Source organism: Podarcis vaucheri (genome assembly GCF_965113315.1).
Source record: "Podarcis vaucheri genome assembly, chromosome: 5".
In the NCBI taxonomy this organism is placed as follows: domain Eukaryota; kingdom Metazoa; phylum Chordata; class Lepidosauria; order Squamata; family Lacertidae; genus Podarcis; species Podarcis vaucheri.
The window spans coordinates 68,295,104-69,207,103 of NC_138763.1; the positions used below are offsets into that span (position 1 = coordinate 68,295,104).

Here is a 912,000-nt window from a genome sequence, read left to right on the forward strand (position 1 = left end):
TCTGCAAGGGATTCCTATACAACGGGACTGATGTTGCCAGCCTTTGTGTCATGTTGGCAGCCATCTTTGTAACGCAGACTTGTTCTGCCAACAGGTCTAGTGACAGCTCCCTTTTGGGGATCCTGTCATCTTCCATTCTGTGTACATGACCAAGTCAGCAGAGATGTCACTGAGACAGAACTACGAACATGCTGGGAATGTGGGCTTGGGAGAACACACATTTGAGACTCTGTCCAAAATCTACCTGATGCAATGGATATGGAAGGCATTGAGGCATCACTCCTGGTGGGTATACGTTACCCATGAACTTACTTCCATAAAGCAGCCTGCTCAACACACAAGCCCATAGACCTTCATCTTGACATTGGTTGTTAGCATCACATTCTCCCATACCCTTTTGCAGAGGGAAACCATTGCCGTAGCTGCCTTGCCAATGCGCATGTCCAGCTCAGCATCGATGGAAAGGTTGCTGGTTATGGTGGAGCCCACGTAGATAAAATTGCCTACCACCTCAATGCTGGTGCTGGAGTGCTGGTAACATCTTGACCCAAGATGTTGATCTTCATCAGGGTGGTGGTGAGGCCGAACTCCATGCGAGCTTGGACACAACTGTTGACAAGTCTTTTCAGAGCTTGCTTAAGAGTGTGCTGTCAAGGCTGCATCACCTGCAAACAACATTTCGCAGACAAGAACCTGGCACACTTTTGTCTTGGTGTGGAGACATGTCAGGTTGAACAGACCTCCACCTTGAATGGTGATCATTAGGCCAGGCACTCCTGAGCAGACCTTGTTTCTTCCAATAAAGAATTAACATGACTTACTCTGTGTGATTTATTCCTGGCATCCGCTCTTGACACTGTGGTGACACATGTCTTGTGGCATGGATCCTTGTTTTCAACACTGCAAGAGAAGGCTGTGGAGGTGTGTTATGAGGGAGAAATTGAGGCTGGCTTTCAGCACTTCTATTGGGATTCTGACCTGTCCAGGGGCTTTACCACATGCCTGAGAGTTGATGGCATTCCTCAGCTTGCCAAGGGCAGGAGAGGAACCTAGCTCTGCTGTCAAGTGTCTGGATGTTGAAAATTGTTGTGTCAGATAATTGTTGTTTTCCTGTGAGTACAACTCTTAATAGTGCCCTGCTTCACCTGCTTGCTGCTGTAATAATCTCTCCAGAAAAGGTTTTCAGTGGTGCAGTTTTCCTTACTATTGGTCCAAAGGCTGCCTTCAAACATTTTGCGAGTGTTAAACCATAACAAAAAAGGCTGGTATTTAAGTTAGCTGAGCAGTGAGCAGGAATGATATTAGATAAGCACATTAACTATGATTTGAAGGTTCTGGCCAGGTCTTCTTTTTTTAGGAGAGGGACCAGTACCACACACAAAGGGGGACAAAAACAACCCTTATCAAGAGAAAAGGGTTGGGACTGGGGCCTTAAATGATTATCCAACCCCCTAAGTTCAATCAGGGTTTAGATCCAGTTTTGGCACAGAAAGAGGAGATAGGGGAGATGTGCCCCTGTTAATTCTCCTCAACCTCTCACCAGCTTTCAATACCATCAACCATGAAATCCTTCTGGAGCAGCTGTCCAAGTTAGGGGTGGGTGATGCTGCTTTGCAATGGTTCCAGTCCTACTTGGACCATCATTTCCAGTGCATGATGCTTAGGGAGTGCTGTACAGCCCCATGAGACTTCAATGTGGAGTTCCTCAGGGTTCGATTTCATTCACCGTGCTGTTTACCTGAAACTCCTGAGTGGTGTTATCTGGCATTTTGGAGTATGTTGTCAGCAATATGCTGATGGCACACAGCTCTGCTTCTCATTTACACCTGCAGGATGTGGTAGTGGATGTGCTGGATTGATGTCTTTCCTCGGTAATGGACTCAGTGAGAGACAATAAACTGAAGCTCAATCCAGATAAGAATGAGACACTGTTAGTGGGTAGTTCCCTAGAACCAATGGATGGGAGGTTGCCTGCTCTTGATGGGGTTACACACTCCCTCTGAAGGAGCAGGTATGCAACTTGCGGGTATTTCTGGATCCTTTGCTGTCGCTTGAGGCTCAGGTGGCCTCGGTGGCACAAAGTGTCTTCCATCCGCTTCAGCTGGTGGCCCAGGGACAGGGATAACCTAACTTCTGTTGTCTATGCTCTGGCAACCTCTAGGTTAGATTACTGCAACATATTATCTGTGGGGCTCACATTTGGCAGCCAGGTTGCTCATCAGGGCAAGACCATTTGAACATATAACACCAATCCTGGCCCAACTGCACTGGTTGCCAATTAGTTTCCGGCCCAATTCAAATTGCAGGTTTTGACCTATAAAGCCTTAAACGGTTCAAAACTGCAATACCTCCAGGGCTGCCTCTCCCCATTTGAACTGACCTAGACCCTGTGATCAACATTGCAGGGCTTTTCCAAGAGAGTCCCAGAGGGTGGCAACACAAGAAGGTGCCTTTTATGCGCTGCCTCCCAACTTAAAACCTTTCCTCTATAACTAGACCTTTAACTATCTGTGTGGCCTTTTAGAAGTGGATGGGGTGTGTTTTAATTTAATTCTTTTCCTCTTGGTTTTAACGTATCTGCTGGGGGGGGGGAAAGAATCTCATATTGCAAAGCTAGGCTTCTCTACTGACAACCTTGTCCTACTGAATTCAATTATGACACTTAATCCCATGCGCCAAACTGTTTTCAAGTGGTGCATTTCATTTTGATGCTTTTTCTTTGCCTAAAGTGCCTAATACGTGCACATAATAATTAAAATAGTAAGTGGGGTACATTATTGCCGCCTTGGGGTCTTTAAATGGTCCTGACCTCTGCAACCACACCCCAAAGTGCCATCAGCTATCATGGGCATAGCTGGGGGTAGGAGGCAGGGGGCAGTTGCCCCTCCAAATACTTAACTGAAAGTAGCAATTGTAGAATCACTCTTGGGGTCAAAAGAAAGTGATAAAAAACCTGTTGTTGAGACACTTCATTCGGAAACTGCTGGACAGAGCCAAACAGAGGACGACGACAGGTGGGCGTCCCCGCCCTCACTAACATAAATCCTAGCTACGCCCATGCAGGTTAAAATGAAGCAGAGAATGGACGGCTTGCTGGGAGTGGGAAGGATGCGGGGTTACTCTCACCATGCTTTTGGGACGTGCCCTGCCGCTGGCCGTCGAGCGCCTGCCGGAGCCCTTCGCGGAAGGCGGCGGCGCTGTCCAGGCACCGGTGCTTGGAGCTGCTGACGAAGGCGAAGCGTCGGTTCCTGGCCAGGAGGCTGGGGAAGCGGCGGGCGAGGCGCCTGGCCAGCATCTCCATGTCGCGGCGCCCCCGCGGGGCCAGCTTGCCGTCCATGTCCGGCCGGAGCCACATGGTCCAGCGCGCCAGGCGGGAGGCGGCGCTGGCGTTGCATTTCCCGGCGTTTCCCTGGACGAGTCCGTGGAGGCGGCCCAGCTTCTGGATCTGCTTGCGCGTCGGGAAGCGGGTGCCGTGGCGGAAGACGGCGCCGAGCTGCAGCGGGGCGCAGGAAGCCGGCGGCAGCGGGAAGCCGGGCTGCGGCGGCCCGAGCGACAGCGGGTCCCGCAGGAGCTCCGGGTGCAGCTCCTCGTAGCGGGACTTGGTGCCGAAGTAGGGGCTCAGCCTCTCGGCCGCCGCCTCCGCCTTCCCCTCGGCGGGCCCCGGCGCCAGGAGGAAGAGCAGCGGCAGCAGCAGCAGCAAGAGACAGCCGTCGGGTCGCAGCATGAGAGCGGCAGGGAAGCGGCTGTCCTCCTCCTAAGCGCGGTGCCCGGACCGCAACCCCCGGTGTGTAAAGCGCGAAGCCCACGCAGGAAGTCGAGCCACGGGGGCCTCCCCCTCCGCGCTTTGGCTTTTCCTTTCCGCTGATTGGTCGGCGACTCCCCGCCCACTTTCTGCTTGCCCGCACCCAAAATGGCCACCTCGCCGCATGACTTCTAAACGCTTTAAGCCACTGCCGCCCTCAAGCAAGATGGCGGTTGTTGCTTCCCATCCCTCCCCGTTCTCCCCGCCATCCTATATATACAACAGCGCCCAGCCCTAAGTGGCGTTCAGCCTCCTCGGGAACCTGCTGAGAGAGGCTGAGGAAGCCTGACAAGATCTTCCCAAAGCCGACAGGGCAGCTGAACAGAAACAAGCACCCCTCTCCCACTATCATGTATTCTTCCCTTTCCCTTGTTCCCTCAAGTCCATTCAGCGCCTTGGGAAGGCGGAATAATTGTGCAAAATAAGCACACGACCATATATCTTACTGAGGGTCTTGTCAGAAATACTCAAACAACAAAACAATGCTGCTGCGGATCCCAGTTATTATAAGGCTGCTTTGATTGCAGGTTGAATGGACTTTGGGTGATGCCAACGCTGTTATTTTAGATATGTTTAGACTCCCCACCCCCGTGGCTCAAAGTAGCCCTGTGCTCATATGAAGCTGGGGTCAAGGCTGAGTGAGTGGTTAACAACAACCTTGCAATGCAGTCCAGTCCTAGTATCCTCATAATCTGGGAAACAGAAGAGGCCAAGGCTGAAAGATTTACAGCAAACTTGCAGTGTAATTTCTCTGTAATTACCCAACATTGTTACATTCTAAGGAACATCTAGGTCCTTGCAACAAACAGGCTCAAACTATGGATAATACTGGCAAATTGTGAAAGATCTGGTGGTTTTGCCTTTAAATAGGGGGGGGGGGGGGAGCGGCAGTGCAAGGCTACCAAGCTGCTTGCTTGCAGGAATCAGAGAATTCCTGGTCTGAGAGGACCCTGTGCAGGGAGCTGAGATTCTCACCCCTCCAGAGAGGGGAGAGCTGCTCTTTATGAATATTCTAGATCCTGCTATACCTCAGCCACAATCCTGCAAAAAACAAAGCAAAAAAAAAAAAAACCCTTGGGGAGGGAAGAAGGGGAACTGTATATTGAGCATATGCTAAATTTCTGCATCCAAGCTACAAGATTCCAAAACAACAACAATGTGCAGTGATTCATACCCATTGATGAGAGACTTCTCCCTGGGAGAGCAGGGGAAATACTGAGGCTATCTAATAAGCAGAGTGCCAGCTCATAGAAACTAACCAGATTGCTGTTATTAGCAGGCCACAAACAGATTATTAAGCATTGCAAACATCCCTCCCTGGCATCTTGCAATCAATGGATAATTTACATACAAGGCGGATAATAAGTATGGAAAAACTAACGTTAGTGTTTAAAAATAGAACCAGAAAAGCCAGATGAAGTCTGGCTAGCACCCTGAGTGGGATGCTTCAAATAAAGAGTTGTAATGTGATACCACAGATAGAACATGCATTTATGTCTCAGTGCAATTGTCTCTCTTTAAGTTGTCAAATAGCGTGCCCAGCAAACTGGGTATCATGCCAAGGTACTCAAAAGACTGCCTTGTGCAACGTGATTCTGTCTTTCCGCTCAGGTCTTTGGCAGAGGCCATCGTCCGCCTCCTACCACAAACTGAGGTTGGTGAGGACATAGCAAGGCCTTTTCCATTGTGGCACCCAGGCTTTTGTGCCCAGGGAGGCCCGGCTGACCCCATCATTGGTGGTGTTTTCATGCCTTTAGACAAACACTTTTATTTTACCATGTTTTCACCCAGAGCAGAGATGGGGAACCTGTGGCTTTTCAGACACTGTTGGACTACAACTCCCATCATCCCTGACCATTGCTTAGAGATCTCTGAGTGACAGATCTCTGAGTGAGTTGCTGTTATTTAACATTAGCAGCAAGAAACTTACACCCAACTGCCCCATAATTGACACTGCTGAAATGAAGAAAGCTCAGGTGGGGATTGGTTAACCAAGGGAGGCGTTTGTGTGGGAAGAGTGTAAGCTCCATTCAGTTTTTTAGAAAACCAACCAACCATGGCCCTTCAAATTCCTTAATTCTTGGCCTCAGAATTCTTTAATTTGAAGTGTTACACCAGGCTCCAACTGGTGGAGCGGGATTTTAGTTTTTAAAAAACCACATTCCAAAACAACAAAGTAGATCCCAGAGACCTAATGTCTGAATGACTCTGCTCTATGAAAACACAGTGAGAGGACCCAATACAGTGGTGCCTCGCAAGACGAAAAGAATCCGTTCTGAGATTCTCTTCGTCTAGCGGTTTTTTCATCTTGCGAAGCAAGCCCATTGACGGATTAGCGGATTAGCGCTATTAGCGGCTTATCGGATCAGCTGATAAGCGGCTTAGCGGCTTAGAAAAAGGGGGGGAGGAAAAAAAACCCACAGGAACTCGCAAGACATTTTCGTCTTGCGAAGCAAGTCCAGAGATTCGTTTTGCGAAGCACCTCCAAAACGGAAAACTCTTTCGTCTAGCGAGTTTTCCGTCTTGCGAGGCATTCGTCTTGCGGGGCACCACTGTACAGTCCTGAGATGCTCTGCTACACACTCCTACAGTGGAGCTTCTGCTTTTGTGTTAGGAAAGGTGGTGGCTGTTTTCTTCTCCATGATCTTTTATGGTTCCCTCCCTTCCTCTCCACAATCTCCTCAGTATTTCTATTCTCTCTCAGATCATCAACTTTCTCCCTCTTCCCTTCCCTTCGGCAGTTCCTATAATCAGTGCTCTTTTTCTGGGGGGGATGCAGGGGCACGCGTACCCCTAAACATTTTGTGAATGGAAGTTTGGCCTCATTGAGGGGCAGTATTTAAATATGGGTAGGAAAATGAGAGTACCCCTAAACATTTTTTTAAGGAAAAAAGCACTGCCTATAATGGTGAAAAAAGGGCTGTGTTCCAGGCATCCTAGAGGAAGTTACTTCACCCACGGCTACAGAAATATTGCAATTTGATAAAATAACAGAGAAAATATGTGCCGAGCAATTAAAAACCAAAACCAATAAGAAGCATGATCCCATATGTCTTTCTTCGATACATAAGGTTCTTTAAAAAAAGATTTCACTCAGATCTCCCTTCATCAAAAGTACTAAGACTACAGTCCATATGCTCTCTTATTTGGAAGCAAGTGAAATGGAAATAAAAGCAGCAACAAAACATCAAAGAAACATCACATTTCCCCTTTCCTATGCAAGAAGAGCTATTAGTTTTGTGTTTTGTCTTTTTTCGAGCTTCCCTAAAGGTGGGCCCTGTCCTTTTGGACTTTATGATGGTGTATTGCATTTGTGTTTTTCTATGATGTTTTTAGTGACTTATATGGCTGGTTTTATTGTACATTTGGGATTTATTGGAGACCGTGTAGAGATTTTTAATATGAAGAGGTTTAGATATGGTCTTAAACAAACAAACAAACAAACAAACAAACAAACAAACACACAGTACAAATACAAGAAGAGTTTCTTGTGCTGAGGACCTGGTGAGTGATGGTGATAGAAGAAGAGAATGACTCTAATCCTACACTTTTCACTAAATATGTAAAGTGGCTCACACCATTTGGAAGGGGTTTCAGATACTGAACTTGAGGGTGAAGAACTGTCTCAAAGACACAACTCCCAGTACCAAACACACTTTTCCTTAAAAACTACAGAGCAGCTCCCTTTTAATAGCTTTGTTCAAACACATGCGAGTCAGTGACTGAGAAAGGCACACCTTTAATTAGTGCAGACAGGGAAGCAAACAGAAGATGTTAGGAAGAAATGGGAGGTATTCACAAATACATCACCACTGTGTACTCTGAAAGAAGTTGCAACATCAGCAAAGCAAAGGTAGCATTTCTGGCAGAAGGAAAGTTTGATCATCTGTTTTGAGTCCACGTGGCTGTGAGTCATGTCTCTTTCCTATTCAGTCTGTGGTGTTGGGTAATCTTTGCATTTATAAAATGAAATAATGAACAGATCATCACATTTCCCCCCCTGTAACTCTGAATGAAGGGCAAGCGCTGAACAAATACATGCAGATTTGAGCACAAATGTTTTGGAAGCATCTGGGCTTGGTGTGTTACAATTCCAAGGAATAATGAAAGACCCTTTAGATGGCCTAATTCAAATCAGATTGAAGAGGAAGGCAAATGTATTAAAGACTGGTGCAAAGACTGATTTATTATTATAAATGTGTTTATTTGTTACATTTGTATCCTGACTTTTTACCCACTGTGACAGTTAATATAATATAGATGCAAAGAAGTGTAATAAAATACAAATAAAAAACAAGGCACATAAACAAACACAACTAGTAGAAGCCAATTTGTACAGATTGGCATCAGGAGCCTGAAAAAGTAGGCTTTTGCCTACCAGTGGAAAGTCGGAAAAGATAGTATTACCTTGGTCTTCTTTGGCAGGTAGTCTGGAAGCAGCCACCAAGGAAACCCATGGTGTTTGACTTATGTAAAATAAACGAAAAAGCAAATAAAATAAATGAGGTACCAAAAGCAAACATAACACAACACACTCCATGTGGGTCTACTCATGAAGGCAATCCGGAAACCAGTGCCAAATGCGGCTAGAGTATTGAGCAAACCAGAAGCAAACAGAAGCAATTCAAAGCATATTTGAAACCCTAGCTACCATTTAATCCAGGCATGTCCAAAATCCACTTTGCGGGTCTAATCCGGCCAGCCGGTTGATTTAATCCGGCCCCCGTGGCAGTATATGTCCTGGGGTAAAATTCTTTGGGGAGAAATTGTAGAATCTGGCCCTCTTTGAAAAAAGTTTGGGCACCCCTGATAATCTATTAGTTACCCTGGGACTTCAGAACTGAAGGGAAGCCCACATGGTCCCCATCCATCTGCCAGAGGACTCAGAGGCAATAGGACACCGTACTATTTCTTTTACAGAAAAAATACAAACGATCCATGGTATGAGGAAGATCAGACCAGGCCCAGCCCTTGGCTAGAAAAATCACATCTTCTTCCACACCCACTGCCAGTAAGAACTGTGTTATAACTACCAGGTGATCTGGGACTGCGAAGTCGAGGGACAGTCTAGCTCTATTTCACTGGCCAAATAACTTGAAGCCAATGATAATTTTTGTTACTGACTCTAATAATGGGAAGTGGGTGGCATAATTAAGTGTATTACGAAACATATTCCTTAAGCTTTAGAAGAAAGTCAGTTTTATGGCTCCTGAGTGTACTAAATCTTTTACACACACACAGCCAACCACATACCCAGTGCTTCAACATAATTGTTGCACAGCTTTCTGCCCAGTCTAGGATAACCCTGCTTTTAGTAATACTAGTGGGGACATGATTCATACTTGGAAAAACACCATGCACTTTTATTGCTTACAGACCTAATTACTGATAAGTCAACCCCCCCAGTGCCTTCAGTTTGCATTCAAGTTGGTGCAGTATGGGTGTTTTAAAAATATATGCCTGCATGTGTCCCTGAAAAGAAAATATAGTCTGATGCTAATATAGCAGTCACATTTTTTTGTCTTTAACTCCAAAAGATCTGTGGCTAAATAGGGACTGGAACCAAGGTCTCCTAGTCTGATTATGGGGCATATTTAAGGGACTCCATAGAAGACATCTATCTTAATAAGACCATCAGGTGAACCTGAGAGTGAATGGAGGAACATGTTAGTGACACGGAATCACAGAATTGTAGAGTTGGAAGGGATCCTGAGGGTCATCTAGTCCAACCCCCTGCAATGCAGGGATCTTTAGGCCAACATGGGGCTCGAACCCATGACCCTGAAAGGAAGAGTATCATGCTTTATCAACTTAGCTATTATGAACAGAGTTCTAAACATCTTGCCATATATCTACTACATATGATATATGCAGTGATTTGCTACTTGCAGACTAGATGACCCTTGGGATGCCTTACAACTCTACAATTCTATGATTCCATTACTGAGTAAACATGTTGTCTAATTATTCCATTGCTGCACATGTGAAATACAATGTGCTGCAATTGCTAGAGTCAATTGCCACCAATCCCACTGGCAGGACTGGCTCAGCCAGCTGGTATGTAGGGTAACTTCCTCCTCCCACGAAACTGATGTGGGCTGGAGTGGGTCAAAGTGATCCCCAAGCTTATACTGGGGACTATGAGTTCCCAGCCCCCACATTATCCTGCCTCCTCCTATATTGCTGTGCCAAGTTGCTTAAGAAGTGATTACCCTATAAAGAATATTTTTGAACCATATTTATTTAAATAATTCTTTCCCCAATGTACAAAGCAGTTTACATCACAATAAAAGAATATAAAAGAATAGATTTTAAAACAACCTAAATACCACCAGCAGTACCAAATATTCTAAATCTTAACAGTTCCTACAGAAACCAGGCAAAAATCTGGTGGAAAAGATTACATACTCCTGCAGCCCTTTCAAAGGTCCAGGCCTGCAAACTTCTTCCCTTCCACTGGGAAGACAGTCCAGTGTCAGCTACTGTAAAAATCTTAATATAAGCTGCCCATGCCTGCTGCAAAGGTGGCATAGATGAGAAAATCTGTAGGTGGGCTTTTATAGGGAAAGGCAAGGGACTGGGGTCATGGAAGGCTTGAAAAGTTTGAACCAGTGTTAGAAACTGAAATGTGAAAGCTAGGAGATAAATGGCATCTTAAACTTAGGTTATGGGTGCAGCGAAAGAGTGTCTAGGCATGCTTTTTTATAACAAGAATACAAAGCTAAAAATGAATGAATTGCAGCTAAAATATTATGTTCATTTTTCACATGCTCTAGTCCTTCCCCTGCCCACCCCTCTAATATTCTTAATGAGGTCTCTTTTCCAGTCTTCAGTGAGGAGCTAGAATTGGGGAGGCAGAAAGGGGTCCTCCTTTCCTTCCACTCTGAAATCTTAGGCACAGTATTGCACCCAGAGCTCAGAAACTGCTCGCGCTAATGAAATTCGCTGTCGCAAAAATGCGCCTAGAACAATGGGAGTTTTGAACACTCGTTCAACTAGTACCTTGAACTGGAACTGGAAGCAGACTGCCAGAAAATGTATGGCACAGAACAAAATGGATATGGGTGAATCCTTAAAACCACTTAGAAAGTGCAGAACAGGAATCTGTACCTGTTGAAGCTGCATAGTAGTCATCAAGGGTGGCCCCACGTTGGGCACATTGCAGTAATCAAGCCTAGAGCCACATGGCAAGGTCTAGCCTGTCTATTAGAGGAGGATTGATTAGCAAAATAAAAGGTAAGTGGCCCTGGCAGCACATGTGACCTGCTTCTCATGAAGTAATACAGGAACTAGTTAGGAATATCCCAGGCTTAAGCTATACAGAAAAAGTTACAGCAACAATGGGAAAACTCTAGCCATGGGCATTGCCGCACCTCCTTCCCTGCACTGTGAACATCAATCAGGCTTGATAAAACTCTTCTACAGGAACTCATTGCTATAAAGGGGGAGGGCATGTGGGGCACACTGCAGATTCCCTCCCCATGAGCTTGGCTCTCTGCAAAATCACTACCTTCCCCTTTTACAGAGCAGTCCTTTCCACAGCCGTCTCCTATCTACATCACTGAGGAAAGATATATCCGAAAATAAAATCTGATATAAGGAATGAAATGTGAATTAGAGATAAATATGTAATATCAAGCAACAATGGTGTGTGTGGGGGAGTAGGGCAAAGAGTGGGAAGTCAACATTTTTTGGGGGAAATAATTTAAATCTGATGTGATCTGATAATGATTCGTTAAAAAATTGGAAAACTAAAAAATATTATTTGACAGAAAATAAAACATATAATGTGATGCTAAGACAGCAGTCACATATTTTGTCTGTTCTGAATGAAAGCTAAAATTCCTGGGGCAGTACCTCCCATTATCTGTGCAGCTCAAGGGCTTTATTTCAAGATACACACTTTCAAGCAATACTATCCGTCTGACATAGGAAAACAGCATTGCAGGTTGCTGTGGCCAAAAAGGATATTTACAGGGTGCTGTTTTCTACAAGAGTTTCAGAGTCAGGTACACACCCAGTTTCAACCCAGCACATGGGACGGATACCATATGTGTATCCAGTCTCTGTCTACATAACCAGCTTGAATTTTGAATGTAGAGGTGTTCCCAGTTGCTAGTGTAAATACCCTCCCACTGCCTCTGTTAAATAACGTAGGAGGCAAAAATCTCTCCTCATGATGGATTGTGGTTTGTCCCAGATTCAGATTTACATTCCCAGCCTCCCTTACATTCCCTTCCCTGCTCCACAAATCTGGTGTTCATTTAAGAAACTAGCACATTCTGGCAATCCGTTGTCCATATGGACCAATTGTTACATTGAGGTAATGTACGTAGTCCAGGTGCCAAAGAAACTGCATAAGAAAATATTATTTTCAGATGTGTCTAAAATGCAAGATATATTGGAATCCATGAATATCAGTTGTCTGTCAGGGGAAAACCCAAGCAATTTTGATACTCTTTCGAGTCTGTCAGTCAGTGATGTCAAAGCAAACCATCCATCTATATAACCTGTAAGTTTTCAGTTTCCTAATTTAAACATCTAATCATAACTGAACTATTGAAACACCTGCACTGTGTGGCAGATTTCAACTTTTGCTTTTCTTTATGAAATGTCCCATTGAATACTGGTACTGACAACACTACACATTTAAAGCACTTTTATTGCATCATGGGTTTCACCAGAGAGATGGGGATTGCAGTTAGTTAATGGTCTCCTAACAACTCCAAGCAGCCTGACGAAACTACAGTTTCTAGGTATCTTTGCAGGAAAGTCATGATTGTTAAAAGTAGGATAAGAGTGTTTTAATGTGGGGTCTGGATGTGCCCGAGACAACACATTTGAATCAATCGACAGTTTATGTGAACCAACTCTAGTAATTCTCAAAAAAGTGTCTGCGTCTTTCACACAGGACTGAGTAATGATCCTACTCTATGGCATATTTTCAAGAAGGGATGCATTTTATTGCCAAGTGCACACAAGTCATCCTTTGAAGAGCACTTCATTCCATTTCCTGGATTTCACTTTCTTTACTACTAGAAAGCAAATTAGCTTCCAGGAACGAATCTGTATAATTTAGACAGTGCATTGATCCACCCCCTTACATTTTACGGTATTTATTTTTTAAAAAATATCTAATCAGAATATCATAAAAGGTTAAAGCTTTGTGAACTTAGAAAAGATGCCTTGCTCTTCTTCATACTGCCTTAAGGTGCTGTGTTGGTATATTCCACTTGGGGGCATTACATTTCTATGCTACCAAACAGGGTCAGAGAGGCATATACCACCTAAGTGTTGATTAGGGCTGGATCAGCCTATTTTCAGTCTGTGTGAATTGTGCATGCATGTATTCATTCATAAGTCTGTTCTCCCCTGTTCACACATTAATTTGTAAAAATATATCTTTTTAAAAACCCATGAGAATTATATTTAACTTTGATTTTTTTCACAAAATATGTATTTTATCTCAAAGTATGTGTTTCTAAAAACACATTTTAACACAAAAGATACATTTTTAAAATAGGCATTGTGGTATGTTTTTGAGCTGAGAAATGTGTAGGAAAAATTCAGAGAAGTATGAAGGACAATTATGTTCCAGTCCACATGCTTGTTGGGGTGATGTGGATCAGGTCAGTCCACTTTGGAATTCACAGAAATCAAATTCCACCTGCATTCATAATGATAAGTAACTTCTTTTCTGTTAGCTAATTAAGAAGCAATGGAAAATGCTGAGTATGTTTCTGATTCAGCAGTATAAATCAGGAGGCATCTTCATACCTTCCCATATTTTCTTCCTGATATTGTCCCTCAAATTATTTAGACTAATAGATTTTCAGGTATAGTTAAAATGCTATAGGTTTTTTTAAAAACTATTTATCAATAAAGACCATAGTTGAAAGTGACCAAATGGGGATTTAGTCAAAACCCCTTTTGCAAGACAGAAACATCATTCCTTACAATTAGTGTTAATCCATGTTAGGAACCCAATACATTTAGTAATGAAGTAGATCCCAGGATCTTTGGTGATGCTAAAAAGTCAAATGACTCCACAAAATCCCAAGAAAACTAAATTCATGTTACATTTTTGGTATATAGACTTCATACAGGTCCAGACTGGATTGATCCTCTTGAGGAGAGGATTTTAAATTATAAAAACAATAACAAATAATTTAATTAAAATAAATGTGCATAGGATTTCAAACTTACACAGCAATTCTAAGCTTAAAAAGAATCAACCCTGCCAAGTAATTAGTGCATCCTTGCATCTAAATATGCTTTGGATCAGATACTTAAATTAGCTTAAAAAGCCAAAGATATATGATTGGGTCAAAGGAGTCATTCCCTGAGCAGTACAGCACCTTCAGATCCAATTCAGAATCTCTTTTGAAAAGTGTTGAACTTATTTTCCATTTTTTTTGTTTCCTCTTGCTTGATCTTCCCCCTTTTATTTATACAAACAGGTTCCAAAGTGGTGTTTTGAGCCAAATCGTTTAAAAAAAGCATCCTCTGGCAGATTCCCTGTAGTTTAGCTAAGTTTCTAAACTAATTCAATTTACATTCTCTTTCTCAAGGGTACTGGTTATTTTTTGTCCCTGGCGTTGGCATTATAATGGGTGGCATGTCAGCATTAATAAAGATTAATGGTAATGTACTTCCTAGCAGGGACAATGCAAGCACTAAAACTCAAAACCTGTTTTCTCCTCCTAGCGCTCTTCTTACTGATCTTGGTTTCCCAATGTTAATAGTTCCATTAACCTTTCTTATCTTTGTGCTATCAAAACACCAGTGATTTATGGCATCTTTTCATTGGACTTTCCTAACTCCTTAAATGACGAGCATGCTGGGAAACACCAACGAGTTAACCTTATCCCAATGTGCACTTGGGATAAGATAGGTTTATATAAAATTTACAAGCATTCTGAAGGGACTGGATAGGGAAGAGTTATTTATACACACAGTGCAAAAGCTCAGGAACATCGAATGGATCTATAGGTTTAATGTAGTACTTGGAACTCATATGGGCCATTGCTCAGTGGTACAAAACCTGTCTTACATGCAGAAGTTCCCAGATTTAATCCCTGGTGTTTCTGAGCAGGGCTGGGAATGTCCCCAGTCTGAGCTAGATGGAACAATGGGTCTGATTCAGTATAAGGCAGATTTCTATGTTCCTAAATAACACCATTTTAAAAATACAAACAAAAATGGTTGGTGGTTGCTGAAAGGAGACCTCACGGTCTTCCTTTCTTTTTTAGCTTCTGCAGGTACCATAATCACATCTTGTTGTAGTGGGGAGGTGTTCATTCTCAAAAGTAAAAAAGTGAATTAAATAATTTGAAATCTAAAAGCGGCAGGGGGAGGACGTTTAATTTTCTCAGTAACACTATAATGCCTCTCCCCCGACACTTTTTGGAGTAATGATAGTTTTTATTCACTTTTATCTTTAAACTGTTGAACATGGTTCCACTGATATATACATACAGTGGTACCTCGGTTTAAGAACAATCCTGTTTACGAATGATTTTGTTTACGAACTCCGCAAAACCGGAAGTGGTGTCCCGGTTTGAGAACTTTACCTTGGTCTAAGAACAGAAGCCGAACAGTGGAAGGGCACTGGTGACTGGAGGCCTCATTAGGGAAAGCTCGCCTCGGTTTAAGAACAGTTTTGGTTTAAGAACGGACGTCTGGAACAGATTACGTTTGTAAACCGAGGTACCACTGTATTTGTTTACAATAGAGTATTGTACAATTGCATAAAATGAAAAATGAAACAATAAACATTCAGGTTCCTTCTCCCCTTTTAGCCAAAAAAATCCCAATGGATTTCCTCTCAGTGTTGTTTTCAGCTTTTTATGAAGAAACTCACCGCAGGCCAGGTTAATGGTTAACAGACTCAATTTCTGATGATGTCAGGGAAACTTCTTCGAGTAGTAAAAAGCTTCTCCAGTCAGACCATACTTCTGCGTCCGCGCTCTGGAAGCAGGCTTCCTGGGTCATAGCTATTTTTCTTAAAGGGTTCATATGCCAGGATGCCTAGTTGATAATGCACACATTACACTGACAACTGAGGAGCTACTTTTCAAAACACTGCCTCAAAAATCTAGACTACAACATATATATATATATATATATATATATATATATATATATAATCAGTATTGTTTGTTCTCCGATCTCCATTTCAGCACTTTTATGCTTGCTACTGATACCTTCATTTATTTGTTCTCCTACAGAGGATGTCGGATAAAAGGATGTCTTAGTATAAGGTATAAGCAGTGTTTTCTTTAATTTAAATATTTATTTAAACATTTATATTCCACTTTTTGAGGAACGTCCTCCACAAAGCAGCTTATAATCTCAACTCCACCTGACAATAAAATAAAAAGATACAAAATACAGTACAACCAAACAAAAGACCAACATAAAAAGTGGAGTACAGAAATAGAATATAAAACAGATTAAGTCATAAAAACAAGTAAGAATTTAAAACTAGAAATAACAAGGACTAATTTGAAAATGTAACAATGCTGGCGTTTTTGCCATTTCTAAGGGGAAATAATTCAGGTTCATAATTCTCTTTGCTTAAAACAATAAAATAATCATAAAAGCTTTGGTGGATTGCAGAGGACTTAACAGTTCTCAATTTTTCTACATGCTTATTTGTCCCCTATTTTTCTCATCTCCTTATTATTCAATGAACAATTAAAGTCAATTAATCTTAACAGAAAGTCCAAATTGGCTGCAATAAGTTATTTCAAACAAGTAATTAGATCTTTTCCCAGGAGAGAAGCTGTACATCTATCTATTCAGACAGCAAAATATATATGATTTCCAAATACAGTACTTTATTGCATGGGAAAATTAATCACAGCCATTGCAAAAAGCAGCAATAACATTAGCTGACTAAAGACAACTAGGTCATTTCACCGAGAACCTTTCATTTTGACAATACATTGAACCTGGGGAGGATTATAAGGCTGGAATAATGGTATGATATAGTACAGTTCCCGACCACTAACTGTGAAATATTGTTGTGTTGGCTGCAATGAACTCCTATAATAAAATTCTATTTTAGTCTCCATATGACTTTAGCTCACAAAATTGGTGTGGCTTAACAATATCACTGCAAGCACAGAGAAGAGCCCTGTTCGTTTCACAAATCCCTCTGCTGTCAGAGACACCCACCACCACCTAAGACCAGAGAGCAAAAATCCATCAAATTTAGCATTTTGCTTCCCAGAGTGGCCAGCCACATGCTGGCCTAGAGCACTGGTAATCCATTAAATTTAGAGGAGGGCCAGCTTGTGGGCATGAAAGAGGCTGTCAAATATTGTTTCACAATTTTACAATAGTAGCCAATCATTATACTGGCTACTGGAAGTGCTCTTCACATTGGCCCCAGGATTAGATTGCTGAGCCCTACTGTAAGTTACTTTAGCTAGATTTTTGGCCAGCCTTGTGACGTGACCCAGAGCTTTGCCTTGAGACTATTGTGTTTCTGCTGCCATAAACCACTTCTTTGCAGGCTTCTAAAACCACCTTTCTTTCTTTCTTTGAACATTCACTTTCACTGAGGCAGTAACATTTCAAGCGAAATATGAGAAACGGCGGAAAGAAAGGGCCACATGGATCCTATGTATCTTGTAAGAGGCAATATGCCTGCAAATACAAGTTGCTGCAAATCACAAGTGGGGAGAAAGCTATTGTACTCATACCCTGCATGTGGACATCCCATGGGCATCTGATTGCTGCGAGAAAGCTGGACAATATTGGCCTTTGGCCTGATCTAGTAGGCCTCTTTTTATATAAGAAATACGAGTAAATATAAGGCTGTGTGGGGTGTTAGGGGAAGGATAGTATCAATGGTGAGGGACATGTTGTGCTCCTTCTGGGATAATATATCTTTGTAGGCATTGTAGGGATGTGGGTGGCGCTGTGGTCTAAACTACTGAGCCTCTTGGGCTTGCCGATCGGTCGGCAGTTCAAATCCCCAAGACAGAGTGAGCTCCTGTTGCTCTGTTGCAGCTCCTGCCAACCTAGCAGTTCAAAAGCACGCCAGTGTAAGTAGATAAATAGGTACCACTGTGGCGGGGAAGGTAAACAGCATTTCTCTGCGCTCTGGCTTACATCACAATGTTCCGTTATGCCAGAAGCGGTTTAGTCATGCTGGCCACATGACCTGGAAAGCTGTCTGTGGATAAAAGCTGGCTTCCTCGGCCTGAAAGCGAGATGAGCATTAATCATCAATAGATTAAAGGTTGGGAAAGGGAAAGGGAACACAGAGTTGGACAGGTGTGAAAACCTCCTTATTAAACAATTACTAAAGATTGATATAGCAAGACTTAAACTATTACTAGTGATTGATATAGTAAGGCTTAAAAGAACATAACTATCACATTCCGTCGATGTGGCCAACCATGCATTAAGAACAGATCAGGGTAAGATGTTTCATGAACTCAATGTGAACTGTACATTCTAGGGTGGGTGAGGAGAGAATGTGCAGAAGGAAAACTTCCCATCAAACCCCATTGTCACCTTTGACTGGACTTAAGCATCCAGGGGTCCTTTACCTTTGCCTTGTATGTCTGCTTTTGGTCCTCACCCTGCATTCAGCTCTCACTTGTGGCTCCTAGAAGCTGTCAGCGTGCAACAGTGGCAACAATCCAGGAACAGCTCTGACTGGCCCGCTAAACCAGATGAGGGTAGCCAATGGGTCTCAAACCCTTGGTGAATTAGGGACTTCCCCTGCATGCGAAGACAGCCATTGGTGGACTGAACGGATGAGACCAATAGTGGGTCCAGTGGTCAAGAAAGCAGTTTTTGCATATGCTGTAGAAAGAAGTGAGGGGCAGATGCAGCTTGTCAACCTGGGAAATAACTCATCTAGAAGGAAAACACTGATCCTAAACCTCCATTGCCTCGCGGGATATCTTTGGGAGAAGAAAGGCTATGGTGTAAACCCTGCAGAAATCCAGAGTGGAGTCCCTAAGATGGTTGGATGGCGCGTTGTATGTCTTCTTCTGGCAACGCCTACAAGCCAAGCTGGTGCCAAAATGTATTTCTCTGCTTTCCTTTGGACCACATCAGCGAGGCCAAGAGGTGGGGTCTTGCCATCTGGACCTCCATACAGACTGCCCAAGTTTGTGTCCTGGGTAGGTCACTTCAGTGCTGCTAATGCAGTGGAGGCACATTCCATTGTCTTGTGAGACGTATGGATGCCAACAACGTGAGTTTTAGTTAAACTAAAATAATTTAATTGCAGGAGCATGGGAAGAAAAAAGGCAAACATCTTTAGTTTAATAGTCATGTTCTAGACTATTCAGGCCTTCCAGATGTTTTGAGACTACAATTCCCATCATCCCTGACCACTGGTCCTGCTAGCTAGGGATCATGGGAGTTGTAGGCCAAAAGCATCTGGAGGGCCGAGGTTGAGGAAGACTGTTCTAGATCTCAGGATCTAGGAAACTTAGCAGAAGAAATGGGAATCCCATCTATAGAAATATACTAGTTTCAGCATTTTCAGTCATGTCATTATAACCCAGGATGAACTCTATACAAATTTAATCTAAATAATTATGCTGAGAAGCTGTTTAAGTTTCTTGTAGTCAACATTTTGGAAAACCCCACATTAAAAGAAAGGTTTTGGAATGCAGCCACACAGTTTACATAACCTTTAATAAAGATACCAATATGATTATGCATTAATTGTATGGATGGAAGAAAAAGCTTTAAATGATGGGAAGGGCCAAACTGGATAATAGCAGACTGGAAAAAAATATCAATAGTGGTTGAGAGCCAGTGTGGTGTAGTGGTTAAGAGCGGTAGACTCCTAATCTGGGGAACCGGGTTCGCGTCTCCGCTCCTCCACATGCAGCTGCTGGGTGACTTTGGGCCAGTCACACTTCTTTGAAGTCTCTCAGCCCCACTCACCTCACAGTGTTTGTTGTGGGGGAGGAAGGGCAAGGAGAATGTTAGCCGCTTTGAGACTCCTTAAAGGGAGTGAAAGGCGGGATATCAAATCCAAACTCTTCTTCTCTTCTTCTTCTCTTTCATTTTTCATCTTGCCAGACCATGTATTAGAAATCTCAAGAGCAACCTCCCTTGCTCACTGTTTGAGCCACTGCTAATGAAATACCACTGAAGGAGCAACAACAATAAAATGCTTTTCTTTGAAGCCACTAAAGGATCCCAATTATTGTTATGAAATGTTCTTGGGAGTCCTACAACTGGGAACACCACCTTGAGAAAGCAGGGTAGTTCAGTGTCTTAAAGCTAAAGCTGACTTTAGGTCCAGTACAGTACTGTATTCAAAACTAAAAGTTTAGCAAATAGTTAAACAAGGACAACATTACGGATGTGATTATATCCTCTTTTGAGAATTAACACGACAAAGTTTAGGGTGAACTAAGTCACACTAAGGGTAGGCTCACAGAAATCAGTGGATTTTGACTGGATCTATTCTGACTAATGTCAGAGACCACCTTTACAAAATCACCTAATTATATTTGAGAAACAAGAAAGAGTTATCCTTGTCATCCGGAAAGCAATGAACCTCGGCGTACATATACAAATTGGTTTTTCTAAGTAAAAATGCACGAAACCTAATTTTACAAGCAAATATAGACAAAGGCATTAGGTAAAGTGCCACATACTAAAGCCTGACACAGGATCTACAGGATATAGTCTTGCTCTTATTCCCTTAGTGTCAACAGATGAAATGGCAATCAGCCCAGAAAAAGATTCTGTACCTCTACAACAGATGCTGCAGAAATAATCTTATGGGAAAATTGCACTGGCTTATGTGGATTTACTATGCAGGAACTCAACAACCACCAGATCGCAGTCAAATCATATTGGAAAATCTCCAAGGGGCCCAAGCTGTTTCATTAGTGTTAATAATTATTATTATATTGCAATGTATTCAAAGCCGAAAGTCCTCCCAAAGCTGCTCACAATCAAAAGATTATAGACAAGCAATACAATAATACACAACAATACAATAAAGCATGATCAAAAATCCATTGCTAAGATCACAAATAATTTTTTTCGTGAAGGTATTAATCTGTAAAGGACAGCCCACACTTTTATGGAGAGCTGTATTGCGTCAGGGGGGTGGGGAACAAAACAAGATATACATATATGCCAATTCACTGAAACTAAAGCAATCTACAGTGGTCAAATGCTTAATGCAACGCAATGAAATCTGAAATGAATGCCTTACTGTTTGAATATGTACTATGCTGCTGCAATCACCCCATTTTAAGTAATAGGCTAAATAATAAGGTCCTTTCATTCCCCCACCCCAACTCATCTCTTATTAAAACATTGTGCCGTATGATCTTCAGTGGTTATTACCATCAACTTGGTAACAACTGACCTGCTGATCATGAACCATCATTGGAATAAATGACCGGAAGCCAGGCTGAAGCACAAGTGAAGTCAGGCATGTCACCGTATTTTTCGCTCTGTAAAGACGCACTTTCGCCCTCCTAAAAAGTAAGGGGAAAGGTGTGTGCGTCTTATGGAGCGAATGCAGGTGGGAGGCTCTGCTCAGTGCTCCCTTTAAAGAGCCGCGTGGAGCGTGTGTGCAGCGGCTCTTGGGGGAGACTTAGCTGTGCGCAGCTTCTCCCGGGCAGCGCAGCGATCCTGCTTGCTGTCCTGGCTTCTGGGATTCATAGTATTTTTTTCTTGTTTTCCTCTTCCAAAAACTAGGTGCGTCTTATGGTCTGGTGCGTCTTATAGAGCGAAAAATGCGGTAGGTAGAAAGACAACCACAGAAAAGCTCATTGTATAAATGAAGCCAAAGGTATAATTAAGAGTGAAATTCACACAAAATGGAATAAATCAATAGATGTCAGGAGCTGGAGTCAGGGATAGGTCAGCAATAAAACAATAAAGCAGCCAATGTCAGTGAAGTTAACTCTTTATTCAAAGAAAGAAAGCAGGTCAGTCCTAGCAGCTGCAACAACCCTTCCCAAAGAGGTCTTGCTCCAATGAAGCAGTTGTGAGGACTGAAAGTCCTCACCTTTCCACCACTGAAGCTCCCCCCCCCATCGAGTTCCTTCCCTAGCAGTCTAATGCTTTGTCAACTTGCCTCTTGTTCATTTCTCTGCATGTTCTGAGAGACCAGGGGAGAGGGGAGCTGGTTGCAGCAGGAGTGGGAGCTTCCCTAGATTCTTCAGCAGCCTGCCTTATCTCTATCTCCTGCCCCCCCCCTTCCTGCCTCTGAGTCTGGACTGCCCTCTGCCACAGCCTCTTCCTGCTCACTAAACTCTGTTGCCTCTTCAGCTTCCAACACCTCCTCTCCCCAGTCTTCTCCCTCTGACTATTCATCACCATCCCACCACCACTCCCATCGCTCTGAGCCTTCTTCCCCTGGGGGTTCCTCAGCTGGTGCCTCCCACCACTCCATGGCATCCAGCCAGTTCATGACAATAGATTAACAGAAGAGTTTAGACATGTATGGTCTTTGCCTTCTGTCTTTCAGAAATAGTTGACATGAAACACATATGTACAGCTTGAAAGAGGATGTGGGAATATGCTCCCAAGTCTGGTGCCACCACAGGATTTTTGTATGAATGTATTTGAAACCTCAGGGACTCTAGTTCAAAACCGACCAAGACACTTTCCCTGCTGTCTTAAAGGCACCAGCAAAAGTATTTTCATTGCACACAGTCCAAATAAAGTAAGATTTGATGGGTTTCCTTCAAGTTCCCAGAGGGGAAGTGGCAATAAACTAGTTGCATAAACCAGAAAAACTGCAAACCTTTTGAATAAGAACAGCCAATGGTTGTGGTAGCAGCTTGAGGTTAGAAGCACACAGAAGGCTGCCATGGATTCTGTTTTCCCAGTTTACTAGTTTTTCGAAACCCTCTTTAATCACTTTCCATTTTCCTGGATTCTCTTCTAGAACTTCCATCCAATTCTGAAACTAAATTTATTCTTGTAGGACTTCCTGATACTTACAATGTTCTGTCCTCATCATATCAGCTCATATCAATCATTCACATTCTTTCTTTCTTTCTTTCTTTCTTTCTTTGTCTTCCTTCCTTCCTTCTTGCCTCTTAGCTACTTTGAAGAATGACATTGATTTTATGGGGTTCTATGTTTTATTTGATATGTTGTATTTTAACAAAATGTTAGATTATGTTGAATCTTATTGAAATGTTCTGAACTGCCCTGAGAAAAGGAAAGCAGGGCAATGCATTTGGCACCAGCCTGGCGGCAGGAGTTGCCGGAAGGAGGTGTACAAGACGCCACCCAACCGTTTTAGGGACACCACTCCAGATTTGTGTAGGGTTTACTCCTTAGCTCTTTATTCTCCCAATGCCCACAAGGCACTGGGTGTGGATTTTTCCTTGGGGTTTACTCCTGAAGCTTGTGAGAGTAGAGTAGGTATAATTGTGCTGCATTTCCAAGTGGACAAGGGCTACTCCTTCATTGTCCATGCAGGTATGCTGTTGCATTATCTGCCTTCAGGAGAGTTTGCCTGTTGCAATTATGCGTGAGTTTCTGCTCTGCACTTGCCTTCTGTGCGTACTTTTGTTAAGAACACATGCTGCATATGCAAAAAGTCCAAGCTTCAGTAACTGGACTCTCCAGCTACAAGGATTTCAGATCCAAAAGACACTCACTTGATGCCGAGAGCCAGATATGTCTACTGGCATAGACAGACCAATTGCTTGTAATGCGTTTCCTCCCAGTGTAATGCAGTTTCATGTGCATTCATTTATAAATGTTTATTTGATGTTAAATGCTTTGTACTGTTAAAAGTATCCAAGGTTGGGCCCAGTCAGCCACCTCCTCCCTTCATTTTGGAATGCTATATAAAAAATATTGATACCTGTAGAGGCACACTGTTTATCATTAAGATTGGGGAGAGGGCAGGATATATAAAAACCTGAGCCCAACATCCCAAGAGGAGAAAGTGTGTTTTTCTACAGTCAAAAAGTGAGTGGCAGTTTTAGGATAAATGGAAATGAAATGTGACAGTGAATGATAGTGTAGACATACCCTGAAGTTGCTAAAACCAAGATTCACCTTGTGGGCAGTGACCTTAGTTAAAAAGGAAGCACAAGCAATTGAAAATAATAATAATAACTCCTGCATGTTTCTCCCCAAGTATTTTGCTTACAGAGTACTCCTCTTTGGCTGAGTATGTCAAGCACTGAACACTAGTTGTATTACATAGTCAATTTTACAGCCCATTAGTTGTTGAATTTATGTAGGAGAGATGAACTGCAAAAATTCCAAGTCAACACCTGACATTGGCTAAGTGCTTATTCTCCTTTTATCCAATTTATCACACCTTGTTCTTTCTATACACCCCCATTCCAATTATTTTTAAAGTCCCTTCTTTGTTGTCCTTCCTTGTGATGTAGCCTTTTGTGTTTCTCTTCTGTAACTACTGAACTATTTGTCATAGAGCTAGGTCTAAAGCTTATTAAAGTTATTGGACTTTGAAATATAAGCATTTGTATAACTGTCATATGCTATGGTTGCTATTTAGAACAATATTCAAGGCTCCTTTTATGCCAGTTACTGCCTGTAATGTTTTATTAACCCCTCTCCCTTCCCAACAATGTCTAGACATTTTAGATATATTTGTTGAGAATTGGTGGGCGGGGGGGGGGGTCAATCATACATTGCTTTCTAGGTTCACCCACCACAGAGAAATACTTCCTTCCTAGAGAGCAGAGTGTAAGCGGAAAAGATTCTAGGTCAGATATACTGATTTCAGGATGATTTTATTTATAGGGGGAAATAGAGAATGTACTTTGGTATTAAAAATATGTATGTAATTCATACAAAGGGTGCCCTTCCATATTGTTTACATTTTATATTTAAAAGCCCCCCCCCCTTACTTAAACTGTTATGAGGAAGCGGTGTTTTTTTCTAGAAAAAGAGGTGTCGGTATTCACCATGAAGCTATTATAGTAAGTATCACACTTTTTAACCAAAAAGAAAGAGGTGCAGGTACTCACCATTGAGTTGTTACAGTAAGTCAAGTGCCACACTTTTTAACAACAAAAGAGGTATCCCCTGAAAAAAAAAGCACTGTGAGGAAGCATTATAGTATAGTGACTATGAATGTAAGCTAGACAATTCGCAGTTCAAATCCCATTTCACCTGTCACCTTTTCAGGTGGCCTCAGACAAGTCACTGTTCTCTCAACTTCTATCCTGCTAGTCTATAATACAGATAGACAGGTAAAGTTTACTTTACAGGCTAGCATCATCTGAAGTATTACAAAAATTGTGTATGTTGAAGTGGTTTCATCACTGAGGAAATGGAGCTATTTATAAACACCAGGCACTGTCTATTGCTATTTATGTCAGTCTCTTTCCTCCTCTCCAATAAAACCACTACTGCTACTTTGCACCAGCAGAATTTCTCCAGATCAAACTCCCAAAACCAGGGGGGTTGTCTGGGGTGATCAAAATACTGTTTTGTGCACAAGTCTTCTCACATATACAGGGTGTCAGAAATTCCCATTCTGTAGCTTAGATATATGCTAGGGACATGCTTGTTTGGAAACAGATACTACTGTGCAAAACAAAGAAAACTTCTTTGAAGCTACTCTGGGATAACTACTCACTCCCTGTAAGCGAATGTAATTCACTTTAGCAATCTTTTAACAGTAAACTGCCATGCAGAAATACCAGCAGCTCGAAACTCCCAACTAACCCCAATCCGTATATACCGGGAAAGGCTTCACGCGTTCAAATGCCTGCATGTTGGGGACGCAACCCTTCACACCCTTGTTTAAGAGTTCTGGAACCCGGTGGGATTCACGGCTCAGTTAAGTGCATAGGCTCAAGATGCAACCCTGTGCACATGTGCTCCACTGGGCATAATGGGGAATATCTGAGCAAACCACTCAAACAGGACACACACGTACTCGCAGCTCCTAGCTGGGTTTCCCCAGTCGGTGGTTTGTCCCTTTTTAATTCCTACTAACACGGACACCCCGCTTGGCCACCCGAGGAGCTCAACTCAACATGCTTCTCCCCCCCCCCAACCCATTTCACCCTCACTAACAACCCTGCGAGGTAATTGAGGTCCGGGGTAACCTGGCGGCTTTCACACCCGAGTGAAGTCACCGGCTTTCCGCCTATAGAGCGCGGCGCCGGCGGGTCTCCCGCTGCCCCTACAAGCCGACCGAGCAGCCACCCTTTTCCCCAGGCCGCTTCCTCTTTCGGGAAACCGTCTAGGCCGCGCCTGGGAAGCCAGCTCCGAGGCCGCCGGGATGCCGCTGCCCTGTCGCCGCCGCCTTCTTCCAGGAGGAGGCGCGGCAGGGACGCAAGATGGCTGCGCAGGATGACACGGCCCGTCACGTGGCGGAGCCGTCGCTTTCCCTCCCTCCCTCCCTCCCTCTTTCCCTGCTTGCCTGCCTGCTCGCCCGGCCGATAGTCCCCTCCTCCTCCGCCTCCGTCCGAGACCCCACGGGCCGCCGCCGCCGCCGCGCGCTCCCCGTGTTGCTGGCGGGCGAGGAGGCGAGGCAGCCCCGTCCAAAGAAGCCTCCTCCATCCCGTCGCCAGCTAGCCCAGCCGGCGGAGAAGCGCGTGCTGCAGAACCACAGCTGCTGCTGCTGCTGCACGCCAGGCACTGGCAACCGGGAGCCTCCGGAGGGAAAGCGGCCCACGGAAGAGGAAGGTAGGTGAGTGCCCGGTGGGTCCCCTCGGGAACCTCCCCCCCTCCCCGCCGCCGCCCGCTTGCTAACCCGCGGCGCCAGCGGGAGCAACCGGGATTCCCAATATAGCTCTCGGCGCGTCAGGGGAGCGCGGGCAGAGGGCCAGGTTTGGAGACATATGCGAACTGGTGGCTGGAGGGGGGGAGGCGGGAGCAGAGGCGAAACGCGCCGAAGTTGGGGGCGAGGGAGGCGCGAGTGTGGGGTTGGGATGTTTGCAAGAGTGGCCGGGGGAGCGGGGGTCGACACTTGAGGAATTGCACTCCAGCTAGTCGCAGCAACAGCAACAGCAGCAGCAGCAGCAGTAGTAGTAATAGTGGTAGTGGTGGTGGTATTTTTTCGTCCTCCTCTTCAGCCTTCGCTCTGGTAGCAACGTCGGGGCGGCTGAGGGCGGCGGGGTTTCTGCTCGAGCGAGGAGATGCGGCCGGGGCGGGGCGCGCGCTGGCGAGGAAAGGAGAGCAGCAACTCGGGCGGCCGAGGTCGAGGTGCGGCCGGTGTGTTACGTAGGACGGGGTTGCGGTTGTTGGCCAGGTGAGTTGCTACGATATGGGGGGGGGGGCGGCGAGGAGGAGGGAATTGAGGCGGAGGGGCCTCGTCGCCTCAGCCAGCAGCCGGTCGAGTCGAGAGCTGTTGTGTACACACGCCTTGCCCGTCTGAAGTGACCAGGTGAAGTATTTCGTGAGACCAGTTGCTGGGGAACGTGGACGGCAGAGAGTGCTGTTGTGCTTTCCGCCCCGCTTGTGGGTTTCCCTCACCTCCCCCAGGTATCAGTTGGCTTGGCCAACAGAAAGCTGGGCTTAACTTGGTAGGCCTTTGGTCTGATCCTGCAAAGGCAGCTCTTAGGTTCTTAATACTATGACTGGAGGCAGTTACAGGGCCAGGGCTGTGTGTATGTTTTTGTGTGTGTGTGTGTGTGAGAGAGAGAGAGAGAGAGAGAGAGAGAGAGGTGAGACAACAGCTTTGTAGAAAGGCTGGGCCTATGAAGTCCCAGTGACTTAAATGGGTTTACGCTCAAGTGTGCATAGGATTACAGCCTGGGGTAAATACATAAGGCAGGAAGTGGGATGAGGTGGGGCTGGTGATTCTGGTTAAGAGTAGTAAGGTTTTAACTGTGTGTGTGTGTGTGAACAGGAGGCTACGGGATGTTTTGCAGTGAAAACTAGATAACACCTGTTGTTCCGTCAAACTGCTTTGTGTGCATTTATATCAGCGCACATGCACAGTGCGGCATTGTTAGACACCATGCAGATGAGGGACTTTGGGTGATGGCATAAAGCAGGGGAAAAACTAGGCTTTATTTCAACCGTGTCAAAGACTCAGTTTGGCTACCCCCCCCATGTGCATTTGTGTACACACACACACACAAGCTGAGAGCCTCGATGGCACACCCCTCTGGAGACTTCACCCAGGGGAAAAAAACTGGCTAGCTGCCCCTTAGCTACGTCTCTGGCATAAAGCCATCATTTGAGTTCATACCTGATGTTGGCTTTGAACTAGTTCCTTAGGAAGCAGCTCTATTCCCACTTATGTAGAAGCAATCCCTGTCAATTCTTTTGAGTAGAAAATATTAGAGTTGTAGCCTTAGCATGCTATCTGAAGGTGTGCTAAGATTAAAACTAGAGTTTTCACCATAGAGGAAATTGATTTGGAAGGAAGATTTGTGTACTATCTGAGGTTAATGTGAAGGTTGGAGAGGGGTGTGTTTGGGAAATATTGGACCTGGCTAGTGTGCTGTTTGTTAGTCTATTTTAGCAGTGCTATGGATAGCAGTTCTTAGGAGAAAATTTAAATAACCATATCACATGCCATGTTGCATGCACTGTTAGAATTGTCAAAGATCTTCTGTTGTTGTAAAGTATTTTTTAATACTATACCTAGTTTTTGGTCACTGGAGGAGTGGAGCATAGACGAAAAGTTTAACTTTGCTTTTAGAAGGCAGGGTCAAAACTATATTTTATAAAACGGTTTGCTGTGGCTGCCCAGAAGAGGAAGGAACCTTTCCCCCACAGTTTTGACTCTTTCAATTGGAAAGAATTACTATTTTTTAGGTCTGTGTGCTTTGCAGGCAGGAGCAGTTACGATTTCTTTCCCTTTCCTTTTCCTTTTCCTTTTCCTTTGCTCTCCAGCATCACATGTTTTGAAGGAAGGGAAGCTTCTTATTTTATCTTTCGTTCACACCCCACTCCACCAGCGCTGTAAAGAGGAGAGACAGGGATCCAGATTAAGGGCAGGGTATATCTAGAGGCCCCTTCTGGCTCTTCCCCTCCCTAGCGTACCACTTTGCAGAGGGACAAGAACATGCTTTTGTACAGCTTAGCATGGATCTGTTCTTCCACCCCCCCTTCTTCCTGAGCAAACAAAAAATTGGGACCAGTGCTAAACACAGCATGGTTAGCTCATGTTGGTGCTCTATTTCTTTGGGGCCAGGTTGATAGGCAAGGAATGTGCTCCAGGCAGCTCTGTGTCTCTTCACCATCTCTAAAAACAGTAAGGAGGTACTTGTGCAGGTTGTAGCAGGACATTTTAGTCCATGTCAGTTGCTTGGGAATACAGACTATATGTTTTGAGAGTGTGGGGAAGGAATTGAAGGTCCAACATGTCTCTGAGTGGGACGTGCTTCCATTGCTTGTGAGGCATCATCTCCTTGGATGGAGGGAAGCTTCAGACATGTAGCAAAGGACAGGAGCTTTTATCCGGGGATAGCCCTGCTGCAAGGACAGTGACTCCTTCAGGAGATCAGATCCACTTGCCCACAGAGATATTGGGCTGGCTTAATAAAGAGGTTATGAAAGAAACACTTGCCGAATTTATTTCATGCCTGCCTAGGCACTGAGAGCATAGATCAAAGGGACAAAGGGAACATTCATCCCCCCCCGCCATCTTTCTCTTTTTCTTCATCACCTCTTCCAGAAAGTGCTGCAGGGACATAACCTGTGGCTCAAACCCTGGTAAGGCAATCAGTAATCTAAATCAAGGTTGTCCACCACACCTTTTTTGTAGTGGGAGGGTGTGTGTTGTTCTTCAGTCCTTGGCACCGTTGGCCCAGCTGTGGCCCATAGCGGTACACTCGTATCTTTGTCTCAATGGTAAGCTGATCAGGGTCTTTCCTACACCAAATCAACCAGGAATGTTCAGGTTATTTTTTTCATCATGAACCCCTGTTCCTTCAGAAAAGTATCACTGGAAGAGTTCTCCCATCCTTTAACATCAAATTCAACATCTTGAGGTGACCATAAGCACTGCTCAAAAGAGAGAGGACTGGCCAATTCCAAGTTTTAACCATTAGACCATGGACTTTGCTTGCCTTCAGGGCTCCATGGCAGTCATCAACTTGCTGCCCTAGGGAGGTTCAATGCCAGATTGCTGCAGTGGCTTCTTCTGCCCTTCCAGACCTTGATAGCTGGGAAGTTGATTGGTGTGTCTGTCTAGGGAATGCTGCCGCCACCTCCTCCAGTGGTGATTGCACTTCCCGAAACTGCTCAGGGTTGTTCCAGATGTCAGCTTGATTGGATGGAGAGGCAGCTTTGTCCAAGTGTGTGTGGAGAAGGCAGCCCACTCCCATCAGCTGACTAGGGTTGAGGGCTGTCTACTTAACCCTCCTAGCCTTTGTGGATCTGATCAAACGGAAACAACTTATTGCTGTCCTACAAGGAAGAACATCTCCTTCTATCTCAGTAGAACACATTTGGGTAATCCGCAGCATCAAGGTGGGTTAGCTGAACAGAATGGAGATTGATCAGGGGAGTGGTATCTCTATCCAGTAGTGTTTCAATTCATCGTAAACAAAGGTGGGCCTCCCAGGATTGACCCATTTGCCATGAACAACAAGAAAATGGGCTTCTTTGTGTCCAGATTCTGGGACCCCAAGGTGCATACAACTCTTCTACCCAGACTAGGGCTCTCTGGGCCCAGGTCCTTCTAGTCGTTCTGCACTGTAGCAGAGACCATGGTTTTTGGACTTGGTAGATTTCCATTCTGGCATGGTGACTTCCATTATGCCTGGGCTTTTCCAAGGGCAGTTCTACACATGCACTAGCTCCAATTCTGCATCGGGAGGTTGAACAACACACATTGCTAGAAGAGGGATTCCTCAACATAGTCACTGACAAGTATCCACTAATTGGATATATGAGATTATGCGTCACTATGCATGCAGCTTATATTAGTAGAGATTCATCAACAAGTGAAACCACACATACTTGGATCAGCAAAACTTTGCTCACAATGTTTGATGAGTGCACATGATAACATCATTGCATGGGAACCAAGTCAGTTCCTCTGTGGTAGGCTTAATATAAAACTCTCAGGCAAGAAAAGAGAAATGAAATTAAGGAGTGTTTCTGCAAGCACAAGACATTTTTCAGTCTCTTGCACAATCATCATCTAATACAAGACCTAATACAGCAACTTGTACAATATGTCAATATGCATGCTTGTGCTATGTTACACATTTTGCAACATTTTTTGTGGAAGGCTTTCCAGAGGTGCATGTGACACAGTCTGCCATTTGGAGGCCAGAGTCCCAATAGTTTGGATTTCTTGAAGGCAGATCTGAAGCAAGGTCTTGCTCCCAATATTTTTAAACGCCAGCCAGTGGCCCTGGATAGCATTATGTGGGTACCAGCGTACATCTCAGTTTCTGTGAGTTGCTTCCATAATTTCCCCACTGGTAATCCACATACCTCCTGATTGGGATCTCTCCTTTTATGCAGAGGACCTTCATGGTATCTTCCTTCAAATCATTGGGTTCCATCCCACATGAGCTTATGTGGAAGTTCGTGTTCCTGGTGGCAGTTGCTTCCATGAACAGATAGGGAAATTGTGGGTGCTATCAGTCAGTCAGTCAGGAACAATGTGGCATCTATCCTGAACTGGGTTGCCTTGCATCCTGATCTCAGTTTCCTACCCAAGGTGAACTCCAGTTGTCACCCATCCTTGGGGCCTATATTGCTTGACTTCTCAAAGCTAGGAAAAGAAAAAAGAAAGCATAGGAAAAGAAAGGGCATAAACTGGACGTCTGGAGGGCAGTCTGGATCTATTTGTCACGTACCAAAGAGTTGAAATGCACAGAAACCCTATTTGTGTTTTACAAGGCCCAGGGCAAAGAAAGTGTCCAGAGGAACCATTAACAGGGAATGTATAGCACTCATGTACCTACCATTCTAAATCTCAGCCTATTCTCTTAGGCACTGTGACCCATTCTATCTTAGCCAGCTGCTAAGCCCATTGCTTCATCTTTGGGAGACTCTACAAGGGAGACAAATATGTCCTTGATGAGGTGGCCTTTAGCAGGAGGGTCCTTCAGCAGGTCCTGTGACTGGAAGTTCTCCCACCTAGTCTTGGGGATACTGCTTCTGAAAAACTTTTCCTGTGTGCTCCAGTCCTCTGCTGACTGACAGTGGAAAGTTGAATTTACCATGAAGTGTTCTTCTGGAGCAGATAGCCCTGCCTTGTGAGTTCAGCCTGGAATATTATGAAGTGGGGAGAGATTTTTGTTTTGTATCTTCTGCACTTTGCAGTGTTCCTTTCACTATTCTATCTCAGATATATTCTGGGTTCCTTGTTCTCTTCTAGCTCCCTAGTTCTGGTTTGCCACTGCTCCCGAGTTGTCTGTGGGAGACACTGTTATTGCTAGGACCAAGTCTATGGACTGGGGGACTGACCCCCTCCTCATCTGGATGGTCACAGGAAGCTTAATACTGTTTTGACCTTGCCTTCTAGAAGTGGAGTTAATGCTTTCCTCTGTGCCCCACTCTCTGCTGACTAGAAGAATAATTAACAGTACAGTGGTACCTCGGGTTAAGTACTTAATTCGTTCCGGAGGTCTGTTCTTAACCTGAAACTGTTCTTAACCTGAAGCACCACTTTAGCTAATGGGGCCTCCTGCTGCTGCCGCGCCACCAGAGCACAATTTCTGTTCTCATCCTGAAGCAAAGTTCTTAACCTGAAGCACTATTTCTGGTTTAGTGGAGTCTGTAACCTGAAGCGTATGTAACCTGAGGTACCACTGTAAATACAGCTTTCCACAGAGTATAACAAAATCTTGGTCAGTTCTCCTGATCAGTAGGCAATGAGATTTGGAGAACTTATGTATTGCAATAAGGAGCTTGGGAAGACAGTTGATGCTATTACGTTGTGTAACTGGGATTTTGGCCTAGTTAGGAACCTGGAAAAAATTGTAGGAGGAGCTTGCATTTAATTATTTTTGGCTTATCTTCCACTTGCTCTAGTATAAATGTAGCAGCTAACAAGCCTGTAATCCATAGCATCTCTTGTTAAGCCTGGGGAAAATTGCTGTATTGAGTCCTGATGAACTGTTGCCAATAAGCAAAGAAGGTAGTGATCTAGATGGGCCACTGGTCTGATCCAGTTATAAGGCGGTTTCCTATGTTTCCATGCATCTTGCATAGTAGGACTTCTGCCTAGAAGAAGGTTTGCTATGATGGTGGGAGCAGAGCATGTGGCTTACCTCAGTCCTCTGGGTCAAGTAGCACTCATTGAGCTAGCAACTATTTGTACACAATACAGAGCAGCTTAGTTGAGTTTCACATGTTAGCATTGGCAGTGATTTGCCTGCTTATAAAACCGGGTGGCCAGCTGCCCTTTATTTAAGGCTTTTCAAACTATTGAAACTTGATTGCTCACGGAAGAAAGTTTCTGCATGAACGCACTAGAAACTTTAACATTGCTACTTATCCTAGATACCATTGTACCATAAAGTCTCTCCACCCATCCCAAATCCCATAAAGTCTCTCCACCCATCCCAAATCCCAAATGTTGCACACAGGAACTGCAGATGTGATGTACAAGTCACTTGTTCATCTGCTGTTGCAGCAGATAAAGTTGTGTTTAGAAGCTGTTGTCTTTGATTTGGAAACAATAATAAACAAGATATTTAAACAATTCTTCTGGAGGGGTGGAGTTTTCGCTTTGAAAAGTGCTTCAAAGTAAAAGAATGTTAGGTCCTTTTTCTTCCCACACCCTCTTCTCTTTTGTAGTTGAGATTACTCCTGAGCTTACTGTATTCCAGCTGTGGCTTTGTATGAAATATTAATAATGGTTAATAACAGCTAAGTGAGATAATGCAATTTTCAGTTACAGAAGATGATCTGAAGAGCTGGCATGAGAGTTTTCACTGTGAACTCTGCACAGCAGGGAATTCAACTCATAATCAAGATTCTTACAACTTGACTATAATGAGGTTACCTGAAAGAGACTCCTGGTAATTTCAATGAACCGCAGTTGCAAGTGTGCTAAGGACTGGAGTCTTATATCTTTATTTAGTACTCTGCTGCACATAGGTTTCTGCTTTAGCTTTGCCACACAAGATAATCAATATATCTGATAGTTTTATTTTGTTAATAGTTTGACATCTAAAAATAAGTTTGTGTTAGCTTAGCTTCCTCACAAAATACAGTGGTGCCTCGCAAGACGAAATTAATTTGTTCCGCGAGTTTTTTCGTCTAGCGAATTTTTCGTCTTGCGAAGCACGAAATCCCATGGGAATGCATTGAAATCCAATTAATGCGTTCCTATGGTCAAAAAAAGTCCAAACAAAGCCAAATTTGGTACAACAAAAGTTTATTAAGTGCTCTTTAAAGTCACACATACTGTAAAAAGCATTTCAAAAATTGAAGGAACAATAAATTAAGTTTCTAAACATGACAGGAAAAACATTTAAAAATCAAAAAAGGGTACATTACATTTTCTAAGACTCTAGGGGACCACTCAAAGAAGGTTCCTCTTCCACACTCTTTGCTTCTTGCTTAAGAACCTGTCCATGGGCTGCTGCTTCATCCGCCTTTTCAGCACTTCCCTGAAAGATGACATGACCCTTGTATCAAAAGTGTTCGCAAGGTCACGTGTCACGCGCTTATCAGGGTGGTTCCGCTCTGCAAAAGCCTGCACATCCTTCCACTTCAGGCAAATGTCCCTCAATTCTTTGGAGGACAGCCGTTCCTCAGTTGCTTCCTCCTCTTCCAGCGAGGCCTGCTCCTGTGCAGCCTCTGCCTGCAGTTTGACCAGCTCCTGCGTGGTCAGCTCGTGGTCGTGCTCCTCCACCAGCTCAGTGACGTCCTCCTCTGTGACCTCCAGGCCCATGGTCCTCCCCAAGGCAACAATGTCCTGCACCACTGTCGACTCTGGTGCATCAGAGTCACTTGGTGCCACACAGTCCGGCCACAGGCTGCGCCAAGCGCAATTCAAATTTCTCTGGCTGATCCCTTTCCAGGCCCTGGTGACCATCTTCAAGCAGGTGACGATGTCGAAGTGGTCCTTCCAGAATTCCCGCAGGGTGATGGTGGTGCAATCAGTCACCTCGAAGCATCGCCTGAAAAGCTCCTTGGTGTAGAGTTTTTTGAAATTGGCAATGACCTGCTGATCCATCGGCTGGAGCAGTGGCGTGGTGTTAGGCGGCAGGAACATGATGTTGATGAATCTGAACTCCTCCAACAAGTCCTCCTCAAGGCCTTTAGGATGAGCAGGAGCATTGTCCATCAGAAGCAAAGCCTTCAGCGGCAGGTCGTTGTCCAGCAGGTACTGTTTGACAGCAGGGCCAAAAGCAAGATTGACCCAGTCCACAAACAGCACACATGTGACCCAAGCCTTACTGTTGGATCGCCACATGACACTCAGCTGCCCCTTGTCGACCTTGTGTTTCTTGAAGGCCCGTGGGTTCTCCGAGTGGTACACCAGCAGGGGCTTGATCTTCAGGTCACCGCTTGTGTTGGCACAGAAGAGCAGGGTCAGACGGTCCTTCATGGGCTTGTGGCCAGGCAACTTGGCCTCCTCCTGAGTGATGAAAGTCCTTTTGGGCATCCTCTTCCAAAACAGCCCGGTCTCGTCGCAGTTGAAGACCTGCTGTGGAGCGTAGCCCTCCGTCTTCACAACCTCCAGGAACTCCGCTGCAAAGTCTTCAGCTGCAGGAACATCAGAACTGGCAGCCTCTCCATGCCTGACCATGCTGTGGATTCCAGATCTTGTCCTGAACCGGTCAAACCAGCCTCTGCTTGCCTTGAAGACTTCTGGCTCGCCTGAGGTTCCTGGCTGTTCCCGGATGAGGTCTGCGTGCAAGGCCTTGGCCTTCTCACAAATCACAGCCTCAGTCACTGTGTCCCCTGCACGCTGCTTCTCTTCTATCCAGATGAGGAGCAACTTCTTGACCTCCTCCAGAACAGCTGGGAGGTTCTTCACGATCCTGGTGACTCCCTTGGCTGCATCAGTCGCAAGGATCTTCTCCCTCATCTTCAGGATGGTGCTGATGGTCGATGGGTTCCTGCCGTACTCCCTGGCGAGGTCTGTCACACGCATTCCACCGTTGTGCTTCCGGATGATCTCCTTCATTTCCAGCGTCACCTTCTCCTTCTTCCTCTCGCCGACCTCTGCAGCAGCAGTCTTCTTGGGTCCCATGGCAGCACAGCTCCTAGTTTCGTAAACTCAGGGGAAAAAATAATAATCAGTGATTCAGACCCAAAAAATTCAAAAGCACCCAGCCACCCACCACACAGGAATTCGTACCCTGAACCAAGTCCTTGAATTCCAAGCACCCAACCCAAAATCCAAAACCCCCCAAAAAAGTTTTAAAAGTTTAACTTAACTTACGAAATGGCTGCAAATCACCAAAGTCTTCAAAATCCTCAAATGGCTGCAAAAGAAGTTTTGGAAAAGCTTTAAAAATCACCAAAGTCTTCAAAAACCTCAACTGTTCCCCCGCCCACCCACCATATGGAAATTGCAAACAGCTCCCCAACTGTTGCAAACCCCTCCCCGACTGTTGCAAACCCCTCCCCAACTGCTCCCCCAGCCACCCACCACACAGAAATTCAAACCCAGATTTTTTTGGGGGGGAAAAAACAACATGGCCCAATGGTCACAGAAAATCATAAAAATTCAAAAAAAAAAAAACAAAAAAAAACCACACAAGCTCCCAGATTCTTGCAAACCCCTCCTGAACTGCCCCCCAGCCACCCACCACACAGAAATTCAAACTCAGAAATTTTTTTTTGAAGAAAAAAAAAATGGCCCAATGGTCACAGAAAACCATATAAATTCAAAAAAAAAACCCCACACAAGCTCCCAGATTCTTGCAACCCCCTCCTCAGCTGTCCCCCCAGCCACCCACCACACAGAAATTCAAACCCAGAATTTATAAAAAAAAGTGCCCCAATGGTCACAGAAAATCATAAAAATGCAGGAAAAAACCACACAAGCTTCCAGATTCTTGCAAACCTCTCCCCAACAAGTCCTTGAATTCCAAACACCCCAACCCAAAATCCAAAACCCCCCAAAAAAGTTTTAAAAGTTTAACTTACCAAACAGCTGCAAAAGAAGTTTTGGAAAAGCTTCAAAAATCAGCAAAGTCCTCAAAAACCTCAGAAAAGGCTACCACACTGTGGGCAATGTGTTGCTCCTCGAAGTCAAGTCGCAACTGCACCTCTTCCAGCAATGCACCCTGGGTATTAACGGTTTTACGAAAAAGGAAACAAACTTGCAAGACGTTTTCGTCTTGCGAAGCAAGCCCATAGGGAAATTCGACTTGCGAAGCGCATCGAAAAACAGAAAACCCTTTCGTCTAGCGAGTTTTCCGTCTTGCGAGGCATTCGTCTTGCGGGGCACCACTGTAAGTCGTAAACTTGGACTTGTGTGTTGTAGTTCATCAGTAGTTCCCTTTCTTCTTTAGGTTTTTGATATTTAACTTTGATTGCTAGGTCTGATTTAATGCTAAAAGATAACCTGGAAAATAGGTTATCTATAAGATTAAGGCCTGTCCCTGCTCAGAAGATACATTTTATACAAACATGTTTGTAAGCCATTTTAGAAACCTAGATAGCAGAAAGTATGATATAAATCTGTTCCATTAATAAATAATGCTGAACAGGAGAGCATATTATGGGGCAGGAGTAGGGAACCCCAAACTCTTCCAGTTGGTGCTAGATGGAGTACAGCTCCCGTAATTTCTTACGGTGTTGACTGGGGTTGAAGAGAGTTGGAGTCCAACAACTTGTGGAGAGCCGCTAGTATAGGGCTCCCTTTCATATATATTTTCTATTCCTATTTTATGTTTCTTCTTGCAAGAAATGCACTCACAAGCTTGGATTGTCAAAAACCAAAGGAATTAGGCTGTACGTGAATTTATGATTATTGTTGTCAACAGCAGGGGGTTGCTGTCTGTCATTATAGGGCTTTTATTTTCTTGAAGGGGTGATTTATTAATAGAAGGTGGTGTGGTCTATATGCTGTATTACAAAGATAGAAAACATATGCTCCTTACTTCTAAGTAACCTCCACTGGACTTAGAGCTTACATTTGTGTAAATATGCATAGGATCAGCCTGACACTTAAGATCTGGCATCTGTTTGAGGGAATGACACACAGCAGTGTTCACCTAAAGTAGTGCTTCAAATATTAATGCAGTCTTTCATAGTGATGTTTCTAGTACCTTCTCTGCCACTTCCTGCTTAACATGTGGGTTAATTTTGTTGTTGGCTTTAACACGTTCTGCTGAAATTGAAAATGCCAGGTAGCTTGTTGTGGCTAAGATTGCAATACTAAGAACACTTTAACTTGGAAATAAATCCTATAAATTAGGAATTTCTCTTATGGTTGGGCTGCAAAATACATCAACAAGTCTCTAGAATGTGTCTTCAGAATGTTGTCATTAAAACTGGATAATGAGTACTTTCTTGATTGTTTTCTTTTTCTTTTTCTTTAAAAAGCAATATATGTAGACTGTATAGAAAGTCTTTCAGATAAACAGTACTACATATATTACAGCACTTTAAAATACTTTTTTTTTAAAGTACTGCATTACCCTTTCTGCAAATTGTTCATTTTTGTTACCTTTCATTTCTTGTCTCCTGTCTTCTGTGGTTATTTTCAGTAGATGTTGTAGATAGCAATGATATCCATACAGTATATATATTTTCTGTATCTAAAGAAGAGGCTGGTTGCAATGAGGAGGGTGGGAATAAGAAAGCTTCTGTTTACTGTGCACTCAGACTTTTAAAATTGATACTAAAAGTAGTATCCTCTCTAATACTCTCGATGTGAACAATGGAAAGAATTCTGGCAGTGGCACTGTTTTGTAAAATGTTGCACAAGAGCTAGCAAAATGTGGAACACAGCACAAGCATGCATATTGACATGTTGTACAAGGTGCTGCATGAGGTCTCGTGTTAGCTGATGATTGTGCAAAGAGATTGAAAAATGTCTTGTGCTTACAGAAGCGCAATTCTCTTTTCTCACTTGAGGGCTTTATATTAAGCCTACTATGAAGCAACTGACTTGGTTCCCATGCTGTGATGATTCATGTACTCTCATCAAATAATGTGAGGAAAGTTTGCTGATTCAAGTATGTGTGGTTTCATTGGCTGATGAGTCTCTACTAATATAACCTTTATGCCTCATCCATAATGACGCAATGCTGTCACTTGTCACAATGACTGCATTCAGATGGCACTTTCCCCCCATCTTCCTGATGTTTCCTTACCTGTTAATTTCCACATTTTATCTGAACTTTTACTATTTTTTGTTGGGAGCCACCCAGAGCCGAGTGGCTATGCAGCCCAGTCAGATGGGTGGCATATAAACAACAACAACAACTATTATTCTTATTACAACTTAAAAATCACTTTTGGCAATCCAGTAGAGTCTAGCAGAAATCTAGTGCTCATTTCATGTTATCCATTTTCGGATAAAAATGGTTAGCAATCCTGTTAGCTTGGAAAACCACAGAGATTTGCATTGTGCTTTCCCTCAGGTTTACATGATTGCACCACTGCTGCTGATGTGTTGAAATCTTGGGTGGTATCTTAGTATGCAGTTCTTTCCTGATATATAAAAGTTAACACAACTTGGCAGTATATGGATAAAAAAAGCCATGGTTCCATAACACAGTAGGTACTGCAGTGTAAAATGAATGGTTGAAATTGAGACAGAAACACTAGCATTATCAGTAAAAACACAGCAGTAAACCCCACCTCTAGATCCTGGCTGGGTCTTGGGTTTCTGACAAAAATGGGTAGGCAGCCCACTTCTGTAGCATCAGTTTTGGGGGCTACTCTGGTCATTACTTCAGTGCTGCCGATTGTAGTAGTATGCTGGCATGACTACCCATGCATGTACATCTCATTTCTGAAAGACTGAAATGATTGTGCATAGGGTTGAGCCATGAGTATGTGTGTTATATGTAATAGCTATGTAATCAACTGAAGTTTGTGACAACCATCAGCAGCGGACTTCTGCCTCTACAGCAGGGGTGCCCAAACTTTTTCAAAGAGGGCCAGATTTGCTGAATGGAACATGCATGAGGGCCAACCAAAATTGTTGAGCTTTTCTTTAGGATTTTACCCCAGGACATATGCTGCCACGGGGGCCGCATTAAACCGACCGACCGGCCGAATTAGGCCCCTGAAACAGACTTTGGACATGCCTGCTCTACAGTATTGTGCCCTTTTAGGTAGACTGTCTCACTTGCCATCTCAGACTGCTCCTTAAGTTCATGAAATTTTCTTGTAATGAACCTTTGACCTCCTACTGCTGACTTGGCATACTATGTCAACTTCTGGTGCAATCTTTCATTTGCTTTAAAGTAATAACTCACCATGCTATTGAAGTTCCTCTTGCTCCGCCAAACCAGAAGAGACCTATTTATATACAGATTAGAACATAAGTATTGTGAAATGTTCTGCAGAACTACCACCAGTGTACAGAAAGGAATAGCACAGATACATGCTTGGACTCTGGCCTAAGGAGGCTCAAAGCAATTAGTCAGACCTTTTCAAAGGTGCCACAGCATTTTTCAGTGTTTGGGCTCTGCAATGTAGGTTGGTAATTAAGTATTTTTCTTCCTAATAGGGGCAATATGAACCTTTGAACTCTGTCTGTAGCACAGACCTGTATTTCCTACATTTTAAAAAAATGTGATAAACCATTGTTCTGCATCATAAATGTTCTTTTTAATTCCAAAATGTAGCACAACAAGTGTTTATAACAGAATAATAATAAAAAATCCTATGGGGAGACCCATTGGGCATGTAAAACAATATTGCTTTCTTTGTGTCTGGAGAATACACTTTCTCGTCATAATAGAAAACAACCTTTCAGGTGTCTAATTAAATGAAGTCTGGTTGTACTCCCTTGGTTTTCACATTTGGCATCCACTCATAACTATCCAAGTAAGAAAGGAATTGGTTTCAAAGTCAAAGGGTGGAATCCAAATAGCATTAAGGAGAGCCATTCATCAGCATAAGGATTTCTGCTTGTGCAACAGAACTTAATCCTTTTCTCCTTCCCTGTGCCCCTAAATGTATTCCAGGGGTTCCTTCAACCATCTGGAGAAGATTTGAGGTAGGTGCTGGGCTCGTGTGGGTGGAGAAGAGGGTAGGAAAGGCCTGTTGTAGAAGTCAAAATCCTTGCATTGACGAGACTCATTAGTGGAATACTGCCCAAAGGTCTGCCAAAGGAAATACCCCTGTTCATTTTTTACCTACAGGAGGTTCCACTTAGTCACTTCAGCAAAGTACCACCTAAATGGGAAGTGAAACCCTGAGTTTTGTCAAGATAAAATGTCCAGCTTATGAAATGACAAATGGATTTTAGTAAACTTACAGTGATGTACAGGAAACGAAGTGAGTGATTCCTTGTTTGATACCAACATTCACCAGTCAGCACTGATATCTAGCCTTTCTATATCTCTTGAAGACACCAGACAAGTTTTCAGTTTAGAGAGGGAGCAAAAAGGTAACAGTGATAAAGGCTTTTTGAGACTTTTTGAGACTACAAAGAATGTAATGCGATTACAGGTTTAGTGGAATCCTCACAGCATAATCTATGTGTTCCTCTTTTTAGGCATATAATAAAAGGCAACTGCAACCTTGAAATGTATAGGTGGATAGAGATTGGGTAGTCAAGAAAAAGGAGGAAAGTTCTGGGATACTTTACAGACTTAATAATTTTATTGCTGCATTAGGTTTTATGGACCAGAGCACATTGGGTGGATTAACTATTTAGTTTTTAAAGTTGGTAGGTAGGTATTGAGGGATTGAGAAGAGGAAAAGTAATTTGACCTATTGTGGCAAACCAAAAAGGGCAAGATATGTCTTCATTAGGGTAGGAGACTAACAAGGCTGTTATTTGGGAACTATTAAAGAAATTTGAGAAACATGTATTGCAAATCTGGTTATTAGTTGCTGCAGAATTACTCTGTCATTCTCTCTTACCTTTTGGCTTGAGTGAACTGCAATGTCTTGCTGTGAGAAGTGCAGTACACAGCTGTTTGGGCAAGATAGCCCAATAATAACAAGGATACCATTCTGTAGCTTAAACAAAGAAGCAGTTTTGCTATCAAATGAAAGCAAAAGTTGATAGAGAGTTTGATTTATAATGTGAGTCCCTGGAATGTGGCAGTGTTTCTTGTGCTGGGCAATACAGTTGCATTGCATTGCTTAAATAAATGCCATTCCATCCAGGCACAACATTTCTCTGCGGGATAGAAAAGTTTCCCTTCCCCTTCCCCAAGATATTTAGGGGAAATGAGAACGTTGGACAGTTAGTCATGCAGCAATTGTCCTCCGTATGCAGTTCAGTAGAGAAATTCTGGTAATATTTCCAAATCTTTTCTAGCATTTGGTACTTTGAGTTGTTAGCAGCTTCAAGTAATGGGGAACAGGAAGAAGGAGAACATTGTTTTATTTACTCAGATGAAACATGTATACGTGTGTTCACATTTTTTTCTCACATGAGCTGCATGCCTTCAACAGTTTCTTATGGGAGGTTTTGTTTGCCATGTCTCTCGTACCAGCTGATACTTCTGTTTAGCTAGTATGCCCAGGAGTCTTGTAATTGCTAACTCAAACATGTTTGGATGAGAGTGAGAAACAGCATACTTGACATTCCTTTTTGCCTTCTGAATATCAATCATACACCTCTTTTTCCTAACAGTGGATGCTGGAAATTTATTATTTGTGTATTTATGTCAAAGAACGAGTTGGCAGTAAATCTGACCATTCAAAGTTGGGCGTTAACTCTTTGTAAGCAAAAACATGATCTCCACAGACTTGGCAGAGTGTCAGGCCTAATGAGCACTGCACCTCATTCCTGGTAGGTCTTATCCCATGAATCAGTTGCTGAGACCAAAGGTTCCCGCCTCCCCAGAGTTTTCTAAGTTCTCTCCAGGGCTTTCCCCAAGCAATCAGACACTTCACCTGCATGCAGCCTGTCGCTGCTCCACCCGTTTCAGCCCCCTTCTGGTTCTGGGATATGGGGAGGAGGGGTGCTTGTTGGCATAGCAGGAGGGGAGATACCCATGATTCTTCACCATCCTGACTCATTTCTGCCTCTTGCCCTTATTTCTTCTCCCACTTGCTGGCTTTGGCTTCCGCCTCTGATTCTGGACTTCTCTCTGCCATAGACTCTCCCAGCTCACTAAGCTGTGTTACATCTTCAGCTTCCAACACCTCCCTTTCCCAGTCTTCTCCCTCTTCTCCCTCTGACGAGTCGTTGTTGTCATCCTACCACTGCTCCCCTGGCTCTAAGCCTTCTTCCCTTGGTGGTTTCCCAGCTGGTTCTTCTCACTATTCCTCTGTGTCCAACCACTCGATGACAATTTATTACTTAAAATAATTATATCCTCCCCTCCATAAAAGTCCAGGGCAACTTACAGTCAAAAAACATTAAGCAGTAGTATGAAATAACATTTTAAAATAATAATAATAATAATAATAATAATAATAATAATAATAATAATAATAAATTTTATTTATATCCCGCCCTCCCCAGCCGAAGCCGGGCTCAGGGCGGCTAACAACACTAAAATAGTGCAACATTATAAAAACATCATAAGAATTAATTAAAATCAAAATTGATGGCAACCATAAACTAAGGTATTGTAAAGATTGCCAAAGGAGGGAGTCAGGCTGTGCCCTAACCAAAGGCCTGGTGGAACAGCTCTGTCTTGCAGGCCCTGCGGAAAGATGTCAAGTCCTGCAGGGCCCTTGTCTCTTGTGACAGAGCGTTCCACCAGGTTGGAGCCGCAGCCGAAAAAGCCCTGGCTCTAGTTGAGGCCAGCCTAACCTCTCTGTGGCCTGGGACCTTCAAGATATTTTTATTTGAGGACCGTAAGTTCCTCTGTGGGGCATACCAGGAGAGGCAGTCCCGTAGATACGAGGGTCCTAGGCCGTGTAGGGCTTTGAAGGTTAAAACCAGCACCTTAAACCTGATCCTGTACTCCACCGGGAGCCAGTGCAGCTGGTATAGCACCGGATGAATGTGATCCCGCAGCGAAGACCCCGTAAGGAGTCTCGCTGCGGCATTCTGCACCCGCTGGAGTTTCTGGGTCAGTCTCCGGGGCAGCCCCACGTAGAGCGAGTTACAATAATCCAGTCTGGAGGTGACCGTCGCGTGGATCACAGTGGCTAGGTCAGGGCGAGAGAGGTAAGGAGCCAACTGCTTAGCTTGGCGGAGATGAAAAAATGCCGCCTTTGTTATAGCTGCAATCTGCGCCTCCATGGAGAGGGAGGTATCGAAGATTACACCCAAACTCTTAACGGACGGCGCTGGCACTAATTGCACCCCCGCAAGAGATGGGAGTTGCCCCCTCAATCCCATATCGTCCCGTCCCAGCCAGAGGACCTCTGTCTTCGAAGGATTTAACTTCAACCGGTTCCCACGTAACCATCCAGCCACAGCTTCCAAACATCTGATCAGTGTGTCTGGGGCCGAGTCAGGATGGCCATCCATCAACAGATAGAGTTGGGTGTCATCAGCATACTGATGGCAGCCCAGCCCAAAACTCCGGACAAGCTGGGCGAGGGGGCGCATAAAGATGTTAAAAAGCATCGGGGAGAGAATCGCACCCTGAGGCACTCCGCACACCAAGCTGAAGCTAAAATATTTACTGTTTTTGATAATCTTATAAGTAGCCAAAAGTGGGGGAGGGGGAGAGAAAAAAGATTGAGAATTGAAGCAAGGGAGAAGTAGCTCCTTTCCAAGTTGTTTGAGAAATGGTACTAATATAGATGGTTAAACCACTTTCCTTTGGGCATTTTCCTGTTGAAAATTTTCTTACCAAGCTGCATTTACATTTGCAAGGGAAGAGACTTTACAGGAAGAGACTGGGCTCAGATCTGGGCACCACAGTTTAAGAAACGTATTGACAAGCTAGAATGTGTGCAAAAGAGGGCGGCCAAGATGATAAAGGGTCTGGAAACCAAGCCTTATGAGGAATGGTTGAGGGAGTTAGGTATGTTCAGCTTGTATAAGAGAAGACTGAGAAGTGATATGATAGCCATCCTCAAATAACTGAAAGGCTGTCACATGGAAAATTAAGCAAGCTTGTTTTCTTCTGCTCCAGAGGGTAGGCTCCGAACCAATGGATTCAAGTTACAAGGAAGGAGATTCGAACTGAACATTAGGAAGAACTTTGGTCAGTAAGAGCTATTTGACCGCGGAACAGATTATCTTGGAAGATGATGGACTTCCCATCATCAGAGGTTGGATGGTCGTCTGCCAGAGATTCTTTAGTAGTGATTTTTTGCATTGCAGAGGATTGGACTAGTTGACCCTTGGGGTTCCTTCCAAGTCTACAATTTTATAAACTTATGGGGAAGAGACAAGCTGCTTTCTTGGTGCAATTTTAGGACTGCATTATGTTTGGGGTGCCTTTTATATGTATCACAGCAGTGAATTCTTACACTGAAATTTTCAAACATATGGGGAATTCATATGATTATTGCACTATATGGATTCACTCATTTATAAGTATTTTTTCTCAGTGATTCTATTTTGCAGTACATTAAATATTTAGACAATGGAATACTTAGAGGTGTGCATGAGCACACTTATGGCTGTAGCCTGTGAAACTGTTCTTAAAAGAAATGGCAAGCATGTGTAAGGGCTAAGTAGCTGGAGCTGGGAACAGGCTTTGAACACTACTAGCATGTTGGGCATCAGCTACAACTATTTGTCATTCATATTGCACTTGTCAGAACAATTATGACTAAAAAGAGGTATACAAGATTGTAAATAAAATGTAACTATCACAGCAAGTTGAACTTAAAAGTTAATTAACAGTGCCTTTGCATGACTGTTCCAGTCACACACAATTAATATGCACTTCTTAGGTTTTTTTCCAACAGAAAGTAATTTACAGGTTCTGGAAATCTGATAATTAGCTCATTAATGGCCATCACACCCCGGTTTTTCACTGTTTTTCTTTTATGTTTCATATTTGCAGCAGAATAACTAGCTTTAGTGTATTATGCACAACTTTAATACTTAGAACATCAGAAATAAGGTAGTCCATTGATGGGATTCCTATCATTTGGAAGTGAAACTGAAGACTAAAATGCGATGTGAAAACTTATTTTGAAGATATATGGGTTACAACTCGAGGTGTTTTGGACTAAAATTCCTGTCTTCCCTGACCATTGGCAGGCTGGCTGAGACTGGGAGTTTGAGGCCAACAATATCTGAAGGAAGAGGGAAGGCTGGTTTAAACTGCGATCTCCTCTAAACCAGGGGTCTGCAACCTTTAAGACAAAAAGAGCCACTTGGACCCGTGTCCGAAGAAAAAAAAACCTGGGAGCCGCAAAACCATTGCGACATTTAAAACAAATATATCTCCGGAGCCTTGATCTGACAGCGGGCGGGAAGGTGACGTCGGAATGGTGCGTGACTAACGCACACACCGCCCCCATGCGACGTCACAGCCATTACAGCGCCCGCCACAGTGGGGAGTGTCGGGGCGCACAATGCGCCTCCTCCCCTCGCTAGTATCCGCCCCGGAGCCGCGGCAAAGGTGTAAAAGAGCCACATGCGGCTCTGGAGCCGCGGGTTGCAGACCCCTGCTCTAAACTATGGGGTGAGAGCATTCGCAGAGCCTAACCCCTGAAAGCAGTGTTCGAAATTCATCAGGCACCAGGCGCATTGTATGTAGCTTGTCACTAAGTGAAGATGCCTGGGTGCCAGGATGGCACCTGATGTCTCCACCATTTGGAGGTGCATGCCTAGGAATCCTTGGATCTTGCCTGTTTTCCCAAACAAGCAACAATAATTCTATCTGTAATATTTTATTTGCACAATCAGAACAATTTTCAGGAACCAAAAATGCATATTGAAAAATACGACTTTCAAGCCATCTGGCCCCCAATGGCAACTAGGCATTCGATTTTGGTGGCCATAATCCTGTTTTAAGGAGCCATTTGGTGCCAGCTTACATATCTGAGTTTCTAACACTGCCTGCAAATGTCCAGTTTATTATTCTCAGGCCTCAGGAATTGAAAGTGATCCCACAGATCTGCAGGACCTGCCTCAACTGTGGTGTCCAGTTTGATACAGATGTCTGCAGCTTTGTTCTCGGTGCTTTTGTAAATGCATCCCAGTGCACTTCTGAGTGATTAGCTCTTTCTCCCCCCTCAGATTGGGTTTAACCAGCCTGTTCAGCCGGAGCTGTTCTGAGGATGCAATAGAGGCAGATAAATAGACTTTCCACTCTGCCAACAGCGCCACATGGTAGCCATGGTTATATGCTTTCACATATTCTCTGCTGTATTCACCCAAGACTCGTGCCACCTGTGCTCTAACCATCCAGCCCATTTCATCGCCTGGAATTCCTCAGAAGATCAATAAGGTTTCTGGGTTTCCTGCAGCCAGAGAGGGTACTGGGGAGGGATCATGTCACTCACAAATGCATTCAGTGTTGTTGTGTCTGCATTTCTCCATCTCCATCCACAGTCTTGTTGATCATTTGTCTCGTTATGGTCCCTGGGGCTTTGCTATAAAACCATATTGAGCTGCTGCTTCCTCATGCTCGTTAGAAATAATTGCTAATTCTAGTTTTGAAACTTAAACTAGCACGTAACAAGACAGGGTAAAGGTAACGTGACCCCTGACCGCTAAGTCGCAGACGACTCTGGGGTTGCGGGCCTCATCTTGCTCTACAGGTCGAAGGAGCCGGCATTTGTCCGCAGACAGCTTCCAGGTCATGTGGCCAGCATGACTAAGCCACTTTTGGTGAACCAGAGCAGCGCACCGAAACACCGTTTACCTTCCCGCAGGAGCGATACCTATTTATCTACTTGAACTTTGACTTGCTTTCGAACTGCTAGGTTGGCAGGAGCTGGGACCGAACAACAGGAGCTCACCTCGTTGTGGGGATTCGAACCGCTGACCTTCTGATCAGCAAGCCCTAGGTAGCGCCACCAGCGCCACCAGTTTCCCCAACAAGACAGGGTACTTTTATTAAACAGAAGAGTAGGATTGGCTCAAGGTCCAAGCCATGCACATGGCTAAACCTCTTACGAACAAGATACTGAATGCTTGTAGACAAGTCAGTAGGTTGACATATATATAGTGGAGCTTTTCCCAACCAAAATAAAGGACAGAAGACCTAAATTCAATTATATAATCTTACTGTTAAATATTTTACTAAAAATAACCAATAGGTTTGTGGTTGTTACCAGGACTTTTTCTGATTGAATGGAATTTTGTCTGCTTTATAAAACTTTATTTTCATGTTTCTGTGTGTATGCCAGGCTGGGCAGCCAGGAGTGTTATCCTGCTGAAAAGACAAACAAATTTGCTTTGCCGATATTCAAGCATTTAGAGTTTAAGAAAATTGCCACTGAGAGCTGGAGTGACAATGATTGTGTAAAGTATCTACCTTAGAATGTTACAAGTATAATATTCCCAATCTTGCCTTGTTGAGGAAGATAATGGTAACCCCATGTGTGATATATTAGAAGAGAATGTGTTGAACAAAACTACAGCAAAATAGAAGCAATATCTTTCTCAGGTTTTGTTATGACCTTGTAGGTGTGTGTTTCCAGAAAACAAGATAGTCAGTGTTGTTGTTTGTAGACAATATGGGGAATACATCCACAATGTGGAGCTTCTTCAGTTAGCTGGGACTTTGTTGTCCTGTGTAGCAAGTTATTCCCTTGGCTTCCCTCACCCTGTCCCATAGCAAGTACATTAGGTTCTGAAGGAAATGTCTATTGTTTGCTGAACACTTGATCTCTTCTAAGAATATTTTGGGCTGTTCTTGAACTTTTGTTTTGTTCTTCAGATAATAGAGCTATTTTGCTAGAACTGCTTCCTTCTTGTGCTATAAATACAAACATGTTTTCACACAGATATCAAGCAAAGACATCAAAGTTTAAAATTAGTCGGCAGTACCGGTAAATTACATTTGATCAAGAAAGGGTGTCCATTGATGGAGCAAGCAAGCATAAATGATTTTGTTGACCGCCTCATTTATTAAGCAGGCAATATTTTTTTCACAGCACATTTTATAGATAAATGGAATACACACAAGACATATATGCACAACAATTTCTGCCCTCTTCTTTTGAAGGGAAAGGTTTGCATTCAGTGAAGTTTTTGTACACCTGGTGCTACAAATATGTATTGGAGTTGCTGGAATCAAAGTGTTTGAGCTAAAACCCTCTTCTTCCTTTTGGTTTGTAATTCAGAATTCAGTAAATGTACTAAGTTACAGAAGTTAGAGCTTGCTTTTGTCTCGTGGAGAACAGTAGCTTGTTGATGCTGAGGAATTCTTTGTCTGCTACAAAATGTCCACTCAGTCTTTGCCACAGCAGTCTTTTCTTTTGACACTTTCGTACACCTGACATACAAGAAGCGTCAAAATTATGTTTCCTGCCCCATTCCTGCTTTAGACCCTGAGTAGAGATTAGGTAAAAAGGTAAAGGTACCCCTGCCCGTACGGGCCAGTCTTGCCAGACTCTAGGGTTGTGCGCTCATCTCACTCTATAGGCCGGGAGCCAGCGCTGTCCGCAGACACTTCCGGGTCACGTGGTCAGCGTGACAAGCTGCATCTGGCGAGCCAGTGCAGCACACGGAACGCAGTTTACCTTCCCGCTGGTAAGCGGTCCCTATTTATCTACTTGCACCCGGGGGTGCTTTCGAACTGCTAGGTTGGCAGGCGCTGGGACCGAACGACGGGAGCGCACCCCGCCGCAGGGATTCGAACCGCCGACCATGCGATCAGCAAGTCCTAGGCGCTGAGGTTTTACCCACAGCGCCACCCGCGTCCCAAGTAGATATTAGCCTTACCCTATTAAAAGACATGTGCTTCTTGGGAGAAAAGCAATGACAAACCTAGACAGCATCTTAAAAAGCAGAGACATCACCTTGCCAATAAAGGCCCGTATAGTTAAAGCTATGGTTTTCCCAGTAGTGATGTATGGAAGTGAGAGCTGGACCATAAAGAAGGCTGATTGCTGAAGAATTGATGCTTTTGAATTATGGTGCTGGAGGAGACTCTTGAGAGTCCCTTGGACTGCAAGAAGATCAAACCGATCCATTCTTAAGGAAATCAGCCGTAAGTGCTCACTGGAAGGACAGATCCTGAAGCTGAGGCTCCAATACTTTGGCCACCTCATGAGAAGAGAAGACTCCCTGTCCCTCAGATCTTGTGGGGGGCCGGACTATATTTTGAAAAATAAAATAAAATTGAACATATTCCTATGCCCCACAAATAACCCAGAGATGCATTTTAAATAAAAGCACACATTCTACTCATGTAAAAACACCAGGCAGGGCCCACAAATAACCCAGAGATGCATTCTAAATAAAAGGACACATTCTACTCATGTAAAAACATGCTGATTCCCAGACCGTCCGCAGGCCAGATTTAGAAGGTAATTGGGCTGGATTCAGCCCCTGGGCCTTAGTTCGCCTAGCAATGGTCTATACAAAATAAAATATTGTTGTTTAGTCGTGTCCGACTCTTTGTGACCCCATGGACCAGAGCATGCCAGTCTTCCATTGCCTCCCACAGTTTGGTCAAACTCATGTTAGTAGCTTCAAGAACACTGACCAGCCATCTTGTCCTCTGCCGTCCCCTTCTTCTTGTGCCCTCAATCTTTCTCAACACCAGGGTCTTTTCCAGGGAGTCTTCTCTTCTCATGAAGTGGCCAAATATAGTTATTATTAATTCTGGGTTTGTTAATTCTGACATTTTGGGGCACACGGGTCCAAATGCTGTTCAGTTGGAAAAGAGGCTTTCTGTGTCTCCAACATTTTTAGAATAATGTTAGCTTGACAGTTCTGCAGAAATCTTTGTGGAACCTGGGTCTCTTTTTCATGACGGACTTTAAAATTCCTGCCAAGCTTTTCACTTATGTAAAGACTAACAATGGAACACATTCTCTTCTCCTAGAAACAGCAGTGACTAGCAGCACCCTATGAATTCAAACTTTGCTGCTCTTTTTCTCTCCCTTTTCTGTAGTAAAATGCTATGAATAATTTAGGCAGATGTTAATGATTGTCTTTTCAGTGTGCTATAAATTAATGCTGTAATTGACACTTTTCTGCCTTAGTAAATGGAAAGTGTTGGCAGATCTTCCTCCCTTTGATTGCTCTCTATGTATTCTTGCAAATAAATTGTTTTGCTGAAATAGAGAAGAATTGGCTTAAAGCTTGTAGGCTGTATGGATTCTGCATTTTTCAAAAGCTGCAAGATAGACTACAAAAGTTCATTGTAACCTGTGGTGGTGCTACGATGGTCTCCTGCTGACACCATAAGTACCATTGTACGATGCTGACCCACACAGAGACTTTTGAAGGCAGCACCATAATTGTAGAACAATTAGATGTTTTACAGCCTTCCCTAGATGTTCATCAGTGCCCTTTATAATAGTCTCCTGGAAGTGATATAAGAGTTGGAATTGTGACCAAAAAATAGTATTCAAAGGGGTATTTTGAGGCAATAATAGTTTTTCAAAACGAACTTATGCATTTATGTTAATTGCATGAAACTTTCAGTTGTAAATCAGTACAGGAGCACCCTCTGGATTTACCACGTGGACACCTCTGTTTATATGTATATTCTTTCAAAGGCATTTAATTACACTTCCTTAGAATTATTCTTAAATTTGAATTTAGTCTAAGTTATCTATAAATGATGACTTTCTGATCCTAATAGCTTCCTAATGTTGTTTTGCCAAATGAATGATTGGGGGAGGGTGGATTTGAGTAGCAGTGGGTGGTTGGGCTGGAGCAAAAAGTAAGTAGGGCTACCCTTTGTCACCCTCACATACAATCTTTCTTCTCATCCTAGCGCATGGGTAGGCAAACTAAGGCCCGGGGGCTGGATCCAGCCCAATCACCTTCTAAATCCGGCCCGCGGACGGTCTGGGAATCAGCATGTTTTTACATGAGTAGAATGTGTCCTTTTATTTAGAATGTATCTCTGGGTTATTTGTGGGGCCTGCCTAGTGTTTTTACATGAGTAGAATGTATGCTTTTATTTAAAATGCATATCTGGGTTATTTGTGTGCCATAGGAATTCATTTATTTATTTATTTTTCACAATATAGTCCGGTCTGACACACAGCGTAAATTAATAATGCAGAGTTTTGAAGAATAAAAGCTTTACTGAATTAAAATAAACTTCTTCATAAACAACATGGTTCCAAAGAGTTTGGCTGAGATTACATACTGACTCTGTTCACAACTGAAACAGACTGACTCTAACTGACATCTTACAGAGAACACAAAAGAGAAGCTGGCTGCTAAGTCACATGTCAGAGTGACTCAACAGTTAGCAGTTAGGCCTGAATAGTCCCTGCACTTCCCAGCCTGCTTTGCTGCTTCTGCTCTCATGTGTGCTTGTCACATGACACGGTCCCCCACAAGGTCTGAGGGACAGTTGAAAACATTTGCTGATTCCTGCCCTAGTGGGTTACCTTGGAAGGAAGAAATTGCTGTTGTCTGAGGTCTGAATTGCATGCTTGAATAGGGCTTTCCCCCTTTCTCTTCACATTGCTCCATTCGTTTTAGTATTCACGCTCCATCTCTCTTTGCAGACTCCCCCACCTCCCTAAATTAAGCTGAGGGCCACAGGTTCCCCACCCTTCTTTATTTCAGTGAAACCTGATAATCAGTGTATGTTGTTTGTATTAAATGGATGTAAATGTTGATAGCCATTCAGTCCCTTATGTACATATTTACTTATGCCGGAGTCCAGAGGGAGCTGGGTGGCCAAATGTCCTTACACCCAGTGGGCTATAGGAGCTTCTGGGGCAGCTTCCAATAAATATAAGAACTAGCTAGCTACAGCAGTTCATTTAAGTAAAAACAAACCACCCAAGGCTGTAATCCTACTATACCTGTGACTAAGCTCCATTTAACTCATTGGGATGTACAGTTATCTTGTCCAGGTCTACTCAGAAGTATGCCTTTAGTATGTGTTGTTCAGGTCTAGCCAACATGGTGCTTTCCAGATGTTGTTGAACTTCAGCTCTCAGCAGCCCCAGGCAGCATGACCAATAAGCAGAGATGATGACAGTTGTAGTCCCACATCATCTGGAGCACATCACATTGACTACCCCTAGCGTTGGCCATTCATGTTCTTTGGAACTTACCTGTTTACACATTCTTTTTGAAAGTGAGTTGTGTTGAAATCAGTGGGATCTTAAAGAATTTTATTGGTTTTGACTGATTTGCATCCAACCCTTTCCCCATGGGTTTTAGAGTAGCATCTTAGCCTCACGGTGAGCCTGCAAAGTAGATGTAGACTGAGGAATGATGTTATCTCAAAGCCAACTGCTAAGATTCTAAGTTAAAATGGCTATTTGAACATGGGATATTACACCCACTTCTAACATAGTGAGAAAGTGTATTTTGTAAGTAAAACTGTTTCCGTTTGGGGAATGTTTTGTAGTGGTGTTATTTCATTGCCTGGCTTTAAAAACAAACAAGAAACTGTTATTTTTTTTCTAGATCATCTTGCACAGTAAATATGATACATGCTTCAAATAAATATTCTCCCAGCTTTAACAATCTATTGCCTAGGTAAAGGAAGTCTCATAGCACCTGCCAGGTTTTGCAAACCTTCAATAAGAATAAATATCCTGTGCCAGACAAGGTGCCATTAAGGATTTACAAGGGAAAATAATTGAACTTATTTATCAAATTCTGGTTTCAGACAGCAGGCAATTAGCAGTGTTCTTTCCATTTAGGAACATCATTATTTGCAATAGTATGAATAGTTTTAGTAGTGGATGCATATATTTTCATCTCCCCCCCCCCACTACAGAATTGATTATTTGAACTCATTTGCATTAGAATTCTCTTTTTTAAAACACTTCAACTTTGACATTTCTGTGATTTTCAAGTACGTAGCTGCTATTTTGTCTCATAGAAATAAAGGAATACTAAAAAAAGTAAAGCAAGCACTTAAGAGTTGCACATATGTAGAAATCTATATCCCTACTCTCCTCTTGTTGCTGATAAATGGATGGATTTGGGTTAATTTATTCAAAGAGACTGCTGACCTATAACTCAGGTAGGGGTAATACAACATTAATCTTCACAACAGCCCTATTGAGTATTATTTGGTGAGTCTGAGTGCCGGGTCCTCAATAAAAGTCCAACATCCCATATACTGGACCACTGTTCTGATTCATAGTTAAGAAGCATAGAAATATATGTGTCTAAAATTTCACCATTTGACATGAAGGGTTTCTAAGCATCCAATAGGCTAGATGCGATATGTTAGTAAAACAATTTATCTCTTTTTGTGGCTGACCAAGTAGCAATAATCTCCAGCCAAGCAGGTGTGCCTATACTGTTGCTGGGGTTAAGTTACAACACTGTGTTTGCATAAGGCTGCAGTATGAGGATTGGTAGCTCAGTTGATAAGAGCATGGTGCTGATTAATGCCAAGGTTGCAAGTACAGGACAGCTGCACATTCCTGCATTCCAGGCATTGGCCTACATAATTCTTAAGGTCCCTTCCAATTTTACAATTCTATGATTCTATGAAATCCAGCGGGTTCCCTTCTAGTTTAAAAACACACAGCTGAGCTATGGGTACTCATCTCCATTTTAAGACTTGGCACTCTCTGAGTGGCTTTATTCAAGTAAGTGGTCTTTCTCCGGGTGTGAGGCTGAGAAAGGGGGGAAGCCTCCCAAGTGGGAGCTAGTAGGAGGAAACTCTATATGTAGATGGAAGATTAAGATTAAATGATGATAGAGACCTATGTACATAAATATATAACTTCATGTTTTATTAGAGTCAGTACTATTATGGCGGTTGTTACTATTTTGTCCCCCCTTGCTTTCTTTCCTTTTTAATATATTGTTCTCTATTATTTATTTCTAAATTAGTTAGTTTCTTATTGTATAGTGTGTTGGAAAACCTTAACTAAAATGGATCATAAAGGAACAAATAAATAAAAAGTGGCACATTCTGATCCTGGAGGTAGCAGATAGCCATCGTATTATTGATATGAATTTGTCCAATCCCCTTTAGAGGCCTCCAGGGTAGTGGCCATCACCACATCTTGTTTTGCCTAATTTCATAGTTTTTGCGCAATGCGGAGAAGTCAATTTTGTCAGTTTTGAATCTCCCACTTTTTGACATAACTGGATGGCCCGAGGTTCAGTATATTGAGGGAGGAGTGGAAAGAGAAGCTTCATCTAGACGCTACACCCGTGCAAGGTTTTTATGAACGTTGATCATGTTCCTCTGTAATTTCCCTTTTGCTGAACTACAAAGTGTTGAAACTGTGGACTTTTCTTGTAGAGAGGATGCATCCGTAAAGTTAGGACTTTATTGTTCCCTCTGCACCTGGTATTTTTCAAAATCCCCTTACATGGTTGCTAACCACATGATTTAACATAATGTCTAACTTCGACTCCAGCATAGGTTCAGGGAAGGCAATATTCATCCAGACCATGGTGCACAGGAGGAGAGGCTTAACCCCTTCCCCACCATGCTTTTAATGAAAACCAACCCTTCATGTGACAGTATGCATTCCAGCTCAGCTTCTTTGAATGCGTTTTTGATTAATCCCCAAAGGTGCAATTCTGTATAGTGTTAAAATATAGAAGTGGAATGCATGCCCCAAACCCCCTGAACCTATTCTGAGCTTCCCCCCAGCCCTCCAGAGCAGATTTTTTTTTGGGGGGAGGGGAGACTAGGGAAGTCCCATTGCACGAGCGAACCTCATTCTACTCATACAACAACTTAGATGGATCCACCCACAGTGTTCTGGAGAGATTTGAATCCATTTGCTTTCCCTTTTAACTTTTTTATTAGCCCTGTCATTTTAGAGAAATTTCCTTTTATGAAATCAAATGCGACAGTGTTGGACTTTCCTGCCAATCTCTGAAAATGAAACTATCTAATTCTCATTTTCTGTTTACTGTTTCACAAATTACAAAATAACCAGTAGTGGCTGATTTCTATTATTAGAAGGTTGTAATTTAAAATGTGTTTTTAAAAACGATATTTGCATTGAATTCCAAATGAAGGCTTGTTCCTTAGAAACCTTGACAAGAGAAGCCCAGGTTCATTTTTTTTTTAAAAAAACCAAACTTCTTTTGCACCCCTTTATAAGGTAAAGGTAAGGTAACCCCTGACCATTAGGTCCAGTCGTGACCGACTCTGGGGTTGCGTCGCTCATCTCACTTTATTGGCCGAGGGAGCCGGCGTACAGCTTCTGGGTCATGTGGCCAGCATGACTAAACTGCTTCTGGTGAACCAGAGCAGTGCACGGAAACGCCGTTTACCTTTCCGCTGGAGCAGTACCTATTTATCTACTTGCACTTTGACGTGCTTTTGAACTGCTAGGTTGGCAGGAGCAGGGACTGAGCAACAGGAGCTCACCCCGTCGCAGGGATTCGAACCGCCAACCTTCTGATCGACAAGTCCTAGGCTCTGTGGTTTAACCCACAGCGCTACCCGCGTCCCGCACCCCTTTGTATTCACTTGCTAAATTGATAGTTGTCACTTCCCATAGTTTAGGCAACAGTTCCTTTAAAAAACAAACAAAAAACCCAAACATTTGAGCTAGAATCCTACTTCTGGAATATTTCGTGGATAATTCTTTCAGGTACAATTATATTTCCATGTGAAGTACTTTGTTTTAAGCAAGGAAATGTTGACCCTGTTTGAACCAGATCAATTTCCCTGTGCAGTAACACCACACCTATATTCCCAGCTGTTGATATTGCAGGTGAGATACCTGTTGCAAGGACCCCCAGGCTGATAGATATGCGAGGTGAAGCTGTTCGCACAGACCAATGCTGTGACTCATAATGTTTATATTAATTTTTTGTCTGATGACTGCTTTGAATTTCGACATAATTGTATGCCAGAGAAATGTCAGGTTACTTCCCCCCGCCCCCCGTTTGCTGGCTTTTGTGGCTTGATATTTTGGTGAGTTTTTTGATATTTAGTACAGTATAAGCAATCAAATAATTATTCAGTTCATATACAGATACAAATACATTAAATTACTTGTGCTACATCCTGATGGCTGCAGGGAAATGGCAAATATTTTTAAAGTAGGTTTTTATCACAGCAAAAGGAAACTTGCAGTCCTTGGGTAAGGAAAGGGAATTGCTTTCTATTTTGAATTATTTCTTATGCAGAGGATAGCAGGTTAATGTGAGCTTATTGGTCTTGTCTTAGAAGGTGAGATGATGCTTGATTAGACAGAAACAATGTACTAACTGTATCAGTGACGAAAAGTTCACCTTGTACTGTACTGACACTCAGAAGAGAGAGGAATGCTAAGAAAGGCAAAGCTAGAACAAAATACTTGCAGCAAACACAGGGAACACAGTACAGGTGAGGGGGGGAAAAAGAAATAATAAAGAAATTGCCTGAGAGAAAGTGCTCACTAACGGCTCCTCATGATCCTGGGGGGAAGGTGACAGGTGGGGTACTGCAGGATTCTACCCTGGGCTTGCTGTTGTTCAACGTATTTATAAACAACTTGGATGAACGTATTGAGGAAATGCTAATCAAACTTTAGATGACCAGTGGATTCAAGTTACAAGAAAGGAGATTCCGACTAAACAGGAATAACTTTGACAGTTGAACAGACTCCTATGAGAGGTGGTGTTCTCTCCTTCATTGAAGGTTTTGAAGCAGAGGTTGGATGGCCACCTGCCAGATTCCTGCATTTCAGGGGGTTGGACTAGATGACCCTTGGGTCCCCCTTCAACTCTACTATTCTATGATTATTTGACAGCTGCAAGAATGGAAGTGTAAACGGATGTATACAGAGGTCCCTCTAACATTTGGGGGGGCATTGCGTGTGCATGATGTCATGCGCCACCCCCCAAACTGGCCAGGCCGACTTGGCCCGCCACCCACCCACTGCCAGCTGCCTTACCTTCATGAAACGGATGCACCGGGGTGAAGATGCTTTGCCATGCTGCGTAAAGTGATACCTTGGGTTACAGACGCTTCAGGTTACAGACTCCACTAACCCAGAAATAGTACCTTGGGTTAAGAACTTTGCTTCAGGATGAGAACAGAAATCGCACGGCGGTGCGGCAGCAGCGGGAGTGGTACCTCAGGTTAAGAACAGTTTCAGGTTAAGAACGGACCTCCAGAACAAATTACGTTCTTAACCCGAGGTACCACTGTACATAATGGGAATGGCCAACACTCCTATTAGGACTGTAGAGACCAACATAAGGGAGGAAGACTGGCTTTCTTTGTATAGGGCCTTAAACTGGGAAGGAGCAGTAGGAAAAGGTATTACCACTGATTTTGGAATAAGGATAGCGTTACTATCAGCTAATTGGAGATCTTCAGCCATCTCTAATTCACAACAAATAGGCAGAATGCTGTTGCATGGTCTATACAGATTTTTGTGTGTAAGTGCCTTAATTTATTAGCTGGAAAAAGGAATGGTATATAACACATGACCCAAGATACCCTGGAGAATGCGCCAAGCTAATGAGGGTTAGTATGAAAGATTACTGAAATTACATAATGGACTTGGCCTAGATAGAGAATCTTCACAATCAATACCAAAGCTTGGGTCACAGATTTTAGGATTGGGTAGATTGAACATTGAAAGGGGTTAGATTTAACTCTATAACATTTAACTTCAAAATTTCCTTGGGTTGGCTAGGTTTATGATAAAAGAGCTCTCGGTCAAGAAGATAGATTAGGCTTCAAGTCCTAACCCCACTTATCTGTTGAATTCAGTAGGATTTTCTTCTAAGTAGACACGATTAGAATTGCATTGTTAATGTAACTCAAGATGGAAAAGGCGAGTGCTGAATGCCTGCGCTACTCGTAGGACATGTTGTATTAGATGCCACTGCTCCAAAATATGGAAACTATGTGTTCCCAGAGGGACACATGTGTAGTTGCAGTCTTTTATTTAAATCCATGAAATGCAGACTTTTCCCATTATATTTCCCAATAATTCATATTGTATCTTTCTGTGGAACATGGTGTGGATTTGTAATGGTGGCAAGGACAGCAGTTTCTCTATGTACCGCTGAATCAAATGACTGTTGGGGGCCCCATGCTGTTGAGATAATACTGTTGGCTTACTATTTGTTTCCTGTTAATTGGGCTTGTCACATTAGCATAAAGTACTGATTGCTTTGGATGCTAGGAGGATAGGTATGCACAGTAAAATGGTTCTCCTATGACTCAGGCAGGGATATAACAATCCTTCATGCTGCACAGAAAGGTCAACATTTCCTTTCTTGCCTGAGTCAGCCACCAGATCGGAAAAATGTGGAAAATCCTTCCCGATCCCTAACATAGCAATCAATTATGCTCTGAGACCAAAAATAACATTACCCGTAATATCAGTATCCGTTGCCGTTTCCTAGTGCACATACTGTGCAGCTTTTGATGGTGGAGGGAACTAGTTTGTTTTAGAAGTTATCAACATACTTTCCAAGTCATTATTCACAGTAAGAAATAACAGTAAAATTATGGCTATAAAATACATTGACGATGCTTCATTTGAGGGCAAAATCCAAAGTTACACTGGATTTCATCTGTGTTGTAGGCATCATAAGTAAAATTTCTAAGTTATTCCTAGTTAAAGAGTAACTAAATCTGGTACTTAAGCACACTGGCGTAGTTAGGATTTATTGGGGGGGGGGGAGCTTTATGTTTTGGCAGGCAGAACCGAGTTATCTGTGATGCAATTGGCCAGTTAGTTAAGCATTTTTATTTATTTACTTGAATTGGGGGGGGGGCAGCTACCCCTCGCCTATGACCATGCTTTCAGCATCAGAAAAACCTGGCAAGGAAAACTGCTGGCCATAAAGAAAAATAATACTTTAACCTGTTAATATATGTAATTAATATGGTTGGTTACAGTGCACAAGCCATGGGAGAAATAATAGTTTGAGAATATTTGAGCAATATCATGCCTGAATCTAGGACCCCTTCAGAAGGTTTTTTGTTTGTTTGTTTTTTTACAAAGATAAGCTGCCTGCAGGGAAGAATGCACACACCTTTGAGTGTTGTTTCACGTGTATAGTTTGGGAAGCCAAGCTGCAGCAAAAGTATTGTGTGCATGGGATAGTTAATGATGATAACCCCCTTTTGTGTATCCAGTGTTCAAGAATGAGAACCTAAGCAATAGGGAATGCATTCACTCTGAAAGCTATAATTATCTGAAATATTAAAAAAGAACTATAGGCTTACTCATTCTCTCTCTCTCCCTCTCTCTAGAAAGAGACGTTTGAAGCTAAGAAGAAGATTAATCTCAGATGGAAAATTGCATTATGATGGTAAATTCCCACTATTCTGTTGAGTTTGTTCAATTTAGAAAATAGAATCCACTTATCTGAAACTATGTCATTGGTTATTCTGGGGTAGTCTGTGTAATGAGTGGTTTGTTAAGGTGCTTTTCACCTATGTGGTTAATGTGTTTTTTAAAAAATTTGCATAGCCTTTGGGAAAAAAGTGATTAAAAATCACAAATTTGTTTGCTGCATTTATACCTTCCTTTGAAGACGCTCAGGGTAGCATCAGTAGTATTCTCTGCCTCCCCCCCCCCTTATTTTGTTAGGCAGATTAGGCTGAAAAATAGTGACTGGCCCAAGACCCCCTAGTGAGTTGCCTGGCTGAAGGGGGGTTTGTGGTTTTGTCAGCCCCTCTATTATACTTATTCACAACTTGTTTTTCTTTTTTTCTTTGTTGCTTGGTATTGTTAAATTGCTTAGCTACTATTATGCAAGTGTACGTTTTCTACCCCTGTAAAGCTTTTCACTGATCAGTCAGTTAATTAAATTAAATTAAAAATATTTTGATTACTAAAAAGCTGCCCTTGAATTAATTGGGCAACACATAAATATACAAATAGTTTTAAATAGTTAGTTCTAAAAAATAGTTCTAAAAAACAACAACTGCAGACAATCCCTTTGTGGTTATAGTTGGAGCACATAAAAGCGTAATTTCAGAGGACCAAAAAACTGACAACATGTATAACAACTGAGCAAAATGGGAATTTTGGATCTTAATGAAAGCCCATTGCTCAAAGAGGTTTCATTAACAATGAGCACCCTGCTCTCTCCAGTGTTGTTGCCCACATGATGTAACAGATTATATAGCTGCTCTTTCATATACTAAGTCAAATTTAGATGTATTAACTTTAAAGGAGTCAAAGTGTGGATGTTTCAGTGTGACCCCCACCTCTTATTTTAATGTTCCTACCCTCTAGATCAGAGTAATCAATGTGATGCCTTTCTGGCCTCGGTGGCCTACAATTCCCATCATCCCTATGCATTGCTAGGACCACTGGCAGAGGAATGGGGGGGCAGGGGGAGAGCATCGCCCCTGGCACCATGGGGGAGGGGGGTTCCATCATGGCCGCCCCCCGAACGCACCGTGCAGCGTGCCACACCCCCGGGACACGCACCACGCCCCCACAGGTGATGTGCCACACCCCGGGATGTGCGCCAGCCACACCCCCGCATGCTTTCCGCCCCTGCTGCAGCTTCACCCCTGGCTGGGACTGGTGGGTGTTGGTTTCCAACAGCAGCAGGAGAGCGCCATGCTTTTAACTTTGCTTATTAACATTTTGAATCAATCACTTGACACAAATAAAATGTCATTTGTTCCGCTAGGAGGTTTGTGTGTTTTTCCGTGTGCTCCCCACGCAGACTTGCACTGTTCACAGATTGGATTTGGAAGGGCCAAGACTCCCATGTGTTCCCATCCCATGCTGTGAGGCAGAGCGATTCATGCAGTCCCCCCGCCCTTTACTTAAATGCTGATTTTCTTACAACACGTTTTAATTAAGGGTTTGAGAAATAAGTAATTTGCGTTTCGCTTGGAGGAATATTCCTGTTCTGAATATTTTAACACATCTAAGAAAAATACTCGCGGCAATATTGGGAGGGAAAAAATGTAGGGTAAGAGAAGAGGAATTAGTTTTAGACCAGATGCAGCAGAAACCACCTTGCTTGGTTTCCCCCTGGTTTGTAATGGTGCATTTGGGATTATATTGCAGTTTGTCTGCCACAGGGTTTCTTCAGTAGTTCATTCTATAATGACTGCGAGCATTGTAGGATGTTCATGCAAAAACAAAAAACACTTTCTTGCCTAGCCTTATGAGAATAAATATAAGGATATTAATTTTTTGAGATCTGCTTTTAAAAATACTGTAATAAAACATCAAGTACAGCTTCCAAGATCAGTTGTCAGATAATAGTACAAGTAGAAGAGAATTACACATCTATGGACCCTACAAAATGTATAGCCAAAAATTAATACAAAAACCGAATAAAAAATAACACCTCACCCACCCCAAATTCAGTTGGTGTACTTAATTCAGAAATGATGAATGTTGATCCTGCTAGCTCCAGCCAGAGGTTTAGAGCAGGTTGGAAAAAGAGTTTGTCACTGATATGGAATAATTTGTCCTAGTTATTCTCCTGTGTCTGTAGAATAAAGACAATGTATCCTTAGGTACATAATAAAAAAGATTATGATGAATAAGTGATGCATTCTGGTTCTGATAAATAGACAAATCTCCTTGTTCAGTCAGGGATATAATACTTGCTGCGAAAGAAAAATATTGAGTGTTAACATAAATGTAACAATGGTTCTTTTTTTAGTGTAGGAACATGCCAGTTGGGTGCAATGAACCAAATATTTAAAAAACTGTCACTTATTCATAGAGCCATATTAAATTATTTGAAGGGTTAGACCTCCATGTACCTAGGTTTGTAAGACAGCCTATGTTGGAAAGGGTAACTGCAGTGTACATTAATTTCTGCTTGTACCAGACAGCACTCCACAATGGGTAGTGTCTCTTCTCATCCAGTAGGAGCCTGCTTCTTCCCAAGATCTATTGGTTGATGAAGATTTCCATTCCTTCTTGAGTCCAGCCACCACTGGATCAGAGAGGAAGCGAGTAGCCGTAACACGACTGATGCTGGCTAGGAGGCTAGGATAGCAGCCTTAGCCTCCCCGGCCCTTTTCTGTGGGCTGGAAACAGAAAGTTTGGCTAGCTAGACCTGCCAGTAAAGAGCATGAATTTTGCCACCACCGTAGCTGGCTTCCAATGGGAAAGCCTCTGTTGGTGGTGGGTTAGTGCTGGCAGGCCAGCACTAATGGGATGGTCTGGAAGGATGAAACACCGAAAGGGTTTTCCCACTTTTTTTGTGGCATGATGAGAGTGAGGGCACTCTTCCTGGGCGATTGGTTGTAGATGGGCTTGCTTCTAGGTGAGAGGTTGTGGCAGGTGAGGGATGGGGCAGGAGGAATATGGGTTAACTTGGTTTCTGGGAGAAAGTTATGCAGGGGAGCTGTATCTGTAGTGAGAGCATGAATGCAGCTTACAAACTCATATCCAGTGTGGCTGGAAGGTATTTTGTGATGTTCCTGTCGTACATTGTTTTGATTTACTGTATGTGTTGTATTTTTACTGCATATTTATTCTGTATTAATATATTCACTGTTTTGGGGGTCGTTGGGTCAAAAAGCAGCATAGAAATAAACCATAACATAACCAATTTTAGCAACTATTAATCAGGCCTTGCTACCTGAAGGACTGCAGCTTTCCCTCCATGGTTTTGAATTTTTCTTTTGTCATACTTACTGAGGAATCGATCATTCTCTAAGAGAAAGGGAGGTTTGCCTCCCACACCCCTGCCTGTGCAGTTTCTATTAAGATAGGTTCCTGACCCCACCATCTCATACCACCCTCCTATTTTAAATGGTGCATTGTGCCTTTTTGGGACTCTTTGCCAATTTCACCATTGTAGAATTCCACTAGTGAGTTAAACAGCGGTGAAGTGGGTATGATGGTAATTGTTCATACTCAGCGTACAGTTTTACCTCAGAAGTCGAATGGAATCCATTCCAGAAGTCCGTCCGACTTCCAAAATGCTCAGAAACCAAGGCACGGCTTCTGATTGGCTACAGGAAACTCCTGCGGCTAATTGGAAGTCGTGGAAGCTCCGTCGGATGTTCGGGTTCTAAAGAACGTTAGCAAACTGGAACACTCACTTCCGGGTTTGCGGCGTTTGGGAGCCAAAACGTTCAACTTGCAAGGCACAACTGTATTATTGCTTGCTGCTATTCTCTTGATAGTATCGCATATAATTTCCCAGTGAACATTGCAGTCTCGTTCAGAGTAACATCCAGTTTTTGACTTGTTATATATAGTTCATAAAGTGCCCTTTCAGTTTCTGTTGAAATCCTGGCAGTTCAAGAGTTGCAAAGAGGACATGAGAGCAGTAAGTTGCAAAGACAAAGTAAATAAAAACTCCATTGCATGCTGTTTTGAACCTAATAAATGGGCCAATGTAATGAAACCTGCTTCTGGACATGTGCTGTATTAAAAGTGTAGCAATATTGACAGAGGGTAGAATTTATTCTGTTGAAAGCAGAGTAATTTTAACTGGACAGGGTATAGTATTTGTGATGTAGATGCATTTTCACTATGAGTTTTCCACTGAAGAAGAAGAAGAAGAAGAAGAAGAAGAAGAAGAAGAGTTTGGATTTGATATCCCGCCTTTCACTCCCCTCAGGAGTCTCAAAGCGGCTAACATTCTCCTTTCCCTTCCTCCCCCACAACAAACACTCTGTGAGGTGAGTGGGGCTGAGAGACTTCAAAGAAGTGTGACTGGCCCAAAGTCACCCAGCAGCTGCATGTGGAGGAGCAGAGACGCGAACCTGGTTCCCCAGATTACGAGACTACCGCTCTTAACCACTACACTACACTGGCTCTCTAGTAATAGAACTAGTAATAGTGTTGCAACTTGGTTACTTAAGCCTTTGAAAAAATAATTGGATTTCTCCCGTCAAACCACATCATGTAAACTAGCCTATGCTATCTATCTCCTTCCTAGTAAGCACAGACTTATTGGACTTATTGGATTATTGAACTGCTTGGAATAGCAGGTCATTCCAGGAAGGTCATGTTAAACAAAATGAGCTCCTCTTTCCACAAAAAAAGAGCCCAGGCTCTTGTTGCTATTGGCAAGTTGATAAGTACTACTAGTTTATTAACAAATTTATCTTGCACATCAGTACTTCAGCGCAATGCCTCAGATTATAGGACTTACAGTGACACCTATGATAAACAGCTCTGAGTACATCAGGTTCTTTCTCTTTCACAGCTGGCAGGGAGAAAGTTCAGCATGTGCTCTGGATTGTGGCCAGTGTTTAGAAATTTGGACTCTTTCATAAGCTCACATCTCTCATCTTTCTGTTGGTGAAGATGGAACTGGTTATTGACTTTTATGATTTGGTGCTAGCAACAGTAGTGAAATTACGGAAATTGACTTTGGTTCTGATACAGTGGAAGTTAATCACAATGAAGTTCTGTTGAAACCCATCAGCCAAGTTAATTGCAGATCAAAGGCCTCTAGTCTATCTCAGGAATAATTCAAAGTGCTTGCAGTAAGCAATGAAGTTCTAAATGGCTTGGGACCTGGGTTTCTAAATGGCTTGGGACCTTGGGCCTTCAAGCTCATGAACCTCATGTTTGGCTTTGGGCATACTGAGCCTGAGCAATACCCAATCCTGATCCTCATTAGTAATTTTTATTTATAATAACACTCTGGATTACACTTGCTTAGTACATACCATGTTCTAACTCAGTTTTGTATGATTTTTGGGGGTATTCTGCTCAACATAGTGAAAAAGAGGGCAAACTTTGTTGTAAAGCTTGTAAGATCTGCGGCTCACACCAATTGTTTTGATCCTATGCTGTTAATATTTATTTACATTTGATTCATATTGTTTGGAGTACTCCTGGAGCTGAAAAATGTGCTGAGAACCCAAAGAACTAGCAGTGTGTTCTGCAATACAACAAAGTTGGCAAACCACCGCCCCGTAACACGTGATATATATATGTTTGCTTTCTTTAACTGCCACTATCCATAGTGTGACCATCTCTTCACCCTTGTTGAAAACATTTTTCAGTTCCAGGAGTACTCAAATCAATAAAGCTCCCAATTCCTGGTGTAGCTAATAGGAGAGGAACAGCCTTCAGAATCAGAACTTTATTAGCAAAGCCAACAGGCCACAGCTATACAAGAATTAGAAATAAAATAAAATAAACATAAAGAGGGGATAAAAACAAACAAAAGGAGGTCCGTCAGGTGAACACGTCTGTCACTCAGATGGTGGCCCTTAATTTCACAGCTCTCTCGATGTACCTTGCGACCTTCTCTGTTGTCTGACTGTCCGTATCAGATAAGAGAGAGAACAGTATAATGTCTTGTGGACGGCCGGGGTTGGGGAGAATGAGTGGAGTAATAATCTCATTCCTTAGGTCTTTATAAAGGGGGCAGGATAGAAGGACGTGGGACACTGTTTCCGTGTTACCATCTCTGCATGGGCAGAGTCGTTTTTCAAATGGAGTCTTTTGGTAACGACCTTCGAGTACGGCAGAGGGAAGAACATCCCATCTAGCCAATGTAAAGGCGCGTCTGTATTTTGGGATGGTTAATTTAGACAAATATGGAGCTGGGAAGTCAAAGTGGGCAGGGGGAGAGTAAGTATACCATGGACACATTTTCTTTATAATAGTCAGGTTGTTTTGCCGTTCAATGTTTGTCATCCCTTCTGGAAGAAGTAGATATTTTGAATTTTATTAATTTGATACTCGTCTGTGTAATTCCTTTTCATAGTTTTGCTAAGCTGTCTGTGAGCATGCTGTTGGAAGGGCAAGATGTGCTTTTAATAAATAAATAATGTGGCTAAGCCTGCAGTTAAGTTGTTGGTTAACAGAAAGATTTGATGGCACCTGGACTACCAAGTTTCAAGGAAATCACTGGAGATTTCTGGCAAAGTTCTCCCAGGTCAAGAACTTTGAGAATAACTTTGATAGCTCATAAAAAAGCCTACCTGAAGGTGGAGGTGAGCCTTACAAGTTCTCTGATTCATTTCAGTCTCAGATTAAATTCCCTGCCCACCTTTCTCTCTCCCCCTCCCCACCCTGGTGATATATAGGGAAGGAAGATCTATCCCCTTCCTCCATTTCCAGCACACTGGCACAAATGCCCTTGATATTTATGTACTATGACACCCAAAGTACCTTTCTCCTTAGTATACAGTATAGCAAAACACTAGAGTGATGAAGAGGTGCTCCTGTTTCTACACGCCAGTAACCAGTTGGAAGGTGGGGTGTTTGGAGGGGCCAGCAGGAAAGTTGTTGTAGAAGATGCAAGATCTGTTGTGCATGGAGGAACACATTACATTTTCTAAGCCTTGAGTTGTCTTGGAAAATGATCACAACTCTTTCTGGAGGTTTTTTCATGTGTTTTTTAAGAACTTGGATAATTGCCAAGGACAGCAGAGGAAAACACATCTATCTCTTGGGATTTATTGTACTTGATTAACATGCATCTTAACAAACCTTTCTCAAAATGAGCATATTTAATAGCTTGTGTGGAGACCTGCTCAGTGTTTTTGATGCAACTTTAGAAGGTGTATTTGTAAAAGCACACTGCTTCATCATAAGGTTTTGGTAAGGTAATAAAGGTGGCATTTGTCTGCCACTATGGCAACGGATACTGACATGGAAATGTCTGACTTGAAAGTATTATGTTATGATTCATTTCGGGGAAGAACTGAAACTGTTGCTGTTGAATATTGCAAATTATTCATGGCTGTACAATGCAACTGTTTTTGTTTTGGAGCTGTTGCCACAGCAAAGCATTCGGGGAAACACCCTTTTGGCTTAAGGCTGAGGCAGGCTGCATGTAGGAAAGTGACTGCAATACAGCCCCGTATGCATTTTTTTTGGGTCGGACCCTTCTGAGAACACCATCTGCTGTGTGTTTATTTAAGGTTTCTAGTTCTTACTGTTAAAGATGGCAGAAATGCTGAAAAGATTGAAGAGGTGTTTTTTGGGGTTTTTTAAAGAGACACCCAACTGTGGTTACTGTGCATGTAATCAGTCAAACACTTTCCAGAGTTTTTGCAATTCTAGATCAGACTATTGTAAAGTACGCACATGCATCCCCCACCCACTAAAACTTGGCATTTGTCCTTTGTTAAACAATTTATAAAATAATATGCAACTTAGCTGCAGTCCTGCAGTTTTTATACACACACACACTATTTAATGTTTGGGCTGAGTGCTCCTATACCGCACCCCTTCTAGTTTGTATTAAGCCGCCGTTCCCTATTGCATCCAAACCAGGGAACCCTGGCTTAATGTCTATATGTCTGTCTTGGCTTATTTTCCTGGTTTGTTAGCAGCATGAGGATGGGGAGTATAACGTACATGGTATACCCTCTGCAGTTATTGGTAGCCTATCATGCAAGAAGATCACTGATCTGATCTTGTTCCAAACCACTGAAGACAGCTGAATTTGAAAGGCCCCACATTCTCTTCGGTGACTTGCAGAAATCCTTATTCTGTATCTTTAGAAACCAATAAAAGTAACAACCCGATTCATAGTGTGCAATTGTTGAGAAATGTGCTGCTCAGAATAGGCATCTCAAATAAAATCAGAATGGGTGACTATTTTTTATTATATATAGCCAGCTGATTCAAGGATCTTTATCCCAGAGAGGTGGGATAAAGCAGAGAGAACAGTGACTTGCCCTAGACATTCCATAAATATTGCAGCTGAGTAAAGTTCTTTAACCTGGGTTTTCCCACACCGAAATCTAGCACTCTGACCACCACTCCACACTTGTGTGGCAACGTGTGCGCCTGTTCCTGCTGTTTTTAGTTTGAAACAGCATCTGTTTCTGTTCCTGGAATCTGGTCAAATTCTTCCAGCATAGCTACATTCTTCTCAAAATGTATAAGATTGGTCTTGTTGCATTCTGGGGCCCTGTATCTCAGTGGATCAAAGAATGTACTTGTTTGGCTTGCAAACAAACAGGGACAGGACAATCAAGCAAGGAATTTTCACCTCAGACCTTGTGCTGGCCGCCTACAAGTGCTTTGTCTGGCTCTTGCTAGATATATGCGTGTGCAGATACATGTTAATGAGATGTTGTAGTTTCAGTAAAGTACAGTGGTACCTCAGGTTAAGAACTTAATTCGTTCTGGAGGTCCATTCTTAACCTGAAATTGTTCTTAACCTGAAGTACCACTTTAGTTAATGGGGCCTCCTGCCACCGCCACACGATTTCTGTTCTCATCCTGAAGCAAAGTTCTTAACCCGAGGTACTATTTCTGGGTTAGTGGCGTCTGTAACCCGAGGTACCACTGTATTTTGTTTTCTGATGAGTTAGGTAAATGAATTTTCCTTAACTGCACTGCAATTACAGTTGTATTTTACCTATGTTAAGTAGCTGGAATTGTTTGTGAACATTGACTTTCAAGTGTCTCTATGTGATGAAGCTTGATCTTCATTCACTCGCTGAAAAGTGATTGAGGTAGTTGAAATTTGGCACAGGTACTGTTTTAACTCCCCTTTGCCTCCTATCATCACAGCAACTGGCACAGAGGCACAGGAATGCTGCCATGTGAGTTCCAAATAAGTATTGGATTGCGAAAGAGGACATTTGTAGTGCTGCCCAGGAATAAAAATGAGATCAAAAAATATACATTGGATTTTTGTCCAATCCTCAAGATTGTGTGTGGGTGGGGTATATGAGGAGAATTCCAGCAGCAACCAAACACATGTTTGCAAAATTAAATTTGTATTTCCTGGTATTATAGAATGTATGTAAGAAAAATATATATGAAACAATGTCATTGAGTGAGAAATTAGTGAAAAAGTTCTTCTTGCTTGGTAGGAGACAAATGAAAGGCAAGACAGCAACAAATTGAAAGGATGGGTAACACTATGACTTCAAGGAGCAAGATAGGTAAGGCAGTTCCATTTCTTTATCTTTTAAAAGTACATGTGTAAAGAATCACACCAGAGATAAAAAGACTGGTACTGTTTAATTCGTGCAGGCATGTCTTCTTAGCCCAGTTTCAAGTCACCAACTATCTGCACAGTTGAGTAGATTCTTTCAGAGGCCATGTTTCTGAATTAAGAAGAGGTTTTCCTCCACCATGTGTGACATCTGATTAAATATTTGTTTCAAATACTTGTTTGTACTGTTCATGATAAAATAAAAAGCTTTAATTGCATGGAAGAAAACTCTGATGTCGTATACTTAAGATGTTTAATTTGTTCCTGCTAGGGTGTTAAAGTAGTCAGTTTAGGAAATAGTATAGATAGATGTATTAGTACTATGCAAGAGTTGTCTAAAAGCACCTTGCAAAGTTCAAATCTTAATCTGGCTATTTCGCACATTTTATAGTCATTTGGTTTTTTTTAGTGTGCATTTAGAATATACAGTCATACCTTGGAATTCCGTTTGACTTCCAAAATGTTCAAAAACCAAAGCACAGCTTCTGATCAGAAACTGCACAAGCCCTGTTGGGCGTTTGAAGTCCAAAAATAGTTTGGAAACTGGAACAGTCACTTCTGGGTTTGCAACGTTTGGTAGCCAAAACGTTTGACTCACAAGGCATTTGAAAACCAAGGTACAACTGTATTCCCCCCCCCCCCCCGCACACCTTCAAAGTTCATACTACCTGGTTTGTTTTTACAAATACTTTGAAAGTGAAATTGCAGTGTAGTTTGGTTCAAGTGTAAGTGATCCTTTCATTTGCAATATCTGGGGAAACTTTGAAGCTATTTTTTTTTTTTAAAAAAAAGCATGTGAAATGCATTTTGTTGTAAAGTCTAGAGGGAAGGGATCTCTGGATTTTGGCAAAACCAGAAAGCTTACGTTCCTGAGAAATGCTAATAATTTTTTTTTTAAACCAACAACTTGCAGTTATCACTGTACTGCATCAGTCATCCCTGAAGGTAAAATCTCTTGCATTCTTTCACCTCTCCCATATACTTTTGCAAGCACCATCAAATCTCTCCCACATACAGACATCTGTGTTTGTGTCTGTTTCTGTGTGCAAACACAGGCTATAGTACTAAAACTCATTCACTGAGCACATGAAGTAACATCAGCTTGACTAACAATGTGGGATATAAGATTTTCCTACAAGTTTCAATTCATATTTTTATGGTCCTGAAATTTGCATTATGAAGGGAGGTATATAAATGTACCAAATGAATATTTTGTGTATTGATTTGAATAGGTTCCCAAATATGTATTCCAGTGGCTGACAATCTTTTTATTTGTAAAGGTTCTCGCCTGCTTCATATAGCAGGGATGTCCAGCTTCCAAGAGACTGCGATCTACTCCCACTATTAAAAAAGTGGCAATGATCTACCCATTGGTTGAGCTTTTTTAGGGGAGCCTTTATCAAAGTTGTTGAGCTTTTTGGGGAGAGGAACATCCACATTTGTTGAGCTTCTATGAGGGAGGCTTCAGCAAAGTTGAGGTTTTTTCTCTCCGCCCCCCGCTGATACTCCTGCAAGTCCTGAGACAAGTTTGCCGCTTTACAGTTTACTTCCATAGATTATTTATTGACTGTGTGGATGTGGCTAATCTTCTACTATTCCCTCTTATTTTCTTTTTCATGGAAAGAAAATAAGAGGGAATACAGTGGTGCCCCGCAAGACGAAATTAATTCGTTCCGCAATTTTTGTCGTCTAGCGAATTTTTCGTCTTGCGAAGCACGAAATCCCATAGGAATGCATTGAAAATCAATTAATGCGTTCCTATGGTCAAAAAAAGTCCAAACAAAGCCAAATTTGGTACAACAACAGTTTATTAACTGCTCTTTAAAGTCACACATACTGTAAAGAGCAGTTCAAAAATTTAAGGGAAAATAAATTAACTTTATAAACAAAACATGTCTTTGTTTTTAGTCAAAGAAAAAAAGTCGCGAGACGTTTTCGTCTTGCGAAGCAAGCCCATAGGGGAAATTCGTCTTGCGAGGCAAATCGCGAACGGAAAAAACTTTCGTCTAGCGAGTTTTTTGTATTGCGAGGCATTCGTCTTGTGGGGCACCACTGTAGTATATTTAAAGCAAGGTTGCTGTTGAGCTATAATGCTACTGTCTCAGCCAGCATGGCAAATCAGGAATGTTGTAGTTAAGCACTATGTTAGCTACTCCTCAGCTAACCCATGAACTGTAAGTAACCACTCTGAGATCTATATCTGATACGAGATTGCAGAATGTACTCCATGCTTTTGGAGACATGAATGGGGTTGTCTCTACTTTTATGGATAAGTCACAGAACCAGAATTTGACCAAAGATGGAAGACTACCAAAAACTTTCTTTGAACTAACTGACAATATGGATTTAATTGATTTATGGAGGACGAGAAACCCCCTAGGTAAAGAAGGAACTTTCTTTTCTGAGGCCCACCTGTCATGGACAAGAATCGACCAAATTTGGACAACTAGAGGGCTGGCACCTAAGACTACAAAAATAGAAATCTGCCCAAAGACTTGCTCCGACCATAACGCTCTGAAAATGGAAATGAGATTTACTACTGCCGATTCCTTCAGATGGAAAATGAATGACAACCTGTTAAGAGATCAAGAGATTGTAAAGAAGGCCCAAAAAGCCTTAAAGGACTATTTTGAAATTAACTTGAATACCTCGGTGGAAAAAAGAATAATCTGGGACGCAAGCAAAGCTGTTATGAGAGGGTTTCTGATACAACAGAATACGATTAAGAAAAAATTCTGGAATGGTAAAAAGGATAAGATATTGGAGAAGATAAGAGATGGAGAGAAAAAATTAAGACTGAATCCAAAATCAAAAGAGACTTTAAGAGAAATCAAATTCCACCAGTCACAATATACGAAATTGATTAACCAAGAAGTGGAATGGAAAATCAAACAAATGAAACAAAGATCTTTTGAATCTGCGAATAAATGTGGGAAACTGCTAGCTTGGCAGTTGAAAAAGAGACAAAAATTAAATTATGTTACCAATCTAGAAGTTGAAGGGAAAAATATTCAGAAACCGGGAGAAATTAGAAAGTGTTTCCAGAAATATTTTAAAAAACTGTATACACAAGGGTCCGAGGAAGCAACTGAGATAGAACAATTCTTGAAAGACAATGGCCTTCCAAAACTATCTCAAGAGAAGAGATCAATCTTGAACTGTAAAATAACACAACAGGAAATCGAGGATGCCATTCAGAATATGCAACTAGGCAAATCTCCAGGCCCTGATGGACTTACCTCCAAGTACTACAGGATGTTAAAAGACTACTTGATACAACCATTAATGGAGGTTTGCAACCAGATTATGGGGGGAGGGAGGGCACCAGATACGTGGAAAGAAGCATTCATCACACTGATACCTAAAGTGGAAACTGAAAAGACTCAACTTAAGAACTACCGTCCCATCTCACTCCTAAACGTGGATTACAAAATATTTGCAGATATTTTGGCTAATAGATTTAAAAAAGTATTAAATGAAGTAATTCATAAGGACCAAGCCGGCTTTCTCCCAGGTAGACATTTGTTTGATAACACTAGGAATATTATTGATATTCTGGAACTTTTACAAACAAATATTAACACTAAAGCAGTGTTAATTTTTATTGATGCGGAGAAGGCCTTTGACAATATTTCTTGGAAATTCATGAAGAAAAACTTGGAAGGGATGGGAGTGGGAAGGGGGTTTGAGAATGGGATAGAAGCAATCTATTCAGAACAAAAAGCTAAGTTGATAGTGAACAATGTGGTGACAGAAGAACTTCACATTGAAAAAGGAACACGTCAGGGGTGCCCCCTTTCCCCTTTATTATTTATTTCAGTCCTGGAGGTTTTGCTGAACATGATAAGGAAGGATCGGCAGGTACAAGGAATACGGGTCGGAGCGAAACAATATAAACTGAAAGCATTTGCAGATGACTTGGTTTTAACATTACAGGAGCCAGAACCTAGTACAAAAAGAGTTTTGGAATTGATTCAGAAATTTGGTCGGGTGGCGGGTTTTAAGTTGAACAAACAAAAAACTAAGGTGTTAGGGAAAAACTTGACAGTTATTGAAACAGAGGGGTTTCAGAAGGAAACAGAACTAAACATTGTCAAAAAAGTGAAATACCTGGGGGTCAATCTGTCTTCTAAGAACTTGAATTTATTTAAAGACAACTATGAGAAATGTTGGTCAGAAGTTAAAAAAGACCTAGAAATCTGGTCAAGATTGAAACTATCCTTGTTAGGCCGAATTGCAGCTATAAAAATGAACGTTTTGCCAAAAATGTTGTTTTTGTTTCAAGCCTTGCAGATTGTGGACAGAGTGGAATGTTTTGGAAAGTGGCAGAAGGACATCTCTAGGTTTGTCTGGCAGGGCAAAAAGCCCCGAATAAAGTTTAAAATACTAACTGATGCAAAGGAGAGAGGGGGGTTTGCCCTGCCAGACTTAAGGTTATATTATGAAGCTGCGGCCTTCTGCTGGATGAAAGATTGGATTCTACTAGAAAACACTGATGTCCTAGATCTGGAAGGCTTTAATAATTCGCTAGGTTGGCATGCGTATCTGTGGTATGACAAGGGGAAAACACATGGAATGTTTAAAAACCATATTGTCAGAAAAGCAATATAGATGGTCTGGAAAAAATACAAAGACTTATTGGAAAGTAAAACTCCGAGGTGGATTTCACCAATAGAGGCCAAGGCTCGGAAAAAACCCAATATGGAGGCATACTGGCCGAAATATTGGGAAATAATAGAAAACATTGGAGGTAATTGGAGGTTGCAGAGCTTTGAAAAATTAAAGGATAAGGTGCAAAATTGGTTACATTATGCCCAAATTAATGAGGTCTTTAAGCTAGACAAAAAAACAGGATTCCAGGTGGAAAAATCGAAACTTGAGACAGAGTTATTAGAACCAAAGACCAAGTTATTATCGAGAATGTATAACTTGCTGCTTAAATGGAACACTCAGGATGAGACAGTTAAATCAGCGATGATAAAATGGGCTCAGGACATTGGTTATAATATCATGTCTGAAGACTGGGAGAGGTTATGGACCACCGGTATGAAGTTTACTGCATGTAATGCTCTGAAAGAAAATATTATGAAAATGGTATACAGGTGGTACATGACCCCGGTCAAGCTGGCTAAGATATACCATTTGTCCGATAATAAATGTTGGAAATGTAAGGAAGCTGAGGGGACATTCTTTCACCTTTGGTGGACTTGTCCAAGATTGAAGGCCTTCTGGGAAATGATTTATAACGAGTTAAAAAAGGTGTTCAAGTACACCTTCCCCAAGAAACCAGAGGCCTTCCTTCTGGGCATTGTCGGCCAGAAGGTGTTAAAAAAGGATAGAACCTTTTTTATGTATGCTACAACAGCAGCAAGAATCCTTATCGCTAAGCATTGGAAGACCCAAGATTTGCCCACACTGGAGGACTGGCAGACGCAATTGATGAACTACATGGAACTAGCCGAGATGACTGCAAGGATCCGAGATTTGGGAGAAGAGGCAATGGAGGAGGACTGGAAAAAATTTAAAGACTATTTGCAAAAGTATTATAAGTTACATGAATCTTAAGATGCCGTATGACTTGGAATGTTAGCCCCAGCAACGAAATTTAATTATTTATGAAATTGGATAACATTTATGAAAGAATCAAAGTTTAAATGGGTAAAAATGACAACATGTTATATTTTTAGAGTAAATGGAAAATAAGAGATTTAAACTTAAACTGCAATTGAAAATACAAAGAAACACACGAAATAAGGGTATAATTTGCTGATAACTTTATTGTCAAGAATGCACTATGTGGGAGATGTGGGGAAGTCCAATGGAAATTTGAAATAAGTTGTTGAAATGGTTGTGATTTTCTGTTTTTTTTTTCTTTCTTTCTATTCTTTATGTTATTTCTTTCTTCTGTTCTTTCTGTAATTTGGAAAAAATGCAATAAAAATCATTTAAAAAAAAAACAGAATGTACTCCATGCTTTTGAGGTTCAGAGTGCAAAGAAGCTTATACCATATGTAGAATTTGCTAATCTTTCTGCCTTCATCAATCAATCTCTTTGTTATGGTCAATGACCAGCATTATTCTTAGAACATTAACTCTAGGGGAGAATATAAATCTTTTTAGCATGGCTAATCTTTTGACCTTTGTCCTGTCCACAGTCCACATAACACACGTTCTGCGTTGGTGATGTAGATGGCAATTCTTATGGAAAGGCAGTGGCACTGAGGCAGGAGAAAGAGGCAATGCCTGACCTTTCTGTTTAATCCTGTGCAGACTTGAACTGCATTTTGCATGGGAAATGTTAAAACTCAGCAAGTACACTTGCCTTGTTTCTCCTTCCTATTTTGATTCAAGAATTAATTTTACACTTCCGTTTAATTTTTGCGACATTGCATTTTAAGAGTTCTTTCCTCCAGTGGGCACTGCTAGCAGAGGGACTCAATAGCGGTGACGGTTTCACCAGCGATATATTGCTTACTTACATTACCCCATTTAAGTCAATGGGGCTTACTTTTCTATAGACATGCATTGAATTGTAGTTCTGGTTTATTCCTTCCCCCATGTTACCATACTAAATGATTTTCTATGAATATTATTTATTTGTTGCCTGGCTGAAGTTGCTTTGATATTCTCTCTGACCACACATGGAACAATTTCTACCTTTGTGTGTGTGTGTGTGTGTGTGTGTGTGTGTGTGTGTTTACTTGCAGTTTTTTCATTCTTATTCAGGAACGTGTGCTGGCACTTTGATGATTTACGGTACACCATGTGTTGTTTTTACTTCTTGACTCTTTCTCTTTCTTACCTCTTCTGCTGACTCCCTTAAGTGCTAATATTTTTAGCAGTAGTTGTTGCACCATTGGTATGCTACCAATCGTGGTAACTTCTGTTGAGAATGTTTACTTGAGCAGAACCACCTGCTTCAGGTGGTCAAAGCGCGAGAGGCAGAACTCCGCCCACCTCGCCACTTCCACTGCTGCTGGAACGCCCCTTCTTGCTGGCAAGAGGAAGGCATTCCAGCATGCAGCATTGCTACTAGTCTTCCCTCACCCAGGGTGGAGAAGCTGAGAGGCAACACTTTGAGGAACACCCCAGTGCTTGCTGAGCACAGTGAGAGCTGGGACATTTCAATGTTGGTGGGAAAGCAGGAGGGGGCAGGAGGTGGTAATTCCTGTTTCGCCTCAAGTGGTGAAATGGGATGGGTCATGCCTGAGAACCACAGTAGTTATTTGGGGACAGCTGTTATATCTGGAGTGTTGCATTGGAGAAGTGTTTCTAAGACCAAAGGAAAGTGTGTATCAGTAGTGGCAAAGGAACATTGAATGGCAGTCAGACTTTGTTACAGGTGTTAACTAGTAGCAGGTAGCAACTGCAACTACAGTAGTAGTATTACAATATGAAGTGGTCTATAAGTGCTAGTACTGTCAAAAAGATCAGAATGCCACAGTACAATCCATTGACCTCTGATGTGTCTCTGTTAAGGGAACTTGGGTTTAAAAGATCAGTTTTAGAAACCTCCTTTTCCCTGTAATCGTTTGATATTTTGACAGAGTAATTTGGTAAAAATAGGATTGCCTTTTCTCAGTTTCCCCCCTTAAAATCCACTCTCTGTGATTTTGCACCCTTCTTAGAAGAATTAGCTTTGTTTGTAAAACCAATCAAAATAAAGGCTTTCTTTACAGTAACTGACTGTTGTGTTTTCAATTTGCAACTTTAGCATCTGCAAACACTTACATAGGTAGGAATTGGAATGAATTTTGGATTGCTGCATTAATATACTTAAGATACTCAAACCTGCAGTTTTGTAACTCAGCTTTAATTATCTACGTTGCAGATACTTTTCAGGAGCAAAAAATAAATTAAAAGCAATATATTTTAATCCTAAAATTGCCCCACCATTTTTAAGCACTGGAAAACTGAGCTTGCTGAATACCACCACACCCAACATACCATGTAATCTACATTCTCTTGGCACACCCTTCCTCATTCTCTGATCTGTGAAAGCTGCAGTGAAATAAATCTAGCATTTGTGAATGGCGATAGGCTTAAAGTTCTCTCTAACGGTACATAGTTCCTCCCACATAAGTTACAGGCTTCCTCCAGATGAACCGAATTCCCCAGTAAGGTCTTCTCCTCCTCCTCTTTTTCTTAAAAGCTACTGATGTCGCGCATTGTACACATTGTATGGAGAAATGCAGCTGGAGGGGGGGAAACGTGAGTGTTTTATTTAAGAGCTTTATCTAGGCATGTATGATTTGGTCTGTTGTGAGGTTGCTGCTTTCTGTGTGACTTTTAATGAAGTTCTGACTCTTTTCTTTTTCCTTATGATCTCATGTAATCATAGCCTCCCCTTACTCTCTGATCACACAGCATGGGGGAGTTCTCACTAAGCTGTGAATTAGGCAGGGAAGTAGCAGTTCTCAAATGTGAGCACTCTGAAGCCAGTCTGCCAAAGTGCCTCTTGCACTTGCACATGGCAAAGGCAGCGGTTAAAGAAAACAAGGAACAAAATTTTCTCACTTGAAATAGGGATAATGATTGCGGTGTTGTATTTCACTGTGTGGATGTGCCGATTGGTTGCTTAGAAATTGTGATAAATAGAAAAGCAAATTAAAACCTACTTAAGACTTAACAAGATTGTTCTACACCAGGGGTCAGCAACCTTTTTCAGCCGTGGGCTGGTCCACTGTCCCTCAGACCATGTGGTGGGCTGGACTATATTTTAAAGAGAGAGAAAATGAACAAATTCCTATGACCCACAAATAACCTAGAGATGCCTTTTAAATAAAAGGACACATTCTACTCATGTAAAAATACCAGGCAGGCCCCACAAATAACCCAGAGATGCATTTTAAATAAAAGGACACATTCTACTAATGTAAAAACACGCTCATTCCCGGACCGTCTGCGGGCTGGGTTGAGACGGTGATTGGGCCGCATCTGGCCCCTGTGCCTTAGGTTGCCTACCTCTGCTCTCTACCATTGTATGTTTTAGAATATAGAAGTTGCCATCCCTGTTTCTCTTTAGGGTGCACTTTCTGTATCATTACAATAGTGGGCAATTTCAGGGTCCATTGTACTGGCTGTTTAATGGGCACTTTTGTCGGCGTGTTTCTTTCATCCTGGTTCCCTTCACAAAGCTGTCTTCATTATCTGGGTCAGCTGTAATCTCTGTATAAAGGATTCCAGCCAAGGGGGCCCTAATACTTTAGTAGTTAACTTGTTTAGGATTGTGCTGCGTCTTTAATAGTCACTTGGTGACTCACAGCATAATAGGATTATGCCGTGGCACAATTGTATTTTTAGCATCTTCAAATGCAGTGTAGGTGTTGGGATCTGAGGAACGGCCAACACCTTAGCAATGGATCACAGTCTGTGAACTTCAGACTAGTGTATGAGGTTCATTGTCTCCATGGTTGACTAAGCAATTTACAGTGGTGCCTCGCAAGACGAAAACAATTCGTTCCGCGAGTCTTTTTGTCTTGCGATGTTTTTTGTCTTGCGAAGCACGGTCCGTCGCAACTGCGCCTCTTCAAGCGCCTTTAAGAAAAAAGCGCAAGACGTTTTCGTCTTGCGAAGCAAGCCCATAGGGAAATTCGTCTAGCGAAGCAACGCAAAACCGAAAAACCCTTTCGTCTAGCGAGTTTTTCGTCTTGCGAGGCATTCGTCTTGTGGGGCACCACTGTAGGTAGTATTAGGAATTCCTGATGGGAATTCTCCACTTACTGCAGCTACATATATTTTGTAAGTGAAATGAACACTAGTGAATGCAATTTTAGTACTCCAAAGTGCCTTGAGTCTATTACGTTTCTGCATAGTGTCTTGCTGAATTTGAAGATATTGCGGAAAAAATGCTGTTCAGTGTTGGCTGCTTTATGAGCAACAAGGCAAAATCTCCATCTAGAAACACTAAAAATATCAATAGACGTTGAATGTAACTTTAGGTAAAACCATAGTAAATTTGCTTTCCCCAAACATTGTAGAGATCTTGCTCATCTTTTGAAGAAGGCTTGAGTACTGGACTGGTTGTACATAAGGAGAGATTATGAAGTGAGGTAGTCTTTATAGCTAAACATTAGTAAAATAGTCTTAAAAGATTTAACACTTTTTTCAGACAGGAGTGCATGCACAATATGGATCCCCTGTGATGAGTGGGAACTGTGCTGGTTGAGCTCGATGTATGATGAACCTTTCCTTCTGTGTTGCCATGAAAAGGAAGAAATGCATCCTCAAAAAAGTCAAAAGAGGGCACAGAACTATGTAAAATGTGCATGTGCTAATTTACAGGTATACACACAAATTTAGAAAGACTTACTATACATAGAAATATTATATACCTTGCCAATAGCAAATAATAAGACTGAACAGGTGACCACTGTGTCCTTCTCGGTCTGATGTCCTGATGTTAGCTGTTAATGGGAAAATTCAGGGGCTTTGCTCTCCCCTTTGAAAGTTATCTGTCTGTTAAACTGGACGTGGACTGGACAGCCGTCCCAACAGAGGACTGTCATCTGTAGTGTAGGACACTTGGTCACTGTGGGGCCAACACATTGGAGGCTCAAGGTGGGGGGGGGAGCAAAACTATTCAGGTTCACATAAAGTATTATGCTAAAGTCAAAAGAGCCAGGACAAATCTGAAGTCTCCAGTTGTTGTTTTTAAAGAGAGTGGAAATAGGCTGTGCTATGTTCTTAATCTTTAGCATTTCAGATGCCACTCCCAGAAACCCACAGGGCAATGTCTTCAGGATAATTTGTGGGCAGTGATGTAATTAGAAGCAGCCATAGTTGTTGTCTCAGAGAAGCACCACACAGTGGTAAGCTGCCCTTTTGCACTGTCCACATGACTGACATCTGCTCCTGCGCCTATGGCTCTTTCTCAGTATCCACAACATATGTGGTGATCTTTTGAAATCACTGCAGTTCCACGTGAGTAGGGAATAAAGATAGTATAACTGGTCGAAGCCGTAATATCTGTTCAGGACCAGCTTCAAGTTATGTAAAAGCACACAATTCAAACAACTCTAAGCTGCAAAACTAAGCTCAAGTCTTGGCCACAACCCAGAGAACAATGTGACTAGCTAGGAGGCACACACTCTCCTCCCGTCAAACAGCAACAGCAGCACTCTCCCTCCCTCCCCCCTTTCTTTCTTCCTTTCTCCCTCCCTCCCTCCCTCCCTCCCTCCCTCCCTCCCTCCTGCCCCTCACCCCATGTCCATGGTAAGCTGCTTTAGAAATTAAAGAGGAAACTCTCTAGTAGGCCAAAACTACTGGTGCTTTCTGGATTGTTGCTCCAGCATGAGTGGAAAGACCTAGCAGCATGTTAGTGCTTTTCAGATTGTGGCTAGAATGGGTATTAGGTGACTTGTCTTAATTCTGGAGAGTGTCTCCTGTTGAAAAACAAAATTAAAGTAGTGTGGCTAACGTTTTGCAACCATTTAACACTTGTTTTCTTACAGTAGGTAGGAAAATAATCATACCCTGAAGTTGTTGGGAAACTGGCTTTGATAGTTTTTGGGTTTTTTTTACTTATACTGTACAAGTGTTAAGATATGATAGCAATATTCAGCTTGTTTTTCTCATGCACGCCAGCCTACAAAGTTATTTTGCTGAGGGCTGCAGTGTGTTGTTAGTGTAGCTGCACCTTCTCTTATCATAAGGGTCCATTCAGCCGCGCTATAATGTTCTGTGATGGAGAATTACTTCCTCTTATATGCGCAGAAACAACCTCTATTTCTCCCTGTTGATTCATCAGATGTATGAAACAGTTTCTGTTATACTCCCACCATTATTGTATGTTTCAAAACCCTTTAAGCACTGCCACCATGTGATCTATGCTTTACTGTTTACAGACATGTTAAACTATAACCCAGTAGCCAAGCAGCTTTATAAGCAAATCAAAACAACGAAATGTTCTTTATTTATTACCACCCGCAGGGGTAAAATAAGGGCAATACTGCAGTTAAATTGGTCACTAATGCTTGCTTTTATAACGACACTGTTATAATGACAGTTGCTTTCAAATGCAGAAATTGAATTAAGATGGATTTGTAAAACGCAGTTCCTAAAAGTGCCAATTATCCATAGTCTCTTTTCCTCAGGCATGCAGCTATCACCACTATCGGGTGCAGATGGCTTCTGCTGGTTTTCCTATCAGCCAGGCTTGCCGGAATTTCTCTCTGTTCAGCTCCAGAAGCTTTCTTGCTATAAACTCTCCCTTCACTGCTCACAGACTTTTTATGGTTTCTCTGCTAATCTTTGGCATAAGCCAGTGAATCAGCTCTTTTGGGGGCAGACTGTACTTCCTGGTTTTCCCTTGCCTCAGTAGCCTCCTGTCCATCCAGAAGCCTTCTGTCTTCTATCCCAGCTTTTTCTTTTTTCTACTCCTGGTCAACACACTCCGAACAGTGGTAGACCCAGTCTGCTTATGTTCCTGCCAGCCCACACTTCAATCAATCAGATTTGAGTGGCATAGAATTCTCTCTCCTCATAAGACCGTTTTTCCTGTGTGGCGAACGATCCAGAATTTCCGTCCAGCAGGCCAATTAGAAGCGAGGTTTTACAATTCCTTTAGCTCAGTATAAAAAGAACCCACTTTTCCCAGGCTAGTCTTATGTGACAACCACCAACAGATACTTTGTATTTTGAACTGAACCTTTCATGTAATCCCACATACATTGTGAATTTATATACACTGCGTATATAAAACAAAACCATGTCCCAATACGTTACAAGGTAAAGTCGCCATAGGGACGCAGGTAGTGCTGTGGTTTAAACCACAGACCCTAGGACTTGCTGATCAGAAGGTCAGCGGTTCGAATCCCTGTGACGGGGTGAGCTCCTGTTGCTTGGTCCCTGCTCCTGCCAACCTAGCAGTTCGAAACCACGCCAAAGTGCAAGTAGATAAATAGGCAGGAAGGTAAATGGCGTTTCCGTGCGCTGCTCTGGTTCACCAGAAGCGGCTTAGTCATGCTGGCCACATGACCCGGCAGCTGTACGCCGGCTCCCTTGGCCAATAAAGCGAGATGAGCGCCGCAACCCCAGAGTCGGTCACGACTGGACCTAATGGTCAGGGGTCCCTTTACCTTTACCTTTAATGTAGCCATAGATACCATGCATTACAGGCAGGGATACATCATAACCTACAGACAGAACAGTGGTGTAATGGAATGGCTTTAGGCATGTGGGTTTGAGATGAAAGTTTCATATAGGTAAAATTTCCTTGGGAATTTTAAGACAAGACATGGGATTAGGGGGAAAATGCTGGCAAAAGCAGTGTGAATATTTTGTGCTACTTTTGGTTCACCAGTAACTGGACAATTTTGTCAGGTTTTGATATAAGAGAGCTATCTGAATAGGAGTCCCGAAGAAAATGTTGCCTTTTTCTACATACTTGTGTCCTTAAGTAGGCTTCACGTTTGTGGTAGAAGACAACATTCTTCTCTCCTCCTTTTTTTTTTTTTTTTGTCCAGTGCATATACACCAGGTAATGCATACGTGCATTTAAAGATCAATCCAATGTCATTTAGGCTTTTACTGAAAACTCCTTTGTTTGGTTTGTTATTTTGTGTTTGCCCTTGCAATGCAACTCCAGGCATTAAATGCATAACAGCCAAGCGGGTCGAGTAGAAAAATGGGTAGTTTTAGATCTCAGTTCAAATTCTCATTCAGCCTTGACTTAAATGGATCAATAGCAGTCAGTCTCTCTTCTTCAACTCTGCCTCATCTGGTTCTTGGGGTAAATATTTTAAAACACTCTCCTTCTTGGAAGGGTATTTAAAATGACAAATGTCAGACACTGATATGGATACTTGTGGTGAAGAAAATTTCCAGTTAGTATTTTAAAATTACTTGCATTGCATTTTAAAACGGTAGAGGCTGGAAAGTTTGCTGATTGGGTTGTAAAGAAGTAGGAAGTTTGTTTTGCTTGCCATGGTTTTTCTGAATCACCTCTTTGGTTTAGGTTGACAGTTTAGTGTTATTACAGTGACTCACTCTTTTGTATCGCAAACTCCTTTAGCTTCACAATAAACTGTCAAGGAAATTGGTAATGTTATAGTTGGCATCCGTCTGTCTCAAGATACAACTGAGTGCGTCGCTGGGGGTGAAGTCAAACTGCTGCGTTAGCTGCAGCAAAGTGACCTCTCCGGGGTGCAAGCCTGGGCGGTGTGCATGGAAGTCCTAGGCTGTCAGATGACAATACCCCCAGCCTCACTGATGTGGTCGAAAGCAAAGCAGAGCAATATGTTTGGTACCAGCCCGGAAGAAGGTGTACAAGGCACCATCCAACTGTCTTAGGGAGTCCACTCCAGATTTGTGTAGGGTTTACTCCAGGGGTCAGCAAACTTTTTCAGCAGGGGGCCAGTCCACTGTCCCTCAGATCTTGTGGGGGCCCGGACTGTATTTTGAAAAAAATAATAATCAACAAATTCCTATGCCCCACAAATAACCCAGAGATGCCTTTTAAATAAAAGCACACATTGTAATGTAAAAACACACTGATTCCTGGACTATCCGTGTGCGGGATTTAGAAGGCGATTGGGCTGGATGCGGCCCCCAGGCCTTAATTTGCCTACCCATGGTTTACCCCTTAGGTTTTTCTTCTCCTGAAGATATCCCACAAGGCAGCATAGATTTAGGATCAGAGATTTCTTTTTCTTAGATGGAAAAGGTTGAGCCTCATCTGCCCCTTACTTCCCTCTACAGCAGGCTTCCTCAACCTCGGCCCTCCAGATGTTTTGAGACTACAATTCCCATCATCCCTGACTTCTCCTCCTGCTAACTAGGGAGTTTTAAGCCAAAAACATCTGGAGGGCCGAGGTTGAGGAAGCCTGCTCTACAGCATGTGAAGAAACAGCCTTCTTGGCTGTTGGACCCACTATTGGTCTTGTCCGCTCCATCCGACAGGGTCTATCTTTGCATACAGGGCATTTCCCTAACTCACTGAGGGTTTGAGACCCATTGGCTACCCTCACCTGGTTTAACCAGCTAGTTGAAGCCGATCCCAGGGTATGGCCACTGTCGCATGCTGACAACATCTAGGATCCACAGGTGAGAGCTGAGTGCAGGATGAATAATATAGCAAAAATGGCAAATAACTTGCAACTGCGTCTTATGTCTCCCTTTAAGGCAAAGTGATGTGGCTGAGTGAAGAAAACTTCACTAACTGCATTTCTGCACAGCAGTGAAATGCTTCATCTTGCCCTGTTCATCTTTTGCAGTGAGTTCAGCAAAAGTGAGGGAGCAGAGTTTCAGCAATCCATAATATGCTCCAAGGTGGCAAAGCACAAAATAAATGTATGCTTCTGAGGCCCTGCAGATTTATTCTGATGGCCAGATGCTGTGTGTTTTAATTTGAAAATAAATCCCACTAAAATCAACAAGGCTTAATCTGAAGTAATTGTACATAGGTTTGCACTATGCAGCCCAATGCTGTGCAGGCTACTTTGTAATGAATTGCTTCAAGGTTCAACTTAAATGTACACAGAACTGCAGCCGTAGTATATTTTTTATAAACTGCACTTCAAAAGCAATTTCACAAAGTCCTCAAAGTGCTTCACGTATAACATCTCAGTAATTCTTATAACAGCATTTGCTTGTTATCTTCAAGTTGTAATGGGTAGCAAAAGGATGAGGCTGATGCCACCAAGGGGTTTGCAAAGGAATTCTGATCGATAGCTGCCATTCTGCGGCCTACTTCAATAAGATTCCTTTTGCCTGTCTCTGAAAGTGAACCTTTAAGTTATGGTGAAGAAATTAAGCTGTTTCCCTACCACCTGAAGCATAAATATGGCATCTCAACCTCTGGACGCCTTCCTGTTTTTCCAGAGTTCTGTGGCTCTCATGAGACAGGAAAAAATTCTACAATTGCATCTAACATCGCTCCTTCTCTTCCTGGGTTCTTTCATTTTTCCTGTAGCAAAGCTCTTAGGATTCCACCTCACAATTCAAAATTGGGTGACTCTCCATCTCTAGTCTTATCTCTGCTACAGTAACTAAGCATATAGACCAGGCAACACATTGGGGTAGCTTGTGTACGCATTAGTTCTATAGTGGCATATCAAGTTGTAGCGCCATTTTGTTGCTTCCGAATCATTTTGTTTTGTCACGTTACTACCTTTAAACTTTTTTTATATGAATAAATACACACTTACAACAACAGTGTGGTTATTGTTGGTTCCGTGGACCAGGCACACTAATATCGGGTTCTTATTGGTCTTTGCCAAATCTCTTGTAGTAAGCACCACGTTCAAAGCCAATGCTGTTCTGTGTGTGCACAGTTGTCACCAGTAAAGTTCCCAGCAGTAATATAGCTAATTCCCCCAAATTAGCTTTAAGACCTTGGAAACAACTGGATCCAGGTTGCTGACAGAAAGAAGCTTTTAACTGAATGGAAAACATAAAAACAGCTGCTTGCATCATATTCTAGTGTACAGTACACCACAAAATCTAGTCTCTCTACCCCACTTTTGATAACCAATTTCACAACCCATTCTCTTAATCACTAGATTACATTGTAGTGTACTAGTTCTCTTTGAAAAGTCACACATTAGTTTGGCTGTCATTTATGAAGCAATTCATAGAAACCAGAGCAAACTTTGTGTCTCTTCAAGCACCTGTCTTTGTCTCCTAGGGTTCCTGAAAGTGACCATTTACAGACCAGTTGTTTTGAAAGTAGTCTACAAAGAAATAACACTCTGACACATTTTTTAAAAATGAATAAAGTTTCCACTGATTGTGTTCACAGTAAGCATACACTTTTGCCCTTTTGTCTTTTTAATGCTCTGTAGCCTTACTCACAGAAATAACAGGCTGTCAGCACATTATTGGCTCAGCCTGGGATAGTTTGAACATTGGTAAAGCCTATTGCAGAATTAATTTGAGTTTTGTTTGAGCTAGCAGATAGATTACAGCATGGTTTATGCATGTCAGATTCTTTTTATTTTACCATGGACAAATTATGCCTAAAAATGCTTCATTGAAATAAATTTTGGGGAAGAGATGTGACATAGGCCACTACAATTTTGAATACATCAGTTTGGCAACTCTCTTGGGCTATATATGCACAAAAATGTCTGAAATGCACAAGCATGGAAACAAGCATAAGAAAATAAGCTAACCATTTTTAGAACTAGTGCTCACCAATTGCATGAGTTGCTGTAGAACCAGAAATGCAGGAAGAATAAGAAATGAAACATTTTTGTAAACTAAAGGTAAAGGTAAAGGTACCCCTGCCCGAACGGGCCAGTCTTGACAGACTCTGGGGTTTGTGCGCCCATCTCACATCTATTGGCCGGGGGCCAGCGCTGTCCGGGGACACTTCCGGGTCACGTGGCCAGCGTGACAACGCTGCTCTGGCGAGCCAGAGCCGCACATGGAACGCCGTTTACCTTCCCGCTGGTAAGCGGTACCTATTTATCTACTTGCCCCCGGGGGTGCTTTCGAACTGCTAGGTGGGCAGGCGCTGGGACCGAGCAGCAGGAGCGCACCCCGCCGCGGGGATTCGAACCGCCGACCTTTCGATCGGCAAGCCCTAGGCGCTGAGGCTTTAGCCCACAGCGCCACCCGCGTCCCTTTTGTAAACTACAGCCTATTTATTGCCTATGCAGTCAAGTTCTACACTGCTACCAACGATGCAGAATTCTGGAGAGGAGAACTTATAACAGGAGCAAAACTTTAAGTTTAACAGAATGCAATGAAGAAATTATTTTAGCTCCTTACTGATATAAAAGGACCCAGAACCCTAATAAATAGTTAATTGGAAAACCTGCAAGTGACAAAACAAAACAGCAATAATGAAAGGAACAATTCCTACATATGTGTTACATCAAAGGAATGAATCGGTTTAGTCACTGATCATTCTTTATTCTTGCCTCTATTCCCCTCCTCTTCCACTGCTTTTTATTTCTTTAATTATCCAGATTGTAAGCCCTTTGGGCCAGGGAGTTATCCTCTAATTCTTTGTAAAGCCAACACACTACCCTCCAGATGTTGTTGGACTATAACTGCTCATCATCCCTAATTACAAGCCATGCTGGCTGAGGCTGATGGGGGTTGGAGTCCAAAACCATTGGAGGGCACCATGTTGGCTACCATTGCTGTGCACATGGATGACAGTATGTAACTGGGTTTTTTTTACTTCTTAAAGCAGAATCTGTCATCAGAATCATGATACCAAATTACATTGGGCCATTTTGGCTAGTTAATCAGACCGTACATTAGCAAGCACAATTTTTCAATGAAAACTTCTGCCTTCTGCTTTATATACCGTATTTTTCGCTCTATAAGACGCAGCAGACCACAAGATGCACCTAGTTTTTGGAGCAGGAAAACAAGAAAAAAAATATTCTGAATCTCAGAAGCCAGAAACAGCAAGAAGTGCAAATCCAAGTCTTTTATAGTGGGGTCGTTTGGACTACGGCACAGTGAAAGCAGCAATCCCTCTTGCTGTTCTGGCTTCTGGGATAGCTGTGCAGCCTGCATTCGCTGCATAAGACGCACACACATTTACCCTTACTTTTTAGGAGGGAAAAAGTGAGTCTTATAGAGCAAAAAATACGGTATTTCCTTAGTTAAACATGTTTACTTTATTTACTTGAATCTACATGAACTTCCAAACAATAGATTGAGTAACAGTGTGTCCTGAGTCCCTATACAGTGGTACCTTGGGTTAAGAACTTAATTCATTCCAGAGGTCCGTTCTTAACCTGAAATGGTTCTTAACCTGGGGTACCACTTTAGCTAATGGGGCCTTCCGCTGCCACCGCACAGCCGTGTGATTTTTGTTCTCATCCTGAAGCAAAGTTCTTAACCCGAGGTACTATTTTTGGGTTAGCGGAGTCTGTAACCTGAAGCGTCTGTAACCTGAAGCGTCTGTAACCCGAGGTACCACTGTACTGTGTTTATATGGGAACAGGTTCAGTATCGCTGCACCCATTTTCTTCACCCACTCAGTTTCCAAACACATGCTCTCATCTGATGTCTTACTGTTCAACCCAACCTTTCACGTACTTGGATTGCACAGACAATTAATAGGCAGACATCTCTGCTGAATTCTTGAAAAATATTAAACTGTTCCTCTGCCAGCAAGTTAGCCTTGTGTAATCCCTTGTCTCTTGGTATCTCCACTGAAGTTAATACTTTGCTTTATCCAAGATTATTTACCCAGATGTCATTTTTCAGCTAGCATGCTGTTCTAAAGGGAGAAGTAACCAGCATAAGGCTAAACAAATCCCAAAGAAACAGATTTCATTTTGAACTGCCGTAGTCCAAACGACCCCACTATAAAAGACTTGGATTTGCACACACAGGGGTGTTCCAACCCCAAGAATTAGCTTCTTTTTCTGCCACAGAACCTTTTGAAAACCAGAGTTTCTGGAGTCTTTTTCCCCTTCCAATGTGGTTGCGGGGGCTGCTTTGGGGGACTTGATATTTAAAAGTCTCACTATTCACAAAGCTGACTATATTGCCTTATGCATGGGGGTCAGGGAGAGAGAAGGGTTATATGTGTCTCTGTGGGTGGATGTGAAGTGCCCTGTTCAGCAACAGTAGACTGTCTGAGGTTCTTCATGCACTGCCCACATGCTTCCAGGCTCCCCCCACTCCAACAGTAGGGCTAGGGACCTGTTTTCATCATGTGTTTTGTTCTCTTCATTGACTTGGAGAAGAGTGAATGTGACTTGCACTTTCATCCTAAGAACCTCTACTTGAAAGCGCCCTTTAATTCTCTGTGTAAAGGTAAAGTGACCCCTGACCGTTAGGTCCAGTCATGGCCGACTCTGGGGTTGTGGTGCTCATCTCGCTTTATTGGCCGAGGGAGCCGGCGTACAGCTTCCGGGTCATGTGGCCAGCATGACTAAGCCGCTTCTGGCGAACCACAGCAGTGCACGGAAACGCCCTTTACCTTCCCGCCGGAGCGGTACCTATTGATCTACTTGCGCTTTGACATGCTTTCGAACTGCTAGGTTGGGAGGAGCAGGGACTGAGCAGCGGGAGCTCTCCCTTTGGTGGGGTTTCGAACTGCCGACCTTCTGATCAGAAAGGCCTAGACTCTGGTTTAGACCACAGCGCCACTTGCGTCCCAATTCTCTGTATAATTCACTTTAAAGGAAAGCTATGCTTAAGAATTGCGGCCCAAGGTGTATTGTGTTCTGATTCTCCCAACAGGTTGCCTGTTGGTACTTATGTGATCTCAAACCATCTTCTCAATAGAGTGATTTTCCCACCCACACCCCGACGCTTGCCGGAAGAAATTGATCCGAATGACAATTTCATCATCTCTTTTAATTTTAAGGCATCACAGGTGGAATCCCTTAACCTCCTGTGGTGCATTGAGATTGCACCAGTGAATAAAACCTTCCCACTTAGGGCAAATTGCTTCGTCTTGGGTCACGCAGTATATTTTTGCCTTTTGTCACATACAGCCATAGCCACACCTACACCCACACCCACACCCATACCCATACCCACATGCTTTGCTATGTGGCCATCCTGTATTCCCTATCTTGCTGCCCTCAGGTACACTTATCAGATGCTGTCCTGTTGCCAGTGTCAAAGTAAGATTCAGCTGCCTGTCTGGTTGGCTTCTGATCATTGAAGGGATGGGGCTCCGGTTACCTTTTTCTCTACTTCAGACAGCAGGTTCATGCCATCCCTGATCCAAAGTGTTTGGAATGACACAGACACACATTGGCCATGATTATTTGCTGGCACAAATTAAGAGAAGCTACAAATTGTGGAATGAGTCCCCCCTCCCCCAAATCATTGTATGTTTTTACCCAGGCCTTTGGTTGAGTAGGGGTTATCCCTCCTGCTGAATTGATGTTCTGTCCCAGTTTGTTAATTTCATAGTTTTTATTTTATGTTGTTACAACAATTTTAGCTTATTTTAGTTTTTTAGCTGCTTTAATTTTGTGTGGTTTTTTTTGTAATCTTCCCTGAGACCATTGGTGAAGGGCAGGTTGTGAGTACAAATAATAAATAAATGAAAGGCATCTGATTCTATTAAAGCAAATATTGCCTGAATATCATGTCTTTTGCAGCAGTAAGAAAAAATAATGTTCTAACTACATTTCTCTCTTTCTCTCCCTTAACTGTAGAAAGGCAAATGCAAAATGAAGTGAACATTCCTTTTACATGCCACATGTCAATATCTGTACCAGGCGATTTGAAGCTGTTGTGCATCGACCTGCAAAACTGGTTTCTACTGATCTTTAGACAGGATGAGCGAGTCAAAGAAGGACTTCCTGTTAAGCAAAAATAGTGACAACTGTCCTGTTTAAACGTGATTTTTAAGACTGCAGGCAAGTGTTTGGACGAAATGAAAGAAATCGCACTCTGGTCATGCGAGGAAGTGGTCGATTGGTTGTCAGATGTTGTGCCAGAATACTGTGAGCCATTGAAGAATTTCACTGGGCAGGACTTGGTGAACCTAACGAAGGAGGATTTCAAGAAGCCCCCTTTGTCGCGTGTGTCTTCGGACAATGGCCAACGTCTGCTGGACATGATAGAGACTTTGAAAATGGAGCACCATATTGAGGTACACAAGAACGGGCATGCCAACGGCCACTTGGTCATCAGTACGGAGGCCCCCAGCAATGAAAATGGTTTCAGCAGCAAAAGCAAACCAAACGGGATGCCAAACGGGTACAGGAAGGATATGATACAAATCCACATGCCAGAGCCAGAACGTTCTCAGTATCCCATGGAATGGGGGAAGACATTTTTGGCTTTCTTTTATGCACTTTGCTGTCTAGTCCTTACAACAGTGACAATCTCAGTTGTCCATGAACGAGTGCCTCCCAAGGAGGTGGATCCGCCCCTACCAGACGCTTTTTTTGATCACTTTAGTCGAGTTCAATGGGCCTTTTCTATCTGTGAAATTAATGGTTTGATCCTTGTAGGACTCTGGGCAGTTCAGTGGCTGCTCTTAAAATACAAGTAAGTACATGCATATTTTGATAATATTTTATTCAGTCCCATATACTAATATTTTATTTTTTATAGTTTGCTGATTTATTTTTTTCAAGTTAACTCTGCTTCTTTAAAAATGAGCCTGGCTTGTAAAATGTGGTGGAGAGACATGTTAAATACAGTCAGAGGCAAGAACAGTAATTTTATGAAATCTGTATGTTAAACAGATATATAAGGATTTTTTTATACTAAGATGTTAACCTGGCTTGTAAGTAATTATTTAGAAAGAAGTTTCCCACCAGCCCCAATACTGCTCACTTGCATTGGTAATTTACCCCTCCTTCTCCTTACAGGATGACGACGCGTCTCCATACTAGTTTTGTTGCTCTCTTCTAGTATCAAAGGACCATTTTATTCATTTTGTTTGTTTCCTTCCTTCCATGCAATTCAAGGCAGTTTGCATGGGAGTTCCTGGCAGTGTCCCATCCAGTTAATACATGGACCTGCTTAGCTTCAACCAGGCTGCTGCATGGTGTGCCTTCAGAGCCATGTCAATAGGAGGGGAAAGCACTTGGGCTGCTCATGCAGCTAGATCATTGGTGCCTGATCTGCTGAAGCCCTTAAAGCAGACATGGCACATCTATGACCCCTGGGCCAGATCAGGCCCATGAAAGTGCCTATAGCGGCCAGCCTTTCCTCTGCCAAAATTGGGCACCTCACCTTACTTTGGAAAAGTGCCTCCTCTCTCTCTCTGGCATAGCACCATTAAAAAGAAAGCTGTAGGTAATGAGGGAGGGAGTTTTCCTTCCAGGGATGGTGGTGGCGGCGGCATCAGAATGTGTGGGGTGTGTGTATGTCAGCACATGTGCATGTGTGAGTGTGCATTGGCCCCTTTAGCAATTCCTGTTGCTGGCATGCCTCTGTCAGAGGGTTGGCCAACTCTCAGTGCTGCCACCTGGCTGAAAAAGACGGTCACTCTTGCTTTTAAAGGGCGTGAGGAAGAGGGCCCTTTATAGTAGTATTGCAGCATGGTTCCCCTCTAGAATGCTGCTTGCACAAATGCAATCTCAAGCCTCATTTCTTGTTCGTTTCTTTAGTTTTAAAATGTGTTGGTGTTTTATGAGGGGAAGATTCCATTGTATTTCAAAAATAGCATGTGCACAAAGAACGGTATGTAGATAGCTCCGTGCATCTAATAAAGCTTTTTGCATAGCAGCGCCTGCCTCATGGCATGGCATTTTTAAAACTGGGGAGGCAGGAGGGGGATTTGCAAAAGCAGTATGAGATATGGCCTCGGTTATGAAGTGTATGTTTGCACTTAAGAGAAAATAGCCTAAAGTCCCATGCCGTTTTGGATCCTGTTTATTGTTATCTACATTACATCTCAAACACATTTGTGTGTGTGTGTGTACATTATACACAATATAGTGTGTGTGTGTGTGTGCGCGTGTGCGCGTGTGCTTGCGCATGCACACACATATATTCATTCCGTGAGTATATCCTCTGTTCTCAGGTCATTATCTTCACTTCCTAAGAGATAAGAATAAAAATTCTCCACAGGCTATAATGCACTGATAGTTTGGAATGTTATGAGAATTGTTTATAACCACACTTTCCTACCAGTACAGCTGAAATTCTGCCTTATAAGGCTATAAAGAAAACTTCAAAATGTGTTTCATAATATTTTTTTCTAATATATAAAGTACTTACTAGTTGCAAATGTTAAAAGAATAGCAATAAATGGCATTTAATGTCTTGTGATATTTATTTATGTTCCAAGCTAGCTTAGCGTAGATATCAAAAAGGCCTAGAATGAAGCTATACTTCCTAACTGGCTGGCTGCACTTAAAATTGGCCTGTACAGAACAAGTGAGGTGCCCACAAACATTGCAAGATACATTTATTTTCTCTCTTGAATGCCTTTTATTGCCTTATGTGAAAGAAAGTTGTCTCAGTAAACAGGGAGGAAATAGGCGAGCCTATCTTCAGGTCTTCCCGATTTTCTCCTCTCAGCCTCTTTCTTCCATAGAAACAAATGGTTCACATTGATATATTGGAGAAACAGAAGCTTCTGCACAATGTTCATGGAAGCCTGTTGCCTTCCTCTGCAGGAGCATTGTCATACTGGACCTCCAGTGCACTTCACCTTTCTGCAAAGGAATAAATGACAACCTCTCATTTACAGGGGCATGGGGAGAATAAAGGCATTTATTTAAGGACCCAATTGGAGTCTAGGCTGTATTTTGCCCCTTGAGATCTCAGTGTCTGGAGTGAGAGGCGGGTTCTGCCCAGTGGCGTGCGGTCATTGGACTAGGGAGACTAGGCTAGTCCCCTAAATGTTCCCCTGGCGTCTCCTTCCCAAAGCCTGGGAAGCTTCTACCCGGCTTAAGGAGGGAGGCATGATGCTCCAGAGGGTCCAAAAGCCTGCCCACGACCTTCCCAAAGCCCACCCAGCTTTGGGAAGGAAGCAGGAGGGCTCCAGCATCCTGCCAGAGGGAAGCACGATGCTCATGTGCGTGACGTCATCTGCCTTGCAAGCTGGCGCCTCTGGCCCTGACTGTTCCCCTATGCAAAAATTCACCACATGCCACTGGTTCTGCCCCTCAGCTGGATCCCAGATTACAGCCTGTGCTTTGTCCAATAGCCTGCTGATATCTGGATGATTCTGCCCACAGTTCTGTTCTTGGTCAGGTTAGGAGGGAATGTTTGGAACCGATTACCCTGCTGCCTTTGCTATCTTGATTTTTCTGGTTTATTCCGCTAAGTGAGAATAATAGCTTCCATTTGTTTTTAAATGAATGTTTCATTTACCAAAATGAATATGAATTATTTATTGTCCTAGAGTACATAAATTGCATCTAGAGCACCATGCTCATTTTGCCTTGAAAACACAATCCTGAAGAACTTCAAGTGATGCATAATTTCCTCCCTTTTTCCTCCAGGTCCATTATTAGCAGGCGATATTTTTGTATAGTTGGCACACTGTACCTGTATCGGTGTATTACGATGTATGTTACTACCCTCCCGGTACCTGGCATGCATTTCAACTGTTCTCCAAAGGTAACTCCCCCCCCCCCTTTGTGTTATTGTTGTCTAAAATCTTACTCTTTATTTTCCCAAAGATTTGGAAAACTTTAGTCAGGGTGAGCTGTGAATCACTCGCCAAGGAGAATTGGCAACAGTTCTTTCACGGCTGATCAATATTGCTTGTTGCTCAGCCGTAGTGTTTGATAATAAACAAGTTCTATCAGAATTTAGCTTAGTACAGTGGTACCTCAGGTTAAGTACTTAATTCGTTCCGGAGGTCCATTCTTAACCTGAAACTGTTCTTGACCTGAAGCACCACTTTAGGTAATAGGGCCTCCTACTGCTGCCACGCCGCCTGAGGACAATTTCTGTTCTCATCCTGAAGCAAAGTTCTTAACCCGAGGTACTATTTCTAGGTTAGCGGAGTCTGTAACCTGAAGCGTATGTAACCCGAGGTACCACTGTACCACCTTCCTTGGATCACCTGAAACAAACTGTGTTCAATTTGAGAGCAGTCATATGATTGTCATTCTGAAGGCAGTCCGCATTCCCACCAGCCCTCTTGAAAGGTGATCAGCACCGTCGGAGCTTGAGCACAACTACCGGTGATAGAGCTGTATACATTCCCAGAATGTAGGGAGTCCCCTATTGCCACATTCTGAACATGGTTTTCAGACATTACTAGGACTAACCTGTGCTTATACCATCAGCGTCTGCTGGAGACACATGTAGCAGGTTGCTGAAATTTCCAGGAAGCTCAGTGGTGTTGATTTCCCTCTGCTGGTATAGAGATGCAACTCATACTATGGTTTACTATATCTCTGCCTCGTGCTTAGGCCAGAACCTGGACAAGAACTATAGAACCGCCACTTCTACAGGTGCTGACAAACTTGCAGGGAATCATCACTTTCAGTGCAGTGGCACCTACAGTACACTTTGGAACTCCTGCCCATTGATATTAGGCAGGTGCTTTTGCTGCACTGTTTTCAGCAACCACTAGAAAGGGTTGTTTTTTGTTTGTTTTTGAGGGAGCCTGCCTAGAGACATGCATTTGACATGTGTTGAAACATGTAGTTTGATTTACAGTGCCTATATTAAAAACTCTTTGATTTTATTTTGAAAACCTTTAGGCTAACTTTGTGTTGGAACACCTGAGTTTTATTAGTAAATTTTGTAACTCACTTAGGTTTTGATGATTAAACAGTATATAAATCCTGCTAAATAAATAAATAAATAAATAAATAAATAAAAATCCTTGAAAAGCCAGGGTAGTCAGGGGCTGAGTTGCAACCATCAAGTCACCATCCCTGAAATGAAAATGCGAAAGACTGGTTCATAATTTATGGGATTGTTTGTGACTACCATCTTCAGTGGCAATTGTTACTTTTATACCATGCAGTAGAGCACTGGGGATGCTTAGTGATTTTCACCAAGCAGGACAGATGAGGTCTGTTGGTTGTACAAGCAAGCATGACAGGAGGTTGTTGTCGCTATCTCTGGCATCAACCTTGTTCTACCATTGGCATTTCAGATTATATCCATGCAAGCATTGCTATCTGCACAATATCCCACAAACATGCCATAACTCTGTCACTGGAGGAGGAGTAGCCTCAACAATCCTCTATAAATCTTCATTGCATGATAGAGGGCAGACACAATAACGGGAAAGAGTTATATTCTTCACTGCGTAATGTTTTCTCAAGCACTGTGCATGCCATTTGCAGCAAGGTTTTTGTGAATCTCTTGTCCGTTGTTTGCCTTGCCATCGCAAAGCTCCCTGTTTCTAAACAAACCAAAGGAGAAGTGGCCCTACAGATGATGCTGAACTACAGATCCCATAATCCTTGACAATTGGCTATGCTAGCTAGAGCAGATGAGGCTCCCACAACAGCTGGATGGCTGCAAGTTTGTCACCCCTAGGATAAAGAGGAGCTCCTAAATATACCATGTCAAGGGGTTAGCATACTATTCCAGTGGACCTGTAGGTCTTTATTGGATGCCAAAATAGTCATTGGTGTCAATGTACAAATCCTGCAGACCAAGCCTTGTATATACTTGTATATCCAAAGGTGAACCTTATTATTTTGTAGAACTAATGTCGGGGTGAGAGGAATCCAAGATGATGGCGAGCAGCTTGTGAGAGGCAACTGGAGCTTCCTGTTTATCTGTTTTGACCCGATTCATGCAGAGTTAGTGCCTGCAGGGCTCCACTGGATATTGCAGTTTGACAAGTTTAATTACTATTTGGCTGAAATAATATGAAGCCATGGTACTTATAAGGAACATCTCACACATGGTTGCTATTGGTTTATTGTCTATGTTCCAGCACTTGTATATTATAGAAGGCAAGTGCTAGATACAAGATTGAACAGCTGTTCTTCTAGGAGGAGCTCTACACCTCTCCTTTTCATTCCACAGTGTGCTGCCAGGGTTTACAAACCATTCTCAATTATGCCTTTATAGCCACTGAGGGAATACAGACAAGTTACCCATTTACATGGCTTGAGCAGGAACACTTTTTCTACACAGTAATGGGCATCATTTAACATTGTGAGCCATGCGCACCCGGTTGGGGGCAGGGGCAGGATTTTAAATGGGAGCACTTATAAACATTTCACTATTCCTTGCTAGTTTTATTTTATTGTATCTGAATGGCCATTTATCTGCTGTTAAGATATGCTCCCAGGCATGGTCATTGGAGGTGAGCTGCTTACAGCCTGCAGGCACCTGTTAATTATCTTTAGCTCCTTTTGTTGCAGAGGGAGCTCTCAGAGAGAGAGAAAAATGTAATAGCAGTGAGAGTAATGATCTCAGAAGCCACTGTGAATCCCAGATGTTTTATGAATTCCAATATCATGATTTTTCAGGCGAGATTTATAATGTTTAATAGGCATGTGTTTAACATGTGAGACCATTGGCAATTAAAAGTGTGCAACACTGGCTGGATCTTGCCTTATGTACATAGTAACCACGGAGGATAACATGCATATCAGCCATTTCTTATCAGCCAACAAGCTTCTTTAAAGAAGATGACAATTGATTTCTCTTTGGTCAAATTATGACCTAGCAAATGATGGTTCTGGGCAAGTTATTTGCTTTTTTTGACTTTGGGTTGTATCGAACAAAGTCATACTACTAGCGCCTGTGCAGTGGGAGCTCTTCTCTCTAAATGCCTCCCAAATGTGTTCAGGGGGTTCCTCAACCCTCTGGAGCTGATTTGGAGGGAGGGGCAGGGAAGGTACGAGCAAAGGAGAAGAAATCCAATTATGCAAGCAGAAGTCCTAGTGCTAATGGGATGGCTTTGTTCGATACAACCCTATATTTTTAATTACTCATGCATTTGCAGTTGAAATAATTAAAGTGATATTATTTCAATTCTTAAGCCTTTCCCTTGCTGAAAAATTCACGAATGCAAAGACATGGTTGCTGGCTTCTTAGGATCGTGTGTGTGTGTTTAAAAAAGGTATTTTTATTGAATGCTATGATGCATTAAGTGGTATAGAGTCTTAATGCCTAATATATATTTTTTTAAAATTGCCAGGTTCTGAATGTAAATTAAGCTTTCTTTTATAAGATTATTCTAAATGGTATCGATCTTAATATGAAATGTGCTGATGTTTCCTCCCCCCTCTCCTTCCATCAGCTCTTTGGAGACTGGGAATCGCACATGAGGAGGATAATGAAGATGCTTGCTGGAGGCGGGCTGTCCATCACAGGATCACACGATCTGTGTGGTGACTACTTGTTCAGCGGTCACACAGTTATGCTAACACTTACATACTTATTTATCAAAGAGTGTAAGTTTGACTTTTTCAGTTTTGGACTAAAAAATGTATGTCAGTTAATATGAGAACACACTGTAAAATACTGCCTTGCTGTTAGCACTTTGTACCTTGATAATTTTGCTAAAAAGCATGTCAGTGGAAATAAATATCCAACAATGAAAGTAAACACAGAAACTCTTAACAAAGAATGCTAGCCTTCCTTTGAGCATGTTTTTAGAGGAACATACAATGGGAATAAAACATAATTTAGCCCTTCTATCCAAACTCATTGCACAGCATTCTCATCCTTCTCTTATTATGACAACAACAACTTACGGTGTAAAACAAACTGGGGGAAAAGGAAAGGCACATCTCATCTTAATAATATTTGTTTGCTGGGATTGGAGTGTAGTTTATGTTAATGTATTTTCCAAGGAAAATAGTTGCTGAATAAAAGTTTTACCTGACATCACATCTGAATGCTAATACAATTGTGCTGGTCTGGTGTGGCTGGCTCAGTCATTTCTGATCTGCAGCCAAGATTAATGGGAAAACCAATTCAACTCTAAAGCAACTGAGATTGGAAGAAGATTAGCCTAAGTCTTTGGTTCCCTTTGTCATGATTAATTCTCTGCTACCTAATTTCCGTATTAGCCGTTTATAAACCAGTTGCAGAGTTGAAGCATCAATAAATACCCATACACTTGTAATTCTTGGAGAATCATGATCCTCCCATTCATTTTGGTTCTTTCAATTTTGTTTTTGTATGCTTTATGGCTGATAACTGCTTAGTAAAAGTGGAAACTAGTACAGTATACAGGCAACTCCCCATTTATGTTCTGAGACACTGGGCGTGTAGGTGAAATTGCATATATTTGAAACACCATTGATAAAGCCTGCAAACACCCCATTCCTCTACCCCACCCCATCCCGCCAAGGTGCTCAAGAAGCTGGTGGCAGTCCAGCTTCAGGCATGCTTGGATGAAGCTGGTTATTTGATTCCATTCCAGTCTGGCTTCAGACCACTTTGCTAGCCGTGCTTGATAACAATTATTGAGGGAGAGATGGATGGAGTGCAGTGGTCTGTGGTTCCCTTCAGATCTCATATGACCCCTGTTTAAAACAGCTGCACAGGTTGCCAGTAAGTTTCTGGGCCCGATTCAATGTGTTCATGTTAATGTTTAAAGCCCTAAATGACTTAGACCCCAAATACTTGGGAAAAAGTCAACTCATTCCCTACAGACTGTCTTGGATAGTAAGATCATTGGAGGGAGCACCCTTCCACAGCCTTCAGAAGCTTGGAGGGTGATGGTCCAGGGAGAGGCATTATCTGTGGCAGACCCTAGGCTGTGAAACTCCCTTCTAACAGAAGTGTGTCTGGCAATTTTAAATTGCTTTAAACTGCTTTTAATACTGTGTTTAATTGTGGTAACCCACCCTGGGGCTTGGGGGTGAAGAAGGGCAGGTAATAAATTGTAGTGACAATGATAGCAATAGTAAGTAAACAAGAAATGCATGCTTAAATTGAGCTCTCATTTGAATGGCTGCACTGTTCCCTCAGGGAGGCAATGGCAGCTAGAGTTCTGAGGCCACAGATATCTATGATATTGTTACTATCCTCTTTCCATTCCACAGAATGCTGGGGGTTATCCCGTTTGAAGATGTTCAGCTTATGATACTGTGTTTAATTCTTCATCCTGTGAAGGAGAATGTGCTATGTGCATTGCATTAATGATTTCTTTCCACCTTTCCTTGCCTTCAGATTCACCTCGGCGACTCTGGTGGTATCATTGGGTTTGTTGGACTCTCAGCTTAGTGGGGATGTTCTGTATCCTCTTGGCTCACGACCACTACACTGTGGATGTGGTGGTGGCTTACTACATCACTACAAGACTTTTCTGGTGGTATCACACAATGGCCAACCAACAAGTGAGTCTCTCTTCCCCCAACAGCTTAAGCTGACCTATTCCAATACATTTGTTATTGCACTGGATCTGATTTTTTATCCAGACCCTCTAGGAAAGCAAAAATTATATATGTGTGCATTCACACTTTCTGTCATGAGGAGGGGACTTGGGTGGGAGAGTGAGAAGCAACAAGCTCAAACAAGTTTGGCTACTCATATCTGTCTTTCAGGCTTGTCCTGAATATATTAAGTACTTCCTGCTCGGTGCTTTCCTATTTGTGAAACAGTCAGGGACAGGGGTTTGGTTTTTTTTGTTCTAAGATGTGAAACCATTATTAATAGATACTATGCAAAAACATTGATTGCTTCTCGAGATATAACAAGATATGATAAGGAAAAAGAGTTCCTGAAGCAAAGCACATTTGAATCATAGTTTGCATGTGCCACTTCTGTTGTACTCTTCTTCTTTTCTGTTGGTGTGATGGGGTACATAGCAAGCTCTCCCCTGTGTTTCTTCTGTCCCCCAGCCCCAAAAAGTAGTAGTCATAATGGGACCCTAATAATGTGCTTCAGGCATGAAATATATTGGAAGAGCAAATAAACTGCTGCCTGCTGGTTTTCCTTTATTGAGGCTTCATTTGTAAACACTGTTGTTTTGCAGGTGCTAAAAGAAGCTTCCCAGACAAACCTCCTTGCACGAGTGTGGTGGTATAGACCCTTCCAGTACTTTGAAAAGAATGTTCCGGGCATTGTCCCACGCTCTTACCACTGGCCATTTTCCTGGCAAGCTCTCCGACTGGGTAGACAGCCTAAGTACAGCAGATTGGTGAATGACACATAACAGCTACAAAAAAGAAGAAGAAGAGATGGCAAAAGAACTGTCCAAAAGTGCTAAGAACTCCGCAAGAAGAGATGCCATAAAAACTGAACTGCTCCCTTTCCTCTACCTTTTAACCATTACCTTGACTGTAATCTAGTCTCTTACCTGGTAAGCACTGTGATCTTTTTCTCTCTCCAAAGGATCTGCGATGGACAACAATAAGGAAACCGTAAATTATCATGCACTGTATACATTTCTTGTTAATAGATTTTGGATTTGCATTGCTCATCACCATGTTTCTTTGTATATGATGCAGCAGCGTAAACAGAAAAAGAGGCTTTTATATCATAAGTTCTGGTCTTTCCAGTCTCGTCTGGGAACAAAGCGTATTATTTTCTTGGGAAAACATAATTTTCATATCTCTTGCCCCAAAGATTGGGCTGTAAGCCATTTTCTAGCAAATGTCTATATGAAGGTTTCTAAATACCTGATTGGGATAATAATATACAGGAATCTTTCTACCTGTTTCACTGAAGCTACTAATGATAGACACAGAAAGGTTTGGTAAACTTTGATTTTGTAAATCTGCAGTGACAGTGTCAAAAAGTGCAAAAAAATTATTCTGTTGTAAAGTGATTTTTCTAAGTATTTCCTAACTTTATTTTTCAAAATGATATGCGTAAAAATAAAATCTAAAAAAGATTTTTACATGTCAGAGAAAAGAGTTAAAATAAAAAAAAAGCTTCTTGGGAGAGAGATGTATCTGTTTCTAGTGCCTTTCTTGTCTTGATAGTATGGTCAGTAGGCAGTCTTTACAAGTTTTAATTTAAAATAAAGTATTCCATGAAACAAATATTATATGTATTGTATACATTACTAAATTTTGATTTTATATCTAAATTAAATTGGGAATCTGCTTGCAATGTTCAGATGACTAAATTGGAAGAAAAACCAAATACCATAATCAAGTCTTCACATATTGTGGAGAGGTTAGAGTGAAATTTGCTTCTTAAATTATTTTATTGTCCATTCCATACATGGATTTTAACTATAGCAAGAAAACAGCTATGGATTCCTTTTTATAAGATTATTTTTCTCTCCAAATGATCAGCAAATAAAAAATCAAACTATAAACAATGTCTCATCCCTGAATGAAAATTTTGTTGAAAAACAATTGATTTCTTGAAAACAGAATTGTGCAGAAACTGCATGTAACTCTAAAATTTCAGTCCTGCCATACATATTGTGTCTGGGGGAAGTATTCTATCCTATACTTGCCAATGTGCAGAACAAAATAGTTTTTTAAGAATGAAGAAGCATATATCTATCTATCTATATAAAAATATATATATTCATTCTGTATTTTACGTGAAACAGAGTTATCTTCTGTAGGGTTTTTTTGTGTGTTCAACAAGGTGAAATTTGTATTGTAAAACAATAATGGTGAAGGAAAATAAAAAGGCTTTTAAACAAGTAGTCTCTTTTTTATAACGTTAATGCCATCTGTGTTGGCTTTGGCTTTTTGTGGGGCTCATTCTGTTTGGCTTGACTTTAAAACTTGGCTTTAAATGTTCAGCTTTGCTAGAAGGATTGTACAATTTTAGCTATGCTGAGTTCTACAAACAAACAATATATGATTTTTCTCTTTACCCCTCGGAATTTTGAAACTATATAGTTAAAATTAGTTCTTTTTGTCCACAAAGCAACCTATGCTCTGATTATAAACAATATACTTTTAGCTTCCTCTCTCTTTCTGTGTCTCTGGATAATGTAAGGGTGTAAAAAAAAGGGGGGATGGTATATGGTAAAAGAAAACAAACAAACATTAATCCTGTGCCTTATTGAAAGCGGGTCCAGAATTTTAATACAGTATGTTTAAACCTGTTCTAAATGTAATGGATCTCATGCTTTCATACCTATCCGACACCTTACTGAGTGTTCCCACCTAGAATCATAGAACCAAAGAATCATAGAGTTGGAATAGACCACAAGGGCCATCAAGTCTAACCCCCTGCTAAATGCATGCCCCCTGGCTCATGCATTTCTTTCGCGGCATCGTCTTCATCCGCTTTTCAAAATGCTCTTGTGCCATTTCATCTCTCTAGCTTGTTGCATCAGTTGGGACTTTTCTCCTTAACGGTGGGGATGACTGCGGCAACACCAAACACCAACTCTGTGCACTGGTTGCGGTCGGTTCTTGCTTGCAGCTTCAGATTCAAACTGCAATGAACACAAGGTGAAGCAAGTAGCCCATCAAAGTCCAGTATCCTCGTTTCCAGCCATAGGCAGCTTGGGATATATGTTAAGGAACTTGTAACAATATAGAGCCCTGTTGCCAGCGCTGGTTGAAATCTTATCAGTCTATGTGCTGCTGTACAGAGTTAAGCCCAAAAGACGAGCTTCTGCTGAGAGAAGCTGATGTTAAGGGGCAAGGGGTGGGTATGAATGAATACATGTACTTTAGATGCTGCTACTGCTACTATTTATATTTATATATCTCCCTTCCCAGTGTGGTTCACAGGATGAGAACACAAGATAAAAACACAGCTTAAAATTTAGCCGGCGATGGTGACTTAAGAGGGTAGGCCAAAGGTTTTACTGGCAAGGTGAAGCTTAAAGGTGGGGATCTGAATGAAGACAAAAAGGGAGCACTGTCTAGATCAGGGGTAGCCAACATGGTGCCCTCTTGGTGTAATGGGCTTGTATTCAACCTAACAATAAGGAGAACATTCCTCCAATGCAAGATTTCTCCTTGTACTGTTCTCACGCACACCATGTATCCCCAGAATCTGTACTGGGGGTTCCTCCAACCCTCCAGAGCAGATTTGGTAACGGTTCAGGTCACACAGGAGGAGAGGAGAGGGAGGAAATCCCATTGCACTGGTGCAAATGTAAAATGGAATATCACCAATGGAGTGCATCTCCCATCATTCTTGCCCATTGGTGATGCTGGCTGGGGCTGATGAGAGTTGAAGTCCACTAAACATCTGGAGGGCACCACATCACCTACCCGTTCGCTAGATACTCTAGATACGAGAGGTAGCAAGGAAGAGTAGGCAGAGCCGGTGGCTGAGCTGGTTCAAACTGGAGGACTGAAGCTCACGGGGAGAGAGAGAACTGGAAACAATGGTACAAAGACAGGGGTGAAGATATGGAGAGAGCTAAAGAAAGGTAAGGATGTAATTTGGGTGTTCTCTGTGATTCATTGTTTCTGCTTACCCAGGTAGCATTGGTCTCTAGAAAGACTTTTACCAGCTTTTGCTAGGCTGCCAAAGCTAGCAGGAAATGGCAATTTGCTTTTGGTTACTCCTGCACTGGTTAAATTCAGACTGGGCTACTGGCATTGCTTACCTGTCTGTGGCTGCCTTTGGAGATTGCCATTGGTTCGATATGCAGCCAGTAGGATGCTGATAGGAACAAAATAATCAGCACATTCTACCCACATTCATTTTCCCTCCCTCCCCCCCGGGGGAAAAGGACAGTTTTTAAGATTTTGTTTAAAATAATTTCAATGAAAAGTATTTGTAGGGAGGTTAAGTAAAGGATGAGGATAAGCAAAAAGCAAAGAAAATATTGCTTTATTAATAGTAAGTTTGCCTGAGCCTGTGGGAACAGGGCAGTTTTAATTAAAATAATTACATCAGCAGTAAAGGGGGGGGGAGACATACGGGAGTAGATATGAAATTAGACAATTTTATTGCTGGGATCCTAATAAGTGGAGCAGAAGGGTGCAACCAGCTATTCCGGTTCCTGCAGCTAAGTGTACAAAATGTTCCAGCCTCAAATGAGCACACCAAAACAAAGAATTCAAAATAAAGTTGTTTCCTCAGGAGAATAAAATGTCAATGTATTATTCATTGCAAATAACCCCAACATTGCATTCCTGGTGCAAAGCAAGCACACAAAATGTTTGTCAGATTTCAACTCAAAAGTAACTGAAATAGTGCGGGATGAAAATGGCAGAAGCAGCTGCAGCAGCAGCAGCGGAAGAATAAACACGCCCTTTTCAAATGTGTAGCAGAGCAAAAATACACTGAGAATGGTTCTTTTTATGTTCCAGCCAGCCTACACTTGCAACCAACCAGTCAGATTTGAGGGGCATATAATTCTACCCCCTCACCAGACCACTTTCTTTGTGTCCAATAAGTGACCAAGAATTTCTACCCAGTGAAATTTCACAATCCTCTTGGTCCATATAAAAAGAACCCGCTTTTCCATGACCATTCTTTTTGCAACTGAGTAGCTGCCAACTGCCATCTACCCTCAGATTCATGGTATTTTAAACTTAATCCTTCACATAACCCCACATCCACAGCAAACTTTTTTTAAAAAAACAAAACAAAACCCTGTCTCAGGAAACACATTTTAAACGGTCATTTCTCCACACTCACATCAAACCCTAATTGAGAATTATTTGTATTTCAAAACAAATTTTAAAACCATTTAAAATATCTGTGCCGTATTTTCTAAAAGCCAGCAGGGAAATAGCAAATAGCCTATTTAGAAACTAGGCTGCAATGCCATTTATACAGCAATATTTGCAATTAGCTTCTGAAGGCCATTAAAAAGGCCTGTTTAAAATTATCCAGGGGCGGGGATGAAATTCCACAGCTGTGAGGCCACCTCTGAGAAGGTCTTGTTGCATATAACCACCAACATAATAGTATTTGTGACAGACAGCAGAACCAGACCAAAGGTGATGAAGTCCTTCAGAATTGCACCCGGAGGGCTGGAGCTTCTCTCTGATGACCACCAAGACAGCTAGCCGGGGGGCAGGGGGCTGTTTGTGGAGCAGCATTTTGGAGGGAAGAATAAAAGGAGCAGTTTTTGAGGGACAGAGTTAGACAAGGATAGAGAAGGGACCGAGGGTTTAGTTTGAGAGAGAGAGAGGGCTCGATTTGAGATGGGAGATAGGGATTAGGAGAGGGTTTGCCTGAGAGAATCTGATTTGAATTGAACATCTGTTCTGAGGAGACCGTCCACAGCAAGAGGAAAGAGCCTCGCAGCTTCGAAAGGAAGATGGCGTTGAGTGTCTGAGGAAGGTAAACAGACAGGAGTTCACTGGAGGGCTGAGTCTGAGACAGGAGAGGGAGAAGCTGTGGGAATACAGACTCCCTGGGTCTCATTCCAGTCAGGAGGAGAGAGTTTTTCTAGGAAAAGATTCCCAAGCCGGTAACAAGGGGTGAGGTAACTCCCTGAGTGCTAATTGGAGTACCTCAGCGGTAGAATTGCAAATAGTGTGGGTAACTGACGAAAAGTGTCCCTCGCTCATGAACCAAAGAATTAATCTGTGAAGTGCCAAAAGCATTTCAACTGTAACACCTGTCATAAACTCAATAAAGAAATGAGACTGAAGTAACAATATGGGCATGATATGCTCTGACTAACTGACCCCAAACAGCATTTTGGAGCAGCTGAATTTTCCAACCATCTCTAAGGAGACCCCCCCCCCCACATAGCGTTCATTGAAGTAGGGCATCCTGAATTATAAATAAGGCAAGGTCCATTCTCCCCAGGTAGGGTAAGCAAGCCTAAGTTGGTTACAAAAAAACACCCCCCTGGATTTTACTGCCATTTCAGCACCCATCCCCCAGCTACTGGCAAGTTCAAACACCACTTCCAAAGTGAAAATTTGATCTGAAGGGTCATGAGGCAACCACTTTGCTGAAGTTACACAGGGAATCCCATGCAATCAGCTTGAATTCCTTGAAGGAAGGCAGGATGTAAAACTTGGTAAATAAATAAGCACCAGCACTTTGAATTCAGTAGAGAAGCAAACAGGAAGCCAATGAAGGTGGTTGAAAAGAGATATACCGTACTATCACACCCTCAGTTGAGTACTGTACAGTCTTAGTCATACTGAAATTAATGGAGATGACTACCTTAGGTCTATTCATTTTGAAGGGTCTACTCTGTGTAGAGGTTAGTGTAGAGGCTACAACTGCATGTTGGCAGGTTATCCATTGTGTAATGCAATGCACCGAGTCAGTTATCATCTTACAATTTTACATCTGACTGTTTGCATTTTTATTCCAGGCTTTTCACACTTTCATTGCAGAGGAGAAATATTCCAACACTTCAGGAAATGAGCAAGTAATTCATAATGATGCCTCATGGGGCCTCAGGTGAGCAATTCTCTGGTGACTTCCTGCTTTTTGAAAAGGCTCTTCTCTGTTGAGAATTTTTCACTTAAGAGGATTATAGATACAGATATATAAACACCCACCCACACCCAGAGGACTGCAGGTGTGTCAATCTTTGCCTTTGCCTCAAATGCGTAACCTAGTCTTATCAGAGAGGGGAACTGTACCCTTTCCTAAGCGCTCTCATGCTTCGACCATTGACTTCCTTGCATGGGGAAAAACCTGCTGGCTGCTTTTCCTTCTATTCTGCTTTGCAGACTTTGACCTTGTGTTTATGCAACTTCCCAGCACTAGAAGGCTGGCGAAACCTGTCACAAGGCATCTGTTTCCCTGTTACCTTTTGCTGCCTTACATATGCCTAAGGTTTGTTCTTTCATGTTGCATCTTTGATGGTTTTTGCTTTCTATTTCTTCTCTTTGGAAGAAGCTGCCTCCATATGTCAATTTATCTTACCTATTCAGGCTTGCAAGCAGCATCTAATCTAGCAAGAGATGTTGATAGCACAAGCAGGTTTACAGATGTGCAATGAATGAGACTGCAAATGTGAACCTGAATACTCATTTGTATCCATGCGCTAATGCTCAGCTGGGCCCCATTAAACTAACTGGATAACCTTTTTATATGAATCCCATCCAAGACTTTTAACAATAGCAGAAGACTAAACCTGGATCATGTGTCATTATCCATTTCTCCTTCGCTTTCCCCAAAGTTTTCCATGTTTGGATTATATTTTAATTTAGTTATAAAAAGAGTTTAGGATGGAAGGCATTTAGTAGATGCTGATAATACTGATTGACACTTTCAATCTCTCTGTGTGTGCATGGATAATGCGCAGGGAATTCTTGGATATTATCTCCCAATTATTACTGACAAAAATATTTTCTACGGATAAGTAATCCATTAAGCAGAATGCATGAATAGCCATTTCAGGTTCAAAGACAGAAGGAACAACGTGATGATTGAACACCCTTTTCTACCTGTTGCATTTGTAGGTGTCCTGAAAGAAGGGTACGTGTTTTTTATCCGTCAGCTAGGGGTTGGAGTTGGGGACTGAATTCATTTGCACATTCTGTGTCAGAAAGCCTAAGGCAGAAATGAGCTCATGAAAAGAACAAGCCAGGAATCCAAAAAAATAAAGGAGAGTTGGGGCCAGATCTGAAGTGATTTTTTTTTTAAAAAAAAAACTTCTTGTACAATAGCAGTGTAAAGCTATTGAATGTGAACTGTCCATTGCTGTTGTCTTGGAGATGGCTTGCCCTGCACCCACTAAGCTAGCCATTGGCCCTTCAGGTGTGGTAAAAGACACTGTCTCATTGCTAGAGTGTTGAAATATGATTTAATTTGCCAATCTGCTTGATTTTTGTATGTGGAATGAGAGGGTGGCATCTTGCTCTTTGCTTCAGGCAATAGAATGTCCTGCATTGGACATTTCGTATATAGGAAGCTTCCTTGCTCTTAGATATTATGGTCCATCTCAGTACTGTCGACACCGACTGTCAGTGAGTGGTTCCCCAGGGCTTCAGACAAAGAGCATTCCCATCCCTAGCTGGAGGTGCCAAGGATTGAACTTGTAACCTATGGAATGCAAAGCAGATGCTCTACCACCAAGCTATGGCTGGCCCTGTCTCGGAACCCAGTGGGCAGGTTTGGCTGGTGGGAGAACTTGAGGAAGTTGCTCAGCTACAGTAGCTTACTTCAACGTGACAACAAAAATGCTCCCTTTTGTATGTGAGGGCTAGGTAACGCATACGTAGGTTCTGTGGAACAGATCTAGTACTATGACAGTGTTAGAACAGCATTAACCCCAATAATTCCCTTTTCAAAAATGTGCCGAAGTACATTCCAGACATGCCTAACTTGGCTGCTCCTTTCTGGAAATCATTAAACTGTGATCTTTACACTTGATTGATGCCCTGTATTCTACAGCCACTAAGGTCAGAAATGTGCTTACTTGCTGCTGCTGCTGCCATTCCTGTTTCTGCAAAAAAAAAAAAAAAAAAAAAGGACACCAAAAAACCCTGAAGCCTTGTTGATATACTCCTTTTTCATAGACCTTGGCTGTTGCCTAGGCCTGTTCTTGCATGCAATGGAGATACTGTTCAAAAAAAGTAAAACGGTAATGAGTACAAGCAACCACCGGGTGTCACTAGTGTTCCACATAAAATCAGAGACCTCCCTAAGAAAGCATCCCAGTAAATTATAAGCTGCTTTTTTGTTTGAGTTTATAACTTTATTCTAATAAACAAGCTCTGCACAGGCCTGCTTGCAGAGGTTGGGGTGCTGTTATGTCTGAAGAAGGGGTGGGTGTAGGGCATTTACATCAGACATCCATAAAGTCCAAGGGACATGCCACTTTTCTATGTGCAAGAAATGTCTATGGGGGGGGGGGAGCATTTGGCCATTTCATTACCCAGGGCTTTATTTCTAGAAAAAAGAGGTGTTGGAACTTGCTGAGCACCCACCCAAGGTTGTTGAGCTTTAGGACCTCCACCTTCTAAGAGCTGCCGGAATTCAATTCCAGGGAGTTCTGGTTGGAAAAAAAGCCCTGCCATTACCCCTCCTTCCATCTGACATGGTACAGTCCACAAACAGGTTTACCACCTCATCTGCTCTTTGGGAGGACTAAGCCTAAAGTAGTGCCCTTCAAAGCATGACAGCGCTTTCAGCCGCACCAAGCATGAAAAGGAAAGGAAGAGGTGTCTGAGCAGCACTAGAGAAGGCAGGGCTATAACATCCTGTTTACTGAGTGTTCATCCTGATTTTCTTGCGTAATGCTAATGGGGAGGTTAGACTATGTCTTTTCTTGCTTGGGTGTTTGTTCTGACTTGTTTACGGGAAGGTGATATGACAACAAACAAGCACTCATCCTGGTTTGCTTGCGTAGTGTTCATATGTCTTCCCATGAATCTCCACCCCACACTTTTCAATGAATTTCCCCATTACTTTCTAAACTGCAAAAAGTCCACTTTTTTTTAAAAAAAAGTGGATTTATTGTGTTAGGCCAAACAGAGCACTTTAATCCACTCCAGTTGTGCAATCCCTATATGCACTTGAATCCTTCCTGCAAAACCCTGACCAAAACACTTAAAAAAAAAAAAAGCAATTCCTTGGTCCTACCAATGAAATCATCTGAAAATAATTGAAAAAACACCAGAGTTTGTTTGATTTTATGGTTACCAAACTTCTTTCTAGCTGTTGGCACATGGAATGCCAGAAGTAAATCGAGTCTTTATATGAGCTAAAAAATGTGCCTGGTTGTCTAACATGCTTACAGATTTTAGGTGTGGTTGGTATGTCTGGGTAGTGGTTTGTTTTCTAGTTTTCTCAGCGCATCTGAAACTATTTTACAAAAACAACCCAGCGTGAAAAGGGAAGGGCAACTGAGTGCCAGCATAATAAACTGAACAATAAATGGAATTGTGGGTGGGAATAAATCAATTTAATAGAGTTTCCAAGTGTCGCAAGAATGGTGATGTTGCCCTGTTGTGTACTATTGCCAGGGACATGTGGCTGTTCTGAGTGTTCTTAGGATAGACTGTGAAGTGCCACTGTTCTTTTTCTGCTCCCAAGTAACCCCTTGAACACCACATGGAGCTATAAGGCTAGTTGGAGCTGACTTACTAATCTAGGCTAAAATCCAACTAAAATTCTGCACCTGGGCAATTCTAAGCCCGTGACAGGCCACAGTAAACTCTGTGACATGCCCAAATGGTACATATTGAGCAAATTTGTATTTTTATCTTATTTCCCCACCTCATCTATATCGAAGTTTTCCATATTTTGCTAAATTGTAGGACACACTGAATGCTTAACTCCACCCACTGAAACTCTTATTCCGCCATCTCTCTGGTACTGTTTTGGGGGGACAGGGGGTGGGCAGGTCCTGAATGGAGTAACTGTGCCCCTGAAGGAGCAGGTGCGCAGCCTGGGAGTTATTTTGGACTCACAGCTGTGCATTGAGGCGCAAGTCAATTCTGTGTCCAGGGCAGCTGTCTGCCAGCTCCATCTGGTACGCTCCATCTGGTAGGCTGAGACCCTATCTGCCCGCAGACTGTCTTCCCAGAGTGGTGCATGCTATAGTTATCTCCTGCTTGGACTACTGCAATGCGCTCTATGTGGGGCTACCTTTGAAGGTGACCCGGAAACTACAACTAATCTAGAATGCGGCAGCTAGACTGGTGGCTGGGACTAAAACACTGGTCCTGAAAGACCTACATTGGCTCCCAGTATGTTTCCGAGCACAATTCAAAGTGTTGGTGCTGACCTTTAAATCCCTAAATTGCCTCGGCCCAGTATACCTGAAGGAGCGTCTCCACCCCCATCACTCAACTCGGACACTGAGGTCCAGCTCCGAGGGCCTTCTTCACTGTGAAAAGTAAGGTTACAGGAAACCAGGCAGAGGGTCTTCTCAGTAGTGGTGCCCACCCTGTGGAACGCCCTCCCACCAGATGTCAAGGAAATAAACAACTACTGCATCTGACTTTTAGAAGACATCTGAAGGCAGCTCCGTTTAGGGAAGTTTTTAATGTTTGATTTTTCAATATGTTGTTAATATTCTGTTGGGAGCTGCCCAGAGTGGCTGGGGAAACCCAGCCAGATGGGCGGGGTATAAATAATTTTATTATTATTATTATTATTATTATTATTATTATTATTATTAATTTTTGGCAAGCATCATCCAGCCCGCTCATGTTCACACATATATTTATAGCCATGAGGGAAATCGTAATTGAAGCAGACCCATTGATGCTAATGAACATGACTAACTTAGGTCCATTTGTTTCAATGGACCCACTCTGAGTAGGACTAATCGGATAAAATCCTCGGTTAGGTTTATTATTATTAATATTGTTATTATTATTAAGATGGAGATTCTTGAGAATGCAAATTTTGTGCTCATGCCCATTCCATGTCAGGGAATTTAAATGTACAATGTAATGATTTAATTGCATTTGGAGCTGAAACACAGGTGTCTAACAAAACCAAAGGCCTTTTCACAGGCACACCCACTTTTTAAAAGATCTCTGATATTTTCCCCAATCAGACTTTGAGGTCTTTTGTATAGGAAAATGGTAGCTGAAGTCAAAACCTCTCTGGCTGGCAGAGTATAGCGCATCCATAACAAATGAGGATGCCTCATTAAGGAGGCAGCAAGAACCTAATTTTAATGCTACCTGTTTCTCCCTCTGGGAGAAAGAAACACAACTTGTTTCACTGTAGAATACAGAATTAGTGCAAGAATGGGAAGCTATAAATATTCCAGAAGGCAGGTTAGAGTATTCCTCAGCCTATTTTCTTCACTTGGATAAGATCAGTGGCAACAAAACTGAATTTGCTTCTGCGGGGATTATACAGGCAAAAATCCATTATCCAAACTGTGCACCTTGAATGATACACACCTGCATTTGAAATCACATCTCACTCATTTCAGTGGGAATTTGCCTCTATCTCTTTGTTATTCTCCTCCTCCTCTCTGCATGAAGAGTAATGTCTAGACTTTTCCTGCGCAGCCAGCAATGAGGGGGAAATAAAGAGGCACTCAAAGTTATGCCCCTTGAAAGGCTGGTTAAAATGTTCTTAAAATGGTTTCCATTTTACAAGCCCTACCAAGAGTTGTTGTCAGGAGGTAGCTAGCAGTGCGTCTAATAGCAAACTCAGGTGGTGAGTGCTGACAGAACTGTAGTCAAAACAAAACTACTGAGAAATGAGGAGGATATCAGCATGCTTGGGGGATCCTTGAGATTTGCAAAATGGCAAGTAGAAAACAGGACCTTAAAGATGCAGAAACTCACAATGTTCCAAACAGCCCAATGAGGACTGAGCATGCCGCAGAATTCTAATGACTGGAAGAAGAAGAAACTAGTGCTGTGGGATGGGATGGAATTAAGTAGAATGGCCTATCCTCCTGGAATGGGACATGGCTGACTAAAACCCTAAACAGGAGCACGGCTGATAGGAGGTGAGGATTTACTGCAAAAGGGATTTTGTTGCATATTCCAATTGTATATATTTAATGTAGCATAACCCACTGGCAGTGCCTGTGTTCTGAATTTAGAAATCACCAGATTCACTGCCCAGCTTTTCCAGATAAAGGATCTTGGTAGCAGGATCCATAAAGACCTTTGCCTTTGAAGAGCTGTTGTTGGTTTGAGTAAGCAGCACCGGACAAGATCAATGAATGGGGTGATTTGCTGTGAAAAGCTCTCCTGTTAAAAGCAAAGCAAACAAACACAAACAAAACAAAAAACAACCATGAGACTATCTAAATATAATAAAGAGCCTGCTGGATGAGGCCAATGGCCCATCTAGTCCAGCATCCTGTTCTCACAGTGACTAACCAGATGCCTGTGTGTAGGAAGCCCACAAACAGGATCCAACAGCATTCTCTCCACATGTGATTTCCAGCAACTAATATTCAGAAGCATACTTCCTCTGATTACGAGTAGGGGAAATGCAGAAGATGGATGGTTACCAAGGAGGTGTAGGTGGGCTTGCACAATGAACCCTTCATGTCACCATGAGCTCAGCAGCAGTGATTCTAATGCTGAGTTCTGCTGACTTGATTGCGCTCATACGAGGGCTTCTGGTACAAAATTACTTTGCTTGCCTGCTGGCCTAGCTCATGAGACCCCCAAGGAAGGTGAAGGTAGTAACAATCAAGCCAGGTGAAGGGTAGCAGTATTGATGCAGGCCTAAACTGATGAATGTGCTGTATAGTCTGGCCAGATTAGGGTCTACTCAGCTGCTACATCCTTGGTGCTTCCAGCAGCTGAAAGGAGGGATTCTGCCATTCGCCTGGTATGTTAGTGCATTCTATTCTTGTGTCTGTCCTTGTGTAAAGGAGGGATTGTTGCTTGCTTGATATCCTTGTGTAAAGGAGGCCCTGGTATGTTAGTCTATCCTATCTTGTGTCTATGCTTGTGCAAAGGAGTGATTCTGTATCCTTGTGTATAAGAAGCGTGCTGCTCAATAAGTTTCAGACTTCACTGCTTGTGTTTTGCATTTGCTTCATACATCCCAGATAAAGAACCCATTGACAAAACACCATGAAGGCAGAACATAGCTAGTAGCTGTTGTTGATAGTTTTAATGTATCTGACAATATAGTTCTGCCAGCGTTTCATTGCCTGATGATCCACCCTACTGTCCGTCATCACACGTTTCCTGTCTGGGCTTATTGATAGGTCTTTACATCGGTTATTTAAAAATATGCTTTAAAAGACAGCTAGCCACAAATAAAGTTTGACCACCTGGTGCTCACAACACAAGAAAATGCCCTTTGAGAAAGAGCACACCATCTCAGCAGACGTGTGCAGTGTATCTGAGTGAATGGATAGTACATACGTTTCAATGTTTATTAATATCATTAAATGTATATACTGCTTAATTGGCAAGGTGGCTTCTGAGCAGTTCACACGAATAAAAATAAAGCTTCACAATTAAAATGGAGCAACAAAACAAACCTATTAACACAGCACGGCAATTAAAACTGTCAAGCCAGCGATTAAGACAAGTAAAATAGGAGGTTCAATCAGGAGACTGCTTATGTAAGGAGGTGTATCTTTAAAAGCTGGTGGAATGCCAGTACTGAATATGACTCCCAGTATGTCAATAGTACCTTGGCAAGAGAGAAGACTAGGAGTTTCTTTGACATACCCATCTGTTATAGATGCTTTAGTTTAGATTCCTGCATTGCAGGGGGTTGGACAAGATGACCCTTGAGATCCTTTCCCGCTCTACAGTTCTATGATTCAATATCATCTTTGCATGTGCAGGGAGTGGGGCATTGCTGTCAACTTACAGATTTGAAAATAAGGGACCAGCAGCCAAAATAAGGGACCTGCAGCCTCACCTGTTCCAGGCACTCCAGTCTTCCTGTCCTCCAGCAGTCTGGTCAAACTCATGCTGGGTAGCTTCGAGAACACTGTCCAACCAACTTTGTAACCAGAGGTTCACCTGAATAGAATCTGAATCACATGCACCACAAGGCCTATGCAGCCTCAACCTATGATGGCTTCCCGGCCTGGCTTTGCACTGCAAAGTTTGCAGCAGCACGTGCAACAAAATGGCGTCCAGCATTCAAAAACCTCCTCAGCTTGCATTAACTAGCCACACACAAGGCATGCAAGCTCCACCCCCCAGTCATTCTTAGACTTCTTATTGGGTGAGCAACACAGCCAAGCAACACAGTTGGAGCCTCCCTTCTCCCTGGCCGGCAGGGAGGGAAGGAGAGGAGCTGCTTCCTTTGAAATTTAAGGGACATCATTTAAGGGACATTTAAGGGACATCCATCAATAAGGGACAGCAGCGGGACATGGCGCTGGAATAAGGGACTGTCCCTTCAAATAAGGGACACTTGACAGCTATGGAGTGGGGCAGGACAAGGGTAGCGGGGCAAAGTCCCAAGGCACAAGCAGAAATCATTTCATTGATGGGATAATTGCTTAGCATTACACTGGATGCAAGCCTTGGTACATCACAGAAAAGACCAGCTAGCTAGAATACTTAACCCTCATGTGTGTAACTCCCATTTGCAGGAAGGGTTTTTCTGAGAAGGGTTGAAATCTGACACCTCCCATTCTATAATCTGAGATGGAACAGTTGCAAGAAAGGCTGCCGGCTCTGTAGATCTGCTTTTAGTGTCCCCCCAAAGGAAGAGAAATTGGGAACAGCAGAGCTCTGCAACATCCAGTATCTTGCCTTTGTACCCTGGTTAAATATAATTGCTATTTTCATTGACACCTCGTAGCAAGTAGGTCATTGTTTCTAGTGGAAATTCTGGCACGCAGGACAAGGTTAATTGTGCTGTGCATCAAAATGCATTAAGCAGCCTGGCATGATCTTTTGAGACAATGACGCCACTATTGCCGTTCGTCAGCACAGCTGCTTATTTCAGGCATTGCTTTACTCAAGATAGCAAAAACTAAAAGACAGCGAGGAAGCGATAGAGAAACCTGAACTTTTGCAGACACGACACCAAATGAACTGCAGCTTTCAGATGTCAGTGAAGGGGCTGACTGCCAGGCGTACATAACCCACTGGTGTAAATTGGAGACATTTAAATGCTGTAAATCTTACTCCAGGAAAGGGTTTAACTCAAAAGTGAATCCAGTCATTGCTTACAAACCTCAGTGCAGTAGCAGGCCATTTGCAGTTCACTGCCTTATGCAGCTTGGACTAGTGTACTGTTTATCTCCACTATATTTACCCTTTCTGGCCAAGTACTTACACTTATTTATGCCACTGGTCAGTGATAGATGTTGGACTGTTCCTTAGTCTTCCTTCATTCTAGTATTATCCCATTTTAACTGGTCTAATTACTTTTTGTTGTTGATGTTAATCTGTCTCCTGCTTGTTTTCTTTCCCACGCTGAGGATTAGTGTTAGTATTATTATATGGCTACAGGGCATCAGCAGCGTGCATATAAATATAGTCTTTGAGACCGCTGTAACTGGAGTCAGCAAGCTTTCTCTAGATGGCTTCCCTCCCTAATCTATGACTTTGATTAAAATGTAGCTTAGTACTTAAATGTGACATTCCCTTGCATAGTCCAAAATTGTGAGCAGAAAATGAACAGGCCAGTTCTATCAGCCCATATCCTCCTTCCAGTCTAAAGAACATTGACACAGTCCAGTAACACCACGTGAGCCAAGAGCACAGATGGGACATGCATTGCCCCATCTTTACAATGACAGAAGGATGCAACGGTTACTGTGTTAAACACTGCTGGTCTCCATTTAGTTCATTTGGATTTGTTCAGCACTGCCTTGCAAGAACCACTTATTCCTGGGCATTGTTGCACAGTGCTGATAGTTGATGAATTCATCCTGCAGTTTTCTGCACAATTCATGCTTCAATTTGCTGCTGTGAACAAATACGTTTGACTACAAGGCATCACTCCTATAAAATGGCAAAGATTCAAATTTTCCATTTTATTACTTTAAACATTTTCCACTAAACTGAGCTTTAAGACTTATCAACTGCAACATCTGAGATTTTTAAAAGGTTGTGTCCAAGATATTGTTGTTGTTAACTATCTTAATTTAAAGCATGTTTGCTTTGTTCCACATCTGAAAGCTCTCAGACCAGCTTACAAATCTATAAAAAGACAGTCTCTGCTTGTATGTAGGCTTATAATCTTAAAAGACATGACATGAAAGGAAAAAGGGCTAGGGAAGGAGGAGGGGTTTTAAAAAAGAGAACTCATGCCTCGTTCTTAAAAGAGGCATGTATCATTTCACAACACAGCAATTCAGTTTTGCATCATTTTGTGACACAGTAATTCAGTTTTAGTAGCAAATCAGAGGTTAAACTCACCGCTATCCAGCCCTGGGAGGAGAGTGGGCAGCGTTTGCACAAGACACCTACACACCGCTGCTGACACACTAAGGTGTCACAACCAGTGCTTTTTTCTAAAAAGATGTTTAGGGGTACTCTCATTTTCCTACTCATATTGAAATGAGGCCAAACTTAGATTCACAAAATGTTTAGGGGTATGTGTACCCATGCGTCCCCCCAGAAAAAAAGCACTGGGAAGCTCTGTTGTAAACACTACACAAATTTGGAGTCCCTAAGATGGTTGGATGGCACCTTGTATGCCTTCTTCCAGCCAAGCTGGTGCCAAAAGTATTGCTCTGCTTTCCTTTGGAGTGCATCAGCGAGGCCAAGAGGGAGGTCTTGTCATCTGGGCAGCCCAGGAACTCCAAACACACCACCAGGCTTGCACCCCATCAGAGCTGTTAACGCAACAGTTTAATTTCACCCCTGGAGACGCATCCCATTGTCTCTTGAGACAGATGGATACCAGCAACAACGTTCTGTGCTTGCTGTGCATGTTGCATATATGATGTCTGCCAAAACAATCAAGAGGTGCCAATGAAACTAAAATAATACTAGAATTTCAAGACTGGAGGGATATATATTCATAAGTACAAATTTGAATGAAACATATTGCTTTCAGTATTTGAGTGATGAAACTTGACATTTTGATCATTTTTTAAAATAAACTTTTGGCCCAGCTCTTGAATTTGATGTATTTTAGCATGTTTTAGATTATTATTTCTTAAAAACAATTGTTAACTAAGTCTGAGTGATAAAGGAGTTGGGAACTAAGTTACCTTTGCTCAGAAAGAGCCGCTTGGTTTTGATGTGGAAACTCTGATGGCCCTTTGAAACACAAGAAATGGGGGCTTGTTTAGTTGCTCAGGAAAGGTAAAAAGAAAAAGTAGCCGTGTGCTTTGAAAATGGTTGCTCCCTCCCCCCCACCCCCCACTCTACAACAGGTCAGGTCTGGCCACATTTCAAACAAATGCTGTTATCTCACGCTTTGGAGAGACCTTGACTGTACAAAACAATTTGCTATTATCTGACCTGATGGACTGCAGTTGCATGGAAAAACAGAGATTGCTATGGTGATGTTTTTACTGTGCACGTATTATATTGTATTGCATTGTACTTTCTGGAGTTTAGAACCTAACATTAAATAACAGAAATGTGCAAGTCTTTTCAAATGTTCAAGCTATACACTGGGCCTTTTTTAAGGAGAAACAGTCCCTTCCCCCCATGTGAATTTTCTGCTCAGTTTTCCACTTCTGTTCAGCACATGGCATTTCCAAATGACTGGTTTTGTTTTAGCCTTTATCCTGGTTAATTTGTAGAGAGATTAGATGGCGCTGACTATTTAGTGAGTATTAATCCTGATTTGTTTGCTGGGAGGTTAGATGTTTCTGTAACAAAGCAAGTGTTGTCCCACACTTCCTGGTGAATTTTCTTGCCTCTTTCCTTATCACAAAAAAGTTCTTGGTTTTGGAGGCCTCTGTATCTTGCACGGAGGAAGGGGCTTGCTGCCATTTGCAGGACTCTGTCTGTCTGGCATCACATTGCATCCTACCCTTACCCCAAGAAGCTCAAGGTGTTGCAACCCTCCAGACATTGGTGGACTCCATCTCCCATGAGTCCCAGTTGGCATAGCCAATGGTCAGGGATGATGGGAGTTGTAGTCTCCCATCTCCCATGAGTCCCAGTTGGCATAGCCAATGGTCAGGGATGATGGGAGTTGTAGTCTCCCATCTCCCATGAGTCCCAGTTGGCATAGCCAATGGTCAGGGATGATGGGAGTTGTAGTCCAACAAAATCTGGCATAGTGAAGGCCCACTATTGGCATATTAGGTTACTCCAATTTACACTCACGACAGCGTGCTAAAATAGGCTAGGCTTAGACAGTGACTTTCCCAATGCCACATTCTAAGCTTGATATCTGAGGTGGAATTTGAACTCTGCTCTTCCTGATCTAGCACTGACAGTCTGTCAGTCCCTCTACAGTATGCAGGATCCTTTTTACGTTAGCTACAGTTCCACCCCCCGCCTCCCTCGCCATGGCCCTTAACTTTGCAGCCACTACCAGTGATGGTATCAGGGCAGGACTTTGAGGCATAATTCCAGCAGAATGAGCAGGGGATTCTGAACCCCAGCCACATTTTGAAGTAAATGAAGTAACACACATCACCATGTAAGATGTTTTTACTGAGCACAGATTGTAGTTTCTGGAGTTTAGAAATTAACATACAGTGGTACCTCGCAAGACGAATGCCTTGCAAGACGGAAAACTCACAAGACGAAAGGGTTTTTGGTTTTTTGAGTTGCTTCGCAAGACGATTTTCCCTATGGGCTTGCTTTGCAAGACGGAAACGTCTTGCAAGTTTGTTTCCTTTTTCTTAAAACCGTTAATACAGTTGCGACTTGACTTCAAGGAGCAACTCATAGCACGCAGTGTGGTAGCCTTTTTTGAGATTTTTGAAGACTTTGGTGATTTTTGAAGCTTTTCCAAAACTTTTCCGAAACCGTGCTTCGCAAGACGAAAAAATCGCAAGACGAAAAACTCGCGGAACGAATTAATTTCGTCTTGCGAGGCACCACTGTAAAACAACAGAAATGTGCAAGTCTTTTCAAATGCTCAAGCTATATACATTGGGCCTCTTTTTAGGAGAAACAGCTCTTCCCCTCCCCACACAGTATAAGTCCTTTGCTCCTATGGATCTGGGGCCTAACTTTGACAAGCGGTAGTTACAAGCTTCTTCACATCATTTCTACAACATAACTGGCACAACTGCCAAGGAAAAAAAGGAGCCCAGCCTCCACTAGATGGCACAATCCATGTTCTTTCAGAACATCAGAATGTGTACCTAATGCACAGTTAGTGGAGATGTTGAATCCCGATTTCACTCACCTTTGCCCTTTGATGCAATTTAATTGCATTGTTTTATTTGCCTGTTTGTGGCACACCTAGTGGAAAAGTGCCAGCATCTATCAACACAGTATATGGTATCTATAGGAAAGGAACTGGGCCTAGACTCAAATGGGCATTTATAGATGACCCATGCATCTTGCAATAAACGTTGGGCTTCAAATGTCATGTTTCATGTTTCTGTTTTTAAAACTGCACCAGCAATTGCTTTTTTAAGAGCCAGACATTCTAGTAGCCCTGGGCAATATACCTAGGAAATATTGCTGCTGGGTGGGCTAAGGGGCAAAAATGGGTGAGGTAATGCACACTCTTTTCCATCCCATTCCAGAGAAACTGAGGGGATGAGCACAGTTCAGGGACACATTTCAGTCAGGGTAAAACATGCAAGGAGGGTAAAGAGCTGTTTATTAAAAACAAACAAACAAAGGAAACTCTTTTAGTCTGTTTACTAGCACATCCGATTCAGAAACCAATGCAGAATATATTGTTACGGAGTAAATTATTGCAGAATATAACCAACAAAGAACCTTTAGTTAGCAGAATATAGTAGCAGAGAGGGTCATGATCCTTGGTGTGAGAATGAGTATGTTATGATGCCCACATAAGAGTGTTCCTACTTTCACCCATTAAATGTTGGATGGAGTGGTTTCAAGTGGTCAGAAAGACGAAACCAGTTAATATGCTAGGGTTGCCATACATCTGGAATTTTCTGGACATATCCAGAATTTGGCAGTCGGAAACAGTGTCCGAGTAGAAATCGCTGAGATGTCCAGACGTATGTATGGCAACTCATGTTGGAAATGTAGCTTTTGGTGAATTTCCTAAGAAATAGCTCAAAAACTATTTGTTGCTATTGGGATTTTGCCCCCCCCCCGGGGGGGGAAAGCTTGACAACTTTGTTGTTGGAGTACCATCTTTTAAAGATATCTGTCAGGCCGAATGCTATAAAAGAAGCAGACACGTCAACATTATTTAAGGAAGTTTAATCATTTCTTAATGTCCATTTGATAACGATTTGATTTACAACACAGCTTCACAGAATTTCACACCTGACATTTTTCTTAATTGATGGTTCACTATTCAATTTGCTGAATTTCCATTTTTGAAACGAACAGTTGTTCCAAATAAAGCTACCTCCGTGATTTCACAGTGCTGCCGCAGTTCTATACAAAGAGTACTAAAAGTATGAAAAATATAAGTGCTTTTATGCACACATTTTAATACTGTTTCTGTGTCTCAGGCACCTGCTTTATCTTACTGTGTATAAATAATAGCTGGGGGGGGAAGCGTATACAGTTAAATAAAAGAAATGATTTCAACCAGATAGAAGTATTTTGTTGCTAACATTAGAGGTGTGAATATAGTGACACTAGGCAAGTTTCACAAGTGTATAATTAACAAAAACGATTTAGGATGAACTCACACATGGAGGCTGTTTGAAGACCCCTCACTCACCACCTACAAATTTGGTGCTAGCATGGAAAGAAAGTTCCAATTTAGGGTGATTCCAATGCATACATATGGATCATCCGAGGTGGCGGAAGGTGGATTGGTCTGCACGTGTTCAGAATACTGGACCTTAGAAGTGGGATCATAGATGAGTAGAATGTCATAAGGTCCCCAGTTCAATCCCTGTGGGCTGGACTTCAGACAGGGGCATCCCCTCCATGAGGCCTCCACAACCCCCAAGTTCTGCTGGGATGGGGTTCAGCCCCTCCCAATCTTGAGGGAGCCAAGGAGGCCTGGAGGTAAGTTGCCCTGGGCTGTGCAACTTCTCCCGATGCAGCACAGCCTGGTGTGAAGTCGCCCATGGTCGTGACACATTAAGAGATGCTGCACAGCCTGGCAGGATGTTGCACCAGGCCATGCAGCATTGGGAGAGGCCACACAGACTAGCACAGCCTGGCAGGCAACTGTCGCATCAGGAGGAAGCCTTGTTGGGGTCTCCTGATGCAGCAAGTCATCGTGCATGCAATGCACAGCTTCCTATCTTCCTGACACAGAATGTGGTTTTCTAGCAATAAGGTTCTGGCAGTAGTCTAAATGTCAGACACTTGCAAATTGAGGCTGGCCTTGGAAGTCACCCCATGTTTCTGGCAGGCGGCAAGTTTTAGCTTTCTTACCTTGCTCTATGGAAGCAAATTAATGCTGCCCTTCTGCATCTATTGCTGAACAAGCAGAGGTGATTTTTTTTTGGTGGAGGGGCAGCAGCAGTCCTGTATTGGGTCTCACTGCAAGCTGCAGCCTGACAAAATTCTAAAAGAGGCATTTTGCATTCCTGTGATGTCACTGGAGGCTTTTTAGAGGCTTTCTCTGTTGGTCACCAGGATTAAATTTATGGTCAGTGCCACTGGACACCTGGACACATGAGACAACTATGTTTATGGTCCTCTGCTAGAGGTCCCTTCTTTATTGCAACTTCTCACCAAATAGTTGGCAATCTCCATGACACTGTAAGCCATCTCAGTAGTTGGCAACTTTGATATTAGAGGCCCTCTAAGAACCACAAGCTTGAAACTTGCCTGAATCAGCTCAGACAGGCACTATCCATACCTATTGCTGTTCCACACCCTTGGTAATACAATACAAAAAAAGATTACAGGCTCACTTAAAGCATTCATTTGCAGGAACTGAATGCAGATGATATCCAAAAATGTAGTGAATATTCAGTTAAAGGGACACTGAATCCATCCCAGCAAAGCAATGAACAGAATTGTTGGTGCTTTTATTAGAAAATCATTTTGATATAACTTGGGTTTTACTCTGCCACCTCCAAAGTCTTATTTTTGTTCTCTTAATGATTCAAAGCAACAAGGACATAATTGAACTTTCTGTAATATGGGACCTTTTAAGAACTGATTTAAAGAACAAGCAAAGATGAGAGAGATGGCCACGTTTGAGCTACACTGGATGTCACAAGCAGCACTAATGGGATATGTGATGAGTCAGGTATTCAATACAGTTGTGCTGCAATACAATAGCCAAATACACTATCACTGGCTCCAAACCTCCTTTTATTTCCTTTGAGGTGCAGTACTGCAACATGACTTTTGGGGGGCGCGTGCGCGACATACTATCCTCCCCCAAACCCATGTGCAAATCAGCCAATTTATAATCACATTTGTGAAGGTGCTAAAATAACATTTTAAGTCAGGAAAGCATCATTTCTAAATGATGTTCATAGAAGATACCAAATGATCTTTCCCCTCTTTCTTTCGGATGTATATTCTAGTTTATCTAGGGTGCTCCTTTGGTTTACAAATGTGGGGATTGGATTGCACAATTCAATTAAAAATCACTTGAGATAGCTATGCTGCAATCCTATGCATGTTTACTTGGAAGTAAGTACCCATTGAACAAAGTGACTCTTGCTTCTGAGTAAAGTTGAATAGGACCGTTCTTTAATATTTGAAGCTAAAAATTCCAAAATAATTATTCAGCCATATAATGTTTTTAAAAGATTGAAAATGAACATTGGGACCAATTTATTTATCTTTGAGACATTGCTCCCATACTTCTAAGCTCCAATATACTTTCCAGCATGCAGGACAGAAGCCAGTGGTACCAATGAGAGCCTTGGATGAGTAGGGCAGCCGTAGGAGAGGAAAGAGTTAAATTTCCCCATCCTGTCTGCAGTGACCTCAGCAATATTCAGGGTCCCCTCCCCTGCAGTGTCTGCTATTTGCATTTAAAACACCTTTAAATGCAGTCAAACATCCAATGGAGCATCTAGTTTGGCCCTAAGATTATAGCTAACACACCATCATATGCAGGATTCATACCTACATAAAATGCTTTACAACAAGAATATCTGAGAAATATAAAAGCCCCATGACTTAAAAAATTCTACGTCAGAGGTTTTCAACCTTTTTGAGTCCAAGGCTTCCTTGACCAACTACATTCATTCCGTAGCACCCCTGTGGGGCTCAGGAGCCCAGTTATGTCACCCCTTGCCTGCAGAGCTGGCAGCCTCTCACCCTTGTTTGAACACACTCCCTTGTGGAGTGTTCCCTTAGCCTCCTCTCCCCTCTCCTTGGGAGTCCTCCAGGCAGCTGCTGCTGCTGCCCCAAAGAGAGGTGCCTCCTCACACTGCCCCACAGGGGCCTGGGAAGCACCCCCTGGCCAGCCCCAGAGACACCATTCGCCTGGGAAGCTTGTAGCCAGGGCTGCTGCAACAAACAGTTGTGCAAGCCTTTGGGAGGTAGAGATGTGAGAGGGCATTAGAGGAAGGGAGGGAAGGAAAGAGGGACAGAGGCCAGTGTTGCCCATGGCCCACTGACCATCATTCAAGGCACCCAAGGGTGCCACGGCATACTGGTTGAAAACCATTGCTTTACATTATTACAAAAATACTATTGAAAATTGCAGTTAAGGACCATCGTTTGTAAACACAAATGAAACAACACACTCTTTAAGTTTTCTTTTCCTTCTTAGGTTAGGCTTACCCCCCCTGCTTGTAAAAAAAAAAGTGGATTTAAAAATAAAAATCAGTGTCTACCATTATTAAACTGCTATTCTAAAAGCAGTGAAGCCTTGCTACATCAGAATTTGCCCTATCACTAATTCAGAATCATATTGAACCTGACTAATCATTAGCTTGAAGTAGCTCCTGCCCCCTGCCATAGCTTGATTAAATGTAAGATATTGCTTTAAATTACGCAGGCCATTTGGATTGTTTTTTTAGAATGCTCCATATCCATCACTTCGAGTAGCTACTGCAAATGCTGGATAAGCTTCGTAGGTTGCGTAGGTTGCCAAATCTTGTCCCAGAGTCACTGCTTGCTTGAGCTGAGTAGCTGTCACTGCGGCAGTTGCATTAGCAATGTATCCTGCAGGGACATTAAAAACAAAACAAAAAACACAAGGCTATTTTGCTATAGCTGCAGAGATTGACTATAATCCTTTATTCACTTCTTTATTTTGGAACAACTTAAACATTCTTGTTCAAGGACTTTGATTTAACTGAATGTGCAGATTTGGCTGCAAAATGAATATAATAGGTTGCCGTATTTCAAAAAAGTGAAAATCCGGACACAAAGGTAGTTGAGCCTTTTTGGGGCAAAGTTGCTAAGCTTTAAACAGCCATGCAAAATATATAATAATGAGGATTTTCATTGGGATTTCTTCCCACTAAATAGTGCCATTCACCATTCTAAGAGATACTATTGGCAAAAACCTCAGCCACCCTTGCAGTTACTTCTGGGTTAATGTCAGACAGATAGAATCTGATATTTTCATAGTGCTGTGATGTTAGACTACCCCCAAAAAAGGGGAGGGGGTAGCATGGGTTTGCATAGCTGGTTGTACAATGGACAGTAGAAAAGAATATGTGATTTCCGCCCGGACGCTGTTTCCAATGGCCAAATCCTGGCTATGTCCGGGAAATTCCAGGCTTATGGCAACCCTAAATTACACAAACCCCCTAGATTACACACACAAAAATCACACAAGCCAAAACAAAGCTACGAGGGTCATCTAGTGTAACCCCCTGCAATGCAGGAATCTTTTGCCCAACATGGCGCTGTTACCCACAAATCTGAGATCAAGAGTCTCATACTCTACCAACTGAGCCATCCCAGAGCTATTGGTGCTATTTAGTTTTGTTTTACTGTTGCCATATATTGCTTTTACTGATAGTGCCTGCCTTAATTATTGACACTTACAGCGTAACCCTTTACTCTACTCAAAACAGTAGAATTACAGCCTTGATTTGTTTTATCTTGCTTTCTATTTGTACACTTTTTTTACACACATAAAAATGGTAAATAGACTGTAAGGAGGCCAAACATTCATCCAACACTACAGTAAAGAATAACATCCTTCCCTTATGTAGCCCCTATAAATGACACTTAGCCCTGTTTCGACAATGAATATCTAGACAACTCCATTCTTCCACCAAGAAGTAGAAGAAAATATTCTTTAGAATGATGCATTTTCCGTTAGCTTTGGCTAACCTGAGAGATTGTTCCCAGACTACCAAAGACACCTGAATTGGAATGGAGAAAAGGCACCTCTCAGTCTTCCAAGTCATATGTAACAGAAAGTAAAGGAAAGAGAGAGGTCATTGTAATTAAGCCGTAAATGGCACTGGGTTCAATAAAGCATCAGTGTATCTTACATAATGCGGAAGCTTGAACAAGCCTAGACAAATTGATTTTTCTCTGTGGCAGGAAGCTGGATAGATTTTAAACTTTTTTTTCTTTTTTTAAAAAAGCCTTGATGTTCCTGAAAGATTCCATATTAATCAACACATATTAATATTAATGGGCACATATTTCCAGTAATGTGAAAGAAAGAATTATAAATACAGTGCAGAAAGCTTTACTTATAATGTTATTTCAATTTATGTCTCAGCTCCTTATATGCACTAGTTTACCTAACCAAGCTTTCTGTATACGAAAGATATTCTAAAAAGATGTTAATTAAAATAATCATATCGTTCTAACTAGCTAATTCATAATAGGATCAGAGCGCTATGAAATAGTCTTCCTTTCTCCCATTTGGCACCCATGAGTGCTGCAATGAGTACAAGAGACCTCCTTGGTGCCTGTGAGACCCCTGCTGAGACTTCTTTTAAAATACAGTGGTACCTTGGTTCTCAAACTTAATCTGCTCTGGAAGTCTGTTCGACTCCCGAAACCGTTCAAAAACCAAGGTGTGGCTTCTGATTGGCTGCAAGGGTTTCCTGCACTCAAGAGGAAGCTGCGTCGGATGTTCAGCTTTCGAAAAACATTCACAAACCAGAACACTTACTTCCAGGTTTGCAGCGTTCGGGTTCCAATTTGTTTGACAACTAAGCTGTCTGAGAACCAAGGTCCCACTGTGTTTATTTACCTGGTTGCTGGGTGTGTAGTAAGGTGTGCATTACAAAGTAAAGTGTGCATTGCAGGGGTGGCCCCCAGGGATCTCTTACAACTCTAGAATTCTATGCCTCTATGAAAGTAAACAGCTGGCCACCCACCAACTTCATTTCCCTAGAATGCATCTGGGATCCAAAGAGACAGGTGAGGACTGGGAAGGAGAGGAGAGTGAAATGACCAGGATCCTGGCAAGGGGGAGAGCCAGAGAGGGAGAGGGTAAACAGAGCAAGAGATAGAGAAGTTGCACAACATGCACACACTCATGCACACGCACACACACACTAGTGAAAAGATGCTCATGAATTTGCATGCTTATATTTGAGAGATCAATTTTCAAACTATGCGGGGAGCCTAACATGTGGTGCGGCACAAGCTTTTACTGTGCATTATTGATAATTATTTAATATTAGTATAGGTACACTGCTTAGACTTGCCTTTTTAAAATGAAGTGGCTAACGGGCGGGAACATCACTCTGTTGAGTTTTTGTTTGTTTGTTACATTTATACCCCAGCATTTCTCTAAGGAGCTGTAGGTGGCATACTTGTGATCTTCTTGGCAATTGCTGTGAGATACATTAGGCTGAGTCTGTGTGTGGCCGGGCCAAGGTCATCCAATGAGACCCTCACAGCTGTGTTGGGATTTTAACCCACGTCCCCTTGGTCATTGTCTCCTGGGTTTCAGGCAGACAGGGAATCTTTCCCAACCCTGCCAGAAATTGAATATTGGACCTTCTGCAGATTCTCTACCACCAACTGTGGCTGAGCTACCTATGAGGTACAGTTAAATAGCCCAGAGAAGAAAATGTTTGCACAACCTTAACATACCTGGGAAAGTTGCTGTAGCCGCAGGGGCCTCTGTTGCTTCAATGGAAATGCCCAAGGTCTGAAGAGTATATTCTGCTGCATATGTTTTGGCTTCATCTACGTAGGCACTTAGCTTGGATGGCGTGAAGGGATGCCTGCAAATCAGTGGTAAACATTAATTTCATTTTCCTATGGTTGGCATCTTGGCAAACATCCATCGTATCCTTTGATGCAAGATGTTAAAGTGTTGTTGTTTGACTGAATCACTGAAACCACTAATTAAACAATGCCCCAAACTCTGAAAATCTGCTTGTTTAAAAAATTGAGAGGATAATGGTTCAGGGTATGTACAATTTGCACCTGATGGCAGACCACAATTTATGTGGGTGGAATTCAACAGAGCGCTAAAGAGATTGTTCTGTTAGCACAAGCATGTCAGCTTGACACATGGAACAATCTCCCTTCTTCAGCTCCCACATGCTGTTTTGGGGTTTCCACGTAGCCCCCTGAGCTAATTTAGGAGTGGGTGGGATGTGCAAGGGGAGGAGAAGGGGCAAAAGCTTTGTTGTGCTGGAGGAAGCCCTAACATTGGCTTCTGATAGTAGGACTGATTGGTTGAAACTAGCTCTAAGTATTTTTAAAATATATTTTAAATTATCTATATTGTTAATGTTTCCCCTTCTTCCCAAGTTGCATATATTATAAACAATGCATTGTATGACTGAGGGATTAGTGGTGATATCAAATGCCTTTATTTTATAAAACTTTACAGTCCTCCCCCCCAGCAAGTGCAGTAGTTACATACATAGTTGGATTTTGACTGGCAAGGGCAGGAATGGTGATTTTGTACAAGAACAGCTGTCTTTGGTCTTGCCCAATGGCAGAATGAAGTTGGTAGACTGGCTGTCCCCAGTTATTCTTCTGGCAGATCTCTTCTAATATCTAGAATGAAAAATGCAGCCATTGAATAACAGAATACATTACTGCAGTCTGGAAACTATATCACATCATTTAAATTTTTTGAATACATTCTATTTGCCCGGTTATTTGTGCCCTCCCTTGATACAGAGTCACTGTTTCTTGAGAACATACTATTGTATTTAGATGCATAGCAATGGGAGACAGGACATTTTCTGGGATGGAAACTTCACTATAGAACATCCTTCCTGGAAATATTTGCTTGGAGCCCACTTTTATTCTTTAGGCACCCAAGTGAAAACTATTTTTTCTCCAGATTTTTAGTTCATGACATTATGATCTTATGTCATCTTTATGTCTGCTGCTAATTGACTTTGTTAATTGTTTTGTCTTTTGTTTAGGCTGATAACTTTTATTACTTTTTAGGCTGGTCATATTGATTCTTTTAAAATGATGGATTGCAAGATGCCTTGAAGTCTAGACCTTGAGGTGGAAAGGCAGGATATAAATTACGGGTTGGATCTAAAGGGCATGGGAAGTGACTTCAGCTCATGTGAGGGGGATATCCACTGCTGCCTTCCTCCTTCTGCAGACCCCATGCTATTCTCTAATGACCCCCCCCCAACCCTTAGGATCAACTTTTTTGAAGGAGTGCAAGTAAAAGGATAAAAGCACTGTTTTGCAAGCAAAACAATTTATTCAATCCAAGCAATTTAAAATAAACTGAATAAACACAGTTTGTAATTTGAGACACACTGATGCTGACTACAACTAAATTAAACACGTTGCATCTTTCTCTGATTAGTTTCTAGGTCCTATCCAGTCTACAGACCCAAATCAGTCTACAAGACCTAATCAGAAAGGCCACAGTGCAATGGCACAAACAATGTTTAATCTGACCTCATCAGAGCTATCCTGATTTGTAATTTGCAGATTGTTTGGCTGGAAGACACTTTCCTTCTGGATCAGTCCCACAAATAATATTTACATATATTACCCTAACCTGATCTTGCTGAGTAGTAAGCCTTCTGTAAGGGATGAACTGGCCATCTCCTGCTCTGCTGGATTATCTCTAGCTTCCAGGACACAGGAACCTGCCTTAGACTGAAGCAGGCCATCGGTCCATCTCGGCATTGTCTATAGTGATTGGCAGAAGCTCCTGCCTGGAGATGCCAGGAACTGAAACTGGGAACTTCTGCATTCAAAGCAGGTGCTCTCCCACTGAGTTACAGTCCTAGCAGCCGGTAACATCCCCACAGCTTGTCCACAAATAGATGAGGAAAATGGAGGAAAGTTTTTTCTTGTGGACATTTTCTACTTAAAAAAACAATTGGATCTATCAGCCTTAAGACAGCTATTTCAGATTCAAAATTGGCTTGATAAAATTGGTAAAGAGAGAGAGAGAGAGAGAGAGAGAGAGAGAGAGAGAAGCAGAAGCAGAAATTGTAGCTGGAAAAACCCCATAGCCACTGGGAAGACAAAGATGAACCCCAGGAATTATTTTTTCTCTACATCTGCTTTACATATCTAGAGCTAACAGAAAGACACATGCATTGGCCAAAAGCTGGAGCATCATTTATTCTAAATATGTCTTACCCACCTGTGGAGCAAGTTTGATTCCTTGCGGTTTTAAACTGCCATGATTCATTGGCGTAAGCTCCATTCCTGGCAAAAGGTCGTAGAGCTTGTCCTCCCCTTTTTTCTCTCCCTTGAGCTGGTATGCACGACCCAGGGCAGGGTTAGCCAAGTAGCCACGTCCTCCTAGTCCTCTAACTCCGGCAGCCCCTACAGGTACATTCATGTAAATTTCTAGGAATGTAAGAAGGTATTAAACTGAATCAAATTACCGGAAAATCTCCGATTCTTAATTCATTGGAAGACTTTGATCCCACACACTGACACATGATTACAGAGACTGGTGATGGCGATATAAAATTATATTGGGCACCATGACCAGCTCAACTGTTGGGCAAGGCCAGCCCTACAGTTAGATAAGGAGATGTGGCTGAGCTCAGGCAGCAGATTTTGACAGTGCTGGGTAGACAATTTTTCAATCACTTCATTATATTTAGCCCCACCAGTGTGGAGTAAAGCTTAAAGCTTTTATGGGTTGCATTCAATGGTAGTCCAACTCAGATGAGACCCATTGAAGTTAAGAAACATGACTGACTTAGGTCATTAATTCCAGTGCGACTCCTCTCAGTAGAACTTAGTTGAATACAGCCCTATGCCTCTGATACTAACGTTTATTGTGCTGTTTCCATGTTTACAGAACATAGTTCAATGAAAAGTAGCCATGTGCAAAGCACAGAATCCCTTTATTGCCTTTGAAGTGAAGGGCAATAATGTGCATGGATATGCACAAGCACCGATGGGACTGTACCTTGTGGAGGGGTTTGTTATTTTTAGTATCTGTAATTTTAGCTAACAAAGCTTCAGGCACCTCAGGTTCATTTTTTTTTAAAAAGGCCTCGGTCAAGAAAACAATGTGAACTGGGGAACTGCAGCCTGCTGCAATGTATATGCCACAAGTGTATCCTTCCAGCAGTATCATTTTGCACTGAATTCCAGGCATACTGTTAATAATACAAACCAGGTCTTGGGCCAGTCTTCATTTTATGATTTGCCGGAATATATGGTGGTTTGGGTAAAAATATATTAATTATAAATTGCTCTCCTCATCTCCTTTCTTCTGTCTGGCTTAATACAAAGCTTACCTTTCCATTGAGCTCATGCACAGATTATTTTGATTTTTTTATACCCATTTTCAAATCTATCCCCATTTTATGGATGAAGAGCAACAGCTACAAATCAGACTGATCAACATACAAAGGAATAAATTTAAATTCATCAGTTTCGGTGTTTACATTTTACCCCATTTTCATCAAACTAGGAACTTCTTTTTATATGCCATCCCATTCCTAACACAGATTCCAGCTGAGATTATGGGATGGTACACACTCACATGTATGTAATTTAGTAATTCATCCCTCACAGTGCAGTCGTATGTGTGCCTACTCAGAGGTAAGCCTCATTGAGTTATAGAGGACATATACTGCATTGTTTAAGATTCTTTGTGCAATTTTATTTTCATTTGCTTAAAGCCTAATTTTAATGTGGAGACTCATAAATGGGAGAAGTGGTACTTAGGTTAGATGTGAATGCAAAATAAGAGGGTGGGGGGAGAGAGAGACTGTTAGGGCAAGGATGGAGAATTTGTGGCTTTCCATATGCTGTTGGACTACAACTCCCATCATCCTTGGCCATTGGCCATGTTGGCTGGAGCTGATGGGAGCGTGAGTAAAGCAATACCTGAGGTTCCTCATTCCTGAGTTAGGGTGAATTATCCCAATACAGGTCATACCTCTATAGGAGGAAGAATGTGGCATGATTTAACCTAGTGGCAACACTGCTCTTGACATTACACTGATCCAAAACTGTTATTGCCTCAGCTACCTTCCCCATAATCAAGAACTGATCTGCACATTTTGTGTACAACCAACTTGTTTCACAACACAGGTCTACACTGCTAACCACACAATGTGCAGCTGAATTGTGGGAAAGTGTAGGTAAAAATAGTTGGATCAAGTGAGCATAGGCAATCATGCCACAGATTGCTGGAGGAAGGGCAGGATAGAGAACTATAATAATAAAATATGTGGTAGCAGAGACAACTGTATTAAGGGGAACCATTGTAGTAAGCTTTAGGGCTTTGTCGCCCTCTAGGTACTGACAGGCTACAACTCCCACCATTCCTGATCATTGATTATGCTGGCTGGAGGGCCACATTCCTCCTTTAAAGGCAAACTGAAGGTATGCAACAGAATGTTGACTTTTGCTCTATTTCCAAGCGCAGTTCAAATATCTGGTGCTTACCTGAAGGAATGCCTGATCCCAACCTACCTGTGCGCCAGTGGCATAGCGTGGGTTGTCAGCACCCGCGGCAAGGCAAGTAATTAGCGCCCCCTAACCCATGGATTTGAGCCCCTTAACCCTAACCCCCAGATGTTGCGCCCGGTGCGGCCGGCCCCCCCTGCACCCCCCACGCTATGCCACTGCTGTGCGCTCAGGTTGCCTATGGAAGCTACTATTTAGTTGCCTTACCATCTGAGAGAAAGTGCCCAGGTGTTTTGTGTGGTTTTTTTTACTGCAATGATGTAACTACTTGCCAAGCTACAAAGGATGTAAACAAGATTCCTCTGAACTTTGGCTGTACTGGTAACGTTGTATATTTCCAGTGAGCAAGCATTACCTCTGATGGATGGTGGCCTGATAAAGCCCCTGTTGGTGAGATGTCCTTTTGCAGCGGGAAAATGAAGGTTGGGAATAGCGGCATAGGCTTGAGGTGCATAGAATACTGGGGCTCCCAGGTAGGCTGCAGTAGGATCATATACGTGCCCAAATGTATAAGTATATTCTGGCAACACTGTTCCTCGCCCTCCTGTGCCTCTGGTGTATCTAACATAGCTGTCTTTGTCTACTGGCTTGGCTAATGTGACTTCAATGGGAGAGCCATCCACCACCTTTAAACAAAAACAAACAAACAAAAAAAAAAGAGACATGACAGAAAAATGAGGCATATCAATGCATGAATACACTCTCTAATACTGTGGCAGATATTAAACCTCTCACATCTCAGATATGATCTGGGATCACAGTATCTGAAGGGATGCTTCCTTCTGTATGGAGCTTCCTCTCATATGAGGTCACCCCTACAGGCCCTGCTGTTTCCCATCTAAGAGCCCTCATGTGGAAGGCTATTGAACATTTCTCCATATAACAGTGGGCCCATATAGGAGGATTATGATGTTTGAGAGCCTGTCATCACATGGGTTCATGGGCAGTCTCCATGCCAGTACCATGCATTCCTGGTGCTTTGGCTATGCCCACACAATTGCTCAGTGGGCAAGTGGCAGTCAAGTGGTATATGAATTGTAATCCGATGGTTGACTTTTGTTCTTTCCAGAGGGAGGGGAAATTGCATAATCAAAGGGGAACAGTTTGCACTGGTACTTGGAACAATTCTAGAACCATAAATAGGAAGCATGATTTTAGTCTTACTGCAATGGTGTCAAGATCCAAACCATAACAATGGAAGAAGTATCACAGATTTGAAAGACCAGTAAATAACTTTAGCGTAAACCAAAGCCATCCAGGTCAAACATGCACAACTCTGGCAAGCCTCTGCTAGCACTATAGTGTATTGGTGTGTACACACACACACACACACACACACACACACACACACACTGTAAAATCTTATTTTGCCATATACATGCAGCTCTCTCTACATCCCTTCTAGCCAATACTAAATTAATCCAGCATTACCTTCCCATTTAACACTTTCATGGCTTCAACAGCATCTTCTCTGTTATTAAAGTGCACAAATGCATAGTCTCTGATTTTCTTTACCCGTTCCACTGACCCTGTAGAAAAGATTTGGAGGTTAGGTCAGCCTTGGATATTGCTACAGTGGAATGTGTCTGCTTGAGTTGTGTCCTTGGTCATTAATCTGCCATGCTAATATGATTTTTTAAAAAAATAAAAATTCTACAGTAAATAAATATTAGATCTGGGCATCGCAAGCCATGGACCACTTATAGAAACTTACTTATGTGCCCAGTCTTGCTTATTTTTGTCTTTCGGTCTGCAGAAAGGTGCTCCTAAAATGGGTATGATGAACCTCTTGGCACATTGGCTTATCCACCTAGTAGGAAGCATCATGTTAACAGAAAGACACCCCCTCCACAAGTGCATGTGAAAAGTAGTTCTCAGACATGGTCTGATTTTATGTGTGGATGTCAGCCTGATGTAATTAATTTAAGGAAGGTCACTAAAAAGCAAAATATTTCTACACTATCTCAAATTGTTAAAACATTTTTATGGTGAAGAAGTCCATAGTTAGAGAGGGGGATGTGGGTGGGTAGTGATGGGAAGGTTTGCAGTCCTTACTTAATCCTCACTACCTAATGTTCCAGATTTTTTTCTCGAGATTTAAAACCCGATTTTCTGGATGAGTGGGGATTGCCCAAGAACTCTTGCCTGAATCATCACTTTGCTGATAGATAAGAAGCAGAAGCGACTACCAGCAAAGTTCCTGTGTCTAATCTCAGTTACTTAAAGTTGAATGCACAACAATAGATGAACACACTGCACTGGGAAAATGGTAGAATGAGGTGCCATGGGTGGACATGTTTGGGCTGTGGTTTTGATTTCTGAACACTTGGGTATTTTACGTCTACTAAATTTGTTGTGAACCCCTCAGGGATAGAGGAAGAGTAAAAATCCAAAGGAACAGAACTGTAATATTGAATAAACACACATATAACTTCAGGAAAAATAAAGCTTAAAAATATCCTCTCACAGAAGCTATATCTTTAGCTAAGTATGTAGACTTCTGAAGCTGAGTATAATTGCTTCTCTTATCACTCAGTTTTTATATAGTAGCTTTGGGCCTATAACGAGCCACTGGAGAATTTGTGTTCAGAGTTCTGCGCAATGGAATGGAAGTTTTACGCCTGTTAATTTCTGTTTTGATGGCCGATTATGCAATATTTTATTAAATTATTTCAGAGAGTACGGTCTGTTAAAAATGTTAATTGAGGTCCTGGGTTTGCAGAACCAAAAACAAAAAAGGGGGGAGGTGAGCTTTTTTCCAAGCATATGCAATTAAACAAATCTGAGTGTTAGTTGGTTTATGGAACAATCCTAACTTCTGGCAGCCGGCAGTCTACTTTAACAGAGTGGAGGAGCCACCAACAATGCCATAACTTGGTTACTTGCGCAGGTCAGAACACAAAAATAATCTGCATGCTGGTTATGCGGTGTGCCAGTCCCAAGTCCTGGTCTGACAATTCGATCATTATATCATTTCATCAAATATTTCTCCTAAGGATTTCAAAGTGCCATGCATGGTGTGTGTTTTATCCCCTCCAGTTTTTATCCTCAGGTTTGGCTGAGAGATGGTGACTAGTGCAAGGTGAGCTTCATGGTTGGGTAGAGATTTGAATTGAGTCCCCTCCAATTTTAGTCTTGCTCTCCAACCACTACACCACTGCCCCCTGACATTGCAATGAATAGACATCTTCTATGTGCTGGAAGGGTGGGAAATCTTTGGGGTGTAAGTCTTGAAGAATGAGCTTGCTGAGTTCTTGAAAGGGAATGCAATGCTGAATTTTATAAAAGTGAAATATTGCTCTTCAAAACATTCCGTGCTTGTTTTGAAACCTGAGCACTTAGTAACATCTTAGATTTCATACGATTTAAAGCAGTCAGTAGTCAAACTTCATACGAGTAGGAGAAAGCATATCTGTTTTCCTTTCAAATTTGCAGAGGATTGCCAATTTCTCCAATTAAAAATATCCATTCTGTGGGTTTTCTAGTTAATTCAACATCCTGAATGAAATAAATTTCTTTTATTTTATTATATTTCCTAAATATATATTATAATAAAACATTTCCTATATATATAGTTCCTAAATTATATTAGTATATTATATAGCATATGTAATCTAGTGTTTAGCTCTGGATCCACAAGAGGAAAGTGGAGAAGATATATTCACATAGTAGCATGTAAATTGTGGTATTCTTTTTTCAATCCTAGATTTTTCATGGAAAATGCTTTGTTTCTTTCCTGATAGTAAGGTAAAGGTAAAGGTACCCCTGCCCAAACGGGCCAGTCTTGCCAGACTCTGGGGTTTGTGCGCCCATCTCACATTTATTGGCCGGGGGCCAGCGCTGTCCGGAGACACTTCCGGGTCACGTGGCCAGCGTGACAACGCTGCTCTGGCGAGCCAGAGCCGCACACGGAACGCCGTTTACCTTCCCGCTGGTAAGCGGTACCTATTTATCTACTTGCCCCCGGGGGTGCTTTCGAACTGCTAGGTTGGCAGGCGCTGGGACCGAGCAGCGGGAGCGCACCCCGCCACGGGGATTCGAACCGCCGACCTTTCGATCGGCAAGCCCTAGGCGCTGAGGCTTTAGCCCACAGCGCCACCCATGTCCCTTCTTTCCTGATATTCCCACATAAAAAATATTTCCTTTTAGTACTTTTTAAAAACAGTTTATTGTTCTTGCATTAGTTTACCAACAAACTCTGAGCAACTCTGACCAAGCTTCATTTTTAATTTTATTTACCTGGTTTAATATTGTTGAATTCTTTTTCAATTGTCTCTTCCGTGGTTGATAACATAAGATTTCGCACATAGAGGATTTTGACTGATGACATTGTATCTTCATCAACCTCAACCTCTGGCTCTGCCCAGTCTACAGCTATGGGGTGTCCCCATAATTGTATCCTTCCTGTGGAGTAATCAGAATTCCACAACTATGACAATAAATAAAATGAAAGATAATGGGATGAAGAAGTCCAATTAAGTCCTACTCAAGAACAGTTCATTGAAATCAAGTACATTGGTTTCAATGTGTCTACTCTGAGTGTAACTTAGATACAACCCATTAAGTAGGTGATTTTGACAATACAGGTTTTCTCTACTTAAATTTATTGCTATAATGAATTTACACAATTGTAAAATGTGCTATTGATTGCACATAGATGAGAACACACAGGTTCTCATAGTTACTATTTGATTTATTTATTGCTCAGGCGTGCACTGTGAGCAAAGCTTCACTTTGTGAAATAATCAGAACTGTGCTAACGCTTACCCTAAAATGCTAGCATATAATGTACTGAATCCTAGGGGAATTTTTCCACTATTCATGTTCAAATTATATATAAAAGAGGCAAAAACGATAGCTAAAAGCCAATAGGCATAAGGAATGGAGAAAAGGGAAGAGGTAAGACATGCTAAAATCCCCTTTCTTTCCACATTACCTGGCAGCAGTTTCCGCCTTGCCATAGCTGCTGCCCGATGGCTTCCATATTCCACAAAAGCGAAACCACGATTCTTGGCTTTATCGGCAGCGCTGGGATATACAATGACATCAATGACACCATCTGTAACTTTCCTCATCTCTGCCAAAATTTCTTCCCTCCTCTTCGTTTTTGGGATTCCTCCTACAAATAAACGGCAGTTGTCTACACTGGCACAAACCCCTAGGAGTCGACCATTCCTGCATACAAACAACAGTTCCAGGTTTGTTTGTTTTAATGGTGAAACAGGCTTAGCTCTTTGTGAAATCTTGACCCATGATTACAGTTTAGAGCCAATGCTCTCATGTCAAACTTTCTGAACGGTGTAGTTAGTCAAGCAGAAGTCAAGTGAACCAGCCCTTAAAGATATAAAGCAGGCATAGGCAAACTTGCCCTCCAGATGTTTTGGAACTACAACTCCCATCACCCCTAGCTAACAGGACCAGTGGTCAGGGGTGATGGGAGTTGTAGTCCCAAAACATCTGGACGGCTGAGTTTGCCTGTGCCTGCTATAAATGGCTGCAGAATACCCAGTTTTCATTACTTAGCAATAAAATTCAAAGGTTTCTTTTTAAGAGGAGAAATGTTAAGAGTAGCCTAGAGCAGGGATAGTCAGGGTGGTTCTCTCTAGATTTTGCTCTGCTACAGGTCCCCTCATCCCTGACCATTGGCTATGCCGGTTGGGACTGATGAGAACGGTAAAGCATCAGGTGAATATCACACTGGCTATCCCTGGGCTAGAGAATTTGCTCATGCAAGTAGTTCTCACCAAATATAATGATAATAACAAGATGAGGTTTCACATGCAACAAGCACTAGTTAACACATAATCAACAGATGTGTATTTATTCTGTGACAATAATTTCTTGTTGTAGTGGTAGTAATAGTAGTCATCTCTAGACACCAGCTATGCTTCTCAAAGTATCACTTTGTCAGTGGGGGAGCAACTCCTCTTGCACCCAAACTGGCCTTCTTGAACCCTCTTTTGCCACAAAGGCCACTTTCCTTCCATAACCTTCTTGCTTCTAGTTGGCAGCTGTGGAGTCTTAGGCATACAGACATGGCCCACAGGCTTTTCAGCTGCTGATTACTAACATGACCCTTTGTTCTGCTGCACATGGTTTTAGGCAAGGAGCACCTACTCCTGGTGTTAATCACTGTAGACAATACTAAGCTAAGCAGGCCAATAGTCTAACTTGATCTAAGGCAATTTCTTTAGTTTTCCCTTTTTTGTTTTTGTTTTAAAGAGCACAACTTTTATTGCATTTGTTGCATTATATTCAAATTGAGACCTGCTTTGCAGGTGTCAGCGAGATATGCAAAACTACTAAACAAACAATGCTTACCTAATTTCATAATTATTCAGTTGCCTGATTGCATTTTTGGCCTCCTGTTTGTTAGAAAATGTCACAAAAGCATATCCCCTGTTGTTTCCATTGAAGTCCATCATCATCCGCATTTCATAGATTTTTCCAATCTGCAAAAGCAAAAGCATGAACTTCCATAAACAAGCACAGAAAGGGAGCTTTTGTCTGCACTAGAGAACATCTCTGGACAAAGTTCTCTTGTTCTTGCGATTCTGTTTGTATTTCTGCTTCACTCTAGATTAGCTTGGCCATTGCCTTGACCATAAACCAGAGCACATTTTACTCAAGATTTGCTTTCTGACCCATGTACAAAGTCAAAATAAACAGAGGCAGCATGTATCGAAGTCCAGGCTGTGCTGAGCTGGTGCTGTTGGGCAGGTTAGCAAAGCAAATGACCTCAATTAACACACCTTGATATCACCCTGTCTGAGCTCCTTTGTGCAGATAACACCATAAACCTGGGATGGGGGACACACATGTGTGTATCTATGTCTTGCAGGGTGCTCTGGCTTAGAGCAGCTCTCACACATTAGACAATAGCACACCCTATAGTACTTAGCTACTGTTTGGATTTGCCAGGTCTTGCCTTCACCCAAAGGGTTATCATGACTGGATCCCTTCCAGCCCTTATTTAAAGCCTGGGTATAGATACTGTACCACTAGCCAATTGTCCCTGCATATTGGTGGTGTGTCTCATGAGAGGGGAAGCATGGTTTGTGCACTCTCTAAGAAGCACTAAAGGTAAAGGTACCCCTGCCCGAACGGGCCAGTCTTGACAGACTCTGGGGTTTGTGCGCCCATCTCACATCTATTGGCCGGGGGCCAGCGCTGTCCGGAGACACTTCCGGGTCACGTGGCCAGCGTGACAACGCTGCTCTGGCGAGCCAGAGCCGCACACGGAACGCTAAGAAGCACTACAAGGCACCAAAACAAGAAGGTGCTGGCATATGACGCAGGACTGTGTCTGTGCTAATGATGCCCTTAGTAGTCTTCACGGGCATTGCAACCACACTTCAAAATTTTGATGAACAATTCCAGTTCCAAAGACAGCAAAAACCAAAGCTCTGATAACAGCAGAAAAGACAATGCTCCATTGCACATGAAGATTTAGCTAGATACTCACGCAATGCAGTTTTCTTTTTCCTCATCTTTAACAGCACTGTCATGAGCATACTTTTTTTTTTGGCTAAGTAGGAAATGGGCTGTGGTTGAGGACTTGTCATATTTACACCATCCACTCATTATCTGCCCCCCATACTTTGTCTCATCGCAGAAGCCTTTGACCCTGTTGCCAAGGCTTGTTTCTCTAGGTGGTACTGTCACAGATAGTTTTACTGATGTTAATGGGAGCAATGATGTGAATAAAGGCTGTAAGAATGTTCTCTCAGGACACAGTTATAATAATTCATGTCTAAAGAGCTCACTCTGCCGCATTCAGAGGTTTTATCACTCAGAACTAAGCTGCAAGAAAGTGATTAGTATGGTGCTGAATATAAAAAATGGGACATAGATCCCAAAATGCAGGAATGATCCTATTGGAGGAAGATTTGTATTGTTTATTTTATCATGTTTGCTTCTTGTCCTTCTTCCAAGGAGTTCAAGAGAGTATATGGTGTATTCCCATGATATCACCACAAAAACTTGTGAAGTACATCTGGCAAGGGGGGCAGTTGCAAAAGAAGTCTGTGCTGCTGCACATTTAAGAGTTGTGTGGAAGAGGGAAATTTCACTTGCTGAAATTCCATCTTCTGTATGAATATCAAAAGTGCAGGCCACCTGGCCACCTGATTACTCACTGAGTTCATATCTGAGCAGGAATTCAAATCCTGGTCTTTCCAGGCCCAGACTCTGTCCATTGCACTGTATGGGTGTCACTAGTATTGTCAATATCAGTATTACAAACACGACAACCTAATTCAAGATACCAACTTTTCCTTGCTTCTCCTGATTCTGCACTTACATTTCAACCAAGATACTGGGATACAGGTGGAGTAAGTGATGAAGTGATATGGTGGCTGTTGCTTGCTTGGCAGCCTTGAGCATGGATCATCCCAACTGCTCTGGCACTCCCCATTTTAACCTATGGGTTTACATTGTGAATCTTAATATGAATTGATGTTTCCAAATGAACGTGCATTGGTTAACGTGGTATCTCAGCATAGCAAGCAATTGACTTGTTTAGGTATTTTATAAATGGGCTTTGAGAATACATAATCCAAAAGTTACAGAAGTTTGTCCGCTGCAAGAAAAAACAGCAGTGAATCCTGCGGCACCTTTAAAGACATAACACATTTAATGTCTCAGGAGACGAGAGGAAGCAAGTGTCAACCTCATCAGATGCAAGTTACCAGACATATAAAATATGCTCAAAACATTTATATAAAGCAGTGGAAACTATTGTAAGTATTTGTGGTTGGTTCCAGCTACTTTGGTGAAGGGGTATCTGGATCTGAATTAGCATTTCAAAATTCCCGTAACTGGAAATGAAAATAGCACCATATGCTCCATAATTACTTTCAGTTAAAAAATTCTCTTTCCATTTTATATATCTCACTAACAACACTTACAAGTGGCATAGACAAGGTTAAAAAGTATTCTTAGTATCACTTGCAAAATCATTCTTAGGCATTGCACACACAAAGTCCTCCTGATACTATATACTTAGCTTTCTGTGGCTTGCACCCTGGAAGCTGGAAGCTGACTTGAGAATTGTATTTGCAAATTAGCGACCTCCAGTAAGTACTTAAAACCACACAGGGTCATATGAAAATTATTAGAATTGTGTTTTGTTCAGAATTGCATCATAAGAATATAAGAAAGGCCCTGGTGGATGAGGTCAAAGGCCCATCTAGTCCCCCATTCTGTTCCAACTAGATGACCGTGGGAAACCTGCAGTCTAAGAAGCTCAAAGCAATATCTTGGCCTTACAAGAATCACTCAACAGCTATTAGGTTGAAAGATAGGACTTATGTGAGACCACCTAGTTATCGCTATGGTCAGCCAGAGATTTGACCCTGGGCTTTAGACACAGAAGGCTAATGCTGGAGCCACTGTGGCACACTGGCAGTTTCCCATATGGCAGTGTTCTTCCTACTGGAGACATTCTCAGAGTAGGAAACATGCCTGTCCTATTATGTGTGAAGAGCTGCACAAGTCTTTTCTATTTTACCACCCTGATTCTGCTGAGAGGTTCAGGATTACTGCTGTTAGCAGTCAAATTCCTAGAATATGAATATGTGTGTGTGTAAGTGAATAAAATCTGCCCCAGTTTAAATCATTACTTTTTCACATAACGGTATGAGTTCATCTTCAAAGAGGTCACGGGGTAATTTTCCAATGAAAATCTCACAGCCTCTTTCTGGTGGTGGTCCATCCCAGCCTGGTGGCGGCCCTCCATATTTCCTTTGGCCATTTTCCTGAATTGAAGAGAACAAAAGATGTTGTGAAAACTGGCTTAATTCTTCTCAAGACTGCATATATTTTTATACACACCAGAAGGTTTTCTTTGCCTGGTCATAACTTTTGTCTGTTCTTGCATCTTGGCTTTCATTAGATGTATCTTAGAAAAATTGGGAGTTTTAGTCCAAAACAGTTGGAGGAGACCCAGTTCAAGACTTCAGCCAAGTCAATATATTTGGTGCCCCCCCCCAAAGCAACACTGTCCCATAGCCCACTTGAGATTGTGGGACCAGGGCAGACTTGAGAGGGTAGAATATACAGATAGTAGGATTTGTATGGTTGCAGTGGACTTTTGTTTTGCCAATTAAATTGCTCACACTGTAGTGCTTGACTGTAGAGCTATCATGTGAAGCTGTCAGTGCATGCAAATGCTGCCCTCACCATGCGAACACTGCTTCCTTCCTTTTTCATTCCAGTTGTGGGAATGTAAACCCTCTGGAAGACCACACCCTCCTGAAGGAGGTTGCATGGCTGCTGTATAAGCCAGATAACATGGGATTATTATTATTTTGCATTCTGTATCTGGAATACCACCAGGCGCACCATAGGTAGTAATCAAATGTCCCATTGCATGCAGCACTGTACCTTATAACAGAATAATGTTAATATTTTTGCAATACACATTGTGGGTGGGAAGGGAGAGACAGATTTAAGCACTAAGTTCTGAAAGTCATTGATCGAACTTTAGCTGTGGTCCTTAATTTACCTTTAAATTAGCAGTCCCAAAGGAGAAATAATTTGACAGGGAAACTCCTACCTGAATCAAACTATATCCCGTGCGCTGCATTAATGTGCGGAGGGTAGCTTCTTTCTGTGTGCCGGCCAATCCATCCCCGGATTTTTGATTTGATTCCATTGTGAGTGATTATCACCAAAAAATCAGGTTAATTAGGGGTGCTCACTGTAATCAAATTTGAGATAAATTAAGCAGATTAATATTTTTGAAAAAGAAAGCACCACAATATGGGTGGGGATACTGTACACGAATCATTCATAAGAATTAGAAAACAAAAGTAGAAGATCCAACACCTGAACAAAGCAAAGAGAATCAAGGGGGGACTTTGTAGATTTCTCAGGCAAGAAATATATAGCAGGCCTCACTACAAAGTGAACTATAAAGGCTATTTTATTTTGAAGATTTATAAAACACTTCACATCCACAAGCAACCCAAGTGGTCTATGATAAGGTGAAATACATAAGACACAGACTCAATAAACTAAAAACAATACAACAATTTCTACAATTGTACAGTTAATATTGTATAACATGACTGGGTCATGTTTCAGAAAAGCCTTCTTCAGGTAATGGTTGTGTTTAGGGAATGTGTGATTTCAGGTAGTAGGCTTTGAGAGAAGTTGTATTTAATAAGAGAGAGAACAAAAAGTCCCCCCCCCCCATGATCAAGTTCAGTGAATTGCCATGAATGTGTGGGCATGTTTCTCAATCACATCAGAATCTCTCTCTCTCTCTCTCTCTCTCTCTCTCTCTCTCTCTCTCACACACACACACACACTCACACACACACACACACACACGTCATTAACCAGATGATTTGTGTTACTTGCGTCATTGAGGGGCAACGGTGGCTGTTGTAGGCACCTGGCTCACTTTCTCTTAATGGGCCATATTTTCAGTTAACAACCAAGCATAGCATTTAACACTGAGGGGGTGGTGGTGGTGGAATATCCCATTGGTGCTCCCTGGGATGTTTATTTCCTTAAATTGTGGCATCATGTATAGTTAGGCCCTAACTTTATCTAAGGCCTTAAGTTTATCTAAATGTGCCTAATGAGCACAATTTTAAAAACGTGAGCTGAATCAGTTTGTGGGGGGCAAGGAGGCTGATAATTAATGGGCTGAGAGCAGGTGTGGAGAAGAAATTTAAGGCTTTCCTCCCTTGGTGTTGGTCTTTTGAAGTTAGTGTTTCCTGTCAATGGGAGATTTCACCCATAGCAAATACTGGAGGGATTTCCCTCTGGATCACAACACAAGAGGATGAGGTTAAATTCACCTGCCATGCCTTCTCTGGTCTTTTAATTTTCAGCTCCCTCAACCTGCTGTTGCAATTTGCATTAAAAAGCAACAGCACATGTAGAGAAGTGCCTTTTAGCCCTAACAGAAGCAGTGTGTGGATTTAAGGCAAACTATTATCACTGCAGATGGTGACAGCAGCCACAAAATTAAAAGACACCTGCTTCTTGGAAGAAAAGCAATGACAAACCTAGACAGCATCTTAAAAAGTAGAGATATCACCTTGCCAACAAAGGTCCATATAGTAAAAGCTATGGTTTTCCCAGTAGTGATGTATGGAAGTGAATGCTGGACCATAAAGAAGGCTGATCGCCGAAGAATTGATGCTTTTGAATTATGGTGCTGGAGGAGACTCTTGAGAGTCCCATGGACTGCAAGAAGATCAAACCTATCCATTCTTAAGGAAATCAGCCCTGAGTGCTCACTGGAAGGACAGATCGTGAAGCTGAGGCTCCAATACTTTGGCCACCTCATGAGAAGAGAAGACTCCCTGGAAAAGACCCTGATGTTGGGAAAGATGGAGGGCACAAGGAGAAGGGGGCGACAGAGGACGAGATGGTTGGATAGTGTTCTCGAAGCTACCAGCATGAGTTTGACCAAACTGCGGGAGTCAGTGGAAGACAGAAGTGCCTGGCGTGCTCTGGTCCATGGGGTCACGAAGAGTTGGACATGACTAAATGACTAAACAACAACAGCAACAATTATCACCCCCTTCTCTTTTCATTACTACTTGCTGAAGTTTTGTATATATGGAGCTCCTTCCTCTTGTAATGCTCCTGCCAACCTAGCAGTTCGAAAGCACGTCAAAGTGCAAGTAGATAAATAGGTACCGCTCTGGCGGGAAGGTAAACGGCATTTCCCTGCGCTGCTCTGGTTCGCCAGAAGCGGCTTAGTCATGCTGGCCACATGGCACGGAAGCTGTATGCCGGCTCCTTCAGCCAATAAAGCGAGATGAGCGCCGCAACCCCAGAGTTGGTCACAACTAGACCTAATGGTCAAGGGTCCCTTTACCTTTACCCCTTGTAATATAATAATGAAAGTTTCACCACTTCACATATCCTGCTAGTGTAACAGTGGTTGGTGATTTTAAACCAACGTGAAAACTGATGATTTGCTTTGCTTTGTCAGTTTGAGATCTGTACGTACCTTGAGTAAATGATGATGGCTTTGTGACTTTATGTAAACAATGCTGTTGGAATGAAACCTGTACAAAGAAACTCAAATTTTAGGAGCTTGTTTATATTTGGATAGTAAATGGGTATGGGACTGCATCCTAATTACAGCAGAAAATCGAAGTTTTAATTTGGGGGAGAGAATCTACATTAAGTAATGCTCAAGTTAGCACCAATGACTGATGGATAATATTTATTTATTGCATTCTATCCCACTTTTTTCTCCAAGGAGCTTAAGGTGGTGTACATGGTTCTCTTCCTCCACACTTAATCTCTACAACAACTCTGTGAGGATGGTTAGGCTGAGAGGCAGTAACTAGCCTAAGACCACCCAGCTTCATGGCCATATTTAGGCTGTAACAGCTTTGCAAACTATAGTAGCTTCCAGAATTTAGCAGACACCATCTTAGTAGTAGTAAGATGAATCTGAAAACAATAACACTCAACTTGGAAAGCCACTACCATCAAAGGATAATTTAAAATGTTTAAACTAGGTAAATAAGTTTGACATACCTCTCGACTGTTTTTGCAAGATCACAGAGGCCCACAAATGCACAAGATTGCAGAGTCCCAAAGTGCACTTTTCTGGGCTCTGTGATCTCATGTGGGTCCTGTGACTCACGTGGGAACATGGCTGGGAAGATGTGTGTCCCGGTTTTTGGCCTAAACGTGCTGGAGGATATGTTTTGATAGGTAAGAGTGAAATGAGATGTAACAGGGCAGATACATGGATTTATGTATGTATCTGCCCCTTTCACATATAAAACGGGGGAATGGGAATGTGTGAAGTGTTGTGATACCAGAAGCAAGCCTGGATTGGAGGAAACAAATGTTTGAAGTCATAGAACACAGTGGGTGGTAGTCAACTAAGTTTTACTTAGTGTGGCCCTACTGAAATTAATGGACCCAACTTAGTCAAGTACATTGATTTCAATCGGTCTCCTCTGAGTAACAGTTGGCTGAATACCACCTAGTGAAGTATAAGTGTCTGGGATGTGTTGTGGGGGGGGGGTTAGCTACCCTCACCCATTCACTTTTTTACTCCCCCCCAAAATGTGCAGGCACACCCATTAATACATATGGCTGCCCCATTCATGTCTAGTTTTAAGCCTTTGTTATCAAAGTTACTTCCCTGCTTTAACAGGGGAATTTAACAATTTTTAATTTTTGTTTGATTGTGAAGTACCGTCTGAAGTTGCATTAGCATTTCACATTTACAGTATCTCACTTCTTCTAAGGTGGCTTCTGTTAAACACTGGAAGCTGCCAATGTTTGCAAAATTGTTATAGGGTGGATATTATTCACTATCAGATTGCTTTTAAGACTCTAATTTCCTTAGTATTTTGTAGCTCAGAATTGGAAGTGCAGTGTTACAAAAAGAAAGGGATTCTATTGGCCAGTTAAAATTAGAGCATCTTTTTATTCCCATTCAAAAGCTGCTTCAGAAGGGGACTTTTAATATAATTTCTCCTTTTTTTAGTCAAAATACTTATAATCTTTTTACCCTTTTGATATAATTTTGATGTGGGCATTGTCAGCTCATGCAACAAGTAAAATAAATAATTAAATATGAGTACAATAGAGGCTCCCTTTGTCTAGACACCCATTAAATTCCCATCTTCTGGGAATGTATCTCAGAGCACTAAACCAGCAGAAAACCTCAGACAATACACATGACTGTATCTAAATTACTTTGTAATACATAGCAAATTTTGGATCACCAAGGGAAGGAAAAACCTGACTGACACTATTTTGCCATCCAAAGCAACATTTCCCAATTATTCTCCCACAGACCAGACCACACAGTGTGTTTCTGCACAAGATGCTGATTGGAAGGAGGTGAGCCCAGAGTGTTGGAGAGAAGATGTAGCAGCTAGGAATGTGCACCGACTTACACATGCACCCCAAATTATGCAAATCAAGGGGAAGCAGGGAAGTTTCTCATGTTTCCAAGTTGGACTTCACAATTAACAAGGCATCTCAAGGCAGATCAGGGACTCTGAGCAATCACTCTGTAGCCTCGAGTGTCCAAAAATATCACAACCATTTCTTCCCCCTTTTTCTTGAAAAACACAACCAAGCTGACTAGGGAAATGACCAGAGCTTTATAAGGCAGGGGATAGAGAGGTGGGGAAGATAATTCATTTTGACAGACAGATCTAGTTTTTAATCACAGTGAATTATTTCTCCAGGGCATTCCAGTCACAGGGATTTGGTGGAGGTTAAAAACAGTGTTTGCTTTTCATGTGAATCTATGCTTTCCCCTGTGAAATCTTCATTATATTTCCCCAAATACCTCAGGGCATAAGTCCACCTCACACCAGCGACCCTTGGGCAAAAAGAGTTCTTGCTGGGTGTTTTGTTTTGTTTTTTACATTTTCTCCACACCAGTCTTCCTGCAGACCCATGCTCTCTCCTGCAGACCCATGCTCTTCACCCAAAAATGGTGAAGTCAGAGAACCACTGTCATGGCTAAAATGGCCGCTGTTTCTTTAATGCTTAAAAAAGCTGGGTCAGCATGAGTCAGCGGCCTGCACCAGGTTGTATATATAGAGTGAGAAATGTTAGTTTGGTGTTGAGTTGGGTTGGTTGGTTGGTTGGTTGGTTAGTGGAAGCTGGTAGTGTTGATGTGTGTGCAGTTGGTCAGTTGCTTTTGCAGAAAGACTTTTAAGAATAAAAGCAGAAAGTACTCTGCAAGGATACTTTTGTCGTGGACTCTTTTATGCTGACAAGGGTCCAAGGACCAGGCTGAGGTGACAAAGGGAGGTCAGAACTCCTTTTTTTGCTTTTTACAAACACTGACAACCACTGCAGCTAGTATTCTGAAATTCAGAAAGCTTCATCCCCTTGGAGGGGGAGACCATGTCTGCAAATCACATCCAATTCTAGCAGAAAATTTAAAAAGGAGTTGAGGTCCAGCAACATCTCGGATGGTCACAGTTTTCCCACCCCTGGTCTATAGTGACCAGGAACAGTTCTCCAGGTTTTCAGAGAGGAAATCTTGCTTGGAGACACTGGGATTGAACTGGGGAACTTAACCCCATTCTTTCCTTTTATACACTCAAGTCTAGATTAGAAGAGCAGACTTCTTCAGTCAGATGGTGACTGACTGAAGGTTATCCAGTGATCTTCATAGCTGAGCAGGTATTTGAACCTGAGTCTTCCTTCTCTAAGACAGCACTCTAGCCATCATACAACACTTGTTCTCTTCATTTCATATATTTGGTACATAAGTAAGAGTTCCCAGGTAAACTGGGGAAACATGTTCCTTATTGCTCACTGTGGCATTTCATTTCTGGGGTGGGGAGGTGGGTTATATTTCCCTAACAGCATGTCATCCGTTTTGCATTTAATAAGTGGTTTTGGTTTTTTAAAGGAGTAATAACTTAAGAGGAGACTGCTGGATGAGGCCAATGGCCCATCTAGTTCAGTATCCTGTTCTTGCAGTGGCCAACCTACTGCTTGGGGGAAACCCACAAACAGTATTTGAGTACAAGATCTTGCTGTTTCCAGCAAGTGGCACCCAGAAGCATTGCTGCCTCCAACTATGGAGGCAGAGCCTAGCCATCATGGCTAGTAGCTTTCAATAGCCCTCTCCCCCATGGTCTTTTTTTTTTTTTTAACCAACTGATTACAGCATTAGATTATATAAGATAACTATCTCATTACCATCTCTTTTCATCTTAATCTTTGCTGGTCTTGCCAATATATAAAACAGTCTTGTAGTGTTGGTTAATACCTGTGTTTATTATTATTTTTTAGAATGGGATAAAACTAGGATCCTCTGCATGTACGGCACCACTGAGCTGTGGCCACCCCACCTTTGCGGCATGTTCTTTTGATGCCAGCTCCTTTTCGTTTGTACGGCCATGGGCAAATAATAACGCCAGCATTGCTGAAATAACCAAAGATTGGCAAGCCGTGCTACATGTTGCGCTCTCATTTGAATGGCTGGCTCTCGGTTCCCTTTGAGGATCTAGCTGGAACAGTCTAATTCATAATGCTTCACTCTGCTGTGGCTTCTCCTCCCCCTCCTCTCCCAATCTGCAGACACATTTGTCTTGACTGTTCAAAGATCAATGCACACTGCGAAGATAGAGATCGTGGGATTTCTCAATCTGATGGAAACACAGGTTTCCAGTGTATTACCATTCCCTCCAGGCTCCTGCTGTGCTCCCCCCCTTTTTTTGCTTCTGGAGGCTGCTTGTTAGCTGCTCTTGCTGGAAGCCTAGTAACTGTGCCCATGAATAAGATAAGAAAAATGGTGTTTGTCTTCTGCAGATCAATAGACCAACTCACTTGAAAACAGTGACTTGCCAGAGACACTTCTAGACAAATCACATTGGAATGGTAAAGGACAGTATGTTTGGGAACAAATAAAAAAAGCAGACCGCAACTTCATCTTAGGTGAACAGATGTTACATGTACATACATTTAAAGCATGCTTATAGCACTTTAATCCTGGGAACGGTACTTTTCTGAGGGTGCTGGGAATTGTTGCCGTCTGCAGAGGTCTCCTGTCAACTCTCAGCACCCTTAGGAACTACACTTCTCAGGATTATTTCGGGGACGCAATGGCCCTTGAAGTGCTATAAGAGTGCTTTAAATGTATGGTGTGGATGTAGCCTGAGTGTGGAACAAAAAGTACTGCAAACTACAGTTGCCAAGCAATTCATAAATGGACTACATCATGACTGGATTTTTCTCACTATAAGATACCAGCAAATTTCAGTATATATTCATTGGGCTTGAACAGAAATTATTCCTACCCCCAAATCTAGGATTTCCCCCCAAAGAGTGGAACAGGGAGTTAGCCCTCATGTTGATGCTCTTGCCTGTTCTCCCCTTTGCCCTGCCCAATATTTCTTTCATTGCTGGGAGAGAAAGTAAGAATTATTGTTAGAGCCCAAGATCTCCTACCTGAGGATAGCAGCTGACAGTATGCCCGCAGCTCCAATACTGAAACACCTCTGATTGTGTGAGATAGGATTAGGGTTGTGTGTGCGCGCTTGTGTTTGTTTGTTTGTGTGTGTGTGTGTGTGTGTGTGTAAGCAACACAAGTATATGTCACAAGGTAAGTATTCTTCAACATCATGCACAATCCAGTTCATGATAAAGATAAACACAAAGGTTTCCTTTTTAAGGTGCAGCATGAGATAACTAAACATGGTTGATGGGAACTACACTAATAGCAAACTCCTTTCTATGAGTGCTGTTCTCCTGTGTAGCCAAAATGACACCAACTTCAATCAAGAGAGAAATGTCAGCATAGTCAGGAAAGCCCCAAAGTTTACAGAACAACAAAAAATGTTTTTGTGTGGAGTAATCTAAGCGTACCAACTGTTCTGCAAAAAAGCTCAAGGAAGTCTGAACATGCTCAGGGGCTACAGAATGCTGACTGTTAGGAAGGAAGACATGAGAAACCGAGGTGCAGGCTGAATGGAACGGGGTCTCCTGAAAGAAAGAACGGCTGTCTGGAACACTGAATAGGTGTGCTCCACTCTGCAACATTTTGTTGCTGGTTCCACTTGTACAGTAGTTGCATTTCTCTCCCTGCCTTTGACTGCTCATGATACTGCTTCTTTAGCAAGAAGTAGTAATCCATTGAACACAGAGGCAACAATAAGGCAAAATACATCATCTCTTTCTCCCATCCCCTCCATCCATAGATGTATGCTTTAAGCTGTGTTCAGTTTTTCTTGAAATGGCACCGTATCAGTAATACAGATACCTTTATTCGTTCAGTCCCTGCCCTCAAAGGTATAATGTACGTCATCCTCAAAAGGTGACTCTGGGCCCACAACACTAATAATTTAGCGGGTCTGTCTTTTGCTGCTACCCTATTTGCATTAAATGCTGAACTGTCAGCAGGCAATTTAATATGAACCTTTTTGTTTAATTTGGCGTTCTGTTCGTCTTTTCCAGATCTAAAATAGAACACCGTGAGGCCAGAAGTAATAGTCATGAGTAAAAGATACTACTTGTTATCTTGCATTCCCTGGTTTTAAATTATAGTACAAACTTTGGTACACGGTAGTGAAAGGCACTAGCCATAGAGGTGCTTGCTTGCAAACCAAACAGCTATGGATGCAGAAATAGAACAAGAATTCTGTTTATCTTAGAGAGTAGCTGCTTTGTAAGTGAAACATCCACACAATGATTAGCCTCCATGAGTTGTGCTTTAACAAATCTAAATTGAATTGGTGGAGCGGGGGAAGTCAGGAACTCCTCTTTTACCTCCTCCTCATTTCTTTCTAAATGAAAGCAACCAATTTCTCTCTGGTGGCTGTTTGGTCTTGCTACCTTTCCTATAAAACTGGATGCAGTGTCTGCATTTGATGTCTAATGCTTTAGGGGGAAAGCTAGAGAAGGCAAGCCTTGCAAACAACAAGAAGGCAACTTTTTAGCCTTTGCCGCTAGTGTATCTATCTCAGCAGTTGTCTGCATCTTGCAAATACTAAAAATCAACATTCTCACGCCACTGGTAACAACTGATTACCAGCACTGGGGAAATTGTATGATAAACACATGATTGCAGACAAAGCCATATACATCCTGCGAGCTGCAGACTTGTGCAATTGATTTTTTACACTAAAAATTCTTCTCTTGTTCTGAACAAGCTGAGGTTAAGTCCTTCCCTACAAATTATAATAACTGACAGTAAGAAACTTAGCAGCCTATCCCCTATTTTTTAATAAGGTATCAGAGTGAATAAAACTGTACCTGAGCAATTTCAGAGATCACCACCTGGAAGGGTTCTCCTTGATTATGCTGAATTTGCGACGTGTCACTCTGGTTATACTCTAATCATCATATCAAACTCCAAAGGTTCAACAAACCCCAGGTTGGTTTACAGTTCTGTCGGTTAAACTTTAACTGGCCGTATCTCTCTGCTCCATACAGCCCTTTGACCAGATAGCTAGGTCATTGCAGCTCACTGTCTACACAATGTTTACAAAATGCACAAGGCAAAAGTCAATTGTGGGTCTGAATAAATGTGTGCGAGGTGAGAAGGATATCATTTGAAAACCAGTCTGCTAGGTTAGCTGGGGAAATGTTATTTCGGACAGAGAATTTTTAACTGAAAGTAATTGACTTTATCACTCAGCTGAACGTTCCTTAAATAATCCTTAGAACTTCAGAAAGTTCGGATTGTTGACCTGGGTTTGTAAGATGTCTAGCTTTTAAAGTCATATGAGCCAATGACAAGGTTTTCCATGTTGCTTGATAAGAATCTGTGTTATAAACAGAAGTACATGGTCTTGTGGGGAGGGGATAACAGATCTTACTGTAACAAAAAAATGCCTCTTTTATGCTGATTTCAAATTTCCTTCTCTGTCTTGAAGAATTGTACAAGGATGTATAATCCAACGAACAGCAAAGGGCACTTAAACCTGTAATGTTTTTTTTTTAAAAAAAAAACACACACATTAAAATGAGTGCATTTTATTGTAGTTTTAAAAAAAGTTTTGTTAAACAGATTTGTTATTTAAAGAACAGAGAAACTGCAAGCATAGGAAAACAAAGGTGACTACCCTTAGGAACAGTATATTTTTTATACAAACACAAATGAAAAATAGATCTTTTGAGTGGGTAGTTGTGATGGACTAACAACTTAAACCCTAACTCAGTACAGTAACTGGGGTAAATTAAGCTGACATAATATTCTATTAATTAAAGTGAGTGGGGACAGTCTTTGCATTGGAGAAGAGGCCTCCATTCGTCTTTTGTCTTCTGCATGCTCGGCACCACATTGCTATTCTTGGAAAGTGGGTTGAGTAGTCAGGTGTTAAAACTGGGATCTGAGCATGAAATGAAGGGATCACATGAACACTTTGCCACATACTCACTGCAAAAAGTTCAACTTCTATTTACTCACCCGTCTTCTTGCTACCAATTTGCAGTTAATGATGTAACACAAAATACACACAAATGCTAATACATACCAAACATGAGAGATGGAAAAATACATAATTAAATAAATTATTAAACAATATGTACGTTAACATAGATTTAAGCAATATTTTAAGACATGAAAAACCACACACGCCATTGTCTCTCTTGCATCAGTTTTAGAGAAACAGGCTGTTTTTGTAGGGAGGTTAGATAATGGAAACTTAAAGTGAGCAAAATCTATTTTTGTCTTAAGAGCAGAATCTGGTTTCTTTTGTTCATGTCTCACATTGTGCTCTGTAAACAGGACACACGGCGTTAATTGGTAAACAGGACACAGTGTTAATGAATTCATACCTAGAACAAGATAACAGATTCTCAAACTTCCAACACAGCAATTTTCATGAGGATAAGCTGAAGGGGGCTCGCAATGCAATCCTATGCAAGGTTCCTTTTAAGTAAGTCTCACTGATTTTGGTGCAATTTACACCCAGGTTACTGTACATAGGACAGCAGTCTCAGACAATGTTTATCCCAATGCCTAATGCCAGGCAGATTTTTCAAATCTCCATAGCATCAATGTTTTTGCTTATTTGCATATAATAATACATTATACCATCAACCAGTCTCTATCTTTTTGCTGCATAGTGTTTTTGAGTATAGAACATGACCATATACCAAATAAAATGGATTTAAGTGCATTCAGAGCTTTTTTGTGACAGTATTCACCAGAACGGAATATTAGCATCAATTTTCTCGCTGCCCATGGCCACCATTATGTGTGGGCACCCACAGTGCTTTTAGCAAGATGTGAATACTGGTACTTAATTTTTGAAAACAAAAAAGGCACTTAGTGTATATTGACTGGATTTCTATCCTGCCTCCACCAAGGACTCAGCCTGGCTACAGTGCAGTTTATTATTATCACAAATATGTGTGTATATAGACATATATAATATATAAAAAGTATGTTTGTGTGTGTGTATAATGATTTGCTGTTCACATGAGTCACATGGCATTTGCAAACATACCATAAAATCAATTAAAATTTCTTTTAAAAACTGTACCAAGAAAAACAACTAAAGACAGGTTTTAGTAACATGCAGAATAAATATCCAAGGAATAGGTCTTTTACTGTAGGACAGTGGAATAGGGGCATGAAAAGCTAGCTCTGTGGATAGTGAATAACTCTAGTGAACAGTGTACAGACTCTGTGGTTTTGTTTTGGTTTTTGGAACCTAAATTAAGACCCATTCTTCTCTCTCTCTCTCTCTCTCTCTCTCTGTGTGTGTGTGTGTGTAGTATATATATAGTATATATGTATGTATTAATCAATAGATTTACGTTCTATTACCCCCCCCCAGGTTTTATAAAGTGATAGCTTCCACTCATAAAGTTGGAACCAGAAACTTTGAAAGTCACCTATAATAAGTCCCAAAGTGGGCTGCCTTAATTAGCAGCAACTGCAGATCAGTTTGGGTTTAAAGTTTGGGACTTTAGGAAGAAGCAGAAAAACGTTAGGGAAAATGGCCTTTGGAGATAAATAAGCCATTTTCATGTCCTTTTTCTAACAGTTGAATCATCAAGATTGCAGTGTGCCCCCCTTTTTGTACTATAATGGGAGACACATGGAAAATCAGTGTTGAAATATATTTGTCAGAGTTCAGGAATGCACGCTGTTTAAAAAGGGCCTTGCGGATATTTTAAGCAAGACCAGCCTTATGATGTAATGGCAAGTAGTTGCTTTGATGACAGATTCCAGGAGGGGGCTCCACATTCTTGCTTCCAATGCTAAGGATAGACAAATTTGTCAACAATAGTTTCACAAAAAATTGTTAAGGTTTCTCTGCACATCCAACATAATATAAACCTATTTGTATGTAATTTTCCAAGCAACTCTCCCTAATACAATGCATTATTTTATGTTAATTTCACCAATACAATGGTACCTTGGGTTAAGAACTTAATTCATTCTGGAGGTTTGTTCTTAACCTGAAACTGTTCTTAACCTGAAGCACCACTTTAGCTGATGGGGCGTCCTCCTGCCGCTGCACCAATGGAGCACAATTTCTGTTCTCATCCTGAAGCAAAGTTCTTAACCCGAGGTAATATTTCTGGGTTAGTGGAGTCTGTAACCTGAAGCGTATGTAACCTGAGGTACCACTGTATATGTATTTTAATACATATTTCCGCCCTGATATATGCATTTTGCACACCATTTTGGGTTAGAGAGCTGCACTGAAAAATTCAGAGAATGTGCAAAATGTGAAGGAAAGCTCTGTTTCAGTTTGCATATTTTTTTTCTGGAAGTGTGAATCAGGTAACTTGGCAGTAAATTGTGAAATGAACCATATTCCCCCCCCCCACTACAACCTTCATATCTTTGCTAGAGTTACTATACACCTGGAATTTCCTGGACATATCTGAAATACTGCAGTCAGCAGCAGTGTCTGGACGGAAATCATTCTAATGTCCAGAAAAATCCAGACAGATGGCTGCCCATGTCGTCAGTGCCATTTTTGCTGATTTCTCATAAAAATAGCTCCCAAAGGGCCTTTTTTGTGATTTTCGTTGTTTGGAATATGGCAACTATCTTTGCATCATTTGGTAGAAGGAGGTGCTTTGGTTCAAAGCACTGTGAAGTATGTTTCATTTTTTCTTTCTGATTTGGTACAAAAATTATTTGAAGCCGACACTGATTTTTGCTCTGTCAACCTGATGCTCTCCAGATGTTGTTAGACTACAACTCCCATCATCACAAGTCAGCATGGCCAATAATAGTCAGGGGTGATGGGAGTTTTAGTTCAATAATATCTAGAAGGTATATTGGAAGGATACCTCTACCAAGGTAGAGCTTTCTGCTGGGTGAATAAAGGGTGAGATTTCTTGAGGTATCAAGTAGAAGATTACAGCCTTGAATGGGCTTAGACTTTGACCATCCTTTATTGTACTCCTATTTTCAATTCTGGTAAAATATAACAATGATAGGTTAAAAGAGAACTGGCACATTGTGGGAAATTCATCATGAACACACAACAGTTCTTTTATATTTGTCATATTAGAAAGAAAGTGCTTCTTCAGACAGCACATAGTTAAGCAATAGTACTCACTTCTACAAGGGCAGTGATAGCCATCAACTTAAAGGTAAAGGTAAAGGATCAATTAAGCCCAGTCGTGAATGACTCTGGGGTTGCGGCGCTCATCTCGCTTTACTGGCCAAGAGAGCCGACGTTTGTCCGCAGACAGTTTTTTCCAGGTCATGACTAAGCCGCTTCTGGTGAACCAGAGCAGAGCACGGAAACGCCATTTACCTTCCTGCCAGAGCGGTACCTATTTATCTACTTGCACTTTGATGTGCTTTCGAACTGCTAGGTTGGCAGGAGCTGGGACCGAGCAACGGGAGCTCAGTCCATCGCGGGGATTTGAACTGCCAAGCTTCCGATTGGCAAGGCTCAGTGGTTTAAACCACAGCACCACCCATGTCCCCTGCCATCAACTTAGATGGTTTTAAAAGAGAATTGGACAAACTTATGGAGGATAAAGCTATCAATGGCTACTAGCCACAATGGCTGTTTTGTGGCTCCACAGTCAGGTGCTGAATACCAGTTTCTGGAAGTCACAGGAGGGGAGTGTGCTCTTGCACTCAAATCCTGCTTGCAGGTTTTCCATAGGCATCTGGTCAGCTACTGTAGAAACAGGAAACTGGACTAGATAGGCCACTGGCATGATCTAGCAGGCTCTTCTTGCTGATAACAACCTCTAGACATCTTTTTCTATTTTTGAAGTCAGTTCAGGGTATGTATACATTTTTTAAAACAGAAAAGTAAGATATAAATATATAATAGTACTGTATCCTTCAGGTAGGTTTCACATACTTATGGACTGATTCAACTTCAAGACATTTTCTAAACTACCTAGCTTCATCAGGTGCCCTCCAGATGTTGTTGGACTACAAAACTCATCTTCCACCCTGACCATTGGCTAAACTAGCTGGGGATGATGGGATTTGTAGTTCAACAATATACAGTGGTGCCCCGCAAGACGAATGCCTCGCAAGACGAAAAACTCGCTAGACGAAAGAGTTTTCCGTTTTTTGAGTCGTTCCGCAAGACGAATTTCCCTATGGGCTTGCTTCGCAAGATGAAACGTCTTGCGAGTTCTTGCGAGTTTGTTTCCTTTTTCTTAAAGCCGCTAAGCCGCTAAGCCATTAATAGCCGCTAAGCCGTTAATAGCCGCTAAGCCGCTAATAGCCGCTAAGCCGCTAATAGCCGCTAAGCCGCTAATAGCCGTGCTTCGCAAGACGAAAAAACCGCAAGACGAAGAGACTCGTGGAACGGATTAATTTCATCTTGCGAGGCACCACTGTATGGGAACTCAAAGTTGAATAATACTGTCCTAAACTGTGTATCTCCAACATGGACTTCTCAAAGTGTGTTGCAATAAACCTTAGCACACAATACGTCACACACAATAATTCTGCCCACTTTTCCCACAGGAAATTATTTCTCTCAAGGGGTGGGAATCATTTGTTATATAGTCCTTAGTCACATGACAATCTGAAGTTGATGTTCCTTTTATTTTTATTAAGAACACATTGCTTAGTTCTTTTCTCTCTTTGTTTTCTATTCCCCTTTGTAGTGTTTGGTATAAATTCCTGCCTGTGTTCTGTGTAACAGATCAATTCTTGACCTAAGACTCATTTTTTAAAAAATCAAACTGAAACCAGTTGATTGTTTTCAGCCTCTAAAGCTTTTTTTATTAAGTATTTTAGAAAAGCTATGTCATTTTCATCTAGCTTTAAAATTTGGGCCTGTTGTTAAACATTTTTTATTTAATAATAGTGGAATGGATTTCACTTGATTTTACAGAGACAAAATTATTCATCTCCAATTGTACTTTTATGTGCTGAGGTTGTGTAGAACTGGTTTATAGAGTTGAGAGTGTGCGGAAGCATCCACCTCCTGCTAAAGCTCATTAGTCTTGGTGCTCAAATGTCACATTAGACCTGATCATAATTTAAATGCTTGATCTACTGTAGGTGGCACACAAGAACTGTTCTTCCTGTCTGCCCAAAGAATGTCAACTATCTGGTGAACTAATGATGGGAAGGAAATAAATGCAAGGGCTTATACGGAGAGAAGGCTTACAATGTGTAAATGCCGGGCATTTTGAAGGCTGTTGCAGAAGGGCATTTTGGAGTTGGGGGGGGAGTGAGTTTTTATTTTTATTGACTTCCATTGTGTTATCTTTTTTCCTCTGATAGCCAGGGGATTGGCAGCATTCCTTGCTTCTTCCCTGTATGTTAATTGAGATGGTCAAGAAGATGCGCTGCCCCTCCGGCTTGCGCGAGCCAGAGGGGCAGTGGGGCGTGTTCAGCTGATGCACGGCGAAGTGACAGCCAATGAGCTACCCTGCATGTTAGGACATCCTCTTCATGCTCTGGGGAGGGTCTCCTTGCGAGCCAGGAGAACTCTGCAGGGTGCTCCCCATTTCCGGGTTCCCGGCACCATGTGTGTGCACAGTAGTACACAAATAGAGCTTGAGTAAATGGGGAATTGCCTGTATTTAAATCATAGTAATTCTTTTTAAATTTTCAAACACACACACACACACACACACACACACACACACACCATATGCAAATCTCATGCAAAATGGTGTGATTTTTGGTCCTCTCTCTTTTTTTGGCAGTGCATAACAGGCATTGTCTAATTTCTCTCCCCTCTGGGGCTGCAAAAGAATTGTAAAACAGTATTGAACATTCCTGCTTTTCCTTGAGGATATGAAAAGCAGCCCTTGGGAAACATTTGGCTTGAATGTTCACAGAAAAAAGAAACAGTGGAAAATGTAAATGTTTAGCTTTTTATTTTAAAAAAGAGTCACATGCTTGGGTGATGTGGGTGGGATCATTCTATGGAGAAAAAGGGTAGCTTCTCAATCCATACAGAACATTTTACAAGGTATACTGTAATTTCAATATACCACTGAAATGAACATGCAGTGTTGAATGCATTTCTGCTTTGGCAAATCCTATTTTATGTGTACCCTTGTGATTTGAAGGTGTGAAAAGTATAAACATATTGGAAGTGTGTGATGAAAGTGTTTAGAAAATGTATGAAAAGGACTTGTTTAATCTTTCGTTCCCAAGACTGGTGGCTCTCTATTTTGAGTTTCATATTATTTTCCATTTTAATTTCAGATTTAATCACAGTGACTACATCTACCTGGTGTGTTAGATGTTTGCACCAAATTTTGTTCCTTGCTGGTTTTATACAGCTTGTACATTTTATATGACTTGTAAATGTTTTAGCTGCTTACACTTATGCTTGTTTTAGACAATTCTTACTGCTGTGATTTGTATATTTGATTTTAGTGTTTTTACTGGGCAAGAATGGGGCTGACTCTCAGGTAACTGAGCACTGGATTTCAGCCTTCATGTCAATGTTTGCTTTTCATTTTCCCTTCACCGTAGGTGTCTAGTATGAAATACTATTTGGTCATCATACCATCCATATTTTTCTCTCTCCTTTTCATCTGAAGGCTAGTATTATTGATATTTAGCCACTACTGCCATGGCATAATGATGTTTGGGAAATGCTACTATTTTCAAATGTTGACTTTTAAAACAAACCACTTGTGTGTGTGTATGTTTAAACAGGAGCCAACTTTCAACCTTAAAAGTTTCCTTGTATCGTCGTCCCCCTTTTTCTTTTTCTTTTTTTAAAAAATGTGTTAGTTTAAATAAATAAAAAATTCCACTTCTGTGAGAGTATTTTTCCAGTCCCGTTTTCCAAACTGTTGTACAGAGATGGCAATTCAAGTAACAGAACAAACATTTCAGGTTCATTTTTTAAAAAAATCTTTTCATAAAGTCAATTGGGGAAACAGTTTTTGTAAGCTTTAGAGCAGAATCTTGTAGGTTTCTGCTCAGAAGTAAGACCCACTGAGTTCAATGGAACTTACTCCCAGGTAAGTGTGTATAGGATGCCTGCCTCAGGAAGCTGTGCTCTTGCAGTTTTTTTAGTAGTTTTAGCACACAGAAAATGCAGTGAAAATGAGCAGGCAGGAACAGTGTGTAAAAAAAGAATATTGAATCCTGTAAACTTTCCAATGGATGTGGGTGGCGCTGTGGATTAAACCACAGAGCCTAGGGCTTGCCGATCAGAAGGTTGGCGGTTCGAATCCCCGCGAGAGGGTGAGCTCCCATTGCTCAGTCCCTGCTCCTGCCAACCTAGCAGTTCAAAAGCACGAAGTGCAAGTAGATAAATAGGTACCGCTCCGGCAGGAAGGTAAACTGATTCCCAGCAGCTCATATTCAGAGGCATACTGCCTCCAGCAGTGGAGGTAGATCGTAGCCCTCAAGGCTAATAATAATAATAATAATAATAATAATAATAATAATAATAATAAATTTTATTTATATGCCGCCCTCCCCAGCTGAGCCGGGCTCAGGGCGGCTAACAACAATCAAATTAAAAATCAAATAATCATACATTCTAAAAATATTTCATTATAAAAATTAGTTAAAATCAAATTGATGGCAACCGATTAAGCAAAATTCTGTGCAGGTTGCCAGAGGAGGGAGTCAGGCTGCGCCCTGACCAAAGGCCTGGCGGAACAACTCTGTCTTGCAGGCCCTGCGGAAAGATGTCAGGTCCCGCAGTGCCCTAGTCTCTTGTGACAGAGCATTCCACCAGGTTGGAGCCGCAGCCAAGAAGGCCAGCCTAACCTCTCTGAAGCCTGGGACCTTGAGGATGTTATTATTTGCAGACCGTAGGTTTCTCTGTGGGGCATACCAGGAGAGGCGATCCCGTAGGTACGAGGGTCCTAGGCCGTATAGGGCTTTAAAGGTTAAAACCAGCACCTTAAACCTGATCCTGTACTCCACCGGGAGCCAGTGCAGCTGGTACAGCACCGGATGAATGTGATCTCGCAGCGAAGACCCCATAAGGAGTCTCGCCGCGGCATTCTGCACCCGCTGGTAAACACGGTTAGTCTTCTCTTCCATGAATTCATCCAATCCTCTTTTAAAGCCCTCCAAGTTGGTGGACATCACTTTCTCTTGTAGGAGAAAATTCAGCCTGAATGCCCAGGTGGAAGAGAGGGGGCTGCAAGGCCAACTCCATTAGTTCAGTTGAGAAGCCATCTGCCATCTGGCTCTCCCCTTCCTTGGACTGCCTATATTCCAACTGGTCATTTTAAGATCTGTAGTGTTTTTTTGTTTAGAACTGATTATATATTTTCTTTTCCTCCCCATTCCTTTTTCTTTTTGTGCCATATCTTCCAGATTGTGAGGCTGTGGGCAGAGACTATCATGTTTTAATCTGCGTGCAGTTACAACACCTTACACAATGTGCTTAAGGCTGTTCCCAGTGCAAGCAATTATGTCTTCCTGGGGTCTTACTCCAGTTCATTATATAACAACATGCACTAGATGGCTACAGTTGCTGATTTCCATTAAAAGTCTTCATACAGCATAAACTTGATAAAAACTGATGGACCTGAAGATAATACAATGGGTACAGTTTTTCCTGCATCATACGCTTTGCTGATGCACCATGAAAAAATACTTCATTAAAGTTTGATCTTAGATATAAATAGATGCACTGTCAGATTAATATTATTTTCCTCCTTAAATTATTTTATTTCCAGGTAGTGATGATGTGGGGGGTGGAGAATAACCCATTGAAGTTAAATAAGGAGCAGTGTGAATCTATCTCAGTTTTTTTAATGTGCAAAATTTAAATTATAGGAAATACAGTTCAAGCATTCATTACGTGGCTGACTCAGTGTTTCCACATTTTACATAAATAATTATAGAATGGGACCAAAGCCTGACTAACCAGCCCATTATAATAACATTTTTATGAAATTTAAATACTTCATTATTTAGCCTTTGCACATATGATTAATCAACCAATCTTACAAAAATGTGTTAGTGATTGTTTATATCAATAGTCGTTAACCCATTGTTTTTAATTATTATCATTTTTTTAAAAAAAAGTTTTTATTTCTCCAAGAACTTTCGTTAGAGGATCTGGAGACCATCCTGAAATGAGGAACCCACTTCTATTTTGTTTTTTTACTGTATATATTATTCTCCTTTATCTGTTTGCCCCTTAATTTAGGTTTTTTTAAAAGAGAAATTTACAGTGGAACCATTGATGCATTTTACCTGACTTTGCACCTCCCATCAATTGAAGAGTCATGCTTCAGTATGGGATACATTGTGGTTCATACAAGGTGATCCAATGTCCCGCTTCCAAATCTGCAGTTCCACTAAAATGATACGATAGCTGAGAGAAGTGCAGAAAGAGACACTTCAGTGATGGAAACAATAACAGTAGTACCTCTGGCTACAAACTTAATTCGTTCCGGGGGTCTGTTCTTAACCTGAAACATTTCTTACCCTGAGGTACCACTTTAACTAATGGGGCCTCCCACCGCTGCGCCACTGCCGCATGATTTCTGTTCTCATCCTGAGGTAAAGTACTTAACCTGAGGTACTACTTCCGGGTTAGTGGAGTCTGTAACCCGAAGTGTTTGTAACTCGAGGTACCACTGTAATAAGAACCAATTTAATAAGAGACAATGATCAGAATCATTGCCAATATAAAGACACCTGAAAGAACTTGAATAAAAGGTTTTGCAGGTTTAATATGATAGCTTTTTCCTTTTCCCCTCGTGGAAAAAAAAGCCCTAGTTCATTGACTCTACTAGCAGACATTCTTCATTTAAGTAAATTAGGATTATGGCAGTAAAGTGGTTGAGACCAGGACACAGTCATAAAAATATTTTTATTACAAAATATTTGTGTGATTCAAAAAATGTTCTCTGAGGGAAGATCACAGGAATATGGCACAACCACACCTTAAATATATAGTTAAAAAAAGTTTTTTAAAAGAAATGGGCAGAAAGAGAGAGGAAAAAAGCACTTCTTAAAAGGATACTTTTCTGACTAATATTTCTATGGCTATACCTCCAAGGGAGAAATTTATAATGCCAAAATGCTGAAATTACATTCTGCACATCAAAAAGAATAAGAACAAGAGAAAATCCAAGGTAAATCCATGTATGCAGATTATTAACTAATATTAAAAAATCATTATTTTGTACAATTAATGACCACAACCCAGCCAATAGTAGGAACCTTAGTGTTAATGCAGGGGTAGCCAATGTTGTACCCTTTAGATTTTGTGAACTTCATCTCTTATTAGCCTCACCCAGAATGGTCAATGGTAGAGGATAATGGGAACTGCAGTTGAGCAACATGTAGAGATCTCCACATTGGTTACCCATATGTTAATGGGATAGTGACTCATGTGTTAGGTCTCTCCCAGTGCAATCAATATAACTACAAATGCTTGATTTTATCAAATCTTTTGACTGGTGTTCCACAAACAATGGGCAGAACGTTTTTAACTTTCCTTCACAAATATCTCCTTTAGAAATCAAAGACCACCTTGAAGATCTTTGTATGGTTTCCCTAACTTTTGTTTTTGAAAATCTGTCCATGCTGTCAGCTACCTGAATTTTCAAGGAAATCCCTAAGAATTCTGTAATGGCAGTAGCAGCACCAAATATATCCTTGATGTCAGAATGCCTTTGTGTAAAGAATAAATACATATGGCAGAGATGTCTTTGGGGTATGAACCAACATTATAATCTAGCACATTATAATCCACTCTCCCCCCATTGTTAGTTATAGCAGTGGAAAGTGCCCAGTTTGTGTGAATGCCCCTCCTTTCATAGTCAAGGATAAGACCATGGATTGGTGGTTGGGATGGGTGTATGTGCCCATTTTGGTTTCTCTCAGTTTTCCAATTTTTCCACTTCTAAATTCAGTTTTTTATATTTCTGTATTTATCTTCATGAAAATTCACCAGTTGTTTGTTTGTTTTTTTTGCAAATTTCTCCTAATGTACACATTTCTGCAAAGTAATTTGTCCTAATAAGATGCATTTTGTAAGTTTCCCCCTAGTAATATTTGCATTTATATATTTACTTTACCCTAGCATAATGCATTTTTGTACACTTTATTTGCTGATAGACCTGCACTGGAAAATTCAGAGAAGTGTGAATTTTAGTTTGCACATTGTTTCAGGCAGTGAGAATTTGCTAGGTTCATCTTTAAATGAGAACTGAATCGAATGTCTCTTCCACCCCTACTAGAGCCCTATGGTGTTTTGTAATATTTGAGTAGGCAAGGGTAGATGCACAGCTGAAAAACTCTGAAACTTGAGATCCACTGCCAGCATAAGCTCTCCAGAGAGAGGCAGTGAGCACCCCATGATGCGGTTAGCTTACAAATTATTATTATTATTATTATTATTATTATTATTATTATTATTAATTTTATTAATTTGTAACCCACCCATCTGACTGGGTTGTCCCAGCCACTCTGGGCAGTTTCCAGCATATATAGAAACATTCTTGCTCCATTGTCTTATCTTCAGCTCTACATCTAAGCCATTTTACCACATAGTCTGCTGGAAATGTTCCAGCTCCATTCTATCTCTGACATGACCCTTTTTTCCTTAGATCGTTAGCCATGATCTCAAAACTCTAGGTACTCATTCTAGCTCCAGGATTTTGGAGCAACCTTTGTACTAGAGAACAGCAGAATGTATATATTTGTGTAATTGCTTTACCCAGGGACCTGCTGCAATTCTTTGTTATTGACTGCTATGAAGCACAACCTGGAAATCTAAGTTATCAAGGATTTTAAATTTCTCTTCTATCTTAACACAAGCCTGCTTCCTTTCCCAGAATTGTTTTGCCTTTCTTTGTCAAGGTTGCCAGAAGAAATGACATGAACCCTCAAGAGTTAATTTTTTGCAGTCCATTTCTCCCTATAATCTTATTATATTAATATAAACGAAGAAAAGAAGGTGGCCTTTTTGAAGAGTGCAAATGTGCTGGGACTTCCCTCCTCTGTTAGTTGTGCTTTCTTTGAACTAGGAGCTAGCCTGAAATATATCTGAAACTCAGCAGAGGCTTTTCTCTGTTTGATTTCTGGCCTCCAGCTGAGTTTTGGCAGCCGAGTGCTCCCTGATTCTACCACATAACATTTCAAATTGGAAAGATTCCACATCAAAATCCTTACAAAGTTCTTGACATCACCTAATTACGACTAGCTCTTCTGGTCTAAATTTAGACAGAAGTTTTCAAAAAAAATGCTGCTTTGTTCCGGCATTCTTTTTTTGGCAACGTTATATGGTTCCGAGTATGCATTTAAAAGCCCTCTTTGGACAATATAGCCCCAGCCCAGGAGCAGCCAGAGGTTATGGATGTGGCTTCCCAGAAGCAGTATTGGGCATTGAATGGGATGTATGGGTTTCAGGGCAATTAGGATGATTGAGGCAAGCCGGATTGGCTCCACCAGTGCACCTGGACTGCCCTTACCTCCTGTACCATCCGAGAAGGCAGCAGCACTGCTAGGGTGCCAGGTCCATAGCAGCACCCCTCGCTGACAGCCACTCCTGCCCCACCCCTTAGCATCCACATGTAGAGTGCCCAGCCAATGGAAGCAGACAACCAACAATCTGAGACCCCTCTGCTCAAACATCTGCTCATATGCTACTGGACCAAGTCCAGGGCTCTTGTGTTGAGATTCAGAGCCCTAAACAACTTGGATCCAGGATGCTTTAAGAGGCTACCTGAGCCCCTAAATTGAAACCTGACCACTGAAATCACCTGGAGGAATGCTGCTAGTTGCCCCCCCCCCAATACAGAGGCATGACTGGCCTCGGCCAGAAGTTGAGCTTCGCCAGTCCCAGGCTGTGGAATGCTCTTCCAGGAAAGATCGGGCAGGCGGCCTCACTTTTGATTTTCAAATGTCTCTATGCAGCTATTTAAAACTTTATTGACTAGCCAGCCATTTAAATGATTGTTCTGCATAGCCTTTAAAAGTTTTTTAAATCACTGTGTTCCACCCTGATGTTTGATGAGAGGGCAATATATATAGAGAGAGATACTTTTGTAAATAAACAAATAAATATTCAGGGCTCAACAAATAATTACATAAATAATGTAGGTCGCTTACCTGGGTGTGTGGCCCATTGAACTCAGTGTGACTTATGTCTGAGCAGACATGCATTGGATTGCAGTTCTCTTTATCTTAAAGCTTGGGGACGCAGGTGGCGCTGTGGGTTAAACCACAGAGCCTAGGACTTGTCGATCAGAAGGTCGGTGGTTCAAATCCCTGCGATGGGTGAGCTCCCGTTGCTCGGTCCCTGCTCCTGCCAACCTAGCAGTTTGAAAGCACGTCAAAGTGCAAGTAGATAAATAGGTACCACTCTGGCGAGAAGGTAAACGGCGTTTCCATATGCTGCTCTGGTTCGCCAGAAGTGGCTAAATCATGCCAGCCACATGACCCGGAAGCTGTACGCCGACTCCCTCGGCCAATAAAGCGAGATGAGCGCCGCAACCCCAGAGTCAGTCACGACTGGACCTAATGGTCAGGGGCCCCTTTACCTTTACCTTATCGTAAAGCTTAGAAACTCACCCTTTCCCAATAAAGTGGATTACAGTAGATTACTTCATTAAATGCAGTCTTTTTTTATTTATTAAAAAAAGCAATTTAAAGAAACAAACATACCATAATTTCTATAAGAAAGCCTTGCATTGCTAACATCAATCCACAAGTGAATGTCAAAGCTTCATCCAGGCTTACACAGGTGCCCCTGGCTGTCTGGTCTAAGAGTAGAGGTATAATTTGACCAATTGTAATAAATGCAGAGTGAAAGGAGTCGCCTTGAATACTTGCTTTTGGGAGATTGCTTTATCCTTGTTTGTGAAAATAATTTTCTACAAACAAAACAAAAACACTGAAAAGATTTTTAGAAGAAGTTATATTAACATTTTGGTTTTATTTCCCCTTCGATAATATTCCCCCCCCTTTTATTCCAATACAATAGATCTGTTGCTAGGCACTCACCAACATTTCCAAGAGCCAAGCAGCATACTGTTTCTCAAACTTTGTTTCTAGGGAGTTGGGCAGGCTCATTATTAAAACCACATTGCCTATTTTAACATATATATGCTGTTGAAGACATGCAGCCTGATTCAGCAAAGGCAATCTGTGTTGTTTTGTGTACGGGTTCACTTCTCTGGGTTCTGATCTTCTTGCTTTGCACATACAGAAGGAAGAACGCTGCATCCATCACATGAATATGCTCCCTCTTTTATACATTATTCATTTGCATTGGGTCATCTTGAGGTTTCAGAGAACAAAACTGAGCACTGATTTAATCTCTTCCTGCCCCAACAAGTAATCAGAACCACCAAAGCTGACAGTACTAATAATCTGTTTGGGGAGACGTGTGTTTGTGCCTCCATGTGTAGTAACAGTTATGCAGCTCACTGCCTTATTAGGATATCTTGATGAGAGATTTGACTTTTCCCCACATTGTTTTAAACTGTAGCAAATTCCATTCCTTTTTTAAAAATCCAGGTGTTCTCACTGGACTGGGAAATCGTACAACACATCTGCTGCATCTGTCATTTGAATACAGTGATTAGCAGAGCCCATGCAGAGGTCTTTTAAATGCAAAAAACTGTCTCAGAGCTGGAGAAGCTTAATGGCTCAAAGGCTGAGGTCCAAACAAGGAAGTGCCCCAATTTAAATCTCACCTCTCTGACCTAAACTCACATGGCGGCCTAATAGTTTGCAATAAGTTTGGGTTCAGTATACTGAGTAGGGAAACCATCTACAGTCATTCCATAGTCTATGTTCCAGGGGTCCAAAAATGAAGTGACTTTTATTATCAGTCATGTTGGTCATCAGTAATGAGTAGCTTTCACACATTCAGCCCAATAACACTTTAATTATGGCTACATACATACTATTGCCAAAGAAGCCATACATACTATACATTTTAAGTGCATTTAAAGCACATAACCTCTCCCACAGAATTCTGGGAAATGTAATTTACTCTTCACAGAGTTGCCATTCTCGGCACCCTTAACAAACCACAGTTCCCAAGGGGAATAGGTTCGTTGAACAGCTCTCGGATCTACAAGGACTTTAGACTAGCTTTGTTCAAAGATTTAAATCTCCCACTTGGGAGATCAATTGAGTATTTGATTAACTTTTTATTAGGGGACAGGTTTCCCATACATCTTGGAAAAAGTGGTCTGTTTTGCCTTTAGAGTGGCAATCGTAAGCAGAAAAGTTTGTGGGGATGATAAGTTAAATTATTCAGGGGACCAAATCCTTATCTGACAGGATGTCTGGTTTTAATAATTATTTTAACTGTGCAATGCACTTTATTTTGTTTGTATTCTGTTTTGTTTATTTTCTCTTTTGTAATAGTTTCAGCTAGAAAAAATGATAAATAATAATAATACAATCATATAAAATAATTCTAAGAGCTAGTGAAATCAATAAGAATAGCAGTATATGCTATAGATCAATAAATTCAGAAGTTCTGAACTGTCCTATCAAATAATGTAGTGTTTATCACTTGATATCCAGCAAACAATAGCACTTTTCAGGTGTTCAAAAGAATGTGCAATGACTGGGAAAAGGGCATGAGTGTGCATGTGCTGGCTTCACCCCAATGTCTTAGTGTACACCACTCCCTCCTCTTCCTAGACCCATAGAATTGTAGAGTTGGAAGGGACCACGAGGGTCATGCAGTGCAGGAATCTTTCACCCAATGTGGGGCTTGAACCCAAGACCCTGAGATTAAGTCCTATGCTCTACCAGCTGAGCTATCTCAGTGACATCAAGATCTGCAGGAAGATTTCAGCTGTGTTCAGTGGAATCCTTCCTTTGATCAGGACACCCGTTTGTGAAGATGTCTGGTTCTGGGCAGTACCTGAGCAACTGCTTAGAACCCACATGTTCATTACTTTAGGCCATACTGTGGAAGAAGGGTGGGATATATTGGTAAGAAAGCAAGTATGTTAACTATTTTTAAGTCCCTTTTGGCTTCACAGCACTCTTTTAACGTTCACCCTCAGGATGCCTCAGGATGCTTTGAAAGTGGTCCCTTTGTGGTTAGTATCTTTGAGAACTATGGCAAAACGAGTAGACTTATCTAGGAAAATGGCTATACTAGTTGTGCATGGAGAGAAAGTCTTTATGGCTTTGAAAGTATAACAATGAGACAGAGTATATCCAAGGTGATTAGAAGAACACAGCTAGGCTTTCCAGGCAACAACAGAAATAGAATAAATGAGATAGGGTTCTGCAAGCCTCATACAGAGTTTTGAGCCAGGTCTAAAAAAATGCAAATTAGCACGTTCTGAATTTTATGCTATTCTTCACTTCTGTGAATGTCATAATCACTTCATAAAACAGAATGTAAAATAATAACTAACTGGCAGGTGCACTTAACAGTTTCCTGGTTACTCTGCATGGTTTCTAACACTGGGTAATTACAGAGTGTCTCTTAAACCACATGGAGGCAACCCATGGATTGGATGCAGCTCCCATAAACTGCCCTCCCAACAAATTCCCCAATTGCCACCTGCCTATGGCCAAATCTTGCTGCCCAGGAATTTTGCTGCCTACCTATGCAGCACCAATTTTTAAAACTAGGCATTATTTATATACATGCACAGAGACAAAAAAGAAAAAGAAAAGAAAAGCAAATTGTCCAAGTTTCAAAATGAAAAGAAAATTGCAAATACTAACATCGACTTGTGGTTCTTAGGCATAATTATATATATATATATATATATATATATATATATATATATATATATATAAAATTTGTGAAGTTTATAGCTTAAGCCTATCCATACTCCTTCTCACACACCCCAATTTTTATTTTTCGCTTTCTGTAATGAGAAGGATAGGGGGGTAAGTCATCCCCAAACATCCTCCTCCTGAACAGCAACAGCTGTAAATCATCCAGAACAGCTCTGAAAACACACAGACTCGCATTGTGAAAGAGCTCTATTGTCCAGTGTTGTGAGGGATCTATTTTTGTATTGTGTGGTGTTTTTGTATTGTATTACCATGTGAGAGCTAGAAGCATAGAATTTTGAAGGAGTCCTCATATGGTCAGATGGAGAGTGCCCTCTCACCACACACTTCAGAAAGGAACAATATGAATTGCCCCACTTTTATGCAAGGGCTGGTTCAAGCCTACATCCACGTGCATCACTCAATAGACTCTCAACAGAATTTGTGGTCTGATTTATGGTAAATTGTACTGCAGGGGAAAAAGCTTTCAGATCATAGCTTTGTCCTTTTCTGTTATGTAAATGCCACTGGGTTAGTTTCAGATTTCAGCTTAGTTGGGCTGTGTACACATTACCATTTACTGTGGCTCTAGTGCACTCCTCAAACTTGTGTTTGAAGATGAGAAGACGGGACATTTTTTTTGCATAGGAGTTCTGTAGTTTCTTGAGTAATACTGGTGTTTGGCATGTTTTCTATCAAACCAGCTTCAGATTGGAAAATGTAAGCCAAACTGAGGTGTATGGATTTCAGACATCTGTAGCGTATGCACAGATCACAGCTTCAGTGAATGAGAGTTTGGGGGTGTTGCAGGCATGGGAAAATATATCAGATGAAACAAAGCAGGTAATGGAAAGTACTTCTTCACATAGCACATAGTTAGACTATGAACCTCACTCCCACAGGAGGCTGGGACGGCCACCACCTTGGATAGCTTTAAAGGTGGATTAGAAAAATGTACATTGATAAGGCTATATCAATGACTACTAGCTTTGACGGCTAAGCTCTGGCTCCAGTGCCATAGGCTGTAAGCTTCTGAATACCAGTTGCTGTAAATTGCAGGAGGGGAGACTGCTCTTGTGCTCAGATCCTGATTGAGGGCATCTGGGCGGTCACAGTGAGAACAGGGTGCTGGACTAGATGGCCAGATCGAGCAGGTTCTTGTTGTCTCTCACACTGTCAGAACATATATCGTTAACAGCATGGGGAAAGAACTTCTCTGTTGTGGTTATGCTGCCCTGGACTAGCAGATAACCAAATTTTCTGTGTAACATTAAGTTGGTGGAGTCTCCCCCCCCCCACCTGAATACAACCCAGTGGTACCTTGAATATTCTGCAGAAGCCACACAAAAGATTTACTGGAATGATACCTAAATGGATAACTGCAGCCACTGTGTGAGTAATGTCTGTGTGATTCTGTCTTGTAAAGTGATCTCCTTTTGTCAGAGGGAGTTCTCAGTGAGGAATGAAGGCACCCGCTCTTCCTGGTTCAATAGCTGGCGAGTCTTTGATATCTACTATCTGCAGTTTCTTTTCTGCAGGGGTGGGGAGTAGTAGTAATAACGCCATTAGGAGTTGAGACAATGTTCTGGCAATCTTGGCTGTGTAACCCTGTGAAGTTAATGATAAAAAAGCCACAGAATGACCCCCACCCCAACCCCAAGCATAACCAGGGGTTAGATTCTTTGAAAAAATCAGTGGCTAATTTTTGTGATTAAGGAGGAAATCAGGGCCAGGTCAGAGGCTGCTTCATAAATCTGTGAAGGACCTTCTGGTTCTGCTATGTTGGGCTTTTTTTAGCTGTGCAGCACACTGGACTCTTAGGAAGATCAGATACAGAGCAAGTCTCTCTTATAGTGCATCAAACTTCAAAGGATTCAGTACAAAGGGAGATAGGCTGCCCCTTGAGTCTTTTGTGCATTGCACAGCCAACAAAAGGGACGTGATGTTCTCAGTGTTCATGCTGGGCTGCCAGGAAGGTTGAAACAGCACATAACTGGATGCACAGGGCTAAGGATGGAGCAGGATCTCATTGCATGTCCCAAAAGCAGGTAAACCCAGACAGGTTGGGAGATGAAGGATCAAATGAAAGCTTCATTTGGGGGAATGAGGTGCTTTAAAGCATTGTGGGTTTGGGTGTCTCTGGCACTTGCTGATTACTCATCAGGGAGTTGGCCTGTGGAGTGGAGTCCATAGAGAAATCAATGCAATGGAATATATTTGCACTGACTTTGCATCAATGTGTGGTGCCGTACAATGGAAAATCTTTGCCTGCTTATTTGGAAGTAAGCTCAATTAAACTTAGTGGCCCCTACTTCTGAGTGAACATGTTGCACGTGTATCTGTGGTGTACTTGAACCAGAAAATTAATTCTCCATACATGCACAATTACAGTGCAACTCTTTTTCAAAACTTCCATGCCTTGGGAATAGCTTCAATTGCCGTCATTTGAGAGAGAACATTGGAGGGGTGTAGCAGGGCCTCATTGGAACTGGGACACCCCACAAGCCATGCACTGTAGTCTGCTAGATGCATGGCAATCCCTGTTTTTGCATTCTTTGGTAGGGGAGGGAAGAGAAAAAAGCCATAACTTTGGGCCCATCCAGGTTTCATTACAGGTGTCTGCAGGAACCTGTTGCCAACAGCACATTTGAAGGGGATTTAACCTGGACTGGCCCCATGTTATCCTGCGTTATTAGGTGTTCTATGCTGCTTTCCCAAGGTCCCTGCTTTATTTCACCCAGAATTTAACTTTGCCCATTCCATTGTCTATGTTCCCACTATCCTTTGTTAAACCACTTGAAAGTTTGTTTGTTTTTTTACAATCAAGTGGTGTATACATTTTATGAAATAAATAAATGAATCCTCACATCTCCCCTTCCTGCTAATTGCCCTATGATGCCACGCCACCATACAGTGGTACCTCGGTCTAAGAACAGTCCTGTTAATGAACGCTGCGGACAACGACCTCCGCAAAACTGGAAGTAGGTGTTCCAGTTAGTGCACTTTGCCCTGGAAGACGAACGGAAGCCAAACACCAGCGGTGGGAGGCCTCATTAGAGAAAGTGTGCGCCTCCGTTTAAGAGTGCTTTGGTGTAAGAACGGACCTCCGGAACGGATTAAGTACGTAACCCGAGGTACCACTGTACTTTCATTTTTTACACTTTTGAAGTTTTTGTGGTCAGGCTGCGATTGCTGTGCTAAACCATCACTCATTTCCACATGCACACACAAGCCCTCGTGGGAATGCCTCTATTTGAAACTTTTAAGAAGTATGTGCGAGTAGCTATGCTACAAGGAAATGGATATATTTCAGTGTATTGTCAAGGAACTCTTGTGCTATAAAGCACATTAAAACTGGGAGTAACCCCCCCCAACAAACAGAACACCTGTAGTATAGAAAGCTACAGGATCTTAGCAAGAAACTGTGGGACACACACCAGTTGCAGCTGAAGCAGTACAATCATTCTAAAACTTTTGCAAGCACAAATGGTATTGAAAGCATGATCGCGTATAACTGCCCTGACAGCATCCTGAGTACTAACCAGGATGAATGCACAATAAACATGATACATGACTGATGGCCTGGGTTGGGCTTGGTGTGGCAGGAGTTGTGCAAGGGTGAGTCTGAGTAATGTTTGAAGGGTTAAGAGAGAGGAATGGTATTCTCAAACTGTAGCTCGCAATAATACTGTGGTTCACTTTAGCTTGGACATTTATTCATTTCTTCCATTAAAAGTCACCTCAGAGCAAAGGAATGGAAGTTCCCCACATGAAGGCCTCTGGGAATATTCCAGCAAACAATCTCCCCGAAACCACAAACACAGGACTATTCCAGGATTAAGAGCATGACCTTTTCTGACTTTATGCATCAGGTGGTTTTAAATAACTCGCCATTTTTAATCTGCTTTCAGTTTTAATAAATATAATTTAATATCCTTCAAATTTCTAAAAAATAATGTGCTCAATCTCTACACCATGGTTAACTTGACCTATTAAGATTAGAACTGAACATAAAATACCAAGTACGAAAAGTAAAATTGTCATGGCATTCATGTACTATATACAAGATCACTGTCTGAGGGGCAATTAGGAATGAAATATTATGCCATGTAGGTCCTAAAATAACAACTGGTCTTCTAGTGTTTCTACCAAACTAGGCCAAACGTATGCTGATTTTCAGGAGAGGCAGAAATGAATTCGGTAGCTGGCAAATGCCTTCTGTACCAGCCACACCATTTAAATATGACACAGGTTGGCATGTGAGATAACAGTGACTGATCCTGAAAATTAACAAGGCCTCAGGCCCGAGTGGGTTCACCCCCAGAATATTCCCCCGCCCCCTCATTTTTTTATATTAAAACCACTGACAGAATTATAAACTACCAGAAACCTGCTTTGAAGTAGGGGGCGGTGGAGGAAATAGTCGGCATACTGTGGTATCAATTTGTTTATTTTAACCAGGAAATGTGTCTGGCAGCTTATCAGGCTGATGCCAGCGAGATGTGTTGGCAAATGGCAAATCATTTATGCTAACGGCAGGAGGTGTTAAATTTCAGCATTAAGAAACTTCTGCAAAAATTTCCTGCAAGGTGTTCAAAACCTAATTTTGTACAGCACAGGAAAAAAGAGAAATTAAATCCCATTAAGACCTAGCATGATGCAGCATTTCTACCTAAATCTTAAAACAATATATAGCTGTAGTCCTAAACTTGCTTACCTGGAAGGAAGAGCCAAGATAGACAAGTGTAGGTTAAATCAGCAATCTGGTTTCATTTTGACCTAGGAGCAGCTGTGCTGCAGAGGAGTTCCTGGCCCTTTCTCTCTCTCTTCTGCAATATCCTAGGGTTGCATATTTCAAAAAGTAAAAACCAGGACACCCCGGAAGTTGTTTTAGGTCAGGGAAATGGTAGACTGCCTATGACAGGGATGTGGTCCATCAGATGTTGTTCAAGTCCAGTTCCTATCACTCATCTGGTGGACAATCTCATCCTTGAGTTCCACACTGTGGCTCCAGACCAAATCATCTGTCAAGAGAGCTATGACCTGGCCAGGGCCATCATTATTTTTTTTTAATGATACCATCATCGTGATATAAATTACTTAGAGGTGTTTATAAAGTTACAACAAAATACAAAGAGTACAGAATCACAGAATCAAAAGAGCATTCTATGCTCAAAACGAAGGTTGCATGTTCTCCAAAATAAAAAAAATTAAAAAATCCAGTAAGTTCCCATAGTTCCTGGGAGAGCAGAGAAAGAGGTATCCCTGCACCCCCTTCCAGCCAGCATGGAAAGAACCATGCACATATCTCTGCACAGCCAGTGGCATGCAAGGGAGGGTGGTGGGGTGGTGGTCCGCCCTGGGTGCCATGTCTGGAGGAGTGACAAGAAGGCATCCCGTGGGGTGTTTGCCCCGCCACCCCTGGACACGGCGGCGCGAGCAGCCATCGCGCCGCCACAGCCGCATGTGGAGGATCCCACCACCATCCGTACAGCACTCGGGCAGCACCGGCGGCAAACCACTACATACAACACATGCACGGTGTCACACACATAAGCTGTACGTAGCGATGCCGCACATGCGCCTTACATAGCAATGCATGCGTTGTACGTAGTGGTACAATGCATGCGCAACCGGCTGTTTGCCCTGCCCTGGGTGTTGGTTAGCCATAATTCGCCCCTGTGCACAGCTGGGCACTGGCTAGTTCATAACTGACATCTTTGTGGTATCAGAGAGTGGTGGGCACACCTCTCTACCACCACATGAAGCCCTTTATCCTCATTTCATTTATGTACTTGTAATAACCAAGTCCAAAGGCTATTGACTTTTAGTCCAAGTCCATCAGTCACAAAGACCTTTTGTACACCCTGACTGCAACACATTCAAACTGCAACACATTGACTTGTGGGCCAGGACACAGGCCTGGCCAGGACGTTAAACGTAGCAACTGCAAACACACAGGATTTCATTAACGCATTAGGATTATAGCTTGATTCCATCTGCAGTTATCAAGATCATTATAACTGACCATACTGGCTGGGGTTGATGAGAGCTGGGAGTCCCATCAGGCTTCCCATCCTATCACATCTCTTTACTGTCAAATAACTTCTCTAAACCCATCTTTCCTAATTTGACATAAAACCCTACGCAAACTTAAGTACCAGTGAAAGAAAAGGCACAGTTGTTCTTCCACATTATTTTTTCTCCCCTCTATTTTTGGCCTTCACCTGCACTGAAAATTAGATTGTAAGCTTCTTGGGGCAGGGGACTGTAACTCTGTAGCAATCTGTAACTGTAATAGGCAATGGGTCATATGTAATGAAATAATAATAGTAATACAGCCCCCCCCCCAATGCAGTGCATCACTTAAAATCATTGCTTGTTCTTCAAATATCCTTTAAAACAGCAGGCAGGCTTAGAAAGCTAAAAACAGCCCAGCCAGGGAACCAGTTTAGACTGCTACAACGTCAAATACCTTTCACCAAGTATCATTTCAGTTTTGTATTCTGGGACCATGGTCATATTTCTTTCCACATCCTTCAGTGCTCCAACAAGGTGCTTTCAGACACGAGAGGGCGCTGTTTTCCTTTTATTTGTTTTTTTAGTTACTGTAGTTTGTTTTTTAAAAGAAAAAAGACCTAACCAAGCCTTCTGTTACTTACAAGTAACATGCAATATAACATTTATTTCCCTTTTAGGGCTGCTATCACTTGGGAAACTTCCCCACTCCATGCTTCCATAAACAGGAGGGAGCTTAATTCTTCAGATGAAATCAACAGGACTTGAGTAACGCTTCATTTCCCCTGATTTGTGTCCAATAATTTTGTGTTTTCAGAAATCAGTTTAAATATATTTAAGTCTGACCAGGCCAGAAACTTATGAAGAAGCTTATGAAGAAACTATTTTCTGTCATTAGGTAGGCTAATCTAAAATAGTGAGAAAGGCTTCCATCTCATCATTTTAGAACTGATTCTTTTTTTTCCCATGAGAAGATTTTTTTTAAAAAAATAAGGATTCCTTAAATAGCAACTTGAACTTTCTTTAAATAAGCCTCCTCCCTCCTCTTTGCTATGTTTTTGGCAATTGCCTGAGAGCAGCCCTTCTCAAGTTACTCAGATCTCCCACCCTCCTTCTCCCTGCAAAAGGATGGAACTACATGCAGAGTCAGCACATGTGTGTTGCCAAATGCACATTTTCTTAAGAGTTTAAGCGCAGGGTAAATGCTTGCAGAATAAAATCAAGCAAGGGATACAAATGGTTTAAATTCCACACTGTGTGCCAGTTCTCCACTGCATTGTGGAGCCTGGCAAGGGTGGTGGGCGGGATTCAAAACTTCCCAGGGGGAATTTCAGGGGGAGTATTGGGCATCCCTTTTTCAATTCTCCCCACATTAGTGTTGTGAAACATAAGCCCTTTTCACACATTACTCAAACGTAAGGCATGGCCATGTTTACTTTGGAGAGAGGCCATGCTTTTAGCCCTACCTTCCTCAAAAGAGTTGTGCCTTTCTTCTGCACAGCTGGGGGTCCTGACTGCTTGAAGTCTTTACAGGTGAGCAAGACCACCTGCATATAGATTTCTCTACAGACAAATAAGCTCATCAGATGGTTGCTTGTCAGGGGTGGCACTAAAAAGCACAGGCCTGCTTCCGACAATGCCATGCCTTTGTGTAATGTGTGGATAGGGCCATAGAGCTATTGGTAACATCCTTCTACCTATCAAAGTTTATGTAATGTAATTTCTATTTTAGAATCATTTTTCATTTTTGTTAATGACCCAAGTATTCCATCAAAATATTCCATAAAAAGTCATGTCTGCCTTAGCTTTGCACAAAAGTGTTGTGTTTCATCATGGCTCCCCTTCCCCACCCCCCATAGCTAACTCCCTTCCCTACGACCCATGAGAATTGTTCAAGTATGGTATGCATTTGCAGAAGCACTGACTGGATGGAATTCCATTTTCCTTTTCGGATAAGAACACTCCCTAAAGAGCCTTCCCTCTCATCCATTCTCATTGAGCTTGAAGTGCCAGTTTCTACCAATAGCCACACATCTGTGTAAGGCACCATTTGAAACATTTGACAGGAGCAGCTGTAGAATATCTGTTTTCAGTAAAACTCTGTTTTCTGCCTGCCACCATTTCATCTAACTTTTATCTATTTATTTACACCTCACCTTTCCTCTGTCTGTGTCTGTCTATCTATCTATCTATCTATCTATCTATCTATCTATCTATCTATCTATCATCTATCTATCTATCTCTCTAGCTATCCTTTTTATCCTTCCCACAAATCCCGCAAAGTCAGTTAGGTTGAGAGTACTGATGGAAATAATAATAATAATTTTTATTATTATTTATACCCCGCCCATCTGGCTGGGTTTCCCCAGCCACTCTGGGTGGCTTCCACGATTTGTAAGTTTTGATTCACCTTAGTTTCTCACTTTTATAATCTTAAATTCAGTCTTCCAGGTTTCTGCAGCAATTTGCTTTAAAAAAAGAATTCTAATAAAATCCTTCAACATTTCAATGTAAATTTCACCTAATAAAAGCATACTATTGAATAATGTACCCTTTTTTGCAAGCAATTTACATTTTGTATGTTATTTTTACTGGTATATTCACCTTTATGCCCATTTCCCCCAATACATGCATCTTTCAAAATAGGATGAAAAACTGCATCCCAAAATTCAGATAAGTGAATTTTTAAGCTATGTTTCAGTTCTCATGCTGTTTTGGAAATTTGGCTTTAAATGTGAACTGAATCAAATTTCTCTCCCACCCTTTGTTGAGAGAAAGCAATTGACCCAAGGTCATCAAAGAAGCTTCAATACCAAGTGTGGATTTGAATCTAGCTCTTTCAAGAGAAAGTGTGGTGCTTTAACCCCACTGGACTGGTAATTGCTTGTAACAGGAAGTTTATATTTAAGGAGGGGAGATTTGCACTAAGAAAATGTAACAGACAGGGCACTATTCAAGTAATGTGTTCCATCCATGCAAGGATATCTGCTTGGCAATGGAACTCCCCCCCTTCTCTTTTCCCCACATACACCCCACACCCTCCCCAAATCTGTTCCAGAGGGTTGGAGAGAACCTAGAACAGATTTAGGAGGGGGCAGATTGGGTGGCCTGGTGCAGGGTCTGACACACTTGATAGCAATCCTTTGAGCATCTGGATCCAATCCAGCTGGGAGGAAGTTATGCACAACCTCCATTGCCACATCCAACTTGCTTCCACTGTATCTGGGCAGTCAACTTCAAGGTCACCAATGACTTAAATGGGCTTTATTTTTGAAACTCTTCTCCAAAGCAGAAGCCAACACCACTTATAAGCTGCCTGTAAATTGTCTCCCCAAATAATTCCAGGAACATTGGCAGGAGTGGTTCTCTAGGGGTGCTAAATGTGGGAGAGTGGCAATGTGCTGAAACTGTGGGGCTTATGAAAAATAGATTATGTACGTGACTTATAGGAAATAGTATAATTACAACTGCATGGAATAAGATTCAAGCATCATGCTGGCTGTAAATTGGGATACAAGGTGTTCTAATATGCCTTTATAATTTGCTGTTGAAACCTAATTGGTTTCATTTTAAAACTATCTAACTTTCCACTTAATTGCATCATGATAGTTTCTTCAAGAAGTGACATTTTCAGGTTACTGGTTTTTTAAAAAAAATATCAAGCAAGGCTTGCTAATTATGTCTCTGATATATCATGTTGGTGCTATTTAGAGCTGTCTCTCTCCTTTTTGGAACAATAGAGAGAGTTGTATTTAATTTTCTTTTTTTAATGTGGAAACATTTAAGACTTACTTTGCAAATAGCACCATAAGGCTACTTCTCACAAGGCGGCAGTGGCAGCATGAGCAGGGATTTTAAAGCCTAACGAATTTACAAGGAAAACTCACATATAACTGAATGCCTGTGGGCATTGTTTATTTGATGCTGTGGATGTGTTGATAAAGAGAAAGAAAGATAATGGGGAAATCTTCACACACAAAACTCAGAATGGTCATATCCTAGCTGTATTGTTTTTTATTATATAGCAGTGAAGAAAAAGTCACAGTTGTATGTTTCCAAAGTTCGGTTTACAACCAATATCTTTACCAAAGATACGTTCACACACAATTCAGGGTTTGGAGGCTGCAAACAATAAGTGATGACTTCCATTTGTGGTGTAGCTATCAGAAACCCAAAAGTTTATATAATCAAGCACAGCTTTCTCCCAAGCCAGTGCCCTCCAAATGCTTCAGACTACAACTCCAATAAGCCCAGTCAGCATGATGGGAGTTGTAGTCTAAAACAGTTGAAAGTCACCGGGCTGCTTTAGCATCACCTCAGTCACACTATCTTTCAGTGGAAGCTATTCATATGCTCAGGAGCAAATCCATGAATGATAAACACTACCCTACGTGCAAAGTTCTACTATTCAGAAGGAAGCCCCACTGAGTTAAATGAAGCTTACTCCCAGGTAAGTGTGTATAGCATTACAGCCTAAGAACGAAGGTGGCACTGTGGTCTAATCCATTGAGCCTCTTGAGCTTGCTGATCATAAGGTCAGTTCAAATCCGCACAATAGGGTGAGCTACCATTGCTTTGTCCCAGCTCCTGCCAACCTAGCAGTTCAAAAGCATACCAGGACGAGTAGATAAATAGGTACTGCTGCGTCAGGAAGGTAAATGGTGTTTTCTTGCGCTGTGGCACTCATCACGGTGTCTCGTTGCACCAGAAGCAGTTTAGTCATGCTGGCCACGTGGCCCGGAAAAGCTGTCTGCAGACAAACACCAGCTCCGTTGGCCTGAAAAGCAAGATGAGTGCCGCACCCCATAGTTGAAGTCAACTGGACTTAACCATCCAGGGGTCCTTTACCTCTACCTTTTGCAGCCTAGGTCTTACCTTTCATGTGTTACATTATCTTACTTGCAGGTAGTGAGGACAGTAGGCATTCAGTTACAGTGATGGCTCACAACCATAGATACAGGATGGTAGCCATCCTTTCTCATTAGGTGGGGCTGCCACATTTCTAGGTGAGGCTCCATCAGAGATTTCTGTAACTGTCTCAAAGCTCCACAGTCTCTGTATATTTTAGTGTCCATTAGTTGTTAGCAGCAGAAACATGTATGCTGGTAGGGGCCATTATTTTTAAGTTCAGAGGCTTTTACATCCACAGCACTTTACTTAAATAAACCAAACTTTATTAAAAGTTCTTTGAAGTTTCCTGAAGTTGCCCCTTTAAGCACTCTGCCATTTCTTTCAGTATAATCAGGATCTCTTTCAGGATCATTTAAGTATAATAAAGGTGGTGATAATGATTTTAAAACATCCACCAGGAAGAATTTTGGATAGGCAGAGCTTATTGGGTAAGCTGGATAGTATTTAGAGTGCTATTATTTTGGGTGGCACTAAATTGATATTTTTTTGACCCCCCTTTTTTTCTTAACCAGGAATTTACATGTCATTTGGTTCTGCTGGACCTTTTAGGAATGTTTGATGCTGTTGACCATTGTACACTTCCAGACAGTTTGAAGAGAATGCACCCAGGACAGGGCTGGGGAATCCAAGTGTTGTTAGGCTCCAACTTCCACCAGCTCTGACCATCAGCCATGCTGGCTGGGGCTTATGAGAGTTGTAGTCCAACAAATCTGGAGGGCCACAAGTCCCCCACAACTCCTGCCCTAGGAGGTACTGTGCTATGGTTCTGGCTCTTCATTGAGTGTCAGAAAGTGATCCTGGAGGACCAATTAAATGCCTTGGTCATTTGTGTATGGCATCACTGTCTTCTTTGGTAGGTTGTTAAATATTTACATACGACTGTATTGTCTGGATGTTCAGAGTGTGTTGTAATCAACATGCAGATAGCACAGACTTTCATTTCTCCTTTCCATCTAATACCAAGTTGTTGATGTTCTGAACTGCTGCCTGCTGATAGCAATAGGCTGGAGTTGAGGGCTAATCAACTGAAGCTTAATCCAGATGAGAGAGCTGTTCCTCATCAGGAAGAAGACAGACTCCAGAATAGAACTTCAAAGTGGGGTGTTTTTTTTTGGGGGGGGGGAAGGAATCAGGTATTGAGTTTGCAGGTTGAAGAATCGGGTATTCAGTTTGTGGATGTTCCTAGATTCATCCTTGAACCTGGATGCCCAGGTGGTGGCAGCTGCTAGGAGTGCCTTTGGCTAGCTTAGCTGGTGAACCAGCAGTGCCTTTTCGTAAAGAGGTCTGATCTGACCCTAATTAAATGTGCCTTGCCCTTTAGTTACATCTAGACTAAATTACTGCAACATGTTCTACATGGAACTAACTTTGATGAGTCCTCGGGAAATTATGTTGGTCCATCATGTGGCGGTCAGGATGTTTGTTTGATCACATTTCACTTGTCCTGCAGTAACTGGACTGGTTAACAATTTGTTTTGAGGTTCAGGGTGTTGGTGCTTGCCTTTTAAAGCACTAAATGACTTGGGTCAAGGATACCTGAGGGATTGCCTCCTCCCATGCCAGCCTGCCCATTCATTAAGATCTACAGAGAAGAAATAAAGCCTTCTCAGTACCTGAATGGTTCAATCTTTGATGGCCTTTCACCAGCTTATGAAGATCTACATCTTTATTCTAGCATGTGTTTAATTTGTTAGGCTGGGTTGATTCTAGTGACAAACTTTGTTTTATGTGACCTGCCTGCCCTTTGCGAATTGCATCTGTCACCTGTGGATGTTATGCGGTGATTTTTATTTTAATATTGTGATTTTAATTGATGTAAGCTACTTTGTGTAATGAATGTGAGGTTGCTACAATGGTTTTATTATAAATAAAATAAATATTCCCAAAATGTTTTTACTTTAATGAAAATGTTACAAACTGTGTTGTATACACAGATTGTATACAAGGCAACTGTATGTTGCCTTGTGTTTGTTGGTAGTGAATCGGTAGTCCTAGTAGGGCAGTGCATGCTCTAGCCCCACCTCAACCAGAGCTCTGTGATAAGCTTGTAAAATGCAACTAGAAAAGCAAAGCTTTCCCTTGCTCTGTTCAACATCAGAACCCAGCCAAGCTGCTCATGGGGACCACACAATTCTTCAGCAATGGAGAGTAGCAAAGAGGACAACTTAAACAATCTCCCCAATCTTTAGCTCCCAGATGCTGTTGAACTGTAACCACAATACCTCAAGGACCTTCTCTCCCCTTATGAACTTACCCAGACCCTGAGATCATCATCTGAGTCCCTTCTTCATGTGCCTCCTCCATGAGAGGCCCAGAGCGTGGCAACATGAGAATGGACCTTTCCTGCAACGGCTCCCCGTTGTGGAATGTTCTCCCCAGAGGGGCTCACCTGGCTTCTTTGTTTCATATCTTTAGGCACCAGGAAAAAACATTCCTCTTCTCCCAGACCTTTGGCTAAGTAAACAATCTATAGCCTTTTAAACTGGGGTGGTGGGGCGGGAGGGGGTAGTATTTTTTTGTTACTATGCTATGTATTTTTGTATTTTTATATTGCAAACTGCCCTTTGTTCTTCGGATGAAGGGTGGTATATAAATATATAAATTCAATATAAATAATTAAATAGATTTCAGTGGAACTTATGTCTAGGGCAGGGGTCTGCAACCTTTAAGACAAAAGGAGCCACTTGGACCCGTTTCTGAAGAAAAAACAACAACTGGGAGCCGCAAAACCATTGTGACATTTAAAGCATGTGCGCTGCTGCCCTCCAATCTGACAGCGGGTGGGAAGGTGATGTTGGAACAGTGCGTGACTAACGCACGCACCGCCCCCATGCGACGTCACAGCCAGTACAGCGCCTGCCACAGTGGGGAGTGTTGGGGCGCACAATGCGCCTCCTCCCCTCGCTAGTATCTGCCCCGGAGCCGCGGCAAAGGTATAAAAGAGCTAGATGCGGCTCCGGAACTGCGGGTTGCAGACCCCTGGTCTAGGGCATGGGCAGCCAATGTGTGGCACTACAACTACAACTTCCATTAGTCCCAAGTAGCATGGCTGGTGGCCAGAGGTAATGGGAGTTATAGTCCTACAACATCTCAAGGGCTACTGGTTTCTCCATCCAGATATGCATCTAACTATTTTGTAGTTATTTTGTAGAATTGTAGAGTGGGAAGGGACCCTGGGGGTCATCTAGTTCCAATCCTTTGCAATGCAGGAATCTCAAGGAAAGCATCCATGACAGATTGCCAAAATCTACATTTGCCCCTCCCTGAAGCAGTGTGTTCTCATCCACCTCACTTAGTGGTAATAACTCACCTGTCCACAACAGCAAGATCCCCCCACCCCACTGCAGAGATGCTTCAAGCTTTCAGCAAGGCCTTTTTGCAAACCTAGACAGCATCTTAAAAAGCAGAGCCATCACCTTGCCAACAAAGGTCTGTATAGTTAAAGCTATGGTTTTCCCAGTAGTGATGTATGGAAGTGAGAGCTGGACCATAAAGAAGGCTGATCGCCGAAGAATTGATGCTTTTGAATTATGGTGCTGGAGGAGACTCTTGAGAGTCCCATGGACTGCAAGAAGATCAAACCTCTCCATTCTGAAGGAAATCAGCCCTGAGTGCTCACTGGAAGGACAGATCCTGAAGCTGAGGCTCCAATACTTTGGCCACCTCATGAGAAGAGAAGACTCCCTGGAAAAGACCCTGATGTTGGGAAAGATTGAGGGCACAAGGAGAAGGAGACGACAGAGGACGAGATGGTTGGACAATGTTCTTGAAACTACCAACATGAATTTGACGAAACTGCAGGAGGCAGTGGAAGACAGGAGTGCCTGGCGTGCTCTGGTCCACGGGGTCACGAAGAGTCGGAAAGAACTAAACGACAACAACACTAGAGTTAGGGGAAAGAAACCTGTAGCCCTCTAGATATTTTGGGGACTTCCCATCTAGCAAGGGTAATGGCCAGAGAATGAGTAAATTTTAGTCCAACAACCTATGGAGCTACACTAGAGGCTTATCCCCTTAAAACAACAACAACAACAACAACAACAACAACAACAACAACTTTTATTTGTACCCCGCCCTCCCTGGCCAGAGCTGGACTCAGCGCGGCTAACATCATAAAACTAACACAGTATACAAAGAACATAAGAACAGACAATCAATTAATTAAAATACATCTTAAAATTAGTTCAGAGCACATAAAAATCTGGATAGAAGGCAGTCCATGGGTAAAACTGAGAGTAGTTAATATTCTCCAGGGCCAACTGTTACCACTGGTTTTATAAAGCAGGGTAGGAGACCTCTTTAATGCTTGTTCTTATGCAGAAAGAAAAGAATCAGACTGAACCCCGACCAAAGGCCTGGCGGAACAGCTCCATCTTGCAGGCCCTGCAAAAGATGTCAAATTCTGTAGGGCCCTGGTCTCTTGTGAGAGAGCATTCCACCAGGCCCTGGCTCTGGTCGAGGCCAGTCTAATCTCCCTGGGGCCTGGGATCTTCAGGGTGTTATTATTTGCAGACCTTAAGGTCCTCCATGGGGCATACCATGAGAGGCGGTCCAGTAGGTATGAGGGTTCTGGGCGATATAGGGCTTTAAAGGTTAAAACCAGCACCTTAAACCTGATCCTGTACTCCACCAGGAGCCAGTGCAGCTGGTAAAGCACCGGATGAATGTGCTCCCATGGCGAGGACCCCGTGAGGAGACTTGCCATGGCATTCTGCACCCGCTGGAGTTTCTGGGTCAGTTTCAAGGGCAGCCCCACGTAGATGAAAGATGTGCAGCTGGAACATCCCTGAAGAAGCAAGGCTTGCCTGCAGCTATGGCCCTTTTAGGATTTCCACCTGTTGCTGCAATCGTTTCCAGACTTTCTCGAGGAAAGCCCCATTGAACCCAGTAGGTGTACTTGAGAACACTGCCTTTCAGCACCAACCTCTAGCCATTGAAATCAGTGGGACTTATTTTTTTGTTATTATGGAAGGGTTACACTGCACAATTTGAGAGCAGTATCTTCACATATATGTTAATTTGAAGATTATATACTCTAAATGCATAGGCACTCACCAAAGCAGCACTTGGGGTACTCGAAATGGGAGCAAGAGAACTCTGCCCTGGAATTCTGAGAGGCCCCAGTAAGGAAGGAATAAAAAGATTATTAAGAGTACTATGGTGTAATAGCAGGCCATGAGCTGACATGTCTTCAGTTCAAATCTCACAGCAAGTGACCCTTCTGTGGTCAAAAGGGTAGGAAGCAGAGGTCAGCAATAAACTAGCAAGTTTAAATGCCCAAGGAAAGTCAGCTGTGTTATTCACAAATGGCATCAGGAGTGAGCACCGAAGTTGCCAAATTTATTTGATTATGAAACTCAAGGTAGTTTGTGAATAGATATTGGAAGGATTTCTCCATATTGCATGAAGGTACAGCAAAATGGTGCATGAGATTTAATATAAGTAAGTGTATAGTCATACACATTGGGGTAAAAAGGAAAACCCACAACAAAACCAAAAATCTATATACGCACACTGATGGGATCTGATTAGTCTATGACTACCCAGGAAAGATTAGTAGTGAATAGGTTACTGAAAATGTCAACTCAGTGCGTAGCAGCAGAGAAAAAGGCAATTTCTATGTCAGGAATTATAGAAAAGAGGTCAAAAAGAAAACTGCCATTGTCACAATGCCCTTATGCAAATCTGTGCCCCAGCCACATTTGGATTTTTCTTGCACTGTTCTGATCACACCATCATTAAAAAGAAAAAAGAATACTGCAGTACTGGAAAGATATAGAACAAAAACAAGCCAGCTGATAAGAAATGTTATCCATACAGGAAAAGGCCACACTTTTGGAATTGTTTAATGTAGAAGGGAAGGGGAGATGTGACAGAAGTTTATACTGTAAAATTATGAATGAAATGAGAGATTTCCCTGCTCCTCTTTTAATATTAGAACTTGGGGTCATCTAAACAATTTAATTGGGGAAAGGTTCAGGAAAAGAAGGCGCCTACTTTTCAAACTATGCAGAGTTAACTTGTGGAATTAGTTGCCACAGGATGCGGTGATGGGTTTGTTAGGTCTGTGCTATAGGTCTATGACCCCCCCCCCACATCAGCTGTAATAGCCGAACTTCCATATTCAGAGAAAAGTATATCTCTGAATAGCAAACACCGGGAACAAACGTGCAGATGCCAATTTCCTTTATGATCTGCTCCTTAGCTTTTTGGGGGCGCTTGGCCGCAGCTTTTGGAGCCCTCCTCACATTCCCCCTATGTGTCCTATTAAGCGAGCCACCAGTGCCTTCGGTTCCCAATTATAACAAGCCGGTTAGTAACACTGACCCACTTTACAAGGCTGTTGTTAGGATTCTCGAGGAGAAAAACGCACCAGGAGTGCTTGGAGCCCTTGACATACGCCTGGCCAAATGCTAAGTACCATTATGAAGGAACCAATTTGTGGAGGTTATTTTGAGGGGAGGGGAGGGATCAATAATTTATGAAGGACATCTAATTTTACAACCCCGGACCCGAAGCTTTGGTTACAGGGAGCTGTGTCACCCTTCAGGCTGCATAGTAATAATGGTTGCTATTTTAAGGACTGCATCTCTCTCTCTCCATCAACTTTCTTCCTCTCTCTGTTGTCTGTACCACTTAACACAGAAGATGTGGTGTGTGTGTGTGTGTGAGAGAGAGAGAGATGGAGGAAGGGAGAGCTCTTGTCTTGATGAGAGAGCTTAGGAGTTTGGTGGGGCTGCTGTTGGCTATTCGCATGCCTCTTCTTTCCATCCTCCTCCTCCTCCTCTTCCTCCTCCCCGAGTGAATCCGGTAGGTATGAAGGGCGGCGGCGGCGGCGGCAGCAGGAGGGTAGCTCTAATTGCTTTCTCAATGAAAGATAATCACCCGGTCCCGAGGGACGCTTCCAGATTAGCACTCAACATCCAGTGATCTCAGCCCTCTCTCATCCTGCTGCCTCCATTTACAGCCCATTCAGCAGTAAGTGGATCGAAGAAAGCCGCTCACCACCACCCATTAGTGACAGCAGATCTCTCCCCACTGCTTTGGACTGACTCCCCCCCCCCTTCTTCTTCACTCCCTCTCTTTCCCCTTTCCTCTCTCTCCCTCTCTTACTTAGAGGCTCCATTCACTCCGCGCTCGCCTGGGTCGCTGCTGCTGCTGCTGCTGCTTTTGCTGCTGCTGCTCCTTCGCTCCCCCGCTCGCTTCCTTACGGGATACCAAAAAGAAGGGGAAAAAAGTTGCAGCGGAGCGAGGGCTTTCGAAACATGAGCGAGCTGGAAGGGGACTTTGCCAAGCTCTTGCTGCTGAAGGATGAGCGGATTAAAGAGCTGGAGAAGCGCTTGTCCGAGAAGGACGAGGAGATCCAGGAGCTGAGGAGGAAGCTGCACAAGTGTCAGTCCGTGCTGCCCGCGCCCACCACCCACATCGGACCCCGCACCACCCGGGCGCAAGGCATCTCCGCCGAGCCCCAGACCTATCGCTCCTTCCACGATCTCCGGCAGGCGTTTCGCAAATTCACCAAATCCGAAAGGTAGGGACGGTGGACGACGAAAACGGAGAGGGTGTGTGTGTGTGTTTGGGGAGGGGGGTGGGTGGGATACGTGCGCGCGTGAGCGCGTGCAGATACGTGTGTCACATCTTACACCCTTGTCTCCTCCAGCCCCAAAGTCTCCTTAAAGCTGGATGGCTACAGCCAAGTGAGGGGCGGAGTTGGGGTGTGTGCAAACCCCCTCCTCGCTCTCTGCTGCCTTTTCTCCTTGGTGGGGCTGCAGCGTCTCTCCCTCCCCCCCCCAACCAGCCCCGCTTCCCAAGGTTAGGAGGACAAGTTTCCCAAGGGTGAAGAAAGCGGTGGAGCCTTCTTGCCCTGCCCATCACGTGCTGCCTTGGAGCGGTGCAGAAGAGTCCAATAAAATAAAAAATAAAAAATAAACCCGGGCTGACAGCAAACCCTCTCGGGCATCTGAATAGTGCGCTCTCAAAGCGTGGCAAAGTTCCTCCAGGAGTTCTTGGGGATATTTTGGAAGAGTCCTCACCCACCCATCCCGTGCCCCCCTCCCCTCCTCTGCTTCTCTTCTTTGCAAACCCATCGCCTACCGAGGTGAAGAGCCTCTTTTGCTCCCCATCATTTGGCAGTTGGGCTGCCCTTCTATTTTTGTTGAGCATGCCTGGATGGCCGGGCATGCGCAGTCGCGACGGTCGAAGCCGCTTGCCCTTTCCTCCCTTTGCCCTTAGAATTGGCTGCTCTCACAACGCGGGGGGGGGGGAGGCGGAGGAGGTGTAGAGTGGGCAGTCTAGAGATGTTTGGGAAATAAAAGGGGAGGGGAGAGGAAGAAATCTGGAGGGGAGGTCCTGGTGGAGAGAAGCCCAAATCCCTCCCTTTTCCCTCACCCCTTCCTTTCTCCCCCCTCTCCCGGCGCTCCAAAATAATCCCGCCTCCTCTAGCCCGTCCCTTCCCAGTCTGCCTTATGCTGCTGCTTTTTGCGAAAGAAAAAGTAAAGAAAAAGAGAGAGAGATCGTGACACCAGAGGAGCCCCATCGATCGGCCCCAGCATTAAACCCCCTGTGGACATTAGCGAGAGGAAGTACAGAGCGCATTATGAGCTTTTAAGCCGCTGGAAGTGCAGAGCTCAAAATGCATGTTGCAGGATATTGAATATCCCATTAAACGGCGTCTCTCCTTCTCCCTCTCTCACCCCACCCCGACTCTTTTCCTTTCATCATCATCATCTGTTACTCTCCTGCTTAGTTTGAATGATCATACTTTGGAGGGAGGAGAAGGATCTTAGTGAGAAAGGAGAGGTACCAGGCACGTGCTGGACACGTGTTTGTGTGTAAACTTAGAACTCGAGGGGGGCAAAGTTTTGTCTGGTAGGGATGGGCCGGTTTGAGTTAGAGACTTGGTTTTCGTGCTGATGAGGATTTCAGTGTTTGCATGTAATAGAATCAGTTATAGAGTTGGACGGGACCCCGGGCAACACAGGAATTTCAACAAAAACATCCATGACAGATGGCCATCCAACCTCTGTTTAAAAACCTTTGAGGAAGGAGAGTCCACTACCTCTCCCACTGTCAGAAAGTTCTTCCCGTTGTCCAGCTGGAATCTCCTCTCTCGCCACCTTTACTGCTGTGCCCATATTTCTCGACTCTTTTAAACTGGCCCTCAAATCTCTCTGAGACCCTATTGCATTGTTTCTTGTGTAGAAATGTTAACCTGAGGTAGAGCAATGAATGTGAGCAGGAGAGGTCATTGGAGTGGCCACTGTTCCAAGTCTTGGGATCTGGGAAGCACAATTACCTTCCAACTACAATAGGAAACGTAAAAGATCCCTTCTTTATAGTGCTACAATAAACTTATCTGCTCAGAATGGGCATGGTTCGTTTTCTCCTTTTGCAGGGATGAAGATAGATTTAAAACCTTCCTGCATCTTCATTCACTTTAATTTACGTTTAACTGTAAGCTTCTTAGTGCAGGGACCTAACCACTTATATGGGTCTACAGTACAATGTACCTTGTTGACACTATAAAAACAATGAACAATAAGAAAAAGTGTCATTAATAAGGATTTTTTTTTTAAAAAAGTAGTTAATGAATCATGAGTTTTAATTTATTTGCCCTTGAACAAAACAATAGCTCTAAAAGGGGGGGGGGACCTATAAACAATTTTTTTAGATGATTTACACGCACTGCAGCAGGCACTATCTGCTAGAAGAAGCAGTCCTTCCTGTGTGTGTGGAAAATGCCTCTTCTGTGATAGTGCTTTATCTTCATTCAAGTAATAAAAAGGTAAAGGTAAAGGACCCCTGACAGTTAAGTCCAGTCGCAGATGACTCTGGGGCTGCGGTGGCCAGCACAACTATGCCGTTTCTGGTGAAACCAGAGCAGTGCACAGAAACACCGTTTACCTTCCCACCGGAGCGGTACCTATTTATCTACTCACACTTTGATGTGCTTTCAAACTGCTAGGTGGGCAGGAGCAGGGACTGAGCAACGGGAGCTCACCCCGTTGCAGGGATTTGAACCGTTGATCTTCCGATCAGCAAGCCTAAGAGGCTCAGTGGTTTACACCACAGCGCCACCTGTGTCCCCCATTCAAGTAATACAGACATAATAATAATAATAATAATAATAATAATAGAAGATAAAAGTAATACATAAAGTTAATTCTATAATAATAAAGGAATATAAATTGCATGTTTTATTTATAAACACTGCTTGGTTACTTGAGGGGATCTTTTTTTAAATATATGAGAATGTTTTTAGCCAATTACATAAACACTGCTGACTCTTGTGACATCTGTACGTTGGCTGCAGGCCTAACCATGCTTGGAAAAATGTTCTACTGAATTCAAGGGAACTTGCTCCCAGGTAGCCTAAACCTTATAATAAGTTGTCTAGAACGGGGAATCAGCAAATGTGAAATAATTCTTACTGCTCTTAAATCTAGGAGAGGGAGTCTGGATTGGGGGGGGGAGGAGAAGATGAGGTTGTCTGAATGAGGAACAGTAAAGATTTGTTTCTGTTGAGAAAGAAGTTGCTGGAGTGACAAAATTACACAGCGGTCCAAGTGGTCTCTGTAAAACTGTGTTAGACACATCCCATACAAAAAAGCCAGAAGGGTGTGATTAAAAATTGGCTTCCTCACAGTGTCAACTGTGGCTTGAATGTGTGTGAGTGTGTGGGTTTGGTGTAGTTCCTTAGTTTATTTCTGTTTTTGGGTGTCTCATCTTTCAAAACGCCTGGAGTTTGGGAGGTCGGGGTAGGATTGGGGAAGGCTGTCATCATCTTTAATACACCCAGTTCGCTTAGAGGCTTTTTAATTTTTTTTAAAAAATGGATGCACTGGCCCCTTTGCTGCAGTCACCTTTTAAAAATAAGGCTGCATTAATGACTGGGGTTATTTTATGAATTTTGAAAGTCCTGCTTCTGAAGCCACAGCTTCACTTGAAAGAGAGCACTGTAGGTCTTTTGTGTCAAAATTAAACTGGCCTTGTAAATATAGGATTTAAGTGAGGGGTTCCATGAGACTGATATTCCCACTGGAAAAATGACTTTCAAAGAGGTTTCGCAAGGCTGTGGATGTCGCACTCCTGCACGCCTCCCCGCTCTTTCCCAAACTGGGAAACTTGTGGGGATGGAGAGTTAGTCTCAGTTCACAGAGACAGATTTATCTCTTCCATCAGATGTCAAGAGCACACATTTTTCTTCCAACATTCATTGCAATTATTAAGTCCCAACTTCCTCTTCTTTGTGGTTTACACTAGGACAGAGGGTAAATTCTCGCCGCGGTCCCCCCCCCTCAATGTTTGGGCTTCTGCTTTCGAATAGAATACAAGCCATGAAGTTTATTTTCAGCACACTGACTCACTGTAACAGGGAGTTATGGCAAGTATAATATATGGAGATAGTAATGGTTGGAATTGAGGGTGGGAGAGATGCACAAGAACGTTTAAAGGAACAGAATGTCTTTTTAGTAACAATACCACAGGCAGTTTTCGCTCTACCCCCACCCCTAAAAGATACAAAATGTTGGCTCTAAAGGTTTTCAGGGTTTTTTAAAAAGTTATATCTGTGTTATTATATTGTACTATGGTTTTATATGCTTTACTTTAAAGTATTTAAATTAAAACTAATTAATTAAACTAAATTAATACACACTTACCTGGGATTAAGCCCCTTGGAACTCAATATAACTTACTTCTGAGTAGATATGTATAGCAGTGGGTCCCAAACTGCCCCCTCCCATGGACCACTGGAAAGTTGCTGAGGGTCTTGGCAGACCACTTAATGATTTGTCTGCCTGTTGAAGCAATTTTAATTCCATAGTATTCAAACTCTAAGGCAATATAATACATCTATAATAAATAATTATTTTAAAAAAATAGAAGAAGAAATAAAAATACAATTAAAAATCAAGATGAACAGTAAGCCCACAATTTACTCGAGAGTTTGGTTCCCAGGAACCATGCACAAACGCAAAAAGGTGTAAAGCCAGGAAGACTATCTCTGCTTTTTAGCTCTCCCACCAGTTTAGGAGGAAGCTGTCTTGCATTTTGGGGCCACGCTTCAGATCACCTCCCCTTGCTCTTAGACCACCATTCTCTCTGCTCTCGCTAGGACTCTCTGATGATGCCTGAACACACTCCCAGGGTGGGTGCAATGGTTGGTGGGACTGCCAATTGTTGTTTCCCCCCCACACCTCCTTTTGACGTTTTTTCTACTGATTATTTTGATCCGCCCTGCATTTTTCCAATTTATCTATTTTTCAATTAACCACATAAGTTTGCAGCCATGTAAAAAAAGTGAGCAGAAGTTGTGAGTTTAGTGTATTCAGTGGGGCAAGTGGGCTAGCCCCCATCTTCTATCACAAATCCACAGACACAGCACAGACCAGTGATGGTCCACAAACCACAGTTGAACTCTATGCGGTTTACTTCTGATGTAAGTAAACAGGAGTAAATATGCTTAAGATCAGGATGAAAGAGTATTTTCTGGATTTCTCTGCTAAAAGATGATGATAAATAGTGACAAATTAATAGTGATAGATTTAGTGCTGGGAATGAAAAGGGCCTTATACTGATGGATTGAATACTAGAGATTGAAAGATGAATTGAAGAGTCTGGTCAAACACAGATCCTGAAGTATACAGAGTGAACAACAGCTATTAAAATGGCAGGATCCTTTTAAAATTTTGTTTTACTGAAACTCTCCACCTTAACCTCTCTAATTGTTGGGGAAACAAATACAAATACTGCATGTTTCATTCCCACTTAAATATTATTGCTATAATATTCAAACAACACAACTTCTGTTGGACTGAGATTTCTCTGATTACGGAGATGATGTCTATGAAACATTTTGAGCACATGATATTCACTTGGTAAATACTAAGGGTTTTTTCCGGTAATAAAACAAATATATACATTAATCAAAGTCTTTATGTTGACTTATGTGTCAACACATGATATGCTAAAGGCTCCTGTGAATGATACAAAATGTTTATGGCATTTTTCAAGTATGTGATTAAATTATTGAAATAGTATCCCTTCCCTTTCCCTCCCTCAGGAGTCCAAATGCACTGCTGAATAATTTGGAGTCCCTCTGGCAATGCATAGTGCAGATTGGCCAGATTGCTTGAAAACTGTAGTGAGGAGTCTGAATCCAATAATAGGAGCTGATCTGACATTTGGGCAATGTGACAGCTGGACATTTAAGGTGTGGGGGAGCAATGCTAAAATCTGCTCACATAGCGGACTCCAGGCATCCTTTTTTGCCTCGTAAGAAGTGCAAACATAAAAGATGCTGCAAAATCATAGAGTTTCCCTACGCCATGCAAAGCAACTTCCTGGTTCAGAGCAATGGTCCAAATAGCACTATTCTTGATAGCACTAGATACTTCGGACTGGAGGTATCAGTTCTATCAGGCTTCATTGATTATTTTTAGATTTCAGCAATCACTTATTTGGGCACATCAGCTGTATCATAATAGATGGTCTGGTTCACCATTCATATTTTGTCACTAGAATATGTGATTGAGCCATCTAACACAGACAGAACTTTCATATCAACCATTTCACAACACAGTGTTTATTAATGGGGTGTGTTTTGTTTGTCCAGGACAAACAAAAAATGCACATTCATGTATGAACTGGTACTCAGTGAATACGATCCAGTGATCCTCGCTACTACACTTGTCACTCAATAAAATAAATCTCAACCCAATTTACAGTATGAGTTCTAACACTGCAATCCTATGCAGAAATACTTAGAAATCCAATGGGGCTTTCTCCAGGTAAATGTGTACAGGATTGCATCCTAAGCCAATTTATTGAGTAAACTTGTTTATGATTAAAAACAATAGTTTGGAAGCATTCTTTCTTAGATGCTGCATGCAAATGTTTTAGAACAGGCTTTCCCTCTTAGAAGAGGAGGGATGTCCCTTTTCAAAAGGTCATTGCCGTTTGCATAACAGGGTTAGCATTTTGTAATGATTAGCATTGTAAGCCTGGAGGCCTTGGCTCAGGGGTCAGCAACCTTTTTCAGCCTTGGGCCGGTCTACCATCCCTCAGACCATGTGATGGGCTGAACTATATTTTTTTTGGGGGGGTGGTGAACGAATTCCTATGCCTCAGAAATAACTCAGAGATGCATTTTAAATAAAAGGACACATTCTACTCATGTAAAAAACACCAGGCAGGCCCCACAAATAACCCAGAGATGCATTTTAAATAAAAGGACACATTCTACTCATGTGAAAACACGCTGATTCCCAGACCGTCCGCGGGCCGGATTGAGAAGGCAATTGGGCCGCTTCCGGCCAATGTGCCTTAGGTTGCCTCCCCCTGCCTTGGCTCAACCATGAAGCTCACTTTAGGACCTTGAGTCAGTCACTGTCAGCCCTAACCAACTTCATAGGGTTGTTGTGAGGTTAAGGGGACTGGGGAAATCTTGAGATCCTTGGTGGAGGGATGGGAGTGAAATCTAATAATAATAATAACATAAGTGTTAAAAATAATAATAATGCATTAAAAAAATCTGCTGCTTGAGCATCTTACAGATTAATCTATTAAGCAATAAAGCCCTAATATCCACATCTTCCGTGAAGTGCTTGTTCTAATTTGGCAATGGAAGCTTGGTACTAGTGTATGCTGAGGTTCTCCAACTGAGCTCTCATAGTAACTGCAGAGAGGTTTGAAAATATAATAGAAAAAACTACCCAGCAAAGAGCCTGGAAAGCTAAGTTGCAAATTAAGAGGCACCCAGATTAATTGTTTTTTCCCCAATTACTATTCTGTTTAATTCCCTCCAGCAAGGTTTTAAAGAGTTGATTCAAAAGCTCTTCTTCGCCCTTTTAGACTAAGAAAAAAAGCTCATCCACAAACATAGCTTGGGATTCATAATGCAAATTATGTTACGCATGCGAACGAAAAAATGGAAAATATTTGTGACTGTCAATATGGTTTATTTCTGTTGCAAGGCCCTGGATTAGTTCTTTGCAGTATGCTATCCAGATGGGCATTATCGCATGACATTACACAAAATTCCAAAGATCAGGCATGTGCTGTGAAAAAAACACTTCCTTTGGTTCATGTGATAGTGTTGCAAGTTCTCTACTCCTGGTATGTGTGAAACGATAAACAAATCTATCATAATTGCTTGTAATTCCTGAGTTTATATACATGAATCCTCCACAGCCATTTCTGTTGAGAAGTTTGAGAGCTGTGATGTTGTTAGTGATGAGCTGGCATCTTTGCTTGTGGCAAAATGATATACGAAGCTGTTCTCTTATTTTTTTGTTCCCCAGATTTCTGGTAGCCAAAACACACTTTCTTTCTGAATTGAAGGCACATTTCCTGTTGCACCAATAAATAGTTTCCATTAGCATGAAAAAGTAAAAAGGGTTCTGAACAAACCACTCCATATTTGCACAGCAGCTTCCTGGAGTTTGGGCCACTGCTACCCTACAACAAGCAGCATTTTAAAGTGTAATAAAAAGGCAAAAACTTGCTGCCACCACAGTAGCATACCCTCAAACATTCAACAGATGAAAATTGAGACAGATTACAATAGGGAAAACAGGGAAATGCAGATTCTCTGCCCTCCTTCTCCAAACCTGGTAAGACCTTGCCCAGTTTTAGGAAGGAGGTGCGATGCTCTGACAGGTTCTGAGAGCATTCCTGCTTCCTTTCCAAAGCCTGGTAATCACTGGTGCAGGAGGAGGAGTGCAGTGGGAGCGCACCGTCCCCGGCAGCGCGATCCTCAGGGTGCCATCGCGGCTGCTCCCTGCCTGCGCTGGGTGCCCTGCCCCTGCAGGCGGAGCACCCCACCCCCAGGATGTGTCCCAGCCCCGCCCCCGCCTGCTCTCTGCCCCCGGTGCCGGAGCATGAAGCTCCGCCACTGCTGGTAAGTTCTTGCCAGCTTCGGGAAGGAGGCAGGAGGACTCTAGGATCCTCCCTGTAACCCCACCTTTACCCAGGCACCCCAGGCCCTTCTACATTTCTGGGACATTCCCAAATCAAATCAGAAGCCAAGATGGCTTCTGTATTTCTGGGGATGCCATGGTTAAATCATGGCACTTGGAAGGTATGCGGTAGCTGCTTTTTTCTGAAACTTGAAAGCGGGGATGGGAAGTCTTTTTCTGTCTGAGGGCTGCATTGCCTTCTGGGCAACCTTCCTTGGGCCACATGCCAGTGGTGGCCCTCTCCATCCTGCCTTATCAGAGTTGATGGACAAAGGCTAGGTCGAAAAACTCAAGGAACGTGTGAAGGAGGGCCAATGATGGTTGAGGTTTGATGAAAGGGGGTATGGTTGGGAAGTTTCCTGATGGTCAGATCGGGGGGGTTTAGAGAGGCACATTTGTCCCCCAGGCATGAGGTTTCCTACCCCTCTAAGGCAATATAAAGGAAAGTCTGGGAGCTGTCCTTGGTGCCCCAGTAGGTTTTGTCTCTCACTCACAATACTCGAAATGTCACCTCTCCTGACATCCCACTCCATCCTGAGTCAGGAGAACCAGTGATTTTGGGTGTGTTTAGTTCAGCCTCAATGTATATCTTACATAGTAAAATGGTACCTACCACTTGCTGGATCAATTGATGAACAAGTTATGGTAACCTAAGTAAATACATAAGACGAACTTCTGCAGCAGTGTAATTGTATGCATGTTTACTCAGAAGTAAGTCCTGCTGTTTACAGTGGGACTTATTCCTTAGCCACTGTGCTTAAAATTGGAGCCTTAGCCACACAGATGCAAGATAGCGAACCTCAGAATAGTTTGGGTGCAGGTAAGGCAGTGGTGGGGGACCTTTGTCTCTGTAGATGTTGAAGGTCTGTGACTCGCATCATACCTGACCTTTGGGTCTGCTGGCTGGGGCTACTGTGAACTGGAGTCTCATCAGGAGAACCACAAGTTCCCTTCTTTGTTGTAAGAGCTGGACTTCCTTACTGCCCTTTCATCAGTGTGGTGAAGGTTCTTCTTCAGATCTTATTGAGTCTTCCATTTTTGGTGGCAGCTTGAAGAAAAGTGCAAGAAATAATAATGGCTAAGCAGGAACATGTCTAAATCACAGCTACTGATTAGTCATGGAATCATAGAGTTGGAAGGGACCCTGTGGATTATCTATTCCAACCCCCCCGGCAATGCAGGAATATACAGTTGTCCATTATGGGAATTGAACCTGCAACCTTGTTGCTATTAGCACCATGCTCTAACTAACCAACTGAGCTATCCTACCCCTTCTTTGAAGTGGTGGCAGCATTGACCCCTACAGAGAGGCTTACCTGGCATTATGTAGTGGACATTTTGGCACCAGATGAAGAATTTAGCTTCCCACGCTTTTCCATCTTAAGATCTTTTAGATCAGGGTGCAGATCCTCGGGCCCGGGGGCCAAAGGCAGCCTTCCAAGCCTCTCTCTCTGACCCTCAAGACACTCCCCAGAGTTCCCTGCAAAGAGGGTTGATTGTTAAACCACTCTGGAAATTGTAGCTCTGTAAGGGGAATATGGCTCTCCAGTCCTAACAACTCTTAGCACCCATCACAAACTACAGTTCCCAGTATTCTTTGGGAAAATCCACAAACGCATATGAGACCTAAGCTTGGATCCAGTCTTGTGTTTTAGTTTTTATTTTTAATTATAAGACACCCAGTGTAATTTTGTTCTTGGTTGATATACAATGATCATAGATCAAAAGCAATAAAATGTATTCTTAATCTTTATTTTGGACCTCCTTTAATAATACCTTGTGTTGCAGCCTTGTTAAATGCTATAAGGAAGGGGCAATCATTTGGGGAAGGTTTGTGTATTCTTTTATATGCGGCATTTGAATAATATATGTGTCAGCAAAAGGTCAGCAGCCTGAGGAGGAAATCTAGCTGGCAGCCAACTGTGTTAGGTAGGAGAGGGGGAAATGCACAGCATGGTGATGTCATGTTATGGGTTGTGTTATACTACATTAGGGATGGAGAACATGTGGGCCACCAGATGTTGCTGGATTGTAACTCCCATTATCCTTGACCTTTGGCCAAGTTGGCTGGGGTTGATGGGAGTTGGAGTGCGGCATCATCTGCAGGGTCACAGATTCCCTACTTCCATATTCCTTGTTTCTGGGAGGAAGGGAGGAAGAGAGAAGGAGTGGAGACAGCTCCATGAATCTTATACTGTAACTTCTAGTTCCATCTGTATTTGGGAAGTGCTAGCTATTTTAAAAACATTGCAAAGCACTATGCATATTGAAAGTGCTATATAGCTGGCAGAAAAGGGGATGGTCATCACGAGTTTAGACGTCAACAGATTGTAGTATATATACTTTAAATTTAGAAATGTGTATACCTGAAGTGAGAAATTTAGATTTCCGAAATGCAGCTAATTTTAGGGGTGTGTGAGAAACACAGCTCTTTGATATTAAATATCCACCCAGCTGTTGCAATTACGGTGACAACAGCCGGTAGTCTTCCCCCTCCCCCTCCCCCTTAATAAATGCTGCTTTGGTTTATTTATTTCTAGGGTGCCCTTCATACTGTCAAGTGTAAAATTATACTTGAGTACTAATTTAATGTGTGAAGTTTAGGGCAGTAAAGCTTGTTTTATGCCTTGGGATAGCCAACAGTCTCTTGAAGGAGAACTTTTCTTTCTTTCTTTCTTTTTTCTTTCTTTCTTTCTTTCTTTGCAGTTTGGCATAGAATTAAGGCCACAGCTAATTGCAATTCTCTCCAAGTACCACCTTTGCCTGAATAATTGACAGTGGTGAAGTTCGTCTCCTTTCCTGTTTTGACAAAAAATTCTGATCAGTAGGCATTCTCTTGCGGGGGCAGACACCCTCCGTGGAGATAAAGCTGTAACCAAGTACAACTAGTACTGTAAACAGAACCACTAGCAAAATGGGAATGCTGGTACCGAACATCACAATTATTGATTGATTTATATGAGGGATGGGGAACCTGTGGCCCTCCAGATGTTGCTGGACTCCAACTCCCATCAGCACAGCTCCCTGATATCACTCCCTGATATTATATTATGCTGCTCTTTACTTTGCGCCTGCCATTCAAGCAAGTTTGCAAATTACAATGAAACATGCTTAGCTTGTTGTTATTTATCAGGGCTGGCAAACCTTTTCTTGGTTTTGTTACTGTGCTGTAATTATCAGGACCGTAGAATGGTGCAGTTATAGCAAGAAGGCTGCTTTTCTGGCTTTATTTGCATAAACTGTGGATGGCATTGAATAGCAGCATAAGAAGACCCCCGCTGGGTCAGTCAGTGGCCCATTTATGCTAACATGCTGTTCTCATGGCAGCCAACCAGATGCCTATGAGAAGCCCACAAGCAGGACCTGAGCACTGGAGCAGTGGCAGAGCTTCATGCTCTGGCACCGGGGAGTGGAGAGCAAGCAGGGGCGGGGCTGGTGTGCATCCCGGGGGCATGCTGCACTGCCCTAGGGGCGTGGCACCCAGCACAGGCAGGGTGGCAGCCGCGATGGCACCCCACCGGGATTGCACTGCCAGGGGCGGTGCGCTCCCCCCGCACGCCTCTTCCTCCGCCAGTGCACAGGAGAACTCTTTCCTCCTGTGGTTTCAAGCACCTAGTATTCAGAAGCATACTGCCTGCAACAACGGAGGCAAAGCAAAGCTGTTGGGGCTAGTAGCCATTCATAGCCTTATCCTGCACAAAACTGTCCAAATTGGTGGCCCTCGCTGCCTCCTGTGGGAGTGTATTCCATTGTTTAACCATGTGCTGTATGTCATATATTTCTTTCTTGCTTCTCCACCCAGAAGCTCCAGGTTTTGAATGTTTTCTTCCTCTCCACCTTTTGTATTTGCAACAGCACTTTGAAGTAGGTTGAGCTAAGTTTTTAAAGAATGTTTATTTTTTCAAATTATTATGGAGCTGCAAAGACAAGTAAACAAATAACAAATATTTAATATATCCCACTAAAGACAGGACATACAAAACCTGAGCTTCTTAAATAACACCCAATATAAAGACCACCATCTTTTTTCTAGACAGCAAAGTTGCCTTTAAATCTGAAACTAAAATATATGAAATAAAATCCCACCATACTGAACCTTACTTTTCCCTTAGAGACTGTAACTTATGCCTTATTTTTTTGTCCTGCAGTAACCAAATTTCAGAGTTTTTTTGTAGTCACATTAAAAAAAAAAAGATTTCCTCTGTTGTGCTATAGACATCCTGGCAGCTGGCAGCATCCATGTCAAAACTTCCTTTTGGTGAGATGTCTTCATAAGTATCTGTCCACATATTTAGTAGGGTTAACTGGGGAGAAATTTAAATATGTTGTTTTAATAATCTTTGATATCTCCTGATAAATTTCATTTCAGAATAAAGCAACCTGTGGGCATTCACACCAGTGATGAAAGATAGTCACTTTAGTCTCACAACCTTAGTTTATTTTATTTATTTATTACATTTATCTCCCACTGTTTCCTCCAAGAAGCTCAAAGTAGCCTACACATTTCCACCTCTTCATTTCATCCTCACAAGAGTCCTGTGAGGTAGGCTAGCTGAGTGACAGTGACATTCAGTGTGCTTCTTAATGCCAGTTGCTGGAAACCACAGATGAGAAGAGTGCTGCTCCACTCAGGGTCTACTTGAAGGCTTCCCATGAACATCTGGCTGACTACCATGAGAACAGGAGGCCACTGGCCTGATTCAGCAGGGCTATTTTTATGGTCTTATGCTGGTCTCTGAGGTCTTGGACGGGTCACATGTCATTCCCACCAACTGTTACCATGATCCCTTTGCCCAAAGAGGCCAGGAAATGAATCCGAAAGTTTCTGCTTGTTAAATGTGCCCTCTACCGTAGAGTTATGGTCCCTGAGTTATGGTAGATTGAGATCTGGACAGGGGGATAGATACTTTGAGGGGCTGCCTGGTGCAGTGGATATTGTGTTGAGCTTGGTTTTGGATCAACATATACCTCAGTTTGAACAAGTTATGGCTGTTCTGCTTTTTGAAAAAAGTATAATTTTTAAAGGTGGCTAGTCTGAAAACTCTGGGAGCTATCGTCTAGGAACATTCTTTCAGTTTAACCTACTGTACAATATTGTAGGGAGTGGTAAAATGGTGAGAGGGAGGGATCCATACCCTGATTTCCTTGGAGAGATGAAACCATAACAAATGTATAAAGAGTTATTGAGACTAGAACTACAATAAAACTCTTTTAATAGTCACTGAGAATATTGGAAAAGAAGTATTTAACCTGGGTTTTTTTTGTAACCATTTTTAGATTCTCATAATTTCCTCAAGCCATTAGGAAGTGTCATGTTTCCAGAAATGTTAAAATGCTATTTAAACGTGTCATTAGAAGAAGAATATATGGCAGATATATATGTGTGTGCCTGCGTGCCTGCGTGCTAATACAGCTTTATGATTGTAATCAGGTTTATTTCATGCACAATTGAACAAAAGTCATTTAAAACATTTCATAAGCATTTGGAGCAACAACAACAACAAAAAAGCTAATAAGGAAAAGCATTGCCATTTGATCCTATTTCCATTTATTTTAGGTAGTTTGAATTTTTGTCTGCGTCAATGTAGATTGAAAACTGGCCCTTACAAAGTTTTATTCTTCTTGCCATACCATGAGGAGGAGGAATAGAACCTCATCCTTTGTGTTTTCATAGTGTGTTGGAAGCCACCCAGAGTGGCTGGGGCAACCCGATCAGATGGGCAGCATAAAGATAATAAAATTGTTGCTGTTGCTATCCTGGAAACTGGACAGAAATAACTATTCCTTGTATGGGCCTCTGGATCCATCTTTGTACCTGGAGGAAGACATTATAGTGGTACTAACAGTTATATGTGAGAAGAGAAGACTCCCTGTAAAAGACCCTGATGCTGGGAAAGATTGAGGGCACAAGGAGAAGGGGATGACAGAGGACGAGGGTTGGAAAGTGTTCTCAAAGCTGGACAGTGTTGGACAGTGTTCTCAAAGCTACAAACATGAGTTTGACGAAACTGCGGGAGGCAGGGGAAGACAGGAGTGCCTGGCGTGCTCTGGTCCATGGGGTCAAGAAGAGTCGGACACGACTAAACGACTAAACAGCAACAAAAGTTACATGTACTGTAAAAGTGTCTTCTAAGAGTTACATTAAAGATGAAGGTACTGCCTCTTCTTAGAGAAAGGGAACCTGACCACCCACATCCACATGTGCACACCCTTTTGGCTTGACTACTATAATGTGCTTCATACAGGGCAGCCCTTGAAGACAACTCAGAACTTTCAGCTCATGCAGAGTGCTTTGGCCTGCTTCCTTTATAATGTGAAGAGGTGGGCAAATAGACAGCAAAATCTGTGCTGGCTGCAATGCCTGCCAGTTGGATTTTGAGCCCCGCTCAAGGTTCTGATTCCATTGAGAGCCAGTGTGGTGTAGTGGTTAAGAGTGGTAGATTTGTAATCTGGGGAACTGGGTTCGCGTCTCTGCTCCTCCACATGCAGCTGCTGGGTGACCTTGGGCTAGTCACACTTCTTTGAAGTCTCTCAGCCCCACTCACCTCACAGAGTGTTTGTTGTGGGGGAGGAAGGGAAAGGAGAATGTTAGCCACTTGAGACTCCTTCGGGTAGTGATAAAGTGGGATATCAAATCCAAACTCCTCCTCCTCCTCCTCCTCCTCCTCCTCCTCCTCCTCCTCTTCTTCTTCTTCTTCTTCTTCTTCTTCTTCTTCTTCTTCTTCATCATCCATTAAATCCCTTTGCCACCTGTGACTGACAAACCTTTAAGACTCCCCCTCTCCCCACCTGTTCATATTTGCCAAGGAAGATACTCAGTGAATGCCTGGCTGCCTTTTCCAGCATTGTAGGAAGTAAGGATAGCCTCTACAAGAAGCAGGCCATTATTTGTACTTGCCCCATGTAAAGAAGCCCACCAGAGTTCACTCTTGCATGCATTCAGGATATTTTACAGCATTTCCCTTTGTGCTAACACTTGTTATGAATACGGCAGTGAATAAATGATGCTATAAGGTGCCATAGTAGTTATTTTCTGCAGTAAACCAAAACATCTTCTATTATAATGCGAAATGTTTACATTCCTGTGAACACAGAGGAGAATCTTCTAGCAACAGAGACATCCTGGCATCAGAAACTGCTTGCCTGGTGGTGCAAAGCCCCACTACACAAGCTTCCTAGCAAGTGGGGTAGCTGTTGCTCACCAGAAATGTATGGGACAACATGTTACACATTCACCAGCAGAAGTACTGGGTAGACTCTGTTGGTACATTTGTCCCTCCCCTCTCCCTCACCGTAAGCAACAGTGACCCACCTGCTGGGAAGCTAGTGTAGTCGCTTTACCCCATCTAGCACGCTGCTTCTGCCTGGAATAGTAAGCCAATTAAGACATGTAGGGCAGATCCATACCATACATTTAAAGCACACCCAACACTCATTTAAAGCACATGACAACCCTTGAAGAATCTTGGGAACTGTAGCTTCCCCTCACAGAGCTATAGAACCCTTAACAAACTACTGTTCCCAGAATGCTTTGGAGAAAGTAATGTGCTTCAAATGTATGTTGGCACATAAGCCTTAATAATGTTTTTAGATTCCAAATACCAAGAGTCCCAGATTATTTTAACAAAGGGGAAATGTGAAGGATACAGCACATTTTGAGGTAAAATTGGATATAATATGGCAATGATGGACTGCTGTTCATTAAAAGTGCCTATATTTTTGGCTCGAGGGACCACTAGGGGCGCATCAGAAGATGGCTGACAATAACATCTCTCCGACCCACACGAGGTAAATTGGAGGCTGTGATGGGAGTAAATAGCCTCCCTACCCCCCCCCCGGATGGTGGGGGGGGGACTGCCCTTGCCTGCTGTGCCCTATACCACCCCCGAATTTGTGGGGATGGGGGCACTAGGCACAATGCCCTCCTGTGGGATTTTGGCACTCCTGGACACCGTCTCTGATTCGCGCCACTAGCTGCAAGAACTTCAAAGGAAATAATTTGGATGAAGCTGATGCACATATTTCAAGGAAGAAGGGAGAGTAAAGACTGCTAACAGAAGAGATCTCTAATAAAACAAGACGAGTCGGAGGAACAAGTATAGATCATGAGAAGATACACCAAGACTCGGTATGGCAAAGGGACTGATGGGGGAGGGGGGAAAAACCTTCCTTTCTTTCCTTTATGTGATTAAACAAGAATCCCTCCCATCCACAAGTCAGAAATGTCATTTTAAGGACTTAAGCTGTGGATTTAAGGCTGTGTGGAGATAAACTTTTGAACCAGAGCATGTTTTAAGAAGAGCGTGGAATGTATAAGGGCTTTGGAATGACGCAGTTAAAAATACCGTCGCCATATTAGGAAGTTCTGTCGGAGGACTTAAGTCTGAGAGGAGAAATAGAGAAATAGAGCTGTTTTTATATTGTGGATGAAACTCCTCAGTGGGACTTAAGAACGACAGTTCTGTAATTAATGATGGAAAGAGCGCTGTTATCTATGAAGGCTGTTATCTATGTTATCTATATATGGAAACCATTTCGATTTGAGGACTGGAAGAACAGAAAAATTCACACAGGATTATTATTGGTGTTTATCGGCTTAAGGAGACTATCAGAAGAGATCATAAAGAAAAAAGAGAAAATATATGAACAAGATGTGATGTGGAAACAGCAAGATAAGTCTGGATAGAATTATGAACTTTGGACTGATTTGGACATTAACGCAGTAGCAAGAAGATGATCAGAATCCCCCTTCGGATCTTGAAATATGGGTTCCCTCAACAAAATTTAAAATTCGGCTTTGTAATTCTGAATTTATGTGATGTGATTTGATTTGATGTGATTGGCCGGTTAATATATATTTTTTAAAGTGCCTATATTTTTTATCTCTTCCCTTTGCTAATGTTGTTTTTCTTAATATACCCCATTGCATATACACAGAGAGTTATGCCAAAAAGTATTTATTTTTGTTTTAAAGCTCTAAACTCTTAATTTCTCACAGGGTTGTCACACAGTTAGCCACAAGATGGCAGCGGGAGCTAAGGTTTAACTTGTATTATTGGGGTGGGGGGGTGTTCAGTTTTCAAAAAGTTTGCCTTTTCATCTCCAGGCAGCAGTGGTTTGGCGGGGGGAGAATACTTACCAGGCAGCATTAAATGAGTCTGTTTCGTTTTGCAATTTCAGGAACACAGACTGGTTCCCCCTATATATTTCTGTGGTATTATGGTCAGTTATGGTAGACCAGAGTTAAAATCTTTATTCAGCCATATACCGTATTTTTTTGCACCATAACACTCACTTTTTTCCTCCTAGAAAGTATGGGGAAATGTCTGTGCGTGTTATGGAGGGAATGCCTACGGGTGGCATGCCTACGGATTTTCCTCCTCTAAAAACTACGTACGTGTTATGGTCGGGTGCGTGTTATAGAGCGAAAAATACGGTAGCTCACTAGGTGACCTTAGGCCAGTAACCATCTCTCAGCCTAACCTACTTCACAGGGTTGTTGTGAGGTGAATCATGTGCACTCCCTTGAAATCCTTGGGAAAAAATTGGGTAACAAATTATAAGTAAGTAAGTAAGTAAGTAAGTAAGTAAGTAAAGCAAGTGAGTTCCGAGTTTTTAATATCAATAAAATTTAACTTATTTTGTAAACTTAGGCAGTTTACAGAGTTAGGCAGACATGAAGCAGAACACTTTTAAAAAGCCCCGTACAATTCCACTGGAATATTTTTTATAAACTGCGAAACTTCCATTCTTCTATGGACACAATCCTATCCATGTCTATTCAGAATTAAATTCAGTGGGACTTACACCTAAGTAAGTGAATATATGATGGCAGTCAGAATTGCTTTCTGCCATCCTACATCATGATGTACGTAACTTTATGAAAGAATTAATAGTATTGACTGAATGGGGGTTGGGGGGGGGAGAACTGCCAAAACAGGGAACAGGTAGGAGGAGTGGGGGGGGGGATAATTCTATCAAGCAAGTGCAGAAACACTTGTGCTGATGGGACAATCTCCTTAGTGCTGTGTTGAACTCCTATTGTTCTTTAATTGACCTCACTACTGGGCTTTATTTTATATGCCAGATTACAAAATAGTCAAGAAAGGAAGACTGTGCAGAGTGTTTTCAGTTTTCTCTGCATTTCAGACCCCATGTGATATTCCCCCCCTGGTTCTGTGTACCTGACTATGAAAGTCTGCATATGTACTCAGTAGTGCTTACTCCCTAATAAGTGTGTTTAGGATTGAGACCTGACTATTATTATAATAAGCAATTGGATGAGCCCAGGGCTTTTTTTCAGCCAGAACTTGCTAGAACTCAGTTCTGGCACCTCTCGGGTAGGTGCCATCGCCATTGTAAGAGAAGAAGGGAGGCGTTCATGGTGAATTCTGGCACCTCTTTTTTTCTAGAAAAACAGCACTGAATGAACCAATGCACTAGGCATGCTTACCAAAGGTACAAATTCATTTGATTAGAAATAACCACAGTATTAAAAATAATCAAATACTTCAGCATGGATCCAAAAGTTGTTAAGAATAAGGGAGATCTGGATTCAAATCCACACTCAGGCATGAAACTCAATGGATAAACTTTGGCCACTTACTATCTCTCAGCCTAAGCTACCTAACAAGACTCTTGTAAGGGGAAAAATGGAAGGGAGAATCATGTTTGCTACAATGTGCTGCTCAAAGAAGAAGTTGAATAAAAATGTAAGATAATAATAAAGTGCCCTTCTACAAGAAGAACCCATTGTAAGGCAGAAGTGAGAAACCTATGGCCTTCCAGATGTTTGACTATAGATGGAATCCAACAAAACTTCTTGCTTAATGGCTGTTTCCAACCCAGCAGGATAGAGAACAGTGAAAACAAATCCAGCGGAGTTATCCCATCCATGAAGGTGTCTCTGTGTGAAGTGTGTGAAATGTTGCGGTACAAATACCATTCACAATTTTTTTTATGTGTGCATGAAAGTGCAGAAAAGTCTCTCCCTCAAAGAAGACAGAATCTAGGAAGTGCTATCAGCCGTTTTTTTGGTTCCAAGGAAAAGATCTATTTCCCACTGATGGGGTAGCACAGCAGGGAATGAGATATAATGAGGTCATGTCTAATTGACTTCAATTTTCTGAATCAATATTCCCCTGGAGCATTCCATTCAGCATTTTGCAAGAAGGTGATTTCATTCATTTGTTCCTGCCTGTAATCGCAATAATCCTCCAGAGCCTGGAAGTGAAGCAATATTTTCTGATGTCATGGCTTGCATTTTATAACACTCAGTATGAATATTCCACAAGAACATTAACGTACAAGTCCATCAATGGAATTGTGCTAAGGTTGGTTATGAATAGCTGTGGGCAGATTTTGCATGTTATAGCTGGCTAATTTTCAATCTCTCTGATCCCCAGTGCTGCTTGCACAAATCATCTACTTGTACAAGCAGTGTAACATGTATTATGAGAACTGATGTAATCTGGGAACAGCAGTAACTAATGGCATCAAGGAATCTTAGAGCTTCTCTAATAACAAGAGTTGCTTTCACACACTTTTGTTGGTGTCCAGCTTACATTTATACTGCTTATGTGAACAAACCACTCAGATGAGAGCTGGAGAAAAAGGAAGGCCAACAGCCAATTGTACCATGTGAATAAGGCTTTAATAATTCCTTTCAATGGACATATAGGTAATGTGAATAGCAGCAAGTGAAACAACGCCCTGTTTATTGAACATTCATTTTTACAAAGCTCATGCTAAAGTTAGACTATTTGTGGGGAGGTTTTACGACAATGAATATTTGTCCTGATTTGCTTGTGCGGTGTTTATATCTTTCTATTAATTATTCATTCATTGCATACTTTTCAATGCATTTCCTCATTACTTTCCTAATTGCAAATGGCCTGTTTATTTTTCCAAGTTTATATGTTGCACTATGGCAGCAGAGCATTTTGATCAGCTTTATTTGCATAAACCTAAATTTCCAGTATGTACCTGAACACCTCCTGCAAAACACTGGCAGTTTGAAGGCAAGCAGTGGGCATAGTTGCACATGAAACCTGATGCATTTCTTGCTGCAGTTGGTTTTTAACCGCTTTCAGGGGCAAGAGCCCACTTTGACAGATGTATGGAGTCATCATATAAAATGGTTAAAAACCCAAACTGATCAGAATGCTCATTTCAAATGCACCCTCTCCACAGTAACAGCAAGCAGTTTTTCACATGAATACCTTGAGAGAGACTCAAAGACAATGACATCATCACACATGATACCCTAGATCTGATAGTGTCAAAGGCATAATTTTGTGTTTCTCCAATTCTGAGAGCAACATTTAAATAAACCGAAGGTAGGAATCTTATTAACTTGGAAAATTACTGTGTACAATGGTACCTCGGGTTAATAGCTTAATTCGTTATGGAGGTCTGTTCTTAACCTGAAACTGTTCTTAACCTGAGGTACCACTTTAGCTAATGGGGCCTCCTGTTGCTGCCGTGCCACCACCGCGCAATTTCTGTTCTCATCCTGAAGCAAAGTTCTTAACCTGAGGTACTATTTCTGGGTTAGCGGAGTCTGTAACCTGGAGCGTCTGTAACCTGAAGTATCTGTAACCCGAGGTACCACTGTACAGTGGTATCTCGGGTTACAAACACTTCGGGTTACAGACTCCACTAACCCAGAAATAGTACCTTGGGTTAAGAACTTTGCCCCAGGATGAGAACAGAAATCATGTGCCAGTGGTGCAGCGGCAACGGGAGGCCCCATTAGCTAAAGTGGAACAGTTTCAGGTTAAGAATGGACCTCCGGAACGAATTAAGTTTGTAACCAGAGGTACCACTGCAGTAGGACCAGGCATGTGCATATATTTGTGAGAGTAATAGGATGAGTATTTCATCCACCCCCCCCCCCGAAAAAATGAGATTGTTCCCAAGAGTGTTCACTAAAATGCCTTCTTCTGCCCACTTCCAAATGACTGAAATGATAGGAGGTTCCCTCAGGGAAGTAATCCACTGTCTTATAGATTTCACAGGATTTGAGATATTACATTTTAATACAATGTTCAGCCTGCAGAGATTTTTCATGGCTTTGTTATGAACTTTCGAAAATATGGTTATACAGAAACCTAAGAAATATTGTGGAGGTGCTTCAAGACAATGCTGTGATAAACTGCTCCAATCGATCACATCTTTCATATGAGCTCATTTTAAAAATTGCAGGAAAACGTGTTATCTATTCTCTGCATAATTCCCAAGATAGCATGTGGGCAGGATAGAATTTTGCTGTGGCAGACACTTTGATATGAGTTGCTGGTGGTAGGATTAAAAAGGGCACTGTTTACTATTTACTTCAGGGAAATGGTTGTGTTAAGTCTGTATAAAGAAGAAGGCAAAAGTATTCTGGTACCTTAGGAACCAGCAGCACATTCCTTTAGTTTAGAGGTTTTCAACTGTTTTGAGTCCACTGCTCCCTTGTCCAAGTACATTATTTCTGTGACATCGCTGTGGGGCTCAGGAGCCCTTGCCTGCAGAGCTGACAGCCTCTCGTCCGTTCTCAAACACCCTCTCTTGTGAAATGTCCCTTCAGCCTCCTCTCCTCTCCCATTTCCTTGGGAGACTTTAGGGAGCCACTGCCATCTGAAGATTTTTTTTAAAAAAGTCCCATCTAATCCTAGCCTGTTTTACAGGACAGTTGTAAGGATTACTGAAAGAATATATGGAAAGCCCTCTGAATACTGAAAGTAAGCTATTTAAATGCTAAATGTTGTTGTGCAGAAGAGACAAGTGGCTGCCAAGCACATCCTCCTATCAGAAGGAGCCAAACTGCAACTTCACAGGTGTGTGGATTGGGTAATGAGAGATAATACTTTATAGCCACAGCACAGACTTCAAATCCTTGAGCAAGCTATAGCTGCAGTGCCATTCTAGGTGCCGATGAGGAGTCGGAAGTGAAATGATGGCTTTTCAACGAAGTCATTGTTGTCTTTTTTTGCATGTGGTATTGAATTGTTTCTGAATTATATTTTACTGGAAAAAAATGACATTGTCCAGAAGAATGTACATTCAGGCTGCAATCTATGCAGGAATTTTAAAAATAAAATAAAGACAGAAATAAGTGAAAAGCAGTTTACAACTAAAACTTATACTGTAAATGCCAGTGTATAGTGGTGGAAGATACAACTGTGAAAAATGTGCACATGGTGTTGTATCTAAAGGTTCCATTTACCTTCCATGGTAAAAGGTGTACAGTGAAGAAAGGAAGGGTTTGTCATTCTTCCTTCTCAGCATTTCTGTGTATTTCTGAAGCAGAATTTGAACAAGCACCTGACAGAAACATGCACAAGCTGTCCTTTCCTTAGAAGCATCTCACAGCAAGAGGATGTGTGTTCATTCTAGTTGAGACAGTGCAAAAATAGATAAATGGACAAACAGAATCAGCTGCTTGCACTTCTTGCTGTTGATCAGTTTCATTAGTATTCCAAAGTATCTAAGTAAGCCTTCTCTCAGCACAAGGATTTCCCTTTGTGCAATGGGATTTGTCACTCTCTTCTCCCCCCATGTGCCCACTAAATCTGTTCTGGGGTTCCTTGCCAACCCCCTGGAGTAGATTTGGGGTGGGCATGAGGTGTGCATTGGGAGGAGAAGCCCTATTGCACAAGCCAAAATCCTTTCATTTGATGAGCTATGTTAGTTGCATACCACCCATTCTATCCAAAGCTACCTTTGCTCAAATTTTGAGTGTGCTCATAAAATAAGTACACCTTGACATGATTATTCAGAATCAAAGTGCTTCAAAGAGTATTCATGAAGGCTGATTTTGCCTGTCTAATCCCCATTTCCCCAGGAAATTATTGTGCTTGTTTTCATTTCATTTCATTCTTATTTTTACATTTATATCCCAGCTTTCCTCCAAGGAGCTCAAGGTGGCATGCATAGTTCTCTAAATTTCATCCTCAAAAGAATCCTGTGTGGTAGGTTAGGTCACCCAGTGAGCATCATGGGTGAGTGCGGATTGAACCTTTGTCTCCCAGATACTTGTCCAGCACTCCCAACTACTGTACTACACACTGGCTCTTTTGCCTTGGAAAGAATTTTTGGGGATTATCATTGTAAAATGTTACTGCATATACAAGTAGAAGGTTGGCTTACATAGCTTGTGCTAGAGCACAAGCTTTGTATATAGAAGGTTGCTGGTTCAAACCCAGACATCTCCAGCTAGGGCTGGTAAAGAGACCCAGTCTGAAACCCTGGAAAGTAGTTGCCAGTCAATGCAGATATAACTGAGCTTGGTTGACCAATGGTCTTGCTCAGGATAAGGTTTTCTATGTTTCCACCCATCCACTCTTTTTGCATCTTGCACATGCATATCTGGATAGTACACATGTTTGAGTTGTTCCAGCCGTGCTACAATAAGTGAGCATCTAGTTAACATTATTAAAGAAATCATTTATGTTATGGTCAGTTTGCTAATGTGCCATCCTTCAATGGCCATTGCAAGGCAGGCTACTGCAGAACACCCCCCCCTCCGTGACTTCAGTCTTAGGTCTGAGTTAACTGATTCAGACATCTAATCCTTAGTGTGACTGTATTAGAGCTGTGAGCAAAGGCTTGTCGAGTTTCTCCACCCTATTTGTGGGCAAAGGAATTGGGGAAGCTACTATACCACATTTCTCCAGGAGGAGAATAAATTCTCTAGCAGTTTTTCTGAGGTGGCCATTAGCAGTGGCACTGGCACAGCTTTTTCTCCTTTCCTGATACATGTTTTGCTGCCATGGCAAGGAGCAGCAGTAGCAACAGGGGTGGCCACTTGGCTGCCGTTTTGCACCATCCACAACAACCCAGGCATATTGTCAGTCAAGGAGATTGTCAGGTGGCAGCTGGCACAAAAAGAATTTCAAAAAGTGGAGAATATCCTGAATACTCCTTTGGGGGGAGGCATGGGTAGGAGATGGGAAAGAGAAAACTGATCATATACAAAATGACTCCAGACTCAAGTTTGACATAAATGGCATGTACCACTGAGAGGCTGTGATGTAAAAATTGCAACTTTAGACAAGAAAAAGCTAGTGGCTGCTATAACGTCAAACCCCAGAGGACATGACACTGATTAGTTATTCTCTAAAGACAGCCTCTAATTTGAGTTCTTTTAAATTGCTTTCAGAGGTGGGACAGGCAGGGGTTGACAGAGCCCTAAAATGAAAGCAGTGCTTTATGTTAGATAAGAGCAGGACCAGAAAGAAACCCAATCCCACCCTCCTGGATCCAAGCACTGATTTTTTTAGAATTTTAGTTATACAGAAGCCAGTAAAACAGTATGAGTTGTTTTACAGTTTTTCAGTTTAAAATGTTACATCTCTGATGTGTGCTTTTCTCAAAAGGGAATAAAATAGTTGCTGTTCAGAATTATTGCCTTTCTGAAATACTTTTGGACACTAAAAAAAAAAAAGTGAAATATTTTCATGTGCCTAAAAATAACTAACTATATAAAGGAAACTGTAAAAATAGTTTTCAAAGGCAAAAGAAAATCAGCAAGTTAGACTATGGTAGAAGCAGCAGAGGAGGAAAAAGCCCCATTTTAAGAAGTAGTTTGAATGCAAACTGCTTCAAGCAAGGGCAGCAAGCCCTTTTGAAGGATGGCTCCCAGGGCCACTCAGCTGATCAATGCTGGAAGAGGGCCTTTGAAGGAGCTTTCTCCCCTTCCTAACACCGATTTTGGAAGCTGCTTGAATGCAAACCACTTTGAAACAGAACAAATGAGCTCCCTCAGCTGCACAAGGGTGTTCCTAAAGGGTAAAATGAGTGTTTGGGTGAACTTGAATTTAACTAGTTTGTTTTGTAAAAGGATGAATTGGAACTGGAGTTAGTTCCCTTTTGGATGGAACGATTCCTGCATTTGCAGGGGTTGGGACTAGATGATGCTCGTGGTTCCTTCCAACTCTGTGATCTATGAACTGGTACGAGTACCTGTTAAAAATGGACTTTCCAAGCACTGAAAGTGCCACTGGCCTTCAGTGTGCACAATTTTCAGACCCCAGGACATAGGCTTTAAAGGCTCAATGCTAAGTCATCACCTTTCTTCTTCTTTTCTACCCACTTCCTATCTAGCACTGTACCTCTGGTTGCATTTTCAAGATTATTTGAGAAGTAATGAAGCCAGTGTAATTTAGTGGTCAGAGTGTTGGACTTGGATTCGGGAGACCTAGGTTCAAATCTCTACTTAGCTACAAAACTCACTGGATAACCATGTACCAAGCTTCCCACCTCAAAAGGTTGCTGTGATGATAAAGTTGGGTTTTTTGGGGGTAAGGGTGGGGAGCCATGCATGCCACGTTAAGCTCCTTGACATGTAATAGGCAAGTACATTTCCTTCTGTGCTTGGGTGCTGAAAGGTTTACTAAAGCCTTCCTCTAACCCTCCAGATGTTTTGGACTATAATTTCCATTAGCTCCATCAGTGATGGGAGTTGTAGTCCAAAACAACTGAAAGGCACCAAGTTGGGGAAGGCTGGATTACTCAAAATGAATTTTCCATTCCTCCTCTTCTCTTTCAGTATGTGTGCTTGGACTGGCTAGTGTTTCTAAATTGTGTTAGCTGTGGTGAGCTAAATTAAATTTTTACATAATAAAAGGGTGTGATTATGCATGTATACTTTGGCTTCGTGCCTAGAATTTTGCTAGGACCTTCCATTTTTTGTTCACATTTCTCTAGAGATATCACCCTTTTTTGTATATAGCTGCTGACAAATGTGACTTGAGTTTAGCTTGGAGAAAAGGTGGATGATTATCACACAAACATAAAAGTGTGAAACTGAAGTAAAGCACAATATTTCTGCACAATATTAAGGAAGAAATTCACTTCTGCCATATATATATATATATATATATATATATATATATATATATATATATGCAGGTTTTGGTATCTTCGGGTGTCTTCCCGTGTAAGAGTAGGGGTGTCTGGGCGACGTTTCGACGAGGTCTCACTCGTCATCTTCAGGCTGGTGCTTTCGGCTTCTTGTTACTGGAACAGAGCAGAATCTGGTGTTTGAGTTCCTATAAATACTGTTGAGGGGTGTGGTGTATAGCCTCCAACGTTCTGGGCAGAGAGGAAGTTCCTAGATTAGTGTGCCTTTTCTTCTTTTGTTCCTTAATTACTTGAGGGATATCTTGAGTGATTTCATGAGTGATATTCTGAATACCCCTGGGTGGGTCATTAAGTGTAGATTAGTTGCTAAAGCTTTCGTGTCTTGACCTCTTGAGCTTGTGAAGAGTTTTTCTGAGAAGATGGCTGTGCTGCATTTAGTTGTGCTCTGGCTTGGCTTCGTGTATAGGGGCGAGCTGTGATTTTGTGCCTTGTGCCCGCCAGATCTGTGTAGGGATTGCAGGGGGGTGCAGCATCCGGAGGTGCCACTATAGTTTGGCTACTGGATGGAGTCTGTAATATGTCTGTGGAGAGGGTCTGGGTTTGGGTCTGGTGTGGTTGATTGGTGACGGCGTTCTGTGTGCCTCTGGTTCTGGTGTCGGTTTTTGTGGGGAGGGCTAATTTCCAGATGTCTGGCAGGCGGGACGTGTCGTCACGCTTGTTCATGTTGTGAGGGTGTTTCTCTATCTCGATGGCTTCCATGATTATTCTCTTGTGGTTATTCTCTCGCTAAGCAACTTCAGCCCTATGCAGAATCCATCGCTTCACACGTTACTAACTCCTTCCAGTTGATAGAAACAATAAAGAAGCAATACCTACATCCCGATGACCTACTTGTGAGCTTCGATGTTGTATCTCTCTTCACTCAAGTGCCCATTAATGAAGCCTTGACAGCCATTCAAAACAAATACAATCCCCCCAAATACATCCTGGACCTGACCAACCACTGCCTAACCAACACGTACTTCATCCACAATGGACAAAGATACAAACAGATAGAAGGAGCACCTATGGGATCACCCCTCTCACCGGTCATCGCAAATTTGTACATGGAACACTTTGAAACCAATGCTTTAGACAAGTCAGAACACAAACCCAAACTTTGGCTCAGATATGTTGACGACACCTTTGTAATTTGGCCACACGGGAAAGAAAAACTAGATAGCTTCCTCACACATCTCAACAGCCTACACCCCAAAATACAATTCACTATGGAAATAGAAGACAACAACCAACTCCCCTTTCTTGACGTCCTAATCTACAAAAAACCTGATGGCTCCCTAGGACACACTATCTACCGGAAAAAAACACACACCAACCGCTACTTACATGCACAATCACACCACCACCCTGCACAAATAAACTCCGTAGCCAAGACTCTCATCTCCAGAACCAAACGCCTGGCTGACAAAGACCACTTGACAACTGAGTTACAGAATCTCTCAAATGTGTTAATCGCCAATGGATACCAGAAAAACAAGGTTACGAAGCTAATCCAAAAAGAAACACCCCCCAAAAACCAAGACACAGAAGAAAACAATGGCATGGCCCTCCTTCCTTATATCAAGGGCACTACAGACAAAATTAGCAAAATCCTCCATAAACACAATATCAAAACAGCCTTCTGCACCAACCAAAAAATAGCCAATATCCTCAGAAACCCAAAAGACAAAATCCAGCTGGAAAACCAAGGGGTCTATGAAATACCCTGCAAAGTCTGCCCAGCCACGTACATTGGACAAACAAACAGACGAATAAATGCACGTATCGCAGAACACAAGAATGCCGTCAAAAAAGAAGAAAAAACTTCCTCTCTTTTCCAACACATGAAAGAAACAGGACACGAAATTAATTTTGCAGATTCCAAATTGCTCTTTAACATGGAACATCACCACAAGAGAATAATCATGGAAGCCATCGAGATAGAGAAACACCCTCACAACATGAACAAGCGTGACGACACGTCCCGCCTGCCAGACATCTGGAAATTAGCCCTCCCCACAAAAACCGACACCAGAACCAGAGGCACACAGAACGCCGTCACCAATCAACCACACCAGACCCAAACCCAGACCCTCTCCACAGACATATTACAGACTCCATCCAGTAGCCAAACTATAGTGGCACCTCCGGATGCTGCACCCCCCTGCAATCCCTACACAGATCTGGCGGGCACAAGGCACAAAATCACAGCTCGCCCCTATACACGAAGCCAAGCCAGAGCACAACTAAATGCAGCACAGCCATCTTCTCAGAAAAACTCTTCACAAGCTCAAGAGGTCAAGACACGAAAGCTTTAGCAACTAATCTACACTTAATGACCCACCCAGGGGTATTCAGAATATCACTCATGAAATCACTCAAGATATCCCTCAAGTAATTAAGGAACAAAAGAAGAAAAGGCACACTAATCTAGGAACTTCCTCTCTGCCCAGAACGTTGGAGGCTATACACCACACCCCTCAACAGTATTTATAGGAACTCAAACACCAGATTCTGCTCTGTTCCAGTAACAAGAAGCCGAAAGCACCAGCCTGAAGATGACGAGTGAGACCTCGTCGAAACGTCGCCCAGACACCCCTACTCTTACACGGGAAGACACCCGAAGATACCAAAACCTGCATTCCTGTACCCGTGAAAATCTACGAAAGCATATATATATATATATATATATATATGCCGTGTGTGTGTGTGTGTGTGTGTGTGTATGCATATATATATGCATATATATATATGCAGTTGCAGTGACAGAGCATTTCTCCCTTGGGGACTTGAAATCATTTCTGCTATTGGTCACACATTTATCACTGGAGGGCAATAATGTCTGAAGAGAAGATGAAAAAGACCAAAACTTTGGATAAATAATACATAAAATGGTATGGATTTCCATTTTTCTCTTATGACTTCACTGCTGTTTATGCTCTGCAAGTTGTACATAGCATTGATCATTAGGGTAGGCGGTTTTTCAAAACTAGCCTGGAGCCTTTTAGATTTTTACTTATTTAACAATTTCATCTTCACCTGAAACTCTTGAGGGTCTATCTGTGACAGCACGAAAACCACATATAATTTCAGGGAGATAGAACTGCCATTTTTCTTCAAACTTCTGCATGACTTTGAGCCAACAGATTCTGCTAGTGTTTTTCTTTCTTTCCGCCATGGTAAATGGTCGTACATTTCTGAATATTGACCCATTTGATCTGTGGATCTAAGCACCTTTACTTCCGATAGACAACAGCAGCATTCCCTGCTGACCTCTTGTCTATAATTTATCATCTCTGCCTGAGACATCTGTGCAGGTGGGGCTGCCACATTCCCAGGGAGGGCTTAAGAGAAATGAATGGTAATCAATTGTAGCTTGCATGACCTATCTCTTTAAGAGCAGACCCGAATCGTAATAGCAGCTCTTCTCCTTCCTTTGGTGAGGGTGATGGCCTTGGTTAGATCTGCATGTATATCCAGCATTTTAAAAATACTTTCTCATGTCTGGCCACAATGCAATGTAGCAGAATTCCAATTTTGAAATCTTTTGGTTTGTTGTAATCAATGAGGCCTATTTCTGAGTAGAAGCATAGGATTGTACTGTATCAAAGCAATCCTAAAGTGGCAGTGGAGGAGAGATTCTGTGGCAGAGAAACAACCAGCTTGTGTTAGGCAGGGGGCAGGGACCTGGTGTGTGCATATGTGTGTGTACATTTTCCATTTCCTCCTATTTGGCCTCCCACCTCCTCCTCTCTTCCATTGACCCGGATAATTGTGCCAGCTCTGGGGAAGGTAGACTTTTCAACTCTTCCTTCACCCTTCAAAAGAACGAGAGGGCTTTGGATCTCGCAGATCCAGTGTCTCTTCTGGTCAGCTCTCAACACAGGCTTCTCTTTTTTTTTGGCCTTTTACCACAAAAAAAAAAGCATTTATGCCTTTGGAGTTTTCCATGGTTGTAGTGGGAGTTCCTGGGGTCTCCTCCTGGTCTGTGTGTTCCAATCTCACCAAAAATAGCTAGTTTCCACTAGTGAAGTGGCAGTTCTATAAGATCTTATACAAATACATTAGGGACCAGTTCAATATGCTGTAAGAAAGATATATATCACTATTAATCATAAGAAATAGGAACAGTACATTATTCACCAGGCTTTTAGTGGTTGATGGGTTATCTTATAGTGCTTTTAATTATATTAATTATGTAATGTATGAGAATTGCACCTTATATTTTAATATTTTTTTATGTATCACGTTTTTAAATAACCCCCTTTCTTCTTCTTTTTGTAAACCACATTGGGACCATTTTTGGTGATGGGCGGATCTCTGAATAAATAAATAAATGACCAGGAATGTATTACATAAATATCTTTGGCTAGCAGTTAAATGAAGGTTGTTTTTCCCCTTTGTAAGCCTTTGTTAAAACTTACCCTTGCGTGAACTGTATTTTGTTGTTGTCATTGTTCATTAATAATGCACATTTGTTTTTGTTTTCCAAAGCAAATATTCTTTAATACTTAAACAAAATTGTAATATTGTGGCACATTAAAGAAGCATTACATAAAGGCATCACAGATTTTAAATTAACTCATCTAATAACTTATTCAAGAATAGAGGAAGGTTGATAACGTGCTTCTGAATAAGCTGTTACTCTGCTACCGCCACCTTTCCTTTCCAACTGTTGTAGGGACATGCTATCTCATTGCCTCCAAATAAATTTTTATTAGTTTTCCAATAATAGCCCAATTAACAATAGCAATTGCTTCCCAATAAATACAATTACTCAAATACCAATTCATTCCCAATTCATACATTTTGGTTAAAGCGGCTCCCCACATGCTGGATTTGATGCATTTCTGATCTTATATTTATGCACTTTTCTTTTTCTGGCCTTGATGTCCCTACCTCATGTTCCCACAATTAGCTTCATTTGTACAGTGGTGAAACCATCCCATACCTCCCATATTCTTGCATGTTGGATGAGGCAGAGGGAACCTGTGTGGGTCCTCCACTATGACTAAATATTCCTCTCACTGGTCCTAATCTGCTTATTGGCAAATGCCCATAGCAGCCAAGGGAAGCACCAGGCATGATGCAAAATTAGCAGTCCAATCCCTGGCTTCCAGCCATTCTTCCCCATTACAAAGCCATCTTACTTTAACTTATCAAAAAGAGGGAAATCCATCAAGTATGTCCCCTCCACCCTTGATTCTTTTTAATTCACATTCTTTTCTCTTTTTTCATACTCAAATGTTTTTTGTTACTCTTCCTTGCCCTAATTGTTCTTTCCATCACGAGGTGTAAGAAGCTTGGGTTTCAGGAAATGCAGTTGCTCAGCCTCTAGAAAGTAACTTGATCTCTTAAAGCTGGAGGAGGGCACACAAGGTGAAACATCAGCTTTCATTGTCAGTGATGATATGAAAGGGCATTCAGAGAGATAACATTCCAGGCCATCCTGTCCCCCCCCCTTCCAAAAAATACATCACTTTCAGGAGAGTGAGTCATCAGTACACAGAAGGACTGGGTGGATTATGTACCAGACTTCCACTGCACCAACAAGCACCGCTCCTCTTCTGCCGCCACTAAAGTTTGGGGCACAAAGACTGGATTACACTCAGAGAAAGAATGAAATGGCACTTTCAGTCAGTGCTGGCCCAAGCCATTTTGCTGCCTGAAGTGGAGCCCAAATGGCATCTCCCTATTGCTTGGGCCAACACTGAAAACAAAAACCTTGCTGCAATATACAAACACCAGTTCCTTTCATCATCTATACTTCTTCATGGTGCCACACCTGAAGCAGGTACCTTCATCCAGTTGCATGGCAAGGCTAGCACTGCTTACAGGGTGGCCAGTGTTCTACCAAGATGACTGCAAAACTATAGGCGTACATAGCAGCACTGTTTCATCACATGCAGCACTGTTTATGTTCTGTTGCAGTTCATCTTCTGCTAAAAACTACACTATTTCTGTCCACTGTGCTGAAAATACATAATTTACACAATTCATTATATAATTACATTGTCTTTCTCTCTCTCCACCCAATTCATATCAATGAAGGAAACATACGGTAATACAAAGAACATAAACAATTATACAGTGGTACCTCGAGTTACAAACTCCTCAGGTTACAAACGCTTCAGGTTACAAACTCCCCTAACCTGGAAGTGTTACCTCAAGTTGAGAACTTTGCCCCAGGATGAGAACAGAAATCGTGTGCCGGTGGCGCAGCAGCAGCAAGAGGCCCATTAGCAAAAGCACGCCTCTAGTTAAGAACAGTTTCAGGTTAAGAACGGACCTCCGGAACGAATTAAGTTCGTAACTAGAGGTACCACTGTATATAATTTGCGGATTGAAAGCAACAATGACATTGAATACCAATAGTATTTGCCGAATTGAATTCCGTTCTGGACATGGAATGAATAAGCAACATTGGCAGTTTATGGTCCTGTTTCCATTTTTATTGGAACTCTCTGATACCTCTGCAAATGGTGGCAGCTTAGCAGTGGGAAGAGACCAAATTCAGTTTTCAGATGAGCTATGCATGGGATCATCCTTGCAGTTTATTTTATGCAATACAGTGGTACATCGGGTTACAGACGTTTCAGGTTACAGACGCTTCAGGTTACAGACTCCACTAACCCAGAAATAGTACCTTGGGTTAAGAACAGGATGAGAACAGAAATTGTGCACCGGTGGCACGGCGACAGCGGGAGACCCTATTAGCTAAAGTGGAACCTCAGGTTACGAATAGTTTCAGGTTAAGACCAGACCTCCAGAATGAATTAGGTTCTTAACCTGAGGTACCACTGTATTTTATTTACTGGAGGAAGTAAGCACATACTGATCCTATTTTCAGGTGATTAAAAAAGGAGCAGACATTTTACATTTCTGATGTAGTTGTCAGAGACCTCAACAGACTTTTGAAAGTGATTTTATGAACATGGGCACATGGGAATGTTATGTGGGAGTTATCCTTTCCATTATTCATCAAGCTCTTTCAGGGGAACTGTGTCTAAATATTGGATGCAACAAAAATCTAGGAACTTGGGTAATGGAGCAGTTCTCACTGTACCTTTTCTACTTGGAGGTACTCATATGCTTGCTTAAAAAATCATCTATCCAAGAATTGAATAAAGCCCTGGATCAGAAATATCCCACATATGGAGAAGAATCCACAAATCAAACAGAATGAACTGAATTTAAGTAACAGACCTGCTGAACTTCAGTAGTGTAGAGTTCAAGGTCATGCATCTGGGGACAGATAATTACATTTGCATCACTGGGTGGGACATTCAGCAGTGGGAAATGATTGAAGAGGAAAAAGATATCAGTGTAAGGATTTTATATAATGTTAAATTAATCCCGGAGTGTCTTTGATGCCCCAGTACAAAAATTAAGTCTTCAGAGATGATCAAAAAGTGCAACTGCACTATGGGCCAAAACACATCTGACGTGAGAAAATTGTGACTATTTTTATTATTTACTGCAAAGCAGGCCACATGAACTGAGAATTAGAACCAGAACATGAGGTGGTGAGGTATAGAACTCTTTTTATGGCACCATTCCCCAGTCTAAATTGGCACCTGACCCCCATCATCTATTATTCTCATTTTGGAATATCAGCTTTGTTGAGTACGGACAGCTTTGGAAAGTACTGACATCCTTGTAGCAGGCCTTGCTAAGATTGTGCGTTCAATAATGTGCCCACTCTAAATTATTAAGGTTGAAGAAGGAGGCATTCATGCTGAAACACATGAGACCAGGCAACCAAAATGATCAGAGGAACAGACCATTTATCTTACAAGCGGATAATGATAAAGCTTGTTCAGTTAAGGCAAGCAAAAAGGTCATGGAGGGGGATATGATAGCACCCCACAAAAGCATCACAGAAGTTAACACAGAAAAGAAAATGGCTAATTAGGTAAAGGAACACTATAGATGCAAGAATCAGTGTCTACAACTTTAATGCATTTAGATTAGACACAGATATGGCTTTTAAATGTTAGATGCATGCGATTCTGGAATAGCACCCATGGACCACAGGCAGAAACAAAGAACCATCACAGGCTCAATAAAGATCTGGATACATTTGGATGAGCTGGATAATGTGGTATGTATTCATCCTACTATCTGGGCCCCCCAGAGGGTAAATGCTTATGAATCTGCCCAGAAACTGCCATGTAATTTGTGAGCACATGAAGTGTAAGCACTCCTGTAAAATTATTATGAACAACTGCCTAACCAATACGAGAACCTTAAGTAGTTAACTTGATGCATCCAAGCTGTGAATTGTTGGAGTCCAATGGATGTAAATTTAAATTGTAAATTCGTGCATTAAACTGCCAGCAGTGCAGCTTTATTGTTACAGCAGAATGTTCATCTTCTACACCAGATCATCTATATATTTAGTATTATAACATGGAATGAAAAAGGCAGCTATTTGAATAAAAAAATGCTACATGAAGCTCAGGTTTGCCCCCTGTGTTTATTATTCTTGATACTTGATTTTTCTTTGCCTTGGCATTCATCAGTAAGACATGTTATATTTAATTATAGCAGGAGAACACTTCTCTTGAGTGCGATATTTAGAAGAATAAATAGTTGTCAGGCTCAGTTAGTATAAAGTACAATTACAGAATTTAATTCCTGAGTGCATATGAGAGGTCCCGAGATAGAAACTTTTGCACGGAGTAATAGCCAACTTTTACCATAGACTCTCTTACATATAAGGCTTTCCTCATATGCTGTGCTTCATGTGCTCTGGAGTTTTGCTTCGTATCAACTTGTATCCTGTGTATGCTCATTGCAGGTGACATCACCTTGTTCAAATAAGGTTGTTGTTGTTGTTGTTGTTTAAGTCATTTAGTCATGTCCGACTCTTCGTGACCCCATGAACCAGAGCACGCCAGACACTTCTGTCTTCCACTGACTCCCGCAGTTTGGTCAAACTCATGTTAGTAGCTTCAAGAACACTGTCCAACACTGTCCAACTATCTCATCCTCTGTCGTCCCCTTCTCCTTGTGCCCTCAAGCTTTCCCAACATCAGGGTCTTTTCCAGGGAGTCTTCTCTTCTCAAAGTATTGGAGCCTCAGCTTCATGATCTGTCCTTCCAGTGAGCACTCAGGGCTGATTTCCTGAAGAATGGATAGGTTTGCTCTTCTTGCAGTCCATGGGACTCTCAAGAATCTCCTCCAGCACCATAATTCAAAAGCATCAATTCTTCAGCAATCCGTCTGAAACTCAACATCAAAAAAACTAAGATCATGGCCACTGGGCCCATCACCTCCTGGCAAATAGAAGGGGAAGAAATGGAGGCAGTGAGATATTTTAATTTCTTGGGCTCCATGATCACTGCAGATGGTGACAGCAATCACGAAATTAAAAGACACCTGCTTCTTGGGAGAAAAGTGATGACAAACCCAGACAGCATCTTAAAAAGCAGGGACATCACCTTGCTGACAAAGGTCCGTATAGTTAAAGCTATGGTTAAATAAGGTAAGCACATATAAATGCAACCTGTTAAAATAGCTCACTAGCTGAACCTTGGGTGGAATTCCCTATACTGTAGTTCTCTTTTTCTGGTTATATATAGGTGGTGGTGCAAAGGCTTGGACATGTCAGGTCATCAGCTCAGGAGGCACTGGCCACATTACAACTGCAGCCCTGATAGATTCCAATAAGCTCATACAAGAAGGTTATGCCAGACTTTTGGAAGATGCTCAGGTTTAGCAATCATCCCGATGACGTTCTATAACTAGGGCGTAGCCATCAGTTATCTTGACATCATATTCGTTATAGGCTAATTGCCTATAATTGCCTAGACCCTCTTTGGGCCACATCTTAATTTTAAACTTTAGGTCAATAATCATATTTGTGAATCTTGATATTGTATCCAAGAACTAATAGTCTGAAGCAGTTATAGCTACATAGCAGTTGTTTCCGTTCTGTCTCCCAGACTTTATGCAGTCTGGTATAGCAGCTCTAAATTGTGCCATAAACTGTGACTGTGGAGCAGGGTTTGAATAATTGCTGAATTTAGGTGCAATCCCTAATCCCACTTATTGGAGGGTAAAACCCATTGAATCCAGTAGGAACTTACTTTGTGCTATGCATTATTTGCTGGCGTTCTCCCATTTGGCATATGTTTTTAGAAAGGCATCTGTAATCCATGGAAGCTTCTAAAGCCCATTGACCTGTCTATTTTCATCTTCTCTGCCTGCCTTAAGTGTTTGCAGAGGGTGCAGAACACCTTGTTATAGCTGAAGTGACTTATCTAGAGATCAAACAGGCTCAGAAAACACACAGGTAAAGATTAAGGAACAGTTGTGCAGGAAATGACAGTGCTCTGTTTCTGAATATACCGTACACCCTTTTACAAAAGATAATGTAACCTTTTACATTAAAATGTGGCAGTTCAGTCCATGCACCCTGACCATAGTGATGACTAGTATGGTTAAGGTAAAGAAGTAGACCTACTCAGAAACAATCCTCAAGGTAACAACTTGCATTTTATTGCAGTGCAGTGCAGAGCTGCAGTTGTGAAAGGAATAGCTTGTGCTTGGCTGAGTACAACTGTAGCTTTAAAGCACGTTCAAAGCACATTCTTTCCCTCGAAGAATTCTGGGCACTGTCGTTTATCCCTCACAGCGTTATAATTCTCAGAAACCCTTTGCATGTTCACACCCAGAGACCTCCCCCCTAAATAAAAACACATTTGACTCAAATTTTAGTTTGGTTTTTGGTGGAATTTAGGAAACAACTTTATGGATTACAGAAAGTGAGTGGTTGCATAGGCTCTGGTTCAACTAGCTCCCTGCACCTTTGCAGGTAGCGCTGACCCAGAGCTCTGTCATAGGTCAGCCAAGGGTGAACACCTGGGGTAGGTGGAAAGCCTGGGTACAGGCTATGTCCACTCCCCAAATGCTCCCCTGGACTCAGGCACGGGTACAACCCCCTCCTGGGGGTTGACCAAACCAAGTTGAGTCCCTGGATTCCTTTAACGGAATATCCTTCACATAGGGATGGCGTGACCATTCCCCCATCCCTATCACCTGAACAAGTGTCTATCCGCAACCTTACAAGTTGTGACGGTTTGCTACGCGGCAGGCGAAACCCAAATGGCAATAGCCAATTAGCCAAGTGGGGGATATTCCTGCCGTGCCCCGTCCCAATGACAGACGACACACGATGGCATAGCAAGGTCAATCACAAAATTCCCTAAATATAGGGAGAGGTGGGCGGGTGTTCCGATGCACAAGCTGAAAGAGGAAGCTCTGGGTCATGTGCATTGGTATTTATAGGTCCCTCGATCCGCTAAGACAGCACCCCCCTGGCCAGATTAAACCCAGCAACAGGGGACCTACCAGTCGGGTGTTGTGGCTGTCTAGTATACCCACCCACAACAAGAAGGTCAGTCTCCAGGTCTCACCGCAACATGTGCCCTCTTTTAGGGAGGACACGCTTTACAAACTTCAGTGCCCAGAATTCTTGGAAGAGGGAAATGCGCTTTGAAGGTAGAGTGTGTAAGCAGCCTTGATGTAATTATAGCAGCATCCTAAACTAAGCAAAGGGTGGTAATGATTGCATCCTGTTATGATTTCTGTTGGTTGCAATATCCTTTATAATTGCTTTGCTTAGCAAGTGAGTATAACTGTATTTTAATTCCTGGATTTTAATGGGTCTGAAGGTTCCTTAATACAGCCTTAGGTCCTTCCACTAGCCTGACATTTTCCTCTCTTCCCACTTCCCTGTACCCTATAGTACTACATCTGTCAATGGTAGCTGTTTCCATGGTGTTGTTCCAGTGTGACAGACATCATGCCTGACGCAGCATGGGTAGTTACTAGTGCAGCTGTTAACAGAAATGTTAAAATGAGGTTAATACTTGAATGAAGGCTAATTGGGTGCTTAGTAACCCAGAGCAAAGTGAGGTTCTAGCGGAAATTAGCAAGGAACATTTGTAATACAGTGTATGTGGTTACTGTGAACAAAATTAATTCCATATTCACTTGGAACCATACAAGACAGTACTTTTTTCTTTTTCTTAAAGCTTGTCTTGAGCGTTAAAAGAAAACAGGAACAAATTGTGCACTTTCTGGAAACACAATAGCTATAAAACAAAACATTTTCAAAATGTCTATTTGCCCCTTTTTGTCCTCATATTTGGGGAAATGCATCTTGATGCTATGATCCCTTTTTAAAAAAATGGCATTAAAATAGGTTGTAAGATTTACATCTACATTGCTGTAATATCACACTTCTATATTACAAGTTATATTAGTTTTATACAGTTTGCCAGACTATGAAGAAGAAGGAGGAGGAGGAGAAGGAGAAGTTTTGCTGTCAGGGCAGGATTCTGGGAATTGTAGTTCGGTAAGGACCTAGATAAGTTCCTCCCTCCTGAAAGTACAGCTCCCAGAGTTCCTTGGGGGGGGGAAATCACTGTTACACCAGTTTAAGATTGTTTTTATGCCCTATTCCACATCTCACAATATGATTGTCCCACCCGAACACCCCACCCCCAAACCCCCAAATTTCCCTGAGAAAGGAGAGAGCATCATATTGCCTAAGCTTCTTGAGTATTTTTTTAATGGGAAAGGGAGAAAGGTGCAGCTAGATTCTCTGTCATGTCAGCTCTGACCTCATGGGAGAGAATAAGTCACCTAGGGTTGCATGTTTGTGTAGGGGGGCAGGCATCAGAACTCCAGTATATTTCTGCTGTCACCAGGAGCCAGGCAAGCCATGCTAGGATGCCTTCTCCAAGTACACTACCATGTCCAAATTCAAGTGGTCATCATGTGGTCCTGCATGAAGAAGAAGAATGAAAAGGAAGCTCCATATCTGGACACTGTTCCATATATATATATATATATATATATGTGCTTTCGTAGATTTTCACGGGTACAGGAATGCAAGTTTTGGTGTCTTCGGGTGTCTTCCCGTGTAAGAGTCGGGGTGTCTGTGCGACGTTTCGACGAGGTCTCACTCGTCATCTTCAGGCTGGTGCTTTCGGCTTCTTGTTACTGGAACAGAGCAGAATCTGGTGTTTGAGTTCCTATAAATACTGTTGAGGGGTGTGGTGTATAGCCTCCAACGTTCTGGGCAGAGAGGAAGTTCCTAGATTAGTGTATATATATATATATTATATATAGATTAGTGTATAATATATATATTTGGCAAGAGGTTCACTTCCATTTGATTCACACATAATTAGGTTTGAAAAGTAGGTAGTTGCAGATATTTAGCAGGAAAAAATAATGCTCTTTAGAGCTGCATTCCTGTGTATACCTTTTCCTGAACTTCTGAGCAAATGTGCATAGGATTGCATTGTCAGTGTTGTGTGGGACAATCATTTTAATTTCACTTCCAGCTGATTGTACAAGAGCAATAATGTCTCAGCCACATTTAAAGGCCTTGCTGTAGAAGCCCTGTAATATTTGGTGTAGATGTGATCTTAGTAATCAGCACACTGGCAGGTACTAACCCAAATTCAGGAAAGCACCACAATTGGGGGCAGGGGGCCGGTTGTGTCACCCAGATCCATAATGTATCATAAGGGATGCTGCTGTATATGGAATACTGTAGCATATGCAAGGAAGTACCGACCGTGAATTGCTCCCTTGACACGTTAGGTTGCAGTGTGGGTCAATGTAATCAGTGTCACAGCTAGGCCTGTGACATCTGAAAACAAACTCATGGAAATTAGTCTCAAAATTATCTGTAGCTAGATAATTTTAATTTGCCTTGTATTTATAATAAGCAACAATTACAATTAATTGTCAGACTGAAGTGTGCTCCACAGCTGCCTACCCTTTTAAAGTCCATTGTTGCTCAACAATATTATATTTACATGAACTGTCAGAATTGACTGGGCTGTGATCAAAGTTTGGTGCCTATGACAAAACAAAAATCCATAAAAACCACCACGAAGGATTTGTTTAGTTGAAAGCCAATATATTGTCCACTTAAATCTAGTTTTTGATAATACCCATAAGGTTGTAATCCTAAACACACCTTCTAGGGAACTTCTAGAATCATGTCCAGGTGTATTCCACAATATGTTTTTAACACAATAATAGTACATTTGGGGTGAATTTATTCTGTTCTAATTTGCTCTGTAATGCTTCCCTAATGTTACTACTACATTATTGCTGTCTGGAGGGGCTATAGTGCAACAAAAGTGATGCAAAAATAAACCAGATTTGTGGTATAAAATGTTACAGGATTTCAGGAGGAAGTTATGGGGTATGCACTGATTAGAAATGAAGTGTGACCACCCCAAAAATTTTGCAGCCGCAAACTCTATTGAAAGTGGATTGTGTATGACTACCCCGGTAGCATTATAAGCACAGATAATCATGAATGCACAATAAAAAAGACATCTAGAGTGGCTCTCTTACTGAAATTAGGGGGGCTAACTTCTTCTCTCTAAAAGTATTAAAACAGGCCTGTGACATTTCTGAGTCACCACGCCAAATGCAAATCACCAGTGTATATGGCACTCCTCCAGGGACTCAATAAACCTCTTGTTGCTGCCTGCCTGGGACTATAAGAACAGTAATTTTGTCAAGCACCAGGCAACATGAGAGGGTGGTGTTGGTGTTGGTGTTGTGTGTGTAAAAGGGAGGGTCACTGTCTGAGCTAAACTAAAACTATTGTTTCAATACGGTGTTAAGAAACCAAATGCACAGAATATTACTTTAGGAAGCTCTGTGCCAGTAGATACAGTTCATTGTCCTCTCTTTTTTAAAAAAAATACTATTATTTTGCTGTTTCTGCTATTGGAATTCTGAAGCTGGCCTAGTATGCAGCAAATATAAACAGGCCCAACCCCACCATTAGACGGATGCAGCTGTGGGGAGTGGACTGGACTGACATGCCCTGCATCCCCAAAGGTCCCATCAAACCTTATAAATTTAAAATAATATCATACTACTTTGAACAGTTGACTGTGCTTTTCCCTAAGGAATCCTGGGAACTTTGGTTTGTTAGGGTGCTGAGAGTTGTTAGGAGACCTTCGCAGAGCTGTATTTCCCAGAGTTCCCTGGGAAGAGGGATGAACTTTTAAACCTCTCTTGTGATCATCAGCTGGGTCCTAAACAGCTCCCAGCATTCTTAACAGACAACAGTTCCCAGGATTCTTTGGGGGAAGCCAGGACTGTTTAAAATGAGATGATAGTGCTTTAAATGCACAGGTGTGGCTGGGCTGTTGCCCTCAGGTGCAGTGAAGCGTATTATCCCATCACTAGTACTGAAGTAAGATTCGACTGCCGGTCTTAGCTTCCCTACATGGCTTGGAGGGAGTTGTCATTTTGCCCTTCACCTTAGGCAGCAAAATGTCTTGGGCCAGTCCCGAATAAGAAGGTATCTTTCCCCATATATTATTTTTGTGCTGGAGTGTTTTGTCATGTTGTGTATGGAAATGGTTGAGCTTCTCTCACAGAATCCATGCGACTGCCAAACATTTAAGCTGTTATAGTAGCATGCTTATTATGCTAGGCACATTGATGTGAAGCGGCTTGGTCTGGTAAAAAAAAAAAAGAGGCACAGAAAGCATAAGCAATGCCCTTCATTATTATAGTCATTTTTAATAGATGTGAGAGAATTATTTAGGTTCAAGACAACTGTGAGCACACCATCTATTCAACCGTTAATGACTGCACATTGAAAATCAGAAGGCAATTTTCTAAGTATTAAACTGGCAATTAAACAAAGTTAGTAGTGCTAGTTAAGTTCAAAGGAATGCACCCGAGAAGTATAAAATTATGAAGTGCTCTCTCTGAAAGGGTTGTGAGGGAAAAGAAGCTCTTTCGTGTAACTAGTGTGTGGGAGACTGTGGTTTGTTATGTTTTGGAGGGAGAAAACTCCCCAAATCCCATTAAAAGAAAACTACTGTATGAGCAAACAGGCACCAGAAACTAATACAATTTCAAAAGGTTTTAACAAAGCCAGAAGAAAGCAAGACACACTTATTGAAAGTTGTTGCGTGCTGAGATTACCTTGTTGTATTGTTGTTTGTTACTAATTTTTAGTGTTACTTTAAAAAAAGAAAGAAAAAGAAAGTTCTATCCCTTTAAGAATTTTGGTATGTTTTTTGGTGGGAAACCCTCTGGAAGGTTTATTTAACTGCGGCTGGGAGTTATGTGCAAGGCAGCTAGCACAGCTCAGAGCTAAAACTATTCCCTGAAACAACATTATACTGAAGAAATCTGATACTTGTCTTCGCTGGTGAATTTAAGAGAACGTTACAGCAGGCTATTTTGTGATTTGAATTACCTTGCATTTTACTTGTGTCCCATCGGCAATCAGGCAGGATTCCCCTCAATAATATCATGAAGCATATCTTGCGATAGAAAAGCAGCAGAGATATTTAAATATAAATAGAATGAACATTAATAAAACATGTTTCTTCCCATAAAGCTTGTTGCTTGGGTCATCTGAAGCAAGTCACCTCAATGTAGTGCAGTTGGGCCAGCCTCGCTCTTTGCATGCTCTAGGCCACTGCGACCAAACCTGGGTCAAGTGGGCCAATTGTACTTCATAGGTGGAGGACCTTAGGACAGTGATTGCTTCTGATAATGGCCTTCTTGTCCTTTTATTGCTTCTATGTTTTGGTAAATGCTTGGAAAGTGGAGGTGATTTTAATGTGTTCTAGTATTTTAGCTTTTGTTATGTGTTGCAGTATGACTGTAATTTTTTTCTTGATTTTTCTTTGGTTGGTTTGTTGTTGTTTTGCAAACCACTTTGAGAGGTTTTCTTCTTTTGACGCAAACAAGAATTTCATAAATTGATTACCTCATGATTTACCACTCCGTAGCACAAGAAGTTGATCGCTATAGATCTAGGAAAGGTGTCTATCTACGGTCAGTGTAAATGTAAATTCCCCACCATCCCCTGTCTGAGCCTCTTTTGTTGATAGTTTTCTAAGATAACGTATTTTTTAATCCTTTTAATTTTCACTGCTGGTACAATTGTTGTTGTTGTTTAGTCGTTAGTCGTGTCCGACTCTACGTGACCCCATGGACCAGAGCACGTCAGGCACTCCTGTCTTCCACTGCCTCCCGCAGTTTGGTCAGACTCATGTTTGTAGCTTCAAGAACGCTGTCCAACCATCTCGTCCTCTGTCGTCCCCTTCTTCTTGTGCCCTCAATCTTTCCCAACATCAGGGTCTTTTCCAGGGAGTCTTCTCATGAGGTGGCCAAAGTATTGGAGCCTCAGCTTCAGGATCTGTCCTTCCAGTGAGCACTCAGGGCTGATTCCCTTCAGAATGGATAGGTTTGATCTTCTTGCAGTCCATGGGACTCTCAAGAGTCTCCTCCAGCACCATAATTCAAAAGCATCAATTCTTCGGCGATCAGCCTTCTTTATAGTCCAGCTCTCACTTCCATACATCACTACTGGGAAAACCATGGCTTTAACTACCGTATTTTTCGCCCTATAGGACGCACTTTTTCCCCTCCAAAAATGAAGAGGAAATCTGGGTGCGTCCTATGGGGCGAATGCAGGCTTTCGCTGAAGCCTGGAGAGCGAGAGGGGTCGGTGCGCACCGACCCCTCTCGCTCTCCAGGCTTCAGGAAGCTCTGCGCAACCCTCGGGAGACCGTCTCCGAGGGTTGCGCAGAGCTGCCTGCAGTCCCCGGCTCAGCACAGCTCTGTGCGGCCATCGGGAGCGGGGCGCTAAAGTCCCACCCCACTCCAGATGGCCGCGCAGAGCTGCCTGCCGTCCCGGGACTGCAGGCAGATCTGCGCCGCCATCCCGAGCGGGGCGCTAAGTCCCGCCCCGCTCCGGATGGCGGTGCAGAGCTGCCTGCAGTCCCGGGATCAGCGCACTTCTCCCCATCGCCAGCCCCACAAGCTCGGGGGACAGCGGGGAGGCAGAGCGTGCCTTCCCACTGTTCCCTGACCTGGTTCTTCCAGCCCCGCACCTGGGGGGGAAATAAATTTTTTTTCTTTATTTCCCCCCCCAAAAAACTAGGTGCGTCCTATGGGGTGCAAAATACGGTATATGGACCTTTGTTGGCAAGGTGATGTCTCTGCTTTCTCCCAAGGAGCAGGCGTCTTTTAATTTCGTGACTGCTGTCACCATCTGCAGTGATCATGGAGCCCAAGAAAGTAAAATCTCTCACTGCCTCCATTTCTTCACATTCTATTAATTAGGTAACTGTACCTAATGCTAGATCCCAGTGTCATTGTGGAAACGGAGTATGCCCAGGAGCAGGATTATATACTGTATATCTAGCAGGAGAAAGTGGAGGGGATGGTCAATGGTTGCGATTCTGATGACTTTGAAGTATAAAATAAACAGTTTTGTACATATATAAATGCACAGAGGAAAAAATGCACCTGTTAATCTTTGTCTGGGGGTAAGAACTGGCAGAAAGGAAAGAAGATACCTAGAGGGAGGAGTTGTTGTGAGAAAAGCAATTAAGAGTCAGAAGTATGGAAATAAAACAGCGTCTTCTAAATGGATCCACACAACCCTATGATTTCAGTGCTTTTTTTCTAAAAAAAATGTTTAGGGGTACTCTCATATTCCTACTCATATTGAAATATTGCCCCTTAGTGAGGCCAAACTTAGATTCACAAAATGTTTAGGGGTATACATACCTCTGCATTCCCCCAGAAAAAAAGCACTGTCTCTGTTCCACGACATATATCCCATGGCAGGTGCTATTGTTATCATACAAAAGACATGGGTACCTTGTCTGTATTGTTATCATACAGTATTCTGTATTGTTATCCTACAGAAGACATGGGTACCTTGAACCTTGTGTCATTCAGATATTGACTCTTCACAGGCTGAACAGTCTCTTGCAGGCCACACCTTAAACTGTGATAATGCCTGCTGCTTGCCTAGAAGCAAGATGGAGAACTGTGTGTGTGTGTGTGTGTGTGTAGAAAATTCTGTCTTTTGCATGGTTGGAATGTAACCTACTGGACAAGTTTCACTTCAGTTGCTCTGCCTACTTTCACATCTAGTCCCACCCACCACTAGTATGTGGCCCCTAGAAAGTTGCTCATGAGAAAATGTGGCTCTCAGGTTGAAAAAGGTTCTGGTCATGTATTGTTTTAGAAGGTCCTGCATAAAGGAAAGAAGCACATATTTCAGAAAAGTTTACAAATTATTCCTGGTTATGATATTTTATGCTTGTTTGTATTATATTTAGAGTCAGATTGACTACCAAAGTGGCTTACACTTACATTACATTATACATGGGTGTTTGTGCAGCAGTTGATGTCAAAGTTCATGTTCCAGGGCTCTTTCCAGCAAAGGGAAGAGCTGAAGATGGACTGTGAAACTGTATGGTGGCAAAGATTGCTAGTATTGTTTGTATTATTGGTACTAGATGGTGAACCAATTAATGCCCATTTTCTATTTGACAATTTGACAGAGAGTTAATCTCAGTTATATGTGTTTCCTCAGAAGTAACTCCCATTGAGTTCAGTGGAGCTTAATCTTAAATAATTGCTCACAGGATAGTAGCGATACATGCTTATTTAGTCAGCTACACTAGGGACATCTAAGGCTTTGAAGAAGTTTGCTCTTCCCACTATCAGCTGGAAGTATAATTAAAATTGAGGTTCCATGCAGCAGTTAATATGCCAAAGTGTTCCCCAGAACAGTGGCACAATGCCTGTCCCTATAGTGAAGATCAGTACATGTATCTCAGTTTGTGCCTTTTCTTGCCCGCATCTGTGGAGACTGTGTTGTTCTCTCCTTCTGCCACCTGAGAAAAGATGGAAAGAGTGTGGGGAAAACAGAGGACACTGTTTTGGTAATAATATGTAGATACCCCATAAAAACCAGTGCAGAACAGTGAATGGCAATTCTGTAATAGCCACCTAGTGTGGAAATAAGTTCACTGAGTTCTCCAGTAACTATGCTAAAGATTGCAGTCTTAGTGCCAGAGAAAGTGTATATGGGTTGTATCTAATGAAGCTTTCCCATTTACACTAAGACTTCCAATTGTGCAGCAGAACTTCCCCTCCCTCTCCTCTCCTTCTTGCTCATCCCCACTCACAAATCTGCTCTGGAGGGTTGGTCAAATACTTCTCACAGAGTTAGTGTGCACAGTAGAAGGAGAGATTGAGGAGGTTCTGCTGTACAAGTGGAAGTCCTTGTGCAAATAGGAAAACTTCACTGAATGCAACCCTGGGTCAACTTGGCTAAAGTGTGCTGTGTGACTATTTCTCTGTGAGCTCATTAATAAGGAAGCATGTAAAGAGCAATTTTGCATATTACATTTTTCGCTGCAGAGATGTCACAATAAAAAGTTGTAAACCCTAGGTGCACAGTCATGTGTGAAAATTGACAGAGCACATAATTTGCCTTACAAAGACATGTGGTGCTTTCTAAAACATGTATGCATAGGTAAACATGTACTTGTCAATTACATGTGTAATGGTACACACATGTTATATTTTGTATCTTACATCTGTGTACACATATGCAAGAAAATAGTCAAGCCAAATGTTCTTCTGATGCTGTATTTTTTTTAAAAAAAATCTAATTCTTTAGTGCTAGCATTATTAAATTTTAGACACAAAACTTGGTCCATTGGAAATTAGTCTGTAAGGACGAATGAAGGCCATCTGTTGATACATCATAGGAAAGTACAATTTGCATTTCAGAAAACATCTTTGATTTTACTTGCAAATCTCAAAGGAGGCCAAAAGAGGGTCATTCAGCTCTGGAAAAGACTTGTGTTTTATTTACGATTGAATCAGCTGAGACCTAAACTTATTTCATTTTATTAGGGGAGGTAATGTTGAAAGGTTTTTGTGCATATGCACCGTTACACATACAAGTTTTTTGCTATCACACATAGATATAGCAAACAGGAATTATTCTCAGGATAACAAGGTCTTACTAGTTTAAACAAAGTCACATTTTGTTAATAAATAAAGGTTCGATTTGGGGGTTTGAAGCTCTGAGTGATTAAACATGAAGAAAATGCAAAACTTTCAACAACAACCACTCTTCCACTCCCATGTAACATAAAAATTAGCCTATCCATGATGGGAAATCCAAGCCAAAGCCTGTCTAAAGTTTAGTTTTCTATTTAATACAAAAAATGAGACTACAATGTGAAAAACCAAAAACTTTTTAAAAAGAGAGCAAACTGGAATGAGCTTTTGGCCATATGGCACTTCAATGTTTCACAAACATGTTCAGCAATGGCATTATTTTACTAGTTTCTTCCCCTGCTTCTGTTAATCCCTGGTTGCTAGGATGGGAATAAATCATCTACTCATTTTACGTTTGAATGAAGTGGGTGGAATGGTTAGTGGATAAAATGGGTAGTGAATGTGAGCCTTTGGACATCTTGATAAAAAGTGTTCTGCAATATGTTACTGTTACAATCAATAAATTATAGTTCCTATGATGTTGTTAAGGTTGAGTCTTGGGCTTTGAATCCTATAGAGCTCTACAAATTTATTTCCCCTTAGAGTACCTGATCTGCTTATAGTTCTAAATAAGCCTGCTGTTTTTATTAGCCTGGGTTACTGTTTCCCACTATTTCAAGTGGAAATCTAATGAACTTTAAATAACCTTCATATAGCCATTTATTTCAGGTATTGTTAGTGCTGTGCTATCATAGTCCTTTGTATTGCAGTAATTGGTTACAATCAGCTGTGTTTATTTCACCGTTCCTTGCACATTATTTATGCTCGAATAACCATTTTCTGATCCAATATGTAAGTTCTGTAGAATGACCAGTAGGTTCACAGTAGAATGAACACTTCTCTTTGGTGGGTGGTGGGTGGATGGGTGCATTCGTGCATAAGATTTGCTTGTGCTAGTGTACCTTTGTGAAAAAATGGGGCTTTGTGATCATGATGCTACACTATGCTACTGTGTTGCTAGCTAGCTGTCTAGGAGCCAACACTTCACAGAATCAGCAGATGACGCACAAGAAAGTGCCTTGAATTAAACACTGTATAAAATTGTGGGTGGGGCACATGTCATTCACATTCAAAGTTCCAAGCTACTTTGTGCCTGAATGCAGCTGTCTCTTTATAGTTCAGGAAAAGGCTAATGAATATTTTAACTATGAATATCAGAGTAGCATAAAAGGTTCTCATATTGATTTTTTTTAATGCTCAGTAAGACAATAAATATGCATCTGTCACAACCTAAAAGATAAGAAATCTGTGCACATTTCCATTTATTGTGAATCCTTTTAAGCAATGCTTTGCTGATACATTATCTCACGCTATTAGGAGCAGAGGTCTGACTAAGATAGCACAAAATGGAGCCATATCTCAATTTATTGGGGCCACAATCGAAATAAAGAGACTTCTCAGGCCAGAAAGACTTAAGAAAAGAGGAAATGTCAGTTTCTCCCACTGTAAATTATTTATGGATTGCATCTCGGAACATATCCATGTGAGGATTATAATGTTTGATCTGGGCTGTAACTAGCTAGTATGAGGGTTTCTGATGCTTGAATGGGAGCCTCAGAGTCTGTGGGTAGGACCCAAGCTAGTGAGTCTTATGTGTTCAGGTCTCACCCACTTCAGGTGTAGAAGACAATACAGATGTCGGTTCCTGTGTTTGGCAGATGGTATAACACCTCTAAATTGGCTGGAACTGATATTGTTGTTTAAATCTGTTTTAAATATTGTGTGTTAATGTATCCACTGACCTCAGGAGAACACACACACTAAGTCTAGAGATACACATATGGTGGTCCACAGTCATAGTATGGCTCTGAATCCCAGAAACAATTCCTACAACTATTGCAGGAAATGTGTGCTGCCATGGTTGCAGAAATTGCAAATTACAACTCTATGCATGAACTAGCAGGACCACATTGTATTCTTAATGTGAATGTGTCCTTGGAAATAGTCAGCGTTCCCTTTTTTTAATTAAAATAAGTTTCAAGTGTCTAAACTACAGAACAATGCATGCGTAACGTAGAAAATAAATGATTAGTTGACATTTCATACAGAGAAGTAACATTTTGGAGATGTAATGGATCAGTTAAAAGTGAAATCATGGGCATCTGTCAAAGAAATGTGAGTATATTTGGATTAGGATCGTGACACTGAATTATTATTATGGCTATGTACTTGGATTCTGCTCAGACCAAAATTACACGGTTGGAGCTGAAGGAGGCCAAGCCGCTCTGTAGAGGGGGAAATAAAACATGTCAAAGATCTATTGAGGAGTATTTCACAGTAGTTTTGCAAAAATCAATAATTGAAATAGTGTAACAAATAGCTCATTGCTAGTTGCAAGAACTGAGTATGTGGTGTTTTCAGTTCAGAAGTTATAATGGGGGGGGGTTGGAATGGGGGGGTTGGAATGGGGGGGGTTGGAATCAAAACATTTCATGCAACTATCAGCTTCGTTTTGTCAGTTCATTGTCTGACTTACATAAGGGTGAAGGTTTAAGAATGAGGCTTGATGAGGATTCATATTAAAGCAGTCCATATGTGCAAGTGAGCTGGTTGAGGTCCCTGTCTTACTGTGGAACAGTGGGATGCATTGGGCTCTTGCCTGGAGATAGTTCACACCTTTGTTTCCCCCAGTGTTTGCACTTTATATAATCAAACACCTAACATTTTTCCATCTGCACATTATACCGTAAATCCCTGTTATGCTCCCCAGTGACTTGTTTCTCAGAGGAAACAAAACCTGAGTAAGCACAGCACCCCTGGAATTTCTCAACATTTGGAAACGTTAGGGCAAACCTAAGAGTATAATAGCTGCAGCCAGATTCATTGTGAGATTAAGTGTTCTTTAACTTAAAAAACAACAACCCAGCAACCCAGCAACCTTAAGCTCCAGGGGCCTCAAAAGTAAGTCTAAACAAACAAATAAGGAAACTGTGATGAGGAAGCAAGCCAGTGCAGAACAGTCTGTTGCAGAGTAAATGAACACAGCACAGAAGAACCTTCTACAATGTGTAATAGTGTGCGTGGGAGTTCTCCGGCAGCAATCCATGGTGTTAGAATAGGGCTGTTGCAAGTATGCTGGTGTGCGACTATTTCCATCTGTGAAATGTTAAAGGAGATGCAAATGTATTAGCACTAAACACAATTCACAACACAGGAAAACCTGTTCCAGATTATGTTACTTGTTCAAGAAGTTTCAGAAATTTTCTTTAGCTTCTATATGCACATGAGAGATTTGGATAAAAAGAAACAGTGCAATCTTATTCATGTCTACTCAGAAATAAGCTCTTTTGAGGTCAATAAAATTTACTTCCAGGTAAGTATATATAAGATTGCAGCCTAAGGCAATTTCAAGACGAAGAGCTAACAGTGAGGCAAGAGTGTCAGAGGGCAAAATCTGTGCCGTGAATGGAAAATGCTTTTAAATTTGGGGCTGCATGTTGTCCTTTCATAGAAAAGAGCCTCAGAGAATCCTGAAAGACCAAATTTTCAAACAGGGTTTAATGTTTTGTCTCTCTGTGTGTGCTTTAAACAAGCTGCAGTACATAGACAGAGTGCCACATTCTCAGTGGGGTTGCACAGATATAAACTGAGGCTGGTGTTGGGCCTGGCAAGGCGAGAGGGAATGAAAAGCTCCAGTGTTTAATCACTGGTATTTTTATCAGTTCTAACCCTAGAGAAGAATTTGTGTCAAATCCACCCAACTGGAAAAAAAAACAAATGTTAGGTGGGGAGAAGCCTCTGAGGTTGGATTCCAAACAGAATTGGAATGCAGCAAATACTTTTACTGCTGTCAGAAAACTATATATGGAATATCCATTTTAGATGGCTGGAAAATGCCCAGACAGAAAAGTTCACTAACCTAATGTTATTAAAATGGGAGGTGGGCACCCTTATAGAGATTAAAACCATGTCTGGGGGAGATGGATGCACCACCCTTTTCCTGAATTGTTTTCTGCAGAAACATGCTGGGGTGACTTTCCCTCAGTTGTAGATTACATCATGCTTTGCATGCAAAAGCCCCCATGTTCAGTTCCTGCCATATCTAGCTAAAAGAATCAAGTAGCAGATGATGTGATAATCATATGCCTGAACATCTGGAGAGTCACTGTCAGTCACCCCTCACAAACCTTCAGAAGTTTTGGGCTTCAACTCCCATCAGCCCCAACCAGCATGACCAAGAAAGATGGGAGTTGTAGTCCAACAATCTCTAGAGGCCACCAGTTTGTGGGCTGGAAGAATAAATATTCTAACTGAGCATAAGGCAGCTATTTATGTTTTTGCTTTGGTGAGATTGTTTTTCTTTTTGCCTTGCCCTTTTTACACGACCGTTTTCCAGCAGCTGCAGCTGCTGTGGGCTCCTCTTGGCTTTTTTGTGGCATGGAAGCCACTGCAAGTGTCACCCTTCCCAAAGCTCAAGAAGATAGTGTCAAAAGTAAGAGTTCCTTTGGGAATAGTCTGCACTATGCCTCCTTCCCATGCCAGTGCTGTTTTAGTTCCTTGCAAGGGTGATGCTGTCATGGGAAAGAGCAGTGACATGGTCTTCTCCATACCAGGCTCTCACACCACTAGTGATATTTTCAGAAAGGGCAGAGAAGTAGGATTTTCATTTATGGCTGTTTTCACATTGCTTTCATCAGGACAGCAGCAGGGGAGGAAAGAGTGGCCCTAGTGAAAATCAACCCCCTCCTTATGCTTGCTATTAATGTGGGGGGGGGGGGAGAGACATGATTTGGTCCCCAGTGATATTTAGTGTCATGTGTAATGGGGCCTTAGTTACACTTGGGAAGGCTCAACTATTTGTTATTTTGATTTGAGGAGGATTGCATTGCAAACCTCTAGTATAGAACAGAAGCTTAGTGGGGGTGGAAAGAGATGTTTATTTTTTTAAAAGTTGTGCTGTTGCCATATTGTATTTTTGAAGCTGACCATTTATTCAGAAGTGAGGAACAACTAGCAGCCCAGTACGCAGCATTGCTCTGGAATTTTTAACCTCCCCCAAAAAACACCACCACCACCACTGCTGTTTTGAAATCAGTGATTAAAATGAGTACAGTTTTGAAAGGCTCAGCCCACCATCTTTATGTAAAAGGCTATCCAGTTGTATTGAAACATAGATTGATGATGCAGTGTAAGACGTCTAGTCAGTGTAAGAGGTCTAGTCCTTGCTTAAAGAAGTTAAAATTGGACACTGTGGGGTGGGGAGAAAAAGTGAGATAGAAATGGGAAGAATATGCATGCTGTTCAGTTACAGCTGAATTGCAGTCAGAAGTGACCTGCCACAACACTAGCTTCCTGCCAGGTGGGTAGCAGCCACTTACCAGGAGCAGGAGGTGGTAGGGATGCCAGTGTGGTGCAAACAAATCAGCAACAGCATCAGATTAGTTCCGCTGGTACCATTGCACTACGCCAACCTCCCTGCTGCTTCACTTCACCACCCAGTAAGCAATAGCAACCCATCTGCCAGGTAAGTGGCATGGTGGCTCTTGTCTCTCCTAGTGAATTTATGAATGTAAGTTTGTGCCAACACCTTTAGGGCAAAGTTGGGTTTTGAGGAGTGAAGTAGTATCGTAGAAGTATGCCAGGCACAGGGAACAGTAAAGGACAAAAATGGATTTACTTGAGGTGCGAGAGGTCTTTTTTGGAGGGGGCAGTTTGAAGGTTCTGGAGTTGGAAGAGTGAAGGTCACGGGCAAGGATTTATCGGAATATGTGCTAGACAGTAAGTAGAGAGGTAATACAGAGTCTTCATCATTTGATGGAGTTAAAAGCATGTCCTTCATCTCTTCGGTAATCCACAGATGTCATCATGAGTAAGCCAGCCCCTTTCCCTTCCCTGTGTAGTTTACCCTCGTGAGACAGCACTTTGCTTTGTCTGCCAAGCCTAATAACCGCATCTGGCTCCTAATAACTTCCTTGAATGAAATAAAAAGATGTAAATAATTAATATGTCTTAAATAATTCAAGCTGGAAATACAGTACATAAATTTAGCAAACTGACCATGATAATGAGTAATTATCCTTAATTAATCCATAAAGCTCACAGCTAGGAGGAAATTGCATATTAAAGTGATATGGTTCTTATAGTTGTGTTAGTGGAAACTGGATTATAAAGTATAGGTCTGATAATATCTACTGTATATTTTGAAAAATGGTTTGTTTGTTCTCTCTGTGTTTGGATACCTCTCAGGATATTGTTGCAAAACTCATCTCGGGGGTTTCTGAGGTGGGGGTGTTGGCATTGCATTTGAACTCCAGGCGCCATTTGGAATCATTTTCCTCCTTTCCCCCCTCTTTTTTAAAAATAAAATGTTATTAAGATCTTCATAATACATTACAATAAAAAACTAATCTAAGCAAAACCAGAAACTTAAAGAAGAAGAAGTCCTTTTTCATAGATAAATCTTAACTTGCCCCACATAGAGAAAGGTGAACCCTCCCAGGTTTTCACCTGGGGGCTTCCTTTTCCTCTCCCACCCTCCTACCCTGGTAGTTCTTCCCTTCCCCACATCACACTCAGGGATCTTCATCAACTGTTCATCAGCTTCACCTGCATGTTACCCTCTCTTTAATGCTGAATAGAGGACCACAAAAAATATAAAAGACCAGAGCAGAGGACAAACAAAAACAAAGCAGAAAAGGAAAGGGAACAAAGAGATAATATTATTAAAGGAAATAATATAGGGATAAGGAGGAAAATAAAATATATAAGTAAAAAGGACTTCCAACTATCCATGTCAGTTGTACATACAATAATTCTTCAAAATAATCAAATGTTACTCCTGTGTATTCAAACCTGCTAGTGTTTAAAACTGCCCGTGTTTAAAACTGCCATAAAACCTGTCTTCTCTTTTGCTACCTTCCCCTACTCTGACTTTGTGCAAATCCAGAATTGGGATGAGGCACTACAAATTCTCCAGTGGTGGCTCCATTCTGATTTCATGCAATCCACAATTATGATACCGCACTATAAGGCCTTCAATGGGGGCTGCACAATGACAGCCTTACTAACTATCAAAACTAGCTGAATAAAACCTGAATAGAATTATTGGCCAAAAGCCTGAATGAATAAAATACAGTCTTTACATGTTTCCTGGATGTAGTTAAAGAGGGGGATGGCCTGCTTTCCCTTGGGTGAGATCCATAGCCTAGGGCGCCACTGCCAAGAATGCCCTATTGTAGGTTCCTGTTCTTCATACTATTCCTGCTGGTGGGACCACAATTTGGCCTGTGTCCCAGATCACAAATTTTGAGTTGAAGGGTATTGGAGAAGGCACTCTTTCATCTATGTACTTGCTCCCTCAGGGGGAATGTTACATAGACTAGAACAGGTCAACATTCCAGTTACTGAACCTGTGTATTATTGACCCACAGGACGACTGTCAGTGTCCAGATACTGATTCACCTGAATACCTTCTCTTGATTCAGGTAGAACCAAGAGATAGTATTGAGTATCATCTGCATGCTGCATGCATAACAGCTTCTAATAGTTGTATATAGGTGTTAAAGAGCAGTGGGATTAGATGGCCCCTTGAGGAATGCATAGTACATATACATACCATGGACCTAAACAGTAGTCATTCAGTACTGTTCTTTGGTAATGAACCTGTAAGCAGAAGTTCGGAGTGATCCCAGAAGGATATCATAATCGGTGATAGCAAAAGCTGCAGAGATATCATGGAGAATCATAAGCGTAGCACTTTCACTATCTCTCTCCCAGTAAAGGTTATCAGTCAGGGGGACTAAGGCTGTTTTGGTACCATAACCAAGCCTGGAGCTTGACTGAAATGTGCCTAGATGAGTAACATGCCTTTAAAATTGCTCAATATATAAAAGTTAAATTAGGTCATCAGAAATCTAACAAAGTCATTTGACTTACGCTCTTCAAATACTTCTCTAAAATATATGCTTATTTCATTCATTTTGAAAAGTTTGGATGAATGATTGAAAGCCTAAAGGCAGGTTTGTGTTGCATTCTGGTGAAGTGATGTGATGACTCAAATATGGTCATGGAACACGAGACACTAGAGGGCACAATTGTACCTTCAGATTTTGTATTTTATCCTTCCCATAAATTAACACAGAAAGAAAATCTGATGAATGTGGTGCATGGTAAACCTACAGCCCATTTAAGGCAACAGAAGAAATGCTAAACAAAAAAAGCAACAGAAAAAAGAAAGGAGGGGAAATAACTTTCTGATTGTTTTTGGCTATAGTAAGAAGGAAAAACATGACATCCGCTTACTAGAAGAATAAAAATACAAATTATATTTGAAAAAGAGAAGTCAATGTATTCACAAAAGAACAGTGACATTTAAGAAAAATGGCACAGAAGTTACACTATTGTATTTGAATGGCAGAAATGCATTATAAATCTATTTGCTGTTAGCTAGCCTATCATTATGAAAAAAGGCAAGATGTTGCAAGCATTATCTCTTTCATGATGTTATATCGGCAATGCAACCACTAATAGAATGTTTAGTAACTAAAGTGAGAAAGCTTTTTGGCCTTGCAGATCTGCAGCTTTCATGAAATGTCACCAAAGCTATTTGATGCAAAATTGAAATAGTATGTTAGCTTTATAGCCTTACCAGAAGGGATAATTATCATGTATATTTAGAAAGCATGTAAAGACTTTTAGGAAGGTCATAGACTAAAAAGGTCACTTTGTATCCCTTAAAACTCTTTAAGAATGCCATTCATGCCAAGTCACTATAATAAAGGAATTTGTAGGTTTAAAAACTGAGTTTCACTTGGACACATGCCACTGTCCTTGGGTTCTGTCTGAAGGCTCATGGAGCAGCACCCTTGTTGGAACTAAGTGGACCAGGCCTAGTCAATGTTTAAATGAAAGATTGCCTGGGAGTCCAAGGTATGTTGCTTTCAGTTCCATTAAAGAAAGGTATGAAACGAATGATGTGGCGACACTGTGCAGGACACAAACAAGAATACCATTTCAGGGGGGTGGGGTGGCGGAATACGTCAAGGTGTGGCAAGCAGATAGATTGTCAGCAAGGTTTCACAGCTTGCGGTGCCCTCCAAAGGTTGAACTATGAATCCCATCATTCCTGATCATTTACTATACTGGAAGGGACTGGGAGAAATGTAGTTCAACAACAGCTAGAGGATGCCACATTTGCTACCCACTTTACAGCATATCTTTGATACCGTGATGGTTAGAAAGATGCTACTTTTTAAATGGCTAATATCACATTCTTTGTTTCTTCCCCAATGCTCCTGTGGAATCCCAGAATTCATGCAGGTTATAGGAGTAGCACCCTTTTATTACTTACAGTTAGTACACACTCCCTGTAGTCCTCTACATTGTATATTATTTGAGAAAGACACAGTTGAGTAACTATGATCCTGTTCCCTCTTCTTCTTGATACTGTCATGCAGCGTGGATTGTGTCATTATATAGTTTACTGGAAACCTTGTACCTGGTGTTGCTGGGGAATTCTGAGAAACCACAACACAAAAATCGGGGCAGTTTTAAAAGCTTAACTTCACTATCTTGATCCAAAATGACATCTAATTATATCCAAACATAGACAAATATTTATTTATTACATTTATATACTGCCTTTCATCTGGATATCACTGTGCAATAATATTGCAGCCATATTACAGATGAGTTGGAATGAGGCTGAAATATATCATGCCCATATTGTGGGGATGGGGCTGAGACAGAGGCCCTAAAATGTAGTTTGTTCTTCATAGTCTTGTTGTGTTGGGTAGTTGAGCTCTATATGCTGAGAGAAACTGGCTTGTACCTTAGATGAAAGTACAAGTCTTTTTGCATTGCCACCTCTATTTTCCTCTCCCCACTCACTTACAGTAAATGCAGGTTCCTGGGGTTTGGTTTATACTCCTCTCTCAGGATCAAAAAGTACAGTACAGTGGTACCTCGGGTTTAGAACTTAATTAGTTCCGGAGGTCCGTTCTTAACCTGAAACTGTTCTTAACCCGAGGTACCACTTTAGCTAATGGGGCCTCCCACTGCTGCCACACGATTTCTGTTCTCATCCTGAAGCAAAGTTCTTAACCCGAGGTACTATTTGTGGGTTAGCGGAGTCTGTAACCTGAAGCGTCTGTAACCCGAGGTACCACTGTATCTGAAATATCTTGGCTGTGAATCCTGGAAGACCTGCTTCCTGCCTTGCAGGCCCTGACTGACCCCAGCCGCAAAAGCTGAACAGACTCTTGGGTTGGGGTATTGTTTAGGGCATTTTGTTTCAAGGTTCTAATGCTGTTATTATTGCTCTAATTGTTTAAAATGTTTTTTAACTTGTGTGTTTTTAAATTTGAATTTGTTATAATTAAGGAACGTAATATGTTCCTGGGAAGAGAGGAGCAGGGGTGCCCCCAATCATAGTGGTTCTGGGCAAGGGGTGGGGTGGGGCACACTAGATAAGGGGCACACGACACAGGCCGTTGGTGACTATGCCATGTGCCAGCCCCTCTTCCACCTTGGGGAATTGCAGTTGTCCTATCAGCCAGCCCTTGGGTCTGCAGCTGCTGTTGTTGAATTCCAGGTCAGCTCTGAATAAGTCACCCCTTGTCCATGGTGTGATTATGAATGAGGAGGCTGATCTGGTCTGTATCACTGAGGCCTGGCGACTGGCTCAGAACTCCATAGCTGCCATGAGAACAATGGGGCTGTCCCACTATGTCACTGGCCCAACATATGTGGCAGGCCACACCGGACCTTGTTTTCTCAAAGGGGTAGGGAGAGGATGATCTGAAAGTGGTGGATATTGCATCAGTCCCTTGTCATGGTCAGATGCTTCTTTCAGCATCTTTTCCCTGAGTGCCCCCTCCTGCTTCATGGAGACTGCTTGGCTCCCTGGTATACTCCAGAGTTTAGGACAAGGAAACAAGCTGGGAGGCAGCTCAACCGTGAGTGGAGGAAAACTCTGGCTGAACCCACGACCCTTAGATTTAAAGACTCATGCTCCACTGACTGAGCTATCCTTGCTCTTGCTAATGGTCCAGGGTGGCTGATAGTTTCTCAGTGGACTCTCATAGTTGGATAGTACCTGCATATCACTCTTCAGCTTTTAACAAGTTTATTCTTCCCACTTCAACCCCAACTGGGGAGTGTGTGATGATATAAAATATATTCATGAAGGGACGAAAGAAGCAGAGTGAGCAAGAAAGAGCTAAGGGTTAAGGTGTGTGCTCATTAGTGTCTTAGAGTGCAGTGAAGTTGTGATCTCTTGCCCCATGTGTTTCACAGCTCTTTATCCCCAAGCTGTTCACATCAGCATGATTTCATTAGTGTCAATTTCATTTCTATTTGTGTACGCACCAGGGGACATCGACAGTGGTGGGGATGTCTTCACCCTATGCAAAAGTGTTTATACCTTGACTAGAGATGAAGTAGGAATGGCATAAGGACTCCAATTGGTGTGAAGCTGGTTTGAGAAACAATACACTGAACAGTAGTATTTTGTAACAAAGTAGAGGATACATACGCATTTTGGATAACATCATGTTAATGTGGGTTAAAAAAATGGCACTGGAAATGCAGTGAAGGTGCAGTAAACAGGAGTGTGAACACAGTTTTATTTGAAGGCTGGAAGCATCCTGAAGCACAGGGTATATTTACGGAGAATTGATGTGTGGCACCCAATCTTTTGCCTGGCAGGAGCATGTATTCTGCTTGCTTCCTCTTGTGCTTTGGGTATTGTTGCCCTTGGAACTTCTTGCTGTTTGGGAAAGTCAGGAGCATATAAATCTGCATATGGATCATTTACTTAAAAATTATCTCTTGGTTACTGTTCCATTACTTATACTGGTACTATAGGGAAAAAGAAAAGAAAATGCTATACTGGCACATCAACTAACACAGATGCTGTTTCCTGTGTGAGACAGCTTAAAAATGATCTATGAATTATCACTCCTATTCATGGATGCTTTGAGTCACATGCTGCTTCCTCCATACACAGCAATCATAATGCCACTCCATATAAAGATCCTAATGTCTGAAGCAGTCCTTTTACTTCTACCGTCTTTCTCTCTCTGAAAAAGAGGAAAATGAATGGATGGCTGGATGTGGTGCCACTGATAAACCCGCCTTTGCTCAGGGGACAGTCAAGCTGTCAGACATAGGCCAATGCTCTATGAGGGAAGGACTGTGTAGCAGGAGCTGCCCTGTCCTCCAGGCTTGGACCAGAATTGTCACCAGGATATGATCTGGTGTGGGGGAGGGTGGAGAGTGCTTAGGAGAGAAACTGCTCTTCATCAAGGGCACGACAGCCAGAACCACCACTGACATTGGCGAGGAGCTGCTACTCTTCTAAACATCCAAAATCTGCATAGACAGAACTATATAATTTGCATTGCAAGAAGCATAACTTGAAGCATTGTGACTTGTGCTTAAGCTTGCTTTCCCTTCCCCCTCCCATTCCATTTTTGGGGTGTTGTTTCTTTTTTAGATTATGAGCTTGAGGACATGAACCATCTTAGGACTGATTCTTCCAAGTTGCCCTGATACCTTTTTTGGCTAAAGGGCATGGAATAGATGCAATCAATCAATCAATCAATCAATCAATCACAGGTAGACAGCCTGAGGCTTCCAGCTTCATTTTATGTGCCCTGCCCAATACCTCAAGTTCCTTCCTTATTATTTGTTTCAACCTGCTTTTTCTAGGCCTTTTAGAGCACACCCCACACTTTCTATGTAATTTGATGCAATTGTAAGGGGCAGTATTTTATTTGATAAAAAATAAACTGATGTTTTAAAACCTTTTCAGATTATATTGCTTGGGAAACTTTTTTTTTTTTTTACTGCATCATCTATATGAGAACAAATGTGTAGGCTTTTGTCAAGGGTATATGTGGAGGACACCGAAGTCAGAAAAGCATTGCTTTCACTTTTTCCCCAGAACTGTAGTTGTATTTATCTGTTGTACTTTAAAAAACTAATAACCCCTCTTCCTGCTTACTTGAGAGTAATCCTGTTAAACCTACCACCAGCATGCAGCCCCCAACAGATTTTCCTTTCAAGAGAAGAAAGATTGTCTACCCCTTGGGTAGTTAGTAGTATTTTTAGGACTTCTGTGCTTGGAATGCTAAGAATGTGAATTTTCATAAACGCTTTCTAGAATTAATGATTATGCATAAATGGTTGAGAACATGACTGCAAAATAGTGTAGCGTCTTAAAGGCAAAAGGGTAGAATATTAAGATATATTACAATTATTGGTAAAACTCAGTGCTTTGTAGGTCATTGTTGAGGAACATATAGGGAAGTGGTAGCAGTATGCATGGCATACTATAATTACAAAATATTTACTTGGACCTGGATTGTCAGGACTGAGGAGCATTGCTCATTGCATATGCGTATGCACAAGAATGTTATGTCAAATGTTGCCAAATTTGGAACTTTGTGTAGGCTGAAGACAGAAAGAGATGTTGTTCTCTTTAATTCTAGGACACTAACACTAAGGATGGGAGGGGGAAAGAGTGTAATGGTTGATTTTAAGTTTTTATTGTGAAACACAATAAAGTCAACTTAAAAATAAAATTAAAAAATCCAACTGTGTTTCCCCCCATGTAAAGACTTAAGGGTTATCTGTACATTAAGAATACATTTTCATTAAAAATGAACCTGGTTACTAAACCAACCTCTTGTCAATTTTCAACATATAATCTTATGATCAGAGGAATTAAAAGGAGACATGTTTTTTAGAACTTAAAATCAGTTTTTCCTGCTAGATGTTTTGATGGAAACAGCAGAACTTGGGTTGTTTTTTGTTTTGATTTTAGCATTGTCTTCTGTAATGAAAGCAAGTGCCTAGCTCTATGACAAGCACAGAGTCAGCCCTATACATGTTGGTGCTATGGCCCTTCTTCATCTTTACCTACTTTGGTTTTCATACAGCAGAGATAGTTGCCTACTAACCACAATTCTTCTGCTATCCTAAGTCCAACAACATAGCAAAGTCAGGAATAAAAAAATGGCTTAGCTGTTGTGATATCACAGAGGTATGACATTCTGGGGCCTCATGATTGACTGCTTAGACTTAGATAGAGGCACCGTACACCCCATACATGTAAAACACTGACCTAGAATCCTGGGAATTTGAGAGTGCTGGGAATTGTAGCTCTGTTAGGGGTAAGCTACAGTTCCCAGGACTCTTGGAGGCAGATGTGCTTTAAATAGATGGTGTGTCCATAGTCTGGAGTAGGCAGCATGTACATTGGGGGCTGCTGGGAGAACTCTGGGTGATTTGCAGCAGATTGGCAGAATTTCTGACTCAAAATTGTTTTAACAATAGCAACAAAGGTGCCTCCTCCTGCCCTAAACTAAGACAGTTTGGGGAAAGAAGAAACTTGGAATACATTTTGGTTTAATGGAATGTAAGCTCAATTCTAGTACTGAGACAGATTTCTGGGCTGCACACATACTGAGATGCATCCTGTTCCTTAATTCTACATGTATGTCCATACTCACTCACCCCACCCCACCAGCTAGGCTTAGGAGTAATATGTATTTGAATTACAGCAAGCAGAGGGCTGTGTGTGTGTGTGTGTTTACACAAACACACACACTTTTTGTAACTGTCATCCTGTACAATATTAAATGCAGAATTGCAACTTTGATCTCACTGACATAATGTTCATTTATAAAGGATCCACTTCCGAGTATAATAAATCAGCACTTCTGAGGACTTACTATGTAACACATGGGCCTAGTTGATTATAAATTATAGCAAAGTGGTCTATTACTGGCAGGAGGAGATAAGGTGTGCTGCTGGGCTTAGAAGGCTGTTGGATGAGTAGTCCGGAACTCCAGACATCAGACATTGACAGTACAGCTAAAACTGTTGGTACTGGAAGCTAGCAAGAGCAGAAGCAATAAAATATAAAATGAGCTATTTATACATACATACGTATAATGACTAAGGTATCTATGAATGTCTTTCCATTTCCTGATATGACTTACAGTTGTGGTTTTTCTTAAATTTGTTATTCTAAACTGTTTTATTATTGTCTCAGAGCTACAATAAAAATGTATTTTGCATTTTGTAAGAATTGCTGTAGGCTTCTGGAAGCAGGAGATGACATTTCTGGTGTTGTGAGATGAGTTACGTTGAGTGCAGATGCTTGATCTTAGCTGCCACAGCAAATAATGCTTTGAAAGTAAACAATGCCACAGTGGTAACACGAAAGCTAGTGTACAAATAAATTTGATATATTTTACTCAGCTGTGTTATAACCCATATTTATGCATGAGATCGCCTAACATGATATTGAAGGGTGATGCTACAAAGATGCTGTTGAAAGCTTCAGGAGCAAAATGTTGAGGAGGGAGGTTGCCATATATATTATACATTCATTTAGGAAATTCTGACTTTGTTTCATACAACCAGCTTTAAAAATATATCAGAAATAGTTAGGTCAAGAATAGGTCAAGAATCAAAGGCCATGTGGAATATTAAGATAGGAGCTGTTTTTCTGATACCCTGCTCCTGCAGGGGTGTGAGACTGAACTTCTACAGTCAGGTTACAATGTCCTGGGAGGGAGGGAGGTTGCAATGAAGTAGAGCCAACCAACACCAAGGAAAATGTTGAGTCTACAGTAAGCCCTCAAAGCTGTGGCGGAATAATTTTTGCTGCTCACACCAGAGAACTTAGATATAGGGATCAGCTGCCTTACTAAATCACCTGTTCTGGCCAACTACTGCCCAATAACCTTTTTACATCTAGTTTGTGGCTTCACAGACCCAACCCACAGCTTGGGTTGCTTGGATATAGGAATCGTGAATGGCAAACAGCATGAATTCCTGCCCAACAGGTTTGAAGTTCCAGGTCCATTGGAGGGTGAGTGGTATTAATGGCACTTACAGATAGGCAACTCAAGTGTCTACCTAAGCAGCTGAATTAGGTAGTAGAAGACTGAGGTAGTGAACTGAGGCAGTAACGTGGGGGAACTGAGGCAGCTGGGGGGAAAGGCGCTGGCCTTGTTCTCTCGTTGCTGTACTAATATTCTACTTACACATAGGCTTTTTTTGTTTTTGTGTGCGAGTGTGTGTGTGTGTTATTTTTTTTTAAAAAAATGTTATGAAGCACTGAAAAGTGTGCTTGCTGAGGCCAGCTCTGTATACACAGCAGATTGAAAAGTCAGAATCCTGACATGATAGAGTAGAGCAGGGGTAGTAGTCAACCTTTTTATACCTACTGCCCACTAATGCACCTTTCTTGATGGTAAAATTTCCTTACCGCCCACCAGTGCTTGGTGGAAGGAGGATTCAGCTTGTGCTGCAGAACCCCCTACCACCCACTTAAAATCCTGAAATGCCCACTAGTGGGCGGTAGGGACCAGGTTGACAACCCCTGGAGTAGAGTATTCCCAACTGAGGCATGTAAAAGCCCTGCAAGCAAAAGTTACACATCAGAGACAGATGCTTTAGCTCTGCTCATTCCCTGTCGTGCTAGTGTTCCATCTGCAGGGACTTCTTCAGGTAGGAGAGCAGCACTCAAGTGCAACCTAAAGTGGTATGGTCCATTCTCCAACTCATTCCCAATTAGTTCAGTTGCATGTGCAAACAAAGCCTCAAGAGTCTGGACCTTTAAGAAATTACAAGAGCACAGAAGTGGTAGAGTTAGGAGTAGTCTGTAAATGATCAACTGATGGTGCAAAGGTTTCCATTGCCCGCTAGTTACAAACCCTCCAACATTTTCCCAGTGCAAATAGGGACATTGCATTTAACAACAACAACAACACTCTGAGCAGTGTCCAACATACGTAAAAGCATAACAAAGCATCAAACATTAAAAATAACTTCCCTGTGTCTTCTAAAGGTTGTATAGCAGGCATGGCCAAACTTGGCCCTCCAGATGTTTTGGGACTACAATCCCCATCATCCCTGACCACTGGTCTTGTTAGCTAGGGATGATGGGAGTTGTAGTCCCAAAACATCTGGAGAGCCTAGTCTGGTCATGTCTGTTGTATAGTTACTTATCTCCTTGGCTCAGGAACCAGATAACTGCCACACCCACCAACATTTCTCCACTGAAAATAGGGACATCCTAAGGAATAGCGGCATATTCCAGGATCAAATCAGAAACCGGGACAGCTTCTGTAAATCTGGGACTGTTCCTAGAAAATAGGGACACTTGGAGGGTCTATAGTTATCAGTTCTTCCTTTTGTTGCTGAATTAACCTCTTTCTGCCTATGCCTAGTTCTAATGCCAGCTAAAGGTTTTTTTTTAGTCTGAATGAGACAAATACTATTCTCATTTGGAACCAGATTTGGCTATATGAAAGTATCTAAAGCTGATTTTATTTTTTATTTTTTATAGAATAACCTAATAAAAACACTTCAAAACATGCCATGCTTGGCGCATGCAAGGTTTCTGACTGAATAAACAGCATTGTTTGGCTTAATTATCTCCTGCATGAAAGTGATTACCTGTCTCTGAGACTTGTTTCATTTCAGCTAAAGAAACCCTGCATGAGGCTTTCAGTTATGCTCATGGCTCATTGCTGTATATTAACTTTTATCTCTTTACAATCTTATAGAAAATAGCACTTCAAATTGGGCCCTCTGGATTTGTCTTTTGGAGACTGATTTGAACATGTATGTATGTATGTACATAATTCAAATGCTCAATCATGGAATGATTTGCACACACATGTGATGTTTCAGTCCTTGTGTGTGGATCAGTGTGTTGTTGCAAATATGTGTGTGTGTGTGTTTAAAAGGAGGGCAATTAGATATGAACTACAGTAGTACCTCAGGTTAAGAACTTAATTCCTTCTGGAGGTCCGTTCTTAACCTGAAACTGTTCTTAACCTGAGGTACCACTTTAGCTAATGGGGCCTCCCACTGCTACTGCGCCACTGCCGCACGATTTCTGTTCTTATCCTGAAGCAAAGTTCTTAACCCGAGGTACTATTTCTGGGTTAGCGGAGTCTGTAACCTGAAGCGTCTGTAACCTGAGGTACAACTGTATATAGAATAGTTTTGCAGCATGAAAATGTACACAGGACAGAAATAATATTTAATATGCAGGACTGGTAACTGCTCGGATTTGGCTGGATCTTGATTCATGTTCTTACTGTTTCCCCACTAAAAGTGTTAATTTTGTCCTGCAGCATGTCTCTCTGCTACATTCCCTGTGCCTCCCTTTCCTGTGTGCGTCCTTTTCTTGGTGCCCAGGGTGCGCATGCCAGGCCGGGGTGGGGCATGGAGGGTCAACAGAACCCACTGCACCAGCCCAGGCCTCACCGTCAACACTACCGGGCATGCACACACAGGGTGTGGAGGATTCACAGAGCCCATGTGCCTCTTCAGCCCTAGCCACTGGAGCCAAGTAGGGCTGCATTGTGCCCCAGCCCATCCATGCAGGAAGGAGGCAGGCCCTTGGTGGACAAATCCCCCCTGACACTGGCCAGGTGGCCATTCAGCAAGGCAGCCGGGGTTGCGGTAGCGAGGCCAGGCTCCAAGGCCCAGACCCCCAGTGGCAGGCAGGGCAGGATGGGAATCCTCGCATGGGGACATCTGGCTCATGCCTCCTAAAAATTGTGTGCCCGGGGCTATGATCCCCTGGGTGTCCCCCCCACACTATGTCCCTGGCACACACCCATCTGTGCTTACATTTGCATTACAGAGCTGCTTAAGGATGGGTATAGCAAGCTATCCGGAAGGACATTTTACTGAACCAGTTTTACTACGCTGCTGTTTTTCTTCTACCCCACAAATTCATCAAGGATGAAGGGATCTACCATCTTCAACAACAATAATAAACAGGGAGAAGTTGGTCTTTGTGAACATATTTTCCCTTTTATGTTATTTGTTATTTTGGGAGGTGCAAGGAAATACAAAAATAACATTATCTGTTTATTTTACAGAGTATGGGATGATAGAACAGAGGCAGAGCCGACTAATTTTATTTGCAAGTGCAGTAATGCTTCAGTTTTAAATTGCGTGACTGCCATTCATTTTTGCTGTTCTTATATTATGGCTCTAATGAGATATAAAAAGCTAAAGTATATTACCAGTTATAGCTCAGTGCATCATTTATTTTTAGTCACTGCAGCAGGTGTCTTTTTTTCTTTCTATTGTAGCATAGATTTGGTCTCTCTCTAACCCCCTCCTCTTTGTGAGCCATCTGCTTTTAGTTATCTAAACTCTTCCTTGGTTTCAGAATACCATTCTTGGCCAGGTAGCCTTGAACAGACATTTGCTCAAACAAATGCTATCTCTAAACATTCTTTCTGGGGTTTTTTTAAAAGTAAGAATCTACATTTTGAGGTGATTTCAACTATTTCACAAAGTCATATAGGTCATAAGATGAGTCATATATGTAACTTTATATGCCTTGTGTTACCTGTGACCTGCAACCAACCCTTCAGATTCTGTCGGTTATTACTCTCTCACACTCTTATAACCTTCCGTAGTAGAGGTGGGAACAAGTAGATTTTCTCTCTCTTCATATTATTGCATTGGATGTTAATTTATAGCAGATGAACAGGTAAAAGGTGAAAATGCAACAGTATCAATATATGGAACATTTCTTTCAGAGATACCGGAAAGGCAAAATTCATTCCATGCTGTCAGGGAACTGACATCAGAGGAAAGGGAGGTGGTAGGGCTCCCAAAGACTGGGAGAGAGCCAGCAGCTAAAGCAGGGACAAGGAGGGGGAGCGAGGGGTCTCTGGAGGAGGATCTCAGTAATGCTGAGAGAGACGCAGCAGCCCAGGCAGGAAACAGCAGGGGAGAGAAAGGGGTGAGAGACACTTCCAGCGAAAATAGCGGGGAGGTGTCAGAAGCAACTGCAGGGAGACCCTTGCTTCGCCGGAAGCTGCCACGTCGTGAGTCCAGGAGACGCGTTTCCGTTAAGGAACTTCTTTGCTGGAAGCGCTTCCGCAGGCAGCCACTGTCAGACTCTACTAGTGACTAGAGCAGACATGTCTGAGGAGCTCTGTCACACACAGAGGTTTGTGGGGCCGCACAAACTCTGAAGGGGCACTATTTTAAGCACAAGCAGCTAATCATCCCCTGACAGCAGTCTGACAGTCTCTGTACGCTGCCTGTGCAGGAGAAAGCATCATGAGCGACCCAGCCAGAGACGGAGCCGGAGGAGCAGGGGGTGGAGCTGGTCCAAGCTTGGAAGAAAGATACCGAGCGTTGGAGGTCCAACTTGCGCTGCAGACGGCGAGGCTCGAGGAGAGAAGGGCTCAGGATGCTGACAAAAAGGGGAGAACCACTCAGTTCCCCAGAAAGGTACCAGGATTGGTGCAGAAGTTTGGGGGGGACCCCAAGGATTACCATGCCTTTAGGACTGAGATGCAATATGCCCTGAATGTGCAGTTTGATGAGTTCCCTGATGAGGAATCGCGAGTTGCTTTCGTAATTGGGCATCTTGAGAAGGGGGCGCGGGACTGGGTTCGACCCCTGATGGCAACGCACAACGATATCCTAAAGGACACTATGAAATTCTTTCGTGCAATGGATATCATGTTTTCCAGCGATATTGAGGAAGGGGTGGTGCGCAGACAGCTAATGGCTTGCAAGCAGGGAAGCAGATCTGTCCGTGAGTACTGGACTGAATTTACCATGCTGATTCACAGATTGGGGTGGGATTTATCGGCAGCACCCATTCAGATGCTATTTGAAGAAGGTCTTTCTTCAGCTGTGAAAGACGAGCTGGCCAGGAGCCCCAGGGCGGTGTCTATGGATCAGCTGACCAAATCTGCGCTGACCATTGGAGCGCGCCAGGAGGCAAGAGCCTTGGAGAGGCGGGAAGGGAGAGGGGAACGTTGGAAGGAGTTACGCATTCCAGACATTCCTGAGCCAGCTTTCCCGCCGGCAGAGCCGATGGAAATCGGAACAGCCCGCGCGCACGCAGTTTCAAAGCCCAGTGAGGGGGCGAAGAAGGAGGGAAAGGGAGCCCGGAAATGCTATCTCTGCCAACAGCCAGGCCACTTTGCCAGAGTCTGCCCCCAGAGGAAGGAATGGCAAGGGATGGTGGGAGCAGTTGAGGGGGAAGAGCAGGGAGAAACGGAGCAGGTAAAAGCCAACGCCTGGTTGCCAGAGTCAGGGCACTGCAGCCAGGCCAAAGAGCAGTGAAAGTGCCCGTGCCAGAAGCTCCTCGACCTGCTCTAGTGATTGAAGTGTCGCTAGAGCTGCAAAATGGACACCCCCTAAAAATAAAGGCGCTGTTGGACTCAGGCAGCTCCTGCAATTTTATGAGCAAGGAGTTTGCTGCTGAACATCAGATACAGACTATCCCTTTAAGCAACCCCCTGCAGGTGACCACGATCGATGGCAGGGAACTGTTGGGAGGAGGAGTCAGCTTGCAGACCGTCCCAATGATAATGAGGGTGGCAAGGCACACAGAACTGATAGCGTTTAATGTGGCCACCTTGGGAGGCGCTCCCATTATTTTGGGAATGAGCTGGCTAGCCTTACATGATCCGCTGGTGGGCTGGCATCAAAGAGTGGTTTCCTTCGGTTCAGCACATTGCTTAGAACACTGCAGGGGGGAAAAGGGGTCAGCAGAGGCCCAAGCCACCCTAGCAGGGACTGAAGTAATGGAGAAGGGGAAGGTGCCACCACAGTATGCTGATCTCAGCGACGTGTTCAGCGAGAAGGAAGCTGACCAACTACCCCCGCATAGGCCCTTTGATTGCCAGATCAATTTACTCCCTGGAGCACAGCTTCCTGTAGGCAAGTTGTATGCCATGTCAGACAGGGAAATGCAGGAGTTGCGAGCGTTCATTGACAAGAACCTTAAGAGAGGCTTCATCAGAGAGTCCAAGGCAGCGGGGGGTAGCCCAGTGTTTTTTGTGGATAAAAAAAACACGGACAAGCCGAGGCTGGTATGTGACTTTCGGCGCCTAAATGCAGTGACAGAGCCGGCGGCTTTTCCTATGCCCAGGATTGATGATATTTTGACCAGGGTGCGAAAAGGAAAGATTTTTACAAAGCTGGACCTAAGGGGGGCGTACAACCTGATACGTATAAGGAAAGGGGATGAATGGAAGACCACCATGTTCACCCCTTTGGGGGCATTTGAATACCTCGTTATGCCTTTTGGATTACAAACAGGCTCCGCATGTTTTCAAGCCTTCATGAACCACGTACTGGGGCCTTTGCTCTACAAGAATTGCGTGGCCTTCTTAGATGACGTGTTGGTGTATTCGGAGAATGAGGAGCAACATGTGAGAGACGTCCGAGAAGTGTTGAGCAGGCTGCAAGCCAACAGACTGTGGGTGAAACTGGAGAAGTGTCAGTTTCATACCAAGGAGGTGGAATTCCTGGGGTACCGCTTGTCAGACAAGGGGTTGGCCATGGACCCCGGCAAGGTTCAAGCGGTGCTGGAATGGAAAACACCCAAGACCAAGAAGGATGTGCAGAGGTTCCTAGGGTTTGGAAACTTTTATCGTAAGTTCATCCGAAACTTCGCCCACCTGACGGCGCCCATCACGGACTGTCTCAGCAGTAAAAAGAAGTTTGTTTGGACGGGGGAGGCGGAGCGAGCGTTTGAGGAACTGAAAAGGGCCTTCGCCTCGGATGAACAACTTTTACATGTGGATTTACAAAAAAAGCTGAGGGTCGAAACAGACGCTTCTGACAGAGCCATAGGGGCGGTGCTTCTTCTGCAGCCAGGGAAGGAGGGGTCAGAGTGGCGACCGTGTGCCTTCTTTTCGCGAAAGCTGAACAAATCCGAGAGGAACTACACGGTGTACGACCGGGAACTTCTTGCGATTTATGAGGCCTTCCGGAGATGGAGGCACCTGCTAATTGGTGCACAACAGAAGGTGCAAGTGTGCACGGACCATAAGAATCTAGAGTATTGGAGAACTGCGCGAGTGCTCAACCAACGGCAGTTGAGATGGGCCCAGGAGTTCTCCAAATTTAACTTTGAGATTTGTTACGTACCAGGCCCGGAGAACGTTAGGGCGGACGCTCTCTCACGCAAACCTGAATATTTGGAGGGAGAGGGTGCACCCGAAGAGACCCATGTCATTCCCGAGGACCGCTGGGTGTGTGGGGCGGCATTGGTGGGGCAAAGGGAACTGGTAGAGGGAACGGTGCAGGATGAATACGCCCAGGGCAAACTCAGGGGTCTCAGGAGGGAGGGAGACAAACCCGGGGGTTTTGAGGAGAGAGATGGGGCGTTGTACTACAAGGGAGCGTTATACATACCTGAAGGGGAATTGAGGGAAAAGGTACTCAAGCAACTGCACGATAGCCCCACAGCAGGGCATTTTGGGCAACACAAAACCATGTGGCTGGTTACCAGGGAATTCTGATGGCCCAAGGTCAGGGAAGATGTGCGGGAATATGTGAGAGGGTGTGACCGATGCCAACGAGCCAAGGGGGAGAGGCGGGCACCGGCAGGTTTATTAGAACCACTACCCACGCCGGAAAGGCCATGGGAGGCAGTGGCAATAGATTTCATGACTGATCTGCCCAGGTCCAAAGGGAAAACAGCCATCATGGTTGTGGTAGACCTGTTAACCAAGATGGCCCACTTTATAGCCTGCTCACATGCGGTCACAGCGGAAGAAACCGCTAAATTGTTTGTGGAAAATGTGTTTAGGCTGCATGGCGCCCCCTTGAGGGTGGTTTCTGACCGAGGGAAACAATTTACTTCCAGGTTCTGGAGGAAGCTCATGAGCTTATTGCATGTAGAGGTGAATTTCTCTACGGCCTGTCATCCAGAAACCAACGGGCAGGCGGAAAGAGCTAATGGTGTCCTCCAGCAATATTTGAGGTGTTATGTGAATGACAGAGAGAATGATTGGGTGGAGAAGCTGGCGTTGGCAGAATTTGCCTACAACAATGCAGAGAACGTGTCCACGGGGATGAGCCCTTTTTTGGCTAATCACGGGTGTCATCCCCGAGCCTTCCCAGGGGGGGAGGGGGAGAACTGGAGCGTTCCAGCCGCAGAACAGTTCGTTGAAGAAATGGAAGCGATCCATCGCCAGCTCCAACTTAATTTAAACAGGGCGAAGGAGGAATATAAGAGGCAGGCAGACAAAACCAGAAGGGAAGGGGAAAGCATTAGGGTGGGGGACCAGGTGTGGCTGTCCACCCAAGGGTTACCATTCAAAGGAGGTTGTAAGAAGTTAAGACCCAAAAGACTGGGCCCATTTGAAGTCACGCAACAGGTCAACCCAGTGGCTTTCAGACTCCGGTTACCGAACCACATGAAGTTGCACCCAGTGTTCCACAGGTCGTTGCTGTCACCGTATATAGGGGACAGAGAGGGGAGGGTCAATAGGGGACCAGCTATGGAGGAAAAAGAACACAGCTACCATGTAGCGGAGATTCTCGATTCCAGGTGGAAGGGAGAGCAAGTAGAGTATTTGGTAATGTGGGAAGGGGAGCCGGAGTCGGAAAACACCTGGGTCAGGGCAGAGGATGTAGATGACGAGGTTTTGATTGAAACTTTTCATCAGAGATTCCCTCGAAAACCCCAGCCAGTGGCGAGGTTCCGGAGGGAATACTTTGCCACCACCGACGAAGAAGAAGAGTTGGAGGGGTTCTCTGATTCCGAGGTGGAGGAGGATTCAGCGAGTCGGAACGAAGACCGATGGAGGGAAATGTTCGAGACGTCTGAAGATGAAGAGGATTCTTTTCGGGGTTTCAGCTCCTCACCGCCCAGAGGAGAGAGTAGGGGCGGGGGAGAAGGGGGCCCTGGAGGGGAGGTGGATGTCAGGGAACTGACATCAGAGGAAAGGGAGGTGGTAGGGCTCCCAAAGACTGGGAGAGAGCCAGCAGCTAAAGCAGGGACAAGGAGGGGGAGCGAGGGGTCTCTGGAGGAGGATCTCAGTAATGCTGAGAGAGACGCAGCAGCCCAGGCAGGAAACAGCAGGGGAGAGAAAGGGGTGAGAGACACTTCCAGCGAAAATAGCGGGGAGGTGTCAGAAGCAACTGCAGGGAGACCCTTGCTTCGCCGGAAGCTGCCACGTCGTGAGTCCAGGAGACGCGTTTCCGTTAAGGAACTTCTTTGCTGGAAGCGCTTCCGCAGGCAGCCACTGTCAGACTCTACTAGTGACTAGAGCAGACATGTCTGAGGAGCTCTGTCACACACAGAGGTTTGTGGGGCCGCACAAACTCTGAAGGGGCACTATTTTAAGCACAAGCAGCTAATCATCCCCTGACAGATGCATTTGCAAATGCAGCAGTAATCTTGATAATTGAATTATCTTGAATAGAAAAATCTCCATGATGCAACGTCATAGAAGACCCGTTGTTGACTCCTTGCATTGAGCTCCTTGCATTCCAGTGCTGCAGGAAGATGGTGGCAAACGTTTTGCCTCCTTTGCAGTTGGTTCCGGCTACTAGGGGTGGGTGATACCTGGTTTTCAGCATCACAATATATCACTAGCTAACACCATGATACACCCTTATATCATGATGTCTGAAATAAGGAAGAAGCTATGTAGAGGCATTGGATGGCTTCATGGTTTGACCCACATAGGGATCTTTGCAAAGTGCATGCAGAAACACGCACAGACATCATGATTCATATTGTATTGCCAGGTCAAAAATTTTGAAACCAATATCATATCAGACTTCAGACTGGTTTTGGATGATATATCTACCAGTCCTACCGGCTACTGCTTTTCTCCCAAGTATGCAACATAGTAAGATAGGTCAGTGGGAGACTGAGAAATGGTGGCTTGCTGAAAGCTGAAAGAGAAATGGTGGCTTGGTAAATTCATGGTTGAGGCAAGATTTGAATCAGGCTCACATTCTGATTAGCCCTTCTCGAACATCAACTCAAGTGCCAGCCCAAAACATTTTGCTGCATAAAGCAGAGCCTAAATGGCATCCCCCTCCCCACTATAATATACTTTTAAACTGCCTTGCTGCACAGTTTACATGCCATTTCCTGCCTTTATCCAATCCCTCGTTTAAATGCTGTCTGAAGCAAGTTGTTACAGGCTGCTACATGGCAAGGCTAGCCCTGCAGCAGTTCTAGGGCCACTGAATCCTAGGAAGGCCTATATTAGTTGCAGTTTGTGATTTGCATTCTAAGACAAAATAATGTGTGTGTGACTGGAAGGGGGCGGGGCTTGCTTGGAAAGGGGGGAGTTGCACAAAATTATTCAATCTACAGTTTTCATTTTCTGTCTCCTAGCTCCCATGACACATCCTGCATTGTTTAGGAGGGGCCCCTGATTGTCTGGGGAGACTTTTCAGGGTACTCTAAATGGAGGGGGGGACAGTAAGCCTTATTTCAAATGAACTTGTTGAGTTGACTTATCTTAAAATCCAGGCCAATGTACTTCATTATATTTTTGTTTTCATAATCTTTCAAAACCAAAGAACCAGCATCCTTATGGATCATTATCTGTGTGAGAATTATAGATTGGGTGAGCTGTATGTGCACAGGTTTCTATGCCCAGAGCTGTCAATTAGTTGTTACAGAACACCATTGGGTATGTGCTGCTTCATAAATCATATCATTCCTGACCTTCTATGCTTGTTATGGGATTATTGATTGTATATAATGGTTTGGGCTCCCCCCCTTGATTAACATTCAAGAAGCCCACTCTATAAAACGCTTTTTCTATGACGTTTGAATAAATCAATATACGATTGTTCTTAAAAAGTTATGGTATCGGGATGTATGTGCTTTGCAGCAATAGTCTTAGTTTTGCTGGTTCTGCCTGATAAATATTATGACAGTAATCACTTTCCATTGTGGGAGAGAGAAAGAGAAGGATGATGTGTTCTGAGATGAGCTGAAAGAAGGAATGGCTACTTTCATAATATCTAGCTATTTAACTTCTTTTCTTCTTCCATGTAGCTGACTGTACACACACCACAGTTATGTAGTTCAGTAATGTTGTGTTGCGCTGCACAGACCTTTGTGTAGGATTCCAGCCCCACAAGTATTTTGTGTCTTGTACTTTGGCAGACTGAGCTGGTTTTATTTCATGGTGGTTAGGTTTTTTCCTTTCATACAGAAAGAAATCTCTCTGATGTTAAGCATTTCTTTATAGCATTAATTGCAAACCCTTTGATCTTAGCAAGGCATTAAAGAATGTGGCTGTGCGGATTGTCTTTAGAAGGACATCCACAAACCACTAAGATTCAAATGTACAGACCTTTAGTAACCTAAATTTTTGGAAATTCCAGTTTTATCAAGGCTGTAGCACATACTACTGTGAAACTTGTAACGGGGCTGGAAGGGGCTGGGAGGAACTAAAATATGTCTCTTGAGAAATGTATGTCAGAAAATGAAACCTGCCTTGTAAACTATAAAAACAGAATGACTATCTGTCCTTCTGCAGTTTCATTAATCAAATCATCTTGAAATATTTTGAATGAAGTGCTTGACCTGCTTTTGGTGTCTCTACCACACTTATTCTGCTTTAAAGGAGATAAATTCAATGGAGACTAGTCAGTGTCTGCCCTCGGCCAGACCCCATCTGCCTGCCTTCTTACTTACAGCCAGGCTAGTGGGTGGCACTTGCTGGCTGGCAGTTTTTTCTGCCATAGTCTCTGTGTTGCCTCTGTAGAACTCAACAGAGGGGAGGATGGAGATAAAAGCAGAATTAGGTGGTGCCAGCTCTAGCACTGACCGTGATTTGCTTTGGCTCCTTATTCTGTGGTTGCAAAGTTTTCTCAGGACTGTTCAGTGAAGAACTTGGTCAAAGGCTTTGTGGAAATCTGAACATACAATGTTTACCAGATTACCCCCCACCCATCTACATGCTCATTGATACTATTAAAAGCATCCTGAGAGATGTGACTCAAGATTGTTACAAGTTGTTTCAAACACTTACAGCTGATTTTGATAAAATGTTTTTCTCACATGAATACTCATGAAATTATGCATTTGCTTGTGAAACCGTACAAGATGAGCACTTGGAGTACTTCCAGAGGTTGAAAGCAAGTTATTCATCTGTAATATGAAGATTGAAACAAACATCACATTACAGATGTTTACACAAAATAGTCTTGCCCTTCTATGGACCCCGCACCACGCACAAATACTCCCCCAAGCCTGCATTTGATAGCATTAAGACCATTAACTACTAGGAAGCTGTACTGTGATTTCAAACATGACTTCATAATAATATCCGTCATGCCACACACCGTTCAACCATAGTTCAGTCCACAAACTTTCCTGCCAAGAGACTCATGGGAACTGATTGCTTGATTTAAAACATTTGTGCCCTTTCTTTCTGCTATAGTATTCAAGGCAGCTAAAAATGATCAAAACAAACAGTATTCTATAAATAATTATAAAGGTTTTTAAAATAATCCAAAACAAATATTTAAGAAGGGGAAATGCAATTCCCATTGCATCACTTGGATTCAAAGCAAAGATGAACTATAGATGAGTAGAATCAGTATACTAATTAATGTCCCGGCGCTACTTGGCACTTTCTGCCAGGCAGGAACAAAGCCACCACAAAACAGAGCTACTAGGGGAGTGGCTGCTTTAACCTTCGTACTTACAGTCATTTTTCTGCTCAAAACCTCAATCTCACTGTTCTCTCTCACTAACACATACACATAGGGATGTTCCCAGGGGTTGTCCCAGGGAGGCGCAAAAATCTTGCCTCTCCACTCTGGCTCATAGTGGCTATGAGCCCATCCACCTGCTTCTTGGGCCGCTCCTCCGTTCCTCTGGATGCCTCGGTGGAGGAAGTCCCCAGTTGGCTGGTGGCACTATTATTATTTTCTCTGCATCTATTAGGATTAGGCCTGCTCTGCTCTGTCTCCCCTCCTCCTCCATCAGTCCGTCTGTCTGTTTCCCTTGCTTCCTCCTTCCCTCTGCTTGCTGCTTTCCCTTCTGCCTCCTTCCTTCCTTCCCTTTTCCTGAAACTCTCTCTGTCTGCCTTCACTCAGAGCCCTGCTGGGCCCCCCACTCCTACTTATAATAGAAGTAGGAGTGGGGGGCCCAGCAGGGCTCTGAGTGAAGGCAGACAGAGAGAGTTTCAGGAAAAGGGAAGGAAGGAAGGAGGCAGAAGGGAAAGCAGCAAGCAGAGGGAAGGAGGAAGCAAGGGAAACAGACAGACGGACTGATGGAGGAGGAGGGGAGACAGAGCAGAGCAGGCCTAATCCTAATAGATGCAGAGAAAATCACTGGTGGGGCATGAAAGGTGATGAAAAGCTAACTTGTTGAATTTCTGGTACATGATCTCTCCCAGCTTTGGATATGCTTATACAGCTCTTTGCCAAGGGCACAAGGAATGGGGGATGCCAGTATGGCTCCTTGCCAAGGGTGCAAGGGAGCCTAGATACAATTCTACAAACACAAATGGTGCCTATACTTTCCTGCGGGGAAGGGAGTGGGGGAGTAGAAGCCACTGAGGTATTATTCTGAGCAGAAGAACATAGCTGGTGGGAGCGGAGGACAGCTTCTCGCTAGTCCTCCATCCAAGGGTGCTCTTTGTTTAAAAATGAACTGTATGTGTTGTTTGTAGTCTCTTCCATCAGAGTCGAAGCATTTCTAAGAATCCAGCCCAGAATTCAAAATCTTCACAGATCTTTCTTCTTGTACAAGAAAGTTCTATAAGAAGGGATTATAGTGTTATCTGCTCATGTTCATAGATCTTTCTTGCACAATCCATGTCAATTTTCTGTTGCAATGTAACATTTTTCATGAGCGTTCCTCCATGGAGGAAAAATGTCAAACCTCATTGTGCGCCTGTTCTTCATCAGCTATGAGCAAACCTGCCAGCTCAACTACTTTGAAGTGTACATTTCTTCACTAGGGGCATATTACTTTCATGCCGGTACCCTCCCTCCAAATTTGTCACAAACAGAAACATCACATCTGTCTTTACTGACACAGCTGCCCTCATTATGGTGTTTGGGAGACAAATGTAATCATCATTCCAGTGTATCAAGCCATTCTAAAAATGCAAACAATAAATAACTTTAAGAGAGTTAGGCGAGGAAAGTACTCATATCTAAGAACAGAAAAAAATGCCTTGCTGTATCTCACTGAAGACCTACATTGTTGGCCTCTGCCTTCCATTAGCTCCAGCCAGAATGGCCAAGGGTCTGAGATGGTGGAAGCTGTACTCCAGCAACACCTGGAGGGCCACAGATGTCCATTCCACACCCCTGGCCTGTCTAAACCAGCACTGTGCCCAGGAACAGCCAGCCAATTGCCACTGGGAGCCAACAACCAGAGTATGATGAATACTGCCACCCTCATTGTTAACAGTTTATAATCTGGCTCTACTGCCTCAGTACATGGAAGTTCAACGTTTAGCTGTGATGGCGGGTGGCGCTGTGGGTAAAACCTCAGAGCCTAGGACTTGCCAATCGCATGGTCAGCGGTTTGAATCCCCGCGGTGGGGTGAGCTCCCGTCTTTCGGTCCCAGCTCCTGCCCTCCTAGCAGTTCGAAAGCACCCCTAAACGCAAGTAGATAAATAGGTACCGCTTTATAGCGGGAAGGTAAACAGCGTTTCTGTGTGGTGCACTGGTGCTGGCTCGCCAGAGCAGCTTCGTCACGCTGGCCACATGACCTGGAAGTGTCTCCGGACAGTGCTGGCCCCCGGCCTCTTAAGTGAGATGGGCGCACAACCCTAGAGTCGGACACGACTGGCCCGTATGGGCAGGGGTACCTTTACCTTTATCAAACTCTTGATATTTGCACCACACATGTACAGTGGTAACTCGGGTTAAGTACTTAATTCATTCCGGAGGTCCGTTCTTAACCTGAAACTCTTCTTAACCTGAAGCACCACTTTAGCTAATGGGGCCTCCTTCTGCCGCCGCTCCACCAGAGCACAGTTTCTGTTCTCATCCTGAAGCAAAGTTCTTAATCTGAAGCACTATTTCTGGGTTAGCGGAGTCTGTAACCTGAAGTGTATGTAACCTGAAGCGTATGTAACCTTAGCTACCACTGTATGCTCATCCCTTGGTTTCTTAAAACCTTAGTACTGAACACTTGGTTGGCAGTAGCTAAATGTGTGAACTGACTCTACTGAAAAAGCATTTCACTTGAGACAGTGTGAGGAGATACTAAAATTCTGTGATGGTAACTGATGATAAGGATAATGATAATGATGATAATGATAATAAATAATTTTGTGACGTGAAGTTGATGCTATTGCACGACAAACATATATGTTTGCATCAGTCCTATGAACAATGTTTGTAGAAGGATCAGTGTAAACTTTTGCTGCTGAGGTTGAACTGGAAGCTGCAGCAACTATGACATGCATCAGCTTAAGTACTCACTGCAGCAGAATATCTCTCATCATTTTATGCTGCTGTTGAAGGACTTGTACTGTTGAAAGACTTGCCACTTAGGTAGTGGGCAAAGTTCAAGATGCTAGTTCTGGTGTATAAAACTTTGTATAGCTTCCAACCAAGATATCTAAAATATAATCTCACCCCTCATTTACCGTGCTCTGCAGGAAAGGACCTCCTGCAGATACCATCTCATCAGGAAGTCCATTCCATACGATGTATGAATCAAACTTTTCGAGTGGCAGCACCTGCCCTTTGGAACTCTCTCCCATTATATATCAGACTTTTACTGTATTTTCAGCACCTCCCAAAGACCTTCCTCTTCCACAAACCTTTTAAGTAGACATTATTTTACAGTGTTCATCTGCATTGGCCAATAAATTGGTTTTTTTAATGTAGATTTTGTTGTTTATGTTTTTATTGTAAAACCACTTAAGGATGTTTATGGGTGAGCATTTCATTCTATAACATAGAAGTGAGCTGAAGAGCAGCTCCACCTTTGAGTTTTGTGGATGAACTTAACTTTTATGCAGATTTGGCAGGATTAAGAAGCCAGAATTGTAGTTCTGAGTTTGCACATAATAGTTTGCAGAAATAGCCTGCAGAAAGAAGCATGAATAATCTGTTTTTGCCATGATATGTCATATCTCAAAGCATTTGTAGTGAGACGCATTGTGCACACTACCTCCTTTCTTCTTCTGCAGCAAGGGGGTTTCATCGCAGTGTTTTGTTTCCTGGTATGAGATTTGGAATTGCAGGTGGGAAAGAATATTGGCTAGAGTGTGCAGGATCCAGGTGCTTTATCTGAAGTCATGCATCAGTTGCTAAGTAGGGACAGCCTGGGCCTAAATTAGTTTGGATTTTGGTGCAGAATGAAGGCTGCACCTGTTTCTCTCCTCTGATTACTCAGTTTGAGGGTGTGAGGCCAAAACCCAGCAAGATCCCAGGTTGATGAAGTTGTTACCTTTCAACCCATTCATGCCTGAAGCAAGAATGAGTATGATTTTTTTAAAAAAACTTTATAGTCAGCAGCCTTTTCCAGTGAGCTGTTCCAAAGGTTTTCTTTCAAACCCCATTTAAAATGTTACTTTTCCCAGCCTCTGGTCAATTAGTTGTTTTTCTTTTCAGATAATTGCCTTCTTTTTGCATGTGGCTGTAATGGCACAGTAGGTGAGTGAGTTTACTACCCAACTGTAATACAGTAGGACAAGCGACATAACTGTCCTGAGAAAAAGTGGATATTCTGGAAAAACTAATTATGCCCTGCTTCCTTAAGCTCTCAAAAATGGAAATTCAGGTATCAGGAAGCAGAAAGATGGAAAACCCCTGGAGGTTGCTATAGGGCTGTTTGAAATGGCCTGGTAATGGCTTCACAATGAATATTTTAGATGTGTGTGTCTCTAAGTGTTTATATATTTGCCGGCGCTACAGATAAATCTTTCCCTAAACCTGGAGATTGCTTTGGGCAGGCTAGGTTGCCTTGGGCAGGCTATGAAGATCTGTCTTTTACTAGGAGTGCTTAAGGAGAATGTGGAGGAGCAGTCACTGTGTTCTCTGCAACATGTGGAGCCTTGGCATATACAGAGTGACTTGCTTTCCAACTGAGTGACCATAAACAGTCCAAAATACATATTGGGGGTTAGTTAAAGCACTTCCTCCTATTAAGTAGAGTGCTTCTGGCTGTTATAAATGGGCAGTGAACTCTTAGTAATTTAATTGTTGTTGGGTTTTTTTAAAAAAAAACAACAACACCAAACCAACCAACCAAACAAACAAACAAATAAACAAAACCCTGGGAAATAAATGCTTGTGCTATTTTCTGCCTTGGGTTCCAAACCAACCTGCCCAGCGCTGGGCACTATGCACTTTAACTGGGGCTGAAGGGGGCATTTGCCAACCCCAGACAGCAACGTGCCTCCGGGCTGGCTCTGCAGTCCCTGTTGCTTCTAATTTATTTGTGCGTTTTTAAACCGCAAGGCACTGCTTGGTGCGCGTGTGAGATCTTGCGTGTGCCCATCGTCCAAACGGAACTTCTTCTACCACAGCTGGAGGTTGCTGGGGGGGGGGGCACTGCTGGAGAAGGTCTGGCCAAGCCCTTACTCCTGTGGATGTTTATAGCCGAAGTGCCTGTCTGCGTGCGTAACTAAGGCTGTCTGCCCGCCCGCCCTCCCGATGAAAAGTGTCCAGAGAGGCTGCACATTCCTTTGCAAACGTGGCGTGCCCATTTCAGCGTGAAGTGCCTGGCATGCCACACCGCCCACCCCCTCACCTACCTCGAGCAGGCGGGGCGGCAAGGGGGGTGGGAGTGGGGAGAAGCTGGCTGTATAGTTGAGCCGAGTCCTAGTAGCCCTCCGAAGAGCGACGGAGGGAAAGTGCCTGGACTACGGCATGCTGCAGACGCCCCTCGCGCGCTCTGTTCCTTCCTTCCCTCCCTCCGTTTCCTTCTCTCTCTCCCCCTCTCTCTCCCTCTCGCTGCCTTTCTCTCCAGTCTAGCTTGACGCAGGCAAGATAGAAATCACAGTTAACCACCCAGCCGTCGCTGAACTGGTGCCGATGGGGCACCATTTAAGACGATGATGTTTCTTCGAAGCCTCCTCGCGTAGCCTGAATCGCCGCGCCGAGCCAAAAACAGCGCCGACTCCAAGCCAGCCAGGCTGGAGGAGGCGCGCGTTAAAAGGCTAACAGGAGCTGCGGGCGGAGGTTGCGGCGGCGGCAACAGCAGCAGCAGCAGGTCGATCGGAGGAACGATTGGCAAAGTTGGCTTGAAGTGGGACAAGCGGCAGGAGGAGGAGGAGGAGGCGGCTACTACTACTTCTTTGTGGGGCGGGGGGGAAAGTTGCCACGCGCGGAGAGGGGGGCGCAGGCAGGAGCCCCACGGAGGTGGAGGAGGAGGTGGTGGCGGAGGAGGAGGTTGAAGGATGGGGACGCTGCGGGATTTACAATATGCCTTGCAAGAGAAGATCGAGGAGCTGAGGCAACGGGATGCGCTCATCGACGAGCTGGAGCTGGAGCTGGACCAGAAGGACGAGCTGATCCAGAAGCTGCAGAACGAACTGGACAAGTACCGCTCGGTGATCCGGCCCGCCACCCAACAGGCGCACCAGCAAAGCTCCACCACCTTGCATGGCGAGCAGAGGACCAAGAGGCAGGCCATTTCAGCCGAGCCCACCGCTTTTGACATCCAGGACCTCAGCCATGTCACCCTGCCTTTCTACCCCAAGAGCCCACAGTAAGCCAGGGGTTAAGCGTTGTGTCCGTGTGGCGTCCCTGTGATGTGGTCTCGGTCTCTCTCTTTCTCTCTCTCCCCCCGTGTATCTGTCTCTGTCGCCCGCACTGCCCATTCACTCGCCTTGTGGATCCCTGTGCGCCGCCTTCTGCTTCCCATCGCTTTCCTCCTCAGCTTCAGAAATTGCTTCCACCCAATCTGCCTTCCCTCCCTCCTAGCGCTAAAAACTCTTTTATCTTTTGAGCTGCCCACATTTCCAACGCCACATTCTTCTGTGTCCTTTTCAGAGATCAAGGTATCCAAATCCCCCTGCAGAAAAACGAGAGTTCCTAGAGTGTGGAAATGTGAAGGGCGGGGGAGCACAGTTTCTCTCATTTTATCCCCTTCTCCCTTTCTCAAAATTATCACAGCAGTAACCGCATCATCAGACTGTCTCTTCCAGTGTGGTATGTCGTTTCTGCCTGGGATTTTGATATTGTTGTGGCTTTCTGCCCTGAATTTAACTGGGGACTGCCTGCCATTTGAACTATGTGAACCAAATTCACGGACCTTTTTTTTTTTTTTTAATTGCACCCGTTTCCTATTTACAAGGTATTTATTAAAGAGAGAGGGGTGTTTTTGCTAACATGTTCTCCTATGAACCTAAGTTTTCTTTGGAACCTACTCAGGCAAAAATATTTGGGGTAGTTTCTTTAACCATTCTGTGTGACATAAAAAGGTGACCTGGATGCTCTTTATCTGTGACATATATCTATGACTTAGTAGCTCTCTGCAAAGCTGCTTTTCACTTCTTTGCCTGCAAGGCCATCTATCTGCAAGCTGAGCATTGGTGGTATCACAAGGTAGAGGTAAGAATGTGAGCGACAACCTTCCCCACTCAGTCACTTTCCTCTTTCTGTTCCCAGTGAGAATACAAAGACTATAAGGGTTTAGACAGCCCCTTCACAGTACAGTCCTATATGTCTACTCGGAAGTAAACCACTTTGAGTCAAATGGGGCTTACTTCCAGGTCAGTGGACACTGAATTGCCTTCTTTAGTGTTCTCTCAGAATCTGAAGAGGCAGCCTTATCTTTCTACACCTCAGAACAAGTTTCCTTTTCTACTGTGGAAAATTCTTTGTTCCTCTGACCCTCAGGTGGTTGTTGTTCTCTCCTCCTGGGTAGTGGAAGGCTTTGGGTCTATTTACTCTTTCATTTCAAACTTTGTTTGCAGTTCCTTACTGGTGCATTGAGGTGGGGGCTGTGAGGCTGCAAAGAAAGAGAGGAAACACAGAAGACCAGAGCTTAATTTCTCAAAAGAAAAGTGCCCAAGGGTCAAGCCTGCCTCTGGCCCTGACACCCTGACCCTTTAATTCAAGCTATATGGTGCCTTGTTGCAATTATTTGGTGATGAAGTAAAGGCAGGGATGCTGTGCACACTTTGCATTTATTGGTTACTGCATCCCATGTACGGGGGCAGGGGAGACTCAGTCCTTGCACTCAAAATATGTACTCTGATAGCCCCATTCTCTGCATTCTTCCAAGTGACCCTGAGAAGAGTGTGGCTTACTCTTAGACCTTCATCTCTTCTGTCTTTCTTCTTGGCTGTACTGCTGTCTGAAACAGAGAGGTGCCTTAGATTTATACTGCCAGTGCTGGTCCGCATGAGTTTGCAGCCTGGGCTTTCTCTAGTACATAATTTAGTGTGTCTCTGGGGCACAGCGACACCAGTGCAGGACTTCCTTCTGATTCCTCGCCATTCGCCAGCATTACTTCTTCCTCTCATCTCTCTTGAGTCTCTTTGGAGAAGTCTGGTCCGCTTCACCGTTCACAGCTCGTCAAAACTGACAAGGCTTTTTAGAAAGGAGAGCAAGGGGGAAAGGTGTCTGTTTTGCTCTTTCTGACAACCTAAGTTAGAATTTAAGAGGTGTCAAAAACTAATGCAATGTTTTTGCTTCGAAAGGAGGAAGCTATGGGTTGCAATAGTCAACAGATGTTGTGAGTTCAGTTGTTCCTTTGGACAGTATGATCCTATACACATTTAGTAAGCATTATACTGTACTCCCAAAGGGAGTAAATAAAAGGGCTTTATTCTTGAGCGAAGAACACCCATCCCATATCATTCCCTTTTCCTCAGGATAAATAAATCCAGGACTACATAATGACAAGTCTGTGGAGTAAATCCCATTGAATTGAACCGTACTTCTGAGTAAAATAGAAAAATGAGTGTTGGAAACTTACTCACATCCATAAAATATACATTGCTTTTCAGTTTCCTCATGTGGTTTCAAATTCTTGTTGGACTTTGGGGTTCTCTGAGTTACATAGTTTTTCTTTTCTCAGCTTAAGGAAAACTTTTGATCAACATAAGCTGTAGTTCTCAAGGCACATATATTTGTGTAAATTCCTTAACACCAGGTTTTTATTACTAGTGAAAATTTTTTAAGAATACTCCCCCATATCATACCTTTTTCATCAGGATAAATAAATTCAGGATTACATAACAACAACTCTGTATATTCCTATACTCATAATCATCAACACAAGTTAGAATTGCTACTCAGGATGAAGGCATGAATTGAAAGACTCACAGGAACTTACCGTGTGTAACACAATGTGTTAGAACACAGAAAATGTGTTTGATTATCTTGGGATTTCACCTCTGGGTTATCGTTACCGTCAATCCATATTTGTACATTTTTAGAACTCCCTGGTTGGCCACAGCATATGGAGGACATTATGCCGGTTATCCCTGTTGTACTAGAATGAAACTCTAGCAAATTCACTTGTGTGCTTATGTGACACACACAAACACTTTTTCTGGCTCACACTCTGGAAGCTAAAGATGCCTCCACACAAGCTTATGATTGAGTCGCATATTCAAGAGTTGGCTCTCAGTTTGTGGCAACATTAAGGGAATCCATTGCATGTTGGAGCCGGCCATTTGGATAGGCAGTTGTCAAATTGCTCCATCATTGCCACATTTCTGTTCAACCAATGTTGTGAGTAATTCCTTTCATCAGCTTTCAAGGCCAGTTTAAGCCTATCTGGGTGGACAAACAACTGGTCAGCTGGAAAGTACACTGAGGTGGCTTACAGTTTTTTTGTTTTTTTGTCAGATGAATAGCCAGCCCCATGTTAGAAGGCTCAAAGAGGCTGAAAGAAACATTGGATTTAATTTTCCAACATGCAAATTAAATCACTGAATTGTAAAGGTTCACGCAGTTAGCAAAAACAAAGAGTTTTCTCACTTCAGCGTTATGTTCCACTGAGAATACAGAATAAGTAAAATTCTGTTAAAACAAATGCCCCAGTTTACATTCAGCTCTGTGGAGACATGAAGTACTTTGTGATTCGAACACCAGGGCATATATGCTTCTACATCACCATCAACAATATATATGCAAAAACGCTCAAAGGGTAGGAGTATATATAAATGGTTTTCTTTGTTTCCCAGCTCCATAATGTTCTGATACATATTTTTCTATATGACTTCTGTGAAAACATTCCCTTTGTTCAAATGCCTGAGAATATGTTCCTCTTGGGATTTCCTTGTATCACTGATGCCTGCTGTCCTTCTGTATGTGATAGAGGAAAGTGATAACAGAGGATGTAAGAAGTGATTTAGCTTGTCGCTTGTCAATTACCATATTTTTCGCTCTATAAGGCGCACAAGACCACACAAGACGCACCTAGTTTTTGGAGGAGGAAAACAAGAAAAAAAATATTCTGAATCTCAGAAGCCAGAACAGCAAGAGGGATCACTGCGCAGTGAAAGCAGCAATCCCTCTTGCTGTTCTGGCTTCTGGGATAGCTGCGCAGCCTGCATTCGCTCCATAAGATGCACACACATTTCCCCTTACTTTTTAGGAGGGAAAAAAGTGAGTCTTATAGAGCAAAAAATACAGTAATTGAATTCACTGGCTGTCATATCCAGAGCCACAGATAAAGGGGGCACGGTAGGCATATCTTGTATGGGGGTGTATAACTTGTGGAGGGGATAATTATTCAGTTAGAGATTCTCCCTTCCAGTGGGAGTCAAAATGCAAATTGTGGGCCAGCCCATAACACATGAACATGAGAAGCTGCTTTATACCACTGTCTGCCCATTTGGCCTGGTATTACCCTCTCTGACTGGCAGTGACTCTCCAGAGACTCAAGCAGAGGTATTTCTCACTTGCTACCTGATTATTTTAACTGGAGATTGAACTAAGAACCTTCTTCGTGCAAAGCAGCTGAGCCATCATTCCTCCAGAATATACTATCGGGGGTCCTAGTCATGCTATTTATCTAATGATGTTTCTGGCCCTATTTAAAATAACAATACATGTTCAGGTAAGAAAGAATTTGCAAAGTGCATTTCCTTTATGGAGGACAGATTTGTGGCATCCCATTGGATTTATACATGGCTTCAGAATAAAACAATGATCAAGCAATAAAATTATAAGAAATGACAAAATGGGAGAGAGGTTGTGACAGTGTGTTCTGAAAAAAGGGGGAGGGAAGGTACAATACTCTCATAAAACAAAATCCTATTGGAAACCTTGTGGGCAGCAAACTGTGGAGCGACGGTCAATAAGATGCTGCTGAGTGAATGGGCATTCAGTGTAGGGAGCTCCTTATTGTCTGACATTCTTTGCAACTAGCAGAAAAATCAGGGAAGATCCATTGTGACAAAGATAAGATACGGAGCCTGAACATAGCACACAAGTCCCATTTGGCACTTACTCAGAGGATTGCCCTAGCATTCCTGATCTTGCTTCTCTCTGTGGTTTTGAAATGTCTTCAAAGGAGAGGAAGAAGAAAAAAGAATCCTTTCAGAATATTTTTCCTGTGCTTGGCTTACCTGCTCAGAAAGGAGATGGTGAAAGGACAGTTGTAATAAATCTGACTTTGAATCTTTTAAAATAAATTTGAGGGAAATAATCTGTTCTTGATTCTTACTTGCTGCCACAAGTTTTTAATTGAGAAATTGAAACCTCTGAAGAAGAAATACAGCATCCTTCACATGATTCTTAATTTCCTTTCATGACTGTCCAATCAATCTTCATGTATACGGTTTGGTAATCATGAAAAAGCATGCATACTTCTTTTTTAAAAAAGAAGAAATTCATGGCTTATGTCAAAACACACTGTATGATTTCATTTATTAGTAGCATCCCAGTTGCCTACATTGGTATTTTGCAAATAGAGTTCATTTTGACAAATTTAGATGCTATATTAAAAATTCCTGTGAGGTAGATAAAATACCTGCAGATGTGAGAAATCTTCTCAAAGATAGACTATACAGCTTAAATGTTGATTTTTGTAAACACAATGTTGCTGTCTATGTTTCCCTATTTGATACAGCTCACTGATGAACTAATGTTCTGTTTAGCCATTTGACATGATCAAATGCATGATCTGCTTGGGGGTTATGCATAACCATCAAGCTTTTCTTTCTGAGAGTTAACATTCAGAACTGTTGCTTCTGTGGAGAGTTTCTCCCTTACATATGGTCACTTATAAGTAATCATAGACCAGAAGGAGAGAGAAACCTCATCACTTCAATGTCTAATGTTTATGAATAACATTTCCCTCTTATAATATGATCAATTAACTTGTGAATGAAGGCAGGTTTGCTGCTCACTGCTCTGAGTAGCAAGGAATTATGTTACACATTAGCTCTCTCATTCATATAAATACTATAAATGAGGACATTCTTTGCTGTTTGCTGGGATCTGTGATTATTGTTTTCTTATTAGTTTGCATTTTCTTTTCCTATAGAAAGGTGACTCCTATGCAAAATAACCTGGGCGTAAGTAAATCCCAAGATAAGCAGTAAAAATGGCACCTTAAAGGCTACAGTATCTTTTTTTTTTTTTTTGCCCCATTGCTGCCTTAGGTCCTGCACTTGGAGTAATATGGGGTATAAATAAAACAAACAAACAAACAAACAAATAGCAGTATTGATCAAAATAAAATACAGGTTTATTTTGCACTTTAAACATTCAGTAAGTTTCAAGCGTTGCAACTAAGTTGGATGTTTCAAAATGAGGCCTCTCTACTCATCTGTTTCTCTTAAGTGATCAAACAGGAAGACTTTTTTTATATAAAAAAAAATCTGTTTTAACAAGTTTTTGGATTATAGGCTATCCTCCCTCTCCCCGTCTCATGAAACAATAAAGTATGTAGTTGTACTGTTTATTCAGAAGTAAATTCCACTTATTTCAGTGGGGATCTATTTCCAAGTAAATATATAGGCTACATTACAACACTAGGGATGGGCAGGTCAGTCCTTGCCCGTTTTGCGTATATTCATTCCATCCCATTTCCACATTAACCTGCAATTAAAAAAAATATCTATGGAGTGTGTATTTTATCTTAAAGTACACATCTTTATATACATTTTTGGACCTTATTTTTTGAACCACTAAGCACATGGTAAAATTTGGAGATGTGAAATCTGCGGAGTAACTACATCCCAATCATTGCAGCGGTCTGGGAATTGTAGAATCAGGTTAGTTAATGTATAGCAAAGAACAAATTTTTAAAGCATCTCTGCACAGCACACAAAGTGCCATCAAGGTCTATTGCACAATGATCCTAGTCCTTTACAACTTTATGTTTGCAGAGTTACCATTGTTTCTCATTGTGGGCGTTTTGCTGAGATTTTTATTGTGAGGCTGGGTTTCACCCTTTGACTAAGCCTGAGCTGCCAAACAGATATGAGGCAAAATGCTTTTGAAAGTATTCATTATGTACCTGCAGACTTCATGAGAAATTTTGGCACAGACTGTGGACTGATTTGTATAAATGGGAGGTGAGGGAGAGGACTCAAAAGGATTTGCGTAAATTGTATTTGCATTTACTCAAGGGGAATGTAATTCTCTGACAGGGTGGTGAATATAGGCCAGATGCCTATGATCAGGGCTAGCTCAAGAGCTTTTGATATTATGTGTGGGGAAGGGGTAGGAGCAGCGCAAGAGGATCCATACACAAAATAAAATGCATCCCAAAATCCATTTCAGTATCATTGAGGAGGCTTCTGAGATCTTGCTGATGGGGCATGATTGAGAAGATGTGAGGGGGGAATAGGAAGTGCAAGTGGCATTTCCTGCTTGTGTGCTGGTGTTTCTCTACAATGTCCCCATGGGGAGATGTTCACATGGCCCAAGTTGTTGAAATTAAAAGTGGGGACAGGGCTTTTGCATTCAGGTCCTACAAGCAGGATTCCCATAGGCATATGGTGGGCTACTGTGAGAACAGGATTCTGGAGTAGATGGACATTTGACCTGATACAGCAGGGCTCTTCTTATGAGCTTATCCCTTCTCAGAGATGTGTGTGAAAATTCTATTTGGAATGTTGTAGAGATGCTTTCATGGGGAACCAGCTCAGGCAGATGTAGTGCGTAAACCTGAGCTATTACCCTATTTCCAGAAGTGGTGGTTTTTTTTATATGTGCCACTTCAAACAGCTGCCTGAATGGTTGTGCCAACCCAGTCCTAGCTAAGCTATCTGGATAACTAATGGTTTTAAAATAAAATAAAATAAAAATGGGAAATGTACACTATACATGGCAGCTTCCTTTTGAAAAGTGGGCTAACATCAAAATAAAGAAATATATATATATATATATATATATATATATATATATATATATATATACTTTCGTAGATTTTCACGGGTACAGGAATGCAGGTTTTGGTGTCTTCGGGTGTCTTCCCGTGTAAGAGTCGGGGTGTCTGGGCGACGTTTCGACGAGGTCTCACTCGTCATCTTCAGGCTGGTGCTTTCGGCTTCTTGTTACTGGAACACTTGTTCTGTTCCAGTAACAAGAAGCCGAAAGCACCAGCCTGAAGATGACGAGTGAGACCTCGTCGAAACGTCGCCCAGACACCCCGACTCTTACACGGGAAGACACCCGAAGACACCAAAACCTGCATATATATATATATATATATATATATATATATATATATATTGTTCAATATATTCACTTCTGTTGTTCAGACTTCCATTCTGTGTGGTAGTACACCGACCATTTATAACCAGCTATAAGATAGATAGTGGGAGGCTTAATTCACTGTGTTGTGTCAGTATTTGCTTCAGCCATTTCAAAATAAGTTAATTCACTGTGTTGTGTCAGTATTTGCTTCAGCCATTTCAAAATAAGTTACTGCATTTTTCGCTCCATAAGACGCACCAGACCACAAGTTTTTGGAGGAGGAAAACAAGAAAAAATATATTCTGAATCTCATAAACCAGAACAGCAAGAGGGATCGCTGTGCAGTGAAAGCAGCAATCCCTCTTGCTGTTCTGGCTTCTGGGATAGCTGCGCAGCCTGCATTCGCTCCATAAGACGCACACACATTTCCCCTTACTTTTTAGGAGAAAAAAAGTGAGTCTTATAGAGCAAAAAATACGGTACTTTGCCAGTGTCATTCCGTTTAAGGAATTTAGTTACAAATGATGCATTTTATAAAATTGTTTCAGCCACCTTTAGAGCAATGTAGGAGAAAGTTGTGGGTTGTTCTATAACACAGGATAAACTTTTATTTGGAATAGTTCACTATATGTCTTAGCAAAGTTTTAGAATACAGTTACTTTTACAACATAAATTTAGGATTTGTAGGACTGTAATCTTCATTCTCTCTGAAACTGTGAAGTCTATTAGAAGGAGTGTGTTATGATCATCATTAAGCAATACCCATAATATATTTTGCTGCTAGAACCATGCTGTTGAAAAGAAAATGCAAACATTGAGATGATGTGAATAATCTAGCCCTGTTCAGATGCTCATATGTTACCAGACATCCCCGTTTCCTGGGGACAGTCCCCGGATTTACAAATCAGCCCCCATACAAAATCTATCTATTTAGTAGGAAGTTGAAAAGTGTCCCTGGATTCTTTGAAAAAAAATCTGGTAACCTTATGACATATGAACATTCAAGGGATTAAAGTGGGGAGGGGTAGCATGCATGCAAGGCCTGCCCACAGTGCCCTCACACAGGCAGGGTCCTCTTCAGACCTTTGCATATTTAGCACAAAGGTCTGAAGGCGACTTCTACGTTCGCTTGGCTGAACACATGCAGAAGCCTTCTCAGGACTGGAAACCCTGATAAGGCAGGGGACATGTGTAGTAGATGTGTTCTTCATACCTTCATGTAAAACACACATAAAGGTCTGAAGAGATATCTGGGTGCACGGGGGCACTGGGGACAAAGCTGATGCAGTGTCCTCTTCCCATTTTATGTCCTCATATGTTCGGACAAACAGCCAAATAAGACTCCTGCTTACGCTCGTTAACCCTTCAGCAAAAATTTCCTGGCAGGTTTATATAGAATGACACGGTAATCTTTCAGATAACCTCTCTTGCATTAATAACTACTTATTAAAGAAGAAAATAATCAGAATTGATCTCCCTCTCTCGATCTCTCTCTCTCTCTCTAAATAAAAAAGAGCCCTGCTCATTGCCATGGAAACCTTTAGGACATTGATAAGATAACCTCTAAATGCTCTAGGGGGTAGGGGAGATTTGTGTCCTAGAAAACTGGCTTTCAAATTTGCAGACTGAATGGCCATTAACCAGAGGCCTAGTGTCTGCTGCTCTAGAATATGAATTGTCTTTCTTCTCCTTAGCCTACTGAGTAACAGTTTCCAGGTTTGTAAAGCATATTATTTCACCGGAAATTCATTCACTAGTGGAGATGGACAAGAGGAAGCGGCATCTTTCTATTGTTACTGCTGTTTGTCGATAGGGCCTAGACAATTATTATTATTATTATTATTATTATTATTATTATTATTATTATTATTATTATTATTTATTTTCTCCCTTGTCTGCTTAGCAGTGGAGGGTCTCCACAGTATCCTAGCAACCACAGGCTAAAATGCTTGGCTGCTGGTCTTTTTACCATCTCTGCCTCTCTCTCTCCCCCACCCACTTAGTTGCCTTGACTGTGTCAATGAGGTGGCAGGACTGATGCCTTGGGGAACTCGCCTCAATCTGAAGGGAGATCTCTAGTTTACAGAGGCAGGTTCTTCAGGTTAAGTAGCATCAGAACCTGCTACAAAACCTGAACGGTGCTGTCTCTTCTCTGTTTGTTCTTCCTGCTCCTTGTTTTAGAATCCACTGTGTTGAAGCCTCAGCTGTATGCTGGAAAACTATTCAGTGTTTGATGGGCAGCACAGGCAGAGGACAGTCTCTTTAGATCTGTCTTGTTTTGCTCACTTACTTCAGGTTTCTCTCTCTCTCTCTTGGACCCAGATAGCACATGAAGGCTGATGCAGACCCGAATGTTTAATGCCGATTTGCTCCACTGATATGTAAGGAGTAAGGTGAGATTTCAAGGGCTAGAGTAGTATGTGAGTGAGAAAGCATTCAGAGCCTTTTCCCTGCTTGCTGTTCATAACCCCCAGTCCATCCTTCCAGGGATACTTTTCTTCCAGTCCAGTTTAATTTATAGTATCAGAGAAGGAAGTACTACATGGGAAAGCATGGAGTATGTGGGGACATCACACATTTTTGTGATTTGTGATAGTTCACCCAGATGTGAGCTGTTCAGTTCATGCTGCAGTAATCAGGTTGTGAAAATGTGTGTGTGAGAACCATTAGGACTTTGGGACAGAAATCCAGGGGGGCTTCCAAAGGCAGCAAGACTGACTTCCTAATTTTTGAAATAAATGAAGTAATACATGTTACTAAAGCTGGTGGATGTAAGACCAATGGGTTATATTCAGCACTGTGTGAGAATTCCATTTGTACAATGGGACTTCCCCTTCCTCTTCTCTCTCCACATGCTCCTCCCATTCCCATCTGCTGTTCCAGTCCTCTGGAGCAGATGCTGAGGTTGTGAGAGGGAGGGGAGAGGGAAGAGTCCATGGCACAAGCAGAAGACTGTGGCACAAGTGGAATGGCGGCGATGGATGCAACCTTTAAGTCCAAAACTACGTAACTGCATCAAGCAGGCCCAAGTTCATACACTTCAGACTGCAAACAGGAACACCACCAGCACATTTATAACAACAATGCTCTTCCCAATAATAATACCATCCCTTGTGCTATTCTGTAACCAATAACTTTCCCTTTGTCCCTACTGGTTTGTTCTCAGTTTCTAGGAAGCTAGTGTTTTCTTTGTGAAGGAGTAGGGCATTCACAATAGTGACTAAGTTGCTGTAGACCTCAGCATCCCCTTCTTTCCTGTCTTTCCAGCTGAAGTTTATTTTCACAGATATTTTGCCCTTTTAAGGCAAATAGCTTGATCAGTGCTGAGTCTCGATTTTAAACAGACTACACTAGCAGTGACAGAGTACCAGGACATTTTTAAAAAAGCTCTCTCTTTATTTCCTCTGTCCATCCCCTGCAAACATCTGGCTTTCTGCGAAAAGTCACTGAGCTACGTGCTGCTGCTGAAAGTACTAATCAAGAGGAAAAGCCAGGAGAAGGGGAAGCATGCTAAAAGAAGATTGGGGTGGACAGTGAAATGGGATTTAGCATTCAATTTCTATCCCCCTTTTGGGTCTTTCATTACCTCCCAATTCCTCAAGATAATCTCCCAATAGCACTATTCTTCTGCAACAGAATCCCCCCCCCCCAAAAAAAAGAGAGAGAGAGCCCAAACCCTACCGTAGGGGTTGCCAATGTTGCACCCTCTAATCTAGATGTTTTGAATTACAATTCCTGTCATAGGAACCTAGGAAGCTGCCATATACAGAGTCAGGCCCATTGGTATTCTGGCTCAGTATTGTTTACACTGATGGGCAGCAGCTCCCCAGAGTTACAGACAGGACATCTTTCCCAAACTGAACCGAAGATGCCAGGAATTGAACCTGGAATCTTTTGAATGCAAAGCAGGTGATCTACCACTATCTACAGCCCTCCCCCTGGTTGGGCACCATGTTAGCAACCCCTGACATACCATGAGACTAGTATTTGGAAAGATGTATATGAACATTTTATTTCAGACTTGGTTATACTTCTGGCCAGCATCAAATCCCAAGACGTAAAACCTGGATCCTGACATCTTCTAGCAGTCACAATAGATCAGCATAAATTGATCCATGTGCAAACATTGCAGCTGATACATGTCTCCTGTCAAAGGTTGTGCTTTAATTCTCTAGTCTGAATTCAATGTGGAGACTACCTTTGTTATTTTTATTAGTACATTTGCATGATATTGATTGGTGACTGATAGGTTTGAATGCAAACTGTATCCACCCGTCTATGGTAGATTTTTTTCTAGCTTTGGGAGTCTTATGTGCAAAGGTGAAACGTGGTCCCTTCAGTATATGAAAGACAATGTTCATATTTTCTGTATGTTTTAACAAAAGCATTTTACTAGCAACTGTATTTCATTTTACCTGTTTGTCTAAGGAATTGAAATACTTCACCTAAATCCATTTTCTAATAATATGCCAGTTCATAGTGCTTGTATTTTCTCTTCCCCAAACACCAATGGAACTCTCTGCCTGCCTCTGCTGCTATAAAAAACGTGTGTGTGTGTGTGTTTTAAATGATGACTAATTGTCTTTCTGCATAATGAGAAATGGATATTTTGGGAACTTGGATGCAACACACCAACAATAGCTCCTCATCCACCTCCACCCCACCACCACTGTCTGTCATGCTCTCCATTATATACAAACAGGATTGTACAATTCATGACCCACCAAGCTGAACCAGCCCACCAGCAGGTTGGCCAAATGTGTGTGTGTGTGGGGGGGGGGGAAGACATGACATAACTCCTGCACCTTTCATATTTAAGCAGCGTTGAGAATTTCAGCAGATGTCAATTTCATTCTACCTACTCCCCAGTCATGATTATAACTTGACAGCTTCCCCTGTATTTGCAGTTCCAGTAAGCCAGTTACACAGGGCAATCATACATATGGGCTGCATTTGCTTAATAGGGCATATGTCCCTCAAGCATGCACACACTTTAAAAAAAAACAACTTTGCTGGTGTTCTGAATGTTTGTGAGCTAAATTTGTCAGGTTTGGGGGCCATTTGCTAAAGATAAATATGGTCACACACAATTCTCCAAATAATCTGGAGAACAAAGAAGTTGCTGAGGACTCACAGGCTCACTCCTCCCCATGCTATCTCAGAATTAATTGGTTATTCAATCTTATGCATGCTTATTCAGGAGTAAGTCTTGCTGAGATCAGTGGTTCTTATCCCAACCTAACTGGATTGTGTTGTTACTGTTAACACAGACCATAGTTTCTCATATAATATCAACTGGAAAATTACAGTCTGTGCTTGCCCTCCAAAGAAGATATTGACCATGTATTTTAATTATGGGATTTTGACTAGGTAGATTATTACATTTTAACGCAGCTGTTCCCTAAACTGCTATCTCAGGACAGGAACACCTTCTAGACTACCAAAGCATCTGCCTAGGAGGTTGTACCTTTTCTCTGCCTTTCTGTACCAATAAACTCTCTGGTAAGTTGTGACATGTTACTAATTGTTCCTGATAAGGCCCATTTCAGTATGTAATTTAATCATTATACCTTGGGCTAAGATTGTCAATATGGAATGCTTTATATGCAGGGTGAATGTTTAATAGAATTGCAAATAACTTTTAATGATAATAAGCTTCATCTAATCAGTGTCAGTGACTAGGTATTATTTTCATTCCTGGTTTTAAAATATGAAAATGCATTCAGGAGATATAGAGCATACAAAACACATTAAATGTAATAAGAATTACTAGAGATACTGGGGCATTCATTACAGAGAGAAAATAATAAAAAATAAATACTTCCATTATGAATACATTATTATATCATAAATCTGCCTATTACACTTAAATACTGTGAATAACACTCCAACAGACACTGCTGTTGAACAGTCATTATTCACTTCATTGCAATTTCTCTAAGGAATTATAACCCCTGGGCAATGAATGTTGTTTGCAGAATAGTACCTGTGCCAGTGGGCTGCATTTTGTAAATGCAGTTGTATACTGAGAGAAAGAAAAATAGTACATTAATAATTATTCTTTATGTGCATATCTAGGTGAATTTCAAGTGTGTGGAATTCACACTTGAAACAGAATGTTGAGGACCATCTATAGTTCATGAACTAGGACAAGATTTCTACAACTTTTAATGTTTGGATTACATACATCAGATGTTTTTGCTTCTCTTTTTAACAAACTATGGTTAGTCGTTATGCTTAGTGTCAGCCATGGTTTAGGGACCAAACTGTTTATAATCCTGGTTTCTCCTAACCACGGTTCTTGGCTCAGACAAAACACATAACCGCTGTTAGTTTAAAATGGAAGTGAAAGCTTTTAGTCTCTTCATGGCTGCACATGAGCCTGTGGCTCACTCAGGCATACAGTAGTGGTAAACTGGTTTAGCATTCTCTCCAGTTGCAGCCATCCAGCCATCCATCTTTTCCTGAAGGCTGTATTTTGCATGTTTCTGAAGAAGACATCAATAGCTATACATCTCCTTTTTAGAAGTCATTACTAAAGTGGTTAATGACTGAATTGTAAGGTTACCAGAAATTTGAACATAGACAAATGCAATCTGTTTTTACTACATTGTTTAATCTTTTTTCTTTTCTTTTTTGGCCAGGAATATATGTACTGTATTATTATTATTGTAAAGAGCATGGTACGTTATGAGAACATAATTTCTAGGAATGGTGCTTAGACATTCTGGCACCTGAAGCAAAAAATTGAAGCAACCTCTGTTAGAAGGGATAAACTAGAGTAATCATCACTGATATATATCTCCTGGATGTAATAAAAGAAGAAGGTGATGTTTAAACTAAGGGTTCTTCGAGATTTAATCTCACCTGAAAATAGGGACATTCATGTGCTAGCAGATTCAAGTTGTGCAATTAAAATTCTTTTAGTGAACAACAAACTCATCCTCCCTGTACCCCCAAAATAAGACTTTTTGTAGTTAGGAAAGTGATGGGGAAATGCAGTGGAAAGTGTGGAATAACATTTGAATGATGCAACATCCTGTAATCCTGCCAGAAACAAATCTGAATAAATAGCCAATGGCATTTAACCTCCCTGCAAACTTGATGCCCCAAAATCAGGGTGAATTCTCAATAAAAGATTTGTCAGGAAATGACCTATGCCCTGCAGGACAGCCTCCAACCCTGAAACTGCTAAGGTGGGAAACTGTGATTCTGAGAAGCTAAGATACGAGACTTCTTCTCAAGGACCCAGGAAGAGTTAACGTATAGGAAGACTCACAGCCAGCTGCCAGATAACATTACGGTATTTACCGTACCTATAAAGCTGCTCTTTATTTATTTTTTTGGAGGGGATTCTTTCTCTTGCTCTCCTATCTCAGAAGCAGCTGTTTTTTTCAGTGGTGACTACAGCAGGGAAGTTTCTGTCTCCTCTTGTTTTTGTTTTCAGCATGCCACACTCCAGCCTGAATTGATAGTTTATGAAAGCTTGAGCCAAGCAAGCTTGATAAAGATGCAGCACTTTGGTCAGGGCCACCTTGTTGCTTCAGAGCTTGCTCCTCTCTTCAGCCAGCAAGTGTATCTAAGCTTGTATTTGGTAGGAACATACCGGTGCTGCTCTGCTCCTTACAAGTAGGTGTGTGGGAGAAAGGCTGGGTTGTTATAACTCCTCAGTGGTTGCTGACAGCACTCTCGCCACCCTGGCCTTGCAGGATCTTTCCTACCTCACCTCAGTTTGCATCATTACTGCCTTAGGAATTCAGCTTCAGTTTAATTCTAGATTTCCATCTCCTTTTCTAACTCTCCATTCGAAGGCATCCAAATAAGCTGAAATTACTAACTCTTACTGACTGCGAAACTTCTTTGCCAGTTATGCCACCTGAGAAGAGCAAAATATAATTTTGAGGAAATTATGGACACAATATATTGACATCTCCATTCAAAGGAGATGTGCAGACAAGCGCACCCTGAAATTTACTGAAATAAGTTCCCTTGGAATTCCTACAGATATTTCACTCAAGAGGTACTGATTAAATCAGCTTGGATTTTGTGATGTAAAGACAATGCATCTTGAAATGTTTTTGGCCTTGGCTGTCCATTCTAACCCTGCTCTACTTCTGAGATTCCCGCATCAGTCTGAAGCATGTACCTGTATAGAGAAGGGGTGATGAACCCTTTTCAGCCTGTGGGCCACATTCCCTTCAGGGCAGCCTTCTGAGGACTATGTACCAGTGGTGGGTGGGGCCAGAGGCAAACGGTGGTGAAGCAAATAATGTAAATTTTATCTGTATAGTGTATAGTGCTCCCTCTATCCTCCATCCAGACAAGGAGGCTTTATCAGAGTTTAGAGGCACTTTCTGGTCAGGCAAAAATACTTGAGGTGCAAAGAAGGGCCCATGATATTGTGAACTGGGAAGAGTTCTGAGGGCCAGGTGGACCAGATTTGGTTACTGTGCCTGAGTAAAAATCACATCAAGGACATCTAAGGCAATGTAAGTTGCTGGTTATATTGATGACTATTACTTTCACGAATTCTTGGATTAATGATCCCCTCGCCTCCCCCATTTTAACAGTGGCGCCATCAGAGCAGGGTTTGGGGGCAGAGGCCCAGGGTCCCATTCAGCAGAGTGAAGAGGAGGGCCCCTAAACACAGAAGGGCTGGGTTACCACATCTTGAAGAAATTGAAGTAATTCCATTATTAGGGCTGTGCATGGTCTCCCTCTATTCGATCTGGCACTTTGTGTCAGCCCTCACCAAGCCCAGACCAATCTGGGACTGACCCAACCTGGATGTGGGCCCCAAATCAATTTAAGAGAATCCCTAAAATTCAGTTGGGATTTTAAACCCTATTAAGCATGCGGTGGAAAGGGAGAAGTCAATGCTGTGGTTTCTCCTCCATTTCCCAGCCACATGTTTAATCAGAGTTTTAAATTCCTAATTAAACATACAGTTGGGAGGGGGTGGAGGGAAGATGGAGATGCTGTGTATCATTCCCTCCTGAGCACACTACACAGAGCACGACTGAACCTTCACTCATGCTGGGTGCTGCTCCAACAGTGTGTTCCTTGTGGAGAATGCACTAGTGAAGCAAATCCCTTCAGAGAGCAGGATTGGATCTTCTGTTCACCAGTTGATGAATGGCGAGTTCAGTCCTATTGGGTGCTTCTTTGCCAGTACATTCACTGCAGGGAACATGCTGGCAAAACACATCCTATGGAAGCCACCTATCTCTCCTTCCTCCCCCGCACTATCTGACTGGCCCACTGTTTGGCCTCCCCAGATTGCTCCAGGTGGAGTGATCCAGGGCTGTCTCAACTTGATCAAGCCAAAGCTTGAATCTGTCTGAATTGGCCTGATTTAGTTGATGATCAGGTATTTAACGACATCCTATTCACAGCCCTTCACATTATTTAAAGAACATCTCATGTAAGAAGAACTGTAAGACCATTACATTTAGACTAGTCTCTAGAATTACCTAACTACCCCAGTGTACATAGGAGCAAAAAAAAGAGGTATTTGGAAAAATGGAAAAAGAAGTTCTTTTACTCAGTAGTAGAGCATCTTCTTTGTGTGCTGAAGGTCTCAGATTCAACCAGGTAGGGCTGAAAGAGACCCGTCAGAAACCCTGGAGAGCCACTGCCAATCGTTGTAGACCAGGGGTCTGCAACCCGCGGCTCCGGAGCCGCATGTGGCTCTTTTACATCTTTGCTGCGGCTCCGGGGCGGATACTAGCGAGGGGAGGAGGCGCATTGTGCGCCCCGACACTCCTCACTGTGGCAGGCGCTGTACTGGCTGTGACATCGCATGGGGGCGGTGCGTGCGTTAGTCACGCACCGTCCCGATGTTACCTTCCCGCCCGCTGTCAGATTGTGGCTCCGGAGATATATTTGTTTTAAATGTTGCAATGGTTTTGCGGCTCCCAGTTGTTGTTTTTTCTTTGGAAACGGGTCCAATTGGCTCTTTTTGTCTTAAAGGTTGCAGACCCCTGTTGTAGACAGTACTGAGTTATATGGATGAATGGGCTGTCACAGCATAAGGCAGCTTCCTATGTTGTAGAAACCTTATTTTATCTTATTGTTCTGTTTCTACATGTGCTTCACTCTAGCTTTCTCAGCTTTCTTTCCTATCTCCAAATGAACAAGCTTTTTCAGTGTTCAAAAAAGTTGCTGTTAAGTCTAACTCAACATGTGAACTTTATTTTTGAGAAAAAGGTGTGTTTCCAAAGCTCGTGTTAGTGAAAAACCAGTTTCTGTAAACAATACTCTGTTTATTTGGAAAATAAGGAAAATAATGTTCCTACCACAAATATGTTCGTGCAAAAATGGTTACGTACGTAAGATGTGGCCTTAAAAAACACAACATGAATGGATCAGTCTTTTATCCTAGCCTGGAATGAACTCTCTCATAGCAGTTTGTATTACAGAAAACTATTTTTAGACCGTGTGCTTCAAACTGATCCTTAACAAATACTACACTTTATAAGGGCCCTTTTATTATTTCTTCACTATGGGAAAAGAACTATGCTTTTAAAAAATGCTTTCTTTTCTGATGGGCAACAGCTGTATGCATTTTGAAAACTGTACAGCATGTCCCTGTGGAAATCACAAACTTTGCTGGGAGTACATATTTTATGTCAAACAGAATAAAGAGTCGAGAGGGTACACATTCTACATTGGATCCCTCTCCAGCTCTCTTCCAGAGGTCACTGCTCTTAGTCATAGGGGAAACAGGACTTGGATGACTGATTCAAAAATGCATATCCATTTGTGTGTATTGGTGTACAAGACTGGAGTAGCAATTCCAGTCCTACTGTTAGGCAGAGTGAGGTGGTTGCCTCAGACTGGCGGTTAGTTTCCTCTGAGCACCATAAACTAGCCTGCCCTGCACCCCCTAAGCTAGCCTGCTGCCCTCAGGGGCAGTGTGGGGTGCTATTCAGCTGCTAGTGTTGAAGCACAATTCAAGTGCCTGGCTGTTCAACTTCTGCATATGAAATTGGGAGAGGAGCACCATCTTGGCCTTTGCCTCAGGCAGCAAAATGTCTTGGACCAATCCAAAGGAGTGTATTCTATACAGAGTGAGTACTTTGACAAAAAGGGAAATCGATCTGTTTTATCTCTTACAAAGTTTTTATTCTGCTGGGAACATCATATTGAGAAATTGGCTGGAATTTCAGGGATGGGGTGCTGATGGTGGTGATACCTGAGAAGCAATAATTCTTCAGTGGGCAAGTGACAAAACCAGTCTCCAATGGAGCTTGGAGCGAGGCAGTTGTAGTTATAAGTACTTGTCACCAAGGTGGAGTTCAAGCCTTACTTGACAAAGTATTTTATAGCCCTTCCAGATTGGGGACTCCAATGGACTGCTTAGATGGATATTATGTGCTCTAGCTCAAAAGGTTCCCAATTGTAGCAGCCTTCGTAGTTGTAAAAAAAAGAAAAGAAACATATCTAGACATTTTTTATCTTAAAGAGTTATCGTTTTCTAGTGAAGTGGCTCAAAACATTTTTTGGTGCCCAGGGCAAATGATCAAAATCACCCATTCCCGTGTAAAACAACAACATCTGCATAATAAGTAATGGACAATTTGTTGCCCTTTCATGATGGCCAGCACCTGTTGCCTCAGATGCCACCTCATTTTGCTTGATGATGGCATGGGCCCTGGTTTGGTACCTAGCCATGAGGAATGTGCAAGCTGATGCACAGGTTAGAGTCATATCACATGCAGTTTTTATATTTTGTATAAAAACACTTGTGGTGATCCTATACGTGACTTTCTCTAATGTTTGAAGCAGACCCCAGGAAAGTCACAAAGATCTAAGTCCAACAAACCCTGCTTATTTGGAAGTAAATCCTAGTGATTTGAATGAATTTCAAGTAAAAGCCACAAGTGTTGCCTGGGATCCAGAGAGCTACTTTAAGTAAGACCCATTCAAGGACTAGCACAGCCTTCCCCAAACCTCCAGCTGTCCAAAACAGCTGGAGCCAGGTTGGGGAAGGCTGTGCTAATTTTAATTAAAACCTACCCAATTAATATTCATCAGACTAATCGAAACACAACTAGCCTTTGAAATTTGCACTCTGAATTCTGTGATATGGTTCTCCAACTAAAATACACATATATTAGGGAAGCACATGCATAAAATTGTATGTATTAGTGGAAATAACATAATATTGCAGTATATTAGGGAAGACAAAATTTGTATAGTAGTCAAAGCTTCATACAAAACACAATTATTAGGAGAAATTTATACTAAAATGCTACTGAATTTTCATGAGGATTTTAAAATTGCAAATTGCTGCAGAAATGTGTAAAATGGGGAGAACTGCATTAAATATTGTTTCTCATTTTTTTGAAAGACAACAGGTGTCTCCATCCCTAACTAGTGCATTCTCAAAAGGAGCTTTGGCTTTATGTTTTTGGAGTGGTGGAATAACTTTCCAGACTTTTTTTTAAAAAAGCTGTGATGTCCTTGGCTGAGCTTGCTAGTAATTGCAGGAAATTGGGGGGGGGGAGGGGGGCTTCCTATTGTGTAACAGCAGTTCATATTTTTTAAACTAACATCTTTTTACTTTTGAAAAAAATCATTGCGGGTTCCCCACCCACCCTGTAAATGAAAGGAATGGCTTGCCTTAAAAACAAAATCAGTGAGTGTACCAACCTCAGGCATTCAGTAGCAGGCTTCTCTAGTTTTTCATTCTTCAATTAAAGCTCAGGGGAAGGCAGCATGAAGCAGTTTGTCCCATGGGTCTTTTTTTGTTCAGTGTGCAGGTAGTTAAAGAGGCTGCAGGGCACTGGAGAAGTGCTTAATGGGGGGGGGGGAGAGATACACAAGTCTCTTCCACTTCACAATTATCCACAACATCACATCAACAACCAGATTCCTAAATAAAGTACCCTGAGAATGAGGTAGAAAAAATGAAAACCACTTTCACAGGGAGAAAGGGTTTTAGAAACCAGAAACCAGATTTTATACAGTCTATATAAAGAACTGTTCTACACATTCAATGAAATTAACATCCTACCTGATGTGCTAGCTTTCTCAATACAGGTAAAGTGGTGTTTGTTTGTTTTTTTAAGTGGGAGTCAAATCTATGTGCTCTGAAGTAGTTTAATCCAGAGTTACTACCATATTCAGGGCTTGCCCATGACATTTAGCTGCCTGAAGCAAAGGACAAGATGGCACTCTCTATTCCATGTAGAGAAGTTCACTGAACTGGAGAATCTTACTTCAACAATGGCAATGGCTTAGTGTCTTCCAGTGCTCTGATCTTTGACAGAGGGGGTTGGCTGGAGGGCTCAGGAGGAATGACTTAGGGTTTGGGGCTTCTACTGCCCCTCTAGCATCTGTCACTCCAGCATCTGCCACCTGAAGTGACTGCCTCACTCAGTCTAACGGCAGAGCTAACAACGACCACATCCTGCAAAATGTGTAGAACAGTACTTCCATGATATCACTGAAATGCTTTTTGTAGACATGCATAAAGGTCTGCAAATGTATGGCACTCTTCCAAGATTATGCTACAAGACAAACAATATATCTAAAAATTGTAGCCAAACAGTTTTTGACACTCTTTCAGAAACAGGCCTAAGAAATGCAAGTCATAGCTTTCCAAGTTCTGAAGTAAGGCTGAAGGCACAAACGTTTGCAATATTAAATGTCGATCATACAACATTAAAAACAACAACATTTTCTTGTTGCACTGTGAGAAATGGTATATTGCGCCAACAGTTGTAATTGATGCATGAGGCCTTAGTCTTGGTGCTCAGCTTGACTCTTCTTAAAATAAAGTTATGGCGCCCAGGCATATTTCATCAGGCCCACCTGGGGATGAAGCCTGATTCACCATGGACATAGCTCAACAGAAAAGAAAAGATGGAGCCTAGCACACCCAGGGCATGGTGACCACAGAAACCACTCTGTTCATCTAAGGCAGGGTTTCCAAACTTGGGTCTCTATCTGTTTTTGGACTACAACTCCCTTCATCCCTAGCTAGCAGGACCAGGGGTCATGGATGATGAGAATTGTAGTCTAAAACAGCTGGAGACACTAGTTTGCGAAACCCTGATCTAAGCTGTACAACTACCACTATGCACTTCTAAGTCACTTATTTAGGAATTTAATTTTAGGAGGATTTTTAATTAATTAAAAGTTTGATCTGGAAGCTCCTTCTAAACTTCCTTATCACTGTCACCTGGTCTGTGGAGCTTTTGGTCACCCACTGGACTTATGGTGTCAATAGAACAAATGAAGTTATGGCTTAATCTCACTTACAGTTTAACCTTTATCCTATGGTTTAACCTCTAAGGGAATAAAGGCACACAAGCATATAAAGAATAAACAAAAGAGACATTTCTTACATTCCAAGATAGCAGGGATATTGATGCTGATCTGTCTGCCTAGACTGCTATTCTGACATAGTCCATAAGTGTAGGAGTGCAGTCCGTGTAAGGTGATGTGCCTCAAATGCAGTATTTCTGAATACCTTCTTTTCTACACATGTGAATTTGGCCTCCGTCCCAGAAGTCAGACACATGGAGTGGTAGTCAACAAAGTTTTACTCAGAGTAGACCCACTGAAATTAATGGAAATAACTTACTCATGTTCACCAATTTCAGTGGGCTACTCTGAGTAAAACTTAGTTGAATACCACCCATGTACTGTCTATGAGTGTCCCAGGAAGTCCATAGGTGTTTACTTCCCATCATGTGCCTCTGACCTTTTCATTTATTCTGCTTGCTTTCTATTTTTGCTTCAGTCTAACCGCAAGACTAAACACATCTATTTTTCCTGTTCTGCTGCAGACAGCTTTTTACGATATGTGTGAAAAAGAACACATGCCCTCTTTCACCTGCCATGGAGCAATACACCCACAAATCACATCAGGCTAACACAGATGATCCTAATACTGCCCAAACTACATCTGCATCACATGCAGAAAGCAAGAACTATAAACATTCATACAGAATAAATAACTCAAGCTGGGGAACTCAGCTGCATACTACCTATATGATACACACATATGCAGCATATTGTTAAAAACTGAGCATTTAGAGAACATTCTAAAAATTATGTTCCCATTCTGCTAACGGTGAGGGTCACCAGTGAATCCATGGCAGAGAACTCAAATCACATGCAAAGTGAATCATTCAGGAAAATGTCAAGCCATAGGCCAAGGAAGTCATTCACATGCATTATGTGGTCATAGAATCAAGCACATAGGAAACACAAATGGTTGTATTCACCACGGCATGAGGAGTTCCGCTTTCATAATGCAACTTCTGTTTCTGCCATTTCATGCCCCCCCCCCAAATCTGTTCCTGAGGGTCCCCCAATCCTCTGGGGGATCCTCTTGATTTTGAGAGCACTGGAGGGGGGGGCAGAAAAGAAGCCTGTTGCATCAGTAATTGACAGCATGTGGGGATTTGCTGCTCACATGACTTCCTTCTAACTGAGTGGCTGCTCCACAGCCTGATGGAGAGAGGAAGGGGCAAGATGCTAGTGAGGTGCAAATGTGCTGCAGAAGCACCAAGTTGGCTTTGGCAGCCTTGCCCTCCTGGTATTCAGCCATGACTCAACCAGAAAGAGATCAAATAGCAGCACAGCCCTACCACAGCATCAGCTGTTGGTCAGCAGAGCTGCCGCGTTAGTCCAAACATTTCTCATGGATTTGCATGATCCAGATTCATTATAGACTGAGAACCTAAGAGGGATCAGGAACTTGTGGCCCTCTGTGTGTTCCTGTGACTCCAATTCCTGTCATCCCTGTCCATCAGCTGTGATGGTTGGGGCTGATGGAGTTGGAGTCCAGCAACATCTGAAGGACCACATGTTTCCCACTCTGGTCTAAGATCAGACCTATGAAGTTTGCTCTGTTTCCCTCCTGTCCTGCCCCTCGTGTTCACGCAGACCCAGGCTTTCCCCTCTCTTGTATAGGAACTGGGTAGCCGAAACCCGCCTGGGTCATTTTCTTCTTGTGCAGTTGGCATCCTTACTTATCATGTAGCAAGTTATGAAGAAAGCCTCATGTTAGCACCTGACCTTTCTGATAATGATAAAACTATAAATGTTTGTTTTGTTGTATAAAAATAGTGGCAAACTAAGATGTCTTGCCATTTGTACGACTCTAAAACAGTCTGAAAGGGAGGGATCCTCTAATAAGCTGTGACTGTTCTGTTAGCTCCTATTAGCACACATAGACTAATCCTGCTGGGAAACTGATAGAATTTTAAATGAATTGGCTGTCATCTTTGTTAACAAATACAATTTATGTGCTTGTGTGTGGGAATTCTGTTAATTCTCCATTGAGTGACGTTCAGGAGCATCAGTAAGATTCAGCTACCTTGGAAGCAAGAGACTTGCGTTCCTAATATTTTTACACTTATCCACAGTGGGACGTAGTAATGCTTCTGAATACAAGTTGCTAGAAACCACAGGCGGGCTCTTGTGCTTGGGGACTACTTCCAGGTTTCCCATATGCATTTGGATGGCCTATTTGAGAACAGGCTGCTGGATTAGATGGGACATTGGCCCTTCTTACGTTCTAAGGAACTGATTGTATACACATAATTTATGAGATACTGCATGGTGATTTTTGGCCATGATGAATTTTCTGCATATCTTGCAACATATTGCGGTACTAGAGTTGTTTGAGAAAGTCGTATCATCTGTTTTCTTCTTGCCTGCCAGGCATAAGGGTTCCTCAAATCTTTACATCCCACCTAGACAGTGTGTGATTCACCAAGCTAAACGCAGATCACCTGCCATGTCTCAGTAGCATAAGCAGCATAAGCTGCCTTAGGCTGAGTCAGACCATTGGATGATCTAGCTGAGTATTGTCTACAGTGACTGGTGGTGGTTCTTTGGGATTTCAGAGAGGGTTTTCCCCATGCCTGTCAGGAGGTGTCAGGGATTTACTCTGGGACCTTCTGCATTCAAAGCATGTGCTCTATCACTGAGCCACAACTATTCCCATCGCTTAATGTCTTTTACTGAAAAATGATAGGGATGTAATTAAGTACCTGGCATTGGGACACCCACTCTCGTTTTGCCACCAGAGGCAAAACAGGAATTGCTGCCTCCTGCACCCCTGCCACTATGCAGCCCTTTCTGCTGCCCTCCCACCACTTCCTGGGAAACTGAGCAACAACATGGCATGCAGGAACGCCCCAGCTCTTGCCAAGCTGTGGGATACAGGGCATTCCACAAAGCATTGTTGTTCGGCTTCTCCATCTGAGATTGGGGAAGCTGAGAGGCAATGTTGCATGCTGGAATGCCTTTCTGTCAATGACAAGAAGGGTGCATTCTGGTAGTGGTAGAAGTGGTGGGGTAGGAGGACCATTGTCTCTTGTTTTTCTGCCACCTGAGGTCTCACCTTGCCTTATGGATGGTTCGGCTCGTATTATTGATCCCATATTGTATTAATGGCATTTTTTTTTAACCTCGGTAAATGGAGTTGTTGTTTTTTTATCTGGGTGGGTAGAGGGTGGCTCTATTCCTGGTATTAAAATAGCACTAGTGAGTGGAACTTTTTTCAGGTGTAGCATTTCATTTTTTTTAAAAAAATCTCTTTTTAAGGAGTTTATCTTGAAGATTTTGCCATCTCAGCTTTCTCTGTGTTTAGAAGTAAATCTAGCAGTCTTCAGTCTGTTGCTTGAATCAAATGCACTGTTGATTGTTGTAGGCTTTTAAGAAAAAACTATTGAACAAACTGTAATGGGGCGGGGCAGGAATTGTTTCCCATTTTTCATATTCAGCATTGTTAGAGAAATGTTGAACAAACATGTACCTAACAAAGATCCTCAGGTGCAGGCAACAGTATTGAGGCAGGACCTTCTGTACTAAAATGTTACTGTAATGCACTTATGGCAAATGATTCCAGATAGCCAAAGATAGTTTGTTCTAACCAGAGGCAGAAGATTAAGGATAGAAGCCTTCTCCAAAAAGTCGCACTGGTTCATAGGCACAAAATCGGACAAACATACAATCCCTATTCTTATTCTTTTTGAGTGTGTTTGCCTTGCAATAGGCCAAGCTAAATATATTTGTTCATTTCTAATGCAGCTGGGATGTACAGCTAGTGGTTAATTTCTAAAACAAGGAGTTCTGCACTTAAAGTGTAACAAGAACTCTCACACTACCATAGAAGCCCTCCCATATAATCTCAGGGGTGTCTATAATAATGGAGGTATGGTAGATGTGTGTCAGTTTATAGCAAGCTATAGACACTCTCCTCCCCGTCCTCCTCCTTTGACTATCTTCCCTAGACACCTTCCTCCTCACCTCCCCCATTTAGAATGGATACAGATGTGCAGTGGACATGCCTTTGAATTTTTCTTCAACTATAAAAGCACCAGTAACAGAGCATATGCATGTATACCTTCAGCATTGTGGACTTTTCGATGAAACAACAAACACAAGATCCCTCCCACCCCATGAAACTGCTGGTTTCCTAGGAAACTAGTGCATAAGAATGTATACCAAAACTTTTAACACTAGACTTTGGTTTTTAATATTACCAGCAAATAATAGGTGTTAAGATTTTAAAACGGGGATGCAAGATAAGATTCAAGTGATTGTTTCCCCCTCCCCTGGTATCAAGGCCTGTAGTGAAATCCATGAGGAAGCTTTCCTGGGTAAGCTTCACCAAAATACATACCTTGCTCTTGCACAGGTCATACTAATAATAAAGTGGTTTATGCAAGACAACTTTCCACTGGACTTCCACCCGGGAAGGCCCGAAGCTCCCTCACCATGACCCCAGTACAAACCCAGAACCGCGTCTGAGTCATCATCATAGGTCTGAGAGGACGTAGCACTAGATGAGGTGGAATCGCCATCTCTGTGCCTCTTGGCCCTCCGCTTGGAGTGACAACTCCTCTGCCACTTGCCACCAGATGAAGGGACTCTAGGCACCGGGAGATCCTCCTCCGAAGACTGGACACTGAGCGTCTGCCTTGCAGAGGCCAATTGAACCTGCGCAGAACTAAAAATATGTGAGGTGCTTGGCTGGGGAAAGACACCTCCACCCACATGTGGTGCTAATTGAGGCTCAACATTCCCAGACCCTGGGGGTGCTGACTGCAAATGAGGCATTCCTGACCGAAAGGCCCGCTGCATCATGGCACTCGGACTCCTAGGGTGACCCCTAGGACTGGCTAGAACGGGGATCCTGGAAGGCTGAAATTGAGAGGGCATAAGCCTCACTCCCCTCACTCACATCTAAAGGACCATGAGCCTCAAAAACAGTGGATGACGTGGAAGGGCCAGACTGTAAATCAGGCGGCCTCCCAAACTGCTAGGCCAAGGTCTCAAGTTCAGTGCTGAACCTAGCAATTGCGGCAGGGTCTGAATCGATATTAGCCACAATTGCACCCAAATGATCCAGCGTGTGCCGGGGAACCGCAGAGGCCGGCACAGAACGCAGGGATTGCGACTGATCCCTAATCACCCTCTTAGAAAGGAGAGCAGGGCTGAGATTCCTTTTAACAGGCATCTCTTTTGAACCCTTTCTTACTGGGTGGGAGGGTATTGAATCAAGGCCCCCACTATAAATTAGGCACCCCCAACACTTAAAATGGTGCTCCCGCCAAAACCAAGTGGGGTTGAACCTCTCCCAAAGCAAAAAGGGAACCCAAAATGGCGACCAGGTGGGGTGGGTGGGGGGCTGGAGAGAGATTCCTGCCCTTAATAACAAACTCCAAATAGCCTTTTTACACAAACTGAAAACAGCAATTCTTTTTAGGAGAGGGAACTCTCATAACTGGAACCTGTTAAAGGCAGCCGCCCAAGGCAGCAAGAATCGCGAAATCCTCCAAGCTGCCCTATGGCTATAAAGCCCCGAAGCCACAGCCAGCCAGCCAAAGTCAAAGAACAAAGCCATTGCAATTGCGCCCACTGGCGGAAATTAAAAGGACAAGCAGCAAGCTCCATAGCTGGGAGCGCTCAAGGGGCTGAAAGCCCCCGAAGGAAGAGAGGGGAAGGGGAAGGGATCAACTTAAAATAAAGGGGGAATGGAAATAAATAAATTAAATGAAATAAAATAAATGAAATAACGGAACTGTATCACCAAAGACCATCGTTGAAGGCAAGTCTCTCGGCTGTGCAGTGGGCATGCTGTTAGCTGTTCCGATGCACAAGCCAAAAGAGGAAGCTCTGGGTCACATGCATAGGCATATATAGGTCCCTTGAACCATTTAGACTGCACCCCATTGGCCAGATTAAGCCCAGCAATGAAGGACCTACCAATTGGGTGTTGTGGCTTGTCCAATATACCCACCCACAACACAGGAGGTCAGTCTCCAGGTCTCACCGCAACATGTGCCCTCTTTGAGGGAGGACACACTTTAGATTATGAAAATATTTTCTGGAGATGTTGAAATGTAAAACAACTGTTATGGCATAGAGTGGTACCTCGGGATGTGAACAGGATCCATTCTGGAGGCCCAATCGCATCCTGAACAGAACGTAAGATACGACAGTGTGTCTGCGCATGCGCAGGTCGCGTTTTGCCGCTTCCGCCCATGTGCGTGACGTCATTTTGACCGTCTGCGCATGCGCGAGTGGCAAAACCCGGAAGTAACACGCTCCGTTACTTCCGGGTCGTCATGGAGCGCAACCCGAAAATACTTATCTTGAAGTGTATTCATCCCGAGGTATGACTGTAGCTACATTTTTCCAGACCAAATATGAAATTATTTAGCATTTTGATGGCCTGATCCAAACTATTATGGGTGTACTAACAGTGTAACAGACCATCAAAACATATGTAAGGCAGTGCCTGCATTTACAAAATCCACTATTGAATGTATCTCGGAAGGAAAGGCATTCCTGGTGATCCTTGTGAAAACACTCTAAAGGTTTGCTATGGAAAATAAGAGAAGATGCTATCTTTTAAAAATGTGGATAAATGAGCTAAAATGAACAGATTTAAAAATAATGAAGTGAACTCAGATCACGTCTATAACTACATTTGTAGACAAGACCTATTTAATATTACACGCTTATGGAAATCGTTATTGCTTCAGCTGCACCCCACCCCCTTCTGAACTGCAGTTTGAAAAGTGTGTGTTTGCATCTGTACTGGTTCAAATGCACTGTGCATGACAACTTGGATCATACTACAGCTTGTTTAAAAAGTATACTTAAAAATATGTGCCTCAAAAGGAATTAGTCTTTGAGGGAAGAAACTGTATTGGTTTCTGCAGCTTGGCAACCACAAATTCATATAATACCTTAGAAAAATTAATTGCAGACATAGAGGCTTTAAGTCTTCTTTTCATCCACTTCATATCACAATAACAGCGCTTAGAATCTGCCATTGCTTATTACTCTGTCTATACACTATCTGATGTGACTCGGGTAAAAAAAATCCACCGAGGAGGAGATAAATTGATTTGTGTTTTTGTGATTCTAAACGTAAATGAAGAAAACTGCTTTCAGGAAATGGACACCATGTCTTAATGGACAGATGAGATAAAATGGATTAAATCACATTTCAGAAGACGTTAAGTCCAGATTCTAATTGTACTGTGGTATGCCTTTTATGAAAATTTGGAAGAGTGTGTAGCTTTAGTGGACCAATAAATATACAAGTGCAGTGCTCTTTGTATTGACAAAACAAATGCCATTAAATAGGATGGGAAAGAGTTGTAAGAAGTAGTTTTACATTATATCAACCTGATTAGCTACTGTTGCTTTATCATGTTCATGCCAACATATGCTATAATTATTTGTAAAGGAGGTGGAACCCATTAAAAGGTAAGAAAGCATGGGAGTCTTTTCTATATGTTACACACCTTATTTGTTCTCTCAGTGAGCTGGTAACCAGTAGCTACACTTGCAGGTAATAATACTAAGCTAAACCATTGCTTAGCATCAATGTATAGGCTCCCCGGAAGGAGACTGCAGCTGCTTGACTCTTCCTTGGTCCTTTTAGCTCAGTATGCTGTAGCAGCTAAAAATTTAAAGTATCATCTGAACCTGGGATCAAGGTTAAGCTCTTCTCCTTAATCATGAGCTGTACCTGGGACTTGGCTACAGCTCATGGCTGAGAGAGTTTAACCATGATCCTGGCTGCAGCCGACATGCTAAGTCAACTTTGGCTTAGATGCTGGCCTGGCCTGAAAGAACAGGGGCGAAGGAAAGAGAGTTGGCACTTTTTGGGTGCCAACATATTTGTGTGGTCCTGGTAAGCCAGAGTTCGGCATACCATGATATGTGAACTAGGCCAGCAAGATGAACCAGAACTCTTTTGAATCTTACATTGTTCACAGAATCTATTGGCTATTGACATGTCTTACTTGTCATGTTCCTAGTGCAGCATCTGAAGCAGGATCTCATCATGCTTTTCCCCCATGATAAAAAATTTCAGGTGTGGAAAGTGCTCATGCATTTCATCACAGGGAGAGGTTAATGAGCTCCTTCTTGAAAGCTACACCAGAAGTCACATTCATCTGCATTTCCACCATTGCTGCTGCTGTATAACCTTTGAAACCACTAGCGGACATGGTATGACAGCCGCAGCAGCTTGCTTTGTTCGTGCTCCAGATCTCATTGACATTCAGCTATACTGTATAGACAAAACATGATCATGCAAACATTGTGCTCGATGAAAACCCAGCAATGATTGTTTTTATGTCTTTCTGCAAGTCATCATAATAAAGGGGAACTTCGACTCTACTAGACTATTATAAATCTTTTCATTCCTAAGGATCTGATTCACCAAGATGTGGCACCAAATTTGGGGTTAATGGAAGTAGCTGAATAATTTGGCTTCATATTTGCATGCACTTCAGTAATTCCATTGTTTGTGTCAGTGGAAGTAGAAAAGGCAGAAGGAGAGCTGTTTATCCATTCATGAATGTTTGTATGCTGTTCTTTCCAAGTGAAATAGCTGAAAATATGCCTGGGGGAGAATATGAGTAAAATTTGCTGTACCATTATTGGAAAAAAACAATGGTTTGGATTAAGCAAGTTTATATAAGAGACAGCTGCTATGGAGAGTGGAGGGGAAATTCCTATGCACTTCCTAAGTTAGTATATTATGATTCAAGCCTGACTTGAGGTGATTCACCCTTCAACCCACCCAAGCAATCCCTCAAGTTCCATCCCATCTTATTCAGGAGGCTTCTGACCTTCAGAGAGTCTCTCCAAGAGACCATGGAGGTGGCGTAGGGAGTAGAGAATTTCTTCCTTCTGTGCAATTCCTTAATTTAATGCAACTTAGGATTCAAACCTATATAATTAAAACCAGCTTTCCAGGTTGCTTCTGCTCCTGGAAGAATCCCATAGCAAAGAAAACATCATAAGGCTCTGCTTTAAATTAATTTCCAAATGGCACAAGTGCTCAGCCAGTGGTCTTTCCTAGCCATAGCTTTGCCTATAATTTTTGGCACTTGACATGAATAGGCTACTGTTGGAATAGAAAGGAATAAATCAGTGAAGCACAGCTGGCATGGCGAGGCTTACCTGATCGCAATTTCCATTCAAGTGGTTGATTATTGCTTAAGCAAGAACTGATATAAGAAACCCGACTATAGTGGTGCCCTGCAAGACGAATGCCTCGCAAGATGGAAAACTTGCTAGACGAAAGAGTTTTCCGTTTTGGAGGTGCTTCGCAAAATGAATTTCCTATGGGCTTGCTTCGCAAGATGACAATGTCTTGCGAGTTCCTGCGGTTTCCCCCCCTCCCCCCTTTTCCTAAGTCGCTAAGCCGCTTATCAGCTGATCCGATCAGCCGATAAGCCGCTAAAAGCCGCTAAAAGCCACTAATAGCGCTAATCCGCTAATCCGTCAATGGGCTTGCTTCGCAAGACGAAAAAACCGCTAGACTAAGAGAATCACAGAACGGATTCTTTTCGTCTTGCGAGGCACCACTGTATCTGCATCCAGATCTGGATCTGGATGCAGATACAGTGGTGCCCCGCAAGACGAACGCCTCGCAAGACAAAAAACTCGCTAGACGAAAGGTTTTTTCATTCGCGATTTGCCTCGCAAGACGAATTCCCCTATGGGCTTGCTTCGCAAGACGAAAACGTCTTGCGACTTTGTTAAACCGTTTAAACCGTGCTTCACAAGAAGAAAAATTCGTTAGACGGCAAAAATTGCGGAACGAATTAATTTCGTCTTGCGGGGCACCACTGTATATGTAAATGTTTAAAAGCATAATTTTGATTAGCATTCCTTTGGCTTGCAGTTTTATTTTAGAGTATAAACAACGTGCTGCCCTTTGCTATTTGAAATGAAGTTTCTCACAATGGGAATAATTTTCTCATTTTTTTTGGCCTTCCATAATATAAAGTGGCAGGGTGGTTTGAATTCTGTTCTTTTTCTTTTGTCAATTGCTGTCATTGACATGGCATTTCATGCCCAGAGATAATGTTGGCAGAATAAGGTCTTATGTCATTCTAAGCAGAGAAATTCTATCACTCTTTCATATTCTTTCTACTCTGTGGCCATATACTCTTTTTCGTTTGAAAATCTCCAGGGAATGAGCCACTTCTGAACTACCTTTCTCAAAGCATTTGATAGATTTATTAATCTGGTTGATCTGGTTGCAGGAAGAAGGCCAATAGGGCGTGTGGGCATTTAATTGGGGAAATATGGCAAGGCTGAATGGCACAATTTCCCCACCAGCAATACAAGCCCTGTCCTTTTTTGTGTGCCACTCTTGTTTATTAGATATTAGGCACAAGGGGGAACTCGCTTTGATTCTCATACTGCCAGATCCCTGCTCCTACTAAGCAACAACATCTGCTATGCCGTCTGCTTTTCCAAGTATCATTATCTTCTCCATCAACCATCCTGGTACATTTCTCAGAAACATCTGTTATCCAAGACCAAGAACAATCTAGCTGTCCCTCATCAAAACTGGCTGCCACTTTTATGGTGGTCCTCTGAAGGTTATCAATTAGTCAAGAGGGAGATGCTTATGATTCTTCAGATCATCAGCAGTAGCATAGGGCAAAATGAGGTCTGAGAAAATGATTGCAGCTTATATTGTAAAGTAATGCTGAATTCTGCAGATATGCTTGTCAGCTTATCAGCTGGTGATATTGCATACGTTGAAGATGCTACGCAGTGCCAAACAATGGAACTGTTGTAGTAAGGCATATTCTGAAACTCCAGCGACAATCTGTGACTCATTTGCTAAGCATTTTTCTGGGGGAAAAAATGCTCAGATCTTCTTAGATGTGGATTCCATGTTGGGTACAGCACTATCACAGGACATCCTGGGAGATGCGCCAAAGCATAGTGGTAGAGCATCTGCCTTCTATGCAGAAGTTCCCACATTCAATCCCTGGCATCCTCAGGCTGAGAAAGGTGTCCTTCCCATGAAATCATGAAGAGCTGGTGGTGGTCAGTGTAGACAATATTGAGCTAGGTGCACTAATGGACTGTCTATCTCCTTATCCATTTTTGCTGCTATTGCTTGAATGAGCCTCACTTACTGCTGCCTGAAGATGCTGTTAGGCACTAGGAGAGTGTTGACCAACAACTAGTATGCTCAACCACCGCCCTTGTTGCTTTATAACATTCATCCCAGGAGGTGTCTGATTGGCTTTAGGAAGTTGTGAATTCCTACATTGCCCATCAAATGATATGAATCTGTATGGCCTACAGTTAAGAGGCTATGTGACTGCAATTCCCATCATCCCTGTGTTGTAGAGATCTGGCTTTGGCTCACCTTTCTTTCCCATTCTTCCAGGGATGGAGGAAGCAGAACTGCCTTAGACAGGATGATTGGAAGCAGCATACAGAAAAGAAAAGGGGAGGAAACCTCTAAGGTGAAAGGAAGGGAACCAAAGCAGCCTGATGTAGACTGAGTCTGCTCAGTGGCCACATAATGCTGAATGACTGGGTGGGGTGGGCAAGGGGGTTGCAATGGAGTATTGTGTAGGAAAGAATGGCTTACAGACTGGGAGAGTGAACAAGAACACTGCACACTGCAACATTTGGTGCAGTTTCCACTTGAACCCTCCAGTATATTTTATCTGATGAAAGCAAGAGCATCTTTTTTATATTACTATGGAAGCTACCTTGCTGCAGTTTGTCGAGGAAGCAAACAAAGTAGACACAGTACTTCTGTGCAGTCTGATGCCTTGCTCAGCCCACTGACAATACTGCAGAACTTCAAACAGACCATTGCCATAACAACACTTTAGGAGGAAAAAAAACTTGTAGACAACAAAATGGATATATTTTCAAGGTGCTGTGCAAATCTAGCTTTTACTCGCTGTGACTGGTTGCTTTTTAATTTATTTTAAACTTATCTAAAAAGGCCAAGAGAGTAATTGTAGGCAATACAGTATTATTAAGCAAGAGTGCAAGATTTGCAAAGGCTTGTAAGAAAGGTAACTGTCTCCCCCTCCCCCAGAATAATCACAGCTAGCAAAGGCAAAAGAGTGTTATAAAGAAATCACTGTCTCACTATACTCATTCAAGAAGAAACAGCTGTTAGTCTTAGTTAAGAACAGAGTGTAATTTAGCTATTTATTTTAAACTATGCAGCTAAGCTTAGCCTTTACTAGTTATTAGCCCTTATTCTTCCTGTCACATTTGTACTTCTGTTTCTAGGCCTAAATTCTTAAAGTAGTTGTTATGATTTGTTTCAACATTGCGTCAAAAGGATTGTAGCTGAACTAAAGCCCACCACATGGTATCAAATGTCAAGACATAGATGAAGTGTAAGATGTGTAATTGGAATTTCTTAATTATTATTTTAACTGGGAAGCAGTTAAAGCGGGGAGGGGGACACACATCAATATTTTTTATTTGTTTTGTGTGTGTTTTTTGTACTTGGAGGAGTGTGTTGAATTTTTTCCTACATGTAATTTCTGTATGGCAATTCTATATGGCAATTTACATGTTGGAAACACTTGTTTTAATGCAATAATTGTACTGCATCAGGTTTTAATACTGTACTTTGTATTAGCTTTTTAATTCTTGTACATTGCTTTGGCGGTTCGAATCCCCACAACGGGGTGAGCTCCCATGTTCGGTCCCAGCTCCTGCCCACCTAGCAGTTCAAAAGCACATCAAGGTGCAAGCAGATAAGTAGGTACTGCTCCAGCAGGAAGGTAAACAGCGTTTCTGTGCGCTGCTCTAGTTTCAGCAGAAGCGGCTTAGTCATGCTGGCCACATGACCCGGAAAAACTGTCTGCAGACAAACGTTGGCTCCCTCGGCCAGTAAAGCGAGATGAGCGCCGCAACCCCAGAGTCGTTCGTAACTGGACTTAACTGTCAGGGGTCCTTTAGCTTTACCTTTTTTATAGAAATGCATGGTAACCAGGTGATGAGTGTGCCTGTTCAGTCCAGGTAGATGGGCAACTTCAGGGGACCTGCTGTCCCTCCTTATGGCTATTTATCTTTAAAATGAAGTTGAACTGAATAGTTCTTCAAGCAGAGGACTGTCATCTGACAACCCTTCTTTGAGGACTAGAATATCCTCTGTAAAGCAGGACACTTGGCATTCTAGGAACAGGTGAAGACCAAGCATGTCTCTCAGAGATGCACAAGGTTCAGTGATACTTGGATCGCCCTCCTTTTTCTTGTGGAACTCTCCTTCTGAATGCTTATTCTCCACAGTAAATCACAGTATGTCTGCACAGGAGCAAGCCCTATGTATTTCAATGGGACTAACACCAGGTAAGTATGTCTAGGATTGCAAGTTTAATAGACACAGTTGTTCTTTTAGTGCCGAGTTGTCAGGAAGCATTTTTGTGCTAATTTATGACATCCTGGCAGTCCCTTCCAACTGGAAGTGCCAAATTGTTATTCTTAAATGGAGAACACAACCTTAAAGGTTTATTTTTCCAGAATGGATGTAGATATAGTGGTCATCTTAAAAAAAAATAAAAAAATAAAAATAGGTTGTTTTATCTGCAGGCATGAAAGTGAAGTAGTTTACAGTGGCTAAGAAAAGATCTATTGCAATTTACTGCTGACCTAAGTGCATTCTTACATTCTTGTAGCAGCTCTTTTGTTCTGTTCTTTGTTATGGCAGATTATGTTCCTCACTGTTAACTTTTAGTTTGTAGAATGAGAAAAGGCATGCAAGTGAGGGGAGCTGTAAGAGTGTTTAAAACAGGGGTCAGCAAACCTTTTCAGCAGGGGGCTGGTCCACTGTCCGTCAGACCTTGTGGGGGGCAGACTATTTTTTGGGGGGTGGGGATGAATGAATTCCTATGCCCCACAAATAACCCAGAAATGCATTTTAAATAAAAGGACACATTCTACTCATGTAAAAACAAGCTGATTCCCAGACCATCCATGGGCCGGATTTAGAAGGCGACTGGGCCGGATCCGGCCCCCAGGTCTTAGTTTGCCTACCCATGGTTTAAAAGGATAATGGTCAGAAGAGCGACTTCCAGTATGTTCAGTAAATTTCAGAGGTTATAATATTTTGTTCCTGGGACAATTCAGGGCCAATCAGTACACTTTTGTAAGTTTCCAACTTTGAAAAGAAATTTTTGCTTATGAAGAGGCTTTTGGTTGACAGAAAAACCTGAAAATTGTGGTAACACGAGGTAAAACTCTTGCAGTCCTGCAACCAGCTACTTGCCTAGTTGTCTGTAGTAGGCATGAATCTCTTCCACGTGATCACACAGGAAAACCTTTATAAATAGGATAACTATCCCCCCTTCTTTTTCTTGCATGCCATCTATGTGGCACAAACATGGGTATGTGTGGGTAGACAGACTGACATGAATGTTTGGGCTAGTAACTTCTGTGGGCTCATTTGCAAGACTGAGAGAACAGACTTTGCAGGCCTTCTAAACACAACTGCTAATTATAACTACAGAAAACCAGCAGTCCTATCATTAGGCAGAATGACTGAGGCACAGAAATATAGACACAACACGTAGGCTAATAACTGTTAAAGCATATATAATAGAATAATGATATCATTCAAAAAATAGAAATAAATCTATTAGAGTTAATATATACAATGTAGCAGACCAGTGGCGCAGAACATCAAGCCATGTGTTCAAGATAGACATGTGATCAGTTGACCTGTGTTTCTGCTCATTTTGCTGTATCCGTGCTGCTAACTGTTGATGGAGAACTTCAAAGTCCCTGCTCTCCCTTCTAGTGGTTCTTTATCTCTAAAGTGGATTAGGACTGGAGACATTCATAGATGGAAAGAATCACCAGTCCCAACTAGGGAAGAATGGTAAGCCAAACTTCTGGACCATGTTGAAATTGCAAAAACTGACTGGGAGACTCAGGAATCAGGAAGATAATGACTTTAAAAAAGAATGGGGAAAATGCATAACTTACTTAGGAGACCATTGTAAACAAATAAAACATTAGCTGGACTTTAAAAATAACTTGTAAAGAAACGAAAGACATGGATAATTTAGAGAGATGAAAACTGTGGAGAACGTAATGATATGTAGTCTTAGAAAAATTATTTTAAGGACCCTTGTAGGGGATGGGGGAAAGTCATGAGATTCAGAAAATCTCATATATGGATATGTTAAAAAGCTTTTCTTCTTCATTGTTTTAAGTTTGTTCTTGTAAAAACCAATAAAAAATATTTCGAATAGGAGTGGAGACATTCAGAGGACTGCCCTCTGTAATAGGACACCTGGCAACCCTAGGCAGCAGCCAAGGGTTTTCTCTGCCTCCCCCCATCATCCCCGAGACTCCTGCCTGCTCCACACTTTTGTTACAGAGGGCAGGGCTGTGTGTTCTCTAAGATAGCTGACTGCATTTAGGTGCCATTGAGAATCACTCTTCAACAGTGTTGAAGTAAGATTCAAATGTCAGGCCAGTCAGCTTTTGTCAGGGTGGGGGGTGGGTAGCATCTTGTCCTTTGACTCAGGTAGCAAAATGTCTTGGGAGTGGTTTGCCTGGGGCTCAATACTTCCTTGAAGCTGTTCTTTCAGTGCTGGAATCAATGAGTTTAATTCCAGATACAAGTGAACTGGTAATCAGTGAAGGTTGGTCCATTAGAGTGAATGAGAAACTGCTTCATCACTCTCATTCTGCCCTCACCTGTATGGGTTGTTGTTTTTTTACATACAGCCAGTCAGTCTCTGCCTATCATTGGCTCTGGGTCTACCTACTATTGGTCACCCTTTTTTCTATCGTACATTCCAGTCTCAGCCCTCACATTCAAAATAGACTCTGGATCTGAATTCTGATGGATGCTGGCCTATTTACACAGTACTTGGTGTGGGGTTTGCAGTACTGTAGGTTTGTATGTAGAATTTGATGCTTCCTTTTCAAACTGTAACATTTGCAAACTTACTAACCCTTCGGGTCCTATACAAAATTAGCCAGTTTGAAAAAAGGAAAAACCAGCCTACTTGTTAAAGTGAATGTACTTGATTCACACAGGAATAAACAGTAAATCACAAAGACAAGGTAAACAAGGTTCTCTATCTTTCTAATCAGAGCAGCAGAAAAGGCGCATAATGTATACAAATGACATTTTGCAGTGGCTGCAGAAGAGAGTAGAATGTTACCCCTTGTTTCTCAATTCCGAAATACATGTATCAGCATTTAACAGTCAATGTTACAGCTGCATCTCAAGTGCAATCAAAGAAGGAAAAGGGGAGGGGGAAGAATTGTTGCAAGTTGTCTGTCACTCAGGATAGTAGAAATCTTTTGAGATAATTTAATCAGTTGATCCTTCTGGCTCTGTGAGTAGGTCTCCTGGGTATACTCACCTACAAAGAGAAACTAGCAAGCCTAAGAAATCGCTAAGCTGATTTCCCACTGGCATTTGAACTCCAGGTTTTGTGGTGGAATAAATGACAGGTAACTATATTTTATTTCAATTAGGAAACAAAAAGAACATAGTTAATCTGTATATCTGTGTATCTGGTCTGGGGTGGTCAAATGTTGACTGACCATGTCCTTATTTATGACTGTATTCCTTTCTCAATTTGTTCTCTATCACAACCAGCATTATTTCTGCTGTCATATACTTGTTAAAGAGATGCAATGTTCAAAGAGAGTCTTAAAAGGTTCATTAGCCTTTTGAGGACCTAAAGGGTGAATCATCATCTTTTCAGACAAAACAGGTCAGCTTCCATTGAGAATTTAATCTCCTAAACACGTTCTGGAAAGGAATTTCCCCAAAATAGAGCATAATACAATACAGGAAAGTTTGTAATTACACTAAGCCATGTGTTTTAAACTTGTAACATTAAATTTTAGTGTTGATGTAATATGTTTTATTAATGCAGCCTGAATATTTATAGCATCAAGCAAAGAGAAGAGAAGGAGACACCACAAAATGTGATGTCCATAATGTTTCTCATGGAAAAGTCAGTATTAATGAATTGGTAACCTCTGCTTTCTTCTCTGGGAAAGTGCCTCTAAGATGGTGCTGGGCATACTTCCCACATGCAGACTTCTTAGGGCAGGGGTACCCAGTGTGGTGCCTCGAGATGTTGCTGGACTATAATTCCATTCACCCTTCTTCTTCTTCTTCTTCTTCTTCTTCTTCTTCTTCTTCTTCTTCTTCTTCTGCGATCACTTGTAGCCAAGTAAGATTGTCTTCCATGAACACGGTCTTAACAGCGAATCCGTAAGTGACTGTGGAGGCCATTTTGGGATCCACATGCCCCTTCCACAGTGGAGACAACATAGGTTTCCAGACAGGAGTTTTTCATGGTGAGGGTTTGCCATATTGACTAACCCTGTCTTAAGACCTGGAATAGTCCCTCTTGGAATCATGGAACCAATGCCACTTTGCATGTGCTTCCCTTCACTGTCACAGGAGGTCGGAGCTGGTATGCTGAGGTAAAAAGGGTGCATATCGTAAAAATTAAAATGTGGCATTTCCACATTGTACCCCAAGTCTACTTGCAGCTACTTCATCATTATGCTGACATTGATTTTTTCTGAATGAGATAAATAAATTGGAAACAGACTGTATTAACTACATGTTTTGCTTTGTTTTTAAAAGCTAAACATTAGATAATGGTAACTAGTATATTCAGTTGGATTGTGTGTGCTTAATATAGAAAACAACATCATGGTATATTCAAATCCTGGAAAGCAGTGTTCCCAGTCTTGGCATCCTCTGGCCATGGGAAAGCTACCAGAAGTCATTTTCCCCTGCTGCCAGATCTGTAAGCCTTCCAGAGACAACCATCCTCCTTCCTGTGTCCTAACAATTTGTTACTTTGGCTTTTCTTCCCTCCCAGTTAAATCTTGTCAGATTGTTTTACAGTCACATTGTTTACACATTTCATTCTTGAAACTTTCACACACACAAAAGTTTTAGCTGCTGTTAGGGGGTGGCAATGTGACCTGCTTTTAAAAAAAGAACGCTCCTCTGTTTGAAGGGCCCCCATTCCAAGTCCACTTTAAAGATTAAGAACCTTGAAGTTGTCCACCAACAGTTAGCAACACCTGGATGGCAGACTGAGCACACAGGTCACCTGGTCATACTTGGTTCCCCACTATGATGAGATGTATTACATTTCTATTTAAATTATAGTAATTATTGCTAATTTTGCATATATACTTATGAATCACCATATGCATATTTTATCCAAATCTGAGCATTCTGAGTCATAATTCAGCTCTCAATGAATTGTGTATGTTAGGTAGGTTTGTTTGTTTGTTGGTATTTCTGCAAATCATAGGATTCTCTTGAGCATGTTGATACCTCCCTCTTGTTTCTTAGTGGTCATGTTTTGGCTCCATTTCTGTCAGCACTAACCACCTGATTTCTGTATTAGTGTCACTGACTCTAATTCAGGCTTAGGAAATACTTCTCTCTGCTTTAAGCAAAAGAGTTCACAATGATCACATATGTTCTTTTAAATTTTACTTTCAATAACAGCCTTTAAGTAGAGCAAATTAGTGACTTTGCCTGCGCTTAGTGAAGTGAAATTTCCCAGTGACCTTTGGTAGGAAGAATTAGCCTCTAACTCTGTATGAATGACGTTGTCTAGTTTAATTTGGGACCCCTAATAATTCCACAGATAGGGTGATGGAATGGGATTAAAGTGAGACAGATGCTGCAGTGTTCATTTTCAATAAATTAAAGTGAAAAAATACTTTCTCTGGGTTTAGGCCTATATCATTTTTCAATTCCCATTCGAAGTGACTTCCATTTCTAAAATAATGATACTCACTATTGTTTAGAAAGTTGTCTTGGTAAACTGTATAATCTTATTAAACCTTCTGCAATAGATAGCTTTGGGGGGAAATATTAGATACATATGTTGTATAGAGGTCTATCAATGACAATGAGGAATGATAACTAAACGATGCCTTAATGTGCCTGGGTCAAACAACACTTTCATGCCCTGCTTGCAAGTTTCAGAGACTTCTGGAGAAATGGGCCTTCAGCTATTCATAAAATCATAGGAATATAGGAAGCTGCCTTATGCTGTCAGATCATTGATCCATCTAACTCAGAATTGTTGACACTGACTGGTAGAGGCACTCCATGGTTTCAGATGAGTTTTCCCCAGCTTAATCTGGAGATGATAGGGGTTGAACCTAGAGCCTTATGTTTTTAAAGTATAGGCTTTACCACTGACCTATGGCCCTCTCCCTTGCAGCAGACTCCCATCCAGGTACTGACTTAGTCTGGTCCCAGTGAGCTTCCCAGATTAAATGGGATTGACCTTGTTTAGGGCAGTACAGCCCCCACTAATCCAGAGAAACAATTCTTAAATTTTAAAGATTTCAGTGCTTTGGCTTGAAGAATCTAGTCAAGTGAGGAACAAAGTACATGTTAGAATCTCCTGCTGTATTAAGTTGCAAAGCTGCAGTGCAATGAAAATACAAAGGTTAGTTAGTCTGTCACCAGCATCTGTGTTAATTTTATACTGGGTTCATCTGCCATCAGGAATTGCCATCAGGAATAAGGAGGAATGAAAGAAAGGTCATGCCTTCACCTTCCCCCGCCTCTTCATTCAAGCAAACAAACCTGCCTTCACTCTCTGTGATTCCAGGCTGTTGCCACTTTTCAATGGCATTCAGTCACGTACCAACAAACTCAGGTTCCATAAATATAATTGTGTGGGTCGCATTGCACAACAAACCTGCTTCCCCGAAAGGCCCCATTCACTTTGGGCTGTGGTCTCACCCACCACCAGTGTGTGGTCCCTAGCAGATTACTTTCAATATTGCCCTACACAAAAAAATGAATCTGCACTCCTGGATTAAATGAACAAATAAAGAAATGTGCATTGGCTGTATCCCCTCTCTGCCCTTTGGAAATGTTGTCAACCTTAGTGTTTGTGCTTCTTTAGAGCTGTTTTTGATGTCTTTTGTGGTAGAAAACTCAGCTGAAATTCAAGCTCGGTTGTATGTCATGACACCTTGTGCACCTCCTGAGCTGTTAAAAGTCTGAACCCCTTAATATAATGTAAACTCATCAGGTGTTCAATCCAGTTCTGAAATTCTAATCTCTGCTCTTTTATGCTTTGTGATTGATTTAGAAAGAGATGCTAATTAACTTTTGTCATAATGTTTATTATATGTGACTGATGCTATTAACCCTACGAGGAATTAAAACGTCCACATTGTCCAAATGTTTTCAAAAGACTTCCATAAACAGTAATTGTGCTCTGTATAATTTATGTATAACTGGCAGATTAACTCTACTCAATCACTGCACTGTGAGCAAATTACCTGCTAATTATACTAGTCTGAACTTCTCTTGTTTTCTAAGTGTACAGCACTTAATGGTGTTCTGTATCAGTGATCACATTAAACCTTTCTAGTCTTATGAAATGCAAAAAAGTGAGAGGCTTACATTGTCTTTTGGTATTATTCCCTGGAAAACCAAACCAAACCACAACCCCCGCAAATCAGCCAAGCAACAGTCTGCCCCCCAACACCCCCCAACCACAAAAACACCCAACACATCACCCTCCTCAAATTGTAACAGGCAGCACTTCCAAATGCTCTCCCTTCCCATCATTCCCCCAGTTCTTCCAGACACTTATCAGGCAGTCCCTCTTCCTTTCCTTAAAAAAATAGAATAGAATAAAAAGTCAGCTCAGCTGTGCAAACTGGAAAGCAAAGCACCAGCTCCAAGCGCCCTTCTTCCTTTCCTATTCTAAGAGTGCCTCTGAGGCCAGGTGGAGTTCAGAGGCATTTTGGGGAGAAGACAGTGACTGGAAACTCAAGCTTTTCTCCCAATGGTAAAACTACATATCAGTGAACCATAATAACTCCCCAAATTTGCTACTAATTAGGAAGGACAGGAAGCATGGGGTGGTGGTGACAATGGAGATGTCGGGGACACCTCTAAACACAACGTTGGTGGCCCCAAGGCTAAATGAATATTCCCAAAAGCCTACCTGCCTTGAAATGTGTCCAGTAAAAATGGTAGGCTTGTTTAGATTGTCTCTAGTAAACTCATCCTTTAGCTCAGTTCAATGAAGTGGCTTTTTGTTTCCAAAAACAAAGGAAAGTACAGTAGCCAAAGGCTATTTGTTGTCCCAAAAAAGAAAAGAAAAGGATGAGTTAAATGTCTTATTTCATAGATAACAGAAATTATGTAAAACTTAAGCACAACTGTGTGGGTTTGGTTTTTAATAAAGCATGATATGAGGTTCAGATACTTTCAGAACTGTCCCTAATATCAATGTATTTTTATCTGAAGTAACTATTCAATTATACAAGATGTAAACTGCATTTCATTAAATGCTCTAGAGGAAATTAATCACTGCTGTTTGGCAGGTACTTGGGAAAAATGTGAATGTACAAGATTTGCAATGATGCTAAGCTGCTCTCACGGTCTCTGTAATGAATTAAACCTCACCAAGATGAAAAACACGTACTAGTTGTATTTTAATTAGTTATCTGCCATAACATAGTGTACAACTAAGTAAGGCAAAAAGATTCTTCCACCGCTGCTACACTTCTGCTGTTGTTCTTTTGACTAAAGTACATGGTAGGATGAATGAACTGAGCGATATAAAATGGGACTTAGGAGAAACATGATCAACTTTTGAAATTGAATCAAATGATAAAATTGTGGTTTTAAGTGTGAGATTACATGAAATCAACACAGTGGTACCTCGGGTTAAGTACTTAATTCATTCCAGAGGTCCGTTCTTAACCTGAAACTGTTCTTAACCTGAAGCACCACTTTAGCTAATGAGGCCTCCTGCTGCTGCCGCACCGCCAGAGCATGATTTCTGTTCTCATCCTGAAGCAAAGTTCTTAACCCGAGGTACTATTTCTGGGTTAGCAGAGTCTGTAACCTGAAGCGTATGTAACCTGAAGCGTATGTAACCCGAGGTACCACTGTATATGGAAACTATGAGCACATGGAGCTTTTGTTGCCAGTTGTAGAAGAGTTGCTCACAAATGACGTGTGTGTGTGTGTGTGTGTGTGTGTGAGAGAGAGAGAGAGAGAGAGAGAGAGAGTATGAGAGAGTTACCAACTCCAAAACTGTTTTAACAGGGAAGTCTTGAGATGCAAATATCACTTTCACTTGGAATTTGTTGGTGTGAATTTTGAGGGAAATTTGGTTTAGATTCCATTTTAATGATGCTGCTATTATCAAGAAACATCACTTGGTTGTACAAAGAAACAGTATAATTGCAGCCGTGCTACAAAGCACTTGTCTACACCTACATACTTTGCAGTGTGATCATTGTATATTACCTTATATATAATAACTTTTTAGTAAAATGCACAACATTTGTTTGTGTTTTACATGAAAATCCCTGCCAGTGTAATATTTGGGGAGCAGTGGTGATGATAATGGGTTTGAGGAGACCCAGAGGCACACAGATCAATAAAAAAGTGGACATATTCTGGATCTTTGCTCCACCAGCAAGGGTGCAGCCATTGTAGAAAAAGTTTAAAATGAAGAAGAAAGAAAACACATTATGAGCTGTGTCATTAATGTGGCACTATCATTTTTGTAAACTGCTTAGAGGTCTCATTACAATCAAAGGGCAAATATATTTTGTTCAAGGAATGTAGGACCCTCCGTAGACCAACCCTAGTAGTGTCATTGTTTGAGAAGCTGTATCATTTTACTAGCAAGAAATGTGGCTTTAAATATTTAGGTGTGTTTCAGTTCACTTCTTTCTGCAGAGCTTTTCAATCCCCCCCAAATGCTCAATTTGAAGTTTATGTTAGCAGCAAGTTTATATAAAAAAATACTGTGCATAATATTTAATATGCTTGTGGGATTTGTCTGGGGTGCAGTTGTCCAATTACTACAGGAACCTTTCGTTGTTGTCATTGTCAGTAAAGTATTGTTTGTTTACAATTTTTGTCTAAAATCCCAGCTTGCAGGGCTAGCACAAACCATAATTTGCAAGTTTGGGAGGAATTTCCATGTGCAAGGGGGAAGATAAGAGAGAATCTTTGAACACATGCCTAATTCCAAGCTCTTCAACATAGTGCCAAATCGTACTAGTTTGCCATCATGTCTGAACTGAGCCAGAGATGTCAGTCAAAGGTCACAGTGGGTCAAGGTATACAGAACTGGAAAACAGTTTATATTTGATCAAAGACAGAAGAATAGCTAGTGGAGATAACTGAGAATAATTTTTATGCAGTCTGCACAGCTAACAAGGCAAATAATCCTACTGACCAGAATTTGAGAAAGATGTACTAAACTAAAGGAAGATCAGGGAGAAGGAAGTTCCTGTACTTTCAATGAAAGGTTACAAGAATGAATTTTAAAAGAATAAAAGAACAAAGATCTTGGTATTGTGGTTGAAACTTGAAGGACATACTGGAAAGAAATGTTAATAACCTAAAGCTATGCACACTTACCTGGGAGTAAGCCCCAGTGAACACTGACTTACTTCTGAGTAAACATACGTTTATGTTGGAACTGTATACATATTCTAAATTTAATATTTTGCTCTTAGATTGAAAGTTGACTGTTATTATGGAAGAAGAGCTTTGTTCTCAAATAGATTACCCTGGTGTTCTTGTGAAGACGCTTCTACCATATCAATTTGGGGGGTAGAGACTATGCGATGCATTAAATATAATTATGCATGCCCCTTAGACTCCTGGCCATGTCTAGCTCTAGCAGCTGGCATGGCTGGGCATGTGCTGTATGAGCCAGACTGGTTCAGCAGCTAACCCAAGTGACAGCATGCAGAGATGTCCCCAGAGGCACTGCAGAGGAGATAGCATTGAAAGACTGACTTGCACATCTTTTTGGAAGAGTCACAGATTACATTATCTGCATTTTTTTATATATATAAAAGAACAATACTTATAGTTTGTGCTGTTAAAATGCCAAGGTGTCCAGTTTTGTGAGGTGATTAGAAGATGATTACAACAGACTATCTGATAGGGCAGCGTACATACTCTGCAACATTTCTGGTGAAAATAGTGACGTCCAGTGCTATTTTTCTAGAAAAAGAGGTGCTGGAACTCACCACAAGCACCTCCCTCATTCTCTTAGAATGGCCATGGCACCCACCTGAGAGGTTCCGGAACCGAATTCAGGTGAGTTCCGGCTGTAAAAAAGCCATGGGTCCTATTCCATACCCTCCAACATTTCTCCGATGAAGGTAGGGGTGTTCTAAGAAAAAGTGGCACGTTCCAGGATCAAATCGGAAACCAGGATGGCTTCTGTAGATTTGGGACTGTCCCTGGAAAATAGGGTCACTTGGAGAGTCTGAGCGTAACAGCATGAGAACATACAAAGCTTGAGGATGAGCTTACTTATGCTGAATGACCTGATGATCAGCTCGGTGCTATGAATGAAGTAACAACAAATTGTAACTCATTACGAAGACCATTGCTCCTAGATGGGTGCCCCTTATTTAGAAGGCTATGTATAATATTGTTATGAGTTTTTGTGTGTGTGGGGGGGGGGAAGTAGGCTGTAGGCTTGAGCCCCACTTCAAATTCCTGGATGCAGCATGGATTCAATTGCTGGAATAGCCAGGCCAGCCTTGTAATGGTCCGCTAAGTAAGTATGGGTCGTTAAGGTAACAAAGGGAGTGGCTCTGTGCCAGAGGGGAAAAAAAGAGTGGGTTTCCTTCCCTCAACTGTCTGTTTGTTAAAAAGACAAAAGGCCAGATTTTTGGAGAGTTGAGTGATGTGAGCTAGAAGCCAGAAGCAAAACTAGCAGGCTAGAAAGGTAGAGAGAGAGAGAGAGAGAGAAAGAGAGAGAGAGAGAGAGAGAGAGAGAGAGAGAGAGAGAGAGAGACCTGATTTCTGTTGGAATCCAAGGCTATGGCTATGGGAGAAGCAGGACCTCATCCAGGCTATCACCTCAACACAGGAGGATAGCCTGGCTTATATGTTAACCTTTGCTGGATCCAGGCGTTAGAAGAGTCCCAAATTCATAACACTACCTTGTACTCCCCAGCAACACCAGGAGAGCCACAAGTTTCCTACCCCTGTATAAGTTTTTTTGGGGGAAACTGAGAGGGGGAAAACAACCTTCAATACATAGTTCTCTAAGCAATTAAACCATCCAACCTTCTCTCCCCTGGCTGGTTGGAGAATCTAGGAAACAGCAGACATTTCTGCTCCACACATTGTATGTGAAGTGCTATTTGCATGCACCCACAGTCACCCACATGCTCTCCCTTAATGTTGAAGCTACCTTGAGACCATAAAATATTTATTTGGCATATATTTAAATAATAACTAAAGGCAGGTTTTGGCAAACAAAATTAACCAAGAATCTCACAAATACACATGGATGTATGATATTTATCTTTTGAATGTTACCATTTATAAATTATGTTCTTTAAGCCCCTGTTTGTTCACATTTATAATTTTCAGATGCTCATTTGCACAAAATCCCTTAAGAAGCTTTTAAACAATTATTGTCTGTAATCTTTATGTTGTTCACTGTATTATCAGATGGATAAAGATAGATTTGATAGACATACTGGGGGAAATTCAATATGTAAATTATGATGACTAGAGCACAGTTAACATTTGTGCTTGAGTGATTCAGAGTAGTAGATAATTCTTCAAGTCTTATGCTGATGCTTCATTAAAAGCTTTGTAAAACATTATGAAAAAACAAAGGGATTGGTCCTACCTGCATTGTTGAGATACTGAACTATGGGGATTTTTGAAAGGTTATTCAAAAACTACAGAACTATTACAAGTACCACTGGGAAAAACATAGTCCTTTTAACAGTTATTGAAAAATATAATTACAAAAAGCTATGTAGTTACGCTATATTTCTTTCATTAAAACCAGATGACCTCAAACCTTTAAAGAAGTTTTTATATAACTAAGACACTTCTATAATTTTTGGTATTTGATGCTGATGGAACTGCTGAGGTAAAGTTGGTGGGAGTTAGTACATGAAGTTATTGTTGTTCATAACAGTATAGTTTTTCTTGAAGAGATGTCTGAATTTTAGACTGCTTTATTCCTACAACATGATTGCAGTTTTTTGTATTTTTGATTTAGAACAATTAACAAGTCCCCAGATTATGTACATTCTGTTTCAATGGGTGCTAAGCATAGACTAAGTAGTGACAGTATTTGCATAACTATTCTTCTCTTGTGGTTCATAAACAGGAAAGGTCAATCTTAAAAACAAATTCTGAACATACAGGTGTTCAGCACCCCCTTCCCACCCCCACTCCCCTGCTTCTAGATTTAGATTTTGTGAATAAGTTGTATTGTATATGCATGGAATGGGGTGTGTGGGGGTGTGTGGTGTGACTTGTTTGTTATAAGTATTTTCCAAAACTAAAAAGTAAGATTTTTAAAAAACATATATATATTTCACATTCGCACATGCTGCTTTTGGGTGTTGATTAGCACATTTTGACATATCTTTCCTTTCTCTCCATAGGTCAAAGGATCTAATAAAGGAAGCTATTCTTGACAATGACTTCATGAAGAATCTAGAACTGTCACAGATCCAGGAGATTGTGGATTGTATGTATCCAGTGGAATATGGCAAGGACAGTTGCATTATCAAGGAGGGAGATGTCGGTTCACTGGTATATGTCATGGAAGGTATGTCGTACAGCTGTTTCATTCATCTATATATATGTTTTCCCTCTTAGCTGCTTCCAGAGGGACTATCGCTACATTACATGGAACATTCCATAGTGGCTAGAGGAGGCAATGGTACTCTTATAAAGGGTTTCCACTCATTGCATGTTGCTTTCATACCCAGTATGGTACTACTAGAATTCATCTTTAACTATATCAGTAAGACTGTGGTGCATCTGCACTTACACCAATTCAGGGTTGGGGAATCTGTGGCATTCCAGGTGATTATTGGCCTCAGTCTCCTATTATCCTTGACCATTGGTCCTGATGGCTGAGGCTGATGGAACTGGAGTCCTACAACACCTGGTACAAGGGTGGGCAGAATTCATATTTGAGCGATCTTCTTTGTTCTTTGCTCGAACCCTGAGATTTATGAGCCAGAGCCTAGTGCAAAAGACACACACTTAGATGTAAAGAATTCTAAGCCCAGGACTTGTTTTGAGTTCTAGAACTGCCTGTAGCTCATAGTCCACTCCTTCAAGGATTCTTCATTTCAATACTATAATTTAGGGTGGGAGGGGAAACACATCTTTTTTTCTGCTGTTCTTAAATAACAACAACTAAGAACTCCTTGTCTATTACCCAGAGATCTTGCAGTAGACCCATATCTGCCCACTCCTGGTCATTAGGGCTACAGGTAACCCACCCTGATTACAGTGCATTGTTTTGAACAATACCGCTGAAGTGAGAGTGTTGCAAATCTAGTCTCTTTCACTTTGAGTGAGAAACCATGTGGTGGTGTGTCGTGCCCTGCTGCTATACAGAGGTTGTGAACACACTTATCTGCAGATTGGGTGCAGGGCTAGAGTACATATTGAGTGAGTGAATGGATTGGACTACACGGGCAGAATCCAGTGCAGATTTTTGTTGATACAGACACACCCTGAGGATTGCTTCCCAATATATCAGTTTAGAACACTGCTATATTGTGCATATTCAGCTGAGTGAAAGGCACACACATTGCAGAACTGCTTAGGAAATTTCACTATGCGTATTATCTAGATGTATATTTTAATCACGTTTGCATGATGTTTTCAGATCTGGGGATGATTCACAGTTTCTGTGAAATTCTAAACTGGAAAGCGGACTTAATACTTTGATCATACCCTAGGGTTGTCTTATTTCAAAAAGTAAAAACCAGGACATCCCAAGCTTTTTTTTTTTTTTCCCTTAAAAAAAAAAAGCTGAAATAATGTGATTGATTTGCCTAAGATCCAGGACAAAGTGCTGCCTTTCAGAAATCCCCCTTGGACCTCAATTCCACGTTTGAAATCCTGGTAATGTCTGAGGAAATCCAGGCATATGGCAGCCCAATCATACCCTATCATCTCTTTAACTATTTGGTTACATGTGGAATCCTGTTGTCATCTTTGGAGTACACAACATAAGAAGGTAGTGACTGTAGTTTTAGACTGTCAAAAAACTAGAAGTGTGAAGACCTGTATTTGAAAACTTGAAATGACCTGTTGACATTACTACATATAGATCATTCATTTTAAGAGATCAGAGAAGTGAAAAATTATCACTTAGTGCAGTGTTTTTAATACTAAGATTGCTGATTATAAAGTACCTTGATAGCTTCATGCATTATAAGTATCACTTAATTGCAAAATATTGTTCTTATCCTTAATTTGTATTACATGATGTAAGTTTTATCATGTTCCTACAGCACTGTCAGATGTTCTGAAAGGAGGAACTGAAGAGCTTTACAGTCTCAAGGGCCCAAGATAGGTTTAATAATCTATCTGTTTCCTGTATAACAATTTAATTTCAGAGAATATGACAGGCTTCTGAGAACTGAGTTTTCTCCTTGTGTTTTCAACACCTTTGAAAACAGCTGGTGGTGCAGTTGTTGGCACTGCATTTATACATGTTTTATTTGTCATATTTGTCATTATCAAAGGGTCTAATTTGGCAGATTTTTGTTCATGTTTGTGGGGTTTTTTGCATCAGTAAACAACCCAGGCAAATTGATACATTTTCTGGTCACAACCTAATACCATGGATTTCCAAGATATTTAAGGCTGCTTGCTAGGGGTTGGATTGTAGAGCTTTTACGGGGCTCAGTGCATCTCCCATAAGTCTCTAGCTTTCTGGTTGGTGTGAAAAAAATGGACCGATTATTACAATATTGTGTAGTATATTGATTTTCTGGGTAAAATGGTCCAGCCCGGATTGAAGCATTTTTAGTTAAATGTTTTCAATGACAGAAATTTAAGCACATACTTACTCACCTGTTGAAATCTATGGAACAATGTTTAACTTTGCCTGTGTCAATCATGCGCTTCCTTGTTTTGGTTGCTTAAATAAATAAAAGGAGCCTCAAAGTTACAAATTATGCTTTGAAATGTAATTTTATTCCAAAACCTTAATGCTACTCTTACATCACTTTTTAAAAAAAGCTGCTGTCGTAAGTTTGTTTTCCTATCCTTTTAAGGCTAAGCCCTTTTGTCCAAGAGCAGTTTTGTTTTTCTTTCAGCTTTGGGAATGCATGCTTGACTAGAACAATGTTGTGCATTATGAATTGGTGACTGAGAGAGGTCCCTGAACTTGGTAGCACAATCCTAACTATGTCTACTCAGATTTAAGTCCTATCAAATTACCGTATTTTTTGCACCATAACACTCAATTTTTTCCTCCTAAAAAGTAAGGGGAAATGTCTGTGCGTGTTATGGAGGGAATGCCTATGGGTGGCATGCCTACGGATTTTCCTCCTCTAAAAACTACATGCGTGTTATGGTCGGGTGCGTGTTATAGAGCGAAAAATACGGTAAATAGGGTTTGCTCCCAGGTAAGTGTGGTGGCTATGATTGCAATTTTTCCATACTGTGTAGGAAGCAGTACTAACAAATTTTATGTTGCAGTTTCATATACGAAACAATAACTTCAAAATTTCCATTGGCATGATATATGAGAACAAAAAAATACGTTACCAGGAAATAATGGCGTTTCTCAAAATCTTAGTATTTTATTGATATTTAAGTGACACTGGCAGAGGAGAACTTCAGGTTCAATTAAGAGTGCTTAATCCTCCTGCTACAAAAGTCTCCAGGACATTTTTATTACCTTCCCTCATCCTGGCAGTCTCTGAGACTAGAAATAAGCACAGGTAGGGGGGAAATGGTCTCAGGGATGGGACTTTTGCAGAGAAGAATCAGTGGGTGCTGGAGGGTTATGCACCTCTTCCTCCCACCTAGTGATTCTCCCCTGTAAGTGTTGCCCCCAATTCGTGTTATACTTTCGGGAACACTTAACACTTGACACAATTATGCAGCATCATCCTAGGTGAAATAGCAACTACTTTGTAAATGAGCTCTTCCAGCATCTGGATGTGTTAAAATGCATGGGCATGGGCACATCTTAATTTTATGTGAAACGGAAGTACTTTTCAAAATTAAATTTTTGTATTATTTATTTATAAATGCTTGTGTACCACTGTATCATAAAAAATATCAAAGCAATTTACAACAATATCAACACATAATAAAAACAATGTAAATGCTTAAAGTCAAGAGCCATCAGCTAACTGTTATGAAAAGAGGATTGCATAATTTTCTCCATAGGACTGGTGGCACGGAAGTACTTTCAGCAGGTGTTGTTAAAAGCTGAAACAGAAGGCACCAGCTGAATCTCTAGTGGCAGAGCATTCCACAAGACTAGGCCAATGACACTAAAGACTTGGGTTCTTGTTGTCTGATGAGCCTTTCCAACCCCAGAGCTAGCCAATGACATATATTGATGACTGAGTTGGGATATAAGGGTTTTGGCTGTTCCTAAGGTACAGGGCTTCGTAAATTAATACAGATGGACCATGATTGGTCTAGAGTGAGATAAACCAGGAGCCTGGTTTTGAACGATGTAATGTTAAGCCAATCCATGGCTTACCTCACAGTTGTGCAGTAGTGGCAAGAGGGCAGGAGGAGTAAAGCAGCTGCTATCTTATCTCTGGAAATCTACAAAGCTTCCTATTCACACTAAGCCATGGTTTGGCAGACTGGGTCAATATATAGATATAAATGGGGTCCAATTTCTACAGAGATCTTGCAATAAATTGAGAACCTTAAAAAGGTTGAGAATTGGTGCTAACCTGGATTGTAAGAATTCATGTGCCACAGTACTATTGGCTCCCATAGAGTTGTAAGGTCCCTGCAACGTCAGCTAGTTGTTACTGGGAAGTACAGCCCAGACAGTTGATGGTCACCAGATGTGATAATGCAGAGAATGCTTTCAGGCTTCTGGAATTTATCTGGCTTAACCAGTCTAGGTGTATCTGCGTACTGAAAATGAAATTATAAAGAAATTAAACAAAGTAATGGATAATGGCAACTATAGTGATGTGATGGTAGCAAGATCAAATGCTTGGTTTCACTGGTAATATACATTTCCACTAGAGCTTACTTGTGTGTCACTGATTCATGACTACCTGCAGAATATACTGTTTATGATGTTCTCATTTACCACACAGAGGAGCATATATTTAATTAGCTGACATATTTTGTGTTTCAACATTTGAGTGGAACCTTAGAAACACTTCCAGAAGTGTCTCCCTTCTACCTGCACTACATCTGGTAGAAAACACAGTTTTTGTTCTTTAAGCTTCTCAAAATGTTGAGCTCCATAATTCCAGGGTCTTCCTGGGTCAACTGTTAGCAGGGATCCAAAGTGGACCAGCCTCCCATACTTTTCTCTTTCCTTATTTTCCTGCACAACACATATCAGCAGCAGACCTCCAACTATTTTTAAGAAACAATTATTCAGAGGGGGCCAATCTGCTTTTCAGCTGCAATAGAAATTGGTGCATAGATGAACGTTCTCCTTTCTGCAGCCCCTAATGAATTTTCTTCAAACAGTTTTAGAAATCTGTATGCAGTTTGCAGCATATGTAAACTCTAATTGCTGCTGTGGAGTTTACAAAACCCAAAGGTGCAGCTTACAGACATTCTAAGCTCTGCATGCTAAAATGTTTATGATGTCCACAACTGCATCTCTAGTGCAATAATTCCAGTATATAGAGTAAAGACTGGAGTGTACACTAGATACACTGCCTGTAAAATTATACGGGTAGAACTTGGATGTTTTATGGAATATTATAAAGGGGACAAAGGTCCATCAACTCTAGTTCTCTTCTGCAAAGTGGGGCAATCAAGCAGGCCTCCTCCCTAACACACACTATCTAGCAACAATTTGCCAGTGATTAAGCTCTGTGAGGATTCTGGACTAGATGGGTCATTGGTCCGATCCAGCAGACTTTTCTTATCTTCTTATGAATCTTGTGTTATCCTTGTTTCCTCATTTGCTGTTTCTTCCTTAACATGTAACAAGCAGTAACATGTTCTACTGCTTTATTAAATGATTTACTGTACTTTACTTTTCTGTGGACAATGGTGCAAGGGATGGCTATGCATCCAAGAGAATACACTGGGTGGAATTCATTATGTTGCATTATGATGTATTTCCAGTGCGTGCAAACACTGATGAAGGAAAAGGGGGGCGGGGGGAACGCACTGCCCCTGGCAGTACAATCCTGGTGGGGTTCCATCATGGCTGCCCCCCCACTAGGCGTCCCGCCCCCAGAACGCGCGCCCTGCCCCCAGGATGCATGCCCCACCCCTTTGGGCGGCGCGCCCCACCCCTGGGACGCACGCCAGCCCTGCCCCCGCCTGCTCTCCACCCCCGGTGCCAGAGCATGAAGCTCCGCCACTGTGCAAGCATTTCAGCTTGCTAGACAGAACTATTCCCCCTTTCCTCCCTTTATATGTGGGCAGGGGGCACGTGGAGGGTGATTGTTCTTCGCAGGGCTTTTGCTGATGGAGCTTGTTAGGTGAATCCCACCCATTATGTTTAAAAGGGAAATTAGTTACATAGAGGTATTACATTGTATTACTTATGTTGCATAACTACCAATATTTTTCTTTATTGTTATTGTCTACGCCCATGAGTGTTTGCAATTTCAATACATAATTTTGGTTTTGATGATTGTGTTATTAGCTTGTCTGAATTTTCCAAACCCACTTGATTTTTAGCAGTTGTTATTACACTTTTGGCAGTGTTGGTCATGTTTCTGCATGAGAGATTAGTTGTATAACACCATGCAAAAAACAATATCATAAACAGGATGTGTTTGTTGTGGTTATACATTCCCCATAAGAGCACTCAGTGAAGAAGCATGGCATTTATTAGCATGAATTCCGGCAAACACTCTCCCCTCAACCTGTCAACAATTTTTTCCCCAATCGTCTTCTGACCTCCCACTTCTCATTGGTGATTATGATACACATTAGTATTTTATGATGCCTAGCATGTGCTAAGTCTTTTAAAAACCAGGACTGGAAAAAAGAGAGAAAAGTCTGAAAGGTAGGACTAAAGTGCTTATGCAAACCTGCACTTTTTCCCTGATAAGGATGACTGTCACTGGAATGGTATGAAGTAGCCATGCACTGCGCCTAGTCATGGTCATTGGATGCGTTAACAGAGCAGTGTAGGAGCAACCATGAATAACAGCAACCATGCTTCCATAAGGGTTGTGCTGTTTGTGAATGAAATGAGATAGGACATGCTCCATTTGTACTTCGCTTATTGTTATCATTGCAGGCTTCCCCCCACTTACGCATGGCTTACATTCCAGGCCCCTGCATGATAAGTGCAATTGCATAAAATGGGGAGCACCCCACTTTATAAGGAGGGAATGTGAGGAGGAGAGAGATAGAGGGAGTGCACAACATGACTCCAGAGTAAGTAGACTTGGAAGTTGGCGACTCTCTCAGTGTGCGGAGAGGCAGTGGTGGGGGTCAGGGGGAGTGAGGTGGACCAGGCGAGTGTCAGGGGGATGAGGTTGGGCTAGGCAGGTTGACCTTCTGTCCCCTCCACTTTCCCCTCAAGCCCAAGCTGAGCAAAATCAGGGAGAGAGAGAGAGTTGGTGCCTCATTCCCAAGCGGGGGGGTTGGGGTGCCCTGCGTGTGTGCAGGCTCCACCCCAAAGCACACTAGCTGCAACATGCCACAGACGGGCATGGAGCGCCGCCCAGATGGGGCACCAGACAGAGACAGATGGAAGACGAATGTGCTGCCCTGGCCGGAAGGCAGGTGAGCGAACAAGCAGGTGGTCAGAAGCCAAGCTGAGGCACCTCTCCCTCTGTGCACCAAGAGGGCTCCAGCTACTTCAAGACTTGGCAGTTTTGAAAGCGCTGTAGCCCTTCCCTTGCTTGGGCAGTAGCTCTGAGCGACTTCCAGGCAGGAGGGAAAGCTAGTCTATTTATTTATTAATTTTGCAGAGACTTTGATGCACCTAAGGGGGTGGGGAGGGTGATGCCTGTATTACATTTCTATCCCATGTATCTCCCACGGAGCTCAAGGTCATGTACTGTCCTAAGCATACCCAGCTTCCGGTGAAATCTCTCTGCTTCTCTGCTACTGATGGCAGCGATAGTCAGGGTTCCCATAGGGTCACTACCCGCCTAAGTGCACATCATGGGTGGACCAGCATACATACCTTCACTTCAGTGACATCGCCATTTAGTTCCCATTGCAAGAAATTAGATTTATTTCTAGGAAGTTGAAAGTTCAGGATAGCAAAGACTTTGCAGTTGTGGGGTGGTTGGTTTTCATTTCTGTGCACCTTCTTTAAAGCATCAGCTGAGGCTGTCACACCCCATGAACCTGAGCAATACCTGGAGGTAACTTAGCAACCATGTCCTAGAGCGAATAAAGTGCTGGAAGGTTTGTGTGTGCGGTGTGAGTAAATGTCCTCTGGAGACTGCTTGAAAGCATCAAGCTAATTCTCCATGACCTCTCACAAATCCGAAATTTTGCTAGAATGCTGAAGCTGACACAGAAAAGGGAGAAGTGAAAGAAAGGAGACTTTTAAAGTTGAGGAGCAAACAAAGCAAAATTGGGCTGGACACGTATAGTACAGTCACTGGGGCCAAAGCCAATTATCCTTTTTCCGATTATGCTCGGCCCAAAACATTGTTACAGTGTTCCAACAGCATTTCAAAGAAATGTAGTTATGTTTACTCTAAAGTCCATGAAATAAATTTCCGTGCAATATTCGAAACCACGCTTCCTGCCATTGTTGCCACAAGGCAATAATTTTTGGTTGGTTTTCTTGTGGCCTTCCAGCTTTTGTTGGGTTCCACCTCCCATTATTCCCAGCAAGCATAGCCCAATGGTCAGGGAGTGATGGGAGATGTAGTCCAATAACAGCTTGAAGGCCACACTTTCCCCACCTGAGCCAATATCTTTGCTTAGTTTAGATACAGAATAAACAGCTGAAGCTCAGAGCTCAGTTATACTTCATTTTGTTATCTTAATGCAAAGCAGTAGTTCACTGTTCTGCTTTATTTGTGTGCCTCCTTTTGCTAAACATGTTCAGCTTTCTTCAGTCATTATTTTTAATTAAACTATTCGCAAAGGTCATTATGAAGAGATGGTGCGGCATTTTAATACCGCCAAGGCTGCACTAGGTTAACAGCTATCAGATGTGTGGGTGTTGCTTCTTCCTAATGAGGATCAATGTGTTATTTCACATTTTGGAAGTAGAAATCTTTATCCTATTGCACGTGTTCCAAAGGTGTCTACATTAGTGTGCCATAGTTAACAACTGAATCATCATGATTCCGCCATAACAATATAATTGATCACTTAAATGATAGCCCTATTATAAGCTTCTTCATGAATGCCAATATAAAAAAAATTTACAGTTTTAAAATATTATTTCACAAGAATTGCAGTTTGCATGAAATATGAGGGCAAGTAGTTAATAATATTTTATTTTAGCGCTGGATGTTCATAGGAAGAGATCAAATTTTGATTTAAAGCAAATCAGATCCCTATATTGAAAATACATAAACTAGAGGTGTTTGCATTACTTCACAAAATGCTTGAACAAATAAATGAGGATAGACTAGCTGAAATTCCATGTTATGCTGATCCTTGGGATCTGACAACTTCTGTTTCAGTGTATCTGAAGAAGTGTGCATGCACACGAAAGCTCATACCAAGAACTAACTTAGTTGGTCTTTAAGGTGCTACTGGAAGGAATTTTTTTATTTTGACGGAAAAATACAGTATGTCTGCCTTTGGTTGGTCTATGGTTTGTTCTGGTTTGTGTCCCATGATTCAGTATAATTCTAAAGAATGAAAGGATGGGGTGGGAACAGGAAAACCCAGCAAATTCAGAAACATTACATTAAGGATTAATGGTCAGGTGGAATGGCTGCTATGTGCTGGGAGAGGATGAACCAAATGGCAACTGAACTCCTCAGTCTGATGGAGTGGGCCTCACTTTTCTGCAGCCAGGTATAATATCCATGAACAGATAATAGTACTGAGAGGGGAGGATTCAAATGGCCTTTGGCTGAACGTGAGCTGATGACCATGAAGCTTTATATTCAAAAGCTACAACAATGGACATTGGATGAGTATCCATTACCAGTTGCAAACTTCCTGTAGGCATCTAGTGGCCGCAGTGAGAATGGGATGCTGGACTACATGGGTCTTTGTGTGATCCAGTAGGGCTCGTCTTACGTTCTTAGGAGCTGGCTGCGGTGGTTGGAATATGCTGTGCTATTTTTGTAGTAGTTTAGATTCACGGCAATGGATATTTTTATTTTATTTATTTTCACTAGCATGGAACAAAACAATGTTTCGTTAGTATTGTTAAATGATATCTAAAAATGTGTCTCTGTTCCTTTTCTTGCAACACAAGTATTTTTTTTTAAAAAAAGTCTTATGATTTAAAGCCATCAGCTTTTTGTTAATGTAGTGTGAAAAGCTTGCAAGAAAAGAAAATCAGCATAAATTATGCATGAAATCAAAGGAGTAGTTATACAGTTCCTGCAGTTGTGCCTGAGATTTGGTACAAAAAGTGACAGCATATTTTGACATGTAATTGAAGCCCTTATGCATATAAACAGTTTTGGTAGGATGTAGAAGTCATACAGAGAGCTCCTTATTCATTAGATAGCTTTGAAATAATAATAAGGAAGAGACTGAACCACTCAGAAAAAAATTGACATAGTACCATTTGCTAAAATGGGATGGGGGACTGTTTTCCCAGAGACTCTCTCCACTTTCACTTTGATATGGAAAAAGTTAGCACGGGAATATGAAACAGCCTTGCAGATTTCTAGAAGGAGGCTGAGAGTTTAGGCTGCTTCAAAAGCATTTGCTTGCATGCCTTTCCAATGAAGTGTGTGCTCCCACACCATATTTTACGGGGGGGGGGGGAATCTTCCAATGTGGTAGAAACTTTACTTTAGAAACTGTATATAACAGCAAGCATGTTAAGTTAATTAAGGTAAATATATTTAAGAATAATTTTGAAAATGCATAATAAATCTATCAATAAGTTAGTAAGCTGTCTTTGCAACAGAAATATCAAATTTCATTTATGCAATATGCTCTTCATATTCTGTACAGTAAAGATAAATAACCTCTCATCCTCACAACCACTTGCTGCAAGTGTTTCTATTCAGGTTCAATGGGTTTGATGATTATGATTATTCAACAGAATACTTTAATCAGTAGCAGTAACAATGAAAGAATAAACTTTTATGAATTGGATTGTTAGAAGAAAGAAAATACGTTTTGTGAAGTATGGGAAGAGAAAGAAAAGCTGCTGCAAGTCAGAAACTATTGTTTTTTTCCAGGGTGTGGAAGAGTATGTTGATCAGGCCCAACAAAATGCTTTTAATGTCTCGCAAGCCCCCGGTAAATTTTGTGCAGTTCCTTCTGTCGCCTGAGCTCCATGAGTGGTGGCATTCAAAGGGAAGGAGAAACATTTTTGAAAGGAAAGCACTGGACAGGGATATCTTTCTCCCCATCCAGGAACCTTTCCATCCAGGCCAGTGTGTAATAGGAAGGAAAATATCTCTCTCTGCTCTACAGAAGTTGAACTCCACTCCTCCCTCCCCTCCTCTACTGATTGACATGGCTTGGCAGAGGAAAGACTGCACACCATTATGTCTTCCTGTGTGTCTTTCCACAAACTGGCTATGTCAGTTTTCACTTTAAAATGCACAACACTGGCATTATTTGGAAGATTAGCCAGAAGTCAATGTGGCCATTGGCGTGATAAGGGTTAGGTGCCCTGATATTATTATTATTATTATTATTATTATTATTATTATTATTATTAATCTATTGTGTACATCTGAGAAGACCTTGATTGGAATCATGAAGAATACCCTTCTCCCCATGTTGTAAACTTGAGGGAAAGCAAAAGTCATGATCTTGGGGGATTGCTTTTGCTTTTCTGCCTTTTATCACAAGCCATCTGAACACATGTAACCAAATGGCCTGCAAGCATCTTTAACACAGTTCACCTTGGAGGTTATCACTGATTCTGTGTGACATGATGAACTGCAGGCTAAACTGTCCTTTCATTTTTGTGGTTGTGTAATTCTCAGGTTGTATAAATGGACAGTGAGAACAGTTGGAAGCCCAGTTATAAAGGACAACATGGTAACATACAAAATAATGTACAGAAAGATGAACTGGGGCAGTCATTTTTTTTAAAAAAAAGATAAACACAATAAGGCATCTAGAGAAACTGAAAGGTGCCCTATTTAAAATGGTTAAAAAGAAGCACTTTTTTCGTAGCACATAATTAACCTGTGAACCAAGATATCATTGACTTAAAGAGATTAACTTTATTCAGAAAGAAGATTAGTCATTAATGAGATCATCCACAGTTACACTGTATGGGATTAACAACAACATTTGGGAAACATCCTGCATGCTTCATGGATGAGGGCAGTGGGGGGAGGGATTTTAATAAGAAATATGAGAAGTGACTACAAGAGAAGATGAGTTTTATGCTGTTTTATGTGAGTACAAAGTTACAATCACTCTCTGCAGTTATTGTTCTTAAGAATTATTGGCACACTTATTTCAGCCACTTTATAGCGGTTATTTATTTAGTTCATGCACAGATCCTCATATGTGCAGAGATGTCTGGTTTTCATCCTTAGTAAATAAACTTCCTTCTTTTTGTATGTACGGAAGAGAATTTATTCTCAATCTGTACAAATGGACCACAGACATGTATGTTTTTAAAGTGGGTATGGCATGGGCAGGCATCCTAGGAAAATGTACTAGTTCAGAAAAATAGCAGGGAGTAGAAATGACCTCCTGTCTTACCCTTCTGCCTAGCACAATCCCATGTGGAAACGTTACGGCAAAACTCTTCCCCATGAGAGATCAGAGGGTGGCAACATGAGAAGGGCTTTTTCTGCAGTGGCTCCCAAATTGTGGAATGTCTTTGACTGATTACTATGCTATACATCTTTTAAATGTTTTTTTGGGGGGGGGTATTGGTTTGTGTTTTTTTGTTCTTGTGATTATTACGCAGTTTATGTTTTTATATTGTATTCTTATATTGTGACCCAGCCTGACATCTATGGATGAAGGGTGGTATCTCTCTCTCTCTCTTTCTCTCTCTCTCTCTCTCTCTCTCTCTCTTTTGACGAGACTGAACAAAAGGGTCTTTTAAAAAACAACAACATATGAATGAAACAAATAATAACATTTCTATTTTTATGTTGTGAGCTGCTTTGTGTGCATGAGTACAGAAAAGTAAAATGCAGTTGTATAATAATAATAATAAATAGCACCATATTTAGCAGGTCTTACAAGAGGATCTTGGCACTTAATAATGTTCATATACAATGGTAACTTGGGTTAAGTACTTACCGTAATTCGTTCTGGAGATCTGTTCTTAACCTGAAACTGTTCTTAACCACTTTAGCTAATGGGGCCTGCCGTGCCGCCGCTGCACGATTTCTGTTCTCATCCTGAAGCAAAGTTCTTAACCCAAGGTACTATTTCTGGGTTAGCAGAGTCTGTAACCTGAAGTGTATGTAACCTGAGGTACCACTGTAGATGCTATATTGTCTGGTGGAAGAACGATCAGGCAGGACATAGTCACTTCTGTGTACTTCTTTTATGGATTATTCTTTAGCTGTATTTTAAAATTTAAGAGTACTCTTGAGTACTGGTGAGCGGAGGCCTTTTTAAAATAAAACCCTCAAGCAATGCATTTGTTTGATAGTTAATCCACTCTGACAGAAGTGTCAATGAATGCAACTGCGGTTAATGAAAGCTTAGTGGTTCAAGTTCTGGAGGAAACAATTCAAATATAAGCTAATGAATATGATATTAACAAATTGCCTTGCAACCCAATCAATTATTAATAATACAGATTCCACAGTAACAAAATCTAGGAAGCTTTGTCTAAATTGTGAGCAATAGAAAAACCAAACATTGATATAGTACTGTTTCCCCTATACATTGCATTCAGCCTGTCTCCAGAGGCGTGGTACTATCTCTGTTGGCAGGCATGTAAATACAGACTTTAAATTGCTCTGTGGGGGAAATCCCATCTCTGAATCATGTATGAAATTGACCTGGAGATTTTGGCAAGGTATTAATAATTTAAAGGTGACACACTGAGTTTGCTTTAGGATTTGTCCAAATTCACCTTTTTTCTGATTAGTCCTGACATTTTGCCCACTGTGTGTCCTTAGCTTTCTTTAAAATATTAGCTTCTTGCTTTCTTCCCTTTGCTTAAAGGTTAGAACTTCAGTGTACAACGTGCAGAAACGATAGATGTAAGGATGACATAAACATATTAAAAACAAAATGGATTTTTGTTTCTGATTATAAACAATCAAACTGACCTTGTTCTAACCTGTGCACTTTTAAAGACTTTTGCTACCTATTAGTTTGTTGCCAGCTTTACATTCCTGAAGAAAGTCAGTGAATTCTATGTTTTTCCTCATTCTGTAATCATAGCTGATGTTGATGTTGTTTGTGCCTGCTTCTTTCCCAGCATTATAGACTCAAGCAAAGCTTTCTTTTATCTAGCAGATCACTTAGATAATGGACTCATTTATTTTCATAGAAGTTAATAGAGCCTCAAGAATTTTCTTCTTGTCAGCCCTCCTTTCCCACCACTCCCACTAGATACCATTTATTTTATTTTTTCTAAAAACAGCTGAAATATATCACAATAAGGGTTTTAATAGTATTCTGTTTATTTTTATTTATTTATTAAATTTGTATACCACCCTTTATCTGAATACAAAATACATAATAGCAAGTGGTTCACAAGAACATTCAAGAATTCCTACCATCTCTCTCTCTCTCTCTCTCTCTCTCTCTCTCTCTCTCTCTGTGTGTGTGTGTGTGTGTGTATATAGTGTGTGTATTATTTTTATCCTGTGAACAGCCCTGAGACCTGCGGGTGTAGGTCAGGATAGAAATTCAGTTATTATTATTAATAATAATCTCAGTGCTGGGGAAAGGAGCTAAATAGCAGCTTCAGGGAGCGGATTTTTGTCAGGGCTGTGGTCAGATCTGCTCAGCTTTCTTCTCAACTGCTGTTTACGCAACAAGAAATTTACACATTTGTTGTTGAACTCCCAGTCAGTATGGCCACCAAGGGTACTGGGAGTTGTAATCCAACATCTGGAGGGTTGCAGATTTCTCCATCCCTGTGTTAAATCCTTCAAGGCAGCTCATCACACTCCAATACCTTATTTGCTGTCCTCTCTGATACAGTCCAAGACACAACTCCTGCTTTCACCTGCTCTTAAGTGGAAGTCAGTAAAACTCAGAACAGTAAAATGGATGAAATTGGGGGTAAGGGGATTTTTTAAAAATGCATTACTTACATAAGAAGCCTGTCCAAATCACATTACACAGGCGGCATTGTTCCAAAATGAGAGATGCAATTAAGAGAGGCTTTCTTTAATTTTCCTTATGCCCTATTTAAAGCTAATTTACATTTACTTAGATGCATTCACACCAAAGCTAAGATTCCAATTATATCTAATTGTTGCAGAAGTTTATTAGACACAAATTCAGTTCCTAACTTGCATGGATTCAAAGGGTTTTGAATGGATGGCATGATTGGATCTCAGGATGAATGTCTTGGCTCTGCAGGTGGGTTTCTTGAAGAAATTTCATCAGCCTTTGCTGTGATAAACCTGGGTGGGAGTTTTGGTAAGGCTCCAGGATGGATAAAACCTCTGTAATGAACCATGGATGTGTGCGTATTTCTCCACCGTCTGTCTTTTGCTCATCACCAGAACAGTCCTCTTGGACTAAAGGTAGGAAATGATTGCAGGAAAGTTGCAAAGGTAATTGTATAGCAGTGCATAAAAAGAGTGCTGCTGGATCAGCCCTAAAGCTCATCTAATCCAGCATTAGGCTCCTGGAGTGGCCAACCAACCGCCTTAGGAAGTGCACAAGCATGTCATGAGTGGAATAGTTGTCTTCCCCCCATGAGCCCCAGGAATTGGTATTCAGAGGCTGTATTGATGACAAATAGCTGTTGGTAGCCTTATCCTCTATTGATGAAGTCATCCAAATTGCCAGTGATCTCAACATCTTGTGGACTAGTTTAGCTATGCATTGGGTGAAGAATAACTTTCTTTTTTTCCTGAATCTCCCAACAGTCAACTTCATTGGCTGACCCCAGTTAGAAAAAGATCTCCCTACAATTTTACACATCTCTGCCAATGTAATTTATAAACCTATATGGTTCTGCAAACCTAGGGAATCCTTTGAGTACATGGGTGACCCTGTTTTGCTTCCAAACAAATAGGCATTTCATAGAATCGTAGAACTGGAAGGGACCACCACATCCAACCCACTGCAATGCAGGAATCTTTTGCCCAACATGGGGCTCGAATCCATGACACTGCAATTAAGAATCTCAGGCTGTACTGACTGAGCGATTTGATCACCCCAGTGCACTGTTGGAAGGAACAATTATCACTGAGACACTAATAAGTCAGATACTAAAATTGTATATTATGCAAAAGTGCATTTGGCCTTGATTTTGAATGACAGCATTAAAAAAAATGCGGTATTGGTCCAAATATAAGCCATACCCTCAAATAAGCCTCACCGTTAAAATTCAAGGGGGGGGGGAGACAATACAGTGGTACCTCGGGTTACAGATGCTTCAGGTTACAGTCGTTTCAGGTTACAGACTCCGCTAACCCAGAAATAGTACCTTGGGTTAAGAACTTTGCTTCAGGATGAGAACAGAAATCGTGCTCAGGTTGCGCGGCAGCAGCAGGAGGTCCCATTAGCTAAAGTGGTACCTCAGGTTAAGAAAGTTTCAGGTTAAGAACGGACCTCCAGAACGAATTAAGTTCTTAACCCGAGATACTACTGTACCCGAATAGAAGCCACTCCCTTAAAATTCCGCAGGCACTCACACCTGTAAATGGCAAATGTAGAAGAAAATCCGACAGTGATATCGTAAAAGCCAATTTTTGTAAGTGGGGAATTTAAGCCACACTTTAACTTTTCATAGTCGGAATTTGGGGGGAAATTGCAGCTTATATTAGGGCTGATATGGTATAGAACTGCAAGTAAGCAACATAACACATTTAATATCAAAAAGTGCCAGTAAATGTGGTAGATGCAGACAGAGCACATTTTCATGTAAGCCACTATTATTTTATTTTATTTTTATTTATTTTAGGGAAAATCACTTTTTCCTATACATTTCCATTTGAGTTCTCCCTTGATTTACAATAAAAAGAAAAACAATAAAGTATTTAAAAGCACATAAAGCATTTAAAATTACAAAAAAAGATAAATATTTTACAGTGGAAATATAAAAACCAGCAAAACACAAAACAGCACAGCTAAACCTATTGCGTGTTGAGTCCCACAATCACCACCCCAAAAAATTCACACTTCACACATCAATTTTTTGTTTAGCTTTTTGGCATAATTTTGGCCACAACTTTATTCAATACAAAAATGTGAGTGGTTGCTTAGGCACTGGTTAGGACTATCTGTCCATGCCCTCAGGGACAGAGCTGGCATTCCGGACACCAGCGGAATCCAGTGTGGGAAACAAGAATTGGGTGAGAACGTGAAGCTGGGCATCAGTCCCGCACTTCTCACCCTCTTGTCCCTTTGGGGCTTGCACGGCCTAAGTCCGATGCCAGGGACAAAGACGAAAAGAATGGCAAGCCCCCGGATTCCTTTAACGGAATTCCCATCGCATCATTTGGAGGGGTAGGCACTTACCCCTCCAAGCACCACTTTAACCAGTGCCTAACCGCCAACCTTACAAGTTGTGACGATTTGCTACGCAGTAGGCAAAAACCAGCTGGCACCAGCCAATCAGCCAGATGGCAAAATTCCTACCGTGCCCCCGCACCAAGGCAGGCGACACCATGACAGGCATAGCAAGGTCAAGCGATCAAGAAAACCACCCTATTAAAGGGAGGGAGGGCGGGTGATCCGATGCAAAAACGGCCAAGAGGAAGTCCAACTTCTGGCCCCCTGTATTTATAACCTCTAACCCCACCTCCAAACTTGCTACAAACAAATTACCCCAGCAACCCAATCTTAACCCCTTAGGAGGCTTGGGTTTGCCAAACGGCCTAGTCATGGCAAGGTGGCTTGTTTTCCCCAACCGCAACACGTGCTCTCTGTTAAGGAGAACCCGATTTGCGTGTTGAGTCCCACAATCACCACCCCAAAAAATTCACACTTCACACATCAATTTTTTGTTTAGCTTTTTGGCATAATTTTGGCCACAACTTTATTCAATACAAAAATGTGAGTGGTTGCTTAGGCACTGGTTAGGACTATCTGTCCATGCCCTCAGGGACAGAGCTGGCATTCCGGACACCAGCGGAATCCAGTGTGGGAAACAAGAATTGGGTGAGAACGTGAAGCTGGGCATCAGTCCCGCACTTCTCACCCTCTTGTCCCTTTGGGGCTTGCACGGCCTAAGTCCGATGCCAGGGACAAAGACGAAAAGAATGGCAAGCCCCCGGATTCCTTTAACGGAATTCCCATCGCATCATTTGGAGGGGTAGGCACTTACCCCTCCAAGCACCACTTTAACCAGTGCCTAACCACCAAGGAGCCCTCAGCTCACCGCCAAACCACTCACAACCCCAGCCAAGCCTTAAGCTTGGCTACCACTGCACCCAGCCAAACCTCATTTCCCGAGGCTGAAAGATGCACACCATCGGCTCTAAAAAGGGATGCAGCCTGAAATTGAATCATTGGGTGAGAAATCACATCTCCACCCATCTCGCCCATCTTTTTTGCCACCGCAGCATTGATGCGTTTCCTGGCCCTTTCTGTGGCTGCCGGGCAACGACTGCCTCTCCAAATGCGGCGTCGCAGCAGCTTAGACCAAATAATTTTTGCTGTTGGCACCCAAGCCTGCAGTACCTCCAAGTCATTCGAAATTGCAGCCCGAAGTGAAAGACAGTCCATGGACACCAAATCGTTCTCTCCCAGCTGCACCACTATAGCCGTGGGCGGCTCTTCCAAGAGCAGCTGCCTCCGGATTCGCGGCAGGAATTCTGACCAGCGCATCCCGCGCCTGGCCAGCCACGACAGCTGTACATGTGGAGGGAAGCCGAGGCCTGGACCCAATCCGGACTGCCGTGCTGCGACGCCCGCCCAGTGGACGATGCTGTGCCCCACCAACCAGATGCGGACAGCCACTAGACCTGGGTAACAAAGCAAAACAATGTGAGAATCCGGAATTATTAGCGGACATAACTTCGAAACGCATCCGACTTCCAGCGGCCCAAATCCTTTATTCTATCAGCCGACAATCCCCAGTGAGCCGCCGTCGTTGCCGCCCCAATCCTAAAGGAATGAGGGGCAAAACCACAGGCCGTGCCGTCACAGGCCAGAATCGCCTTGCGCATCACCTGCGCAAACTGGCGTCTTGTTAGTGGCAACCCATTTTCATGTTTGAGCAGAGGCCCATCACCTGAGGGGCGCACCGCTAGGTACTTGCTGACATCCTTTACAGGGCAGGGGCCAGCCTCCCCCGTAGCAGGGAGACGAACGACGGCACCCTTGCCCCTCTGGTCCGTCTTTGAATTCCTCACTGTAATTATTAGCTCCGCTGGGAATAACTGCAGATCCCGTAGCAAAAGACCCCGGGAACGACCATCTCTGTGATCTTCCAACACCAGCTCACCCACTCTCAAAGCTCCGAAGAAGGCAATAGAAAAGGCAGCTGAAAAAAGACGAGCCTCATACCCTGACCAGCATACCGCCCGCAGCTTCTTACGCATCCTGCTCAACAAGTCAAAAGAAATTGGGTGCCGAGAGGCTGGCTGAGGGGGACGAAGCCTGGACCAGCCTTCCAAGGCCTTGCGCACAAGAAACTTCGCACAAGGGTCTTTATTAAAAAATGTCTTACAGAAAAATGCTATAGCAGCTGCCTGTATCCTAATGGTCTTAGCTGCACGCCCCAGCTGAAATAAATGCGCCAAATAACTTAACACCTGTGCAGAGGTGGGTGAGACACCTTTAAAATCGCTGTGAGCCCCACGCATGAATGCCAAAAAATCAGTCCAGGCTTTTGTGTAGGATCTAAGGGTAGAAGGGGAAACAGATGCCGCTACTCCCTGCAAAACTAATTGCTGCCAAGGTTCCAGAGATGATCCGGGAAATATTCCGGACGTATCCGTGCCTCTGGAACCAGGAGTCTGAACCGCTCCATCTGAAAACGGGACAGAGCATCAGCAATTTCGTTAGACACCCCGGGAATAAAACGTGCAGAAAACACTATATTATAGCGCAAACAGTGCAACACGAAGGCCCGCAATAAGGCCGACACCCTGGGTGAGCGTGACGACAGCTTTGCCAGCACGGACACCACCGCCTGGTTATCGGTCCAGAAGCAGACACGACGGTTCCTGAATTCCTCGACCCACAAATGCACAGCCACTGCAATGGGAAAAAACTCGAGAAATGTTAGGTCCCGTGTAATCTCTCCTCCCTGCCAAGCAGGCGGCCAACGCTGTGCACACCATCTCCCTTTCCAGAAAAGACCAAAACCCAGGGAACCCGCAGCATCTGATTGAACCTGAAAATCATTGTGCAAATTCAAAGTATCTTGCCATAACGACACCCCATTGAATTCCTCCAGGAATTCCAACCACATGGAAAGATCGGCCCTCACCTCACTAGAAAGGCGCACTCGATGATACGGGGCCCTCAACCCCACAGTGAGACGAGCCAAGCGTGAACAGAAGGGGCGCCCAGGCGCCACCACCCTACACGCGAAGTTCAGATGCCCTAACAAGGACTGGATTTGTCTCAAGGACACCTTCTTCAAAGGAAGCAGTTCCTCAATGACAGTCTTCAAGGCTACTAGCTTGTCACGTGGTAAGCTAGAAGTCTGGGAAACCGTATCCAATAGGATACCCAAATAAGTAAGCTGGGTTGACGGGCCTTCCGTTTTTTCCGCTGCCAGCGGAACCCCCAGCTCCTGTGTAAGGTCTGCAAAGGCTTGCAGCAACACCGAGCAATCGCCAGTGTCGTGAGCCGAGGCCACCAAAAAATCATCCAAATAATGAGTGACCCCGCCCAGTCCAGTTTTGAATTTGAGGGCCCACTCCAAAAAGGTACTAAAGGATTCAAAGGCAGCGCATGCTATGGAACAGCCCATAGGCATGGCCTTGTCAAAATAAAATTTGCCCTCGAACTGGAAACCCAGCAGCCAAAAATCATCCGGATGGATCGGGAGAAGGCGAAATGCTGACTCGATATCGCATTTTGCCAACAAGGCAGCACGGCCAAACTTCCGAATCATCTTGATAGCCTGATCGAGTGATGCATACTTCACGGAGCAAAGCTCCGGAGGTATAACGTCATTGACTGAGGTGCCCCTGGGATGTGACAAATTATGGATCAAACGAAATTCGCCTGGCGCTTTCTTTGGCACGATACCCAGTGGGGATACATGCAAATTATGAAATGGAGGGGTACCAAAAGGACCAGCCATCCGGTGCATGGCGAGCTCCTTTGCAATTTTCTTGCGAGCGACCTCAGGTAGCTCGCGAACTGATTTTTGATTAGAAGGATTCCGTGCCACGGGTGGCATGGCTACTGGAATCCGAAAACCGATAGAGAAACCATCATTCAAATAACCTGCAGCGTCCCTATTAGGGTAGGACCGCAACCAATGTTGAAGGGCCGGCAGACGAATAGGGGTATGAGCTAAGGAGGTCAAGACCTCATTTCCCTGCGCCTGATGTAGAAGGGAGAGAGGTGTTTTGCTTGGGGGGTTGTTGAGAACCCCCCTTTCCCCCACGAAAGGGCCGCCGATACCCAAAACAAGAGGAGGCGGGATGCGAACCATTGCATTTTTCGCATATGTGTGCGTATCTGCACCCCGGGCGTTGACATGAACCCTTATTATACTCCCAGCAAGGTAGGCGCCGGCTAGACCGAAATGCAGGGTTCTTTGGCTTCTGCTGCTCTGGCCCCTTTTTATCGATGAGTGGAGCAACGTAGGTGGTCCACACATCAAGATCCTTGCGATCCCATCGAGCTGATGGGATCCTAGCAGCACGGCGCCTGAATTGCTCATCATATTTTATTGCTGCTTTTTCACCAGCTTTGGTGAAAGCAGAGCGAACAATAGATAAGTAAACTATCAAATGGAGAGATCTCCGTGGGTAGGCCGCTACCACCACGCCAGCAAAGACCTGGAAACAATCGAGCCATTGTTCGAAAGTCCTGTCCGTGACGGGGGCGCCCAGGCGTTTCTTTGACAAATTTCCCTTCTCCTGGTCCTCCGAAGGAGGAGCCAGTTTGAAAATGTCTACATAACGGCCGTTCAGTATCCTAGACCGCAATTTTGTAGACAAGTGCGCACCCGGGATGATGTCTCTGGCGGAATTGGTAGAGACTTTAACGTCGGGTACCAACACGCCATCCTTGCATTCCTGAACGGCCCCATACCTAGCCCGGTGCGTATTGGCCCTCCGTTCCCAAGCCCACCGAGGCAGCCCCGAAGCAGATTCGCCAAAGCCCCAATAGAGTTCCCTGGAAGCGCCAGTCTCATCATCAGAACTGGAAGATGACATACCAGAAGAAGAGGAAGAAGATTCGCCCCTCCTTCGCTTGGCATGTTTTCGGGAAGACCTCTTGCGGCGACGTTTTCCACCCGAAGACTTCCTGGCAGGAACCGGCAAACTGTCCTCCAGGGAAGACTCCGAGGCAGGGCTCAGCTGTGGTGTATCTGGGGCTGATTGAGGAGAAACAACACGTGAGAGGCCTGAACCTGACGGCACCTCATCCAAAGGTTGGGTGAGCACACCTCGGCGGGCGGAAGCTGCCGACGGATTCCGCCTTCCCGGGGGCCTCCCGGAGGAGCGACGTGGCCGTCGCGAACGGCCCCGAGCAGCAGGTAAGTCGCTGGGCCGGGGTGGCTGGGAGTCAGTCATCAAACCCCCAGAAGCTGAGCCATCTCTCCCATCTTCACTAGATGACGGAGACACCGGAGACGCCGCCGCCACTGGACGAGGACGCCTTCCAGACGTATGAGGCTGGGCAGAGCAGTGTTGAAGGAGGCCGTCCATTTCAGCAGCGAAGCGAGACAAGGCTACTGGATCGCCAGCCATGCTTTCCACCAGAGATTGCACCCTTCCCACCGGTTGACTCGGGGTGGGAGAGCGAAGCGCCTGCGATGGGCCTCTAATAGGCCGTTTTGCACCAGAAGCTGAGCCGGGACGGGCAGTGACTTTCTTAGGAGCCATACCTGCTATTAAAATCAAATTGAGAATTAACAATTGCCACAGCCAGGCGTTACCGCCAGCCACAGATGATGTATATAAGCAATAAATAATACTCCAACTACAGAAGAAAATGCACAATAAAATCAGTGGAAACAAATGTGTACACTGTCTATCTATCTATCTATCCATCTATCTATCTATCTGCCTTAGTTCAACCGACTATCCAATATTCACCAGCTATTAAGAAAACTATTTAATTTATATCACTTCTTATTTATTTATTTTACTATTTATTTGCTTTCCATGAATGTATTTTAAAAATTAAAAGGAATGCACTTGCTCTTTTTAGCCACCAGGGGGCACCCGATAACCCCAAGCTCAGTCAGGGAAGGTGCAACTCTGCCTTGAGCCACCAGGGGGAGCTCCAAACAAATCGCCTGGTTGCAGTGACCCTATTTGGCCACCAGGTGGAGCCGACGAGCGAACTAGCAGCAATCGCGAGGAATTCGCCTCCCGCGATGAGCGCCACTGGGTCCTATATAAAAAACAAAATGTCGGGCGCAACGCAGGCCGCCGCTCCCGATCCCCGGGAAGCGGCCCAGGCAGCCTCCACTGGGAGGGAAGGGGGGGAAGCCGGGCGACCAGCAAGGCCTAGCCTCCCGTCGCCGCTGCGCCGGCTCGCGGAAGCTGCCGCCGCCGGCCTATTCCCCCCGAGCAGAGCGGGCCAGTCGCGCGCCTCGCCGCTCGCGTCAACAACCAAGCAGCGGAAAGCCTCCTCGGCACCGCCGGGACCCAGGAACCAGGACAGAAAACGCTCCCCGCGTAGCGGGCGCCGCCGCGGCCTGGGGGGAGGCCGAGGAACAAAGACCGTCCTTTCTCAAAAACCCTAGGACGCCGCGACCCGGTAAGGAGGGCAAAACCAGGTTTTCTTATTTTAAAAGAAAAGGGGGGGAAAAAAGGGGCCCTTTTGGCAGCGGGACTTCAGGAGGCCCGAGCAGTCACACCACGCCCCCCCCACCACCGTACAATGAGCTCCCGGCCGCGGCTCCGCACGACCGCCGGCCGGAGGGGGGGGGGTCAAGCGGAGGCCCTGGCGGCAGCCGGCAGCAAGCGACCCCAAAATTGTTAAAAAACCAGGTGCCTAGCCCAAAGGCAGGCACCCGGAAGGCCGGGGGGGGGGAACCCACCCTCAGGCCTATGGACTGTAGTTCGACAGTTATAAGGAAAAGGTAAAGTGAGGGAAATATAGAGGGAGGATAGGGAAAACGGGGCAAGGAAAGGAAAAAAAAAAAACACTTGGAGAAGGTAAGGGGGAGAGGGGAGGGAGAGATAGATTGAGGCCAGGGAGTGACGAGGGAAAATCGGAAAATCTAAGGTAGGCCCAATGAAAGCGAAAGCAAAAGGCGAATACAACCGTCTCCAGCAGCTCCTGATCCGATGCAAAAACGGCCAAGAGGAAGTCCAACTTCTGGCCCCCTGTATTTATAACCTCTAACCCCACCTCCAAACTTGCTACAAACAAATTACCCCAGCAACCCAATCTTAACCCCTTAGGAGGCTTGGGTTTGCCAAACGGCCTAGTCATGGCAAGGTGGCTTGTTTTCCCCAACCGCAACACGTGCTCTCTGTTAAGGAGAACCCGATTTACCAAACACCAACTTTTAAATTTAAGTCCACACTCAGAATTGACTACCAGAATTGAGGGGACTGGGGCTACTATAAAGAAGACCCTGTTTCATGTGCCCGCCAACCTATTTGTTTATTTTCTTATTTCTTCCGAAGTGTCATGCATCTGGTTCTCTGGAGGTCTCCCATCCAGGCACTGATTTGATCCAGATCTGCTTAGCTTTAGAAAGGTGGTGTCTTTATACCATTCCCTGAGACCATAATTTTTTCACCCTACTCCTTAACAAAAATATAGTTAAAGAGACATTTTTATCATCCTGTATTTTTCTACAATACTAGGATCTCTTGTACACTAGTAAAGATCCACTCCTACCATGCTCCTTTTCAATTTATGATTTCAGCATATCCACATGCTTCTTCCCTGCTTCCCTGCTTTATCTATATATAGTAGGATATAATCCATATCTATTTATTTATCCGCACACACATACACACTGGACACACTCACGAAAGAAAACATTAAACATTTCTCATCTGTCTTGTTGTCAATTAAGAACATAACAACGAGTGAAAAATTATGACACCTTTGGATTAACCTGATTTTTCTGTTCCATTTCAGCTTCTTACAAAATACTTTGATTACTTTTTGAAAAGGGTGGAGATTAATAGTAACTTCAAAAGGGCTTTTCTTGAGCTGAGGAAAATTGCATACAAATTCTTCCTCTCTCTCTTTTTTTAAAAAAGATTAATATATGGATGTAAGAGAGAAACAATTATTTATATTCTCTCTTGTTCACTTTTTGCTATTGTCGAACTAAACATTCATGTAACAAAAATTGTGTATTAAGCTCCCAACTCAGTCTACATGTCCAGTGCCAGAATTCAATCCAGCATCCATTCCTATATATATATTAGCTAACTTCCAGCTGTAACTGTCTATGTGCCTGCTGCTACTGGGTCCAGTTTGGAATGTCTTTTTGCATGCATGGCAGAAGTCACATAGACTGTTGTTTTCCTGAGCTTACCCCAAATATGTTCTGGATTCCCTCCCCCAACCCTCTGGAGTAGACGCCAGGGTGGGGAGCAGTGGTAGATAAGGAGTGCATGGGAAGAGGAGAAAAAGGGGAAGTCCTGTGGCACAAGTGGAAGTCCTCATACAGATGGTTTACCTTTTTTGTGTGCACCTGATGTTGTGTGTTTGAGTTCCGGTCCTGGCAGCACACTGACGAGGCCTGTGTCATTATATTAGTGAATGCTGAGCATACAGTTCAGCTGGTTATAATTTGACTTTTGTGGAGATGCGCAAAAAACCATCAGTGGTACTTGTGTAACACCTGTAGCTACATTACTGGGTGTTTTCTGGAGGCAGAAACGTACTGTGGTGGTTGTGTGTTTAGGCTGTAATTCAGCCCAAATCTTCCGCTGGTGGATTTTTAAGTAGTACAATATATTATTGCAATTGTCTTAGTAATATGCAAGTTAAGGTAAAGGTAAAGGGACCCCTGACCATTAGGTCCAGTTGCGGACGACTCTGGGGTTGCAGCGCTTATCTTGCTTTATTGGCCGAGGGAGCCGGCGTACATGTGGCCAGCATGACTAAGCCGCTTCTGGAGAAACAGAGCAGCGCACGGAAACACCGTTTACCTTCCCGCCAGAGGTATTTATCTACTTGCACCTATTTATCTACTTGCACTTTTGATGTGCTTTCAAACTGCTAGGTTGGCAGGAGCAGGGACCAAGCAACAGGAGCTCACCCTGTCACGGGGATTTGAACTGCTGACCTTCTGATCGGCAAGCCCTAGGCTCTGTGGTTTAACCTACAACGCCACCCGTGTCCTCAATATGCAAGTTACTTTTGCTTTTATCCACTTGAGAGTCATCAAGATCCTATGCTTGGCTTTGAGTAACAGTGGAGTACAAGATCTGATGATGAGCCTCCAGTTGTTCAAAGTGACATAATCACCACACTGGTGTCAGCTCTCTGGAGAACTTACTGCATGGTTCAGCTGCTTGGAAAACCTCTATGTGGCTTCTCCGGGAGAGAAGAGTGCAAGTTCAGATGGGCTGAAGAAAATGTTATCCTATGCTTCATTGTACATCTCATCTCCTTTGTACAACGCTAGCATGATACTAGCATAATTAGCATTAGCAAATTGCCCTTTCAAGGGAAGAGAGGGTTTTCTAAAGGGAACAATACCGTTCCAGTTAATTCAGCACAACTGTCTGCTTGGTTCACCGAAACGAAAGTGAGAGGACTGGGTTGAGCTTCCGGCAGCTAAATAAACCTCATTAATGTTAAAAAGGTACTGAAAGAAAAGGTAGAACAAATATATATGTAAGGCCTTTCCAAATAAATGTCAAGCAAAAAGCATCCAATATCTTAATTAGCCACAGAACTTGAAAAATATGACATTTTGTCTCCAGTAAATAACTTGTTGGAAATAATGCCTAGATATTGTCTCACTGTCCCATTAGTGTTCAGAAAACTGTTTCCCCTCCTAATTCTGTGTTATGTCAAGGACTTAAATACACTGAGTCTGCCTTTCTCATATATTCCTATTATTTGTCTACAAGCAGTATTGAAGATAAATGATTCTCATCTTTTATTTTTATGATGAGATACTCTACATTATGCTGTTAATCTATCACACTGATGCAGAGGCATGGGAATTGTTAGTATTGCTCAAATTTGTTTGACGAGTTGATCCTTATACTCACAGTGCTGCTTTACATTTTAAATACTACAGTATTTGGCCGTTTGAATCACAATGCACAATGCAAGAGATAATTTAGGAGTAGCTCAGTTTTGAAAGAAAAGGAGAAAAATTTCACAGTGAATAGTATACCTTAAGGTAGCACAGGTGAGAATGAGTGCAAATTCAGGAGTGTGTTGTTCACGTTTTTCCCACGATGCTTCCATCTGACACTGTTGCTTCCCACAATTGCCATTTCTGATCTTCGTATTGTGTTATGGGTCCCTGTGGCGCTCTTGATGCTTCTCATAATCTTAGAATTTTACAGATGGAAGAGATCTTGGATGTCATCTACTGCAACCCCCTGCTAAGTACAGGAAGTTAACAGCATCCTGTTTATACTTTTGTAGTATCTTATACGTGGGGCTGACTTTAAAAATGGTCCAGATACTGCAGCTGGTCCAGAATATGTATAAAAGATTTTTAAGTGGGTTGATCATATTACATCTGTGCTTTGTTAGCTGCACTTTCTCCCAGTCTGCTTCTGGTGAAGGCTTTTTTAACAACTCGTGTAGTTTGAGCCTCTTGACAAAAGTATTTTCACTTAGGACGCACTATGAATTTTGTTTTCTTGCTATAGTTATGTGCCTTTTTATTTTATGGTTTTGTTTTGTACTTAGATTGTTTTTTTTAATAAATATTTATTGCAATCTGCCCAGTGGCCCACATGTGGTTGGGTGGCATGCAAATGTCCTTTTAAAAAATGAACTAAAATCCCTGAGAGCTCCAGCCTTTGTTTAAATTGCATTGAATCATAATACTCAGCAATGACGCTAGCTGGCTGATCATAGAACAACCACTAGCTCTAACCCTAATTTAACTGAGCTCTTGTGAGCTTAATATGGAATAATGCACAGTCATAGAAACATGATTAAAATAGAAACATGCTTATAATTTAATGGCAAAAGTTGTAGCTGTTAGGGACTGGTTGGATGATGAAGAGTGGTGGGAGATGCCAGCCCAAGAACTCCCAAGGGATGACACAGAGTAAGAAGACTTAGATGCAGGACAGTGGTAGTGGGACACTCAGCACTGGTCTGTGGAAGGGTCAAACTGGGAGGTGATAGAGGCAGGAGGTGGCTCAGAAGAAGAAAGCCATTCCAGAAAGGACTGGGGGCTGAGGGTCGCAGTGTGAGCACAGACTCTGACAGAGAGGAGAGGTAGCCCTCTACAGCTAGCTCGCCTCCTCCATGGACACCCACATCATGAAGAGCCTTGCACATTGCTGATTGGCACAGCACTAGAGTCAGATGGATGCCAACAATATGAAACTAGTAATAATCGCAAAAGCTTGGTGTGCATGAATACACAGGAAAAGAAAAATGCAATTCAGTAAAAAAAAAAAAAAGTTGTCATAAACGTAGAATAATAAAGGGGAAGAAGTGTTGGCGTTATTACCAGCAGGTATTGTATGCCTCACAAGTAAACCATGAGCAGCAGTACTGCAGAAAAGCATTAATGTAGATTATCAACATGTATTACTATTTATTGCATTTATTCATAGTTTACTACAAAAATGTCTCAACAACATGAGGTTGTTGAAATCAACCTACTGTTGACATCAGATTGCCAATCTTACACCTGTTTTTCCAAACTTGTAGCTAATGTTTTCCACACATGCCATGTCATAGAATGCAAATATCTTTATTTGCAGAGGCAGCAGTACCTCCGGTGATATAAAAACAACAGCCCACCTTGGTACATAAAATATTTTGTAATCTATGATTAACCTCCACCAGGTATTGCTATAATACAGAAGATTATGAAAAAGCAGATATTAATATCAGCATACTGGCATCCCTGGGAAGCATCTTATATAAATGATATTTATGTTGCTATTAAATGTTCTTACCTTGGCTTTGATTATAACTTTGTAATAAAGGCGCACTGCAGTACATGTGAAAATGGAGAATTATAGCATATATTCAGAGTGGAACATTATTCAGTTAAAAAAACTACTCCTATTCTCAGTGAGCACTTCACTATTCTTATGCTAATCTACCCTGGGGTATTAAAAAAATTGCTGCTGTATTAGACATTGTAAAGGAAGCAGAAAGCAAGGTGGTACACTGCCTCTGAACGGTGTAGCAGTTGTCACCCCTACTCATGAGCTATGCCAACAGCTTTAATCTTCATTGCCTCCCAACAGAACAACATTTTGTAACGGTGCATACATTAAATTTCTAATGGGCATAATTAATACACTTTTTTGTTTCACTCTCATTGTGTGTGTGTGTGTGTGTGTGTGTGTGTGTGTGTGTAGTGGATAGAATAAATGACTGAATGGACTACGGTTGCGCTAAACTTTAAGCCTGCATCTTCCACATGACATGGAAGATATTATGTTACAAGCACAATGCAAGAGCCAGCAAGATGTGCTACCAGGGTGTCCCCACTAAGTAATAATAGCCCCCAAGTGACCAAGTGAGGAAGTGCTATTTCATACCGTGATTTGTGGAGCTGGCTTGTTTCAGTCATAAACACGCGGCTCAGTTTACAGTCATTGCTGAAAAATAAAGAAATAACTTGGCAGAAATTGACTATTTTTGAGTCACAGAAGGAAAATATTGGGGTCAGTTCAGGGTTTTGTAACCTCATTCACATGGTTACTATGTTGCTGGCTGTGTTCCTAACAAAAGGCTGCCACACAGAAATTTAGCAGGGAAAAGTTGTTTCTATGTTCTTAAAAGCTTTGCCTGCTTGATTTCTCTGCGCAATGCTGCTAGTAAAGGCAGGGCCAACAGAAAGCAAGTGATCCTAGATATGCTTCTGGAGGTTAATGTCTACTCAACTGTATAGTGACAGCATTCTGCCTTCCTGTTTCTTAAAACAGAAACAAAGAAAGAATGTGCTTACATTAGTACAGGGCAGAGAACTGTATCTGGCCAGTGGGAAGGACCCTTACCTCCTCTTGCCCCATGGGACAACTGTGACTGGTGGGTGGGGCTTCCCATCTCTTGATGCCATCAGGTAGCCCAGTTTTTCTTTGCCCGTGCAATTGGAAACCACAGGCACAGGGTTTTGCAAGCACCGACAACCAGCTGATCAGAGGCAGTTGCAAGACCCTGTTGTGCTTTGCAACTTCCATGGACCAGCTGTTTGGTGGTGCTTGCAAAGAAACCGGTGTTACAAAGGCATAGCTAGTCAGAGGTGCCTGTAAAGCCTGCTCTTAGCAAGCTTTTACCTGCCTCACACCTGATATTGTATATGACACAGTGTAGGGCAGATGGGGGTGGCTTGGATTAAACAGCTTCCTGGGTCAAATGAGGAGTGGCAAGGGGCTTAAGAGAAACATGAAGGTCTCTGCTGTCCCTGTTCTCTCAAAATCTGCCACCTGAAGCAGTCACTTCACTTTGCCTAATGGTAGGGCTGGTACTAGGGAGCACTATCTGGATCAAGAACTACACAAGCAAACCAGTGTTGTTTGTACAGTTCCTTACCTAATCCAGGAGAAAGCAAGTCCGATCAGCAGATAACTGGCAGTAGTGCTGACTGTTGGTTTGGGGTGTATGAGAGAGCAGGGCATTTTTTCCAGGGGAACTTGCAGGAACTGAGTTCTAGCATCTCTCAGATGGGTTCTGGCACCCCTCAGATGGATGTCATTGCCATTCTAAGAGAACAAGGGAGGTGTTCATGGTGAGTTCTGGCACCTCTTTTTCTAGAAAAATAGCACTGGGAGAAAGTGAAATGGGTACATTCTCCCTTGCCTTATCTTTGAACAGAAGATTGGCAGCACTATCAATGATCTGGCTGGAGCTGTTCTGTCTGTGCATGTAGTTGGATTGTTCCCATTTTCTTTTGGAAACTTGCTAGCAAATTTTCATAACTAGGTGGTCTAATAAAAGTTGCTGTCTCACCATAGTTGTTTAAAATGCAGTACATTATCTTTCATGGCTGCATATAAATTTTGTGTCCATTGACTGCTCCCTTGCAATATGGCTTATTAGTCACGTATATGTAATAGATATGATCCCATAATGCTTGAAACTTCAGAAATATTGTAAGTAAATAAAAGACATAAAATGCAGTAGTTGTGCTTTTGATCTGCCAAAAAGTATAAACCTGTTGATACTGGATCGTTATTATACTGTTTTTCCTTTAACTATAGCCACTTGCCATATATGGTTCATCATGGCAGTGATGCTGACAGAGCAACTGAGCCCCAAATCTGATTTTAGGTTGTATGAAAAGAAAATTAGCCCCTGTGAAAATAGGTGATTGCTGAAGTACTTGAAATGTGCTTGCCAATATCTGCAGCTAGCCTTATTGTAAACACCCTTTGTTATAAATCTGGGCATGAATGTGTTTGAAAATTACTTCTAGCCTGGCAGTATTATGGTTCAAACATGTCATGAAGCCAAATGGATTAGAGATGTGAAATTGAGTGACACACACCTGTTTTGTTACTGAATATAACTTTTGTGCAGTTCTGTTTAAGCAATATTACTTATAGAGGTTTCAAAATACCATGAAAGGGAGAGAAAAACCACTTGCTAGGTCTGTAAGAGACCACTATAAATAGTTAAGTCATTTTATTGCCTCTCTTTTATTAAGCCAAGTGGATGGCATTTTGTTAATGATTTTATTTCAGCCCTTGGAAACAAATAGGCAAAACAAAACATTAAATTTCTGAACTCTCCAATATTTGCATTCCCTGAAGGTCAAAGTAGATATTCATTTGTGCCAATAGGAACTTCAAATAGTAATTTTGGTGAGTTTTGTTTTGTTTTTATTTTATTTTTTGTACTGGGAAAGAGGGAAACTTCCCCATACCAACACTGACAATCCCAAGGCTGCATAGGCTTGCTCACAGTTGTCCTGTACATTAATAAAAATGTGCATGTTAACTGCAATTCACTTCATATCTAATTTGGCCCTTGGAATCTTTCAGCAGGGGGCATCCTAGATTATCATGAGACACAGTATGTCTGGTTAGCTGGAACTTCATGAACATGCTGGCCCCTGCTTGTGCCTGCTTGCACCTGGTCCTTTTTAGCTCAACATGACTTAGCATGACATGGGATCATGGTTAAGCTCTCTCCTCACTAATGTAATGTTGAGGAGAAAGTTTAACCACTATACCACGTTTGGATGATACTCTAAGCTAAACTTTGGCACAGCTGCCACACCACATTAAGCCATGTTTTTGCCTAGTATTGTGTGGTAAGCAGCCACAGTCTATTTTTCTACAGCTAAAATAAGCAGCTGGGGTAATGTAGAGGAAACACAAATCAGTTGCATGGGGGAGACACAAAGGCTCTTCATTGGATATTCTAAATCTAAATAAACCGACATAAATTTAATTCATTGCAGTTTTTCTCCTTCATTTCTTAGTTGTGGAAGACATCTGGGTCGGATAGTTTTCAGTTCACTTTTTATGCTTTTGCAATATGTGGGTAATAAGAAAAACGTGTTGCAGGGGGAAGTTGCACGATGCATTAGGTGCTTCTGTCTGAAGTTCACACATTTCATTGCAACGAAGTTGTGCAAGTTACGCTTCAGAAGTTGCAACTATATGCATAGAACTTACCATAAATTACAAACCACACTTTTTATTTCTCCCTTGAAATGCGAAATCCTAAACTAGCCCTAGGCTTCATTCCTAAAACTGAGAGTAAGCCCCATTGAACAGAGTAGGGTTCTTTACAGTGCCGGATTTATGTATAGGCTAAGTAGGCTGAAGCCTAGGGCCTCTAAATCTAGGGGGCCTTGCCAGCCCTCCCGCTCCCCAGCAGGCAGTCTCCCCTCTTCCAAAATTGCAAACCCAAGACTTCATGAAAGGGCAGGACAACTCGGGCCTCTAAGTCTAGGGGGCCTCACCAGCCTGCCCTCTCCCCAGTGCCGCAGTCTCCCCTCTCCCCAAATTGTAAACCCAAGACTTCATTCAAGGGCAGGGCAACTCAGGCCCAGCAACTATGAGACTCAGGGCTAGCCAGTGGGGCCCAACTTGAAGCAGTGGGGCGCAACTTTCTTTTTTCTTTGTAGGGCCCCAGTTCACAGCCAAAATCTGCAAAATCTTATAGATATAAGTAAAATCCATCTAGATTGCCCTGGTGTGGGGGCCTCCTAGGAGCAGCCCATGGGGCCCTATTTGGCCCAATTGCTCCAATTGCCTTAAGGTCAGCCCTGATGAGACTGTGCAGGGGTTGGACTGACAAGCCCTGCACCTTCTAGGTCCCTGGTGTCACCATTCAGAGTACAGACTCAAGGACTTGTTATGAAAATAAAGGGGGGGCACTTACTGGAAATCAGTTTTGTCACCTCTTCCCCTTCTCTTCATCTAAATCAAGCCATGGTTCTTTATGAGAAAGTAGGCATAGGATTTAGATAGGGGGGGGGGTAGAGAAGGCTTTCTGCAGCCTGAGCTATTGAATGACTGTCTCCCCACACTGTCTCTTAGATCCTCCTTGTGAGACTTTTAAAAGTTGACAAATAGCTTACAAAGGGTCTGCTGTTTCCACCCTGTATTATATTTGATGCTGTAAGGAGGGCCAGTGCGTATCCTATAGAGTTGAAAGGCTGCTGTGTGTATCAAGTTCATTGAGATATCACAGACAACCCAAGAGGTCTTGCTAAAAAAGGAATGATTTGGCAAGCAATCAACTTTCCTATTTGTCAGTCTCAGTAGGAGACCAAATATTTAGTTTTCCCAGGTCAGCAATGCATAAAAAAACCAACCCACACAGATCTTTTTATTTCAGTCACTGTGATGATGTATATGTTAGTGCAGCTGACTTAACCAATATTTCAGCACAGTGCAAATTTGGCAAGTCAAGTTGGTGGTTTAAAAAAAAAAAAGCTGCTATAGGGATGGGGACACAGAATTTTGTTTACCATTTGGTGTGTGAGTTTGCTGGTTTTCCTCTACCCCTCCCCTTTCCATTTTGGGTTGTGCTTTTTTATATGATGGGCCTGACAGCAGGAACCATATTGCTTTTATAGATATGTAAGCTATTCTGGGAGTCTTGGCGATATCCCTATTTTGAATAAATAAGTGGTCAAGGGTCCCTATCCCCCCCCCACTTTTCAATTCTAAAAAAGCCTTGTCATGTCTGTCTGCTTATAGGAATGATGAGTCTTTCTACATGGCAGCATATATTTGCTGCCATATCTCCTCAGGCAGATCTTTTCATAGCAACTTACAATGGTCTCAAAGCAGTGACATTTCCTCCTGGGGTCTGGGCCAGAAGAATGTGGAAAGGAACTTTCCTGCTGAATGCCCAGTAAATGCTGTAGGGAAAAAGTGTGGGCCTGCACAGAAAAGCTTCACACTCACTATGGGGGGGATGCAGTGGGCCTTTCCCTGCCCCCAGGAGATGCAATGGGGAAGCACTGGGGCCAGGCAGGGAGCTTCCTCATTGCTTGTTACAAGAGGACACAATGAGAATATAAAAAAACCTGAAAGCAGGGAAGCAACTCTTATTCCCCTTGCAGTACACTAGAGTAAATTAACCCCCTTGAAAAACTCTTAGAATTTTACTGCTCTGCCCCCTCAAAAAAGCAGCAGAATTGGTATGTGTGTTGCAAACCCAGGAGTGCCAACTTGAATAAAACATTGTTGGGGCCCAAGTGAGCCCCACCCCACATAATCGATCACATGACACAGTGCACACACACCATTTGAATGGCAATGCCCATCAACTTTTTGGGGGGCAGCCCCCTTGAATATTTTAGGGGGGGCAAAGCCCCCACGGCGCCTAGAAGTTGACTCCTATGTGCAAACCTGTGATGTTCCTTCTATGCCTGGAGAAACCAACACTTGCTTTAGAGAGGGAGGTGCTACTTCCACTGATCTGCATTCCCCCCCAGTCACAGAGGTAGTATTGAAATCTTCAATTTGTCTTTACTTGTCAGTCATGCACGTGTGCAAAATTTGCACAGGTAAACAACTTCAGTAGTATCTGAAATACCACTTACTGCATACACTACAAACCTGAATCCCCCCAACAAATGAATATATAGCAGTTGTTTTTCCTGCTCCCTTTTCCGTTGGAAATTAAGCAAAGTCCTGGATGTAGGATTTCAATGTGCTTGTGGATAATAGAATGAATAAGCCAGTGTACAGACTTGAGACATAGTGGTGAGTCATTCAAAAACCACTGGTTTAGGTTTGTTGCTAATGTGTGTTAATAAAATATCAAACCAGCTCTATAAACAATATGCTGAAGACTCCTTTCATTAGCTCTGTTTGCATTTTGCAGACTGCAGAGCTCATTTACATTAGCTGTGTATACAGTCAGCTGATTGGACAGATACCATTTAATTATGCTTTTTCGTTTCTGAATGAAGGTACTGTAATGCCAAAGTAACTTTTTCTGGAAAACTGGTCTTATCTCCTAATATTAATTCTTTCAATTATGCTGAAATATTAATAAGAAATGACAGCAGGGGACCTTCTTAATTAGCTAAGGAGTGGAATATAATTAGCTTGAGAGGAAATGTTCCCCCAAACTACAACGTTTTTGACTCCCACCCCCCAGCAGTCTGAACTACCACAGTTGGCATATTAGATTTTTAAAATATTGCACCAAACTGATAGAGTGAATTTGGTAGGTGGGTTGGGCAGTTAGGAGCATGACAGGATTAATTCCCAACATTTCTCTTTGGTAAAATGAAAGCTATCTGCATATTAAGTCCAGACTCCACACAACATTTGAGGGTGCCAAATATAGACACACCAAGCTAGAAGACACTTGATTCCTGTGCTGTCTAAAAGCTCAGAGTTCACAGTTTTGTAATGTGAGTTTTCAGCCATGCAACCATGTGTGACAGAGCTTGGTATTTACATCCCCCCCAAAATGTCCACACACAACAAGGGGAAATCAAAGCTGTATACAGTATGTTAATCAGAATGTTTAGAAACATGCTCAAGGTTTTTGCAGTTCCTGTAATTCTGAGAATATTGGAAATAATTGTCTGGATCCAAACTAAGGTAGCTGCACTAATTTCCCATGACTAATGTGTCCCATTGATTTCATTGGGACCAGTGTTATTTTTCTAGAAAAAGAGGTTCAGGAACTCACCATGAACGCCTCCTTTGTTCTCTTATAATAGCAACAGCACCCACCTGAGTAGTGCTGGAACTGAGTTCTGGTGAGTTCCGGCTGGAAAAAAGCCCTGATTGGGACCAATGTTCAGTTCACTTAAGCCATCTTATTCAGGCAAGTATACCCTTAGTGATTAATTTTCCATCAGAGAGAGGGAGGGCGCAGAGCTGTATCCATCAAGCCCACCCTGTCATTGTGTCTTTACCAGTCATTCACAAAAATACACAATACCTGGCATGTGACTTAAGACTAAATGTAGAGAAATTATTGAAAGGCCAGTAAAAGACAATAATCACAATGTGTGGCCCTCCTGATGTTCTTAGATTCAAACTCCCACCAGTCTCAAACAGAATGGCCAATGTTCAGGGATGTTGGGAGCTGCAGTTCAGCAATATATTGGGAGCCACATGTTTCTCCCATATGGTATGGTGCAATCAATAGATAAATTTAATCAATGCACAGCCCACTTAACATATTTTTATAAAGACCTCTAAGTGTTTTACAAACTAAAAACCATTAAATGACATTGCTAAAATGCAAGTAAAAACAATATATATATACTGTCAGTAAAAATGCAGAATACAAAAATAAAGTTCAATAAATTAATTATAAGGAAATGTCCTCTGCAGTGTATGACTATAAGGGAAGACTGCATGCAGAATGTGGACTTCTGAATTAAATAAATTAATTTATTAAATATTAAATAAATGAGAGTTTTTGACTACTGCATATGTTGAAAAGAAGGCAGAGGCATCCAATCCTCAGAAGGCAAAGTAGATCACCATTCAAGCGCTCTGTTAGTCTTGCTGCAGCTGCAGCTGCCTTTTCAAATTCCCCATCCCTAAAATGACTATGTAGCAGATGGAAGTTGTTGTACTGGTCCAAACCATCTCTAGCACTTCCCTAGAAGATGCAGCACAACATGATGCTACTTCACTTACTGCTGGATTTTAGGTACCTGATGTTTTGTAAGTAGTGTAGCAAGGTAGCTGAAGGCTCTTAGAGAACTTAGGGGTGCTGAAATGTAGAGTCCCAGATATAAGAAGACATATATGTGCACTGCAGAAGTTTCAGTCTCCCAAATATCTTTAATGGATATGTATTCATAATTATTTTCTTGATTAGTGTGACTCTGTAAAAGGCAGAACTATTTGTTTGTTTGTTTACTGCATTTCCATTCTACTCTTCCTCCCAAAGAAGTCCAAGACAGCAGACAGATATAGAAATGAGAAAACCCTTATAAAATGGCTTAAAATATTGTAATAGCAATTGCAGTTAAAACATCTAGAATCAGTTACAGTTACAAACATTCTTGGGTTTGCCAGGAATTGTATTCTTCGGGCATATTGTCTCAGGGTAAACAGTAACGTTTTCAAATTCCTGCTGAAAGTTAATGATGGAGGCAGACACACCTCTTTAGGGAGAGTATTCCACAACCTGAGAACCACCACTGGAAAGGCCCTGTAGTAACAACAACAACAACAACAACAACAACAACAACAACAACAACAACAACAGAAACTTTCTTAATTGGGCAGTAGATGAAATTACTTCAAGCTCATGACCTTTAATCAGTTACATTTCCATCCTTTTCTAGGATATGTCCTGAAACTGAGATTTGCCCCAGTGATTATTCCTACCCTACTCTGACTGCTTCTTTGTGAGTCAACTGGTTCTTTACATCCCTTCCTTTCATATCCTGGCTTTCCTTATTATTCAACACTTTAGACTCTTTTCTTTCTAATGAGCTCTGATTAAGCTATAGAGACTGCTAGTTGCAATTTTCTGAATTGTGCTGGCTCTGAATTGTGTTCTCTCCCCACACCACTTGTTGTTTACCTGGTTCCAATGGCTTGCTTTGCCACCAGTTGCCTATGCCCATTTAAACCTCATTGTAGCTTCAAGCTAGTGGCAAAGCTTCAGTGAAGATTTCTAGGCTCCCATTGGTTCTGGCTCTTGACATCTTGCAGGCTGACTACCAGAATACTGTCAATGATTATTTTGCAGCTATTAAACCCAAGCACTGGCTCTGTAAGAACTGTCATGTGCTCAGACAAGGGTATAAGCTGGCAGTCCTTTATTTGTAAGGAAAAAGGACAGCAGACCGGTTTCTTTTGTTTCCTTTCCTTTTGTGTAAAGTTCTTTTTTCTTCGGGGTATTTGAAAGCAGCATGGAAGACTGATTTTGTACATGAAGGAAAACTTCAAGACATCTAAGACAGAAGGGCAAGTTCTACTCCATGCAGTAAAAAACACACCGACTGCAATTCCAGAGAGACCTAGACTGCACCTTTCCAACTATAACATTGACCACAAGGGGAGTTAAGTAGCCTAGCTGTATGCAGGATTGCAGCCCAAAACAATATGATTTTTTTAAAGGCTGGATTTTTTTTTTAAGTACTGAAGCGTATGTCAGCTGTGTTCCTGTGATCAGGAACACTGGAAAAGAGTTAGTCTTCAATCACATATTGTAATGTACAAAGTGGCTTTAGTTGGTTAACTGTAAAGCAGATTTATGTCAATTGACATTTTAACCAGTCTGTTGAAGCAGGGGCGGACCTCTAAGCTGGAAAAAATACATATAAGATTTCAACGTGAATTTTATTCCTAGCGTTGATGTCTGACTCTTTCTTCGTATAATAAGGAAGTCTAATGTGGCACTGTACATTTCTAATAAGATTGAGCTGCAAAATTTGGGTTTGTAGAAACTCTGCTATTTGTCAATTTTGACACATGTTTCAATAATCTTATATTGTAATTAAATATCAGTGAATTGGATCCCAAGCCCCCTGAGGCAACCTACCTGCTATTAGCATTTGAATTGCTTTCTTGAGATGGACCAAACTTTAATTTTCAATTTCTCGATACTTCTGCCTTCAAATTAATCAAATGAATCAAAGATGAAATGTTGATGGCTTAGTTTCTATAGTTACAAGAATCACATTTCTGCAACCTACAGGCAAGGTCAATTGTGGGATGATGTTTCAGTAGTTTGTGGTATTAATGCTTAGGTTGCAATATAAATGACAGAGAGGTCAAGCTTTTACAAAGCAGAGGAGGCATGATTAAGATCCCAGTGTATTGGAGAGGACCTATTTTCTTTTGCCTATGTATACAGTCATACCTCGGGTTGAAGACGCTTCAGGTTGAGCACTTTCAGGTTGTGCTCTGTGGTGACCTGGAAGTAACAGAACGCATTGCTTCCGGGTTTTGCAACTCACACATGCGCAGATGGTCAAAATGATGTCACGCGCATGCGCGGAAACAGTGAATCGTGACCTGCGCAGACATGCAGTCGCGGGTTGTGTTCGCTTCAGGATGCAAACGGGGCTCCGGAACGGATCCCATTCGCATCCTGAGGTACCACTGTATATGCAACACATTTTGTAGGACCAGGGTACTGTGATAGACAAAAACTTCTAGTTATACGTGGGGAGGGGAGCCAATCATTGTTTTAATGCTATGCAAATGCTTCAATTCTATATGCGTGTACTGAGGCGTAAGATCCACTGAACTCAGTGGAACTTACTTCTAAGGAGATAATATAGAATTGTATGGTAAATCTGTTTTATGTTTTCAGAAGCATGGAAGCTGGTGGTAGTGTTGTAAGAAGGCATTGGTTTTCATTCTGTCCTGCCCATGCAGCAATATTTCTGTTCTGCTACAGTTCAGCTTCTGACAGAATCTATGATGTACACCTCACTGTCTGCAATGCCAAAATTTTATGTAATTTCATTCTATTCATTTCAATGTAAAGAAGATGTAATGCAAATTGTAGTGGGAATAATCAGTTATGCATAATTAAATAACTTATGTGGACTGAAAACAACAACAGTGGATATTGATTATATTCCTGAACTGATTTCATTTTCCAGACATGGGAAGAATTAGGGAACATTGGCAATTTCGGCTCCTATTTCTGTATTTGTTGGAATTATCTGACAGCTCTAGCTGATTGCTTTCCTAATTGTAAAAATATAATTTTCAGTAGCTTGTTGCACAACAGTCACCAAACATTCAGTAAGAATATTTAGGATTTTTATGAAAGGGATAGTAAGAAATATTTAAATTATCATGACTCTCCTTGAGACATGCTTGACTCATCCATTGCTTAAAATATTGGGTTCAAGTATGTAATTTATTCCTTGTGAGGGGCTATAGTTGATCAGGGAACACCTTCCATGTAAGAAAATACTGAAAAGAGTTGAACAGAGAGAGAAAAATGGCTAAGAGGGAGGCGATTGACACATTAGAATTCTAGAGTAGATAGAAGTAAAGTACCATCTCACTTAACCTTGTGTGGTTGAAAGCAGATTGGTTAAAATTCCACAAAGCAGAGAGCTTAAAAGCTCCTTTTGCACTGAGCTTTCCCAGCGCAGAAAAAGTTTTTAAGTTCTCAGATTTGCTTGCTGGGCTCTGGGGTGCTCTTGGGAGATCTCGTGGGAACTTGGGCAGTCCCGTGAGACCTTGCAAGAGCATCCCACACCCTGGTAATTAAGGCAGAGACATTAAAAGCTCTCTGCTTTGCTTGGAAGGTAAGGATGGTCTGTCTCGCTGGGGCTGTTTCAAGTGTGCAGTTTGATTATAATGCAAGACAAAGTTGTACTCGGTGGGGTGAGTGTGTATGCTTGTGTTTGTTGTGGTGCCCCATTAATATAACATTTTCCCTAAGTAGGCTCCTCTGGCAGCTTGTTGTTGTTGTTTAGTCATTTAGTCGTGTCCAACTCTTCATGACCCCATGGACCAGAGCACGCCAGGCACTCTTGTCTTCCACTGCCTCCCGCAGTTTGGTCTATTTCATGCTGGTAGCTTTGAGAACACTGTCCAACCATCTCGTCCTCTGTCTTCCCCTTCTCCTTGTGCCCTCAATCTTTCCCAACATCAGGGTCTTTTCCAGGGAGTCTTCTCTTCTCATGAGGTGGCCAAAGTATTGGAGCCTCAGCTTCATGATCTGTCCTTTCAGTGAGCACTCAGGGCTGATTTCCTTAAGAATGGAGAGGTTTGATCTTCTTGCAGTCCATGGGACTCTCAAGAGTCTCCTCCAGCACCATAATTCAAAAGCACCAATTCTTCGGCGATCAGCCTTCTTTTATGGTCCAGCTCTCACTTCCATACATCACTACTGGGAAAACTACAGCTTTAACTATACAGACCTTTGTTGGCAAGGTGATGTCTCTGCTTTTTAAGATGCTGTTTTGTCATTGCTTTTCTCCCAAGAAGCAGGCGTATTTTAATTTCATGACTGCTGTCGCCATCTGCAGTGATCATGGAGCCCAAGAAAGTAAAATCTCTCACTGCCTCCATTTCTTTCCCTTCTATTTGCCAGGAGGTGATGGGCCCAGTGACCATGATATTTGTTTTTTGTTGTTGTTGAGCTTCAGACCATATTTTGCGCTCTCCTCTTTCACCCTCATTAAAAGGGTCTTTAATTCCTCCTCACTTTCTGCCATCAAGGTTGTGCCATCTGCATATCTGAGGTTGTTGATATTTCTTCTGGCAATCTTAATGCCGGCTTGGGATTCATCCAGCCCAGCCTTTTGCATGATGAATTCTGCATATAAGTTAAATAAGCAGGGAGACAATATACAGCCTTGTCGTACTCCTTTCCCAATTTTGAACCAATCCGTTGTTCCATATCCAGTTCTAACTGTAGCTTCTTGTCCCACATAGAGATTTCTCAGGAGACAGATGAGGTGATCAGGCACTCCCATTTCTTTAAGAACTTGCCATAGTTTGCTGTGGCCTCTGGCAGCTATCTTGGTGTATTTCCTAGGTTTGTTATCACATTATGTCATTGATATCCTATCATAACACTTCCTATAATTCATGGCATGTTTTCAATCCTACTCTCCCTTGATGGTATTCATTTTCCTTCTGCATCATTGGAAAGAGCCTACTATGCAGCTTCATTTTTTGCTGCTTGCTCTAAGGCTGTGTACATACCATGCATTTAAAGCACAGCTCCACCACCAGGAATCATTGGAACTGAAGTTCACAAAGCTGTAATTCCCAGTGCCCAAACAAGGTCATTAATTACACAGGTCATTAATTGGTGTGAAGATTGTGTAAAGCTAGGGACCACACCAACCACCCTTGAGCTTCACTCCTGTTTTTAGCTCCTTTTGTTTTAATTTGTGTACCCTGATAGCAATCCCTATGGGACATAAAGTCAATAGAAGAGAATGTACAGGGAGAACCGTGTGTGTTGTGAACTCCTATATATTTAATGCTGACAAGAAGCTTAGAATGTGCTGCAGAATTCAATGCATCCTAACAGTGTATTAATATTCCCTTCCCTCTGCAAACATCCCAGAAGCTTGGGTCCGTTTAGTGTTTTGTCATTTGAATTATAGTATACACCTCCTTGACTAATGCATAGATTGGAGCATAGTTATCATTCTGATTATATCCTTCTCTGAATTTTGAAATGCAGTCCTTGGATAAAAAAAACATATATTAGAGCGTATTTTAAAATCCATATTGTGAGATAAAATAGCTTTACAAATGTACATTCAGAAATATGCAGTTATATACAACTGCTTGTGTGGATTTTTTATTTATTTTTTATTTATTTATTTATTTTTCAATCACAGAGTGAATACATGCAAAAGTGACATGAAGCAGAAATAGACTAATGCATCCAGCTTCCATTTCCAAATGTAGGCTGAAATAAAAAATCAAGCAAATATTAGGCTACGAGTCTCAAAGATTTAAGTGGAAGTAAGTAGAGATGTGGGTGGTGCTGTGGTCTAAACCACAGAGCCTAGGGCTTGCCAATCAGAAGGTTGGCGGTTCAAATCACCGCGACGGGGTGAGCTTTCATTGTTCGGTCCCTGCTCCTGCCAACCTAGCAGTGTGAAAGCACGTCAAAGTGCAAGTAGATAAATAGGTACAGCTCCAGTGGGAAGGTAAACGGCATTTCCGTGCACTGCTCTGGTTCACCAGAAGTGGCTTAGTCATGCTGGCCACATGACCCAGAAGCTGTGGACAAATGCCTGCTCCCTCGGCCTATAGAGCAAGATGAGCGCCGCAACCCCAGAGTCGTCCGCGACTGGACCTAATGGTCAGGGGTACCTTTACCTTTAAGTTCACTTAACCAAAGTAGTTTATGGATTCTGCAATTTTTTGTTATTTATCAGCTTCATAGTGAATATAGAATATTGTATTTATTTGGATTTGGAGGACTGACCTCCAGTAAACCAAGTTAGGAACTTGGATGCCTATAATCCTTTCAACCCAGTTTGCAATAATATGAAAATCAAAAATCTTTAAAGAATATGTGTGATGTGTAGGGATATTCCATATAAATATAGACTCCTGCTACATCTCATATGGTACATTCCTACATATTCAAAAGTAAATATTGGTATTCTAATGTTAAGTGGTATAAAAACTGGTGTAATAAAGAAATTAAATAAAAAATAAGCTCCCTTGTGACCAAAGATATTTATGCCAAGGAAAGCATACTTAAAAATTACAACCATACTCTTTCATGTAGGATGGAGGGGGGAAAACAGAAACTTTCAAGTAATCTAAAACAAATCTCTGCAGGGAGAAGGAAGTGAAATATTTTAATTCGTTCTAAAAATGTAAAAGGATGTTTATATTCACTATATCAGCTTATTTTTCATAGATGTTTCCAAGTTAAGTCTGGGAAAATAAAATATGAGAAATGGCTAGCCATTATTAATAACATGGATATATTCTTCCAAAGACAGTGCTAATTCAGATTATTGTTGTGCTGTTTTGTCTTTTGGCAGTGTGGTAAAATGGATAAAATAGACATTACCCATGGAAATGTTAGAGTTATTCTCTCCTCCATTCTATCTGCAGAAGAACTACAGGGATAAATGCATTTCTGCAGTATAACTTTATAATGCCTCAGGGGTTGGTAACTGGCACTAGCATATGAAGATGAAACTTTACAGATAGAAGTAAGCTCTGTTAATATATATTAAAAACCATTCTAAGTGGCATGCAGCTGTCTCATCTTGGAGAACTTCCTACCACCTCTCGGTCATTGTTTGGGATTTTCATAAGTTGGTAACAACATGAGTTACAAAAATACATGTACATCAGTTACCATTTTGGCTGAGTGATAGATGTGGTTATTTAAATCAGTGAAAAATTTATGTCCAATAAATGCCTATGTATGCCTTACATTGGATGCAATTGGATTACATGATAATGCCCCACTGGTATCGTACAATGCATGTGTTTTATCTCAGCTTTATTAAATAAAAGCTGTAAACTAGAGAACTGGGTTATTGTTCACACAAGTAGTTAATACAATTAGTTTCCCAGTAATTGATCTACTCAGGAAATATCTATTTATAGCCAGGTTCTGTAGCGGAAGGCTAAATTTGATGCTAATTTACATGAGGGGAATGCTTAGCCTCTCCAAAGTAAATCAAATGAGTATTCTTCAGATTTATTACTGCAAAAAAGAAATGAAGATGGCTTATATGTTACAGCATTTGAAAATCGTAATGCAGTACATATAGATTATTTGTTCTTAAATGAAGCTACCAAGCCCCTTTTATTTTTGGGGACAGGACAAGGGGACAGAGCAGGAGTGATTAAGCTATAGTAGTGCATGGCACCTTTGGGGTCCTGTGATTACAAGATCCAGGAGGAAAGCAGGAGGGTTGCCAGATCCAGTTCTGGGTAGCTAATGCGTCCTCTGCCCAAGCTTAGTAAGTGTGAGGGACACAATGCGGACTTTCAGGATTCTGTTCCATTAGGATACCATCTTACTCTCCTGGGGCCAGTAAACAGGCATACCTCCCCCCATGCTATTTAGCCCTGCGCAGAAGGATTGGACAGTATGTTTCCAAGCACAATTCAAAGTGTTGGTGCTGACCTGTAAAGCCCTAAACGGCCTCGGTCCAGTATATCTGAAGGAGCGTGTCCACCCCCATTGTTCTACCTGGACACTGAGGTCCAGCGCTGAGGGCCTTCTGGCAGTTCCCTCACTGCGAGAAGCCGAGTTACAGGGAACCAGGCAGAGGGCCTTCTCGCTAGTGGCACGCGCCCTGTGGAATGCCCTCCCACCAGATGTCAAAGAGAACAACAACTACCAGACTTTTAGAAGACATCTGAAGGCAGCCCTGTTTAGGGAAGCTTTTAATGTTTGAAGGATTACTGTATTTTACAGAGTGCCTGGGGAAACCCAGCCAGGTGGGAGGGGTATAAATTATTATTATTATTATTATTATTATTATTATTATTAAAAATGCCACTGAGGTGTTTACTGAGCTTTCCTTTACTACGGAACTCCCATAAAGAAGAAGAGTAGAAGAGTTTGGATTTGATATCCCGCCTTTCACCACTCCCTTTAAGGAGTCTCAAAGCGGCTAACATTCTCCTTTCCCTTCCTCCCCCACAACAAACACTCTGTGAGGTGAGTGGGGCTGAGAGACTTCAGAGAAGTGTGACTGGCCCAAGGTCACCCAGCAGCTGCATGTGGAGGAGTGAGGAAGCGAACCCGGTTCACCAGATTACGAGTCTACCGCTCTTAACCACTACACCCATGCACTGTATTGGCAGCATCCAAATCAATAAAATGTTTCCATTCCATGCTTGTACAGCCCAGTAACCTTGCTTTGGAGCACTAAATGAACAAAAAAGGCTTTGTGCTTTAGCAGCATGCTAATACACAAGGTCCTAAGGAGTCTCTGAGGGGACCTTTTTGCAGGGGATACCCTCAAAGCCAACTCTCCGGGAATTACAAAAACAACAACACACATTTTGGGGAACATTCTCCCTTCAAGGGTAGCACCTCTCTCCATATGAACGTATCTGGACCCTGAGATCATCCTCTAAGGTCCTTCTTTGTGTGCTTTCTTCACGAGAGGTCTGTATGGTGGCAACACGAGAACGGGCCTTCTCTGCAGTGTCCTGCAGTAGAATGTTTTCTTCAGGGAGGTTTGGTTGGCACTTCCATTATGTACATTTAGGTGCCAGGCGAAATATTCATTTTCAACTAGGCCTTTGGCTGACTTACAGCTAATGCCCTTTTAAATGTGTTATGAGAAAGGAGATTGTTGGTTTATTTTTGCTCATATTTTTATTCTTTATTTTGTGTTTTTTTATATTGTAATCTTAAATTGTGTCACCCTAGAGTGGTTGTAGAATATCAATCAATTTTCTTTGATGAAAGTACTAAGAGGGATGGGTGATGTGGTCTATTTCTGGTCTACGCCACTTTCTCATGTTTCACTAGTAAGTCAGTTCAGTCCTGTTTCTGCATTAATCAGCATTTTTTTTAAAAATATGTATTTTTAAACATGTTCTCTCTTAAAACACACATTAAAAAATATAACTTAGAAGCATTTTTCTGAGCCAAGGAGTACATTGGAGCAGTCAAGAAAGGCAGATGTTGGTGGAGAACAAAGTTCCAATTCTTGCATTAGTCTTGCGCAGTTCAAATCAAAATTTGCCAAAAAAAATTAAATTTAATTCCTCAATGGCCCTTAATTGCAGTACAGCTTATTTCCAAGTAAGGAGCTAGAGGAGAAAGTCCAGGAGATCAGGCACCAGCTTTTAAAATCTGAATCCACTTTGGAAGCTCAGATGTGAGACTTGAACGGGGCCTGTCAAGTTATTTCCTAAACTGTGCATACAGTCATTATGCTTTCAGTAAATAAATAATTATCCTAACTTCAAAACATTTCCTCCTATCTGACTCAAATGTTCAGGGACTCAGCAGAAAACTGTAGCCAGCTTTGTCAGGTTTTTCAACTGTGCAGCTCAGTTCAGTAAAATGAGATGGTGAAAATAAACAAAACAAAAAATCTAACTTAATCAAGTGCTGAAAAGTGTTACATGCTCAGCATTCTATGTTTTAGGAAAGTGCTTAGTACTTCATAAGAGCCCTATTCAGGGATTCAGGGATTTGCATGTCTTGGGTGAGCAAATAAACAAGGGGGAGGGGAGAAGCGCATGCATGAATATGCTAGCTCCATCACCCACCCATGTTCATGTCACCTTATGCACGTCCAACAAGGACTGCCTGCAACAGGAAAGATTTCCCAAGCTTCCACAGCATACAAAGACTCCCCACAAGTACAGGAGTCACCATTGCTGGAGTCACCCTTGAATATATGTAAGGTTATGGGGATAGGCAGGCAGAGGGAGCTGGCTCCCTCTCCTTTTCTGTGTTTGGGCCTGGGGTTCCCCATCCCCGGGTTAGTTGAAGCCAAATTTGGTCATTGAAACCTTTCAGTTTTTCACCTGCACTCTCTCCAGGCCACACACGCTCCTTAGCCATGCACCCTTTCCCCAGGATACACCCCTCACCACCCTTGCTTTGAATCTCCCTAAAGTGTTTTTGGCTGACTGGAACAAATATTTGAACTCTGATAATTGCTTGGGTGGATATAGCAGGGTTGCCACCTTTGTTCAGGCAAAATAAAAATCAGGTCGGGCAAAATATGGGACAGGACAATTGGGGAGCTAAAAATTAATTTACGGTACCTGGTGCAGAAATGACTTCAAAGTAATCCATTAAAAGGACACACAGGGTTGGCAGTGGATTATTCAATGCAGAAACCCCTCTTCCTCTCTGACTCCGAGTCTCCATCTCTGATATACCCGCTTCTGCTCATGCAGAAATTCTCTTTCTCCCCCGCTCTCCACCAGGGCCATGCAAAACCCATATCTTGCTCTCTGACCCACCCCTGACCCTTCTGCCCACATTAAAAGCTCTTTCTCCCACACCAGCCCACCCCCCTGCAAACCCCCTCATTTGCTCTCTGCAACCCACCCTTTGCCTGCACAAAACCTCTCCTTTCTCAAAGTCCTCCTCCTGGCCCCACACCACCCTCTGCTTGGGTCACCCGATAACTCTCACACTCACTTTCAGCTCTCCTCCCCATGGATCCACCCTCTGCCCACACAAACTCCTGCTCAGGCTCTCGCTCTCCCCCCCCCCCCCGCACTGGACCCACTCTCTGCCGACACAGTTTGAGGAGGCAGAGGAGGAATTTGAATACGTGAAAAAAGTACTCAATTTGAAGTCCAAACAGGACAGGTGACACTTTTCTCCCCAAAAAAGGTGATCACATTTTTCTAGGGACATTCGGCAACCCTAGTGGAGAGATGGATAATAGAGAGGTGTGCAAGTGCATATAGAAATGGTCCTACTGCACAAAAGTAATGTTCACATTTATTACTCTGCTCAGTTTTGCCTCTGTCTGCCGGCAGCTTGCACATAAGGGAATGCAGCCCTTGGGTTGGGTTCCCCAAGAGTGAGTTGAGTTGTTAAGGGGAAGCAGAGGAACTTTTATTGGTATGGACATCTTGGTCTGGTTGTTGTAAAGGCCCAAGTTAAGAGCCTAGGAATAGAAGTTCCTTGATGGATCTGGCCAAATATTTCTGTCTGGTAGTTTTGTAGTCCTCCTCTAACACATTCCCCTTGGTTTTCTCTTCTAATCTAAAAGGCCTTTACTTTTACTTCTTCCAATAGAAAAGACTACTTGAAGAGGTTTTTTAAAAAATAACTGTGCATGTCTACTCAGAATTAAGCCCCGCTAAGTTCATTGAGGCTTACTTTCAGGCAAGTGTTTTGTAGGATTGTAGCCTGTGAAGTGATTGATGACTGATTTAGGTTAAGAAAGCTGAGCTTGTGGTAGTTGACTGAGAGACTTCCTAGATGCATTGAGGAGCACTGAGGGGTGGGACTTATGCACATACCCCACCCTTTTTCTCTTTAAACCCATAGCTGCTCACCTTGGAGGCCTTATACGAACTATGTAAAAACCAAAATTGACATTATAAATGTTCTTAAAAAGCTCATTTCAATGGAATTGTACTGCTTACTCTAAAAATGAGCACATAATAGATATAAGACAAAAGCACTCTGATGTGCTGATATATTTTTATAATAATTTCCAACACTGAAATGTCCTTTTTAAAACCGCCTCATACCTTGGGCGGATGTTTTCAGTGACCTTTCAGAAATAATCTATTTTCTGGGTGATTTAGCAAAATATTGGGCCTCCATTGGCATAGATGTGTTTAGGTTTTTATCACTTTTGCAATAGATGGTTTTTTCCAGTATAGATTAGTATATAATAGGTCAGTTTCCTTTCTCTGCCTTTCTATTGATCTGGTCATAGTTTCCTTTTGCTTCGAAGTGTATGAAATACATCTTTTAAAAAATGCTTTTAGCCTCCTTGGTGGTGCTAATCTTCCTGTCCTGCTGTGTTCAGAAAATCTGTTTCATGCAGTGCTGCCTGACTGTTGACTTTTGAGAAAAGACAACCTATGTGGAGTTGGTGAGTCAGAGGGGTGAAAAAGGAAATAAGAAGCCTAGCTGAAAACACATAAGAAAGCATCCAGCTGTGAGATACTGTGAGATATTTATTTATTTTAAAGTGAGGATGCTAAAGTTGTACATCAGCAGTAAAATGTCTGCTTACCTTGAATCTACTCCCCCCCCCCCAAAAAAAATGTGTCAGGCATTTTTATCAGAGTAAGGATGAAAATTGTCAGGCTTTGTACTACAGACAGATCGTACTTTCCACCGAACCATGCTATGGAGACAGAAAGTCAATAGTTTTGGTCAAGTATTGTAGCAACTTGGGAGATCTTTTTCCTCCTGAATATATTTCCTGCTACTTCATCTCATCCCCAAAACCTAGGAGACCAAACAGGCAGGCAGGAATTTTCATTGCCTGTAAAAATGAACACCTGATTCAAATGTTTGGTTTTACCAGTGCCATGTACAAATTCTGTCATTATTCAAATTACATACCATTGTTAAAACTTTCAGTCAAATGCATTCCCGAAGTGTTGGGCATATTTAATGTGGCTTTGGATCTCTGTTCCACATGCTAGTTTTGGGACACAGTTCTTATTATACCTTTGTTGTAAACAAAAATTGCCCTTTTCCCTTATAGGGTATCCAAGAGCCCATATAGAGTCCTTACGTAGGTTCCCTATTGGAGAAAATAACAGAGGCCTACCAGAGAATATTGAGAAGCAAAGCAGCTAGTAAGCCTGATCTTTATTGATCTGTTGCAACAGGGTCCTCACTCACCACACGAAGGAGGGAGGAGGAACCCAGAACAATGGCGCGTAAGGCCTTATATGGACTTTTGAAATTGCCACCCTATAGATCAAGACACCCCCCCAAACATCATACATACACCACAGAAGGGGTGTAACCTAAGACCACCCCCCAGATACATCATACCTACATCACAGAAAAGGCGGTCTAAAAGAGAAATTTGAATGTTGTTTTTCCTGTTTGTCAGGTTATCTGATTGCCTTTCCTGATTGTCTTTCCTGATAGTCTGTCACCCATTATCTGATTGCCTTTCCTGATAGTCTGTCACCCATTAAAATGCTGATTACTCAATTCCTGAGACAATGGGAAGGCTCCCTGCCCCCCCCCTTTGCAGGGAAAACATTTGGTCAGTTTGGGAATCAAAATGGTTTCAGGTCGGTCTTCCTGTGCTGATCTATGTACATTCTTGGTCTGTACACTTATAAACATTTAACATATATCTAACACCTCAAAATTCCTATCACACCTTCAAACATAAAAATACAGCTCCTGTTATTGAGAGTTTAGGCACTGATGCTTCCCTTTTAATTCTCCCTATTTTTAAAATGCTCCCCTCCTTTTTTTTTGCTCTCCTGTTGACTCTATTCCTTCTTTGCTTCTCCAAATGATCTTTCCCATATCCAATGCTTCTCATCTTCAGGCTTTTTGAGAAGAGCTGCTGATTGGAGATAACAGGAATCTTGCAGTAAGCAACAGGGAGATGCCTGATGTGACAAATTCCCAGTGGTGACTAGCACCTTGGCCTTCCTGCGGAAAGGTTTGATGTATTCGGTTCAGTGTGAAAGAGCCAAGACACAGACATTAGCCTGTCACAAAACAAAGATCACACACAATTGGTACAAACACAGTGTTCCTTGGCCCTTAGCGCACAATACAGGACAGGGTGGATGTTTTAAATGAGTAGGTGGTTGAGATGAGTAATTGGAAAGGCTACATTGTTGATATAGCAGAGTCCGTTTGCACAACGGAATGATGAATAGTACGTGCCACATGCTTTAAGTTGCTTTATTTTCAGTTCATTGTAGAGAAATTACAAACATGCATCTTGCCTCTGCGGGAGCAGAGAAGCAATCCATCCTTCTCCTCGAACACTGAGAGAGAAACAGAGAGAAACAGGAAACCAGTGTACGTCACATCCAGCTTCCCATTCCCGTGGGAAAACCCAACAGTGCTCTGACTGTGGAATGTAAACATTGTCTTGTGACAAGCACTTTGCTGCACAGTGAAGAGAGCAGAAACCAACATCCTCCCCCTTTCTGTGAACATCACTGGGCAGCGTGTTCGTACAATATCAGTACAAACCCAACTTCTGTACATAGGTACAGTGTTGATCCCTTGATACAATCTTGGACAATACATCAGCAGGAATTTCATTACCTGGCATATAGGACACCGTTACGAGTCCCTTCTGAATATGTTCCCTAGCATGTTGCACCTTCAATTGCAAGTGCTTCGTGCTTTGCTTACAACCTTCTGAATTCAGCAAAGCCAAACATGCTTTGTTGTCCTGGTAAACTTGGATTGGACATTTGACAGGAATTTTCATGTCTTTGCACAATTGTAACAACCATTCACAATCCTTAAGTGAATAAGACAGTGCATTTAGTTCAGCTTCACAAGTACTTAAGCTAATTGTTGTTTGCTTCTTGCATGACCAATCAAATAGACCCTGATTGTACATGTAGCAAACTCCAGACGTACTTTTCCTGTCTGTAGTGTCACTTCCAAAACTTGCATCTGCAAAAATCTCAAGACCACCAGACTTCTGATTGTTAAATCTCAGTCTGTAATGCATAGTGCCTTTCAAATAGCGTGCTATGCGTTTCAGAGCTTTCCAATCCTTAACAGTAGGATTGTTAACTTGTCTGCTTAGCAAATTACAGCTAACAGCAATGTCAGGTCTTGAACATCTGGCAATGAAGTTTAGCTTGCCTAGCACACTTCTGTACAGTGTAGTGTCAGAAAATGCTTCTTCAGTGTCTTCTACCTGATAACCTGTTGTCATCGGTGTGTCTACAGGGTTAGCATCCATCAGGTTCAGTTTGCTTAACACATCAGCAATTTTCCGTGACTGGTGTACTAGAATGTTACCACTTTGATCTTTCTCTATTTCCAGAGATAGGTAGTTGTTTACCTCACCAAGATCTTTCATGTCAAAGTGCTCTTTCAGTTGAGCTAGGGCATTATTGTACATTGTGACATCTTTCCAAAAGAATAAAATATCATCAACATAAAACAAACAATACAGCTTCTTTTGCCCCTCCTCTTTGACAAATACACATGGATCAGCTTTCCCTTGCTTAAAACCTAGAGAAAACAATGCTTCAGTGAGTTTTGTGTTCCAACACCGTGCACTTTGTTTGAGACCATAAAGGGACTTTTTCAGAGCACAAACAAATCCTTGTTTTACCTGTACGCCATCAGGTGGAAGCATATAAAGTGATTCACCTAGAGATCCGTACAAAAACGCTGTATTCACATCGTGGTGACTAATGTGTAGATTCTCCTCTGCAGCTAGCTTGAGCATAAGCCTTATGCTCTCATATCTCACCGTGGGTGAGTAGGTCTCGTGATAGTCTTCACCTGGTACCTGTGCAAAACCTCTGGCTACCAATCTGGCTTTGTGTCTGACTATCTTGCCATTTTGATCAGTCTTCGCTTTGAAGACCCATTTGCTTCCAAGCAGTTTCATTCCTGGAACTACTGGAACTAGTTCCCAAGTTTTGTTCTTTTCTAAGGAATCAAGCTCAGCCTTCATTGCGTTTAACCATGGCTCAGCTTCCTTAGAATCCAAATCCTGGATTTCTTGGAAACAGGAAGGTTCAAATACCTTCTTGGAGCTTTTAACAGCTGCTACTGCTGTCTTAGCATATTCATCAGCAAATCTCTTTGGAGGTCTGCCTTTTGTGGCTCTTTGTGACCTGCGAATTAGCCTTTGGTCTTCAACACTCTCCTCTTCCTTCTTAGGAGAAAAGTGACCTTCTGTGAACAATGGTTCTTCCAATTCCTGATCAGAGCTTTCAGAGGGTCGCATAGAGGCTTTCGCACTCTTGAAATCCTCTGAAGTATCCGATTCAGTTTCAGACTCAGAATCAGAACCTTCATCAGTGGGTGTGGGTTGTTGTTGCTTATCCTCAGTCTCATCACTGTCATCAGGATAACATTGGAAAATTCCCACATTCTCCCCCCACTTGGCATTGTATTCAACACTTCTTGTGAGCCTAATTGTCTTAGAGTCAGACATCATTATTCTGTAAGAACCTTTCTGATAACCTAGAAAGATACCATGCAATCCACGTTTGCCTAATTTGGAGCTTTGTGGTGAGTGAATCCACATGTCCGAACCAAAAATTCTCATGTGTTTGATGTATGGTTTCTTGCCAAACATCTTCTCATAGGGGGTACAACCAATCGCTGAAGATAACCTGCGATTGTAACTGTAAAGAAAACACGAGAGAGCTTCGGCCCAATAACTCTCTGGAAGATTGGCATCATGCAGCAAGGTTTTTAACCCTTGAAGCAATGTTTGATTTGCCCTTTCGCAAAGTCCATTCTGCCATGGCGAGCGAGGACTGGACAAATCGTGTTGAATTCCTTTCTCAGTCAGAAAAGCTTCAAACTGCTGAGAAGTGAATTCTCCCCCGCGATCTGTGAAAAGAATTTTTATCTTCTTACCATGCACATTTTCCAACCAAGCACAGAATTCCTTGAACCTTGGAAAAGCCTCTGATTTCTGCTTGAGATTGTACACGTAAATATACCTGGAAAATGCATCAATGAGAACCATGAAGAACCTATTGCCACCTAAAGAGGGCGATAGTGGACCGACTAAATCAGCATGAACAATCTGGTATGGTTCTGTTGCTTGCCTACTAGACACCTTACCTTTCGCAGCCATTTTCACCTTGTTTGCTGCGCATGCCTTGCACTTCATGTGGTACCTGCAGGGTTTAATAGTCATACCTTCAACCAAGGCAGGCATTTTTGATACTGCCTCAAAATGCAAATGACCAAATTTCCTGTGAAAATCATGAATACATCCTGCATGCAAACTTTTGTTAGAACCTGCAATGCAACAAGTATCATTCTGCACAACATCATCATAATACAAAACAAACAAACGATCAACACATTCAGCATGCAATACATAATCGTCTTTCTTTGTGATGGTGCATTTCTTATTCTTGAAGGATACGTCAATGTTCCGTTCATTCAGCTGCATCACACTGAGAAGATTGTGTGTGGCATCTGGAACATACAGTACATCATGTATCTCTAAGTCCAAACTGTGAAGAACAACAGTTCCGTAGCCTTGACTGGGAATCGTGTGGTCATCCGCCTGGTGAATCGCACCTTCCTGCGGTGTAAAAGACACGAACAGTCTCTTATCGTTGCACATGTGGTGGGTAGCTGCTGAATCAACAACGAAGAAAGATCTAGACGTCTTCTGGACCTTTGCGACCTTTGGAGTGAAGCGTGAGACCATTGCCTTGTGCTGCGTTGTCCTGGACACTGGACCTTTGCCTTTGCTTTGGCCTTTTCCACGCGATGAACTTCCGCTGCGCTGCTCTGTCTTGGCCCTGGGATATCTGCATTCCCTCTTCATATGGCCTAGACGTCCACACGAGTAGCATTTCACTGCCTTCAAAGCTTTGGCGCCCTCTGGTGGTTCCACTGCACTCTGGGATGACGTCTGTGAAGACTCCCCCGTACCCATGCAGCTAGCACCCCGGCGATCTGCTTCATTCTGGATCACGGCAGTAACAAAGTTTACTGTGAGCTGAGCAGTTGGTTGAACAGCAATCTGAGTGGCAACGGACTCCCAACTTGGACCCAAAGAATGTAGTATCATGAAGGAATACACAGCCTCTGGAAAGTTGAGTCCTCTCTGTTGCAACTCATGTCTCAGATTTTGCATCTCCATCAGGTGTTTACGCACATCTCCACCTTCAGCAAGAGCCATATCATGCAGCTTGGCATAGTAATACATTGAGGAACCAGCCTCTGTCCTCAAGTGAGCCTGTCTTAAAGAGTTCCAAATTTCTTTGGCTGTGGTCTTTCCACGCAACAGACAGAGCTCTTCTGGGGATACTATCAACGTAAGCGTTCCCCGTGCTTTAGAATCCTTAGCATTCCAATCAGCAGTAATTGGAGCTGGGGGGTTGTCTGTAATAACATTAAACAGACCTTCTTTCCGCAGAATTGCCTCTGCATATAACACCCACTCTGTGTAATTATTCTTATTTAGCTTAGGAATCCCAAAATCATTAACCAGCTTTGCGTTTGCCATTTTCTGCTGCTTAAAACAAGCTGCGTCACAGTCCTGCAGCTTCAGCCAAAAGCACTTGTAAAAGTACTTTCGTTTTCCCCAGCCATCCAAGCCTGTGAGCTTGTGCCTTTTGGAGCCTTGCCTGTAACACGGCAAAACGGCTTTAAAAGTTCAAAGTCCAGCCATAAAACCATAAACTAGTAGCTGGCAGGCTGCCAGGCTGCTCCGGGAGCATGAGCACATACCTTCATCAATCAAACTTGACGCGCAGAGCAGATAACGCGATCCGTTCCTCTGTACCTCTGCCGGCATTCCGACTCGAACGCTGGAGTCTTTAATCCTCAGTTTGATTTACGTCTTTCTGGGCCCGGAACCAAAATGTTGATATAGCAGAGTCCGTTTGCACAACGGAATGATGAATAGTACGTGCCACATGCTTTAAGTTGCTTTATTTTCAGTTCATTGTAGAGAAATTACAAACATGCATCTTGCCTCTGCGGGAGCAGAGAAGCAATCCATCCTTCTCCTCGAACACTGAGAGAGAAACAGAGAGAAACAGGAAACCAGTGTACGTCACATCCAGCTTCCCATTCCCGTGGGAAAACCCAACAGTGCTCTGACTGTGGAATGTAAACATTGTCTTGTGACAAGCACTTTGCTGCACAGTGAAGAGAGCAGAAACCAACATACATTGCATATTTGTTCCAGTTTTAGTAGGAGAATTATTAGTATTTTAGTAGTTTGCAATATTCGGTACCAAAGCACAAGTTTTGTCAAGAGAAGGGCATGAATTGAGAGGTAGAGGTATGAATAGAGACTACATGACCCATAGCAGATTTCTTCCTGAAGATAAATTATTAGTCTGATTTTTCCGCCTTTGCAGAGAAGAGATTGGGGGGAAAGTATCTGGTGATTCATGAAGCCGAAGAAAGTCTGAGTCCAGTTACAAGGTTTGAGGCAAGATTCTTCCTTCAAATCCTATGAGATTACTTTGTGTTGTTCAATTTGTAGTTGGCCACAAGCAAATGGAAAGAGCTACAAAGCTGAACCATGCCAGAGGTAGAAGAGAAGAAATAGATTGATGAACCCTACACAGATTGATTCGGCATCATGATCAGATACGTTTGGGCAGGAGAACGCTGGTGGATGTGGAAGGGGTTCACTCTTAATCACATATATAACAATGAAGTGTAGAGTATGAAAACAATGAAGTTGTCCTTGTCTAGTTTCATTATTGTCATTTATTTTACATACCCGTATAAGATGAGAATGCTAGGGATAAGTGGGCCAGCAGTTTACAAAGGACATTTAGAATAGTCATTCCTTTTGGTCATCGTTACTTTTCGGCAGTGCTCATTGTCCCTACATCTATTGCTCTATGTTTCAACAGCCATTGAAATGAAAAGGAAGAACTTAACACCACATAGTGCTTCTCTCATTTATTTCAGCAAGGCTTATGCAGGATAACTTCTCATTGTGCATGGTCATTGCAACAGGAAAGAGAAAAATGTAACACAGTTGCCAGATTTAGGCTCCCCTCGCTACAGATATCTTTTTAAAAAAATGTATCTGTTTTAACTATTTTCTAATTGTAACAAACGAATGAACAACACCAAATAAAAAGCCAGAACAAACCGACAGAGATGTACAGAAATGTCAAATGCATCATTATTATTAATGTATCTGCTTTTGCTCCAGAAACCATTTTATTGCGCATTTAACATGATTTCTGCTCATGATTTATTGGGGCAGTTACAAGTGATCATATTTTTAATACCATTTGTGACAGCCATTGTTTTGGGGTGATCATACCGCTTTGTTTGCAGTAGTTGCATGCCCTGTAGTTTCCTGTTAAATTCCTGTAACTTTTCCTACTTTCTGGGTTTTGTTCTGTTCCACTTCTGTTGTGCTGCCGGGCAAAAGTGCCCCTCCAGATGGCTGTAGTGCAGTAACATTGGAGAAGCATTGCAGAACAATCCATAAAGAAGAATAAAGTGTGAATGATCCAGTATGAATTTTCCATTAATTCGCTATTATTGCATCAATGGCATGTTGCAGAATATACATGGGGCAAGGGGGGGACGGGACAATCTGGAGAGACGTTTAGATTCCAATTAATGAATGTCTTATTTTCCTCATTGGAAGGACAGTTTGAATCTTACACGTTTCATATTATTTTGCATATCTCACATCTATTTTTTGGGTGGATTCTCCTATTAGACCATAATCCAAATGCTTCAGGACAGTCAGATTCCTTGTGAGCTGTGGTTTGGTAGAATCATTGTTTTTTGTTTTCTGTTTTAAATGCAACAAAAGATAGTGTAGTATTGTAAAAGGTTCACAAAAAGGCAACCCAAGTGGTTTTGGTGTTGGAGCAGCTTCCCAGTTAGGATACGTTTGGTTTAGACCTTTTTAGTTTAGTCTCGAAAAAAGGGAAGAAGGGATATGATAGAAGTGAATAAGCTATGTATGATGTGAAAGAAGTGGATAGAGGACATGGTATGCCTGTGACCTCACATATATATATGCATCCCTCCTCTCATATAATAAGCAAATTAAAATGTTTTAAAACTGTATTTTTAAAAACAATTCAAACAAGGCCTATTACAACGCCCTGGACTTACTCAGTCAGCCTCCACACCACTTGCCCACCACTAGCTTGAATTAGCTATGAGGGGCTAGGCTCAAGATGGCCTGTGGTCAGCTGAACTTTTGTAAGCACCTCGTCCCACATCCTCAGGCCTCAGAGGTGGAACTGGTCCCATAAAACCAGACTAGATGGTACACTGGGATGTCAACTGGACCCATTGCCAGAATGGTGTCCAAGTAGTTGCTCTTCCAAAGCCTCTGTTGTTTGCTTTTGGGTGTTTTGTTATATGAAATGCTGTTTAGGGGGGGGAAATGCCTTGTGTTTGTGCACCCAATAAATGGTAATGACTTTATTAAGTATTTTAGAGGCTACGGGAAAGTAATCTCTCTGGCCTTAAATTAGTTTTCTCTGTAAACATGTTTATTTTAAATGTACTTTCCCCCCTATTAGGGTAAGGGTGAAGTTGTTTTTGCTCCTTGGCAGCTGTCTCCGTTTTTGATAATGAACAACTTTTGTCAATAGGTTGTTAATTAGACTAGTTTAATTTTCTTTGTTTTAAAAGCATTCAGCTTCTAAACAAAAGGCACCATCTGCTGCTAAATTGTTTCAGGTAACAACACATCTCAAGCCTTGATGTCTATGTTTTTGTGGATGATTCTAGTAATTGCAGACAAGGGACAAGTATCTTTGAAAATTATGTTTGCAAGAAAAACACTGATTAGGAAAATAATGGAAACTTGTGACTCATCTGGTCACTTTGGGTGAATACAAATTGTCTTTAGGCTACCAGCCAAAGAAGTTTTTAAAAACATTGCCCCTCTCCCTTTTAGGCTGCAAATTTCTCTCATTGATATATGTAGTCAGGCAGGCGAGAGAAAATATACCGTATTTTTTGCACCATAACACTCACTTTTTTCCTCCTACAAAGTAAGGGGAAATGTCTGTGCGTGTTATGGAGGGAATGCCTATGGGTGGCATGCCTACGGATTTTCCTCCTCTAAAAACTACGTGCCTGTTATGGTTGGGTGCGTGTTATAGAGCGAAAAATACGGTACATTGATTAGTGACTTTAGGGGACTTACTTGCAAGTCTAGAAAGATGAAACTCCAATGCTTTCACCTCCTTAAAAAAATGACCCTATAAAGCTACCCAGAAACTTTGCAGTGTTCAAGGTAAGTACATTCAGCAGATATAATGCAAGAAGTGTTTTGCTGTCGTAACTATAAAGTAGGTGTAGGTTTTTTCAGAAAGTACACTATTTTGAATCTTAATTTTGCTTTTTGGGTTATAGAAAGTAACTGCATATTGTGCATCCTGCTGTATTCTCAACCAATTTCAGCAAACTGTCATTTTGACAGCCAAACAATGACAAGTAATTTGATAGACTAGACTTTTTATTGGCATATGAAAGATACAGCAAGAGGGTAGTAGTTGTCAGACACAGAAGGACAGGTATGCAAATTTACTGATGCTGTGAGGAAAGTGCTGAAGTCCACCTGAGTAGTTTCAAATAGGTGAAAAGGCCTTGGTTTTGTGCTGGGAGCACAATGCTGTCTTGTCTATGTCGGCCTTAGAAGAGAAGCCTAATGCATAGGGCTGTAATGAATTGTATCTACACCTTTTTTGAAAAGGTAAGATAACAATACAAATTCAATTATTGCTGTCAATTCTTCTTACTGAATCCACCCCCAAACTACTTTGAAGTTGTTTGGTTTCTTTTTTTCTTTTTACTATCCAGCGGTATATAAATTTTATGAAATAAATAATAAATGAAGTGGAGAAAATGCTGTCAATATACTTGATTATCAATCCTTTTTAAATTGAGAAGGGTAACTAATTTTTTTAAACAGCTGTTTGCCAGTAGGTTTGAGAATGTTTAACACTTTCTATCTATAGCTGGTGTGGCACGGTGACTACAATATAGAGCAGAGCTTTCCAAACTGTGTGTCACAACACGTTAGTGTGTTGTCTTCAGTGTGTAGGTGTGGCATGCAAACATTCCCTGTGCTCCTCCCAGGGCTGGAAAGGGGTTCGTTTAACCTCCGGTTTGTTAATAAAACTGAATTACTGTGTCAGGAAATGAGGCATGTCTAAAAAGTGTGTCACCAATATGAAAAGTTTTGAAAGCTCTGGTATAGGGTTTCAGTGCAGGAACACATAATTCTAGAATGTGAATTGAGTCAAGACCTGGGCAAGTCACAGTCTTGCCATAATCTGCATGGCAGGGTTTTAGTGTGAATAAAATGAGGCTATCCTATGCAGTGCACCCTGAGGTCACTGGAGAAGGTGAGGGGAGGAACACAATTATGACAAATTGATATCGTCTGTCCATTACCTCTTCATTCATGCCCTCTTTAAGCCTCTTCAGTGCCAACTGATGACATCCACATTCTAGAATACCTTTGATATGCTTTAGCTTTGAAAATACTATTTAAAACATGATCTCAAGATGAACAGTAGTTATTTTAATATTTTACTTCATTCATTAGGTAGCTGAGGTGGCTTTTTTCTCTTTAATAGACTTCTATGTACAGTGTGGGGGATGCGGGTGGTGCTGTGGTCTAAATCACAGAGCCTAGGGCTTGCCGTTCAGAAGGTCGGCGGTTCAAATCCCTGCGACGTGGTGAGCTCCCATTGTTCGTTCCCAGCTCCTGCCCATCTAGCAGTTTGAAAGCACATCAAAGTGCAAGTAGATAAATAGGTACTACCGCTCCGGCGGGAAGGTAAACAGCGTTTCCGTGCGCTGCTCTGGTTCTCCAGAAGTGGCTTAGTCATGTTGCCCACATAACCCGGAAGCTGTCTGTGGACAAACGCTGGCTCCCTCGGCCTGTAGAGCAAGATGAGCACTGCAACCCCAGAGTCGTCTGTGACTGGACCTAATGGTCAGGGGTACCTTTACCTTTACTTTGTACAGTGTGAAAGGGCAACATTGCAGCCCTGAAGCTATTGCTTGAAGATGTATGCATGCAGCAGTAAGTGCCGCTTTGCCACTTACTTATCTTATACTTTAGCTGATAATTATGGTTTGAAAGTGGCATTCAATCACATTGCAGTTAGATAGGAAATGTAATGTCTGTGTTTGCTACTGCTTCTAAATATATGATGCTAATGGTGATTGATGAAATGAGAAGACTCCCTGGAAAAGACCCTGATGTTGGGAAAGATTGAGGGCACAAGAAGAAGGGGACGACAGAGGACGAGATGGTTGGACGCTGTTTTCGAAGCTACTAACATGAGTTTGTCTAAACTGCGGGAGGCAGTGGAAGACAGGAGTGCCTGGCGTGCTCTGGTCCAGGGATCACGAAGAGTCAGACATGACTAAACGACTAAACAACAACGGTGATTCGTTTCAAAAAAGATAATTCTGATTTAATATTGAAACTGTAAGTAAATACAGTGGTGCCTCGCAAGACGAAAAGAATCCGTTCCGCGATTCTTGTCGTCTAGCGGTTTTTTCGTCTTGCGAAGCAAGCCCATTGATTAGCGCTACAGCGGTCTAGCGTCTTTCCGTGATCAGCTGTTAAGCGGGTTTTTCAGCGGAACAGCTGATAGGCGGCTTAGGAAAAGGAGGGGAGTGAAAAAAACCCGCGGGGACGCGCAAGATTTTTTCGTCTTGCGAAGCAACCCCATAGGGAAATTCGTTTTGCGAAGCGCCTCCAAAACGGAAAACCCTTTCGTCTAGCGGGTTTTCCGTCTTGCGAGGCGTTCGTCTTGCGGGGCACCACTGTACAGTTAAGAAACTGTATCAGAAGGACCATATCACACATGAAAGTAGCCTGTGTGGAACCGACTGGGTGTTAATGAGCTAGAATGCCCATCATCACTGACCCCTTGCCCTGTTGGCTGAGACTGATGGGTGTTGTAGTTCGTAACATCTAGAGGGCACCACATTGACTTTACCTTTTCTTTGCAATCCCTTCTCAGCTGTGCTCCCATGTGAAACCATGTTGAAAAATCTGTGAGAAGGGGACTATAGAGAGCCACAACCAGCTAGTGGCTAGCAGCAGTCTTTGAAATAGTGTCATTGAGCTGTTTTTACTGCCATCGTTGTCATCACACTTGGATGCTGCTAGCTCTTGTGTGAACAAGAGCAGTTTGCTCTGGCATTCCTCACACCCCATACCCATGGATGTCTGCATGAAATGTATTATGATTTGTATCTGTGAACCAACCCTTAGCAGTATTAGTCCTTGCAAATAATATTTCATTAACAAGGCATGGGAAATACCTTGACATGACTCATATGTTAGGTTATAAGAACCATTTATTACATTTATATTCCACATTTCCTCCAAGGAACTCAGTGTGGCATGTATGGTCCCACTACTATTTTATCCTCCCAACAATCCTATGAGAGAGAATGATTGGCCCAAGATCACACAGTGAGCTTCATGACTGAGTGGGAATTTAAACCTATGTTTCTTCAACCCTAGTTCAACATTTTAGGTTTGTCCAGTACACCACACATTCATTGTTCAATTGCAACAGCCCAATCTTTTCTATGGTAAGTGAGAAACATAGGATGTGAGGCACACACTGGGTTATGTAAAACTACTCAGGGTAGACCTACTGAATGGAATGGACCCAAGTTAGATATACCCATTAATTTCAGTGGATCTACTCTTATGTAGAGCTTATATTGGCTCTGGCCTTGTTTAAAAAGGTGGTTTGTGGAAGGTTATGAGTGTATGTGGAGTTTAAGCCAACCCTTCACCTCCAATGTTATTTTGTATTTGTCCATGACAGAGTGTTGAGTGTCTGATAGGCCAATTACCCTACAATGTTTATGCAATTTCCAGGAATTCTATTATCTGATCTATTGCTTATTTATAGCTAAATTTTAATTTAATTGTTCTTCCTCTGTGGCATAAGTTGAGAGCCTTCAGATTTTATGTCAAGGAAGGTCTGAAGCTTGAAGCATTTCACAGTGTTGAGGGTTTCAAACTTCAGAATGTCAAAACTGCATTATAGCAGTAGCCTCATCAAGCAGAACTCTGCCTTCATTTGAAAGGGGATGAGATTAGAAGATTTTGCTTTCACTTTGTGTCAAACCATAATACCTCTTCAGAAATTATGCAATTAAGGAGAACACACCTTCAGGTAGCAGGACCCGCTCTTGTTATCCATGCATGCAGTGCAAATGTCTGAAATGAAGGAAGAAGCTTTCTGCATGTACAGACTTCCATACGATTTGTAACCTTCAGTGCAGTGTTTCCCAAACGTTTTTGGGCAACGGCACACCTGTTTACTGAAAAAAAATCTCGCGGCACACCACCATTAAAGCCCCGCCCCGTGACGTCAGCGCGCAGCGTCACGCCAGGAGGGACGCACAAAAGTGTAAGTGTTTTCCCTCCCCCTTGCCGGGGAACCTCCAAGCTTTGGGCAGGCAGGCAGGCAGAGCTGGGAAGGGGGTTTCCAGGGGACACGGCAGCTCCTCGAAAGGCTTCTCTCAGCTGCGCTCAATCCTCGGAGAGGATTTCCCCTCCGGTCCCATGCCTTCGTTTGGGGCATCGCTCCGGCTGCTCCCTCTCCCGCCGCGCAGGAGCGATGCCTCTCTCTGGCTCTCCCTCCGCGCAGGCTGAGGGAGGGAGGGAGGTGCGCGTGTGACCCGTCTCTGCTGGGAGACCAAACCCAGCGAGGCAGAGTCACGCGGAGGCGCCCAGGCAGCGCTGCCGGCTGCGAGGAGGAGCGCCAGGCAGCAGCGGGAGGCGCGGCCTCTCCTCGCCGCCGCCGCCCCGCCTCTCGCCGCCCGACTCGCCCGCCTCCCTCCAGGCATCTCGCGGCACACGAGGCAACGTCTCACGGCACACTTGTGTGCCGCGGAACACCGGTTGGGAAACACTGCTTCAGTGATCATGGTTCCAAATCGCAGAGCAACCTTTCTACACAAAGCACTCCCTCCTTCAGATATTAGCATGCTTGAACTGTATGGATAGATGCTGAACAGAGAGGGGGCTACCCCACACAGCCCCACTCTATCCTTGCATGTTCCCCTTAATTGTAAATATATCATCTGAAGTGTGTAGTAACTGCAGCACACAGGCATTGTGAGCAACCCCTTCTGTTTACATCGGTCTTCATCTTGGTCTGAAGACATGTCGAACTATAACTTCTTTAGAGCCATTATGCCTGCAGTTAAGGAGAACAGAACATTAACTTACAGTAAAGGAGAATATGTGCAAGGAGTGGGGCTATGCATCCTGCTATCCATATGTACAGCACAAGTGTTAGCAAAAAAAGGATGTACATATGAGCTTCCATAGGATCTGGAACCTAAGTAATCAGGGTCCCATTTGGAGTGGCAGCCTGTCTGTGCAAAGGCTCTCTCCCTACAGAGGTTCTAATCTTTGCACTGTGTAGGTAAGCATAAGAACATAAGAAGAGTCTGCTGCAACAGGCCACTGGCCCTTCTAGTCTACTATCCTATTATAGTGGCCAACCAGATGCCTATGGGAAGCTTAGAAACAGGACCTGAGTGCAACTATCCCTGCTTGTGGGTCTCAGCAACTGGATGCCAAGAGGAGGAGTAACTCACTGCAGACACACTCCCTCCTTGCATGCTCTTCTTATCAGTAAGTAACTGCATATATTATATTCCTTAACTGTATGCATAACATTTGAGGTTTGTAGTGGCTGAATGCAGCCACTGTGACCCCCTTTCCTATTGCGTCATGTTAGAAATGGACCATTGCAGCTTAAGCTCCTGGCCACTGTTTACTAACTTCAAGAAATATCGTCTTAACCCAAAGACTCCAGGCCAAATCAGACTGACAGTAATGCTGTTCGTCTGATGGAAATGCTTTTAAAATCTCAGGCTTGCTGCTGTTAGCTTTTAATAATAATAAAAAATCCCCTCATGGTAAAATATATAAACAGCAACCCCCAGAAGCTAAAACTCTAATTCCCTATCAGGGTAAACTGAATGATCTGGATTTTTCATGTTTCAGTCTTTGTATAATCTGCGTTTTTCTGCCATGGATTTGAACAACAACAACAAAAGTTATCTAGAATAAGCAGAGTCCATTATCTTCATTTCACACTACAGTGATTAGATCTTTCAGAAACTTTTCCTATTTTATTTTTGTTTGTTTTTATTTTGACTTAACAAGATGAAATTATAGGCTCCTTACCTCTACTCAGACAATAATGAATTTCTTTCCAGAAACCAATGAATAAGATAGAACATGCTGTAGAGATTAAACTTTGCTGCTACTGGTTCAGGAATAATGCAGTTTCCTTGGTGCCTCTAATCCTTCTTTCGTTTAATATTAGCAATCATGTTGACATTGGCTTCATCAGAATTTTTGTCTTCATTTTCACACTTCAGTTTAGCTTCACATTACAAGGAGCCAGTGGGTCCAAGTAGAAGCAATATTTTGTATTACAGTTTAACTGTTGTGAGATTACATGGAAGTATGTCACAACTATATCATCTATAGCAGGAATCACCAGCTTTTTGGATCAGTGGACACATTTCAGATTTTGAGAATGTGCTGTGGGCACCACTCAAAAAATAGCTTCTCCACACAATCTGGTACCTCACCATCAACAAAGTCCTATAGGGTAGTTTAAAAAAGTCGTGAATCAATAAATCCAAAAATATAAGACATGTATTAAAAACAGCATTTATGCAATGAACACAAAACCATCAAGTCCAGCATTAAACCAACACAAACTGCGTACAAAGGCTAACATCAAATCAGAATAAAATCCACCCAAAATACAGTGTAGGGGAAAATAATTAGTGTCAAAGATCTAAAAGGTGGTAAAAGCATATACAGTGGTACCTCAGGTTAAGTACTTAATTCGTTCCGGAGGTCCGTACTTAACCTGAAACTGTTCTTAACCTGAAGCACCATTTTAGCTAATGGGGCCTCCTGCTGCTGCCATGCCGCTGGAGCACAATTTCTGTTCTCATCCTGAAGCAAAGTTCTTAACCCGAGGTACTATTTCTGGGTTAGTGGAGTCTGTAACCTGAAGCATATGTAACCTGGCGCTTATGTAACCCGAGATACCACTATAACTAAAAAGCCTGGGGAAAGAAAAAGGGTATTCACCTGGCATTAAAAAGACCACAAAAAAAGACTCACCCGGTGAGACACTCTGGGGAAGTCATTGCATATCTCTGGCACCACTACCACCGCAAAGGCACTATCCCTAGTAACTGCCTCCGTTTATTTGGTGAAGACATGTGGAGATGATCTTCTTTGTGGCTTGAAGGACAAGACCACACCCCATTCCACATGCAGAAGTTACTTGGAGGCTCAAGATAGACTCACCATCACTCAGCATATGCTACCTGAGGTTTCTGCCTCACTCTGTCTAATGGAAGGGCAAATTTTAAAAGATGATGCTGTTAAGGTGCTACACTCAATATGCCAGCAAGTTTGGAAAACTCAGCAGTGGCCAGAGGATTGGAGAAGATCAGTCTACATCCCAATCCCGAAGAAAGGCAGTGCCAAAGAATGCTCCAACTACCGCACAATTTCACTCATTTCACATGCTAGCAAGGTTATGCTTAAAATTCTACAAGGAAGGCTCAAGCAGTATGTGGACCGAGAACTCCCAGAAGTGCAAGCTGGATTTAGAAGAGGCAGAGGAACCAGAGACCAAATTGCAAACATGTGCTGGATTATGGAGAAAGCTAGAGAGTTCCAGAAAGACATCTACTTCTGCTTCATTGACTATGCAAAAGCCTTTGACTGTGTTGACCACAGCAAACTATGGCAAGTTCTTAAAGAAATGGGAGTGCCTGATCACCTCATCTGTCTCCTGAGAAATCTCTATGTGGGACAAGAAGCTACAGTTAGAACTGGATATGGAACAACGGATTGGTTCAAAATTGGGAAAGGAGTACGACAAGGCTGTATATTGTCTCCCTGCTTATTAAACTTATATGCAGAATTCATCATGCGAAAGGCTGGGCTGGATGAATCCCAAGCCGGAATTAAGATTGCCGGAAGAAATATCAACAACCTCAGCTATGCAGATGACACAACCTTGATGGCAGAAAGTGAAGAGGAATTAAAGAACCTTTTAATGAGGGTGAAAGAGGAGAGCGCAAAATATGGTCTGAAGCTCAACATCAAAAAAACGAAGATCATGGCCACTGGGCCCATCACCTCCTGGCAAATAGATGGGGAAGAAATGGAGGCAGTGAGAGATTTTACTTTCTTGGGCTCCATGATCAGTGCAGATGGTGACAGCAGTCACGAAATTAAAAGACGCCTGCTCCTTGGGAGAAGGGCGATGGCAAACCTAGACAACATCTTAAAAAGCAGAGACATCACCTTGCCAACAAAGGTCCGTATAGTAAAAGCCATGGTTTTCCCAGTAGTGATGTATGGAAGTGAGAGCTGGACCATAAAGAAGGCTGATCGCCGAAGAATTGATGCTTTTGAATTATGGTGCTGGAGGAGACTCTTGAGAGTCCCATGGACTGCAAGAAGATCAAACCTCTCCATTCTGAAGGAAATCAGCCCTGAGCGCTCACTGGAAGGACAGATCGTGAAGCTGAGGCTCCAATACTTTGGCCACCTCATGAGAAGAGAAGACTTCCTGGAAAAGACCCTGATGTTGGGAAAGATGGAGGGCACAAGGAGAAGGGGACGACAGAGAATGAGATGGTTGGATGGTGTCCTTGAAGCTACTAGCATGAGTTTGATCAAACTGTGGGAGGCAGTGGAGGACAGAAGTGCCTGGCGTGCTCTGGTCCATGGGGTCACGAAGAGTCGGACACGACTAAACGACTAAACAACAACATAAAAGGCCAAAAGAGCTTTCTAATTACCTGGGCAGGTTAGTTCCTGACTTACACTGAGAAACTATTTTTAAATATCTTAGGGAGGGAAAAGAGAGCTGCCCATGGATATTAATTTACAAGTTAAAACAATTTAATACATTTGGGATCGGCTGTTTGTATTCCCCATTGCCCCCCACCCTCAAAATACCCCATTTAGGGAGAGGCTCCAAATGCAGGCGAGGGAGTCTAAAAAGGCCAATAAAGAGTGATGCAGCTCAATGGGCACAGAATGCTGTTGGAGCATAGAAGGGAGGAAAATGAAGGGGAGTAGATGGTGTGGAATGCTGGGACTCTAACTGCCACATGGGCAAAATGTTTACTAACTACACAAGGCTTTCTTTGTTTAGCCATAGATAAGGAATGGTATTAAGTAACTTAAAGGAGAAGAGGGAGGAGTGGAGACAAAGATCTAAACAGGGTAGAGTACAATATCTCATTGTTTGGATAGGCCATTTCTTGGTTCACACTGAGAAACTATTTTAAAAAATATATTCCCAGGATTAGAAAACATAGACACCAAAGGGTCTAGGCAGGATTTGGTACCAGGCTCTGTCTCCTCAAACGCCCACATAGAGGGTGGAAAAACAAAATGGGGGGTGTCTCAAAATAAGGACTGAGATGCTCAGTGGGCATAGAATACTGAATGACTAGGAGGCAAAATAAATAAAAGAAAACAGATTGAAATGGAAGGGGAATAGAGTGTCTGGTGTCTTGAAGTGATATTGAATTAGGCTTTTTTTTTTTTTTAAAAAAAGACCTGCTTAAGACATAGAGGCAATTCACACATTTTGCATAGGCAAAGCTAGCAAAGCGGAAAAGATATACTAGCATGTAGTTGCAGTAAAAATAGTTCACAGACAAGGATAGCTCTATAATGCATATTTGGAAGCATGTGTTAGTTGCATTTACAATTTCAGATGTACAGGTATAATAGGTATACACCTAAAAAAAATGAAGTGGGTGTGAATGTGAATTCTGAAACATGTTGAAAATATCTTAGAGAATATAAGAATATAAGAAAAGAAGATTAGAGAACTGGGCCAAAACAAACAAGATGAACTTTAACAGGGAGAAATGTAAAGTATTGCACTTGGGCAAAAAAAAATGAGAGGCACAAATACAAGATGGGTGACACCTGGCTTGAGAGCAGTACATGTGAAAAGGATCTAGGAGTCTTAGTTGACCACAAACTTGACATGAGCCAACAGTGTGACGCGGCAGCTAAAAAAGCCAATGGAATTCTGGGCTGCATCAATAGGAGTATAGCATCTAGATCAAGGGAAGTAATAGTGCCACTGTATTCTGCTCTGGTCAGACCTCACCTGGAGTACTGTGTCCAGTTCTGAGCACCACAGTTCAAGAAGGACACTGACAAACTGGAACGTGTCCAGAGGAGGGCAACCAAAATGGTCAAAGGCCTGGAAACGATGCCTTATGAGGAACGGCTAAGGGAGCTGGGCATGTTTAGCCTGGAGAAGAGGAGGTTAAGGGGTGATATGATAGCCATGTTCAAATATATAAAAGGATGTCATATAGAGGAGGGAGAAAGGTTGTTTTCTGCTGCTCCAGAGAAGCGGACACGGAGCAATGGATCCAAACTACAAGAAAGAAGATTCCACCTAAACATTAGGAAGAACTTCCTGACAGTGAGAGCTGTTCGACAGTGGAATTTGCTGCCAAGGAGTGTGGTGGAGTCTCCTACTTTGGAGGTCTTTAAGCAGAGGCTTGACAAACATATGTCAGGAGTGCTCTGATGGTGTTTCCTGCTTGGCAGGGGGCTGGACTCGATGGCCCTTGTGGTCTATTCCAACTCTATGATTCTATGATTCTATCTGTAAACAAAGCACAGTAATCAGGTTAGGCTTTTAAATCTGTATTTTAGTGGTAGCCCAATGCCTAGACTAGGCAATATTCTGATTTAATGAAGTGCTCTGTGCTCTCCCATATTTTTCCTAATGACAAAAGCCATTTCTGCATTTCCAGTATAGAAATGGACTTGAAAATTCATGAAGTCAGCCATGCATAGCAGATGGCTTTCATTGTAGATAGGGAAAGAAATCAAAATGTTCATGAACAGTGGCCTATATTTTTAAAGCAATTATCTACTCTGCCAAAGGTGTCATAGGTCAGTTTCCTTGCTTCTGATGTGAGTAAAGTTTATCTTTGCCAATTTTGCTGTAATTCTTTATATGAATAAGCTAAATGAAGATCAGCTCTTTCAGAAAGTATTTTTGGTTATATACGTAAGACATGGTTTTTTCAGCAGAGGTGGTGATACTGACAAATGAATGTACTATAAGCTTCCTGTCTATATTGACATGCTTTGCGGAGGACACAATGAATTATGGAATAATTGCATATGTTTCAAGCATCTACATGTGTTCTTTTTCTGATATGGGAAGCTCCTTTTGAAAGAGCTTGGCTCATTGTTTCTTATTTACATAATTCCATTGACATGCATGGCACTTGACAGGGCGATGCAAGCAAAAAGGATTGCCCCCTGCTCTGAGGAGCTTAGATAGATTCTGCTGCTGTTAATTTTGCCAAATTATTTTAATTTGGCTTCTAGTTGCATTTTCTACACAGGGATGCTTATAATACTGCTACCTGTGCCATTTGAAATTATCCCTATGGCAAATCAAAGGATTAATAAACTCAGATTAATTATCTGATTCAAATAATCTTTTCCCCCAATCATAAAAGGATACAAATAGGTAGGTTCTCTGTAAATCCATGCCCTATCATTTCTTCTCCTTGTTCCTATAAATCTCTCTTAATGTTTGGACAAGGAGTAGAAAAGAAAGTAGTGCTCTTTAGTCAGGACATTTTTTTTTTACTGTTCATAAGTTTGCAAGAGGCCAAACAAGTTGCAGTTGGGCCACTACTGCTAATTTTTTGTTGTTGCTGCTGTTGTTTAGTCATTTAGTCATGTCCAACTCTTCATGACACCGTGGACCAGAGCACTCCAGGCACTCCTGTCTTCAACTGCTAATTCAGTCAACTTTAATTTTGTCACCTGTTAGTATTGATGTGACTGACTGCTAATAAAGGAATGAAGATTGAGTTTCAAACTTATATGGTGGTTAACTAGATTGTACAAAGGTGGGGAGCAATCTATTGTTGTTATCTATTGTTCTGTGGAAAATACATGGCACTCTCACAGTAGTCATCTAGATGCTTAAGGGCTTCCCATAGTCATATGGTTGACCATTGTGGGAACAAAATGTTTAACTTGATGGCCGTTGGACTAATCGAGCAGAGATCTTCTTATGTTGCCCTTTATGAGCTCATTTGGCATTTCAAATTGGAGATGTCTTGTTTCCGTGGTAGAAACAAAATGACATTCGCCTGCTTATTAAGTGACTGGAAGCATGGTCTTTAATGTTGGCTTATGCAGCTGCTGCTTATTTTGTGTGGGAAGAAGGTGAATTACATGGAAGGAAGACAGCAAAGAGGGAAAGGCTGAAGGAAACAGATGGTGTGGGACAAAGTGAAAAAATGGAACCCTGCTTTACAATGCACAGTAATCTTTCCAAGTTTTCCCTTCAAATTGGGGTTAGTATTAAGTAATTCAGTATACTTGGTGATTGGAGCTTTCTTTTCTAAAAAAATGATTTTTATTAATTTTTTTCTTGGTTTACAAAAGTACGTGCATTGTCTCTTTTTTCAGGTTATAGAGTCTTTTATACAGATCAGTTACCTTTGATGTGGGACATTAGTGTTGTATACATAATAAGGTGGGGGGAGAAGAAAAGGGGGGAGAGGTGGAGTGGTAAAACATATGCTTTTACTTAGTATATATGTGGGGGTTTTATGTCAGCGTCACTTGGGTATGTTCTCTTTCTAATCGTTTGTTATATTTCCTTGCTAGTGATAGAAAGGGGTGGGTGGGGAGTTGAGGCTTTCTTACAGAGTGCCTAGTCACATTAGTTATCCTGGAAGCTAAATATGTCCCTTGTTTCAGTCTCCATAACTTTCACATTTTATTTTACTCCTCATAAGTGTTACTTCCTAACTGGTAAATGGATGTTTAATTCATAGCTCTTATTGAATTGTTAATCACTGGAGTTCATGTCCAGCAGAGCTTGATTATTTAGCTTTATTTGCGTGCTTAGATGCTAAATGTTGTTGCTTAGATGCTAAATGTTGTTGCTTAGATGCTAAAGGATGGTGCTTGCAGCATCTTGAAGGAGGCATTATTTCACAATTTTATGCTCTGCTGCTGCCACCACCTTCATAGCCACTATGAAGCTAAGGATGCGGGTGGCGCTGTGGTCTAAACCACTGAGCCTCTTGGGCTTGCCAGTCAGAAGGTCAGCGGTTCAAATCCCCACGACGGAGTGAGCTCCCATTGCTCTGTCTCAGCTTCTGGCAACCTAGCAGTTTGAAAGCATGCCAGTGCAAGTAGGTACAGCTGCGGTGGGAAGGTAAACAGTGTTTCCATGTGCTCTGGTCTCTGTCATGGTGTTCTGTTGTGCCAGAAGTGGTTTAGTCATGCTGGCCACATGACCTGGAAAGCTGTCTGTGGACAAACGCTGGCTCCCTTGGCCTGGAAGCAAGATGAGCGCCGCAACCCCATAGTCACCTTTGACTGGAATTGACCATCCAAGGGTCCTTTACCTTACCTTTTTACCTTACCTTTATAAAAATCATGGTAAATAACATCATTTCTATTTCTGATGGTCAGACGTGTGTGCCATTCCTAGGCCATTTTGAAAAATTAATAGTTTTGTGCCCTAATGAATATCCAGACCCAGCTAGTGGACACCCAATATATATTATTTCGACACATATTATAACATTAGGTAACACGGGGTGGAGGGAATTGAAGTCATAGTGACATAGCAATTGTAAACATACTGTCAGGGAACTGCCATCAATGCCGGAGGGAGAGAGAGGGCTCCAGAGGGATCCCAGAGAGCGTCCCAGGATTGGGAGAGGCGGCCCATCTTCTGGGGAAGGGAATCAGCTCAGCTGCAGTGGAGAAGTGGGGCAGATGGGGGAATCTGAGAGGGAGTCACATGACTCCTTGCCGGGGACCAGCGGGGGGAGGAAGGGTCCTCCGCTGCCTACGCCTTCCTTGCGCAGAAGGCTTCCGCGCAGGGAAAGTAGGAGGAGACTGGGTGTGAAAGAACTTCTTTGCTGGAAGAAGTTTAAGAAACGCCCACTGACGGATTCTGCCAGCGATTGAGACAGCCACGGGTGAGTGGCTGTCCGGACAGAAAAGGTTCACTTAGGCAACCCAGCCACGTGTGGGCACCGGCTTACGCACGAGCAACCCTTTGAACCATTACACATACATTTTTAGTAACATTTAAAAACATGTAAAATGAAGCCACAAGCCTAATTTCAAACAATATTAGTAGTTCTGTGCTAACTACTAAGTACATCAGGAGTTGCAGTTAAACCATACTAAAAATGTGTTAATGCTAGGGCTGTGCAGCAGATTTGGTCAAATCCTGAGCTGAAACAGGATGCTTTAAAAGGATTCTGAGATGAAGTAGGGTCTGCCCTATACTAAAATGCTTTAGGGGACATGAGAAATTCAGATGCTAAAATAAAAGTTTTCTGTTTCTGATAAAAGGGAAAGTATGTATTTAAGCTTACCATATATGGAAATCGCCAAGGTATGACAATTTCCTTTGCGACTGACAGATCTAGTTTGTAATCAGAGGGAATGATTTCACAAGGGCTCTGCAATCATAGTGCTCTGGTGGAAGGATGTTGATGCAATGAGTAGCTTTGTTCTCCAGTGTTTCTTGCTCTTTTGTAAGAACTACAGTCATACCTCGGGATAAATGTGCTTCAAGTTAAGTATCTTCGGGTTGCGATCCGCAGCAACCCGGAAGTAACGCAGTGCGTTACTTCTGGGTTTCACCGTGTGTACATGCGCAGACGGTCAAAATGACGTCACGCGCATGCACGGAAGCAGTGAAATGCGACCCGTGCATGCACAGACGCGGGTTGCGTTTGCTTCAGGATGCGAACGGGGCTCCGGAATGGATCCCGTTCACATCCCGAGGTATCACTGTACTGTAAGGAACAGTATGCTAGCTGAATTCTAGTGGGGTTATTTGGAAGCTTTTTTGCATTCTTATCAGTACATTCCAAACCACATACTCAGTTTTTTTATTCCCCTTCCCCAAGTCTTCCTTTTTCATTTATTCTGTTTTGACTTAATCTTGCTGCTGTTTGCTTTTGGCAATGTCTTAAGTGTTGCTTACTCTATAACAGTGGTACCTCAGGTTACATACGCTTCAGGTTACAGACTCCGCTAACCCAGAAATAATACATCGGATTAAGAACTTTGCTTCAGGATGAGAACAGAAATCGTGCTCCGGCAGCGTGGCAGCAGCGGGAGGCCCCATTAGCTAAAGTGGTGCTTCAGGTTAAGAACAGTTTCATGTTAAGAATGGACCTCCGGAATGAATTAAGTACGTAACCAGAGGTACCACTGTATTTTGAGGCAGAGGTATCCCCCTTTCCTTTAGAATAGTCTTGACTAATTTTGCTTTACTAGTCTGCTTTATAGTATAGTTTGTCTGAAGTGATTTTTAAAAATCTTATGCTTTCTTATATTACTTCTCAGTCACTCACTCAAACTTTTAAAAATAAATTCATTTCTATGTCTGTGTGTGTGTCTGCCAAACCCAGGGAAGTCAATTGCCATGGAGGGAGGAGGCGATAGTCAACAAATATATTAAGTTCTGATCCACATATTAGTTTGGGGTGTGAGTGGCTAAAAGTGGAGGTTCTACACACACCTTACCTGGGATTAAGTCCTGTTGAACTCAGTCAGGCTTATTTTGGGGCAGATATGCATGGGATTGCAATGTTAATTTCATACATATCAAACTTGCAGTCTGGTAGTTTTCCCACAACACACTCTTGTTGGCTTTAGTGCTGTATTTAATGATCTTACACAGCTTTCTATGACACACTAATTTTGTGCTGATGCATTTTTTTAATTTGTTGTTTTAGCTGTTGATCGATTATAATTGCGTGTCTTGGTTATTGATTTTAAATTATGAGCTGTGCAGATGACATGGTTGATGGGGCAGTGTATGAACGCTAAAGAGAAATTAACAAATAAACCTCACTTTATTTACACTTTTGGACAACAGGACCTTGAATAACACGATGTGCAGTGGACCTGCACATCTTACGTTAAATTGTGGATGAGTTGAATAGCATAATATTATATGCCAATATATTATGCTCAGTCCGATGGATGTTGAACAGTGATTGGTCTTGTCTGAGGTTCTGAAGCAGCAGCAAGCATTCTCTAAGCCAGTGTTTCCCAACCTTGGGCCTCCAGCTGTTTTTGAACTACAATTCCCATCATCCCTGACCACTGGTCTTGCTAGCTAGGGATGATGGGAGTTGTAGTCCAAAAACAGCTGGAGGCCCAAGGTTGGGAAATACTGCTCTAAGCAGTGATTTACCCATTGCCATTGCCAAGAGTTGTCAAGCTTTTTGGCGGAAGGATTAGCTATAGTTGTTGAGCTTTTTTAGGGGGGAGTGCCTGGAGTTTTTGGGCTTTTTTGCATAAAATTGCTCACCCAACAGTCCACCGTCCTCCCTTGTTCCCCCACTCTGTAGCGGCAATGCGACATAGCGCCATGGTGAGCCATGACGCGATCAGTCAGGAGAAACCAGGCAATCACGTACTTTAATCCCACGGTTGATCTGGAGCAACACAACAATCTACGTGTCGTCGAAGTCAACCAGTTAAACATGTCTGGACTATACTGATGTCTATTAGTAATGAGCTGGTTCATTCTTTGTGTGGCAATCATGTTTGTCATTTGCTACATCTGGTATCTATGATAGGGTCCAACAGCACATGATGTTACAAATTCCATGATTGAAATGTCTGATGTCTTTTTATTTTCCAAAAAGCAATCATGGGACTGCAGAGATTTTTATTGGGGTGGCAGTTCGGAGGGGAGGAGTCCCTGCACTGCGGCCCAGATCCAACCCCCCCCCATTGTGTGCTATTAGCCATAGGTCAAAAAAAAGCATAGGCTGATAGCAAATACATGAAGTGTGGACTACACACTTGTGTTCATAAGACAGCCTGTAGATAGCCTGTGTACATGTTTCTGGGGGCCTTGATTGGCCATGTATTTCTGATATATATGTATGTCATTCATACTGGTTTGACAAGGTCACTGGGGCTGTGTGGCATTCACTTGAAAGTCCTTAAAAAACTCAAATGTGAAATTGCTTAACCATTAACTGCATTGAAATACTTTTTTTGAGCATAATGCATATTTACTTACTTAAATTACTGAAATAAAATGTTGTCATGGTCACTAACAGAGATGGTATTTCATACCAACAGGGAAGGTATTTCATAGTGATTGGTGTTGGTTGCTAATAATGTAATCTCCATGATCAGAGACAGTAAGGTTCCCTGTTAGGAGGTATTGGGGACAAATTCAATAACTCTTAAGAGGACTGTGTCAAATGTCTGCCTATGAACCTTTTCAGTGTGAAAGTAGGTGTGGCATCCACCCTTGCCCCCTCACCATTTTTGCTGATTATTTGCTACCTGGTAAGTATGTGTTTTGGACTGTGTGTGTTTTCTTTGAAACCGGCTGCTTCTTGATGATAATAGATCCCAGTCAACTGGGAATCATGTCCTGATATCTGATGACATGAAAAGGTCACATAGCCAACCATGTGTGACTAAATAATGATGATATCACAAAGCCATAATGCTTGAAGATGTGTAGGCAAATTGTTAGTTGTGTAGTTAGGCCACCACTGCATAGAAGACCTGACACTGTATCCCATGTACAGGAAAACAGGGTTTAAAGGGCATTTGCATTTTGAATAATTAATACTGTACATGTCATAGTACCATGTCTTGCTATAAATACAAATCGGGCATCCAAACTGTTAGGAGATTCAATAAAGGGAGTGAAAGAAGCCACTAAAGGACATCACTCAATATTCCCTCTGACCCCACCCTCCCCCAAAAAACAAACACAGACAAACAAGGCATTGGAAGCAAAGAAAACAAGGGGTTCTCTATATGTTTGTACAAAGTTCAGAGAAGCATTATGCTTGGGCACTGACTGTAGTGGCTTCTGTTTTATTGGAAAAAGACAAATGCCAGAATAAACAAAATAGGGAAGATCACGTTTACATAGTATTGAAGCACTAACAGATAAAAACTTTAGAGCAAATGTTCTCACTTTAAATGAAGTAGTGTTAATTTATTTGAAAGCCAACAATTTTCATATGTATTGCTCATGGGCAAAATTAGGTAAAATTTAGATGGTTGAGAATCCAATGAGAAAGGAACAGCTTAACACAGTAAGCCTAACACTTGAAATAAAAACTGCTGAATTAGGCATGGGCTTCAAGTTAAATATCAGCTTCTTAAAGGCCAGTAGAATCCTGTATCCCAGAAATCCACAGATCAATTCTGAGGTTAATGTGTTGCTATGGTTATCTTTTGTGAATTACTTTTTGGGAGAATAGGATTTTCTTTCACTTGTTGTATGCTATACATAAAGCTAACTAACAAGGGAAGATAGAGAGAAATGTAGAAAATTGAGATGATATCATGCTGCTTTAATTCAGAGTAAATTATTAAAGGACTAGCTTGAGGCTCAAGCTAAAACACACAGAAAGAAGCTTAACATGTATCATGAGACAGATGTCTTCCAGAAGCAGATTTCAGGAAGGCTGTCATTCTCATCTCTTGTGTTCACAACTGAGTTTCAGTCCAAAGCAAACATGGTGCTAGAATATTATCTATGTATTCATTTATTTGATGTCCACAGCACATTATATTGGTCAAACCCATAAAAGGGTCATTTTGACACTTTGCTTCAGGTTCAAAAATCAAGTCAAATGGCTATTTTTTTTAAAAAAAACATTGAAAGTTTGTATTTCATTCTGAAACTATGAGGTGGCTGTCACCACCACATGTAACAGTGAACATGGTGGTCCTGTACATATAAAGAGGGCAATGACTGGGACTCCTCATAGAGTTTCTATGCCCTGAAGAAATTCACTATGTATGCATAACAACATTATTTTTTAAAGCATGCCCATTACCCCTCTTTGAGCCATGGAATATCAAGGGCAGTTGAGCATCAGTTTTTGAAAAGCGGGGTTTTGCCTTGGCTTGCGTGAGCCCCAACAGTTTATACAGCTTGCTGATTATTCAACCCATATTTTGTATCTGTAGCTATATAAGTCTTACACATTCATAAAAATATTGCCAATTCTTTGCTGCAGACAAAGCTGACCTTGTAAAACTCTTGTCGATCTGCTTCTTCTGAGCACAGAGGGAGCCTTTGCCTAAGATGTGCATGTGTGTGTGTGTTTAGCATGGAGGCATGGCTTTCAACACCATAGCATTGCACTGTGTCAGGAAAAGATTAACCTGCAGATGTTTTCCCTATCATACAGTTGTTACAAATATGCTTCTGGGAAGTTAGAAACTTGCCCCCCACCATGATGCTACAGCTAACCTAGCTTGCTTTTGTTATGAGCATGAATAGGTTGTGCCTTTTTGATATTAAAGCAGCTGCGATTGCACATTTTTGGGTTATGTAGAATTTGACAGTTATGCACTACAACTCAAGCAAGACCTGTGAAAAATATATATCACAAGTTTTACACGTCGGCTGAAGTGTGACAACCTGCCTCATCGTGCAGTTAAATAGCCATGCTTAGGTGATGAGCTTGATAACCGCTGGTGGCTTTTTGAGATGATGGCTCTCCACACCTGCTTTTGCACAGCACTTGTGAAATGAAAGAATGATGAGAACTGTTTAAGTCCTGGTCTTCCTGCTTAAAAAGAAAAAGTGCAAAGCTTTTACTTGAGTCAGGGCCCATCTGAACTTATTTTCAGTGTCATGGCTAGATGCTTCAGATGTGAGATAACATCTGACCATGTGCAGGGAGCATCACTGAATAATCACAACAAGCCTCCATTTGTCCATAATGAGAAATAACGGGATTTTTTTTTGGGGGGGTAGGGGAAATAAGCCAATTTAATATCCCATAAAGGGTAGCAAAGGTTGGCTGAGTCATCACATGACTCACTTGACTAAAAGTTGGCTTAAATTTGAATAGATTAAAACAAAACTAATAAGGAAAGTCATGCACCATAGGCACTAGCTCCTAGGAGCCAAAGCACAGGACATCACATCAGGCCCCCTCAATCGTGCTGAGAAGCTAGAGCATCTGTGGTGCACCCCCTTATGAGGTGTGTGTGTGTGTGTGTGTGTGTGTGTGTGAGAGAGAGAGAGAGAGAGAGAGAGAGAGTGTAAATACTGTATCTACCTTTGCTCATTACTTTATTAAAATCTTTCGAGGCCCTTTCTTTAAACAACAATAAAAATTGCATATAAATCAGGGTTGTATAAAAAAAATCAGCAGATACAGTAGGCCATTGACTCAATTACTATGGAAACAAGCTTGCTGTCTGAGCTACAAGTGCATCACTGGATGATAAAATTTGCTCATAAAATACCAGAACAGATTATTTAATATGTGAACTTGAACGAAGTCATTGAGTGTGGTGAACCCGCCCCCCTTATTATATTTTTATCACAGTTCCTTGGTCATATGAAGAGTTCCATCACAGACTCAGATTAGAGCCAGCACACTATCGCCCAAGCAACTTGAAGGCTTGTCATAGTATCTTCAACCTCAAACTATGTCTTGTGCTTAGCTGGGGAGAAGGTGATAAATTCATAAATCTTCTACGACCCAAAATAAGGTTTCTTAAAATAGGCAACGCTATGCTGAAATAAGTAACAGCCGCTGGAATATAACAATAAATTTGCATTATAATTAAAGTCACCTTAGTGGGGGTGTAGACAAGGTATTTGGTGCAGTGTGACTGACCGCATTTTTGCCTAATTATTCATGGGGTAGATTTTTCTTGCAGGAACAGATAGACTGGTTGTGTCCAGAAGGTAAAGAATGACTCCAACGGTGGGGTAGGCTGCCTTGAAGGAGGCAGTTGTGAGGCTGTTCCTAAAGAAATGCTTCTTGGACCTCAAAGGTGGTTGACAAGGACCCACTCCTGGTCACTCAACAGGCCAAGTGGATTTCTCGATCCCACAACAGAGAGCAATCCATCCAGAGCATTTTGAAGTTTATCCCAATGCTGCTTCTGCTCCACAGGGATAAAATGACAGATAATATCTATTGTTAATCATCCTGACAGATGAAGCTGACCTGCTATGGCCTCCCTGGAAATGCATTTTGATGTTTTGCCCCCAAACCAGGTTTGATCAGAATCACGTAAAATATAGCCTAGATGCATTTTAACCCAATTCATTGCATTTGCACGGATTTTAGCTGGGAACAGATACCTAGTTTACTACACCTATCACAGATATGTGTCCAATGTGTGGTAAACCTAAAATCGTTCTAGGGCTCATTGAGACTTCCTTTCGTTATGTATTTCTAGGCACAGACAGGTCTGTGTTTTAAAGCACTGTGCCTGAGTGCTTTTATTTACCATATTTTTTGCTCTATAAGACTCACTTTTTCCCTCCTAAAAAGTAAGGGGAAATGTGTGTGTGTGTTATGGAGTGAATACAGGCTGCGCAGCTATCCCAGAAGCCAGAACAGCAAGAGGGATTGCTGCTTTCACTGCGCAGCGATCCCTCTTGCTGTTCTGGCTTCCAAGATTCAGAATATTTTTTTTCTTGTTTTCCTCCTCCAAAAACTAGATGCGTCTTGTGGTCTGGTGTGTCTTATAGAGCGAAAAATACGGTATTTTTTTGTCTCAGGACTTTCCTCACGACGACCTACCTTTTCCCATTTAATCGGGGCAAACTGCAATCTGCAGAAAACCAAAATTGCCGTTTTTTCATGATTCAGTGTTAAAGAGTGATTTTCCACAGGGAAAGCACCGGGACAATTTTTTTTTTTTTAAGGGCTTGAACATGGCACTTTAAAGCATGGACTTGTGCCTAGAAAGCACAGGGCTAAATGAAAGTTTAAACCCATAGCAGGATGATACAACCAACCAAGCTTTAGTGTAGTCGCCCTCTGCGAAGAGGAAGCAGTGATCTGAAGAAGAACCCTGCCAAATCTGTGCAGACGAACTTTTCATCATAGAGTGAAAGTTGTTCCAAATGCTGAAACCACAAAATTTGGATTGTTTGTAAAACTGCAGGAAACCCAGCTGTTGCGATGCTCAAAAAAGCGGCTCTTTGGAAACAGTTTTAGTGATTGGAAAATTGTGGACAATCTTTAAAAGAGGCTGCATATAGTACTTTAGCACTTGTAGAAGATGATTTTATTAAACAAGCAGGGCACGTTGCCCATACTTGCGCAAACTGTACTCCCCCCCCCTTTTCTATCGTTTTAACCCAGCACTCTATATTCAGAGAACTGGCCATTAGATTTCACAGGTAAGGTACATCTGTGGCATACCTTTGCCTGCAAGACAGGGTTTTTTTTCCTTTGAAGTTTTAGGATATATAATTTGATCCTTGATATCATGATTTTCTTGGAGGGTAGTTTGGCATATGCCTTTTTTCCTGAGATAAAATGAATGAATAAGATAAATTATCCTGACTGATATATATAGTGATGTCTGTTTGAAACAATGTTGAATGTAAGCTGAATGTTGGCAGATTCAGGAGAGATAAAACTATGGAATTTGCTCTCACAGGAGGTAGTGATGGCCACCAACCTGGATGACTTTAAAAGAGGATTAGACAAATTCATGGAGGAGAAGGCTATCAGTGGCTACTAGCCGTAGGGGATCTGCTCTGCTTGCATGATTGGAGGCAATAAGTCTTCTGAATACCCATAGCTGGAAACCAGAGGAAGGGAGAGTGCTCTTCTGCTCCAGGGCTGCTTGTGGCTTTTCCACAGGCATCTGGCTGACCATTGAGAGTACAGGATGCTGGACTAGAGGGCTCCAGCAGGCTCTTCTTATGTTCTCAGTTGTAAAGTATCTGTTTGCATTTCATGACAAAACTGAGCTGCTGTGATGGCTTGTGTATGCTCTTTGCAATAAGCACCTCTGCTCACTCAGAGATCTTTACAGTTCTTTATTTTACATATGTACAGGCAGCACATTACAAACATGCATCTGAATCCTCCAGTTCAGATTCTGGGCATGGCTTTTGCCAGCTTCTCCTCCAACAGAAAAGACGGGGAAGTTTCCTGTGATGCCTCTCCCCCCTCCTCTTTAACTCTCTCCTCTCCTGCGCAGGCGGATTAGGCACCACCTCACCATCGGTGCCAGAACTTCCTGTGCGGTGCTGGGGCTCTGCCTCTGCATCAAAGAGCCTTTCCGCCTCCTGGCTCTCTCCCCCTTCCCCATCTGGCACTTCCTGTCCACCTCCCTCTGATTGTTCCTCCTCCTCCCCGACATTCTCTGGCAGTCCCATGGCAGCTCCTAAGGCAAATGTCTGTTTATGTAGCATGGCTAAGCTAGTTTTTACAACAGGAAGTGTTGTTTTACATTGGCTGATTAAGCCAGTGAGTTGATCCATAATTTTGCACATACAGTAGAAATATTGCTTCTCTTTTTGTTTTTAAAGATATAATATGATACACTGCAACATTTTCAAAAAATGCAGATGGGAGGAAGAACCTCACTTTTGCAGCAAGAATTCTCAATAAAAGATAGTCCAGAAAATAAAATCATATATTTAAAAACCCTGGGGAGAGTATTCCACAGCCTAGATCCGGGGTCTGCAACCTTTAAGACAAAAAGAGCCACTTGGACCCGTTTCCGAAGAAAAAACAACAACTGGGAGCCGCAAAACCATTGCGACATTTAAAACAAATATATCTCCGGAGCCACGATCTGACAGCGGGCGGGAAGGTGACGTCGGGACGGTGCGTGACTAACGCACGCACCGCCCCCATGCGACATCACAGCCAGTACAGCGCCCGCCACAGTGAGGAGTGTTGGGGTGCACAATGCGCCTCCTCCCCTCGCTAGTATCCGCCCCGGAGCTGCAGCAAAGATGTAAAAGAGCCACATGCGGCTCCGGAGCCGCGGGTTGCAGACCCCTGGCCTACTCCTTAGAAAGAAAGGCCATGGCTGAGTTGGTATAGAACTCTGATGCAATGTTCAGGAGAGCATGAGTTTGAATTCTTCCCTGGGTTAGGAGTCAGGACCATGTGATGGATGCCAATACCGTAGCCACAAACATTTTTGTCATCAGTTTTTCAGTTAAGGGCTGGGAGTTTCCAGGAGAAAAGGATATAGAGAGGATGAGTGCTCTTGAGTGCTCTTCCAGATTGATATTCAGCTTCATAAATTGTTTGTTTGCTTAGCATTTTCCAGGCCCATCAATAATATTCAGTTCATGAAGTTATGGTTTATCCACATTCCATTTTCAGCATAAAGCTCATTGGTATTTATGAAGATTCTGTGACCACAGATGCCCAATTCTTGTGTGCTCGTAATAATGCAGTGTGTGTGTGTGTGTGTGTGTGTGTGTACCTATGTATCTTTTATAGTGGCCTATATGTTTATATGTTTCTCATGTGTAAAACATAATAATTTAGAACACTTCTAAATGAAACAGTAAGTCAAACAGTGTACATTTGACATTTTCAGAGACATTTTCAGTACTTAAAAGAGTAGCAAAGTGCAGGAAACAATTATTAAAGACAAAGTTGTGGAATCAGGCTTTTACAAAAAAAAATTTATTCAATTTCAGATTTTACACAAAAACAAAAATGTTAATGAATATACAAAGAAATAACCAATGTCAGCAAGCCATGGGTATATTTTAAATATGTTTCACCTCTGGATCTGTTTGTTATGCCCTCACCCCCGCAAGTACTCTTTATCTGTTCAACAAGACAAGGAACTAAATAAAACAAAAAATAAAGTTTGGGGTGTAAAGTAGTCCATGGCACAGTCAGAGCACTTCCAAATGGGCATGAGAGAGGGGAAATTTTTTCTCCCAGTTACAGCCGTAATGCTATTTCAAATGCTTCTCCCCCAGTTTCAAGAAGTGGTTCAGTGAGGTTTTGTGGGAGCTTGAAAAGACCATTGTGAGCATATTTTACAGTATGTATATCCTTTTTGTCATCTGGCAAATGTATTATTACTACCACTACTATTATTTTTAAAAGCTGTCTTGAGGAGAAGTATCAGGTTAATTACCCTGTGTAATTGTATTATACTGTAGATGAGAGCTTGAACTGTCCTATATATTGAAAACTATCAAATTTCTTCGAGTGCTCAGATTAATTTAATGTAAAACTGCACTCCAAATTTTAACCAGCAAATTGCTCATCTCAGCTCCAGCTTGTAAAGCAAAGGTGGACCTGAAAGGAAGAGTGAGACGTAGCCATTTTCAGATAATAGAGATGATCATTTGTGTTACATTTGAGAAGCAGGAGCAGCATGACAGCCATCCAGTTACAACAAAAAGTAGATAAAATTAAATTGAAATCCAGCTAATAATAGCAATTATGTTTTACCAAAGAGAGTCATTCCTCTCTACTTATAGCACTAATATTGTGTGCTTTTTTAAAAAAACAACACCAACACTTGTGGCACTTGGAGGTTGACCCAGTCTGTATAATTAAGGTGTTGTTGCGGGTTACCTACTACCTTTGGTAGAAGAAAATTCTCTTGCACAAACCCTATTTAAATTAATAGATCTAGAACAAAGGGTTTTTCACATTTCCCTTCTATTTTCCTGGAGTCTATACAGTAAAGGTTCCTGGTGAACTATACCTTTATATTATCTAGTCCATACTACTTATACACATGCAAACTACTTTTTCATTTGGTAGGGGACATAGCTTAAGCTTTGCATGCCAAAGTTCCATTCATCATCCCCATCCTTCCTTCTTTAAAAAATAAATTCAGATAGTGGGGCTCAGAAAGCACTCTACCAGAAACTCTATGGGGCAGCTTTCCCATTTGAATTGCCATTGTGTTGTTTCTGTTAGCTCCACCAACACCAACATTGGCTGCAGCAACACACAAACATTTTTTTAAAATGAAAAAAGAACTGTGACCACAGGTTAGTCTGATACAACCCTTAAATTACTCCATTTTGCCTCATGCCCCCCTAATCTTGACCCAAAAGTACCCAGTAGAAAACCCTCAGCTCAACATGAAATGATTCTTTAACATTTGCCTTGCATTCTTAATTTACCTCATGTCTTATACCTGTTTCAATCTGTTTCGAACTAATTATTTTCAGTAATTTAAATTAGCAGTATCTGGTTCTTAATCTCCCAGCTGACCGAAAGCCTAAGTTGTTATTAGCCTCACTTCCCAATACTGTATACAAAAATATTGTTTCTGAGTCCTTAGGATATAAGATGAACCCTACTAGATGAGTCCCAAAATCCATATTTTCTGGTTAGTCTGGTTTTAACACTCACCAGCCAGATGCCTGTGGGATATCACAAGTAGAGCATGAAGGCAACAGCTGTACCAAAAATATGCATACTGAAATTATTAGGCAAGTAGGTAACTGCCTGGTAACTGTTAGCTAGATAGTCCTTCTTTATTTGATTCACTAATATCTAGGGTCTATGTCTTTGTCATTTTCTATGATTTGCTTCTCAGTTGGTTAAATGTTGCTGTATCTCCATACTTACTTTTAAATTCTTGCTTGTTAAACTAAATTAATGACATCAGTTGATTATGTCATCTTAAGGCAAATGCCTAAATAGTTTGCCTTCATCACATTTTCAGTTTCTTGCTGTTATTTTTCTCTTTCCCCCTTATATCTCCCATGTCATAACTCACCTCTCCTTGCTGTCATCAATCTGTACTGCCAATTTCCCACTTTGCTGTCAACTCCTCTGTTTTCTCTTTTCTCTTTTTCCTGTCTAGTTCTTCTTAAAAACCTTTCACTCTCATGTTCTTTCATCTTTGTCTGTATCACATTTCTACCCTTTGCTTTTCTCCTCTGACTTTTCCTGCTTCTGAGGCACTTTGTGATACAAAAACTGAGTTTGACAAGACTACCAGGTCATTGAGTTAAGCTTTTGCTGTTATATCTGGCTTACTGTTTTCATGAAATCACTGCAATTGCCTTCCTTTCAATTAAGATACCAAGACATTCCTTCTTTATTTCTTACACGATAATTTCTATAAGTGTCATTCAACCTTAACATTGCATCATACTATTCTTGTTTTAGTATAGGCAGACAGAAAAGATTGTGCTCCTATAGATAATTACATTTTCCCATCACATTGGTAAAAATACTTCCAGGAGGTTTTTGTTCCTGATGTTATGATAAACACCCACCCAATCATCCTGCAGTTGCTGGCCAGTTTTGCTAAGAAAGTTTATCCATGCATAGAAGGTGATGGGGTTAGTGCTTTCTTGACCTTGGTCTTACCTGCCACCATGTTGGTGGCTGGAGTGGTTAGGGTGTGAACCTCCCAAAATGAGGCATATTGGGCTATGGTGGAGGTGGGGTGCCAGAGGTTTGAGATCTGCTGGATCCTAAGCCCCATCAAATCCCTGAAGGTCCCAGTCCTCAAGCCTTACTAGCTTTACTAGCTGGAGCTGACATACAAAAACTGGAACAGAAAAACACCCTCCACCTTCTCTCCTGGCCAGCAGAAGCCAGCAGTGTTACCAATGTAGTGAAGGATGTACTGTTCTGTGCTTCCCCTGCCCCTCATCAGGATTTCTATGCTCATAAACATCTGATCAAATAAGTTTTAAATGTTTTTCAGTAGGTGTATTTATAATTCCATGCTCTTTAGGGCATGCTATGGTACAAAATGCAAAAAGTCAAGGGACATGCAGTATTTGTCAAATGTGTTCAAGCTGATGTGATAGAGGCTTCCCTTCCATTGTGTACTTAGGCGTACTCTCCCCTTGACAACTACTGTGATCAAACAGGTTCCTTATGTTTTTTTGAAACCTTTTGCAAAAATTGGAAACCCATTTGCTAGAAGTAAAAATGGCATGAGTAGCTATTTCTCTTTCAAACTGCCTTCAACTCTTTACCCATCCTTATGTCTCCTTACAGCCAAAGTTAATGACACTGCCTAGTAATAGTAGCTTTTTGTAGGGGGGAAAGAAGAATTTTGTACTGACACAGGTCCATGTAAGTCCACTGTTCTCAAGATTTATGTACTCAGGCCCCTTCTGAATATGCTAAAGACTTTTGTCACAAACTCAGCACTAGCGCTTTGTTTGTGGGTGTGTATCCCATTGCTGTACACAATGATTTGCAGATCAGGGTAGATGGATATCAACTAATACTAGCAGGAATGCTGCTCCCATTCTTCCCTCTTTTGCTTAGCTCCAGTATCACAGCTGTTTCATCCAAGCAGATAGACAGCTTCTGTGTCTGAAATGTGTACCTTCTGTCTCCATGCTGTTTGCATAGCTTGTGGTGGAAATGGAAAGAGAAAGCTAGAGAGGGAGGGGGGAGGGAGAGAGAGAGAGATGCCATGTTTGTGTGCATGTGCATGCATACACACTCAACACACTTCTGTGTGAAAGGAACATTTCGTGCACCCAATACAGCAGTGTCTTCTTGTAAAAGCAGATCATGGCCTTCCATCACTACTTCAGCACCGTGGATGTGTACCAGGTACAAACCAAACACTTGTCTGAAACAGTAATCTTGTGGTTAGACCATTGCAGCACCATTTGCTTCCCCTTTGCCTGCAGAAAATCTTACTTTGTATGATGGGAGGGGGAAGGAGGTTGAGCCAATCAATTGTTGTGACTGCTACCTTCTTTTTCCTTGTCTTCACAACTTTCATACAATTCATTGTGGATAATTAGTTCTTTCTCCACTTGTGCTGTGTCTCAAGTGCACTCCAAACTTACTGGCTTTTTAATTTTATTTACAAAGGACAGTGTAGCACCACTTATGTGGCGCTTAATACGTTCTGTTAAGTAGCGCCTGCTCTTCAGCAGGTAATACTTAACCTTGTTCCATTACACCTTCCATGCATTAGAATCAGGATATGGTGTTTATATACTGAATCTTATTTCCAGCATTTCTTTTTTTAAAAATCAGGAGTTGTACATGGGAGTTTTAGCATAAAAGCTGCATAAAAACTGGGAGCCAATGCAGATCTCTCAGAACCGGTGTTATGTGGTCCCGGCGGCCACTCCCAGTCACCAGTCTAGCTGCCGCATTCTGGATTAATTGCAGTTTCCGGGTCACCTTCAAAGGTAGCCCCACGTAGAGCGCGTGGCAGTAGTCCAAGCGGGAGATAACTAGAGCATGCACAACTCTGGGAAGACAGTCCGCGGGCAGGTAGGGTCTTAGCCTGCGTACCAGGTGGAGCTGGTAGACAGCTGCCCTGGACACAGAATTAACCTGTGCCTCCATGGACAGCTGTGAGTCCAAAATGACTCCCAGGCTGCGCACCTGGTCCTTCAGGGGCACATTTACCCCATTCAGGACCAGGGAATCCCCCACACCCGCCCGCCCCCTGTCCCCCAAAAACAGTACTTCTGTCTTGTCAGGATTCAACCTCAATCTGTTACCCGCCATCCATCCTCCAACAGGATGTAATAATGCAGGGATGTAATAATGACACTTTGAAATAAGTCCAGTCTATTCATATAGCCAGTGTCTGGAGGGAAAAGCTGGACCAGCCTCATCCCAGTATCTGTCCATTAAAAAGAATGTCAGCAGGGTGGGAGAGGCTGTGTGCATACATAGGTATGCATAGAGTCTCTTCCTACCAACAGGAGTCCCAACGCCACAGTGGTCCCACTAAGGAGACTCTGCACATCCTATATGCATTTACTTCCCATTGATAACAATGCACACAATACACAGACAGCGGTGCATGGCTGCAAATGTTGTGGGTGGGATTATCAGGATCAACTTCTTGCCCCCTCCACACATTGGCTGTACAGATCGAATGGTCACCCTTACAGTTCTAATGGTTCCTTGCATCTGTATTTATAGTATATTCTTTCTTCTGAAGTTGTTGTCTTGAAGAGCTGAATGCGGAAACAAAAAACCCTTTATTAAAAACCTTCTTTGACAGAAAGGAATGCAGAAAATAAAACCTCCTCTTGCAGTGAGAAACGCAATATGTGCAAATAGAAGCCCAAGCTAAAAGCTTTGATAGCTGTGAGCTAGTAATACTTAGCTGGTGTAGGATATGAACTGGCAGCAAACCACTTAACGCCTTAAGTACATGTCTAAAATATCCTTTTTTTGTACAATCAAAGAATAGACCAGGGATAATACAAATTGTACCACTTATTGTTTCACTTACCTCTTTTGTCTCTCTCTGCCTCTCTCTCTTTTTGGTGGGTCACCTCAGTTGTTAACTTAATTCAAGGAGAACTGCTTGAAGTTTATTTGTACAAATTTTCATATTGCATTTTATCATGTCTAGAAAACAAAGGCTAAGACTGGTTAAGCTAATTTGAGAGAGAGGCTGCCTGAAAGATCAGGGGACTTACACAGCCAGGAGGTGGATTTGAGGTTTGAAGGTATTTGACGAGAGGCCAAAGAAAAGCATTCAGCCAAGCACTGCTGCTCTCCAGCCTTCATTAATCTCATGGTTGACTGCCCTTAGGGTTCATTTTGTCTTTTGCTAATGCCAGATTGTAACTGCCAAGTACCCTCTCAAAGCAGGTCCATGCAATCTACCAGGCCAAATATAGTCCATCAGCCTTACCTGGCTGCTAGTGAATGTTACCTGATAGGTGCCTGGCAACTTGCTTTTTGCAATCTCAGACAGGCTGCAAAATCAGGAAGGTTGTCAAGCTCCTGGCGGGGCTTGGTAGTTTATGACATGTCAGTCGGTAAAAGGACTATTCCCTTCCTGTTTACAAGTGAAATGTTTAAAACTGATGATGGAGGACTTGCAGAGTGGGTGGGATTTCTTGACTTTAAATAAATACTGACGGCAGAAAGCAGTTTCAGTGGGGAAGGAGCTGGATTTTCTCTTAGCATTGCAATCAGAAGTTGAGCACAAACAGGCGATCATTGCTTCAGCAATTTTTGTTTGCCTAAGTTGTGCTAGGCAATACCAACCACCATACATGCTTGTGGAAGATAAAAATATTAAGCTCTACTTCTGAACAGGGCAAAATGGCTGTTGCATTGAATAAACCATGAAATCCAATGAAGATTTCTCAAAGCTATGTTCTTATTCCAACACTGAATCTCTTAAGCTGTTGGAGTTTCAGATCTGCTGGGTCACGTTTCTGAAGACTAAAGTAAAAAGGCTAGTATTTCTTCCCCACTGAAACCTGAAAATGAACACACAGTATGTACTAATGGAAGCTGATGATCTAATCTTGTATGCTGACTGTGGCATGACATTACCTTATTTTTTCCATCCTGAATGATATCTTTATACTTCTATTCACTTCTCATCCGCTGTGCAGCTCACAAAGGCAGCTCTATCTTTCATGTATAATTAGCTGACCTTGCTTTCTCAACAAATCTGAGTCAGAGGGCAGATATTTCCATTTATGATTATTGTAGTCACTTTGTTTGCTGAAATAATTTATGAAGCAGATCATAAAGAGATAAACATTCCCACTTCTGGTTGGGGGAGAAATCTTAGCACCAGAGGCAAATTATATTTAAATATGAACTTACTTCACCAACATACAAAATCTCATTTGCTTGGCCTTTTGTGCTACGGCTGTTGATTATGTCCTATAATGAGGTGCCATTGCTTCAAGTTATTACAAATAAGCAGCATTAATTTTCAGACAAAGTAATAGCTTCATGCTATTTGAGAAAGAGGGTGGGTGTAATTACTGTTCAGTTCCATTGAAATGGCGCATCCTTAAATATTTTAATGACTATTTTTTCATCTTTCTTTTTTAAAAGAAGAAGGGAGGTGTGGAGATATTGTTTACCTTTATTATTAGGGGCAGGAAGCCTATCAAGTTACTGTAAGAAGAGGACAGATACATTCCTGTTTTCTCTGGCCGAGCAACTACACAGAAAAGAGAAGAATGAACCTGACCACTTAATTTTTTTGAGAGGCTCGTACCCAGCTTCTTCAGGGTAGACCCATTGAAATTAATGGGCCCAAGTTAGCCATACCCATTATCAACAAAGTTGCAACTTAGAGCCCAGCTAGATATTCAATGGCAGACCAGAAACATGGAAGCTAGATGGAAGGGTAACAAATACAAAACACTAGAGACAGTGGTGTAGCTATCCACTCGGGTGCTTGCAGCCAGGGGCGGGGCAAGCAGCCCATGGGGGCGGGGCATGCTGTGTGGAGCCTCCCTGCCGCCTCCCCCTAAGCTGTAGGGCGGTAAGTGCCGGCTGCCGCAGTGCCAGCCATGTTTCTTTACGTTTGTTGACTGAAGTAAAAAGTTTTGTGAGCCAATTTTTTTTAAACTCATCTTTTTGTCATTTTGTCACCCCCCTCAATGATGATACCCGGGGAGACCCGCACACCCCCCACACCCCTTCCTCTACCACTGAGTAGAAAGATGGCATGATATGCTGCAGAAAAATACTAGAGGAAATGCTTAACACTTTCCCTCTGTGCTACTTTTCCCCAGCACTTCCACCATGGATGGTCACATGGAGTTTTAAGCACTGCTAATTGGCTGACTGATTCCACACTACAAAATGTGCTCACGCTCACTCCATTGTTTAGCAGCAACCAGGATTCCCAGATCATGGTTTCTATCAAAAGCTCAGCTGAGTCATCAGTAACTGACTCTCCCCCCCCCCATCATAAATATATTTAATTATATAAATTGTTCTGGAACCAATTTTGCTGAAGGGTAATATAGAAATATTTCAAATAAAAATAAATACTGGGGGAGGGTGTGATTTAGCTCAGAGATTGGCTAGTTTCTGTAATCTTTGGAGGCCTTTTTGTGCTCTAGATAGTAGCCGAGGAATTTATTGTGCCACATAAAGTTGGTCAGGATTTATGTAATAAGTTGATGCCATCAAGCATAAAAAGTGTCACAGAGATAGAGCACATGCACTCAGATGTAGCTTCATGCTTTACATTTCAAACCTGTTATGTAAAATATGCTGTTGAAAAGTTGAATCTTTAAATTTTGTGAATTTCGCTGGTAAATAGAGAGTTCCACACAAGTCCTTGTTTCCATAAAATAAATAGGGCTTGTGTAACAATGATACATCACCAGTAATTACCTTTATGTAAGTATCATCTCCAGTTTTTATTGGCATATGATGCTTAGCAGTCCACATTGCAATGATCAACTCAGTAAAAAAGAACCCTATTTCAAATTATGCCCATGTGTGGTTTGTCCTGCCAACCTTGAGAGAGTAATTTCAATTTGTATGCAGAAAATGTTTGTAACCCTACTGGTCCTTGAGAGGAAATGGAGCAGCCTACACTTTGTGATACATTTAATTGGTAGCTGGTATTTGTTGGCCCATCTTTAAAGATTCAGAAAATGAGTATTTTCTGTATTCTTCACTTTTCTGTCTCTGACCCTCTAGTCTACAAATTTATTTTCTGCTCATTATCTAGGAGAATTAAGAAATGAACTCAAATGTTAGATACAGGTTTTTAGATATTGTTAAATACACAAAAATAACTTGCTTGAAAACAAAACAGAACAGAACAAAAAATCATCATTGGTTCATGAAAATGAACCATAACAACCCACAGTGGTGACAAAAATACTTGTGTAAAGCTGCAGCTCTGTTAAACGTTCTGCAAAATTTCATCTGTACATTTTTACAATTGCCAAGTATTCAATATTCAGCGACAGTGTTTGACATCTGAAAGCATATCACTTCCATATTTGATTTTTATATTTAATAACTGACCCTTCAGTAGCTGATGTGCAGTGGTATTTAGAATTTTCTAGCATTTTGTTTGAACTCTGAGGCCTGCATAGGGCAATGTTTTCTTCCTGATGACCCTGTTACCTGGGTTGTGGAAAATGAGGTCTCACTTACTAAATTCACCCACTTTGTGACTGTCCCACTGGATGGACACAAAGGAGCACAATATTGCAATGCAGCTTATACATATATAAAATGCTAAATGAAATGCATATGAGCTCCCAATTAAAGGAGTGATTCTCAGGCTGTATGATGGAAATGAATTGTGAGTTTAAGGTTACATGCATTGGGTTTTCTGTACATATTTCTTATTCAAGTCTCATAATCCACCTGGTGGCTTGTGGGTGGCAAGCTGTGATTTTTGGCCTTCCTTTCAGTGCAAATATTGGCTACACGTGCATTTTAGTGTGAGAGAAATCATAGTTGAGCTTTTACTTGATGAATGATGGCTTTAATTATGGTTTTTGTTGTGGAATTTTTGACCCATATAAAAGAAGGAGTAACAGGTAATATTCCTTAGATGAAAACATATGGTGTTTGTTACGAATTGAAATCAGTGATTCATTCTCTTGTGTTTCTTCAGTCAAGGTTGCTGTGGGCAGTGTACAATCTGGAGAAGTAAAGCTGGAGAAATGTTTTATGTCATGTTATAGGATGGATAGCCTCACACTTTTCATTTCTGAAAAAAAGAATACTTTTTAATATGCCATATTATTTATATTTGTAGAAGTTGATTTTCTGACCAGCTGTTAGTATATGAAACTAAGTGGCACTCTTTAATTGCTTTTCATATGCGTATTGCTGGTAAATAAATTACATGTATATATCTGAAAAATAAGTTTTTGAAAATATGAGCTAAAATAACTAATGGATGATTAATTCAAAGAGTGGCATAAGTGGAATAGATCTGGTGGTTATCTTCTCCAAATTATTCTTTCTTGAGGAAAGCTCTGACCTTGACTGACAATCAGTGTTAACTGGTTATCCAGTCTATGCAGAAAACTTTGAGATGGTGACTGAGGTGTGTGGTATGTGTGTAGGGATTCATTTTATCCCTATATTATCACCCACCTCTGAGGAATCAAATCAAATATGTAGAAAGGAAGAAAAGAGTCCTGATCTAACCCACATTATAACTATAGATACACAGATGGGAAAAAATTTAAATGTGGCAGTGCATAATAAAATATTTGATTGCTTGGGTGCAGCCATACTCTGGAACTTCATTTAAAGCTCTCAGTTAAAATTAATTGGGGGCAGTGAACAACAAAGAGATGGGGTTTCTGACTACTGGCTGTGGAAGGGGAAATAGCTCCGTGAACTTAAGGAGATCTATCAGGTGTACAGCTGTCGCAGAAAGCTCCATAAAAATATGGAGTTCTGCTTAGATGCATTACATTTTTGCAATTTGGCAAAGTTGAAAAATTCTGATCTTTAAGAAATGTTATGCAAAAATACCATGAAATATTAATTTAGTTGAGAGACTAAAGTTTAAGCTATCATATTTTGAGTTGAAGTAAAACACATTTTAAAAAGAAAAATGAAAGAGGAAATGGTATTACACTGTTTCATATTAACATAATATGTGAAATCATTTTGTGTTGGATGAATCAGCGCCATAGAAATGCTATCTTACTAGTAGAGGAACTCTGAGAAATGTTGCATTCTTAAGCATAAAGTAGATTGATTGCAACATCTTTTTATGGAGCATAACAGGTTCACATGACAAGCACTAGAACAACTGTTCTCTCTGGAATTGCACTCCAAATGATAACCATTTATCAGGCAGATGGAAACAAACCGTGCACAATAAAATGAAGAGGAAATGAGATTACTCAGGGATCTTTGCTAGAAGTGTTAAGTAGATAATAAAGTATGTTCTTGGGAAGAAAATAAATACAAAATTAGTGAATTATAATGGTTTACACAGATTCCCATGAGTGCATACTCAGTTAAGAAACTTTCTTTTTTATCCCTCCAGTACTTTATTTTCCTAGGAACACATTGCACATACGTACGAGCTGGTTGTTTTCTTGTGTGGGGCTGAATTTCTTTCAAAACTACACAGAGTAGAATGAGGTTCTTTTCAGGGCAATTAGTGTTCCTGGTGGTGCATTATGCCAAATGCTATTCTGCAGGATACATTTCCAAAATTAAGAAATGGAGCCATGGTTGACCTCAGTGGGGCTTAATTCATGTCCTAATCCTTCAAACACACATTCTGTTCAAAATATTTGTCAAAATTTGCTCATTGTCAACAGTGAAATATTAGCTTGTAGCTAAAGTATGTGTTCTTCCTAGATTGACAATGTGTTGATATGTGGAAGGTCATAACCAAAGTGAAACAAAAGGAGCTATGAATGCACAATGGAGAGGATAGCAGTGAATCAGTTTGTGTAGCCATTCCTTTTCTTTCAGTCTGTCATTCTGAACATTGCTGTTATGCCCCAATGTCCTCACATACACTGAGTGTACATGCTATATCCTCAATCTTTCTGTGCTGAGCAGGAAGATCTGAAGTGGGCTTTTATGAAGCCCACTTACCTGTTTAAAGGTGCCACGGTGTTGTGGGCTGGCCACTGTCTCCTCTAACACTATCCTGGCAGGGATAATGGAATATTCTTCAACAGTAGGCTTCAGGGCAGGCACTCAGCCAGAATGGGCCCAAGTGAGCCAGTAGGCTTCACTTGGGACTGCTCCTCAAGCATATAAAGAAGCCTGGCTCCTTCCTCCACACACAGTTCCTCCTCGAATCTCCCACCCAACCCTCCCTTTTAGTTTTCTTCTCTGTATATGCATGGACTTGCTATGGACTATGTTGGTCACCATATTTTGGGCCAGGCAGAAATCTTTCCCTCTGGTTAATTGGCCCTGTCCAGGGTTTTTGCCTATCTCATAGCAGTCATCACAACTTTGGTGGTTTGGGTATTGGGTTGGCCTTACTATTTGTGGAGGGGAGGTTGTAAGCTTCTGCCCACGCCTCCAAGGGAAGGGGTATCCCATTAAAGGGATCTAGGAGGAGGTGCTCCATAGCCCAGGAGGGGGCTAAGCCATAGCACTTTTCAAGGCAGGAATCCCACAGAGCCGATCCTCTTCACCTCGGGGCCGATCCCTATGGTTATACTTCCAGCAAGCAGGCTGGTTGTTGATGGTTATACCCAATGGGTATGCCAAACCTCCTACATCTGTAGTCAATAAAAATTGTGGCCTTATTTGACCCCAAAGTGTATTGTGTCTTATCTGGTTATTATTCTGAAAGTCGGGGTGTCAGGTCTGTGGGTACCTGGGCACGCAAGTCTACCGACAATCAGAAATTAGGATAATGCAGAGCTCCTAATCATGGTGAGGAGTTTTAGCAGTCCTACCTGCTCAATATGGAAAGGTTGTAGGCAGAGCCAGCGTTCATGAGGATGGGAGGGGGCTGCTCCCCTACATACCTTATGCCCATGTGCATGCGTAGGGGAAAAGTATTGGTACCAATGAATCTGATACAAAATTAGTTCACTTGAGATCTAAATCATTAATGTATCAAGAATTGACATTGAATGAGTTTTTATGGCAGGGTATAAAACTAAGGTTTGTGACACAGAATGTTAAAACCAATTCCCGTGTAATATTTGGTATGAATAATAAGAATACAAAAATGGAAACTGGTTACCTGCATAACATTTGCAAGCATGGATCTCCCAAGCAGGATTCTGGATGTCTTTCATGTAGGTATTGGAGCACTTTCAGCTCTGGAAATACGATATTAGTCCTGACCTAGTCTTTGTTCACAGGATACTTCAAAAAATTGATGTTACTTACCAGTGCTAAATATTATTTTGCCAGAGGTCTGCAGTGCTATGCTTCCATTTGCTGGGTATGCATGTAGGGAGATACACTGCTTGCTCTGTCAGGTGGATGTTAGATGAGAATATTGTATTGCTAATGACAAGAATAGAATCTCCAGTGTGAACTGCAGACAGTGGTTCATTATGTAAGGAGAGGTTATCAGCAGAGAGATTTACATCTGTTTATGTAAAACAGCCACACTAGAGAGGACAGATAAAATCTTCACTCCTTTTTCTCCTCCTGAATGACAGACAAGTTGCCTCCTTTTTCTGAGAGATAAGCAGCCCAGCAAGTCACACTTTAGTGGGGGCAATATGAAGGAAGAAAAGTATGGGTCTGAGGATTCATCAGCCATCCCTTGAAAGATAAAGGAAGTCTAATGTTCACAGCTGTTTTTTTTCTGTTCTGGTCCTCCTGAGTGTACATGAGTGGTGGGCTGCAGTATACAAAATGATGCTGATACAGGTTCACCATCTATATCTATATAGTTATATATCTGTTGGCATCCAGGGTTGGAGTCAAACTGCTGTGTTAGCAGTACTGAAGTGACTTCCCTGGGGTGCAAACTTGGGCAGTGTGTATGGGGGTCCTGGGCTGCCCAGTCAACAAGACGACACCTTCAGGCTTGCAGATGTGGTCCAAAAGAAAGCCGAGCAATACATTTGGCAACAGCTTGACTACAGGAGTTGTTAGAAGGAGGTATAGAAGGTGCCATCCAACTGTCTGAGGGACTCCACTCCAGAGTTCTATACGGTTTGCTCCTTAGTCTTTTCTTCTCCTGAAGATATCCCACAAGACAGCAGATGTTTAGGATCAGTTTTCCTTCTTCTAAAGGGCTACCTGCCCAGGTTGATGAGACCCATCTGTCCCTCACTTCCCTCTACAGCATGTGAAGAAACCACCTTGTTGACCCTTGGACCCACTATTGGTCTTGTCTACTCAATCTGCCGGAGCCTGTCTTTGCATGCAGGGGAGGTCCCTAACTCACCAAGGGTTTGGGTCCCATTGGCTACCCTCATCTGGTTTAACTAGCCAGTCAAAGCTGTTCCTAGGATGTGGTCACTCTCACATGCTGACAGCTTCTAGGAACCACAGGTGAGAGCTGAGTGCAGGGTTGGAACCCAAAGTGGACAAACTACCCCAGAAAGGAGCAAGATGTGTTCCCCCACCAGAGGTACTACCCCTCCCCAACACCCCATACACCCCATCTATATATATACATATATAGATATATCTATATAAAAATTTATATATCCCTCCTTTCAGGTTACAAATCCTTCCAAGGTGGCTTACAAGTAACATATAGATACATTAATAAAATCACAATGAATAATATTAAGATTTCACCATTCATTAGCATCCTTTCCATAGGGCAGTTGGTGGTAGAAATGAATAGGGTAGCCTTCTTAGCTACATGTGCACATTCTGGATCAGCTACACTTGTAGCTTAGAGCAGGCATAGTTCACCTTTGGGGCACATCAAACCTATATGTCTTAATAGATAACACATTTGAATAAATATCAGTGCTTAGGCAAGACTTTCCAAATTATTTTTATTACAGAAGTGTTCTTAAGAGGGTTATTTTAAACACAGATGTGCACTGTGGGATGAGCTTTTTTAAGGAGACCACCCAAACTGTTAAACTGTTGAGCCCCCATAAATATAGAGCCTGGCAAATACTGGCTGCTTTGAATCCGAGGATATTTGCCCGTTAATGTTATTTCAATAAACCCATCAGTCTGTGTGGTGTGGTGGCTGCACCTGACCTGAAACCTTGCTCAGTCATGAATTACCTTGAGGTGCTTGAACAAGTCATGCTCCCCATATTTAAAATGAGAATATCAGTGACCCAGTATGTGACATTTAGTAAGGATGGAATGGAACATCTCCTGAAAGTACTGATGCAAACTTAAATAATAAAAAGATGCTGTCCAATAAATGTCCGCTGTTGTCACATTTTAGCACTTTAACACACTGCTTGCAGAATGTTCCTCCTTTTGCCATATACACCACATGGAGCCTTTTGGTTAAAGGTGCTATCCATGGTCTTTCACACATAGTTTTATATGTTTATAAAGTGGTGTGTGTGTGCGCGTGTGTGTGTGAAATGCCTAAAAAGCATAAAACATTGAATGTGGTAAGGTACATAGCTATACTTTTGAGGCAGTTTTTACACATTGGTTGTGACGCATGTTGCTGGCAAACATAGGTATGTTGCCATGTTGCCATGTGAAACGTGTGCAAAATGCCACCATGTAGCAATTAGGTTTGCTTATCCCCAGTACTCCTGTACAGCCTGCTTAAACCAAATTGCTCTTTGCAGCAATATAAGAGCGCCATATAAGGTGTTTGACGTTCCAAGATAACTACCTTCCAGAAGCAGCGAATGTACTTAAATGAAGAAGGTGAATAATCCAGATTGACATGCTATCCAATAAGTAGGAACAGAATAGCTGTATTATATATGCAGATGGTAAGACACAGATGGAAGGCAGCTGACTGCACACACATTTCCAATGAAATTTGCTATGCTCTGGAAAATTACAGGTCTCATTTTTCTATGGAAGAAAGTATTAGTTCTTTCTCCATGGGATATTAATTAGCAAATTAAATCTTATCATTTAGTAATGGGCTACAGTGTCATACTCAGATCCTTGTGGGAATGTCTAAGGCATTTCTTTTGTTTTACTGTTGGCTTTTTTATAACTTGTTTTTAGGTATGATGCTTCAATGGACATTAATCATGTATAGTGAAATTAATTAATCATTTAAATGCATGTATTACACAGCGTTTAAAGTTCAAGAGTTACAACACAGGCAAATTACAATGGGGAGCTAGAGCACAAATAAATGACAAGTAAATTATATTTAATATGGCTGCAACCTGAGACCACATTATGTGCATGCTTACACCTCACTGGCTCACATGTAAAGCATGTGCTCCTTGACATTTTTAACAGCCTGCAGCCTGGATGGTTTTAAAATGACTTCAAAAACACAATGCACATTTATCATAATTGCTCACATTTCCACTGCCCTCTCACATAAATTTCTGTCTAGAAATCTTTTATTTATTTGAGCAGATAATTGTTATAGGGATCAGTTTAGAGATTAAATTAGAAAATTTAAATATTTGATGACCAAAAGCTTTACACTCTAGCCCTAATAGTTCACATGTGTATTTATATGTATGTTAATTCTTTTGTGAAAGTATGATTGCAAAAAGAAAGATATGCCTAGACGTTATATCCAGTAGGCTTTGCCAAATATTTACATTTTCCCCAGAGGTTTTTTTGTTGTTGTTCAAGTGATTTCAAAATGGAATCAACCAGATGTTGTCCCCATAGAAGCCTATTTATGCATTAATTATGTGAAAGCTGCAGGATGGGTTTTAATAGGTAAAGGTAGAGGGATCCCTGACCATTAGGTCCAGTCGTGACCGACTCTGGGGTTGTGGCGCTCATCTCACTTTATTGGCTGAGGGAGCCAGTGTACAGCTTCCGGGTCATGTGGCCAGCATGACTAAGCCACTTCTGGCGAACCAGAGCAGTGCACGGAAACGCGGTTTATCTTCCCGCTGGAGCGGTACCTATTTATCTACTTGCACTTTGACGTGTTTTTGAACTGCTAGGTTGGCAGGAGCAGGGACCAAGGAACGGGAGCTCACCCCGTTGTGGGGATTTGAATTGCCGACCTTCTGATTGGCAAGTCCTAGGCTCTGTGGTTTAACCCACAGTGCCATTGCAATTTATCCCTCCAGGGACACGTGTGGGGGTTTATCAGAGTTGCAAGATCACATCCTTGGCAAAATTAAAAGCATAGGCATTAGACTATAATAACCCGAGGTACTATTTCTGGGTTAGCGGAGTCTGTAACCTAAAGCATCTTTAACCTGAGGTACCACTGTACAGTGTAAGTGCCTAATGCTGGAGCAAGCAGAGGCATGTCTGGTCAAAGCAATGCTTCTTGCTCTCCAGGAGAGGAGGGGAAATGACATCACACAGAGGCCCCTCTACTATTGGTATTTCTATGATTTGAGAATCTGCGTATCACCAGTACAGCTCTGTAGTGTTAGCCCCTTCTCATGCTAACTAGCAAGAATATGCATTAGTTAGGTTTGGTTACTGACCTCCCACAAAGCGGCTCCATGAAATGACTGGGGAACAGAGCTGTGCTGCTGGTCTCCCACCACCCTACTTTCAGACACATCATTGGCCAGCTCTCTCGATTATCCAGAATAGTGATCCCAACACCAGAGGCGGGGCCTGGGCAGCCCTGCTCCCCAGTCATCACATAGAACTCCCCTCATACCATTAACACACAAAAGGGGCTAAAGATGCAAGGAGAAGCAGGAATTCTAGCCCAGATTTCGATCTCACCAACTGGAATAGAAAGTAAGTTGCTGTTTTAATTGCTTGCATTTTTCCTGCTGCATAAAAGGTTGATCCAATCAGAGTAGGTGGAATGACTATTTAGGCCAGGCATCCCCAAACTCGTCCCTCCAGATGTTTTTGGGACTACAATTCTCATCATCCCTGACCACTGGTCCTGTTAGCAAAGGATGATGGGAGTTGTAGTCCAAAAAAGCTGGAGAGCAGAGTTTGGGGATGCCTGATTTAGGCAATGAAAGGGGGAGGGGGGTTGAAAAAACTATCCAACACCAGAAGATTAAGCACATGATGTTTCCATATATTATGCAGATTAAGGGGAAGACAACCTTCTATGGCTTGTGTGACTTTGAATTCACATCTGACTCCCTGTGTTAGCTAGAATTCCTCCACAGAAAACAAGCAGCCGAAAACTGAATACAGTGGTACCTCGCAAGACGAATGCCTCGCAAGACGGAAAACTCGCAAAACGAAAGGGTTTTTTGTTTTTTGAGCTGCTTCACAGGACAATTTTCCCTATGGGCTTGCTTTGCAAGATGGAAACGTCTTGCAAGTTTGTTTCCTTTTTCTTAACACCGTTAATACAGTTGCGACTTGACTTCGAGGAGCAACTCATAGCACGCGGTGTGGTAGCCTTTTTTGAGGTTTTTGAAGACTTTGGTGATTTTTGAAGCTTTCCCAAAACTTTTCCAACACCATGCTTCGCAAGACGAAAAAAACCGCAAGACGAAAAAACTCGCAAAACGAATTAATTTCGTCTTGCGAGGCACCACTGTATGGGGGGGGGGGTTGCGCTTTAGAAAACAGAGAGCTGCACAAGTTGACCAACTTGTAAAAATCAGATTTCTTTGCCCACCTTTACTGACTTCAGAAGTGAGGGAGTTAGTAAATTGACCATAACAATCTCTTTTTCATTTATGTTACTTTTAAATATATGTCCTGTGCCCTGTTTTTAAGTCCTCTAGAAGGGTGTTCAATTGATTTGGTTTTTTTCATAGAATAGATGCAATTCCAGTCTATTCAGCAGTGCTGGGAGGTGTCATGTGGTAGGAGGGATCAGGATACAGTATAAGGAAACCTAGTGTGTATTGGCACACATTAAAATGTCTCTCCTAAAGACAAAACAAGGACTATGATTTATTGGTTAGCACCTGGTGAACAGGGATGGTTGGAGCATATGATATACTCTTTTTATGACATAAACATGCTGCTGTTTCAGATAATATTAACATATTCTTTAGGAGAGCTGCTTAAATTTACAGCCCACATGTCTCTCGTGATGCAGTGACTTTTAAAACTCCGATGCTTTGCAATATACAGCTGAACTTAGGATAATTAATTGCACAGGGAATTGGCATAGCACCTTTATGAAAGATGGAAACAATTGTGAATGGCCCCATTGCATTCCTTGATTAAACACAGCATTATGAGAAAACAATGTCAAAATAAAGTGTTTGATTTATCATAACATCATCATTTCCCTAGAAAAGGCCCAGAGCCAAAACAGTAGGGGAACATGTTTTGTTCCATATTTCCCTTTATGACCATAATATTTTCTGCCTCAGTGTTTTGTTTTGTTTTTGAAAGGCAGGCCTTGTGCGGAAATGAATGCAGTGGGAATAATGTATATTCTGAGTTCAATAACTGCCACGACTGCAAACAAAACACATTTTTCTCTTTGCTATAGGGCAGACAGATTCTAATGCTAGTGAAACCGATTCCCAAAATGTTTGCTATTGCTATTGCATTTTCCCCAAAGCTAAAGACTATAACATTTTATTGAAAATCCAAACTTTCTTTAAAGAAAACAACAAATACTGCAACTCAAAATATGACCCAGTATTTACTTCTGATTCTTTTTTCCCTTTGCACTTGCTGTAATTTCTGAACACACTTTCAAAACTTTTAGTAGCATTTGAAATGCATACCTGTAGCATAATATTGAGGTTTAGTGGAAATGCTTCTTTATAAAGCATCTAAACAACAACTACACTTCCTTGAGGTACATAGGATAGCCTGGATCATCAATATTAAACCTAAACTTTGTTCTGTGCTTGTGGCCTTATTTGTGAATTGTGTCTGAAACAGAAATTAAAATGACTGCTGTTCATGTTTTCATCCCAGTTCTAGAACAGAAACCAATCCAGAAAATATCATTGGTATCAATCCAGTGAATGTGATTGGTATTCATTCACAATATTCTTGTGTTTTTTAAAAGCCTGAAAACGATATGTATTCCCCCCCCCCCTTTTACAATGTTTTTATGACATTTCCTTTACATTGAAATTAATTTTGTGGAAATAATTACATCATTAATTACATTCACATGACAACTTTCATAAATTGTGTAAATAATTACACAAATAATGTTAAATAGCAGGTGGTGAAATTAATAGCTTAGTATTTGGTGGAAGCCAAACTGCAGCAGAATGGAAACAGTACTGGGATGGATGAAGGCAGGTTGGAAAGGAAATAACTGCCTTTTTAACCTCCTTAAACCTTATGGATCTCAGGGTCTTAAAGGTATTTATTGGAGTAAAATGTACTAAGTTATCGAAGTATCCTGTTTCGCTGTTTCTCTTGAAGCAAATTTTCTGCTTCAGAGCTGCACAGTTTGTGATAGATTAAGCTGATGCACCCTTTTGAGTGTTATATGGACACTCACTAGGAACTGCCACTAGGTTTTGTTGCTGTTGTGTCTATAGCTGTAGGTTTAAAGTTTCCTATTTCAGCAGGCATTTTAAAATAGCGTTATGTTTTTATGAAGAATTTTAATTGTACGAGCATCCTGATTAGGAGGAGTGATGGGACATGTGTTGCTGGGAAGCATGCTCCCCCACTCCCCATTTGATTGGATGTGCAGGCCCTTTGGAGGAAGTATGGGGTAGAGTCGGTGGTGGTGAACTTTGCACAGAAAGACCTGGGTCCAAATCCTCACTCACCCACGAGCCTTGGGCAGGCAGGAGCCCGGATAGCCTTGGACAAGTCTTGCACCCTGGTTTAGCTAATGTTGCATGCGTGCAAAAACAGGAGGGCTTCTCTTCAGCAATCCAAACTTCAGACCTGACAAGCAAGAGCTACCTATGGTTTGCTATTCTCTCTGGTGGCAGCGTAACAGGAGAGCAGTAAAGGTAAAGGGACCCCTGACAGTTAAGTCCAGTCTCTGGGGTTGCGGTGTTCATCTCGTTTACTGGCCGGGGGAGCCGGCGTACAGCTTCTGGGTCTTGTGGCCAGCATGACTAAGCCACTTCTGGCGAACCAGAGCAGCACACGGAAAGGCCATTTACCTTCCCACTGGAGCAGTACCTATTTATCTACTCGTGCTTTGACATGCTTTCGAACTGCTAGGTGGGCAGGAGTTGGGACCGAGCAACGGGAGCTCACCCCGTCGCGGGAATTTGAACCACCGACATTCTGATTGGCAAGCCCTAGGCTCTGTGGTTTAGACCACAGCGCCACCCACATCCCTAATAGGAGAGCAATAAGCACATGCAACCTTTACCCTGCACCAATCTGGGGGAAGATTGCATAACACCCCACCTCCATTGGTAACTAAGGGCTGAATAAATCAGTGAATGATTCTGTAGGCAACAGGGACCATGTCAGTACTGTGCAAACAACAGTTTTTCATAAAATGCTCCTGAGAATCATGAAATATCTGCAGAAAGCAGTGTGAATTGTTTCCCGCAACCTTTCTGCTTTCAAGCAGGGAATTACTATTAAAGCATTATAACCAGCAACAGCCAGAGAGATATATGGCTTTAGGCAGAAGAAGAAAATCACCTTAATATGTGGACTAATAACGGAGTTGAAGCAGGCCAGCTTCAAAATTTCTCTTTGAAAAGCAGAAGTGTATAAGTACGTCAGTGCAATGCTGTTTCCAAGGCTGAAGCGCAAAGCATCATTAACTCAGTTGATGTTTTCCTGATTATTATCTAAAAAATCTGAACTATTTTTTTTCTACCAGTATTAGGGGGAAAGTTATACTTTTCTTCTTTGCTTTGGTTCATTAGCAACAGATTAATGGGAATTTGATTGTCTTGAAAGTTAAAACTGAAGAAAAGCATTTTAGGAGGGGATAAAAATGGATTTTCGCATATTATCTGGTGGTGGTTCATCTCCATCATAAGATTAATAAGTGACTGATGAAAACATCTGCCTAAGCAGTATGTATGTACTGTATGAGATCATGCATGGGACTATTGCTTTTATGCAGCATATCCGCTTAAATTTAATATTGTTTTCAGCTTGATTTCCCATTCATCCTTCATAGACTTGCAAAGGAGAGGATGCGATTCTGTTACGTAGGTAGTGGAAATCTCACTCTGAGGCCATCAAATCACACCTATCAGGTGGTACCAAGAACAGCAAGGAAGAGATACTTTGCATCCTCCATTTGTCATCTTGATCCATAGGTTGTTGTCTGTGGAGGGCACACCTCTGGATCCTTCAAAGGCCCACTGTGGCATGTTTGCATAACACTTTGAAAATAAAGTCACTTGTATTTAGGACAACTATTATGATGACAGTTCCTAGGGAGGTGTTTAGTATTGTATCTTGTCCTTTTTTGTGGAATCAACTTCAATTATTCAATTGATTCCAATGACCTTGTGATCCCTTTTAGCTCTATAGTTCTGTGGAACTGGAAACTGATGGAACAGTTAACAGAGGTCATTTAAGAGGCAGTAATGGGTCCACCTCCCCACACAGCAGGCTGAAAGCAGGCTGCAATCTACAGAAGTTCCTAAACCATGGCCACTCTGGAAAGCTGCACCCCCTCCCCAAGAAATATTGCTACTTGAATAATAGGGTAAAGACTTTGGCCTTGCTATGGACTAATGTCAGTTACCTTAATGTTGAGGCCAGGTAGGAATTTTTCCACTTGGCAAATTGGCACCAGCCATTTGGTTTTCGCCTCCCTTGTAGCAATCGTCACAACTTTGTAGGTTAGGCGGTTAGGCACTGGGTAAGCCTGGTTCATGGGAGGGGAGGTTGTTGCCTCTGCCTGCTCCTCCTCGTTAAGGGTATCCTGTTAAAGGGATCCGGGGGTGTGGATCCTGTCCAAAGTCTAGGCGTGGGCTAGGACCATGCCACGACCCCATCAGTGACCCTGGGGGTGCTCTTAATTGATGTATATCTTAGGGCTCCCACTCTCTGTGGTTGACCCTTTAGAGACTTCCTGCAGGAGAGTCGGGATATAGTCTGACCTCACCCAAATGCCTAGGCCAAACTGCTCACATCTGTAACCAATAAAGCTGTGGCCTTATTTATCCCTTAACTCAAAATATTTGTGGCCATGTGTTTATTATCTAAGGGGAACTTTGGGCCCCTGGGCCTCGCCACACAAGCTGCTTCCCTTCCCCAAGAAATATTGCTACTTGAATGATAGGGTAAAGGCAGTAAACTCGCAATCCAAGGCTCTGCCTTGGAATGCACTGACATTCCGGCCCTTATTGAAGGGTACAGTAAAATAGTGTATGTAACAGAATATGAGCACCAGGGCCAGTTCCAGGCTTGAAGGGCAAAGTGCCCTCCCTTAATCAATGCGGTAGTGGGTTTTCTGGTGCTGCTAAAGGTGGCAGCAGCAGTGCTCTGAGGTGTGCTCTAAGCAGCATTGGGAAACCGACACTAGCTCTCATTTCAATTTCCTGCAGTATTCCTAACGTAAGATCATTCTTGGGCACTGTGAGAACTTAAGATAGTGGCCAACAAGCTCTACTAAGAGCATCAGGCTAGAAAAAATAGTTTAAAAGAGAACCTAGAGAGGGTATCAGCTGTGGACTCTGCAGGAGTGCCAGGGTCCTGGCAGCTGCCCCGGGATGCCAACTTGTCCTGATGTTGAAGCCACCTGCCCCTGATCCCATATCTTGGGAACATTCAGCATAGTTGTGGAAGAGCATGCAGGTGTTCAAATAACATTGTGATTGTGGAATGGACTATTTTTGTGGGGGGCGGGCTGGGAAGGGGTTTGAAGTATAGGTGCAGAACCTACACACATATAGTTTATGCACTACCATACCTCCCTTCCTGTGCACATGTTTACCATAACTTCTAGAAGGGCTTCTGTTTCCTGATCCATTGGGCTGGGGACAAGGGAACAGCTCACACTCCCCTTGGTAAGCATCTATGCTTGACTGGGAAGGCCTGCATCACACTTCAAGCCTCTGCTTCAGCATGTTTCCTCTATGGCTTTACTGCTTGTGTGTAGGTGGGAAGAAAATAAAGCACAAAACCTAAACTTAGGGAAGCATATTATTAGCTGAAGGGATGGGGGGGGGGAGAGAGAGAAATAATAATGTCATATTGTATATGTTTAGTTCCTTTTAGTTTCAGGGTGTGTCATTCAAGCCCATAATAATTATATTAGTACCTGACTTCAAAGCATATTGCAGTCATCAGTGTGATGTTGGCATATTCTTATTGCTTGTGTTTTCAGAGGGATCCAGGGCACTGCTTACTATTGGCACGCCATTGTGTTGGGGTGTAAGCTTCCTTTTGTGGTGTTAAACTGCTAAATCTTAGCATTTCTTCCCATTTTCAGTATAGCAGGAACATCTTGTCTAAATAATACTCTCACACTTCAGCTCTGCTTTCTCAGTGCTTTCTGAGTGTTCTAGAGCTCTGTGTGAGATTTGCAGTAAATCCCTCAAGCGGAAGAAACCAAAGCTTTGCAATATATTTATTTTTTTACACCCAAATCAGGGAATGCTTTTTGCAGAACAGAATGGTCAGCACATGCTAAGTGTTAAATAAATGTGTGGGGTTTTTTTGTTTCATTTTTTAAATGTTTGTGCTCAAATAATGAAGTAAAGGGAATCTGTACATAATTAAGGTCATTCTAGCACACCAAGATGTCAGCCAGCAGCAAACTGTCAAGAAGCAACTATCTTTTTTTGTAAATAGAATGCAAATGAGGCAGCACCTATTTAAGGCTGTATCTTTTCACACTCAGTTCTCTTTTCACATTCATTCACATCCATTCACATGCTGTTTAGGGAAATCCTCAGCAGCCCTTTTTTATTACTCTAAAAATAAAGGCAACTGAGAAATATTTATTTCCTCTCCTTAGCTTACATGACAGGGGGGCAAAAACTCCAGCTTCCATCAGCCTGATTCACAATTCATTCAAGCTATTGCATTGTGATTGAAGCTGATATGCAGCATAATTCCAAACAGGGATTAATTTCTACAAGAAGAATTAAAGTGTGTATGAGAGAGAGAGATACTGGAGCTTAAAACATAACCACTCCGCTTCTGACAAAAGGCGTGCCTTCACAATAAGCCTAAAGTGGACTTAGATGTTCTGATGCAACTGGGAAATCTGGTTTAAATTCAAGTTATGAATAAATTGCCCAGGCAAACAAAAGAAGAGAGAGACCTTGAAGGTATATTGGCCCAGGACTTGTTACTGCTTCATAGATCATCATGTATTTAAACTGGACAAGATTTCCTGCACTAGACGAGTTTGATTCCAAGAATATCTGGTCAGTTAATAAAGCCAAGGAATATGGCATTGCCTGCTGGGGAGAGATGTAGATGCATTTGGAAGTAGGGGCTTGAGGAATTTAGGGCAGATTAGATCACATCACATCAGGGAGTTCGCTCTAATTAAGGAAGGTACGTTAAAAGGGGGGGGGATCTTCCAGATCTGGTTTATTCAACAAAAAACCCCGATAACACACCCCAAAGAAAAATACGAAAGTGTAGGTAAAATAGTGGGTGACTGACAACCTTAAATAAACTGCCCCTAACCATTCCCTTCAGATATACACTCCTTAAATTAACTTGGAAAGTGTCTAAATAATAAAACCTTATCATTAGTATCTGTGTAATGACTTCTAAGTTGAGGTGTTTGATATCAAAGCCGCATGCATGCATAACAGCTGTTGCTTTGAGAAATCTTGTTAGGCAATGTGCAAACTATTTGTCATCATACAAGAAATCTTAAGAACATAAGCATTGCCTTGGAACACCCCCTCCTTTAATTATATAAATACAATACCAAAAATACAAAACAAAACACAACAAAGTTACTATATCTAGCTGCAGCTTACTGGGGAACAACAGCCAGGTAACCTGTTCCCAAGTACACCTGCTTCTTGAAATCTAAAAACAAAGTTTGTGCAAGACATTGCATCTCCTTAGGGTGTTCCTACCTACCACTGCATCTCCTCCTTCCCCCTGTTGCCTCCTCCTCCTGACCTCAGCTGCTGCCTCTTTCATCTTCCTCCACAATTCACAGCCAAGAAAATGGTGATTGTGCAGCCATTCCATGTCACAATCTCTGGTTTCCTTCCTCAGAGTGAGGGATTGTAAGTGAGGTGGCTGTGAACTAGATAGATAGATAGATTTTAACTCCTCACCGTCTAATAGCTTTAAATAGTAATTAGGTGATGTTGTGGCAAAGCAGTGGTTATGAAGATGCCCCATAGGTCTCTTCATCTACAGTGCCTCACTCAGAGTGAGGCCTGGAATATCTGACTGCTGCTACTTTCTCAGTAGTGGGCGAATGAGCAAGAGGGAAGGAGCTGAGGAATGGCAATCAGAAGGGCTGGAGCATTGACACAGTGGTGACTGGCAACACAGTCAGTTGTGCCTAGTAAGTGGCCGTTCAAGTAGCATGCTTCGGATCTGGTGCGTGAGCCCACATGAGTCTACCTAACTCATGACAAGGCCAGTTGTGTCTAAATATGCCTCTTAAGGTTGCTGTGAATCAAGTGGTGAAGATGCATCCCATATTCATCTAGTTGGCACCATAGGTACATAGACCTATGGACTTTTGATCTGATAAAGCAGAGCTCCTTAATTAGCCTTTCATTTTTTTAAATCTGTATTTATTTAGAACTATAATTTTGCATCCAGTTATTGTATGTACCCCCTGCTTGTGTCATAATCAGCTCATTGTTCTGGAGCACATAATCATATTTTTTTTAAAGGAAAACAATATTTGTATGTCTATTTGTGAGTTGTTGGCATTGTCAGTAGGTTGATTCAGATGAGGCTTTAGGTTAGCTGAGTCAATGTAGGGTAGGGGAGCAGGATCATGATTTATTTTTATTAAATTTGTACACGTCCCCTCATCTGTAGATCTAAGGCAGTTCACAACAATGATAACCTGCCACGGTCCTTGTGGTTCCTTTTCTGCCCTCTCTGGGCCTGCTAGTTGGCTTAGTTATGTTGGCCACATGCGGACAAACGCCAGCTGCCTCGGACTATAGAGCAAGATGAGCTCTGCAACCCCAGAGTCATCCATGACTGGACCTAACAGTCAGGGGTATCTTTACCTTTACCTATGTAGATAAAGAGTGTTGCACTTGACCCACATTAAATATGGAAGCAACTACATATTTGGATCTGCACACAGTGATGGTGCTGTATAAAGCCTGTTCATGGGTATTTTACAAATGCATAGCTTGAGTAGTGGGAGAGCAGGCAGACAGACCCAGACAGCACTGGAACTAATCCTGAAGCAGCATCAGCTTCTCAAAAACAGGAGCATGACCATGAATCTCTTCCAGGCTGCTTCTTGCCATTTCCCTCTATCCAGATTAAAAAAATTAGCTTCTCTCCAACTGGTAGGATGGATGGTGCAAATTCCAGTGACTTGGAATAACCATGATGTATCAAAAAGCATTAATCAGGAGTGTATCGCAACAGTCAAGAGCCAGCAGTGCATAAGTTAGATACATCTGACTTCTTTACATACCTACAGACCATGCCTACTAGAATATTTCATAGGTTTATGGAGTAAGATTTACAGGTCTGGTCCAACAAATGTTTTTGTTTTTTTTAACCGCTGACAGTCTGACTTTGCACCGCTTCCAAATGTTATTGGAGTGCTTTGTCAAGTAAAAATCAGTTAGAAGTTGATTCTCTATTAGATATGATGCTCTTGTGATCTAGCCATACCAACTCCATCTTTTCAAATAACTCTTTGGGATTAATCAGCATGGCTCCTATTGACACTAATGGGAATCATATGGCTAAATCCACATAACTCTTTGAAAACACAAAGATTACTAAATCTCCTCTTATCAGGAAAAAAGGTTGTTTCTTTGTGCTTAAAAAAAAAACACATTTAAGAAACTTTAATCCGTAGAAAGAGTCCTATAGCTAGGACACTGCTACAGAGGAGGCAGATTGCATCACTGTGGGGTAGGAGTGAGGAATGGGGTGTGGGGAAACACAGTTGCATTTGTTAATATACTTTGCAGCTTCTGTCCAAAGCATTTCAAGACTCTATTTTTCTTCAGCAGATACAAACAACTTACACTTAGTAATTGTTCCATATAGGACGCATGTTAATTGTACAGTTTTGTAAACATGCAAAATTACATTGAAGAAAATAAGAATTAAAAAGTGTAATATAGTAGATATTCATGTGAAATTCGGAAAGGATTAGATATTAGGTTTTTTTCTTTTTAAATGTTGGACCCTTTCCTTCCTTTTCACCACCCATTTACAACTAACACCGCAACCTGAGAATGGCGTGGGGGCAGTATTCTACTCAATAGTTTACTAACAAATAAATATTTAGGCCACCTGTATTTATTTTCTCGCTTTTTTGTATTGATTTTCCACCCTCTAAGACCTCTTTACCAGAACATTTTTGTTATGGACTTGCTTTTTTGGGCCTTTAGAATAGCCCCAAAGGCTACACCTTTGGATCCAAGCCCCAGTATGGTAATCTAAAACAATATTCTAAAAATCATCATTCATCATTTGTGAAAGCATTTACAATATAGTAGGCATGTGCCGTACTGAAATGTAGCAAAATAATGTATTGTGACCATTGCTTTTTTTCTGGGGGGACGCAGGGGTACACATACCCCTAAACATTTTGTGAATCTAAGTTTGGCCTCATTGAGGGGCAGTATTTCAATGTGAGTAGGAAAATGAGAGTACCCCTAAACATTTTTTTAAGAAAAAAAAAGCACTGATTGTGACAATCATTACATTATTTAAGTTGTGTGTTATGCTCCCTGGTACTGCACTGCTAAGTCGTTATGGAAAGCAATCCCAATTTTTTGTTTTTAAAAAATACATTCATTATATTGTTGAGATTGCTTTAAAACATTTCCTTCTAATTTTGGCCACCTTTCCTGGTCCTTGTGTGAGAAAGAACTATCTTAAATAACTTCTAGGCTTTGATCTAGGCAGGACTATGCTTTAATACCATAAAAGATAGGAAGGAAATGAATTTGTAATAGAACTTGTGTTTCAAGGAGATATGGCATGTATGCCATCATTCTTCTTTCCTGCTCTGTCACTTTTCTTTGCCCTCATATTTTGTTTGTTTTTCTTATTGGTGAGAGCAAAACAAATATGCCTTTCCCCCCACACTTGAACTTCTCTTCTTATGCAGACTAACCAAGGCCATATTTCATTGTTAAACAAAGAAAAGAAATGCAAAACTTTGGTAATCCTGGTTTTGTCCCTGAACAAAATAAGAACATGAATACAGATCATACGACTGAATATTTTGGAGTGTATTATTTCTCAGATAATATTCCACCGAATCAGGTATTAAGCGTCAAGAGGAAGAGGGACCACTATGGATAAATACTCAATAATGAAAATATATAATGTACAAATAAGGATAATCAGAAATCAGAATGTTAGAACATTGAGACTTTCCAACCACTATAGACAATGGTTCAGTTCTGAAGACTTCTGGAACAGTTTAGTAAGGGGACTGACAGTTAACTGGGATGGGCGAATTTATCAATTTCAATTTATTTCAGTTTCTCATTTTTTTCCATTCTTAGGTTCAGTTCTCCTACATCAATTTGAGATTTGTTTTCTTTTTAAAAAACAGCACAAGAATTAATTATCAAACTTCTCTTTTGCCTAAGAGACTTTTGTAAAGCAATGCCCCCTAACATAATGCATTTTTTTGTGTTATTTTCACTAAAATATGCACCTTAGCACATCAATTTTTGTACACATTACTTGGCTAGAAAACTGCATTGCAAAATTTGGAGAAGCTTGAATTTCTAAGGATGGCTGTGTTTTGTTTGTTGGATTCACTTTGTCAGTTTGATTCACTGAAATGCAATCTGAAACAAATTTCTCCCTCACTGTTACTGGTCACACATTCTGTTTTCTGAAATCGCCATTTAAAAGCTAGTTCCACGGCAGCAATCAGTCCATATAATACGTTTCATAACCTGATAAATGCTTTTCCAGAGTTCAGAAAGTAAATTTTGTGCTTCAAAGCATTTCAAACCCTGGGAACTTCAATGCAGAGCAACCCACTGTGGCACAAATGGCCACTGTAGTGAACAGGATGTTTATTATTAATTAATTAATTAATTAATTAAAATTGTATACTACCTTTCACCTGAAGATCTTGGGGTGGTTCAGAGGATGTTGAACTAGTGGGTACCTGTGGTCTGATCCATCAGAACCTTATGTCCTCAAAGGACACTCTGTATATTGACACACATTTATTTCAGCGGCACTCGGCTTTTTCAAGGAAGTAATCCTCCTGGTGATCTAATGCTAAAGAGCCATCCCTAAAACTGTATCCAACAATCCATCTTAATATTTAAATCCAGCTGCTATGCATTTGCATTAACATGTTAGTGGGACAACTGGCTGGGCTAGTGATCCATGGCAGCATGCTAAAATTACACCTGAGAGCCCTGTTTTAAGCATACAGCCAAGTGAAGCAGCCACCACATAGGTATGCAGTTTTAGTAATCTAGGAGCCTATTTAAATCAGGACCCAATCTTAAGCCTGAAATCCTTAATGTAATTTGGCTCATGCCCATAAATCACTGAGCTACAGAAGGGAGTAAAAGGTGCTTCTCTTCATCCCCATTCTTACTAGAGACTTCCATTGCTCAGTCTGTATAGCAATATATAGTGGTTGCTGTGTTTTAAAAATAAATTTTGCCTGGAGACAAAGCCCTTAATAAAGGAGGGGGGATGAACCTTTTAGCTGTTGAACACTTAGCTTTCATTGCTAACCTGTCATTTTTTCTTACTTTTGAGATCTCTCTCATCTGATCTCTTTGTTTCTGCACAAAGATAATAACACAGCCACTGCAATGCAGTAAGCTTCAAGGATTTAGGTTGACACTTGCAAGTAAGTAAATTTGTACTGTGGCCAATGTTACTTTCAGAAGTGTGTCAAGCTTTTCTTTACCGAAACTATACACACCATTTTTTCTAATAAATAGATTCATTTTTTAAAAATAACTAGATACTTATCTGGACTACTGTTCTGGAAAAGTATTGCATTTCCAGACCAGTCTACAAGATCAGCTTTCCCCTACCTGGTACCCTTCGAATGTTGTGGACTTAACTCCCACCATCCCTGATCATTGGTTCTGCTGGTTGGATCTGATGGGAGTTGTAATCCAAAACATTTGGAGGAGACCAGGTTGGGAAGGCTGCTATGTATGATTTCTCAGTTGCGTGTCGAGGTCCCCAAGCCACCTCTCAAATAACTCACAACTCACACATAATTTTTGTTTGAGGGTTTTGGCATAATTTTGGCCACAACTTTTATTAAAATACATAAAGTGGTTGCTTAGGCAATGGTTATAACTATCTGTCCCACTGCCCGGGGACAGAACTGACTTCTGGATTCCAGCGAAAGCCAGTAAGGGAAAACAATATTGGGGAGAAATGGAACGGAGCCACAGGCCCTCACCTCTCCCTGCATTCTCCCTGGGGCTTGCCGGCCCTAGCCCCATTCCAGGGATTCGGATGAAAACATGGCAAGCCCCTGGATTCCTTTAATGGAATTCCCTTTCAGCAGCAGCATTGGAGGGGCAGCCACAGCCAATCCTTACCCCTCCTCCAACCAATTTGATAACCAATGCCTAACCGCAACCTTACAAGTTGTGACGATTTGCTACACGGTAGGCAAAAACCAAATGGCCCAGACAATCAGCCAGATGGACAAAATTCCCCTGCCCCAACGGCAGATGACCCCATGACAGGCATAGCAAGGTCAACGCAAAAATCCCTGAAATTAGGGCAGGTGATCCGGTGCATGCAGCAAAATAGAAAGCTCCAAGCTGCGTGCACATAATATAAAACCTTTGATCCCTCCCACCGAGTTGGCAACATAGAAATTACCCCAGCAATCCAATCGTCCAATCATTGGCACAGGCCATCTTTCTAACCCTGCCTGGCAGCAGAGTGGTGGCTTGGCAGACCCCACCGCAACATGTGCTCTCTATGAGGGAGAACACACTTTGTCATTCCCACTGAATTCAATTGGACTTTGTAGTAGATAAGTTTGAACAGCAATAGTGTGCATAGTTTTATTCTATAAAAGTAAAATAATAATATTGAATCTATGTAGATTTAATAGTTTAACACATACATTTTATTTTTAATAAATTTTGTAATGTAACTTTACTTTTTGACCAACCATCTTCAAGAGCAGCTTTCCTTCTCATGGATATTTTTCCATAGCTAATTTATGTTTACTAAAATAAGCTGGTGAGAGAAAGTCCTAGCTATTTCGGTGCTCCAGAGAATGCAGCTGTGTGCGTGTGTTTAAGAAGATTCCAAATTAGGAAGAATCAGTAGGGAGGCCTAAGGGGTAAACTATTATGAATGGGGTTATTATGGACAGCTGTATGTAGGTTTGAGGCACCATGGAACTGCAGTGAGATCTCGTTAATTCTTAGGGGATCGATCCTACCCATCCTTAATTGATTGACACCTTAAAGTATCCATTATAATCATAGAGTAGTCCTTGTAATTGGCTTGGCTGTGCTGTTTCAATTAGGCCACTCCAAAAAAAGTTAATTTATATAGTACTACAGTTAGCTCTGCCTAAATCAGGCACAGGCAAACTCCGGCCCTCCAGATGTTTGGGACTACAATTTCCACCATCCCTAGCTAACAGGACCAGTGGTCAGGAATAATGGGAACTGTATTCCCAAACATCTGGAGGGCCGGAGTTTGCCTATGCCTGGTCTAAATATACTGAGTGTCCCATCTCATCCCTATGACACTGACAATTACTTGTTGAGTAATATGAATTATTGGCTCTCTTAGGTACATACATGCAATGGTGCTAGTTTTTGAAAAACTGGTGGCAAAGATGTCAGGCCAAGAATGGTGAAGATGAACCCACAAATCTTTTGGTAGGCATCACACCTGATACTTCATATCTGAATATTTTTACTTCCCAAAATGAAGACTGAATTCAGCTAATACATTTTCTGAGTTAGAATTATCTAGTGATCTAAATTTACTTGCTGCCACCCACACAGTCTCATGTCAATGGTACGTTTATGTAAGCAGCACATCCTTTTCATCTGCTTTTTCTTTCATTGCCTCAATGTCTTGGATGTCCATGGTGTCACTTAAATAAACAGGATTATCTATACCACATCCATTATATGTGTAGCACAGGAGTGTAGAGACAATATTAGCAAAATGTTATTTAATATGCTCTTTAATGTCCTTGTGCTTCCTGTTTATGCAGTATGAGCTTTCTAGTTTTCTGTCTTCATTTCATGATGAGTCTTGGAGGAGCTTTGCGTAAACAGGGCTTGCATTGGTTATAGCAGGTTGGTACATATAGCAAGTGTATCCACTTGCACAATGGGAAGTGGAATTGGGAAACAAGGGTGGTCTGGGACGGATACTTCAGCACCCTGGACAAAAATGTGTTTGCTGTTACTTAAACCCTTAGCTGTATCCTGCCTCCTATGTTGGAGGTGGTATGCCTCTGGTTACAAGTTTCTGGGAATAACAAGTGGGGAGAGTGCTGCCACACTGATGTACAGCTTGCAGGCTTCCATAGGCATTTGACTGGCCATTATGAGAACAGGATGATGGACTTGATGAGCCAATGGCCTGATCCAGAAGGGCTCTTCTTATGTTTTTGCACACCCACCCACCATCTGTATCTTAAAGGGGTAGCCCTCAAGCCTGGAAGCTGACACTCTTGCCTGTCCATAATCTCTCACTTGGTACTCTGACTGTGATGGTCAACTGGAACATGATAAGACCCTTAGTGGTATCCAGTCCAGAAATACAGTCTTGAGGGATACCAGTTCAGAAACTTCTGGTTTTCATGTCTCTAGTTTAGGAGGTTCCTGGTAGCCAGAGTCAGAGCTCTGATCCAGTATCTACATGGTCTGTGCTCTGTAGGCTTTTGTTGGTATTCTGGGCAAGCCTTATGCTTTACAGTAAGGCAGGAAGTGCTCTTGTTCTCAAGTATGTTTCCCATAGGCATTTATTTGACTATTGTGAGAAGAAGATACTGGACTAGATGGGCCATTTGTCTGAGCTATCAGGCTCTTCTTACATATTTACCTTTCACATTTCACAGTCAAACCATGGTTTGGCTGCCAGGGCTATGCCTCAGGCTCATGTATTCCCTCCTTACCTTGTGCACTCTGATTTCCTCGTCCTGGTTCATGATAACTATAACTCGTAATTATGTTCACATTCAGCAAATGATGGTTACCACAAACAATTGTATGCCTGCAAATTAGAACTGCAATTGTAGCTTGAAATTGGCTTGAATTAGAAATGTAGGTTTGAACTAAGCCCAAGGCATAGTCCTGATGATGGATAGGACATGGATTGGTCATCCTGTGTCAACTGGGTCAATTTAGTACGAAGCAACAAAGATTTTGAAGTTAATGATCTCTCTGATGTTGCTGGACTTTAAGAAAAATATTTTATTTTTATTTGGGCAGAACAACAGCAGAGGATAGGGTAAAGTGAAGTAGCAGCTGAAAAAAGGCCAAAATAGATTGTGAGAGTTTTGTTAGTGCTTTGTGGACTGCTGTTGTTTTTTAATGCTGGAAATTCAAGCTCACCCCTATTTGTTATAAAATGAGCAAATAAACCTCATGAAATGCCTCTCACCCTTGTTAAAATACACCACATTATTTATACATAGAGGACTTATTAATAAAGATACTGAATCAGAGTTTTTGCTTATGTGTTCTTCTATTATTTCTGCTTCCTAATTACAGAATTCTGGTCATTGTGAGGGACGAAGCAGGCTGACGACCTGTCACTCCTTTCTGATTTCCAAAGAAAGCATCCTTAAGTATCTGAGTTTTGGTCTGCCGGTCTGTCTGTCTGTCTGTCTGTCTGTCTGCCTGCCTGCCTGGCCCCCCTCCTGTTTGTGTGTACTAACATTTCTGGCAAGCGTTTTGAATACATAGCCAATCAAATTCTATCCAGCCACAGTTACCTAGCAACGAACACAGAAATAAAATTTAAACTACCTGCTTCTTGATCATGTCTGAAATGCTTAAATACATGAATATGGAACAAACTTTATGTTGTTTGCAAAACAGATGGAAATGGGCTGGCAAACTTTATTGGTTCTCCTTCTGTTAATTATCACAGACAAAAGCAACAAAAGAAATGCGGAAAACAGCAGACTAAGCAACTGAGAATTTAGATGTGGGCACAGGTTCCCAGTAAAACCAATAGAACATGTTAGTCATAATTAACCTAAATCCATATATTTTCAGTGGGACATAATCATTACTAAGCTTGGTTCTATTGTGGTATGAGGTGTTCAGAACCAGTTCATATGATCACTTTTATTCCTTGGAATCAAGCAAGCCTGGTTCAACTTTTACAAAGTTTGTCTCCTCATTTTCAGAAAGTGGTGAATTGTTATCTCGACAGATGATGGATGTAGCATTTACAAGATTGGTTGACCCTACAAAAACCACTGGAGAAATCAAGTTGTGATGACATTACTCTTAAAAATCCGTCCTGTGGATTGGCACTTAATAGCTAGATGTTAGAGGCAGGACAGGAGACAGACATTAAAACGGTGTTGTGAATTCAGGTCCATTGACCTCAGTAAAATTGCACTAGGGAAAGTGATACAGAGGCTTGAAGCATTTTATTAATAGACTTTAAAAAAACACCTCTCTTTACTGGCATTTATTATAGTTTTCAGATAATTTTTCAGTTCTTTACAACTTTTAAAAAAACACTGCACCCAATCTGCCTCATTTTACTAAGCCGACCATGGCAGAATCATTTTATAGTAATTATTTGTTTTGCAAATGATGCAAAGGCAAGGATGTTACAACAGGTGAAATCTTAGCCCTAGGAAAGTGTGTGTCACAACAAAATGGATTGGGAAGTATAAAATCAATTAAGATGATTGTGTTCATTTTACAGAACATGTTCCTACTGTATATTCTTTTTGCATTAACAAATGTTCATGTGCTCAGAACATAAAAATGCATACATTAATCATTACCAACAAGCAAGTCTTTTTGACCCTGAAGAACACAATGGGAAACATCCGATGTTCAAACTTACCTCTGCAATCAGGAGACTTGATAGGATTTCAGCAAACAACTAAATAACATTTGGCTAAATGTTGGGGTCATGGTAAGGAGAAAGGAAAGGTGATAGCTTCAGATCTTGGGTCATAGAAATTTTTCCTTACTGAAATAGTTCACTATATTCTGTCAGGAATACCTTTTAGGAATGGTGTTACCTCCCCTCACCCCCTGTTTCAGACCATTCCATTTTTAGCTGCCCTTTTTTCTTTGATTAGAATGAAATATTTAAAAGTAACCTCAACAAATATTGGGATAATAATTCTTGAGTTTCGTCGATAAATGTCAGTGGACACAAGGACAAATGATATTCCATTTGTCCTCTGGGAAGAGGGTTGGAGATGCTTCTTGATGAGCTGCCCATAGAGACATATTAACCTTTATTCCCTCCCTTCAGCCTGGTCTGAAAGATATTGTTGTCATGTGTCTTCTGAGCTTTTCTGTCACTGAGCTTTAGTGATATATTATAAAAAATCACTTATCCATAGACACTGGGAGCCTGAAACCTATATGGCCTTTACTTTTTCATGGTCTTCACAGGTCACCATGTGACTAATGAAGTGACAAGGAAGGAAGCTCAAGTGATGATGGGAAGAAATGCACTCCGAGTCAGATTGATAACAGCAGAGAGAATTTTTATGTTCTAGTGCTGGGAGTGTGACAGAGACAAAGAAGTTGTTCTTTGCCCATGCTGTGACAGCCAGCTGAACAGTTCAGAGCAATGGGAAGTTTTATGAAATCTAAATTCCTTTGCCGTTCCACATAGTTAGGCTCTCTTTGAGGCTGAAGCATTTTGCAAGAACAAGCAGACACTTGTGATTCTTCCAAGGAATGAAGTATCCAGTAAGATCAGGGCGTTCACATTTTAGATTTCATTGCTCTGTGCAGTACGGGCTGACCATATAGCGCTTCAGGAATAGAGTATTTATCTGTGTGCCTTTGGTCTCTGGGAACCTTGGCATTTGAAGAATGGAAGCCACTGTATTGTTGCTCCTTTTCATGCAATGAAAGTAATACCAGAAGCTATGGGCCACATTGGTTCAGGTTCCTTCACAACTGGTGAAGGAGGAAACATTGAGGTCAGAAAAAATATCAGTGTAGCCCATGGCTTCTGACATTGCCATTGCAATAGCAATATGTGAAGGCAGTTTGTTGCAGCAGCTCCCACACCATAAATTTGACATGAGAAAGCCTAGGAATCTCTGATTAAATGGGGAAAGTGTTGCTGTGGTATTTGTTATCCATTTCCTCAATGGAATTCCTGTTCTGGTATCATTTAAGATAGTATTGTCTGGAAATCCTGTGGTAAAGTGGCTTAGTTAGCCCTCTTAGATACTCAGGGTGGTATGCAAATGAGTTTTACTCAAAGTAGACCCACTGAATTTAATGTACTTGGCTAAATTGGACTCATTAATTTCAGTGGGTCTACTTTGAGTAAAATTTAGTTGAAAACCACCCCTAGAGAATGACTTGTTGCGGTATCTCATTGCAGGATATGGGTGTCATGCAGCTGCTCTTGAAAACTATAGGGGGGAAGTAAGCATCTCAGGGGGTCAGTTGATGAAGAGCTAACACAAGTCAAAACACTTGGGGACCTGTTGATTTCCTGTACTATTACATATAACTTTGTGCCTCTTGGTTTGTGACATTAAACTCTTCATTCATTGCCAGTATCTATGATTGTAAAGAAAAAGTTTCAACAAAAATAATTTCCATTGTTGCTTCCCTACATAGTGGTATCAAAATCAAGAGCTATCTTTTCCCGTCTAGTGCAAACCTCGCTTCCCCTGGTAGTCCTTTATTAACCATATTCATGGTTCACTGTTAACTTCTGCACCGGTGCTAATAATGGTTAATCCTAGCTAGATTTCCCATATTCTTATGTGTTCAGGTGTCCTAGCTGATTTCCTATAGCTAGTTCTTCAGAACTATCCATGTGTAAAAAGAACATGTGAGAAAGGATGGAAAAAGGAGACAATAGCACCCATGCCCCAATCTTCACTTGTGGAAATTCTGTGTTTCAGCCCGTCTTAATTTGGAAGCTGCCTTGGGGTTAGCACAAAGCTGGCAGGCCTTTCATTGATTTCATGTACAGTGGTATCTCGGGTTAATAACTTAATTCGTTCTGGAGGTTTGTTTTTAACCTGAAACTGTTCTTAACCTGAATCACCACTTTAGCTAATGGGGCCTCCCGCTGCCGCCGCACCGCCACCACATGATCTCTGTTCTCATCCTGAAGCAAAGTTCTTAACCTGAGGTAAAATTTCTGGCTTAGTGGAGTCTGTAACCTGAAGCATATGTAACCTGAGGTATTACTGTATAAGAATTCTGAAGGGTTCCCAGCCATTTTTCACCCTGTTGAAGTAGCAGCAGCAACACTACCTTACAGAAAGCAGCTGGGTGTTTACTAGATTTGCAGTAATTGCTTCATTTAATTCTTCTAAGTACTAGGATATTAGGCTTGGAATTTCAGAACGTTGCAGAATGTTGCCATTTGTCAAGTGTCAACTGCATCTTAACTGTGTTGTGAACGTGGTTTTCACTCATTGATGCCTTGCTTTTACGATTCAGTGTTTAGGATCTGGGGAGAAGTAAGGAGAAAGTCAAGATAAACAAATGAGATTCTGTTAATAGGAAGGACAGCTTTTGGAATTTCCTCAGGTTTTGTAATATCTGCTCCAAATGCCCTCCACATGCATTTTGGAGAGGCTTGTATACACTGAATGAAACAAGATAAAACGAGGAAGGACAGTAACAGCTGTGCAGAAACTATCTGGAGGAAAGGGAAAGGAAAGCACGTCTTGTTAAGTGGGCTTAAGTGCCAGGTGGGAGCTGCAAGATGGAATGTTGGGTTTGACCACAGAAGAGTCAGATTCAAAACCTTGTTCAAACATGAAGCTTATTGGACATCTTCCAACTTACTGTAACTGACACGGTTTTGGTTACGGTGCATTGAGAAAAGAATAGGGCAGGAAAGGAATTGAGATAAATTAAGTTTCCCATTGATTTCAATGGGAAGAACATTTTTTTTTTGTATGGGAGAGAGTGTATCTATTACCTCTTCAAGTGTCATTTGAGGTAATTAACTTTTCTGTGGAATTCAATCTACTCTGATTTATTAAGTGAAAGGAAATCAACTGTAGCAGCAATTAGGCAAGTTGAAATGGTAAAGATTTGCAATTTTAAAGTCCGTGTGCTCTTACCGAAGCAATTGTTTCTCATTTCAGTAATTCCTAATGCTCTTTTGGTCTCATTATGCTGGCTCCTTTTTCTGCCTTGGTTCCTCCGTTGTTGCCATATAGCAGCTGGTGGGGATAAATCTTCCAAATCCCAAAGATGCTGATGTGCACAGCACCTTTCAAAAACAAGGCATGTATGGGTGAAAAGAACCCTGTGGTGTATCAGAGCATGCAAAATGCCAGCTGTCAGGACTTGTACAAAAACACCCCTCCCCTGTTCCTGCTGTAAGAACTACCAGGGACCTCTGGATTCTTTCAGTGTTAAGTATGAGGAATGGTTAAGCAATGAAACTGTGAGTAATTTCCCCCCACCTGGTAATCTGTTTTTATAGATACCATCAAGGAGTTTGGGAACAATTAGCTCCATTATCAAGTGATGAGATGAATAATTTCACACACGCCTGGCTAGAAAAGAGCATGGATTTTGATATTCATGAAAGCTGCTGTGTTGGCTCTCAGCCTAGTAAATGAAACACAGAAGTTAAGTCCGTAAGAGGTAACAATAAGCTCTTGAACCACATCAACGTTTTCATGGGTCAAAATGTCCTCCTTGAGGTGGATTTAAGGGGTAATGGTTGAGCATGTTGGTGAATTGTCTCTGCCAACAATGATAATAAAGTACCTCTTACCTGATGTTGCTTTTGTTTTCTTTTTCATTATGTTTTGTAAACAGAGATGACCCTACAGGTTCCAATCATGGGCTGCAGGCACATCCACTGCCATCTTGGACAAAAATGAAATGGTTATAGAGGCCTTGGCAAATGCTTCCCATGCCCTCTTCTTGTCCTCTTGCACCCAAGTGCATACTGATCCTCCCAACATCTGTCTTCTTATTTATCCATCTACCAGGTTGACCCTATCATTAGGCAAAGTGAAGCAGATGCTTCAGATGGCAGGTTTTGAGAAAGCAGGGAGTGGCAGTAAGGTACAGAAGGACAGATCTGATCAACATTCTATAACACCCAGATACTTCTCCCATTCATGCACTCCTTGTACAATGGTAAAATACTGTGCAGATTGCATTATTCAAGAGGATGGCCAGTATCTGCTATTCTGCATATGGAGAAGTAATTTGAGCAGGATCCTTGTTGGTTGTTCTTGAAGGCTGCCTCCTTTTTTATTTTTGGTGTCTGCCTGTACCTGCTTCAAGTGTTTTCTTCATTTTCTGGGGTTTTACTACCCTAATTGTGGATCTTTTGTCCTGTGTTTGGGGCTGCTCCAGATGACCTATTTTGGGGCATTCATCCTCATTTGCTTGCATGAAGCTTATGTAGAAGTTCATTTATATCCAGTCTTTACTGATTATTTGTTCTGACTTTTTTCTAGGATGGTGATACGACAAGGAACATTTGTTCTGAATTTATCCTGATTGGCTTGTGGAGTATTTATATGTCTTCCTATTAGCCATTCATCCATCCCACTTTTTCCAGTATATTTCATCATTACTTTCCGATCCACAAAAAGTCAGATTCTTTTTTTAAAGTGGATTTGTTGTGCTATGGTGACAGAATCCTTTAATCCACTTTAACTGAGCAAACCTAAAGTTCCGTTATGTACTTGATTTCCTCCCTTACAGTAGTGATATTCTGGAAGCATCCATTGAAAGAGGCTGCTTCTGTAAGTAATATTGGAATTCAGTCCTATCTTCCTGCAAGCATTAATTATCAGGGTTAAGTAAACCCATGGAAAGGTCATGGGAATGGGTGCCGTCCACCTGCTATCACCATTCTGATCACCCTTCATGAGTTCGTTTAAGAAGCTGGCTTGTTTCAATTATAGTTCAGGGTACAAACATATTGCTGACTTGTGGTTATTCTAAAACAGAAGCACAAGTTTCCAACCTCCTTGTCACCGCTTTGGATGAAGGTAGCTGGGAACAGGCAAGCCCTAAGGCTCATTGAAGTTTGTCCTCATAATACATATATACATACACAATTGTATTTGTATGCCACCTTTCCTTTCCACAGTTCAAACCATGCTCAAGGCAGCTTATAGCATGAAAAAATATGTAACTGCAACATTAAAAAGTAGTCATAAACAAAACATCAAAAATACACAGCTAAACTGAACAATTTATATATAAATCACAAAATCTAAAATAAAAACACTAAAAACTAACATCAAGAACAGCAACACCCCCCCGAAAACCCCCAAACTCTTGGACCTCAGTCCAAGAGTTTGCTAAACTGTGGTTTAATGCTATGTGTGAAACTGCGGTTTAGTGGTAGGTGTGAACCATTGTCAATTAATGGTATAGCTGGTATTAGGAAAGCAAATGGTCAGCATTTCTGGACAAAAAAGAAGAAAAAAGCAGGCATGATGGGGGCTATATGTGCTCCTTTGTGTTAATAGCAAGAATAGCAGATTATTTCCACATACTGTTTCACAACAGCTAGCCAAAACTTGGTTTCTGATGTCTAGTTATTGTTAGTACTGTAGATGAATTTGAATAAACCTCAATATTTCAAGCCCTCAAAAAATGAATGGAATCCAAACACTACACTGCAGCTTAATGTACTGGTCTTTATCAAATGTCAAGTTTTATGGAGTCGTTTAGATCTTTAAAGAAATTCAGAAATATTTCCATGTGTTAGGTAGGTAGATTAATATTATCTTCCTCCATTTTCCAGACTGGTTGGCATGGCTTGTGGAAGAGGACAAATTGTTCAGTTTGTATTTGCCAGCAGAAGCTGTCACACAGAAGTGGTGTCTGGTATAATAGCTGCTTTTACTGGAGCAGTGACAGTGAAATTCTCTTTAGAAGTGCTGAGTTCATTTGCTGACTTCATTTCTCTAGCTAATAGTGCAGAAGACTGCAGTGAAACTCATTTCCTTCTATGTTTTCTTTTAGTCTAAGCATCAGAGAGCCTCCCACTAGTTTATGATCTTGATCTCCATAGCTAAGGAGGACTCTGGATGTTTTAGTATATCAGTGTTTCTATTGTGTTCCTTAAAAGATGCAAAATGAACTATTTATACCCCACACATCTTGCTGGATTGCCCCAGCTACTCTGGGCAGCTTCCAACGTATGTAAAAACATAGTAGAACATTAAACATTAAAAAACCCTTCCTTATACAGGATTGCCTTCTGACGGCTCGGGGGTCAGATAACTCCATATCCTCCAACATTTCTCCCATGAAAATAGGGACATCCTACCATGTTCTCCGAGGGATGCAGGTGGCGCTGCGAGTTAAACCACAGAGCCTAGGACTTGCTGATCAGAAGGTCGGCGGTTCGAATCCCCGCAACGGGGTGAGTTCCCATTGCTCGGTCCCTGCTCCTGCCAACCTAGCAGTTCGAAAGCACGTCAAAGTGCAAGTAGATAAATGGGTGGGAAGGTAAATGGCATTTTCGTGTGCTGCTCTGGTTCGCCAGAAGCGGCTTAGTCATGCTGGCCACATGACCTGGAAGCTGTACGCTGGCTCCTTCGGCCATTAAAGCGAGATGAGCTCTGCAACCCCAGAGTCGGCCATGACTGGACCTAATGGTCAGGGGTCCCTTTACCTTTACCATGTTCTCCAACAATTCTCAAATGAAAATAGGGACATCCTAAGGAAAAGTGGGACATTCTGGTGTCAAATCAGAAACTGGGACGGCTTCTCTAAATCAGGGATGTCCCTGGAAAATAGGGACACTTGAAGGGTCTGCAGCTGATGGTTCTAGCATGACAGAAGTCACCCACCCTGCTCTAGAATCTATAACCCAAAAGGCTTGATATCTTGATATATCTTTAATGTTTAATAGATGACCACTGACCATTGTAACAATGAGAGCAGGCAGTGGCTGAATTTCACATACTGATTTGAACCAGCCAGGCAATTCCCAGGTTGTAGGCTATGTAGTAGAAATACATGTTTTATTTTCCTGTGTAAGGAATCAGTGGACATGGAAGTTATTCTTTGCTCAAGTAATAAATGAATACTGAAGCAAAAGGCTGCTCTTAAGCAAAATGAAGAGCTTGGTTATAATGTGAAGAATTCCTTAATTCCCTTTCCCTGTTAATTTATTTCTTGGCATTTTTAAGGACTGGAATGCACAAATCTTTCAAAAGCCATCATAGAATGTACTAAAGAATCCAGCTGATATATGCCAGCATTTCAAAGTGCCAAATGCCTAGATTCAGGCTTCACCTTCCAGTTTTATGATTTACTAATAAAACCAGGTTAGGTGTTCTAATATTTGGATTCAATGTTATGTTAAAAGCTAAGACACTTCTTACTATATTCTGTCAGACCTGACTTGTTGACAGTGCAATAATGCAAAGGCAGAGGGAAAGAAAGGCAAAAGCGATTCAGGTCTTCAGTAACTGCTGTTTACTCTTGTGATACTTACAGAGATATAGCTTTGACTTTTCTGATCTTCACTCTTAAAAAGTATAATTTGTGTTTCTGATATGGACCAAGGCATTGCTAACATGTTGTGCACAGTGTTAAATAACGATGCATTAACAGTAAACATCTTTCTACCATTTAGAGTTGTGTATGCAAATGTCACACCAAAAGTGCTTTTTCTGCACCTCAGATCAGCTCAGTAGTTGAACTTATTCACAATAAACAGAAAGGGCAGTGCAGTTTAATTGTGTAAGAACATTAATAGACTCCTTGGAGATGTGTGTACATTTTCGTAGTAATGGTTGCTCCCCCCCCCTTTGGTGATAATCCAAGGGTTTTAAGTTTCCTTAATAAGCATACAGATAATGCATGGAAAAAATGGAAATTAATTTAGGAACTACGTATGGTTTGCATGCTGGCCCTAGGAAAGTAAAACAAATGCATGCTTAATATACTTTTTACTTTCCTGCATATGGCCATCAATGAAGGGTCTGGGCAAGTCTTACTTGGGAGACAGCTCCAAAGTCTGGATGTAGTCCCTGAAAGGCCTTTTCTTGAGTTTTCACCAAATGCAGTGGTACCTCGGGTTACAGACACTTCAGGTTACAGACTCCGCTAATCCAGAAATAGTACCTCAGGTTAAGAACTTTGCTTCAGGATGAGAACAGAAATCACGCACAGGCGGCAGCGGGAGGCCCCATTAGCTAAAGTAGTACCTCAGGTTAAGAACAGTTTCGGGTTAAGAACGGACCTCCAGAATGAATTAAGTTCTTAACACGAGGTACCACTGTATATCTTAAATGTTGGTTGGACAGATAGAATGAAATCTTGGGAGGATATCAGCACTTGAGATAGCTTGGTCTTAAGCTATTTAAGGATTTGTAGGACATAACCAGCGCTTTGAATTGTGTCTAGAAATGGTCTGGCAGACAGTCCTGTAACTTAGGATGCTGTAAGGATTTCAGCTAGATAATGCATTTCAATCAATTTGAAGCTCTGAAAATGCTATACTGTTAGTTAAAAAGGTAAAGGTAAAGGTAAAGGACCCCTGACAGTCCAGTCGCGAATGACTTGGGTTGCAGCGCTCTCACTTTACTGGCCGAGGGAGCCGAAGTTTGTCCACAGACAGTTTTTCCGGGTCATATGGCCAGCATGACTAAGCTGCTTCTGGCGAAACCAGAGCAGCACACGGAAACACTGTTTACCTTCCTGCCGGAGTGGTACCTATTTGTCTACTTGCACTTTGACATGCTTTCGAACTGCTAGGTTGGCAGGAGCAGGGACCGAGCAATGGGAGCTCACCCCGTCACGGGGATTCGAACCACGACCTTCCAATCCGCAAGCCCTGGGCACAGTGGTCCCTTTATACTGTTAGGTAGTGTTGCTATTAATAGCTTTAGACACCAGGCCAAGTCTGTCCTGTTTGCCTGAGAATATAATAGCAATTAACACTGCTTAGCTCTAACAAATTTATTGGTATTTTTGCTGCTGTTAATGTGCATCACTAATTTGTTTTAGACTGTTTATTGCTTACTATAAATATTCTTGCTCTTTTAAATTTGTTTTAACAGGTATTGCAAAGCATCTTGGTGTCTATTACAATCAAAAGGCAGAATAAAAATCTTTAAAATAGATAATACTTAAATACAATATGATCTGCAGCCCAGTTCTGCATTGGCACTTTAGCAGATGTGCCTTTGCAGTGGTGACTTGGAGGGGGGAAAGCAACAAGTAAACGGTACTATGTTCACTGGAAGTTCAACTCTGCCCCCATGTGTCTCTTAAAAGTATCCTGTGAAAATATTTTGCAGTACAACTTTGTAGAATATGGAGATGAGTCACTGGTCCTTTGTGCTTCACTGCAGGTTGCAATGCTGAAACAACAGACCATGTCTCTTTGAATACCCTATCCCCTTTTCATTACTGATGCACAAAAGTTCATAGGGCCATGCTGCAAAATGTACAGTACACTGTTTCCATTTTTTTTCTGGTGCAAATATGCATTGTAGAATGTTAATGGAGAAAAAAATTGGTTTTGGGTTACTATGATCAAATTCAGTAGGAGTATTCGACATTTTTCTCAGTTCTTTGAAACTGAGGCAGACAAGTAACTAATAATTCTAGCTTTTTACAGAGGGAAATACTTATTTTAAAACAGCATTAAATTGAGGGTGTAGCTACTCCCAACCACATTTGAAGAAAATAGGTCATATATACATGGAATTCACAGTATGGTTCCTCTCCATACCGACAGCACTCTGTCTTGGGAGCCATGGGAAGTAACCACCACATAATGAACACTGCTACATACAAGATCACTTCACTTGAAATAATATTGGGAGCAGAATGAAAGCACTTACATTACCACTGCTCCCACACTGCTTCTGAAAACATTGAAAAAATGTTAAATTAATTTTATAAAATTATCTAATCTGTTCCTGAGAATCAAACCATATTTGTACATATTCACTGGATAAAATGACACAATAAGCTCACAGCATAACATTGTTTCACATTTTACTGTACAGCTAACAGTGGGAAAACATGCAAATTTTTTAAATAAAGATTTTTATTTATATGACAGAACTGCACAGTATCAAAAATATTCCATATAACACAAAAAAACATTGTTAAGAAAAGAAAAGTTCTTGGATATGTTGTAATAACATTTGGGTCTAATAATTTTTCTATTCTTAGTTGCCATAATAATTTGTAAATCTACCTTTCTATTTTTATGTATCATATGGAGAAAGACAAAAGGGAATGAAAATTAATAGAGTTCTTGCAAGTAATATTGAAACAGAAATAAAAAAAACATTGTTACTAAATGTTCATTATTAGGGTCATACTTTCAATGTTATAGATGATGGAGGATATTCTATCCTTTGATTTGTACATGAAAAATTTGACATATTGCATTAAAAAACTTGGGTTTCCCTATGCCCCTTATTAGATTCATTTGATGTATTATTTTTTCTTGTATAGTCATTTTAAACAGATTTAATAGAATGGCTGGGGGAGATGCCTTGGAATTTCCCCCTTCTTTCATAATAGCCATCTGCTCTATGAAATTATTTAAACCTTAAATACCATTTAGAACAAGACATTACTTTATGTTGTCTGGGAGCATGATTTCTAAATAACAGCAGGAAGCTTTTGAAACAAAATGAAACAAATGTGAATGACAAGTCAACTTTTATGCTAAAAATAGTGACTCACTACCAACAATGGAAAAAGTATTATTGGTGCTGTTTGCTAGATAAAATACACAGTTCATAGTCACAGGGTAGGTATTTATGGTCTAATTCACACATCCACATTTGTAGTTGAGGAGTACACATTAAGGGATAAAATCCATGTGTGAACGAGCTATTGCAGTGGCACACTGAAAACAAACCTTTTTCTTTGCGAGTCATCTTTCAGACACAATTATTTTCAAATGTGTCACATTCTAAACCACTGAGCCTCTTGGGCTTACCAATCAGAAGGTCGGTGGTTTGAATCCACACAATGGAGTGAGCTCCTGTTGCTCTGTCCCAGCTCCTGTCAACTAAGCAGTTTGAAACCACACCAGTGCAAGTAGATAAATAGGTACTGTTGCGGCGGGAAGGTACACGGCGTTTCCGTGTGTTCTGGCTTCCATCTCAGTGTCCCATTGCACCAGAAGCAGTTTTGTCATGCTGGCCACATGACCTGGAAAACTATCTGTGGACAAACGCCAGGTCCCTCAGCCTGAAGCAAAATGAGCACCACAACCCCAGAGTCGCCTTTGACTAGACTTAACCATCCAGGGGTCCTTTCCCTTTTTTACCTTACACACCATACATTTAAAGCACTCCACAAATATTCTAGGAACTGTAGCTTGTTGGGAGTGCTAGGAATTTCATCTCTGTAAACAGTAAATTTCTAGGGGTAAGTGATCCTTTGGGAGGGATGCAATGTGCTTTAAATTAATGGCATGCACGCAGTCTTAGGGTCATCAAGGGCTGCAACTAGGGCAACACTAGCACACGATTGATCCGAATTCTGAACCCAGGAGCTTTAAGCATTCTGGAGAGGCACTTTTATGCTTTATTTTTATTTTTAATTCGTTTTCAGGAAGGTTCTGCTGAAAAAATGACGTTTATTCTCTGTTTTGTTCTCTCAACTTAGATAACAATCCATTTTCTCTTCAAAGAAGCCTTAATGGCCCCTGAAGCCCAATTTAAATGTGATGCTGGGGTTTGTACGAAAAAGATATTTATGAGACATTCCTTTCAAAAGGTACTATGTTTAAACTGGCCCCCAGCTGCTGCATTTGCAGTGTTAACACACCAGTACACCCCTGCTCCGTGGTGTGCTAGTAATGCATGCATAGTTGAGATAAAAAGAGTTTAAATGAGATTTTCTTACACGTCTTGCACTGCATTTAAATTAGTCCTCCTTGGACCTGGGAGGAGGGCTTCTCTGATGTCTTTATCCACACACAAATTCCAGGGTACTGAGGAAATGGCCACATTGCTTTCTGTCTTCATCTCTGCGCTCTCTTCTCTGCCCAGTTGTACCTTTTTCACCATCCCATTCCAGGTTTGCTGTTTTCTTCATCCTATCCTCCTTTTCCAGCTACTTGCTAAGCTTATCATCTCTAGGTAGCAACAGAATTAGTACTAAGAACAAGAGTTATGCCACAGAAAGAAGAAAGTGCCATTGAGGAGGATGTAGTGGTTAGTGTTTGATTAGGCCTAGGTTCAAATCCCCACTCAGCCAATTAGGCTCACTGGATAACGTTGGCCCAGTCACCATTCCTGAGCTTTGCATACATCACAGAATTGTTGTGAGGATAAAAGAAAGATGCAGCGGACCATGTACACTGGTTTGAGTTCCTTGGAGGAAAGATGGGATATCAATCCAATAAATGCATTTACGAATCCCCAGAAGAAATTGCAAGGCTGAAGATTGCATTATCAAAACCTCTGAATTGTTGGTTCAGGTTCTAGAATCTCTGGCGGTAACTAACAAAGATCTAGTTTGCATCACTGGTCAGCAGAGAACAGGCTTCACCCTGCTCCCTGAACTGCTGTTTCTTTCTTGTCCTAACTCCGACATTTTCTTTATTTTGTTTTATGTGTTCAGCAGCTGTAATGGTTGAATATTTCAGTGGCATGCTGCTGTGTTTTCTGTTGTCTCTACAACAGGCAGTTTGGCCTAGGCAGTGTTGTAATGTCCAGTAAGAAATGTTAGCATTTGTGCAGTTTTTCCATATCAGTGGAATGCATGCTCTTGATGGCTGCCACTCTTTTTTACACTTCAGCTTTAATTATCTGCAGAATTGCAGTGTGGAGCTCTTTCTGTATGCATGTCAAGAGAAGATAAGAGTTGAAAAAGCAGTAAATATTTCATGACTTCTTCTAGTAGTAAACTGAGAAAGAGCAACAAAATAGAAAGCTGATTTTTAAACCACAATACAAATAAATAAATAAATGCAACAACATCTCTTCACCAGTGTGGGGTAGTGGTTAAGAACAGTGGACTCGTAATCTGGTGAACCGGGTTCGCTTCCCCGCTCCTCCACATGCAGCTGCTGGGTGACCTTGGGCTAGTCACACTTATGTGAAGTCTCTCAGCATCAGAGTGTTTGTTGTGGGAGAGGAAGGGAAAGGAGAATGTTAGCCGCTTTGAGACTCCTTCGGGTAGTGATAAAGCGGGATATCAAATCCAAATTCTTCTGCTTCATTTCATTATAGTGATAAATTTTATACATCGCTGTGGCAAATAGTGTTTCTGGCTCCTATCCACCCTCATTTACTCAGTCTTCTGTTGAATATTTTAAAATACTATATACATTAGCCACCACCAGTAACAAGAACACATTGTATATATTGCCCTGCCATGGAACAGTAAAGCAGCTGGAGGAGGAGGAGGAGGAGGAGGAGGAAGAAGAGGAGAGGACAGAGGGTGAAGAAAGAGCTGTAGCTGGAGTGGGGCCCTTTCCACATCCTCTGGAGCCCCTAGGAAACTCAGCAAACCTGCAGCACCTGGAACTGGGTATGAATGGGACACAGCTTTGGGCAGCCTGAGGAAGTACCAGGCACATTGGGCCTGCCCATTAAAAACAAGTCTAGAGCAAACTCCTCTGTTTCCAGGAACTCTTCTCATTGTGATATTTTTGTGGGTGAGTTGCTTGTTTGTTTGGATCCTGAGTATTATGTTACTTAGTATTAAAGTAACATTTTTATATATAACTGCACATTTTTGTAATATTTAAGTGCCTGTCATTGCTTTAGGTTTGTGCACAGCTTAGATATTTATAATATATTGAGCAATATAGAAATTAAATAATCAAAATAACCAATAGTTGATTTGCACTGTAGCAGTCATTACTGGGAAGATGTCCCTGTATGAACAACAGGCATGGTCAATATTCTAAATAAATAACCCAGCCACAGACGATGACACCCCTGTTTCAGCTCTTATCCTCTCCTATATCATATATATAAAGTGCCTGGTTCTCATCACTTTCTATGTTTCATGAAACCTTCTCAACTTCACTGACTCTCACTAGTGAGTGTGAGGAAGCAGAATATCAGGGGAGTTTAATATATGTTGCAAACTTGACTCAGATTTGCTGTTTTTCATGGCAGTTGTATCTTGCTTATACTATAGGGTTGGGAGCATTTTGCAGCCTAAGGGTCACATTCTCTCATGAGAACTTTCTGGAGGGCACATTCTAGTGGTACTTGGGGCTGGGGGTGCAGTTTTTTCTCTTTTTTATGCCTTGGTGGGAGGTGTTGCAGCACATGGGTAGAAGAGGGTTGACCGTTCCTCCCTATTTGTGCCCTCCCCTCTAATTGCCCTCTGGGAAATTATTTAAATCCTAAAAGCTGCTTAGGGAGAGGGTGCACAGAGGTCATAATGTATGGAAAGCACAATTACGTGGTTTTTTTTTGGGGGGGGGCTTTTATTCAATGGGAGCTTTATGAAGCCTAATTACTGCATGAGGATGGACTGAGGATGCAGGTTTCTATGTAGCATCCGCTGCTACATCCAGCTTCCCTGGGGCAGAGGTTTCCCATTCCTATTGTTATACATTCTTCTACCGTGAGAGTCGTGTATACCAGAAGACTGAATTTGGTTCATGGTTTGCAATCATATTCATTAAAACAATACCCTCTACCACAAAATGTTATCTACGTATAAGGAATCTGTGCTTCAAGGCTTCTGTTCCTTATTCGCTCTCCAACACATAGTCATATATAGGCATCTTTATTATCTATCATGTGTAGGAAGAAAATAATTATATTTACATAACTCTTATTTCTTCCCGCTTTTGTAATTGAGTCATGATATGGATCATGCTTTGGAGTGCCTTCAACCTAACTAAACTAAATAAATCATACAGGACACCAACAAAGGGACAAAACAAGAAGGCAATAGTGAGAGTAGCAATAATACTAGCAGGCAATGCAGAAAAGATACGCGGGGCCAAGAAAAAGGCTTGCGAAAGAAGTTTTGAGGAAGAGATTTAAAGGATGAGATCTTGATAGGAAGGGAAATGACTACAAAATGAAGGTAAGGGTGGGGGAAACAAAATTGGAAATCTGAGGATTCAATTAGATGTGGCATTAGAAAATCTAGGGAGGGGGAAGGTTGTGGTGCAGATGTGTCCAGTTAGGATCATGGTGCTCAAGGGGAGACTATTACTTTCCTAATTTCTGTGTGGGGAGAAATTGCCCAAGTTTGCAGCTGCAAAGGAAAGGGTTAAACTCTCCCAACCTTGCACACTGTGGTCTGATGTTAAAAACCCAGTGTAAAAAATATTGTGCTGAAAATCTGGATGTAGTTGCTAAGTATGCATTGAAATTAATGCCTTTGTTTGAAATAATCTATTTCCCCAATATACATAAACATGCAATCCTGTCTTTGCATTGGAAGATTTGTAGTGCTGCATCATAATCTTGGATTTGCATGCAGTTAGCGGGTGGGTGGAGAATAGTAGTTTTAAACAATAGCACATGGTTGAATAAAGCAGAAATGGATGGAAACAGAGGAAATGTGGTGATGAGTTTAAACAATGACAGAGGTTTGAGTAACATGCATGCAAAACGGGGTTGCAGAATAGAAAAGGGAAGTGGCTTCAGAAATTGGGGTGGGAAGGGGAAGCTCTGGGGGGTTGATCTGAGGGGAATGGCTGGGGTTTTGGTAAGCAGACTGAACAGGGGTGCAGCCCAGAGTAATTTGTACTCACAAATAGTGCGTGCATGTGAGAATTAAATTATGTGAGACATCTTCATAGAGTCATAGAATCATAGAGTTGGAATAGACCACAAGGGCCATTGAGTCCAACCCCCTGCCAAGCAGGAAACACCATCAGAGCACTCCTGACATATGGTTGTCAAGCCTCTGCTTAAAGACCTCCAAAGAAGGAGACTCCACCACACTCCTTGGCAGCAAATTCCACTGTCAAACAGCTCTTACTGTCAGGAAGTTCTTCCTAATGTTTAGGTGGAATCTTCTTTCTTGTAGTTTGGATCCATTGCTCCATGTCCGCTTCTCTGGAGCAGCAGAAAACAACCTTTCTCCCTCCTCTATGTGACATCCTTTTATATATTTGAACATGGTTATCATATCACCCCTTAACCTCCTCTTCTCCAGGCTAAACATGTCCAGCTCCCTTAGCCGTTCCTCATAAGGCATCGTTTCCAGGCCTTTGACCATTTTGGTTGCCCTCCTCTGGACACGTTCCAGTTTGTCAGTGTCCTTCTTGAACTGTGGTGCCCAGAACTGGACACAGTCTCCAGGTGAGGTCTGACCAGAGCAGAATACAGTGGCACTATTACTTCCCTTGATCTAGATGCTATACTTCTATTGATGCAGCCCAGAATTGCACTGGCTTTTTTAGCTGCCGCATCACACTGTTGGTTCATGTCAAGTTTGTGGTCAACCAAGACTCCTAGATCCTTTTCACATGTACTGCTCTCAAGCCAGATGTCACCCATCATCTTGTATTTGTGCCTCTCATTTTTTTTGCCCAAGTGCAATACTTTACATTTCTCCCTGTTAAAGTTCATCTTGTTTGTTTTGGCCCAGTTCTCTAATCTGTCAAGGTCGTTTTGAAGTGTGATCCTGTCCTCTGGGGTGTTAGCCACCCCTCCCAGTTTGGTGTCATCTGCAAATTTGATCAGGATGCCCTTGAGTCCATCATCCAAGTCGTTGATAAAGATGTTGAATAAGACCGGGCCCAAGACAGAACCCTGTGGCACCCCACTAGTCACTCTTCTCCAGGATGAAGAGGAACCATTGATGAGCACCCTTTGGGTTCGGTCAGTCAGCCAGTTACAAATCCACTGAGTGGTAGCAGAGTCAAGACCGCATTTTACCAGCTTCTTTACAAGAATATCATGGGGCACCTTGTCAAATGCCTTGCTGAAATCAAGGTAGGCTACATCCACTGCGTTCCCTTCATCTACCAGGCTTGTAATTCTGTCAAAAAATGAGATCAGGTTAGTCTGACATGACTTATTTTTCAGAAATCTATGCTGACTATTGGTAATCACAGCATTCTTTTCTAGGTGCTCACAGACTGTTTGCTTAATGATCTGCTCCAGAATCTTCCCTGGTATTGATGTCAGACTGACTGGGCGGTAATTATTTGGGTCTTCTCTTTTCCCCTTTTTGAAAATTGGGACATCATTTGCCCTCCTCCAGACTTCGCCTGTTCTCCAGGAATTCTCAAAGATGACTGCCAGTGGTTCTGAGATCACATCTGCCAGTTCTTTTAATACTCTTGGATGCAGTTCATCTGGCCCTGGAGACTTGAATACATCTAAACTTGTGTTCGGATCTTGTGTTCGGATGCCTTGATTCAGGGGCCCCTGAATTAGATTGCAGCAGCCTCATTGTGGCTTTTAAACTTTTCCCCTGATACATTTTTCCTAATTGATAAGGAGAAAAGTTACAACCTCCCTTTCCCGCCAAAACTGCAGTTATCCCCACTGAAGGAAATGTGCAAGTATGTTTCCTTCAGTGGAGCAAATAGCAGTGAGTTGGGGGAATTGGTGCAAGGACTAAATCACTATTCCCATCCAATTTGGGGACCATGTGACTTCTTTTAAGTGAAACACCAAATACCAGATGATCTGTCATATAACGCATAATTTGGCAACACACCTAATTCTTTTCCCCTTTCTTAAAATTGAAGATGAATGTATCTTGGAGTGCAAAGATGTAAAATTTGTTTGCCTGGTGGAGCTGATATGTGATATTTATTCTTTGGGGTCATGAAACCATAAACTTTAAACCTTTTTCAATTCCTGTTTCCAAAAGGAAAGAAAGAGAAAAATAAAAATAGAAAGAAAGGATTTGTGGTATTTCAAGGTCTGTTGTAATTGTGTAGAGTTTCTTTCTTTCTGATGAAGCCTTGGTACTCTAGCCCTGTGAAGGAGACAGAGAAGAGAAATCGGTTGGTGATTGAATTGCTACCAGTATGATTAATCCTGCTTGGGTGCACACACAGTCCAAAGGTGCTGTCTGTGATATACAGGGCCTACCCTTGATACTGTCTGGCATGTCATCTTTGTTTTATGCAGAAATATTTATAGCATTACATTTTCTTTTATCCCTGAAGAGAAATTCCAAAGTGTCATCTCTATCGTTAATGTTTTCTCTCACATTGTATCAGGGACTCTTTCATCTGGATGTTACTTTTCTCCAGACTGTTTTGAGTCCTTTAATTTCTAAGAAGGCAGACATAAAACAACCAAAATGTAAATCTGGGTGGGCTATGATAAAATTGATGCCATGAGCAACATTCCTTATCTGGCAATTCTAAGATACCACAAAATTGTAGAGTAGTATGTTAATTACTTTTCCCTGAACAGCTTTGTTGTTCAATGACATTTATTGTGGCAAAGTGCATAGATTAACATTTCCCTTAATATATTTTTTATAACGTGGCTCTCTCTGACACATACAAGATGAATCATTTGTAGAGATATATGTTCTTGATTCTCCTTGGCATTCTTGTCCTTTTCCACATCTTCACCCCTGCATAAGCAGGTTTTTCTAAGCTTATTTCTTTCTCCCCCCCCTACCCACATCCTCCCTAAATCTAATTCCGTACCAGGTTGAGATAAAAATTGCAAATGTTCAATGATACACGCTGACACTCTTTTGCAGTTCATTTTTGATATTGACAGTATGCTAGAAATGTTGAAGCAACTAATGTCTAAACGTTAATCAGCAGCTTAAACATTTCTTATCATTTCAGCCGTCTCTCACAGCTTCAGCTTCCTGTCAGTGTTAGTGATTTGTTTGCATTAATGCCAAAATAAAGAGGGAAGAATGCCCCTGCTGCCTTGGACAGCTATTTAAACAAATCAAACATGCACAAAAAAATCAGAAAAAAACTTATTACGGAATTTGTGTTTGAATAGCTGACATAAGCTCCAAGCTTGAGCTTACTCCCCTGGCAAGAAGTCCCATTGAAAGCAACGGGAATTCTTATAAGTGAAGGACTGAAGCATATTTGTCTTTATCAAATTCCTGAGTGTCAGAACTTTTAGAAATATTCCGAAGAGCTCAAGGCTGCGTACCTGTTACATGCCTAGGTACAGGGCTTATGCTGCCAGCCAGGCTGCTCCCCACCCCTTGGGAAGAAATAAGAGAATACCATTATTTGGGTTGAAATAGGCCACAACGTTTATTGATTACACATGGAGTAGGCTTTGGTACACTAGCTGGCTGATGAATGGGCTGGGTCAATCCTGGAAGGGAGATCGCCCTATGATTCAAGCCAAATTGGGGTGCTCTTCCCCAATATCACCATCAGAAAGGTGTTATGGCCCATCAGTCCGAGATAGAAATACCTTCGTGAACACTCTTTAATGGGGTACCCATTTAGCTAAAATTCCAACCCATTGCCTTAAGTTGTGACAATTGCTATGAGGCAAGCACACACATACAGACAGTCAACTTGTCTTCAGGGGAAGTTCCTCCCAATTACAATATTCCATAGTAAGTTCTAACTGGTAGCTGCATGCTCATCTTCAGGCTGGACCAACCAAAAGGGGAGGGAGTGGGGACCCAATGATGATCTGAGCATTGTGATGATATTTCAATGCCATCATCACCACAGAGGTGTCTGTGGACGGGATAAATTCATTGAAAATGTTAGCTTTTCCCTCTTTTCTTTTTTAAAAAAACCTGTTAAGTCTGGCACCAGAAGTCCTTCTCTAAATATCCCTGTCACTCTGTAGGCTTTCTTAATAATAATTACTATTATTTATATATTGCCATGTGACTGGGTTGCCCGGAGAGCCACGTTTTAGACATACATATACATACACACACACACACACACACACACACACACACACACACGATTGCACTGGATTTTAACTGATTTTATATCTGCTGCTTTGTGTATTTTTATTGTTGCTACAATAATTGCTTTTGTTTCTGATGTTTTGACGTTTCATATTTGTTTTATGGTTCTCTTTTGTAGGCTATCTTGAAAATCTAGAATAATAATAATAATAATAATAATAATAATAATAATAATAATAATTGTGATGAGGTTGTAAAAAGGCAAACTAAACGTTTTTACAGCCTTGCAGAAAAACTCAAGAGAAACTGCTATCCTTCAGTCTTTTTTGGTGTTTGGTTTTTTTACTAGTCTGTTATGGGCTGACAGAGGAGAGGTGGAGAGCTCTGTTCCTCGTGCAGCACAGTGCTGCATATCCGTCTTAGCATCCTTGCTGGGTACAGAGGAGAGACAGAGCACTCCATCACTCTTCTTCCAGCCCACTGATTTGCTTGCATGCAATTTCATGCACTCACCTACATGCAATTCCTTGTCACCTTTGGAGTTTGCATTGCAACATTCTGTTGGCTTTTTGCAGTATGGTAGCACTGCAGAGAGCTTGCTGGGGAGACCATGCATTAAAAAGGGACTCAAAAATAACTTAAAGAAGGTTTTAATAAGAAAAACAAAAACTCCATTTACACTAAATACATAAACAAACCAGACCCAACCAACAACCCATCCCCCAGGGTAATGGGAGAGCTAGGTGCTGCTCCTTATATACTCTACCCAATTGCTGACATAGTTTAATCAGTACAACTCAGCAGCACCTGCTATGTTTCACAGCTGTAAAGCTGGGTCTCGTTAGTTTGCTCTGACCCTTGCTCCGGCCCCTTAAAGACACACACATTGGGTGGAACAATGATGAACCTTTACATGTAAAGAAACCATTCAACACATTCATGCTGCGAACTGATGTGTGTATGTGGGACATGCAGCTGGAAATCAGGAGGCAGGAGGGCTTGCTTCTCTTCCTTTGTCCGTCGGCTCTCCCTTACAAATCTTTTCCTGTCCATGCATCCACACTGGCAGATAAGAACAGATGGATTACATTTCTTATTCATTTATCATTTATATCTGTTAGTTTCCTTTTCATAATCTGGATTCTCTGGGTGATGTTTTGAATAAGCACATTAAATAAAAATGATTTTATGCCAATGTGTCCTAAGACTATGTAGGCTTCTAAAATTATGAATGAGCTGAACATGAAAACTCAGGGCCACTACTTAGATTGTTTTCAGATGTGGTTCTGAATAAGCATGTGCTATTATTTCCTTCATATAGGAAGAAAATTGGGTTTGGGATTGGGGTATTTTGGAAGTGGTTGCCAGAGTTACATTGTAGCATTTTCCTGTCTCTGTTTGTCTATCTAAACTAAAGTAATGTCTTTTGAGCCATTTTATTTAAAAAATAAAGCCTGCAAAAGTTTTAGGCATCATTGGACAGGATTGTGCTGATTTATTCTGAAAGTTGGAAATGACAAACATTTTATATATGCCACAAGTAATGGAATTTGGATTTCAGGCTCTAAGCTAGAGGGAAAGTGTGTGAATTTTGGGATGAGCACCTGATTAAAATGAGAAATAGTACTCCAACTTTTGCAGGCCAAAAGTAGAACATTGTGACATGTTGCAGCCAGTAGCCTAGGACACAATGGATAATAGAAACATAATCTTCCTTATTATGAGCACATTGGATAAATCTTACTGCATATATATGTGTGTGTGTGTGTGTGTGTGTGTGTGTGTGTGTGTGTGTATATATATATATATATATATATATATATATATGCTTTCGTAGATTTTCACGGGTACAGGAATGCAGGTTTTGGTGTCTGGGTTTGGGTCTGAACCAGGTTTTGGTGTCTGGGTTTGGGTCTGGGTTTGGGTCTGAACCAGAGGCACACAGAACGCCGTCACCAATCAACCACACCAGACCCAAACCCAGACCCTCTCCACAGACATATTACAGACTCCATCCAGTAGCCAAACTATAGTGGCACCTCCGGATGCTGCACCCCCCTGCAATCCCTACACAGATCTGGCTGGCACAAGGCACAAAACCACAGCTCGCCCCTATACACGAAGCCAAGCCAGAGCACAACTAAATGCAGCACAGCCATCTTCTCAGAAAAACTCTTCACAAGCTCAAGAGGTCAAGACACGAAAGCTTTAGCAACTAATCTACACTTAATGACCCACCCAGTGGTATTCAGAATATCACTCATGAAATCACCCAAGATATCCCTCAAGTAATTAAGGAACAAAAGAAGAAAAGGCACACTAATCTAGGAACTTCCTCTCTGCCCAGAACGTTGGAGGCTATACACCACACCCCTCAACAGTATTTATAGGAACTCAAACACCAGACTCTGCTCTGTTCCAGTAACAAGAAGCCGAAAGCACCAGCCTGAAGATGACGAGTGAGACCTCGTCGAAACGTCGCACAGACACCCCGACTCTTACACGGGAAGACACCCGAAGACACCAAAACCTGCATATATATATATATATATATATGCTTTCGTAGATTTTCACGGGTACAGGAATGCAGGTTTTGGTGTCTTCGGGTGTCTTCCCGTGTAAGAGTCGGGGTGTCTGTGCGACGTTTCGACGAGGTCTCACTCGTCATCTTCAGGCTGGTGCTTTCGGCTTCTTGTTACTGGAACAGAGCAGAGTCTGGTGTTTGAGTTCCTATAAATACTGTTGAGGGGTGTGGTGTATAGCCTCGCACAGACACCCCGACTCTTACACGGGAAGACACCCGAAGACACCAAAACCTGCATTCCTGTACCCGTGAAAATCTACGAAAGCACATATATATATATATATATATATATATCAGGGTTAACTTTGTCCTGATCTTTTTAGTGTAGCCTTATTAGACTAACCCTAACCCATTCCTTCATTAGAACAAAAAGAGCTTTTATAAGAGGTCAAATATTTAAGTATGTGGTTATCCCCTAATACTAGAGATCATACTTACAGCATTTCGAGGTAAAGTGTTTTTTGAATGTCGGTATGCCTCATCTGCATACCCCAAAGAGCTACTAGGGTCAGTGTAGATGGCACAGACCAAAGCATAATGTAAGGCAAGCCCTTCCTCCTCTGATAATAGCTGCGCATCTTCACATATATTTTACTCCACCTGTGTGAGTTAGTATTACAACAGTGAATCAGCGGAAGCATCAACATGCTTAACTGTCTGAAACTCTACAGTCTCAGTGCATCGTCTTTATTGTTACGGAAAAAGGGTACCCTGCGTTTTCATGATCTAGGACTGTGGCATCCGACTTTTCATTGTGTGTGGCAGCTTTCACAAATGTGATGGGAAACCAGGTTTTTCTTTCTTTCTTGCAGGCAACAGGCAGGTTTCTCCTTATTACCAGCTGAGTGTTACACTTTGCATTCAGTTCCCAGCTTCATGTTTCATCTGGCGATACAGCAAGCTTATTCCATGCAATTAAATTGGCAGCAGTTGCTTCTTTATTCACAGCTACAAAGCAAGGGTAGCATCACTTTAGACTGAGGTCCTGCATTATAAGCATAGCTCCATGCAAATAACGTGCTCCCATCTTGGCTGCCGGGATGCCTTGTTTCTACCATCCGTTATCTCATCACGTCCAACTTCTTACTCTTCATCACTTGTTTTCTCTCTCATTCTTACGTTCTATTCTTTAGGGTTCTTTTTCATCGGTCTTCCATTATTATTTCATATACAACTCAATACTGTAATAAATAGAACAAATTCCTACCTTGCTTGAAAGTGGTACAGGAGCTTCAGCTTGTGCAGAGTGCTGCAGGCTACTTCCTAATTGGCTATGGGGAAATAGGAACATAAGCAACCAGGATTATTACAGCTGTTTGGCCTGCTGGTTTTGAACTCTAAAGCCATATGTACTGGGGCCTGCACATCTCAGAAACACATTTTATTGTATGAATTCACTTGTGTGTTCATAAATACATTGGAAACTGTCTTATATCAAGTCATAACGTTGGTGCATCTAGCTCAGTGTTGTCTTCTATTCCTGGGATGCGGGTGGCGCTGTGGTCTAAACCACTGAGCCTCTTGGGCTTCCTGATCAGAAGGTCGGTGGTTTGCATCTGCACAATGGGGTGAGCTCCTGTTGTTCTGTCCCAGCTTCTGCCAATCTAGCAGTTCAAAAACTCACCAGTGCAAGTAGATAAATAGGTACCGCTGTGGCAGGAAGGTAGTCAGTGTTTCTGTGTCCTCTGGCTTCCGTCATGAAGTTCCATTGTGCCAGAAGCAGTTTAGTCATGCTGGCCACATGACCCAGAAAAGCCGTCTGTGGACAAACACCGGCTTCCTTGGCCTGAAGCAAGATGAGCACCGTACCCCAAAGTTTCCTTTGACTGGACTTAACCGTCCAAGGGTCATTTACCTTTTTACCTTACTTGACTGGCAGCAGCTCTCCAGGGTTTCAGGCAGTGTTTTCTCCCAGGTCTACCTGGAGGTGGCAGGGATTTAACCTGTGACCTTCTGCAATCAAAAGCAGGTGCTCTAGCTGTTCCCCTTCAGATCAATAAGTAGGGGGATAGTTCAATGAAGATTATTTAGAGCAGGGATGTCCTTGCCTCTGCGAGGGAAAAGAGCATTTGGCCCTGCCCCCTCTCTCTTCCCTTCATTTGCACAACTGCAAAAATGGAATACGGCGTCTCCCCCCCCCAAAAAAAAATGCTCAACAACTTTGGCTCTATCCCTCTAAAAACAACAACTTTGGCTTGCCCTCCTAGAAAAGGTTCAACAACTTTGGGTTATCATTTCCCAAATGGGTAGATCATTCTTTTTTTTCATTTGGAAGTAGATCACAATCTCTTGGGAGTTGGACATCCCTGATTTAGAGTGTCATTTCTCCCATTTCCACCACCATAGCTGCATGGTTTAGAGCAGGCACGTCCAACCTCAAGTAGGCTGTGATCTACCAACAAGTATAAAAAACTGGCAGTGATCTACCACCCTCCGAAGTCATTTAAGTTCAAGAAAGAAAGAAAGACCCACTACCAGCTGCTGAAACACTGTTTCTGTCTCACTACCCTGAAATAGATGAAGATCAGATGGCACCTAAAGGTAATATCTGTCAAATCACAAAAAATACAGTTTCCCCAAGTGAGGCTTATCTCAGCTTCACCAATAATAAATGAAAGCCACATTTGCAATTGATTATTATGTTATTATTTCAGAAGCTTATGGCAATTGCTTCTTTTTACAGGGGAAGCAGTCTCTAGGAAACAGTTAAGAAAAAAATCAAGATAAGGTACAGAACTCTGGGCAGAAAAGAAAACAGGAAGTCAAAATATCATGCTGGTTATAGGGTAGAACGTTCATGGCTTAGAAGCAACAGTAGCTTTAATCATATTTTTGAGAATGTGTATTGTTCATGTTTTATGGATTTTGTTCCAATACAATACTGGCTATTAAGTACTATTCTTTGCATTACTCTCTGATCTTTACCAGCCTCTGTAATTTAAATCACTTTCAGCATTGTTAGATAATATATTTTTCTTGGATTGGTAGCAATTTCCTAGACCTTTGCTAACACTGTATTTTTTTGCTGCAGTGTTAACACTTTGTTTATGAAATCAGTATGTTTTATTCCATGTTACTTAATTCAGTTGGAAATGATACAGTTTTCTCTGGGTTAGGCATTTGAAAGTTGTTGCATGGTATAACTTAGCACAGGATGAGTGAGAGATTTTTAATAACTCCTTATACTCTAATCTGATTACTTGCCTCAGTCTTAATGATATTGCTTTTTTATGTTTATCGTAAATGATTGCCATAGTCAGGAAACTGAACTGAACATGTCAATGTTTCCATTGTTTAATGCCAGTGGTGATCAGATTCACGTGATGTCCTTGGAGTTTAATCGCATGTTTAATAATATTAAGTCAATGTTACAAACAAATCAAAAGATAATAAAAAGTACACATTTCAGATATCAAATCAAATATCAAAGGTATTGGATTTACTAGCAATATGACAAATTTCAGCATTATTGGTGTAAAAGTTTGCTTTGTGAAGCTTGTTCAAGGTATACTTGGTTGCACACTTAATTAAAATGGAATTTGCCTTCTTAGTTTCAGACACCTGAGATTGAAAACTTGTATACACTGGATACAACTGTTGCTACACAATATCAATAGTTACTTTTTCTGTTTAACAATTTGACTTTGTGAGCACCCACTCACAACCTCCTGCAGTTCCTCCTGATACATATTTTTACAATAACTCTTTTACGTTTTCACTGTTGGGTGGTGATCTCTCTGTTGTAAAGTGATCACTTCCTGTGCCTGGCATGCACTCCGTCCCAGAAACAAAGGTTTAAGTTATCAAATTGTTTTCTGCTCTCCATTTTACAGCATTTGAAAACGGTATTTAGGGAAGGAGCAGCTTTTTTTGCATGCATTGTAGAGGGACAATGAAAAATAAGAAGTGATTATAGTTCAGTATTTATGCGTTGTATCACATAAAAAAAAAGGCGTCGAGATGCGAGGCAGTAAAATCTAGTAGTGCTGTTTCAACAACATATGGGGCGGTGGTATTCAGCTAAGTTTTAATCAGAGAAGAAGCACTGAAATCAATGGACCTAATTTAGTCATGTTTATTAATTTCAGCGGGTCTACTCAGAGTAAAATATAGTTGCATAGACACTATTGGATGGGATTTGTGCAATGGGGAGGCGGCTAAGATGCGGCCCTCCATCTCTTTCTAAACTCCTCCTCCTCCTACCAGCCACAGCCATCCTACTCAGTGGTTTAGAATGAGATTAGAAGAGTTGTAGTTTTGGCTTATTTTGCCAAGTTTGCTTGTCTGGTATCCGAGAAGTTACACAACAGGGCAACTACTTCATATCTGCTATAAGTTAAAATGTACTCATTGTTCTGCCAACATGACTGTCCATAAATGTGAGAAGAATGTCATTGTCCTTGTCAAAGGGATAATCACCACCTTTGGCCGTGTTTCATTGTCTGTCATAATGAGAGACTGCAATGTGTTCCTCCCTCCTTGTTCAGCACAGCAAATACTAAACATGTGCTCCATTGTAACAAAATGAATTAATTAAAGTTGCCGTGGATGGTCAGCTCTAATATTTCATGGGGCTATAATTTCTAATGCCTGATTTATTTATTTGTAAAACCTTCAACAAATTTATAAGACAAATTGAAAAGCCAGGAAATGAAGAGCATAACCCTGAAAGGGAAAAGAATGGCTGTTGTGGTTAAAATATAAATTTGAATGGTATAATCCAACAGCTGCTTAGGACTGATGAACATAATGAATCTTGTCTTTTAGGTGATTATCAGAGACACTTGAGATAGTGTTCAGAAAGTAATCAGATCTCTTGAGTGACATAAGCAATCTGGGTACTTCCAAAATATATCAAGGGGTGCTTTTGTCCTTTAGTCACAAAATGCATTTATTTTTCTGAAAACGAGCTGATGTGATATTGTCTAAAGGGCTAGTAAGCATTTAATGTATGAAGAGTTAACACCAAGATCTCCCTTAAGGTTGGATCAGAGATCTAAAATGGATTGTAGGAAAACTATCCGACCCAGGTAGAATGCATATATTAACAATTGTTCAAATATGACAGTGTTTATTTTAATTAATTACTTTATTTCTTGTCGGGATGTTTACATTAGGTAGGTTGCATGTTTCTATGAGGGACGCGGGTGGCGCTGTGGGTAAAACCTCAGCGCCTAGGACTTGCCGATCGCATGGTCGGTGGTTCGAATCCCCACGGCGGGGTGAGCTCCCATCATTCGGTCCCAGCTCCTGCCCACCTAGCAGTTCGAAAGCACCTCTGGGTGCAAGTAGATAAATAGGTACCGCTTTATAGCGGGAAGGTAAACGGCGTTCCGTGTGCTGCTCTGGTGCTGGTTCGCCAGAGCAGCTTCGTCACGCTGGCCATGTGACCCAGAAGTGTCTCCGGACAGCGCTGGCTCCCGGCCTCTAGAGTGAGATGAGCGCACAACCCTAGAGTCTGTCAAGACTGGCCCGTACGGGCAGGTGTACCTTTACCTTTTTATGTTTCTATAGATAGCTTGAGTTATCAATTTGACAAATAAATATTTGAGCTGAACTGGCTGGCTGTAGCCCTCCATGTTATTCAACACCCACATCAGGGGGCACTCCATAGAATCATAGAGTTCGAAGAGACCCTGAGGATCATCTAGTTCAGGGGTCAGCAGACTTTTTCAGCAGGGGTCCAGTCCACTGTCCCTCAGACCTTGTGGGGGGCCAGACTATATTTTTTGGGGGGGAATGAATGAATTCCTATGCCCCACAAATAACCCAGAGATGCATTTTAAATAAAAGCACACATTCTACTCATGTAAAAACAGGCTGATTCCCAGACCATCTGAGGCTGGATTTAGAAGGCGACTGGGCCCCAGGCCTTAGTTTGCCTACCCATGATCTAGTCCAATCCCCTGCATTGCAGGAATATGCAAGCTGTCCCATGTGGGGATCAAACCTGCAACCTTGGCATTATCAGCACCCCGCTCCAACCAACTGCATTAGTATTTAATGGGTTTCCAAAAAGGAATGATTTTATGTGAATGTTTTGAATTAGAACAGGGCAGTCACTGCCTCCTAGTTTTTTGTTTTCAAGTAAAATAGGAATAGGCTTAACATGATAATTAAATGGACTGGGCATCACTGTTCATGGTACAGTAGTACTTTGGTTCTCAAACACCTTGGTACTCAAACAACTTGGAACCCAAACAATGCAAACCCAGATGTAAGTGTTCCAGTTTGCGAACTTTTTTCAGAAGCAGAATGTGCTCCGTTTTGAGTGTTACGCTTCTGATTTGAGTGCCACACTTCTGTTTTGAGTGTTACGCTGAGATCTGTCTGTTTTTGCTATTTATTTTGTGTGTTTTTTTGTTTTTGTGGCTTTTTTGTTTTGTTTTTGTGACTGTGTGGAACCCAGTTCAGCTACTGATTGATTGATTGATTGTGGGACTGCAGTACAGTGTTTATTGCTTTCACTTTATGGATCAATGGTAAAATTCATGTTAAATTGGTGTTTTAGGGGTGGTTTTTAAAAGTCTGGAATGGATTAATCCATTTTGCACTACTTTCTATGGGAAAGCGCGCCTTAGTTTTGGAATGCTTTCGTTTAGGAATGGACTTCCAGAACGGATTAAGTTTGAGAACCAAGGTGCCACTGTACTTCACAAAGGCTCCTCCTCTTCTCTCTGAAATCAGTGGTCATAATGTGTGCCTGCTCCCTGTGGCAATTTGCAGTATGCCTGAAAGAACTTGCATCTCTTCTATCAACAGCTTGCATTGCCATAGTATGACCTCTGGCCTCAGATGACAGTATAGCTAGGGCAAAGGTCAGAGAAAGATCTCCTTAGTCTACCATTCTGTTCCTAACAGCAACCAGGTAATGCCTCAATAGCACTCGTAGGCCAATTATAAAGGTGATAATAACTTTCTGCCATAGCATCTGGTATTCAAAGGCATACTGGCTGCATTCGGATGTCATTATGAACTATGGTTTATTGTGCTGAGAATTTATTTATTTTTGTAATGTATACAATGCCCTGCTTTTCACTATTTTAGTCCCAAAACAGCTGACAAAATAAAAACAAACAATATAGAACATTTAAAACATAATTTAATAATTGGGGAATTAAATAATCAGAGCAGCATTCATGGTTCAAAGGACCCCTGGAATAAAACAGTTTTAACCAAGCATCTGAAACTGAGCAAAGACAGTGCCTGCCTGATTTGTTGGGAGGGAGTTCTATGAAATCCAAAAACTCCATATTGGCGTGAGTCATGCTACTGGTCCATGAGGGACTACAGTTAGTGCTTCCCCTTATGATCTCAGTGATCGGCTTTGGATATGCAGGGCAAGGTTGTCCTTAGTTGTTATCCTAGGCTAAAGTTGTTCAGCCCTGCCTGGAGGTGCAAAGGATTGAAATTGGGATATTCTCCATGCACAGCAGATGCTTTGTCACAGAGCTATAGCCCTTCCCCATAGTTGTTGGCATCTGTTATCTTGGGAGACAATTTAGGAATGCATCTTTGGGGGAGAAGTCAAACTGTTGGAAGGTTATACTGCCTGCTGTGGCTATAGAGACCGATACAGGAGAGACATGTTTTGTTGCAGCTGGAGCAGATGAAAGCGTGCGGTTGTGCTGCTACAGATGCACTATGGTGTTTCTTCTTTCTGCACTCGTTTAGTAAAATATAAATAAATCATAAAGCAGATCATTGTGATATCAAGTTCTCAGAAGCTCTTCTTTTTATATTGCCTTCCATCTACTAATTACTGAAGAGCATCTCTCTTCAATGGGCATTTGGTGTCCCCCAAATACTTTTCTTCACCTCTCTCTTTAGTGCACTCCTCTCATCTAAGCTTTGCATTAGAATTTTTCAACAGCAAGACAACTTTAACTGTGTGTTTGTATGTATTCCCAGATAGCTGCCAATTCTGTTATGTGCCCCCAGGCTTCTGCCTGCAGATTTTGAGGCTCAGCTCTCCTATTTCCTTTATATATTTTAAATCCTTTCCCCCTCTAGACTTCATAAGATTAGATTTCAGCTTTGCGTACCTTCAGTAATATAGCTTTGGGGGCTGAAAAATCTGAAATTGTTACCTCTTAAAAGTCTCAGGACTCAGTCTCAAGTTGTGTGCGTCATTTAGTGAACTCATTCCTCCTTAACATGCCATGTATGGAATGGTTTTGAAACATCAGGGGGCTTCTGGATTGCTGTTTAAGTATTAATGATGTCAGAGGCAATAAAAAATGAACAAAATAAAAGTGAAAGAAATGTCAGCAAAAAATGCGTAAAGAGTGGGTCTTTTGTGACAGTACTCACAGGTATGGAGCACTAGCACCCTTTTTATGCCCATGGCATCCATGCTGTGCTGCTGCCTATGGCACCTTTATTGCTGAGTATCGCCCCCTCATTCCTCCCCCAAAATGTATTACATAAAGGTGACCCAAGAGTTGCTATTTTGCCAGGGGGCCTGATGGAATGGGTGTGTGAGGTCCCATCTCTTTTGTACAAGTAAATTTCTGGAAAAGGAACTAAATAGGTCTATCAGGAATGTTGGCAGACTATGCAGGAAAAACATGGTGAAAGAAGCCTATTCCCTGATTTGTGAGCTTTGGACATGTAGAAAGATTTAAATGTGAAAGTATCATCTACACATATGGGAGATAAGATGTTTCCTACTTACGATGATTTGAATCAACTTAGATTTTTGCTATCTCTATATTTCAGACAATGTTTTTGCAAGGCATACTCAGTGTCAAATCAAGACTCTTTCCAGGGTGGGGCTTCTTCCTAAAAGAAAAATAGCTGTCACTAAACTGAGGAGACTTTATGCTGCTGCATCTAATAGGTTGGTGAGAAGAGGAAGTAGGGTTTCTATCTGTATTTCTGTATGTGTTTGAGTAAGCACATTATAGCACATAAAATTCTATCTTTGAGAACCTGGAATGCAACCCCCCCTACAAACAGGGAGTTGTTGGCAAAGAAAAAAAGCCTTTCCCCCAATTTTTCCATTTTGACTGGCAGGACTTTGTGTGTGATGCTCAGAGCAACACCAGTGCAGAGTTAGTTTCTGAAAAGTTAAAAAAACAGTTGAGAGTGGTAACCTTCTCTAGAAGACAGATCCACAGTGATAGTGTCATCACTGAAAAGTTCATGTCTGATGTAGTTGTTGGTCTGGGCTTCAGAGCAAGGTTTCAACCAATATCAGTGCATGTAGGGAAGTGCTCCCCCCCCAAAAAAAAAAAACAACCCTGGGTGAAGAGTGGGAAATTGTCATTATCAGTGAGGAAGCAATACATAGCTCATAGACTGCATCTAATTTTGTGGGTTACAAGCTGTACAGGCCTATATTATAGCAGCAACATTAGTAGAATTATTTTGCTAATCCAACCAGAATAAAGATGCTATATATTGATAAAGGTGCTTTTGAATCAAAATGATCTCAATAAGTGTTTCGATTTCATAAAACTATATTAACCCTAAACGGCAAAACTGGAAGTTAGTAATAAACCATTAGATTATTGGCCATTATAAAATTGACATTCTCAGAGTCTATTAATCTGTTTTTCCTTCTCCGTGCTTGCAAGAAGGAGAAAATGGCCATTTAATTATTGGAAGGGGGGAAATATCCTTACAATAAATGAGAATGTGATAGGGCTGTTTAGTTTATAGACCAATTTATGAGAGAAACACAAGTGCAATTCGGCTAAGGATGTTATTTAATTTTTAATTGGATGGACTGAATGTGCTAAAAGTACCAAATGTTCACCCTATAACCGAAAAAAGCAGCCCTTAGTTTATTTTTGCTTTCACTGTGGAGGACAAGAGAATGTGTGATTTTGCCTCCATATTGAGTTAGGGTTTTTGAAGATCAGACCTTGTATTTGGATTGAGCAAGCAGACTTCACCAAATAGAGTGGAACAGAGATGTCACTTTCCAGTATATTCGCAGGCCCTTCAAAATACCCAACTTGATACGAATCTGCCCCCTGTGAATTTTGCAAAGAAAAATCTTCAGCTTGAGGGCAAACCGCATGATTAACTCCATGTGCTGTTTAGTTCTTGGAGAGGTAGCGGTGTTCATATACTTTCATATACTTTGATAAAATTCACCATCCCTTACTGAAGTAATTTGCCTTCCTTGAAATTCTTTGGCTATTTTGCCGAGCCAGAAACATCAGCATTTCTCAGTAGTCAAAACGCAGCAGCAGCTGCAGCAGCTCTCCCTGGGACCTGGATCCTGAAAGAATAGTCTACATACTATCTTCCCTAATGAAAATGTTCATTACTGGTAGTTTGTGACTGTATTGCTATTTTCATTTGTTCTTCTTTCTCTGAGTGCTGTTGGGGCCTGTGATGTCCAACATTATTTGTGCAGTCTCCTGACTTAGTGAGTTAATGATTATATTTATTTGTTCCAAGCTTCTGGCAGTTTTAAACAAGGGACCTTAATTATGCAAAATTCTGTTGTTCATCAGGAAAGCCTAATGTAAGGATGCAGGCAATGAAAATCTACCCCCCCTCCAGCTCTACAATGGCAGAAATTGCCCTACGGCAGTTCTGTTCTGGTTGCTTGACTCCTGACTGGTACAACATATTTTTGGAACTTGCAGAATAGTATATAATAAATGAGCTAACAAGGATATTGCATCCCCTGCAATCCCTACACAGATCTGGCTGGCACAAGGCACAAAACCACAGCTCGCCCCTATACACGAAGCCAAGCCAGAGCACAACTAAATGCAGCACAGCCATCTTCTCAGAAAAACTCTTCACAAGCTCAAGAGGTCAAGACACAAAAGCTTTAGCAACTAATCTACACTTAATGACCCACCCAGTGGTATTCAGAATATCACTCATGAAATCACTCAAGATATCCCTCAAGTAATTAAGGAACAAAAGAAGAAGAGGCACACTAATCTAGGAACTTCCTCTCTGCCCAGAACGTTGGAGGCTATACACCACACCCCTCAACAGTATTTATAGGAACTCAAACACCAGATTCTGCTCTGTTCCAGTAACAAGAAGCCGAAAGCACCAGCCTGAAGATGACGAGTGAGACCTCGTCGAAACGTTGCACAGACACCCCGACTCTTACACGGGAAGACACCCGAAGACACCAAAACCTGCATTCCTGTACCCGTGAAAATCTACGAAAGCATATATATATATATATATATATATATATATATATATATATATATATATAAAAATGCAGAATTATTTTACCCTCAGGCATATTTTTAAAGAGATCAGGGTACTAACTATTGTAACTGGAGTGCTTTCAAATTACTGTTAACTGTAGAAATATGCATATCTAATCATCAAAAAGTTGATCAGTTTCCTATAGAGATCTTCAGACATTCTTTACATGAAGCATGTGTATGTGTGTGCAAGCAGTAAGCCCTGCCTTCAAGTGACAGGCTCTCACTACAGGAACAGTTACTATGGGCAGAGAAATTGTGCATAGACTTAGTGTGCCCATATAGTTTGAATGTACACTGCCTAGTGAATCTATGCAGGGCGGGGAGACAGCTGCTATACTGAATAACTGATGGGGTTATTGCTATCCCCCCACCCAAATTAAGCTTATTGGTTGCTTTTCTTACAAAAGTGCAAAGCGACTTACAACACTAAACACATACGTTACAATGTAAACATATATATATATATATATATATATATATATATATATATATATGCTTTCGTAGATTTTCACGGGTACAGGAATGCAGGTTTTGGTGTCTTCGGGTGTCTTCCCGTGTAAGAGTCGGGGTGTCTGTGCGACGTTTCGACGAGGTCTCACTCGTCATCTTCAGGCTGGTGCTTTCGGCTTCTTGTTACTGGAACAGAGCAGAGTCTGGTGTTTGAGTTCCTATAAATACTGTTGAGGGGTGTGGTGTATAGCCTCCAACGTTCTGGGCAGAGAGGAAGTTCCTAGATTAGTGTGCCTTTTCTTCTTTTGTTCCTTAATTACTTGAGGGATATCTTGGGTGATTTCATGAGTGATATTCTGAATACCACACCACCACCCTGCACAAATAAACTCCGTAGCCAAGACTCTCATCTCCAGAACCAAACGCCTGGCTGACAAAGACCACTTGACAACTGAGTTACAGAATCTCTCAAATGTGTTAATCGCCAATGGATACCAGAAAAACAGGGTTACGAAGCTAATCCAAAAAGAAACACCCCCCAAAAACCAAGACACAGAAGAAAACAATGGCATGGCCCTCCTTCCTTATATCAAGGGCACTACAGACAAAATCAGCAAAATCCTCCATAAACACAATATCAAAACAGCCTTCTGCACCAACCAAAAAATAGCCAATATCCTCAGAAACCCAAAAGACAAAATCCAGCTGGAAAACCAAGGGGTCTATGAAATACCCTGCAAAGTCTGCCCAGCCACGTACATTGGACAAACAAACAGACGAATAAATGCACGTATCGCAGAACACAAGAATGCCGTCAAAAAAGAAGAAAAAACTTCCTCTCTTTTCCAACACATGAAAGAAACAGGACACGAAATTAATTTTGCAGATTCCAAATTGCTCTTTAACATGGAACATCACCACAAGAGAATAATCATGGAAGCCATCGAGATAGAGAAACACCCTCACAACATGAACAAGCGTGACGACACGTCCCGCCTGCCAGACATCTGGAAATTAGCCCTCCCCACAAAAACCGACACCAGAACCAGAGGCACACAGAACGCCGTCACCAATCAACCACACCAGACCCAAACCCAGACCCTCTCCACAGACATATTACAGACTCCATCCAGTAGCCAAACTATAGTGGCACCTCCGGATGCTGCACCCCCCTGCAATCCCTACACAGATCTGGCTGGCACAAGGCACAAAACCACAGCTCGCCCCTATACACGAAGCCAAGCCAGAGCACAACTAAATGCAGCACAGCCATCTTCTCAGAAAAACTCTTCACAAGCTCAAGAGGTCAAGACACGAAAGCTTTAGCAACTAATCTACACTTAATGACCCACCCAGTGGTATTCAGAATATCACTCATGAAATCACCCAAGATATCCCTCAAGTAATTAAGGAACAAAAGAAGAAAAGGCACACTAATCTAGGAACTTCCTCTCTGCCCAGAACGTTGGAGGCTATACACCACACCCCTCAACAGTATTTATAGGAACTCAAACACCAGACTCTGCTCTGTTCCAGTAACAAGAAGCCGAAAGCACCAGCCTGAAGATGACGAGTGAGACCTCGTCGAAACGTCGCACAGACACCCCGACTCTTACACGGGAAGACACCCGAAGACACCAAAACCTGCATATATATATATATATATATATGCTTTCGTAGATTTTCACGGGTACAGGAATGCAGGTTTTGGTGTCTTCGGGTGTCTTCCCGTGTAAGAGTCGGGGTGTCTGTGCGACGTTTCGACGAGGTCTCACTCGTCATCTTCAGGCTGGTGCTTTCGGCTTCTTGTTACTGGAACAGAGCAGAGTCTGGTGTTTGAGTTCCTATAAATACTGTTGAGGGGTGTGGTGTATAGCCTCCAACGTTCTGGGCAGAGAGGAAGTTCCTAGATTAGTGTGCCTTTTCTTCTTTTGTTCCTTAATTACTTGAGGGATATCTTGGGTGATTTCATGAGTGATATTCTGCACCCCCCTGCAATCCCTACACAGATCTGGCTGGCACAAGGCACAAAACCATAACTCGCCCCTATACACGAAGCCAAGCCAGAGCACAACTAAATGCAGCACAGCCATCTTCTCAGAAAAACTCTTCACAAGCTCAAGAGGTCAAGACACGAAAGCTTTAGCAACTAATCTACACTTAATGACCCACCCAGTGATATTCAGAATATCACTCATGAAATCACCCAAGATATCCCTCAAGTAATTAAGGAACAAAAGAAGAAAAGGCACACTAATCTAGGAACTTCCTCTCTGCCCAGAACGTTGGAGGCTATACACCACACCCCTCAACAGTATTTATAGGAACTCAAACACCAGACTCTGCTCTGTTCCAGTAACAAGAAGCCGAAAGCACCAGCCTGAAGATGACGAGTGAGACCTCGTCGAAACGTCGCACAGACACCCCGACTCTTACACGGGAAGACACCCGAAGACACCAAAACCTGCATATATATATATATATATATGTAGGTTTTGGTGTCTTCGGGTGTCTTCCCGTGTAAGAGTCGGGGTGTCTGTGCGACGTTTCGACGAGGTCTCACTCGTCATCTTCAGGCTGGTGCTTTCGGCTTCTTGTTACTGGAACAAGAAGCCGAAAGCACCAGCCTGAAGATGACGAGTGAGACCTCGTCGAAACGTCGCACAGACACCCCGACTCTTACACGGGAAGACACCCGAAGACACCAAAACCTACATTCCTATACCCGTGAAAATCTACGAAAGCATATATATATATATATATATATATATATATATATATATATATATATGGTGTTCATATTTTTAAAAGGCAGGATTTTAAAAAATCCCATTCACTCAAGGAAGCTACAGATAATCAAAAGCCAAAGGCCTGGCAGAAAAGAAACGTTTTTGCCTAGTACCGAAATATATGCAATGATGGTGACAGGTGAGTCTCCCTGAGGAGGGCATTCCACAAACAGGGAGCCACCATTGAAAAGGTCCGTTCTCATGTTGCCAGCCTCTGGACCCTTCCATGGAGGGAGGTACACAGAGAAGGGCCTAAGATGACGATTGGATGTTCTGGGTCAGTTAATATGAGGAGAGGTGGTCTTTGAAGTATTGGGATCCTGAGATGCACAAGGTCCAGCACTTTGAATTGGGCCTGAAAACTAATTTGTAGCCTAACAGCTGAGCCAGGATTTGTGTTATGTGCTCAGACAATCTTGCCCTGGTGTGGAACCTGACCACCAAGTTATACACCAGCTTCAGTTTCTGAACCATCTTCAAAGGCAACCCCATGTATAATGCATTTCAGTAATCTAACCTAGAGATCAGCAGAGTGTAGACAACAGAGGTTAGGCTATCCCTGCCCAAATAGGGGTATATAGGCTATATAATATTGGTAAGACATAGAGGTTGGGAAATTCATAAGACAGAGGTTGCACACATGAATTCTCCAGCAAGCAATGGTTGGTGCTATTCAGTGCTTGATAAGGGGCATCCTTACCTTGCGTTTTGTGGAAAGACCTTTGAACATGTGGCTGCCATTAAGCACATTGATGCTTCACCCAAGAACCCTTTTGGTCCTGCATGTGTTTCCTTGTGTACACAGTGTTTCTGTAAGTGCAGTCTGGAGACTCTCTAAAATACATATAGCTTCAGAAATGATCTCCCAGTGTATTTGAATTTACCTGGGTTACTCAATTTTGTAAAGATGGAAATGTTCCTTGGCTGCCTGTTGCAATATATCTGCCACCAATTTCTTGTGATTGGTATAGATTTACTCTTGCAGTGGTGGATAATTATATATTTAGTGAGTGCCTGAAAAGCCAGACTTGCTGGTTGGTTGGGAGGTCACAGGTCTTTGAAGTCTACACAGATGTAGCATTAATTCCCTCAATTATGAAGAACTGCAGAACATATTTACTCAAATAATTTTTTTTGCTCAGAAAGGAATGGTGATTGCGCAACTCCACATTAAGTGGGCTTTAAGGAAGGCATTTTTGGTAGTCAAACCTAAGGCATACAAATACATTGGTGTATCATGCCACTTTGAAGTAGACAGATTGGCCATGGCTTCTTTTGCCTCTAGATATGAAATGCCTCATTTTAGGCATGATAAAATTAGTTTAATTGTTTTGAATGCAAATACAATGTAAAATGCAAATTATGCAATGGAAATGGGTCAAAATAATTTCTTTTCAGAACAGCTTCTTTCTTCATGGATGAATGTTCACAAGGATTAGGATTTTCCCCCTTTTAAAATGACCAAAATTAGTTGCTTAGATTGCTTTATAAGAAGAGGGCTTGCTGAACTGAGTATCATGACATTTAACTAAAAAATATGTGAGTTTTGTGCTTTCTGGGAAGACGTCAGTGTTCAATCTTTTCAAGTTCAGAAAAAAAGTGGGAGGCTAGACATTTTCGATGTCTGTTTTATTTACTACAGTCCCTGGAATTAGTAAAAAGTAATTCCCAAATGATGTATCCAGATTCTTCCACTATGAGTCTACATCTTTGGCAGCCAAGGAATATGTTTATTTAGGGTGTGGGGGTGGGAACTAGGGCCCATTCCACGGACTCTGCTGAGAAAGTGCTGCAGGCTCTGCTGCAGCCTGGTGGAAAGGCTGCTCTTAAGAAACAGTAGGAAAAGGGACAGCTAGGCTGGTTCTGCTCAGTCTCGCTGCACTTGACTCCACTCCCTCAACTGTCACTTTTCAGCTGCCATTCACCATTGCAACAGCAGAGGGAGAGTTGGGATTGCAGGGTCACTCAATCAGCGAGGCTGAGATATCAGCCTTGTTTGGCTCCCTTTCTCCCTGAACTGTTACCATTCAATCTGGTCTCCCTAAGAATTTTGCAACTTTAAGAATTAGTGTCTAAGTTTGCTTGTTGTTTAATGCACAGTTACCCAATCTTCAAAGCTTATCCGCTTTTGGTTTTATGTCATTTGAGGACCATTTCTGGATATGTAGAATGTATATGTATGTGGAAGTGCCTCCCTCAACTACAGATTGAAAGATTAAACAAATGGAAAACAAAGCATACTTACACTGTAAAGCATGGCATCATTGCCACATTGATTTCTTCACCATCTATGCAATGTGAGAGGGTAGGGATGGGGAAGCTGTGATCGTATATATGTTGTTGGACTCCAACTCCCATCATGCCCAACCAGCATGGTCAATAGTCAGGAATGATGGAAGCAGCATCTGAAGGGCCACAAATTCCCCACTCCTGTTACAGCAGTTCATGCTCATGAAATGTTATGCAGGACAAATTCTAAATGATATAAAAAGTTTGTGATGTGGAACTGTTCTTTGTTCACAGATGGAAAGGTTGAAGTGACAAAGGAAGGTGTGAAACTGTGCACCATGGGACCTGGCAAGGTATTTGGGGAACTCGCTATCCTTTACAACTGTACCCGGACAGCCACCGTCAAAAGTAAGGATATTTTGGAGTTTAACCCTGAAGTCATAATGTTGACAAATACTGATATTCAGTCCAGACGCACTTCGGTCAGTTAGCAGTTTTTGTGGAGTGCTCGTATATGTAAAAAGAAACAAAAATGCTCCAGGTCTACACATTTTTGAGGAACGTTTGCTCTTTCCAAGGTCTTTGAAGAGTGAGTGTATCATGGCATGCTATAGAAATTCATGTTTCGTATGTCAACAAAAATTGGTGTTTTACAGTAAGTGGTTTAGATATATGACAGTTTGCAGAATCTGTGCTTCGGAAGTTCAGTCAATAGATTCTGCACCCGCCCTCCTTCAGTTCTCAAAAGCTTCTGCAATTGAAACTCTCACATTTCCTATGCAAATTAGGGGGGAAATGCATTTTTAAAAACTTAGATGACTCTAGTAGATGAGCTAAAGGAGCTGGTGGAGAATAGAAGTGTTGCTGTGATAAAGATATAGAGTCTCACTTATTTTTTCATTGTTCGCATGCCCTTCTTTTTGCACATACTTAGGGCAAACAGGCTAGAAACTGTTAATGTGTATAGCCAGCCAGTGCTGTTACACCTATTATTCCTCACAGCATCTCCCTTCTCATCCACCTCCTTCTCAAGATGTTGTTTTGTGTCTGATATTTAACAGCAACTCTCTTTCCTCATTAAACTGGAGTGGTGGTGAGGCCAGAACTATTGTCATCCTGAAATGAGAAATTCTGAAGAGAAATTGGCAGTATATTTGTTAGTAATTTTGTACTTGTTTTATCCCTCCCCACCTCCACCCCATAGATGTTTCAACTGATGGCAATTATGCATCTTCTGTAGGCAATGACTTTGTGCACAATGCCACTTAGAATGCTAACAAGTGACTTCATTGTAATTTCACTCGCTCATTAATGCATAAATAACTGAATGGCAGTCATAATTGTAATTAGCTTGATATTCCTTCGCTCTGACAGGGAGGTCACCAGTTAGCATTTGGAGGCGTTTCTGCTAGTTCTAGATAAACACATGCAATTCCTTGAAGTGCAGAGAGCTTATTTAAGAAACATTATTGACTAACACATTTACATTATTGCTATTGCCTCTGAAACTGGCTGGAACATCTGTCTATTCTGTCTAAAGACAACTTGGCTTATTTGTTGCAACTCTGAATATGCAGCTGGCAACCGTATGGAAACATTGATAATGTTAAGCATTCAACTTCAAAAATGCAACCTGAAATACTCTCGAAAAGTTTGTCAGTTCTGGCAGAACCATTTCTCTTTAACTGTTGCATGTTAAAACCTTGTTCTCACCTTCCAGAGTAACTTTAAAGTTACTGGACTTTTACAGTTCTGGCTCTGTAGCTTTGGTAGCGGAAGAAATTAATCAGTGCTCCTCATTATTAGTCTTCCTAAAGAAGTGAGGTGTCAGTCTGCTTGCAAGGAATTTAGGGATCTAGCTGGGTCTTCTGTACTAATTAAAGTGTGCTTTGTTTTTTCTTTTTTTGTCTTTTTGTAAATAGTTTTTTGTAAGCTTTCTCAAATGCCACGAAAGGTAAAATATTATTACTGGCCACCCCAACCTCTGCTGAGCAGTGCACAAGATACCAAGGGATATTGACACTCAACCAGGGTGTTGCTTTGGGGAAAATGAGGTGCGGCGGTGTCTGCAGCATCTTTGAAATATGATTTATTTACACATATGTACACTGGAAGCTTTCAAAAGAGAGAGATTTCACAGCATTCACATCTCAGGAGGATCCTGTCCTTCACAGCAGCCCAGTATTTGATTCCCAGACATCTCTGCCCTGCACGACCTATGCCTGGAGTGCTGGCTCCGCCCCTCTTCCCAAGAACCCTTGCTCCAAACAACTCTTTCCCATCTGTCTGCTCCCCCCCTCCCCGACCTCTGTTTTTTCAAAATGGACACATTTTTCCCGTGTGACATAACACCTCCTATAACCTCCACCACCCAACTCTGCTATTTCTTCTGCTAACTAACACACAGCTTGCCGGGGGTGGGGGGTGGGGAGGACAGCATCTGAACAATCAGTTGTTTCTTAATGGCCCGGTACATGCAAATTGCATGACTTGAGTCTTGAAGGTTGCATAGATTAAACAAATCAATGGCAATTAGGCTTGTTGTACAGGAAACAAGGAGGCCTTAAATGCAGTGCATCTCATGTATTGCCCAATGGCAGTGGTAAAAAGGTAAAGGGACCCCTGACCATTAGGTCCAGTCGTGGCCGACTCTGGGGTTGTGGTGCTCATCTTGCTTTATTGGCCGAGGGAGTCGGCGTACAGCTTCCGGGTCATGTGGCCAGCATGACTAAGCCGCTTCTGGCGAACCAGAGCAGCGCACGGAAACGCCGTTTACCTTCCCGCCGGAGCGGTACCTATTTATCTACTTGCACTTTCACGTGCTTTCGAACTGCTAGGTTGGCAGGAGCAGGGACTGAGCAACAGGAGTTCACCCCATTGTGGGGATTCGAACCGCTGACCTTCTGATCGGCAAGTCCTAGGCTCTGTGGTTTAACCCACAGCGCCACCCGCGTCCCTAATGGTAGTGGTACTGCAGTGTAATATTACAATAGGGGAATGACATTTGGAAGTGGAGCAATCCATATATATATTTTTGCCCGAGAGGTACTCAGTTGGATTTTGAAAGGTCACTGCACCTAAAAAATTTTCTTACTTTTTGCATCCTTCTGTTCAAAAAGCACATGATATTGATGTTTAAAACAATGTCTTGCATGCTCATACACTGCATCTGTAAATGTGTGGTTTCATATCTTTACAGTATTGCTACCTGTGTGTCTCTGCTGTGTTTGCATGCCTTCCCATTCAAGTCAGTCACTGGCACGTGATAACACTTGCTCTTGCATTAGCTCCCCCCCCTTCCCAAATAATCAGTATGCAAACACACACACACACACACACACACACCAGCCTTCTCTCTGAATAAAATAAAGAGTGCTGCTTGTGGGGCTCAACAGTTTCCTTTTGTGCTAGTTTTTACACTTGACAGCTCCATTTGTTCATATTAAGTGATGGGTCACTGATTCAAATTCAGAATAAAGGAGACAGCACATAAAGTATTATTGATAAAAAGCAATTCTCTGATCTTTCAGAAATAAGATATTAATCTTTTTTCTTGTTAACAGATGGATATTCTAACTGAAAAAAGCCCTGGCTCAAGTTGTCATATTCAGTAAAAGACATACAAATTGGTTATTATAAGTATCTTACAGAATTATCTATTTATCTCATTAAATCATATTGACCCCCAAACTAGTTAGTCATTTGAAGTTGCACTACAAGTGGAACCTACAACAAAAGGTTGCAGCATAGTGTGCTCCTGTTGTAGGACACTACATTACATTCCTTTTCATTTTTGGAGTTTTGAAAAAAATATAAAAATAATTAAACATTTTTCTTTCTGAGGCTGCCGAGCATTTTCAGTTCTTGTTGGACTGATTTAGGGGTGGAGGTGTCTCCTTAGGTCCCCCCCCATTTTTTTTCATACTTCTACAAACCTTAGAGTTCCCATAGCCTGTTGATACTTCCCGCTCAGGTGTGTGAGGTGCAGTTTTAGGCATATAATAATCAGCACTTACACCTGAACAGCATTATTGTTCACTATTATTGTTTTGTTTTTGTTTTAACTATTTATAGTGATCAATAGTGGCAATGGCAGCCTTAGCAAGGAAGGAGGTTCAGGGCAGCTGCACCCCAGTCATCTGAGAGGTATAGAACTAACCACATTATCCACCTGAATTAACCAAAACTGCCTGCAGAGGTTTAGTGAAAGAGCAGTCTTCTTTCAGCTTCTCTGAACTTTACAAAAATAACAAATAACTCTTCCTGCTCCAGCCACTCAAAAAGAGAGCAGCAAAAAACAAGTTAAACAACATAAGACTATTAAGGAAATATCACGGATATTGATGATGTATGGAAGAGAAAGCAGAAATCAGGGCAGATGATTAACTGCTAATTTTTTGCCTGTGATTGGAATGGTTCCAAATAATTATTCAAAAGATTACGCATTCTACAGTGCCAGGATAGTAAACAATTAAATTATAAATGGCACCATTAGCTGTGGTGCTAATAAAGTAGCACGACTGCAGTGTTATACTCATTTTTCACCATTCCAGAGAAAGTCAAGAGATCAACGTACCCTGATAATTAGAAACCTATGTCATGTCTATTTGGAAACTAAAACATCACCGGGGGTGGGGCAGGGAGGTGAGAATAACTGTCCCTTGTTTCCCAGTAAGATTTCAACATTTACTACTGGGGATCTAGGGAAAATTATACAAAACCAATTGAAATGGGTCTAGAAAATCAGTTTCCTCCAAGAGCCCCTAGATCTCATCTGCAATTACCCATTCAAGAACATTGCCTAAGAAGGTGAGACTGGCAACTGGCCAGTAATTAGTTAGATTTTCTAAATCCAGCGAGGGTTTCCTGAGGTGTTTTTTACCACTGCCTCCATAAAGCAGGTTGGGTTTGTAGCCTTGGATGTTACTGTTGCTGTATTTTACTGTTGTGATTTTAATTATCATAAACCACCTGGGATAGTAAGTATGCATGGGCTATATATCTGTATAGTAAATAAGCAAATATTTTTTTCAGAGAAAATATAGACAGACACACTTTTCTTTTAGTATTGTCAGTGGTGAAAACCTAACCTGAAGTTAGTCAGCATAGTGGGAATATATACTGGTAATTGCATAGTTCTTTCAAAAAAAAAATTAAAAATTAAGGGTAATGTGGGTGGGTGGGAAGTAATTTATCATTGTCATTTATCATAGTGGAAAGCACAGTGGAAACATCCTTATAAAACCTTGAGACAGCTTTCCCCCCCAGCTAGTCAGCTGTGTATACATGAGGTTCACTTCTGATCTGCTGAACAGCAAAGAATCAGATACAAATGCAGGACAAGTTCCTGCTGCATTTATCATGTAGGTTTGAGCTGTGATAGGGCATGCAGTAGATAAGGCCTTTTCATTGTTCCAGTCATGCTATATCTAAAAGTCTTATTCTTCCCTCCGGAGCAGTTTTTAGTGAATACGTAATCTTACACTCGATATCACAGTTGGAACTCATTAGGACAGCTGATGCCCTCTGGAAGAGTGATATGGCCATTTGGTCTTACAATAGCTCCTCTGTGAATAAGACGATGGTTTCAGTCTGTCAGAGCTGTGTAATGCTGTGATCATGGCACACGAATGTAAGATATCCCCTGCACACTGTGTGTGTATAATGCATTGCAAACGGAAATGTTGTTACTTGAAACGTTTTGAGCTTTTAAGTAACTTTGAGCTTTTAAGGACACTGAGATCCAGTGCCGAGGGCCTTCTGGCGGTTCCCTCACTGCGAGAAGTGAAGTTACAGGGAACCAGGCAGAGGGCCTTCTCGGTAGTGGCGCCTGCCCTGTGGAATGCCCTCCCATCAGATGTCATTGAAATAAACAACTATCTGACTTTTAGAAGACATCTGAAGGCAGCCCTGTTTAGGGAAGCTTTTAATATTTGATGAATCATTGTATTTTAATATTCTGCTGGAAGCTGCCCAGAGTGGCTGAGGAAACCCAGCCAGATGGGCGGGATATAAATTATTATTATTATTATTATTATTATTATTATTATTATTATTATTAGCCAATAAGTAAAAAAACCCAACCAGAGCTAACAGTAAAGTGCTGTAAAGAATAGGGATCCTACAAAAAGATAACAGTGAATTATGTAAAGGAGAACCATAAGTATGTGGCTATGGTTCAGCACAAGCCTCTTAGACAGGCATAGGCAAACTGCGGCCCTCCAGATGTTTTGGGAACTACAATTCCCATCATCCCTAGCTAACAGGACCAGTGGTCAGGGATGATGGGAGTTGTAGTCTCAAAACATCTGGAGGGCTGGATTTTGCCTATGCCTGCTCTTAGAGATGTTGAGCTTGTTACCTCTTCAAGCATGATGTCAGTTCACCACTTTGTGACATTGTCCAAGAGCTTAGTATTACAACATTATCTCTCTGCAACTGCATAACATTCCAAAAGAATTCAGAACTTTAATGAGAATCAGATGAACTGGCAAACACAACGTATACTTTTCATTAACTTCTGCCTGGTTTTCAAATCAGAGTGCTGCAAAGCATGGAGACTCAGAGGAATTAAACAGGTGAAAAGATTGCATTAAAAAAATTAGAAAATGTCAAGGAGAAGACAAATAAGCACAGCATCGATAAGCAAAAAATGTTTTGAGTCTTAACGGGGTGTTGTTATTGAACAACAGAAAGGAGACCAGATTTATATTTGGATTGCTGTAAAGTGGCTACATGCTATAGTTTAGATGTGTAGAAGCAAAGAGAAGAGCAAAACAATGGCTTTTAAATTTTGATTTTTGCCTAGGAATCTTTTGGGACCTGGAGCTTCTCTAGTTGTAGACAAATACAGCAAATATGGCAAAACTGTACAGAATAATGTGGGTTCAGACACTTTACATTGTAACAAACAATGGCGGTTGCGTTCTGAGTGCAGATTCAAGATTATATGAACATAATTGGTTGCAGCTTTATCTCTTTTCCCATGCTTTGAAAAGTGTTAGCCATTCCTCCTTGGGAAAATCAAAACCATATTTCCATTTCTGGACTTTAAGCTTGTAAAAATATTTTATCAGCACTTTTCCTATTCCAAAGTCAGCTAAGTTCTAGGTAAGGGGGGATATTTGACACAGTATACTTTTTCTTCTTTCTTGTATGCGTTTGGTATTTGGACATTCTCTTTTTAGGTAATAAAAACCTGAAAAATATAGAAGCAGCTTCCACCCTATGACAAGCATAAAACATGTAACATTTTCCCTGAAGAAGAATGTGTGCTTTCAAACTGCACTGGGAATTCAGGAAAGCACTAATATCTATCCTTCAGTAAATCACTGTTGGCTTTGACCTTCTGTTTTTGTGTGTGCGTGTTTGCAGTGTACTTCAGTGATAATATCCAGGTAGAAATTTTCAAGGCATGTAGCTAATCTCCCAGACTTGAGCAGTTTATTTGCTGAGAGTGAGCCACTTCCAATATTCCCAGGAAGGTAGCAACAGAAGACATATGAACTCTGCCCCACATGCTTCTTGGTCTCATCTGAAGGGGTAATGTGCCCACAAGGATGCTCAAGTGCTCAGGCACTGTACCCAATAATTTGTGGCTTAACAAACTATGGTTTATTAAGCAAATGTCATTTTGTATGGACTGGGACATTCTCTTTCCTTTGTTTTTTAAAAAACTTTAACAAACAAAAATGGAAGTAGTGCCGTTGCTGCAATTCACATCAGTTTTCAAACAATCCACTTACGGGCCATGAATCATAATTCAAAACATCATTATAGTGATAGAGGCTTACAAAATTATTACTGTAATTGTCAGCTTTTCTCAGCATTTTGTAGGGGTGAAGGCATTCCTGAAGATTGATTCATCTTCAGGGTGATGGTGGGAATTCTTAGACCTTTCAAGGCAGGGTGGTGGTGGTGGTTACCTTCTCCCATGGAGAAGTAATCATGGGTTTTCCCTTTATTATTGTCTCCTTTTGATAAGGAAAAAGTCTTGCTGCTGTTTCAATAATGCCCTTGGGTACGGTGCATCATTTCAAGGGGCATTCTGTCCTCAGGAATGCTACTTGGCTGCTCAGAACACCCACATGAAGCATCAGCAAGACTTTTCCCCCATAGAAGAAAGAAAAATAATAATTATGAAAAACCCACAGCTGACTCATGTTAAGGTAATGCAACCCTTCCCATCAAAGGTTTTTAAATGTTGACTGTTTCTCAAAAGCCCCTGAATACTCCTGCCAACACCTTCACAGAGGACAAATGACCCAGGAAAGTGTATGTGTGTATCACATACCTTTAGTATGAATGGAGTGGAGAGCGAGCACTCAAGCACTCAAACTTTGTGTCAATCAATAATCCAAATGGGTGAGAGCATGGTCCACCCAAAATGAGTGTGACTAGTGCAGGAACGCGACCCAGAAGACGTGCACCCTGGTTTTGCACTGGAACATGTTGGAGGGTGTGGTGGTACCATTCACATATCACAAACTACCACAAAGATACTGACATTCCCATGGTTTGGCTTTTGAAAAACAGGGGTTCCACATAGCTGATTGGGAACCACTGCTTTATGCAATGCATAATAAACTTATGGGATTCTTTGTGGCAGGGAAGGATAGCACTTAATAGCTCTTTCAAATACGAATAGGATGCATTCATGGAGAAGATGCATCCCTAAGGCACATAAGTCAAAATACTTAGGAATGGAGCCTCCCTGTTCAGACACAATGCACAATGATTACTGGATGAGTTACATGTGACTTGGCTCTGACATAAATTGCAGATTCTGAGGGCAGATATGGAAGCTAGTTTTGTTCATACAAAATTATTTTCCATACACTTGAGTCCTAATACCAAGAACTGCAGGCAATAAATTTAAAACTTGCAGAGGACAATGCTAGGTTTTTTGTGTTGTTTGTGTTGTTGTTGTTTTTTAAGTTACCAGAGATGTAGTCAACCTCCAGTTGGCTAGCTGCTTGACTTCCCAGTTTTTAGCAAGGATTTCTTTGAATGTCTTTAAATGAAAAAAACAAACAAACCAATACAAAAACATTCCCAAGGGTTTGCTATTTGTTAAACTGGCTAGATTACATTGCTGGTTAGTTCTTTTGTATGTGTTTATGCTTAACAAAATTGAAGCTTTGATTTTGTTCGCCTCTTGGGAAGCATTTGGGATCTTTAATTTGTCTTGCTCCTCTACTTCTTGACTCATTTCTTGTTCTTTAGTACTCACTTATTAGAATTATTTGTTTGCCTCTAGCATTTTCAGTGTTCAGCCTTCCTGCTTTATTTCCTGATGCAGAGAATATTGTCACTTAACTTTATTATATCTGGGTCCTATGGGCATTTTCTGTTGTTTTCTTGCTAACTTTGTCTTCTGTGTGGTTTGTCTCTCCCATTAAGCTGTTTTCATAATATTCTTTTACTTGGTCATATTATCCAATTCCCATAGTTCCCAACTTTTAAAAAATTCAGAACTTGACAAGGCTGCAGTAATACTGAAATGCACGTTGCAGCAACTTTCATAAAATTTGGTAATGCTTAATGTAAAAGTGATCAGAATGGGATTTGGCTGACTCTGCTGACTGATCCATGATGAACATAAAGCCAAGACCACCAGGATTGATACTTTTATTACTTCTGGTTTATATTTGTAAATTATAATTTCAGTTATATCTGGTCTCACTGCACTTGATTCTTGGATATGTACTCATATGAGTTAACATAATGTGTCTAGAATGTTCTCTAATCTTCCAAACTATTGTTTTAGAATAAGGAATGAGTTATGTGCATGTGCTTTGCACCCTTCCCCTTTGCTCTTCTTATGGTCTTAATAGCATACTTACTAGTTTATCAAATCTCAGTTTGTTGTTGAACTGGAAAACTATGGTTTGATCAAGTCCTAAAAACCAGGATTGTAAACTGGCATCAAACAGTGGTTTGCGACTCTGGTTTGTAGAGATGAATCCAATCCATTTTGATTGTCACAGCAGAATGTGGTTTGATAAACCAGAAGTATGTGAAGGGAGTAGGAAGCATACGCACACATACCTTATTCCCTTGATAGACTGAGGAAAATGATGTCTGTCCGACTAGAAAAATCGTACTGTTTATGTAGTATGTGTACCTTGATTACTTGAAACTGTTCACATGGACACAAATTGAACTGTCCTATCAGCCTTGTTACTCCACAGAATGTATATTTTAATAGACATGAACAGGATTGGCCTGCATGTCTGTTTTCGAAGTTATAGATACAACTGCAGGAAGAGTTCAGAGCAGGCTTCCTCAAACTCAGCCCTCCAGATGTTTTGAGACTACAATTCCCATCATCCCTGATTGGGATGCTAGCTAGGGATCATGGAAGTTGTAGGCCAAAAACATCTGGAGGGCTGAGTTTGAGGAAGCCTGGTTCAGAGACAAGAATAGAATAGGGACCCCTATTCTAACCACACACACCCTGTAGTACATAGGTACAATGTGCTTAGCTTTGGGCTGGGCAGTTAGCCCTTTATACAGCACTATGGTAGAACTCTTCAAGTGGCTGGGGGAGGAGGAAGTGTTATTTACCTGCCCTCACCCCCAGACACAGTTTCAGCCAACCCAGCATTTTGTTGTGCAACCATATCGTAATTCCTGTCTTGCCAGCTTGTATGTCAAGATGACATTGAGATTTTTGCAGCACTGGTAACAAGCTTATTTAGTGTTGTAATGAAACTACATGTTCTGTGCAGAGAAATTGGTGTAGGATATGAATGCGTCCCTATAGGAGACTGAAATGTTCTTCTTAAAAGAGAAGATTACTAGCATTTCTGTCTTCCGTTGAGCTAGATGAACATGTGTAATTTCTGGTCAGTTTACACTGTGGGTATGAGTGGGTGAGTGTGTGGGATTGCTGAGTTAGAAACAGTGCTATTTTTCTAGAAAAAGAGGTGCTGGAACTCACCATGAACACCTCCCTTTTTCTCTCAGAATAATAAATAATAATAAATTTTTATTTATACCCCGCCCTTCCCAGTTCAAAAACTGGGCTCAGGGCGGTTAACAAAAACTGGGCTCAGGGTGGCAAACAACAAACAGCATAAAATACAGTATAAAAACATGAATAACAATAAAATTCAAAATTCAGAAATCAATTTAGGGGAAATAAGCATTAGATAATCCCTAGGGCTAGCTGGCTGAATTGGTCCTACTTGGGCCAGCGAGGAGGCCAGGGGAGAATTAGCTGTGGGGTCTCAGAGCGGGTAATCTTCATAAAAGGGGAGGGGAAGGGAAGAAAAGAAAAGAAAAGAAAAGAAAAGAAAAGGGAAATAAAAGATCAGGCTGAATTCAAATTAAAGGCCAGGCGGAATAGCTCTGTCTTACAGGCCCGGCGGAAGGAGGTTAAATCCTGAAGGGCCCTAGTCTCATAGGACAGAGCATTCCACCAGGTCGGACAATAGCAATGGCACCCTCTTGAGAGGTGCTGGAACTCACTGAAGAGGTTCCAGAACCCCCCTGAGAGGTGCTGGAACTGAGTTCCAGTGAGTTCCCCCTGAAAACAGCCCTGGCTAGAAAGCTGGCCTGTACAGATCAGTCCTAAATATATTTATTCATGGATTCAATGGGGCTTGCTTCTTGATATGTCAGTTTAAGAATCTAGCTATAAGAGCACCAGTGAGAGATTCTTGACTAGAAATGGGAAAATCTTTCAGTTTTGGTTTCTCATTTTCCAATTCTTAAGTTCAATTAACCTTATTCCTGCATAATATTCTTATTTATTTATTTAATATCCTGCTCTTTTTTTCAAGAGAGTGGCTTATGTCAGAATTATTTTTTAAGTCTCTGTGAAAGTTCATTCACATTTTCATGCACATTTCTCCCAACACATACATTTTCACTGCAATTTTACCTAATGTGGCTTATTGCAATCAGTTTTCCCCTAGTAGAATGCATTTTTCTACACTTTCTGTATGAGCCTTTCACTGTTGTATGCATTTTTGTGTGCATTCTTTGATCAGAGAACTACATCACAATGGAATTTAGCATGAAAGGTATGCTGTTGTTCATATGCTGGTTTGTGAAGTCCATATCTGGAAGTTCATATCAAAATGCAAAGTGAACTAATTTCTTCCCCTAACAAGGTAATGATGCGGTAGTAAGAAGAAGCTAGAGAAAACCATTGGTGGTGAGATGGGGAACTCAAGCAGAATGTCTATTGAAGAAACGCCAGCTTATCCTATTACTGTTACGGTTAATTACAAAGTACTACCACACAGGTTATAAAGTACAGAAGTTAAACCATGGACAGAAATCAAACCCAGCTGGAGGTCAGCTATCAGAAGAAGCAACTGTCCAATGTTAGCCTGATTCAGAGTTTAAAGCATGTAGGTGTGAAGCAGAGAAGTTGGTGTTTGTTTCACTCATCAACTGATCTTCAGAAGCTACAATACCTTCCAGATCACCTTTGTGACTCCAGAGAGATATGGAAGAAAGGCCATAAGTTTACTTTTCAGCTTCAAGGAACCCTATTTTAAAAGGTCTTTTGAAACTTCAACAGATCAGGTTACAGCAGCCCACTGTCAGATACTTTCATCATCATCATCATCATCATCATCATCAATCCCTGGGTTTCAAATCACTACTTCTGCAATACGGGTTTTTCATTATTTAGGAGTGCAGCTTATGTGTGTGTGAATCCTGCTTTGTAAGGGCTCCCCGAATCACAGGAACAATTAATATTTTTGGAGCTGCTTGAGCTATTTTATCAAATGAAGATATTGCAATCCTATTTAATGGCACAAGGGAAAAGACTATGCCCTGAGGTGCTTTGTGAGGCTCATTGGAAGTCTTGGATACAATTAAAGCTATTTGCAGTATTCCAGGGACATTAGGGAACAGAAAATTGAAGTATTCGTCTCTGATTATGTACCTATTTTAAGCAAGTGAGACCTCCTACTGAAGTCAAACTGAGTGGATTCATTTGAACACCTCATGTGCTTAAAGCTAGACTATTACCGGTACTTAAATACCTAGCTCATTCAGGGTCTTCTAGGGGCTTTGTGAAGACTTACAAGTTCACCTTGAAAGACAGCTCTTTCTCCCTGTTTTTCCTCCCTACTAACTTTCAAGTGATGAGTATCAACAGCATATACTTACGGGTTACATACAGTTTTCTGGCAATGCAATGCTAGGCAGACATTTTAAGAGTTACCAGTTAAAGTTGTTCATTTCTGATTGAAGTGCCGTTTTTCCTGTGCAATGGGATTTACTCATTCTCCTCTCCCTTGCTCCCAACAATAAGTTCCTCATTGTCATAATGTGTACCTTCTGACTTGGTGTAATGCATATTTGAAAAAAAAAACATTCTTTAATTAGCATTCTGAAATTAATAATTTATGAAAAACTAAAATGTGCCTGATGGTTAATTTGATTTTCTTAATATTTTGATATCTATTACCTGAAAAATATATCAGGAAAAAACCAACAGATCATTAAAATTATTGAGTATTTCTATAATTTCAGTAACTGTAAAATAAATACTGGAAGAAATACTGATTATGTGCAGATTTCTGATATTATAAGCATGTGAACCAACAGTGGGCTGTCTTGGGTGTAATATTAAAATATAGTTAGCATTACAAAATATTGAGTCTAGGCTCCTTGCTCCCCTCAGGCTTTGTATGGCCCTTTATCTCTTCTAGTTCTGCTGCAGTGAGGAATTTTAAAATGTCCACTTATGTTCATGAGTAACTAGTTTTCTGTGTCTTCCAGATCTTAAACTTTGGCTCATCTTAACTGTGGCTAGTAAAAACAAACTATGGTACACTATAGTTTGAACTTTGAAGGTGTCTTGCTTCCACTAGCTATAGTTAAGGCAAATCACATTTTGCCTAGATTTAGATGGCATGGCAAACTGTATTCAATCTAAAATGCAAGTTTCCAATCTCCTTGCAGCTGCACTAGAGAACAGGGGACAAAGGAGCCTTGGCTCATTCCTGTGATGCTTAAACCATAGTGCAGCTTACGTCCAAATACATCCTTTGTTGTTAAAAATTTTTTTTTGCAAAATTCGCTCTACACATGTACAGAATATGGAGAAATTTGTTGGGACATCTTCATCAATTTAGCCCTGAGCCTGAACTCCTGAATTGTTACTCCTTGTCTGGATAAAGATTTCTTTCTTATTTTATGGATACAGGGCATAACATAGACCTAAACCTCTGGGAGAAACTGGAAGAATGATTTGACATTTACCACGTTATACTTTGAAAGAGAATTATATGAAAATGATGCCTAGATGGTATTTAACCCTGAGTAGATTGGTCAAGATGTACAAAGTTGGATCAGATCTGTGTTTGAAATGCAGAGAAATGGAACATTTTTTCACATGTGGTGAACATTTTAAAAAGTTAAAGGCTATTGGGAAATGATTTACAATGAGTTAACAACAACAACAACATCCCCCCCAAAACCTGAAGCTTTTAAAAAAAGGAATACTTCAGTTTGAAGCTCCCAGTTATCGGGGGGGGGGCATTTATGTATGCAACCACAGCGGCTCGAATTTTGCTAGCCCAAAGATGGAAAGTGAGCAAGATCCCTAGTAAGGAAGATTGACAACTTGATATAATAAAATTTACGGAAGAAGCACGTTTAACTTATAGAATAAGAGAGCAAGAAGAATATTTATTCAAAGAGGAGTGGAGAATTTTTGCTGAATATTTAAAAAAATAATTGTGTACAATTGAAAATGCTGGTAGTATTTACATAAATTCAACAGTATGGTAAATATTTGAAGGATGTAAAATGGAGAAACAATTAGGTTGGCCAAAGTAAAATAGGCAGGAATGATAGGTAAGTAAAATGAACCATGAAAGGGGAAGGAGAGAAGTCAATTGCTATGTGGTATTATGTAAAATGTTTATTTTGAGATGTATAAACTGAAAAATTAATACAAATTGTGTATATATATATATATATATATATATATATATATATATGCTTTCGTAGATTTTCACGGGTACAGGAATGCAGGTTTTGGTGTCTTCGGGTGTCTTCCCGTGTAAGAGTCGGGGTGTCTGTGCGACGTTTCTGAAGATGACGAGTGAGACCTCGTCGAAACGTCGCAAAGACACCCCGACTCTTACACGGGAAGACACCCGAAGACACCAAAACCTGCATATATATATATATATATATATATATATATATATATATATATATTTGCTTTCGTAGATTTTCACGGGTATAGGAATGCAGGTTTTGGTGTCTTCGGGTGTCTTCCTGCACCTTCTGCACCAACCAAAAAATAGCCAATATCCTCAGAAACCCAAAAGACAAAATCCAGCTGGAAAACCAAGGGGTCTATGAAATACCCTGCAAAGTCTGCCCAGCCACGTACATTGGACAAACAAACAGACGAATAAATGCACGTATCGCAGAACACAAGAATGCCGTCAAAAAAGAAGAAAAAACTTCCTCTCTTTTCCAACACATGAAAGAAACAGGACACGAAATTAATTTTGCAGATTCCAAATTGCTCTTTAACATGGAACATCACCACAAGAGAATAATCATGGAAGCCATCGAGATAGAGAAACACCCTCACAACATGAACAAGCGTGACGACACGTCCCGCCTGCCAGACATCTGGAAATTAGCCCTCCCCACAAAAACCGACACCAGAACCAGAGGCACACAGAACGCCGTCACCAATCAACCACACCAGACCCAAACCCAGACCCTCTCCACAGACATATTACAGACTCCATCCAGCAACCAAACTATAGTGGCACCTCCGGATGCTGCACCCCCCTGCAATCCCTACACAGATCTGGCTGGCACAAGGCACAAAACCATAGCTCGCCCCTATACACGAAGCCAAGCCAGAGCACAACTAAATGCAGCACAGCCATCTTCTCAGAAAAACTCTTCACAAGCTCAAGAGGTCAAGACACGAGAGCTTTAGCAACTAATCTACACTTAATGACCCACCCAGTGATATTCAGAATATCACTCATGAAATCACCCAAGATATCCCTCAAGTAATCAATGACCCACCCAGTGATATTCAGAATATCACTCATGAAATCACCCAAGATATCCCTCAAGTAATTAAGGAACAAAAGAAGAAAAGGCACACTAATCTAGGAACTTCCTCTCTACCCAGAACGTTGGAGGCTATACACCACACCCCTCAACAGTATTTATAGGAACTCAAACACCAGACTCTGCTCTGTTCCAGTAACAAGAAGCCGAAAGCACCAGCCTGAAGATGACGAGTGAGACCTCGTCGAAACGTCGCACAGACACCCCGACTCTTACACGGGAAGACACCCGAAGACACCAAAACCTGCATATATATATATATATATATATAAAATATTTCTTACTTCCATGTAACAGCCTCTCTCTCTCTCTCTCTCTCTGTGTGTGTGTGTGTGTGTGTGTGTTGGATGGCAAAACACTTGGCCCACGTTCCTATATTCACTAATGCCACTGTCTGAATAACCGTGGACCTGCTTCTTTGGCATGCTTGTTGGGACCAGGGCTGGAGTAATTCAGATGCTGCTGCTGTTGGGTTTGGTGTGATGTGTGTATCTAGCCATCTTCATGTCCCTGCCAGCACCCAGCAGAGCCAACTTAGCTGTAGAACCAGTGGGCATTTGCTTGGGCTCTGACAGGTCCTTAGTATGCCCTGGGCTGCCACATGGCATGGTCAAGTGCAATGACTACACAGGGAAGGTGTGTGCATGTAGGATAGCAACTCCATTAGAACATTGCTCTGGAGAAAGAAGTAAACGCAGACCAAAAGTACGTGTAAAAATATTCTGGTTCAGCCTCAGGAAATTACACTTTTGTTCAACCTCTAAATTAAAGACTTTAGTAATTAAAGTTACAACACACTGACAAGGTTTCTCGTCTCAATAGATCCTCAGGTATCAAATGATAATTTATTTAATTTAAAACTGTCTTTAACAATTCATATGCTAGTGACCAAATGATTCAAAATTACCCTTTGGCACGGGAATATTTTATTTCATTAAATTCTGATTCGTGGTGTAGTTGACATAGAAGTAAATTATGCATATTTCTTTCAAAAGTTTCTACACCTGCCAGTTCAAAATGTTGTATCTCTTCTGACTTATATTTTAAGATCTCACAATGAGATTGGGATCATAACATAGGCATAATTGACCAATGTACATTCTCAAACGGCTCAGAAACACTGGAAGGAGCTGATTCTGGCTACGTATAGAAATGAGAAACTGTAGAAAACCGGAGTTGGGGGGGGGGAGTGGAATCCAAACCATGGAATACAGAGGGCACAATACTTTTCAGGTATCTTGTCTAATAGAATACTATTATGCATTCTTATTTCTGACGTGTTCAGAACACTGAGAGTGCTGGCTTAATATTAATATTAATGTAGTGCAGGAAGTCTGAGCATGGAAACTGCAATTGCTTTCCATCAACTTCCATATAAATCACTAGATAAGGAAATATGTACTGTGTAAATTCAGGTATGTGAATAATTTGGGAGGGGGGATTGAGACTGTTTGAAAGCCACCCACTTAGACACCTGTTATTTTGCTACCACAATATCTCAGTATTTTATATTCACTTCTGCAGTGTGGGAGGAAAGCAGTTTCTTCTTTGAAAACCAGAACTAGGAAATTGTGAAGTAACCAGGTGGGGGCAGAGCCTGTTCTACCAATAAGTTGGGAAGAAGGAGCCTGCCTCAAGGAGCCGATATTGAGCTACAAGGAAAGGGCAGAAAAGTTGCCTGCTACTTGATTTACTGTTACGTTTTCACCATTGGGGAGCACCAATTATTTATTCTTTCAAAGGCACGAATATGTATTTGGTTATCTCTGGTTTGAAGTAGGTTACTTGTTTCAAAAAAATAATATTTTAGCTGATCTCAGTTAAAAAGATGCATCAGGGCAAACAAAGAATGATTCCTTGACAGAAGGAAGGGGTAGACGAAAGTGATGGCAAAAGTAGAATTTGTGTGGAATTTCCCAGGGTTTTCTGAGAAGGCTTTGCCTGACAGTTTTTGAAACAGAGAGTGTCAGCTGCGAGGGCTAGAGAGGAAAGCGGATGGCAAAGGTAGAAAAGAAATTGACTTGCTCGTGCCACTAACATTTTACTTACAGTGAGTATCTTGGAGGTGGAAGGAATGCATACTTCACTGTTCAAGGATGTTTCAGAAAGACACATTTTCCCCATTTTCCAGATTCACTACACTCACCCCCAAGCTACAAAATGTTTATGTTCTGCTCTCTAACATAGAAGAGGAAATCCCAGGGAAGGGGAAATAAAAAGATAGCATTTTCCTCGTTCTCCACTTATGTTTCCCCTTTTTGTGGGGCCTCAACAGGCTTACAAGGCTCCTTCAAGGCTGCAATTCACTGTGACATTTCATTGCAGGGTAAGTCCCACTGGTTTCATTAAAATGCATATCTCTGGCTCATCAAACTGTATCAAAAATGTACTTTCAGCATCAAGAAGTATTGGGAAGTGATGAGTCATGTGGGTAATGCATATTGAAGACCATGTGATATTCATTAAAAATGTTTTGTTTTTTTATAAAATCCTGTATACCTTCTTCTTGGAATAATAGCATTTGAGTATAGTACTCAAAATTCTGATCACTTGAAATAAGCTGAAATCTAACCAAATTCTGAATGGGCTATGAGTATCATATATTTCTAGCATTGTGCAATATCACTTATACTGTTGTTTATGTTGTTGTTTATATACTGCCCTATAACCCGAGGTCTCAGGCAGTTCACATGGTTCACAGAACAAAATCAAAATATAAAACCGCAAAACATATGATCAAAATAAAAACAACAAACCATTACCCCTCCCCCTGCAAAAAAACCCCACATTCTAAAAGGGCATAGGATGTCAATCAAATCAACTAAAGTGCTGTGGCAATTTTTTGCACTAAAACATTTGGATAGCAGAAGTCTGAAAAGCGTATTGAAACTATCTTTATTATCATTGGCATTTTTTCATGCCTGATCACAGTCACAACATTAGCTGGAACATAGCTGTTTTTAAATATTCTTTATTTTTCATCACTGGCTCCCATCCATCAGGGATTACATACTTAGCACCATGGCATTGCTTTATTTATGACTATGTTACAGCATCACCGAAGACTAACAAAGCTCTTGCATATTTGATGGGCCACAGAGGCTTTCTGTTCCTTTGCCAGCACCAAGGACCAATCAGATAACGACTCCTGAGGAGACTATGTTTGGACATTGCCTGAAGGTTCCGCTTGTGTTAAAAGGAGCAGGGTGGGGCCTTCTCATAAATCTGCCTGATGGGAGGGAAGGAGTACAGCTGTAGAGCCTCAGCCAGAATGAAGGTTGGGGAGACCTGGAGGATATAAAATACCTTGGGGGGGGGAGAAGTCCAGAGGATAGTTTGGGACTGCTAGGCCTCCAAGTGAGGGGTCCTCCACACAAAGAAGGGAGGTTTGGCCCTACTCCTCTGCCAGAGACTCTTTCCCTAAGCCTATTGGGTTGGGCCAAATATGGAATATCTGCATTCCAACTCTACCCAGCCCACTTCTGCCATAGGAAATTCTGGGCTATTCCTGCTGAGGCAAAGGGCACAAAAGCCAGGTACCCCAAGACTGGTGGCCTGTACTTATTGTTGAGAGTAACCTGGGATATAGTAGAAGTTTGCCTGTGAAGCGACAGACCTGAAAAGAAAGCTATCACTCCAGCAGTTCCCTCTTTGACTCCTTGGTCAGGTGTGGGCCCATAGAACATACGGAATACCTCTCATTTGATGTGCCACCTTCTGTGAGGTACAGTACCCTAAACTATACTGTTTGTTTCATTGCCTGCCTGGTGGTGCTGTGTGGGAAGCCGTTTACTCCAGCCCAGCTTTAGTCACACATAGTTTCATGCAGTAGTCATGTAATTATTAGGGCAAATGGGGGAACTGCTCCTTTAGTCTGTCTGCCCTCAGCCAGTCCCCCTGCCTGCCTTCTTATTTGCAGCCAGTCCATGGTGTGGCACTACTTGTCAGCTCCCTCCTTCTCAAGTCTCAGGGCTGCTTTTGTAAAACTTGGCAGGAAAGAGAATGGGAACAAAACTGGAATTAGTAGGCTTTGCCTTTCATTGGCTCTGACTCTGCATACTGTTGGTCTCAATGCCTTCTGCCCTACTTGTCCCAATGGTGGTGGTTCTGGAAATATGGATGGAGATGTGCATTCAAATATGCCTCCCACAAACATAGTGTAGATAAATGGCAGCTCTGTTTACATTCTGCTCCAGCTAGTCATATGTAACTATGTGTATTTGGATGGGGGAAGGTATCAAGTTGCCTTGGGTAATGGTAGTGTACTTCCTCACACACTACTTGTGAATGCATTTACATACTTTCAAAAAGGGGTAAAATAAATCACTGAAAAGAGAAACACATAGAAGACAAATGGATATAGGAATAGTACACACACACACACACACACACACACACACACACGACTAGTACATTTATGGGGATCTGCTGTATTTTGAATTACGAGGTGACACATTTAATTTATTTGCAATTTTGTCCAAAATATATTCCTTGATAGGTTGGATTTAAAACCCCGTGGAGTGAGAACCTTTTAAAACCTCTTGAATATAGAGTAAATCAATAAAACATCAAATAGACCTTTGAATAAAAAAATGGTTCTTAGCATTGCTAGAGTGAAAACCTCATTATGTAGCAGGAATTGGCTCTCCTTTTTGAAGGTAATTAGAATGGAAAACTTTTAGTTGTCTCGCGACAGATTTCGAGAACCCCCAGACAATAGACTTTGACAACTTTATTTGTTTCTTGATGATGATTGTGCAAACCTTTACATCGGTGCTGAAAAACAATCAGTACTTCAGATGCGCTGGAGATGTTTTCCAGTCTCCACAGCCTCTACACTGCCTCGTAAAATGAGAAGAGGCAAAAACATTATGTTGCGGCAGCAATGGCAGGCAGAAACATCATCAAGACCGCTTGTATCGCCAATGCTTTGATTTAACAATATCAGGTACAGCTAGCACAGACTGAAAAGAGACTAGACATAATCTAGAATCAAAATATGTTCCAAGGCTCAGAGTAAGGGTTTGTGCTAGCTGAGTGGATTTTTTAAAAAACAAACATCGAACTGACACCCCCCTCCCCCACCATATTGCAGAAGCAGCTTTTCAAACACTTCTCATTTTCTTAAAAAAAATGCTTTATAACACAACAAGGTTCAGGGCAGTGCCTTCGTGACAAAGCACATGCACTACAGAAGATCCTGGGTTCAGTCCTTGGCACCCCTGGTAGGACTGGGACTTCTGTTTGTAATCATGGTGAGCCACTGCCAGCATAGACAATAAGGAGCTAGATGGACCAAGGGCCAGACTTGGTTTAAGTCAATCTCTTATGTACAATGAGTGGTCTAAATTCATTGTAGGTCTGAAACCCAGCCAACACAGTAGTAGTAACAATCGATTTATCACTTATACCAAGAGTAGCCAACATGGTATCCTCCAGATGTTATGGATTATAACTCCCATAAGCCCCAGCCAGTATAGTAACTGCTCAGTGGTGATGGGAGTTGTAGTCTACAACATCTGGAGGATCCAGGCTACTCCTGGATTACATAGTCAGATATATTAAATCAGGTTTGCTGGTATTGGAACTCGGGCACCTTACTCCCTGCACTGTCATAATAACTTGCCAGAGTGACGAACTGCTGGCCTTCTCCTATGACAGGAACATGGTAGTATTGTGCGTAGTCATCACCTCAAGTGACACAAGAGTTGCAGATGGTCCAATGAAACCTTTTGCTTCTGCCTTGACTCCTCAGCCTGACCAGTAGAGTACAGACTTGGCTACTTTCAGTCTGGTTGCCTGCATACTGGAATACGTCTCTGTTATTAATTCTGCTAAAAGATTTTCTGCCTTCTTGCCAAATTTTGAAACCTCTGTCTTTCAAAATTTGTTCTCTCCACATGTTTGGGAAAACAACTCCCATCATCCTCACTCAGCAGGGCCCAATGGTCAGGGATGCTGGGCGTTGTATTCCAGGACATAGTGCATAGATTATACCTTTTGCCAAGAGTTGCACAATCTGTCAGGAAACTGCAGTCAGAGTTTGCATTATGTCCCTGTACCTTCATCAACCTAGCTGATGGCAGCAAAATTCAGCAGATATCCTGCCGGTATTTGCTATGCCTGTCCTCTGGCCTCACTTGGTCCAAAAATATATTTGACCCTATTCCATTAAGGCAACATATTTTGCTAGAAGCTTCTGCCTGGTCTATCATAGAAGAATCCAGCATGGGTAGGCAGGAGTTTCTTGCCGTTCATCTTTATCTTCCCCTGGTTCAGGTGTAGCAAAATCTAGTAGCCACAGCTGCTTCTCCTCAATTTTACTATTCATGGAACATTTCTACTTATAATTAGTCACATTGATTTTAACGACTTTTAATTCCAAGTAAGTGTGTTTAGGATGGCAGCATTAATTACTCTATTTAACATTTAAAAATGTTAGTGCAACCACTTCATGACATAATCTCTGTGTCAAGAATTTGGTGTGTGGGAACTTGCTAGAAATCGAGACTAAGTGATTCCTAGCATGACAGAAAATTAATGTGGAACATTTAGAGTGTGCATCGAGCCACTTGGTGACAAATTTTGTTTCCTCAAAGAGAATTTTCCTCTCCAGCTCTCTAGAAAAAACTATAGCCCTGAAAGGTTAGAATGAAATTGTATTTCAAAGACAAAACCATTTAAAGGACTACAAGTGCTGTCAGTTAAGTAATTTTGAGTGCATCACATTTAATGTTGAACTATACTACTAAACCAGTACTTTGTATCTTAGTGGTTATAAGTTTGCTTGCCTACAAGTTTGCACCAAACTGTGTTTTAATATAAGGTGAGGCTGGTGGTGAGGTTGCCAAGAATTTGGAATCTTGTGTGGTTTTATTGGTCTGTCCATGGCAGTATTGCCCCTCCTAGATTGGGGATCTACTGGAATATGGGAGTTCTGGATGTTTTCGCTGATTATATGGGTCATGTTGTTCATCCATGCAGTCCTAATTGTGCCTGTCCACAATTAGGCCTATGAACACATGCTACTTACAACCTTACTGATTGTGGATCATATTCTGGATGTTCAGAAGAATCCAGTTTTTGTGTGTGGTTGATTGGGAGGAATCTTGTTTTACTATCTGTTTTAAGATTAGAACAGTGTAGATGAATTTTTGTGCATAGTGTTGTTTGTGTTCCATAGGTCACGAATCTGCATTGATGGTTCAAAACGTTGCTGGGGTTGGTTTTTTTACAGATCATGAAACTGTCAGTTATGTCCTCAAATTGATTTCATTCATACCATTTACTCACATGTGTTCTGAAGGATGTGCTGAAACTTCTGATATTCATAACTCATACAAGATCAAGGTGATTTTAGCTTAGATGCTTTTCAGCTATATAAAGGAATTTTAAAAATGAAGATAGAAGAAGGCATGATAAAGAACTTCTTGCAAATGAAGAAGTGTTCTGCCTTCTTCACTGGAAAGTCAAACCCTTATGTTTGCACAATAAATTTATCTTTCTTACTTCACATGCTAGTAATTTATATAAAAATGTCCAATGTAAGCAAAGTAAAGCACTATTTAAGCCCCCCCCCCAGTTTTTTTGAAGCCCTAATTAACTGAAACTCATCCAAATGTTGAGTGCCATCCCTCATATTCAGAATACAAATCTTTTAGATCAAATTTACAAAACTAAAGTTGCAATCCTTGCACACTTATCTAGAAGTAAATTCCTTAGAGCTCAGCTAGCTTTACTTCATAGAATCAGACTGTATGGTTGTGGGCTATTTGGTAGTCCTCAGACTATTGTGGACTAACCCTATCAGTATCAGTGGGGCTACTGTAAAAAAAGTGGTTCAAAAATTATTGCTTAATTCTTCATTTTAAGATGTACATTAGGAATGAAATTATTTTTGTTTCTCAGTGCTCATAATCCCTTATACGAAAGACTTTCTTATTAAATGATTTTATACTGCAGATAGGTGGATTTACTATTTAATTAGGTGCCATCCATATAAAATTAGTGCTGTTTTAAGAGGCTGCATTTCATGGCTCAATGTTTGGGAAGAGACAGTCTGGAGGACCAAAGCTTCACTCATACAAGGAAAATGTATTAATTTGGGGGCAATTAGTGCCTCTACTAGCAGTCTTCACAATTCACATTAGGAGGGTCCCCAATTCTGCAGGGCGGCTTTTGGGGACCCTACAGGGGAATAAAATTCATTTCTCTGAATTACCTTCCTTTCACAGATCTCAGATTCCAAGCCATGCTCCTTAAAGTAAATAGCTGGTCCATATTATTATTTATTTTCCAGATGAGGCTAGGAAAGAGCAGCTTTCCTAAAGTGAGTTCATGGCAGAGGCAGTATTCAGCTTGGTGACTTTCTGCTTCATATCACACTCCTGTAACTATTAGACTTTACCAGATTCTAATACAAAAATATTGTAAAGAATAAAGTTACTAAAGCTGTAAGTGGAAACACATAGGCTGAAAATGGATACGATTAGCAGCAGCAGCAGCAGCAACAACAACAAATTCCTCAAACAAAAGTAACTTTTTGAACTAGATGTATGAACTCAGTTTGATTTGAATGCCTATCAGTGTCTTAGGGATTCTAATAGATTATGAATGCTCGTTGTCTCCTTTGCTAAGGATCCTTTAAAATTTTGGACATTTCTGCTCCTCCTGAACAGCAATAATGATGGCACAGATTACTCTGTTCCCTTACTTTCTGAAGATGATAACTGCATTTGACACAGGATCCCTGGAGTGCATTGTGTTCAGAATATTTAACATGGAGGTTTTCTGTTGCAAACACTTTCAGATAGTAAGCTTGGAGAAGCATTCCTGAGTTCCCTTTGGAACACAGTCAGAGATCTAAAACTTTATAGAAAAAGAAAAAGAAAATGTGCATCCTGTGTATCTAATGTGTCCAAGACAGATTTTTCCTCTAATATATTTTATCAAAGCTGTTGAGAACATGGGCACAGATGTAGGGTTGCATACCAGTAGTATTGCCATGTTTTGTTCAGCTCCTCTACCAGGAAAGTTTTTTTCCTACAGAAATTAGCATGTGATAATGTTTGTTACTTGTCCTACAAAGCTTCACAGCAGATTTCTGCATATCAAAATTCTGTCAAAGGCACAAGAGCAAGACAAGCTAGCTATTGATTATCAAAAACTAAATATTTTACCAAATCAAATCTCTCATGTGCTTAAATTTGTAGCTCTAAGCTGCGAGAGTGTACTACACTTTTGTCTGACGTGCATAAAAACAAGTTGCAAAACTTAGTAAAGAAGCCAAAAAAGAAGCCAAGTGTTTAAATATGAGATACTCTTTGAGCTTGAGGCTCGGGCAAAATGAGCTTCTTCTCCCCCACCCCCGATTGGCTCAAATACCTGCATCTAGATTCCTGCAGGGACTGGACATTGTAGTACTTTTTTCATGCAGAATATGGCAGGTTCAATTCTTAACTGGACATATCCATTGAAAGGAGTTCTGGTTAAGATCTTTGGCAAAGACTTCTGCCTACTTATTCTTATCAGTCAAAATATAGTACTGGACTAGAAAGACCAATGTTCTGAATCCCATGAAGCAGCTTCATGTGTTCATGTTTGTTTGTTTGTGTGTGTGTGTGTGTGTGTATAAATTCAGGAGGAAGCGGGGATGATTTCATGAGTAGCTAGCTTATTCTGCGTTAGCAACAGTCAAATGTCTTTTCAACTTGGATTTACTGTCAGTTCAAGTCATTGTTCACATTATCTGAAAGTTTATGTGCTGTGCACGCAAGCCTGATTGATGGGGAGTGAGTATCTAGGAGGTTGAATGATGTGGCTGTGCACAGCGACCCCCCCCCCACTTTTTTTTTTTTTTTTTGGTCAGGAGCTGCACTTTTCTGTCAGATTTATACTACAAGGGAAGAATTTACATCAGAAGAATTTATACTCTGTGAATAGCTGCTTTTGTAGCCCTTACACCTCCTTTTGAGCTGAAAACCTGCTACTTTCTGTCTCACTAGTTCTCTCTCTCTCTCTCTCTCTCTCTCTCTCTCTCTCTCTCTCTCACACACACACACACACACACACACACACAGTTACCTCATGGGACTAAGAACATATCTCTGTGTGTCTGTGTGCTACAAATATCACAATAAGAAGGGCTCTATCCATCTGCAGCAGAAGATAGGAAGAAACTTGAGCAGGGCTGCTTTTTTACTCTCTTTGCCCGGAATGGCACCTGCATTTTCTACTTATCTACAAAAACTGAACAAAAAGCAAGTGACACACTATTACGCTCTGCCTACAGCTGTATGGGCCACTACTACTCTTACTTAATTCATCTAAGAAAAAACTTTTGCTTACCTTGAAATTCTGTATATCTGATTGGTGTGTGTGTGTGTGTGTGTGTGTGTGCTTTCAAGCAAAATTGCATTGCCAGCTCTCACTTTCTCCTTTATTATTTTCAGTTCTTTTTTTGTGAGGAAGAAAAGGAAATCCTCTGTGACTGCAGCATTTCCTTAAAGACAGGGGAAGATATCCTTATAGGACAAACACAGTAATCTATCCACTGTAACATAAACCGGGAAGGTGTTTATAGAATTGGCAGCTAAGCTAATTGCTCTCATAGCTCTCAATTTGCCCTGTTATGGGGTACAGGGGGTTGATGATCTACAAGGCTGTGTGACTAATATATTAGGGTTTGTTTTGTTTGTTTTTACCCTTTTACTCATTGCTCATATTTTCCTTGATCTGTAATGCAAAGGTTGGTCCTCATTCTGGAATAATTGATAGGATGCTGACCTGCTTGTTCTTTACCCTTTCACCTTTTATCAGCTGTTGTGCCACATAAATATTGTTCTATTATGCTCATAAACAGAAAATGTTGACTCAAACCTTAAGTGCAGACATATCCTGTTCTTAAAGTTCTTTGTGTGGACAAGAACATATTGTAAATAGAATCAGCCTATTCCTTCAGGTGTGTGTGTACAGTGGTACCTCTGGTTATGTACTTAATTCGTTCCGGAGGTCCATTCTTAACCTGAAACTGTTCTTAACCTGAAGCACTTTAGCTAATGGGGCCTCCCGCTGCTGCCGCTGCACAATTTCTATTCTCATCCTGAATCAAAGTTCTTAACCCAAGGTACTATTTCTGGGGTAGCGGACTCTGTAACCTGAAGCGTATGTAACCCGAGGTACCACTGTGTGTGTGTGTGTATATATATATATATATAATCAAATCAAAACTTTATTAGCAAAGCCAACAGGCCATAGCTATACAAGAATTAGAAATAAAATAGGGATAAAAACAAACAAAAGGAGGTCCGTCAGGTGAACACGTCTGTCACTTAGATGGTGGCCCTTAATTTCACAGCTCTCTCGATGTATCTTGCGACCTTCTCTGTTGTCTGACTGTCCGTATCAGATAAGAGAAAGAACAGTATAATGTCTTGTGGACGGCCGGGGTTGGGGAGAATGAGTGGGGTAATAATCTCATTCCTTAGGTCTTTATAAAGGGGGCAGGATAGAAGGACGTGGGACACTGTTTCCGTGTTACCATCTCTGCATGGGCAGAGTCGTTTTTCAAATGGAGTCTTTTGGTAACGACCTTCGAGTACGGCAGAGGGAAGAACATCCCATCTAGCCAGTGTAAAGGCGCGTCTGTATTTTGGGATGGTTAATTTAGACAAATATGAAGCTGGGAAGTCAAAGTGGGCAGGGGGAAAGTAAGTATACCATGGACACATTTTCTTTAGAATGGTCAGGTTGTTTTGCCGTTCAATGTCTTTCAGGCGCTGGCCTATTAGGCTCTTTGCTTTACTAAGGCCCATTGATAGTAGGGATTGCGAATGCAGACCGCATGTAAGGAGTTTTTGATGCACAGTTTTGAACCACATGCTTTTATGAGGGTCTTGCATTACTAGAGGCAGTAGACCGGGTGGATTTAGATTAAGGCGAAGCCAGTAGTTGAGTGTTCTTTGCCAGCTCTGAGTTTCTACAGATGGGAGGCAGGCCTCGAGTCGTAAAGCTGCGTTTGGGACGCAGGAGGGGACACCGAATATCTGCCTTAGGAATTTAGACTGAACAATTTCAAGACTTGAGCAGTGGTTCCCCGTCCATATTTGTGCCCCATACAGTAACTGCGCCAGAGGTTTTGCCTGAAAGACTTCAAAGGCTGCTGGAATATATCTGCCCCCCTTCGTGTAAAAGAAGCGCGACAGCATCTTAATGCTTTGAGCTGCTTTTTCTTTGGCATATTTTTGATGGACATCCCAGGACCCGGTCGACTGGAAGACGATACCCAGATATTTAAAGGCTTTAACCTGTTCGATTATCTGGTTATCCATCCTCCAGCTATACTGTCTGCATTTCCTTCCAAAAACCATGATTTTGGTTTTCTGATAGTTTATTACCAATTGCTCTCTCCTACAGTATGCTGAAAATTCACCTATGAGCCTATTTAAGCCTATTCTTGTTCGAGATAGAAGTATCGCATCATCAGCATACAAAAGCACGGATATTGATTTGTCAGCCAGTTTGGGGGCATGGAAGTCCGGAGATGACAAGCAGTTAACCATATCATTGATGTAGAAGTTGAATAGAACTGGGGCCAGGATGCAACCTTGCTTGACCCCCTTGCTGACAGGAACTGGTCCTATAAGATGGCCATTTAACGAAGTTCTTACATACAGCACCGTGTCTTTATATAAACAGCTAATCAAAAATAATAGTCTTTTGTCTATACTTGATGCGCTCAATTTATCCCAGAGTCTTGCACGTGGAATTGAATCGAAGGCAGCCTTTAGATCGATAAAGGCTGCGTATAGCACCCCACGGGATTTTTTGGCATATTTGTCAATTAGGTAGGCTAGGGTGAAGCAATGGTCTATGGTGGATCTGCCTTGCCTGAAACCCGCCTGCTCTTCCGCTAAAATAGCTTCAGTTTCCAGCCAGCTGGTTAGCTTAATATAAAGATGTTTGGCATATAATTTGCTGGGTATGGGCAGAAGGCTGATTGGTCTATAGCTCGCCGGGTCTGGTCTAGGTCCTTTTTTGTGGATTGGAATGACTATTGCCTCTGTCCAGCCATCTGGAAGTAGACCCGTTGAGTCAATCCAGGAAAATAGAGATGCCAACAGGGGGGCCCACCAGCCAATGTTAGACTTCAGAAGTTCAGCAGGGATATAATCGTTCCCTGGGGCCTTATTGTTCTTTAATTGTGCGATTAGGTTCTCAACTTCCTTTGTAGTTACTGGTGGCCAATGAGGTAGGTCTTCCAATTGGATGCGTAGTTTATAGTGTTGGACTTCCTGGTCATGAAACAAGGATTGAAAATGACGCAACCACTCCATTGGTTCCACTGTGCAGATGGAGTTGGTGCGCTCCTGGTCCAATAGACCAGATATGGTTCGCCAAAAGCAAGTAGTATCTTTCTCGTGCGATGCCTTAACCAAGCTTTGCCATGCGGCTCGTTCAGCTTCCAGTTTCTTTCTCCTTAATAATTGTTTGTAGGACCGTCTCACATAAATATAAGCATTAAGTAGGGTGGCAGTCCCTAATTTCCTATATCTCTGGTAGGCTGTTCTCGTTTGTCTCCTTGTTTGCCTGCACTCCAGGTCAAACCAGCTAGCTCCGTCCTTTGCCCTCTTTGTGGCGGAGCTGTGTATCGCTGATGTTAAGTGGGATTTCAGTCTTTCCAGAAGTAATTTAAAGCGTTCCATGATCGCGTCTACTGAATTGCCTGTCACAATAGCGGATCCAATAAGCTTTAACTCTGTTGACTGAAGGAGGTGGGTTAGATTTTCATTCAGTATTGGGGACCATTTGAGTCTTTTGGGAGCAAGTATACCCAAGTTTAGGGGGACGCGGGTGGCGCTGTGGGCTAAAGCCTCAACGCCTAGGGCTTGCCGATCGAAAGGTCGGCGGTTCGAATCCCCGCGGCGGGGTGCGCTCCCGCTGCTCGGTCCCAGCGCCTGCCCACCTAGCAGTTCGAAAGCACCCCCGGGGGCAAGTAGATAAATAGGTACCACTTACCAGCGGGAAGGTAAACGGCGTTCCGTGTGCGGCTCTGGCTCGCCAGAGCAGCGATGTCACGCTGGCCACGTGACCCGGAAGTGTCCCCGGACAGCGCTGGCCCCCGGCCAATAGATGTGAGATGGGCGCACAAACCCCACAGTCTGTCAAGACTGGCCCGTTCGGGCAGGGGTACCTTTACCTTTACCTTTATACCCAAGTTTGCAGAAGGTATATATTGTGTGTGTGTGTGTGTGTGTGTGTGTGTGTGTGTGTGTGTGTGTGTATGTCAGATACTTGGGTAAACCATATCTTTAGTTACTCTGCATATATATATGTAATAGTTTTTGGGGTTTTTTTATTTTTATGGCTTGTATTTCATCTGATATGCCTTGAATACCCAAGTAGCCAAACTGCAGAACACTTGGTTCCATTATAGCAAACATTGTTATAGTTATCCATAATGGGCAGCTGTTACTTGCATAGCAGCTTATTGTTTTCTGTTTGTTTGCTTTTGAAGTTGGCTGCACCCTAGGGAAATGTAAATGAAAAAATGCATGTATTTTTAAACGCTATGCATTCATTCAATCTTGAAGTATATCTTTAACCTTTCAAAAACTTGTAAGAGTCCTTATTAAAAAGTCATTTCCCAGAAACTTTATTAAATCTTCCTGAACCCTGCCATTAGTTGTAAATAGATTTGTTTATCACTAAGCTATTAGTAAGCAAAAGAAATACAAGGGAAGAAAAATACTTATTTAAGCATGTGGTAGGGAGGAAGCACCAAGACATGAATGTACCATAATTGCTTTTGTTAAATCTTCAGGGCAGGGCACACGTCTGCTAATGAATTATTCCTGGAAATAAATAATGACGCTTCTGCCTAATTAGAGACGCTTCTGCCTAATTAGAGATTTTATTTTGTGACGTTGACCATTTGCAGATCACCAAGCACAACAGATGCTGCATAAATTTATTTGTTGACACATGAAGGATACATTAGGAGCAAGGGGAGGGATCCCCCATAACCTAATATCCAAAATGTCATCCCAACTCCAAATATGGCTGGTGTAAGTGCTAAATAGATTGTTGTTTGTTCTTTATATACATGGCTTTCTATAATAACATAACCAACAAAAGACAGGTCCCTGCCACAATGAGCCCACAATCCAAGTTTCAACAGTTCAGCAAACAGCAATCAGGATAAAAAAGAGGAGATGGAAGGGAGAGGCAAGGCAAACACAAACAGGGAGCAAGTATCATCCATGTCCTTAAATGCCATTTGAGTTGAAGAATCTTCTTCTTCCTTATTTATTTTATACATTTTTCAGATTTTGAATATACACAATACATTTTTCAAAAGAAAAGAAAAAAACACCCACTTCCCTCAGGACTTCGTACTCCATCCTCCCCCATGGCATTCTAATCAAACCTTATTTTGCTGCATATCCTTTTCTATCCAATAAACATCCTTTATTGTTGGTAACTGCTGCGCATACTGTTATTCCTATTTGTAAGTTAATGTAAATATTAGCTCTCTTTAAATATTCTCATGGGTATTTCCACTCATCCTTTATCTGAGTTTCGTCTTGGTTTCTTATTTTCGTTGTCATGTATGCTAGCTCTGTGTATTCTATCAATTTATTTTGCCATTGCTCTTTGGTCAGGATTTCTTTCCTTTCATTTTAAAAGTGTATTTTTAGGGATATCATCATATGTTATGCCTAGTAGGAAGGCCTCACATTTTTTGGGAAATGTAACTTTTTTTTAAAAAAAACTTTTTAGTTCTACATAGATCATTTCCCAATAACCCTTGGCTTGTTTGCATGTCCACCACATGTGCCTTAAGGTTTCCTCAACCTCTTGACACTTCCAGCAAAGTTTGGATCCTTTTTAATCCATTTTTACCAATTTTCTGGGTGTCAAGTACCACCTGTACATCACCTTTTGTAGGTTTTCTTTAATAATTTCTTTGGAAAATGTATTATGTATATTCAAAATCTGAAAAATGTATAAAAAATAAATAAGGAATCAATGCAAAATGAGTTGAAGAAGACTTAAGCCAGTGGCTTTGTGGAATACATGGGGGCATTCACACAGCAGTTTACTTCTTTTCCTGAACATTTCCCCAACTCTTAATTCCCACATTATATGCGAGCTTACGCACAATGTAAAAGCCACTTCTAGAAAATGTAGCGGAATGTAGTGGAAGCTTAGTGCTCATTTCCATGTTAATTGCATCAATAAAAAATAATTTGCAACCCCATTAACCCAGAATATTGCTGGAGGAAAGTTGCAGAATGTTGGGCAATCTGCTGGCATACATTTCTTTCCTGCTGTTTTTGTGGGGAAACAGAAGCATGCATGTGCAGGAAGTGTGAGGGGGTTGCAACTTCGTTTGTTGACCCTTGTTGTGTTACACAACACTCACTAGTATGAGTGAAACCTAGCATGGCAAGCTACTACATTTTTGACCACACTTATTGGTAAAAAAGCCACAGTGCATCAGGTACTGCAGTGTGCAAGGAACATCATAATCAATAAAATGCAACATTTTCTACAACAAAATGCACCTGGGATCCTGCCCGTTCTGCACTGTCCCAGAATAGCCCAGGATACTTGTGAGATTTTCATGAACTTAAACAGTGCTTCCTCCCCATCTCCCACTAGGTCTACCAATAAATGGAGCTGTTCAGAAGCCCCAAACTCAGTGAAACTGTCTCACTAAAATCTTCCTCATCCCAACCCACATGATTATATAATGGGCTGGAGGACTAGGACTATCATGAGATGCAGGAGGGCTTACAGAGTATATGTACCATATATTTGTATAAACTCAATCAGACAGATTTAGGCTGCAAAGGTTCCCTCCTCCCCTGAATTCTTTGGGAAGGCTCAGGAGCTACATAGGCCATGAAAGGTAAAGGTAAAGGGACCCCTGACCATTAGGTCCAGTCGCGGACGACTCTGGGGTTGCGGCGCTCATCTTGCTTTATTGGCCGAGGGAGCCGGTGTACAGCTTCTGGGTCATGTGGCCAGCATGACTAAGCCGATTCTGGTGAACCAGAGCAGCGCACGGAAACACCGTTTACCTTCCCACCGGAGCGGTACCTATTTATCTACTTGCACTTTGACGTGCTTTCAAACTGCTAGGTTGGCAGGAGCAGGGACCGAGCAATGGGAGCTCACCCCATTGCGGGGATTCAAACCACCGACCTTCTGGTCAGCAAGTTCTAGGCTCTGTGATTTAACCCACAGCGCCACCGGCATCCCACACAGGTCATTAGAGCCTTAAAAAATAGCATTTGGGAAACAGGAAAAATTGTGCTTCCTTGTGCAGCATGCTCTCTTGAGAACGACCAGTCCCACAGTTCTTTGTGACTAGCCAGGAGAGTGGAACAAAGAACCATAATAATCAAGCAGGGATATTGATAACTCATAATACTGGGGGATAGTGATGGTGCAGGTAGGGTTTCCAGCCTAAATGTGAATAAATTTCTTTTCAAATTTAAGACTTCTTACCAGAGAGAGAAAATATGTAGAGACAGACTTGTCTTGAGAGCTACAAACTGAGCACTGTACTGTTTTCCATGTCAGTTTTTTCCTCAAGCAGTAGTAGTATGTTGGTAAAATAATTAAAGGCGATTCACTAAATGTATGTTAGCTTATATCTGGCTTCAATACACACGCAATCTTTTGGAAGAGAGTGTGAATCCCTCCATTCCTTCATCTTATTTTCAGTGGAGTGTGCATAGTCCTATGGGTTATTTGCACACAGTCATTGACTGTGATAGATGCTGAGAAGTTTGAGTGAATTGGCACTTGTGAAAAACAGCAGGTGTTTTACTATGGGGCAAGAACAATTCAACCACCTAGTTATTTTATCTGTTGATAGTGACTTTGCAAGATAAACCGACTGTGGGGAAATAACTAATGGTTCTGCCATTAAAGGACCAGAACAATAAAACTTTACAAAATGTTTGCAGCTGAATGGGTTCTTTAGAATAATGATTGTAAAAAAGCGAAACATTGACAAGATACTATCTTTATTAGGACCAAAGAAAGTTATAAAATAGTCAACAAGCTTGGGCAGGACTCTTCTTTAGAAGGAGTGTTACATTTTTTAGATATATATATTTTTATTTAATGTAATTTCAGAATTAAAATAGAATGTTTTCTTTCATGACTCATTAATCTATGTACAGGATGGGATTATGGTATGCATGTGCATATGTGTTACATATTTGTTCAAGCTTGAAAAATGTTTGCTTGAGCCATCATTGTACACATTTTAGGATCCTAGAAAACCTAGGCTTTTTACAGCATAGTATGCCAATTAATTTGCTCTCAGCTATTCTGAATTGCTTATAGGGTGTTTGCTTCTGAAACTATATACTTGCTATGCAATATCTAGCAAGCCAATTCTAGGGCATGTCCAAAATCTAGCCCTGTCTTGCTTTTTTACTAGAAAGTTTGGCAACTGTTACATTGCAGCCTAGCTTCCAATCTAATTTATCAAACTAATTTATCAAGTACATTGATTTCTTAGATTTCCCATGCCACACAAGAAAAATTGCTCAATTTAACTTGAGTGGTCAGCTGAGAATTTTGGCATAGCCATCCCACTCTTTTCAGCTTTATGTGCTTTGCCAGCCAAGTTATTAAATGCAGGTACGGTACTTACTTTAAGGAGTTATAAGTTGCTTAATTTTCAAATAAATAGACCAAGTCTTCTCATGTCATTTGTACATCACAAAAACAGCATACATTTGCAGTAATATCTACAACATATGGTGCATTATTAGTGGTCAACGTACACGTTCTTGGTTCATGGAGTGGTTTAAATAAAAACAATAACAATGGAGAAACGGGGCTTGCCGAGATATAATTTTCATCATGTGGTGAATTCTTGAAGGAAAGAGATTTCATGTCATCACCACTTGAACAGGTAAATGTGCCTTAACCTCCTTAGCTGCTCTGTCCACCACCAGTCCCAATGAGCAACAACCACCACTACTTGTTTTCACTAATGGCTGAGTCTAGGACTAGTGTAGGTAGATGAAGAATCATAATCCAGAACATGAACACAATGGCTAGCTTGTCTAAACTAGGCTTCAAACAGGAACATAGGAAGCTGCCTTATAGTTAGTTAGACCATTCTCCTCCTCACTCAGCACTGTCTACACCAGGGGTAAAGGTAAAGGTAAAGGGACCCCTGACTGTTAGGTCCAGTCGTGGATGACTCTGGGGTTGCGCCGCTCATCTCGCTTTATTGGCCAAGGGAGCCGGCATAGAGCCTCCGGGTCATGTCGCCAGCATAACTAAGCCGCTTCTGGCAAACCAGAGCAGTGCATGGAAGTGCCATTTACCTTCCCGCTGGAGCGGTACCTATTTATCTACTTGCGCTTGACAATCCCTGGTCTACACTAAGTAGCAGCTATTATCCCATGTTTCAGACATAAGTTTGCCAGCCTGATCTGGAGATCAGACCTTTTTGCATGCAGAACATGTAGGCTTTGTAGCAGCATACAGCTCTGTGGGGCTCCAGTAAGGACCCATTGCTCAAACAATGAATCCCCCCCCTTTAATTTTGAGTGGCTAGTACTGATAGCAGCATGAGGCATAAGTGGCTGGATTTGCTGTCACAGGTACCACTTTAATTTTCCCACAAGGCAATGCTTGCAGCACATATGTCATGGGCACTACATCACAGCACCAGCAAATCCAGCAGCATGGGCTCAAGATTCCTGTCAAGTGCTTTGCCCCTATTACTAGGCCATCAGAAGCAATGCTGAAAGGTATGGCTGTTCTATGTAGCTGGATGCTATGGCAGCAATTTTAATTTATATATAATGCAATCCGGGTTCTGTGAGTCCAGTTGTGCAAGTTTAGTGCTTCTCTCAGCTCTGCTTTCAGTTTGCATGTCACCCTGAGCAAACTCCTGCTACCTGCAGTCAGGTAAGCCTTATGAATTAAGCTTCTCATTGAACTTGTGATCTATATGGCAAATACTTTAATTTTTTTCATTCATGAGTCTGAAGTATTTATACCCAGAGGAGGTTGTTCACTATGTCCCTGCTGGTCTTGACTCCTTGTCATCCTCTACTGAGGGTGCACAATTTCTCCCTGTCTCTCCAGCATGTGCAATTGGATCAATCATTTCCAATAAAGAGGCACAACAGAATTACTTGCCTCTCAAGGTGGCACACGGATATCAACGAAACATGCAGAAACAGAGTGTGTGGGAGTACATCAACACTTACTCCTACACACTTTAAAAACAAAGATTTTGGAATCAAGTGCAACTCAGATTATTATTATTTTTTAAGCTACTGGAAGTTAGAGAAACCTTGCAGTACAGCATTTGTGCATGCATTAATGACAAACTGATGGAGGAAAGTTATCAACGAGCATTGCGTGGCTTTGCACAGAGCTGAGCTTGTACGAGCGCTTCTGTGAAACTGTATCAGGTAACAGAGCTTTGGCTTGAGACTTTCTTTGAACACACTTGATTCCAGTTAAGGCAGCTAAATTCCTTTGGTCTTCCATTTCCAAACACTAAAGAGTTTAATCTGTATGGAACAGTGAATCTTGTACAATAGTCACTGTCCAAAGATAATCACCCACCGGCAGAAGGTATAAGGCCATATTAAAAAGATTACAAATGCAAACTTGGCTGATCTGCCCAGAGTATGCTATATTTAGAAACCAAGCTGAGCTAAAACAGAGCGTATCAAAGTCGGAAATCTTCACAGCTTCCTTTGGCAGTCTGCTGGCATATATTCCTTTCCTAGAAATTCAACAGAATCCCATTTGTATAAGGCAGGCAGGCAGGCTGTTATTTGCAGCTAAAATGAACAAACAAATTTGATGAGTGTCAAAGGATAAATAAATAAATAAATAAAAATTGAGAGAGCTGGCTCTCACATTTTCTTGCATCTCAAGTCTGTCCTGGAATATGAATTTTAACGCAAACACAAAGTATATAATGTGTATCTAGTTAGTAGCAATAACTCCGATTGTAACATCTGGAGAAAGTCCTGCCATAAAAATCAGAATCACTGTCTTCAGTTTCTGTGATTACCTGGCTTGCATTTTACATTTATTCATGTGAGAAGATTTCCCCAGAGTAGTGAATATTGCCCAAATGTAGAACAAAATATCCTGTGAAAACCAGGCACTCTGTTAATGAATTCAGCATTACAGTGGTACCTCAGGTTAAGTACTTAATTCGTTCCGGAGGTCCGTTCTTAACCTGAAACTGTTCTTAACCTGAAGCACCACTTTAGCTAATGGGGCCTCCTGTTGCTGCTGCGCCGCCGGAGCACGATTTCTGTTCTCATCCTGAAGCAAAGTTCTTAACCCGAGGTACTATTTCTGGGTTAGCGGACTCTGTAACCTGAAGCGTATGTAACCCGAGGTACCACTGTATTTGAAATTGTCCCATTAGGAAAACAAATTCAGTAATTATGTAACTATTTACTCTTTTCTTATTTGATCCCTCTCAGATCTTCTATAATACCTTTAGTGTGTTGAATCCAATATTCCAGCTTCTTTCTACATATCCACACTTAATATAGTCAACTTACTTAAATTTCCAACCATTCCTTCATAGATTCTTGTGAGCCATCTCCCTTTTAGTTATCCATTTCTCCTCCTCCTCCTCTCCAAGTCTCAGGATCCTTACCTACTTGGCATTTATGTCAAGATAAGTTTCACATTCTTCCTCTGAAAATATAATGAAAAACAGGATAGCTCAGAAGAACTAACCTAAGTTGAACTAACCCAGTTGGATGAGATCAAAGGTCTGTCTAATCTTGTATCTTTTGGCTAGTCAAATGCCTCCGGGAAGCCCACAAGCAGAAAAAGGCAATATTCTTCCCCTGCTTTGCCTCTATATGAAAGCATTTCTCCTTTATATATGGGGAATTATTTCCCTCCCACTTTGTTTTATTAAAAAGTTCTGGTCACTTATGAATCCATAGCACTCACCATTTAGGCAGTCAATAAAATGAAAATATTTTCATGACCAATTATAAATGTGTTCTTTAATAATAATGAATAAGACTTGCAATAAGGTTGCAATCCTAGGCATATCTGCTTTGAGTAAACACATATAGGATAATATTTTCACTCACATTGTAAGATGTAACCGTAAAAGAAGTGAAATAGAAATGTTACATATCACATTTAGTGTAACCACTGAGAGGCTATGATAATAAATAGTTTAAAGTATAACATTCACAGAGACTTGTTTCAGATATTTTCGATTGGAAAAATGCAGTTGGTTCTATTGATCCAAGAACTTTAATCTTGACAATCTGCTGAAGGCTAGTATTAATTTTTCACACATTTCCATCTGCTGAAATCCTTATGACGTAGCAGAAAGCTGTTGTCTTTCTAGATAATAAAGAATATATACACATTACCCCCTAAAAGCTACACCTCTGTAGGCCTCGGGACGTTTTTGGGATTAAGATGCAGAAACAATAGTAACCAATGAATTATTGATTTCATTAATTTCTGCTTTTGCATGTCACTTTTCAGTCTAAACCCCCTCCCCAAGTTCGCTCACATTGAAATAGAATATGAAAGCATTGCTACACAATGCTTCATTATACAAATTAACACACACACACAATCAGAATTAGACAACACACACCATCAAACAAACAAGGAATTTATAAACTGAAATCAACTCTGGGAATTTTGTAAGATTATCTGCAACAGCATTGCATCAAATAGCTACTTGATTATTCAAGTCTTTCAGGAACTCTGTATCTGGAATTCATCAGCATGTAGACAGTGATGTGCATAAGCTATACCATTCCTCTTAAAACTGACATTGCAAACAGCTTTCAATACAACACTGCTTTTGTTATAGTATAACAGTCTTAGCATTGAATAACTTACTGCCCAACCCGCCAAGCCAAAATACAGCCTTCCAACCATATAGGACAGCCCATCAGGGACTTAATCAACCAGCTGTTTCTGGTGCTTGCCTGAGACTGCAAAAACAAGGAGGTTATCAAGAACCTGGCAGCCACAATACGTAGCTAGTGAGCTGCATACAGCTTATTGGGTCGCAAGCTGTGCAGCCTTGAACTCTTATGTTAAACGACAACTTAATTTTTCTTCTTACGGTTATTTGCCTATGGTGAGGCTCACATTATGATCCTCATACAGAATTGAACTATGTCACACATTTGTTTTCCCCCATACACCTTTTAACTTTTGTGATAGAGCAGAATGCATTCTAGAGCTTCTATAATCCTATAATTTTAGACCACAGAATGAAAATAATCGGTCAATTCGAGGACGGGGGACAATAGTCATACATCATGTGCTTGACAGCTGTGAACACACACACAAAACAGATGCAAAACCATTTTACCTTTAAATTGCTAGGATGATTCTGAGAGGATAAGATAGATGATGAATGTCACTGAAATGACTGTAGCTATCTGACATCAAGTCACTCTTTTCTAAATGTAATTGTCACTTAGCAACTTCTAACTGTGAGTAATGCCTTACATATTAAGATGCACTAATACAATTACTGGCATCGCTGCTGCTGATTCAAAATACTGAATAATCTGACTTGATTCTCCTTCAGCCTGCATATTATTAAGCATCAGGTTCAGCCTTTAAAAAGGTAAAGGACAGTTAAATCCAATCACGAACGACTCTGGGGTTGCGGCGCTCATCTCACTTTACTGGCTGAGGGAGGCAACATTTGTCCGCAAACAGTTTTTTCCGGGTTATGCGGCCAGCATGACTAAGCCGCTTCTGGTGAAAGCAGAGCAGCGCACGGAAATGCCGTTTACCTTCCTGCCAGACCCATACCTATTTATCTACTTGCACTTTGATGTGCTTTCGAACTGCTAGGTTGGCAGGAGCTGGGACCGAACAACAGGAGCTCACCCTGTTGCCGGGATTCGAACCGCCAACCTTACCAGGAGGCAAAGTGAGGCAGGTGCCTCAGGCAACAAACACTAATGGAAGGGCTGTGTGTTTTGTGGCTTGGCCTGTACTCTAAGCTAGCATGCTGCCTTGAAATATGGTGGTGGACTCTATCCTAGTGCCAGTCTTGAAGTAATTTTTAATGCCAGTTTAGGCAGCTTTTGGACACAGAATTGTTGGATGAATTTGGAGGGAAGAAGAGGATACTAATTATTATTAGTCCTTCCTCTTACTCACTAGTGTGAGTTTCATGACTAGTTAGCAAAGTTTTATTTATTATTTTTATTTATTTATTTACGGCTATTAGCAAAGTTTTAAATTACCATTCATTTGCAGAATAAAGTCTGGAAACTTATGGGACTAAGGTTGCTTAAAGGTAAAGGTAAAGGTACCCCTGCCCGAACGGGCCAGTCTTGACAGACTCTGGGGTTTGTGCGCCCATCTCACTCAAGAGGCCAGGGGCCAGCGCTGTCCGGAGACACTTCCGGGTCACGTGGCCAGCGTGACAAAGCTGCATCTGGCGAGCCAGTGCAGCACATGGAACGCCGTTTACCTTCCCGCTGGTAAGCGGTACCTATTTATCTACTTGCACCCGGGGGTGCTTTCGAACTGCTAGGTTGGCAGGCGCTGGGACCGAGCAGCGGGAGCGCACCCCGCCGCGGGGATTCGAACCGCCGACCTTTCGATCAGCAAGCCCTAGGCGCTGAGGCTTTTACCCACAGCGCCACCCGCGTCCCAAGGTTGCTTAACCTTATTAATAATTATCCAGAATGCTTTAGTAGTCTCAATTTCACCCTTTTAATTCCTCTAAAAAATGAATAACACAGAAGTCTGTAATGTAAAAATATTCTTTACTCACATAAAGCTTCTGACTTGATTCAGCAGTAAGCATCAGTGAAAATAAATTAGACAGAATATGCTTCTAGATTACAAAACACATGGTTGAGATAAAAATGGAGTCTCTGCTCAGGAGAGCACAGGACTAGCATCTTCTCTCTTTAGTTACTTGATGAAGAAAAAGACTGAGCTCTGAACAGGAAAGAAGTAGTAAGGATTATTTTCCTATTGTTACTTTTCCTGCAAGGGATGTGAGTCCCCTCTATAGGAATTTACAGGGGGTACTCCATGTGTCTTAACCCTTTGCTTATCTAGCAACATATGAAATTTTATTTTGGCTGCATCTTTATCTCCCACATAAATGGGAGAAGGTATCATCTTGTTCTTCACTCAGGAAGCAAAATGTCTTGGGCTGGCTCTGTTGAACATAACTGAATTGGTGGTGGTGATGACAACATGGAAATTCTTCAGACTAGGGCCCAGCAGGATCAGAAGCAAACTGTGTTGTTCAAACAGGTCAGTAGTTCCTGAAAATACAGTGGTACCTCGGGTTACAGACGCTTCAGGTTAGAGACTCCGCTAACCCAGAAATAGTACCTCGGATTAAGAACTTTGCTTCAGGATGAGAACAGAAATTGTGTGGGGGCAGCGGGAGGCCCCATTAGCTAAAGTGGTACCTCAGGTTAAGAATAGTTTCAGGTTAAGAACAGACCTCCAGAACGAATTAAGTTCTTAACCCAAGGTACGACTGTAAAAACAAATCTCATCTCTCACAAAGTGCTTTTTTTGGAGAGATTAGTTTTATGGTTGTATTTGTCCATGGAGTTTCTTCTTGGAAGAAAAGCAATGACAAACCTGGACAGCACCTTAAAAAGCAGAGACATCACATTGCCGACAAGGTCCGTATAGTTAAAGCTATGGTTTTCCCAGTAGTGATGTATGGAAGTGAGAGCTGGACCATAAAGAAGGCTGATCGCCAAAGAATTGATGCTTTTGAATTATGGTGCTAGAGAAGACTCTTGAGAGTCCCATGGACTGCAAGAACATCAAACCTATCCATTCTTATGGAAATCAGCCCTGAGTGCTCACTGGAAGGACAGATCCTGAAGCTGAGGCTCCAATACTTTGGCTACCTCATGAGAAGAGAAGACTCCCTGGAAAAGACCCTGATGTTGGGAAAGATGGAGGGCACAAGGAGAAGGGGACGACAGAGGACGAGATGGTTGGACAGTGTTCTCGAAGCTACCAGCATGAGTTTGACCAAACTGCAGGAGGCAGTGGAAGACAGGAGTGCCTGGCATGCTCTGGTCCATGGGGTCACAAAGAGTCGGACATGACTAAACGAGTAAACAACAACAAGTTTTATGGTTGCACCATCCTTATATGCTCTGTCCTCCTAAACCAAACCCTAACCACAGCTTCTGGCAGTGAAGGAGTAACAGGGATAGCATACCTTCCAACATTTATCTGATGAAAATAGGGGACATCCCATTCCATAATAATATTTTTACTATTTATACCCCACACATCTTACTGGGTTGCCCCAGCCACTCTGGGTAGCTTCCAACATATATAATAACATAATAAAACATTAAAAAACCTTCCCTATACAGGATTGCCTTTAGATGGCTTCGGGGTCAGATAACTCCATACCCTCCAGCATTTCTCCAATGAAAATAGGGACATCCTAAGGAAAAGTAGGACATTCTGGGATCAAATCAGAAACCTGGACAGCGTCTCTGTATCAGAGATGTCCCTGAAAAACACTTGGAGGGTCTGGGATGGCTTATGCATAAGTAGACTGACTCTGAGTCTATAGAAACATACCATGCTGTTGTTGTTCAACCTGCACCTAAAGCTTCTGCCAACAGTGCTCTCAAGGACTCAGGGTGCCACTCCATTCCTTTCTATGAGAGTTCCAGGTATTCCTCATATGGTACCAACCTGGAGGGCCTCTCAAGGGAATTCTCAGCAGTCGACTGAGGGGGGCGTTGAGGGGTTTCCAGTCTGTCCTCCATGGATTGCATGCCTGGCACTAGGTAAGGGCTAGGCACAACATACTAGAATATACTGGTGTTTAGAATGATATCCTTGCATTCAGTAATGTGTGTGTTGTGCGGGGTTAGAATTATGAAGAATTATAACATTAAACCAGATATGCATCTCATTATAATTATGTCAGAGAGCTTGAAAAGCATGCAAGCCTTCTCTAATTAATTGCAATGCCATTTAATACTACACAAGTAATGAAAAATCTTAATAATTAGCTTAATAATCTCTCTTTTTGCATTATTTTGTCCTGTGTAACACATCTTTGCCTTAGCAAAATTTAGTTGGATAATGAGGGGCTAGACTAGAGTGACTGCTAAAATGCACATTAACCACTTTTCTAGAACACCACACCTTTCAGAACTAGCATTCACAGGTGACTATATTATTCCAGTAAATGCTTAATTCTGTTCCAGGTGGCCTTTGAATTTTCCAGGAACTCCCTAGATGCCTTAGTGAATAATGATACTCACCTATGAAATAAACCTTCTGTGCTAGAATTGGGGACAAGATTTTGAATGCTTGCATAGCTTAAAGTTGAAACAGCATACCACCAAAATATCGGCCTACAATATTTTGTTAGGTAAACATAATCTAGAGAGAAATTTAGCAAATTTCTCATAACTTTCAGATAAGATTTATGATGTAATGTGCTTTTAGATATGTTTTCCATCTTACCAGGAAAGAAACGAGTTCACTTCTTTTAATACACATCTGAGTATTTTAAAACTGCTGCTTTAGAATATTCAGCAGATGTCACTGGGAGGCAGTCCTCCAAAATTAACCTTCAGATGTCCAGACATGTTCGCATACTGCAACATTTTAATGGGGTTTTGGACTCATTACATTTCGTTCTTGTTTACTCTGTGCCAAGACAAAGATTTAGGTTTATACTCTCTGGCACAAAACGTGGCATTTTGAAAGACCCTAGTAAACCCACATGGGACGCGGGTGCCGCTGTGGGTTAAACCACAGAGCCTAGGACTTGCCGATCAGAAGGACGGCGGTTCGAATCCCTGCGACGTGGTGAGCTCCCATTTCTCGGTCCCTGCTCCTGCCAACCTAGCAGTTCGAAAGCACGTCAAAGTGCAAGTAGATAAATAGGTACCGCTCCGGCGGGAAAGTAAACGGGGTTTCCGTGCGCTGCTCTCGTTCGCCAGAAGTGGTTTAGTCATGTTGGCCATCACCCGGAAGCTGTACGCCGGCTCCCTCAGCCAGTAAAGCGAGATGAGTACCGCAACCCCAGAGTCGGCCACGATTGGACCTAATGGTCAGGGGTCCCTTTACCTTTAGTAAACCCACAATAAAGTGTAAGGTGGCATGTAGTTTTCTAGTTTTGGTTTCTTTCAGATGAGGCAGGTGATCTGTTCCCTCTCAGCATGGTACAGCTGCTATGGACATAGAAATGGAAATTGCGTGTCAAGGTCCCCAAGCCACCCCCCAGTAATTCACACATCACACATCAATTTTGGTTTGGGTTTTTGGCATGATTTTGGCCACAACTTTATTTAAATACACACAAGTGAGTGGTTGCTTAGGCATTGGTTCCAACTATCTGTCCTTACCCAGGGACAGAACTGACTTCCGGATTCTAGCGGAAGCCAGTGAGGGAAACAATTTTGGGGAGAAAATGAAGCTGGGCCTCAGTCCCTCACTTCTCACCCTCATGCTCCTGGTGGCATGCACGACCCAAGTCTGATGCCAGGGACAAGGACGAAAAGAATGGCAAGTCCCTGGATTCCTTTAATGGAATTCCCTTTCCGCACCACCATTGGAGGGGTAGGCACTTACCGCCTCCACCAACCAATTTGAACCAATGCCTAACCACCAACCTTACAAGTTGTGACAATTTGCTACGCAGTAGGCAAAAACCAAATGGCACAAGCCAATCAGCCAAATGGACAAAATTCCTACCAGGCCCCTGCCTCAAAGCAGACGACCGCATGACAGGCATAGCAAGGTCAAGCGAACAACACCCCCAATACAGGAAGGGTGGGCGGGTGATCTGGTGCAAGCAGATCCAATATTTAAAACCTCTGACCCCTCCTTCAAAATTGGCAACAAGCAATTCTCCCCAGCAACCCAATTAACCAATTCACTGCCTGGGTCACTCCGCAAATCCGCCCAGCAACACTGGGGTGGCTTGTATCCCCCACCGCAACACGTGCTCTCTGCTAGGGAGAACACGTTTAACTGATGAGCAGGATGGCCATGTTCCCCAGTCCAGAGGGAGATGTTAAACTGGTGAAGAACAAGAGTGTACACATCCTCATTACTAAATTATTTACTTGTAGGAATGTTACATAGCCTTTACGTAACTTGACTTCTATTGCTGAATGAATGGAAGATTCCTCCTGGATAACATCTATGTAAGTCCATAGTAGTTTAAATCATATCATTTGAATGCAGACTTGTTTCATTCAGCTATGACCTTGTTTTTCCAAGTACAGTGGTGCCTCGCAAGATGAAAAGAATCCGTTCTGAGAGTCTCTTCGTCTAGCGGTTTTTTTCGTCTTGCGAAGCAAGCCCATTGACGAATTAGCGGATTAGCGCTATTAGCGGCTTTTAGCAGCTTATCGGCTTATCGGATGAGCTGATAAGCGGCTTAGCAGCTTAGAAAAAGGGGGGAGGGGAAAAAATGCAGGAACTCGCAAGACATTTTCGTCTTGCGAAGCAAGCCCATGGGAGATTCGTTTTGCGAAGCACCTCCAAAACGGAAAACTCTTTCGTCTAGCGAGTTTTCCGTCTTGCGAGGCATTCGTCTTGCGGGGCACCACTGTATATCTGCAAAGTTTATAAAAAAAATATTTTGATCTCATACCTTTACCATCAATACCATTGGAAACTGCATGCAGCCAAATGCGCTATAGGGCCACAGTCATATTAAAATACATTTCTAGTTTATTTTGTTTCAGCTGGCTTTATGATGATCCTTTCTTCAATGAAATTAATGGAATTCTCAGAACAAATCAAACATATGCTGTAATAACCTTGATCTTCTTTTGATCTTCTTAAGTGTTGATCTGCGTGATTATAATTCTGATACAGCTGAAAGAAACAATACGTTTTTGCACAGTGCAACACAAGACACCCAGAATTATAGAAGTAATTCTTTTGTAAATTCAATGGGTTTTTTTATTAAAGGAAAAGAAAAGAGTCTCCTGGTTGATTCTTATGTACCTGGTAAAGGACAATGATGCCAGAAAAACAAAAACTTCTGCTGCTTTGTGTTGTATCACCTTCATCATATCACCTATCTGCAGTGTCACTACATGCCATCATCAGTCCTGTTTCTGTCTTTATTACTGAGACTCTGCCAAAGTGCTTACTGACAAGTGCTTACTCTTCCCCACCATGACCCTATCCCAATATGGGACATACCCAGCAGAAAAGGTCCACTGCTACCCTGGAGACTTCATGCATATTGTATCAAAGAGCCTTCCATGACAAGAGAGACCCAGTTGGATTCCCTGGCTACAGAGACACAGTTGTATACAATTCATAACCATCAATTGTCTACTAAACTTTAAATTATGTAGAATTAGCAACGGGTTGATGACCCTGTAGATCATCAGGAAGGAAGGAAGGAAGGAAGGAAGGAAGGAAGGAAGGAAGGAAGGAACCATAACACATACTCAGGATCTTCAGCACAAGCACGTGGACCTGCTATCTGAGCTCTTGGAAGATTGCTTCTGTTGGAAACAAGATGTTGGGACTAGGTGGCTTTTTTTATCTGACCCAGCAACACAGTTCTTAAATATAGCACTATGAAGTCGTCAGTGGTTATAAACAAATTCTAGAGTTCAGCAGTTTTTGCATTTTTTAAATGCAAAAGCAATGTGTGATTAGTAAATGAAGACCAAACTAGTTTAAGCACATTTATTCCATTAAAAACCATAAGCTTTTCCAGTGTAATACATGGAAGGATTACTTGGCACTGGGCTGGGTCTGCTCTTCTAAGCTAGCCATTTTTATCTCACAACTCTGACATTTAAAATCTTTTGGCAAGAATCTCATTTATTATGCATTGTCAGCCTAATTCATTATTTGTGTGACTTTATAGGCAGAAAAAGAAATAATGGATTATATCAACTGCATGTCACTTAATGAAGATAAAGAGTAACTTAATTTCCATATTAATTTCTCTATTAAAATGACAGTAGGTAGTAGTGTAACCTTTGGGGTCAGGTTAATTGTTTCAGTTATGGGCGTCTAGACAAAGTATAATGTAGTTTTAAGTTTCCATATGCTCCTGATCCATTTTATTCTCAAGCACCAGCACTGCCACCCCTCTTGTGAAAGTTAATTGGGAAAAGAATGTTCAGAGTTGAAGGGCAGCATTTCTTATAGGAGCAGTTTCCATTTGCCCTAGTGATTTATATGAATGTGCACATTAGAGCAATGTCGTATCATTCATTTCAAAATGTCAGTTGTGGAGTGAAGAGACCCTGGAGTCGAATCTTCTCTTTTTTTTAATGTGTGGATTCTCTCATGGGTCTCTTGTTGCCATGGAAAGAGTTGTGCTCCTGTCCCCATGCTTGCTTTTTGTGCTTTTTCTTAGGTTGCAACTATTAAGGGTATAATGCAAGTGTTCCCATGTTAAAGCTGCGGGGGGCACTAAAGGTAAAGGGACCCCAGACCATTAGGTCCAGTTGCGGACGACTCTGGGGTTGCGGCACTCATCTTGCTTTATTGGCCACGGGAGCCGGTGTACAGCTTCCAGTCCATGTGTCCAGCATGACTAAGCTGCTTCTGGCAAACCAGAGCAGTGCACAGAAACGCTGTTTACCTTCCCGCTAGAGTGGTATCTATTTATCTACTTGCACTTTGATGTGCTTTTGAACTGCTAGGTTGGCAGGAGCTGGGACAGAGCAATGGGAGTTCACCCCGTCACGGGGATTTGAACCCCCAACCTTCTGATCGGCAAGCCCTAGGCTCTGTCGTTTAACCCACAGCACCACCCGCGTGGGGCACTATTACCCATAATTGCTATGCATACATAAACTTTGATATCCATTTTCTTTACTGTCTGCCAAAACTCCTAATGAGCTCAAAGATAGTATGGAGTAAGTGTGAAACATAAGCCCAAACTAAGCCCTCTCTTGTAAAAGAGGGAATCATGAAACAGTCTCTTTTGGTTTCTCATTGGATTTACTTGCTAGGTTTTAAGCTTCTAAAAACTCAAGTTTTCAATGTAACAATAGGAAATGAATGTCCATGGCTGCAATTCTGTGAGGCCATTGAACTTATTGACTTACTTCCAAGAGAATCTGCTGAGGACTGGACTTCATACTTTTAAATCCACAAGAACCATGATCACCATAGGCGTGGTAATACTAAGCCAAACTATTAGTAAGCTTGAATGAGTGAGTGTGTGAGTGCATGGAGGGAAAATTGTGCCTATGCATCTCTTCCTCGTTCCTGCTTCTGCCATTGTACCCAAAGCTAGGCTATGGTTTGACCTAGCATTATTATGTCTGAACCCAGGCTTATGGTTTGTCTTACTTGAGAAAAACCACCAGCTGTAGCCACAGTTTGTTTTTAGCCTTGTAGGCCTGTGAACATTTGGGACTTACCTGGTTGTTTTCTTTGTTTTTGATGCTCTTAACTACATTAGTACTCAGCACTTGACTTGGGGATGAGGCTGAATTTGAAAGCTTGTTGGATGCAGGAAATTGCTGTAATGGAAATAGAGATAGATGTTGCATGCATATGTGTGTGTGTGTGTGTGTGCTGCACGTATGCTGTTGGATCCTTTATTTTCAAAAATGTCAAGCAGCTTGAAGATTAAAATGAAAAGCAAACCAACTTCACATAGCATAAGGTTATGGGGGAGAGATACCCTTAGAATTTGCAGCAGAATAGAAGAGCTACAGTATGCATTCACATAATAAATATCTGCATTTTCTACATCTCTTTAAGTCTTCTGTGAACAATTTATAGCCATACTTTTCAAACATTAAACCTTCACAAGAACCCTATCCACATTAATTAGTCTATCAAGTGATCCGTGGACATTCTATGTTCTATGAAATTATTATTCTGATATGCACACCCATTCCCGTTGATGTGCTGTTCAGGCTTGTTGTTGACCTATGTGAGGAAAGAGTGTCCCTAAACATACTATGCTCTCTCAGGTGGTTGCACATTTCAAGGAATACCAACAGTGGTGGGCAAACTGTTTTTCAGAGATAATTGTTAGGTAATTTTTATTATTATTATTATTTTAGAACAAATATTTCCATGTGATTGACGATTCACAAAGTAACCAAATATCTCCTAGATTTAATCCAAGTATGTATCTTGTTTAGGTATTTATTGTCAGGAGTTCAGCCTACACTCGAGTAGGACTCTGGCAGAGACACATGCCCCACTGGCATGTTCCCTCCCTCTTGGTCGATCATTCGGGAGCTTCAAAAGCTTTCTCCTGCCCGAACATCACAGCGACCGATGCCAATCGACACCGGCACACTTAGGGGTCCAGAGTTTGCACAGTTGCATAACAGACCTCAGCAACTCAGCATTTTAGCTAATCTACTTTATTTACATATAAACACACACGGAGCACTGCAACATGGCTCCCTCTCTATCTAGCATCAGACAACAAAGAGAAAAAGAACAAAGGGCAATAGTCCCACTTCATGGAACACAGTAACACAAACATCCTGTCTTCGTCACTTCCCACTCTGTGGAGTCAAAACATATACCGTCATGTGAAAGTCAAAAATCCTATGACTGCAATCATGGAGCAGGAATTCTAACATTTATATGTACACCGTAGTAGTTGGTTTATTCTCAGAGTTTGCCTCCAATGCAAGGACAGGTGTATTACTCTAATCAGCCTTAATGGCATGAAATGTTTCTAAACATTTGCAAGCCACCATTTCCTTTTACTTTTTAAATTCCTTATTTTTATCTTGGATTCTGTCCCAAACATTTGAAAGCTAATTCATTTATATTTGTTTTGTGTACACACACAGGCACAATGAAATTTGTTTGCAAGCAGCAATTCAAATTGAGGAAGAGGGGGTAAAAAAGGTTTCTCAGTTATCAGCAGCAGGCAGTTTTATCCCAGGAATTATGTGGTCAATGCTAGAGGTTTATAAATGTCAGAAATCCTAATAAGCTTTGATTATGTCAGGGGTTGCTCTTCCATTCTTCTCAAGAGGAGCATGTTTCTGTATAATGTGAAATGGTAGCAAAATGTCTGCTGTTAAGAGGTCACAATATGAATTTGATTATTATCCTAGAATAGTTGCAAGCTTTTGATTCCACCAGGTTTCCCAGTGCGTTCAAGTCAATTTTGTGGCTGGCATATTGCTCAGCTTTGCTGAATCAGATCCAAAGCAGATTTGGCAGGCTCAGATTCTAGGAATGACATTATTCTAGGCTACAAGAGGGATTGCTCCATGACTTGACTTGCCCTCATGCTTCTTTTCACAGGTGTTGCTCAGCTTCTTACAACCAGATGCCAGAAATAGCAGGAAAAGTTGGGCTGGGGGAAGCTTATCTTATGTATAAGAGAGATCAGACCTGCAACTTGGCTATATTAGCAGTTGTCAGATTTGGAATGGCCCTTCAACAATCCAACAGGTTGTAGTGTCCGATGGATATACAGTGGTACCTCTACTTACAGATGCGATCCGTTCTGGGGTGCCGTTCACACCCTGAAAAGTCTGTAAGTAGAGCGCAGCTTCTGCACGTGCGTGTGACACGATAGAGCGCTCCTGCGCATGCACGAAGCGGCGAATCCGGAAGTAAACACTTCCGGGTTTGCCACGTTTGTAACCTGAAAAAATGCAATGTGAAGCAAATGCAGCTCGAGGTATGACTGTAATGTTAAGCTTGTTACAAATACATGGCCCATGGCTGGTGAGTGTTGCCAGAACTGTTTCTGGAAGAGTTGCTTCCAGCTTGTGATTCCATGTACCTCTGAGGTCTTTTCTAGTTGCGGGGCCTGAGTGGATTGGGCCAGAGCTCCAGATGACCCCCTTGTCCAGTGAACTGACACAGGGTTTGCAATACCCCTGCAAAAGGGTTGTGTTGTCTACGAGTGATGAACATTTATAGTCCTGCCCACACAGTGCCACAGGAATTGAGTTCGGAGCCTCTTGTCCAAGCATGCTAGTTAACCCTACCCCGAATATAAAAGCTTACCCCTTGGATAAGAAGTGCTTCATTAGTTTACAATTTGTATAGAATTCAATGATGACATTTCCCCCCCTGTATTTTCATTTCAGAATTATGGCTTAACACTATAGATATTAATTTTCTACAAGAGTTATTTCCCTCATCATTAGGTAGTTATTTTTGAGATGCTTAAACTTGTTCTCCCTGACAGTAGTTTAAAGGAGCATTCAGGGAATGTAATTGGTTGGGAAATTACACTCTTTACTACTGCTTCATGAATGCAGCTTTTTGCATGTTATCAGAAATAATTTTGCTCTCTTGTTTGCGTCAGCTTCTTCACTCTCCAAAGACTGAAAGCAAAGCTCTCAAAAGAGACGAATAAGATAATAATCACTCTACAGAATACCCTACACTGTTTCTTTAGCAAGAAAAAATGAGAGGGGCGGCGATTGTATATGGATTGGCATGCAATATATAATTTTCCCCAAAACCATGGTAACAAAAACATAGTTCTTTTTTAAAAAAAAAAAATCACATGAAAGCTCATACCAATAACAAACTTAGTTGGCCTCTAAGGTGCTACTAGAAGGAATTTTGTTTGTTTGTTTGTTTTGACTACAGCAGACCAACACGGCTACCTATCTGTAAATAGTTCTTTCAAATAATCAATTATGGAAAGTAGCAAGTCTTTTTTTCTTTGGTTGCTTTGGGAAGGGTTCCCCAGATATATGCTGGATGTTTCTTGTTCTGCATGGCCTACTCAGGACCAATCACCGCATGCAAACATGTAATAAAATGGGGGGTGGGGGTGGCAAAGACTAACAGAATTATTTATTTATTTAATAAATTTATTTATTTATTCTCATTATAACAAAAATAAATGTACACAACCAATTTAAGACTCCAAATCTTAATATCAACCTCCCCCCTTTTTGTGGTTACTTATATATATTTACCACTGCATATCCAATTCAAATCTGTTTACTGGTTATCCTCTATGTTCTATTCAAGTTATTCTTACTGCATGTTTTTATGTGAATCCTACTAATGATTTAAGCTGTTTACAACAATTCTTCAACTAATCTATAAATTCCCCCCTTTTGTATTAAAACATCTCTTTTCTTGGTTTCTTAATCTTCTGGTAAGTTTCGCCATTTCTGCATACTCCATCAGTTTTTGTTGCCAATCTCCCTTGTTTGGAACCATTTCCTCTTTCCATCTTTGGGCATATATCATTTGAGCACCTGTGGTATCATACATAAATACTTTTTTCCTGTTCATTGGGTACCTCTGAACCAATTATTCCTAAGAGAAAAGCTTCCGGTTTTAAAATAAAAGTTATCTTCAACATTTTTATCAACTCATTAGAAATCATTTCCCAGAATGCTTTTGCCACCTTACACGGCCACCACATATGGAAAAAGGCACCCTCTTTCTTATTACACTTCCAACAGATATCTGATTCTGACACATATTTTTTGCTAATTTACTAGATGTCAAATACCATCTAAGGACTAACAGATTTATTATGGCATAAGCTTTTTTGGAGTACAGTTATCCGATGCCAATACCCACCCCCTTCAGCTGCTTTCCATAGAACAGACGCTGCCAGTGGGGGTCTTTCTATTTCCTTTTTCTTGTAATGTAAGGCTGCAGTTATCAAGTGATAAATATACAGGCGAACCATCCTTAAAAAATACCAAGATTGTGGGTAAAAATGCACAGCCAGTGCTGACTTGCATCACAGATCAAATACCACAGGCTTTTTACATCATTCCAGATCTCCTATCTGTGATGCAAGTCACCACTTAATAATAAATAAGTTTTGGAAACAATCAACGAATTTAGTCATTAGGCCTAAAAACCTGGCCTTATTTATCTATACAGACATGCATCTTAAGTGCTGTACACATATGATTTATTTCTTTTGATTGCCCTGATTGTATTTGTTAGTACAAGAAAGATATTATTTTTCCCTGGAAGGAAATGGATAAAGATATTGGAAAGAAGAGATACTGCTTTTTAAAATCTTCTCGTGTAAAGCCCCCTCTTCTTTGGGAGCTGTTTATAACAAAATGGCTTATACTGACCAATCAGATCAGTATTAAATTTAACTACAGAGACGGGCAGTGACCCTCCGGGGTAGTAGTATAACCCTGCTATCTCAAGATACTGTCTTTATTAAATATGGCCCATGCAAAATATGTACTCTACTGGTGAGTAAGAGCCCTTCCTATATCCCAGGAATTTGCTCACACCTGTGTCTCTAGTTCAGGAGACTAATATGATGTCTGAGGCAGCCTCAGCCAGCACGCATACAAATAGTCAACCTGTGCTGAAATTTAATGCCTCTTTAAAACATGCAAGGAAGAAAAAAGAAGGAATAAAAATGTACTGCATGGTATTTACGTAGTTTCTGAAATAGACTGTGACAGTTAAACCTTTCAGGAGATGAGTGTGATCACGATGATTGATTTAAATTTGCTTAGGGGTAGCCATTCAAAATAGCTTTTAAAGTAGACATAATGGAGTTTATCAGCACTGTAAGCAAAAAAAAAGTGTCCTGCCAAGCTCTACAGAACTTAATAGGGCTTGAATGGAAGTGGTACTGGGTTCTCTACACTCCTTGAGCCCACTGTAAGCATTTCGGCATATTTCACTGGCTTCGTGCCCCAAGGGAAAATCTCAACCAAATTTGTCGTCTGATGCACAACTATGGACCTGTACTCATCAGTACATATGAGTTGTGATTTTCAGTCAGGTTATGACAGGGGTCAGCAACCTTTTTCAGCTGTGGGCCAGTCCACCATCCCTCAGACCATGTGGTGGGCCGCACTATATTTTGAAAAAATAATAATGAGCAAATTCCTATGCTCCACAAATAACCCAGAGATGCATTTTAAATAAAAGGTCACAGTCTACTCATGTAAAAACATTCTGATTCCGAGACCGCCCGCGGGCCAGATTGAGAAGGTGATTGGGCCATATCCAGCCCCCGGGCCTTAGTTTGCCTACCTGTGGGTTATAGAGATGTTTAGGTGTGCTGTCCTCTTCTCACTAAGTTCCTGAACACTTGCGGTACTTTTCAGCAGCAAGACCAGCATGGGCAAAAACAGCAACAGTTTGCAGGGTAGATTCAAGGTCAGGGTCTGAGTAATCAGAGTCCAAAACGAGGGGGTCAGGCAAATGGCAAGATCAGGGTCCTCCAGCGTCATGTTCCAATTGTCCCGTGGGCAAAGAAGGGAATAAAATGGTACCTCGGGTTAAGAACTTAATTCATTCTGGAGGTCCATTCTTAACCTGAAACTGTTCTTAACCTGAGGTACCACTTTAGCTAATAGAGCCTCCTGCTGCCGCATGATTTCTGTTCTCATCCTGAAGCAAAGTTCTTAACCCGAGGTAATATTTCTGGGTTAGCGGAGTCTGTAACCTGAAGCGTCTGTAACCCAAGGTACGACTGTACACACGATAGATTAATTTTATAAATAGTACTCTGGAAGAATGCATTGGACAGGTCACAGGCAATCCATGGTCAGGTTCTGACTAGGAGGCAGGAGATTGATAAAGCATAATTCTGGTACAAAGACATTGTTCCAGCTGCTGTTCCAGCCTAGCAGTGGGACTTTTGAGCTGGAGCTGCTAAAACACACCCCGACCTAAGGTGACTCCTATCACCTATCTTCATCAAGATGTCTCCTTGAGAGGAGGGTCTTATTCCCAAGGAGACCTTGTCTGTAGTTAACTTCTCTAGATGAGACAAGTTTCTTTCTTGCCCTTCCTCTGCCTTATTTATGGATCCTGACTCCTCACCCCTAGATTGAGCCTGATCCAGGGCTTGGTATAATGCTGGGGATGCCATGTTGTTCTTTGATGAGGAATTTGCCAGCTGCGACATGACACACGTGTAAGATAAGTTGCTTTGTTAATAAACGAATGAATGAATGTTTATTATTGCGGTCAAACAGCCAGCATTGTTTTGTTACTGACATTTTTTATGCTGACAATGCTTTATTGTTGGTACCGGTATTTTATTGTGCACCACTCGTAGATCCCTTGTACTGAGGAATAGGGAAATAAATGTTATAAACAGATTAATAACGTCACTTGTTTGGAGCATGGTAGGACACTTATGAGTCAGTGTGGGATGGTGAAAAATTATGGTTGTTGCACCCTAAAAGATTTGTGAGAATAATACAGCAAACATAATACAAGTCCAAACTTTACTGTTCTTCCTCTCCACATAATGATGCAGCCCAGTAAAGGGATTTCAAAGGACATTACAGATCAGTCTTTGGTTTAGTTCTGTGTATTGAAGTTACATACTGTTCTGCATCATGGTGTGGACTCAAGAGATGCTACCTTTATTTTAAATTGTCACTGCCACCACCTTGAAATCTCCTGAATAGAGGCAGGAGACAGTTCAAAATTATGCATAAGTAAGGAACTGGTCACTGTCAACTGAATGAAGGTTTTTAATGTGTACTTCATCTTACAAATTTATAATATTGACTAATCCAGCCTCTGCCAGCCTGTTGCTGTACAGATTTTTTGCATGACAACTCTCATAAACCCCAGCTAGCATTGGCAAAAAGTTGGATTAAGGGTCAGCAAACTTTTTCAGCAGAGGGCCCTCAGACCTTGTCGAGGGCCGGACTATTTTTTTTTGGGGGGGGGATGAACGAATTCCTATGCCCCACAAATAACCCAGAGATGCATTTTAAATAAAAGCACACATTCTACTCATGTAAAAAACACGCTGATTCCCGGACCGTCTGCGGGCCGGATTTAGAAGGCGATTGGGCCGGATCTGGCCCCCGGGCCTTAGTTGGCCTACCCATGGATTAAGCATTTCTCCCAATGCTTAAAGTAGGCTTAATGAGTATAGCCAATCAAGTACCTCTACCATGCAAGCTCTAATAAGTTTTGCAAAGCTTGGCAGGGTGCTTACCTTACAGCAGATCTTTCTAAACTTTTCATGTTGGTGACACACTTTTTAGCCATGTATCATTTTGTGACACAGTAATTCAGTTTTACTAGCAAACCAGAAATTGAACTAACCCCTTTCCAGCCCCAGGATGAGCATGGGGAATGTTTGCATGACACACAATATGGAAAACTGTGCCTTACAGTATCAACAGTCTTCATTTGGTTTGATTTTAAATGGCTATGACTAAGCAAATGTAAATTTAAAGCTAGTTACACGTGAGTAATACAAGTCCCAAACTATACATCAAGTCAGCCAACTTTAGACTTCTGATTTTCATACATTCTGAAGGTTTCAGTTAAAGAATTAAAATAGCAGGCTGCTTTGGAAACAAAAAGAAAACATAAACTTTATAACTAACGCACTAGAGGCAAACTCGACCCTCCAGATGTTTTTGGCTTACAACTCCTATGATCCCTAGCTAGCAGGACCAGTGGTCAGGGATGATGGGAATTGTAGTCTCAGAACATCTGGCGGGCCGAGTTTGCCTATGCCTGCACTAGAGGTATACTGGATTACTTCTAAGTGGACTTTCAGCACTTACTTAATGAACAGCATCCTTCATATGTGGAGCATAAACCATAAATCTCTGTGGTGTAACAAGCAGAAATCTCCAGGTAGACTAAGACAAAACATGTAAAGAAAAATAGCCATATTTATGTTGCACAAGAAGCAAACAGAGTGTGTGCTGCATGGGAAAAGGTGACAGCATCAAAAGTATGTTGGATGCTGCTAAATGCATCATGCAGAGAGAAAACAATAAGTACCTGGAAATGTCCTCAAAAGGTGTAAAGCTGAGGATATTTCTCTATTTTCTGCCAGATATTTTGCATCTCATGAGCTGACCACTTTGGAGAATATGGACAAAAATAAACTTCCTCGCCTTGCAAACAAGGGCTTGTTAAACAGGGCAGAGGTTCTTATACAAGAAAGGCTCAGATTTTGATCATACATTGCTAAGAGAATGAAAGGTGGCTTGTTAAATGTGTATTTTGTAAGACCACCTAAAGTTAAGTATGAAATTAGTGACAATTGTGTTGTTGTTTTAACAGAATCTTACATTGAAGGGAAGATAATTCTCATATAAATCCCTGCCTAAAATAATGGGATGTGTTATGATTAGAAACCAATTTCAAATTCTCTGTGTATCCGTAAATCATTTGCTTATCCAGTGTAGCATGGCATTATTTAGAGGACATGTTTTCGTTGTATGTCCATAATACTATTTGAGAGTGACAACTTGATTTGCACTTTCCTGTTCATGCAGACAAAAGTGATTTGTTCTCCTTGTTGTGGGGAAACAAAAACACCAAACAAAATAAACAGACAACACAAACAACCAATTTGTGAATATGAGCAGCACAGTGGACCTTATTAATCCAATATTGATAATTGTTCTGGAAATAGCTGCTGAGTAGCCTAGGAACAATAAAGCTGAGGAAATAAGAAATGTAAACAAACACGGGGGGGGGGTATTTGGGAAGGGGAGAGGTTGAAGCTGTTTTCAAAAGCACAACAAATGCTAAGGTCTCATCTGTATATCCCAAACAACACAACAATTTAAAATTTGGTATATTAAGTCCTACAATAGACTTGTTAGGCAAAACAAACAAAAATATCACCACTCTGTTGTAGGCTGCCATACATGGCTGGTGGGCTATATCTGGCTTGATGGGTCCAAAATCCTGGCCTCTGCCTTGATGTTTTTGGACTGTCTAATAATAAAAAGTGGCCTGGTTCCATTTCCTGGGAAAGGCAAATGATAGAATTTATTTTCTCTTTCCCAGCACCAACAAAAATAGGATGTATTTACCCAAAGTGCGGTGGGTTTTGGTCTGGTATTAGAATTTTCAAAATATAATTTGAATTTTAGGCACCACAACATTATGCTCATATCGTACCTTTTGGGAATTTCCTTGCTGATTATTTGGAATTCTACTTTCTAAAGACTAATATACCTGTTATATATTTTCTTACAATGGTCATTTTAAAATATTGCTTCTGAGATTAAACAACAAATCTAGAGATGAATTCCAAGGTCATTGTTCCATATAACACACACATGGTTTCATGCTGCTGAAGAAATTGCTTTAGCACAACTAGTATTTTTCTCAGCTGTGACCTACGTAAAAATTGCTCTCTTGTTTTCCTCAAATGGATCCCTGCTATATTGCTGGAAATTCACATACCAATAGGACATCAGCAGCATAAAATCAACATCTTTGATATTGACTAGAAGTCAGTAAATTTAATAGATAATAAAAATATGTTTCTTCCTTAATATCCTCTGGACAAAGTTTAAGTGCATCTTGTTATAACTTATACCAGAAAGAAATGTTTTAAGGTGTAATCAACTCATCTTATAGGAAAATCATTGTTGCCTATCTGTCCAAAATTAATGTGTGCCTCATTGCTTGACAAGCTCTGACGTGTGTGTGTCTACTGAAGTAAATGATCAAATCGTAAGAATGCACAAATTCCGAGAAAATACATTAGCTCTGGTGGAAAATTGTACCCTGTCAGGCTTCAGTATAGACAATTTGTTTAACAGTTTTTAAAACCAAAATGTTTATTTGTTTATTTTTGTAATTGGACCTGCCAAGCAGCATTGACTCAACATAAAAACTAGCCAAACACTGAATTTATCTCACAGCTGTTCAAATCTGTCAGTTTTGATTTCCTTTGCAGCTGAAACTTACTGTCAAAGTTGGTGAGATGAAAGTTTGCCTGTAAGTGTTCTGAAATAAATTTTATAACATTCCCTATCGTTTTTAAAATATCAAATTTGACACTCATTTATTTTGCTGTATAGTAAGATAGACACATATTCTTCTAGGCCTCTGCTTTTCATATCATTACAAGTGACTTTTTTTTTTTAGCCTGCCAAATAGAAATCTCTCAGTTGATAAATGTTGATGGCGGCCTGTGTGAACTGCATTTTGCTGATGAACATTTAACTGGATTACAAGTGCACTCAACTTTTGGAGTCAATACAACAACAACAGAATGTGTTTCCTGTCATGTAGGAGACCTGACATCCTTGACTGACTTTCTCAGTCTTGTCTAGAATGTTCCTAACAGGTATTAACCATAGATCTGCAGTATAAAGGATGAGATATAAATTTTTTTCTACTGACACAGCATTAGTGTGCTGAATTATCACCAATTTCTCTTGCTTTCTATGACTCTGATCTTAAAACTTGTCCACAAAACCAGTCAGGGAGAAGTTAATTTAAATTGGTCTGTAGACTACCTGGAAAACTATTAATCTTCTTTGCATAAATATCAGGGATGAGTGGTGGCTATCCTGGACCCTTCTAGCTTTTCATTCTCTTAGGGATCTATTAGAAGAACAATAGGGATGTGTGTGGTGCTGTGGTATAAACCACTAAGCCTCTTGGGCTTGCTGATCAGAAGGTTGGCGGTTTGAATCCCTGCGACGGAATGAGCTCCCATTGCTTTTCCCCAGCTTCTGCTAACCTAGCAGTTTGAAAGCACGCCAGTGCAAGTAGATAAATAGGTACTGCTGCGGCATGAAGGTAAACAGTGTTTCTGTGCGCTCTGGTTTCTGTCACAGTGTTCCGTTGTGCCAGAAGTGGTTTAGTCATGCTGGCCACATGGCCCGGAAAGCTGTCTGCGGACAAATGCTGGCTCCCTCCGCCTGAAAGCGACATGAGCGCCGCAACCCCAGTTGCCTTTGACTAGACTTAACCATCCAGGAGTTCTTTACCTTTTTACCTTACCTAGAAGAACAATACTGGATCCAATCAATTGCTATGGCAATGCTTGTGAGTTTTTAAAATCAACCTCTCATACTTCTGTTTTAAGTAAATTGATATTAGTCAAAAAAATGTCTGGCAGATTTCTCTTACAGTGCCTTGCACAGGACATTACCATCCAAATTTCATCATGTTGGGTCAGTCAGCCAAACTACAAATAACGTTCACTTATTAAAGTGGAGCATGTGAGGAAAGGGCAGAGGCAGAGCATGCAAGCAAAGGCTCATACGTGTAACACAGGAGTGGCAAATCTGTGGCCCTACAGATGTTGTTGGACACAAAATCCTACCATCCCTGACCATTGGACATACTGACTGGGACTCATAGGAGCTGGAGTCCAATGGCATCTGAAGAATGACATGTTAGCGGCCCCTGTTGTAATACCATGCTTTCGCATTACGTACATGTGAACTGGCCCATTGATACTTTATATTGGAATGGTCTAGCTTCTAAACTTTTAAAATAATTGTGGTATTAGGAATTAATGCAACCTAATAACACCTGTTTTAACCAGTAATGTGTGCAACACTTTCTATCAATGTGCATTTTGCATTGTGAAGAATGTTTATAAATTTATGGCTTACTTTCTTGGAGTACCTCTGATCTAGGGCCTGAATCTGGCCCTCCAGGCCTCTCAAGCTGGCCTTCCCCCCTCCCCCAGACCACCACCTCACTGGCTGTGCTTCACACCCCAAGTGTTTTGCCTAGTTATAATGTATCTTTTAATTTTTATCGTTATTATATTCTTTATCTGCCCATCATCCTAACATCCCAGGGCAGATTACAGCATTTAAAATATTACTATTGCTATTATTATTATTAAAAAAAACAAATTCTAACAATGCCTCTTCTTTGTTTGGATGGAGGATAGAGAGATGTGTGTGTAAAAACTAGCTTTTGCAGAAAGGAAGATGAACTTCTGATATAACCCAGCCGTAACTGACATGCTTCACAATTAATGTTAGAAGGGCCCTCAGTAAATTCTACTCAACCAGTTCTTAGAGATCTTTCCTCTTGGATAAGTCATCAGAAAACCTTCTGTGTTGTCATTCCCTCCCAACTATTGCTAGTTCCACCCACCATTCTGCTTCTGCTATCCTAATTATCCTGTGATAATGATCTTGATTCTCTGTAAGATGAGACTATTAGTCTTGATCTCCAGTGGGTGTTAGACACAAGACCCGTTAGTTGCCACAAACACCCACCATGTGGGTTGTTTATACTGACCTGCTCTGGAAAACTGTTTATACTTCTTTTATACACACACACACATATACATACATACAGAGAGAGAGAGAGAGAGAGAAAGGTGATGCCACATAATTGTGAATTAGATTATAAGTACCTTAGCAATGAGTGCATTTATGCATGAAAATTAAAATGTTTCTCAGAGCTGTGAAAAATTATTCTTCATCGCTTCTGCGTAATGTTCCCAAGGTGAAGTGGCAGATGTTTGAGTTATTAAAGCTATCCCCCAAAGCATGATTAACGTAAAAATCGGGAGGGTTTCTCACCTCTCTTGGATATGTGTAAATGTGCTGAAGAACTTACATAATTGTTTATGAGAAAATTAACTCTGTTTAAGCCAACACAGCAGCCTTATAGGGCTTTTTCTGCAGTGACTGAGCAGACGGCTTTATGTAGAAAAGAGATAGCAACATGCTATATCAGTCATTAGTATCTAGCACTTTAGAGATTAAACATGTATAAATATCTCAAACACTGTATCATTTGCTAATCTGGTTGTTGGTAGGCAACTCACTGTTACTTCTTGGAAGGGTATTATTTTAGATTATTTGCTGTGATTGTGAAAGCTATTTATGGCTCCTTAATCTGAGAATTAGAACAAAATAGTGTGATTATCTACTCATAAGTAAGTTCCACCAAGTTCAATTAGGCCAGGGGTAGTCAACCTGGTCCCTACCACCCACTAGTGGGTGTTTCAGGATTCCAGGTGGGTGGTAGGGGGTTCTACGGCACAAGCTGAATCCTCCTTCCATCAAGTGAGTGAGCGGTAAGGAAAATTTACCATCAAGAAAGGTTGATTACCCCTGAATTAGGCCTACTGCTATACTGCTAGGAAAGTGTGTGCACAATTGTGGCCTTAGACCATTATTGTAACAGATAAAAGCAATTGATCTCCTGTAAAATTTGCATTTGTGGGTTAATACAGATGTTTGTGGGTTTGTGGGTTAACACAAAATCTGATGATTTTCAGATTAATACCATAATTTTCGAGTTGTATACAGTAAGGTTAAAAAGATACAATAAAATAAAAATAAGATCAGTTGAACTGATCATAAAATCTGAAAATTTACTCAAAATGGCTGCTGAAGTAAAAAGATTGTTGCCAGGGATTAGAAATTCAACCGGGGGGGGGGGGCTGTCTACTCTCATCCACGGCTGTCCTGGCTCCTGTCCAGACCACAAAGACAGAGGCTCTTATGTGACAGTAAGGAAGAAATATATATGGCAACAGAAAAGGAATTCAGGCTCAGCAATGTGTAATGAGTCCCAGTAGCTGTTATGCACAGACTACATGACAGCAAAGGTGAGGCTGGCTGCACTAGGAGCAGTGGTCCAGGTTTATGGAGTCTAGGGTCAGGGTCAGGAAGTCAGAACTGCACAGAAGCAGCAGAGTCATCTTAATGGGGTGGCATTCCCACCTGCCAAGTTTTTACCTAGCAAAGTCATCAATCATTCTGATTTAATGCCATGCAACACCCATCACTTGGCGTCATAGATTATTACAAGTGTGGGGTGTGTATAATGCTAAATTTAGAAGTTTAGCATTATAATCTCTAACCCCCAAATTGATCTGCACCTGGAAAGACAAGCCTGCACTTAAGTCAGTAATGGTCCTGTTTGAAAAGCATTTGCCCTTTCATCACTACCAATACAGACGTTCTGATTGCATTAAATAAATAATAGGTGTCATCATATTGATTCCAATAGAATCAGTATTCAATAGCATGAGTCATTGGGAAAATTTCACTTCCGACTTCATGTAATAGCACTAAATTTCACCCACATTAACTTAAGTTGCAAGTGAATTGTCTCTTTGAAAGTATCCAAAATGGTTTGGATGATGCTTTCAATTGGACCATTTGTGTTAGCTAGATAAAGCTCAGAATTTATTTAAAGACAGGAAGAAAATGAAGGAAGGTGAAGGAAACCCTGTGCTCACATAAATTTGCACCATATCATAGTGCAAATTTGAGAGTGTAATCAGAGAGGTTGATTTATCTGATGTGTGGCATTCAGGAAAAAAAGCCCATAGAAGTCGCTAGATTGTTTGAATGTAAAATAATCAGATCACTTTTAGGGCACAATGAAGATGAACAGGTAAAGTTACTAAAGCTTTTCCTTCTTTGGTAACAACATGAAAAGGTAAACATCCACACAATTATTGTTCATCTACTGTATTACCTTAACGTTATCTAACCTGTGCAGTGACATATTTGCATTATAGAAGAAGCTGATATAAAATGAACATTTTTTGGAAATAATCTGAAAAGGTATTTTGAAGATTTCTGATGAGAGCCTTTTTCACCTGAAAATGACGTATTACTGCAACCATAATAAATGCAACAAACTTTTTGATCAAACTGGAACCATCAAATCCTGCTTTGTGATCAGCCCAACACACTCCTGCCCCATCTTAAAAACAAAAGTTTTGTCTTCACTCACTTGCTGCTTTCATTTCCCATGAGATGTTGAAGTGTCTCTGAGAGAGAACTATCAGATAATGCTACTTCCCTACTGAATCAGCTGGTGAGCCAACAAGCAAGGTTTGATAACTCTCATGGGCCCTGTAGCAACATGCTTTTAGTATCTGCCAGCCACAGTGAAAGACCCCAAAGGATTGTTCTAATTGAAAAACTGAACGGAAATGTTCTGATGCATGGAAAAAATAATTTGGAAGCTATCAAATTGGTGTTGGAATCACTCAGATTAAGTTAAGAACCAGGATACAAAACAGAGTAAAACTTGCTAAAATCCATATCAATCAGTGGACTTAAGTGTGTTGGACTTCGCTCTTGCTAGGTTGAGGGTAAGCTAAGGAACCTGGTGGTTGATTCACATAAAGGATCAGGAAGATCCACAAACAACTCAGAAGCCAGAGACTGACTCATTCTGACTTGTTCTGGCCTAGTTCTGGTGCAAAAAATGTTTCCTTGCTAGTGTGGGTGGCCTTTCCCTAGGGTGACCACTTACAAACTACCCCTCACCCCATCTACAACATATTTTGGAAAGTGGTTTATCTATTGGTCCATCTGTTCTCAATAGTTTTGGACACTTCTTGAGACAACATTTTCAAACTTGGCATGAGAGTTCACAAGGTAGGGGTGGTAGCCTTCATCAATGATGGGGTGCTAGGTGCCATTTTGAATCAAGACTTGAATGTGACTTTGGTATAACTCTGCCCAATTTTGGGCATGATGGACTCAAACTACACTGATCAGGACATGTCTGAAGTTACTGTCACCTAATTTGGCATGACTTTGCCAAATTTAGCATGATTGATCCAACATGTGCCAATTTGGATGGGTCTGAAGATATTGTGGCCAAATTTGGTGTGCTTTTGCGTAATTTGGCATGATGGGTTCCAAACTACAATCATTTTAAAGTCTCTAACAATATTGTCACCCAGTTTGGGGGTACCATCACCCAATGTAGTATGAAGGTTCAAAATTGCACCTGATCAGATACCTTTCAAAATATTGTTGCCCAACAAGGTTTTCTGAGGTGGAGATGGCTTTTACTATGTTTGGATGACACTGAATGCACTGAACCATGTGTCAATGTATGTATGTGCACGACCCCCAAACTCACAAATTACACTATCTATTTAAAAATGGCAATATTATTTGCTTTCTTAGAATTCCTGGGCAACACCAGGCACTTTCTGTTATATTTAGTTCTTTTTATTGGGGTACGCATACCCCTAAACATTTTGTGAATCTAAGTTTGGCCTCATTGAGGGGCAGTATTTCAATATGAGTAGGAAAATGAGAGTACCCCTAAATTTGTTTTAGAAAAAAAGCACTGGTTATATCCTATAGTATATTTGTGTAATATATTTACAGCTATATTACAGGTGCAAAATTAGAAATAATTACTATAATTTAAGTAGAAATGCAATGCTTCTCCCTGTAATAACAAACACAGCAACTAGGTGGCCTATGTGATTGCTCAGTCTGCTGACCAGGTGCTAACTGTTGATAGGCCATTTCAAGGTCCCTGCTGCCTTCCTGGCTTATGGTTCTTCTCTCTTCTGCCAAGCATTTTGTGATAGTTGAGGATGTTGTTTCAGTCCCTTGAGTTGTGATTTGTTGTTTTACTGGTGGTTGGATCCAAATTATTTTAATTATTTTATTGATTAATTTGTGCTTTAATCTTGTTTGTACTACTTCGGAAGCCATCAACTGAAAGGTGGCATAAAATAAGTTTTAACCTATCCCTACCTCACCCTGAAGCATACCATCGCGAGTAGATAGATAGGTACCACTGCAGCGGGAAGGTAAATGATGTTTCTGTGCGCCAGAAGCAGTTTAGTCATGCCAGCCACATGACCCTGAAACATGTCTGTGGACAAATGCCGGCTTCCTCAGCCTGAAAGTGGAGATGAGTGCTGCACCCCATAGTCACCTTCGACTGGACTTAACTATCCAGGGGTCCTTTACCTTTTGTTGTTGTTGTTTAGCCGTTTAGCCGTGTCTGACTCTCCATGACCCCATGGACCAGAGCACGCCAGGCACTCCTATCTTCCACTGCCTCCCGCAGTTTGGTCAAACTCATGCTGGTAGCTTCGAGAACACTGTCCAACCATCTCGTCCTCTGTTGTCCCCTTCTCTTTGTACCCTCCATCTTTCCCAACATCAGGGTCTTTTCCAGGGAGTCTTCTCTTCTCATGAGATGGCCAAAGTATTGGAGCCTCAGCTTCAGGATCTGTCCTTCCAGTGAGCACTCAGGGCTGATTTCCTTCAGAATGGAGAGATTTGATCTTCTTGCAGTCCATGGGAGTCTGAAGAGTCTCCTCCAGCACCATAATTCAAAAGTATCAATTCTTTGGTGATCAGCCTTCTTTATGGTCCAGCTCTCACTTCCATACACCACTACTGGGAAAACCATAGCTTTAACTATATGGACCTTGTCGGCAATGTGATGTCTCTGCTTTTTAAGGTGCTGTCCAGGTTTGTCATTGCTCCTTTACCTTTACCTACCCTCTTTTAACCAGAACTAGGTGCTAGAACACAGGCTAAAACCCCGTGTGATGTACCTCAGGTCACCTGCTCAAGGCAAATTGCAGGCTTGAGTCTTGTTCTGGATTTGGATCAAAATAAGCCATATATACGACTTCCCCCATGTAGAACTCACACGATCAAAATTATATTTGATCTGAAAATGTCAACATAAATGTCAATCTGTGAGCTGGTTCATTATTATCAAGTGCAAAATTCTGAATTAAAACAAGGTGGACTAGCAATGACAGCCTTTTAGAAGACATCTGAAGGCAGCCCTGTTTAGGGAAGCTTTTAATGTTTGATGCATTACAGTACAGTGGTACCTCAGGTTACATACTCCGCTAACCCAGAAATAGTGCTTCAGGTTAAGAACTTTGCTTCAGGATGAGAACAGAAATTGTGCTTTGGCGGTGCGGCGGCAGCAGGAGCCCCATTAGCTAAAGTGGTTCCTCCGGAACGAATTAAGTACTTAACCCAAGGTACCACTGTATTTTAATATTTTGTTGGAAGCCGCCCAGAGTGGCTAGGGAAGCCAGATGGGCGGGGTATAAATAAATTATTATTATTATTATTATTATTATTATTATTATTATTATTATTATTATTAATTCCGTTTGGATGGGAAGGGATGTTTTCTGGACTGACTTTTTTTTTTAACTTTTGAAAAGCAAGGTTTGTCTCTTTCCCCCTGTATTTGGGCTAGTAAAGCAGCTTGAACCTAATCATACCCTAACTTTTACTGCTGCATGTGTGCCTAGTCCTTCTGGAGTTAATGTATTTAATTTTCAAAGCAAAACACAAAGATTGCATGAAAGAATCTGCCATAAGATCATTTAAGCCTAGCAGAGTTGATGTCACTTTTGGACCAGAATGATAATAACTCACAAACAGGTTTCAAGTTATCTCTGCAGTTGCCTGTGGCTAAGCAGCAGGTTTCCCCCCTCCCGATATTATATTCATCTAACTAGAATATAAGATATATAAACACAATCACAGTGAAGAACACCACATCACATATTGCTACATGCTATTTGTGAGAGGTGCAACATTTCAGGGGTTCAAAATGCACTAACCCAAGGTCCGTGTTTCCTTTAGGCTATCACCTTGTGGAGGCTAGTCCTGGCTTAATTAGCTTTTGACACATGCTGGTTCCAGAGGATTGGAAGCAACTAATGCACAGCTGGAATACACATAAGTCCTGCCATATCCCAAACTCAGAAGTTTTGAAGGAAAAATAGATTTGTTTATATATGTAGCATGCCCTTAACCCATCTAGTCTGGTGGTTGAACTTAATTTGCCCCTTGCCCTGGGCTAACCATGGAACCTCTGACAATAGTTGGGATTTGAACCCCGTGTTTTATGTTTCTTTCCTTCACCCCTGCTATTACCTACACTAAAATTCTGCCTATGATCCCGAGGACAGAAGTAACTGAATGAGGGCAGGCAATGCTAAATGAGAGTGAATGCATACTTTCAGAGTTGCCTGTCAATCTATATGCCATGTAGGGTTTTTTTTGCCTCCTATATGGCATCCTCATTGTGAGACTGAGTGAAAGCTCCAACCTTTTTCATGCAAGCTACCAGCAGAATCTATTGTTAATAGTGTTGTAGGTAACCAGGCAGTATTGGGAATGTCAAGAACAAGCCATCAGATGGTAACCTCAAATGCATGTCAATAATGGCCAGTGATAAGCAAATATATATATATATATATATATATATATATATATATATGTGCGCATTGTTAACGTTACATGCAGTTGTTTTCCAGCTTTGAAGAAAACAGGACTGGGGAAACCAATAGGAATGGAGAACAGACTATTTCTGCTGCACAAATATCCATTTCTTGACAGCACAATGATATAGCCACAACAGCAACCAAAAAGTGCCATGTTTTCTCAAGATGAGTCTTGAACAAGGCTCTTGGCAGAATTTCTTTCTTCTTTCCTCTCACTTTCTGTTCAAAGCCAAATCCCCTGTGTATAAGCTTAGTCATAGAATGGATGTCGGAAGGTGGAATGCCTTTTTTGTCATTTCTTTACATTCATTTCTTTTCAAATCTGTGGTTAGGCTGGGACATGAAGTTGGACACTGAAGGGTATTTTTTGTTGCTGCTTCAGTGACAGGTTTTCATACTGTATGGTTCTGCATTTATTTATTTTTGTCTAGTAAAATGTTGGTTCTTCAACAGTATACCGACTTCTGAAAAGCCATAATAATGACCTAAAGAGCAATTTCTGGAAAGTAGAAATAGCCAAAGATAGCAGAAAGTTGCAGATATTTGATGTTTAGCATTTGCCTTCACACTTACCACCTCCACAGCCCAGCCCAGACACACATACAAAGCAAAGCAGAGTTGCAATCAATGTTCGTTTGCTGTTTATTGAGACATCCACCCCACCTCTGCCCCCTGCCCCCCAACTACATCTGTAGCTTCTTAGTGCTTATGTAACAATGCCATCAGCTTGATAATAATGAATAATTATCAAGTGCAAAATGCTACAATATTATTCCATATGTGTCAGGATTTGAAACCTGCCAGATGTACATTTATGGAAGAAGTGTGCTATAAATTATTAGGTAAATAGGGTGAAGGCGGTTCCTAGTGTGCATGTTCAGGTGTTATATACTGGTGAAAATGGAGACTTGGTGTAAGAGATATTTGTGCACTTGGTCACTCCCCTTTCTTGTGTACCATGAAGAACCATATTGCCCGGTGCTGTAGGGTTTGAACCATGCAGGATAGTGTTACCATAACTGGGGATCCGCCTGGCCTGGGAAATCAGGTGACACTACAGGACCTCTGCTTGAAGGGCTGTTTTAAAGATAAGGAAGAGCAAGCGCCTTGAAGTTGCCCATCAGCAATTAGCACCTGGAAGCACAAAAAGCAGACACCAGATAGCATCTAGTCTCAGTCTCCCCCCCCCCCCCCGTTATGGTGAGAAGTGCATCCCCTCCTAAAGAAGACCACCCTGGATCCTGTGGTTTCTAACAACTATCACCCAGTCACACATGCTCCTTTATTTGGTAAGGTGGTGGCCAGGCAGTTGCAGGGCTTTCTGGAGGATCTGAATTACATGGATCTATGCCAGTCTGGATTCAGGTGCAGTTTCGTGACTCAGTCAGTCATGTTTACTCTGATGGATCACTTGTATCAAGAGTAGGACAGGAGTAGTACCCTCTTGGACTGGTTTTGTGGAATAGGCATAGAAGACACTGTTTTACAGTGGCCATACAGGGTCAAGTCCAGATAATAGCTTTGGGAAACTGCATTATCACCTTAATGGTCCTTGCTCTATGGTGTGTTGCATTTGGGGTTCAGTAAGCCAATAACTCACAGCTCCATAACATCTGAGTTAGTAGAGTCTGTACATGAGCTGCACCATTGTCCAGGCACAGAAGTGAACTGGATGAGGGCCAATACACTGAGCTTGAACCTTCAGATGATGGAGGCACTGTGGATTGGTGGGAGGTCAGGAGAACCCCCTGAACAGCTTGTGTGGGAAGGGGAGGAGGAATTGTTCCATCTGACAAACTGAAATGTGTGACATAGAATTCCATCCACTGCATTCAAATAAATGTGATCCACCCATTTCATTCAATACTTTATGCCTGCAGAGAGGGAAAGAGATTCAAGAGAGACTCATACTGCTTAGAGAAATCTGACTAGAGTGCGCTAAATGAGATTTGAAGTTATCTTCTAAACCCTAATAGAGAAAGGGGGGGAATAAAAAGCTTATAAAAGTAAGTGTTATCTGTAAATAAACACAAAGGACAAAACAAATATTTACCAGAGAAAGCAAAAAACTCAGCTTGATAGTACTATTTTTCTCTTCAGTGCTTATTAAACTGTAAACTGTATGAATACCATTGAATAGGCTGACAAGAACCATATTGTTATTTTTAAGCATCCAGGAAGATTTGGTCTTTTTAAAAAACAAACAAACCCTAAAACAGTAAATAGAAAAAACACATTAAAAAATTATAACAGTGCCTGAGTTAAACTACGAATGATTTCCTGTATCAGAGGACACTTGTAATTGTGATCTGTTTTTAGTTAATATTAATATCATTGTGAAGATGAATGGGAACTATTCCTTTATTTATTTCCCTCATTCATTCATTCAAGGCAGCTTTTACAGGATTAATATCCTTGGGAAGAGGGAATACTGGAGATGTTTCTTTACAATAATCCAAGCATAAATGTGGGTATAAATACCGGAGCGCACCAGTTTTAGAGGAACATGAACTCCCCCATCCAATCCTAATTTGCTCTGAGAACAGCAAAGTCCAGTCTTCTTAAAAAGCCTTGCAATTTCAGTTAGCCCAAGCCCAATCGAAGGGTCCGTGCAAGGGTCATATTGTTTGCAAGTTTTGCAAAGGTTCCATCAGGTAAGAGTACAGCAGAGATGGGGAACCCTTTGTCGCTTCATGGACTAGATCCTTAGCAGGATCAGCCACAAGTCAGTGCAAGGTGCTTTGAAGTCTTTAACCAAGGACTTCAAAGCACATTGCGAGGCACTGCAAAAATTAAGGTTTCCCCGCCTCTGCTTTATTGGGGGTTTCCATGGACTCTAGCTGAACTGAGCAGGATTTGAGCTCTTCTCCATCATGGGGGTGATGAGGGGAGGGGGGGTTAAATCCTACTCATGTTGGCATTGCACTGACTTCCTGCTGGGCACAGGTGCATTGAGTCAACACAGGATTTAACCCTGACCTCCCACCCATCAGATGATCATCATGATTGGTTTGGGGGAAATGGCCTCATGGGCCAATTTGAACCATATTTGGCCCATGGGTCAGAGGTTACTTACCCCTGGTGCACAAACCATTCATGTGATTAGGACGCTTATAAGGCTAGGTGGTTTCCAAATCTACCAACTGTAAGAAAAAATAATTGCACAATAGCATTTCCAGTTGTTTCAACACTGAAACTGTAAATATTGAATCTAAAGCAAGCTTCTGTTGTTTCCATTTATTTTAAGCATAATTTTAAGGTTGTATAAAAGTAATGTTATTAATTTAAACTGGTGTAGGAAAGATTCGTTTTTGTATTATCTGAAGCAGTGCTATAGATCAATGAGAAAAATAATTTGGAATAAAGTTGGAAATCATGTTTCATAAGACACATTGCAAATACAGAGAAGGATCAAAGGAATAATGTTAGAATGCAATAGGTAATTATGTTTTGTGTTTGGATTTCTGAAACCTTGTTTACTATATTTTGCAAAAATAAATTTCAGGTATTTGTCACACCTTACAAAACATGAGCAAAGGAACTCTTGATAATTCAGAATTAATGATGCAGTATAAATGTAAGCTATTCCTGCAAAATGAATCTACACAAAACATACTTGTATATATCAAACCAGTGGTTTGCCTAGTGACTCATGCCTGATCTTTATTACACCGGCATAAAGCTTAATTTCCTGCAGCTATCACTACATAATTTCACTACACAATTCAGACATCAAAAATAATTTCCATTTTCTGATTATATACTGAAACTGAGCACAATTATACAAAATGTTAAATTTCCATGTTTTTGGAAGCCTGAAAAGAAGAAATAACTTTAAACACAAATACTCTGGGAAAATTTAGTTGCTATAACAACACACTGCTGTTCTGGTTGAGGTATCGTTTTTAAATGTATTTTTTAAAGTTAGGTTGCCATAACAATAGAATGCATTTCTATATTCAATTACCATTGTTTTTGGCTTTAAAATAACAGAATGAATATTGCGTGCTTAATCAAAAATCTGCAGGGCCACTTATATTCCTGTGGTCCCGCTTGCCATAGGATATTGTATTCCCCATAGTGGTTGGGGAAACCCAGCCAGATGGGCGGGGTATAAGTTATAAATTATTAATTAATTAATTAGTTAATTATTATATTCTAGACGTGCTGCTGTGCAGATCCTCCTTTTACTAGCAATAGAAAGCTCTACTATTGGGGCAACATAATATTTGGTGCTTCACAGGTTGTTAGGGCAAAAGGAGTGTGGCTGCTCTGGGGGTATTTAAGAATATAAAAATAGGCTGTTGGATCAGGCCTATCTAGTCCAGCATCCTATTCTCATGATGGCCAACCAGATGCAGGATTTGAGCACGAGAGCACTTTCCCCTTCTGTGCTTTCCAGCAACTGGTATTCAGCAGCATCGCTTCCTCCCACTGTGGAAGTAGAGCACAGCCTTCATGGGTAGTAGCCATTGAGAGGCCTCTCCTCCATGAATTTGTCTCATCTGCTTTTAAAGCCATCTAGGTTGGTGGCCATCACTGTCTCCTGTGGGAGGGAGTTCCACCGCTTAACTATGTACTGCATGAAGAAGTGCATTATTTTATCTGTCCTGAATCTCCCAACATTCAGCTTCATTGGAAGTCCATGAGTTCTAGCATTATGAGGGGGATAAAAAACTTTTCTCTATTCACTTTCTCCATTCCATGCATAATTTTATAAACTCCTATCATGTCACCTCTTACCTGCCTTTTCTCTAAACTAAAAAGCCCCAAATGCTGAAACCTTTTCTTCATAGTGGAGTCACTCCACCCCTTGATCATTTCCGTTGCCCTTTTCTGAACCTTCTTGAACTCTACAATGTTTTCTAGGTAAGGTGACCAGAACTGTACACAAATGTGGTTGCATCACAGATTTATATAACGGCATTATGATATTGGCAGTTTCATGACCTACTGAAATTTAAGGACCTAACATAGTTGTGTTTTTCCATTTCAATGGATACCAGCCTAAGCAATTAATCTTCTAGTATGGATATGGGAGCTTGTCAAATCATAAATTTTACCATTTTTACATTAAAGCTAACAGTGGCTTAGAAAGCTCTGATTGTGACCTGCCAGCCTTTCCAAAGCTTTCTTTACATTAAGGGTTGATATAGAGACTTTACAGTATCTTGAGGATTGCAGTAGAAAAATTGAACAAAACTGTGGGGCTTTTATTCAAGTAAAAGGCCTTGTTTCTGGACTTACATGCGGCCCTCTACATATCTGCTAAATAGTAAGCCCCACTGAATTCAATGGGATTTACTTCCAAGTAAGAATGTATAGAATTGCAGCCTTAGTAAATGTTGATAGTTCATAAAGACTGGTAAACTTTGCTGTGAGCTTAGAAATTGATGCAACTTCCCCTCTACCTTTGTTGGTCTTAAAGACACGTATTTGAACCACTGGTTAACATTTTCATATTGTTTTTATGACTTCTCGGTTAAACACTAAATTTGACTTGGATGATTTTTAAAATTACACTTCTGCCACCATTTGAACTACAAAGGCATGCATGTGGCAGCTTCAAACTGATTTTCCTGTTTAGTTAACTCACCAAAACCTTTAGAGATGCTGTGTTAGCTGTTTCTGCTAGAATTTGTGTTTGTTTCTTTAACGGGATGAGGAAGTAGTGGAACTTGAAAATTATTTAACAAACTGTGAGAACTATTCTCCTAAATGTTTTTTTAATGTACAACATAAGCCTATAAATGTAAGAATATGACCAAAGATGTAGAAAAATTAGGACACTGCAGATTTTGTGATCAACTTTTGCCTCCTATGCTCTCCTAATTTTCTGTCATTCTCAATTCCCTCTCCTTGCAGTAAGGAAGATGCTAAAAATATACTGCTTCTTGTTTAACTACTTTAAGTGGCAAACATTCAATTAGGACTACTTTAAATTAAAGGGGAATTAAGTAAACAGTGAAGGAGTCCCTCCGTTTTAAAGTTGTTTTGAGAGCTTGTGTTGCATAATGGCTACAACAGAGGCTGAGGTGTCAACTAAGACACTCCCAGTTCAATTCTCTCCTTTGCCCTGCACTGGTCTTAGCTAAGCTATTATCATTCAGCCTCAGGCCCCTACCTACAGTTTGGAGGTGCACTATCCTAAGGATGATAGCTAAGAGAGTGTTACAAGGATGACATATGTTACACTAAACTATGGTCTTGGAAAGGCATGAATGAGCAACAATAAGGATGTGCTCCCCCTTCCCTTCCCTTCCCTTCCCTTCCCTCTCCTCTTCCATAGTTACAAGGAAGAAATTGGAAGCTTTTGCAATTTAGCATTTTGTCCAGATAGGAACAGATTGTTCTTAGTCTAAACTCTAAACTCTGGTTTGCTGAAACACCAAACTGTGGTTTATGAAGCTGACTTGTTAAATGATAGTTTAAGGCTAACCAGTTTAGAATTTAGAAGTAACACTAAAGTGTAGTTAATTAAAAAATGTATGTGAAAGCTTCCATGCAGCCATGCTAAAGGAGGAAGGAGGAGAGAAAGTATTGTGCAAGTCCAAGGCTCCTAGTTTAGCACTATGTCTTAATCAGGCCTCTGTATATGAAGGAGTTTGAGCAGTTTGAAGTGATGTATGAAATTTAATCATTATTTTGTTCACTGAGTACATATTTATTTCTTCTCTTCCTTATTTCTTTAGATTGCTTTTACATTGTTTGAACTTTTAGGTACCTAGGACTTGGTGGGGTTAAATTATTTCTCGCATTGGCAACACATTACAATAACAAAAACCTGTCCACTTGGTAATGGTATGTTAGAACCAATAAAATATATTGCTATTCCCATTCATCTGATCTCAGTCCTATTGGATGTCTGGGCTCATATTATCTATGAACTTGTGCTATAAGGTGATATAAATCTCTGCTTTTGTACATGTTTCTAAAGCAATATTGCCACATCTTGTGAGCATGTGCATGTTTCCAAAGCAATATTGCCATCCCTTGTGGAGAGAAGAGACATTTCCCGGTTTTAGATATTTGTAGTATTCTTGATTGAATGTGAATTTTATGGAAGGCAAATACTGCTGGAATAAACTCTCACATGATGAAAAGTTCTTGTGATCGCCCCTTAAATTCTGCTGGTATGTTACTTGAATACTGATAGTAGATTAGATGCTGACAGAATTGGTTCTGAGAATGCCTTTCAGTTGACAACTTTGTGGGAAGAAAAAACCTACCTGCGATAATGTTACCTTGTAACTTTGCTTTCCCCCCTTTTCATCTCTCAGCTGGCATTTTCAAGGCTGTTCAAAGGAACACACTGAAAATAACTAAAGCAAAGACAATAGTTTCATTTTTAAAAAATATATAATTTGACTGTTGAGGGGGATGCTAGTGCTTTATTATTATCTTGCTTAGGTCTGATCACATTCATAGTTCTCAGCCTCTGTCTGCCATTTCTCATTTGCCAGGCACCAAATCAAAGCACACTGTGTGATTGTTCTAACATGTACAATGATAGAACCTTACTGCTTTTTAACCAACCTGTCATATTTCATTGTTGCTTCTTTGAAATACAGTTGGTGGGAGCAACAGGATTACATTGGAATTTGGAGAAGGAGTTTTGATCCCAACAACTTATGGGTAGAATGGTCATCCTTAAGCTTTGCAGAAACCACTGTGTTTGTGTGTGTGAATACACACCCACACCCCAGGAACTTGAAGTGGAACAGTCCAGGCTATTAGCAGAGTCCAGGTGCTTGGCACTTAAAGGTGAATACATAAAAAAGGGAACTGCTTCAGTTATTGGCTGCATTATGTATGCCTGGAGCTGCCAATCAGAGCTAAGGTCCCACAGGTACATAGTGGGAGGACAGAAAGTATTGCAGTAGTGATCAGATCTTCGTTATTTTCTACGGATGTTATTTTCTTCTTATCAGCGAGGAGTACCAGTTCTGAAGGTAGTATAGTGAAAGCACTCAAAAGGTTAAGGCCAACGCCTGTTGTCTCACCGAGGGTCAGAATGAGGAAATTGTAGTTTGGTCCCCTGCCTAATGGAGGATGTCTGAAAGAGTCCTGATATGATGGCTTTGTGTGACTCTGTAAACTATCATGTGATCCTTGGATGAAGGGTGATATATAAATTTAATATATAAATAGGCATAACATGAAGAGCCTTCCTATGACTGTCAGGCACTCCAGCTTTTGGCTGTAATGAATATACTTTTCAAACAGTTGGGACAATGCATAAGTTGACTAATACTACTGTACATGTTAGGTCAACTACAAAGCCAGCCCAAGGTGTTTTGCTGCTTAACAAGCAACAAGAGATCCTTACCTTAACTCCTCTCTCAAGGTGTGTAGTACCCAAGATTGGTCGAATTATTTTGACACCTGAAGCAGCGAATCTTACAAGTTTGGGCCTCATGTCTGCTGTCGGAGGCAGCATCCCTTTGAATAACAATTTGGTGGAAACCACAGGAAGGGAGAGTGCTATTGCGCTTCAGTCCTGCTTATGCACTTTACACAGGCATCTGGTTGAGCACGGTGAGAACAGGATGCTGGACTAGATATGTTCTGTCTAATCATGGTAGGATTAGTCCTCAGTGAGGCACACTTTTTTCTTCATTGAAATTAAACCCGCAGCTTGTTGGTACAGGAATAAGCATAACCTTGAGCCCACCCTGCCTCTTCTGCAACTTTCCACAAGTCATCCATGAAGTTCCTTTGAGTGCAAAGTGGACAGGGCTCTTCTATCTTTATCTCCTACTCACACCTGCTCGCTATTCTATATCAGATAATAAATCAAACCAACACTCATCTGGTCACTCTTTTGAATCTATTATTTTGTCACTGGATTACTGAGTTGGAATACTTAGGTTATGCTCCTTATTGTTCCAAAGGCTGTGTGAGCTGTTAAGACAGCGTAGCATTTTGAAAGTTCTGCATAATATTATATTTTCATATAAACATAAATAACTTGGTTAGTGGCATCTGCCTGCTTGTTGGATGATGGAGAGCACAAAAGGAACAAGAATTCTATAAAATGTTTTGTTCATATATTTACAGTTTTGCCTAGACAATCAAATCAGGTTCCAATGTGTCACTAATTAAAAATTGTGTGGCTATTACTTTGAGTAAATAAAACCATATTTAGCACAGGTGTGTGCATAATTATGATTTATAAAAGCATTATCTGGTCAGTCAACCTAAGAAGCACTTTATGTGATCTTTGTGCAGTGATCTAGATACCAAACTTCAGTGAGAAACATTCATGTTTATAAAAGACTAGTAAAGAAAGGTTGCTTTTGGCTGCCACCAGAAATCACTCCCCCTCGCCCACACCTTGTTTAAGTGTTCGGTTGCCCAGATTCAATTAGAATCATGCTAGTCATGCTCTCTCTGGGTTCTTGTTCTCAGTCTTGCTATTGCCCATGCATTGATGTTTATTTATGCATTTAAAATATATCAATTTAAAATATTTATAGATAACCCTTCCTCCAAAGGAGTTCAGGGTGATTCTCAGAGAACACGTAAGCATCATAATACAAACAGCGAAAATATAGCAGTATGAATAAATATTAAAACACTGCACCAGACTTTGCTGCAAAGGATTAAAACCCAAGCTACAAAAGATAAAGATCTTCAGTTGCTATCTGGTGATGAGCAATGAGGGCAGCAGACACGCTTCCAGGGGGGTGTCATTCTAGAGTCAGGGCCACACCACAGACTAGGCCCTTCTGTGTGTCTCCTTCCTCAAATTCTGATGGGGACTGTAAGAAGAATTCCCCCACTTCCACCCAGGTAGTGTTAAGGACTCAGTTGGCTGGCAATGAAGGAGGCCAGTAATTTCTGCTGGCTTTCCTGACAGTAGCTCTCTGGAGTCTCAAACCAAAGTCTTTATCCCCCCTTGCTACCTGATTCTTCTGACTGAAGATATCAAGAATTGAACTGGGGACCTTCCACATGCACTCTACTGCGGAGCTATAGTGCCCTCCTAATTACACCTCCCAGACTCCACATAGGCCACAGCATGCCATCATACCTGCAGGAGCCCTAGTCTAGAGTACTGACCCCTCATTCGGATGCATACCTGTGATAGCCAGCAGACTTGTGACTGAGTGCTAGTAGCTGGCCTAGCAGGGTGGGGGGCAGCCACGTACACTTGTACTGGGCCTTGGAGGGCTCATCTTATAAGCCTTTTTGTTTGAGTTTATAACTTTGACAAGACTTCCGCCCTTGGCCTCTGATCAGCTCCCCGCAAGCTGGGCAGGTAGCAACTTGCAACTGGGCTATGTGCCATTTTAGAGCCTGTGCTTACCTGATTCACATTATCAACAGATGTATAGAAAGAGTTCGAGTTTGTGTGGGGGCTGGAATGGAAGCTTGCTAAGCATTCCTAAACTAGTGCAATATATTTGTCTTACATCCCCTTCATTCTAACGGTTTATTAAACTACAGCAGTCAAAACATGTAGAACTGAAATGTTAACCTATAAAGATGCGTTTGTCATAAATGGGGGGGAAATGCTATGATGAAACCACCGGTCAAAGGTCTTTCTTAATCATAAGTCAATTATTATTCAGCTAGACAAAATATGCTGCCAGAAAAGGCAGCTGTTGCTGTATTTTTAGTGGGCTGTTATTCTTCTTGTTGTTTTCCCTTATACATAGGGCTGGACACTCTTCTTATTAATATTTCATTATTTCAAAGCAGGAAGTTCTTTCCATACGCCACAGTTTATTAAGGCTGGGATGTAGGGCCAGGCTAAATGTTCTAAGGCTGCCATGTATTCATTCATTCATTTCAGATACTATTTATTCCTCTCTTCAGTCCCAAAGGACTCCTAGAGTGGATTACAGACATTATTTTTTTTAAGAGTAGAACACAAACATCAATAAAACTGTACAATGAGTGGGGGGAAATGGCAGAGCAGGCATGGTACACAAATGTTTAAATACAAATCTAGAGACTTAAAAGATATCAAAAGCCTGGATATTTAATTATCTTTCATATTGCACCCCAAAACCTCTTCCAAAAAGAAGTATGTGTATGTCTGGGGTTGTACTTTGATTCCATTTACCCCTTTTTATGTCATATGTTATCAAATTAGTACTACTTACAGAAACAGCCTTATTAGCGCCTGTAGTTGTTTAACTTCCTTTACTCTGTTGCCCTCTTGCTTTCTCCATTTGCTGCTGGGCTGAGTCACTTCCTAGTTATCGTTCTGTCTCCGTCCTTTCTGAGTCACTGAGTTATTCTTCCTGTCTGCTTTCCAACACCCCCTACTTAGTTTCACCCACGTTGATACAAATGGGGTGTTGAGAAACAGCTGCTGATGTCACAAAGGCACTGATGTGTCCTTAAAACTAGGGAAAGCTATTTCTCTATGGATTTCATGGAGGAAGAAACATTTGGGGAAGGGGGCACACTCCATTATGTTCCCTTAACTCTCAGCTTTCCAGTTAATTCTCTTCAGCCCACACCAGCAAAACTGTTAGGAGGAAAGACAGACAAACAGAAACATGACTATCACCTTTGTTTTTCAAATAGGTTGCATATTTACAGTACATTATATAAACTAAACCATAAACCAATAAGATAGGAGGTTGAGAAACATATTGCCAGTGCTGTGACACATTTAGAGTGAAGCACTAGAGCATGTAATGTATGTAATGTTCTGAGATGCCAATCATAGGATCCCCCCCCCATCACTAAGTGCTCATAGACCACTTTGCACTTCACACTTCAGGTACTTGATGTGCCTATACAAATTCAATGAATTGATTTCCATCTAATAATGATATTTAAAGATTTTTAAAGTTCCAGTAACATAGGGCGTCGAAATTTAATTTGCTACCATGAGTGTATTTTAAAGTATACACAGGGTATGGAAGTTGTGGCTGAAGGACACCCTGAAAGTTGTTGAGCTTTTTAAAAAAGAGCTCGATTTTTTGATTAACTTTCCTATGATTCAGGACAAAGTGCCATATTCCCCTTGGACATTATTTCTGCCTTTGAAATCCTGGACGTATGGCAGCCCTGGTTTTCCTAAGCAACTGAACCTTCATAGCAGATTTATCTCTGTCCACCATAAAGTTGAGTTCCATATTGGAAGATACTGTGCCAGTAATAGACTAGTAACTGAAAGAGTTAAATGGGAGCAAAAATAATACATCATTTCCTGCATAGGAACAGTAACTCCAGAAATGGCGAAAAGTGAGACGGAGACCTGGTCCACATTGAACACAAAGCCAAAACATGGATTTGCATGAACAAGCAAATATGGGGCTCATGGAGCAAAACTCACAGCTGCTGTACTCCTCAAGTCCTGCTGCTGCTGCTGCACTCCGCAGGTGATTTGGCTTAGCATCCTATCTATACCTCAGGTTGTGGTTTGTCTTGCTCCAGACAAACTAGTCTGGTTCAGGCATAAAGATCAGCCAAACCTAATGGCTGGGCCAGCTCTGCATGGACTAATATGAGCATGGAGCTGCACAGAGAAGCCTTGATGGGAAGGAACACAGGCCTTGTGTTACCTACAGCTGACCTTGTTTACTATCCCATGATACTAGAATGAATGTCCATAGGATACTGAATTGTAGCTGGTTCTTCTATCAGCCTATAGGTGAATTCCTATCAGAGATGAATACTTAAAATGGCTTACTTCAATAAAATTCTTAGGAACCCATCGCTAGCCCTAAGTAAGACAGACAATCAACACAGTTTTGAACACGAGCTTTGGTGAAATCAAGCCCAGTCTCTGCTGGCCAGGGATATAAATAACTCCCAAAACAGTTGGGTATGCAGTACATGCCAGACAGAAAGAAACATGTAGGACCATATTACAGCAAACATAGAAGGTTTTAAAACAAAATTGGTGCAAGCCAAAAGCAAGGGTAAATGGCTATCTATGTGCATTTTTGAAATGAAACTCAGCAGGTGGAAGCATCCCACACATCCAAAAAGACATTGCACATCTGTGTGCTAAGGAAGTTTTTTAAGCCCTGCTGTTTTCTCTCAAATAGCTGTAATTACCTCTGAATCCCAGAAGAAAAGGTCTTAAAATCACAGCCTTTATAGGACATTGTCCACAATACAGCATCTATTACAAATTATTTTAAAGTCGGTCACTGCAAAAACGTAGTGTAATTTTTCAAATTCAAAAGTTTCTGCTTTTAATTTGTTGCATGTCGAGGTCCCCAATACACCCCAAAGGAAAACACAATTGACACTTAATTTTTGTTTAATTTTTTGGGCATAATTTTGGCCACAACTTTATTCAAATACAGCAATGTGAGTGGTTGCTTAGGCATTGGTAGCACTAACTGCCCCCTCACGGGGACAGCTCTGACATTCGCACCCCCCGCGAAGTCAGGAAGGGTAAGTCACCTGGGGAGAGAGACGGAACTGGGAACCATGCCTCACCTCTCCCCAGCATGCTCCCAGGGGCTTGCGTGGCCCTTGCCCCTTGCCAGGGGGTTTCGGACAAAAGCATGGGGGAGCCCCTGGGTTCCTTTAACGGTAAAACCCTTCAGCAGCAGCATTTTGGAGGGGCAGGCACAGCCGAATCCATACCCCTCCACCACCAGCAGCATTTTGGGGGGCAGGCACAGCCGAATCCATACCCCTCCAGCAACCAATTCCAGACCAATGTCTAACCGCAAACCTTACAAGTTGTGACGATTTGCTATGCGGTAGGCGAAAACCAAGTGGCCAAGGAATTAGCCAAATGGCAAAATTCCTACCAGGCCCCTGCTCCAAAGCAGACGACCCCATGACAGGCAATAGCAAGGTCAAGCAAACAGCCTAACATTAGGGAAGGGAGGGCAGGTGATCCGAAGCACACAGCGAAAGAGGACGTCCGTTGCTGATCCCCGCTGAGCCGGCGGATGACAGCTCCGTCTCCTCGGAGAGGGAGATGTCAGAGCCCCGCTGCTCTCTATGGGGAATCAGATGAGAGCGGACCGCCTGTCCACTCTCATCCGATCCCATCCGATCTGATCCCCACCCAGGACGGATGGAAAATAGGGTGGACACAGTCCGGCGCCCGCCTAGTGGGTGAAAATGTGACATTATTTTTTTAAAAAAATCTTTCGCATTTTTTAATTTTTCCCACAGCACACCAGGCAACAGTGGTTGAAAAACACTGCTCTAGACTATGTGTAATCAGCCCTCAGAACCCCATTCAGGCATACAATGATGAAACGGTGGAATGAGCTCCAGTCATTGGCAGTAGGTGTATCACCTTTAATTGTTGATTAATCCTTTGGATTAATGTATTAAAATCCAAAAAGGTGTTCCTGATTATTGGGCAGACATTAAAGAAAGATAACTTACTTTTAATATAAGACTACAGACAGCACACCCCATCTTGGAAGAGACAGTCACCCTTCACATTCACACAAGAGGGAATGTCCTTATCATTGTCATTTTACTGCAGAGGTTGCTTCAGCAGGAGGAAAACCTGTATATCTTCCTGCTTGATCCTATTGTAGCTATTAAATGTCTGCCATTATTTGACCTAAACAGATAGAGGTTAATTGAACTTGAGGCTAAAGCATAATTGCCCAAGTACAATTTAAATTCTCAAGACAAAGACCATGTTTAAAATGGAAGTATCCACTTATCCTTAGTGAGTATAAGATAGACTATTCTTGAAATATGTTATAAATAATTTTCCTATTAGGCCTCAAATTATTTCAGACTCTCCAAAGTATAAACATTTGTCAGGTGGACTTATGACAGACAAAACAAGTAAAAAATAAAATGCAGTTATGTTGGGTCAGAGATTTATCTAAATTATGTATTTTATTATTTTTGAAAAACAACAACTCAAATTACTATTTGTGTTAAATGGGGATTAACATTTCAGACTTCTCAAGAAGAATCTTCCTTTGTCTCCACAATACTAACCTTTGATAAAAAAACACCTTTCTGATTATATCATATCTGCAGGTTCTGGCCCACAACAAATACTGTCAATGTTGAAGTCACAGGCATAGATTCTGACTGAATATAGGTACAGATTCTGACTAAACACCAGAAAGAACTTTCTGATGGTACGAGCTGTTCAACACTGGAACAGACTCCCTCAGAATATGGTGGACTCATTGGAGGTTTTTAAGCAAAGGTTGGATTGTCATCTGCTATGGATGCTTTAGTTGAGATTCCTGAATCGCATGGGGGTTGGACTAGATGAACCTTAGGGTTCCTCCCAACTCTATGATTCTATGAAAAGCAGCAAAACAGAGCATGGAAGTCAAATTTCATGATTTGGTGAGAGAAGAGAGTTTTGTATATGAGTTTGACATGTAAGAAGTGAAAATGTATCAAATGGCATAGAATTCTTATCTTCCTTACCCTTAGAAATGTGTAATGTGTGTGTGTGTGTGTGTGTGTGTGTGTCCGTCCCGTGGCACTTGCTGTAACAACATGGTGAGTACCAGCACCAATTTTTCTAGAAAAAAGCACTGCCTGTAGGTTATTTGAGAAAGCTGCGCAGGAATACAGTGCTGCCTATGCTGAATTTTTAAGAAGCATTCCTTTATATAGGCTGAGATTGATTTGTAGGATTTAGGATTCCCATATTGCATTCCATTTAGAGTCATCTATTTTTAATTGTAGTTCCTTCTCCCAGGTAAATGTGAAACCTAATAGGCCCATAGAAGTATCAAGAAGCTTGTGCTTTGAGAATAGGATCAGCCAATAAATGCTGGAACTGACAAATACGGTACTCAGCCAATTAAGCCCTGGACCTCCAACGACTAGGCTGACTTGTTCAGTATAAATTGGAGTACCATTGTTATAAAAGTTACATGAGCTGAACAAGTTTTTTCTATTCTACCACAATAAAATGATTATCTGCAAACCCACATCTGTAACCTGGAGCCTAGTGGCTGGAGTGCTTAACAAACTGGAGAAAAGCAGCACTGCCATTTTCCCCCAAGATCCTCAGTGTGTTTAGAGTGCATGGATTATGTATAGGTTGCAGAACAGAAGGAGACAGATTAAACGATGGCAAGACACAGAAATCCTTTCCTTGTATCATACACAGCAGTTTTGAAAGGTTTATTTCTTCATCTTGATTAAAAATCGTGTCCAGCTGTATCCAACCATAGACAAAAACCTGCTCATTGATCAAACCCTGCCCAAATAAATACAGAAGTTAAATTACTTCTTTACATTACTGGAAAGAACAGCAGATGGTATTTTGAGGAGTTAAGACTGGTATCAGGTGGGATACTTGAATGTTGAAAATGAATTATTTAGAAATCTTTCAGTGTTGTAACCTGTGAGGTAACCTGCCAGCTGTTTGATCTATGAATGTCCTCCTTGTGAGGACAGAGGCAAGGTATTTCCCCTCTCTGCTAGAATGCATTCACTTGTTGTAGGGACTTCTACTGTGTAAAACTTATTTCTCTGAAATTATTGCAGTCAGATTATTTTTCTGTACTAGCAGCAGCCCTCTGATAACTACCACTATATTTTACAGGAAAAGCAAATCCTTGGGTAATGTAGCCATGTGGAAAACACATGGGCTAAAAACTCATTTGGGAAAGGGAGCTGAGGATTTTTATAACAAAATCCATAGCCTGAGAAATGCTGGGAGGAAAACTTGAGGTATAATTAATTAATTAATTAATTAATCAATTTAATTAATTTTGCATATGGCTATGGAGGGGGAAAGGGATACTTTCTCTAATTTTTCACTTAAATTTGAATGTGCAAATGAATGCATTTTCTTAGATAGTACTTGCCACCCATGTCTTTGTCTTTTATGAGAAATAATTAAGAGTTTTGAGGAAAGCATCTGCTTTATGATTAGGGACATTAGAGGAATCTGTTGAAAACATACTAAAGCACATTTCCTCCCAGCTACTCATTAGGCTACATTGCAGAATAATAATAATAATAATAATAAATTTTATTTATATCCCGCCCTCCCCAGCCGAAGCCGGGCTCAGGGCGGCTAACAACAATAAAACAGTACAAAGGTACAACATAAACAACATTCTAAAATCATTCATTATAAAAATTAATTAATTCAAGCCACTAGCAACCATTGGGCCAGAGCTCTGCGAAGATTGCCGAGGGAGGGAGTCAGGCTGTGCCCTGGCCAAAGGCCTGGTGGAACAGCTCTGTCTTGCAGGCCCTGCGGAAGGATGTCAAGTCCCGCAGGGCCCTGGTCTCTTGTGACAGAGTGTTCCACCAGATCGGAGCCACAGCCGAAAAAGCCCTGGCTCTAGTTGAGGCTCTAGTCTAGAATGACTCCTGTGAAAAATATTTGCCTTACTTCTCTGCTCTGAACCTTTTTTAAACCTGCATACCTATTCTATGCATAGCTGTCAATGTTTCCCTTTTTTAAAGGGAAATTCCCTTATTCCGAATAGGATTTCCCTTAAAAAAAGGAAAAAGTTGACAGCTTTGATTATATGTGGTGCCGTCATTATTGATGAACAAGAGTTACACTTGTCAAAGTATGTTACACTGAGGAGTCCAGATTTTGAGAAGGATAATGTGTAAAAGCTTTGACTCAAGGCATCAATCAATGGACAAGGCAGTAATCTACTTAAGAATGCTGCTCTAAAGCTTTGACAAATTGAAACAAACTTAGATTAATAAATGTCAAAGTGTTAAAAGATGTTGCACAGGTACTGGAAAATTGAGATGTTTGTAAAACAGCATAATAATTGGGGGATTATTTTGGTACTGGTCATCAATAAAATGGATTGTATCACAAAGTTAAGTACTTACTACATAATGAATTTTTCTTAGTATATTGGAAAGGCACTTGTGGACTGGTTAGGGACTCTTAGGGTTTCAGTAGCTGGGAATGAGGACAATGCAGAGATCTAGTTTCTTCCAAAGAGCCTAGGGCTGTTGAACCAGGCCCTTCTGAAAGCATTTGTGGTACTCCAGAGGCCAGTGACGGGGGGAAACAAAAAGTATAGAATCATCAAGAGTACAGTCTGTACATAGTTGCTGTTTGGATATAATTCCCACTGCCAAATAATTCACAGTTAGGCATTTCGATTCCACATTTTTATATTAGTTTTATTCATTTTCCTACCTTGGGGGGGGGCCTAACTGGAATTACCTCACAACGTAAGAACCACAGACATTAAAAGACTGCAAAGGCTTGAGAAGTAAATATGTTATACACCATAATGTTTTTCTCCTTATTTGTTTAACCACCACTTTCCTTGGCTATTGAATTACCAAGGGAAGACTGGAGCTAGATATCTAAAATACCCTTTGAATTGCTGTGTGCTTTTAAGGCAAGTAAGTGCAAAGCTTCAAATGCTTTTTTAAATGAAGATGGAGAAAAGGCTTTCGATGTATGCAGCCTATGAAAAGTATAATGATTCACATTTATTTGATGAAGGCTTTGTTCGCATTTCCGATCAGCATCCCCACACTTGAGATATAGTGATCCTCTGGGATGCTTCAAGCTGTACAGGATGTCTCCAAGCTGTATTTGGCCCAGAGTTCTGAATCACAGAAACTAAGTACTCAGTCAGCAAATTAGCAGGAAAAGTCAAGAAAATAAACTTAATTAGAGGGGAACAGAACATTACAGCTATGAGATAATGAGTAAATGTACTTTTTATTTAGGGAATTTAATGTGTGGTCAGACACCAGTGTACACATTATATAGGTGTTTATAACTGATGTATGTAGCCTGGGCTGCTAAGAGCAGATATTATTGCACATAGGAGCCAACTCCTAGGGGCCATGGGGGCTTTGGCCCCTGCAGTAAAACATTTGAGGGGGCCACCCTCTCCAATTGATGGGCATTGCCATTCAAATGTTGGGCGTACACTATATCATGTGATTGATTATGCAGGGTGGGGGATACTTGGTCCCCCCCCCAATATTTTATTCAAGTTGGCACCCCTGTTATTGCATATTATACTTTTGTTAAGTGTGCCAGTGGTATACTTTTGACCTGATGCCTAGATAGGAAACATGTAGTAATCCAGGCCTAATGTGACTCTGGCCAAATGTACAAATATTGTACTGGAATTTAAAGTGTTTGTCTTACAGAAGAGGTCAGGGTCTAAGTAGGGTAGAGTGAAAGGCCATAGTGGAGAAGTACAACTGGGGAAGTAAGGTTAACTTTTTGTCCTTGCACTGCTTTCCTGAGCAGAATATCACCTCCCAAATTGCTGTTGACCTGTTTTGCATGAAAGCCAGGAACGATACAGGCATACGTTCTTTTCTTCACTTGGGTTAATAGCTGCTCAAATAGTTAGGAGACCTTCTGAGTATTTCTATCCTGATCAGCTTTGTACTGCCACCACCCTTGTGGCTGCATTGTATGCTCTCCCACGTCTCATATCGTGACCCCAGAGTAATCACTTCTTTCACAGTATGCAAGAAGTCACTCAGAGGATGTCTTGTTGCCCAGTTTCAGTCATTGAACACTGTGGCTCCTTGAGCAGTAGGAGAGATGTGCTCATGGAAAGCATCCCAAAGCACAACTCTCCTTCAGTGTGTAGAGTAACTCTGCCTTCAGCAGAGTGGCAACAGTTATGTATTATCTTAAATTATAAAACGCATTGAAAGACCTTATCTGTAGTAGTCTTTCCAATAGTGTTCATCCTTGTCTCGCCAGCAGCTGCCAAATAAGAGAGCTATGCATGTGCTCTCTGCTACCACCAGGCTACTTGTGAGGAGGCTGTCCCAGCATACATCATACACTGACACAAATCTCACTGTCATATTCTTATGTATTGAAATTTTGGGTAGCCGGTATTCTAAGGTATTGAATGCAGACTCAAGAACAGCTGCACTAGAACTAGCTGCTTGTATTTCATTAAAATGCAGGCCAGTCTCTTCCAATAATCTTGATGCGAAAATCCAGTAGGTGTTTAAAAGAAGATTCAAGAAACTAGAGCTGTGGTTTCTTGGACATGAAAAAAGATTGAAGTGTGACCCTGTGAGTATAAGGTATTTGGCTTTTAAAGGTTATAAGGGCTGCTGGTAGTTGCGTTGGAATCTAGGTAGTAGATACTCACCAGGAAACTTTGGTCTAAACCTCAGACTGATATGCAAACTCTAGCTGTGTCCTCCTAAATAATGCATATAAGTGAAGTCTACCAGTGACAAGTCTGGTAATGAAATGTATAAAATGTCTAGACACTACACAGCGAAAAGATAGTTCAGCTATGAAAGCATCCCAAAGGGACATGTTAACTTTACAGTTGTTTGTACAACTTGAGACACCAGCATGACTATAAAATTGGGTGAACTTTCCTGACATCTGACATGCCAGTGAGTAATCTAATGCCTCCAAGTTTTCCTTCTAGATTTGTAGACTGCCACAAAGGGCCTGACTGCGCATTTCTTACACACTCAAAATATCTAGTGCCATTTTTAAAGGCTATGAATGGAGGATTGTAGCTCGTATTTTTTAGTCATAAACCTCAACTGCCTCCCTCCAACTCTCTCTGCAACATAACTCACTTCCTCTGGTGTGGCTGGTACAGTGCCTCAGCTATTTATTTTTCTAAGGAAAAACACGGCCCAATGCCCCTCTGGTAAAACTGAAAATATTCAAGCAGGGACACTAGGGAGCCATGTTTTAATGCCGTAAGGTCATGTTTTGCTGTAAGTTAACTTACGACAGAATAATATATATTTTGTCCAGAATGAAGCAACTGCAGTATGATATATTCCCTTAGTTCTGAAGTACAAAGGGAATATATGGAATTGTTCATATGTGTACAATGGCTAAACTCTTAATGAGTTGCATTCTTTAATAATGACACATTCATGACACATAGCTTGACATGGATGACTCCATTTCTAGGGAAGCACACATTGCCTGCTGTACCAGGCTTGAAGGTTAAGAACCTAAAAGCATTTTCTTGGCATTGATTTATTTCTAAATTTACTGGAGTCATTTCTACCAGCAACCCTGGCGAACTATGATTAGACATACATAATAATGAGGATGGTTTAATTTGCTGTGTTATAACAAGATGGGACTTGACAGTCCCTCCTTCCACCAGCAAAAGTAGCATTATTTTTTTAAAAAAGAAAGATCTAGTTGAGCACAGTTTGATAAATTGCTGCAATTACCAGAATAATGTGATAATTAGTTTGTAAAAATACCTGTATAGAGAAGAACAGTATCTTGTGCCGTTGACAAATTAATGAAAATAGGTAGAAAATGCATCTCCTTCAAAGGTCTGCAGGTAGACCCCAACATCCATTAAATTTAACGACTCACCCTTACATGGAGGGTTCATAAGCAAGGGCTACAAAAACTGCACTCAAAGAATAGATTTCAGTGTAAAATTCAGCACCCAGGATAGTTCTTTAGTTGTCAAAATAGTGATGCATGTGTGTCGCCAATGTCTACTGTCTACTGAAGCTTCATAAGTCAGGGAGTGATCTTATTACAGCTCCTTTGAGTATTATCATTATTAATGTATATACTACTTCTAAGCATTTACAAGTATAAATTCAATCATAAAATATGTGTACATAATTAAAATGCAGAAATAAACAATTCCATCAAAACAGAAAAAGCATCCGTAATTAAATTATATAGTAAATCAAGCCCATTACAACGTACAGTATAACAGTTAAAACAGTTAAAAGAACAATTGAAACATTTAGCTTGAGGAGTTCATATTCAGGGGAATGCTTGCTAAACAGGAGAAATGGGGCCTGAAGCAAGGAAGTCGTTCCACTACATTGGTGCCACTGGTGAAATAGCCTGCCTTGTTACCACAATCTGATAACCATCAGTTCATGGCAAAACACTGGTGTGATGAATATAGGGGTTGCTCGTGCGTAAGTTGCCGCCACTCCTGGCTAAGTTGGCTTGTTAAACCTTTTCTGTCTGGACAGCCCTTCACTTCATGGCTGCCTCAGTCGCTAGCAGCATCCGTCAGTGAGCGTTTCTTAAACCTTTTCCAGCATAAAAGCTGTTTGACGCCAAGTCTCCTCCTACTCTCCCTGCGCGGAAGTCTTCTGCGCAGGGAGGGTGTGGGTAGCGGAGGACCCGTGCTCTCCCCGCTGGTGTCCAGCGAAGAGTCCTGGAGCCCTCTCGCCGATTCCCCCATCTGCCCCCCTTTATCCCTGGTGTTGCGCTGATTTCCTTCCCCCGCTGAGCTACCTCTCTCCCTGCTGGGTCCCTCTCCAGCATCACTTGAGAGCCTTCCCTCCGCCTCTGGCTCCGATGTCAGTTCCCTGACAACTGGGTAATACATTTAATGGATGGAAGTAGCAGGGCTTTAGAAATGGTTCATTGGTTAAGAAGAAGCCAATGCAGATTCCTTAGCACTGGCATGATATGTGTTTGATATGAAGCACTATATACCACCCAAGCCGCACCATCTGTAGCCTCCGGGCCAACCAAAGCTGAGTAGCTGAAACAGAATGAATTATGCAATATAAACAAATCCGGTACGATTCTTTTGATTTCCTTGGCATAATATTTAGTTTACTTTGCCATACAGTTTCATTTGGTTTAGTGCCGAAATAAAACGTCCGGGATTCGATGAGGCTTTGCTCCCACCAGTGGGAATATTTTGCAAGTGGGGTTCTCCCCAGGGGAAGATTCCACCACTGGAGGCAACGCTTTCCCCAATATCACTCCCAACACTGTCCTGAAGGCTTTGGGGTCTGCCTGAAACCATGTGGGATATGACACTGTAACCACAGGGGAAGGGGAAGCTCCACAAAAGTTGCTTCTACCCCTCCACCAGTGGGATCCCTGTGCTGGATTAAAAGTATTCTGTGGATGAAATGAGTCTTTCCATTTGCAGCAGGCAAAGTCTGGCTCAACCCATATAGTGGTTTCATGCTTCTAGGGCTGACCCACTGTTGCACTGCTACTGCTTCTCTACGGTCTTACCTCTGGCAACTGGTGCCTTGTTTTTTGTCACTGACATATTTTCTGCATAAGGGAGTCCTCCATCACAGCCCCACTGCAGAAGGTGCCATTGGTTTTTGCTAGGGCTTGGCTGGCTGCACATGCATTGGGTGGGTGCTTTGGATATTCTAGTGCACTGGTATTCGAGGACATGACAAAGCAATATGATTTCTGGTACTGTCTGCAAGAGAGATAGATGAACCTGTATTATTTCAATAAACATGTTTATCTCCAGGTTCTACCCTTCTGAAACATTACACTGCTCTTGAATAATCTGTTGAGGCTCATGGTTGCACTTACATGGCATCTACTGCAGAAACAGGACCCAAACTCCATGTTTGAACACTATTTTCCCCACGCTAGAAGGCATATTACTGAATTCTACACTAATTTTGGACTTCATTATATTTAATAAGGAACGGTATGTTTATTTTAAACCATAGCTTTGTATGAGAAAATACAAACACTTTATCCAGCAGTTTGTTTTGTAGTCCATTGTGGCTGATAATTAAATACTGGAAATATGATTATTTGGTTTTGTTGATCGAATTATTTCATTTATAAGTTTTTCTTTAAGAATTATTCTCAGTTAAAACTAGGTTAGCCCAACTTGTGAGCCTTCAAGCAAATCGCAGCCTGCTAGCCATAGGGCTTGATAAATCACTTGTTTCTGCTGTTTGACAGGGGGAGGTATCACTCAGCTGTAAGTAATACATGACTGGTAGCATTTGGTTTTGTGGTCACAGGTTGTAAAGGCAGGTTAGAGGCTTTAGTGAAACTCTGGTAATGGTTCTGGTTTCTGAGCATGGAAATTAGAAAACATTCATTTGATACGCTGACTTGATTTTATGGTGAGTGAAATAGCACTAACTGAAGTATGATCCTTCTAGAAAAAAGAGAAAGTAATTTTCCCTTGTTTCACTTCAATTAGAAGAGTCTCAAATCATTCTATATTCAGTCACAAAACACTGCAATTATGCACATTTATTTTCTTATACAAACAGCTTCACCTCTGTCTAAATCACAAGCAAGAAAAATGAATACAGCTGATGACTAACATCTTTTAAAACTCTGCCTTATTCAAAGATTTTCAGCCCAAATGCCTTGTGAGTCAACAGTTTAAAAGATCTTGGGATGAAAAGCAATTTGCCTAATTGACAGATGTCGGTCTGGCTAATTCGCCACTCTTGATTACATCCCTGTTTGAAAGCTACGTACCAACCACAACTTACTCTCTAGCATTGTATATAGGATTTTTACTAACATCTCTGCTGCATCTTACAAATATGCATACTTGCAGTACTGCCATTCAGAATAGTTTCAACCTTTGTTCCAGCAACATGTAGCATGTGGGGATGCTATCTGTGCTGTTTCTGACTTACAATTTGATTATAAATACTTTCCACAATGGAGGAAGAGTGTGAAGGGTGGCTCCCTCCTCCTAACTCAGGCAGCACAGTCTCTTGAGATGCCCCTTATGGTACTCCATTCTGCTCCCCTTTCCATTTGTTTTTTATGTCCCATTCTTTGCTCTACCCCGCCTGTGGCAACAGCCGGTTTGTGTGTTTTGTGGCCAGTGAGCACACTCAGTCCTCCCTGGATTCTTTTTGGAATCTCTGCCACCCCTCCATTTATGAATAGACTTTCTTTACTGATTCTTGGAAAACTGCTTGGGGCAACTCTTCCTTTCTTTCCTTCTTTCCAACTCACCTAAGCCGATTAAAATATAACCATCCCACCAGGATGGATGTGGGTATGAATCCAGACAGAAGCTAGACTGGATAATTCTTCCCCATAGTACAACTGCCTCCCCTGCATTTAGTTTTCCCTCTAAAGATATGTCGTAGTTCTGCAACCATGACTTTCTCCCAAGCCTATTGATACCTCCCTCTTACATGTGGAGGATGTCGTTTTAGCCACACACACTCCACACTTGAAGACTTGAGACTGCTATTTAGATAGAAAGATCGATGTATCTGTGGAAAGGAAGTAGGTTTATGGCAATGTAGCTGGCTTCCTGATTACCCAAAGGAAGACGTTGACTGAATTGTATTTTGCTGTCCCACTAAGGAGCACAAGGTGCCACATATAGAGGGGCTTTTCCCTATCCCTTTACCTGTTCCCTGTTGTACCATTTCTCTGCTCTCTTTCTTGGCCACATAGTGACTTACTGAGCAGCACTACCCCATGCTCCTGCCCCAAATGAGAAGACGTTCCAGACCAGGGTAATGATTCTGATGAGACCCTGTGCTTATAGTCAGCAGATTGTCACTTGGTGACAACATGGAAGCAGGTCTTCATGACGATAGCACCCACCTTGAATGCCAACCCTTGAGGAATCTGTACCCAAGCTTTCAAGGACTCTCACTCTTAGTTGTTAATGTTTTATCTTCTACACTGCTCAGTTTTATTTACAAAATATCAGTTGATTATTTTACGTTACATATGTCAAAAACCCCCACAAAACCCACAGACATACAGTTCTACTTTGTTTTTATCTGGTTTTAGGGAATTTTATTGAATACAGTTGTATTTTTACTGTTTTTATGTAAGCCTCTTAGAGATTTCTATATTATAGCAAGCAGTATAATCTCCAGTAAATAAATAGCATACAAGGGCCGATAGACCCAGGAGGATTCAGGAAGCAAGGCAAATAACAAAAGAGTAAGAAAAAAAGTTCAAATCATATATGTATTGCAACACAAACAAATAAATGAATGAATGAATGAATGAATGAATGAATGGGGGAGTTCAGAGCACAGCCAAGGGGAGTGATTAATAACACCAGCCAGTCAGCAGTCTCTGCCTGCTTCTTTTTTTAATAAGGTTTATTGCAATTGAAGAATACAGGGCAAGACAAGTGTCCTCAGGTGAATTTCTATAGCAAAGCTGAGCAAGGCTTAGGAGCCATTTCTGATAACTTTTGAAAGTGAAGTGTCTGGGTGCATTTCACTGCAGTCCCTTCAAGGACTAGAGTCCTGTTCCGGAGCAGTATGAAAATTAAATTCCATGGTATGCTTGACTGATTAAGCGTTCAAGATCTGGATTAAAATAATGAAATTTAGTAGTTTTTCTCGTTCTATCCCTTTCCCCCCAAGAATTCATTTTGGGGGTTTGTTTCTTCAGGAACGATCACCATAGGTCATTTTAATTGGGTGAGTCTGTTGAATCATTAAGTGCTTGTTGAGACATAATCAAGTTGATGTAATTAAAAGAAGGGGTTTTTAGTGAGAAAATATTAATGCAGTTGCTTCTTAGATAGCCCTTTGGTATGCAGCGGCAAAATATTATTTCTATCAAATCTATGCTAATATATCTATCTACTTGTGTCAAAATTTTGCAAAGGTTAATTAGATGTAGCAATTGAAACTTGAAATCCTCTGATGAATAGTCTGTGATTTTGTGATTTTAGCTTGAAAGCAATCACCCCAAGTTTTGGGAATAAATATTAATTATGGGCTTTATGCATAAGCAGGTGAGGGATTACCTTTGCAGTAGCATTGGGCCGGTAAATGCAAACACTCAAAGAAGAGACAAATTTAAGCTTATGGTGACAACAAGTAAAATTAGTTATAAAACGTATAATATACCTTGCATCGTCTCTAGAAAGGAATGCCAAGATGTAAACTTGGACGTCCAGGATTTAATTTCCACCTGTGAACTTCCTAAGAGCTGAACTATTCTTTCAGGTGAACTTATATTATCTGTTAAAACTTCATATCAAGCGTTTATACTTTTAGATAAGCAACTGATACTGATACATGTTCCTTGACATGTCAGTCACAAGTGTCTAGATCACATTAGGATATAAGAATTTCTGTTTCTCGCTGCTTCTTGTTTTTAAAACTCTTTTAAAATCTTAAGTTGTTTGCCACATCTTCATGTCAGTTTGCATTTTTTTTTAAATAGAGAGAGTCCTCTTGAAAATGCATTAGCATTTTAGTGGACATTTCTCCTAATATACACAATTTTCTGGGCAATGTTATGTAATATACACACTTTTGCAAGCATTCCCCCCAACACAATGCAGTTTGTATATTATTTTCATGAATGCATGCATTTTTATGCATACTTTATCTCCCCATTCCTAGATTTGGTCCTGAGTGATTTTAACTAAATAATTGTGTCCTGATTTTGTGTTGTCTTCTGCAGAAGAAAAAAGTGAATTGGTGGGACAAATCTTTTAAAAACTTGACAGTGTTTTCCATATTAAATAATAATAATAATAATAATAATAATAATAATAATAATAATAATAATACAACGTAGCTAGCATGTTCCTGCCACAATAATTAAATTATCTGGAGACTTGTTACCATTTGATTTTAATATTTCTGGAACTATGACTGTCAAATTAGACCTGAAATAGGAACAATGTAGGCTAATTCAGTGAAATGCTTAAATGTGTGCTTAAATGCTTAAATTAACACCTGAATGAAGTACAGAAAGTGTTGTGGTATATTGTTGTTTAGTTGTCTTAGTCGTGTTCAACTCTCCATGACCCCATGAACCAGAGCATGTCTTGGAGACTCTCACTTTCTTCTCAAATCTTCTCCTTTTTTATGTCCATGGAGTTTTCTTGGCAAAATACTGGAGTGGTTTGCCAGTTCCTTCTCCAGGTGGATCACATTTAGTCTAAACTTTCGGCTATGACCTGTCCATCTTGGGTGGCCCTACATGGCAAAGCTCTTAGCTTCTTGGAGTTATTCAAGCCCTTTTGCCACGACAAGGCAGTGATCCATGAAGGGGTTATGGTATATACCATCAACTTTTTTGATGGTAAGGTCTTGAATGCTCACCATCCTGCTGAAGCAAATGCTTAGCAATGTTACAGTGACATTAAGGTGTGATTGGCTTTTGCTGAGACATGTACCAGCTGCATCTAATAGTGCAGTAATTTTAGGAACAGGGCATCCACTACTTCGTCAGCACAGGAATTTAGTGGCAACATGAACTACTTTACAACATCAGCAGTCCATGTGTGAAAATTTACAGTTTTGTTTTTTGCTAGCGTTGCTCATTATAAGTTTCTGAGCCCAGCTTCTCCACACTTGTACTGGGCAAAGCAGACCCACCGTCATCCATCAGTTTCCCATTATTTTCACCAGCGTTGGCTCTGCAAACGTTATTAGTCTGATATTTTTTCAAAATCCCAATTAAAATGAGTAAGCAATGCAATACAACTTCTTTCATAAAGGTTTTGGCATACTTCTTAAATATTATAAGCACTGTTGTTTGTATTCAGCTGGATGTTTTGTTCAAATTTTCACTCCTGCAGCCATCAATTATTGCCAGACAAGCAAACCACATTTTTAACTCCACCGGTTCAACAGAATAGAAAGCTTATCTAAACAGAAAAAGTAAAAAAATAAATAGTTGGAATGATTTTCAGAATTTTATTTCAGCTCTGCCTAGTACGAGTTGCTTAGTGACCATCCTCGATCAAATGATCCTTCTGTAATGCAGACAGTTTTCAATGAATCTCTGCAACTTTTGAGCTTCTTTTTGCAAGGCACATCTTGGGCTCATTACAGATTTCAGGGAGCCTAGACTCTAGAAATGTCAGGAGCAGCGAGCTGTTTTTCATCTAATGATCATAGGTTCTATGCTTGGCTTATAAAGAGGTTGCAAAAGAGGTCATTTTGCTGCCCCTTTGAGAAATGCATATTGTCAATATATTCTTTAAAGCCTCTTTCAGTAAATTTGAAAGGGAAGGAAGTATAATGTCAATCTGAAAAAGGGTCGAGTTCAGAACTGTGTGTAGGTTTTAGGCAGCAGTCTTTGAACTGGAGATGAAACCTGCTGTGAAGCAGAGCCCCAAAGGAGTGTTTAGCACCTTTGTTGGGCGACTTTGGTTAGCAACTTGACAGACAACTGACTGAAGTTGGTTTATCCTGTTTTATATTCCCAGCAATGCTGTGTTTGCCCTGGGGCCCTAAAGGCACCTGATGAGGAGTGAGATTGTTTGGATACCTTTCTGACTCTTTACTATGATAATAAGACTGTGAAGTATGAAAGTTTTCATTATTCCCCCCTCCCCCCAAAAAAACTAGAGTTGTTAATGCTGCTAAAGTCAGCCAATTAAATTGTTGGCAAATGCTAGGGGTTTGGAATAATTAATAACATCTGGCTCAGTGTCACACTAATGCCCATCACATTTCCTCCATCACAATAAGTCACACTTTATTGTTTACCACAAACACAACAATCGTGTCTGCCTTGCTCCTCCATGCTATCATGCAGGAGAACCAAACCACAATCTCTAGTGTTATGTCCAACCTGGGGGTCATAGCTTATCTCACTCAAGGCAAACCGTGATTAGGAGATAAATCTTGGCTACATATATCGGTTTATTAGAAAAGAAACAAGCTCAATCCCTGGTTCAGACATAAAGCCAGGGATAATTACCCCCTCTTCAAGGCATTAGGAGAAGCAAATCATGCAGTACCAACGTACCAGAAGTACTTGTCCCCACATTTTATTAATCACATACTTGGCATGAATAAGCTTCACCAGCCGACATTCTGTCTGTGAGACATCTTATAAATTGTGTGTGGTTCCTGGTTTACTTTTATAACCTATATTTCAGTGTAGACGTTTGTAACATTCTGAATACTGAATTCTGATTTTTCTTCTTCAAATCAACTTTTTATGAACTTGAGCTGAACCAACTCATTTTGTAAAAGGGTGAACTGGAAATAGTTCCTTTTTAGAAAGAGTGAACTAGAACTAGTTAAGTTTTCCAAACACTGCCAGGATTCCTACTCTTTCCTGCTATAATCTAATGTCTCAAAGTTGGTACCTCTTAACGGGTAACAGATTTCCCCAGGAAGAAAGGTAGAATTAGCAACCTAACCATGGATATGAGCTGAGATGAATTAATTACACAGGAAAGACAGCTGCTGCCAATATTTCCTAATAAACTTGCAAAGAGTGAGATAAATATTTCAAGCAACATCTTTACAGTGTTTACAGAGTACAGTAATAACAATTTGTTTTTGCAAGCAGTTGAAACAGTCACAGAAATACTTAACTTCCTTTTTTAATCATCTAATGAAAAACTTGATCCATAATGCTCTGATGACTTGCTGATCATTTTGACCTTATCAGCCAAATTAAATCATTTGTTTCCCGACAATGAAAGGATTTCCTGTAAGGCTTTTGTGATACATTAAGTGGCACTTACATTTTATTTTTTACGAATTTTGTTTTGCTTTTAATCAGTTCTCTACGAAAAAGCATCAGATAACTATAGCCACTTGAATTAATTCTGAATTACACACCAAATTTAGGGATGATTCATTGATATACATGTGTCAATAAACATGGCATGCAAAGAACCTTGGTGTAGTCAAGAATAAAATCACATCAATATTACTTTTAAATAATTTTTAGCTTTTCCTGTATTTTCTTCTACAATACTTATGAGACATTTATTTTTATTTATTGCATTTGTAGATAAGTGGTACAGGCAATGACCATTTCAAGCGAGCGGTTCCATTTCTGGCCCCCGCACACGTCAGTGGAGTGCGTATAGATGCCCCCCATTATGTCTTGCCCTGCTCCTGTTCTGCCCTCTTCTGTGTCCAAAAGGACCCACACATCGGTGATCAGACGTCAATTAGAAACGCCTAAAATGGTTGTTGCTTCTATATAAATTGTTTCAATAAGTAAATATTAAATAAGATTGCTAGTAAACACCAGCCTTTACAAGAACCATTAAAGAAGTGTTGGGGGGGGGGATAAAATTATATACCACTTAATATTGAAAGAAATCTGTAACATGGCGTAGTATTAGTATTCACTGAAAAAAGCATGATGTATTAGCTGAACAAAATACAAGAAAGAGGGGCCTCTTTATTTGCTCTGGCCACACCGATATTATTAAAAAAGAGGAGGCTTACTTATTATGTATTGTTCACATCAGGTTTTTTTTTTAAAAAAAATGTGGGAACATGCGTATATTAATATGAACACAGTGGAAAATTGAAATTCAGTGGTACCTCCAGTTACAAACTTAATTCGTTCCGGAGGTCCGTTCTTAAGCCAAAACCATTCTTAAGATGAGGCATGCTTTCGCTAATGGCACCTGCCACTGCTGCTGTGCCACCGGCGCGCGACTTCCGCTGGCATTCCAGGGCAAAGTTTGCAACTAGGGGCATCTACTTCTGGGTTAGCAGAGCTCGTTACCTGAAGCATTCGTAAGGAGGATGGTACATAACCTGAGGTTCCACTGTACACAGTGCTTTGTACAAAATTCAGAAATAATACAAATAACAACATTAAGAAATAATAAGAAAAAGTAGAATAAGACCTCTCATCTCTACTGTGCAGCATGAGGATTTGTGGTGATCAGTGAATGACATTTCAAGTTGAAATACTGTGGTAGTTAGGAGTTCCTAAGCATTGTCAGAAATTAAACATAAACCAGGAATGGGGCTATTTAAACCAGTTTCCTTCACCCCTTTCCACTTAATTTGAGCCACTCAGGCTTCATGCCTGCCCCCCTATTTTTTTGTTATCAGGAGCATGTGCCCTATTTTTCAGGGAAATACTTTTAAATGGATCACATGTGGTAGAATATGTTTTCCATCCTCCCCAGACACTGGTGGAGGGTTCAGAATGGAGCCAATTTATACATGAGAATTCTTAGTACAACTCAGCAGGTGATTCAGCGGTGGAGGAGGAGCTATTGGGTGGAAAAGACACAAATAGTTGGAAGTGATCAGACAGCAGTGGATACTGTGATTTCTCCAGGGATAGCAAGGGTGGTGATACGGAACGGGGGGGGGCATGTCTTCTTCACTACAATATATTTGCTCAATTTCTCTAGGACTCCATCACCCCTCCCCTGTCCTCCATAATCTCTCAAGTAATCCTTTCAAAATCACTCTGCCAAACCTTTCCTCCGGGCAATGCCAGGTGACAGACTACGTGTACATGGACCATTGTCTTCTCAGGATGTGCTTATCTGCGCATATCTCCAGCTCTCTGCATATTCCCCCTCCCTCCTCCATATGTTAATCTGTGTAACCCAACCTCTCCTTAATGTATTCATGATGTAACTGGAATGTATTTTGCACTGTATTCTGGGACATGGAGGGAGTTTCAAAAGTTCATGTCACCCCTTTCTCGGGGTTCAATCTCGCCTTGAACCTGTTGCGCAATAAACTTGGATCTTCTGCAGTTTGCTCCTGCGTCCAGCTGAGCTCATTTTCTTCCGCAGGGACCCACGGACTTAGTCCGATGAGCTGGGTGGCAGAGTAACCCCGCACCCAGATTTTAGCCGTAACAGGTGGTGATAGCATATGGATGGTGGTTCTCAGGAGACTTGAAGAGATCATTGCTCATCCTTGGTGGGAGGGTCCCCTTGCCCAAATATAAACAGTTCAGGTTGACCAGAGGGCTCATGGGACATTTGTGGCAGGAGAGCCAAACCAGTCCTTTCTTCACCATTGGCCTGGTTGTTGTTTATTACATAAATCGGTGGCCTTTTAAAATCCAGTATTGGGTCTGTCTCTTTTGTGCTGTCTGCACTAGAGAATTTCTGATGCATTGGTTCCACGTGGGAAACAAAACCTGGAGAGACATTGAGATTAGGTGAACTTAAAATGCGTCCTAAAATGAAGCTTTATTTTCTGTACTTAAAGCTGCTCATATTGTTTTCCATCTGTTTCTTCACTTCTTCAGTGAGGAAACACATATTTTTAGACACAAATTCTTTCAGTGGTTGTATATTTAAAACAACAAATGGATCGTCTTTCTGTTTTCCATCCTACTCATACATGAATCTTTAAATGACCACCCGTGGTTGTTTGGCTTCGTAGAGTTATATGTTTTGACAGGAAGACATTCCTTGAGAGGGCACAACCAGTTTTGCAGTATGCAAACAAGATCAGGCAGTGGTTTCATTGTATCATTTATTATTTTCCCCATGATAATGTTTGTTACTAATGAGCCTGTGTTATTCATAGGGTGGATTTTTAATATGCTAAAAATATATGTACCCCATAAGTGCTTTTGTGGCAGCACTTCACAGCTGTCAGGTAAGATATACTCCACTGCATTTATTAATACAGTAAGGAGAGGAAATGAGAGGCTAAAACAAACAAACAGCACAGAGGAAAAAACCAAGTTGATTATAAATAGTAAACAGAACTCTTGACCCTTCTACACTCTCTCTCTCTCTCTCTCTGTGTGTGTGGTATTAGAATCAAATAAATCCCAGTTAAATTACTTTTAATGATGATTCCAAATTAATGTAACAATTTATTAGGATATTATTTAGAGAATAATTATACAGGGATGGTAGAATAGAACATTATGATGGCCTCACACACTTCTGAAACCTTTCCTACTTACTTCTTACCTCAAGTCTATACATGAGGTTGGGATTCAGATTAACCGCCCACATTTAAAAACATGTGAGGGGGCTATAGGGTCACACTGTATAGCCTCAACCCCCAAAAGTATCATTCTCAGCCACATGTTCAGCAAGCATGAGGTGTTCTGCATGTAAGGGGTGGATCCTGGCTCAGCCATGTATAAACATTGCACAAGGAGCATTCCAGATTGGCCCAGGTTTCCCCTTTGTGTGTAGAATCCATTCTAATGCTTACCAAACATAGAGTGATTTGGTGTTTTGGCCAGCGGTCATTTGGGGGAACAGATAGGGTTGTACTGATTTGCTCTCTTCTAGTTAAGATACGTGGGGTGGGGGCAAGCACTGAATGATTCCCTCCTCCTTAATTATCAACGTAAAGTAGGTATCCTGCTGTAAAGTTAAAGTTTTCACAGTGTTGGAATAATTTAGGTCCCAATAACATGCTGTTCATTTTTCTTCTTATGTTAACTGCAATTTAACTTACTCTAAATCCCTTTTGATGAAATCTTCACACCATTGGAACACATGCAGAGTGTGAGAAAGGGGTATGAAATGTCACAGAAGAATCTTCCCCTTTGTGGAGGAGAATACACCATCATTATTAGTACTACTACTACTATTACTTACTGCATATACTGCATAATGCCACAATAAGTTTTTAAGCAGTCACAAAGTACGGATACATAGAATATAATCATGAGGGAAGAAAGCTTTTTTTATTTTTTATCACTTTGGGAATGCTATGAGCCCAAATAAAGTTGATACTTAACATTTAACCCATATAAATGTGTAACTGTTTATCCCACGCTTATATTGCAAGGCTGTCAACAAAGTGTGCTAAATAAAATTCAGTTCCTTTAGGCAGCTGAGTATGCAGCCAAATAATTTTTTACACCCAGCAAGATACCTAGTGCTTTGTTAAAAAACACAGTGATGGGAGAGGGATGCATAAAAGAAAAAAAGTAGACTGAATCAGGAGCTGAACATGTTTCAGATTCTGTTGTTATCTCAGAAGTGCATAAGTGATAAGGTTGTAACCAGTGGGCAAAGATACTGATTCTAAAACCCTGAGAAGGATGTTGGAAGAAAGCAGTGTGTTTTAACAGAAATTATCTGACTATAAACAGATGCTACAATAAATGGCCTACATCTGAAAGAGAAGGAATACTCCACTGATTTTATCAAGACACTTTATCACAAACTTCTGTGACAAGTGTATTTTTTAATCGCTGTCCTTTGCTCCCTTGTCACTGAGATATCCAGTTCTTGGATTACCTGGGGGACACAAAAGCAATAATTTCCGTGGTGAAAATATGAAATCAAAGGATTGTAGTTTGGAATTTGACCACATTGAAGCTAATCCACCATTTTTTTTCTCCTCTGTGAAACTGAATGCTGGGATCATAAATAAAATAAAAATTGTATTATAATACTGTTATGCAAATAGGTGGTAAAAACACATTTTGAATACAGTACTGTGTGCAGTTTGGTCACCTAAATTCAAAAAGGTTATTGTTATTGTAGATTTGGAAAAGGTTCAGAAAAGGGAAACTAAAATGATCAGGGGCGTGAAGAAACCTCTACCTGAGGAAAGTTTACAGAAGTTAGGGCTTTTTAGTCTTAGAGAAAAGGCAAATAAGAGACAACGTGATAGAAGTGTGTAATATTTTGCATGGCATAGAGAAAGTGGGTAGAGAAAAAAGAACTCACGGACCTCTCGTGAAGCTGAATGTAGGAAGATTCAGAACAGACAAAATAAATTATTTCTCCACATAGTTAAACTATGAAATGCTCTTCCATTAGAGCAGTGCTGGCCAATGGCTTGAGTGGCTTTAAAAGAGGATTAGACAAATTCACGGGGACCACGTTATTAATAGCTACTAAGCATGATGGACACCAGTCACGATGGTGACAGCAGTCACGAAATTAAAAGACGCCTGCTTCTTGGGAGAAAAGCAATGACAAACCTAGACAGCATCTTAAAAAGCAGAGACATCACCTTGCCAACAAAGGTCCGTATAGTAAAAGCTATGGTTTTCCCAGTAGTGATGTATGGAAGTGAGAGCTGGACCATAAAGAAGGCTGATCGCTGAAGAATTGATGCTCTTGAATTATGGTGCTGGAGGAGACTCTTGAGAGTCCCATGGACTGCAAGAAAATCAAACGTATCCATTCTGAAGGAAATCAGCCCTGAGTGCTCACTGGAAGGACAGATCGTGAAGCTGAGGCTCCAATACTTTGGCCACCTCATGCGAAGAGAAGACTCCCTAGAAAAGACCCTGATGTTGGGAAAGATGGAGGGCACAAGGAGAAGGGGACGACAGAGGACTAGATGGTTGGACAGTGTTCTCGAAGCTACAAACATGAGTCTGACCAAACTGTGGGAGGCAGTGGAAGACAGGAGTGCCTGGCGTGCTCTGGTCCATGGGGTCATGAAGAGTCGGACACGACTAAATGACTAGACAACAACAAAATCACGATGGCTATATTCTGCCTCCATGGTTGGAGGGTTAAGCTTTGGATATCATTGGCTGAAAACTGTAGGAGGTGAGAGTGCTGTTGTGTTGTGTTTAGCTTCTGCAAGTAAGCTTCTCATGAACATCTGGGTGGTTACTGTGAGAACAGGATGTTGGACTTGATGGGCCATTGCCCTGATCCAGCAGGGATATTATCGGTATTATGTTCCTATGTTAACAGGTGGTACTGGTTGTCTAGTATGATGAGAGTCCAAGAGCTTTTTTATTGTAAAAAGCATGAATATTTATGGTACTTTTTGTAGGGTAGCTCAGGGACTGCACAATTCCCTGGATTATTGAAAGCCAGCCTTTGGAGGCTTTTGCATAGTGCATTCCAGTTTTCCAGGACTTGCAGGATGAAAGCTAAATGAAATTCTGAAAAGGGAACTGAAAGTATAGAGGTGGGGTTTTTTTAGCAATAGTGACAATGAAAACAGAACTAAAAAGATTATTTCAGCTTAGCTCTGCTTATGTTATGCCTTGGGGGTTTAGCTGTCATAAATAACGCTTCATAGGCTGCAGTCCCATGCAGTATTATAATTTCCATTGAGCTCAGTACAACTTGCTTCTAAGTAAACATGTTTAGGGTCTGTGTATTTCAGCATACAGCAAGATGCAGGACCTCTGTTTTTCTTTCTTGCTTCAGAGGTGAGCCACAGTGCCAGCCACTTAGGAGCTGCTCCATTATCAGAAAGCATTCACAAAATGAACCAGAAGTTTTAACCAAAATAAAATTAAGTGTTGCCTTTATAGTAGCTGCATGAGAGCACATTGTTGCTGCAAAAAAGAATCTATTAAAATGGAGAAAGAGTGCTTTATATCTCAAGTGCCAAAGCAGATGGAGAGAAAATGAAAAGTGCTTTATTAAGTGATGTTTCAGCTAGAGATCATATCAGACCTGAGCTCCAGGAGCTTCACTGAATATTAGCTGAATCGTGGTTGGTGTTAAAACAAGTTGGTTTTAGCCTTTATTTTGGGATCTGCAACAATTCTAGGTACTTCAGTTAATACAACTTACTTAATAAAGAAAATCTGTGGCAGATGGGTATGCACTTTAAATGTTTTCCAGTTTGGGTTTGTAAACCTTTCAAATCTTCAAAACACATGTGTCTTTTAAACAGTCTTTGCTAGTTCTGGGAATGTATTTTACCCTGGACATAGGTTTCTAGGGACATTTTTTCTTAGAAATGGACCAAACCATTGGTTTCTTCAGAATAAATCATAGCCCGATAATGACAGGAGATCTTCATGGAACATCCAGAGAATCAGTCAGAATTCATTGGTTCTCTCTTGAGTCATTGCAAACGTTTCGAAGCACCAGGCCTCAGAGATATAACTAGCACATGCAAAAACTCAGTTCAGAAGTTTGCTGCAGGTTGACAAAAAAAGGGGGGCAGTTTGCAAAAGAGAAAATACCAGGTTTTTTCTTACTTAAATTTCAGACAACCAACTAGATATGTGGTGGCTCTAGTAAAATCCGCTTGATGAACTGCAGCTTTTATTTGCCACTCCTAATAATTCAGCCTATATTTGGCAAAAGCCATTATTCAAGCATTTATTAGATGCTGAATCAAACATATGAGGTAAGGCCTTTCCCACAACTTGTAAGAGCATACATGGTTCTGTAAGTATCCACCCTGCCTCCTGATTTCCTCCAGAGAAACCTGTGTTTCATTTCTAGTGTGCTAGCACACATGCCCCTGCAGGCAGGGCTGAGACAGCAGCCTTGGTTGGTGGAACCTCAAGAGGCCTTCAGGCTTCCTGCCCAGCCTGCTGCCTCTGCTGGAGAAGCAGCAGCGGCTTCTGCTAAGATCTCACCAAAATCTGACCCTCCCCTAGCTCATGGTTAGTTAGAAGAATTAAGCCAGAGTTTGGAGTTGAGAGTTTGCAGTAATGTGACCTGGAATGAGAGTCACAGCAAATTTTGAGAGCAATGTTTGCTTTCTGTTTGAATCCAAGGCTATGGCTATAGGGGAAGCAAGAGCCTTTTGGGGTGTTAATGCTGCAACCCCCCCCTCGTAGGCTCAGGTTGTGTATGTGTAAATAAACCATATATCATAAAGAAACCACAGTCTCCACTGTGCCTCATTCAAAAAGAAAACACAAACCTTGGGTAAACGCCTGGAACCCCTGGAATCTTGCACTGCTGAGAGATTGGGGTGGAATGCGACAATATCAAACATCAAGAGAGAAACTGGATAAGATACTTCAAGTAGAAAGCGGGGGGGGGGAGCAATGTTTGGTCTAGCATTTACAATTCCGAAGGATTCATTTCATGGATTTTATGAAAGAGATGTCTTGTTGCATTAGAGGAATAAAGAATTGCAAACAAATCAATACTAAAGTAATACCAAAGTTTATATGGTTGCTTGAGAAATGATAGAGCTGCCAACATTTATAAGCTTAATAATGCTGAGTTTGTTTTGATTGTGTGAAGCTTAGCACAGTTTTTGGTCAATTTAGAAGAATTCTCTTCCAAAGACCCCCATTCCACTGATTATTATTTTCTTTTAGGCTGGAATTTCTGCATCAAAAAGCTCGCCTCTGTTCCATATCCCAATGTAATTGTCTGTCTAACCTTCCACAATCAGTGTGCCTGACACTCAAAAAGCATTCCATCTGGAGGTGTCCTAAGAATGAATAATTTTAAATAACAATATAAATAAATAAATAAATAAATAAATAGAAATATAAATAAAAATAAAAATAAAAATAAAAATAAATAAATTATTTGTACCTCGCCCATCTGGCTGGGTCTCCCGAGCCACTCTGAGCGGCTTCCAACAAAGATTAAAAATACATTAAAATGTCACACAGGGCCTAAACAGGGCTTTCTTCTGATGCCTTCTAAAGGTCAGGTAATTGTTTATCTCTTTGATGAGAGGGCATTCCACAGGGTCAGTGCCACTACCGAGAAGGCCCTCTGCCTGGTTCCCTGTAGCTTTGCTTCTCTCAGTGAGGGAACTGCCAGAAGGCCCTCGGCGCTGGACCCAACTGCCTTTACCAAAGACATTAGATTAAGCTTAACATGAAGAGCAATAAAAAGCTGTTTCCTTTATTAAAAGAAACCTGACATACAGCCTGACTGCATAGAAGTTCCTCTGCCTATGAGGAATGAGCAGTTATATTTAATTTCACATGAGAATTATCTCCTGTCGGAAATATGCTGTACATGTTTTCTTAATGCTTTTCATCTTGTAGTAAATTAAGAATAATGTTTGCGTTTTAGCTGGTGACATTTTTGTTCATTATAAATACATAGAATGGAAAGAGTAATAAAAAAAATCCATAAGCAGATGATATCCTGTAAAGACAGATTTATATATTCAACTGTCCCAACAAAGCATGTGCTTCCCTAATGCATATAGAGTCCCTGGCTTTGCAGGCCACACTGTTCATTTCAATGGAAGTAGCACTCTGTGGCAGAGCTTTCCAAACTTTTCATGTCGGTGATACACTTTTTATATGTGCATCATTTCGCGACACAGTACTTCAGTTTTACTAGCAAACCAGAGGTCTGCATAACACATCTACACACTGCAGCTGACACACTAACGTGTTGCAACACACAGTTTGGAAAGCTCTGCTCTACGGAGTCATGTCTGCATGTACACAGGAATGCCTCTACATGCATAGATTACAACCTTTCCCAAATTATACCATTTGTAGATTCTAACTGTAGTTTCATAAAATAAAGTTGAAGCTTCTTGACTTGTTAATCCGTTGAAAAAAATAAAAGACTGACTAGGAGTCAACTTTCAGATGGTATGAAATGATGCGTCTGAAAACTAACCAGAAGTCATCATTGTGCTCAATTTTCTGAGTGCTGGTCCTCATGTAGCCAAAAACAGCAGAAAACATACCCCCCCACACTCCAAACTGTGTCATTAAAGCTGGAACTGCTTAATGAAGGTTGACTGACTGCTGTCGGGTAGGGGATTGAAATGAAGTATCCTTGAAAGGGGCATGGCAGACTGGCCAGAACCCTGAGTAGGAGCACCACTTGTTTTTTATTTGGTTTCAATATGTCCTGCCATAAATAGATTGGGGAATGAAATCTTGCAGCCCAATGCTAAATACATTCTGTAGAAATTGAGGGATGATTCATAGATGCATGTACATCATTTTACTGCATATGTAGACAGCATTTGTTATGTTTTATAAATGCTAATATTTAGAATAACACTAGTGTGGTTTTGTTGCCAAAGTTGTCCAAGAGGTTCACAAATGAAGATAAGCACTCCAAAAGATAACAATGAGTAGCACAATCAGGGCTTGGAGTGAACTAGTTCAGTTTAATAAAGTTCACTGAATTAGTTCCAAAAAATCTGACATATACATGAAAGTAGTTCTCATCACTCCTGTGCGAACTGACTGTAAATTAAATTTGTTTCAGGGTAGAACTTTGAATGATCTCTACTTAATCTTCAAGTTTATTCTCTTACGGTTTTTGTTTTACTCCTTATTTGCTTTTATTTGTTATTTATTCATTGCACTTATATCCCACCTTTCCTCCAAGGAACTCACGTGGTTTTCCTCCTCCCGTAGTGGTTAAGAGCAGTAGTCACGTAATCTGGGAAACCGGGTTCGCGTCTCCGCTCCTCCACATGCAGCTGCTGGGTGACCTTGGGCTAGTCACACTTCTTTGAAGTCTCTCAGCCCCACTCACCTCACAGAGTGTTTGTTGTGGGAGAGGAAGGGAAAGGAGAATGTTAGCCGCTTTGAGACTCCTGAAGGGGAGTGAAAGGCGGGATATCAAATCCAAACTCCTCCTCTTCTTCTTCTTCTTCTTCTTCTTCTTCTTCTTCTTCTTCTTCTCTGAAGTCTCTCAGCCCCGCTCACCTCACAGAGTGTTTGTTGTGGGGGAGGGAGGGAAAGGAGAATGTTAGCCGCTTTGAGACTCCTGAAGGGGAGTGAAAGGCGGGATATCAAATCCAAACTCTTCTTCTTCTTCTTCATCACAACAACCCTGTGAAGTAGGTTAGGCTAAAGTTACCAGATTTTTTTCAATGAATCCAGGGACACTTTTCAACTTCAATGGATTTTGTATGGGGACTGATTTGTAAATCCGGGGAATGTCTCTGGGAAACGGGGACATCTGGTAACCTTAGGTTAGGTTGAGAGTTAATGGCTGAATGGAGACGTGAACCCTGGTGGCCCAGTCCTTGTCCAACACACTAACCACTACATGGCACTGACTCTTTGGGCTCTTAAAGATCAAAACTGTGGGGGGAAATAAACTAAACAACTCACATCCTACTGCATGTGTGCTTTGATGTTTTCTTAGTCTGCTTAAGTATATTTTACACTTCAGCACAGCAGCTTGTAACATTATGAATTGTTAAAAAAAATGCTGGTGACCATTTGGATTAACTTGAATTGAATTATGAACAGAACGTGTTTGTTTCATAAAGAGACAAATGTGAGCAAAAATTAGTTCCTTTTGGGACATGCTGGACTTGAACTACAGCTAGTTCCTTTTCAAAGCAAACTTTCCAAGCTCTGAGCACAAGTAATTGAAAACAATTATTTAAAAACAGATGGCTATTTAAAAAGCAGCTAACTAGGTAACGCCTGACAAAAAGCTGTATTTCTGAAGCACAGTAAAGCACAGTAACGGGTGAACCTGGCGGGTCTGGGAAGTTGATTCTGTAACGATAGGGAAATCACTATAGTATATTCCGGACTCCCCACCTTTCTTCCATTAGCAGGACACTCTGAGAATTGCCTCCTTTCTATAAGTAGGATATAAAATGACAATAATTGTAAACTTTGTGATGATGGAGAAAGAAAGGAGCAAGAAAACCTAGGTGTGGGTAAATATAGCTGAGCTTGAAGCACAGATGCTTGCCTTTGTGACAACTGCCATTAGCACAGCTAGTGTAGAGACTGTCAATTGTTACTGGAGTTCCCAATGAAGGCAAACTCCCGGGAGAGCAAGAGGATATGCTTACTCTTCTCAGTATGTTTTGGGCTTTGTTTTGTTCAGGTTGAACTGTCACCAGCTCAAAGGATGCTGAACTGGTTTTGAAACACTGTTGTGTTTTCTGTGCTGAAAAGCCCATTAGATGCTATGCTTATGTAATATTAAAGATATCCTGTCGGCTTCTCCTTCTTTCCCTCCCTACATCTTTCTTTTAGGCTGTAGTCCTAAACCTATTTATCCAGGACTCAGTCCTGTTGGACACTGTGGAACTTGCTTTTGAAAAACCGAATGCAGGATTGCATTGTCATTCTCATCCTGCCCCCCGTCCCAATCAAAACAACTTCTTTCCCTGTGGGTCTCTTTCTCTTAGTATTGAAGTTGATTTATATACAATTCATAATCAAATCCATAAAGTGTAACGTCAGGTGTTTTTCTTTAATGCGGCATTGTCATTTGTAAAATTTGGCAGGTTTCATTTGGAGCGAACTAACTCAGTCTAATGTATATTGTGCCTTCTAAAATATTTGCTCTTCTATGCCATCCTTTTAATTAGTATACAGTAATTTATATATGCTTTTCTGTAGAAATGTCTGGCTTTCACTCTTGATATGAATGGCATCTGTTTAGATTTTTGTGTGTCTAGATTTGTAGGTGCTACACAAATGCAGTGGCCCCTTGGGTTATGTTACCTTAAGGTAACATAACTTTCAGGTTGCGAACACGGCAAACCAGGATTTTGCCATGCACAGAAGAGCTCTATCATGCTGCGTGTGTGCGCAGAAGTGGCACCTCTAGATGCGGACTTTTTGGGGTACATACGAACCCCCGGAACAAATTAAGTTCATATCCGGGGGGGGGGGTCCACTGTACAATTAAAAGAGGCACAGTAAGGAGAATGAAGGAGCAAAATAAACGGACAGTGTGTATTTGCATCTATTGCATTTTTCATTGAACTTGGTTGTGTGTGTGAAGCTGACTGAGTAGTCCTGGAGGTCATGTGTGCAAGAAGTAAGAAACATGGCTAATTAGTCTTCTTCAGGTAAATCCTGTTCTAGATAAACAAGTGGAACTGGAAATGTACTCTGAAGAAGCTGGGTTTATTTGAAGAGAATGGCCTGGTTTGCATGTCATGTGATGCCAAACTATGCTCCCACACATGCAGGCTCCTGGGGAGGAGATTGTAGACATTTTATTCCTCTCTGCTCATGTTGCTGCTATGCCACACTTCCACAGGTTGGCTTAGTATATCGTTGGAACCCAGGCTTGTGGTTTAGCTCTCTCCAGACTAACCATGAGGCTGTAAAAGCAATGTTTATCTTTGGTTTATGCTGGTGGGTGACATAAATTACACTATCACATACCTAACAAATAACAAATACTATGCTGAAGTTGGTTATTCATTCTCAGTCCCTATTTGCATGCATGTTCAAAACAAAGTAAAGCACAGTTGAAGTCTATATATGCACTTCAAAAATAGCTGAAACATGATGATAGAAAATAAGGAACCAGCAGAGGCCACTAAAGAATATGCTTTGGGCCACCACAAATCATACATCCAAGCTTCTGGGAGAGTGTTGAATCCTGCCAGGTCAAAGCTTCCTCAGGGGCTCAAGAGATGGTCAAGTGCATATAAGCACACCAAAATGTGTAGAAAAAGAATAAGGAAGTGGGGGTAGACACCAAAGATGATTCTTTGGACCACCACAGGTCAAATGTCCATACATCAACAAGAGAGTTCTCTGCAAAATGGTGTTTAATCCCACAAATGTCCATACTGGGCAAATGCACATCCAAAGCAGCTTAAAAGAAATAAGTTTAATACAACAACTCAACCTCAGAAAGATTGAAAAGAGCCAGGAAAAAATAATAATTCAACTAAACGGCCACCCTGCCTTCTTTTCATTTCTGACACTGCTTTCTTCATTATAATTATTTATATCCTTCCTTACTGGTGGAGGTGGGGTAGAAATTCAATTCGGTTCACATTTTTGAACAAACTTAACTAACTCACACTTTCTGAAATAATATGCAAATGGAAACACAGCCTTCCCTTGAAATTCACCCTTCTCTGAATTTTGCAATGCAGTTCTCCAGCCACAGACTACATACAGAAATACATGTAATAGAGCAGTGTGTGTATAAATAATCACATATTCATAAAAATAGCATAAAATGCATTATATTAAGGGAAATGGCTTGCAGAACTGTATATATTATGAGAAATTCACATTAAAATGCTCATAATTTTTTGTGAAGACTTGTTTTGATCTTATTTAAGATCAAACCCCTGCCCGTACGGGCCAGTCTTGACAGACTCTAGGATTGTGCACTCATATCACTCTAGAGGCCGGGAGCCAGCGCTGTCCGCAGACACTTTCGGGTCACGTGGCCAGCGTGACAAGCTGCATCTGGTGAGCCAGTGCAGCACATGGAACGCCGTTTACCTTCCCGCTGGTAAGCGGTCCCTATTTATCTACTTGCACCCGGGGGTGCTTTCGAACTGCTAGGTGGGCAGGAGCTGGGACCGAACGACGGGAGCTCACCCCGCCACGGGGATTCGAACCGCCGACCGTGCGATCGGCAAGTCCTAGGCGCTGAGGTTTTACCCACAGCGCCACCCACGTCCCCTTTGATCTTATTTATTTATTTGTAAAGCTGGTGTGGAAATCTGTAGAACAGATTGGAAAACTGAGAAGCTGAAACTGACAGATTCACCCATCCCTACGTACTGGGGGTGAGTTTACAAGTTGGACTAAAATACATTGATAAGATCTCATTAAACAACAGTAAAATTGTAGCAAGTACTTGGGAGTGGGGGGAGAGGCCATAACCTCATGGTAAAGCATTTGGTTTGCATGCATAAGGTCCCAGGTGCCATTTCCTTTTCCCCTCCACCTCATCTCTGAGTATTTATTACAGCAGTTTATGGTCAGTGCCGGATTTACTTAAAAGCTAAACAAGCTATAGCTTAGGGCCCCACTCTTTTGGGGGCACCAAAAAATATAAAGGGGGGGGGAACCTGGATGTACATTTACAAAATATAAAATAAAAAACTAATAAAATAAAACCTACATACAGCAACAGTGTTTTGTGTTGTGTAGGCTCCTATGATGTAAGTAATGGGCCCTGCCTGCTAGTCTGCTCCCTAAAATATTCAACACAAAAAACAGTGACAGTTTGTTGTTGACAAAGGACAGCTGGACATATAAAGGGCCCCATTACCTTCAGTAGCTTAGGGCCTCATTAAACCTAAATCCAGCCCTTGTTTATGGTGGATGAGGTGGTTGTTCACTGGCCCCATAGACTCATCTGAGAATGTTTCTGGACCTTGCCCTGCATGGCCATTCCTTTCTCCTTCAGATACCTCACTTTCCTCCCCTTGAAGAGGAGGAATCTGACTCCAGCGTAATGGAAGAAAACTACTTTTGTAAGAGAGCAAACCTTGGCCTTGATCTTGAAGCCATTGCCTCAATAGTGCTGTCTCTGTACACCGTGGGAATGACACCACAACAGCCCCTGCTACTTAGGTTGTGTTCAAATGAGCACTGTTCTATGGATTGATTTTAATTGCTATTGTACAAGCTGCTTTTGGAATGTCAGCTGAAAAGTGATATTCCATAAGTAAATTAAAGCAGTAAGTATTCCTGTAGCCATAATTCAGTACTAAAAAAATGTTTTCTTTGTGTGCTAAGCAGAGTGTCATATGCTATCCTTTACATAGGTCTGTACTCTTTCAATGGGGGCAGGAGTTTAATTATGTTTATTTCAGCTTCTGTCATTTTAAAGATATGTTGCATTTCGAAGATAAAAATAAATCAATGCAACACAGAAAAACCAGTAGCTACATCCATTTGGCAAAATCTAAAATGATGTCTGCTGTACAGAGATCAAGTCCATAGAGGGACTTTAGGTAGTTGAAATTTCTCTGAAAATCTACAGTACCAATGAGAGGAAGTAAAAAACAGGTATAGGAGGTATAGGTAATAGACACTGAAATATTTCCAACAGGAGCTGGGAAAATTTGCTTTTAAAAGCAAAACACAGCCACTTCTGCAAATGATGTCATCCTCTCTGGTTTCCCAAAATAGCTTATGCTTCAGGAAATCTCTAGCTCCCTTTGGAGCTGCTCTGAGGTAACTCCATGTGCAAGGGTAATATCTGGGTGATGTAATGCTCGTGGCTTGTTTAGCATAAGAAACAGAGTTACAAAGAAAGCTGTTCCATAGAGTGATATCTGTAGAACCAAGAAATATCTTTGTTTCCTTTGGTGAGTTCTGTTGTTTTAATGTGTACATATCACAGACTCATTGGGTATCTGCCATGCTTGAAAGATAGGAGAAAAATTCAATTCAGTTGACATTAAAAGCTGAATCTTATCAGACTTGCACCTTCTCAAACATTATTAGAACTGTAATACATCCATCCTTCAAAATTTGTGTATATCCCAGTTTTGTAATGTAGTTTGCCAGTCAAGCAATGTTTCTAAAAATGCATATAATGGGTAAAATGTGCATACAAATGAATATGTTAGTAAAATAGCACACACAAATGCATTGATTAGAATAAACTGCTTGCAAAAATGCATACAGTATTCAAAACCTACATGCAAAAATAGGTTTATTGGGAGAAATGCACTAAAACGCTGAACAATTTTTGTGATTTTTTTATGGGCAAATTGCTGCAGAAATGTGGAGGGCTGAATTTAATAATGGGGAAATGAGAAATGGAAGAAGAAGAAGAGGAGGAGGAGGAGTTTGGATTTGATACCCCGCTTTATCACTACCCTAAGGAGTCTCAAAGCGGTTAACAATCTCCTTTCCCTTCCTTCCCCACAACAAACACTCCGTGAGGTGAGTGGGGCTGAGAGACTTCAAAGAAGTGTGACTAGCCCAAGGTCACCCAGCAGCTGCATGTGGAGGAGCGGAGACGCGAACCCGGTTCCCCAGATTACGAGACTACCACTCTTAACCACTACACTACACTGGCGCTCTCTGGAGAGAGCAGGCATTAGCAAATCTTTTCATTACTCCTTGAAGTGAATTCATTTTTACTTTTGGGAACACATGCTAGGAAACGGGGGTCAGTCATAGCTCACAGAGGCCTGAACCTGTAGTTTTGTTTATGTAGGATGCAAAGGCAGCTTATGGGTATAACTCACTTCTTCTTTAAAATGGACCATGTGAAGGAACTGTCCATAATGAAATTCTGATACTGAGGTAGATTGTGGACTGCTTTATATTGCTGATCTCTGCGATAAGTTGAATTGTGAAGACCAGCAGAATTGAAGCCCAGTCCTATGGAAAACTACATGTTCTCAGCCCAACAGATCTGTGGCATTACTTACACCTAATTGCAGCCATTGTTGGTGTCTTATAGTGCAATACTATGCCTGCTTGCTCAGAAGTAAACTCTATTTGTTTCAATAGGGCTTACTCTCGGTAAGTGGGTATTAGTCTCTATTGACATCAGTGCACCTGTATGAAATGTCCACAAGGAGAAAATATGATTTTCCTTAAAGATCTATTTCTCTCTACAAAAGAGCTCCCTTAGACCCTATTCAGCATGAGTTCTCATTTCAGACAATGATTTAAGTGGTATTTTTTGGTTTGAAAAAGAGATTGTTTATAACAGTAGAATGGTGCCTTTGTATTACAGCACTATATTTCTATTCACTTTCTATATTTATTAACAGCTCGTGTTAGATGTGCAACCCACACAGTTTCAAAGGAAGTAGAAGGAGTACTGCCCCCCCTTAAGTGCCATCCTGCAGTGTATTTTGAAAAGCCGCTGCTTTCTCTAATAAAATGTACAGAATTGTGTTTGATTTGGTATGTACTCAATAGCTTGGAAAATAGCCAATGAAGTATAAAACTCATTGACAAAGAAAATGAAGGGACACATCTACTTACCGTATTTTTCGCCCTATAGGACGCACTTTTCCCCCTCCAAAAATGGAGGGGAAATCTGTGTGCGTCCTATGGGGTGAATGCAGGCTTTCGCTGCTCACCGACCCCTCTCGCTCTCCAGGCTTCAGGAAGCTATCAGCAAGCCTGGGGAGCCCGCGGGAGTTCCCGCAGGGCTCCCCATGCTGCGGATAGCAGCCTGCCGCCCGGCATGCGGGGCACCCTGAAGCAGAGCACCCCGCGCGCCGGGCAGACATCAGCCAGCCCCACAATCTCAGGGGACAGCGGGGAGGCGCAGCACCGCCATCCTGCTGTTACTCGACCTGGTTTGGAGGCTGGCGCTGGGGAGAAGCGTGCTTTTCCCCAGCGCCAGCCCCACAAGCTCGGGGGACAGCGGGGAGGCGGAGCGCCGCCATACCGCTGTTCCCCGACTTGGTTTGGTTTCCCCGACCTGGTTTTTTTTGGGGGGGAGGGGAATAACGGAAAATTTTTTTCCCTTTATTTCCTCCCAAAAAAACTAGGTGCGTCCTATGGGACAGAGCGTCCTATGGGACGAAAAATACGGTAAATTTAAACAGTACTGTGATACCGCGGGTTAAAAACTTACCGTAATTCATTCTGGAGGTCTGTTCTTAACCTGAAACTGTTCTTAACCTGAAGCACCACTTTAGCTAATGGGGCCTCCTGCTGCTGCTGCGCCGCTGCTGCACGATTTCTGTTCTCAACCTGAAGCAAAGTTCTTAACCCGAGGTAATATTTCTGGGTTAGCGGAGTCTGTAACCTGAAGCATATGTAACCTGAAGCGTATGTAACCTGAGGTACCACTGTATATTCTTAATGTCTGGATGTGATGTCAATAGAAGGAACATACCCAAGTTGTGAGTCATTTTTCAGGTTTTATCCAGGAAAAAATGACTTATTTTTTAAGAACTGAACTCTTAACAGGATTCATGATATTCTGCAAGAGCACTCTGCCATCCTGGGAGAGCCCATGTGAGAGACTAAAGAGGCTGGCTGTAATTTTTCTGTCATGACCAGAACAAGCACAATCTGATTAACTGTAGGGGAATATCCATTCCATCTGTTTAGATGGTGTTGATTCATCATGGACCAGTGAGGACTGAGCATGCTCAGTAGCTAGAGGATGCTAAATGTTGGTAGTAGAAGTAAAATGAAAAGAGGGGGGGGAGAGAATGGGATAGCTGGAACCCTGAACATGAGCACACCAACTGGGAAGAATAACACTGTTGCAGCAGAGGCGAATTTAGAGGAGCATGACTGATTTGGTCGCACTGGGGCACGGAGCCTCTGGGGCACTGCCAGGGCCGCCACTACTATGAGGTAAAATGGAAGGTGAGAATCAAAGGGGGTGCCAAATTTTGCTGTTGCACAAGGTGCTGCTGAAATTTAAGACTCCGAGGTCCACCATTGGTTGCAGGTCCCATTTGTAACATAATTAAAAATAATTTAAAATGCATTCACATATAGACTGCTCCTAGGCAAGCTACTATGTATTATTCTAAAGGCCACCTCTCACACAATATTGTTTTGCACTCTTCCTTTGCCTAAGTAATAAGGCTACCCAGGGGTGGATGTCACATCATCATTTTCTTTGTGAGTGCTAAAGACGGAGGGCAGAACTGGATTTTATAATGACAGATATTTTTTCTGCTGGTTAATGCTAATCCTGGAGCAGGGGCATTTGGAAGGAAGGATTAGTAGGCAAGAGAGGGATGTTGAACACTTTCTGCATTGTTGATTCCCTTCAGCAAATGCCCATGGGATGTTTTTTCCTTGTTACAGGTTTCTTTTGGTCTCAAAGCCTGGGGTGGAAAAGGCGAGACAGAGAGACACCTTAAAATGGCGGAGGTGGGCAGCATTTGCAGGAGAGATTTGGAATGCAAAGAAATTATTAAACACTCTTCCTTCTTGCTGATTTACATCTGCAGATGTCTGCCTTTGTGTTCACATTATGAAGGAAACTGGTGGGATAGCAGATACCTATTTCTGATCACTCAGAAGTCATTGTTAATGGTTAATCCACTAAGCAACAGGGCAAATAGTTTTTGGAGCAGGAGGTGCTATTTCTCCCTACACAGTGATACAAAGCATTTGCTGAACCTCTGCAAAAGAAATGGGGTTCCTCTTTGACAAGTCGTACAACCCTTCCTGTTCTGGAAGTTAGATAAGCTTCTGTTGCTCAGAACTTGACTTTTCCTTATGTGGCCCATCTTTTTATGGGAGATTATCTAAATTAACAATATGGGTTCTGCTGCTGCAAATGGTTTCAGTGAAGTGTGCACAGATCAGGCTTTAGTTCTGAAATCATTAACTCTTTCTTCCTTGCACTCCCCATATAAGCCAGCTAATAACCAGCATTCAGTGGTAAGTTTGGTGCTCCACTGACCTAGCCAGATTTGAGCAGTGACCCCAGAGGTGAAGAGCTTTATGTGCTATTTCCAGTCTCTAAGCCACACAGTCCCCAGATAGAAAATGGTTTTTCTTTTTCTTTTTCTTTTTCTTTTTCTTTTTCGCACAAACAAAAGTTCAGTGTTAGAGCAATGAGCACTTTGATTGAATTCATGGGAGAATATTGTGAAAGCTGTTCTTATTACCCACTGTTATCGGTTATCATCAGAGGCAGCTGAAATATGGTCACTAGCTTGCAAAGCTTGAAAAAACACTTTCCTTTCCTCCTGGAAAAAGCTTCACTGGCAGCAAATCCTTCCTGTAATCCAGCTGATTTGTTTTCTAGTACTATTATTATGAAAAGAAAGGGTGCCACAATGATTAGATACTGACATCCGATCCAATCTCTTTTAGCTAAAAGCAAGCATGGTGTCATCAGCAGAATGGTTGCCACCTGAGTCGGATATTTTCCATTTGGAATTCTTGCTCAGACTCCTAATCTGTTGAAGTGATCAAGAGAGTATCTGCTTAAGAAAAAAACAATGCAAACCATTCTGATCCATCAATAGGAAGTACCCACAAGCCATCAAGGCAGTCCTGTGGTTGCAGCATCATGAAGAACATGCTCCAAATATAGTCAACCCTTTCAAGCTCATCCCCCCCCCACCTGAAACATGTGGGCCATCCCCTTGCCCTGAAGACAAGCAAGTATACTCCTTTGTGTGACCTACTTAGTGTGCTCCTTGCACTGTTGGGCAGCATTTGTGAAATGGGTGGGTGTTCAGCTGAATCAGGCTTGGGTGAATTCATCCTACCTTGGGTTCTGCATGCTCCTCACTGCCAACCTCATGTTCAATATTAGGAACCCATTTCAGTTCTTCAGCCAGTGATACAGAAGCTTTGGACTTGGCCACTCATTTCCCTCTGAACTTGGAAGCTAGGGCCATGACATACCTTCTCATACCAAGAGGCTCCATCGCCACATCTTCCTCTTCCAAAACTTGTGCCAATCCCTCATCGTTATCAGAATGTGCAACCCTGCTACTGTTTCCTCATACCCACACCAGCCGTTGCAGTCCCCTCCTGGCCTCCATCTCTGCACCATACTTCTCTGCTGTATCTCTCCTCAAAGAGCCCCATTGAAGCCTCTGCTTACTCCTACTGGATCTTTGTATAGCGAGAAGGCTATCTTTGGTAAAGTATTATTATATGCATCCTATCAGATTGCTATGAAGGAGTCTGAGTTCCTTAATAGTTAATGGCAACTTCCAACCATATCTATCATCAGGTAGATTGCAAGCAAACAGCCAGAATAATGTAAATAAAAACAAACTCTAGAAGGTTTTTTCACTATCTGGGGCATCTTTTTGGTAGAAGTAACAGACACGGAATTGCAATACTGTATCTATTAATATGGAGCAAACCTTTAGTAAAAAATAACGTTTTAGTTGAACAAAGCTGCCTTTTAAATTCTTGAGACCACTCTGAACTTATTAAGGGTTTAGTTTTGATTTTTACTATGTTGTGCATAGCTTTCCCACTTTATTTTCATTTATCAAGGACTTTTTTAAAGCCAAAAAGTGATTTGGCAAGTTGCAGAGCTTTTTCTATCTTGAGTAGATTTAATGCATCTGTGGCTTAAGCAATAATCTGCTTAACATTGTTGTGGTTAGAAATATTAATTATTTTCTACTTCATTTCTGAATTTGGCTTCCACATGTGTTTGTTTGAAAATGCTGTCAGTAAACATGTAGCAAAAGTAAACATACATGAACAATGCAAACCTTTAATATAAATGGATTCTCCCTACCATTTCTGGAAATAAAGAGTATGCTTTAACAACAGCTGTGTCTTCTTGAAAAGAGGGAGAAAGCCTACTCATTGCTTTGGCATTGGCTTTCTAAAATGGATCATTGTGTGGCACATTATCTTCAGCTGTTCCACCCTGTAGGGCTGCAGTCTATTATAGCTCTCTCCAGAAATGTAAATCTCTTGCTGTGCTTTCTCTGAAGAAATGTTCTGCAGACAGTGACTCTCTCTTTGTCTGCCTTGTTTTAATAAGTATTTGTTCATCATCTGTAGCAAATGTTAACACCTGGCATTTAGTTCATTACAATTTTTTTTTATTTTTTAAGGGTGAAAGTGATTTATAGAGCTTCATGTGGTGAGATTGGAAGAAGTTAATACTACTAAATTATATTTCTTCCATCTATTAACAGTTTAACTTTGGTCATGGTGCTTGTTATTAATATATATTATATGTGTGTGTGTGTGTGTTTAACACAGTGGCGTAGCGTGGGTTGTCAGCACCCGGGGCAAGGCAAGTAATTTGCGCCCCCTAACCCGTGGATTTGCGCCCCCTAACCCTAACCCCCAGATGTTGCGCCCGGTGCGGCCGGGCCCCCCTGCACCCCCCACGCTACGCCACTGGTTTAACACACACACACATACACCAAAAAAGGAAGGTAGGAGGGACATGGAGAGAGGAAGGGAAAGAGATTCATTAGATGCTAGGAAGAAGAAAAAGGGAAGTAAGTAAAAATTTGGGGAGAGGTGAGTGAATGTTCAAAATGGGAAAGGAAATTGGAGGGGTGAATGATACTTGAAGAGAGTTTTAAATAAAATAGAACGTCACCGTATCGGCAGTGAGACAGAAAAGAGTGCAGGGAGAAGAAAGTTCAACTAAAAGAATGTGTGTGGAAAGGCAGGTAAAGAGAGAGTAAGGAAGAGGGATAGGGAATGCCAGCCCCATCAATACTTTTAAAAAGTAAGATGGAACAACTTTATATGATGGGGGAAGTTGATGATGAGAAAAGCGGAGATACTTGATCATTCCGGCAAGGGAGCTATATAACACAAGAAGAAGAGGCAAAGATGTATTTGCACTATGAAACAACTGAAAATAAAGCTTTGCAGAAATGTGCAATAAAAGCTAAAGGATTTTGCTGAGTCAGTAGAAAGTAAAACATGAATTTCAGCGACATCATAAAGAAGCAATGTGACTTAGCTGCAGCATCAATTTAGAGATAGAAAGAATGAGAGGGAGTACAGATAATGGTCAACCTTTGAACAGAGTGAAAGATAAAGTTTGTATATAGAAAGTGGTTGACAGAAATGAGTCCAGGAGGAAATTCAACATTGCAAGATTAAAATTTGCTTGAACGAGAGAGGTGTAGAAAGAAAATATTTGCTTCTAGTGTGCATAAGGCAAGCTCAAAGTATTAGAAAGGATGTATTAAGCAGATAAAACAGGTTTCCATTTAAATAAAGGACTAACATATTCAGACACCATGAGTACTTTCTATAGGTAGTGTGGAGAACATAGTTTCCTTTCTAAGTGCTTAGCAGATGTTTGCTATAGGGTTTGAGGATGCAAAAATCTGCCAGGGGCTTTCATCCTCAGATTTAAGAAAGCAGACAACACTGGTATATTATTGTCCATTAAAAATGTTGAAAGAAATAAGAAATGTCGTAAAATTCAAGAAGGCAATTTCGTTAGGAAACATTTTAGCGGAATTCTATACAGGTGTGTCTCCACTTGCACACGATCAGCACGCTCGCTGACACATGTGCCAAAAATGGCACTGAACGGGGATAGAGCAGAGCAGGGCATAGGCAGAACAGGGAATACCCACTTATATGTGTCATGGTGATGTGCACAGTGACCCAGAATGGAACTCCAGCTTTCCTTATAGTACAGCATCTTAGACCAAAGGTGCTCAGATTAGTTTTGCCTCTTAGGTACCACAGGCCTATATATTTATTCTGACAAATCTCCCTCCATTCCAGCACCATACTGTGTTTTGTAATACCCTGATAGTGCAGTTTTGGGCATGTCCCTTCCTAAACATATATGTGCAGAATTTGCTTTTTAAAAATCTCACTGTAATTCCCCCAGCCCTGCCAATGTACTGTATTATTGGTGTGTGGGTGGTTTTTGTTTTAACTTAATTTTATCTTATCTTTTTTTACTATGAATTAGTGCTGTATGTAAGTTTTTCTCTCCTGCTGAAACAACCATTGAGATTGGGGGAGTTTACTAAGATGAAACATTTTTACATTCTCAAAGTTGTTCAGATTATACACCGTTCTGTGATTCCAAGAGAGAGACTGTTAGATGAGAAAGTAGTGAAATTGTGGATGAAACCCTGGGGGACTTATTAGGCTTAGCAGTAAACTCTGTACTCAAAAGTGTCAGGTGCTACCATGCATAATATAACCATGAGATGCAGTAGTAGAAGGATGTTTCGATGTTTGTTATGCTATGCGTAATGAATGGGGATTCTCTTTCTGCTTTTACTAATGTTTGCGTGCTGAGGTCCCCCAAAACCCCTACCCCAATAACTCACACATCACACATAATTTTTGTTTAAGGTTTTTGGCATACTTTTGGCCACAACTTTATTTTCATACAAATTGAGAGTGGTTGCTTAGGCATTGGTTATGACTATCTGTCCCCCCCGCCTTGGGGACAGCGCTGACTCCCGTGAGTCAGCGTGTGGAGGAACAAGACCAGGGACAGCTGGGACTGCGACACAGACCCTCAGCTATTCCCTGCTTGTTCCTTGGGAACTTACACGGCCCGCACCCTGCTCCAAGGGTTTGGACGAAGGGATGGTAAGCCCCAGAATTCCTTTAACGGAATTCCCAGCAGCAGCAGCATTGGAGGGGCAGGCACAGCCAATCCATACCCCTCCACCAACCAATTTAACCAATGCCTAACCGCCAACCTTACAAGTTGTGACGATTTGCTAAGCAGTAGGCAAAACCCAAAAGGCACACACTAATCAGCCAATTGGAAAAATTCCTACTGGGCCCCCGCACCAAGGCGAACGACCCCATGACAGGCAGAGCAAGGTCAAGGCGCAAGCCCAAGCAAGGGAGGGCGGGCGGGAGATCCGATGTCCACAGCGAAAGAGAAAGAGAAAGCTGTGGACCTTGCTTAAATAACCACTGATCCCACCCCTAAATTGGCAACATCAAATTTACCCCAGTAACACCATCCTCCAATCTGCTCCAGGCCCCTTGAATCTAATACTGCCTGGCAACCCAGTGGAGTTTTGTTCGGCCCCATCCGCAACACGTGCTCTCTTTTAGTGAGAACACGCTTTGTGGCTCTAATTAGAGGCAAGAGGTTTTTATTTTTATTTTGAGGTATTCAAATAATAAAAAATGAATTGCTGTGAGATGCTCTGTGAGTTTCTCAAACACAACAAAGCCATGCCCAGGCCTCCTTCTCTCGCCCTCTCTCTTTTTGGGGGTTATTATTATTCATGAATTAAAGTATCCAGCAGGGCCGGATTGTAAGTGAAAGTATCTAACTGCGTAAATGGATTTCCACATGGCTTCATGCTGGTCTGTTGCTTGAATAAGCTTTATAAGGAGTGTGCTCCACTAGCCATTTTCCATATATCTGTCAAGCTAATGATGTAATATCACAAAAAACATCCTTTAGAATTGAAAGGACATGAAAATAATGTCTTTTTTTTAGTTATTATGAAACATAATGAAATTAAACTACCTCCCAAAATTTGTTTAGTCATAAATGTATTTTACCAAAGTGTTAGGCGATTGACCTATCTTGAATGAATTCTTTATTTTCTAATCTGTCTTCTTAGCCTGCATATAGCTTTGCACGACTCTTGAATTCCGTACTTGGATCTCGGCTGGAGTCTGTCTTAAGCTCTAGATGCACATGGGCAAGTCATTTTCTGCCATTCTGTAAAAGAACAGTAACAATTGCCTATGTCAGCAGGCTATCTTAAGGACAAATATGATAATTAGTCTCCAGACTAATGTGCTGTAGAATTTATGTAGAGATGTGCTGTAGAAATTATGAATGGTGACAGTATTATGCATGGTTAAATCCTAAACGTTAATCCAAGTGTTGTTGCCATCTGTTTTTCTTTTTTCTTTTGGAGAGTAAGATTCCACAATTCTGCATACTGGTGGACTTTTATCATTCTCCTTTATCAACAAGGTGGGGACATATTTTCAGTTTCTCAGATTTGATAGGTTGATAATTTAATCATTGTGCTCAGCCCATAGAGAAAAATCCAACACACAGTAGTAGATAGCATGGTGGGTCTGCTGCACTCACCTGTCAGTTGACTGAGGTGCCATAGTGCAGAGCCAAGCTGGCACTCCTGGCTGGTGTGTTTGCACCATGCTGACCTCCCTACCGCCTTGGTCCTCCTTGGTTCAGCTGTCAGAAGGTCAGGTGAACACCACACCATGACCATTCCATCTACTCCTGCCTACACTTTGCAGTGGTGCAGTAAATGCAAACTGCACATGGCACCTCACCACCACAGCAATTATTATTTTTCTAACCTTATCCAAATGCTTTTAGCTTTTGGCAAAATTCCTCAGGTGTTTGCAACATGTAAGAGCCATCAGTTGTTAAATTTGATGGACAACTAGTTAAGACAAACAGTTCTGAGTTGAATTTTCATACATGCCCTTGTCGCATGCTGCTTTTCTGCCAAATCAGCTGTAATGCAAGACAGGGCTAAGCCACACACTGTGGAGACCCTCATTTCTCCTCTTGGTAAGGTCAGGGCTTCTTTATAAAGCAAGTTGGAACACAGCATCTCACTGAAGGGTAGGGCAGAGCCATAAACCAAAAGAAGCAAGTTGAGGTCAGTTCACCAAAACAGAAGCAGACAACCCACCCACCCCGGAAAACAGACAGAAAAGTATGAAGATAGTCCCCTAGCACTGGCCTCACTGCCATTGACCAGGATACTGAAGAGGAGAGGCAAGGTCAGGGTGGTGGGAGCACTGGATTGTCTCCACTGGCTTGTTTGCACTGCTGCAACCTCACTACTGCCTTGAACCTCCACATCTTTGTGCATAGCAGTGATGCTGCTGCCAAGAGCCCAGGTCTGTGGCAACACCCCCTCCCTGCAGGCTGCTCCTGTTGCAAACTCCATTTTGGCTTCCCATTTCTCCTCTTCAGACTCCAAGCTCTAGATCCAAACAGTAATCCTGTACATATTGCAGTCATAAATATACTGGGCACAAGCTCGCTGTGAATGTTATGCTACAAATTTAGCTAGACATTGTTGAAAATTCTTGGTGTTTTGCCTGACCTATTCTCTGATCTATATCTTCTTGCTAAGGAAACCACATGCTTTGTTTCTGACATCCATAGCAAATCCAGCTGCAATTTCCAAATCCCCTTTTGCCTTCTGACCAGTTTCAGAGGGAACCACAAATATACTATCACAATTCTAGCTGCCAATGTACAAGCTTCCTATCTAGTTACATACCAAGGTGATTCATATTATCATCTCCAGATATACCACCTTTTTTATCTTCAGTTCCAATCTTTATAATGTTTCCTTAATCCACATTAGTACAACATAACTTTTATAGCCTAAAAACAATGTTGTATTTGGGAGTTGGAGAGGAATGAATTCCTAGCAAAAGAAAGAAAAAGAGTAATGCCTGGTGTATACTACAATTATTGTAGCAATTCAGAAGAAATGTTGAACAGAACAGTTCATATTTGAAAAGATAATCTGCAATTCTTTAATAGATTTTCTAAAAGCTTGTCAAGATGATTTTACATCTTCTGTACATTATTGTGGTTACATAACAAGTCTTTAATCTTAGCATTCACTTCAAAGTGTCATATCCAATCTTGTTGGTGAAAATGCTCACTCTAAACAAGATGTAGCATATAAATCAGCTTGTTTTAAATTATCATTTTGGACCATTCCTGTGGTATCAGTATCTTATTGATGGAATTAGGTATCATGAATTTATATTATGCTCTTGCCTGGTTTTGAAGCATAGGGCATCACTTGACCTTTTTTGGACATAAAAGAAAAACTAAATTTACTTGTGCTGCTTCTTGATGAAATTTATTTTCTTTATCCCTTTATCCAGAAAACTATAGGAAGTAGAAATCAAAAGAAGAAGAAAATTCTGTACTATTAATTATTTTTTAAAAAATACTTTCTTAAGCTAACAGTAAAAATTTTCTTTTCAATAGTTTATGTGAATAGAAGGATGAGGGCAGGTTGTATTAACTGGTAGGAGCCAGAACATAGCAGAGGCAGAAAATTGGGGGTGGGCCAGCATTCGCTGCTCTAGGTGCCATGATCAACAGCAACCAATGTAAGCAAGCTGTGGCAACATACTGTACTGCTGGATTTTAACCCTGGTACACCTTTTTCCTTTGCTGCCACCTAGCAACAAGTACAACCAAACATGTCAGAGTTGTGCTCCCTCCCCATTAATTGGGACCACCTGGACAGTGCAATCCATGTCTTGCTGTGTCTCTCAGTCTGTACACTAGCACTGCTGAGGTGGATGTTTAATACATAATAAGTTAGAAGGTGGGGGTAACTGTTGCATATGTTTTGCTTCTAATTTGGCAAATTTCAGGTTTTCAGGTCTGGCTTCCGTGTTGCATATGCAGGGTAAACTCGTGTGTGTGTGTGTGTGTTTGTGATTTATATTCTGCATTTGCAGCAATAGAGTTCTGTATAAAAATAGTAGTAAATATGCAAGATCATAAAAGGGTAAATTAAAACAATACATCAAATTCGGAGGGATTGGAGAACAAGAAGTCTTTACTTTGGTCTAACAGGATAACAATGTGGGTGTCAAGCAAACTTATCTTTACAAAGGTAATTCCAAACATTATGTGTGTGCTGTAACTAAGAAGGCTGTCTCACTGGTTACTGCCTGTCTCACATAAGACTGAAGGAGCACTCAGTGGAAAGCCATTGTAGATAACCTTGATGCATGAACAGGCTGAAATGGGATCAGGCATTTTCAGATACCCAGGTCTCCAAACTGTGTATGGTGTTAAAAGTGAGTGCCAGTACTTTGACTTCTGCTAAAAAAGAAAGAAGAAAAGACAGGGAGCCATTTAATCTATTAAGACACTGGTGTGCTATGTTTCCTGCACCCAGTCCCAATTAGTACTACCCAGCTTGACGTATTTTGTATTAACTGCAGTTTCCAAATAATCCTCAATGGCAGCTTGATGTAGAACAAAATACAGCAGCCGTTCCTGAATGTCACCAGAGCATGGATAACTGTGGCCAAGCTATCTCTGCTGAGGAAAGGAGACAGATACCTCAGCACTCTAGGAGGCATGAAGCCCCACAGAGGCTGCTTGTTCTTAAGTGTCTAATAGCAAAGATGTATTGAGGGGCACCCCAAGCAGTGTACCTTCCGGGGGAGTGTCACTGCATCCAGAAGTTGTGGAACCCCATCTCCATTAGCAGGTGAAACACCTACCTATGCAACTCCCATCTTGTCAGGATTTAGCTTCAGTTTATACACACATCAAAGTTGGGTGTCACATGCCATAAGATCCGAACTCGGGACAGGCAGCAGTGCTTTGACATCTGTGGCTCCTGTGAACTTTTTCTCTTTGGTGAAAGGTGGACAGTTGGAAGGGAGAAGAAGCAACAGGAGCTCAAATAAGGGGCAGCAGCCCATCCCCTAGTGAAATTGTAAGCCTGGACTAAAATTACATTTATTTGCGCTCAGCACAGTGAATGCCGAGTATAATATTACATATATTTGAAAGTAAACCATTCAAACATGTAATCACAACTGCCACAATGTTTCTTGAATATTTCAGTAGTGGGTGAGTTATAGCTCGAAGGAAAAATAGTGACATTATAATGGTCTGTCTTACTGGAAAACGGCTATAGAGAGGTTACCGTGTATTATTATTAAAATAGCTTTAGCCTGATAGCTCTAAGCAGACTTTAGAAGTGTGTGTGTGTGTGTGTGTGTGTGTGTGTGTGTGTGTGTATCTCCATCCACTCTGGAATATGAAAAGGAATTAGCCTTTTGCTTGTGTTTTACAAAAAGCTGAGATTGCTTTCTATTCCATATATACTTTACAATCACTTTTCCATGCTTCAGCATGGAATAAAAATGACAGTTTCAAAACAAGCCTTTGACTTGCATTGACAAGCATCATTTTTCTCTCTCTCTGCCCCACAATTCTGCTTGTTTTGGTCCTTTCTGAATGGCATTATTTTCTCATTTTGCTTTTGATGCCATGCAAATGCAGGTCAGTTTATATTTATTTTAAAATTAGAAGAGAGGGAGAGAGAGAGAGCGCTTGAGTTTTACTTTGTTCTGGGGTATCATAGCTTTAGATCGTGCTGTAGTAAACCCTGTCCTAAACAATCAAAAGCAAATTCACACTCTGGATCATTCTGTAGATTCTTTCTAGTATTCCTATGTTGAATTATTATTACTACTATTCAGATGTGTGCACAAATGTAGAATGAGAGACAAAGCTCTTAACATCCCAACCCCACAAAGTAAGTGAGTTCACTGTGACTTAGCCTGAGGAACACGAATATGGATTGCAGCCTAAAGCAATTTACAAAAAAAGTGTTTTGTTCTTTTACTGTTGAATTATCCTCAGAGTGAGAAAGATGATAGTCCTTAGACACAATTCATAGTCTTTGGCGGAACCCAGAGATTATAATTATTCATTTGTTATTTGTTTTTGTTTTTTGCATAGTACCCAAATGTGTACTAAAATGTTAACTGCGTAGTTCAGCACTTAAGTGTTTTTCAGGTTCATATATTAATTTGCAGCTGAAAGGGGCAACAGCATAAACAGCAGCCGTTAAGTGTGATTGATTATAGGCCAACCTAATTTACTTTTAATAAGTAGTCCATGTACATTCATTACATGGCATAGACTTACAGCAATAAGTTTTTTGCCAAAAGCACACTAAATTGAATTCATTGGGCCTTTGATTGTGAAACAAATTATAAACAAGTATAGACCCAGCAAGTGCATTAGAGCAGTGACCCTCTGAGATATATTTTGTGGTGCAAGGGTGGTGGAGAGGGAAAGATGTTCTATTTCAGAATGCCTTTGCTGATGAAGAACATACGAGTGTCTACATGTGGCTTATCACCACACACACACACACACACACACACACACACACTTTGAGGTGTGTTTCGAATGAATGCAGTATCTTCACAAACCACTGAGAAGTTTTTATGAATCTTATTGTAGCAAGTAAAAGATACTTTTTATCTAAGCATTTCACTGCAGTCACATAAGATACTCCTGATCTCTTGCACATGGATCTACAGTGGTACCTCTGGTTACGAACTTAATTCATTCTGGAGGTCCGTTCTTAAGCTGAAACCTTTCTTATCCTGAGGCACACTTTTGCTAATGGGGCCTCTTGCTGCCGCTGTGCCGCCGGCACATGATTTTCGTTCTCATACTGGGGCAAGGTTCGCAACCAGGAGCAGCTACTTTCGGGTTAGCAGAGCTCATAACCTGAAGCGTTCCTAAACAGAGGTACCACTGTATGTATGAGCTCTGAATGGCATGCACAGCGAGTTTCAAGCTGCCACAAAAAATTTATAAGAATTATGCATTTCTGTCTAAATAGAGACGAGTCTCCAACTGTATCTGATTGAGACAGGCTAGTGGTTATTGAAAGTGTGAGGGAACTGCCACATTCAGTAATGTTTCAATTGGTTTTTGAAAACTCACTGGAAATCAGTATCAGGGTCACTGCAAACATGGAACCCCACTGGAAAAGGCTGCATGGGAAAAGTGGGACCAGGTCAGGGTTACATACTCCCTGCTTCCACTTCTAAGATTACTCTTCTGTAAGCTGATTTTGTATTTAAAAATGGTCAGTGGAGTAATGTTGCATGCATGTATTTGTTCTTGATAAATATCTTGCACTATCAAAGTGCAAGTAGATTACATTTTTATTATTATTACTATGTATATATCCTGCATTCTCTCTCCCCTCCCCAACAAGAAGCTCAAGGTAGCACCCCCTCCATCCCTGCGGACTGCAGTCCTGTGAAACAGGTTATAGACTGAAAGACAATGATGGTCCCAAGGTCATCCTATGGACTTTGTGCCTGAGTGGCTCTCCTAAATCCTAGGCTGAGACTCTTTAACCACTGAATAGCACAGCGACTATAACTAAAATTGATATTTGTGAATTTCTGTTATATTAGTGGATATTCATGGAAGTTGATAATGTTGCCTGAGATGCTGTTCCTCAGTAAGGGAGACATTAGTAGAGGGGTATGGGAGTTATACTATCTATTAAAAAATGGAGACTTTGAGAAGAACTACATGTATTGTGAACGAAATTCACCTTCACCACAGGATACTAATGCAGAGGTGGGACTGAGACAGGATTTGCAGCAGACAGCTAATGGGCAGGTGCCATTGTTTAACCCTTACTTCAAGTCTTCCTTGCACATGCTACCTGGCCAGGTTTCCCCTATTCCTCCCTCACCTAGGGAAATGACTGAGGAAGGTGAAGTTATTTTCATTTTAAAATTGACTAACTCATGAAGGGTTAGCAACACAAACACACCAAGCCATTTCTGCCCAGGAAATGCTTTCCTTCATATTGCATTTATCACCAGACAAATGTTTGGGGAGCAAGTACAACATGCTCTTCTTTCCCTAGGTATTTTAGCTGATAAATTCAAACACAAAGTGTTCAAACACAGAATACCAAGTCAAATTCAAAAGCATTTTCACGTCTATCTCCACTTCACAGCAACGTCTGCCCTCACAATTATGCCTTTGTATTATGTCTACATATGAGATAATATTTATATGCACGGATATATGTAATCCCTCAGCAAAATTGAACAGGTGGCTATTGATGAGTTTAACCAGATGCATGAATGCACCAGAACATTTTCATTATCTTCAAGGCAACTCTCTTGATTTTTAGTTTTTTGTGGGGGTTTTTTTTTACTATTGAGCATTTTGAATCGTTTTGTGATTGATTTAGAGAACCAGAAAAATAGGCCAAAAAAGGATGCAGCAGGCATGGCAAACTTCAGTGGCAAAATTCTAAGTGACTTCTTAATCCAGTTTCAAACGCATGACAGCACACTGCCTCAATTCATTCTGCAGTTGCTCTATCATCTTGCAGACAACCAGAGTATTTGCTATTCAGCACCATGCAAGTGGGCATGCATTCATTCAGGGTACGGAAAGCCCCAGCCTGAAAAGTTGAATGACAATCCAAACACCTAATGCAGGCAGTTTTCAAATCATGAGATCATTTGAAATTTTCATTCTGCTTTTTTTAGTTTGGGACTCATGTGTTTTTGCTCTCCCCCCCCCAGCTCTATTGAATTAGATATGTTTTTTATATGAAAGAAGAACTGAGCATGGCATTTAGAGCGAGGAGTGGGTTCAGTCGTTTCTGGTTATTAATCCTAGGGCGGAGCCAAACTTTCTCAGAGAAGAATTTTTTGAAAACTGCCCCCCCATCGCACAGCATATGTTTAGGAAGTCAAGTTCTACATGCTGCACAAATAAATGGAAGCTTTTTCTGTCAGGATATATATCATTTGGCAGGGTACTGTGGGTAGGAGAAAGTGTGATCTGTGGGGGATCTATTGCGTGGACAGGCGGAGTCCCCAGATCCTGCACGGTCCCCCCGTCATGTGAATAACGACTCAAGACAACGTGCTATGGGATTAAATTGGCCACAACTTTATTAAATTTCAAATGTGGGTAGACCTTGGCTCAGGCATTGGGCGTTCTCCCTCCCCGGTCCCCAGCCGGGGACCTAGGGAGCATCAGGGTTATCCAGTGTGTGGGGGGGGGGATGGGCCGGCTCTGGAGAACATATGTTCAAGCAGAGATGGCCGCCCCCGTAACGCCGCCGCCGCAGGAGGGAGCAATGACGACCTTTCGGTGTACGGCCAAAGCCTCCCTTCAGAAAACCCCTTTAACGGGGAACCCTGGTATCGCCGCCGCAAGAGGAAGATGGACAAAAGGATTCCGCCCAAGGCCTGATACCGCCAAAGTTGTGACGTTTTGCTACGGGAAAGGCGAAACCTGCCAATGCAGGGAAATTCCTTTCCGGCCCTTTAACAGCGACCTTAACGTAGCAGCGCCCGCATACCTGTGAAGAAAAGTTAACCTGCAAAACCTGTGAAGAAAAGTTAACCTGCTAAAATAAGACCTTAACTGAGGGTGGGTAGGGTGGGAGAAGCTCTGGAGCCAAGTGAGGATTCCCAGGTAAGATCCTCCCTCTATTGTGTGGGCAGGTAATCCCTCCCCTACCTGGCCTGATCTCCTTGGCAACGCTTCACCCAGGTGGGATTGGACAACTGACTGAGGTAGGTGGAGACCTCCAGGTATCCCACCTGAGGGAAGGCAAAGCCAAGCCTATGCTGTTGGAGCCGCTCCAGATCTAGGGGCTGCACGCGTCCACGCAAAGGGCGCCCCCCATTTTAAGTGGGGAGCGGTCATTGTGGGGAATTTTTGAGGGTGAAAACCACATTGTGGCCTTGGGGGGGGGAGGAATTGAGGAATGGAGAACATAGATGTTGTGGTTATGGGGAGGGAAACAGGCTGGCAGAGGGAGGTATTGTGGTCCTGGAGAAGGATATTCTGTGGGAGGGAAACTGAGGCATGGAGATTGGGGTTGGTGAGCAGTCTAGTTTCTCAGCCTTTGAAATGCATGGCCTTCAAATTGTCATGGTCATCATCATAAGAATGACTAGGCATATTTTAAAAACTGATGCAGATATTTGGGTGTGAAAAGTCAAATCAGCTTTTTAGGTTGATGGACTATTACACTGCTTAACTTCAGTGCACACTTGTAGTTGCCAACATTGTGAACTTAGCAGACTTTTGAAAAGTGAGAATTTTAAAAAATGATTATATATCCTAATGTATATATTTTGTTTGTTTGTTTTTTTTAAAAAAAACACTTTTCTGTAAAAGTCATATGACTCAATCAACTATTATAATAGTTGTTGTTGTTGTTTAGTCGTTTAGTCGTGTCCGACTCTTCATGACCCCATGGACCAGAGCACGCCAGGCACTTCTGTCCTCCACTGCCTCCTGCAGTTTGATCAGACTCATGCTGGTAGCTTCAAGAACACCATCCAACCATCTCATTCTCTGTCGTCCCCTTCTCCTTGTGCCCTCCATCTTTCCCAACATCAGGGTCTTTTCCAGGGAGTCTTTTCTTCTCATGAGGTGGCCAAAGTATTGCAGCCTCAGCTTCACGATCTGTCCTTCAATAGTACACAGTCATAAATAAGTATTTATTAACTCGTATTTTGTCAGCTTTTCATTGGAGAATCCTATTTTTTATTTTAGATGTATAGGAATTTGATTGTTTATTTCAAACAAAACAAGATAAATGAATTCATTCTAATACATATGTCATATGATCATATCTTAGGAAAGGGTTGTGCCGTGTCAAAATGTTTTTTATTAAATTACTAGGTATGAACTCTGTTTAAGAAAACTCATTTTGTATCTTCCTTTCATTATGCTTGAGGATATGACTCTAAGTTTGTTTCCAAATTTATGATGAGATCTTTGAATCAGCTGCTGATGAATAAAACTTCTTTAGTTAGAATAACGCATCTGAAATCCATTGCTTGGTAGATTTTCCTTCTTTCCTTCCTTCTTTCTTTCTTTCTTTCTTTTTAATTTTATAGTTTGGAAAAAAAATTGATCATTCTCACGTTTTCTCACAAATTATTTTCTTTGCAATTCACAAAGTTTTTTCCCCTTTGAATTAAGATTTGCTAATTAAAATTTCCCCTTGTCTTGTTTTTTTTTCCAGCTCTCGTAAATGTGAAACTTTGGGCTATTGATCGGCAATGTTTTCAAACAATAATGATGAGGACAGGCCTCATCAAGCATACAGAGTATATGGAATTTTTAAAAAGGTATGACACTTGTTTATTTTTTGAAACACACACTAAATTTGCTGCCCTCACTTCTTGGGTTTTTGTGGGGATCTTTTTTCTCTTTCTTTTTTGAATGCAGTGTAATGAGCACTCATTTCTGCTCATCACTTTTAATTTTATGTTTTACCCACTTGTTTGGCATAAGAGCTTGAAGAAGGGGAAATGATAACTGAAAATCTCAGCCTCATTAACTGTTTGCTTTTCACTCATTATAATTCATCTGCATGGTTGTTTGTGGAAAAAATAACACCAACATCAAACATACAGTAAGCATATAAATACCATTTTCAATATGTGCAAATCAAAGATCTCTCATTTTAAAAAAGACATGTTGAAGAAAAATGTGCTTCAGAAAAATGGTATATGACCTAATTTGCAAACTGTTCCACTTAAAACATTTTTTCATATATAGAACTTCCAAATAGAGGCAATTTATGAGGCTTAAGAGAAACAAAAGCTTTTTTTGCTGGAGGCATCTGCAAATATGGGTCAAATGAGTCATAGAAGAAGAGAGGCATAAGGATGTGTCTTGTTATCCCTTAAACCTGAATTTAAACTCTCAAAAATTATGCTAGTATTTCTTCCCCGCCACATCATTATAAACCTACCACAGTGTGAAGATATCTAACTATGCAGTGGTTGCTGATTAATGTATATATTAATTGCATTTTAATTATAAATAATCAAAGATTAAAAATAAACATGTGGTCCTTGTTCAGAGAAAAAGCGAATACCACCAAAAGCCACCAGGAATATTCAACAAGTCTTGTTGCCTGGGCAACAGTGTTCCCATTAGCCTTTTGTCCTACTCCCATTGAATATTTCAGTCCAATGATTGGTTTGTTTCTATGTGTCAAGCTTGCAGAGCCCTGGAAAGAGAACAGATCTTATAAATTAATGAACTGAAGTACTAAGTAAACATGCTAAAGCCATTTCCAAATGAAGTCGATTAATCTCATGGTGAATCTGGAATTGTAAAAATTAAAGCCATTATCAATAAATATGCTTTCATCTTGATCCCATGCGGAGTTAGGGATAATGTTGTGCAAGCAGGTGTGGCTCCTCCCTCTATTCCCTCCCTGCAGCCCCCCTCACATCACCAAAATCTGTTTCAGAGGGTTGGGGGCTACAGGGCAAGTGAGATGAAGCAGAAGCAGAATTTTGTTTTGCAACATGGTGGACATCATTGTATGTCTCCCAAGAGGCTTAGGTGTACCTGACTCAGCATAAGGTTGGACTTTACACTGCATGCATATGTTGAATTACTAGAGAGCAAGTCTCATTGAATTTCTCTGAAGTCACAAAGATCAATGGAAGCTCCATAGTGCTCTTTGATAAGAATGTACTTCTCCTTCCTTGTCCTACATCTGTTGCTGTAGCAACTGAATCCTGGGTGGCGGTACCCTAGAAAACAGCTTTTGGGAATATCTGATATATGGTTTCTGGACATTCTCACAGTTTTACTACTGGGAATATTTGGGATCATAAAAAATGTATCTCTAAGACAGATTGCTTGTTTTGTCCTTCTTCTGGGGTGGAAGAGGATTGATTGACTTGGCACACTTACTTGAATTATCCAGAACTATTTGCTTTGAACATAGTAAGCTGAGTCAGATCATTGGTCCATCTAGCTACACTGACTTGTTAGGGAGCTATCCAAGATTTGAGATAGGATTTCAGACAGGTGTCTCTTCCTGGAGATGCGAGGTATTGAACCTGGAATCTTCTGCATGAAAAGCAATGGTCTACCACTGGGCTATGTCTCACCTTGTATTTGCATCTATTACACTGTGCTTGTATTATGTTGTATCACTTTGCTTATATGATACTATATATATAATATTTCATGGGTTAATGGGTGATGAGAGCTGAAGTATAAGGGATTTTGCTATACAGTAGACAACTTGACATTGATTCTGAGCCATCTGTGTTTTTCTGAAGGATATATTTTTTTTCACATGGGACCTACTTATAAGATTTATTTACCTTCAGAGTCCATATAGTATGTCCCCAAAACATACAAATGCTGCTTATATCTATTAATTGAGCCTGTCTGATGCAGGTCTGGACAAATCAGACTATTTCCAATCCATGTCACTTTTGTATGTGTTCACTTTTAAATCTGGGCTATCTTTTCCTGTATTAAGCTATGAATTATTATTTCTTAATTGTATAGTTTTACATAGAATTTTAGAAACATAGAATCATAAAGTTGGAAGGGACCCCCAAGGGTAATCTAGTCCAAGCATCCAAGATAGATGGCCATCCAACCTCTGCTTAAAAACCTCCAGTGAAGGAGAGTCCACAGCCTCCTGAGGTTTGTTCTTCCTGATGTTTATTTGGAATCGGCTTTCTTCTAACTAGAAGCTATTGGTTCAAGTCCTACCCTCCAGAAAAGGAGAAAACAAGCCTGCTCTATCTTCCTTGTGACAACTCTTAAGATATTTGAAGATGATTATCTTATCTCATCTCTGTCTCCTCTTTTAGATAGATAGATAGATAGATAGATTCTTTATTGTCATTACACAAGTGCAACATTGCACAAAGTGCAACGAAATTGGATGCCATCCCTTAAAACAACAAAAGCAAGACAACAACAACAACCAAACAAACCACATTCCAGCCACACCCACACCACACCCATCAAACTCCCAGGTCACACTAACGAGTTACAGCATTCAAAAGGGCCACAGCTCTTGGATAGAAACTGTTTTTCAGTCTATTTGTCTTTGACTTGATGTTTCTATATCTTCTGCCAGAAGGCAGTAGTGCAAACAGACAGTGTCCCGGGTGAGATGAATCCTGCAGGATGTTATTTGCTTTCCTAAGACAACGGGAACCGTACAGTTCTTCCAAAGATGGGAGAGGATGACCAATAATCCTTTGGGCTGTGGTTATGACCTTCTGGAGCGCCTTCCTCTCCCTAGCTGTACAACTGGAGAACCAAGCACAAATACAGTATGTAAGAATGCTCTCTATGGAGCCTCGGTAGAAGGACACCAGCAGTCTCTCACTCAGATTGTTCTTCTTTAAAAGTCTGAGGAAATAAATTCTCTGCTGGGCCTTCTTCACCAGAGCAGTGGTATGTGCGCTCCAAGTCAAACCCTGATCAATAGCTACTCCCAAAAACCTGAATTCCGCCACCCTCTCTACCCGTTCCCCGTTGATATACAAGTGCTGAATGTCCGCCTTTTTTTTCCTGTAATCTACCACCAATTCCTTTGTCTTAGCCGTATTAAGAGCCAGATTGTTCTCCCCACACCAAACACAGAGCCGCTCCACCTCGTCCCGATAGGCGGACTCATCCCCTCCTGAAATGAGCCCTACCACCGTAGTGTCATCAGCAAACTTGATGATTTTGTTGCTGGAATAGATGGCTGTACAGTCATACGTATAGATAGTGTAGAGCAGGGGACTCAACACACAACCCTGTGGTGAGCCGGTGTTAAGGCTAAGGGCTGTGGACATGTGTGACCCTACTCTAACCCTCTGGGAACGTTCTGACAAAAAATCCAAAACCCAGAGACAGGTGGAGTTGGAGAGTCCAATCGCCTCTAGCTTGGACACCAGTCTATGGGGGAGGATAGTGTTAAAAGCAGAGCTAAAATCCACAAACAGCAGCCTCACATAACTCCCCGGCTGCTCCAGATGGGACAGAGCAGCATGGAGAGTGGTATTGATGGCGTCTTCTGTGGATCTATTTGCTCTGTATGCAAACTGGTAGTTGTCAAAAGTTGATGGAAGACAGGAGATAATGTGACGGCGCACCAGTTTCTCAAAACACTTCATGATGATTGGAATCAGTGCAACTGGTCTATAGTCATTCAAACTACTGATTGTGGATTTTTTAGGCAGAGGGACAATAGTTGACGACTTCAGGCAGGGTGGGACAATAGACTGGTGTAAGGACTTATTGAAGATCTTAGTAAAGACCCTCGCCAGCTGATCCGCACAGCCCTTCAACACCTTTCCAGTGATGCCATCAGGTCCAGCCGCCTTTCTCGGATTCGCCATCCTCAAAACCTGTCTCACCTCGTGTTCCTCTACCGTGAATGAGGGGCCCCTATGGGCTGGTGGCTGTAATACTGGCATCTCAGGTGGCTCCTTCTCGAAGCGAGCAAAGAAGAGGTTAAGCTCCTCTGCCAGCAAGGGGTCACCGTCGACAGCACCAAGGTTAGGTTTGTAGTTGGTAATATGCTGAATCCCCTGCCACATCTGTCTTGTGTTGTTGCTCCTTAAATTATCCTCAATCCTCAGCCTATAGTCCAATTTTGCCCGTCGAATACCCCTCCTCAAGTTTGCTCTAGCTACACTGTAAAGCTGCACCTCGCACGACCTGAAAGCCCTGTTCCTTTCCCGCAACAGGCACTGGACCTCTCTATTCATCCAGGGTTTCTGATTGGGGTAAAACCGGATGGATTTATTTACTGTGACAGTGTCTGTGCAGTGATTGATATAGCACAGAACTGCCGCCGTGTGCTCCTCCAGGTCTGAACTATCGAAAATATCCCAATTGGTTCTCTCAAAACAGTCCTGCAGCTGGTGAATAGCACCTTCAGGCCAGATTTTAACAGATTTTAATATTGTGGGAGCCCGTTTCCTGAGTGGGATATATGCTGGTACCAGGAACAGAGACATATGGTCGGACTGGCCCAAGTGTGGCAGCTGTAAAGCCCTATAGCCGTGATTTACATTCGAATAAACTTTATCCAGTGTCTTGTCCCCTCTTGTGGGACATTTCACATGCTGATAGAGCGTTGGGAGCACTGTTTTAAGTTCAACATGGTTGAAGTCTCCCGCAATGATGTGCACAGCTTCAGGATACTTGTCTTGCTGGCTGCTGATAAGGTCCTGCAGGCATCCCAAAGCCAAGTTGGCATTGGCATCTGGTGGCACGTACACACCAGTTAACATAACAGCTGTGAACTCCCTAGGGAGATAGACTGGTCTACATTTAACAGCCACATATTCCAAATCCAGGCTAAACATGCCAAGCTCCTGTATTTGGTCTCAAAATATTCATTTTGATATTTTTTTAATTGAGCCAATAACTGTGTTATGACATTGGGGAAGTGCGAAATAAACTGAGTTCCAGCCTGCACATTAGTATGGGTAGTGTGGATTAGATCAGCTGGTATAGTAATTCATGAAGCATGCCTAATTTGGCATAAGTGTTAAGAGAACACTCTGATCAGCATATCTTTAATGGAGGAAAGAACAGTGCGGTTAGAGCACCAGACAGTGCAATGTAGACTGGATATACAACTTGAAAAAAGTATATTAAAATTCCATATAATCAATGAAGTCAGCAAATCTGAATAGTTATTAAATTTGCTTATTTTGTACAAATTTAAACATTTTGGAATTTCCCATATAGTAATAAGGATTGCACTCTTCATAGTGCCTGAAATGATCTTTGTAAAATTGTCTTCTTCTTATTGCCTAATGCTACCACCCTCTTTATAAGCATTGTCACTACAATCTGTCACAACGTGCTGTCTTGCACAATTCCAACCTATAACACAATAACAGGGAGTGACAAGGGCTTGAGACTGGAGTGGAAATCTTTTTTCAGCTTGATTGAAAACAAACAGGGGAATCTTAACACTAGGACATGGACTTTGGTCCAGCCAGTCGTGTTGCTGAAATTCAGATACCTGCTCTATTACATTGAGCCCCAAAGCACAGCAAAATGACAAATGATTTACTGGGTGTGGAAAATACTGAAAGAAAAACTTTGAAGACTGAAGAATCTATGCCCGTACACTCACATAGTAGAATTGTAATGTATATGTCACTTAGATTTTGTTCTGAACTCCTTAGCTGAGGTCTAGAAATTCAGATAATTTGATCTTCCCTTGCTGTTTTTATTCATTAGTGAATGGTTTTAATTATGCTTTTTTTTTGTCTACCCATTAACAGAACAGCTCTTCCAGTCCTAATGGGCTGAGTGGGCTATTAAAGGTAAAGGTACCCCTGCCCATACGGGCCTGTCGTGTCCGACTCTAGGGTTGTGCGCCCATCTCACTTAAGAGGCCGGGGGCCAGCGCCGTCCGAAGACACTTCCGGGTCACGTGGCCAGCTTGACGAAGCTGCTCTGGCGAGCCGGCACCAGCGCAGCACACGGAAACGCTGTTTACCTTCCTGCTATAAAGTGGTTCCTATTTATCTACTTGCACTTAGGGGTGCTTTTGAACTGCTAGGTGGGCAGGAGCTGGGACCGAACGACGGGAGCTCACCCCGCCGCGGGGATTCAAACCGCCGACCATACGATCGGCAAGTCCTAGGCGCTGAGGTTTTACCCACAGCGCCACCCGCGTCCCAACGCATTTAGTTGGGCTATTAGGCCCAACTAAAGCTTAGTTCTTAGTGAGGTGCCAATGTTATGTCTAGAGTATAATAAATTATGGGATGGTACTGTAGTGTTCAAATTATAAGAGAAAGGTAGAGGGGGCCGTAATGGAATTCATAAGTCATTCCTTGATATCTGCAAATTTTAGCCATTTGATATCTCCCTGTAGCTTTTTACAAGCAGTCACAAAGATGACCAACAAAACTGATAAGGGCACCAGAATCCCCCCATGAGCAGTGTAATTCAATAGGTTGGGGCTCACATGATAAAGAATTAGGCTCTGTGTAGACTCTGTGTCAATTCTCCACAAACAAGGAGCCACCGCAGAGCAGGCCCATTCTTGTGTGGCCACCCTCTGGACCTCTTGTGGAGGAAGGGCACAAAAAAGGGCCTCAGATGATGGTTGCAGGGTCAGGGTTGGTGCATATGGTGAGAGTTGGTCCTTGAGGTATTGTGGTACTGAGTTAGAAAATACAAAAACCGGTGTGAGAGTCAAAATACTCTCTCTCTCTCTCTCTCTCTATATATATATATATAAAACACACACACACACACACACACACACAACATATATATATAGCCAAAATACTATATATATATAACATATACAGTGGTACCCCGCAAGACGAACGCCTCGCAAGACGGAAAACCCGCTAGACGAAAGGGTTTTCCGTTTTGGAGGCGCTTCGCAAAACGAATTTCCCTATGGGCTTGCTTCGCAAGACGACAGCCCATAGGGAAATCTCAGGGACAGCGGGGAAGCGCAGCGCGTCTTCCCCACTGTCCTCGGACCTCCTCCCGCCACCGGCTTCGGAACGAAGCTCCGATGCCGGGCGGGGGGGAACGCCTCCTCCTGCCGCGCGGCATCGGAACGAAGCTCCGATGCCGGCCGGGGGAGGGGGAACGCCTCCTCCTGCCGCCCGGCATCGGAACAAAGCTCCGATGCGGGGGGGAACGCCTCCTCCCGCCGCGCGGCATTGGAACGAAGCTCCGATGCGGGGGGGACACCTTCTCCCGCCGCCCGGCATCGGATGCCTTTCCTGAAGACTTGGGGTGGGAGGAGGGTTTTCCTTCCCACCGCCAACATTCAGAATGCTGTTCTGAATGTTGGCGGTGGGGAGGAAAAACCCTCCTCCCACGCAAGCCCCGGGAACAGAGGGAAAGCGCTGCGCGCCTTCCCCTCTGTTCCCGTACCTGTCCTGAAGGCTTGCGGTGCGGAGAAAAGCCCTTCTCCGCACCGCCAGCCTGGCAAGCGGTTTCCCTAGGAACGCATTAATTGATTTTCAATGCATTCCTATGGGAAACCGTGCTTCGCAAGACGAAAAACTTGCAAGAAGAAAAAACTTGCGGAACGAATTAATTTCGTCTTGCGAGGCACCACTGTATATGTATATATTTTACATTATCATAATTGCAGTGCACCATGCAAATATAAATGATCATACTGATTATTACAGAATGATAGTAAGGGTCCATTTCCACTAGAAGCAATCTATCATGTTTGTGCATCACAAAACCCAAGGGCAAGCAGTGATTCTTACCACCAGATTTTGATAAATTAAAATCCATTTGACATTCATGTGGTAAGAGTGATAGGTTGTATTGGGGGGGTTGACTTTAATTAATGGCATAGGTAGTAAACTATTGCAAATGGTACAAGGACTGAGTCATAACAGGAGGAATTCTGTTATCTCCATTCAGATGGATGGGTAGCAACTTGGCAGAATTTCTTATTAGAATCCAATACAAAAACAATTTTCCTCAGGAAAATAGGATTTCATTATACTACACCTAGTTGAAACAGACTTGGTATGATTACTCATAGTTTGTAAAGTGAACTGCAACTATGATACTTCATATATATATATTAAATTTTCTGGATCTTATTATTGCTTGTAGTTCTGTAATCAAAACAAAATCAAGCAGACCTTGGATACCCTAATATTTAAGGCTGATTCTGTTCCTAGTGCTGGTTCATAGCAATTGAGTGGAACAGTGGAGAAGGAGCTACATAAGAGCCTGAGCTCAAATTATGTTGCAGTTAAAGACACTCATGTATTAAAAGGCAAATGCAATGGACCATCTAACTCATTATACGAATGTGTTCAATAATCATAAGCATCATGACACTGTAGTGCTTATGACTGATTCAGTCCTTAATCGTCCCCAGGATGCACGAGGCTCTAAGTAACTGCAGCATAGACATATATAGAGCTGGAGACATTTCAAGTTTCACTACTCTGTGTTGGCCTTTGGCATCTATTATTTCTTACAATAACCAGTTCACACCAGGGACATAGTGCTCACTATCTCATTGGTTCCAATTTCCTTGTTGATTTTGGTCAGTGCTAAAAAAACCCGCAGGAAAAATGATCTGATTGAGTACACCGATTAAGCTATTATCTTGCCTATGTATTGTGCAATCAGCCACTGATAATTACTTTTGTTGCACTTGGTTTCCATCCCAGTCTAAAAGAGAAGAGATGATCTCCATGGAATCAAAGCTTATTGTTTAGAAAATATCCCAAGATGCCAGTTAGTTTCATATAGTATAAGGTAATGTAATCAAAAGTTTTAAGTGGAAACTATATTGTTGACCAAAAATAGAGAAAATAACATGCCTCTTTTGACAACCAAAATGGCAACGAGACATTCCATTTTGGCAACTGTAACCCTGGTTTAAGGAGCCTTTTGGCACCTAGCTTATATATCTGAGTTTCTTACACTGTACAAAATGGTTCTGAATCATGATCACCACAGATTTGTCACTTTTTACTTTATTTTGGGTGAAGGCATGAAAATGTTGGTTTGTTCTTTTAAGGAGATTTCTGAAATTATGAACCCCCCAAAATGATACACTGACTACTTTCAGTTCCAATCTCAGAATTATAATTTTATCCCTCTGTCTTTTTCAAAGCTCTGCCAATATTAAGTGATTAAGCTTCAGATTTTAGTAGAGCTTTTCTAAAAGATTGTCAAGATTAATTTAGATGCACACTTCACAGAGTTTGCTCATCCTTAATTTGAAAGCAAGCAGTATGTGACAGAAATTAAGAGGAGCTTTCTAATACTGGCCTGGTGCAGATGTAAAGTCTCTGGATTTCCTAATCATTTCTGAGGCTCACCAAGCCCCTTCCTCCTCTTGTCTTCCCCATTCCTCTTAGGCCTGTGACCCAGGACTATAATAAAACTTAGAAGTATTTTTTTGACCCATGCTACTTTCCAGTTTATTCTATTTCTGGAAACAGGTGAATGCCCACTCTCCACCAAAGCATGGTGGGCTTTCTTGAGATACTGACTCATGATCTCAGTATTTGGCCTGGGGAAGGGATTATTAGTACATTTAACCAACAAGAAGTTTGTCAGCCCATGGCTAAAAACTATGGTCAGAAAAGCCACCTCGATTGGACTGCCATCATCCCTCTTATATCATCTGGGTTCCGACACTGCCCTTGAATCCCTGAGGCAAAGGCTTTGGGACATCTTACATAGTGACCTGCGATCCCAATCTTAGTAATTTGTATCCCAGTATCAGCTGGAATCCAATATGGGTACAATTTTCAGATACCCTCATACCTTAGTAATTTCTCTGTACCTACCTATCGGGGTTTATTTACCAAAGCCAGACTAAATGTATTTCCCTTGGAAGTTCTAAATGGCAGACTGAGAGGCATCCCCTATCAGAATAGGCTTTGTTTATGTTCCCAGGACATCAATTGTATGAAGCATATCCTACTGCATTGTGGGCAGTATGAGCAAGCAAGGGATCAACTGATCAAACCCTTACTGGCAAATTTGCCAGGAAAATCTGAAGCCTCCCATATTAAATATCTTTTGGAAGACAGGTCAAATGATATTACACTGGCCGTGGCAAATTTTCTTTCAGAGGCTATAAGAAACAGAGATCATTATGCCCTAGATAACACAAAATGACTGCCTTGGTTTCTTCCATCTGTCTGTCTGGTCTTTAACTGTATCTTGTTTTGAAATTGTTTTGTGGGTCTTTGGACTGCAATAAAGTATTGGTTTATTTCGGGATACTAAAATGCCCCACCCCGCTCCCCAAATGTGATGTCTGTAGATATTTGCTTTCCTGGATCAGTTATTGCTTGAAAAATAGGATGGAACATTTTTGCAAAAATAAGAATTTCTTGGGGCAGTCCCCCCCCCCAGGCTCTTTTTGGTTTTCAAAAGAAAATTTCTAAACACTTAGATCTTCATCATTTGATGAGTTTCAATTACTACAGTATGTTAAGATTAACTGGTACAAATTAACATCCCAGCAGCAAATTCAAATGCTCCCGAAACATTCTGTACAATTTTTGTGCCAGATACAAAGCTGTAACGTTAAATGAAATTCAGGGACATTATTTGCTTCTATGCAGGTATCAGAAACTAAAATATGAATGGAGAATCTGTAGAACTGAGGCTCCCACTATATTTGACTATTGACCATGATGGCTGAGTCTTATGGGAGTTGGAATTCAACAACCTTTGGAGGGCCACAGCTTTTCCATCCTGTCCTAGGATGACTATGCAATAGGTCTACTTCTGTGTAGATTCTGCAGTGAAAAGAGGACTGGGGATCCAAGATCTGGATCCCAAGTTCTCTTGGTACAGCATGTTGGAAAACGTCCGGGGGTGCCCAAAGTCTGAGCGTCCACTGGTATGTGCAGCTCTGGAAAAGGCATTTCCCTTCTTCTCCAGTGCACTTCAGCAACATATATCAAATGATATATGCACACTAATCTTCTAGCGTAACACAGCAAGAAGCATGAGACATTGTAGAGCTAATCTACGTATTTATTTACACACTATGTACAGACAAAGGAATCATGGCATCTCTCTCTCTCCAGCTCCAAGAGAAGATATGGGCAGAAGTAAAAGCAAAAGTACAGTGCAAATAGTACATACAGTGGAAGAGATAAGACTGTCTTCCGTTCCCACAATCTTCCCAGACTAGCATGTGATTTACACCAATCTCATCTTGCAGCATCAGAGGTGTGAAATGCTAACACAGAGTGTGTTATATCTACATTAGCTAAACAGATTTCATTGAAGGCTAGTGATAACCTTATTCACTGAACCAAGATTTTGGCAGCTTCCATGTCACACATTTGCAGACATCTTTATAATGTCTTCCCTATAAAGAGCCGAGTGAAACAGTTCTTACATGCTGAAGGCATATAAGAGCGCCAGGGAGAAGAATATGCTAAAGAGATTTGGGGTGAGAACGCAGCCCTGCTTCACACTTCTCTTTAGAAATAAGAAGAACAAAATTATTATTAAAAATAATAGTAATAATAAATAATAAACTGGCTGGGGCTGATTGGAGTTGTAATCCGAAACATCTGGACAGCACCAGGATAGCAAAAGCTGTTCCTCCTCCTGCTGTATGTGGTCCTCCAGATGTGTGGTAGGAAGATTTATTTCATCACCAGTGAAATGCCACCAAGCACTGGCACAGACAGGGCAGCTTTGAAGCCACAGTGCAAGTTTCTTCCAGCATTAGGTAGTTTTTTTACGAGACAAATGTTGGGCTTAAAGTGGGTCCTCAGGGCAGCATATGGCACAAGTTTTATAAGAACAGCAGGTCCTTTCCTTATTTATCCTCTTTTTCCATACTGCTTTAAACGAATCTAGAAGTCCAAACACATGGATATTATTTCTGAAGGAGGTTTGCTTGTAAAGAACTGAAAGCAATAAGGTGTTTTTCACTAAAACTCTTGAGCGCAGCCAAGCAGTGGAGCAGAACTAAAGTGCCAAAGTATCAAGCTGTCAATTTCATACTCCCCATTTTAATAAGGGTTTTGTTTTGTTTTTTGCCTTGGTCAGTTGACTTTCTATTTTTATTTAAAAGTCTGCATAGGATTGGGATAGCATTTTGAGAATTTTAACATTGGGTGTGAAAGTTTAATAATCACATCTCAGCCAGGGTAACACCGAGCAATGACTAGCAAAATATGTAAAATAGATTATGTTATATTTTTATATACATGAAGTCTTTTTTTCTGGACTGAGTTTTTCTTAGGAATTTTCTCTGGGGTGTCTCCTGTAGTGTTAATATGCCCCAGCCGAAGAGGAAATCAGTGAGAAGTGTTAAATAATGCTTGTGCCTTTTCTGTCACATTTTTTTAAAAAATGGTTCGCTGGTTTTACACAGAAGGAAATCTGAATAATGGAAATGAACTTTTCCTTAACAAGTCTGTGGGGATTTATATAACATACCTTAGGCCTACTTACAGGTAGTAAAGTGATTTTAAATTAGGTATTCACTGTATTCAATATTTTGATTAGTAGAGCCTTCACTGATTCTTTACTATCATTATAAAGTTCAGGGACATCTATGGAGCACTCACTTTAATGCTAATGGTTCCTACAGCTGGAGAGCCCATGCATATCAATAAGGGATTGTACTGGAAGCTAGATGTGATTCAATGTGAAAGTCAGTTAAGTTCAGAATTAAGCATGAGCTTCAAAATATTTAAATAGACAGCAAGAAAAATGACATGTCGTTAGTGGCCAGTTGTAGTCTCTACAGAAGGTAGTACAGTAAAGATTAGAGATGCTATCACATTTAAGAGTCACATATTGAAAATTAATTTCCAGGTATCACCACCTGCAGTGTCAATGACATCTATTTTAGATAAATTAAGGGTGAAATCCTGTGCACACTTACCAGGGAGTAAGCCCTGTTGAATGCAGACAGACAGACTTTTGAGCAAACATACATAGCATAACATAGCATACATAATCATGGACCCATGTACAGTTTAGCTGTGGGGGTGGGGATGGAAGTAGTAAAGAATGAGAAACACAATCTGCACTGGATAAAAATAGACCACAACTTTATTAATTACAATGTAACAGGTTTGGCATAGGCATTGGGCATATATCAACATGATCAACCAGCTCGTCGTTTGACAGCAGGAGCTGACAATTGCTGAGATTCACCATGGTGTGAGCTGCAGCTACGGCATCATGGCCCATCAGACCCAGAGCTAGACTTCAGGACATAAATTGCCCCCACCAAGATACCTTAAGGGGGTCCCTTGTGGGCTGTGATAGAGTGCCCCTCCCCTGTCCCTTCAGCCTAATGTATGGGTCGGCAAACTAAGGTCCATGGGCCAGATCAGGCCCAATTGCCCAATGGCCAGCGGACGGTCCAGGAATTGCTGTGTGGATCGCCAGCACATGCGTTCATTTCCTCTCCCTCACACGGCAACGGCGGTGCCTCCTCCCTCCCTCCTCCTGGTTTCTCCCTGCCTTGCCTAGAGGTGGAAGGGGGCTGGGCTTTGTTGGTGCCAGCCCCTCTCCGGAGCCCTTTCATGTGCCGCTCATCATCCCTCTGCCACCGGCCCCTATTGCTTGCAAGACACAGGAGCTGCTGTTGGCTGAGCGCCCCTCTCGAGCGACCGCCATTTAAAGCAGCCCCTCTCTGGAGCCCTTTCGTGCGCCGCTCATCATCCCTTGTTCATTCCCCCCCCCCAAAAAAAAAATAGTCCTCCCCCCACAAAGTCTGAGGGACAGTGGACCGGCCCCCTGCTGAAAAAGTTTGAGGACCTCTGGCCTAATGCCTCTTATGCCACCAAAGATGGCAGTTTACCGGCTTGCTGACAACCCTATTGCTCCTGCAACCATTCTCAAATACCATTTGAGATGTCCATAAGCCAAGCGTTGGTATGCTCTGCATACAAGTGTACACCACCAGGCCATTGCAGTTCTTCATTTTTGTATGAAATAGAGGAACGTTCAGAAATTCTTGCTCCTGCTCTATTCCTTTTTCAGTCTTGGGGCAAACCAGTGAGTATATATTTATACAATAACCATAAAGTATCTGTTCCCTGACTTTTTGTGGAGATGGGTCCCTGGTAGATATTCTGAGGCATATCTTCTGAGATAGAAGGCTACTCATTGGATGAATCTGTGTCCAGAACCCACAACTCCCCTTGCCCATGTGAGTACCTATAGCTTTTGCCCCTTCTCCAAAGGGCTCACCCCAGAAGAATATTGGCAGAATATTTCCCACAAGGTTCTCCTACCTTTTCCCCAGTCAATTGCAAACTAGGAGAACTTCTTTTATTTCTTCTTTTATCTCATAATAATATAGCTCAGCACTTGCTTCGGTAACTAAGAACAGTGGTTCCCTGAAAAGACGTAGAAACAATTTGGAAGGAGACATATATCTTGGGCAGTATTTTCAAAATGAAATAAATATGCATCAGTATCATGAGAATGGCAATTAGGTTGTAGGGCTCTGCCCTTGGCAGTTTAAGTTGCCCCCAAAAGCTTTTGAAACATGGAATTCTCAAATCCATTGACCCCACTCTCTTAACTTTTCAGCAATGGCAGCAGCTGAATAAGATCATGTGGTTTCAATCTACAGCTACATAACCTGGTGTTTATTATAGTTATATAATTACAGGTTTTGCAACAAACTCTGTTGACGCTTTCAGTTTTCTTTTATTTCTTATAGCTGCCACCTGTATTTTCGCTGCTTCTTTCATATGGATATGCTATTTTGCGTTCTTACCAAAGGCCTGCCTAACAGCTAAAAAAAACACACACAATACATCCCAGTGCTATACATATGATTACCTCTGCCCATGACACTTATAATTCTGACTTGTCAAATAATTCACAAAAGGCTGAGGGTTGGCTGTTCCTGTTCTCTGTAATGTCCATCTGTGGGGCAATTTAGGGCTTTCCTGAAATGATGAATTGGTATGTCTGCTAGGAAACAGCTTGTTATAGAGAACTGTAGCACATAAAAATGAAAGCCACAGACTCTGCAGCAGAGGCCACAGGTGGTAGCAGGTAATAAGACATCTGCGGATGTTAAGGATTTTGAAGTATTTGACTTTTTAAAAAAATGTCCTTTTCAATAGAGCCACGAGTTTTCTTACTGGGATAAGGTCTAATTTGCCAGAGGGTCTGTTGTTTTAGAAGATATAATGTTAAGTTTCAAAGCAAAACAAACCAAGACCTTCATTGTAAGTGTTCTTTTCACTAGATTTACTCTACTGGCTTCTAATGAAAGGAAGAAACTGCTTTTTGTTGGCAAAGAAAAGGCAAATGATCTGGTTTTGTTAGAATAAACTTAACACATAGCTTGGTGGTGTTTGAAAATGTTATCAATGCAAACTGTAATCCAATTAAGCTGTGTGTGTTTATGCAAAATATTGGTGCATACAATGAGGGCTTTATCACGGTAGTTCTTATAGCCAACCAGTCTCCAAAGAGTGGTGCAGATCTTTTCCTATAAGAAATGCCAGTGTAAGATCTATTTAGGGGAACTGTGATCCTTAACTGCATACACAGTTATGCATCTGCAACTCCTCTAGCTCACTGCCACAACATAACTGGAACTTCTGCAAGCAAATTACAGTCTGCCCATGCGCAGAAGCGCGGTCCTCAGGTTGCGGAAACTTCGGGATCTGACCGGACCTCCAAAATGGATACCGTCCGCAACTGGAGGTACCACCATATATGAGTTTGCCTATGGATTCTGATGGAAGAGTTACTGTGAGATTCCTTGGATTTTGTTGGGTCATCTCCCAATGAAGCATGCATTTGCAAAGCAATAAAAAGGGGAAGGGGAGGGTTTTAAAGTACAATACAGTGGTACCTCGGGTTACATACGCTTCAGGTTACATACACTTTAGGTTACAGACTCCGCTAACCCAGAAATAGTACCTCAGGTTAAGAACTTTGCTTCAGGATGAGAACAGAAATTGTGCTCCGGCGGCACGGCAGCAACGGGAGGCCCCATTAGCTAAAGTGGTGCCTCAGGTTAAGAACAGTTTCAGGTTAAGAACGGACCTCTGGAATGAATTAAGTACTTAACCCGAGGTACCACTGTAAAAACAAAATAATCAAGATGATATGTAGGGGGATTGGTTGGTGTGCCAGAAAAGCAAGATTTACCTTATAACCTACCTCCCCATAAATTTACCCACAAGGACCCTAAACCTTCCCTAGGTTTCATCTCACTCTCCCAGTGTGCAAGACTATATTCACATTGGGAGTGGAGATCTAGTAATCTACATTAGGTAGAGGCTGAAAGTGTATTTAGCATGGGCTAAAAGTAGGGGTAGGCGTCAGGGTGTGCATGCAAACCTTGCCCCAAACGTCCCTGCATGTGGCTGTTCCACTTCAGCGCTTTCCAGCTTATCAAGATTTTCAGTCATGGGGCAGATTTAAAGCACATTTAGCTAAACATACTCTGACGCCCCCTCATACCTCCCCTATCAGTGCAGGAAGATCTGAAGTGTATCCAGCACATGTGAAGACCCTGAGGCAAGGCTTACATGTGTTCCCCACTTTTAGCCCAAAGGTTTTGGGCAAATGCCTGGATAGCCTAGGCTTGCTTCTATTATTGATATGCTGGTGTAAGAAGCCAATGAGACAGCCCTCTATTTTTGCAAGGTTTATCTAACTTCAGCTGTCTGTTTTGTTTTTAGTCCTTGTTAAAGCTTAGCAAATTTCGAGTACTATTCCTCCCCCCCCCCCACTTGGCTTGGGAATGATAATTCATAAAGTTTCAGTGTCTTTAAAGAGAGAATTGTGACCAAGTTGGCTACACTTTTTGTGAACCTTTGGGAAAGCAATCCCCCTTGGAAGAAATAACAAGTGGATACAGTAAGTGACCATCGCGTAGACAGCTGGATGGAATAGTACAAAGAAGCCTTTCTGACAAGAAATTGGCTCAATTAGGCAGCAATTTTCACTAAATCATATTGGCCCTTTAGGTGTTCAGCTGTATCTTCAGATATCGGAGAAATAGCTGTAAGCAATCAAGTGACCTGTCTCACACTATAAACAAGAAAGATGGGGTCACTGCTCTGGCTGCCAGAGATTTGGGGATTTGCTCTTAGGTTTTTCAATTCTTCCAGATGTATGACTGGAAGCTTTACAAGGAGTTATATTTGATTTTGTTCTCCCGAGTTATTTGCTGCAATTTTCAAAAAAGTATCCTCTAGTCCCTGTTGCAGTCCTAACATACATGAAACAGCTGGCCATTCAGCTTCAGACATTTGTATATGCTGAGTAGCATGAGCTTGGAATCACTGCAATAGAACAAGTTTCTTGCTTCGTATGGGTGTATAAGGGTATCTAGTTCTGTTGATTCACTTCAGTCACATGAGAGGCCCTTTCTTGATGCCTTTCTTGTGTAAATAAGAAAACTTACTACAATATATTATTTGGTCATAATATAGTAAAGTTTATATACTAGCTTACAGCTATGCACTGTATATGTCAAAGCCTTGTAAGCGGAAATAAGTAATTATGTTCGATGGATTCCAAGTCCATAGGTACCTAACAGCTTCCAACTGTAGATTTTGGAGCAGCTAAAGGAAGTAAAGGAGATCAGTGCTTATTTTAAAAGAGAAATATTTGTTGAGGTGAGCCTGTTTTCAGTCTACAGCATAGCTCTGTTTGATATTAAGTGGTTTATCAATGCCTTTGAATAAATAAATAAAATAGCAACCACTTTAAGGCTATTGAGGTAACTTGTACTAAAGAACCGGATTGCCCGTTGGCACTGCCTCCTCTCATAGTCTTCCTGTCTCCTGTCCCAAATCATCGAGCTTTATTTGAAAAGTTGGAGTTCACACACTTATTGAAGTAAGGAAGATAAATTAATTTGTGGTTAATAAATAAAGACAGGTTGTCTGATATGGTTAGAGATGCTTTACAGATGTTGCTCAGATTACAGCTGTATGTAGGATATCGTGTACAGTTGGTGCCCATGCATTGGTGACGTCCTCCACCCTGATCTGAAAGGTCTGAGGGAGCCAATTTTCAGCTTTTGTCAGAGGCTGCATGGGAGAGAAATATGAAAATATCACTTTCTCTCTTCTTTCATTGGTGGAGGCATCCACCAGACCAAAAGCCTTTCCATATGTGTGTAAATACATGTGCATGGCTACGTGTGACTATTTCCTCATTGGTATCCTTTGCAAGAACATGCCATGATTTTTCTTTAAGAAAAAACATTAGTTGCAAATATCTAAACTATGGCTGTTTCTGTTTTAAACTGCTTTTAAAATGAGTAGATTCTGATATAAAATGAAACACCATTGGTTTTTAATTTTATGTATGGGTGGGGAGCTATGCTTTAATTTGTTTGTAGTTGTGCATTCTTTCACTTGTTTTGAGGTGTTCTGCAAAACAGGATAGAGGATACTAATACAAGCATTAAAGAAAAAAGAAAGAAGGAATCCAGCTTTCCTGCCCGGGATAAATGTGTGAAAACAGAGGTGTTTAAGAGTCTGAGAAGACCCTGTAACAGAGACTTAAACTGGCCTTGAAGACCCACATTTTTGTTGTGGCTTTCAATGGCTAGTTTTTAATTGAGCTGTGGAGATAGCGTTGTGGTCTGGTTTTTGGAGTTTTCCCTTATGCTGGGCTATTGGCTGCTTTTGTACTAGCTTTTTTATAGTATTGTTTTTATAGTAATGTTTTAAATGGGATTTTTTTTTGGGGGGGGTAATGTTGTAACCTGCTTTGTGAAGGATGTATTTTAAAACACGAATTAGAAGTTTGTTAAACAAATAAATATCACATCATTCCAAAGACTATCAGTTCAGTAGCCATAGAATTTTTGTAGAGTTGGAAGGGACCTTGAGAGTCATCTAGTCCTGCCACAGCCATCAACTTTCTGGTTAATAGCCAGACACACTGACCCATTGCGCCACCTGAGGTATTGCTACTTTTATGTATATTGGATTGGTTCCAGAATAAGTTAGTTACATTTAGGTAACATTGAAATAAATGGGCAAGATTAGTCATTGCTAAGTTCTCATTGAAATCAATGGAACTTAAATTCAAACAACTTAGTCTGGTTCATCCCATTCTCAGGAAAATTGCCAGTAGTTGCATACAGAAAGTCTATTTCTAAAGTACACTCAGGGCAGTAGGCTAGCATTTGCCACAAAAAATTAACAAACTTTGTTTCCATTGGCTACCATTGTGCTGTTACATCACTGGCTTATAATGTTTCCATATGGGTTATACACTCTTACTGTGGGTTTCAGCTGCTATATTTTATAATATGCTTGCATGTACTGGTATTTTTTATTATTGATATTCATGCACTCTCAGCTTCATCTTGGATGAGGATGGACAAAGCTCAATGAATTCTAAAAGTATTTCTTTTCAAAAACAAAATAAAACAAACCCTGGGCATAAGTCAGCTGTATAGGCTAATGTTTGCATGAACTACTGCAGGGCCAAAGATTCATCCTATTTACAGTTGTACTAATCAGGACAATTATTTAATGATAATATGTAATAGCACTGTACATAATGAAGATTGGTTATCGTGGCCATGGGTCTGTATTTATTAATCTACACAGCTGAGCTGTGGTAATTTTAAGCTACTTTAAGAACAAATAATAATAATAATAATCTCCAGTTATATTTGTTCTAAATACATGAAGTGGAACCAACGTGCTGTATATCTCTAATTAAGAAAATGAAAGCGCTTTCCTGACTTTGTTTTGCTGTGGTTCCTTGGGTGCAAGATTCTTTTTTTCTTTTTCTTTACAGATTTCCCGATCATCACTATCTATTTTATTTTCACAGATTTTGTTCCTTCATTTCCTGATTAGAGTAATTCACACTCGGGGGGAAAATGAGAGAGAGCTATCCAAACAAATGTAAATTGACTAATTTTAGGCAATTATCCTGTCAAATGATTACGTTTGCTCACATTATGAAAGGAAATTGAACAGCGTAAACAGTGGTTCATTATGGCTGTGTGTAGGAATGTGTGTGTAGGTTGTACTGCATACACATAAATAACTATAATTTGTTATTAATGTTCTATAGCGTGTTTCAGTGCACAGTGTTGTTTGTTAGTATCAGTAGTCTCTGGGTTACCTATGGTTTTGATTCTTCAATATGCATTGCTAGAGTGGCCAGATGATTGATTGATTGATTGATTGAGGTGTCTTGACCTGGTAGCAGTGCTGAGCTGGAGGGGGCCAAAATAAGTGAAGCTTAATGCACACAAGGTAGCGGTCTTTCTTGCGAAGAACAGGAATTTGGTGTGTTTTGGATGGGGCAATACTCCCCTTGAAGAAGCAACATTATTATCTATTTATTAAATTTCTATACCGCCCTTCATTTGAGGATCATGGAGCACAATAAAAAAGCACAAAAAATACATAACATAGTAACAAACAAAAGCCACTAAGCCCACACCCAGTTTAAAAGGCCATAATTAGGCAAAGGCCTGGGAGAAGTCAAATGTTTTTGCCTTGTGCCTCAAGACATGTAACCAAGGTACCAGGCGAGCCTCCCTGGGGAGAGCATTCCGTAAGCAGGAAGCTGCTGCAGAAAATGCCCATTGCCATTGCTTACTTCCAGACCCCTTGTGGAAGTAAGCACATGAAAAATGACCTCAGTAAAATCATTGAGTTGTTTAAAAAAAACCCTAAAATGACCAAGGCGTCGCAGTTTCTCTCTCACACAGACACACAATGATTTTAGTTGTTGCTGTCTTGTAAAAAGGAAGGAAAATTTATGAATTTTTATTGAGTGACAATTACAAACAGGGCCCATTATCCTTTTTTTGTCTGCTTCATAGTGACATTTCAGTGGAAATTCATGTTGTCTTAACAAGCCAAAGAATATTAAATAAATATCCGGGGAGGGGGAGGGGGGATTTAGGGGGATGATTTGGCTTTTCCCGCATGTAAAATAATTGTGTGAATGCTGCCTGAATTTAGATGGTGACTTTTTATTAAATATTTTGAACTGTTGTCACTTGATTGACTGCAGTGATTTCCAAGCAAAAGATGGAAAGGACTGAAAATAAATATTCTTCAAACCCATTTCCAGTATTTTATACAGCAGCAGACACATCCTTTGGAACTGAGCAAATCAAGTGCCTAAATACAATTGACAAGGAATAACAATATTTTATTGACTGGGCAATTGGTCATTAATTATTACAGGGTGATTTAGGAGGCAGAGCTGGAGGATTAGAGGATGCCACTTCATATATAAACAAATAGCAATGATTGGAAAGTTAATTAAATTCAGATTTTTTTTCCTCCCAAAATGTAAAGTTCCTTAACCTGTGGGTTCAAAAATTACCTACTGTAACATATCAGGAAGATCAAGAAACAACGCTCTCTTTAATCTCAGTCTATAAATTACTGAAATGTTTGATCATGCAGAAGCTATGAGACACTTCTGTTACATATCTCCCTCTTTTTTTCTGCAGAAGAGTTCTCACAGCCATCTAGTTTCCCCAGCTTGTCAGTCTTTTCCTTGCTTCTGTTTCCAGCTTTCCCAGTAACCAGAACTGGTGTGACCATCAGCCAATCAGGAGAGAGTGGAGTTTAAGTGAGCTGCTGACAATTTAATAGTCAGATAGGGACTTCCTCTCTGGGTGGGCAGATGAGGTCTCTGTCTATCTGAGTGGCACTCAGATATAATACAGTGCTCTGTCAGCGGAGACAGATAGTGAACTGGCTCTCAGAGATAGGGATTGTCTGTGGGCAGACAAAGTTGGACTCTTGAGTGGGGTTAGCTAGGCAATGCAAGCAGGTTTTGATTCCCTGAGGGAAAGTCAAATCCTTGGAAGGGCTGAGTGGGTGTTGCTGTTTAGGAACACTGGTCGCCATTTTAGATGGGAAAAGTCTACCTGAGACTTGGTTGGAAAATAGTGCTGATTAAAGGTTTATCTGTTAAGAGTTTACGGTAAGCTAAGTTTTGTGCCTCACTTGCAAAACCATCGAGCATTAAACCCTTATAGAGTGTAATTAAATAAAAATACAGTTTTGTCTTCCTCCTTGGAACCTTTGGGTAGGGATTAAGTGGATGATATTGGCAGCCTTCACATAAATATACTGTAATACTTTGCTACCACAAATAGTTAATTACAGACTTTCCCTGTATGAATACAGAAAGAGTCTTCTCTGTTAACATACCATAGTGTTGGCCATGTTTCCCAGTAGCCATCTTCAATGAGGGTATAAGACACAACATCTCCAAAAAAAAGAATAAAAAGGGGCACGGGTTTGCAGAAAAATTGTATGTGCTCATTTGCAAAGCTATATGAAAATTAGCTTACAATTACTATAATTTAGATAGAAATGCAATATATCTCATAATAGCAGGCTTAGCAGGTAAGCTGTGCTCCAGCTCACTGGGTTGTCTAGGTAATAATTGTTGATTGACAACTTCAAGGCCCCTGCCCTTGGGATTATTTATCTTTAAATCAGACTCGGACTAAACAGTCCTTCAATGGATTAATCAAGTTTATGACTGGTACAGCCCAGGAGCACGTCTACTCACAGTTTTCAGCACGGGATGACTGTATATTTTGAGCTGCACTGAATCTGTAAAAAGGCCGTGTTTGTTACTCAAATCCCAACTGCTTGCATGTAGAAAGATTCTATTGAATTCTGCTATTAACATGTTGCACACCATCTATTTTGAAAGTTCAGAAGTTGTACCTTCCACTGAAGCATGTGCTGCTATACTTCATTCATTCAGGCAGCATAATGTGAAACACCAGTTCTTTCTGCTTGTTGCACACGGAGGTCTAGATTGCATTAAGTTTGGTGGCGGACAGTGATTTGTGAATCCTTCTGATGGGAGTATGGTGAATTGTATAGCATATAAGAAATTGTCTAAGGCACTTAGGGGTTGTAGGCAATTAAGTCCTACTCAGAGTTAAACCACTGAAATTAGTAACTTTTGTTAATTTCAATGGATCTTCTCTGACCATGGCTGGTACTTGATTCAACCCAGAATTTTTGTTTTCATGCATGTATTATGTTGTCTCTGTGCATATCTTCATTATCTGAGTTGCTCTCACCTCTGTATTGTCATAATTATTGAAAATTGATTTTAAAACCCCATTAAACTGTAAATGGTTTTTTCTTCTTCTCTTCCCTCCTCCCCAATGAATTTCAACCAGATTCCTGCTGGGGGGGAAGTGCCTTTTGGGTACCTTATACAATTATATATAGCTTTCCTACTTCAAACTGAGCTATAATTCATTCAGCAAAATAGTATACTGAGAATGATGACCATAAGATATAAAAGTAGGACAGGCAATACAAGCTTTGTTGCTATGGCAATGATTTAATATCTGGTTTATATAACATTGAGGGTGACTTAATGCAAGGGCCTTTAAAAAACTGTATTAAGAAATACAATCCAGCTTGAGTTCTTAAATGCTGCATATTACTTTTCTTATGGTGATCTGAGTTGTAGTTCAGAGTATCTCCAACTTGCTAATCTTCCTTTTGTAGCCTGAATTAATGTTAAGACTAAAAAAAACCCTCAGTAAATGTAAATTATTATAACTGCAATGCTCTTTCATTTCTTGTGAGTGCCAGTTTACGTGTGAGAGTGAGAGTCATTTTCATTCTCAGAGAATTTACTTCCAAACCCCTATATAACTCTTCACCATAGAAACTATACAGATTTGGCTTTCAAAAATCCTGTGTATTTTAAGGAACTAGCTACATCACTTACACAAACTATTTCCCCCCAGGGAGTCTTGGACCAGTTGTTATACAATGAAACAACACTGTAGTTGCAGGATAGGGGGAGGAGTGGCTCTGATCCCTGGGGAAACCCAACCAGATGGGCAGGGTATAAATAATAATGAATAATTTAAATTCTTAATTTTTGGTAATTTTTATGCACCTTTTGTTTCCTTTTTTTAACCTCCAACTTTATCTTGTTTAATTGAAATACTTTCAATGCAAAAATTATAAAATGACAGCCTAGAGTGCCCTGTATCATGAATATATTGAATGAGCAACTCAATAACCACTCCAACCACATCCCAAGCCCTGCCTAGATACTTGATTCCCCTCCCCCCTTCAGTCTCAGGAGTGAAGGAAGCAGCAAGCCCAGTGGGAAGCCTAGAGTTGCCACAACAACACAGCAGCAGGTAATACCAGGGAGAAGATCCAACTGCAAACAATGAGCCACAACCAGAAAATAAAAGATACTAGCAGTGAGAGTATATGTCTCTCAGTCTCCTCTCAACTATTACTATTGAGCTATGTAATGTCTAGCTCACTTAGTCAGCTCCCAAACTCCCCAATTTACCTGCTGCTCATCTCCATGCTTCATTTGTATTCTGGAAAATAAATAAGGAATGGAGAAGGTGAACAAAACCTGCTTTATATAAACCTGAAAAATGGTCATAAAACCCACCCAGTTGGTGCAAACTATTAAAATTCTCAGAATTCTTAAGAGATAGGAAAATATCTAGTATAGTTCTATTCATCTATGACCTTTTCGGCAACTATCCATGCCCTTTTTGGAAGGCCTTCTCTACACAACTGCAAAGGGAGGGCTAAATCTTGTCATTTGTGAGAATGCTTTGACAGATATGTTGACCTTTCAATTTACTTGTTGCACAGAGCATGATTTGCAATTGACTCGAGATTTGGCATTTCGCCACAAAGTACCCATAATGAGCTTATCCTAAAGGGATTATACAGGCTGAAGAACTAAGATATCAAATGTATTTTGATACATACATATCAGTGTTTATAATTAATAGAAAATAAATTATAAGAAAAAGAAGCAGTGTCTAATGGAGACCTTATTTAAAACCCTATGTTTAATAGAGTGTGTTGTATAAAAGCAGTTGTAATTTAACTTCTTGTTGACTATGACTCACCACACATGAAATCGGGGGAACCCAATTTGCTTTTTTTCCTTGTGGCAAAATGGGTGGATTACTCACTGTGGTAATCTATGAGAAATAAACAGCTGTTCATAAGTGCTTTTGCTAAGATGTTTGCATGGCTTCTGAGAACTCCTGCATTTCTTTAATGTGTGACATGAAAAGCAGCCATCTGAAGCTGAATATACTAAATAACGTTAGAACAGAATTGAAGGATCGTACCCTTTTAGTCCAATATCCTGTTTGTAACAGTAACTTCAAAGGAATTGTATATCACAGCTAGCAGCATTCTAAAGCTTGGAACATGAACATGTCCTGCAGTCTTGAATGATGAAATACTAGCATAGTCAAAAATAGTAGATCAGCCTTCTAATTATAACACTTTTACTGGAAGTAACTTCTGTTGATTTCAAATAAAACTACGGTACCTTATCATGGAACCTGGCAATCAGCAGAACAAGACACTAAAATATATATCTGTCTTTAAACATTTTAGTTTTTAACGGTGTAGTGGCAAGGAATTATCTATTGCTATGGGACAGAGTGAAATATATCACATTTCTATACTCCCAAGTCTAAGTTAGAACAGTGAACCCAGACTTGTGGTTTTTCTCACATGGCTAAGACATGCCATGAGTTTGGATTTGGATTACAGTGGTGCCTCGCAAGACAAAATTAACCCGTTCCGCGAGTCTCTTCGTCTTGCGGTTTTTTCGTCTTGCGAAGCACGGCTATTAGCGGCTTAGCGGCTATTAATGGCTTAGCGGCTTTAAGAAAAAGGAAACAAACTCGCAAGAACTCGCAAGACATTTCGTCTTGCGAAGCAAGCCCACAGGGAAATTCGTCTTGCGGCACAACTCAAAAAACAGAAAACTCTTTTGTCTTGCGCGTTTTTCGTCTTGCGAGGCATTCGCTTTGCGAGGTACCACTGTACTGCTAAACCCAAGCCATGGCTTAATTCTGGGTGGTGTGGCAGCAGCACAATCACATGAGGCACAAATCACCCATGATATTCAGTCAATGTGCTTGCATGCTTGCACATGCATGCTTAGCCATGGGTTGGGTTAGATATGTTACATGCAAACTGGGCCAGAATTGTGAAGCTTGCAACTACTTGCATGCTTTACTTATCATCATCAGTGTCAATGTTGGGGAAATCTTGAGCTGAACGTCTAGCAACCCTTGGAATATGGCATCTCCATTAGCCCAGTTGTGCTCATGATCCCCATTCTCATTGACCTCTAACCCATGCCCAGGTGAGGTTGGGATGTATTTGTATGCAAGATGTATTTCTGTACTGTACACATTTTGGTAGATTTTAGTAAAATATGCACTTTTGGTGCTGATCAACAAGTTATTGAAATAATCAGATTCCATTATAATGGGAAAGTGGTAGGCCAGATCATCTGTCGAGTTTCATCCTGGCCAAGGCATAATAATATTGATAACATCTGTGAATGAAGCCCTAATATGCTGAGACTTTGGAACCAGTTTTGTCACTGTTTCCATTGTCAAGAGGAAGAGATATTTTACCAGCAGAGAACATGCTTCACATGCAGAAATTGTCAAATAGCCACCTCAAATATATCCCCATTTTTGCAGAACACAAATGGATATTTGGTCCAGCCTACTTTTGTCTGTTCATTTGTCATATTAACAGTAATTGTTGGTGCTAGGATACAGTGTCTGTGGTTCTACTAAACCACTAATTTTGTAGCAGAAGGAAGGTTTCTTTATGGAAAATTGTGTGAAAAGTAGATGGTTATCTGTAAGTAGACAACTGTAGTGGTACATGCTGAACTACAAAGGACACAATTCTTGAACATAAGTCAGTTACATGTCAAGTTAAACACTGGGACGGAGGTCAATATTGAACAGTGATAATAAAAATCAGGCCTAAATGCTGAATTAAAAACACCAACTATTCGTTAGTTTTCAGGAATCCACAGAGGGTAAATGTCCTGAATTACAAAACATACAATCAATAATGTCTGTTCCATTTATACTTAGAAAACCAGCAAATGAGAAGATTGCAAAGATAGTGGTGACATTTCTTAAAATAGGCATAGACTTCTTGTCAGTATATTATTGCCTTGGGTAAAACCTGAAGTGGGTATTCTTCCTCCATCTCTGCACAAGTATCAATTATTGAAGCATTCTGCTTAGGTTAGCCTTTAGCTTTTGCAGGTTATATGATTAAGAGGATACTTTGTTCTTCGCTATGTTAGATGGGAGACATAGGAATTAGTCAAACAACAGCTTTCATGGAGTCCTGCCGCACTAATTGAACTGCTCAGTGAAATTAGTGTTCAGAACTAAAGATCTCTGAACCGATGTATCAGCCTTTCAAGAGATCTGGAGCACCTTTACTGCTGCTGTTGGCATCTCTGCTTGTAAACAATTCTAAATATATTTGGATTCATTGTGGAAAAGATCTCAGTGTCAATGCATTATAACATATACCTCTTTTGTAAGATAAATATGAATACCTATTTAGACTATAAAAAAAATCTCGTGATCATTTCTCAAGGATAGCAATACCTTCCAGACAGTTTAGTCTTCCTTATTGATATCAAATATTATTTGATTATATTTTACCATGTTTTAGTTTAAGGCATTGTAAGCCATCTTGAGTATATTTATTTTATTTTATTAATAAATTTCTATGTTACCCTTCATGTGAAGAGCACAATATAAAAACACAATAATACATAACACAATAATAAGCAAAGAATAGCAACTCCCTCACAGTTTAAAAGGCCATAGATTGTTTCATTAGCCAAAGGCCTGAGAGAAGAATGTTTTTGTCCAGCGGATGCAGTTCAGCTGGGACTGATGTGGCAGATGTTGTTTGGAGCTATTGAGTCAGAGCTCCAGTCCAGCGAGGAGCCACGTACCCTCAAGTCCTCCACTGCAAAGGTGGATTTAGGGGAGCACAACCGGTCCGGTTGCACTGGGCACTGAGCTTCGAGGGTGCTGCGGGGGACGCCACAACTGTGATTTAGAACGGAGCATGAGAAGCAGTAGGGAGGCAAATTTTGGCATTGCACAGGGTGCCACTGAAATTTGAGACCCCAAGGACCCACTGGGAAGCAGTCAACTGGCTCTTCCTCCGATGTTCCTGGAGGCCCTTTCTCTCACAGGGGTGCTGTGCATACATTTTGCCTCCACATTCAAGATACACATTTTAATATAATTAGAAACAATAAATTCCTTCCTTCAAGGAGTTTGCATCAGAGGTTGCATCTGAAATTTGGCAAAGCAGAGTGTACTGAATGTGTTAATATTGCATGCAGTGAAAAACTTGTTGCATTTCTTTGTAAGGTGAGGACCTACTTTATGCTCAGAACAATCTGTTTGTACCAAAACTCCATCAGAAAGGGTATACAATTATTTTCATACAGAAGATCCTCATTTGCCGAATGATTATGCTCTAGGAAAAATACAGCATGGTGTATGACTGTATAGAATTCTGTACAGAAAATGTGTGATATTAGAAAGGAAGCCTATTTTATTAGATGAATGGTACAATTCCTTCCTTTTTTGTTGAAAATAATGAGAAAAATGACTTGCATTTGTCCTGCCAAAGTAATATCCAAAACATATATTATTATGCTGATATACTGTCAAGTGTAGCAGGCATAGCTGTTAAACTGAAATCAAATGGTCAGTTGAACTTGATTTAGGTTATCATAAATATCCTTTGTAGATATTGTCAGTGAATATTTAACTAGTTTTGAAATCATAAGGCTCATATCTCAATGAATGTAAATTGCAGAGTAGTGATGCCTTTTCTTCAGTTAGAAGCTTTGACATTCACTAAGACTAAGGAGCTAGTGTTGTCTGTGACTTTGAGCTTCAGCTTGTCTTTTACAAAGACAGTTTTGTTTTTATTATCTCTAAAAGTGTCAAAATAGTAAGAGGATTAGGTTTTGGCTTTTTTCTCCCTCCAGTATGCTTTCTATGATTTTATGGGGATTAGATGCTCATTTTGCCATGCAAAAGAATTCATTTAGATTGTTACATCCAGTGAGACCCTTTTTAAAAAGATATTCTATGGCTGAGATAATGCCTGCGACCTTTGTGTTAGGGCTGGGGAATTTTTTACCCACCCATAGGCAACCTTATAGGAGCTGGATGCCAGTGATAGGTGGAGCCAGGGGGCAAAAAGTGGGTAGTGCAATAGATGTGACTTAACTTCATATGTCAGGCTATATTCCAGCCACACAAAAAAATCAAAGGGCTCTGCACACACCCAAACACCACCCAGGCAAGCAAGAGGCTTTGTAGCTCAAGGGCATCTTTCAGTCAGACAAAAGTACTTGAGGTGGGCACAAAGCAGGGGCAATGTGGGGTGTGTTCTGGGAAGAGTCCTGAGGCTGGGTAGAGAGGCCTGGAGCATTTTGCTCTCATCACTGATTGAAGACATATCGGACAGGGTTCAGTATCCCTTGCCCTAATGATCCCATTGGTCTTTAAGGAGATTAATACCCAAATATATAAAAATAGCCTTTAGAGATAGTACTTCCTTGGACACTCTCACAAGAGTGAATGCACAATTCTGATATGATATTCCAAGTCAAGGATGCCTATGTAATTGTTACACTTGTATGGATCATATATTCTGTGTAGAGGCAAAACTTTGTCCATTTGGTACTCCCTGTCCCTTTTGACAAATATTAGTATGGCTGACAGATTGGTAAATGCCACGCTTTATTGGCTTCTCCTGTTAAAATTCAATTTTCTTACACTCCCTTGAACAATGCAATGGCTATCCATGCAGAAATCCCTGAATACCAGGTGTAACATCTTGTTAGTGCCAACATCATTCTTAGATAACAGTGTTGCCACAGCTCCATCTACTTAGGCTTCTAAAGTTGTCACATTGTACCTATAGCCCTTATCACACATCACTTCTGTTTTCAGGTAACTTGCTAAACAGAAAAAAGAAAACCTATTTCTTTATGTCAAGGTACCATGTATCTTTCTCGGAAAGCAACCTGTATTGCATACTATTGCTTCCTGATGGTCTTCAAAATGATTGTCAGTTGTATCCAGTTTGCTGACTGAAGACTCTTTGATTCAGTGGAAGCTCCAATCAATATAATGGGCAAGGATGCAAGTTTCACTCCCCTCTCCCCACTGTTTTAAAAGCATATCCCAAACTAGGGGTGATGGAGCTGAAGGGAGGGTGTAAATATGGGGGGGGATGTTTAGTTTTCCTGTTCCACTAACAAATGCCCCTGCAGATACCAAAAGCCTTCTGTTATCAAAGGGGCATGATTGAATACAGCCTCCTAGGTTCAAATGTCAGAGTCTTGGAAACCAGAGGCTTTTCTCCTGGGCATGGTCGGCCAATTGGTGCCAAAGAAGGATAGAACTTTTTTTATGTATGCAACAACAGCAGCAAGAATACTCATCGCGAAGTATTGGAAGACACAAGATTTACCCACCCAGGAAGAATGGCAGATGAAGTTGGTGGACTATATGGAACTGGCGGAAATGACTGGCAGAATCCGAGACTAGGGAGAAGAATCGGTGGAAGAAGACTGGAAAAAGTTTAAAGATTATTTACAGAAATACTGTAAAATTAACGAATGTTAGAAAAATGTTGGAATGAAGTTATATGGCTTTAGTAGAAATGTTATAACGAATTAAGTATAGATAGATTAACAGAGTATTAAAGGGAAAAATAAGGTTAGAATGTGTTAAGATAATTATAGGATAGAAAACAGAGGAAGATGGAAAGGAATTGCTGAAACAATTAATAGAAGTGGAATACAAAAAGGGAGGTGTGAGGAGGCCGTGGAAATAATTGAATGAAAGATAAGATATTGAAATTGGATTGTGTTTTAAATGGTTTTTGTTTTGTTTTGTTAGTTGTTTGTGTTAGTGTTTTGTAGTGTTTTTTGTATTGTATTGTATTGTTGTTGTTTTTTTTGGTTTTCGGTAGTGTTGTGTTTAAACTGTTGAAAAATTAATAAATATTATTTTAAAAAAAAAATCAAATGTCAGAGTCTTGAAGTAATCTTGTGTCCAACAGATCCATAAATATCAAAAAGAAATTGACTGTCAAATAATGCAACTATTCTTCTGAAGACTTTTTTTTTGTTCTTATGTTGAGAGTCAGGAACCTGGGGGTGATTGAGGTCTCTCTATCTGACCCTCACTCCCACTCACCGCCCATCATCTGCTTCATATTCCTCAAGTGCTTTTGCTTAGCTGACATGAAGTGTGAAGTATCTTCATTGCCTGGTGAGGAGGATGGAAAGTGTGTGTGTAGAAACTCCTGGCTTCAGTGTGGCTTGAATGTAGCCTGCTATTCAAAGAGTGTTATCACATCCATTGCTCTGCCCAATTTTGCCTTCCCTCCACCCACTTTCACCTCTAGCTCCGCTCACCACTGTTGTGCAGTTCCAGTTGATTCTCCTGAGGGAATGTGGCTCTTAGGCTGGCAAAGGTGTTCCATCCCTGCCTTACACAGTAACCCATGAAGAGTCATGAGTGTGCTACAGCCAACATGAAATTGTGGGATCCCATGCATAATAAATTATGTTGCCATACTTCTGAGTTGTTGCAGAAATTTTGCCTGCTAAATGCAGGATGGTATCAGAGTTCATTTCATCATTCACACTTCAGGCAACCTAACGTAATGTGACTTGATAGCTCCAAATCATGTGACTGGCTGATTTATTTATTTTTGGCATTTTTATTATATATAGTTTTTCCTTTTCAGTCATTTCATATACCATCCTGCCCCAATTTTGTTACATGATAGTTTAAAAATGATGTTGTGATTGGAAAGTACATGCTGTGGCTCATAGGTCACAGAAGCATGGGAGGAAATAGAGAGTTGTTCCCATGCTCATTCTAGTACTTTGTTTATTTGATATACACATCTGTAAAGACTGCTGGCTTAAGGAAAAAGTGAAGGATAAGCACGGCAGCACGATTACTACTAAATGGCTTTTGTAAAACGTTCGTTCCCCTTATCAACAGATCGCAGAAGTGCAAACTAAAATCTAGGCTTTTAAAATAAGGAATATTGAAGTTCCTTGATAAAATCAGTACTGATGGAGAAATATCCCTCGAAAAACAGCCTTTCTACCCTTCAATATGCAACTGTAGGGGAGCTTTTATACTTTCTAGGTTACATCTTAGTGCATGTGAGCCACATTAACCCAACAGAGATGGTGATTTCCAGAATCCTTTGCAATGCACAGGAGAGGCTTTGTAGCAGAGGAATTATTGTTAAAGTTAAAGTTAAAAGTGCTTCATGAGGAAGGAAGTTTGAAAACCAGTGGGCCAGCCAGGGAGGAACTTCTATATTTCATTTTGGCATTGCTGTGATGGTTCTCCTCTACCTTTTCCCTCCACATCCATTTCCTTGTATGTTATGCCTTTTTAGTTTTTAAACCAAAGGGCACGGTTTATCTCTCATTTTTAAAAATTGATGTGAGTTGCTTTGGGAAACAATATTTGAGAAGTAGGGTAGAAATAAAATTAATTCTAGGTGCTAGAATTATTTTGGTTTTGCAGACATTTAAAACTTCAATACATGTAAGAAAAAAGACTGTTTCAGAGGGGCTGTTCTGTACCCTGCTCCTAAATAATGCATCGTGACAGAGTAGATTTGTCTTGCTATGCTGTATAATCCTAAACCTGTAAGATCTCCACCATCCCCAACAGGAAAGACCTTACATCGCAGGAGGCATAACACTTACTGTTTTTATATTGATTTATTACAGCCCTGTATTTTAAACGTTGTTATAAGCCCCTCTGAGCAATGCAAATGCACTGGAAGGACCGTATTTAAATCTCTCAGGTTGGCTGATAATAGATAAAGAATTCCCCGCCTTAAAGAATCTCCTCTACTTGTTTTCTATATGCATAGAAATTCCACAGAATTTTATGTATGGGCCATGCTGTCGAATCATTTACTGAAATGCTGTTAAGTCCTTAGTCATCAGTTTGATGATGCAAAGGAACTCAAGCATATTTTTGCTGATAATTCAAGTATCAAATTTTGCATTTATACATTCTTGTAAATATGTATTTTGCATCGAGCTCTTTTCTTAAAAAAATTACTCTGTCTCAGTAGTATAAGGTATAAATATATAAATGCTGTCACTTTCCAGGTGACAGCATTTATATATCGGCTGGGTGAGGACTGCAGGGCCTGCTCCCTTCCAGGGCCTTCTCCAACTGGCCCAGGGGGCATGGCCCAGGCCCTCTCTCCCAGGTATAAAGGGACTCCTGCTGCGGGGAGGCCTCGGACCATCGGCTGGGTGAGGACTGCAGGGCCTGCTCCCTTCCAGGGCCTTTTCCAACTGGCCCAGGCCCTCTCTCCCAGCTACAAAGGGACTCCTGCTGCGGGGAGGCCTCGGACCATTGGCTGGGTGAGGACTGCAGGGCCTGCTCCCTTCCAGGGCCTTCTCCAACTGGCCCAGGGGGCGTGGCCCAGGCCCTCTCTCCCAGCTATAAAGGGACTCCTGCTGCAGTGAGGCCTCGGACCATCGGCTGTGGGGAGGACTGCAGTGCCTGCTCCCTTCCAGGGCCTTTTCCAACTGGCCCAGGGGACGTGGCCCAGGCCCTTATTTGGAACAAACTTTTGGGGAAGCTGGGAAGTGTTCTGCAATTGCTTCCCTGTTCCAAGTGGTTAATGTGTTTTAAAATGTCCTCAAGCAGTCGGTGGCAATTTAAATTTGTATTTCTTTTTTTCCTTTTTTCCTTTGTTGGATATTTGGCTGGGGATTAATTTTAGTATAATTGTTCTGTTTTTGTTTTCTGTTGTTTTATTGGTTCTCTATAGTTTGTGTTTTGTTTTTAAGGGGCGGGATCAGGGCTGCCTGGGAGTGGGGCCCCAGCCAACACAATGGCTGGGACAAGTTCCACAGGGGGGGAAGCACTGGGACATCCGATCTCAGTAATCATGGGCAGGAGGAGGAGTTACGCTAAGACCAGACCATGTCATTACCGAGGAGGCAGGTTTAGTCATTGTTTGAAGACTATCACTGCCTCCGGGTCTGGCCTTGACCGGATGGATACTGGAATCAACAGGGGAAACCCACATGACCTGAAGGTGTTGCTGTGTAATGCCAGGTCAATGATGAATAAAACCACTGCCATCCACGACCTGATTGTGGATGGAGGATTTGACCTGGCATGTGTGACAGAGACCTGGTTGGAGGAAGCAGATGGGCCTGTCCTTGCTGCCGCTTGCCCACCAGGTTTCTCTTACGCACAGCAACCCAGGTCATGTGGGCGGGGAGGGGGGGTTGCAGTGATTTTTAGGAAGTCATTAGTTTGCATCAGGCGTCCTACTGGGAAGACCCAGTTTTCTGAGTGCATGTTCTGGAAGTTGGGCAATAGGGGCAGTACAGGATTCCTTTTGGTGTACCGACCTCCCCGCTGCACCAAGGATTCCCTGTCTGAGCTGCTTCAGGTCGTGGCAGATGTTCTCCTGGAGACACCTAGTTTGGTTGTCCTAGGGGATTTTAACATCCACGCCGACACGACCTTACAAGGGGCCGCTTGGGACTTCGTGGGAAGCATGGCCTCCATGGGGCTGTCCCTGAATAAGTTGGGCCCAACTCATAGTCATGGACATGCCTTAGACCTGGTATTCACCTCTAGTGGCGTGGGTAATCTGACACTAAGTAAAAGTGAAACCAAAGAAGTGCCATGGTCAGATCACTTCCTGGTACAACTGGACTTCTCCACGACCCTTCCCCTCTGCAGGGAGGTGGGACCAATTCGGATGGTCCGCCCCCGCCACTTAATGGATCCAAATGGTTTCCAGAGAGTGGTAGGGGATGCTTTATCCCATGTTGATGGCCTTTCAGCTGATTCCCTGGTGGCCCGCTGGAATGTGGAGTTAACCAGGGCTATCGACTGTCTGGCTCCAAAGCGCCCTCTCCGATTGCATGGAGCCCGGACAGCCCCGTGGTTTTCTTCGGAGCTGAGGGCGATGAAACAATCGCTAAGACGGCTAGAGCGTCGGTGGCAGAAAACTCACTCCAAATCTGACCGGACACAGGTTAGAGCTCAATGTTGAGCCTACCAAGTGGCGATAGCGACGGCGAAGAAGACTTTCTTCACCACCTCTATTGCATCTGCAGAAAATAGTAGCAGGAGACTCTTTCAGGTGGTCCGCAATTTAACGGAACCATCTTTACCACCGGGGCCTTGTAAAGACCCCAAGATCTCCTGCAACAATTTTGCAAAGTTTTTTGCAGATAAAATCACTCATATTCGGAAGGAGCTAGACACCACCGTGGGAGCAGGGCCGGGGCGGGAGAGTGCTAGAGCCCTGTCTGGTCAAGTTGCATGGAATCAATTTCAATCCATTACCCTTGAGGATGTGGACAGGCTGCTTGGACGCGTGAAACCAACCACCTGTCTCCTTGATCCTTGCCCATCCTGGCTAATAAAAGCAAGCCGGGAAGGGCTGGACGATGGGCTCTGCAGGGTGGTGAATGCTTCCCTCTGTGAGGGCACATTCCCAGATCCGCTGAAAGAGGCGGTCATTAAACCGCTTCTTAAAAAACCATCTTTAGACCCGGCCAGTATGGCCAACTATCGCCCAGTCTCAAATCTTCCATTCTTGGGCAAGGTGATTGAGCGTGTGGTTGCTGAACAACTCCAGGCACGCCTGGAGAATGTGGACCATTTGGATCCCTTCCAATCAGGGTTCAGGCCTCATCATGGGACTGAAACTGCCTTGGTCGCACTGGTTGATGATCTCCGGCGAGCTAGGGACAAAGGTGAGAGTTGTTTCCTAGTTCTGCTGGATCTCTCAGCGGCCTTTGATACAATCAACCATAACATCCTTCTGGACCATCTAGAGGGGTTGGGAGCTGGGGGCACTGTTATACAGTGGTTTCGCTCCTTCCTCCTGGGCCGTATTCAGAAAGTGGTGGGGGGGGATGAGTGTTCAGACCCTTGGGCCCTCACTTGTGGGGTGCCTCAGGGTTCCGTCCTCTCCCCCATGCTTTTTAATATCTATATGAAGCCGCTGGGAGAGATCATCAGGGGGTTTGGACTGGGTGTCCATCAATATGCAGATGATACCCAGCTCTACCTCTCTTTCAAATCAGAACCAGTGAAGGCGGTGAAGGTCCTGTGTGAGTGCCTGGAGGCGGTTGGAGGATGGATGGCGGCTAATGGATAGAAGTTGAATCCTGACAAGACAGAAGTACTGTTTTGGGGGGACAGGGAGCGGGCTGGTGTGGAGGACTCCCTGGTCCTGAATAGGGTAACTGTGCCCCTGAAGGACCAGGTGCGTAGCCTGGGAGTCATTTTGGACTCACAGCTGTCCATGGAGGCGCAGGTCAATTCTGTATCCAGGGCAGCTGTCTACCAACTCCACCTGGTACGCAGGCTGAGACCCTACCTGCCCGCGGACTGTCTCGCCAGAGTGGTGCATGCTCTAGTTATCTCCCGCTTGGACTACTGCAATGCGCTCTACGTGGGGCTACCTTTGAAGGTGACTCGGAAACTACAGCTAATCCAGAATGCGGCAGCAAGACTGGTGACTGGGGGCGGCAGCCGAGACCACATAACACCGGTCTTGAAAGACCTACATGGGCTCCCAGTACGTTTCCGAGCACAATTCAAAGTGCTGGTGTTGACCTTTAAAGCTCTAAACGGCCTCGGCCCAGTATACCTGAAGGAGCATCTCCACCCCCATCGTTCTGCCCGGACGCTGAGGTCCAGCGCCGAGGGCCTTCTGGCGGTTCCCTCATTGTCAGAAGCAAAGCTACAGGGAACCAGGCAGAGGGCCTTTTCGGTAGTGGCGCCCGCCCTGTGGAACGCCCTCCCATCAGATGTCAAAACGATAAACAACTACCTGACATTCAGAAGACATCTTAAGGCAGCCCTGTTCAGGGAAGTTTTTAATGTATGATATTTTAGTGTTTTTTGGTTTCTATGGAAGCCGCCCAGAGTGGCTGGGGAAACCCAGTCAGATGGGCGGGGTACAAATGATAAATTATTATTATTATTATTATTATTATTATTATTATTATTATTATTATTTAGAAGCATTCATGGGTTATGTGTACTGTTGACAATCCTTCTTAAAAGTGTCTTGTTTACTATACTAGTAATTTTGTCACTCTGGGACATCATTTATTTTGGACTTGTGCTCTGTCAACATTTCTAATTGCCTAATTATCTGCTCTGTTGCTGAAATAATGCTTTAGAAATGAATGCTCCCCACCCCCCAATTTTCCCTACTTACGTGTGAACTTAATTTGCTCCTTACCTTATATTTGCAACGTTGATATTTTTTAGTTCATTGAAATAAAGTTCATCAGATATATCAAAGATCGAGGAAATGATTTAATCAAGTCCAGCAGCAGCCCTCACAGAAATCTTTTCCCTGTGGGCATACCCTTTGGTAGCTCCATCTTTATCCATTATTAACAGTTTGAAATATCATTCCATTTTCTGCCTGCACTAATTTGCTGAGTTAGCTTCTGTTAATTATGACTTTAATCTGTGATTCAGAGCACGACAGGGGGCAAAATTAACCAATTTCTACAGCAATTTTTTACTGTGCTGCTTCGTTCTCTTTTTTTTCTCTTCAAGTGACAGTGTGGAACAGAGCTGGTGTGAATATGTTGCCTACAAAGAGATCTGGGCATTACCACTTTGTTGCCTTTGTCTTTTCACTAACCATATTGCAGACTTGCATAACATTGCTGAGATTCTTTCCTAACAGAATTTTATTCACTACTGGAAAATACCTTATCTTAGATAGTATGCTCATGGATAGGAATTTGAAAGTTCTCAGAAGGATGGACCTGTGGTTTACTGTTATGTTAAATGCCTATTGCTTATGTTACTGTATTCTTGTGAAAATCTATTATATATATGTGAAAATCTATTTTATATTATATATATATATATATATATATATATTTGCTTTCGTAGATTTTCACGGGTACAGGAATGCAGGTTTTGGTGTCTTCGGGTGTCTTCCCGTGTAAGAGTCGGGGTGTCTGTGCGACGTTTCGACGAGGTCTCACTCGTCATCTTCAGGCTGGTGCTTTCGGCTTCTTGTTACTGGAACAGAGCAGAGTCTGGTGTTTGAGTTCCTATAAATACTGTTGAGGGGTGTGGTGTATAGCCTCCAACGTTCTGGGCAAAGAGGAAGTTCCTAGATTAGTGTGCCTTTTCTTCTTTTGTTCCTTAATTACTTGAGGGATATCTTGGGTGATTTCATGAGTGATATTCAGAATATCACTGGGTGGGTCATTAAGTGTAGATTAGTTGCTAAAGCTTTCGTGTCTTGACCTCTTGAGCTTGTGAAGAGTTTTTCTGAGAAGATGGCTGTGCTGCATTTAGTTGTGCTCTGGCTTGGCTTCGTGTATAGGGGCGAGCTATGGTTTTGTGCCTTGTGCCAGCCAGATCTGTGTAGGGATTGCAGGGGGGTGCAGCATCCGGAGGTGCCACCCTCACAACATGAACAAGCGTGACGACACGTCCCGCCTGCCAGACATCTGGAAATTAGCCCTCCCCACAAAAACCGACACCAGAACCAGAGGCACACAGAACGCCGTCACCAATCAACCACACCAGACCCAAACCCAGACCCTCTCCACAGACATATTACAGACTCCATCCAGTAGCCAAACTATAGTGGCACCTCCGGATGCTGCACCCCCCTGCAATCCCTACACAGATCTGGCTGGCACAAGGCACAAAACCACAGCTCGCCCCTATACATGGAGAGCTTCCTGGGAGGCCGCAGAGCCGCCCTTCAGTAACAAGAAGCCGAAAGCACCAGCCTGAAGATGACGAGTGAGACCTCGTCGAAACGTCGCCCAGACACCCCTACTCTTACACGGGAAGACACCCGAAGACACCAAAACCTGCATATATATATATATATATATATATATGCAGGCAAGGTAAATATAAGGAAGGACTTCCCATTTAAAAACAAACCACCAAGAACACTGATTTGTGGCACTTTGTAGCCAGCTTCCCATGCTTCAGTTAAAGCCCAGGGAAAGACATGAGTTAATTCTATCCATGGGGCATTTTCATATCAGGAAAAGTCGGCAGCCAGGAAAGGTGCTGAGCGCTAGAGAAATGTTTAATGGAAAGAAAAACACATTCATTGTCCTCCATATACTGCAGTGATAAGTGCAACCTCCCACTTCCCAAAATTCTAAAGAAATTTTAAAGTGCCCTATGAATGAGCAGAAAGATGGAAGCCTCTTTTTTTGTGTGAAAGAAAACTTTTAAGAAATTAGAAGACAAATTTTGGCGCAACACTGATTTTCTATTTTGTATTCTTACTCACATCCTTATTGCCAGGAAAACTCAGAATAACCTAATATCATTAAAATTGTGGTGCCGATTAATATTACAGTCCTTGATCTCCTTTTGCTAGACAAAGAAGTTCCTCATGGGTATATACATGTACACAGTTTGAAAAGATACACAGAATTTCTGATCTGCCTCCTAAAATGGTGTCAATTTTTTCTGTTAGTATGTTCTAAACACTTTGATGCTTCTAGCTAAATATAAAATTGGCATTTAACCTTTTATTTGGAAAAGAACTATTGAACCTGTGTTAATCTGTATGGATGTTTAAAAGCTATAACTTACTTTGCTGTTGTAAGTGGTTACGAGCTTCTAGATGTGATTTTATCTATACCCTTATGGCCTTTCTCACTTTTTTTACAGCGTTCCTACATTCCAGAGCCTTCCTGAAGAGATACTCAGTAAGCTTGCTGATGTCCTGGAAGAGGTATTTAACTTTTAATGTTTTGTGTTAGTAAGAGGAGTATAGTAGGAAGTCTTTTGTTTACAAAAGTAGTTCATCTATGCCAGCCACTTCTGGGGCACTTCTACTGAAGTAAAGTATCTTCTCTTGGATAATGGTGTTTATGGTGCAACTGATGTCCTTTGGGGAAAAAAATAAGGTGAAAAGATCAAGTGGCATATAGTCTACTTCAGCAGAGATTCTGTTTCTAGGGAATTACAAAATTGACATTTTCCTGAAGACTTGTCCACACAGCGCTTGTAGACTAAACACTGTGAGTGAACAATGAAATCACACCTTCAAAGTTGGAAAAAACAACAACTTTCAAAGTGTATTTAGCATACTCATACTCGTTGTATTGGATGTGAATTAGCACGGCGCCAGATACTAACCTCAGTCCTCAATTTGGGTTTGGCATTCATTTAATAGTGGTGCTTAGTGCTATTATGGGGGTTGTGGTTGGAATTGTGAATTCAGGAATAATCCCCAGCTCTTTACAACCTGAAGCCTAACAGTCACCCCACCACAATCAGCTCAGAATCACCTAAACGTAGCCTCCAGTGGGAATGGAGAATGGCTATAGATGGTAGTGGATGCCTTAGTCATATGGCAGCCATGGTTGCCAAGGAAGCTAGAAGCATCCATTTCTGCTAGGGAGTTTAGAGACCTCAGGAAGAGGCCTCTGCAATCGTCAGCCTTCACTGTTAGGTTCCCTTTCCTCACCTTGCAAGGGAAGTTTAAGAAAATTTGGAGAGCAGAAATTGTGGAGGATTGGTAACAACTCACTTGGGCTCAGTCTTTCCAAGTTCTCTCAGAGAAAAAAAAGTGTAAAATATCTAGTCAATTAAGATGTCAGCTCAAGGGAAATCACATGTCCAGTTGTTAACCACAGCTTTTTGAACAGTTGAGTTCAGCATGTACAGCTGACATAGTGCTCCTGGATGTCAGACTGGCTGAAAACCAGAAGTGATAAAAGACCTGAGGGAATGTTAAAACAGGGTCTCAGATACCTCTCTACCAGACTTCCTTGTCTTTTCTGACTGGTCTGGCACTACAGAAGTTTTGACCAGCTTATGCTACCTGGTCTAACAAATGTTTCCAGCCAGTTATTTCATTGAAATTAAGCTCACTAGGTTTAAAATACATTGCCTTTCGGCAGTTGCACTGCTAGCATGAATATTTTTAAAATGAATACATGTTTCACTGCCTATAGGAGAGTCGGTGCCTTCTTTTTCTCCATCACTCTTGTAGCCTTATGCCTTCCATCTTCTCTGCAGTTCTGCCCCATCTCACTTTTCAATGGTATTCTGATGAGCAAGGCTTCATATAATTCCATGCAATTAAGGTATACTAATGCTAGAATTTTGATGAACCATTTTTAATGACCCTCAAGTCCTGGGGGATGTGGGAAGTCTTGTATCCGCTCATTCAAAATGTATTAAATACATGTTAATTTCACATCAAGCAACTTGTGAATGTTATTTGTAATTTGCTTCCTAATTACTACTTTTGCACCTGCAAAATTGCATACTAGCAAGTCCTGTAGACACAATTAATGTCCATTAATATGTCATCTTATGTGCGTTAATTATATGACATCTATACATGCAAACTGTGTGCTGTTCTCCTTGCGATTATGTATTTTCACATGTTCTTGGTTTATACAAGAAAATAAGCTGTGTTTCTTGAGCAACAACTCACTATTTAAATGTTCACAAGGATAGTTTTGACATTTTAAAAGCAGTTACCATCTGACCTTCATTAATATTTATATACTGTCTTTTTCTGCTTTTATCTAGCTGCTAGATTCTAGCACATGGACAACGAAATTGATGTGCAAGGAAAAATAGTAATTTGGGGAAAGAGCTACAAATTGTATAACATGTAAACTGTTCCTTTGAAACATAAGGTATATGGGGAAAGTGGTGAGCCTGCAGAACAAACACTAGAATTAAATATTGCCAGGCCCACACCACATGTTAAGAAAAATTGATGCTGGGAGCCATAGCCCCCTTTTCAAGTACCTGTTTTCCTCTTTCTAGTGCCTGATGTTATTACAATGAGCATTCCTTTTGCCTACTCTACATAATTGGCTGCTGTTAGTGCGGATCTTAATGATATCAGGCTGAACTACATATTATTCAGTGAAGGAGCCCTTTGTTCTTTGTGTTGTATAGTTCCACCCTAATTTTGCATCCTAATTTTAAACACATCAGCCATCAATAATGATAAGAAGCCTGACATGAGATGTATACAAGTATCAGACTCCTCCCCTCTAGAAATGAAAACCATTCTAAAAAATCTCAATGTTGGGTTATTCCGCAGCATTTTCCCCTAATTTCTGTCTTGCTCCTTGCTCTCAGTTTCCCCATTCCAGCTTGCATTAGAATATAAACAACTACGTGCGCTCACGTATTATATGCTTGTAAACACTGCTTTCAAATTTTTTAAATATAGATTAAGAAGTATCAAAATGATCTAAGTAAATAAATAAATAAATAATGTATCTATAATGGATATATCATTTTAGCAATTTCCTTTTTCTGCATACATTGCATTAGGCCATAAAAGAAACTTCAAAAATGTTCAAACCAGTTTCTAGGCATGGCCCTAGAAAAATCTCTCTCTTTACATAACTGAAGAGTTGGCCAAGTAGGTAATTTGTTGACATAGGAGCTAATGGCTGGAAGCAGAGTAGAAAAGTGCATGCAAGCCTTCTCAATAGCTTTTCCTTTTGCAAATACATCCAGTTGCACTTACCTCCATCCCATTCCCATCCCTCTGATTGCATTTAGGGTGCTAAGGGCTGGTTTTGGAGCTTCAGCCTCCATCAGACAGCAAAGCAGAGGAGTTTTAATTAGATATTTTTTTAAGGACCCCAAGCTGAATCAGGTGATCTGCAGAGCACATAAGCAGGGTCTGAACCAAATTCTGTGGTTCTGCACACTGCTAATATATGTTGTTGTTTAGTCGTTTAGTCGTGTCTGACTCTTCGTGACCCCATGGACCAGAGCACGCCAGGCACTTCTGTCTTCCACTGCCTCCCACAGTTTGGTCAAACGCATAATATATAGGATTGCACTATTACCAATACGTGTGCTTAGGAGCACAGCTTTTCTTTTTCAACCTTATCTAATATGGTTTATCTCGGATGGTTTTCTGGATTTCTGTTTTGTTTTTATTTATGGGTAGCATTCCATATGCATGATAGAAATCTCTCTGCCTGTGATGTTTCATCAAAATCAAAGGTACTTAAATTATCTTTCAAAGTAACTGCATTTTATCTAGGTTGGTAGTCTTACAAGCACTAAATGAGAATAGCTGACAGGCACTGTTTGAGGCAAGGAATAATCTCTCCTTTCTTCATAGCACAATTTAATATCCTCTTTCTCCTTATGAAACTGTGAATAATCTAGCATGGCTGCAGTGCAGCTCTCTTACAAACGGTTGGCTAATACACAGAAGCAAAAAAAGCTACTTGAAATTGCCTATTAGGCGATTCTTATGTGCAAATGCTGTTGTGAGGATGGTGGTAAAAAGGCTGTTATGTAATGAGATCACATCTTTAAACTTGGAAATTGTATGATGATTTCATTTAGCATATTGTAATGGATGTGAATTATCAAAGCACCAAGTCATCAGGGCCGTGTTACCCATAGGTGCTAGGGGTGCAGGGCACCGGGCTCTCAGGGGCGCCAGGCCAAGAGTCCGGAGCCAAGATTTGGGGTCCGGGAATTGGGAAGAGCCGACAGCCGCTGCTGAGCAGAGCAGAGCCCTTCGGAGCACCACATCTCTTCTGCTACGGGCGAGTGATTCACTAAGTCAGCTGGCCAGCTCCGCCCTCCTGCACACGCTGCTAACACGAGGCGCCTGGCTTTGCTTAGTTGCCACCGCCTCAGGGGGTGTTGCACTGGGCTCTGATTGCTCCTCCCCCGGCATCCGGCCCCGGCCTTGCTCTGCTGCCACTGCCTCGGGCTCCTCTGTTGTTGCTGAGACAGCCGGCCAGGCCAGCTCTGCCGTGCGCGCCTCGCTGGCCAGCCCTAAAAAAAGTCAACAACTTTGGGGTACCCCCCCAAAAAAAGGTCGACCACTCTGGGCAACGGGGGGGGGGCGCCAGGCGGATCTTTGCACCCTGGCGCCACATGCGCTTAAGACGGCCCTGCAAGTCCTCATCCTATGGCATGCCTAATAGCAGTGAATTATTTTAAATATATATAGTATAAGAATAATACTGATCATTGAACTAAAATAGCTTAAGGCCACTATTCTCTGTAAACATTTCTGGAAGTCTGTTCCAATGCATGGTACAACTTTAGACTAAAGGTGAGAGCTGACATGATTGAAAGCTATTTCACACAAAAATAATACCCCCCCCCCGTCTCTCTCTGTGTGTGGAGAATGTGCACACTAGCCCCAAGATCTAGCTTGTATTTGTAGTTGTGGGAAGCAGTGTGATTTGTTACTCTGGGCCTTTCCAATTTGACTTGTTTTTCCTTTAACAACTCTGGTTTCAGCACCATTCACTATAATAGGGAATCTAAAAATGGCTGCAACTCCCCCTTTCCCCACCCCACATAATTTGAACTGTAGTATACCCCTTCATAAAGGGCAAGTTTCAGAATATCTGCAGTGGTTCTCCCTTAAGAAAAGATCTCACCTTGGACCTGGGGGTGAAATAGGAATCATAGCAGGTGGGTAGTGGGGGAGGAGGAAGGAACATGGATCCCCAAGAAAGACTGATGTGGGAAAATGTCATCCCCAGTAAAGTCCCTGTTGCCCAAAGGGTTGTTGCTGAAAAGTGGACTTCTGTCCCCTACCCCACCCCCCAATTTGGAGGGCTATGGCCTATTTTCCCTGGAGACGAAATCTCTCTCTTGACTTGTATAGGTGGAAAAAGCCTCTGGATCACCAGAGAAGACGGTAGTGGAAGAAACTGTACCCTTTCCAGCAAGGTCTCGCATCACAAGGTCTTTGGTGGTGGTGGCTCCCCTACCCTGGATTTTTGGTATACAGCTTCTTCTCACTGGGAGAGAGAAACCTCTCCATTAACTTGAGAAGAGATTGAGGGGCAAAGAGCAGGGGAAGACCATGGATCCTGAGGAAAGATTGGGGCTGGATCTAGACACATCAAAGAAGTGTTTCAGTTTAAAGCTTTTTAATTTAACCAGGGAAAGCAGGTAGAGAAAAAACGGGACTACATGTCGCCATCTGGTAGTGCCATGTTATATCGCCCATACAATGCATATACGGTAAATCATTTTTTTCCTTTACCAGTCTAGTTGAGTCCTGGGAGAAATGTCATCTTCCCAGCAAGTTGTCACCCCAAGGGTGATTGCTAAGAGGTAGGACCTCTGGCCCAACCACAGATTTTTGGGGATACAGCCTCTATCTTCCTCTTGGGAGATAGAGATCTTTCCATTAACTTGCATAGGAAAAAGGTGATAGTAATAACATTTTTTAAAAAAACCCAGCAGAGATCCAGGTAAAAAACCTGACTTTTAAATATTTACAATGTTTACTGGATTTGAGCAACAGTGTTGGCATTTAGCAAAAGATACATGCATAGATCTGGTGCATATGTGTTGTACAGACAACGACCGTTTTGTGTGTGTTCAAGGCACGCATGACCGTACATGCATGCACCATGGTTGGACACTGAATAGGGCATAACATGGTGAGGTGGACTCACACAATGACCCGGAAAGCAACCCCCATGCAAATTGGGGGTTGCCTGTATCTGTATGCATTGGTTTAAACTGTCTTGATATTTTATGCAGGTGGTTGGTTTATAGATTTTTTTTTACAAATAAAGTAAGAAATTGCAGCCCATGACTGCAGTCATGCACACACACACCTCTGTGTGAGTCTTAAGTATGGATATGTGAGCCCTGAATCATTTGATGGGAGAAAAATAGTTTCCCCTATGCTATCAACTAAATTCTAGCATTTCAGTTTACCTGGCTTTTAGAGCAAGCTGTTAAAGCGACCCTTTTTTTTGTTTGTTTCATCAGACTCAAGTATTTGTCACTAAAAAGTATTTTTGAAGTGGGGAGGACTCAATTGTTCAATGCTCCCATAACAGGTTTGTATTCAACTCTCTGTGAATAATGAGAGTGGAGAGGCTGACAGAATTGAATAGCATATCTCATAAAAAGAAACTGATCTGTAAACTCAAGATAAATTCCACTGTAATAGTGTTGCACAGAACACTCTGGGAGCATAAAGGAGTCTAGAATAAAAGGTATGGGGAAGTCAGTCCCAAACTTCGGGAAGAAGAGAGGAAGATTATTAAAGTCTAAAGTCTAGCTAACACAAAAACAAAACTAGTTCTGAACATTAGATTGCACAGTCTGTGCCAGCAAAGCACACTGATTTCTAAACAGTAGCTTACTACAGTTCAGCCTAGACAACCAAGAATCTCAGTGCACTTTAATCAAATAATATGTTCAAGGGAATAAAAGAGGTCCATAGAGCAATAGTTCCATGGAACGCAAACAAGTGAGCCAATCCACCTGCCATTCTGTAAGATGCTTTTGTTAGGGCTAGGGTTTCATGGGGATTTTATTCTATTTCCTGTTGTTATCAATGTGACCATAGGACAAATGACAAGTAGATAAATGCCCTTCCTTGGAGGTCAAGAGGCAATATGAACTGGAGGTGGGCAGAGGCTGTTGTGCTCACGTGCTGCCTGTGAGTTTCCCACAGGCATCTGCTTGCCCACTGGATGCTAGACTAGATGAGCCATTGCCCTGATGCCACATGCTGTTCTTACATTATTAAATAGCATAGTTATATAGAAATCTGCCCATTAACTTTTCACAGCTAGAAGGTCATTTTCTCACAGCAGAGAGCATTTGTACTAAGAAATGCAAGCTTCTTTCTCCCCCTAAGTTTGTTACATTCTACAAGAACAGAGCTGGCCCACCCATAAGGCTTTGTGAGTCAGCTGCCTCAGGTGGCAGGCTGGGGGCAGCTGGGAGGGTATGGCAGATCCGGGTCCATGAGGAGTGAGCATCTCTCCGCCCTCCATACTTGTCAGCCACTTTCCTCACCCTCTTCTGCCCCCTCACTGCTGCCTGCTCCTCTGTAGCCTCCTGTTTCCTCCCCTGCCACCTTCAGTCACCTCACTGCAGTATCTCCACTGGTAAGAAATATGTGGCAATGCTTATAAATCTGAAGCAGTCCTATGCCTGGTTTTACTTAGAGTTTAGTGTGGTTTACTTCCACGCAAACTGTGCATAGGCTTGCACTATTGATTGGTGTAACTGGGGGCACAGGTTATCTGATTCTTGTACACTATGTGAAGCACAATACTAGTTAGGTTTACTCAGAAGTAGAGCACACTGATTTTAATGGTGCTTACTACTAGGTAGGTGTACACAGAATTACAGTAATAGTGCTTTTTTCTTTTTTAAAAAATTTAGGGGTACTCTCGTTTTCCTACTCATATTGAATTACTGCCCCTCATGAGGCCAAACTTAGATTCACACAATGTTTAGGTGTATGTGTAACCCTGCGTACCCCCAGAAAAAAAGCACTGATCATAGCAGATCCCCACCACCCACAACTAGAAACATGGTCTTTGGTTATGTAATAAAGGAAAGGTTATCATCTTATGTGCTTGGGGTAATTTCTTTATAACCAGAATAACAATACTATCCACACCATTGTGGTAATGGATTCATAGAATCATGGAGTTGAAAGAGACCCCAAGGATCATCTAACTGTAGCATAACCCTCTGCAGGAATCTCAACTAGATCATACATAGTGTCATATCATTTTTCTCTTGTTGGGTCTCCAGTTTGGCACTGACCCTGTTCTATAGTGGCCCATGCCCATTTCACAAATGTATGAATCTAAGCCAATGTGTGAAGCTAAAGAAGTAAAGGATTTACATAATTTCCTTCTTGGTATTTGTCAACCCCTAGGAATGTATCTTCTAGTGAGGCATTTTAAAAAAGTGGTGTTGGTGTTTTGTTATGTAGTTGTGATAGAAACGAAAGGACTGACCCAGCGATGACACAGCATCTTTGTCATAAGCAAATAACAAAATTTTTGAAATCCAGAAAACATTGAATTGCAAGCATACAAAGCAGATTAAAATGTACCTTGTGATCATCTGCTGGTGGTTTTATAAATTAGGGTGTTAGCTCTGGAAAATTGTTCAGAAGGGATTTAAAACTGCTTTAACTTTTCTGAAATTCAATTAGGCCATGTATGCACAGCCACCTCATAAATATTATATTGATGAACACTGAAATGCTGTAACTCAGAATATGGTGCTCTCCTCAGCATTCATTCTCCTTTTCTATAATTAGTGATGGATTTTACTCACTGCAGGAGAGCAGTAAAGAGGGATAGAATGGCCGGTGCATCAATCATGCACTTCCTCTAGTGGTCTGCATATAAAAAATAATACTAATTAGCTGTGTCATTTACCCTCTGTATAATGTGTTTGGGGTGGTGGTGGTGAAAATTCTTGCAAAAATGTGTTTTCAGGTTGAGCAGTTTAGTTACTTTCCTCTCATTTACGCTTCAGGCCAGTTCTTCAGAATTTAGAATTTTTTTTGCCTAGCTTTTAATTTTAAGTTTGTCTCTCCTACCTCAATGCTAGTTTCATCCTGCCCTTGGTTTTATGTTATGAGATGGATTTTTAATATTTTTGTTTTTATTTTTTGACATCACCGTCATTTTATTTGTATGCCGCCTTTCCACAGTTAAAACAATGTTCAAGGCGGCTTACAATATGAAAAGATTTACATAATTACAAACATAGCAAAGTAGTCATAAAATTTAATAAAACACATCAAAACTACATAACCAAACTGAACACTTTCCACATAAATATAAAGAAAAGAAACAAAAAATAATAATATAAAAAGGTAAAGGTAAAGGTAAAGGACCCCTGACAGTTAAGCCCAGTCGCAGACGACTCTGGGGTTATGGTGCTCATATCGCTTTAAAAGCCAAGGGAGCCGGTGTTTGTCCGCAGATGGTTTTTCCAGGTCATGTGGCCAGCATGACTAAGCCGCTTCTGGCGAAACCAGAGCAGTGCACAGAAATGTCGTTTGCCTTCCTGCTGGAGCAGTACCTATTTATCTACTTGCACTTTGACATGCTTTCAAACTGCTAGGTGGGCAGGATCAGGGACCGAGCAACAGGAACTCACCCCGTCGCGGGGATTCAAACCGCCGACCTTCTGATTAGTAAGCCCAAGAGTTTAGACCACAGCACCACTCGTGTTATAATTAATATAAATAACAGCAAAAACTCCCGACAAAACTTTCCCCAAAATACCCCAGTCCTTGCTGGGCAGGAGCAGCAGCAGTTCTTATGAAGCCTGTCAGGCCCCATCCTAAGCCAAGTAGAAAGAGGCAGGAACGGGGGGGGGGGCGGGGGCTTCAGGCTCCCAGCAGGTCAGAATCCATACTTTTGCTGTTATTTCTTTTCCCAACAGTCCTTTGGGAAATATTTTTTAGGTTATTTTTCAGTACATGGAAGATAGGGTACTGGTCAGAAGTGCTAATTCTTGTTAAAGGAGAAGTTACATTTCATATATATATATTATAAATTGTTATAAGCTTATTCTTATAAAGAAAAAAATGAATTTCTTTGGATTTCTAAATAAATAAATAATTTCATATATTGACATCATTTGTGATAATTTTTTTTAACACAGGGCTCTTTTCTGGTTATTTCATCTGGTATAATCCTGAGTGGTTCTGAGTGAACAATTGGAGCAGAGCCTAATAGACAGCCAAGTAATTAAAGGACTGAAGAGCAGAAAATGACTGTTTTAATAATGAATTATTCATGTGTAAACTTAAGGCTGATGAGCTACTATTTAAAGAGTGTGGTGTTATAATACTGCCTTAGGGTGTTGCTTCAGAGAAGTTTGAACAAGTGTGTAACTTTTCCTTAAGACATATTTTTAAGTGAAAGACAGGATGAAATCAGTTTTATAAATAGTAAAATAGGAAGCCATGGCCTTTTGACCTTATTCATACATTTGAGTACCAGATGATAGAAGGGAGAGGTAAAATTAAACCATTTTATTTTGGCCCAAGATACACAAGAATAGCTGCCGTTGCTCGCCATTACCGTCTGTAGTAACGCGCAGCACTGGTTGAGGCATATATCATCAACATAATGGAAGATTATTTTGTTGCACATCTCCTTTCCTTCCTTTGCTCCCACAGTCAGCAACACTGACCCCTTAACACAGAGCTTTCCAAACTTTCCGTGTGGGTGACACACTTTTTAGACACGCATCATTTTGCAGCACAGTGATTCAGTTTTACTATCAAACTGGAGGTTAAACTAGGTGTGACAGACCTACACACTGCAGCCAACACACTAATATGCCATGACACACACTAATGTTAAATCTCTGCCTTAACAGAACCCAGGCTACTGTGGAACCCTCCAGGCAAGAGTGAAAATTCATCCTATTACAGCCAATGTACATTAGTTCATATCAATGTTTGGGCAACAACCGATTTATGCACATATCGCTGTGACCCGGAAGTGGCCAGAAAAGGGCTGTAACAGGGCGGCGTGGGCTTATGCATGCTCTGCTGTCTCACGCAATGACCCAGAGTGCAATCAGGGGTTGCCTGTACTGCACTCGATTCACAGACAAGGGAACACAGTGCTGAACATCACTAGAACCACTTACACATATTACAGAATATATGTATGTATACACAAGGGAGAGAGAGACCCACAGAAATATGTACAGTGGTACCTTGGGTTAAGTACTTAATTCGTTCTGGAGGTCTGTTCTTAACCTGAAACTGTTCTTAACCTGGAGCACCACTTTAGCTAATGGGGCCTCCTGCTGCCGCCGCACCGCCAGAGAACGATTTCTGTTCTCATCCTGAAGCAAAGTTCTTAACCTGAGGTACTATTTCTGGGTTAGCGGAGTCTGTAACCTGAAGTGTCTGTAACCCGAGATACCACTGTATATATCATCTTTTAAAACATGCTTCTATCCCTCAGATACTATGCTTTCAACATACACTGAAAATTAAACTTCTGAAATGGCACTCATTCCCCACTAATGACTAATATACAGAGGTGGGCATAGCCATTAGTTCTTATGTCACTTTTTCCTTTTTGCTTTGCCATATGATTTATTCTCATATTGCCATGTGGGCTCAATTCTGCAAGAACTGCTGAGCAATCTCACTCAGTACTGAAATCAGCATGTTCCAGTGCTGCCCTCTGCTATGATGCAAGCCACACTGCCCCAGTGCTGTGTCTGTCTCTCTTGCCGGATGACAACATTTCATCTTGGATTTATATCTTAGATTAGAAAGCTTTATGTAGTGCTCTGCTACGGCACTTTGCCCTATCACTCTGATTTATTAGTTGACCCTGGCTGCTCTTAGAAACGTGTGCAGTTTTAACTTTTTGTATAAAATATAGCAGCCCTGAAGATCTGGCCTCATATTGGCCGCATCTTTCTGTCCCAGTGAAAATAGATTATTACTCTTTGTGACCTAATTCATATTGTGAAGCAATGCTGAAGATTAAACATAGAGGGTGAAATGTTTTAGAGAACGCTATTCTGCCTTGGTTTTTAAAAATAATCAATAAGAATATCTATCTTTTTCAAATGCATATATATATATATATATATATATATATATATATATATATATGCAGGTTTTGGTGTCTTCGGGTGTCTTCCCGTGTAAGAGTCGGGGTGTCTGTGCGACGTTTCGACGAGGTCTCACTCGTCATCTTCAGGCTGGTGCTTTCGGCTTCTTGTTACTGGAACAGAGCAGAATCTGGTGTTTGAGTTCATATAAATACTGTTGAGGGGTGTGGTGTATAGCCTCCAACGTTCTGGGCAGAGAGGAAGTTCCTAGATTAGTGTGCCTTTTCTTCTTTTGTTCCTTAATTACTTGAGGGATATCTTGAGTGATTTCATGAGTGATATTCTGAATACCACTGGGTGGGTCATTAAGTGTAGATTAGTTGCTAAAGCTTTTGTGTCTTGACCTCTTGAGCTTGTGAAGAGTTTTTCTGAGAAGATGGCTGTGCTGCATTTAGTTGTGCTCTGGCTTGGCTTCGTGTATAGGGGCGAGCTGTGGTTTTGTGCCTTGTGCCAGCCAGATCTGTGTAGGGATTGCAGGGGGGTGCAGCATCCGGAGGTGCCACTATAGTTTGGCTACTGGATGGAGTCTGTAATATGTCTGTGGAGAGGGTCTGGGTTTGGGTCTGGTGTGGTTGATTGGTGACGGCGTTCTGTGTGCCTCTGGTTCTGGTGTCGGTTTTTGTGGGGAGGGCTAATTTCCAGATGTCTGGCAGGCGGGACGTGTCGTCACGCTTGTTCATGTTGTGAGGGTGTTTCTCTATCTCGATGGCTTCCATGATTATTCTCTTGTGGTGATGTTCCATGTTAAAGAGCAATTTGGAATCTGCAAAATTAATTTCGTGTCCTGTTTCTTTCATGTGTTGGAAAAGAGAGGAAGTTTTTTCTTCTTTTTTGATGGCATTCTTGTGTTCTGCGATACGTGCATTTATTCGTCTGTTTGTTTGTCCAATGTACGTGGCTGGGCAGACTTTGCAGGGTATTTCATAGACCCCTTGGTTTTCCAGCTGGATTTTGTCTTTTGGGTTTCTGAGGATATTGGCTATTTTTTGGTTGGTGCAGAAGGCGGCGTCGTAATGGGGGCGGCTATCTCTGCTTGAACATATGTTCTCCAGAGCCGGCCCATCCCCCCCCCCCCGCACACTGGATAAACCTGATGCTCCCTAGGTCCCCGGCTGGGGACTGGGGAGGGAGAACGCCCAATGCCTGAGCCAAGGTCTACCCACATTTGAAATTTAATAAAGTTGTGGCCAATTTAATCCCATAGCACGTTGTCATGAGTCATTATTTCACATGACGGGGGGGACCGCGCGGGATCTGGGGACTCCGCCTATCCACGCAATGATGAAAATGATGAATTTCTGACCCACATTAAAGGAATGTTTTCAAAGTAGCCTACAAAAATATAGGTTGAAACCAGTAATAAGTCAGCTAAAGCGTGTGAAGAGAACAGGGGCTAACTAGCATTAGACTGCAATCTAGTTAACTAAAATTTTAATGCACTGTACATAGGGCTGCCTTTGAAGATGATCTGGAAACCAGCTGGTACCACATGTGGCCACTGGTGTGACTGTTGAGGCCAGACAACATATTTTATTGATACGTTTAAAGTGCTGGACTTGACCTTTAAAGCCCTAGTTTGGCCCCAACTTGTTTAAAGACCTGCCTATGCCACACAAACCTGCCCATGCTTTAAGCTTGGCATTGGAGGCCGTACTTTACTTATTGGTCTTGAGTTAGATTGGTGGGCTGTAGGGACTGGGTCATCTCAGTAGTGATCCCTGCCTTGTGGAACCCAACCCCACCTAAGAGGTGTGCTTCGACCCCTCATTGCAGTATTTCAAAAGGCTTTGAAAACCAACCAGTTATGCATGGCTCTTAATGTATGTTTTATTGTCATGCTGCTGTTTTATTGCGATGCCTCTGGAAATAGCCTTCATACTGGTTGGTTTTAATGTATTGCCTTCTGACACATATTAATTTTAAAGTTTTATTATAATACTGCATTGTGTTGTTATGCATTTATTTTGTTCACTGTCTTGCGTGGACCTATAAGGCAGCATATAGCTTTTTAAATAGTATACCTTTATGTAAAAAGGACTTAGCACTAATATTTTATTTCATACTAGGAATGATTGTTCCGTTTTAGATCTCACCACCTGTTGAGTTATATGCATTAAGAAGAATGCTGTGAATGTAACACGAGGGTTAGAAGATTCGTTGTTGTGATTTATAGGTGTTTGGATTAGGACATTTCTCTTTCATTTGTTCTGTATATTCTTTTGAACATGACATTTAACAACTTAATAAAGTGTATCCTAAAAAAACAAAAAAAGCCTCTAACCTTTAGTCGAAAAGGTTGATATTATAAACATTTTGTTCAAACAATTATTTTCCATTAAATAGAAAAATGGTTTTCAGCTCACCATCATGATTGTTTGTTTGTTAATATTGTTTCAAAGGATTCTGGGCATTAAAATGTCACCCAGCAGGGTCAAATAGCAATACACAAACAGTGCACTGAACTGAAGTTGCCAAAACTTGTTAGTACATGGACCAGCATCTTTGCTTCCCAAACGAGGTCCAATTCCCTGATTGGGAAGATACATAGTCCGATGCTATCCCAAATTCTCTGTATCCATGAGCACCTAAGATCAATCTCTGGAATCTACAATTTAAATCAATCTTAGGTAGCAAGGCTGGGAAATACCTAAGACCATACTGCCAGCCTATAGTCTGACCAATAGTAAGGCATACCTATATGTTCCCATGTAAACTTCACAATGCTCTTTTGGTGTTCATTAGAATACAACACCATTATGTTAAACAAAAGTGAAAAAACCTAGTGTGGTGATGTCGCTCAGTTTTTCACAACAGTTGTTCACTTTTTCAGAAAAAGCACTAGATTTATACTGGCTGTGGACTAATACATGCTGATATTTTTCAGATATGAAGCCATGTGGAATAGCAGTGCCTGCAAAGGCAATTAAACATGGCATAGCACACACTGACTCCAAGCAGTTGTGCACTTTTTCAGACACCATTGTGCATTGATACATAATGATCATTTTCAGACACTGGAGCATGCGGTTCAGCACCAACTTGTTAGGAGGAAAACAATTTGCCTATCAGATGGGCATGAAAACACCAGAAACCCAGCTTCCCCGTGGGAGGAGGAAATTGTACATCAAATGCCCTCATAAAAATGGAAATACGGTAGTTTTCATAGGAAAACATAGGCAGAAAAAAGAAAATTTTGCAGGCTTTTGTAAAGAACTTCATCTGTGCCTTTCAAATACAGCTTTAGATGTTTATTATTTAACAGGAGCAGATACATCCAGCTGTACAATGTGCAAGACTTAGTGATTCCTAGATGTTACACACCAGCTGCAAGGGCAAGTGTCAGTTTTGAGTGAATCATGTTTGGTTTCTCTCTATGGACCTTTGTTATACACAGCAAAAGGAACTTTAATCCCCTGATTCATGATATTTGATTCTTCATCAGCAGTTTACAACTTTGATATAACAGATGTCTAGCAGTAGAAATGAAATATTAGCTGTCACAATGACTATATGCTTGGAGGCTATAACATGAGCTGCCTGCATCATTTTTCTTATTTACCAAATCCCTAAAGCTAGGTCAGAACTGACAGATGTGGTGCTGCAGAAGTCCCTCTATGTGGAGTGGGCCAATATTGTATTTAGATTCCAAATGGAGGGGAAATCCTCTGAGCGCTGAGCAAGCAGCCTGGTTGACATTCACGACTATTACATGGTGCCAAAATGATGGCATACTTGGAAAACATACTCCAACATTGCTGTTTCTTTCAAGTGATAACATACTTAGCTCATAACTAAGGATGGAACTTGCTGCATCTGGTTGACCAGTTAGATGGCTGGACTAGGTCATCCTGACCCAGCAAAACGCTTCTTGCGTGACTTGGCTAAGGTAATAGTTAGCTTCATGGATGAGTAGGGATTTGATTTGACTCACTTCCCTTGGCTGGAATTAGCATTTTGTCCACTGCAATGTACTGCATCCTTGTTATTTAATTTGTCTTGGATTTTAGGAAATAGTAAGCCACTTCCTATAGGAACTTGTGAGGGTAAGAAGTATTTTGCCAGTTTTCTTACGTTAAAAAATTTCGCTTGCTTAACAAGTGATCAAGTCCAGGAGCTAGGCAGGAATCTGGGCATTGTTTTTTCCTGCCTAGGTAAAATGCCAGCTACAAATGTATATGGAATTTCAACTTTCATATCACAAGTGTTATAATTATGAAATCAAGATTTCTAGTCAACAGAGTGATTCAAAAGTGCCACAAAATAAAGTGTGTGATTTAGTGGAAGCTACAGTTGTCAGCAAGTCAGTATGCCAAAGTTCAGAGACCGAGGGTTGATCCATGCAAGCAAGGTTCAAAATTCAAAGATCAGGAAATGAGGTTCAGGGTCAATCCAAGTAGCCAAGGCCAGCAGTCAAGACTCTAGAGTCAAACCTGAAGCACAGGTTTGTAACACAAATCAAGGCCCATCAACATAGGCAGTTGAGCAAACACAGCACCTCAGCTCTGCTTCCCTTTTGCACTTTGCCTGCTGATTGCATCATCTGGGCTTGACGAGGCATATGACCCTCACCTGTTCCAAGCCTACTCCAACTGAGGAATCACACACTTCCTCCCAGAGCTAGCTAATGGGCCCTTGCCTGCCTTAGCCTCCTGGAGCACCCTGCCTGCTGCTTCCTACGCCTCAGAGCCTGCTGTGTTAGTGGAGACAGGGCCCACTCTGGTGATGCTGCTCTGGTTCCTATGCACTGGTTTCCACCTCATCATCATCCTCCCTGTGAGTACTTTCTATACCAATCTCTCTTTCCCCATTCCCAGCTTGCCCCATTGTGTCCCAGTCCCAGCTATAGCCCTTGCTGGAATCCTCCTGTTCCTCCCCCTGTTGTCCTGCCAGTTCATGACATCTAGTATCCCTTTTTCTTAATAACTCTGGTTTCTGGTGCAGAGGATTACTCCATTTTAACATAGGTACTGGGATTATTTATGTACTGGGATTATGGTTCAGAGAGAGGTGGTTTTTGTTTTGTTTTATTTAAGCGTACAGGTCCAAGATGTTTGCCTGATTTGTTGGTATTAGAAATAAGCTTGGTTAGATTTTCATTTTTGGCTCTGGACCTTCTAGGGAGGAAAATAGATGTTAAACATTCAAATTGATTCAGCCATATTTGCAATTTGAAAGGAATGTTTGTGATTGTTTTCATTATCATGGCACCCTACTATTTTAAGTGGAAAATGTGTGTGTGTGTGTGTGTGTGTGTTTGTGTGTGTTTGTGTGTGTAATTGTAAAAAAAATCTCTCATTTTAAATAGCAGCTTGAGCAGACTATTGTTTGTGGTGACTTGCTGCAAGGATGTAAATAAGAACAAAAAAGGAACCCTGCTGGGTCAGATTAAAGGCCTATGGTTCAGTGATCTACACTTGCAGTGGCCAAGTAGATGCCTTTGAGAAGCCCATAAGCAGGACGTGGACAAAAGCACCCTCTCCCTAATTCTCCAGAAACTGGTATTCAGGGGCATGCCACCTAAGAAACTAGAAGCAGTACATAGCCATTGTGGCTGGTAGCTATTAATAGCCTTATCGTCCATGGATTTGTCTAAACCCCTTTAAAGCTGTCTTAAGTTGGTGGCCATTACTACAACTTGTGGCAGTGAATTCCACATTTACCTATGTGCTGTGTGAAGGAGTGCTCCGTGCTCCATGATCTGATTGAAGTGGCTAAGGTTGGTTAGAGCCTGGCGCCGATAATCCCATGGTTGCAGGTTTGATCCCTGCACGGAACAGTTGTGTATGGCTGAATTGCAGGGGGCTTGTCTAGAGGACCCCTCTTTTCAACGGTACAATTCTATGTGTCTCTCTTTTGCATAATTCTAAAGCTATGCAACTCAACAATACTGTAACTTTTCTCATGGTTTAAGTAATAATTTCTTTGTTGATATGTGCATCTCTTAAGGCCTTGTGATTTGTATCGTAAGCCTTGTAATCTAGGCTCTAAGAATACAATTATATTGCAGCATGTCACTGAAACTGTATGAACAGCTCCAATTAATCTTTTTTTAATCTTCTTTCTTTTAAACCAACACCCCGTATTTCACCAGAAAATATATATAAATATTTTCCTTGTTGCAAAATATGAAAAAGGGACAGAGTTGGGGAAAGAAAATGTCTTTCAAATTAAGAGGAAACGAAATCGCCAATATGTTGGTTTGCACTATGTATTGCCAGCTCCTGTTGCACAATATTAATTGATTTCCTATTTAGTATTTGTGCAAATGATGTAAGGATTTATTGAAGAAGTAGTAATGCTACCCTACAAAATGGGTCTGGAAATATGCCAGTCTTCTTTAGCCAAATAAAGACAGTAACGTCATGGAAAGGGCTCAAATTTATTGCAGACTGCGATAAGAATAAATGATCCAGAGGAGTTCTGCAAATTCTGGAGCCCAAATACAAAATTCAAGATACTTTTATAACATTTTCTTTACATGCTTAGCTAGTGAACAATCCCTTTCAGCAACATGATTGGATAACAGAATGCATGGACAGTTTGTGGACTCCTCATGTTTACTTCTAATTGGTTTACAAATAAGCATGGCGACAGATAGTTCTGAACAAAGTTTATAAATTCACTCCTCTTCTGTCTTGTTCAAAATGTTGCATTTTTGGTCGTCTGTTACATGAAGCGAGCATTTTGGAGCTTCTAGTCTCTTCAAGGCCACTTCGCATTTCTGGTATGTGAAGCTGATAAGCGAGCCCCTGCTTATTAGCAAAAAGACAGGTTGAGGTGCATGAAAAATCTCTGCTTAGCTAGTTACCGTATTTTTTGCACCATAACACTCACTTTTTTCCTCCTAGAAAGTAAGGGGAAATGTCTGTGCGTGTTATGGAGGGAATGCCTACGGGTGGCATGCCTACGGATTTTCCTCATCTTAAAACTATGTGCGTGTTATGGTCGGGTGCGTGTTATAGAGCGAAAAATACGGTATATACCTTTATGCAGGACAACGGCACAGATATGTTGTGGTTGTGACTGAGAATGTTTATGCAGGCTCAGCACAGTTGTGTATCAGAAACCTGTTCTGTGACTGAGGGCAAGGGCATGTCAGTATAGGGGTACTCTGTACTTCACCTTCCAGCTAGCTTGAAGGAACTTGGCAGATCTCCTGCGTTCCTAATTGGCACAACCTCTCCTTGCTGTCCTGCTAGCTGCTGATAGTGGACTGTAAGCTATTGTTCAGTAGAAACTGACTCAAATCAGAAATATGAGTGCTGTGAAAGCAATGTATGAAAGCAATGTATGCTCAGAAATGCCTGCCTGCTATGTTGACCCCAGTGGGTCTCAGGTCATGATATTCACCTGGGTCCCAGGTAATGACACTCAGGTATCAGTGAAACTTGATCATTGTCATATTTGCTTTTTGAGAACAAGTGGAGAAGTTAAGAAATAAAAGCGAGTGAATTAAGAAAACATACATGAAAACAATTTTCCCAAATGGGGCATGTTCCATGACATTAATTGTATTTTGGCAACAGTTAAAAAAGTATTTTTGTCAAGCATTTGTTGATTTTAATAACAAGCTGTGTGTTGTTGGTTTTTTTTACTGTGGTTTGTTGTGTTGATGTTTGGAGATACTGTTGTTTTAAAATATGCAGTTTGTATTTTGAAAGCTGACCTGGAATTTGGTAACATAGTGCAATATATTAAATACCTAAAATAAGCTCTAGTCATCATAAACTCTAAATACAGATTACAGTCAAGACATCTGTCAAATGCAATTATAGCGCCATTCAAGAGCTTGGTTTTACAACACTCAGCAGCCCAGAGAAGGCACGCTGTCATCCAGCGATGTTTAGCAGAAATTTTACGCTACCACTTCTCACTTCCTCCAATTAATAGAATAACCAGAGAATACATGATTTGAGGTTGTTTTTCAGCTATTATGTAACTGCCGAATAAGTGAATGGCTCCAGGAATTAGATCAAAATAGAGGAAAATGTGAAGGGCTTGTAAATCACCTTCTTACCACTTCTTGGGAAATGAATGCAATATTGATGGAAAGGGGTTGCTTTAGTTCATTTCATGCAGCAGACTTGCTTCAGGAACTGTTTTTGTGATTGTTTTAAAGAGGTTTTATTGAGTATGCTTTATATTTCTGGGTATTTTGGTAAGCTATCTTGAGGACCTGTTGACCAAAAGGCAGACTAAGATAAAAATGGTAATAGCAACAATAATAAGCAGACAGTGCCACACCCCACTGAAAGGTTCTCATTACGAGAGGCAATCATCATTTGCCACCTGCAAACAGATTCATCACCAGGCAGCAGACCTCCTAATAACAGTTCTCAATCTTTGTTAATAACTTAACTGCTACTCTCTTAGCTGTCCCGTATTCCTAGACTGATTGTAAGTACAGTAGCTGGAAGAATTAAATTATCTACATGGAATCAACTATCTTTGATAATGATTTGTTGTCACCCTGCTTAACTTAATTGTTCACCTGGAATTTAATCCTGCCCACAAGTACCACTGACAGAATTGCAGCCTTCATTCTAAAACTCCTAATTAGTTGTGTGTGTGGTTTTTTTGATAGCATCCTGGTCCACCAGCCTATCTAGATGACTAGCCCCCATTCACTTGTCATAAATTATTGTGATTATTAGTCTGCTTTAGTTAACTGATGGATTGATCAATAAATTAAGCCATTGGCCTTTTAAGACAATAAACGTTCATTATTAAATGTTGTAGAGTAACCAAAGGAGGTGAATATTACCATAATGCCTTTGGTTTTAAGTCTCTGTGAAACATTTGGCTAACCAACCACTGCCAGGTCACTGTAGTTTCCAAAGGAGCCTGAGACCTTAATATGAACATCCAGCATCCTTAAAGATACATGTCCCATGTGTTACTGAGCACTGGGATGTCATTTCTGACATCTCCCCTAGGTGCTCAGGTACCTCGGGAAAAGATTCAGCATCCCCAATACCAGGAGGGAGGTTAGATTATGAGTTTGACTAGAATTTTGTGACAATTTTGTGCTTGTCTCCTTTAACCATCAGGAGTGCCACCTCTGAATTGTTGTATACTGCTGTGGTTTAACACCTATTCGTTTGTTCAATGTGTCAGTATTCTACTAAATGCAAACTGAATCAGCTAGAAATCTAATTACCAAAATTTTAATGTTAACCTTCACGTGACAGTTTTAAATGGTAACAAACTTTTTATTTTTATAATCCTGAGAGGATCTAGCAGGTGTTTGACTTTGCTTCTGAGAAGGGGTTATTTGAATAATAAAAGAACTAATTGCTTGATTGAGGAAAACAAATAATCCACAGTGGTAAAAAACACACACCATAAATTGTTAGGGCTTTGCTGGGTATTTCACAAAAATGACCCATTTTAGATTTCCTGCACATATACAAACTTACAGTAAAATAAGTTTGGCAGTTCCATTAAACCCTCTATGGGGAGAGAAAAGGCATAAAAAGTCCTGACTGCATCTGTGCAAGTGAAAACTATGTTCCCCATTTTGCTCATTGGATAGTGCAGTAAACTTTTCCACTGAACTTAATGAGAGATCCAAGTAACTGTTATTGGCAACACTGCCTAATTGTCAAGATTCATGTGATCCTTCAGCTTCTGCTATTAGTGAAAATACCCCATTGTGAGCCCTATTATTCTTGGCTAACTGCTACCTAAGGGAATTTCAGCTGCATTCCAGAAAATGCAGGATGTATCTGCAGAGGGCTTCCGTGGGGAGATATGCTGGATAGCAAAGTTGAAAAATTGAGTCATTAAGACAGCAGAAGACCTTAGGGCTATAGCAAGAAAAACCCAGAAAGGGGCAGCATGCTTTTAACATTATACCTTGCCTCACCTACTGCCCTACCAAGTGCTCGCAAGAACAACAACCCATGAATGCCACATAAAAGCAGATTATCTCTCAGGGTTTTGACTGGTAAATCTCAGTTGTGTTTATGCAATATATAAGGCACCTTCCCATCCTGGCTTGGGTATAGCAATGAGCATTATTATTATTATTATGGCACTGTGGTCTAAACCGCTGAGCCTCTTCGGCTTGCTGATCAGAAGGTTGGCGGTTCAAATCTGCCGGGGTGAGTTCCCGTTGCTATGTCCCAGCTCCTGCCAACCTAGCAGTTCAAAAGCATGCCAGTAAAAATAGATATATAGGTACCGCTGCAGCGGGAAGGTAAACAGTGTTTCCTTGCACTCTGGTACTCATCACGGTGTCCCATTGTGCCAGAAGTGGTTTAGTCATGCTAGCCACATGATCCGGAAAGAGGTCTGTGTGCAAACACTGGCTCCCTCGGTCTGAAAGCGAGATGAGCACCGCACCCCATAGTCACCTTTGACTGGACTTAACTGTCCAGCAGTCCTTTACCTTTACCTTTTTTATATACTGCTACTACTACTATATTTAGGACCAACAATTAACTTATTCCAAGAGGAGGAGGATTTAATAATGCTTGGCCTTTCTTAACCTTAGCAATTCAACTTCTCTAGTGTGAATGAAATTCAATGTCAATCACAGTAGTGCCATTCACATTAGTGGAATGGAAGTAAGTAATGTGTCTCCTGTATTACTGTCTATACTGCATTGCTCTACATGGGTAAATTGCCTGGAGTGTGATTTGTAAGAAATGGGATAGAGAGGAATACAGAAAACACCATAATGCTATTATTGAAGTCAATGGTTCATCCTCACCTGAAATACAGCTTGCCATACTGCTGACCTCATCTCAGAACAGATATTGCATGACTGAATGTAGTTCAGAAAGGGCAGCTAGAACGATTAAGAGCATGGAGTCTAAAAAGAGTGAAGGTGTCTCTTTCAGAAAGGAGATGGGGAAGGGTGCTGCTCTCAGAAATAAATAATTTAAACATAAGAATTGGATATAATTTCAGGATGGTATTCTATGAACTTTTACCTGGGAGAAAGCATCACTGAATCCAGTAAGACTTAATTCTGAGTAGACATGTATAGGATTCTGTTGCTACTCTGGATAATTGTACAATAGAATTATTTGCCTCAAGGTATTAACGTTGTAAAAAACAAACAAACCAGTTTGCATATATTTACAAGTCTTAGAGTTATTTTAATATTATGCTAACAGTTAATAGAATACATTGAAATGTATGTTTGCCTCTACAAAACAGGGAAAGGAAAACGGGGAAAACAAAGAAAATTCTGGATTCTTTCAGGGCATAATTAGCTACAGTGTCTATGAAATGTTATGCTATTTTATTGGATAACTGAGGGCTTCCTATTGGTTCTCCCCTCCCCCCCATGAAGAATTTACAATTTCTCCCTGAGGTTAATAAAAAAAACCCTCACTAATAAATAAATGTATTATTTACATTCTACAAATAATTGCTATGCAGTTAGTCCTGTCAGAAATTAAAATGAGGCATCTTACTATTTCTAAACCCCCCCCCCTTTAAAGACAATAATGTGATTACTTCCAAAGCTGGCCTGATATATTTTGGCAGCTGAGTTTAACCACAAAATGGTGCTTCCCCGCCAGAGATGAGGGGGAGTGAAGATCTACATTGGGAACAAGGGGGTGAGGAATCAAATTAACTTCACCCAACAGCTGAACTGGGAAACAAAGGTCATTACAGGATGAGGAGGCCTGTCCAGGACACCCCAGAGGGCAGTCTCCACATTCCCTCCTCAAGGGTGGGAGGAGACCAGCAGTGCTGCCTGTTTCCCCAGAGGTGCTGTGGAATTAGTGGTGTGGGGGGGGGCTGCTGAGGAGGAGGCTGACCCAGCCTCCAAGTGGCTACAGCCACTCTTGGCACTGTAGCAGCTGGTAATGTGCTCCTTGAAGGCTGGGACACCCGTTTGGATCCTGCCCCCTTCACTTTGCCTCATGGGTGGGTCAGCCCTGATTACTTCTCATGAAAGTATTCACTGTCTCCGAACCCGAAATAGAGACACAGCGATCACAGCCGAAGTTTAGTGGTTTGAATTTAGGACCTAAGCAAGCAAGATGTGGAAAATCCATTGCATGTTGAGTCCCACAGTGCCACCCCCAAAAATAATTCACACTGCACACTTCAATTTTTGTTTAAGTTTTTGGCATAATTTTTTGGCCACAACTTTATTCAAATACAAAAAATGTGAGTGGTTGCTTAGGCATTGGTTATGACTATCTGTCCTTGCCCCCCAAGGACAGAGCTGGTCCCTTCCGGACACCACCGGAAGCCAGCGTGGGAAACAAGTATTGGGGAGAAATGAGGCTGGGAATTCAGTCCAACACCTCTCACCCTCATGTTCCGGTGGGGCTTGCACGGCCCAAGCCCGGCACCACGGACAAGGACGAAAGAATGGCAAGCCCCTGGATTCCTTTAACGGAATTCCCTTTCCGCATCATTTGGAGGGATAGGCACCTTACCCCTCCAAGCACCAATTTAACCAATGCCTAACCGCCAACCTTACAAGTTGTGACGATTTGCTACGCAGTAGGCAAAAACCAAATGGCACCAGCCAATCAGCCAGATGGCAAAATTCCTACCAGGCCCCCGCTCCAAGGCGGACGACCCCATGACAGGCATAGCAAGGTCAAGCGATCAAGAAAAAACCACCCTATAAAAGGGAGGGAGGGCGGGTGATCCGGTGCAAAACGGCCAAGAGAACGTCCAACGTCTGGCCCCTGTATTTAAAGCCTCTGACCCCTCCTCCGAATTGGCAACAATCAAAATTCCCCAGCAACCCAATTAACCTCTTAAAGGCTAGGGTTCCACCAAATTTGCCTAGTCATGACAGGGTGGCCTGTTCCCCCAACCGCAACACGTGCTCTCTGTTAGGGAGAACACGCTTTATCTACTCCAGACAATAATTCCTCAAGGCCTTCCCCTATACTATTTTCCTGATCTACACACACACAAACACACATACACTTGCTTTTTCTCATAGTTGAGGAACAAGCATATTGCTGTGACTTTGTTTTATATGGGAGCTATAATAAATAGCTGACATTGTCTATAATTTCCTTGTAAGCAAATCAGGATGTATGGTGAACAACTTTCTGGAAGCAAACTGGGTCTATACTTTGTTACACCTTTTCAATACTCCTCATTTTTTATGTTTCAATGCTTATTTGTTTGGGGTTTTCTTTTTCTTTTTACATTGAATTCCACATAATAGAATGTCATTTAATGAACAATGTAATTTAAAACTTTAGTAAAAGACACTGTCCCCTGATTATCCTTGCTGGAGAAGAACTGACTACCTCAGTGGACTTAATTTTTGGGCAAGAGGAACCTCCCTGTCCCCCAGCTTTGGGAATGTAACCTCTGTACTGACATCAGCTACCTTTAAGCTCATGTTCTGCCGGAAAGACCTTTCCTTTTCGGCATAACTGTCAATTTAACAGGAAAATATGCCCTTGGATCCTCTGCAAATGACAACTTTAGGACTGGATGTTTTGGTGGGTTAAATGGCCAAATTCAGATTGGTTCAGAAATAAAATTATATCATCTTGCCATTTCCATCATGACTACTGATAATGAGAAAAGTGAAAAGCAGAATTACTACTACAAACAATGATAGGAGGACTTGTGAAGCGTCTCTTAATCACCAGTTTTGTATATGACAGTGTGTGAAATATACTTTGATGAAAACTATGACAAAGACTGTTTATTTCTTTTGAGTTGTTTTTACTCATTGCCACAGGTATTTTCTTAAAGTATGCAAGTTGCAATGCCTGAACAAAGTTGTTGTTGTTGTTGCTGCTGCTGCATCACTAAGAATTATGTTATGAAACTGTAAAGCTGCAAGTTGGGTGACAAGCATTCAACATTTCTTTTGTTCTTGTAATTTTTTATTTTCTGCAGACGCACTATGAAAATGGAGAGTACATTATCAGGCAAGGTGCTCGCGGGGACACTTTCTTCATAATCAGCAAAGGCAAGGTAAGCTCTTGTGGCACCCTGTTTAAAGTGCATGTCATAAGCAATAGTTGCATATTATAGGGATGTAACACCAACCCTCGCTTTTCCCCCATGCAGTGCCAAGGGGGGTGCAATATTTCACATTTAATTTGATGTTGTGACTTGGTGTTGGCGATGGAGGCTGCACTTTTCAAATGAAAAACCTAAAGAGTTTTATTACACAGAGCTGTACACATTTTTCCCTTGCAGGGATCACATGATTGTGTAGCTGTTAAAACTAATTTACCTGTTACATTTCCCAAACACGATAAGACTCCTGTGAACGATCCCCAGATCTGTACAGAAATATAAACACGCTGGTTTATAATACAACAAAGTTATATCCAGGAGATCTGCACGTTTCTCTGGAGTTTTTGCATTTGTTTTGACACGTCAGCCCACTCAGACTGTATAGCAAACGGCTTTTGAATCTCAACAGTTTTGAAACTTGGTACTTACATAAATTGTGAATTACAGTCAATGTGCAGATTAAAGATGAACAGGCTCAGATAGGAGCTCCAGAATTTATTCTTTGGCTTCTCCAATACCTCAGACCTCCTCACCATCAGTTCATTGATTCCCTAATCCCTTTCCCCCTAAATAACACTTGTAACTGGAAAGTGGGGCAGCAATAGCGTTGGCAGGCAGCATCAGAGAATAAGATAAGGAGAGAGGCAGTAACCCTTGGAAAAAACTACAACCTGCAAGCGCTGCCAGGACTTCTGGTCCTGCATAGTAGCAGCATATTAGAGGGAAAGATTGGAGAGGGCTTATCTCTGTCCTTGCTGTAGTCTTCACCGCCATTTCTGCTCCTAGTGTGCCATCACTAAATATAATTTGAACAGAAGGGTATAAAGGGTTTGGGGGCATCAGAGGAATATCAGGGAAGACAATTCAGGGATGGGATGACTAGGCAAGAGGGAAGGGGTGGGCAGTTAGCTTGGCTTTTTTTCTGAGCCAAACTGTCTATCTTTATTATTTTCTGGAAAGGAGCTCAACTTCTTTTATAGAAAATCTGGTTAGGATGGGAGGACATGGCCTGTCACCAATGCTAAGTCATTGTTGTGTTGTGGTCGGTGCAGAATTCTGTGCCCCATCTATCATGACCAGGTTATGAGAGCGCATTATTCCATTTCTAGCTTGTCTGAAAAAGCTTTCTTTTTATTTTCCAGACCAATTCAATGTGCTGGTTATCATCCTTACTTGTCTAAATAGTCTGCACCATATGAATCTTATGGCTTGTCTCTAGCTGATTCATCTGATTACTATTCTGTATGCCCTTCTGTTGGCTCTCCAATCTTCCAGGCCCCATGGTAGGTGGTAGGGTTTCAGTGGAAGTGCCCACTCAGTAGAGTTCTTTATTTATTACTAATAAACAAAGTAAACCAAAGATGTAGAGCATAAATAAATACTGTTACAGCAGGCTGCAGGTAGAGTTCTTTTTTGAGAGAAAAGCTATTTCCAGTTTAGAAATATTTTAATCTGGCTCTGGGATTTTTCTGTTGGTGCATTCTACATTAAATTATATGCTTTGTATTAATTATACCCCAATAGTTTTGCTGTGCTCTATTTTAATTTTTATTAATATGCTTTGTTTAACAAGGATGAAACAAATTAGTATGGCAGACAAAATAAGTTACAGTAGATGGAAAGTCCTGAACATGCATTGCCTCTTATTGCAGAAATCAGGTTTGCTTATCGAGAAAGGATGTAGGGCAGCCTGGCAGAAACATGGCCTTCAAACTTGCAACTGTCTCTGACCTGTTATGGAGACCTCCTCCTTAAACTGCATAATCTGCAGTTCTTCTGTTTCTCAGCTACTGGATGTGAACTTTGCTTTATCTGTTGGCTTAATGTGGAGGGTAATTAGAATGAGCAAAGACTAGCTGGTAACCGAACATAATGACCCTAATGTTGGATATTTACTTAAGCTCAAAGCATAAGTTATGTAAATACCTTAGAAATTAATAAAGTGGATTTATTATATTTATGTTAAGTATACTACATATTAGTTTTCTCTCCCCCCCACCCCCACCTCCCTGGCCATAACTCCAGCAATTGATTTCATGGCAACTGTGTTTAGGAGGAAACATGTGGAGGCTTGGCTTTTCTAGAGGGAATAATGAAGCTTAGTATCAGTGGTAGGAAACCTCAGCCTACAGGCCTAATTAGGACAGGCCGGCCTCCCCCTTTGACCTGCGCTGTGACTTGGCCCAAAACACACCCATCTGCCCATCACCTAATGCCATACAATATCAGGCATGGGACAGGTAAAGCTGTAGTACCAGATTCAAAAGAAATTAAAATGCACTCCCAATTCTTCCTTTCCCACCTGCAGGTGGAGTTCAGTTTTTGAATTTGACACCTTTTTCTGTCTCTCTGACAATAGAATAAAGAGCTAAAGCAACAAATTAAAGCTGGAAAAGAGGAACCGACCGTATACATGATGAGCATTCAGATAGCCGTTTATTCCACTTTCACAATGTTTCCCTGTTAATTTCCACGATATATTGGAACTTTCACATGATGTAGAAGCCACTTCCAGAACTATAGTGGAATATAGCACAAGTTTAAAACTCATTTCCATATTATTTGCAAACTGCTTTTTACCTGGAAGTAAATAACACAGAAATTGATACTAAACTTACACTATGTTCCACTATAGTTTCGGAAGTGGCTTTACATCGTGTGAAAGCTCAGATATAATGCAGAACTTAACCGTTAGAGAAAACTGCTATAGGAATACAGTCACCGAGTGCACTTCTAGTTCTTCCTTTGCAGTTGCCACTGCGGCTTGAATTAGACACATGTTTGAATTCAAGTCATGGCTGCAAATGGAGAATCTTCCTTATGATGTCATGTGACTGGCAGGTGGGCAGCCCCACCTTTCATAATTGCCAGCAGAAGTTGGGCCAGTTCTGAATCTGAAACCTCACCTTATGACAGATATGAACCCCCCACCCACATGCCTCTTTCATTCTCCCTTAAATATCTGGAGATCCTTGATGTTGCATGACTTTATTACATTGCAAGTTTCCATACTCCACTCTTACACAGGAAAACTCGCAGCTGTATGATGTCGTCTGTGTCCCATGTAGCATATTCCTGACATTATGAACAAGGGGGTAGAATGAGGGGCTGCTATTTTGGGCAGCAACCCAGCACCTGCCATAACGTTCAGTTCCAGCCTTGTGAAACTATTAGGAGAAAAATATATCAACCAAAACTGGGAATGCGAGTGAACATTTCCTGCGCCAGGCTCAGGAAAGAATTTCATGGGCTTGTTAAATTGCCTGTCTCAAAGGAGAGATGCAAGCTCTTAAAACCTTCATTCCCCCCACCCCCGCTTGGATGAAAATCCATCAGGAGAAGAATTACTGCCTTCTCCCCCTGAAAAATGCTTTGTACTGCCTGAGCAAAGCCTTTGTCAGCCAGGGATTGTGTGCGCTTTGGCAATTGTTTCAGCTGGCAAAGATACCCACAACCCTCTGAAAGTTGGCCACATACCCACATTGCATTGCATATTGATGATTTTAAAACACGTGAGGGCCAAATCCAGGGGTTGGACAAAGTCCCCATGCCCCAGTGAAGGCCTGCCCCCCGCAGATTTACATCCTACAGCATCTTTTCCCCACCCCTATAGTAACCAATGGAGTCAATCATTCCTCTGGGAGAGGAAAAAAGATTCCCAAGTATTTTCTCAGTTCTTTAAAATATAACTTGAGTTCTTTGTGTGTGCCATATAACCCTGTTGTTGAACTGCATAAATGGTTGAGTATTGTTTAGTATTGCTGTTGTTTTTCTGTTTCAAAACAGGATGAGCTAGGGCTTATATAAATGTAAGACTTAGAAAATTGGTCCAGTCCAGCTCTAGTTATGTGTTGTGAATCATGTGAAACAAAATCTGTTGGCTTTGGGTGGAGATACACATTATATTCTGCATCATAAGATGCTTTTACAAAATCTAGGTATTTGACATCACAGTGTTACGATGAAGAGGATAGCAAAGTATTGATATGACATCTTTTCTTTGTGCTCTGTAAAAGGTAAAAGTACCCGTGACTGTTAGGTCCAGTCGTGGATGACTCTGGGGTTGCGGCGCTCATCTTGCTCTATAGGCCGAGGGAGACGCCGTTTGTCCGCAGACAGCTTCCAGGTCATGTGGCCAGCATGACTAAGCCGCTTCTGGCGAACCAGAGCAGCGCATAGAAACGCCGTGCTCTGTAGTATACCCTTAAATTAACTTAATAATACTTGCAAGATTCCTAGTCCAGTATTATAGCCCCGTTTTTCCAGATGGGGCCTACAGTTTGAAAATGCTAGCTTGGAAAAGGTCTCTTGAAGGCTTCATTATGGAACTGGGATATGAACAGAAAATTTAGTTTACAGCTTTTTCTCAGTACAATATACCTTTTCAGAGCCAATATCCTTTCACTGTCATTTTTTAAAAACTCTTCTGTTCAGGTAAATGTTACTCGTGAAGATTCGCCTGGAGAAGATTCAATCTTCCTCCGTACTTTAGGAAAGGGAGATTGGTTTGGAGAAAAAGCACTCCAGGGGTAAGTATTAAACTTTGCCTACATACACAATTTAGATTTGCTTCAAGTAACGTTTGTCTTGAGTAGCTGAAAAAATAGTGGCATAAATGCCACATTATAATGAAATCTCTTCTAAATTGTAAGCTAGAACTTAAGGAAATAGAATTCTTGGCCACTCTCACTCATCGTTTTGTACTAAAGCAGAAGGCAGGCTGCATATAATTTATAATTCTTTGCAATTGTATGTAAGCCTTGTTATGATTCTAAATGATCTATCAAGCTGCTAAAATGTTTGCTTTCATTCCTGCCTCCCATTTTTCCCTCTTTTCTCTTCATTGAACTTTGCTGGGGCATTGCAAGAAGTCAAAAGATGTAAAATAAAGCTGTGGTTGGATTGCTAAATAGACTTTTCAGATTTGTAGTTTATTACTTTATACAAGAATGGTGAAGAGAAGACTCTGTGGCTGGTGGGGCAGTTCACTAGTACAAACCGATGATCATAGCTGTGGTGTGAACAATCTCCTTCCTTATTCACCTGTTCCAGGGTAGTACTGGAGACAGGGGGTCATTATCCAACAACGTACTTCCAAGAGTGCAATGACTTTTGGCTGCAAAGTAGAATTTCCCCTCCTTCCCTTGCACCCCTCCACACCACCCCCAATCTGTGTTTTCCCCAAACACTCTAGAGCAAATTTGGGGAGGGCCTGGGGTGGGAGGGAAGGGAGGAGAAGTTCCATTGCACTAGCAGAAGTACTATGTTAGATACTGCCCAGTGAATCCTATCTAGATAAACATCTTTATCTGCCCTAAGCCTGTCCTGTTGTTTTCATTAATTTGCATTGTATATTTAAGAATTCCTACACAAATTCACATTTTAATTCATATAAACACCCCCCCCCAATTTCTAAACATTTTTTCCTCCAATAGCGTTTTGAAAAGTATTTTAATACGAGTTTTGAGCTGGCCATTCAAGAAATGTGAAATCTAGATGATCTAAATTCTACTCTGCACATTAGTTTGGGAGGTGCACATTAACTCAGTTTATATCAGATTTACAGAGACTGAATTCCTCAGGCATCCCTACTTCTAAGATAGGCATTAATATTTACCAAATATTATTGTATTGTACAGCTCCATTCTTTCATGTAATAGATAATACACATTCTCCTAAATACTATATTGGTACACAAAGCAGAGTGTTCCTCATCACCTCCCAGTATTGATACTTTATAGTTGTCTTGTTATAAACTATCCTTCATTAAATTAACGTAAAAACTATAGAAGAAACCAAACTAATCCATTTCAGCAGAAGACCAGATGCTCAAAATGAAATGATGAATCTCCCTAAGCAGTTTGTATTGATATTATTTATTCCAAAATGGCAGTTATTACTCATTTGAATTCTTATTCATTGACAAGGGTACATGGGCAATTTTTGTACATTAAAATACTCCAATACTTTGATTTCTGAAATTCAGGGGAAACAGTGGGAATATTTATCAAGCGTTCCCAGTTTATGGAGGAAAGCTTAATTATGCAAATCCTTTTTGAATGAAAATACATTGCTGAACTCCTGCAGGGCCTAGATTGCTAGCTAGTTTGTTGTGTTTGAGCAAGACTTGATTTCAGCAATAATATTTGTTAAATTGCTGAGATATCGCTACATATCAGTGAAATATGCTGGTGAATAGTTGCCCAAGATAAGCAGCTGGCATGTTATTATTTTCACAGATGGATCATTTTTCCCCACCTGCGTTTTAGCATTATATTTTCAAAGCCTCTTTGGCATTTTAGCTGATTGTTGTCCGTTGATTCTCATACGGGGCAAGACCTTTAAACCAGTGCTGTGAATATTTACTCTGTGATTATGAGATGTTAAACTTTTTGAAAGGACAATTCCAGCTTTGGGAATCTCTGCACAACAGAAGTTGCTGCAGTGCGGCTCCTTCACAGATCACTCAGGCAAAGTCAGAAGGCATGGACCATATGAGAGGAGGTTGTGTTGTATGTCGTCCTCACGGCAGTGTTGCCCCACAAACACCTTTCTTCATAGCATAAGGAGGGTGAAGCTCCTAATGATGAGCTGATTCTACAATATTATCTAATTTCTTACAACTACAGGAAGAAAAAAAATTATTTGTGCTGATCCAACTTCTTGACTTTTTAGAGCAAATTTTGCACTTTTACAAGAGATTCCCCCCCCCAAAAAAAAAGCCTTCCTTGGTGCTAATTCTCACCTTTTTCCATTGCAGTTTGCATAAAACAACTGCTGCAGCAGCACTATGTTTTCTTTCTCCTTCCTCTTTGGCAACCTGTACATACAAATAAAATTATGACAGGAATTAAATTATATCCTAGAGGGCAAATGAAGCTAATTGCTTTTCCCTGACTCTGAATGGCTAATGCCAGAGGGCTTCCGAGGCAGCCTGGCCCATCACACCCTATGATAGCAAACTCAGATGCTGAGTGGCGACAGCTATGTTGCCAGACCTAGAACACTGGCAAACAAGAAGGCAGTTTTGGCTTAGGTGAAGTCCAATTTGCAGAAGTACTGTTAATAGAATATTAGGGGGAGGGGACTGTAAATACACATTCCCACCCTTATTTAGTAAGGGCTGGACATGAAGAAAGACTACAGGATGCTGAGTTTCTGTTTGTGGGAAACAAACCAGAAAATAAGGCTAGGGGTGAAGAAATGGAAAACAGATCCTGAAAATGGTCGTGTTTGGCTAGCTAGAACCCTGAACAAAAGCATGCCACCATTAGGAATGGGGGAGAAATTTGGTACACCTCACATTTTAATGCAAACCTACTTAATTTGCATTTCAAAAAAAAAAACACAAAGTGAAATGCAGCTGTGCTTCCAATTTCTCATTTCTACCATTTTTGTGAGATGGCAATTCTTCAACAACAACAAAAAGTGTACAAAAATGCATATACAGTGGTGCCTCGCAAGACGAAAATAATCCGTTCCGCGAGTCTCTTCGTCTAGCGGTTTTTTCGTCTTGCGAAGCAACCCTATTAGTGGCTTAGCGGTTTAGCGGCTATTAAAGGCTTAGCGGCTTAGCGGCTAAAAGGCTATTAGCGGCTTAGCGGCTTAGAAAAAGGGGGGGAGCGAAAACAATCACAAGGCGTTTTCGTCTTGCGAAGCAAGCCCATAGGGAAATTCGTCTTGCGAAGCGCATCGAAAAACGGAAAACCCTTTCGTCTAGCAGGTTTTTCGTCTTGCGAGGCATTCGTCTTGCGGGGCACCACTGTAAGTGCAAATAACCTACAGAAAGCCGTTGTAGTAGAGTAAATTGCTGGGGGGGGAATGTGGTCCTTAGAGAAATGTTTTGTACTAAAACTCTGGGAAATTTCCATGAGGCTTAAAGAAACAATAACCTGGAAAGTATGTGCACACCAGGGAACTACCCATCTTTTATACCATGAGAAGGTCTGTTGATGGTAACTTTTGCTTGACTATTGGTTGAGCTTCATCTTCTTTGCTATCCGATGGACCATTTGACAAGGGCACTGTACCATTCTGTTTACTGGTCCTTCCCCCCTTTTAAATCTTTAAATGCTCCTTTGACCACAAGCTTTGTTATGCTTCCCTGTGTGTGACATTTTCCATTACAATCGCTATTTTCTGTGGTCTGATAGATATCTACAATGTGTTCCGTATCCTTATTGCACACTAGTAAATCTTAAATTAATGCCATCCTTTTGTGTGTCCTGTGTGCCAGCAAGGGAGAGGAACATTTCTGTAGGGTTTGCCCCAAAACTAGGAGACTGCACTAGATATGCCGTTTAGATTTCATCCAGTTTTGCATGAAAGATAATCTGTTTGGGATTTTATTTTTGGCTTTTCTTATGCTCCCTTGCCTAATGTGCAGTGTCTTTTTGCTTGTATTCACTGGAGTTTAAAAAAACCCCAACTTACCATGAATAGTTAGAAAAAATGCATTAGGAAAGCTTGGTTTTCAGATATAGAATTTTTTAGAGCGTAAAATCTATATAAAGTTTTGTGGATTGTAAAAGGAGCCAAAGAGAGTTTCTTAAGAGCTTATAGAAAATGATATTTGCCCAGAAATCAATATGCATTAGAACACTAATGCACTGTGGCTTGGGCAATGTTTCTGATTTTTTTATATATACCTGTGGCGTGGGGGTGGGTATGCATGCATGCTTTAATTATTCAGAGGCACAAATACAAATATTCCATTTTCATTTTAGCACCTATTTTTTCTGTTCTAGACCCCAGGAGGTTTTCTGTGCAGTATAATCCTTATATTTCTCATCCTATTTGTTTCTTATTTCACATAAAGCCAAGCAGAGTAGGGTATTATTTTTCCTTGAATGGAGGAACATCCCAAAGCTATAGCTGATAGGAGTCAATTCACAATCCAACAGAGCAAATAGGTCTTGTGCATCTGAGTTAAGTAAGTTGTATATTCCAGTTACAGATAGGTAGCCGTGTTGGTCTGCCATAGTCAAAATAAAAAAATAAAAAAATTCCTTCCTGTAGCACCTTAAAGACCAACTAAGTTAGTTCTTGGTATGAGCTTTCGTGTGCATGCACACTTCTTCAGATACACTTTGGGCCAAGCTCAACCTTTCAAAGTACAAGAGTTCACTCAGCATCATTGCTGCCCAAAAGAACTTTGGGTGTAGGATACCATATTGATCATCAGTAGCTATGATGGATTGGAGAGAGAGTGCTTGCTGGGATTTTTCTGGGTCTGAGAGACACCTGGCATACACGTAAAGCTAACCATAGTTTATGTAAAGCTAATGTTTTCTTAACAAAACATGAATTATTCATGATGGAACACAAGTGATGGAACAAGCTACAGCTTGTCCCCCCGCCCCCCAGTTCCTCTTGTTTTTCAGTCACTTTTGCCTAGTGTTTTTGTAGTTTTGCAAATATCTGCAGTGGGGTGTTCAAACAAGTCCTGGTTAAAAGAGATGCTGAGTTTGCATATAACACTGATCTGTAGTTAAAACAAACCAAGCTTCATATTTTAACAAACAATGACTCCAGACTGTGCTTTGTTGGCAGTAAACAAACTATAGTTAAGCTGCTGGGAAGAGTTCACACATAATGCTAAGCCATGGTTTAATAAACTATAGTTTCCTAAACCATGGTTTAGTGTTATATGTGAACCAGGTCTTTACTTCAACACGTTGCAGAAGATCTGTCTGCCATTCTTTATTTCTAGCATAGAACTTGCACCATCAAAGTAGAACTGTAGCAAAATTTTATCTATCCTGTCAACATAGCTTCACCAAGCTAGAGTATAATATCAAGGAACAATAAAAACCACCATGAAAGCAATAAAACTGAAACCACAGTGTTAAGTGGGTGGAGCCTCCGCAAGTGGAGTGGTCTGAGCCTGTGGTAAGTCTGGCAGACCCTCTGAAGTGGTTCGGCGCCACGCTGGCAGTTTGCGAGGGAGGTGTAGGTGGAGCCTCGCCATCTGTAAGTGTCTCTTCTGGAGCCATGAGCGCAGTTGGGGGCACCACGGTAGTGTCCACGTCCCCAACACTGTGCCTAAGCTGGTCTGTGCGGGCACCACAAGCATCCGTCTTCGAGTGCCACCTGGTACGAGCGACGTCCAGTGACTCCCACTACTGTGGCTGGCACCCAAGGAATGTCCCTCACATAGTTCCGGGCAAAGACCTGGTTTCCTGGAACAAATGACCATGACGCGTTGGCACAGCCTGGGGGTTCGGCCATGGCAAAGTCCCGGTGCAGCTGGTCGAGCGGTGACCTGAGGCGGCGGCCCATAAGCAGTTCAGCAGGACTCCGCCCTGTGGCTGCATGAGGGGTGATGTGTTGCACTAACAAGTATTCGGCGACCCACTCGTGCCAGTCTCCCCGGTCCAGGCGCGCCAGTGCCTCTTTTGCCGAGCGTACCATTCTCTCCGCTTGCCCATTGCTGGATGGATGAAATGGTGCCGTTAGGGTATGGCGGATGCTCAAAAGTGCCTGACGTGAACTGCGGTCCGTTGTCGGAGACAAGGACATCAGGACACCCATGCATCACAAACAGGCCTCGCAGCACCCGGATGATGGCCTCGGTAGTGGTGGAGGGCATCAGGGCCACCTCCAGCCATTTGGAATAGGCATCCCCCACTACCATAAAGGTCCAGCCTTGAAAGGGGCCGGCCAGATCAATGTGCACCCTCGACCAGGGTGTCTTTGGCGTCTCCCAGATGTGTCCCTTAGCTGCCGGTGCTGCAGGCCTCGATTCTTGGCACGCTTGATAGGCAGACACCCAAGCAGTGATGGCATCGTCCATGTTAGGCCACCAGACGTAACACCAAGCCAATGCCTTCATTTTGACAATTCCTGGGTGGCCAACGTGCAGAGCCTCCAGGACGCGTTGACGGAGTCTTTGGGGAATCACGACGCAGTCTCCCCACAGCAGACAGCCACGATGAGCCGAGAGTTCATGTTGTCTGGTTGCGAAGGGCTGGAACTCTGATGCAAAAGGCCCTTGCGGCCACCCCCTCCACACCCAGTTGAGCACACGGCTGATGGTGCGATCCTGGGCAGATGCGGAGGCCACAGTGGCAGCCGATACAGGCACTGCCGGAAGATCCTCAATCAGGAGGAACGATGAAGCTAGAGCCGGGTCTTCCACAAATGCTGGAAGAGGGCAACGGCTGAGGGTGTTGGCATGTCCCATCGATTTCCCCAGGCAATGGATGAGCCGGTAGTGGTAGGCAGCCAGGAAAACAGTCCATCGCAGCATATACATATATATATACACACACTTGTTGCCTATTCACAAGGTGGTAAGGGGCACAAACCATCTGCAAGTTCTTCTGTATAAGCCTCACTGAAATAAACAAAAGCTGTGTTAAAGCTCTGGTGCAATTCCCCACTGGAACTGTAGCTGACCCAGAGGATGTGGTCTTCCTGAGACTTGTCTTGATATTCATATTCATTTCACTTCCACTTTCATGTTAGTGACACAGGATAGCATCTAGGTAGATTTGGCCTCAGTTTCAGAAGGTGGCTGTACATTTCCACCAAATCTCAGGTACAAAGTGAGATTCTGTTGAAGCCAGTCTCCTGTTACAAATAGAAATAACCTGCTCTTTCAGTCCATTGTTTGCCAAATGGCTTCCTATTTTCCTCTTCATTTGACACAGGGACGTTACAGCGTATTACAAATCACCTGTTGGGATAGATAATGCAATTTTTAATTTACTAAATTCATTCTCATTTCTCTCAGTCTATGCTATGCCTGAATAGTTGTGTATTTTAATGCCATTTGAATCGCCTTCGGTAGATTTATCATTAAATATCAACATGGTGCATCAGTTCTGGAGTCAGTCTGATTGTATAATGCCATGCCTTTCATTTGAATCTCAATAGCTGCTGGATTCTTAACACAATTATCTCCAGTTTCTGCAGAAAGTAGGATTTAAAAGACAATTTATATCAACAAATCTGGAATTTATTTAAGCGATCTTAGTGTAGTAAAAATACGGCAAATTCTAGTTACCTGTAACTTCTTTGAGTCTTGTACCTTCTGATCCTTAAAAAGAATGTGTGAGGAATAACCTCAAGTTAGGGCAAGTTTTAGTGAAATCTGAGAGCAGTTTCAGGTTTTACAGGTGACTTGTTATCAGCTGCTGCCTAGGTTGTTTTTACTTACACAGCCAACATAACTTTCCTTTGCACTAAATCATTTGAACATTGCAAACAAGTTCTTAAGGTAGAAGTGTGCAAGTAATTGTGCAGGCAGCTGGTGGCATTTGTGTGCAATGCATGTTCAAAGCCACTCTGAAAATACCTTAGTGCACATGAGTGCCCCTGTGGAGATCTTCCTGATGCTTCTGACAGTCTGTTTGCATGGATGTGTAAATGCAACTTAATTTGCTCCAGATAGACCAGGTGCTGGGATCTTTTTCATCCTGAGCTGATTAGTAAAATGACTTAATATATAAAACGAAGGGATGAGTGGGAAAGAATATATATGGCGATATTTAATGGAGGAAAGACTTGCTGTCTCCCACATCCTGCAAATGTATGTGTGGCGGCAGTGGTGGAGAATTGGAAATATGTGTAATAATGTGTGTGTGTGTGTGTGTGTGTGTGTGAGAGAGAGAGAGAGAGAGAGAGAGAGAGAGAGAGTAGGGGGGTTGATGGCTGTCTTTATGTGTGCCACATTATTTATGTTGTTATATATGTTTCTGTTATGTAGTAAACCGATATGTACAGTGTGGGAATCCCAATGATTAGGAAAGTTTGATCCCAGTTAAGTAAGATTTCAGGTGAGTTGCCATATACAAGGTGGGAAGTACTAGAGAAAAAGATAGTATTTCTACATTCCTGTAGTAAAAATAAAATATTGCGTTAAACTAACCTCTGAGCTCTTCTTAAAGTTCAGAGGAATGCTATTCCATAAGACAATGAAAAAGTCTGAAGCTGTGTTGTGCACATCCACTGAGCTAAAAGCTGCAGACCTACGCAATAGGAATGTCCTTAGTAGCTTTGTTTTGATTGAATGTGTGTTTCAGCAAAGTTTATTCCATATGATCAAAATACTGAGAGCACAAGCACATACAGCATATGCTTTCAGTATAATTTTAGTCAATGTGTTTTTTCCAGCCCTACTACATGAGGTTCTTTACACAGAGATGCTATAGGTTTCACCTGTACCTTCTGCATACAAATCATGAGGCTTCCCAATGAGCTATGGCCTTGCTCCAAATTATAGCAGCAGACACCTTTGTTTGTTGCACATATGTGGGACCATAGGGACTTATGATCACATTTTATAAAAAAAAAATCATACTTTCAGTGGTTGGCATTGTCATGGAGAGCATGTTGCTTATATTCAGAAATAACTTTCCAGTGCTGTACATGTGATCCCCCTGGGAAAGGAGATTATAGTTTCCTTTTAAAACATGAATTCAAGAACATCTTTAATACTATGGGCATGTAGGCAGCTTAAATGACAGACCTACTGAGGTAACAAAGAAGATCACATCCTATTTTTATTCTCATTCATTCAACGTTTATTTATAAGATACTGTCATTTTAATTCTTCCATTGTTTATTTGAAAACATTTATTCGAATCTGATATCCAATATATTGCATATTACTTTTTAATATATCAAAACTTATTTTTGCGTACATATTCTGGAAAATGGCAAAAAATAAAAAAATACATTTGCAGTATTGACGGTGTTAATAGAGACAAGTTTGATGTACAAAGGCATGATTCAGACAAACCAAAGTACCCTAACATACCATAGAGTTCAGTGGGAAAGTTAAGTACTTGCTTAGCATTCAGAATAAATACAAAATGGTTGGAGTATGATGCAGGCAACATTTTTGGAGAAAGGGCCATCACTCAGTTTTACATGTTTATAGAAGTTGATTGGCATGGAAGATTACAGCTTAGTTTGAATGATTCAGGCAATCACTTCTTCGTGTTCACATTGCAATCTGTGCTTGAGGAAAAACTGCTTCTTCAGATGCATAGATGTCATGTGAAATCAGCAGCTGGTCATCTTGAATTCTGATACATTAGCGTTCAGCAAGTGTGCATCTGGGAGACTTTTCCAGCTGACATACCTGAGAGAATTTTCATTAGGTTTTTCAAGTGGGAACATGAATGTATTTGATGGGGAGGGATTATGACTTAAATGAATCTCTTTCGAAACTCTGTTGTATTAGTCACATAAAAAGACTCTAGCCATATTGGATTTAAGTAATGCAAGAGCTTGTTTTTATTATTAAAGCAAGAGCTTATTCTTCAACTTTTAAGCAAATGTCTTAAGACTTTTTGAAATGATGTGCAATTGCCTGTGTGCTTTTATGTAGATTTCCTATATAATAAAACGGAACCACAGCAATTCATCCCAGTTGAGCAACATTAGCAAATACTGCACTATGGGTAATGAACAAATGAATATAATATACACTGGAGCTGGAAGATCAGTGAACACTAAAACTGAAATCTTTTGTGCCTTATCAGCTGTCTGCCTTCTGTGCTGAATTTCAAATTGCCACTTTGCATTTCAAAAAAACATGTTTACATAAAACACAAAATAATGAAATGCATTAGATACTCAAAGGAAACAATCGTGTTAATAAAAATTCCATGAATAAAACCTGCTTTCTATGTATTGTAAGAGGGAGAAAATGCCAAATTTTAATTGACTGCCTGATAAAAAAATAGATCCCTTGGCAAAAGTCTATTAGAAGATAAATTATAGTTCTGTTTAATATGCATGAATAGTTTATGCTTCTTTCAAGAAAAGAGAAGTAAAGTTGTCCACTCTTTTTTAATCTGTAACACAAGTATTTTTATAAAGTGAAGTTCCAAAATCAATACAAGGCTTCAAGCAAAGGTAAAAAGCAGAGTTTAATGAAAACATTTTTGGGAACCATTTGTTTATGTGGGAAGTAGAATATTGGTTGACTTTGTCAGAAATTTCCTATTTAAACTTCCCATTCTCTTGCTCTGATTTTGCATTCCTTTGTCAGAGCTTCTGATTCAGAAGTGCCATAAATGCAGGGCATTCCAATCCAGACCTGGAGCTTGCGCAAGTGATTCAAAGAGCTTCAAGTGGCGCTGTGGCTTGCGCATGGCTTTTGGTACACATGGTACACGAGAGCCCAGCTTTACCTCCAGTTTGCGAAAGCCTAGCTTCCCCTACTGGCAGTGTGCTAATTTAGGAATGACGCAGTTGTTTTTTTTCTAAAAATAAGTTTTTGCTGGGACTGGAGATTTAAGCATAATTCACTGTTGTGATACTAGAATCCCCCCCCAAAAAAAAGTCTCTAAGAATGTCCTATTTTGACAAATATAGGTTGCCCCCACATGAAGAGAAATATAATTAAAATATAAATTAAAGCTGTTTCCAGGTAAGTTAGTCACACATTTACAAAAAAAATTTAAAAAAATATTAGGTCAGGCTTCATGTTTCATTTGTCTGGCCATATTTTAAAACAACTGTATGTCTGTCTGGGAAGAAATCAGATCTTTATTGGGAGAAATTTAAATATAAGAACTATTCTCTTCTAACAGTTAACTGTGTGAAGGGGAAAAGACTGATCTTACCGAAACTAGAGAGATATTGGGGTTCAGTTGACAGTCTACAAGAACAGATAGAAAAAATACTGTCACTGAAGACTGGCGACTCAGCTACATTAGTCAAAATACAGCTCTTTGAATGTGTTATAAACATGTAACTTTTGAATTATGGTGCTGGAGGAGACTCTTGGGAGTCCCATGGACTGCAAGAAGATCAAACCTCTCCATTCTTAAGGAGATCAGCCCTGAGTGCTCACTGGAAGGACAGATCCTGAAGCTGAGGCTACAATACTTTGGCCACCTCATGAGAAGAGAAGACTCCCTGGAAAAGACCCTGATGTTGGGAAAGATGGAGGGCACAAGGAAAAGGGGACGACAGAGGACGAGATGGTTGGACAGTGTTCTCAAAGCTACCAGCATGAGTTTGACGAAACTGTGGAGGCAGTGAAAGATGGGAGTGCCTGGGGTCATGAAGAGTCGGACATGACTAAACGACAACAACGTAAACACCAGATGGCACCAGAGAGCACATAACCTTCTTATAGCATTTTTACATAGTGTCTCCCCCCCCCCCCATCTTTTGCTCTAATGATTTAATTTATAGCAGTTTCTCCCCTGTGTTTATATCCACCCTAGGTAACTTGGCTCTGGAATTTAGCTTTTAAATGATGGGGTACAGTTTAAAAGGTCATTTTGTAGACATCTCACTGAAACCAATTGGTTCACAGTTACAGCCAACAAGGTTTTCGATTTTCAATAAGAACCTGGTGATTGATTGGAGGGCTCTGACTGGAGTGAATAAAAGGGTAGGATCCATTTAGCAGCCATTAAATCAGCTGGCCGGTCTATAGGAGACTTAACGTGATTTGTTGGGGCACTAAAGAAGAGGTAAGAGACAGCTTGAGAGCAGGCCTGTGCCAAGGGTGGGGGCAGCCAGGTACAGTTGTCCCAGGCCTCAGTGGGCTAAGACAGCCAGGAGGTCCTGCCAGGGACCAGCTGCTTTTTTTGTTTGAGTTTATAACTTTATTCTAAGAAGACTCCCACCCTGGGCTTCAGATAAGGTGCTGAGAGGAGCAGGAGCTGCTGCCACCAAGGGAAACCGCCAGATACAGTTTAGCAGTTGAGAGAGCCTTCAGACTGGGGAGCACTGGGACAGCACTATTTGGGGGTCAGTCAGTCAGTGTCATCCAGCAATTCTGCAGAAGAGCTAAAGGCAAACAGTCAGCTGGTGGCAGTTTTCTTCAGGAAGCAATGAATCTGACCAGAAAGAAGACTTTGGGTAAAGACCCTGGTGAATTCTGTAGGTTTACTGGGTGAATGAATCCCTGAGCGGAAGGAAGACTTTGGATGAACTCCTCTCTGTGAATTAACTGAGGCAACTGGCTGTTAGTTTAGATTAGGAAAGAGAACTAGAACAAGTAAATAGTCTTATCTTTAAAGTATATATTACATCTTAAAGCAAATAACTAGCGAAGATGTTACATGTTACTTGCCAATAATATTATATCATAATGTATTCCTAAACCCAGCCATTATGTTGAGGAAAAGGTGAATACTGGAAATATCTTCAACTAAATGGTGGCAGTGGAGTTATAGAAGGGATAAGAAAAGCACTCACCTTTAATACCTGAATGCAGAAAAATAATTTAAGGATAAAACAGGGGCAAGTGGCTAAAACCACCTTAAAAGACTTACTTAATAATGTAACAAATGAAGTTCATAGTAGTAAAGCTCCTTGTCCCCTTCTTCTCCCCTGCAGCTACTTGTGCTCCACCCCAAAAAGCCTCTTTGGAGGACTGAGGTCCCTCCTCATGGGAAATGAGAAGTAGTGTACTGCTAGGGAAGGAGAGAATTGCCCAAAATAAGCTAACTCAAGGAAGTTCATGGGTGAAAAGCTTCGCCGCCGCCTTCCCCAATAGCCCCTTGTGTGAATCTAATTAGGTAAACTCTTAGTAGCTCGCTTTCGGAATAAATAGTTTGATTACAACCTATGGAAACTTTCAGGTAATACAGAAGTGGTTGATCTTCATAGATTTTACTCTAATCTTTCAGCTGCCTATGAGATAGATCCAGGCAATCCTTTATAACACAGGAGACTTCTACATAGAAATTAAGAGCCTTCTCGCTTGCTTCCCTGGCCTGAGATTGCTCCAGCATTTAATGGAGCAAAATAACATGTCTGTTTCTTACTGCTTTCTGTATTTTAATTTTGCTGCATCCCTGTCTTCAGCTTATCATCTCTCTCTCCCCTCCCCGGCCACCTTTTTCCATTCTAATTATTTGAGTGCTAATGCATCCCAGAAGGATTTGCTCCCACTTGTGAGGGTTGCCTAAGGTATAAAGGGCTGGTTTTGAAGCAAGGAGGGAAACATTGGCTGTGCTTTGTGTCCAACCCTAAGATTGATCTCCAAGGAAGCTGGAAATGGAAGCAATTAAAGTACGTGAAGGGAGAGAATGCAAATGAAGATGTGGGAAAAAGTTACTCAGCACAACATTTTCAGTATTTATAGAGCTGGGAATGGTACTTGAAGTATTGCAGAAAGATTATAGTAAACACAGAAAATAATTTAGTGGAACCTTAAGGAAAAGGATTCTGATGAATGGTACACAATTCCTATTCCACAATGAATCTTACAGGGTTCTAGAAGATTATTTCGTCTTGTAAGTACTAGAAGATTATTTTTGTATTTTCTTAAAATACGCTGGTATTTTAAGATAGCATTGTATTGGAAAGGACCAGTTGGACATGTATCCCAACTTCTGATGAATCAAACACTCTCCACTTATTAGCCTCCAACTTCCCACACAAAAGCGCTCACACATCAGTTAACTGGCACAGTGTTGACATGCTTGAAAACAGTATTTTACATTAAGAGTATACTCAATAACAATTCATTGTACAGGAGTAAATGACTAAATTCCGCAGTTCATTTTCCTTCTGTAGAACAAGTATGTCTCTGAAAAGAGGACAAGAAAACATGAATAGACAGCACAAGGAAAAATGATTGCTTCCCAATTACTTTCTCTCCTCACCCCCCCCCCGTCTCTCTCTCTCTCTCTCTCTCTCTCTCTCTCTCTCACTCTCTCTCTCTCTCTCTCTCTCTCTCTCTCTCACACACACACACACACCACTCCATTCACACAGCCTCTCAAAGAGCATATTCTGTCTCTCTTTCCTGTGGACAGGAAATTCCAGTCCGCCAAACTGCAACTGGCCTCAGTTCACTTCATAGGTGTTTGCGTGAGGCTCCTGAATAAGCCCAGCTGGAACAAGTAGGAGCACTGCTTGGTGCATTGTGCCCACAGTGTTTAAAAATACGATGACAGTGCTATTAATAAGCGTGGTCACATGTTGTTTTTAAGTAAACAAGAAATCTGAGCGTGGCCTTCCAAATGGAATACATATTGTTCTTAACCTTTGCATGCACAGAAGGGGTTGTTCTGATGTCATTTTCTGTTATCATCTAGATACTTTTCTCACTGTTATCATATGTACATAGAAACAGGGCTGCCTCGATCCTTGTGCCCTGACTCTGGAACTCCATCCCCCTGGAGGTATAAATGGCTCCGTCGCTAATGAGCTTTTGTCGCTTAATTTAAACACATTTGTTCTCCCAGCCTTGAATTCAAGGGCCACATTTTAACTGTCAAAGGGGACAGCACCTAATCAGAGGTATTTTTGGTGGCTGTGGTAGATATTTTGGAATCATCTTCACGATTATAGCTATAGTATGTTGGGAAGGAGAAGGAATGATTTGTGATGCAATAGAGTTCGCCTTTTGAGAATTTGAATAGCTTTTGGGGGAAATATGCACATCCTAGTGTCAAGATAAATCTGACTTAAAAATAAATAAGGTGATTTAATTTATTATCTTTTAAAAGTAAGTAACAGAAAGAAGAAAACCAAGAATGTTAGAGTCATAGCGTAGTGCTAGAGAACATACGTTTCACTCAAAAGGGAATGTGTTCTGCAGCTGTGCCCTACAGCTGGGGGAAGGCAGTGGGCGGACTGTTTGGGTAGCGTGGAGCCTGCACATGCCAAAACTACCACGTCTCTCCCAGGAGAGACGCATGGCTCAGGCGTGCTGCAGGCCCCGTGTTGAGTGCCACCTGGCATTTTGTCATCTCCCCCTCAGTGGTGACACCTGGGATGGCCCGCCCCCACCACACACCCCTTCCTCTGCCCCTGGCCCTAGCTTTGCAAGCTAAAAGCATTGCTGTGAGAGATGCCTGCCTACCTTAAGCAGGTATTGCCAGTGGGGTATGTGGCCCAATGCAGTGGCGGAGCAAGCCGATCAGGCGGTTGGGGTGGCACGGGGGGGGGCAGTTGCCCATGGGGGTGGGGTGAGCCGATGTGAGATGTTCCACAGGGCCTCCGAGAAGTCTACCTGCCTCCTTCCACTCAGCTGCCCTACAGCTGGTGTTTGGGCAGCGTGGAGCCTGTGTGCGCCAAAACCACCACGTCTCTCCAGAAGAAACGCATGGCTCAGGCGTGCTGCAGGCCCTGTGTTGAGTGCCACCTGGCATTTTGTCATCTCCCCCTCAGTGGTGACACATGGGATGGCCCGCCCCACCACACACCCCTTCCTCTGCCCCTTGCCCTGGCCCAATGTGGGGTTTTTTGGTGTGTTTTTTGGCTTATTTGTTTTGTATTTTCATTTGTGTTGCATCTTTGGATGCAGGGTGGTATACTAATACTACTAATACTAATACTAAATAACAACAACAACAAAGGAATCATAAGTTCATGACTATACCTGTTCACTCTGAGTTAAGTCCCACTGAGTGCAGTGAACCTCCCAAGTAAATGTGGAAAGGACTACAGCACTTTGAGACTAAGAAATATATTCAGGGAGATAAAGCTGTTATCTGCATGGAGCACTTATGACAGGGTGAAAGAGAAACACATGTAAATCAGTAAACCTTTAAATGCATGGCATTATCATTTATTACTGACCATCACCATGCTAACTTTGTACATTTGAGTTCAGTTCACTTTTCCTTCTTTTACACTCATGGCTGTTTACCAGAAAAATAAATGTAACTGTGAAGATTTTCTGGAACACTTTGTGAGTAAGTTTGTGGAATGGATGTTGTACTGCCAAGTTCTGGTATAACCTTCATAGTTTAAATAGTAGCAGAACCAGGGAATATGATATCAAGAAACATCTATTATTGTGTGGTTCACTTAGCACCCTCGCAGAAAAGGGCGTTGATTTCTTTTAAATTCAGCTTTTGGGAAACTTCTTAAAAGCACACATTTAGGAATTTCAAACATTTGCATCAAAATGGTTAGACATGTCAATGGGAGGCTGGTATTTAAATGGTAAACTATGCAAGTGGTATATTCTTGACAAGTATGACAAAAGTGAAATCATCATAATTCAGGCTTGTGTAACATCATGTATCTGCAGATAAACACAGCCATCTTTGAAATTTTTATTTTAAGCAACTTGTTCTCTCCTCCATCAACTGTTCCTCTTGGCTACGTATCAGATGGTTTTCCTGTTCCTTGGGCCATGAATTGAATGGCAGTGTAATTGTAATTAAGAGTTCTTTGACATAACGTCAAATAAACAAATATATTTCTGTCACTGTTGCCTTGCAGAACAGAAAAGCCTTTGCAAAGTGGTCAGATTTGTTTGAAATGCTTAATGATTACAAATAACACTCAACAGAAGTTGTAGAATGGGAAAAAATCTTATTTCCCAATGCATTAAAAACCTGTGCACCCTTACTTGGGAAGAAGCCATGTTGGGGCTTACTTTTCAGCAAACATGCATAGTAAATGTATACTATTAAATCAGTATACAGAGAGAAAGAAAGTACAATATTAAGCTTATTAGCTGAGTGCAATGTCTAAGTTGATCGACAACCGCATAGGAATGTGTGTGTCTCACAGAAAGTGCTAATTTACCTCAAGAAGTACAGTCATACCTCGGGTTAAAGTCACGTTGGGTTAAATCTTTTCAGGTTGCGTCCCGCGGCAGCTCGGAAGTAACGGAACGGGTTACTTCTGGGTTTTGCCACTCGCACATGTGCAGACGCTCAAAATGACATCACACGCATGCACAGAAACGGCAAATTGTGACCCTCGCAGACGCGGGTTGCGTTCTGCTCAGGATGCGAACGGAGCTCCGGAACAGATCCCATTCGTATCCAGCGGTACCACTGTAATTCTAAAGGAATTTTTTTTTACTTTTCAAGGAGATCTACACTTCATAGTGGCAACCTATGCCAAACCTAGTTCTTACTTTACATAGTAAGTGCATAGTATTTGGTAAGCAATACCAAATACCATGAAGTGTGCAGGAAATGGCCACTCACCGGGTTCCAGGGTGGGTGGCTGTTTCCATTTCTTCTATTCCCTTAGTTGGCCAGGCTCTTTGGGGGGGGGGGTCGAGCACTGCATCTAGGTATACAAGACAGACATATATCTCCAAATACTTGGGCACATGTGGTGGACCATAAGAACCATGGTTGGTACTGGGCTTGCTGGTAAAAATCCACTGTGTGTCCCTGTTGGCAGACTTACATTCCTTACAACGTTTTATGGAGTTGGAAATATGAAGTCATCTTATATAGATTCAGAACACCGGTCCATATAGCTCAGTACTTTTAGTCTGGTTTGTATAGGTTTTCCAGACTCTCAGGGTCATTCCAAGATCTTTTAACTAGAGATGCTAAGAGCCCAATATGGGATCTTCTGTAGATTGCAAGCAAATTATGTATCAGCAAGCCTTTAGCTCTGCAAACATTGGTGTCCACATAGCTGGCGTAAAATCACTGAAATAGGACAGTTCATAATGCATGAGAGGGATGTATTAAGAAACAAGTAACAGTTGTGATTTGCAATCCCAAGATGAAGATAAAGTTCCAATTCCAAGATTAAGGTCTTCGCAAGTGGTTTTATTAGGTACTTTGACGCATTATGCTGTGAATGATGTATTTGCACTGAATGCCACTGACTTCATTTTTAATTCTAATAGAGTGCCATTTATTTCATTCTGGTGTTGTAATGTTGCGTGAGGCCATTTGTGTAGGATACCTGCCTTTCAGCTAGACAAAGAGCCACATCCTGTGAGCTAAAGGTTTCACTCGTCTCCAAGAAATAAATTAACAGCTTGACATTTTTGCAGAAGAAGGTCCTATGTAAGAGACTTGGCAATACTTTGAACACAAAATTCTTTTGTACCTGTTGGTGTATTGCCCTGCTGCTGCGAAATAATTACAAAAAGGTTTAAGTTTCATCCTTAATGCCATTGTGCGCTTGTGAAAGATTTGACATTTTTCAAATATGTTTCCAAGCACGAAATCACAGAGGAATACAGACTAATTTAGAAAAGCATGTTATAGTTTAACACAGTTATTCTTGTTATGTCTTGGAAAAAATGTTTGTTTAACCTTCCGCAGAATTATGCTCTCAATTTACAAGCAAAGGAATGAAAAACAGTTTCCTTTTGTGTGCTGAACTGGAGATATCAAAATGAAAGGAAAAGGGCTGTTCCATTTCCCCTGACTAGTATATTAGTGACCACATTGTCCCTTCATTGGGGCAAGAAGCTGACACCAGATGACCTCTGCTTGTGTTTCTTCCTCTGAAAGCACACATGGGCCACCTGTGAGTGGGGGGCCACATGGACGCCCCAACACCTCCATACGTAAAGGTAAAAGGACCCCTGACAGTTAAGTCCAGTCGCGAACGACTCTGGGGTTGCGGCGCTCATCTGGCCGAGGGAGCTGGCGTTTGTCCGCAGACAGCTTCTGGGTCATGTGGCCAGCATGACTAAACCACTTCTGGTGAACCAGAGCAGCACACGGAAATGCCGTTTACCTTCCCACTGGAGCGGTACCTATTTATCTACTTGCACTTTGACGTGCTTTCAAACTGCTAGGTTGGCAGGAGCAGGGACCAAGCAATGGGAGCTCAACCCATCGTGGGGATTCAAACCGCTGACCTTCTGATCAGCAAGCCCTAGACCCTGTGGTTTCGACCACAGCACCATCCGCATCCCATAGCACCTCCATACACACCGCAATTCTCTTATCCCTTGAAAGCTCTTTCATTCCTGTATATTCTATTATTATTTTTCCAGGCTTTTTAAGGTGTCCCCTATAGTTTTAGAACAATTGGGAGGTATTTTATTTGATCAAACCAATTACATTACATTTCATTTTTGTGGATATTTCATTTCAATTTTATGGATTGGGGAAAAGAATCCCACCCCACCTATGTATCTGAGAACAAACTGGCAGGCTTTGTGATGTGCATGTGTGGCACACTAAAGTCAGGCAATAATTACTTTCTGTTGCTTTCCAGAACAGCTTTATCTTTTATTGCAGAAAAACCAGGTCTCTGTACTCTTATTGAGAAAGTAACCCCATAAAACACAATTGAGGCTTATGTCCGCATACACCTGCAAAGGATTGGGAATTCTAATTTGAGTCAGCCATACTGAAGATGGAAACTTCATGGAAGGGTGGTCTTTAGCTTCTGGCTCTGAAAGGTCGCCAATGCCAAGGAATTGGGGGAGGATGTGAAATAAATTGCAAGCCTTGTGGAGTGGACAAGTGATTCTCTTAATGCAGAAATATACTACTTAGCCCCTGAGTGTGGTGCGGCCTTTTCAAAATCTTAGTCCCTTGTTTTCTGTAATTTGTTTTATCAATTCAGAGATTAGATTGAGTTGTGTAACAGCAGTCAATCTGCTACTCTTTTGTAGGCTCCAGGTTTCAAAAACTACCTTGATCATATTAAATAATGATCAAAATTGTATTCTGTGAACTCTTTTGAAACAACTCATTCATAGCCCTGAAAGTCATTTGGGAGCCTAACATGATATTGGCTTCATCACTTTATTTACAAGTAGAGCAAGTAGCAAGCAAACACTCAAGAAGGCAGTTCTATTCCTAAACCAACATCAGCCTAACACCTCAAAATTGCTTATTAACTAGAAACCCTGAGCACCTGGGGTTAGCTCCAAACCCAAACATAACCTGTTCTCCTTCAGCTCACTTGGTGCACATTGTTTTTCCCCAAGACTACAAATTAGCTTTCAATTCCCACTCGGACCACTCTAATTACCTCAAAATATTTGGGATAGTTAATAGATTCCCCCCCCCCATGATGTCATGCCAAACTCAATGAAGGAGCCACATTCCACAATAGAAAAACATGCCTATAACAATGGGTGATATTAATTTCAGTGGGTCTACTTTGAGTAAAATTCTGTTGAATGCCAGCCATTGTTTGTATTGTCAGAGAAATATTAATACAAGGAAAACCTCCACCCACCATTTCTTCCTTATTTCCCCCTCCTTTGTAAAATTTAAATGTGTGAGAATGCCCTTAAATTAGGACATGAAGGAAAGGGAGGGAATCCATATTCTTGACTGATTCTCTTCAAGTTAATCCAGAGAGCATATGTTTTCCTTAGCTAGACATTGATCCTAGACTTTCCTCCTATTTAATTACACAAAATTCAGCTCATTAACATGATTTGAAAAGTCATTGATTCCCCAATAATAGGGCTTTGTTTCCTTCCAGCCAATGCTTTTGATCTTTTAACCAGATTTAGTTATAACTGTATCCCAAGCTAGGTTATACTTCAAGAAGAATGGATTCCCATATGCTTTCTTTGTACATTCTGACCCTAATGACATTATTAAATATATTTGGGGCAGAGGTCTCTACATAAGCACATTTCTCAAATGCCAGCCTGTTTTATTTTCTCAAATGCCACTTTTCTGCACTCAGGAGTCCTGAAGCATCTTTAGAAAACATTGTCACACAGATCTGTAAATGGCATTTAAAGATCGTTATGCATTTCTGCTATTCATCCTTCTATAAAGTAGTCAGTCAGTATGATGTTGCTTTTCAGGGATTCAGAGTGGGGGGAAGGCAGCAACTGAGCTAACGTGGAAGAAGAGTTTGGATTTGATATCCCGCTTTATCACTACCCAAAGGAGTCTCAAAGCAGCTAACATTCTCCTTTCCCTTCCTCCCCCACAACAAACACTCTGTGAGGTGAGTGGGGCTGAGAGACTTCAAAGAAGTGTGATTGGCCCAAGGTCACCCAGCAGCTGCATGTGGAGGAGCAGAGACGCAAACCCGGTTCACCAGATTACGAGTCTACCGCTCCTAACCACTACACCACACTGGCTCTCAGTTTTGACACAGGCCAAATAAAAGATGAATATACATAGTTTAGGTCCAAAGAAATGGAAGATGGACAAATCCACAGACCAAGATGGTTTGATTCCGTCCTAGACATGACCTATCACAGAGAAAAGGTTTAACAGAAACTCCGTTCAGTACAATGCACGTGGGAGTTATCCATTGACAGGAGCTCTGGAGATTAATTTCATTGGGGTTCCTTGCACCTAGGATATGCAGTTGCTATATTCCAGTCTCTGGAAGAGAGACAGAGAACATGACAACGGGAGGCAAAGACCGCTAGAGAGGGTAAGGGACAGGGAAGAAGAGACAGAGAGAGAAAAAGGCAGTGGCAGGCCTTAATCACGCGCCTGTCTTGATCTCTAAGGAGGCTTTCTTCTAGTACCCTGTTTACTTAATTCATGCAACAGAAATTGAGGTGAGCCAAGAGAGTGTTGGCCACTAATGGGGGGAAAACTGTACATAATGAGGAAGAGGAGGAAGACCACTGATTGAAGGTAAGCCCTGCTGGAAACATACAAGCTGTTCCCTTAAAAACCCCTCTACTTTGCAGATCAGCCAGACACATCAACCTGTGAATTGAAGGATTTCATGTGGAAGGAGAAAAAGCAACAAATATTTTTCCATGTCATGAAAGAGGCTCACATTCCTTAGAAACAAACAAGCCAAAGGGCACCTGCACATACCTTTCTGAATCCAAGAAAGCTTTGGACTGCAACCGATGCATTTGCCATCTTCAAAGGTTGCCTCAGAAATGTATTCCCTGAGTCTTCAAGTGGCTTCTCAGTAGGAAAGTGTTTACTGGGAAGAAGTTGACATCAAATTCCACAACTGGGATTTTGAAATGCAGCCAGAGGCTGTGAAAGAAGCATGTACAGTTATTGTTATCTCCCCGCCCCGCCCTCGCCCCCCCGCATCTGATTTGCAAGAATAGGTAAAAGACACCTGTACATTCTACTTATCTTTATATGCCAACTTTTCCATTTACTAAGCTGTTCATATTCAGGTAGGTAAATTGCTGTGTAACTTTAATGAGAAATGTGTCTACGTGGGATATTAATTTTTAGCAACATCTTCCAAAGCCATAATTTCAAAGGACTTAATTAAATGGCATAAATATCACATTATCTTTCATGGTATAAATTTGGGACATCCAGTTTTTTCTTCATGCTGCAAAGAAATATTTGGCTCAGTGTTTATACACTGGGAAATCTTTTTCACAGAAAGCTCCTTCAAGCTATAACTTAGAAAATGGTAAAAGAAATAATATTTATTCAAGAAATCTCAGTGCATTATAAACAAACTGAACTCTTCTGGGGGAATAATTCGAGGGAACAAGCATTGTTCTCTAAGCACATGGATTCCATTAAGAGTACTCTACTTGATCCCCCTACTTGATTTTAGGTAACAAGCTTTTTGCTAATTTTACCAGTGAACCAATACTTTGTTGTACTGAAAGAGTAATTTGTTAAAACAGCTAACAGAATTTGTGAATAATTTGCATTAATTATCTTAGTATCTATTTTATTTCATTTGGCCTTTAAAATCGATTTCAAAGCTTAAAATAAAAGTGCATGTTCATATGAAGATTCTCTTCATATTCCCTTATTAATTACTATTTTTTCCTCTACTACCTATTATAATACATGTTTGCAGGAGAAAGTCCGAGGACCAAACTACAGGTTATAATGGCTTTCCGTAAATAGAACTCCCAACTTAACGTTCTTTTTCAAAAATCAGCCAGAGATATTTATTTGTTTAAATTATTTATAGCCTGGCCTATACCACACTGGTCTCAGATGTCTGCCTCTTATATAGACTATATGGATCAATTTTTGATCAAAAACTTTTATATAGTCATCTTCCAATTTACATTAAGCAGAGTACCCTTCCTTTAGATTACTGCATGCATTAAATAAAATACACTAAAAGCTTGCAGCTGTAAATGGCAGGTAAAATAATAGAGAATTTCTGAAGCTGCTTTGCAAGACAACAATTACCGCTACTTCATTATCAGTCTTACTAGCTATGCAATCAGGCTAGCAGGCTTCTTCCTGTAGAATGTGTTGTGTAAAAAGCTAATGACAGAAGTGCCTTCTTACACTGTTCCCAAAGTGTGACCCATAACTGATCAATAAACCATGAGCACTAGAGTAATTTGCCTTATTTGTTGGATTTTTCTTTAATTATCTAGCTTTTTCCACAAACTGCTCATGACCTATGTGACTATGACACCAATTAAATAATTCAGTAGGAGTTAGAAAAACTTGTTGCAAGAAGGTAAAGAAAATCTCTGAATAGGGCTGCTAATAACATGAAAACCTGTAAATAGAATATTTCTGAATTTCTTTTGTTTAAATGTCAACTAACTAGAAGGAGCAAAATGTAAATGCTTAGATTTATTCCATGAGTCCCTGAGGTGAAAGGGCATTGCAGTATTTGTACAAATATAATACATTTTATACGGGGACGCGGGTGGCGCTGTGGGTAAAACCTCAGTGCCTAGGACTTGCCGATCGTATGGTTGGCGGTTCGAATCCCCGCGGCGGGGTGAGCTCTGGTCGTTCGGTCCCAGCGCCTGCCCACCTAGCAGTTCAAAAGCACTCTTAAGTGCAAGTAGTGCTGCGCTGGTGCTGGCTCGCCAGAGCATCTTCGTCACGCTGGCCACGTGACCCGGAAGTGTCTCCGGACAGCGCTGGCCCCCGGCCTCTTAAGTGAGATGGGCGCACAACCCTAGAGTCAGACACGACTGGCCTGTACGGGCAGGGGTACCTTTACCATTACCTTTAATACATTTTATATATATATACATCAAGGGATAAAATAAAAACAATCCTTCCAATAGCACCTTAGAAACCAACTAAGTTTGTTATTAGTATGAGCTTTCGTGTGCATGCACACTTTGATAGTACACAATATAATTCATTTTAAAGGACCCCCACTTATCAATTCTCTTGGATATAAAGGAGTATTATATAATGGGACAGCAGAGATCTTCCTGCCTCAGGAGTTGAATTCATTTCAACACATTTTTGTCTAACTTGCTTTGAACATTATCCAGCAATTAAGATTTCACCATATCCCCTGTGCAGTTAGGATAGTCTGCTTGTGCTGTGTGGAACATCCAACCCTAGTTTGTTTGAACTGATTATTTATTTCCTGTGCATAGTAGCCAACTGAACCTCATTTACACTTTGGTCATATCCAAACCATACATTTTAATTACATTTAAAGAATGTGGCTTCCCCAATGAATCCTGGGAACTATAGTTTGTTATGGGTTCTAGGAATTGTAGCTCTGAGAGGTATTCTCAGTATTCTTTGGAGGAAACCATGTGCTTTTAAATGTATATTGTGGATGTGAACAATGACAACCTTATATCTTATGTCTTCCCTATCTTCTCTTTTTCTAAGCTAGACAGATGCATCTCTCTCTCTCTCTCTCTCTCTCTCTCTCCATCTCATTAACCTTTCTTGCCCCTTCCTCTAATACAGGGATGTCCAACCAGACTCTGGGCAATCCACCCACCCCACGCACACTCCTCCTCCCTCCAATGACAATGGGTAGATCACTGCCAGTTTTTTATACTGGGAGTAGATCGCAGTCTCTTAGGAGCTGGACATGCCTGCTCTAATAGCAAACTTGAGTAGTGACTGCCAGTAGAACCAGTGTCAAAACATGGGAAATAAGAGGGGAGGTATCAGCTGGCTCAGTGGAAACCCAAGGTTTGTGGAATTACAGTGAATCACTAAAACAAAAACCCTAAAGCAGGCATGGCCAAACTTGGCCCTCCAGATGTTTTGGGACTACAACTCCCATGATCCCTAGTTAACAGGACCAGTGGCTTATGGGAACTGTAGTCCCAAAACATCTGGAGGGCCATGTTTGGCCATGCCTGCCCTAAAGAGACAAAGCAACCCCAACCAAGATTGAGCATTCTGAAGGTAATGGGGCCCTTTATATGTCCAGCTGTCCTTTGTCAACAGCAAATTGTTGCTGTTTTTTTGTGATGAATATATGCTATGTGGTAATTCATGGACCTAATAGGTATCTAAAGCCATTTGCACATAAAAAATATGTATTTTATCAAAGTAATTTTTGAACTGAAATACAGTTAAGAAGATTTTTTTAAAAATTTGGGAGGGCAAGGGAGTGGGGCCCTAAGCTATAGCTTGTTTAGCTTATACGTAAATCCAGCACTGCCTGCATGTCAGGGATGAGGAACCTCTGCCCCTCCAGATGTTGTTAGACTCAAATTTCCATCATCCCCAGCCAATATGACCAATGATCAGGAATAATGAGTCATAATCCAAAAACATATGGAGGGCCGCATATTCCCTATTCCTCCTGTGTGGTGTTTGCTGTCTGGTTCTATTAAATTAAATGTAGCCTACTTCACTGGCACTTCTTAATTTTGTCAACTTTTATTTTAATACAGTGGTGCCCCGCAAGACGAATGCCTCGCAAGACGAAAAACTCGCTAGACGAAAGGGTTTTCCGTTTTTGCGTTGCTTCGCTAGACGAGTTTCCCTATGGGCTTGCTTCGCAAGACGAAAACGTCTTGCACTTTTTTCTTAAAGCCGCTTGAAGAGGCACAGTTGCGACGGACCGTGCTTCACAAGACAAAAAACATCGCAAGATGAAAAAACTCACAGAACGAATTATTTTCGTCTTGCGAGGCACCACTGTATAGATATCTGATTTATCACTTCTCCCAAATACTAATAATGGAATCAAGAAGCAAGCAAATGATAACTCTCTCTCTCTCTCTCTCTCTCTCTCTCTATCTATATATATATATATACATATGGATTATAAAACATATCCTCTGAAAAACTGTTCATCTAAGAAATCAGTCTGCTTAAAAATGCAACCAAGTTGTTTGCTGCCTACAAACAGTGAGATCGTGAATTAAACAAAAACTAGAGTAGTGAAGTGAAATGTTGCTATTCTCTGTTCCTTGGAGCTGTACTTGATTTACAGAGCAGGTGTCATGGGAATCTATTGAAGAATCCTCACTGAGAAGCAAGAGAATAGAACTGTCAAAACTTTGCAATTATAATGCTTTAAAACAGATAACATGCTAGGCACAAGTAGTAACAAAGAAGAGCATACATTTCTATATATTTTCAGCACTGTTAAAATTTTATTTATTCATTCTACATGAATGCTTTCCCTCCATCCTGAATCCTTCCTATGTTACTATGATAGCTGTCTGTCAAACCTTTTACTGTTGTGGAAACCAAACAGAAAACTTTACTGAGTGCCTCATAAAACTGTTCTTATCCAATGTTGCTCTGCAGATCATTCAGGTCTTTTATTAAAAATCTTAAACTGTTTGTTAGGGGAAGGGGCTTAGGAGGGATTGAGTTCAATCCCCTAGTGCTCCTCACATCATTATTTAGCTTTAAAAAAAACAACCACACACCAAAGTACCCTGGATAGGCTGCCCTGGCTTACTGACCTGAGATGGAACTGCACATGAGGCCATAAGTTTCACACATGATTTCCTGTTCAAATGGGTCGTGTGTGCAGAAGGCGGCCGCTTTGTGTTATCACATGGATTAAGTGGGTTAGAGCTGTTTGCTGTTGACAATATGCACTGTACGTGGCTTTACTACTACTATATTATGTTGCCTTCAGTTTCTTCTCAGCGCCATTTTTCTCCTCTTTTGCCTTCATTGGCCTTGTTTGTCTTCACTGCTATTTGATTTGATTGGCTGTGGAGACCTTTATTTTTATTGATGATGTCATAGCACTATGCCTGACGTGATGATATCACTGATATCCCTAAGCAAATCCCATTAGCTTCCAACCAATCAAATCAGGCAACAGTAATAAGCTGAGTGCCACGAGGGCAAAAAAGAAGTTAAATGGTATTGAGAAGCAGCAGCGAAGGGAAGCAAAAGGGCATCGGACAGTGAAATAAAAACATCCTATGTTTAGAAAGGTCTGCTTAAATCAAGCCATCCTACTCTGCAGTCTGGGATTATAACCTTGTGGGTCACAGGCCTGAGTTCTTTATATTGTTCAGCCAAATAATACGTCACTTTAGGAGTTCTTAGCAGTCGGCCCTTTTTCTTATTTGATCTTGATCTCTTAGTTGCCAATGTTAACAATTTTAAAGATTTGTGTCAAAATTGTAAAAAAAATCATACATCATTTAGTTGAAAATAGACCCTTGGATTTTAAATACAACCAAGCGAATTGCAAAATAAACGAGTGAAATTCAGAGCACGTGCCTATCTGACAGTTGCTGTATATCATTCTAATGAAATCTGACATTTGTGGAGGTAGTCTCATTTTCCTCAGTGCTTGCTTTCCCTGTTTGGTAGTTACATGATGTTAATGACCTAAAGAATCCCTTTGCCTTATGTAAATATGGTTAATCACATATTGCACTTAGGAAATTTGTGTGAAATGAGAAGGGAATAAGAAGACTGTAATCTTGTTTATTTCTTTAAGTGTGGAACTTTGCTAAATTAATCTGCAGTTTATGGTAAATTAATGCATCTAATTAATCAATTATTCAGAGCTTACTTCTTATTGGGAATAAAATTAACTGTACCTACTGCGATATTCTTAGACACACAATACTTTTTGCGAAAGGAAGGGCACTTTCAGTGTTCAGTATAAATGCCATGTTTCATTATTGCTCTGAAAACTTACTGGGAAATCTAAGGATTTCTAGAATGATTTGAAATGCAAGGAGACACATTTTGAATATAGTAGCATAAAAACACTTGGCATACTTTCTAAGTGTTGTTGCATTGTGTGGGACTTCCTTGTATGTTATGGGGAAAATATAAATGGATGGAGCATCTATAGTATATTAAAGATATTTTAATAACATCTAATACCAATTGAAAACAATCTGTTTCTCTAATAACGTCCAAAGCAAAAAAATTCAAAATTGATTAGTATGGCTCATGAACTTCCATAAAAATATACAAGAATTAAAACAAACTGAACAAATAAAGGTAACAGCCTTAAGCATAACCAAGCACGTTTCAACCAACATGGTCAGAACTAGAATCATAGAATCATAGAGTTGGAAGAGACCACAAGGGCCATCGAGTCCAACCCCCTGCCAAGCAGGAAACACCATCAGAGCACTCCTGACATATGGTTGTCAAGCCTCTACTTAAAGACCTCCAAAGGAGGAGACTCCACCACACTCCTTGGCAGCAAATTCCACTGTCGAACAGCTCTTACTGTCAGGAAGTTCTTCCTAATGTTTAGGTGGAATCTTCTTTCTTGTAGTTTGTATCCATTGCTCCGTGTCCGCTTCTCCGGAGCAGCAGAAAACAACCTTTCTCCCTCCTCTATGTGACATCCTTTTATATATTTGAACATGGCTATCATATCACCCCTTAACCTCCTCTTCTCCAGGCTAAACATGCCCAGCTCCCTTAGCCGTTCCTCATAAGGCATCGTTTCCAGGCCTTTGACCATTTTGGTTGCCCTCCTCTGGACACGTTCCAGTTTGTCAGTGTCCTTCTTGAATTGTGGTGCCCAGAACTGGACACAGTACTCCAGGTGTGGTCTGACCAGAGCAGAATACAGTGGCACTATTACTTCCCTTGATCTAGATGCTATACTCCTATTGATGCAGCCCAGAATTGCATTGGCTTTTTTAGCTGCCGCGTCACACTGTTGGCTCATGTCACTAAATAACTAGTTTCACAAATAATAAGTCAAATACTGTATGTGCAAACCTCATCTGTATGTAAACGTGCTTCGTGGCTCTAAGAAGCTATATGAAAGAGAGATGATCATATTGCCGTTTGAATACAGCTTTTTGCAAGACAAGGCCGAAAGGAACACACACACATTGTTTGAGCATTAAATAGGTCACAAACATCTATCAGGTTTTCTGCAAATTGACATCTGTTCCAATTCATCAGTAAACAGTGGGTTTTCATGGGGAAAACAGCAGGCCAAGCAGAAAACTTCTCGGGCCTGTGACTTGAAATCATGGGACAAACAAAAGTGTGGCTGGGCCCTAAGTGTGTTTGTCTAAACATGTGTAGAAACCTTGTGATTTAGAACACTGATAATACAGATCCCAGTTATGAGGAACCTTCAAAATGTTCTTAGCTGAACCTGCGTTGAAACTCTGTGCAGACATTAGTGTTAAGCACACAAAAGTTGGGAGTGGGGAAGGGTAGCACATGGGGTGTGTTAAGTTGTGGGTGAACATATCAGATGACACAGTGATTCTTCAAACAGCTCTTCTTTATTCAGAGGCAGAACAGGACTGGACTGAGGAGCTCAGTCAGCCTGCTTATATAGAGCTCCAGAACAATGTAACTGTTGCCATTTTCTAAAACTATCCAATCACTGAACGTCACTTTCGATCCTTCATTTGCATACAAACTATCCAATCACTGAACGTCACTTTCGATCCTTCATTTGCATAACTACCTACAGTATCCCCCTGCTGGACCAGGGTGAGAACTTCAGTACATAACAGGATGCATCCACCCCCATTCCCCTACACTTTGTCCTCCCTAAAGTAGGTCTTTCTTTTGGACTTTTACAGAAAGTAATAATAATAATAATAATAATAAATTTTATTTATATCCCGCCCTCCCCAGCCGAAGCCGGGCTCAGGGCGGCTAACAACAATAAAACAGTACAAAGGTACAACATAAACAACATTCTAAAATCATTCATTATAAAAATTAATTAATTCAAGCCACTAGCAACCATTGGGCCAGAGCTCTGCGAAGATTGCCGAGGGAGGGAGTCAGGCTGTGCCCTGGCCAAAGGCCTGGTGGAACAGCTCTGTCTTGCAGGCCCTGCGGAAGGATGTCAAGTCCCGCAGGGCCCTGGTCTCTTGTGACAGAGTGTTCCACCAGATCGGAGCCACAGCCGAAAAAGCCCTGGCTCTAGTTGAGGCCAGCCTAACTTCTCTGTGGCCTGGGACCTTCAAGATGTTTTTATTTGAAGACCGTAGGTTTCTCTGTGGGGCATACCAGGAGAGGCGGTCCCGTAGGTACGAGGGTCCTAGGCCATATAGGGCTTTAAAGGTTAAAACCAGCACCTTAAACCTGATCCTGTACTCCACCGGGAGCCAGTGCAGCTGGTATAGCACCGGGTGAATGTGATCTCGCAGCGAAGACCTCGTAAGGAGTCTCGCTGCAGCATTCTGCACCCGCTGGAGTTTCTGGGTCAGTCTCAAGGGCAGCCCCACGTAGAGCGAGTTACAATAATCCAGTCTGGAGGTGACCGTCGCGTGGATCACAGTGGCTAGGTCAGGGCGAGAGAGGTAAGGAGCCAACTGCTTAGCTTGGCGGAGATGGAAAAATGCCGCCTTTGTTATAGCTGCAATCTGCGCCTCCATGGAAAGGTAAGTGCAAGCTAGCTCATAAAATAGCCATAACAGGTATTCAACCAACAAATTCTTCCCAGTTTCTTGGAGGAAGTAACTGGCATCTTATAACTGGTCCTGAGATTCCCTTACCATCGCAACACATTGCGTATGGAGGTGATCTGTTTTTAGAACTTGCCGTCATCTAACAGAATAGCTGTGTTGCTCTGTTGTGAAACAGAATTATAAATATCAATATGCTTTCCAAGAAACAGAATGGATGGCTCCATCCTTCATCTTGAAGTTTTGAAATCCTTCAGGAGAATGGTCCAACATGCTTATTCAAGTGTTTCAGAAGTCAAATTTATACCCTCTCTTTCATCTTTTCCCATCCCTCACTGTATGCAGGCTAAAGCTGTGACACATACATAACAGCAAGCCAGAAAGCAAGTGTTAACAGCAGAATCAGTAAGGACTAAAACCCTGAACACATTTTGCAAGCTTGAAGAGGTGAGGGAAGGCAAGGTCAGGAAGGCAAAGCATTCTGACACCATGTCAATAGCCAATTGTGGCTCCTCAGAGTTTGCTAAATACCAAACCTCGACCTATGTTCTAGCTGTATTTTGTTATATGCAAATGAACACATACCTAATTTCCATAAAGTTGACAAAAAATGTAGTTAATGCATTGGTTAGAAGTCAGAACGAAAGCTCGGTGATGGATTTTCCAGCATAAAAAGAAAAGTAGTGTACAAACTTTGATAAGCCTGCTCTTTGATTTTAAGATTCGATTTAAAGAAGAGTTACATTCAACAGCCAGGCATTGTCTGTGTAAAACACAGAAATGAAAATCCATCCCTATCCTTCTGGGAATATGGTGGATGACAGCCCTAATTGCTCTCTTAACACTCCTATCATATGCCCAGCAACATAATTTCCTGTAGGTCGAACTAATGTCACCCCCCACTGGAGCTAGAGAGTAGTTAATTTCTTTTCAAGTCAGCTCCGTAGTTTGGATGGACTTTTTAAGATTACAGAACGCAGCTTTGCATAAAATATTTATGATACTTCAAAGGAGTGTCGGTAAAAATTCATTTTAGAGTTTATTTTCTTAAAGCTAATATCTGGTAACATAAAATATGTTTTTGCCATTGGCACTGTTTTAGATTCGAAATTATAAGATATTGCTGTGTTACTTTCAGCTGTGATTGGAGTGTGCAAACAAACCAATACTCATGCCTCCCTTCTTCCTCAACCACTGCCGTAGAAGGCAGGTGGCATTGTAATGATGATGATGATTATGGTGAAGCATCCTTTCAACGCAAAAGCTGGAAGTTTTCTGCTAAACAAACATAAAAATCCTTTGACAGTATATCTTAGAATTTTGAAGCTACAGGCATCCCAGTGGCAAAAATGCCAGAGTTTTAAAATGCCAGAAATTAAGTTGATATCCCTTAACCAAAACCCCTAGAGGTCCATTCTATGACCGCTGGGCATTACTAGGGATGAGTGGGTATTCTCAACTCTACTCTGTTACCTTTGTGAGGTTTCATTATTCCTTGTGTTCCACTTTTGTTGCCCTCCAGCAAAAAGGAGAATTTAGAAGTATTTATAACACATTTTTCACAACGAAAAAAGTTAATTTCTTTGAGATTTATGAATATAAAACATTAACGATGATGCCCGGGCTGGGGAGATTACTTTGGCTCATACCCAAGAATATGGTTTGACTCATGCAAGGCTAGAGACTGATATTCACTGATCACCCCTGCCCAGTGACCATATGAAACCCCAAAGACTGCTTCTGAAGATTGGGGCACCCTTCAGAACAGAATGGGATATAGCATGGGGGACTTGAGTGGGCGATGGGGAACCTCAGGCCCAGGGGAGGGGGTCATTGGTTGCCCTCTAGACTTCTCTGTGTGAACGTTGAGATTCTCATCAGGCCACACACCCACTCTTCAGACCCCTTGCTGGTTCTGCTCCACATCCTCCAGTTCTTTTGTCCGACTGGAATGTGTCCTTGAGCTACAGCAATGCCTTTTGCTTGTCTGGATACACACACACACACACACACGTGTAGAAACGGTGGAATCTTTCATGGTTGGACTTCAGCCTACTGTACAAAGATGAGAATTGCATCTGTTGCCCCCATAATGTTGCCTCTGATGAAGTGCAGCCCTCAGGCTGAAAAGGGTTCCCTACCCCTGAAGGGTGGTTCTCCATGTTGCTCCCAAACTTATGCATGCCAAGATCACACACATGCACGGGCATAGACAGAGGTGTACCGGATTGGTGGGGGGAGATGCCAGTCACAAGAGGATGCAGCCACAGTAGAACATATAAAGCTAAGATGAATAATATGTCTTGGCACCAGAACTTCTGTGGTGCTAGCAAGGGAGTAAAAGAAAAGAATCTCACAGCATGAACCTGCTAACAGAAATCAGAAAGAAGTGCATGACTAAATCATGATAAAGGGGACATTTCAGAAGCATCTAATCTCCAGGACTCAGTGATGGCTATGAATTACACACTGCTGATATAATTTTCTTCTGCCTGCTCTGTAATCTGAATCTTCTTTGGTGAATTAAGAAAAAAATTAATACTGTCAGTTCAGCATAGCCACCTGCTTAGCACAGATTGTGTACAGCAGAAAACTATAGCTTGACTGTATTAATCAGGGGTTCATTTGAAAAGCTACACTTAGCAGGGTTTCAGTGGCAATTAATAAAAAATATTTAGGAAACATGGCATATGGTGCCATAAATTATATACTCAAGCATAATGAATATTAAATCCATTTCCTTCACAACTTCTCATCCATTTGATACTGAGCAATGAGATCCTCAGCTTTTGCAGTTTGCAGCCACTGCAGACAACTGTCTTTTATTATGACGGCCAGTTCTTGGAATGCTTTCATAGCAGCTTGGCCAAAAGAGGTTAAACAGGTTCTGGTTTCCCTGTCAAAATCCTGCATTTATAGAAATTATGCCATGGTACAGACTCCTGTTTGTTTCCTTTAAAAATAAATAAATGCTTGCATTCTTCTTCGCCCTTCAATTTACAGTGGCATGAGATATTCTGTCAAATGTGGAACCTCAACCAGGAACCTCGTCTCCTTTTTTGAAATGGCATACACTTGGAACTACAGGGATTTATTTCAATAGGTTTTGGTGGGAGACATGTATTTCTCATTCATATTTGCCTGGAGGCAGTGTAGTGAAGTGGATAGCATTTGACATAGGAGATTAATGTAGAAATCGTCATGACACTATCTGGGCAGCCTGGAACAAGTCATTATCACTCATCCTACCTCAAAGGGAACATAGATAAGAATTGTAAAACACTTTGGCCACAATCCAACACAGGATTAAACCCATTTAACTGTACATGAGATTGTAGGCAGGATTTCCATACTGAAATCAGATGTAATAGTACTTTGTGAAGATCCCAGTAAAACATGACACCTGTGTCTGACATTCATTTTTAAAAATATATATTCTGCATTTCTCATTTGACGTACAATCAAATGGCCAATAATTTAAACCTCAATTTTTCAAATAATAGTTGTTATCCTTCATTTTTCATATATCAGGTGATTTTCACAATTAGATGTTAATGAATACAACAGCAGAAAGTTTGCATTTACTCGCAACCTACAAATAACACTTAACACATGCATTGAAATAACTAGAAAGAGATAAATATATCTAAATTATATTTATGGACTATTATTTTTATTATTACTATTAGCATGAATATTCATGAAAATTTATTCTTCTCATATTTCAATTAATAGTCATATGCTCTAGTGGCCTGTTTGGGGCTGCAATCTTATTCACACTTAGGTTCCACTGCAATCAATGGGTTTTACTTATAAGTAGCACTGTCATAAAACTATAATGCGTCTTGAACCAATTCTAGGAATCATTACCTGAATAAAGCTCCTCGCCACCCACCTTTAAGGGTTTTCTTTTGATTTTAGCAAGCAGCTTCATTTTGATACTGAAGAACAGAATGTGTTCTTCACAAGGAACTGTAGGAAACTGCTGAGCTAGACAATAAAATAAGAATAAAAAAAAGTTTTGGCATGCAGATTAGCTCGATCCCTTGTGTGGGTTAACAGGTGTCATGTTTAAGTGTGTGCTAGTATAAAGCATTTGCCACTACATCTGTTGGCGGCAGAAGGTCTCAGTGCAGCAGAGCTGTTAAGAGAGTGCGGATGATGAGAGGAGGTGCCTTCAAGTAGATGAACTTTGTGCTGCTTTGCGGCTCAGCAATATGCTCTGCTTACATTTTGCATCCTGCTTGCAGGAGATACTTCCCAGAGCAGCTGTGACCTTTTCCAAGCCTAAAAGGTTTAAGCTGGAAGGTCTGTAAAATTCCTGAGCTGTGCCAGAGCCCAAGGTAGGGTCATTGGATAGAAGGGAACAGTAGTTTTCCCAAGGAGGAAAATGGTAACTGCAAGCTCTTAACTATGGGCTACTCTGACAGTGAAAGTGACTCTGAGAATGAGGGTTATCTCTCTGGAAGTAGTGATGAAGAATACAGCCTAGAAGTTGAAAAAACCTGCGAGTCAGTGCTCACCAGATTGTATTTTCATAATGATTTTATGCTGGTGGGTTGTGGGGGGGGGGAGCGGGGTTGGCACTGTGATTGTCTACGCTGTGCTGCATTATAATGAACATTTGGATTAGACTAATAGAAAGGAGTATTAATAACTTGCTGCATGTTTGGAATTGGAATCATTTCTCACATCTTAATCTACTGACGTAAACAAACAGTTATTAACTTAGAGGTATATTAAGCACCATAGCCAGACGGATATGTGACTTAATGTAATTGGGTTAGTATTCCTTAATTGTAATTAAACTTGGCTCTTTTTTTGCTAGTTTTCTAAAAGTTTGAGCTCAGTTTCTAAAATAAACTGTAGTAAGCTCTGTTATGTTACTGTTTTCATTGTGTGTGACTCTTTACATTAAAGAAAACATTAAGTAACATTTGTTTCTTCCTGATCTACCCCTGCCTTCATAGCCAGTACTGAAATGCACTTTAAAAAAGAAAAAGAAGGCATGTGTAAATTCTGTGTTTTACACTTTGTGCTTCGGCACTAAAAATCAATTTTCACTAGGCAATACATATAGTGTCATCAGTGACGGTAACTAAAAGGCAGCATTAAAGGTGCATACACAGTGCAATGAAGAAATGGAGTGTTCTGCAATTAGCTAAAACTTTGAAAGCAGTGGCTCAGGATTGATGTGTTACTACAGGTTTGCTGATACCATAATTTTATTAAATACATACCTTTTTAAAGAGCCATATTACACTGCCAACTTCATATCAGATTTTGATTTATAAAGTTGAGAGTCACTTTGTATACTTGTATATCATATAAAAGTATCATTTTTATCAGTAAGAGAACAGAGTTCTTTTGTACTAAAACCCCTTTTGATTGAGCAGTACTTCTACGGAAAGTGTTGATAAGCTATCAGTGCAATATTGCAAATGGCCTTCAAACAGCATTACAGAGATGGTGTTGCAGGTGCAATATAAAATCCAAATGTGAGGATAACAAGTGGCAGCTACAGTGAAATGTTGTAGTGTGACATTTTCTTTTCCAGAAGACTGTTCCGTTCAGTGCCCCCGCTTCCTTTAATAGTCACTATATTTTCTATTGCCACTAATCATGCTCAATCTTCATTGGGCCATTGTGACTCCCACCCTTAGAGGCCCTGCTAAAGTTTTAGCACCTTATGTATTGCCCCCTGAGTTTGCAATATGTATATATTGAGGGGTGAGGGACCTATGACTCTTCAGATTTCACTGGATTAAAACTCCCCTTATCCCTAGCTGTGGGCTATATGGTAAATGCTGGCTCAAAATAATGATGGTATAAAGGCCCAAAACTACATGACTGTGGCAGACTGGAGGTCTGTAAATGGGCCCCTGCCAACTGCTTTTGTCCCTGCAATCCATCACCTGAAGTCTATTTCATTCTCTCTCTCTCTCTCTCTCTCTCTCTCTCCCACACACACACAAACAAACAAACAAACAAACTGACAGTCCAATACCAGAAGGTGGTCTACTAAAAGCTGTAGGGGGAAACCCAAGCAGAAGGGGAGGTTTAGTACATTTGACCATTTAAATTGCAACTCAACTGCCTGTTGTCAGGTACAAAGGTAAGGGCTTTCTCTGTGGTGGCCCCATGACTTTGAAGTTCACTACCAGCAAAGCTGCTGCATTTCGGTTCCTCTGAAACGCCTTGAAGACCCAATTAATTATTTTCACTGGCATGTGTAGGTGTGATTCTCTGTGATGCTGCATTTTAGTTCTTTAGTGGTCTTACAAAAATGCTGTGTTTTGCCTTAGGGCTGAATGTGTATTTGTTATCACTGGTTTTAGTAATGTGGGTTTATGGGAGGTTTTGTAATGTATTATATTTTATTATCATAAGAATTGTATTTTACCTGCTATTTTTCATGTGGTATTGAGTGATTTCAACTCGTAAAAGTGACCTTTAAATAGTCTGAATAAATAAAAAAAATACATAGATTTTAATCCTGAACAGGATAGGCCTGCTTTTAAAGCCGCAATTCTGCAGCAATCTCATCCAGTTTGGGATGTGATCTTCTGAAGAACTTTTTTGGCATCTTTAAAAATGACGTGCAGATAATGATAATAACACAGTTAAATATTCATGCTTCTTACGTGGCCCTTGGTACTGAATTAGTTGCTCATTTCTCTCATACTGAACCGCAAAGTCAGAGAGAACCATAATCAAGATAAATGAATTTGTAAAAAGGCATAGAAATGACTGAGTAACCTATCTGCTGAGAAAATGACTTCTTATGATAATGTTGTTTTGGAAACATTTCTAAAGAGCCGCAAGATTTAAAGCAAAACAAGACATTTTTTAAATGGTTGAAAATATAATAAATCACTAAAGCATAATTCTCATTTGCAAGGTATATTAATGTGTGAATGGTTTACTTTACTGTAGAGACTGCTGGCAAATTGTGTAAAATGCATATTATTGTCCTTTCAGGGAAGATGTTCGGACAGCCAATGTTATCGCTGCTGAAGCCGTAACATGTCTTGTCATCGACAGAGAGTAAGTGTGCCATTTTTTACTCTATGATACCAATTATCTCAAACTGATCCTTATTGAAGTTGTGTGTGTTGCCCTTCATCATACAAGTGATCACAGGATGACTTTTAATACAATACTGTATACACTTAGGTCCCGCTAGCCAAATGCTCTTTATATGGAAAATTCACTTATTCAAACATGAGGAATTAGTACCCAAACCTCACTGTGCACATCGTAGATTCAGATACTCAAACAGCCACACCTTCACGTAGTACTGAAAGAAATAAGCAGCCTTAAACAAGACTTCCTTTTTGTGCTTTACTGGTCCATGGCAGCAGTTTTGCCAAAGACTATGGCGCAGTTTCCGGGCCGTCCTGAAGGGAAGCATCATGCAGAGTGTGTTACAATCTATTCATGAGGATACAGGAGCATGCACTACAGTGGAATGTTATTCTGATCCAGGAATGGCTGTAACTGATGAACCAGCCATAGCTGGTAAAAGACACGCCTTGCCACACAAAAGCACTTGGACCTCATGACAGAGTACCCCCAAGAGTACCCCCTTCCTACATTGGGGGGACACTTTACTAATCCGGTATTGGCATAAGATACACAAATTAAGTTACAGTTGATATGTTTGGCAGTGACCACAGTTCTAGTAAAAGGACTCTGGGATTTGAAATGACTAACAAGGATAACTCCTATGTGGTCTCACAGATCCCCAATACTGTCATTCTTTCACTGTTGTTGTTGTTGTTGTTGTTGTTGTTGTTAAAATTCGTTTACTACCCTTAATCCAAAGGTCCCAGGGCAGTTCAGAACAGAAAAATTCAGCAGTTCCAAGCTTCCTGGAGATGTGAATATTTTTAAAAAAACCAACAACAGAATAATTAGCATTTCTTTATCTTAATTCCTACATCAATATGAAGCAATTATTGGGTTGCTAAATGAGAGTTTTCATTTAAATTACAATATGTGGGATGCGCTCTTATTTCACTTTAATCAATCTATATAAATGATCCCCATACCCTTTTAATGAAATCCTTAAATTGAAATGCACTCAAAGGGATGGAGGGTGAAACATTAGATAGTAATGTTGAGAGAATACATGGAGTATGGAGTATGGTAAAAAGTTCTAGATTATTTTGTTACTTTTGAGCTCTATTGTGACCATAGATGTTTAAGGGGGGGTTAAATACATACATACATAGCTGCAAGAAGTTAATTTCACAATGTATTCTATTTATTGAAGTGTAAGAAAACACTGCTTCAAAGGAAATACATTGTTAATTTAACTTATGACCCACCGGAATTTCACTGGGGCTGTATCTGATATAAACAGATGGGGGCTGTTAGGAATTTGAACAAAATAGCTTCTGTGACACATTTACAAGAAAGGTTCCATGTTACATAAACCAGCCATTATGCTGCATAAATCCATAGGGAAAGATGGAAATTAATGAACCCAATTAGACACATTTGACAGATATTCATTGAGGAAAGCCGCTAAATAATTACTCACATTTTATTTGAACTACTCAGTACAAACATTTTGCAATTGGAACTTAATCATAATCAAAATAAATAGGTAGAATTAATCCAAAATTAGTCTTTAATCATTTAGTAATTATTTTTGATTCTTATGACAGCAGCTTAATATGCTTTTCTTTTACTACTGACAATGTCCTTGAAGTAGCAGGAGAGTGCATATATAACTCTAAACTTCTGGGACTCAAAGTTAATCCACTGCGTACCAGAGATTTCAACAATGTCGTGCAGCTGAGTGTGACTGCATTCATGCTATTTATAGTGGGATATGTACTTAGTTGTATTGTGACCCTGGAGAATCTGATTTTGCAGTCAGCGTATCCATTTCCAACACTCAATTAATTATATACATGAAGCTAAGTGGAGAAACTCGTTGTAGATTATGGGAAACCTATTAGGCTTTGTAAAAAAATAAATAAATAAAGTACATGCTTGAAGTCTCCTTTAATAGCTTACGTCAGTGCTTTCTTTCCTCACACATTATTCAAGTTGCATATGGAGGATGTAGTCCTGAAACCGTTAATCATCATCATCATCTTGCTTATGTCCCTTAAAATCAATGATGTCAAACTTACATATTTTATTGTGGGTGTCAGAGCTCCTTTGATGTAAATGAATATTCTCTTATTAGTGTATGAAGGTCACTTCCACAAGAATATGACAAAGTTAGACGGCTTTAAAAAGAAGAATAGACAAATACATGGGGTTTAGGTCCATCAATGACCACAAGTCAAGGTGGCTATATGTTATCACCATGTTCAAAGGTAGTATGCCACTGAATGTCATTCAAATGTAGGATGCTGCCTTACACTGAGTCATATCATTGGTTTATCTGGCTCAGTATTGCCTACATGTCCATGGATTTTCTGCATGCAAAGCAGATGCTTTATTAAGCCACAGCTCTTCCCCCAAATTGCTGGGCTACAACAACAGCAGAGGGTTATTTTCTTTAAGAATTGTCTCTGGGTTTCTCAGAGGAATCTTGTTGTCCACCACCACAAGAAACGGGTTGCTGGACTTAATAGGCTTTCGATCTAATCCAGAGGAGCTGCTCTGGTATTCTTAAATTCTATTCAATTCCGTGAAGGTGGCGGCTCATTAGGAACAAAGGGAGTGGCTCCACAGAACTATCCCTAGCTTTGTAGTGAATGAAATCTGCTCTCACAAGACCACTGAAATTGAAAATTTGAGTGCCACCCCAGAGAGAGTTAATCACAGGTAACAGAGAATCTAAATCCCTTGGATTCCAATTTAACCAGGCTTGCAAAATTTTCACACTTGAGTATTTAATCACATTTGAGCCTCTCCTGTATAATCCCATGAAATGGTTAAATCTGAACAGAAAGCATAAAGAAGGTTTTTGTTATGAGAATTACCATTTACCCATACCTGCACTGAAAGGTCAGCAGATTGGGTCTTGGCTCTGCCCACAGCTCAAAGGCAGCTTTTGGGGATGCAGGGCTCCCAGAATTCAGTTTGCTCATGCCTTTGTTGAGTGCAGCCAAATCTCCATTTGTCCCATTCTTTGCTCTCTCCTTGGATGTTTTTAATATACATACCTTGTCTTGCCCCTTCTTAAATTGCTGTTTTTAATTCAGTAGCTTGTTCTTCTTCTGTTCTGCTGGTCCACAAGCTCCTTCTCTGGTGCTTTTTCCTCGGTTCCTTCTCTCTTTGTCTTTTCCTGTCAAGATTAAAAAAGGGAGTTAGATCAGCTTGCCAGCAGCATTTACAATTTCTGCCTTCACTAGGCAAGAAAGTTGTTACCTCATACCACACAGATAAGCGGGTAGCCAGAAAAGACTTGGTGGCAAGCATTCCCTGGGGTGAGAAATCGCAGAGAGACCCCTTTCTTTATTGCTAAGGCACCTGTTGCCTCAGACCACTTTTGATTTTTCTCCTCCACCTTTTCAGTCAATAGAAGCCATGCTTATACAGAGTACGCAGGCTGTCTGGGGACATCTTCCTTCAGGAACCCTACTCCTGGCCAGTGGCATAGCATGGGTTGCCATCACCTGGGACAAAGAAAATTTCCACTGTCAACACCCTCCAGACTTATAGGTTCCTGGTAAACTTCAAGAAGAGCCAATCCAAACAATCAGCTAGTCTACCTGAAAACCCTTCTGGGCACCTCCAGAGCCCCAACTTCTCTTCCTCCAGAACAAGTAGCAAAGATCAGCTCAGAGGTTTGGACCTTCATCAAATCCAAGAAAGAGGATCTCATGTCTATTGCATGGATTCTATTTCTGTGCATCTCAGTGACACACATCACTGTAGGCAAAGCACCACACCTCCATTGGGCTCTACTGCCCTACCAGTAGACATCACATCAAGCAGACACCTGCACGTCAAACTCTCCAAACACCTCTGCCGAGCCTTGTGATCCAACCAGCAGATGGGTTCTCCTTTCCACGATCGTGACTTTTGAGGCAAATAAGTGCCTGTTCTGAAGTACAGCTCCATGTTTAAACATTAGGAAATTGAAGGATAAAAATATTGTGGCACCAAAAAAGAAAAAGAAAAAGAAAAGGTTATCCGAAACCAACCCTATGTTAACAACAGATGTATGAGCAGACAGGTTAGGACTTGAAATAGCTTGGTCTAGGGCAGCTGGTATAATATAACACTAATGGATTTACCGAGTATTCCCAACATCAATTCTCTGAATTTGTTGTTCTGGTTCTTTTTTATGTTTTTTTAAAGAGAGCCTCATTAGTGCTGACAGAATACTGGTGATATGAAGTGAAACACCATGCTGAGAATAGTTTACAGGATTAAAGGAAATATGCCAGTAAAGTATTTGCAGCAATTTCCCATTTTATCCACTAGCCAAATGAGTATATGTGTTGAAGTCCAAAGTAACAACAAAATAGACAATTGAAAAGTAAATAAAAACACAAGAAGAGCCTTGCTGGATCAGATGAAACATTCATCTTCACCCTAGGACTGTGCTGAACATTCTTTTGGGAATATTTTTGGCACATTCGTGAGGGTGTGGGAAGGGCAAAAAAAACCACAATGGCATGAAAACATTATCAAGATGCCTGGAACACTTTTTGAGCAGTGACCTATTGTTAAAAGTAATCCAGTGTTTCTCAAACTTGGGTCCTCAGCTGCTGTTGGACTACAACTCCCATCATCCCTAGCTAGCAGAGCTAGGTCAAGGATGATGGGAGTTGTGGTCCAGTGGAATTTAAGAAACACTGTAATCTATGAGTCACCAGCAGGGGCTTCTCTCTCTCTCTCCCCCCCCTGCACTTTTTATAGATTTTTATATATTTTATCAGCATAGGCAAGTGGTGGCCATGATCACCCCCATTTCCAGGGCATTGTCACCACAGCGTATCTGAGGAAGAAATTCATAGTTTCATTTACAGATAGAGGAAAACACGATTGTCTCCTGTTCCACACAGTAGTAGTAGTAGTAGGAGGAGGAGGAGGAGGAGGATGGTGGACTTGGCGATGCCTCCTCCCGCTATGCACTCTAAAGGATGCTACAATGTGATGTAGATTTCTTCCTCAGATGCTTTGCAGGCAAAAATGGACCCAGATGGGGCAGATCACTGCCACCACTTTCCCACAAAGGCAAACCCTTATTTAAAAATAAAATAAGTAAATAATAAGCATGTAGGCAACAAATAGAAACACCTCCAGTCTCCCAGAATTCTAAAACTAAGTTCCTCGCTCATCTCCCACTCCTGAAAATCACAGCAATTTCTTGAGTGCTTTCTCAAATGTGCAGAAACTGAGTTACCATCTCTACAGCCGGAGAACAAGGGTTCAGAGATGGTGAGCCACTTTCAGGCCAGTCCTACCTTCCCCAACAGATAATTGCTGGAAGCCAATAAGCAGGATATGAAGGCGACAGGCTGCTTGCATTGTTTTTTCTCCAGCAACGGGTGTTCAGAGATGCACCCCCTCTAAACACAGGAAGTGTTCTCTGAATATGAATTATCATCTTCTTCCACAGACAAAACATAGCAATCCCAACTCCCCACTGCCGCCCCTGGGGCTCTGGAGAGCAGCCACCTTATCTGCATTGTGGTGTCAGAGGTTGAGAGTGAGGTGAGGCAGGCAGACTGGGCCTGACCCTGCCCCAGCTCCAGGCTGAGGATGCTGTTTCCAAAGCCACAATCAAATTCATAGCAAAACCCTTTGGAGTAGATGTTACAACTTTTGTTGTCCTTTCAAATTAAAAGGAGCATCTACCATTATCTAGCGTTACATCACTTTACCAAACGATCTGACTAATTTTATAGAAACCTACTTGCTGCATCTACTTTCAGTACCATTTATTCCTGTCAGTTTTATACTCTCTTGGTCACGGAGCACTTACATCTGGTGATTGTTATAATACCAAACACATTTTATTTATGCAGTATGGGTTTCAGTCATGATTTAGATTTCAAATACTTCTTTATTTTTATGGACTGACTGTGGCTCAGTTCAATCTCTTTGGATAAATTATTTTTTCCCTCAGGCTTTTTGAAGAGCGTATGTAAAAAAGGAGTGACTATAGAATCTAGTTTATCTGTATTTCAAGTCAGTCACCCAAAGCAGATTTTTATTTTTATTTTCTACTTCAGCCCATAGCTGTTTCCTAAAGGCTCTTTCAAAAATAATAACCCCAGCAGTCAGTGCATTGTCACATCACAAAATGCCTGTTGATCAGGGATGGCCAAATTCTGTAATCTTGTGGGCCATGCTCCTCTCCAGACAGTGGTCTCAAGAGCAGCCAGCTCTGTAATAAAGCTGGCACTATTTAGCAGTAAATATTCAACAGTTGCTGGAATGAGTTTGTGGCCCGAAACAGCTAAAGTTGTTCTGTGGGTATTCACAGCTAAATCCTTATGAAAAGATTCAAAAACCTGCATATAATAAATATAAAAGCAGAAGAGAATTAAATGTTGAGCCAAGTATACATGCTTGGGGCAGCATGGGGGAAACAAATATTGATTTGCCCAACCCCATGCAGTTAAGACTTGTTTTGTTGTTTTCCAGTGTCTCAAATAGGAAACTTCTATGGTTGCCTGCTCAGACTACGCAGTTCCCACCCCCAGCCCCCACCTCCCACCTCTCCAGTTGAACAGTAAATAAAGGACACAACACAGCTTGAATGGGCTCAGATCAGGTCACAACTTTATTAACAACATATGAAAGAGGTGTGGTATAGGCTTTGGATAACCATTTACATCCAAAATAAAAAAAATCATTCCAGTAGCACCTTAAAGACCAACTAAGTTAGTTCTTGGTATGAGCTTTCGTGTACATGCACACTTCTTCAGATACACTGAAACAGAAGTTGCCAGATCCTTCTATATAGTGAGAAGGTGGGGAGGGGTATTACTCAGAAGGGTGGTGGGAATGGGAGATTGGCAGATAGCTGAGATGAGCCTGTTGACGACTCTTAACGACTGCAATAGGTCTTACAGGAAAAGGCAAGGGGTGAGAAGGTGAAAAATGGCTTAGTCATGTATAATGAGATAAGAATCCAATGTCTTTGTTCAGACCAGGTCTCTCCATGGTTTTGAGTTTGGTAATGAGTTGCAATTCAGCAGCTTCTCTTTCCAGTCTATTTCTGAAATTCCTTTGTAGTAAAACAGCTACTTTGAGATCTTGTATAGAATGTCCTGGGAGATTGAAGTGTTCTCCTACTGGTTTCTCTGTTTTGTGATTCTTGATGTCAGATTTATGTCCGTTTATTCTTTGGCGTAAGGTTTGGCCTGTTTGTCCAATATAGAGAGCTGAAGGACACTGTTGGCATTTGATGGCATACATAATGTTAGACGATGAGCAATTAAATAGTCCCGAGATGGTATGTGTGATGTTGTTGGGGCCAGTAATGGTGTTGTCCGGGTGTATGTGGCAGCAAAGTTGGCATCTGGGTTTATTGCAGGCTCTGGTGCCAGTGTCCGTGTTAAGTCTGGTTGTAGTATTATTGTGGGTTAGGAGTTGTTTAAGATTAGGTGGCTGTCTATAGGCAATGATCTTAAACAACTACTCCTGCTAGAAGGAGTATTCATATTTAGGATTCCTCTGCCGCCTCCTCCTCCTTGACAAAGTAATAATAATAAATAAATAAGGATAAGAATGTGCACCCCACCCCCAAGACCATTCCAGTGAAACTATCCAACCTCCCAAACACCTCTTGCGATGATTTGTACAAATTCTACAAAAACTTTCCATATCTCCTCAAAATCATTTTCCTGCATATTTAGCCATGTCTTTCTCCAGGATATTTGAGGGGATAAAGCAGGGCATTCCATCCCTGACCCCAGTTTTTCATTTTCATTTTCCAAATGGAAAAGGAATGTTGATACTCCCCCCTTTTTCCAGCCTTATTTAATGCCTGTGTTTGCTATTAGAGGGAGTGATTAAAGAATGAGGAAAAAGTGGAGCTGTTAATAGCAGAAAAATATGTTGTCCCTATGTTGGGAACGCACATGTCATACCTTATCATGAAATCAAACTGGAATGTTTGTCCTCTTGTTCAACGCATCATCTGCATAATTGCTTGACTAGGTTTCTTTCTTTTATTACCACCTCTGAGTAACAGGAACGAGTAAAAATGTGCTGATTGCTGCATTACATGTTCTCAGGCTTTTCAGAGTTACAAATTTGCCATTTGCTCAAAGTACCTTTCTAAATTTTTAATGTGATTGCTGTACCATCTCTATAAATCCAGTTAAGTAACTACATCTTCTGCTATCAGATAAAACAGGAATAGTGGCTTCACACTGGGTGAAGGAAAAATGAATTTTGGTAGATTTGGTTTCCTGTCCGCACACCATGCATTTAAAGCACATTTAAAGCATGTGGACTTCCACCAAAGAATGCTGGTAACTGTAATTCACACGACACACCTATACACTGCAGCTGACACACTAACATGTCACGACACATAGTTTGGTAAGCTCTGCTATTGATATTGTAATTTTGAGGATTGTTCAGACTCTGCCAGCAGCTCCCAGCCATTTGCCAGACCCATATCTTTCAATCAGGCTGTTGGAATCGAGCCATTTGCCAGACCCATATCTATCAATCAGGCTGTTGGAATCGATGGCATTTAGACATAGCATTGTACTGAAATGGCCCAGAATGTTACTACAGCTGGCCAACCTATGAATGCTACTCTATTCACATGACTGGTGTCATGTCAGAGGAAGAGACTCGCAGATGTTCTACTTCCATGATTTTAAAAAAGTGCAGTTTTTCTACTCCCGGGTAGAATTTGGGAGCTCCCAACTCTAGTCACTGCTGCCTCTAATTAATGGGTTTCAGCTACAAACTTTGGAACTTTGCTAAGTTCTGCTAGATGGACTGGACAGTACTTGGCTAGATGAACCAAGAGCCTGAGTAAAAGGAAGCTCCATAATATAACCTGAATCATTCCCTCAACTTTGCACTACTCATGCACCATTAATTCTACAAGAAAACTGGATGCAGTACTGTCTCCACCAGCTTACTGTTGCATCCCATAAAATATCTAGCTAGCTATGGAATTTCTGAAATAAGTGTGCTGCAAGATTTAACTGGTGCCTGGACTGAGAATGGAGATCTGAAATCGAAGCCAGGGCTTGACGCAAAGATGTTCCAAGCTGCAGTTCTGATAGCTCACCAGATGGAGCAGCCACTCACAGGTTCTATCCATGCCCTCTTCTGAAATTAGGGTCATCATAGCTTTTAAATCAGGCATAGGCAAACTCAGCCCTCCAGATGTTTTGGGACTACAACTCCCATCATCCCTGACCACTGGTCCTGTTAGCTAGGGATGATTGGAGTTGTAGTCCCAAAACATCTGGAGGGCCGGGTTTGCCTATGCCTGTTTTAAATATTTAACAAAAGTAGTTGATTGCAGTACACTAGTGTATTCCAGCAGACGGTATGGAAAGCACTAATCCAAGCAACATTGCCCTGGATAGGCAATTCCTTCATTTTCCTTCCCCCGTTCAGGTATTACGCCACCTTTTTTTCTCAGCTGATTGGCAAGTCAACATGTCTTTCCAGTTGGCATGGAGGAACCTTAGACCTGGAAAACATGTGCATTAAATGTTACAATTTATTTCTGTAAGTGCAAAAACAAGTAGGTGCAGCTGAGTATGTGCAAAATGTTTCTCTCTTCAAAATATTTTTGGTTTGTGATGCCTTAGAGATGAATCCCATCATATTTTTAATGTTAAATGATTGCAAATTAAATTAAAATTTGTGCTTATCTCAACCATATATTTTAACGAATCACATATGCCATAGTCTCCATTATTCTGGAAATGTTATTTGATGTATGACTTAAAAGTGCCAAAATATACATGTTGTTAATTAGTCAAGGATGCTGATGTGCTGTGATTTAGGGGGAGCTCTACCCCCTTCAGTGTGAGAGAAGGATTCATATTTACCTTTGAGAGAGGGCCCCGTATTTTCTTTGCTCTTCCTCTCTTTATTTTTGATGTTATTTTGTTTTGTTTTAAAAATGTTTAGATTAGATTGTTTTTTATTCTATTTTACGATGAAAAGTTTCAATACAATTTATGGGGTGGGGGAAAACCTCCCATGTTTGTGTGTGTAGATACCTTTAAAAAAATGAAGAATGACAGGTAAAGTAGAAAGCACAAATGAGTGGCTGGAGGGGATTATGAGGAATCATATAATTCTGCATGTCAAAAACTGTGAAATCATTTTGCTATGGTTTTGTTATGTTTAATAGTATGTTTATCTCGTATTTTACAATTGAATAAAAAACCGAGCCAAAGCAGCAACCTTTTTAATTATTAGTTCAGAGGAGTTATTAATTTAGAAAGTTGCTGAAGTTTAATTTAGTTTCTTATATTTGCTTCGGGCAATTACCACTACCAAATAATTAATTAATGGTTTTTATTTGTTGTTGTTATGATCAGCTTAATGCTCCATATCTCATTTCTCAAGGTGATACTTTAAGAATTGACTTTACTGGCCCATGTCCTTAAGATTTCTGCATTCCTGTTGAAGTTCAAAAAACGTGAAAGTTAAATACATATTAATGTTCACCCTGCCAAGAATTGATTTCCCCAATACTCTTTATTTTTAAAATACCATTTTAGTTGGTTATGACATATAACCCTCCTATAACCTTCCATTTCAAAGGAGAATTGAACTCTGGCCATGTTGCTACTGTATTAGCAGGCAGCTTGTTCTTCTTTCCTTGATATACTAATGTGAGGACATAAGAAGATCAGACCAATGGCCCATTTAGTCCAGCATCCTGTTTTCGCAGTGGCCAACCAAATGCCTGGGGAAAACCCACAAGAAGGATTTGAGCACAAGAGCACTGTCCCCTCCTGTGGTTTCCAGCAACTGGTATTCAGAAGCATTCCTGCGTCCAACTGTGGAGGCAGTGCACAGCCATCATGGCTAATAACCACTGAAAGCCGTCCTCCATGATTTTTGTTCTAAACCATTCTTTAAAGCCATCTGGATTGGTGCCCCTCACTGCCTCTGGAGGGAGCGCTCTCCAACACTAGGAGCAAGGTCTTCGTAGTATCAGATAAATAGTGCTGATTTTGTCAAAAAACATATCCATTGTTTGCTTTGATGAGCAAGTATTCTGGTGGTTAAAAGCTGTCCCCCCTAAAAAAAAAATCTCAAATAAGTAATCACTAAGATCCACCCCATATTGAGCATCCCATTCTTATCCACTTAATTGTTGGTTTTCTTAGGAATGGGGCACTTATATTTGTTGCCGCTCATTAAAGACAGATAATTCTTCTGTTGCCTGTTACCACAAAAGCAAATTTGGTTCTTCTTTGTACTTTGTACTTCATCTTTCAGTCCTTCTTAACAATAAGTTGAAGCCTCTGGCAGGCCCACAAAGGTTTTTAAGAAGGCAAGGCAACTAGACTTGATTACTGGCAACAAACAGGACCAGTATAGAATTGCAACCTCTATTATATTCCAACCCCCCCCCCTCCCACCATGATGTTTTAGAAGTTTCTTGAAAGGAAGATGTAATTAATGAGTGATATTTTTTTTAACGGTGTTTTTATTATACTCGAATATTTTTCTTTAATATGTGCCTTTTACTTTACAGCTCTTTCAAACATCTGATTGGAGGCCTGGATGATGTTTCCAATAAAGCATATGAGGATGCCGAAGCAAAAGCAAAGTAAGTGTCAGTCAATGGTTCTTTTATATACTTTCTTTCAATATACTTGCCTTTGTGCTTCTTTATTTAAAAGTAAGGGGAGGGGGAACCAAATTAAAATATTTCTGAAAACAGTCCTTTAGTGTTGTAAAAGAAAACTCCTAAAAATATAAAATTAAAGAAATGTGATCAGTACCAATGTATATACAGTGGTACCTTGGGTTAAGAACTTAATTTGTTCTGGGGGTCCGTTCTCAACTTGAAACTGTTCTTAACCTGAGGTACCACTTTAACTAATGGGGCCTCCCGCTGCCGCCACGCCACTGGTGCATGATTTCTGTTCACATCCTGAGGTAAAGTTCTTAACCCGAGGTACTATTTCTGGGTAAGCAGAGTCTGTAACCTGAAGCGTCTGTAACCAGGGGCGCCGACTTATAAAAAATATTGGGGGGGCCCATACCGGGGTCCATACTGGCGGCAGGATGGCAGTGGTGCTTTTGCATGCAAGAACCGGCCTGCCCTCCCCAGGCTTCACACCGGGAGGCGGCCACCCCCTCCTACCAACGTCACCTTAGCCGAACCCAGAAAAAAAGCCCCGCTCCGGCGGCGGGAACTCCCGTCCCCTCCATTCTCCCCTCACCCCGGTCCCTCGCCGGCGACGAATACGCCGTTCCTCGGCCCCGCGGCTCCATTCCTTTCTAAAGTCCCGCCGCTGGGGGTCTTCCTCTGACTGACCGACCTGCCCGCCCCTTCTCAGGAGCTCCCGGTCACTTTGGGAGGCGTGCGCCGGAGTCCCCTGCGCGGTTTTTGGCAAGGTGCCTAATAATTTTCTTAAATTATTGGGGGGGCAGAGCCCCCCCAAACGAATTTTTGAGGGGGCTCGGGCCCCCTCAGGCCCCATGGAGTCGGCGCCTATGTCTGTAACCCAAGGTACCACTGTATATTTTTTTACCATATTCCAAAAGTACAACTATGTTTCACAGTATTTCTTTGAGACAATAAATAAAAGATCAACAAGTCAAAAAAAAATGTGTGGCTCTCAAGTAGTGGAGACCTGGACTGGCTCCTATAGCAGCAATTATTCCCATTGCTTGTCCTGCCAAAGAGGAGTGGCGACACAAGGAGATATGGGCCTGGGATGGGCTGGAAGGAGGCAGGCAGTTGCCCTTCTGGCCTAAGACATGGAGAAGATGAGCTGGTAGATTCACTCTTAACACCAAAGCAAGGCAGCTACATCCCAGGATCGGCTGAGTGATCACATTGCAGCAGCAATTGCAACCTCTGGATTGCTTGGTCCTGCACATAGAAAGGAGAGGACAACAGAGAGGAGGACAGCCTGCTTTCTCCCTTACACCATCCTTTTCACCCTTAGTTGATAAACCCAACTCCCCCCCCATCAGGAATTATTACACAAACTGCAGCTAAAAATAACTAGCAGGTTAGAAAGGTTGGTTTGACAGACTAGCTAGTGCTTCAGTCAACATTCATATTAAGAAAGGAATAATATTCACACCAGCAGACTAGCTGGAATCACAACACCGACAACTTGGGAATATGTTCTCAACTCCTCAGAAATCTGTATATAATAGTACACATTCCAACAAATTGATGATAAGGGCTGCTATAATTGCGACTTAGACATTCTCTTGCCTGAACGATCTTAATAGAAAGTCTTACAAGTGTGCATTATAGTTTAATCTTCTCTGTGAAACCAGAAATGACTTCTATTATTTTTTATTATTTTTTTGCAATAAAACGAGCAGAATTCAAGGTTCTTGAGAGGCACAAATTGAAAGGTGCCTAAACAGTATAAAGTTTAAGTGGTAACTTGTTATTGCCATATTTACAACTACTCTAGGGTATTGTTGAGAAATGTGTAAGAGAGCCTAGTATGTTTTTGACCCTGATGGTAAGTCAGAACATTATAGATGTCTAGCAAGCTCCAGCGGTAGCCAGCAGAGGAACCTGACACAGGGCATTAATTTTTAGGGTGGTGGCAGAGCTGAGGCATTCATAGATCTGCTGAATCATTTCCCAGAGGGGGCCTGATTTGGGCCTCTGCTACGCCAACCTGGAGCTAGTGCGGCAAAAAATTATCTCCCAATGTTCCATCCTGGTTGACAGGAGCTGGCAGGGCTGAGGATGCTATGGATAATCTCCTTTCCACTCTTCCCAGGGCCCTCTTAAGACTGCTCTGCCCATCCTTTTCTTGCATGTCTATGCAATCCTAAAGTGGCTGAATTAAGTGGTCTTTGACTTTGTTAAGCTGAAGGTATCACTGCTTCATACATCTAGAAGTTACAAAGCACAACAACTTTTCAGAAAATATATTAGTCAAATACCACACGCAGATTTGCTAGGCTTGTTGAAAGTATCCATATGGAATACGTTGTACCTAACAGAAGCCATACTGAAACCTGCTTCATAAAGGTGTTCTGTTCAACAGTTCCTTCATCTGGCAGAGCTCCTATAAGATGGTTTTTCATGTTGCTCTAATTGACTTCAACTAATTGCCTTTCAAGGGAATATATTTCAAGTATCAGGCTGTGAATTGACAGCAGGAGATACAGTTCTGTGTAAGCAAGGTGCACACTTGCTAATAAGATAAGTGGCAGAATATTATTCTTTTCTGTCAGTTTGCACTGGAAAATATCACATTATTGAGCACCGATCATAGTGACTTTGAGGAATGTTTAAGTTACTTATTTATATATAGAAAGCTGACTCAGTGATTGATTCCTGGCCACAATGTGTGCAATTCAAAGATTTATCACATCTGAGGTGCCTTCTAGTTTGCTCTATAAAAGAATATAAACCCCAATGTGCCCAGGTATTTCACATTGTGCAGTGTTATCTTTCTTGGAGAAGGGAACGGAGAATTCCCCTCACACAGAAATTTCATTGTTTACATTTGAACTGTTGGATTGCAACCAGTGGCTTTATTTTGGCCTCTCCTACTAGTGGCAGTGGCAGAGAAAAATACTAGATGGGGGGTGGTGCGGGTACACAAACAGGACAAAGTGAATTTCGGGGAACCAGCTTGTGAAACATACCTTTCTGTCAAGTAACCAGAAGGATTCATCACTTGCAGGGACATAGGCTACTTGTTTGGCAGCACCTATGTCCGAATCCCATGCATGTTGCTGTCTCCTTTTCCCAGCACCAGATCAATTTTAATCTATCATGCTGAATAATTCTCAGCCAATGAGCATTGGCTAGTTATCTTGTAGATATCAATAATATCACTGTACTTGGTTGTTGTCAGCCTGAGCTACTATTAGTAGCTTCGGATAAGGCGGCGTTGCAAAGCAACATGATGTGTGCAACGGAACGCAGACTTTTGATATTACTCATTTGGGGATGTGCAACAGAGATGTGGGAGCAGATTGTGCATTTCCCAGATAGTGAAGAAGTAATGTAATATATATATATATATATATATATATATATATATATATATATATATGCAGGTTTTGGTGTCTTTGGGTGTCTTCCCGTGTAAGAGTCGGGGTGTCTGTGCGACGTTTCGACGAGGTCTCACTCGTCATCTTCAGGCTGGTGCTTTCGGCTTCTTGTTACTGGAACAGAGTAACCAGTAACTGTTACTGTTAACTGTTACTGTTCTTGTTACTGTTCCAGTAACAAGAAGCCGAAAGCACCAGCCTGAAGATGACGAGTGAGACCTCGTCGAAACGTCGCACAGACACCCCGACTCTTACACGGGAAGACACCCGAAGACACCAAAACCTGCATATATATATATATATATATATATATATATATATATATATATCTCAGATAAAACGGTGTCTTAAGTAAGCTTAAAGTGTTTGTGATTCTTCTTCCACAACACTATTGCATATAACCTGCTATGAGTAATGAAAATATTTTTGCCATGTTTGGATGTCGCTCTAAACCATACTGTAAAAAAGGTAAAGGACCCCTGACAGTTAAGTCCAGTCGCAGACGACTCTGGGGTTGTGGCTCTCATCTCGCTTAACAGTTTTTCCAGGTCCTGTGGCCAGCATGACTAAGCCGCTTCTGGTGCAACGGAACACTGAAACCAGAGCAGCACACGGAAACGCTGTTTACCTTCCTGCCAGAGCAGTACCTATTTATCTACTTGCCCCCTTTTTTTTGGCATGCTTTTGAACTGCTAGGTTGGCAAGTGCTGGGACTGAGCAACGGGAGCTCACCCTGTTGCAGGGATTCGAACCACCGACCTTCTGATTGGCAAGCCCAAGAGGCTCAGTGGTTTAGACCACAGCGCCACCCGCGTCCCTAAACCATACTGTAGTGCAGTGTAAATGAGCTGGAATGAGCTGCAGCAAGCCTTGGGCACTTGCACTCCCCTCTCCCCGGTATAGCTGCGAGGAGCTCAAAAGCTGTTGCTTTCATTTTTACTTTACCACAGCTTGTCGTGTCTGAACTGACAAACTGGTTAACGTTAACTGTTTTTCTCTGAAACAAGCACAGTTGAAACCGTGGCTTTGTGTGATGTCTGAATGCAGCCTTTGTGCTGGCAGTGCTCTAGAAAATTGAAATATACTCAGATATATTGAAATATTTCTTTCTTCCTATAGACAAGCAGCCACAAGGGCATGCCTTTCAGTACCACGTTATCTTAGTTATAGCATAGTCATAAATACTGTCAGCCTGGTAAATACATATATAACTCTTCTCTAATGTACAAATCCTACATATGAGTAGAATTCCAGCTGTAACATCAAGTAAACAATGAATGACATCCTGTGATGCACAACTGCAATTTGTTTGCACAGCAGAACATCTCTTCTCACCCTGCAGCTCATTGTGTCCCCTCAAAACCTCTGCAGGATCCCCCCAACCCTCCAGAGCAGGGGGTTTTTTTGAACAGGGGCAGCTGCCAGGGGTGGCAAAAGAAAGGAGAAATCCTACTGAGTGAACAGAGACCCACTTGCACTATGGTGAATTTCACCCAGCTACTTACATTTAAATACAGATATAAAATAAACAAAAATTACAGTGCTTCAGTATATCATAAACAGACATTTCAAAGCAATTCCTTCATAAATTCTGCTTCGAACATCAATATTAATATCATGTTGCAAAAAAAAATGTGGTAGTGCCAAAAGAACAAGAATCTACACGTTTTCCTTTAAATATTCTTGAGTTCTCAAAAAAAAAAAAGCATTGTTTTATTGATGGCTTAATTATGCTGCACATGAAATAAGTCTGGAAAAGAACTCCTATCAACTTAAATGAATTACAGATGGCAACACTACAAAAAATAATTTCCAACCCTATTTTCGCTCTGCATTTTAGATTAGGACTTAATTCTTGTTGCCTATCTGTGAAGCAAATTCCATATGCAACAGCTGAAGAAAGCAGTTGACTCATTGCCAGCAAAAGTCTGCTTTTTTAATGTTTAATTTGCTTCCTAAGTTAGGGAATATCTAAATCTTTATTATTTGGTCTCCTGTCTTTCCTTCAAGACACTTGGTTTGGCATACATATGTATTTTTTATCCCATTTTCCCTCACAACAGAGAGGCCCAGTTCTGATTTGGGGAGAGGGGTGAGCAAATGGCTTTGTGGGAGCCTTGACACACCCTGGGAGCTTACCAGATAAAGATGTGCTGATGAACCTGTTTAGTTTTTGAAAACTAAATATTTTAAAGGCCCATTGTTTAGTGGAGAAGAACCGGGCTGGGTGGCTGTAGCAATCATACTCTGGAGCAGCACTCTGTGTGCTATGACGGGCTCCTCGTCAGTAGTGATTACTTGTTCTGTCTGCCCTTAAAGGAACATGGCCAACAGTGTGTCCCACTTGTGCCAGAAGAATTGGATCTTACCTGTTACATAGAGTTGGCACTTCCCCCTTCCTTCCTTTTTTAAATTCGGGACCCCTTGCCTTTAATAATATGAAAGTAACAGCTACAATTGGAACCTCTGAAAACCCTCCAAATAAATGGTGGATGGAGCAGGACGGAAAGGAACACAGTGTTTGGCAGCATGTCTTTTGCTGGATGCTGCTAGCTCTTCAACAGCTCTGCACCATCATAGTGCTGCCTTTTGCACCCCTATTTCTGCTGTCTCTCCTCTCATTGATGCCTTTTCATAAGAAAGTGGAGGAATCATCTCCCCCTTCATTGTCCCTCAGCAGTTGCAGCTCTCTAGCATGTAGTTGTGGTGTATTGAATTATTGTTTTTAATCTGCTGTGTATTTTGGAGTGATCCACCTATTATGCTTTTAAAAAAATCCTTGAAGGGGGTGCTGGGAGGCTGTGTAGAAATATAATAAAATAATAATAAACTCAATATACATAGAACCACTGTGAACTACCACTCTTTAAAAAGAGTCATTTAATCTCCTGTAATGGGAAGCATCAACTTTGGATATCAAAGTTATCCATGACTGTTTAGTACATTTAAACATATATATATAGACAGCTTGGCCCTACCTGCCTAAAAATTATGAGTAATATTCAGCTAAGTTTTACTCAGAGTAGATCCACTGAAATTAATGAGCATTACTAAGGTAGATCCCTTTATCTGAAATTAGGCTTGTATATTCTGTTTCTCGGTAGGAATTCATTTTTGTTTCAGAATCCTTTATGGCCTTTGAGCAAATGCTGTTGCCTAATGCATGCCATGCTATCATTTTTATGGACTGCTCAAGAAGCAATTGGATGGCATATATTTGTTATGTGATGGTTTGTGTATATACCATAGACTCCCAAAGTGGTGCAAAGAAGATGAATATAAAAGAAATATACAATAATAGTACAATAAAGTACACATAAAGTTATGTGTAATATTTATCCTTGGTCCCATGCATTATACTTGGGTCACATCAAATTAGAACAAATTACAATTTTTATTGATACAAAAATCCCTTCTTTACATTTACTTAAAATTAAGGCAGACTCCAATTACTTTTTACATATACAGGATGTCATTTTTTGGGTCCATTACATTCCCCCCTCCCCATAAGAAATTCTCTATTTTAATCATGTTTGGCAAACTACCCTTCTTCCCAGGATCTCAAGGGGGGCATACATGGGCCTTTTGTTGTTGTCAGTGCTATTTTTCTAGACGAAGAGGTGCCGGAACTCACCAGCCTCCTTTGTTCTCTTATAATGGCAATGGTGCCCACCTAAGAGGTATAGGAACTGTGTTCTGGTGAGTTCCAGCTGAAGAAAAACCCTGGTTGTTGTCTTGCATGTTATAGTCACAACATAAACTGTGACGTGAAGAGATGGCGACTGGACCAAGGCTTCATGGCTGAGCAGAGGGTGGGTTTCCAAATCTGTCCAGCACTCAGCACTGGCTCTTCCTCTAGCTTTAGGCAGTTTTCATCATTGCAGTTATTATGCTGCTGCTCAGGCTCCAAGAGCAATGTAGGGTAGATGGAAACAAAGCACTAGAGGCACTGAGGAGAAGACGCTGAATGGCTTCGTTTTGATCTTTAAACAAAGAAAATACTTGAATAAGAACAACTTTTTACATTTAAAAAGTGCCAACAGCTAAGAACATGTCTTGAAGGCTAAGAATGTTTTCCTCCTTATCCATGAAACTTCAGTAAACTTGCCAATGAGTGGAAGAAAGACCAATTAAGCTAGTTCAAGGGAAAGCTATAATGAGAAGTTGAATGTGTTTATTGGCCCTCTATTCCCAAATTAAACATCTTTCCACAAAGTAATGGGGCTGCTCATTATGTTAATGTTTGAAAATAACAGGATAGTGCTTTTTCTTTTCTTTACAAAAACTATGTTCTGGCTTATGTAGATTCTAATGTTGTGAAATCTAACACTGCGCTGCAAAAAGACCACTAAGTTCATGTGAGTGAAACATTCAACCCAATTCAATTAACAGAAAATGTTCCTGCTTCACATGTTATGTTAAAGGCCAAAAGCAAGTAGGGGGACAGTTTATTTGCCACATATATTCCAGTCCTGTTGTCTTTGTCCATGGAGTTTTCTTGGCAGAGATACTGGAGTGGCTTGCTGGTTCCTGTTCCAGGTGGATCACATTTGGTCAGAACTCTCCACTATGACCAATCCATCTTGGGTGGCCCTGCACGGCATTGCTCATAGCTTCTCTGAGTAATTCAGGCCCCTTCACCACGGCAAGGCAGTGATCCATGAGTTTGACCAAACTGCGGGAGGCAGTGGAAGACAGGAGTGCCTGGCGTGCTCTGGTCCATGGGATCACGAAGATTCGGACACAACTAAATGACTAAACAACAACACCAACGTTCCAGTCCAACCACCATGTTCATAAATGATAGTGCTTTTAATAGTGTTGTGCAATTCCCACTCTGTGGTCACCAGGATCAGATTATTCAATGTGGCACCACTGATTGTGTGGAACTCCCTTCCAGTGCATGTTAAGCAAGCTCCTTTTGTATTAGACATTTGCTAAAAATGTATTTTTACACAGTTTTCCCTGAAGTGTGACCAGTACTGCAGTGTTAATTATCTAATGTTGAACAGTTTTAATGTCTGAAGTTTTATATAATGTATGTAACCTTTTTAATTGTCAACATTTGTGGAAGTTTATGCTTTCAATGAATCATATATAAATTTGCTGAATTAAGCCATTTTTCTAAGTAAAAGCTGTAGCACCTACCCCACCCATCTGCTCCAATTTCTGCTTATAAAGGCAGATTCATTTGTGATTCATTTGTCTCGCCCTTCACATAAAGCCACAACTGTAGCCCTATAATACAATGGAGGAGATTTACTAGTCCAAACTATTTAAGACAATGTCACTATTGATGTTTCATTACTATGAAATTTCATTGCTGTTCAGCAATGTAAATAATGCAGATAAAGCTTAGCTGTGTAACCAACTTAGGTAAAGGATTTTGAAGCCTCTGGAAGGCCTTCAAGATCCCATGACTGCCATATCTAAAAGAGAAGAGAAATAGACAGGACCACAAAATAGTGTGGGCAGTTCCCCCCATCAGCAGGCTGGGGGGGCACATTATTCAGCTACTGCCACTCTCACAGAGAGAAGCTGTACTGAATGGGATAGATTGGGAGGTTGGCCTCAGAACTGGGGACCAAATATGGGCCTCATAGCTCTCTGCCTGGCCCTCTGGACTGGCTACATCCTTCCCAAGCCTCATCGCTCATTGACCCTGCTTCATACCCTCTTGAGTGTTTTTGTCTGGATTGAAAGTATCCCTGAACTCTGATAATTCTTCTTGCTTGCCTGGATGTAGTCTATGTTGAGTGTGGAATTAATATAAGATGATACTCAGGGATAACGTTGAATGTGGTTCAATTGATCGGGGCAATAGCTATAATAAAAATTACTATAATAAGCAATAAACTGTAGTAAACAATAATAAAGCAAAATAAAAAAAGAAGTGTGCATGCACACGAAAGCTCATACCAATAACAAACTTAGTTGGTCTCTAAAGTGCTACTGGAAGGATTTTTTTTATTTTGTTTCGACTATGGCAGACCAACACCAGCTACCTACCTGTAACTAATAATAAAACAGATTGATCTGAGTATTGGTTTTTATCTGCGCTTTTTGTATAGTATGCAATTCATGTGTATTTTATTTATTGTTTTTCTATGTTTAGAACATGCCTTGGTATCAAAAAGGCTGGGATCAATAAAAAAGCAAAACAAATAAAACAAGAATAATGCTTAGTTTTATAAAGGATAAAATAAAACACACATTTAAAGCGTCTACTTGCATATTTAATATAACCAATTTTAGCTGGAAGAAAGACAAATGACTCTCTGATTCCTTTTAAATTATTTCCTATGAAAATTTGCATGTGTTTCTTTTTATGGTTGTTTGTAGCTCAAAGTATCTGAGTTCTAATTGCTATATGTTTTCCCCAGCTTATTTATGAAGTGAAAATGCTGCTCTAGTCTCATCTGAAATTTCAGGTCTCAGTGCAAATCTAAATTACTCTTATTTTGTGTCTTTAATTCATCAATGTATCTAATTTACAAAATGCATTGTTTACAACATCATAAAGTGATTCCCTTGGAAAGGATCAGGACATACCTTTGAGTACCAAAAAGGTTTCTGAGATAAGCATTATAAGTTGTTGAAATAATTCTGTTATCAGCAATAGAAGCTGTTGTTTTAGTGAAAGCGACTCCTTATCGTATCAGATGAAATGAAACCATATGTAAGGACAACTCAATTATCTTTGCATCTGTTCCTCTAAACTGCTCTAAGCGTTCAACAGCTTACTCATGAGAAGTTCTGTTAAAGTCAATGAGACCCTTGAGTAGTTAATTAGTTTCCTGATTGCATTCTTAACCTACATTTGCAAAGGTGAAAATCTTTCAGTTGATTGTGTGTTTGCAGCTCTGCATTGAAGTACAAGGTGCTACAGATTAGCCATACATTGGAAGGAAAGTAAGATAGAAAAATATACTCTGTGTGCATACACACCTGCCAGAAACAGGTGTATATAAATTGGGCCTGAACCAAATAATTATCAGTATTCACTTGGATAGTGTCTTAATACTGGATATTTGCTTTAAAATTTGCCTATGTGTTCCAAAAAACAATAGCTGAAAAAATACTTTGCCAAACATTGAAAGTCTCTCATTTTCATAGTTCAACTTAATTCTTGTTCTCACTTTCCTTGGCCCCATTGGACACGTGTGTGTGTGTTGTGATGTTTATGACATCAGAACTTTAGAGGTAGCATCACAGTGGTCAACAAAACCACCAGGCGCATCACAGCCAGACATATTTAATGCCATAATGGCACGTTGGACTGGCAGCAAGGACAACCTTTTTAAGGGTCTAATAAATGGCAGCAGCCACAGGGACAAAAGAGTGTCAAATAGCATAGAAATGATGTAAATATATGTAACACATAGTTTTGTCCCAGGCAATCTGGTGGCATATGTGGCAGAAAGATCCCATAGATAGCCATCTGTACTTAAAAGTTGGAATAGCCATTTGATTTCTACTTCAAGAAAGTTTTTAAGCAAGTGTATTTTCCCATCCATGTCTCATGTTTACTTCTTGTAGACCTGTACTATTTATTTCAAGTTACCAAATAATTGTACTGCTTTAATCAAATCCATTTCTCAGCTGTTGTAGATTCTGATGCAAATGTCACACCAAAGCTGAAGGGCCAAAATTTCAACAGAAATAAAGAGTACTTTTCACAAAATATGATGATTGAATGTGCTCAGTTTCTAATATATAGCAGATTATCTCATTTAGTACAAGTGTGTGCTTTTAAGGTTTATCGACTAGTTTTCACATTAAAACGCAATATCACTTTTTACAATACTTTGTAACCTTTTTAGCTTTATATCTAGTTTGTTCATTCCATAACTTCTTGGCTTATTTGCATTTTTATGTATTATGAAACATAACATTGTCAACTTACTCCTGCTCATTTAGATTTTACAATTTCCCTATTTCGTCTCAGTTTCCATGGAAACCTGAATTGGTATGACAACAGAGAATAAAGAGATGAAGACAGTTCTTCAAGGATATAAATGAACTCAATATAGAATTCCATGGATTATATACCCGTCAGAAATAATCTAGGTATTAGCATTTGAGCTGTGTATATTCTAGAAAATAAAATTGCAAATTTTATGGAGGGAGAGTGGAAAGGGCATAGTCTAATTTACTAGTCTGTTTCTATTAGTAATCCATGCACCTATACTCAAAAAGACTGGCTGGAATATTGGATAAAGAACATAGAAAGTAAGCATTCATAAATTACAAAATTGCTTACATTTGGGGAAATGTTTTTATAGAGATATCAATGGGGAGGTTCTGATCTAACACACTAGACTCTCACAAGCTACAGGGGTACTGAGGCCCTCATGGTTGGTTTAAAATGGAAGAGGGGGGAATAACAAGACCAGCATGTATGACACAACCCAAATGCTAGATTCCACCCTGTGGTTTTTTTTTACTTTCTTTTCTCAGTATATCTTTCTAGTTTAGCACTTAAATTATCTCATCAACACTATGGAAAGTGTCCTATCTGGGGTACATCCAGTATCCATTGTTTGTCATGACAAATGCTAGCTATCTAGTTTTTAATCTCATTAGCATGGAAATGCATGGAATCTAGATCATCTCACGTTAATCCCTTTACTGTTTGAATATGCCATTAATCATCTTCAACTGTACTATCTGTTATGCGAGTCAAAGTAGCATAATTAATGCTAGTTGAAGTGCAATGTGGGATCACTGTAAGAAGCAAGTAAGGGTGGTTTTGTCCTGTGCTACATCGTTGACATCTGTCTGTCTTGGGAGACAATGGAAGAGTGCACCTTCAGGGATGAAGTCAAACCATCAGAGAGTTACAGTGCCTGCTGTGCCTGCAGAGACCAATGTTTAAGAGACATGTTTTGTTGCAGCAGAGGCAGATGAAGGCATCGTTCTTTCTGTGGTCCTCTCAGTGGTCAGTCCTCCTCTGATCACTGCTGTGGATGAACAACCTGACTGACTGTCTCCAGGCACTGCAGTTGTCTGCAGGAGGTTCCCACATGGCGGGTTTGATGTTGGCAACCTTCTTGTCACATTTGCAGACATATTTGTAGTGCAAAGTTGGTCTGCTGATGGGCCTGGTGCCTGAAGCCAATTCTCTGTAGAGCACATACTTGGGGATCCTACCATCTTCCAATCTGTGGACATGACCAAGTTGTGTAGACATTGATGATGTGCAAACATGCTGGGAATGTCGTCTTGGGAGAGCACATCGTTGTTTGAGGCTCTGTCCTGCCATCTGATGCCCCAAATCTGCCCGATACAGGGCGTGCTGAAATAACTGGGTTGGAGATAATTACATGATGATTAATGAGAGCCAAGGTAATCTTAGCTATCAAAATTCACTCTAGAGATAAGAATGAATGGAGGATTAACCTCTGATGCTCTGGAAAAATCACTAAGTTGGGAGACTGAGAAGCTGCCAGCTCCTGGGAGCATAGATGAGGGTGGGCAACTTAAGAGGAACCAACATTGTGCCCAGAAGCCATGTAAGAACCTTTTCTGTTTTCCTACGGATATCTAAAGTAATTTTTCTACATCACATTTCCTCCCCTGGGAAAGGAATGTGGTTCGAACAGGAAGAATGCTGTGAAGATCTAATGGTGGAGATGGGAAATTGAAGTTCTTAAGGTGGAAACTGTGATTATCTTAAGGTGGAGATTAAACTGTTAACAAGACCAAGAACATTCAATATGGGAAATACATTGTGGGACATTCCATTGACTCTTGGCACCTTACAGAAATTATTGGATAAGCAATTAAAAGAAATTAGAGCTGGGATTGATGAAATGGAGCATGACACTGGAACAGAGAAGAATGAAATGAAATTAAAGGGGAATAAGAGACTTTAGATAACAATATTGATAATGGATTGCCAGAACAGGAGAGTGAAATGGTAGAACTGGAGGCAACAGATGGTGAAATAGACAAGTCCTTCACACAGGTGTCTAGAAGAATTGAAACAGCCAAATGGCAGAGTTGTGATGTTGGAGGAGTGGAACAAAGGGGTGGATTGAGGGATCAAGAGATATTCTAAGATGGCAGAGATAGAGTTCAGAGAGAAAGGATTCTGTGTATAATTTGGAATGAATTCAGAGGAAAATGCTATAAAACCTCTCGTGCTTCTTTGGAAAAAGAATGGAAGAAAAGGAAATGGAATGAAAATTATGGCAAATACAACAAGAAATGGGACCGAATATACTGAACTGGGTGCAAAATAATGAATACATGGTAAGAAAAGAACTACGGAATAATATCTCAGTATATTATGACAGCAGAGAGCATAGGCATAAACTCTGGGGGGCCCTGGGTGCCTTGGTACCCACAAAATGTCCACTCTGGGTGCCCAAGCATGTCTGCGGCCACAGCAGACCCCAACAGAAAGCCAGCAGAGGCAAGGCAGTGGGCAGCACCAGAAGGCAGAGACTATGCAGCGGGTGCGCACACATCATGTGTCATGTTGCGCTCGCGCTGCTGGGCATCCACAGTCTAGGGCCCAAGTCAGCACTGCTGACAGAGAGACACTTATATAGACAAAGATGAAAAGCTTTATTGTATCATGAAAAATCTTTAATAAAATCTTATAAATAAACCCAGTCTTGGAAGAGGCTGACATCTGGCCTTTATCCAAATAGGAGATTTCATACAAAGGTATGTCCATAATAAGCTGAAAACCATAATATGTTTATTCCAATAGCTACTAAATTCCTACTCCTAAAGAACAGTGGTTTTCAATGGACCAAATCATTCTCATAGAGATATAAATAAAAACCATGGTGCTGTAAATGTCTGAAAAGAAAACATAAGTATATTGTTGTACCATGCAGAGGACATGTCACCATGTACCAAATATATTTATGACCATGGAACAATGTTTTTTTTATCTTTCCACTGGTGCCTTTCAGCTTCATTGTTGAGAATTCACATGTTGCTGAGATAATGAATTCTTACATTTCCACAACAGCGTATTTTCCATAACATTTGAAGGACACTGTGTATATGGGACCATAGTTCAGCCACAGACTACATGCTTTGTAGGTCCCAGGTTACTTTCCTGGCTTCTGCTAATAAAAGAATATTGAAAGGAAAAGGAATCGGGTAGAAGGTAATGTGAAAGACTGTTTTTCAGAGGAAAGCATACCTGGATAGATGAACGATTGGCCCGATACATTTAGTATGTATGCATGAAAATATGTGGGTAAACGTGCCCCTGGGAGCATTGAATGCCATGTGAAGCAGACCTCAGGATGTATTCAACTGACAGCTACCTCACAGAACTAAAGTTGGCAGGCAGGGGTCCTGAGAATTCAGTGCCTTCAGCATAGGGAAGCAGCTATGCCCGCTGCACGGCCTATTCTGTTCAACTTAATTATTAACTTGTTCTGGTCCTCCTGACATAACTAAAGTGCCTGGTTCATTTATGCACTAAAATGGGAAGTGCTCTGAAGGAAAGAGCTCGGTGAGATTTCCAAAGGCATCCCAATGTCAGACCATATGGTATAAGCAGTCCTTTTTCTTTACTCAAGGGTATGGGCAATAGGGGCAGTACAGGATTCCTTTTGGTGTACCGACCTCCCCGCTGCACCAAGGATTCCCTGTCCGAGCTGCTTCAGGTCGTGGCGGATGTTCTCCTGGAGACACCTAGTTTGGTTGTCCTGGGGGATTTTAACATCCACGCCGACACGACCTTACAAGGGGCCGCTCGGGACTTCGTGGAAAGCATGGCCTCCATGGGGCTGTCCCTGAATAAGTTGGGCCCAACTCATAGTCATGGACATGCCTTAGACCTGGTATTCACCTCTAGCGACGTGGGTGATCTGACACTAAGTAAAAATGAAACCAAAGAAGTGCCATGGTCAGATCACTTCCTGGTGCAACTGGACTTCTCCACGACCCTTCCCCTCTGCAGGGAGGTGGGACCAATTCGAATGGTCCGCCCCCGCCACTTAATGGATCCAAATGGTTTCCAGAGAGTGGTAGGGGATGCTTTATCCCATGTTGATGGCCTTTCAGCTGACTCCCTGGTGGCCCGCTGGAATGCGGAGTTAACCAGGGCTATCGACTGTCTGGCTCCGAAGCGCCCTCTCCGATTGCATGGAGCCCGGACAGCCCCGTGGTTTTCTTCGGAGCTGAGGGCGATGAAACAATCGCTGAGACGGCTAGAGCGTCGGTGGCAGAAAACTCACTCCGAATCTGACCGGACACAGGTTAGAGCTCAACGTCGAGCCTACCAAGTGGCGATAGCGACGGCGAAGAAGACTTTCTTCACCGCCTCTATTGCATCTGCAGAAAATAGTAGCAGGAGACTCTTTCAGGTGGTCCGCAACTTAACGGAACCACCTTTACCATCGGGGCCTTGTAAAGACCCCAAGATCTCCTGCAACGATTTTGCAACGTTTTTTGCAGATAAAATCACTCATATTCGGAAGGAGCTAGACACCACCGTGGGAGCAGGGCTGGGGCGGGAGAGTGCTAGAGCCCTGTCTGGTCAAGTTGCATGGAATCAATTTCAATCCGTTACCCCCGAGGATGTGGACAGGCTGCTTGGACGAGTGAAACCAACCACCTGTCTCCTTGATCCTTGCCCATCCTGGCTTATAAAAGCTAGCCGGGAAGGGCTGGGCGATGGGCTCTGCGGGGTGGTGAATGCTTCCCTCTGTGAGGGAACATTCCCAGATCCGCTGAAAGAGGCGGTCATTAAACCGCTTCTTAAAAAACCATCTTTAGACCCGGCCAGTATGGCCAACTATCGCCCAGTCTCAAATCTTCCATTCTTGGGCAAGGTGATTGAGCGTGTGGTTGCTGAACAACTCCAGGCACGCCTGGAGGATGCGGACCATTTGGATCCCTTCCAATCAGGGTTCAGGCCTCATCATGGGACTGAAACTGCCTTGGTCGCACTGGTTGATGATCTCCGGCGAGCTAGGGACAAAGGTGAGAGTTGTTTCCTAGTTCTGCTGGATCTCTCAGCGGCCTTTGATACAATCGACCATAACATCCTTCTGGACCGTCTAGAGGGGTTGGGAGCTGGGGGCACTGTTATACAGTGGTTTCGCTCCTTTCTCCTGGGCCGTGTTCAGAAAGTGGTGGTGGGGGATGAGTGTTCAGACCCTTGGGCCCTCACTTGTGGGGTGCCTCAGGGTTCCGTCCTCTCCCCCATGCTTTTTAACATCTATATGAAGCCGCTGGGAGAGATCATCAGGGGGTTTGGACTGGGTGTCCATCAATATGCAGATGATACCCAGCTCTACCTTTCTTTCAAATCAGAACCAGTGAAGGCGGTGAAGGTCCTGTGTGAGTGCCTGGAGGCGGTTGGAGGATGGATGGCGGCTAATGGATTGAAGTTGAATCCTGACAAGACAGAAGTACTGTTTTTGGGGGACAGGGGGCGGGCTGGTGTGGAGGACTCCCTGGTCCTGAATGGGGTAACTGTGCCCCTGAAGGACCAGGTGCGTAGCCTGGGAGTCATTTTGGACTCACAGCTGTCCATGGAGGCACAGGTCAATTCTGTATCCAGGGCAGCTGTCTACCAACTCCACCTGGTACGCAGGCTGAGACCCTACCTGCCCGCTGACTGTCTGGCCAGAGTGGTGCATGCTCTAGTTATCTCCCGCTTGGACTACTGCAATGCGCTCTACGTGGGGCTACCTTTGAAGGTGACTCGGAAACTACAACTAATCCAGAATGCGGCAGCTAGACTGGTGACTGGGGGCGGCCGCCGAGACCACATAACACCGGTCTTGAAAGACCTACATTGGCTCCCAGTACGTTTCCGAGCACAATTCAAAGTGTTGGTGTTGACCTTTAAAGCCCTAAACGGCTTCGGCCCAGTATACCTGAAGGAGCGTCTCCACCCCCATCGTTCTGCCCGGACACTGAGGTCCAGCGCCGAGGGCCTTCTGGCGGTTCCCTCATTGCGAGAAGCGAAGCTACAGGGAACCAGGCAGAGGGCCTTTTCGGTGGTGGCGCCCGCCCTGTGGAATGCCCTCCCATCGGATGTCAAGGTGATGGAAAACTACCTGACATTCAGAAAACATCTTAAGGCGGCCCTATTCAGGGAAGCTTTTAATGTATGATATTTTAATGTTTTTTTGGTTTCTGTGGAAGCCGCCCAGAGTGGCTGGGGAAACCCAGCCAGATGGGCGGGGTACAAATAATAAATTATTATTATTATTATTATTATTATTATTATTATTATGCAGTACCAGCACCTTTTTTTCTAGAGTAAAAGCACTGGCATACGTATACATGAAATTATCCCCATCCAACTTTGTTCAAATTGCAGGGGTTCACAGAATAATCTGTTGGAGGGTTGTGCATGATCAAAAAATATAAGTTGCATCACCAAAGAAAACTATAAATTAGGACACTACTTTGCATGTGGTTGTTTTTATGTCAAATTTATAAACAATTACTATAGTGTTATGAGTTTGTGGGTGCCAGATACCTATACAGTCATACCTCAGGTTACAGCCGCTTCAGGTTGTGTTTTTTGCGGGTTGTGGACTGCCGAAACCCGGAAGTACCGGAACAGGTTACTTCCGGGTTTCAGTGGTCGCGCATGCACAGAAGCGCTGAATCGCAACCCGCGCATGCACAGACGTGGCTTGTGAATGTGCATCCTGCATGAATCATGTTCGCAACCCGAGCGTCCACTGTAATTCCTTAATCCAGTATGTGTTAGAAATTAATAAAGTTTTCTTAACCCCTGGATTCAGTAAGTGTTTTTGAAAAAACAAGGCAGGCTAGCTTGCTCATGAGGTAATTGCCTGGGTGATGGGTCATCAAGAGAAAAGAGGGACTTTGATGGTCCATTGAGAGAGCAAAGGGAAAGACAGCAAATGGGTGGGGCCACTCCTCCAACTCTTAGAGGACAAAAGCCTGAGTTTAGAGGTGAGAATTGACAGTAATGTGATGGAGAGCAACGTTTCAGAGCAGTGTTTTATGTCTGTTTGAATCCAGTCCTATGGGAGAAACAAGACACTTTCAGGGTGTTGATACTGTGAACCCATCCACCATAGGCTCGGGTTGTATATATGTGTAAATAAACCATATATCATAAAGACACCACAGTCCTGGCTGTGCCTCATTTCCAAAAGGAAACATGAACCCCGGGTCAGTGCCTGGAACCCTGGAATTCCACACCACTTGAAGACTGGAGTGGTGTGCAGCAGTGCTGTAAATAAAAATGCAATCTTACCACAGTAGAGAATACGGAAGGGAATTTGTGTATCTGCTGAGTCTGCTAGCCGTGTGTTTCTAATTGGCAGCTTCAGGCTCCTCTTCTGTTTTATGGTTACTTATTCTCAAACCAGACTCAGACTAGAGAGCCCACAAATCTTCAAACCTACAGCCCATGGGCCAATCTGAGCCCACCGGAAAGTCCAGTTTGGCCCACAAGCCCCTTTTTCCCAAACCATGTCCAGCTGTCCATCAGGTGCCATAATGGGTGATGTAAACCCACCTTGCCCTGATCCCTTCAGTCTCCAAAAAGAATCAGCATGTGCAGTGAAAGCAAGCAGACTCTTGTTTGTTTTTCTTTCTTTCTTCATTGCTGCATCCCTGCCAGAGGCAATGTCTGCTTTATACAGGCACTGACTCTGACAAGGACCACCTAGTTGCACAGTGATAAAGAAACAGGCACATGCTTTTCAGCACTATTTGAAGCATTGTCCCCCACCCCTCCAAAGGTTGCTGGAGTGATCTTTAAAGGGGCGTTGAGACTGTTGCAAAGAGCTTTGAGTCCCAGCTCTCCTGTGCTCAGACAGGATTGTGGGATCAACCTTAAATGGTTGGCATAAGAGATTTGATGCCACGTGATAGACAAGTGTATTACCCCACCCGTCTGTCAAAGTTGGTCCACAAAGTGCCAGCAAGGTTCCCCACCCCTGAAATAGAGGACTCATCTGAAAGCTTCTGAGAATTGAGAATTGTCATCTGTTAAACAGGACACATGGCCACCCTGATCTGTCTCCTCCCTTTGGTGCAAGTAAGGTTCCACTGAGAGTTTCACTCTGAGAGTCAACTGCCCTACAAAGGAGGTGTATAGCCCCCAATCAAAGTCTAAATAAACCCCAAAGAATTTTAAGCTATATACTGTCTTTCTGGGCCACTTTGCATTTATGTGACTGCACAGATTTGAAAAAAACATGTATCATATGTGATTAGTTGCAGTTCCCTGCTGAATGTACACTTGGTTTTGCCTCTGCATAATGTGTGAAATGATTCTCTGTGAAAATCTTGACATTAATATTTTAGATATACTTCAAGCCATTCTGAGAATTGCAATTGTACCATAGGGCTTTTCCTGTTACTGTATGACTCCCATACTATTTGTTTTCTGTTCATCCAACATATTTTCTACTGCTATCTTGATGTCTTTAGCCTGTGTACAATTACTGTCCCCCTCCCCCTCCCATTCAATTAGGGTGTAAAAACTGTCACAGATCATTTTTCTTTGCTTTTTTCATTGGAAGCAGATGTCTAGTAGATAGTGAGATAGATATACTTAATGAAGTCCTCAGGTAATGAAAATAACATCTTTAACCAACCCATATATAGATTGCCACATTATTTTACACCACCTGGTGGAGGTGCTCAGTTGTTGTAGTTAAATCTTAGGGACTTCTGAGGGGCAGCAAATTTTGTGATGTGAAGGAAATAAGCAACTATCCTATCTTCAAAAGACATCTGAAGGCAGCCCTGTTCAGGGAAGTTTTTAATATTTAATGCTGTATTGTTTTTAACACTTGATTGGGAGCCGCCCAGAGTAGCTGGGGAAACGCAGCCAGATGGGCGGGGTATAAACAATAAATTATTATTATTATTATTATTATTATTATTATTATTATTATTATTATTATTACTACTACTACTACTACTACTACTACTACTATATTGTGAGTCAAGAGATGCATGCCCCAGTACATTTGAGCTTCATGTTGTTATGGTTTTCTAATTGTCTCTCTAAACCAGTCCTGTGTTCTGCCAGGTCCTTTAGAGTTGGGTTAATAATCAGCATGTTTAATCATTGAACTGACTAGACATATGGTTTTCCTAAGGAATTATCATTATGGAATACAAGGAGAGGTAGCACTTCTGACGGATTTACATTCCCCTTCTTTCTATGAGATGCAGTAATAATAATATTCTACTGAAGTTGTCTTCCAATCTTTTCACAATTCCTGGTGAGGACCCTGTTAGATTCCCAACTCCCATCATTGTTAGATTCCCAACTCCCATCAACCCCAGCCCCTGCTTTATATAACAATTGCCCCCACTTGGACTGTGGATATTATGTTGTGCATTCTGCTCTCATGTCATCTCCAAGTCCAGGATTATTGCCCGTGGCATTTCATGGTGCCATTTTCAGATTTGAATTTTCTGGGGCTAGGAAAAGAGAAGGTTAGTGATTTCACTACTGTTAATCAGACAGCAAATTCTATGTTATAGTCAGGTGTTTTACAGTAAAAGGCCCAGGAAAGTTCAGACTTCTCAAGTCCATTTCCAGCTCCAGATTGTAGAAATAGATACTAATTTGAAACCACTAGTGCTAATTTCCGGAAACATAGAAGCCATTAAAGCTCTGCTGGGAGTTTCAATTGACAATATGCCCATTAAGGGAGAGGAAACGCAGAAAGATGATCTTCAGAATAAGAGGGAAGTGTAAAGTTACAGAGCTGTTTCTCCTAAAGCCATTTTTCTTTACCTTTGCTTGAGAATGCTCCCCGTCCCACAAGGCTAATTGTAGCATGGAGTGCGTCGATTCAGATTGGGGAGATGCTGCTGCAAAGGGAACGTTGACTTGTTTTTCGCACATGGGTCCGATAACAGATTTGAGAGAGGGGCTTTAGATCGCAAAAATGGTATTGGAGAGAATAGTTACCTTCCTCAGTTATGCAAACTGGTAGAACCCAGACCCTAACTGCACTTAAATATATATACCAGAAAATACAATCACTGATCTCTTGTGTAGTGTATAGCTTTACCCTAAGGAAAAATTCACATTGATATCCGTACTCTGCCCCCTTTATTGAATGATTTTAAGTGTTCTGCTGCTGTTGCTGTGGTGCTGCTGTTTTGTTTTGCTGGTACTATTGTGCTTTGTAGCAATGTTAGCTGAATTTCTTTTATATGCTGGCTATTTTTAGGGATCCAAGGTGAGAGAGCCAGTGTGGTGTAGTGGTTAAGAGCGGTAGTCTCGTAATCTGGGGAACCGGGTTCGCGTCCCCGCTCCTCCACATGCAGCTGCTGGGTGACCTTGGGCCAGTCACACTTCTCTGAAGTCTCTCAGCCTCACTCACCTCACAGAGTGTTTATTGTGGGGGAGGAAGGGAAAGGAGAATGTTAGCCGCTTTGAGACTCCTTAAAGGGAGTGAAAGGCGGGGTATCAAATCCAAACTCTTCTATTAAAGCATAAAATTGTGCTTTGTATTGTTATCATATTGTTACGATTTGTGTGGAGTAGGCTGTATGCAGAGACCCTTCTAACTCCTGGATCTAGCAAGTGTTAAAATTCAAGCAGGGACTCAAATTCTTGGAATAGCCAAGCTCGCTTCCTGGTAAGGTGGTGTAGCTCTGTGCTAGGCAGCAAATGGATGGGTTCCCTTCCTCAACTGGCTAATAGTTAAAAAGACAAAGGCGAGAGTTGAGGGTTGAGTGACAGAAGCTAGAAGCAGCAGGCTGGGAAGCCAGTGGGGCAGAGTGATGCTTGATTTCTGTTTGAATCCAAGTCTGTGGCTATGGGGAAAGCAAGGCCCTCTTGCAGTATTAAAGCTGCCAACCCCTCCATTGTAGGCTCAGGTTGTATGTATGTGTAAATGAACCATATGACTTGCCAGCTGGATAGCTCAGCCTGTAGAGCATGAGACTCTTAACCTCCAGTTTGTAGGTTCAAGCCCCACGTTGGGCAGAAAGTTTCCTGCATGGCAGGGGGCTGGACTAGATGGCCTTTGTGCTCCCTTCCAGCTTCTGTGGATAAAGACACCTCAGTCTCCTCCGTACCTTATTCCAAATGAAAATACCCTGGGTAAGCACCTGGAACCCCTGGCAACTTGAACCGCTTGGAGTTTGGGGTGACGTGCAACAATATGTTATGTTTGCTGCTTTGTGAGGAGATTCAAAAGTGGAATCAGCAAGTATTAAATAGATTAAATGATGCATAATCAGACTAGTGGGCACAAGAGTCAGGGCCCTTTCAGCAGTGACCTCATCTTTGTGGAACGCTCTCCCACAGGATGAACATTTGGCCGTTTCTAAATGAGGCTTAAGTAACACCCCCCCCCCCAATCCACTATTAATAAAATCTGATGGATTTAAAAAATACCACTACTTAGTCTCATTATGTTTTCTGTGGATTGCAGAGCTGGGTTTTCATTCTATTAAGTTGTTGTTTTAGTTATAATATTTCATATTTTTGTTATTACTGTGAGCTGTCTTTTTATCTTTTCGGCTCGGAAACATAGCACTTTAAATGAATGACTGAATAAATAAATAAATGTTTACATAGGGGAATCGTTTTTCCCCCTTAAGACTGCATTCATTATTTTTAAATGCAGGCTTGTGCTATATTCAAATAGTTGCATTTTATAGCACAAAAACATGGAGAGCAGGGATTCCTCTGAAAGCCCAGTTGTGGTGTAGATTTAAAAAAATTAATCAATCTAGATTGGTAAGAAATCGAAAGGAAATCCCAAAGCTTACATGATATAAAAACCTTTCCTCAAGTGAATGTAAGTCCATCACTGTATATGCTAAATGAATGACATTTACAAGAAGGGCTTCTTCTTCCTTTTTAAAGACTAGAGCATGTTTGCCCCCCAGTGGAAATATAAAACATACCTCACAGCAGCCTTTAGCACATGTTAAGTCTGCTGTGTAAGAGAGAGTGGAAAAACTTTTTTCAAAACTACCACTTCACTATACTGAATTCTGTGTTTTGCATTGCATATGCAATCACTACTGTTCTCAGGTCATTACAGTGGTACCTCGCAAGATGAATGCCTCACAAGATGAAAAACGTGCAAGACGAAAGAGTTTTCTGCTTTTTGAGTCGTTCTGCAAGACGAATTTCCCTATGGGCTTGCTTCGCAAGACGAAACGTCTTGCGAGTTCTTGCGAGTTTGTTTCCTTTTTCTTAAAGCCGTTAATAGCCGCTAATAGCCGCTAAGCCGCTAATAGCCGTGCTTCGCAAGACGAAAAAACCGCAAGACGAAGAGACTCGCGGAACGGATAAATTTCGTCTTGCGAGGCACCACTGTATTTCATTATTTGGTATCCTCTTCTCATTTATTAAACCTGTATTTATGTGCACCGATACTTACACATGGACAATTTTACACAAAATCAATTTTAAATGAACTTAAATTGTTTTTAAATCTCCTAAATAACTTTTTAAAACTCCAAACAGCACAAGTAACCTTTTAGTGTGTGTGTGTGTGTGTGTGTGTGTGTGTGTGTGTGTGTTGAAATCCTGCAAATCAGCTGTTTAGCAGGAAAATGAAATGTGAGTGTGGGGGAATGAGGAAATGCATTGACTCTAGCCTCCCCTCCCTTCTATACAGAGTTTATTCAATCTGCTAAACTCAAAAAACAATCACTATTAACTAATTATAGGGAGACCACTGTAGTTAAAATGTTCTTGTATGAAATCAGCAGTTGCAACAATGAAATGGGAAATATAAACAGAGCAACAGACAGCTCTGATTAGAATATCTTGGCCTTTATTGTTTTGTTTAAAACACTCAGTCCTATTAAATCTATATAGATATGGTCCTGATTCTTCATTGTTAGGAAATGTAGTTGAATACTTTGATTACAACATTGGAGTTGGGGACAGAACCAATAAGGATGGCAGTAAACATTCATTATTTTACACTAGGGAACTTTGTGACACAGGGATAGCTATAAAACTAAAGAGTTTTAAAATGTGTTGTTTAAACCTGAGTCACTATCAGAGATGATGTTTACGTTTTTTAAATACTTGATGAATACAAAAATTGATTTTTAGTTTTGACAAAATAGCTAACTAAAATCCAAATGTATTCTTCTCATATTAATTATCTCTTCATCTTGCAGACATCTTACTATAAAATGTCTCAAAATGATTTACAGTAAATAAAGATTTGTAACAAGAAGTCAGTGCCTATAAAACATACAATGAACTCAATATTCATTGTCCTCAGATATATTTACAGGTCCAAGTGCTTAAGCTTGGAGGCTATGAATTTGTCAAGGGAATATTTCCAATTGATTTTGAAAGGAAATCTTTGAACATGGAACAGGTTAATATGATAGTTTCCCAAGAGCCAGAGATCTGAGCAATGCAATATGACTTGTTCCCCATTGCAATTTCAATCAATACATAGTTATTAAAGGACATGAAGAGCAGGACAAATAAATATGCACCATGCCAAACAGGTTATATATGGCAGGCAGATGGTATGTGATTCTTTTTCTCCTTTCCATTTTTTTTGTTTCTCTTTTTAAAAAATAAACAAAAAGAGCAATTAAGTTATTCAGCAGAGCATTGCTGTTGCCGTGGTGAACATTTTATTTATGCAAGCCATGCTATCTTTCAGTCTCCAGACTAGAGACAAGAGGCCCATCAAGTATTTACATGCTTAGATGATCAGATTTTGAGTTCGCGGCCTCTAATTAACAATGTGAAATATATTTATCTGCTCGTGAGACTTGGTAAAGAGGTAGGGTGGAATTCACTGTACAAAATTAGCACAGTTGACCAATTAGGAGCTCTTTGCCAATATTATAACATCAGTGCAACAGTCCCATTTGCTGACTAATAAAAAAAATGATCATATTTTAATCCATTAGCATTGCAGAACTCGATATGTATTTATCTGCCTCACTTAAGCTATTGAGAGGTAGAAGCAAAGACAGGTATTGTAGGAGAGCAGCAGTTATTTATAGATGCAGATGTTTCACAGAAATCTGCATGAACGGCAGTACAACCCAAGAAAATAATTGCAGAATCCTGAATAGGGGTATTCAGGAGAGCTCAAAGTGCTGTTTGCTGTGGTCACCTAACATTTGCCATAATGATGCACATGAACATATGGGAGATTCCCACAAGAATCCTTAAAGATGTTTCATAAACCTAAAGCCTCATGCCCCTCCAAGGGGACCAGTGTGGTGTAGTGGTTAAGAGCGGTAGTCTCGTAATCTGGGGAACCGGGTTCGCGTCTCCGCTCTTCCACATTCAGCTGCTGGGTGACCTTGGGCCAGTCACACTTCTTTGAAGTCTCTCAGCCCCACTCACCTCACAGAGTATTTGTTGTGGGGGAGGAAGGGAAAGGAGAATGTTAGCCGCTTTGAGACTCCTTAAAGGGAGTGAAAGGTGGGATATCAAATCCAAACTCCTCCTCCTCCTCCTCCTCCTCCTCCTCTTCTTCTTCTTCAATAGATGTGCTTACATCAGGGCCAGCCCAAGACATTTTGCCACCTGAGGCGAACCACAAAAATGGCGCTGTCCTCACTGCTAGGGAAGAAGGGGTTAGTGACAGTCTACATCTGAAACAAGCAGGGGATTAAATCTATACATCAGGATCTGCTGCTCCTGTGGTTCCTGCCACCTGAGGGGGTTGCCTCACTTGGCTTCGTGTGTGGGCCAACCCTGGTTTACATCCCCTGAATATCTGAGAATGTACATGATGTCTCTAAATGTGTGTTAGGAGAACTGCACCTAAAATTTGGAAGAGAAAGGTAGAAAAATAGCTCTGTGGTGAGTGCCTGAGGGCCCTGCTCTTGCCACTTACCATCTGGCTTGGGGCGGGGCCTGGGGCCTCACAAGGACTGCTCTGCTGCCCAGGAAGACTCCCCTGTGGTGAGTGCCTGAGGGCCCTGCTCTTGCCACTTACCATCTGGCTTGGGGCGGGGCCTGGGGCCTCACAAGGACTGCTCTGCTGCCCAGGAAGACTCCCCTGTGGTGAGTGCCTGAGGGCCCTGCTCTTGCCGCTTACCATCTGGCTTGGGGCGGGGCCTGGGGCCTCACAAGGACTGCTCTGCTGCCCAGGAAGACTCCCCTGTGGTGAGTGCCTGAGGGCCCTGCTCTTGCCGCTTACCATCTGGCTTGGGGCGGGGCCTGGGGCCTCACAAGGACTGCTCTGCTGCCCAGGAAGACTCCCCTGTGGTGAGTGCCTGAGGGCCCTGCTCTTGCCACTTACCATCTGGCTTGGGGCGGGGCCTGGGGCCTCACAAGGACTGCTCTGCTGCCCAGGAAGACTCCCCTGTGGTGAGTGCCTGAGGGCCCTGCTCTTGCCACTTACCATCTGGCTTGGGGCGGGGCCTGGGGCCTCACAAGGACTGCTCTGCTGCCCAGGAAGACTCCCCTGTGGTGAGTGCCTGAGGGCCCTGCTCTTGCCACTTACCATCTGGCTTGGGGCGGGGCCTGGGGCCTCACAAGGACTGCTCTGCTGCCCAGGAAGACTCCCCTGTGGTGAGTGCCTGAGGGCCCTGCTCTTGCCACTTACCATCTGGCTTGGGGCGGGGCCTGGGGCCTCACAAGGACTGCTCTGCTGCCCAGGAAGACTCCCCTGTGGTGAGTGCCTGAGGGCCCTGCTCTTGCCACTTACCATCTGGCTTGGGGCGGGGCCTGGGGCCTCACAAGGACTGCTCTGCTGCCCAGGAAGACTCCCCTGTGGTGAGTGCCTGAGGGCCCTGCTCCTTGCCACTTACCATCTGGCTTGGGGCGGGGCCTGGGGCCTCACAAGGACTGCTCTGCTGCCCAGGAAGACTCTCCTGCGTGAGTGCCTGAGGGCCCTGCTCCTTCTTGCCACTTACCACCTGGCCTAGGGAGGGCCTGACAGGCCTCACAAGGACTGCTCCTGCCACTTACTATCTGGCCCAGGGTGGGGCCTCACAAGGATGGTTGTTGCCATTGGTGCTGCTACTGCCCAGGAGGACCCGGAGGAGTGCAGAGCCCTTTTTAACATGTTTTGTTTTGTTTTTGTTTTTAATATTTCCTTTCCTTTTCGATTCTATATATGGGGTGGGATGGATGTTTGGGTGGGCTGGGGAATTTGTTAGATTTTGATGAATTTGTAATTTTTGCAGTTTTTGTTTGTATTGTTGTATTGTTTTCTGGGTTGTTTTTGTTTTTACTGTTTTAAGGTTTTATTGTTCTAGGCTGCGAAAGAATAATATTAATTGCCATCAATGGAGGCCACTATGAGGCCTGGGATTGCTACCGTGGAGGGGCGAGGGAGGTATGGCGGTGGGGGCAGATGTTACAGGCGAAGGGGATCGAGATATGGATACGCTCGTACCCTTTCCAATCTGCGCCCCATCCCGAGGGACGAGGGTAGGGTGAGCAAGGATTACTCACCTCCGTCACTGGTGCTGTGCAATGCCAGGTCTATAGGCAATAAAACCGCCACCCTGCGAGATTTCTTTATCTTGCAGGGGGTCGACCTGGCTTGTGTGACGGAGACCTGGGTGCGCGAAGGGGCAACAGTTACCTTACGAGAGATGGCGCCCCCGGGTTTCTCTGTCCTCCACCAGTCGCGGACTGTGGGCCGGGGGGGAGGGGTGGCATTATTAATCCGGGAAGATTGTCCTTTCAGGGCTCTACCATCGCCATCGATCCCCGGCATCGAATGTGTTGGCCTAGTGTGGGGCTCCGAGGAGAGCTTGGCTGTCTGGCTGGTGTACCGGCCACCTAGCGCACCAGCAGCCACCCTGTCAGGCCTGCTGGAGGCGGTGGCCGGCTGGGCCTTGGAGTTCCCTAACCTATTGGTATTGGGGGACTTCAACATCCATGCCGATGCCACTCCCTCCTCACAGGCTCTGGACCTGGTGTCTTCCATGGCGACACTAGGGCTCTCCCAGTTTGTTTCGGGCCCCACACATCAAGCAGGCCACACGCTGGATTTGATCTTTGGCGTCGGTATAGATGTGATCATGTCTCCTCCGACGAAGGTGCCATGGTCTGATCACTACGCTCTGAAAGCCAGGATTGACTTTCCACCCCCACCCTGCTTAGGTGGCGAGCCAATTTGGGCTCGCCCGCAGAGGCTGATGGACCCCGAGAGATTCCGCCAAGCCTTGCGGGACCTTGCTCCCCCTGGCGACTCATTGACTGAGCTTGTTGAGGGCTGGAATGCCCAGCTCCTGGCAGCCATCGATGAGATCGCACCTAAGCGCCCTCTGCGACCCCGCAGAAACCGGGCTCCCTGGTTTACCGAGGAGCTTCGGAAAATGAAGCGGGACCTCAGACGGCTAGAGCGAGTATGGCGGGGTGCCCGTGACGGAGCCTCAAGAACATCTTATAGGGCTTTTATGAAAACCTACGAGATGGCGGTGAAGGCTGCTAAGAAGTCATACTTCTCGGCCTCCATTGCATCCGCTAGCTCTCGCCCAGCGCAATTATTTAGTATTATTAGGTCTTTAACGTCCCTTGAGGGACAGCCAAATTTAAATAACAAATTGACACACGGCTGTGAGGCATTTGCGAGCTTTTTTGCGGAGAAGGTCTTGTCGCTCCGCCATGACCTCCCTGCCAATTTGGATACAATGAAGGAACTGGAGGCCCCTCGACTGTCCTCGGGTCCAGTATTGGACCACTTCGACCAGATATCCCCAGCCGATGTGGACAGACTCCTCCGAGCTGGAAAGCCCACCACTTGTCCTCTCGACCCGTGCCCGTCTTGGCTGATTAGAGCGTGTCCAGACGAGGTGCGGGCCCCCCTGGGGAATATCATCAATTTGTCCCTTGGCACGGGGACATTCCCAGGGGAACTGAAGGAGGCAGTGGTGCGCCCGCTCTTAAAGAAAACATCATTAGATCCTTTAGATCTATCCAATTACCGCCCGGTTTCGAATCTTCCGTTCCTGGGTAAGGTGATTGAGAGAGCGGTTGCTGAACAGCTTGGTGGGTTTCTGGATGAAACATTGGCTCTGGATCCATTCCAGTCTGGCTTCCGCGCTGGTCATGGGACCGAGACGGCTCTGGTCGCCCTAACAGATGACCTTCGTAGACAGCTGGATCGAGGCGGGTCAGGGCTGCTGATTCTTCTAGATCTATCAGCAGCTTTCGACATGGTCGATCACGAACTTTTGGACCACCGCCTTACCGACGTGGGGATCCAGGGCACAGTCCTTCAATGGCTGCGCTCGTTTCTCTCTGGTCGGGGACAGAGGGTGGCGCTTGGGGGGGAATTGTCATCGCGCCACTCCTTGGTGTGTGGAGTACCTCAGGGCGCGATACTCTCCCCGATGCTTTTCAACATCTTTATGCGCCCCCTCGCCCAGCTTGTTCGGAGTTTTGGGCTGGGTTGCCATCAGTATGCTGATGACACCCAACTCTATCTGTTGATGGATGGCCATCCTGACTCGGCCCCAGACACACTGACCAGATGTTTGGAAGCTGTGGCTGGATGGTTACGTGGGAGCCGGTTGAAGCTAAATCCTTCGAAGACAGAGGTCCTGTGGCTGGGACGGGGCGATATGGGATTGGGGGGGCAACTCCCATCTCTTGCGGGGGCGCAATTAGTGCCAGCACCGTCCGTTAAGAGTTTGGGTGTAATCTTCGACACCTCCCTTTCCATGGAGGCGCAGATTGCAGCTATAACAAAGGCGGCATTTTTCCATCTCCGCCAAGCTAAGCAGTTGGCTCCTTACCTCTCTCGCCCTGACCTAGCCACTGTGATCCACGCGACGGTCACCTCCAGACTGGATTATTGTAACTCGCTCTACGTGGGGCTGCCCTTGAGACTGACCCAGAAACTCCAGCGGGTGCAGAATGCTGCAGCGAGACTCCTTACGAGGTCTTCGCTGCGAGATCACATTCACCCGGTGCTATACCAGCTGCACTGGCTCCCGGTGGAGTACAGGATCAGGTTTAAGGTGCTGGTTTTAACCTTTAAAGCCCTATATGGCCTAGGACCCTCGTACCTACGGGACCGCCTCTCCTGGTATGCCCCACAGAGAAACCTACGGTCTTCAAATAAAAACATCTTGAAGGTCCCAGGCCACAGAGAAGTTAGGCTGGCCTCAACTAGAGCCAGGGCTTTTTCGGCTGTGGCTCCGATCTGGTGGAACACTCTGTCACAAGAGACCAGGGCCCTGCGGGACTTGACATCCTTCCGCAGGGCCTGCAAGACAGAGCTGTTCCACCAGGCCTTTGGCCAGGGCACAGCCTGACTCCCTCCCTCGGCAATCTTCGCAGAGCTCTGGCCCAATGGTTGCTAGTGGCTTGAATTAATTAATTTTTATAATGAATGATTTTAGAATGTTGTTTATGTTGTACCTTTGTACTGTTTTATTGTTGTTAGCCGCCCTGAGCCCGGCTTCGGCTGGGGAGGGCGGGATATAAATAAAATTTATTATTATTATTATTATTATTTGCAGCTGTTTCCCATGGCTACAGTGGTTTTTAGAAGCTGATCATGTGATACAGAGCCCTGCTTGGTTTACTGCCCTGCCTCCATTGCCTAATCTTATTGAGATTTTCCACTTTTCTTAGTATTTGGATAATACCTGTATTCCTTGCTTGACCAATAAAGATTGGATCACAGTGGCATGCCCTAGTGCTTGTTTTGAAATGAGAAGAAAAAGGAAATAAGCCCTACCAAGCCTGAATTCAACAGGTACTAGGCCTACACTATCTACGATATACTATGGCATAGCAATTTGAGAAATTTTTGCAATGAACCAAAGAGAGTATCAGAATATGGTGGGTTCTTGAGACCAAGTCATTGACCCAGAGCTGTTGTTTTAGAGCAGTGAGACTATCTATCATAGTCAACTGCAATTGATTTATATTGCCTGTCCATTAGTGTTTCCTTTGAGTTTCATGAGTAACAAAGCATCATAGTTGGCAGCTTCATCTTGGCTACTTTTTTTATAACCTACACCTGTATTCAGCCAGGCCTAGACCAAATGTTTCATCCAAAATCTATTATTACACACACACATTAAAAAAAACCATGTTGGCTTGCATAGCTATTTGGCTGAAGTGCTTTTATGCTAGCTTGAGCCAAGGGTTCACATTAATCTTGGCAGCGATATTTGAGCACAGAAATTATGTCTATACTAGAAAGGAATTTCTTCTCACATATTCCTTAAGAGGATCGAAGCCAAACATGAGTCCTGGCACCATTACCTTGAGAAACAAACACACGTTATAATGCTATCTTTGTTTAGCTGTACTTTGCAACTGAATATTTGCCCCTTGCTCTCTCTGCTTTAAAATAATGTATGCACAAAATGTCCTGAATATACTTTCTTCAGCATAGTCTCCTTGAACTCCTATTATATTCTTCATGTGGATATATCTGCAAGCAGCCAAGGGGATACAGGGAGCAATTTTATTCAGTTCTCATTTAAAGGCAAGCCTACATAATTCTCACTTTCTGGAACAATATGCAAACTGAACAACAGCCAGCCTTTGAAATTCACAATTTTTTACAAATGCAGTTCTCCAGTGGACAAATGTGTACAAACAAGTAGATACTAGGGTAATGTGTGTGTATAAAAGTACATGTATTAGTGAGAATAACTTACAAAAATACATTATATTAAAGAAATTGTTTTGCAAAAGTGAATATATTAGGCAAAGTTGAATACAAAAACATGAATTAGGAGAAATTCACACTAAAATGCTGGTGAATTTTCATTAGGACATTATTTTTTTAATCAAATGAGGAGAGCTGAATTTAAGATAGGAAGAATTAGAACATGAGAGGAATTGAAATGGATGGATTCACTCATCTGTAGTTAGGACAACAAATATATATGTACATACAGAACATGGAATACTTCCTGTTGAAGTACATAGTAGTACAAAGACTACAGTGATATGCAACCAGCAATAAACAAGATAATGGGTGCCTGTTCTGCCATCTGGGGGATGAAAGGGAAGAAGTTAAAACAAGGAAGGAAGGGGAAGGAAATTAAGCAAGTGGGAGTGATGTGGGAAGGAGCTGCAGCCCAAACTCCCATCTGCTTGCCAAATTGACGGGATGTGCAAAGGATATAGGGCTGATTTTTCTACCTTGAGCTGGCTACTTGAGTACTCAAGGAATGTGTCATTGTTTAGAAGAGGTCCAAAATGTGGCTAACCAGTTAGGGAAGTTGCTACCACTATATTTTGACTTGTAGCCTTACACATTATACTACAGTGGTACCTCTGGTTACGAACTTAATTTGTTCTGGAGGTCCATTCTTAACCTGTAACCATTCTTAACCTGAGGTACCACTTTAGCTAATGGGGCCTCCCACTGCCGCTGCACCGCCAGCACACAATTTCTGTTCCCGTTCTGAGGTAAAGTTCTTAACCTGAGGTACTACTTCCACGTTAGCCGAGTCTGTAACCCGAGGTGTCTGTAACCTGAGGTACCACTGTACTTGGAAGCTTTCAGGCGGAATGCATGAACTTTCCTTTTGAAAGACAGGTCTTCATCATTTAATGTTAGATTATTTTGATTTCAGATATTGCTGTCTCCCAGCTGGCTATAATTCCTATCTACATAGTAGTTTACTGCGTAGCTGAATTAAGCTATGCTGCTTATCTGAGAGGATGCTGCATGTAACAGATGTCTGATGTTTCTCAACACATCTCCTTTATTTACTAAAACCAAATTCATAAACCCAAAGCAGAATAATTACAAAACTCAGACCTCATTTATCACTTTATGAATGATTAGAACTGTGGTGCCTTTTGAGTAAAATGGAGCATTTAAACATAGGGCTTGCAACAATTTGCTTCTCACACACTTTTGCCTATTTGTTATGCAGTTTTCTACTATAACAACAAGAATTGTTAGAGGTTTGCATTGGCACACTTTTGGAATATCTTTGTTCATTGTTTTACAGATATGCTGCATTTTGATTAGTTATATTCCAATGTGCCATTAATAATTAACTATTTCATAGCAGCTGTTGTATAAAACCAGGACTTGGAATCAGGACAGCGCGTGGGATTGTGTCCATTGGGAAAGGGAGAATCAGCCCACAGCCACAAACCTGCCATCACAAGTAAGAACCAGCTGAGAAACCACAAGAATAGAAACATTTATGGAGAATCCTAGAAGATAACACTTACAGCTTCCTAACTCCATCTTACCCATTCAAATTCCCATGTTTGAGAGGGAAAGGATTGCTCACTCTTACACATAGGTACCTCAAAGTAACCAGCCCTCACAAACTTTCTGTGTCCATTCTTAACCAAACACCCAACTTTTATCTTTCGAAACGATAGATGTCCTTTGCTCAAATCCCGCCCCACCCCCCACAATTCATCTATTTTAAGAGTTGCTAATTCATAATGGTCCATTCAGTGGGTGGAGCCTGAGACAGCTCTGAAATTCTCTGTGAGATTTTTACTGGGCACTTAGAGGACAAAGTCATTCATCTGTGTAGCGAGCTAGATGCCATGAGAGATGCAGTCTCATGAGGTTTCCAATGACATAATAAGCCATGTTTTATGGGATCAGTTTTACTTTTTGCAGCCTGATGAGGTTTACAGGGGGCTTGCAAGTATGAGCCAAACAATGGGCCCTTTGGACCTCCTGCCAATCATGGCAGTGTAGCTGCAGGCAGGAACCAATTATCTTTTCCCCCAAATTATTTTTATTGATTTTCCAAATTTCACAAGGAGGAAACTGATTATCTAGACCCATTCCAATCTGAACTCATGCCTGAGTTCAGGACTAAATCTGACTTGGTTGCCCTAGTGGATGATGACTTCTATAGAGAGATGGGCAGGCGGAGTGTGACCCTGTTGCTCTTACTAGATCTCTTAGCAGATTTTGATACCATTGGCCATGGTATCCTCCTGGGCTGCCTATGGGAGATGAGTATAGGGGGCACTTTTCTGCAGTGGTTCTGGTTCCAGGGATGGTTCCAGAAGATAGCACTGGATGAAAGCTTCTTAGCACTCTGGTTCTTGAGCTATTGTTTGGACTTGCTATTAGTGGTTAGTGTCTTAATTTGAAGTCAACTCATATTCGTATTTTTCGTTTTTCCTTTCTTGACTTAGAATGCCTCATTGAATTGTAGAGTTAGGAGCACAAGGATCATCTAATTCAATGCCCTGCAATGCAGGAATCTTTTGCCCAACATGGGGCTCCAATTCATGACTTATTTGACCACCTATTTGCTCAATTTCAATAGTTGCTGCTCTCGAAATCTGGACATCTTATTGATGTTTTGCAAACTGCCAATACTTTATTTTCTTCCCCTTCTTCTGTCATTAGATATATAATGGAATATTTTATGCTATAACACTTTCCTATTATATTTCCACCCTCAGTCTCAGAGATTGGTCTGTGATTTATTCTGTACTTTTCTTTTTTCTTACAAAGTCTACAATACTCCTGATACTTTGCTCCAGTTGTTCAGGCTGTCATTTTCAACTCTGTCACCCAACTTCCCCTCTCCCACTTGCCTCATTGTCAGGCCTCTAAAGTGCTTCTAATTTCCATTCTTATTGGAGGAATTTGCTCATCCATAGCTCTTGACAGTATTCTGGGTGTTTTGTTTTTTGTTTTGCTCCAGGGCGATTTTGTTACGTTTTTGCAATGCAATGCTTTTCTGCATACATAGAGTGTATGCAGAAACATGTGCCTTGTTTGTGGGTGACCCAGTTTCATTGCCCTTCTTGTTGGCTCAAAGCCACCGTATTTGCTACTAGAGGGAATGGTTATGTGATCTGTGTGCCAATAAGCTAACAATCTAAATTTTGACAGTGTATGGGAAGAAGACTACAGATGGAAAGGTAAAAGAGGAAGGAGTAAAAAGAGGGGAATTTAAATGTAACCGTGTTTTACATACTTAAATTTCATAGCCTTGAGATTGGCTTTTTCTTTGGTGTTTGCAGCTATAATTGCCTGATACACCAAGTTCAGCCCAGGTGAACTATGAAACACTGACAGGTATACACAGGAGTTTCTTAACCTTGGAACTATAAAGTCTCCCCGCTGCTTTTGGGCTTCTTTGTATGAGCTCCTTCTGTTCCCCCATAATGTTGATGTACAAGTTGGATCCTCCTAACAGAGGGTCCATGTTGTGCTCGGCCCTGAAACTCTTCCCTAATCGGCTTGTGGGCGGGGCTTGCCCGGTTCTAGGCCGGTGGTGCCACAGTTATGCCAATGGCCTTTAGCCAATCAGCAGCATGGCAAGGCTGGTGGTATTTATTTGGCAGCACGGCGTAGGGACCTCATTTTGCTTTGGGCTGCCGAACACCCGCCCACCCACCCGTTAATTTGGTCGTGTTTGGCCTTGCTTTGGACTTGGTTTCAGAAACATGATCAGACAGAATTTTAGTTTTCCTTTTGCCCCCACGCAATGTTGCTTTCAGTACATTTCAAAGAATTGCATTTGAGAATTTGTCATTCCAGTTGCATCATGCAGCATCAGAACTCAAGTGGTGCATGTCCTTGTGGGTATCTGAGTGGAGGGGTCACCAAATCTGGTTTAAAGTGAGTTCTTGGAGCTTAGATTGGAAGGAAAAATGAATGTTGAGGGGGAGAGGAATAATGAAATTTGATAGGGGTGGTATTGGCACCCAGAAAAACATTAATGCAAGTTGCCCAACTGTGTTGTGGACTATCGTCTGCTTCTTACCAGGATTAGATGTCCTGTTTGGTGTTCTGAAACAATTAAGAAATTCTGTGTGGGCAGCAAGGGTGATAGTTAGGGAATGCCTTTGAGACAGAAGCCTTTGCTCCTCACTCAAAAAATTGCAAGAGGGTCCTCAAATGCAGCAAACCTGGTTTACCATGTTTAGAAGTAATCCAAGTAATACCCATTGCCATCTATAACAAGAGACTCCCATAAGACCAGGTTTACAGTGACTTAAATGCACCACTATTGTATCTACCAACTATTCCATGAAGCATGATTTCCAGGTGAATTTGGAAATTCTTGCTCAAGAGAAAAATTTGAGGAGGATAAAGAGGAACAAAAAACTGCAACAGGACTAGCAAATTTTCTGATTTTGCTCATGGCAGAATCTAAAATATTATTCTCCATGCTTGGATGGCCAGTAGAGGCAAGGACTTACATGTAGCAGCTGTGAGCTAAAAGCTACATTTTAAAGGGTTCTACAAAATAGGATGTCTGGAACAAAAATCAAATACAGTGGTACTTTGGGTTACATACGTTTCAGGTTACAGACTCCGCTAGTGCTTCAGGTTAAGAACTTTGCTTCAGGTTGAGAACAGAAATCGTGCTCTGGCGGCACGGCAGCAGCAGGAGGCCCCATTAGCTAAAGTGGTGCTTCAGGTTAAGAACAGTTTCAGGTTAAGTACGGACCTCCGGAACGAATTAAGTTCTTAACCCGAGGTACCACTGTAGGCATTTTCTTGGACTGTCAGTGTGGCTACAATTAGGTGGTGAATGTGGTTATGATTACTAGGATGTTGTATAAACATGCAAACATAAGGAAAATACTCCTGCTGCATCACACCAAAGGCCTATCTATTCCAGCTTCCTGTTTCCCAAAGGAAACAAGATGCTATGTTATTTTAACAATGTAGGCTTAAAGTAGATTCAGACAATGTGTTTAACAGCCCATTAATATGGAACTGTCTTTCCATTAAGGAATAGACCTTGTATGGCTATTTACTGTTTTATTAAATGCAGGTTATCTTTTAGTAATCATCATGTGAATGGTGTGGTCCTCCAAATCCATTCTCTTGCTGTAATCCTCAACAGGGAGGATAATTCTGAAGCACCTGTTTCTGGATTAGTGAGACTTGCTTCCACATAAATAAGATTAGTAATTTCAGCTAAGACTTGTGGCAAATGTGATGTTACATTACAAATAAGAGGGACACAGTGGCACTGTGGTCTAAACCATGGAGTCTCTTGCTTTAGACCATAAGGTGATCCAAAGGTCAGCAGTTCAAATCCACGTGATGGGGTGAACTCCCATTGCTCTGTCCCAGCTCCTGCCAACCTAACAGTTTGAAAGCACACCAGTGCAAGTAGATAAATACGTACTGCTGCAGTGGGAAGGTAAACAGTGTTTCCGTGCGCTCTGGCTTCTGTCACAGTGTTCCATTGCGCCAGAAGCAGTTTAGTCATGCCGGCCACATAACTCAGAAAGCTGTCTGTGTCCCTTGGCTTGAAAGCAAAAAGAGTGCCACACCCCATAGTCGCCTTTGACTGGACTTAACTGTCCAAGAGTCCTTTACCTTTACATTTTACCTACATTACAAATAGAAACATCCCAGTATAAACTATGATGGAAAATGTAAGAGCTAAAAAAAGCATCCTAACTGGATTAAAAATAGATCTGTGAAGTACATTGACTAGGTTACAAAGCTTATCACAATATGTTCTTTATAATTCAGCTATGAAGAGATTTGTAAGCTGATCTTCCATTTGGCAGCATTTTAGCCTTCTACCCCTTTAACATGCACATCATGGCAAGTGTAAAATGATCAATAAGCAACTGTGTCAAACAAGGTTATTCCATGAACCACCACAGGCTCTGAGCTGATTAGCTTCCAAGATCAGATGTAATGTGTTGGCCATAGATGCAAGGTTATGGAAAGGACCTAATAAACAATAAAATGGAGTTTATTTCCCATCAGAACCTTTTGAAATAGGATTACTTCACAATATGCTTTTGCAGTTTTTCTATTTATTTTGCTTTTTGTAATCTTTCCCCCCGCATCTGACTTTTAGCATCCCCCTCCCCACCTATGCCCATTAGGAGACAACATAATTGGGCAGCTGCCATGGCCCAAGTCCCAGACAGCAACAGCTGACAGGAGCCCTGATTGGAGTTCCCAACATTGTGGCTGAATTTTCTTTATCACTGTGTGTATGCTCCTCAGTGCTCATAAGATTATCAGCTAAGGGAGAGCAGCAGCAACAGGGACTACCACAAGAACCAGAGCCTTCTCCCTCTGGGTCCATCAGGAAGCAGCAGGGAAAAGGATGAAGAGCATGAACTGCCACATGGCATGCCCAGAGGGAGAGGGATGATGGTGGCTTTTGCTGCAGCTGCTTGCCACCTTTATGTCTGGACCCACTGAGTAGTGGCACAAAGAAAATAACAGCTGTAGAGAGAGTGGGAACACGCTCTACCTTAAAGCTAACCCATGTTTTGTGAATGGACCAGTGGATCAAGGGGCACAGAAGACAGCTGGCCATACCTCAGCCACCCACCCAAACAAAGTTCTTTAACTAAAGGAGAGCCTAAGCAATGTACAGTGGTACCTCGGGTTACATACGCTTCAGGTTACAGAGTCCGCTAACCCAGAAATAGTACCTCGGGTTAAGAACTTTGCTTCAGGATGAGAACAGAAATCGTGCTCTGGTGGCGCAGCGGCAGCGGGAGGCCCCATTAGCTAAAGTGGTGCTTCAGGTTAAGAACAGTTTCAGGTTAAGAATGGACCTCTGGAACGAATTCAGTACTTAACCTGAGGTACCACTGTATGCGGGGCTTCCCTTACACTTTACCTGAAAACTGCAGTTCCCGTCAGCATGTGACACGTCTGCTCAAAGATTGGCACTGGTTAACTTGTTTCAGTCTGTGGAACCAGCACTGCTTGCTTACAAGTGTCAAATAATATCTGTGCTTGTAAGAAAGTTGTATATTGTGTGGCAGCTACACTTTGGAACTTCCTGCCTATTGACATCAGGCAGGTGCCTTTGCTGAACTCTGGTTTGCACCTGCTTAAAACAGTTTTGTTTACACAAGCCTATCCAGACACATAGATTAGATTCTAAACAGCTACAGGTATGACAGAATCACTGCTATATACATATATTAAACTGGGAGAAAAATAATATTTATGAAGATCTATCAGAATTACATTCTTTTTTTAGTCTAGCAATGTGAATAAAATGTTGAAACCTTAGTGAAGCATAATGTCTTAGGGTTGCTTTGCACATGCATTTAACATTTCTAATCGTGTGTGTGTGTGTGTGTGTGTGTGTGTGTGTGTGTGTTGCTGGTCATGTTAGCAGTCAAATGTGGTTATTTGTGGTCTTGTGATTTTTGTTGTTGCTGGTGGTGTACTCTCCGGCACAATTGAAGGTGTGCATTTTAGTGTGCTCCCGAGTAATGACAACCAGCAGAAAATAAACATGTGTAATTAATAAAAAATGCCATTAACACCAAACATTCACATTTTTATTAGGAATGCTAGTAAATTAAACACACTGACCAGGGTGTAACTAGTTTTAAATGCCCAAGAGTTTCTTCTGGTCACCTGTTTTTGAAACCTAAAGGAGTATACTTCTACTTCTTTTTTTAAGCGCTTTTGAGTGTGATTCAGGAAGACACCTACATCCAGCTGGAATAAATGAGCTAAAAGGGCACGGCTAAATAAGTCCCCTCTAATTTTTACTTAGTTAGCCCATGTGACCTTACACATAGTCTGTTTTGGAATGCTTGAGAAACTATCTGTTCTGTACATGGTAAATGTTAGAACCATATACAGTTTCTGAAGAACAAAGGTGGCAGCACATGCGTGAGGTCTTTTCTTTTTCTGGCACCCAAGTACTTCCCAGATGAAACTTCAGTAAGTGAGTGGAACCTGTTCTCCCATTTGCCCTCTTAGCCTTTCTAAAAATACTGTAATCCCCAAGAAGAAGCTATTTTGGGAGATGCATCTGCATGGGTATACCCTTGGGAGGCTTAGTTTTGGCATGCGCACATGTGTCAGTTTCACATGGCTTACATAGCTCGTACTGTGCACACTTATTACAAGCCTCTCTGTACACAGACTCGAGAGACAACTCCTGGATCTGGGAACCACAAAGCTTTTGAATTTGTAGGCTGAGTTTCTAAACGCAGGAGGAAGGGAAATGTTCTTTTAGAAATGTTAATGGGTGTCTGAAATAATTCCTTTCAGACATCCACACGCCAGTTTCTCAGCTTATTGGATCTGATTTCATAAAACCTGGCTGCGGTTTCTCTCCAGGGACCTTAATGATCTTGCCACTTTCAATAAACATTTATAGAAACTGCCAGCTTGCGGACAAGAGAAACTCATATGAAAAACTTTATCTTCCAAAAATATTGAAAAGCAAAAAAAAAAAAAAAAAATCCTCCAAAAAAAGCCCCCACCCCTCCCACCTTCACGAGAAGATTAATAGAAACTGTCAAGATGTAGCCTTCAGTTGATAACTGGAATTGAATTATAGCGCAAAGCATTTGCATTACACAGACATTCTGTTGGCACCTCTGGTTTATTTTGGGGGCGGAAATGCAAATAGGTTTTGAACATGGACCAATAAGACAATGGGCGAGAAAACAAAGAAACTTTGAGAGACAAGATGGAAATTAAGCTCGTAAACTCTGTTCAGCGCGCATGTCATCCAGGAGCAGAGTTATGTAGCACTCATGTTTGCACTTCTAAGAAATTTCCATTTTTTCGCATTAAAAAATCCAGATATGAAGCCGAAGCTGCCTTCTTTGCCAACCTGAAACTGTCTGACTTCAACATCATTGACACACTTGGAGTTGGAGGTTTTGGAAGAGTTGAGCTGGTAGGTAACAGTTCTCTTTTTAACATGTTAACTCTGTTTTGTGGGTTTGCTTGTGGGGGGAGAGAGGGGATTGGGAAGGATATTTATCTTTTCCTTGTTCGGTACCCAATGAAGAGAAATATTGGTGAAGATAAGGGTGTAAAGCTGTCAGTCACTAAAAAGCGGTGATAAACTTTGCAGTAGTGAGAAAAAAATAAATCTGAATAAACTCCTGTCACTGCCTTTGTAAGTCTGGGTTTTTCATTCTCCAGGGTACCTTGTATTTAAATAATGTGACAGCTGGGGGAACAGGGGAATCTTCCAGCCAATATATTGAAATAAGGACTCACATGGGCTGTGGTACAGTTTCAGAAATAATGCAATATTTAACATTTCCTCATTGCTATTATGTTTGCTTTGCTCTAGGTTTTTGCAATTAAGATAAAAAACATTTCCCAACTTGTAATAGAATTATGCAATAACCAAAATAGCAATTTTAATGTGCTGTTGTTGCTGCTTTAATTTTATATATTCTGTTTGCATTCTGTTTTATATGGCTTTGTATGGTTAGGTCCCGTGGGAATTTATGCTGAAGGCATGTGATATATATTACACAAAGGTTTATGTTGAAGGCATGAGATATATATTACATAAATAAGTAAACAATATTAATAGAATATTAATATTATATATATATATATATATATATATATATATATATATATATGCAGGTTTTGGTGTCTTCGGGTGCCTGTACCCGTGAAAATCTACGAAAGCAAATATATATATATATATATATATAAAATGAAGATACTGGTGATCAATATGTATTTTTTTGTTCTATACATGTGTATGTATCAAATGTATAAGAAGAGAAATATATTATTAGTTGGGTGACTCATTTGTGAGTAACAGATTTATAGCAACAAGGAGGACTCCCTGATACGTGACACCTGTCAGACTCTTAGGAACTCCTTTAAGTTATGTACAGTGCAGTAAACAGGTTTTCTGCTGCCTTTCCAAAAATAAAGGGATATCCCTTCCATAAAAGCAAGGCAAGCAAGCAGTCATGCCATTAACAACCTTTTCTTGGGATTGACTTGCAGTTTGTAAGCACAATTCAGAGATGTACACCCAGTACACCCAGAATTATTTGTATTTAAAGTTTAAGCAGGCAGTTTCTATGAGCCAAAGAACTTTGCAGCTAAGGCTGCAGTACTAAATGCACTTAACCAGGGAAGAAGTAAGCCTCACAGAGTGGGAGTTACTTCCAAGTAAATATGCATATGATTGTGCCACAATTCCTTGAACAACAGTTCATATAATGCATATTGAAACAGACTGGGGTTCCAGGTGAGATTGTGATATGGCATTGGGGGCCTGACATTTGGGAGGGATGTCCGGCATTCAATTGGGCATGCCCATCTACCGAGACCAAGAATAATCTCAGCCAACCTAACTGCAGGCATGTGAAAAGAAAATGCTAAGATAAAAGACTTCATATCAAGCAAGTTCAAGAACTTTGGAATGGGTTAGACCACGGTGAAAAGTGGACCAAACCAATTTCTTCTCCATTCCCCACCAAGCACCAAATTACTGTGCAGTGACAGGTGTAGAATGTCATGCACATCTGGTTGGTCACTATGCAAACAGGATTGTGGACAAGATGGGCCACTTACCTGATCCAGTTTGGCTCTTCTTATGTTCTTAGAGCTGTATTTTTTATTTCTCTGGAAAAAAATTAAGTAAAAAAACAAACACATTGCTTAAATGCTGTTTATAGCACTAACTTGACTTTTGTGGTGGGAATTCTCCCATCACCAAGGTGTAACGTTGCTATCATGTAATCAGTGGTAAGATTGAAAACTGGAATGTCTGTGATTCAGAGCTAGTACTGGCTGGTGGGCTGTCAAGAATGCACTGGCCGACAGTTTAATGTTCAGATGTGGCTTGTTATAAGTACATGGATAGTGCTCCAGACACCTTTGTGAGTGCCAGTTGCTTCAAGAATGTGTTCCCTGGACCAATTTAGATGCAGGTACATGTCCATTAAACGAGACAGACATTTAAATAATTGTCAGTTCAAGGAAGATTGGAATGGCATTTAGGAGATTTGGAGTTTTCCTCAGCATAAAAGGCCACATCATAGTAAGCCACATCATAAAACTTAACGCAGTGAAAAGTGTGAGCTATCATATGGAGTAATGGGGTCCCTCCCATATAATTTGGTTGTCTTTATAAGTTAATAGACATTTCCAGAAGACTTCTATTGCTATTCATGGAGTTCCCTGGGTGGTTTTTTGTTTTAAGAAATCTGGCCTTAGTCTCATATTACACTATCTCTCAGTAGGTACTATTTTAGTCCTGTTCTTCACCTCCAATGGCTGGTGGTGGCCATAAGGATCTTGCAGAAAAAGACAGGAAGAGACTTGTTCAATTTTCAAGCAAACAATATAAATGGCTTGCAGAGTTGGGTTTTTAGTGAAAGTAATTACAAATCTATCTGCACACATCCACTAAGAACATAATGAAATTTGCAAAGCACTTAGAAGCCTATTTTGGCATTCAGTGGAATATAAATAAATAAATAAATGCCGGTATTAATACTGATAATAATTCAAACAGAATAGCCTTGGTAACATTTCCTTTAGAAATCAGGTGTTTGAAATATGGGTTAAGTAATCATACAAAGGACTGCAGGGTTTGTAACTCTGGCTCGTCAGTATTCATTCCTATCAAAGAACAATAGAAAATAATCTACCCCTTTTGCCCCCTTAGTCTGTTTTTGTAAATAAATAAATAAGTAAGTAAAGGAAGTGCATAAAAATAACAGTTCATGATGCCCACAATCTACACCAGGCATAGGCAAACTCGGCCCTCCAGATGTTTCGGGACTACAACTCCCATCATCCCTAGCTAACAGGACCAGTGGTCAGGGATAATGGGAAAATTGTAGTTTCAAAACATCTGGAGGGCCGAGTTTGCCTATGCCTGACCTACACATTTATCAGACTTAGTGACCTCCTAACAGCCACCATCATAAATCTCCACCGAGTCTGCCAAGTAAGTAGAGGCTATTCCAAGAAATGTCCAGCTCATGTTTCTGCCTAAGATGAAATAAAAGGAAGCAATATAAGATAGCCAGACATCCTGTTTTAACAGCTATAGCGCCACAGAAATAAACAAAGTCATTCTTGTCTTTTGACTAAGAGATGAGCTGCACATTACCTTCCCTCTGGAAGGCTGTTTCCACAAGCTGCCTTTTTTATGCCTGACTGTAAGACCTCATACATTGCGCCATACGGAACATCTCTTATGTACAGCACATAGGCTGTAATGCAAAAAACTAAAACCTAGCCTTAAGCAGCAACTACTTCAATGAAAGACAGGAAATGAACAAATCTCCTAACTGGATAAGACCCTGCTTATACATTGAAGACAGTTGTCAGCTGCTGTCAGAGGAAAGCCAGGTGCTGGGAACTAGGAGTTGAGTCAAGGATGAGGGACAAATCCAGGAGGCAAAGCTGAAGAACACACCTGAGTCCAGATAGGAAGATTTTATACTTTGTCCTGTCTTGGAAGAACCAATGGCCAGCATGGGTGGGTGGGGAGCAAATCAGAGCATGGGAGGTCCAACAGTTCACTGCCTAAGAAGATTCTCTCAGCTTCAGCCATGGTGGCTCATTACATGGAGTAGCCAAAAAAGGAAACCAGGATACCTGGTTTTAGTCCCAACGGGGCCTGTCAGCTATCAACAATTATGAATGTGACTTAATAGTTTTCTGCATAGTGGCTTCCAAATGTCCAACTCACAGTGAATCCTGTCTTCTCCAGAGAACTTTAGGGCATGTTCTAAACTGCACACTTCAGGTATTCTACCTCCTTCTGTCCTTGTTGTAAAAACCAGGGGGAAATGTAAATAAAAATTAGATGCAATGATGTATAACTTCTCTAAAAGCATTGTCAACTTAACATTGCATGAGTAAATATTGAAACCCACATTTCACTAACTGTGTCTGGCATAAGCCTTTAGTTAAACTACATGAAAGACACACTAGCAATGGGTTTCCATTGAGGCATCTCACTGCCAAGATCCTTCCATATGAGCATCATCATCCTTGTGGACTCTTGAAGCTAAACAGAAGAACCTTATTACTGAAGTTGACTACTGCTTTTTAGTGGCTTGCGTTATATGTTTTTATAGTTTTATTTTTTAAACTTTTATTATATTGCAATTGTTATTTTGTATTGTTGTTTGCAAAACTTGGATTTATAATTGTGGAAAGGTGGGATAAAATTGTTTGAGTATATGGCGGGGAACACTTTTTAAGTTGAGAATATTTAAAGAATGACAAAAAAGAATAATCAGTGAATACAAAACATATCTGAAAGTTTTGGACACTTTGGCAGAAATTATAGTCTGTCCCCCAAGCCCTGTCAGTCAGAACTATTGATTTGGAAATGCTTTCCGTTTACCACTGTTCTTGTGGGTTCATTATATAGTGGCTATCTGCTGCAATACCTATCATTTAAGCATAACATATTGCTATCAGAGAGGTTCTGTTATTGACTTGCTGTGTACAGATCTTGTCAGTACATTGGTACAAAGCCCAAGATTCCACTTCAGTATATCATTTCTTCCTATGCTTTAAAGCAGGCATAGGCAAACTCGGCCCACCAGATGTTTTGGGACTACAACTCCCATCATCCCCGACCACTGGTTCTGTTAGCTAGGGATGATGTGAGTTGTAGTCCCAAAACATTTGGAGGACTGAGTTTGCCTATGCCTGCTTTAAAATATCTACTCATGTGCCTTGTGTAAATTAGCATGGGCTTATTAAGATATACTTTACCCATCAGCTTATTTTGTGTGTGCCAAGAATGTGCACTGACCTCCTATGGCTTTTCAGTCACAACTCATAGTGGTTGCTTTACATGCTTTTGAAAAACCACCTTCTCCTTTCCCTTAAAATCAGTGGAGTATCTTTTTTACAATGTCACTGGTGCTTCAAGTTCAAATAATATCCCTTCCTCACCCCCTTCTCCACACACATACATGCACAAAATTATGATAGAGGAGCTTTTTTCTAACTGCTTGTCTCTGTGGACTGCACTACCCACTCAAGAAGGCCTTGCAATATATAATACCTCTTATCACCCATTATAACAACAACACCTATAGTTAAAAATGTGTGTGAGAGAGAGATTCAGTTCCTGGATTCCTTCTTTTTGTCACACCACTATGGCAAAGAAATGAGTCATAGGACAGGACTGTCTAGAGTGGATAGAGGCAGTCTTGCTTTTTCCGTTTTATGGTGCAGGTTTATCCCATGCTCCAATGAGATATCCTTATATTATAATAATAATTTATTATTTATACCCTGCCCATCTGGCTGGGTTTCCCCAACCACTCTGGGCGGCTCCCAATTGAATATTAAAAACACAATACAGCATTAAACATTAAAAACTTCCCTAAAGAGTGCTGCTGCCTCCAGATGTCTTTTAAAAGTAGGATAGTTGCTTATTTCCTTAACATCCGATGGGAGGGCATTCCACAGGGCAGGCACCACTACCGAAAAGCCCCTCTGCCTGGTTCCCTGTAGCTTTGCTTCTTGCAATGAGGGAACCGCCAGAAGGCCCTTGGCGCTGGACCTCAGCGTTTGGCTGAACGATGGGGGTGGAGGCGCTTCTTCAGGTATACAGGACTGAGGCCGTTTAGGGCTTTAAAGGTCAGCACCAACACTTTGAATTGTGCTTGGAAACGTACTGGGAGCCAATGCAGGTCTCTCAGGACCGGTGTTATATGGTCCCGGCGGCCATTCCCAGTCACCAGTCTAGCTGCCGCATTCTGGATTAGTTGTAGTTTCCGAGTCACCTTCAAAAGTAGCCCCACATAGAGCTCATTGCAGTAGTCCAAGCGGGAGATAACCACTCTGGCGAGACAGTCTGCAAGCAGTATGCTCTTGTGCCTATCCTCCAATGAATTAATACTTGGCAAGTGGTGCCTAGGCATCACTTTATCTTTACAAATGAAGACCTCTACACGTGACCTGTCAGAAGTATACATACACTGTGGTTTGAGGAGGGTTTGAGGAAGCGGGGGCCCGCTTAACTCTTCTAACACAGCACACACCAGGGCAGGTGGCTTACATTGGTTAGGATGCTGTATCCTATAAAAACTGTGCCATACTGCAGAGCAATAATCACTCTTGACCACTCTAAATGTTCTCAGAGTGAATAGAGTCATTCAGAGAAAGAAATGCATGTAACCATACAATGGAGCATAAGCTCGTGAAATTGAATGTAAGTTAATACACCAGAGGGCCAAGATCATTAACTTCTATCCTGTGGAGATAAATAATTGTGAATTAGGTGATTGCAATTTCTTCATCTAATCAATATTCAGAAGTTACATTGATGAAATGAATAGCAGAGTTCTAAAAGATTGTGAGCATTCAGAGTATCCTTTGTATATATGTCTCTTTCTTCCCTCTCTAAGATAATTACAGTGTTTTGTGCTTCCTGGTCTGCTTATTTATCTATTTATTTATTTGGGCTACATTTTGAAAAAAGTTAAGCACTTTTCTGTCCCATTAATTCTCCCCTTGAGACAATTTCTAACTTAAATTGCGTAACCTTCATTGGATTGTGGCCTTCATTTATCTTTTTAAGCTTTTTACTAACTTAATCAATGAATGAGATTCAGTTATACAATAGAGTTTAAAGAGCAAACCCAGCAAGTATTTGAAGCAGAGAAAATAAGGAAAGACATGCAAGTCTTAATTATTCACAAGTGTGCTCAGGAATTCCTTACTCCAAAATCTGTAAAACACCATGAAGCTTTTCAACGGGGTGGTTTTTTTTGTTACTTTGCTTCCGTCATTTGTTAACTCTCCAGCAAAATAAACATTTATTTAACAGTTGATATAAAAAAGAAAAAGATCAAAATATATCTATCATTGTTTGAAATGATACAAGAAAAATGTCAAACCTTGTATGCAATTAGTGTAGCAACCTAGGAGCAACTGCTACAAGGAAACATTTTATATGAAGCTGAGTGAACCATACACAAAGAAAATGAAATGGGAACTTCAAGAACAGTGTGGGAGAATATTCTGCCTAATTTTAGGCACCTCCTGACCCAAGTGATCTTATGTGCAGTGTTCAGCAAATTTAATCAGGTACAAAATTAGTTGAAAAATAAAATTAGAGCCTGACTATAAGTCTAAAGCTCCAAGTTATTCAATGTAAGATGAATGTGATAAATAATCATGTACTTTGGATAAGAATTAGGAAAACAAAATAATAGCATGATGCTGTGTGCAAAACAATCAAATTTAGTGATAATTCAATGGGTGTAATCAGAAGTCAACTTTATTTTCTCTTAATTCTCTTTCTTTTCTTTTTTATTTCTGTTCTGTAAATTAGTAATAGATAACAGTAATGATTGATGATATATAGATTGTATAGTTGTGTGTTATTGTATTCTGAAGTATATTATGGTGGGATGTGGGGTGTTGTTTAATTTAATGTTGTTTGTCAAAGTTTTTTAAAACAACTTACTCCTTGTTTCTAAGATATCTCAATGAATATGTACTGTACTTATAGGAACTTTAAGAACTGAGCATTGTTCATGTAGAAGAGTGATCAGATATGATGGGACAGACTTTACAAATTGACAGTACTTCATCTACTCCTGAATCAGTTTTAGAACATGATGTGATGTCTGCATGGAATAGGCCTGACTGGTCTGTATCATAGTTGTTGGATTTTTCATATAATTCACAGAGCCCCGTCATATGCAGGATTTTTAATGTGGAGATATTGGTTGAATACATGTGGTTTGAGATTTTCCTCAGCTGAGTACGTGCTCATGCAATTGCTTCTGTGCATGTCTTGATCCCAATCTACTCTTCCACTCTGTAAGTTGACAAGTGGGTTAGATGCAGAAGGTTTAAAACAAATAGCATGGTATATCTTTACCTCATGGGGGTAGGGATTATTATTATTATTATTATTACTACTACTACTACTACTACTACTATTATTATTACTATTTCTGTCATTCACCCTTAGGTCCCAGGGCAGATTACAACATTAGAACACAATATTTAAAACAGTTGCAGAGCAACTTCCAGTCATGGAAATAAGATTGATCTTAAAAATATGCATCTCAAATGTCAAAAGCCAGGGTAAAGAGACATGTCCTCAGCATTTGCTGGAAGCCAGAGGTTCATCTGGCTGAAGTTGCCAGATGAACCTCTGTGGGGACTTGCACAACTTAGGAGCTGTATACTTATACAGTTACAGTATTCTTAAGAGACTTGAGTCCATGTCCAAGGCTGTATCTAGGACTTAGCAAGGCCTCCATTATGCTCCAGCACATATTCTCCATGAGAACAAAAAAGAGGATCAAACTTACCCATGGCAGAGAGGTTAAACTGAAACCAGTTCTCCAAATGAAATCTGAATCTCCCAGAAGTGAGACTCCTAACTTCAACAGAAAAAAACACAGATAGTTTTAATCATGATTCCCCCCTCCCCCCACGGATATTCACTAGTCTGTTTAGTCAGTGTTGTACAACACTATTATTTATATATATTTTTAATTCTATAGCCCTCCTTTCAGTCAAAATTTTCTCACAGTTGCAGTAGCACACAGACACTCCTGCTCATGCATATGCCTTAAATCCAGTAGCTTTTAGTTCCCTGGGCAATGACAGAACCACGGCAGGCTTTCCCTCTTACTCTGCAGTCCCAGTGTTCTTTCTGGTAGGGAAGGAGGGGAGAAGCAAATCCTCTGCAACTTCTCCTTTTCTGGCCAATGGATAGGGCTAAGCTGGTCTTTCCTTTGCCACGTTTTTCTTCCTAGAATGCAAAGGGATGCAGCCTCCCTAATGCCTTAGGTTTCCTGTCCACAATGTGATTCCCTCCTGCTCTGCACTCCCAGACAATTCACTCTCCTTTGCTCCTTCCTTCCAAACCACAGTTAAGCTTGTCAAATCTATTTTAAACAGTGGTTTCTGAATCTATAAGATGTATAACTTGTGAGACAGAGAAAAAATAAAGGTACTCAAAGCATGGTGACCTCGTTCACTTTCTCTGGCAACAAAGTTGATTAGTAGGTCAGCTGAGCATCTGAAGAAAAAAAAGAAAATGGACAAAGCTGTCCAATTATTTAAATTATTTAAGATATTTGGGGGAGAGGAGAGCTAATTTCCTGTTGTCATGGAGATGGGCCAGAAATTTATATAACCTCTTAGAATTGAAGTTTGTAAGGTTAGGCAGGCCAAATCTTTCCCATATACACGAAGGCGAAATATTCAAAATTAGCTTCAATACAGTTTCCTAAAAATGGGTGTAAATCAGTCTGGAGTCTGATCAACATCTTTCTTGCACTTTGTATTTGCAGCAAGCAGCACGTACAGGGTGTTAAGAATGCATAATGTTGTTCTGCACATCCCAATCATGGATACATGAGTAGTTTCAGAGGTTCAGCCGTACCTTGAGTTTGGTTTCCTTGGAATGAGGATTACTTGAGTCTGGTGATTTTATTCACACGGGTTTGTATTCATATAGGCTAAGCAAAAAGTGGGAGGTTCAGAGCATCAACATTCCGTCAGATCCTACTCCCCCATAATGTTTCTTTGGTTGGTATCTGCCTATCTTGGGAAACCAGGACTTCACCTAAGCTATGTTCAGAAGCACTGAACTGCTTAACTGTAACTTGTAGTGAAGGAGTTTACTCCAGGAAGGAAACAACCTGTAGCAGGAATGAATAACCCATGGCACCCAGGATGCTGTTGAACTCAAGCTCCATCAGATCAGCCCTAGCAAGTGGAGCCATCAGTCAGGAATAATGGGAGCTGTATTCCACAACATCTGGAGATGTTGCAGCTTCTTTGCTCTCCAGGGCAGTCTTTCACTACATAGTTAAGCAGTTCAAATACTTTGAAAAGGTTGGGTTCCCCATCCCTGGGCTACAAGGAGGAAGTGCACATTCATGAAGCTGGCTCCCAATTTTTCACTGTAATTAGCAGGGAACCAATGTTACATCTTGAGAGGCAGTGTGGTGTAGTGGTTAAGAGAGGTAGTCTCGCAATCTGGGGAACCGGGTCCGCGTCTCCGCTCCTCCACATGCAGCTGCTGGGTGACCTTGGGCCAGTCACACTTCTTTGAAGTCTCTCAGCCCCACTCACCTCACAGAGTGTTTGTTGTGGGGGAGGAAGGGAAAGGAGAATGTTAGCCGCTTTGAGACTCCTTAAAGGGAGTGAAAGGCGGGATATCAAATCCAAACTCTTATTCTTCATTAGCCTGCTCTCTATATGTATTAGGACCAGTAACAATGTCCACTAAAATGTAGTTGGCTGTTTTTGTTTTCCCTGGCCAGCTTGCATGGCCAGCAGGGTCAAGAAAATGGCCAATGAGACAATCCACATAACTTTTGCACAGATGCAATAACACACAAAATTCAGCTGATCTTGTCACCATGAACATAGCACCCTGAGCAGGAATACACTGTACTGACCACATGCACTGGCTAAATAAGGTTCTGTGGTCTAGTTAATTATCCATGCAGCATTTTAGGCATGATGGTGTTTGATGAAGCAAGGCATTTCAGAAAATAAAAAGGACACTGCTTTTCTCATGTTTCAGCTTGTGCTGGCTAATTTATTTTTAACCAAGGATTCATTTTGCTCATGTCATTAGTCTGCAGACCATTTCCCCCTCCCTCCAAAGAGAGAGACAGAGACCCTCAATTCTATTTGTGTGCCTCATGTACAGTTATGCTGCAAATATCAGTGTGGGATTCAAGCACCAAGGTTACTTTTAGTGTTTCATTATGCATGAGAGAGCATTCATTTACGAGAATCCATAAAGAGGACGTGCACAGACCCATGCTATGAGCAGTCCAGATCATATCAAGTATTGTTGTCTCTTTGCATTTTGTTATTCAGTTAATGCCCTGCAGAAATAGACCTTATGTCCAAAAATATATATATTTAGCAGAAACTGTACAATGTATCCTAAACAGGGTGCAGAATATGCAAATAGAAAGATGCACAAAGGCATGAATTGAGGCCAATTATGGATGTTTAGCATTATGAGTTGTAAAATAAATGAGACAGCATTATAGCATACTAAAGCTTCACATATGCTTTTTCACAGCCTTTACTTAATATACATAGGAAGCTCTTCAACTATTCATGCACTTGTGAGTATGGGAATAGGTTTTGCAATACTGAGTTCCACAGTAATGTGGTTACAGTTTATCCTGCACTGTAGAAATACTCCACAAATATTGTTTTCATCAAAACAAGGAAAACATTGTGAAACATTATAAAAAACCTGAAATATCATATAAGAGCAAATAAGTAATAGCAGCAGCCAGCAATTTAAGAACTTAGCTCCGAAAGGATTGGGGTAATAATAATAATAATAATAATAATAATAATAGCTTATACCTGCCTTGTTCCCAAAAGGAGATGTGAATCCCAAAACTTATAAATTCTGCTGGGGGTGGGGAAAGCCTTCGAAATAAACTGCAAAATAAGCACATTCTGTAAAGCCTTAAAAGATTATCCAGCTACAGGATTTGGGCCCGCTATCACAGAATTTGGAATGTTACAATGAAGAATTTAAGAGTTTTTAAATGTATATTTGAAGAAAAAGACACCTTTGCTTGTGAACTTTCCATTTTTCCCCCTGCAGACAAAATGTTCATAAAATCATTGCTTTATTGAGTCTACACAAGAAGTTCCACCTATAATGACCCTAAACACAGACAGCGTGTGGATGTTTGTCAGAGACATCAATCACTTTTACTCTTTGCCCCTAGAAAAAGCGACAGAAGTTCTTGACTTATGTATGACACAGTTTATTTAAGATTGATGAATTCTAATGATATCAGGAAATTTAAGATAGCACTCCTTCAGATTACTTAGATTTTCTGCATATTGCTTGCCAGGGATCCACTTTCTGCAAAGGTTCCTGCCTGTTTGAAGAAAAAAACTGCTTTGTTTCAAAAAAGCCAGTTGAACGGGGTTCATTTCTTACTTGTTGCAAAAGCCTGGTGTGCTTAAACTATTACCACGGCTGTTGGAGCAACTGTGTTGATGCCTTTTGTAAAAGGAAAATGGATCCTATGGAATAAGAGGCAATATATTTTTCTGAAATTCTTCCATCTGGATCCAGCTAGAAGTCGGGTTCCTAGAGGAGACTCATGTGTGTAAATGAATGCTGAAAACAGAATTCCCCACTCCAATCTAGCAACCAAGATGCTACATACAGAGGCCAATAAACAAAGAGCTGGAATCCCAGGAAATCTGGAAGAATAGACCACTGGATGCAGCTCTGCCCCAGCTTCTCTTTCCTGCCAAACTGTGGGATCCAAGCTTCTTTCACAGACCAGGCTATGTGTGCACACCCTTAGCTATTGCACAAACATTAGGATGGATCATGGCTTTTGAGTTTCAATATTATTTCATTTTTGGTGTTTGAGTTTTTCCATTTTTGGCTAGCAATTTCAATCCATCATGGAACTTAGCATGGGGAAAGGGTCATAGCTCAGTGGCAGAGCACATGTTTGCATGCAGAGGTTTACAGACAGGGATAGGATTGTCCCCTGCCTGATACACTAGAGAGCCACTGCCAGTCAGTCTAGAGATACGGAGCTAGATGGTCCAGAGGTCTTATTCAATATAAGGCAGCTTACTGTGCTCTACCAATACTCCTAGGCTGACATTCCTACCCTATTGCAAGGAAGAACCGTTCTGCTTTTCACAAGGTTACACTCATTCATGCAGCGCTTACATTTATGACTGCAATTGATGTAATAATGTGTAGTTTTGTTGGTCAGCTGGAAGGGAAATGTTTTCCTTCAACTTCCCACTGTTGGAAGTTTTGCATTTATCCTCTATTTTGTGTGTTATGTCTACAAAGCTTTAATAATTAGTACTGCATTTACTGCACAATCCATTTAGCATTGCCAAATTGCCCAGGCTCCTCTCAAAATTATGCATTCAATAAAAAGAAAACAGCTGCCAACATGAATAATTTCAAACAAAAGCAAGTACGCCATCCAGGCTAGTAATGCAGGCATTACAAATAGGATTTGTTTTCTTTTGTCATTTATTTTTATAGCTGAATAGTTCTGCGACAACCAACCAATACATAAACAGAAAATCACTTACAAACCCTATAAAAACATTATTTATTTTTTTAAAAAATAAGCATCACCCACCTAATGTGAATTGTGTTTTTTTTTATCAGGCTGTGTGTATTTTGGTACCCCATATAAGCATCCCTCACAGTCCATCTGTACTTTGCTTACTCTGGATTATAATGAATATTTGTAGTTCTCTGAATGGTTTTCAGAGCAATAATTTGGCAGTTGTGTTATGGTGAAGAATCAAGTCAATTGGGGAATGACCCAGTAGCCTCTTTCCTCGAGCAGAAAGGAGGGCATGGAAGGGCTCTGTCTAGGAATGTGTCCTAATTCTGCTATCCCTCACTCTGCCAGCTTTGAACTGCTGTTGAATGTTCAGCTGTGATGTTCGGCACACTGATACACAAGCAGACATTCATGGTAAAAGCCTTCTCATGCCATAGGACAAACACAGGTGGAACTTTTTAAGAACAATGGGATTGGTTTGTAAGCACCTTCATTACATTGAATCCATACATACTTTTTCTGTCCCAAGACAACTTCTGAAACTACCACTTCAATCCAGCAGCTCCATAGTACATATGGCTCTCTGTATGAGCTGTCCAGCTCATTTTAATGTTGAGGAAGGCCCCAGGAACCCCACAGGTATTTCATTCCTAGCTTATGTGCTTTTCAAATGTTAAAAAAAGGTTCCCTTAGAAGCCTTTTAAAAACACTTTGGTTTAACTCTCCCATTGAAATAAATTGGAAACTTCTTAAAAGCTATTATCTCAATTTTAGCATTCTTTTCTATTACACCTGAATTATAGATGACCTGCCATTTTTCTTTTCTTTTTAGGATTATTAGTTTAGCTGTGAAGAAATTGGTTGTAGGATACTTCTGATGGCCTTAATTGGTCTATTGTAGAATAAAGCCCTCCCTCCTCCTCTCTCTCTCTCTCTCTCTCTCTCTCTCTCTCTCTCTCACACACACACACACACCATACATGTGAGCCATTTTCACATGTATCTCATCCTAGCTCTTAAAGCCAAACTGCTGAATTGCTCAAGTTTACTCCTATTGGAGAAAATGTCAATTGAATTCAAAAGAAGAATCCAGGCAGAAAGCCTTTTTAAGCGATCAAATTGTCTCTCTTTTAGTGACTGCAAAGAAATTGAGAATGAAAGAGTGTTTTCCTCATCCACTGCAGACTTGTGATATCAAGTCATCCCAGAGCACAGGGTTGTTAAACAAATCAGCTTTTGGTCTGGAGCTGCATGCAAATGGATATTACTTGAGCAGTGAAGTTGCTATGGAAGTGTATGCACTGAATTGTGTTCAGGTGAACAGTTCCCTTTCCAGGATTAAGTTTTAAGAAAATGTGTTCCTCCAGTTAGTAGAAAGAGGTTGTGCAGAAAGGTGATTGGATGGTAACTGCATCACAAATCTACCTTTCATTGCCGCGGTTGTGCAGAAAGGTGATTGGATGGTAACTGCCTCATCACAAATCTACCTTTCATTGCCGCCATTGCCCACTTAATCCATGGAGCAAATTTCAACTTTTTCATTCTTCTTCTTCTTCAAAAAGTAACATGATGAACAAACATCTAAAATGAGTACTGGTATTTTGGGGGTTTTTTTGGTTTTTAAAAGGGGACAGCCACCAGAAGTATGTGAGAAAACAAATGTTAGAGAACTGAATAAGCAAATTTCTCCAAAGCATGTCTGTTTAATGCATTGCAAATGTAGTTTTGCCCCAATGGAGGGGGAAATGTAGTAATTGGGGCCTGTTTAAAGTTGTGTTTGTATGCAATACAATTAGTGGGCTGACCATTTGTGACCTGGGCAAGGTGATCAAGAGAGAGATGGCTAGACAGCTTTAGGCATTCTTTTGGAGACAGACAAGGAGAGTGTGACTCTGTTGATTCTCCCAGATCTCTCAGCGGTGTTCAGTTCAATTGACCTGTATGTTACTAGATGGGCTCTTCAGGGTGGAGGCATGGTGATATGGTGGCTCTATTCCTAACTGCAGGGTTACTTCCTGAAGGTGGCATTGGGTGACTTTTGCTCTGCTCAGTGGCAATTAAGCTGTGGAATACCACAAGCCAGTGGGAGTGGTAATCAGGGGATTCAGAGTATGGTGCCATCAGTATCTACTTCTAGCCATCTGAATCAAGTGAGCAGGATAAGGGCTAATAAGCTGGATCCTGACAAGATACAGGTGTGGGTTTGTGGTTCTCAGCTCCAGGTATTAGGCAGATGACATACTCTAGAAGGGGTTACACTTGGAGGTATTTCTAGGCCCAGCTGTGGACTGGGCGACCTCAGTTGCTTGAAGTGTGTCTGGCCCACTTTGGCTGGTCAGCCAGCTGCAGCCATTCCTGCACAGAAAATCCACAGGAGCCCATCCTCTGGTAGCCTCTTGATCTGATTACTGCGTGATGACCTTGAAGATGACATGAGAACTGCAGCTGGTGTGGATAATAGGGATTATAGGGTTTGTTTTTTGTTTGGTAAACATGTTTTTAATATCAGTTTGAAGTGCACATGTATCAGAGAAGCTCGTCTGTTTTGTTGGAACTGATGAATTTCCGAATTGAAATCAATGCTAGCATGTGGTTCATTGCAAAAGGCTCTGTAACTGAAGAATACATGATGCGAGGAGACAGGATGCAGAGTTGGTGAGCATGCTAGAAAGGGAAGTTTGCAAGTCCTTCCAACAGTTTGAGACCAACTATTCCTATGTAGATATATATGGCCACCTGTTTTGTGTTTGCACTTTTAGAAACTTTATAGGGTCCAGATGTTCAAATATATGAACGGTATTAACTTTTATCTTCACTTGTAGTTCAAAGTTCAGCATTTTAGCTACTTGAGTCATTGTGTGCCCTGATTCCAATCTGCCATTTTCTCCCCCCCACCCCACTCTTAAGGTCCAGTTGAAAAGCGATGAATCAAAAACGTTTGCAATGAAGATACTAAAGAAACGCCACATAGTGGACACAAGACAGCAGGAGCACATCCGCTCAGAGAAGCAGATCATGCAAGGGGCTCACTCAGATTTTATTGTGAGGTACTATTGTGGTTTCCCTTGATAAATCCTTACTGGTTGAAGGTTGTATCTCAGCGTTAGAGCATTTGTTTTGCATGCAGAAGGCCCCACCCCACTGTCTCCAAGTAGGGCTTCGAGAGACCTGTCTGAAATCCTGCAAAGCTGATGCCAGGCAATGTTGGCAATACTGAGCTTGAAGGATCACTGATCTGACCTACCATAAGGGTGTGTTCCTATGTGTGCAGATGGAACGTGCTTTTCAACCCCACTTGCAGTGTTTGATTAAACATAGATTATTCCTTATGTGTTCCAAACATTACAGCTGACATTCAAACGGCCTGAGGCATCAAATGCATTGCAGGAATTGTGACGCGCAGCTTTGATTTATACCAATACCTTGATAATCCAATCTCAAACCCTTTCAAGGAGACTTCAGAAGCATGGGAGAACATTCAAACAGGGGACGGGAACACTCCTTCCATCCCTTCTTCGCTGGCAGTTTTGACAAGCTTGGCAAGAGAGGGAGGAAGGGGTGGAGCAAGCTGTGCTTGGGCATAGTGTGTGAATTATCTTTTATTCTATCTTTATGTACGATTTATGTGAGAGTTGCAGTGTAGTCTGCATTTGAAGGTAAAACCTAGCGCAATATAAAACTTCCAAAATAACAGAAGAGATCAAAATACAGGAATATATATAATATGCATTTTATTAGTAAAGATACAAGGCATTTTTCTTCCAAGTGGACTCAACAGAAGATGGGGGGGGGGGGAAAGCCCCATTGCTGTCTCCATCACTTTTAATGAGTTGGGATGTTAACTTCGCCTCTCTGCCTGTATAGGCTGCCCTATACAATGACTAAGTGCAATCATATGCATGTTGACTTAGAAGCGAGCCCCACTGAGTTCAGTGAGTCACATCCAAGCAAATGGGCATAGCATTATAGTTTCAGAGTATCAAAAATATCATCCCTAAACTCTCTGGAGATCAGTACGTCCTTCCTGCCCCCCTAGATTATAATAATACATAGATTATATTGATTAAAATCCTAGTAGTAGTATTATTAATAATTACATTTGTTTAACACCGCCCCCCATATCTGTAGATCTCAGGGCAGTTCACAACAAAAAATTACAAGTTTTCTTCTCCCTCTCGAATAGGCTATACAGGACGTTCAAGGACAGCAAATATTTATATATGTTGATGGAAGCCTGTTTAGGTGGAGAGCTTTGGACAATTCTCAGGGACAGGTAAGGGAAACTGCATCATTCCTTTGGATAGGAAATGAAATTCTTCCAGCATACTGAATGGTCACTCTGAAATAAGAATTAGTGAGAATAAACTACTGATAATAGGGAGAAAGTTAGTAACCAGCAGCATTAACATAATAGCACAACAAAGGGAAGAAGGGTATAATAATTATTTACCAAAAGTTACTTTTCTTTTGTCCTTCAAAAAAATTTCAGAAGTAAATTCCTAACCTTTAGTAAAAAAACAAACCAAAAACCACACACACACTCAAATTGCAAGGTGCTGGGGTTTGTTTATTTACTTTAAAAAACCCTTTGAAATGCTTGTAATTCTTTTTCTCTGATAGTCATGGTATATACTGCCATCTAGCTTTGAAAAGGGTTTATATTTTGCTTTTCCTGAGACCATCCATTAATATTACTTAGTAACTGAAACATTATGGTATCAAAACAGTATTCACCTCTGGAAATAGAAAAAGTTTCAGTAGATTTAAAGGTAATTTCCTGACCAGTTATAAGGCAGAAATAGAAATGTTAACCTATGATTGGAACTCAGCTTACATTGAAATTCAAGGTAGTAGCTGAATTTATATTGGAGAGAAATGCTTGGTACAATATTTAAATGGCTCGTAAATGATTGGATTTTTGAAACACTTTCTAAGCTTCAGCCGAGGGTTTAAAGTGCTCTCTTTAAAGTATTTGTGGGGAATGTAAGAGTAGAATAGTTGTTGAAAACAAGTTTGTACCTGCAGACTTTTTTTCTATTAATGGGGGGTGGGGGGCATACTGCAAACAGCTTGCTAATAAACAGTTTGGAGTATTATTCAAGAATTTAAGATCTAATATTTCCAATTCCTGAAATACAATGTTTGACAGCTGACTGTAATATATACCAATTATTTTCGACCTTGCGGTATGCTTGTGAGAATATTGTGGTATCGATACCTTTCTTTGTTCCCACTGGAATACTTTTATTTTTATTTTTAGTGCAGCATGTGAGAAAGATATTTGTGGCTTTTAAAAAATCATAAGCCTTCAACAACTAAGCAAACAAGCAAAGAAATATGATTCCATGATAACCTTACAGCTGTTTCACAGTAGTGTTTTTCTGGCAGCCAGTGGGGCTGCTGCAGTCAAGTCATTAAATATATGAAATATGCTTTCCTGACACCACAAGTCCTTTAGGTTGTTTTCATATGCATTACATGCTAAAAATGGTTGAACGATGCTTTCTCAGTTTGTAAGGTTTACTGCTGCCAGCGGAGATCAAAGCAATTACTCCAAACTTAAAACCCTGTATGTAGTTACACAAGTCACTGCAATGTCCTCCAAATTACTTTTCAGCCATGCAAAAGCAAACCTTTCTTATAGTGCAGACCAAAACTAATCTGATGCCTACCTTCATAATGATGGAGCTTCTAGGTTCTTTGTGTCCCAAATCAGACATGCTCTGTGGTTCTAACTGGCCAGTCCCTGCTACTTTGATCCTTCCCTACAGGGTAAGGGGTGGGGGCATTTGTCCCCTAGGATTTAGGTTTCTAAGGAAAATGGGCAAAGTGGCTTGGTTTGTGAGAGATTAGCGATTGGTGAAGCCTTCTCTGGTATGACTTGTAACCAAGCTCAGCAACCAGGCTCAGCAATTTCCCCCTCCTCCATCCAAACAAAACGGGGGGATATCTAGGCTTATTCTGAACCCAATTACTAGTCAGATTATACTGCAGCATCCACTGTGTCATAACGAGGACCATTAACAGGGTCAGATTCATCCTCAAAATCCCCAAGAGGCCCCAGTACCCATTACCTGCTCAACTAGCAGGCATAGAAGGGAAGGGATGCCTCTTTGCTCCTTTTCACATCCAAACCCTCCAGCACCTGCAGCACACTTCTGTATCAGTAGCACTAGGAGCCCTGTCTCACTGTATGTCAGATGGTAGGGGGATATAGCACTGGGCATCAGGAGATGAGCTGACTGGTTTAAGTTTATATCAGAAGAGAGAGTCCTTAATATGTTATGTTTTGCCTCTCTGCTTATTCATACACTGGAGCTGGTGTTGTGTAATAGCTAAGACATTGAGCTATGAACCAGGGCGCCCTAAGTTCAGTTTTAACCTTTGTCATGAGATGATGTCAATTCATGGTGCCCATGGTGGCAAGTGGCCTTAGGTAAGTTGCTACTGTATTTCATTATCTGTAACATGGACATTAAAAAAAAACCCAAACAGATGTGTTTGTTACAGAAACAATGAGTATGAAATGTTTTAAATACAAATATGTTCATGTGAAGCATAAATGTAAAGCACTGTTGATCTCTCAGTCTTTCTCCTCTCACTTCTCACACCCCGTATCCCTGGTTGCAGAGGTTCATTTGAAGATTCTACAACCAGATTTTATACTGCATGTGTGGTAGAAGCTTTTGCCTATCTGCATTCCAAAGGAATCATTTATAGGGACCTCAAGCCAGAAAACCTCATTTTAGATCACCGAGGTTATGCCAAACTGGTGAGTACTCATGATGTTTTTCTTCCAAATAGCAATAAAATATTACATTGAGATGCGCACTGCATTGTAGTTAAGGGTCTGTCTCCTTTGCCATTATAATAAAATGCCTTCTCCAATGGGTTTATAACAGCCATAAAATAGTGCTTCTGGCTGAACAGCAGTACTCAGCTCTGTACTGCCAGGACAAATCAGTTTGTAAAAAGGACTAATGAAAACAAATTAATCTCACTGTTTCCGAATCTTAGACGATCAGAAGTTGAAGTTCACAAATGGTTTTAAATAGCCTTTGTGGCATTACGCTCGGAAATTTATTGTTCATACCACATGATTCCAGTACTAGATAAAGAGCTTGACATCTTCCCCAACATTTCATCCAAAGAAACACTGAATCTATAACGGCTCTTTTTCAAACCATACCTTTGTTATTTCTGCGAATAGTCCGTTATTTCAATCCCCTAGTTTTTGTGTGCTGTGCTACACTATTATCGATAAAAAAATAATTAGGCCTCAGACATGCCTGACTTATTACATGCTGTACTTGAAAGAGATCATCATGGCTGCAGATGGGACAATCGTTAAGGCTGATAGGAGTGCCTTTCCTTTTATGCTATAAACCATCAAGTGTTCAAGTACAAACCACACAGAATCACAGAGCTGGAGGAGAGGGCTCATTGCCCATCTAATCCAACCCCTGCTTGATGCAAGAAATCCAGAACTAAAGCGTTCCTAACAGATGGCTGATCAGCCTCTGCTTGAAGACCTCCAGTGGGAGAGAGCTCACCACCCATCTAGGCCATTAGTGCCATTAAGAAGCTTATTCTCATGTTGAGACAAAAGCTACTCTCTTGTAACTTAACCCCAATAGAATAATTTTGAAACTAGGGACAGCTGAACCTGTTTAACACTGCTCTACATTATTTATTTACAGGCAACCCCTGTTTTGCATGGGGGGTTACATTCTGGGTCATTGCATGTGTTGGTGGAGTGTGCATAAGCCCGCCCCCGCCCCTCTTCCCGATTCGGAAATGGCCCATGCGTGCATGGTTGCACACTTTTTGAATGCAAGCAAAATGGGAGTTGCCTGCATATGGTTAGCTCCTACATAAAATAGCCAATTATGATGGCTGACGGATGGACAGATCAAGTAATTATTGACCATCTGTAAAACTTGAAGTCTTAAACAAGTGTTATGAACTCATTTATTTTGTTTTTGTACAAATCTTAAGTCTGAAAGATGTTCCTACATAGCTTTCTGTACTTCTGCTTTCTGTGACAGCGCTATATTCTCACTCTGAGTATATTCCCATGAAAGATTTCTTTCTGAACTGGTTTATTCTAAGCAAAGCATGAGCATCTCCTCAAGCCTTTGTGTCTGCATAATTGCTCTGTATTTTTTCCTTTCTTGATGGGTGTGTGAACTTTCTTTCACAGGTCGATTTTGGCTTTGCAAAAAAAATAGGATTTGGAAAGAAAACATGGACTTTTTGTGGAACTCCAGAATATGTAGCCCCAGAGATCATCCTGAACAAAGGTCACGACATTTCAGCAGACTACTGGTCACTGGGAATCTTAATGTATGAACTCTTGACTGGCAGGTATGGGCATTGAATTGGAGCTACTGATAAAAATAGATCAGCAAATTAGAGAATATTTCTGCCTTTGTCACTTTGATTAGGAGCACTAGAGGTTCAGAGCTTGCATATGCAATGATTATGCACTCCCCCCCTCCAAAAAAAAAGGTCTAAAAACTTATTGTTGAGGCTGCTCATTATTATTTTGCCCTGGTTCACAGTCAACATTCTAGCAAATAAAGGGTATGGAACAGACAGCAGAAGGGGAAAGCTTGGACAACTGAGGTGCAGAGTTACAAATTTAAATCTCTTGGTTTCCATTCATTGTTCTTCTGGCAGCCTTTTGTTGTTGTTTTTTGTACAGCAAACACATATAAAACAGGTCTGTTTTTACACTTCTAAGAGAGGCAGCATAAGCATCTGTCAGGAATGATTTAACAGTGGGTGGCTAAACTGTGGCCTTTCAGAAGCATGGTCAGGGATTGTGGGAGTTGGAGTCCAACAACATCTGGAGCACCACAGCTTAGCCTTTAAAGCAGGCATCCACAATCTCGGCTCTCCAGCTATTTTTGGGACTACAACTCCCATCATCCCTCACCACTGGTCCTGTTAGCTAGGGATGATGGGAGTTGTAGTCCCAAAACGGGGACTGGACGGCCAAGTTTGGGGATGCCAGCTTTAAAAAGACAATGGATTCCTGTAAAGCACTTTGAATGCTAAGACATGGTACTGAAACCATTTCTAATAACAATAGCACACCTTTCCAGATATTGCAACTTCAGAATACTATGTAATTTGGTAAGTATCACTTGTTGTCTAGAAATAATAGAATAGTCACAAAAAGTTATTCAGTTTTAACTCATGCAGGACAAAACAATTGGTCTAGGTCCTCATTATTTTAGCATCAGCAAGCTACAATTCACAAAACATGCTAGAAAAATATTGTCCTCCAAAATATGTTTTGGCCATGGTTAGTGGCATATTTTTAAGAACACCAAAGGCCATTACAGTGGTGCCTCGCAAGACGAAATTAATTCGTTCCGCAATTCTCTTCGTCTTGCGGTTTTTTCGTCTTGCGATGCACGGTTTCCCATAGGAATGCATTGAAAATCAATTAATGCGTTCCTAGGGAAACCACCTTCAGACCAGGTCCGGGGACAGTCTGTCCCCGGACCTCTTCTGAAGGCTGGGGGGGGGCAATGGCTTTTCTTCCCACCCCCAGCATTTTAAAAAACCCTGGGACAGCGGAGGACTTCTCTGCTGTGCGGGGCTATCTTAAAATGCTGGCGGGGGGCATTTTAAAATCGCTCCGGACAGCGGAGGACTTCTCCGCTGTCCGGGGCGATTTAAAAGCCCCTGGGAAGGCAGGCGGGGGGGACAAAGACTTTCGCCCCCTGCCCGCCTTCAGAAGGTGTTCCCGCAACACTTCGGAACAGCTTTCCGAAGTGGGGCGGCGGGGCCAGGTGTTCCCGACCCCCCTCCCCACTTCGGAAGAGCTTTCCGAAGTGGGGCGGCGGGGCCAGGTGTCCCCGCCCCCCCGCCCCACTTCGGAACAGCTTTCCGAAGTGGGGCGGCGGGGCCGGGTGTTCCCGACCCCCCTCCCCACTTCGGAAGAGCTTTCCGAAGTGGGGCGGCGGGGCCGGGTGTCCCCGCCCCACTTCGGAAGAGCTTTCCGAAGTGGGGCGGCGGGGCCAGGTGTTCCCGACCCCCCTCCCCACTTCGGAAGAGCTTTCCGAAGTGGGGCGGCGGGGCCAGGTGCTCCCGACCCCCCTCCCCACTTCGGAAGAGCTTTCCGAAGTGGGGCGGCGGGGCCAGGTGTCCCCGCCCCCCCGCCCCACTTTGGAAGAGCTTTCCGAAGTGGGGCGGCGGGGCCAGGTGTTCCCGACCCCCCTCCCCACTTCGGAAGAGCTTTCCGAAGTGGGGCGGCGGGGCCAGGTGTTCCCGACCCCCCTCCCCACTTCGGAAGAGCTTTCCGAAGTGGGGCGGCGGGGCCGGGTGTTCCCGACCCCCCTCCCCACTTCGGAAGAGCTTTCCGAAGTGGGGCGGCGGGGCCGGGTGTCCCCGCCCCACTTCGGAAGAGCTTTCCGAAGTGGGGCGGCGGGGCCAGGTGTTCCCGACCCCCCTCCCCACTTCGGAAGAGCTTTCCGAAGTGGGGCGGCGGGGCCAGGTGCTCCCGACCCCCCTCCCCACTTCGGAAGAGCTTTCCGAAGTGGGGCGGCGGGGCCAGGTGTCCCCGCCCCCCCGCCCCACTTTGGAAGAGCTTTCCGAAGTGGGGCGGCGGGGCCAGGTGTTCCCGACCCCCCTCCCCACTTCGGAAGAGCTTTCCGAAGTGGGGCGGCGGGGCCAGGTGTTCCCGACCCCCCTCCCCACTTCGGAAGAGCTTTCCGAAGTGGGGCGGCGGGGCCAGGTGTCCCCGCCCCCCCCCACTTCGGAACAGCTTTCCGAAGTGGGGCGGCGGGGCCAGGTGTTTCCGACCCCCCTCCCCACTTCGGGAGAGCTTTCCGAAGTGGGGCGGTGGGGCCAGGTGTCCCCGCCCCCCCGCCCCACTTCGGAACAGCTTTCCGAAGTGGGGCGGCGGGGCCAGGTGTTCCCGACCCCCCTCCCCACTTCGGAACAGCTTTCCGAATTGGGGCGGCGGGGCCAGGTGTCCCCGCCCCCCTCCCCACTTCGGAAGAGCTTTCCGAAGTGGGGCGGCGGGGCCAGGCGTTCCCGCCCCCCCGCCCCACTTCGGAACAGCTTTCCGAAGTGGGGCGGCGGGGCCAGGTGTTCCCGACCCCCCGCCCCACTTTGGAACAGTTTTCCGAAGTGGGGCGGCGGGGCCAGGAGTCCCCGCCCCCCCGCCCCACTTCGGAAGAGCTTTCCGAAGTGGGGCGGCGGGGCCAGGTGTTCCCGACCCCCCTCCCCACTTCGGAAGAGCTTTCCGAAGTGGGGCGGCGGGGCCCGGTGTCCCCGCCCCCCCGCCCCACTTCGGAACAGCTTTCCGAAGTGGGGCGGCGGGGCCAGGCGTTCCCGACCCCCCTCCCCACTTCGGAAGAGCTTTCCGAAGTGGGGCGGCGGGGCCAGGTGTCCCCGCCCCCCCGCCCCACTTCGGAACAGCTTTCCGAAGTGGGGCGGCGGGGCCAGGTGTTCCCGACCCCCCGCCCCACTTCGGAACAGTTTTCCGAAGTGGGGCGGCGGGGCCAGGTGTCCCCGCCCCACTTCGGAACAGCTTTCCGAAGTGGGGCGGCGGGGCCAGGCGTTCCCGACCCCCCTCCCCACTTCGGAAGAGCTTTCCGAAGTGGGGCGGCGGGGCCAGGCGTCCCCGCCCCCCCTCCCCACTTCGGAACAGCTTTCCGAAGTGGGGCGGCGGGGCCAGGCGTTCCCGACCCCCCGCCCCACTTCGGAACAGCTTTCCGAAGTGGGGCGGCGGGGCCAGGTGTCCCCGCCCCCCCGCCCCACTTTGGAACAGCTTTCCGAAGTGGGGCGGCGGGGCCAGGTGTTCCCGACCCCCCTCCCCACTTCGGAAGAGCTTTCCGAAGTGGGGCGGCGGGGCCAGGTGTTCCCGACCCCCTCCCCACTTCGGAAGAGCTTTCCAAAGTGGGGCGGCGGGGCCAGGTGTTCCCGACCCCCCTCCCCACTTCGGAAGAGCTTTCCGAAGTGGGGCGGCGGGGCCAGGTGTCCCCCCCCCACTTCGGAAGAGCTTTCCGAAGTGGGGCGGCGGGGCCAGGTGTCCCCGCCTCCCCGCCCCACTTCGGAAGAGCTTTCCGAAGTGGGGCGGCGGGGCCAGGTGTTCCCGCCCCCCCGCCCCACTTCGGAACAGCGTTTTAAAATGCTGGGGGTGGGGAGCGAAGCGCTCCCGACCCCCAGCATTTTAAAATCTTCCCAGGACACGGGGAGATTTTAAAATGCTGGGGGTCGGCAGCGAACGCTTCGCTCCCGCCCGCCAGCATTTTAAGATCGCCCGGGGCAGGCGGGGGGGAGGCAGGCGGGGGGGAGGAAAGACTTTTGCCCCCCGCCGGCCTTCAGAAGAGGTCCTCTTCTGAAGGCCGGCTGTGGGCGAAAGTCTTTGCTCCCGACCGCCAGCATTTCCCTATGGGCTTTCGTCTTGCGATGCAAGCCCATAGGGAAATTCGTCTTGCGAAGCGCCTCCAAAACAGAAAACCCTTTCGTCTTGCGGGTTTTCCATCTTGCGAGGCATTCGTCTTGCGGGGTACCACTGTATTCAGCTAAACTGTTGTGCTAGTGGAATGTAAAAGTTAAAGGAAACAGTTGGGGAGTCATTAAGGCACCCTATCCTTTCCTTTTTGTATCCATGAACTTTAAGCACATAGGAATTCTGAACCAACCCCTTTCCTGTAGGGGAGAGATAGAAGAGTTTTCAGAATTGTTGTGTGATAAAATCAGGGTCAAATATACAGTGGTGCCTCGCAAGACGAAATTAATTCGTTCCGCAAGTCTCTTCGTCTTGCGAGTTTTTCGTCTTGCGATGCACGGTTTCCCATAGGAATGCATTGAAAATCAATTAATGCGTTCCTAGGGAAACCGCCTTCAGACCAGGTCCGGGGACAGTCTGTCCCCGACCTCTTCTGAAGGCTGGGGGGGGGGGACAAGGGCTTTTCTTCCCAACCCCAGCATTTTAAAAAAAACCCGGACCTCTCCTGGACCTCTTCTGAAGACTGGCGGGGGGCGAAAGTCTTCCCCCCCCCCGCCTGCCTTCAAAAGCCGTCGGCGACAGCGGAGAAAGGTGCTGCCTTTCTTCACTCTCCCGGGAAGGCAGGCGGGGGGGAAAGACTTTCGCCCCCCGCCGGCCTTCAGAAGTGGTCCTGGACCTCTTCTGAAGGCCGGCGGGGGGGCGAAAGTCTCCCCCCCCGCCTGCCTTCAAAAGCCGTCGGCGACAGCAGAGAAATGCGCTGCCTTTCTTCGCTCTCCCGGGAAGGCAGGCGGGGGGGGAGACTTTCGCCCCCCGCCGGCCTTCAGAAGTGGTCCTGGACCTCTTCTGAAGGCCGGCGGGGGGCGAAAGTCTCCCCCCCGCCTGCCTTCAAAAGCCGTCGGCGACAGCAGAGAAAGGCGCTGCCTTTCTTCGCTCTCCCGGGAAGGCAGGCAGGGGGGAGCAAAGACTTTCGCCTCCCGCCGGTCTTCAGAAGCTGTCCGCGATAGCGGGAAGCGCTTCCCTGCTATGCTGGCGGTGGGGAGCAAAGCCTTTCGGCCCCCGCTGGCCTTCCTGGACCTCTTCTGAAGGCCGGAGGGGAGGAAAGGCTTTGCTCCCCACCACCAGCATTTAAAACAGGTCCCCGGAGATTTCCCTATGGGCTTTCGTCTTGCGAAGCAAGCCCATAGGGAAATTCGTCTTGCGAAGCGCCTCCAAAACAGAAAACCCTTTCGTCTTGCGGGTTTTCCGTCTTGCGAGGCATTCGTCTTGCGGGGTACCACTGTATGCATTTTAAAGTACCTTTGACTGTTCCTAGAATGGTGCACTTCTTCAGACCCTAATTCTCAGATTTTCCCAACATGATGCCTATATTGGTTTAATAAATCTATGTAGAACTGGAAAAGTATTCTCATGTTGCAAAAAAGCAAGATTTTCAAGTGAAATCTCATCCCATAGCATGCAAAATTATATGAATACAGCATTATCGTAGTACCTGCTCTTGTAAAAAGGTGCAGTTATTTGCCAGATATATAGAAATAGGTTCATCAGTTTATAGATTTACAACTCAGAAGGAATGATGACAAGAGCTGTATTACCTTACACCAAAGAAACACAAAAATTCTGCATTCTGTCATAGTTTAAATAAATAGGCATATTGCATTAAAATGTGTGTTTCCGTGTTTAAAGTTGCAGAACTTACCATATTTTTCGCCCTATAGGACGCACTTTTTCCCCTCCAAAAATGAAGGGGAAATGTGTGTGCGTCCTATGGGGCGAATGCAGGCTTTCGCTGAAGCCTGGAGAGCGAGAGGGGTCCGTGCACACCGACCCATCTTGATCTCCAGGCTTCAGGAAGCTATCCCCCCAGCCGCGCAAGCTCCCAGAGCGATGCCGAAGCTGCGCGCACCTTCGCCATCGCTCTCCGACCCGTTCTGGGGGCTGGGATCGGGGGAAGCTCCGGCTTCCCCCGCCCCCAGCCACGCAAGCTCCCAGAGCGATGCCGAAGCTGCGCGCACCTTCACCATCGCTTTCCGACCCGTTCTGGGGGCTGGGGTCAGGGGAAGCTCCAGCTTCCCCCGCCCCCAGCCTCGCAAGCTCCGAGAGCGATGGCGAACGTGCGCGCACCATCGCCATCGCTCTCTGACCTGTTCTGGGGGCTGGGGTCGGGGGAAGCTCGGGCTTCCCCCACCCCCAGCCCCTGCAAGCTCCGGGAGCAATGGCAAAGGTGCGCTCACCTTCGCCATCGCTCTCGGACCCTTTCTGGGGGCTGGGTGTTGTGGAAGCTCGGGCTTCCCCCAGCCCTGCAAGCTCCGGGAGCCACTCTGGCTCCCATTCTGGGGGCTGGGGGGGAAAAAATAATTTCCCCCCCCTTTATTTCCCCCAAAAAAATCTAGGTGCGTCCTATGGGCCGGTGCGTCCTATAGGGCGAAAAATACGGTAATATGTATTTGCTGCTGGTAACGTGGGTATTGCTGGTTTTAAGGGTCTACACATCATTCTTTCCCCTCCAGATGTTTTGGACTACAGCTTCCATAAACCCCAGCCATTGAGGAGTAGTCTAAAACAACTGCAGGGCACCACAATGGGGAAAGCTCCCATAGATGGTACAGCATCTAGTAACTGCTATATAACGAAAGCTCTTTCAGGAGTTTAACACATTTTTATTGCCTTACCTTACAACATTTGACGACATATTAAAACAGATTTTTAACTTTGGGTTTTTCTTTTCTTTTCTTTAGTCCACCATTCTCAGGCCCAGACCCCATGAAAACTTATAACATCATACTAAGGGGGATTGACATGATTGAATTTCCAAAGAAGATTGCCAAAAATGCTGCTAACCTAACTAAAAAACTATGCAGGTAACATTTTGTAGATTGTCAAGAAGGGAATGTGAATTAGCACCACAAGTTCTTGCTGTTTTGATGCTGGTTGTATTCTATAGACTTTTTGTGCATGTTTTGGTATTTGGGTTGGTCCTGATTTACTTCTGAATAGATGTTGTTGTTGTTATCAATTCTTTTACCTGCCTTTCACCAGCAGGTCACAGGGTGGATTGCAACAACCTAATGTTCCGAATTAAAGGCAGTTATAAAGCATACTACATTCACAATAATAGGGTGGGTCTTGAAAACACATCTCAGGTGCCAAAGGCCTGGGTGTAAAATAGACAGGGTTGAGATTACAGCCTTAGAGTCATACTTGGAGTAGACAGTCCACTCTTTTGATTGTTAGCTCCCTTCCATGCTATTGAGAACAACAGTGGGATAGAGAATGTTTAAATAAATAGAGGACAGTAGAGAATGGAATTACCTGCCAGCTTTTTCATTCCACTCTGTTGTGTGCTGGGGTGGTTTTTTTCTTTTTCTTACAGGGACAACCCATCAGAAAGACTAGGGAACTTAAAAAACGGTGTCAAGGATATTCAAAAGCACAAGTACGTATGTTTCAGATGCTGAAAAGTTATTACCATCAGTTCACAGGACATTTTCCAGATGGTATAAGAAGCAACAGTCCTGCCCCAGTACTAAATGGAGGGAGAAAATTCTGACAGAAGCAAGGGCAACAGGAGAAGTATATACGCAGTGTTTAGGCTTTCTTTTAGTTTGAAGCTTGAAACAAGTTCATTGCTTATTATGAGGCATCTGCTTTGAATTTAAACCACCTCTAGGCTTTTGGGGTGCAACCAGTATTTCTTTGTGCAGTCCCTATTCCCACTAATGGGAATTCAATGGACTTGAGCTTTATAGCTCCTAAAACTGGGTGCCATTGGCTCTGTGAGCTATTTGCATTGAAACAAATGCATGGAACGTTGGTTAATATATTGGTGGTTTTTAATTAACAATAACTTCAAAGAACATAATTTATATATTTTTAAAAAATACCAATGCAGGAATAGTTCCCACTCAACATATCATAATGAGGTGCCAAACATCATGCTTTCATGTACAAAGTCCCATTTTGTTTGACATTTACCATGCATAGAGAAATGCCATTCTTCTTCCTATAGTGCTATATGCAGTGTGACTTTCCACTAGCAGAAGTGGTTGTGGGTGGTGCATAACAAGGCATCCCATTTTCACCACTCCCCCTGCCAACTGCCACCCTCTGTGCCATATCCCATACAGTTGTAGATAGTTCCCCCAACCCTCAGGAGACCTAGCGGGGCTGGAAATCCTGCTCCTTGCCTTATATTATCATTTCCCTGTTTTTAGGTGGTTTGAAGGCTTTAACTGGGAAGGTTTAAGAAAAGGTACATTGACACCTCCTATAATACCAAGTGTGAGTATACCATTTATTCTGTTATTTGTTCATACGTGCTAGATTGGAACAGAGAATGAAGAAAGAAATTTGAAACACTCTCTGCTACAACAGCAGCCAGCTTTGGTTGAAAGCTCTGTGGGCCTCCAGCTATACTGGAGCTTATCTATATAAGCATGTTTCTCACCAATGCTGTTGTCAGGGGCATGCATTAAGAGTGCAGAGTTTTCTCTGACGTTGATGCATCAGAGCTTGTGCACATATGTAGAGATGGAGTCCTGGACTGAGATGTATTTCCAGAGACATTTTGTTTTCTTTTGATTGTAGTAAAGCTGCTTGTTCTTCTTTCCTAGCCAGTTTGCTTTAGGTCTCTTGTGCTTCGCCTTTACTCCTTTCTCCTGTCTCTCCAACATGCCTTTTATTTCCTTCCCAATTGCCAAGTTCCTGCGATCCTATACCAGTGCTAAAGGCTGTGCTTTTGCTGTCAGGCATATATCTACCACCTGCAACTGCTGTACTAACTCCATGCTAGTCCAAATGATAAACCAGGGACTAAGCAGAGTCAAAGCTGATGGCACACTCCCCCCCCCAAAAAAAAAGTACAGTAGTGCAAAATAGTTTGCTTTTTGGTACCTCTTAGTTGTAATCACTTCCTCTCCACCAGTCATACAAAGATTCCTCCAAACACAGTAGTTTATAAGTGACTGAACAGAAGCACAGCTGTTTCTGTACCAGAGCTCCAAACTTCATGGATGTACCTCCACGTTTCAGTACTGTAGCAGCAGGGAATGAAGCAATGGGAGAAAGCTCTCCATAGTCACCATATACTTGCATACATTCACCTTTTAAGCCCACAGACCTTTCCAAAAGGAGGAATGGTGAAAGCTCTAGTTGTTTTAGGGTTTTTCTTTGGATACAATTTAATTTGATATATTTTATTTTAGATAACAAATATTCTCAAATCCTCAGCAACCCCTTTCCCCATATTATATAGCTAAGCAATGTATATCCTGAAAGCATGAGCTTCATGACTTAACCAAATTGTGTTTTTCCAATGTTCGGATGAAAGTGAATTTTTGATTTTGATTCATATAGTGAACTATGCTTTAATATTTCATTTTTCTGGTTTTAAGAATTCACTGTGAAAACTGAAGCACCCACTTCCCCATCTGCAACTCATGTGATATACTGAAAAACAATCCATCAATTTTGAAAATCCCTAAAACAAATACTAAATTACAAATTAAAGCAGAAAATTATGAATGAATTTATCACTTTTAAATGTACAAAACCTTGAATTTTATTTAGGAGTCATGAAGCTTAGTTTTCTGAAAATAGTGGGTTCCCCTCTATCTTTAGGTACCGACTGTTACCTTCTCCCCACTTACCCAAGCAGTCAGAAGTTCCAGGCGCAGCGCTTCCGAGTTTAGTTTCCTTTGGATGAGCGAGCACTGGAGACTTAAGGTGTCTTTGTACTATTTGCTTTATTTCCAAATATCCAAGCAGAACCTAAGTGGAGACAAACAGGCAGTCTTGAAACCTAGAAATTCCATTATGCTGTATGCATCCCTAGGGAGAGAGAGAGCTCCTCCATCACCCCAAGATGCTTTGCCTTCAGCCAACTCAAAACTCTCTTTCCTTCTCTCCATGTTTCCAAATTTAACACTGTCACCTGTTGTTTCTTTTCAAAATATACTTATATGGATAAAATAACATTTCCTTCACTACCAACTTCTGCTGTGGTCAGGGGCTCCCCCCCCCCTTTGACCCTATAGAAAAAGGAATTATAAGAAATATAAAGCATGCATTTATGAATTTGTAAGCTTTATAACTAGTTTTTAACACACAAATGTGCAGTCTCCTGGAGAGGAGCTAAGTCAAGGCTTGGCTTCCCAAGTTGTCCAAACTGGGATTTGTGGTTTAGCAGGCTCCTCACTAATTTTGAGCTGTCATCAAGAACAAACCTTGGCTGCAGCATTCATGGAGTCATAGTTTGGCTTACTGTGTCATGCAAACTAGCCCACTGTATCACTGGCTTTCATGTTTATAATACAAACATATATTTTTGTATCTGTGGTGCCCTACGCTTAACCATTGCTATTTGGGCCCAGCCCGTTTCTTATTACGTCTGTTCTACTACCACTAGTTGTGTTTATTCTGGCCATTGTGGTTCTTGTTTTTCTACTGCAACAGCCATTTGTATATAATTCAATAAACAAATCTATTCTTTTCAAGATTTAGTTAAACAAAGCGTGTACTATTTTTATCTGTACCTTCTAGAATTTGTATGATTATGGCTACATTTGTGCCCCACCTTTTCCTCCAAAGACCTCAAGGTGGTGGCCATGGTTCTCCCCCTCTCCACTTTATTCTCAGAACAAACCTGTGAGGGGGGTTAGGTTGAGAGATGGTGAATTGCCCAAGGTCACCCAGTACGTTTCATGGCTGAGAAGGTTTTACAAAGTCTCCTTTTGTACCCTGACCCACTCAGCACATTTCTCCCATGTCATTTTATGCCTTTTCCAAACTGCTGAATGCTCCTGAACTGCTGCTTCTCATGCAAAATATTCCAAGACAGTGACAGAGCGTTCATTGCGGGCACAGGGCTGTGCTGTGCCACCTCCCCAGCTGCAGAGTGGGAAGCCCTGTCCTGCTTCAAGGGGCTCACTCATATCACCTATGCAAAACCCAGCACTGCTTTGCAAGACTTACAAAAGGGGTGCAGGACTGTATGGTGAGCGGTTGCATTCTTTTCAAGCCACCCTCCAGTTTGAGAGCAGCTGAGAAGGACGCAAAATAGCGCCAGGCTTGCAGGGACTGTGAACTCTTGTGTCCTTCTCATGGCACCCTCCAGCTACGGGGGCACCGTGAAATGACACAACAGCTCATGACGCACTGTCAGGCCCATGGGGTGGCAGGACATCATAAGAAATATGTTTCCCCCCCCCCAAAAAAAAAAACAACAACTGTGCCCATGGCCCCAGCCCCCATGCCTCTGTTCCAAGCATTCATCACAGATCCCATTGCTACAGATAAATTTCTCATCCAAGTGACCATCAACGGCCAGTAAAAACATTTATATTAGTCAGATTGCAAACTATATAACCAGAAAGGCAAAACCCATGACATGCTTGTTCGGAAAATTTAAACAAACAAAACATCTCATGGCAGTTCTATAAATGGAAACTATAGTATCTTGTAGTATCAAAGCTGTTCTTTGGAATTCTCACTGGCAAGCATGAATTTACAGGCAAGCATGAATTACATGAAAACTAATGATTCCAGACAACAGCTTGGGCATAAATCATCATCATCAACAGTACAAAGTCTGTTTTTCCCTCCACTGGACAGGTTGCATCTCCAACAGATACAAGCAATTTTGATAGCTTCCCTGAGGACAACGATGAACCACCACCTGATGACAACTCAGGATGGGACATAGACTTTTAATGTATTTCTCTTACCTGCTTCTGCCTTGCTGAAGACAGCTTCCTGAGACATGGCTGCCAGCAGACCTGAAGGAATTGGGAAGGATTAGTGCTCGGGGTCACCATGATGCCTTGATTGATGCTGCTACAGTAACACTACAGTGGCATTAGGACTTCTTGCTTAGATGACAATAGTGCTCTTCACATGTTTTCTGTTTGAACTTAACATAGCAGTTGACATGGTGGTCCTGAAGCAAAGCCTTTTTCACCAGTAATTAAATGTGTTTTCTATCACTGTAATGAACTCACTCCAGTCGTAATTTGAAAGTTGATAGAATAAGATGCACATCATTCTAGCTGCAATATCATTGTATTGCGAATTCTGTTCTGAAATGTTAAGTACTGTAGAATCTACAGTGTGGGATCTGGGGTACTCCCAAAAAAGCAAAAGGAGTGTGTTGGGCCTCTTAAAGCGGGCCAACGTATTAAACCAATGAGGACCACAAAGCTATTGGTCTTGGAGTTCATGTCAAAGCAGTGCTATATAGGTTGTCTTTCTTTTCGAGCAGTATTCATGACAAGAATGAATGTTACCCTTTTCCATATTTAATTTCTGATGTGCTTTTCCCCTCCCAAACTGATAACAAAAGCACAACTGCTACAGTTTTTATTGAACTGTTAAAGCAAGTATGGGTCGGTCGGTTCTCACACGTATCTGAGAACATGGTATATCTAACATTTAATTTTGTTGGTACAGCTACATAAGAGCATGTAGAAAATTATTCATAAAACTACTCATTTTACATATTATATATATATATATATAATAACTATATTATAAACAAAGACAAATGTGCTTATCAAAAGGTCCTAGAAAGGAAATGATAGCAGCCAACTGGTCCAATAGGAATTTACACCGAACTTAAAATAACATTTACCTTTTAGAGCCCAAGGAGGGAAAATGCAAGACTCACTGCATACTATATAGGTGCTATGTACATTTTTTAATCCATGAAATAACCAAACATCCACAATCATTTTTCAGGAAAATATGTAGCAAGGAATGTGATTGTCAACTAAAATCTCAAAATAATAGTCACACACACACACACACACACACACACACACGTTTTTGCTGCTCCTCCATATAGCATTGCCATCATTTGTTTTGCTTTTTGCCAAATTCTTAGTCCCACTGTTTTCTAGCTGTATTTTGATTATTTATTGCAAACATTAAATAATTCCACTCTCCTTGTGAAACGTAATACAACCACAAGTTATATCAATCAGTCTAAAAAGCATAGAGCTGAAATGTGTGCAGCTGAAATGGGCCACTTCAAAATCCCATTCATTTCAAAGGGAGAGTTGAGTGCATACGGAAATTAATGAGAGTTTAAAATGTTCCAGTTTGGGTGAATCATACTTACTAGGCTTGAGCTTTCTAACATATATGTGTCACTCTTTTGACAGTAATAGATTATAAAAACATAGAATAATGATAGCAATCTCGGTGAAGACATCTACCAGGAAACATGTACTTCCAATATACTTGCACTGCTAATGCAGCCTTACGTATACAACAGAGTTTTTATTAGTTCAATAAAAAACAACCCCTACAACCCACTTTTAAGATGCCATCACATAATATGAAATGCCACTGAAGATAAACACAGCTATCCCCTTGTTCATTTCCGTCAAAGTAACACCACTGCAGTCTCACAATAACCTGAATCCAAAAAAGCAATTTTCATCTCCAGTTTTGCTCTTTATGAGTTAACTTAACCCTCTCTCTTTTTTTAAATCCGTGTTTCTCCTAGCTTCCATCTTTTTTGTACTTACACCTCCCTCCTCCTTGATTTGCCCTTTCCAATATTTCACTTCCTTTGGGATTAAAAGGGCTTAAGTTCAGGCAAAACTAACTTGTTTCACTTACTATAAAATCTTGACTTATTGATTCCAGATGGGACTTAAGTTCAACTAACTCACAGGACGATCCAGTGCATGCTTTACTCAGAAGTAAATCCCACTGTTTTCATCCAAAGAAAAGAATGTATATGATAGCAGCCTCAATGTAGATCCAACCCAATTTGTTTAATGTAATTTTTCAAACCCTCCCTAGGTTATATGCATTCAAAGCCCTAACGGCAACAGCAACTTGCAACAGCACTTTCTGTTAAATGTATGTCACTGCAATTTTTTAAGATTTATATGATTTAGGAAACACAGCAGAATTGTGCTTTCAGTTTGCAATGTTTAGATACGATGCAGTTTTTTACTAACTCAATATAAACTGCGGAATAGCCCTCAAAATCTTCGTTTCTTAAAAATTAGCAGCTGCTCAATCAACCTTTTCAGTTTCTCAAGGCCACCAGGCTCCTGGTCTTATGCTTTAGAAGAGAACATGTGGGTTTAAGGAGTGAAAAAGAGAAACCATGGCCTTCCTTATATACTTGCACATTTGACATTAGCATAACTCTTTCAGGAGTCATTCCTGCTTGACACTGGTATACATTACAGCAAACTTGCGATCCTATTTCCACCTCATTACTGGTGGAAATAACCAAGATATTAAGCCCTTTTGGGGGGCAGGAATGCCTTCCCACTATTTGTTGTGGCATCCACCTGATTGATTGTGATAAAACAACCATGCGTATTAGTCGTCAGGAACAACATAAACGCTGGATCTTAGGAAAGAGCACTCTTCTTCCAGTACATAGGAATATTTGTGGGAACACTAGGGTCCAACCACAAAGCAAACACAGCAGCACCATTAGCAGTCTACTTCAGAGCTTCCAAAACTTACACCACTATAACATGACAAGTCTTCCCCTACACTGATGCATTTGCACACTCTTCCTCACACAGCTTCTTATGAGCTGCTTAGAGGTGTTCTGGCCAAAACCAGCATCAGCAAGGACTATGACGCCTTCTTGGCTAGTGAGGTGCAGCTAGACAGAGATACCACCATTTCCTAAGTACTGTACTGGATTGTGCTGAAGCTGAAGGGGCATGCTATTTGTTTGCTTACTACAATTTATCAAACGAGACATAAAAATATATTAAAATATTGCAATTAAAATATGGGTAAGTAAAGCAGAAGGAAGTGAAGTAAAAAAAAAATAAAGTGCTACTTTATTTAATCCTATAAAATCAGTCTACAGGAGGTACTTTATTGTATACCAGGAATTATTACAGAATCTGCATATGGTAGCTGTAATCACAGACCTTCCAGCATGCAAAAGCTAGTTAACCATTGTGGCAATAATCCCAGATAGTGCTGGATGGACCCATAATCTTTCCAGGGGTTAGCAAACCTTTTCAGCAGAGGGCCAGTCCACCGTCCCTCAGACCTTGTCGGGGGCCGGACTGTATTTTTTTTTTGGGGGGGGGGGAATGAACAAATTCCTATGCCCCACAAATAACCCAGAGATGCATTTTAAATGAAAGGACACATTCTACTCATGTAAAAACACACTGATTCCCGGACTGTCCACGGGCTGGATTTAGAAGGTGATTGGGCCAGATCCGGGCCTTGGGCCTTAGTTTGCCTACCCATGATCTTTTCTGTCCAAATCTGGACAGACTTTTTAAATGAATAAAAAAATTGGGGGTCAGGATTTTTCTTTGTAAAATTAACCACATTTACCTTGATTTTACTATTTGTCAAAATCATTAAACAGGGTTCTCTTTGCTTGCAAGCGCATGAAATCAAATATGCCACTTCAGAGCTATCCTACAATTTAATCCAACAATTCTTCACATTCATGTAGCTATCAACAACTTGAACGGAGGTTTTCTAAACAGATATACATCATTCTCCAATAAGTAAATAGATCAACAGTTTTCTGGAAGAACATAATTTCATGTAACTCAGGCTTCTAAAACTAATAGTCAGCCTCCTGCTTTTTAAAGTATAAACCAATAAAAGACAGCAAAAAGCTTTACATCATCATTTATCATTTCTGCTGCTCATTAAACCAGTATAGCACAGCATTTGTTACATCTGCCAATTACTTTTATACACCATCCAACACATATGCATTTCTAAACTTAAGCATTTGAACACTATCCGAAGCATTTCCTGACATTTTATACAATAGGGCTAGAACATGACTAGTCATCTTGGTCAAAAGTCACCTTGTTTCTACATTGCAGGTGGACTCACTTCTAAAAAGCACTCCCAGAACTCCAGTTCAATTCATACTCCTACGCTGAGTGAACTTAAATGCAAAACTTTTGATTAATTGGCTTTTCCTGGTTATAAACACGAGAACATGCTATTTCCACTCTAAATAGCTGAAATGACAATGTGTTAAACTAAAAGCATTCAGCTGAAGAGTAGTCACACACAAATTTAGTAATAGTTATGCAAGGAAAGTTTCAAAGTGAGCTTGGTATGAATTATTAAGCTTGATTCCTTCCGTTTGTCCTTAAGCCGCATTCAATAGTATATAATTGGTGCGGTGTGCACTTAATACAAATTTATTTTTTCATATGACTCACCGGCATCTTCTTCACCAAATGTATTTTAAATATCTTAAGCTAGCGTGTGTGTATTAATAAACCCTGCATTTATAAGTAATACATTTTAGTCACACATATATATATACAAAAGCATATACACACACATTCACATTTCAGTGTACTGCAACTTACAACTGGTGCACATGCTACTCTTTCCATGCAGATCCCACAGGAGAATGAAATACACCCCATGGTGAGTTTTCTGGGCCTGGCTAGGACATGAAGCAGGGCCATATTATTACAGACATCCCTAGCTCCATAACATATCATTAGTAGCTGCAGGCCAAAGTGGAAAAACCACACAATTTGAGGGTGAGGGCAGCAGCGGGGGTGGGGGGGGGAGAATAAGTCAACTACACCCTATGCAGAGTTGACCCACTGAAATCAGTGAAGCTAAGTTGGTCATGACCATTAACTTCAATGGGTCAACTGCCAAGTAGCACTAGGACTGAATATCACCCAATAACCCAAATCCAAATCACATGGCTGGGAATGAAAGCTTGCCAGCAGTTCTGCTTGGAAATATAGTATGCAGACTACTTATTACTTATGGCTGCAGTCCTCAGATCAATTTGCTCATGAGTAAGGTCCATTCATTTTGGTAGAGTTTACTCCCTATAAACGTGCTTGGGACCTCTGCTTCCCTTTAACATATGAAATGATGGTGTATCTGCATAAAAAAGAAATTTGCTGTCATAATGGAGACACATTTGCTAGAACTGGGTTCTAAAGGTACAGGTAAGCTTTAGCTTATTATTACAGTGCTGCATCATTCACAGAAAATTCTTATTTAATAATAGGACCACAAGCAAATATTTATGTAAATAGATATTTTTTTCGTGTTGATATTTTGTGGTACACATATAGCTTTTTATTTAGAACTTCATTGCATTATTCTTTCATTTTCTTATTTGTAAGGTAATGTTTTTAGATCAAAGTAGACTTGAATTAATGTCATAATTGTCAGTATTACTGAAACTTATGTCAACTGTACCGTTGTCCATCTGTCCCATAGTTTTTAGATCATCATCTAGTTATTTGGCATTGTTGCAAGTGCCTTAAAATTCATGGCATCCTATTTAAAAAAAATACAAATTTGGTGTTATGCTGCATGACAAAGACAAACACACCTCAAAATGTTGTCCTTTCTTAGCTTGCTGCGTTTTACAGTTCTTTCGGCTAACAGTTTATAAGCCTTTATTATATAATATTGATGAATTACAGAAATGATGAAGTTGTTCTCTTATTTCTGTTATAAATGTACCAGAGCTGTGTATCTGTTAATGAGATACAGCGTCATTTCTGTGAAATGTATAAATGTATGTGCAGGTCAAATTAATATATGACATACTATCAGTCTGTATACAGGTATTCCTGTTTTGCTAAGCTGTGCAAATTTTAAAACTGTAGTGCAGTAAAAGTTCTAACATATCACATTTTATAATAGGCTCCATTGCAAAAATATTCCGATCAGACCAATGATTAGCAAACTGACTGTCAAATTTACACCACACAAAAAAACCATATTATTCCCATTGTGAAACCAATGACTGCAGAAGGAATGAATCTTGTTGCACCACTGAACAAAACAGGACCAGTGCTTTCTATGAGTTTCCTTGTATATGCAAATGTTTCTGAGACAAACTCTCAGTAGTACACCTAGAAAGCTAAACACTGAAAGTGTGTTATTTGTCCTCTTCCTCTGTGAACAGTCCACTCCATAAACAGACCACAGCACTGAGACATTGATGTTTCAGGCTTTAATAGCAAAGGGAAATTGATTCAGCGTTGCCTACTACCGTACTTATTCCAATGTATGCTGTTTTTACACCGGTGGCTTCCTTTATAATCTTAATGGCTATTTTTCCTTTGGTTTTCTTCTTACTAAGGATTCTACATGAAAGAGGAGGATTTAGTTTTGTTTGTCCAAGAATACACTTTCATCAAATGGTCTTTGACCAGTTGCACTCTTTTGATGTAGACTAAAACAAAAACAAAAACTTTTTATCATAAACTTAACTGCTTTTGTTTTGCTCTGTATTTTCCCTGCAGCTGTAATTGCCGAGTGCCTGTTGTATACTTTATAGAGTTGAAATAAAAAAAATTACTTTTGAATATTGTTGCCTTGTTCATATTTCTACCTTCTGATGTGTTTCGAATTGCATTTTAAACAGTTGTTCAGCTGTCAATTATTACAGCAAACAGCAGGGGTCAGCAAACTTTTTTAACAGGAGGCCAGGTCACTGTCCCTCAGACCTTGTAGGGGGCCGGACTATATTTTTTTGGGGGGAATGAACGACTTCCTATGCCCCACAAATAACCCAGAGATTCATTTTAAATAAAAGGACACATCCTACTCATGTAAAAACACGCTGATTCCCGGACCATCCGTGGGCCATATTTAGAAGGCGATTGGGCCAGATCCGGTCCCCGGGCCTTAGTTTGCCTACCCATGGCATACAGTATTGTCCTGCGGTCAGTACTTTCACAACTTTGTGGAATCATATCCCTTACTCCTCATGTCAGGATAAAGATGCTGCGCCTGAAATTAATACACACACAAATTCACACACCCACAAGTCTGTGTGGGAATGAAACCACGTAAAACCTCTTGACAGGCAACTGCTTTTGCAAGGCGGTAGGGAGCCTAATGATATAGCCCATGCCTCTCTGCACACACCCTGAGTCAGCTCCCACTTAACTCATACCCTCCAACATTTCTCCAATGAAAATAGGGGTGTCCTGTTTAATAAATAAATAAATAAATATTTAATAAAACATTTAAAAATTCCCTATACAGTGCTGCCTTTGGATGTCTTCTAAAGATTGTATAGTTACTTATCTCACTGGCTTGTGAGTTGCATAACCTTTTCCTCTCCAACATTTCTCTGATGAAAATAGGGAATGTCCTAAGGAAAAACGGGATATTCTGGGTTCACATCAGAAACCAAGACAGTTTCTGTAAATCCAGGACCGGAATCCCTGGAAAATAGGGCACTTGGAGTGCCTGTTAACTTCTGTTCCTGCCTCGCGACTACTTATTTAATAATCAATTGGCTCTGTTTAATCAATTAATAAAGCAGATTACATACACCTATTTTGGAATTGTTCTCAAATAGAAATATTCCAGAAATCCGTTCAGGCCAATATCTCTATGGAATTTATGGAACTTAAATGATTTCTGCTTGGTTATCTCAAAGACGTTACTTATTAACAAAGAATACGTGCAAACTAGCCTAACAGGTTTATGGGGAATGGATATGTTTTACAATATTTACAAGTTCATTTATAATGTCTGACTTTATGCTGCTTTCAACCTGCTGAAACTTCTTTTTGCTCTTTATCTTTATTATTTATTAATAAAATAAAAATTAAGTAGACATGAAATCTATAAAGAAGCATTAGTGTTATGAATACTACACAGCTGTTGGGCAGTTCTTTACATGGTCTTGAGTAAAATATAGAAAAACCGGGGTCTTTTAGGTAAATATTTTAAAGTATTTTAAAATACTTTAAAAATGTAAAACCATGACAGCCACACTAGTCTATAGATTAAATTAACAAACATTTTTTTATAAAAAACTAGCATTAGAAGAATTGTCTGGTGCTGAAATGTAAATAAAGATGGTGCCAACTTGGTTCAGGGAATAGAGTTCCACATCAGAAAAGATCCCATATCCCTACTTACTTCAGATAGTGTTGGGACCTGGAGCAGAGCCTCAGAGGCTGATCTTAACTCGAGGGTACATTTATACAGAAACCCTCTTATATCGGTCATGGTTACATAAGCGATTAATAAACAGAATGCAGCACCAACAGCATAATATAAAACTTTAAATTGATGGGTGGGGTGGAAAGGGGCAGTCCGCTAAAAAAGTCAGAGCATTTTAAAGACGGGTTAAAAAGAAATACCAGCATGTTGCCTGCACTTACGGTATTTTTCGCTCTATAGGATGCACTTTTTCCCCTCCAAAAATTAAGGGGAAATGTGTGTGCATCCTATGGAGCGAATGCAGGCTCCTTGGCTTCAGCGATAGCAACACGAAGCCTCCGAAGCGCAGAGGGAGCGCTCCCTCTGCGCTCCGGAGGCTTTGCATTGCTTTCGCTGAAGCCTGGGGAGCGAGAGGGGTCGGTGCACACAGATAGCCACCTGAAGCCTTCGGAGTGCAGCGCGAGTTCCCACTGCGCTCCACAGGCTTCAGGTTCAGCAAAAGGAACCCGAAGAAATGGAAGAGGCTCAGTTTCTCCTGCCGCTTCGCTGAAGGGACGCTGAGCAGAGAGGGGGAGATATTTTTTTCTTGTTCTCCCCCTCTAAAACAAGGTGCGTCCTATGGTCGGGTGCGTCCTATAGAGCAAAAAATATGGTATATTGGTGTGCTCCAATCTCAAACCATTCTAGAAATGGTGAGAATACCCGTTCCCTTTTTCTTCCAAAAAAGTGCAAATCCCTTACATGACAAAGAGTGTTGCAGTTTTGCAATACTGAAAAGGTTTTCTATCTCCACACACTTACTGGCCTTACCTAAATTCCTTGCAAGACCTGACAATATCCTACCCAAAACAATGCTGCCTGTGGGTGGTCAGTTATTACACAGCTGTAATTAAAGGATTGTATTTTATGAAATAAACACCCAGCTTTTAAGGGAAATTAACATTTATAATCTGTACTGCTTTGATGAAGTGGGTACTGGTGGGGTATTTTTTATTGCTTGCTTCTTTCTGCCTTCAAAACCATTTTCATGCTGATAAGTTTAATGATATTTTTATCTATCCTCAGTGAAGGAAATCAGTAAAATGAATTGCCTGTGCTCTCTGGGAATATTGAGAAACTGTTCAAAGGAATCGGAATGAATCAAGCAACATGGCTCAGTGCAGGGGAAATTAAGACCTGATGGAACCCCCTAGCGATGAATGCATTTGTCTCAGTGCCACTGCAATACACCATTCTCTCCTTATAGATTAGGCAGCAACTGCATCCTTTCACAATGTCAGGAGGGGACATATAATCTGGAAAAGCTATCTTATGCAACTCATCAGGACTTCTGTAATTGGCACATAGAAGAACAGTGTGAAAATCTATTAATTTCCTGGGTTTAGGCAACATGCCGAACTCTGTACAGAATGCCTGCAATCCTATATACTTAGCAAGCAGTAAGACCAACTGAGCTCCATGGGAACTACGTCATGCATTGGATCAGGCTGCAAGCAAACCTATTTGCTGCATGCTTCCCTAAACAACAAATTTCAGTGATAGACTTCGAATAAATGCTTGTTCCTCAACACATATGTATGGTAGGTTTTCTTTGCTTTTCCTAAAAATAAACTCTGTGGACTCCAAGGAACCACATCACACCACCACTTGAGCCCGGGAGCAACACTGGTTTTCAGTCACCAGTGCAACTTTCAAATAGTGTTGAATTCTATATGGATTAGCTTCTTACAGAAGACTTAATTGCCATGCACTACATCATCTCATCATAAAGTGATCTAAAGTCAGCACAGGATTAAAAAGCATGGTTTCCATAGACTTGAGGAATCATATAACCTGATTTTGACCGATTTTTTGGTATTAAATCCCAGTTGCTCTGTCACTTTTCATTTTATCAGGAGAATTTTCACAGCTTGGCGGCATTTTCAAGAGACACAAATCCAGGATGGGGCTTTAGTAACTGGTTTATCAGCTTCCCCTGCTGTCCTTATTATAAAGTGTGTTAGTTTCAGGGTACTGGTGTTCAAGGGGGGTGTCATAGCACCTCTTCCTCATTAGAAAGTAGAATGACCAAATAAAATGTAACTGCCTTCGACCTCCATCAATTTGAAGTCCTGCCTGTGGTCCCATTAAATTAAGACCTGCAATTTGGAATACCTGAATTAGGACTGAAATTGATGGGAGACCTTGACAGTATAGGAAAGGTCCTATGATGTAACTCCACTTCCTTTATGCACAGATTAAAGGGAGGAAATTATTTTTATTCATTCATACTCAAAATAAAAACAGTTTATACTAGTAAGTTTAGGGGTCTTAGTGGACCACAAGCTTAACATGAGTCAACAGTGTGATTGATGCAGCAGCAAAAAAAAAATGCTATTCTAGGCTGCATCCACAGAAGCATAGTGTCCAGATCAAGGGAAGTAACAGTACTGCTCTATTATGCTTAGGAGTACTCAAATAGCCAGTAGCAGTATAAAATTAATCTGAATTTATTCAAACCTATTTGCGTGGTATTATTACCCATTTATGGCGTTACAATAAAAGGAAATGGAAATACTGGATTGTTTCTCCAAAAAGAAATGGTTATAAATCAAGCCCACTTGTCCTATTTGAATTTAATTGTTTGGGGCATGGTGGGTGATAAAACCCATTGGCTCTTTTACATGTAGCAGCCATTATACCAAGCCACCACAGCAGACATTATGTATTATGCCTCAAAGTCCAAATGGCTTGTGACCAGGGCTGGATCTACACTGATCTGAAAAAATGCTTAAAGAAACCATGTAATATAACTCTCAATACAATTTCCCATTGACGATGGATTGCTGCTCTACTGTGCCTTCTGGTGTCACATTTTTATAACAAGTTTTTAATGCTGTAACTGACCAGTGTAGATTAGTCCCAAGTTTACATGAAGGCCACCTTCCTCCATATCACCCTGGGTTAGAACTGATATCTTCTACAGAGGCCCTTCTCACTATCTCTCAGGTATTCATAAGGTGACAACACTTGAACGCTCTTCCCTGAGAGGTCCATATGGCTCCTTCATTGCTTGGGTTTAAGAGGGCAGTTAAAGCCTTTCTTTTTTAATAAGGATTTTGAGCCCTCCTAGATGTTTTGGTTGCTCATTCTTCAGACATCACGGTTGCAATTAAGGCCAGTCCCTTGGGATCTACATTGCCGGCATAGTTACTAACCATGACATCTGATACATCCTCATGGATTAAAGTCTTCTGACATTCTCTGATGAGCATAGGAGCAACTACAGGTAAGGGAATGTCTAAAGGAGGTCTAACAGGATACTTGCAAGGAAGCAAGTCAAAGGCTGAGACAATCCATGATTCTTCTATATGGGATTCTAAGCACATTTATGTTACAAACGCATCAGGTTTATACCACTTTAATTGCCATATGTTGCCCCTAAAGCATCCTCGGAACGGTAGTTTAGCAAAGGTACATGCTTTTAGATGTTTTTAATTGCAATTGTTTTTAGAATGTTTTTGCTTTCCTTTTTGTTTTTAACTTGTATATGTTTGTGTATTATTGTATATTATGTATATTATTGTTGTCCTGGGCTCCTTGGGTGGACTACAAATGCCCTAAATATTAGTAAAAATAATATTAACTTTTACAAGAAATTTACAAAACATTCCTGTTTACACAGGCTTCTGCTGGCTGAAAGTTCTGACCCTAGAAACCCTGCAATTGAGAGGACATGATTACTTTTAGCAGTTTCATTTTGTTTTTAAAAAGATTGTTTTACTCTGTCCTTTAGAAATTTTAATTGTATTAAGATGGATATGCTTGTAGCTCTGGGCTCTTTCAGAGAGAGGTGAAGAGTATGGATCTAATTAATGATAATACCAATGCCAGTGAAACATTACACACTGGGACCCAAACTCAGAAGACATACCCTCCAACACCCCTCAGAGGAAAAAAGCGACATTCCATTCTACATCAGTATCACTGGCGGGGAGAGGGTTTTCTTGCACGTTAAGACTTTTAGCAAAGTTTTTCATGGTAGTCCAATATAAAGTATACATTCAAAGCACCATAAGTCACAGGAAAACAAGATGTTATCTTAAAGATGCCTCTCGGCTCAAGGGCAGGGTACCTCTCCTCTGAACACCAGCTGCCACATAGCACAAGAAAAGGGAAAGAGCATGAGGCTCTTCATCTCAGAGTTGTGGGTTCAAGTTCCACCTTGGGCAAAAGATTCCTGCATTGCAGGGGGTTAGACCCTCGGAAACCCAACTCTACAATTCTATGAATCTATGACTACGGTATTGAGGATTTAGGATCCAGAACAGTAAACTAGATATAATAAAAAATAATACAAGTAATGGGGGGGGGCACTAGTTGTCCCTTTATACTGTACTCTACTGCTGTGATATTCTAAGGGACAAAAACTTTTGCATTTGCATGAGGGCCCTTCCAAGCTGCCCAAGCCATCCACCTGAATCTAAGGGAACAAGGGAGGTGGGCGTACATTTAATTGACCGGCACCAGAACCAGGGGCTCGGGATCTGTTCAGGGCTGCCCTGAGTCGCCCCACAACTTACTGTAGCAACTTCATGGTGAGTTCCGGCATCTTTTCCTCTTGGGAAAAAAAATATACTGGATATGGCTATGGAACAAGTTCTACATTCACAGGCTGTGTACATACCATACATTTAAAGCACATGCCTCCAAGAATCCTGGGAACTGTAGTTCACCTCCCATAAAACTACGACTCTCAGCACTCCTAGAAAAAATTATAGCGGGCTAGGGTTCCCATCACTCTTGGTCAGGGTGCTTTAGGGTGCGTACACACTGCATGACAATGTGAATTCAACACTAGATGCACCAGGAAGATGAAGAAGCCCAGTGTTGCTACATCACCATGTTCTAATAACCTCATGCTTCACTTCTCATCCCTCCTCCCCTCTTACATGATAACATCTTAGTGGAAGATCTAAGCGTTAGGTGGTGAAAAGTTAGTTTGCGCTTATAAACTTTGTGTAAACTCTTTGATTTTTGACTTTGCATTCAGGGGCCCAGTTCCTTGGAATACATCTTAGCCTGGGCTCACTTACATTCCTCTTCTCCAGTAACAGAGGCAGAGCTAGGAAGAGGGTGAAACATAAGCTCCTCTCTCTGACAACCTTCCCTTCCACTCTAGGAACTGGAAGCTCTGTTGCTGCTGTTAAACTTTGAGTCAAGCAGCAGGAACCTCTTGGCTGCTCCAGGCAGAGAGCGAGGAAAAGAGGCCACAAGAGTCATCTAGTCCAACCCCCTGCACAATGCCAGCTGCAGTTTTAAACCAGCCTTTCCTATTTCATGCAGAAAATGCAACACTTAATAGCGCAGCCCTATGTCTACTCAGAAGCAAGTTTGCACACAGAAGATCCCAAGTTGCAAAAAACACAAACAAACAGACCCTTGCCCTCGTTTGAAATCACAGTGAGCTGCCATTTCTTCCTGGATATTACAGTAATAATTATCTCTTGTCTCTATGCAAGGATCTGCTATTCTTGCACAGCATCACTCCCCCCTTTAACACACACACTGCTTAACTCTTGGGTATATTGGGGGGGGGGCAATTCTTCACAAGCACCTCTCCTTTGAGAAAGGTGGAATGTGGAGTGCGGTTCAGAATCCTGGCAGGGCTATGTCCCACTTCGTCCACAAGAGGGGCTTCGACTGGTAAGCCCACCAATTTCAACAGGGCTTACTCCCACGTTAAGGGTGTGTTGCGAGGGGGAAATTTGGAGGTGCGGGAGAACAAAGGGGGCCCCTCATGCATCGCAAGAGAAAAGCAAGAGGCTTCTACGGGCAGGAGGCAGACTGGTTCTCTGACAAGGGCCCCGGGGTGCTTCCTCCTTCCCAAAGCCTAGTAAGCACTAACTAGGGCTTGGGGAAGGGGCCCTCGTGATTCCTTCCCAAGGCCAAAAATGAGGCTCTTGAGGGTATGGGAATAGATACTATTACCAACTTAACATGAACAGGCTTGGCCTGCTCCTGTGCCTTTCATGCCAGCTTGGTCCTCACCTCAGACGACCAGCAGGGCCATGACACTTGTCCCCATGCCCAGAGAGAGCTCACCTGCACAACCTGCCAGTTAAGGGGGGGGCATTCCTGCCCTCTCTCTCTGCTTTATTTACTGACATGCGCTGACACGAGGTTGCTGTTGTTGTTTCAAAGATCTTGAATTTCGTACTGGCCTGCATCCAGATCATCTCTACACTCCTCCAGATCTTGCAAATGCTGCAGTAGTTGCTCTTCCAAGTTCTGCTTCAACTTACTGGTCTCAGTTGTCCCCCTTCAAGCCATTTCAAATTTTGTGCATAACAATACCACCCTAAACCAGGGGTGGGGATCCTCTGCCCCCCCCCACTTACCCAGCCCCACAGCCCTCACTGGCCTCGCACCCTCTCCTTGAGCCTTTTTCTGCATGGAGGGATTATCCCACCGCCTCCATTAATCCTCCTTGCTGACACGAGGTTTTGGAGAGGACCGCTCGAACTTGAGAGAAAACATGCCCAGCAGTTTTCTGAGAAAAAACACCTCTTAATTAATAAACCGTAGCCAAGTCCCAAAGGGAAAAAAGCAAGAAAAAGCCATTTTCACGGAGGCGCACAAGCCAAAGCTTTGAAGTCTCCACCAGAGGGAGCCGAGCGAGCCCAGTCGCCCGGCGAGAGTAAAGCGAAGCACCGGCGGCCGCCGTTTATTTCTCATCTCCCGCCCTTTCATTAAAGCCCCTCGAATGCCCGGGAGCTGTCCGGGCCAAGCAGGCGGCGCCCGTGGTCGTGAGAATGGCTTTGAGCGGGGCTCGGATGTGCTGAGCGCGGTGTCTACTGCGAGAGAGCAAAACGGGCGCAGCCAGGCGCGCTGATTAAGGCCTTTGGGGTGGGACGGGGGTCTCGGAGGCGTTTGATCTCCCGCGCTTCAAAGGGAGTCCTGAGCTGGAGCTTCACTCGACGCCGCTCGCCAGAGACGGCTTGAGAAAACACGGCGCAGGCGCCAATGGAGGCGAGCAAATTACGGCTTCCAGGCAGCTGCGAGGCCGCTAGGGGCTGCCCGGCTTGTTTGTTTTCTCAGGCAGTGCCACCACAAGTCCCGCGCGCCCGGTTTGGCTTTTATAGTTGGCCAAGCAGAGCGGCCGCTTGCTTACCTGCAACAGGCGGCCTCCCATTTCGCTTCAGTGCCTCGCTTTGTGTTCACAGGCCGGTCAGGAGGAGTATTTTGCGCAGGGCGCACAACCCCAGCTCTGTGGGTGAAGATTTCCCTGCCTTGGATAAAATTCCCCTCCAGGTCTAACTCGGGCAGGTCTTTCCCTACCAAAAACACAGGCGCTAAGCGAGCTCTGAGGCGTGGACCGGGGCAGCTCTCAGCACAAGACAACAACAACACAGCTGCAGCAAATAATTCCCGAATTGCGGGTACTCCCAACAAGTGAAGGAAGCGGCCTTACACACGTAGTCAGGCCACTGGTCCACGTGGCTCAATGCTGCCTACACCAATTGGCAACAGAATTCTCCTCAAAAACGGAGAGGATAGAAAGTTCCATTGCGTTACTGCCGTGTATTGGCACTTGTACACATGTAGTCATATTACAGAATGAGAGCGAATATGCATAAAAGGGGGGGGCAGAGCGAGCCAACATAATTCTGCCTTTGTCTGATGTATGTTCATTGAATGGCTGAAGAAGGCTACAGATGATGACCTGTTTGGAACATTGAAACCTTGTCCACATTTGGAGTACTGCTCCATCCAACTCAGCACTGTTTACACCGACTGGCAGCAGCTCTCTAGGATATGAGAGAGTGGGTGGCCTTTCACAAGAAATGATCAGGATTTGAGCCCAGGACCTTTTGCAGACAAAGCAGATCACCACTAAACCGCAGTCCTTCCTTTTTCTAATGGTACCGGGACACAGATACCTTTAGTTTCCTTTTGTGCTGCTACGTACACCTATGACCCATCTCAGCGCTCTACAATACTGCAGGGGGTGGGGCTCCAGGTAACCCAGCAACCAGTGAGAGGTGGTGAGATCATCAGCCAATCAGGACGGGAGGGTGGTTAAGTTAAGTTGGAGCCTCAGTCCTGAAACCATCACACTTTAAACCCTCACAAGGTGTAATTAAATAAATGCTTAGAATAAAATATTTGGTGTTCAGAACTGAAAGACTTGGCTTCTGGCAACTACCAGCCCCAACCCATGTGTATGTGTGTGTTTGTGTTGGGAAGGCGGGTGCTGGTGAAAAGCGAACAAATCCAAGTAGCCTGAGAAATTGGATCCTTTGCTATTTGACTCCATTACTTACAATATAAAAAAGAATTCCTGCACATTCATCATGTGTATAGACCTAGTAACTAAGGATAACCCTTCAGAGAGCAGATGAAGTGAACTTAAGTCCATCAAAGCTTAAAGGTAAAGGTACCCCTGACCATTAGGTCCAGTTGTGGATGACTCTGGGGTTGCGGTGCTCATCTCGCTCTATAGGCCGAGGAGCCAGCGTTTGTCCGCAGACAGCATGACTAAGCCGCTTCTGGCAAACCAGAGCAGTGCTGGAGCGGTACCTATTTATCTACTTGCACTTGATGTGTTTTTGAACTACTAGGTGGGCAGGAGTTGGGACGAAACAACGGGAGCTCACCCCGTCGCGGAGATTCGAACCACCGACCTTCCAATCGGCAAGCCCTAGGCTCTGTGGTTTAGACCATCAGAGCTTACGCCATAGCAAATATGTCAGTCTGCTACATGCTGTAGGGTTCTCTGTTGCTACAGGGGTATGTGTGGCCCACTTTAAGGTAGTGTTACAGCAATAGCATTCAACTTCCCTATGAAGTTGGGTGGCCTGTCTTGTGCACTGGATTATGCTCCCTAGGATTGTATAGCTTAGTATATGCAAGCAGCAAACAATTCTTCCTGCCTAATTACTTTATCTCTTAACTCCCTCTCCTGGAATTTAATTCTTTCTTGTCGGGAGATTTTCTTTTGTTTCAAAGCCCTTGATGTATAAATCAACCCACTCAGCCTAGCAGTTACCCCCCTCTTCTTTTCCTGTTAGTAATTTGTTCAGACTGTTCTTGAAAAGCTAGATGGCATTAAAATTCTTCCTTTATTTTGTTTTTTTATCATCAAGAAGATACAGTAGAAGAATGCACTCACCTATTTCCTAGTAGCCCCCAGACTGACAGCCCTCATAAAGGACTTGGCTGGATGTATGGCTCACAAAGTAAGTGCCACAGCTAGGGAGACTTCCTGCCCTCATTAAACAGAGTGCTTGTAGCTGTGATAATTTGAGGCAGCTCTCCAATTAGAATAGCTATCCAAACTAGGGTATGGGTACCCACCAAACAGGGAGAGTTTATCATAAAGGCAAGGTAAAATAGGTTTAGGTTACTCTGCAGCAGGATTGAGAGGGCTACTACAGCAGTGAAAGGGAGAACTTTATTTCTATTCAGAATGTGTGTGTCTTATGTCCTGGAATGCATTAAGCAAAAACAGCATGTGCTGCATCCTCTCTATCCTACTACTAAAAGAACACACAAGCAGACCACGTAGGGTTGTCATTTGCAAAACAGGATTCTGCACCTTTAATAGTTGTGTGCATGTGGGAATTGCAGTAGGTGTAGCCTGTCATGCATGCTACACTTGCTGAAAGTCCCTGTTCTACACAACCATTAAAGGTGCAGAGGTCTCATCCTCCTTTGCATCTGGTCACCTTTAGTCCACCACACAAATGCCTGGATCAGTTCAGAGATGTGACTTAGGAGTTGAAGCTTGGACTTCTCATAGGCATTAACCACTGCTGGGTGCTTCCCTGTACAGGGAAGGAAGCATGAGCATTCCTGATCATGTGATTCTCTCTATTCATGTACATAGAGAGGGCATACATAGAAATCATTTTTATGAATTTGGCTAAAGACATTGATATCAGAGGTGTGACTTATACCCACAACATTGGTGTCTTCTGCTTAGCACATGAAAAAAATGCACAGAGAAGTAAAAGGTTTGAAGTTTGAAATCTGGCTATAGATGTCGGGGTAGCAGACCACCAAGGGAACCTACCACAATTTCTACTTCTACAACAGGATGCTAACTTACTTGGAAATCACTGATTTCTAAAGAAAATATCTCAGAATCTAGGCCTGCTGACCAATAATAACTTGTAACAGTACATTTAAAAACTTATTAATTCAATGTATACATTTTGGAAATGAGCACCACTGAACACAGCTAAATTTACTTCTATACAAATATGAACGGTCATAGTAACTTTTAGGATAAGGTTTTTCTATTGTATATAAGCCCCTATGCACACTAACAGGCTCTTTTCATGCATTCAGCTGAATGCACCATTATCTGGGTTATGGCCAGGATGAAACCCTGCTGACATCAACAGGGTAGATTACTGTCATTTCCTCTTTCGTGCCTATGAAAATGGGAACCTGTGAACATTTTAAATCATAATCTTATTCCAGTTGCAATGGAATCATAGAATCATCCAGTTGAAAAACAAAATTTTTCCAGCAGGCAACTGTCCTAAGGTGCAATGTATTTGAATGATTTTTTATTTTTTTTACAGTGTCTTATGGTTATGTAGGTGTCTATAACCATAACCTCCTTTAGGCAGATATTGCAATATCCAACTTTACTCCATTAGGTTTCTCTAGCTGGCCATAGAAATAAGGAAGTTAATGGTTCAGAATCCCTGGTACATAAATCAACCCACTCAGCCTCACACATCCAAACACACACACACACACCATATTGTTAGACTACATTTATTAGTATTTCCTAGCAGCACTTCCTCACTGCCCGGAATTTAAAAACTGGAGGTACACATCAATCTGAAGCAAAGATATAGCAGAATGGTCAATTCCCAGCAGCGGTTTCGGACAAGTCAAGGCAAGATCAATTAATCATGCTAAGATATGGCAGACAACCCTCTACTGTGACTGGTTAATTTAGAAACTGAATTCACTTAAACAAACAACATCAGTCCTACAAGAAATCTGCAAAATAACAAAACAGGTATTAGAATCAACTTCAGAACTGGCCCTATTAAACAATTTCCAAGACAACAACATTACAAAAGGCTCATAAGACACCTACTCTCAGCAACTAGGAGCATCATAACTAGACACTGGAGGGACCTATCAGGAGTGACCATAGACCACTGATACCAAACTGTATAGGAAACAGTCCCACTAGAAAAGCTAACCAATGAATTAAAACTAGCACGGGGGACAAACAAAGAGCCCAACAAGACAACAACCTCACCCCGCCCTCGACAGCATATCAATTAATATGGCTAACCTGACCCAACGACCTCCCCCCCTTCACACATGCAACCAAACTTTGCTGCAATAAACTGAATGCAACCAACCAGGCCCTGGGCTCTCCGACCTCTCATGCTACCAACAAAAACAAAAAAGGAATACATAAAGAACCTACCCACGTGACACAGTCACAAAACTTCACGCATAAACTATCATTACCCCACCTCTTTCTCCCACTTCTCCCCCCAAAAAACCTCACAATGACTATGATAGCAGTGTCTTGCAGCAAATATAACTGACTTGTAGAAAGGACTTTATGAACTGAAAACAGACATAATGTGTATCAAATTTAAAGTGTGTACTATAGTGCGTACTATTAAAGGACGCGAGTGGCGCTGTGGTCCAGAACCACAGAGCCTAGGGCTTGCCGATAGGAAGGTCGGCAGTTCGAATCCCCGTGACAGGGTGAGCTCCCATTGTTCAGTCCCAGCTCCTGCCCATCAAGCAGTTCGAAAGCACGTCAAGCGCAAGTAGATAAATAGGTACCGCTCCGGCAGGAAAGTAAACGGCGTTTCCATGCACTGCTCTGGTTCACCAGAAGCAGCTTAGTCACGCTGGCCACATGACCCAGAAGCTGTCTGCGGACAAACGCCGGTTCCCTTGGCCTATAGAGTGAGATGAGTGCGCAACCCCAGAGTCGTCCACGACTGGCTCTAATGGTCAGGGGTACCTTTACCTCTACCTTTACTATTACTTAATGATTGGAAGAGACGTGACTTTCAAAATGCAAAGTCTTCAAGGGTCAGAAAATTGTATTTTCAGGTAGTAGAAAATAAGCAGCTCAGAAGAGCCTAGTATGGCACTCCCGCCTGGTTGGATTAAATTAAGTCGTGGTTGATTCATTTTAATTGGACAAATGAATTGTTGAATGCAGAGGTGGCTAACAATTTGCTCTCCAGATGTAACTTCCATCATGCCTACCCATTAGCCATGCTGTCAGGGACTGATGGGAACTGGAGTCCAACGATATCTGGAGGATTATAGGCTCCTCATCGCTGGTCTAGTGTAATAAATCTTTAGGAATTGAATATTATTTGATTGCCTACTGAAATTATTTTCCTGGAGCCAGCTCATTTTCAGTTTTCATTATTGTATTCGCAGCAATTATTGTTGGATTTATTTCTGGTGTGTGATAGTCATCAGCTTGGGTGACTTTAAAAGAAGATGAGACAGTGGCTAAAAATGGCTACTGGTCATGATGGTTATATTCTCCACTTTTGGAGGCAGTATACCTCTAAATACCAATTAAAGGTAAAGGAAAGGGACCCTTACCATTAGGTCCAGTCATGACCGACTCTGGGGTTGCAGCACTCATCTCGCTTTACTGGCCGAGGGAGCCAGCGTACAGCTTCCGGGTCATGTGGCCAGCATGACAAAGCCGCTTCTGGAGAAACAGAGCAGCGCATGGAAACGCCGTTTACCTTCCCGCCGGAGCGGTACCTATTTATCTACTTGCACTTTGACATGCTTCAAACTGCTAGGTTGGCAGGAGCAGGGACCGAGCAATGGGAGCTCACCCCGTCGTGGGGATTCGAACCGCCAACCTTCTGATCGGCAAGCCCTAGGCTCTGTGGTTTAACCCACAGCGCCACCCGCGTCCCTAAATACCAATTACTAAGGATCATAAGTGACTGGGGTGCTGTTGCACTCAGGCCGGCTAACTGGGCACTGTGAGAACAGAATGCTGGACTAACTGGGCCTTTGGTCTGATCCATTTGTTTTTTGTTTTGTTTTTAAGCAGTACTCTCAATGTACCTGTACTACAGCAACTGAAGAAAAGTTATATATAAATAAACCTGATATGACTACTTCATTTCTCATTTGTTACAAACTTGCTTCAGTAAAGTGATTCATATGGATATGTTCTATCCTTGCATAGGTATAAATCTGGGGCAATAAAAAGGACCCTTCCCAGGTATACCAGAGGGCTGTTAGATGTCATAGCACAACATTGCCTAATTACAAAATGCAAACTGCCACGATAACATGTAATTGGGTACAAGCAGAAAACAGATGACATGAACATCCCAAAATGTTTATGAACTAGATATGCCAAGGTTATGGTGGCAAGGTTAAAAAGATAAGTACCTGCATATGAGGGAATCTCAGCTGGTGTAGCCCGCGTGACAAACTGCACCCACTGAAACTTGCTCCTATCTGCAATTTAACGACAAGGAACACCTGCTGAAATTATGCCAAGGCATTATTAAAGGTGCAGGAGCCTTTTCTTCTTTTCCACCTGGCCACCCTAAGTTATAGCTTTTGGTGGAAAGGTTCAATAGGCTTTAGGTTGCAACAACAGTTTATCTAAATCTGTTGTGCTGTATGTATGCTACATATTTGTTACAATGGTATAAATATATCTGTCTTTTACAAAAATATTGGCTCAATAGAGCTTCTAGCACACTGCAATCCTAAACATAGAACCCGGGAGTGAGTCTTTTGGACACAGTGGAATTTACTTCTGAGCAAACATGCAGAGGATTGTAATATAAATTTATTTATTTCCAAAGCTATGATTTTTCCTGAGATGTAAAAACAGGATAATTAGCAGAGTTTATTTTAGATGACAGAAACTGATGTTGTCACAAGGAATTCCCATCTATCTATTCGCTCTCTAGTACATATGGCACAACCATTGTTTTGAAGGAACAATGCCAATTTAAGAACAAAAGAGACACAGAAATGGTTTGTGGATGGCATGGCTAGCACCCATTAAAATTGTTCCTCTTTGAACTCCTTGACCAACCTAAGCTCCCTAGAAGATCTAGGCCCATGGCTAGAAACAATTAGCTCTCTGCACCTCCAAAGAAGCTGCAGTTCAGAGGATTCCTTATCAACATGAGCTGATCAAACTACATATGGTTTGAGAGGACTAAAAGGGTGAGAATGATTTTTGTTCATAGCCTGTAGTGGTTCTTTGATCTCCCTTGGCTGTTTAACTAGCATCTCCAATGATACCAAATTCAAAAATCTTAGCAGTAAAAAAAAATGCACGATAGGGGGAGGGGTGGTGGAAAGCAGACTAGGCTAATCTCGCATTTAATTATTTATTTTCAAATTCCACAGTACAACTCATCCCCTCTCTAATCTGCAATTAACAAACTCCAGTCTATTGCCTTGCCTCTTAATAGGCCATCAAAGAGCAACTTGAAAGCTCTGTTCCCATTGGTCCATCTCTTTTGATATCCCCAAAATTAAAAAATGAAGCCTCATTATATAAGTTTGCCCGCACCAAAGGTAAGAGTGGGAATGGCTGGATGTGAAACATCAAGAGAAATCCAGCTGTGGACAGTTTGCAACCTCCTATTACGAAGTTATGTAATGAAAAATATATATCTTTAAAACAGACAACTGGAAGGTGGGAGAGGGGTCCTTTCATCAAGTAGCTTTGAAACAGCCCAGAATCCACAGACACTAGTCGTAAGATACTTCAGTGCAACATCAGTGCCATCTCAGAGGAAAATGGCTTGCTTTAACATAACTTGAGGAATCAACTACACTGAAGCATCTTTGATAGTTGTCTCCAGGGCTGGCTCTATCCTTAAGCTGAGTGAGGCAACTGCTTCAGGTAGCAGATGTTGGAGGAAGCATTGGCCTTTATCCTCTCTGGAGGACAGTGCTGTGTGTGCCACACCCACTATTCTGCCCCCAGGTGTGGTGGAGAATGCGATGCCATGAGGAGCACTAAAGTAAGATTCAGCTGCCAGTTCAGTTAGCTTCTGTACATGCGATGGGAGGCAGGGACACCAGTGTGGTGTAGTGTGCTGGACGGTAAGGCCTGTGAGACCAGGGTTCAAATCCCCGCTCTGCCATGATGCTTGCTTGGTGACCTCGGGCCAGTCACTCACTCTCAGCATAACCTACCCCAAGGGTTGTTGTGAAGATTAAATTGAGAGAACTACATGCACCATCTTGAGCTCCTTGGAAGAAAGGTGGGATAGAAATGTAAACAAACAAACAGAAAAGCACAACTGTCTTGGGCTTGCCCTGATCGTCAGCTTCAGTTATTATTAATGTTCCATAGCAAAGGAATGTTGCCCTGTGCCTCTACAGCTAATTTGTTAATGGTAAAAATCTTGTACATGTCTACTCAGAAGCAAGCTCTACGGTGGTCTGTGGTACCTGCTTCCAGGAAAGCTTACTTAGGGTTGCAGTTTAACATTGATTGCAAAGGTAACACTCCCTTCTCACTAATAATCCAATTCGCTACTGAATATGATAGGGGCTGCAAGAGAAAGAGGGGTGACATTGTTATAAAGTCAGAGCTACCCTTCGTTCCCCATCTTCTCTTCATTTTACTCGAAAGAAAGCACTATGTTCAGTGCTTCAAATTACAGATAGGTAGCCGTGTTGGTCTGCCATAGTCAAAATAAAAAATTCCTTCCAGTAGCACCTTAAAGACCAACTAAGTTAGTTCTTGGTATGAGCTTTCGTGTGCATGCATGTGTGTATCTGAAGAAGTGTGCATGCACACGAAAGCTCATACCAAGAACTAACTTAGTTGGTCTTTAAGGTGTTACTGGAAGGAATTTTTTTATTTTGACAGTGCTTCAAAGTTACCGTGCTTGAGATTTCAGCCAGACGCGTTCACTGGAAAGGGAGTGTTTTATTATGCGTTTTTACTCGGAAGTAATTGCCACAGAGCTAAAATATGCACAGGTGGGGGTTGTGCCCTATTCCCTAGACAGCGCACCTTACATGGACAGCTAAAACACGGAACTGTCTGAAGAGAATTCACACCAATAAATTCCCCCTTTGGGTGCTCTGAAGGGATAGCTGCTGCGAAGCCAGCGGAACACCCGCTCCCCCCCCCCCCGCTTTCTATGAATAATCGTCTGCATCCAAATCAAATCAAGATTCATGGCGTTGCAGCAAGTGAGAATTCCCCTGCCGGCCGATCCCCAATTAGGACATCCGCCCAATGAGCGAATGGCTTTGCGGGGGTGCGTCGCATCTCCCCCCCCCCCCCACCTCCGCCGGATGATCCTTTTGTAATCCCATCCTCGGCGGGGCTGCGCGCCCTCCCCCTCCCCCCGAGGGGCGGGAATTAGGACCCCGGGGAGTATAAAGTCAGCTCAAAGGAAGCGAGCGGAGATTCCTAAACTCCCCCGCAAGGCTCGAAGGACCCTTATTTCCTGGGAATTTGCACACACACTCTACTTGGGGGCTTTGGAAAATAAAAATAAAAAACCAAGACCGAGTTGGATCCGAACCCGTGACCTTTCCAGCTGCTATAAAATATTCTCGCCGCCGCAAATATGCTAACGTTATGCGCGGACGGATCCTGCCGTCTAGTTACAGTGATGGTGCTCTCTCTCTCTTTCTTTGGCTGCGCCGACGCCGCGGAGAACTCCGCTTCTATCTCCAACGCCATCATTAAGAGCTCGGCGGCGGCCGGATTTCCAGTCACCCCGGCGCCGTCGGTGTACGACGGAAGCAACACGCACCACCCCATCGATCCGCACCAGGTATGTGTTTGGGGTGCGCGCGAGAGGGAGAGGCGGGGTGGGGGTCACCGTCTACCCACGGGGCTCCTGGGAGCCTTCTCCTTTCCGCTGGCGCTTCCTCACTTGGCTTTTCCTCGCCTGCAGGGCTATCCGTGCATCGGGGACGACGACTGCAGAGCGGGAGAGTATTGCGCCACCCCTGCCCTGCCGGGCTACCCGGCGGCACAGATCTGCCTTGCCTGCCGCAGGCGCCGCAAGCGCTGCCATCGCGACTCCATGTGCTGTCCGGGCACTTATTGCAGTAACGGTGAGTGTTGCTTGGCTTTAGTTGTTTGCCTGAGGCTGGACCTGTCGACAAGACCGGCATAAAGGGGTGGGGGGGCAAGGTGCTCTAGTGCTGGAGGTAGAAATAAAATAGCGAAATAAAATGATGTGGGTGTTTAAAGAACACACTCCCAAAACTGTGGGTGTGTTGGAGCTGGAAGTAATGGAAAGTCTTACTGGCTTTTTGGCCAGCATCCTACCTGTCAATGGAGTGTGGGGGAGAGAGAAGTTTGGCTGTCAATGTGCAATTGCTAGAGCACTTACCTAGGAGTAAGCACTGTTGAATCTAGAGAGATTGACTTCTAAATTAAATGCAAGATGTGCTTACTTAAGGTGAATGTTTGGGTTTAATCTTGCCAGAGAGCCCTTGGGATGCTCTCTCAAAAGTTGATGGTATAGTGAGGCACTGTTACTTACACAGGCTGACTGCCAGGATTTCAGAACGGATGATAAAACAGCAATAAATGACATTGCATTAGCTAGAGTCACTATTGCTTCATCTAGACTGGCATTGTCTACCCTGAGTGGTAGTGGCTGCCCAGTGTTGGACAAGAAGAGGGCTTTTCCGTCACCAGCTACCTAATCTTCTTAAATGGAGATGTGGGAGATTGAACCAGAGACCTTCTGCATGCCTGACATGTGTTCTGAGTTATGATCCCTCCCTGAAGTTGGCTCCAGAATAGATTGTGCTGTCTCCAGGCTAAGCGTTTGAAGAATACAGAGGAGCAAGCCCATTCCAGTGCTTAGGCTTCTTTTCGTTTCTGGTGGTGTTTCAGGTTTTCAGTAACACCTGAAGGAGGACTCCAACAGTAGGAGAAAGAACTAGGTAAATTACCCAAAACAGCTGGGTTACTGGGCACTAGCACTGAGGTCCTGAACAGGTTATAGGCTTCAGGGATAAGAGGCATACAACTTCGTATTAGTATTTCAGTGTGTAAATGTGTTTTAAAAACTGAGCACCAAGATTTTCTACAGCATCTGAGGCAGTCTACCCAGGAACAACAAAGCAGATGATTGAAATGGTTTTCCATAGCTATCAGCTTGTTTTCACTGAGTTTTGGTTTTTGTTTGTTTTTATCAGGGATCTGTGTACCAGTGGAATATGATAAGTTCCATCCTGGGGAGATTGAGGAGACTATCATAGAGAATTCAGACCATGGCACTTTGGACCTTCACCCCAAAAGGACCACAATTTCATCCCAGTTTCACTATGCAAAAGGTAAGGGTGTTAGCACTATACAGGCTGGGGTGGGGTGGCAAAGAGGGCAAACATGGCACGTTTAAGGTTTTTCAAAGTCTTGGAACATTGTAGATCTTGACTGATAATGGATGCGTTGGGAGTGATTGTCCCACTGCATGCTGCAACTCATGTGTTGTAGAGACTGCTGTTTTGACCACTGCAGTGGTGTTTTAAAAATCTGATAGCTTTATGCCAGTCGCTATATAGGCATTTAGTCCCTTCCAGGATTCTCTTAAAATTGATGCCTTCCGCTGTCAAAGCTTCCTTTCGAAACCTCAAATGGTGACATTCTCAATAACACACATGTCAACAACTGTTAGCAGCAACCCAAAGACATGCTCTCAGAACTGGGCAACATCCTTTGTCAACACATGGCTTGTTCGGTTCAATGGCTTGTAAATTCCTGTTTACGGGGAAGACTTTTACACAATGGATCTGCTAAGGAACTCTTAATATTGTCAAATTGTGTTAGAGGGTTCTATGGCACATACTCAGCTTGTGTGGCACTGGCCTCTGGCCTTCCTATGCTCCTGCATAAACACACATGCACCTGTGGTATGTGCAAAGCATGTGCGAGTTATGGTGAAATTTTCAGGGAAGCACTTTGAAAACCGTTGGTTCAGTGTCTTATCGCTTTCACGGCAGTTGCTCAAGGAGAAAACAGGACTAGGGATAAACAAGTATCGCTCTGTTCTCAATTACCCTTTCCTTTATTTCCTCAGGTGAAGAAGGTGACTCATGCCTCCGCTCCTCAGATTGTATGGAAGGACTGTGCTGTGCCCGTCATTTCTGGTCCAAGATTTGCAAACCGGTTCTTAAGGAAGGCCAAGTGTGCACAAAACACCGCAAGAAAGGTGCTCATGGTTTGGAGATCTTCCAGAGATGCAGCTGTGGGGATGGATTGACTTGTCGGATACAAAGAGACCACACAATCAGCAACTCACCCAGACTACATACTTGCCAGAGGCATTAACTGTTGCGTTTTTATTACTAAACCTGATGGACTTAAAAGAGACTGAGGTGTGGGATACTCTTGTTCCGGAAAAATCACCTCCAAGGACTGACATGTTTTAGAGTTTACACTAAAGTACTCCAGCATCTTGCCCCCTCAAAACTGGAGGATGAAGCATGTTTCTTTAGGGAACTATTTTTAAAAGTGACTAATTACAGTAAATTACTGTGTCTGTAAATTCTTGGGTGTGGCACTTAACTGTACATGATGGGAGATTTTAATTTTTCCTGAAGTGCTGCATGATCTTGTCTATTGTGACATGTGTTGTACACACTGGTTTTATTTTATTGAGCCTATTGTTTTGACAAGTGAAATAAATTTCTTTTAATTATCTGTTGGGTGGGGATTCTGTTAGTTGGAATAATTATGGCCATCCTTTGTGAATCTTTTTGTACAGTAATATCTGATCACATACTGTCTCCGTGAGTGCAGAAGCACCAAGCTAAGAATTATAGGGAGGGATTATACTTGCAAGTTAGAAAAGGTTTGAAACATCTGACACTCTTCAGTTTTAATCAAACGCTGGGGAAGAGTTTCAGATCTCTAATTGTAGGTGTGCTAGGCTATAACTCTGGTAACTGTTTCCCCATCACTTGAGCCCATTCTGTGGGTTGCAGATTTATACTGCTGGGTTTCTACAGTAAGTCTAGAGAATACCTAGCATGAAATATTACTCTTCCTCTCTCCTGGCAATTTCAGGGGTGGGTTCAATAGCAGTACAAGTAAAAGGGTTGCAGCAAATTGCCATCTAGATAAATTTTCTATCTCTGCTAAACTAACTGGGCTCAGAACGCGTTGTGTGTGCAAGTATTGCACCATTATGCTTGACAACCCTCAAAATTAAAAGGTAATCTACCCACAGTAATCTTCATTCAGAACTTTGTTTATAAAGTATGCTTTCTCCAGTGAATAGACATCTAGTGTGTGTTCTGTTTATAATTCTAAGAACACATGTTTCACTGATATTTTAAGGTGGCTAACAATAAAATATGCAGCTACCCCAAGCAAGCTTGAGGTGCATTCATCTGCATCTCAAATTGAACTACTTTGGAAATTCAAGCAAGAGCTGAAATGCCTTCATACAGGTCTTGCTGAAGCCTCCCATGATCTCATTGTTGAGGGGAGGATGGCTGGGACTTGAGGATGGTCTTGTGAATACTTTTGAGTTCTTTACTTCATTGCATTCCCTTCCAGCTCATCGTTCAAGAGACAAAACCTAGGGAAAACTAATTCTCCTTGATAGCAATACTTTTGCCTTTAGGGTTGTGGATTAATTTTAATGGGATAATACGTTGTTATTGCATGATGGGGCTGTTGAAGATGGAGCTTTCTGATTACAGGAATGCTCCATCATTGACAGAAGGTGGTCTTAACAAATGCCAACTCCAGGAGAAAGCATTCCGATAGGGCTGCTTGTCATTTCTATTTAGTTTCCTCTCCCAGATGGATTTGGTCACTCTTCCCTTCCCCCTGCACTTTTTTTTAAAGCTAATCATTTGGCTGTGAGGCCTTTTCAGCAGTATACATTCTCTTGGCATGGTGAATCAGCACTTCTTAAAGGTTAAGGCACACAATCCCCCATAGATCATTATCAGTTGCATTCTTTATTCAGGCAAGGTCAGCTATTGCTTCATTATTTGTATGTTTCTCCAGTGCCATCTTAAGCTTCAGTAAATTGGCCTGAGGGGCTTTGCTGCAAAGACATCAGGGTGGTTTCAAAGCAAAGGAAATGTGATTGCTGTGACACTGCCTTGTGGAGGGGTGGCCTGAACTGATGAGGAAGGATTAATTTCCCCCCTCCCTCTGCCAGCTTTTATCTGCCACAAGAAGATGCAGCTCTCCTCCCAGTGATCATCTGTGGCTAGGGTCTCAGGAAGACACAACAGAGGAGAGGAAACAGGAAACCGCTTGCTGCAGAATGAAGAAAACACCATTTGCAGGGAAGTGACAGGCAGCTCCTTAGAGGGAGAAAAGCTATTAAGTGTTCCCTTTTCAAACCACATCCTCCTTCCCCCTTCCCAGCCCTGCTGCCGCTTACAATGCCCCAGATCAAATTCACCTGTGCAGCCTTGGGAGACATAAGGCCAGAACAGAGGAGGAAAACTCAACCCTGGAAAATGACCTGAATGAGGAAAGGCAGAATGCTGCATCTATAAGAACTCCTGCATTAATCACCATCATAAAGAGAGCTCAGTTGAATGGGCACAGAGGCAGAAGCAGTGAAATATTGTTTTTCAAAGGCACATGCTGCAGGCAAAGTCTTCCACCTGCATCCATGCAGCATCTTTTAATTTTTCATTTTGGGAAGTAGTGTGTTGAAGATTCCAACCTAAACACGTTATTTAATGGCAATAATGTAGTGGCCCGATGCAGTCTTCAGTACAATCCCTTTGCCTGGCATTCAGATGATACATCTGAGCACACAGCATAGAGACTGTGGGACCTTTGTGAGATGAAGGAATTTTATCCTACTCATGTTCACAAGTCCCACTGAGCTCAATTAAAATTTACCTACTTCAATCTAAGCCTGAGCAGCATTAGGCATGACTAAGGCTATTGAAAGCAATGTGTTTAAATACATCTGATTCTTCATGAGCCTGGGCTGTTTATATAAAGAGTTGCTCATTTGAGAAAATACTAGCTTGAGGTTACTTAAACTATCTTCTTAATTTTGATATACATTTTATGGGTATAGTTGGGGACAAAAAAGATTCAAGTAAGGGTTTGCAAAATAAAACACTGCTGAGCTTTGCTTCTATGAGAAACTCCAATTTTTTTGGCTTCAACTCCCCTATTTTATCTGCCTATATAAATTGCGCTTGTTATGCAAACCAGATTAGCGCATTGATGTGGGTTATCTCCCAGCTGTGGCTTCTTTTTGAAGGCAGTTTTATGTTTAATAGGGACACCCAGCATAATAGCTATGCAAACATAATGCAGTGCACACAATGGTACTTCACTTCCTTTGTATCCCATTTCAAACTGTAGCTTATACCTTTGGCTTCCCTTGGGAATATAACAGCACTTTGAGCAAAATTAAACCCCATTTCCATCGAAAGAGAAGCCAATGCACTCAATGTGCGAATGGATGTTGCGGATGAGAGTAAGGAGCTACATGACCGTGAGACTTCTGCTTTCTACATTCATTTCTACTTGGTTCATGTATGAAGGGGACTTGAGAATTTGAAGAGCAGTTAATGATTCCTAGAACTACCTACAAGCACCCAGGAAGGAAAATGCAGTTGCAAAGTGGATAGTATAAAGAGACAGAAATAAAGAAAGGTTTAGCCCTGTGAAGCTGCCATATAGGACGGAAGAGGACTAAAAGAATCAGGCAGGAATAGTTGAAGATTTGAGAGACAAAGTAAAAGCTGATGAGACAACAGAGACTGTGGATAAAGGAAGCATCTCAAGATTGTGGAGAGAACAGCAGCCTTCTGCTCACCTGCAACATTGCATGCAAATTCCATAATTCACAACAAACAGTAGCGCAGGAGTGGGGGAGATTTTGGCAAGAAACTGCGTCTCGGGGGCCACAAACTAGATTCTGGATTGGGGCCTATATGTCCCTTGTATATCTTGCCACAAGAAGTGACAACAAGGAGAGGCTGGACTAACTGAGCATTTAATCTGAGCACCGATACTGGATCTGGAAAGAAATAAGGAGCCGATGGGATGAAAAGCATCAACTCACATGATCACAAAGCTAAAGCACAAAGATAAAGGTGGTCGTGCATACAGGACTATTCTACCTTTAAGAGTTCTGTAGAAGAGTGGATTGTCACAGAAATTACACCTACTGAAATCCCATTCTTTGCACAACCATTAAAGGTGTACAAGCCCTGCTACACCCACCCACCCAATTATTTTATTTTATTTTATATTTTATTTTTTGCATCTTGCCACCTAGTATAGGCAGCAGAATTCTTAACAAGAAGTGAAGCTGGAAGAAAAGCCCCCTGGAAAACAAAGCATTACACTAATCCAAATGAGAAGTAATCAAAGCCTGAACCAGTGTCTTCAGCAGGTGATTCCTGTACCTTGTTGGAGCTGCCCATGCTTTTGTATGCTTCAGCAAGTCCCCCACCCACCTTGGCAATGTGCCCGACCCTGAAGTTTTAACAAGCTGAGATCAGAAGCTCCCTGCTTTTATCTTCCCACCTTGAAACGCCTGCTGCGGAGCGCACCTGAAGCAAATGTCTTTCAGTTGTTTCCTATATCGCTGTCCTGGATTGTATTCGGTGTTTGATGAATGTGTGTATTTCTCATATGTAAGCAGTGATATTAATATATGATTATACACTTCCTACATTGCTGAAATAATCACATCTGTCTGAGCAATCTCACCTACTGAATGCTACAAACTGTTCTTCCATTGCAGTGACCTTCGCCATGCTAAGTCCCTGTGAAAACGCATGGAGGCATCTAGATATCTAAACTCAGCTTTGAATAGTTAGATGAGGCCCTGTCTCCACGGCCACTGGACTCTCTGCACAATTAGCAGGGGTGGGCTTGGGTAAAATAATGTGCTGAGTTAGGACAAAATTCAGCACCCTCCCTCCTCTTACTTTCCATTCTGTGCATGCTCTCAAGTGCATTTTGTCATAGTTTTGCGCCCTGTCTGCTCAAGGACCTGTGGGGGAAGGGAACTGCCCACAGCGCCCTAAATCTGGCGTTGACCATTAGACTGAGTGAGCCGACTACCGCAGGCAGCTGATTTGGGGTGTCATGACAAAGAATCAAATTGGAAATTTCTAGATTTATTGTTACTGTATTCTTCATCCCAGGGGGAGGTGCTTTGGGAGTTTTGTGCCTCAGGTGCCACTGTGATAAAATGGTTCAACTCCTAGGTGCAGGGCTGTTTCCAGAGAGTAATGCTGGGTGGCTTCTGCTCTGTCCACAGGATTCCACTTTGTCCCCAATGCTTTTAAATATCTGTATGAAGCTGCTGTGTGCAGTCATCAGAGAATTTGGGAGTCTGGTGTCATCAGTATGCTGGTGACACCTTCCTCTACTGCTCTTTACTATCTTAGCCATATGTGTTGGTGTTGAACCACTGCCTGGAGGCTGCATTGGATTGGAACTGGGGCTAATAAATGGAAACTGAATCCTGACAAGACAGAGACCAGTGCTTCTTGTATCTGAGCTGGATATTTGATCTGTTCTACTGAGAGCTGCACTCCCCCTGAATGAACAGGTACTGTAGGTGCTGTTTAGATCAGCTTTGTTACTTGAGCACAACTGACCTCGGTAGCAAGGAGTGCCTATGTACAGCTCTGGCTGGTTTGCATGCATTGCTTGTTCCTGTGAGAGCCTGGCTACAGCTTCGTATGCTCTACTGATCTCATGTCTCAACTACTGTAATATGTTTTGCAAAGGGCTACTGAAGAATGCAGTGTTTCGGCTGGGACTTCTATATAATGTTATGCAACATCTGTTCTGCAGGATCTGCAATGCCTGCCTATACATTACTGGACCCAATTTAAGGAGTCAGTGTTAACACACAAAGCACTAAGTAACTTGGGGCCTAGATATTTGGCACAGTCGTGCCTCTCCACCCTCGTTTCAGCTGACCTGGGCCCTGAGATCAACAGGGGGCCCCTTTCCCAGTGTCTCACCTGCCGGTGCAGCTTGCTGTGTAGTGACATGGGGTAGGGCCTCCTCTGTTGTGGCTCCCCAACTGGAATTTCATCCCCCACGGATGGCCACAACATAGTGGTTCTTCTGTTACTGAGTGAATTATTATTCTCCAGAATATATATCTCTGCTTAAAGTGTCCTTTTTCAGATTAGATAGTCAGAGCATAAACAGTATTTCAACTGCAGGCACACCATCAACTAGAAGCAACTTGAACACACATTCAGGAAATAACCGCATTGAAGGGGTTCTCCCACCCCTTCCAAGGACTTATTTGATGGAAATTCAATTGTGCGCACCATTTCAAAAAAGTCTGGGGTGCCCTGAATTCTGGGTGTGTGCTTACTTTCTGATCATCATGTAACACTTAATATGAATCTTTCCCTACTTTAAAGATAGTTTACCTACAATGTTCTAGAGGGTTTTTGTGTGGGTGTGGTGCCTTTTTAATGTTTATTTTCTTATAGTTGTTCTTAAAAGAGCGCTTTGATAATATGAAGACAGAACATCAAAGTAACCCATAATAATAGCTCTTTGTATTTACACAGTCCCATTAAGGAGAGGATCTCAAAAATGTTTTCTGTTTCTTAAATAACAAATACAATTAGTTGCAAAATATCGTTTCCCTGAGGTCACAGAAGCACCTAATCTGAGGTCACTTACTTTAACTTCACAAAGAATTTCCCCTGGAACAAATGGTTGGCTGCTTTCTGCCACGTCATGCAATTGCCTTCTGAAACTTTCCCTGTTAGTTATTAAGCACATGGGGCCTGCAATCCTGTACACGCTTACCTGAGAGTAAGCTTAGTTGAACATAGTGGGACTTCTGAGGACTAGAATGGACATAAATCAACGAGTTTCCTCTGTAATGGAGCTTGGTTGAAATAATTTATTGATTCAAATGTGATATTAATGTATAAATCACATTGTGACCATTAAAATTTTTGTTTGGTTGTAAACTAGAACCAGGTGCCTGATCACACAAGGTCAAAAATTTTGTCTGCAATTCTTTGTACATTTATCTGAGACTAAACACGTGGAACTTACTTTTCAAGAAACGTGCATAGGGATGAGACAACAAATGGTCACATTATGATTCAGGCAATGTATTTAAACTCACAGGATTCAGGGGGACCTTTGACCAGTGCAAGGCTCTTACTCTACAAGGCTTTTTCCAACTTAGCATACATTTGTTGTGTGAGAAAAAAACCTGAAATCTAGACATATACTTCTCTTAGCGCCAGATTGTTGAGTCTATTGCACAGTGCCTCAAGATGCCTACTAGCATAAGGCACTGTAAAAACTCTTACACCCTGCCTTGCAAAAGGTGTACTGGCACAAAACTTTGTACAATCTTATGCATAAGGTTTGCCTAACTCTCAATATGTTTGCTGGTTTGCAAACACCTTTGCTAACTCATACAGTAGTTTGAAGGCACTACCAGCATGTTAAGCCTGAGAAGATGACTAAGGGGAGACACAATGAGAGTGCTCTTCAAATACATGGACTGTCACAGAGGAGATCTCTGCTGGCCCAGAGGACAGGACTATATTGAATGGGCTCAAGTTACAGGAGTGTAGATTTCAGCTGACCATTACGGGAAACATTCCCATGGTAAGAGCTGCCCAGTAATGAAATCAATTACAGTGGTGCCCCACAAGACGAATGCCTCGCAAGATGAAAAACTCGCTAGACGAAAGGGTTTTGCGGTTTTTGAGCTGCTTCGCAAGACGAATTTCCCTTGCTTCGCAAGACGAAAACATCTTGCCAGTTTGTTTCCTTTTTCTTAACACCGTTAATACAGTTGCGACTTGACTTCGAGGAGCAACTCGGTGTGGTAGCCTTTTTTGAGGTTTTTGAAGACTTTGGTGATTTTTGAAGCTTTTCCAAAACTTTTCCAACACCGTGCTTCGCAAGACAAAAAATTCGCTAGACGAAAAAACTCGCGGAACAAATTAATTTCGTCTTGCGAGGCACCACTGTATCTACAAAGGTACTGGGCTGTTCCTTCTATCCCTCTCTGGAGTTCTTGAAGCAGAAGATGGAAGAGACCCGATTCCAAGATCATGAAGGTCGGAGTCTAAAATTTTCCTTAATGCACCACTTATTGGAGTCCTAAATTAATAATGGGAAAGTCTTGCAAGCATGCAGCCCAATCACACGTATGTTTATTCATAAGCCATGGCTATTCTAATCAGTGGGCTTTATTCTAAATTAAATGTGAACAGCCTTTTCAAACAATAACCCCCTTTGTCAGTTCTGATCATTTTAGATTGCTTGTACTTTTATTTTTATAACATTGTTAACTACCTCAGTTGAGGTATGCCCCCAAATGTGTTATATAACTAACCCTGCAAATAAATGCATGAACATGAATGAGACTGCAACATTCATTACATTAGATATGCCCACAATGTTCAATTCAGGATACACAATTTCCCTCTTCAAACAAATACCACCCTCCTGACAATTTTCTTGCCAAGCATGTGTAGTTTTAATTCCATTTTGGCCGCAGAAGGGTACAGAGAATCAGGTTAAACCTTTTTCAAGCTTCCTTGTTTGATCCCACTAAGTAAGTGATATGTACAGATTTTTTTAAATAAAAAAAACCACTTACTGAAAAGCAGGGGGGCGGGGCGGAACAGGTGATTTGCTTTCTGGTAGAGAAGTTTTAATGATTAAACAAAAGAAAAGAACAAGGTACGCCACCTGCTTAAGCTGTTCACTCCTGTTCTTCTAATTTGGCTACAGGGCTGGGTAACTGAATCTTGATCCCATTTGTGGTTGGGAAATGCATACAGGTGGCCAAATATCCAATTATTTCAGTTCTAATAAAAACTACTATTGTAAAGAGAGGGGGGGGAGTTGTTTATTAAACCTCATCTTTTTCTTCAACAAAGGGATTACATCCCTGGGCAATTAAAAACAATGCTTTAATTTTGTTTGTTTATTTATATGTGTTTGATTCTGTTCTCTCTCTCTCTTTTTTGCCAATAATTAAAGGTTTTGGAAATAGTATTGATGGTAGGGAAGTAGGTTAAGGAACATCTGCACTGCCTGTGTTGCTCCATGAACACAACAGAAAACAGGAGGAGAACCCACTTATTGGCTTATATTTCCAAAAGAAAAACAAACAAACCCGCCAAGTGAATGCCATTCTGGAAACAATGAAGTCACAGATGGGACCACACCACTCTGCTTTCTCTACACCTCTGTGCACTAACCCATTTATCATAGGAAAATGTACTTTTTAATCTGGAGCTAAGTCATGCCTTGACCTCAACAACCTAGATTGATTCTGCTGCCCACGAGAGTGGATGTGGTTACTCAATACACATCTGCAAACCTTTCTACACCTTTTCTTCCTTGCACATCTCCTGGGTGAATGAAAAAGGAAGTGGTGATTGTGATCTTGGTATACACCCACCCACCAGGTCACTAGGCAGGTGTGGATACACACCCTCCATTGTAAGGACAGTTTTAATCTGTTTTCAAAGGGACACACTGTGTAGTAATGCATAATTCAATCTACAACGAACTTTTTGGTTGTTGTTTTTTTTGCAATGAAACTAGCTGAAATGCTTTTTAGGAGCAAAAAATAAATAAATGCAACAGGTTTTCCTATGAAGGGAAAAAATTACCCACTCTTCATCTGCAATAAAATGTTGTGCATTAGCAACCTAAATTGCTCACTCCAGTCTGGAGTCATTTGGAAGGTGGAATCTGAACAGAGTGAGGTGTGGTGAGGGAAGGTTGTTGCAACTGGCAAGTTTCCTGGGGAAAAGTGGGAAATCTTGCATCGCTTATTCTTGAGTTGAGTTCTTCAGCACACCTAATACACCTAATACAGTGGTACCTCAGGTTACATACGCTTCAGGTTACAGATGCTTCAGGTTACAGACTCCGCTAACCCAGAAATAGTGCTTCAGGTTAAGAACTTTGCTTCAGGATGAGAACAGAAATTGCATGATGGCAGCGCAGCAGCAGCAGGAGGCCCCATTAGCTAAAGTGGTGCTTCAGGTTAAGAACAGTTTCAGGTTAAGAACTGACCTCCAGATCGAATTAAGTTCTTAACGCAAGGTACCACTGTACAGGGATTGCAATATGGTTGAAATCATGCACAGGGTTATAGAAACAGAAAACTGAAATTGTGGTTCCTGATTTGGGCTGTTTCAATACTCTTTGATTTATAACTTATTTGCAGTTCTGACTTTAGAGGTAATGATAATCAGAAGTTAATTTAAAGCAGGAAGCTGATGCTTCTAATCTTCTCCTAGCAGTCTCACTGGATGGAAGGAGGAAGCACTCATGCCCTATAGGCTTGACCAGGTTCATTGCTGTAAGGTTAAACTATGTTACTGGTCCACAAGATATGTTTGGTTTCATATTACTCTGCTTAGGTGATGAAGCAACTTCAGCTGTTTTATTGTAAATGATTCTGTACATGGATTCAATTAGGCTTGCCATACGTCCGGAAAATACCAGACTTGCTCTTTATTGTGGGGCCTAAATGCCCATCTGGGGGGATTTTTAGAATTTAAAGCAAACTTTTTGTGTCCAGATTTTAACCTCTTGGAATATGCAACCCTAGATTCAATGGGCCTTTACTTTTGCATCTAAATACACTCCAACATTTCTTATTATGGAATAGGACTTCCCTATTTTCATCTAACAACAATAATAATTTTCTTATTTATACACCACCCATCTGACTGAGTTATCCCAGCCACCCTAGGCAGCTTCCAACATATATAACAACATAATAAAACATTAAAAAACTTCCCTATACAGGGCTGCCTTCATATGTCTTCTAAAGGTTCTATATTTACTTGTCTCCTTGGCCCAAGAGAGAGTGGCTGGGGCCTGGTAGACGGAGTATAAATAAAATAAAATAAAATAAAAACAATGGAATAGGATGTCCCTATTTTCATCGGAGTAATGTTGGTAGGTGTGTAGGTGCCCTTGCTTTGAAAGGTAGAGATGCATGTATGCTACAACTAGTTCCGATTTGAATATATGGGAAACAGAAATGCTTAACTTTGGCTTGAACAGGTCTATTTATCTAGATTCTAGAATGTAACATTATTAATAAATTTTGGAAAAAGTATATTTTGGTCTTCATCCTTTAATAATTTAATATTTAACATCATAGTTTATTGTTATGCACACACACTGTGTCTCTTACATAGTATCTGCCCCATTGTCCTTTCTAAATTAAAAGCCTGCTTTTGGAAACATCTGAGAATATAAATGTCTGAGTTGCAGCCCAGTATTACATACTGTTTTTAGGCCTCCCCTGGTGAAAATAGCCAATTCTCAATTTATTTTCATATTGTCAACAGACAAAAGAGGCAGAGGAAAAGTAATTATGAAAACCATATAAGTCTATTCTAAACAAATATTGGTTGCTGTCCTACCTTCAGGTGTTTAAATACTACTGTTGCACAATTTCCACCCCAATTTCTAAGCAGTGTGAGATTCCAGGGTTTTAAGGCATGTTTACCCATGTTGCCTTTTGGGAATGAGACACAGCGGAGACTGTGGTGTCTTTATTATATGTGGTTGACCTAAACATATATACAGCTTAGGGTCTTGTTTCTTCCACAGACACAGCTTAGGATTCAAAAAGACACCAGCTATTATACAGTGGTACCTTGGGTTAAGTACTTGATTCGTTCCGGAGGTCCGTTCTTAACCTGAAACTGTTCTTAACCTGAAGCAGCACTTTAGCTAATGGGGCCTCCTGCTGCTGCTGCACTGCCGGAGCACGATTTCTGTTCTCATCCTGAAGCAAAGTTCTTAACCTGAAGCACTATTTCTGGGTTAGCGGAGTCTGTAACCTGAAGCATATGTAACCTGAAGCGTATGTAACCTGAGGTACCACTGTATACTGACACTCTCTCCACCTTGCTGACTTTAACAGCCTGCAACCTCCCCCTCCCCCCTCCCAGGTCATATCCAACCAACTTTACTTCAAACTCTGCCTTTGTTTTCTCACTAACTAAGAGCTAGAGGACAGGTCCCACCTACTAACCTCTGGCATAGAGCTCCTCTCCAGAGCTATCTTAATGGCTCATTTTTCAGGCAATTACCTCATCAGGAGACTGGCCTGATATTTTAACCCCTGCAGTATCCAGGGGTTCAGAAGGCTTGATTAAATTCCAACACCTACTAGACCCAGGAATTCAGGGTCTCTAGCACCCACAAACTCACAACACTACTTAAGTCAATAGGAGTCAATGTTACTAGTTACAGGATTTGTTGCTCTGTGGGGGAAAGTTGACAATGAAAACTATTTGAAAACCGTATGCATTTACAGGTACTTATTATGAACAGTTAATATCTTTATCTGTGAATGTTTGGGAGTGGGAGCATGAGCATATGGAATTATACCAGAGTTTTGCTTCCTGAGGCACTAAGGTATGTTAAGGACTACAGTGGTACCTTGGGTTACAGACGCTTCAGGTTACAGAGGCTTCAGGTTACAGACTCTGCCAACCCAGAAATAGTACCTCGGGTTAAGAACTTTGCTTCAGGATGAGAACAGAAATCGCGTGGCGGCAGCGCAGTAAACCTTACTTTGTCTAAAAATGCAAGCTAAGGTTCTCAGGATTCTGTAAAAGTTAACATAGTTATCCACTGCACATGGCACAGTAGTTTTTCTAAGTCTTCTGCATTTGCTCACTACAGTGGTACCTCGGGTTACAGACACTTCAGGTTATAGACCTGTTTAGGGAAGTTTTTAAGATTTAATGCTGTATTGTTTTTAACATTTGATTGGAAGCAGCCCAGAGTGGCTGGGGAAACTCAGACAGATGGGCGGGGTATAAATAATAAATTATTATTATTATTATATTAGACGCTTCAGGTTACAGACTCTGCTAAAGCAGGAATAGTACCTTGGGTTAAGAACTTTGCTTCAGGATGAAAACAGAAATCGCGTGGCGGCAGCGGGAGGCCCCATTAGCTAAAGTGCTACCTCAGGTAAGAACAGTTTCAGGTTAAGAACGGACCTCCAGAACAAATTAAGTTCTTAACCCGAGGTACCACTGTACTGCAGATTTATAAGAACCTATTGGATATTTGTCTTGAAGGGCAAGCTGGAGAAACAGTGAAGCAAGGAGCAGGTTGGCTGACAAGTAATGAATGGAACTAAAGTATTACTGCTGGAGACAGCAGCTGTCTGGTTTCTAAGAGACGGAGTGCATTAGCTGCATGGAGGGCATGATTTCTGTAAACCTAATTTAGTTTTCTTTTATGAGAGGATGAGACCTGAGGCTGTAGAAATGTGGAGGGTTTCAAGAGGAAATGAAATTTCAGGTCTGACAGGTTATGTGTGTGCGAGAATGATGAGTCAAAGAGTTTGTTGCGTCTGGAGATGAAAGATAACCTGATGATATGTACAGAGCAGAAAGTACTATTTAACTAAGGATGCTGTGTTGCCCATCATGGAGAAGGATGCCCTACTTGGACAACTCAGAAAGCTGCTTTGCTATACTGCTATCCCACAAGCACCATGCTGTTAGAAGACATTTATTATAATTTTGATGTAGTGTTTTCTTTTTAACCTATTCTATTACTTAAAAAACACACCCTCTCTTTGCGCCATAGCATGCACTCCCTGCATCTCTACAAATCATGCCAAATCTATTAATACCCCCCACTTTTGCTTCTCTATTGCACAGCACTGTACATAGATTCCTCTGCTTAACCCCTCAGTAAACATATTGTCCCTCCCTGACCCGACACAGGTCTGAACCCCATCTCCATTAATGTAACAGGGACTGCTAGCATTATAACCAGTAAAATGAATGCAACAAACCCCATATCTGAATGCAGCCATAGAATCATGCACTTGGAAAGGACTGCCAAGGGAATCTAGTTCAGATCCCAACAAACACAGGAAACTCTTGACGATCACAAAACAAAACAGATTCTCACTTAGAGGTAAAACGAAAACATTGCCATTTATAATCAGAGAATCACAGAGTTGGAAGGGACTCTGGGAATAATTTAGTCCAACTACCTGCAATGTAGGAATTTGCAGCTGTTCATTATGGGGATCAAACCTGCAACCTTGTCAGTATCATGCTCTAGCATAACCTTGGCATTTTCTGGCTATTATTATTACAACACATAACATGCTTACAGTACTTGCAGGCAAGCTGTAAAATAAAGCTTGACTTAGATACAAGATGTCATTATGTAACATTTACTGTTGGTTTAAATAGATGTTACATAAAGCATTTATACTTTTATTCTTGCTTTACGGAGATAGCTAGGTATTTGCTCTAGCTCCTTTCCCTTTACAATAACTTGAGACAAGTGCCCTTCCTAACTTCACCCTCTATTAATTAGCAGGCTTGTTAAGAGAGTTTTACCTGAAATGTTTCCTCTGGGTGAGTGTTAGGTTCCTTTCTAGCTTTACAAAGGGCCTCATCAGAAGTCTTCACTCAAGACAGCTTCCCTCTGCAGTCACTATGACCTAGAGATAGAAGAGAAATTGGATTCCATTCATATTTAAAGACAAACCAACTTGATTCAATAGGTGAACCAGAATATAGACATCATTTGAAATTCCCACTTTTCTCAATTTCTGCAGTCAAGCAAGCTAAGGAATTTATTCAAAAGTGCTTATACAGTACTAGGGTAAGCATAAAAATGCATGCATTAGTGAAAATATCATACAAAAACCACATTTTAGGTAATATTGCTGGTTTTAAAAAAGCCTATTAGGCAAAAGTTGCATACAAAAATGCGCGTAAAGTATTGTATTAGGAGAAATGCTCACTAAACTGCTGATGATTTTCATTTTAAAAACGCAAACTGATGTGGAAGGATGCAGAACTGAATTTAAGATTATAAATATTATAAATCCTGAAAGAAACCAAAATGCACAGATTTGCCCATCCCTACCCTGTCCTCAGCTCTTCCAAAGTCTGATGCTCAAATCACTCACTATGCTCTTGGAAGCCTTCTCAGCTCTCACCTCAAGTAATTTCAGACTCCAGGTGGGCTTCCTCAGCTGCTCCTACTTCAATCTCTCTCTTTCTCTCAGATTTTTTTTTGGCTTTCAGAGTTTGTTCTTGAGTCCTGGGCTGAAGCTGTTTACAGTACACCAAAGACTGTCCAACTAACTTACTTCAAACAGTGCCGGACCTGACCTTAAATTCCTTTCAGTCAGGACTATCAAGCCAATCCATTTGTTCCTGTTGGAATTCAAAACTTTCATTGGCCTATAATTACGGACCAATAGATTTGAATGGAATGTCCACCAAATGACCAGCCATCAGCTGTCCACATTTGGATGCTACTGCTTGGTATATATATAAAAATCAAAATACAGCATGTACTCTGCCATCTTCTTAGCAACAGGGATCAACTTTGACAGTTTAACTGTCACTTGGCCCACTGCTGGCTGACCTTGTATATTTCGGCTCTAGTCAATGTAAAACACATGTTTATTCTTCTTACAGTTAACTATTTACATTCTGATCAGCATTTAAAGTATTAAAACATTCCTACAATAAAACACTTCCCAGAATATGGTTTTTATACAGAGGAGAAAGCTGTATCTGGAAGAATGGCGGCCTTCGCAATTTGTACTACAAATATTTCAAATAAGACACCTCCCTGCCAACAGAAACACGAACCAGAAAATATGGCCAAAGCCTGATAATTTGTAGAAAACACAAAAACGTGATTTTTAAATTGATAGAGTTCACAATTTTTAAATTGTGAGTTCTTAGGGGTGGCACACCAAAAACCAGGTGAAGTTGGTCCAAAGTTGCATTTCAGTCCACCATCTTGCATCAAAATGGTACCCAGCTTCCATGAAGACCACCAGCCTTATTTTGGAAGCACTCATGCTACATTTGGCAATGATATTTTGAGAGGTGGCCGAACCTATGCCAAAATATGGGCAAAGTCATGCCTAAAACATGTTTTGTACTGTCATCTTGATTCAAATTACAGCCAACAGTCCAACATTGACAAAAATTCCCACCACAATTCAGGAACCCTTGTGCCAAGTTTGGTGATGATATCTCAGGATGTGGCCATCCTGTAGTTTTTAACCAGTGTCCCCTCCCTTCTCTGATGCCTTCTTGTGTCTCTGACTCCCAGTAGCTTGCACAGCTGTTTGTTGCATCAGCCCTGGCTACAAGCACCCCAGGTGAATGGTGCCTCTGTGGCTGGCTGGGGGGTGCTTCCCAGGCCCCAGTGGGGCAGTGTGAGGAGGCACCTCTCTTTGGGGCAGCTCAGAGACCAGGGCATCAGCTGCAGCTGTCCAGAGGACTCCTCAGGAGAGAAGAGAGGAGAGGAGGCTGAGGGAACACTGTGCAAGGGGGAGTGTTCGAAAAGGGGTGAGAGGCTGCCACCTATGCAGGCAAGGGGTGACATAACCGGGCTCCTGAGCCCCACAGGGGTGCCACAGTAAGAATGTAGTTGGTCAAGAGCCGTTGACTAGAAAAGGTTGAAAACCTCTGATGTAGAGAACAGACAGACAGACAGACAATCAAGCCACTGTTCAGAATATATAGTAGACACACACCTGCATGATGTGCCCCTAAACTTGCACAACAGAGAGTTCAGTTTATCTTCTGGGTTTCTCTGCTTTGAATCCACTTAGCATCTTTCTCTACATATTACCTTGAAAAAGCACTTCATAGCTACCTTCACTGAGCCATCCATTCTTCTTGGGTCTTTTCCACATGTTTCTGCTGAAAGCAGTTTGCCACAGTTGGCTGTTTCTCCCCCATAGAGATATACGTTGCACTTAAATAAACATGATTATACCCTATGCGAAACTACAGTTTTCTCCAAATGGTAAAAATAAAGCAGCCAAAGTTTAAATTAGATTGTGGGTTGCCCAACAATTTAACTTCCAATTGGCTTGTGGTTCTTCTCCTTAGCAAGGAGATTTATGGCCCTTGAACTGGGGTTGGGGGGAATCTTTCTAAGAGGGACTGACTCTGATGGTCTGACTCTGACATGCCTGAAAGGGAGACGGAGCTGGATGGATCATCCATAATACTAATCTGGGTGTGTGTGTATGTGTCAGTCAGTCAGTACATAGTGTCAGTCAGAACAATGTATTATTTGTGCAGGTAAGATACTGGAAACATATTTAAAGATCCAATCCTATGCATACTTTTCTAGGAGTTAAGTCTGAATAAACACAGTGGGACTTGCTCCTGAGTAAGCATGCATTGGGCTGGGCCATCACAGAGCAATCTTGAAGCAGCTTGTAGGATGAAGGGAGTGGTGGAGCTACCACTGTATTCACATCCTTGCCAACTCCTTCTGTTCGGGGTGGAAGGTGGTGGCATGTTTTTCTCGTTGCCCCAGCTTCAGGCTGGCACAACAGAGGAACTGTAGATGCTTTGGATCCAGGCAGGCACAGGCAACCTCAGCCTGCCAGATGTTTGGGGACTACAATTCCCATCATCCCTGACCACTAGTCCTGTTAGCTAAGGATCATGGGAGTTGCAGTCCCAAAACATCTGGTGGGCCGAGGTTGCCTATGCCTGATCCAGGGGGTCCATGGCCAGTCAAGATCCACCCTGCCCCCTTTTAGGTGCCTTCTGCCCACTCCCACTACCAGGAACCTTTTACTCATGGACCAATGGTCTGACACAATACAAGGCAGCTTCCTATGTTCCTAAACATTGACCCCTCTAGCCCAATATTGTCTATTGAACTCTGGCTGTCAGTGACTCTCCAGAGTCTCAAGCGGGTCTTTCACAACACCTGCTATTTGACCCTTTTAACAGGATATGCCAAGGACTGAACCAGGGATCTTCCGCATGTGAAAAGCATTGCTCTACTGATAAGCTATGGTTCTTTCCTTGGAAGGATATGCCAGCACTAAAGGGCAAGCCTTCTTTTTAAATGAAGCAGCAGCAAACACAAGTAAGGCCACCCCTTTGCAAAAGCACTTGCCCTCCCTACCCATCACATGAGGATTACATTTCGCTCCCCTATAGCACTGACGACAAAAACTAGTTGTAATTTTTTTTAAAAAAACAAAAACTTAAAAAGATAATAATTTAGAGAGCTCCGTGTCACATTACATATTTATGTGTGCCATTAAGATGATGAAGTATGGCTAACCCTTTGCATGCCTGCTGATATTGCTGTCAAAATTGATCCCCCTCAAGCTATTTTTTTTTTGCTCTGAAGGGAAAAGGGAAACAGATTTATGTATAACGCACTGGTAGTCTTGTCAGGCAGCTGTGACTGATGTGTGCTCAGTCGGGAACTCTGCTTGTCTGCCTCTCCATAATGTGCCACTTGGCCCACAGTAATTATTCCTTTCCCCCCAACCCAGCCCCACTATATTCAGAAAAGATCAGCAGCATCAATTCTTGTGGATCATGCCATTCAGCTAGAATGGGGGATGCTGTGACCTGCGGCACTAATTTGGTGTCAGCTGTAGAAGTAGCTAAACAACAGGAACAGGAAATAAGTACCCAAGGCTTGCCAGCTGCCAGCCAAATTCCAACCTGCTTAAATGACTTTCTAGTCCAACTTGCTAAAAACTGTGATCTTGAGTTAAAGATAGCACATTGCAAATAACATAGGGCAAAGGTTGGTTTGAACTGAATGGACCCTTAGTTTTAGTTTACCAAACTTGGAATAGCCACATAAGTCTTGTTTATTTATGGATTGACAGTACAAAATACTGGGCATCTACTCTAAGGTGCCAAGCACCCTCAATTTTCTAAGCACAAAGAGAGACCAGAAGACCCTTGATAGCAGGTTGCTTGTCTGTTTGGCATGCACAGTATATTTAGGGATATGCTGAAATGAGAGACTGTGGACAAAATAAGGACTTAGCATCTCTCCTTTAAACTGAACAAATGCACTACTGGCAGGCTGGATTCTGGGTTAGGCCCAAAGCCTAACCAGAATTCAGTGTCCACTAAACTTCTAGAAATTAATGTTTGTAGACCAACCTTCATTAATGTCCCAATGCTTTCTCTACTACGTTAGTATTAGTCATGTTCCATTGATGCAAACTGAAAGTATTAAGTGTCCAAGTGTTCCATTAATGTCGGTACACCAAAGACATGACTTGATGATTCTTCCTGGTGTCCAGCCTGTTATGCTTGCTTTTGACAGACCCTGCTCCATCAATGTGGGCTGCTCCATAAGTGTGAATGGGGCATTGTCCCACCAACCTCAGCCTATTCTCAACCAGCCCTCCCCATCCTTTTTACTTATGCGTCCAGATGTCAGGGACTGGGCAGAAGAGGAGGGCACTGGAGGGGGTGTGTGATGTCAAGAAGGAGACCACCTCCCCATCCTGACCCTTCCAGGGAGACAGTGTAGATTTACAACAGTGGTTTGTGGGAGGTCACAGCTCTGCTGTGCCTCTCCCAACTGCGGCTCCTATGCCTGCTCTTGAGAGCGGCAGAAGCGGCGGTGGATGGACCAGCGGCCCCAAAAGGAGCCCTTTTGGGCTGCTGCTCCTTCCTCCTCCTTCACCTTTGCCACTGTTGGCGACGGAGGAACAAACAGCCCGAAAGCAGCCCTTTTAGGCTGCTTGTTGTTCCTCTGCCGCTGCTGCCACCACCAGGTTTGTGGTGTGGTGAATCGACTTATACTCGAGTCAATAAGTTTTCTGTGCTAAAATTAGGTGCCTCGGCTTATATTCTGGTCAGCTTATACTCGAGTATATACGGTAGATCCTGACATCCATTAATTTCTTGGGTTTAGGGGGTTCTTCCATCCTCATCTTGTAACAGTATAGCTCCCTAAATAGAAGTGATTTCAGTGAGTAGGTCCTGTGAAACTTCCAGCACTAGGTATTTTCATCTGTTTCTTCCTTGGGATGCTTCAATGAATTTAAGCCCTGGGTAGCCTATTTATTAATTGAACCTGAAGCTTCATTTATTAAAAAAAATAAATTAAATTAAAATTTAAAGCATCTCACTGCTTGGCTTTAATGAGTACTTTTGTTGGAAACAAATATGTCCCTCCTGTAAAGTTAAACGGACTGAGTTGGACTGCTCAAAATTAAAATGATTTGAAAAGCTAATCTTCTCAATTCCCAAAGCAAGTCATTAGCTGCTTTCATATCACTTAATTTTGCTAATAGAGCGGAATGTAATGTTCTTCACTGCCAAGAAAGAACACTTAACTTTAGGGGGAAAGCATATTGTTCTCATTAATGAAAGAAGAAAATAAATTAACAAAAAAGTTTATTTTTATGGCAATTAAGTCTTCTATAGAATCAGCATAAAATCCAGTTTTAATAATTAACCTTATATCTGGAGCAGAAAACCAAGACAAGAGGATAGGACAGAATGGTTGCTTGACCGCATACAAGTAAACCTTTCTTTCAGCTGTGATGCTCTAGGAATTGATGAAGGCAAAGTTTACAGCAGGGATGAGTCATCTCAGTCCTGGGGTGGGGAGCAAATGCAGATGTCTAGGCTTCTTTGTTTGGCCTTCAGATTGTTCTCATGCACACCCTGCTCCACTCCTGATTCACATCCTTATTGAGTGTTTTTGTCTGGCTGGAATGTATCCTGGAACTCTGATACAGCCTCTTACCTATCTGGAAGGAGAGGGATGGTTGGATGAGTGTGTGCAGAAGAAAACCTATTGTGCAAAGGTACAATGTACCTTAATTGCTCTGTAAATTCCGCCCTCTAGCTCTACCCACCACTGCAGAGGCATAGCTCGGAGGGATGGTGGGCGGGACACACTAGGCGCCACACCATGGGGGTATGGCACTTACCATGGGGCCTGCAGCACACCTGAGCCATGCGTCTCTCCTGGGAGTGATGCGGTAGCTCTGGCACCTGCAGGCTCCACACTGCCCAAAATGGCAGTGTGGGGCTTGCACTTGCCCACCACCTCCCCCTCAGCTGTAGGGCGGCTAAGGGGGAGGCGACAGGTGGACTGCATGAAAGCTGTGTGCTGCCCGAAACAGCAGTGTGGGGCTTGCATGCGCCCACCACCTCCCTCCCAGCCACCCTACCGCTGAGAGGGAGGCAGTGAGCAGACTCCTTGGAGGCTCCACTGGGTGCCCTGCCCCAGCTCGCCCCGTGCCATGGACAGCTCACCCCACCCCTGGGGTCAGGGCATATGTGCTGCCCCAAGCACCCTTGCTGCTAGCTACACCATTGCATCATTGGCATGGGTTTCTCAGATGGGAATGCAGCCCTTGGATCGTAAAAGGTTCCCCCACCCCTGGTTTAGAGAGAGAGAGCTTCCATGAGGCAAGAAGAGACCATTGCCTCAGGTGGGGGTGGATGAGCACCCTCATCCCAGCAGAGTTTCTTTCCACTCACAGCCCTTGGATGTGGGATGAGGAAGCACAATCCCTAGTTGAACCGCTTGACGTTTTCCTCTAATGCAAGTTCGGCCCTGGATGAGACCAAGCAAAATGCTTTCATTCATATTAATAGTGCAGCTGGGTTATTGGATCTTTTAAAATTGTAAGTAGTCTAATATATTTGTAATGGTAACTCTCTAAGCACTTATTAACCTCTTTATTGTGAACACATGTGGGCAAGGAAGGAAGAAATGTATAAAAAAATCTTGCATAAAGTAGGAAGAGATAAAGGAAAGAATAGGCCTTCTTCCCTCTACTCTCAAATTATCGATCCACTCATTACAAATGATCATGTATGAACAAACACAGAACAGGAAGAGATGTTGCAAGACCCAGGTGGGCAGATGCAAACAGATATGAGATCATAGTATCGGTTTCCTACTCATGCAACTCCCTACACAATTATGTAGCTTTCTACAAGTTGTTATGCTCTGGATCTAGTCAAGTCTTCAATATGTTCCTGGGAGGCTCATAAACAGAGCATGATGTAATAGCAGTAAAGAGGATTCTCTGATCCTATAGATATGGGAAGTGTTCTAGTAACAGGTAAATGCATCTGCGTCCTGCTGAAATTTGAAGAACCATGGTTCATTAATGAGTGGCTTTTGAAAACTAATGAAAGCCTGATCAATTGTTTACAATGGAAGTTTAAAGCTAATTGTTTTCCTCTCCTTGTCTGAAGTTATACATGCAAGAATCTAAGTCGTTAGTATGAATTACAATGTTTCTAGCAGTGCATATCGTTCCACATTATCTTGTGTCTCGTTGCACCAGTACATAACAAAAAGGCTCCATTTCTCAATGAAATGATTATTCTTCCCCATACTCTTTGTATTGTCCTCCAGTGTTAGTGCATTGATTATTTCCACCAAGTGTAACTAATAGTTGTGTGGGCTATTAGCAGTCCTCTAACGATACTAAATCTTTAGCATACCTATTAGATATGCTGGTAAGTCACACCTAATAGTGATTTCTATCTATTATAACAGCTGTTCAGTAATATCATATCTTTGAGCAAGACCAAAAAACATGGTATCGATCACCATTAATTGCTTTAGACTTCCAACATAAACTATTTAATCTCCCATAAATAGTGAGGGTGTTCAATCAATCAATCAATCAATCAATCAATATTTCACAGCAGTGCTGTTTGTTTGCTGTGAAACCTACTGTCACAAATATTTTCATGCAGATACAGGTATTTCATGTCCCAGATCTCTTCGTGTTGAGCTTGATAGGTTTTAATTGCTGTTATCTATGGTCATAATACCATAAATTTCGCTCCGTGATTTCTGAGACTGATCTTTTAGCATTAGAGATTCAAATTCGGTGTTTTCTCAAATAGGGTCATGTTTTAACTTCTGGGTAGTTCATAGTTGTCCAATATAAAGGATCTGTTTCTAAACAATTTTTAATCTTAGTCAATCTATACATTTTCCAGAAATGAAAATTGCCTGGCAAAGTTGCTTTTTTACATTTATTCTTTATAAAATAAAGTTGTTATTGGGGATAATCCAGGACTTAATTTTCTCTTGACTTTACTGTGCAGCAAGCAAAGCTTTTGTACACGGGATAGTTCTAATCAACTCTTAAATAAATAAATAAACCCCAAAAAATAATGTTCTCTTTTTCAAGTGGGATGGACATATAGTTCATTGGGTCCAGAAAATCCTGTTGGCAACTGTTTTCTCGCCATCTTTGGTACCCTCCCCTGGACATTTTCCAATTTGTTAATATCCTTTTAAGACTGCAATGCCCATAACTGGACACAGTACTCCAAGGTGAGGTCAGACCAAACAATAATAATGTTCTTTTTCTCACAGTCTTTGCACATAACTCTGTTGATGCAACCTAAGATTGCATTAGCTTTTTTGTTGCCACATCACATTGCTCATGTTTAGCTAATATATACAACATAGTATGTACAACTGCTGCTGCCATTCCCAAGAGTCAGGGAGATTCATTGTTAAGATGGGCAAAGTTTGTTTCACCCACTGCTTCCAATAGGCTGGAAACTGTGGGAGTTCTGTTGGGTCTTGAATGTGCCTGCAGAGATTCAATGAAATGTAAAAAGACAGTGCATAGTTTCACCATTTGCCCTCTACAAAACACAGACTTCAGCCAAGACCAGAAGATTCTAGAAGTGTCTCCTTTGGCTCCACCAGGCAAGCAAGTAATTGAAGAAAGAATAGGGAGGACTTTGATCTCAGTGAGGTGCTAATTTGTAAGATCTGGAGGCTGTTAGGAACTTAGGAAGCAAGGAATCAGTACATAAACAATGACCTTTATCTCGAAGGCCATTACTGACGCATTACTCTCTGGATACATTCATTTACACAAGTTTTTGAAGACAAGACAATGTGTCAATAAAGGAATTAGACCAGACACCTTGAGTCCATCACATTTATCTCAGTTTGCTGACAGGAACAGTAGGTGACACTAAGTCACAGAAAATACTTCAAAGTCTCCTGGGCCCTAGGTTTTCCACAGAAGCCAAACAACATTTACTGCTTTGGTAACAACAAACAATGTGTTGGGATAATGCAGCTGTAAGATGAAAGCCTAGTCCACTTAGCAAACACAAAGCTTTCACATCCAGTATTCTTTAACCAGATTTAATTCAATTGCCGTTGGCTTTTGAAAATTGAAATTATTTCTAACTTTCATCTTGACCATTTTGAAAGGAACACTTATTTTTTAAAAGGATGTAGCAAGGTTGAGAACTAGGATGTTTAAAGCCATGAAAAGCCAGAGTATTTGCTTCATGCTGTTTAGAACAAACACAGCATGTGGTGTGACTAAAAGGTGAGGATCATTTACCAGGAAAAAAACACCCCTAATTTTCTCTGTAATAATTTGGACTTCTGCAAACAATAAGTTTTTCTTCCCAATCCTCCGCAATATACAATTTATAATTGTTTGTAGCAATGGAATAGTTCTCAAAATTGTGCAGGGCTTCCAAGATGCTATGAAACAGAAAACCCAGGTGAGCTGAGCCTGCTTTTAATAAAGAACTAGGTTCTCCCTTGAATAAATCTCCTGTTTACTTAATGCTGTTGGTGGTCAAATCTAAAACTGGCAGGGTCTTTCAATAAAAAAAATAAAAATAAACTTTTGCATTTAACCTACCAGAAAGCTGAAATATCGGTCATTTGAAAAGTGATTCTGATAAACAACAGCAACAATTCTATTATCACCTCTTTTAATAATGAACTTAGGTGGTGAGGCCAGCAGGACAGTAGCTACAATAAGGCCACTGAGAAACAAGAAGGATAAACGGGTATGCAATGTCAGCAGAAGTACAACACACATCTAAAACAAAAATTTCAAGGGGGTCAACTCCATCAATAGCCCAGTGAGAACTGAACATGCTTAATAGGTGTGGAATGTAGAGTGGCATGTCATATCACACACGGAGAGAACCCTCCCATTCTCTCTTTTTCTTTTCCATCTTAGAAAAATAGTACATGGTTGGGGGGTGGGAGTGGAATGACATGCTTGACTGGATGGAAATAGAGGTACTATTTTTTTAGGAAGAAGGTCAGGAAATATTGCAACGTTTTGTTACAGGTCACACATATTCATAATTATCCTGCTTTAAACAGTCTTTCAGAACACCTTACAAAGATTAAGAAGACCAGTAAAATTATATGAAGAATAGCCAAAGCGTTAAAACAATGCTAAAAGCGGTTAATAAAAGAGGTTGTTAAAACAGCATATAGTTTATTTCGTTGACACCAGTGTAGGCCTGTTGACTTTCGGTTGAAGAAGGTGACGAGTAAGGCTGCTTGTCCTAGAGCTCCATGGTCTGTTTTAATTTGTTTTAATTTTGAATAGTTTTAAAGTCAGTTGACTCAGCTGTTAAATGTTAATTGAAACATACAGGCAATGAGCATATCTGTTTTATCTATTTTACTTTTACATGGGCTTAAGAGCCATATATTTTAATTGGAGGGCAGGCGGTGGGATAACGGCTGTTTTGACTCAGCACTTAGCTCAATTGAAGGACACTGCAGTTTTAATATGGCTACCACACAAGCACAGACCTGCAGTGCTTCAGATAAATCGTCCAGAACTCCATTGCCATATTTAGTCCAGAAATCTACGCTAGACTCTTGTGAATCAACAACTGGAGCAGCCAGAGCAAGAGAGGCAGAAGTCACTGTACAGCATTTGTGGCAAGATGCAATTCATTTGTCTTCTACGGACAGTCCTGGTTCTTTACATGCTGAATGTGCAAGAAATGGGTCTGGTGATGCCTGATCTCATATAAGATGTTTTGCAGCATATTCCTCTAATGAAAGCTTAACCAACTTTAATCTGATAACTTTCATTTGATCAATTGATCCGGACTTGTCAGGAGCCAATACATATGCTCCCAAGCAACCTCAGCTTCCTCCATATAACAAAACCTCAACCATGCATAGTAACAATTTTGGCATAATAGACTTGGCCACAACAGAGGCTGAAACTCCCTCACCGTGGGAACTTTCACATGACCAATGTCTCTTGACAAAAGAAACAGCAGAGGGAATCTCTAGCAAAACCAACGTATTGGAAAATGAATTTCCAGTTCAAATGCCATCACTAATACTTCTATAGTAAAGTACTACGGCTAGCCATCCTCATCCTCATTGTCACTGTCAATCATCAAGTGTGTTTATAAATCACTTCCCATAAAACAACCTTAAGCAATTCAACTATTTGCATTTAAAAGGCTTGTGGGAAGAGTGCTGAAGTATTTCCACATAGCAAACACTACTGTACTAGATAGGCATTTTTTTATTAGTAAGATTGTTTGTTAATGTGGCAACTAATGTTTCCTCAATAGGAGCTAATAGCTGAGATTGATCTTAAGTATTAGTCATAAGATGGAGGAAGGGGCTTATGTAAGGCATGCAAAGTAGTAGTAATACAGTGGTACCTCGCAAGACGAATGCCTCGCAAGACAAAAAACTCGCTAGACGAAAGGGTTTTTTGTTTTTTGAGCTGCTTCACAAGACGATTTTCCCTACGGGCTTGCTTCGCAAGACGGAAACGTCTTGCAAGTTTGTTTCCTTTTTCTTAACACCGTTAATACAGTTGCGACTTGACTTCGAGGAGCAACTCATAGAACACGGTGTGGTAGCCTTTTTTGAGGTTTTTAAAGACTTTGGTGATTTTTGAAGCTTTTCCAAAACTTTCCCGACACCGTGCTTCGCAAGACGAAAAAAATCGCAAGGCGACAAAACTCGCGGAACGAATTAATTTTGTCTTGCGAGGCGCCACTGTAATAATAATAATAATAATAATAATAATAATAATTTATTATTTATACCCCACCCATCTGGCTTCCTCAGCCACTCTGGGCGGCTTCCAACAAAACATTAAAAATACATTAAAACATCAGTCATTATAAGCTTCCCTAAACAGGGCTGCCTTCATATGTCAGATAGTTGTTTCTTTCTTTGACATCTGAAGGGAGGGCGTTCTACAGGGAGGGTGCCGCTACCGAGAAGGCCCTCTGCCTGGTTCCCTGCAACTTCACTTCTCACAGTGAGGGAACCACCAGAAGGCCCTCGGAGCTGGACCTCAGTGTCCAGGCAGAATGATAGGGGTGGAGACGCTCCTTCAGATATACTGGGATCAAAAGAAGCATTTTGGGGGACAGAGAAGAATGAAGCATAGAGAGAAGAATGAGCTGAAGGCTGGAAGCATTTTGGGTCCAAACTAGAGATGACCTTAACTTGAAGTCTATGGTTTGTTTTTAACCATATTCCCCCAGCAATGATTTTCATTGGGACAGCTGCGCACAGGGAGGGGAAGTTAATCCTTTGCTGTCTTGGTGTAGTCATGATGAAAATTCCTACTGCTATAGCTCTTAATAATGGCACTGCCATATTTAGCATCAAGGTTGGCATTGGATCTGCTGTCTGGTAGGCATGCAAGTGCTGCTTCCCCTCCACCTATGCTTGGCTTCTAAATAAGCCAAACACACACACACACACACACACACACACACACACACACACCACAAAAACAGCAATCATAATTCTTCAGTGTTTTCCCCCTCCAATAGAAGCCAAATCCAGATAGTGCTGCCCCTGGATCTTTTCACTGCTCAGGGAAGTGGGGTGCTTGTAAAAACAGTAAGTGTCATTACAGCATATAAAACTTTCTTTATATTGTTATATTGTTTAACAGATTATGTATTGCAGCCTGATTAACTGATTCTTTTGGCTTGGCCAGTACAGATATCAGACCAAGAGCTGCAAGACAGTTTTGCAGAAGAGGATAGAGAAAGCAAGGGTTGCGTAGCTCCTTAGAGCTTCCACATCTTCCTCAAGTCCCTCATGTTGTTCTTACAACAGCAAGAGGATTTGATACACTGCTTCTTCCCTACCTATTCCTCCCCCTTTATCCCCAACTCTTCTAGCTGAGTTATGCTGGAGTTACAACTCAAGTCTGAACTGCGCAAATGTTGTTCTTTTGGCACACTAGGAAAGTTTATGGGCTAGGTCGCTTCTCCACCCCCCCTCTCCTGCTAAAGCACTACTTTTTAAAAAGAGCAAACTGCCTGTATTTACACTGTCACTCCTGAAAGTTCCACGTAGATTATTATCTATGTACCAGGCTGACAAACGGTTTCAGCCTGCCAACAGTCACTCCAGAATAAAGTATATATAATTTGAACTTATACTTATGATTGTCGGCAACCGGCTCCCAAACACTTTATTCAGTAAACAACTTGCACATTAGACAGAATGGTGATCAGACTAACAGAGTCTTTTCACTGTAGTGTGTGTGTGTGTGTGTGTGTGTGTGTGTGTAAGCACGTGCACCCACACAGCCATCCTATGTTTCAATATGAAGTTTGCCAGCCATGGGCAAGCTTATTATTTAGTAAGTATAGACCAGCAGTCTAAATGCGGTTTTCAGAAGTTATCCTGTCCCAAAACGAAAATTTTCAAGGGCTAATATGAATTTTGATTGTGAACCTATAAGATAAATAGGATCATCTTAAAAGATGGTCCTGGTTGCTGGCAGGCCCTCAACTCAGACCCCCCCCCCCAGCGTGGGTGGAGTAATACCCTCACGCCAGGGTGGCTCCACCATCACCCCAGGCCTATTGGCCAATCATTTTGAATGGGGTGATCGTGAGGGGGTATAAAGGCTGCAGCACGACGTGTGCCAAGCACCTGCTTCGCACTGTCCGAAGTCCGATTGAGGGGCTAGAGCCATGCTAGGCCTCTGGGAACACCGAGGAAAGCTGCAGGCGGGTTCCCCTGATGTGGCTCCCTCTTTTGGTGGTTTACCTTTACTGACTTCCTGCAAAGGGGGCAGGAGTCTGATATAGTCTTTTGCCAATGCCTAAGCCAATACTGCTCACATTTGCTGTAATCAATAAAGTTGTGACCTAAATTTTGCCCAATAACCTTAAACCAAAATTCTGTGTCAGTGTGAATTTCTTTATTCTAAAAGGGGGGCTGGCTTGGGGGCCTTGACACGCAAGTACTGGGCAATTTGACACAGTCTGTTTCTTCTATATATAAGCAGTCTCCCCCACCCCCACCTCCTGGCCACACCACCCAAACATGGAAAATTCACTAACATGGACTTGAGGATCGAAGACACCACTAGTCATTCTCACGGCTACAGTGGTTTGGAAGTGTCATGAGATCAGTGGTATTTTCAGATCAAACGACAGACTTCCCCTCACCCATCACTGAAAGGAATGCTGGTGCCCAATCTTAATTGTGAAAATGTTTTGATTGCTTTTATTGTTCATGCCTTAAGCTCTACACTTAATAGAGTTGGGTTTTCTTTCTTTTTTTGGCAATGGAATGCCTTTGCGTCTTTAGGAAATAATAGGTCCAGGATGGGTCACATGCAAAGATTTGTTCATGCATCTGGAAGATTCCTACCACTTGCACCTCCAGAAAGGTTGGCAGTTCTTTTGGAGTGGCATCCAATGGGACACAAGAGACTGCTGTCACAAGTTAAAATGTTCAACACTTCCATTTCATATGGAAGCATTTTAGGTTTATACATACACTGAGCTTTGGGGGACTCAGCCAAAAATATAATCCTGAGGATTATAGTTCAGTCTTTTCAGGTGATTCACATTGCTCAATGAGAAGTATTACCCAGCACTGGGTCATTCCTGTTGCTAAATGAGAGGCATTATACATTGGTGGACAATTCCTTTGTGTTAATTCTCGCCTATCTCTATTACCATAGGTGAAGAGAGACAGGAGAGGATGAATACACCACTCTTAATAGCATTTTCATGTTGCATGACAGTTTGGTGAATCCCGCCATCAAGACAACCTCTTAATCAAAATGTGTCAAGAAGAACAGGGATGTTGCAAAACTCAACACAAATGCATGACTTGATTTGACTTATATTGCATATAAATCACCAGCCTGAATAGTTTGCAGCAAAGGGCTTTATGTTTCAAGATGGGGACCTGATTTTGTGTAGGAACATTGTGGCAGAGATGGGTTGTTGTAGCTTAAAGGTAAAGGTAAAGGGACCCCTGACCATTAGGTCCAGTCATGACCGACTCTGGGGATGCGGCACTCATCTTGCTTTATTGGCCGAGGGAGCCGGCGTACAGCTTCCGGGTCATGACTAAGCAGCTTCTGGCAAACCAGAGCAGGGCACAGAAACACCATTTACCTTCCTGCCGGAGCGGTACCTATTTATCTACTTGCACTTTGACGTGCTTTCAAACTGTTAGGTTAGCAGGAGCAGAGACTGAGCAACGGGAGCTCACCCCATCGTGGGGATTCAAACCGCCGACCTTCTGATCGGCAAGTCCTAGGCTCTGTGGTTTAACCCACAGCACCATCCGCGTCCCTGTTGTAGCTTACTGTGGGGGGAAAGGTGAGGCAGTGGGGAGGTTGGCATGATGCAAATGCACTGGCATTTCAGTGCTTTCCTCCTTGACCATCCACCTTCTGGTAAGTAGCAGTGACCCATCTGATGGGAAGCCTGCACAGCAGAACTACCCCACCACCAGTCAAGCCACTTCTGCACCCAATAGAGAATAAGTAGGCCCATTCCTTTATTTACTGTATCTCCCTATTGGAGACTTATAGGCAGCTCTGTACCCATACAGGTTTGCTCCTCGGAACAGAATACATTTGTCCACTTGCAGACCAAGTAGTGATGCATTTGAAAGTGCAGAAGGCCACCCATACATCAACAGTTCTACTGTTGGTTTACACACACAAAAATCCTTCTTATGTACTTTATTATTTTTAATCTCTTGTTTGCGGTTTACAGTGTTCTGCTGTCTTCAATTTGTGGCCATTCGCTAACCACCAGTTGTGATTCTCTGCCAGAAGCTGTCCCCATTACAGAAGCTCTTCTGGGCAGCCACAAAGATTTGGAGAATTGGGATGCAGTGGAATATTTACAGTGGGATTGTTCAGCTGTTGAGAGAAACAAAACAAAACCAACAACAACTAAACAGCAACGCTCTAAAATGGTAAACGCCAGTGAAGAAACAACAAGCAGGAGTAAATTTCTGGACACTGTGCAACAAATCTAATCATTTTATAATGTCAAATCTGACAGACTAAAGACTTGTCTAATCTGGGTATGTATAAGATGATGCTGGAAACTGAATTCTCACAAGACCTACTGAAATCCAGCTTGCCTCCTCCAGCTACTACCATAAATGACAGATGGAGGGGGGGCATTGCAAAGAGCATCGCCTCCCACATCCCCATTGATTGCTCTTCCTTTGTACCATGCATACTAGTAGTGCATGGTTCAAGAAGGTCTTTTCAGGCGCCATGAAGTAGTAGCTAGTATGGTGCAAAATAGAGGGCTGGACTGCAGTGCAGTTGTTAATATTTATACTAAGCATTATATGGATATAAAAAATAAGACGGCCTGCAGGCTCACCATCTAAAAGCTATGATGCAAAAGGAAATGAGCAGAGAGGAGGAAAGCAAGACTTGGAGACTATGGACTAAGACCTACAGACCTATCTTTGACCACACAGGACCAGAAAGCCACAAAAGAAGATGGGGGAAAGGTAAACCCACAGAGGCTGTATGCATACAATGCATTTAAAGCACTTTTTAGGACCCCCTTGAAAGAATCTTTGGAACTGTAGTGTGTTCAGGGTGCTTTAGCTCTGTGAGCGGTAAGCTACAGCTCCTAGGATTTTTTTTTTTTGGGGGGGTGCTTTAAATGTGCGTACACAGCCAGAGACTGTGGTTTTAAGTGGGATACAAACTGTTGAAACAAACTATTGCCCAAACATAGTCTATGGGGACAGCCAACAAACTACCTGTAAAGCACAATCCTATTCAAAGCAAATATTACTTGATTCAGTGGGGCTTACTCTCAAGTAAGTGTATATAGGATTGTGGCCTTAATGAAGGAGTGATACTTTTCTCCCTCTCCCTGCCTCCATGACACAAGATTCAAGATCCAAGCCCAAATAAGAAATTTGTCCCCAATGTCAGCTTCCTAAAATTACAACATCTGTTTTTATTTTGTGTGCCTCCAAATCAGAATTTGAGAAGCCAGCTGGAAAGCACACATATGTACTGTAGGCACTCCCCAACAAGGCTGTTACCTTCCTGCAGTGCTCTTACTGATGGGATGGGCTATATATATATATGCACACAAAGTTTACAGTTTACAGCTAGGGAGTACAGAGCTTGGGCAGAACTACACCATATATTGAAAGTGCATCCAGCACACATTTAAAACACATGATTTAAAGCACATGGCAAAGGATAATGGGAATTGTAGTTTCTGTGGGAGTCAAACCTAACACTGCAAGTTAGTATATGAAGGGGTTAAGGACCACAGAGTTCTAATTGCTGAAGTAGTGTCAGATATGCCACATCTCCTCTTCTCCTAAGAGGGACAAAGTAAGTCTTGTTTCCTGTTTCTCTTCCCCCTTCCCCTCTCTTCACACTGCATGCAATGGAGTCAGACATGCCTCAACATAGGTATCTGTGTCAAACATGTGTCTGAGGCTGCCTTTGCTATATTTTTCTACCTAAGAACATAGACCTGCATTTCTTATTGCTACATAACATAACACATGATTGTGACCTTGGATCAAGTAAGTAAATCATTTTTGAACTTACTTCAGAGTGTGGTCTGTTTCATGGTATTAGGGTATTATTATTATTATTAATTCATTTTATACACCACCCTATACCCGGAGGTCTCAGGGCGGTTCACAAACAAGACCACAACATATAAAATCAAACCAAAAACAATAACCCAATAAAAAAACCAAAGAGCCACATTATAAAAGGGTGTTGGATGTCAATAAGATCAACCAAAGGCCAGGTTAAAAAGGAATGTTTTTGCCTGGTGCCTAACGGTGTATAATGAAGGCGCCAGGCGAACTTCCCTGGGGAGAGCATTCCACAGATGGGGAGTCACTGCCGAGAAGGCCCATTCTCGTGTTGCCACCCTCCAGACCTCTCTAGGAGGCGGCACATGGAGGAGGGCCTCAGAAGATGATCTCAGGGTCCGGGTAGCTTCATATTGGAAGAGGCGGTCCTTGAGGTATTGTGGTCCTGAGCAGAGGGTGGGGGGCAGCTACCTTAAAGCAGCTGGAGTGTATTAAAAATGGTTTAAAAGCCCATCTCTATGCTTCACTAAATCTGCCTAATGATGGATTTATTCATGCTGTACTCATGAAGATTGTATTTTATTATAAATGTTTTCCAAACCGCTCCTTACCCAACAAAGGGGACATGGCACTTACTGGTCCTTGGTCATGAATACAGGCTGCAAATAATTGTTAGGCTTTACACAGAGGCTTCTACCAGCCTGTTTCCTTGCAAAAGATAGAATATAGACCTTAATCATTAAATGCCTGAGAACTATTTGGGGAATGGCATAGATTGCCTTACCTCACGTGTAGGGCAAGACACTTGGATCTAACACCGCTATGTCCTACTAATGCTATTGAATCAATTCCCTCCTGCTAAATTTTAGCTTAATTAGCACAACAGATTACAATGCATGTTAAAGCAAGTTTGCGTAAGAGACCAACAGTGATGAGTGAAACCTAAGTACTAAGACTTCAGCCATCCAGCATGAAGCTTTAACAAGCAGGCAAGTCAGGCTTTTAAGTTGTGCAAAAAGTCTGAATGATCATATTAGATAGGTTCACGCATTCATACATAGTGTTGAATATTTACAATCACAGTCTGCAAAGATGATATTTACCATGTCCAGGGAACAAACCCTTTCCATATACTGGGGAATCTGTTCCAGAGTCTTCGCATAGTACTTCTCATGTCTCAGTTATTAATTGGCATATTTATAAAATGAAGACGCAGGAGTAACTTGAATGAACTCTCCCATGACTAACAGTACAATCTGGTACGTGTTTATTCATGCCAGAAGTAAGCCTCACCGGTTTCAAGTTGGGTTTATTTCCAGGTAAGTGTGGAAAAGATTGCAGCAAGGGTAGTCAACATGATGTTCTCCAGATGTTGCTGGCCCACACCTCCCATAGTCTTTGGCTATGATGGCTGAGGCTTATGACAGTTGGATTCAAACAACATCTAGAGAGCTCCGCATTACCTACTCCTAGACTGCAGCCTCAAAATTATAATCTGGGAAACTCACGCCTATGAAGAAAGGAAAAACCAACTAATTTATTCTGTTGGTATACACCAATATCCTTTCATCTCTTCCAGCGGTGTTGCTTTCCTCCTGATTTACATGAGAGGGTGTGACCCAATCAGGTCCAACAACTGATGCTCTTCCTAAATGCCTGCATTCCTGGTCTGAGCAGTATACTTCCTTTCTCCATCCACTATTTTCACTTGGGTTTCCTCCCCATGGAGAGTGCTACTAGTTGGAAATCCTTAGCACCCCAGATGAGCAAAAGTATAGCAGGAGTGCCAGAATGAATGTAAACAGAGAATTACCTTATTACAGCTGCATGTGGTGTTATAATTAAATAAGACTGCAGCAGAGCCACTGGTGCATCACATGCGCCACAGTGTCGCCAAATCTGCAGATTTTCATCCTTACTTTTATTAAGCATGACGATGCCCAGCAGGATCTATTTTGTCTGATTATACTCGACTGGAGAAGAATAGTAAAAGGCAAGATAATTAGAAATATATGCCGAAACAAAGGATGTGTCTACAATTCCTTTTTTCCAAGGCTTTGAAATAGTTCAAATTTCTCAGTTGGCTCATATGTATACAGAACCCAAAGGATGTCTTAAATTTAGACATATGTCTTCAGTCTGTTTAATGTGCCAGAACAAAAAACATTGCTTCAGACCACCATGAATTGATCTCCAAGTGGCGGCTTGACAGAGTGATCCTAATTTTTAATATGCAACGCATGCCATCATCATATATCTACAGATCTTTGCGGAGGAAACTGCTGCAGCCTCTTGTTCATGATATTTCTGAACTGCTGTAAGTTTCCCCCACTCCTCCCTGTAGTAAAAACTAGGAAGTCTTTGCTGACATTCTCATATGAGATCTTAATTTTAGAAAATCATTTCTTTGAAACACACAAAACAGCAGCAGCAGCAGCATACACATACTGAACTATTTGCTGTCTTCCAATTATGTGGTTTCTCAACTTACTGAATGAGTAAATTAAGATAGACATGTTTGTGTACAAAATGATAGCCGTTTAGCAGCAGTAGTGGCCACAAAGGCAGAAAAAACACATATGGATGGAAGCTGTACATGATGCATTTAGGCTGATCACCAGGCCAATAATACTTGCTCCCACCCAGAGGACAATGGCTGTGCCTTGTTTTCTTTTCAGGCTCCATAAATAAAGGCCAATCCATGTGTTTTACATGTATAATCAAACAAGCAGATTTCCTTCTAGCAGTTAGTACTGGCAGCGGTGACTGGAGAGAGCCCCAAATATACCACGTACCGGCTGCTATGGGGGGCAGTGCTTGTGGTCTGGCATGGCCCCAATGGTGACTGGGTGGACTTCCGGTGCTGACGCAGACTGGAGGAGGATACCACTTCCTTCTCCCTAGGCTTCCAGGGCTTGCCCACAACTGCAGCTAATTGTGGGCAAGCTGAGGCGCATGGCTTCGGAAGTGGACCAGAGGGGAAACCTCTTTCCTCTGGTCTACTCCCTGCCTATATAAGCTATATAAGCACCTGGGCTCAGTTAGCACTGAATTCCCTACCATCCCACACTTAGTGTTACGTTCCAGGTCTCAGAATTTTTCAGCTACTGTATTCAAGGCCAGGGAGGAATTGGTCTTCAGACTGCATTGGACTTGTCTGGGGCTTTTGCCACAACCTGATAGCAGTTAAGGCATAGGGTGGGATTCTTAGTCAAGGTGGACATCCTTGGAGTCCCACCCATTGTGATCCTAAGGAAGCAGAGTATTTGTCAGGAACTGGGCAGAGGAGGAGTGGTGGAGACCCTTCCATGGAGGAGAAAGAGGAAGACAGCATAGATTTACAACGGGGTTTGAGGCAGGTCACAGCTCAGAGGCAGATGAGGGGGAAAGCTGGGAAATCATGGGAGAGCCGGAACAACACGTTGTCATTAGAAAGCATTCCACATCCTCCATCTCCCAGAACCTGATGATCCTTAAAAGTAGGAGAGCAAAGAGATCAAAGACAGAGGGCACGTAGCAGCACCCGTAGAGGGGGTGATGATGATGACGAATGAGGAAGTGGGAGAGATGGGGCAGTGCTGGTGGAGATTCACTCAGAACAACACCATTACCCAAGAGGCTGGGTTCTATAGCCTCTCTCTGTAAAGACTGAAATAAAAAAAGGACGGTAAGAAACTTTTCCTTGTCTTTATACTTTTCTGGGCAGCCAGCCGGGAGCCGCTGACAGCATCCTGACAATATCCCATTAAGGCAGCCTTTCTCAACCTGTAGGTCCCCAGATGTTGTTGAACTACAACTACCATCACCTCTAGCTAGCAAGGCCAGAGCTCAGGGATGATGGGAGTTGTAGTTCAACAACATCTGGGGACCGACAGGTTGAGAACCGCTGCATTAAGGGGATCCAAGGGGAGGTGCTTCTGTCCAGATGCCCAAATGGTGGCTGATGATGATCTCAAAATGGTGATATTGGAGGGTGGCCCCCATTTGATGTATGTCATAGGGCAAGTCTTAACCTTGGTTAACCCTGCCAAACAATCAATCAGCTGTGGATTCATTGATACTGGATACACACCCAATGCCTGCCAAGATCCTTAATCACTCAAGTTGTGGCCTATTTTATGCCAAAGTGATTGAACTATGCAGGGCTGTCTTAAGCAGATCCGCCAGGCGCCCCCCCCCAGGTTGCCCAGAATTGTCCGCCTTTTTTTAGCAGAGAAGCCCAGCACAACAAAGCAGCCCAAGGAGCGCTCCGGGCAGGCTGTCGAGGCGCACACGGCAGAGCTGGCCAGCCGACTCAGCGGCAACAGAAAAACCCAAAGCAGCGGTGCCACCGCCTGTGTGACCTCTTTCTTTTGAAGTAAAACTGCTCACACAAGGAGACCACTTACATGTGTCACTAAGGTGGCTACAGTAATATTATTGTCGACCCTTCTTAATCTGTTCTTTGCTAAATTCAAGTTTTAGTGGGCTATAGGACAAGGAGCAAAGAAAAAAAAGCATTCTGGGAAATATAGTTTGTTAAGGATAGTAAGAGTTGTTAGGATAGCCCTGTTTCCCTCACAAAATTACTATTCTCAAGAGTGGTTTAACTATCAATCCCTCTTCTCAGAGAACTCTGCAAGAGTGTATCTTTTCACTTCAAATCTTGTTTGCTTCCAAGACACAATTGAACTGGATAACTATTTTATTTTTAAAAACTAACCCTATGACACAAAGATGGCACCTGTAGCTATAAGTGGTCTCTGGCCTTGGAGCCATTCCTAGTGCCTCCAGGAGCCAGCTGGGAGATAGTCACCTGGATTTTCGGCTAGGAAAGGAACCACAGGAATGAAGAGGATGATGCCTGTCCCTTTACCTGCAGGTATGGATGGGCAAATATATCAATTTCAGTTTCTCATTTTTCCAATCTCCAGTTCTCCATATTTCCACATCACTTTGTGATTACTATTACTATTTTAAGAAAAGCACTCATGAAAATTCATCAGCATTTTTGTGCAAATTTCCTCCACAATACACATTTTACAAGTGTGTTTGCCTAATTGTAGACCGACTTGCTTAACACAAACTGGCAGAAAGTATTTTAGATAAAATAACCAAGCATGTCAAAAAACAAGGCTTTCTGGAGCAGAAGCAGCATGGCTTTTACATAAGTAAATCCTTTCTCACTAGCCTGTTACAATTTTTTCTTTATGCATCTTTACCTAATGTTCACATTTTTGAAAAACAATTTCTCTTAATATAATGCTTTTTTGAATGCTATTTTACTAATATATGCATTTTGGTGCACACTTTACTCTAGTGTGTCTACACACACACACACACACACACACACACACACACACTTACACTTTACTTGGCTGGAGAACTGCATTGCAAAATTCAGATAAGTTCAAATTTCAAATGGTAGCTGTGTTTTGCATTGCACATTGTTTCAGAAAATATGGATTTGGTCTTGTCAAACTGCAGCAAAAGCTTTGTTTCAGGCTTAGCGTAGTAATACTTTCAACAAAATTAGGAGGAAAATGTTTCCTGTTTTAGATAAGAAAACACACTGCAGTTCTCACCAACTCACCCATGGACCTTAGCCCTATCTGTTCTTAGTATGTTAGCATGCATGCATGCTAGCAATTACTTTTCCATGTGTTCCTCTGAGATTTGATCTGCTGATAGAACATTTTGTTCAGCATGCAGCACTTATCATGTGAGGTCAGATGGAGGTGGCACGCCCACTTCCTGTTGACTGTTTGCTGCCACACTTCCTCCACTATTACACGAACAGTTGGACACGAAGCATCCTCTTTAAGGAGGTTTTTTAAAAAATTCCGGAAGTGTTGCTTACACAGTGTTGAACCATGTGGCCCAGAGTCCTTTCCAATGGGAAGCTTGCTGTAGCACTCTGCTGTATTGATTTAATTCTTTTGTAGTCCCAAAGACTCCCCCTCTGTGTCTGTACAATTGCCAGACCCAGAAGATTAAAAAATAATCACATCAATCTCATTAAGAAGCAGTATCTAGGCACATCCGGTTAAGAGCTTGCTTCTACTTTTTTGTAGCATGATTGCATTAAAGGCAGTGTTCAGTCAACTGAGGAAGGAATAGGAGACCTCTCAGCTTTTTATGGTGTCTATCACCTTGTACCAAAAGCATCTCAGTTTAGTGTTTCTGCTTCTACAGTTTCTTTTATTGCTTCTGCCTACATTCTTATCTCAGACAAAACACTGACTCGCTAGTATTCCTGATCTTCCACTGGAACGATTGGCCTTTCAATATGCCAGACCTTTGTGGAGTGCTGCAGTACAGAGCTGCCTGTTATTATCATTATTTTTGTGGGGATGGATATTCCCAAAACCTTAGAGTTGCTTCGATTGTTTCAGTACAGCTGGGTTACCTTTTCATTTGAGTTTTGTGTTCAGTGAAAATTATTTCCTGTCCCATAACCCTGCAAGAAAAGAAGTCTCAAAACTGGCCTATAGCTACGTTAGCTTTTTATTTAATATAAAGATATTGAAAAGGTTTGAAATGCATGCATTTTAATTTGCCTTGGTTTAGCACACACACACACACACACACACACACACACACAGAGTGGCGTATTCCAGGTATATCTTGTCCTTTCTCTTAAAAAAAGAATCTATTTCATTAGTGTATACTTGCAATCAGAAGTGCACAGAGCCCTTCCCTCAATAAATTGGGAGTGTTTTTATCATGTGCCCAAACACCAATTCCTGGATATGTAGTGATTTGTTTGGCACCATTAATGTTAGACGTTCCACAACCTTTTGGATATTGTTGGTCAAGCTGAACCGAATATGCACCCTCTTTCACAGGACCATTTATCACCCCCCAAGAAATAGGAGTGGGGTTTCTGGGGACTAGGAGGGTGGAGAGGTGAACGTTACAAATGTTCATCTTATCATAATTATAAGGTTTTTCTCTTTATTTTAAACAAAAGACTGGTCTTGTCCCCACTTTGGAATGCCCCTGAAATGACAATAAATAGGTAGGTTATAGAACTGAATTCAACTAAGCTGCAGATGAAGTCTCACAAATTTAAGGATTCTATTGCTTTGCCTGCTATAGTTTATAAAACAGGAGGGGAAACTGCAGGCGAGAAAAACACATGAAACCATTTCTTCCATGTGGTTCTGGCATTTTCTGTGCAATGTCATCTGATGGAGTGGGGGGGAAGTATTTAAATATAATTCACGGGGGAGGAGAATGATTTCACTGAATGTATTGTAGGAGGAAGCAGTTTATAGGAATTATCTGTGGTTTACAAGAAAATAATCCTTTTGGATGAAACATAAAACAAACTGACAAACTAAATAAAACAATTCCTCTGAAATGTGCTTTCCTTTGACAGTTTAAAAACCATAGAAGCTCAGGGAATGTTGAAACCAATGAGAATACTTTTCCTAAAGGAGAAGCTGAAAAACAATATTCTTTCAGTGGATCATCTATTTTGAAAATTATATAGCTCATGGCCACTGTTTAGGTAATTTCTGTTGTTTACTGGTTTATGCCATAGCATGCAAGTGTCCTTTGTGGCTGGGAATGCCTTTTAGCAGCTTCATCTGGTTCACCAGCTACTGCCATTCCTGAACAGGGATAGCCTAAACACTATAATCCATGCGCTGGTAATCTCAAGGCTAGATTACTGTAATGTATTCTACGTAGGGCTGCCTTTCAACAGTCATTGTAGACAATACTGGACTTGGGTCTGGTAGTGGTCTAGTTCAGTACAAGGCAGTTTTCTATGTTCCACTGCTAAGTTGAAGAACAGTAAGATATAAATATAAATATAAAGATCCAATCTGTTTTATAAGACAACACCTCATTTCCCCCAAAGACACCCAGGCAGTTCAATCACTGTATTTTTCGCTCTATAAGACGCACCAGACCACAAGACGCACCTAGTTTTTGGAGGAGGAAAACAAGAAAAAAATAATATTCTGAATCTCAGAAGCCAGAAGAGCAAGAAGGATCGCTGCGCAGTGAAAGCAACAATCCCTCTTGCTGTTCTGGCTTCTGTGATAGCTGCGCAGCCTGCATTCGCTCCATAAGATGCACACACATTTCCCCTTACTTTTTAGGAGGGAAAAAGTGAGTCTTATAGAGCAAAAAATACAGTAGTTTTCTTAAAGCCTGCTGTTGCCCCAAACATATTGCATACAATCCAAGGCACCATGTAGCAGCTATTTCTAAGTGTTTGTGATCACTTAGAATCCTGTTAAGGGCTGCAACAGTTCAACTGTGCATATGGCTTGGCAACCAGGCACTCCAGTCAGCTTGTAAGTATATCTTATTGGTTGGTGCAGGATTTGACGACAATAAATGTCTACCACCTCCATCTGGTACACCAGCTGAGACCCTACCTGCCTGCAGACTGCCTCGCTAGAGGGGTACATTCTCTGGTTATCTCTCGCTTCTTGGGAGCCAGGAGAGTGGAGTTTTCACTAAGCACTCATCTTTTGCAAAGCCAAAACTCTATGGAACTTAAGAGCCCATAGGAAATATGTCTTTAATTATCAACAGTATAAACCACCAGCAAATAGTACAGAAATTAAGGAAGGAAGGAGTTTTATGTCCTAATTTAGTGGAGGGTTTCTAAGTTGTAGCACATAAGTTTGCAATCCCACTGCCATATATATTTTTTAAGGGTGCAGCAAAAAGCATATGTATTGGGTGGTAATGGGGTTTTCCTCAAACAACACATTTCCTCTGTATAGCTAGCATCCTTTATTCTACTATAAGCAGCATATCCTGCAGTTGTGACTTAACATGTACATTTTTAATTATTTAAATATAGGCCAGAGCAGGACTGAGACCACGGTGTGCAGAGAGAGATGCAGTGGTCCCACAAAAAATCCCATTTGAAGCTGATATTAGCCATAGCTATCAATGGAAGGTCCCCACCCAGACATTATTAGTGAGACTGAGGTGCCTTGCAGGACATCTTCGGGAGAAGAAAAGGCTAAGGAGTGACTCCTACACCATTCCAGAGTGGAGCCCCTATGACGGTTGGGTGGCGTCTTGCACGCCTCCTACTGGCAACTCCTGCAGCCAAGCTGGTGCCAACTATAGTGCTCTGCTTTCCTTTGGACCACATCAGTAAAGCCAAGAGAGGGATTTTGTCATCTGGGGAGCCAGGACCTCCATACATACTGCCCGGGCTTGGTTTGACTTCACCCCTGGAGGTACACTCCATTGTCTCTTGAGACAGATGGATGCCAACAAGAGGTACATCAAGGTGCAAAGGAACTTGACCCTCCTCCCCAGACTCTACAGTTACAACCCTGCTCCCTCATGACTGATATAGTCTGAAATTGCACCAAGACACATTTCAGAACTGCTACCTGCTATTATATAAAAGAAGAAACACTGCATTCAGGACTGTTCTTGCCACTGTCAGATGCTGCGAATAGTAGTTCTGGTGTTCCTGACATTGTGTGCATTGGTTATTTGAAGCTAGTTGAAGCACTACTCTCCTCATCTATCAACTGACTATTCTGCTTAGCATTTTTCCATTGTGGAAATGGGAATTCATTGGATTATTGAGTCAGTAATAGACTCTCCAAATCATGAGTGATTTATTTGCTTCATCATAGTCATTGATTTGTTGGACAATGACTGATGGACTCCTCTACACATGCTAACCTATATTAGAATCTCCATCAGTAACAAGTTAACTGCTTAACTATGTCAAAAGGCAGCCAACATCCATATATATGCAAAACTTTCAACTCAAACATATATGGCATATAGTCTTTTAAAGGATATATGCATTTTGTGTGTGTGCGTGTACACATACATACATGCATTTATTATGTATATGTATATGTGTATATATATATACACACACACACACACAGTGCTTTTTCCGGGGGAGGGGGATGCAAGGGTACACATACCCCTAAACATTTTGTGAATCTAAGTTTGGTCTCATTGAGGGGCAGTATTTCAATATGAGTAGGGAAATGAGAGTACCTCTAAACATTCTTTTAGGGAAAAAATCTCTCTCTCTCTCTCTCTCTCTCTCTCTCTCTCTCTCGTGTGTGTGTGTGTGTGTGTTGGCTTGCATGAATGAATAAAGAGGCAACATATTATGGCTACTCACCCCCCATTCTTTTCTGTAAGCAGTAATAAAAAGACATTTCAAATGTATGCATTGTGTTATATCCCTTATGGAAGGCCTACACACTGTGTGCTTTGTCACTGATGGATTTTAATTTTATGGTTGCAAGCAACAACCTGCAACAACCTAGTAACATTTCCTTCCGCTGGTCTTCCACACATACCCATAAAAGTATTACATCACACATGTTCTTCCTCCACCATATGGACAACATACAATCAGGAAGTAGGCCATCATTTCACTGGCCTTGTTGGTAACATGGTTACATTCCTTTCATGGTGATCAAGCTTTTCCCTCCATAGAAGGAATTCTATCAAGAAATACAGAAGCATCAAAAATGTGATCCAGAGCTTACTTAGCTAATCATACTGCTCTTTGCTGTATATATTGGGAATTGCCCTCTTTCCTTGTACACCTTCGCCACACCGTGTGTGTGTGTATTATATGTGCACATAGTGTGTGTTTATCTGTGTATAGATACAGATATACACTGTAGTGTAAAAACACTAGTAACATATTATGCGGAAAGTGCTGCTTTAGGCGATATATATAGTTTGGTGATAGAACTAAATGGTCTATCATGTCCCCTTCAAGTTAAAAATTATTTAAACTCTGAGCAGCTTGCAACAAGCAAGAACAACAGACTGGGTGGAGTTAGGATGGTATGCAGGGGTGCCAACTGGAATAAAATATTGGGGGAGGAATGAAAGCCTCACCCCTATAATCGATCACAATGCCCATCAACTTCAGATGTGACTGTGCTGGATTTTCTTAGCAATTGGCCATTTATATGTAGATTTAATTTAATGGCACTATAATCCCTGCTCCCAACTAGTTTAATATCACATCTTGCACCAGATCTTGGGCGCCCCTTAAGCTCCTTGATAAAATAAAAACCAAAGTACTCAACTTGTTATTAATATATCGCCTTAATACAAGCACAACGTACAAGGATTGTGAGATTTTAAAAGGATACCCCCCCCCGTAGGTAAGCAGCTCAGATCTTCATTGATTTCAGTGGATGTAGGATCAGATATTTCTTCATTTTTGAACTTCTTTCCTTTATCTAAAATCATTGGAGCCCTGATTCATTAATACCTCTGCCAGATATCTGATGTAAGAAACATAATTACAGCTCAAGACCTTGTCTTACATCATTAACCAGAACTTTGGCTTTTGTGCCCACAATGATTTGAGTGAAGAATTGCTTTTCAGAGGCTGTCATGACTAAAAAGTCATTACAATCAAAATTTCCATTGTTGATTTATTCCTGCTATTTGGGCTCTTAATTTTCAGGGCTTACCAATTAGTTCCGATGATTAGAACGAGAGCTGCCACGCTTAAACTAAAGGATGTTGCCTCCATTCTTCAGAGACTTCCGTGTTGTTGTTTTTTACAAAAAACTAAATGGACTTCTCTTATTGTTCATGTTTTCTCTCGTCTTAGGTTATTAATTGCTATGGCTATGATGGGCTTTGATTTATTTAAATCAAAACAGGCCTATCTGGCTTCAGTTACTCTTCATTTAACTTCACGTAGACATCGTTAGAAGTCTTACTGATACAAAGCACATCTGGTTTTGATAAATGACATCTGGGGATGCCCGGCACCAGTCAGCTCCAAAAACATCCGCAGTTTACCATGCATCATTAGATGCATGCAAATTTTGTCTATGGCTCTAATAACACTGAGTTGATTAAGGGGGTAGAGGTGGTAAAGCACAGGAAACTCTCAACAACACAGGGGTTCAAGGAGGAGGCACTCCATAGAGAGGGAAAAGGTTATTACAGCCATATATTGTACGAATTTTGTAAAAATCTACAAATATAATTGATAAAGGCGTGCATATACACATTCCTATACATAATAACTTGGGAGTTTTTCTCTGCCCTGCAAATAACAGATTGACTTCTAAGTCTGAAGATGTTGAAATCATGCGCTGAAAATGGGTTTGGAAACATGCATTTTAATTCTAAAAGCATATTTTGAAAGTAAGTCATATTAAAATTAATAGGACTTGCTTCTGTGTAGTTAATTAAAGCAGAAATTACTAACCTTTTGGATCAGTGGACCAAAATTTTGAATTCTGAGAGAGTTCTGTGGGTGCAAGTCACAAAATGGCTACCCGGGGATATGGCATAACAAGTCAAATTGTGACTTGGTGTGGCATTTCTAAGCAGCAACTCTCCCCACTTCCCTTTCTTTCAGTTCCAGGCATGCCTACATCTGCTGTCAGTTCTGCAGTTCCTTCCATGTTCAAGTTCAGTTCTGCTGAAACTCATAGCCCCAGTATCCTGTGTGTCTGGCCATCCATAGCCCCAGCTGTCAGGAAGGCACCAGCTATAGTTACAGATATATGTATATTTTGGCTACTTCCCTGTGGTCTGGCAAAAGTAAAAGAACAACAGCAGATACCCACAGCAACAATTCTTGTCATCATGGCAGTGAGAAAAAGTGCAGCCACAATAGCGGAAATTGCAGCCAGATGCTGCTACCTCTATCTGTGCACACTCAGCCTGGTTCACACTGACATTATCTATGTGATCTAATATTTAGGCATGATGACGAGTGATTTTCATGGAGATTAAAAAATGTGCTGCTTGAATATATAAATTAGCTCCTAGTTATCATAGAATTGGGGGAGGGGGCAGGAAAATATGATAGAGAAGTAAGCACAAAAACACTCAATCACTGTTAAAGAAATTAGGTAAAAAATAATCAAAACAATCTGGGATTCTCAATCTGAATTAATGAAGCTGTGCTAGATCTGCAAAATTGTAATAATAATATACTCAGTGCTTTTATGTTGGTACCTTAACTACGATTATGGGGCTGCAATTTCTGTAATGTCAGTTTTCAGAATAAGATAGAAAGAAAAAATGATTTCTTATTCTGGATGCAGTCTCATTCCCTGGCAAGAACAAGCGTATTGTTTGTTTAGATGTTTGTGTCTCAGGCGGGGGGAGGGGGTTACTATGTTCCTTGAGACCCACGTGGTTTTGGTGGCTGTAATGGCCTATTTCCGGCCAGCTATGGCTGTTCCTGGACAGGGATAGCCTGACAACAGTGATCAACACTCTGCTAACTACCAGACTAGACTACTGCAAGGTGCTCACTGTGGGGCTACTCTTGAAGATGGTTCATAATTTGAAACTAGTGCAGAATGCGGCAGTAAAGCTGCTGGTGGGGGTTTCTGACCAGACACACATTATCCTGGTCTTGAAATACCTGCACTGGTTGCAAATTTACTACCAAGCCCATTTAGGGTGTTAACACTGAAATATAAAGCCCTTAGGCCCCAAATAGTTGAAAGAGCATTTCCTCCCATGTCAACCTGCCTGGGTGGTTAGGATTAGTGGGGAAGTCCTGTGGGACTCCTGTCACTGTCTGTGGTTTGAGACAATGCATGAGAGGAAGAGCCTTCTCTGTGGTGGCCGTACAATTTGAGGAATGACATCTTCTCTAAGATGTTTCTTGGGCCATCATTTAATGATTTTTGCCAATCAGTCAGCATGTATCTCCTTACACAAGGCTTGGGCTGAGTGGATGTCTTCTCTCTTCCTGCACTGCTGTTCTGAGTTGCTATTTTTTAACTTTGTTATTGCTTAGTTGTATTCATATATTTTATGATTTTAATATCATTTGTGTTTGTTTTAATTGTGGTATTTTTTGTAACCTGCCGGAACCATTATAAAGTACAAATAATAAATAAATACTTTATGGATATTGAAAAGCAATGCAGAGGAAGATTTGGAGTACCATATTAAATGCTAATGCTCTTTGTTCAGCTTTTAGAAAGTTTGTTTCAATTTCGGCATACAATGAACAGAAACTCAAAAAATGCTGCTGCTATAAAGATAAACATCTTTATTCATAATCTCCCTGGCTTGATATTTCAATAATAATAATAATAATTTAAGCAACTGTTGAAGATGAGTTCAAACTAGCAGATCTTAAACTGTAGGGTAACTATTGAATGATAACAAGGAAACATTTGGAAAACTGCTCTGGTGGTAGTACATAAAATAATTTCCTGTTTCCAATGACTTGTCTATATGGCTCATTCAGTATGAATTTAATGGGTAACTAAAATATATGTTGGAAAAGAAAATGGCACAATATTCCAGAGAAGTGTTTCCATATGCATCTTAGAAGAAAGGCTAATAGAAACATGTCCTTTAATCTCAGTGAGTACAATCAAATGATAAGGATCCCAAGTAGAAGACAAGGCTTATAACGTCTGCAAGTTTATAAAAAATTAAGGCCACAAAACAGAATTAAAACATTGTGTAGTATTTGCTGCTAATCACCCCATCCTCTTTTAAGTTCTGGTGCCTCATGTAATCAGTTGGCCAGATCGCTTCCTGAAAGGGCTATTTTCAGTTTTGACAGGGTGCCTTTCTGGGTCCCTCCACCCCTGCTCACTTACTGAAGGTCAAACTGTGTTGAGTTTATAAGCTGGTTAATGAAGGAAGTACATTCGAAATGGATGCATGAAGTGCAGTGATTAGATCTGAGCTTAACAATATTAACTAGTATGATTTGTCATTGTGTTAACATTTACGGATCTTAAAAGACATGGTAAAGTAAAAAATGCAGATATAATTCTTCCATCATTCATCATGCTATTTCATCAGAATGTACTGGTGCCCCAACGAGAAAAGGATTAGGAATTTAGCCACAATTTTATGTTAAATGCTTGTTTCTTTTATATCACCATAAACCTGCATTCCACTTATTTTGGTTGAATCGCTTAAAATCCTATATCATTGTATGGGATGATAATTTCAAGCATCCTAGAGCCAGGATACATATTACGCATAACATTTAAAAAGAATCTAGTCTGTCTTATTTAAAGTCAGCAGCATTTTCTTCCACAAGATATTCCAACAGGAAACAAAGAGTGGACATTGGGTGCATTATGGAAATAGCTGAAGATAAAGTTCAAGAAACTTTATCTTATGTTCATGGAAACAGCCTTGGCTATACAAGAAAAGGGGCAGATAAAGTGTGGCCTCACTTCCTATGGCTGCTTTGATAGGTGGGCAGAGGTGCCCACCTGCCAACCACCTGACATCAGCAGGTGACCCAACTCTGATTCTTTCATTTCCTCCTTTTCAGCTCAGCTTGAATTCAAGTTGAGCTGCAAAGGAAGAGCAAAGGAAGAGCGTTGCTGGAAGTGCAATTTGTAGCCACTGCATATCAGCTGATCAGCATCGGATGCCAACCTCAGTTTTGGCTTGCCTGGATAATTTCCACTCAGGAATTCCCAAGTTCAGCTGATCTCAGTAAGGTTGCAGCCGCTGCCAACCAGCTGATTAGCACCAACTGCCATCCCCTCCTTTGGCAGGAATCAGCTGCAATCCAGAGAATCTTGAGTGGAGCTGATTTCACTCAGCTGGCCATTGCCAGATGCAAACTCCAATAGGGAACTCCCAAGTGCAACCAGTAGGTTTTGCCTTTGGCAGCAAATTTAAATGATGTCAAATACAACGAATATGCCTGCCAAGGAATATGATCTTTAAGGTTCCTTTTTCTCTCTCCCCCTGACATATATTTACCTGCCTCACACCTGGCGCTGCTTATGATGTCAGGTGAGGGGCAGGTGAATGTGGCTTGGGATAAATTAGGCTAACAAGCTGGATATTTCCACTGCTATCTTAGATCTTCCATAGACATCAGTATCCTTCTGAATGACTTGTATGTATTCACAGTACGAGCCACCACCTTTAATCCCTTAAGGATCTGGCTTGCAGTTGTGAGCGCACCAGGACATGCAAGTGGAGTACTTAATACTCTATTAAAGGTAAAGGGACCCCTGAACATTAGGTCCAGTCGTGGCCGACTCTGGGGTTGCGGCGCTCATCTCACTTTACTGGCCAAGGGAGCCGGTGTACAGCTTCCAGGACATGTGGCCAGCATGACTAAGCCGCTTCTGGCGAACCAGAGCGGCGCACAGAAACGCCGTTTACCTTCCCGCCGGGAAGCACTTTGATGTGCTTTCGAACTGCTAGGTTGGCAGGAGCTGGGACCGAGCAACAGGAGCTCACCCTGTCGCGGGGATTCGAACCGCTGAACTTCTGATCAGCAAAGCCAAAATTTATTTTGAATCATGGAGATGGAGACCTGTGTGTCTGTATTTGTTGTATATATGATAAAATTCCACAGAACAGGATAAAGTTTTTCAGGATCCTCTGAGCCTTTGGCAACATGTGGTTTATGAGTTATTTTTTCAGCGAATGCTCAGCTCTGCATTTTGTTATAATAAAGCAAAAGTCTCAAGTCCTGTAAAGCTCTTGCTTTCCCCTGCCCTTTGTTAGCCAGCAGCAATTTACAATGCAGCACCTAGGCATAGAAGGAAAACTGCAGCTACTACAATCCTGAATCCGTTAGTCATTCATTCCAAGGAGCAAAAACCCCCTCCTGTATGGCATTCTCCAGTTTCTTAAGATATTTACTCTCTCCTTTCAGAGCAACTTCTGTTGGCTCTATGCCAGTTCAGATTAACATTTTAGTGGGAAATGGAAAAAAAGGAACGATTGCTGTTAGAACATGAGCTGAACAAGACTTGATTGATACCTTTGATCTGAAAATGCATAGTTTATAAAGAAAGGAAATAATTATATCACTTATTTGCTCATACATAGTATAGATAACCATTTCACCTACATTTTCCATAACATGGCATGGCATTTGACATTAAGTACTATTTATGTGCCCCTTATCAGCCCCTTGCTTATGATAAAGCAACTTAATGGCAGCTTCAATACCTGTAATTGCTTGGGATACCATACCATTAGGCAGGGAACTATAATTATCAATTCTCTAAAGGAGACAGCCTTGAAGACCAAGGAGCTAAAATGTGCAGTATCTAAACTACTTAAATACAGGTCTTCCCTGATTCTTCATAAGGTTGGTCTCTTAGAGCCAGACAATGTTAGTTCATTTCTTCTGTTTACTATGCTGCTTGAATATCTAGAGGCAGCTCTCTTCCTGAGTTGTAAAGTCCAGGAAACTCTGTGAATGATAAGCCTGAATATATATTACGGCAAGTGTGCTTTTAAAAAAGGGCCCAGGCACATTTGGGTGAATATGATTTTCTGGATCCATTTCAATCATAGTTCAGTCTGGTTTCAGTACTGAAACTTCCTTGGTTGCCTTGTGGAATGACTTATTCTGGGAGAGTGCAACCCTACAGCTTCTTCTGGACCTCATGGGGCTTATGATTCCATCAGCCATGGTATCCTTCTAGACAGGCTGTCCTAGTAGAGTATAGGTGGGACTGCTTGATCTTTAAAGCTCTTCATGGCTCGTGCCCACAGTATCTGAACAATCGCCTCTTCTGGTATGCACTTGAAACCATCAGTGAAGGGCCCCTCTCTGATTGATACTGTCAGTTAATATATAGTGGGTGGCTACAAGAGAAAGGCTCTTCTCAGTGGCGGCCCCATTGCTATTGAATGGGCTCCTCAGATAGTACCTACTTTGATATCTTTTTGGCAGCAGGCAAAACCCTTTCTTTTCTCTCATGCTTTTAAAACTTGCTGCTTTTTAAGTTGGCTTCATTTAAATTTCCTGTTTTTAAATCCACCGTTTTTGTAGTTTTTAATGTAGTTTTAATCCCTGGCATTTTAAGGTTGTTTCTGCTGTTTGGTATAGTTTTTAGTCCTTTATTTCGGTTTAAGGATGTTGTCATATTGATGCTGATTTTTGCTTTGTTTAAATTTCCATTTCTTTCTCCCTTTTCTCTTTCTCACATGCTGAAAGATCATGAGCTATTAGCCGTATAATAAAATCAGTGAGTATTTTAACTAAATCATGGTCTTGTCTCTAGATTTTTGTATAGCTTGGTGACCAGAAGATGCCTTGAACCACTGGGATTTGAGACATGTCTCACCTTCCTGAAGGAGACGGTGGAGCAAATTGTATTCAGCTGGCCAAAGATCTCAGGCTGCCAAGAAAAAAATAATCTCGGGACTGCTGCTAATTTTGGGGACTGATATTGTTTGAGGAGCTGTGCTGCTATTTATCCTGTGCACAGAGTTCAGGTTGTAAATAAATGGGCTGGGTTAAAACACATCCTCTCTCCCTACAAGGAAAAGGATGGTGTGTGGAAGCCTTCTCTTGGAATATTCTACCACTCAGGAAAATGGGGAGCATGGAACAATATAAGCCACAGTACTGATAAGTGGTTGATGTATGGGAGGTTTTGGTTCATTAAGGCATCTCAGATGAACATACTTCCAGCCAACAGTAATGAGAAATGCTTAGTCTCAAATTGTAAGAGAAAGTTCACCGACTGATCAACCTGAACCCACAGGTAAGAATTGTAGAGCTGCCTGGCCAAATCCCTGACCATTCCATGTTGAATGGGGAAGTCTGAAGGCTGTTTGTAAGCCCATTCATCTGGACACACAAGCCTCCTTGTGACCAGGAAGCCTGATAATGCATTTCAACACAATGACCTTCAATGAAGGAAAGTTAGAGTTGGGTGAAATTATTCTATCACAAGAAGCTAGGAACCTAGGAAGTTGCCTTACACTGAGGTAGACCATTGGTCCATCTAGTTCAGAGGCTCTCCAGGATTCAGAAAGGAGTCTTTCTTAGTCCTACCTGGAGATGCTAAGGATTAAAAATAGGCCCTTCTGCTTGCAAAGCAAGCACTCTTCCACTTAACTATGCAAACTTGCAATTGCAGCATAGAGGACATAGTCGTGCAGAGGAAACGGCTTTAGTCAGAGGTAGAGAACCTTTGTATCCAACTCAGTATATTTGAGACATGATCAGTCTTCCAATGCTAGTTTCCCATTTCAGAAGGGGCAGAACTCCCTGAAACCTGGCAGGGATGCCTTAATGTTACCCATGCTCCTTATGAAAACGTATGGCAATATTCCTCATTGTGCTAAGCTAAAATAAAATAATCTGAATGAGGTTCTGAGACCCCCTTGCTAATCTTCAGATTTCTCTTCTTTGATGGAATGCCATGAGAAAACTGCTTTTCATGGTAGTTCCCACTACAAGCACATGGCTTTCATCTGGGCTGCAACCACAAAAAGAAAACCACGTGTTTATGGCTTGAGAACACCAAGGAGAGAAACCGTACTCATTGAATTTCAGGCTAGAAGAGATGCGCTACGAAAAAGTCTTGATTCTCTTGCATCACCAAGTCCTACTATTATTTTTAAACAAGATCAAATGGGTCCAGCCAAGATTAACATGAAAGCAACAGACTTTTTTTTGGGGGGGTGCAGGGCGGGGGGAGGATACGGCAGTGAAAAGAAGTATGTATGAAGTGTGGTAGCGATAGAGAACCAACATTGTGTGCAGGAATTTGTAATTCAACTTTTAAAAATCCACCACATTTGGTATCCATGTCACTTCCAATATTTTAAAGCCATGTGTTTCTAAAACCTACATTGACATGGTGTATTAAACTGTGAAGTCTCACTGGAATGCCATTCCCACATTGACCTGATATGGTCAACAACAAGGAGAACTCTATGAAGGCAGGCTTGTGGAGACCAATGATCAGTGGCCAGCAATTTAAGTTATCAAGGAGGGAATTCTTGAGTCTTGAAATAACTGTATGTGTAAGTGCATGAATTATAGGTGTGCAATTGGCCATTTTGGAGTAATAAGAATATTTTTAAAATGTATAATTACCTTTTCCCCCTTAATTACTTTGATTTTGATGTGTACGAAGTTCATCTTATTATGAACAGCTTAATCCAAGATTATAATACAATTAATTTTAAAGGAACACACACACACACACACACACACACACACACACACTTGTTATTTCCCCCTGCCCCAGGCTAAAGCTGCATTCAAAAGCCCCCCTCTCCCATGTCTTAATTTATAATGTAGTTCAAATGGTGTCAAGGAAAATATCTTACAGCTTAAATTATAGATAGGCAAAGGATTTAGTAATATGCCTAAACTATCCAAGGAATGCTTTGTAGTAAAATATCACCATCTTCACCATCATCATCATTTTACAAATGATTAGACTCTAGAGATGTGATTCTATTAAATTATATTTTCGCTCCCATGAGATTAACACAGCACCCTTTTTTGTAGATTTGTGTGTGCTGTTGATGTGTTTTCTCTGACCTGATATTTCATTGTATCATTTGATTAGCGTTTTCATTTTTTGTGGAATTGAATAACTTGTGGACTATACAGTGGTACCTCAAGTTACAAACGCCTCAGGTTACAAACGATTCAAGTTACAAACTCCACTAACCTGGAAGAGTTACCTTGAGTTGAGATCTTTGCCCCAGGATGAGAACGGAAATCGTGTGCCGGTGGCGCAGCAGCAGCAAGAGGCCCCATTAGCGAAAATACGCCTCTAGTTAAGAACAGTTTCAGGTTAAGAACGGACCTCTAGAATGAATTAAGTTTGTAACTAGAGGTACCACTGTACATGTATCTTGTTAGATACTTGGCATATGAACTGAGATATCACTGCACCATTTTTAAATAGAAAATGCATCATTATCCCATGTATTGTGCTACACTATTCACCAGAAATATGATTAATAGTAATTTCAACAATTAATTAAATATGATTAATAGTATTTTCAACTTTGCAACAATCATAATGCCCTTAAAGTGACTGTAGATACCACAATAGAAAGTTTTGCTTTTTTAAAAATGTCCTTCGTTTTAACATTTCAGCTAGAAACCGTAGTTTTGGGATCCCCATGTAGTTTTCTTAAGACTTTTAAGCAGATTTCATTTCATGTTGTATTTGTCCTTAACTCATTCAAATATATCCCCAATTAAACTACTTTCCCCATAATTCATTTTCTCTACATCCAATTACAGCAATTTAACTTTGCCATGTGGTTTTCACCGTTGCAAAGAGGAAACTTCAGCTCCGCACAAATTCATGAAAACTCAGTCAAAGATTTACTGAAAACAACCCCACTGAGGAATGTTTAGCATTAGGTAGTTGTTGCTTTCTTGTAGTAACCACAGCTGGCAAACCTTGCTTAATGATCTGTCTTAATTACTACCACAGAAAATGAAAAGATTGAGTCTTTTGAATACAAAAGGTGCCTTCCTACCAACTGAAGTTGTATATTAGGGCAATATCAATTACTACTGATCTGAGTAGCCAAATCATAAACAAGGTAGGCTTCAGTCCCAAGCAGTAATATGAACAGGAAAAATGGTGACATTGTATATCCCAAGAAGGTAACAATTTAGCCCCTCTGGAACTGATGTATTTTTACAGGTTGGAATTATGGGGCTTTTAAAAATTCCTAACGTGATACGCTCCATGTGGCTGGCAATATGATGAACTGCTAACTGGGAGTTCTTAAACAGCACACAAATGGAAAACCTCAAAATCTTGTCTTGCCCAGACTCAAGTGTTGAAGAAGTCTGGCTCTGCACTCAGTTTGTTGCAACAGTTTGTTTGTTTATAAGCCTTTACATAGAAAACGCACTTTTTGCTGGGCCAATATGCAAGCAGTTGACTTACACAGAAATATGCCACAGCTTTAGGTTTTCAGAGCCGAAATTATCTTATATATTAGCTAGCTGAATCTGCTTGCTCTTCCCAACGAAGAAACCATATCGTGGCAAAGCATTATCTCAACAAGGTCTTCAGACTTTTTTTCATTATGTGCTTTAATTGTATGACTCTTCCACAATGTTATAGGAAACAGGGAGATTGTGTTGCTCTTTGCTTCCCCTTTAAAGAAAGCTATATTAGTCGGACAATGTCCTCTTGCACTTAAGAGTGGTTGCACAGATTCAATGGCAGAAACTGTTGTGAGGGCTATCTCAGAAAGGAGCTCATAAAGCAGTTGCTGAATGAGTGTCCAACACTTGCCTGCATGCAACAAACAAGAAAAAAGGGTCAAAAGCAATATGTTTTGGGAGAAAAAATTGTTTCCTTATTTGCTTATTTAAGGAATTAACATTTATAAACAATGTTGCATTGGTTATTATTCAAGCCACAGGCGAAGCCCAGTAGATGACGCTCAAAACAACCACCTTCCATATTGTAACCACATTATGAATAGTAGAATTAGTAGGGATGCATAGGATCAGATTTTCCCAGTAACAGTCTGTTGGCAGATGGGTACAATATACATATGCTATCATTTTGTAACAGGATCAACGTCTGCTTGAAGGGAAATATTTGGCTCCTATGCAACTGCTCATTCATTTAACACACACACACATATATAGTTTGAAATGTCATTTGAATGCCTTGCTGGGAATGTTTAAGTTACAGATAGCCAAACAAACATATCTATGAAGTACATCTCAATGGCTTGATTTGAACAATTGTTCACAGCTTCCAGCCAGGAACAAGTGTTGGGGTTGAGTCATTTTTCACATGCATCTCAAGATTCTTGACAAGCATACCATTGGTTATGCTGTGAGTAAACCAGGAAATTCTGGCTTAATGTTGGGTAACAAATTGGGCGAAGACGTCAGGATCATATCTAACATTAAGCCAGAGTGGCGCAGTTTTTCTGTAAACAGGAAATCTGCCTTAATACAGGCCAGGTTCTTTCTGCCAAAGCCAGCGTGTGATAGGACTAAGGGATGTGCTTGACCACATCACAAGTTCCCAAATGCATAAGCGATGGACTCCCTTGGAATGAGGTGTACTCTCCTTCATTGAAGGTTTATAAACAGAGGCTGGATGGCCATCTGTCAGGAATTCTTTAATTGCGATTCCTTAGCTGTAATTCTCGCATTGCAATGGGTTGCAGTATATGATCCTGGGGATTCCTTCCAACTCTGTAATTCTTTGAAGTCTTGAACCATCATTTGAACCATGCCACTGACTTCAGGTGAACTTATTTCTTGACCTGCCAGTTGAGAATGACACTTCATGCATCCGATGAAGTGGATTTTAGTCCATGCAACATTATACCACAAGAAACACATTCAACTTTAAGGCGAACCAAGATGTGCTGTTTTTGCCTAATTTTAAAGATTTTATAAAATAAATTACTAAAAAGAAATGTTAATGTGGTTGTAACGACTCCCAGGAATGTTAAAAAATTTATGTACGCAGGATTCTCTACAAAAGTCAAAGCTGCAGCAAGTCACATTTGCTAATCCTTGGTTTCAGAACTTGGGAAGATAATACCCCTAGAGAGGGAAAGAAAAAGTACACACACACACACACACACACACACACACACACACTGTCTTGTTGAAAGTGGTTTGTGAAATGATAATTCCTGCCCACCCAGTGTATAGAGGATTCAGTGCTTTGAAATAACTTGTTACAGAAATCTATTTTTGGTGATATTTAATTCAGATGTAGGAAGGGAGGCCTACTGAATACAATAGACACATATAACAAGAAACATCTTATGGACTGCATTTGTGTGTGCATGTGTGTGCATGAGTAAAAAGACAACCGACACACAAATCTGTCTCTGGGTGTTTTCATTCTCCCTTTCTCATATATCACACGAAGTAAACAATATGTTCACTTTGACAGGCTCGTGCTTTTATTCTTGTCTGTTCAAGAGAAGCAAAACAGTGAAACCTAAACTGGTCAGCAATCTTGCATACCCACCAACATTCCTCAGATGAAAATAGAGACATTTCTCACACTCACCCAAATGATCCTCCTTGACCCCTCCCCATTTTTTGCGTGTCCCCCCCCCAAGCATTTGCTATCAGAAGAAAGGCAAAAGCCACCACTACAACTGGACACAGCACACCCACCCTCCACTGTCCTGAGAAAACTCCTTAATCCGTTTTTTTCATTGCTTTTTGGTAGGGGAAAGATTAGATGTGGATGAACAAAGCATTTAAAAACAAAAACCAAGACTCCTTGCACTCTGCTCTGCTCACGCTTTCTCCTCTCCCAGGGTGGCCCTGCCCTCTGCCTGCCCCTCAGAGGTAGCAAGTCACACAGGGCTGGGCCTTTTCTCCTCCTCCTTGCCTGCTCTCCAGCAACTGCTGTGAACTGTCCAGGGGAGAAGGGCTGTCAGCAGTGTCCATGGAGAGGCAGTGGGAGGCTCCCTCGTAGCTGCCACTACTACCATCGCTGTCACTCAGGACAAGCGTTGGCTCCTCCTCCTCCTTGAGCTTGGCAGTGGCAGCACTTGCAAGGAAAATGGGGACATTCCAGGATCAAATCAGAAGCTGGGGTGGTGTTCATGATTCTGGGTCTGTCCCTGCAAAATCAGGACGCTTGGAGGGTATGAGCTTGTGATTGACCTTCCCTCCCCATGTGTTAGGTTCCTTCGCTGACACATGCCAGTGTCCTTAAAAATAAATTATATCAGCTTGGTCTTCAGTGCTCTCAAAGGCCCTCTTGCTTTAAAGCTGACAGTACCTTACTTTTGTCCCTATTGAAATTAATTTTGTTAGCTTGGCACAGATTGGAGAAACTGGGCCAACACTAATGAAATAAATTTCAACAGGGACAAATGTAAGGTTCCACACTTAGGCAATAGGAATCAGCTGCACAAATATGAGGTGTGTGTGGGGGGGACACCTGGCTTGCCAGTAGTACATGTAAAAATCTAGGGGTCTTAGTACACCACAAGCTGAACACAAGCCCACAGTAAGATGCAGCTGCTGCAACAACAATAACAATAACAAAAAAGCTAATGCTATTCTAGGCTGCATCAACAGAAGTCTAGTGTCCCGACCAAAGCAAGTAACAGTGCCAACTCTATTCTACCTTAGTCACAATTTTGATGGATAGCTGTGCTGTACTTCTCATATTGTTTCGGAAAGTGTGATTTTTGATAAATTTGATTCAGTTTGCTTTGATTGCCAAATTCATCTTCATTTCTATCCATGACCAGCAATAATTTTGTGCAATGTCACCAGTTGTGCCAGTTATAACTTACCTGCCATGCACCCACACTTTTCTTTGGTTGCCTATGAAAGATGTCATATCAATTTATCAATATAATGAGTGGGCAGTGGAAACATTTATTTATAGATATACACAAACAAAAAAATGTCTGCAGACTAGACTAAAAGACCACTTCCTAACATTAGATTTATTTTGAGCCCAAAGCACTGCAATTTGATTTCTGAAGGTCTTGCGCTCACTGCTTTTAAAGTGTACTTCCTGCCTTTGACCAAGCAGTTGGGAAAATGTCTAAAACAGAATTCATGTCAAATTTCCCCTCTGTATTGGTTGCTTCTCTTCAAATATATGTGAACACCTCTGACTTTAAATAATAATTCAGAGGTATCACTTCAGATAAATGTTTTATAAAGCTATTGCTTTATAAAAGAGCTTTAAGCTCTGCCAAAACCTTGCTCACATTGCTCTTGTCATTCCTCTGCATTTCCAGATGTTACCACAATTGCCATTTTTGGAATCTGAACCTTAAAATAACAAACACATCCAACTTTTTAGAAATCTGAGGATTAGTTGATTAGACTTTTAGTTAATCCTGGTATGTCAAGGAAAACAGAACGTAAACTTTGATAATTACTGTAAAATCAAAGGCCTCTATGACATACCTCTTCCAGGAAAGAAAAAGACATATTTTATATTAGAGCATGACACAAAGTAAACAGAGAAATGTTGTTATCTTACAAGTGCTGTTCCGCTTCTTCAGTTTCCTCTAATTATTACTCTTATAAAAAAAATTCTACGGCAGTTTAATAATCTGTGCAGGCATCTTTTAAAAAGGTAACTAAAAAACCATGCAATTAAGTATCATTCAATGCACACAAACCTTGGGTTGTGAGCAAAATATACATAACTGAATACTGACATTTACATGTAAATGCTGACAACAATCCCACATGCCTTTTGTGAATGAATATGTATCAGCTTTTAGGACATATACCAGTGAATGCTTCCAATTGTATCAGTGGCAGAACATCTGCTTTGAATGCAGAAGGTCTCCAGTTCAGTCCCACGTTTCTCCAGGTAGTGCTGGCAATGTCCTCTCTCTGAAACCCTGGAGAGCTCCTGCCAGTCAGTGCAGACAGTATGGACCAATGGTCTGACTTAGTATAAGGTGGTATCAGGGACAGTGCTGAGGAGGGCAGCACTGAGGAAGAATGGTGGGAGTCACCCCCTGACCCTGAATCTTCCCAGGAGCAGGAGGACAGTATAGATTTGGAACAGTGGTTTGCAGAGGGGCATAGTTCAGAAGGCAGACGCTGGGAAATACTGGATGGGGAACAGCTAGCAGAAGAAACACTAGGAGAGAGAGAGTTAACAGATTTGCAGTCCCTGGAGAGTATCCGCCCCCTCCCTTTCCAAAGTCACAGAGAGCTCAGAAAGTGTTAGAACAGAAAGTGCAGAGGTTACAAACTCAGATTACAAGACATAAGAGTGACATATATTAATAGGGATGGAGTGGGGAGTGGCCCTTAATTGGGAGCACCGCCATTCTAGGAGACATGTTCTTTGTTCTCTCACTGTGATTATTAAAGATTCAATCTGGTAAGATGTTCCTTTCGTTTGATCCTTTCTTTACTGCCACGGGGGAGCAAGTCGATTCCCTGAAGCCTGACAGGTGGCTTCTTATGCTCTAGAGCAATCCTATCTACTAGGAGAAGGCCCAGAGTCTTGCTGGCTAGTAGTAGCTAAGATAGGAAGTTGGGGGAGAATACGTTTATAATTTTGTCCCCTCCCATTGCAACCAGTGGGAGAGAATTTACTATGCCTGCCCCATGACTGGTAAAATTCCAAGCTGTTTGAGAACATGTTGGGGGAGCATGTCTCACTTTTCCAAATTCCTACTCTAACTCTATGTACTTTTTAAGGAGGCAAAAAGATAACCCTCCACCTGACAGCAGAGGGTCCCAGTGGCTTTGTGGGGATCAGACTTCAAGGGCGCCACATTTGCGACCCCTGCTGTAAGGGAACGTTTTCATAAGTTTCCAAAATTAATTCAGACCTACCTTATTTTACTAATTGATTAATAAGTACGAGGAGGAAAGATATGGAAACACTCTCCTGCAGTACGCATTTCAAATTGTTATTTAGTGATGCTGAAAATTACTTCTAGGTAGTGGTGCCTGCCTACTGTAGAAGCCTGTGGTCTCTGATAACCGGATTCTAGTTAAATGAGTCCCATTTACAGTGCAACTGAGATTTAAAAGGGTAAAAACCCAGCAAGTTAATAGATGTAAATTTAAGTAAAAGCACTAGACCATGCCTGCTCACTAATATCAAGACTCGAGCCAAACAATTTGCTTTGGGCATCCAGAAACTATTAAATTTGTTTTGCACATTTGATGGTGGAAGTCATGCAGAGAAACAAATGGATTCGTGGAAATGTGGGATTCAACTATAGTTATAGATTTAAATTCATAAATTATATAGTCATGAAGAGATATTAATGTAAAAATAAACATGAGCATATTAAATGGGCTGGGATACAACCCAGAGGCTACTGCTACTTTCTAGAGCAGAGAATGGGGAATGTCTGGCCCTCTAGGTGTCATTAGCTTCCACGTTCCATCAGCCTGAGCTAGTGGAGCTAATGATCAGGAATGAAGGGAGTTGTAGTCCACCAATATCTGGAGAGCCACAGGATCCCAATTCTGGTCCTAGGGGATTCTAGCTTTGATTTAAAAAAAGGATATGTGTAGGGCCAAACAAGAAATGATGGTGTTAAAGCTATCATCAAAAATAATAATAATAATAATAATAATAATAATAATAATAATAATAATAATAATTTATTTATACTTCAGCGTTTCCCCAGCCACTCTGGGTGGCTCCCAACAGAATTAAAAGCACAATAAAACATCAGACATTGAAAACTTCCCTAAACAGGGCTGCTTTCAGATGTCTTCTTAAACTCAGATAGTTGTTTATTGCCTTGACATCTGCTGGGAGGGCGTTCCACAGGACGGGTGCCACTACTGAGAAGGCCCTCTGCCTGGTTCCTTGTAACCTCACTTCTCGCAGGGAGGGAACTGCCAGAAGGCCGTCAGCGCTGGACCTCAGTGTCCGGGCTGAATGATGGGGGTGGAGACGCTCCTTCAGGTATACTGTGATCGTTCTACAGTTTTCACAGGGAGGAAGGTTTATTCTTTCCTCCCTGCTGCAGTCCAGATGAGATTCACCTCTTCCCCATGGTGACTTTTCAGTCCAGAAGGTAAGCTCATATGGACACTGCCAACCTGCCTGCCTACTGGATTACTTCTTCATTTTGCATGTTGACTGGTGGGTTTTACTTCAGCTGTGGTTATGGAAACTTACAAACCAGTTACCTGAATTGACTTTACTACACTGCCAGGTTGTTGGTCTGCCTTTGGCAATGTAAAATGACTAATAATACAGATTTTTGAAAACAATTTCCCCAAATATAATCCACCTTACATGCATTGTGTTTTCATTTGAATTTTTTATGAACACTTTCCCCTAATATAAGTATTTTTATACAATGTTTGGCTGGATAACTGCATTGCAAAATTCAGGGACATAAGAATTTCAAAGGAGAATTGTCTTTGAGTTAACATATTGGTTTAAAAAGTCAAAATTAGGTAGTTACTCAATAAAATGCAAACAAAATTGAATTTCTTCCCCATTTGTAGGTGCAAATCGGTTTCTCTGTTACACAAATTCAGATGGAGGAGCAAGTTACATGACTGCATACTCTTCCATAGCAATCATTAAAAAACAAGGGGGCGACCATTTTAGTCGCTTCTAAATGACACACAATTGCCAATGCATGGGTCCTTTTGGACCTGGAAGAGGGAAGAATGGGCCAGAACAGAACAAGGCAAGATGCGCTTATGCACACAAAATCAACATGCACAGGGGCTGGGAATGGAACCCCTATACAAAATGGCCGTTGCTTGTAAAATAAAATCCCCCACATTGCAAACTAGATATCAAGAAGTGTACAAGCCTAATTCATCCCAACATGCACATTTTCTATGCCCTGGAATTTTTTGGTATGGAGGAACATGAGGTTCCTATGAATACAGATGTATGGGTTAGGACTAGGTTTGTCCACATTCCCCAATCCAATTTGGGGCCTGATTCAGCATTTCAGAATAGCCTCGGAATGATCTGGGGCCGACCCAACCCATATCAAAGTCCTAAACCTGGGATATTTGCATAGTGTGTAATTAGTTTTTTAACCTTATTCAACATGTGATGGGGGGGGGAGAGGAGAGGGAGAGAAGGAGACACAGGCAATATTGGTCCACTTTGGTTTGGGATCTGTGATTTGGGCAGAGTAGTTGCACAGCTCTAGTGAGGACAAATCTGACTTTAAAATGAGTATGCGATATATTTATTAGATATTACTTTATGTTCTGCTAATTTATATTTGCACGCTTATAAATTAGCATTACATTTACATACCACTCTCTGTCAGAAGGCTATCAAAAGGTATACTCAAAAGACTTTATACTCTCACATCTCACTCTCTGCTTTTCTAAAGTCTGAGAGAGCCCAATGTAGAAACCACACAGAGTTAATGATAATTGAGATCATGTGTTCTTTATCAAAGCTCCCTCAAGAAAGCAGCTTAAGGGGAAAACCCATAAATCTGTCTTGACCACAGTCTACCAGTCTTCTTCCACATTGCTGCCTTTAGCTAATTTGTTGCTTTAATTTGTGTAGGAAGAGGAAAGTCCATAAGAATTATAATCGAACGTTGTTCAGATAATCAGATAAAAATAAGCTTGATTCAGCAAAAGCTCTCGCCCATCTTTTGCAATCCTATACCCATTTACAAGGGAGTAAGATCCACTGAACTCAATGAGACTTACTTCTGAGTAGACATGTATAAGATTGCACTGTTAATGACTTTTAAAGAACATACTGCAATTTATTATATTTTATTCTGATTTTATTTTGTACTTATTATTGTTTTTGTAAACAATCTGGGAATCTTTGCTGAAGGGTGACAGGTAAATATTTTAACTAGTAATAGATACTACAGCCTTGCTATGGGGCAAAACATAAATCATAGCTGATATGGCCAGTTAAGGCAAAGAGCAAAATCTTTTCCTGGTCCCATTCACTAGAGATTGACACTGTCCACATTCAAAACAACTGCAGTTGAGGATGGGTGGGGAAGCTGGCAACAATGAGCACATCACAGTCATGGGGACAGAAGAAAAAAACATTTCCAGCTTTATGTGGAAATGTGTCCAGGTGGGAGTCAGCAGGCCTATCCTGCTTCCACTTTGCCAGTGTGAAGAAAGGTTGCTCTGCAAAGGCAGTGAGACAGTTCTTATGCATGCATGAAGTTTGTCGTGGCAGCCAAGCAACTCTCGTGGAACATGCCCCCCCCATGGGTGTCTTTTGGGGATGTGACCTTGTGCGAGCCAAAATGGGACACCCCAGGTCCAATCAGAAGCCGGGATGGCTTCTGTAGTTCCGGGATGTCCTACTAAAGTTGGGACAGTTGAGCAGTATGGTAAAGGTAAAGGTAAAGGGACCCCTGACCATTAGGTCCAGTCATGACCAACTCTGGGGTTGTGGCGCTCATCTCGCTTTATTGGCTGAGGGAGCCGGCATACAGCTTCCGGGTCATGCGGCCAGCATGACTAAGCCACTTCTGGCGAACCAGAGCAGCTCACAGAAATGCCGTTTACCTTCCCGCTGGAGCAGTACCTATTTATCTACTTGCACTTTGACATGCTTTTGAACTGCTAGGTTGGCAGGAGCAGGGACCGAGCAACGGTGAACAGTATGGTAGTGGAAGCACATACCTGGAACCTCTGGTGCTAGTAGTATGCATACAAGGGAATGAAAAGTGGTGGATTTAGACAGTCTGTGGTTGCTGCTTTTATCCTCTTTCCTATATTTAATTGAATGGATTGTGTGATATGCAATGAGATTTTAAACCAGCGTTGAGAGCATCAGCACCATGTGAAATGAAAGTAAGGAACAGGCGGAAGTGGGTAACTGAGCAGGGAACAGATGATTATGAAAGTACCTTTGAGGAGTCTGTATGTCTGCCAGGATGGGAGGGGGGAATGATCCAAGAGGGGGGAAAACAGGAAGTAAGTTGTTTGCTAAAATTATCACTTTCAAGTCCATGAACCCAGAATATGTTAGTGCTAGGATAAAAATGAAAAATGCTGTCCATAACTTGTCATCAAAGTTCATTGTCAGAGTCAGCACGAAGGCAGCGAGGCATTTTAAATATAGGAATTTATAAGTAGCTACATGTATTTATGTCTTTAATAAAATGATACCATCCAAAGAGAGCAGAAGGAACAATGGGGAAGTTCAGTTGCAGAAGCCTTGTACACAGGTTTGCACTGAACTTTTAGATCAAATTGGTGTCTATTTGTCACAGTTTCATAGAATTTGAAAATCTTTCCTGTTGAAGAATACAGTGGGAAATTCAATAGCCTCTGTGTGAAAAGCAGATGATTAAGAAATCAGATTGCTATCACCTGCAGAATGGAAAGATAAAGGAGGAAACATAAAAAGGATATTTGGTTGCTGCACAAGTAGAAATTGTGATGCTGGGATCAAAGGCCCTGGGATCTAACTTCCTAACCGTGTGCTTACATTTCATTCATTTCAATAGAACTCAGCAGTATTTAACAGTCTGGCTTGCAAGCTTCTTTTTTAAAGTGTGAATTGCAAAAAATCATAGGAAATCAGAGAAAAGTAGTGTCATATACTAGCTACACGTATGTAGCTACGATCTCTGCCCCTGCCCACTATGCTTGCCTACCTCCTTGCCATTCCTCCCACATTAAGCCCCTAGAGCTTCCCCTAACCACCCTATGCAATTACTATGCTACCTTTTCACCTTCCCAACCCCATTTCTGAAGGCACTTCTGTCTTCTATTCTGCCGCCCTTCTTTGCACCTCTGTTTCCGCATTCACCCTCATGCCGATGCCTCAGCCCATCCTTTCGTGCACACAAACCACCCCTGGTGAATCCTCCTGCATCTTCATCCTCTCACACCCTTTTCACCTTCTGCCTAATTATGAAGCTGCCACCCTCTCCTATTATTCAGACCCTTTCATGCCCCTGCTTTTGTCTTCAACCCAATTCCCATGCCTCCTACTCCCTCCTCCTTTTCTGCATGCCCCTTTGCACCCCAATATTTTTTTTACTTCCTTTCCCCCACTTTTCCTCCCTCCTTGCGTCTCTCAGCTCTCCCTTGCTCGCAGTTCAATATTTCCATGCCTTTAGTAGGAAATAGATACAGTTCTCAAATACAGGTATTACTTTATCAATTCATGAACAAAAAATCAGGAACCTAAGAAACATTTTGATCCTACTTCTCTTCCACTAGCAGGAGAACATAGGAAATGGGTTATAGTGAGACAGACCATTGATCCATCTAGTACTGTTTACAATGACTGTCAACAGCTCTCCAGGATTTCAGACAGGGTCCTCTCACCAGTGTGCTGCCTAGAGATGCTAGCATAGAACCACTGAGATATGGCCTTTCCCAATATTGCACCAGCATGGTGTACCAACCTACCTAAAGAGACATGTATTTATAAATACAAGCCTGTCTGCATGTACCATTTGCTGGACTGGGAACTCTGCGTAATCTGAATGTATATATGAATGTGAACTAGAGTGAGGACACAATCTATCACCACTGTAATGCTTTGAATGGGATAAGCATTCCAAATATGCTGTCGAATACACGTGCCTGTCCACATTTGCATGCACCTAGTCATTGATGCGGGTGGCGCTGTGGTCTAAACCACAGAGCCTAGGGCTTGCCGATCAGAAGGTTGGTGGTTTGAATCCCTGCAACAGGGTGAGCTCCTGTTGTTCGGTCCCAGCTCTTGCCCACCTTGCAGTTCGAAAGCATGTCAAAGTGCAAGCAGATAAATATCTTCCAGCGGGAAGGTAAACAGTGTTTCCGTGCACTGCTCTGGTTCGCCAGAAGTGGCTTAGTCATGCTGGCCACATGACCCGGAAGCTGTCTGCGGACAAATGCCGGTTCCCTTGGCCTACAGAGCGAGATGAGTGCAAAACCCCAGAGTCGTCCGTGACTAGACCTAATGGTCAGGGGTACCTTTACCTTTACCTTTTAGTCATGTATTAACATCTGGAGCTGGATGACCAAGAACATGTGCTAGAGACCCATGGCAAATCAGAGATCCTTGGTGCATATCCACTGCAAGTCCCTACATCTTTACAAATGTTATCACCTGCTTCCCCCAATGTGTCTGAGGACAGCCAGGACATAGATCAGATTTTTGCAACTTGATGCCCTCTAGAAGTTTTGGACCAGAACAACTCCCAGCCAGCAAGTACTGATGGGAACTTCAGTCCAAAACACATGGAAGGCATCAGGTTGGGAAAGGCTGACCTGGACATTGTTATCTTCAGATAAAACTTAGGTACCAACCCTGTCAGTTGTTCCTGTTAGTGAATTTCATTGAAATCAATAAGATATTCCATTCTACAATAGTTGCGCATGAGATCAAAGCCAATGATCCAAATCCTGCTAAAGTTAGTCATGACCGAGTCCTATTGAAGACAATGGGGCTCTGGCTTGTTCACAGTGAACTTTAGAGGATATAAAAGAACTGATGCAGAATTTGTTTAAATAAATGTAGAAAACCAAAGCTTTTTTTCTTGCCACAGAAGAAAAGACCAAACAACAGCAGTAATAATAATAATAATAATAATAATAATAATAATAATTCATTGTGATGTTTACAACATGGAATATGCTTGAATCCATTGTCCATATAACATTACTTACTATTTATTTCATGTAATTTATAAACTGTTTTGTAGAGCTCATAAGAAACTGTGAGCAAAAACAGAAGTAAACTAATGAAAACACTATAATCAATAAAATGACACTAAAAGGCAGTGGGATCTCCCTTGGGATCATTTAACAGTTGGGGAGCCATCGCTGAAAAGGCTCTGCACCTGGTATGACCACAGAGGTTGACCTGATGATGACAGGGTCTCTGAAGCTAATGGGATGACTTAGACAGGTTCATATACACAATTCCCTACCAGAAGCTGTGATGATGACCTGTGGCTTAAATGGCTTTAGGGATGGTTTACACAAACTTAAGAAGGTGAGATATTTCATGTTCAATGACAATATACCAGGCAGTTGCCTTCATGTCACAGTAGTCAGTAGTCATAGTAGTCAGCTTTCCACAAACATTTGACTATCTAGAAAAAGGATGCTGAACTGGACGTGTCTGATCTGGCTAGGTCCTTCAGCGTTCCCTGCAAAATTCATTTGTTCATTCTGTAGCTTCTGGGACTATTAGTTTTAAAACTTAGCACAAAATAGGTTAAGTATTTGTACTTAATCACAGCGGCAGACAGGAGCGGTTTATGCCTAAACCACTTATTTGCAGACAAAAATGTTCATTGAGCTAGCCAGGAATCCCCCATCTTTAGGGCTGTCAATCTAGCACCTTTCTGAAGTGCTACTCTAATTAAAGCCAAAATCTTTCCTTTTGAACATAAGTGCATCATCAAACTCTGAGCCGAACAACCATCCTAATATGGGGTCACCCGCAAAGGAGACACAACAGTCTTTATCTGAACTCCCCAGCAAAGGAAAATTGAGGATTTTGTTGTTGTTTTGCTTGTGTTTCTTAACTTTGTCTCCACTAATTAAGCAGCAGTTTATCTACTTGCACTTTGAAGTTTCATTCAATACCTGTCCTGTGTTAAGTCAACAAAAGGCTGAGCTCTAAGGCAGCGAGTGGCTGGCTACCCCTTTCTGACTGCCTAATTAAATGTAATTACTTTATTTTGTACCAGAGTTCGTACTTGTAACATTGCCTTGTAATAATTTAAATTGCATGCGTGCTTCAGGGGGACTGTTTGACGCCAATGAGGAGACATTCCTGCTGTCCCTCCCCTTGTCATAGCATCAAAGTCAAAAGTACCGGGATGTCATCCCTCTATCTGCTTATTAACCTCACTACAAGAGAAACTTACCAGAGGTGGTGTCTCTGCTTAAATGGACAGGATGTATCCCAGCGGACTCCGTGGTATTGCTAATGGGGAATGGAAGATCCTGTTTCTGGAAGTTTGTAAACAGACCTTTCAAACAAATACATGTTTTAACTGGCTAATCTGCTTCCGTTTTATCCATTTTTAAACAAACAAACCAGAATAATTAGTGGCACAATATGGTGATGAGTAACAAGGTAATGGCTTCTCTAGACAACTTAAACACAAGATCTGTATGTAAAACTGATTTCACTGTCACTAGACAATACCTTATCAGCCAGATATTTCTCTCTCTGTGTGTGTGTCTATATATATCTATATCTATCAGCTTGGGTGGGATAGATAATGTTTAAATGAACTTTTTCATCAACTTTACATCGCAAAATACGTAAGTCAAACAGGGTAATAATAGGGGTTGCCCTGTCTTTCACTTGTGTACAGTTTTGCACACACGCACGCGCACACACAAACTGAAAATAATTGTTTCATTTCTCATTACCTTCCTTAAAGGGTTTGGGAAATAGTGCTCCATCATAAATTGCAGCAGGCTCTCCCACCCACTTTTATGTCCTGAGATGCTGGCAAAAAATATTAAATCAAAAGAAGTTTATTGATATCATAGAAATAGTAAATTACAAGTCCGATTAAAAAAGACAGGTTTAATGAGCTCTGGATAAACTCTCAGTAGCCAGCCAGAATTTTGATTCTGACTTCAGTGATTAATCATATGGTAAATCTGTGTGTCACTAGCACTAATAATAGGGTTTGCTATTTAATCTTTGTTGGCTAGTGAAATAATAGCATCTTTTCTGAGTGTCAGAGCCCTCCCCTTTTGTTAACGGTGCCAGTAGGTCTACAATGCTAGCAGTTAAAACTAATATGAGACCCAAGTCTCTCAAATTGCATCCAAGTTTAAAGAGCAAAGGGGGAAGTGGAGAGAAGAGAGCCGTACTTCTTGACTTGGGAGACACAACCAATTTGTGTATTATGCAGACAATGTTACAAAGAGTGCAGGTGGAAAAAAAACAATTCACCCACTTTAATTCAATAAACAAATATTTTATTTATGTACTTATTTTATTTGAGTGTTTCCACACCACAAACCTGTTCAAAAGTGATGTAACATTTTTAAAACACTATAAAATTATAAAACCATAAAATGCAAAAGAAATGACCAAACCGATTCAAATTAATTCTCTAAAAGCTCTTGGTGAAGCAGAAATGTTTTCAGCAAGAGGGAAAATATCAGAATTGCAGTGGCTTGCCTGATTTCAATAGGAGCAGTGTTCCAAGGTACTGGTGTCACTACAACTCTAAAAGCCTTCATTTGCCTAGTAGAATAAAAGCCTATCATAAACCCAAACACTACCTTAAAATCCCTGCTGCAACAATGAGCCTTAGTCATGTCCCTGCAGTTCAGCAAGGAGGGTGCCTGTCTAATCGCAGCTGAGGAAGGAGTTCCACAGGCTTTGGCCCACTATGCTGGATGCACAGCTTCCATACCTGCCAAATGCCCCAGGAAAAATCACTTTGTTCGGGGCAAGAGTGATGTGCGTCACATGACTTGTCTGGCAGCAAGTCCTAGAATACATGCATCCCAGTTGGATGGTAAGAACTTCTAGCAGTTACAATCCATGCATCCGAGTCACAGGGGACCACCAACAGAGACTATCTCAGTGATCAGGCTGGTATATAAGGAACAACAGAATTGTAGCATTGGAAGGGACCCCAAGGGTCAACTAGTCCAACTCCCTGCAATGCAGGCATCCCAACACATGGTCCCCCATCCAATTCAAAATGATACTGGAGCCTGCTTAGCTTTGCAAATGTGCAAGCAGTTTTATTGCAGCACCACTATCACCTTAGGATACCCCGGACCATGTTGTTAAGGGCCATGTGAATTAATACAAGAACAGTGAGCTCAGCCTGGTAACATACCAGCAACCAATGCAAACTTTTAAGCACTGGGGTTTTGGCATGGTGGTAGTCTGTCACCATCATCAGTCTAGCCACATCATTTTGCAGCAGCTGGAGCTTTCTGACCAGGTGGAAGGGTAGCCCCAGGACTCAGCTATACAGCTGCAATCATAACATTTTAAGTGTGTTTTTAAGTGCATTATACAAATGTGACACTAGAGGGTGATGGTGAGTTTATGGCAAATTCAATATATTTTTCAATATGCTTAAAAGAGGAGCATTTTCCCGGTGTGTTATATATATATATAGATTCTAGCCCACAGAGAGCAAATTACAATGATGAAGTTTTGAGTTTAAGAATGAATCCCTGCAGCCAGGCTATCGCTGTCCAGGAATGCCTGTATTTGGTGCACTAGTCAGAGCTACTAGTAGACACTCCTAACTACGGAGGGTACCTGAGCCTCAAGGGACAAGGATAGGTTGAGGGGCACCTCCAATCTACACATGTGTTCTTTCAGAGGGGAGAGTAAACCCACAGAGGACAAAGAGATGGCCAATCTCCTGGAACAGGAACAATCTCTCCATCCACATCATGGGTCTTAAGCAGTTTTTAAACAAGCTATTAACATAATGTGTAGCTTAGCTCTCATTTAGCATCCCAAGCCAGGGACTGAGGATCTATTTCTAACACTCATGCACCACAATGAACATTCCTAAAGTTTTTAGAGAGTATGGCCTGTATAAACCGAGAAATAGACAACCCACTTTGCATGAAATAAAACCTAGCGAGAGAACTCTGGGTCCTTTTTGATTTGACAAAATAAGATTTGTACATTGTTATTACTTCTGCAATCTTAAATAAACTAAGTATTATCATGTCACAGAGCATATAGTATAAGGTAAAGGTAAAGGACCCTTGACCATTAGGTCCAGTCGTGACTGACTCTGGGGTTGCGGCGCTCATCTCGCTTTATCGGCCGGGGGAACCAACGTACAGCTTCTGGGTCATGTGGCCAGCATGACTAAGCCGCTTCTGGCGAACCAGAGCAGCACACGGAAACACAGTTTACCTTCCTGCCGGAGCGGTACCTATTTATCTGTTTGCACTTTGATGTGCTTTCGAACTGCTAGGTAGGCAGGAGCAGGGACCGAGCAACGGGAGCTCACCCCGTTGTGGGGATTCGAACCGCGACCTTCTGATCAGCAAGTCCTAGGCTCTGTGGTTTAACCCACAGCGCCACCTGTGTCCCTTAGCATATAGTATATATGTATACAAATGAATAAAAAAAGCAATTATTTGGGGTTACATAGAAAAGGGGGGATATGGAAACTTGGATTCAAGACCATTTGAACACACACAAAATCTTTTGATTACTGTATCAATCAGCAGTTGGGGTGGGGGGAGGCAGTCCGAGGCAGTTCCTGATGTGATTAATGGCTGTCAGTCATTTAGCCATGGTGAAGTTGTCGCCAAGCATCCCCTCCACTAATACAAAACACACACAGCTGGCTGTGCTCTCCCTGTTTTCTTGCACAGAGCCACACCAGAGCAGTGCGTCTCTGCCCTGCTCCAGGCTGTTTGTCTGTGCTAATACCCATGGAGACAACAGCCTGCTTATGTCACAAACCACATCTGTCACCGTGAGCTTTGTTTCTCTAGCCTTGAGTTAATGATTTTTGAAGGAGGCACCAGATCACTCTTGCTCTCTCTCTTTCTTCATCCCAAGTATGGAGCCTGCCTTTTGGTAGAGGTGGTTGGGAGATCAAAACCATGCCTTGGACAGTGATGGGTGGCCCTGAGCAGCGAGGATGACAGCGTCAAATCTGTTAGATAAAGCTATAATGTGAATCTCTGTGGCGAGCCACGCTGCATGGTCCAAATGCTTTCTCTGTTGCTGTCGCCACCAAGCGCAACACTTGGCTTTCATAGCTCTCTGTTTTACTAGGGCAAGCACATCCTCTTTCATGCTAATAAAATAGCTCATTTCTGTCATCACGCTTCCTGATTAATAGCATTTAAGGACCCCCTACTGGTGTTACATTTGCCCACTACAAGAGCGCTTTTGGAGAGATTCTAGGGAAGGCATATCGTACGAAGGAGGGAGGAAAAAACGACATGCCATACAAAGTTTCAAGCTGCCATACAAAGTTTCCTGTAACAACCATAAGAGCAGGAAATGTGACCTGCTTTTCAGCTATACCCCTGGAAAACCCCCATTTGGACAACATGCTGCTTTCAATTTGATTTCATCTATAGAATTAGTGTTACGTTGTGGGTGAACATATCAGAAGACACAGTGATTCTTCAAACAGCTCTTGTTTATTCACAGGCCAGAACTGAACTGAACTGAAGGGTTCAGCCAGCCTGTTTATATACAGCTCCACTACAACGCAACAGTAACCATTTTCTGTAAATATCCAATCACTGAACGTTGCTTTCGATCCCTTATTTCCATATGTGGACCTGAGTGAAAACTATCTACAGTATCCCCATGCTGGCCCAGGGTGAGAACTTCAGTACATAACAGTTAGAGCAACATTTGGATCAGCTCTAGGTTTGAGAGTCCCCACTGAACTAGGGCTGCTTGACAGGGCTTGCCAGCACTGGAATGTGAATCTGTGGCAGGTGGTTATGATTTACCCACAATTTTAATTCATTTTAATTTATTCATTAAATGTATTTATTATCTTGATGCACCATCCATTCCTCCATGAAGCTCAACGTGGTGTATATGATTCTCCTCCTCCTCATTTCATCCTCACAACAATTCTGTGAGGTGCCCATGCAAGATCTCCCACATAATGTATTTAGATTATGAGCCATAGGGAGGGAACATTTGGGAATATTTGAGTAGATTAACTCTTCTGCTTGACTGCCATAGTTACAGACACTTTGTCCCAGCATCTGACAAGCCTTAGTTGGGTCTTGGCATGATTCAGCAACATACCGTAATTTGTACGTCTTTTTTTGTTTTCGCAGGCATGATGTAGACATTTTCTGAGTGTTTCAGTCAGATTTAAATCAGTTTTATGTATCCTGCTTTTCTTTTGATGGTATACTGGTTTTAAAAAAAGTATTTCCTGTGCAGTGTCGCCTGCAATTCTGTTTATCATTCCATAGGAAATCCTACTTTTAAGTTTCTTGGTCCTTTAAAGCTCATATTTTTGATTTTTACCACGGACACTCAAGGTCAATTTCTACATTCCTTAAAGAAGCAAAATTCCCTTTTATGTCAATCATCTCTTTTCTTGATCCTTAGTGTTCAGATCAGTTGCTTTCTCAACAATAATCTCCCATTCCATGGGAATGCTGAGTTTTGCACTTAGCAAAATAATTGCACCCATAATCACACTGGAATATAACCGTTCCTTTCAATAAATTAAATATGTCATACTTGAACAAATGTGTCTCATTTGAATCCATTAAAAAAGGGTGGGTCTATTGCCCAGCTTGCTAAACACTGGTTTAGCATTCTGAGGATGAGCCATGGTAAGAACTGTGCCTTCATATACTCCTACTCTCTTCTCTTTGGCAGACAGAAGATCAAAAGCTTCTGTTTAGATTGAACACAGTCATGTCATCCAGACCTGGACAAACTGTGGTTAATCCTAAGTATTCTTAGCTGAAACAAACCAGCTCCATAAACCATAGTCTGAAGTTAGCTTCTATAATATAACCATAGCTAACTTCTACAGGCAGCTCCCCATACTTCTCCTAATTCTGCTCTGGAGGGTCACCAGATTTAGAGAGTTAGGGAGGGTGTTTCCACTGACAGAAGCCCAGAAACCATCAGTTGAATGGCATCATTGGATCATACACATACAGTTTATATATTCTATGCTTAAACTGATAAATCAATCTAATAAAAGGTATAAATAATAAAATAAATTCCTCATGGTTAGTTGGAACAAGTAGCCTGCAACTAAATACCAACAAGAGTAAAATGACCAAATTCAACAATAAAGAACCTGCAGAAGATACAGCCTCTTTTTGGTGTGATGAATCCCAGCCCTGAATTCTACAGCGCCAGACGCCAGTGGATATTGTAGCTTAACTACAAAATATCTCAACCAGTCCCTTATAGAGAAGCCCCCTCCCCTCCCTTCAGCCAGATGCCTTTGCCTGTGAGTCACTGACCTAGAACTATGATGATAAGAGAAGCTTTCAGGGAATCTCAGTAATGTGTGTGGACTACAAAGGTATTACAAGCTGTTTTCTTTTGGGATTCCATTAGATCTGCCCTTTTCATCTCTTAATCAATCAGTTTAGATCCTACATGTATTCATTTTAAGTGCCTTTTATAAGTCTGAAACCTTTGAAGAATGCTGCCCAAAGGAGATCAGCATCAATACATTTCCAAGCATTTTTGGGCATTTGGTACCAATTTTATGTGTCTGTTAGGACAGACCACACAAGGTTGGCCCTTGAACCAGACACCGATTCAGGTGAGGAGCAGGGAGAGCAGGACTCTCCAGCACAGGACTGGGGAACCTTTGGCCCTCCAGATGTTGCTGAACTACAATTCTCATCATCTCTGATCCCTGATACTGACTAGAGCTGATGGAAATTGGCGTCCAACACCTAATTGGCCACAGGTTCACCATCCTTGTCCTAAGTAATCTTTCCAAGCTATGATGACATAAACAAATAGAACCTTCACTCTTGAGACATTTCATAGGTTCACTGGGCTCCACTCCAGGAGAGGTTCTTCCATTATGTGCCTCAGCTGATCCCTCCCCTTAGCCTCTGTTTTGACTTTCTCATGGGAGTCAGCCATTGAGGTGCATAAAAGGATAACCTTGTCATGGTCCCTATTACAGTTCACTCTGCATAGTACTGAGATCCACTTGTGCCATGGTTTACAGGGGAGAAGCGGCTGTAAAGTGCATAAGGGAGTAGCCTTAGGATTATGCTGAATACCATTTGGGATGTATCCGAGCAGTATAACTATCTTATTTATTTACTAAATTCATATACCACCTCTCTTCCATCACAGAACTCAAGGCAGTGTACACGGGATTCCTAAGCAGACACTCATTTAGGCAATGATCAGACTCAGACTGGCTTAACCTTCCGTAAGGTGGATAAAGTATGTGCAAACAAGCCATTGAAATATCACAAGTGAGTTCGTGCTTTTAAAAAACATTGAATTAAATGGGTGAAAATACAAACTGGCATTTTGATGCCAGCAAGATCATGTAGACTCCGGGGGCGGGGTGGGGGGAGACCGTTGCCAGCATGAAGCATTGGTCCCACAATAAACACATACTGGGAAGCAGCTTTTGTTGTCTTCAGAATATGATCTCAGCTTGAGGAGATCAGGCTTTTGATCTGAGCCATCAGTTTCTACATGCAACACATATTGAAGTTGTATTTTTAGAAACAGATCTCAGTGAGAAATGAAGTGAAAAAGCAGAGAAGTTAAGCTACTATGATAAAAACAAGAAACTATACAGGGAGTATGCTACAAGAAGTTCTTCCATTCTTAGTTGCAATATCTACCTGGGATCTGTACAGGACCAGTCTGCTGCTGCACAATTTATGAATACAAAAGGGTTTTGCTTTTCAAGGAGGGTGAAATTTCCCTGCCCCCGGATTATTTGAAGCTGCATTGACAGTTCTTCAAAATGCTGACTATACACATGCTTTATCAACAGAATAATTACAGAAGGCCTAATAAGACTTCATTGAGATAGAACTTCCCTATTTGTTCTTCAGTCACCATTGTCTTAAAGTGAAGAGACTGATTTGGCAAAAATTGTGTATTGCATTGTTAGTTTGGGTGGGTTCGTTGAGATATCTGAAGAGCCCTGTGATTCTTGGCTGCAGGACTGGGGTTTGATCAGGAGAGGGCTAAGGGAACAAGCAGGACTGCTGGAGATTGTTTTGATGGCCCTGGGACAGTTGTCAACGACTCTCTTCTTTTAAGGAAGTGTCTCTCAATGGATGGGCTTTTCTTAAAAGGAGAGACCCACATGGAAATCATGGCTCTCACACTCCTCCCTTGAGTGTGAAATTAGAGCAGCTAGTTTAATTTTGCAGCTGGAGCTGGGAACATCATCCGTAGGCCTGATGTTGCTCTTTATGAGAATCCAGTTATATCATTTGGGAGACCACCTTGAAACCTAATGGGGTGTCTATTGCAGGGTCAATGCTCTGAGCCCTTCTATCTTATGCTCAGACTGAAGTCTCATCTGCACTATACATTTATAGCAGTGTCATAACTCTTTTCAAACTCGCTCGGCTTCCTGGGAACTGTAGTTTTTTTTATAAAAAGGGTGCTGAGAGTTGTAAGGAGACCCCTATTCCCCATACAATTCTCAGAGCTGCTTAATAGTCAATCCCTCTTCCCCAGGAACTCAGAATTTTAGCTCTGTGAATAGAATAGGGGTTATCAGCATTCATATTTGGCTCCTATACGTTGAAACAGTCACATTGACAGTGCAAGTTTATTAACCCCTGGGGTTTGCATCAGCCTGGTGGAAGGGCAGCTTGGCCAACTTGCGGCACTATTGGTTGGGGTCACTGAGTGGGGTTTGTGGGTGTCACTAAGGGTCCCTTGACCTCTTCTTGCAGGACAAACCATCCAATCTGGGAGTTACCAGATGTCCTTGGATTTACTAATGAGTTATTATCTTGGTATTGATGGGCTTTCTGCATAGCAGCACTGACATTGCTGTGGCATTAGGAACTCAAAATAGAGGGGCAACTAAAGTGATAACAACATTCCTAGGGCATAACAGTTTGGTAGCTGTAGTTGGATTATTTGGTGAGGCTAGCCTGAGATTTCAACCCACAAAAGAACTTTATCTGGGAACAAGAGAATGTATTAGCTCTGGATGGAGGAGAGCTGCTGGGCAGAATCAACTCAGAGAAGCATCCAAACAAAAGGCTGCTCGGTTGACTGATCTGGTCATGTTAATTGCAATCCACAAGAAGGTCCTTGAGAGCAAAGTCACTGAGGGCAGTATCAATCAACTTCTTCATGCACTGTCAATGAACATGGATTCATGGAAGTTTCACTGAGAGGGAAGCTAAATATGAATGCACTTTTGTAGCTGACTTGGTAACTCACTACATTCAGTCTTGGTGAGAGGAAGGTGCTTAATGTGGAATATCATGTTGCATATGCAGTTACAGGGCTCCTGGTCTGCTGGACTTTGATGCCACAGGGCAACACTCAACCACCACCCTGGTTTCCAGCTTTCTCCACAAATGAAATTCATTTGTCCTAGAATCATAGAATCATAGAATCATAGAGTTGGAAGAGACCACAAGGGCCATCGAGTCCAACCCCCTGCCAAGCAGGAAACACCATCAGAGCACTCCTGACATATGGTTGTCAAGCCTCTGCTTAAAGACCTCCAAAGTAGGAGACTCCACCACACTCCTTGGCAGCAAATTCCACTGTCGAACAGCTCTTACTGTCAGGAAGTTCTTCCTAATGTTTAGGTGGAATCTTCTTTCTTGTAGTTTGGATCCATTGCTCCGTGTCCACTTGTCTGGAGCAGCAGAAAACAACCTTTCTCCCTCCTCTATGTGACATCCTTTTATATATTTGAACATGGCTATCATATCACCCCTTAACCTCCTCTTCTCCAGGCTAAACATGCCCAGCTCCCTTAGCCGTTCCTCATAAGGCATCGTTTCCAGGCCTTTGACCATTTTGGTTGCCCTCCTCTGGACACGTTCCAGTTTGTCAGTGTCCTTCTTGAATTGTGGTGCCCAGAACTGGACACAGTACTCCAGGTGTGGTCTGACCAGAGCAGAATACAGTGGCACTATTACTTCCCTTGATCTAGATGCTATACTCCTATTGATGCAGCCCAGAATTGCATTGGCTTTTTTAGCTGCCGCGTCACACTGTTGGCTCATGTCCAGTTTGTGGTCAACCAAGACTCCTAGATCCTTTTCACATGTACTGCTCTCAAGCCAGGTGTCACCCATCTTGTATTTGTGCCTCTCATTTTTTTTGCCCAAGTGCAATACTTTACATTTCTCCCTGTTAAAATTCATCTTGTTTGTTTTTGCCCAGTTCTCTAATCTGTCAAGGTCGTTTTGAAGTGTGATCCTGTCCTCTGGGGTGTTAGCCACCCCTCCCAGTTTGGTGTCATCTGCAAATTTGATCAGGATGCCCTTGAGTCCATCATCCAAGTCATTGATAAAGATGTTGAATAAGACCGGGCCCAAGACAGAACCCTGTGGCACCCCACTAGTCACTCTTCTCCAGGATGAAGAGGAACCATTTTGTCCTAATTTGGCTGCTTTGAGGGATTCCTCTCTTTTACAGCTGTTTCTCCCCAATTTTATTTATTTTTTGTACTTGGGCAAAACTTGCCACATAGGCAGATTCCACTCTTGTTTATTGGTTGTGCTGTTTTGGCTACATTGACACCCAATGTCCCACACAATGGAAAAAGAGGGAGTGGTGCTTTTCTCTATGGGGAAGAGCCATAGCTCTCTGGTAGAGTATCTGCTTCACCTGCAGAAGGGCCTAGCTTCTAATTCCCAGCATTTTCACATAGGCAGGGCCGACCCAGAACATTTCGGCATCTGAGGCAAACAACAAAATGGCGTCCCCCTCCTCACTAGGGCAGAAGGGGTGAGGGGAGATCCACATCAGGAGCGAGGGTTCTGCTGCCCCTACGGATCCTGCTGCCTGAGGCAGTCCCCTCATCCTGCCTCATGAGTGGGCCTGCAAGCAGGAAAGGGAGAGAGCCCTGCCTGAAACCCTGGACGATGACTGCCAGACAACCTAGATGAACCACTGGTCTGATATGGCATAGGGTGCTTCCTATGTTGATCCACTCTGTCAAGAGTATAAATATAATTCTACCATAAGCTTTGGGAAATGGTTTGTCTGCCCGTCTAACCTCCATAGGTTCAGCTGCCTCTTGAGATATTGTTTCAAAATTTGGCATAAGGGTTGCCCAGGTGAGGGGGGAGGTCTTTATTGACTGTTGGATGTCGGGTACCATTTTGAATCAAGATGATGGAACCAAGTGTGGCTTTGGTTTGACTTTGCTGACTTTTAGCTTTAAGGGGAACTCGCAAATAGCACTATCCATTTAAAAATCACCTTTTTTTTTGTTTCTGCAAATTCCCAGGCACTCTCCATTAGTAAATACAGAGACGTTTCCCCAGAACCTCAATGTATTTATTTGTAATACATCTATGCTGTTTTTTAATACTGTCATGATACTATGACTATTGTGTGTATTCTTCTAGCTCACTGGTCATAGCAGTAGCCCATCAGACTCTATTTTGTGCCTGCCAGGAGCTTAAAAAACAGGTAGGCTGTCAGACACTCTGCAGACTATCGTACATAAGCTAATGGTATCCCATTTGGCTTGGTGGACTTCAACTTGTGCAGGTCTGCATTATAGTTTGCTGATTACTTTGACAATGTAAAAAACCCAGTGGTTTTTTTCTTTAAAAAAATGTTTAGGTGTACTCTCATTTTGACTCAAGAAAAATCACAATTTTATAGTTCAAATTGGGGGAAATAAATACCGTAAATGGACAAAAGTACAAAGGTTCACAAAATGTTTAGGGGTATGCGTACCTCTGTGTCCCCCCCAGAAAAAGCACTGAATAAAGTTATAAGCTGCACAATAGCTGCTCAAAGCTTCCTTTGCCAGATCCCTCTGTATTTTTTCTCCCTTAGGAGCTTCAAAGAGATGTCTGTTTAAGCCTGAACACACAACTTCATTTAAGCTTTTGTATAACAAGGTTGTGATGTCAGCTGGGAAGCTCTTACGAGAAATTGCTGACCTTTGTATTGTGTGGATTTTGACATGAAACTTCCAGGTTCGGCTAAATGGCTTATACCACAAGAAGTGTGGTTGAAGAAAGTCACAAGCAGAACAAACAAAGGGCATAAATGATTAAACAAAACGCTTCCAAAAAGAACTCTTCCCCCCAATGAATGAAAGTGAGTCTTTACTGGAAAGCTGTTTTGTTTTTTGTTTTTAAAGACGTATCAGAAATGCAGGCAGCGCCCTCTTCTGCCTAGTTTTGGAATAGGCATAATATGGATAACAAATACTGTACTCCCAAAGAAATAGCTTTTATCCGGCATTACATGTGTTCAAACCAAGTGAGATTAGGATAATTAATACTGGTCAACACTGGGAAGGAGTAGAGGGCTGAAAAATAGTGTTTTACCACCCACTGAAGAGATGATCTCACTGGGGCGGCAAATGAACAATTCTCCTTCTTTGGAATGTTTTCACCCTTGTGCAAATAAGCATGCACATTAGTTAGACCTAGAGGTGCCAGCTTTCGAATCAACTCTTGAAAGCACTTGAAAGCATTTTTATTTTTTGCTACAGCACGAGGTGTTGGTGAAATGTGCATGTCTCCAAAAGTTACTCAATACAACAGTTTTAATTGTATTAAATACTTATGTTTTAGAGCCACTTTTTGAATTTTAGCTTAAACAAAGGCTGTCTACTGAAAGTGAGGCAAGGTCATTAGGCAGAGTGAAGCAGCTGCCTCAGGCAGCAGATGCTGAGGAGTATCAGAAGGCAGGACTGTGTGCCATAGACCTTGCCCTATACTCATCAAGAATCTAGATGTAAGATTGAACTGCCACTCTAGGAAGTTTCCACAGATAGAATGGAGGAGAGGCAGTGGTCATCACTTTGTCTTGTCATGGAAGTGAACTTGATGAGAGCCAGATAAGACTGAGGCAAAGTTAGTGGGAAGTTCCCTAGATCAAGTGGTTGGGGGTTTCTCTGCTCTTGGTGGGGTTACACTCCCTC

General features: G+C 41.7%; 5 protein-coding genes and 3 long non-coding RNA genes across 27 annotated transcripts in view; 3 read left to right on the forward strand and 5 right to left on the reverse strand.

Moving 5' to 3' along the window:
- Nucleotides 1-4,224, reverse strand: part of MINPP1 (multiple inositol-polyphosphate phosphatase 1) — a 21,689-nt gene extending 17,465 nt beyond the window's left edge. The window contains exon 1 of the mRNA XM_082222102.1: nt 3,127-4,224. Within this exon, the coding sequence (XP_082078228.1) occupies nt 3,127-3,724 (598 nt within the window). The 5' untranslated portion in view covers nt 3,725-4,224. The remainder of the gene's footprint in view (nt 1-3,126) is intronic.
- A 21,967-nt stretch (nt 4,225-26,191) lies between these two features.
- SGMS1 (sphingomyelin synthase 1) lies at nt 26,192-102,477 on the forward strand. 10 transcript variants are annotated; one of them, XM_082222131.1, is made up of 8 exons: nt 26,192-26,459; nt 59,965-60,023; nt 69,457-69,528; nt 90,674-91,514; nt 94,430-94,547; nt 98,158-98,311; nt 100,041-100,207; nt 100,846-102,477. In XM_082222131.1, exons 4-8 carry the CDS (start codon nt 90,895-90,897, stop codon nt 101,023-101,025), a joined length of 1,239 nt encoding a protein of 412 aa, XP_082078257.1. In that variant the 5' UTR covers nt 26,192-26,459; nt 59,965-60,023; nt 69,457-69,528; nt 90,674-90,894; the 3' UTR covers nt 101,026-102,477. The 10 variants fall into 10 exon arrangements, with proteins under 10 accessions (XP_082078257.1, XP_082078255.1, XP_082078263.1 ...); XM_082222129.1 differs by having other exon boundaries at nt 26,192-26,455; XM_082222132.1 differs by lacking the exon at nt 26,192-26,459 and adding an exon at nt 26,844-27,020.
- Nucleotides 31,415-37,095, reverse strand: LOC309532976 (putative CENPB DNA-binding domain-containing protein 1; the record flags this gene model as incomplete). The annotated part of the gene is made up of 3 exons (XM_082223755.1): nt 36,800-37,095; nt 35,443-36,132; nt 31,415-31,454 (listed from the first exon to the last, which is right to left on the reverse strand). The coding sequence occupies exons 2-3, from the start codon at nt 35,895-35,897 to the stop codon at nt 31,415-31,417; spliced, it is 495 nt and encodes a 164-aa protein (XP_082079881.1). The 5' UTR covers nt 35,898-36,132; nt 36,800-37,095.
- Nucleotides 102,478-104,543: 2,066 nt separating the features above from the next.
- Nucleotides 104,544-811,267, forward strand: PRKG1 (protein kinase cGMP-dependent 1; the record flags this gene model as incomplete). 8 transcript variants are annotated; one of them, XM_082222042.1, is made up of 21 exons in its annotated part: nt 104,544-105,278; nt 105,976-106,046; nt 107,041-107,129; nt 188,512-188,925; nt 319,227-319,393; nt 477,836-477,949; nt 610,980-611,085; nt 650,838-650,901; nt 676,434-676,511; nt 680,994-681,088; nt 718,654-718,719; nt 730,304-730,378; nt 771,219-771,315; nt 787,376-787,515; nt 788,652-788,741; nt 791,099-791,240; nt 792,672-792,835; nt 799,679-799,801; nt 800,314-800,376; nt 801,155-801,221; nt 802,560-802,913. In XM_082222042.1, exons 4-21 carry the CDS (start codon nt 188,660-188,662, stop codon nt 802,911-802,913), a joined length of 2,271 nt encoding a protein of 756 aa, XP_082078168.1. In that variant the 5' UTR covers nt 104,544-105,278; nt 105,976-106,046; nt 107,041-107,129; nt 188,512-188,659. The 8 variants fall into 8 exon arrangements, with proteins under 8 accessions (XP_082078168.1, XP_082078167.1, XP_082078169.1 ...); XM_082222041.1 differs by having other exon boundaries at nt 104,544-106,046; XM_082222043.1 differs by lacking the exons at nt 104,544-105,278; nt 105,976-106,046 and adding an exon at nt 106,454-106,520.
- LOC309532209 lies at nt 119,695-858,482 on the reverse strand. The gene is made up of 3 exons (XR_014219653.1): nt 858,397-858,482; nt 420,647-420,786; nt 119,695-119,817 (listed from the first exon to the last, which is right to left on the reverse strand). It is a non-coding gene; the product is annotated as an uncharacterized lncRNA (long non-coding RNA).
- Nucleotides 241,789-250,258, reverse strand: LOC309533564. 3 transcript variants are annotated; one of them, XR_014220282.1, is made up of 4 exons: nt 250,048-250,258; nt 245,433-245,598; nt 243,699-243,745; nt 241,789-242,054 (listed from the first exon to the last, which is right to left on the reverse strand). It is a non-coding gene; the product is annotated as an uncharacterized lncRNA (long non-coding RNA). The 3 variants fall into 3 exon arrangements; XR_014220283.1 differs by having other exon boundaries at nt 250,011-250,257; XR_014220284.1 differs by lacking the exon at nt 250,048-250,258 and having other exon boundaries at nt 245,433-245,602.
- Nucleotides 799,823-847,256, reverse strand: LOC309532194. 2 transcript variants are annotated; one of them, XR_014219636.1, is made up of 5 exons: nt 846,775-847,256; nt 846,240-846,343; nt 804,665-804,715; nt 802,589-802,709; nt 799,823-800,005 (listed from the first exon to the last, which is right to left on the reverse strand). It is a non-coding gene; the product is annotated as an uncharacterized lncRNA (long non-coding RNA). The 2 variants fall into 2 exon arrangements; XR_014219637.1 differs by lacking the exon at nt 799,823-800,005 and adding an exon at nt 801,863-801,973 and having other exon boundaries at nt 846,775-847,255.
- Nucleotides 829,256-832,521, forward strand: DKK1 (dickkopf WNT signaling pathway inhibitor 1). Its single transcript, XM_082222227.1, has 4 exons — nt 829,256-829,666; nt 829,790-829,952; nt 831,051-831,188; nt 831,932-832,521. Exons 1-4 carry the CDS (start codon nt 829,457-829,459, stop codon nt 832,180-832,182), a joined length of 762 nt encoding a protein of 253 aa, XP_082078353.1. The 5' UTR covers nt 829,256-829,456; the 3' UTR covers nt 832,183-832,521.
- Nucleotides 858,483-912,000: the final 53,518 nt, after the last annotated feature.

Excerpts from the sequence above, each read along its gene's own strand:
- SGMS1 (XM_082222131.1), top strand. The coding sequence starts at position 90,895 with ATGAAAGAAATCGCACTCTGGTCATGCGAGGAAGTGGTCGATTGGTTG. Across the intron at positions 98,312-100,040 it reads ATACTTATTTATCAAAGAGT|ATTCACCTCGGCGACTCTGG; the intron begins GTAAGTTTGACT and ends CCTTGCCTTCAG. Across the intron at positions 100,208-100,845 it reads ACACAATGGCCAACCAACAA|GTGCTAAAAGAAGCTTCCCA; the intron begins GTGAGTCTCTCT and ends GTTGTTTTGCAG.
- DKK1 (XM_082222227.1), top strand. The coding sequence starts at position 829,457 with ATGCTAACGTTATGCGCGGACGGATCCTGCCGTCTAGTTACAGTGATG. Across the intron at positions 829,667-829,789 it reads ACCCCATCGATCCGCACCAG|GGCTATCCGTGCATCGGGGA; the intron begins GTATGTGTTTGG and ends CCTCGCCTGCAG. Across the intron at positions 829,953-831,050 it reads GGGCACTTATTGCAGTAACG|GGATCTGTGTACCAGTGGAA; the intron begins GTGAGTGTTGCT and ends TGTTTTTATCAG.